The 1,153,433-nt window shown below is 38.7% G+C and overlaps 3 pseudogenes across 1 annotated transcript; all 3 read right to left on the minus strand.

Annotated features, from left to right (window-relative positions):
* Positions 1 to 400,845: 400,845 nt before the first annotated feature.
* On the minus strand, positions 400,846 to 401,676 carry LOC149256449 (UDP-glucuronic acid decarboxylase 2 pseudogene; annotated as a pseudogene).
* A 507,970-nt stretch (positions 401,677 to 909,646) lies between these two features.
* LOC149256450 (uncharacterized) lies at positions 909,647 to 912,443 on the minus strand (annotated as a pseudogene). The gene is made up of 2 exons (XR_016267276.1): positions 911,465 to 912,443; positions 909,647 to 911,358 (listed from the first exon to the last, which is right to left on the minus strand). The product of XR_016267276.1 is annotated as an uncharacterized LOC149256450 (transcript).
* Positions 912,444 to 958,623: 46,180 nt separating this feature from the next.
* LOC149256451 (uncharacterized) lies at positions 958,624 to 961,074 on the minus strand (annotated as a pseudogene).
* Between the last annotated feature and the right edge of the window lie 192,359 nt (positions 961,075 to 1,153,433).

Genomic DNA, 1,153,433 nt, shown 5'->3' on the forward strand with positions numbered 1-1,153,433 from the left:
ATATTTCATTGGTTAAGAAGTATATAAAGGATGTTTATCATGTTATTGATTGGTTTTTATTGCAGGTGCAATAGGAAGGAGAGTTCCAGCTGGAGCCTTAGTGCATACTATAGCAGAAACATCTCAGGCACAAGAATAGGGTCATAGAGCAAGTTAAAGTGTAGTGGAAGCACTTTGGGCATGGGGAACCTACATGGGAGATGGAGGATCAAATCTGGTCCTTATATCCTTCATTGTTTGTCGGTTGAGGCGAAGAAGATTTGGTTTGATGTTGGTATATGTTGGCATATGTTTTGCTGATGTTTTCGTATATGTATGTATATGTATATGGATGTAAATACCGCCACAAGATAAGTTATAAATCTCAAATAAGCGATATTGGTGTCATGTTATTATGGTTGTTACAATGTCATGATGTCATGATGTTTTTCTTTGAGTAGGCCTTTCATTGCAAATACCGCAATGAGCTAAGTTATAAAGCTTCATAGGCAATATGTTTGCTTTTTAGTGGTTTTGATGAGATCATGGTGTGGTTTAACACCAAGGATGGTGTTCCCCAAGGGGGAGGGTCTTGTAACAACCGTGGTAAAAATTTCATGTAATAAAAGTTAATAAAGGAAAAGTAAGACCATGATTAAGAGACACTTACTATAACCTGAATGTTGGGCAAACATATCCTAGTGGGCATCACTGGATGTGTGTTTTGGCTAAGGAAAATTGGCAAAGGCTAAGGCAAAGGTATTAAAAGGCATTTTTGGCACATTTATTTATGAAAATAAAGGAAATTAGGAGAAAAGGAAGGTGAAAGGTAACAAGTTGCATGTGAGGAGGAAAATAGTGGAAAATGAAGAAAATAGAGGCCTCATTCATAAAAATGCTTTTGAGGATTAGTTGGTAACCTTTTTCTTGTTTAGCTTTAGAGATATCTCATTATTCTCTCTCTCTCTCTCTCACCCTTGGTCACTTAGATTTTTTCTTATAGCACTTTAGTTTGAAGCAAGGAAAGGAAAATGAAGCAAGGATGAAGGAAGGGAAGCCGGATCAAGCAATTTCAGTAGGAATACTTGTAGGTAACCTTCTGCATGTGTGATTTCCTAGCTGGTTTGTACATGCATGACTTTGCATGTTGGTGTATGGTTCTCTTGTTTTCAGTTGCATGGTTTTTTCTGGTTATGACAGTGGATTTCAACCTAGCCTTGCCTTTTTCTATATGCCATCGTGTTGGGATGCTTATTTCAGATTTTGAGCTTTGGTTTGTCGGATGGATTTCAAAATCTTGGGTGGAGGTGGTCTGAAGTTCCATTTCCAAAGGCCTAGGAATCCCTTGAGTGATTTTGGTAGGGTACATAGTAAAGCCTAAGAGAGAAGTATCGGTTTAGGGCCTGGTGATCCGGGTTTGGCTTGTGGTAAAGCCTAAGAGACTGGTATTGGTTTAGGGCCCAGTGATCTAGATTGGATTGCGGTAAGTCCTAAGAGACAAGGATATGGAAAGTTCCTAGAGGATAGTGATGGATTCTAGATGGCATTGTACATTCGGTTTGGTTGTGATTAGAGAACCAGTTTTTGTGTGATCACAGTTTAATGAGGGTGGAGGTGGTTTAACCTTTGGATTCCCTTGGTTGTTCTTGGATTGGTTCTTCTATGAAGTCCCACATTCATGCTTGGAATATGGCATGAGGGTGATTGAATGAAAGAGAGATTTGGTTCAGCCATGTCAATGGTTTGGTGGTACATGGAAGTCCTGAACCTAGTCAGATTTTCCTATGATTAATAAAAGATAAGTCAAATTACTTTTTCACTTGTGTATATGTGTATTAAATGGTTGTCTTATCTCTACTATTTACATGGTTTTATGCTGGTTATAAGTATGGTTAAATGACTGGTTCATGTCATGGTTATTTTATGTATTTACTTGTAATTATTAAATGAATGGATGCAAGATCTCATTGACGATATAATAGTTCATTGGAGAAAGAGGTGATCCTTATGGTTATGTTTCATAATTTATTTCAATCATTTATGCTCTGCCTTGTATCCTAGACCTGTAGGTTGTATTGATGCCAAGTGTTTGACAGAATGTCAGTCCCGGTTGGGGATACCCAGGCCTAATCCTAAGGTTGAGTTTGATTCATTAGCATTTTTATCATGTTTTTAATGACTCCTGAAGGTTCCAACAAGTTCTAGGTAGAGGCCAAGAAGTTTGGGCTAGAACAATGGCTCAATTTCCTGGAATTCTGGCCCACAAAGCATTACCTTAGGGACCAATGCTATTGGCTGAAGGTTGGGAAGCATTATAACTCACCTGGGTTGCTGCTAGGGTGCATTACTCTACCCCAAGTTTGTAAAAAAATAGTGGAACTCAGGGACAGGTTGTCTAAGTGGCTGACTTGTCTACTGAGGGGTATGTTGATGGTGTTGGATGACTATGTGTGATGTTCTGTCGATTCCAATTCCTTAAGGACACATAGGAGGTTGAATCCCATAATAGTAGCCTCTCGTCTCATGTTTACCCCCGTTGGCATGGTTACTTTGGGTAGACCTAGGAGGGGGTGTTACAGATTAGAATCAAAACACAGAAAAAATACTCGATCACTTGTGCTCTCCCTATGATGTGATCTAATGATTCATTCTCAAAAAAGAATTACATGTCCTTAAATACATTTCATTGCTACAAAAACCATGGTCCACATACCATGGAATCAACAAAACAATGAACTAAAACCTCGATACCTGTTACAAAATGAGGGGCTTCGACCCACCCCAAAGCCCCTAGATGCTCTGTGGAAAATAGAACTTCTCGGACTCTGTGCACTCCTCTCCTTAAAATGTGGAGTCTTTGACCGAAATTGGACCAAGTTGGGTTGCACCCAACAAGATGTTGATTTCTAATCCTATTTTATTACTTGCATTAGATGCATTGATTTCAGTGTAGATGTTGTTTTCTAATATTATTTTATTTCTTGTATTAGATGCATTGATTTCAGTGGACTCACAAAACATTATTGACAATGTACATTGTTTTTTTTGTTATAGTAATTCAACATATTAATATTGGAGAGAAAGAGAGACAAGGTATGATGTTTACTACAACAACTCGAGCTAAATATTTAAATGGTTTACAATTTCAACTGTCCTTTTCATATAATCGATAGGAAAAGATGAAAAAAGTAACAACAGTCACAATAAGAATATTAGAACAAAATATTTTGAGATTGATCAAAATGAAGACTATTTGTAATTGACTACATTCTTATTAGTCACAATTTCTATCATTGAACACTATTGCATTGTCACTTCTCATTCAAAGTTGTTATTTCATCATTAAAGTTATTAATAATATTTATCATCTCAACAAACTGATGTAACTAAGAATGTTTAAAATTAAAATGACTAGATAAATCTCAGATATATTTAGCATATTTAAAAATATTATATTAATGTTAGACGTATTTACATATTATTGATAAAATTAATCATATATTCGATAGATTTTCCTTGGCCTCACACGACTGAAACCAAATTAAATCCATCTTAACTTCGGATCTATCAAGCACCAAGAGGGATCAAATCTCTTGAGGTGAAAACCTTTCCTCAAGTTTTGCAGTCAAAAAAGAGGTTTGCACCTCAAGAGATTTGATCCCTCACAATGCTTGATAGATCTCGAGTCAAGATGGATCTAGGCTGGTTAAATATCCAATTCTTCTAATGAAATAGATACAATTTTAAAAAGGTATACTATGGTGATTTCCAAATCCAATACATTTAAAAGGGTTCATATCATAATAGAAATTAATTTAAAAAAATATTTCCAAATTTACATTGAGTATGAATGTATTAGAATAAAGCCAACATTCTTGTTTACATGCATTTCTACCTGTAATATACCAACACATCAAATTCTGCTCATCCTTTCCAATTCAAGCTTTTCCCTCTTAAATTTGCTTTAGAGTTCCTTAAGACTTAAATTTTTTCATGGATGGAGCAAAGTTTGTTTAAAGGAAAGGCCATTATTTTAAACTAAGTATAATGGATGTTGTGTTCTTCATGCACCACACTATCTTGAAATCTAGTTTAAACCATTACTCATACCATTCCATTGCACAATGAGATACGATGCAAAGCGTTGAGTGCTTAGAGAAGAGACCTTACCTCACATGACCTTATTTCCACACTACATCCCTATGTACCTTATTCATGCATGTCACCAAAATCCACATGATTCAAAACATCCCTTCATTACTATTCCTCCATCACACATGTGCAATGTTTAATGTGTATTTCATCTCCCCACCCGTGATGTCCATTATACATTTTTATCACACTCCACATCACGTTGAGTACAACCACAACCATTTTTTTATCCCTTGATCATAGTTCTTATACCCATATGATTTGACTTAATATTTAAAATCTTAGGTTATGATTAAGTTTTATGCAATCGTTTTGGTCAAATATCATGCAGTGGTCATGAATGTTGATCATAATTCTACTGGCATCCTTAATTATTTTTCAATATGGTTAATGCTTTAATTATGTGTCAAAGACTTCAACAATATATTTGAAAAGGGAAATAGAGTTTGTGTACTTCAAGCATACTTAAGAGATGCCACTAAGGTGAAGAATTTGTTGGTGCTACCATGAATATATTGGTTTATAGTGATAAATTGTTCCATTGGCCAACTATAGGCAACCACAAGCAATTGGAAAAAGTAGAAGAGGAATTTGAAACTGATATTATTTAGAATTTGAGATTGGAAAATGTTAGGTATATGTCTAAACTCTATAATTTGGATGAGGTAATTGAATGGTGTATAGATAAGTTCAAGTCCAAATATAGAATAATAAATTTGAGTAAAGAATGAAATATTCAAATATCCCTGACGCTAGTTATTGTTAGGAAAAGTTTGAAACTCCTTAGGTTCATAATTTGTTTTTAAATATGTGATTGTATTTTTCCAATTTTTCATGGTGGTGGGTTTGCTATATTTAATAAGTGGAGGTTTTAATTAAAATTAGAGGGTGTGAAGTTGTATCAAGTAGATATTACCACAACCATATTAAAAGTAGTTGATATGTCAATTGATGCTAATTTTCTCTTTATAAAAATCAATGGCATGGATTGGTATATATGAGCCACTTTTAATGTGGTTGTGCTAGTTCATAACTTATGTGTGTGGGGAGGATTAGTAGACCATGATTGGCCATGGTTGAATATGATAAAATATGATAAGGTTTTGGACTCATCCAACCAATATTAAGCAATAGGTTGGTTATTTACTTGCTTGATTCAACATGGATTTATTGAAACATATGGTTATCTGTGTAGATTCAAACCTCTTCCATAGATGTAATTAATAAATTTAAGAGAGTTGGAAATTAACAAAGTTGAGAATGGAGTTGATTAACATATTGAATACATGAATCCAAATTCCATACAGAAGTATAGGGCACAAACACGTACTTTGGGAGTTTCAGTGATTGACCTAAACCTATATATAGATGGTCCTCATATTAGTCCATCACATCATTTAATGGAGTTTTTTCCATTTTTATTTTTATTGTTATGCCTATTGACACCACCCTTGCTCTTGGATTCTCTAATTTCATTTATGAAATTTAATGCATGTCCCAACATGGTATCAAAGTTAATTTCATTCATGATTACTTTTCTATATAATGCAGAGAGTTCCTATGGAGCTTATGTTGCGAAGAGATTCTATGAGTTTTTTAAGGAATATGTTGAACCATTAAAGTTTTCCATCATGTACCCAAGTTTTAGCGTGATCTAGGTAATACGTCAGAATTGGTGTTGTTATTAATTGATTTTTTGAGTGATGTTCACTTTGCATGGAGACATGACCATCAAGAGCATCATTGTTAGCAAAAACATGTGAAACATTTGTGGGGCATAAGTAGTGTTATTTTTTCTAGGGTTTACACAAAGTTTTGATTATTTTTCTTGATGTTACTATCCCTATCTATGTTTCTCATCATCAATTGGAAATTGAGTCCTTTGTGGTGAATGCATAAAATGGAACACTATGAAAAGCATCACTAGCATCAGCTAAAGAAAAATACTGATAAGAAATTACATTGGATACGTTGATCCATCCTAGTGTAGAGGTTGTATCAATAATTATATCATCAAGTATATATTGGGATTCCCTTTGGATGTTCAATCAATTTGAATGATCAAGAGAATTGTGAGGTAAAACATATGTTTCAAGTATTGATTCACTAGTGGTAGCCTATATGCATCTACAATTGGATGTTGAATATGCAGATAATTATCAAGATTTGGATTAGGGACTAGATGTGTAATTTGTGGGTATTTTTCCATTCCATGGAGATAATTCTATTGAGGAGGGTGAGAGATATCAACCATAGTTAAACTCATAAGTAGATATAGAAATGAAAAAAATTGTAAACTCATGGGCTATGGCTCACACTTCTCACCATTAAATAGAATATCTTACAATAACCAACTTTCTAGAAAAATATAGGACTAACAATTCTCTATAAATATTTTTCTAAGACTATCTTAGACTAACAAGTAACAATATGAATAGCTTAGTTAATAGGAGAGATTATCTTTTAACACTTCTACTTAATTTCAAATATCACTTTCATCAACACTAAAATTACCTAAGTGTTTTATATTAAACTCAAAAGCTATCCTTCCCAGTGGTTTAGTGAAGATATCTACTTTTGATTTTTAGATCCACACAATTGAATGGAAATTTCACCATTGTTAACAAATTCATGAATGATTCAAGCGATAGTTAGTGTAAATGTGCTTTATTTTCCTATTAAACACATGGTTTTTTGACAATGCAATCACTGAATTATTGTTACAAAAAATAGAAGTTGACTCCTTATCCATATGTGTAAGATCCTTTAAAAGTCTTGTTATGTGTTTCTTTGCATGATGTTATAGTAGTTGTTACATGTCTTACTTATGCAGGAGATATTGACACCATGGGTTGTTTCTTAGAAGCCCATGAGATCGAATTTGTGCCAAAATTAAGCATATCCTTAGGTGCTTTTCCTATCATTAATACTACTAGAAAAATTACTATCTATGTATAATACAAATGTGTTGTCTTTAGAAATTGTGTACCATAGTACATAATTATTTATACCTACAATATACCTCAAAATTATTTTTTTGAATTTCCAATGTGTGTCCTTGGGAGACTTCGTAAGTATAGAAGTTAAACTAACTACATACATGACATTAGGCCTACTTGCAGTAAGGTACATGAGGTTTCTTACAAGAATATTATACAATGTTGAAATAATTGCTAGTCCATAATTGTGCTTGCTCAATTTTCTTACTGTTACAATAAGTGTCTATGATGTTTTTCATTTGTCAATATTGAACATCTTTAATATATTGTATCATACTTTTGTTGACATATGAAAATCCTTTGAGTTTATTTCTTGACTTAAATTCACAAAAATTACCTCATGAGACCAATGTATGTCATCACAATTTCTTTTTTCAATTGTATCTTTGAATTCGTTGAACATCAAATTCCTACTATATATCATGACATCAACATAAATATAAACTATAATGATTTTACTTTGATGTAATTTTACATAGAGAGAGTGGGGTCATTATTTCTCTTTCTAAACCAATTTTTTAGAAAATATGAGTTAATATGAATAAACCAAGCCCTTAGAGCTTGCTTGAAACCAAACAAGGATCTATTCAACTTCTACATTTTGTACTCTTGGATTTTTACTTGAAATCTTCATGGCTTATCTACATACAACTCTTATACATTTCCATTCAATAACGCTCAATTTACATCCATACTGTAAATTGGCCATTTGTTCTAGGATGAAATATTTAACATAGGTCTAATAGAATCCAACCTTGTTACTAGAGAAAAGGTCCCATGTTATGCAACTAGATCACAAAACAGAAGATAAGATAGATCAACGACTTGAAAATTAAGCTCTTCGTGGGGGAAGCCTCCTTTACATCACATAAATGAAAACTTCTTGGATGATGAAAATGACAATGCATACTTGGTATATATAGGAGTCTAAGGGGTCACAATATAATCATAGCATACATAACAATAATAATGTAAGTGAACAATGATAACAATAGTGGGCTTATATGGGGCACAACAATAATAATATAGGGGCTACATGGGCACAACAATAACAATAAGGGGGCTACACTAACAATAAAAATAACGGGAATACACTAGTATTATAATGACCTAACATGCCCCTCTCCTTCAAAAAAGTGTTCTCCTCAACGCTTGAGTAATTCTGGATGCTTTTGTCTAAAATTTGCATCCTCCCATGTGAAATCTTTAGTGGGTAAGTTCTTCCACTTAATGAGATACTATAAATTGATCGATTATGTAGCTGTTAGTTTCTTGTTTTTGTTACTGATTTAGGCTCTAATATGATTTTTCCTTCCTCATCAAGTCCTTGAAATATTGTTTGAACTAAGAGCTTGTCATCGACAACCTTCCTTAAGCATGAAAAATGGAAAACTAGGTGTACTCAGGAAGATGCAAGCAACTCCAACTTGTATTCCATAGTACCAATCTCTTGCAACACCTTGTAAGCACCATAGTACTTGGGTGATAATTTATTATCCTTATTAGCTTGCTTGAGGGACAATTTTTTGTATGGTTGTAGTTGTAAAATTACCCAGTCACCACCATCAAAACTTCTTTCACTATGATGTTGATATGCTTGTTGTTTCATTCGATTCTGTGCCAGAGAGAGGTTATACCTTAAGAGATGGAGAAATTTTTGTTGATGTTCAATGTGATATGCCACTACTTGAACCTTAGAATTTTGTCTTAAATATGATGTGATAGACAGTGAATAATATCCATAAAGTGCCATAAATTGGGTCATTTTTGCTGCAATATGGAAGGTAGTGTTATACCACATGTTATCACTTAGAGAAAACCATGGCTATGGGAAAAACTCTAAGGTAGCCTCTAACCAATCTCTTGAATTTAAAGATATCCCTTTCAATCTGAAGGGGGATCCCTTCTATAACTCAATCAAAATGATTGGTTATGCATTCAACACATTGACTACATCTAATTGGATTTGAGCAATGTTGGTATGGAAAAGGACACAAAAAACCATTGGGCATGGAGTCTGTTTGACAACAAGTTACTACTTACGGGCTATATGAACAAAATACAAAGGCAAGGTAGTAAAAAAATTCTTAGACAAATTATCATTTAGTTGTGATGGAAGAAAGTAGAGATAAATACCAAAAAAAGCAGAGCAATTAATGAATTATGTTTAAGATATCTAAGTGGAAAACATATAGTAGTTTGGCATTAGTAAAACTAAGTTGACAAACATAGTTCAACTTTAATAACTTAATTTCCAAAATGTAGAAGACATATGGGAAAATATTATGAAACAAAAGAGATAACAAATACTATAAGATTTACTCGAAAACCATCACAAATGAATCTCTGAATTTCAGAGAAAATAAAATCGGTCACAATAGCTTATATTAATGTAAAACTGTATAAAAAATATATCAAAGTTCTGGAAAAAATTTTGAATCCATCTTGATTACACACAATCCCTGTCTTTATAAGAAAAGACAAACTAACTAAAAATAGGTTTCTAGCAAAGCTTTAATTACAAGTTGCTAAAATAAAAGAGATAAAGCGTATCTCTCAAATACATGCACATAAACATCTTTTGAATCATGTCTAGATCTAAAGATCATGTTGTTTCTGGAGTCATGGTTGGAGATAATGATCACCAAGTTAAATTTGATGAGTTTACATCCAAGTCACAACTGCCCATGAATTGTTTCCTCATGAATTCTTGAAAAATAAGGTCCAATGGTCCCTTCGAAACTCCACAACTGAGATAGATGTCAGAAAATAGAGAGTGGGATTTTAAATGGTTCCTTTTTTGACAAAAACCTCTTTCGATTTTGAAAAATTCGTTCTCATTTGTTTGGAAAGCATGCTCAAATGTACTTCCTTTTATAGGGAAAAACCAAGTTTTAACTGGCCATTTTTACAAAAATGCACTGACACTCTTGTTGTCGACGCTTTAACCCTGTTTATTACTAATTCGCACTGACACTCCCGTTGTCATTGATTTAAAAATTATAGACTGAAATTGTGATAACACCACCATTTAGCTAGAGGTAGCCACTTCACCCATTGCGTTTGTTTGTCGGATACAAAGCAACAAAGATATCCTTCCAAACATTTGTTCGCTATCTCAGTTTTCCCATCATATTGAGGTGTATAAGAAGATCTATGAGCTAATTGAGTACTAAGACAAGAAAATAATTTCTTCCAAAACTTTCCAATGAAAATGGGAACTCTATCACTTACAATAATATTTGGGTTTCCATGCAGCTTTTGAACTGTTTGCATCAATGCAGTAGCAACTATAATGGCTTTAAAAGGGTGAGATAATGCACAAAAGTGTACATACTTAGTAATTCTATCAACTACTACCATGATGACACTCTTTCCTTCATAATTGGGTAAAAATGTGATAAAATCCATAGAGACCTCCTCCAAACATTGATATGGAATGCCTAAAGGTTGTAGCAAACTTGGGGTCTTAATTGTCTCAACTTTATTTTGTTGGAAAACCAAGCATTCTCCCACAAACTTCTGAATATCAGATTTAAGGCCATCCCAAAAAAATTCCTTCTTGACCCTATGGTAAATTTTCAAAAATCTGGAGTGCCCTCCTAAAGGAGAGGTGTGCAATTCCAAAAGAATATTTTGTTTGAGTTGGGAATTCTTAGATAGATATAAGCAGTCTTTGTACCATAATGAGTTATTTTTTGAAATAAATGTATCACATGTATTGGATCTTGTTGCAACTTTTGATTGAGTTTCCACACCTCTTCATGATTCTTCCATTTCTCCCTTGCTTTAGTTATCTAGTCATGTTGGATAATAGAAATGGCATAGAGCTATGCTTCCACATGCTCACCCCTTCTTAAGAGTGCATTAGAAACAACATTTTTCTTCCCTTTCTTGTAGATGATTTCAAATTCATAACCCAACATCTTAGTGACCTATTTTTTTTCTGCTCTTCTAAATATAGTCTTTGTTCCAAAAATTATTTAAGACTATCATGATCTGTTTTTACCTTGAAATGTCTTCCCATTAGGTAAGGGAATCATTTCTTTAGGGCATGTAGTATTGCCAACATTTCCTTCTCATAAATAGGTTGTGTAAATAATTTCCTTGATTGTATGACTTTCAAAAGTAATGGGTCTTCCTTGTTTCATTAAAAAAATACAAATCCCATTTCTTGAGGCATCATATTCCACCATAAAGGTTTTTGTGAATTCTCGAGTAAGTAAAACCCAAGCTTGTCACATTACCTCTTTAAGAGGTTCAAAGGACATAGTTTCTCTTGGAGTCCAAAAAAATGCATCTTTCTTTAGAAATTTTGTTATAGGTGTTGTTATTTTCCCATAATTCATAACAAACTTGCGATAATACTATGTCAACCCTAGAAATCCTCAAAGATTCTTTAGGGTTGTGGGGATTTCCCATTCCTTGATGGCTTTAATTTTGTTAGGATATACCTTAACACCCTCATGAGATACAATATCACCCAAATAGTCCACCTCCTATACCCCAAACAAACATTTGGATGTTTTTGTATACAATTGTTTCTCCTCCAATAGTTTGAGCACCTTGTCAATAGGTTGAACATGATCCTTCCAAGACTTTCCGTAGATTAGTATATCTTCAAAAAGTACGAACACCAATTTTCTATGGAAATATTTTAAAATGGAATTCCTCAAACCATGAAATGTTGAAGGTGTATTAGCAAGGCCAAAAGGCATGACAGAAAATTCATAATTACCTTCATGAGTTTTGAATGTTATTTTTAGAATGTCTTTAGTCTTAATTCTAGTTTGATGATATCCTGAATGAAGAACTAACTTAGTGAAGTAAATTTGTCCATGTAATTCATCCAACAATTCAACAATGATATGAATTGGAAATTTATCTTTAATAATGAGATTGTTTAGATCCCTATAATCTGGACACATAAACCATGATCCATTATTTTTGTGTACTAATACTACTGGAGCAAAGAAAAAACTTTGGCTAGGTTGGATTATACCTGAGTTTAGCATTTATGCAACCATATGTTCAAGTTCACTCTTTTGGGCATATAGATATCTATACAGTATGATGTTTGGAGGAACACATCCTGGAAGAAAATTAATAGCATAATCATGATTAAAAATAGGTGGGAGGCCTTTGGGAGTCTCAAATACCTTGGACTAATTATCCAAGATTCATTGGAGATATGGAGAAACAAATGGTTTCAATGTTTTAACATCTAGTGAGCATAATTGTGCAATTATGTCTCATTATTCTTTCTTTAAAATATTTTTCAAGCCATTAGAGCGTATTATCTTCCTCGATTTTCCATTAACGCCCCTTAATTCATTTTCCTTTCCTTCCCAGGAAACATTCAAGAAAAGTTCTTGAAAATTAAAAGCTATCATCCCCAAAGATTGTAACCATTAGACTACTAATACAACATCAACAACAACCATTGGAATGGAAAGAATTGGACTATTCAATACATATTCCTCCATGGTTATATTGATATTATAGCACTTCCCTAAGAAATTTATAGTTCCTCCATTTGTAATCATCACCTAACACTATGGTGATGGACATAGAAAAAATCAACTTTGTGGCTATGTTACAATGAATAAAATTATGGGTGCTACGAGAAATGATCAACACTATTAGCTTTTTTTTCTTGATATATCCTTCTATATTGAGAGTTTGAGGAATGTTAATTCATGTGAATGCATTACAAGATATGGTCAAATTTAGTTCTTCTTTCTTGGGGTTGGTTCCTGGTCTATGTCCTATTCTTTTAATGTTTCTTGTTCCTTTTTTTCCTCCTCTTCATAATCTGTGTAAAATAATTTCTTCTCAAAACACTTATGACCCATAGTGTATGTTATTTCACAACTATAATAAAGCCTTATTTCTATTTTTTTCTCCAGTTGTTATGGTGTCAACCTTCTAGGTTGTGGGAGGTTAGGAGCACCAACACTTTCATCTTTGTAGTTTTGAGTGGTGGAATTGCTTGTTGCCACAATTTTTATTTCAACTTTTCTTGCCACCTTTAATGTTTTCTACAATGAATTAGGTTCCCAAAGGGGAAACTCATGTTGGATGTTATCCTTTAAATTCCTTATGAATACATCAATCCTATGCTCCTATGGAATATCGTTTACCTTGATATTCAATCTTTGGAAGTCCTTAATGTTCTCTACCATTGAACCCTTTTGTTTGAGATTTATCAATTGGATAAAGAAGGTATTTCTCTTTGTATCCTCATAATGTGCTACCACTTATTCCATAAAAATTATCCAACTAACAATTGATTTTCGAGAACAAAGCCATTGATACTACACAAATTGATTTTTTTCTAGCTATAAAGATGCAATTCATAACTTTTTTGTGTGCAACACATAATGTAGATCATATAATTGCTCCATCTATAGTATCCATGTTACATAATCCTTGCTATCAAACTTTCTCATGTTGATATTTGGAATATGGTTAATCTTCATCCCTGGGTTATAGTATCTAAAATAATGATCCACATTCCTTTTGTTCTCATCAAGATTGTCATGGACTACCTTCTCACCATTAGGAAACTTTTCTTGCAAAAAATTTGTCAAACCTTCCATGTCTAGATTTAAACTTTCCATGTCCCTTTTTATTTTTTCTTCTAAACCATCTACCTTAACATTCCTTGCTCCCAATACATTTTTGGTTGCTCTTTGTGAGAGTGAAATTTGTTTCACTTGGTCCTATAACTTTGGTATATCATGTTGCACCTCTTCTTCTTCTTCATTCGTCATAGTAGAGATTTGTGGTTGATTACTGGGTGTATCCAATTTTTTTTTTCTTTCTTTCCTGAGGAATATTGGAAATATATATATATAGATATGCATATGCTTCACTATTCCATTTGAGTCACTTCAGAATACTTTTTCAAACAAAAATTATGCAAATTTTAAAAAATACACACTTTTTTCTAGTTTTTTTGCGGCTTTATCTTGAGACTATTGTATCTCTGTAATTTCAACTCTCCAAGGTTTGAAATATTTTCCTTTGGTAGCCCTCTGAGTCTTATTTCTAATGCCATAAGTTAGTCTGAGATTGGAACCTTCAAGATAAAGTTAGGCCCAATATCCCACGATGACTAGATTATGGACTGGTTTATTAGAGCACACTTTTACGGAATTCCGTGTGTCATTGTTTCAACATTCGACCCTAAAAATAATAAATGAAAAATTACAGTCCGTGCACTTTCAATATTTTCTTATGAAATTCAAATGTGATTCTTGTAGAGAAAGTTATGATGATTTTCCCTAGGTCATGTATTTGAGACTAAATTTTGGAGCATGAAAAAACCCTAACGTCTTCGGGCATATATTAGAAATTATAGTGAACCAAGATCTAAAAATTTTATATGAAGTTCACCAATATTGATTATCCACATGGTCAAAATTTGAGTTTCTAAAGCCTCGTAGAAGAAACGTTATAGCAAAAATTCCAAGAAGACCTGTTTGAAGCAACAAAACCCTAGAATCCAAGCTCTGATATCAAATATTATTCAACCAGATAAAAATATAGAAGAAAATTTATGTCAGTGACTTTAAAATCAGCCTCTTATATGGGGAAAACTCCTTTACATGACATAAATGAAAAATTCTTCGATGATATAGATGACAAGACCTCCTCAATATATATAGAAGTCTAATGGGTCATAATATAAATAGAGCCTATATAACAATAATAATGTAAGGGCACAACAATAACAATAAGGGGGCTACACTAACAATAACAATAAGGGGGATGCACTAGTATTATAGGGACCTAACATATCACCATAGTCAATACCTAGTCGTTGAGAAAATCGTTTGATAACTAGTCTTGCCTTGCATTTCTCTACCTTTCCTTTCTCATCCAATTTTTTCTTGTACACCCAATTAACACCAATTATGGTTTTATTATTTGGGATATCAACAAGATCCTATGTCCCACTCCTTTGAATAACTTCAATCTTTTCATTCATTTCCTATACCAAATGATATTCTTTCACTACCTCTTTTAAAATAGTAGATTGATAGGATAATAAGGAAGGATGAGCTTGATGAGCCATATCATCACATTGCTTATATACTTCCCTTAAGATCCAATTTTTATGATTTCTCTCTAAAGTCACTAACTCACTACTAGAAGAAATATTATTTCTATAGTTTCTTGCTGAATATGCTACCTCTCAGTTGGAAGTAGAACTATCTTCTTATCTTTTCACTTGTGGCCTTAGAACCTTTGGTGGAGGGACTTGTTGTCTTGAACATTCCACATATTCATTTATTGCAAGACATGTATTTTTACTATCCATCACTTCATTCTCTTGATTCCTATAATAATTTTTTATTCAATAACTTTACATCTTTATTCACCAAAATTTTCCTAGAGACTAGATTATATTGTTTGTAGGCTTTGGATAGTTCACTACAACCATTGAAAATACAATTTTAATTATTGTTGTCATGTTTCCTCCTTAGTCATTTTGAGACATTTCCATAGGTAATACACTAATAATCGTAATATGAGAAATACTTAATTTTGAGGCAGTCCATGCTTGTTGAGGTATGCTACCTTTCACACTATGTTTTAGAGATTTATTCAATATGTAAAGTGAACAAGCAATAACCTCAACCCAAAATGTATTGGGAAAATCTAGAAATTTAAGCATACTCCTTTCCATGTTGATAATTCATATATTCTTTTGTTTAGCCACTCAATACTAATGTGGAGTATATTTGGTGGTGAAATTCCTTATAATTCCATATTTTTTACAAAGCATTGTGAACTGCTTTTCATTATACTCTCCTCCTCCATCTAATCTGAGGACATGACATCTCCACTTTGTTTCTCTTCTATAATCTTAAATTTTTTGAACATTATGAATCCCTCTAATTTTTTTAAGGAAATACACCCAAACACTCTTATTAAAATTATTAGTAAACATTAGAAAGTAAAAACTACCACCAATGGGTAGATATTTCATGGGTACATATAGATTTGTGTGGAAAAGTTTTTGATGCTCTATGGCTCTATAGGAGGCTTCTAGAAAACTATTTCTTTGATTCTTTATACAAATGAAACTTTCACAAGTGCTAGTTTTCTCATACAATATGCAAACTCGCTCAACCATTGACTATTTCAAGAAGATACTAAGAATCATATTTCATTTGGACCTTTGAAACAAGCCTTTTAGTAGGTTACTTATATAACATTGAGCATTTGGAGTCTGTTGTAGCAGCTACAACCACCCTCCAAAATTTTAGCTTAGCTTCATTTTTGGAGCCTCCCTACCAACCATCCCTAAAATCATATCTTGAACTATGAAGTACATGGGCTTCAATTGAGTTTCCATGTCTTGCTAGCTTATGCATGTCAACTTGTTTGCCTCTCACCACAGACTATATTTGCAGACTTAGGAAATTTTCTAGCTGAGATGCTCCCCTTGAAAATTGTGAAATTCTAGAGGGGAACTATACTTCTCTCCAGAAATTGTGTAATCATTTTGGGCTGCCTACTGGGCTCCAGAAATGCAAAGTTCATCCAGGAAACCTTCCCTTGTAAAATTATGTAGTGCAACCCGACACTGGGCTTCAACTTAGGAATTGCGCAGTTTTGGATGACAGCTAGGGTTTGAGTCCAAAAATTGTACATTGCATGAGGGACAACCAGTCTCTCTCAGCCCATAAAATACGTAGATTTCATCCCGAGGCTTGTAGACTGCTGCATTTTCTCCCAGGTTGACCGATTCCCTCTAGAAATGAGCAATCTTGATTTGCATGCATGGCTTGTTTTTCCTGAAAAGGAAAAAATAAAAAGCATCCCTAGATTTTAGGGATATATTTTTAGCAGTTGGAGGTTTCATGTAAAGATCGTTTTAGAAACCTCATGCCAAGTGTCATTGTTTCCTATATTTGTGGCATGCGCTTCATAACCTTAATCTTATCAAAACTCATTTTTTGGACACTACAAAGCTCATTCCTCACATAAATCTTGAAACTTTCACATCCCACATCACAACTAGGATTCTTCGACACATTCAACTCATCCTTTTTAGGGTAGGTCTGCTTTACATGTATTTTACTATGTTTTGTTGATTTTTACAGTTCTCTTTCTGTAAGTGTTATCTGCTTGGTTCCCATGAATGCTTGCTATCGTTTTGATGCATGTTATCTTGTCGAAGAATTATTTCCATTTTTCATTGCATCTCACTGTTGTCGCATGCATGACATTGTTTCTACACTCACGGTCGTCATTGTGGTGACTCGCTTCACACACATGCTTGTTTTCCTGTTTTATGAATCATGAACTCACTATTTTCATGCATGATCATTCACTCTCGTTTCGACTTAGCTTTGCCATGCATTTAGACTTATCATGTTTTTAGTCTCCTATCGGCGAGTCTGGGCTGCCTTGGCCTAGACCCTGCCTGGCCTGGTGAGAAAATGCACATTTCTGGAAGTGAAGGTTCTGCCTTCCCTCCAGAAATTGTGCAAATCTAGCCCAGAAATTGCGCAATGTAGTTTCCTAGTTTTCATGTCACTACTGACTGAAATTGCGCATTGCATAGTTTTAGTCCTTAGTAGGCCAGGCTAGACTATGCAGTGCGCATTTCCAACAGACAGTCATCCTCCTGATAGCCCAGACTATGCCTTGCACAATTTTGGTAGTTAGGTTCCCAGCCTCCCGGTGTAAATTGCGCAGTCTTCACAATCAGTCACACAGGTATGTTGCAAGTCATTCCTCAAGTTTGTTTTGGTTTTCCACTGACATATTTCTTTCCATGAGTGTCTCTATGTCTCCATGTATCACAGGTGTTCGCCTGCCTCTTAGCAGTACATGTACAATGGACTCTAGGAGAATAGTCAAAGGACACTGTTGAGAGCGCAATTGGGGATGAAATTAAGAAAGTGTTTATGAGCTTGCCTATTTATGAAGACACCAAGTTGTTCATAGACAAGGATACCAAGATGAAATGGAAGCGGAACCATAGTGAGCAACATCATCAGCAACAACAGAGGGTAGCAGACCTATGCGTGACAAAGGAAAGAGGAAGGTTATTGACCGCACAGAGGTGGAGCAAAGCTGCAAGCTCAAAGTAGATCCAATTGTGATGAAAGCAGCTTTGGAGATTGAGGTTAAGAGGTGAAAATGCGACAAGAGGATCATGCAAAGGAAAAGAGAGAAACATAGGATGGAGGAAACAGAGAAGGAGTTTCAAGTGTTGAAGCAACAACGCAGGGAAGAACAGAAGTTGCACAGAGGAGATAAGGAAGCACAGTAGGAATATGTACAACATACACAACATGGATAGATTGATGAAACTATGCCCATACAAGTTATCAACTCATCCCAGCAGCTTGAACATAACATACAGGGTGAGCAGTTTTATCGATCGCATGCCCGGGTGTTCAGGGGAATGGATGTCATTGTGCGCATGCATGTGATCCTATTCATTGGCACACTCACTGAGGTGAAGACAAATAACCAAGTCTGAGTGGAGTTGGACATGTACTTCAACGATTTGATGCACATAGCCACCAGCACAGATTTGGAGATCAGTGCAAACATTATGCATCAATATGTTGTTGGTTCAGCTGCACTCAAGACTGTGATGCGCATGTTATAAGACAAGTTGGATAGAGGATCCAAATCAGTGTACCTGGATGCAATGGAGGCAAGAGTTTGCTTCCAGAAGGATGTCACCATAGAGTACACGAACACCATCATGGACTACCAAGCTTGGCATCAGTTTTCCACCATCGATCATCGCAAGGATGTCGAAGAGTTGGTCTCCCCACAACTGTCCAAGTCTAAGTGATGTCTTGCATGGCTTACTCAACCCTATTTTGTCTCTCTTGGGTACATTCTCAAATTTTAATGTAACATGTTGTAAAAGTGAAAGACCAAGTGTCGATAGTCGAATGTAACAGTCATGTAGTAGTTGAAGAGTCATGAGGGTAGGTGAAGAGTCACAAAGAGAAATGTCAAGGGTCACCCCACCCTTTGTTATTTATAGAACCTCATAACTCATTGGAGGGGATTTTGGGAGCCAAGTTTCCTATAGGTGTAACTTAGAGAAATCTTTGAGTGTAGTGTAACGTGCCTTGACTTCTCCACAGTGTAGAGCTACTACATCTCTTTGGAGGAGCAGGTGGCAATGACTGTAACGTTCCGTTGTCGGAACTAGTTGTTGGTCATGGTTGTATTGAATGATTGGATCTTTCACTCTTAATATAGCAGAGCCAACACATTTCATGCATATTTTTTTTATTGTATTTCAGCTTTCTTGGTTACTCTAATGATATACGTAGTTTTTTTCTTATTCATGTATCTATGGACTCTTTCTATATATGTATGTATGAATATTATTTAGATGTGATGTTGGTTTACCCATAACTTTGGATCGTTGGCTAACCTACCTTCCAGTCTGTGATGTATCTTTGCTCGTGTGTTTCGTTTCAGGCTGCGTGTTTCCACAGGTTTCCAAGTGGTGCACTCATTCCCCTTTCTGTGTGTTAGAACCATTCATGCACCTTTGTTGGCTTGTTGCGCTAGTCACACCCTTGCTACAAACAAGGACATCCTACTTACCTCTACGTACAACCACGGTCAAGGTAATATTGTATGACCTACTGCTTGGACTCCTACACCAAACGGTCTGAAGCCTAGTTGGGACTTCTTACTGGGGAGATCCCCTAACATGTTGGTGGGTCCAGCACTATCAACAAAGTCATTGGATCTAACATAATAGCCATGTTGAATTAATTATCCAATATTTAATAGATTATTTCTAATTTTTGGTTACTAAAAGCCTTCAAGGATATATTTCTTGTCATTATTATTAGTCAAGATATACAAAACACCTTTCCCTATGGCCTTGACATGATAATAATACCCTAAAGAAACTTATTACTTAATAGTGTTATCAATGCTACAACAAATCTTTTAGTTACATTAAATGTGATTGTTGCAACGAATATCTAGCAACAAAAGATCGATTTCATGATATTATTCAATGATTAACTTGAGATGAACATTGACTGACAGGAGTCTTCTTCAGTATTCGAGACATTATCTACACCCTTGTTTAGATATAACTATTTTTTTCTAAAGTCACTTCCATATTGTCTGTACTTTTAGTACTAGTGATATTTTACCTTGGACTTCTCTATCCATCTTCTTCCTTTACCCCTTTGATTTGGATAGTGAATAGGATGTTTTGATTGCCTTCATTGTTTTAGTGTAGTTCTCCCTTCTACTTGATGATTACCTTTTCGTCTTTGACCTCTACATCTGCTACCTTTCTCTCTACCTCTACCAATGGATGCTTGTCTTGAAGGCATGTTATAAGGACTCTTGTTCCATGTTGATTCTTTATTCATGGGATAAAATAGAACCTATCGGTTCTTCTTATTATTTTGAACATATATTTGGACCCTTCTATGGCACTGACAACCACATCTAAATTTTGAGGTAGGATTCTGAGAATTATTTCTACAATTTCCTATTCTTCAATCATCTCTCCATGAGTCTCGAGTTGACTCAAAAATGTCATCACTTTGGTCATGAAATATTCAATGGTGTCCTCCTCCTTCATCTTCAATATTTGAAACTGCCTCCGAAGGGTTTAAAGCTTCAAAATATTCACTTTGTCATTACACTCAGATATGATAACTCTAAAATATTACAAGCTTTCTTTGCGCTAGATGCTACCATTGTTTTGGGGAAAATTGATTCATCTACTAAAATCTACATCAAAAACATGGACTTATTCTCTTTTTTTCTGATTTGTATAGGTTCATTTTTATGGGAATTAGTCATGAAATATAGAGTTTCTTGATCAAGATCTGAGAACTTATTCTCCACTAGTTACCAGCATTTTTGTACTTACAGGAAGGTATTTTTATGAATGTTTCTCCTTAAAAATGATAAGAAACCAATAATTACAATCATATTCAAGGGGGGCTTCATTTTACATGAATACAATGCATAAGACAAGATTTCATGATCGTAAGACTAGGTCTCCTTAGTGTGTGTGTGTGTGTGTTTATAATGAAATGGAAGCATGAGAGTTTTTAGCCCACATAATAATATAATAATATAAATTTAATCATCCAATATCAAGGGATTAATAAGGGTTTTTAAGGTTAGCATGGAGCTTATATATGGCTTAATATGCCCTTTCACTTCAAACAATTGTTTTCCTTAATATTTGACTAACTTCTAATGCTTCCACACAAACAACTTATCCTCCCATGTCATATATTCCATTAGTAGGGTATTTGGTTTAATCAAGTACTCCACAATTGTTGGGTTACTTTGTTGCTTAATCCTTGTTTCAAGGATTTTGTTTCTTCTAGTGTGATTTTCCCTTATTCATTTATCTCTAGTACACTTTTCAGCTACAACTGAATAACATGATGATGATGTTGAGTAGGTGGAGGACCCTTAGGAATTAATGCAAATACCATGTAATGTTTCTTGACTTCTTTATGGACATACCCTAACATAGATGATATTGACATTTGAACATTTAATGAACATAATTGTGAAATTCCACCCCAATTCCCCTTTTTTCTTTAGTTTTGTCATTCCATTACAACTTATCACTTTAGAGAATTCACCTTTGATGCCTCTAAGATTGATTTCCCTTCCTTCTAAAGTAAATCTTATGAAGGTACCTTAGAAATTAAAGGTCATCGTTCCAAATAATTGTAATGATTGAACACCTAATAAAACATTAGCACCACCCATTTTTATTACAATCATGGGACTATCTTTAGAATAAATACATATCATATTGAGATTAATAATATGTCATTTCCATCGAGAATTTATGGTACCTACATCTACAATCATTGATCTAAACTCTAGTCCTAGATATACAAAACAATTTAGAGGTTTTGATAATTTTACTTGATGAAGTTATGGGTACTACTAGAATAAATCAACATTGCTCCATTGTATTTTTGATATATCCTTGTATCTTGAGGGTTTGTGGAGTATTGATGTTTTCCAAGGCATGACAAGATATTGTTGGAGTAGTTTTTTTTATCTCTATATCTTGTGACAAGTCCAATTCTTAATCTCCTTCCTCTTCAAAATCTATGTGCAATAATTTATTCTCACTAGATTATATTCCACTTGCTATACTTGTTGTCACAATTGAAACATAGTCCCTTTTCTCCCATCCATTCATTGAGGAGGCAAGATTGTCAGTTTAAGAGGGGGAGCATGATCTTATATATAGTTATTAGTGATCAATTTTTTAGTGGCCATATTTTTACTTTCATCTTTATTCCAAATTGAGAGAATGTTTGAGGGATTTAGGTTCAAAGAGACACACTTTATGTTGGATTATTTCCTTTAAATTTCCCATAAATAGGTCTAACAAATTATCCTCGGAAATGTTCTCTACCCGAAGACTAAACATTTTAAATTCTTAAATGTTCTCTATATTTGGACCCTTTTGTCAAAGGTTTACCAATTGACTAAAGAGTGTATTTCTCTTTAAAAATGGACCAAGATATAAAAACATTTTTTTTCCTTTTACAAATCCATTGAGACCATACATATTTGTCTTGATCTAAATGTATGGATGCAATGTTTACCTTTTGTAAGGATGCCACTTGCTAGATCAAAGTATTGCTCCATATGAAATATCCATGTAATGGGATTGTTACCATGAAGACTCCTCATATCAATCTTCAAAATCTAGTATGGACCCCCTAATGCTGTGGATCTTGGATTGAAAAGTCTTTATTATGGTTTTGTGATTCAGTATTTAGGTTATCCAATTGTCATAGCATACTCTTTGTATGTGACTAAGTCCCATAATTATGATTTTATTTGTGTTCATTATTTCCTTGGATCTCCACATTCCAAAAAAAATCCATTTCATCCATATTTTCTTGAAAACCCGATAATCCACCTTTTCCAACATATAACCATCCTATTCATTAAATTGCTTTTGTAATTGGGAGAACATAAATTCTAAGCCTTCACATTCTTGATAAGTTAGAGATGAGCCTTTAGCACATTTAAATACTGTAGTTTGTTTTCAATCTTTCCTTGAAGCCAAGAGAGAAAATAATAATAGTACTCCTATTTATCACAATTTCTAGTAAAAAAAAATGGATATTTTAATCAAACAGTAGGTCACTTGTAAGTTACATAAATTCAAAATGTTAATTTGGAGAATATCCAAATGGTTAAATATTTTCTTAATATATATCTAATATTTGAGCCATTCTAAATTTTAAAATATGGATTGAAATACTCTAATATATATTCTCTATTTTTCCATGGGTGCGATTGGAATTTGATGTGTCGAGTGAAAGTTATGGTAACTTTCCCAAAACTTGATGATTTTTGGGCTCTTCCCTTGAGAAAAATTGCAAGCATGTCAGTGTCTAATTATTCAAATATAATTTTTAAATTTGTACCTAAGGTACCAATATAGGTCTCCTAATATTCATGAATATTCCACAGTCTAAAATTCCTAGAAAAGGAGTCATAGAAAAAATACCAAGCCTATATTTTTGAAAATAATTTCGAGAGCCTTAAAAAATCATAACTTCCACATGGTACAACCTTGAAAATATATTAAACCAAACCTTTAAATTTGAACCAAAATTTTCACTGCATTTGTCCTCATATGATCAAAGTTTCATCATCTAAAACCTCTTAGAAGAAAATTATAGTGAAATTTCATAGCTAACTTGCATGAAATTTATTTCACGAGCATTCATGAACCCAAATATCCTTAGAGAATATGTATGACATTTTAGAAAGAAAAAAAATGAACATTGAACCATTAGTTTTCCAAGACATTTCCTGAATATGATCCAATTTTGACTATCTAATGCCTCTTCTAAAAAAATGTTGTAGAGAAAATGATGAACTGACCTATTTGAAACTTATTTTAGTAGCATTCAAGAACTCTAATTTAGATAATATATTTAAAAATATAGTGAAACAAGATTTAAAATTTAAACTAGATGTCATCAAGATACCTTATCAATATTGTCCAAGTTTCACTATTTGAAATCTTTCAAAAAAATGTTATAGAGAAAATTCCAATATGAATTATTTGAAGTAAGAAAGTCCTACGATGATGAGATTTGATATCAAATGTTATGAATCTTGTGCCTTCAAAATGATTAAAAAAACCAATAATTATAACCTTGTTTAAGGGGGAAACCTCCTTTTACAATGAATACAATGTATAATAAACTATATAAATATCCCAAGACTAGACATCCTAAGATCTATATAGGAGACAAAGGGAACAATTATAATAAAAATGGCACCAGGAAAGGTTCTAATCGACATAATGATATAATAATAAAAATGTAAACACTCAATTTCTACAACTTAATAATCAGTCTTAAGATTAACATGGAGCTTATATATGGCTTAATAGGTATTCATTCTCATAGAAAAAAAATCATATTTCTCTCTAGAAAGAACTGGTATTTTTTTCCCTATATTACTTATTGTCAGGCTAAGAGGTAACTCCTCAAAATGAATTGTGTTTTTGCATTAAGGCTCATAATATATATATACATAGAGGGAGAGACTCTTCGGATTCATCTCCAATTGTCTCTTCATATTCTGTCTCTACTCATTTTCTATTTACACTATTTTATACATATTCACCCAATCCCAAGAATTAGGTGTCAACATTCCTGTTGGGATAGGGTCCCTAGGGTCAGTTTTTGAGTTAGTTAACCAAAGTTTTGTATAATTTTTTGTAAAATATGTAAAGTATCCGCGAAATGTAGATGTAGAGGGTGCAGGTATATAAGAGTCAAAGGGGTCTTAGCCCGTTGTTTGGATAACTGAATAGGTCGGTTTTGAGACTCACCCATGGTCCGCGGACCATGGTATTATATTGAGAATGCCATATATATGAGTCATATCAAGTCTAGAAGACATAACTAAGTAAACTAAGTCAAGATAGAGACTGTTTTGGGTGAGTGCTAAGGCAGGAAGGCTTTGCTTCTTGTACTTAGGCGAGAACGGGAAGGCTCTTGTAGTTGAGTGAGTAGGAGGCCTTAGTAAGTCCGCAGTTGAGTGCGTGGACCTTTGCAGTTGAGTGTGCAGGGTAGAAGAGTCTGTAATATGAACATTGAAGATCAAAAAAGATTGATTTTGTAGAATTACTGTGAAATTTGAGCATTTCTGTTGATTCTATTTATGTTTTATTCTGTCACTCAATGATATGTTTTCATGAAATAATGTACGACTATAGCATGAAACTGCTAAATCTATCTCATTTATGCATGCTTTAAGTAATTATCTATGTTCCCACAGTTAAGGGTTGATTTTGCTATGTTTTCTAATGAATTGGATAGATCTGTGCGAAATTAGATCTAGGATTATTAATTGACACGCAAAAGTAGGTAATTTTCTTGTTTAAGGTCCGCAAAGATTGATCGTAGACCTTAGCGATGGTTTAGAATCCGTTTTCATAGAGTTACAGTAGTGAGCCATATGAGACTACCAATCTACACGAACGCATATTTGAGCTATAGGATCTTAAGAATCACTTATCACATGTCCCTGGATTCAAAAACCTGGTTCTAGCATCGCCAATACTACTTTGGGTGAGACTACAACCTGCGCTATCCAGGTTGTTTTTGAAAGGGCCAATAGTTAGGGTTTTGTTGGTTGGCGCAAACAACTCTGAACCTAGGTTAGGCCCCCTTAATCCAACAAATGGTTTTGTTTCCGGGAATGGGATCTATCTGAGAGGTGTGACAAATGGTTTCCTACGAAGAAAGAGATTGATAAGTGGATTGGTTGAAAATCACATACATTTGTGGCTTAGGAGAATTGGAGCCGTAAATTATCCAAGGAGAAATGGTTGCAGAGATTTTTGTACATAGACAAGACTGATGCGTTCTTATGTTTCTTCCCTGAATAACTATACGAGTAGTTATCTAAATTAATTGTTAGTCAAGGGACGTGGAGGCTCGAAGGCCCTATTGTGTGGACTCCTAAACTGGTTTGACGTAGGGAAGCATCAAAAATAAATATCGCACAGGATGTGGATCACTCGGTTGATCACATGTTGGGCAATTTTGTGACTTATTTCACGATCGATGGAAATATCAACTATAGCGAAGTGGAGTGAAGGATCTTTAAAGGACTGCGAGGTGAGTATTTGAAATCATTGAAGACTTGGATTAAAATGTTTTTATGTGGAAAGAGGGTTATGCATTTACCTTGATGTTTAGGGCTATGCGAAGTGGGAGATTCTTTAGAAGGAACGGACGATCCAACCAAGAATATAGTCTGCTCACTAAACCCCCTTCAAGCAATGACAAAGGGGTAGTGTTGACTATGCTGCGAATTATATTTTAGTTAATTACACAGGGTATTCAAAGGATATCTCGTCCATCCACTCGACTTCCAGCTCCACCTTCGCCACATACACCTACACCTTCACAACCTCCACCTCCACCTCCGCCTCATACACCTACGCCTTCACCACCTCCACCTCCATCCCCACCATTCAACATGGAAAACGTGATGAAGTTGTTGATTTTTAAAGGAAAAGTGACCGAAGATCTAGAACAGTTTTGGTTTATCGCAGATGTTTTTTGGACAACACAACAGATCATGAATGATAATCTTAAGAAAGCACAGTTGGTTACAACTTTACATGATCGTGCATTAACATGGTATATCCAGTATTGCACTGATAACCTCAAAGCATCGTTGGCAGATACCCAACTAGCTTTGAACAAGGAGTTCAGTAGGCCTAAGTCAGAGGCGCAGTCAGTAATCGTATTTAAGGAAATCTGATAGAAGGTTGATGAGACACCTTGGGACTTTGTTTAGAGGTTGAAATTCCTTATCAGGAAGGATAATATGCAAATCTCAGATTCCCAGCATCATAACTAGTTTATAGCATCGCTCTTGCCACATTTACGAATACCTCTGTCACAGTAGAAAATAGCAACGCAGGCAGAAGCCTTTGAGATCGCGATGAGGCTGGATGCATCGCCTATACAGGATACAAACCTTGGAGTGCAAGAGATTCATTCATAGCTGGAAAGCTTGGACTTCAATTTGCAGAGCTTGAAGAAAGGAAGGGAAGGTCATCCGGAGGTGTGCACTGAGATCCGGTGTTTGAAATGTAAGAGCCATGGACATGATAAGGAACATTGCCCGATCTTTAATAATTATATTATAGGGGGGAGGGCCTATGCCCCTGAAACCATAAAATAATGTTGGGAAAAGCGCAGGAGTTGTGCTGTGGTGCGCTATTTGTCAGGTTATAGGATAACATGCTACTGATAATTTCCATCTATTGGAGAAGTCTGTATAGACCCCATAGCATTTATTTTGAAATTTCTGTAATTCTATAGGACACTATGAATGCCATTGTAGGAGTTATGAGATGATGACGGATAGAACCCCTACCTATAGAATATAGGTAGAGAACCAGCCTTAGGATCAAGGTGCATGAGAAACACGTGGAGGATTCCAAGGCTGAGAATGAGGAAGGGGCACTGGACTAGGTTGAGGGTGTGGGCAGGTAATTTACTATAACTATGGCGAAGCAGGCACTTCACATGAAATTGTACAAATCCCACGCATCCCTCATGTTAGTATTTTTGACAGTTTGACCATGTCATAGAAGAATGTTCTGTCCTTATGGAAAAGATGCAAGAGAAGAATTCATAGCTCGAGCAGTCCACGAAGAACATTCAGATGATGAGGGCAGACCCTCATGTAGAAGATCAAAGTATAAATATTGTGTTATGAAGTGGTATGACAATTGGTGTAAATAAAGGTAAGCAGCCTGAGGAAGACAGATGGGTGCGCAAGGCTACTGAGAAGGAAGTCACTTTTGATCTCAGTTGAGCTAAGGATACCTTTATGGAAGCAGAGAAGAACTTCCCTGAGGCCTCCACCTCAGGAATTCATGAGAAAACACCAGAAACTAGTGCGACACAAGAGGTATATCCTTCGATACTAGCTACTTTCATGCAGACTTGTATGAAGCTTTTGTGTGATCAAAAAGTAGTTGGGATTGCAAGACATAATATAAAAATGTTCCAATAAGGAAAAGACTCCAGAGCAGCGCACAGTAAGAAAGATTGGTAAACATAAGGCACGAACAAGGTGCGAAATGAGGCTAACTGCACAGATAGGTCAATATGAAATGGACTAGGTAATCTTGGATCTGGGGTCTGATGTGAATGTCTTTCCTAGGAAAACATGGGAAAATATGGGGAGACATGCGCTGTAGTGGTCTCCTATTCAGGTGCGCATCGAAAATAAACAGAAGATTATTCCAATCGGGTGCTTATATGTTGTAACAGGCAACATTGAGGGTGCGAGTGCGTTGGCTGACTTTGAGGTCATCAAGATAGTGGATGATAGTAACCCATACCCTGTGCTACTAATAATTGACTGGGCTATTGATATGAATGGCGTAATCAACTTGAAGAAGCGAAAAATGTCATTTGAGAAGAAGTCGCTCAGGGTTGTAATTCCATTAGACCCTGTAGAAGGAGCATGTTATATTGAACCTGTGTGTGACTATGTAGAAAACGACGATGATCTAGATCAGATATACAACATAACAATGCGAGGTGAGGATTGGATAAATCCTATAGCTGATGGATGAATTGCGTGGGACAGGGATAGGTCATGCGCCTAAGACTCAGCTGAAGAGCTTGAACACTAGAAGAATCAGCTACATGAAGTATCTACACTCCACTAGAATATGATGACCAATTCACTAAGGTGTGTCTCGATTGAGGTACAAAATCTTCCACATTATGATGCTTTGAATGATGTGGAACTATTTCTAGATGAATTTGAAAGGGAAGTACCAGAAGAACATCGATTCCAAGCACTAGAATTTGCACTACATGATATGCCTCCCCATTGGTGGGGTACGTACAAGGAGAGATTTACGTGATGGAGAGAAAATAGAAGAATGATGAAGTTAAGGTTTGGCTATGCTAATACTAGAATGATAGAAAAATATAGTGGGAAGGATGATCCACGTAATCAATTGGCACGATGGATGAAGGCTCGGGGAACCGAACCACAATCAGAATGGGTGCATATTTTCTGTCATACCCTAGATACGATCCCAATGAACTAGTGTTTGGAGATAGATCTTCGCCTTGAGGCTGTTGAATGGGACATTTGAAGGGAGCATTTTATATTAACCTTCAACTTCAAGGATGGGTTTGAGAGCATTGATGAGGCACTGCAAGAAGCAACTATATTCAGAACGTCAAAGGAATCAGTAGAGTGGACTCAACCATATTAGAGAACACACTTGCACCATGCACTAGAATGCTATAATGTGACTGCTGAAGCAGAAGAGGATGATCCACAGGATATTACCTTTCCATAAACCAAATGAAAACGTGAGGTCGAAGGAACAAAGGTGGTGAACCTAGATATATTAGAGCCCTTAAAAGCTCGACAGATAAACATTGGATCCAAAGAAGAACCTAAGTTCGCAAATATAGGAGACTATTGGGATGAAGATACAGTTGATAAGGTAGCTAAGCTGCTGCGCAAGTACCAAGACTTATTCCCAACTAAGTTTTTAGATTTGAAAGGGATTGTTGGAGATTTAGCTGTTAGGAGGATCATATTGAAACCAGATGTGAAGCCTATTAAGTAGCGCCTTATCAACTGAATCCAAAGTATAAGGACAAAGTGCCCCAAGAACTAGATAAAATGCTGGAAGTTGGTATTATTGAACCTATGGAAGAATAAAATTCGGTAAGCCCAGTGATGGTCCAAGAAAAGAAATAGAAGGGTGAAATCAGTATATGTGTAGATCTGTTGAAGTTGAATGATGCTTGTGTGCATGATCCATTTCTGACACCATTTATTCACAAAGCATTAGAGAACGTTGGAGGACAGGAGGCGTACTCATTTACTAAGGTTTTTTTGCGATATCATCAAATAAAGATCATGCCAGAAGATCAAAGCAAAACAATCTTCGCAACTGAGTGGGGTTGCTTCGAATATACAGTTATGCCATTTGGATTAAAGAATGTGTCTGTGATATTTTCCCAACTAGTGATCATGACGTTCAAAGAATTCATCCATAAGTTCCTAGAGGTATATTTTGATGATTGGATTGTGTTTGGGTTGGTGAAGCACCATGTTGCGAGTTTGCGCCTCATGCTGGATACATGTTGAAGGTATCAGATCACACTAAACTTAAAAAATGTGTATTTAGTGTGCCTTTTGGGATTTTTTCACGGCCATGTTTTCAGTACATAGGGATTGATGGTGGACCCTGTGAAAATGGCCATAATTGTGAATTTGGAAGCTCCTAGGAACGTGAAACAACTGCGTGTAAAATTGGGACACACTAGATACTATAGGAAGTTTATCAAGGAGTATGCCCAGATATCCACGCCAATGGAGAAATTGTTAAATAACGATGTGGTGTTTTGTTGGGATAAAGACTGTCAGCACAGTTTGTGTAGAAATTTTGAATAATAAACACATATTCAATGGAGATTATCCTGATCATGTACTATTGCGGAATACATACACAATACATAAGCTCCTCTACGTTGATCATCAATATAGTAGCATCGATAACAATAAAACATCAAGAGCATTCACACATTAACACAGTATGTAACCCGGGGAAAGCATATCGCTAAAAACCCCACACTATCTGTATATTAATTATTGAGAACATGTAACATTACAAAGTACAATGCTTATCACAAGCAATCCAGTACCAGCTCCACCTGTTACACACAATACAGCTCAAATCTGATCTCCAAATCTATTCCACTGCTTACCTGCCTCTCCAGCTCAATACCTGCTCAAGAACTGATGAGAATGGCTTACCAAACTCATATTTGACCTGCAAATAATCACTCACACTCTATTGGACGTCAGCACAAGCTACAATTCTTGATATTGGCCAATTCATTGGCATACTCAATCCCTCTGATTGTGCAAATCATCATGCACAGTTGTAGTCACAACTGATAGCAATTTGATCCTCTAAGACCTGTCCCTACTGAACTGAACATGCATTGACATGCAACTAAGTTAACTGATGTATTCTATAGTTGCATTATGAGTTAATAACTTGTGAATTAATTAATAACTAATTCACCCAACTCATCTCTAGTCTATTGATCAGTTAGACTAAATACAACTAGTTTAACAAGGCTAAACTGAAGACAACTCCATCAACGCACCTCCAGTCCACTAAACTCAACTCACTTGAGTCCTAACTGAAGTCCTGCATGCAAATATTAGTCATCTCATAGGTAACCACGTATTTCTCTCTGGGATCTGCATGTACCACATCCGTAGCTCATCCTGAAGTGCTCCAAGAGAATAAGATCAAGTTTATAGTCCAAATATTATTATGAGACAATAATATTTGACTTTTCTAGTTTTGATAGCTAGTCTAAAAATAGACTTTGATCACTCACACTGTGATCAATCATACTGTGGTCACCTACACTGTGATCACTCATACTGTGATCACCCACACTGTGATCATCCACACTGTGATCATCCACACTGTGATCAAAAATAGAACTTGCGCCATAATTTGCCTGCGGGCCCACTTAGTGAAGGCGACTCTTTTCACTAAGCTCCATCATCTTGTTACATTCTCAACAAGAATTTCTTGTTGCACACTTTTCAACACTCCCTCTCAACAAGAAAAGCTTCCTCTCAAACCCGATCCTATAACTCTGGAATGTTCTCCATGCAACACATCTGGCCGGTCCACTTGCTCTGTCATCAAAGTCTCTGACTGTTATTTCCTCTGTCGACTGAAGACTCTGCAACTCTATGCTCTTCAGTATCTGACTACTCTAGCCTCTGTCACTTTGATCTCTGACTGCATCCATGCTGCTGCTGGTTCTATCTCCCAGCATTGCATCCGCACTGCACCTCCCAACTGACCTACTTGTTGGGATAGAAACACCCTCTGATGCTGAAGCTCTACCTGCTGCTGACAAGTGCTCCCTCTCTCACATCTGTGCTACTGCAACATCTCCATGCATCTTGCACCATTTCACACCTCTCTGTGCCACCTAGCACTGTGCAAAACACTTATTCCTCTCGCATTGCTGCAGCCTACTAGCTATGCGCTGTCCTGGGATTCCCTGCACTGTCGCTCTCTGTGCCGCTCCATCCGCATCTATCTCTACCCAATCAGTCAGTTCCTGCTACTACACATCTGGGGCTCCCGTAGCAAGGTCTCATCCAAAAGGTTGGGTACCTCAAGGATCCTGCCCCTCCTCCTTGGGACAATCAATCCACATCACCCTACCTCCTACCTGGAGGTATGGCTGCATGCGATCCCTCAACCCACCTGGCTCGAAGTTTCCTGCTACTGGAGGTCTCTGGATGAGTAGATGTCTCTACTCGATCTCCTCTCAGCTTCCCTTATTGTGGCTGATCCACAACCTCCTAAAGCTGCTGCACCAATCGTGGCTCCTTCACAATCGTCTGAGACTTCTTCTGGCTCTGCATGTTGAGAGGTAATATACGCTCCCTCTCAACCACCAGGTCTCCATCAGTTGCCTCGCTGCTCAAGGCTTTGCATGCATCTTGAACCTTAAGAGCATACAGGTTCTTGACCCGAGAACCAATCTGCTTCACCTGTTTGGTGATGATGTGTCTAAGGAAAATCTTTCCCTTACTGAAGACTACATCATAGCCTTTGTCTTCTAGCATCGCGATCAACACCAAGTTTCTCTTCAGTCCTGGTACATACTTGACATCGGTCAAGGTAAGGCGAGCTCCATGCTCCCTCTGAAAAATAACCGTGCCTACACCTGAGACACTATACTTCTCATCATTACCCATCGCTATGAGTATCTGGAGATCTTTCTCCTCCAAAGTACTGAACGAACTTTTGTCACCGGTCATCTGGAAAGAAGCTCCACTGTCAAGAAACCAACCACTTCCCATCATGGATGAAACCATGCATGCGAAGAGTGTGAAATCCAACTCAAACTGTGAAGCAAGTGCCTCACCTTCAGATCCTTCCTCGGATCCCTTCTTGGACTTCTTCTTTGGGCAATTAGTAGCATAATGACCCAACTCATGACAACGAAAGCATCTCACCTTCGCCTTGTCAACCTTCTTCCCATCATTGGAAGAATTGCATTCGGAAAGAGAAACCTTCCCCTTTCCCTTCTTCACCTTACTCGCTAAGGCACAGTTCTCCTCATGCTGCATGGATGAAGAACCGTCTCTGGTGCTCCGCCTGACCTCCTCCTGCACAAGATCTGACCATAGTCTTTCCCATCCTGGCAATTTCTCCCGACCATTGACAGAGTCCTGATAGGAATGCCAACTCTTCGGAAGACCAAGGAGAGCCAAGCTCACCAAGTCCTCATCATCGATAGTAAACCCCACACTTCCCAGCTCATCTTGACACTGAGTGAACCTCGTGAGATACTTGGGCATATTGTCACCCTTCTCGCATTTGATGTTTCTTAGTTTATCTTTGAGCGCAAGCTTCCTCTGATCTCTCTTTCTTTGGAATAATTTTGTTAATGATTTCCACATCAAATATGGAGTAGCCTTTCCATGGAGGCTAGACACAATGTGATCCTTCACGCCCTCCAACAGAATCCTTCGACTTTTTGTGGTCTTCTTTTTCCAAGCATCAGCTTGAGTAGCATCAATAGGCTTCGGGACATCCGTATCTATGAACTCCTTCAGCCCGTTATCATCCAATACTGCCTCCATCCTGTCCTTCCATGCAATATAGTTTGAGCTGCCCTTAAGAGCATACTCCAATTGCAATCCGTTGAAAGACATTGCTGCGTTGTCACCAAGAAAACACTGCTGCAAATTCGAATTCCACCAGCAACCAACTCAACTGCCTCGGATCTAAGATTCGTGACAACACAAGATTTCTTATACAGAGATCGACTGTATGGGCATTCACCAAATATTTCACCTTCCAAAAGAAGGATGAATCCAGAGGCTACCTGGCCCGATTACAGACTCTGCCTGAAGAAATAGAATGTAAACACTTCCTGAATAGTAGATCAAATGATCAATCCTCGCTTGATACCCTGTAAAAATCTCTTCTACAAATCAAGAAGCTCTGATACTGTTACAGGGAAAAGTGTCTACTCAGAACTGCTTAACCCACTAAGGTGTGACAGCTGCCTTAGAAACAAACAAAGTAAAGCTACTTTCGTTTTTCCTTTATGAAGTATAGATAGAGAGGAACAAAGAAGACCAACCTCTGTCTTGCGCTAATCTCCTGGTTCAATTCCTCTCTTCTTTGATAGTCTTCTGCTACTTGTTCCCTTACACACCCAGCTTCATTGAGTACCTGTAAGATCATAGTAGCATAGCACTATACAAAGGCATGGATCTATAATCATAAACAATCTAGGATCAGATGCAAATTGACCATACAAATGCAGCAAACATGAATGACACAAAAGTATGGAGGAAAACTTGAATAGCTTTTATTTATAAACAAGAAAAATCCAAGAGGAGTTACAACCAGTTGTTCTGACCCAGCATCAACCTCTCAGCAAGGAAGCCCCTCTTCACCTCATACAAAGCTTAGATCACCCAACAATCTGATGTTTGTCTCAAGAAACCAACAGCAATTCCTTACAATATGCAAAATTCCAGCCTCTGGATCTCTGGGATGGGGATCCATATATAGATATATGTAATGGAGATGAGTCAGCTTATGGTTTGATTAGTGTCTTCTCTCTAATAGTTCTTGCTTCCACTTGGAGATTGATGATCTCTTACTCATCCTTGGTCGAATTCAGAGAGGCAAGTGTCACAGGAGAAGTTTCTGGAAGCTTCCATTGCCTCTCCACCTCGTGGAATGACACTGCCATTTGTCATTTCTCTCCCATCGCACCCCATAGAAGGGCTTCTTGAAATGCAACACACCCATACAGTGTATTTAGGTGAGATGCAACGCACCTGGCCTGTGGAGCAACTGAAATGATCCTGTTTTGACCAATTCTGAGCAGTTTTTCATGGAGAACTTTTGGGAGAAGCTGTAATCTGTTCACCTTGTTCTTTTAGGGTTAGAACAACACTTTTAGGGACTTAGGAGCCCTTGGTTTATGGAAATTTCATGCTTGGGGTTGTAGTGCCCAAAAATGTCTATAACAGTTTCCCCCTAAAGCATGAGGTCGTTAATCTTTTGATGTCGGGTGAAATGCTTTATTATGAGGATCCGAAGTTCTTTCAAGCTAGGAGGAGACCTGTAATAAGATACAATACAATACATTATATTCATAATATTTTCATGATCTAGCTGAGGCGGGCATTCCCATGCTCAGCTTTATAAATTCATTTTCATGTACATAGGACAGACAATCGTCTGAGTGTAGACTGATGATTCTGATAGAGCCATCATCCCTTTGATTGGATGATTATCTCTGCAGCAATGATGTACATTTGATGTCTTTATTTTACTAAAAATATATCGCAGCCCGGACGGATGAAACTAAATCCGGGGTCTTCAATCTCGTTCGATCTTCACTCGAAGTACAAGTCTATCCATGTGAGAAATGTTCTGAAGTCGAACATGGAAAGGCATCGCTTGATTACCAGCCAATGATATAAGCTGTTAACAAGCGCGAGAGGAATCACCGATAATGATAATGACCCTCAAGGTACTGCAGTACAATTCATGTGGTGTGAATGAAGGACTTGGCATTGAACACCACGCAAAATCTTTCGGTTGAAGGTCATTGATGTAAAACTGTCGCCGGAAGTGAGAAACTTGCCATTGAGGCATGCAAGCTTCAAAGTATTGAATGGGGTGTTCCTAGATCAACTTCTTGGATAATGAGCTGATGTCGACAAGAAGTAATCCGTCACAGGAGGTCCTTAATGAATCCCACATCAATGACATGGAATGGAGCAAATGATTTTAATGGAGGTGAAAATGATCTGGTGATATAAGGTTCAAGGTGGCGGTCATGAAAGAATGGAGTATAAATGTATTGTAGTGGGTGAGACACAGGTGAGTTCTCTGAATGACTTCTCTTGAACATATCGACGACACTGATGTGATGGATTGGTAGCATTAACCCTAAATGTGGATGGTATGATGGGACCATGGTGATGTGACCGGTGAATGAAACAACCCAACTCGACTTGGATGCGGAGTGAAAGTGTCACGTTCAAGAGCGACTTGCTACCAACAAAGTTTCTTCAAGTTTTCTTCCCAATTTTCCCCAGTCATTGCTGACCAGTACCTCTTTATTTTTATCAAGCTTAAGGAGGATAACATATGCTTGTTCTATAATTTTCCCTTCGGGCAAACCCGTCACTATGTTTTAACGAGCCTAGCGATAGTGAAACTCGTTCTCGTCTACAGACAAGTTTGTCGCTATTAAAATTTTAACGAGTTTAACGACAAAGATAACTCGGTCCTTTTCAATTTTAGAGAATCTGAAAAGGAACGTAAAGGAAACTCCAAAATTACTTTTTCGTCATCTAATCCCTTAAGTCCGAAAAAGTATAAAACAATATAGAAGGGATGAATTTTCGATACTTTTAACGAGCCGAACAAAACAAGTGCTCGATCTTTTTGTGTAATAATCCCTTAGGTCCAAAAAGATTAAAATTTAGAGGAGGGATAGCACTTCCGGTCCCTTTAACGAGCTGGAGAGGCCAATGGCTCGGCAATCTTTTCATATTTTACAAGTCAGTTGAAAAGAGCTTAAAGGAGACTCGTCTTTTGAGGAACGAGTGATAAAATGGGTAGCAACTGATCCCAGGTAAGGTTTGGAATTTTCCAATCACGGCAGCGTTACAAGGATGCCTAATGAGATCACTCTTCGCAGCTGTTCCTCAAAATGGGTAAACAATCAAATGGAGGTGAATGATCGGCCAATGCAAAAGTGGAGGTGATGGTGCAAACACGACCAAGGCTTTAAAAGGCTGAAGTACTACATTCACGATGGTTATTTACCAGGGAATAGTTCATTTTTTAATGAGCTTAAACGCGGGGGGAAACATTTGCTCATGGCTTATGTTTATTTTTTAACGAGCTTGAACTATGCGCTAAAACTGCTCGATTAATCCAGTCATGTGATAAGAATGTCTCATATATAAAAACGGCAACTTTTAGAGTTTTGCCCCACATCCTTTCTTTATGCAAGTTAGGAAACGACCAATCCTACGAGTTTAAAGGGTTAGAGGACCTACAAATTTAAAAAATGAATTGTCGCTCTTCGCTTGCATGCGAAAAGGTCTACATGCCCCCAGGTATAAAATAAAGATTCAAGGCGACCTTTTGTTCAAACCGACAAAACATTTGTTTTATCAGGAAAGGTATACCTCTTTCAGGTTACCCAAAGATTGTTCTACTCATAGCGCAAACAAAACACTTCTTCGGTGATGTCTATCGTAATAGACAAAGGTGAGTGGAGGAGGCTACTCCACTCACGTAACTTTGACAAGAGAATCGTGTTCCAGAATAATTCCCTCTTCCAATCACGGACGAGAGTACAGACCAGTCATATATCTCTCGCGGAAACCTATCCTATACCCGAAGTTTTCCTACCGAAGCAGACCAGGGTGCATGCCCCCTGGGTTTCAGTCATGTCCCCCGAATCACTTGTGCTCATCAGGCGAGCGGACTGGAGATTGAGACATTTCTTGCGTGAAAAGACCATTCAGGGATGGTATATGACTATTTGCTATGCATGAACCGGGGAATGAAAGCTGGTCTATGAGCTTGACCACTCTTCCTTCGTGCGGAAAACACATTACTCTAAAGAGTGAGGAGACAATTGCTCCCATGCAATAAATATAGTCTCATCCAAGGAGTAGATTATAATCCAGGGGTCCTTGAAGTACCATTACGTTCATTTGAACAATTTTCCCTTTCAATGTTATGGGCACATTGGGAAGGATCCCTAATGGTCGACTAGTTCCTTTGTCAAAGCCTGTTAGATTTCTCATCTCAGGCAAAAGCGATGGTGAACCAAGCGCTTTCCAAGCAGTTGAGGAAAGGATACTCACAGAAGCCCCTTCATCTATGATGGTACCAACCATAACCATTCTATATATTTGAACAATGATTCGGAATGGTATACTAGCTGGTAAACGGGGTCTGCCTAGTTGATTCCAATCAAAGGAGACAACTAGGTTGCTTGGAGGTGGGACTGAATAGACGGCCGGGTATGACTCTGATGAACTTCCTTCCTGCAGTAAAGGAATGGGTAAATTGCCCCCATGTTCGTTGGAGTCTATGCTTATGAAAAGAATTTGGACGGTGTCATCCTTGTTCTCTTCGGTGACTGTATCATCTGAAGATGGAACCTCTGAAGGCAAGACCGGGTCAACTGTCGCCTCGACCTTTTGACTTTCATCTGGTATGGGTTCAGATGGTTTGTCTTCAATGATAGATGCTTCAGCCGACCACCTGAGTGGGCCAGCCAGATTTTCAACTAGTGACGGACTCGGCAAGAGTTTTTTATATCCAGGAGGAAGTCGTAACGGTGAAACCGGACGATCGTCTAAAACTCTTTTAGCCTCATCTAAGAAGGGACAACAGTGGACGGCATGATCACCTTCGCACAGTTTACAAGGAAATCTATATTTCCCTTTTTGTCCTGGGGCTTCACTTTCACTAGTCGACGGTGTGTTTTCAACATGATCATCAGAGGTTGACGACACCGGGTTGTGCAAACAAGGAGACCAGTCCCTTAAGATCTGAGGGATGCAAGGACAATCTCTATGATAGTGGTCTCCTTTGCAAATGACACATGGCGATTTAGGCCTGGTCGGTGCAGTGTGTGGATTTTTGCTAGACGACGCTCGTTTGCCCCCATTCGCTTTTGGCTCCTTCTTCTTCTTCTCTTTCTTCTTCTTTTCCTTCTTCTTCTCAGGTACTTGACTTTTGGCTTTACCAGCCCCATCAAGCGAAAAGGAGGAGAGGAATAATTAGAGGAAGTAGAAGGTTGGTGGGTAACTCTGGACTCGTCTAGTTGCTGATTCGATTGTTCAGGAATTGTGGTGTTCTGAACGATAGAGGTTGAGAAGAGCCATACAGGCAAGCCGATTGTCAGTCCTGGAAGCGACAATGTGACCATATGGGGTGCACCAACATCTCCCCAAGAGGAGAAGGGACTAGGATTTCCTCCAAGGGGAATTCCTTGGTTAGTGGATTCCATTTTTTCAACTCAAGATCAACGTAGGAAAGGGTAATGAATATTCCGTTTAAAATAAATTTTAGACGCTTTGACACAACTTGTTTTTTCAATTTTTAAGAGTCAAGAAAAAACAAAAGATGACTCTAGTCTCCTTCAATTTTTAATGAGCCTGAAGTGACAAGTGCTCAGATGGACCTTTTCTGTTAAAGAGTCTGAAAAGGAACGAAAGGAACTGCTCTGGAAATCTAGGTAGAGGGACTACCAAACCAATCGCAAAACAGCATAATACTTTTTACGGTACAGCAGTCAATCTTCCCGACTGTTGTGTTCAGTGCATTGCGATCGATAGGGTGGCAGACACGGCTTCCTATAGATAAAGGATTAAGCCTATTGGGGTCTCCCAAAATATACTCAACGGTATGTGGGAGCACAAGTTCGTACTGGCACTTATCGTCTCAAAGTGGAGGAATCACCCAACCATCAGTGAGAACAACAGTTACCAGGCTTTACGACGTCGGAATACGTCTCTAGCCTAGACTTCTAAATTTTGTGCGTTAGGTTCCAAAGCGTTGTTAGATTCATTGAATTTATTTTACGGTTGATCTTGTTTATGAAGTTTGCCTTTCAGGTTCACCGCGAGATGTAGATGTAATTCCTAAAATGCAATCTAAGATGATAAAAAAACTTTTTATCTTCTTTGTGCAATGAAAATCCTAGCTACTAAGGAAAGAAAGACAGAATCCTTTCACAAAGAGCAAAGAGCACACTCTAAATGCACTTTCCTAAATCAAACCAATTAGACTGTCTAAATGAAAATGCACATGCATGTATTTTTTTTCATCTTCCTTAGTATATGAATGATAAAAAGAAAGTTGATGCACAAATCTGAATTTCTTTTCAAGCGACAAATATCAACAAGTTTCTTTTCGAAATCAAAAATGGAGACGATCACAACACCTTACGATTTTGAAATGAATACTTGTTTTTGACACTAGAAAAATTACAAATTCAGACCAAAAACAATAGTAACAGGATAATCGACCATCAACAGCAATCAAACTCTTTCCTATGATCGAAATCGACACTTGCGACAGTTTCAAATCAAAGGACGATAGTACGATTATGCTACTTTTGCAAAGGAGAACTAAAAATGACCCAACAAACACACAAAAACATTTGCAGTTCTTTTGTACAAAGGAGGCGGAATAACAGCAAGGAAAAGGGGTTTTAAATAGACATATACTGATCACAGGCAGCAAAATTCAGGAATAGAACTGGAAAGAATGAATCACAGAAACCAAAACTGCACAAAGCCTAGTCTGATCAGTGCACCTGTAACACAAGGAATTTGAAATGCAGTGCACCTTCTCCACTCGGGAAGTGCGCTGAAGTTCAGATTCTCAGAACAGTACCTGTGCTGGGCCAGAAGCGAGACTTTGCTTGGGTTCCGAGTCACAGTTTGCAGTTCAGTTCATGGGTTTTGGCCGAGCAAAAGGTAATCAGTAATGCAACAATCACGGGTAGATCTAAGGAGGATCTAAGAGCTATCACAAGGGCAATCAGAGAGTTTGTGAATCAGTTGTTTAAATCATAAACAGATCCCGGATATGGACTGAAGTGGCATTTATCTACTTTGCATTTGCATAGCAAATGCAGTTCGAATGATACCTAGCACAACTTCAGACTCCATCTGTAAGTTTATGAAATAGACAACAAGGAAGATAAACAAACAAACTAATTCTTCCCCAGCGGAGTTGCCATTTTGTTATAGGGAAAAGTGTCTACTCAGAACTGCTTAACCCACTAAGGTGTGACATCTACCTTAGAAACAAACAATGGAAAACTACTTTCATTTTTCCTTTATGAAGTATAGATAGAGAGGAACAAAGAAGACCAACCTCTGTCTTGCGCTAATCTCCTGGTTCGATTCCTCTCTTCTTTGATAGTCTTCCGCTACTTGTTCCCTTGCACACCCAGCTTCACAGAGTACCTGTAAGGCCACAGTAGCATAACACTATACAAATACATGGATCTATAATCATAAACAATCTAGGATCATATGCAAATTGACCATACAAATGCAGCAAACATGAATGACACAAAAGTATGGAGGAAAACTTGAATAGCTTTTATTGATAAACAAGAAAAAGCCAAGAGGAGTTACAACCAGTTGTTCTGACCCAGCATCAACCTCTCAGCAAGGAAGCCCCTCTTCACCTCATACAAAGCTTAGATCACCCAACAATCTAATGTTTGTCTCAAGAAACCAACAACAATTCCTTACAATATGCAAAATTCCAGCCTCTGGATCTCTGGGATGAGGGATCCATATATAGATATCTGTAATGGAGATGAGTCAGCTTATGATTTGATTAGTGTCTTCTCTCTGATAGTTCTTGCTTCCACTTGGAGATTGATGATCTCTTACTCATCCTTGGTCGAATTCAGAGAGGCAAGTGTCATAGGAGAAGTTTCCGGAAGCTTCCATTGCCTCTCCACCTCGCGGAATGACACTGCCATTTGTCATTTCTCGCCCATCGCACCCCATAAAAGGGATTTTTGAAATGCAATGCACCCATACAGTGTATTTAGGTGAGATGCAACGCACCTGGCCTGTGGAGAAGCTGAAATGATCCTGTTTTGACCAATTCTGAGCAGTTTTTCATGGAGAACTTCTGGGAGAAGCTGTAATTTGTTCACCTTGTTCTTTTAGGGGTTAGAACAACACTTTTAGGGACTTAGGAGCCCTTGGTTTATGGACATTTCATGCTTGGGGTTGTAGTGCCCAAAAATGTCTATAACAGATACCATGTAGAAACTTTTTCTACAAATCATCTAGCTCCGATACCATGTAGAAATTTTGAATAATAAACACATATTCAATGGAGATTATCCTGATCATGTACTATTGCGGAATACATACACAATACATAAGCTCCTCTTCGTTGATCATCAAAATAGCAGCATCAATAAAAATAAAACATCAAGAGCATTCACACATTAACACAGTATGTAACCCGGGGAAAGCATCTCGCTAAAAACCCCACACTATCTGTATATTAATGATTGAGAACATGTAACATTACAAAGTACAATTCTTATCACAAGAAATCCAGTACCATCTCCACCTGTTACACACAATACAACTCAGATCTGATCTCCAAATCTATTCCACTGCTTACCTGCCTCTCCAGCTCAATACCTGCTCAAGAACTGATGAGAATGGCTTACCAAACTCGTATTTGACCTGCAAATAATCACTCACACTCTGTTGGACGTGAGCACAAGCTAAAATTCTTGATATTGGCCAATTCATTGGCATACTCAATCCCTCTGATTGTGAAAATCATCATGCACAGCTATAGTCACAACTGATAGCAATCTGATCCTCTAACACCTGTCCCTGCAAAACTGAACATGCACTGACATGCAACTGAGTTAACTGATGTATTCTATAGTTGCATTATGAGTTAATAACTTGTGAATTAATTAATAACTAATTCACCCAACTCATCTCTAGTCTATTGATCAGTTAGACTAAATACAACTAGTTTAACAAGGCTAAACTGAACACAACTCCATCAACCGCACCTCCAGTCCACTGAACTCAACTCGCTTGAGTTCTAACTGAAGTCCTGCATGCAAATATTAGTCATCCCATAGGTAACCATGTATTTCCCTCTGGGATCTGCATGTACCACATCTGTAGCTCATCCTGAAGTGCTCCAAGAGAATAAGATCAAGTTTATAGTCCAAATATTGTTATGAGACAATAATATTTGACTTTTCTATTTTTGACAGCCAGTCTAAAAATAGACTTTCATCACTCACACTGTGATCACTCATACTGTGGTCACCCACACTGTGATCACTCATACTGTGATCACCCACACTGTGACCATCCACACTATGATCATCCACACTGTGATCAAAAATAGAACTTGCGCCATAATTTGCCAGCGGGCCCACTTAGTGAAGGCGACTCTTTTCACTAAGCTCCATCATCTTGTTGCATTCTCAACAAGCATTTCTTGTTGCACACTTTTCAACAGTTTGGATGTATTGAAGGAGAAAATGGTCACAACACCTATTCTGGTGTTTTTGGACCGGAAAAAGGAATTTCATGTGCATGTCGATGCCTCTTGTATTGTACTAGGAGCCATATTAACACAAGGAGGGGAGGGAGAGATGGATCATACAAAAGCTTTAGCGAGCAGAAAGTTATCCAAAGCCTAGAAGAATTACCCCACTACAGAGCACAAATGGTTGGCGATGGTCTACGCACTACAAAATTTTAGACATTATTTGTTAGGTGAACATTTTAAAATGTATACAGATCACTCTACGCTAAAATACCTGGTCAATATATGAAGATGGTTACTATTGTTGGGGGGGAATATGACGATGGTTACTATTGTTCTAGGAGTATGAATTTGAAGTAATTTTGAAACCTAGAAGGTTGAATGCAAGCCAAGACCATCTATCCAGGATTGAAATAGGCAAGGAGCCAAGTAGTCTTGAGGAAGGATTGCCAGATGCGTAGCGCTTTACTGTGCACGTCGCAAACGATCATCTTGCATGGACAGAAGAAGGAGTTAGTAGTTTGCACTACCGAGTTTTTGGTAATTATGGGTCATTTGTATAAGATGGGGTCATATGAGATATTGCAAAGTTATCTTTTGGATTTTGAACATGCTAGTATCATAACTAAAGCTCATGGAGGTCACTATGCAAGGAAAGTGACTGCAAAAAATATTTTGCGCGCTGGGTTGTGGTGGCCAACATTACACAAGGATTCTAAGGCTTACTACAAGGTGTGTGATGCTTGTGAAAGGATGGGGAATCCTTTGCAAAGGGACAAATTGCCTTTAAATACCCAAGTTTTGTTGCAGGTATTTTAAAAATGGGCCATTGACTTTATAGGTCCAATATAACCACCAGAAAAGAAGATGGGCACACGATATTTCATTATTGAAACTCAGTATTTGACTAAGTGGGTGGAAAGCCAGTGAAAGATTGTACAATGACCACTGTTGTGAAGTTTTTGTTCGAATATGTCTTAACAAGGTTTGGATGCCCTAAGATTTTGATGAGCGATAGGGGTACACATTTCTTGAATGAAACGATTAGCGCGATCTTGGAAGAATTTCAAGTGTATCACCAGAAGTGCACGCCTTATCACCCACAGGCGAATGGAACGGTGTAAGCTTTTAATAAAATTTTGGAGCACACATTGACAAAGGTATACAACGCGTAGAGGAATGACTCGGACATGCGCATACTAGCTGTGTTATTGACTTATAGGTTGACCTATAAGAATTTGACAAGACAAACGCCATTCAAGTTGGTCTATGGAATTGAAGCAGTAATGCCGATGGAGTATATTGTGCCAAGTTTATGTATTGCAGCCTTGATTGAGATGCAAGACTGTGAGACCTTGGAGGATCGGTTCGCACATATCCTAGAGTTAGAAGAAGACAACTTCCTTGTAGGATTTCACCAGCAAGTGCAAAAGGAATGCGAGAAAGCATGGCATGATCAATATATTAAGCTGCGTACATTCAAGGTAGATAATTTTTTGTTGTTATATGTTAGCAAGTTCACGAAGTTTCCAGGAAAGTTTCAAATGCATTGGTTGGGGCCATATACTCTTAAGGAGATCATGGATGGTGGTGCAGTTCAACTTGTGAAGCGGAATAGGGAACCATTCCGTGGAAAGGTGAATGAAAGTAGGTTGAAGTTGTACATAGGGGATCCTTCCCCTACACGATGACTATATGGATGCAGGACAGTCTTAGTAATCGAAGGAGTTGCAAGGGATTTCAAAACTATAAACTACATTGCCCAACTAGGTGAAGAATGGGTAGAAAGGCTGTGCGACGGATGACAGGGGTGCGACATGTGAAGCTGCGCTAGATGAGTTGTGCCATGGAAGATGGTGCAGTGTAGGTGGGTCCAAAAGTAGTTGTTGAGGTTACTATTCATGTTTTAATGGCCAAAAATCAGTTAAGAGGAGCGGGTAGGTGTTATTTATGGAGAAAATATTTGGAGATTTGCCACCAAGGATGCATTTATTATCAGCATTTTGGGGGAACGGTAAGATTTGAATTCAAAACATCCTATAAATTATGCGTGTTGGTCCAACAAAGAACACTTTGCATTATGAGAGCTGGTTGGGCGCTTTTTTGTCTAAATCTTATGAATCGTAAGTTTTGGGAAGTGTTTGTGATGCGTCCCTCTTTTGCAAACTACATTGTAGCAACCCGAGTGCTATTCATTGAATGAATGACTACTAAAAACCCCGTCAAAGTTGTAAGTTCAGAAGTTATTGTGTTTGATGCTTTGGGCCCTGAGAGTTCATGTATGGAAGCTTCAACCCCTATGCTTACTGCACTGAGGTCTCTGAGGCCAAAGAAATCTACTATAAAAGAGAATCAATCAACCACAAAGGAGACGCAGAAGAAGTCAATGCTAGTGAGAATGTCATTGAGGAAGAATCCGGAGGTGCACCAAAAGGAGAAAAAAGATAAACAACCAAAGAAAGTTGTTGATTTAGAGGAGGAGGAATACCAAGGTGTGGAGGAATCAGATGCCGAAGAGGTCGAGCCTATCTCATGGCTCCATGAGTATATCCCTCTGTGGAAGGGAAGAACTAAAGTTACGAAGGACCTAGATTCCAGGAAATTCACAATTTTGACACCCTTGTTGCCTGAACAAGTGGAATTTGAGGGTACTACATTAGCGTGCATTCTAGTGTTGAAAATGGAGGATTGGGACCTTGCGGAACATGAGAGGTTCCCACATTTGGTGACCAACAAGTATATGACCAAAATATACTATGAGGAGACTAGGGTTATGCAATTAGAGGCCATGAAGTGGGTCAGAGGTGTTGAGCAATCTAGGTTGTTGCATGCTCTATGTGTCGTATTATCATCGATCAACTATCAACACAGTGTGTGTGCACTAGCTCCTTGTGCTTGTGCATGATGGCTATCTATGGCTTGGGGAGCCCATCCCAATTACAAACATTTTAATCCATCGAATAACGAGGTTTCCTTACAAAGGAGCAGACCCTGCCAAGGCATTTGGAGGGAAAAGTGGTGAAAACGAATTAGCAAATAATATGAAGACCAAGTATGGGCTTGTTAAGAAGTCATGTGGATACTCTATCCGTTCTATTCAGGACTAGGAGGTGCAGTTCATTGCCCGAATTCTTGTGGGAAAAATCATGAGGAAGTGATGAGGTTCCAATGCCAGTAGTGTCACTAGCATCCTAGTGCGTGAAGGGAGAGAAATACAACTAGGAAAAATATCTATGCAAGGAGTTCCTTGTGAACTGTCATGAAGCTCAGGAGGAGAGAAATCTATTCCATTATACATGGCCTTTATTATATATTATTTTAGTCTCTTGGAGATTGTTAGAGGATAGTTAGTTCCCCATGCACAACGAAGATTTACCCGAGGTAGCGTGGTTCCCCTCATTGTGGTCTACAAAAAATATAGCAAGAATCAAGGAGTTGAAAATTTTTTGGATCCTGATGGAGATGGACCTTCGAATGGCTATCAATCAGAGGCCAAGGTTTTCCCCAGCCTTGTTCGATCAATTGACATCCTATGTGGAGTTCAACGCCGATTTCCACAATGTGTCAATCCGAGCGTGAAAGGACACAAAGCACATATAGCACAAGTTTCCCTATTTGGCATCTAAGATAGACGTGCAAGAGATTGTGGTGTATTGGTTAGCAGAGTGGCATGAACCCACGAGGGTTGATGTGTGAACACGAAAAGGTGCAGAGAGATCTGTTGCACAGAAGTGTAAGGAAGCTGCTCAGAAGCCCGCACGAGCTCTCGCTGAGTAGAAGAAGAAGGAAGTTGTTTCTAAGGTAGCTACAGAGAAAGAGCGTGATGCATGTGGGTTTTAACCTCATACATAAATTACTTGCATACGAATTCTAAGAACAAAAAATAAACAATGTGAGAGCATAACACATAAAACACATATACACAGAGAGTTTCCCCTAGATCCCAAAACCGGGACTACCGGCTTGATTTTTCATTATGTTCATTTTAATGTTACAATACATATATATACATGTCAAAGCATCCAATACCATGGACTGAAAACCATCGCACCCAAAACCATGTGTGAAAACCATGCACAAAACCATCGGTACGTTTGCCTATCTAATATAGGGTCCAAAATATTTTTCCCTATGGCACTGCTCCAGACCTCGTACAGGGGGGCTAACTACTCCCCTAAAATCCCCCATACAAGGGTGGCTTCCCCCCCCCACCACTCCCCCCCCACCCCCCGCTACACAATTGGTGCAACGAAGGGGGGGCTCCGCGCCCCCTCTAACCCTCTGGTTAACTAGGGGAGCTAGTCATGGAAAGAACATAACACAACCCAACATTCTCCCACTTGTTTTTTTCTTTCTAGAGGGGGCCACATGAGAGATTAGTCATTTATCCATCCCTGCAACACCCATTGTTTCTCTACACCAAGAGAAATTTTTAGAGCTCACAGATTTTGTCAATGCATCTGCAGTATTCTTTAAAGTGTCCACCTTTACTAGCAACACCTTTTTGTCTTCTATCATATCGCTTGTAAAGTGATAATAAACATCAATGTTATTACACAAAAATATCGTCACCATGACTATTTGCAATCAGTATGGGTCTATCATCACTTATACTGTCCTCCTAAGCAAGTCTCAGACCTCAGCTCTTCATGTCAAGCTTTGAAAATGAGAGAAAGACATTAAAAATCAACAAAGCTCTCGTTCCGCACTTTCTCTCACTATTGCCTGTAGTCCCGGACCCCCTGTTCACAATGCCTGCACACCTACCTGCTCTGTCCCTAAAGGAGTGGGTGCAGACCCCTGTGAAAGTCAAAAAGGTGCAAGTTTATTCTAAAAAACTCACTTTGGGTTAATTCTAGATGATTCTAGAAGGAATTTTGACGTGGATTGTTCACTCTTAGGTGGTTCATGCATCCCAAAAGAGAAGGAGCTAATCCCTTGATAAGAGGAGCTATCCCTTTGAAGGAGGGCTTTATCCCTTTGAAGGAGGACCTAGTAACTTCCCTCCATTGCACTATAAATTAAGGCATTGGGCTGGTTGCTAGGGAGGTTAGAAGCTAAACATTTTTTAGGGTAAATTCTGGTGGAATTGAGACTTTCTAGTTAAGCTTGAGAGGAGAGATCACATACCTTTTAGCTTCATTGGGAAGAGAGTGAAACTTGTCAAAGTGGAGGAGACTTCTTGTTGGACCCTGGGAGGAGCTTGTACAACATCAAGGCGCGGGTTGTAAAGTTCTTCTTTGATTTGAATAATACAATCAGATTCATTTTTCTCAACAAATTGTCTTATGTCATTTGTTTCATGAATTCCTTAATCATCATGATAAGTATGCTTTATGATATTGGCTTTTCAGGTGCTATTTAATTTGTGTGCTTGTTTGTGTTTGCAGATTCGCTACAAGGGAGCTCATTTGGATCAAAGGAGCGAGGCTTCCACAAACTTGCATTGGACCCAAGGTAGGCCTAAAACACTTGTTTGCCTTCGTTTATAAATTGCATACTTAGAGAAAGATAGTTTTTGATTGGCTTGCTTGTCACTAGATATCGTTAGATACTAGGGAGGTCAATCTTGTCCGCAAGATCGACTCATTCCATGTGACAAAATGGCGACTCCACTTGGGACTTGATTTCTTGATTTGCTTTACTTTGACCTGAGAAATTGTGTTTTTGTTTCTTTTTTTGGCTTGTTGTGTGTGGAATTGGGTAGATTTAGTAGATCTTGGATTATTTTTTGTTTTTCATAACTTTGGGAGAGGACCGCACCCTCGGCTTACAACACAGTGCGGACCTATCTGCACTTTTGCTTTTCACACAGAGCGGTACCGCACCTGTGTGAACTGCGGGCCTACGGACCCTGTCCAAATTTTGGAAAACTTGAGATTTTCTCTTTTAGTAAGCTTAGTTTTTGTTTAGATGTTATTATCCCCTACCCAGACCTGCATGTGACTTATCAGGAGCTTTTCTTAGGTTAATTCCACTGGCGTTAGGGTTTTAGAAGAAATTCCTAGAAGTTTTGGTTGCCGGGCTTGGTTTTCATTTTGGTCTTGTAGTAGCTCAGAGCTTAGAAGCTGTAGAAGCCTCAGATAACCTTGGTTTTTACTGGCCTTGTTATGAGTCTGACCATTTGCAAAATTGGCCTTTGGTGAGGAATCCATCTTGTGTTTTCTCTTTACGAAACTTCGAAAAGACTTGTATTAAAGTTTGGATTTCATTTTTAGAAAAGAAAACAAAAATTGGTTGTTTTTTGACTGATTTGTGATTCTGGACAAATTAATCCTTAGTTTTCTTATAGCTAAGTAAAACATCCTTGAAAAGACATCTTGTAAGATTTTACTTCAAATAGTTTTTTTTTATAGTTTATAGATCTCAAGATTAGTTATTTCCATAGTTTTGAGTTGTTACACTAAAAAATGTCATCATGGCTATTTACAGTTAGTATGGCTCTATCAACAGTCATGCTATCCTCTTAGGCAAGTCTTATGCCTCTGCTCTCCATGTCAAACTCCAAAAAGAGAGAAAGTCTTTATAAATGTATTTATCTCTGGGTACGCAGGTTCTCTCAACCTTACCTGCGGGTACGCACCCAATGTTCACAAAAGCTGCGTACTTGTACGCTCTGTATGTAAAGGGGCAGGTGCGTCCCCCTGTAAAGGTCAAAATGCGCAAGTTTCATCTTTAAAAAGTTACTTGTAGTCATTTCTAGAGAATTCTAGAAGGTTGTTCGACGTGTATTGAGCACCTCCAGATGGTTCATGTACCCCTACCAAAGAGGAACTTATCCCATCAATGAGGGAGCTATCCCATCCAAAGAGGGGATTATCCCATTGATGGTAGACCTGATTAACTTCCTCTTGAGCACTATAAATACAGGCATTGGGCCAGAAGGAGGGGAGGTTGGAAGCTAAACATTTCTAAGGGTAGATGCTGCTGGAATTAGGACTCCCATTTAGAAGCTTGTGAGGAGAGATTGCCATCTTTGCTTGTTCTATTTGGAAGTGGGTGAGCTTTGTCAAAGTAAAGGAGAACTCTTGATGGACCCTGGGAGGGACTTGCACAACACCAAGGCTCAGGTTGTAATTGTTCCCTTTGTTTCCTATTAATGCAAATGAGTCCATTCTTCTCAATAACTTGTTATTTATGAGTTGTTTCATGTACTCCTTGGTCTATGTGTTAAATATGTTTTATTCTATGAGATTATCAAGTGCTATTTAATCGTTTGATTGTTAGTGGATGCAGGTTTCAAAGTGAAGGAGGAGCTCATCCGGATCAGTGAGGCTGGACTGCTACAACAGCGTTGGATTACAGGTAGGATCTAAACACTTGATTTCTTATATAGTAAATGCATGTTTAGAGAAGGATTTCTCTTGTTTGTCTTGTTTGTCACTAGAGAGTCTTAGGCTCCTAGGGAGGTCGGTTGTGTCCGCACTATCGACTCTTTCCGCCTGACAAATTGGCGACCATACTGGGGACTCCATGAATCTGTTTGAGTTCTTTTTTATTTGATATTTTGGTCTGAGAAAAATCGCTTATTTTCTGGTTTTTGGCTTTCTGACTGTGTATTTGGGTGGGTTAGCTTAGAGTTAAATTAGATTTTTATTTTTCTTAGCTTTGCCAGCAGTACGCAGCCTCTAAGTTAGGCACAGTGCGTACTTGTACGCACTGCGTCTTTGTGCACACAGCGTACCCGCACCTGTGTAAACTGATCACCTGCGTACCCCTGTCAAATTTGAGAAAATTTCATTTTTCCTCTTTTTGCTCTTTAGATTTTGTTTTTAATTTGTTTTACTGCCCAGATCCATTGGTTTACTGTCAGAGATCTTCACCTAAACTTGTTTCATTAGCATCCCTGCTTTAAGCTTTCATCAATTGGGTGTTTTGAGTTTCTTTTTGAGAAATTACTAATTTGATTTCCTTTGGTCATTACTTGGAGGTTTCTCTCAGTCCTTTCACTATTTTGCATCTTTTTGCTTTCGTTTTTGCAAAAAAATTTCCCCCTCATTCGTTCGGGGGGGCTAAATTGTGTATGAGTGTTAATCGCCTTTGAGTGTTTTTATTTTATGATCTTTGGAACTCTCACCCAATTTTCTCGGCTTGCACTTGATTGGTTCTTATATCACATTAGAATCGTCTTGTGTTTGAGAATTCTCTTGCATAGATCACATTTGCATAATTAGAATTCTCATTTTCAGAATATGAATGAAAAATGTGCATAGATTACATTTGCATACTTTTCTAGTGAATTGTGCATAGATTACAATTGCATAGTTTACATTCTGAAAAATCAATTATAGATTTAGATCAGTTTTCTTTGGTTTGAATTTACACAAAAATAAAAATAAAAAAAAATGGTTTGGAATTTATTTGCATTAGTTTTTCTTGATAAAATTAGTGCATTAGAGAATTTGTTATATTTTCTCTTAGTGATCAATTTTTTGCATTGTCGGAAGTGAAGGGAAACTCTCTCCTTACTTTAATTAGGATTCATCGAATTGAAAGGATTGCATTCAGTTGAGTCGGGTCATAACACCATTGGTTTCGTATCCATTTACCCATTTGAGTAATAACAGCCTTAATAACACATCGCTTAATTAAAATTCATCTAGTAATTTTTACATTTCTAGGGCTCTGAAACACCAACATAGCTTAGGCTAGTGTCTTGGAGTAGGAGAGTAATTAACTCTCCAAGACAACAAAACCAAACAAGTAGCTCATCTTGTGGTAGGATAAATCCAACTGTTACATTTATACTCTGGGAAAGCTCCTCTTAAAGGAGAAGCACGAGACCGTGTCCTAACCAGTGAGGGGATCAATCCTCCTTCATTGGGAAAGACGCTAGATACGCACGTACTACAAACGGTAAACCTCGGATTATTGTCGAGGAGCCTGGGGTCACTTGTCGGTAAACCTTGGATTATTATCAAGGAGCCGGCAAGGGGATTGAGCTTGTTACTCTGCCCTTGCGTGCTATCGGGTCGTAGACTGTTCCCCCAGGTATATTTGTTGCTGTTGGTAACCTTAGTGACCATTATATTTAGGATTCTACCCGAGGTGACGGTGGAGGGAAGATCCCACTGTACCTGGAGCAGACGTCGGCTAGACTCACTTGGATTTTCTGGGGGGTTCACTTCACTCGAGACGGTTAAAGTGGAGGAACTTGGTCCAGTCTATTCATTAAGCAGGTTGTCGGGGTAACTGTTCCACCCACCACTTCTGTACTGAATTCTGTGATGTTGGGCTTCATCACCAACTAGTGTTTTCGGTCCGGAAGGCTACTGTTTGTGTGTGGTTTGACTCCTAGATTTGATAGCGCGTGTTAATTTGTTTGTTTTTACTTTTAGAGACCATAGGTGTGAATTGTGAATTTTAATTGTTAGGTGTGAATTGTGAATTGTTAATTTTAGTTTTAAATTGTTAATAAAATTCACTGAAGTTGAATATAATGGCAAATGTTCCGGAATTTATCAACCTAGGAACCCCTCCTAATGAGAATCCTAGTACTTTTCCTTACTTTGGAAATGTTGGTCCTCCTTATATGGCTACTTTGTCATTACCTGGATTTACAATAGGTTTACCGATATGGTTATTTTCAACTTCGTTGGCCCAAAATACTCCAATTGTTCCATCTCAACCGGATGCTTCACCTCAACAGAATTCACCATCTCAACATCACCAACCTTCTGTTGACCCTTTACCTTCTTCGCCTAATTTTTCTTCCTCCATTTCTTCCTCTTCGCCTGGTAAAAGCCTTGATGCTAGCAACCAGGAGGCTAAGAAGAAGAAGAAAGGGAAGAAGAAGCAAAAGAAGAAGAAGCAAGATAAGAAAGAAGTCAACCAACCAACCATGACTGTAAGTGTTAGTGGTGTTGAGGAAAATTCCGACATGCATCGTAAACCAAAATACCCTTGCAGGCTCTGTAAGGGTGACCACTTCCTTGTCAATTGTCCTGGTATTCCAAAGGTCTTGGAAGTATGGTCAGAAAAATCTCATCAACTTTCTATTGATCCATCAACCAGTGATAGTCAGGTTCCTGGGAAAAAGGGTAAAGTTAGGTTTCCTTGTAAGTTATGCAAAGGGAGTCATCAAACTCACATTTGCCCTCACATGGATGAAGCCTCAACATTGTTGGAAAACCTTACTGTTCCACAGCAAGAACTTCCAACTGGTTACCGTAAACTTTCTCCCAACCTACCGTCAACTGACGGAGTAATTGATCTAAATTCAAATACAGTCGATCACACTCTTCCATTGGAGAGTGAAACTCATGTCACTCAGGTTGATGATCTGTTAGTTGATCAAGTGGTCGATTCAATTTCACATTCGGTCGATCACACTCCCCCTTTCGAGAGTAAATTTCATATTGCTGATGTTCTTCTTGTTACATCAGATTCTTCTATGCCGGGGGGCATTTCACCTGTTTCTACAGAACCCCCTCCAAGTACTGAGGTCTTTTCCTTTGATTGGAATAGATTGACAGAACCTCATCTTCCTTCCTCCATCCCTTTCCAAATCATTGTCAAGGCTGGTGGTAGGGACATACATCGTACACAGGTAGATGAAGGTGCTTATGTTAGTATTTTATCCTCAACTGTTTGGAAAGCTTTGGGTTCCCCTCAGCTTGCGCCTATTACGCAGAATCTGAAAGCTTTTAACAGAACCATTAGTGAACCTTTAGGGATCCTTCCTAAGTTTTTTATTACCTTGGAAGGTAAAACTGTCTGTATTGATCTTATGGTAGTTCAAGGTCCCTTGGATTTCAATTTACTCCTTGGGCGAGACTATGTTTATGCAATGAAAGCTGTCGTATCGACACTCTTTCGCGTGATGTCTTTCCCTCACAATGGCAGTATTGTGACTGTAGACCAGCTTTCGTTCCCTAGTCCCGTCTCAACTACCAATAGTAAGACACCCCTAAATGTTCCTGATTCTAAAGTGGTATCTACCCCGCCACGGGTTAATTATGTGGCAACTGGTCCCATGTTTTCAGTTACCGATCTAAGTGAGCCTCTCACTGTTTGCTCATCTTCCTTTGATTTAGATCCGGTAGTTGACATGGAAAACTCTATGGGATTACTTGAACACGATGTTCTTATCCCTTTTGAGTCCCTTGACATATGTTCCTTCCAGAGAACTATTCTTCCTTCTGATGAAGACCTCTTGGAAGCCATGATCAAGGTATGTCCATTGACATGTCTTTCTTCCAGTTGGAAGCCATGATCAGTGGTGCGAGGATAGTTTTTTTCCTGTATCAACCTCGTTAAAAAATGAAACAGGCCGCAACGAGGAAAGTTCTTTTTATTGAGTCAACCTCGTTAAAAAATGAATCAGTGAGTACGAGGATAGTTTTTTCCTATATCAACCTCGTTAAAAAATGAAACAGGCTAGCATGAGGACAGTTCCTTTTACTGAGTCAACCTCATTAAAAAATGAATCAAGTAGATTTAGGTTATTTAGGTAGATTGTAGAAAGTAGGGTTTGAGGATAGTTCCTGTTACTGAGTCAACCTCATTAAAAAATGAATCAGGTATGAGGATAGTTCCTGTTACTGAGTCAACCTCGTTAAAAAATGAATCAGGTACGAGGATAGTTCTTTTCTTGTGTCAACCTCCTTAAAAATGAAACAACTCCCTTTTCAAGTTAAATATTGAAATTAAACCTTCATTCCATCCATCTGGTTGAATGCAATGAAGCCTGGGGGGCATGTACCTTGCTTTGCATCGTTATGCTGGGGGCATGCGAACTTTTTGAGCATAGTTCTTTGTCTTGTGTCAAGCTCGTTAAAAAATGAAACAAAGAGTCTTGAGCATAGTTCTTTGTCTTGTGTCAAGCTCGTTAAAAAATGAAACAAGGGTAGGTTAAGTAGGTAGATTGTCGAGAGTAGTCATGAGCATAGTTCCTTGTCTTGTGTCAAGCTCATTAAAAAATGAATCAAGGATTTTAGAGCATAGTTCCTTGTCTTGTGTCAAGCTCGTTAAAAAATGAATCAAGGTTTTTAGAGTAGAGTTTTTGTTAGGTAGATTGTCGAGAGTAGTCATGAGCATAGTTCCTTGTCTTGTGTCAAGCTCATTAAAAAATGAATCAAGGATTTTAGAGCATAGTTCCTTGTCTTGTGTCAAGCTCGTTAAAAAATGAATCAAGGTTTTTAGAGTAGAGTTTTTGTTAGGTAGATTGTAGAGAGTAGTTATGAGCATAGTTCCTTATCTTGTGTCAAGCTCGTTTAAAAAATGAAACAAGGGTTTTGAGGATAGTTCTTTTCCTGTGTGAACCTCACTAAAAAATGAAACAACTCCCACAAGTCTTTCCAAGATCTTGAAAGTAAAGCTTCATTCCATCCATCTCATTGAACGCAATGAAGCTTGGGGGGCATGTACCTCGTTTTGCGTCATTATGCTGGGGGCATGTGAACTTATAACAAGCATAGTTTTTCGTTTCAAGCTTGCATAAACATGAAACCGATTCCGAGCATAGTTCTTTTCCTGTGTCAAGCTCGTTAAAAAATGAAACAAATCCTCCTCTACTTGAGTCGAGAGTTTGACTAGATCTCATGAATGTTAAGTTGTATATTTAGGTTAGTTATTTTAGTTTTTTGCATAATTTTCTTACAGTTTAGGTCGAGTCTTTCAAATGATCTCGCACTTGAACCTTCATTTCATCCACCATAGTTGAATGAAATGAAGCTGGGGGGCATGCGCTCTAGCAGTTACGCTTAGGGGGCATCAAGCACAGTTTTCTCTCTGTTTCAAGCTTGTGAAAAAATGAAACTACTTTGAAGCATAGTTTTTCTCTGTTTCAAGCTTTTGTAAAAATGAAACCTATCTCGAGTCAATTTCGGTTATTTCAAGACTCGTTAAACTCATGAAAATCCCGAGATTATTTTTCCATCTTTCATTCTCGTAAAACAAATGAAAATGCCGAGTTCTTTCCTTCTTTTCCTGCTCGTAAATTAAATTGAAAGTCGGCCATATGAGTACATTTTTATCATTTTTTCGAACTCATTAAAACTTACGAAAAAGTGAAAACCACGAGTACATTTTCATCATTTTTTCGAACTCGTTAAAACTTACAAAAAAGTGAAACCTTGGAGTTCTCTTTTAAGCCCTTTTCAGACTCCTAAAATATGAAAAGATTGCCGAGCGTTTCTTTTACACTCGTTAAAACGGAATTAAAAGACGGTCCCCTTATAGCTCTTTTCTGACTGAAAAAACAGGAAAAGATTGCCGGTTTTCTGTCGTTTCAAACTCGATATGGAAATAAAACGACGTGTCCTTGATCGCTTTTTACTTTTCAGGTCAAAGACGCTAATCATGAAAGTATTCCTTGGTCGCAAGATCAAGCGGTTCCCCCAGGTATTATTTTATACTTTTTCGGGCTTGAGGGACACAAATATATGAAAAAGTTCAACTTGGAGTCTTCTTGAGTTTTTCAGACTCTCTAAAATTGAAAAACGCCGAGTTTCTCCTATACTGGGCTCATTAAAATTTCACAGTAAAGGACCTGTTCAATTACAAACAGGAACGAACCACTCCTTCCTAGGGTTCGAATCAAAACTAGGTTGGACTCATCCGAAGGATGAGCTTATAATCAAGCATATATTATCCTCCTCAAGCTTGTTAAAAATAAAGAGGTACTTGCCAGAAATGGTGGGGGAAAAGAGAGAAGAATGAGCCTATTTGTTATCTTTTGTCTCAGAAGAAACTTTATTACCACTCTTGGACACGACACTTTTCATTCACCTGGGTTGGGAAATCCTTTACCTCACAGTTGATCAAACCACTTTGAAAGTCTTCAGCTGGGTTCCGGGAATTAACTTTGAGTCGTTTACCACCAAGCCATCTGTTGTGTCGTTATGTGTTCAAGAGGTCTGCAAGCAAAACTTTCATCTGCAAAATACTTGTCACCCATTTGACCATCCCTGAGTCAGTCCTTACAGCAACATTTCTTCAACTTGAACAAATGATTTCGTGTTGTGGGCTTGCCTGCAACGGGTCGCTTTCTATCGACATCAACACATTATCTAGAAAGATGACTTAGAAATCGTCAGTACCTTGAAGTCTGCATGCATCAATGGCAGGTTTCTCGCCTTTGACGTCAGTTTACATCATTGACTTTCGATCAAAGGATTCAGTGAAATGTTCGACATCAACTCATTCATTCACATCTCATGGATTGTACTGGGTACTTTGAGAACCATTGACATTACTGGTGGTCTCTCTCACATTTGTTAACAGTTTACATCATCGACTGATAATCAAGTGGTTTCTACCATGCTCGACATCAACTCATTTATTCGCATGGCTAGAATCGTACCAATTCAGGAAGCAGAAATGAAGACACTGGATCTAGTTTCCACCATCCAGGCTGCGAGGAGTTTTGTATTCATTATCTAAGTAGACTAATCATAAACAGATGGTTGCGCCCATACTGTGTCTACAAAAGTCTATGATTATGATGTACTATAAGATCATTCCTGTATCAGAGTAGTTAATCTGTTAGTTAAAGTTTTGATCTGAGTATGGGAATGCCTACCTCAGTGATGATATAATCTTATACATGTATTTTGTGTTGAAAATTGCAGGTTCTGACCAGGCTCTCCACGAGATAATCCTTGAAATGATAAAGCGCTTCACCCTTCCTAGATAATACAAAACCCTAATCTATTACAGGCTTCGCACTTTAGGGGGCAATCTGTTACACTAAAAAATGTCATCATGGCTATTTACAGTTAGTATGGCTCTATCAATAGTCATGCTATCCTCTTAGGCAAGTCTTATGCCTCTGCTCTCCATGTCAAACTCCAAAAAGAGAGAAAGTCTTTATAAATGTATTTATCTCTGGGTACGCAGGTTCTCTCAACCTTACCTGTGGGTACGCACCCAATTTTCACAAAAGCTGCGTACTTGTACGCTCTGTATGTAAAGGGGCAGGTGCGTCCCCCTGTAAAGGTCAAAATGCTCAAGTTTCATCTTTAAAAAGTTACTTGTAGTCATTTCTAGAGCATTCTAGAAGGTTGTTCGACGTGTATTGAGCGCCTCCAAATGGTTCATGTACCCCTACCAAAGAGGAACTTATCCCATCAATGAGGGAGCTATCCCATCCAAAGAGGGGATTATCCCATTGATGGTGGACCTGATTAACTTCCTCTTGAGCACTATAAATACAGGCATTGGGCCAGAAGGAGGGGAGGTTGGAAGCTAAACATTTCTAAGGGTAGATGCTGCTGGAATTAGGACTCCCATTTAGAAGCTTGTGAGGAGAGATTTCCATCTTTGCTTGTTCTATTTGGAAGTGGGTGAGCTTTTTCAAAGTAAAGGAGAACTCTTGATGGACCCTGGGAGGGACTTGCACAACACCAAGGCTCAGGTTGTAATTGTTCCTTTTGTTTCCTATTAATGCAAATGAGTCCATTCTTCTCAATAACTTGTTATTTATGAGTTGTTTCATGTACTCCTTGGTCTATGTGTTAAATATGTTTTATTCTATGAGATTATCAAGTGCTATTTAATCGTTTGATTGTTAGTGGATGCAGGTTTCAAAGTGAAGGAGGAGCTCATCCGGATCAGTGAGGCTGGACTGCTACAACAGCGTTGGATTACAGGTAGGATCTAAACACTTGATTTCTTATATAGTAAATGCATGTTTAGAGAAGGATTGCTCTTGTTTGTCTTGTTTGTCACTAGAGAGTCTTAGGCTCCTAGGGAGGTCGGTTGTGTCTGCACTATCGACTCTTTCCGCCTGACATGAGTGTTTTATAAAAAACAAAAAATCTCTTTTGGAAAAAGTTTGTTTTTGTAGAATTTGAGTGTTTGAAAGAAAAATGAAATTTTTGTGAAAATAACTAGTTGTCTCATTTTGAGTGCATTGGAAAAGACAAAAAGCTCTTCTTTTGATTTGTTTGTTAAGAAAGATTTGTGTTTACAAGCATTTGCATTCTCAAACTCTTTCCTAGCTAGAAATTCATTGAAGGGAAAAGATTGCTTATCATCTTAAGTGCATTTTTTAGTGATCTCGAGTCGAGTCTTCACACCACAAGTTTCATCTCCGCACCTCTTGACTTAAACAAAAACCAATAAAAATAACGCTAAAAGGAAAATCTATCTAGTAATTTTTTTTATTTCTAGGGCTCTATTACACCAACATAGCTTTGGCTAGTGTCTTGGAGTAGGGAGTAATTAACTCTCCAAGACAATAAAACAAACAAGTAGCTATATCTTGTGGTAGGAGAAAAATCCAATTGTTGCATCTATGCTCTGAGAAAGCTCCTCTTAAAGGGGAAGCACAAGATCGTGTCTGAACTAGTGTGGGAATCAACCCTTCCTCATTGGGAATGATGCCATATATTCACGCATAAAAAATGGTAAACCTCGGATTAACCATTGTCGAGGAGCCTGGGGTCACTTGTTGGTAAACCCTGGATTATGTCAAGGAGCCTTCAAGGGGATTGAGCTTGTTACTCTGCCCTTGCGTGCGTATCGGATCGTAGACTGTTCCCCCAGGTATATTTGTTTCCGTTGGTAACCATAGTGACCATATTCTATAGGATTCTTCCTAAGGTGACAGTGGAGGGAAAATCCCACTGTACCTAGAGCAGACGTCGGCTAGACTCACTTGGATTTTCTGGGGGGTTCTCTTCACTTGAGACGGTTTAGTGGAGGAACTTGTTCTAGTCTATTCATTAAGCAGGTTGCCGGGGTAACTGTTCCAATCGCCATTTCTGTATTGAACTTTGCAACGTTGGATTTCATCACCAACTAGTGTTTTCAGTACGGAAAGTTATTGTTTGTGTGTGGTTTGATCTCCTAGATTCTTTAGGCATGTGATTCAAATTTGTTTGGTTCTTTAAAGGCTTTAGATGGTTTTCTGTTGGGTCCCTATAATACTAGTGATTACCCCATTACTATTGTAGTTATACCCTTATTTATATTGTTGTGCCCCTGTTGGATCCCTATAATACTAGTGATTACCCCATTACTATTGTAGTTATACCCTTATTTATATTGTTGTGCCCCTATTACCCCCATATTTTTATTTCTGTGCCCCATAGAATCCCTCTATTGTTATTTTTGTGGCTTTATATTATTATTGTTAGGTCAGCTGGATTATATTGTGTCTCCTTAGACTCCTATATATAGAAAGGAGGTTTTGTCATTTGTATCATTGAAGAATTGTTCATTTATGTAATGTAAAGGAGGTTGCCCCCTCGAAGAGGCTGAATTCTAAGGCGTGGATCTCTCTTTTCTATCTTTTTGTGAGCTGGTTTCATAACATTTGGTATCAGAGCTTTGGATTCTAGGGTTTCGCTTCTCCAAACAGGTCATCGTGGCATTTTCGCTATAACTTTTTTTCTGTGACGTTTCAGAAGTCGCAAAAAAAACCCATTTGAGAAAAATTGGCGATGAACCTTGGGTCCGAATTTTAGAGCTTTTTGCACGATATTGTCGGAGATATAATCTGAGGAAGTTGGCCTTTTTGTATACTCCTGAATTACATTCAAACCAAGTGACCTGGGGAAAATTTTCATAACTCTCTCTCTGAGGATCGGATTGAAATTTCGTAAAAAGGTACAGAAAGAGGACGGACTGTAGTTTCTTGTTTGTGTGTTTCAGATTCAAAGGTTGAAACAGTGATTCGTCGTACGTCGTACAAGTGTTCTCTACTGAACCAGTCTAAAAGCAAGTCACTGTGGGAGATTTCACATAACTCTTCCTTGGAGAATCCAATTTGGCTCAGACTTGTGGCATTGGAAAGAGGACGTAGAAGGCTACTACAGGTAGCAATTTCAGAACTGGATGATCCGAAATTACAGAGATACATCAGATTCAATATCAGGCTTCTATAAAGTGAAAAAAGGTGTGTAGTTTTTTTTTTAAATTTTTGTGTAAGCTTGGTTTAACGGAATTCAAAGGGCATAGTAAAGCATTATTATCGGTAACTGATGCCCCGAGGAAAGAAAATGCAAACACCTAGTAAGGAACCTGAAAGCTCTAGCATGACTCATGAAGAAGAGAAGAAATGCTACATGATATATCAAAATTACAAGAACAAGTGCAACAAATGTCACGCTCACAAAAGCTAACAGAAGCTAAGATAAGTGGCGTGGAATCTAAGATAAAGGGCATGGAAGCTAAGATGGATGATTCGAAGACAGATTTGAAGAGAGACATGGCAGATTTGAAGACATATATGGAAGAATTGAAGAAGTTGCTACAAGAAAGGGTCACTAATGGTGAAAAGGTAGTAAAGGAAACTCATGATGAGAACAAAAGAAATGTTAATCATGATTCCATAGACACTAATGTTGGATCGAAGACTCACCATGTTCCAAAAATCGATATGAGGAAGTTTGATGGCAAGGATCCCGCCACATGGAGCAATTCTTCGATCTCAATAATGTGCAAAACACACAAAAGGTACGTATGGCAACTTTATATTTGGAACCAAATCAGTTTGTATGGTATCAATGGCTTTGTTCTCGTAAACAATTTATCACTTGGGCAATTTTTACGGAAGAATTGATAGCACATTATGAGGATACAAAAAGCAACACTTTTTTTAGCCAATTGATAAGTCTCAAACAAAAGGGTTCAATAATGGAGCACATTGAGGAGTTCCAAAAATTGAACATAAGGGTAAAAGATATTCCAGAGGAGCATAGGATTGATGTGTTCATAGGGTCTTTAAAGGATAATATCCAACATGATGTGCGCCTTTGGGAACCTGATTCATTAGAGAAGGCATTCAGGTTAGCAAGAAAAATGGAAAGCAAAATTATGGCAACTAGGAAGCATACCATTCACAACTATAAAGACGGAAGTGTTGTTGCCCATAGTCTTCCACAACCTACAAGGTTGACACCACAACAATTGGAAGAAAAAAGAGCAAAAGGGCTTTGTTACAATTGTGATAGCAAATACACAAAAGGTCATAAGTGTGCTGAGAAGAAATTATTCTACATAGATTGTGAAGAGGAAGAAGAAAAAGAGCAAGAAAGGTCAAAAGAAGAGGATATATTCCAGGAACAAAGCCTAGATGAAGAACAAATAAATCCGACCATATCTTGTAATGCATTGGCGGGAATTACCACTCCTCAAACCATCAAGATAGAAGGACAAATCAAGAAGAAAAAGGTAATAGTGTTGATTGATTCAGGAAGCACCCACAATTTTATTCATTGTAGGGTAGCAAAAGAATTGAATTGCTTCCTATATCCAGCACCAGAGTGTCAAGTGATGATTGCAAATGGAGGAACAATAAATTGTTCTGGAAAGTGCCATAATATCAAGCTATCCATGGGAGAATATGTATTGACTAGCCCAATGCTTTCCATTCCAATGGGAGGTGCTGATGTTGTACTAGGAGTCCAATGGCTACAATCCTTGGGTACAATAGCTTTTAATTTTCAAGAACTTTTCATGAAATTTTTTGTGGAAGGAAAGGAAGTTGAATTAAGGGGTATTGCAGGGAAACCAGGAAAGATAATCAGCTCTAATGGCATGACAAAGCTTCTAAAAAAGGAGCAAAGAGGTGTAATTGCACAATTATGTTCGCTAGATGTTTCCACATTGGAATCATCTATTTCTCCAGATCTCCAAAAAGTCCTGGACAATCATTCCAAGGTATTTGAGACTCAAAGGTCTCCCACCTATGCGTGATCATGATCATGCTATTCATCTGATTCCAGGAAGTGTTCCTCCAAACATCAGGCCGTACAGATATCCATATGTCCAAAAAAGTGAAATTGAACGTATGGTTGCAGAAATGCTAGAGGCTGGTATAATTCAACCGAGTCAAAGTTCTTTCTCAGCTCCAGTAGTATTGGTGCACAAGAAGGATGGATCATGGCGCATGTGTCCAGATTATAGGGAGCTCAACAAGCTCACTATTAAAGATAAGTTCCCCATTCCTGTCATTGATGAATTACTGGATGAATTGCATGGATCAATTTACTTCACCAAGTTGGATCTTCGTTCGGGATATCATCAAATCAGAATGAAGATTGAAGACATTCCGAAAACGGCATTTAGAACTCATGAGGGTCATTATGAATTTTTGGTCATGCCTTTTGGCCTTACCAATGCACCTTCAACATTTCAAGGTTTGATGAATTCAATTTTCAAACCATTCCTTAGAAAATTTGTGTTAGTATTTTTTGATGATATACTAATCTACAGCAAGTCTTGGAAGGATCATGTTGAACATGTTGACAAGGTGCTACAACTATTGGAGGAGAAACAATTATATGCAAAAAGATCCAAATGTTTCTTTGGAGTCCAGGAGGTGGAATATTTGGGTCATATTGTATCTCATGAAGGAGTTAAGGTAGACCCTAGCAAAATTAAAGCCATTAAGGAATGGAAAATCCCCACATCCATAAAGCATCTGCGAGGATTTCTTGGGTTGACAGGGTATTATCGCAAGTTTGTTAAGAATTATGGGAGAATAGCAGCACCTCTAACAACATTATTGAAGAAAGATTCATTTTCATGGACTCCGGAAGCAACAAAGGCCTTTGAACATCTTAAAGAGGCAATGTGCCAAGCACCGGTCTTAGCTACACCGGACTTCACAAAAACCTTTATTGTGGAATGTGATGCTTCAGGAAATGGAATTGGTGCTGTTCTAATGCAAGATGAAAGACCCATTGCTTTTGAAAGTCGTCCAATCAAGGGAAAGTTTTTAAGCAAAGCTATTTATGAGAAGGAAATGTTGGCAATACTCCATGCACTTAAGAAATGGCGACCCTACCTAATGGGAAGACACTTCAAGGTAAAAACGGATCATGATAGCCTTAAATACTTTTTAGAACAAAGATTATCCTCTGAAGAGCAACAAAAGTGGGTCACAAAGATGTTGGGTTATGACTTTGAAATCATCTACAAAAAAGGGAAGCAAAATGTGGTGGCAGATGCACTCTCAAGAAAGGATGAGGATGTGGAAGCATTGTTGTGTGCCATTTCTATTATCCAACCAGATTGGATAAACGAAGCAAAGGAGGAATGGAAGAATGACGAAGAAGTGTGGGCACTTATTCGAAAGCTACAACAAGATTCCAGTACTTCTGATACATTTAGCTGGCAAAATGATTCGTTATGGTACAAAGATCGCTTATACCTCTGTAAGAATTCCCAGCTAAAACAAAAGATTCTTATGGAATTGCACACTTCTCCCTTAGGAGGGCACTCAGGATTTTTAAAAACTTACCACAGGGTTAAGAAGGAATTTTTTTGGGATGGCCTTAAATCAGATATTCAAAAGTTTGTGGCGGAATGTTTGGTTTGCCAACAAAATAAAGTTGAAACAATTAAGACACCGGGTCTATTACAACCTTTATCCATTCCAAGCCAACGTTGGGAGGAGGTTTCAATGGATTTTATCACAGGTTTACCCAAGTCTGAGGGAAAGAGTGTCATCATGGTGGTAGTTGACAGACTTACCAAGTATGCACACTTTTGTGCATTATCACATCCATTTAAAGCCAGTACAGTTTCTACTGCATTTATGGAAACAGTTCAAAAGCTACATGGAAACCCAAAGATTATTGTAAGTGACAGAGATCCCATTTTCACTGGAAATTTTTGGACAGAATTATTTTCTTGTCTTGGTACTCAGTTAGCTCATAGCTCATCTTATCATCCTCAATCTGATGGGAAAACTGAGATAGTAAACAAATGTTTGGAAGGATATCTTCGTTGCTTTGTATCTGATAAACAGACACAATGGGTCAAATGGTTGCCTCTGGCTGAATGGTGGTATAACACTTCCTTCCATACAGCAACAAAAATGACCCCATTTATGGCACTTTATGGGTATCAACCACCATCCATCACATCATATTTAAGAGAAAATTCTAAGGTTCAGGCAGTGGAACATCACATCGAACATCAACAACAAGTCCTCCAACTCTTAAAGGATAACCTCGTGTTGGCACAAAATAGAATGAAACAACAGGCAGATCAACATCGCAGTGAAAGAAGTTTTGATGTAGGTGATTGGGTATTCCTACGGCTACAACCATATAAGCAAATGTCCCTAAAGCAAGCTAAGAAGGATAATAAATTATCACCAAAGTATTATGGTCCGTACAAGGTGTTGGAAAAGATTGGTACTATGGCATACAAATTGGAGCTTCCTGCAGCTTCTCGATTGCACCCAGTTTTCCATGTTTCATGTTTAAAGAAGGTTATAGGCGACAAGCTCCCAGTTCAAACAATATTGCCAGAACTTGATGAGGAAGGAAAAATTATATTGGAACCGGAAGCAGTCACAGAAACAAGAACTCGACAGCTACGAAATCGATCAATTTCAGAGTATCTTATCAAGTGGAAGAACTTATCCGCTGAAGATTCCACATGGGAGGATGAGAATTTTATGCAGAAGTATCCAGAACTGCTCAAGCGTTGAGGACAACACTTTTTTGAAGGAGAGGGGCATGTTGGGTCCCTATAATACTAGTGATTACCCCATTACTATTGTAGTTATACCCTTATTTATATTGTTGTGCCCCTATTGGATCCCAATAATACTAGTGATTACCCAATTACTATTGTAGTTATACCCTTATTTATATTGTTGTGTCCCTATTACCCCCATATTGTTATTTCTGTGCCCCATAGAATCCCTCTATTGTTATTTTTGTGGCTTTATCTTATTATTGTTAGGTCGGCTGGATTATATTGTGACTCCTTAAACTCCTATATATAGAAAGGAGGTTTTGTCATTTGTATCATCGAAGAATTGTTCATTTATGTAATGTAAAGGAGGTTTCCCCCTCGAAGAGGCTGAATTCTAAGGCGTGGATCTCTCTTTTCTATCTTTTTGTGAGCTGGTTTCATAACATTTTCATTGGGATTTTACTTTGTTTTCATGTGAAGTAGTTAAAATATTTAATCGTGGCTGAATTACTGAGGAAGTCCCATAGCAGCCTGAAGGGTTAAGAGCCCTCGTAACTCCTAGAGACAGTAGAGTTGGGTCACCTGAAGAAGGAGAGTCTTCTTTGGTGGTACATCCTAATTTTCAAGCTCTAGTAGCAGATTATAATCCACAATCTGTGTCTATTTCCGAAATTACTGGTAGCTTTTCATCTACTAGTGATTTAGGTGAGGAACTTGAAATATCTGATCCTGAAACTAAATTTACTGCTACTCCAAAATCAGGATTTACCTCTCCAACTTCTAGTGGTCCTGGTTCACCCAGGGTCGAAAGAACAATTACCCAAAATCTTCCTTTTGGACTTATAGCTATTGAAGAACTTGCTACTCCGGAAGAAGAAGGTATCCCTATCCCTGAAAATCAACCTGTCATAGAACTTAGGGAGCGTGAATCAATCTTTTACAGTCCATCTAGGAGCAGTGCTTGGTATCTTTCATTGACCAATTTTTTGGGAAACCCGGGACTAAGTTTTTCACCACCTCGTATTCCTTATCACCCAACACCTAGAGGTTACTATCCTTCATTAAATATGTCAAGACAGTCGTCCATGTTTTCTCAATCTCTAGAAACCTTTTTGTACGGCGGTCCTTCTGTTCCCTCTGGGTATCAGTCACTCGTTGGTACTTTTTCAGGAGCATCTCCTCAACCTATTGAACAAGGGTTATTAACTAGAAACAATGGAACTAAGCCGTTGAGTGTAGAAGATATTCTCATGATGTTAGGTACTATTCCTAATCCTCAACCTCAAGGTGGCCAGTTACCGCCTGGGGGCAGCCTCAAAGTCCGTAATTATCCCTTGGGGGGCAACCTCAAGGTACCCAATTTGCGCCTGGGGGGCAACCTCAAGGACAGTACATACCTACGGGGCAGTACGTTCCTCAAGGTCAACCCCAGACTCAATATGTACCTTAGGGTCAACCCCAGACTCAATATGTACCTTAGGGTCAACCCCAGTATCAATATGTACCTCAAGGTCAACCCCAGTATCAGTATGTGCCTCAGGGTTATCAACCTCAAGGTCAGTACTCGAACCAAGGTTTCCAACCACCTTCCGGTCAATCAAATGTTCAAGGAACTGGAAATGTACCTCTGAATTATCAACCCTACCCTCAACCCGGTTATGGTCATCAATATTCTCAACTTGTTATGGGTCCATACCCCAGAATGAACTTAGTGTGGGATCCATCTCAAACTCAACAGGTCTTGCAACCGAATGTACAGTTGTCATCTCAAACTGGACAACCCTTAGTTTCTGGTTCACCCTAGCAACCTGTCTAGTCTACTATTCAAACTTCTATACCTTCTGTAGTTTCTCAGCCTAGGCCTAGTACGCCTTGTACTCCGCCTCAAATGGCTGTAGCAACTGCTGCAACATCTGTTCAATCTACCCCACCTACTTCTGGAGTATCAACGGCTCTGGTTTCTACTGTTCCTGTATCAACTCCTCAGACATCTTCAGTTCAAATGCTTGTACGACAACCTGGTTCAAATACGGTTGTCACAAGTCAACCTCAATTTACTTATCAACCGTACCAGGGGCAGTACCAATTCAGTCCTGTTGTGCAGCAGCCAGTCTATCAGTATCAACTGTACCCTAGGTATACATATCAACAACCTCAACAATCCCAGTACGGTCCGGTTAATCCTGGTTTTCCGGGAGGATATAATATCCCAAATGCAATTCCAATTCCTAGTTATCCTGGATATCCTCCTCCTAGGGCTGGTCTCATGACCCAGATTTTTAGGGACCCTAATCGTCAGTTACTGTTCATCGCAACTTTGGAGTTGCCTAACTTGTCGCGCCTTACGAACATCCCATTAACTATCTTCCGTTTTGGCTGCCAAAGCCGAATAAGTTGCCTAGTGATATTCCTAAGTTTGAAGGCAAATCAGGAGAGGACCCGTCGAACCATGTGATGACTTATCACCTCTGGTGTGCGTCTAATTCCATTTCAGATGATTCAATCCATTTAAGGCTTTTCCAGCGCACTCTAATTGGTCTTGCGGCCAAGTGGTACATTGAGTTACTGCAAGCCACTTTTTATAATTTCAGTCAGTTAGCTACTTCATTTTTAACTCATTTTCAGTTGCCTGTCAGATATGACAATGGCATGGAATTACTAACTTCATTAAAGCAGTCAATGTCCACTTACATTTTAGATCACATTCATGAATGGAGACGTCGATGACGTTTAGTGAAAGTTTTTATTCCGGATCAGATCTTAGCCGAATGGTTTGTAAAATCTTTATTGCCAAAGATCACTGAGGATGTAGCTAAGGCTGGAGTCGTTACTGAGGAGCAAGTAAGTTCTCAAGCACAGTACCTTGACTTAGTTTATACGCAGTCAGGTATGTTACACGAGAAAATCCCCAATCTTCCTAAGCAAAATCAAATCGTTGCAGCTCCTTTAGGGTCTCATGCCACTGATGGTATGATTGGTACGGTTAATACCAAAAGTAAGAAGAAGTCTTCCGAGAATTCTTCTCCTATCATAACCTTGCCAAATTCCCCGACAGGAGATTCTTTCGTAGAAATTTCCTCCGATATTCATGTTGTAGAGTCATCTACATCCAAATCAAAATCCGGCGGTAAGAAGAAAGGGAAGAAGAAAAATAAAACAGATAAAAATTCAAAAGAGAAACTAGAAAAAGCGGAATCAAATGATGAGAAACACAAACCTCGTTATCTGTGTCTCATTTGTGACGAGGAGCATTTTACAAGAGACTGCCCTCATCGTACAGAGGTTGTGAAAATTTTCAAAGGTTCCCAAACGCCTACCGTTTTGAAGGATCCTTTTCCAGGTCAAGACAGTAAGATGATAGGTTCTTCCTCAAATGCCAACGAAGAACCCATACTGATGATGTCCCATGTTAGGATTGCGACTCGATCGCATGATTATGGAAGTAAAAGTCCTATTGATGGTAAAGAAGCAGAATCTTCTCATTCTAACCCATCAACCTCAGCTCCCGATTCTGATCCGCTACAAATCGAGAAACCTAATCCAGACTTAGTAATCAAACCACCCACCAAGGGTATACTTCGAAAGTCAGCTTTCAATCCACATGCGAGAGTGGCTCAGAACTATAACATTGCTCAAGATTTGGCTGTTTCACCTTCAGCAATGTCGGCTTTGGAAGTGTTGCAATCATGTCCAGCACAGCGTAAATTACTGTTTTTGGCTATAGGAGCTGTTGACGTTCAGGACTCAAACCTTATAATTTTCGATCTAGAAAATAGTACACAGCGCTTACCTCATCAAATGGCTTTCCAGATCCCAGTGTTAGTAACAGACCTATTTATAGGACTGTGATTGATGAGGGAGCCTCAATGTGTATTATGTCGATACAGTGTTGGAGATCACTTGGTTCTCCTTTGCTAAATCAATCTCCGACGATTCTAAAGGCCTTTGATGGCCGTGGGTTTCATCCTTTTGGCATTCTACAGGATTTACCTATAGGGTTAGAAGGCAAAACTGTTAATCTAGATGTGGAGGTGGTTGATGCCCCTCTAGATTACAACCTTCTCTTGGGTCGTAGTTGGTCTTACGCTATGACAACTGTCATTTCATTGGTCTTTCGGCTTATAAAGTTCCCTCATAATGGAAAGATCATAACTATAGACCAACTGACTTACTTTTCATCCGACCCAGCCTCTTCTGAAATTATTCAGCATGTCGGCAAAACGACTATCCCATATAAGGATGTTGGAGTAGGACTAGTTAAAGATGCTGGTTTACTGGGAACTTTTCCTTTTACTCCTATCAACGCATCGTCTTCTACTGCAACCATTCATATGATTTCGTCAGACACTATTATTTATGATGATCCTTGGATCGTACCTTCTGAATCTGAGATAGACTCATTTGGTTATGTTATGCCTTTGAGTCCATATGAAATTTCGTATCAAACCATGCAGTCGTTTTCCGACCCATCTTCAACCAAAATTGACTTAATGAATTTGGTCCATGAGGAATCACTTTCAACATCAAACTCGGATTCAACAACGTTTTCCGAACTTGTTCACACTAATGAGCAAATTCGTGAAATCCTATGTGTCGATGATTTACCATAGGAAGATCTTCGTCATAGATCTTCGTTTTTACCCGAGAGTGATCGTTTTGAAAATGATTTTTCATCAATTTTTACGACTGAATATGTCAAGGAACCTCAGAATCCAATGAAAAATCCTGATTCAGAGTTAAATTTGGGAAACATTTCTCGAACTATTCCTATTGATATTTCGGTTAAGCCTGGAATTGTTGAAAACATTCATATAGGTGCCTCGTGTACGGAAGATGAAATGCAAATATATAAGGCCCTATTTCAAGAATTCTGTGACGTGTTTGCCTGGTCATATGAGGAAATGCCAGGAATTGACCCCACAATTATTGTTCATGAAATCAAAACTTACCCGGACGCTAAACCCGTCCGGCAACGTTTGCGTCAGATCCACCTGAGAAACGCTGCTGCTATTAAAGAAGAAGTTGAAAAATTACTCAAAGCAGGTTTCATTTATCCGATTCCGTTAACGGATTGGGTATCAAATATTGTTCCTGTTAACAAAAAACAAGGGACAATAAGAATATGTATCGATTATAGGGATATTAATCGAGCCTGTCCAAAAGACAATTACCCAACTTCCTATATCAATCAAATCATTGATGATTGTGCCGGCAGTGAAATATTCTCCTTCATGGATGGTTTTTCCGGATGCAATCAAATCAATATTCTACCTGCCAATCAACCTAAAATGGCTTTCATTTGTCCATAGGGGACATTTGCTTATTTCAAATTACCTTTTGGGCTCAAGAACGCCGGGGCAACTTTTCAAAGGGCCATGTCTTATGTGTTTCATGACATCAAGCACATTGTGCAACCCTATCTCGATGATTTGCCTGCTCATTCATTACATCGAGCTGATCATCTCATCCATTTACGAGCAATATTTATGAGGTGTAGGCATTATTGGATTAAGTTGAATCCACACAAGTGCGTTTTCTGTATAGAAACGGGTCGGTTACTGGGGTTTGTTGTTTCGAAAGTCAGCATTCGCGTCTATCCCTCAAAGGTTGAAGCTATTGTCAAATTGCATCCTCCTTCAAGTCTTCGCCAACTCGAAAGTTTACAAGGGAAAGCAAACTTTTTACGTCGATTCATTCCTAACTACACCGAGATTACAAAGGGTTTTACCTGGTTGTTGAAACAGAATACTCCATTCTTTTGGGATGAGATAGCTGAGGAATATTTTGATGCACTAAAACACGCATTGACCCATGCACCGTTATTGCATCCTACCAACTACAACCAGGATTACTTCTTGTATCTTGCCACCTCCCATTCCACCATTGGAATGGTGTTAGTTTAGGAAGATGAATTCGGTACGAAACATGTGATATATTACCTTAGTCTAACTTTAAATCCAACTGAGCTAAAATGCTCACATGTGGAGAAATTGGCATTGGTAGCTGTCCAAGCTGTCCAACGTTTTCGTCATTACATTTTACTACGTAAAACTATAGTAATTTCTGATTGCAACCCTATGATCTATATTTTGACCAAGCAATTGCTAGGGGGAAAGTACTCCAAATGGATTGTCATCCTACAGGATTTCGACTTGGAATTTGAAAAATATAAGTCGAAGAAATCTTTAGTTTTTGCGGAGTTAATGTGTGACTTCCCATGTGCTGACACGGAAACTGTGGCGGAGGAGCCAATTGTGGATGAATCCTTGTTTTTAATCAGCACTTTAGATCCATGGTATGGGGATATCATCGTTTATCTCCAGACCCAATCCTTTCGGCCAGAAAAATCAAGGTCAGAACGTCAAAAAATACGATTCCAGTCCCAACAATTCAGAATTATTGGAGATACTCTTTATCGTCGTGGGGTGGACTCTATCTTTTGACATTGTTTAACTTATGAGAAAGCTGAAAGGGTTCTAAATGACTGTCACTCTGGAGCGTGTGGCGGTCATATGTTTGGGTATGCCACAGCCCAAAATATATTACGCACTAGCTACTACTGGCCATCTTTGTTTAAAGATTGTATTAACGCGGTTTGAAAATGCCACAACTGCCAAATTTTTGATCGAAAGATGCATGCTCCACCTGCTCCTCTCCACCCTATAATTGTCGTTGGTCCGTTTGCAAAATGGGGTATCGATTTTATTACATGTAACCCTCACTCAGTCGGGGGGCATGTGTATATCATCCTTGCGGTAGATTATTTTACCAAGTGGGCCGAGGCGATGCCTACATTTGAGGCAGATGGAAAAACAACTGCGATTTTCATGTTCAACCATATAATTTCTAGGTTTTGTGTTCCACAAGCGATTATCACTGATCATGGGCGTCATTTTTGAAACGTTATGATGACTGAACTTACAGGCCAGCTTGGCTTGCGTCATTATAGTTTAACTCCATATTATCCACAAGCTAATGGTCTGGTTGAAGCCATCAACAAAGTTCTAGTCATCATGATCCGACGAATCATTGGGATTCATTGGTCGAATTGGCATAACATGCTATTTTCAGAACTTTGGGCATATCGAACCTCAGTAAAAACGTCAACAGGGTTCACTCCTTTCCAACTAGTTTATGGTCTGGAAGCTGTGTTACCCATTGAATGCGAAATCCCGTCATTGCAAATGGCCATCGAGTTACTTCCAGCCACTTTCGAAGAGGAAAAACGTTTGTTATACTTGGCTCAGCTAGATGAGAATCAACGTGATGTTGCATTGGCAATCGAAACTCATGCAAAACGTATTAAAGCTCAGTATGATCGAAATGTGACCCCTCGAAATTTTTAAGAAGGAGACCTAGTCTTATTGTACGATCAAGCAAATGATAAATTAGGCGTTGGAAAATTCATACCTATGTGGCATGGTCCCTATGTTGTCAAGCGAAAGCTAGAAAAAGGGGCCTATGAATTGGTAGACTTTGACGGGGTCTCTTTAGGTAAACTCAGAAATGGTCTTTACCTGAAGAGGTATTATGCTTAAAAATGGGTGTGGAGATTTTTAGTTAGGATAGTTTTCTTTCTAGCTGGTGTGTTTTAGTTTTAAAAGTGTGCTTAGCTTAGACAGTGTTTTCTGTCATTGTTCCTGCTTATCTTAGTTTTTACTCTTGATATTGCAGATGTCGACGCCTCTCCAAACATACATTGGTTTTGTTGATGGTGCTTGTCGTAATACACGGAACATTTCTTCCACAGCTTGGGTTATCTATTCGCCCTCTGACGAGCTGGTATCTATGCATGGGGTAAGCCTTGGTCAAACAACGAAAAACATTGCAGAGTATAGTACAGTGATTGAGTTATTATCTAAATCTAGTTCATTTGGGATTCGGAGTTTGATAGTGAGGTTAGATTCTGAACTCGTTGTATTACAACTTAATAGAGTATATGCCATTAGAAATCTAGTGTTATTGAGATTAATTTTGAGAGTGCGTCTCTTGGAACGTGAATTTGATTATATTGAATATCAGCATATTCCAAGATCTTTAAATACATTAGCAGATGCAATTGCTTCTCGAATGTTAAGTAGACATTTGCAATAATCATACAAATAAATTTAAAAACATTCCATAACATGTTTTACAAGATAAGCTGGTAATAGTGATATAGTATAATATAGGAGTGTGTCAAAATATACATCGTCCTCGATCATAGGTTGAGAAACACCTTATGATCGGCAAAAATGATAGTACAAAAAGCAAAAATGTCATATGTGTCTACAATAGGCGATCATCCTATCACTGGTGATGATCTCGAGAAGAAACCACTGTACAGGCCATCTTACAAAGGAGCCTCCTTAAAGGTCTTGGGACCCCAATCACATAGCACTGTAGTCGATGAGGAATGTCATCTATGCTGGTCTCCGGAATGTCTCCTATCAAACGCTCTAGATGGCTCTCCAATTCGGCCAAGGTCTCTGCTGATTCGTCCTGTGGGGCTGGTGCCGCTGCAGCTGGTTGTTTCCTCTCGTAAGGCCGGAGAGCGGCTGGTCGCTATGGACCCACATCTGCATTTGAAACTTTTACTATCAATTTTGGGACGAGATAAAAACAAAAAAAAATTAAATTAGGAAAATGTTGAAAATGATTTTACCTGAGTCATCCCATTGCTCTCCTAGTGGAAGAGCCATGTCTGGGTCACCGCAAAAATCTACCCCAGCGTAAGGAAAGTCCAGAATAGCAAAAACCTGGTTTTCAAACTAATGGAAATACTTAGGTTTGAATCGAACGACCTCTGTCCCCTCACCAGGATGACGGGCCATAATTGCAACCCATCGTATCAGTTTGGGCTCTCGAGGAAGTCCAGCGCCAATAGTGAGGTACTGTGGGACCAACATTGGGACCCTCTCCAGACTAAAGCTCACGACTAAAGCACCATATCCAAAGGTCTTTAGTTGTCCATTCTTGGCTCTAGTCAGTTGGCCTTTTACATTAGCCAACACAGAATCGCACCAGTTGAAGATGGTGCCACGAAAGCAGTCAACTGCCATTCGCATTTGGGATCCAGTGGCTATATGTAGTGCTGCACTCCTACAAAGCCTGGTAACAGTAAATGCGATTACCATGAGTTCAGGAAGGGATATGGTTTTGATGTCTATCCCTTTGTCTCTAGTCTGGTTGTTACAGAACTCTAGCCGGAGGCTATCGACAGACTGGCCACCTGGCTTAGTCCCGAATAAAGTCAAGTGTTCACCTCTTTTAGGCAAACCAGTCAAAAAGTATATGTCTTCTGCTCCATTTTGAGCTGGTGACCACCAATGAAGAAGAACTAGTCCTGTATGCTCCACCTGTCTACCAGCCACTGCAAGAAGTCCACCTTGGCCCTCATTCCAGGTATGGCCCAAAATTTGTACAAGCCGCATGCCTTCAATGCATTGATCGAAGGTTGATGATTTATCACGACGCAATATACGTTCTCATGCTCTCGTTCTCGCCGATCAAGCATGATGTATACTCTACATCCAACAAAAAGGCGACTTACAATATAAAAAATGGAAACTTTTGGGTGAATTTTGAGAAATTTAGGGTTAAAAACCCTTGCTGTGGGGACCGCACCCTCTCTGTTAGAGACAGTGCGTGGGTCCACACCTTGCCTTCACGGTAGGTGCGGACCCCTGATTTTTTCCCCATTGCGAAAAAGTCAGGGTCCGCAGGCTACCTGTGTTATGCCTGCGGGCCCCCGTGCACGGGTTTCTAGCCTAAAAATCCTCTAAAAAATGAAATTAAAACCTAAAAACAAATTTGAAATGGATGAATTTGAAGAGTAGGATGATGTGGATTACCTGGAGGAGACGGCGCTCGATTCTGACGGACGGATTTTCCGCAATCTTCACGTGAAGTTTTTGACCAAAAGCTCTATTTTCTCACCCAAAACTCAAACGGTAAAAATGAATTGACGAAAGCCTATTTTATAAGTTTTTTGAATAAATGAATTGTTAATTTGTTTATGTTTCACTTTAGAAAGGTAACTTTTGCAGCATTTTTATCCATTTTAAACAGGTATGAGTAATGTTTGAGTTTTTGTTCAGGATAACAGATTTTTCAGGCGAAATCGGTAATTTTCGACGAAAAAACATTACAGTCACCTTTAAGCTCTTTTCTGACTCCTAAAACATGAAAAGATTGCCGAGTTTTTCTTTTTAAACTCGTTAAAACGGAACTAAAAAGACGGTCCACTTACAGCTCTTTTCCTGACCGTAAAAACATGAAAAGTTTGCCAAATTTTTGTCGTTTGAAATTCGATATTGATTATAAAACGACGTGTCATTGATCACTTTTTTACATTTTTGTATCAGAGGCACTAATTACGAAAAGTACTCCTTGGTCGTAATGATCAAGCAGTTCTCTCAGGTATTATTTTATACTTTTTCGGGCTTGGGAGACACAAATTTACGAAAAAGGTCAACCATGGAGTCTTCTTAAGTTTTTTCTGACTCTAAAATTGAAAAACGCCGAGTTTCTCTTATACTGGACTCGTTAAAATTAACAGTAAAGGACCTATTCAATTACAAATAGGAACGGACCACTCCTTCTTAGGGTTCGAATTTAAACTAAGTTGGACTCATCCAAAGGATGAGCTTATAATCAAGCAAATGTTATCCTCCTCAAGCTTGTCAAAAATAAAGAGGTACTTGCCAGAAATGGTGGGGGAAAAGAGAGAAAAATGAGCCTATTTGTCATACTTTGTAACCACTCTTGAACACGACACTTTTATTCACCTGGGTTGGAAAATACTTTGCCTAACAGTTGATCAAACCACATTGAAAGTCTTCAGCCAGTTTTTCGGTATTAACTTTGGGTCAATTGTCACCAAACCATCTGCCGTGTCGTTATGTGTTCAAGAGGTCAGTGCAAATAAGCCATTCATCTGCAAAATATCTGTCATCCATCTTGACCATCCCTGAGTCATTCCTTGCAACTAAATTTCCTCAAACTTGATCTATGATTTTGTGTTGTGGACTTGCCTACGACGGATCGCTTTCTATCGACTTCAGCTCATTATCTAGAAAGATGATCTAGAAATCGTCAGTACCTTGGGATCTGCATGCCTCAATGGCAGGTTTCTTGCCTTCGACGATAGGTTGCATCATTGACCTTCGATCAAAGGATTCCGTGGCATGTTCGACATCAACACATCTATTCACATCTCATGGATTGTACTGAGTACTTTGAGAGCCATTGACATTACTGGTGGTTTCTCTCACACTTGTTAACAGTTTACATCATTGACTGGTAATCAAGTGGTTTCTACCATGTTCGACTTCAACACATTCATTCACATGGATAGAATCGTATTGTTTCAGGAAGTAGAAATGAAGACCCTCGATTTAGTTTCTGCCATCTAGGCTGCGAGGAATTTTGTATTCATTATATTGTGGACTATTCATAAACAGATGGTTGCATCCATACTGTGTCTATACTTGTGATGTATTACAAGATCATTCCTATATCAGAGCAGTAGTTAGTTTTCTAGTCAGTTTTGATCTGAGTATGGGAATGCCTACCTCAGCGATGATATGATCTCATATATATATTTTGCATTGAATGTTTTTACAGGTTCCAACCGGGCTCTCCACAAGATGATCCTCGAAATGATAAAGTACTTCACTCTTCCTATATGATAAATGAAATCCTCATCTACTACAGACTTCGCACTTTAGGGGGCAATCTGTTACACAAAAATATCATCACCATGACTATTTGTAGTCAGTATGGGTCTATCATCACTTATACTGTCCTCCTAAGCAAGTCTCAGACCTCAGCTCTTCATGTCAAGCTTTGAAAATGAGAGAAAGACATTAAAAATCAACAAAGCTCTGATTCCGCACTTTCTCTCACTGTTGCATGCGGTCCCGCACCCCCTGTTCAAAATGCCTGCATACCTGCCCACTCTGTCCCTAAAGGAGTGGGTGCGGACCCCTGTGAAAGTAAAAAAGGTGCAAGTTTATTCTAAAAAACTCACTTTGGGTTAATTCTAGATGATTCTAGAAGGAATTTTGACGTGGATTGTTCGCTCTTGGGTGGTTCATGCATCCCAAAAGAGAAGGAGCTAATCCCTTGATGAGAGGAGCTATCCCTTTGAAGGAGCGCTTTATCCCTTTGAAGGAGGACCTAGTAACTTCCCTCCATTGCACTATAAATTAAGGCATTGGGCTGGTTGCTAGGGAGGTTAGAAGCTGAACATTTTTTAGGGTAAATGCTGGTGGAATTGAGACTTCCTAGTTAAGCTTGAGAGGAGAGATCACATACCTTTTGGCTTCATTGGGAAGAGAGTGAAACTTGTCAAAGTAGAGGAGACTTCTTGTTGGACCCTGGGAGGAGCTTATACAACATCAAGGCACGGGTTTTAAAGTTATTCTTTGATTTGAATTAATACAATCAGATTCAATTTTCTCAACAAATTGTCTTATGTCATTTGTTTCATGAATTCCTTGATCATCATGATAAGTATGCTTTATCATATTGGCTTTTCAGGTGCTATTTAATTTGTGTGCTTGTTTATGTTTGCAGATTCGCTACAAGGGAGCTCATTTGGATCAAAGGAGCGATGCTTCCACAAACTTGCATTGGACCCAAGGTAGGCCTAAAACACTTGTTTTCCTTTGTTTATAAATTGCATACTTAGAGAAAGATAGTTTTTGATTGGCTTACTTGTCACTAGATATCGTTAGATACTAGGGAGGTCAATCTTGTTCGCAAGATCGACTCATTCCGTGTGACAAATGTGCTTTTTCTTTGAATGATAAGAAGGGTTCTTTGCTAAGAAAATTTCACTTTGGTTGACACAGTCTATCCTTATAGCTCCTTGTACTAACCCCATACTTGAACACAATCTCTGCACCCAAACTGATTCCTTTCTTGCATGAGTGGCTGCCATGTTTTCTGCTTCTATAGTTGATAGTGCAACTACAAATTGTTTCTTACTCATCAAACTGATTTCACCTCCAAATAGGTCAAACACATACCCACTTGTAGATCTTCTCTGATCTAGATCTCCAACCCAGTCTACATCAAGAAAGCCATGAATATCCAACACTCTGTCCAATCCTGGTCTTCCTTGATAGCACAAACCATAATCACTAGTATCACGCAAATACCTGAAAACCCACTTCACTGGTGTCCAGTGCTCCTTCCCTGGTTTTGACATAAACCTGCTCAATACTACCACTGCATGTGCAATGTTTGGTCTATTATAGACCATCGCATACATCAGGCTACCAACTGCACTTGCATATGGAACATGTCCTCTTCCTCTTCTTGTGTCTTGGGACACCGTTCAACAGATAAATTCACACCTACAGGAATAGGAACCTTCGCCGATTTACTATCTAGCATATTAAACCTCTGCAGTATTGTATCAACATACTTCCTCTGGTTTAACTAGAGCTTCCTCTTTGTTCGATATCTTTTAATTTCCATGCCCAAAATATAGTTTGCAGCACCAAGATCCTTTATGTCGAATTTGGATGACAATTGGGTCTTCAAATCCTGGATAATTTCTTTGTCATTTCCAACCAGCAACATATCATCCACATACAAGACTAGATAAATAACACGGTTACCAACAAATTTAAAATACACACAGTGATTTGCTTTTCTTTTGGTGACACCAAGTCCCCATATAAATGTATCAAATTTCTGATACCACATCCTTGATAACTATTTTAAACCATACAGAGACTTCTTTAACTTGCATACTAGTTCTTTCTTACCCTTCATAGCAAATCCTTTAGGTTGCTTCATGTAGATCTCTTCTTCTAGATCCCCGTGAAGAAATGTTGTTTTCACATCCATCTGTTCTACCTCAAAATCAAAAGTAGCAACAACAGATAAAAGTAATCTAACAGAAGCTACCTTGGCAATAGGAGAAAAAATATCACCAAAATCAATTCCCGACACCTGGGAATAACCTTTTTCTACCAACCTAGCTTTTTATTTCTGCACCTTTCCTTCTACATTTGTCTTCTTCTTGAACACCCATTTGCTGCCAATGGGATTCCTTCCAGCCGGCAACTCCACCAGATCCCAAGCCTCATTTTTGTGCAAAGATGCCATTTCATCAACCATGGCATCTTTCCAGAGTTTTCCATCCTATGAATCTACTGATTCCTTCATAGTTCTGGGATCATCATTAGTAATAGATAAAGCAAAATTTGAATAGAAAGAAGATGGAATATACCTTTTTGGCTGCCTTCTTTCTCGAACTTGTCTTCTCACAATCTGAGTTTGTGGATGTTCATCTTTTGATTCCTCTTCTGCTATAGAGTCTAATTCTTCCTCGTTTAGCTCAAACTTGATCTTCTCAGGTTCCTTTGGTTTGACTTCATGTTTAATTACATATTTCATCTCTCTGAACACCACATCTTAGTTGTACATAACCTTCCTTGTTACTGGGTTCCAAAGTTTATAACCATTTAAACCATCATTATACCCAATAAAGATGCACTTTTCAGATTTACTATCAAACTTTGTTCTTTCCTCCTTTGGGACATGTACATATGCATCACATCCAAATACACTTAGATGTCAAAGAGAGGGTTTCTTACCAATCCATACCTCTTGTGGAGTCTTATCCTCCAATGCCGATGAAGGTGATCTGTTGACTAAGTAACATTCAGTCTCCACCACCTCTGCCCAGAATTCCTGTCCTAAATCGACACCACTAAGAATGTTTCTTGCCCTTTCCATCAACATCTTGTTCATTCTTTCTTCAAATCCATTTTGCTCGGGTGTGTATGGAGTAGTCTTATGCTGTGCTATACCACACTTCTTACAAAAATCTTCAAATTCCTTCTTGCAAAACTCTCCACCATTATCCGTCCTCCGCACCTTTATCTTCTTCTCTGTCTCATTTTCTACCAGAGCCTTAAATTCTTTAAACCTGTCAAATACTTCATATTTTTTCTGAAGGAAATATATCCATGTATTCCTTGAGAATTCATTTATAAATGATACATAGTACACATGCTTACCTAGTGATGGAACCTTCACAGGTCCAAACACATCACTATGCACAATATCTAATATTTGTTTCGCCCTCTTACCACCAGAGGGGAAACTCACCCGATTCTGCTTCCCATATACACAATTTTCACAGAAATAAAAATCCAGAGAGCTATTACTCATACCTTCTACCATACCTTTACCATGAAGTATTTGAAGGCTCTTCTCTCCAATATATCCAAGCCTTTGATGCCATAGCATGGTCTTTTCTCGAGAGACCACTACATTTTCTGCTCCACTTTCAGGAACCAGATAATTGTTGCACCGATCAACAATAGTGCTACCTTACAGCTTATATAGAGTTCCAATCCAAACTCCACACATCAATACCAGTGCTCCCCGAACCATCTTCTAGGTATCCTTCCCGAACACTGTTTTTACACCTGCATCATCTAGTTTTCTTATAGAAATCAGGTTTCTGGCCAATGCAGGAATATGTAGAGCACCTGAAAATGTTCTAATCCTCCCACCTTAAAAATTTAACTTAAATTTTCCACAACCAATGATTTTAGCCTTCCTGCCATTCCCCAGGAAGACATCATCACCATCATATTTCTCATAATCATAGAACCACTCTCTATGCGGAATGAAGTGAAAGGATGCACCTGAGTCAATCAACTATGCCTCATGATCTTCATGTGTACTTGAAGAAGCCAAGTACACATCCCCACCTTCATTTGAGGTGGTTTTTTCCTCTGCAGAAGGAACATCATCAAATACCCTTCCTTTGTTAGGAGCTTCAGATTTACAATCCCTTTTGTAGTGCCCTTCCTTTCTTCATTTCCAGCACACCTATACAGGTTTTCCTGGAGAGTTAGAGCTCCCACTCGATGACTTATTTTTGTTTCTATTATGGGACCTTCCTCATACAGACAAGGAATCACCATTTTGGCTCTCCATATTTTTTCGTCTCATCTCCTCCATTAGTAAGGATGAGACTATTTTATCAAACTACAAGGTAGTTGCATTGTTGCCTATTGCAATAACCAGACTATCCCATGAATCTAGTAGAGAACACAACAAACTGATGCACTTATCTTCATCTTAAATTTTAATGTCAACAAATAATAATTGACTTACCATAGTATTAATTTCATTTAGATGCTTTGTCACTGAGTCTCCATATTTCATCCTCAGGTTATACAAAAAATTTTGTAGGAAAAATTTATTCACCAGAGACTTAGATTGGTACAAAGTCCCTAACTTTTCCCACAAAGCCTTAGTCGTAATTTCCCCTGATACATTCAGCAATACTGAATCTGAGACACATAATCATTTTGTGCTCTTTACCTTCTGATCCAACTTATTCCATTCTTCATCAGACACTCCCATTGGTTTAGTGCCCAGATCTACTGCGATCCAATGATCTTTATCTACCAACATATCCTCCATCTTGAGTTTCCATAACTCAAAACTATGACCATTAAATTTCTTGATCTCTATCTTTCCACTGCTCGCCATATTCTTTCACCACTAGAAAGGAACCTATAGATCTCCCACCGAACAGGGTCTACCACAGGCCCGAGCGAAACCCCTCAGCAACAAAGGAGTCCCATTGAAGCCAAAACAACTCCGATACCAAATGTAGGTTTTAACTCTATACAAAAATTACCTGCATACGAATTCTAATAATAGAAAATAAACAATGTGAGAGCATAACACATAAAACACATATACACATAGATTTTCCCTTGGATCCTAAAGCTGGGACTATCAGCTTGATTTTTCATTATGTTCCTTTCAATGTTACAATACATATATATACATGCCAAAGCATCCAATACCATGGATTGAAAACCATTGCGCCCAAAACCATGTGTGAAAACCATGCAAAAAACCATAGGTAGGTCTGCCCACCTAATATATGGTCCAAAAATGTTTTCCCTGGGGAGCTGCCCTAGACCCCATAGAGGGGGGCTAACTGTCCCCACAAACACCTTGTACAGGGGTGACTGCCGCCCCCCTGTGACCCCCCCGCTGCACAATCGGCACAATGAAGGTGGGACTCCAACCCCCCTCTAACCCCTTGGTTAACTAGGGGAGCTAGTCATGGAAAGAATATAACACAACCAAATACTGCCAAAGAGCAGGCTGAGAAAGAATGACAGGATATAGAAGAAGGTGAAAAATTAGCTTCGCAGCACACCGACGAGCAAGAGATGTCAGAAAAAGGAGTGGTGAGGAGTAAAGCACTCCTTTAACCTTGAAGATGCATGGACAGGAGCAGACAGGTGGAAAGTGGAAAAGGCATAAGTCTGATAAGGAGACACACATTGACCTGATGGTGCTTACGGAAGGTGATCTCGATGAGATCAGTGATAAGTTTAGAGACACGACCATTGAATTGTTGCAGCAATTTGAGCAACAGTATATGCAGATTCTTGGGAGCATCCAAAAGGATCTGCACGAGTTGCAGATCCAGGCTAACAGGATTTAGACGGGCGTCGGGCAAGCTAGTTGAGTGCGAGCAAGCCTAACACAGGGAAGTGGAATAGTGGGCAAGCTGCAACGAACTCTAGACCTCATTGTCATACCATTTCCAGAAGGGTTCGTTCGCGTAGAGTCAGATGAGGATCACATTTTGATCAGTATAGTGAAGGACATGGGATTGAATTTGGCCACACTGTCGCTCCAGATCCTCCATGCACTACATCAAGGGGTTTAAGATGAGTCGAGGATTAGAGTGCAACATTCTCCCACTGTCTTAATTGAGTTTAAGGTCAACAATGAACAGATGTTCGCGGAGAAAACTCAAGCGCTGAAGGAAAAGGAGAAGTTGCAGACACAACATAAAAGCCTGGAGATAACGATAGAACAAGCCTACAAAACACTACCAGAATTGAACATCTAATAAGATGACGAAGCTTCAAAAAATGTAAGGAAATTGGCTGCTGCAGTATGTGCATCCAAGGAGGAAGTCGGCAGGCTTACTTTTGACTTCCAAATGAATATAGTAGAGCAACAGTTGAAGTTGCAGCCAACGACTCCGCTAGAGGTTTGGGAGCAATGCAGAGCAACAATCAAGGAGCACATGAACACATTAGATACCGGAGTTAGTGATTGCGCATCGATGTTTGACGTAGCAATGGAATTATGCACAAATCTGCAGGAGGACCCGAACCTGCAGAAGTTGAACATTAATGTCCAAGAGACTCAACATAATTAAGATGAGGTCCGAGTAACTACACACACTTTGGCGCCAGTGCAATGCATCACAAAGTTATAGGAAGGAAAGCAGCTGCAAGAAAAGGCATAAGACTTGAAGAGGACAGAGGCCCTTCTAAAGGTCAGATTAAAACCGTGGCTAGAGGAATCTTGTCAGCATACTCTGTCACTCCAAGAAAAGATAAAGGTGCTACAATAGACATAAAGGATAATGTGCCTAGCAGTGGAGGGCCCAACAATAGAAAAATTGGTCGAAGAAGTGCAGTAGGCTATGACGCAGAGCGCTGCTGAAGCTGCCGTGCTATGGGTTGAGCTCGGTGGTGTGCGCAGCAAAATTGAGTCATCGATTGAGTGATTTGAGGGCATTTCACAATCTTTGTGTTGGGGGCCTTTTGGGATAGGGTTAGTTTTGGGGTTATTTAACCCAAGTTTTGTATAAATATTTGTAAAAGATTTAAAGTCTCTGTGAAATGTGGATGCATAGCACACAGGTAGATATGAGTCAAAGGGGTTGTAGCCCCTTATTTGGATAAGTAAATAGGTTAGTTTCAAGACTCACCATGGTCCACGAACCATGGTATTGTCTTGAGAATGCTATATATTTGAGTCATAGCGAGTCTAGAAGAGGTAACGAAGTAAGCTAAGTCAAGATAGAGACTGTTCTAGGCGAGTGCTAAGGCAGGAAGGCTCTGCTTCCTCCACTTAGGCGATAAGGGGAATGCTCCTACAGCTGAGTGTGTAGGGTAGAAGAGTCTATAATATGAACATTGAAGATCAATAAAGATTGATTTTAAAGAATTACAATGCAATCTGAGCATTTCTGCTGATTAGATTTATGTTATATTATGTTTCTCGGTGATATGTTTTTATGAAATAATGTATGACTACTACGTGAAACTATTGAATCTATCTTATTTATGCATTCTTTAAGTAATTACCTGCATTCACGAAGTTAAAGGTTGATTTTGCTATGTTTTCTAATGAATTGGATAGATCTATGTGAAATGAGATCTAGGATTATTCATTGATGCGTGAAAGTAGGTAATTTGCATGTTTAAGGTCCACAAAGACTAATCGTAGACCTTCACGAAGGTCTAGAAGCAGTTTTCATAGAGTTGCAGTAGTGAGCCATAGGAGAGTACCGATCTACGAAAAGGTAGATCTGAGCTATAGGAGCTTAAAAATGACTAATCACATATCCCTAGATGCAAAACCTAGTTCTAGCATCCTCCAATACTGCTTTGAGTGAGACTGCAACTTTTGTCATGCAGGTTGTTCCTGAAAGGTCCAACAATTAAGGTTTTGTTGGTTTGCACGAATAACTCTAAACCTGGGTGAGGCCCGCTTAAGCCAACAATTCCTCCCGTTAATCTGAAGGGATGTTGGTGAGTCCAATCATCATTCTGAATCTTTCGAACTTTTCTCTTCCAATCACTTTCATGAAGATGTCTGCAATATACTCATTTGTGGAAAAATGGCATAGATGGATTGTCTTGGGCTTAACATGATGTCAAATCAGATGGTATTTTGTATTGATGTGCTTCATTCGATCATGGAACTTTGGGTTCTTGTCCAACTTTATTGCAGAAGCTTTTTCAATCATGAGTGGAGTTTAATGCACTTGTTTCACCTACAAATATTGCAAAATTTTCTTGAGCCACACAAATTCGATTGTTTCTTCAGTTGCTGCCACATATTGTTCCTTTGTTGTGGAATCTGCTGGACCTGATTTTGCGTGACCTCGAAGAGACATCTCCTAATCCAAGACTCATAGAATAACATGAAGTAGATACCCCAATTTCTTTATCTCCATCAAAGTCTGATTCAGAGTATCCAATCAAGCTGAAGTCTCCCACCTATGTATACTTAAGTCCAAATTCTTGAGTTCCCTTCAAGTACTTAGAACTCTTTTTACAGTAGACCAATGTCCCTCACAAGGCTTTTGCATTAACCTAGAGAGGATTCCAATAGCAAATGAAATGTCTCGTCTAGTAGTAGTCAGGTAGTTGAGACTTTCTACAAGTTTTCTATACTTTGATGCATCCTCGGATTCTTTTCCTTGAGTTGATGTGAGCTTTAAGTTTTGTTCCATTGGAGTAGTCAAAGGATTGCACTCAACCATGCCAAACGTGTTCAACAGATCTCCAATGTACTTCTTCTAAGTGAGGAATATAAAATTCAGATGTTGAGTTATTTCAATACCAAGGTAGTGAACATACCCCAAGTCTGTCATTTCAAAAATTTTCTTCAATTCTTATTTATGAAGGAAATATACCTCTCATTATTCCCTATCATCAAAATATCATCTACATACACCACAAGATATACAACTATTTTTCCAACTTTCTTGACAAACAAAGTTGTATCATCAAGATAATAATGCTTGAGGCTGATTTTTAGAAGATGCTCCATTAACTTCTTGTACTAGGCTCATGGTGCTTGCTTGAGGCCATACAAGGATATTACCAAGGAAAATTTTAAGGATGATAAATTATCTTAAAATTTAGAAATCTTGGTGGATCTTACTAGCCCCTAATATGCAAAATTTAAAATGTTTGGTGATATTTTTGTGAAAATATACAAATTTCCAATGATTTTGTATATAATATCTATACAAATTTTGCGATTTTTAAAGTAAAATAATTTAATACTATAAAATTTGGGCGAAATGTTTTTAGAATAAATGGAAATTGACAAATATTGGTTTTGAAAAAAAATAATGGAAAATTAGCCCACTTGCCAATATTAGCCCCCTAAAATTTTCCCTGGTTACAAGCTTGCATACTTTATGTTCTTGACCTTGCACAACAAATCCTTCAGGTCGGGACATAAAAAAAAAATATCTTTCAGATCTCCATTCAAGAAATATTTTTTAATATCCATTTGATGGACTTTTCAACCGTTCTAAGATTCCAAGGTAAAGAGTGTTCGGATGGTAGCCCATTTTGTTGTGGGGGAAACGGTCTCCTCATAGCCTACCCCTTCCTTCTATCCAAAACATTTTTCCATAAGCCTGGATTTGTGCTTGTCATGTGAGCCATCATATTTATACTTTTTCTTGTAGACCCACTCGTAGCCTATTTGTTTGGTTCATAATGGAAGACCAACCAGCTTCCAAGTGCCATTCTTTATCAAGGCACCATACTTCTTTTGCATTTCTTCTTTTCATTCATCATGAGAAGAATCTTGTTTGAAGGAAGTTGGTTCAAAATCTGAAGACTTATTCAGTTCACAATCATAAGAAACATCCATATCAATAGGTGAATCAGAATTGTCCAAATCACCTCCATTTTTCTTGTTTGAATTTTGTCTTCTTGTATTTCCAACCTTATAAGGATGAACACTTTCAAGTGTCTTTTTCAGCAATTTTGGAGGACCTTTATGAAATGGCCTAAGCTACTTAGTTGAATGAGTTGGGACTGAATCAAGATTGAGCCTCCCAATTCTGTCAATCACATCACTCAAAGTGTCATCAGTGGTTGGAGCTTCATGTGGAGGAGAAAGTACTTCAGAAGAAGATTCCTTAGATTGATCCAGTATAGGAACCCCCGCTTGCCACCCCCCCCCCCCCCTCAAGATGTGGAATCTCATTATCAAATTCTTGAAAAGAGTTGGCATGTCTAAATCTATCCAAGAAATCAAGTTGTTGATCAACACATTGTTAGCCTTGAAAGATTCAAGAAATATCACAGCCCTAGATACTACAAACTTCTTATTAACTTCATCATAGAGATGATATGCTTTGGAGGTATTTCAATACCCAAATAAGATACAATTACAACTCCTTTCACCAATTTTGTTTCTTTTTTCCTTAGGTATCAAGGCATACCAGGTGGAACCAAAGACTCTGAGATGCTTTATCGAAGGAATGTGATCATACCATATTTGATAAGGAGCTTTGTTTCTAATATCATTAGACGGAAACCTATTTTTTATATACACAACACATAGAACTGAATCAGCACAAAGCATCAATTTTACATTCTTGAAAAACATCATGGAACATACCATATTTAAGATTTTCATGTTCATTCTTTTAGGTACTCTGTTTTGTTGGCGATTATAAGGCATAGTTGTTTGCCGTTTGAGCCCATGTTGGCGAAGATAGTATTCAAATTCATTTGAATTGTATTATTTTCCATTATCAGTGCAAATAGAGCCAATATGAGATTGTGCAACATTTTCAATCCATGTATGAAAGTTCTTGAATGTTTTAAAAGCATATGATTTTTCTTCAATAAATAAACCCAACACCTTTTGGTGTAGTCATCAATAAAGGCCATCATGTAATTGTTTCGATTTGCAAAAGAAACCGACATTGGGCCACATAAGTCCAAATGAATAATTTCAATTTTTCTATGTTCTCTGGAATGTGAATCATGAAATATTGTTTGTCGTGCTTTCCTAAGATACAAGCATCACATTGCTTAAGTTTCCTAGGAATTGTAGGTAAACTAGTAACACCATTTGTTTTCAACAAGCAAAGGCTATCATAGTTCAAGTGTCCAAATCAAGCATGCCATAAAAGATTTGATGGAATTGTACCATCATCATAATGAGAATTGTATGAGAAGCTTTTTGCATGAGCAGAGGTTCCTTTCAGCTTGAGAAGTCTTTCTTCTTCTATCCCTGTCATGAAAATTGAGCAATCTAACGCTTTTCTAACCTCAACCTTGCCATAAAACATATGAATGGAGTGTCCTTGTAGGTGCACGTGGACCAAAGATAGAATGTTTCTCCTTGGCTCCAAAAGATATAGAACAACATTTAAAATAATGTTTGGAAGATGACGTAGTTTGAGCCTCATTATGCCAAGCCCTGATGGATCGAGTTTTGAGTTTACTACAAAGTATACTTCTCCATCAACATTGTCAATAACTAGTCAAAAAAATATTTTCTAAAAGTCATGTCGAAAGTTTCTCCTAAATGAAGCAACCAATCATTTTTCCAAGAAGCAAGAGAAGCATTAAATAAGTCTTCATTTATGTCAATATTACAATGTTCCATAACATAGTGAGCAGATTCAGGTGCTTTACCTTTCCCTTTGTCATTGGTTTTACCTTTGGCTTCATTTATTTCATTCTCAATTCTGTCCCAAGGAAATATACATGTGGATGCATCATGTCCATCTCTATTGCAATGTATGCAATGAAGATCATACTTTTCTCCTTGGGAACTATCAGCCCCCCTGCCTCTAAAATTCCTTCTTCCTCTACCTCTTTGGCCACCTCTTCCTCTAGAAGAATCTTGTGCATGATTCTTCCCTTTATGTGCAAGACACACAACTTCTTCATAAGACTGACGAGTTGTCTTCCTCCCAAAAGCATTCTCTCTCTCAAAAAACTTCTTCTCAAGGGAGTCAAAGTTAATCTCCTTGAGGTTTCCACTTGCTTGCAATGACTCAAGATAATTTTAGTAAGTGGTATATAGTGCCTTGACATAAGCTATGAGAGGAATGCCTATTTGAACACCATTGGTTTTCATATCATGCATAATATATCTTACTTCTGATGCTAAAGCAAGAGTGTCATCATTTTTAATTCAAGATTGGAAACTTTAATCATCAATTGGACAAATTCAAGTTCAGAGAGTGAGTCATGGAGTTCTTTCAACTTCTGTAAGGCTTCAAAATAATTTTAAAATGGTGAACTATGCAACTCACCTCTTCATTTACAGATGCTGCAATCAAGGCTAGGACTTTTTATTGTTCTTTTCCCAAATGGAAACCTCCTTATCTAAGGTGGGATTTATAGGTTCATTATCTCCTTCTCCTACACAAACTCCTTTCCACAACTCACTGAAAATGAGAGTGTCTTTTATCTTCCTTGACCATTTAAGATTGTTTTGTTTTCCTGAGAGAACTACTCCAAAAATAGATATCAATGAATATATTTTAAATGTGTATTGTGTAAAACAATGTACTATGCTGCCAATATACTATGAGAAATTTCACTTCTAGTGATAATATGTGTAAAAAATGCACTTTGATATATTAAAACAGAGGTATATTTGTAGGAGTATATGGGGGAGGGTATATTTGTGGGAGGGAGTATATGGGGGAAGCATTATATATGGATTCCAACAGAGGGGAAAATTTATATGAAATGAAATGGTGGAGTTATGATTGTCGAGCCTGCATTATATATTAACCAATGTAAGTATTAAAAAAGCAGCGATTAAATGGAGATTATATGCTAACAAGATATTGTATTCCAACATTCGTGTTATATATAAAAACATAGCTATTAAAAGAGGTATGAGGCCATGATGTATATATTATGCAAAGTAAGGCAGATAGAGAGGTATGAGGTACTATATTAACCAACATATTTATTAAAAATACAAATATTAAACGAGGTATGAGATCGTGAGGTATATACCGTGCGGAGTAAGGTGGGAAACTAGGTATTAGGTGGTATGGAGAGCAATATGAGGTGGTATGGAGAATAGTATGGAGAGTGGTCTGGTATCACAGTTTAAAATTTACTATTATATGGAGCATTATATAAGAACCTGTAGTGTTACAGTGAGGAGTGTTAATGCAATAAGAACCCACATTGTTACAATGAGGAGCGTTCGGTGTACTAATTGGTTATAAAAAATGGAGGAGCTATATGCACACAGTGGGAGATAGAAGTGTTATATTTAAAAAAACAGTATTGATGCAACAAACAACGTTTAAAGTGGGTATTCTAGTAGGAGATTTATATAAGAGAGGCATAGTGGAAGTAGGGAGGTACTATAAACTGAGCGAGTATGGTGGTATGGACTAGGCTACAAACAAAGAACATACTAATACCAAAATGTTCATTAATATGACAATTTGAATATGAACTCACCACACCACAACAAAGTCATGACTTCAATCTGAATATGCACTCACCGCACCATAGCACAGTCATGACTTTAATGCACCACAACACCTTCAGGAAGCATAAACTTGATCCTCCAGCAACCTCCATCGACACAATTTTGATGTAGATGAGAACTTAACGCAAAGAATGGAGAAATGGCAGAGGTGTCAGTTCTACAAAATAGGTAGAACATAGTGAAGAGGGAGTTACAAGGGTAGAAAGGGAAGCAAAAAATAGAGTTGGCTCTAATACCATGTTAGGCCAGGAGGTAACTCCTCAAAATGAATTGGGTTTTGGCATTAAAGCCTATCATATATATATATATATATATATATATATATATATACATGGAGGGAGAGACTCTTGGGGTTCATCTTCTTGTTTGTCTTAATATTCCAGCTCTCCTTATTTTCTATTTACACTATATTACACATATTCACCCAATCCCAAGGATTAAGTGTAAACACTTATAGATGTGTTTTTAAAATTTTCCATCATGCCAAAATTTTTCTCTCTAGTATTCTAAGAAAAAAAACTCTTCTTTTCTTAGGTTAAAACATAATCATAGTTCCATATATTTATTTATTCAACATAGTAATGAGCTTAAATTTTAACTTTCATGATTAGTTACTTTCACCAAAACTAGTAATACCATTTTTTTCTCTCCTAATATGCTCTTAAAAAAACTTTTAGAAAATATCACAGTAATAACTTGCATGATTAGACACTTTTACCTTTTCCTTTATTTTTTTTAAATAATACTTGATCACAATTTTTTATTTTCTAATATAATAATTAAAACCCACTTTAAAAATATCTCCAAAACCTTAAAAAGTTTCAAATAAACTAATTCACCAATAATCACTTTTTACTCATGTCCAGTTAAATATATTTAGTTAATCATCTCCAATATGAAATTAATGTCATTCATTCTTGAAAAAAAAAATATTACTTCGAATCTCATGCTTACTACAAGAAGTACAACAACTCTCAGTGGTGTAATACCCCTCCGTTTTTGTAATATTGTTTCTCTTTCACTTAATTATATTAGTGTGAATGACGGAAAAACCATGAAGTACATTGAATGAAGTACATTGAAGTGTGTATGTAAATAAATAAAATTATTAATTAACAAATAATTGGGTTGAAAGTACTTGGGAATGAAATATTTGTGTACGAGATTCTTGTCAAAGAAAGAAAAACATAAATCTCATTAGTAAATGAGATTGGCATAACTTTTCCATGATAAAGATTTTATATAAGATTTAATGGATAGGAGAGAAAATCCATTAAATCACTTAGATGGGAAAGATGTTAAGCCTAATTTGAATGAAGCATCGTGAGAGAGAGAAGTGGGTTTTAAAGGAAAATCCTAGGCTAGTGGTGTTGAAAGCCACAAAAATGGGAAGCAGCTGAAGAAAAAATCGATTATGGAAAAAATTATAAAATACCTATTGAAGGGATCAATAGAGTTTGTTGATACCCTAGAAAGAACTTCTCTGCTCGGGGGTGAACTAGAGCATTTATGTAAAGCCCTGTGTTCTTGGGCACGGGCGCGCGCTCCCTCCATCGCAAAAAATCGACTAAGTAAAAGTGCGAGCGTCCAACATTGTATGTGCGCGCAAGTGTGGAGAAGACTTGCGGTTATATATGGTGGGTGGACAGCGTGCGAGCCGACCATGGGCGCACCCACACATCGGGCGAGCCGACGTTGAGGGCGAGCGTTAGGTGGGCGTTTGAGTTAAAGATTTGGAGGTCGGCCCAACGTTGGAGCGGCGACCTATCACGCATATGAATAGAATGGAACGAGTGTTCATTTGGACATCGCTCGACATCGATCTTCATCGCTCTTCGTCGCACAAGGGTAGTGCGCACTTGGAGAGGCGCATGTTTACCGCAGCTTAGTAGGATGAGCCGCCGAGCCGGGCGAGGGTCGTGTAGAGGTTCTGGTGGTGCGCACGGGCGCCCACACCAATTATCGCACTTGGGTTTGGGTTGTGGCTTGGTCAAGGGTCGTGCACGGGTGCGCCCGCCCGCCCAATGCCGAGTTTTGTGCGCTCTTGTATTATTGTATCATTGTATATTCGGTGGAGTTTTGGCAGACCGTCGTGCGCTCTAGCACGAGCGGGCTCCCTCCTGTTTATGGAACGCCGGTTGAGCGCGGCTCCCGGTCATGTAAAATTCTGCATATATAATAAAATATCGTTTATTATTATTATTGTCGAGTTATTATTATTCTTATATTGTTGATGGTTTCTGCATATTAATAATATGAATTCATGTTTATTATGAAGTGTTGAAGGCGTAGCTCGTAAAGTTAACTAACGGTGAACAAGTTATTAACTTAAGCGGTGCCGCACCCGGCCAATTAAATGAAAAAAGAATTGGGGGCGTGACAGGTGGTATCAGAGCAAGGTTTGCTCGTGAAGGTTTGAAGCTGATACACAACTTGACAGTTGGTATCAGAGCTCGGTTTGGAGCTGGTGAGCAGGGTTGCTCGTGACGAAGTGCAGATGTGGGTACACTTGGAAACCTGACAGTTGATATTTGAGCAAGGTTGCTCGTGACAGTGGAAGCAGGTACTTGCAGGTGAAGGAAGCTAGTTTCACATACAAGTGGAACAAGGGCCGGTTCATGGTTGCATGGAACTTGGTGAAGCTGGTAAAGGTTGGAACCGGGTGTTGTAGAGTTGGGCAGACAGTACTACGTGCTGGTCATACGATTTGGGCACTTGTCAGGTGGACAAGTGGCACTGCGTGTGGGCAGGTGTACATGGTTTGGGTGTCTGTGGACCAAACGAAGTACGAACTGGGGAAGACGAAGTACAAGGCATGGCAAGTTTGGGAGAAGGTGAAGGGAAGCTCTTGCTTACCTTATACAGGATGAAGAGGTTGAAGGAAGAGAATCCCTGGATCCGAGATAAGCTTGAAGTCTTGGAAAAGAATATTGAAGGAGAGCTTCTTCAACTTGGTTGGACAATGGAGCAAGGTGAAGTTGCAGATTGTGCTATCAAGGAAGAGGAAGTGATGATGATTGAAGATGTTACAAACATGACCATGATGAAGGATGAACTTGAGATTGATCAAGTTGGACCAAGATCATGCAGTTTGCGGACATGGATGAATGAGGAAGAGCCTCATGATGGTGAAGTAAGTATTGATACTTGTGTTTCATTTGAGCATTTGGTAGGTGGACCGTATGCAGGGAAGGGCAAAGCCAGTTTGCCGATGCTAGGGAGCATCTTACCATGGATGACTAAGATGAGACCTTGTATGGAGAAGCAAGGATTGTCAATTGTTGCAGGACTTGTTGGGGTTGTTTGTGACCTTATGGTAGAAGGCACAAAGGCCCGTGACAAGGGTGGAACATGATGATCGTTGTGGAGGATTGGGTCGTGCTTTAGCCATATGGAGAATTGGCTAAGTGCCCGGCATGACACATGGACAGGTTGAAGGGCACACACTTGAGTTTCTTGGGTGGACTTCTCATGGCCGAGACCAAGAGATAGTCTTGGTGGACACTTTGGTGGAGGAGCTATGATGGAAGGGACTCGTGATGATGTGATGATGATATGGTTGGGTGACCGAGTTCACTAAACCAAAGATAGCAGACTTGGATGAGGATGGGGGATGGTTGTGATGAGTCTACTTGGTTGGACTACATGGACAACTTAGTCATGGACATCAGGTTGAAGACATGGAGCATGGCAGTCTTATGCAGGGACATTATGCGGGAGCACTTGTAGAGGTGTCACTTATGGGCATCCAATGAGGAGTGCCAAGGCAGGAATGTTGTGCAGATGGATTTGCTAGTGTGACATGGAAACTTATTACTTATGAGCCTATGGAGAGGTTGTACACTCTTGTGCAACAAGACTATGGACTTGGATGGAGTTCTGAGCAGACTATGGAGCATTCCTACTACATGGAGAGCTGAGGCATCTTGCAGGGACCTTTGGGCCGAGACTTGTATGCTTGCTAGAGTGTTGGTTGGGGATGACTTATGGAGCTCATGATGACATGAGGTTGTTGTGACTTTTGGGGACTTCATATATGGTGGAGGATTTGATGCATTGAGGAGCTGAGGTCAGAGACTTTGATGCAGGATGGGGTGCATACTTTCAAGTACATGTATGGGAATGGCTTGAAAGAGTGACTTGATGTGGAAGATCGATATGAGGCACTTTGGGGTGATGGAGTTACGATGATGATGATGCCTTGGTGGCAACACTTGGGCATGGCTTGAGCCGAGACTCAACTACCTTTTGACACATGGGAGCTGATTGATCTATGATCATGGGCAGCACATGGATAGATGAGGCAGGTGTATACTTGTTTCTATGGAGACTTGAGGGTTGACACATTGCAGATGTGATGGAGGTAGCTTCATGGACTTGAATGTGGCATACCGAGAGTTGGAGTTTGATGAGATGGTCTCTTCATATGGAGGAGGCACACATATGGATGATGTTGGAGTAGATGTGGCTGACTTCGTGTAGCACATTGACACCAAACATCATGGATGACATGTTGCAGTTGAGATGAGGACTACTTCATGGACCTGAGCATGGTTTACTTATATGGATGGATTCTTGATCGAGTTCAGGATGTGACAGGATGCTTTGAGGAATGACTAATGGTAGCATGAAGATGTGCATTCTCATGGTTTGGGCGCAACGGTTGAATTAACTACCCAACTAGTTCAGACATGGGGGTTAACAATGTGCAGAGATATGTTAGCATTGTGTTGGAGTATCATGGCAGCAGTTCACATAAGGACGACACATGATGAGGTCGACACGATATGTTGCAGTGAGCAGGCAGCTTGAGATGGAGGGACCAGCCTTCCACAATGGAGCAACATGTGGAGATTGTGACATAGTGGTTGATGATCATGGATTGAGATGACTTCCGATTGATGAGATGAGATGTTGGCACATGGTTGAGCTTGAGTTGGAGGGATCAACCTTCCGTGGTGGAGAGCAGCATGAGGAGATTGTGACAGGGTGGTCAATGATCATGGACATCTGATATACGACATACCTTGGTACGGTGATCTTGGTGACAGATGGTTGCCAAGGCGAGACATGGTGGAGACGGTGGCTCTACATATGTTGCAATGATGATTGCAGTATGTGGAGGAGTTGACATCATGGGCATTTATGATCTTGGTGGATGGCTACCGAGATGGTATGTTGTCGAGGACGACAACGATTTCCAGTGGGGGAGAATGTAATGCCCTGCGTTCTTGGGCACGGGCGCGCGCTCCCTCCATCGCAGAAAATCGACTAAGTAAAGTGCGAGCGTCCAATATTGTATGTGCGCGCAAGAATGGAGAAGACTTGCGAATATATATAATGAGTGGACAGCGTGTGAGCCGACCATGAGTGCACCCATACATCGGGCGAGTCGACGTTGAGGGCAAGCGCTAGGTGGGCGTTTGAGTTAAATATTTGGAGGTCGGCCCAACGTTGGAGCAGTGACCTATCACGCATATGAATAGAATGGAACGAGTGTTCATTTGGACATCGCTCGACATCGATCTTCATCGCTCTTCATCGCACAAGGGTAGTGCGCACTTGGAGAGGCGCAGGTTTACCACAGCTCGGTAGGATGAGCCCGCCGAGCCGGGCGAGGATCGTGTAGAGGTTCCGGTGGTGCGCACGGGCGCCCACACCAATTATCGCACTTGGGTTTGGGTTGTGGCTTGGGCAAGGGTCGTGCACGGGTGCGCCCGCCCGCCCAACGCCGAGTTTTGTGCGCTCTTGTATTATTGTATCATTGTATATTCGGTGGAGTTTTGGCAGACCGTTGTGCGCTCTAGCACAAGCGGGCGCCCTCGTGTTTATGGAACGCCGGTTGAGCGCGGCTCCCGGTCATGGAAAATTCCGCATATATAATAAAATATCGTTTATTATTATTATTGTCGAGTTATTATTATTTTTATATTGTTGATGGTTTCCGCACATTAATAATATGAATTCATGTTTATTATGAATTGTTGAAGGTGTAGTTCGTAAAGTTAACTAACGGTGAACAAGTTATTAACTTAGGCGGTGCAGCTGCCGGCCAATTAAATGAAAAAAGAATGGGGGCATGACAATTTCAGTGCTAGGTTGGGTGGAAAAAGGTGTGAAATTCCCAAGTGCCGCTAATGGTGATTCTATTTGGATTATCTGTAAATTTATCTTCACGTTTTTCTCATTAAGAACGTTAATACCTAGATGCTCTATTTAAAAGTTATTAATAGTATAATAGTTAGTTCCAGAGAATTGAATCTATTGTAGAGAAGCAGATATTTGGTGATTTGAAACGTGATCGTGTAATTGAATTGTCAAAAATCTTGCAGATTGACTTTACTACCCTACTGAAAAGCATACACATTGATAACTTAAATTTAGTTTTATGAAATAGATTTTTTTTCCTACGCTGTGCGTAGATATTTTGAGTGATTTCATCTGTAATTAATAAAAAAAATGAAGTGGTGGATGTTATAATCATTTGACCCAGTACACTAACTTAGAAAATGAGAGGAATGAATATAAATCGAGCGCTCTAAGTGTAATATTCACCCTCTATAGGATTAGATTTCTTCTATTTTACCAAAGATTTGCTTAAGAGGTAACTAGTACATGTATAGGAGGTAAGGCATTTGACATGCGTGCAAGGAGGAAATAAATATGTTTGGAAAAAACTAAAGAAACAAAGAGGGACAACCATAAAATAAATACTAGAATCATAGGAAATAAAGTCCCAAAAAGTGTCTTTAGAGTTCTAGAAGTTTTAATATTAGTATTACTTAATAACTAAGGCATTAAGTATTAAAAGACATGTGTTGTAATAGAAATGAAACACAAAAAAAAGAATGATATGAAACTAGTCAGATTGTTAATGTTTTACTGACTATTTAATAGATTTTAGTAATAATCGAAACTATAAATTACTCACAGTCGCATCATTCATCAGAGGTAATATAATACATGGGATGGTTTTGAAAAGAGACCAATAAATAGGCGATATGCAAAAATACTAAGAATAAATGACTAGTTTCTGTGCCTTTATACATACAGGGACTACTGGGAGAAACCAAAGCAAAACATGACCGAGAATATGTTGTAGGAACCACATAGGACATACGTGAAACTGATAGAAAATTAGCCATTCCCTCATTCGCCTAGCGGTAATGATATATGTATGTATATCTACATATATTAAATTTGTAATTCAACAACAATAGTTACCATGATACATGAATTGGAACAATAATTTAACTACTATGACTGACAAGGTTACAGTTACAAAAAAAAAAATTCACCCATATAACACAGAGTCTAGAGATTAGATAAATATTTATATATATCTCCACATGTAAATCTTCGGTTGTAAATTACATCATTGTTAATCTGAGAGAAGAAAAAAGAAAAATAAAATCACTGTAATAGGACAAAATGAAGCACAATCACTAAATAAAACATTCTGCGTTATTAGTATTATAGGAACGAATTGTCCCCATCAAAGTGTTACATAATATTCTCTTCCTTGCATGAGAATCATGATGGACAACACGTCTGCATAGGGCCTGTACCCTTATTATTAAGGGATGCCATCAGTATGAGCCTGAGAAAAACATCATAAGAATATCTTATAACTAACATTGGACTAGAAGTCATAGGCTAAGGCGACAAAGTAATTAAGAGAACTCTTATAACTCATCAAATTCTTAACATTTATAATACTCACAAGGGTGGGTGTCTCTGAGTTATGTACCTTAACACCATCACTTAGGAACCGCACTAGCATGCTGTAACAAATTCGAACCCCAGAGAAGGAAGGTTATCCAACCTGGGAGCCATATGGATTGCGTATCAACATTGATGGTGTTATTCTGACCAAGAACGAGAGATATATTGCTGTAATGGGTAATATGCACCTGCACGAGAAGGGAGTTAGGCCATTAGCATTTTGTAGCTATAGCTTAAATCCTAAAAAATACAATTTAGTGCACGAAATAGGGAAAAACAAAAGAGAAGGAAGGTGAACCAACCTGGTAGCCATAGGGCTTATGCATCAACGGTGATGGTGTTATTCTGACCAAGCACGAGAGGGATATTTTTGTAAGAGGAAATACTCACCTAGACAACAGGGAAGTCAAGCCATTAGCATTTTTTAGCTAGATCTTAAATCCTAAAAAATACAATTTAGTGCACAAAATAGGGGAAAAAAACAAAGGTGTCACCAAACCCTTACCTGCCCATGGAAGGTGTGCTATAGTTAGAAAGGGCATGCTTCCATCCGTCGGCCTCACCCATACAACACCCTTGCAATGCCACAACAAAATTATGTGCACTAGGGTTCACTAAAAACACAAAGGGTGGCTGCCATAAGAGTTTTCTAATTCAAGACCGCTACCCAATTACCTAGTGAGAGGTTGTGCCTATCAAAGCCAAAGGAAAATGAAAGCCCCTAAAATACTAAACGTACCTTTCATTTCCCTCTATAAATTGTGGCCATTCAATTGAGGGGTCTTTGTCTTTGGCGTTCCTTGTATGGAAGAGAGGATGACAAGAGCATAGTCAGTACCGAAGGAATTTTGAGCATAGTGCCATAAGAGAAAACAAAAATAAACCACAAGTCAACACCACATAAACCTAGATTTGGGAACATGAAATGTAGCATGACATATACAGTAGATAGGTGAAATTTACCTACAAAAGAATGAATAGAAGGAATATTGAACCCAATAGGGTACATAGAGTTCCGATAAGAAAAAAAAAGAACCAGAGAATTATATGATAGTGAATGCTAGAAAAATAAACTTGGTTGTCCAAAAGAATGCCACACTTCTAGAAGAGCGATAACAAGCACACATGAACCCTCAAATTCGTAGAAGTGTACGCCGGTAGAATTTTTGGGTGTCATAAATAAAAGAGGATTCATGCAGAAAACAAAAACCCTTTAGTGGGAATTGGAGAACCAATGTGTATGAAAAACTAGAACGAAAATAAATTTTAACAACTCTTCTGAGGGCGAGAAACAACTTACCATCAATAGAGGAGATGAGGCATTGTCGCGACTGAGCCCATAGCCCGGCTGCCATCCTCTATGACCAAATATTAGCACTCTACAAGGTAAACCATATGCAAAAATGCTGAATGGAACAGAGACCTGGCAAGAGAATAGGTTTAGGGTTCATAGGATAGATATTCACCGTTGGATTAACAAGATTTTGATTCTACTGTCCATGCAAGATATGAACGACCGACATGTGAACTTCACATGGGAGGGACATATGTGGCCAAAGAGGATTTGACACAATTTTCCAAAATATTTTCTCTACTAGCTAAAGAGTATGCACGCCACTGACTAGAGTAAATCATATCCCATTGGGTAAGGGAAAAACTTAACCTTTGTATGATAAGTGACCCTTGTGGGGAATGAAATCACCGAACAGATGATGAACCTAGGTTAAGCATTATATGACATGAAACTTAGAAGGGTTGTAACTGGTTGCGGGCTCATATTTCTGCTGTCCCAACATGGGGGATAACCACTCTGTCCAGACCTTAAGACAACTTATTTTCCGTTTAAAGTGGTGGCTTCTACTCGGGGTAATGGGACTAGTTTCCCAGTGTGGGTTTTAAGATGAGAGTGGGTGATTCACAAGTGATTGCAATAGAATAATGATAATATAAATGACCTATTCTTTTATGCAAATCTCTAATTAACTTATTCTAATATAAACCCATGTCTTTCTATGTGATATGCGATCTACAAAGATATATGCTTGACATGTGATAATAAAGATAAATCATGCATAATACAAAAATGATAACATATAAAGATAATTTCTTTGACTAAATAGTTAGTCAAAGAAATTGTCTAAACTATATCTCATATATGATGATTTATATATGAAAGTAGACAATTTCAGCTAGGCATCATACAATAGTGCAATTAACGCTTAATAGAAAGAATATATCCCATACACAATTCATGAAAATAAAGTGTTGTCACTAATTAAATAGAAATAGAATCAATCATACAAGATAAAAGTACCATATGTGTGAAGTTATGCTCATTTGACTAATGACATGGATCAACTCCTTTCTTCATATCAAATTATCTCCCAAGTATACAATAGTGCATCAACAAAGGAAAGTAGTATGATATTTAAAAGAAACGATCATGTTCCATAATTTTACCAAAGCATTCACAAAATAACAATAGTGCATTCTTTGAAAATGTTTTTGATAAAATTATCGACCCTTCTCTAAATGCATGAGAAGGGTATAAATACTATTCTAACTAATGTGCAAAAATAGATTATACAAAAATTTGAGGAGGTTTCAAACAACCTTCCTCCTAACTAGTTAAGTAACTCTAAAAATAAACAGTGGCTTAATGAGTAGAGGCTATGATTATGATTTGTTGTTTGCTAGCTTGTCCTTCAAATCGCATATGTCAGGCATCAGTTACACTTGAGGAGGTGCCCCAAAATGTGTTCTGACCTGTACTGCGAAGATCACATCATTGAGAGGTGTCAGCATCCGTTGAGTTGAATGAAGTGAGAAGTTAAGGGTCATGATTTGGTTGTGCGGCTTGACAAGGTATTGCCAATACGAATCCTAGTCGGTCTTTGCCAATTTTGCGATTGCTTCCTTTTGAGTTTCTGCTTTTTCTTGCTAGCTTTTATGAAAATCATCTAAATTGGGCATTTCTTTTGGATTACCTTCTTTTACTAGGTTGGTGGTGAACAGAGTGTGGTTTACCACATTAATTATGTTCTTCACAACCCCAGTTGATCTTGCCACTGCTAGCTCAACTTGCTTGATCATTGTGTCCCAATACGTGCAAAGGATTTCCTTGTGTGTCTCCTCAATCTCTGGCAGATTGGCTTTCCTCCCATCTTCTATTTCTTTCCATTTGATGAACTCTGAGATTCTGGTGTTTAGATCAGTAAACTCAGTTCTCTGGTCAATCACTTTATCTGTTAGCTGGTAGCTAGGGATTAGATAAGGAGTGATCTGCGACATCTTTTGGAATAATTGTTCTTGTTGTTTCATCAGGAGGGAATTCGATTCCAGCGCCTCTTTAATGAACTCCTCGATAGTAGGAGTATCCTTATATCTCTCCATGGCTTGCTGCAATTCTTGGAGTTGTGTATTTTTGGCCGATATAGTAGCTTCATGGCTTATCTTCAAGAACTCCATGTTCTATTGCAATTGGGTGAGCTGGTCAGTGGCTTGCCTGTTCACATTTTCCCTCTCTGTTTCAAGCTACTACTCGAGCTTTGAAATCTTCTCCTCCCTTTATTTCAACAAAATAGAGACTTCAGTGGCTTTGTCCATGGTGGCCGTTGCATATGCTCCCGTAAACTATGACAATCTAGTCAAGTTCTCAGCTAGGTTGGAAGGAATGTCCCTCCAAACTATGTCCATTGGCTCATTTCCAAGTGGGAGCTCGGGTGTTTCTACCCTTCTCCTTTTCCTCTGTCTTCTTACTATAGCCTTGTGCAGCACACTGTAAAACACATATAGAGGAGGGATTTCAGTGACTTTCAAGACAATCTTTGTTGTGGGCAGGGTAGGGATAATCTCAGTCTACTGAGACGTTGTTGCTTGCTCATTTATTGTCTTGGATTCTATATTTTCCTGAATATGCAGAGGCATTTGACACTCCATTATTTCCAAGCTATCTATGGTTTTGGTTGTGTCTTGCAATTTCTTATTAAATTGATCCCACTCCTCTTCCAAACTGTCGCTTTTGACCTCTGAATTGATATCTTTAGGTGGGGTGCTCATAACCTATTTCTCGGCTGACTTCTTGCTGGATTCTATTGTGTTATCGGTGTCTTGGACCTTCCCTGTATCCAGTGTTTTTTTAGTATTCACTTGATATTCAATACAAGAACTAGGTCCTTCACTATTTATAGTCACACTGGGTATAGGTGTGTCCTTGATTTTCAATAAGTGTATTGGGATTACTTTGAGCCTTTTGTTTCTGAATTCCTGAAAGTTTCCAAAATCTCCAAGACTTAGATTTTCCCTTGCCCATTCGAATGATTGTTTGAAGGATTCAGCCGACTCTAACAAGTCTTTAAAATCGTTAGCCTCATGGTTATATGGTTTGATCTTTAGTGCAGTAGTGATGTTATATGCTATCTTCCCTAGATCAAATTGCCTTTTTGGCAAAGTATGAAGCTTGAGGCCTTCCATGCTCATTGATTCCTTTATCGCATGATTAAAATTTTCCAAAGAAAAAGAACCGCACTTGATAGGAAAAGATAGCCATAATAACTTCCTGCTTTCTTTGAGAAATTTGGTCAGGCCTTTTCCCACGGTCTGGTGGGTGATTTCCCTTGCCAACAATTTATCAGAAATATACATATGTGGGTCTACTGTGCTACCAAAAACCCTAATATAGGTGAACCATTCTTCAACAAAATATTTGCCAACAGGCAGAATTTCTGTAGCAGCTTCTTGGGAAAATATGGGGGCTTTCCTATTGAAAATTAATTGATGTAGTGACAAAATAATAGCATGACATATTTTATAGAAATTGGGTATGTAATGGGATTCCCACATTTTCCTATGACTGAGATGGATAGGGTAGGGGTCATGTGAGGTCCATTGCCAACCCATGATTGGAAATTTAGTGCAAAAACAGATGCCCTCCATAATGTAGGCACTGAAATAGAATGGAGGAAGGTTCTCTGGAGAGGAGGATCTCTTTTGTCAATATTCGGTGATGATGGTGGCTAGGTTATCAGTTAGGATGGTGGCCCAATTCATAATGTGGGAACTAAAATAGGAATCAATCAGAGTAATCCATTCTATGGAAAAAATAGCATTATTAGGTAACCCATATAGTCTACATAACATAGCAGCTGCATCGTTGTAGGTGTTTGCTAGAGAGGCTATAGCATACATACCTGATTTCTCGAATTTGAATTTGTTCTCCAACACTCTCTAGCCCTGAATCACCTTGAGGGGCTCTTGGTTCTTCTTTGCGAAGTTGGCCACATGTGTCTTATCATATATATCTTGAGGATTAGGTATATGGTACATTTGCTTAAGGTCCTTTACTCTGAATGACCCCATGAGTTCCATTCGCGAATTCTTGAATTGCCAATCTTCAATTGTGAGGTTTTCCACCACCCACCTGATCATATCTATGTATGGCAGTATTTTAGCTCTCATTCCTATCCTATGAAGGAAAGAACAGGTGGCATCCTTGAGTTGGAGTCCTAAACGTTTTATTGAATCAGTTGTCGCTTTTGTGACAATAACCTTTGGATGGTCATCCTCGAGCCGATTGTATATGACCTCCCAAGATGTTTCTCCCCCATCAGCACTACAGACCATATCAAAGAATATAGCAACCATTTCTGTAAAGTTGGACTCTGCAATGCTATGTTTCTTCTGTTTCTGCATCACATTCCTCAATGACATGTCTTTTGTAGCTTGCCTGAAATGGACGAGATATATCAGCGCAGACGGTATCGGGAAATTAAGACTGAAATCTTTTTTGAAATGGCTTTGGATCATGGGAAAGGTTTAGATGAGATATCCAACGTTCACTGCCCATAACTTTGAAAATGATTACCTCTCCTTGGGTTGCTAAACATTTATTACCCTATCAAACAGTTCATTATTACATTAAAACGCAAATATTTCAAATGCTTACTGCTCTATTCACACATCACAATCTTTAAAATGATGTAATGTAATGTTTCCTGCTTATAACGTGAAGTGTGATTGCGATCATCATAATATCGCATTTCTCAAATCATTAATGAAGTTCATAATGGCAAGGCTTAATTACTTGTGATTTCTGCGAAATGTGATTGCATGTTCGCAAGTTGTTTAATCGGGATATCGTAGCGGGAGGTTTGATCACACATCACAATTTTTTAAAGGTGTTTCATGTTCATTACATGGAAAAAACACGATTTGCGATTTGCGATGGGGATCCTATCTTTGGGTTGTTTTAAGAGTTTTTTAAGGCAATTTCTTAGAGTTAGGTTTTATTATTCTAAGACCAAAAATTTAAAAAGGGTCCCCATTTATATGTCTAACCTTAGCTATTGCTATATATAAATGGGGGGGTTGTTTCATAGTACAACATAACCTCATGACCACAATTCAATGCAAAGTAATTAACCCCAAGGTTAAAAGAGGACCTCCAAATACACCTATAGTCAGATAGAAAAAGGTAATGAGGGAGCACAAGAATAATATCTAAACTTTAATTTTTTGGGTAAGTAAAAACTATGGAGCGTATACATATATTCTAAAAATATTTTAAAGTCATAGGAGTAGAATAGATAGACAGAATTAAAATGAGTACCCTGTCCATAGTATCTTGATAAACAGAGAGAGGAAATATACATATGAGTAGGTATGTTATAGTATCTACATGTGTATAAGTAACAATAAGAAATTTTATTTTTTGTATTACACTATAGTGGACAGGGTGGGGTTGTTATAGACAGTATTAAATCCTAGGTTCACCACTGGGGCCTTAAGGAATCTTTACAAAAAGTAATAAACAAACTTGTGTAGACTTGAAAAAGTGTAGTAAGGAAGGAAGAGCTAATAATGGGTTTTGTTTGAATTGCAAGGTAAGAAAGTGCCCCGATTGTAGCAAAGATGGTCAAGGAGGCTCCAACTATCATAAGAGGTGAAGAATTGAATATTGAATTAGGAAATAGAGCCACTCTAGCAACTACTAAATTCATCGATATCATTAGATGCCTTCAACAAGAATTGGAATACCCATGGAGCAGAAATGAATGCCTATTAAAGGCTAGATCAGGGGGTTGACTGAAAAGTCTAGCCATAGAACGGTGGTCCTAAAATACTAAAAGGAAAGAAAAGGGGCACAAAATCAGAGCAATATGAAAGTGGGGGGGAGTCTGATAGAACATATCCAAGAACACAAAAGACAAAGAAACAAATAGAGTTACAAGGGGAATTTAGGAAAATCAAGACCCCTACTTTAAATGGGGAAAAAGAGGATGCGGAAGCATGGCTAATTAATTTGACTAAATATTTCTAAGCCTATGAAGATGAGAGCAACCTAAAGGCCAGATTTCATATTTATCAAATGCTGGGTAAAGATTCCCTCTGGTGGGAAGAAGCTAAAAGTGTGCGCTTGTTGGAGGAAAAGATGGTATCTTGGGAGGCATTATCTTAGGAGGAATTTCGGAAGCATTTTAAAATCTACTATTTAAATGAAAGTTATTATGATGACTATGAAAAGGAGTTCCATGAGTTAAGGTTGGGACAATTAACTATGGATGAATTTGTGGCAAAGTTTACCAATCTACTATGGTATGTTCCCTACATCAATGAAGAAAAATCCAAGATACAATGGTTTGTGAACTACTAGCCTACTGTCTACAAGGAATGGATTGAGTTCGACAATCCCAAGGTGATGGATGAAGTAATTAGGAAGGTGAGGCTGTGTTACCAGTAGTTTAAAAATAAAGGTGAAGGCCCTAAGTTTTGGTAGAATAAGTATAGAGCCAAACCTGTAATTAGAGAAAAATGACAAAAACATGGCTATCTTAAAATGTTTGGAAATGACCATCAATGAAAAGAGTTCAGCAAGGGGAACATAAATCATCTGACGCACTCTAGAGTTTGGTCAAAGCCTATGGATCTAAATAGTAAAAATATTAGTGGGGGTAAAGAAAAAGAACTACTAAAGTGTTAGGGGTGTCATGAGCCCCATCTACTGAGGGATTGTTCGCATAATCCTAGATTTGTCCAAAACATCCAAGTTGTCCACGAAGCCACCATAGTGAATGATATTACTAGGAATATTCCTTGAATAAGTGAAACCTTGGAGGATACACAAGCAGAACATCAATCAACGATGATTGATATTGAAGGTACTATTTCCAACTAACTTGTTTCTATTTTAATTCATCTGGGGGCTATTTTAAGTTATATTGGACCATAGGTGGTAGAAGAATTTAAACTCAAAGATGAAAAATATAAAATTCCATGGTTGGTATAGTTGGAAACTAGAACCAAGAGAAGAGTAACCAACCAAGTAAAACAATGTCATCTTGATTTAAATGGCTATTCCACAATGCTAAACCTAAATGTATTCCTTTCAGATCATATGATGTAGAAATAGGCATGGACTTGTTGGAAAACAATGGGACCATTATAAACCGTTTAGAAAAAAGAGTGAGTTGTGTCAATCAAAAAGGAAAAACTCAAATAATCCAGGGCATACAAAAACCTATATCAGTCAGATAAATCTCAACCTTACAGATGAAAAATAATGTATGGAAGTGGTGACAATTATTTATCGTTCATGTGGAGGTAAGTGAACAACAAGGAGAAGAATCAAAATTAGAAACTCTGTCAGTTATTAAGGAGTTTTGTGATGTCTTTCTGGAGGAAATTCTAGGGTTACCCCTTGTAGAGACATAGAATTTTCTATTGACTTGGTACCTAGTGCAACTCGAGTGTCCAGAGCCCCTTACCAAATGAATCCACTTGAATTATTGGAGCTGAAGATGTAGCTACAAGAACTATTGGGAAAATGCTATATTAGACCTAGTGTGTCACTGTGGGGGTATGTCATGTTATTTTTCAAGAAGAAATATGACACATTTAGAATGTGCATCGATTATCGAAAACTAATCAAGTTAACCATTAAAGATAAGTATCCATTTCCTCGTATTGATGGTCTGTTTGATCAGGTAACGGGGGAAACCTTTTTATCAAAAATTGACTTAAGGATGGGATATCATGAAATGAGAATAAAAAATGAGACTATTTAGAAGACAACCTTCAGGACCAGATATGGTCACTAAGAGTTTGTAGTGTTACCATTTGGCCTCACTAATGCCCCAACAACCTTTAAGTGCCCGATGAACAACACATTTAGTAAATATTCTGACAAATTTGTGCTGGTGTTTATAGATGATATACTGATATATTCCAAATATGAAGAAGAACATAAGGAACACTTAAAATTGGTGTTTCAAACTCTAAGGGAACATCAATTGTATTCCAAATTTAGTAAATATGAGTTCTACAAAAACAAAATACAATATTTGGGACACATCATTTCTAAGGAAGGACTAGTAGTGGACCTTGAGAAGGTTAGGACCATGGTAAATTGACCCATACCAAAGGATGTATCTGTTTTCCTTTCATTTATGGGAATCATGGGATACTACCGAAGATTCATAGAGGGATTCTTGAAGCTAGCATGTCCTATTACATCCTTACAAAAAAAGGTAGTAAAATTTGAATGGACTACTAAATGTCAGGAGAGTTTTTGTAAGGTGAAACACCTACTCACAGTAGCTCCAACTTTAAAACTTGTAGATCCAAATAAATAATTTATAGTTTGCACCGATTTCTATATGGAGGGGGTAGGGGGAGTTTCAATGCAAGACAATTCATTGATAGCTTACAAGTCCATAACGTTAAAAACAAATGAAAAGAATTATGTTGTATACAATTTAGAGGTATTTGTTGTCATACATGCCTTAAAAGTGGTGGAGGAATTATTTGTTAGGAAATAAATTCACATTGCTAACTGACCATATTAGCCTAAAATATCTTTTCATCCAACCTGGTCTCAATTCCAGGCAAGCTAGGGGGATGTCATTTCTTAGTGAGTTTGAATTTGACATTAGAAACATAAAAGGGAAAGAAAAAAAGATAGCAGACACTTTGAGCATAAATGCTTACTATCTAATGGAAGTGTTTTTTAACATTGTTAATGCATATTTGCTAGAGAAAATTAAAAATTCAATAACTAGTGACCCTAAATACTAGGAAATGCAACAAAAATTACAGCATATTAACATTCATGGTTATGCAGAAAATTATACAAAATTTTTTATTTACAGAAAAATATTTATGTTCCTAATGTAAATTCCCCAAAGAAAATGGTACTAGATGAATATCATAAGAAACCTTGCGTAGAACATCCTGGGTACCAAAATATGATTACAACATTAAGAAATAATTTCTTTTGGCCAGTTATGAAAAAAGAGGTGTTTGAATATTTATCAAAGTGTCTAGAGTGCCAACAGGTCAAAGTGGAACATCAACACCCTATTGGGTTGTTGAATCCACTACCTATCCTTGAATGGAAATGGGAAATAATTTCTTTATGTTTTAGCACAAGGCTACCACAGACAAAGAGGTTGCATGACTCCATCATGGTAGTGGTAGACACCTTAATTAAGGTAGCCCATTTCATTCCGGTATAATCCACTTATGTTACATCACAGATTGCTAATATCTGTGTGAAGGATATATTTCGATTACATGGATTACCGAAGATGATAATGTCAGGTAAGGATGCCAAATTTATCTCAAAATTCTAGAAGGCCCTATTTGGGGGCATGGGAACTAAATTAAACTTCAACATGACATATCATCCCCAAATGCATGGACAAAGCGAGACAACCAACCATATTTTGGAGAACATGCTAAGAATGTATGTTATGGACAGAACCACCAAATGGGAGGATTTTATGCATTTGGCAGAGTTTCCTTACAATAATAGTTATGAAACATCCATAAATATTATCCCTTTCAAATCCTTGTACGGTAGAAAATACCATACACCTCTCATCTGGAGTCAGTTGGAGGATAAACTAACATTAGGGCTTGATGCCTTGCAAGAAATGGAGAACATAGTACAAAGGATTTAGCAGAACATTAAAATTGCATAGGACAAACAGAAAAGTTACACGAACAAAAAAATAACACACAAGGAGTTCAAGATTTGGGATCATGCCTATTTGAGGGTGAAACAAAGGAAAAGTAACTTAAGAGTGAGAAACTACCCTAAATTGGCACCGCGATTTTGTTGGTTGTTCAAAATTCTGGACAGGATTGGACCCATAGCTTATCAATTAGCATTACCCAGTCACATTAAGGTTCATAATGTTTTTCATGTATCTTTACTTAGGAAATATGTACATGATGGTTCTCACATAATTCATTGGAAAATGATACGGGTGGAACCCGAAGGAGACTTTCTAGCAGAACCACTCGGTATTCTAAATCGTAAAGAGATCTGACTTTGGAATCGAGTTGTCATTTGGGTTAAAGTGCAATGAAATCATTTTACTCTTTAAGAGGCCACATGGGAGTGAAAAGATGATAAGTAGAAAAATTACCTAACACTGTTCAAGAAGGAAGTAATTAGGAGAAAAAACACCAAGGACAGTGTGAATTAAAAAGGGAGGAAGAATGTAATACCCCTCTATGGTTGTATTGTTGTTTCTCTTTGACTGAATTATATTAGTGTGAATGGCGGAAAATCCATGAAGTACTTTGAAATGTTTATGTAAATAAATAAAATTATTAATTAGTAAATAATTGGGGTGAAAGTACTTGGGAATGAAACACTTGTGTACGAGATTCTTTCCAAAGAAAGAAAAGTAAAAATCTCATTAGTAAATGAGATTGGGATAACTTTTCCATGATAAAGATTTTAGATAAGATTAAATGGATAGGAGAGAATCTAGTAAATTTCTTAGCTGGGAAAAGATTCTAAGCCTAGATAAGAATAAAGCACCATGGGGGAGAAAAGTAGGCTTTAAAGGAAAAACCTAGGCTAATGTTGTTGAAAGCCACAATGGTGGGACGTCATTAAAGGAAAAATCGATTATGGAAAAAATATAAAATATCTATTGAAGCGATCAATAGAAGTTGTTGATACCTTAGAAAGAACTTCTCACCCGAGGGTGAACTGGAGGATTTCAGTTCTAGGTTGGTTGGAAAAAGGTGTGAAATTTCCAAGTGCACCTAATGGTGATTCTATTTGCATTATCTGTAAATTTATCTTCTCGTTTTTCTCATTAGGAATAGTAATAGGTAGATAATGTATTTCAGAGTTATTAGTAGTATAATACTTAGTTCAAGAGAATTGAAGCTATTGTAGAGATGCAGATATTTGGTGATCTGAAATGTGATATTGTAATTGATTTGTGAAAAAGCCTCGAGATTGACTTTACCTCCCCGCTAAAAATCATGCACTTTGGTAACATAAAGTTAGTTATATGAAATAGAATTATGTTCCTACACTGTGCATAGATACTTTTAGTGATTTCATCTGTAATTAATAAAACAATACTGGGGTGGATGTTATAATTGTTTGACCCTGTATGCTAACTCATAAAAAAAGAGGAATGAATATAAACCGAGTGTGCTAAGTGTAATATTCAGCCTCTCTATGATTAGATTTCTTATAATATATAAAATATGTGTTTAAGAGGTAACTAATACATGTATAGGAGGTAAGCCATTTGACAAGCGTAGAGGGAGGAAATAAATATGTTTGGAAACAACTAAAGAAATGGAGAGGAATAACTATAAAATAAATACCAGAATCAGAGGAAAAAAGGTCCTAAAAAGTGTCTTTAGATTTTTGGAAGTTTTAATCTTAGTATTACTTAACCGCTAAGACATTGAGTATTAACAAACATGTGTTGTAATAGAAACAAAACACAAAAACAAAAAATTATATGCAACTAATAAGATTGTTAACGATTTACTGATTATTTCACAGATTTTAGTAGTAGTCGAAACTCCAAATTACTCACAATTGCATTGTTCATATGAGGTAAGATATTACATTGGATGGTTTTGAAAAGAGACCAGTAAATAGGCAATATAAAAAAATAGTAAGCAAAAATGACTAGTTTTGTGCCTTTATACATACAGAGACAACTGGCAGAAACCAAAGAGAAACAAGACCGAGAATATGTTGTAGGAACCACATAAGACATACGTGACACCGATAGCAAATTATCCATTCCCTCATTCACCTAGTAATAATGATATATGTATATATATCTACATATATTAAATTTGTAATTCAACAACAATAGTTACCATGATACATGAGCTGGAGCAATAATTCGAGTACTATGAATGACAAGGATACAATTACAGAAGTAGAAATTTTCACCCATATAACACAAAGTTTGGAAATTAGATATAGATATATATGCACATGTAAATATTCAACTATAAGTTACATCATTATTAATCTGGAAGAAGGAAAAATAAAAAAAAAATATTCATAACAAGCCCTAATGAAGCACAGTCACTAAATAAAACATTATGCATTATTAGTATTATAGGAAAAAATTGTCCCCATCACAAGGTTACATAAGAATATCCTCCTTGCATGAGAATCATGCTTGACAACATGGCTACACAGGGTCTATGCCCTTATTACTGAGGGGCGCCATTAGTATGAGATTGAGAAAAACAACTTAAGAATATCTTAAAACTAACGTTGGACTAGCAGTCATAGTCTAAGGGAGAAAATTAATTAAGAGAACTATTATAACTAATTAAATTATTAAGATTTATATATTTTTACTTTTAGATCCAACAAATTATGTGATATGCTAAAACACAAGACAAGAATCTACTCTACTCTTTAGTGGAAACCAAAATTGATCGATGAAAACAATAAGCATAAAGGAAGAATATTAATCACACATAACACAATATTTCTCTAAGTAAAGAAACTTCTAAAAACCCCAACTATATATATTACATTAACCAGAAGATCTGAGAAGAAAATACAATTCTTGTTCAACCCAAACAATCTCTGCACAAGTACAATCTATCTCTCTGCCTCACAAGCCACCTCAAGCCAACACTTAGCCAATTTTGATGCCTACAAAGCCCCTACTTCCTTGCACAATTCCTAAGAGAATTAGCCCATATTTAATTCGGAAATCCTCACTCCATAATTGCACAATCCATAAATAGGCCTTCAACTAATTGCATGCACCTTATGTACAACTCAAAAAATTATACAACTGATAATACAATGTCCCTGAACTCTAATCTCAACTGGGTCTTCTTAACTAACATGCATGAGTTGTTTATATGTGAATCTTTAGTTAACTGGTGTAGAACTAAGGATGCACTAGCACTTGTCCCCACTACTACACCTCATACTATTTCCTCCAACAATTGGAACTAGTTTAACTGACAATAAATCCGTTAGGATGAGTTAATTAATTACAACTCAAAAGAACTCAACTTGGGCCCCTAAAATTTAGGGATCACTCTACATGACTCTAGATAGAATTCCAACTCAAATTTCGTAATCCAACTAAGTGAAGTTAACTTAGTTAGCTATTACAAGTTTCTATGAGAATACAATTTCGATTTAATTCACTATTTAATTCAAGGACAAATTAAATTGGGATTTCTTATTGCTATTTTGAACACTCCCTCTCAACAAGAAATGGATTATCTACTACCCCGATCCTTCCTCTGTGAAACTTGAATTTTCATCTTGACAATGCCTTTTCCAAAATATCTACATCATACTTCTCTGTGGGAATGTACTCCAACAACATAATTCTCCTTGGCACACAATCTTGAACATGATGATACCAGACATCAATATGCTTGGACCGATCATGAAAAACTAGATTTTTAGAGACTTTGATACAACTCAGATTGTCATAGTAAATCACAGTTGGATCCATCTGTTGACCAAACAAACCAACAAGAATCTTCCTCATCCAGATAGCCTCACAAGTTGCTTGACTAGCTTCCATGTACTCTACTTCTACTAAACTGAATGCAGCTAATCTTTGTTTCCTTATCTAAAACGAAACAAAGTTTTTGACACAATACTGAAGATCCCACCTAAGGTGCTCTTGCTATCGGATGGACTCCCTGCCCAATTTTCATCGGTGAAGCCTTGAAGCTTCACTCCCTCTGTCCGTATGTGCCAAAGACCATATTTAGTAGTGCCTCTGATGATCTGAAATTGATCTAGGATAAACAATAAGGTATTATGGACTCATGTGCATGGATGTGCCTATGTTATTTTATGCAACGGATCGATAAGATTGTGAAATACATAGGCCATGAATCAGTTAAAGAAAACATAACAGGAAACACATATAAACACAACAAGTTTAATAAGGATTTCACCAATACTCCTTGGCTATGTCTCTTGGTCCGGCCTTCAATGGTGGCCTCTCTATTATGTTTTCAAGCAGAGTTTTTACAATAGTGATCTCAATTTGAGTCTCACTCAGTAGATACAAATCAATAAGACTGTACTTGGATTCCCCAAGTCTCTGGAGTACACAGACTCCCCTCACTGAATTCTTTACCTCTATTGGTCATAGTAGTATGAGCTCAATCTGAGACTCATATATGACAGGCGTTACAAAGGAGCGTGCTTGAACCTCTCAAGCCTTCTCTAGAGTACACTGACTCTCTGACTCTCTCTATCTCTGTCTTGACTCTGGCTTGATGCCGCCTTTGCTTCTGTAGGTCAACTCAGCTTCTCGTCTTTGCTTCTAACTTGCTTGCTACCTTCTCTGTCAGCTTATGGCTTTTAAGCCAATTTGCTTCCTGACTGTTTGGTTCCGCTTCCCGAATTTCCGGTTTCTCTACCTCTATCCATTTTAATCACTCTGTCCTACGTAATCAATCACTGTATAACGCCTTACAGGGAGGTGGCCACCTATTTCATAATGGATGAGTGTCACTTCTCTTGGACATATTTGAAACAATCGTTTCTTCCGTTAACTCCAAGAATACACACAAAACACGACCTTCCACCAACGCATTGTCCATATCAGACTTCAAATCTTATACAACTCTGCCTGTTGACCCCGTCAAATCCGGTCATCTATCAGAACGCGTCTCTGCCATTTATTTGGAGCCTCCAAATCCTACAGTCATCGTCCATATCGGGCGGATAAGTAACATGATGTTTACCCATCCGATGTGAGCAGTTTTCTCTCTCTTCCGCTAGATGCATGACAACCATTATATGGCATCAGGCGGGACTCGGTTGAAATCACTTACCGCTTGAAGCCCTTCTGATATCTTGTCAGCTTTTGTGGGACCCTACTTCTAATGGAATCAGAACAATATCCATTGTGTTTTAAGATTTTTCGGGTCCGGGTGCTTGCGGCCTTTCCTTCTTTGAGGGGTTTGCCCTGCGATATGCAATTAATGACGCCCGTTTCTTGAAATGACCTCTAGTTTTGCTAATTTGTGACAATGTGCATTACCATGGGCTGACAATCTGCACGCTTGACCGACGGTCCTCGTTTCTCCGCGCTGATCACAAATTGCAACTGTTACGAGGATATCTCTGATAAGCTTGATCTTTATAATACTTTTAATCCTTGGCATGATGTTTAAATAGTTCATGAAAACTTAGAGAGTGTTCTAGTATCCAATTTGGATCATGGCCTTCCCACTTGTTATAGACATTTTTGGGCCCTACAACCCCAAGCATGAAATGTCCATAAACCAAGGGCTCCTAAGCCCCTAAAAGTGTTGTTCTAACCCCTAAAGGAACAAGGTCAACAGATTACAGCTTCTCCTAGAAGTTCTCCATGAGAAACTGCTCAGAATTGGTCAAAACAGGATCATTGCAGCTGCTCCACTGGCTAGGTGCGTTGCATCTCACCCAAATACACTGTGAGGGTGCGTTGCATTTCAAAAGTCCCTTCTGTGGGGTGCGATGGGTGAGAAATAACAAATGGCAGTGTCATTCCGCGAGGTGGAGAGGCAATGGAAGCTTCGAGAATCTTCTCCTGTGACACTTGCCTCACTGAATTCGACCAAGGATGAGTAAGAGGCCCTCAGTATCCAAGTGGAAGTAAGAACTATCAGAGAGAAGACACTAATCAAATCACAAGCTGACTCATCCCCCTTACAGATATCTATATATGGATCCCTCATCCCAGAGATCCAGAGGCTAGAATTTTGCATATTGTAAGGAATTGTTGTTGGTTTCTCGAGACAAACATCAGATTGTTGGGTGATCTAAGCTTTGTTTGAGGTGAAGAGGGGCTTCTTTGCTAGGAGGTTGATGCTGGGTCAGAACAACTAGTTGTAACTCCTCCTGGCTCTTTTCTTGTTTATCAATAAAAACTATTTGAGTTTTCCTCCATGCTTTTGTATCATTGATGCTTGTTACATTTGTATGGTCAATTTACATCTGAACCTAGATTATTTATGATTATAGATCCATGTATTTGTATAGTGCTATGCTTCTGTGATCTTACAGGTACTTTGCGAAGCTGGGCATGCAAGGGAGCAGGTAGCTGAGGACTATCAAAGAAGAGAGGGATCGAATTGAAGGATTAGCACAAGACAGAGGTTGGTCTTTCTGTTCCTCTCTATCTATAATTCATAAAGGAAAAACAAAAGTAGTTTTTCTCTGTTTGTTTCTAAGGCAGTTGTCACACCTTAGTGGGATAGAGCAGTTCTAAATAGACACTTTTCCATGTAACAAAATGGCGACTCCGCTGGGGGCTAATTAGTTTGTTTGTTTATCATTCTTTGTTGTTTGTTTCATAAACTTACAAGTAGCATTCGAACTGCATTTGCCATAACAAATGCAAAGTAGACAACTGCTACTTCAATCCATCTACTGGATCTGTTTATGATTTAAACAACTGATTCACAAACTATCTGATTGCCCTTGTGATAGCTCTTAGATCCTCCTTAGATCTACCCCTGATTGTTGCATTACTGATTGCTTTTTACTCGGCCAAAACCCAAGAACTGAACTGCAAACTGTGACCCAGAACCCGAACAGAGTCTCGTTTCTGGCCCAATGCAGGTACTGTTCAGAGATTCTGAATTTCAGCGCACTTCCCGAGTGGAAAACCGCTACATTTCAGATTCTCTGTGTTACAGGTGCGCTGATCAGACTAGCTCTGTGCAGTTGTGGCTTCTGTGATCCATTCTTTCCAGTTCTATTCCTGAATTTTGTTGCCTGTGATCAGTATATGTCTGTTTGAAACCCCTTTTCCTTACTGTTATTCCGCCTCCTTTGTACAAAATAACTGTAGATGTTTTTGTGTGTTTGTTGAGTCGTTTATAGTTATCCTTTGCAAAAGTAGCATAATTGTACTATCGTCCTTTGATTTGAATCTGTCGCAAGTGTCGATTTCGATCGTAGGAAGGAGTTTGATTGCTGTTGATGGTGGATTATCCTGTTACTATTGCTTTTGGTCTGGATTTGTAATTTTCTAGTGTCGAGAACAAGTATTCATTTCAAAATCGTAAGGTGTTGTAATTGTCTCCATTTTTTGATTTCGAAGGAAGCTTGTTGATATTTGTCGCTTGAAAAGAAATTCAAATTTGTGCATCAACTTTCTTTTTAGCATTCATATATTAAGAAAGTCAAAAAACAAATACATGCATGTGCATTTGCATATAGACAGTCTAATTGGCTTGATTTAGGAAAGTGCATTTAGAGTGTGCTCTTTGCTCTTTGTGAAAAGATTCTGTCTTTCTTTTCCCTAGTAGCTAGGATTTTCATTGCATAAAGGAGATAAAAAGTTTATTTATCATCTTAGATTGCATTTTAGGAATTACATCTACATCTCGTGGTGAACCCGAAAGGCAAACTTCATAAACAAGATCAACTTAAAATAAATTCAATGAATCTAACAACGCTTTGGAACTTAACGCACAACATTTAGAAGTCTAGGCTAGAGACGTATTCCGGCATCGTAAATCCTGGTAACTGTTGTTCTCACTGATGGTTGGGTGATTCCTCCACTTTGAGAAGATAAGTGCCAGTACGGACTTGTGCTCCAACGTACCGTTGAGTATATTTTGGGAGAACCCAATAGGCTTAATCCTTTATCCATAGGAAGCCGTGTCTGTCGCCCTATCGATAGCAATGCACTGAACACAGCATTCGGGAAGATTGACTGCCGTACCGTAAAAAGTATTCTGCATTTTTGCGATTGGTTTGGTACTCCCTCTACCTAGATTTCCAGAGCAGTCCCTTTTGTTCCTTTTCAGACTCCTTAACAGAAAAGGTCCATCTGAGCACTTGTCACTTCAAGCTCATTAAAAATCGAAGGAGACTAGAGTCATCTTTTGTTTTTTCTCGACTCTTAAAAACTGAAAAAACAAGTTGTGTCAAAGCATCTAAAATTTATTTTAAATGGAATATTCATTACCCCTTTCCTATGTTGATCTTGGGTTGAGAAAATGGAATCCACTAACCAAGGAGTTCCCCTTGGAGGAAATCCTAGTCCCTTCTCCTCTTGGGGAGATGTTGGTGCACCCCATATGGCCACATTGTCGCTTCCAGGACTGACAATTGGTTTTCCTGTATGGCTCTTCTCAACCTCTGTCGTTCAGAACACCACAATTCCTGAATAATCGAATCAGCAATTAGACGAGTCCAGAGTTACCCACCAACCTTCTACTTCCTCTAATTCTTCCTCTCCTCCTTCCTCTTCGCTTGATGGGGCTAGTAAAGCCAAAAATCAAGTACCTAAGGAGAAGAAGGAAAAGAAGAAGAAAGAGAAGAAGTAGAAGGAGCCAAAAGCAAATGGGGGCAAACGAGTGTCGTCTAGCGAAAATCCACACACTGCACAGACCAGGCCTAAATCGCCATGTGTCATTTGCAGAGGAGACCACTATCACAGAGATTTTCCTTTCATCCCTCGGATCTTAAGGGACTGGTCACCTTGTTTGCACAACCCGGTGTCGTCAACCTCTGATGATCATGTTGAAAACACACCGTTAAATAGTGAAAGTGAAGCCCCAGGACAAAAAGGAAAATATAGATTTCCTTGTAAACTGTGCGAAGGCGATCATGCTGTCCACCATTTTCCCTTCTTAGACGAAGCTAAAAGAGTTTTGGATGATCGTCCGGTTTCACCGTTACGACTTCCTCCTGGATATAAAAAACTCTTGCCGAGTCCGTCACTATTTGAAAACCCGGCTGGCCCTCTCAGGTGGTCGGCTGAAGCATCTATCATTGAAGATAAACCATCTGAATAAATACCAGACGAGAGTCAAAAGGTCGAGGCGGTAGTTGACCCCGTCTTGCCTTCAGAGGTTCCATCTTCAGATGATACAATCACTGAAGAGAATAAGGATGACGTCGTCCAAATTATTTTCATAAGCACAGACTCCAACGAACATGGGGGCAATTTACCCGTTCCTTTACCACAGGAAGGAAGTTCGTCAGAGTCGTACCCGGCCGTCTATTTTTGGTCCCACCTCCAAGAAACCTAGTTGTCTCCTTCGACAGGAATCAACTAGGCAAACCCCGCTTACCGGCTAGTGTACCATTCCGAATCATTGTTCAAATATATAGAATGGTTATGGCTGGTACCGTCATAGATGAAGGGGCTTCTGTGAGTATCCTTTCCTCAACTGCTTGGAAAGTGCTTGGTTCGCCATCGCTTTTGCCTGAGATGAGAAATCTAACAGGCTTTGATAAAGGAACCAGTCGACCATTAGGGATCCTTCCCAATGTGCCCATAACATTGAGAGGGAAAACCGTTCACATGAACGTGATGGTAGTTCAAGGACCCCTGGATTACAATCTACTCCTTGGACGAGACTACGTTTATTGCATGAGAGCCATTGTCTCATCACTCTTTAGAGTGATGTGTTTTCCGCACGAAGGAAGAGTGGTCAAGCTCGTAGACCAGCTTTCATTTCCCGGGTCACGCATAGAAAATAGTCATATACCATCCCTAAATGGTCTTTTCATGCAAGAAATATCTCAATCTCCAGTCCGTCCACCCGATGAGCGCGAGTGATTCGAGGGGACATGACTGAAACCCAGGGGGCATGCACCCTGGTCTACTTCGGCAGGAAAACTTCGGGTATAGGGTAGGTTTCCGCGAGAGAATATGACTAGTCTGTACCCTCATCCGTGATTGGAAGAGGGGGTTATTCTAGAACAAGATCCTCTTGTCAAAGTTATGTGAGTGAAGTAGCCTCCTTCACTCACCTTTGTCTATTTCGGTAGACATCGCCGAGGAAGTGTTTAGTTTGCGCTGTAAATAGAACAATCTTTGGTAACCTGTAAGAGGTAGGCCTCTCTCGGTAGAACAAATGTTTTAACGAACTAAAGAAGGGGTAACCTTGAAACTCTATTTTATACCTAGGGGCATGCAAGCCTTTTGGCGTGCAAGCGAAGAGCGACTATTTATTTTTTAAATTTTTAGGACCTCTAACCCTTTAAACTCGTAGGATTGGTCGTCTCTTAGCTTGCATAAAGAAAGGATGTGGGGCAAAACTCTAAAAGTTGCCGTTTTATATGAGACATTCTTATCACACGACTGGATTAATCGAGCAGTTTTAGCACATAGTTCAAGCTCGTTAAAAAATAAACATAAGACATGAAAAAATGTTTCCACCCGCGTTTAAGCTCGTTAAAAAATGAACTATTCCCCGGTAAATAACCATCGTGAATGTAGTACTTCAGCCATTAAAGCCTTGGTCGTGTTTGCACCATCACCTCCACTTTTTCATTGGCCGATCATTCACCTCCATTTGATTGTTTACCCATTTTGAGGAACAGCTGCGAAGAGTGATTTCACTAGCCATCCTTGTGACACTGCCATGATTGGAAAATTCCAAACCTTACCTGGAATCAGCTGCTACCCATCTTATCACTCGTTCCTCAAAAGACGAGTCTCCTTTAAGCTCTTTTCAACTGACTCGTAAAATATGAAAAGATTGCCGAGCCATTGGCCTCTCCAGCTCGTTAAAGGGACAGGAAGTGCTATCCCTCCTCTAGATTTTAATCTTTTTGGACCTGAGGGATTATTACACAAAAAGATCGAGGGCTTGTTTTGTTCGGCTCGTTAAAAGTATCGAAAATTCATCCCTTCTGTATTGTTTTATACTTTTTCGGACTTAAGAGATTAGATGACGAAAAAGGAATTTTGGAGTTACCTTTACGTTCCTTTTCAGACTCTCTAAAATTGAAAAGGACCGAGTTATCTTTGTCGTTAAACTCGTTAAAAAGATTAATAGTGACAAACTTGTCTATAGACGAGAACAAGTTTCACTATCGCTAGGCTCGTTAAAACATAGCAATGGGTTTGCCCGAAGGGAAAATTATAGAACAAGAATATGTTATCCTCCTTAAGCTTGACAAAAATAAAGAGGTACTGGTCAGCAATGACTGGGGAAAATTGGGAAGAAAACTCAAAGAAACTTTGTTGGTAGCAAGTCGCTCTTGAACATGACACTTCCGCTCCGTGTCCGAGTCGGGTTGGGTTGTTTCATTCACCGGTCACATCACCATGGTCACGCCATACCATCCAAATTTGGGGTTAATGCTACCAATCCATCACATCAGTATCGCTGATATGTTCAAGAGAAGTCATTCAGAGAATTCACCTGTGTCTCAACCACTACTATACATTATACTCCATTCTTTCATGACCGCCACCCTGAACCTTATATCACCAGATCATTTTCACCTCCATTAAAATGATTTGCTCCGTTCCGTGTCATTGATGTGGGATTCATTAAGGCCCTCCTGTGATAGATCACTTCTTGTCAACATCAGCTCATTATCCAAAAGTTGATCTAGGAACACCCCATTCAGTACTTTGAAGCTTGCATGCCTCAATGGCAAGTTTCTCACTTCCGACGACAGGTTTACATCAATGGCCTTTGACCGAAAGATTTTGCGTGGTGTTCGACACCAAGTCCTTTATTCACACCACATGAATTGTACTGCAGTACCTTGAGGGTCATTATCATTATCGATGATTCCTCTCGCGCTTGTTAACAGTTTACATCATTGACTGGTAATCAAGCGATGTCTTTCCATGTTCGACTTCAGAATATTTCTCACATGGATCGACTTGTACTTTGAGTGAAGATCGGACGAGATTGAAGACCCCAGATCTAGTTTCATCCATCCAAGCTGCAATATATATTCAGGGAAATAAAGACATTAAATGTACATCATTGTAGCACAGATAATCATCCTATCAAAAGGATGATGGCTCTACCAGAATCATCAATCTACACTCAAACGATTGTCTGTCCTATGTACATGAAAATGAATTTATAAAACTGAGCATGGGAATGCCCACCTCAGCTAGATCATGAAAACAGTATGAAGATAATGTATTGTATTTTATCTTATTACAGGTCTCCTCCCAGCATTGAAAGAACTTCGGATCCTCATAATAAAGCATTTCACCCGACACCAAAAGATTAACGGCCTCATACTTTAGGGGGCAACTGTTATAGACATTTTTGGGCCCTACAACCCCAAGCATGAAATGTCCATAAACCAAGGGCTCCTAAGCCCCTAAAAGTGTTGTTCTAACCCCTAAAGGAACAAGGTCAATAGATTACATCTTCTCCCAGAAGTTCTCCATGAGAAACTGCTCAGAATTGGTCAAAACAGGATCATTGCAGTTGCTCCACTGGCTAGGTGTGTTGCATCTCACCCAAATACACTGTGAGGGTGTGTTGCATTTCAAAAGTCGCTTCTGTGGGGTGTGATGGGTGAGAAATGACAAATGGCAGTGTCATTCCGCGAGGTGGAGAGGCAATGGAAGCTTCGAGAATCTTCTCCTGTGACACTTGCCTCACTGAATTCGACCAAGGATGAGTAAGATGCCCTCAGTCTCCAAGTGGAAGTAAGAACTATCAGAGAGAAGACACTAATCAAATCACAAGCTGACTCATCCCCCTTACAGATATCTATATATGGATCCCTCATCCCAGAGATCCAGAGGCTGGAATTTTGCATATTGTAAGGAATTGTTGTTGGTTTCTTGAGACAAACATCAGATTGTTGGGTGATCTAAGCTTTGTTTGAGGTGAAGAGGGACTTCTTTGCTGGGAGGTTGATGCTGGGTTGGAACAACTGGTTGTAACTCCTCCTAGCTCTTTTCTTGTTTATCAATAAAAACTATTTGAGTTTTCCTCCATGCTTTTGTATCATTGATGCTTGTTACATTTGTATGGTCAATTTACATTTGATCCTAGATTGTTTATGATTATAGATCCATGTCTTTGTATAGTGCTATGCTTATGTGACCTTACAGGTACTTTGCGAAGCTGGGCATGCAAGGGAGCAGGTAGCTGAGGACTGTCAAAGAAGAGAGGGATCGAATTGAAGGATTAGCGCAAGACAAAGGTTGGTATTTTTGTTCCTCTCTATCTATAATTCATAAAGGAAAAACAAAAGTAGTTTTTCTCTATTTGTTTCTAAGGCAGTTGTCACACCTTAGTGGGATAGAGCAGTTCTAAATAGACACTTTTCCCTGTAACACCACTGGAAAAGCTTTTGGACCACCAAAATTTGGTTTTTAAGCATCAATCAAGTGAGGATATAGATTCCTCGCTTGCCCAATTTCTATCTATCTTACATTACTTGGTTTTGAAACTTTGAGCCCAATCCTAAGCTACTCAACATCCCCTCTGCATGTAGTTCTCACCTTCTTGTCCAGAACTGTGTCTTCCTATAATTCATTGAGATATTCAGGCAACAGACCATCAATAGAAGGCAATTGACTATGCTCTTCAGGATCTTCAATTAATGAAGGTTCAAACAGTCTCAACCTTTCTGCATTAACTACTAAATAGATGTTCATGTAAGCTGGAAAAGCATGCTCACCAATTTTCTCAAGTATCTTGAAAGGTCTATACCTTATCGGCTTCAGCTTCTTAGCTTCACCTTGCATTCTGTCTTTGCTGATATACAACTAGACTTTATCACCAACTTGGAAACTATGCTCAATTTGATGCTCATCATGCCTTGCCTTGTACTTGGCTTGGCTCTTTTCCAGCTGTTCCTGTACTACCTGGTGAATCTCTTAGATTTGTTTAATGAACTCGGTTTCCTTGTCCACATCATTGTGTCCATCAACCGCTATGTCTTTACCAAAGTCAAAATCGAAGGGAGACCTTGGTATGAAACCAAAACAGGTCTCAAAAGGAGATCTATGTGTCGAAGAATGTTTAGCGTGGTTGTAAGCATGTTGCACATAACACAAATGTTCATCCCAAAGCTTGGGATGCTTGCTGCAATAGCCTCTGAGCAACTGGATCACTGTCCTATTGACCACCTATGTTTTGGCTATCTATTTGTCGATGAAAGGTTGTGCTCTTCTTCAGTCTGGTGTCCATCAATTCCCACAGACTTGACCAAAACTTCCCAACAAATTGGGAATCTCTATTAGATACAATAGAAGTGGGTAATCCAAAATGAACCCATACATGCTGAAAGAACAACTTTGTTGTTTGTTCAGTTGTAATCTGTTTGTTACAAGGTATTAAAATACACATTTTGCTAAACCTATCCACAATAACATATAAATAGTCATGACCATTTCTAGATTTAGGCAGTCCCCCAACAAAGTCCATGGAAATACTTTCCCAAGGATGAGAAGGAACTAGTAGTGCAGTGTACAAGCCTAGTCTTCTATTGGCTTGCTTTTAGCACACATGGCACACCCTCTTATATATCTAGAAACTGTCTCATTCATTTTGGGCCAATAACAAAATCTTTGTAGTTGTGCAATTGTTTTATTTACACCAAAGTGACCTAATATTAGAGAAGTGTGTGCTTCTCGAATTATCTTTACTCTTTTGGTTTGAGGAATGCATAACTTTCCTAAATGATACAAGAGTTGGTCCCCAACATGATAATCCAATTCTTCTACTTGTTTGCCTTGACTTAAAGTTGCATATACATCTTTGAAATCTATACTTTGAGCATATTGTTCAATGTAGCTTTCATGCAATACTGAATTACGATTAAGTATAGTAGATGAATTTATGATTCGTCTGGACAACATATCTACAACTTTATTGTGTATGCCCTTTTTATATCTGATGGCAAGATGAAACTATTGTATAAAACCCATCCACCTATAGTGTCTTGATTGCTCCAACTTAGTTTGTGAGTGTAAATATTTAAGTGGTTGATGATCAGTATGTATAACTGTCTCTTTACCCATTAGATAATGTTTCCACTTTTTCACACTCTATACTAATGCATACAATTCTTTATCATATGTGGGATAATTAACTACTGCAGAATTAAATGTCTCAGAATGATAACAAATTGGTTTACCGTGCTGCATCAACACTGCTCCCATGGCATAGTCACTGGCATTTGTTTCAATCTAAAAGGGTCTTTGAAGATCAAGCATTGCTAGTACTGGTGTTGTACTAATATTTTCTTTTAAGGTGTCAAAGGCTTTTTGCTATTTGCCTCCCCACTGAAACTCCTTGATCAATCTTGTTAAAGCATGTAAGGGAGCTGCAATCAAGGAAAAGTTAGCAATAAACTTTCTCCAATACTATGCTTCTCCTAGGAAGCTTCTAACTTCTGTAGCAGATTTGGGTTTAGGCCAGTTGACAATGACTGCAACCTTAGAGGGATCTATCTTCAATTCAGCACCCCCTACAATATGACCCAAATAATTCAAAGATGTTTTGCCAAATTCACATTTTGATAGCTTAACATAATGATTTTCTCTTTTCAAAACATCTAGAGCCTGCTTTACATGCTTCAAATGTTCTTCCCATGTTTTACTAAATAAAAGAATGTCATCTAAATAGACAATGACAAAATCATCAATAAAAGGTCTAAGTACATCATTCATTACTCTCATGAAAGTAGCAGGAGCATTATTTAAGCCAAAAGGCATAACCAACCACTCATACAATCCTTGCTTTGTCTTGAAAGCAGTCTTCCATGGATCTTGCTTTGCAACTCTGACCTAATGGTAGCCACTATGCAAGTCCAACTTGGAAAAGTAAAAAACTTCTTTCAACTGATCTAATAGATCATCTATGTGAGGAAGGGGATAACGATTTTTTATCGTTATCTTATTTAGTGCTCAGTAATCAATGCACATTCTCCATGAGCCATCTTTCTTTCTCACTAAGGCAATTGGAGACCCACATGGTGATGTGCTAGGTCTTATGAACCCTTTCTCGAGTAGCTCCTTACATGCTTATTGATTTCTGCATTCTCTAAAGCAGACAACCTGTACATTCTGATGTTAGGCAGTGGAGTATCTTGCTGCAAATTAATATCATGTACTATTTCCTTTTTGGGTGGCAAACCTTTAGGTTCTTGAAATAACATATCATATTCTGAAACAACTTTTTCTAAATCAACTTGCTGTTTAGCGTTACAACCTTCAAATACATTGGTTTTATCAGGTTTCTTTTCGTATAAAACCATTAGTAAAAATTGTTTGCTTGAATTTACAATTATTTTCATTTACCCCGAGTTTATGAGAGTATGATTATTCTTGAGTTTATGAGCTCTTACAATATATTCAATTCCATCTTTAACGAGTTGATACTTGTTTTCAGCTCTATAGAAAATGGTTTTTCTATCATACAATTAAGGACTTCCTAAAACAATTCCACATATATCCAAGGGAACAATATGTAACTCAACCTCATCTACAAATGCTCACCCAAAAGAAAACCTAATTTTACATTATCTAGTCACTTGTAGCTTTGCTTTATCACATAACCAACCCAATGGATATGGCTTCTTGTGAGGTGTGGTTAGTAATCCCAGTTTCTTTACAATTTCTTCAGAAATTAAGTTTACTTGTGAGCCACTATCAAACAAAGTATTAATATTTTGATGCTTGGAAATAAACCTAATATGAACAAGCTCATGTATTTTCCTCTCATTTTCTTTATTATCAATAGATTATGTAGAATTACTAGTAGATGCTTCAGAATTTTTACCTTTAATACCTATGGCTGCAATTTTTGTTTCATCCCCTGAGTCTGACCCTAAATCCTTCTGAATAGTTGTAGCAGTCTTCTTATTTTTGCCATCGTACTTCTTGGGTTTCAGCTCCAGATGCGGAATCCAGTAGTGCTCATCATCATGCCCATCCTTCTTGCAGTGAGTGCATGAAGGTTTGGAATTTTGTACAGCATTTGTCTTCCTCTCTTTCCATTTCTGCTTTCTCTTTTCCTTGTTTTTGTTTGTAGTGGGTTTTGATGGTCCCCCAACTTCTGGGTTCACATTCTTGCCTCAAGCCTCTAGATGTGTAGCCTGAACAGACACCTCATCTATGCTAGTGGGATTAAACATGAGAATGGTATGTCTCAAATAACTATGTAGACCACCTATATACTTCAACAAAGTTTCAGGTGAGTCTAAAGAAATGCCTAGAATCAAAGCTCCTTTTCTAAATTCTTGGGTGTAGCTTTGTACACTTTTCCCTTTAAATTGGTGAAGAGTTTTCCAACTCATCGTAGCTTGCTACATATAAGCTAGTGGATAGAATTGCTTTTTATTTGCAGAAACAAATTCATTCTAGGTAGAAAGAATTCTACCATGCTTCTTCAAATCAGCTTGTGTCCTGCCTTCCCACCATACCAGGGTGGTGCCTCCAAGGCATAGGCTAGCGAGTTGGATCTTTCTCCTTTCTGAATTGATGTTCTACACTCTAAAATATACATCAATCTGTCTAATCTAGTTATCTAGCTTTTTTGCGTTCAATTCTTTGTCATAAACTGGCAAATCAAACTTCACATCTAATTTAATCCAAGAAGGTTTCTTCTTTTTCTTTTCAGGCCTTCTTTATGTGAAGAGGATGATGATGAAGGTGATCATGGAGGAGATGGTGGAGAGGGCTTCTCTTATTTTCCTTTGCCTTCTGGGTGGGCAACTAGAAGAGGTTCTACTACTCCTTTATCTAGTTTGGAGGTCGATGACTCTTCACCTCTACCTCTCTTAAATTATCTATACATTTCTTCTACCATGGCTCTCATGGTCATAAAACTGTCCATGAACTGGGAGTTTGATTTCAAGGGACTTTCTTCTGATATTTTCCTCTTCGGATAGACTCTTCCAATTTCTGGGTTAGCTTCAACCAACTCTCCTTCTCCAAATTTAAGCTTTCATCTAGTTATCATTCAACAAAATGAATCCAGCACAAGTTTGTCTAACCTTAGCAACCTAGAGCTCTGATACCACTTGATCTGAAATTGATCCAAGATAAACAATAAGGTATTACAGACTCATGTGCATGGATGTGCCTATGCTATTTTATGCAACGGATTGATAAGATTGCGAAATACATAGGCCATGAAGCAGTTAAAGAAAACATAATAGGAAACACATATAAACACAACAATTTTAATAAGGAGTTCACCTAATAGTCCTGGGCTACGTCTCCTAGTCTAGTCTTCAATGGTGGCCTCTCTATTATGTTGTCAAGCAGAGTTTTTACAACAGTGAGATCAATTTGAGTCTCACTCAACAGATACAAATCAATAAGACTTTACTTGGATTCCCCAAGTCTCTGGAGTACATAGACTCTCCTCACTGAATTCTTGACCTCTATTGGTCATAGTAGTATGAGCCCAATCTGAGACTCATACATGACAGGCATTACAGAGGAGTGCGCTTGAACCTATTAAGCCTTCTCTAGAGTACACAGACTCTCTTACTCTCTTTGTCTTTGTCTTGACTCTCGCTCGATGTTGCCTTTGCTTCTGCAGGTCAGCTTGGCTTCTCGTCTCTACTTCTAACTTGCTTGTTGCCTTCTCTATCAGCTTGTGGCTTTTAAGCCAATTTGCTTCCTTACTATTCATTTCTGCTTCCCGACTTTTTGGTTCCTCTGCTTCTGTCCATTTTAATCCCTCTTTCATGCATAATCAGTCACTCTATAACTCCTTACAGGGAGGTGGTCACCTATTTCATAACAGATGAGTGTCAGTTCTCTTGGACATATTTGAAACGATCATTTTTCTCGCTAGCTCCAAGAATACCCGTGAAACATGACCTTTCGCCAACGCATTGTCCATATCGGGCTTCAAATATTATAAAACTCTGCCTGTTGTCCCCGTCAAATCTGGTCATCCATCGGAATGCATCTCCACTGTTGATCTAGAGCCTCCAATTCCTACGATCATCATCCATATCGGGCAGATAAATAACATGATGTTTACCCATCCTATGTGAGTGATTTTCTCTCTCTTCCGCTGGATGCATGGCAACCATTGTATGGCATTAGGTGGGACTCAGTTGAAATCGCTTACCGCTCCAAGCCCTTCCGATATCCTTCTGGTTTTTGTGGGACCTTTCTTCTGACAGAATCAGAACAATATCCATTGCATTTTATGATTTTTCGGGTTTGGGTGCTTGCAGCCTTTCCTTCTTTGAGGGGTTTGCCCTGTGATATGTGGTTTTCCCTATGCTGTTGCTAATTTCATATCATAAATGACCCCTGTTTCTAGAAATGACCTCTGGTTTTGCTAATTTGCGACAACGCACATTACCATCGACCGATGGTCTGCACACTTGATCGATGGTCCTCGTTGCTCTATGCTAATTAAAAATTGCAACTGTTATGAGCATATCTCCGATAAGCTTGATCTTTATAAGAATTTTAATCCTTGGCATGATGTTTAAAGAGTTCATGAAAACTTAGAGAGTGTTCTAGGATCCAATTTGGATCATCTAAGGTATCTCAACACATGTTTGGATGCCTTCCAATATAGCTTGGTCGGCTTAACCATCACTTCGCTAAGATGTTTAACTACATAACACATGTTTGGTAGTGTGGTCACCAACTACATGAGTGAACCAACAAGATGCCTCTAAATATTAGGCTCCATTACATCACCTGAAGTAGCATCCTCCTTCCTCTAGTTACCAGCTAGAGGAGTCTCCATGGGTTTGTTACTCTCCATGTGAAACCACTTGAGTATCTCGTTGGCATACTTTCCCCGAGAGACAAATAATTTCTCATCACCTATCCATACTTCCATCCATAAAAAGTAGTGCATTAGCCCTAATATCCTCTCTTTATTTCAAATTATCTTGCAAGATCCTCTTTGCAAGACTTTATGAGCTTATCGTCACCTATCAGAATAAAATTGTACCAAGCAATAACTATCGATCCTGGTGTACCAAGCACAGGGTGATTGTTTCAGTCCATACAATGCTTTCTTGAGTCGACACACATGCGACTCTCTGTTGAAGGTCTCAAATCCTTCACGATGCTCAATATATACCTCTTCCTCAATCCTGTCATTAAGGAATGTTCTCATTACATTCGTCTGATATATCTTTTATCCCATCTATGCTAATAATGCTATAATGTGTCTGACTGATGAGTACCTTGCAACAGTAGCAAAAGTCTCATCATAATCAATCCCCTCAACTTGATAAAATCCTCTAGCCACAAACCTAGCCTTGTGTTTCTCCACACTACCATATGTTGCTTGCTCTACCTTGTAAATCCATCTAGAACTGACCACTGACTTGTCTGCCGGTCTTGGGACCACATCCAAAAAATTATTCTTGACAATGGATTCATACTCCTCAACCATGACATAAACCCAAATTAGTTGCTACATTGCTTCCTCAAAAGAGGATGGCTTAGTGTCTACACATCCTCTCATCAGATCCATGTAGCGAGTGTACCCCTTCTGTGACCTCCTCTACCTGTGCAGTGATGTGGGAGCTCCCACATTCTCTCTAGCATCATGTAATAACATGTCAGCCTCTCTGGTGCACTTTCTCCCATCTCTGTAAGACTCTCCAAGAGTGGGCGTCTCCACTTCCCATTCCTCTAGATGTGGCTTCTCCACATCATCCTGAGGTTCCTCCTTGGGAGCTAGAAGCTCCTTAATTACATGTAGTTGAATCTCCCTCTCAATAGAACATCTCATGGCCTTCTCTTCATCGAATTTTACATCTCTACGAACCATTTTCATCTTGTTGTTTAGCAGGTACACCTCATAGTTGTGTGTATGGCTCAGTATCTACACATCCGGTCATCAGATCCACGTAGTCAGTGTACCTCTTCAGTGACCTCCTTTGCCTATGCAATGATGTGGGAGCTCCCACATTCTCTCTAGCATCATGCAATAACATGTTAGCCTCTCTGGTGCACTTTCTCCCATCTCTGGAAGACTCTGCAAGAGTGGGTGTCTCCACTTCCCACTCTTCTGCATGTGGCTGCTCCACATGATCCCAAGGTTCCTCCTTAGGAGCTAGAAGCTCCTCAATTGCGTGTAGCTAAAGTTCCCTCTCAATGGAACATCTCATGGCCTTCTCTTCATTGAATTTTACATTCTACAAACCATTTTCATCCTGTTGGTCGACAGGTACACCCGATAGTTCTATGGTGTATCAGTGTAACCCACAAATATCCCCAACTCATCTGTTGGCTCAAGATTTTTCCATGCATCTTTGGTTACATGGTAGTATACTAATGAAACAAAAATCCTGAACTATCCCACATCTGGTTTCTTCCCTGAAAAAGCCTCAACATGTTTACTCATCCCAAGAATTCAATGAGGGCTTTTGTTCTGCAAATAAATAATTGTGTTGCATGCTTCAACCCACAAGTGTAATGGTAGGCCCTCATCATGCAACATTTCTCGTGCCGCTCCCACATTAATCATGTTCTTCCTTTCAACTACCCCATTTTTTTATGGTTTATGAGGTGCTATCAACTCCCATTGAATGACTTCTGATGCATAGAAGATTTTGAACTCATTCGACACATACTCTCCACTTTTATCACTCCCGAGAGATTTAAATTTATTGCCAATATCTTTCTCGACTAGTGCTTCAAATTCACAAAACATTACAAAATTCTAATCTTTCTTATCCATGTAGAAGATCCAACATTTACGAGAAAAATCATCAACAAATATAACAGAATACCTCTGCTTGTTCGTGGATGCTGTCGAGAACAGTGCACACACATTTGAGTGAACTCAATCGAGGATGACCTATGCTCGATTGTCTTTGTCATGAAAGGAAGCTTTGGTGTACTTTCCCAATGAACACCCTTTGCATGTGTCTACCTGCTCTAGTGTACCCTTGGGAAGACTGGTAGAAATTTTTTGCATGATCTTCAAAGCGCCATGATGCAAGTGAACCAATCTCTTATGCCATAGCTCAATGATGTCTTGGTTCTACACCTTCTCTAATTTCATGCTCAAGGAAACACAATATTCTACCTCCAACTTGTAGAGATTCTTCACTCAAACCCCTATCCTCTTCACCCATCCTATGGCTATGTGACGAAGGAATGCCTTTCCCTTACTAAATATCACATCATAGCCTCTATCCTCCAACATGGCAATAGATACCAAGTTTTTCTTCAAACTAGGAACATATATAACATCTCGCAAAGTGAGGGGTGAACCCAACTCCCTCTAAAAGGTAATTGTACCAAGACCGGTAGCGTTATACCTCCCATCATAACCCATCTTGATATGCATTTGGAGATCCTTCTCCTCCAAGTTACTAAAGAGCTCTTTGTTACCACTCATGTGGAAAGAAGCTCCACTATCCTGGTACCATACACTACCCATCATCGATGAAACCATACAAGTGACGAGGGTAAAGGCTAGTTTAAATTGTGAAGCAAGAGCTTCACTTGCCTCTCCTCTTGAGGGCTTCTTACTGGCCTTCTTGAGTAGACACTTTGTGGAAAAGTATCCTAGCTCATGGTAGTGAAAGCACTTGAATTTCGACATGTCCCTCTTCTTGCCTCCCTGACAAGAATCTAATCTGGAATGGGATGACTTCCCCTTCCCTTTCTTTGTCTTACCCGCTAAGGCAAAATTATCCTCATCATCATGATTTGATGAGGATCTACTTTTGGTCTTCTACTGAATCTCTTCTTGTACCAAGTCAGACCACAACCGCTCCCACTCTGGTAGCTTCTCCTTCACATTAAATGAGTCCTTGTAACTATGCCAACTTTTGGGAATTCCTAGAAGTGTTAGACTCACCAAATCGTTTTTAGAAATAGTAATCCTGACACTTCCAAGCTCATCCCAACATAGGGTGAATTTGGTCAAGTACTTCGGAATTGAGTTGCCCTTCTACATCTTTATCTTTCTGAGTTTTTCCTTTAGTGCCAAGTTCATGTGGTCACTACTATTTTGAAATAGGCCCGTCAATGCCTTCCACATTGCATATGGAGTGCTCTTACTGTGGAGATTCGAGACAATGTGATCTCGAACTCCTTCCAGGATAATCCTTCTCACTTTTGTGACACAGTTTCTCCATTCAACCATATCTTTAGCATTAAATGCTGGAGGCTTTGGAATATCATGATCTATGAATTCCTTGATGCCATTGTCTTCCAACACTACCTCCATCTTGTCCTTCAAAGCTATGTAATTCGAGCTACCCTCTAGGGAATACTCAAGTCTGAAATAGTATAATGACATATTGATGACTCTGAAGTATGAACTTGAAAATTTGATTTCACTTGCATAACAAACTTGAATTCTCGTCTTCTATACCACCTTTAGCTCCGATACCATGTATGATTTTTACTTCTAGATTAAACAACTTATGTGATATATTAAAACAAAAGACAAGAATCTACTCTACTCTTCATCTGAAACCAAAATTGATCGATGAAAGCAATAAGAGGAAAAGGAAGAATATCAATTGCACATAACACAATATTTCTTTGGGGAAAGAAACAGCTTAAAAAAACCCGACTATATATATTGCATTAACCAGAAGATCTGAGAAGAAAATACAATGCTTGTTCAAACCAAAAAATATTTGCACAAGTATAATCTATATCTCTACCTCACAAGCTAGCTCAAGCCAACCCTTAGCCAACTTTTCTGCCTGCTAAGCCCCTACCTCCTTGCGCAATTCCTGAGAGAATTATGCCATATTTAATTGGGAAATCCTCACACCGTAACTGTGCAATCCATCCATAGGACTTCACCTAATTGAATGCACCCTCTATACAGCTCGAAAAGTTATACAATTGATAGTACACTGTCCATGAACTCTAATCTCAACTGGTTCTTCCTCTGATTTGACATGCATGAGTTATTATGAGTGAATCTTCAGTTAAATAGTGTGCACTGAGGATGCACTAGTGCCTGTCCCCACTACTATACCTCCTACTATTTCATCCAATAGTTGGAGCTAGTTTAACTGACTATAACTCACTTAGGCTGAGTTAATTAATTACTACTCAAAAGAACTCAACGTGGGCCCCTAGAATTTAGGGATCACTCCACATAGTCTAGATACACTTCCAACTTGAATGTCCGAAGCCAACTAAGTCTAATTAACTTAGTTAACTATTACAAGTTGCTATGAGAATAGAATTTTGATTTAATTCCTAATTTAATTCAAGGACAAATTAAATTAAGATTTCTTGTTGCTATTTTTAACAACATTTTTACTGCTCACAAGAGGAGGGTATCTATGAGTTATGTACCTTAGTGCCATCACTTAGGAACTGCACTGACATGTTGTAACAAATTCAAACCCCAAAGAAGTAAGGTGAACCAACCTGGTATCCATAGGGATTGCGTATAAACATTGATGGTGTTATTCCAACATAGAACGAGAGAGATTGGTTCAAGGGGAAATACGCACCTGCACAACAGGGAGTCAGGTCATTAGCGTTTTGTAGCTAGAGCTTAAATCTTACATAATAAAATTTAGTGCACGAAATAGGAAAAAAATAATACAAGGGTCACCAAATCCTTACCAGCCCATGGAAGGCGTGCTAGAGTTAAAAAGGGCATGCTTCCATACATCAGCCTCCCTAGTATAGTACCCTTGCAATGCCACAATAAAATTGTGAGCGTCAGGGTTCAATGAAAACACAAAGGGTGGCTGCCATAAGAGTTTTCTAATTCAAGACCACTACCCAATTACCCAGTGAGAGGTTGTGCCTACCAAAACCGAAGGAAAATGAAAACCCCTAAAATATTGAACGTACCTTGCCTTTCACTCCATAAATTGTGGCCATTGAATTGATGGGTCTCTGTCTTTGTTGTTCCCTATATGGAAGAGAGGAGAATAAGAGCATAGTCAATACTGAAGGAATTTGAGCACAGCGCCATAAGAGAAAACAAAAATAAACTACAGGTCAACACCCCATCAACCCATAGTTGGGAACACGAACTTTAGCAAGACATATACATTAGATAGGAGAAATTTCCCTGCAAACAAATGACTAGAGGGAATATTGAACCCAACAGGGTACCTACAGTTTCAGTAAGAAAAAAAATAACTAAAGAATTACTTGATAGTGAATGCTAGTGAAATAAACTCGGTTTTCCATAGGAATGTTGCACTTCGAGAAGAGGGAAGACACGCATGCTTGAACCCTCAAATTCGTAGTAGTGTACACTGGTAGAATTGTTGGGTGTCATAAATCAAAGTGGACTCACAAAAAAAAAAAAAAAAAACCCTTCAGTGGGAGTTGAAAATCCAATGCATAAGAAAGACTAGAATGAGATTCAATTTTAGCAACCCTTCTCGTGAGGGTGAGAAGCAGCTTTCCGTCGATCGAGGAGATGAGGCATTGCCATGGCTGAGCCCATAGCCCAATTGCCATCCTCTAGGACCAAATAGAAGCACTCTAGGCAAAACATGTAACCCATATGAAAAAATGTCAAATGGAACAGAGACCTGGCGAGAGAATAGGTTTAGGGTTCGAAGAAGCAATATTCACCGTTGGATTGCCAAGATTCTCATCCTACTGCCCACGCAGGAGATGACTGATAAACTGGTGAACTTCACATGGGAGGGGTGTACGTGGCTAGAGAGGATTTGACACCATTTTCCAAAATATATCCACTATGGGCTAAGGATTATGTGCACCATTGGCTAGAGTAAAGCATAGCCCATTGGGTAAAAGGGAAAATCAACCTTAGTATGGTAAGCGACCCCTATGGAGAATGGAATCACCGAACAAAGGATGAAACTAGGTTAAGAGGTATATAACACACAACTTAGAAGGGTTTTAACCTCGTGACCACCATTCAGTGCATAGTAATTAACCCAAGGTCGAAAGAGGACCTCCAAATACACCTATAGTCACATTGAAAATGGTAATGAATGAGCACGAGAATAATAACCAAACTTTAATTTTTTAGGTAATTAAAAACTATGGAGCATATACATATATGCTACAAATCTTTTAAAGTCGTATGAGTAGAATAGATAGAGATATTTAAAATGAATACAGTGTCCATAGCAGCTTAATAAACAAAGAAAGGAAATCTACATATAAATAGGTATGTTATAGTATCTACTTGTGTATAAGTGACAATACGATTTTTTTTTTTATTACACTTTAGTGGTTTGGGTGGGTTTATTACAGGTAGGGTGGGTGCTCCCCACATATAGCTTCGTTAGGATTTGGAGAGATGGTAATTCTCCATAGCAAACCGAAAAATGAGTGGCTCTGCATACTGCGGTGGCATAAATAGCGAACAATGATTTTTTGGGATGGAAAAACAACTCAAGCCTCTAACCTTGGTCTAATATATTTGACTCCTTTGGCTATTTCCTTTCCTTCTTCATCATCTAATATCCACTTTTCCTTCCTTGTTCATGATCAAATATCCACTTGATGTAGAGTCTTATATCATATTAAACTCATAAATTGAAAGAGGAAAGAAAACAAGTCGAAACACGTGGGGCATGGCTTGTGTTTCTCACTATTAAATACAATATATTACAATAAACAACTTTTTAGACTAACAAATTTTTTTAAATATCTTATATTAACAATTAATTCTCAGATCAAATTAATTGTTATTCGAACTGCTAATGTATTTTTAGCACTTCCATTTTTCATTCCTTGTTGCTCAATCCAGCATTGGTACTTGAACTATTATTTATAGCAGTTCTATTTTTAGCACTTATACTTTTAGCATTTATTGTTTCCATTTTTAGCACTCCCTCTCAACAAGAAATGCTTCAACTTGATCCTGATCCTGAACCTTAGGAATGTCCTGCATGCAACACTTTTTCCAAGTGTGGATGCTCTAGCAACTCTAGAAACAAAAAAAACTCCTAACGACCTCTCTGTTGGGCTAGAAACATACTCTGATGCCGAAGCTCCCTCTGCCACTGACAAGTGCCACCTCTCTGACCTCTGTGCTGCTACAACACTCCATGCATCTCACACCGTTGCACACCTCTCTGTGCCATCCTGCACTAGTGCAACACTCCTATGCCTCTTACATTGCTACAACCTACTAGCTCTACAAAGTCTTGGGATTCCTACACTATAGCTCGCTCAGTCACTCCATCCGCATCTGTCTCTACCCACTCAACCAATCCTGCTACTCCTTTTCAGGGCTCCCGTAGCAAAGTCGAACCCAAAAGGTTGGGTATATCAAGGATCCAACCCCTATTTCAGCCTTCGTGGGACAATCACTCCACATCGCCCCACCTCCCACTTGGAGGTATGTTAGGTCCCTATAATACTAGTGTTAGGTCCCATTCCTGTCACTGATGAATTACTGGATGAATTGCATGGATCAATTTACTTCGCCAAGTTGGATCTTTGTTCAGGATATCATCAAATCAGAATGAAGATTGAAGACATTCCGAAAACATCATTTAGAACTCATGAGGGTCACTATGAGTTTTTGGTCATGCCTTTTGGCCTTACCAATGCACCTTCTACATTTCAAGGTTTGATGAATTCCATTTTCAAACCCTTCCTTAGAAAATTTGTGCTAGTAATTTTTGATTATATACTAATCTACAGTAAGTCTTGGAAGGATCATGTTGAACATGTTGACATGGTGCTACAACTATTGGAGGAGAAACAATTATATGCAAAAAGATCCAAATGTTTCTTTGGAGTACAAGAGGTGAATATCTGGGTCATATTGTATCTCATGAAGGAGTTAAGGTAGACCCTAGCAAAACTAAAGGCATTACGGAGTAGAAAATCCCCACATCCATAAAGCATCTTCAAGGATTTCTCGGGTTGACAAGGTATTATTGCAAGTTTGTTAAGAATTATGGGAAAATAGCAACATCTCTAACAAAATTATTGAATAAAGATGCATTTTCATGGACTCCGGAAGCAACAAAGGCCTTTGAACATCTTAAAGAGGCAATGTGCCAAGCACTGGTCTTAGCTACACCAGACTTCACAAAAACCTTATTGTGGAATGTGATGCTTCAAGAAATGGAATTGGTGTTGTTTTAATGCAAGATGAAAGACCCATTGCTTTTGAAAGTCATCCAATCAAGGGAAAGTTTTTACACAAAGCTATTTATGAGAAGGAAATGTTGGCAATACTACATGCACTTAAGAAATGGTGACCCTACCTAATGGGAAGACACTTCAAGGGAGAAAACAGATCATGATAGCCTTAAATACTTTTTAGAACAAATATTATCCTCTGAAGAGCAACAAAAGTGGGTCACAAAGATGTTGGGTTATGACTTTGAAATCATCTACAAAAAAGGGAACAAAATGTGGTGGCAGATGCACTCTCAAGAAAGGATGAGGATGTGGACGCATTGTTGTGCGCCATTTCTATTATCCAACTAGATTGGATAAACGAAGCAAGGGAGGAATGGAAGAATGATGAAGAAGTGTGGGCACTTATTCAAAAGTTACAACAGGATTCTGGTACATCTGATACATTTAGCTGGAAAAATGATTCGTTATGGTATAAATGTCACTCATACCTCTATAAGAATTCCCAACTCAAACAAAAGATTCTTATGGAATTGCACACTTGTCCCTTACGAGGGCACTCAGGATTTTTAAGAACTTACCACAGGGTTAGGAAGGAATTTTTTTGGGATGGCCTCAAATCGGATATTCAAAAGTTTGTGGCAGAATGTTTGGTTTTCCAACAAAATAAAGTTGAAACAATTAAGACCCTAGGTCTATTACAACCTTTATCCATTCCAAGCCAACATTGGGAGGAGGTTTCAATGGATTTTATCATAGGTTTACCCAAGTCTGAGTGAAAGAGTGTCATCATGGTGGTAGTTGACAGACTTACCAAGTATGCACACTTTTGTGCATTATCGCATGCATTTAAAGCCAGTACAGTTTCTACTGCATTTAAGGAAACAATTCAAAAGCTACATGGAAACCCAAAGATTATTGTAAGTGACAAAGATCCCATTTTCACTGGAAATGTTTGGAAAAAAATATTTTATTGTCTCGGTACTCAGTTAGCTCATAGCTCATCTTATCATCCTCAATTTGATGGGCAAACTGAGATAGTAAACAAATGTTTGGAAGGATATCTTCGTTGCTTTGTATATGATAAACAGAGACAATTGGTCAAATGGTTACCTCTGGTCGAATGGTGGTATAACACTTCCTTCCATACAACAACAAAAATGACCCCATTTATGGCACTTTATGAATATCAGCCACCATCCATCACATCATATTTAAGAAAAAATTCTAAGGTTCAAGCAGTGGAACATCACATCGAGCATCAACAACAAGTCCTCCAACTCCTAAAGGATAGCCTCATGTTGGCATAGAATAGAATGAAACAACAAGCAGATCAACATCGCAGCAAAAAAAAATTTGAAGCAGGTGATTGGATATTCCTACAGCTACAACCATATAAACAAATGTCCCTCAGGCAAGCTAAGAAGGATAATAAATTATCACCAAAGTATTATGGTCCGTACAAGGTGTTGCAAAAGATTGGTACTATGGCATACAAATTGGAGCTTCCTGCAGCTTCTCGAGTGCACCTAGTTTTCCATGTTTCATGTTTAAAGAATGTTATAGGTGACAAGCTCCTAGTTCAAACAATATTGCCAGAATTTGACTAGGAAGGAAAAAATATATTGGAACTGGAAGCAGTCACGGAAACAAGAACTCGACAGCTACAAAATCGATCAATTTCGGAGTATCTCATCAACTGGAAGAACTTATCGGCTGAAGATTCCACATGGGAGGATGAGAATTTTATACAGAATCATCCAGAACTACTCAAGATTTGAAGACAACACTTTTTTGAAGGAGAGGGGCATGTTAGGTCCCTATAATACTAGTGATTACCACATTACTATTGTAGTTATATCCCTTATTAATATTGTTGTGCCCCTATTGTCATCATATTGTTATTACTGTGCCCCATAGAATCCCTCTATTGTTATTTTTGTGCCTTTATATTATTATTGTTAGGTCGGTTGGGTTATATTATGATTCCTCAGACTCCTATATATAGAAAGGAGGTTTTGTCATTTGAATCATCAAAGAATCATTCATTTGTGTAATGTAAAGGAGGTTGCCCCCTCGAAGAGGCTGAATTCTAAGGCGTTGATCTATCTTTTCTATCTTTTTGTGAGTTGGTTTCATAACAAGGTATGGCTGCATGTGATCCCTCTGCCCCCGTTCTCGAAATTTTCCCCTACTGGAGGTCTCTACATGAGTGGATGCCTCCACTCAGTCTCCTCTTGACTTCTCTAGTTGTAGCTACTCCACAACCTCCTGAAGATGCTTCACCAATTGTGGCTCCTCCACAACTGTCTGAGACTTCTTCTAGCGCTGCATGTTGAGAGGTAATGTACTCTCCCTCTCAACCACCAAGTCTCCATCAGTTGCCTTGCTCCTCAAGGCTTTGCATGCATCTTGAACCTCAAGAGCATGTAGGTTCTTGACTCATGAACCAATTTGCTTCACCTGTCTCATGGTGATGTGTCAAAGGAAAACCTTTCCCTTACTGAAGACTACATCATAGAGCTCGTCTTCTAACATGGCGATTGACACCAAGTTTTTCTTTTGTCTTGGTACATACTTGACATCGGTCAAGGTAATGCGAGCTTCATGCTCCCTCTAAAAAACAATTGTGCCTACACCTGAGACACTATACTTTTCATCATTACCCATCGCGATCTGCATCTGGATATCCTTCTCCTCCAAGGTACTGAACAAACTCTTGTCGTTGGTCATGTGGAAAGAAGCTCCACTGTCAAGAAACCAACCACTTCCCACCATGGATGAAACCATGCATGAAAAAGGTGTAAAATCCAACTCGAACTGTGAGGCCAGTGCCTCACCTTCTGATCCTTCCATGGATCCCTTCTTGGATTTCCTCAGTGGACAATTTGTAGCAAAATGGCCCACCTCATGACAACGAAAGCATCGCACTTTCAATTTGTCAAACGTCTTCCCACCATAGGAAGAATTGGACTTGGGATGGGAATCCTTCTCCTTCCCTTTCTTTGCCTTACTCACTAAGGTGCAATTTTCTTCATCTTCCTTGGATGAAGAAGATCCATATCTGGTGTTTCTTCGTATCTCCTCCTCCATCAGATCTGACCAAATTCATTCCCAATATGGCAATTTCTCTCTTCCGTTTACTGAGTCTTGGTAGCTATGCCAGCTCCTAGGAAGACCAAGGAGTGCAAGAATCACCATGTCATCATCAGTGGTCATGATCCCTACACTTCCAAGCTCATCCCTGTAGGTGGTGAGCTTGTTCAGATATGTAGAGATCGTGTCTGCCTTTTCACACTTGATCTTACGAAGCTTGTCTTTCAGCACCAGCTTCCTCTGATCGTTGTTGTTCTGATATAAATCCTTCAATGTTTTCCACATCTAAAATGGTGTCTCCTTCCCATGGAGGCTCGAGACAATGTGGTCATGAACTCCCTCCAAGAGGATTCTCCTTGCTCTAGCCACACATTTCTTCCATTCCGCCAATTGAGTAGCATCAATCGGCTTGGGGACTTCTTGATCAATGAATTACTTCAGACCGTTATCCTCTAATACTGCCTCCATGCTATCCTTCCAAGCTATATAATTTGAGCTTCCATCAAGGCCATACTCGAGTCTTAAACCACTGAACGCCATCGGTGAAATTGAGATGTGATAAGAACTCGATTTCTATATTCAAGAACCACAAACTTTGAACTTCTCCTTCTTGTATATTGTTCTTCGCCTTGATCACCTTTGCTTTGATACCATGTAGAAATTCCCACTGTAGATCAACAGTTTATGCAATATACTAAAACATAATACAAGATCTGCTTCTACAACACTTTGCGGAAGCTTAATCGAATTGAGAAAGATCAAGAGAACACATATAACTAGGAATGAGAAATCAATCACACATAACAGAGAAGAAATAACCCAGGGAAAGCCTCAACCTAACACCCCAATCTCTTTATTATTATACAAGTGGAAAATAGTCAAAGAATTACACAAAGCCTTAGCTCAGAAGCCAACCAGCTCTCAGTATAATCCCTCTGCTTCTCATAGATAGTCAAAGGCCTCTCAAAAACCTTCTCCTTTGTCCTCCAAGCCTCCTATTTCCTTGCGCAGTTTTCCTTGGGGCCCAGTGCTACCACCTATGTGAATTGGCCTCTTCACACACTCACCAACCTTTGATCTAACTGCACAATCCCATAGGAGATAAATCCTTCTGCATAAATGAGTTTCCTTTATAGGAAAATTCCATCCAACTGATAGTACTCTGTCCCTCCTTTGATCTCAACTTGGTCTCTGTCTGAACTGACATGCATGAGTTATTTATGAGAGAATATTCAATTATCTGAAATGCAAAAATTACATGCATGCAAGCATTAACTAACTGAACTCACAATTAATTCAAAAAACTATTTGAATTAATCTAACTGGACTTGACTTAGTTAACTGAGCCAACTAATTACAACTCATCCTTATCTCTTTAACTCATGGATAAATTCCTCAATTAATGGAGAAACTATTGCATGTCCCCACATAGACTTCATGTTTGATTTTCCTTAACTAATTAACTCAAGATGAATTAATTAATTATTTTACAAACAACTGCTAAGATCAAATTCGAATTTTACTTCTCAATTTTAGTCCAGGGACTAACTAAAATTGGAATCTATCCCGAACTGCTAATGCTATTTTTAACACTTCCATTTTCATTCCTTTTTGCTCAATCCATCATTGGTACCCGAACTGCTATTTATAACAGTGCTATTTTTAGCACTTCTCTTTTTAGAATTTCTTGTTTCCATTTTCAACATCCCGCTCGTTCTAGAAAATGTGCAGATTCTATCTTCCTTGCCTTCCTACAACACAAATTTTTCCTCCCAAAATTTGTGCAATTTTGCCTTCTTTCCGAGCTAGACCTCATGGACAGTCACTACTGATTTGGATTTCCCATCTTCATCACCGAGTGACTCTAGTGTAGTTTTCATCAGCAGTGCCCGGAGCCATCATCCCGCCTCACAACCTTGTTGCCTCTCCTGGTCACCCGCATCCAAAATGATCATGTGTCATGGTAGACTAGGAGGTTTCTGGATTTGGTGTTGTATTGTCATGAGTGATTGCAGGTACAGGTACACCAAAAAACATGGTGTGACGACAAATGGGATGAATGAAGGGATGTGCAGAAAGACAAATTCACCAATGGGCGAATGAACAATACATGTGAAGAGATGTTCTCACGAATGGATGATCATGAAAATATGTGTTCGCGAATGGACAGACGAAAAAACATGCAAGATGTGCTCACGGATGGACGAACAGACAAACATGCGGCTTTCACAAACAGATGAGCCTATCAAGCCTTCCAACATACAAGCAAGGAGCAACGTGCCAAAGCAACATCAAGCAAACCAATGACCGTCGTAGACTCCATGTGCTTTACCATGTGGAGGTGAAGTTATGACACACCATGAAGACATCCATCACCCAACAACACTGCAGTTCGACATGTACTCTAGCAGCAACACGAATGTACCATCACTGTCATGTTGAGTCATTTCATGAGTCATGTTGTCCACATCTCCATTGTGGGCCATATTTTCAAATCAATGTAATGTAATGTGGAAGTCCAAGAGACCAACTTGTTATACAAAGAGTCATGTAAAGTCGAAAGGTCATGGAAGTCAAACAGTCATGAGGGTAGTCAAACAACCACAAGGTTTAGTTTCACCCTTGGTTATAAATACCCCATCACTTGTACATACAAAGGACATTTCACCTCAGCTCCTCCCACATAGCCAAGAGTGTCTGTAATCTTTTCTTTGAGGAGTAAGTAGTGGCTCCAACGCCTTGCGAACGGGTTCAGTGATGTATGGTGTAACGATGTTTCTTGGAACTTTAGCTTAATTCAAAAGCCTTTTAATAGGCCAACACGTTTTCACACATGTATTATAACTATTGTAAGACTAATCTTTAACACTTGTTATGCATGTTTCTTTAACCTATGTTCTACATTTGAACTATTTCACTTGTTGCAATACATAATCTCTTAATTGAAATGTGTTGTATATGATGTTAACGTTGTCTCGCCTGTGTAGACTACTCTCCTTAACATCAGACAGACCTTTCACATAAAACTTGTTGTAAACAACCGTTGCACTCTTGTGGACTAATCTGTTGAGTGTTATAGTGTTATCATCCCTTGTGTGTTGTAACTCCACGTCCATGTGGACTACTCTACTAGAAGCTATGTATATCATGTTGTATTGTTGGTTCCTAGCAGCATTGGGACTACTTCCAATTGACCTGGAACTCACTCTCACCCTCTCCCTCGACAGTGAAAGAACCATTAACAGAAGAGACACTTACAATCACCAGGCACACGAACCTCACTTCTCGAAGGATAAAGCAAACCACCCTTTTGTGCTGACAAGCAAAATTTTAGGCAACTCTTTAAGATAATGGCAACCGGACCATCGTATCGGATGGGACTCCCACACCAAACAATGTGAGGTCTAGTTGGGACTTCATACCAAATAGATCCCCTGATATTGGCGGGTCCAGCACCGTCAACATTTCTGGCACTAGAAGGAGGGCAACCAGTTGTATATGGCTGAACATCCTCTCACACTCATTCATCAACCATCTAGTCAAGGTAGTAACTCGCACTCCCTCTCACCTGCACATGACTCTGCAGTTGGTTACTCCTCACCTCCCAGGATTGAACATGATATTTTGTATCATCAAATTCACTCTATCCATCCTATCACTCACCAGTTCGTGAAAATAGTCAGAAAGGTCCCAGGCATACAACATCTTTGATACGCATCAAGAAAGCCAAAAGCCACTCCTATATGAGTTGTTGTATCATCAGTGGAAGAAGACGTCCTTGCCACACTTGAAGGTCTGGAAGAAGCTATTGAATATGGAGAGGAACCTTCGGTCTTCTGGCAAGGCGAACAAGATACTCTTGTGATCTTGAGATCAAACTCCGATATAGGATGCCGAGGGGAAGGCAGTGGAGGAGGCGAAGGTGGAGACAAACCAATGGAATCAGAGCTAGAACTGTCTGATTCTTAAAGAGAGGAGGTTGATGAAGAATGGATGACTTAGGGACCATTGGCTCTCTTGGAGAGAATGAACATCAAGTTCGACCCTAATAACATGGTGGAGGTAGAAGACGATTTGGATAACTCCTACCTGCAGTTGTAGACCCTTGAGGTATGACATGATGACATAGATTGTAGATTTTTTCCATGTACCTTAGATGGTTGCGCAGCTACATGGTATCACAACCTTCCACCAAACTCTACAAATAACTGGGGTGCATTCAAACGCATGTTCCTTGAAAGTTTTGTTGATGACAAGACCCTAGCTATGTTACTAAAAGAATTGGGAAGCCTGAAGATGGAGGGTAAAGAAAAGGTAAAATACTTCAACCAGAGGTTTACACGCATATTGAACAAATTTGTGGCAAACACCAAACCTCATGACTCCATCACTATTGATTGCTGCACATCCGCACTGCCAACCAGCATTGTGCAATTCGTGAAGTGAGCTATGAAACCAACACTTTTGGAAAACTACCAAGAGGTTGTTGCTGTAGAGAAAGACCTGCGCACGATTGGAGTTATCAAGGATGATGAACCAGCAAAAGACTCCAAAGATGCAGGAAGGAAGCCCCAAGGGGTGGTGAGTAGGGGTAGAGACAAGGAAGAAAATGATATTGAAACCATCACTCGCCTCATCAAGAACTTGATGACAGAAGTTTCTGAGCTTAAAAAATGGAAAACAAACACATTTGCAAGAATCCATCCACCCATAAAGAGACAGGGAAGTAGCTCATCAAGAAGTAACTAGTTCTCTAAAAAATTGTGCAGGAGTACTCAATGATAGAGATAATGATGAAGGTATTGCACTTGATGAAGCCTCAAGTTCTAGGCATGTGGTGAACGCATATCAGTGCTCGCAAGCAATGTTGAAGATGAACACCAAGAAGTAGCCCCAAAAGAAAAATGACCATTACAATCTTAGGAGTAAAGGGGCTCCCCCTACACTTGGGGAAATGCAAGAAAATATCAAACTGCTAATGAGGAAGGTTGACCCACTAGCTGCCCCAAAGAAGAAAACACAAAACAAGTCTAGGAAGATAGCGGTGAACAAGAGTACGTCCATGAGAAACAAGTTGCAAAACACTCCGCCAGACAACACGAACATATATTCTACCCAGGACACTTTGGTGAGTCTACCACCTCTGGAATACAACATTGTAGATGACATGAAGAAAACTCAGGCGAACATCAGTTTTTTCGAGTTAGCTAAGATCCAAAGTTAGCAAGACATCCTGTTGAGTGCATTGGGATAGACAACAATGGATAGTGCAACATCTACCAACAAGGGAGAAAGCACACCTCCCGAATCAATTTCCACCATACTCAACACACTTCGGATGGAAGAAGCGAACTCAAGTTGCCCTCCATTCCTAATATCATTTGAAATATTTTAGTACAATGCTCACAACTTCTTGGTTGATTATAGCATGGCAGCCAACATCATTCCACTCTCAATTATGAAAAGGATCAATGCACAATGGAGCGAGACATCTGTGCAGATCATCCAACTTGATCGAACATTAGTACCAACCATTGGTGAACTATGAGATGTGATCATCTGACTATTTGATGACAGTCAATTCCACTAATGCATCAACATAGTTGTTGTCGACATCCCGAAATCATATGGTCTACTACTCAGCAGAGACTAGTCCAACAAGCTGGAAGGATATTTTTCTATAGAGTCATCACACATGTGGCTATTGTACAAGGGAAAATGCAACCAAATCTGAGTAGTGTCTGAAGGTATATGAAGCACAATGTCACTTCCCTTAATGGCGAGGATGAATTGTTGGCCTTTGCGAACTCATGTTTAGAAACTGCCTCCTGGAAACAACGTTGGGGTGTTATCCTATATGGCTAGCTCCAACCCCACCTAACACATAGTTGTGCCTCCTCCCTCGCCCAACTGATGGTAATGAAACATGTACAGTGCATTGTACCAATAGTAGCAGTAACATTAGCAACAGTAGTAGCATCAGTACTAGCATGCCAAACGGTCTGTGTATAGACAAGTTGCTGGCCATGGATTTTAACGAATCAAAGACACATGACAGCTCAAGGACTGAGTGTATCTCAATCACCCAAAATAACGAAAAGTGCATGATTTCAAGTTGCTTGAAGTTCGAGTGCACAAACAATGTTGTTGAGTATGAAGCACTCGTTTTGAGCTTACAAAGGACCATCAGCCTCAACGCAATCGCACTCAAAGTGATACTACACCCCACAAACAGTGTTGATGCTTTCAAGGACGTAACAATTGATGAAGGTAAGCATGAGCAGCCCCTGAAAACTACAGCTAATGGCAAGAAAGGCAACCATGCCCCCAAGGGTGTGATTTCCCTCAAAAAGCTCAATGATTTTCAAAACTTTTGTTGAGGGCCAAGAAACAATAGAAGCCATAGGTCCACCACTATGAATGAACAGAGCAACCTGGGAACCAATCATGATCCGAAGATAGCTAGTCTTGCTACAAATGACACACCACAGTAGCAGCAAGTATTTGACCGCTTGATCAAACAGTACCGGGATGTGTCTAAATGGACAGATGATGACCTGAGTACACACTATAAGTGAGAAATCTAACAGTGGATTCTAGGTAAAGGAGAAGTCAAGTCGTTGCAACAAAGGCCAGGTAAAACACATATGTCATTTGAACTCCTTATACAGAAAAAATTGACTAAGATTTTGGATGATTTGATTACTTGCAAATTTCGTCATCATACTTGGGTTTCTAATTTAAATCCTGCACATAATAAATCCAAGGAAATCTGCGTATGCATTGATTTCAGGAACTTGAACCACTTTCAGAACAAAAATAAATACCCCATGCCATCATCTGAGCCTATGTTTCACACAGTATTTGAAGCAGTGGTGTCATCTTCACTTAAAGGTCTATTGGAATACCACGAGGTTCTGATAGCAGAGCCTAATGGATTTACACTGATCCATGAGAAACTTGGAACACACCCATGTCATCTGCAATCACTTGATTGGAGGGTTGACAACCTTACTGTCAATGACCAAGATCTCAAGCATTAATTCCAGTAGGTCGGGCCACACCCCGTGCCATGTACATAGTCTGCTTGCTGCTTGTTGTTTTCATCTTCTTTGCTTTTCTTACTATCTTTGTTTTCACTTTGTTTGTTATGCTTGCTATTTTTGTTTGCATTCATTTTGTTTGCTTTATATATTACTATTTTTGTTTCCAAAAATAAGTGCTGCCAACTACTACATTATGGCTTTTGAATAGAGTATGTGGCTAAAATTTGAAGAGACTTGTGATACTGCATCACTTGGCTAGTCTTTTGTTCATCTTCTCTATTTTTGGTTATAACCTTTGGCCGATGAAGTCTTGATGGAAAATATGAACTATCTACAAGGGAAATTTTGGTCCAACCATGAACCTATGTCCACACTAGGAATCCCCATGCCTATACTCAACCTTCTGCTCTATGTGTTCAAGCTCATCCAACTAATAGAAATGGAGAAGGGTAAAATCTAAATGATAAAACCTATGTCAAAGGTCTTACACGCTTCTCTGAAGGAACAACCTCTTCTGCTCTCAATAAGTCAGGATCCCTCTTCTACCCCAAAAATAAATAAGTGCCTATGCACATTCCTCTTCAAAAATACAAAAGCGAAAGAAGAGAAAGGATTCCTGCATAGAGAGGTGAAACATGAAACTCAACTTGGGTACTAACTAGGCTCATTGGCAGTGGAGCAATGTGTGTGTTCCTGCATGACTCCAACGAGGTATTGTCCAGGCCTGCTGCAGATGAAAACTTATACTCTGAAAATCTTTAACTCGGGAGCTAAACTACCCTTCCCAAATTTGAAACACTGTGACCAAGCTGAACTTTTGATTGTGTTTGAGTGAGTTGGAAAAATGTGAACCACAAATGTCCATGGGGTAAGGGGGGAAGCCGAAGTAACCTGCACAATGTTTCGATACTCCGTAAATACCAAGGCCCTGTGCTATCATTGAACCAAAACAGAGAAGATGGAGTTCTACTAGTGTGTCACCAAGTGTTGTATCGGCTACAACACCCTCCAAAATTTTGGCCTGCACCCAAATTTAGAGTCTCCCTTGAGAGTTTCACTTGACGGTTTTATACACTTGGGTTCACTCCATGAGCTCGTGTGAGACTTCGCACTTGCCTTGCTTATTCATTCCACCTAAGCTTTCGCATGTTCATGAAAAAGTCTTACTTGCAACCATGTTCTGGTCATGCTCAAGGTTTTCACTTCGTGTCTACATGTTATGGTCGCTATGAAAAGATTTGTCGCACTCACACACAAAGTGACATTCATTATCATGCAAGCATTGTCATGGTCGATCAATGATCAATCACGAGTGTCGCGCTTGTCGCTTGCACCGTCAGTCAATCATGTTGAACATGTGTGTCTGGTTAGTTTGAGTCACCTCGTTGTCAAGTCATAAGGGTGTGTGTTTGTAAGATCATGTTTTCATCTTTCACTCGTTCACACACTTAGTCATTTTGCTGAAGTTCTGACGACCAGATTCCCCTCTAATAGCCGGACCATCACCCCACCATCGAATCGATAGATTTTCACCCAGAATAGCACAAAAGCACCAAGAAAGTCTTCTAAAGTTGTGTTGCTCGCTAGCATTTTAGTCAACGTTCATGTTGGCCACCTGGAGAGGCAGACCCAGCAGCCACCCTGGGACAGACTCCCCCCTAAAAAATTGCGTAGAGGCTACTGACCTTGCCTACTTTGCTAATTAAGGAAATTGCGCAGACAGGTTGGCCAGACATCTAGTTCCCATCATTGTCTTCCTAAGAAAATTGCACAGTTTTCTAAGCTAGGCCTCTTGAAAGTCGACCGGTTGCTCATCCAGGAAATTGCTTAGCTTTCATGAGAAGACCTTCTACTACCCAACAATCTGGCTTAGCTCAAAAATTGCACAGAGATGATCCACAGGTCGGTCTCCCAGCGTTAGTGTAGTTTCTCTTGCCAGTAGCTCCCAGTAGCCGACTGATAGTTCCCTCATGGAATTGTGTAGTTTTTGCTACCAAGCTCTCGGTAGCTGAATGCCAGTTCCCCTTGGGAATTTCCTAGTTTTAGCTGCCAGTGACCCAGCAAATAGCTGCTAGTTCCCTCCACAAATTGTGTAGTTTTGGCTGCCAGGACCCCATCTAGTTCCTCAAAAGGAACTGCACAATTTCTACCTATTTATCCTCCATGCAGTCCGACCTATTCCTCCAGAAAATTGCACAAATTTTTTTGTCAAGCCCTTGTTGTTGTCTAGTCAATTTAACGTCTTAAATTGCTCTACATAAATTATCAATCTAGGTATCATAAACTAATGAAGTGTGGTGCACCATATGTGCTTAGTTAACCTTTTTCTTACTTCGTTGTTTTATAGTTTTTGTTTTGTTTTGGGGTTTTGTTCTTGTTGATCTCCTAAAGTTTCTAATGCAAATGGAAATCCTATTCCTAAGTCTCTAGAAGGCAAGTATGGATATAGATTCTAAGGCAATTATGTCCTCTATAATGATTTCCAGAACTTAACACTTCAGAAGGTCTTAGAATATGCTAGTGATGACAGTAATGCTTGAACAAGAATGGAAAATGTACTACTATTTAAACAAGTAAATAATGAACTATTGATCATGAAACTATTACCTCTGCTATTCTCTAAATATAGAAAATCGATTTAAGCTACTTCACTCAAAGAAATAAAAAATTGCAAGTAAAACTAAAATCAAATTACACATTCATAATTCGATCCCTCGCCAGTAGTCCCGCTATGGCTTTCAGAGGTAACCGTCAATGATATGAGCAATTTAATATCTAATTGTAGAAAAGTAAAACTAAAATCAAATTACACATTCATAATTTGATCCCTTGCCAGTAGTCCTACTATGGCTTTCGGAGGTAACCATCAATGATATGAGCAATTTAATATCTAATTGCAGAAAAGTAAAACTAAAATCAAATTACACATTCATAATTTGATCCCTCGCCAGTAGTCCCGCTATGGCTTTCGAAGGTAACCGTCAATGATATGAGAAATTTAATATCTAATTGCAAAAAAGTAAAACTAAAATCAGATCACATCAATTCATAGTCTGACCCCTCGCCAGTTAGTCTCGCTATGGCTTTCAGAGGTAATCATCAACAACTTGAGCAATCTGATATCTAATTTCAGAAAAGTAAACTTAAAATCAAATCACATCAATTCATAGTCTGACCACTCGCCAGTTAGTCTCGCTATGGCTTTCGGAGGTAATCATCAATAACTTGAGAAATTTGATATCTAAACTAACTAACAAAGCAAATGAATAAGACTGAAATCAAAGCATAGCTAAAATTGAAAAGCTAAAAAAAACAAAGTCATCAGAGAGGTAAATCTCATGTCACTAGTTGATGCAAAAACATATAAAGAAAAACTAATCTACAATCAACCGGTTGAACACACTTACATGAATTAAAATTGCATGATTGGAAAATATAATTTATCAAACTTGAAAGAAATAAAATAACATAATGAAATCAAAGCAAAATTACAAAATGAAATTTACTCTACCTTACATTGTAATATGCTCCATGACATCTACTTCACATCTCCTTCCATGTTGAGAACATCAAAGCTTTATTCAAATTCTTCAAAATTACAAAGTACAACAAAGCTCTCCAAAGTTTTCCAAAGCCATCTCACAAGCTAACAAGCTTAAGAACTAACAAGCTAAGACTCACAAGCTAAAAGACTAACAAATGAAGGAGAGATATCTCCTATTTATACAAAAAGATGAGAAGCCATCTCATTAATGAGAGTCCATGAATCTCTCCCTCTACCTCTAGAGTCCTAATCAAAATAGGAACTGATAAGACACATGCCTTCTTAGAGTTACAATATAATTAGGAGATGTAACACATATCCTCATGATCCCATGGTTCTTTCCACTCAAATTCGAATTTGGCCTTAGAGTGCCACATAAGGGTCTTCTAGAAGCCTCCTTTCAACCTACACATGTCAACAATCTCAACCCATTTGTTAGGTATAAGCATATGCACATTAGATATCATTTTTTGGGATTCAACTGCGTTAAGTAAGTCATTCAAACGTATGACCATTTCCATGAGAGGTAGTCGTAACTGACTAATTTCTCATGATTTTTGAATAGTTCACTTAGCACTCATTGCATCGGGTGATGCTCACAGGGGTGAAGAAGTGGGATTGAAACTAGTGAAATGTGGAGAACGAATCACATAGCATCAATCATCACTTCCGGGGCTTGCACCCGGTAACCAGGACTTCCCAGGAGGTCACCCATCCCAGAACTCCTCTGGCTCAAGCGCGCTTAACTGTGGAGTTTTTCCCCACAATCAAGCCCACTTAGCTTGCTACCCCATTTGCAAAACCTTAGCAAGTTTTGTGCCTCATGAACCATTCAAGTAGAGATCCCTTGACTCTTTTTGAATTTAAGTATGGGGGATTTACGCAGTGCATTATATTAGATATCATTTTTTGGGATTCAACTGCGTTAAGTAAGTCATTCAAACGTATGACCATTTCCATGAGAGGTAGTCGTAACTGACTAATTTCTCATGATTTTTGAATAGTTCACTTAGCACTCATTGCATCGGGTGATGCTCACAGGGGTGAAGAAGTGGGATTGAAACTAGTGAAATGTGGAGAACGAATCACATAGCATCAATCATCACTTCCGAGGCTTGCACCCGGTAACCAGGACTTCCCAGGAGGTCACCCATCCCAGAACTCCTCTGGCTCAAACGCGCTTAACTATGGAGTTTTTCCCCACAATCAAGCCCACTTAGCTTGCTACCCCATTTGCAAAACCTTAGCAAGTATTGTGCCTCATGAACCATTCAAGTAGAGATCCCTTGACTCTTTTTTAGTATCACCCGATGCAATGAGTGCTAAGTGAACTATTCAAAAATCATGAGAAATTAGTCAGTTACGACTACCTCTCATGGAAATGGTCATACGTTTGAATGACTTACTTAACGCAGTTGAATCCCAAAAAATGATATCTAATATAATGCACTGCGTAAATCCCCCATACTTAAATTCAAAAAGAGTCAAGGGATCTCTACTTGAATGGTTCATGAGGCACAATACTTGCTAAGGTTTTGCAAATGGGGTAGCAAGCTAAGTGGGCTTGATTGTGGGGAAAAACTCCACAGTTAAGCGCGCTTGAGCCAGAGGAGTTCTGGGATGGGTGACCTCCTGGGAAGTCCTGGTTACCGGGTGCAAGCCCCGGAAGTGATGATTGATGCTATGTGATTCGTTCTCCACATTTCACTAGTTTCAATCCCACTTCTTCACCCCTGTGAGCATCACCCGATGCAATGAGTGTTAAGTGAACTATTCAAAAATCATGAGAAATTAGTCAGTTACGACTACCTCTCATGGAAATGGTCATACGTTTGAATGACTTACTTAACGCAGTTGAATCCCAAAAAATGATATCTAATATAATGCACTGCGTAAATTCTCCCATACTTAAATTCAAAAAGAGTCAAGGGATCTCTACTTGAATGGTTCATGAGGCACAATACTTGCTAAGGTTTTGCAAATGGGGTAGCAAGCTAAGTGGGCTTGATTGTGGGGAAAAACTCCACAGTTAAGCGCGCTTGAGCCAGAGGAGTTCTGGGATGGGTGACCTCCTGGGAAGTCCTGGTTACCGGGTGCAAGCCCCGGAAGTGATGATTGATGCTATGTGATTCGTTCTCCACATTTCACTAGTTTCAATCCCACTTCTTCACCCCTGTGAGCATCACCCGATGCAATGAGTGCTAAGTGAACTATTCAAAAATCATGAGAAATTAGTCAGTTACGACTACCTCTCATGGAAATGGTCATACGTTTGAATGACTTACTTAACACAGTTGAATCCCAAAAAATGATATCTAATATAATGCACTGCGTAAATCCCCCATACTCATATGCACATTATTTTCTAATTTTTAACCACAAATTCACTTAAAAGGCTTAGAATTAATAAAGGTTGGAAAAACATAAATGTGGCCCAATGATAATGAAAGTGGGATGAATGTGGTGACATAGTAGTGAAATGGAGGTGATATAATGGACATAATAGGGAAAGTGTAATGGAAATGAATGACATTTTCAAGACTCAACAGCTGCCTGCTTGTTTTGGAAAATGTACAAATTATATCCACCTTGCCTTTCTGCAGCATGGATTGTCCCTCCCAAAATTTGCGCAGTTTTTCCTTCCAGCTGAGCCAGACCTTGTGGACAGTCACTGTCGACTTGGATTTCCCATCTTCATCAACCAGTGACTCTTGCACAATTTTCATCAGCAGTGCCCGGAACCATCATCCCAACTCACAACCTTGTTGCCTCTCCAGGTCACATGCAGCCAAAATGATCATGTGTTATGGTAGACTAGGATGTTTTTGGATTTGATGTCGTCTCATCATGAGTGACTGCAGGTACAGGTACACCAACAAACATGGTGCGACGACGAATGGGACGAACAAAGGGAGCACATGCAGAAGGAAAACTTTGCCAATGGATGAACAAATGATACATGTGAAGAGATGTGCTCATGAATGGATGATCATGAAAAGATGTGTTTGCAAATGGACGGATGAGCAAACATGCAAGATGTGCTCATGAACGAACGAACAAACGAACATGCACCTTTCATGAACAGATGAGCCTGTCAAGCCTTCCAACATACAAGCAAGGAGCAACATGCCAAAGAAACTTCAAGCGAACCAATTACCATCGAGGACTCCACGTGCTTTGCCATGTAAAGGTGAAGTTGTGACACACCATGAAGACATCCATCACCTACCAGCACTGCAACTCGACATGCACTACAATAGCAGCATGAATGTACCAGCACTATCATGTTGAGTCATGTCATGAGTCATGTTGTCCGCATCTCCAATGTGGGCGATGTTGTCAAATCAATGTAATGTAACGTGGATGTCTAAGTGACCCACTTGTTGTAAAAATATTCATGTAAAGTCGAAAAGTCATGAAAGTCAAACAGTCATGAGGGTGGTTGAACAGCCACAAGGGTGAGTTTCACCGTTTGCTATAAATACCCCCTCATTTGTACATGCAAAGGACTTTTCACCTCAACTCCTCCCACATAGCCAAGACAGTCTGTAATATTTTCTTTGAGTAAGTAGTGGCTCCAATGCCCTGCGCACGGGGTTACTGATGTATGGTGCAAGGATGTGTCTTGGAACTTTTGCTTAATTCAGAAGCATGCTATCAAGCTAGCACATTTTGGCACATGTATTATAACTCTTGTAAGACTAATCTTTAACACTTGTGATGCATGTTTCTTTAAAATTTGTTCTACATTTGAACCATTTCAATTGTTGTAATACATAATCTATTAATGGAAATATGTTTTATATGTTGTTAATGTTGTATCGCTCGTGTGGACTACTCTCCCAGACATCAGATAGACCTTTCACATAAAACTTGTTTTAAACAACTGTTGCACTCGTGTGGACTAATCCATTGAGTGTTATACATGTTATCTGCCCTTGTGTGTTGTGACTACCACATTCGTGTGGACTACTCCGCCAAAAGCCGTGTATGTCCTGTTGTCTTATGTGTTCCTAGCAGCACTGGGACTACTTCCAATCGACCTAGAACTCACTCTCACCCTCTCCCTCGACAATGAAAGAACCATTCACACAAGGGACACTTACAATCACTAGGCACATGAACCTCACTTCTCACAAGACAAAGCAGACCACACTCTTGTGCTGGCAAGCAAAAGTTGAGGCAAATCTTTAAGATAATGGCAACTAGGCCATTGTACCAAATGGGAATTCCACACCAAACAGTGTGAGGTCTAGTTGGGACTTCATATTGGGGAGATCCGCTGATATTGGCGGGTCCAACACCATTTACGTCAACACGGTCATAGGAAGGATTTTATTATCAAAACAACACAAGGTATCATCTGGTATCAGGTTGATCATTGATTATTGTCAGGTTTATGGGTGAATGTTAGATTATGAAAAGATTTCACACATATCCCCAATCACATTATGATTTCCCATATGGTGTATACAATACTTAAATTAAGGTAAGATTTAATATTTAAAATGCCTTCGTACTTTAGTCTAATCGAATGTAGAAAACATCATTGCACGATATGATTCAAAATAATGCATCCATTTATGCCTACAACAAGGATCATGTATCGAAAAGAATCCTGGTTCCTGGACCATCTCTTTGTTCTGAGCATGCATTCCTATACTGGGCATGCATTCCTAGACTACAGCACGCATTCTTGCACCAACGAGTCATGTGATTCATGCACTTAAATACTCGTTCCTGCATTAATGAATATCGATGTTCCTGCACTGAAACGTGTTGCGACATATCTGAAAAAAAAAAGAAAAAAAAAGCCTCCAATAAAAATATAATATACAGGTTGAATCTGAAAAGTTTGTAGAGTTTCAAAGGAGTTTCCTTCACCAGCTCCTGGTATTATCTTACTCTTTCTAATCTGATCCATGAATTCTTTGATACTTCATCAGATCCTGTAATCACGTTCATGAGGGAAGAAAGAAGTAGGACAGGGGTGAATTTTCAAAATGGGAAGGAAATCATCAGGGATTTCAAGAGTGAGACCAATCCAAGAGGGACATAAGGAGAGGGGATAGGAAACATTTCCTATGAAAAGAGGGAAAAAATGAAATCTAATAGGGAAAATTTCTTTTGAAGAAAGGGATCGTCAATCTCAATAGGACAAAAAAGAAGAATTGTAGAGGGAAATTTACGAAAAAGGAATAAGAAGAAGGGCATATTTTCACCTCAAATTCTGCCAAATAGTGCTGAACCAAAATAACTGCAGCATGAATTGAGTGGTTGTTGAATAAAATTTTCCGTGTTAGTTGTCCCGAACTTGGATAAGGGCTTGGTTCCTAGTCATTCTTCTCCACAAAGAAACTTAAAAACCTACTTCTTCTCGGTGACAATTAACATATATGAAGATCAAGCAACATTCCCATTTTATTAAAAATCGATCCTCTTGCCAGCATGCTGGTTTTCAGGTTGATCCTTATATTTTAATGTGAGTAAACTGGTTTTCACAACCATATGCAAAATATTTGTTTTCTTTTTCTTTTTATCAATTTGTTGGATTTTCTTTTTATTTTATTTTATTTCTGGAAAAGGAAGAATCAAATTTGCAATAGGTTGGCACAACCACCTACCATCTTTAGTTCAGATTATTGTTGTACTTGCTGCATAAAATATTCCTTTGTGAGGGGTTGAAAATACACTTTAAGTCTATGCCCATTCATAAGGAATAGTAGTTCTTGCCCATCAATAGTTTTAATTTATACTGCCCCATTTTCATAAAATTTAATGAGTTCATAAGGTCCCATCTAGCGTGTATGGAATTTTCCTTTAAAATGTTTAAATTTAGAGTCATAAAGGAGTACTCAATCACCTGGTTGGAACTGCTTCTTTTTTATCAAATTGTCATGCCACTTCTTGCATTTTTGTTGCACTAACATGTTCTATTCAACAACATCTCTTCATAATTCATCCAACTTGTTTCACTGAAACAGATGATGTTGTTATGTTTTTAAGAGGTCTAACCCTAATTGGACTATAGTTTGAAAAGTTTTTATCTGGAACTCAATTGACAAAAGGACTTTTTTTCTCGTATACCAGCACATATGGTGTATGCCATGTAATGTTCCTCCAGGTGGTTTAAAAGCTCATAAGTCTTCAGAAAACCTACTAGCCCAATCCTTTCTATGCAAATTTATTATTTTGGTAAGGATGTATTCAATCACCTTGTTGGTAGACTCCATCTGGCCATTTTCTTGCAGGTGATATGGTGTAGATTTCCTGTGCTGAATTTTGTATTAATCCATTACACCCTGAACCATATTAGAAACAAACTACGGTCCATTATCAGTAAAAATATGTCCAGGAACACCAAATCTAGTAACAATTTCATTAAACAAAAATTCAACAACAACCTTTTCTGTAGCGAAAGAAACATCTTTAGCCTCTACCCACTTTGTAACAAAATCTATACAAACCAAGATATGCCTTTTATTCAAAGATGTTGGATTTATAGGTCCTACAAAATCAATAGCCCATTTTTCAAAAGGCTAAATCATAACCTAAGGACGTAAATGCATTTCATTGTCTTAGACATGCTGACCCATTCACTGATAGCTATCACATCGCTTGACATATTGTTTGGCATCCTTGAACAAGTAAAGCCAAAAATAGCTAGCTTGTAAAATCTTATATGCAATTCTCTTTTCAGCGAAATGGCCCCCAGAAGGTTCACCATGGGCAAATTTCAGAATTTCAAACACTTCTTCCTCTATTACACATCTACGAATAATGAGATTTGGTCAGTGTAAAAAAGTTCCCCTTTGATCCATGAACATGAAGCACTTTTCTGTATGATATTCCACTTGTCATGAGCAAATAAGTGAGGTGGTGTTTTTATGGTGACTAAATAATTATCTATGTCAATAAACCATGGGGATTTTGTTGAAACAACAAAAATATGTTCATCATGGAAATTATCATCAACAAGAATTAATTCACCAAGATTATTCAATCTATAAAGATAATTAGCTACAACATTAGATTTTCCTGGTCTATGAATAATGGTAACATTAAATTATTATAACAAAAGTAACCACCTGGTCACTCGACCACTAGTCAATGGTTTATTTATCAAATATTTTATAGCAAAATGATCGGTATGTACAAAAACTTAATATCTTCTAATATAGTGTTTGAATTTATTGATAGCAAAAATCACGGCTAAAAAATCCTTCTAAGTTACTGTGTAGTTTAGTTTGGCAGGTGATAAATTTTTACTAATGAAGTAAATATCATAGGACTGTTGGTTCTCTTCCTGTCCTAAAGTTGCACCAAGGGAAGTATCTGAAGCATCAAAGGAAATATGGAATGGAAGGGACCAGTTAGGTCCTCTCAAAACCAGTGCTTGTACTAAATTTTCCTTTAATGTTTCAAAAGTTTGTTGGCAAGTTGTGGGCCAAGAGAACTCACTATCCATAGCTAATAATTGAAAAACGGGGGTAGCTATCCTAAAAAGTTCTCAATGAAGCTCCAGTAATAGCCTACATGTCCCAGGAATGCTCTCACTTATGTTTGTGTTTTGGGTGAAGGAAGATGCAAAATAACTTCTATTTTAGATGGATCTACTTGGAAACCTTCGTCATAAATCAAATGATCAAGAACCACTCTGTCTTTACACATTAATCTACATTTTTTTATCACTCAAAGCAAGGTGAGCTTCTTGGCAATGAAAAAGCAGTTTTTCTAAATTTTTGAGGGCTTCTTAGAACGAATCGCCAAATACTGCAAAATCGTCCATGCAAATTTCTACACACTCGAGGTCAGCAAAAATTGCCAGAATTTCCCTTTGAAAGGTTGTTGGTGCATCAAATGTCCCCCATGGGTATGTGAAGGTGGTTTTGTCTTGATCTTCGAGTGCGATTTGGATTTGGTTATATCCACTAAATCCATATAATAATGAAAAGTACTTTTTACTGGAAAGGGTATCTAGCACCTAAATGATAAAAGGAAGGGGAAAATAGTCCTTGAGAGTGCCTTTATTCAATTCTCTGTAATCAATACAGATGCATCATCTGCCATATTTTTTCAAGACTATCACCAATGGAGAGACCCATTGGATATTGGATATGGGATAAATGAAATTAGTGTCTAAGAGTTGTTGTAATTCTTTTTTCACAACTTCTCTTAGCGTAGGGTTCATTCACCTTTGGGGTTGTCAAACAGGTTGGGCTCCCTCCTAAATGAAAATATGATGAGTGCATATTTGTAAAGGTATTCCTTTCATGTCCTCATAACTCCATGAAAAGGCATCAACATGGTCTCACAACAAACTAATAAGCTACTCTTATTGGGATGAATCCATGTTTAAGATGATGTGTAAAGATTTTCCTGGACTAATCTCAACAAGAGTGGTCTTGGGATCAAGAGTACAGGAAGAAGCTGCTAGAGTCTATGATGAGGGAGGTTGAGAACTGTAACTTTCTTGAAAATATAGACTAAAGATTTGATGAAGCATGTTAAAATTTGGCATTATATCTAGATTATTCAAGAAATCTCTTATCTCCCCCTCTTGGGTTGACTCGCTATAATGGTGGATCAAAGAAGCAGATCAAGTCTCCTCATCACTACTATCATAGTCTAGCCATAAGGTATCTCAGAGCTCTTGAATAGATCTAGAACGTGGATACAAGGTCACTTGATTCCTAGCATCTCCATGGGAAATATACATATCACCGTAGTGACATCCAATATAAGAATCCGTTGCAGCAAGCTAGGGGCATCCAAAAATCAAGGGATGTCCACCAATAAGATTTTTTGGCTGAAGAAAAATAAAATCTGCAAGGTATTCCCAAGAATCAATTGAAATAACCACATCATCCAACACACCTTCTGGCTTGATTTTAGATATGTCTGCATGTTCTAGCACACTAGTGGTAGGACGAATATGGGTCAACCTAAGTTGATACCTGGATTTCCTCGTCATAACATTAATGGCCACCCCTAGGTATATTAACACATTGGGGACAAGGATATCACCTATTTCGACAAAAACAATTGGGTTTCTAGGATGAGTATAGTTTTCCATTTGTGTACATCCTATCATCAACTCGGTTGCTCTTCCGACAAACTATATGGTATGAGGTTCTACTCTTTTCCTTCCTAGCTCTTAAGATAGAGTTCCTGAATGATTTTTGTACAGACGGGGATCTCTTTAATAGCCTATAGCAAAGGAACCTTTATGCCAATATTCCTAAGCTCAGAATCCAGACTAGACTCAGGAGTGAGGTCATTTTTCTCCATAACTAGCCTCTCTAGATAGGGAGGTTGTTTTGAAGAAGATGGTAACTCTGAATGTGTGGGAATGGGTCGAATAGTGACATCTTCTTTTGAATGATCGGGATTTTCCTCCTCATTTATCTCCTCAATAACCACCATGGACTGCTTTTTGTTTCTCTGGTTTTACTACCCTCCCCGATCTCAATTGAAGCTCATGGATCCCAACTGGAAAGGTCTGATAAATGGGATAATGGAGTGGTCCAATGGAATGACTCAATTTTATTGCCTTATTGTTAGGATTCGGTACTAGTTGAGCAAGTAATTGGGGTGGTCGAAAGGTTGGTGGTAAAGGTAATGATGGCATTGGTTGACTTTGTTTTGGTTAGGAGGGTAAATATGGTTATGACATGGGATAAGATGTATATGCAATAGGATATGATTGCATAGGTGTAGGATAGGAATAGTGAGAGTGATTTGACCCGCTCCATCCTTGTTTCCAAGGTTGAGGAGGTTATCCATATTGAAATTGATTCCCATGCTACTAAGGTTGAGAGTTATTTACATTATGATAGGAATATAGTGATGCATTATAACCAAGAAAATGTGGTGGAGGTCCAGGAACCATACTTGTACCTACCTGAGGCCAATTTTTCCACACTCCCATAACATGAAATGGCTCAGGTTTAGAATGATCTCCTTCAAATGTTTCTTTCAATCTTGGTATATAGGGGCATTCCTCAGTAGCATGTTTTCCTATACAAATTACACATCTATTAGCACTCTTAACATCAGCAAGACACTCTCTTAAAAGATGCGTTTTCCTACAATTTTGACAATAAATAGACAACTACTCTTGTTCTTTTACCAATTTCTGCTGAAATTTCAAAGAGTCTATTTGTTTGTTAACAGTATTGATAATTTCAATTTTCATGTTGTCCATTTTATTTTACAAACCAATGATCATAGCATTTGTAGATCCAAGTTTACTATTTCTACTTTTGCCTCCTCTACTAGAACTAGATTGATTCCATGAGAACTTCCTGCACAAGTCAAACATTTGATAAAAATCCTTTTGAGAAATATCCCCTTGTCCCAAAAAATTCAAATTATGTTTAGAATATTAAGTAAGCCCATGTAAGAACAAGTTTATAATAGTACTTATGTCAAATTTATGTTTTGACCTTTGGAGGATATATAGAAACCTCTCTAAATAGTCTTCCAAGGTCTCATCATCACCTTGCACAATAGTGAAGATCTCATCCTGCATTTCTCTAGTTTTACAATATTCCTGATATTTGGTCAAAAAGACTCTCTTCATTTGGTCCCAAGAATTTATAGTATCTCCTCCTAATCCCATGAACCAGTGTAAGGCCGAATCCTTGAGATTTGTAGGAAATAATTTTATTTTCTGGGCATTTGTAGAGTAATCATAGCTTCTGCTTAATATATCAAATTCAAACTTTAAATAAATCATGCATCACATAAAATATTAGAACAAGAAATGAATAATTGGCATAGCTCCTTGTATTAAACTCAATAATTGTAACTATACATTGTGGATTGCTAGATCTAGCCGAGAACTATGGAAATACAAAAATTATAGTATAAGCGAAAAATTCTCCAAAGTATCTCTATCTAGTTCTACTAGAAACACTATTAAATATACATCATTCAGCTCATGGCTGCAATAGAAATCAAACAAAAGTATAATCTTAGGGTTTTGGTTGTTTGACAAAAAGACTAAATCAGGGGTATTCAGTCGAAACCCTAGCCTCCATATCTAGTATTTTCCCCAAAGCTCCGATCACAATAGAGTTTTGTTGATCTTTCGGTGAGGAATGCGTGCAAATTGCTAAGTTATAGTGGCCTTTGGTGGTGACCGATGTTTATTATGCCAACTGTCGTGGGTACAAGAATGCAGACAGTACAAGAATTCTCCTACACCAACCTCGTCTTACACAACAATTAATACTTTCATGGTATCAAAATAACTTAGGAAATAAAATATGTAAGTTGCAAAGGAAAATATGTTATTTAATCTTTTTAATTAGTAATTAAGTTAATATAACCCTTAATAACGAAAATCATGAAAGAAGTGCAGGAATAAGTGCAAGGGTTAGAAGAAGTGCAGGAATAAATAGGTTCCAAAGGTAAAACATAGGGCTTAGGAAGAGTGTTGTGGGTAAAATGGAGGTTAAAAATAAGGAAATTCGGATGACCAATAACAACACCATAACCTAACAAAATATCCTCATTAAGACATGCCAATTATGATTGTCCCAAATTTGGCCTTTGAATGCATATCACTCCTTTGACTACTACTCCCCCAAAGGTGCACTTCTCTTGTATTGTACTAATGCTTCTTTTTTTTGTTCATCATGCCTCATGACTTCTCCTTGATTTTGCTTGATTACTAAGACCTCTCTCCCTTTGACATCAATTGAAAATACACCAACATGCTCCACTTGCAACCTTATTCCCCCCTATCAACAATCTTCCTTTGTCTTGTTTATCCTATGGACCTAGGAGCTTCATCTCAATATGTTGAAGGTATACCAGGTGCCTTTCTTCCCCCCTGAAGGAATACCTAGTAGAGTAAGGCAAGAGGAAAAACTCCCAATCGTTTTCTCAAGCACTCAAGTTGTTCTCTAAGGAGAGGTTTAGTGAAAATATCAACAACATATTTTTTGGTAGGTACATACTCCAACTTCAAAATCTAATTAGCGACATGCTCTCTTAATAAAAGGTACTTGATTGGAATATGCTTTTTCTGGAGTAGAAAACAAGATTGTTTTACATATTGATGGCACTTGTGTTGTCACAAATAATAAGTATAGGTTGTTGATAAAACACTTGTACATCTTGTCAGGTATGCTTCATCCAAAATAGTTCAGTGCAACAAGAAGTTATTGAAATATAATTTTCTTCATTTGTAGATAAAGAGATAGAAGCCCACGTCTTGCTCAATCATGAAGGTAGTGCACTTTTGATCATCTACATCACCTTCCCAATTTGAATCATTATAAATAGTCAATGAAAATTATTTACCTTTGGGGTACCACAATCCATAATCCATTGTTGCTCTGAGATATCTGAGAATCCTCTAGGCTGCTAGTAGATGGATTTTTCTAGGGGATGCTTGAAATTGTCTAACAATCGCAATAGACTACATGATGTCTGGTCTTGAAAGTGTCAAATATAATAAGCTACCAATAATGGATCTGTATAGAGTCTAATCAAATGTTAGTGATTCATTAGTCTTACTAAGCGTGCAACTTGTAACCATTGGTGTGCTCATTAAAGAGCATTCCTCCATGCCAAACTTATTCAACACTTCCTTGAGATATTTTCTTTGTGAAAATAAAATCCCTTTAGGGGTCTACGTAGTTTGCAATCCTAGGAAATAAGAAAGTTCTCCAAGCATGGACATCTCAAATTTGGCCTTCATATCTGTTGTAAACTGGCATGTTAGTAAGTTTCAATATTTGGAAAAAATAATTTCATCAACATATACAACCACCACTCTAAGTTTTGTATCCTTCACTTTAACATATAAATTATTGTCAGTTGCACCTCTTTTGAATCCACACTTGAGCAGGTAGTTGTATAGCTTGGAATATCATACCCTAGGGGCTTACTTGAGACCATATGTGACCTTATTAAGCTTGCAAACATAATCAAGGTTCTTTATCAGTTAAAAACAATCGAGTTGATCTATGTAAACTTGTTCCTATATTTCTCCATTTGGAAATGTAGATTTGACATCCATTTGATATATTTTGAATTTCTTAAAACAAGAAAAAGCCAAAAAAAATCTAATTTCCTCTAATCTTGTAGTAGGAGCAAAGGTTTCATCAAAATCCAATCCTTCAATCTGAGAATAATCTTTGGATACCAATGTTTCCTTATTTCTTACCACTTCTCCACGATCATTTAACTTATTCTTGAAGACCGATTTCATGCCAATGGCATTCTTAGTTTTTGGTATAAGAACAAGTTCACATGTCTAATTTTTCTCTATTTGGTCCAATTCTTCATGCATATGTTTTGACCAAGCATTATCTTGACTAGATTGTGCAACACCCTTTGGTTCCTCCATGGATAACATAGCTACATGTGCTTGTGTAGGAAAATTTAACAACTTCCTTCTTGTTTGGACACCTAAATCACCAATAATCTGGTCAATTGAATGATATCTTTTGCACATACCTTGAAGGATATTTGGCTTGAGGAATGGAGGTATCTTTATTGCTTTCTTCTAAAATTGGTGCATGGTCCTCCTCATTATTAGTAACTGGTTCACCAATGTTGGTATTTGTTAGTTGTTTTCCTTTCGATTCAAGATATTCATCCACTTTGACATCAATCCAATCAACAATCCTCTTGGTATTCTTATTATAACATCTATATCCTTTGTGTTTTTTAGTATATCCATGAAAAATCCCTTCATCAACCCTTGCTTCAAACTTACCAAGCTTTTTATCATTCCTCTTAATGTAACACTTGTTGTGAAAAAATCTGAAATTCTCAAGAGTTGCAAATCTTCCATATTAAAGGTCATAGGGATTTTTGTCACTATTTTGTTTGAAATTGGATTTGTTGAGAAGCACCATTGCTATCTTAATGAATTCAATCCAAATTATTTGTTTCACTTTCCTTTCATCCATCATAGCTCTAGCCAACTATTGTACGAATCTGTTTTCTCTCTCTACAACACCATTCTGTTGTGGAGTCTCTACTAGTGTGAAATGCCTTATGATCTCATGCTTCTTGCAAAATTTATGAAATTCTTTTTAAGTAAACTCAACCTCATTATCAAATGTTATGCTCTTTTTTTTCAATAAATTTGATTTTCGGCCATGGATTTAAACTCTTTAAACTTTTCAAGGATCATATTTCTCTCTAAGAAAAGCAACCCACATCATCCTATTGAAATCATCAATTATTAGCATCAAATACAATTTACATGTGGGTGATTACATTCTCGATGGTCCACACAAGTCCGTGTGTACTAGTTGCAATTGATTTCATGATGAGTTCTCCTTTGAATTGAACGACAATTGAGTTTGCTTATCCAAATGACTAGATTTTCAAATCGAATTCTCTAGCTTTGAAAGCCTGGGTAAATCATTGAAAACATTCTACTTGCTTAGTTTGAATATATGATCAAAGTGCAGATCTCCAGGTCTCCTATGCCACATCCAACTCTCGTCAATTTTTGATAAACAACACTTCTCTATTTCCTCTTTGAGAACATACACAATGTTTTCTATTCTCACAACTTCAACCATTATTTCACTTATGCCTTTTGTTAGGATATTTCGACACATAGGAAATAATTATTTACAACATGGTCTAGTGTAGGTAGTTGTTCTGTATTTTTGAGGTTGAAGGAGTAAACACATAGGATAGCATCAAAACCACTTTGGAAGTTGGGATCTATCCCTACCAGCTTCAAAGAGGGATCTCTCTGTAAAATTTAGCTATGTTTGGTGTAAATTTTAGGCTAGTTATTACTATACTAATTGTTTTGATTGGATTGTTTGGTTGATTAAATTGTTATAATTTCATAGGGCTATGGCATCTAAAGATTAGCTGGATCTGCATCAAACTTTGAAGGAGTTTCACACAGAAATCTAGGTTGCACTAGTTGGATCTTTCAGAATTTTAAATGGATTATGAAACAAAAGAAATGTAAGATTCACTAGAAACTAAGGTGCAATGAAGGATTCCTTAATTTGACTTCAGCGGAAAACACATAAATTACTAACAACCAGAATAGGGTGTTCTGTATAACATATCGTATTCATCATAGTTTTTGTTATGTAATTAAGCTTTTCAAAAATTACAGAGAAATGAGACAATGATTAAACACACGAATAGAAGAGAAACATCACCAATTTGTACACCACATGAATCATATGAAGAATTTCCTTGTATTATTGATGCTTCCAGCAACTGGAAAATTGCAATTCGCAGAGGAAATTATATTCAATAATCAACATCTATTACTTCAAAATATTACGTATTTATAGAAATTCTAAACTAAAATATCTTGAAAAAATATCAAGATTTTTTTACAAATATCTCAAACTGTATTACACAAATAGACTTGAAATATAGGACATTCAAAACTAACGAATCTAGTTGGCACTATCTTTGTGGATTTCTGGTGACAAAGAAGAGAAATTCAAATTTTATAGAAACTCTTATTTGATTAGGTGGCATCCAAGTCACTAACTGTCTTTTGAACTTTTTCCTCTCGAAATTATGAAACTTAGGGTCCTGTAATACCTTTGTATATCCCAAACCATAATAGTTCTTTGAAAACAAAGAGAGTTTTTTGTAAATGATGATATGGGAAAAACAAACCTCTTTCTATTTTTGAAAATTAATTTCCACCTACTCAAAAACCGCATTTGAAAACACTAACTGAAAAAAAAAAAAAAAAAAAAAAAAAAAAAAAAAAAAAATTCAGGAGAATATACCTAAAAATATTTATCCGAATCTCCCAAACCATAATAGTTGTTACAAAACTGATAGAGGTTGTTGTTCATGTGGATGTTAGCAACAAAAAACTCTTTTCTATTTTTAAAATTCATTCTCAATGGTTTGTAAAGCATGTTTGAAATTACTGTGTTGTATAGGGAAAAAAACATAATTTAACTGACCATGAAACAAACATATGACATGGAGGCGCGAGGTGACATGGAGGTGGGAGATAACGTGGAGGCACATGGTTGGAGGAAATATGATTAGGTGGTGAAATAGGAGTGAAAGATGAGGAGGGACATGGCGGGTGGACTTTGGCGCGAGAGTAATAGGCGGAGGATACGTGGCTGTAGAGTGGTAGAGGGGTCTTGAAATGTTGAGGATTGAACACGCAACAACGAGAAACCATCTTTCCAGACCCCCACTTTGCAATAAATAGAATCATAGCAATGGGTTTTGAAAAGCTTCGAGGGTCATCGGATGTGGGCAGATTTTGAGATCCACAGTGGTAATGTTCCCGCATATTAGCGCTAGTGGTCCCCATCGAACTTTTGGGTAGGGAACTTTATGAATAAAATCAAAACTTAGGATAAGGCCGCCATACACATCATCTAAGACATATTACATTTCTCCTTTTCTCCTAAACTAATACTCCTTAACCTAATTAGGGTGCATTTGAATGTGCAAAACCTTATTTTATTTTCATTTTTCTATCTGCTCTTTGGAAATCATTTGCAGATTGACAATTATTTACAATATGGGATTTTTGAGATAAAATACTCAATCACCTTGAGATCCTATAAATTATAGGACCTTAACAATGTATAATTAAAGGTAAAATGTGTTTCTTTATTATGTAATTTTTGTAACCTACAATCCAATGGCCACGATATGTTCTAGACATGGAGTGATCCAACGATTCATTCTCTCCTCCGTATTACTGACACTTGATCTATGGCTTAACACACGATTGATCCGTGATCTCTATTTAAAGAGAATGGAGGGTCATTTGTTAGGTGACCATTCATGATAGAAGCTTATGTAAATTTTCTTTCTTTTACATTAATGAATTTCCTGAAGTGGCCGCATTGGCTCAGCTGTGGACTGTTTCCCTCTTTGAGGGTTTTAACCACGTCAAGAATATTGGTGTACTGATTTGTGATTTGTTTGTGAGTGGTGTCCTTTGGTTTTCTATCTAAGACACTTACCTTGTAAATTCCTACGTGGTATCAGAACCATTCGATGGACACATCCATTGGTGATCCAAATCCGAAGCTGACACAACTTTATTTGATTGTCGATTCCTAGATATGTTGTTTCTGACCACTTTCGAGTTGAGAGGACTGATCTGTTGTGTTAGGAGCATCTATTCTATTGAGGAAACCCTTTCGTTTCATGCGAAAAGGTTTACGGTAGCCCTAGCTACGTCATTTTTAAGATCTAGAGGCAAAAAGGGGTTTTTCAAATAAGCAAACACTCCAAAGCTTCCGTGAGAAAAAAACCAAAAACCACTTCCTCATTTCCAATAATTACTAACCTTTTCAACTAGCTCACTTGGTCTAAAGTTACTTTATAAGAATAGAGGTGTTGGGTTTAAGTCTTTCTTTTTTGAGTTACCTTTTCAAAAAGCACATGTAACTTATGTTTTAAAGTTACTTTATGTAAAAGTGTTCTCACCAATTATAAAAGGTGAGTCACTTATAATTCGAAAGTCACTTTATCTTTTATTTAAATTGCAATTTAGTGAATAGTTCATAAAGTATCATTGTAAAAGTGACTTTCACTTATTCATAAAAGTCGGTGACATAAAGTTTTTTTTTTTTTTAAGTGAGCTAATTAGATTAAGTTTGGAAGGGGGGGATTTTTTTTTTTAAATACACCATTATCATTAGTTTCCCAAGATTCACATGATTCGTCGGCATCTTCAACAATTTTTCTTCAAAAAGCCATAATTTCTTCATTCGGAAGCTATTTTCAGAGCCATGTTTTTTTAATCAGCCTAATTTTCTGAGATCTTTCCATTAGAACACTTATTCTCAAAATCTATGACTTCTATTTCTTTTAAAATGTAAATTCCATCCCTATTTATTCTTGACAGCACCAACTACTTCCAATGGCTATCCTACATGGTGGATTTAGTTGGAAGTAAAGGTACTTATAGAATAACATCAGGCCAAGAGTCTAAACCTAAAGATGAAGATAAGTAAGACAAATGGGAAAATAAGAAAGATCAAGCATATGGGTTGATAGGGATGTCTATTTCTCTAGACCTTAGATTCCATATCGCGGAAATTTATACCCCAATGAAGCAATGAAATAACTCAATAAAGTTTTTGGAATTAAAAATGAAATTCGAGTCCATAAACTCAAAAATGAGTTGCTTGCATTGGACCCCAACAAATTTTCTGGTACTAAAGAATTTTTGTCCAAATTCAAGACCATTAGAATTCTCTTGGAAAGTGTTAAGGTTAAGAAAGAAGATGGTAGCCTTATCTATTCCATTCTTACTAAGTTAGGATCAGCCTACTTTGTGTTTGTTTCCACTTTCCATTCTACTAGAGAAGCCTTTATTTCTCAAGGAAAAGACTACAAGTCCCCCTTTTTTGATGCATTTTTTGATTCTTTAATAAGAGAACAATAAAAACTCTTACATCTTGGTCTTCTTAATAATAGAAACTCTTTTAAGAAATCCTTAGCAGCCCAACAGCAACCAAGTTCAAAGAATCCTAAGAAGCATCATCCTAAAAAGAATGGTCCTAAACCAAACAAGGGTCCTAAGCCATTTCAGTCTCAAAATGAAAAATCAACTCAATGAAATTATAAGGCAACTAAAAACAAAGGGAAGAATATTGATAGACATTGCAACTTTTGTAATCATTATGGCCACTTGGAATCCAAATTCCTTAAGAACATGGAAGCCTTGGAAGCAACAATGGAGAAGTATAACATCCATTTGGAGCACTCTTCAACTTCAACTTCATCTTCAGGAATGACACTTTCTACATGTGGTTGTCAAGCATCTTGGCCTGGTTATGCACTACATGTATCTTCTTCTTCCCATTCTCATAAGTGGCTCATTGATGCTGCAGCTTCTTATCACATGGCCAAAAACAATGCCATGTTTTCTTCTTTAAATGATTATAACACCAAAAATATTTATGTTGGTGATGATAAATCTCTTAGTTTTGTAGGGACTAGAACTATTCATCTAGAAAATGGTCAATTTAATGATGTATTACCTGTTTCTACCTTATCCTACAACCTTCTATCTGTATATTAGATAACTCATTCAAGTGAAGGTAAAACCATTGAATTTTCACCTCATGATGTTGTAATTAAGGACCTAAGACATCCTACATAGATTTTAGCTACTGGCATTGCTAATGATTCTACAAGGTTGTATAAGTTTAAAAACTTTCGGTCACCAACTCTTCCCTTAGTATTTTTTTCTCATAATGATGAAGTGAGCAAACTTTGGCATGAGCGATTTAGTCACTTAAACTATCACTCCCTTCAAAATTTGTGTAAAGAAAATATGGTGACAGGTCTTCATATGGTATCTTGCAGAGATGGTGTTTTTTCCATATATGTACTTGGAAAAAATCATCGGGATAGTTTTGAAAAACCTACCTCTTGACACGCCTCAACACGTTTACAACTTGTGTATAGTGATTTATGTGGTACACTTCCAATTATTTCATTCTCTGGCTATAAGTATTTCTTAACTTTCATTGATGATTTCTACAGACGCACCTCGGTATACTTCTTAAAACTCAAGAGTGAAGTCTTTAAAATGTTCTTGGCCTTTAACGCCTTTGTTGAGATATGATACAAACATTCTGCCACAAACTTTTGAATATGATATTTAAGGCCATCCCAAAAGAATTCCTTCTTAACCCTATGGTAAGTTTTTAAAAATATTGAGTGCCCTCCAAAGGGAGAGGTGTGTAATTCCATAAGAATATTTTGTTTGAGTTGGGAATTCTTACAGAGGTGTAAGCGATCTTTGTATCATAATGAATCATTTTTCCAGCTAAATGTATCAGATGTACAAGGATCTCATTGTAACCTTTGAATGAGTGCCCACACTTATTTGTCATTCTTCCATTCATCCCTTCCTTCGTTTATCCAATCTGGTTGGATAATAGAAATGATGCAAAGCAATGCTTCCACATTCTCATCCTTTCTTGAGAATGCATCTGCGACAACATTTTGCTTCCCTTTCCTGTAGATGATTTCAAAGTCGTAACCCAACATCTTTGTGACCCATTTTTGCTACTCTTTTGAAGATAATATTTGTTCTAAAAGTATTTAAGACTATCATGATCCGTTTTTACCATGAAGTGTATTCCCATTAGGTAGGGTCACCATTTCTTAAGTGCATGTAGTACTTCCAATATTTCCTTCTCATAAATAGGTTTTTATAAATACTTTCCTTTGATTGGACGACTTTGGAAAGCAATGGGTATTTCTTCTTGCATTAAAACAACACCAATTCTATTTCATGAGGCATCACATTCCACAATAAATGGTTTTGTCAAGTCCGGTGTAGCTAAGACCAGTGCTTCGCACATTGCCTCTTTAAGATGTTCAGAGGCCTTCATTGCTTCTAGAGTCCATGAAAATGTATCTTTCTTTAATAATGTTGTTAAAGGTGCTGCTATTCTCCCATAATCCTTAACAAACTTGCGATAATAACCTGTCAACCCAAGAAATCCTCGCAGATGCTTTATGGATGTTGGTATTTTCCATTTCTTAATGGCTTTAATTTTTCTAGGGTTGACCTTAACACCATCATGAGATACAATATGACTCAGATATTCCACCTCTTGTACTCCAAAGAAACATTTGGAGATTTTTTCATATGATTGTTTTTCCTCCAATAATTTGAGCACCCTGTCAACATGTTGAACATGATCCTTCCAAGACTTGTTGTAGCTTAGTATGTCATCAAAAAATACTAACAAAAAATTTATAAGGAAGGGTTTGAAAATGAAATTCATCAAACCTTGAAATGTAGAAGGTGCCTTGGTAAGGCCAAAAGGCATGACCAAAAATTCATAATGACCCTCATGAGTTCTGAATACTGTTTTCAGAATGTCTTCAGTCTTCATTCTGATTTGATGATATCCTGAATGAAGATCAAACTTGGTAAAGTAAATTGATCAATGCAATTCAGCAAATAATTGAGCTGTGACAAGAATGGGAAATTTATCTTTAATAGTGATCTTATTGAGCTCCCTATAATCTAGACACATGTGCTATGATCCATACTTATTGTGCGCCAATACTACTGGAGTAGAGAAACAAATTTGACTAGGTTGAATTATACTAGCCTCTAGCATTTCTGCAACCATATGATCAATTTGACTCTTTTGGGAATAGGGATATCTATAAGGACTGATGTTTGGAGGAACACTTCCTAAAATCAAATGAATAGCATGATCATGATCACGAATAGGTGGGAGGCCTTTGGGAGTCTCAAATACCTTGGAATGATTGTCCAAGACTTTTTGGAGATCTAGAGAAATAGATGATTTATATGTGGGAACCTCTAGCGAACATAATTATGTAATTACGCCTCGTTTTTATTTATTTAGAAGCTTTGTCATGCTGTTAGAGCTGATTATCTTTCTCGGTTTCCTTGCGATATGCCTTAATTAAATTTCCTTTCCTTCCTAAAAAAAATTCAAGAAAATTTCTTGAAAATTAAAAGCTATCGCACCCAAATATTGTAGCCATTGGACTCCTAGTACAACATCAGCACTACCCATTGGAATGGAAAGCATTGGCCTATTCAATACATATTCTCCCATGCATAGCTTGATATTATCTCACTTTCCAGAGAAATGTATAGTTCCTCCATTTGCAACCATCACTTGATACTAGTGTTGGATATAGGAAGTAATTCAATTCCTTGGCTATCTTACAACGAATAAAATTATGGGTACTACCTAAATCAATCAACACTATTACCTTTTTCTTCTCGATATGTCCTTCTATCTTGAGATTTTGAGGAGTGGTAATTCAAACCAATGCATTACAATATATGGCCGGATTCATTTATTATTTCTCTAGGGTTTGTTCCTGGTGTATATCCTCTTCTTTTGATGTTTCTTGTTCCTTTTCTTCCTCCTCTTCACAATCTATGTAAAATATTTTCTTCTCAGCACACATTGAACTTTAGTGTATTTTCTATCACAACTCTAACAAGCCCTTTTCTCTTTCTTCTCCCAATTGTTGTGGTGTCAACCTTGTACGTTGTTGAAGGCTAGGGGAAACAACACTTCCATATTTATAGTTGTGAGTGTTAGGCTTCCTTGTTGCCATAATTTTTCTTTCAATTTTTCTTGCCAACCTGAATGGCTTCTCTAATGAATCAGGTTTCCAAATCTGAAACTCATGTTGCATGTTATCCTTTAAAGTCCCTATGAACACATCAATCTTATGCTTCTCTAGAATATCTTATACCCTTATATTCAATTTTTGGAAGTCCTCAATGTGCTCCATCATTGAACCCTTTTGTTTGAGATTTATCAATTGGCTAAAAAAGGTGTTGCTCTTTGTATCATCATAGTTTGCTATCATTTCGTCTTTAAAAATTGCCCAAGTGACAATTTGTTTACGAGAGAAAAGCCATCAATACCACACAAACTGATTTGGTTCAAAATATAAAGTTGCAATCCATACCTTTTCTGTGTTTTTCACATTATGGAGATCGAAATATTACTCCATCTGTAGTATCCATGTTGTGTGATCCTTGCCATCAAACTTCCTCATATTGATCTTTGGAACATGGTGGGTTTTCAATCCAAAATTAGAGTCTATGAAATCATGACTAAGATTTCTTTTGTTCTCATCATGAGTTTCCTTTACTACACTTTCACCATTAGTAAGCATTCCTTGAAGCAATTTTGTCAAATCTATCTTCAAATATTCCATGTTACCTTTAGGATTTGCCTCTATACCATGAATAGGGGACCATTGTAACGTGAATCTGCCCATGTATTCCCATGTTTGCTTTGGTAGTACATTCACATCCAAACCCAGATCCAGGATTACCTGATCCATTTCATACTCACCAATCTACACAGTCAACCTCATTTCCCTTCTTGTGCGGAATGCATGTTTTCCAAGCTTCTAGATCACGCGCAGTTCTCTTGACCCCGCACACCTTGTGATAAGTTCGCATAGTCCTTTCACTACCTTGCTATCATACAGTAGTTTCAAGCATGTCTCCAGAAATGTAGTGAGCATTCAAGGATCCATCCCTGGTTCTAATTGATCCTTACTACTTAAAGTGGATGCCTTCATGAAGCTCTTCTTAGCTTCCATGAATGTCTCCTTCACGTATTCTAGATCAAACTCGGGTTCCTTTGTAGGAGCCTTGTGAACCCACACGCTTTCTTCTAGCTGCTTCCCTTTATCATCTCCCATGGTCATACCACTCCTGAGCATCATGTTTACATTTGGGTCTTCTTCAGGGAAGCTCAGACCTCGTCATTTGTGTTACACTAAAAAATGTCACCATGACTATTTACAGTTAGTATGGCTCCATCCACTGTCATACTATCCTCCTTGGCAAGTCTCATGCCTCTGCTCTCCATGTCAAACTTCAAGAAAGAGAGAAAAGTCATTTAAAGTCAATTATCTCTGGTACGCAGTTTCTCTTAGCCTTACCTGCGTGTACGCAACCCAAGTTCACAATACCTGCGTACTTGTACACTCTGTATGTAAAGGGGTGGGTGCGTACTCCTGTAAAGGTCAAAAGGCGCAAGTTTCACTCCAAAAAGTTACTTGTGGTCATTTCTAGAGTTTTCTAGAAGTATGTTTGACGTGTATGAAGCGCCTCCAGATGGTTCATGTATCCCTACCAAAGAGGGGCTTATCCCATTGATGGTGGACCTGAATAACTTCCTCTAGAGCACTATAAATACAGGCATTGGGCCAAAGGGAGGGGAGGTTGAAAGCTGAACATTCCTAAGGGTAGATGCTGCTGGAATTAGGACTTCCTTGTAGAAGCTTGTGAGGAGAGATTACCATCTTTACTTGTTTCCATTGGGAGGTGGGTGAGCTGATCAGAGTAAGGGAGAACTCTTGTGGACCCTGGGAGGAGCTTGCATAACACCAAGGCTCACGTTGTAATAGTTCCTCTTGTTACCTTTTAATACAAATTAGTCCATTCTTCTCAACAATTTGTTATTAATGAGTTGTTTCATATACTCCTTGGTCTATATGTTAAATATGTTTTATTTTATGTGATATTCAGGTGCTATTTAATCGTTTGATTGTTAGTGAATGCAGGTTTCGAAGGGAAGGAGGAGCTCATCCAGATCAATGAAGCTGGACTACTACAACAGCGTTGGATTACAGGTAGGATCTAAACACTTGATTTCTCATATTGTAAAAGCATATTTAGGGAAGGATTGCTCTTATTTGTCTTGTTTGTCATTAGAAAGTCTTAGGCTTCTAGGAAGGTCGGTTGTGTCCGCACTAACGACTCTTTCCGCGTGACAAAATGGCGACTCCGCTGGGGACTCCATGAATGTGTTTGAGTTCTTTTTTATTTGATATTTTGGTCTGAGAAAAATTGCTTGTTTTCTGATTTTTGGTTGTCTAGCTGTGTATTTGGGTGGGTTAGCTTAGAGTCAATTTAGTTTTTTATTTTTCTTAGCTTTGCCAGCAGTACGCAGTCTCTGGGTTTGACACAGTGCGTACTTGTACGCACTGCGTCTTTGTGCACAGGGCGTCCCCGCACCTGTGTCAACAGATCACCTGCGTACCCCTGTCAAACTTGAGAAAATTTCATTTTTCATCTTTTTGCTCTTTAGATTTTGTTTTTACTTTGTTTTTACTGCCCAGATCCATCAGTTTACTGTCAAAGATCTTCACCTGAACTTGTCCCGTTAGTGTCGAGGGTTTTGGTGGAATTCATAGGGATTTTGCCTAAGGGTTTGATTTTTAACTGGTCCTGTAGTGACTTTGGCGTTAGAGGTTGTCAAACTTTGGATCTCCCTGGTTTTGATCAGTCCTCTTAGGAGTTGGGCCTGTCATAGAAGTCACCCTAGTGAGAGACCTACCTTTGTGTCTTCTCTTTGTGAATCTCGAAAAATTTGTTTGTTAAAGCCTTGAATTCCATTCTTGAGAAAAAAGAACAAAAAGATTTCGATTTTGTTTTTTTGGTTAGTTTATGATTCTGCATGAAGTGATCCTTAGTTGCATTTTGACTAAGTAAAACATCCGGGAATCATCCTTGTAGGCTTTTGTCCTCATTATTTTTTGCTTTTAGGTAAATTTCCTTTTAATTTGCTTTTGAGTGAATTTGATTTGATTGTCTTAGATTTGTTAAATTCGATTTGATAAAATAGTTTTACATGCTTTATTAATATAGAAAAAACACAAAAATTCTTTTGGAAAAGTTTTCTTTGGTAGCATTTGTAGACTTTTGGGAGAAAAAGGAAATTTCGTAGAGTAATTAGTGGTCATGAGTTGTGTGTTTTGAAAAGATAAAGAGAATTGTTTCTTTGATTGTCTTTACTAAGAAAGTTGTTTTCTATAAAATTTGCATTTTCCAACTCTCTTAGTTAGGAGATTCATTGAAAATGAAAAGTAGTGTAAATCATCTTAGGTGCATCTTTGTAGTGGTTGCGAGTCGAGTCTACACACCACCAGTTTCATCTCCACTACCTTTTTGTCTTTAAGAAAAACCATAAAATTAACGCTTAAAGTAAAATCAACTTAGTAACTTTTATTTACTAGGGCTCTGAAACACCAATTTAGATCAGGCTAGTGTCTTGGAGTAGGAGAGTAATTAACTCTCCAAGACAACAAAACCAAAAAAGTAGCTTATCCTGTGATAGAATAAATACAATTGTTTCATTTGTACTCTGGGAAAGCTCCTCTTAAAGGAAAAGCACGAGCTCGTGTCCGAACCAGTGAGGGGATCAATCCTCCCTCGTTGGGAACGACGCCAGACACGCACGTATTACAAACGGTAAACCTCGGATTAACCATTGTCGAGGAGCCAGGGGTCACTTGTCGGTATTCCTTGGATTATTGTCAAGGAGCCGGCAAGGGGATTGAGCTTGATACTCTGCCCTTGCGTGCTGTCGGAGTGTAGACTGTTCCCCCAGGTGCATTTGTTGCGGTTGGTAACCTTAGTGACCATTATCTTTAGGATTCTATCGAGGTGACGGTGGAGGGAAGATCCCACTGTACCTGGAGCAGACGTCGGCTAGACTCACTTGGATTTTCCGGGGGGTTCACTTCACTCGAGACGGTTAAAGTGGAGGAACTTGTGCCGGTCTATTCATTAAGCAGGTTGCCAGGGTAACTGTTCCACCCGCCACTTCTGTACTGAATCCGGCGATGTTGGGTTTCATCTCCAACTAGCGTTTTCGGTTTGGAAGGCTACTGTTTGTGCTTGGTTTGGCGCCCTAGATTCTTTAGGCGTATGATTCAAATTTGTTTGGTTCTTTAGAGACTTTAGGTGGTTTGCTTTGAGATTTTACTTTGTTTGCGTGTGCAGTAGTTAAAAGTTTTTAACTGTGGCGGAATTACCGAGACAGTCCCGTAGACTTCGAGGCAAGTCTCCTGAGGTTGTTTCTGTGGCCGAATTGTTGAGGAAATCCCGTAAACTTCGGGGTGAACCTCCTCAAGACGTCCCAAGTCATTACGAAGGTTTAAAGGTCCTTGTAACTCCTCCTAGCGGCAGTAGAGTAGGTTCACCAGAAGAAGGAAAGTCTTCGTTGGTAGTCCATCAAGATTACCAAAGTCTAGAAACAGGTTATAATCCTGAAGCAGTTGAAGTTTCTGAGCTTGCTGGTAGTTTTTCATCTACTAGTGATATAGGCGAAGAACCTGAAATATCTGAACCTGTTACTCCAACTTCTAGTGTACCAGATTCACCTAGGGTAGAAAGAGTCATCACCGAAAATCTTCCTACTGGTTTGATAGCTGTTGAAGAACTTGCTCCAGAGGAAGAATTAGGCGTATCTATTCTTGAAGATCAACCTACTATTGATCTAAGGGAGCGTGAATCTATCTTTTACAGTCCTCCTAGAAGTACTACTTGGTACCTTTCGTTAACCAATTATTTAGACAACTCAGGGGTAGGTTTTTCTCCACCTCGTACTCCTTTTCCACCTGGAGGTATTTATACTCCTGTAAATATGTCTGGTCAGTCGTTCGTGTTCACTCAATCTCCTGAATCTTTCTTACACGGCGGTCCTTCTGTTCCCACCGGGTATCAGTCACTTTCTGGTACCTTTGCGGGGGCATCTCCTCAACCCATTGATCATGGGTTATTAGCTGGAAACAATGGTAATAAACCGTTGGGTGTAGGGGACATTTACATGATGTCAGGTTCAGTTCCCGTTTCTCAACCTCAAGGTGGTCAATTACCGCCCGGGGGGCAGCCTCAATTAACGCCTGGGGGGCAACCTCAAGGTACACAAATTGTGTCTGGGGGGCAACCTCAAGGCCAGTATGTACCCATAGTACAATACATGCCTCAAGGTCAACCCCATCCTCAATATGTACCCCAGGGTCAACCTCAGTATCAATATTTACCTCAAGGGTATCAACCCCAAGGGTATCAACCTCAAGGGTATCAACCTCAAGGTCAAGGTCAACCCCAGTATCAGTATTTCCCCCAAGGTTATCAACCTCAAGGTCAATACTCGAGTCAAGGTTATCAACCACCTCAAGGTCAGTCATTTGTTCAAGGTATGGGAACTATGCCTTTCAGTTATCAATCCTATCCTCAATCCGGTTATGGATCTCAGTATCCTCAACCTGTTACGGGTCAATACCCCGAAATGATAGTGTGGGATCCATCACAGGGTCAACAGGTGTTGCAGCCAAGTATACAGTTGGTACCTCAAACTGGACAACCCGTAGTTTCTGGTTCACCCCAGCAACCGCAACCTGTCCAGTCAAATGTTCAAACTTTTGTAACTTCGGTAGTTACTCAGCCGCCAATTGCACCTAGTACTCCATCTCAAACGACTGCTGCAACTACCACAACATCTACCGCACTTACTTCTGGAGTATCGACAGCTCTGGTTTCTACTGTCTCTGCACCCACTCCTCAGACATCTTTACCGTTGTCCGGATCTACGATTCAAACTACGGTCCAAATGCCTGTAGGGCAGCCTGGTTTAAGTACTGTTGTAACAAGTCAACCTCAATTTACCTACCAACAGTACCAGGTACAGTACCAATTCAGTCCTGCTGTCCAACAACCGGTTTACCAGTATCAACCGTATCCTGGGTACACTTATCAACAACCCCAACAACCCCAGTATGGTCCGGTTAATCCTGGTTTTCCAGGAGGATATAATATCCCGAATGCGATTCCTGTTCCAAGTTATCCTGGATATCCTCCTCCTGGGACTGGTCTTGTGACCCAGAGTTTTAGAGATCCTAACCGGCAGTTACCGTTTATCGTAACTTTGGATTTACCAGACTTGACGCGCCTAACGAATGATCCAATTCAATATCTTCCGTTCTAGCCGCCAATGCCAAATAAGTTGCCCAGTGATATACCCAAGTTTGAAGGTAAGTCTGGAGAGGATCCGTCCAATCACGTGATGACTTACCACCTCTGGTGTGCTTCAAATTCTATCTCGGATGATTCGATCCACTTACGTCTTTTCTAGCGTACGCTCATTGGTCTCGCGACCAAGTGGTACATTGAGTTACCACGGGCCTCTTTTTACAATTTTAGCCAGTTAGCTACCTCGTTCCTAACTCATTTTCAGTTGCCGGTCAGATACGATAACGGCACGGAGCTATTAACTTCATTAAAAAAATCGACCTCCACCTATATTTCCGATCATATTCATGAATGAAGACGTTGAAGACGTTTAGTGAAAGTTTTTATCCCGGACCAAATCTTAGCTGAATGGTTTGTAAAATCATTATTACCGAAGATTACTGAAGATGTAGCTAAGGCCGGAGTAGTTACTGAGGAGCAAGTCATTGCTCAAGCCCAGTACCATGACTTAGTTTACACTCAGTCGGGTACGTTGCACGAGAAGATCCCAGATCTTCCTAAGTCGCATCAAATCGCTGCTGCTCCTTCGGGGTCTCATGCTGTTGATGGCATGATTGGTACGGTGAATACTAAAAGTAAGAAGAAATCCTCAAAGACTTCTTCTCCAATAATAACCTTACCAGACTCCCCGACAGGAGAGTCTTCTCCTGAAATTACCGCCGACATTCACGCTGTAGAATCATCTACGGCCAAATCAAAAAACGATGGTAAAAAGAAAGGTAAGAAGAAGGATAAAGCAGACAAGGCTCCAAAGGAGAAAAAAGAGAAGTCGGAATCTAACGACGAAAAGCACAAACCTCGCTATCCTTGTTTAATTTGTGAAGAAGATCATTTCACCAGAGATTGCCCTCATCGGGCAGAGGTTGTGAAAATCGTTAAAGGTTCCCCAACTCCTGCTGTTTTGAAAGATCCATTTCCGAAGCAGGAGAGTAAAATGATAGGTTCTTCCTCGAGTGCCAGTGAAGAACCCATATTGATGATGTCTCATGTACGGATTGCGACTCGATCGCAAGATTATGGTAGTAAGAATCTTGTTGATGGTAAAGAAGCAGAATCTTCTCATTCTAATCCATCAACCTCAGCTCCCGGTTCCGATCCACTATAGATCGAGAAACCTAACCCGGACTTGGTAATTAAACCGCCCGCCAAGGGTATACTTCGAAAGTCTGCTTTCAATCCACATGCGAGAGCAGCTCAGAATTATAACATTGTTGAGGATTCAGTTGTTTCACCCTCAGCAATGTCGGCTTTGGAAGTGTTGCAATCATGCCCAGCACAACAAAAATTACTCTTGTTGGCTATAGGAGCTGTTGATATTCAGGACCCGAACCTGATGAGGTAAAACGACTATCCCTTACAAGGATGTTGGTGTAGGATTAGTTAAAGATTCCGGTTTACTGGGAACTTTTCCTTTTCCTTCGATCAATGCAGACCCTTCATTCGCATCCATTCATATGATTACTTCAGACTCTATTATTTACGATGATCCTTGGATTGTCCCATCTGAATCTGAGATAGACTCATTCGGTAATGCAATGCCTTTGAGTCCATATGAAATTGCTTATGAGGCCGTGCAGTCTTTTTCCGACTTCAGTTCAACCCAATTCGACCAAATGAATGTGGTCCGTGAGGAATCACTTTTCTCATCAACTTCAGAACGGATAACATTTCCTGAAGTCGTGTCATCTGACGAACAACTTCGTGAAATCCTAAGTGTAGACAATCTACCATGGGAAGATCTTCATCATAGATCTTCGTTTTTACCTGAGGGTGATGACTTTGAAAATGATTTTTCATCAATTTTTACAGCTGAATATGTCATGGACGCTCAGAATCCCTTGAAACATCCTGATTCAGAGTTGAATTTGGAAAACATTTCCCAAACTATTTCCATCGACATTTCAGTCAAAACCGGAGTTATTGAAAACATTCATATAGGTGCCTCGTGTACAGATAACGAAATTCAAACATACAAGGTCCTATTTCAAGAATTCCGCGACGTGTTTGCCTGGTCCTATGAGGAAATGCCAGGAATTGATCCCTCCATTGTTGTTCATGAAATCAAGACCTACCCGGACGCTAAACCCGTTCGGCAATGTCTGCGTCAGATACACCCTAGGAAAGCGGCTGCGATTAAAATAGAAGTCGAGAAGCTGTTGAAAGCAGGTTTCATTTATCCGATCCCATTAACGGATTGGGTATCGAATATTGTTCCGGTTAACAAGAAACAAGGAACAATAAGAATATGTATCAACTATAGGGATATAAATCGTGCTTGTCCAAAAGACAACTATCCTACGCTCTATATCGATCAAATAATCGATGATTGTGCCGGCAGTGAAATATTTTCCTTTATGGACGGTTTTTCCGGTTACAACCAAATCAATATTCTACCTGCCGATCAACCAAAAACGGCTTTCATTTGTCCTTGGGGGACATTTGCTTACTGCAAATTACCTTTTGGACTTAAGAATGCCGGAGCAACTTTCCAACGGGCAATGTCTTACGCGTTTCACAACATCAAGCACATTGTGCAACCGTATCTCAATGATTTGCCTGCTCATTCTTTACATCGAGCTGATCACCTTGTCCACTTACGCGCTATTTTTATGAGGTGTCGGCATTATCGAATTCGGTTGAACCCACACAAATGTGTCTTCTGCATAGAAGTGGGACGATTGCTAGGATTTGTCGTTTCAAAAGCCGGTATCCGCGTCGATCCCTCGAAGGTCGAAGCTATCATCAAATTGCCTCCTCCTTCGAGTTTGCGCCAACTCCAAAGTTTGCAGGGGAAAGCAAACTTTTTACGTCGATTCATTCCTAACTACGCCGAGGTTACAAAGGGTTTCACCCGATTGTTGAAACAAAACGCTCAATTTTCTTGGGATGAGATAGCTCAGAAATCTTTTGATGCACTTAAGCACGCGTTGACCCATGCACCGTTGCTGCATCCTCCCAACTACAACCAGGACTACTTTTTGTATCTCGCTGCCTCCCACTCCACCATTGGAATGGTCAGAGTTCAGGAAGACGAATTCGGAACGGAACATGTGATATATTATCTTAGTAGGACGTTAAATCCCACTGAGCTAAAATATTCGCATGTGGAGAAATTGGCCCTGGCAGCTGTTCGGGCTGTCCAGCGTTTTCGTCATTACATTCTTCTTCGTAAAACTACAGTGATTTCGGATTGCAACCCTATGATCTATATTTTAACAAAACAATTGCTAGGGGGCAAGTACTCCAAATGGATTGTTATCCTGCAAGAGTTCGATTTGGGGTTCGAGAAGTCCAAGTCTAAGAAATCCTTAGTTTTTGCGGAATTGATGTGTGACTTCCCGCGTGCTGACACGGAAACTGTGGCAGAGGAACCCATTGCGGACGAATCTCTGTTTCTTATCAGCACTTTAGATCCGTGGTATGGGGATATAATCGTCTATCTCCAAACCCAATCCTTTCGGCCCGAAGATTCAAAGTCGGAACGCCGAAAAATTCGATTCCAGTCCCAACAATAAAAAATTATTGGAGATACTCTTTACCGTCGTGGGGCGGACTTGGTTTTTCGTCGTTTCTTAACTCATGAAGAGGCAGAAAGGGTTTTGAATGACTGTAATTCTGGAGCATGTGGCGGTCATATGTCTGGGTATGCCACAGCTCAGAAGGTGTTGCGTGCTGGCTATTTCTGGCCGTCCATGTTTAAAGATTGTATCATTGCGGTCCGAAAATGCCACAACTGTCAAGTGTTTGATCGCAATATGCACGCACCACCTGCTCCTCTCCACCCTATAATTGTCGTTGGTCCTTTTGCTAAATGGGGTATCGATTTTATTACTTGTAACCCTCACTCGGACGGGGGGCATGCGTATATCATCCTTGCAGTTGATTATTTTACTAAGTGGGCCGAGGCGATGCCTACATTCGAGGCAAGCGGCAAAACAGCAGCGATTTTCGTATTCAATCATATTATTGCTAGGTTTGGTGTCCCACAAGTGATAATCACTGACCATGGACGCCATTTTCGAAACATTATGATGACAGAACTTACAAGCCAGCTTGGTTTACGCCATGATAGTTCTACTCCTTATTATCCTCAAGCAAACGGTTTGGTTGAATCCATCAACAAAGTTCTAGTTATCATGATCCAAAGAATCATTGGTATTCATCGGTCAACTTGGCATAACATGTTATTTTCAGCGCTTTGGGCGTACCGAACCTCAGTGAAAACATCAACAGGGTTCACTCCTTTCCAACTAGTTTATGGTTTAGAAGCAGTGTTGCCCATTGAATGCGAAATCCCATCACTTCAAATGGCTATCGAATTACTCCCAGCTACTTCCGAAGAGGAGAAGCGTCTGTTATACTTAGCTAAATTAGATGAGACTCGACGTGATGCTGCTTTGGCAATCGAGACTCATGCAAAAATGATGAAAGCTCAGTATGATCGTAACGTGACCCCTCGTAATTTTTCGGAAGGAGACCTAGTGCTATTATATGATCAAGCTAACGATAAATTAGGTGCTGGAAAATTTGTTCCCATGTGGCATGGACCCTACATTGTCAAGCGAAAGCTAGCAAAAGGGGCCTATGAGCTGGTAGATTTTGATGGGGACTCTTTGGGTAAGCCCAGAAATGGACTTTACCTAAAGAGGTATTATGCTTAAATGGTGGGTATGGAGATTTAGTTAGTTCTAGTTAGGTTAATTTTTCTTTCTAGCTGGTATGTTTCCTTAGTTTAGACTGTGTGCTTAGTTTAGAGAGTGTGTTTTTGTCGTTATTCTGGCTTATCTTGGTTTTACTCTTGATATTGCAGATGTCGACGCCTCTCCAAACGTACATTGGATTTGCTGATGGTGCTTGTCGTAGTACACGGAATATCTCTTCCGCAGCTTGGGTTATCTATTCGCCCTCTGACGAGTTAGTTTCTATGCATGGGGTGAGCCTCGGTCAAACAACAAACAACATTGCAGAATACAGTGCAGTGATTGAATTATTATCTGAATCTATTTCATTTGGGATTCGGAGTTTAATAGTGAGGTTAGATTCTGAACTCATTGTATTACATCTTAATAGAGTCTATGCCATTAGAAATCCAGTGTTATTAAGATTGTTTTTGAGGGTGCGACTCTTGGAACGTGAATTTGATTACATTGAATATCAGCATATTCCAAGGTCTTTAAATACATTAGAAGATGCAATGGCGTCTCGAATGTTAAATAGACATTTGTAACAATCATAAATGTAAATTTATAAACATTTCATCACACATGTTTAACAAAATAAGCCGGTAATAATGATATATATAGATAGGAGTGTGTCAAAAATATACATCGTCTTTGATCATAGGTTGAAAAACACCTTATGATAGGCAAAAATGATAAGTACAAAAAACCAAAAATGTCATATGTGTCTACAAAAGTGACTAGCCAATCACTGGTGGTGCTCTCTATACGAGACCACTGCCCGCGCTACCCTACACAGGAACCTCCTGAAAGGTCCTGGGACTGCGACCACGTAGCGCTGAAGTCGGATAGGAATGTCATCTATAGTGGTCTCTGGTATACCCACCGTCAGACGCTCTAGATCCTGTTCCAGCTCGGCTAAGGTCTCTGCGGCCGCATCCTGTGGGGACGGTGCTGGTACAGCTGGTACTCTTCTCTCAAAAGCCCGAAGATTGGCCGGACGCCGTGGACCTATATCTGCATTTTGAAAATTTGTGCTGTCAGTTTTGAGACGATATATAAAAAACAAAAAATAGATAATTTAAAAACTTGTGAAAAATGAAGTACCTCTGTAGTCCCATTGTTCTCCCTGTGGAAGAACCATGTCCGGATCATTGCGAAAATCCATTCCGGCATAAGGAAAATCCTGAACCGCAAAGACCTGACCCTCCAGCCAGTGAAAGTAACCATCAGGAAATCGAACAACTGCTGCTCCCTCATCAGGATGTCGGGCCATTACCGCAACCCATCTCATCAACTTAGGCTCCCGAGGAGCCCCAACTGGAACTGTAAGATGCTGGGGGATCAGCATTGGAACTCTCTCTAGGGAAAAGCTCACAACTAAAGGCCCATATCCAAAAGTCTTCAGTTGTCCGTTCTTTGCCCTGGTTAGTTGGCCCTTCATATTGGCCAACACAGCATCGCACCAGTTGAAAATGGTGCCTTGGAAGCAATCTATAGCCATCCGCATTTGGGAACCAGTGGCTATGTGCAAAGCGGCAGCGCCGCAAAGTCTGGTAACTGTAAAGGCAATTACCATAAGTTCAGGTCGGGATATGTATTTGATTTCTATCCCCTTATCCTGGTTTTGATTGTTGCACCACTCTAGCCGGAGACTAGCAAGGGATTGGCCACCCGGCCTAGTCCCGAATAGAGAGAGTTGCTCGCCCCTGTTAGGCAAGCCAGTGAGAAAGTATATGTCGGAGGACTCTATCTCGAGCTGGTGTTCTCCGATGTAAAAACATTGATCCTGAATGTTCCACATTTCAACCAGCCACACTAAGAATGGCACCTGGGCCCTCATGCCAGGTATGGCCCAGTACTTGTAGAGACCGCATGCCTTTAAAGCATCAATGGAAGGTTGATGACCTATTGCGGCCAAATCGACATCTTCGTGTTCTCTTTCACGCCAATCTAGCATGGTGGGCAATCTACACACCAAAAAAACATTAATTAGAATTCATAAAATAAAATTTTGATGGTTGATTTTTGTGTTTGGGGTTTCAAAATCTACTTTGCACGGAGTACGCACCCCGCGTTCAGAAAACAGAGCGGCGGTACGCAGCTGTCCTGAAGGTGGGCTGCGTACTCCGACCTTTTTCCCATATACGAAAAAGTCGGGGTACGCAGGTCGCCCATGGGGCACCTGCGTCCCCCGAAAGGCGGATTTTAAAACCCTAAACCCTCCAAAAAATCAAACTAAAACTTGAAATGAAATTCTAAACGGATGAAATTGAAGAGGAGGATGTTGTGAAATACCTGAAAGAGACGGCGCTCGATTCTGACGGTCGGATTCTCCGCAAAGTCCACGGGAAGTTTCTTGTCAAAAGCCCTTTTCTCAACCTCAACAGTAAAATGGTAAAATGACATGGTAAAAAGTATTTTTATAGGTTTTTTGGATGAATGAATGCTAGGTTTGTTTATTTTTCACCATGAAAGGACATTTTTCAATGTATTTTTACCCATCTTAAACAGGTATGGGTAATGTGTTGTTTTTGTGCAGGACAAAAAGGCTTTAGAGTAAAATCATCATTTTTCACGAACCAAGACATCAGAGTCATTTTTTAAGCCCTTTTCTGACTCCTAAAACATGAAAAGATTGTCGAGCGTTTCTTTTACAGTCGTTAAAACGGAATTAAAAGACGGTCCTCTTACAGCCCTTTTCTGACCGTAAAAACACGAAAAGATTGCCGGATTTTTGTCGTTTCAAATTCGATACTGGAAATAAAACGACATGCCTCTGATTGCTTTTTACTTTTCAGGTCAAAGGCATTAATCATGAAAGTACTCCTTGGTCGCAAGATCAAGCAGTTCTCTCAAGTATTATTTTATACTTTTTCGGGCTTGGGAGACACAAATTTACGAAAAAGTTCACCTTGGAGTCTTCTTTAGTTTTTTCAGACTCTCTAAAAATGAAAAACGCCGAGTTTCTCCTATACTGGACTCGTTAAAATTTCACAGTAAAGGACCTGTTCAATTACAAACAGGAACGGACCACTCCTTCTTAGGGTCCGAATCTAAACTAAGTTGGACTCATCCGAAGGATGAGCTTATAATCAAGCATATGTTATCCTCCTCAAGCTTGTAAAAAATAAAGAGGTACTTGCCAGAAATGGTGGGGGAAAAGAGAGAAGAATGAACCGATTTGTTATCCTTTGTTACAGAAGAACCTTATCACCGCTCTTGAACACGACACTTTTCATTCACCTGGGTTGGGAAATCCTTTGCCTTAAAGTTGATCAAACCACTTTGAAAGTCTTCAACCGTTTCCGGGTATTAACTTTGGGTCAATCGTCACCAAGCCATCTGTCATGTCGTTATGTGTTCAAGAGGTCTCTGCAAATAAACCATTCATATGCAAAATACTTGACATCCATTTGACCATCCCTGAGTCAGTCCTTACATCAACATTTCTTCAACTTGAACAATGATTTCGTGTTGTGGGCTTGCCTGCAACAGGTCGCTTTCTATCGACATCAGCACATTATCTAGAAAGATGACTTAGAAATCGTCAGTACCTTGAAGTCTGCATGCATCAATGGCAAGTTTCTCGCCTTTGACGACAGTTTACATCATTGAATTTCGATCAAAGGATTCCGTGACGTGTTCGACATCAATCCATTCATTCACATTTCATGGATTGTACTGGGTACTTTGACGACCATTGACATCACTGGTGGTCTCTCTCACACTTGTTAACGGTTTACATCATTGACTGGTAATCAAGTGGTTTCTACCATGCTCGACATCAATTCATTTATTCGCATGGATAGAATCGTACCAATTCAGGAAGTAGAAATGAAGACTCTGGATCTAGTTTCCACCATCCAGGCTGCGAGGAGTTTTTTATTCATTATATAGTAGACTAATCACAAACAGATGGCTGCGTCCATACTGTGTCTACAAAAGTCTATGATTGTGATGTACTGCAAAATCATTCTTGTATCAGAGCAGTAGTTAGATTGTTAGTTAAAGTTTTCAATATGAGTATGGGAATGCCTACCTCAGCGATGATATCATCTTATATATGTATTTTGTGTTGAATATTTGCAGGTTCTGACCGGGTCCTCTGCAAGATACTCCTTGAAATGATAAAGTACTTCACCCTTCCTAGATCATAAAAACCCTAATCTACTACAGGCTTCGCACTTTAGGGGGCAATCTGTTACACTAAAAAATGTCACCATGACTATTTACAGTTAGTATGGCTCCATCCACTGTCATACTATCCTCCTTGGCAAGTCTCATGCCTCTTCTCTCCATGTCAAACTTCAAGAAAGAGAGAAAAGTCATTTAAAGTCAATTATCTCTGGTACGCAATTTCTCTTAGCCTTACCTGCGTGTACGCAACCCAAGTTCACAATACCTGCGTACTTGTACGCTCTATATGTAAAGGGGTGGGTGTGTATTCCTGTAAAGGTCAAAAGGCGCAAGTTTCACTCCAAAAAGTTACTTGTGGTCATTTCTAGAGTCTTCTAGAAGTATGTTTGACGTGTATGAAGCGCCTCCAGATGGTTCATGTATCCCTACCAAAGAGGGGCTTATCCCATTGATGGTGGACCTGAATAACTTCCTCTAGAGCACTATAAATACAGGCATTGGGCCAAAGGGAGGGGAGGTTGAAAGTTGAACATTCCTAAGGGTAGTTGTTGTTGGAATTAGGACTTCCTTGTAGAAGCTTGTGAGGAGAGATTACCATCTTTACTTGTTTCCATTGGGAAGTGGGTGAGCTGATCAGAGTAAGGGAGAACTCTTGTGGACCCTGGGAGGAGCTTGCACAACACCAACGCTCAGGTTGTAATAGTTCCTTTTGTTACCTTTTAATACAAATTATTCCATTCTTCTCAACAATTTGTTATTAATGAGTTGTTTCATATACTCCTTGGTTTATATGTTAAATATGTTTTATTTTATGTGATATTCAGGTGCTATTTAATCGTTTGATTGTTAGTGAATGTAGGTTTCGAAGGGAAGGAGGAGCTCATCCGGATCAACGAAGCTGGACTACTACAATAGCGTTGGATTACAGGTAGGATCTAAACACTTGATTTCTCATATTGTAAAAGCATATTTAGGGAAGGATTGCTCTTATTTGTCTTGTTTGTCATTAGAAAGTCTTAGGCTTCTAGGAAGGTCGGTTGTGTCCGCACTAACGACTCTTTCCACGTGACAATTTGTAAATTCTGGGTTGGAGGGGGTTGGAGTAGCCCCTTTTTGCTCATCCTCACTATCAACGAAGGGAGGTCTTCTACCACATGATCAAATTGAGTATGGTACCAACATGATATTCTTGTCAGGTTTGTACAATTGCGGCATATTGTGCTAGCCCTTCGTAATTCTAACAAATTATTTGTCTGTGACCTCTTCCTGGTCCCATTCTGCCTCGATCCCTACCGCACCCTTGAAACCTAGCTCACGACATCCCTGCATTTGGGTTGAGGGCTTGCGTTTCAATCTACACCCTATAGGCAGGAGTCTGGTCCATCATTAGTTCATAGCTTCGGCAGGTGCATTCGTCATGGCCTACCGACCTGCAGAAATTACAAAACAATTGTTGGGACGTCTGCATATAATTCTGCAATAGATGACAATTATTTGTGGTGTGTTTTCCTCCTATCTTGCAGATCGCGCACCATAATGCAGACGTAGCGCTTGGCTCTGCTGGTGCCTCAGGTCTTACTGTCATCGGCCCACCTCCTGCCAAGTAGTTCGTGGACGCTGGATAATGGTCCTTGTCATGTTGTTATAGACATTTTTGGGCACTGCAACCAAAATCATATATGTCCATAAACCAAGGGCTTCTAAGTCCCTAAAAGTGTTGTTTCATGCCCTAAAGGAACAAGGTCAGCTGATTACATCATCTCCCAGAAATTCTCCACAGGAAACTACTCAGAACTGGTCAAAACTGGACCATACAGACTGCTCAGTGCTGAGGGTGAGATGGATCTCACCTATTACACACGGGGGTGTGATGCATACTGAAAATTCCTTCTATAGGGTGTGATGGACGAGAGTAGACAAATGGCGGAGGCAGTTTGCTAAGTGGATGATCTTGGAATCTTCTAGAAACTTCCCCAGGACACTTGTCTCTCTGAATTCGCCCAGGGATGAGTAAGAGATCATCAATCTCCAAGTGGAATCAAGAACTATCAGAGAGAAGACACTAATCAAAATCCCAGAAGTTGACTCACCTCCCTGCAATCATCTATATATGGATCCCTCATCCTAGAGATCCAGAGGCTGGAATTTTGTATCTTGTAAGAAAGTGATGTCGGTTTCTTGATGGAATATCATAGTGTTGGGTGATCTAAGCTTTTCATGAGGCGAAGAATGGCTTTCATCCTGGGAGGGTGATGCTAGGTCAGAACAATGGGTTGTAATCCTCTCTTCTAATCTTCATATTAATAAAGCTATTCAAATTTTCCTCTACATTCTTGTATGTCTGATAGTATATGCATTTGTGTGGCCAATATATATCTGGTCCTATATTGTTTATGATTGTAGATCTCTGCACTTTGAAGGTATTATGCTGCTTTGACTTTACAGGTACTCTTTGAAGCGGAGTGGTCAAGGGAGAAGCGGCAAAGACCGGTTGGTGAGGAGAAGGAACAAGCAAAGAACCAAGCGAAGGATTGAGGTTGGTATTCTTTGATCTTCTCCTATATACTTCTCATAAAGGGAAACGAAAGAAACTTTAATCTGTTTGTTTCTAAGATAGCTACCCATCTTAGTGGGACTAGCAGCTCTGCATAGACACTAGATTTCCCGATAACAAAATGGCGACTACGCTGGGGAGTGAATAGCTTTTTTGCTTGTTTATACTTGTTTGCTTTATAAACTTACAGACGGAGCCTAAAGTTAAGCCAGCTAGCCTTCGAACTGCATTTTCTATGCAAGTGTAAAGTAGATCAATGTTGCTTCGGTCTATCTTTGGGTTTTTTTATAAACTGAACAATCGATTTGCAAACATCCTAATTGCCCTAGTGGTGGCTCTAGTAACCTCATTAGATCAGCCCCTCTGATTTCTATTTACTGATCATCATTAGCTCGGCCTAAATCCATGAACTAAGCTACAAACTGTGACCAAGAACCAAGTTGAAGTCTCGTACCTGGACCATCGCACTTTCTCCTCTTGAGAATCTGGATGCATCACACCTCCCGTGTGCAGTAGGTGCGCTGCATCGCACTTTCCCTGTGTTGCAGGTGCGCTGATCAGATAAGACCTCTTCTGCTCTCAGATTTTGGTTTCTGTGTTCACTCTCTTCAGCGTTATTTAGGATTTTTGTTGTCTATGATCAGTATACCACTATGGAAACTCCCTTCCTTTGCATGATTCTGCCTCCATAGTACAAAGAATTGTGAATGGTTTTATGTATGTGCACTATTTACAGTTCTCTTCTACAAAAAGTACCGTAATCGGACCATCGTCTTTTGATTTGGAAGTGTCGCAAGTGTCATTTTCAGTCAAAGAAAAAAATTATATTTTTCTTGATGGTCGGTTATACAGTTACTCTTGTATTTGATTTTAATTAGTAGTTTTTCAAGTGTCGAAAACAGTTTTCAATTCAAAGTCACAAAGTGTCGTCATTATCTTCCTTTCGTTTTTGAAGAGAAATTTGTTAGTACTGTCACTTTGAAAAGATAATTTAGATTTGTACTTAGCATTCTTCTTGTCATTCACACATTAAGAAAGCTAAAAACAAATACATGCATGTGCATTTGCATTTAGACTGCTTGTTGGTTTGATTTAGGACAGTGCATCTAGTTTGTGCTCTCTGCTCTATGTTGAAAGAATATCATCCCTCTTTCTTTAGTAGCTAGGATTTTCATTGCAAAAAGAAGATTAAACGATTGTTTATCATCTTAGATTTCATTTTAGGAATTGTATATCTACATCACGCGGTGAACCTGAAAGGAAAATTTCTTAACAAAGATCAATTGTAAAATAAATTCAATGAACATGAAAACACTTTGGAACCTAATGCACAACATTTAGAAGTCTAGGCTAGAGACATATTCCAGCATCGTAAATCCTGGTAACTATCGCTTTCATTGTTGGTTGGGTGATTCCTCCTCTTTGAGACGACAAGTACCAGTACGGACTTGTGCTCCCATGTACCATCGAGTATATATTGGGAGACCACAATAGGCTATATCCTTTATCCTTAGGAAGCCGTGTTTGCCGCCCTATCGATTGAAATGCACTAAACACAGCATTCGGAAAGATTGATTGTCGTACCATAAAAGGTATTCTGCAGTTTTGCAATTGGTTTGGTAATCCCTCTGTCTAGATTTCTAGAGTAGTCTCTTTCGTTCATTTTCAGACTCCTTAAAGGAAAAAGTCCATCTGAGCACTTGTCACTTAAGGCTCATTAAAAATCGAAGGCGACTAGAGTCATATTGTGTTTTTTCTCGACTCTTAAAAATTGAAAAAACAAGTTGTGTCAAAGCGTCTAAAATTTATTTTAATCGGAAAAATATCACTATTCCCGTGTTGGTCATAGGTTGAGGAAAATGGAGTCCACCAACCAAGGATTTCCCCTTGGAGGAAATCCTAGTCCTTTCTCCTCTTGGGGAGATGTTGGTGCACCTCATATGGCCACATTGTCACTTCAAGGATTGACGATTGGCTTGCCAATATGGCTCTTCTTGACCTACGTCGTTCAGAACACCGTGATTCTTGAATAATCAAGTCAGCAACTAGATGATACTAAAGTTACCCCCCAACCTTCTACTTCGTCCGATTATCCCTCTCCTCCTTCCTCTTCACTTGATGAAGCTGGTAAAGCCAAAAATCAAGTAACTAAGAAGGAGAAGAAGGGGAAGGAGATGAGAGAGAAGAAGAAGAAGGAGCCAAAGGCAAAAAGGGGTAACCGAGCATCGTCTAGTGAAAATACACACACTGCACCGTCCGAGCCTAAATCTCCTTGTGTCATTTGCAAAGGAGACCACTATCATCGAGATTGTCCTTACATCCCTCGGATCTTAAGGGACTGGTCTCCTCATTTGCACAATCCGGTGTCATCAACCTCTGAAGATCATGTTGAAAGTACACCATCAACTAGTGAAAGCGAAGCATTTGGACAGAAAAGGAAATGTAAATTTCCTTGTAAACTGTGTGAAGGCAATCACGTCGTCCACCGTTGTCCCTTCCTAGATGAAGCTAAAAGAGTCTTGGATAACCATCCTACTTCACCACTATGGCTTACTCCTGGATACAAGAAACTCTTGGCGAGTCCATCACTAGTTGAAAATCCGACTTACACGCCATTGTGGTTAGTCGAAGCATCTATCATTGAAGATAAATGCGTTGAATCCATACCAGATGAAAGTGAAAAGGTTGAGGCGGTAGTCGACCTGATCTTCTCTTCGGAAGGTCCATCTTCAAATAATACAATCATCGAAGAGAATGAGAACGATACCGTTCAAATTCTTTTCGTAAACACAGACTCCGATGAACATGGGGGCAATCTACCCGTTCCTTTACCGCAGGAAGGAAGTTCGTCAGAGTCATATCCAGCTGTCTATTCGGTCCTACCTCCAAGCAACCTAGTCATTTCCTTCGATTGGAATCTATTAGGTAGACCCCGTTTACCGGCTAGTGTACCATTCTGAATCATTGTACAAGCTTACAAAATGGTCATGGTCGGTACCATCATAGATGAAGGGGCTTTTGTGAGTATCCTTTCCTCAACTGCTTGGAAAGTGCTTGCTTCGCCATCACTTCTGCCTGAGATGAGAAATATGACAGGCTTCGACAAAGGAACCAGTCGACCGTTAGGGATCCTTCCCAATGTACCTATAACGTTGAGAAGGAAAACCATTTATATGAACGTAAAGGTAGTCCAAGGACCTCTAGATTATAATCTACTCCTTGGACGTGACTATATTTATTTCATGGGAGCCATTGTCTCCTCCCTCTTTCGAGTAATGTGTTTTCCGCATGAAGGAAAAGTGGTCCAGCTCATAGACTAGATTTCGTTCCCCGACTCACACATAGCTAATAGTAAAATGCCATCCCTAAATGGTCTTTTTATGCAAGGAATGTCTCATCAATCTCCAGTCCATCCACCAGAAGAACGCGAGTAATTAGGGGGACATGACTGAAACCCAGGGGGCGTGCACCCTGGTCTGCTTCGAAGGGGAAACTTTAGGTATAGGGTAGGTTTATGCGAAGGATATATGACTAGTCTGACGCCCATCCGTATAGGAAGAGGGAGTTAGACTAGAATAAGATACCTCCGTTAAAAGGTAGGCCTTTCCCGATAAAACAAATGTTTTGTTTGCAAATTGAAGGGTAACCTGAAAACTCTACTTCGCTATACCTGGGGGCATGCAAACCTCTTGTGCGCAAGTGAGAAGCGACCAGCATAATGCTAACTCTATGGTTCTACTGACTTCAACTGCCTAAGTCGGGTGAGTGGTCAAATCGACCGTTCGTCTTCGTAGGGGCCAAATGGCACCAGCAAAGTAAAGGAAAATTTTCCTACCTAACCTTGGTAGTGATCTTGGTAGTTAACTAGAGGAGCATAGTTGGTCATTCCTAGTTTGCATACGAGAGGCAACGGAGCAGAGCTTCGAAAGGTGCAAGATCCATAAAAATGGAGTCTATCGATGAGATGTCCTCATTATATGACTGATACGAGCAGTTTTTATGTGAGGTTCAAGCTCGTTAAAAATTAAACCTAAGCAATGAGCAAATGTTTCCCCCAGAGTTTAGGCTCATTAAAAAATGAACCAATTTCCAGTAAATAACCATTGTGAATGCATTATCATCAGCTTTTGAGCCTTGGTCATGTTCTCATCATCACCTCCACTCTGTTTTAGCCGATCATTCACCTCCATTTGATTGTTTACCCCTTTTTGAGGAACAACTACGAAGAGTGATCCTGTTAGCCATCCTTGTGACACTGCCGTGATTGCAAAATTCCAAACCTTACCTGGAATCAGTTGCTACCTGAAATTATCACTCGTTCCTCAAAAAACAAGTCTCCTTTAAGCTCTTTTCGTCTGACTTGTAAAATATGAGAAGATTGTCGAGCAGTTGGCCTCTCCAGCTCGCTAAAGCTACCGGGAGTGCTATCCCTCCTCTAGATTTTAATCTTTTTGGACCTGAGGGATTATTACACAAAAAGATCGAGTGCTTGTTTTGTTCTGCTCGTTAAAATTATCGAAAATTCATCCCTTTCGTATTATTTTATATTTTTTCAGACTTAAGGGATTATATGACGAAAAAGGATTATTGGAGTTTCCTTTACATCCCTTTCAGACTCTCTAAAATTGAAAAGGACCAAGTTATCGTTGTCGTTAAACTCGTTAAAACCAATAGTGACAAACTTGTCCATATAGATGAGAACGAGTTTCATTGTCGCTAGGTTCATTAAAACATAGCGACGGGTTTGCCCGAAGGGCAAATTATAGAACAAGCATATGTTATCCTCCTCAAGCTTAATAAAAATAAAGAGGTACTAGTCCGCAATGACTGGGGAAAATTTGGGAAGAAAACTTGAAGAAACTTTATTGGTAGAAAAGTTGCTCTTGAACATGACACTTTCACTCCATGTCTAAGTCGGGTTGGGTTATTCCGTTCACCAATCATATTACCATTGGTCCATCGTACCATCCATATTTGGGGCTAATGCTACCAATCCATTTCAAGTGTCGCTGATATGTTCAAGAGAAGTCGATCAGAGAATTCACCAACCCATCTTGTGTCTCATCCACTGCAATACCTTTACGCTTCATTCTTTCATGACCGCCACCCTGAACCATGTATCATCAGATCGTTTTCACCTCCAAAAGTCATTTTCTACGTTTTGTGTCATAGATGTGGGATTCACTAAGGCCCTCCTACAATGGGTCACTTCTTGTCAACATCAACTCATTATCCAAGAAGTCGACCTAGGAATAACCTGCTCAGTACTTTGAAGCTTGCATGCATCAATGGCAAGTTTCTCACTTTTGGCGACAGGTTTACATCAACGGCCTTCGATCGAAAGATTTTGTGTGGTGTTCGACGCCAAGTCACATTTTCACACCACACGAATTGTACTATCGTACCTTGAGGGTCATCATCATTATCGGTGATTCCTCTTGCGCCTGTTAACAGCTTACATCATTGGCTGGTAATTAGGCGATGTCTTTCCATGTTCGACTCCAGAACATTTTTCACATGGATCGACTTGTACTTTGGGCAAAGATTGGACGAGTTTGAAGACCCCGGATCTAGTTTCATCCATCCATGCTGTAATATATGCAGGAAAATAAAGAAATCAAATGTACATCATTGCCGCACAGATGATCATCCGAATCAAAGGATGATGGCTCTATCAGAATCATCAGTCTGCCACACAGACAGTTGTCTATCCTATGTACATGAAAATAAATTTATAAATCTGAGCATGGGAATGCCCACCTCAGCTAGATCATGAAAATATTATGAAGATAATGTATTTTATTGTATCTTATTACAGGTCGCCTTCCAGTTTGAAAAACCTCGAATCCTCATGATAAAGAATTTCACCCGACATAAAAAAATTAACGACCTCATGCTTTACGGGGCAATTGTTATAGACATTTTTGGGCACTGCAACCCCAATCATATATGTCCATAAACAAATGGCTTCTAAGTCCCTAAAAGTGTTGTTTCATGCCCTAAATGAACAAGCTCAGCTGATTACATCATCTCCCAGAAGTTCTCCACAGGAAACTACTCAGAACTGGTCAAAACTGGACCATACAGACTGCTCAGCATTGAGGGTGAGATGCATCTCACCTATTACACATGGAGGGTGTGATGCATACTGAAAAGTCCTTCTATAGGGTGTGATGGACAAGAGTAGACAAATGGCGGAGGATGATCTTGGAGTCTTCCAGAAACTTCCCTAGGACACTTATCTCTCTGAATTCGCCCAGGGATGAGAAAGAGATCATCAATCTCCAAGTGGAATCAAGAACTATTAGAGAGAAGACATTAATCAAAATCCCAGAAGCTGACTCACCTCCCTGCAATCATCTATATATGGATCCCTCATCCCAGAGATCCAGAGGCTGGAATTTTGTATCTTGTAAGAAAGTGTTGTCGGTTTCTTGGTGGAATATCATAGTGTTGGGTGATCTAAGCTTTTCATGAGGCGAAGAAGGGCTTTCATCCTGGGAGGATGACGCTAGGTCAGAACAATGGGTTGTAATCCTCTCTTCTAATCTTCATATTAATAAAGCTATTCAAGTTTTCCTCTACATTCTTGTATGTCTAATAGTATATGCATTTGTGTGGTCAATATATATCTGGTCCTATATTGTTTATGATTGTAGATCTCTGCACTTTGAAGGTATTATGCTGCTTTGACTTTACAGGTACTCTTTGAAGCGGAGTGGTCAAGGGAGAAGCGGCAAAGACCGGTCGGTGAGGAGAACGAACAAGCAAAGAACCGAGCGAAGGATTGAGGTTGGTATTCTTTGATCTTCTCTTATCTACTTCTCATAAAGGAAAATGAAAGTAACTTTAATCTGTTTGTTTCTAAGATAGTTACCCGTCTTAGTGGGACTAGCAGCTCTGCATAGACACTAGATTTCCTGATAACACATGCCCTTGGCCTTTGCGTTTTATGCACCACACTTCCTCACACACCTCCGGCCGAGGTGTCTTGCCCTGTTTCAAACTTTGCATTTCTAGACACAGATTTTGTAGCTGTGCATGGATTTGTTGGACTCCCAACCCATGGTCTTGTATAGGGGTCTCATGCAATTTCATTGCCATCTGCAACGCTTCAGCCTGGGTGGAAAGTTTTTCCTATGATAGTGTCGTCCTTAAGTATGGAGTAAGTGAGGCCACAAGCCACGCACGATGCTGTGCATCTGTTAACGTCATATTGGCTTCACAGATTGTACTCTTCAGCCTTTGGTCTATATCTGAGGCCTCTCACCCAGGAGCATCACAATCTCCTTAAACCCAATGATTGATTGTGTTTCTGATTTTGGCCTACTAAATTCCATGTTCAGTGCGGCCTGGATCTCTGTAATTCCTGCGTTCAGGTGGTCATTAGAATGCTTGATATACCACGTTAATACACAATCCTGCAGTGCACTCACCAGTGTATCCTTTTTAATATTATCATCCATGACGCCCTGTGCTTTCCATACTACTCTTACCACAAACCAGAATTGGTCTGGATCTTCATTCCCTACTCCTCTAAACACCAGTAGTTTGATCGCACTCGCCATACTAAACTATGGTGTTGGCGGAGGTGGGGTGGGTGGAGATGGAGGTGAGGAGGGTGAGACGGGTGGCGGTGTGGCTGGAGGTGGTAAACATGGAATACGCTACCCTATCAAACTGATTGCGCTTCTCGGAGAAACTTTCACGAGCTCTTCCTCGCTTTTTCATGAGGGTGAAATTAAGGGACTATTTTCCAACTCTTCACTACTTCCACTTCTGTAGATCTTCCCGATTCACATAGTTCCAAACATTAATTTATTCGCATAACCCACTTTTCACACAATAGCATATTAATCCAAATTTTCAAAGATTTAATATACATACCTTGCGGTCCGTTGAAAAAACATCGCTCCACCTCACTGTAGTTGACGGTCATGTATAACGCAAACTCAGTGATAAATCCTCCTATTATTTGGTGAAGCGAATGGTCCACAGCTCACGCTATCTTATTTCCTGATGCTTCTAGTCTGCGCACTAATTCCAGAGTCCACACTATTGGTTTTTCGAGCCTACACCTTCCTTGGCAGTTTGCTAACTTTGCGATCCACTCATACAGTTCAGAAGGAAAGGATGCAAAGAAAATTTCGTGGATTTTCATATACAAGTAATGCTCCAACCACTGTTCTTTAGACACTCACGGATTTCTGTTCTCCTACGCCGCGAACTCGTGAATCTTCTTCTCCAACCACTTTTCAATTTCTTTCCTCTTTGGATTCTAGTGGCACAACATCAGACATCCTTTATGAAGATCCTGGTTCCGGCAATGTAACCATTTGTTGGCTTGTATGGGACTAACCTAGGTTCAGAGGTGATTCAGCCAAGAAAATCTCGTACTACTGGCCCTTTCGGCAACAGTCCGTGGAGCGCGGACTGAGGTCTCAAACAAAGTAGTATGGGCGAGTGCTAGAGCTAGGTTTCTGCACCCTGGGGATGTCTGATGGGCCTCTGGAGGTCCACGGTCTGACCCGTCACTACGCGCACTTGCTATCCCTTTTCAACCTGCGGTGCTACTTTCACGCAGCCCTAGTCGAGGTGCAACTTGTATAATACCCAAGTTCATTGCTATTTAATCTATTATTATTTGATTACTTAACTTGTTTATGTAGGACTAATTATTATTACAGCATATTCATCGATCATATCAGTGCACACAATAAATAAACCAACACAATCATAAAGAGGTAAATGTACAACAAATATACATAAATAAGAATCAACTTCTCTTTATTAATCTTCAATTCCGATTACAAACTTGACACCTCCCTGCGCACTCAGCTACAAGGGTCTGTGCACTCAGCTGCAGACTCTACTAGGCGTCTGTGCACTTAGCTATAGACTCTATTAGGCCTCTGTGCACTCAGCTGTAGAGCCTCTTCCTACTACTATGACCCAATACACTTAGAATTGCACTCTAAGCTCAAACCATTCCTTTGTTATTTTCTATCTTTACAACTTAAAGCCTCGCTCTATTTATATTACATTACATTACTTTAGGGTGGACAACCCTATGACTTAACCTCTACTTCACGCTCTACGCCCACAATTCATGGAGTCTTACAAAACCTTTGGCCAAAACTTGGGCTCTGAGCCCCAAAACATGCTGTGGGGGGATTCCATGCCCAACACGGACCACTACAGCTGAGTGCGTAGGGTGGAGTTGAGTATGTAACCAAGGAAGAAAATAATAAAGAGAAGTTTTATCTTAATTTTGTGTATCTGTTCTTGGGTTATTACATGTTTGATATAAATTGCAAATATATTGTTTATTTACTCTGTGCACCTATATGAATGATTTACATTGCTAAGTATACTTTAACGCTTACAAGTAGGCTAAGTTAATCAACTAACAGTAGAATACTAGTCAAGGCTTGGGTAATAACAGCGTTCGGCCCCCGAGAAGGGCTGCACGAAGGAAGCATCTCAGGCTACGAGGTACGAGTAAGTGCATGTAGCCACGTGCATGCAGGGTCAAACCGCAGACCACTTGAACTCATTAGACATCTCAGGGTGTGGAAACCTGGTTCTAGCACCCTCCCATACTACTTCAGGTAAGACGTCAGTCCGCGCTCCGCGGATTGTTGCCGAAAGAGCTAGTAGTACCAGGATTTGTTTGGCTAAATCACCTCTGAACCTGGGTCAGTTCCCAACAAACCAACAGTTGTGCTTATTTGACATTTGGGTGAAATAGTGAAGATTTTCATGAGGTTTCTCAGCTGCAGGATTGTGCCCTTCCTACATCTAAAAATCTTGTCTATCTTCTTTGGCTGAGCCATGGCATAAGATTTTCCAATTTGTGATGCCATTGGCTTCTACTGCAAGACTCAAAGAAATATGATAATATAAAAATACTTTATGAAACGATTGAGTCTTCCATGTCTACAGGATTCAATCTTCCATCTACAAGATTCTCTTCAAGGCATTTTGTAAAATAATAATCCTGTAAATGAAACACCCTTATTATTCTTCTTCTTGTTCCATTTTCAGTGTTGAAAAATGAGTTGGCAGATGGAGGGTGACAGTGTAATAGTGATGTGGTAATCGGTGACATGGAAAATGGATGATGTGACATGTTGACTATTTGACTGATGATATGGTGATGAATGTGAAATATTGACCAATGTTGTGCTGCCATGTGGTGGCAAAATTGTTGTTTATTTAATGTTGTTTCAAAATTGTAGAATAATTAACAAAATCCAATCTCCACGAGATTTAAACTCATGACCTACATTATTCAATTTGAATAACTTAACAATAGATCACAAGTCACATTTACAAATTTAATGGAATTTTGGAAATTTTAATTATTCTAAAAATGAAAATTGAAACAACAACTTGACAAGCGGCCAAACTAAATCCAAGAATTTTAGGAAAATATGATTCCAAAATTTTTGTCAAATCATTTTTCATATCTTTTAAATTCATCATTTCCAAGAGTTTTAGGAAAATGAGATTCCAAAATATTTGCCAAATCATTTTTCATATCTTTTGAACTCATCATTTTTGCCTAGAAAGTGGATTTTTTTAACCAATTTTTATTCTATAAAAAGCTTGGGAGATGTTTATATATATATATATATATATATATATATATATATATATATATATATATATATATATATATATATATTTGTTGCAGGTTGTAAGCATGGAGAAAATATCATTTCTAAAAATTTCTGCAGTAAGAATTTTTTTATTTTTTTTTAATAATTAATATTTTTTGTTATTTAATTATTAAAAATTTTATTTTTATCAATTTTTATTTTAAATTTATTGATTGATTTTTTTTCTATGCCGCTTGGCAACATTGCTGGGTGGCTGGCCATGGCTCTATGGTTGGGCCGTTGGATGGTCGCGGCCTTGGCTACTAGTTGCATTTAATTGAAAACCGTTTTTTCACGCAACCTTGCAAATAAGGCTCGAGAGAACCCTAAAAATCTCTCAAACGGTTACGAATTTTGAAGAAATCTCTCATGATAAATATAAGTCACCCCATTCTGAGAAAAACCCATGTTTTATATTTTTGATATTAGTTTTCATTTGGGCACAAAATGGAGATTAAAAATGGCATTTTTAATCTCTGTGAATTTGGCCTCTACTCAAATAACTATTGGATGAAATTTGTTTTTTTTTTTTTTTTAAATAAGGAGAATGCACATCTATCTTTCATTTTTTCAAACTCACACATAACATTTACAACAACTTATTTCCTTTGCTTCCATGAATTTTTTTATTTGTTTACTTTATTCTCATTTTCGTTTTTGTGTTTTTATTTATTTTTATTATTTCTTTGTTTTTTTAATGTTATTTTGGTTTTTTTATTTATTTCAAATTTGTTTAAATAAGAAAATCTCTCTTCTTATTTTTTAAAGAAACAAATAATGAAAGAGAATTCTCTATTTTTTAACAAAAGATATACTAACATGAAAATTCTGTTACAAAAAGCGCAGGAGGAGAGCATACTAAAGTTTTTATTAGTTGATTACTCTCTTAAAATTTTGGATGCAAAAAAAAAAATGAAAAGAATCGATCTCTTACCTGAAACTATCATTCTTCCACCTTCACTTGTGCTCTTTGTTCACAATCATTTGTTTTATTGCAAGTTTTTCCTCCCAAGGGTTAGTAAATCGGTGGTTCTTACTACACCACAAATCACAGACTTATCCTAAAAATCACAAAAACTTGGTTTTTATTTGTTAGTCCTATTTTATTGAAAGAGAAATCAAGCATTCTCTTAATTATAAGAGAATTTCCAATGCATCCATTTGCACAACAATATTATGAGTAGACTCATATCCAAGTTTGAAAAGTAAACCTTATTGAGTTCTTGGACATGATCATGAAGACTAACTAGTTGAAACCAAATTTGAATGTGATCTTTAGGTTTTTTTTTATTTTATTCAATTGTCATAGCACGAAGCTCTTCAGATCTTGTTTTTGCAATTGGATTTTTTTTTTTTTTTAATGAATGGGGGTTCTTGATTTTAATGTTCTATGTTTTGTATATGCAAATGCAAATAAACTTAAATGAAAAATGCCTAAATGCATCTAACCCCAAATGAAAATGACCTTAAAAGAAAATGTTTTCTAAATAATCCTACTAACTTAATTACATCTAAGTTTGCTTCCTCGACAACGGTGCCAAAATGTTCGGTGATTTAATTGTCTGTTAAATCCCTATTATTTAATTGTCAACCCGAGGATTTTGTAAAACTTAGAAGCAAACCAAAATATATGAGACCTCAGATGCAACTATAATCAACTTTAGAAGATACGTTATGGAAACTAAAGGGAATGCAATTATAAACTAATTAGAAGAGCATAATACAAATATAAAATTTAACTAAGTAATTTCTAATTCACTATGTAATAAGCAGGAGAAATGGCTCCTAACTTAGGTGAACTAGATTTGTCCTTCTTCTAGAATACTATTTCATGAATAGAAATAAAAAACCACTACTGAAAAATAGCTTAATATGCATAAGAAAATAATAGAAGAGGCTCCTAACTAAGAAGGTCCTTGTTGTTCTGCATTACAAATTCATTCATCGTTAATGCCATTGTTGGAAAACTGGAAATTCAGAAAATCACTTGAAACTAAGAAAAGAGAATGAATTTCAATTATTACTCATATCAAATGGAAGAGAGCCTAACTTAGACCCTTGTTTGTCCTTTCATATGGTGATAAGATTTAAACTAAAATTCATTCATTAATAATGAAAAATCTTCAAACATCTAACTAATTAAATGAAAATAAAATCTATAATGAAATAAAATGTTTCTTTGATCCTTTTAGAGTGAGCTCAATTTTCTTAAGAACAAAGTGACAAACTATTCCATAAATTCATATACTACATTGAGACAATTTATATCTAAAACCATAGAAAGAAAACTTTATTCTATTCCATCATAAGTTAGGATACATGCTCCAAGAGTCCTCTCTTTGGAATGGAGGAGGTACTCCTATTTATACAAAAACATAAGCAACTAACTCATTAATGGAGATGCACTAATCCCTCCTAGATCCACAAATCCTTCATATGGTTACAACAAATGTGAGACACATATTCCTTTATCCATAATTTTTCTCCATTAGATATGCTTGACCCCTATCCTAAATCTCTTTCAAATCTCTAAGAGAATTCGAATTTGAGTCTTGGAGGCCACAGAAGAGTGTCTTGGAACCTTCCAAATCACCTACGCATGTCACAAAACTCATACCACCTTTAGGTATAAACAAATACATGTTATTTTTCAAACTTTTAATCATATATTCACTTTAAATACATAAAATAAATAACTTTGGAAAAGGAAAATATGAACCCATATGGTAATGGAAATATAATGATAATGTGATTAAATGAGGTGAAAAAATGAGGATGAAGGTGAAAATGGAGTGAAAGTGTATGCTAATTTGGTGGCCCAACAATATGTTGTTGTAATTGTGTAGGTTTCCAGTGTAAGAAAGCAAGGAGGCAAGATATCTAATGATCCTTTCAAGCTAGCAGTACCAAATAACAACTTATCTAAATCGAAGGTATGCTATATTCCTCCACTTTGTGATTTTTGTATATGCATGCATGCATGTTGGATTCTCTTAATTGTAACCATTACATTAACCTTTACGCTCTAGGAAAGTCTTGGGTAGACTTGCTCGGAAAAGGTAGTTTACTATTGTAAATGAAATCTCTTTGTTAATAGGTGTAGTGCCAAACATGCTCCACTGAACAAAAACTTGGTTCAAAGCATTTGAACAATACAATAGAACAATTGATGTTTAAAATAAGGGAATAAAATAATGGGTTCAGAGCCACACAAGAGATTAGTTACTAGCGTGGTGTTATGGAATTGCCTATGAAATGAGACAGTATAGAGCTCAATTGGTTAAAATATGAAAGCCTTGATAGATTGATAGGTAATGCAAAATGATTCCCGTGCTTCAATAATAGTAATTTGCATCAATGATAAAGGGGGTATTGTTAATAAGTGTTTTCATTTATGTCAAGGTTGTTAAGGCTAAGAAGGCAGAAGCAGGAAAGTTGAAGAAGGAATCAAAGGTTGTGTAGAAGGAAATCTTGTCAAGAAGAAAAAAATTGTGTGGTAGGAGATTTTGTGCATAATAAAATCTTGTGCGGAAAGAAAGTTTGATATGAAGAAAATTTTATGTAGAATAAAATATTTCGTAGAAGCAAAGATTGTGGGAAAGAAAAACTTGTGCAGAAGAAAATATTGTGTGGAGAAAAAAATTGTGCTAGGGTAAGCGCAGGTTCCATTTCTTTGCACAAAGTGGGGAAAACAATTGAGTTAGAAGAGACGATGTGGAGTGCAAGGTGGCACCTAGTAATGAATCCATGGTGGTATGACACAACAAAATTGAGGGTCTCATGATTGATGTCAGGACCATGCTTGGTAAAGTTTTTATCTGTTGAAGAACCTCAGTGCTTCTATCATTTATGGAAGAAAATCATGTAACAACCATATCCATAGCACTTATGGGTCCCATATCAGGACTTTGGATTTTGGTCTCAGTACAATCTTTGGCTAGCAAAGTTTTGATTGCTCTGGGTTCCACAACAAAGTAGTGTTGATCAAAATTTATTGGTGTATTGATTTTATGGCTATTAACATTAAAGAAACCATTGAGACATATCACAACTCTAACAACTTACATTTCCACCAAATATTTGGTTACAAGAAATTATTGAGTAGCATTAAAAGAAAAGAAATTTCCCAGGTAGGAAAAGGCACAATGACAAAACCAAATAGAGAAAAGAGTGCAGAAAAATAAAGAATATGCTCTTTTGGAGAGAGTAATTGTCTACTCTATATTTTTATGTGTTAAGTATCACATGAATAGAATGTTGTCTCTATAAGTGGATATTTAGGCTTCATTTGAAATGGAACAACTCTATGTTTCAATTTTAACAACCAAAACTTCATCCTTAAAATTTTGTGTCATATTTGTGAAGAAAATACTCCAAAAATTAAGATTAGTTTGTTATCATAATAATGCATTTTGATTTTAATACAAAATTACCATATTATGATGGTCATGTAGTAACTACACAAATAGAGCATGTGCATATAAACAACTAATTAATATCCAGGTTGCATCATATGCAACACATTCTAAGGTCGCTACTTGAGGTGCCACTAGAAATAGTATGTATCCTCCTAAAAATAAGACTAGTTTGTTATCACAATAATGCATTTTGATTTTGACACAAAATTAACATGTTATGTTAGTCGTGCAGTATCTACACAAATAGAGCATGTGCATATAAATAGCTAACTAATATCTAGGTTACACCATATGAAACACATTGTAATGTCCCTATTTGAGGTCCCACTTGCAATAGTATGATAGAGGGTGTCAAGTAAACTTGTCTATAGTAAGGGTGCATGGAAATTTCCTACATTTTGGTTGCCTTATTAAGAAACTCATAGGTGGTAGTTAAGATGATTTATTAATAAATAGTCTAGGATGACAAAGGATGTGCAATAGACTCTATAGGAAAATGAGTGATAAACTGTTGCATAACAAGCTTTGGTGGAGTGCCACATGATTTGAAAATGTGATGATCATGTGTTATCCATGGTAATGTAATGGTGTTGATGGCTATAATAAAAGTAAAATTCCTAGTGAGGAAGAGATTATCATGTGCTGCATAGATAACTTACAACATGGCATAGCATTGGGTATTTAGTTATTCAAGTATTCTTTACTTCAAGGAGGTAATGGTGCCACATATTTTATGGTTAGATGGAATGGTTGTAGCATCATCTACAATGAAACAAGCCCTTTGAAATTTCACACACTCTAAGGTGTTTATCTTGGGTTTAGTAAAGACATGTCAATAACATATAGTTTAGGTGACATAAGTAGTTAATGGCCATGCGTGACTAGCAAGGTCATATTGGAGGCACATTTCATCTAGTCTTCTTGAGCGTTATGGAACATACATGTAGAACAAAAATTATAGCCTTCTTACAAATGGTATTAGAACCATGATCAAATACATGTAGAAATTGTGGACATGTCACTTCACCACCAATACCAATTTCATTGAAGGAATTGATGGAGCTACATTGATGAGAGATTCAATAATTCAAATAGGCTAGAATTTAAAGACTCTACTTCCAATGCCATTGGAAATGGCATGATAGAGAGCACATCAAGTAACCTTGGCTAAGGGTGTACAGTGAATCTGTACATTTGGTAGCCTTGGTGACCAATTTATGGGTGGAAGAAATGAGGTGGTAAGATGGTGTATTAGCGTGTAGGCTAGGATGGCTAATGATATTTTTTGAAGTTGGGCATACAATCAATGAGGTGCTACATGGAAAGCTTGGGGGAAGATTATACAATTTGGCAATGTAATGGATTTTGTATTATCCATGGTAATGTGCAACAACATCGATGAATTCACTAATGTTAAGTGACAAGGAAACAACATAATCTTCAAGGACTATCACATGTTTGCATAGATGGATGATAGCTTGACTTTACACTGGGAAGGAATTTATTCGAATATCTTAGCTTGAGGAAGGCAACAATGCCACATTCTCTATGGTTTAGTGTCAATGGTGTAACATTTCCAAGTGTAAAATAACTAATTCAATATTCCACAAATTTTAAGGCGCTTAGCTTAGGTTCAATCAAGATATGTTACTTAGGTATAATCCAAGTAATACAATGCCATTCGTAACTAGTAATCTGGTGTCAATGGCATCAACAACCAGGCTTATTGAGTGATATGGGGCACTCTAGTAGAATGAGAAGTCTCGTCTTCACAACTGGTATCAAACTCACTTTCAAATGTTGAGATTGTGAAAGTTTCTTTTTTCCAGTAAGGCCCTTTTCATTAGAGTAGTTGATGTGGCCACATTGACAAGGAAATCAATAATTTGAGCAGGGGACAATATACTAACCATACTTGAGGTAACATTAGGAACAACATGATGGAGGGCGCATTTATAAGCTAGGTAAGGGTGCATTATGAGTCTATATGTTTGATGGCCTTGGAAACTGACTTCTAGCTAGTAGCCACAAGGTGGTTAAAATGGTGTAATCACATGTAGGCTAAGAAGACCAAGGGTGTGTAGCTAAGTGAGGAAAGCGAGTAATGAGGTATTGCATAGAAACCTTGAGAGGAGGGTCCTGCAATTTGATAAAGTAATAGATTGTGTGTTATCCATGGCAATGCAACAATGTTCATGGGTATAGTTAATGCAAATCAATTCTTGGTGATGTAAGGATGTGCTGTTTAGTGACTATAATGTGTTGGCATAGACGGATGGCATCAGAGTCTCACTTTAGGTCATATGCTAGCTTAAGGGAGCCACTAGTGCAACATTGACTATGATCAGCTGACAATGGCATAGTATTGCTTATGCTGAAACAAACACTAATATTTTGCATATTATAAAGATGCCTAGTTTGAGTTTGGTTGAGACATATCCATTAGGCATAGTCCATGTAAGACAAGCCATTAAAACCATACCTAACTCATATGCTGAACTTAACTGATTGTAGATTATGAAATTATTCCAAAATCCGATAAACCTATGTAAGATTTAAAAAAGTTACCGCACTCTAATTAATCTGATTCTAAAATATTCTTGAAATATACAATCAAATTAAAAATAACTTAACTCACATGCTACATGAAAACTATACTTGTTTCCTGAATAATTTGTTTCATGAATAACTTGTTTCACTCAATCTAAAAGAAACATCTAACTCCGTGGCACAATTCCTCCTCTCATTTGCATGGTAAATGGCGATTTCGATATTGATATATACAGTATTTGTCATCAGCACGCAATAAAACGAAAGGAATGGCTGGAGCCTGGAATCAGACGTTTTCCGACCCATCATTCTTTCCACTTGTTCTGTCAGTTCCCATCATTGCGAACTTCCAACTCGAACGATTCCACTGACTATATCGCATGCACGTGAAAGCATCTTATATTAGAAATCGTAGTGGTTACGATTCTCATTATTGCGAACGTCCAACCCGAACGATTCCATTGACTTTGCCGCAAACACGTTAAAGCATGTCGTAATAGAAATTGCTGTGCTTACAGTAATCAGCTGCTTTAGCAACTGAGGGCCGGCCTGACAGCAGACGATGCACGAAAAGCGAGTACTATAACGCTTGATTACAGTCTTTATAAGCATAAATAACAAAAGATAATAGGTTTCATGAGGCACAAATTGGATGATATTTGAGATGGGATTGAGAGCCGCACATGGAGGTCAGTTGAAGCTTTCCATCCACCACAATATACTCCGACAGGTAGGCTGAAGGTCAGTGATGCTGGCAGGGATTTATTTTATGCCAGGGGACCATTCTCTCCGTTGACGGAAAATCCACCTACCATATCAATTATCTAGCATTTATGTTTCGGTCCAGCCAGAGCTGTCAAATCTAAGGTTTTAGTTTAACGATGGGATTTTTTTTGTTTTCTTTAAATGAAATGCGGTTATATAATTTTCTGAAATTAAGAATATTTGGTTATTTAAATTGCATTTTGAAATGTTAAATTGAATTCAACCCCTAAAAAATTTAGAACTAAAATTCCATATCTTTAAAGACCATGGGACATTATAATCTCACAAAAAAATTGTCTCACAAAAAAAATCGTCTCACTATTTATTCAGTGAAAAATGTCTAAAAGGTCATCTTATTACACTGCAAATGTACAAAATAGTCTAATCAGACACTTAGATTTTATAGTCAATTTTGTTTGAAATTCATTGAGAAAAATGAAAAAACCAAAGTTTTATGTTGTTGAATTTACACAATTTGAAGTCTCTTAAGCCATTTCTATATTTCAATAAGAAAAATAAAAGATTAAGTGGTTAAACTACACCCACATGAAAGGCACATTTATGTTTTCACAAGGCTTATCTAGAATTTATCTTTTGCGCCAACCTTAAGGTTAACTATGTAGAATTATAAACATAGAAATTAAAGAAAAATATAGCATTTATGTTTTGGTCCAGCTAGATTGTGAAATTCAAGGTCATATTTTAAACTAGTTTAACATGGTAGTTTTTAATCTTTTAAAATGGAATTTAGTGATATAATTTTCTATTAGATTAGTAATGCTTTGTTGTTCAAATTATATTTTTGAATACAAAAATTCACCCTCTAAAACTTTTTAAGGATTCTAGATATTGGAAGGCCATGGAAATTACAATCTCACAAAAAAATCATGTTTCAAGAGTTTTTAAACTAAAAAGGTCAAAAGGTAATCTCATGTCTGCAAATGGAAGCATTTGTCTAACAAGGCAACTTTTTGAACCTTTTGCAAGAAGATTTTATAGTCACTTTTTCCCGAAGTTTGATGAGAGATACAGACCCTACAAACTTTCAATTCTCTACGGGTTTTTTCAAGTAGCTAAATCCATTTACATATTCAAAAATGCAATTTAAATGATAAAACATTGTGTGATTGTGTCACAAGATTCGAACCAAAAAGCCAAAAGATAACCTCATTAAACTATACCAACATGGAAGGTGCATTTATGATTTCATCAACGCTTATATAACGTTTATGTTTTGGTCTCGCTCAAAATGTTAAATATATTGAATTTTAAGATATCGATAGAAGTGACATCTAGAATTTATGTTTTGGTATAGCCAGATCTATCAAATGTAAGGTCATATTTTAACGTAGTTTAACAAGATGATTTTTTCCATGAGATTAGTAATATTTTGTCATTAAATTATATTTTTGAACGCAAAATTGAATTCAACAACCTATAAAACAGTTCAAAGACTTGGACGCGAGACCTTTGAAGATGATGAAACATTACAATCTCAACAAAAATTGTGTCTCGAGTGAAAAAGGTCAAAAGGCCATTTAATTAGATCACTGCAAATGGAAGCAATAGCATAATGAGAGGACTTTTCAGGCCTTTCTTAGGTAAATTTTATCGTCAAATTTTCCCCAAATTCAATGGGAAATTGGGAAAATCATAGTTTCAAGTTGTTAAGTCTACACAATTTGAATTCCACAAAGGTTTTCATGGCATTGAATCTATTTCTATATTAAAAAATGCAATTTAAATGGAAACAACATTACAATCTCACCAAGAATTTCTCCTGACATTTAAACCCAAAAAAAATGCCCTCATTAAACTACACCCACATGAAAGATGCATTTATGTTTTCATTAAGGCTTACTTAGTGTTTATGTTTGGTCTATTGAATATGTGTGATTATTAGTGTTGAGAAGGTTAAAATAGTAATTGGATATGATATGGGTTTAGACGAAGTAGGTGGTTTAATAAAAAAAAATACTTTAATATGTAGACTCGTGCGAAAACCATCTAAAAGTGATTCATTTTGTCAAAAGTTAGATGCAAGGTGGAAATTGGTATTAGGGTATATGATTTTTTCTCACATTTTGGTTAGAGGGTGGATTTGTTCTAAATTGAAGCAAGAAAAAGACATGTAGAGATTATTTTGAGTCAAAATTGGCTATGGGTGCTTCTTAAGCTAGTCCTAAACTGCTAAAAACATTGTTTTGACCTTAAGAGTGAGCTAATACTTATTCAACAAATATGGCTATTTTTTCATGTTAACTAATCAAACTTTGGAGAGAAATTATTTTAGAAAACATACCAAGAAAAAGGATACACATGCTGTGTTGTTCATCTTGTTAATACATAATGGATTTGTGTAGTTTCCCCTTCATTGATTCTCCTTTATTTCATGCATGTTACTTTCATAGTTTTGTTTCTAGCTATTCACATGTATGTTAATATTCCTTTGATAATATGAAATAGCTTAGGGATTTATTATTTCTAACAATTGGTTTCATGCAAGTGTTTAGAAAGGTTTTTGTCTCCTTGTGTTCAAGAAGAGAGTCGTGGGAGGTAGAGCTTAGATTTCATTGGTTACATTAGACAAGGACACGATAGAAAAAGCATTGGTAAAATGGTATGCTACTAGTCACTTTATTGTTCTTTACATGCTTCTATTAGTTGTTTGCTTCAAGATTTTATATTTCCATATAGTGTTATTCCCCTGTCTACCTCGAATTCCGGGAAAAATCGAGGCAGGGATTTCCTATCCACAGGCGATTTTTTCTCCATAGTAGAATTGGAAACTTTATTTGGGAAAGAAATTGTTTTATTTCTCTAAGTATTTGTTACCTTAATCCTAGTTTATTCCTAAGTTTTTGTACCTATTGTAACTTTCTTATATTATTTGGGTTATTTTTCTTGCATCTGAAGTTTGAACTTTCCCTATATTGTCGCACAATTGTGGGTTGTGTTTTTCATTCTAATGCAACTAGTCGTAAGTTGCTATTTCACATAGTCATGACCACCTCCTAGAGGTTACTATGTGAAACATTTCCCAAGCATGAAAACGCCTCTAGGTTGTTGTTACGATTTGTTACTTCCACATGTTTTTTGTTTGGATTATTTGTATTTTTTTCCCTTCCTAGGTTTGGTATTCTATGATCATACCACTTAAGACTTTCTTCTTTTGTTTTTTATCTTTGTATAAAAACACATGAAGCATTTTTATGCTTTATGATATCTTGATTGCTTTAGTCTACCACTTTAGTTGATATTACTATCAAAAGAATCGTTTGTTGCCCCCTTTCATGGATAAATTCCTTTAACATTCAAGTGGATTTTCTTTTAGATCATTTTTACCCATTAGATCTCTTTTCTTTGAGTTTGAACTTATCTATCTTTGAAAACTGAAAGATGCTGACCTAATTAGCAGGAAAACCCTAAATAACATAAGAAACTAGAATTCTATCTTTTTGGGCTGAATGAGGGTTTTTCCTCAAACCGTGGTCCCTGAAGGGAGGAATGAGGCAAGTTCCACTTGTTATCAGCCTTTTGGTATTTATTTATCTCTTGAAAGCTACTGTTAAAGCTATGCACAAATGGAAGCAAACTAATCGAATTCACCAATACTTGCAATGTGACAATGCCAAAATTAATTCAACAAGTAATCTATGAAATAACCTAAGCATACAAGTACAGTAAGAGGAACCTCTATTTCTAGCATTGGGCTCTAACTCAAGAGCTTCATCCCTCTAAGTCAACTCAATGTTGGATCAAGGGAATGCTCATTTTCATTAACATATAAAAAAAAATACATAACAGTGCTTTGTCACAATCCTTCAACTTGAAAGTGCTTAGTTATATTGCATAAAAAATCTGAATCCTAATTAGGCTCTAGGCCTCCTTATTTATACAACAGAAGTTTCCAACAACTTCTTAAATATAGGGAGGCTTGGCTCCCAATCTCAAGATAAATTGGTTTTTAACTATCTCTGTCTCGGCTACCAATGATCATCATGACTCAGCTGCCTGCAACTCTGAGTTGGTGTGATTTGATTGAGGGATCTTCAAATGAGTGAGGATTTAATGAGGAAGATCCATCTCCTATAATCTCTCCTTCTTGTCTCATTCGAGTTCCTGCACCTTAATTAGCCATAATTTCCATAATTTTCTCCCAAAAACCTGCAATCAATGCACATTAGACCACTAGACATAACATCTTACTTTTACTCATCTCATTAAGCAAAATATAATTAAAACATGTAAGGAATTATGAGAAGAGTTGATTTTAGTAAGCTTGGAGGTGTATTAAGGTCCATATATTTACCCAATAATGAGTCTCATCATGACCCCTGACTAAAAGTGTTGCTCATCCTCTGAGCAACTCAATCTATGTCCATGTCCTTCATTGCTCTAGTGGCTTCTCTGACATCCCATGCTTTTGTTGTAGTCTCCACTTCCTGTGAATAAAATCATTCCTTCCTTTCTATCTCTTCCCACTGCTTTCTTTCTTCTTCTTCTTTATGTCTTTCCAACATTCCTAAAATCAATGGTGAACTGAGCCTCAAGCCAATCCAATTGATTTTGAGTCTTTGTAGTGCTTGCTTATACATTGGGGTTCTATTTAGTGCCTCTCTCATTCTGTCAAGAGAATGATATTCTCTGATTTATAGGCTATAAGGCAAGGTGTTCCATATCCTTTGGCACGCTTGCTAGCTATCATCTCTTAAAAATCTGAAAATGTCTTCAAAGGTTGTGACTGCATGTTTATGTACAGCAAGGTACCTTGGTGCAAGATTGGGATCATTTGCAATGAGGTTGTGGGTGCTTATGACAGCCATTGGGTTAGATTTTTCTACTCTGATCAGAAGGGGTTTTGTCTCTTCTTTTTCCATTACCTTTTTCATCTCTATAGCTCTTGCCTCCTCATGATTCATCCATGATGCTAAGGCCATCAATTGCAAGTACCCTAGCTTGGGATTTGGGTCCCACGCATTTAAATCTTTCAAGATCAAACTGTGTAGGTAAAACATAGATATTTTTGCTCTATCTTCCAAGGTGCTTTGATCACAGAGATCAATGAATTATCTGTAATCTTGGAAGGGAATAGTTCCTCTTTGTGCTAGGGTCTTTATTTGGAATTGTAGCCATTGCTCCTTGAGGAAAAAGGCATAAGTCTTTGCTGGCATCCTGCACTAGATTGCCTCCATGGGCAAGTTATCCATAGTTTCCAATTGGCTTTCCCTTTCTTGTATCTATCTCCTTAGCCATGTGTTCTTAGCCTCTAACTAAGTTTTCATCATTTCTTCTTTGTCCCTTATGCTGCTCAGTTCTCTTCCCATCTCTTACAATTTCTCCTCCATGTGGCCTACATACTCCACCCCTTTTGATTTGGAAATTTGCATCCACCTGTGTTTCCTTTCCCTCTCCTTTTCAAGTTCAAAGAATAAGGGAATGGAAAACTTTTGTGGTATCACCCTACCTCCTTCAATGAACCTGTAGTAGGAGCTGAGGTTTGGATGTGGGCTACATTCTCTCAGTTCTTGGTCTTCTTGCTTTATTTCTTGTTGAGTGATACCCTCTTGATCCCTTTTCGGTGTTTTCTGTAGGGTTGAGAGAGTTTCTTGTAGGATGGCCTCTGCTTCCTCTAGATCTGTATGTGTCTCTTGTAGGAGACTTTTTCCCTTTTATGAGGTTGACCTTGTGACAGGCCTCCTAACATAGGTAACTGGAGACATTGGAGAAGCTTGTTTTGATGATCCTTCTCCTTCATTTTTCTTTAGAGCTGCTACCTTCTCTTATTGCTTTGGTGTTGTTTAGTCAATTTAGTATCCTAAATTGCTTTTCATAAATTATCAACCGAGGCTCATAAGCTGATGAAGTGTAGTGCATTGTATGTGCTAGTTAACCCTTCTTACTTCGTTGTTTTGTATTTTATATTGTTTTTGGGGTTTCTATTCTTTGATCCTTAATGATGTACAATTTGATCTATGAGAAACCGAATCTAAATTTCTTAAAGGTGAACCAAAAGCTCAAAACTAGTCAAAATCTAAGTTAAAAGAAGGAAAAAACAAAGTGTATATTTGATTTTGTCATTGATCCTAAGTCAAGAATTAAAAGGTGAAATTTGTAAGGCCAATCGAAATAATTACAGAGAATGAAACTGACTAAAGCACTTTTAGTTGTCCAAGCCTTCAATTTTGAAAGATAACTTTCTTGAGATGGCATACAAGCAACTTATTGTACTTTATAGTCCAAAGAACTAAATCAAATATGTAGAGAGCAACTAATTGATTTCAATCCTCGTGAAGTGAATGTTTAACCATTTAGTTTAGGATGGATATCAGCTTGAAATGGTGACCAAAAACATTTATTCACACAATGCATTGGCAATCTGAACTAGGAAATAAATAAAAGGAAACAAATAGTAAGTAAACTAATCAACAATGCATCTTTATTACTTTTCAACCTTACCCTGTTTAAAAACAAAGTTGTTTCCTTTATGAAATAGATTGAAGAAACAAGAATACACCATCGAATTCTAACATTATGCTATTGATCCGAACTAAAAGAAAACAAACTACAGAGAATCAACCCAAACTACAAATACTGCTAAAAGTAAATAATGAAACTAAACTGAACAGTAAACAAAATAAAAAGAAAAACCTCCTTTAGTGCAAGGGCCCTCTGCAACTGACTGAGCTGAGCTGCTAATTATCTGAAGATATTCTTTCAAATGATCACTTGGTCAAACACGACTTCACATTATTAACAGGAAAACAAGTTCCAAAATTACAGAGTTGTAAGCCTAAGTGTAATGCATCCAAAAATTTGAACCTTTTCTCAATTCTGTACAACTGATATTTAAAGAAAAATTCCTAACTGTTTTTTTAGAGAATTTAGCTATAGGTGGTCTACACGTTTATAACAGTTCTGCGTAAGTGGTTGATCAGCTACAGGTGACTTTAAGTCAGCAAGATGGTTGCATGAAACCGTTATCACCAGTGGCTGGTTCGAGTTATTGCTCCAACAAAACTATCGAGTTTTATTAATTAACCATGAAGAGTGGAAAAAGAGTCCTATTGCTCTTGGTTTTCTTCGTTTGACTCCTCCTTTGACTGTGGTCTTTAGCTGGCTTCTTTTGTCGATCTGGGCTGGGTGACTAGGATAGGATCATGTCGAGACAATTCTAGAGATGCCCATGTGGTCTGTTTCTTTGTTTAACACCTGTATCCTGTTCAGCCATGGAAGTAGCTATGGAACACATGGTTAGCTGCATAATAGACTGCGTTCTGTAGCTAATTTGCAAAAACTTATTTCAAATAGAAAAAACATAAAATTATAACATGTCAATCATTTAATGTCTTCCTTGAGACAAAATCTCTCATTTATCAGTGATGGGTATCTGTCTTTTATGGAAAACAAGAGAAAGAAGTGAGAAAAGTTGTCAAAGAGAGAGTAATTCTGAGGTCCAACATACCTCCACTGCAAAATCATTGCATGTCCCCATGCAATTTTTCCAAAACTGTGAACTCTTCTTTCCTATTTCATCTCCTCAGATACCTCTACTAGTACATATAACTTTCTTCTCTTGCTCCTCTTTGAAGTGACTGCCATCCTGGGTTTCTTCATGAGAAGTCTATATTTAAGTTTGATGACTATTTTGTTCAAGTTTCTATTCTTCCTCTTCAACTTCCTATTCTTCTTGTACCATAGCCCTAGGTGCAGTATTGTATTATCATGAATGGCTTTATCCAATTTGCTTTGTTCCTTTAGGGTTTCATTTTCTTTCTTGATATGCCTGTTCAATATCTATAACTCATAGATTTCCTATTTGAGAGAGTCAGTCAAAGGTTCTTGTGGATTGACAGGTTGCTCTGGATTAGCTAAGCATCCTAGATCCATTGAGATACTTTTCTTTTCCAGTGATTCTATGTAATCATAAATTTGTTGCTGCACTAGGTCTATGCCTAGGGATCCCCTGCTAGGGTTGCCTTCAAAATACTGTTTAGGAGAATTTTGAGGACTATATGTAAATGGAACATTTTCAGGAGATGGTACTGGGGTTTCTTCTTCTAGATTTATGAATTGTGTTCCCTTTGATGATACCTTCTTTACCATACCTTGGAGTCTAGAGCTCCTTTCTAGTTGTAGGGGGTTTATGTTCTCCTCCTTTGTACCCTTTTTATCCTTTCCTATATTTTCCTTCCTCTTGATTTGTTTCCTAATCTCTATCAATTTTTCAGAGATCAGTTGTTCATCATCTTGTTGCAATGAAGATTCAGGTTTTTTCTCAGTAATTCCACCAGCTTTCTTTTTTATCTTTTCTTTTTGCTTGATCTGCTCCCTGATCTTTATCTCAGAGACTGGCTCTTCATCATTTTTCTATGTGGAGGACTCAGGTTTGCTTTGAATGGTCATACTGGTATTTTTCCTCTTACTCCTTCTGACATTACCCTCTTCGGGTGATTTTGGTGTCTCTTGGAAATAGTTTCTTATCAAGAAGTTTTCCCAAGTATCTCCTATTCTTTTCAGATGATACTCAACCAGTATTTTTACCAACCCATGATGGTACATAGTTGTGTCTATGAATTCTATTTTCTTTTGTACATTTGAAGCCATCCTCCTTAGACTGTTTAGAAGGAAGAAAGGGAGGTTGATGTTTCCATTTTCTAACAAGTTCATCAATAAACGTATATGATAAACATACATGAATCTGAATCTTCCCTCACAAGTAATAAATTTGTGTAATATCGAAAGCATGCTTCTCCATTTATTTTTAAGTGCTGAAATAGGAATTCCTTTTCTAAACACATTGACATCCATACTTGGGTTCCTAAGGATTACCTTCCATGATTCACTGTGAAATTCTTTGTTTTTGAACCATCTCTCACCAAGACTTGGCAATTTTGTAGCCTCTGCTATGTAAGATTCTATTACTGCAAACTTAATGTCTTCAATATCTACTTATGTACCATCGAATGATCTAGCAAAATATTTTGTGATATCCTTGTGATATCCATCAAATTTTTCAATGAAATTGAGCCATCCAATCTTCTGCAGCATCTCCTTGAGTTGTGGGTACCCTTCCATAAACTTTTCCCCTACGGGCTATGCCTTGCCAATGAGTCCCATGGTCTATGTTTCGTAGAATTTTCTAACCTTCAAAATTACTCTCCTGGTCTATGAAATGGACTGACTATGGGTATGGTGAAAAATAACTATGGGTTTGCATGGAATAAGTAGACGGTGAGGGTTTGGAGAGACGTGAATACATTGGTCACATCGTAGTTTTTGCCGTTAACATATTGAGTTATTAGAGACCATTTAAGTAAAGAGTAGTGAAGGTGTGGTATGATGAAATCATTACAGACCTTTTGGTATCGAATGTGGAAGATGTGGCGGAGATGTGGTATCATGAAGTGGCAGTCAAATCAAATGATGACTTGTTAAGGAGACATATGATCATTCATATTATACATGACTTATGTTTATGACTTGTTGTTTGAAATAAATTTGCATTTTACCTTTAGAACTTAACCTTTTGCTTGATAATTCTTTTGGTGTTGATCCGTAGGTACTTTGAGCATGGTTGATCTCCAAAACTTGATTCTTCAATTTCCCTGCATTCATGATTTATTTGTAAGCTGTACAATTGTGCCAGAGCTGATAAGTAAGTTGTAGTTGCAGAATCAGATTAGCTGTGGAATGGAATCAACTGCAGAATGTGAAAAGAATGAAAAATGAAATATGGCTTATGAAATATGGATGTAAAAATAAAATGGGAATGAGTTATGATAGTGAGATGGAATGAGATGTAAGATAAAATGAAAAATAGGGTGAAATGGGGTAAAACTGTAAGAAGATAAAAATGTAAGTGAAATATGACAGTGAGATGAAGTGGGATTGTAGAAAAAAAAATGAAGACGGAATGAGATGATGAATTTACAGACTCTAAACTATAAATGAATGTAGCTTTTTGTCACTACTTATTACAGAAAGGAAATTGAAAATATGGGATGTCAGAAATCTCTGATTTTCACCTTGTATTTTCTGTATAAGGATGCTAATCAATAATTAGTTTTCAATCTCATACAATTTTTTTTTTATTATTATTATATATATCTATATATATATATATATATATATATAGAGAGAGAGAGAGAGAGAGAGAGAGAGAGAGAGAGAGAGAGAGATTTATTTATTTATTTATTTTTAGAAAAGATAAAGACTAAGTTAGTGGAGAAAAAGAATACTTCTTCACTAGCTTCATTTCAGAGTTATCCTGGAAAATCTTAATGAACTCCTCTCTCGAAACTGGTTTTTGATATACTTCAACCGATGACCATTCACAAGAAGAGGTATTTTTCTTCCATCTATTGTCCTTATCTTTACTGCTCCATTATTAAAGACTTATTCAAATCTCATATGGCCCAAGCCAATGAGTTTGAAACTTCCCTTGAAAATCTTTCAACTTTTAATCGAACAACAGTGCCCAATCTCCAGATTGAAACTTCTTCTCCTTAATATATTTATCATGCCATTTAGCCCTCTGTTGTTGGACTATACTGGTTCTTTGGACTGCATCTTGCCTGATTTCATTAAGTTCATTGAGTTGCTCCAATCTGTGTCTCAGTGCCTCTGATAAATCCAATCCCAATTGGACTGCCATCTTGAAGGTTTTGATTTGAAACTCTATAGGGAACTGGGCTTATTTCCCATAAATAAGTTCATAGGGTGTATCTCCCATTGTGTTCCTCCATGTAGTTCTATAGGCCCATAAGGCTTCAGGAAGTCTTTCTGCCCAATCTCTTCTATGTAGATGCACAGTCTTAGTGAGAATTCCTTCAATCACCTTATTTGTAGATTCAACTTGACCATTTGCTTGTGGATGATAGGGAGTAGATTTCCTATGTTTGATCTTGTAATCTTCCACAAGACCCTTCACCATTTTAGATGTAAATTGAGATCCCTGATTTGTCATAATTTCTCTTGGAACACCAAAATGAGTGAATATGTCCTCAAAAAGAAAATTAACTACAGATTTTTCATTAGCAAAAGGTAATGCTTTGGCCTCTACCCATTTAGTGACATAATCAGTGCATACCAATATATACTTCTTTTGCTTAGATGAAGGATTAATTGGCCCAACAAAATCTAAGGCCCATTTTTCAAAAGGTTCAATGAGTACCTGAATTTGTAGTGGCATTTCATTTGAAGGAGCAGGTTTCCCTACCCTCTGGCAGCTGTCACACCTCCTGACATATTCTTTGGCATCTTTGAAGATGGATGGCCAATAATATCCTAAAGAAAGGATTTTATAGGTTATCCTCTTGTCAGCAAAGTGTCCACCACACGGCTCATCATGACATGCCTTAAGAATCTCAGGCATTTCATCTTCCCTAACACATCTTCTGATCATAAGATTTGGGCCTCTTTTATACAATTAATTATTGATCCATAAGTATCTTGAACTTATCTGAATGATTTTTCTTTTTCATCTAGGAAACAAATGTGAAGGTAATTTCCCTATGACTAAGTAATTAGCAATATCTGCAAGCCAAGGAGTTTGAGTACTCATTGCAAAAAGATATTCATCAAGAAACTTATCTTCAACCGGAGTGTCATCATTGATATTTTGAATTCTGGACAAGAAATCTGCAATTGTGTTTTGTTTTCTAGGTCTATTTAGCACAGTAATATTGAATTCTTGCGAGAGTAAAAGCCATCTTGTAACTCTGCCATTAGTAATAGGTTTATTCATTAAATATCTAATTTTAGAGTGATCTATATGAACAAAGGTTTCATAGCCTGTTATATAATGTCGGAACTTGTTGATTGCATGAACAACAGCTAAAAATTCCTTTTCAGTTACAGTATAGTTCAACTCAATGGGAGTTAAATTCTTACTTGTATAGTAGATGGCGTAGGGAATCAAGTCTTTTTGTCCTAATATAGCTCCCAGAGCTGTATCTGAAGCATCTGTTGAAATGCGAAAATGTAGTTTCCAATTTGGACCTCTTAAGATGGGTGCTTTAGAAATTTTTGTTTTTAAAGTCTCAAATGCTAACTGACAGTCAGGATTCCAATTGAATTCACAATCCTTGGTGAGTAATTTGAAGAGTGGGGATGCTATTTTAGTGAAATTTTCTATAAATCGTCTATAGTATCCTGTGAATCCTAGAAAATATCAAACATCCTTTTGGCAATTTGGAATTGATAATTTAGAGATGACTTCAACTTTAGATTTATTAACTTTAATCCCATCTCCTAAAATGTGATGCCCTAAAACAATACCTTCTGTAAACATCATAAAACATTTTTCATGGCTTAGTGAGAGGTTTGATTCCTTACATCTTTTAAGAACTCTTTCCAAATTTTCCAAAGCTTCTTCAAATGTATTCCCATAGACTGTAAAATCATCCATATATACCTCTACACAATCATGTATTAGATCAAAAAAAAATTCCTAGTACTGCTCTTTGGAATGTTGCAGGTGCATTACATAACCCAAAAGGAAGTACTCGGTAGCATAAGTTCCCCATGGACAAGTAAATGTGATTTTATCTTGATCCTCAAGTGCCACCTAAATATGATTATAACCACTAAAACCATCCAAGAATGAGAAATACTTCTTACCTACTAATTTATCTAACACTTGATCTATAAAGGGAAAAGGAAAATGATCTTTAAGGGTAGCTTTATTCAATTCTCGGTAATCGATGCACACCCTCCATTTGCCATTATTTTTAGGCACAATCACTAAAGGGGAAACCCATTGGTTTTCTGAAATTGGGTAAATGAAGTTTAGATTCATTAGTTTTTGCAACTCTTCTTTCACAATTTCCCTAAGATTTGGATTCATCCATCTCTGAGGTTGTCTGATAGGCCTACAATTTTCCTCAATGTACATGTGATGTATACAAGTATTAGGATTAATTACTTTCATGTCAGTATATTCCCATGCATATGCAGCAGAATGTTGTTGTAATGTCTTGATTAGCTTTTCATGTTGTGATTTCTCCAAGTTATTGTTAATGTTCAATGTTCTCCCTGGAAATATTTCAATTGTAGAGCTACCAAATTCTTCCATAGAATAAAGAGACATCTGCCTAGATGACAAATATTCAATATTGGATTTTTATTGAAATTGATCATGTTTATATTCTGGAGATGATTCAAAATTTTCCATTTTATTTAAGATTTGACTATCTTCACTAATATCTAAAATAGTAAGAGAGGTTGAATGTCATTTTCATCATCAATCCATTCTTTGTCATCTATTTCTGTGATTGTTCTTGCTGGAGGATATAAAGTAAATTTCCTTGTTGAATTCCCATCAGAAATATACATATCACCAGATCTACAGCTAATGAAAGCATCAGTTGTGGCCAACCAAGGTATTCCTAATATGAGTGGATGTCCTCCTAGATTATTCTTGGGGGTTAAGATCATAAAATCAATAGGATATTCCCAAGAATCTAAGGATACTGAAATATCTTCTAACACTCCATCTGGTTTGATTACAAATCTGTCTGCTAATTGCAGTAATGTAGGGGTGTAAAGAAGATTAGGAAGCTTGAGTTGTTCCATGGTTTATTTGCTCATGATGTTTATTGTTGCCCCTAAATCAATCAATGTATTTGGAATTTCAACTCCATTGGTATGTGTTTCCACAATTGGTTGAAGGGAAAATACCCCTAGGGTCCTTTGGGCTAAGACTCTACCAGACTCAAAATTGCTTATACAAAGAAACACACACACACAGCCATCTTTTTTACTTTTAAGCAAATTCTAATGTTTAGGGTACATACCTAAGGTCCTACGTTCGAGAAGACCATTAGGGTGCAAACCCTTCTTGGAGTTCCCTTCTTCTTTCTTTGACCTGCAAGACAAACAAATCAAAGAACACAACAGTACATGTATAGAAGTTTATATATAAATCATCTTTATGCTATAAAGTTAGTTATAAAAAAAAATCTTTAAGTAACCACTTTCATAAGAATTCAACACAAGAATCTCATAAGCATAAAGAAAGATTATTCGGGAACAAAGACGTGTTTCTTTATATATAAAGGCAAATAAAGTACATATATCGGAAAGATATCACCTGAACACCTTCAGCAGGCTCCAAGCAAGCTTCCTCCCGGATTCGTTCCAGCCTCCAGCCTCCAACAAGAGCTCCTTCCAAGTCTTACTCAATGATGATGTCAAGGATGAATGATCACCAATACACATGGAAACAAGGGTTTCCTATGCAAAATGGGGGAAGTGCAGAATGCACCAAGGACTTCAGACCTGGTCTAAGGGAAAAATCTCAGCATAATAATCTTGCTCTCCTTTCTCTCTCCCCTTGGCCTTCCCTTTGATGTCTTTTTATACCCTCTCCAAAGTAGTTTTTTAGTTAGGAGTTGGTTGGGAACAGTTGGGCCACGGGCACTAAGAGGTGATCCAGCAGGTAAACCCGCGATCACCGCCCGAAAAAGAGGAAATTATATTTTTTTTAAGTGTTTTAATAGATACACGCGGGTTGGGTATGACAGACCCGCGTGTGCACGCGTTTAACACAGGGCAAAGTCGCGTATAGGGAATAAAACACTATTTTTTAAATTTTTGGACCAGGTCTGGAAGGAGGGGTTGCCCTAGGCCACAAGTGCAGCATCACAAACCATAAGAGTGAGATTTGGAGCTATAACAGATGCCCCCTAATGTATGAGGTCAGAAGGGGAACATGATGGCCGAAATACATTAAGTAAGTACAAGGAAAGGAACTCTGCCGAAAAACCGAGGAGGACTTCACCAGAATTCAGCCTGCCAAGCCACCGAAAGGAGATCAGAAAGAAACACTGTCTGAGGCGGGCATACCCATGCTCAGGAAAAGTAAAGCATGTCCGCATATCAAGTACAAGCGGATCCACTAAGTATACAAGTATAAATGACTGTAAAATACATAATGGATCATCTGATCATAATGAGTAAGTACATGTCTAAATGTCACATATAAAACTGTCAATGATGCTGAAAGATGCAACGGATCACTGAAATCAAAGACTGATCCCATAAGGTACCAACTGAACATGATGGAATAGGATGGTACTATACTGCAAACTCAGGTGCCAGCATATAGAATGTCGCCATGACTGACTGCAACATATAAGGTGGAGTGCTATCAACTAGCAGCAACAGGAGCAACTGTCAAGTGAACCAATGAATGCTGATACAACCTGAGGTCTTCACCGACCGCCGTGGTACATTTCTACACCATGGGAATAAATGATCTGAAGTCGACCATGTGAGAAATCGTTTGATTACCGGTCATTGATGTATACCGTTAACAAACGCGAGACTACTCACCGATAATGATAATGAGCGTCAAGGTACCCAGTACAATCTAACAAGTGTGAATAGATGAGCTGAAGTCGAACACCTGTAAGAATCTATCAATCAGGAGACAATGATGGTTTCCCACTGTCGATAGCGAGGAATCTGCCACTAATGACTGCAAACCCCAAGGTACTGCCAAATGGACTCTAGATCTTTGCCCCAGAGCAATGAGTCGGAGTCGATAGGGAAAGATCCGCTAGAAGGAAGGCATTAAGGCATCCTCCATCAATCTAGCGCGAGTGTAACCCGTAGGCCAATAATGTGGAAGGAATCGGACGAAAAAGATGTAGTAACCCAACCGAAGTACGTTTCCGGCGTACACAAGATGTGGCTAGCGCACGGCAGAAACCCTCTGAACCAACCAATAATGAAAGCTGACACAGAGGCGAGGTATCCACCAATAGGGTCAAATGGAAACCAAGGTACTGCACGAATCCCAATGTGTGATAATGTATGCTGATGTCGAACACAAGGGAAACCACTCAGTCAAAGACCCATGATACTGATCGATGTTGAGCACAAGGTGACCTATCAATAATGAAAATAGGGCCAGGGTGCGGTCTCTAGGTCTGCCCTCAGAGCAATGTGTCGTCGTCGATAAGGACAAGACCCGCCAGCAAGAAGTCAATGGGGACTTTCTCAAACCGGCACGAGTGAAGGACCAATATAACTAATGTGATGATAGACATGACACTGACAACCAGGGATGGCCGACTGAAAAATGAGTCAAGAGACACCGCAGAAAGGCCGACTCAGGCTAACTTCCCTTGAACAAAAGCACGACTCAATGTGACTATGTGGCAGCATATAATGAATCTGTATAAGTTCGTCATGCAGGAGGCACGAACGAACCCTCCATATGATTGGAAGAGATAACCAATCGGGGGAGAACTGACTCGATAACAAGGTTATGGCTTACCTAAGTCAAACTAAATCCCACCCATATGGAGGAGACTTTGTTTTGAGTGCTTTGTTCAAGGGCGACACGACTGACTCTAGCTGCCAACAATAAATGGAAATAATGTCCCTGTTCCCGCTCTTTTTGGAATATTTAATTTTTTTTGTCTTTTTCTGATAAGCCGGAAAAAGAATAAAAGAATGCTATGGTACAGTGGAAAGAACGAGTGTCGGTGAAACAGATGCTCTAGTTCCTGGGAAAGGAACGTTCCTATGCTCGATGCAAAGAGGTGAAAAACTGGTCATTGACACTCAGAGGTATGTTCCTTCCACGGATCTGGGTATGTCAAGCTGCAGAGGTCAAGGGGATGCAAGGTTGATTTTTGCAGACGTCATGGTCAAAAGTGGGCTTAAACACGAGTCCAAGTGAAGCCGGCTATAGGCCAAAAGGTGCAAATGGTCAACATGCAATGCAGAAGTACAACTCAACACACATAGGAGCCTCTAGGGTATAAGGCCAGAACGAAGCGAAGAAGCAAAGAAGAATGAGTCTTCAACGCATAAGTCATGGCGGGACTACAGAGGACTCCCGAGCCTACTCAAAACGAAGCAGCATGGGCAACAAATGTCAGTGAGGTGCTAACTAGGATGCCCATGTAAAAGGATGGCTCTACCATCATGTCATGATTTAAAGAATCGGCGAGTGAAAATGGCTTGCGAACCATAACATGATGGGGTCGACCCTACGGCAGATGTATCGGTCAAATGGAGGCTAGTATGCATAATGCAACGGAAAAATGGTGTCCCTAACCTATATGCCAGTGAGAACACGATACCTGCCATGACGGGTCAGCAGTCATGGAACCGTCTCGAACCGTCGAAAAATGTCCAAAATGTCCTGAAAAACAACTCAATCTCGACATTCCAAGCTCCCAAGTTAAAAGTGACATGAAACCAAACAAAATAAAATTTTGAAAAAATTTTGCATTTTCAAAACTTATAAAAAGAAATTTTGGACTTACCATTTTCACCGTTTGACTTGGAGAGCAAATTGTGGAGCAAAAGGAGCAAACTTTCCCCGTGACTTATTCAACCGTTCAAACTTGCCGAAAACTTCCAGGTAAGCACTAAACTTGTCTTGCAATCAATTGTGATAGTTTTTAGGAAGTTTAATTAATGTTTCACCGTTAGATTTTTGCAAAAAATTGCTCTGCGGCGTACACGCGGGTTGGATGTATATAAATCGCGTATACGACGGCCCTACATGCGACTATGTATAGGGTAAACCGCGTGTGCGCAGTGAAAAATTTTTATACAAAAAACTAATGGATGAAAATGATTTTTTCTTCCAGGATGACTCTCACATGGCGTGAAAGAGAGCACTCAGCTGTAGATAATGAAGTTATGGACAATGATGAGGCATTAGATGCCTTACGGGGATGCGGATTGTTAAAATTCTTCAAGTTGCCGAATATGAAAGCAAATGTGCGTCTGCTCGAGAGACTTATTGATTATTGGGATGTCGAGGAAGAAGCTTTTATGATTGATCAGATGCCACTCAGGATAGAAGTGGAAGATATATATTTCATCACGGGCCTTTCCCGAAGGGGAGAGGTAGTCCACTCTCGGGGCAGGACCCGGAATAGTCTCAGCGTAGACGACTATGTACAACTTTACTGCCCAGGTCATCGGAAGGTCGGGAGTCAGATCTCGATCCCACACGTGGCGAGTTTGTCACTGCGGATAATCATGTTCACCATAGCTCGAGTGAACGGGTCATCTTCGCTACATCAGGCATCACGGGTAAACATGAGCGTAGCAGTGGACTGTCTCACCACGGTGTTTGACTGGTGTACTCCTCTACTTGCCAACATGAAGGAGCAGCTTGCTTCTATCAGGAAGGGACAGACCAAGAACTTTGGGTACGGAACCATTTTATGCACGTTTTTCTTCGAGAAGGTTCCCGCACTCCGCCCCAGGGTAGCAGTTCCCATCAGTAGTCCACGTGATCCACGCATGGGCCGGTGGGCTGACTTGATGAAACGTCTGGGGGGTGGGGAAGTGCCCAGGAATGCATTCGACGACGACTTTTTTTGCTTGGTGGGAGCAACAGATCATCGCCATAGACGACTACCCCTATGCTGGACTGGATTTCCGAGGAGATCCTGACCTAGTGTTACCACCAGACGCAGCATGGGGCGAGATCGGTAAGATTTTTTTTGATTTTTATGATTTTATGATTTTTAGGATTTTTCAAGCATAATGATGAACTTTGAAAAATATATTTTTTTGATGAGATCCAAATGACTGATATGATGATCATGTTCCAGACATTGGGCCTGTGTGACCAGATGGATTCCCACGGCACGGACGGCGTGGCCGAGGAGCCGAAGAGGCGGCTGCGGATGCGGAAAGGACCCTCGCCAACGTCCAGCGACACTTGGCGAGATTGAGCTATCAAGTACCGATGGCCGAGATAGAGGACCTTCCTCCAGATATGCAGCGTCATGTGGTTGGGATGCCACGTGACTGGGTTCGCGTTTTTCGGCGCGTGGCCAATGCTATAGTTAGTTATTTAGCTGCTCATCCAGAGCCGAGGCATTAGATATGCCTGACATGATTATGGGCATTTGAGTCCCAATTTTGTATATTTTTGGACACACATATGTACACTCGAGACGCTTTGCGATATATATATATATACAGTTTGACTTTTTGATGCATGATTTTATGGTGATGAATGATTGATATGCCAGTCTAATGCTTGATTAGCGATAGAATCAGCTAACCAATTTTGAGATCTTGGAATGTGCAAATAATTAATGTAAGTAAATGATCTTTGCAACAAGCTCACCCTTAAATATTGGCGATATAATGATGGATCTCTAACCCGATAAATGTTATTTAACTGAGACACTATCAATTGAGAATCAAGATACACTACCAACGAGTCGATCCCATGAGAGATTGCCTCGGATAATAAATTGATAACAGCTGTATACTCGGCCATATTGTTTGAAGCAGGACCGATACACACGCCTCTCGATGTCATCAACTGACCAGTTGGGTAATAAAGTACCCAAGCTGCGGAAGCAAGATTCCGAGTGTGCCGACTAGCACCATCGGCGAATCCAAAATAAACCAAATCATCCATCAACACCTGCCAAAGCAGACCAAAAGTGCTGATATCAGAAAACGCTCGATAAGATATGTACAAATATACATAAAATACAAAGAAGCCATTGCCTGGTAAAACTAAGCAAAATACTTCTTTAAATAGAGCCCATTTCGGGGCTCCGCCAGCTTGTTTCCTTCGAAATCAATTAACTCATACGATCCTTTTTCTAAGACTCGTTTGATAATGAAAGGACCGTACCACATAGGCTTGAATTTGCCTGCCCCCAAGGCGTCCTTATCTTGGTCATAGACCAAGACAAGGTCACCTTCAGAAAAGACACGAGGTCGGACAGACTTATCATACTGAGTTTTGACCCTTTTCTTATGGGCCTCATTCGTCATGGCGGCATCTCGACGCTGCTCATCGAGATGTTCCAGGTGAACTAGGCGCTCCTCGAGACTCGAAGTCTCAGGAAGAAGCTCGACAGCCAATTTCAGAGATGGAATTTCACATTCGACTGGAAAGATAGATTCCACCCCGTAAACTAACTGAAAAGGAGTAAAACCAGTAGCCGTTTTAACGGAGGTTCGGTATGCCCAAAGAGCCGGATACAACATAATGTGCCAATTGGACCGATTTTTATCGATTGTCCGTTGGAGTATCGTCTTAAGAGTTTTATTGACCGCCTCGACCTGTCCATTGGCCTGAGGATAGTAAGGAGACGAATGCTCTTGACGGAAACCTAATTTAAAAGCCAATTCGGACATTAGCTGATTTTGGAAATGACTGCCATGGTCAGTGACAATCTCTCTTGGGATACCGAATCTTGAGATAACTTGATTAAAAAGAAACAAAGCGGCCGTGTCACTGTCGTTCTTATAAGTAGGCATGGCTTCAGCCCACTTCGTGAAGTAGTCTACAGCCACGATAATGTACTTGTGATTTGCCGCTGAAGGCGGATTACAAGTCGTAAAATCAATACCCCACTTAGTAAAGGGACCGACGGTGACAACGGGAAAAAGGGGAGCTGGATGCGCGCGCATCTTGCGAGTAAAAATTTGACACGGGTGACAGCGTTTTACCGCTTCCACACAGTCCTTAAAGAGTGAAGGCCAAAAGTAGCCGGCACGTAAGATGCGCTGGGCTGTAGCAAGCCCGGATAGATGACCACCACAAGCTCCACTGTGGCAATCATTAAGAACAGACTCTGCTTCCTCTAAGGTTAAACAACGTCGAAGAATTGAATCAACCCCTCGACGGTATAAAGTGTCACCAATGATAACATAGTTCTTAGCCAGGTGACGTAACTTGCGACGTTCATCCTTGGAGGAAGTAGAGGGAAACTTCGAAGTCTGGAGATAAACAATGATATCTCCATACCAAGGGTCTTGTGAAGAGATGAGGAATATATGTTCGTCGGGTAAACTTTCCTCATAAACAACATCCTCTCCACAAGGAAGCTCAGAAATTAGCTCCGCGAAGACCATAGATTTCTTAGACTTGGCGGACAAGAACTCGAGGTCGAATTCTTGTAAAATGACTATCCATCTATTATATTTGCCCCCAATCACTCGCCTACTGAGGACAAATTGGAATGGATTGACCGCCGCTAAGACAAAAGTTTTGCGTAGCAAAATGTAATGACGGAGCCTCTGGACGGCATGGACTGCTACCAAGGCTAACTTCTCAACTGGAGAATAGCGGAGTTCAGGGCCTATCAAGCCTCGGCTCAAATAATAAATCACGTGCTCGACAAGAGCATCGTCTTCCTGAACTAGAACCATACCAATGGTAGATTCTGCTGCAGCGAGATATAAAAGGAAGTCTCTACCGTAATCCGGTGGACTCAAAAGCGGGGCAGAGACTAATGCCTTTTTCAAAGCATCAAACGACCGCTGCGCAAAGTCGTCCCACAGGAATGGAACTCCTTTCCGTAGCAAACGCATGAACCCTTTAGTGATCTCGGCATAGTTTGCTATAAACCTTCTTAAGAAATTGGCCTTCCCTTGAAGACTTTGAAGTTGACGAATTGAAGACGGGGGAGGCAACTGAACTATTGCCTCAACCTTGAAGGGATCAACCCGAATCCCTTCATTGGAAACTATAAACCCTAACAACCGACCTGATGTAACCGCGAAAACGCACTTATTAGGATTCAACCGGATTTTGTAAAAACGACATCGCTCAAAGACTAATCGAAGATGACTAGGATGATCAGTTCTCTTTCGAGAACGAGCAGCGAGATCATCTAAGTATGCCTCGATGATATGTTTGATGTCGTGGAAAGCGTAAGACATGGCCCGCTGAAAGGTGGCTCCAGCATTTTTAAGACCGAAGGGCATCTTTCGATATGCAAAGGTACCCCAGAGACATATGAAGGCAGTCTTATGCTGATCCTCAGGACGAATAGAGATTTGATTATAACCTGAGAAACCATCCATAAAGGAGAAAATCTCATTACCCGCACACTCGTCAATGATTTGATCAATAAATGGCGTGGGGTAATTGTCTTTTGGACAAGCCTTGTTCAAGTCCCTAAAATCGATGCATACGCGGATTGTTCCTTGCTTTTTGTCCACAGGGACTGGATTCGAAACCCAATCCGTAAGAGGAACAGGGTATATAAAACCCGCCCTTAGCAGCTTCTCAACCTCGGCTTTGATAGCCGCTGCTTTCCTAGGGTTAACCGGCCGAAGCCTTTGACGAATCGGTTTTGCGTTTTCGTACGTCTTGATCTCATGTTGGACTATAGAAGGATCAATGCCGGGCATTTCCTCATAAGACCAAGCAAATACATCACGATATTCCTTGAATAGGTCGGTGTAAATTTGAATTTCTTCAGGGGAACACTCACTTCCGATGAAGATATTCTCGATGATGTTAGGATCCTTAGAGATGTTTATAGGTATCGTTTTTGAGATTACTGACATGTTACCTTCGGCACGCACGTGTGTTGGAGCCAAAGGGTTCGACACCGTACAAACATCACTACCAACGAGCTCGGAGAATCTAGATTCTACTTCTTGCAATGGAGGAAGAAAATATGAGCGATGGTGTAAATCTTCCCAAGGTCGATCTATACCCATCATAATTTCGAGGATTGCTTCTTCAGAAGGTAGAACCGAATCTAAGCAGTCCAAGGCAGAGTTAGAATCAAAGCTCCAAGCGGGGGCCACATGACCATCTAACTCCTCTTCGGAAAAGGGAGTAGAATGGTTATCTGCAGAGTCTACAATAGCCTGATATCTAAGCTCAGCTGCAGATATAGGAAATGCCATTCCATTAACTTGCCCTTCAACTAATGTGGTCGTAGGTGAAGGCAAGGTCCAAGGGTCGGAAAAATGATGAGTTCGGAAGAACTCCTCTCGAGAAGATTCCTTGGATGATGAAATAGCATTAATTCTTGCAAAAGGAGAGGGAAGATCAAACGTACCCATCAATGAGGAATACATCCCTACTCCTAAATTCTCAGTCGGCGGGCGAGGGTTATCCACCAAAGGAACAGTAGAGTCGGAGTTTGCTTGAGGATCGATTGGAGCATAGTCCAATTGATCAACCTTAACGATTTTCCCCTCATGAGGAAAGCAAATGACACGAAACAGAGTCGAAACAACGGCTTCCATCTCGTACACCCAGTTCCTTCCTAATAGGAGATTGTAGTCTAGGTTAGCATCTACGACTTCAACTTCGATATTAACGACCTTCCCTCCAACACATATAGGAAAGGCCGGGATAATCCCATGCGGCTTGTGAGAATGGCCATCAAATGCAGTTAAGACGGTTGGTGAAGGAACAGCCGAAGGTGAACCAATAGCCTTCCAACATGACATGGACATGACGCATGTGGAAGCTCCTTCATCTATAACGGTGCGAAAAATATTGATTTTCCGGTATGTTGACTTTACCTGAAAAGCCATATGATGAGGGAGTCTCTTTTTGACACTTGACATGTCAAAAGAGAGCACTAGAGAGTTAGCTGGATCGACTGCTCCAATGGCGGAGAGTAAAGCACTTCTCTGAGACGGACACGACTGGAGAACTTCCAAAGCGGACATAGCACATGGGCTTTGAGCCAAATCCTCCACAATGGAGTAATTTTGAGCAGCTCTAGCATTGGGGTTAATTGTCGCGCGTTTGGCGGAACCTTTCGGTATCCTAGGTACAGTCTCAACAGGAGGTCGCTCAATATGAAGGTCATTACTTCCGGGAACCGTTTTATCCTTAGATGTTTCGGCTTCACCATAATCACGTGACCGAGTAGTCACGTTAACGTTTGAACCCATCATAAAAACATTTGATGCTTTTTCCCCTTCCTGGTTGCCCCCTGAGGAGGTCCCAGGATTCGAATTTGCGCCAGCAAGAAGTTGCTGCCCTTGGGGAAACGGGTTAGTCAACACAGCTTGCGAACTAGAAGTCCCTTGCTGTGCTAACAAGCGCTGAGCGTCTTCGATTCTAGGGCAAAGATGAGTTAGATGGTCTCCACTGCATAACTTGCAAGGAAACTTGACTTTCTTTCTCGACTCACCCTTACCACCACCAGCGTTGTTGCCGGATTTATTTGCATCGGGCTTCCCATCCGAGTTCTTCTTTTTACCACGTCCTTTCTTTTTCCCATTGGAATTTTGATTTCCTTTGGGGTTATCGGATTGGACGGCGTTAATGGAAGAATTTTGGGAAGCAGGAGGATTAGACATTGTGACTTGGTTGTTAGGAGCAGTTTGTAATGACAACTGCTGCAATTGATTCAACAAGTTCACTGTAGTCGAGTCTACAGACCCCACGATACCATCCGCATGCGGACCTGGCTTTGGCTTAGCTAAATCAACCTTAGATCCGGGAGCATCTGGCAAGTACTTTTGGAGGATCCCAGACTGAGAGTAGATCAGTTCTAATTGCTGGGCCCTGAAAATGGCTTGCTCCTCAGAATAGACCCCAGACATGGAGACATCCTTGGAGATCTCAGGTTGCAAAGACTTCAAAAACCACTCTAGACGGTACTCCGGAGGGATTTCAGCTTTAATGAGCCTTTTTCTCCGTCTCCATTCCTGTATGTGATCAGAAATGTGGGTTGCCTTATCCTGACGAAAGGTAGCCAGAAGTTCAGTTCCAGCATCATAGCGGACAGGCAACTGGAAGTGATTCAAGAAGATATTGGCTAAGTCAGCGAACGATGTAAAGCTGCCCCCTGGCAACTCTATGTACCATTTAGCCGCATTACCAGTCAAGGTGCGCTGAAAAAGTCTCAACCTAACCGAATCTTCGATGAGGGAGTTAGATGAGCACCACAAATGGAATGTGGTTACATGATCGCCCGGATCTTCACCACTCTTCCCTTCGAATTTTGGGATGTCCGAAGGGAGTTTGGTTGGGACCGGAGGCCAGGCCGGATTGTATCTGATAGGGTCGTTCGTTAGCTTAGTGAGATCTGGCAAGTTTAACGTTGCCAGAAATGGAAGCCTAGGAGGACCTAGGGGATTCCACCCAGACTGGGCAGAACTCCCCAAGTTCTGAAAAGATTGTCCTGGGATTTGAGAGGCACCAGGCTGCCCCAAGTGACCAGTAGAACCAGCTGAACCAAAGGGCAAGCCTTGTGGTCCAGCAAAATTCGGAGTTTGACCAACTCCTGCCGTATAAGCTCCATAGCTTGCAAAGTTTCCTCCTAAAGAATTGTAAGGAGTCGATAACCCCTGATATGGGTTCCAAGCCGAAGCGAGGGGAGGAATACTTTGAAACATGCTAACCGTGGAATACGGCCTACTTCCTTGTTGGCCAATGAATGGATTCGCAGTTCCTGCGTTACTGGCCCCAGGGTTATTCCAACCTTGGAAAGGATTGCTGCTTTGTCCTATTGAAGAAAAAGGCATGGATCCTACCGTTGGGTTGGAATGTGGAATATGACCACTTCCAAAAGGAAAACCCTGAAATGAAGCCGATCCGCCCATCATGGACGTAGCGGCACTGGTCTGCGAAACCAGAGATTCTGGGTTCGATCCCCAGCGGAGTCGCCAATTCTGGTTGAAGGGAAAATACCCCTAGGGTCCTTTGGGCTAAGACTCTACCAGACTCAAAATTGCTTATACAAAGAAACACACACACACAGCCATCTTTTTTACTTTTAAGCAAATTCTAATGTTTAGGGTACATACCTAAGGTCCTACGTTCGAGAAGACCGTTAGGGTGCAAACCCTTCTTGGAGTTCCCTTCTTCTTTCTTTGACCTGCAAGACAAACAAATCAAAGAACACAACAGTACATGTATAGAAGTTTATATATAAATCATCTTTATGCTATAAAGTTAGTTATAAAAAAAAATCTTTAAGTAACCACTTTCATAAGAATTCAACACAAGAATCTCATAAGCATAAAGAAAGATTATTCGGGAACAAAGACGTGTTTCTTTATATATAAAGGCAAATAAAGTACATATATCGGAAAGATATCACCTGAACACCTTCAGCAGGCTTCAAGCAAGCTTCCTCCCGGATTCGTTCCAGCCTCCAGCCTCCAACAAGAGCTCCTTCCAAGTCTTACTCAATGATGATGTCAAGGATGAATGATCACCAATACACATGGAAACAAGGGTTTCCTATGCAAAATGGGGGAAGTGCAGAATGCACCAAGGACTTCAGACCTGGTCTAAGGGAAAAATCTCAGCATAATAATCTTGCTCTCCTTTCTCTCTCCCCTTGGCCTTCCCTTTGATGTCTTTTTATACCCTCTCCAAAGTAGTTTTTTAGTTAGGAGTTGGTTGGGAACAGTTGGGCCACGGGCACTAAGAGGTGATCCAGCAGGTAAACCCGCGATCACCGCCCGAAAAAGAGGAAATTATATTTTTTTTAAGTGTTTTAATAGATACACGCGGGTTGGGTATGACAGACCCGCGTGTACACGCGTTTAACACAGGGCAAAGTCGCGTATAGGGAATAAAACACTGTTTTTTAAATTTTTGGACCAGGTCTGGAAGGAGGGGTTGCCCTAGGCCACAAGTGCAGCATCACAAACCATAAGAGTGAGATTTGGAGCTATAACAACAATTGGACTTCCTGGATCTACATATTTTTGTATGGCCATTTTTCCCATCATTATATCTACTATTTTTCCTACCAGGTGAATTCTTTTTGTTTCTTTTGCTTTTCTTCCTGGTTTCTTTATGCTCAACTCCTTTATTATTTTAGCTAGGATTGGAATTTCCGTAATGGCTTGTAACAAAGGAATTTTGGTACAGACATTTTTAAATTCATCTAGAAAATCATAATTAGGCAACATGATCTGCTTTTCTACTCCTTTATCAACTTGTAGTCTTTCAGGAAAAGGAGATGCAGAAGTAGATATTGGTTGCTCAATGATAGGAGTTGAGTTCACTGGTTCTTTCTATTTTTCATTTTCAATATTTTGGTTTTGGAGAGATGTTCCCTCAAAACTTTTATTGGGCTGTAGAGAATCTTCCTCAGAATTCCTGAATAACTACAGAAGGTCTTTCCTTTTCTAATATCCTACCAGATCTTAGTTGAACATCATTGAGATCTAGAGGAGTGATCATATAAGTTGGAAATTGTTTTCCTTCCACCATATAAGTATTTTGAGGATTTTTATTATTGGGGTTTGGTAATGGTTGGGCATGTAGTTGATTTGGTCTCTAATAAAATGGCAGTAAGAGTTGAGGACTTTGGTTTTGTTGTGGAATTTGTTGTGGATTTTGTTGTGGATTTTGTTGTGGAATTTGTTTTGGATTTTGTTGTGGAAATGGTAATGAAAGTTGAGGTTTCTAATTTTGAAGTTGTGGCTGTTGATTTTGTTGTGGAATGTGTGGGGGAGGATAATTCTGATATGATGGAGGATATTGATAATATTGAGAAAATCTGCCATAAGGATTTTGTACTCCTTGTACCCAAGGTTGAGATTGACATTAAGGTTGAGGCCAAGTTTGAGATTGAGATTGAGGTTGAGGCCAGGGTTGCTGGCAAGAATTCCAATTTCGTGGGGGCTAAAGATACATTTGATTGTTAAATCCTTGATTTTGTGGCCCCTGCCAAGGTTTTCTAAAGACAAAGCAAGGAGGTTCTACTGAATTTGGAACTGTTTCTTCTTGAAAAGCAACCTTAAGACCTGGAATCAAAGGACAACCCTTGGTTTCATGATTCTCTGAGAAAATCATACAAGTCTCTATAATTTTTGCATCTAAAAGGCATTCTCTTAGAGCATGTTTTTTCTGCATTTTGGACGGAAAATAGCTAAAGCATCAGCCTCGGTTTTCTTCTTTTTTTGAAACTTAAGGGTGTCTATTTGCTCACTAAGACTCCCTAGAATATTTGTTTTGAATTCATCAAGCATATTACCAATTTCTGCCCTACTCACTGATCTAGTTGTAGATTTATTTACTCTAACAAGAGAAGGATCTCTTGGACCTTTCCCAGTTTTGGATTTCCCTCTTGAGAGATGAACACATAATTCTCCTATATCATTTAATGGAAGTTGAGAGATATCTCCCTTCCCCATCATGTTAAGGATATATATCCACTCATCTCTAATGGCTTTTAATAAAAGAGCTTTTAAGGTATCTTCATCTAAATTGTCCATCTTTGCTCTTTTCAAATTGTAGTTGAATCTCTTAATCAAATCCTCTAAATTTTCACCCTCTCTTTGCATAATTTTGAAAACTTCATATTTGTGATTGGTAGGCATGCAATAATCCAAATACCTATCCAAAAACACGTTTTTCATGTCATTCCATATTCTAATGGACTGAGTGACTAGCACCATGAACCACTTCAAAGCAGCTCCTTTCAGTGTTGAAGGGAACAACTTAAGTTTTTGAGAGTCTTCTAGATAATCATAGGTTCTACACAAGACTTCAAACTCAAATAAAAATGTTTCAGGATCCTCACTTTTTAACCCATGGAAGTTTGGGAGGACAGAAGGTGAGATATTTTTCATTGTGGCATTTGTTTCTTCATCCACTATAAGGAATCCAAAAGAATTATCTATTTCCCTATTTCCTCTGCCTCCTCCATTATTTCCTCTACCTCTTCCTCTACCCCCTCCTCCAAATAGTGTGAATTCTCCATCCTCTCCTTCTTCTGCCATTATAGTTTCTTCAGGGTCAGTATAGGGTTCAACCTACAAGGTTACTTTCTCCTCCTATAGTTCTTCTATTAATGGGATATGGGAGAGAGGTTCTACTTCTTCTTCCTCACCAAGTATTACTAATTCTTCAACTAAAATGTGCTCCCCTGTAGAGGTGAAAAAGGCTACTCCTGCTGTTGGAGATCCAAGATTTTTCTCCTCTAGGACTGACTTGGTAGATGAAATAGGAGATTCTTTTGATTGGATTTCTACCCCTGGAATTTTAGGAGTTCTATGGCTCGGAGTATGAGTTTGGGATGGAGGTGTATCTCTTCTTGTTCTTGGTGGAGTAGGTGGTGTTGTAGGAATTGAACTCCTGCCTCTAGCTATAAATCTACCCCTAGAGTCTCTTTCTCTATGTATATCATTTTTATTTTTTTTTAATGTAAGAGATAAGGCTACCTGGTTAGACTTCCCCGGCAATGGCGCCAAAATGTTTAGTCAATTTAGTATCCTAAGTTGATTTGCATAAATTATCAACCGAGGCTCGTAAGCTGATGAAATGTAGTGCACTATATGTGCTAGTTAACCCTTCTTACTTCGTTGTTTTGTATTTTATATTGTTTTAGGGTTTCTATTCTTTGATCCCTAATGATGTACAATTTGAACTATGAGAAACTGAATCTAAATTTCTTAAAGGTGAACCAAGAGCTCAAAACTAGTCAAAATCTAAGTTAAAAGAAGGAAAAAACAGAGCGTCTATTTGATTTTGTCATTGATCCTAAGTCAAGAATTAAAAGGTGAAATTTGTAAGGCCAATAAAAATAATTCCAGAGAATGAAACTGACTAAAGCACTTTTAGTTGTCCAAGCCTTCAATTTTGAAATATAACTTTCTTGAGATGGCATACAAGAAACTTACGGTACTTTATAGTCCAAAGAACTAAATCAAATATGTAGAGAGTAACTAATTGATTTCAATCCTCATGAAGTGAATGTTTAACCATTTAGTTTAGGATGGATATCAGCTTGAAATGGTGACCAAAAAAATTTATTCACACAATGCATTGGCAATCTGAACTAGCAAATAAATAACAGAGGAAACAAACAGTAAGTAAACTAATCAACAGTGCATCCTTATTATTTTTCAACCTTGCCCTGTCTAAAAACAAAGTTGTTTCCTCTATGAAATAGATTGAAGAAACAAGACTGCACCATCGAATTCTAACATTATGTTGTTGATCCGAACTAAAAGAAAACAAACTACAGGGAATCAACCTAAACTACAAATACTGCTAAAAGTAAATAATGAAACTATACTGAACAGTAAACAAAATAAAAATAAAAACCTCCTTCAGTGCAGGGGCCCTCTGCAACTAACTGAGTTGAGTTGCTAATTAGCTGAAGGTATTCTTTCAAATGATCTCTTGGTCAAACACGACTTCATATTATTAACAGGAAAACAAGTTCCAAAATTACAAAGCTGTAAGTCTGAGCTTAATACATCCAAAAATTCAAACCTTTTCTCAGTTCTGTACAACTGATATTTAAAGAAACATTCCTAACTGTTTTTTGAGAGAAATTAGCTAGAGGTGGTCTACACGTTTACAACAGTTCTGCGTAAGTGGTTGATCAGCTACAGGTGTCTTTAAGTCAGTAAGATGGTTGCATGAAACCATTATCACTGATGGCTAGTTCGAGTTATTGCTGCAACAAAACTGTCAGATTTTATTAATTAACCATGAAGAGTGGACAAAGAGTCTTATTGCTCTTGGGTTTCTTCGTTTAACTCCTCCTTTGACTTTGGTCTTGAGCTGGCTTTTTTTGTCAATCTGGGCAGGGTGACTAGGATAGGATCCATGTCGAGACGATTCCAGAGATGCCCATGTGGCTAGTTTCTTCGTTTGACACTTGTATCCTGTTCAACCATGGAAGTAGCTATGGAACACACGGTTAGCTACAGAATAGGCTGTGTTTTTTAGCTAATGTGCAAAAACTTATTTCAAATAGCAAAAACATAAAAGTATAACATGTCAATCATTTAATGTCTTCCTTGAGACAAAATATCTCTCTCTCTCTCTCTCTCTCTCTCTCTCTCTCTCTCTGTGTGTGTGTGTGTGTGTGTGTGTGTGTGTGTGTGAGTGAGTGAGTGAGAGAATGAATTGAAAATATAAAATTATACGAGAAATCTAGCTATTACACATTTTTCCTTTTCTGTAGGAATCCAATGATACAATTTTGGCAAGATCATGAATTTTAGTTTTAAAAATGTATCTTTGAATATATAAATGAATTTAGAGCCACCCAAAAAACCCTTGAAATATTTCAATTTTACAAATGATATTTTCGAAGCTTACGATTCCTAAAATCCCTACAAAGTTTGTTAACAAAAATTTCGCCGATAGTACTAAGGTAATTTGTACCCACAAGCTTACCTGGGGCCTGTCACAGATAGTAGCATTCCCAATTTATTCATCCAACATTATGTGCATGCCAAGAAAAGGAATATGTGAGAAACAGAGGTCTAGTGCACCTTCTATCAAGAGGCAGATGTTTGGTGCGGTGAGATGGAGAGATATTTGGATATTCTTGCCCCCAAGCTCCCTGTGTTAATTCCCTGCATATAAAAAATGATTCATCAAATCCATCTTCCAGCTATACCCATTAGCATTAGCATGAAAAACCAAAATCAAATGCATTAATCAATAGAGAGAAATTATTTTCTCCGAAGAAAATAATTTTTTTATATTATGCCATGGTATTACAATCATTTCTCCTCTACAAGACAAACACTGCTTATGGCTTATTACAAGGAAGCCCACAAGTCTTTATTGCGACAATACTTCGTTAAAATACATTTTCATCCCTTTGTTCCATGGATGGCACTTCCTTTTTAGATAGCTTGGAGGAGTGATCACATTGAACCTAAACACTTTGTTGACCATGTTTTCTATGGTATTCTTATTATTGTTGGCTTAGTGGGTCCTAACCCAGGTTCAGAGTTAGTTGTGCCAAAGAAATCCCTACCCTACTAGCCCTTTCATCATCAATCTGAGGAACACGGACTGAAGACTCACCTGAAGTAGTATGGGGGGATGCTGGGACCAAGTTTCTACACCCAGAGATGAGTGTGATGCCATTTTATGCCCTAAAGCTACATTCACGCAGATCGATAAGCCTTTAAGGCTTATTGATGTAACTTCTTTAATCAGCCTCTAGACCTCCGCGAAGGTCTACGACTGTCTTTCGCGGACCCTGAATAGGCGAATCCACTATTTACGCACATCAAATATTACTTATAGCCCAGTAATGACTTAGATCAACTTAAGTGTTCGATTACTTCAGCATACAACAAGATAATCTTTGCATAAATAGTTAATAGTAATTGTGTTCATATAATTGTATAAGGCGTGTAAAGTCGCACATTAAAACATCATTATTTTATAAACCCATTATAACATAAGGCACATTCATATAAACAAAAGTAAAGAGATAAACACAAGTATTTTTGCAACAATCTTCTTTATTAATACTCAGTTCTGCTTATAGACTCGAGACTTCCCTATGTACTTAGCTACAGAGGTCCACGCACTCAGCTGCGGACTCTACTCTAGGCCTCTACTCACATAGCTGCAGAGCCTTTCCTCCTGCTCTTCTCATCTAACCCTTTAGACTTCTCCCATAGACCAAACTTCATTACTTGCCTTAGAATTCCTAAGACACACCTATTTATACTATCCCATGGTCCGTGGACCATGGGTAGATCCTCAAAAATCCGACTCAACTTACATAAAGAAGGGTAAAATCCTTTATGACTCTTTAATTATCTACATGCTCCGCGACCACAACTTGTGGAGAATTTACATCTTTATACAACAAAACTTGGATTTTTTCCCCAAAATTGACCCTAGTGGACCCCATCCCAATAGGGCCCCAACACAAAGATCGTGACTCACCCTTGAGTCACTCTTCTGGTGCGGAGATCTTATTGTGAAGATCCCCTAGCTCCACTCATGCCACTGCTACCTCAACTGTGCTCTGCATGGCTGCCTGTTTGATCTGTTCCACCAGCTTCTCTGTGGTTGGTCCTGCACTGTCCTGCTGGATTTTCTGTTGTGTACTCTACAAGTTCGCAAATTTCTCCTGAATATTGGCAGAGATGATGTAGGCCTCATCCAACCAAGGCCCCAATCTAGCTTTGAGGACTACCTATTTCCTCTGTGCTGCTTCCACCTGTGTAAGCAGCTGCCCCGCCTTGTGTAGCTTAGCAAGGCATTATGTAGTAGAAACGGTGTGCGTCATTTACCTTACTTCATCATACTGTATCTAGAGCTTGGGCACTTCTGTATTCAAGAGCTGAGCATCCACTATCGCAACTCCATCCTTAATAGTGGCTTCGCGTTGTTCCCATACCTCTGGTGGAGTTGAGGGCTATGACTTCAACTCCAACTCTGTTATATTTAGGTTCAGCTCCACCTTAACGCAGGCCAATTCATTCTTGGTGTTGCATACGCCTGTAGGAAGCTTTCTTATATTTGCCTCCAGTGGTGCTTCCTCCGATATATACAGTTCAGGTACTGTTCTGTAGGCTTCTGCTACCACGGCTCCAAGTTGGGCATTCTGTCCTTGAATTCTCTTCTGTGCCTCCAGCGCCTTGGACTTCTTAGCGAACATATGTTCGTTGTTCACTCAATACTCACTAATGAGGCTGAGCATGCATTTCTCCCGAGTTCTGAACTCTACTAGCACCCCTTCTTGAGTGTGTGCAGGTACTCATTGGGGAGTGCAGCCAAGTTGAGACCGCAAAGAACTCACTATGGCCTTGTCATCAGCCACCTCCGTGTTCAAATATCCATCTAGCAGCGCGACTGCCCGGAGGTCTAGTGATCAAACCATCCCAGCTGCCTAAGTGGTCCCCGGTGCCAAACTTGTTGATGTAACACTACTTTGCCCTACGTCTCCCTGGATTCTAGTCGTCTAAATTTGCAACTTGCACAGATCCTTTTGGATGGTGCTCAGTGCCTGTTGTTGTTTTTTCTCAAACTGTTGTAGTAGTTTTGTCATGGTATCATGCACCTTGTCGCCTATCTCATCGACATCGCGTTAGAGTAATTGGGACCAGCGACGGCTTGGTCGCTTTCAAATTCTTTTGCTGCCCTTCCTTTTCTTGTTCCCTCTACTGTTTGACGCGAAAGGGAGTGCTCTCCTGCTCCTCCTGAGCACTCCCACCCAGTTTTGACTGCTCCTCCTCCTCTGTTTGGGGCGAAGGAGACTTACCACTGTTATTAGAGTCTCGCTCCTCCTATTTGGCCTACTGCTTTGCGGCGCACTCTGCTTCTACCCAGGCCTTCTCCTCGACCTCTTTTTTCCATTTCTCAACCAATTGTTGAACCTTCTGCTTGGTTGCTTCCTTTTTCTTCTTCTCCGCGGACATGCTAGTCCCTATGGCTAGATCAGATGGAGAGTGCCATTCTATCAGTCAATGCTTGATGATGATCTGATATTCACCCTATGAGTAACATCAGTTAAAGATTTATTAAACTAAGGTATTACAGACTCATGTGCTGGTGTGTGTTCTGTGTTATTGAAACAACGAATCAATCAGATTGCCAATACACAGATAATAAAATGGAAAGACAGCAGAGAAATACAGTAATCAACACAAAGACACAAGCAATTTTTAATAAGGAGTTCACCCTATTCTCCAGGGCTACGTCTCTAATCCAGCTTTCAGTGGTGGCCTTGTTTTATTGTGTCTTCAAGCAGAGAAATTACAATACAGGGACTCAATGTGAGTTCTCCTGAAGCAGATTTTGCTTGGCAAGGTGGTTCTTGGATTCCCAAAGCCACTTGGTGTACACAGACTCTTCTTCTTCCTACTAGCTCTGTGACCCTTTGGTCTACAATGGAAAGAGCCAAATGTGATGCTCAATCCGGATAGATTCCTCTATGGGAAGGCTTGAATCTTCAAGCTCTCTCGTGATTGACACTGCCTTTTGTCAGCTCGGCCCTCTGTCTCTTCTACTTGGCTTTACTGTTCTCTATGTTCAGTCCTCCTCTCAGGGTTCACTCTTCACTGTCTCTCTTGGTCACTTGGACTCTATTCTCTCTAACTCTCTGAACTGACTGTCTTCTTCTCTGTTCACGACTTTAGCCATTCGATCCCCATGCCTGTTCTGTTCCTCTTCCGCCTGTCGATTCACATTCTGCGAATGCGCTTGGGGTTCCTGTGTTCGGCGTCATCATGAACACTCAGGGAGTGGCCACTTGTCCTCCTCTAAATGGCACCAGCATGCTTCGTCGATTCGTTTCTTCAGTTACGTTGTGGATGCATTCTTCCTCCACCGTGGCAGTCAGAAGGATTCCAAATCCCTTGAAAATGCGGCTTAATTCCCTATCGATTTCGCTTCCTCCCATTAGGCGTGATCTCAGCCGTCCGATCTGGGCCCTCCAGATCCGACACCATATGCACGTTTCGCGCGGTTGACTTTCTCGACCGATAGTGCGTGATCAACGATGGTTTTCTTTCACCTCCACCTGCCATGCATCAATCGTTGTATGGAATCACTCTGCTTTCGTCCAAAACCTCTTACCGTTCAAGGGCGCTCCAATCAATACTGTCGGTTTTCTAGTGCACGGGTCCCGCCATTGTATGTTAGCGTTTTTCACTTTTTCTGCCCGTATTTTCCTGGCTCCCAATGTGACTGAGTGTTCGGGCTTCCCCTTCATGGCCATGTTCACCTAGCGATGTTTGTGCATCAAAAATCCCTTCCTTTTCCCATTCCGGGGCTCCCAGGGGCTACTTTGGCCTCTTGCACGGTCTCCATGGGCCTCGGTCAGCGCGCTTTGACCGAGGTCCTCCTAGTTCCATGTCGACTGCCATTGCCACTAGTTTAGGGTGTTTTTGATCATGGTTTTGGATTTCCTTAGAGATTTTTTCGACCTGATATAGTCATGGTTCTTTGACAGTCTTTCATGGATCCGATTCAGATCATGGCCTCCCTACTGAAAAAGCTTTTGGACCACCAAAAGTTGGTTTTTAAGCATCAACTAAGTGAGGATACTATTTCTTCACTTGTCCAATCTCAATCCACTTCGCGCTGCTCAGCTTTGAACCTTTGAGCCCAATCTTGAGGTACTCAACATCTCCCCTGCATGTTGTCCTCACCTTCCTGTCCAACACTGTGTCTTCCTACAACTCATTGAGGTATTCAGGTAGCAGGTCATCAATAGAAGGCAATTGAATTTTCTCTTCAAGGTCCTCAATCATTGAAGGTTCAAACAATCTCAAGCAGTCTGCATTTATGACTGAGTAGATGTGCATGTAAGCTAGTAGATCAAGGCGAAAAGAATTTTCACCAATCTTCTCAAGTATCCTAAAAGGTCCATACCTGATAGGCTTTAGCTTTTTACCTTCACCTTGCATCCTGTCCTTGCTAATATACAACCAGATTTGGTCTCCAACTTGAAAACTATGCTCCATCCGATGCTTATCATGCTTAGCCTTATACTTGGCCTAGCTCTTTTCCAGCTGTTCCTATACTGCCTGGTGGATCTCCTAGATCTGTTTAATGAACCTAGTTGCTCTGTCTACATCACTGTGTCCTTCAACCATGGTGTCTTTACCAAAGACAAAATCCAAAGGAGACCTTGGTATGAAACCAAAACAGGTTTCAAAAGGAGATCTTTGTGTAGAAGAGTGTTTGGCTCTATTGTAAGCATGTTGCACATAACACAAGTATTTATCCTAAAGCTTAGGATGTTTACAACAATATCCTCTCAGTAACTGGATTACGGTCCTGTTTACTACTTATGTCTGGCCATTTTTTTGTGGATGAAAAGCTGTGCTTTTCTTTAGTTTGGTGTCCATCAGTTCCCACAGACTAGACCAAAACTTCCCCACAAATCGGGTGTCTCAATCAAATATAATGGAAGTGGGTAATCCAAAATGAACCCATACATGTGGTGGGCTCCAGTATTGTAGCAATAATGCTACAACTCCTGGGGCTTCCTATCTCTAATTTTATCAACCCGGTAGTTCGTACAAACTTGGAAGCGACGGTGTTGTATGCACAAGTACTAGCTCTTGTCGCAGCTATCACTTTGTCATCTGGCACAAGTCCGCTAGGGCTCAAGCCAACTTCTATATGCTCTCAGAAGAAGCTTTCTAAATGATGGACGAAGGCTATCTCAAAGGAAATTAATCTACTTTGCAAAAATGAACTGAAAGCCAACCAAAACATGGAAACCCTAGTAAACCCTAATCTGACTAGCTTAATCTCTATGATGCCATGGTGGGAGTGCAAATGTCTAAGAATGATGCCATTACCTCTAGTGATATGAAATGCATGAACTTAAACTACTTCTATTGAAAAGAATATTGTTTTTGTATTTTTGCTTAAGTGGTTGGAGTGATTATGATTTTGTTTCTTATTAGGGTTTGGTTGTGCAGAGGTGGTGCGAAGGGAAGGAAAGCTTGGGAAAGGTCAGGGGGGCTAGGAGAGGTCCCAGGGGATCCCTAGCATCATTCCACAGAATTCCACAACATTCAGATGCTCGGCAACCAAGTTTGTAGGCTCCTATAGGATGTCTGCAGGGGATCCTACAGGAAACTCAGGAATTCTACAGGAAGTCTGCTAACTTCTACAGGATGCTCTACCGTGGGAGTTTTGGGTGATGGTGAAGTGATGGAGCGGTATGGGTGGATAGGTAAGGTGGAGATGGCGCTGTGATGGCTCAGGGACAGAGAAATAAGATGGAGAAAGAGTGCATGAAGTTGGTTGGTGGATAGAAGGATGGAAGCAACGAAAGGTCAAGAAAATGGAGCTATGTGGACAATGGACGAGTTGGAAGGTAAACGAGCTGAAAAGAGGTCGAATAGGTGGCTTTAGGCGTGGTTGAGAAGAAGAAGAAGGAAGTGGAGTGATACTGAGCAGTGTAAATAAAACAAATTTCTTATGTCTTGCACCAAAAACGGGAATCCATTAACCTGTGCTACCTGTGCTATTAAACCTATAAACAGCAATGTAAACCGTGAAAAGAAGTCGTGCATGGAGTTGAAATGAAGAAGTATGGTTCAAGATCAAAGTGCATGGATGGATCTACGATTAAAATGATTGTGTTGCAGCTTGCATGAAAGTAAAAGACTGCGTTTTTTGGTGGTTGGGATAGACTGCACCCCAATCTCTAAACAGAGATGGCAGTGAAGGCACTATCAACCTTTTTCTTGGAGCTCCAGTGAATTACAAACCTCCTATTCTGATCTAAGCAACTGAAAGGGATTTAACCATAAGCTAATCCTACTCAATCTCATTAACGAAATCAAATCAGCAGACTGTGTTCTTGAAATGCATATCAAACAAAGAAACAAAGTGCTGGAAAGAAAGGCAAATAACACTACAAGAAGAGGAGATCTATTGCTCTCAGGTTGGGCCCTAACCTGAGAGCTATAGCTCCCTTAAAAGCTCAGAATTAGATCCAAATCTGCTTGCCTTTATTCATAATCAAAAGTCTAATGTCATGCCAAAACTGGCTTACAAAACAAACAAACACCGAGCTGTAACTCGTGCTCAGAAATTACAATAGTAATTCAAAAGGTCAAAAAGCTCCTAACAAAGGCTACGGCCTTCATATTTATACATAATGAAGATCAAGCTGGCTTCCTCCATTTGTGGAGCTTGGCTGTCCAACTGAAAGTCAAACTGCTGATCCTGTAGAACGTGTTGGCTGCCTTTAAGCTCGGTGGGGAGAGCTGTTGGAGCTCGGAGTTAAGGTGAAAATCACGAGGGAAGTCATTTAAGGCTGTAGACAACCTCCCTATAAACCTGCAATGCCACCTTTGCTGTCTCCTTGTCTCCTTCTGCGTGGTCTTTTGCTCTCTTTAATGCCAAAAACCTGAAATCATCATGTATTAGCCACATAGATATAATGCCTGCCCTTCTTCCTGCAAACAACACGAATATACTAAGAAATGAATGCATAAGTGATAAAAGATGAATGGTTGAGCAAGGTAAGTAGGCCAATATGAGCCCAAATTGTACCAAAAATTGGGGCTCATCATCACCCCCCAGCTAAAACATTTGCTCATCCTTGAGCAACTTTGCTCCTGCTCCTTGTCCTTGGCCGAGAACTAGGGCCCGGAGCATGCTCTTCCTTTCCTGTTTTTGGTGGCCCTGCCTTTTCTGCCCCCGGTGGTGACGAGGGTGGCGCTTCTTCCCTCTTTTCCGTTTCCTTGAGCCGGGCTTCGGAAGCCGATTGGCCTATCCTTCGTGTCCAGGAAGTTATTTTTGGGCTTCCCTTCTCGGGGGTGGCCGATGTTTTGGAGGGGGATCTCTCACTGGGTGAAGTAGGGACACCCCCTAAGATGGTTTGGCTACTGGGTGGAGGCTGCGGCTTGCCCGTTTTTATTCTCTTACTTCTCCTAGCTTCAAAAGGTAGAGGGCTCTCCCTCTCTCTCTTCTCCTTTGGCTTTGGTGGTGTACTGAGGGCGGCCAGCGCAGCTGCTGCCTCCCTTTCGAGAATGCCAGCCTTCCCTTCCTTGCGTTTTGCTTTCCCAGGGCTCCCTGTAGAGGGCCCCTTCCTTTCTGATTTCGGGCTTCCTGTAGAAGACCCTGCTTTAACCACTTTCGGGCCTCCTGTAGAAGACCCTTCCTTTACCAATTTTGGGCTTCCTGTGGAAGACCCTGCTTTAACCCCTTTCGGGCCTCCTGTAGAAGACCCTTCCTTTACCAATTTTGGGCTTCCTGTAGAAGACCCTGTTTTGACCAATTTCGGGCTTCCTGTAGAAGACCCTTTCTCTGTTTTCGGGCTTCCTGTAGAAGCCTGTTTCTGCTTTCCTGTAGACACAGGTGTCTCCACCTTGGCTTGCTTTGCTGCCTGGGTTTTGCTTTTTGGTTTGGTTGCGGGTGCTGATGAGGTACTTGGGCTGATGTGGACCACCTCAGCTTTGTCCGTTCTGCTCTTCAACCTCTTTTCTCTTGCTGACAAGATGGGTGTGTCACCTTCTTCTTTGTCATCCTTTTTCTCATGCTTCTTCTTTTGTTCTTTCTTCTGCACTGTGGTCGGGGTCTTCTGGCCTGTTTCTCTCTTTCCCTCGGCCACTGATCCTTTTTCCTCACTGCTGGAGGAACCACTTTCTTCAGTCAGCATCCTTATGTCTCCGTCTCTTGTTAAATTCCTGAATGATTCCCATGAGAGGGGAACCTTATATGAATGAAGTGCATCCTCCACAAGAATTTTGATCAACCCATGGTGGGCTACCTGATCTGGTATGCCTTCTTTTAGCTTTGTAGCACACTCAATCAAAGACTGTAGCAGGAAATAAGGAATGCTCAGTTTCTTTTCTACAGGAAGATCAATCTGGTGCCTCAATTCAGTGAGCAACCGAAAGTGATACCCGTACACGATGCTATAACGACCTTCACAGGTTATATACTTCATGATTTGCAGGCTAACTTCGTTCCATGGTGGCAACAAACTTGTTCTTCGCACCCCATTTTTGTCCTTCGAGAATTCCTCCTCAGGTGGAAAGAATTCTTTCTTGGCCTGCTGGCTCAACTTCCGTTCTTCCTTATCCCACGGCAGACCCATTGGAAGTTCAGTGATTCGGCTGATATATTGCGGGGTGAGCTTGAGGCTTAGGCCCCTGAAATTTACTGTGGCCAGTGTCTTGGATTTCGGCCTCAGAGCCTGCAAGAATTCTTCGGCCACTTCATCGTCGTAACCCTGCAGCTTATCACAAAAGGATATCCATTGTGCTCGTGTGAAGAGCTCCACCACCTCCTGATTTTCCCTTAACTTGGTTGAATCAGTGGGTTCTCATCTAATAAACCCACCCGGCATGATAAAACAGTTTCCTTAACCAGAGGTGGTGATTGTGGAAGGAATTTGGTCTACTGAGGTAGAGCGTAGAATTACGCTACTGTCATGCACATAATCCACAAAGTTTATCCCTGAGGAACTTAACACAGTTTAATTACCCTGACATCCTGTAGAATGACAGTATAGGCACAGCAAACAACAATTTCACCATTTTTCTATAACCAGACTGTGGACAACAATTCTGCCACCTTTAATAACCAGTTGCATGAAGAGTTCAAGGTTACCTTTTTAATTTGCCACCTTTTTACGTGAGGCACCCGCTTTCCTATAGAAACTACGTTCCTGTAGGATGACAGCATTCCTGTAGAATGCAGCACGCGATTTTCGGGATGACTGCAGTCGGTCTGCGCCTTGGGTGTGCTTCACAATCGTTCTGATAGCCAAAGGCTCGGCGTATCGAACTGCAGAAAGATCAGGATAGCCGCTCGAGTTCAAAACGGTGGTTGATAAATGCATGAGTGCAATCTAGCCGATTAGATTTTGAATTCGGCGGAATCCGTGGCGCGGGGGTGAGCTGTCCCCGCCGGACCATTGGGTGACGTCATCCCATCATTCAACTGCGCGTTCACTTGCTGCCGCATCAATTCCCGCAGATCTACCGCTGCCTCTTCAGTTAAACTCGTTTTTTCGACGGGATTGCCCTCACGTGCATGCTGCCCATTCTTTTTGTCATGGCCGCCACCCACACATCCAACTAGACCATTAACTGGCCGACGTGGCCGGCCAAATGGCCATACGGCTGCTCAACCCATTCACCTTTACACTTAGCAATCAATCAAAGTAACATTCATGCAATCTGATGGAAGGAAGGGTCGAGACACTTACCTGCGCGGCTGCACACGATGTTTCGGTTCTTTGGACGCTGATGAGTCGATTTACCTGCTGTTGGCGAACTTACACAGGCCCGGAGGTCCATGTTCACAAGCTGCCGACGATGGATGGGATGCTTTAGTTGCATGCGCCCACGTTTCATTGCATATGGCCTGCGCTGTGAATGGTATCCACTCTAGCAGGCTTAACTGTTACAGGACTCCCGCGGGATGTCTTGGAACAGTTCTTCCTCCTTGGGTGCATGCTGCACGACGATGGATGGCCTCACGATCACGCTCCCGGAGCTTCTGGATGACTGTGATGAATATGGTGTGAGATCTCTAGCATTTTTTTTATTTACAATTTGCTTTTTCTTGAGAACTCATCGATCTGCTTTGTTGGTGCAAGTAACTTTGTTGCATGTCGACAAGGATGGTGGAACAAGGTAACAACAATGTGCAAGGGTGACAACAATGGCTTGCATGCGTCCAAACCAATCCTTAGCCGTTAGATCTCTTCATGAAATGAATTCTGGGCCGTTCTGGGCTACAGGAAGTTTCCTGTAGAAATACAGAGCTTCCTGTAGAAAATCTGCATCTTCCTGTAGAAACTCTGCATCTTCCTGTAGAAAATCTGCGTCTTCCTGTAGAAGACTCAAGCTGTAATAAAATTGCACATACCTTGGAAAAAATGAGTATTCTTGGAGGGGGTGCTGGTGAGGTGTCTTGACTGCATGATGAGGACCCTTGGCTTTGAGTTGAGAGGGTTCCTCTCCTCCATAGAACACCTGCATGCAATTTTACATAATGAATCTGCTGACCTTGTTTTTTTCTTGTGTTTTTTTCTTCTTTTTTTTCTTTTTTTTTTTTTTTTTTTTGTTAAAAGATAACAGGGGCGCCTCATTGAGGTTTTCACCCTTGCCATCTGCCTTAAGCGCCTCAAAGAGGTTTTCACTCAAGGATCTTTTTCCAATCTCCCTTTTTTTTGAAAAGACAATAGGGGCGCCTCAATGAGGTTTTCACCCCTACCACCTGCCTTGGGCGCCTCAGAAAGGTTTTCACCCAAGGATCTTTATTATTTCTTTTTTTTTTTTTTTTTTTTTTTTTTTAGATTTTTTTTTAGATTTTTCAGGGTATGCCCAAAGCAGGGGCAGAACCCTTCTCTATGACCAACACTGCCTTCTCCATAGTCTTGATGAACTCTTGTCTTGAGAGGGGCTTCCTGTAGATCTTCAATCGATGCCCATTGACAAGCATGGGGATGGCTTCCTCATCAATGGTCCGAATAAGAACAGATCCATTGTCATGACATTTTTCCACTGAATATGGCCCTAGCCATCTGGTTCTCAGCTTCCCCTTGAAATCTTTGTATCTGGAGTCATACAACAAAGCCCAATCTCCCGGCTGAAATTGCTTGTCATGGAGATGTTGGTCATGCCACACCTTTCTCTGAAGTTGAACCACTTCTGAGTGAAGGAGGGCCTGCATTCAGTGCTCATCCAGTCCATTCAGCTGCAATAACCTCTCTTGTTGTGCATGGCTGAGATCTAGGTCCAGCTGAGCTGCCATTCTCAAAGTGTTGTATTCAAATTCAATGGACAACAAAGCTTTCTTCCCATAGACCAGCTCATAAGGTGTGAAGCCGGTGGTGGTCTTCCAAGTGGTGTTGTAAGCCCATGTGGCTTCAACCAGGCGATCTGCCCAGTCCTTTCTGCTGCTGCTCACCACCTTAGTCAAGATCCCTTCTAATGCTTGATTGGTGACTTCCACCTGCCCATTTGCTTGAGGGTGATAGGGGGTGGAAGTCCTATGCTTGATCTTGTGATGAGCTAGTAGATCTTCAACCAGGTTGGATGTGAACTGGCTCCCTTGATCGGTGACCAGCTCTCTTGGATAGCCAAACTTATAGAAGATGTTTTCTCTTAGGAACTCGGCCACCTTTTCTTCTGTTGCTGCTTTGATTTCTTTAGTCTCTGCCCACTTTGTCAAGTATTCAGTACACACAATGATGTAAGACCTTTGCCTCGAAGGAGGGTTGATTGGGCCCACAAAGTCCATACCCCACTTCTCAAATGGCTCAAGAGTCACTTGAGGTTGGAGAGGCATCTCATCCCTTTGGGTCGGTTTCCCCATTCTTTGGCATTGGTCACACTGGCTGACATATCTTCTGACATCTTGATGAAGTGTGGGCCAATAGTAGCCTGCCTGCAGGATTTTGAAAGCAGTTCTCTTTGCTGCAAAATGTCCTCCACAAGGCCCATCATGACAAGTGAGGAGGATATCAAAGACTTCCTCCTCCCTTACACAACGCCTTAAGATCTGATCGGGGCCAAGCTTGAACAGATTGCCCCCGATCCAAGTAAATGAGGCACTTTTTCTGATGATTCTGCTCTTCTCTCTTGAAGATAGGTGCGGAGGGAACTGTGCTGAAACAAGGTAGTTTGCTATATCAGCAAACCATGGAGAGAGTACTGAAATAGCAAACAGATGTTCATCGGGCATCTGGTCATCCACTGTTCCATCCTCATCTGCAGACAAATCCAATCTAGATAAAAAGTCAGCAACAACATTTTCTCTACCTGGTTTGTCAACAATGGTCAAATCAAACTGCTGCAATAAAAGTAACCATCTAATAATACGAGCATTCACATCTGGTTTATTCATTAAATATCTAATTGCAACATGGTCAGTATGTACAAATGTTTGATAGCCAGTGATATAATGTCGGAACTTGTTCAGTGCATGGACCACAGCCAAGAATTCTTTCTCGGTTACAGTGTAATTCAGCTCAGCTTTGGACAAGTTTTTGCTAACAAAGTAAATGGCATATGGAAGTTGTTGCTCAACTTGTCCTAAAGCTGCACCTATGGCTTTGTTCGAGGCATCAGTGTGGATGTGGAAAGGTAGAGCCCAGTTTGGACCTCTCAAGATTGGGGCTGACACCAACTTGTCCTTTAATTCATTCAAACTCTTCTGACAATCGTCAGTCCATTTAAACTCCACATCTTTTGCCAACAGGCCAAACAATGGCGAGGCTAGCTTGCTGAAGTCTTTAATGAATCTCCGGTAATATCCTGCTAATCCCAAGAAACTCCGAACATCCCTTACCTTTTGAGGAGGTGGAACCTTCTTGATGAGAGCAATTTTGTTAGGATCCACCTGTAACCCTTGGCAAGAAATGGTATGGCCTAGCACGGTCCCTTCAATCATTAGGAATTCACATTTTTCAGGACTAAGGGACAAGTTCATCTCAATGCATTTGGTTAGGACTTTTCCCAGATTGGACAATGCTTCCTGGAAGTTGGCCCCATAAGGAGTAAAGTCATCCATATAGATTTCCACTGCATCATGGACCAGCTCCGAGAAGATGCTCAAGACAGCTCTCTAGAAGGTAGCAGGGGCATTGCATAGCACAAAGGGAAGAACTCGGTAGGCAAAGGTACCCCAAGGACAAGTGAAGGTGGTCTTATCTTGGTCTTCCGGGCTGATTTGGATTTGGTTGTACCCGCTAAACCCATCTAGGAAAGAGAAGAACTTCTTTCCTACCAGTCCATCCAACACTTGATCTATGAAAGGTAGAGGGAAATGGTCTTTCTTGGTAGCTTTGTTCAGTTCTCGGTAGTCCACACAGATTCTCCATTTCCCATTTTTCTTGGGAACCAACACCAGAGGGGACACCCATTCACTATCTGAGATGGGGTAAATGAGTCCAGCATCCAATAGTTTTTGCAATTCCTCCTTGACGATGTCCTTAAGGGCTGGATTCATTCTCCTCTGAGGTTGCCTAACCGGTTTACAATCCTCTTTGATGTATATATGATGGGTACAGACCGAAGGATGGACCCCTTTCATCTCCTTATAGCTCCAAGCAAAAGCATCTAGGTGGCTGGCCAACAGGCTACACAGCTCCTTTTCCTGGGAAGGAGATAGGGAGGAGCTAATCTTCAATGCTCTCTCAGGGTCGAACTCCACATTCTTGACTCTGGGAGTAACCGGGTTGGTTGTACAAAGATCCACTAAGGTGCTAGCTTGGGCATCCTCCACCAATTTCTCTAAGGGTAGTGCACTGGAAGGTGGATTCTGGATCAAGGTCTCGATCAAGTCATCCTCGGTTGGGGGGTCTCTTCTAGTGGTATCTAGGGTGCACAGAGGTGCTGAGTACACCTCGTCTTCCTCTCCTTCTTCCAACCAGAGTGGTAAGTCATGCTCTGAGGAGGGTTGGGCAGGAGGGTATAGGACTAGCTGCTTGGACATGGGACCATTTTTGATGGTCATGTTTCCTGCACGACAACTTATGTAAGCATCTGCAGTAGCTAACCAAGGCCTTCCCAAAATGAGAGGATATCCAGTAAGCTTTGCCTTTGGTTGCAGAACCAGGAAGTCTGCAGGGTATTCCCAAGAATCAATAGAGACCAAGACATCCTCCACAATCCCTTCGGGAGTCACGGTGGAGCGATCTGCTAGTTGCAGTACTGTCGAGGTCTTCCTCAAGGAACCTTGAAGATTGAGTTTGAGCATGGTATCCCTGGTCATCACATTAATGGCAGCCCCCAGATCAATCAAGGTGTGAGGTATGATGGTGCCATTGATGTGGACATCTACTACAGGACTTCCAAGATCTAAGTACTTTGGGCAGATGACTTGTCCTAGCATAAGGTCAGACAGTTGTCCTATGACATTAATGGTTGAAGCATCTTTCTTCTGCCTGCCTGGGTGTTTGAAGCACTTTTCCTTAACCAGTTTGTTGTATATTGGCACATCCTTGATGGCTTGGAGAAGTGGTATTTTCACACACAACTGCTTGAGCTCACCCAGAAGCTCATCCTCCTCTGGGTTGGGTTGTGTGGTGGCTGTTAGTCTCTCAGGAAAGGGTGGAATAGCCTTTGGTTCACTTTCCTGTTTATCTTCTTCATCCTCTGGGGGAGGAGGTTGGCGATCTGGAAGAGTCTTTCCAGATCGAAGATTGATCTCCTGGATCTCCACAGCATAGGTAGGGCATGAGGTTTCCCCAGTGTATACCTGCTGAGCCTGTCTATTGTTGGGGTTCGGGTTCGGTTGAGCAGGCATTTGAGGTTGCCTTGGAGGAGCAGGAGGCAAAGGCTGAGGTTGAACTGGTGGTGGAGGCAAAATGGCAGGAGGAGTGTTGTATTGGGGCCTCCACCCCGACTGAGGTGCATTCCACTAAGGCTGTGGCTGGGCATGTGAATGATATGAATGAGAAGTAGGTTGAGTAGGGTACTGAGGTGGATAAGACCATGGAGGAGGCATGGACCAGGAAGGATGAGCAAGGGGACCCCAGGAAGGCATAGGAGTCGATTGGTTGGGGCTGTAATAAGATTGAGGTGCCCCTTGCATTCCCTGCTGATAAGGTCTAGATCCTTGTGGCCTCCTTTGGTTGATGAAATAGAGAGGTTCGGTGGGGGCTTCTGTCCCCTGGTACATGGCTTTAAACCCAGGTAAGGTTGGACACTGATTTGTGGGATGGTCCTCCTCACAAACGAAACACACTTCGACCGAATGCAATGGGCATTCGTTCTTAGGGTGTCTCCTTGTGCACCTAGGGCAGAAGACAGCCAAGGCTCTCTCAGCTTCTTCTTTCTTCTGCTGGATCCTGAATGTGTCCAGCTGCATGGCAATGGTTTGTCTCACCTCACTCTTGAGATCTTCTAATTGATTTGCAAGCTCATGTTTGGAGAAAGGGACACTAGTTGAGAGGAGGTTTCCTCTACCTCGTTTCCGAGCTGCCCTGGAGTGGTTTCTAAACACAGTCTTGATGTCCTCATAAGGCAGTTGGTAAATGTCCCCCCCATCTAACATGTGAAGGGTATCTAAGAGGTCTTCAGGGACTCCTCGGAGCAGGACCAACTTGAGGGATTCAGGGTCAAGTGTGCACCTGGCCCGCTTATAGCTAAGTTGGAACCTCTCCTCATAATCTTCTAAGGACTCATCATTTCCCATGGTCATCCGAAAGATTTCTCCCTTGGTTTCCTTGGACCTACAGTAATCCCTGTACTTGGTATTGAAAGCTTGCTGAATCTGAGCCCAAGTGGTGATACTATTCCCAGGTAAGCCCATGAACCAGCGTAATGTTGCATCCTTAAGAGTTGAAGGGAAGAGTTTCCGCTTTTTCTCATCTTCAGTATAGTCATAGGTTCTACAGAGGACAACAAACTCAAATAGGAAGGTATCAGGATCTTCAGTAGTCAGTCCATGGAAGTGAGGTAAGGCGGAGGGGCTAATGTTCTTCATTTTCATCTCTCCATTGGTCTCTCGGATGGGGAAGGCACCTTCTATTCTCTCATCTTCTCTTCTATTGTCAGCCATAGCTTCAGATGGAGTGGTCTCTAACTCTTCTTCTTCTATAGGATCTTTGTCTATCTCAGGATGTTCACCTATAGGTTCTTCTGGGTCACTGTCACCAAAGAAGAGAGAAGGGTGACTCAGTGATGTGGTGGGGGTGTTGGGTAGGAATTTGCCTGATTTATCTCGGTTCCTACGAGGCATGAAATGGAGAAAACTTCTTTTTGATTGCTTTTGCTTTTTTCTTGGTACCTGCAAAACTGAAACAGATTGATCTACAACTAACTATCTTACTGGACTAAAGATGCGGAATTGAATTGAAAGCAGGAAAGAACTAGTCTACTTTGCTCAAATGAAATTGCAGGAATGGAAATGCTAATCTACGCTTGCAGAATTGAAATTGCGGAATTGAAAGGCTAATCTATGAAAGCAGGAAATGCTAATCTATGAAAGCAGGAAATGCTAATCTATGAAAGCAGGAAATGCTAATCTAGGAAAGCAGGAAATGCTAATCTATGAAAGCAGGAAATGTCTATACTACTTTTGCAGAATGGAAATGAAGTAAACTACTGAGCAGAAGGTAAGAGTAAGAAAATGGAAGAAAAGCAACAATTACTAATACTCTGACGCTTCCTCGGCAACGGCGCCAAAAAGATGGTGGGCTCCAGTATTGTAGCAATAACGCTACAACTCCTGGGGCTTCCTATCTCTAATTTTATCAACCCGGTAGTTCGTACAAACTTGGAAGCGACGGTGCTGTATGCACAAGTACTAGCTCTTGTCGCAGCTGTCACTTGGTTAGCTGGCACAAGTCCGCTAGGGCTCAAGCCAACTTCTACATGCTCTCAGAAGAAGCTTTCTAAATGATGGACGAAGGCTATCTCAAAGGAAATTAATCTACTTTGCAAAAATGAACTGAAAGCCAACCAAAACATGGAAACCCTAGTAAACCCTAATCTGACTAGCTTAATCTCTATGATGCCATGGTGGGAGTGCAAATGTCTAAGAATGATGCCATTACCTCTAGTGATATGAAATGCATGAACTTAAACTACTTCTATTGAAAAGAACATTGTTTTTGTATTTTTGCTTAAGTGGTTGGAGTGATTATGATTTTGTTTCTTATTATGGTTTGGTTGTGCAGAGGTGGTGCGAAGGGAAGGAAAGCTTGGGAAAGGTCAGGGGGGCTAGGAGAGGTCCCAGGGGATCCCTAGCATCAGTCCACAGAAGTCCACAACATTCAGATGCTCGGCAACCAAGTTTGCAGGCTCCTACAGGATGTCTGCAGGGGATCCTACAGGAAACTCAGGAATTCTACAGGAAGTCTGCTAACTTCTACAGGATGCTCTACCGTGGGAGTTTTGGGTGATGGTGAAGTGATGGAGCGGTATGGGTGGATAGGTAAGGTGGAGATGGAGCTGTGATGGCTCAGGGACAGAGAAATAAGATGGAGAAAGAGTGCATGAAGTTGGTTGGTGGATAGAAGGATGGAAGCAACGAAAGGTCAAGAAAATGGAGCTACGTGGACAATGGAAGAGTTGGAAGGTAAACGAGCTGAACAGAGGTCGAATAGGTGGCTTTAGGCGTGGTTGAGAAGAAGAAGAAGGAAGTGGAGTGATACTGAGCAGTGTAAATAAAACAAATTGCTTATGTCTTGCACCAAAAACGAGAATCCATTAACCTGTGCTACCTGTGCTATTAAACCTATAAACAGCAATGTAAACCGTGAAAAGAAGTCGTGCATGGAGTTGAAATGAAGAAGTATGGTTCAAGATCAAAGTGCATGGATGGATCTACGATTAAAATGACTGTGTTGCAGCTTGCATGAAAGTAAAAGACTGCGTTTTTTGGTGGTTGGGATAGACTGCACCCCAATCTCTAAACAGAGATGGCAGTGAAGGCACTATCAACCTTTTTCTTGGAGCTCCAGTGAATTACAAACCTCCTATTCTGATCTAAGCAACTGAAAGGGATTTAACCATAAGCTAATCCTACTCAATCTCATTAACGAAATCAAATCAGCAGACTGTGTTCTTGAAATGCATATCAAACAAAGAAACAAAGTGCTGGAAAGAAAGGCAAATAACACTACAAGAAGAGGAGATCTATTGCTCTCAGGTTGGGCCCTAACCTGAGAGCTATAGCTCCTTTAAAAGCTCAGAATTAGTTCCAAATCTGCTTGCCTTTATTCATAATCAAAAGTCTAATGTCATTCCAAAACTGGCTTACAAAACAAACAAACACCGAGCTGTAACTCGTGCTCAAAAATTACAATAGTAATTCAAAAGGTCAAAAAGCTCCTAACAAAGGCTACGGCCTTCATATTTATACATAATGAAGATCAAGCTGGCTTCCTCCATTTGTGGAGCTTGGCTGTCCAACTGAAAGTCAAACTGCTGATCCTGTAGAACGTGTTGGCTGCCTTTAAGCTCGGTGGGGAGAGCTGTTGGAGCTCGGAGTTAAGATGAAAATCACGAGGGAAGTCATTTAAGGCTGTAGACAACCTCCCTATAAACCTGCAATGCCACCTTTGCTGTCTCCTTGTCTCCTTGTCTCCTTCTGCGTGGTCTTTTGCTCTCTTTAATGCCAAAAACCTGAAATCATCATGTATTAGCCACATAGATATAATGCCTGCCCTTCTTCCTACAAACAACACGAATATACTAAGAAATGAATGCATAAGTGATAAAAGATGAATGGTTGAGCAAGGTAAGTAGGCCAATATGAGCCCAAATTGTACCAAAAATTGGGGCTCATCAACATGTTCAAAGAACAATTTTGTAATCTGTTCAGCTGTGATCTGTTTACTACAAGGTATCAAAATACACATTTTGTTGAACCTATCCACAACAACATATAGATAATCATGACCTTTCCTAGATTTAGGCAGTCCTCCAACAAAATCCATGGAAACACTTTCCCAAGGGTGAGAAGGAACTGGCAATGGAGTGTACAAGCCTAGTTTTCTATTGCTGGGCTTGCTTTTAGCACACATGGCACACCCTCTTACATACCTAGAAACTGTCTCATTCATTTTTTGCCAATAGCAGAATCTTTACAGTTGTGCAACTATTTTACTTACTCCAAAGTGACCTGATATCAGAGAAGTGTGTGCTTCCCTAATTATCTTTACTCTTTCGGTTTGTGGAATGTAGAGTTTCCCACAATGGTATAAGAGTCAGTCCTTTATATGATAGTCCAATTCTTCTACTCTTTTGCCTTGACTCAAAGTTGCATATACATCTTTAAAGTCCATATCCTGAGCATATTTTTCAATGTAGCTTTCACGTAGCACAGAATTATGCTTAAGTATGGTAGATGCATTTATAATGGGTCTAGATAACATGTCTGCAACCTTGTTATGTATGCCCTTTTTATATCTGATGACTAAATGAAACTGTTGTAGAAAGCCCATCCATCTGTAATGTCTTGATTGTTGCAACTTAGTTTGGGAGTGTAGATATTGAAGTGGCTGATGATCAGTATGTATTACTAATCATTAGCATTCTCTAAAGCAGATAACCTTTTATACCTGTGGCTGCTATAGTTATTTCATCTCCGGAGTCTAACCCCAAATCTCTCCGAATAGCTGCAACTGTCTTCTTCTTCTTGCCCTTGGACTTCTTAGGTCCCAACAATGCTCATCATCATGCCCCTCCTTTTTACAGTGAGTGCATGAAGCTTTGGCTTTCTGTGCAGTGTTAGCCTTCCTTGCCTTCCACTTCTGTTTTCTTTTCTCCTTTCTCTTGCTTACAGTGGGTTGGGATGGTCCCCCAACTTCTAGATTTCCATTCTTTCCTCTAGCTTCTAGATGAGTAGCTTGTACAGATACCTCGTCTATACTAGTGGGATTAAACATGAGGATGGTATGCCTCATGTAGCTGTGTAGACGACCAATGTACTTCAAAAGAGTCTCTGGTGAGTCTAGTGAGATACCCAATATCAATGCTCTCTTTTTGAACTCTTGAGTATACCCTTGCACACTTTTCCCTTTCAACTGCCGAAGAGTTTTCCAGCTCATCATGGCGTGTTGCATGTAGGCCAATGGATAGAATTGCTTTTTGATTGCAGAAACAAAGTCAATCGAGACAGAGATGGTCTTACCATGTCTTTTCATATCAACTTGGGTTTTGCCTTCCCACCAAACCAACACAGTGCCTCCTAGGCATAGGCTTGCCAGCTGAATCTTACTCTTGTCTGAGTTTATGTTCTGTACCCTGCAATACACATCAATCTGTCTAATCCAGTTGTCCAAGTTTTCAGCATTCAGCTCTCCATCATATATACGCAAATCAAATTTAACATCTAACTTAATCAAAGATTCTTTCTTATTATGCACAGGGCTGTTAGGAGGTGTGAGAAAGCTTTCCTCTTTCCCCTTTCCTTTGGAGTTGTCATGGAAGTGACACTCGTCTTCTTCTTATCTTGTTTAGAGCCTGACACATCTTCCACCTTTTTCTTTCTAAAGTCTCTGTACATTTCTTCAACCATAGACTTTATAACTAGGAAACTCTCTATGAATTGAGGGTCTGGCCCTATAGAACCTTCTTCTAACATGGTCTTTCGAGGATAGACTCTCCCAATTTCAGGATTAGTTTCCACCAACTCTCCTTCTCCTAATTTGAGCTTTGATCTTGTGAGCATTCACAGCTAACCAACACAAGCTTGTCTAACCTTACACCCTAGAGCTCTGATACCACTTGATCTGATATTCACCCTATGAGTGACATCAGTTAAAGATTTATTAAACTAAGGTATTACAGACTCATGTGCTGGTGTGAGTTTTGTGTTATTGAAACAATGGGATCGATTAGATTGCCAATACACAGATAATAAAATGGAAAGACAGCAGAGAAATATAGTAAGCAACACAAAGACACAAGCAATTTTTAATAAGGAGTTCACCCTATTCTCGAGGGCTACGTCTCCGATCCAACTTTCAGTGGTGGCCTTGTTTTATTGTGTCTTCAAGTAGAGAAATTACAATACAGGGACTCAATGTGAGTTCTCCTGAAGCAGATTTTGCTTGGCAAGGTGGTTCTTGGATTCCCAAAGCCACTTGGTGTACACAGACTCTTCTTCTTCCTACTAGCTCTGTGACCCTTTGGTCTACAATGGAAAGAGCCAAATGTGATGCTCAATCCGGATAGATTCCTCTATGGGAAGGCTTGAATCTTCAAGCTCTCTGGTGCTCGATGCTACCTTTGGTCAGTTTGGCCCTCTGTCTCTTCTTCTTGGCTTTACTGTTCTCTATGTTCAGTCCTCCTCTCAGGGTTCACTATTCACTGTCTCTCCTAGTCACTTGGACTCTACTCTCTCTAACTCTCTGAACTGACTATCTTATTCTCTGTTCACGGCTTTAGCCATTCGATCCCCATGCCTGTTCGGTTCCTCTTCTGCCTGTCGATTCACCTTCTGCAGCTGTGCTTGGATTTCCCTATGTTCATTGTCATCATGAACGCTGAGGGAGTGGCCACTTGTCCTCCTCTAAATGGCGCCAGCATGCTTCGTCAGTTTGTTTCTTCAGTTATGTCGTGGATGCATTCTTTCTCCACCGTGGCAGTCAGATGGATTCCAAATCCCTTTTAAACATGGCTTAATTCCCTATCGATTCCACTTCCTCCCATCGAGCGCGATCTCAGCCGTCCGATCTGGGCCCGCTAGATCTGACGCCATACACACGTTTCACGCGGTTGACTTGCTCGACTGATAGCGCGTGATCAACGACGGTTTTCTCTCACCTCTACCTACCACGTGTCGATCGTTGTATGGAATCACTTCGCTTTCATCCAAAACCTCTTACTGTTCAAGGGCGCTCTGATCAATACCGTCGGTTTTCCAGTGCGCGGGTCCTGCCATTGTACGTTAGCATTTTTTGCTTTTTCCACCGGCGGTTTCTTGGCTCCTGATGTGACTGAGTGATCGCGCATCAAAAATCCCTTCCTTTTCCCATTCCAGGGCTCCCAGGAGCTACTTTGGCCTCCTGCGCAGTCTCCATGGGCCTCGGTCAATGTGCTTTGACCGAGGTCCTCATTGTTCCACGTTGGCTGCCATTGCCACTGGTTTAGGGCGTTTTTTATTGCAGTTTTGGATTTCCTTAGAGATTTTTTTGACCTAATATAGTCATGGTTCTTTGATAGTCTTTCATGGATCTGATTCGAATCAGATGACCTCCTCAATATTGTCATCTGTAGCGAGGTAGGTTGGGTCGAACCATTTTTGTTGTAGATCCTTTCGCGCCCAGATGTATATGCAGTGGAAGTCGGCTTTGAATTCTGCATACCCTGAAAGTTGTTCAAACATGGTTGGTGACAACTGCAGCTTCTGTTTGATGGCTATGTGAATGCTTGCCTCCATCAACACCCAAAATACTTTGGTCTCTGTGACCCATGCAACATCTTTTGTGTCCCAGAGAGATGCAAACTTTGCAGCCTCTGGCAAATATTTCTCCATGGGAGGAAACTGGTTGTCCTCTGGTAGATCCCAAGTGATAAGCACAATCGAGAGCAACAACCATGAATAGTGGAATGTTTTACTCTCGTCCTGCACCTCTCAGCAGTTTGCGAGGAACTCACTACAAAGGTAGCACGCCCAGTTGAACTGCACACCCTCCGTGCACTATGCAGCCAAGGAGATTACTAGCACCGGAACCTCGTTCGCGTGACATTTTCTCATAACCTTTCCAGCAAGGATCTACGTGGAAACCTTTACCATGGGGTCAGTGATCGAGGTAATAGAGTACCTGTGTAGCTTCTTTACAAGCTTGAACTTGTTCGGAATCAATCCTAAGTGCAGAAACAGCGTGATCCTATGGATCAACATATTAGTGATAGGGATCGACGCGCTTAACCACAAGAATCTGTCACGCACCAAGCACAACAACTGCTTAATGACAATCAAGTTGACATTGGAGCAATGGTAGTGGGGCACCCACAACAGGTTCAGCAACCCCGACTAGTTCACTCTGTGAATCCACTCCACAAGCTCCAATGCAATGACACTAGATTCTTTGTAAAAGATCCTCTTCATATAGTTGTTTGTAGCAAGGTGGGGGAACCGCTTGTGGTCCACCAAATCCCAATCCTCCAGCTTGAAATGTCAGATCTGTGCCAAGAACGGACCTTCAAAAGTGAGGTTCTCTGGTAACATGGGTGTATTGAGGAGGAATTGTCCTACATTTGTGTCCTTAGGGACCTTCACTTTCCCCTTGCGTGGAGGGATGTAATTCAGCAACTTGGATATTAGATCCACCCCCTCTCTGTCTATGTCCTCCGCACCCTCTTCAGCCTCCAATTCCACCACTTTCCCCTTCTCTTTCGCGCTCAGTTTGTCTTTCTTTTGAGCCTGAGTGGCTGCATGCTTCCTCAATGACTCGTGCACTGGCATGGGCTTCTTTTGCTTGTCCTTCTTAGCTTTGGGGACTTCCCTCACCAGCGTCGGCTTCAGCCTAGGCAACCTCGGTGTCGTGGGCACTATAGCTGGAGTCTCCATGCTCATCAAATTTGGAGCAACTCCTTAAGAGGTGACAACCCCTCCAGTACTAACAGTCTCTCCTGGTCCAGACATCTTGCTAAGAATAAACTACTGGGTTTCCTCGAGTAACTTGTCAAATACATAACTAGTGACCAAATCAGTGTAAACATGAGGATTCATAAACAATCGACAACTGAACACCAAAATTCTAAGAATGCAAAGTGTTTTTTGTTGGATGGCCATGCTTAATTTATAGGCGAATTAAAATTCAAATTCGACTTTGTAAGAATATACAGGGTAAGTTCCTCAGACAGAACACCAAAGGACACCGCTCACAACCAGATTGCAGATCAATACACCAGTATTTTTGACATGGTTAAAACCCTCAAAGAGGGAAACAGTCCACGGCTGAGCCAACGCGGCCACTTCAAGCAATTTATTAATAAAAGAATGAAAATTTACATATGTTTCTCTCTTGCACGGATTACCCTACAAATGACCCTCCATGCGCTTTAAATAGAAATCATGGACCAATCGGGTGTCAAGCCACGGATCAAGTGTCGGTAATACCGAGGAGAGAATGAACCGTCGGATCACTACATATCGTGACCGTCGGATTGTAAGTTAAAAAAATATACAACGGTAAAGAAACACACTTTACCTAACTATATACTAGACCAAGTTGTACTTAACTATTTCCTGTGTGTCAGAATATCCTAACATCCCCCCTTAAGAACAACTTGGGATAGGATTGAAGGATTTACAAATATGACACAATAGGAGAAGGAAGGAGGCACTAGAGCCTATCCCCCCTTAGTGACAACTTCCTGAACTCCAACCATAAATCGAAGTTTAGTGAACTTCGCCTCTGTGAGAGCCTTTGTGAAGATGTCTGCAACTTGATCATCTGTTGAACAATATTGCACTTCAAGAACATGGTCATGAATGAGCTTTCTGATGAAGTGCATGTGCAGTTCAATGTGTTTGCTGCGCTGATGTTGGACTGGATCTTTTCATAGCTGAATGGCACTTTGATTATCACACCAAAGTGTAGTCGGATGCTGCTGCTCAAAGCCAAACTCTGACAGGATCTGACGATGCCACAAGGCTTCCTTACTAGCTTCTACGGCACCACGATGCTCTGCTTCTACTGATGAAAGAGAAATGGCACCTTGTTTCTTGCAAGCCCATGTAATATGTCCTGAACCAAGAGTGAACACATAACCGGCAGTAGACTTCCGATCATCAGGGTCACCAGCCCAATCAGAATCAGTGAAACCAACCAATAGAGGAGATGCTTCGGCACTGTAATGAATCCCAAACTGAACTGTACCTCGAACATAACGAAGTATTCTTTTATCTGCTTTCCAATGACTTTCATGGGGGTTTTGCATGAACCGAGCAACAAGACCAACAACAAAGGAAAGGTCAGGACAAGTATGGGTTAGATACAAAAGTTTTCCTACAAGTTGACGGTATAAGGTAGCATCAACTTCAGGAGAAGTACAAATGACTGAAAGTTTGACTCTAGACTGAAAGGGAGAAGGGGCTGGCTTACAGTCTTCCATGTGAAAGTGGCGTAGAATATCACAGGCATACTTGGACTGAGAAAGGGAAATACCTTCCTTGGATTGCAAGATTTGAAGACCGAGAAAATAATGTAAGTGTCCTAAGTCTGTCATTTCAAACTTCCTTTTAAGGCTAGACTTCACATGGTTGATAAGGTTGGGATCACTACCGGTAAGGATAAGATCATCAACATAAAGAACAAGAATGATAAGAGACTTGCCCACTTTCTTGGTGTAGATAGTATTGTCAGAATGACACCTAGAAAAGCCAGATTCTAAAAGAAAGCTATCCATTTTGGCATACCAAGCTCGAGGAGCTTGCTTGAGACCATAAAGGGATTTCTTAAGCCGACATAAAAGGCTGGAGTCTGTTTTTATGAAGCCAATGGGTTGTTCCACGTAGATTTCTTCATGCAAGTCCCCATGCAAGAAGGCAGATTTAACATCCATCTAATGGACTTCCCATTTGAACGAGGTAGCAAGGGAAAGAACAAGGCGGATAGAGTTCATTTTGGCAATAGGGGAGAAGGTTTCAGTGTAGTCAATGCCTTCAACCTGTGAAAAACCTTTAGCAACAAGATGAGCTTTATGTTTATCAACTTTCCCATCTGGTCCATACTTGGTTCTGTAAACCCATTTGCATCTAACAAGTTTTCATCCCTTTGGTAGAGGAACAAGATCCCATGTATCATTTTCCAATAATGAATGATATTCTTCATTCATAGTTGCTTCCCAATCTGGATGGCCTGAAGCTTCTACAAAGGTGTCAGGATCATAATTTACTGGAGCTTGAGCCAGTAAAGAAGAGGCTCTATCAAACTGAGAACGTGTGTGTCGCTGATCTGTAGGATCACCGGCAAGATCACTTGCTGCATCTCAAGTAGCACGAACCCATTTTGGAAGCTGAGGAGCTGAAGGAGGATCCTGAGATGGTGGGGAAGGATTTTCATCCTCACTTTCATCATCTGAAGAAGAAATGTTTTCAAAAGTAGAAGAGATAGGGAGAGGTGGCACATCTGCTGGACTAGGCTCGCAGGCCGATATATTTTCATCAAATTTTACATCTCTTCTAATGATAACATTTTTGGACTTAAATGGAATAAGTCTATAGCCTTTGACATCTTCAGAATATCCAACAAAAGTACATTTTTCACTCTTAGGTTCTAAAGCTTTATGCTTTTCATCTGGAATATGGGCCCACGCTTCACTTCCAAAAACATGAAAGTGACTTACATCTGGTTTGATTGAGCTCCATGCTTCTTCTGGAGTGATATTCTTTAAAGCCTTAGTAGGAGTGCGATTTATTATGTAATTTGCACAGTTAATGGCTTCTGCCCAAAAACTAAGACCAAGTCCTTTAGATTGTAGCATACAATTAGCCATTTCCTTTAAGGTGCGATTTTTCCTTTCAGCTACAGCATTTTGTTGTGGAGTATATGGAACAGTATGTTGCATTTGAATTCCATTGTCAGTGCAAAAGTTGATGAATGTGTTTTTAACATATTCTCCGCCATTATCAGATCTTAGCTTAAGAATTTGATGTCCAGATTGTTTTTCAACAAAGGCCTTGAAGGCCAAAAATGTGTTAAATACTTCACTCTTGAGTTTTAAGAAGTATACCCAAGTGCGTCTGGAGAAATCATCAATGAAAGTTAAGAAATACTTGCAGCCAGAGAATGACACAACTGGAAGTGGACCACATAAATCACTATGCACAAGCTGTAAAGGGGCTGAGGCATGCCAAGAGGCACGTTTTTCAAAACTGTCACGATGATGTTTTCCGAGTACACATCCGGAACAAACACCATCTCTGCAAGATACCATTGGAAGACCTGTCACCATATTTTCTTTACATAGATGCTGAAGGGAGCGATAGTTTAAGTGACCAAATCGCTCATGCCAAAGTTTGCTCACTTCATCGTTATGAGCAACAAATACTGAGGGAACATTTGATGACCCAAAGTTGTGAAACTTATACAACCTTGTAGAATCATCAGCAATGCCAATAGCCAAAATATTTTTAGGATCTCTTAAGTCCTTGATTACAACATCATGAGGTGAAAATTCAACGATTTTACCTTCACCTGAATGAGTTATCTGATATACAGATAGAAGGTTGCAGGATAAGGTTGGAACACATAATACATCATTAAATTGGCCATTGTCTAGATGAACAGTTCCAGTCCCTACAACACTAAGAGATCTATCATCACCAACATATATATTTTTGGTGTTACAATCATTTAAAGAATAAAACATGGCTTTGTTTTTGGCCATGTGATAAGAAGCTCCAGAATCAATGAGCCACTCATGAGAATGAGAAGAAGAAGATACATTTAACGCATAACCAGACCGAGATGATTGACAACCACATGCAGAAAGTGCCATTCCTGAAGATGAAGTTGAAGGTGAAGAATGCTCCAAATGGATGTTATGTTTCTTCATCGTTGCTTCCAAGGCTTCCATCTTCTTAAAGCATTTGGATTCTAAGTGGCCATCTCGATTACAAAAGTTGCAATGTCTATCAGTCTTCTTCCATTTGTTTTTATTTGTCTTATCATTTTGTTGAAATGATTTTTCATTTTGAGGCTAAGATTGCTTAGGACCCTTGTTTGGTTTAGGACCATTCTTTTTAGGATATGACTTCTTAGGATTCTTTGTATTTGGTTGCTGCTGGGCAGCTAACGCTTTCTTGGAAGAGTTTCCAAGATTAAGAAAACCAAGGTGTAAGAGTTTTTCTTGTTCTCTTATTAAAGAATCACAAAAAGAGTCAAAGGAAGGGGACTTGTAGTCTGTTCCTTGAGAAATGAAGGCTTCTCTTGTAGAATGGAAGGTGGAAACAAACACAGAGTAGGCTAGTCCCAACTTAGTAAGGATGGAATAGATAAGGTTACTATCTTCTTTCTTAACTTTAACACCTTCCAAGAGATATCTAAGGGTCTTGAACTTGGACAACAAATCTTCAATGCAAGAAAAATTATTAGGGTCCAATGTAGGCAACTCATTTTCAAGTTGATGGGCTCTAAGTTCATTTTTAATCCCAAAAACTTTATTGATTTGTTTCATTGCTTCATCAGGAGTATCAAGTTCTGCAATATGGAATCTAAGATCTGGAGAAATAGACATCCCTATCAATCCACGTGCTTGATCTTGCCTATTTTCCCATTTAGCAGCTTTGTCTTCATCCTCCGGCTTCTTTTCTTGGCCTGAGGCTATTCTGTAGAGACCTTTACTTCTAAGTAAATCCTCAATGTAGGACAACCATTGGAAGTAGTTGGTGCTGTCAAGGGTAACTTGGTATTGACTTTCCATTTCAACAGAAACTAAAGCTAAAGATGCTGAAAATAAGTGTTCCAATGGATAGATCTCGAAAAATTAGGCTGGTTTAAAAAAAACGGCTTCCGAATGAAGAAGTTATGGCTTTTTGAAAAAAAGTTGATGAAGTTGCCGACGAAGTGCGGGAATGTGCGGAAATAAAAAAGTCCGCCCCCACAAAATGGAGACTTGAACCAATTGAGCTATACAAAAAATGAGAGAGAGAGAGAGAGAGAGAGAGAGAGAGAGAGAGGGGTTAATGCTTTGGGTTGCCTGCTTGCTTTGAGAAGGCTCTTTTTCCCTAATAAACAAAAAACAAAAAAACCCAACACGGACATACAAGAAAAACGAACCTTGCGGCTCGAAGTTAGCTTTAGCCGAAAAACCAAATATTTTAAAAATGAACCTTGCGGCTCAAAGTTAGCTTTAGCCAGAAACTAAATATTTTCCTCAATGTTTCTGATTTTCTGAGGTCACCCTAAGGCGCAGGGAAAAGAGCATACGCATGAGAAAAATCCTTCCTTTCTGTTTCTGATTTGGCCAGATCGCACAGAGTCGCAGGGCAAAGAGCATACCGAGAAATGAAAGGTATAGATCCGGAAATAAAAAAAAGCTAAATAAACTGAAACCGAAATAAACAGAGAGAAAATAACTGTAAACTGCAAATAAACACTGTATACCTCCAGATCTTAAAAATGACGCAGCTAGGGCTACCAGAAACCTTTTCGCGTGAAACGAAAGGAGTTCCTCACTGGAATAGATGCTCCCAACACAACAGAGCAGTCCTCTCGGCCCAAAAGTAGTCAGAAACAGCATATCTAGGAAATGGCAGTCGGATGCAGTTCTACCGGCTTCAGATTTGTATCACCAACTGACGCGGCCCTCAAATAGCTCTGATACCATGTAGGAATATACAGGGTAAGTTCCTCAGGCAGAACACCAAAGGACACCGCTCACAACCAGATCGTAGATCAATACACCAGTATTTTTGACATGGTTAAAACCCTCAAAGAGGGAAACAGTCCACGGCCTGAGCCAACGTGGCCACTTCAGGCAATTTATTAATAAAAGAATGAAAATTTACATATGTTTCTCTCTTGCACGGATTACCCTACAAATGACCCTCCATGCGCTTTAAATAGAAATCATGGACCAATCGGGTGTCAAGCCACAGATCAAGTGTCGGTAATACCGAGGAGAGAATGAACCGTCGGATCACTACATATTGTGACCGTCGGATTGTAAGTTACAAAATGTACAATGGTAAAGAAACACACTTTACCTAACTCTATACCTAACTCTATACTAGACCAAGTTGTACTTAACTATTTCCTATGTGTCAGAATATCCTAACGTCCCCCCTTAAGAACAACTTGGGATAGGATTGAAGGATTTACAAATATGACACAATAGGAGAAGGAAGGAGTCACTAGAGCCTATAGACTTTTCCCCCCAAAATCCATTCATAAATGCTGAATTGGCGACAGATTTCCAAAGATTTCACTCTTAAATTCAACCTTAAATGCCTTAAATTCCACCCCCGCCCCCACGCTCCTCTTAATCGTCTTCCAGCAATCAAATCATGAACAGTGACTGTAATGATTACTTTCAGGTTGTGCTGTGCACTCTCTCCCTCTATAGTGCATCTCTCTTCGCTCTTCTTCTGGTATTGTGACAACATTCGTTTTCACACAGATCCCCTATCGTGTATCTCTATCAACCAGGAAGTTTAGTTTATAGTCCCGCGCCTCCTTGCAGCTGCCTGGAGTGCTAATACTGTGCTACCGTCATGTAGTCATTGGGCTGGATGCTCGATGTATGGCTTCAATCAGCTTCCATTTACCATTCCCAGAAATGGGTCTCCATTCAACTTCGCGAGCTGAACTGCTCCGCCATCTGTAATCTCTTTTATAACATATGGCCCCAGCCAGTGCATCTGAAATATTCCTGGAAACTTATCAAATTTACTGTCATATAATAAAACTAAATAATTTACCTTGAAGGTGTGCAATTTGATGTGTCGATCGTGCCAAGCTTTTTCACGTCCCTTGTGAGCCTGCTGACGGAATCTAGCCAAAAACCTATCTTCCTCGAGCTCTGTTAGCTACATAAGCCTTTCTTCTAAGGCTCCGCAGTTCGTCATTCCAGTGAAAGTCATTATGCATAGACTAGGCACAATGTATTCCATAGGCATTACAACTTCTACACCATAAACCAACCGAAAAGGTGTCTGACCAATAAGCTTTTTACAACTAGTTCTGTAGGCCCATAATACTGCTGGTACGCGCACGTCTCAATCATTTCGCTGCACGTTGCAAACCTTCGTCAATGCATTCTCCAATATCTTATTAAAAGCCTTAACCGTTCCATTGGCCTAAGGATGATATGGCGTACTCTTCTGATGATAAATGTAGAACTCCTTTGTCGGCACGCTGATTGTTCCATTGAGAATATGTGTATCGCGATCGTTCATCAATACCTTCGAGCAACCAAACCTGGTCAACACATATTCAAACAAGAATTTTTCTATTGTTGCCCCTGTACAGTCCTTCACAAGCTGTGCCTCACCCATCTGGTCAAATATTCGATCGTGGTGATGATATACCGCGCACCTATTTTCTTTCCTAGAGGATGAATTGGTCCTACGAAATCAATTGCCCATTTCTCAAGTGGCTGCAATGACACCTCCATATTCAAAGGTAGCTCATCCCTCCGCGATGACCTGCCCGTCCTCTGACATGCATCACATGCCCTGCAATATGCTTTAGAATCCTTATGCAACGTCGGCCACCACAACCCAGCGTGCAAAATCTTCTACGCTGTTGCTTTTCCTACATAATGTCCTCCCACATCTCCTCCATGAGCTTCAGCAAGGACACTGTTTCTTTCAAAGTCGGGCACATAACATCGAAGTATTTCGTCTAATCCCATTTTATATAAATGGCCTATAATTACATAAAAGTATGTCGCGCACACCACCAATTCTTTCTTCTGTTGACTGGTGTATCCCTCTAGAGCCGTCCCTGTGGTCAGAAAGTGGATAATGTCTACAAAGTGATTATCCACTATGCACACTGCGAAGAGATGCGCGTCAGGCAACCCTTCCTCCAAATTGGTAGGCTCCTCTCCTATTTCAATGTGCGACAAATGGTCTGGCCCTGCATTCAACCTTCTTGGCTTCACAATCACCTCGAAATCATACTCCTGAAACAACAACAACCATTTGCATATTCCCCTCCCCCAACACAGGCTTATTGACTAGGTATTTCAATGCAGAATGATCTGTGTACATATTGAAATGTTTGGCTAGCAGGTAATGTCTGAACTTTTGGAGCGCGTACACCATTGCCAAGCCTTCGCGCTCTGTCATCAAATAATTCTTTTCAGCCTTAGACAACTTCATGTCAATATCCCAATTAATTCCAAGGAGCACGGGATATGGATTGTTGTAATCAACAATCTCTATTACTTCAAAGTCAGCCAACACGCTCGCATCTTCTATATCTACAGTTACTCCATGCAATCTCCCCATAGGGATAATCTTTAGTTGATTTACCATTCTTAATTGAATCGGAGACCATTGCAGCACAGGCCTCCCCATTTTTTCCCAAGTTTGTTTAGGAAAAACATTCACCTCTGATCCCAAATCCAAAATAACTTGATCCATCTCTTATTCTCCTATTTGTGAGGTGAGCCTCATCTTGCATCCTGTTATCGTCTTATGTCTACCAATCTTTCTGACTGCGCGGTGCCCATCAGAAGCATTATCCCTACCAGCACATTTGTTTATCAACTCCTGTAATCCTTTCACAACCCTGCTGTCGCACAGCAGTTTCATGCAAGTCTCCAAGAAAGTAGTAAGCATGGAGGGGTCAACTTCTTCAGATAGCCTATCTTGACTTCCTGAGGTAGAGGCTTTAGTGAAGCTTTTCTTTGCTTCCATGAACGTTTCCTTTGCACACTCTAGATCAAACCCAACTTCTTTTTTTGGAGCCTTGTGGACCCATCCACCTTCTTCAGGTTGTTTTCCCTTATCGTCACTAGTCGTCATACCACTTCGCAACACGATATTGACATTGGGATCCTCTTCGCGAGGCTCTGCCCTCATCATCTGTAAGTTCTAGGTAGGCTGTTGAGGTTGCACCTTCTTCTCCTGCATTTTAGCTATCAATATAGGGCATTCTTCTATCGTGTGGTCAAACTGAGTACAATACTGTCCTAATGGGTGTGTCTAGCTTGTAAACTCCCTCGCGTAGTGTCTTGGCACTCCGCAATTATAGAAAATAACTTGCCCTTGACCTCTACCAGGTCCTCCTCCTCCTCGGCCTCGTCCGCGTCCTTGATATCCTCCGCACGCTCTCCCAACGCCTTAATCCAAAGGCCGAGTTTCTGTTTTCATTTGATACACGGGCGTTCTTTCCATCATCAATTCGTAGCTATGGTAGTTACATTCATCGTGGCCCATTGATTTATAGAAATTGCAGAATAGTTGTTGCAGTGTCTACACAAATTTTTGTAGCAAGTGGCAATTGTCTGTTACATGTTTTCCTACTACTTGACAGATAGCGCACCACAACGCGGGCCCTGTACTTGGTCCAGCTTGAGCTTCCTACCTCAGGGGCATTGGCCCTCCTCCTTCCATATAATTTGTGAAAACAGGGCAGTGATCCTTATCATGCCCCTGGCTTTTACACTTAAGGCACCAAACTTCTTCCCGCCAAGCCTCTTTTTCCTTCTTTAAGCTCTGAAACTCCAAGCATAGGTTCTGTAACTCTGCATGAATCTGTTGAACTCCCAACGTCGCGTCCTAGATAGGTGTCTCATGTAATCTCATTGCGATCTCTAATGTTTCCGTCTGAGTCTGTATATTTTGTTGTGACCAAGCAATCCTTAAGTGAGGCAGGAGTGCGGTTATAAACTAATAGCGGTGCTGACTGTCTGTGAGATTCATATTGGCTTCACGGATTCTGTACATCAGTCTTTGATCGAGCTCCCAAGGTGCCTCACCGATCTTCATTGCAATTTCCCTTAACCCCACTATGGATTATGTTTCAGACTTAGGCCTCCCGAATTCCTTATTCAACGCAGTCTAGGTGTCTGCTAATGATGCCAATGGATTATCAGTGTAGTACTTAATGTACCATGTCAATGCGTGATCTTGTAGAGCAATAACCAACTGCGCTTTGTTCATAAGATCATCTGTAATATTTTGTGTTGTCCACACAGCCTTCGCAACAAACCAAAACTAGTCCGGTTCCTCATTCCCCAAGCCCTTTAAAATGGGCAACTTCATCGTATTTGACATGTTGAACGGTGGTGGAGGTGGTGGCGGTGTGGGTGAAGGTGTATGCTGTGGAGGTGAAGGTGGAGGTGGTGTGGGCGGATGAGGTATTCGCGGAAATCCCTATCTTATCAACTGTATAATGTTTCACGGTGAGGCCTGTACTGCTCCCTCATCGTCGCTCGAAGGAGGTTCTATCAATGGGTTGTATTCAGGACCTGTTCTCTTTGGATTTCTAAAGAATTGTCCACTTCGCGTAGATCCAAACATCGAGGTAGTGGCATAACCCGCTTTTCACATAAGAGCATTTTAATCCAAGTATTCAAAGATCTCAAATACTTACCTTGCAGTCCCTTGAAAAAGTGTCATTCCGCTTCACTGTAACTTACTGAGGTATCGACCGCGAATTCTATCACGAATCCTCCTATGACTCGATCAAGCCAGTGATCAACAACGCGCGCGAGCTTATCTTCAGAAGCTTCCAACCTCCATACTAGCTCTGAGGTCCACACTATTTGACCGTCAAGCCTCCACCTTCCTTGGTTGTCTTCCAATTTAGCGATCCACTCGTATAGTTCGATTGGGAAGGTGGAGAAGAAGATCTCGTGTATTTTTGTGTATAAATATAAGTCCAACCACTGTTCTTTCGTCAGGCATGAATATCTGTTTTCTTCGCGAATTCGTCAATCTTTCTATGCAACCACTCCTCAATTTCTTTTTTGGTCAGATTCCAGTGATGCGACATCACACATCTCTTTATGCAGATCCTGGTCCCGGCAACAGAGCCATTTGTTGGCTTAGTGGGTCCTGAACCAAGTTCAAAGTTAGTTGCGCCAAACAAATCCCTACACTACTAGCCCTTTCAGCATCAATCTGTGGAGCACGGACTGAAGTCTCACCCGAAGCAGTATGGGGGGATGCTGGAACCAAGTTTTCACACCTAGAGATAAGTGTGATGTTGTTTTATGCCCTAAAGATGCATTCGCACAGATCGATAAGCCTTTAAGGCTTATCGATGTAACTTCTTCAATCAGCCTCTAGACCTCCGCAAAGGTCTAGGACTGTCTTTTGTGAACCCTGAATTGGCAAATCCACTATTTACGCGCATCAAAGATTACTTATAACCCAGTAATTACTCAGATCAACTTAAGTGTTCGATAACTTCAACATACAACAAGATAATCTTCGTGTAAACAGTTAACAATAATTGCGTTCATATAACAATATAAGTCGTGTAAAGTCGCGCATCAATACATCATTATTTCATAAACCCATTATAACATAAGGCACATTCATATAAACAGAAGTAAAAAGATAAACACAAGTATTTCTGCAACAATCTTCTTTATTAATACTCAGTTCTTCTTACAGACTCAAGACTTCCCTATGCACTCAGCTGTAGGGGTCCACGCACTTAGCGGCAGACTCTACTCTAAGCCTCTGCGCACACAGTTGCAGAGCCTTTCGTCCTACTCTTCTCCACTAACTCTTTAGACTTCTCCCATAGAACAAACTTCATTACTTGCCTTAAACATCCTAAGACGCACCTATGTATACAATTCCATGGTCCGCGGACCATGGGTAGATCCTCAAAAAGCCGACTCAACTTACATAAAGAAGGGTAAAGCCCTTTATGACTCTTTAATTATCTACGCGCTCCGCGACCACAACTTGCGGAGACTTTACATCTTTATACAACAAAACTTGGGTTTTTGCCCCAAAATTGACCCTAGGGGACCCCATCCCAACAATTATTATCCTTGAAAAGTGATCAACTTTGACCATGTTTGCTCTTATCCATTCGCTCTAGTGCTTCATTTCTATTTTACAGTGTAAGTGGAGAGTTGTTGAACCCCTCATCTCTCCTTGTCAAATTATCTCGAGCATTGTTAAGCCTAACAATGCTATTCGATAGTGTTTAAGTGTTGAAAGTGCAAAACATAAGTTTTTCTTAAACTTCCATAAACCAATTTTTACATCTCAACTTTCAAGATGACATTCTTCCCTAATAAACCCAAAGAAATGACATTTAAAATTATAACGAATTTTAAAAAGAAAAACAAATAAAAAACAAAAACACCTTACCCTTACGCTACACTATATACGTAATAAAACTCTAACCTTTACACTACACTATATACTTAATAAAACTCTATTATGATAAAATTATATATAAGAAATTATTAATATATAAAAATATATACACATACAAATAAATATATAAATATATATAAAAAGAGTGAAAACTTTAGAAGAAGGTGAGCGAGTCATAACTTAGAGCGCACTCGTTAATGAAATATATTGTCACGGTCCCATGTTAATGTTGTACCTCGAGTTTCGGAATAAATTCTGCCAACACACCAACCGTCCTTTTGTTTTCCACTTACCCAACAGGTCGTTGGGCAATTCCCAGTTCTGAATGTGCACCGTGGCTCCTACACTACAACTCCTCATGAGTCGTACGTATAATCCGCACGGAGCTGTGTGGTAATTAAAACGTCGGTCTTTATCAAATTTGGAAATTTCCCATAATCAATAGAGCAGATTTATATTTATAAATAATTATATTAATGTATTCGTATACGTCTATAAACGTATATTTAACACTATTATTAATATTATTTCTTCCTATATATCTAAAATAGACCTACGACTCAATGAAATATTATCAACTAATTAGATTGGTCGAGTATTTTAACGTACTAGTGAAGATGTTGAAATCCTACTCGTTAAACATTAACTTCAAAATACGAATCACCCCACTAATAACCAAAACCAAAGTCTAATAACACTTACATAAAAAGTAAAAAGTAAAAGTACAAAATTATATGTAAACACTGATAGACAAAGGAGACAAAATTTATTGCTTAATATACTTTTATATATATATATATATATTTCATGGAAAAATCGTAATTTTATTTATATTGAGTAAAATTATATGTTGTAGATGTTGAAGCAACTACCTTTGTTTTTTTCCACTTTCTGCTAACCTTCATTGTTGGGTGTGGCTGTTACAATAGTCATTTGTGCTTCGTTTGTGGCAGCCAGGATTTCTTTTTCAGAATTTGAGCTTTGTGTAGAGTATGCTCGCTTGCTGCCTCCAATTTCTTGCCCTTAGGTGCGTTTCTCACATTACTGTTGTGGATTGCTTATCTTTGGATTTATTGCATAGTCAATCTGATTTTCATCATTCTGTAGGTTGTGTGGAATGTTGTTTTTGCTGAGTTCTGGATTATTTCCTGGATATTCTACTTCTTGAAATATATTGGTGGTTTCTGTGTTTTTTCCCTCTTCTATGTCATCTGCCCATGAGGCTAAAAACTGCCAGCATTTCGGCTTTGGTGGTTGTCTTATTTTCCTATCTTTTTTGTTTTGTGGGCACGCACTTTGTAGATGACCAGTGTGATGACATACGCGGCATCGGAAGGCAATGTTTTCATAATCAAGTAGTTGAGCCCATTGCTTTTCGTTGTGGAGTAAGAGGATGTGATCTGGTAATCCTTGACTGAGATCAACCTACACACAGATCCTGACAAATGTATAGATATCCTTGGATAGGCGCCCATTGTCTGCTTTAAAGAATTTCCCCAAGGTGTTTCCGATGCCTTCCAATACTTTGAAGTGCCAAAACTATGGAGGTAAGTTATATAATTTTACCCACACTGGCATTCTGGAAACCACCATGGTGTTTGGGTCAAATTCTGGGAACCAAGATGTCATAAAAAGGTCAGCATTACCCTAAAACCATGGTCCCTCGTTCAATGCATATTCTTTGTCTTTTACTGTGTCGAATTTGACAATAAAAAACCCTTTTGAATAGAGATGGAGATCACAATTTTCTGTCCATATGGAGTAAATCCATTGACGAAGGGCTTCCGGTTTGGGCCAAAAACCATTAAACCTGCATATCATTGCTTTAGATAAATAATCAGCATGTATTTCATTTACCTCGGGTACAACGATTGTTAATGTAGGGTTCTGAGTTGTCTGCTCGACGATGTAGGCCCGAGGGGTTGTAGCTTGTTGTTCTGTTTTCGCTTGAGATTCCATCTTCCCTTTTACTGCTTCTTTGAAGGAAACAGGGCCTTTTGAGCTTGTGGCGGAACAACCTCCGCAGAGTCTTGTGCTAAGACAGATGGTTGAATCGTTGCCTATGTCGTATTCTTTTAGCTTGCGCTCCTCCTGCAAAACTTTTCCTGTGTAGATCAGGAGTTGTTTGCAGGGTGGGATTCCAATCCTTTCTTGTATCCTTTGTTTGAGTGTTTTTATCTCCTCCCATCTCCCTATCTTGATGCATAGTGTGTTCCCTTCCATGGATATGTCTACCTTCGAGCATTTCAGGAGCAGATGCTTCAGGCTCCAATGTTGGGGTGTTTGCCTGTTCCTGCACAATCATTGCATCTCTCTATTGCCGGCTCTGATCTATGATCTGGGGCTATGATCCAGGGCGGAGAGGAGACTTTTTGTGAGCAGGCCTCTAGTTCTGGGCTTGGTGTAGACTGTTTTGTCTGTTGAGCTCCAGATCTATTTGGCTCGTGGCAGATCTGAGGTTTTTACTCCCATTATGCTGGCCCATATAGTCTTCTTCTGCACATTGGGCTTGTAGTTCAGGCTAATGGGGTATCTTAACAGCTGCATGCCCCCATATCTGAGCTACGTGCTGTGATCCAAGACAGAAAGGAGGCTTTTTGTGAACATGCCTCCTGATCTGGGTTTGATACGGCCTATTCGATCTGTTGTGTGCCAAATCTGTGGTTAATATGCCCTTCCGTGGTGAGAGAGATCAATCCAGGTCCTTGCAGAAGCCTTTCAGGGTCTGCGCTATCAGATTCTGATTTGTAGAGCGGGTACGTGTAGGACAAATTGTCCCAAGCCTCAGATCCGATATTGTATTGGCCAGCAGATCTAGCATTGTCATTGTCTCCGTTCCTCCTCTCACCGTATTTGTTGCTCAGAGAAACCGGTTCAGCCACAAATCGTTGGCGGTGTCATGCTCTGGCCCACTCTGCGATGGGCTTAACCTCTTCGCCATCATTGTTTCTGTACGTTGCCTCCCATCCTCCATGACCGAGATGCAGTGCATATGAGGGCACTCGAGATTCCATGGCGCAGTCGCTAGGGTTCCTGGGTTCAGCGACAGAGCTAACCATAAGGAATTATATATATATCTATATATATATATATATATATATATATATATATATATATGATTAATGAGCTTAATAATATTTCAACACTCTTTTTGATTATTATCACTAAGTGTTTTATTTATAACACTTAAATTTTCTCTATAAAGGTCAACCACATTTTTTCCATGGTATTATAATGTTAAGTTGTAAAGTTGTTAATTAATTAATTTTTAATTTATAAAATTCCAATGAGATATTATCATTGTTAGCTATTCATTTACAACCAATTTGTTTTCTAATTTATAAAATTCCAAAGAGATATTATTGTTGTTTGTTATTTTTTTGCTATGAAATCGGTAAATATGTCCATTAATTTGTTTTTATATATAAAATTCTAAAATGATATTACCATTGTTTATAACTTCAAATTTCATGAAATGATATCCATTATCAATATGGTTTTTCATATTTGTTTCTTTTCCTATTATGAAAGATATGGTTTTTTGAAATAGCTATTGCTTATATGTTGTCCCAACATATTAGATTTGGTTCTTGAAGATCATCCAATAGTCAGCTTGAGTGGATGACACTGTGAAAATAGGTTGCTTCATGCATGTTTAGGAAATCACCCATAAACCAAGATGGAAGACATTCTAAAATAGGCTTCCCATAATTAAGACTACCTAAAAATTAGTAGTAATATATCCAACTAAGAAATCATCATTACTATTCGAACATTATATATTACAAATTTTTATTTCAACAATATTTCATAATTATTTTGCCATTTTTGTCAATGTAAGTTTTTTGAAAACTTCATAAACATAAAAATTTGAATTACATCTTAAATGACTAATCTAATAACAATGCAATGAGAGCACTGACCAATTTCTTAAATAAAGTTGAATTTACATGGGATCTTATATCTTATTGGTTAGAATTTTCTTATTATTATAATTAGAATTATTGCTAATTTACAATTCATTATCTTAACTATTTTTTTTTCATATTAATAATATATGTTGTATATGAATTTAATTCAATAAATATTTCATTAACCCAAATTAATAATTTCATTTATTTACTTATTTTATAAACTAGATTTTCTATTAAAACATTTGAGGTTTGATTTTATAACATTTATTAATTATAAAATATAAATCAATGTTGCTACCTCTTGCGAGCTCAATTAAATTAAATATTAAATATATGCAATATTTTTAGTTTTTATTCTTTAAATAATAATATTAACTTCAACTTGCACATAATTCTAACCTATTCAATGGGCCTGGAGTATGCCCTAAAACTGCTTCTGCTTGGCTAAGAGCTCGTCTTCCTCGGACGTAAGGAAACAGGTTAACGGCCCAAGACCCAGAGGCATCTGGCAGGAGTGAAACACTGCTCCCTTACGGACCACCAGCGGGTTATTTCAGGTGGCGTGGTTTTCCTTGATAACAGTGATGTGTCAACTGACATTCGCGGATAGCAGCCAGAGATGGCTGTCCTCACTGTTGGTTTGACAAACTGAGTTTGATAGATTTTTCCACCTTTTGAAAAAAAAAAAAAAAAAAAATAAATAAAATTCTAACCTATTCAAACCTAACCTACATTATTGCCCAAAACCTATTAATGCCAATCTAATCTTTCATTTTCAAACTTGTCCTTTCTTATTCAGCTTTGATTTTGAAAACCCATTTTTTACCTGGCAATCTTTACTTCACCCATTACTCAATGATTTTCACCCAAATATCTTAATGAAAGGAACATGATGCGGGCAAAAATGAACTGTGATAAGGTCAGTGTACCATCTTTGGTAGCCCAGGAAATGACGTGTTGTAGTGCAAACGTGTAACCCCGAATTTATAAGCCATGTACAGCGTTGTCGTTGTAAATGCGTACATGATTGGATACTTGAAATTAATGAGTAATGTGTGGTACATGCTCATAAACATCAATGGTTAATAAATATCAATATACTCTACATAATCAAAATTGATGTAAGTTAAAGTTATATATATTTAAAAATTAGCAATATTTTTAATTATAGATATGTATTTTATTTTTCTATGGAGATTTTTAATACGAGTAAAAAACAAGAAGATAACTACATGAATGGAATTTGCAGTCTTCACGTGAGGAGCCTTTCAGGCTGCCACAATGTTGGTTCATTGAATTAACAAATCAAACTATACATATCTTATACAAATGCATTTAGTTAGGGAGATGAAACAACCTCCTAACTAAGCCTCTTTGTACATTTCTCTACTATCTATCCTGCAATTTCACCAAATTGGCTACTCTGACAACCTTTTTCTTCCTTTGACCGAACCGTCAAGTGACAAATCAGTGCAGGAGTGGTGAAATTTCTGCCAAAATTGGTGCATTTTTTCAAACGCAGTTGTCTATAACGCGACTTTTTGAAAGCCTTTCCGGCGGGTTTTTCCGGTCGAAATCCGACAGGAATTTATTGGAATCGCAAGTTTGATAGCTAGTTTCTGCACAATGAAAGCGTCCCAAGGGTTTTTCAGGGTGCTGAATCCAAATATGCAGTTAAAAAACCATTTTAACTGCAACAAATCAAGATTTAACCTCAATTCTTCCGCCGGATTCCGTCACCGGAATCTCCAAAAAGTCGCATTATAGACAACTCCTTTTTCAAACGGTTAGTTGGACACCCACAACCCAATTTTTGCCCTCAGTTCCGGTCATGTGGCAAGCAATATGGCCAAGGGCATGGGCCACAAGCCACATTCACAATGGCTCAATCACACTTAGTCATATAATGGCTATATGTTCATAGGCTGGCTACGCACCAACCCCTCTGCATTAAGCCCTTCGTTGACGATTTCGGGGTGTTAAATGTGACCCGGGACCAGGGATTCCCACCTGGCCCCTCTGCCTTCGTACTATGGTCATGTGGTGTTGCATGTGATCGTGGCTTGGTCCATGTGCCCCGCCCCCTCCACCAACACCAAAATAACATGTCTTTAAATATAAAATCACCATATAGTTATAATAAGCATGTCTGATGGTTCAGTGGTTCGACAATTGGTTAGTTGTGGTGAGGTAGTGGGTTGAATTTTGGTGGAGGCTTGTCGGTCGACCCATTCGAATTTTGCATGAACCTCAAGGACCATGTGGCACCCCCCATTGGGCCACGTGGCGCTTCCTATTTCGTCCACCCAAAATCAAACAACCAATAAAATTCTGCCACTTAGCCTATATGACCTGCCACGTGTTAGCACGAGATTGAACCATACTGCACGTCGTACTGCTGAGTCAGCGTGTTGATGTCAGTGCCACATCACTGTATGACCTGCCTAGTCAGTAGCCTAGTCAACTGTGCAAGTTATCATTTTAGTTGTTTGCAAAAAACTTTAGAATGTGATAACTTTCACATACAGCATCGGATTGAGGCGATTCAAACATCGTTGGAATAAGAACGATGAGATCTATGATTTGGCACTGGTTTCGAGCAATTTTAAACAATTTTATTTTGAGCATATTTTTGATCCCCTGGATCACTTATCCTCTTCACCAAAGCCAATGTTTCCCCCATTGAAAGCATGGCTATATTTCATTACCCAATTTATAAGGAAAGATTTACAACATGGAAACCAAGAGGTTGCCCACAATTGCTTCTAACTCTATCCAAAACCACCACATTTGGCTCAAGTGAGGCTCACACAAGAATGCCCAGTCCTGGCTCAACTATTGGGGGATAAAGGAGGAGATCATCTTGGAGTATAAAGGTAATATTAAAAATACTATTATTTCTAAATTTAAGGATAAATTGTGGGATGATAAGGAGTTAGAGGGGAAAATGAATTTAAGTATTAGAAGGAGGTGATCAACCCTGCTCTCGCTAATGAGAATTCTCTCTCTATCTTGACGAGTGCTAAGAAGAAAATGAACATTGCAAAGATGAAAACCAATTCCCATGAGCTTCATAGTGAAACCATGCATTGGTCTATTCTTAAAACACTTTGGGATGAAAGAATTTGTCAACTTTGTGATACTAAGAGGGTTGAAGATGAAAATCACTTTCTCTTGGAGTTCCTGGCTATTACTTAGATATGTTCTCATTTCTAAAAGCCACACTACCAACCTTCTTGACTTGTTCAACAAACAAAACTATAGTGATCTAAGAATGTTTATTTTCCTTATCTTTGATCATAGAAATAAAATATTAAAAACTATCAATTAATCTCTTAGGTCTGATAGACCCCGTTGGTCTCAGTGGACATTAATCTTCATCATCCTTATCATCATGTTATATTTAATTATAGATTACAAGAGTAACATGTTATAATGAATTATATATTAACTTGACACTACCCCGTCACCCTTGACCATTATATACATGTTTAGAAAGTGAGGATGAAGAATAAGAAAATAATTAATTCTCTTAGAATAATGATGAGTGCAACTCATTTTCCTCACTTTTATGGTTAGATATGTGTAGTTTATGTGTAATATATATGTGTAACTTAAGTGTACTTTCATGCTCCAGCATTGAGCTACAGCTACATGGATATGTATAGCTTGTGTGTATCTTGAGTCTCAAGAATTGTGTTACATGTTTTCACTTCTTATAATTTTGTTTCCACATTAATCGTTGTTTATGCATTGAACTTCATCACTTTCTCATGGATAATATTTGCAAAACCTCTATGGTATATATGGGGTCTTCATCATCATGATATTTAACATCCATGTTTCACTATTTCTTTTTTAGAGATAAAACTTTTAGATTCAATTGCATTATCTATTTTTAAAGTCTTTGTATCATAATGTCATCACTACAAGATATATAAGTTGTAAATATACAAAACATCAAATTATCTTTTAGAAAAAAATGCATTTAATATAAGGAATTGAAAAGGAAACTTAATAAGGAGTTAGCATTTATTTCTCTCAGTTCTATTTCCTTTCATGAGTTATGGCATTGCTCACATTAGTAATGCTTTTGTAGACACATTATTGTTGGTTGCAGTATTGGTTTATATTTGACTCAACATTTATTTTTATTAATTTGGAATTGTTTACTTCGAGGCGTAGTACTGTATGGACCACAGAGACTTTGTACCCTATCTAATTAAATCAAATCAAATAAAAAACAATTCTTAAACCCTACAAACTTAAAACAAGATCTCTACTTGAAGTTTTACTCCTCTAATCAATCTTCATCTACATAAAAAGAGTGCAACTTATTAAAAAAACTAAACTACTATCAATATTCAAATCTGGAAAAAACTTTCAAAATCACAACCTCACCAACCAAGAAAAATAAATTTGCGATCCAATGCATCAGATGCATAAGGGAACAATGGTTCATAGCGATTCTCAGATAAGAATGAGATCCCTACACTTAACTCTCTTATTTACACCTATATATTACATGACAATGATATGTTTGATGAAATTCCTGTCATGGCTATTGGGGATCCAGTTAAGGTCTTAAACAAGTATTTTCTTTAGTACTTTCATTTCCATGTTAATTTACTGATTTGAAGAGATGGATCAGTTCTTGTTAGGTCCCTATACTATTAGTGTAACCCCTTATTATTATTAGTGCAACCTCCTTATTATATTGTTGTGCCCATGTAGTCCCCATATTGTTATTATTGTGCCCCACAGAAGCCCACTATTGTTATTATTGTGCCCTTACATTATTATTGTTATGCTGGCTCTAATTATATTATGACCATTTAGACTCCTATATATAGAAAGGAGGTCTTGTCATTTGTATCATCCAATAATTGTTCATTTGTGTAATGTAAAGGAGGTTGCCCCCTCAAAGAGGCTGAATTCTAGGGTGTTTATCTCTCTTCTCTATCTTATTGTGAGCTGGTTTCCTAACATTTGGTATCAGAGCTTTGGATTCTAGGGTTTCGCTGCTCCAAACACGTCATCGTGGAATTTTCACTATAACTGTTTTTTTGCAACATTTTAGAAGCTAAAAAAAGAAACCCATTTGAGTCAAAATCTGTCTGAACTTCAGGTCCAAATTTCAAAGCTTGTCTCACTATATTTTCGGAGATATGATCTGAGGAAGTTAGGGTTTTTGCAGACGCCCGAATTACATTCTAAATAGGTGACCTGGGGAAAATCGTCTTAACTTTTGTTTTGAGCATTCGCTTGAAATTTCGTAAGAAGTTTCAGAAATAGGATGGCCTGTAGTTTTTTGTATATTAGTTTCAGGTACTAAGGTCGAAATAGTGACACGTGGCACTTCGTACAAGTTCGCTCTACTGAACTATTCTATAATCAGGTCACCGTGGGATATTTGGCATAACTCTTCCTTGGAGAATCCAATCTTGATCAGATTTACGGGGTTAGAAAAAGGACTCAAAGGGCTACTGCATGATGAAATTTCAGATATTCAGGATCCGCAGTTACATAGATACAACATATTCAATATCGAGCTCTTACAAAGTGAAAAAAAGGTGTGTAGTTTTTTTTAATTTTGCATAAGATTGGTTTGAAAATTTAGTTTGAAGGAATTCAAAGGGAATAGTGAAGAATTATTAGCATTAATTGATGCCCCGAAGAAATAAAATGGAAACACCTAGTAAGCAACCTGAAAGCTCTAGCATGACTCATGAAGAAGAGGAAGAAATGCAACATGATATATCAAAATTACAAGACCAAGTATAACAAATTTCACTCTCACAAAAGGTAACTGAAGCCAAGATAAATAGCATTGAAGCTAATATGAATGGTGTGCAAGTTAAGATGGATGGCGTGGAAGCTAAGATGGATGGCATGGAAGCTAAGATGAATGGCATGGACACTAAGATGAATGGCATGGACGCTAAGATGGAAGAATTGAAGATAAATTTGAATAAGTTGCTACAAGAAATGGTTACTAATGGTGAAAGGGTAGTAAAGGAAACTCATGATGAGAACAAAGGAAATGTTAATCATGATTTCATAGACTCTAATGTTGGATTGAAGACCCACCATGTTCCAAAAATTGATGTGAGGAAGTTTGATGGCAAGGATCCCGGAACATGGATACTACAGATGGAACAATTTTTCGATCTCCATAATGTGCAAAACACACAAAAGGTATGTATTGCAACTTTCTATTTGGAACCAAATCAGTTTGTATGGTATCTATGGCGTTGCTCTCGTAAACAAATTGTCACTTGGGCAATTTTTACGGAAGAAATGATAGCACATTATGAGGATACAAAAAACAACACCTTTTTTAGCCAATTGATATATCTCAAACAAAAGGGTTCAATGATGGAGCACATTAAGGACTTCCAAAAATTGAACATAAGGGTAAAAGATATTCTAGAGGAGCATAGGATTGATGTGTTCATAGGGACTTTAAGGATAATATCCAACATGAGGTTCACCTTTGGGAACCTGATTCATTGGAGAAGGCATTCAGATTAGCAAGAAAAATGGAAAGCAAAATTATGGCAACGAGAAAGCCTACCACTCACAACTATAAAGATGGAAGTATTATTTCCCCTAGCCTTCCACAACCTACAAGGTTGACACCAAAACAATTGGAAGAAAAAAGAGCAAAAGGGCTTTGTTACAGTTGTGATAGCAAATACACTAAAGGTCATAAGTGTGCTGAGAAGAAATTATTCTACATAGATTGTGAAAAGGAGGAAAAAAATGAACAAGAAATGTCAAAAGAAGAGGATATACTCCAGGAACAAACCCTAGATAAAGAAGAAATGAATCCAACCATATCTTGTAATGCATTGACTGGAATTACCACTCCTCAAACTATCAAGATAGAAGGACATATCAAGAAGAAAAATGTAATAGTGTTGATTGATTCAGGAAGTGCCCATAATTTTATTCATTGTAAGATAGCCAAGGAATTGAATTTCTTCCTATATCTAGCACCAAAGTGTCAAGTGATGGTTGTAAGTGGGGGAACCATAAATTGCTCTGGAAAGTGCCATAATATCAATCTATCCATGGGAGAATGTGTATTGAATAGCCCAATGCTTTCCATTCCAGGGATGGGTGGTGTTGATGTTGTACTAGGAGTCCAATGGCTACAATCCTTGGGTACAATAGTTTTTAATTTTCAAGAACTTTTCATGAAATTTTGTGCAGAAGGAAGGAAAGTTGAATTAAGGAGTATTGCAGGGAAACCGGGAAAGATAATCAGCTCTAACTGTATGACAAAGCTTCCAAAGAAGGAACAATGAGGCGTAATTGCACAATTATGTTCGTTAGAGGTTCCCACATCGAAATCATCTATTTCTCCATATCTCCAAAAAGTCTTGGACAATCATTCCAAGGTATTTGAGACTCCCAAAGGCCTCTCACTTATTTGTGATCATGATCATGCTACTCATTTGATTCCAAGAAGTGTTCCTCCAAACATCAGGCTGTACAGATATCCCTATGCCCAAAAGAGTGAAATTGAATGTATGGTTGCAGAAATGCTAGAGGCTGGTATAATTCAACCTAGTCAAAGTTATTTCTCTGCTCCAATAGTATTGGTGCACAAGAAGGATGGATCATGGCACATGTGTCCAGATTATAGGGAGCTCAACAAGCTCACTATTAAAGATAAATTTCCCATTCCTGTCATTGATGAATTATTGGGTGAATTGCATGGATCAATTACTTCACCAAGTTGGATCTTCATTCAAGATATCATCAAATCAAAATGAAGACTGAAGACATTCTGAAAACAACATTTAGAACTCATGAGGGTCATTATGAATTTTTGGTCATGCCTTTTGGCCTTACCAATGCACCTTCTACATTTCAAGGTTTGATGAATTCCATTTTCAAACCCTTCCTTAGAAAATTTGTGTTAGTATTTTTTGATGATATACTAATCTACAAAAAGTCTTGGAAGGATCATGTTCAACATGTTGACAGGGTGCTCAAACTATTGGAGGAGAAATGATTATATGCAAAAAGCTCCAAATGTTACTTTGGAGTACAAGAGGTGGAATATCTAAGTCATATTGTATCTCATGAAGGTGTTAAGGTAGACCCTAGAAAAATTAAAGCCATTAAGGAATGGAAAATCCCCACATCCATAAAGCATCTGCAAGGATTTCTCGGGTTGACAGGGTATTATCGCAAGTCTGTTAGGAATTATGAGAGAATAGTAGCACCTATAACAACATTATTGAAGAAAGATGCATTTTCATGGACTCCAGAAGCAACAAAGGCCTTCGAACATCTTAAAGAGGCAATGTGTCGAGCATTGGTCTTAGCTACGCCAGACTTCACAAAAACCTTTATTGTGGAATGTGATGCTTCAGGAAATGGAATTGGTGTTTTAATGCAAAATGAAAGACCCATTGCTTTCGAAAATCATCCAATCAAAGGAAAGTATTTACACAAAGCTATTTATGAGAAGGAAATGTTGGAAATACTACATGCACTTAACAAATGGAGACCGTACCTAATGGGAAGACACTTCAAGGTAAAAAAAGGATCATGATAGTCTTAAATACTTTTTAGAGCAAAGATTATGCTTTGAAGAGCAACAAACATGGGTCACAAAGATGTTGGGTTATGACTTTGAAATCATCTACAAAAAAGGGAAGCAAAATGTTGTGGCAGATGCACTCTCAAGAAAGGTGACGCAGGAAACCCCTTCATGGCGGAATCCGATCACAAAGGTAGTTCCCCCTTCATATATTCAACTATCAGGTCTGGACTTAGTGGTTATACCCACATAAACATATCGGAAGCATTTTCTTTCTTTAAACCTTTAAAAACTTGGGCTAAACAACTTTATTGAATTACAAAGGAAATACGGGGAAAACCCGCTCTGATTCCATAAGCCGGAACTCAAAATATGTAAACCCGCTTCTATAAATCTTTCGGGTCCACCTCTTCCATATGCCTTATCGTCTTTTCTCTGATCTCCGCTTTACACAGAAATACAAAGAAATCCGCCCACAATGCATAGGCCGGATCTCAAATCTTATACACCCTCATTAATAAACTTGATCAGGTCTGCTACGCTGCTCCTTTATACTCCCAACCTCAATTGTCCCGATCTCCGATCTCCGATTATCGGATATCGCTTTATCGGCATTTCGTTACACTGTCCATCGGCCCTTCAACTCTGTGATATGCGATCAATTCTCCACCGTTCGATCAACTCCAATCCAATGGTCCACATTGCATCACACTATCGCAGTCGGTGTTGGCAAGTGGTTAGGGTCCGGTCCATTCCCACATACTTCCACCGATGCGATATATTTTGCTGATGTGGTAAAGTGCTCCGCTTGCCCGATTAGATATGATCCGTTGCTATTAAAAATCCAACGGCCACTTGACGTAGCCCAGGCCTCTCCCAGGCCACAACTACCAGGATCTTCCGATCACTCGTGCGTGTAAAAAAAATGCACCTCAAACATTTCCCCAATTCAACTTCCATACACGGCAATCTCACAACTGCACCATTTTCCATGCGGAAGTTTATCTTTCATGTGGTTCAAAACATTCACCATTTGTTTCAGGCTTTCATTAACGCCATCATATATGGAATAATCTCAAATGCAATATTCATCAGCATGCAAATTCAAAACCTTGGAAGCCTTCCATTTAAAACCCAATTCATAACTCAATAAAAGATGCGCCATACCATCATTTCAATCCACATAAAACCTTCCATATCAATAAACAATCTCATATATATATTTGCTGGATTGCGCCCTTACCTTTAATCTCTGCGACAGTCATAGACCGAATTCTGCAGCGGACAAAGCTCGTATATCTATCTATCAAAACAAAACGTTATTCAATCGACGGCCTTACACAATATATATATGCTCAGTTACACATACCCACAACATCCTCTTTGGTGTGAAGGCTTAAAAGCAGTGTCCATTTGGCGGATTAAAAGCGATATCTTTTCTTTAATGTGGATTACATAAACGCCATATACATCCACGCAATACATAATGGAATCACCATAAACAAAGACTCACATATCCAGGACTTCTAATTGTATATACCTTCATGTTATAATTACCACGCAACATATATATAACCACGGAAAGTTCTTTATCTCCTCTTGCATCGGCGATGGTGATGACTGCTCCTTACCATAGACAACAGCTCCTATGCGATGGACCGACGGCTATGTATGCTTCAGCATTTTATAGTGTTTCGGATCGATATATCTACAAGTCGCCATGTATCTTTGCTCCCTCCATCAGGTTCGATATACATATATATCACAAATAAGCACACGTTTAACTGGTTTGTAGAACCTTCTTCCCCAATGTCGCCTCCTCGGTAATTAACCACACAGCAGGTGTATAATTAATGAATATTCAAAGGTTATACAATACGCAGACCATAGAGATATCCACTCTCGTCTTTACTTGGAGATAAACCATATAAAAATAATATATATGTGAAGGTTTAATACGCTACAGCGACACCTTCCCCATACTGATACGCTTCTGCTACGCCACTCCGATCCGCGTTAGTTGCTCCAGAAATTAACACCACAATTTCATTTAGCACAGAACATTGGCATGTCAATGAGCTTGTAAGGAGACCATTCGGAACTGCAATCATGTTCTACGCAGTTATGATTGTGTAGACAGGCCATCGCTTGACTGCTCACTTTCCTGAAACTACAAACACTATCGATGCACATGACACCATTCACCGCGGCGCTTTAAGTCATTATACATCAAACGACAGGCAACTATTCCACAGCATGTGCACATAAGAAAACAAATAGGAGCCATTAAACATAGATTTCTGCCATCATGGATAGAACCATATCTCAGAATTCATTAAGCAATCATGCTCATACAGAACATGCTCATAATTACATAAAAACAAACATTCATACAGAACTTTACATTCATGGCCAGATATGCAAATCCATGGCCCTTTTACAAACTGCCCGAAGGCTCCCAAGGAGAACTTCTCACACTCACTCCTCACACTTCTCTCTTTTTCCTTGCCTTTGAGGCTCATAAATTTATACAAATTGAATTGAACCAATTTAGGTTCAAATCCCTTTAATCACTCAACAAAGTCCTCAAATATCTCAACACCCCTACAATCTAGATTTTATCCCTAAAATCTTGAAACTAAATCTAATTTAAATAGATTTTAGGTGTGGACTCAACTAAGTCCCGTACATAGCATTTCCACTTCCTAGAATTTCTATCTAACTCTATTTTCTCTCATATTTCTTTTAATTAAAAGAATATTTACAAAATCCTCACTTTCTCCTATTTTATTAAAATAACAAATTAATTAATAAAATATTAAAAATCATCACACCCCCTTTTAACATATTTACAAATGAAAAAAATGGTCTTGATGCTCCTGCATCACCACTGTGCATTACTCTTCACCTCTTTATTCCGTCTCTTTACTTTGGGTTTTCTCGTTGTTTCTTCAATATTGTTGGACTTACGCCTTTTGCAGGTTTCCTCTGTCTGCTCTGTTTTCACACACGACATTCATATATAACAGTAAGCTATAATAGCTTTGAAGCGGCTTAGCTAATGTTATAACGATAAGGACCCAATTATGCTTTAACATTGCAATTCATAACTTAAGGCATAAAAACAGAGAAGAAATGCCTAATCTATTCCGCAAGCAAATATGCAGAGAAAAGCAAAGGATTTCAATAGAAACAACCCATTAACACACACTGATATTTTATTCAATACAATGAGTTACAGAGTCTCGACCCTCTGGCTCGATTACAACAATAAAAGACCCTGTTCCTATCTTGGAATCCTCGCTCTCTCTTACTCGACTCCACCTATCTAACCACTCTATCCTTCCCCTCACTAACCTATCCAACCTCTGAATTATACAAAAAGATCACAATTTATACAAAAGTGGATTCATGAACCAATTCTGGTTCAGAACCAGAAATCTCTCACTCTCTCCTAAAAAGTCTCTTCAACTCCACTCTTTTCTAAACAAACGCTAAATCAAGCTTTTAAATTCCTCATATTCTATTCAACCCAAATAAATCTAACTGTTTGGCCTGATATCCACACAAGGAGGATCAATCAGCCACTATACCCTTTTTAATCATTTTTTACAATAAATAAACACTCTCACATATTTAAATAAATAAAATTGACTAAACTCTTGTCTTCCAACCCCTTGCTAGTCACAACATGTAATCATGCTATCACATTGCTGACTAGGCTTGTATGCTCCTGCATCAAAAGGATGAGGATGTGGAAGCATTGTTGTGCGCCATTTCTATTATCCAACCAGATTGGCTAAACGAAGCAAGGGATGAATGGAAGAAGGAAGAAAAAGGGTGGCCACTCATTCAAAATTTGCAAAAGATCCTAGTTCAAACAATATTGCCAGAACTTGATGAGGAAGGAAAAATCATATTGGAACCTAGAGACGTCACAGAAGCAAGAACCCGACAGCTATGAAATCCATCAATTTCAGAGTATCTCATCTAGTGGAAGAACTTACCCGCTGAAGATTCCACATTGGAGGACAAGAATTTTATACAGAAGCATCAAGAACTACTCAAGCGTTGAGGACAACACTTTTTGAAGGAGAGGGGCATGTTAGGTCCCTATACTACTAGTGTAACCCCTTATTATTATTAGTGCACCCCCTTTATTATATTGTTGTGCCCATGTAGTCCCCATATTTTTATTATTGTGCCCCATAGAAGTGCACTATTGTTATTATTGTGCCCTTACATTATTATTGTTATGTCGACTCTGATTATATTATGACCCCTTAGACTCCTATATAGAAAGGAGGTATTGTCATTTGTATCATCCAAGAATTCTTCATTTGTGTAATGTAAAGGAGGTTTCCCCCTCGAAGAGGCTGAATTCTAAGGCATTTATCTCTCTTTTCTATCTTATTGTGAGCTGGTCTCCTAATAGTTCTGGGTAGTGTCCTGGGCTCTGAGCCTGAAAAAGTGGCTTAAACCCCGAGGTTGCTAGCACATAACTAAAAATTTTGGTCCATAGTCGTTGGAAAGAAAACCTGTGAGAGCGAATTTAGGTATTTGGTCACTCCCTTTCCCATAGCATCAGAGCGAATATGGCCCAAGAGACCTAAAACAACAATGGGACCTAGGGACACACTGTCTGAGTGGCTGACTTATCCTCTAAGGGTTTTGTTGATGATGTTCGATTTATGTATGGTGTGTTTCTGTTAGTTCCACTTCCTTAAGGTGACTTAGGAGGTTGAATCATATCATAGTGGCCTCTCGTTGCATGTTTACCTCGGCTGGTCGATTGCTTGGGTAGATGTGGGAGGAGGGTGTTACATACTAGGCGAAAGACTCAAATATTTTATGTACTTCCTCATGGCTGACATGCTACGAGTGTTTGTCATGGAACCAGTGGGTCCATAAAAGGGGTTAGCCAAATTTTAGCCCAACATAATGAGTGTACCAAAAGAAATTTTTTGAGAGGAGCCACAAGTAATGGTATGAGCTGGTCCACAAAAAAATGAAAAATTAGTTACTGTAAAGTGACACCACAACAACCAATGTTCCACAAGGATGTTTTTGATCTAGGTCTCCTGTAACAATATTGGTAGGCCCTAGAGATATTTTTTCAATTTGAGGGGAGTATTACTGCAGTGATGAAATTCCAAAACTCTTGATACTACGAAATGTGTAGGAACTTTGTTACCTGTGTTGCAAAAGCTATGGTTTAGAGGAAGAGGCTAGGATTTGTAGGGTCCTAAAGATAGAGGAGTGTCAAGTTATATAACTCTTAATATACCTATGGTTTCCATCAATAGTAATCAACCGAATCATTCATGGAACCAACTAATGGCGATAGATTATACCCTCAGTAATACTACGCAATTCCCTAGTATGTGAGAGTTATCTCCCAAGTGTTATTCTCTGTGTACTTATGGAAATAGGATGACTAATATGGTTATGTAAGGTTGATTTCAAGTGTATCAAGGGGGATTTTGATATACCTGAAGGAAAATGGAATATAATTCCATATGTAGGTGTTATTTGATGTAGTACTACTCAAAAGGGTGCCAACAAATGTTACAAAGGTGTTCAACAAGGTGATGTCTCTATTATTTTTTACATGTATTCTTCCCCAATTATAGGCTTGCCCATTGAATGATAGATATTTGTGCTATTTAAATATGTTGAAACACATCTCTAACCTAAATAATGTTTTTTTTTTTTTAAATTGGAACATGTGTTTCCATGACAAAGTGCACTGAGACCACGTGTATTTGTGGTGTTTCTTGTTAGTTGAAATAGAATATTTAGAAAAAAAAGGCCAAAATATAAATGCAGGAAGAATTTAAATAAGATAGATGGAATGCAACTGTGAAAAGCAAATAATAGAACTAAACTTGGAAAATAACACTTTAAGAGATCCTTTATTGATATTCCAAACTAAATGCAATGTTCACTTGCCTTTTCTAGGGGAAAATCTCCAACATGAGGAGCTCCAAATACTGCAATATTCAATTGATAACCCATTACATAGCTTCTACTAATATATATATAGTTTCTAATTGACGAAAGACATAACCACTTAATGGACTTCCATTAATGAGGCCTCAACCACTAACTAATGGACCTTCTTTAACAAGTTCACTTACATTTTTTTATTTCACACTATACTACTGTGTAGATCCTTATTTAATAAAGATGGTTGTCAATACATTAACAATCTATTCCATTAACTATGGAAGTTAAGGTGGCTGTGGAACCCTAACAAAAATGCAATGTTGTCACACTAAAACTTCACAAAGGCTCAACTAGCCTAGGACTCATAAAAACTCAATGACTTGACATGACTCAGTGACTTGGGAAAGACTCAACAAATACAAATGAACCTCAAAATACAATAAATTCAATGCCCAAAAATATGGCGAGTCTCAATGAGTATGGTAATTTTATGGTGAGTGTAGAAAGTGACGAGTTTGTTGGTGAGTTTTTTAGTGAGTGTGGGGGCTAGAGAAGACTCCACAAGACTAACCAGAAGAATATTGGATGAGTCAAACTACACTAGTCCAATGTGTATAGCTGTGACAATTCTTCTCTTGCATTTTCTTGTTTTGTGAGTGTTCTTCCATTGTTGTCTTTTATGCACATATCAGATCTGCATGTTTAGAAACTTCTAGTTGTCCAGAGCTCTAGATTTTTGCATTGGTCAATTCTTTTCAGTACTATTTTGGATTGATGTTTAAAAAGCTTGGCTCTATGAATATACAATACTATGGTAGGCATTTCTCTATTTTGATTTTTAAGTTACAAGAAAATAAAATAGTTGTTCTGAAAGTCGGGCCATGTTAATTGTGGAAGGAAAACCTCGGTTGAAACCAAGGCATACAAATTTCAAATTTCAATCCTTTCATAGAAAAATTTGAAAGTATGTCATTTTGAGTTTGATTCCTAAATTTGTTAACACAATTTTGGTATGAACCAGCCTTGGAGAGTATTGGAAATTTTCTAAGAAAGTACCTAACAATGCAACCTCCCATAGTTATTCACATGTCATGTATTATTATTTTTGGAAATGGATCTTCATATAGGGCTTCCTCTGAAATTCAATGCTTTTACCTAGAAACAGGTTTTAGATTATGAAAAGGTTACCCTTCAGTGTCGGTCTTGCCATGAATATGGCATATAGCCCTACTATTTCCCTCTCCATAACCTAACTGCTAAAGGAAAGAAGGGTTTTAGGTGCAAGGAGAAGGGAAAAGGAGAATGGGTTATGCAAGCAAACCTAAGAAAGTGAAGGATTGAGGAAAACCCCCATTAGATACTAAAGTGAACTTGGAAGACAAATCTGATTGGAATAAAAATAAATGTAAAGAAATAAAGTTGCAAAACAAGAGAGAAGAAACCATCATCAATTGTAAGTTCAAGAAGGAAGAAATTCAGCAAAGGAACCACAAGGTAAGAGGTACAACAAAATAAAGTTTTAGTTAGGAAAAAGACGCAGGAAAAGGAAAAGAATGCTGAAAAGAGATGAAAAAATAGTTGAAATTTTCCACAAACAAAATGTAATGTCAATTTTAAAACTTCCATACAAGTAATAAGGGTTTCCATTGCAAAAGCTACATCTCTAGTAAAATTATTTTGTTTCTATTAAAGAGATAGAGATCATATATCTAAATGATTTTGACAAAATTGGTGAGAACTAGAGTTCAATCTAATATACCTATTTATTCTAAATGAGGGCAAGAAATCTAAGAGAACAAATCATGTTTGATGAATCAATGAATCATTAATTAAAAACAAACAAGTCTATTATACCTCTGACGTGACAATTTTCAAGTCAACTATTGTTTTCATTACTTTTGACTATCGTTTCTTTCATCTGGTTATCTTGCAACAAATTAAGTTTAGCGTACTATGAACATCTAGTCATATGATTCCTTCGAAATCAAAACTTCTAATGGGTACAAGTTTATTCTTTTCAATATACTTTGTCCTTGGGTTGTACCTATTGCAATCTCACATTTCTCTGGCAGGAGTAGCCTTCCCATGTTTTGTTTTTTATAGGTACAAACCTTGGCTCTGTGTAGACTTGGCTGAGACCAGAGAGTACGTGATCAACTCAAACATGGTAAAAACTCAAGAAAACTAGGCTAATTTTTCCTAACAATAATGAAAATTTTGTACTGGCCAAGAAGCAAGTTTGACTTGCCAGAAAGTCACTTTGGCTTGTTTTTTGTATTGGCCCGAGTTTGACTGAGAAACTATAACAAATTTTGTAACAATTATCTTGATAATGTTATCAAGTTATAAATACATATTTTTAATGTAGTGGAAGACTAAAAGAGGAATATGAAGGGAATATATTTGTAGTTGAGTGTTTGTTTCCACAATTCATCTTGGTAATATATCTCGGTAGATTCAAATAGGGGTTATGATATTTTCATGTAAACAAGGATACATGCATACGAGATATTTTTTTCTTATTTCATAGCCTCAGAGTTTTTGAAAAAGTGTCCCATAGAAATTTTGATGTATACTAGTCTATCATTATTCCAAAATTCTTGGGGTAAAGACACTAGTAGAAAATGAGCAATTAGTGACTAGGTGATTAAAAAAGTTAGTCACCATAGCTTTTCCAAGTGAAATACTACAAAAAATGAGCAATCTTAGGTGAACGAACTAAGAACAACTAACATAAATGACTAATTTAGTCACGGGTTAAAATATGTGACTAGCTAATAAGTAATACAACTAAAAATGACTAACATGAATGACTAATTTAGTCTAAGAACAAAAATACAACTACCTAACAAGTACTACAATAATATGGCTCAGTTTTATATGTTATTCATCTTAATTGTGTCAAGCAATCTAAACTTACAAGTGATAGGGGATTGAAAGGTTGTTAAAGATTGGTTGAAAGGTTATCCTTCCTTAAACACTTCTTCATCCTCACATGGTGTATAGGTGAGCCAACTTTGCACTATGTATCTCTAATAATTTGTAATTTTAAAAATATATTTTTTAATAAAAAAAATTATTTTATGTATTTTTTAAAAATCTATTCATTGAATCTAATTGGATCTAGTTCTAATTTGAAATTAATTTAAAGGGAAATTTTATTTTTTAAGACTATAATATCAAATAAAAACTACTTTAATTTCATATTAACCGACCTACATCCATCTTAACCCCGGATCTATCAAGCGTTGAGAGGGGTCCAATCTCTCAAGGTGCAAACTTTTTTTTCTAGTGCAAAACTTGAGGAAATGTTTTCACCTCGAGAGATTGGATCCCTCGCGACACTTGATAGTTATAGGGTTAATATGGATCTAGGTTGGTTATATAATACTATATAATATCTATATTTGTATTTGTGTCTCTTTGTTATTCCCTCTCTCTATCTCACCCACCAAACATACACACACTCTCTCTCCCTCTCTTCCCCTTCTTTGTCTATCTCTCTCTTCCCCTTCTCTCCCTCTCTATCTATATCCTTCTCTCTATTCCCTCCCGCTCTCCTCTCTCCCTCACTCTCTCTCCATGACTCCCTTGTCACCCCCTCTCTCTCTCCACCTTTCTCCCTCTATGTTTTTCTTGTTCCCTCCCTCTCTTACCCCGTCCAATTCCATCTCTCTCTCAGCATATCTATCTTCCTTCCTCTCTATACCTTATCTCCCACCTACCTCTATCTCTCCCCCCAAATCACCCTCCCTCCCTCTCTCTCTGTTCTGTCCAACTCTATCACTATCTCCCCCCTCCCTATCCTTCTCCATCTCTCTCCCTTCCCCTTCTCTCCCTATATCTATCCGCTCCTCTTCTTTCTCTTCCCTCCTCTCCTCTTTCCCTCTCTCTCTCTCCATCTCTCCTTCTCACTCCTCTCTCTCCACCTCTATCTCTTTATGTCTTTGTTCTTTCCTCCCTCTCTCTCCCACTCCAAATCAATCTCTCTCTCTCTCTCTCTCTCTCTCCTCCCTCTCTCCCACCTCACTGTCTCTCCCCTCCATCTCTCTCTCTTTCTCTCTCTCTATCCTCCAACTTTTTCATCATCTCGCTCCCTCTCTCCACCCCCTCCCCAACTCTCTCTTAAATTTGATCACGTTGTATTGTGTTTAAGAAATTATCTAAATTAGAAAAACTTAATTGGTTTTAAAATATTAAACCTATATTTTTTATCAATCATGTCAAAGAAAATAAAACAATGAAAAACTTTAAAAAATCATGCACTATATTTAATCTATTATAATTAGTCAATTTGCTTGCTCTCGTCCCTTGGATCCTTAGCTATGATTATCCATGTTCTTTATATATATATATATATATATATATAAAGAACTGGCATAGATCCATCTTAGCTTAATTTTATTAGAACGTTGTTTTAATTTCTATGGGAATATTTTTAGTAGTCGTGAGGATAGAAGGTTTAGATATATCTCAAATTGTAGCATTTTCCCATTTAGATTTAATTAAAAAAATGTTGTAAAATTAAATTAAAGTAAAATATTTTTACTATGAAATAAGTTATGGTTTTTTGGCATGTGGTATTGATAAGCCACGGTATTGGCCCATGGTAATGTAACAAAGGGGATTTACAAGTTAATATCCATGGTAAAGTGAGGGTGAATATCCATGGTTAACAATCTTGTCATATTGTTATAAAATATTTGATTGTGAAATAATTTATGTTTTTTGGGCATGTGGTATTATTATAAAATATTTTGATTGTGAAATAACTTATGTTTTTTGGGCATGTGGTATTGATAATCCATGGTATTGACCCATGGTATTGCAACAAAGGCTATTTTTACAAGTAAATAATATCTACCATAATGTGGGGATGAATATTCTTGTCATATTGTTGTAAAATATTTTAGTTGTGAAATAAGTTATGGTTTTTGGACTTGTAGTATTGATAAGCCATGGTATATCAAAAACTTTAAAACAAAATCTGCACTATATTTAATCTATTATAATTAGTCAATTTTCTTGCTAAGATGGATCTATGTCGATTATATATATATATAGCTTAATTTTATTAAAACCTTAATTTAATTTCTATGGAAATATTTTTAGTAGTAGTGAGGATAGAGGGTTTAGATATATCTCAAATTGTAACATTTTCGCTTTTAGATGCAATTAAAAAAATGTTGTAAAATTAAATTAAAATAAAATATTTTCACTATGAAATAAGTTATGGTTTTTTGACATATGGCATTGATAAGCCATGGTATTGGCCCATGGTATAGTAACAAAGGGGATTTACAAGTTAATATCCATGGTAAAGTGAGGGTGAATATCCATGGTTAACAATCTTGTCATATTGTTATCAAATATTTGATTGTGAAATGATTTATGTTTTTTGGGCATGCGATATTGATAATCCATGGTATTGACCCATGGTATTGTAACAAAGGCTATTTTTTACAAGTTAATAATATTTTGGACCATGGTATTGTAACAAAGCCTATTCACGAGTTAGTAACAAAATCAAAATATAACAAATTAAATTTTATTATTTTTATTAATTTAACTTTTTATTATTAATTGAGGTCATATTTAAATGTTTACACTCATCCCAATATCATTTTTAACTTCTTCTTCTTTTTAATTTATCGTCTTACGAAAAAATAACAAATTCTTATTAAAAATAAATCATTTAACCCAATTGCAATTTATATATTTTATTTTATATTATAAATATTTCTTTTATTTTTTATATTATAAATATTTCTTTTCTTTTTCATTTCCAATTTAGCGCTGGGTTCAAATAAAATATTCACAGATTACAACATCACATTGTAGCACTATATTTTTCTCTGCCTTGTCTATATCTGCGTGGAAATTTCAGAAGAAGGAAGACCATCAACGTGATCTATGGATTTGGGGATTCGAACCCCAGATGGAGTTTGCATGGGAAACACCTTAGGAGAGCATCAATGATTAGATGGAGTAAGGGAAAGGTCACTGGGCATGGATATTTTGGTAATTTGTACATGGGTATGAATTTGGACTCTGTTCTTTCTTTAGATATTTTGGTAATTTGTACATGGGTATGAATTTGGACTATGTTCTTTCTTTTTACTAAAGAGGATTTTTGTTTGTATGGGTAAATAATTTCGAGGGTTTATATGATCAAAGCATAAATTTTATCTAGAGTTGAGGGTTTAATGATTATGATAAGGGCAAGGTCATTGGGCGTGGATATTTTGGCAATTTGTGCATGGTATGAATTTGGATTCTGTTCTTCCTTTTTACTAAAGAGAATTTTTGTTCTTACGGGTAAATTCAAAGCATAAATTTTATCTAGAGTTTAGGGTTTAATGATTATGATAAGGACAAGGTCATTTCGCGTGGATATTTTGGTAATTTGTACATGGGTATGAATTTGGACTTGTTCTTCCTTTTTACTAAAGAGGATTTTTGTTTTTATGGGTAAATAATTTAGAAGGTTTATATGATCAAAGAATAAATTTTATTTATAGTTGAGGGTTTAATAATTATGATATTTTGGTAATTTGTACATGGGTATGAATTTGGACTCTGTTCTTCCTTTTTACTAAAGAGGATTTTTGTTCTTATGGGTAAATAATTTTGAGGGTTTATATGATCAAATCATAAATTTTATCTAGAGTTGAGAGTTCAATGATTATGATAATGTAGATCTTGATTGCGGCCAACAATTCATCAAAAGGCAATGCACAAGTAAGAATTTTGCATGTCCTTATTGTACAAAGGGTTTAATGATTATGATAGACAATGCACACGTAAGCATTTTTCATGTCCTTATTGTACAAAGGGTTTAATGATTATTATAATGCAGATCTTGATTGCGGCCAACAATTCATCAAAAGACAATGGACAAGTAAGCATTTTGCATGTCCTTAATGTACAGATAAGTTCACTCCTCCCTAACTTTTCTACGGTCAGAATGCATGAAATTTTATTTTTTCTTTCCACCTTTTTTTTAGTGGTTGATTGTTTGTGTAATGGACTCTACCATGCCCAAATTAAAAGGGCTCAAGTGATGCAATAAAGTTTTCTAGTAGGATGCAAATGCTAGACCTTCCTCAAACTTTGTTACATGAAATTAAAATTTCTTGTAACCATGAACATCAAATCTTTTTTGTTTCATCCTTAGATTCTGATCTCAATGCCTACAGTTTTAAACCGTGTTACTCTATTTTAAGTAGAATATACTTAGATCCATTAAACCTTACAAATCTCCAAAGCTTAGGTTAATTTCAGCTGAAAAGAAGGAACCTGAATGACTTCTGCAATTTATATTCAATTCTTACAGACAATGATTAAAAATGGAAGAACTCAATGGTCTGATAACTTTTACCCACCCATCAATTTCAAAGACCTTTGGTATTATTATGAACCTAAACAGGGAGAGTATAAGAAGAAGAGGAGTCTGGATGAGGTGGACCCTGACCTACTTGATACTTTTCAAAAGTTGGGCACGCCCTTGACTAGAAGAAGAGATTAACCAACGTTGTTGTAGATGTTGTTTTTGGCAGTGTTTTCATTTCTACCATGCATAGGTAGACTCTATAGGTAGTTGGGGTTATCTTTTGTTCGTTATAAGAGGTAATTCAGGAGTATTTTTATCTAGTTAGGAAGTAGCTTGGCAGGGTTGTTGCTCCTGCTGATAACTATTATGCTGCATTGTATTTTTATTTTTTTAGTGATAGCTCCTTCTATTAAATCTCCAAGCACACTTTGTCACCCATGGAAATATCCACTTATTTCAGGATGAATGAGATGGAGACCAAGAATGAGAGGAGTTCTATGACATATATAAAGGATGAACTATACCATTTTATGACACCAATCATCTCCATGCCACAGTAGTGGATCTCTATTGCACCGAGGGAGAAATGATAAAGTATTCCACTTTAAAGAATTGGTATGTCAGGGACGAGGAATGCAGATGTGGGATTTATAATTTTATTACGAAAAGAGGTTTTTACGATGGAGACAAATCAAGGATTTCATGGACCTGAGTAGAGACTGGTTCAACAATCACTTGGAAATACTCAAGCATTGTTTTGAAAGGCAATGATGCAATTGGAGAGTTCTATTCTGTTGCCTTGAAAAATAACTATCAATACGGGGGGACAAAGATGATCCATATAGGGAAGAATTGCAGGAGTAGGATTGTTTATAAAATTATATCTATAGGCAAGTCAAGGGACTACTACAGAGGATTAGTGCAGGTTTAACCAAATTATCATAATGCAAGGAAATTTTCACAGTGATTTGATGCTCATCGATGACCAGGAAGCTGCAAATACTTATTGTTACATTGAGGTTTAATTGAGTTGCATTCTAAAGTCTCTAATTTCATTTATTGATAGTCCTTCTTGTGTCCTTGTCTCTCTTAATTTCATTGTGGTAGGATTGGAATGGGTTAAAAAATCAAGCATATCATTGAGTCAAATAGACACCCACATGTCACTACATGTCATTGTGCATGATTTTTCTTTTTTATACAATTAGAAGTGAGCAATATGATGCGTGCACACACAAAAAATCCTAGCATGCATGATAAATCCCCCTCCAATTCCATTTTCTATGGTGACATTTTATTTGCTTTGTTTATACAAGTCATCTAGCCACATAGTGGCCACTATCAAATGTTGAGGTATATGCAATATACATCTTTTATAGTCTACTTTATTTTATATTCAAGTATCCATCGTCTTTCATGTCTTATACTCTGCACTGTATCTTCTTTCATTTTCAGAAGAGGAACTCAATATTAATGGTAAGAAGCAACAATTGAAGAAAGAGGATAACAATAACACTGGAGTGACAAATGAAAAATGAGAGAGAGCAGAGAATCTTTAGTGATACCCTTAGAGCCAATATCTTGCATAAGACACACTCATAGAGATGGATGGTCAAGCCTTCAGAGTTGGTGAATTCACTTGCAATGCTTTGGCAACACAATGATAATGTTTTGAAATGATGAAACAATATTTCATGTGTAAATTATAGTCCAACCCATATTAAGTTGGAAACTCATATTGTAATACTTGATATTTTATATAATAAAATTTATATGGTTGAAATTATTTTTATTTGCACTTGATATTATTTAGTCTTGTAATTAACATATGTAACTTTGCGTTATCATATTAGATAAACATGCACATTGTATGACATTTTCTTAAAATTTAGTCGCAAAATCATACTAATTAATTTATGGTGATTAATAATAAACACATAAAATCAATATAAAACTACTAAATTAGTAGTTTATATTAATTAATGATGAACATGAATAAATGAAATGAATAAAAACTACTAAATCAGTCATTTATATAATGAATATGAAAATACGAAAAAAGGATAAATGACTACTGCAAATGATAAATTTTTTATTATTAAATGATGACTAAATTTTGCATATATACGACTATTAGTAGCTAATTTACAACATCTTATAACACGACTAAAATTTAGTTATATTTCTTTGGTCATTAATTGGTTTTAAATGATGACTAAAATTTGCACATATATGACTATTAGTAGCTAATTTACAGTATCTTATAACACAACCAACGTTTTGGTCATATTTATTTGGTCATTAATTTGTTTTCTCGAGGATTCATATAGTAATATATTTTGTTATATATTTGGTCATTAATTGCGAAAATTAATGACTAAACCAATGAAAAATTTATGACCAAATTTATGACTAAATATACTACTAGATGGTAAAATTGAGGAAACCAATTAATGGTTAAGCTAAAAATGACTAAAAGTTGGTCGCGTTATAAGATACTGTAAATTAGCTACTATTGGTCACCGACTGAAAAATGGTCGTTTATATGCAAATTTTAGTTGTTTTTTAGTAACTAATTAGTCATTTTGTACTAGTGAGAGTACATCCTGATCCAGACTATAGCCACTGCAAAATCCTTCTTATTAGGTACAAATCATTCTATCCATAATATTTGGTAAAACTCTACAGAGTTTAATAAGTATGGTCCATTTTCAAACATTCTTATGCAATCATCTATGTTGGCATATATCATGGTAATGAAACCCTTTGCTCCCAATTTGATTTTGATGTAGCCTTTAGGATTCCACTTTAGCTAGCTGGGTGTTTTTTTCATTAACCAGATGCCCAAAATTTTTTCGATGAAGGAATTATCCCTCATATATTGGATATGTTCGCCAATGTGGCTGGACTAGACCTCAAACTTGGGGTTGATTGCAACATCAAGAGGGTAGCTTCAAGGGGATATTCATTCATTTCACGAGGGTTTCTTGGTATTATTTTACTACTCGGTTTCGATGTCTCTCCCAATGGCTATGAAATTATGGGTGTATTGGGCATGAGAGGTCTTAGGGTGATAATAACAGCCTTCCCCGGTCGTGACTTAGTCATAGGAGGGAGTGCCAATCCCTCTTACACTGGAAATTTAAGATTTTAGGAAAACTCGATGAGTATGATCAATAGTAGTGAGGAAGAGGGGATTCAAATTAGGTACACATGATTAGTGTCTCAGTGGACAGAGTGAGAGCAAAGTTCATCCCCCAACTCATGTATTGGATAATCTCTTAAAACTTTAGTATTTAAAATATTTTAAAATTGATTAGAAAAAGTTTTTTTCATAATATGATTATTTTTCGTAATAAATATGATGTAATTTAATTTTATATTAATTTGATTTTATAATAAAATTTATAATTTATAATTTTTTTTTACTTTTTTTTAAGAAAATGATTCTATGAATTAGCAACCTTTACATAATAAGTGCTCTAACAATATTTTTTATTCTTAATTTTTCATATAGATTGGACTTTGTTTAATGATGAAAAATTCCTCACTTTTTGTAATATTTAAAATGGAAATTTTACAGAGATAATCAGAGACATGTAGAGAAATAACAACACAATAAATTTCAGTAAACACCCATGAACAGAAAAATGCTCCAGAGCACCCAAAATAGCCAATTTTATTAGAAATAAACTGTTGGAGTACAATAAAATTGAAAGGAGTACACTTGGGCTTGCTCAAGGAAAAATACAAGCCCCAGGTGATCAATATCCCAATGCCCAACTGCTACAATAGTTTGTCCCTCCATAAATCTGTGCTGGCCCAATTTTTCTATACTACTGGCTGACTTGAAACCCTAATTTGGCCCCTCAAAACTGCCCAGAAACGTCTGTAAATTTGGGGATGTGATCCTTGTCAAAAAACTAGAAAGGGTTTTCTTTTGTTTTGACCCTCCAAATTCTACCCCGAATAGCTTGGCCCTCCTCAAATACTAGAACGCTTCACTTGTAGCAGAAAATGATGAATTTATGCTCCAAAATGCTAGCCATCTCCCCACAATCTCCCTCCAAATGAAATCCTATCAGCTCAGTGCCTAAATCCTCCAACCGACACTCCACACAACAATCACCCAAGAGAACTGCGCAGACCTATGGAGATGATGCAGTAGCAAGCTTCAACAATTAGTATAGTAGTGAGGGACTCCCTTTTGCCTCCCAAAACTCCTTCCTTTGGCTGGAATATGACCAAGAACACCCTTGCAGCAGCAAAGACCCTAACGTTTGGCACCAATCCTCCCAATGACTGTGTGGCTTCTCCCTCTGGGTCCCAATTAAACTAGAATGGCGTAGTGTTGTGAGATGCCTCTCTCCCAACCTCCAAATAAGATAGAAATCCTTCCTAGGGTGGAACTCAAGGTCAACCAAAGAGAAGGTTGAGACTCACTCCTTGGGAAGCTCTTGTGCGAAGTAGTACCTATAACTCAGCTAAACAACTAGAGTAACAATGGATAATCAAATGTTAAAAAGCCCCTAAAATGAGAGCCTCGCCCCCAATTTATAGCTAGCCATCCCTCATGCTCCTTGTGGACTCCACCATCAAAATTCCTCTCTCACCCAGTTCGAATTCCTCCAAGGGGTGCATATTCCCTTGGAGTGGCCCTCACTCTCCACTTCCCATTGAATTTCTTGGCTTTTCTAATGTTTGGGGGTGGAACCTTTATAAATTTTCCTTTTTCACCCACTTTTCCTATGTTTATATGCCAAATATTTATTAACTGCCAAAAAATTCAAAATTAATAATTCCCTTAGAAAATTTATTAATTGGGGACATTACAGTCCTCCCCACCTCGACTGGTCAATTGCTTGGGTAGATGTGGGAGGAGGGTGTTACGGAGTGGTATCAGAGCATGGTTCACCCCTCGGACTGGATGGGTTTTGTTTTGGTCATGCATGCATTTCAGTTGCATGTGTGTCTCTTACACTTGCATTCCATATGCTTGTTGCATTTGCATGATATTGATCATGGTTGTAGTGATGTTGCCATGTGGAAGTTGATATTGTTATCATGGTATGCATCATTGTGAGTGTATGACTGGTTACATGTTGTTATATGTCGCTTACATGTATCATTTTGTATGCTTGGTTACATTCTTGTATGTTTGGTTACATTCTTGTATGCTTGGTTACATGTATCATTCTTGTAGGTTTGGTTACAAGTATTGTTCATTTATGCTTGATTACATGTGTTTATGCATGTGTGTGGTTGGTTACACATTTCTTATGTATGTTAATGTTTGCATGTGGTCAAGTGTATAGTGATGTAGTGGTTGTTGTCATGCATGAGGTCGTGGTATGAGTTGTTGATAAGGTCATGCATTGATGACTGGACCCTAGCTAGAATGATGGTTGCATGGTTATATGCTTATGTGTTATGTTTCTATATGTTGTCATGATTATGTTATACATGTATCACGTTGATTTTTTGATCTTGTAGATGAGGTATCCTCCCCGATCTATACTAAGGTACATTGGTTTATTATGATTTGGTTTAGCTGACATGATATACCTTGTAGGAAGAAATATCAAATGGAAAGTAAGATGGTATACTATAAATACTCTCCCTATGAATCAAATGAGAAGTATGGTGTTGGGAACTATTACGATTTGGCAGATACATTGAGAAGCTTAAAGGAAGAAATAAGGAGTTTTAAGGCAGATAATGACAGAATCATGCGGGCTTAAGAGAAACAGGCAAAGGTAAATGTAATGATACTTCAGAGTTTGTCAGATTTACAACAACAGGGACCACATTGGATCAGCTATGAGCGGGAGGACAAATCTAGTGGGGCATATGGTAGTAGGTCGCATGGTGGTCACAAGTGAGATAGAGATGACACGGTTAGAGATGTCAGATTGTTGGACACTCTGGATAGGAGAGGGGATAGACACAGGTACTATTCTAGTTTTGATTCAGATAGGCACTATGATCGTCATCATTATCATCCTTACAGGAGGAGTGATAGGGGATACTTGTTAGATGAGTTTAATAAAGCAAAGCCATCTACTTTTGATGGAGAAATGAAGAAACCACATGATGCAGAGGCATGGTTGCTTGGTATGAGGAAGTTCTTTAGGTTACATGATTATTTAGAGAACGTGAAAGCCATAGTAGCTACATTCAGTCTTAAACGTAAATCATACATTTGGTGGGAAGATGTGAAGAATGTCATATGTATTCATGAAAAGGACTTCACTTGGAGTGAGTTTGAGCAGCTATTCAAGAAGAAGTATCTGTCGAAGAGATACTTTGATGACAAGGAAAAAGAATTCTATGAGCTAAAGATGGGATTAATGACAGATGATGAGTACATTGGTAGGTTCCTAGAGTTACTAAGGTATGTGCCTTACCTCACAGAGGAAAAGGCCAATATTCATAGTTTCATTAGTCGTTACTGGTTGCATTCAAAGACATGATTGAGTTTGATGAGCCTAGCTCATTGGCGGAGGCCATTCAAAAGTTAAGGCATTGCTATGAACAATTGAAACACAGATCTGAGACTAAGCCAGACTGGAAAGGTAATGCAAAGAACAAAGGAAAATGGGACAAAAAGCGAGCAAGACCTGAGGGTACAGATAATAAATAGAATGTTGCACCATCTAAGAAGTTCAATGCATCAGATACAGGACATGGACATCGATTTGAGGAGCAGAACAAGGATGTAGGTTGGAAGCCTTTAGAGTGTTGGACTTGTGGCAAGGATCATTGCATGAGAGATTTTTCGCAGAATCAGGGTGGTAGGCCTCAACTATATAGTGCACAAGAGGTGCAGAATGTTGGGGATGTTGGTAAGAGCATTCCTCGTATCTATGCATCATTGGATAACAAATAGGTAGACCTCCAAGAATCTATCATTGAGATGGATGGTAAGCTTTGTGATCAAGTTATTTCCATTTTGATTGACCCTCAGTCTAATTATAGCTGTGTTAGTCCTGAATTGGTGGATAAGGGTGGCTTGAGTAAGGAATTGCATGCAAAATATTGTTTAGTGCAGCTGGCTAAAGGTACAAAGAAGAGAGTTCATCATTGGATAAGAGTGTGTGCAATTGATTTGAATGGTATGCCTAATGCAACACATTTGAATGTATTACCATTGGGATCATATAGTATGTTGTTGGGCATGGATTGGTTGTATCTTCATAGAACCAAGGTGGATTGTTATGAAAAATCTATTGAGTGTCTGGATGACAATGGGGAACCAAGAATCTTACAGGGAAAGAAGAAAGCCACGTCAGTTAGGATGGTAACAACTATGCAAGCAAAGCATAGTCGCAAGAAAGGGTGTGTGTTATTTGCAGTGCATATCTCTAGTGACAAAGGTAAGTAGTTGAGGATGCATGTGTTTTGAGTAGGTACCCAGTTCTATAAAAGTTTTGGGACGTATTTCCTAAGGACATTTTAGAGTTTCCACCTCAGAGGGAGGTAAATGTTTTTGTTGAGTCAGTGTCAGGGGCAACTCCAGCATCAAAAGAACCTTACAGGATGAGCACACCTGAGTTGGTTGAGTTGAAGCTATAGTTGAAGGAAATATTGGACAAGGGATACATTAGGCCAAGTGTATAACCATGGGGTACACCAGTATTTTTTGTGAAGAAGAAATATGGTACTCTCATATTGTGCACTGACTACAGGCAGTTGAACAAAGTGACCATCAAGAACAGGTATATGTTTTCAAACATTAATGACCTGTTCAATCAGTTGAAGGGAGCAGCAATGTTATCGAAGATTGATCTAATATTCAGATATCATCAAGTATGCATCAATGAGGAAGACATTTACATGACATCCTTTCAGACTAGGTATGGAAATTATGAGTTTGTTGTAGTTCCATTCAGTTTGACTAATGCTCCAACTACATTTATGTGCTTGATGAATAGTGTGTTACATTCGTATTTCAATAAGTTTGTTATTGCGTTCATTGATGACATATTGGTATATTCTAAAAATGAGGAAGAGCATGTTGATAATTTAGCAACACTATTGAGATTTTTCACAGAGCATCAGTTGTATGATAAGCTCAGCAAGTGTAGTTTCTCTCAGACTGAGGTATATTACTCGGGGCATGTTGTCTCCAAGGAGGGATTGCAGTAGATCCAGAAAAGATAAGGGCCATCATGGAGTGCGTAGCTCCTAGGAATGTAGATGAGGTGAGATATTTCATGGGGTTGGCAGGCTATTATAGGAGGTTCATTATGAACTTCTCAAAGATTGCTTATCCTATCAAATCTTTGCAGAGGAAAGGTAATAATTTCAAATGGACAGAGGAGCATGAGGCTAGTTTTGAGCAGCTTAAGTAGTTGTTGACACATGCACCAGTGTTGAATATTGCAGATCCGAATAAAGAGTTTGTAGTATGCATAGATTCTTGCAAGAAAGGACTTGGTGGAGTCATTATGCAAGATGGATAGGTGGTATGCTATGAGTCGTGAAAACTGAATAAGCATGAGAAAAATTGCCCCACACATGATCTTGAGTTGGTAGCGATTATACATGCATTGAAGATGTGGAGACACTATCTTCTGGGAAGGAAGTTTACATTGATGAGTGATCATAGTGGTTTGTGGTATCTATTTAACCAACTGAATTTGAATGGTAAGCAAGCTCGATGGTTGGCTACAATCAGTGAGTTCGATTTTGAGATCAGGTACATCAAAGGTAAAGAGAATAGAGTGGTGGATTCTCTTAACACGCGGGTACTGGTAAATCACTTAGTAGCTATGAGCTCATATGGGACAGACTTACAGGATAGGATCTTGCAGGTAGGTCAGCAGGATGTCAGATATATGGAGATTATGCACAGGTTGCAGCAGAGTACTAGTACAGGTACAGGTGATAGTATATGTATAGGTACAGGTGCATGTGCACAGGATGTGGACTATTGCCTTACAACAGATGGATTGGTCTGATTTAGAGATAGGATATATGTGCCAGACAATAGTGAGCTCAAGAAGGTGATCTTGAGGGTGTTTCATGCGAAACCATATTCGGGTCACCCAGGTTATCAAAAGACACTGACCGTAGTGACGGGATTTTATTATTGGTCGAACCTGAAGAAGGATGTAGTAGAGTTTGTGTCTAGGTGTTTTGATTGTCAGCATGTGAAGGTAGAGTGTAAACATCCAGATGGACTGCTACAACCGATTGTGATTCCAGATTGGGAATCAGAAGTCATTTGCATGGACTTCATCGTAGGTTTGCCAAGGACATTGAGGCAACATGATTCCATCATTGTTATTGTGTATAGGTTGACAAAGGTTGTGCACTTCATTCCAGTGAAGTCTACATTATTAGCTAGTGATGTAGTATAAGTGTTTGTTAGAGATGTGGTTAGATTGCATGGTGTTCCGAAGAAGATCGTGTGAGATAGGGATGCGAAGTTCACTTCCAAGTCTTGGAATGAGTTATTTTTAGGTTTGGGCAGAAATTTAGCCTTCAGTACAACTTATCATCCGCAGACAGATGGACAGACAGAGAGGGTCAGCAAGATATTGGAATACATGTTGAGGACGTATGTGATGCATCAACAATGGAGGTGGGAAGAGTATCTTCCACTGGTAGAGTTTGCTAAGAACAATGGGTATCAAGAATCTTTGAGGATGATTCCATTTGAGGCCTTGTATAGGTGGAGTTGGAATACACCCATCAGTTGGAGAGATCCAGTTGACAGGGTGTTGATTGGACCAGACATGTTGGAAGACATGGAACAGGAAATGCTGGTGATAAATAAAAATCTAAAGGCAGCACAAGATAGGCAGAAGAGCTATTCAGACCAGAACATGTTGTTCAAAGAGTTCTAGGTTGGGGAACAAGTGTACTTGCGTATCAAACTAAAGAAGAGATCCTTACGGATTGGACCATGTGCCAAGATGGCACCACGGTTTTGTGGACCCTTCAATATCATCGAGAGGATTGGGCCAGTGGCGTATTGACTTGCATTGACTTCGACAATGAAATTCCCTAATGTTTTCCATGTGTCATTGCTTAAGAAGTATGTCAAAGAGGATGATCATGTGATTGACTGGTCTCTATTGCAGCTGGAACTAGATGGAGAATTCCAACCGGAGCTTCAATGTATATTGCAGAAAAAGGTGCTCATGCTTTGGAACCAAGCAATCAAGCAGGTTAAGGTGCAGTGGAATAACTTTGGGCCCAATGAAGCTACATGGGAGATGGTGTATTAGATGTGGGCTATGTATCCTTCCTTGTTTTCCAGTTGAGGCAAAGCAGTTTTGGTATATTTCTATGGCATATGTTTTGGTACATGTTTTGATGATGTTTGGTATATGTACATATGTATATGGATGTAAATACCGCCATGAGCTATGTTATAAAGCTCTAATAGGCGGTATGGGTGTCATGTCATTATGATATGTTTTCTATTTTTTCATATTGGTTTTCTTCTCAGAAGGTTAATCATTGTAAATACTCCATCGATCTAAGTTATAAATCTCCATCGGCAGTATATTTCTCTTACAACAGTTTTGTGGTTATTGGTGTGGTTGAACACTAAGGATGGTGTTCCCCCAATGGGGAGGGTTCTGTAATAGCCCTAGTGAAAATTACATGTAATAAAAGTTAATAAAGGAAAAATAATAACCATTGTTGATGGGACACTTATTCCAAGCTGAATGTTGGGAAAAGTCCTAGTCATGGGGATCACTTGTGATTGATTAATGGCTAAGGAAATTGGCAAAGGTAATGGCTAAGGCTTTGGAAAGGAAAAATGACATTTTTGGCACCATTATGAAAATAATGGAAATTAGGAGAAAAGGGAGGTGAAAGGTCACAGGTTGCTTGTGAGAAGGAAAATGAAGGAAAATAATGGAAAATGGAGAAAATAGAGGCTTCATTCATAAAAAGGCTTCTGAGGATCAGTTGATAACCTTTCATTAGTTCATCTTTGGAGCTCTCGCATTATTCTCTCTCTCGCTCATACTCTTGGAAACTTATATTTTTCTTAGAGCACTCTTGGAGGGTGTGGCATACTTGAATTTTTGGAGCAAGAAGGAAAATGAAGACCAGGAAAGTGCAAGAGGACATCGGGATCAACAACTACAGTGGGATTTTCTTGCAGGTACCAAGTTTCATGTATGTTTTCCTCACTATTTTTGGCATGCATGGCATATGCATGTGGATGTTTGGTCATAATCTTTCACTGGCATGGAGGATTACCTGGATTGACAGTGTATTTCCTAGACTTTCCATTTCCTAGATATCCATGGAGATTGTGGGTTTATTTTCCTTGTTTTTTTTGTTGGTTCTCATGTTCCCTTAGCTTGGGTTAAGTTATTAGTTCCTGGAAGCCCTGGTTGGAAAAAATCTCTGGAAACCCTATAACAGCTTGGGTTGAGTTACTAGTCCTAGAAGCCTTTGTTGGACAAATGCTCTGGAAGACCTTGGTGGGTTGAGTTACTAGTCCTAGAAGCCCTGGTTGGACAAACGCTCTAGAATCTCAACAACAGTTGTGGGTTGAGTTACTAGTCCTGGAAGCCTTGGTTGGAACACACGCTCTGGAAGCCCTAGAAGGCTTGTATAGAGACCAATCAGATGATGGTTTTGTGATGTCCGACCTTGAGGTGGAATCACTATTTAATGGGTTGAGGTGGATGGCCTCTGGAAGCCCTGGATGGTTTTGGATTGACATGTTCTATGAGATCCCACATACATGATTGGAATATGGTATGGGGGTGAATGGCTGAAGAGAGATTTGGCTCAACCATTTTATGGTCGGGTGGAATGTGGAAGTCCCATCTTAGGTTTGGATTTTGCATCATCAATATGAGGATATTTCTCCTTTAATTTCTATGAGTATTATATTGGTTTATATGTGAACCACATGGCTATGATTTCATTGGTATTTCTATTACTATTATCCTGGTTATATATATATATATATCGATATATATATATATATATATATATATATATATATATATATATCTATATATATATATATATATATATATATATATAGATATATATTATGGCAGTAGCTATGTATGGCTCTCATCATGTCTTTACTTCAAAATGAATGAACAATGTATCTATGGCCTAATGGATGAAATTGCAGTCAATGTGTTGAGGTATCAATGTATCTTAGCGATTCTCAGCCAAGTATGAGACCCCTATGCTCAAATATGTTATTTAAACTTGTAGATTACATAATTGTGATATGTTTGATGAAATTTCTGTCATGGCTAGTAGGGGTTCAGTTAAGGTCTTATTCAAGTAATTTCTTGTGCACTGTCATTTCCATGCTATCTTACTGTTTTGAAAATGTTATTATATTCTGGGTAGTGACCTGGGCTTTGGGCCTTAAAAAGTAGCTCAAATCTCTGGGACGCTGGCATAGCACTTTGCAAAAAAGTCCCTAGACACTGGCTTGTAGGCCTGTGAGAGTGTCCAAAGGTCCTTGGACGTTGGCATGCCCATAGAATGAGAGCATCCAAGGGTCAAGTGCTCTAGAAAGCTCAGTGGGACCCAGGGGTTACTTGGTAGAAAGTTTGGATTCATTCGTAAGGGTCCTAAAGCTGATGTTGAATGTCTGTATGGTGTGTTTCTGTCAGTTCCACTTCCTTAACATGACTTAGGAGGTCGAATCATATCATACAGGCCTCTCAACGCATGCTTACCCGGCTAGATGGTTGCTTGGGTAGATGTGGGAGGAGGGCTTTACAAAGGTGCAACTATTCGATCCAAGCTCTCTATTGCCCAGAAACATAGTTCTTGAGATGCCCCTCCACCCTTTTTTCACTCTCTCCATTTGACCATATATCTATGGGTGGTAGTTAATGCTAAGAGTGAGCTGAGTCCCACTCAATATAAAGAGCTCCTTCCAAAACATACTTAGGAGTTTTTTGTCCTTATCACTAACAATATTCTTAGGAATGTTTTGAAACCTAAAAATCTCTCTGGAAAACAAATCAGCTACCTACGTTGTTGTACAAGTCACTGAAATGGAAATGAAGTGAGAAAACTTAGTCAACCTCTCAACCACCACATAGATGTTATCTTTACATAGTACCTTGGGTACCCTTGCGATGAAATTCATAGAGACATATTACCATTCCTAATTAGGCATGGGTAGGGGCTGAAGTAGACCAACTAGATAACAAAGATCATTTTTTTTTATGTCAAGTAGAACACTCTTTAACATACTTAAGAAATTCATTATGAAGTCCTTTCCATGTGAATATCTCGTAGATCTACCTATAGGTTTTAAAAACAACCATGTGACCAACCATAGGGGCATCATGAATGTACTCAATATCTTTAACTTAAGTTGTGGGAAAGGCACCAAATAAATTCCTCCCTTATATGTGATCAACACATTTATCGCTATTTCAATTGAGCCCCAAATTTTAAGTTTTGCCAACTCTTTGACATGCATCTCCAAATCCTTGTTATCAATCTCTCGATCAACCTCTCTATAAAATATGCATATGAAGTGGTCTTGTCTTGTCCCATGGCGATGATCCCATGATTCCACCACTGGTGACTATGCCATCAAGGTGTATAGTTGCATATTTGATGGCGTCTTCCTCTAGCATTGGGTTGACTTGGAAATAGGTATTAAACTTCTAAACCTAAGCTCATGCTAATGTGATGCAGGAGCATTCAGCCCAAGGGAAATCATTGTAAATAGTAGACCTAGGGGGTCATGCATTTTTGGAATTTGTTTCCTAAGCTCCAAGTCAGTTTAACATTTAGGCTTTTAAGTATGATTTAATTAGATGTTCTCAAAGTAAATAAATGAGAACATAGAAACTAAGGAGAGCTTTTAGGCATAAAAGCAATGAATGTGGACCATTAAGTGATAAGGAGGCTTTTCTATTTTAAAACAGAGAAAAGATGGAATAAAGCCTCAAGAGGCTTTTTGTCACATGTATGCATGCATGTAGAAGCTTTTGGATTGATCGGACCTTCAAGGATCCGATTCAATGTTTATTATATATATGTATGTAAGCCTACGGGCAAGAGGGAGAGAGGCCACTAGTATTGATAATTAGGCCTGTGCGTGTGAGTGTGTACGAGACCAAAATCTCTCGAATGTAAATTTGTGCTTTTATGTTAATAAATGCAGAGTTCCCTGATTATGTCAGAATGTATGGAAGGCATGTTTCGTGGTTGTTTATGATATGAAACAGTAGTGTGGAAATAATTATAATCAATCACGAACCAAGGTGGAGCACAAAGAGAGAGAGGAGCAGAAGCATTATTCCTGAAGAGTTTTCTCCCTGTCCGTCTGAAATAATGGCCTCTATTAATTGAAATCTTGTATCGACTAACTTATTTTACTGTGTTTCGAAGTTTATGAATTTGCCTTAATTTTCCCGCATGATGCTTGAGTGAAGCGTTTATGGCCATTTCCCTTTCATTGCGGCGTTCGCAGGCTTCCTGAGCTATCCTCCAAAGTTTTGTGTTTACTCTGTTTACACAGAGAATTCATAATATTTTCCTTAAGCGGAGCATTGTGGCGGACGTGAAAGCTTGTTAAGATTGGTTCATACCCATATCGGGTCCGAACCAAATATCGCATCGGAGAAGCGAGAGGGCCTTAATATTGCTAAGTGCGAAAGCTCCGACTTCTCGGAGCCGAAACATTATAAATAAGAGCATAAAGGGCGTCGGGTCCGCAAGGGCTTTAGAACTGTGTGCGCTCCGGCAACCGGAGCCGAAATATTACAAAGCGCAGCTCAAAGGGGGCGTTGGGTCCGCAGGACCCATTACATTACAAACCCGCCGATAAGGAATCGTCGATATCCCGGACCCGAAGTCATTATAGGAAGGGGCGTAAGAGGTGTCGGGTCCGCGACTATCGCATATATATAATATATAATATATGCGACTATCGCATCGGAGGAAGGAAGGCAGCTTAAGTGTTGTTACGATGGCCGATGTGCGGACCCGCCGATATTTATAAAGGCGGGCGTATAGAATTTGAAATCCATATATGTGGATTGGAGCGGGACTTATGGTGTTTTCCCGTGTATTAATATATATATGTGGCCGCGGGGTTTAAGACATAATACATATACTATAATGCTTGCGATGGTTGTAATGTGTGGCCGTGGGCTTTAAAGCTCTATTAATAAATAAAGCGGATGGGTGGTGGCTTCCGATGGAAATTAAAGGCGCGACAAAGTTATAAAGTGGGATTCTAATTGTAAGTCCATGGTTTGGAGGTTTATAGCCTAGAACGCTTCCGATAGAGCTTTGTGGGTCTTAACCCACAGGTCCAAAGTCTGAGATTTTTAACATGAAAGGGGATTTTGGCCTATAACAAAGATCTCTTTTCATCATAATGTCATCTTTGAACCAACATAATATGGGAGACTGAAATTTCCCACTTTCTTATTCAAATCATAATTATGTTCTTTAACACCTATGTGGGGTCTATGTTTCATCTTGACATCAATATAATATTTAAGTGATGTAGCAACCTAAAAATCCAGGACACTATGTGTCCAATATTGCATAAACTGATTATGAAAATCGATGACTTGTGGCTCATTTTCAACTAGTGTCAATTCTCTAGGTGGGAAGGTAGGCACAAGAGGCCTCAAAATAATGGTTTTGGTTGGCTAGTTTTGATTGCCTCCATGTATGAAATTCTCTCCCTAACCATTCTTACCTCCATCAGTGTATCCATTATTTTCATCGTTACCAACAATATTAACTCCCAATTGTCCAGCCATTGACCAAATCAAATGGTCCAACTATTGATTTTTTGCTTGGGATCTTTGCTCTGCAACCTTCTTCCCTCTAACAAAGGCATATAACAATTACTTGTATTATGTCCCTCAATTGCCCTACGTTTTTCTGCACCCAAATTTGTAGCACACTTGTTTCTACAAGGATTGTAATGGTACGTATAACATTGCTAGTCAAATCCTGGCACATCACTGTATTATCATATTGAACCCTTCAAGATGGTAGGATACACAGCTTTGATACCATTGTAACATACACCCTTGTGTTTTTTTTCTTTGAATGTGTTTATAAAATAGATATATATGAAGAATATTTGTCTGATAATGATAGTACTTACAATAATGAAATAACTCAGAAAATAACAATATTTAGGAAAACTCACAAACTGATATAACACATGTTTATTTTTAGAGTTGCTATTACAATATATAATCAAAATGAACAATACCCAGAGAATCAAAGTGCCTTAAAAACGTAATTCAATCATACCCATTAAATATGAAAATGCAAGTACGTTTATTTTTAGAGTTGCTATTACAATATATAATCAAAATGAACAATACCCAGAGAATCAAAGTGCCTTAAAAACGTAATTCAATCATACCCATTAAATATGAAAATGCAAGTCTTCTTTTGAATTGAAATATGCAAAATCACTATAACAATGTTATTGTAGTAGATGTACTATAGTAACGACATTGTAGCATGAAAATATAGTGAGTTCTAAAATCCTTTTTTCCGCCACAAATATCTTTAAATCTTCTCTATGCTATAGATATCAAATCATCAATGCAACTCAACTATGATCTCTATGTGAACCCACCAAGATATTGTCCAAATTATATCTCTCAAGAATGTGGAGAATGTAGCCTACAAGGGGATTTTCCATCACAAGCCAAGAAGAATTAATATTCTCTAGAAAATGGCAATATCAAATATTAAAACCAACATATGAAATGAACTCCACAAATTTTCTTCTATAACTCTCTGAAGAAGTTTGACCCTCTTAGTCAAGCCATGTAAGACTAAATAAAATCACTTTTAATCTCCCAATTAAAGGTGTATTTTGTTTAAATAAAACATCTTTCACTTTATAACTCGCCCTTATAGTCCCTTTATTTAAAATATTAAAATAATGATATTTAGTTAAATCTTTGATTTAACTTTATTAATTAATATCTCATCATTAGTTTATTCAAAACCATTGGATTATACAAAATACTGAGATAGTCATCCAAACTGAACCCACTGATAATACTAGAAATAATTACTAACCTAGTTGGTGCTTGAAAGTGACTTACTAAAAGTGGTAAGTATTGGAAAATGAAGCAGAGAACTTTAAAGATATGCAGAAATTATATATAAATATTTTATTAAAGAGATGAAATTACAGATGATAATGTTTACAGTGGGTTGCCTGGCTTATATACCGCCATGGACACCCTTTAGGAAAGGGCATGATCTTATGATCGTGCCCTTTCGCCTAACTAAACCTAAATTAAATAATAAACCTGAAATTAACTAATTTTTTACATACCCTTTCGCCTAACTAAACCTAAATTAAATAATAAACCTGAAATTAACTAATTTTTTACATAACATTGCCTTCCTCTCGAAAGAATGCTTTGTCCTCAAAGCATATGTAACGACGGATGTTGTTGAAGAATGATTCATTCTCCCAGAAAGCGTCTTCTTCGGGTAAGTCCTTCCACTTGATCAGATATTCTAAGATGATCAAGGTCGCACACTTTAAAAGGTCTTGGATTAATCTCTCAAGTTCCATTTTTTGGTGATGTGGATATCGGTATGGCTTGATGTTGACAGGGTCTGACCCTGCCTTGACTTCTATTGTATGCTCAATTTCCCTATTAGGTGGCATCTTCATAGGTAGGTCTTGAAATACTTTTTCATGCTTCCGAATCAAATCTTGTATCTCTGGTAACTCTTCTCTGGCCATATTTGCAGATAACATTTCTAATTGGTGACATTGTACTACATAAGTAGGTGCTCCTTTTCGACTCAGCTTCATCATCTGGGATGATGATGTAACTTGATTTTCTGGTGGTTGGAATCCGTGTAGCTTGTACTTCTGACCTCCCCATTTGAATTTTATAAATTGTACTTGATGGTTGGCGGAATAAGTACCTAAAGTTCGTAGCCATTGGATACCTAAGACTACATCTACTCCTCCTAACGGTACTGTGAAAAACGGAGACTCTAAAGTGAAGTCTTGAATCTGCAATTTAACCTTATGGCATTTTCCCACCTTTTCAATCTTTTTACCGTTAGCTATCATCACTTTCATGTTTGGTAAGGGAAATGAAAAGATATTGAGTCTCTTTGCCATGGTTGCATCTAAAAAATTGTGAGTGCTTCCAGAGTCGACGAGAACCACTACGTTGTTCTTCTTTATGTGTCCTTTTAACTTTAAAGTCTGAGGTTGTGATATACCTGTCATAGCTGATAATGATACTTGTGGAATACTTCCATCATCTAGTTCTGGTGAGAATTCTGGGGCGTCTTCTGTGTCTTCTATGTCATAATCTTCACTGTTTGAATCATTGGTTGCTTCACAACTATATAGGTTCTTTGGTTCTTTTCCTTTAGCACATCTATGTTTGGGGTCCCACTTCTCACCACAACGTTTACATTTACCCTCTTTTATCCTTTGCATTTCCACATTAGATTTTTCATCTTCACGACGATGTGGTGGAACATATCTTGTATTATTTGAGTCCACATACTGGGGTATCCTTCGTCTTGCATAAGCTTTTTCCGCTGTTGACCAAAATATTGGTTCGGATTTCTTTTCAGCTGTTTTTGCTTTTCGTCTTGCTTCTTCTATAGATGTAATATCATGCATCTCAAGTTCTGCTTGTAAATGGGTTTTGAGTCCCGAGATGTATGACTGAATTAGACGAGATTCTGATAACCCAGGTACTCGTGTTACTAAGGTCTCCCATTCTTGAGTGTATTCATCGACACTTCCTTTTTGTCGTAGTTTGATGAGTTTTGAAAAGAACTCTTCTTCCTTTACACCTTGGAATCTTTTGAAGAATGCATCTTTAAATTTCCTCCAGCTAATGACATGTGTTGTCTTTTTCCACCACATATACTAGTTATATGCTTCTCCCTCCATTTTCATGGATGCATGTCTGAGCTTTTCGTCATCGTCAGTGATGTCATATATCTCAAAGTATTCTTCTGCTTTATTTATCCATGCAACATTGTTTTTTTCGTTTCCATCGAATTTAGGCATCTCGACTTTTGCCCATCGCTGGTATGTTGCTACAGGTTGAGCGAAAAGAGGGTGTTGATTGGTAAAGTTATCCCAGAGTTGCTTGTTTGTAAAGGCTGTGTTACTCGCTTCTTGGTGGGGTGTCACTGATTTTTTTGGGGATTCAACTTTGTCATGAGAGTCTGTGGACTTAGTTGAATCTGACGAAAGGTGTTCTTGATTCTCTTCACCTTCTTTTAGCAGTTGTTCGGGCGTACAATTCGACCTTTTACACAGAACTTTTAGCATTGTTAAGACCTCTTTGAAGTTTACTCCTGTTTGGACATGTTGACTTTCCATTTTTATCTCTATTCGATTTGTCGTATCTTCAAGATTTTTGATTTTGTCCGTTTGCTCCCCCAGCTTGCTCTCGACTTCATTTAATCTTTTACTGACCTCGTCGTGGTTGTTATTTATCTTATGCTCTACATCCAACAACCTTTTTTGGAAATCCGCCATTGTCATTGTCGACATTGAGTGGGTTTGCGGAGGCGTGTATTTATTTGCCAGCTAAAATATTTTTCCTCCCCCTATTTTTTTTTATTAGCTAATATAATTTTTATACATATAAATTTTAATTAATTAAAATAAATTTAATTAATTTAATTAATATATATATATATATATATATATATATATATATATAACTTTTAATTAATTAAATTATATATATATATATATATATATATATATATATATATATATATATATATATATATAACTTTTTAATTAATTAAAATAATTTTAATTAATTAAATTAACTTTATATATATATATAAAACTTATAACTAAATTAAAGTTATATCTTATAAAATTTATAATATATATTATATATATATTATATATATTTAGATTATATAATATATATATATAAATTAACCGTTATATATATATTTTGCCAATATAAATATATATTATATATAATATATATATTATATATTTCTACGTTGAACAGTCACGTTGATGACAAAACCTTTGACCTTTCAAAACCTGATACCAATGAAGCAGAGAATTGCCTGAACTTTTCGAACCGCAGAGCCACGCAGTTGGACAGGGAATATAACCCATAAAAAACTTCTGATACGCTATGTTTAATTGTTGACCGATGGTTTCGAGCGGATAATCCGGTGGATGCGTCGAGTGAGGAGCTTCCACAATCGAGCCAACTACTACCGACGACGTTGTCACCTCTCTGGCTGTCAAAACCCTCGCGGGAAATGTCGTTGTTTATGACACTTTCGGTTTGGAGTCCCCGGAAGCGCTACAGATTCGAACCGAGACCAGAGCCCCGTCAGTGGATTTAATTGAGGACGCGGTGGGCGCAGACAGGTGAGACAATGATGACGGCGGCTCGATTTGGATGCTGATGACGAAGTCTGCGGGCCACGGAAAATACAGGGTGTGGAGAGTTACGCTGTTTTACGGGGAGAATGATGCGGTGTTGAACAACTGTGGTAGAGTATCGTGACAAGAGGCAACAGAACGAACACGATTGGGAGCAACGAAGTGGATGCAGCAAGGTGGGAGCAGTGAACAGATGCAGCGAATGGATGCAGTGAAGTGGGAACAATGAACAGATGCAACGAACGGATGTAGTGAAGTGGGAACAGCGAACGAATGCAGCAAACAGTAGAGTGGATGCAACGAACGGAGACCGAGGATCGCTGAGCTTTGATACCAGATGAAGCAGAGAACTTTAAAGATATGCAGAAATTATATATAGATATTTTATTAAAGAGATGAAATTACAGATGATAATGTTTACAGTGGGTTGCCTGGCTTATATACCGCCATGGACACCCTTTAGGAAAGGGCATGATCTTATGATCGTGCCCTTTCGCCTAACTAAACCTAAATTAAATAATAAACCTGAAATTAACTAATTTTTTACATACCCTTTCGCCTAACTAAACCTAAATTAAATAATAAACTTGAAATTAACTAATTTTTTACATAACAGAAAACTATCTTGAAATCATTCTAGAAAAGGCATGCTCCTTGTAATCCCGATTAGTATATAAAATGACCTTCAAACACTGCCAAACTGATAGATTAATTTCCTTCAAGGTTCCCTAACCTTAACCCAATAGCATACCTGAACCTACTGATAGGCTAGGGGTTCACCAACTCCATTGGTTAGGGAGGGGATATTACCGAAAGCATGGGCAAAAACCATATATCCCATAGCTAACAACTTTAACTCTATAATCAAGTAAAATTTACCTAACAATTAAAATTTATAAACAATGATTCTATGAATGAGTCAAATTTACCTAACAAATGGAATTTATAAGGAATGACTAATACTATTAGTGTAAATACATACATGGGTAATGTTACAATAGTAAAACAATATCTAAAATTGGTTAAAGTTCCCTCTCTCTCTAATCACAAGTAACTTGATTCACTTCCTTGAACAACTCTCTCTCTCTCTCTCTCTATATATATATAACTTTTATGAGCAATCTAACTACTACACATTTTGTCTTTTCTATAGGAATCCAATGATACAATTTTTGGCAAGATCATGAATTTTAGTTTTTCTAAATGTATTTTTGAATATATAAATGAATTCAGAGCCACAAAAAACCCTTGAAATATTTGAATTTTACAAATGATACAATTGAACCTTGCCATTCTAACACATCCCTACCAGATTTTGTTAACGGATATTCCCCTTATAGTACTAAAGTACGTTATACCCACAAGCCTGCATAGGGCCTACCACAGACAACAGCATTCCAAATTCATTCACCAAACATTATGCACACGCAAAGAAAAGGAATAAGTGAGAAAGAGAGGCCTAGTGCCCTTCTATCAAAAGGTGGTTGTTCAGTATATTGAGACGAAGAGATTTTTGGAGATCATTGCCCCCGAGCTCCCTGCATTAATTCCCGGCACATAAGCAATGATTCATCAAATCTATCTTCCTGCAATACCCTTTAGCATTAGCATGAAAAGCCAAAATCAAATGCATTAATCAATAAAGAGAAATGATTTTCAATACCCTTTAGCATTAGCATGAAAAGCCAAAATCAAATGCATTAATCAATAAAGAGAAATGATTTTCTCGGGGGAAAATAAATGATTTTCAATACCCTTTAGCATTAGCATGAAAAGCCAAAATCAAATGCATTAATCAATAAAGAGAAATGATTTTCTCGGGGGAAAATAAATTGTTTATATTATACCATGGTGTTACAATCGTTGCTCCTTTGCAATCCTTGGTCCATGTTCTCCCTCTCACCACAATTCATTGTCAAGGCTAACAATGTCTATGGTTTACTACAAGGAAGCCCACAAGTTTGTATTGCAACAACACTTTGTTACAATAAACTTTCCTCCCCTTGTTCCATGGATGGCATTACCTTTATAGATAACTGGGAGTGATCACATTGAACCTAAACACTTTGTTGAGCATGTTTTATATGGTCTTTTTATTCTTATCCTCAACTTTGACCCTATTTGCTTTTATCAATTCACCCTAGTGCTTCATTTCTCTTTTGCACGGTAATTTTCTCTTTTGCACGGTAAGTGAAAAGTTGTTGAGCCCCTCATCTCTCCTTGTCAAATCATTTGGAATGTTGATAGGCCTAACAATACTATTTGAGAATATTTAACTCATAAGAATATAAGTTTTCTTGAAGTTTCCGTAGCCCAACTTTTTACATCTCAACTGTCAAAATAACATTTTTCCCAATAAAACCAAAAAAATGACATTGAAAATTATAAGAAAAGAAAAAAAAAACAAAAAAAAAACATTTAAAATTATAACTTATTTTAGAAAAGATAAAAAACAAAAAACAAAAACACGTAACCCTTACACTATACTTAAAATTATAGTAATAAAACTCTATTATGATGAAAATATATATAAATAAAATTATGAATTTATAAAAATATATACACACTAATAAATAAATAAAAAGTAAAAACGCAAAACGAATGTGAGGAGTCATAACTTAGAACTTTCAACGTACTCGTCTTATTGTCGTATTGCCAGAATGAACACGGTCCCATCTTAATGTTGTACCTCGAGTTTCGGAATAAATTCTGCCAAACACACCAACCATCCTTTTGTTTTCACCTACCAAAAAAGTCGTTGTCGTTCCGGAATTGCCAGTTCTGGAATCTGAATGTGCACCGTGCCTCGTACACTACAACTCCTCCCTGAGTGGAGTCGTCTGTATAATCGGCACGGTACAACTCGTGAGTCGTCTGTTAAGTATTCATTTAAAAATACGAATCACCCAACTAATAACCAAAACCAAAGTCTTTGGGATTTCCTCGTAAGTTTTATGAAATGAGTATTTGGGCGCCGTGATCTATGTTTTCCTCGTCGTTTTGTTAATGAAATGAACTCTGAATATGGTCGCTGTACCACCTTTGCTATTACTATTACTGTTTTGTCGTGCAAACGCGTCCACCTATTGTGAAGTTGGAGTGCGGTCAGTGTAAATGCGTACATGATTGTATTGTTGAAATTATTGAGTAATGCCTAATGCCCAGTGCGGTCAGTGTAAACGCGTACAGGATTGTATTGTTGAAATGATTGAGTAATGGCTGATTCAGAGAGAATCACGTTCATATTGATTCCATTTCAATGACTGCCCGCTTAAGAGTGTAAAACTGCAGTTGATTAGAGAAAAAAATGTAATACTCATTGCACTTCCCTCTCCAATCACGAATCAAGTGATCCACGTCTTTGAACAACTCTTGAATCTTTGCGCTACGCAGTTTTCTACATTTAAAATTGGATACCCCTCAATTACTCGGCTTCAACTAATCATGACCACCTCCTATATATTCCTATGAAGTGGAAACGAAAAATTATATATAAGTGAAAACATAGAACACTTTAGGAATACCGAATTATATATATGAAGTAAAAGTACAAAATTATATGTAAATACTGATATACAGAGGGTCAAAATTTACTGCTTTAATTTATATATATATATATATAATAGTCCATAAAGAATTATATTTTTTTTCATGATTAATTAGCTTAATAATATTTTAACACTTTTTTATTATTATTATAACTAAGTGTTTTATTTATGAGACTTAAATTTTCTGTATAAAAGACACAATTTTTCCCATCGTATTATAAAGTTAGCTTGTAAATTTATTAAGTAATTTGTTTTTTAATTTATAAAACTCTAAAGAGATATTACTGTTATTTACTAATTTTTTTATAAAATACATTATAATGTTAATTGGTAAATATGTCCATTAATTTTTTATATATATATAAAATTTTAAGGAGATATTACCATTATTTATAACTTTTAATTTTATAAAATGATATATAGTATTAATATGTTTTTTTTTCCTATTATGAAATATATGATTTTTGAGATAGCTATTGCTTATATGTTGTCCCAACATATTAGATTTGGTTTTGGAAGATCATCTACATAACCAATCCATTTTTTTTTTTTTTTTTTTCAGAGAAAAAAAACATCATAGCTTTATATTAAGGGTATATAAAGATCTTGAATACATAATTCAGAATGACTGATTTGGCTTGGATGCCCAGGCCTCATCATAATGATGCAAAAACAAATTCCCATACCGGCAAATAATGCCTATCATCATTAGCAGAAAAACATTATGTCGGACCAGTTCAGAAGAGCACATGAGAAAGAACAGAGACAATATATATACATCTCCCGGATCAGTTGATAATGGAGATGTGACAAAACTTTACAGGGCTGTACCAAAAAGGAAATTCCATTCAAAAACAAATAAGAAGAGAGCAGCTACGCCCTGCCTATATGAAGAGGAACCAAAATCAAAAGAGAAAGTGACAATCTGAAGGCAGAGACCTCATGCAGAATCTCAACCCGCGGCATCAAATGGGATCACATGTTGTTGCAGTAAGATATTAATGATAGGAATCATGGCAAGCCAAGATACGCTGAAGAATAGCCTGGAGAGGCTCCTTAGAGTCTTGGAATATGTGCGCATTCCTCCAGTTCCACAGATGCCAACAAGTGATAATGAACAACGATCTCCAAGAGGGGGATTGTCTACTCCACCAGAGAAAACCTTCCTGAACAGAAGAGAAACAGATGTGAGGGAAAACAAAATATGTAGACAAATCATACCAGATTGTGAGGGACGTAGGGCACTGAAAGAACATGTGCAAGTTTGTTTCCGAGGCATTGAGGCACATCGAGCATCTACTTGGACCCTGCCAACATCTCCTTTGTAGAGTCTCCCATGTAAGATTTTTGTTCCGAAATAACAACCAGGAGAAAATGATCATCTTCATCGGGCATGCAGCTTTCCAAAAACAAGGAGGAAAAAGAGGAGGAGGATTTCCAGCAGCAACAGAAATCATGTCAGCGTAAATGTTCTTGACGCTCACAGGTTTATGGATAGACCATACCAAACTATCATTAGTGCCTGTTCGGGAGACCCCCAAGCAGTCAAGTCTCGCTTTTGCCCTCAGCCATAGAGGAAGCGTCTGACGAGGCAAATGAAGCTCCTCCCCATCCTTCCAAATCGGAGAGGCTCCAGACCATCCCTTAATCAACTTGTCCCACGTAAAGACCCCCAGCCTATGAAAATCATATAACAGTGGATGAGGAAAAGTGAACCCCCGGCCAGATAAAATAGAGTCAAAGGCAATAAAAATGTTAGAACCATAATATAAAGTCCAGCAAAATTTTTTCATGAAAAATGGGTGAACTTTTCGCAGGCTTTTCCATATCATCGAGCTGCTTCTGGTGCCAAGGATCCACTTCCTATACCAAAAGTCTACGGACTTTCCCTTCAGATATTTAGTCTTTACAAGTCTACTCCACGGCCCATCCCCATATATTCCTCTGTAGAGAGACTTACAGAGAAGAGCGTTACCAAAGGAACGGATGTTTTTCAAGCCCCATCCACCCATACATTTAGGAATAGAGATGGAGGCCATCTTTACGAGATGAATTTTACACTGATATGCATGACCTCCCCAAAGAAAGTTAGCAATCAACCTGTTCATCTGCTTTATAATACTGCTGGGAAGATAGAAAATGTGAGCCCAGTAGACTGATAGTTGACAGAGGACAGACTGAGCTAATATAAGTCTGCCGGCAAGAGAGAGGAATTTATATTCCCATCAAGCAATCTTCTTGTAGAACCTATCCAGTAGCCATTGCCAATCGCTGATAGTATATCCTTTTGCCTTTAAAGAGAAGCCCAGGTATTTGAATCCGTGATGTAATGAATATGGAGCTATACCCATCAGATCCGAAATCCACTGAACAATATCCAACTTTACATCATTATGGAACAAGAAGGATTTTTCCTTGTTTATGAACAGGCCTGTGGCCTTCTGGAATCTTGAGAGAATGTCATTTATGCAAGCCCAGGAGGCCCTACAGAGCATAGCAAAGATGAGAACATCATCAACAAAAAGATTATGTGAGATGGAGATATTCTTACAGATCTTAATCGGAAGACATCTCTTCTCCGCAACGGCTTTGTTGATCTTAAGACTAAGAGAGTTCAGCACCAGTATGAATAGCAAAGGAGAAAGGGGACATCCCTGTCGAAGTCCCCTCTCAGCTTGAAAAAAGACCGAGGGGATTCCATTCACGATCACCGAGTATTTTACATTCTCCACACAAGACATGACCCAATTAACACCTTGGGATTTAAGTCCAATCTTTGCTAACAGGATTCTCAAAAAGCCCCAATCGACACAATCATAAGCTTTTTGCAAATCAATCTTGAGGATTGCCGCATCCACATTCTTTGATATCATTTTAAAAAGGCTTTCTTGGGTCATGGCAACCGCGTCCAAGATGAATCTGCCCTTTAAAAAAGCGTGTTGGTCTCTGGTAATATAGGGGTTTAGTAGAGGCTTCATTCTCTCTGCAACAATTTTTGATATGATTTTGAACATGATATTACATAAAGAGATTGGCCGAAAATCCTGAAAGGATTCAGTCCTATGCTTCTTTGGAATAAGCGCTATGAATGTTGAGGTAGTTGCTGAGTGAATGTTTCCAGCCATCCAGGAAGCATCTACCATGCACAACAAATCCAATTTGAAGAGATCAAAGAAATGAAGGAAGAATTCTATTGGCCAGCCGTCAGGCCCCGAGCTTTTATCCTTTTTGAAGGATTTCATGGCCTTGAGAAGTTCATCTTCAGAGATGGGCTTTATGAAGTCTTCATTTGCAGCATAATTAAACATTTCAGGCACAAGCTCAACACCCCAAAGGGCGTCTTGGAAGATAACCTCCCTTCTTCTGTATTGGTCTTGGAAATACCGCACTGCCTCCGACGTGATCTGGTCCTGTGATATGAGAATGTTCCCCTGATCATCTCTAATGCTCCAGATAGAATTTTTTTCCCTTCTAGCACTAGCGAATTTGTGGAAGAACTTTGTGTTTCTGTCTCCTGCTTTTAGCCAGATGGCTCTGTCTATCCATACTCAGGTTGAGTGGATGAGATTTTCATGCATGTTTAGGAAATTACGTATAAAACTAGATGGAAGATATTCTAAAATAGTCTTCCCATAATTAAGACTACCTAAAAATTAGTATTAGTATTAGTATATCCAAGTAAGAAATCATTATCACTGTTAGAATATTATATACTATATCTTTTTATTTCAACAATATGTCATAATTATTTTGCCAATTTTAACAATGTAAGTCTTTTGAAGACTTCATAAACAGAAAATTTTGACTTACATAGTAAATGACTCCCCTAATAGCAATGCAATACAAAATGCTAACTAATTTTTTAAATAAAATTGAATTTCTTAAATAAAATTGAATTTACATTAGATCATATATCTTATTGGTTAAAATTTCCTTGTTATTATAATTAGAATTATTACTAATTTACAATTCATCATCTTAAACTTTTTTTTACATGCTAATAATATATATTATATATAAATTTGATTGAATAAATATTTCATTAACTCAAATCAATAAATTTGATTGAATAAATATTTCATTAACTCAAATCAATAATTTCATTATTTTATATACTAAATTTCTATTAAAACATTTCATATATATATATATATATATCTATATAAACTACACCTTTATGATGATGATGATGGTGGTTAACTTTCGCTGAGACCAAACATTGGTCTATCGGACCTAAAGAAACAAATTATTTATTTTGATTTAAGATTTTATTCTTATGCTCAAAAAGCTTGGAGAGAAGCCTCCCGAGCTCACTATAATTTTGACATTGTAAAAGGCTAAAAAGGTCAATATGTCCAGTTTGATTCTATTGAGTTTATTAATTATAAAATATAAAACAATATTGCTACCTCTACAAGCTCAATTAAATTAAATACATACAGTGTTTTTATTTATATTCAACGTGCACATAGTTCTAACCATATTCAAGTATACATTATTGCCCAAAACCTATTACTGCCAATGTAATCTTGTATTTTCAATTGATTTTGAAAACCCATTTTTTACGTGGCAATCTTTACTTAACCCATTTCTCAATGATTTCCACTCAAATGTATTAATTAAAGGAACATGATGCGGGCAAAAAGAACTGTGATAAGGTCAGTGTACCATGATCCATCTTTGCTAGCCCAGGAAATGACGTGTTGTAGCGCAAACGTGTAACCCGGAATTAACGAGTAATGTGTGGTTACACGGAATCACGTTCAATCAATATATTGATTCCATTTCAATCACTGGAAATGTACAAATTTAGTGGGCAATCTTTGCAGTTGATTGCACAAATATTCTAAAACCAACCACACTTATAATTCCACAATCTACCACACTTATAACTCCACGTCTTTGAACTACTTTTAATTTCCTGCCCCACGCAATTTTTCGCAATGAAACTCGAATTTTCCACAATTACTTGGCTTCATCTCCTTCAACTAAATTTGCTATCAATCCAAATTTATATTAATCAGTATATCTCTATTTTAAATATGGATTTAAGATGAGTAAATAGGGATTTAAGATAAATAGACAAAGATTTAATTTTTGTTAGTGTAATTTTTTTTAATAAATTTAATTATTTAAATATTTTGTATAATTTTTTTATTTTATTTAAACCAGTAAAATTTCAACTTTAATAATGAAAGCTAGGCTATAAAATAAGCTTTTCAACTCAATCAGAAATTTCTGAATCATTAAGCCTATACATCCTCAATATAGAAAACTATTTATTAATCAATCAAAATTTCTGAATCATTAAGCCTATACATCCTCAATATAGAAAACTATTTATTAATCAATCAAATCTTATCATATTGAAAACTATTTATTAATCAATCAAATCTTATCAGCAAAATTATACCAAGCTCAATCAAATATCAAATCATATTTATGAATATTTATAAGGAAAAACACAAAATTACATATATAAACCGAAAACACAACAGTTTTTTTCAAGTGTGCGCATTTCAGTGAAGTTTTAATGGACTCGTCTTGTCGCTGAATCAAAGATACTGTTGTTGCAGTCCCATATTAATGTTGAAACTCCAGACTCCGGTCTGAATAAATTCTGCAAACACAGCTACCGTCCTTTGTTTTCCAACTAACCAGTAATTGACAGTTCTGAAATTGAACTGTTGCTCATACTCTGAGCCTTCGCGTCTGTGTAATCTGCATGAAGTTTACGAAATAACGTACAAACGGGTCCATGGCATTGCTGTCTAATAATTGAATCTTTGACATTTATCATATTTGTTTCATTTAAAAATGTAATAAGATTATTAATTATAGATATTTATATCTATTTTTGCATGAAGATTCTCAATATGTAAATAGGCTTAGGTTATCAAAACTACATGTCTAAAAAACTATAACTCACACTTGATTACATGAGATTTTTTTAATTAATTAATTTAATTTAAAGGGCAAAAATGACATAACTACTTACAAGAGATTGATTGGCAAATATCAACAATTGATTTGTGTATGTTACTAAAAATATTATAGAATATTCTAAGGTCAAATCCCTACCATCCCTCTAATAATTATTCTTAATTAAATTAAAATTATGGAAGTTCTATTCTAAAATATACATAAATGAATGGCTAGTAAAGATCAATGTGCATTAATTCTAATACCCATCAAAACACTACCTAATGCATTTCACATTACTAAAATTAAAAAAATCATAAACACTAACTAAATTATAACTTTATTATTATTGATTAAAAAAATTATATCCATAGAGACTCAACATGGATACTTTTAATTTGTAAATAGGCTTTGTTACAATATGATGGTTTATCAATATCTCATGCTCAAAAAATCAAAACTCATCTTATATCATACTTGTACATAAATGGTTGGTAGAGACCAATAGATATCTATTCAAAATAACTTCAAAGCATTACATAATCCATATCACATTGTTAAAATTAAAAAATCATAAAAACTAACAAAAGTATAACTTATTTTACATCATTATTATTATTAATTATGAAAATAATTAATATATAAGTTAAACATACATACATTTTTAAAATATGGAACAAAATTATCATCCATGGAGATTTATCCCCACTTTACCATGGAGATTCTTAATTTGTATATAGACTTTGTTACAATAACATGGACGAATACCAAACACAATAAAATTGTCATTCCATCTACAAAAAGCTCTATAATTATTGATGCAAGCCTACAAATCATCGGGACAGAAAAGTTGCAAATCAGACGAAGAGAAAGGCGAGACACGTCTCGGAGCACCATCCAGGGGTGATCAACGTACAATCAAGCAGCGACCAGCCAGCCAGCCAAGATGGGGCAGCAGCGACTGTGTCAACAAATCTCTTTCTATTGCCGCAGGCCTCCTTCACGGCAAATATTAATTGCTTGTCATTCAATAATAAATGACAAGCCTAAAATTTTATGTCACAAGGTTCCTTCCACCCACATTTCATTTGAATTTTAAAATTTACTGCCCAAAATCCTGTGGCATTTAATAGATGTAGGTGAACCGTATGCTTTAACTACAGGACATGTGTATTCAATAGATGTAGATGGACGGTATGCTTTAACGATAGGACAGGGAGTTGTCTAATGAGGTGGAGAAATTGCCAGGACTGTCAAAAGTGACCGGGGTAAAAAAATTTTGAAAAATCTTGTAGAGGCAGTGTTTGAATCATGTTTTTGATGGTGGAAATGGATTCAACACCATCAAAAAAGTATTGGACACATAAAATTTTGAAGTATAATAACTATAACTTGGATTTACAAAAATCCTTACTAGATTTTCTCTAAATATTACCAAAATTTCCATAACTTTGCGAGCAACTCCTTCACTTCGTTAAACTATGCCATAGAACATGTGTTAAGTCCAAAGGGTGTAGCGCCAACCGGAAACTTATGACAAGTGTTAAGTCGGAATGGTGTAGTGCCTGTAGGAAACTTATGGGTTATATATTCACATACATACATACTCATGTTCATGCATTAAGCTAATCACTAAGCGAATCTGGTACTGTCAGATACTGTCTTCGAGACATTAAATACCCAATAACATAACAAATATTGCTTGCCATGACATATATTGTCACGGTCGGCAAGAGCTAACCAGCCATACATTGGGTATTAAATGCCCCTATGGAGGCTGGCCCATCTATGTATGTCGAGCGGGTCATGGGGGCGCATCCATCTCCATGGATTGTAACTCCGGCGGCCACCTTTGCGTTTCCGGCAACGAACGCGGGACCCACCAACCGCGAGCCCGCCGCCCCGTCTTGCCTTTGACAACAGCGACCTCGCGCCAAAACGCTATTGACTCCCGTTCGAAAATACTCTGCCTCTGCAACCCGCCTGGACGAAACGCAAGAGCTCTGTTCAACCGCCGATTGCTTCCCCTCGCAGGCTGGTTCCCGGGCTCCTGGTACATTCCTGGTAAAGATATGCTTATATGTATATGAAGAATATGCACTTGCATTTAGAAGCACTTGCAAAAATGTTTTTAAGAGGCGGAAACTATTACACCTTTCTTACAAGCACAAGAAATGCTCTAGAGTCTAGTGTCCCATGTTTCCAGCACCAGAACCAAAAACTAAGGCTTTGGAATTTGCAAGAATGACACCAACAATAACAACTACAAATTTAAAGCGTAATGCCCCATAATATTGGCCATCTCGTTACCACAGGTCTAACTCATCTAATGGCCATAGCTAATCATCTAATCAAGAACACTCACTATTGACTTTACACCTGAATCAATGGTGATGTGCAACCATAAAAAGCATGACATAAACCATAACAGGGAAGTACATCATCACCATCCATATTCATCAAAGTGTAACGAAGAAAGATGTAACAAAATACCATGCTTATTAACATATACACAGCAACTACAAGAATCCTGATGGAACAGAGTAGGTTATCAAACATTTAGAACAATGCTCCATTCAATATCCACACAATATGGAAAGAACCCTTCAATAGCATGCCAAAACTAAACAATGTTCCCACTTGTAACAACCCAAAACTAGCAACAACCCTAAACTGTTCAGAGCTCAAGTACTTGTACACCACTACCTGCTCAATGGCAATTTAGGTAACCTTTACAACATTCTGTTACCCTGATGTACATGCATCTTTCACATCCAAACTAGTAAGTAAAGCAGAGTCTTTTACAAAGAAACGTTACAATGAGTTCGAAGCTCTCTTAAAACTTCAAAGTTTAAAATGAATATCACTTTACATTTGACCAAGTGAAATAATATATCTAAAACGGGGATTAATAACTCCCCAACCAAGTCAAATAATATATCTAAATGGAGGATTACTCGCTGTACCATATAATTCATCTTTAGATCCCGTGTAATGCATAAAGAGGTGGAATACTATGTTATGGAGCCCATGTACTATTATCACAAGCATCACTTTCACTTATATGAAGGTGTCAAGGTTATTTCTATATTATATGTTAATTAGAGTCTAGCAGTGAGCAGCTTGATTAATTTATATATCCTGAAGCCTTATGAATAATTGTATAGCTATGCTTTTATAGAGATGTAAAATTGGTTGTGTGAATGGCCTAGAGATGGCCTGTGCTCATGGTTTTTTGGAGCCAAGGCTAGTTTACATATGACATCACTATGTTTTCACAATCATAACAGATTATATCAGTCCATATACTAAATGAACTAAATTATGGTGCACCCAGAAACCAGATTGGTGTGGTATTAGACATTTTATTCATTAGATTTCAAATCCAGAATGTTTCAGTGTAATGCCTTCTAGACCTATTTTCACAATCATAACAGATTAAATCAGTTCATTTACTAAATGAATTAAAATATGGTACAACCAGAGACCAGATTAGTATGATATTACAGCTTTTGTTCATTAGATTTAAATCCAGTGTAATGCCTTTAGGACCCTCTTTGGTATATGGGTTGTTATCTATGTAATGTCCTTAATAATTGCAACTTTTACAATAATATTGTCTTTCCTCCTCCTCACTGATTGAAGAACAAGGATCCATTAAGCTGCCAATATCCTCCATAGACAAGATAACCGCTTAGCCGTATGGCTAGTTACACAGATCAAACTTTACAAAAAAAACTCGTTGAAAAACCATGGTGCTTTACAGGCCTTATCTTCCCAAGAATATACTAAAAGAATACAATTTTGTATAAATATAGTGAAAAATGCTACAAATTACAATGACATTTGAAAAACTCCATCACTAACTCTGCTTTCCAAAGCAATGGGTGTCTCACTTGGATGATACATAATATAGCCGAATTCCCCCTGTGAATGGAGTATTGCTCTTGGTGAGCTGATTTAGGAGATGAGAAAATGTGGCAAAATGACAAATACAAACTATTGGTTTGGGAAAATTCTTCAAAACATTCTCAAGTCCCCATGGATTTGTTCAGAATCAACAAGGAAACCAAGATAACTTATAAGTGAAAGAAGTTTGTGACCAGTATGAAGAGATATATCCAGTTTTACATTGAATTCATGTTAAAAAACAAGATCAAGAACAAGTTACACATGTAATTGATTTTCTCAAGTCTTACTTAAGATTAAGAATTCAATCATATAGACGACAATAAACTGCCAAAGATAAGAATGAAAGATGCCATTGATAAGCCACATAAAACTGGCAACTGTATTAACCAAGACAAAAGGCACAATTAACCATCGGTCCATATTGATAAAGACCAAATTTGGTTTCCAAAGCATTCTTTCGATAAATCAAAAGCCTGCATTTGGATTTGTAGATATCCAGATATAAGATCGCCATTCATGAATAATAATGCACCAAAGGTCTTCAACCTAGGTCACAATGACAGTAATGTTAGTGCTTGTGCCATTCATTCATAAGCTGATTTGAGTTACTACTAATTAATATAAATCTACACATTCCATTATAAAGGTCCTATCCACACAATATTTAGGTAGTGGCTGCTCCACAAATAAGACTGAATGGGAGAACAGCCATTGTCCTTGGGATCCTCAAATGCATCAGAGTATGAAGTCAAAAGGTCCTTAATCTGAAACGGAATGGTGTGTTTCATTTTTCTGTTTTTCAGACTTATAAAGTCCTTATGCAAGAGAAATTTAGTGCAGGCAAGCAAACAATTAAAAGACTGCTTGCTTATTTTGGTTTATTAAACAATTAAAGCGTATATTTTCTATGAGGATCTTTACAATGGCCAATGGCAATATTATACCCTCTGCTTAACATTGGAATTTGGGACATAACCTTTCATGCAGGTATGTCTACCTGAGAGATTACAATCATTATTATATAATTATATTTGGTTTATTACAAGTCGCCCCTCCTTGAAATGCTTCGACCTCAAAAGCATGGGCAAGTATGAATGCCTTGAGATAAAGTCTTCATTTTACTAGGTGGTTTTGTCTTTACATAGATTCTTCCACTTGATAAGCTACTCATCAATACTTCTTGAACGAATAGCTTTGGACTTTGACTTTGAGTATTCTTCAAGCTTTCATATTAGTTCCCCTTCTTCATCGAAAAAGGAAAGTTGGGTCTATATCAGAGTTGTTGGACCCAACTTTGTGTTCAAACATGAACATGGAAAACATCATGTAAGTTCCCTTTGTTTGGGATGTTTAGAGCATACATTACTTGACCAACTCTCCTTCAGACTTGATAAGGGCCATAAAACATGGGCATAAGTTCATAACTTTTGTAGTTTTTGGGTGATTTTTGCTTGTATGGTTGCAATTTAAAAAACACCCACTCCCCTACTTCAAATTCAGAATCAGATCTTTTCAAACCAAATTGTTGCTTTATTCGATTATTGGATTGCTCGAGATGACTTTTTCAGATATGAAGGATTTCTTTAGAAGTCACTAAGTAGTATTTTATAGCAAGAGCCTTGAATTTGGAGAAAACATATTATTTTACTGATAGCAGAGGATACCATATAGGCTTCAAATGGAGTCATTTTGGCTGACATGTGGTACATGGTGTCGTACCACAATTCTGCAAGATGTAGCCTACTGTGCCACTAAGATTGTAAGTCATTCACAAGATTCCCAAGGTAACCCTCAAGGCACTTATTAACCACTTCAATTTGTTCATCAATATGAGGATGGTATGAAGTGCTCATCGTTACTGTGGTTTCTACATGGTTTGAACAATTCCTTCCAAGAATTGCCAATAAATTGGGGTCCCTGTTACTGATGATCATTTTTGGGAAGAGATGTGGAATTTATACAAATATTTTTCACATAGATATAGTGATTTGACTAACCTTAGCTCTCAATGAAATTCCAATGAAGTGGACATATTTAGTTAATTGATCCACGCTTCATTTCTTCACATTTTCTTCAACAAATTCAAGCAAAAGTGTTTTCTACAGCTACAACAAGCATGCTCTGTGCATTTTGGACAGCATGGAGCTACATTTAAATTTTCTTACTCAATTATCCTTTCTTCTTGTGCTATTTTTATATTTATAGATAGACAGACAGATATTGTTTGCCTATTTCAATTTTTTTTGTCTTTTTTCTTTTTTGATGGGGAATTGGTGGGGGATGAGGCAGGGGTCATGTTTCCAGCATGCACCCCTCTCCCCATACCATGCAACTTCGCTTCTAAGAGAGCCTTCAATCAATCTCCAAGGCATTTGTCACACTTCAAAAAATAATTCCAACTCAGAGTGACTTTTTAAGTTAAAATTGAGGCCCTTCAGAGTTGATTAGAAATGGTCTTCTAGGAGGTTCATTTATGGATTTCACAACTAGGGATCTTTATTCTAAAATATGAACATAACAATACTTCTAATAATGTTGATGCATCACTAGGATAACAATATTAACACATCCAAAGGTTTCCACAATTTACATTAAACTGAAACCCAATCAAGAAAGTATCCAACAAAATCAAGAATAAAATTCCCCAAAACCCTACCAAATCACATAGTTTTCTTTTTTTGATGGGGAATTAGTGGGGAACGAAGCAGGGGTCACGTTTCCAGCATGTACCCCTCTCCCCATACCATGCAACTTCACTTCCAAGGACTTTTGAGATGGAGACTCAACTTAATGGCTTTCTAAGAGAGCCCTTAATCAATCTCATTTGTCACGCTTCAAAAAATAATTTCAACTCAGAGTGACTTTTTAAGTTAAAATTGAGGCCCTTCAGGGTTGATTAGAAATGGTCTTCTAAGAGGTTCATTTATGGATTTCACAACTAGGGATCTTTATTCTAAAATATGAACATAACAATACTTCTAATAATGTTGATGCTTCACTAGGATAACAATATTACAACACATCCAAAGCATTTCCACAATTTGCACTGAACTAAAACTCAATTAAGAAAGTATCCAACAAAATCAAGAATAAAATTCCCCAAGACACTACCAAATCTCATATTAATAAATTTGAAATTAGGTATCAGTTAAAAGCCTGATCCAGATTTGTAGATCACCAATACTGATATGGTATTATGATAAGAGTACTATCAAAGAGGAGCCTCATCATGAAAGTATTGATAATTAAGAACATGTGAACTGGGGTTTACATCTTTCTTTCATCCCAAGAAGCTCTTAAATCAATCTAGTAGTTCGAGTTGCTGTCATCATTTTATTCACCTGTACATTTCTTTATGATTTGAACCTTCTCACGTAATACCTTAACAAGTTAATGTAGAGATTTATGCTTTAAAATATGTTGTTTGGTATGTTCTAATCTTTTATAGTTGCTTTAACAAATTAAAGCATGTGTTATAGGAGGATATGTCCCAAGGGTCCTCGTTACATAGGGTTGTCCAAGAATGCCTCCCCTTGGTACACGGGACTGCCCAGAATGTCCCATATATTCCAAAAGTGTCCTCGACAAATGGGGATGACCAAGAGATCTGAATTTCCCACACAACAGCATGGAAGGATTAGGTTTTCAGCATAGAGGAGGGCTTTTTTCAGCTTGGAAGGATTGATTTTCATTTTGAGAGAGGAGTTATCGCAAAGATATCACAGTTTCACAACTACTTTTAAGTTCAACTTGACATTATGTATTAAGTATATGATATGACTCTGATTTTATTCGTGCATGAATCTCACATGTTCTACTCTGAAAACTAATAGAAAAACCAATAATAAATCATGGTATATACCATAGACTTCAACATTTTTTTACATAATAGTACATACTACATGTCGACTCTGTTTCTAATTTTCATTCTCTCTTAAACCTAAGGAATTATGAAATCCTACTCGAAAACCAGAAATTTGTTTTTTGAACCCACAGGATACTGTACAATATATATAACATACCCGTTTCCAAAGGTAAACCTAACAAATATAGAACTTTTATGACCATTAGTACAACTATATGGTATACCTATAAAACAATCAGGGGCAGTCATTCAAAGAAAGAACTACATCCTTAATAAAAAGGACAGAATAACATAATGCCTCATTTACAGATCAAGAAAGTTAAAGGCATGGCTCTTCAGAAAAAAAAAGGATTAACTTGGTCCTACAGTAGAAGAACCCAAGGGTTCAGTTACTTAGGTCCCAGAGCTGCACATACTTTGGCCTATTATCGAGACTCTGCACCCTCAATAAAGATTTAATATCAAACGCTACTGCACTGGCCTTTTCATCTATGGAGTTTAGTGGTACCTATTATTGTTCCCAGTGTCAACATTTCCATAAAGTTTCACCAACTATACCTATCAATACAGATCTGAATAACAAAGCTGACCAGAGCCCATCCTGTTGAAGCATGTAAACAAAAATTTACCATGATGGTCCTTTCATCTACTAAGTCTCCACCTCTACTCATTAGTGTTCCCTAATGCCAACTTCTCAGTTAACACAGCTAATGTTATCATAAATGACAGTGCTCTGGTAATATCAGTATCACCCCTTAATCAATGGATCCAGCACATTGAAATGTCTGGGCTGCTAGTAAATACTAAAACTTTGACAAAAGACAATTAGTTGTAACCAACTCTTCTTTCTTTGTAGCATGTAGGTCAAGGAAACTTTCAAAAAGATAAGGTCTCCCGCCTATAATTCCAATTTCAGACTGGAGACAAAAATGGTGAACATACAACTTATTCTCTGAAACCAGAATTAAATGGTTCTTTCTCATAAAAACAAGAATTTTTGGATCCAAAGAAGGTTGCCCCTCACGAAGAACCTTAGGAACTAAAGACTGGATGGCATTTAATAATAATATTCAAAATTAAGGACCACTACCTTAAGTGGTCATGTTAGTCATGCAGCTTGGCATGCTTTAACAAGAAAATTTAATGTTTGGCCTTTCGAAGGTTAGATTTGTACCCTTTGATCTTTGAGGCCACTTCAGTAAGACTCTAGTGAGAATTTAGTTTCTACTGACTGAGCAAGCTACAAAAATATTGGTGTTTACCTGGCCTCAATCTTAGTGAAAGGTTACTATGTAGTTAGGCCACGTTATTCAAATATGCAGCTATAACAGAAAATGCATATTGTTTATTTAAGCCTGCCCCTGAAGAACTTTTAGGCTTCTTTCCAAAACCAAAATGTAATAATGTTTCATTTGGTATATCATTTTTGTGCACTTGAACTTTAATTTTCGGCAAATTTATAGTATGAATTATATGGAATGACAACAATGGTTGAAGCCGTTCAATTCCTTTTATCACTTGAAGATTAGGTTTAGCCTTTAGGAGACTTCCTATCAGGGTTTGCATGGATCCTCTAAAAAATACAAGGATATTGAAGCAAAAAGGGCAACTGCAAATGGGTAGAAATGGAAATGTAAACAGTAAGTCAGCAAGCATGGATCCTTGGGCCTGTTATCTGTAACTCCCAATGTTTAAACAAGCAATATCATTATGGAGGCCTAAGAAGTGATGAAAAATGGTCAAACTGAAAAAAAAAAAAAAAATAAATAAATAAATAAATAAAATAATAATAATAATAATAATAATATGGGGAAACTCACCTTGTGGTAACTGATAACGAGATGAACTGTGGTTTGAAGAGCATTTGGAAGGCTTGTGAGGCTGTTAAGATTTTTCTTTCCTAGAAGGATTAGTTTCTTAGATATGGCATGTCATTTCATGATCACTAGTTATGGTGGTCCCCTCTTGTGAAGTTTGAGGGGAAGTTGCTGTTCGAACTCCACAATTTTCAATCATTTCCAGACACCAAAGGACTGACTTTGAGCATGTCAATAATTTTCACCAATTTTCACCAATTTTCATTGAAATTCATTTTGTATTGAAGCAACATGCCAAAATAACATCTACAATAATGAGCCAGCCTGATATATAAGAGTTCCAATTCTGCCTTTATGTACAATACACTATACTGTTATCCAAAAAGGATGTATCAAGCTTATAGTAGCAAAAAGGAAAATAACCTTTTCCTGGAGTTTGTTAGAGTTCAGCCAACATTTACACTGAGATTTTATATGCTTTGAGTTCAACAAAAAGATTTCAATAGCTCAATACAATAACCATACAAAATTGAAATTAGATAATGTTGTACATATCCAAAAACATTTTCAACCCATCATGCACACAACATGTTCTTGGATTAGGAGATCCCTTTATAGGGTTATGCCCATATTATATCCATGAATACTCATTAGCTCGAATATTTGTCATCTTGCCATTGATTGCTGGCACTTTGATTGTTCTCTTCACCCGCTATTTCCTGTATAGAGTGCAAGCGGCGATACAATCCGACTGGTTGTACAATAGGGGGCATCACCCTAGGGTGTGGAACCAAAATGTTATGGGTTGAAGTAGGCTGCCCAATGAATGAATTTGGTGCCATTGGTGGAAACAACCAGGGGGTTCGATGATCAAACGGGAGAGGTGGACGTGGTGAATCAAATGGAAAATGAATCAATGAACCCCCCATATTTGGATCCACATTATTCTCATGAAATAAACGAACTTGGCAACTTGAAGTATTATGAGATGTGGATTCTTCAGCTGTAACAAAAAAGAAAAAAACACGTTGTTATGCAATTGCATTGAAGGCAATGAAGATAATGATATTTTGAATTTCACATTAAATGGTACATCAATTAATATTTCCATACCAGTATTTTGCAAAATAGAACCTTGTACCCTTCTAGATGTGTGGTCCAGATTAATTTCTTTTGTAGAAGAAATCTCCAATTGTTCATTCATGTTTCTTTTCCTTCCACGACACCGTCCAACCTTTAGACACTGTGGTCCATATTTTCTTGATTTCAACGCAGGAACACTTTGCCCCCCTTTTTTTGTTGGGCTCAAGAAACTATGTCGCCTCTTGGTAGTGACCTTGGATGGAGTTACAACATCAAATTTCTTATTATTGTACTCTTGGCTTACATTTTTTACCAATTGATTTAGTGCATATGCCTGCTCCAAAGATGTGGGTGTTATTTGTAATAAACCCCTCAATCTCTTATGAATTGATGACATCACAAGTTTAATTTCCTCATCGATTATTAGGGCGCTATCTTGCCTTACAATGGTTGAATCAGTGGAAGGAGAAGCTGGAAGGTTCATTTCAATTTCTGGGCTCATTACAAACGATTCATTTAAATCAAGTAAATATCCAGGTCTTTTTGTAATAGACCTACAGACATTAGGCAATTCATTGCCCCTTGAAACCTTGCTAGTCACTACCATCTCAACTTTTAGAATATGCTTACAAATATTGCCATTTAGGGCCCATTTGCAATTACAAAAGTTTAGGTTCAGCCCTTTATAGATGACATGATACCATGTATCACGAGTTGCCGTAGTTTGGCTACGAACCAAATACTCACTTTCCTTGTTTCCATCAGCCATACAATCTTCATCTGGGATATTCTTTGCTTTGCACTTAAATTTATTTGTTGCTCAATTTTTGAAGCTTGGACAAAACCAGCATTTTTTAGACGTTGCATGTGAATGTAATACAACTCAACCTTTTTTAATAATAGGTGTAACAACCAATCCACCCTTCTATGGGACGCATTATTCTTCTCACAGAGGTACCTTTGCTTTAGATACCGGTGATAAGATTTGATAGCATTATTAGTATCCTGGTTGGAATGTGGGAAGTCCCTATATGCTTTTGCCCACATATCTAGAAAAAAACATATATTAGATGCGAAAAAACAATAGAAAATGGTCAATTACAAAATAAATTGATAAAATGCAACCTTAGGAAACTTACATAGCTTGTTGTTGTTTAACCAGTTGGTTGCAAAATAATCCAAAAACACAGTTTCTTCTTTGAATTCATCAAAGAAACTTTGAATTTCATGTTGCACAGATGCATCATCTTCACACGAATGCATGATTAATCCCAGAGCACGGAAGATATGGACTTTATTTTCCTTTCCCCTGACTTTCGTTCCAACATTTTTCAACCAGGCTCTACGGACATGCCATACACACAATAATAGTGTACAGTTTGTGCAAGTCCTGAAATAATATAACATTATAAGACAATATCCTTGAACATTATTGCTTTTTATCTCTTCTAAAAAGAAAAAACTGTTTCACCTTAATGCCTCGATTTCCGCTGTTGCATCATCTATGATGACAGCTCGGACATGCCAATTTGGGTTTTCCTTTTTCCCATTTGCAAATAATTGCGACATTCATTTACAAATATCAGAAGTACCATTCCGTGATGATATTACCCATGCCACTGGAATCCCATTGTGATGATCATCAAAAGCCATTATGGTATACAATTGATACTGCATTACAATAAGAAAACAAGATTATAAGCATATAAGAGGATGACATTGAAATAAAGTAGAATAAATGAAGTTTTGGTAAATATGTTTACCCCATATTTGTTAGTGCTAAAAGTGGAGTCCATTGATAACATGTTGTTGTGTGAGTATCTCACCATCATTGAATTCATCCACTTAGTTTGTATGCCTAATATGAAAGGAATGTTTTTAACAACATCTTGTTGTTGGTAGAAGAAAAAGCTCTCTGGGCACTCACTAACCCAACAATCCACACTCATTGGATCACTTTCATGCTTCACATACTCTAGCCTCTTGATATTATTGTACATGTTTGACACATCCTTTCTTGTCATGAAAGAATCTCGAGGTGCCCCTGTGAAAAACTCACCAGATCCATACCTTAAATCAAAGATAAATTTTTCCCAGATCATCGTAGCATTAAAACCATCACGAACCAAATCTTCAACAATAGTTCGTATATGCTCTGTTAAATGCGGCGCAAAATTGAATTTCTTGGGCATGTCATTTGCCTCATTTCCATGACAAACCACATTTTTGTCATCAATATGTCTGCATGCTGTATATATTAGAACGACATCATTTGGTCTAAGAGCAAGTCGTCGCATAATAAAGTGACACTGACAACCAACTTTGATGCTGTGACGTGGAAGACGTTTCTTAGTTGTGGATCCAGGTTCAGCCACATTGCTGGATTGTACATGATTTGGACCATAGGCACACCTATATCTGTGATCAAGAATTCACCAAAAATTAAATAAAATATTTATGCATGTTTGACATAGTGAACTTAAAATCAAAATTATATATATATATATATATATAGAGAGAGAGAGAGAGAGAGAAAGAGAGAGACTCACACAACATATTCTAGATATGTTGAAGAATTTGTCCTCTTGATATCCTTCACATCTTTAATTCGTCGAATTTTAGCAACAAATTGAGTAGGTGCACTTTCCCTCATTTGCTCTCCCCTTATAAAATCCTCAAGTCGACAATATGGAATAATCGCGACTTGGTCTCCTGCTACTTCTGTCCATGTCAAATCTTCCGCTGAAAACTCTATCATCCCTTCTGGGTCCTCAACCTCCAACTCATTGATCAATTCCCACTTCCTCATTCTTCAAATCCCTATACAAATGAGGGAACACGAATATTGACTAAACATATGAGCAACAGTTCATACTATGAATATTGAACACCACTTGAAATGCAATTTTTTGTAGTGTGTAGAATTTACACTGAAGACCCCACCAGATATAAACACATTTACAGCATAATTCCCTATCTCCCCTTCAATATTTCCTACCCATGCACAAAACAGTATTATAGACTTTCAAATGCTTCATCTTGGTATAATCAATACATTGCTGAAAGAAACATAATAACATGCAAAATCTGTTGCAAAGAAAAAACTGTTATACAACTTTAATCAGTTTGTTCCACTTTGTTATGCTCAGATGAAGTCCAAAACAATTACATAACAAAGTGTCCATATGATATGCATGTTATTTTTTTAGAAGCTTATGATTGAATATCCTAGGGGAGATTACTCTTTAACTGGCATTGCATTCAAGGGCTGGCAGTTAAGATTACAGCTGGGCTTGGCATTTTTGGGAAAGATGTAGAATCTTTCAAAATTGTAGCCAAAGTGGTTAAGCTGGCTATTTTTGCCTACACAAGGTGGGACAACTTGTATATTTCTTGATATATATTTGTTCAGTAGTGAAATATAAGATACATCATCTAAAAAACAGAAAACGTTTATATTGATGGTCAGAAAATTGTTATCCAAAAAGTTTTGATTGCATGGCTGAAACTCACTTTACTTCTGTATATATGATCAATGGAAGAAAGACAACTTGCATCATGAATAATATTGACTGGAGACAATTTCTTCACTCTGAATAGACCAAGGTCACCTTTCTTCTTTGAAAAATGTGGCTCTGGGCTGAGCAGAGGTGGAATAGCCTGGGACTAAACAATAGGTGGAACTAGAAACTAATCCACGTTTTAATCTTCTGTCTATGCAAAGAAGGCATATATCTGAGCATCAGGACAATGGGAGCGGAGACCTTCTCAATGAAAAGAGTATTTTGTCTATCACTAACCCAGGACATTAATCTCTAACTCTTCTTCCACTAGAATGGGGTGAGGCTTTCCATCCAGCTCTTACACAAGTAGTCTCTTCTGATTAAACTCCAAAGAATAATGGTGTAAACCAAGTCAGCTGAACAAGAGTCTTGATTTCTGATGAATCTACCACAATGACGATCCATTACAAATAATAGAGTTCCTTGCACGAAAATAAAACTTCCATCATATGAATCTCTGTTTGCTGCTATGTGGTTCTTTAAGGTTTCATATTCAAATTCATACTAGTAATTTACAAATGTTCAGAACAGCGTAAATAGTAGAACAAATGAGATGCATTATAGAACAAACTTTAACTCGAATGTGTTTAATTTTATATATGGATGGAGAAATCCTATGGGGCAGGAACTTGTCACTTTGTATGTTGGGATGAATGCATGTTAAATGTAGAAATGCCAGTATTCTTCACATAATGTAAAAGCAAGGAAGGTTTCTTAATGACCAAAGCCTGCATATATCAAAATATTTAAGATTCAAAAGATGCAGTTTGCAAACTCTTAATGATGTAAACTTTCAACAGCCAACCAGCCAGATGCATGACATGAACACAATAATCATGAAGTTACATTTTAGCCCTGAGCTTCACCAGCTCAAAATAAAAGTCAAAATCAACTAATTAAACTAAAGTGACAGATCACAGCTCCTGGAAATGGCATATAGAAACAGGTTTCCATAGAACAAGGATCCGACTTGACTATTAATCTCTCTCTATTGGTGAAACCTTACTGTATTTAAAAGTCGCTGGAATATTAAATTCAAACATTTCAGAAAAGCTTCGAGTTTGGAACACTTTTTCCATCGCACATCTCAAACAAATGTTTAAATTGCATTATAGACTGACATAAACGTATCACCATGATCTGTGCTCATTTGTCAGCATTAGTTCTAGACAAAATTGAGACAACGAATGCAAAATAGTTTTCGCCTCTTAAAAACATTTTTGCAAGTGCTTCTAAATGCAAGTGCATATCCTTCATATACATATAAGCATATCTTTACCAGGAATGTACCAGGAGCCCGGGAACCAGCCTGCGAGGGGAAGCAGTCGGCGGTTGAACAGAGCTCTTGCGTTTCGTCCAGGCGGGTTGCAGAGGTAGAGTATTTTCGAACGAGAGTCAATACCATTTTGGCGCGAGGTCGTTGTTGTCAAAGGCAAGATGGGGCGGGCTCGCGGTTGGTGGGTCCCGCGTTCGTTGCCGGAAACGCAAAGGTGGCCGCCGGAGTTACAATCCATGGAGATGGATGCGCCCCATGACCCGCTCGACATCCATAAATGGGCCAACCTCCATAGGGACATTTAATACCCTATGTATGGCTGGTTAGCTCTTGCCGTCACGGTCCCATGTTAATGTTGTACCTCGAGCTTCAGAATAAATTCTGCCAACATACTAACCGTCCTTTTGTTTTCCACTTACCCAACAAGTCGCTCAGCGATTCCCAGTTCTGAATGTGCACCGTGGCTCCTACACTACAACTCGTGAGTCGTCCGTATAATCGACACGGAGCTGTTTGGTAATTAAAACTTCCATGTTTATCAAAATTGGGAGTTTCCCCATAATCAATACACCAAATTTATAACTATAAATAATTATATCAATGTATTAGTATACTTCTATAAACATATGTCTAACACAATTATTAATATTATTTTTTCCTAGACATCTATATTATGTATATCTCATTTATCTATATATATTAAAAATTTAAAACTTTTATCAACTAATTAGATTGGTCAAGTATTTTAACGTTGTAGTGAAGATTTAGAAATCCGACTGGTTAAACGTTCATTTAAAAATACGAATCACCCCACTAATAACCAAAACCAAAGTCTTTGGAATTTAATGAAATTAACATGATGCCGGCAAAAATGACCCACCTTTGCTATTACTGTTTTGTCGTGCAAACGCGTACTCCTATTGCGAAGTTGGAATGTAGCAGCAATGCCCAGTGCGGTCAGTGAAATGCATACATGATTGTATTGTTGTAATTATTGAGTAATGGCTGATTCAGAGAGAATCACGTCCACATTGATTCCATTTGAATGACTGCCAGCGTAAGGGTGTAAAACTGTAGTTGATTAGAGAAAAAAACTAATAATCATTGCACTTCCCTCTCCAATCACGAGTCAAGTGATCCACGTCTCTCAACAACTCTTGAATCTTTGCCCTACGCAGTTTTCCACGTTTAAACTTGGATTTCCCTCAATTACTCGGCTTCATCTCCTAAACTAATCATGACCTCCTATATATTCATATGAAGTGGAAACGAAAAATTGTATGTAAGTGGAAATATAGAACACTTTATGAATACCAAATTATATATATGAAGTAAAAAACAGAATTATATGTAAATACGGATAGACAGAGGCTACAAAATTTACTGCCTTAATATACTTTTATATAGTTGTCATAAGGAATTATATATATATGATTATGATTATGAGTTTAATAATATTTCAATACTTTTTATTATTATTACTATCAAGTTTTATTTATAACATCTCAGTTTTATTTATAACATCTAAATTTTTTCTATAAAGCTCAATTACATTTTTATTCACGGTATTATAATTTTAGGGTGTAAAGTTGTTAATTATTATTATTATTATTATTTTAAATTTCAATGAGATATTATCATTGTTAGCTATTAATTTACAACTAATTGGCTTTTTAATTTATAAAATTCTAAGGAGATATTATCGTTGTTTGTTATTTTTTCTATGAAATTGGTAAATATGTCCACCAGTTTGTTTTTATATATAAAATTCTAAAATGATATTACCATTGTTTATAACTTTAAATTTCATGAAATGATATCCATTATCAATATGGTTTTTTTCTTTTTTTCTTTTCATATTTGCTTTTTTTCCTATTATGAAAGATATGGTTTTTTGAAATAGCTATTGCTTATATGTTGTCCCAACATATTAGATTTGGTTCTTGAAGATCATCCAATAGTCAGCTTGTGTGGATGAGACTGTGAAAATAAGTTGCTTCATGTAAGTTAAGGAAATCACGCATAAACCAAGATGGAAGACATTCTAAAGTAGTCTTCCCATAATTAAGACTACCTAAAAATTAGTATTAATATATCCAACTAAAAAATCATTATTACTATTTGAATATTATATATTATATCTTTTTATTTTAACAATATTTCATAATTATTTTGCCATTTTTGTCAATGTAAGTTTTTTGAAAACTTCATAAACATAAAAATTTGACTTACATTTTAAATGACTAATCTAATAGCAATGCAATGAGAGCACTAACCAATTTCTTAAATAAAGTTGAATTTACAATGGATCCTATATCTTATTGGTTAGAATTTTCTTATTAGTATAATTAAAATTGTTGTTAATTTACAATTTATTATCTTAAACTTTTTTTTTCATATTAATAATATATATATTGTACATGAATTTAATTCAATAAATATTTCATTAACCCAAATTAATAATTTCATTTATTTACTTATTTTATAAACTAGATTTTCTATTAAAACATTTCACGTCTATATATTGTGTCAAGTTTGATTGTATAACATTTATTAATTATAAAACATAAATCAATATTGCTACCTCTTATCAGCTCAATTAAATTAAATATTAAATATATACAATATTTTTAGTTTTTACTCTTTAAATAATAATATTGACTTCAAGTTGCACATAATTCTAACCTTATTCAAATCTACATTATTGCCCAAAAACTATTACTGCCAATGTAATCTTGCACATAATTCTAACCCTTTTCAAATCTACATTATAGCCCAAAACCTATTACTGCCATTCTAATCTTTCATTTTCAAACTTGTCCTTTCCTATTCAGCTTTGATTTTGAAAACCCATTTTTTACCTGGCAATCTTTACTTCACCCATTACTCAATGATTTTCACCCAAATATCTTAATTAAAGGAACATGATGCGGGCAAAAATGAACTGTGATAAGGTCTTAATTAAAGGAACACGATGCGGGCAAAAATGAACTGTGATAAGGTCAGTGTACCATCTTTGGTAGCCCAGGAAATGACGTGTTGGAGTGCAAACGTGTAACCCCGAATTTATAAGCGATGTACAGCGTTGTCGTTGTAAATGCGTACATGATTGAATAGTTGAAATTAATGAGTAATGTGTGGTAAATGCTCATAAACATCAATAGGTAATAAATATCAATATATTCCTTTCATAGTACATATTACTCTATCAAAATTATATAAGTTGAAGTTATATATATTTAAAAAATGTAGCAATATTTTTAATTATATAAGTTGAAGTTATATATATTTAAAAAATGTAGCAATATTTTTAATTATAGATATGTATTTTATTTTTCCATAGAGATTTTTAATATGAGTAAAAAATAAGAAGATAATTACATGAATGGAATTTGCAGTCTTCACGTGAGAAGTTCCTCGGGCTGCCACAATGTTGGTTCATTGAATTAACAAATCAAACAATACATATTTTATACAAATGTATTTAGTTAGGGAGATGAAACAACCTCCTTACTAAGCCTCTTTCTCCATTTCTCTGCTATTTATTCTGCAATTTCACCAAATTGGCCAATCTGACAACCTTTTTCTTCCTTTGACTGAGCCGTCAAGTGACAAATCAATGAAGGAGTGGTGAAATATCTACCAAAATTGGTGCATTTTGTCAAACAGTTAGTTGGACACCAACAACCCAATTTTTGCCCTCGGTTCGGGTCATGTGGCAAGCAATATGGCCAAGGGCATGGGCCACAGGCCATGTTCCCAACAGCTCAATCACACTTAGTCATATAATGGCTATATGGCCGTAGGCTGGCTACACACCAACCCCTTTGAATTAAGCCCTCTGCATGGTTTCGGCGTGTTAAATGTGACCCAGGGCCAGGGCTTCCCACCTGACCCCTCTTCCTTCGTACTATGGTCATGTGGTGTTGCATGTGACCGTGGCTTGGTCCACGTGCCCCGCCCCCTAACACCAAAATAACATGCCTTTAAATATAAAATCACCATATAGTTATAATAAGCATGTGTGGTGGTTCAGTGGTTCGACAGTTGGTTAGTTGTGGTGAGGTAGTGGGTTGAATTTTGGTGGAGGCTTGTCGGTCGACCCATTCGAATTTTGCATGAATCTGGAGGACCATGTGGCACCCCCATTGGGCCACATGGCGCTTCCTAGTTCGTCCACCCAAAATAAAACAACCAATAAAATTCTGCCACTTGGCCTATATGACTTGTCACGTGTTAGCACAAGATTGAACCATACTGCACGTCGTACTATTGAGTCTGCATGTTGATGTCAGCGCCACATCACTGTATGACCTGCCTAGTCAGTAGCCTAGTCAACTGTGCAAGTTATCATTTTAGTTGTTTGCAAAAAACTTCAAAATGCGATAACTTTCACATACAGCGTCAGATTGAGGCGATTCAAACATCGTTGGAATAAGAACAATGAGATCTATGATTTGGCACTGGTTTCGAGCAATTTTGAGCATATTTTTGATCCCCTGGATCACTTATCCTCTCTATCGAAGCCAACGTTTCCCCCATTGAAAGCATGGCTATATTTCATTACCCAATTTATAAGGAAAGATTTACAACATGGAAGCCAAGAGGTTGCCAACAATTGCTTCTAACTCTATCCAAAACCACCACATTTGGCTCAAGTGAGGCTCACACAAGAATGCCTAGTCCTGGCTCAAATTTTGGGGGATAAAGGAGGAGATCATCTTGGAGTATAAAGGTAATATTAGAAATACTATTATTTCCAAATTTAAGGATAAATTGTGGGATGATAAGGAGTTAGAGGGGAAAATGAATTTAAGATATTAGAAGGAGGTGATCAACCCTACTCTCACTAATGAGAATTCTCTCTCTATCTTGACGAGTGCTGAGAAGAAAATGAACATTACAAAGATGAAAACTAATTCCCATGAGCTTCATAGTGAAACCTTGCATTAGTCTATTCTTAAAACACTTTGGGATGAAAGAATCTGTCAACTATGTGATACTACGAGGGTTGAAGATGAAAATCACTTTCTCTTGGAGTGCCTAACTATTACTCAGATATGTTCTCATTTCTAAAACATTTGCCACACTACCAACCTTCTTGACTTGTTCAACAAACAAAACTATAGTGATCTAAGAATGTTTATTTTCCTTATCTTTAATCATAGAAATAAAATATTAAAAACTCTCAATTAATCTCTTACTTTTGTAAGGTCTGATAGACCCCGTTGGTCTCAGTGGACATTAATCTTCATCATCATTATCATCATGTTATATTGAATTATATATTACAAGAGTAACATGTTATACTGAATTTTATATTAACTTGACACTACCCCATCTCCCATGACCATTATATACATGTTTAGAAAGTCAGGATGAATAATAAGAAAATAATTAATTCTCTTAGAATAATGATAAGTGCAACTTATTTTCCTTACTTTTATTGTTAGATATGTGTAGTTTGTGTGTAATATATATGTGTAACTTAAGTGTACTTTCATGCTCAAGTACTAAGCTACTGGATATGTATAGCTTGTGTGTATCTTGAGTCTCAAGAATTATGTTACATGTTTTCACTTCTTATAATTTTGTTTCCACATTAGTAATTGTTTATGCATTGAACTTCATCACTTTCTCGTGGATAATATTTGCAAAACCTCTATGGCATATATGGGGTCTTCATCATCATGATATTTAACATCCATGTTTCACTATTTCTTTTCTTAGAGATAAAACTTTTAGATTCAATTGCATTATCTATTTTTAAAGTCTTTGTATCATAATGTCATCACTACAAGATAAATAAGTTGTAAATATACAATACATCAAATTATATTTTAGAAAAAATGCATTTAATATAAGGAATTGAAATGGAAACTTAATAAGGAATTTGCATTCATTTCTCTTAGTTCTATTTCCTTTCATGAGTTATGGCATTGCTCACGTTAGTAATTCTTTTGTAAACACATTATTGTGGGTTGCAGTATTGGTTTATATTTGACTCAGCATTTATTTTTATTAATTTGGAATTGTTTTCTTCGAGGCGCATTACTATATGGACCACAAAGACTCTGTACCCTATCTAATGAAATCAAATCAAGTAAAAAACAATTCTTAAACCCTACAAACTTAAAACAATATCTCTACTTGAAGTTTTACTCCTATAGTCAATCTTCATCTACATAAAAAGAGTGCGGCTTATTAAAAAACTAAACTACTATCAATATTCAATTCTGGACAAAAATTTCAAAATCACAACCTCACCAACCAAGAAAAATAAATTTGTGATCCAATGCATCAGATGCATAAGGGAACAAGGGTTCATAATGGTTCTTAGATAAGAATGAGATCCCTACACTTAACTCTCTTATTTACACCTGTAGATTACATGTCAATGATATGTTTGATGAAATTCCTGTCATGGCTATTAGGGATCCAGTTAAGGTCTTGAACAAGTATTTTCTTTAGTACTTTCATTTCCATGTTAATTTACTGATTTGAAGAGATGGATCAGTCCTTGTTAGGTCCCTATACTATTAGTGTAACCCCTTATTGTTATTAGTGAAACCACCTTATTATATTGTTGTGCCCATGTAGCCCTCATATTGTTATTATTGCGCCCCATAGAATCCCACTATTGTTATTATTGTGCCCTTACATTATTATTATTATGTCGGCTCTGATTATATTATGACCCCTTAGACTCCTATATATAGAAAGGAGGTCTTGTCATTTGTATCATCCAAGAATTTTTCATTTGTGTAATGTAAAGGAGGTTTCCCCCTTGAAGAGACTGAATTCTAAGGCATTTACCTCTCTTTTCTATCTTATTGTAAGCTGGTTTCCTAACATTTGGTATTAGAGCTTTGGATTCTAGGGTTTCGTTGCTCCAAACAGGTCATCATGGCATTTTCGCTATAACTGTTTTTTGCAACATTTCAGAAGACAAAAATGAAACCCATTTGAGCCAAAATCATTCTGAACTTTGGGCCCAAATTTCAGAGCTTGTCTCGTTATATTTTCGGAGATATGATCTGAGGAATTTAGGGTTTTTGCAGACTCCCAAATTACATTCCAAACAAGTGACCTGGGGAAAATCATCATAACTTTTGTTCTAAGCATACGATTGAAATTTCGTAAGAAGTTTCAGAAATAGGATGGCCAGTATTTTTCTGTATATCAGTTTCAAGTACTAAGGTCGAAACAGTGACACGTGGCACTTCGTACACGTTTTCTCTACTGAACTATTCTATAATCAGGTCACTGTGGGATATTTTGCATAACTCTTCCTTAGAGAATCCAATCTTGATCATACTTACAGGGTTAGAAAGAGGACTTAAAGGGCTATTTCATGATGCGATTTCAAATATTTGGGATCCGTATTTATAGAGATACAACAGATTTGTTATCGAGCTCTTACAAAGTGAAAAAAAAGGTGTGTAGTTTTTTAAAATTTTGCATAAGATTGGTTTGAAAAATTAGTTTGAAGGAATTCAAAGGGAATAATGAAGAATTATTAGCATTAATTGATGTCCCAAAGAAAGAAAATGGAAACACCTACTAAGCAACCTGAAAGCTCTAGCATGACTCGTGAAGAAGAGGAAGAAATGCAACATGATATATCAAAATTACAAGACCAAGTACAACAAATTTCACTCTCACAAAAGGTAACTGAAGCCAAGATGAATGGCGTGGAAGCTAATATGAATGGCGTGCAAGTTAAGATGGATGGCATGGAAGCTAAGATGGATGGCATGGAAGCTAAGATGAATGGCATGGACGCTAAGATGAATGGCATGGATGCTAAGATGGAAGAATTGAAGATAAATTTGAATAAGTTGCTACAAGAAATGGTTACTAATGGTGAAAGGGTAGTAAAGGAAACTCATGATGAGAACAAAAGAAATGTTAATCATGATTTCATAGACTCTAATGTTGGATTGAAGACCCACCATGTTCCAAAAATCGATATGAGGAAGTTTGATGGAAAGGACCCTGGAACATGGATACTACAGATGGAGCAATTTTTTGATCTCCATAATGTGCAAAACACACAAAAGTTATGTATTGCAACTTTATATTTGGAACCAAATCAGTTTGTATGGTATCTATGGCTTTTCTCTCGTAAACAAATTGTCACTTGGACAATTTTTACGAAAGAAATGATAGCACGTTAGGAGGATACAAAAAGCAACACCTTTTTTAGCCAATTGATAAATCTCAAACAAAAGGGTTCAATGATGGAGCACATTGAGGACTTCCAAAAATTGAACATAAGGGTAAAAGATATTCTAGAGGAGCATAGGATTGATGTGTTCATAGGGAATTTAAAGAATAATATCCAACATGACATTCACCTTTGGCAACCTGATTCATTGGAGAAGGCATTCAGGTTAGCAAGAAAAATGGAAAGCAAAATTATGGCAACCAGGAAGCCTACCACTCACAATTATAAAGATGGAAGTGTTGTTGCCCCTATCCTTCCACAGCCTACAAGGTTAACACCACAACAATTTGAAGAAAAAAGAGCAAAAGAGCTTTGTTACAGTTGTGATACCAAATACACTAAAGGTCATAAGTGTGCTGAGAAGAAATTATTCTACATAGATTGTGAAGAGGAGGAGAAAAAGGAATAAGAAATGTCAAAAGAAGAGGATATACTGCAGGAAAAAACCCCAGATAAAGAAGAAATGAATCCAACCATATCTTGTAATGCATTGGCTAGAATTACCACTCCTCAAACTATCAAGATAGAAGGACATCTCGAGAAGAAAAATGTAATAGTGTTGATTGATTCGGGAAGTACCTGCTAGCCTTGTTGGCATGTGGCCCAAAAATGAATCCACATATGTTCTTTAAGTCTTCAAAAGCAGCAAAATCATGCCAAAGATCAAAACCAGCACAGGAGAAGAACACTTGGAATGGCAGAAAAGCACTATCGGGAGGTAAAAACACATAAAAAATAGTAAAAAACCAAGTATCGGAGGCATAAACAAAGAAATGCACAACAGTCATCAGATCTGGCCGATCAATGGTCCAAATTTGATCGGCGGGTCGCAATCGATGGAGGCAATCGGCGAATATCGGTGCAGACTATATGGAACTGGCGATGGTGATCAGCGATGCAACGTGGACCATCGATCAAGCACGCAGATCGATGGCCCACATCGCATCGTAGGATTGCTATCGGAGATTACAAAGAGTGCTAGCAAATGGCCCGGGGCATGAGTGACATGCGATTGCGATTTATCGCATCGCTATATCGCATCAGAGCAACACCATGGAGCGAGGCCTATACACATGTATATGTGCGACCCAATTAACTGGACCCGATGGTTATATAAATAATATTTCATAAGATTTGAAATTTGCCGAAAGGCATTTTCACATGTATTTTGTGTATTTTCATTATTTAACGAAATACAAAGGGGCAGCACCAATGTGATAAAACCTGGACCCGAAAGCGTTTGGGAAGGGAAATATATAATATTTTAGATTTGCTAAAGCCAATTTTTAATGTATTTCCTGTGTTTAAACGTATTTCAAAAATACAAAGGGAAGACTGGGAACAGGCCATTAGCGACTTGCGATAGCGATAAGGACGGACCTGATAGAGGAATTAACAGAGTTCACGGACTTTTGAAGTTCGAAATAAACAGATCTTAGTAGGATTTCACAGTGTTGTAGTGTTTTCTGTGTAAAATAGAAAACAGTCATGGTTAGCATTTCAAAGGATTTCAAAAGGAACGCAGACCCATTCCATCACATAACAGAGGCTGAGAGATAGAGACCATGAGACAAAAAGTCAGAATGGGAAAGGTGACAAGGCAGCTCATCCAAACGAACAAACCATCATGGAGCATCGCTTGCACGAGCGAGTTCCCAGATAGCGCAACAAACTACCAAAATGAAGTTACTCTATTGTCATAAGAAGAAACCTGTGAGACCATGCTTTCCTAGTTAGAGCATCAAAAATTTGAAAAGGAGGGGATAGATTAAGACCTCTCGAGCCTCAGAGGGCTCGAGAGCATTGTAAAAGGCCTATAAATATTTGAAAGTTTAGAGTAACAAAGGTTCAACTTTTGGAGACTGTGGATACTCTGCTACTCTAGCTTCTCATCTTCATTCTAGCAATATAAGCTTCTTTTGTTGTTACATGTTCAATGCCCATTTTCTCTTCTGTTGCATGCTTGCACTTGAATAGGTTATTCATGTTTTCTTCTGTGTCTAATGCCAGATAACTGTCATCTTATCTCTGTGTTGATAAACTAGATTTCCAAGCTTCATTTACTTCCTGTAGCTAGCCATTCATATGTGTTTATGTATGCATCTTCTGGTACAGTCAATATTCTCCATCTATCCATTGAATCTATAAACTATTGAGCATTAGTGTTCTAAAGCCTTGTAGAGCTGAGGGTGTTCATGCATGTCTTGAGTGAAAACAGAGTTGAAACAGTCATCTGACTTGATCCAAACCATCATCCATTCCAGTAGTTCAGAGAGCAATATTGAAGATTATATGTTACCAGGCATCTCCGAGCTATGACCTAGGAGAGCTTTCTGGAGTGATAACATAATTGGCGCCATTTCCGGGGGGAGGAAACTGAAGCTCAGCTTCCCTGGGAGACAACACAGATCCAGCTTTGATGATAGACAAAGTCTGGGCACTTTTTCGGTTGTAATCATCTATCTGGTGACTCTACTAAAGGACGAACCTCTTGGCGACTCCACTTCATAGTTCTCGCTTAGTTTGTGAGGCATACTCGAAGAAATCCTTAGAAGTCACAAGCTAACCCAATACTTGACCCTAAAAAAATCATCAAAGAAATAAAGGTATTGCAAAAAGGAGCATCAGGTTTAGGTAAATCTAAACAATATTCCAAATCTCTTCAAGAAAATCCTACAATAGAACAAATACATGTTGCAAGTATAGCATTTAATACTAGCAGTGAAGAAAAAATATCAGAGATTCATAAAGCTCCTTATTCTTTAGGTTCTCCTTTTGTTGTATACCCAAAGGACACATCACCTCCTATCCATCATACTCCTTTAGTCTTATCAGTCACTCCTCAGCATGCACTTATGGAAATAGGATGACTAATAGGGTTATGTAAGGTTGATTTCAAGTGTATAAAGAGGGATTTTGATATACCTGAAGGAAAATGGAATATAATTCCATATGTAGGTGTTATTTGATGTAGTACTACTCAAAGGGGTGCCAACAAATGTTACAAAGGTGTTCAACAAGGTGATGTCTCTATTATTTTTTACATGTATTCTTCCCCAATTATAGGCTTGCCCATTGAATGATAGATATTTGCGTTATTTAAATATGTTGAAACACATCTCTAACCTAAATTATGTTTTTTTTTTAATTGGAACATGTGTTTCCATGAGAAAGTGCACTGAGACCCCGTGTATTTGTGGTGTTTCTTGTTAGTTGAAATAGAATATTTAGAGAAAAAAGGGCAAAATATAAATGCAGGAAGAATTTAAATAAGATATATGGAATGCAATTGTGAAAAACAAATAATAGAACTAAACTTGGAAAATAACACTTTAAGCGATCATTTATTGATATTCCAAACTAAATGCAATGTTTACTTGCCTTTTCTAGGGGAAAATCTCCAACATGAGCAGCTCCAAATACTACAATATTCACTTGATAACCCATTACATAGCTTCTACTAATATATATAGTTTCTAATTTATGAAAGACATAACCACTTAATGGACTTCCATTAATGAGGCCTCAACCACTATCTAATGGACCTTATTGAACAAGTTCACTTACATTTTTTTATTGCACACTATACTACTGTGTAGATCCTTATTTAATAAAGACGGTTTTCAATACATTAACAATCTATTCCATTAACTATGGAAGTTAAGGTGGATGTGGAACCCTAACATAAATGCAATGTTGTCACACTCAAACTTGACAAAGGCTCAACTAGCCTCGGACTCAAAAAAACTCAAAGACTTGACATGACTCAGTGACTTGGGAAAGACCCAACAAATACAAATGAACCTCAAAATACAATAAATTCAATGCCCAAAAATATGGTGAGTCTCGATGAGTATGGTAATTTTATGGTGAGTATAGAAAGTGATGAGTTTGTTGGTGAGTTTTTTAGTGAGTGTGGGGGCTAGAGAAGACTCCACAAGACTAAATAGAAGAATATTGGATGAGTCAAACTACATTGGTACAATGTGTATAGTTGCGACAATTCTTCTCTTGCATTTTCTTGTTATGTGAGTGTTCTTCCATTATTGTCTTTTATGCACATATCAGATCTGCAGGTTTAGAAGCTTCTAGTTGTCCAGAGCTCTAGATTTTTGCATTGGTCAATTCATTTCAGTACTATTTTGGATTGGTGTTTAAAAAGCTTGGCTCTATGAATATACAATACTATGGTAGGGGTTTCTCTATTCTGATTTTTGAGTTACAAGAAAATAAACTAGTTGTTCTGAAAGTTGGGCCATGTTAATTGTGGAAGGAAAACCTCGGTTGAAACCATGGCATACAAATTTCAAATTTCAATCCTTTCATAGAAAAATTTGAAACTATGTCATTTTGAGTTTGACTCCTAAATTTGTTAACACAATTTTGGTATGAATCAACCTTGAAGAGTATTGGAAATTTTCTAAGAAAGTACCTGACAATGCAACCTCCCACAGTTATTCACATGTCATGTATTATTATTTTTGGAAATGGGTCTTCATATAGGGCTTCCTCTGAAATTCAATTCTTTTACCTAGAAATAGGTTTTAGACTATGAAAGGTTACCCTTCAGTGTCGGTCTTGCAATGAATATGGCATATAGCCCTACTATTTCCCTCTTCATAACCTAACTGCTAAAGGAAAGAAGGGTTTTGAGATGCAAGGAGAAGGGGAAAAGGAGAATGGGTTATGCAAGCAAACCTAAGAAAGTGAAGGATTGAGGAAAGCCCCCATCAGATACTGAAGTGAACTTGGAAGACAACTTTGATTGGAATAAAAATAAATGTAAAGAAATAAAGTTGTAAAACAAGAGAGAAAAAACCATCATCAGTTGTAAGTTCAAGAAGGAAGAAATTCAGCTAAGGAACTGCAAGGTAAGAGGTACAACAAAATAAAGTTTTAGTTAGGAAAAAGAGTCAGGAAAAGGAAAAGAATGCTGAGAAGAGATGAAAAAATAATTGAAATTTTCCACAGACAAAATGTAAAGTCAATTTTAAAACTTCCATACAAGTAGTAAGGGATTTCATTGCAAAAGCTACATCTCTAGTAAAATTATTTTCTTTCTATTAAAGAGATAGAGGTCATATATCTAAGTGATTTTTCACAAAATTGGCGAGAACTAGAGTTCAATCTAATAGACCTATTTATTCTGAATGAAGGAAAGAAATCTAAGAGAACGAATCATGTTTGATGAATCAATGAATCATTAATTAAAAACAAACAAGTCTATTATACCTCTGACGTGACAGTTTTCAAGTCAACTATTGTTTTCATTACTTTTGACTATCATTTCTTTCATCTGGTTATCTTGCAATAAATTAAGTTTAGTGTACTAAGAACATCTAGTCATATGAGTCATTTGAAATCAAAACTTCTAATGGGTACAAGTTTATTCTTTTCAATATACTTTGTCCTTGGGTTGTACCTATTGCAATCTCACATTTCTCTTGGAGGAGCAACCTTCCCATGTTTTGGTTTTTATAGATACAAAACTTGGCTCTGTGTAGACTTGGCTGAGACCAGAGAGTAAGTGATAAGCTCAAACACAGGAAGAAGTCAGGAAAACTAGGCTAATTTTTCCTGACAATAATGGAAATATTATACTGGCCAAGAAGCAAGTTTGACTTTCCAAAAAGTTAGTTTGGCTTGTTTTCTCTATTGGCCCGAGTTTGACTAGGAAACTATAACAAATTTTGTAACAATTATCTTGATAATGTTATCAAGTTATAAATACATATTTTTAATGTAGTTGAAGACTAAAAGAGGAATATGAAGGGAATATATTTCTAGTTGAGTGTTTGTTTCGACAATTCATCTTGGTAATAAATCTCGGTAGATTCAGATAGGGGTTATGAGATTTTCATATAAACAAGGATACATGCATAGGAGATATTTTTTGCTTATTTCATAGCCCCAGAGATTTTGAAAAAGTGTCCCATAGAAATTTTGATGTATACTAGTCTATCAGTATTCCAAAATTCTTGGGGTAAAGATCAGTACATCCTGATCCAGATTATAGCCACTGCAAAATCCTTCTTATTAGGTACAAATCATTCTATCTATAATATTTGGTAAAAATCTACAGAGCTTAAGAAGTATGGTCCATTTTCAAACATTCTCATGCAATCATCTATGTTGGCATATATCATGGTAATGAAACCCTTTGCTCCCAATTTGATTTTGATGTAGCCTTTAGGCTTCCACTTTAGCTAGCTCCACCTATTGGGTGTTTTTTCATTAACTGGATGCCCAAAATTTTGTCGATGAAGGAATTATCCCTCATATATTGGATATGTTCCCCAATGTGTTTGGACTGGACCTCAAACTTGGGGTTGATTGCAGTGTTAATAGGGTAGCTTCAAGGGGATATTCATTCATTTCACGAGGGTTTCTTGGTATTATTTTACTACTTGGTTTCGATGTCTTTCCCAATGGCTATGAAATTACTGGTGTATTAGGCATGAGAGATCTTAGGGTGATAATAAAAGCCTTCCTCGGTTGTGACTTAGTCATAGGAGGGAGCGCCACTCTCTCCTGCACTGGAAATTTATGATTTTAGGAAAAACTCGATGAGTATGATCAATAGTAGTGAGGAAGAGGGGATTCAAATTAGGTACGCAGGATTAGTGTCTCAGTGGATAGAGTGAGAGTAGAGTTCATCCCCCAGCACATGTATTGGATAATCTCTTAAAACTTTAGTATTTAAAATATCTTAAAATTGATTAGAAAATGTTTTTTCATAATATGATTATTCTTCGTAATAAATATGATGTAATTTAATTTTATAAGAAAATTTATAATTTTTTTAATTTTTAAATTTTAAATTTTTTATTTTTAAGAAAATGATGCTATGAATTAGCAACCTTTACATAATAAGTGCTCTAACAATACTTTTTCATTCTTAAGTTTTCATATAGATTGGACTTTGTTTAATGATGAAAAATTCCTCACTTTTTGTAATATTTAAAATAGAAATTTTGCAGAGCTAATTAGAGACATGTAGAGAAATAACAACACAATAAATTTCAGTAAACACCCATGAACAGAAAAATGCTCCAGAGCACCCAAAATGGCAAATTTTATTAGAAATAAACTATTGGAGTACAATAAAATTGAAAGGAGTGCACCTGGGCTTGCTCAAGGCAAACTACAAGCCCCAGGTGATCAATATCCCAATGGCCAACTACTACAATAGTTTGTCCCTGCATAAATCTGTGCTAGCCCAATTTTGCTATACTACTGGCTGAATTGAAACCCTAATTTGGCCCCTCAAAACTGCCTAGAAACTTCTGTAAATTTGGGATGTGATCCTTGTCAAAAACCTAGAAAGGGTTTTCTCTAGTTTTGACCCTCCAAATTTGACCCCAAATAGCTTGGCCCTGCTCAAATACTAGAATGCTTCACTTGTAGCAGAAAATGATGAATTTCTTCTCCAAAATGCTAGCCATCTCCCCAGAATCTCCCTCCAAATTAAATCCTAGCAGCTGAGTGCCTCAATCCTCCAACCGACACTCCACACAACAATCACACAAGAGAACTGCGCAGACCTGTGAGAGATGACACAGTAGCAAGCTTCAACAATTCTTATAGTAGTGAGGGACTCCATTTTACCTCCCAAAATCTTCTTCGTTTGGCTGTAATATGATCAAGAACACCCCTGCAGCTACAAAAACCCTAACTTCTGGCACCAATCCTCCCAATGATTGTGTGGCTTCTCCCTCTACATCCCAATTAAACTATAATGGTGTAGTGTTGTGAGATGCCTCTCTACCAACCTCCAAATAAGATAGAAATCCTTCCTAGGGTGGAACTCAAGGTCAACCAAAGAAAAGGTTGAGATTCACTCCTTGAGAAGCTCATGTGCGAAGTAGTACCTATAACTCAGCTAAACAACTAGAGTAACAATGGATAATCAAATGTTAAAAAGCCCCTAAAATGAGAGCCTCGCCTACAATTTATAGCTAGCCATCCCTCATGCTCCTTGTGGACTCCACCCATCAAATTTCCTCTCTCACCCAATTCGAATTCCTCCAAGGGGTGCGTATTCCCTTGGAGTGGCCCCCTCTCTCCACTTCCCATCAAATTTCTTGGCTTTTCTAATGTTTGGGGGTGGAACCTTTATAAATTTTCCTTTTTCACCCACTTTTCCTATGTTTATATGCCAAATATTTATTAACTGCCAAAAAATTCAAAATTAATAATTCCCTTAGAAAATTTATTAATTAGGGACATTACAGTCCTCCCCACCTCGCCTGGCTGATTGCTTGGGTAGATGTGGGAGGAGGGTGTTACAGAGTGGTATCAGAGCATGGTTCACCCCTCAGACTGGATGGGTTTTGTGTTTGTCGTCCATGCATTTCAGTTGCATGTGTGTCTCTTACACTTGCATTCCATATGCTTGTTGCATTTGCATGATATTGATCATGGTTGTAGTGATGTCGCCATGTGGAAGTTGATATTGCTATTGTGGTATACATTATTGTGAGTGTATGACTGGTTACATGTTGTTATATGTCACTTACATGTATCATTTTGTATGCTTGGTTACATTCTTGTATGCTTGGTTACATTGTTGTATGCTTGGTTACATGTATCATTCTTGTAGGTTTGGTTACAAGTATTGTTCATTTATGCTTGGTTACATGTGTTTATGGATGTGTGTGGTTGGTTACACATTTCTTATGTATGTTAATGTTTGCATGTGATCAAGTGTATAATGATATAGTGGTTGTTGTCATGCATGAGGTCATGGTATGAGTTGTTGATAAGGTCATGCATTGATGACTAGACCCTAGCTAGGATGATGGTTTCATGGTTATATGCTTATGTGTTAAGTTTCTATATGTTGTCATGATTATGTTATACATTTACCACATTGATTTGTTGATCTTGTGGACAAGGTATCCTCCCCGAGCTATACTAAGGTACATTGGCTTATTATGATTTGGTTTAGCTGACATGATATACCTTGCAGGAAGAAATATCAAATGGAAAGCAAGATGGCAGACTATAAGGAATCTCCCTATGAATCAAATGAGAAGTATTGTGTTGGGAACTCTTATGATTGGGCAGATACAATGAGAAGCTCAAAGGAAGAAATAAGGAGTTGTAAGGCAGATAATGATAGAATCATGCAGGCATAAGAGAAATAGGTAGAGGTAAATGCAGTGATACTTCAGAGTTTGTCAGATTTACAACAACAGGGACCATGTCGGATCAACTATGAGTGGGAGGACAAATCTAGTGGGGCATATGGTAGTAGGTTGCATGGTGGTCATAAGTGAGATAGATATGACACAGTTAGAGATGTCATATTGTTGGACACTCTGGATATGAGAGGGGATAAACACAGGTACTATTCTAGTTCTGATTTGGATAGGAACTATGATCGTCATCATTATCATCCTTATAGGAGGAGTGATAGGGGATACTTGCCGGATGAGTTTAATAAAGGAAAGCCACCTAATTTTGATGGAGAGATGAAGAAACCACATGATGCAGAGGCATGGTTGCTTGGTATGAGGAAGTTCTTTAGGTTACATGATTATTTAGAGAATGTGAAAGCCAGAGTAGCTACATTCAGTATTAAACATAAATCATACATTTGGTGGGAAGATGTGAAGAATGTCATATGTATTCATGAAAAGGACTTCACTTGGAGTGAGTTTGAGCAGCTATTCAAGAAGAAGTATCTGTCGGAGAGATACTTTGGTGACAAGGAAAAAGAATTCTATGAGCTAAAGATGGGATCAATGACAAATGATGAGTACACTAGTAGGTTCTTAGAGTTACTAAGGTATGTGCCTTACCTCACGAAGGAAAAGGCCAATATTCAGAGTTTCATTAGTGGTTACCGGTTGCATTCAAAGACATGATTGAGTTTGATGAGCCTAGCTCATTGGAGGAGGCCATTCAAAAGTTAAGGCATTGCTATGAACAATTGAAACATAGAGCTAAGACCAAGAGAGACTGGAAAGGTAATGCAAAGAACAAAGGAAAATGGGACACAAAGCGAGCAAGACCTGAGGGTACAAATAATAAACAGAATTTTGCACCATCTTAGAAGTTCAATGCATCAGATACAGGACATTGACATCGATTTGAGGAGCAGAACAAGGATGTAGGTTGGAAGCCTTTAGAGTGTTGGACTTGTGGCAAGGATCATTGCATGAGAGATATTCCATAGAATCAGGGTGGTAGTCCTCAGCTATATAGTGCACAAGAGGTGCAGAATGTTGAGCATGTTGGTCAGAGCATTCCTCGCATCTATGCAGCATTGGATAACAAACAGGTAGACCTCCAATAATCTATCATTGAGATGGATGGTAAGCTTTGTGATCAAGTTATTTTCATTTTGATTGAACCTGGGTCTAATTATAGCTGTGTTAGTCCTGACTTGGTGGATAAGGGTGGCTTGAGTAAGGAATTGCATGAAAAATATTGGTTAGTACAGTTGGCTAAAGTTACAAAGAAGATATTTCATCATTGGATAAGAGCATGTGCAATTGATTTGAATGGTATGCCTACTGCAACACATTTTAATGTATTACCGTTGGTATCATATAGTATGTTGTTGGGAATGGATTGGTTGTATCTTCATAGAACCAAGGTGGATTGTTATGACAAATCTATTGAGTGTCTGGATGACAATGGGGAACTAAGAATCTTACAGGGAAAGAATAAAGCCACGTCAGTTAGGATGGTAGCAACTATGCAAGAAAAGCATAGTCACAGGAAAGGGTGTGTGTTATTTACAGTGCATATCTCTAGTGACAAAGGTAAGTAGTTGAGGATGCATATGTTTTGAGCAGGTACCCAGTTCTATAAAAGTTTCAGGATGCATTTCCTGAGAACATTTTAGAATTTCCACCCTAGAGGGAGGTAGACATTTCTATTGAGTCAGTGTCAGGGGCAACTCCAGCATCAAAAGAACCTTATAGGATGAGCACACTTGAGTTGGTTGAGTTGAAGCTACAGTTGAAGGAAACTTTGGACAAGGGATACATTAGGCCAAGTGTATAACCATGGGGTGCACCAGTATTTTTTGTGAAGAAGAAATATGGTACTCTCATATTGTGCACTGACTACAGGCAGTTGAACAATGTGACCATCAAGAACAGGTATATGTTGTCGAGCATTAATGACTTGTTTGATATATTGAAGGGAGCATCAGTGTTCTCAAAGATTGATCTAATATTCGGATATCATCAGGTACACATCAATGAGGAAGACATTTACAACACATCCTTTCAGACCAGGTATGGGAATTATGAGTTTTTTGTAGTTCCACTCAGTTTGACTAATGCTCCAACTACATTTATGTGCTTGATGAATAGTGTGTTATGTTCATATTTTCGATAAGTTTGTTATTGCATTCATTGATGACATATTGATATATTTTAAAAATGAGGAAGATCATGTTAATAATCTAGCAACACTGTTGAGATTGTTCACAAAGCATTAGTTGTATGGTAAGCTCAGCAAGTGTAGTTTCTCTCAGATTGAAGTATATTACTTGGGGCATGTTGTCTCGAAGGAGGGATTGCAGTAGATCCAGAAAAGATAAGGGCCATCATGGAGTGGGTAGCTCCCAGGAATGTAGATGAGGTGGGATCTTTCATGGGGTTGGCAGGCTATTATAGGAGGTTCATTAGGAACTTCTCAAAGATTGCTTATCCTATCACTTCTTTGCACAAGAAAGGTAAGAATTTTGAATGGACAGAGGAGTGTGAGGCTAGTTTTGAGTAGCTTAAGTAGTTGTTGACACATGCACCAGTGTTGAATATTACAGATCCGGACAAAGATTTTGTAGTATGCATAGATTCTTGCAAGAAAGGACTTGGTGGAGTCCTTATGCAAGATGGACAGGTGGTATGCTATGAGTCGCGGAAACTGAATAAGCACGAGCAAAACTGCCCTGCACATGATCTTGAGTTTCCAGCGATTATACATGTATTGAAGATTTGGAGACACTATATTCTGGGAAGGAAATTTACATTGAGGAGTGATCACAGTGGTTTGCAGTATCTATTTGATGAACTTAATCTAAATGGTAAGCAGGCTCGGTGGTTGGCTACAATCAGTGAGTTTGATTTTGAGATCAGGTACATCAAAGGTAAAGAGAATAGAGTGGTGGATGCTCCTAACACACGGGTACTGGTAAATCACTTAGTAGCTATAAAATCATATGGGACAGGCTTACAGGATAGGATCTTGCAGGTAGGTCAACAGGATGTCAGATATATGGAGATTATGCACAGGTTGCAGCAGAGTACTGGTACAAGTACAGGTGATAGTATATGTATAGGTACAGGTGCATGTGCACAGGATGTGGACTATTTCTTTACAACATATGGATTGGTCTGATTTAGAGATAGGATATATGTGTTAGACACTGACCGCAGTGAAGAGATTTTATTATTGGCCGAACTTGAAAAGGGATGTAGTAGAGTTTGTGTCTAGGTATTTTGATTGTGAGTGTGTGAAGGCAGAGTGTAAACATCCAGATGGACTGCTACAACTGATTGCAATTCCTGATTGGAAATCAAAAGTCATTTGCATGGACTTCATCACAGGTTTTCCAAGGATATTGAGACAACATGATTCCATCATGGTTATTGTGTATAGGTTGACAAAGGTTGCACACTTCATTCCAATGAAGTCTACATTATTAGCTAGTGACATAGTATACGTGTTTGTTAGAGATGTGGTTAGATTGCATGGTGTTCCAAAGAAGAACGTGCGAGACAGGGATGCGAAGTTCACTTCCAAGTTTTGGAAGGAGTTATTTGCAGGTTTGGGCACAAAGTTGGCCTTCAGTACAACTTATCATCTGTAGACAGATGGAAAGACAGAGAGGGTCAACAGGATATTGGAAGACATGTTGAGGAAGTATGTGATGCATCAACAACGGAGGTGGGAAGAGTATGTTCCATTGATAGAGTTTGCTAAGAACAATGGGTATCAGGAATCTTTGAGGATGATTCCATTTGAGGCTTTGTATGGGTGGAGTTAGAATACTCCCATCAGTTGGAGAGATCTAGTTGATAGGGTGTTGATTGGACCAGACATGTTGGAAGACATGGAACAGGAAATGCAGGTGATAAATAAAAATATAAAGGCAGCACAAGATAGGCAGAAGAGCTATTCAGACCTGAACATGTTGTTCAAGGAGTTTTAGGTTGGGGAATAGGTGTGCTTGCATATCAAACTGAAGAAGAGATCCATACGGATTGGATCATGTGCCAAGATGGCACCACGGTTTTGTGGACCCTTCAGTATCATTGAGAGGATTGGGCCAATAGCGTATTGACTTGCACTGCCTTCGACAATGAAATTCCTTGATGTTTTCAGTGTGTCATTGCTTAAGAAGTATGTCAAAGAGGATGATCATGTGATTGATTGGTCTCTATTGCAACTGGAATCAGATGGAGAATTCCAACCGGAGCTTCAATGTATATTGCAGAAAAAGGTGCTCATGTTTTGGAACCAAGCAATCGAGCAGGTTAAGGTGCAGTGGAAGAAATTTGGGCCCAATGAAGCTACATGGGATATGGTGTATCAGATGCGGGCTATGTATCCTTCCTTGTTTTCCAGTTGAGGCAAAGCAGTTTTGGTATGGTGTTTTGGTATATTTCTTTGGCGTATGTTTTGGTACATGCTTTGATGATGTTTGGTATATGTACATATGTATATGGATGTAAGTACCGCCATGAGCTATGTTATAAAGCTCTAATAGGAGGTATGGGTGTCATGTCATTATGATGTTATGTTTTCTATTTTTTCATATTGGTTTGCTTCTCAGAAGGTTGATCATTGTAAATACTCCCATCGATCTAAGTTATAAATCTCCATCGACAGTATATTTTGCTTACAACACTTTTGTGGTTATTAGTGTGGTTGAACACTAAGGAAGTGTTCCCCCAATGGGGAGGGTTCTGTAATAGCCCTAGTGAAAATTACATGTAATAAAAGTTAATAAAGGAAAGATAATAAACATTGTTGATGGGACACTTATTCCAAGCTGAATGTTGGGAAAAGTCCTAGTCATGGGGATCACTTGTGATTGATTAATGGCTAAAGCTTGGAAAGGAAAAATGGCATTTTGGCACATTTATTTATGAAAATAATGGAAATTAGGAGAAAAGGGAGGTGAAAGGTCACAGGTTGCTTGTGAGGAGGAAAATGAAGGAAAATAATGGAAAATGGAGAAAATAGAGGCTTCATTCATAAAAAGGCTTATGAGGATCAGTTGATAACCTTTCATCGGTTCATCTTTGGAGCTGTCTCATTATTCTCTCTCTCACTCATACTCTTGGACACTTATATTTTTCTTAGAGCACTCTTGGAGGGTGTGGCATACTTGAATTTTTGGAGCAAGGAAAAGGGAGAGCAGGAAAGTGCAAGAGGACATCGAGATCAACAACTACATTGGGATTTGCTTCTAGGTACCAAGTTTCATGTATGTTTTCCTCAGTATTTTTGGCATGCATGGCATATGCATGTGGATTTTTGGTCATAATCTTTCACTGGCATGGAGGATTACCTGGATTGACAGTGGATTTCCTAGACTTTCCATTTCTTGGATATCCATGGAGATTGTGGGTTTCTTTTCCTTTCTTTTTGTTGGTTCTGATGTTCCCTTAGCTTGGGTTGAGTTATTAGTTCCTGGAAGCCCTAGTTGGAAAAAATCTCTGGAAGCCCTGTAATAGCTTGGGTTGAGTTACTAGTCCTAGAAGCCTTTGTTGGACAAATGCTCTGGAAGACCTTGGTGGGTTGAGTTACTAGTCTTAGAAGCCTTGGTTGGAACAAACACTCTAGAATATCAACAACAGTAGTGGGTTGAGTTACTAGTCCTGGAAGCCTTGGTTGGAACACACGCTCTGGAAGCCTTGGAAGGCTTGTATAAAGACCTTTCAGATGATGGTTTTGTGATGTCCGACCGTGAGGTGGAATCAATATTTAATGGGTTGAGGTGGATGGCCTCTGGAAGCCCTCGATGGTTTTGGATTGATGTGTTCTATGAGATCCCACATTCATGCTTGGAATATGGTAAGGGGGTGAATGGTTGAAGAGAGATTTGGCTCAGCCATTTTATGGTCAGGTGGAATGTGGAAGTCCCATCTTGGGTTTGGATTTTACATCATCAATATGAGGATATTTCTCCTTTTATTTCTATGAGTATTATATTGGTTTATATGTGGATCATATGGCTATGATTTCATTGGTATTTCTATTACTATTATCCTGGTTATATACATATACACATACATACATACATACATACATATATATATCTATATATATATATATATATAGATATATATATATATAGATATAGATATAGATATAGATATAGATATAGATATATATATATAGATATAGATATAGATATAGATATAGATATAGATATAGATATATATATATATATATATATATATATATATATATATATATATATATATCTATATATATATATATATATATATATATATATATATATATATATATATATTATGACAGTAGCTATGTATGGCTCTCATCATGTTTTTACTTCGAAATGAATGAACAATGTATCTATGACCTAATAGATGAAATTGCAGTCAATGCGTTGAGGCATAAATGTATCTTAGCGATTCTCAGCCAAGTATGAGACCCCTATGCTCAAATATGTTATTTATACTTGTAGATTACATAATTGTGATATGTTTGATGAAATTTATGTCATGGATAGTACGGGTTCAGTCAAAATCTTATTCAGGTAATTGCTTGTGCACTGTCATTTCCGTGCTATCTTACTGTTTTGAAAATGTCATTCTATTCTGGGTAGTGACCTGGGCTTTGGGCCTGAAAAAGTAGCTCAAATCCCAGGGACGCTGGCATAGCAATTTGCAAAAAAGTCCCTAGACACTGGCTTGTATAGTGTGTTTCTGTTGGTTCCACTTCCTTAACATGACTTAGGAGGTCGAATCATATCATATAGGCATCTCGTCGCATGTTTACTCCGACTGGCCAGTTGCTTGGGTAGATGTGGGAGGAGGGCATTACAAAGGTGCACCTATTCGATCCAAGCTCTCTATTGCCCAGAAACATAGTTCTTGAGATGCCCCTCCACCCTTTTTTCAATCTCTTGATTTGACCATCTATCTATGGGTGGTAGTTAATGCTAAGAGTAAGCCCAGTCCCACTCAATCTAAAGAGCTCCTTCCAAAACATACTTAGGAATTTTTTGTCTTATCACTAACAATATTCTTAGGCATGTTTTGAAACCTGAAAATCTATCTAGAAAACAAATCAGCTACCTACATTGTTGTACAAGTCACTGAAATGGAAATGAAGTGATAAAACTTAGTCAACCTCTCAACCATCACATAGATGTTATCTTTACATAGTACCTTGGGTACCCCTGTGAAGAAATTCATAGAGATATATTACCATTCCTAATTAGGCATGGGTAGTGCATGAAGTAGACCAACTAGATAAGTATGATAATATATCTATATATATATATATATATATATATATATATATATATATATATATATATATATTATGGTAAGTAGAACATTGTTTAACATACTTAAGAAATTCATTATGAAGTCCTTTCCATGTGAATCTCTCGTAGATCTGCCTATAGGTTTTAAAAGCAACCATGTGACCAACCATCATGAATGTCCTCAATATATTTAACTTAAGTTGTGGGAAAGGCACCAAATAAATTCCTCCCTTATATGTGATCAACACATTTACCGCTATTTCAATTGAGCCCCAAATCTTAAGTTGTGCCAACCCTTTGACATGCATCTCCAAATCCTTCTTATCAAATCTCTCGATCAACCTCTCTATAAAATATGCATATGAAGTGTTCTTGTCTTGTCCCATGGCGATGATCCCATGATTCCACCACTGGTGACTATGCCATCAAGGTGTATAGTTGCATATTTGATGGCGTCTTCCTCTAGCATTGGGTTGACTTGGAAATAGGTATTAACCTTCTAAACCTAAGCTCATCCTAATGTCATCTTTGAACCAACATAATATGGGAGACTGAAATTTCCGACTTTCTTATTCAAATCATAATTATGTGCTCTAACACCTGTGTGGGGTCTATGTTTCATCTCGACATCAATATAATATTTAAGTGATGTAGCAGCCTAAAAATCTAGGACACTATGTGTCCAATATTGCATAAACTGATTATGAAAATCGATGACTTGTGGCTCATTTTCAATTAGTGCCAGTTCTCTAGGTGGGAAGGTAGGCACAAGAGGCCCCAAAATAATGGTTTTGGTTGGCTAATTTTGATTGCCTCCATGTATGAAATTCTCTCCCTAACCATTATTACCTCCATCATTGTATCCATTATTTTCATTGTTACCAACAATATTAACTCCCAATTGTCTAGCCATTGACCATATCAAATGCTCCAACTATTGATTTTTGCTTGGGATCTTTTCTTTGCAACTTGTTTCCCTCTAACAAAGGCATCTTACAATTACTTGTATTATGTCCCTCAATTTCCCAATGTTTTTCTACACCCAAATTTGTAGCACACTTATTTGTACAAGGATTGTAATGTTATGTATAAGATTGCTGGTCAAATCCTGGCATATCACTGTATTATCATATTGAACCCTTCAAGATGGTAGGATACACAACTTTGATACCATTTTAACATGCACCCTTATGTTTTTTTCTTTGAATATGTTTATAAAATAGATATATATGAAGAATATTTGTCTGATAATGATAGTACTCACAATAATGAAATAACTCAGAAAATAACAATATTTAGGAAAACTCACAAATTGATATAACACATTTATTTTTAGAGTTGCAATTACAATATAAAATCAAAATGAACAATACCTAGAGAACCAAAGTGCCTTAAAAACGTAATTCAATCGTACCCATTAAATATGAAAATGCAAGTCTTTTTTTGAATTGAAATATGAAAAATCACTATAACAATGTTATTGTAGCAGATGTACTATAGTAACGACATTGTAGCATGAAAATATAGTGTGTTCTAAAATCCTTTTTCCGCCACAAATATCTTCAAATCTTCTCTATGCTATAGATATCAAATCATCAATGCAACTTAACTATGATCTTTGTGTGAACCCACCAAGATATTCTCCAAATTATATCTGTCAAGAATGTGGAGAATGTAGCCTACAAGGAGATTTGTCCTCACAAGCCAAGAAGAAGTAATATCCTCCAGAAAATGGCAATATCAAATATTAAAACCAACATATGAAATGAACTCCATAAATTTTCTTCTATAACTCTCCCAAGGAGTTGGACCCTCTTAATTAAGCCATGTAAGACTAAATAAAATCACTTTTAATCTCCGAATTAAAGGTGTATTTTGTTTAAATAAAACATCTTTTACTTTATAAATCGCCCGTATAGTCCCTTTATTTAAAATATTAAAATAATGATATTTAGTTAAATCTTTGATTTAACTTTATTAATTAATATCTCATCATTAGTTTATTCAAAACCATTGGATTATACAAAATACCGAGATAGTCATCAAAACTGAACCCACTGATAATACTAGAAATAATCACTGACCTAGTTGGTGCTTGAAAGTGACTTACTAAAAGTGGTAAGCATTGGAAAACTATCCTGAAATCATTCTAGAAAAGGCATGCTCCTCGTAATCCTGATCAGTATATAAAATGACCTTGATAGATTAATTTCCTTCAAGGTTCCCTAACCTTAACCCAATAGCATACAAGAACCTACTGATAGGCTCGGGTTCACCAACTCCATTGGTTAGGAAGGGGATATTACCAAAAGCATGGGAAAAGACCATATATTGTATAACTAACAACTTTAACTCTATAATCAAGTAAAATTTACCTAACAATTAAAATTTATAAACAATGATTTTATGAATGAGTCAAATTTACCTAACAAATGGAATTTATAAGCAATGACTAATTCTATTAGTGTAAATACAGACATGGGTAATATTACAATAGTAAAACAATATCTAAAATTGGTTAAAGTTCCTTCCCTCTCTAATCACAAGTAACTTGATTCACTTCCTTGAACAACTCATAGTCTCTCTCTCTCTCTCTCTCTCTCTCTCTCTCTCTCTCTATATATATATATATATATATATACTAAAAATATAAATTATATGAGCAATCTAACTATTACACATTTTGTCTTTTCTTTAGGAATCCGATGATAAAAGTTTTGGCAAGATCATGAATTTTAGTTTTTCTAGATGTATTTTTGAATATATAAATGAATTGAGAGCCACAAAAAAACCCTTGAAATATTTGAATTTTACAAATGATACAATTGAAGCTTACGATTCCAACACATCCCTACCAGGTTTTGTTAACGGATATTCCCCCTATAGTAATAAGGTACGTTATACCCACAAACCTGCGTAGGGCCTGCCACAGACATTGGCATTCCAAATTCATTCACCAAACATTATGCACACACAAAGAAAAGGAATAAGTGAGAAAGAAAGGCCTAGTGGCATTCTATCAAAAGGAAAATGTTCGGTATATTGAGATGGAGATATTTTTGGAGATCATTGCCCCCAAGCTCCCTGCATTAATTCCCTGCACATAAGCAATGTTCATCAAATCCATCTTCCTGCAATACCCTTTAGCATTAGCATGAAAAGCCAAAATCAAATGCATTAATCAATAAAGAGAAATGATTTTCTCGAGGGAAAATAAATTGTTTATATTATACCATGGTGTTACAATCATTGCTCCTTTGCAATCCTTGGTCCATGTTCTCCCTCTCACCACAATTCATTTTCAAGGCTAACAATGTCTATGGCTTATTACAAGGAAGCCCACAAGTTTGTATTGCGACAACACTTTGTTACGATAAACTTTCCTCCCCTTGTTCCATGGATGACATTACCTTTATAGATAACTTGGAGTTATCACATTGAACCTAAACACTTTGTTGAGCATGTTTTATATGGTCTTTTTATTCTTATCCTCGAAAAAGATCAACTTTGACCCTGTTTGTTTATATCCATTCGCTCTACTGCTTCATTACTGCTTCATTTCTCTTTTGCGAGAGTTGTTGAGCCCCTCATCTCTCCTTGTCAAATCATATGTTATTAGGCCTAACAATACTATTTGATAGTGTCTAACTAATGAAAACATAAATTTTCATAAAATTCAAAACTTCTATATTGTTTATATCCATTCGCTCTACTCCTTCATTTCTCTTTTGCGAGAGTTGTTGAGCCCCTCATCTCTCCTTGTCAAATCATATAGAGTGTTATTAGGCCTAACAATACTATTTGATAGTGTCTAACTAATGAAAACATAAATTTTCATAAAATTCAAAACTTCTATAAACTAATTAGATTGGTCGAGTATTTTAACGTCGTAGCAAAGATTTTGAAATCCTACTTGTTAAGCATTCATTTAAAAATACGAATCACCCCACTAATAACCAAAACCAAAGTCTTTGGGATTTCCTCATAAGTTATATGAAATGAGTATGATGCTATGATTTGGGCGCCGTGATCTATGTTTTCCTTGTCATTTTGTTAATGAAATGAACTATGAATATGGTCGCTGTACCACCTTTGCTATTACCGTTTTGTCGTGCAAACGCGTACACCTATTGCGAAGTTGGAATTTACAAGCAATGGCCAGTGCGGTCAGTGTAAAAAATCTAATACAGATCGCACTTCCCTGTCCAATCACCAGTCCATATGTAAATACTGATACACAGAGGAGACAAAATTAACTGCTTTAATTTATATATATATATATATACATATAAAAGAGTCCATAAAGAATTATATTTCTTTTCATGATTAATTAGCTTAATAATATTTTAACACTTTTCTTTATTATTATCACTAAGTGTTTTGTTTATGAGACTTAAATTTTCTGCATAAAGGTCGAACACATTTTTTCCTCATGGCATTCTAATGTTAGCTTGTAAATTGGTTAATTAATTTGTTTTTTAATTTATAAAACTCTATTATAAAATACATTATAATGTTTTTTTTTTTCTCAGCAACACTAACTACTTTATATTAATATGTACAGGTAAATCATACATTCAAGAGGACTGGCTGCCCAGGGCCAACTATGGCTCCTTGGGCAGCTCTAACAGAGTCAAAATTCTCTTGCACAGGGTTATATTTCCAGTCTTGACCAATACACCTGACATAGTAATGATCCCATATGATGCTAAAAAGGCCCATGCAGGGGCATCCTTCAAAAGACACATGACCCAAAAAGTCTATATAAGCCGCGTACATGACCCAGAACAGAAAGACTTCAGTAGCCGTGAACATGACCCATAATCAGAAAAGAAATAAGCTAAGACATAAGACATGAGACAAGAGGTGTGAGCCAGATACCGACCGAGACCCCATACCAGTCCTGAAAATGCGAGGGAGTGCCGCTGGGGGTTACTCCTCTGGTTTTTCTTCCAGGATTCTGCACCAGCCTTGTCCCTCTGGGATTCCATCCCACATTGCCATGGGATCTTGCGCGGGGGCTGGCAGCTCTGGTTCTTGAGTTCGGGTGGGAGCTTGCTGAGGCCCCTTCGCTGAATTGCCCTCTGCATTCGATGGCTCCCCCATTGGGCGCTTCCCTCTGTCAACCTCTTGACTTTCCTCAGCAGGGAACCGTTGCAATCCTTCCTCATTCTCCTCAGGAATTTTGGTAAATAGTACTGAGATGTGGGCATTAATGCCAGCGTTGTCCCTGGAGCTGCCCAGGGTGAAGATAACTGAGCCGAACGCTGGGAGCCTAGGCGCACCTTCACTGGAGCCGCCGGCCTCCATAAACTGACTGGCTTGAACAGGGGAAGCTCCCACTCTTCGGTGACAATAGCAGCAGCAGCAGTGATGGTGAACATCCGCTGCAGGGGAACGAGAGGAATCACCACGCCCTGAGCCCCTTCCTCTTCTGCAAGGCATCCTCTCTCGCACCATGATGTCCGCGACGTCCTTAACTTGCTCCAGAGCAGATGAGGGCCTGCTGTCTCCGCGTTCCTTCCCAAATAATTGTCGCCCCCAAATTGGCTCGAGACAGAGCTCAATTGAACATAGGCAAGAACCAGGAGAAACCAGCAAGGAGCAAGCCTCGCCCAAGCTCTCAACAACAATATCGCAGCTTTGCTCAGGGATCTGGGCAGTTTCCTCGTCGCACTGAGCTCTGCACGCCAACATCCCCACATTCTTAAACCCATCAACATTCCTTTGAAACTCGCCCGCATTGAATGCGTTCTGCAGGCTCTCCATCGCTCCCAGCGCCTTCATTAAGGCTACTATTATGCATCTTCCAGCTTAGAGGATCGGCAGCGAGAGGCATTAAAGACCTCCAATCTTCACGTGGCAGCCCGTGCTGGGCATGTGGCTCTCCCTGAGCTGGCGAGATGACACCCGCATCCGGGGAAAATACATTATAATGTTAACTGGTAATATGTCCATATATCTATATATCTATATATATATATATATATATATTTAAGACGATATTACCATTATTTATAACTTTAAATTTTATAAATTGATATCTAGTATCAATATGTATATTTTTTTTAGTATTTTTTTTCCTATTACGAAATATATGGTTTTTTGAGATAGCTACTGCTTATATGTTGTCCGAACATATCAGATTTGGTTTTGGAAGATCATCTAATATTGTACATAACCAATCTATTACATACTCAGCTTGAGTGGATGAAATTGTGAAAATAAGTTGCTTCATGCATGTTTAGGAAATCAAGCATAAACCAAGATGGAAGACCTTCTAAAATAGTCTTCCCATAATTAAGACTACCTAAAAATTAGTATTAGTATATCCAACTAAGAAATCATTATTACTATTGGAATATTATATACTATATCTTTTTATTTCAACAATATCTCATAATTATTTTGCCATTTTTGCCAATGTAAGTCTTTTGAAGACTTCGTAAACAAAAAAAATTGACTTACATAGTACATGACTCGGGGTAATAGCAATGCAATATAAAACGCTAACCAATTTCTTAAATAAAATTTACTTTACATTGCATCTTATATTTTATTGGTTATAATTTTCTTGTTATTATAGTTAAAATTGTTACTAATTTACCATTCATTATTTTAAATTTTTTTCACAGGCTAATAATATATATTGTATATAAATTTTATTGAATAAATATTTTATTGACCCAAATAGATAATTAATTTTATTTATTTATTTTATATAAATTTTTATTAAAACACTTCATAAACGTATATATAAATTACACTTCTATATTTTATGTCAAATTTAATTCTATTAAATTGATTAGTTTTAAGATATAAAACAATATTGCAAAATGAAAAAGAAGGGGATTATATCTCTGGCCAAAGTGGCATTTCTTCTACATAGAACTAAAACAATAGAACATAAAAGAAAATGAAAAATTAAAGAGGTAAATAGGAATGCATGCCTATTTTTATAAGTAGCTTCGACATGGATGGGTTCCCTATTGCTACGAGAATGGTAACGATTAGGAGGGGGTCCCATTTTCCATTCAATCCTTGGAAGCCTATAATCCATGGCCATCAAAAGTTGCTACATTTGATTTAAAGACAAAATGACACACTCCTTGCACTCATTTTAACCTGTAAGCACTCTTTCCAAGAGGAACTTGAATTTCTAATAAATGTCTACTCTATAGATATACTTATTATATATGCACCTTATATGAGCAACATCAAGAACCCAATTTGCAACTTGAGCTAACACCTCATTATTTTTCATATTACACCACATGTTGGAGAGCTCTCATTCCACCTATCTGATTTCTTCTTGAAATGGTTGAGGGGTCCACTCCTAATAACGAGTGGCTGAGCTCTCAGCTTGAGTTTGAGCTCTCAAGTGGCCTCGGTACTGATAGTAGGCTTCTCCTCGCCTAAAGCTAGCATTTTGTTATGGCATGACAACCAACCAAAGGGATCATAGGTGTAAGATAGACACTTCTAATATGATGAAAATGGAGGGTTTAAAAAAGAGTCCCTTTTTCTTGACCAAGCTTCCTAGTGGCTGAGATAACTTGCAACATAAAACCTATGTAGGAAAATATTGAAAACAAAGATGAGGATTAGTAAGACAACAACAAAAAAAAGAATCCCAACATACCTAGGCCCAAAAGGACCACCAAGATTTGAGTTGAGGTCACCCTGGGGGTGACATTATGCTGCCAAATTATCCTCATGTGAGGAATGAAGTGTTTTTTCCTAAAAAAAAGATATGAATTCTTAGAAAACTAGAGAATCAAGCAAAAGAGTGCCAACATTGGTCTTGGAGGAGGAAACAACTTGTTGGGTTAGCTTTTCCCTCTTGGAAGTGGGGTTGGTAGTGAAGCTAATCTAGTGAAAACTCCATGAAGACTCACATTGAATAGGGCATTTGCAATGAGCCTCAACAAGTCAAACGAGAAGAGAGGCCTAACAGAAGAAGATTAAACTTGATTTCTAAGGTCACCCATTGTCGATTATCCTCATATGCATTCCTATGATAAAAATCCTTGTGCAACATGTAGAATCTAGATGGGATAACCATTGATGTTTGGTCACTGATTTCCATATGAATGAAAATTTTGTGTTGATCATGAAAATTCACGAGATTTGTATTGCCAACCATGTAAAACCTCTGCAAATATCCTAAAATTCCTTTTCGTACAGATAACCAGACTTAGTAATGAATGTGAATCTAACTTGTGAGGTGATGAGATGTTAATGATCTGGCTTTCTTGTTTAAGAGGAGGTTTAGGGTGGGAATACACTATGGAGGAGAGTGGATGGGAGAGTTTAGAGCATCCAATGTCGGCAAAATATATCTACTTTTTTGTTTCCATTTTGTCAAATGTGGGAAGGAATGACCATAGCGATGGTTTTGGAATTGGTGGATTACTGGATATAGAATATTTTACCATTTCCAACATTGGGATACCTTTAATAAAGGAGCACCATTCAAGATTATAGAGATCATAGTGATAATGAGTTTCGAGTCTCCTCTGACAATGAGTCTTGAATATCCTTGTGTAACTATGATTTTTAGGCCCTTTTTGAGAGCTTCATTTCAGTTGTGTTATTGTTGTTGAGCCCATGTATCTAGCGAAGAGATAAAGGGGTGAACCAAGGTGGTCTCTAAAAATGCCTCCAAATCTTTCTTTCCTTTGGTTGCCTTTCTAAGCCTCCTTGAAATTGAGCTTCAAGAATTATTAGGGGAGAGGAGCCTAGGTTACAAGTGTGTATGTCAATCTATAGGGGATAGTGGGGGACAAGGAAATCCTCGACATAAGATGCCAACTTTGTAAAACGATATGTTCTTATCACATAGAACACAAGTCTTGATCCATCCATTATTGGGATATTCGTCCTAATATGGTTACACATTTGATCTTGAGAAAGAGAGAAATTTCTGTGTTATGCAATTGGCTCACAAAATAGAAGAAAAGATAGATCAACAACTTAAAAATTAGCCTCTTCAAGGGGGAAACATCCTTTACATTAAATAAATGAAAAATTATTGGATGATACATATGATAAGACCTCCTTGATATATATAGGAGTGCAACGAGTACAATATAATCAGATTCTACATAACAATAACAATGTAAGGGCATAACAATAATAATAGTAGGCTTCTATGGGGCACAAAATGACAACATGGGGGATACATGGGCACAACAATAACAATAGGGGGCTACACTAACAATAACAATAACGGAAATACACTAGTAGTATAGGGACCTAACATGCCCCTCTCCTTCAAAAAAGTGTTGTCCTCAATACTTGAGTAGTTCCGGATACTTCTATATAAAATTCTTATCCTCCCATGTGGAATATTTAGTCAGTAAGCTCTTTCATCTAATGAGATACTCTGAAATTAATCGATTTCATAATTGTCAGGTTCTTGTTTCTATGACTTCTTTAGGCTCAAATATGATTTTTCTTTCTTTGTCAAGTTTTTTCAACATTGTTTGAACTGGGATCTTATCACTGATAGTTTATTTAAGCATGAAACATGGAAAACTAGGTATACTCGGGAAGATGCAGGAAACTCCAATTTGTATGCCATAGTACCAATCTTTTGCAACACCTTTTAAGGACCATATTGCTTGGGTGATAATTTATTATCCTTCTTAGCTTGCTTGAGGGACAGTTGTTTATATGGTTGTAGCAATAAAAATACCCAATCACCTACATCAAAATTTATTTCACTATGATGTAGATCTACTTGTTGTTTCATTTAATTCTACGCCAGAGTGATGTTATCCTTTAAGAGTTGGAGAACTTGTTGTCGACGCTTGATGTGGTCTTCCATTACTTGAACCTTAGATTTTTCTCTTAAAGATGATGTGATGGATAGTGGATGGTATCCATAAAGTTCCATAAATGCGGTCATTTTTGCTGTAGTATGAAAGGAAGTGTTATACCACCATTCAGCTAGAGGTAACCACTTAACCCATTGTGTTTGTTTATCAGATACAAAGCAGCGAATATATCATTCCAAACAGTTATTCATTATCTTAGTTTGCCTATCATATTGAGGATGATAAGATGATCTATTAGCTAATTGAGTACCAAGACAAGAAAATAATTTCATCCATCAACTTCCTGGGATCGTAACTTTGGCATATGATCTTCGTTTGACGCACAAGGTACCTCGTTAGAAAGATCTATCTGAGGATTACAACTGCTAATAGAAAATATGTAGTTAATACTCGTATTTTTCACCGATGGTTTTCCCAAAAAACATCGTTTAGGGTCTCAAAATGGCTCCATAAGTTCAGGACCCAAAACAAATAAGGAGATTGAAAAATTGAAAGAAATAATGGTCGGGTCCAAGTGGAATAGGTGGGTGGCCACCAATATCCACCTGGATCACAGTGAGATGGAGAGAATTTTGGAGATCCTTGCCATTGAGATCCCTACGTTAATTCCATGCACATAAACAATGATTCATCAAATCCATCTTCTTGCAATACTCATTAGCATTAGCATGAAAAACCAAAATCAAATGCATTAATCAATAAAGAGAAATGATTTGCTAGGGGGAAAGAATTAATTTTTTATATTATACCATGGTGTTACAATTGTTGCTCCTTTGCAATCCTTAGTCCATGTTTTCCCTCTCCCCACAATTCATTTTCAAGGCAAACAATGTCTACGACTTATTACAAGGAAGCCCACAAGTCTGTATTGCAACAACACTTTGTTACAATAAACTTTCCTCCCCTTGAACCTAAACATTTTGTTGACCATGTTTTATAGGGTCTCTTTATTCTTATCCTCGAAAAGTGATCAACTTTGACCTTGTTTTCTCTTATCCAGTCGCTCTGTTGCTTCATTTCTCTTTTGCAGTGTAAGTGGGGAGTTGTTGAGCCCCTCATCTCTCCTTGTCAAATCATTTGGAGCATTGTTAGGCCTAACAACACTATTTGATAGTGTATGAGTGTTGAAGATGCAAAACATAAGTTTCTAAAGCTTCCATAGGCCATTTTTTACATCTCAACTTTCAAGATGACATTCTTCCCTAATAAGCTCAAAAAGATAACATTTAAAATTATAACCAATTAAAAAAAAACAAAAAACAAAACAAAAACACCTCACCCTTACACTACACTTAAAATTATATACATAATAAAACTCTATTATGATAAAATTATATATAAGAAATTATTAATATATAAAATTATACACACATACCAAATCTATATATATATATATATATATATATATATATATATATATATATATATATATATATATATATATATATATATATATATATATAAAGTGAAAACAAAAGACGAATGTGAGCGAGTCATAACTTAGAACTTTCAACGCACTCGAATGACATATGGCAAGCAATATTTTCTATGATATTGGGTATTTAATGTTTGTAAGGCAGTATCTGACAGTACCAGATTCACTTAGTGATTGGCTTAATGCATGAACATGAGTATGTATGTGAATATATAACCCATAAGTTTCCGGTAGGCACTACACCATTCCAACTTAACACCTGTCATAAGTTTCCAGCAGGCGCTACACCAGTCGGACTTAACACCTGTCCTGTAGTTAAAGCATATGATCCACCTACATTTATTGAATACACCTGTCCTGTAGTTAAGGCATACAGCTCACCTACATCTATTGAATGCCACAGGATTTTGGGCAGTAAATTTTAAAATTCAAATGAAATGTGGGTGGAAGGGACCTGGTGACATAAAATTTTAGCCTTGCCATTCATTATTGAATGAAAGGCCATTAATATTTGCCGTGAAGGGGGCCTACAACAATGGAAAGGGATTTGTTGACAGAGCCACTGCTGCCCCATCTTGGCTGGCTAGTCGCTACTTGGTTGTACGCTGCTCACCCCTGGATGGTGCTCCAAGATGTGTTGACGCAGGAGGTTGACGAACAATGAGGTGGTAGTCTTTTATTAGACTTATGGTTAACTTTATAACCAATCAGCTGTGCACAAACAGGTTCTTTACACGTATTTTCCTTCTAAAATTTCTGCTTTATCAACTAATCACCATCGGTCCCACTTAACTTTTCCTCAGAAGCGAGCACTTTGATCTACACTGTCGATTTCAACTTTCCAGATCCAATGGCTATCGCGTCATATCATGCACCTATTAGCTAGATGATCAACACCATCGATTGGTCCCGCCTGATCCAACGGTCATCGCGCAATCTTGCATGGACTCTAGCATGGTCATTATCAAATTGAGAGCATGCGAGAAAATTTGTTTTGGTGTGCTACGTGTTGAGCTCTAAGGCTATTCACGCGGACTTGGAACAAAACTACTTACCACCTTTTGGGCGCTCGAGATACCACTTCCCACTCATTAAATACAACCCACGTGATTATTACTTAACTTTAAGAGAGATGCTTTAAGTAAGGTTTAGCGCTTTAACCCCAAGATTAACCTTAAACACGAATCGACAGCGATTAACGATAAAACACATAAACAGCTGTGATTTATAAATAAAATGTTTAAACAAAGGAAAATACCCGATTAGGGTCCAGAACACTGATACATAGATGTAAATGAAATTCTGCACCAGGATTAACACACAACACCACAATTCAATCAATTACTCAACAATATGGAAATTACAGAGTCTTGGCCCTCTCGGCTTGATTACAACAGTTTATTTGACCTCTGTTTCAATCTCAAACCCTATCTATCACTCAACCTCTCACTTACTCACCCTGTTCTCAATCTCTTACCCCCCTGTCATTACATTCATTTTCTTTTTATGAATCAAATCCTATCCTAACTGCATTAACAACTCGATCCCTATTTTAATCAATCTAACAATTAAATCTCTATTCTCAAGCTCTGTTACACACCTATGCTAACAACTTATCTCTTAGTCTAAAAATAATACAATACTCTAATTATTACAATAATGAAGTAAAGATCATTTTCGAGAGATCCAACCCTCTCTACTAAAACTGACTTTTGACCACTTAGGTCAATGAAATTCATCTCTTGCTAGCCACAACATGTGAACATACAATCACATTGCTGGCTAAGTCTGAATGCTCCTGCATCAAACTCCCGAGGAAGAAAAGAATCTCCCATCAGAATTTCAGTGTTTACTCCATACTTCTGCAACTCTGCTGCTGTCAACCAACTGGCATCCTCCACTATTTGTCCCTTCCATTTGACTAAATACTAAACCTTCATTTGGTTCTTTTGGATACTCTTTTCTCCAAAACATCTTCCACCTCTTTCTTAACTGTCTTTGGCATTTGTTCTTCCCAGTTTAAAGTTTGAACTTCATCTCCTGCAGGTTCCTTCTGTAGCTTTGATTCTGTCTCCTTGTATGGATACAAATCTGCAACATTGAATAATAGGTGATATTCCAATTCCTTATGGAAATTCAATTTCATAAGCATTAGTTGAAAACTTCCTCACAATTCTACATGGTCCTATCTTTTTCATCTTTAGTTTATTATAAGTTCCAATAGGAAATCTTTATTTTCTTAAGTATACCATCACTAGATCTCCCACTTGGAATTCCTTTTCTCTCCTCTTCATATCATCTCCTTGTTTGTATTTTCCACTACTTTCCTGCAATCTGTCTTTGACATCTTCTTGTAGTCTCTGCATCTGCTCTGCAAACTAATCAGCTTTTGCACTTCTTGTTTCTTATTTACCCAAATGTTTTAGTTCATACACACCTCTTGGATTCATTCCAAAAACAATCTGAAATGGACTCATTCCAGTACTTCGGTTTGGAGTTTCATTATAAGCAAACTCAGCTTGAGCAAGTGCCAAATCCCACTCCTTAGGATTTTGATACACTAAACTTTTCAATATGTTTCCCAAGCTTCTGTTTACCACTTCGGTCTGTCCATCTGTTTGAGGGTGATATGCTAAACTGAAACTAAGGTTGGCACCTAGTTTCTTCCAAAGAGTTCTCCAGAAATGCCCAACAAACTTTGTATCCCTGTCAGACACAATACTTATAGGCAATCCATGTAACCTTACTACTTCTAAAAAAAACAAATTAGCAATATGTGTTGCATCACTTGTGTTTTTACATGCAATGAAATGTGCCATCTTGAAAAATCTATCTACCACAACATAAATGGAATCATTCCCTCTTTGAGTTCTAGGTAACCCCAAAACAAAATCCATACTAACTGCATCCCATGGTCTGTCTGGTATTGGCAATGGCTTGTACAATCCTGTATTTTGGCTTCTCCCCTTAGCATGCTCACATATCCTGCACTTCTCAACAAATATATTAACATCAGTTTGCATCCTTGGTTAATAATAAAAAGCATTTACTTGAGCAAAGGTTTTGTCTTGTCCAAAGTGATCAGATAATCCTCCACTGTGTTTCTCCTTGATTATGTTTTCCCTCATAGAACATTTGGGAATACAAAAATTTTTACCTTTAAACAATAAACCTCTTTGGATAAAATAATCTAACCACTGACTTCTGTTATGAATTGCTGGATTTTGTACAACTGCATAAATATCTTTGAATTCTACATCATCTTTATACATATCAACCATTTCATCAAATCCTACAATACCAACTCTTAATTCTTGTACAATGAAATTTACCTTGCTCAAAGCATCAACAACTTTGTTCAACTTACCACTTGTATGTTTTATCACAAAAGTAAAACTCTGTAAAAACTATACCCACTTGGCATGTTTCTAGTTCAATGTCAGCTAGTTGTTTATGAACTGTAAAGCATGATTGTCACAATACAATATAAACTCTTTTGTTGGGGAATAATGTCTCCATTTTTTTAAGCTTGCACAATAGCATAAAATTCTTTATCATAAGAAGAATACTTCCTTTTAGCTTCATTTAGTTTCTCGCTAAAGTAAGCTATTGGTCTCTGTTCCTGACTCAAAACTGCTCTAATTGCAACTCCACTAGCATCAATTTCAACTTGGAAAACTTTCTCAAAATAAGGTAAAGCTAAAACTCATTTCTCTGTGATTTTCTTCTTCAGCAACTTAAAATTTTTGTATGCTGCTTCTGTCCACTTGAATGGCTAATTAGTCTCTTTAATTGTTTCAAGAATGGGTGCACAATTCTGCCTAAAACCTCTGATAAATTTTCTATAAAAACTTGCAAGACCATGAAAGCTTCTTACCTCAAATATGTTTCTTGGAGTAGGCCAGTTCCAAATTGCTTGGACTTTCTCTGGATCCATTTTCAAGCCTTCTTTAAAAACTATAAATCCCAAATATATTAATTCTTCTTTCATGAAACTACATTTCTTCAGATTTATCAGTGGTTTCTCTTTCTGTAGAGTTCTTAAAACCAACTTAAGATGCTCCAGGTGTTCTTCTTTGCTTCTACTAAAAACTAAAATATCATCAAGGTAAAGAATAACAAACTTACCTGCATATTCCTTCAAGACTTCATTCATTAATCTCATGAATGTGTTAGGTGCATTTGTGAGTCCAAAAGGCATCACTAACCACTCATACAAACCACTATTTGTTTTAAATGCAGTCTTCCATTCATCTCCTTCTCTAATTCTTATTTGATGATATCCACTCTTCAAATCTATCTTAGTAAAATACTTTGACCCACTCAAACAATCCATCAAATCATCCATGCGTGGTAAAGGAAATCTATACTTGATAGTAATCTTGTTTATGTCTCTGGAATCTGTACACATACACCATTCACCTCCTTTCTTTGGACTGAGTACTATTGGTACAACACATGGACTGAGATTCTCTCTGATCAATCCCTTATCCATCAGTTCTTGCACTTGTCTTCCAACTTCTGCATTCTCTTGAGGAGTTAATCTGTATGCTGCTTTGTTTGGCAAACTTGCTCCAATTATTAGATCAATATGATGACTAATACTCCTAATTGGTGGTAATGCATTTGATAGCTCATCCACAATAATATCAGCGCAATCATTCAACAAAGTTTTGATTTCCTCAGGTAAATCATCTAAGTTTGTGGAAGTTAAAATTACCTTAGGTCTCCCTATGATAGAAAAATGCATTTCTTCACCTTTTCCAACTTCTTGCAACAACTCCTTTCCACTCATCAGCATAACACTGTTTCCAGGTGCCTCTTTGCCTGCTTCATCCTTCAATGGCAGCAGTGTGTGTTTATTTCCATCCTTCTCCAAAGTGTAAGTATTCCTTCTCCCATCATGAATAACTTTCCGATCAAATTGCCAAGGTCTTCCCAGCAACACATGGCATATATCCATTGGCATTACATCACATAATATCACATCCTTATAAGTACTAATCTGTATCTCTACCTTGCATTGTTCTGTCACAATAATCTGATGTCCTTTTTGCAGCCATGACACTTTGTAAGGAGTAGGGTGTGATGTTTTCACTAATCCTAGCTTGTCCACCATTTATGTAGAAACAAGGTTATCAGTGCTTCCACTGTCAATTATCACTTTGCAACAATTTCCCTTGGAATTGCACGTAGTTCTGAATAAACTCTTTCTCTGAGCTAGTTCACCTGTCTCTTTCTCTGCCTTAAGTAATACCATTTTCAACAACAAGGATTCCCCTACTTCAGGTGATTCTTTCTTGTCTGCAATTTGAGGTTTTTCTTCCTTTGCCTTGGCAACATTCATATTCCTCTGACTTGTTGCTTTATTATGAGGACAATCCCATGATCCATGTCCCCAATCTCCACATGTATAACACTGAATTTCTCTTCCTCGACCTATTCCTCTGGGTGAAAATCTTCCTCTATTAAACTCTCCTCTCTGTGGTGGTCTACTACTTGAACTTCCAGCTTCACTCTGATGATGCTGAAATCTTGGTCTGGTAGTTGCTCTACCTCTTGCTAAAATTTTTCCTCTCTTCCTTTTATTTTGTTTCCTCAACATATTCTCTTCTGCCTTCAAAGCTACTTTATAGGCATCATCAATTTTCTTCGGACTCAACAAGCTAATTTCATCCTGTATATCATACCTTAAGCTATTGATATACCTGACTACCTTCTCTTCATCATCCTTTGCATGTCCTCCTCTAATGTTCAGCTTGTAAAACTCTTTTATGTACTCTTTGACAGTCATGCCTTTTTGTCTCAAGTTTTGTAATTGCCTAAAATGATTTAACGAATAATCTTTTGGCATAAATTTGGCTTTCAATTTACTTACCATTTTATCCCATTATTTGATCTTGGACTTCCCTTTTCTTGCTCTGGACGTTTGTAGTTCATCCCACCAAATAGCTGCATGACCTTTCAATTTAGTAACTGCAAATTTCACCTTCTTTCTGTCATCAACTGCTTCCTCATAGTCAAAATACTTGTCCAATGAACTGATCCAACCCATAATCTCTTCTACATTGAGATTCTCATGATACAAAGGTATTTCCATCTTTGGTCTTCCACTTACTTTAGCCAACACCTGAACTTGGTAGCTTCACTTTCAACCCCTTCTTCTTCCTCAGAAGATTCTTCTGTTGCATTGGCATCTCCTTCATCAGTTGCTCTCCTCTGAGCAGTCTCCATTGTCTTCATCATTGTACGTAGACTCTGGATCTCATCCAGCATAACTGCATTCACTACAGGTCTCCCTCGACCTATGCCAGCTCCTCTCCTCGGTGGCATGTTTATGGTAGCAAACTTACTCTCTAAGCTCTGTTACCAAAATGACACAGGAGGTTGACGAACAATGAAGCGGTAGTCTTTTATTAGACTTATGGTTAACTTTATAACCAATCAGCTTCGCGCAAACAGGGTCTTTAAATGTATTTTCCTTCTAAGGTTTTCTTTTTATCAACTAATCACCATTGGTCTCACTTAATTTTTCCTCAGAAGCGAGCGCTTCGATTTGCACTATCGATTTCACCTTTCCAGGTCCAACGGTTATCGCGTCGTATCATGCGCCTATTAGCCGGACGATCACCACTGGCGGTTGACCCTTCCCGATCCAACAGTCATCGCACAATCTCTCGCAGACTCTAGCACAGTCGTTATCAAATTGAGAGTACGCGAGAAAAGTTGTTTTGGCATGCTACGTGTCGAGCGCTAAGGCTATTCGCGCGGACTTGGAACAATACTACTTACCACCTTTTGGGTGCTCGAGATACTACTTCCCGATCATCAAATACAACCCATGTGCTTATTACTTAACTTTAAGAGAGACGTTTTAAGTAAGGTTTAGCTCTTTAACCACAAGATTAACCTTAAACACGAATCGACATCGATTAACGATAAAACACATAAACGGTTGTGATTTATAAATAAAACGTTTAAACAGAGGAAAATCCTGATTAGGGTCTAGAACGCTGATATACAGATGTAAATGGAATTCTGCACCAGGATTAACACACAACACCACAATTCAATTAATTACTCAACAATATGGAAATTACAGAGTCTTGGCCCTCTTAGCTTGATTACAGTAGTTTATTTGACCTCTATTTCAATCTCAAACCCTATCTATCACTCAAACTCTCACTTACACCCCCTCTGTCATTACTTTCATTTTCCTTTTATGAATCAAATCCTATCCTAACTGCGTTAACAACTCGACCCATATTTATATCAATCTAACAATTAAATCTCTATTTTTAAGCTCTGTTACACACCTATGCTAACAACTTATCTCTTGATCTAAAAATAATACAATACTCTAATTATTACAATAATGAAGGAAAGATCATTTTCAAGAGATCCAACCATTTCTACTAACACTGACTTTTGACCACTGAGGTCAATGAAATTCATCTCTTGCTAGCCATAACATGTGAGCATACATTCACATTGCTAGCGATGCTCCTACATCATGCATCCCCGCCCTTCTCGTCGTCTGATTTGCTACCTTTCTATCTTGATGATTTGTAGGCCTGCGTGAACATCTTACGGAGCTTTTTGCAGATGGAATCACACTTTTATTGTGTTGGGTATTACGTTTGCAGGCGATGTGTTTCTTTGCACTGCTCTCATGCATTTTATCAGCAATTCCTATCAGAGTTTTCAAGATTTAGGTGTCAAATAATACCCCTTTGCTTTCATGTTGTGCAGCTTCGGCTACTTGGTGATAATGTTGGGAGATTGTGTACTTGTGTGGGTGTTAATCACAGTACCAGCGTGAGCATCAATGGTGTGTTGCTCATATTGGCATGGGCAGGAGAGCGTGTTGCTCATATTGGCGCTGAGCTTCCACTTGGTGTTCGAGGGTACGGCGGTGGGTGTTGCGGAGAGCAAGATGGGAGTGTGGAAAGCAATGATGGTGATGTGTTTGCCCAAGGTGTTTGGTGGCGTAGTCATTGTGATAGCGTTGCTCCGGATGATGCCCAATAGGTCGTTCTTATAGTTTAAATACCTTTGCAGTGAGACACTTCCACTCCAAACTATACAAACGCATTTTGCATTAAAAAGTGATGTCGTCTTCTTTTGAGCAAGAAGGTATGGTTATATTCACGTAAGAATTCATTACAATTACAATAATAATCGTTGAGAAATTAAAATTTATTATATCACTAGTTATATTTAATTTAAATTTTAATGAGGACAATAATGCTACCGAACTCCCAAAAATAACAAAAATAACTTATATATAGTTGACTGTATATGGCAAAAGAATATATTGCCGGGCGGAATAATAATAAATATATTATTGAATATATATATATATATAAAGTTATTAAGTAAGAGTGAAAATAGATTTTTGTGATAAAAAGTTTATCACAAATAACTTATATATGGCTAAGTTTATATGATAAAAGAATGGAGTTGTTTAACCAGGCGGAGTAATTGCTTGGACGGTCAAAAGTGGTTGGAATTTAGGCAAAAAAATTTCAATTTTTTTTGTAGAAATAGTGTTTGAATCGTGTTTTTGATAGTGGAAATGGATTCAGCACCATAAAAAATGACTAAGACACCTAAAATTTTGAAGTTTAACAACTATAAATTGGACAAAAATCCTTGCCGAATTTTCTCAAAAAATGACCACAATTTCCATAACTTTCCAAGCAACTCCTCTACCTCGTTGCAAAAGAATATCTTGCCCAATTTATAAAGGGATAATAATAAATATATTATTGAATAAATTTATATATTTTTATTTAAAAAGTTATATTTTTTATTTGTATTTTTATTTTCTAAAAGTTATTAAATAAGAGTGAAGATAGATTTCTCTTATAAGAAGTTTAATTGTGATAGGGAATTATATCAAGAGTTGGTTTTGGTTTCCTTAATTTAAGAGGGATTGACAATAAATATATTATTAATAGAAGCTTTTACATTTTTTAAAATAAAAAATTGATAATGAATTTATTATTTTTTATCTTTTTCTTTTTAAAGAAAGTGGTTAAATAAGAGTGATAGTTGCGATAAGAGGTTTAATTATATATATATATATATATATATATATATATATATTCAGAGGCATTCTCCAACTTATATTTCAAAAATAAAATAAAATAATTTTATGTTAAAATAAAAATTTATCATTGTTTTTGACCTCCAAGATTATGAGAACCCATAGTATTGCCCATGGTATTGATATGGAATATAGTCTATTTAAAGGGGGAATCAAACTAGCCTATATCCATCTTAACTCAAGATATACCAAGCTCTAAGAAGATCAAATTTCTTGAGATGCAAATATCTTAAGATGCAAAGTGATGGCATTTTTTCTTTAATAGATTGTAAAACTTTTGATAATCTTAGTGTAAAATTTGAAATTAGTTTTGACTAATTAAGAATTTATTTTCTTTCCAAATGGCTTTAGATCCAAAAGCATTAAATTCATTGAAAAAAGTGGAAACAACTCCCTACCACCAAATAATCATGTGAACTAGTTTGGTTTAGTCCACAATTACTATTAATAATCAATATTAATATTTACTTTTACTCTTGTGATTTACAATTAAATTATGATAATTTTCCCAAGTGTAATTAATAATATATTATCATTATATATATAAAACAATCAAGTTGTCTATTTTTTGGAAGCTTTTCGGGTGAGTTTTTTCTGGTTTAATTTTTCTAAAATCCTACATGAATTTCTTAAAATCATAAGTTTGATGGGTAACCCTTCCACAATCGAAGTGCCTGAAGGGTTTTTGAGAGTACTGAATCCATATATACAATAAAAAACCAATTTAAATAACAAAATGAAGATTTTAACTCAATTTTTTTCCATGAATTCCTGAAAGTCCAAATAATCTCACTAAAAACAACTCCAATATGCCAATCAGGGGAACCGGGGAAACCCTTGTCATTGTTGAACCTTGGTTTGGGTTGTCGGATCCAGTCGCTACGTTTCCATTTTCTGGACACTGAGTTGTGTTTCTTCCTGTTGCCTATGTTTTGAAGCCTCTACCACCTTCGCCCTGCTGATGTGGCTCTCGTCGACCTGCCTTCTTGGATCATTGTGAGGCTTTTGATGGTGCTTTGATTCGTCGTGGACATTGTCATCTCCTTTGTGCCCTGGCATTTCTGATGGACTTCCAGTTGTGAATGTTGTATGTTGTTGTTTCCGCCATCTTTTGAGTTGCTCATGATCAGTTGCTGCATTTTTTCTATGGTCGTTTCTTTGTTGTTTAAACGCTCAGCGCTTCGACCAATGAGGTATTGATGTAGTCCCCCACTTTGTATGGTTGATCTCGTTAGAGTTTCAAATGGTCTTCCTGTGGCTGATGTTGTCTGTTTGATACCGTCCCTGCCTTCTGTATTGCATGTGTACAGTTCCTCAGTGTTCTCATCCAGATTTTTTTTTGCTACTATGTACCACGTTGTTGTTGGACGCTGAGATTATGTCATCATCGCCTCTCTTTGTTAAACTCATAGAATGGGTGTTCGAGTTGTCTTATTTTTTGTAAGTGGGTTTTTTTAGGCCTATATGATGTTGTTAGGTTTTGTTTTTGTTGTTTCTGTATTTTTCTCTTTATGTTTGTCCTTTTCTTAGGGATAGATTCAACTTAAATGTCCCACTATTATAGACGATGTATATTTCTCTCTCTGAGCCGTATCTTGGATGGGAGTTGCTTTGCTTTTATTTTTTCTTCTGGCGAGTAAAAAAATGTAAGATTGTTGTTCAGATATTTCAGAAATACACTCTTCTAGTGGATATGTAAAATATAACTCCATCATTTTATTATGAATGGAATTAATTATAGGTATTTTTCTGTAAAATATTGTTGTGATGCATCATAAAAATTAAAATGAGTTATATATATATATATATATATAATTTTGTTACATCATAACAGTTAAAATGAAATGCTTATAGAACTATGTATATGTGGATGGTTAAGATTCAAATTATTAGTCTGAGGTTATTAATATGTAAAAGTGAAAGGTGTTATTATTATTTTTATAGTATTATAATTTTGTAACAACTGCCAAGATGGGGCAGCAGCGACTCTGGCAACAAATCCCTTCCCATTGCCGCAGGACTCCTTCACGGTAAATATTAACGGCCTGTCATTCAATAATGAATGGCAAGCCTAAAATTTTATGTCACCAGGTCCCTTCCACCCACATTTCATTTGAATTTTAAAATTTACCGCCCAAAATCCTGTGGCATTCAATAGATGTAGGTGAACCGTATGCTTTAACTACAGGACAGGTGTATTCAATAGATGTAGGTGGACCGTATGCTTTAACTACAGGACAGGTGTTAAATCAGAATGGTGTAGCGCCAGGCAGAAACTTATGACAGGTGTTAAGTCGGAATGGTGTAGTGCCTGCGGGAAACTTACGGGTTATATATTCACATACATACCCATGTTCATGCATTGAGCCAATCACTAAGCGAATCTGGTACTGTCAGATACTGTCTTACCGACATTAAATACCCAATAACATAGCAAATGTTGCTTGCCAACGGTCCCATGTTAATGTTGTACCTCGAGCTTCAGAATAAAATTCTGCCAACATACTAACCGTCCTTTTATTTTCCACTTACTCAACAAGCCGTTCAGCAATTCCCAGTTCTTTCTGGAGTTGTTTATAATTCGATTTTTTGGAGATTCCGGTGACGGAATCCGGCGGAAGAAATTGAGGCTAAATCTTGATTTGTTGTAGTTAAAATGGTTTTTTAACTGCATATTTGTATTCAGCACCCTGGAAAACCCCTGGGACGCTTTCATTGTGCAGAAACTAGCTATCAAACTTGCGATTCCAATAAATTCCTACGGGATTTCGACCAGAAAAACCTGCCGAAAAAACTTTCAAAAAATCGCGTTATAGACAACTGCGTTCTGAATGTGCACAGTGGTCCTACACTCCAACTCCTCGTGAGTCGTCCGTATAATCGACACGGAGCTTTTTGGTAATTAGAACTTCCGTGTTTATAAAATTCCAAAGAGATATTATCATTGTCGGTTATTAATTTACAAACAATTTGTTTTCTAATTTTAAAATTCCAAAAAGATATTATCATTGTTTGTTAATTTTTTTTTTATGAAATAGTATCTATTTTTCTAATGGCATTATAATGTCAGTTGGTAAATATGTCCACCAATTTGTTTTTATATATAAAATTCTAAAAAGATATTAGCATGGTTTACCATTTTAAAATTTAAGGAAAATATCTAATATTAATATGTTTTTTTAGTATTTGTTTTTTTTTCTTATTATGAAATATATGGTTTTTTGAGATAGCTATTGCTTATATGTTGTCTCAATAGATTAGATTTGGCTCTAGAAAATCATCTAATATTTTACTTAACCAAACTGTTACGTACTTAGCCTGAATGGATGAGATTTTGAAAATATATTGCTTCATGCATGTTCAGAAAATTACACATAAACCAAGATAAGACATTCTAAAATAGTCTTCCCATAATTAATACTACCTAAAAATTAGTATTAGTATATCCAACTAAGAAATCATTATTATTGTTGGAATATTATATGCTATATTTTTTTATTTAAACAATATCTCATAATTACTTTGCCGTTTTTGTTAATGTAACCCTTTTGAAGACTTCATAAACATAAAAAATTGACTTACATCCTAAATAACTAGTGTAATAGCAATGCAATAGAGTGTCAACCAATCATATAAATAAAGTTAAATTTACATTGGATCCTATATCTCATTCGTTAGAATTTTTTTTGTTATTATAGTTGTTATTATTGCAAATTTACAATTTATCATCTTAATTTTTTTTTTTGCATACTGATAGTATATATTGTATATGAATTTGATTAAATGAATATTCCATTAACCCAAATAAAAAATTTATTTATTTTATAAATTAAATTTTATATTAAAACATTTGATAAACACAAATTGTATTTTTGATCTATCACGTTTAATTCTATTAAATTTATTAATGAAAAAATATGAATAATGTTGCGACCTTTACTAGCTCAATTAAATTAAATCTATCCATGAAAAAATATGAATCAATGTTGCTACCTCTACAAGCTCAATTAAATTAAATCTATGTAGTGTTTTAAGTTTTTCTTCTTTTAAATGATAATATTGACTTTCCATCATATCTAATCTTTCAACATGCACATAGTTTTAACCATAATCAAACATACACTATTGCCCAAAACTTAACCTTTCAACTTGCACATAGTTTTTCTTCTTTTAAATGATAATATTGACTTTCCATCATATTTAATCTTTCAACATGTACATAGTTTTAACCATAATCAAACATACATTATTGCCCAAAACCTAACCTTTCAACTTGCACATAATTTTTCTTCTTTTAAATGATAATATTGACTTTCCATCATATCTAATCTTTCAACATGCACATAGTTTTAACCATAATCAAACATACATTATTGCCCAAAACCTAACCTTTCAACTTGCACATAGTTTTTCTTCTTTTAAATGATAATATTGACTTTCCATCATATCTAATCTTTCAACATGCACATAGTTTTAACCATAATCAAACATACATTATTGCCCAAAACCTAACCTTTCCACTTGCACATAATTTTTCTTCTTTTACATGATAATATTGACTTTCCATCATATCTAGTCTTTCAACATGCACATAGTTTTAACCATAGTCAAACATACATTATTGCCCAAAACCTAAGCTTTCAACTTGCACATAGTTTTTCTTCTTTTAAATGATAATATTGACTTTCCATCATATCTAATCTTTCAACATGCACATAGTTTTAAGCATAATCAAACATACATTATTGCCCAAAACCTAACCTTTCAACTTGCACATAGTTTTTCTTCTTTTAAATGATAATATTAACTTTCCATCATATTTAATCTTTCAACATGCACATAGTTTTAACCATAATCAAATATATATTATTACCCAAAACCTATTACTACCCATCTAATCTTGTGTTTTCAAACTTCTCTTTTACTTTGATTTTGAAGACCCATTTTTTACGGAGCAATCTTTACTTTGAAAACCCATTTTTGACCTAGCAGTCTTTACTTCACCCATTTCTCAATGATTTCCACCCAAATATCTTAATTAGAGGAACATGATGGCGGCAAAAATGAACTGTGATAAGGTCAGTGTACAAATTTTGGTAGCCCGGGAAATGACGTGTTGTAGTGCAAACGTGTAATCCCGAATTTATAAGCAATGTACAGCGTTGTTGTTGTAAATGCGTACATGATTGAATAGTTGAAATTAATGAGTAATGTGTGGTTATTGATTCCATTTCAATCACTGAAAATGTACAAATTTAGTGGGCAATCTTTGCAGTTGATTGCACAAATATTCTAAAACCACCAACACTTATAATTCCACAATCTACCACACTTATAAGTCCACGTCTTTGAACTGCTTTTAATTTTCTGCCCCACGCAGTTTTTCGCAATGAAACTCGAATTTTCCACAATTACTTGGCTTCATCTTCTGCGACTAAATTTGTTATCTATCTAAATTTATATCAATAAATTTATATCAATAAGCGTAGATTTATTCTAAATATGGATTTAATATGATTAGAGAGGGATCTAATTCAGATTGCGAAACTGGAATTTTTCATAATTATTTGGTTTTATCTTCTGCGATTAAATTTGTTATTTATTTTAATTTATTTTAAATATAGATTTAATATTAGTAGAGAAAGATCTAATTCAAATTTAAATTTTGTTATAAACAAATATTATTTAAATATTTTGTATATTTATTTATTTTTTAAAATTTTATATAAATTAGCAAAATTTTAACTTTGATGAGGCTGGACTGTAAAATAAACCTGTTAAAATAATTCATTTTAACTTTGTTGGTAAAAATGAATTAGCAGCAGAATCACCCCGGAGGATTGAGGGGCTATCCGGAAATAGGGTTATGGAGAAATGACGGACATACAGACATCCCGCTAGTTATTAGGGTTCCAGAGGCCAGTCATTAGGTGAACTGCTCTTCCTGAACTCCAACTGGGTAAGGATATGACACTCCTACTTAGTGACAACTAAAGAAACTGTTGCATCATCGACTGGATCTATTGCTTAAACAACTAGCTAAGATGCTGCTGTCCTTGCTCTAGAATTTCTCTATCTATGTGTCACTTTTCTCTGTGCAGTAGCTGTATGTGTAGCTGTAGTAGTAGACCCCACCCTCCCTGTGAGTAGGCAGGTGGTGAATAGAAAACTATTTATTAATCAATCAAATCTTATCAGCAAAATTATACCAAGCTCAATCAAATACCAAATCATATTTATAAAGGGAAAACACAAAATTACAAATATAAACTGAATACACACAACAGTTTTTTTTTTTTGTAAGTGTGCGCATTTCAGTGAACTTCTAATGGACTCGTCTTGTCGCTGAATCAAAGATACTGTTTTTGCAGCCCCATATTAATGTTGAACCTCCGGACCCCAGTCTGAATAAATTCTGCAAACACAACTACCGTCCTTTGTTTTCCAACTACCCACGAATTGACAGTTTTGAAATTGAAGTGTTGTTTAAGATAAAAATCAGATTTGAATTAAAAAGGAGTTACAGCTCGCAGGTGAGTACTGCACCTACTTGGAGACTGCACTCAAACAAAGAGAACTCTCTCCGTACACTCTACTTACATCAAATGAATGATTACATTATTAAGTACATCACTAGAAATCAGGTAGTTGCAAACAAACTCCTAAACTCTAGGAACAAATCCTAAACTATGGAGATACGTTACAACTTGTGTAACCATTTCTCCATTAATACAAAATAATATTAATTATTTTCAACTCCCCCCCTTAATGGAGAAAGGATTATCCTGAACTCCTAGCATCCCTCTAAACAATTCAAACTTTACACGCCCAAGAGGATTAGTAACCATATCAGCCATGTTATCACAAGTTTTACAATATTCAAAACATATCCCTTTTCACTGTTGCTTCTCTTGAACAAAATGAACCTGAGTATCGATATGCTTGGTATTTTTGTGAGGCTTGATGGTACTCTGGTTGTTGGTTTTGATAATAGTTCATTCTTTCTGCTCTTCTCCTGCATCGTTGAGAAGTCTTCTCAACCGGATAGCTTCACATGTGGCTGCACACAATGCTTGGTACTCAGCTTCACATGAAGATAGAGCTACAGTGTGCTGCTTTTTGCTGCTCCATGCTATGACCCAAGCATACTTCCCTTGAGTAAGAAAGGTTTGTCCAGAGTCTTTCCATCTCATACACTTGTGACATCTGATTTCTTTGATCAGATTGTTAGCATTCCCTGTTACAATCATATCATCTACATACAAAGAAATCAAAATAATTTGCCTCTGTTTATTAAACTTGGTATACAGATTTGGATCATTCAAGATCCTATAAAAGCCATGCTGTAGAAAAAATGAGTCAATTTTCTCATACCACGACCTGGGTGCCTGTTTTAAACCATAAAGTGCCTTTTTCAATTTACACACAAGATGTTCCTGCCCCTTTTTCACAAAACCTTCAGGCTGTACTAAATAAATTTCTTCCTTCAATTCACCATTCAGAAATGCAGACTTGACATCTAGCTGGTGTAGCTGCCATTTGTGTTTTGTTGCTAAGGAAATTAACATTCTAATGGTGTTTAATTTGGCTACAGGAGCAAAAGTGTCATCGAAATCTATTCCCTCTTTCTGTGAGTAACCCTTTGCTACCAGTCTAGCTTTAAATTTCTCTATACTCCCATCTGCATTTATTTTTGGTTTATACAGCCATTTACATCCTATGGGGGTTTTACATTCTGGAAATTCAATCAAATACCAAGTATGATTTCTGTTTATTGATTCTATTTCCTCATACATTGCAACCCTCCATGCATCAGATTTACTTGCTTCCTCATAATTTGCAGGTTCTACAATGTTTAAAAACTTTGACATTAATGCATAGTCTTTCAATTTAGAAGGTAGTCGAGTATTCCTACTTGATCTCCTTGGTAGGGGACTTACCTCAAATCTATCTATTTCAGCCTTTTCTGGGCTTGCATTATTGATTACATTTCTTGTTACTTCTTCTTCTTGTTTCTGCTTCTGCTCTTCATATTCCTTATTGTTTTCTTCCCTGTAGCAATGGAATGTTCCAATCACTATTAGAGTCATCCTTTCCTTCTTCAACTTGTTCTAGTTCTAACATTGTAAATACCCCAGGATTCCCAAGATTGAAAGGACCAACATGTTCGTCCTCCATAAGTCGCATAAGGCCTTCAACTTGATCAGAAACGAACTGGAAGCTCCGTGTCTGTTTCCCATTTCCAAAGACTGTCAGAAGCTCCTTGTGCAAAGCCTGAGCAACAAAATTATTTACAACCCGACCATCATCACGGCACATTCGCGGATTAAAAATTCGAGCACTCCGAACCTCAACATTTGCTCCCATAGTCAGAGTTTCGGCTGTTCTCTTACCCTCATCATCAACCTCCAACAATAAGGGTTTCACAACATCATGTTCAAACCTCGGATTGCCAAAATGATGCAAAACATTCTCCTTCCTTCCTGTGAAGAAATTGTCGACAACAATAACACTGTCGCCTCTTGTCATGAGCCTGTCAGCTCCACCCGTCACGACAACTCGCAGGGACTTTCTCTTCAAACCTAGGAGCACTTTAGCCCCCGAATTCACCATCGAACCCGAATGATACTGAGCACACCGAGAAACAGGCGTCTCATAAACAACCCGATGAGGTTTGTTGGGCACAAACCTTCCATTTTCATTAACATTAGAAGCCAAAAAACCACGCTGAAGGATAAAGAAAGTCGATGCGATGGCGATTCCTATCAAAATTAACAGCAACCGTTGCTCCCTGAGCAAATAATCTACTGGCCTGATAATAGACCACGTCTTTTCTGGCTTAAGAGAGTACTCATCACTGTTATTCATATTGGACTGATAAATTTCTGATCCTCTGATGAATCAGTCTTCAATGAGCCACCACCGGGCAAGTCCGATCTGCTGCCACCAAACAGATCAGGAACTCCAATGCACCACCACCGGGCAAGTCCGATCTACTGCCACCGAACAGATCAGGAACTCCAATGCGCCACCACCGGGCAAGTCCGATCTGCTACCACCGAACAGATCAGGAACTCCAATACGCCACCACCGGGCAAGTCCGATCTGCTGCCACCGAACAGATCAGGAACTCCAATACGCCACCACCGGGCAAGTCCGATCTGCTACCACCGAACAGATCAGGAACTCCAATACGCCACCACTGGGCAAGTTCGATCTGCTGCCACCGAGTAGATCAGGAACTTCAATGTGCCACCACCGGGCTACTTCGATCTGCTGCCACCGAACAGATCTGGAAATTCAAAGTGCCACCACCGGGCAAGGTTGATCTGCAAAAATTGCAGATTTTCCAAAGAGAAAGAGGTTGGCGCTTCTCGACAGCGAAATACCCGCGCCAGAAACAAAATCGACGCGTCTCCCGAAATTGGCGCGATTAATCCTTGATTTTCCGCACCAATAGGACTTTCTGGCGTGCTGGCGCGCTTATCAGCCTTAGATGTTTCTTAAAAAACCGCGCCAGCTCTTCTTTCCGCTAAAAAATGGCGCGACTGTTCACGTCAAAACCCCACCAACACTTTCTTGCGCTCAGAGATGATCAGTCATCTGAGACCTATGCTCCAGGTGTTACTGCAGTCCACCTGATTCTACAAATGCCGCCACTACAGTTCTGTAATCAATGATGCATCCTAAAAAAATTAAGGCTATCCCTACTCTGTGCTCTGATACCAAGATAAAAATCAGATTTGAATTAAAAAGAAGGAGTTATAGCTCACAGGTGAGTACTGCACCTGGAGACTGCACTCAAACAAAGAGAACTCTCTCCGTACACTCTACTTACATCAAATGAATGATTACATTATTAAGTACATCACTAGAAATCAGGTAGTTGCAAACAAACTCCTAAACTCTAGGAACAAATCCTAAACTAAGGAGATACGTTACAACTTGTGTAACCATTTCTCCATCAATACAAAATAATATTAATTATTTTCAACTGCTCATACTCTGACCCTTTGCGTCTGTGTGATTTGCATGAAGTTTACGAAGTAACGTACAAACAGATCCATGGCATTGCTGTCTAGTAATTGAAACTTTGGCATTTATCACATTTTGACATTTGTTTCGTCAATGAAAACAATAGGGTTTTCATTATCAATCAAAAAAATTATGTAATTTAATTTAATTTTAAATATGATTTATAATAGTAGTAGCACATTTCTAAAAATTTAACAGTTGGCAAATGCTCATAAACAAAAATGTATAATAAATATTAATCTACTCATTTCATAATACATATCATTATATCAAAATGTTATACACATATTTAAAAATGTAACAAGATTATTAATTATAGATATTTATCTCTATTTTTCCATGAAGATTTTTAATATGTAAATACATTTAATTTATCGAAACTACATACCCAAAAAACTATAACTCACACTTGATTATATGACATTTTTTAATTAATTAATTTAATTTAAAGAGCAAAAATGACATAAGTACTTATGAGATAAATATCAATAATTGATTTGTGTATGCTACTAAAAATATTCTATTTTGAGGTCAAATCCCTACCATCCCTCTAATAATTATTCTTAATTAAATTAAAATTATGGAAGTTCTATTCTAAAATATACATGTCTATCCACATAAATAAATGGATATAAATAAGCTTTGTTACAATACCATGGTTTATCAAGATCTCATGCTCAAAAAATCAAAACTCATCTTATATCACACTTGTACATAAATGGTTGGTAGGGGCCAATAGACATCTATTCAAAATAACTCCAAAGTAGTGCATAATCCATATCACATTGCTAAAATAAAAAAATAATAAAAACTAACTAAATTATAACTTATTATTGTTATTAATTATGAAAAGAATTAATATATAAGTTAAACATACATACATTTTAAAAATATGGAACACAATTATCATCCATGGAAATTTATCCCCACTTTACTATGAAGATTTTAAATTTCTATATAGACTTTGTTACAATAACATGGGTAGATACCATGGCTTATCAAGGTCACATGTCAAAAAAACATTAACTCATAGTCTCACTTCATATCATGCTTGTTCATATGTCATTTTTTTTAAATTAACCAATTTAATTGAAAGGGGAAAAAGGGCATAACTACTTTGTAGATAAATTTCAACCTTTCATTTGTATTACTACTAAGAATATTCTAGAATATTGTGTGGAGGTTAAATCCTTACCATTGATAATTAAATTAAAACTCCAAAAACCGTATTCCAAAATAGACACACCTATTGATATGATTATTCTGAATAATATATATATATATATATATATATATATATATATATATATTGAATATAAAAAATTTAGATTCTAAGCACAGGAAGTTTGTGTTGGACTATAACTAGGGAAATTAGACCAAACATAAAACTTGTTCAAAAATATCAAAAACAAAAAAAGGAATTTTTGGCTCCAAAATACAAAAGAGGGGGGTTATATCTCTCATCGTAGTGGCCTTTCTTCTATATAGAAATAAAACAAGAGAACATAAAAGAAAATGAAAAATTAAAGAGGTAGATCCGAATGCATGCCTATTTTTATGAGTACGTAGCTTCGACATGCCTATTCCTACTTGGAGAATAGCAAGGATTAGGAGGGGGTCCAATTTTCCATTCAATCCTTGGAAGCCTATAATCCATGGCCATAAAAAGTTGTTACATTTGATTTAAAGACAAAATGACACTGTCCTTGCACTCATTTTAACCTACAAGCACTCTTTCCAAGAGGAACTTGAATTTCTAATAAATGTTTACTATATAGATATATTGATTGTATTTTCACCTTATATGACCAACATTAGAAACCCAATTTGCAACTTGAGCTAGCACCTCATTATTTTTCATATTACGCCACATGTTGGAGAGCTCTCATTCCACTTGTCTAATTTCTTCTTGAATTGGCCGAGGGGTCCATTGCTAATAATGAGTGGTTGAGCTCTCACCTTGAGTTTGAGCTCTCAAGTGGCCTCTGTCCTAATAGTAGGTTTCTCCTCGCCTAAATATTGCATTTTCTTAGGGCATGACAACCAACCAAAGGGATCAGAGGCGTAAGATAAGCACATGTAATCTAATGAAAGTGGAGGGTCCCAAACAAAGTCCCTTTTTCTTGACCAAGCTTCCTAGCGGTTAAGAAAACTTGTAGCATGAAACCTACATAGGAAAATATCGAAAACCAAAATGAGAATTAGTAAGACATCTGCAAAAAAAAAAGAATCCCAACTTACCTAGGCCCAAAAGGACCACCAAGCTTTGAGTTGAGCTCACCTAGGGGTGACGTTATGCCGCAAAATTGTCCCCGTGTGAGGAATGAAGTGTTTTGTTCCCATAAGAATATATGAATTCCTAAAACTAGAGAACCAATCAAAAGAGTGCCAACTTTGGTCTACGAGGAGGAAACAACTTGGTTGGGTTAGCTTTCCCCTCATAGAAGTGGGGTTGGTAGTGAAGCTAATCTAGTGAAAAAACCATGAAGTCCAACACTGAATAGGGCAATTGCGATGCGCTGCAACATGTCAAATGAGAAGAGAGGCCCAATAGAAGAAGATTAAACGTGAATTTCCAAGGTGACCCATTGTCGATTCTCTTCATATGCATTCCTATGATAAAAATCCTTGTGAAACATGTAGAATGTAGATGGGATAACCATTGATGGTTGGTAATTTATTTCCATATGATTGCAAAAATTTTATTGATCATGAAAACTAATGAGTTGTATTGTTACCCATGTAAAACCTCTGCAAATATCCTAAAATTCCCTTTTGTACAAATAACCAGATTTAGTAATGAATGTGAATCTAACTTGTTAGGTGTTGAGTTAAGGATTTGGTTTTCTTGTTTAAGAGGAGGTTTAGGGAGGGAATACACTATGGAGGAGAGTGGATGGGCCGGCTTAGAGCATCCAATATTGCCAAGCTTTATCCACTATTTTGTTTCCATTTTATCAATTATGGGAAGGAATGACCATAGGGATGGTTTTTGAATTGGAGGATTACTGGATATAAAATATTTTCCAATTTCCAACATTGGGATACCTTTGATAAAGGAGTGCCATTCAAGATTTTAGAGATCATAGTGATAATTAGTTTTGAGTCTCCTCTGATAGTGAGTCTTGAATATCCTTGTGTGACTATGATTTCTAGGCCCTTTTTGAGAGCTTTCATTTCAATTGTGTTATTGTTGTTAAGCCCCATGTATCTAGTGAGGAGATAAAGGGGTGGACCAATGTGGTCTCTAAAAATGCCTCCAAATCTTGCTTTCCTTGGGTTGCATTTCTAAGCCTCATTGAAATTAAGATTCAAGAATTATTAGGGGAGATGAGCCTATGTTACAAGTGTGTATGTCAGTCTATAGGGGATAGTGGGGGACATGGAAATGCTCGACTAAAGATGCCAACTTTGTAAAATGATATGTTCTACTCACATAGAACACAAGTCTTGATCCATCCATTATTGCACTATAATTGATTCTTGGATATTCCTCCTAATATGGTTACATGTTTGATCTTGAGAAAGAGAGCAATTTTTGTGTTATGCAACCAACTCACAAAATAGAAGAAAAGATAGATCAATGACTTAAAATTTAGTCTCTTCGAGGGGGAAACCTCCTTACATTACATAAATGAAAAATTCTTAGATGATCCATATGATAAGACCTCCTTGGTATATATAAGAGTCAAAAGGGTCACAATATAATCAGAGTCTACACAACAATAATAATGTAAGGGCACAACAATAACAATATTGGGCTTCTATGAGGCACAAAAATGACAACATGGGGGATACATGGGCACAAAAATAACAATAGGGGGCTACGTTAACAATAACAATAAGGGAAATACACAAGTATTATAGGGACCTAATATTCCTCTCTCGTTCAAAAAAGTGTTGTCCTCAATGCTTGAGTAGTTTCAGATGCTTCTGTATAAAATTTTGTCCTCCCATGTGGTATATTCAGTGGGTAATTTCTTCCACTTAATGAGATACTTTGAAATTAATTGAGTTCATAGTTGTCAGGTTCTTGTTTCCGTGATTGCTTTAGGCTCAAATATGATTTTTCTTTCTTTGTCAAGTTTTGGAAACACTATTTGAACTAGGAGCTTATCACCGATAACCTTATTTAAGCATGAAACATGGAAAACTAGGTGTACTCGGGAAGATGCAGGTAGCTCCAATTTGTATGCCACAGTACAAATCTTTTGCAACACCTTTTAAGGACAATAGTGCTCGGGTGATAATTTGTTATACTTATTAGCTTTCTTAAGGGACATTTGTTTATATGGTTGTAGTGGTAAGAAACCCGTTCACCTACATCAAAATTTATTTCACTGAGATGTTGATCTACTTGTTGTTTCATTCGATTCTACGCCAGAGTGAGGTTATCCTTTAGGAGTTGGAGAACTTGTTGTTGATGCTTTATGTGATCTTCCATTGCTTGAACCTTAGAATTTTCTCTTAAAGATGATGGGATGGATAGTGGATGATATCCATAAAGTGCCATAAATGGGGTCATTTTTGTTGTAGTATGAAAGGAAGTGTTATACCACCATTTAGCTAGAGGTAACCACTTAATCCATTGTGATTTCTTATTAGATACAAAGAAACAAATATTCCATTCCAAGCATTTATTCATTATCTTAGTTTTCCCATTAGATTGAGGATGATAAGATGATCTATTATCTAATTGAGTACCAAGACAAGAAAATAATTTCGTCCAAAAATTTCCAGTGAAAATGGGATCTTTGTCACTTACAATAATCTTTGGGTTTCCATGTAGCTTTTGAATTGTTTCCATAAACACAGTAGTAACTATCCTAGCTTTAAAAGGATGAGGTAATGCGCAAAAGTGTGCATACTTGTGTTGTGATAAAACACAACCCCCCAATTTTTGACTTGTTCACCTCAAATAATGGGGACCCTTTCTATAAATTTTTTGGCTAAACACCTTTTAGGATTTTTATGTAGTTGATTTTCCTACGCTTTGGTTAATTTTTCATTTTCTTTAGATTCTTGTTTTGATTCCTTTGTTGAAATTGATTTTTGGCAAGCTTCTCATTGATACTTGTTTCGCCTCATTTGGTCAACTGGTTTGTAAATGGCACTCCTTTGAAGTCTAATCATTTATGTCGCCTGGGTTAAAAATGCATAAAATGTACAATATTCCATTTTTGTAATTAAATTAGTTCAATAATGCATTTGTTTTAAATATTAACCCCTAGTTAGTTATTACTAACATTTTTCATTTATTTTTCACTTATACAGCCAAATCATGAAGCATCGAGATTTTAGAAATTTACTCCAATTTCCAAATTAATTATTAATCTCCAAAACCCAGAACATCGAAATGGCTGTAGTTTATTTTTATTTTTATTTTCAAAGTGGCTGTAGTTTAGAAATTAAAATTCATAAAAATTAAACCAAAAGTGAAATTAATGTTAACTTTTAAATTAATTAATATATAATTAATTTAATTAAAATAAAATTTAATACATAAAATATGTATATAATAAAAAAATGGTAATAAAAAAAAATTTTGATCGCATTGGGGCTTTGGATTGGATCGAAGGTTTTAATCGGCACATATCATTTTGAAACCCCAATACCTCCATACCCTCGATGATCTGAAAATTACTCGTGTGTGACCTCAGTTAAAGAATTATAAATAAATGAAGGTATTACAGACTCATGTGCTGCTGTGTGTCTATGTTATTGTAGGCAACGGATCGATCAGATTGCAAAATACACAGACACTGGAAAATGGAAAACAGTAAGCAAATGCAAGAACACAACAATTAATAAGGAGTTCACCCTATTCCCCAGGGCTATATCTCTGGTCCAGCTTTCAGTGCTAGCCTTCTTTTATTGTGTCTTTAAAGCAGAGATTTACAAATAAGGAGCTCAATTTGAGTCTCCTGAAGCGGAGGATGTTTGGTAGGGTGCTTCTTGGATTCCCCAAGCCACTGGAGTGCACAAACTCTTTTTCCTTCCCAAATCTTGACCTCTCTAGTCTTTTGTTAGAAAACTATATATTACGGAGCAATGGAACACATAAAATATTGCAGAAATATAAACACCGAAAACGCATAAAACAAGAGAGACACAGATATACGTGGTTCACCCAGTTTGGGCTACGTCCACAGAGAAACAACCAGTCCTTCCTTTTATATTATCTAGCAAACTGAAGAGATACAACCTACAACAGATCCGCTGTAACACCCTCTTCACTTTCAATCTCCTCTCTCTTTCTCACTCAGAATACAGATTTGCATAGACGCAATACAATTCCCTTATATATAGTGAGGGGTTGCCTTCTAGGGCAAAAAACCCTAAATTAAACATAACTTCTACCGTCAGATCTTCGCCTAATGAACGACCTAGATTGAATAGAAATTACTATGCTTTTACAAGGCAATTTTACATCTATTCTTAGCTTTAGGGGTGCTGCCCCTGAAACCCCTCGCTAGGGGGGGGGGTTCTCCAAAGGTTGCAGCTGCCCCCCCTGGACCCCCCCTACAGCGAATATTTTACGGGTGGCGTTGCCGCCCCATTTCGAACTGGGGTCCAATGTGGCGATACCTTTGAATACAGAAGATAATCAGGCTCCACACTCAAAAATCTCCCACTTGGAGACTGATTATAGCAACTCCATCGCTGCTTCATTTGCTGGACAATGACTCCTCTTTGGACTTGGTTGTTTCTCATCTTCTTCATCTACTGGAAGACCAATTGAAACTGAGCATATTCTCAGTTTCTCCCTAGTTACAACTTTTGTTAGCATATCTGCAGGATTTTGGCTAGTGTGTATCTTTTCCAACTTCAACTCTCCATCTTCCAACATTGATTGTATGAAATGGTACTTGAGCTGTATGTGTTTAGTCCTAGAATGAAATGATGAGTTCTTTTCAAGATGAATGGCACTTTGGCTATCACTGTATAACTTGCCCATATCATGCTCCTTACCCAATTCACCCATAAACCTTTGTAACCAAATCATTTCTTTACTAGCCTCTGTAGCAGAAACATACTCTGGTTTTGTTGTTGAAAATGCAACAACACTTTGGATTTTTGAAACCCAACTGATAGCTATTCCACCTACAGTAAATACATATCCTGTAGTTCTCCTCTTGTTATCTCTGTCACCTGCCATATCTGCACCAATATATCCCTCAAGAGAAATGTTTGAACCACTAAAGCATAATGCTTGATTTGTGGTACCTTTCAAATATCTGAGAATCCATTTCACTGCCATCCAATGTTCCTTTCCTGGATTGTTCATGTACCTGCTTACATCCCACTGCATGTGCAATATCAGGCCTTGTGCAGACCATTGCATACATTAAGCTTCCAACTACTGATTCATATGGGACTTTAAACATATAATCCATGTCTTCTTAGGTCTTTGGGCACATTTCCTTACTAAGTTTAAAATGGCTAGCAAAATGTGTACTGACTGGTTTTTCATTGTGCATATTAAATCTTTTCAGCACCTTTTGTATGTACTCATTCTGAGACAATGTTAATTTGTGATTTTTTCTGTCTCTAGTTATTCTCATACCAAGGATTTGTTTTGCAGCTCCCAAATCCTTCATTGCAAATGAATTTGCCAATTTTCTTTTGAGCACATTTATTTCCTGCATATTAGACCCTGCAACAAGCATGTCATCCACATACAATAACAATATAATATAGCTGCCCTCATTTTGCTTTTTCAGATAAACACAATGATCAGAGTGACATCTAGTATAACCTTGTTCAGACATAAACTTGTCAAATTTTAGATACCACTGCCTTGGAGCCTGTTTAAATCCATACAAGCTCTTCTTCAACCTGCACACTAGTTTCGCCTTCCCTTTTACCTCATATCCTTGTGGCTGCTGCATATATATCTCTTCCTCCAAATACCCATGGAGAAAGGCTGTCTTTACATCTAATTGCTCAATATGCAAATCTTCAGCTGCTACTAAACTTAGAATAGTTCCGATTGAAGTCATTTTAACAATAGGAGAAAATATTTCATCAAAATCAATACCTTTCTTCTGTGCAAAACCCTTCACCACAAGTCTAGCTTTGTACCACTATTTTCCTCCGTCTTCTTCCTTCAGCGTATAAACCCATTTATTCTGTAATGTAGTTTTACCTGCAGGCAACCTGACTAAGTCCCAAGTCTGGTTATGCATTAAGGAGTCCATCTCTTCTTCCATGGCTAGCTCCCACTTCTTCCTGCTTTCAACCTACATTGCTTCTTCATAACATTCGGGTTCACCAGAATTAGTCAACAATAAATAATATAATGAAGGAGAGTATCGTTCAGGGGTTCTACTTATACTGGTAGATCTTCTAACACCACTTTCAGGTGTTTAGGGTGCCTGTTGCTGTTGTGATGGTTGCTGTGGTTGATTATTATTATTTTCAGGCACCTTTACTTTTTCAGTGATCTCATCAAGAACTGTGTATTCCTTGTTTTCTTTTTCTTGTTTCTTTTCCTGCCACTGATTCTTATATAAGACCTTTTCATTGAATATTACATCTCTGCTCCTAATGATTTTGTGATTTTCATAATCATATAAGCAATAACCAAAATCATTAACACCATATCCAATAAAGGTACATTTCTTTGATTTTGCCTCAAACTTTGTTCTATTTTCTTTATTAATATGGACAAAGGCCTCACAACCAAAAGGCTTTAAAAAAGAGTAGTTTACCTTTTTACCTATCCATGCTTCCTCTGGAACACCACCATCCAAGGAACTTGAAGGCCCTCTGTTTATTAGATAAACAACAATATCTACAGCATCTGCCCAAAATTGTAAAGGCAATCCTGCATGCAATCTCATGCACCTTGCACGCTCCATGATTGTTCTATTCATCCTTTCTGACACACCATTTTCTTGTGGTGTTCTTGGAATTGTCTTCTCTCTGCGAATTCCATGCTCTGAACAATACTTATCAAACTCATTGCTGCAATATTCACCTGCATTGTCTGATTTGAGACACTTCAATTTCTTTCTTGTCTTAATCTCAACCAAAGCTTTCCATTTCTTGAAAGTATCGAATACATCAGATTTATTCTTAATACAATAAATCCAAGTTTTTCTAGTTGCACCATCAATAAAATTAACATAATAACGAGAGCCACCGAGAGATGATACCTGAGTAGGTCCCCATACATCTGTATGCACAAGCTCTAATTTTTCGCTCTTCTTTTATTTCCCAACTCTGAGAAATCTGGCTCTCTTCTGTTTTCCATAAATGCAATTCTCACAGAAGTCCAAATCAACATTCTTCAAACCTGGCGACAAATTCCTTGAGTGAAGGATCTTCATCCCCTTCTCACTCATGTGTTCGAGCCTATGATGTCATAATGCTGCATCTACTCCTTTGGAAGTTAAAGCATTAACAGAGTTAGAAATACCATTTCATAAATACAATGTACCAACCTTTTTGCCTTTTGCTATTACCAGGGCTCCTTTGGTGACCTTCCAATCTTTATCTGTGAAAGTTGTCACACAACCTTCACCGCCTAACTACCCTATTGGAATCAGACTTTTCTTCAGATTTGGAACATGCATTACCTCCTTTAGTAGCCATTGGTTTCCATTCTATTGTTTTACAAGAACCTTACCCATTCCAACAATTTTACAAGGTTTATCATCACCCAAACGAACTTGTCCAAAATATCCTTGAACATAGTCATGAAATTATTTCTTATCAGGTGTGGCATGGAATGAGGCCCCTAAATCTACCACCCAGGAATCAGTAATATTTTCAAAAGAAAGAATCAAAGCATCTTGTAACACCTCACCTGTCACATTTGCTTCATGATTGTTTTCTTGTTGTGCATCTCCTTCTTTTCCCTTCCGAGATCTACAGTCTTTCTTTAGGTGTCCTTTCTTTTTGCATTTCCAGCAGACTATCCCCGATCTGGACTTGGATCTGCCTTTCCTTGATTTACTACGATATCCTGAGCTCTTTCCTCTTTCCATTTTTCTTCCCCTAGACTTTGCACTCAAAGCATTACTCGATGTCTCATCAAAGCTTTTCTGTCGCATTTCCTCACTAAGGATAGCACCGACAACATCATCAAACTTTAAAGTACTAGATCCAGAAATAGAGTTCCTAATGGCCATTACTAAACCATTCCAACTTTTTGGCAATGAGCACAAGAATAACAGAGCTCTAACTTCATCATCAAAGTTTACCCTTACAGAACTTAATTGACTTGTAACAGTATTAAAATCATTTAAATGGTCTGCAACAAATCCACCTTCCGACATCTTCATATGAAATAACCGTTTCATAAGAAATACCTTGTTTGAGGCCAAGCGTTTTTCATATAGTTTCGCCAATGCCTTAATCAAACCCTATATTGTTGTTTCCTTCGAAATGTTGAACGCGATCGACACTGCGAGGCACAACCGTACTGTTCCCAGTTCCTTTCTATTGAGAAGGTTCCATTCTTCATTTGTCATACCCGTTGGCATCTTTGTTTTTCCACCCAATGGTGGGTACAGATCTTTCTAATACAGATAATCTTCCATTTGCATCTTCCACAGTGAGAAGTTTTGGCCGTTAAATTTCTCAACCCTAAACTTACCATCTTCTGCCATTGCTCCCACTCGAACCAGGAACCCTTCTCTCCTGTGAGTTTTTCAGCCAAACAGACCTTTGGCTCTGATACTAGTTGTTAGAAAATTATATATTACGGAGCGATGGAACACATAAAATATTGCAGAAATATAAACATAGAAAACACATAAAACAAGAGAGACACAGATATACATGGTTCACCCAGTTTGGGCTACGTCCACGGAGAAACAACCAGTCCTTCCTTTTATATTATCCAGCAAACTGAAGAGATACAACGTATAGCAGATCCACTGTAACACCCTCTTCGCTCTCAATCTGCTCTCTCTTTCTCACTCAGAATACAGATCTACATAGACACAATACAATTCCTTCATATATAGTGAGGGGTTGCCTTCTACGGCAAAAAACCATAAATTAAACATAACTTCTACCGTCAGATCTTTGCCTAATGAATGGCCCAGATTGACTAGAAATTACTATACTTTTACAAGGCAATTTTACATCTATTCTTAGTTTCGGGGGCCCTACCCCCGAAATCCCCCGCTATGGGGGGGCTCCCCAAAGGTCGCAGCCACCCCCCCTTGGACCCCCCTTGCAGTGAATATTTTACGGGCAGCGTTGCCGCCCCATTTCGAACTAGGGTCCAATGCGGTGATACCTTTGAATACAGAAGATAATCAGGCTCCACACCAAACAAATTTAATGGGAGGAGCCTAATGTGGTGCTCAATTCCCGATAGATCCTCTCAGGGATTGCTTTTCTGCTCGATGCTGCATTATGCTGTAGGTTAGCTCAGGCCTCTGTTTTTCTACTTCTTGCTTCACTGTCGTCCTTTCTTTTTCTCCCTTATCCTTTTTCTGCTCTCTGGCTGTTCATGGCTAAAAGCCAATCTGTCTCATGACTACTTGCTTTCTCTTCCGCCCCTTCGGTTCACCTGCTGCTATTTTTTTGGAGTTCCATGCCTCTGCATCTTCACCAACGTCTCACAGAGAGTGGCCACTTGTCCTCTCACGAATTGCTAGCTCGTCGTCAACGGTTCGGTAGTTTCGGTTACACTGTGGAATGACTCATCTGCCGACTTAGCGGTCAAATTGGACGTCAAATTATTATGTGTCGCAGCTTAATCCCCTGTCAAATCTAGTTCTTCCATTGGGCACAATCTCCACTATCAGATCTAGAGCCCCCAGATCCTACGACATTCGCTCATTTTGCGTGGTTGACTTTCTCGACTGTTAGTGCATGATGAGAAATAGTTTTCTGTCTCATTTGCTAGACACGCGTCGAGCACTGAATGGAATCGCTTGTTTTTCTCCAAATCTTCTTACTGCCTAAGGATGCCTCCAATATATACCGCCGATTTTGGAGCATGGGTCATGCCTTTCGCCTTAGCGCTTTCCCCACGGTTTCCCAGCTTCCCATGCGACCGAGCGCTCGGGGCCTTTCCTTTTCAAGGGGTTTTGCCCGCGCATCCGAAATGACCTCTGTTTCTCAATCCGGGCTTCCCAAGTGCAAGCTTTGCCTCCTGTGTGGTCTCCATGGGCCTCGGTCAGTGCGCTTTTACCGAGGTCCTCGTAATTCCTTGTTGGCTGCAAACTGCCACTATCCAGAGGTTTTCTTGATCGCTCTTTATCCATAAATTTGAAGTTTGTCCTATTTTGATACAGTTATGGTACTTTGATTATTTTTCATGGATCCAATTTAGATCATGACCTTCCCAATGAAAAAGCTTTTGGACCACCAAAAGTTGGTTTTCAAGCATCGACTAAGTGAGGGTACAATTGTCTCACTTGTCCAATCTCTATACACTTTGCACTGCTCGGTTTTGAACCTTTGAGCCCAATTCTAAGGTACTCAACATCTCCCCTACGCGTCGTCCTCACCTTCCTGTCCAACAATGTGCCTTCCTGCAATTCATTAAGATATTTAGGTAGTAGGTCATTAATAGAAGGCAATTGACTCTTCTCTTCAGGATCCTCAATTAGTGAAGGTTCAAACAATCTCAAGCAATCTGCATTTACGACTGAGTAGATGTGCATGTAAGTTGGTAGATGAAGGCAAAAAGCATTTTCACCAATCTTCTCGAGTATCCTAAAAGGTCCATACCTAATAGGCTTTAGCTTTTTACCTTCACCTTGCATCCTGTCCTTGCTGATATACAACCAGACTTGGTCACCAACATGGAAACTATGCTCCATCTGATGCTTGTCATGCCTTGCCTTGTATTTGGCTTGGCTCTTTTCCAGTTGTTCCTGTACTGCCTGGTGGATCTCTTGGATGTGTTCAATGAACCTAGTTTCCCTATCCACATCACTGTGTCCCTCAACTGTGGTGTCTTTACCAAAGACAAAATCCAAAGGAGACCATGGGGTGAAACCAAAATAGGTCTCAAAAGGAGATCTCCGTGTAGAAGAGTGTTTTGCTCTGTTGTAAGCATGCTGCACATAACACAAATGTTCATCCCAAAGCTTAGGATGTTTGCTGCAATATCCCCTAAGTAACAGGATCACTGTCTTGTTAACTATTTCTGTTTGGTCATCAGTTTGTGGATGAAAAGTTGTGCTTTTCTTTAGTTTTGTGTCCATCAGTTCCCATAGAATTGACCAAAAATTCTCCACAAATCGGGAGTCTTGATCAGATACAATGGAAGTGGGTAATCCAAAATGAACCCATACATGTTCAAAAAACAGTTTTGTAGTTTGTTCAGCTGTAATCTATTTACTACAAGGTATCAAAATACACATTTTGCTGAACCTATCCACAACAACATATAGATAATCATGACCTTTCCTAGATTTAGGTAGTCCTCCAACAAAATCCATGGAAACACTTTCCCAAGGGTGAGAAGGAACTGGTAATGGAGTGTACAAGCCTAGTTTTGTGTTGTTGGGCTTGCTTTTAGCACACATAGTACACCCTCTTACATATCTAGAAACTGTCTCATTCATTTTTGGCCAATAACAAAATCTTTGCAGCTGTGCAACTGTTTTACTTACCCCAAAGTGACCTGATATTAGAGAAGTGTGTGCTTCTAAAATTATCTTTACTCTCTTAGTTTGTGGAATGCATAACTTCCCACGATGGTATAAGAGTCGGTCCTTTACATGATAGTCTAATTCTTCTACTCTTTGCCTTGACTTAAAGTTGCATATACATCTTTAAAGTCTATGTCTTGAGCATATTGTTCAATGTAACTCTCATGTAACACAAAATTATGCTTAAGTATAGTAGATGCATTTATAATGGGTCTAGATAACATGTCTGCAACTTTATTATGTATGCCCTTTTTATATCTAATGACTAAATGAAACTGTTGTAGAAAACCCATCCATCTATTGTGTCTTGATTGCTGCAACTTAGTTTGGGACTGTAGATATTGAAGTGGTTGATGATCAGTATGTATTACTGTGTATTTTCCCATTAAGTAATGTTTCCACTTTTTCACACTCTGTACTAATGCATACAAATCTTTATCATATGTAGGATAGTTAACTACTACAGAATTAAACGTCTCAGAATGATAACATATGGGTTTACCATGCCGTGTCAACACTGCTCCCATGGCATAGTCACTGGCATCTGTTTGGATCTCAAATGGTCTCTGCAGATCAGGCAGTGCTAATACATGTGCTGTACTAATCTTTTCTTTCAAGGTGTCAAAGGCTTTCTGCTGTTTGCCTCGCCACTGAAACACCTTGTTCAATCCCGTTAAAGCATGTAAGAAAGCTGCAATTAAGGAAAAGTTAGAAATAAACTTCCTCCAATATTGTGTTACTCCTAAGAAGATTCTAACTTCTGTAGCAGATTTGGGTTTAGGCCAGTTGACAATGACTGCCACTTTAGAGGGATCTATCCTCAATTCACCACCCCATACTATATGACCCAAATAATTCAGATATGTTTTTCCAAATTCACACTTTGAGAGTTTAACATAATGTTTTTCTCTTTTCAAAACATCTAATGTCCGCTTAACATGCTTTAAGTGTTCTTCCCATGTTTTGCTAAAAATCAGAATGTCATCAAGATACTTAATAACAAAATCATCAAGAAATGGTCTAAGTACATCATTCATTAATCTCATGAAAGTAGCAGGAGCATTAGTTAAGCCAAAAGGCATAACCAACCACTCATACAATCCCTGCTTTGTTTTGAAAGTAGTCTTCCATGCATCTTGTTCTGTAACTCTGACCTGATGGTATCCACTATGCAAATCTAACTTGGAAAAATAAACAGCTTCTTTCAATTGATCCAAAAGATCATCTATGCGAGGAAGGGGATAACGATTTTTTATTTTTATCTTATTCAGTGCTTGGTAATCAATGTACTTTCTCCACAAGCCATCCTTCTTTCTCACCAAAACAATTGGTGACCCACATGGTGATGTGCTAGGACTGATGATCCCTTTCTCGATGATCCCTTTCTTGAGCAACTCCTGCACCTGCTTCTTGATTTTAGCATTCTCTAAAGCAGACAGCCTGTACATTCCAATATTAGGCAATGGAGCATCTTGCTGCAAAATAATATCATGCACTATTTCCTTTTTGGGTGGCAGACCTTTAGGTTCTTGAAACAAGATATCATACTTTGAAACAACCTTTTCTAAATCAGCTTGATGTTCAACATTACAGGCTTCAAATACATTGGTTTTATTAGGTTTCTTTTCCTTTACAACCATTAGTAAGAATTGATTGCATGAATTTACCATTCTTTTCATCTGCCCTGAGTTTATGAGAGTATATTTATTCTTGAGCTTATGTGATCTGAAAATGGAATGTACTTGTTTAAGGGTGCAAGGTATCCATTTCCATTTATGTAAATGAGTACACAAATACACCAAGTTTAAATCTGCAAATATGTGCACTTCTTATTTCTAATACAGAGATTGACTGTAGGGGAATTTACTGGATATGTAACCTCTAAAGAGAGGATGAGATCCAGAAGCTACCTGGCCCTCTACAGACTCTGCCTAAAGAAATAAAAGGTAAACACCCAGATTCAATTAAAAACAAGACCTTGCTTGAACTTGACATTATGCAGAATCTTAGCTTGAAGAGGTGTATGTCTTTTCTTCTGTTTATGTGTTTTAACTTGATTTGTTTCAGCTGATATTAAACATATATATTAGACATATAAGGCAGCAAATAAACATCACACATAACAGCAAATTTAATAAGGAGTTCACCCCAATCTCGTGGGCTACGTCTCCTGTGAGCTCTAGTCAACTAGACTTGGCTCTTTGGGATTATGGCTTGAATTCTTTTACAAGTTCCACACTCAACTCCAAAAGGTTGCTAACTAAACCTATGGGTTTAGAAAAACCATATACATCCCTGTCATGGCTGTCCACTTTGTGCAGGCAGATCTAGGCTCCCTTGGACTTGATTCCTTCAGTAGGTGCACTAAGCTTCCCTGAGCTTCTTAATGGCACAAACTCCTTCAGAATGCTTCAAATGTCTTTGAAACCTCTGCTACTATCTCCAGCACATATCTGACATAAACAAATGACTATTCATTTGCTCAAAATGAGCACTGCATCCCCAATCTAGGCCTTCTCCCATGGATGGCTCTGGGCTGCTTGAAACTTCTCTTTAGCATCTCGGCCTTTAGAAGTCTCCAAATTCTTCTAAAAACACCTTCATTGGATTCATAAGGTTCCTTACAGCAGAAATAGGCTTTTGTTTCACCTCAAACAGATGAACCTAGCCTAGCACAGCTCAATCACTAAAATGGCCCTGGTGGCCCTGACAGCTTCCCTGAAGCTAAACAGTGAGAAGAATGCCTCAACAGGAAAAACGAGCTGTAGATATGGATTTATAACATTGAAATCCTTCAGGAATGACCTTCGTTTCACATTCACTGGCTGCACACTTCCCAATGCAGCTCCCAAACTGATTTGGCTCTAGTGGCTCCTGGAACTTCCACGAAGCAAAAACACCTGCAAACGACCTCAGATGGCTGTGAAACCTGTGCCAATGGCTTCAGAAGGTTGAAGAGCCCCAAAATAAAAAAAAAAATCCAAAAAGGACTTTCCTAGCCAAAGTTATGGCTCATTGAGGATTTCCTCCAATTTGGCCTAGAATCACTCCAGCTAACTGTAGTGGAAGTTCAGTTAGCTCCGCCAATTATGGCAGGACCGCCCAAATTTGGCGCTCCGCCAAAATTCCCGCCATCATAATTGGCAATTACCATTTGTGATTAATGGGCATGTGACTGCATTTATAAGTGGCAGTTAAGCTGCATAGGATTGCGTGCCACAACTGGTTGTTAACTGACCGTTTCCTCCAGGTTATCGGCGTTGTGTGACCACGTATCACATATAACCGTTATGTGCTGACGGTTAAAATTAGGCCCGCGGTTATGGGGCGAGGGTCACATGGAATGGGGCCTGGCCCCCTTCGGGCCCTACCGACCTCACTAGAAAGTTCTTTAGCCCTTTGATCCGCAATACAAACAATATCCGCTGATTTGAGCTAACGTTAAAGCGTGGGATTAATATGAACGAGGTCGTAGGTTCAAACCTCTCCGCCTCCAAACAAATTTTAATATGCACCCAACATACCTTTGCTGACGTCACCCAGGCCATGTGGCGGCCTCCGAGCCTACCACGTGGCAAATTTTGATTGGTTTCCCAAAGTGGAATATTCCAAAAAATATTCTATGGAATATTTATTTTAATTTTTTTTTGAAAAAATTCAAAATTTCAATGTTATTGGGCAATTCTTCTTTTTGGCATAACTTTCTCATATGGCGACCATTTTCTGAACCGTTTGCGGCGCTGGAATCAAGAAGACGAGCTCTATCCAGTTGTTCAGGTTCAAACCAGTTTTGAGCACTTTCATTTTTGACCATTTTACGACACTTGGTCCTGAGCTCCTGATCACACCTCCCAAATGAGAAGGCTTTTGGTCCCCAAAAGCTTACTGAAATGCTGAACTGAACTGTATAGCACTTGAGGAATATAAATATCCTCTTTCGTTCAGCCAAAAGAGCATATTGATGCCCAAAATGTCCTGCCTTGCCAACTGCTGTCATGGCAACTTTTTGCTGCATAAGCCAAGTACTTGTCGAATCCCGACCAAGTTCTTTCACCAGACAAATTCAAAATTGCAGGAGCCAGCAATGAAGCTTGTTGATATATGAGCTGAAATCTTCCTCTGAACATGTGGGCTTGCCAACTGTCACAATGCCCATCCATGGCACCTCCGCTCCAGAGGAAGAGCTGCCTCCCAAATGAGAAGGCTTTTACCGGCTGTAGCATGCTGAATGTACTGCAAATGCTCATCCCAAACTCTTGGGATACTTGCTGCAAAAATTCTTAAAAGAAGTAGAGAACCATGCTGAAATTTGAGCCCTCTTTGCATGCATGTTTTTCCAGCTCATGAGATTGTGCACTGCTTTGCACCAATTTCCTTCCCTGCACCAAATGACACCAAAGGTACCTTGTACAACAAGACAATCATCAACAACAATTTGTCCTGAAATATGCTGAACAATGGACTCAACCATCCACATAGCAAATGTGTACACAACCGACACAAGTCGACAAAACATGTGCACCACAATCGACACAAGTTGACAACATAAGTGCCACAATCGACACAAGTCGATGAAACATGTGACACAATCGACAATGTAAAAGTGTGCTCACAAGCGACACTAGTCGACCAACAACAAGATACATTTACAAACACCTATGCATGTATCATGTACAATGAACTATATACAGTTCGACAAATACACCTACAACATCTATTTACATGTGTAACTTCAACTCTTCATTTCTAAGACCAACAGGTACATCAACCCAATAAAACACATATGGGTGTCAAGAGCTGAAATGAAAAACATTGCTGCAAAACTAGTGAGTATCATACTCATCTTTTACCTTCATGGCGAAATTTTTGCAACAACATAAAAAAACATGCATACATCCAAAGTTTGTATGTATAAAAGGAGTATGTCTTACTGTGTTAAGAAGTCCATCCACTTCTTACCAAGCCATTTCAATGGCGATTTTTGCTGCTGCAATTCTTCCTCATGTGAAACTTCCCTTTCCACATCAATAATGGAATATGTGGTTCCACCTTTGCCAATCTTCTTGTCATCCTGCTGCATGCGTGTGGGACGACAAGTTGGATGTAAAGTCCAACAATGAGAGACAACATGTCCCTTCTTTTGGCAAAAAGTGCAAATCTTATGCACCTTCTTTGAAGGTAGTCTTTGCTTCATCTGTTCCCTGTATGCTTTCTTCCTCATCCAGCATCTCGAAACATGATGGTTAAATTGACCACAATATGTACAAGGAAACTTTCTTCCATTAAAGCATGTAAAATGATCATGCCTTGCAGAAACACAATCAAATTGATCATGAGAAGATTTATACCTCTTGTGCTGCTTTGCATGTTCATCCTTTTTGCCTCCATGAGGAGATGAACTAGTAGAGGCTTCAGCTTTCAATTGCAGACAAACATCTTTGTTCTTGTCTTGAAAACTGCCTAACATAGCATGCTTGCCATAAGCTGTAGGTCTACCATCTTCTTGCTCTTTCTCCAGCATGTTCTTGGTCAAAGCCTCTTGGGCTTGATGAAGTTGCAGCTTCATATCATGCAATCTTTGAAGAAGATCTTCCTTCTCCTGCTTCATGGCCAACAATTTCTCATGAAGCATTGTGCTTTCTCTTCTATCCTCAAACAGAATCTGCACCATATCCTTCAATACAAGGAATTCACGCTTCATGTCCTCATCAAAGAACATTGTGAAGGAGGAAACTTCACTGGTAGAAGTTGTCATTATGAGGTCAATGAACAAATTAACTTCAACAATTTGTTTAAAGCTTTTCAAAACAAATGACAAAGCTTTTTACCCAAATGTCTTTACAGACATCACATTCAAGCAGCCAATAGCAAATCAACTCAAGAAAAATTCTTGGAGTGATTTTAAGGTCCTTTTGGGGTAAGGAAAATACCTTCTATTCCTTTTTGTCTTCTCCAAGACTTAGCTAATCAGTAGCTATCCCCAAACTTCAGCAAACTCAAACAACATGCAGTTTGAAAAATAGTAAAGCAGTCAATCTTCAACACTGCTTTAAACACCTTTCAAGCTATACAATCAAGCTACTATGATGTCAATCAAGCAAACCAAGTGCTCTGATACCATCCTGATCTGAAAATGGAATGTACTTGTTTAAGGGTGCAAGGTATCCATTTCCATTTATGTAAATGAGTACACAAATACTCCAAGTTTAAATCTGCAAATATGTGCACTTCTTATTTCTAATACAGAGATTGACTGTAGGGGCATTTACTGGATATGTCACCTCTAAAGAGAGGATGAGATCCAAAAGCTACCTGGCCCTCTACAGACTCTACCTAAAGAAATAAAAAGTAAACACTCAGATTCAATTAAAAACAAGACCTTGCTTGAACTTGACATTATGCAGAATCTTAGCTTGAAGAGGTGTATGTCTTTTCTTCTGTTTATGTGTTTTAACTTGATTTGTTTCAGCTGATATTAAACATATATATCAGACATATAAGGCAGCAAATAAACATCACACATAACAGCAAATTTAATAAGGAGTTCACCCCAATCTCGTGGGCTACGTCTCCTGTGAGCTTTATTCAACTAGACTTGGCTCTTTGGGATTATGGATTTAATTCTTTTACCAGTTCCACACTCAACTCCAAAAGGTTTCTAACTGAACCTATGGGTTTAGAAAAACCATATACATCCCTGTCATGGCTGTCCACTTTGTGTAGGCAGATCTAGGCTCCCTTGGACTTGATTCCTTCAGTAGGTGCACTAAGCTTCCCTGAGCTTCTTAATGGCACAAACTCCTTCAGAATGCTTCAAATGTCTCTGAAACCTCTACTACTGTCTCCAGCACATATCTGACATAAACAAATGACTGTTCATTTTCTCAAAATGAGCACTGCATCCCCAATCTAGGCCTTCTCCCATGGATGGCTCTAGGCTGCCTGAAACTTCTCTTTAGCATCTCGGCCTTTAGAAGTCTCCAAATTCTTCTAAAAACACCTTCATTGGATTCAGAAGGTTCCTTACAGTAGAAATAGGTTTTTGTTTCACCTCAAATAGATGAACCTAGCCTAGCACAGCTCAATCACTAAAATGGCCCTGGTGGCCCTGACAGCTTCCCTGAAGCTAAACAGTGAGAAGAATGCCTCAACAGGAAAAACGAGATATAGATATGGATTTATAACATTAAAATACTTCACGAATGACCTTCGTTTCACATTCACTGGCTGCACACTTCCCAATGTAGCTCCCAAACTGATTTGGCTCTAGTGGCTCCTGGAACTTCCACGAAGCAAAAACACCTGTAAACGACCTCAGATGGTTTTCAAACCTGTGCCAATGAATTCAGTAGGTTGAAGAGCCCCAAAGTAAAAAAAAAATTCGTCCAAAAAGGACTTTCCTAGCCAAAGTTATGGCTCATTGAAGATTTCCTCCAATTTGGCCTAGAATCACTCCAGCTAACTGTAGTGGAAGTTCAGTTAGCTCTACCAATTATGGCGGGACCGCCCAAATTTGGCGCTCTGCCAAAATTCCCGCCATCATAATTGGCAGTTACCGTTTGTGATTAATGGGCATGTGACCGCGTTTACAGCTTGGCGGTTAAGCTGCATAGGATTGCGTGCCACGACTGGTTGTTAACTAACCGTTTCCTCCGGGTTATCGGTGTTGTGTGGCCACGTATCACATATAACCGTTATGTGCTGACGGTTAAAATTAGGCCCGCGGTTATGGGGTGACGGTCACATGGAATGGGGCCTGGCCCTTAGGGGATGGCCCCCTTTGGGCCCTACCAACCTCACTACAAAGTTCTTTAGCCCTTTGATCCACAATACAAACAATATCCGCTGATTTGAGCTAACGTTTAAGCGTGGGATTAATATGAACGAGGTCGCAGGTTCAAACCTCTCCGCCTCCAAACAAATTTTAATATGAGCCCAACATACCATTGCCGACGTCACGCAGGCCATGTGGCAGCCTTCAAGCGTGCCATGTGGCAACTTTTGATTGGCTGCCCAAAACAGAATATTCCAAAGAATATTCTATGGAATATTTTATTTTAATTTTTTTTTGAAAAATTCAAAATTTCAATGTTATTGGACAATTCTTCTTTTTGGCATAACTTTCTCATACGGCGACCGTTTTCCGAATCATTCATGGCGCCGGAATCAGGAAGCCGAGATCTATCTGGTCGTTCAGGTTCAAACCAGTTCTGAGCACTTTCATTTTTGACCATTTTATGACACTTGGTCCTGAGCTCCTGATCATTATGAGCTCTTACAAAGTATTCGATTCCATATTTAACAAGTAGGTACTTGATCTCAGCTCTATAAAAAATAGCTTTTCTATCATACAAGTAAGGACTTCCTAAAACAATTCCAAATATATCCAAAGGACTTATGTCTAACTCAACCTCATCTACGAATGCTGACCGAAAAGAAAACTTGAGTTTGCACTGTCTAGTCATTTGTAGTTGTGCTTTATCATTTAACCATCCTAATGGGTATGGTTTCTTGTGAGGTGTAGTTACTAATCCCAATTTCTTTACAATTTCTTTAGAAATTAAATTTACTTGTGAGTCACTATCAAACAAAGTATCAATCTTTTGATGTTTGGAAATAACTCGAATATGGAAAAGCTCATGTCTTTTTCTCTCATTTTCTTCATCCATAATAGATTGTGCAGAATTACTAGTAGATGCTTCAGAATTCTTACCTTTTATACTTGTGGCTGCAATTGTTGTTTCATCTCCTGAGTCTGACCCCAAATCTTTGTGAATAGCTACAACAGTGTTCTTCTTCTTGCCCTCAAACTTCTTAGTCTCAGCTCTGGATGTAGAATCCAACAATGCTCATCATCATGCCTATCCTTTTTATAGTGAGTGCATGAAGCCTTGCTCTTCTGTGTAGTATTAGCCTTCCTTGCTTTCCATTTCTGCTTTCTTTTCTCCTTATTCTTGCTTGCAGTGGGTTGGGATGATCCCCTAAATTCTGGACTTCCACTCTTTCCTCTAGCTTCTAGATGAGTAGCTTGTACAGATACGTCATCTATACTAGTGGGATTAAACATGAGGATAGTGTGCCTCATGTAGTTGTGTAGACCACCAATGTACTTCAACAGAGTCTCAGGTGAGTCTAATGAGATTCCTAGAATCAATGCTCTCTTTCTAAATTCTTGAGCATACCCTTGCACACTTTTCCCTTTCAACTATTGAAGAGTTTGCCAACTCATCATGGCTTGCTACATGTAGGCCAATGGATAGAATTGTTTTTTGATTGCAGAAACATATTCTCTCCAGACAGAGATAGTCTTACCATGTCTCTTCAGATCAGCTTGGGTTCTACCTTCCCACCAAACCAAGGCAGTGCTTCCAAGACGTAGGCTTGCCAACTGAATCTTTCTCTTGTCTGATTCAATACTCTGCACCCTGCAATAAACATTAATATGTCTAATCCAATTGTCCGGTTTTTCTGCATTCAACTCTCCATCAAATATAGGAAAATCAAATTTAACATCTACTTTGATCAAAGATGCTTTATTTTTGTGTTCAGGGCTATTAGGAGGTGTGAGAAAGTGTTCTTCTTTCCCTTTGCCTTTTGAGTGGTCATGGAAATGAGATTCATCTTCTCCTTTGTCTTGTTTGGAGCCTGATGCATCTTCATCCTTGTGTTTTCTAAAGTTCTTATACATTTCCTCTACCATGGACTTTATGGCTAGGAAAATATCTATGAATTGAGGATCTGGTCCCATAGAACCTTCCTCTGACATTGTCTTCTGATAATAGACTCTCCCAATTTCAGGATTAGTTTTGACCAACTCTCCTTCTCCTAATTTGAGCTTTGATCTAGTTAGCATTCAACAGCTAAACCAACACAAGCTTGTCTAACCTTAACAGCCTAGAGCTATGATACCACTTGATCTGAAAATCACTCATGTGTGACCTTAGTTAAAGAATTATAAATAAATGAAGGTATTACAGACTCATGTACTAGTGTGTTTCTATGTTATTTTAGGCAATGGATTGATCAGATTGCAAAATACACAGACACCAGAAAATGGAAAACAGTAAGTAAAAACACAGTAAGCAAATGCAAGAACACAAAAATTAATAAGGAGTTCACCCTATTCTCCAGGGCTACATCTCCGGTCCAGCTTTCAGTGGTGGCCTTCTTTTATTGTGTCTTTAAAGTAGAGATTTACAAATAAGGAGCCCAATTTGAGTCTCTTGAAACAAAGGATGTTTGGTAGGGTGGTTCTTGCATTCCCCAAGCCATTGGAGTGCACAGACTCTTTTTCTTCCCAAATCTTGACCTCTTTGGTATTTAATGGGAGGAGCCCAATGTGGTGCTCAATTCCCAACAGATCCTCTCAGGGATTTCTTGTCTACTCGATGCTGACTTACACTACAGGTTAGCTCGGCCCTCTGTTTTTCTGCTTCTTACTTCACTGTCGTCCTTTCTTTTTCTCCCTTCTCCTTTTTCTACTCTCTTGCTGTTCATGGCTAAAAGCCAATCTGTCTCATGACTGCTCGCTTTCTCTTCCACCCCTTCGGTTCGCCTGGTGCTGTTCATTTGGAGTTCCCTGCCTCTATGTCTTCACCAATGCCTCACAGGGAGTGGCCACTTGTCCTCTCACGAATTGCGCTAGCTCGTCCTCAATGGTTCAGTAGTTTTGGTTACACTGTGGAATGACTCATCTGCTGACTTAGCGGTCAAATTAGACGTCAAATTCTTATGTGTCGCAGCTTAATCCCCTGTCAAATCTAGTTCTTCCATCGGGCGCAATCTCAACCGTCAGATCTGGAACCCCTAGATCCTACGACATTCGCTCATTTCGCGCGGTTGACTTGCTCGACTGTTGGCGCGCGATGAGTGGCGGTTTTCTCTCTCATCCTCCGGACACGCGTCAGACACTGAATGGAATTGCTCATTTTTCTCCAAATCCACTTACCACCCAAGGATGCCTCCAATATATACCGTCGATTTTGGAGCGCGGGTCCCGCCTTTCACCTTAGCCCTTTCCCCACGGTTTTCCGGCTTCCCATGCGACTGAGCAGTCAAGGCCTTTCCTTTTCAAGGGGTTTTGCCCAGCGATGCACGATTAGCGCATCAAAAATGCCCTTTGTTTCTCGATCCAGGCTTCCCAAGTGCTAGTTTTTCCTCCTGCGAGGTTTCCATGGGCCTCGATCAACGCACTTTGACCGAGGTCCTCGTCGTTCCTTGCTGGTTGCAAACTGCCACTGTCCAGAGGTTTTCTTGATCGCTCTTTATCCATAAATTTGAAGTTTGTCTTGTTTTGATACAGTCATGGTACTTTGATTATTTTTAATGGATCTAATTCGGATCACCCAACATACCCCTGACACCGATCGCCGATCGTGAAAAGTCAAAAGGCATTGCATAAGGTTATATATTTTATTTTGAAAGTTTCACTCATATGTTTTATTTTGAAGCTTCACTCATATGTGAGCGAATGAAGGTAGGTAGGTCAATTAATTTTAATATTTATTAATTTAAAAATAATAAAGCTTAAATTAATTAAAATTAATTAACATATAAAATTTAATTAATTAAATTAAATTAAAATTAAATTATTATTTAGTATTAATTAGTTTATAAATAGTTAATTATATTAATTAGTTAGATTAAGATTAATTAATAATAGTTTGTTAAATAATTAGTTTAGAATAAATTAGAATAAATTAGAATAAATTAGAATAAATTATTAAATAATTAGAATTCTAATTTAGGATTAAATTTTAATTAAAAAGTTGATTTTTTAGCCCAGCAACATAAATTCCAAAATTGTGCCAGGTTTGACTCATCAGCTTTGGAGACTCATAGATTGAGTTTTACTTCACCAAATGAGGCCCAAGACGACTCATTGGAAAGATAAAATCAAGGAGAACATTTCTGAGGAGGTTTCACTAACAGATTTGGTCATTTATTGGGTCAAAAATCAGGCAGAATATCAAGCTCCGAATTTTCAAAACAAAATCAATTTTCTGAGTTTTATTTCAGCATTTTCATTTGTCCAAGCCTTTTCTAAATGCAGATCCATTCATCAATGATATCTTTGGCCAATTAAACCATCCCAGGAATCAATAGAGAGCTTATATTTTATTTTCAATTATTTATTTAAATTGAATTTTATTGGATTTGTTTTAATGCCAAAAATTATATTTTATGTTATGGTTGCATTTTAATTCATTTTGATTTCCTTTTGCAGGAAACCAGTAGAAGAGATATGGAGAAAAGGATCTCAATCAATGAGGATGCTCCAACAATTTAATATTGGAATTTTGAAGAAAATAAAATTGGATTGGGCAGATTTTTCTTCAACAAACTCTCATCTCAAAATACTTTTGGAAATATTATAAATGGAAGATTGCAGAATGTAATGAAGGGCTACTCTTCTCTGCAATTTTGGAATTCTAAAAGAACTTTTGTAATAAGAATTTAGAGTTGTAGGAGGGAGGAGAGAAAATATCAGATCTGAGGATTAGTGAGGATTTTTCCTTCATATCTTGAATTATGTATGAGGGGTAGAGTTTGCACTATTGTGGCTCTAGTTTTTAAGACAAAAGTTCAAGCAATGTAAAGGATTGTTGGAGACCAAGGTCAAAGAAATGGATGCAATAAATTGGTATTTCTAATACTACTGTTTCAAATATCAGTTTCATTTTTATGATAACAAGAATGTGTCATTTTATTCAGGTTTGTGCACTTGTGTTGATTTGGGTAATTTGTCTCAATATTGTTATTATGTATCTTTGTTCTTATGGATTAAATTCTAATTTCTAAGTAACTATTTACTCAGAAATCTATCTTATAAAACTGATTTATTAAATAATAATGTGTTGTGAACTATTTCTGCATATTATTGTTTAATGATTGGATTTACTGATTTGATAATCAATATCATTTTTGTGAATTAATTCCTGGAATGTTGTTGGTTTATTATTTCAGTTAAGAGGTCTCCATAGGATGTGCTTTGGTATTTACAAATGTCAGTTAATTAAACTACTTTGATAGCTTGACATTAACTAAAAGCCAGAGATATTTAAATCCTTATCATTTAATTATCTTGCTCTTGGTTGGGTTAGATCTATATCTCCCTAATTGAGATAGGATTAAGATAGTTTCTTTTGCTTGAATTATAGAATATGCTTGCATTTAGATTAAGTTCTACATTATTTTAAGGCCTCTTCTCAAAGAGGAAAAACTTTAGTTGTGGCTTGGGTGAACCCAAATCATCTTAAGGGTCATTCTCTTGCCTGATCAACAAGAAGAAGTGATCTGATATCACTGTCTATTGGTAGTCAAAGATACATCATAAACCAATAGTGATAGGGAGAAGGTAACTGGACCTAGTTAAACCAGTCAGAGCCACTACTCCAAATGGAAAAGGAGCTGCTTTAAGGTCAAGACCGGGTGGTTATTCCCCAATGTTGAGGTAGATATTTTTGACCCTAAACAACTTGGTAAGATTATCAACTACCACCATGATGACATTATTTCCTTCTACTTGGTTAAACATGTGATAAAATCCATTCGGACCTCCTCCCAATGTTGATTTGGAATGACTAAAGGTTGTAATAGTCTCGGGGTCTTAATTGTCTCAAATTTATTTTTTTGGCAAACCAAACATTTTTCCACAACTTCTAAATATCATATTTAAGGCCATCCCAAAAAAAATCCTTCTTAACCTTGTGGTAACTTTTTAAAAATCGGAGTGCCCCTCCTAAAGGGGAGGTGTGCAATTCCAAAAGGATGTTTCTTTTGAATTGAGAATTATTACAAACATATAAGCAATATTTGTACCATAATGAATCCTTTTTCCAGCTAAATGTATCAGATGTACTGGGATCTTACTGCAACTTTTGAATGAATGACCACACATCTTCGTCATTCTTTTATTCATCCCTTGCTTTGGTTATCCAATCAGGTTGGATAATAGAATTGGCACAAAGAAATGCTTCCACATCCTCATCCTTTCTTGAGAGTGCATCTGCAACAACATTTTTCTTCCCTTTTTTGTAGATGATTTCAAAGTCATAACCCAACATTTTTGTGACACATTTTTGTCTCTCTTCTGAAAATAATCTTTGTTCCAAGAATTATTTAAGACTATCATAATCCGTTTTTACCTTGAAGTGTCTTCCTATTAGGTAAGGTTGTCATTGCTTTAGTGCATATAGTATTGCCAACATTTCCTTCCCATAAATAGGTTTGTGTAAATACTTTCCTTTGATTGGACGGCTTTCAAAAGCAATGGGTATTCCTTCTTGCTTTAAATAACACCAACTCCATTTCTTAAAGCATCACACTCCACAATAAAGGCTTTTGTGAAGTCTAGAATAGTTAATACCGATGCTTGGCACATTTCCTCTTTAAGATGTTCAAAGGCCTTAGTTTCTTCTAGAGTCCAAGAAAATGCATCTTTCTTTAGTAATGTTGTTAGAGGTAATGTTATTCTCCCATATTTCTTAACAAACTTGCGATAATACCTTTTCAACCCAAGAAATCCTCGAAGATGCTTTATGCTTGTGGGGATTTTCCATTCCTTAATGGATTTAATTTTTTTAGGGTTTACCTTAACGCCCTCATGAGATACAATATGACCCAAATCTTCCACCTCATATACTCCAAAGAAACATTTGGAGGGCTTTGCATATAATTGTTTGTCCTCCAATAGTTTCAGCACCCTATCAAAATGTTGAACATGATCCTTCTAGGACTTGTTGTATATTAGTATATCATCAAAGGATTTGAAAATGGAATTCATCAAACCTTGAAATGTGGAAGGTGCATTAGTAAGGCCAAAAGGCAAGACCAAAAATTCATAATGACCCTCATGAGATTTGAATGTTGTTTTCAGAATGTATTTAGTATTCATTCTAATTTGAAGATATCCTAAACAAAGATCCAACTTGGTGAATTAAATTTCTCCATGTAATTCATCCAACAATTTATTTATCAATGAAAAGAATGGGAAATTTATCTTTAATAGTGAGCATTATTAAGTTATCATTTAGAGACATTTAGAGTTGACAGTTGTTGATCAGTGAACTCTTCTTGTTTTGTTATTTTTAATGTGAAAATGTCATTAATGTCAGACTCTTTTTTGGCAGGTGCTAACATTCCTATAGTAGCAGTTCCTATACCAATTGTGCTTGCACTAGCTCTGCCTGCACCAACATGCCCGCACTAATTTGGGGCTTTCATACATTGACACATCTCTAGGGAAATATGAAAGAGGTTTTTATTCAAAATGGTGTTTGAACACTTCCACATAAGATAAGATACACCCAGGTCATATGGATTTATGTTTAGGCAATAATTAATACCTCAACCCCAAATTTGCAACAGTTTCAGAATGCCAACTTCCGCCTCAATTTCCGTGCAGGTGAAGGTGAATAGAGAAATTCTGGAACATAGGTTTTGGTCCCAGTATAGAAAATTGACAAATATTCAATCTGATTTCTAAAATTCGTAATGGTCTAAAAGTTACATAATGGTATTTGAGGCAGTTTTCTAAAAATAAACTGTTTTTCCATAATTTTAGCATCTTAGATTTCAAACAGTCATTTTCGGGCACAATTTCCGAGGCAATGGATCTGAACCACAATATTATGAGAGAGGTTATTGTTGCAAATATAACAAGCTATATTTCCTCCAAACAATTTTCCGAAATTCATAACGGTTAAGGTGATACGCAGAGTTATTTGGAGGCATTTTGTTAAAAAACTGATTTTTCCATAATTGTAGAAAACAACCAGATTTGGGAAATTCGTGCCAAATATTCATTCCTTCAATGGGTAAATGGTTGTACTGATATTCTATTGATGAATATCAGTTGGGATTGAATCCCCATGTTGTTTGCTAAGGAATAGAGCCAAAATGATCATGAAAGAACATTATAAAAGGAAGGAGTCATGTAGGTGTGAAGGTTGGTTTTTCGTAGATGGCAGATTGTATTATGCAAATCATATTTGTTTGTAGGAGGAGGGAATTGATCTTGCTATGTAGGAAGGGAGGAGCTGTGCACTAGTGGGATGATCCCTCGAGGGGACCACTAGAACCAGCACATCATTGTTTTATGAATTTGTAACAAGACTTTTGAAATGAATTTCTTTGGAATTAAATTCTGAATTCTGGTTTCTTCTCTGAAATGAGTTTATTTGGCAATCACTTTTGAGTTTTGTTCCTCCTAAATGTTTTAAAGCCTGTGATTTAAATTACTGCAAGGGCAACGAGCTAGGTGGTTGGGCCCACCAGCCAGCCCGTTGCCCTAAACCTCTTAAGTTTCTTTTGCTACATTTTAGTTTTCTTGGTGTGAGTGTGATCTTAGATAATTTAGCAATTTCATTTCATAGCTCTTCTTTCAGTCTTTTCATTTTCAATTTCTTTCCCAAAGATTTATTTTACTGCTCTGGTTATTTAAGTTTAATATTAATACTTTTGGATGTATTTTCATAAAGGTTGAAGTAAAGTAAATGGTGAATGTTTTAACTGCGTCTCTTATTTATTATTACAGATATTTACCCTGATCTCATTACGACATAACAAAGTTTATTTCCAGAATGTAATGGTGAAATAATTATTGAGCAAGAATTCCACGCCTCTAAGTTTACTTTCTCGGATTGACAAATTAAATGTTGGTGTAAATCTTGCATTTATACCGCCTGACAACCATGATCCATCCTTCTTATGCACTAATACCACTGGAGTAGAGAAAAAACTTTGACTTGGTTGAATTATATTAACCTCTAACATTTATGCAACCATACATTCAATTTCACCATTTTGGGCATAGGGATATCTGTAAGGTCTGATGTTTGAAGGAACACTTCTTGGAATCAAATGAATAACATGATCCCAATCATGAATAGGTGGAAGGCCTTTGGGAGTCTCAAATACATTGGAATGCTTTTCCAAGACTTTTTCCAGATGTGGAGAAATAAATGATTTTGATGTTTGAACCTCTAGTGAGCATAATTTTGCAATTACGCCTCATTGTTATTTCTTCAGAAGCTTTATCATTCCGTTAGAGTTGATTATATTTCGTGGTTTCCCTGCGATACCCCTTAATTAAAATTCCTTTCCTTGCCAAAAAAAAAATCATGAAAAGTTATTAAAAATTAAAAGCTATCGTCCCTAAAGATTGTAACCATTGGACTCCTAGTACAACATGAACACCACCCATTGGAATGGAAAGCATTGGACTATCCAATACATATTCCCCCACGGTTATCTTGATATTATGTCACTTTCTAGAGCAATTTATAGTTCCTCCAATTGAAACCATCACTTAACACTCTAGTGCTGGATATAAGAAGCAATTCAATTCCTTGGCTATCTTACAATGAATAAATTATGTGTACTACCTAAATCAATAAGAACTATTACCTTTTTCTTCTTGATATATCCTTCTATATTGAGAGTTTAAGGCACAATAATTCCTGCAAATCCATTACAATATATGGTCAAATTCATTTCTTCTTTCTCTGGGGTTGATTCCTAATGTATATCCTCCTCTCTTGATATTTCTTGTTCCATTTCTTCCTCCTATTCACAATCTATGTAGAATAATTTCTTCTCAGCACACTTATCACCTTTACTCTATTTTCTATCACAAATGTAACGAAACCCTCTTGTTCGTTTTTCCTACAATTGTTGTGGTGTCAACATTGTAGGTTATAGAATACTAGGAGCAGTAACACTTCCATATTTATATTTGTGAGTGGTAGACTTCCTTCTTGCCATAATTTTTCTTTCAAATTTTCTTGCCACCCTAAATGCCTTCTCCAATGAATCAGGGTCCCAAATGTAAACCTCATGTTGGATGTTATCCTTTAAATTCCCTATGAAGACATAAGTCCTATGCTCCTTTGGAAAATAAATTATTCTAATATTCAATTTTTGGAAATCTTGAATGTGCTCCGCCATTGAACCATTTTGTTTGAGATTTATTAATTGGATAAAGAAGGAGTTGCTCTTTATATCTTTATAATGTGATATCATTTCCTCCGTGTTGGCTTAGGGGGTCCTAACTCAGGTTCAGAGTTAGTTGCACCAACCAACAAAAACCTAAAATACTGGCCCTTTTGGTAACAACCTGCGTAGCACAGGCTGCAGTCTCACCTGAAGCAGTATGGGGGGATGCTGGAACCAAGTTTCCACATCTAGATATCATTGTGATGTCTTTTAGCACCCTAGATCTTCCTTCGCGCAAATCTATAAGTCCCTAGGGCTCGGTACTACAACTCCACTTAAAAATCTTCAAACCTTCGCGAAGGTCCACGGTTGGTCTTTGCAGGCCCTTAACAGCCTGTTTATCCACTTATGCACACCAGAAAACAACCCTAGATTAGAGCTCGCGTAGATCTACTTAAGTATTTAATAAACATAACAGAACTTTTCCAAGTCTTTGTGAAATTACATAAACATGCTTGCGTACATATTCTAACAATTATTCAATAGAATCACACATCATTAGATCAATATTTCATAAATACATTATTCATCCACAACATATATTGCAATCATAAATAAACAGAATTAAGCAGATAAACATAGGAATTCTTCGATAATATTCTTTATTGATCTTCAATTAGGATTTACAGAATCAACACTATCCTGCGCACTCAGCTACAGGGGTCCACGCAGTTAGCTATGGACTCTATCTAGGGCTCTGTGCATTCAGCTGCAGAGCCTTTCTCTCCTATATGACCCACTTCTCTACGTTATCTTCTATTGACTCAATACGTCCATCTTCTCTTAGACGTTCCTTAGACTCTCTAAGACACACCTATTAAATCCAACTCAACTTTACATAAACAAGGGGCTAAAACCCCTTTTACTCTTAATCACCTACGTGCTCTGCATCCACAAATTGTAGATACTTTACATGTTTTACAAAAATTACATCAAAACTTGGGTTTTCAACCCCAAAACAAACCGAGAGGACCCCATCCCAACAGGCCCCCAACACAAAGATCGTGACCTGCCCTCGAGTCACTTGGTTGGCGCGATGATCTTGCTGCAAAGATCCCCCAACTCCACCTGAACTACAACAACTTCAACAATGCTCTGAGTGGCTGCTTGCTTGATCTCTTCTACTAGCTTTTGTGTAGAAAGTCCTTCCGTGGTCAGCTTCATCATTTGCTGTAAACCCTTGAGCTTATCCTGAATTTTTTTCGAGATTTGATAAGTGTAATGCTGTTTTATCAACCTTAATTGACTTAGACTACAACATTAATTATCAACCTAGGGTAGGTCTTGTTGTTTCAATGGAGTTCACACTATCTGTGCCAATACACTTCAGCCAAGCATAAGAAATTGTAGAAAAAATGTAAAAGGTTTTGCTGATCTAATTTACTGAATCAATCATGTATGCAAATATAAAAACCATCCACATAATCAAATCACAACTCGCAGCTATTGAAATAAAGGCACGCCACACCTAGAGCTAACATCTATTCCAGCTGGTTACTATTCCTCTGTTGTTTAACTCTATGTAACAACATAAGATAAATAAAAGAGCAACGAATGTAGTCCATGATATGTATAGTAACAGTGAGAAACTATAAATCAATAAACTGAACTAAAATGTATACTACCTAATCACTGCAATCCCTGCCAAAGAGGAGGGCCCTTCCTCCTCAACAGGGCACATGAAGACACAAAAAGTGATTAATGGATTAGTTGAGAAGCAATAAAACATCACTGTGCCAATTGATATTAAAATAAGTTCAGGAGTTACAGAAACAAGTAACAATACTCTTTTATATGCGCATACTTGATACATAAAAAGCTGAGTCTTTTATAACTATTACATCCTGAAAATTAGAAAATAGATCAGTCATGAGAATCTTCGATTCTCATGCTGATCCAAAAATAAAGAAGTTGCAACCTACTGCTAAATAAATATACATTAGTTACAACTACTTGAATCTTGTTGCCTAAAAAATAAACAATCTACTGCCGACAGTTGTTATGTGGAATAGTACCCACATTTCCAGCTTTGGTGCAACAGTATTGAGCAAATGATGGTTCGGGCTGACGCGACATAACTGAAGACAACACTGTTGGTGTAACGATGGATCCACACGAGGTGTAACAACACCCGATGTGTAACAACAACTTGTAACAACACCGATGTGTAGCAACAACCTGTAACAACAGCCACCTGTAACAACACCTAGTATGTAGCATCGATATGTAACAACATTCAGGGTGTAACAGTGAACTGTTCTAACCTTTCCTATAGCTAAGTCCTGCTGCTTGTTTTCTTATACAAGCCAACACTTGAAAAAGATAAACTTCCTGACATGTTCCTTCAAAGCTTGTCCAGTTAGCCTCAAAAAGAAATAAAGCCTCGCATTTATTCGGTAAAATATAGTTAAGTAACATGACAGTAAAATGGATGAAAAAGTTAAGAAAATGGGGAATTTGGTGATATAAGCGCACAGGTTTGAAGGGCATAAATGTCAAAACAAGATAAAAAAGGTGTAGATAATGAGTGAAAAACCACACCCAACATCTCCCCCCGACTGAAGCCACTGCATGTCCCCATGCAGAATCTCAGACTCTTCTACTATGCCTCCGATGGAAATCTGTAAAATTGTATGCAACAACAGTGTCATCACTTGGAGCTCTGAATCCTTGATCAGCCATTAACTCACGTGGCCAGGATTCTTCTTCGTAATCACATAACTAATAATCGATCTGATATTCCTCCAATGGCAACCAGATCAGAGGGAATTTGAATCTGAGACCAATCTAGAATGCCCCAAGTGTCAGGACAATCTGGTCATATTCTAGCACTCGTGAAATAGCAGCCACAAAGTTCTTATACTCAAATGGGCCCCCTTCCTACAATTCTGCACTGCAAGCCTAAGTGCACTTGAGACATCTGACCAATGCTTAGCTTCTCATGGCCGCAAATAATTTAAAACCAACCCTCATGATCTTTCTTCTGTAGATGGCCCACTGGTCTCTCCTTTCCAGAGTGCTCAGGAATTGCCTAAAATCTTGATGGAGTTCACAGGCCATTCCTAGTTCAGCTCAGACCCATAGTGTTGTCCTCTCCTCATTGGTCTCTATTGTCTTCTTAGCCAGTTTCCACTCAATATGGTTCCTCATAAATTAGAGGAATGCATGTAACTGCAAATCTGCCATGAAAGAGAGGATAGTCGCCACCATCTTCATGCTCACATATTTGCACATCATGTTGTGTAGGAACAGCTCACACAACAAATTCTGTTCATCAAAATCATAGGATTAAAAATTTTCTAAAAAGGTGCGGGTGAAAGAACCCAAATAGAACCTTTTCTCATAAATTGCTCTCAATTGAAATAAATAGTAATGTTCCCACAGGAACACAGGGTATGACGGCGATGACCGCCTACATGCTAGTAGGTTTAGAACAAGGTCGCGAAGTTTGGTCTTATCAAACGTTAGGTCAGAGACCTCTCGATGCAGCTGATACAACTATTCATCCTTTTCCTTTATCATTTTTCAATGCCTCTGTGCCTCATCTTTTCTTTCCCATTCTTTCTTCAACCATTTCTCTTGCAAGGAATCCATCATATTTTTATTCATATTGAGTGGAATCACTCCCTCCTATAGAGAGAGTGCCAGTTGCTTCCACTTTTGCAGCTCTGCCAACAACAACAATTTTTCAGAATGCCATCCTTCAATAGGACCCGACATTCTCCCACATGCATCATCAACTAACAGTGTAGCATCCTCCTGAGGATGAAATTGTCCCACCTCGGCTGCTGGTTCTTGTGTAACAACAGCTTCGTAAATGGGTTTGACCACCATTTCTTTATTTTCCTGGTCAGCCTCCACTCTTACTGCTGGTTCTTTGTTGCAGCAATAACATCCATAGGTGTTTTCTCATTGTTTACCTTTGTACCAGCTATGGTCTCCACTGTTGGTTCTTGTGTAACAACAACAGTGACCATTGGCACATGGATGTTATCTTTTTCTTGCTCCACTTGGCTGATTTCCTCCTCCATTGCTATTCCAGGTGATACAATAGTTTCAACAAAGGGTTCTTATGTATCCATTGCTTGATCACTCTCTATGGATTGCGTTGTCTTGGTTGCTAGTTCTTGTGTATCAGCAATGTCCTCGATAGGTTCGGGTGTAACATCTTCCCAGTTTTCGGTTTGAGTCTCCCTCGAGGTAGCATCTGCTGCACAAACTTTGAATCCGACTTCCACCAACTTCCCAACACAGGCTATACACAGAGTTCCTGAGATTTCTCCCCTTCTAGCCCTATCCACAACCTCCGCCAAAATATCCAGCCTTGGAGCTCTTGGCTTTGAATTCCCTACTGCTAACTGTTCCCTTAATTTCTCAAGCTCTTTTTCTAAAATTTCAATTTTTGACAACAAGGAATGGGTTTCGCTCTTACCAGGTGAAGGAGGTTTTTCTGGTTGAGCTTGCTCCTCATCCTTCTGTTCGATTGCCTCCTTGTTCTTCTTCGACGTAGATGTGGAATCTGGGTGTCCGCTGACCCTTATCCTCTGCTTCGGCGTTTTGTTGCCAATTGGTTTGTCAACCAACTTCTTGCTTATCCTCACTGTCGAGGGCTGTAGTTGCTCATTTTTTACCTCTAGAGTTTCCCCAGTCGTCTTTGTTTGCCTTCTACGAGTAGTCCTGGGCCTTTTTTGCATGAACTCTTCCCAATTTTTTCCCTATTGGCTTAAGGCATCCAACACGATGAGTTTAATAAGGTCGTGGTTTGTGACACATGTTTCTGGATGTGCAGCCATTTTTACAGCTGCAACCATGTGTCTAATATTGCTTAGCAAGAAATACGACAGGTTAATCTGCTGTTGATGGCGGAGATGGTTCAGTAATGGGAAATGGTAATTAAATATGATTGTTGCTTTTCCCTCACAAGTAATGTACTTAATGAGGAAGAGAGGAATGTTCGCCCATGGCTGGGGAAGTGACAACCTATCAATTCCCCTACCCTTCTTAACCAACGACTCGCTTTCCTGAAGAAAATCCCCTTTTAGCGAGGGGTCATTAACCTTCTTGGTGAACTATCTCTTCCCTTCCTGTAATCCTGTTACTCTGGCAATTACTTCTTCCGTGACCTCCAATTTTAGTCCTCTGACTTCCATCTGGTTCCTTTCCAGGTTCTTCGCGAATTCCATGGCCACGCCATTGTCTGACCCTTCCAATTTTTGGAAGAATTCGAACCAGCCTACGTCTTTGAAGACCTGACATATCTCAGGACAACCTTCCAAGGCCTCTGTAGTTCCTGGTTCATGCCGTATCACTGCTCCACCCATTTCTTCTGTAATTCAAATGATGTTTCACCTTCTTATCTTTCCTCCGACACACACTCTAGCTATTTCAACCTGCATTGCTACCTTCCTTCTCTCTAAGCACTCTGAATAGGGATTTAGTGCCTTCAACAGGGGTAAATGATAGGGTGGTAGGGTGGAGCAGGTGCAGATTTGGATTAAGATTTGGCATGCATGGTTCGTACGGCTTAATGAATTTTTCTTTAATGGTGAGTCGTGGGGAGGTCTCATCAATAGTTCCCTTACCCTTTTTGGTATGATTTGGTATGAAGTAACAATAACTCTCGGGTTGTGTGCCTTAATTGCTAGATTTTCCAATAATTACAAATCATGTGATAGTCATGTTGTGACAAGATTCGTTCCCCCCCAGCTTAATTATGACAACTGTCCTCAGCCGTCAATTAGTCATGTTAACTTACCATAATTACAAAATAAATGGAATGCGATATTACCTTTTTGATGACGTACCTAGGTGACGTGGGGCATGGTGATGGGCGACGCAATGTTGAATCATACTCGGGCAGCTAGACACATGAACTTAGATCTACTGATGAGGCTCACAATGATGTTTTTGCTATTTATTACAATAAAATATTTTGTTTTATTCCTAAAAAGTCGTCGGCTGTTACAGGTGTAACAACCAAGATGACTGATATATATTAATGTAATTTTTACAAAAAGATAAAAAAAAACAAAAGATCATGTAACAACACTTATCGCATGATACACTTTGAAATACAAATGTTGTTGCAGAGGGTGTAACATCTGCCACCAAGTCATTTTCAACTGCTACAAACAGTGTTTGTCTATGCTTGCAAAAGGTTTTCACAGCTAGATTATTATTATTATTATTATTTTTATTATATATATATATATATATATCCCTGTTTTTTTTTTTTGAGAACGGTGTAACATCCACCACCAGATGTTTTTTAGCTGTTACAATTATTGGAAAAGTTAAATTTTTTGTAGCACAAAGGGGGTTTCCCCTGTTCCCATAACCTGTAGATTAGAATTTGTGACAATGTTGACAAATGAACCCTTCAAGGTAGGTTTGTGATACAACCAGAGACGGTGTCCATTTAGAAGTAATGATGTCCTTGCGCTGTCAATGGTTACCAAGTTTACAGTCCCATTTTCAAAGAATGCATCTACCTCATAAGGGCCTAGCCATTTGGTACGGAGCTTACCCTTGAAGCCCTTAAACCTTGAGTCATATAAGAAAGCCAAATCTCATTTCTGAAATTGTTTCTTCTTTATAAATCTATCATGCCACTTAGCTCTCTATTGCTGAATAATATCTATTTGCTAGATAGTAGCCAACCGTTTCTCCTCCAATTCATTGAGCTGGTTCAATCTCTGCCTTTGTGCTGTAGTCAAATCCAAATTGACCTGCAATGTTGTCATTAGTGTCTTGATTTAAAATTCAATGGAGAATAAAGGGTTCTTGCCATACACAAGTTCATATGGTGAGAATCCAGTGGTGTTCCTCCATGTAGTCCTATATGCCCATAACATTTTCGGAAGTTTGTCAACCCAATTTATTCGATGACTGGCCACAGTCTTAGTGAGGATACTCTCAATGACTTTATCAGTACTTTCCACCTGGCCAATCGCTTGTGGATGGTAAGGTGTTGTGATTTTGTGATGGATTTTATATTTCTCGACCAATTCCCGGATCTTATGAGATGTGAACTACGACCCTCTGTCTATGACTATTTCCCTAGGTATGCCAAACCAGACGAATATGTCTTCGAACAAAAAATATGAGACAACCTGCTTCATGGCTCTAGTTAGTGCCTTTGCCTCGACCCATTTCATGACATAGTTGGTACAGACCAAGATGTAGGATCTTTGTTTGGATGAAGGATTGTTTGGTCCCACAAAATCCAGAGCCTGCTTCTCAAAAGGTTCTATGACGATCTGGGGTTGTAACAACATCTCATCTGATTGTAGTGGTTGGCCCATCCTTTGGCAACTATCACATCCCTTGACAAACTTCTTGGCATCCTGAAATATTATTGGCCAGTAGTACCTTGTTGAAAGGAATTTGTATCCCATCCGATTATCTGTGAAGTGTCCCCTGCAAGGTTCCTCATGACAGGCTTTGAGGATATCAATGACCTCATCCTCTCTAACATATCATCTGATCTAGAAATCAGGTCCAGTGTGGTAGAGGTTCCCATCTATCCAGGTATATGTAGCACTTTGTTGTATGATTTTCTTTTTCTCCCTGAAGGACAAATACTGGGGAAACTTCCCTGCAACAAGATAATTCACTATGTCTACTTACCAAGGTGAGTAAGTAGAAATAAAAAAAATATATTCATCAGGGAAATATCTTTAGGAGGAGTGCAACTATTATCAATAGTTAGCCTAGAAAGAAAGTCAGCTACTACATTGTCTTTTCCAGGCTTATCTACAATAGTGATATCAAATTCTTGTAACAACAACCAACATGTAATCCTACCATTTGTAATTGGCTTATTCATTAAGAAACAAATGGCAGAATGGTCAGTGTGTACAAATACTTGATATCCAGTGATGTAATGTTGGAATTTATTGATGGCGTGCACGACTGCTAAGAACTCCTTCTCGGTCACTGTGTAGTTGAGCTCAGCTGGAGTTAGATTTTTACTTATGTAGTAAATGGCGTAAGGTTTCTTATCCTCTAGCTGGCCCAAAACAACACCTATAGCAATATCCGATGCATCTGTAGCTATGTGAAACAACAGTTCCTAATTAGGTCCTCGCAACATCGGGGCTGCTGATACACAACCTTTCAGCTTTAAGAAGGCCTGCTCACACTTCCTTGTCCACAATAAATCCACATCCTTCTTGAGCAAGGAAAATAATGGCGATGCAACTCTTGAAATTTTTTCTATAAATCTTTTGTAATACCCTTCACGCGTCAAGAAGCTACGTACCTCTTTCTAAGTTTTGGGGGTTGGAATTTTTAGGATTATCTCTATTTTTGCAGGGTATACCTCGATTCCGTTAGCAGAAATGTAATGTCCAAGCACGAACCCTTCAATCATCATCAGGTGACATTTCTCCGTGCTCAAGGCAACATTAGTCTGTACACATCGTTCCAACACTTTTTCCAGGTTGACTAATTCTACTTCAAAAGCATCTCCATAAGGTATGAAATCATCCAAGAGGATTTCCAGACAGTCATTCAATAAGTTGGAGAAAATTCCCATAATTTCCCTTTGAAAGGTTGCTGGTGCAGTACAGATCCCAAAAGGTAGCACTTTGTATGCATAGGTTCCCAAAGGACAAGTAAAGGTTGTTTTATCTTGGTCTTCTGGGGTAATCTGTATCTGATTGTAGCCACTGAAACCATCCAAAAATGAAAAGTATTTCTTTCCGGAGAGAGTATCAAGGACCTGATCTATAAATGGAAATGGAAAATGGTCCTTCTGAGTGGCCTTGTTGAGTTCTCTATAGTTGATACACACTCTCCATTTGCCATTATTTTTAGGAACGATGACAAGCGGTGACACCCACTGACTGCCAACTATTGGATAAATAAAATTAGCACTCAAGAGCTTTTATAGTTCCTCTTTCACCACTTCCTTTAGTGCTGGGTTCATGCGACACTATGGCTGTTTGACTGGTTTGCAACCATCCTTCAAATAAATACAGTGAGTGCATAGGTTAGGGTGGATCCCTTTCATATCTGTATAATCCCATGCAAATGCCTTTTTATACTTCTGCAACAACTGTAACAGCCGTTGATTCTATTCAACAATCAAATTTGGGTTAACATTCAAAAACTTTCCAGCCTTAGTCTCAATTGGGTTGCTAGTGATATTTAGAGTTGCCCTCATTTGTTCAAAATCTATATCTTCCACCTCTTCGTCCTCATTTGCATTTTCAATAGAAGAAATAGTCAGGGAATTACTAATAAAACCATTAATAACATCATCTTCTATTTTGTCTTTAAAATACTGGGCTTTCCCCAGAGTGAGGAGTGGTAGGGAGAGATTTGACTCAGGCTCAAACTCATCCCACCAAGGGTTGTACACATCCATATTTGGTTTTAGGGGGTAGTGATTAAGGTTTTGGGCTGCCTAGCCATTCGAGATAACCATGGATCCCACCCTGCAGCCTATAAATGCATCTGCAGTGGCCAGCCAAGGTCTCCTTAGGATCAAAGGATGCCCCCCACAAATTGGATTTAGGCTGTAAAATAAGGAAATCAGCCGAGTATCTCCAGGAAGCTAACGTAATCACTATATCTTCTAACATCCCCTTGGTTTAGCATGGGACCTATCTGCCAATTCCAGCACAGTAAGGGTGTGTCTAAGTCCTTGTAGCCTAAGTGCGATGAAGAGATCTTTTGTCATTACATTGATGGTAGCCCTAAGATCGATTAATGTATTGGCTATGGGTTGATCATTAATGTATATGGTGACTGTAGGCTTGCCTGGATCATTGTTCTTAGTAAGGGGAGGCTGAGCAAACATTAATTCGGATAACTCTCCCATCACATGTATGGTGGAAGGGTCTTTAGGCTTTCTTCCAGGTTTTTTGATGCACAAATCTCTCACTGTCTTGGCATAGATAGGTACATCCTTAAGGGCTTGCAACAAAGGGATTCGTACATACAGATTTTGTAACTCCCTGAGGAAATCAGATTCAGGCTGGGAAATTATCCTTGGTTTAGCCGGTCTCTAAGGATACGGGGGTTCCTGCGTAATAGCAGTTGAATTTGTTGTTACAGGTGTATCAGCCTTCCCTGAAGTAGTTGTTACAAATGTAACAACTTCAGCTGTTGTAGGCATAGTAACTGCCTCATAGTCTTTGACTTCTCCCTTGGATGGTTCACAGTCTTCCTCCATAATGATAGGGGGTGACTAGGGTTAATTACCATGCCTGATCGTAATTTTATTTAGTTAAATTCCACGACGGTAATAAGGTAAGTCTGGAAGGTCGTAGGAGCCTCTATGCCCTGAGCTTCTTTATTATTTGGGTTTGGGTTAGGTTCACAGGTAGTTGAGGCAGGTGACCGAGGAGTAGAAGCTTGGAAAGGTGGTAATTGCAGCTGCTGCTACATGGGTGGTGCAGGCAAAGCTAAATTTTGGGCATTTCCTCTCCAATTCTGGTTCCATAGGTATGGTTGGGGTTGAGGATATTGGATAGGAGGAGATGGAGACCATTGGTTCCATGGCAAAGAGAACTTAGATGAAGAAGGGAAAAAGTATTGCCATGGATATGTGTTGGCTTGTATATCGACCTGACTGAGGTTTAGAGGTGATTTAGCTAAGCAAATCCCAGTACTACTAGCCCTTTCGGCAACAGTTTGCAGAGCGTGGATTGAGGCCTCACCCGAAGTAGTATGGGAGGGTGCTAGAACCAGGTTTCTGCACCCTTGGGGTGTTTGATGGGCTTCTGGAGGTCCACGGTTTGACCTGTCGCTACGCGCACTTACGATCCCTTCGCAACCTGCGGTGCGGCTTCTGCACAGCCCTACTCGGAGCGCGACTCGTATAATACCCAAGATCCTTGCTAATTAACCGATTACTTAACTTGTGTGTGTAAGATTTATGATTATTACAACATATTCAGCAATCATATTAGTGCATGCAATACATAAACGATTACAAACATAAAGAAGATAGTACACAACAAATACACAGGAATAGGAATCAACTTCTCTTTTATTAATCTTCAATCTTTCTTACAAACTCGACACCGCCCTGCGCACTTAGCTGTGGGGGTCTACGCACTCAGCTGCAGACTTTATTAGGCCTCTGTGCACTCGGCTGCAGAGCCTCTTCCTACTACTACAACCCAGGACACTTAGAATTCTACTCTAAGCTTGAACCATTCCTGCGCTACTCTTTCTATCTTCCACTATCTTTACAACTTAGAGCCTCTCTCTATTTATACAATCCCATGGTCTGCAGACCATGGATAGGTGGACATGACTTTAAATTACATTACATTAATTTAGAGAGGACAACCCTATGACTTAACCTCTACTTCGTGCTTCGCACCCACAATTCGCAGAGTCTTACAAAACCTTTTGCCAAAACTTGGGCTTTTAGTCCCAAAAACCTGCTGTGGGGGGATTCCATGCCCAATAGGCCCCCAACACAATCATCGTGACTTATCCCGAGTCACTTTGTTGGTGCGGCGATCTTGGCATGGAGCCCCTCCTACCGATCCTGTGTTGTGCGGAGGTCCATAGCGCATTGTTCTGTAGTCTGTTGGATCTGCTCCACTCTTTCGGTCGAAGTCTCGCTGTCAGGGGAAAATCCCTATCTTAAGGCATGCATCACCTTCATCTGTGTGAGCTTTCCTTTGATGTCTATAGTGATGAGGAAGGCCTCATCAATCCAAGGCTGGACGCGCGCTTTAAGGACTGCCTCTTTCCGCTACACGACATCCACCTGTTCCTTCAATGCCTTTGCCTGCTATAACTTCGGAAGCTGTTGGGTCAGGACAACTGTCCGTGCCATTCCACGCACACTATCATACTACACTTGAGGCTCCCACGCCTCCATTTCCAGGTGCTATATGTTAGGGTCCTCCTGTAATGAAGTGAGGACCGCGAAGGATTCTTCCAACATAGCTGTACAATTCTATACTGCCTGGCTTATTTCCTCCAACCCTTTTTTAACAGCGTCAGTGCGTTGTTCCCTAACTTTCGGGGACATAGAGGACTGCACCTTTAATCGCAGCTCGACAATCTGAAGGTTGAGGTCCAGCTATACCCTTATTTCTTCCTCCTTTTCCTCGCGGAATCCACTAGCTAATTTGTGGATTCACACTCCAACTAGTAGGCCTGTCGCGATTTCTAGCTTTGGAACGCAGCGACATGCTACCTCTACCATTTGCTCCAGCTGTTGATTCTACACAAGAAGTTCATCACGCTGTAGACTAAGCTTCTCAATGTTGATTCTCTGTTCGTTGAGCATCTGTACTGTGCATCCATCCCTAGCGCAGAGTTCTACTGTCACTCTATCCTATAGCTGATATAATGTATTTTGTGGAAGGGCAACCAAGTTTAGGCCAAGTCCCTTGATCTTGCCCACCACGGCTTTGTCCTCCTCGCTTTTTGTTGTTTGCGCTCCTTCCAGCAACACTATGGTGTTGGCCATTTTTGTGCGTAGTAGCTGCTCCGCTGCTGATGTACCTATGGTGCCGTAGGCGACTACTGTTCCTTCTTGTGGGGCCCACACCTGAAGTTCCTGCAGCTATGCCCTTAGGCCCCCCAACAAATTCTATTACTCCGTCATAGCTTCCTGGAGCGCTTCCCGAGTGACTTCGTGATCTGTGTCACCGATGTCATAGAGGTCACCCTCCATCAATGTAATTGGCTTGATGTCCAATTTGGAAGCCTTGGCCTTCTTTCGTGGACCTGATTGCTCTGTGACGTGTGGCCATTTCAGTTGGGTGGACGTCGTGTCTGGTCCCTATCTCATGGACACGTTTTGGCCCCCTTCCTCCTGGGTCGTGGTGGCCCCTGTTTCTTGTGTTGTTGCTGCTTTTTCAGCGGCTTTGGTCTACTCTGTGACTACCTTTGCTGCCTTGCGGGCGGCCCTTACCTCTGCGGTCGCTTGCTCGTTGTGCCTTTTTTGGACCAAGTTCGTGACATGCAACTTGGTTACGTCCTTTTGCTTCTATGCTATTGTTTTGTCCCTTTCTTCTAGATTCGGGGCGCGCCACTAGGGAAGCCATGATTCGAGCACAGAGAATATTGCGTCATCAATTGCGATGAAAGGAAGCCTGGTCCAGTTCTGCACTAGATCCTTACGTGCCTTGATATAGACATTGTTCATTTCCGCCTTGAAGTCTGCAAAGCTCCACAACCTATTATACACTGTGGAGGATAGGCGCAGCCTCCTATTAATCCACATCTGGACACTCGCCTCCATGAGCACCCATAAGATTTTAGTCTCGCGGATCTGCGTGGCCTCTTTCATATCATAGAGCGACGCATATTTTGCCACCTTTGGCAAGTCTTGCTTAAGATGAGGGAACTAACTGTCCTCAAGTAGTTCCCATATCATCAATAAAATGGACAAGAGAAACCACATGTAGTGGAAGGTCTTGCTCTGCTCTTGAGCTTCCTTGCAGTTGGTTAGCAATTCTTCACAGAGGAATTTGACCCAGTTGAATTGGACCCCCTTTGCGCATTGTTCTGCCAACGGAATGATCGACGGTGGTACCTCCTCTCCACGACATTTCTCATCACCTTCCCGACCAGCAGTTGGGTGGCGACATGCACCCCTTTGTCTTCAATGCTACTGATTGCATAGCCTCTCTTCTTGTTTTCCAATTTATACTTATTTTTCATGGTCTCTGCAAGCGCCAAATATTTGTTTTTTCCAGCTATCGCCACGGGGTCCTTTCCCTTATAGGGAAGCCAGGAAATCCTATGGATAAGCTCCGCTGTGATGGGAATAGGTTCCTCCTGCCATAAGTACCCATCGTGCACCAGGCAAAGCAGCTGCTTGATGACAAAGATCGTGATCAGTGCGTGGTGAAAGTGAGGAATCCATAGTAGGTGGAGTAGCCCGACTTTCTCCACACTATGCAGCCATTTCTGTGGTTCTAGCATTGTAAGTGACCCCTCCTTGCTATGTTTCATAAGATTCTTAGTGGCCAAATGTGGGAAGTTTTCGCTGTCCGCGAGGTCCAGTCTTCAAATTTCATCATGGACACACGACCCAAGACCAAGCCCTCAAACAAAATTCCATCTAGGAGGAGCGGGGTTTGGAGCGCGCTCTTAGCGACATCCAAATCCTTGGGCACTTTAGATTTCCCTTTCCGCAGAGGAATGTACTTGGGCAGTTTTGTTGCAATGCGCACTGGTTGAATGTCTTCTTCCATTTCTTCATCCGCCTCTATCTCATCTATGAGAGCCTAGAGGTCCTCCTCCTCATCATCTATCTCATGGTTGATAGCCTTGCCCTTTTCTTCCATGGAAAGTTTGCCAAACCGCAGATTTCGTGGGGACATGCGGACTGGTCCCACTGTCTGTTTATCCTTCTTGGGCCTCGACGTCCAAGGTGATTTCAGAATTTCTAGCGCATCCCCCACCTGCATCGTAGGGCTCTGCACGGTTTCCTTGGTGGTACTCTCTGCAAAACTGACACGTCTCTTGGTAGTTGTCATCTTGTTTGAACTGTTTGTGGTTGTTCGCAAACTTTGGGGCTCAAATACTGCCTGGCACTCAACACTCTGTGCTCTTCATAATAGCTCAAATCTCAAACGAACAAGTGTTGTCTCGTGGCTAGCCTTGGGAGTTTTATAACATCTTTTGAATTTGAATTTGACTACTCCCCCCACTTGTGAGTCATTAATTCATTCTTGGTGGTAGATCATCCCAAATCTAGCCCTTGATTCATGTCTTAATTGCCCGCCACCTACTCCCTTTTGCCTTAAATTAGATATCTCGTCATGAACAATGACGCCAATGGTTACTTCCTAGTTTACCCGTGTAGCAGTGTAGGTCCCCGTGCGTGGGTGCGAACCTTTTACCATGTTGATTCTGCTTGCACCTCGTTCACCGCGCAGTTCCCAAATAGACTCTTTTAGAGTCCCGTGCTCTCTTTCAACTATTTGGAGTGCTGAGACTGTGCTCCCTACGGCTAGTCAGGTGGTCGCACCACCTGTGCAAGACTCCACTTCACCTTCCAGTATAGTCTGTGGACACTCCTCAATTGCCCTCGCGACAGTCAGCGTAATGCGTTCTACCTCATGTGGTGCACTCCCCTTGTTACTGCATTTGGTAAGGTGTGGTCTCAACTATGGTAGTCGAGTCATAAATTCTCGGCGACAATTGTCTAGCAAAATGGTATGATCATTCGTATCTTACCTTGTCATCCTTGGTTTATCAATAAGACATGCTTGTGTGACCTCATTTTCTAGTATTTTGATCTCAGCGTCCATCAACATGCTTTTCTTCCTCAATCGTACCCGATCTTCTTCGAGTTCTTGAAGCCTAAGGTTCCCTCGTTGAATGGCTTCCCAAATCCTTATATGGTTGTCCTTGCATAGCCGTGTGATTCCTTCGTCCTGGTCTTCGCGCATTGTCCCAACTGTGGGAGCTATTACATGTAGATTCCTTTCTTCTAAACTTATGGTTGTGACTCGGTTCCGCATCTTTGGAATCATCTTCATGCTCAGGTTTCTGCACATGGTCCTATAGGACCATCGAACTGCTGGCATGTGTAGGTCCCAATCAGTTTGTCTCCCTCGGTGAACCTTGTTCAGGACTCCGCACACCCTATTGAATGCTTCCACATGGAAAATTTGTAGTGCAGGTCGCCTTTCCTGTTGCTGCGATTTGCTCCGACTTTCTATTGTGGGGTTGGGGTGCGCTGGCGCGGGCTGTATAGCATATGTCTGTACCCATCGGGAAAGGTGGGCATGTAATTTTTTCCACCCCAGTTGATTAGCTTTCGTTCGAAGCTGGGGTTTTCCAAAATGTTGTCACATCATCCTTCTCTATGTGTACCAGTCTTCATAAGTTCCTTGATGCGTACCCCACCATTGTGCAGGTGTTGCGTGCAGTGCCTACTTCAGCGCATCGAACCATTGCTGTTTTGGTACTGCACTTTCGAATTTGTTCAGAAATTGATTTGCCGCTGACAATCCATCATATGTCGGCAGCTCCCTGGCCTCTATTGTTATGCAACACAATGACCTGATCATCATGTTGTAGTTCAGTGTTGTTACTTTGTGCAGTCGATTCTACCATCGCTCTACTTCTTCGTCTGAATCTGAAGTGTAGGAGCTTTCGTGCTCCCACGAGATTCTACCATCTGCAGTCGGATTCACCCAATCCTGGTCTCATGTAGTTATCTTGTAAATACAATCAAGATCATCATCACTATCATCGTCGTGCACTGGTTCAGTGTAGCGCGCTCCTTCGGTTGGATCTAGCGGTACTACTACGCGTAAGGACTTATTATCAAATATCATTTTGCACTTCTTCAGATCTATGACCCCATTCATATCAGTAGCCTAGTCTATCCAAAATAGCGCGGGATAGGGATTGCTATCATCAACAATCTCTATCACTTCAAAATCTGCCTACGCGCTCACACCTTCAATATCTACTGTCACCCCTTGTAATCTTCCCATAGCAAAATCTTCTGTTGGTTCGCCATTCGTAACTGAATAGGGGACCATTGTAACGTAGGTCTGCCATGCATTCCCATGTTTTATTTGGTAGTACATTCACGTTCGAACTTGGATCCAGGATTACTTGATCCATTTCATACTCACTTATTTGCGCAGTCAACCTCATCTCCCTTCCCGTGCGCAATGAATGCTTCCCAAGTTTTCAGACCACGCGCGGCTCTTCTTACCCTGCACACCTAGTGATAAGTTCTTGTAGCCCTTTGACTGCCTTGTTGTCGCACAACAATTTCATGCATGTCTCTAGAAAGGTAGTGAGCATTGAAGGATCCATCCCTGGTTCTAGTTGATCCTTACTACCTGAAGTGGAGGCCTCTATGAAGCTCTTCTTAGCTTCCATGAATGTCTCCTTTGCATGTTCTAAATCAAACTCAGGTTCCTTTGTAGGAGATTTTCAAACCCACACACTTTCTTCTGGTTGCTTCCCTTTATCATCTCATGTGGCCATACCGCTCCTAAGCATCATGTTTACATTTGGGTCTTCTTCGTGCGGTTCAGACCTTATCATTTGTAAATTCTAGGTTGGAGGGGGCTGGAGTACCCCCTTTTCTCGCATCTTCGCTATCAATGAAGGGGAATATTCTGCCTATTGATCAAACTAATTACAATACCAACATGATATCCTAGTGAGGTTCATACAATTGTGGGCATAAAGCCCTGGCCCTCCGCAATTGTAACAAATTATTTGTCCGTGACCCCTTCCTGGTCCCATTCTACCTTGACCTTGACCACGTCCCTAAAACCCACCACCCGCCATCCCTACATTTGGGTCGAGGGCTCGCATTTCGGTCTGCACCTTGTAGGTAGGACTTCAATCCATCATTAGTTCATAGCTTCGGCAGGTGCATTCGTCATGACCTATTGACCTATAGAAATTACAAAACAATTGCTGTGACGTCTACGTATACTTCTATAACAAATGACAGTTATCCGTGGTATGTTTTCCTCCTATCTGGCGAATCACGCACCATAATGTAGATGCCGCGCTCAGCCCCGCTTGCATGTCTGATATTAATAGCACTAGCCCTCCCCCTGCCAAGTAGTTTGCGAACATTGGACAGTGGTCCTTCTCATGCCCTTGGCCTTTGCATTTTATGCACTATACATCCTCACGCACCTCCAGCCGAGTTGTCCTGTTCTGTTTCAAACTTTGCATCTCTAGACATAGATTCTATAGTTGCGCGTGGATTTGTTGGACTCCCAACCCAGGGCCTTGCATAGGGGTCCCATTCAATCTCATTGCCATCTCCAACACTTCGGCTTGGGTGGATAGTTTTTGCTGTGATAGCACCGTCCTTAAGAGTGGCGTAAGTGAGGCCAAAAACCATGCACGATGATGTGCATCTATGAACTTCATATTGGCTTTGTGGATCGTACTAATCAACCTTAGGTCTAGATCCCCAGGGGTCTCACCCAGGAGCATCGTGATCTCCTTGAGCCCGATGATTGATTGTGTCTCCGATTTTCGCCTGCTAAATTCCCTGTTCAGCGTAGCCTGGATCTCTACAATTCTTGCGTTCGAGTGGTCATTAGAATGCTTGATATACCACGTTAATGCGTGATCCTGCAGTGCGCTCACCAGCGTATATTTTTTAATATTATCATCCACAATGCCCTATGCTTCCCATACTGCTCTTACCATGAACCAGAATTGGTTCGGATCTTCATTTCCTACTCCTCTGAACACCGGAAGTTTGATTGTACTTGCCATACTGAACTGTAGTGGTGGCAGAGGTGGACTGGGTGTAGATGGAGGTGAGGAGGGTGAAATTGGTGGTGGTATGGGTGGGGGTGGTAAATGTGGAATTCTTTATCTTATCAAACTAACCGCGCTTCTCGAAGAGACTTTCGCGAGATCCTCCTCGCTTTCCCGCGAGGGTGAAATTAAGGGACTGTTTTCCAATTCGTCACTACTTCTGCTTCGATAGATCTTTCCGCTTCACGTAGTCCCAAACATTAATTTATTCGCATAACCCACTTTTCACACAATAACATCTTAATCCAAGTGTTTAAATATTTAGTATACTTACCTTGCGGTCCCTTGAGAAAACATCACTCTGCCTCACTGTAGCTGATGGTCGTGTCAACCATGAACTCAGTGATAAATCCTCCTATTATTCGGTCGAGCTAGCGGTCCATAGCTTGTGTTACCTTCTCTTTTGAGGCTTCTAGTCTGCACACTAGTTCCGGAGTCCATACTATTGGTTTGTCGAGCCTACACCTTCCCTGGCTATCTGCTAACTTTGTGATCCACTCATACAACTTAGACAGAAAATATGCAAAGAAAATTTCATGGATTTCAGTGTAGAAGTAGCAATCCAACTAGTGTTCCTTAGATACTCATGGATTTCTATTTTCCTATGTTGCGAACATGTAAATTTTCTTGTCCAAACACTCTTCAATTTCTTTCTTTGTAGGATTCTAGTGGCACGACATCAAACATCCTTTATGCAGATCCTGGTCCTATAAACAGAACCATTTGTTGGCTTGTATGGGCCTGACCCAAGTTCAGAGGTGATTTAGCCAAGTAAATCCCAGTACTACTGGCCCTTTCGGCAACATTCCACGGAGCACAGACTGAGGTCTCACCCGAAGTAGTATGGGAGGGTGCTAGAATGAGGTTTCTACACCCTTGGGGTGTCTGATGGATTTCTGGAGGTCCGCGGTTCGACCTGTCGCTACGTGCACTTACGATCCCTTTGCAACCTACGGTGCAGCTTTTGCGCAACCCTACTCGGAGCGCGACCCGTATAATACCCAAGATCCTTGCTAATTAACTGATTACTTAACTTGTGTATGTAAGATTTATGGTTATTACAACATATTCAACAATCATATCAGTGCGCACAATACATAAATGAATACAAACATAAAGAAGATAGTACACAATAAATACATAGGAATAGGAGTCAACTTCTCTTTTATTAATCTTCAATCTTACATACAAACTCGACACTGCCCTGTGCACTCAGCTATAGGGGTTCGCGCACTTAGCTGCGGACTCTACTAGGCTTCTGCGCACTCAACTACAGAGCCTCTTCCTGCTACTACAACCCAAGACACATAGAATTCTATTCTAAGCTTGAACCACTCCTACGTTACTCTTTCTATCTTCCACTATCTTTACAACTTAGAGCCTTGATATATTTATACAATCCCATGGTCCGCGGACCATGGGTAGGCTGACATGACTTTACATTACATTACATTACTTTAGGGTGGACAACCCTATGACTTAACCTCTACTTCGCGCTCCGCGCCCGCAATTCGTGGAGTCTTACAAAACCTTTGACCAAAACTTGGGCTTTGAGCCCCAAAAACCTGCTGTGGGGGGATTCCATGCCCAACAATATGGTTGATTATTATATGCATTGTTCCATGAATTGAAAGAGGAAAATTCTTGAGACACACCTAGAGGTTGCGGTTGCCATGGCCTTTGTGGTGCAATGAAGTAAGAGGACTGCACCTCTTTTCTTGATTCTCTAAGTGCTGCCTTTAGTCTAGGAAGCTCCAGACACTTCTCTGTCAAATGTTCCAACTCGCAGATGTTGCAGAGATTGATCCTGTTTAGTTCACATTCCCTGTAAGGATGTTTCTTCTGACAAGTTGGATAGAACACAAATAGGGGTGTATCGGCTTCTAGTTGTGCCTTTTTTATCTGTGCTATTGTTATTTGGGCTGAGAGAGTACTAAGGATATCAGTCTTGAAATTTTCGAACAAATTTTCGATCTCTGCTCTAGTTACTCCTCCTCTTGCATATTTTTGTATGCGAACAAAGGCATCCCGAATCGTACTTCTTCCTCTAGATGATCCTCGAGAGCATCATAGGCAGAGCTTGATAATTTCTGCAAATGGCTCTTGTGATATATCCCCCTTGCCTAATAGGTTTAGGGTGTTAAGGCAGTCATCCCTCATTCCTCTGATGAATATAGTCTTCAAGATTTCCGGGTCTAAATCACTGTGTTTAGACCTCTACAAATTGTAGTGGAACCATTCCACATAATCTTCTAGGCTTTCTTCCTCCTTCTGTGTCATTCTAAATATCTCTTCCCTCAAGTCCCTGGTCCTATAATAGTCTTGGTACTTTGACAAGAATGTATCCTTCATATCATTCCATGTTGAAATGGAAGTGGGGCCTAATCCCATGAACCATCTCAAGGCTGCTCCTTTTAAGGTAGCAGGGAATAGTTTTAACTTTTGAGCATCTGTTATATAATCATAACTTCTACACAAGACATCAAACTCAAATAGAAATGTATCCGGGTCTTCCACAGTCATCCCCTGAAAGTATGGCAAGGATGATAGAGGAATATTTTTCATAGGAGCTTCATCCCTGAGATTCCCAATTGGGAATTCAAAAGTGGTAGTGGTGGTGTCTATTTTAGCATTGTTATCATTTTTCCCCCCCATGATTAATTCTTCTAATCCTTCCTGTAGCGGATGCTTTTCTAGCTATGTTTGTGATGGCCCTGTAGACGCAATTAGTGCCTCAGATACTCCTGGAGTTGGCTGCTTCACCGCACTACCTGTATCTAGATATTGATAAGTATCTAAGTTCTTCTCCTTCTCAGGTGTCCGATGTCCTCCCTCAGTTTCCCCTTGGCTCTCGGTCCTCAAATTCTGGCTACTCACATCCCCTTCCTTCTCATGAATCAAATCCTTGGTCTTGAAGGTATGAGTGCTAGCCTTAGATTGATATGGTCTTGAGATGGAGGGGTTGGAAGTTTCTGCTTTCCCTATGGGAGTAACAACCTTCTGCGACCCTGTCTTCCTTGCATTCCTTTGAGAGCTGGACTGTTATTTTTCTACCTTGGAGATTAATTCCTGGATAAATGTCTTCCGTCCCAAATTTTCACCCTTCGTTTCCTTTTTATGACCTGTCATTCCTATGACTTATTAGAGTGGGGGTGATTTCAGTATCTCTGTAAGTCCTAAAAAGTACACACATGGACCCTATGTGTATTAAATCAAATTCTAAGTATCTCAGCCTTCGACAATGGTGAGCCCGCCCAAGTATGTTAGAGCGATGCGCAGGTTCTTACCTCTCGTCTTACCGCCCAACAACTGAAGAGATGAAGACACACTAATCAAAGCATCAAAATTTACTAATTGTCCTCGTGATCACAATGGTCTGCCCACCCAGGTATGTTAGAGTGATGCACAGGTTCTTACCTCTCGTCTTACCACCCAACAACTGTGGACTAGGAGCACTTCTATTTTAAACAAACAACTTGGTTGATTGTATCGTTAACTTGCCATCCCCGACAACGACGCGAAAATGTAGTGCCATTTTATCAACCTTAATTGACTTAGACTGCAACATTAATTATCAACCCAGGGTAGGCCTTTGCTATTTCAATGGAGTTCACACTATCTGTGCTAATACACTTCAGCCAAGCATTAGAAATTGCAGAAAAACTGTAAAAGGTGTCGCTGATCTAATTTACTGAATCAATCATGTATGCATATAAAAACCATCCACAGAATCAAATCACAGCTCACAACTATTGAAATAAAGGCGTTCCACACCTAGAGCTAACATCTATTCGAGCTAGTTACTATTCCTCTGTTGTTTAATTCTGTGTAACATCATAAGATAAATAAAATCAGCAGTGAATGCAATCCAAGATATGTGAAATAATAGTGAGAAACTATAATTCAATAAACTGAACTGAAATGTACACTACCTAATCACTGCAATCCCTGCCAAAGAGGAGGGCCCTTCCTCCTCAGTAGGGCGCAGGAAGACACAAAAAGTGATTAACGAATCAGTTGAGAAGCAATATCAACATCACCGTTCTAATCGATATTAAAATAAGTTTAGGAGTTATAGAAGCAGAGTAACAATACTCTTCTATATGTGCATCCTTGATACATAAAAAGCTGAGTCTTTTATAACTATTACATCCTGAAAATTAGAGAACAGATCAACCATGAGAATCTCAGATTCTCATGCTGATCTAGAAATAAAGAAGTTGTAACCTGCTGCTAAATAAATATACATTAGTTACAACTGCTTGTGTTTTGTTGCCTAAAAAATATAAACAATCTACTGCCGACAGCTGTTATGTGGAATAATACCCACATTTCCAGCTTCAGTGCAACAATATTGAGCAAATGATGGTTCGGGCTAACGCAGTATAACTGAAGACAACACTGTTGGTGTAACGACGGATCCATGCGAGGTGTAACAACACCTGATGTGTAACAACAACCTGTAACAACACCGATGTGTAGCAGCAACCTGTAACAGTAGCCACCTGTAACAGCACCTAGTATGTAGTAGCGATATGTAACAACATTCAGGGTGTAACAGTGAACTGTTCTACCCTTTCCTGCAGCTAAGTCCTCTTGCATGTTTGCTTCCGCGAGCTAGCACCTAAAAAAGATAAACTTCCTGACATGTTCCTTCAATGCTCATCCAGATAGCCTAAAAAAGAAATAAAGCCTCACATTTATTCGATAAAATACAATAAAGTAACATGACAGTAAAATGGATGAAAAAGGTAAGAAAACAGGGAATTTGGTCATATAAGGGCATAGCTCTAAAGGAAATAAAGGCAAAAACAAGGGAAAGAATGTGCGGAAAGTGAGTGGAAAACCACACCCAATAATAAGCTTCTTCCAACCAAGGCTCCATCTTGGCCTTAAGCAAGGCCTCCTTTTTCTGTATTGTTTCGACCTGCCGAGGAGTTGCTTTCCCTCCTACAACTTGGCTAGGTGTTGCATTGGTGCAATGGAGCACGCCATTGCCCTAACTTCATCATACTGCTTCTGATGCTCCCTAATCTCAGCATTCAGTATTTTCAAGTTTGGATCCTCCTGCAGATTAGTGACCAACTCCATGGCCTTCTCAAATATGTTGTGCAATCTGCAACTGTGGCATCCAGAGTAATTAGGCCTTGTTTTATGGAGGCTCTTTGTTGCTCCTAAACCTCCAGTGGAGTTGATGGCTGCATCTTCAATTGTAGCTCAGTTATCTTCATGCTGAGTTCAAATTGAACTTGATTAGCCTCAACTTTTGCCTCATGCACACGAACAACTAATTTTCTAATATTTTCTTCTAGATGTACGTCCTCAAGAATGTGGAGTTCAGGCACATTTCTGTATGCCTCCGCGATGATGACTCCAAGAGTGAACTGTGCACTTGGATCACCACCTTTTCTTCCAAAAGCTGTGTCTTCTCGGTGAACAGTTGTTGATTATTAACCTTTATCTCACTAACAACGCTAAGTTCTCATTGTTCTCAAAGGTGAAGCTCCTCTACAACTCCTTGTAATAGTGCATGCAATGAATCCAGTTTCGTCGTGGAAAGATTCAGGCCCATCTTTGGAAGTCTCTCAAGAAGGGCATGTTGCTCCTCTATTTCAGCGGGGATTGAACTTGCAGGCAGGGGGAAGACTTGCACATCCATAGAAGGCCATGAAATTATCTCCGCGCATGTATTTTGTCCTTGTGTTGAACTGCTTGTTGTGCTACTTACTTTCCTGACATTTGCTTGGATCTTGGTTTCTTGGAGTTGCAACTCATGAGGATCCTTCTACACTCCCCCAATGTTTGTATGTACTGTTGTTCCAACTGCTACAGTACCTCTATGGAAACATCCCTGACTTTATCACTGATCTCATCTAGATCGATTTCTGTGAGTACCAAGGGCTCAATCTGCGTTTTCTGAGCCTTCTGCTTCTTCCTCAACCCAGTTTGTTGATCCAGTTCTCGCCTTTTTACAATGAAAGGGGTGCGCTACCCTTCCTCGCCTCCACTACCTTGCGCTGTTTCTATTTCTATCGCTGTTGAAGGTGACTTGTCACCTTTTCGGGTCTCGTGTTGCTCCTACTCTTCTTTCTCCTTGGCAGTGCATTCCTCCTCAACCCGAGCCTTTTCTACAACATATTTCTTCTTCTATGAAGCCAAGTTCTGCGCAGCTTGCTTGGCTACCTCCTTCCTTTTCTTTGTGGTTGCACTCTCTGCACCTATTCTGGGCCCAACAACTAAATCTGAAGGGGTGTGCCACTCGGTTGGCCAGTGCGCCACTACCTCCTGCACATCAGACTCCATTACCAAATAGGGCAAGTCATACCACTTCTATACAGGATCTTTCCATGCCTGGATATAGAGCCGGTGGAAGTCAGCCTTGAACATGGCATAAGTTGACAACTGCATGTACAAGGTTAAGGACAATCTTGGGCATTGTTTAACTGCCATACGGAGAATTTCTTCCATCAGGACCCAAAAAATCTTGTCTCTATGATGCGTGCGGGGTCATTTGTAGCCCATAGGGAGGCGAACTGCGTGGCCTCTCGCAATCCTTTTTCAAATGGAGGAAATTGGCTATCCTCTGGTAGCTCCCATGCAACTAACATAATGGAGAAAAAAAACAAAGTGTAATAAAATGGCTTGGTATCATCCTAGGCCTCACGAAAATTCACGAGGAACTCTTGGCATAGGTATCTCGACCAATTGAATAATACACCTTTCGCACACTGAGGCGTTAGAGACATTACGAGCACCAGAACTTCATCCGTGTGACATTTCCTCATCACCTTGCCAGCCAATATTTGCGTGGCCAATTGAACTGCAAGGTCATTTATTGACAGGATGGAATACCCTCACTCCTTCTTCACAAGTTTATAATCTTTTTTCATGTGCTGAGCCAACTCCTTCTCGCCTTTCTTTCCACCAAACTCCTTGGTCAAATTTAGGCCTTCATGCGGCAAGTGTGCAACCCTTTGCACCAGCATATATGTGATGGGTATAGGCCCTCCTAGCCATAAACACCCATCATGCACCAGAGTGAGTAGCTGGCATATGCAAGTTGTGTTAATTGGGGTGTGATGGTAATGCGACACCCAAAGCAAGTTGAGCAGCCCAGATTTCTCAACACCACTTCCCATTCCTTTGTTTCTAGCGATGTCACACTCGTTCCTTCATAATATACTTGTTTCATGAAGTTATCTATTGCTAAGTGTGGGAACTTAGCGTGATCTGCTAAGTCCCAGTCCTCCATCTTCAGAAACGGGACTTGCGCTAATCGCAAACCCTCAAAAAGCACCTGATCAAGTAGCAGTGGTGTGGAAATGACAAATTTCTTAGAGTCCAGGTGTTTTATAATCTTCTCCTTTCCCTTCCTCGAAGGGATATACTAAGGGAGCTTTGTGATGGGCTCTGCTCCTTCAGCATCAACATCTTCGGTTCCCTGGCTTTCTTCGGCCTCCAGGTCTACAACCTTTTCTTTGCCTTTTGTCGTTGTTTATCTTTCTTTTGGGCTGGTGTCTTAGTATGCTTCCTGGGGGAAGCGCAGATCGGTACCAGTTTCTTCTGCTTTTCGTTTACCATGGATTTTTTCGTTCTTGGTGACCTCGGCAGTGTGGGCATTGCAGGCATAGCTTTAGCACTAGATATTTCAGGGCCTGGGGCGTCAGATACTGCTGCTTCCACACTCAAAGCCTCAATGGGGTTGGTGGCAATTATCTTTTCCATAAATAACTCATGAACTTCTCAGTGATTGCACGACATTTGTATAAGATGGGTGCATACGAGATATTGTGAAGAAATGTGCCAGATTTTGAGAGAGAGAGCATCCTCGCTGAAGCTCATGGAGGGGCTACGGGAAGACATTATGTAGAAAAGGCGACTGGGTCTATGGTGGCCCACGTTGCATAAATATTCCAAAATGTATTGTAGGACATGTGATGCATGTCAAAGAATTGGTAGACCATCGCGGAGGGACAAGTTGCCACTGAATCCTCAAGTATCTTTGCAGCCATTTGAAAAATGGGTGATTGATTTCATTGGGCCAATTGAACCTCGAAGAAAGAAGACAGGTGCACGCTAAATCATCACCACAATGGAGTATTTAATTAGATGGGCAGAGGCACAGCTGGTTAAGGATTGTACAGGGGCTACAACAATGAAGTTTTGTTTGAATATGTCTTAATGTTACGGGGATAAGTGCCCTAGGGCTTTGGGTCAAAACCCCAATAGAGAAAGAGTAATCTACAGTAAGAAACACACATACAACTCAGGCAACATGCTTAAATAAAAATAACTATGTAAGGATGAACATACTCGGATGTCCTTCGTTTGGGTAGTCCAAGTAGGGTTCAAACCCTCTGCAACTCTTGATGATCTTCGAATCTGCAAATCAACCAATCTAAACATACATAACAGCATATAGATAAAGTATTTTAATGAAATCGACTTTATATTATATAAGAAAATGGTTAGTTATAAATCAAAATAATCATTCATACATGAATTACGACAACATCTGATGCATAAACAAGGTCAATCTCAGGAATAAGACAACGTTTCTTTTTATTGTAGAAAACTATAATAAACACGGAAAGAGTTCACCTGAGTCTCCTTCTTCTGGCTCCAAGCGGAACCGTCCTCTAGGTCCATCCAGTTCCAGTCTTCAACAATCTCCTTCCATAACCAATACCATGATATCTCAAGCAAGTGGGAGAATATGAACACTCAAGGAAACAAGGGTTTCTTGAACTTGGGGAAGTGCTTGAAGCACAGGGATACTTCAGACTTGATCAAGGGATAATATTAGTATAGTAATTCTATCTCTTCTCTCCTCCTTGATGCCTTCCCATTGAAGTCTATTTATACTTCTCCCAATTGGTTTTTTAGTTGGGAAACAATTGGGCCTCGGGCACTAGGAGGTAATCAACAGGTAAAACCCATGAACGCCACCCATAGTTAAGGAAATTTAATTTTTTTAAGTGTTTTAACATATATACATGGGTTGTGTATTGACTAACACGCATGTACACGCTTTTATCATAGGGAAAAGTAGTGTACAGGAAGTAAAACATAGTTTTTTAAAATATTTGGACCAAGTCTGGAAGGAGGGGTTGCCCTAGGCAATAAACCAAGCATCACAGATACCAAGGGTGATATTGGAGCTATAACAGATGCCCCCTAATATATGAGGTCAGAAGGGGTACATGATGGCTGAAATGTATTAATTACATGGAAAGGAAACCTGTCAAAAACTGAGAAGGACTTCACCAGATTTCAGCCTGCCAAGCAATTAAAAAGAAATTAGAAAAGAAACAACTGTCTGAGGCAGACATACCCATGCTCAGAAAAAGTAAATCATGTCCGCATATCAAGTAAAAGTGGATCCACTAGGTATACGAGTATAAAGAACTGAAAGTACATAATGGATCATCTGATCATGATTGAACAAGTACATGTCTGAATATCAAATATAAGAGGATGATCAATGAAGCTGGAAGGTGAAGCTGATTACTGATGTTAAAAATTGATCCCAATAATACCAAATGAACATGATGGAATAAGATGATACTACATCACTACTCAGATGCCAGCATATAAGATGCCACTGTGAAGGACTGCAACATATAATGTGGAATGGTCTCAACTAGCAGTAAAAGCAGCAACTGACAAGTGAACCAAATAATGTTGATGCAACCCGAGGTCTTCACTGACCACCATGGTACATTTCTACATGATGGGAATAAATGATTTGAAGTCGACCATGTGAGAAACCGTTTGATTACTAGTCATTGATGTATACCGTTAACAAATGCGAGACTACTCACTGATAATGATAATAAGAGTCAAGGTACCTAGTACAATCTAACAAGTGCGAATAAATGAGTTGAATTTAAACACCTGGAAGAATCTATCAATCAGGGGACAGTGATGGTTTCCCATTGTTGATAGCAAAGGATCTGCCACTGATGACTGCAAACCCCAAGGTACTGCCAAATGGACTCTAGATCTTTGCCCCAGAGCAATGCATCACAGTCGATAGGAAAAGATCCACTAGAAGGAAGGCATTAATGCATCCTTCATCAATCTAGCGTGACTGTAACCCGTAGGCCAATAATGTGGAAGGAATCGGCTGAAAAAGATGTAGTAACCCAACCGAAGCATGTTTCCAGTGTACACAAGATGTAGCTAGCACACGATTGAAACCCTCTGAACCAACCAATAATGAAAGCTGACATAGAGGTGAGGAATCCACCAATAGGGTCAAATGGAAGCCAAGGCACTGCATGAATCCCAATGTGTGATAATGAAAGCTGATGTTGAACACAAGGGAAACCACTCAGTCAAAGACCCATGATACTGATCAATGCTGAGTACAAGGTGACCTATCAATAATGAAAATAGGGCCAAGCTGCGGCTCTAGGCTTGCCCTCAGAGCAATATGTCATCATTAATAAGGACAAGACCCGCCAGCAAGAAGTCAATGGAGACCTTCTCAAACTGGCACGAGCAAAGGAGCAATATAACTGATGTGATGACAAACAAGACACTGACAAAAAGGGATGGCCGACTGAAAAATAGGTCAAGGGACACCGCAGAGAGGCCGACTTAGGCTTACTTCCCTTGAACAAAATCATGACTCAATGATGACTATGTGGCAGCATATGATAACTCTGTATAAGTTCGTCATGCCGGCGACACGAACAAACTCTCCATATGATTGGAAGAGATAACCAATCAAAGGAGAACTGACTCAATAACAATGTTAAGGCATACCTAAGTCAAGCTAAATCCCATCGAAAATGGAGGAGAGACTTTCTTTTGAGTGCTTTGTTCAAGGGTGAGACAACTGACTCTAGCTGCCAACAATATATAGAAATGTTGTCCCGTTCCCGCTCTTCTTTGAATATATAATTTTTTGTCTTTTTATTTAATCTGGAAGAAGAATAAAAGAATGCTATAGTACAGTGGAAAGAATGAGTGTCAATGAAACAGATTATCTAGTTCCTGGGATGGGAACAATCCTATGCTCAATGTAGGGAGGCAAAAGTGGTCAAGGACACTCAAAGGGATGTTCCTTCCACGGGTCAAGGGGTGTGTCAAGTTGCAGAAGCTAAGGGATTACAAGTTTGAGTTTGCAGAAGTCATGGTCAAAGAAGCGGCTTAAACACGAGTCCAAGTGAAGCCGGCTCAAGGCCAAAAGGTGCAAATGGTCAAAATGCAATGCAGTAGTACAACTCAACACAAAATAGCCTCTAGGGTATAAGGCTAGAATGAAGCGAAGAAGCAAAGAGGAATGAGTCTTCAACGCACAAGTCATGGCGGGACTAAAGAGGACTCCTGAGCCTACTCAATATAACAACATGGGCAACAAATGTCAGTGAGGTGCTAACTACGATGCCCATGTAAAGAATGGCTCTACCATCATGTCATGATTTAAAAATCGGTGAGTGCACATGGTTTACTAACCATAACACGAAGGGATCGACCCTATGGCAAGTGTATCGACAAATGGAGGCTAGTATGCAAGATGCAACGGAAAAAATGGTTTCCTTAACCTATATGCCAGTGAGAAAACGATACCTACCATGACGGGTGAGTGGTCATGGAACCGATATGAAATTTCGAAGAAGCATTCAAAATGCATTGAAAAAACAACCTATTCCTGACAATCCAATCTCACAAATTAAAAGATTCATGAGATGAAAAAAATCAAGTTTTGAAAAAAAATTGAATATTTCAAAGCTTATAAAATGACCCTTTGACTCACCATTTGTGTCATTTGTATTGAGAGCAAAAGCTGTGGAGAAAAAAGAGAAAACTTGCCCCCTAAAGAATTGGACTGTTCAAATTGGATCAAAACCATCAAGTAACCCTCATTTCAAGCTTGCATTACTTTGTCATTGTTTTTAGATTTTTATTTTGAGGTTTGACCGTAGGAATTTATGTTAAAAATTCCAACGCGGCGTATACACGGGTTGGATGTTATCAACCTGCATATACGACGACCCTACATGCGACTGTGTGTAAAGGGAACCCGCGTATACGCAGTTTGAAATTTAAATACAACAATCTAATGGTTGAAACTTGATTTTTTTCAGGATGACAATCACATGGAGAAAGAGGGAACATACCACAATTGATAATGAAGTTATGAATGATCAATAGGCATTAGATGTATTGAGGGGATGTGGCTTGTTGAAAATTTTCAAAATACCCAACATGAAAGCCAACACTTGTTTGCTTGAAATGTTAATCCATTATTGGAGTTGTTGACACCTAATCCTCAACGGATGGGTGAGCTGGACAGTCATCAAGAAGATGAACTGATCCGTCATATTTATGTATATAAATGATAGTTAGATAATGAATAATTATCTCAGTTTTCTTCCGCTCATTCATTCTGGAGTTACCCTGGCCTGACATGGTATCAGTGCACAGGTCCCAGAAATAGTTGTAACTCCTGCTGTCCTGAGAGCTGCTCAGTCCTGAGCGCTACTCTGACATTGATTCCCTGGCTCTGCCTCTGCCTGGCTCTGACTGCACTATAAGCGTTTTCATTCAAGGCGGTATTGCGCTCTCTGACTGCCAGAGACTGCGCCCTCTGTCCTGAGACTGAGCGCCTCTGTCCTGAAGACTGCGCACTATCCATAATTATGCGCTGCTGAATGTGCGTTGTTCTCAGATCATGAGCCATTGTGGTATCAATCAAGGTAATTGTTTCATTTTCCTTGTCTGTCTTGATACGAATCTCATATTGGCCTGGCGTCCATAAGCACTGAGCTATTCAAACGTTACACATACCATCGCCTCTGCTGAATCCGCTCTGCGCCTCGGCACCAGTCTTTGTCCATATGCACCATCCTTCTGCTCAACAGGTTCACCAGCAAAAGCACAAGCTTCTGTATAACTTCCAAGTCTTTGCCTCTGTAATTTTTAAGTTTCTTTACTAGAATTCTCCGGCTTTCATCAAGCTCGGCAAGAGTTGCATCGCTTCTTTCCTTTGCAACTTTAAGAGCACGTTTATCCTTCCCTACCTTTAGCAGCTCAGTGATCCGCTTCTCGTAAGGGGCAAAACCTGCTACTTCCCTTATCAACTTCCTCACGAAGTCCGTCCGTTTGCTCCGCTTCCCTTTGTTGGCGGAAGGGCGAGGAGCGAGCTCGCGCTTAGTGACTACATGCCCTCTGTTAAGGCCTACAAAAATCCCTGATTTCGGCTGCGCTGTAGCCGCTTTTTATCTCTCGCCCAAACTGCCGACAAACCGCAGTCCAGTCCCAGAGTTGCTCATCCGGAGGCCTATCTCGTCTCCCTCTTCGAGGACTCAAATCTCTGTGCCATTCACACCAAGCGCGTCACCATTATGCCCAAAGATATTCAGCTCGCCCGCCGAATCAGAGGCGAGAAGGCTTGATTTATTGAATCTGAATTCATTCATTTTTTTGTGCGGGTGTTTTACATTGTTTTACATTGTCGGAGCCCTCAAAACTTCCGTCCAGACAAAGGAGCAGTCGCAGCGGATTTTGGATAGAAGTTTTTTTTGAAGCAGCTAAAGGGAACCAGAAATAAGTTTTGAGATATTTGCACAAAGAGGAACGATGTTCGATCTACGGTTTGCAGTTTGAGTGAGGGCGTGGCCGAGAAAAGCATTCACCGAAATCGGAACCAAAGGTGTGTGGAAAGATTCAGTCCTATAACTAAGAGCTGCAGTCGATAAGTGCGACATCGATTTTGTTGTGTCATTGGTTGTCTGAAGCATTGACATCAAGCTCCTACATATTTTGTTAATCTGTCCTGCAGTACATTTAAAGGGTTAAAGTAATATGTAATATTTTATGGGCATTTATTACATTTAAAAAGATTGAAGTGATATGTAATACTTAATATTTGAAATACTGGATGCTTTTGGAGGGATTTGAAGAAATAAATTTCGAGAAAATATGTTGCGGCTTGAAGTATTGAGGTACTTATTGGAAGAGATTTGAAATTTTTAAGAATGCCCTTTTGAGTACAGTTTCACTGTATATCAGCAGAATATTTTTTTTTTTCTATCAGCAGAAGTAATTTTTTTTACAGAATGCATTCAATCATCTCTATAGTCGGAATAGTTCTCACTGGCAAAGAGAACTATTCTGAATGGTCTCGGATGGTAAAACACACCCTCATCTACAATGAGTTGTGGAAAGGAGTGTGTGTCGGAGAAGAAGACAAAGACCCTGTGCAGCCTACATCAGATAAAGAAATTGTCATTTGGGAAAACAAGAACAGCAAAGCCTATGCATTGATCGCAGCATCTGTAAATGAAGAAGTAAGTCGTCATATTTCATCCTATTCCACTGCCTTTGAAGCTTTACAAAAGCTGAAAGAACTCTATGATACACATTCTGCACTTGAAGTTGTTCAGCTCATGATTAAACTCTTCACTCTTGAACTGAAAAATAATGATCCCCTTGCTCTTGCATCTGAAATAAAGTCTATAATGCATGATATTAAATCCACTAAAGTTGAGCTGGATATCTCTCTTATTGCCTTTCTCAAAGCACTCTATCCTACCTACTCCAATTATCTAGAGTCTTTACAAGCAAATGGAAATCTTAAAGACATAACCTTTGAGTCTCTTGTGAAAAAGTTTGCTGAAAGAGAGAAAGCCTTTGGAAAGAAAACAGTCCCTGAATCTTCTGAAGAGACTGTTTTCCTTGCTCATAAAGAAAAGCATCCCGCTCAAGATTCTACAAGAGGAAGAGGTGGACGAAGAGGAAGAGGAAGATACTTCAGAGGCAGGGGGGCAGACATTCTCAAGCAGAAAAGGCAAATCTGCATTGCATTCGTTGCAAACGAAATGGATCACATGATGCTTCTACATGCAAGCTACCATGGGACAAAATTGAGCAGAGAAGAAATCAGCAGAAAGGTAAAACTGATGACACAGACAAAGGTAAAGCACCTGAATCCGCTCACTATATTGAGGCACAATGTAACATTGGAGTAAATGAAGATTTGTTTAATGCTTCACTTACTTCTTCGAAAAATGACTGGTTGCTTGATTCAGGAGCAACCTGTCATATGACTTATAGGAAAGATTTTTTTGAAGATTTCACTGACAATGTTGATGGAGCAGTATACTTTGCAGATCAGTCAAAAATCAAGCCATCAGGGCTTGGCACAATCAGGCTTAAACTGCCTGGTCTTCCAGACTTTCTTCTGGATCATGTTCTATATCTCCCACAGCTCAAGAGAAACTTGCTGTCCCTGGTCCACATCCGCCAGCAAGGTCACTCCATTCATATGTTTGATGGAAAGCTTGAGGTAAGAAAGGCATCTGACCACTCACTTGTCATGAGGGGTATAGAAGAAGAAAGACTTCTTAAACTGCAAGGAACCTCTGCTCATACACAAAATTTCTCATATATTTCTCATCATGAAGAAGGTACACTTCCGTCAAGTTTATTATGGCATGCTAGATTTGGACATTTAAACTATGATAGTCTCCACCTGCTGAAGAAAAATGGTGTTGCTGGTTTGCCTACAATTCCTAGAAAACATAAGCAATGTGATGCTTGCATTTTAGGAAAGCATAGCAAACAGTCTTTTCATGATTCACATTCAAGAGCACATAGGAAGCTTGAACTCATTCATTCAGATTTATGTGGTCCAATGCATGTTTCTTCTGCAAATGGAAATAAATATATCATGACATTTATTGATGATTACACCAGAATGTGTTGGGTTTATTTATTGAAGAACAAATCTGATGCTTTTCAAACATTCAAGAATTTTCATAAGTGGATTGAAAATGATGCACAATCTCATATTGGGTCTATTCGCACTGATAATGGAAAAGAATATACATCAAATGAATTTGAACACTATCTTCGCCAACATGGGATTAAACATCAAACAACTGTACCTTATAATCCCCAACAGAATGGTGTAGCTGAAAGAATGAACAGAACAATTTTGAATATGGTACGATCCATGATTTTCTTCAAAAATGTAAAGACAATGTTTTGGGCTGATGCTGTTCTATGTGCTGCATATATAAAGAATAGATGTCCATCTAGTGCTATAAGAAACAAGACTCCTTATGAATTGTGGTATGGACATGTTCCTTCGGTAAAACATCTCAGGATCTTTGGTTCCACCTGTTATGCTTTAATACCAAAGGTACATAGAAACAAACTTGGTGCTAGAAGTCGTAAGTGTATCTTCCTGGGGTATTCAAACACATCTAAAGCATACCGCCTCTATGATGAAGTAAATAAAAAGTTTGTTTTATCTAGAGATGTCATTTTTCTTGAATCATCCAAATCTGACAGTGTTGTTGAGCGGCAACTTGATTGCTTGGATAAATTCACAAAACCGAAATCATTTCAAGAGTTTGATAATCAAATTCCACATCTTGAAGGGGGGATTCCTATACTAGATCAACATGTGGAATCTTCTTCTGAAGAACAATCTCCCCTGCATGACACTCCAACAACGAATGATGCTTTAAGTGATGTAATTGATAGAATTGGGAGACTCAATCTTGATTCAGACCCAACTCAATCAATAGAGCAGCCTGGTACATCTCAAAAAGGTCCCCCAAAGTGGCTGACAAAGACACTTGAAAGTGTTCATCCTAATGAAATTGGAAAAACAAGAACCAGAAATACAAACCGACAAGATGGAGGTGATGTAGATAACTCTAATTCACCTGTTGATATGGATGTTACTTATGATTGTGAATTGAACTTGTCTACAGATTTTGAACCAACTTCCTTCAAAGAAGCTGCTTCTCATGATGAATGGAAAGAAGCGATGCAGAAGGAGTATGATGCCCTCATAAAGAATGGCACTTGGAAGCTGGTTGATCCTCCATTTGGAACCAAACCAATTGGTTGCAAGTGGGTCTACAAGAACAAGTACAAAGTTGATGGCTCACTTGACAAGCACAAAGCTAGGCTTGTGGAAAAAGGTTTTGCACAGAAAGAAGGGGTCGATTATGAGGAAACTTTTTCCCCCACAGCAAAATGGGCCACCATCCGGACACTCTTTGCACTAGCTGCTCAGAACGGTTGGAAAGTCCATCAAATGGATGTAAAAACTGCATTCTTGAATGGAGATCTAAAAGAGAATGTTTTTATGTCCCAACCTGAAGGATTTGCTGTGAAAGGACATGAACACAAAGTATGCAAACTTGTGAAGTCCTTGTATGGCCTCAAACAAGCACCACGAGCCTGGTATGAAAAACTAACTGAGCATCTTCTGAAACTCAACTTCAATTATTTTGATCTTGATGATGCAACTTTATTTGTCAAGAAAGTTGGCAAAACAGTTGTATATCTTGTGGTATATGTAGATGATCTTTTAATGACTGGGAACAATGAAAGTTATATTGCATCCATAAAGAAAGAATTAGGAAATTTTTTTGAAATGACTGATTTGGGCTATGTTCATTACTATCTTGGCATTAAAGTAACCCAACATCCAAAGTCCATATTTCTTTCTCAAAAGAAATACATTGGAGATTTGTTAAACAAATTTGGCATGACAGAGTGCAATCCTCTTTCTACTCCAATGGAACAAAACTTGAAGCTCACATCTATTGAAGGAAAGGAATTTGAGGATGCAACAAAGTATAGACAGCTTGTAGGAAGTCTCATCTACCTCACTACTACTAGACCAGACATTTCATTTGCTGTTGGAATCCTCTCCAGGTTTATGCAAAAGCCTTGTGAGGGACATTGGTCTGCTGCAAAAAGAGTTCTAAGGTACTTGAAGGGAACTCAAGACCTTGGAATCAAGTATACACAGGTGGACGACTTCAACCTGATTGGATAGTCTGATTCAGACTTTGATGGAGACAAAGAAACTGGGGTATCTACTTCAGGATATGCTATGAGTCTTGGATTAGGAGCTGTCTCCTGGAGATCACGCAAACAATCAGTACCAGCAGATTCCACAACAGAAGCAGAATATGTGGCAGCAGCTGAAGCAACGAAAGAAATTGTGTGGCTCAGGAAAATTCTTGAAGATTTGCAGGTAAAACAAATACAATCAACTCCACTCATGATTGATAACACCTCTGCAATAAAGTTGGCCAAGAACCCAAAGTTCCATGATCGTACTAAGCAAATCAATATTAAATATCATCTGATCCGACATCATGTTGAGGCCAAAACAATCCATCTCCGTCATTGTTCCACAAACGAGCAAATTACAGACATCTTCACCAAAGCGCTTGGAAGAGAAAAGCTTGAAAGATTCAGAACGATGCTTGGACTCACCAACATCCCTTCAGATTAAGGGGGGGAATGTTGACACCTAATCCTCAATGGATGGGTGAACTGGACAGTCATCAAGAAGATGAACTGATCCGTCATATTTATGTATATAAATGATAGTTAGCTAATGAATAATTATCTCAGTTTTCTTCCGCTCATTCATTCTGGAGTTACCCTGGCCTAACAGGAGTGTTGAAGACGATGCATTTATGATTGATCAGATGCCTTTGAGGATAGAGGTGTAGGATATTTACTTTATCACTGGTCTCTCTCGGAGAGGAGAAGTAGTACATTCGATGGGTCGGACATGAGGTAGTCTTTCAGTGGAAGATTACATACATATATACTGTCTTGGGCATCTAGAAAAAATTAGAAGTCAGATTCCAATAAAACATGTGGAGAGCTTGTCCCTGAGGATCTTACTGTTCACCATAGATAGTATAAATGGATCACCCTCATTGCACCAAGCATCACGAGTATCCATGAGCTTGGCCGTGGACTGTCTCACTATTGTTTTTGACTGGTGTACACCTATTCTTACCAATATGAAGAGCCAATAGTCCTCCATTCAGAAAGGGCACACCAAAAATTTTGGATATGGGACTATTTTATGCTCCTTCTTTTTCGAGAAGGTGCCTGGGCTATGTCCCAAGGTATCAGTTTCTATCAGCAGCCCTCGAGATCCTCGGATGGGTAGGTGGTCTGATCTGATGAAACTCCTTGGAGGTGGGGAATGCCAAGGACGACATTTGATGATGAGTTCTTCTCCTGGTGGGAACCAAAAATCATCATTGTGGACGACTATCCCTATGCTGGCATGGATTTCTGGGGAGATCTAGACTTGATGCTGCCACCAAACGCAGCATGGGGAGAGATAGGTAACCATTTTTTAAATTTTTATCAATTTTTAAGATTTTTTTATGTTTTTTAAATATGAACTTAGAAATATTTTTGATGGGATTAAAATACTGACATAATGATCATGTTCCAGATGTGGGTCCGGTAAGACCAGACAGATTTCTGCAGCACAAGCATCGGGGAAGAGGTGCCGAAGAGGCGGCTGTTGAGATAGAGAGGGTCTTATATGCAGTCCAAAGAAACCTGGTGAGATTGACTCACCAGGTACTGATGGTGGCCATAGAAGACCTACCTGAGGAGATGCAGTGTCGCGTGGTAGGAGTACCATGAGACTAGGTTCGCATTCTTAGGTGTGTGGCCAACACAATGGTCACTTTCTTAGCCGCTCATCCTGAGTCGGGTCGATAGATAGACTAGACATGATTATGGGCATTTAGTCCTGAATTTATATATTATTTTTGAAACACTTTATGTACACAGGCAGTTTTATGATATATATATATACACAGTTCCAAATTTTTTATGTTTGTTTTTATCTTGATGAACGATTGATATGCCAATCTAATGCTTGATTAGCAATAGAATCTGCTAATGAATTTTCATATCGTGGAATGTGCAAATAAGTAATATAAACAAATGATTGTTGCAACACCCTCACTCTCAAAAATTGGAGATATAAATAAGGATCCCGAACTCGATAAATGTTATCTAATTGTGACATTACCAGCTGTGAGTCAATATACACTACCAACGAATCAATTCCATAAGAAATAGCTTTGGATAGTAAATTAATGACGACAGTATATTCAGCAATATTATTTGACATAGAACCAATACATATTACCTTTGACACCATCAGCTGACCAGATGGATAATAAATCACCCAAGCTATGGAAGCGAGATTCCGAGTGTGCTGACTAGCACCATCAGCGAATCCGAAATAGAACAAGTCATCCATCAACACCTACCAAAGCAGATCAAAAAAGTGTTGATATCACAAAAATTCCTGATAAAATATGTACAAAAATACAAAATATACAAAGAAGCCATTACTCGGCTGAAACCTAAGCAAAATGCCTCTTAAGGTAGAGCCCATCAGGGGGCTTTGCCAACTTGTTCCTAAAGATGTTTATAGGTACAGTTCTTGAGCCAATCAATATATGACCTTGGGCAGATAAATGTGTTGGAGCTAAAGGGTTTGACACTATACAAAAATCACTAGTAAGCAGATTGGAGGACCTAGATTCGACTTCATGCAAAGAAGGACGAAAATATGAATGATGATGCAAATCTTCCAATGGTCGATCTACAATTGTCATTGTTTGAAAATTGCTTCGTCAGATGGAAAAACTGTATCTAAGCAATCCAAAGATAAAGTGGAGTTGAGGGTCCAAGCAGGAGCCACATCACCATCTAACTCATCCTCCAAAGAGGGAGCGAGATGGTTGTCTGTAGAGTTATCAATAAATTCATATCTAAGTTCTGCTACAGAAATAGGAGATGTTATTCCACCCACCTGTTCTTGATCGATGTGGTCGCAGATGAAGGTAAAGTCCTAGGATCCGAAAAATAATGAGTTCGAACAAACTCTTTCCGTAAAGGCACCTTGGAGGATGAAATTGTATTGATTCTCGCTGTAGGAGGGGGAAGATCAAATACACCCATCAAGGAAGAGTACATCCCTACTCCTAAATTCTCTATAGGTTGATGAGGATTATCCATCAATGGAACAGTAGAATCCGAAGTTGCATGCGAATCACCCGAAGAATAATCTAATTGATAAATTTTAACAATTCTCCCCTTGTGAGGAAAACAAAAGACGCGAAACAGAGTTGAAACTATGGTGTCCATTTCATAAATATAATTTCTTCCCAAGAGGAGGTTGTAATCCAGGTTGGCATCAACGATTTCTACCTCAACATTAACGACCTTTCCTCTAACACATATAGGAAAAGCCAAGATAATTCTGTGTGGCCTATGAGAATGACCATCAAATGCTGTTAAGAGAGTCAGTGAAGGAACAACTAAAGGTGATCCAATTGCCTTCCAACATGACATAGACATTACGCATGTCGAAGCTCCCTCATCTATAACTGTCTGAAAAATATTGGTTTTCCGGTAAGTAGACTTTATCTGATGAGGAAGTCTCTTTTTGACATTGAGCATATCAAAAATGAGCACTAAAGAATTGTTTGGATCAACTACCCTGATCGCTGAAAGCAAAGCACTTCGTTGAGTGGGACATGACTAGATTACCTCTAAAGAAGACATAGCGCAAGGACTTTGAGCCATATCTTCTACAATGGAGTAGTTCTGGGCTGCCCTAGCATTAGGGTTAATAGTCGCGAGCTTTGCGAAACCTTTCAGTATTCGAGGTATAGACTCGACAGAGGGTCACTCAATATGAAGTGGATCCGTAGTGTCATGCGGAAAGAGTCAATTTTGCGGACAAAACCGACCTCCCTAGAAGCTAAGGCTTTCTAGTGATAAACAAGACAATTAAACACTACCTTTCTCTAAATATGCATTTAGAATACAAGTAATCAGGTGTTTATAACATACCTTTAGTCCAACGCTTTGTAGTAGTCCAGCCTCGCCGATCCGGATGAGCTCCTCCTTCTCTTCGAAACCTGCATTCACTAACAAGCCAAAAGATTACATAGCACCTGAATAACTTATAAAATAAAACATTTCATCATACAGACCAAGGAGTATATGAAACAAATCATGTATAACAATCTGTTGAGAAAAGTGAGCTTAATTGTATTAAGTGGAAAAAAAAAAAACCATTACAACCTGAGCCTTGGTGTTGTGCAGGTCCCTCCCAGGGTCCAGCAAGAGTTCTCCTTTACTTTGATCAGCTCACCCACTTCCAAATAAGGCTAGGAAAGGATGGGAATCTCTCCTCTCAAGCTCTATAAGGGAGTCCTAATTCCAGCAGCATCTACCCTTAGGAATGTTCAGCTTTCAACCTCTCCTCCCTCTGGCCCAATGCCTGTATTTATAGTGCTTTAGAGGAAGTTAATCAGGTCCACCATCAATGGGATAAGCCCCTCTTTGAATGGGATAGCTCCCCTCTTGATGGGATAAGTTCCTCTTTCATAGGGATACATGAACCATCTGGAAGCGCTCAATACACATCAAACAAACTTCTAGAATGCTCTAGAAATGACCACAAGTAACTTTTTTGAAGTGAAACTTGTGCCTTTTGACCTTTACAGGAGTACGCACCCACCCCTTTACAGACAGAGCATACAAGTACGCAGGTATTGTGAACTTGGGGTGCGTACACGCAGGTAAGGCTAAGAGAAACTGTGTAACCAGAGTTATTTGACGTTTTAAGGACTTTCTCTCTTTCTTGGAGTTTGACATGAGGAGCAGAGGTATGAGACTTGCCAAGGAGGATAGTATGACAGTTGATGGAGCCATACTAACTGCAAATAGTCATGGTGACAAATTTTAGTGTAACAGATTGCCCCCTAAAGTGCGAAGCCTGTAGTAGATTAGGGTTTCATATCATTTAGGAAGGGTGAAGTACTTTATCATTTCAAGGATTATCTTGAGGAGAGCCCAGTCAGAACCTGCAAATATTCAACACAAAATACATATATAAGATCATATCATCGCTGAGGTAGGCATTCCCATACTCAGATTGAAAACTTTAACTAACAAACTAACTACTGCTCTGATACAGGAATGATTTCGCAATACATCATAATCATAGACTCTTGTAGACACAGTATGGATGCAGCCATCTGTTTATGATTATTCTATTGTACAATGAATACAAAACTCCTCGTAGCCTGGATGGTGGAAACTAGATCCAGGGTCTTCATTTCTACTTCCCGAAAAGTTACGATTCTATCCATGCGAATAAATGAGTTGATGTCGAACATGGTAGAAACCACTTGATTACCAGTCGATGATGTAAACTGTTAACAAGTGTGAGAGAGACCACCAGTGATGTCAATGGTTCTCAAAGTACCCAGTACAATCCATGAGATGTGAATGAATTAGTTGATGTCGAACATTTCACGGAGTCCTTCGATCGAAATTCAATGATGTAAATCGTCATCAAAGGCGAGAAACCTGCCATTGATGCATGCAGATTTCAAGGTACTGACGATTTCTAGGTCATATTTCTAGATAATGTGCTAATGTTGATAGAAAGCGACCCATTGCAGGCAAGCCCACAACACGAAATCATAGATCAAGTTGAAGAAATGTAGCTGTAAGGACTGACTCAGGGATGGTCGAGATGGATGACGGGTATTTTGCAGATGAATGGTTTATTTGCAGTGACCTCTTGAACACATAATGACACGACAGATGGCTTGGTGACAATTGACCCAATAGTTAATACCCGGAACTGGTTTGAAGATTTTCAATGTGGTTTGATCAACTGTTAGGCAAAGGATTTCCCAACCCAGGTGAATGAAAAGTGTCGTGTTCAAGAGTGGTGATAAGGCTTCTTCTGAGACAAAGGATAACAAATAGGCTCATTTTCCTCTCTTTTCCCCCACCATTTCTGGCAAGTACCTCTTTATTTTTTACAAGCTTGAGGAGGATAACATATGCTTGATTATAAGCTCATCCTTCGGATGAGTCCAACTTAGTTTTGATTCGAACCCTAAGAAGGAGTGGTCCATTCCTGTTTGTAATCGAACAGGTCCTTTACTGTGAAATTTTAACGAGTCCAGTATAGGAGAAACTCGGCGTTTTTCAATTTTAAAGAGTCTGAAAAAACTTAAGAAGACTCCAGGGTTGAACTTTTTCGTAAATTTGTGTCTCCCAAGCCCGAAAAAGTATAAAATAATACTTGAGAGAACCGCTTGATCTTGCGACCAAGGAGTACTTTCATGATTAGTGTCTTTGACCTGAAAAGTAAAAAGCGATCAAGGACACGTCGTTTTATTTCCAGTATCGAATTTGAAATGACAAAAATCCGGCAATCGTTTCCTGTTTTTATGGTCAGAAAAGAGCTATAAGGGGACTGTCTTTTAATTCCGTTTTAACGAGTGTAAAATAAACGCTCGGCAATCTTTTCATGTTTTAGGAGTCAGAAAAGGGCTTAAAATATGACTCTGATGTTTTTGTTTGTGAAAAATGACAATTTTCCCTGAAAACCCTTTATCCTGCACAAAAACCAACACATTACTCATACCTGTTTAAGATAGATAAAAATACTTTGAAAAATACCTTTTCATGGTGGAAAATAAACAAATTTAACATTTATTTACTCAAAAAACCTATAAAAAGGGCTTTTACCATTTCATTTTTACCATTTTACTGTTGAGGAGAGAAAAAGGGCTTTTGGCAAGAAACTTCCCGTGGACATTGCGGAGAATCCGACCGTCGAAACCGAACGCCGTCTCATCAGGTATTCTACAACATCCTCCTCTTCATTTCCATCCATTTAGAATTTGTTTTTAAGCTTTAGTTTCATTTTTTGGAGGCCTTGGGGTTTCAAGGTCCGCTTTTCGGGGTACGCAGGTGCTCCATTGGTGACCTGCGTACCCCGACATTTTCTCAGTTGGGAAAATACTGGGCGTACGCAGCTTGCCTTAAGAGAACCTGCGTACACACACTCTGTCTCTAAAGGCGGGCTGCATACACTGCGGAGAGGATTTTCAAACCCCCATTTCTCCAAAATGAACCAAAAAATTTTAAATTTATGGACTCTAACAGATGTTTTATGGTGTGTAGATTTCCCACCATGCTTGATTGGCGCGAGAGAGAACATGAAGATGTTGATTTGGCCGCCATTAATCACCAACCTTCCATTGATGCTTTGAAGGCATGCGGTCTTTACAAATACTGGGCCATACCTGGCATGAGGGCCCAGGTGCGCTTTCTAGAGTGGCTGGTTGAAAGGTGGAACGTTCAGGACCAGTGATTTTACATTGGAGGGCACCAGCTCGAGATAGAGCCCTCAGATATTTACTTTCTCACTGGTTTGCCCAAGAGGGGCGAACAATTGACTCTATCCGGGACTAGGCCGGGTGGCCAGTCCATTGCTAGTCTCCGACTAGAGTGGTGCAATAATCAGAACCAGGAGAAGGTAATAGAGATCAAAAAGATATCCCGACCTGAACTTATGGTAATTGCCTTTATAGTTACCAGACTTTGTGGGGCTGCCGCTTTGCACATTGCCACTGGATCCCAGATGCGGATGGCGATTGATTGCTATCAGGGCACCATTTTCAACTGGTGCGATGCTGTGTTGGCCAACTTAAAGGGCCAACTGACTAGGACCAAAAACGGACAGCTGAAGACTTTTGGTTATGGGCCTTTAGTTGTGAGTTTTTCCCTAGAGAGGGTTCCGATGCTGATCCCACAGTAGCTCACTGTTGAGGTTGGGCCTCCCCGAGAGCCTAAGTTGACGCGATGGGTTGCGGTTATGGCCCGTCATCCTGACGAGGGCACGGAGGTTGTCCGATTTAGACCGGAGTATTTTCACTGGTTGGAGAACCAGATCTTCTCGATACAGGATTTTCCTTATGCCGAAGTTGATTTTCATGGAGATCCGGACATGATTCTTCCACCGAGAGAACAGTGGGATGACACAGGTACTTCTTTTTTCACAAGTTTTTAAATTATCTACTTTTTTTGTTTTTATATCGTCTCAAAACTGACAGTAATAATTTTCAAAATGCAGATGTAGGCCCACGGCGTCCAGCCAATCTCCGGCCTTTCGAGAGGAGAGTACCAGTTGCACCGGCACCGGCCCCACAGGACTTGGCCGCAGAGACCTTAGCTGAGTTGGAACAAGACCTAGAGCGTCTTACGGCAGACATACCAGAGACTACTATAGATGATATTCCTATCAGACTTCAGCGCTATGTCGTCGCAGTCCCAGGACCTTTTAGGAGGTTCTTGTGTAGGGTGGCGCGTGCAGTGGTGTCGTATAGAGAGCATCACCAGTGATTGGATGGTCGCTTTTGTAGACACATGTGACATTTTGGTTTTTTGTACTTATCATTTTTGCCGATCATAAGGTGTTTTTCAACCGATGATCGAAGACGATATATTTTTTGACACACTCCTATCTATATATATCATTATTACCGGCTTATCTTGTTAAACATGCGTGATGAAATATTTTTAAATTTACATCTATGATTATCGCAAATGTCTGTCTAACATTCGAGAAGCAACTGCATCTGCTAATGTATTTAAAGACCTTGGAATATGCTGATATTCAATGTAATCAAATTCACGTTCCAAGAGACGCACTCTCAAAAATAACCTTAATAACACTGGATTTCTAATGACATACACTCTATTAAGCTGTAATACAACGAGTTCATAATATAACCTCACTATCAAACTCCGAATCCCAAATGAAATAGATTCAGACAATAACTCAATCACTGCACTGTATTCTGCAATGTTGTTTGTTGTTTGACCGAGGCTCACCCCATGCATAGAAACTAACTTGTCAGAGGGCGAATAGATAACCCAAGCTGCGGAAGAGATATTCCATGTACTACGACAAGCACCATCAGCGAATCCAATGTACGTTTGGAGAGGCATCGACATCTGCAATATCAAGAGTAAAACCAAGATAAGCCAGAATAACGACGAAAAACACACTTTCTAAGCTAAGCACACTGTCTATACTAACAAACACACCAGCTAGAAAGAAAAACCTAACCTAACTAAAATCTCCATACCCATCATTTAAGCATAATACCTCTTTAGGTAAAGTCCATTTCTGGGTTTACCCAAAGAGTCCCCATCAAAATCTACCAGCTCATAGGCCCCTTTTGCTAGCTTTCGCTTGACAATGTAGGGCCTAGGTCACATAGGAACAAATTTTCTAGCACCTAATTTATCGTTAGCTTGATCATATAATAGCACTAGGTCTCCTTCCGAAAAATTTCGAGGGGTCACATTTCGATCATACTAAGCTTTCATACGTTTTGCGTGAGTCTCGATTGCCAATGCAGCGTCACGTCGAGTCTCATCTAATTGAGCTAAGTATAATAAATGCTTCTCCTCTTCGGAAGTAGCTGGAAGTAATTCAACAGCCATTTGAAGTGACGGGATTTCGCATTCAATGGGCAGCACAGCTTCCAAACCATAAACTAGTTGGAAAGGAGTGAACCCTGTTGATGTTTTCACTGAGGTTCGATACGCCCAAAGCGCGGAAAATAACATGTTGTGCCAATTCGACCGATGAATACCAATGATTCGTCGGATCATGATAACTAAAAATTTGTTGATGGACTCAACCAGACCATTCGCTTGTGGATAATAAGGAGTTGAGCTATCGTGACGCAAACCAAGCTGGCCTGTAAGTTCTGTCATCATAACGTTTCGAAAATGGCGCCCATGGTCAGTGATTATCGCTTGTGGGACACCAAACCTAGCAATAATGTGATTGAATACGAAAATTGCAGCTTTCTTGCCGTCTGCCTCGAATGTAGGCATCGCCTCGGCCCACTTAGTAAAATAATCAACCGCAAGGATGATATACGCATGCCCCCCGGCCGAGTGACGATTACTTGTAATAAAATCGATACCCCATTTGGCAAAAGGACCAACGACAATTATAGGGTGGAGAGGAGCAGGTGGTGCGCGCATCTTGCGATCAAACACTTGACAGTTGTGGCATTTTCGGACCGCAATAATACAGTCTTTAAATAAGGACGGCCAGAAGTAGCCAGCGCGCAATATCTTTTGGGCTGTGGCATACCCAGACATATGACCGCCACACGCTCCAGAGTGACAGTCATTCAAAACCCTTTCAGCTTCCTTGTGAGTTAATCAACGGCGAAAAACCAAGTCCGCCCCACGGCGATAAAGAGTATCTCCAATAATTTTGTACTGTTGGGACTGGAATCGAATTTTCCGACGTTCCGACTTTGAAACTTCGGGCCGAAAGGATTGGGTCTGGAGATAGACAATTATATCCCCATACCACGGATCTAAAGTGCTGATGAGAAACAAAGATTCGTCCGCAATGGGTTCCTCTGCCATAGTTTCTGTGTCAGCACGCGGGAAGTCACACTTCAACTCTGCAAAAACTAAAGATTTCTTAGACTTAGATTTTTCAAATTCCAAGTCGAACTCCTGCAGGATAACGATCCATTTAGAGTACTTGCCCCCTGGCAATTGTTTAGTTAAAATGTAGATCATAGGGTTGCAATCCGAAATGACTGTAGTTTTACGGAGTAGAATGTAGTGACGAAAACGTTGGACAGCTTGAACGGCTGCCAATGCCAATTTCTCCACATGTGAATACTTGAGCTCAGTTGGATTTAAGGTCTGACTAAGGTAATATATCACATGTTCCATTCCGAATTCGTCTTCCTAAACTAAGACCATGCCAATGGTGGAATGAGCGGCGGCGAGGTACAAAAAGTAATCCTGGTTGTAGTTGGGAGGATGTAGCAACGGTGCATGGGTTAACGCGTGCTTGAGTGCATCAAAAGATTTCTGAGCTATCTCATCCCAAGAGAATTGAGCGCTCTGTTTCAATAACCGGGTAAAACCCTTGGTAATCTCAGCGTAGTTAGGAATGAATCGGCGTAAAAAGTTTGCTTTCCCCTGCAAACTTTGGAGTTGGCGAAGACTCGAAGGAGGAGGCAATTTGATGATAGCTTCTACCTTCCAGGGATCGACGCGAATGTCGGCTTTTGAAACTACAAATCCCAGCAATCATCCCACTTCTATACAGAAGACACATTTGTGTGGGTTCAACTGAATCCGATAATTCCTACACCTCATGAAGATTGCTCGTAAATGGACAAGGTGATCAGCTCGATGTAATGAATGAGCGGGAAAATCATCGAGATACGGTTGCACAATGTGTTTGATGTCATGAAACGTGTAAGACATCGCCCTTTGAAAAGTGGCTCCGCATTCTTAAGCCCAAAAGGTAATTTGCAATAAGCAAATGTCCCCCATGGACAAATGAAAACCGTTTTTGGTTGATCGGCAGGTAGAATATTGATTTGGTTGTAACCGGAAAAACCGTCCATAAAGGAAAATATTTCACTGCCGGCACAATCATCAATTATTTGATCGATATAGGGTGTTGGGTAGTTGTCCTTGGGACAAGCACGATTGATATCCCTATAATCGATGCATATTCTTATTGTTCCCTGTTTTTTGTTAACCGGAACAATATTCGATACCCAATCCGTTAACGGGATTGGATAAATGAAACCTGCTTTCAACAGCTTCTCAACTTTTGCTTTAATTGCAGCCGCTTTTCGTGGGTGAATCTGACGCAAATGTTGCCGGACGGGTTTAGCATCCGGGTAAGTCTTGATCTCATGGACAACAATTGCGGGATCAATTCCTGGCATTTCCTCATAGGACCAGGCAAACACGTCGCGGAATTCTTGAAATAGGGCCTTGTATGTCTGAATTTCGTCATCTAAACACGAGGCACCTATATGAATGTGCTCAACAATTCCGGGCTTGACTGAAATGTCGATGGGAATAGTGCGAGAAATGTTTCCCAAATTCAGCTCTGAATCAGGATGTTTCATTGGACTCTGAGCTTCTTTGACATATTCAGCTGTAAAGATTGATGAGAAATCATTTACAAAACGATCATCCTCAGGTAAAAATGAAGATCTATGATGGAGATCTTCCCATGGTAAATCGTCTACGCACAGGATTTCACAAAGTTGTTCGTCAGATGACACAACTTCGGGAAACGTTATTAACTCTGAGGTTGAGGTGAAAAGTGATTCCTCACGGACCACATTCATTTGGTCGATTTTGGTTGAACTCGGGTCGGTAAAAGACTACACAGCTTCATAGGAAATTTCATATGGACTCAAAGGCATTGCATCACCAAATGAGTCTGGCTCAGATTAAGAAGGAACGATACAAGGATCGTCATAAACAAAGGTGTCTGAAGTAATCATATGAATTGATGCAAATGAAGACACGACGTTGATTGGAGGAAAAGGAAAAGTTCCCAGTAAACCGGCATCTTTAACTAATCCTACGCCAACATCCTTATAAGGGATAGTCGTTTTACCGACATGCTGGATACTCTCTGAAGAGGCTGGGTCGAATGAAAAGTAAGCCAGCTGGTCTATGGTTACGATCTTGGCATTATGTGGAAACTTTATTACTCTGAAGACCGACGAAACGACCGCTATCATAGCGTAAGACCAACTTTGACCCAAGAGAAGGTTGTCGTCTAGAGGGGCATCAACCACCTCCACATCTAGACTAACGGTTTTTCCCTCAACCCCTATAGGCAAATCCTCTAGAATTCCAAACGGATGAAACCCACAGCCATCAAAGGCCTTAAGAATTGTCGGGGATTGATTTAGTGAAGGAGAACCAAGTGATCTCCAGCACTGTATCGACATAATACACGTGGAAGCTCCCTCATCAATTACAGTCCGATGAATAGGCCTGTTTTTGACTATCATTGGAATCTGGAAAGCCATTTGATGAGGTAAACACGGTGTACTATTTTCTAGATCAAAGATTATTAGGTTCGGGTCCTGAATATCAACAGCTCCTATAGCCGACAAAAGTAATTTTCACTGTGCTGGGCATGATTGCAGCACTTCTAAAGCCGACATTGCTGAGGGTGAAACATCTAAATCCTCAACAATGTTGTAATTCTGGGCCGCTCTCGCATGTGGATTGAAAGCAGACCTTCGAAGTACACCCTTGGTGGGTGGTTTGATTACTAAGTCAGGGTTAGGTTTCTCGATCTGTAGTGGATCGGAACCGGGAGCTGAGGTTGATGGATTTGAATGAGAAGATTCTGCTTCTTTCGATCCATCAACAGGACTTTTACTACCATAATCTTGTGATCGAGTCGCAATCCTTACATGAGACATCATCAATATGGGTTCTTCACTGGCACTCGAGGAAGAACCTATCATCTTACTCTCCTGCTTTGGAAATGGATCTTTCAAAACAGCAGGAGTTGGGGAACCCTTGACGATTTTCACAACCTCGGCCCGATGAGGGCAATCTCTTGTAAAATGATCCTCTTCACAAATAAGACAAGGATATCGAGGTTTTCGCTTTTCGTCATTGGTTTCTGACTTTTCTGTTTTCTCCTTTGGAGTCTTGTCTGCTTTATTCTTCTTCTTGCCTTTCTTCTTCCCACCATTTTTTGATTTAGCCGTAGATGACTCTACAGCGTGAATATCAGCGGAAACTTTAGCAGAAGATTCTCCTGTCGGGGAGTCTGGTAAGGTTATAATGGGCAAAGAATTCTTTGAAGACTTCTTCTTGCTTTTAGTATTCACCGTACCAATCATGCCATCAGCAGCATGAGATCCCGAAGGAGCAGCAGCGATTTGATTTGACTTTGGAGGATCTGGGATCTTTTCGTGTAACGTACCTGACTGAGTGTAAACTAAGTCAAGGTATTGCGCTTGAGCAATCACTTGCTCCTCAGTAACTACACTGGCCTTAGCTACGTCTTCAGTAATCTTCGGTAATAATGATTTAACAAACCATTCAGCTAAGATTTGGTCCGGGATAAAAACTTTCACTAATCGCCTTCGACGTCTCCATTCATGTATATGATCGGAAATATAGGTGGACATCGATTGTTTTAATGAAGTTAGTAACTCCGTGCCATTATCATATCTGACCGGCAACTGAAAATGAGTTAAGAACGAGGTAGCTAACTGACTAAAATTATAAAAACAGGCCCGTGGTAACTCAATGTACCACTTGGCCGCGAGACCAATGAGCGTACGCTGGAAAAGACGTAAGCGGATCGAATCATCCGAGATGGAATTTGAAGCACACCAGAGGTGTTAAGTCATCACATGATTTGACGGATCCTCTCCAGACTTACCCTCGAACTTGGGAATGTCACTGGGCAACTTATTCGGCATTGGCGGCCAAAACGGAAGATAATTGATTGGATCACTCGTTAGGCGCGTCAAGTTTGGTAAATCCAAAGTTGCGATAAATGGTAATTGCCGATGAGGATCCCTAAAACTCTGGGTCACAAGACCAATCCCAGGAGGAGGATATCCATGATAACTTGGAATAGGAATCACATTCGGGATATTGTATCCTCTTGGAAAACCAAGATTAACCGGACCGTACTGGGGTTGTTGAGGTTGTTGATAAGTGTACCCAGGATATGGTTGATACTGGTAAACTGGTTGCTAGACAGCAGGCCCGTAGTGGTACTGTCCCTGGTACGGTTGATAAGCGAATTGTGGTTGACTAGTGACAACCGTACTTAAACCAGGCTGTCCTACAGGCATCTGAACCGTAGTTTGAATCGTGGATCCAGACAATGGTAAAGATGTCTGAGGAGTAGTTGCAGAGACAGTAGAAACTGGAGCTGTCGATACTCCAGAAGTAAGTGTGGTAGACTGAGCAGATGTTGCGGTAGTTGCAGGAGTCGTTTGAGATGGAGTACTAGGCGCAATGGGCGACTGAGTAACTACCGAAGGTACAGAAGTTTGAACATTAGACTGGACTGATGTGGGGTCTCCATTTTGTGATGCGGAAAGATTCAATTTTGTGGACAAAACCGACCTCCCTAGAAGCTAAGGCTTTCTAGTGACAAACAAGACAATTAAACACTACCTTTCTCTAAATATGCATTTAGAATACAAGTAATCAGGTGTTTATAACATACCTTTAGTCCAACGCTTTGTAGTAGTCCAGCCTCGCCGATCCGGATGAGCTCCTCCTTCTCTTCGAAACCTGCATTCACTAACAAGCCAAAAGATTACATAGCACCTGAATAACTTATAAAATAAAACATATTCATCATACAGACCAAGGAGTATATGAAACAAATCATGTATAACAATCTGTTGAGAAAAGTGAGCTTAATTGTATTAAGTGGAAACAAAAGAAACCATTACAACCTGAGCCTTGGTGTTGTGCAGGTCCCTCCCAGGGTCCAGCAAGAGTTCTCCTTTACTTTGATCAGCTCACCCACTTCCAAATAAGGCTAGGAAAGGATGGGAATCTCTCCTCTCAAGCTCTATAAGGGAGTCCTAATTCCAGCAACATCTACCCTTAGGAATGTTCAGCTTTCAACCTCTCCTCCCTCTGGCCCAATGCCTATATTTATAGTGCTTTAGAGGAAGTTAATCAGGTCCACCATCAATGGGATAAGCCCCTCTTTGAATGGGATAGCTCCCCTCTTGATGGGATAAGTTCCTCTTTCATAGGGATACATGAACCATCTGGAGGCGCTCAATACACGTCAAACAAACTTCTAGAATGCTCTAGAAATGACCACAAGTAACTTTTTTGAAGTGAAACTTGCGCCTTTTGACCTTTATAGGAGTACGCACCCACCCCTTTACAGACAGAGCGTACAAGTACGCAGGTATTGTGAACTTGGGGTGCGTACACGCAGGTAAGGCTAAGAGAAACTGCGTAACCAGAGTTATTTGACTTTTTAACGACTTTCTCTCTTTCTTGGAGTTTGACATGAGGAGCAGAGGTATGAGACTTGCCAAGGAGGATAGTATGACAGTTGATGGAGCCATACTAACTGCAAATAGTCATGGTGACAAATTTTAGTGTAACACGTAGTTCCGAGAACAGATTTATCCTTAAATGTTTCTGCTTCACCATAATCACGTGACCTGTAGCCACATTGACATTAGAACTCATCATGAAAACATTTGAGGAATTGTCCCCTTCCTGGTTTCCCCCTTTATAGGTACCAGGGTTTGAGTTCGTGCCAGCAAGTAACTGCTCCCCTTGGGGGAAATGGTTAGTTAAGACAAATTGGGAGCTAGAAGACCCTTGCTGCACTAACAAGCACTGAGCATCTTGAATTTTCGGGTAGAGATGAGTCAAATGATCTCCACTGCATAACTTGCATGGAAATTTAACTTTCTTCTTAGACTCATTTCTACCCTCATCGGCACCATTGCCGAGCTTGTTCGCATTACCCTTCCCATCTTGATTCTTATTTTTACCTTGTCCCTTGTTCTTCCCATCAGATTGTTGATTTCCTTTGGGGTTAGAGGCCTGAACGATGTTTATGGAAGAAGGTTGGGAAGGTGAAGGAGTAGACAGTGCAGCCTGATTAGAAGAAGCAGTTTGTAGAGACAACTGCTGCAATTGGTTCAAAAGGTTCACCGCATTTGCATCGACCGATCCAACTATACCATCAGCATGAGGGCTTGGTTTTGGTTTGGCTACATCAACCATGGATCTAGGAGAATCAGGCAAGGCTTTCTAAAGAGTCCCAGACTGAGGATATACTAGTTCTAACTGCTGGGCATGAAAGATAGCCTGCTCTTCCGAATGAATGCTGGACATAGAAACATCCTTGGAGATCTTGGGCTGTAATGAATTTAAAAACCATTCGAGATGGAATGCAAGCGGAATTTTGGCTTTGATAAGCCTTTTTCTTCGTCTCCATTCCTGGATATGATACAAAATGTGAGTAGCCATGTCCTGATGAAAATTGGCCAGAAGCTCAGTTCCAGCTTCGTAACGAACATGCAACTGAAAATGGTTTAAGAAAATGTTAGCCAAATCAGCGACAAAAGTAAAGGTGCCCCCTAGCAACTCTATATATCACTTAGTCACATTCCCTGTGAAGGTGCGCTGAAATAATCTGAACCTAATCGAATCATCAATCAGGGAGTTAGATGAACACCATAAACGGAACGTGGTTAAATGGTCGCCTGGGTCTTCACAACTCTTCCCTTCGAATTTTGGAATATCTGATGGAAGTTTGGTTGGGACCAGAGGCCAAGCCGGATTGTATCTAATTGGATCGTTCGTCAACTTAGTCAAGTCTGACAGGTTAAGCGTGGCCAGAAAAGGAAGTCCTAGAAGGCCTTGGGGATTCCACCTAGATGGGGTGGGGTTCCCAAAAGTCTAAAAAGAATGACCTAGATTATGAGAGGCACCAGGTTGCCTGAAGTAACTGGTAGAACCTACTGAATTGAAAGGTGACCCTTGTGGTCTAGCAAAATTCAGAGTTTGACCAACTCTAGCCAGAAATCCTCCGTAACCAGTAAAGTTTCCCCCTAACGAAGTATTGTAAGGAGATGACAGCCCCTGGTAAGGGTTCCAAGCATTAGCTAAGGGTGGAAAACTTTGAAATGAATTGACCGAGGAATACAACACATTCCCTTGTTGGCCAAAAAACGGATTCCCAGTTCCTATCCCACTAACCGCAGGGTTTGTCCAACTCTGAAAAGGATTACTACCTTGACTTGTGAAAGGAAAAGGCATAGACCCTACTATCGGATTGGAATGTGGTATATGACCACTTCCAAATGGGAAACCCTGAAAAGAAGCTGACCTACAAATCATGGATGTGGAAGCGGTTGATGGTACATTCAATGGAATTGAAGGAATACCTTGAGAGGGCATTCCAAAAGGGAAGAATCCAAAACTAGATGCATTGGCTTGAGAACTTCCACTCGTCGATGGAATGGAAGTAGACCCAAATAAGGATGTGATGGGAGTGTTAGAAGGGATGGAAATAGTTCCTCCCCCTTACACAAATATGGGAGTTTGCATGCTTGCAACACTCGTGGTGGATGCCATGCTTCCAATAGTGGTCATCGAAGGGATATATGTGTGTGGACCTGGGCTCAAAGGATTGTGAGTCGGAGTTCTAATATATAACAATATGTCTAGATGATCAGGAGGGAGAGGAGAATTCGAAGCCACAATCGACTCTGAAAGCTCTTCTATTTCAATACTATCTTCCAACTGGAAGAGTACTTGAGAAAGAACTGGTGTGTTCCTCTCTAACTCTTTAGTAGTACCAGGTCTATCTTGTAAACTAATGCTTGCAAGTGGAGGATCAATCTCTGATGCGCCTGCTGCCACTAGTTGAAGACCACTGGTAGAATTGCTCCTACGCCTTTTAGGAGAATTCTCTGGACTCGCAGGTGAAAGCCCACAAAGTCTACGGGACTGTCGAGGTGGTTGGTCAGCCACTTTGAATTATTTTTATAATATCTACTTGAAGACTCAAGAAAATCGAAAGCTAGGCTGACTAGGAGCACAGAAGACACACTAAAAATGTCCCTAAAGAGATCAACAATCAAACAACTTCCAAGTATTTCCGCTTTGGGTGATTAGGACTGGACACCAAAATACAAGAAAGTTAATAATAAGGGCCTTCCGCAAATAGACTGGGGTAATTACACCCCAGGTCTACTAGTGAAGGTATTAGAGGTAGCTACGATGACCTCTAGACAACAGCCTTTGCCGGTGCAAGCCCCCAAGCTTCGCAAGGGTGCCCTCCAGAAGTACTGCTAAATGTGATGCAACGTCAACCTTAGGTGTCAAGGGATTCCCCTCTGCAGCCACCTGTGTAGATCCCTAGGATAGGCAACTAAAGACACCAACTCGTATAAGAAGCCGGGCGAAACAGTTGTGAGGTAAGATCTGACAAGTAAGAGAGGGGGTATCTCTCGTCCTTATCTTCACGAACCCTCATGCTTAACTCCCAGTCATAGAGCTTTCTTGGTCTCCCTAACGCTACTGGATTTCACTCTTTAATCAGACTTCTATGTTTTACAATTTCGAGTGGCCTTGGAGAGTTTACTCTCCACTCGCCTAATCCAAGGCCTTAAATAAACCTAAAACTTATTCGTGTATTTTGATTGACAATACAAAAAGTTCTAGTTTATTTTATTAAGTGCTTGGTTTTAAGTGGTTGTTATTTTAAGTCAAAGGGATAATATGGAAATGAAGTCGATGGTGTTTGTATGACACAAAAGAAATTAATGAAAAACTAACTTATATGAAATGCACTTGTTTGTTCTTCGATGAAAAGCAATTTCTACTTGGGTTCTAAGAAACTTCTATAAAGAGAAAACTTTTTTTTCTTTTCTTATAGCAGACTTCACACTCACAAAAACTAAAAAGACTATTGATGCTTTAATAATGCAAAACTACCCTAATGCAAGGTGTACATGATAATTCAAAATTCTAGATTACTCTAAAAAGAGATCAAAGCAATTGTTTAAAACTTTTTAATAAGCCAACATAAGTGATTGAAGAGAATGCAAATTACAAATTTTCCTCCAAATAAGCAAGGCAAATCTCAAAAAGTCACAATTCACTTTCACAAAAGCAAAGAAACCAAAATCAAATTCGGCAAAAGAAAGCAAAAACAATGTGTTTTAAGAACTTTTCTTTTTCAAGAAGCAATGAAAACAACTTTTCAAAAGCACTCAAAATGCCACCAAAGACTCAAATACCAAAAACAAAGCACAAGGAAACTTTGTAAGTTACCAATTCAACATGAATGAAAACTTGAACAAAAAGGTGTTTCAACTTGCACTAAACGATCCAAAAGCAACAAAAGAGTTTTTAGAAACTAACCAAGAAGGTAGGAAAGACACACTTTCAAATTCATCAAAAAGAAACTTTTGAAAAGCAAGAAAAGGTGTATGGCCACAAAAATGACGGGAAGCAAAGAAAATAGACCAATAATGAAGTTTGACAGAAATATTGCAAACAATCTTCTGTTCTGGAAGGCGAGAACAATCAAGAACCTCTATAAGAAGTCTTGTGTGTTCAAACACAAATCACAAAACTCACACTAAAGAAAACCTAGGCCAAGACTTTTCAAAGAAGAAGAGAATTCAAAATAGTAAGCTCACTAAGTAATGAAATTCTAAAGACAGAAAATGACCACTCAAAAACCACACAGACCAAGAAATAAATTTTTTTGGGCAGAAAGATTTGAAAAAAGCATGCAAAAAATGGTATACGTGACTGTGTTCCAGCATAGGTATACACGCACTTTTGACAAAAGAAACTCGCGTATACACGGTTTCACTTCACAGAAACAAGCGTGTGTACGCTTCTATAAACAGACAAAGGTGCATATATTAAGTTTTGCATGAAAAATAAAAAACAAGGCCTGATGAAAAAGATTAGACTTGAAGTCTGAGTTCCTACAGGAGTAGGCAATACAGTCACAACAAGCAAACTAAGAACAGAGCCTTGATTGACACTGAACAACCCAAACTAGGAATAACAAGAGTGTTATCCCCAGTGGAGTCGCCAATTTTGTTATAGGAATAAGTACCCTAGGGCTTTGGGTCAGAACCCCAACAGAGCAAGAGTAATCTACAGCAAGAAGCACAAATACGACTTGGGTAACTTGCTTAAATAAACAAACTATGTAAGGATGAACATACCTGGATTTCCGTCATTTGGGTAGTCCAAGCAGGGTTCAAACCCTCTGCAACTCCTGATGATCTTCGAATCTACAAATCAACCAATCCGAACATACATAATAGCACATAGATAAATCATTTTAATGAAATCGACTTTATATCATATAAGAAAATGGTTAGTCATACATCAAAAAATTATTCATACATGAATTATGACAACATCTGATGCATAAACTAGGTCAATCTCAGGAACAAGACAATGTTTCTTTTTATTGTAGAAAACTATAATAAACACGAAAAGAGTTCACCTGAGTCTCGTTCTTCTGACTCCAAATGGAATCGTCCTCTAGGTCCATCTAGTCCCAGTCTTCAACAACCTCCTTCCATAACCAATACCATGATATCTCAAGAAAGTTGGAGAATATCAACACTCAAGGAAACAAGGGTTTCCTGAACTTGGGGAAGTGCTTGAAGCACAGGGATACTTCAAACTTGATCAGGGGATAATCTCAGTATGGTAATTCTATCTCTTCTCTCATCCTTAAGGCCTTCCCATTGAAGTCTATTTATACTTCTCCCAATTGGTTTTTTAGTTGGGAAACAGTTGGGCCATGGGCACTAGGATGTAATCAATAGGTAAAACTTGTGAACTCTACCCATAGTTAAGGAAATTTAATTTTTTTAAGTGTTTTAACATATATACGTGGGTTGGGTATTGACTAACCCCCATGTACACACTTTTATCACAAGGAAAGGTAGCGTACAGGAAGTAAAACATTGTTTTTTAAAATATTTGGACCAAGTCTGGAAGGAGGGGTTGCCCTAGGCCATAAACCAAGCATCACAAATACCAAGGGTGAAATTTGGAGCTATAACACTTAACTAGGTTTGGCTGGCTGAAAGTTTTGATAAGTGACAGAGGTACACACTTTCTAAATGAGACAATAAATGCGTTGACTTAGGAGTTCCAGGTCTATCATCAGAAAAGTACACCGTATCACCCACAGGCCAATGGAACTGTGGAAGCCTTCAACAAGATTTTGGAGAATGCACTGACGATGATCTACAACGAAGACGCAAAATGACTGGGATGTGCGTGTACCTGCAATGATATGGGCATATAGGACTACTTGCAAGAAGATGAAAGGACAAACGCCGTTCAGATTAGTCTATGGTGTAGAAGCTATGATGCCAATGGAGTATATTGTGCCTAGTCTACCGATAGCAACTCTCACAGGTATGGCAGATCACGAAACCTTGGAGGAACGACTTGTGCATCTGATGGATCTTGAAGGGGACCAATTCTTGGTTGGATTCCATCAACAAGTACATAAGTAACAACAAAAAATCATGGCATGATTGACATCAAGCTTCGCATGTTCAAGGTAAACGACCTGGTCTTGTTATATGATAGTAAGTTTACTAAATTTTTGGGTAAATTTCAGATGCACTGGCTGGGGCCATATATGGTTCCCAGCAACAAAACCATTTGCTGGCTTAGGGGGTCCTGCCCAGGTTTAGATTTAGTTGTGCCAACCAAAAAAACCCTACACTACTAGCCCTTTCGGCAACAACTTGCGTAGTGCAGGCTGCAGTCTCACCCTAAGCAGTATGGGGAGATTCTGGAACCAATTTTTCGCATCCAGAGATCAGTGTGATGTCTTTTAGAACTCTAGATCTACCTTTTTGCATATCTATAAGTCCCTAGGGCTTGGTACTGCAACTCCACTTAATAGTCTTCAAACCTTTGCAAAGGTCCACGGTTGGTATTTGCGGACCCTTAATATCCATTTTATCGACTTACGTGCACCCGAAAACAACCCTAGATTAGAGCTTGCGCAGATTTGCTTAAGTATTTAATAAACATAGAAAAACTTTTCCGAGTCTTCACAGAATTACGTAAACATGCTTGCATACATCTTCTAACCATTACTCAGTAAAATCACGCATCATTAGATCAATATTTCATAAATACATTATTCATCCACAACACATATTGCAATCATAAACAAAGAGAAGTAAATAGATAAACACAAGAATTCTTCAATAATCTTCTTTATTAATCTTCAGTTAGGATCTACAAACTCAACACTACCCTGCACACTCGGCTGCAGGGGTCTGCGCACTCAACTACAGACTCTATCTAGGCCTCTGTGCACTCAGTTGCAGAGCCTTTCTCTTCTATCTGACCCACTTCTTTGCGGTATCTTGTATTGACTCAATACATCGATCTTCTCATAGCCATGCCTTAGACTCTCTAAGACACACCTATTTATACAATCCCATGGTCCGCAGATCTCAAAGACGACTCAACTTTACATAAGCAAGGGGCTAAAACCCCTTTTACTCCTAATCACCTACACGCTTTGCATCCTCAAATCATGGAGACTTTACATATTTTACAAAAATTACATCAAGAGTTAGGTTTTTAACCCCAAAACTGACCCAAGGGACCCCATCCCATATATAACATACAAACTGATTTGGTTCCAAATATAAATATGCAATGCATACCTTTATGAGGGTTTCACATCATGTAGATGAAAATATTGCTCCATCTGTAGTATCCATGTTATCGGATCCTTGCCATCAAACTTCCTCATATCTATCTTTACAATGTGGTAGGTCTTCAACCGAAAGTTAGAGTATCTTAAATCATGGTTCATATTCCTTTTGTTCTCATCATGAGTTTCATGGAATACCTTGTCGCCATTAGGATGCATTTCTTGTAGCAACTTTGTCAAACGTACATATAAAAATTGATATAAGTTAAACATATATACATTTAAAAATGCAACAAGATTCTTAATTATAGATATTATCCCTATTTTTTCATAGAGATACTTAATATGTAAACATCCTTTGTTACAAACCACGGATCAATACCATGGCTTATCAAAACTACATGCCCAACAGACCAAAATTCACGCTTGATTATATGACATTTTTTTAATTAATCAATTTAAATTAAAGGGCAAAAATGACATAACTACTTAAGATAAATATCAACCCTTGATTTGTATATGCTACTAAAAATATTCTAGAATATTCCAAAGTCAAATTCCTACCATATCTCTAATAATTATTCATGATTAAATTAAAATTATGGAAGCCCTATTCTAAAATATACATGTCTATCTAATGCATTTCACATTGCTAAAATTAGAAAAAAAATCATAAACACTAACTAGATTATAACTTTATTATTATTATTATTATTATTATTATATAGTGAGAGAGAGAGAGAGAGAGAGAGAGATTTACCCCCATCTTAACATCGATATTTTTCATTTGTAAATAGGCTTTGTTTTTTTTGACAATAATGGGTAGTTTTTATTTATGATTCGGCAAAAGAGCTGCCGAGGGATTTAACAGGGCTTATATGTAATTCATTGTTACAGATGTGCGATTGATTGCATGAAAGTGCCCTTATCAGCAGATTTATGTTGTTCCTTTTCTACTGTTCTTTTTCTGCTGTTCCTTTTATGCTGTATTTTTTGCTGTTCCTTTTTTGTTGTTCCTTTTTTGTTGTTCCTTTTCTGCTGTTCCTTTTCTATTGTATTTTCTGTTGTTCATTTTCTACTGTTCCTTTTTCCCAATGGAACAACTCTTGCATTTCTTTGCTATTCCTTTTCCAATGGATCGGCTCTTGGAATTTTTTGCTGTTCCTTTTCCAAAAAGAACAACCCTTGCATTAATGTTGCTTCCCTTTGTTAACTGTTCACAGGCGTAGCGCATCAACCTTGGTGAAGATCTGCTGCTTTTGCTTTCCGAGATGAAGATCTGCTTCCTAGTTTGCAGAGAGGAGACCCAACGCAGTGGAGAGCCAGATCATCCCAAGAATCACTGCGATTTCTTTTTGATCTGGTGGAGTGTTATAAAGAGTTCAAGAAACCCAAGAGCAGAAACTGGTCTTGAGGAGGCCCTCGTGAACTCCCCAGCACCTACCCAGACGCAGCAGTGATTTCCAGCGACGAACAGAGATCGAAATGCCGAGGTTGCATTCTAAACTTCCCTTGTGAGTGAGTCCGCAGATCCTAACAGCGGCCAGCACAGAATGGTTCGGTCCTGAGGTCTGGAGACTCTGAATCAGCGAAATGCTCAAAGGAACAGAGACCCAGACATCTCCAAAATTAAGGAATGCTGTGATCTGATTCCACATCAAAAATTAACAGAGGTCTCCTACTCATGAGAGAGCCTAGGTTGGCTGCCAAGTTCGCCTGTGAGTTTAACTTCCTCAGAACATGATAGAAGGCGATTTTGTGGAACTTGGGCAACAGAAGTTTGCTTTTTTTGAGGATGGGGGCTAACTGCACCTAAGAAGGGATATTTTGAGAGTTCATAGCCTGTATAATTACTCTAGAGTCTCCAAAGACTGAGATGGAGAGGAGGATCCTCTTGAGAGCCAGATTTAGACCCTGCCACAGAGCAAGATCCTCCACTCTGTTGTTTGTTTCATGCCCTAGACCCCAAGCAAAGCGCAACTCAATTGAGCCACCTAGGCTTAAGATAACTCCACTGCCACCTGCCTTTCCTGGCTTGCCTTTAGAGGCCCCATCAAAGAAAAGGTGGTGATAATCTAGGGCAGATGTCCATTTGATGAATTCCTGTTCTTCCAGACGAATTTCCCAATGAGAGGGGGCTTTAGCAGGAGGAATGGGTCTGTTCTGGTGATTTGGGACAAGCTCTTTTAACCATTGATCTTCCTCGCTGTCCAGAATCGTGCCATTTCTTATGGTGGGATTGGTTTCTAAGGCCTCCCCCAATAGAGCTTTGATCTTAGTGATAATTCTGATCGGGTTACAACTCTCCTCCCTAAAAATTCTGTTGTTCCTCTCCAGCCATAGTTTCCAGCATGTGAATTTGGGGATCCACATCCAGGCAGTCTTGAGAAGGCTTTTTTTGGAGAGACAGAACGGGGATAATTTGGCCCAGTTTCTTAGCAGGTCCTGAGTATTTCCTGGAAGCTCTATTTTGTCTGATCCTAACATCAGGACACCCCTCCAAACTTCTTGAGCAAAGGGGCACAATAAGAATAGGTGGTTAGCTGTTTCTTCATCCGAAGCACAAAGAGGGCACCTGGAGGGACCTTCCATTCCATGCTTCCTCAAGTTATCTCTAGTGAGGATACTTTTATGCGCCAGAGTCCAACAAAAGAAGTCAATTTTGGGGAGGGCAGGGAAAGAAAAAATAAATTTCCATTGATTTGGCTATGTGGGGACGTTAGGGACAACCATCATACTTTTGTAACCTTCTATTGTTGAGTAAGAGCCTAAGAGAGAACCCCACCCTCTTTTGTCCTTAGAGGAGGCCTTTAAGGGAGATTTTCCTTGGAGCAAGTCCAACAATAAATTGGCTTCACCATCCAGCCAATGGGGGACCTCCCCCAAATTCCAACCATCCCATAGAATATCAACATCATTTGTCCAATTGGAGATGTCCCAAAGGGTTTCTAGATTGTTGGCCTGAAGCCAAACTCTGATATTTTCTAGTTCTGCCATCTGATTCAAGGGTTGATCTCCAAGAATCGAATCATCCCAAATTTTTATTTTTTTTCCCACTACCTGGGATCCAATAAAGCTTATGACTGAAATGCTTCAAAGCTATGAGATGGAGTTTGAAAATTGGAGATCCTTTGGAAATTCTTGGAGGCTAGTCCAAGCACCTCAAATGCTGCCCAAGAAAATATCTTTTCCACAAAACACACTTGCTCCAACTGGGATTCCCAAAAACAATGTTCCAAAGGAGCTTGGAGCCCAGAGTAAGATTTTGGGTGCCAGATCCCGCATTTGGAGACCTCCTTCCAAGAATGGCTTCTTAATAGTGTCCTAATTTACTGAATGGAGCCTTCTTTCATTATTTTTCCCTCCCTCCCATAGAAATATTCTTAGGAGACCATCCACTTTGCTAGTAAAGGTTTTAGGGGCTAAAAGGATGGAGTTCTGATAAACCGGGAGACTTATGAGAACAGATTTCATAAGGATTACCTTCCTAGCATTATTCAACCATGAGGCTCCCCAAGCTTGTATTCTAAGTTTTAGCTTGTCTAGTAGAGGCGTCCAGTGAGCAACCTTAGAATTAGATTTGAAGATTGGGATCCCAAGATACTTAAATGACTCCTAGGTCAGGGTTCTTTCCATTTCTAAAAGACTGGCTATGTCTTTCAAATCCTTGATCGAGTAATTCCAGCCATAGATCGTGCTTTTTAGATAGTTAATTTTGTTTCCTGAAACCTCCTTATAAATGTCCAGCTCCTTCTTGAAGGTTCTATAAGAATTTATGCTAGCTCCTCCAAGCAATAAAGTATCATCAACAAACTGGGCATGATTTATGTCTTTAACATTGTGAGCCATTCTCAGGCCTGGCAGAGTTTGGATCTTTTGACAGTAGTCTAGCTGGAAGCTGAGCACCGAAGCTTGAATGGCGTAGAGAAGTGGGGACAAAAGGCAACCTTGTCTTAGCCCCCTCGAGGCCTGGAAGAATTCTGTTGAACGACCGTTAACTAGGGGAGATATCCAAGGGGAGGCAAGGTGGGCTTTCACCCAAGCTATGAGAACTTTTGAGAAGCCAAATTTCTCCATCACAGAAAACAGAAAATCGTGTCTCACCCTGTAAAAGGCATTTGACAAATCTAGCTTAAGTACCATGCCTTTCTCTTTTCAATGACAACTTGAATGAATTGCTTCTTGCACCAACACAATATTTTCAAGAATCTTTCTCCCTTTTATGAAACCTCCTTGGTTTTCAGGGATGATGACTGGCAGAATTTTCTTAATACGGCTGGCTATTATTTTTGTGATTAGCTTATGACTTTTGTTACACAAAGAGATGGGCCTAAATCTACTGAAATCGGTGGCACCTTTGTCTTTCAGAATCAAGGCGAGGAAGGCAGAGTTGGTACTGCCTCCAATCTTGGTACAGGTCTGAGATTTACGGATCATTCTCAGAAGGTCTTTTTTGATTGTAGGCCAGCAAGTCAGGTAGAACCTTGTTGTGAACCCATCAGGGCCTGGGGCTTTGTCCGGGTCCATGCAATCCAAAGCTTTTTTAATCTCATTCATACTGATCGGAGCAGTCAGCATAATATTATCAGAATCTTGAACACAGTGAGGAATAAGATCAATCAGATAGGCTTGAGACTCAATAGGAGGGTCTTCTGGGGCAGAGTAAAGATCTTTGAAGGAGGAGTGGGCTGCTCGCTTTATGCCTTCAAAATCTTTAACCACAGTGTTTTGATAGTGAATTTCATTTACCGACGTTTTGAAGTGCTTGCATGCTTTAGCTTACTTATGGAAGTAGCTTGTATTTTTTTCTCTCGCCTTTAGCCAAAGATTTATGGACTTTTATCTCCAGAACTCTTCTTCATCCCTAATTTCTCTATGGAGATATTTTTGTAGTTCTACTTGTTTTTGAAGAAGGGATTGAGTTACATCGGAATTCTCCATTGTTAATTGATGGCCTTCTAAATTGTCATGCAGCTCCTTTCTTTTGGCGGTGGGCATTTTCAGCCTTTTAGCCCACTCCTTGAGCTCCCTTTTAAGTCTTCTCATTTTTTCTTCCCAGACAAAGAAAGGGGATCCTTGGACTTGCCGGTTCCAGGCCTCAGAGACCACGTCCTGGAATCCTTCTTGATGAATCCATAGAGAGCTGAATCTAAAGGGAATGGGGCCAAGATTTCCATCCAAGGAGAGCTCAAGCAGAATGGGTTTATGGTCAGAGGTGTAGTTCGGTAGAATTTTAGAGGTGGCCATTAGACCACAGGTCAAGAAGGAGGATTGGACTAGAAATCTGTCCAGATGAGCAGCAATGTGGCCGGGGCCTATCCTTTTGTTTGACCAGGTGAATTTCCCAGTTGTGGGCTTGATATCCTCCAATTCCCAATCTAAAATGATGTCTTCAACCCATTCTCTAGCTGGGTCCCTGACCAGCGAGCCCCCCTTTTTCTCTTCTGTGGCTAACGTAACATTCAGATCACCTGCAATAATAATATTTTCTGGATTGTGCAAGAAAAGATAGGACTGAAGCGAGTCCCAACAATTTTTTTTCTCAGATGGTAAGACTGGAGCATAAAGATTGAACATACTTACTTGGTGGCCAGATTCTTTATGGAGGAGCTTAGTGAGTAGCCAATGGGGGTAACATTATTCGAGAATCATATCATATTTGGAGCTATCCCAAAAGGAGGCAATCCCTCCAGAGGCGCCTCTAGCACTGACTGCTCTCCCTTGGTCTTTATGCCAGAATTCTTTGCTTGCTTGGAGGAGTAGAAGGTCCTCCATTTTTGTCTCCTGGATGAGAAGGATTTTAGGCGAGTACATCTTTACAATGTCTTTCTGAGCTTCTTCTTTCAACTTGCTACCTAACCCTCTACAGTTCTAAGAGACATATTTCATTATTTACTGGCTTGGAAGGTTGTGGCTCCTCTTGGAGCCTGACCATGCTTGTGCTTAGATATGGTATTCATCATTCCTTTGAGATTTTTCTGAGAGCCTTGGAGGACATCTAGGTAAGTTTTTTCCTCTCTCTATTTCTTCTTCGACTTTTGATCCCTGGCCGACTTGAGAGGAGTGGTTTGCGAGCTGTCTGAATCTAAGACTCCACCTTCTTAATCTCCCTTAGAGTCGGAGGCTAGATTGATGTGCTCCTCATTTTCTTCTTTTTCCCCTTGTTCAACCTCTGCTGGAGGAAGATTTGACTTTGCCTCGACTTCTTTCACTTTCTTCGATGGGTCTTCTGGTTCCTCTTGGGTCCCAATGGCATCTGTCTTTTCCCCAGAGGAAGAACCCTCTTTTGGAACTTCTTTGGCTTTTGGTTTGGGTTGGGGCTTCACCAATGGCCCTGAATGTTTCTTCTCAGTTGGTTTTGGGACTACCTTTCCCTTTTTGATTTCTTTCCATCCTTCTTCATCCACTTTGTCCCCGGCTGGGGCTTTTGGGTAGTTTCATTGGAAGTGTCCATGTTCGTGACAGGTTCTGCATTTGAAAGGCAATTGCTCATAATCCAATTTTTGATAGTGATGCCATTCTACAACAGTAAGTTTTATTGCTTCGGGTAGTCCAGCTTCCAGATCGACTTCCACACAAATTCTTGTGTAGGTATATTGGCCCTTGTTATCTGCTTTGTCAATGAAGCGGCTGAGACCATTTCCAATCTTCTGTAGGGTGTGATAGCTCCAACAGTGGATTAGAAGATTGGGGAGCCAGACCCAGACTAGGACTTCTTTAGGGGTGTCGATTGAGGGTTCGAAGTTGGCAGTCCAATTATTAAGATACAGACCTTGATTTCCCATAAAATATGGACAGTTTCTGAAAACCAAATCTCGATCTTCTTAGGAGGTGAACTCGAAAATGAAATACCCTCTTCCGACAGCATAGCAGATCACATTGTTTTCCAGTTGGGCCCTCCAGTTGCATTGGATCCAGTTGTCTGTTGTTTTTGTAGAGGGCCAATATCCCATAAATTGTCCTACCAACCCTCTGTCAACTAGTGCTAGGGCGATTTTCATCGGTTGTTCTTCTGGCAGGGAAATCTCAGGAATTTCCTCCAGTTTTTTGATGAATTTCGAGACTTCTGGAGTCAAATGTTTCTTCCATTTCTGCGAGAGTAGTCTTTTGAATGCTTCCTTTGAAGAGATTGGCAGGGTGGGAGAGGGCTCCCCACCCCCAGGTGCACTCATGGTGGCAGCTACTCTCTTCTGCTAAAAGCTATGCCGAAGGAGGAAGGCAGAGCCCGATTTCAAGGATGCCAAGAAGGAATGAGGGCCCAGTAGCAGGGGCTGCCATGCAGGAGGCCTGCGGAGGGTCGTAGGGGCCAAGGAAGCAGTGGCGCGGGAGCTCAGAACGCACACGCAACAACAGTTGAGGAGAAGTTGTAAATAGGCTTTGTTACAATACCATGGTTTATCAATATCTCATGCTTAAAAAATCAAAACTCATCTTATATCACACTTGTGCATAGGTCTGTAGAGGCCAATAGACATCAATTCAAAATAAATTCAAAGTACTACTATATCACATTGCTAAAACTAAAAAAATCATAAAAACTAACTAAATTATAACCTATTTTAAATTATTTTTATTATTAATTATGCAAAAAAATTAGTATATAAATTAAACATAGATACATTTTAAAAATATGGAACAAAATTATCATCCATGGAGATTTATCCCCACGTTACCACGGAGATTCTTAATTTGTAAATAGACTTTGGTACAATAACATGGGACGATACCATGGCTTTTCAAGGCCTCATGTCAAGAAAACATTACCTCAATTCATATCATACTTGTTCATATGGCATTTTTTTAAATTAACCATTTTAATTGAAAGGGTAAAAAAAGCACAACTACTTTGTAGATAAATTTCAATCTTTAATTTGTATGAGTGCTAAGAATATTCTAGAATATTTTGTGGAGGTTAAATCCTTACGATTGATAATAAAATAAAATTACTGAACCATTATTCCAAAATAGACATGCCGACTGGTGTAACTGTTCTCAATAATAAATATTATGTAGAAATAGGAAGTTTGTGTTGGACTGTAGCTAAATAAACTAGACCAAACATAAAACTTATTTCAAACTGTCAAAAATAAAAAAATTTGGCTCCAAAATACAAATGCACGAGATTATATCTCTCGCCATATTGGCCTTTCTTTTACATAGAACTAAAATAAGAGAACATAAAAGAAAATGAAAACTTAAAGAGACAGATAGGAATGCGTGCTTATTTTTATGAATACGTAGCTTCTACATGAAAGGGCTCCCTATGTCTACTTGGAGAATAGTAAGGATCAGGAGGGGGTCCCATTTTCCATTCAATCCTTGGACGCCTATGATCCATGGTCATCAAAAGTTGTTACATTCGATTTAGAGACAAAATGACATTGTCCTTGCACTCATTTTAACCTAGACAACACTCTTTCCAAGAGGAACTTAAATTTCCAATAGATGTCTACTCTATACATATACTGATTATATCTACCCCTTATATGACCAACATCAAAAACCCAATTTGCAACTTGAGTTAACACATCATTGTTTATCATATTACGCCACATGTTGGAGTGCTCTCATTCCACCTGTTTGATTTCTTCTTGAATTCGCTGAGGGGTCCACTCCTAATAACAAGTGGCTAAGCTCAACTTGATTTTGAGCTCTCGAGTGGCCTCGGTCTTGATAGTAGGCTGCTCCTCGCGTAAACTAGCACTTTGTCAGGGCATCACAACTAACCAATGGGATTAGAGGTGTAAGATAGGTACATTTAATCTGAAGAAAGTGGAGGGTCCCATATAGAGTCTCTTTTTCTTGACCAAGCTTCCTAGTGGTTGAGAAAACCTGCAGCATAAAACATATGTAGGAAAATATTGAAAACCAAGATGATAATTAGTAAGGCAGTTGTAAAAAAAAAGAATCCAACATACCTAGTGTTGTGGGGAAAAATGCCTATGCAGGACGATCCTATCCACCTAAGGTGTGACAGTGCCTTAGCAACAAACAGAAACAGCTATTCTAGTATTCTGCCTTTATGAATTAAGAATGAAGAGAGACGGATGGACTAACCGGTGTCTTCCGTTTGTCCCTCGATCCAGTTTCTCTTCTCTTTGAGAGTTCCCAGCTACTTGCCTTCTCGCTCGCCCAGCTTCAACAGGTTTCTGCAAGATCACAAGAAGAGAACACTACACAAAGACATAGATTCATATTCATAACTAGTTCAGGATTAGAAATAAACTAAACATACTAATGCAATCATACATCAAAGATACATCAGTATATAGGAGAAACCAAGATAGCTTTATTGATGAATAACAAGGTTCAGGAGGAGATACAACCAAGAGAGTTCCAATCCAGCATCTCCTTCCCAGCAAATGAAATTCCTATCTTCACCTCCCTTCAAAGCATTAAGCACCCAATGATTCCAATCTCAAACCAACAACAATTCTTTGCAATAACAAAATTCCAGCCTCCTGGATCTCATGGAGGAGAGATCCATATATAGATGTTTGGAGAGAGGATGAGTCAGCTTGGGATCTGACTAGTGTCCTCTCCCTCTATCAGTTCTTGCTTCCACTTGGAGACTAACAGCCTCTTACTCATCACTAGTCGAATTCATTGAGGCAAGTGTCATTGGAGAAGATTCTGGAAGCTTCCAGGGTCTTTCCACCTCGTTGAATGAACTTGCCATTTGTCATTTCCCGCTCAGCGCACCCTGGTAGTGCTTCTACCTGCGTTGCAGTGCACCTAGCCAATGTAATCTCTGCATTTCAGCGCAGACAGCTAGTGGAGCCTCTGAATTGATCCTGGATTGACTTGTTTTTGAGCAGTTTCTGGTGGAGAACTTCTGTGAATTGCTGTGGTTTGTTAGCCTTGTTCCTCTAGGGGTAGGAACAACATGTTTAGGGACTTTGGATCTCTTAGATTATGGACATTTCATGCTTATAGCTGTAAGGCACAAAAATGTCTATAACAGTTGCCCCCTAAAGTATGAGGCCGTTTATCGGGTGAAATGCTTTATTAGGAGGATCCGAAGTTCTTTCAATGCTGGGAGGAGACCTGTAATACAAGACAATACAATACATTATTTTTCATACTACTTTCATGATCTAGCTGAGGCGGGCATTCCCATGCTCAGCTTTATAAATTCATTTTTCTGTACATAGAACAGACAATCGTCTGATGGTAGACTGATGATTTTGACGAAATCATCATCCTTTTGGTAGGATGATTATCTGCTGCAATGCTGTACATGTCAATGTCTTTATTTTTCCTGAATATATATCGCAGCTCGGATGGATGAAACTAGATCCGGGGTCTTCAATCTCGTCCGATCTTCACTCTAAGTACAAGTCGATCCATGTGAGAAATGTTCTGAAGTCGAACATGGAAAGACATCGCTTGATTACCGGCCAATGAGGTAAACCGTTAACAAGCGCGAGAGGAATCACCGATAATGATAATGACCCTCAAGGTACTGCAGTACAATTCACGTGGTGTGAATAAAGGACTTGGCGTCGAACACCACGCAAAATCTTTCGGTCGAAGGTCATTGATGTATACCTGTCGCCGGAAGTGAGAAACTTGCCATTGAGGCATGCAAGCTTCAAAGTACTGAAGGGGTTGTTCCTAGATCAACTTCTTGGATAATGAGCTGATGTCGACAAGAAGCGATCCGTCAAAGGAGGGCCTTAATGTATCCCACATCAGTGACACGGAACGGAGCAAATGATTTTGATGGAGGTGAAAACGATCTGATGACATATGATTCAGGGTGGTGGTCATGAAAGGATGAAGGATAATGTATGGCAGTGAATGGGACACGGTTGACTTCTCTGAACGAATTCTCTTGAACATATGGCGACACTTATGCGATGGATCGGTAGCATTACCCCAAATATGGATGGTATGGCGAGACCATGGTGATGTGACTGGTGAATGAAACAACCCAACACGACTGTGGTACGGAGGAAAAGTGTCATGTTCAAGAGCGACTTGCTACCATCAAAGTTTTCTTGAGTTTCTCCCAATTTTTCCCCAGTCATTGCTGACCAGTACCTCTTTATTTTTGTCAAGCTTGAGGAGGATAACATATGCTTGTTCTATAACTTGCCCTTCGGGCAAGCCCATCGCTATGTTTTAACGAGCCTAGCGATAGTGAAACTCGTTCTCGTCTAAAGACAAGTTTGTCGCTATTTAATGCATTTAACGAGTCTAACGACAAAGATAACTCGGTCCTTTTCATTTTTAGAGAGTCCGAAAAGGTACGTAAAGTCAACTCCGAAAGTCCTTTTTTGTCATCTAATCCCTTAAGTCCGAAAAATTATAAAACAATACAGAAGGGATGAGTTTTCGATAGTTTTAACGAGCCGAACAAAACAAGCGCTCGATCTTTTTGTGCAATAATCCCTCAGGTCCAAAAAGATTAAAATCTAGAGGAGGGATAGCATTTCCGGTCGCTTTAACAAGCTGGAAGGCCAAAACTCGGAAATCTTTTCATATTTTACGAGTCAGATGAAAAGAGCTTAAAGAAGACTCGTCTTTTGAGGAACGAGTGATAAAACGGGTTAGCAGCTGATTCCAGGTACGGGTTGGAATTTTCCAATCACGGCAGTGTCACAAGGATGGCTAGTGAAATCACTCTTCGCAGCTGTTCCTCAAAATGGGTAAACAATCATATGGAGGTGAACGATCGGCCAATGGAAAAGTGGAGGTGACGGTGCAAACACGACCAAGGCTTTAATGGCTGATAATGTTACATTCACAGTGGTTATTTACCGGAAGATAGTTCATTTTTTAACGAGCTTAAACGCGGAAAAACACTGCTCAGTCTTATGTTTATTTTTTAACGAGCATGAACTATGTGCTAAAACTGCTCGGATCTTGCGTTTATTTTTTAACGAGCATGAACTGTGTGCTAAAACTGCTCGATTAATCCAGTCATATGATAAGAATGTCTCATGTAAGATGCCATTTTTATGGAGCTTGCGCCTTACCAAAGCTATGCCCCGCATCCTTTCGTTATGCAAGTTCGGAAACGGCTAATCCTAGGAGTTTAAAGGGTTAGACCTACAGGTTTAAAGGGAGGACCTAAAAATTAAAAAAATAAATAGTCGCCCCTTGCTTGCACTCCAAAAGGTTTGCATGCCCCCAGGCATAAAGTACGATTTCAAGGTTACCCCTCAATTTGCAGATAAAACATTCGTTTTACCAGGAAAGGCCTACCTCTTTCAGGTTACCCAAAGATTGTTCTATTAATCTTTCAAACAAAACACTTCTTCGGCAATGTCTACCGAAATAGAAAAAGGTGAGAGACTCCGTCTGTCAACTCACATAACTTTGACAAAAGAATCTTATTCTAGAATAATCCTCTTCCAGCATGGGCGGGGTACAGACTAGTCATATTCTCCCGCGGAAACCTACCCTATACCCAAAGTTTTCCTGCCGAAGCAGACCAGGACGCATGCCCCCTGGGTTCCAGTCATATCCTTCCGAATTACTCGCGCTCATCAGGAGGACGGACCGTGGGTTGAGACATTTCTTGCGTGAAGAGACCATTTAGGGATGGTATATGACTATTTGTGATGCGTGATCTGGGAAATGAAAGCTGGTCCACGAGCTTGACCACTCTTCCTTCGTGCGGAAAACACATTACTCTAAAGAGTGAGGAGACGATGGCTCCCATGCAATATATATAGTCTCGTCCAAGGAGTAGGTTATAATCCAAGGGTCCTTGAACGACCATCACGTTCATTTGAACGGTCTTCCCTTTCAATGTGATAGGCACATTGGGGAGGATCCCTAAAGGTCGACTGGTTCCTTTATCAAAGCCCGTCAGATTTCTCATTTCAGGCAAAAGCGCTGGTGAACCAAGCGCTTTCCAAGCAATAGAGGAAAGGATACTCACAGATGCCCCCTCATCAATGATGGTGCCAGCCATTACCATTCTGTATATTTGAACGATAATTCTGAATGGTATGCTTGCTGGCAACCGGGGTCTGCCTAGTTGGTTCCAATCGAAGGATACAACTAGGTTGCTTGGTGGTGGGACCGAATATACGGCCGGGTATGACTCTGACGAAGTTCCTTCCTGTGATAAAGGAATGGGCAAATTGCCCCCTTGTTCGTTGGAGTCTGTGTTGATGAAGAGAATTTGGACGGTGTTGTCTTTATTCTCTTCTGTGATGGTATCATTCGAAGATAGAACCTCTGAAGGCAAGACCGGGTCAACTGCCGCCTCGACCTTTTGACTTTCGTCAGGTATGGATTCAGACGGTTCATCCTCAATGATAGGTGCTTCGGCTGACCACCTGAGAGGGCCAGCCGGGTTCTCAACTGGTGAAGGACTTGGCAGGAGTTTTTGATATCCAGGAGGAAGTCGTGCTGGTAAAACCGGGCGATCTTCCAAAACTCTTTTAGCCTCGTCTAAGAAGGGACAATGGTGGATGGCATGGTCGCCTTCACACAGTTTGCAGGGAAATCTAGCTTTCCCTCTCTGTCCTGTGGCTTCACTTTCACTAGTTGACGGTGTGCTGTCAACATGGCTATCAGAGGTTGACGCCACCGAATTGTGCAAACGGGGAGACCAGTCCCTTAGTATCCGAGGGATGCAGGGAAAATCTCTGTGGAAGTGGTCTCCCTTGCATATGACACATGGCGATTTAGGCCTAGTCAGTGCTGTGTGTGGATTTTTGTCAGACGACACTTGTTTGCCCCCAGTCGCTTTTGGCTCTTTCTTCTTCTTTTCCTTCTTCTCCTTAGGAACTTGGTTTTTTGTTTTACCAGTTCCGTCAAGCAAAGAGGAAGGAGGAGAGGAAGAATTAGATGAAGTAGAAGGCTGGTGGGTAACTCTGGTCTGGTCTAACTGTTGATTCGACTGTTCAGGAATAGTGGTGTTCTGAACGACCTTGGTTGAGAAGAGCCAGACTGGCAAGCCAATTGTCAGTCCTGGAAGCGACAATGTGGCCATATGGGGCACACCAACATCTCCCCAAGAGGAGAAGGGACTAGGATTTCCACCAAGGGGAATTCCTTGGTTGGTGTGCTCCATTTTCTCAACCTAAAGATCAACGCAGGAAAAAGGGTGATTGTTCCATTTAAAATAAATTTTAACGACGCTTTAGACACAACTTGCTTTTTCAATTTTAAAGAGTCGAGAAAAAGCTAAAGATGACTCTAGTCTCCTTCGATGTTTTAACGAGCCCGAAGTGACAAATGTTGGGATGAAATTTTTCCGTTATAGAGTCTGAAAAAGGCCAAAAAGGAACTGCTCTGGAGTTCTAGGTAGAGGGTGTGCCAAAATTTTCGCAAAACCGCAGAATACTTTTTAAGGTACGGGCGGTCAATCTTCCTGAATGCCGTGTTCAGTGCTATGCGATCAGTAGGGCGGCCGACACGGCTTCCTAAGGATAAAGGTTTTATGCCTATAGGGGTCTCACAATATATACTCGATGGTACGTGGTAGCACAATCCGTACTGGCGCTATCATCCCTCAGGAGGAATCACCCACCATCAGCGAGATCGACAGTCACCAGGCTTTACGACGCCAGAACACGTCTCTAGCCTAGACCTCTATGTTGTGCGTTAAGTTACAAAGCGTTGTTAAGTTCATTCAATTTATTTTAGGTTGATCTTTCTTAGAAGTTTGCCTTTTTGGATCACCACGAGATGTATAGACAACTTCCTAAATGCAATCTAAAAGATGATAAGCAAATTTTATCTCTTTTTCAACAATGAAAATCCTAGCTACAAAGGGAAAAGAAAGACACCATCTTTTCTCAAAGAGCAATCAGCACACTCTAAATGCACTTTTCCTAAATCAAGCATGCAAACTATCAAGATGCAAATGCACAATGCAGGTGTTTGTTTTCCGCTCTCTTAATATTGATGCCTAAAAAGAAAGCTTTTTGTACAACTTTGAATTTGCTTTTAAATGACAAATACAAACAAGTTTACTTTTTCGAAATCAGAAAGGGTAGAAGAGAATACAACACTTTACAACTTTCGAAACGAACAGTTGTTTCGACACTTAAAAGAGACAAACTCAAAAAAAAAGCAAAAGTAAAAGTATAATCAACTGTCAACAGCCAATGAACTCTCTCCTAAGATCACAATCAACAGATCTGAATCAAGGGCTACAGGATGACTATTTCACTCTTGCAAAGGAAAACTGTAAATGACGCCACAAACACATAAAAACACTCACAGTCTTTTTGTACAAAAGGAGGCGGAATTTAAGCAGAGAAAAGGAGTTATCAGACAGGTACCTATGCTGTTTACAGGCTGTAGAAATCAGAGATCAAAACAAGGTAAAACAGAGCAGAGAACCCCAACTGCACAAGGCCTAAACTGGATCAGCGCACTCCTAACACAGAGGTTTTGACATTCAGTGCAGGTAGCCTTCACGGGACCTACGTTGAAATGCAGAACCTCTTCACAGAGTCTGCGCTGAAGCAGAAACGAGAGTTGTTTCTGGGTTCTGGGTTACAGTTTGCTGATTAATCTACGGTTTCAGGCCAAATAAAAGCAACAAGCAAGGTACAATCAAAGGGATGATTTGAAGGAGGGCTAAGATCTATCACAAAGGATCATCAAATCATTTGTGAGTCCATTGTTCAGATCATAGACAAATCCAGTGATTGGATCAAAGCAGCAGCTGTCTACTTTGCATCTGAAAGTAGCAGATGCAGTTCGATTGCTGCTCTTGAGTCTATGAAACAAACAATGATAGAGACACAAATAAAATGACTAAAGAGATCTCCCCAGTGGAGTCACCAATTTGTTGTGGGGAAAAATGCCTATGCAGGACGATCCTATCTACCTAAGGTGTGACAGTGCCTTAGCAACAAACAGAAACAGCTATTCTAGTATTCTGCCTTTATGAATTAAGAATGAAGAGAGATGGATGGACTAACCGGTGTCTTCCGTTTGTCCCTAAAATCCGGTTTCTCTTCTCTTTGAGAGTTCCCAGCTACTTGCCTTCTCGCTCGCCCAACTTCAACAGGTTTCTGCAAGATCACAAGAAGAGAACACTACACAAAGACATAGATTCATATTCATAACTAGTTCAGGATTAGAAATAAACTAAACATACTAATGCAATCATACATCAAAGATACATCAGTATATAGGAGAAACCAAGATAGCTTTATTGATGAATAACAAGGTTCAGGAGGAGATACAACCAAGAGAGTTCCAATCCAGCATCTCCTTCCCAGCAAATGAAATTCCTATCTTCACCTCCCTTCAAAGCATTAAGCACCCAATGATTCCAATCTCAAACCAACAACAATTCTTTGCAATAACAAAATTCCAGCCTCCTGGATCTCATGGAGGAGAGATCCATATATAGATGTTTGGAGAGAGGATGAGTCAGCTTGGGATCTGACTAGTGTCCTCTCCCTCTGTCAGTTCTTTCTTCCGCTTGGAGACTAAGAGCCTCTTACTCATCACTAGTCGAATTCATTGAGGCAAGTGTCATTGGAGAAGATTCTGGAAGCTTCCAGGGTCTTTCCACCTCGTTGAATGAACTTGCCATTTGTCATTTCCCGCTCAGCACACCCTGGTAGTGCTTCTACCTGCATTGCAGTGCACCTAGCCAGTGTAATCTCTGCATTTCAGTGCAGACAGCTAGTGGAGCCTCTGAATTGATCCTGGATTGACTTGTTTTTGAGCAGTTTCTGGTGGAGAACTTCTGTGAATTGCTGTGGTTTGTTAGCCTTGTTCCTCTAGGGGTAGGAACAACATGTTTAGGGACTTTGGATCCCTTGGATTATGGACATTTCATGCTTATAGCTGTAAGGCACAAAAATGTCTATAACACCTAGGCCCAAAAGGACCACTAGGCTTTGAGTTGAACTCACTTAGGGGTGATGTTATGCTTCCAACTTGTTCTTGCATGAGGAATGAAGTGTTTTGTTCCTAGAAAAAGATATGAATTCCTATAAAACTAGATTACCAATCAAAAGAGTGCCAACCTTGGTTCGGGAAGAGGAAAAAACTTGGATGGGCTAGATTTTTCCTGCTAGAAGTTAGGTTGGTAGTGAAGCTAATCTAGTGAAAAATTCATGAAACCCGACACTAAATAGGGCATTTTCAATGAGATGTAACAAGTTAAAATAGAAGAGAGGCCTAATAGAAGAATATTGAATTTGAATTTTGAAGGTCACCTATTGTTGATGCTCTTCATACGCATTCCTATGATAAAAATCCTTATGGATCATGTAGAATCTAGATGGGATAGCCATTGATGGTTGGTCATTGACTTGCTAGGTGCTGAGTTGTAGTGGCCATCAACATTTCACACATCCAAATTGTTCTCTTGAGGGAGTTTGTGTTTCCACATCTCGCTGACTCATGGTATAGTAGAGTGGTGGAAACATGCTCCCCCCCCCTCCCCCCCCCCCCCCCCCACACCCTCGTGCACACACACACCATTTTCCACCATGGTCACCACATCAAGGAAATGTGTATCTTATTCCATTAGGAACTAGATTTCTCATTTAAGAGGACATTTAGGGAGGGAATACCCTATGGAGGAGAGTGGATGGGTAGATGTAGAGCATCTAATATTGGCAAACTTCATGTACTATTTTATTTCTATTTTGACAAATGTGGGAAGGAATGACCATAGGGATGGTTTGGGAATTAGTGGATTATTGGATATAAAATATTTTCCAATAGGCAACATTGGGATACCTTTGATAAAGGAGTGCCATTCAATATTTTAAATATCATAGTGATAAGGAGTTTCGAGTCTCCTTTGACAATGAGTCTTGAATATCCGTGTGACTATGATTTTTAGGCCATTTTTGAGAACTTTCATTTCATTTGTGTTATTTTTGTTAAGCCCCATGTATCTAGCAAAGAGATAAAGGGGTGAACTAAGGTGGTCTCTAAAAATGCCTCCAAATATTGCTTGCCTTGGGTTGTCCTTCTAAGCCTCATTGAAATTAAGCTTCAAGAATTATTAAGGGAAAGGAGCCTAGGTTACGAGTGTGTATGTCGATTTATAGGGGATAGTGGGGGACAAGGAAGTTCCTGACTGAAGATGCCATCTTTGTAGAATGATATGTTCTACTCACATGGAACAGTTGTAGCTGCTACAACCACCCTCCAATTCTTTTCCTTAGCTTCGTTTTGGAGCCTCCCTACCAACCTTTCACAGTAGCATATCTTGCTTCGTCAAGTACACAAGCTTCAGTGATTTTCTTGCAGAAAGAGAGCTTGTCCATCAAATCTTGGTGCATTCCCCTCACAGGTTGCTCCTCCAGACTTGGTCCAACTGCAGGCTAAGCATCTCCCTCAAGAAATTGCACAATTCTGGTGGGCAAATAGCCCTCCCTCTATAAATTGCACAATTTTGTCTAGCAGCCTACTGGGCTCCAGAATTGCGCAAATCTGCTAGTCAAGATTCACCTAGAAAATTATGCAATTCCTCCCAGCAGGGCTACTCAGCCCAAGAGTTCACAATCCTAGGTGGAAGTCAGCTGCTCTGCCTAGAAATTGCGCAAATCTCCTAGGCAGCCAGCCCAGATCCCTCCCAGAAATGCGCATTTTTCCCCAGCAATTGAGCAAGCTCTCGGATGTGCAGTTGGTTTGACCAGTTCCACCTAGGACCAAGGAAATTTGCATGCATGGATCGCTTTTTCCAAGAACAGGAAAAGAAACATGCAAAAAGCATCACTAGATTTTAGGGCGCTATTTTTAGCAACTGGAAGTTACATGCAAAGATCGTTTTAGAATCTTTCCTCTAAGTGTCGCTTTTTCCTAGATTTATGGCATGCATGTCATGAAATTCAAACTTCTTTATTCGACGCTTCAGAGCTCATTTCTTCACATAGATATTTGAGCTCTGACATCCCACAGCACATCTAGGACTCTTCAACACATCCAGCTCAGCTATTCACAGGTAAGTGGTCTCAACTTGTCTTTTGCAACATTTCTGTCGGTTTTTGTGTTTTCGCTTGTGTGAGTGTTGTTTTCTTGATTTCTTTGAACACTTGTCATCGTTTACATGCATACTAGATTGTAATAACACTGTTTCAGTTTTCGTTATCATCTCACTGTTGTCGCATGCATGAAACTGTTTTGCATGAACGGTTGCTGATTCGCCGACCCACTTCGCCCATATGCATGTTGTTCCACTTCCTAAATATTTCATTCACTGTTTTCATGCACGACCATTTGATTATGCTTACACTCAGTATCTCCATATGTTCACCATCACATTTGTGTTCAGTTTCCTGTCGGCGGGTCTGGGCAGCCTTGGCGCGGACTCTACCTCACCAAGACAACATTGCGCAATATTGATAAGGAAGGCTTTGTCTTCCTCTCAAGAAATGTGCATTTCTTCCCAGGACTTATCCTCCAGTCTTGTATTACATAATTCTAAGGGACAATGATTACTGGCCCAGAAAATTACGCAATGCAATCACTGGGCTTACAACCATTGCTAACTGAAATTGTGCATTACGTAATTCCAATAGCCAGTTAGCCAGCCTAGATTGCACATTGCGCAATTCAAGCAGTCATTCAACCTCCCCAGATAGCCCAGACTGCCTTTTGTGCAGTTCTAGTAGCCAGTCAGCCAACCTCCCAAAAGAAATTGTGCAATCCTTGCTTATCATTCCCTAGGTATGTTACATGTATTTCCTCAAGTTTGCTTTGGTTTCGCTAACAGATTTATTGCCATGCATGTCGCTTTGTCTCCAGATCTAGAAGGTGTTCATCTACCTCTTTGTATCTCAGGACCAATGCCCGCCAAGAGAGCATGATCAAAGGACACTGACGGAAGTGCAACTGGAGCAGAAGTTGAGCGAGTGTCCACAAGTCTACCGATCTATGAAGATACCAAGCTAGTTCTAGACAAGGACATCAAACTGAAATGGCAAGAGGTCAATGATGCATTTGCAGGCACATTTGTGGAATACCTCGAAGACCGCCAGGTGTATGTGAATATCCACAAGTCCGACTTGTATTGGATTGCATGCAAGTATCACATGCTCCCATGCACGGACATGATACATTGGATCGTCTCACACACTGATCCTGAGACGATGACAATGAGCAGTGTTAGCGGGATAGAGTTAGCTACCTTTAGGGCACATGATTATGATGAGATGTATCAGATTGCGGAGCCTGTGACCATCATGGATACACCCTTTAGCTTACCCAACAACAATTCCAACTCCAAAGACATGATGAAGAAATGGGTGAAGGAGCCAGTGTTGAAGCCTCAAAATTTTGTTGCTCCAACATGGGGAATAACCACTCGGTCCGGACCTTAGAGACAACTCCTTTTCTGTTTGAAGTGGTGGCTCTGACTAGGGGTGATGGGACCAATTTCCAAGAGTGGGTTTGCAAATGAGAGTGGGTGGTTTTCAAGCGATTGCAATAAGAATAATGAGAACTAAATGACCTATTCTAGCATGCAAATCTCTAGCTAACTTAATCTAATATAACCTAGGTATTCTGTGCGATATGCAATCTACAAAGATATATGTTTGACATGTGATAATAAAGATCATTCACTTATTAAACAAAGATGATAACATATAAAGATAATTTATTTGAATACATAGTTATTCAAAGAAATGTTTAAACTATATCACATATATTAATGAACATATATGAAAATAAACACTTTTAGCTAGGCATCATACAATAGTGCAATTAGCACATAACAGAAAGAACATACTCCATATATAATTCATGAAAACAAAATTTTATCACTAATTAAAAAAAACAAAACTAGTCATACAAGATAAAAGTACCATATGTGTGAGGTTCTGCTCATTTGACTAATGACATAGATCAACTCCTTTCTTCAAATCAAATTATTCTCCAAGCATATAGTATTGCATCAACAAAGGAAAGTAGTTTTATAATCAAAAGTAATGACCATGTTCCATAATTTCATCAAGGCATTCACAAACTTACAGAAGTGCGTTCTTTGCAAATGTTTTCGATAAAATTCTGGACCCTTCTCTAATTACATGAGAAGTGTATAAATAATATCTATCTAAAGTTCAAAAATAGATTATACAAAATATCTTGAGTATGTTTCAAACAATCTTCCTCTTAACTAGCAACTAACTTTAAAAATAAAAGTAATTTCATGACTAGAGGTTATAAAGATGTCTTGTTGTCTGCCACCTTTTCCTTTAGATCACATATATTGGCCATTGGTTTCAATTGAGGAGGTGCCTCGAATTGCGTCCTAACCTATCCTGTTGATCCAGGTGGATATTGGTGGCCACCCACCAATTCCACTTGGACAACCACCATTGTTTCTTTTAGTTTTTCAGTTTCCTTAATTGTAGCACAGTTTACTATTTTTAGTAGTTTTTCGGATCCTAAACTTCTGGAGCCGTTTTGAGGCCCCAAATTTTTTTTTTTTGGTATTCTACCGCCAGTAATTTTCTATTTAAAATCATATTTTTTGTCATAGTCCTAGGAGAGATATTTCCAATGGGTTATCGTGTGCGTCAAATGGAGATAATATGAACAAGTCGCGACCCCAGGAAGTTGGTTTTCCAACTCACCCCAATGGGGCCCATAAAACTTGGTGTTACATCTCCTCAGGTTAGGGTTTTGGTTGTTTAGGGTTTGCTCTTATTGTTCAATAATAAAAAGGCCCTTGAGCCTCATTGTAATGTAGTTCAGAGGCATGTAGCTGTCACATCTCTTCTCAGAGATAGGTTACCATCGCCCGAGCTAGTGTTATTTCCATTCTGTTTGTAAGCATATTTAAATATTCGATATTAATGAAATGAAGTGTTATTTCTACTACATCTTTGTACTTATGGTTATATCTATAATTTGTTGTGTTCTTGTTTAAATCTGGATCAAGTGTATTAGAGCGGTCTACTTTGTCTCTTTTTTTCTTTGCATGTCCCCAATGAGATCGGGATATAAGGAGTTAGGGCTTGAACTGGTCGAACCTTTGCAAGACCAGCCCCACAAATCCCAACGGTCTCCCATGGCAGATGAAAGTAAAGATGAGGGGGAAGAAGATCCTATCAAAATATTGCTCGAGGAAGCACTCGAGCGACAAAGGAACGTGATGATGGACAACTTTGCCTAGATCCTTCAACGACTACCCAGGGGTGACACATTTACTTCCGGCAGCTACTTCGGAAGTGCCGCTAAGGTACAAGTTAACTTTGACATTCCCATATTTGAGGGTCAGATAGATGTAGACACTGTAGATAAATGGTTAAATTAGCTAGAAGGATATTTTTTCCGTTCATGATTTCTCCAGCTAGGAAAATATCACCTTTTCACTTCTTAAAGCAGCCCCCCACATCAAGGACTGGTGGGAAACCTATTGTGAGTAGAAGGATGAAAATACGAACTCATTGTTTTCAGTCGCACCCACTTGGAACTCATTTTGGGATGCCATCAAGGAGTAGTACTACCCTATTAGGAGCTATGAGGATAAATACATAAAGTGGACAACGTTGCTATAGGGAAGAGACCAAGATGTGCCGGAGTGTACCAATATTTTTCATACCCTTCGCATGATGTTGGGTATCAAGGATTCAAAAAATAATTTGGTTCTCAAGTACCTTGGCTGCCTGCACAGGTACATCCATGATGAGATGGAATTCCTGGACATCTCCTCGCTCAGCACGACATACCCCTATACGGTCAAGATCGAGCAAAAGTTTAAATAGAAGAAGTGAGACTTTGGATATGCTAATTTGATGTAAGGGAAAGGTTCCCCCAAACCGCAGAACAAAGGACAAAGCCAAGGCGGGGTAGCCTAGGAAAACTTGCGAAATTCGTAAGAAAAGAACAACGCCGCGAAGCCAAACAAGGACATGGGAAAGTGGTGTGAGTTCCATAAGAGATCTACTCAGAACACAAGTGTGTGTTAGGCCAAGAAGTCACTGGTGATCAAGCTAAAGGCTTCAGAATCAGATGCATGTTACAACTTTCAGTCAGAAACCAACAAGGGGAATGAAAAAGGGAAGAAAATTATTGATGCGGATCCCAACGCCACTGTTGCCACCATGAATATCAAGAAGGAGGAACTCGAAGATCCAGAGGAGGAGTGCCTCTTCCACTCCTAGATGTGGGTAAAGGGTTCCTTGCTATAGTTCATTGTCGATAGAGGGAGCCTAAAGAACCTAATTTTGGTAGAGGTTGTGAAGGGGCTGGGCTTACTGACCACAACACATCCACAACTGTACACCGTCGAGTGCCTTCACCAAGGATGGGATCTTCACGTGAGCCAGCAGTTTTTCCTTCCATACAACATCAAGGCCTTCATGGATGAGGTATTATGTGACGTTTCTCCCCTTGATGTTTGTGATGTATTATTAGGCCAACCATACTTATGGAAGAGACATGTTGTGTATGAGTCAAGGCCTTGTGCTGTTATTGTTACTTTGGGAAATAAGTTGTACAAGATACTGAAGGTATCACTGCCTACTATCATCTCTTTGGTTACTGCAAAAAAATGTAGTAAGCTCATTTCCAAAACCGGGAAATTTGTTTTCCTGATGATACACCCTCAGGGAAATAAGAAGATGATGGCCACGACCTCCAGACAGGGTCCCTCCACATGGCAACAACAGATGGACAAGGTCATGTATGAGTGCGAGGACATCTTAACCTCCCCCAGAGGGGAGCCTCTGCATTGTCAGGTCAAACACTCCATCGATTTGACCCCAGGTGTGTCGCTTCCTAATGGACCAATCTATCGATGCTCCATTCTTGAGAACAACGAAATTAAGAGGAAGATTTGGGAGCTGCTGTAGAAAGGTCACATCCATCCAAGTTCATCACCTTATGGGATCTTGATCATGTTGGTACAAAAGAAGGATGGGACTTGGAGACTCTGTATTTTCTACCGGGCGCTAAACAAAATCACTATCCGGAATAGGTACCTGATCCCGCGGATTGATGATCTTCTGGACCAATTGAAGGGGGGAAAATATTTTAGCCAGATCGACTTGAAGTCTGGCTAGCTCCAGCTACCAATTGAACCCTCCGATGTGTGGAAGACTGCGTTCAAAGCTAAGGAGGGCCTTTTCGAATGGTTGGTTATACCTTTTGGGTTGATGAATGCTTCTGCAACCTTCATGAGGCTGATGGATGACATCTTGCGGCCATTCACCAACTCATTTATAGTTGTATACTTGGATGACATCCTGATCTTCAGCCAGAGTTGGGAAGAGAACCTCCACCACATTTGACAAGTTCTCCAAAAACTGTGACAACACAAGCTGTGTGCTAATTTGGAGAAATACACTTTTGGCATGACCCAGGTTCAGATACTGGGATACATCATTGATGAACGAGGGGTGCATGTGGATCTAGCCAAGATCCAAGTCATTCGGGATTGGTCAGCCCGAACCACTCTGACAGAGCTCTGTAGCTTTCTAGGTCTTGCCAATTTCTACTGCAGGTTCGTGTTGGGATTCTCTCATATCACTTGGGCCTTGAGTCAAGTCACCAAAGGAGGAGTGAAAGAAAAATTCTTTTGGTCTGAATCTCATAGAGTTGAAACATCGCCTCTGCTCTACACTAGTGCTTACTTTACCAGACTTGCAACAACCATTTGAGATCGAGACAGATGCTTCTGAGTATGCTATTGGGGTAGTCCTTACTCAACAGGAGCATCTAGTTGCATATCATAGTGAGAAACTTTCAGACATAGTCTGGAAGTATCCCACTTATGACAAAGAGACGTATTCCATTGTACGTGCTTGCTGACAATGGAAGCATTACATTTTGGGGAAGGAAATAGTCATCCACACTGACCACCGACCCCTGCAGTTCATATAGATGCAAGGGAAGTCGCAGAATGATCACCATCAAAAGTGGTCAACATAACTGCAATAGTTCCATTTGAATATCAAGTATAATAAGGGTAGCACCAATAATGTTGCAGACTTCCTTAGCTGACCATCGATCATGGTGTTAACCACCGTGCTCAACTCTTGTGGGAACGAGACTTCTGATTGGCCACTTCTATACAAAAGTGACCCAGAGTTCAGCCACACATACCACATCCTCTTGGAGGGTCAGAAAGTTACAGATTTTCACCTCCAGGATGCCTTGCTATGCCAGCTGGGACACCTTTGTGTTCCTTCAAGCGAGCGAGCCAAGATGATTTGGGAAGCACACTACAGTCGGGTCGTTGGGCATTTCAGGGTCGAGGAAACTTTGGCAGTACAACAGAAGTATTTCTACTAGCCAAATCTTCGAGATGATGTCAGGAAGTACGTTAGATCTTGCACTTCCTGTGCCATTTCCAAGCTGACCATCAAGAAGCAAGGCCCGTATACTCCGCGGCCTACCCCTAATCGACCTTGGGAATCCATCTCCATGGATTACATATCAAGCCTTCCTTCTACTAAGCATGGCAATGACTGTGTTTTTGTGGTCGTTGACAGATTCTCGAAGATGGCCATTTTGACGACCTACAAGAAGAATATCACAGCAGAAGCCATTGCTAAAATCTTCTTTGAACGAGTGTGGGTACACTCTGGGATCCCACAGTCTATCATCTCAAATTGGGAAAACAGGTTCCTCAGTACATTTTGGTCCAGTCTTTGGTCGATGTTGGGCACCAAGCTCACTAAGTCCAAAAATTTCCATCCCCAAACTGATGGCAAAATAGAGGTCATCAACAGGATGATTGTACACATTCTACACATGTAAAACTCAAATCATCCACGCACATGGGATGAGAGCCTTCGCTATGTCCACCACAGCTGTAACTGAGCTCTCCATGCTCGACTGGCCACAATCCTTTTCAGGTGGGCTTGGGATTCTAGCCACTATGTCCCATTGATGTGGCCAAACCATTTGCATATACTTAGGAAGATTCGTCTCATGTCTAGTCGGAGGCCAATAAGGCAAACAACTTCATTGAGCACATCCAATATATCTTCCAACAGGTCCATGACATTATGGAGAAATCAAATGCCAAGTACAAGAAGCAACATGATCAACATCGGGTGCCACACAAGTTTCAGGTGGGCGACAAAGTCTAGTTGCATTTGCAGAAGGAACGCCTTACCGGAGCCTATCCTAAACCCAGACCACTCCGATATGGTCCTTACACCATTACCAAGGCTATGGGTGACAATGAATTTGAGCTCAGCATTCCCCCATTCCTTGGCCTGCACCCAATTTTCAATGTGTACCACCTTCGACCATACTTCCCAACATTGCTGGACACATCAGACATTGTAGAACAGCTCACACCTACAGTGTTAAATCTAGATTACATGGAGCAAGCCACAACTGATCGGATCATGGACACGCAAATCAAGAACAATTGCCAGTAGAAGATCCAACTGTATCGAGTTGTCAAAGTAGTCTAACTCCTTCACCAGCGCAAGTGGCTCATGTTCAGCAGAAGTTTCCTCATCTCATGGAGGAACTCAACGCAATGGGGACCATTGCTTCCTAAGGGGGTAGGAATTATCTAGGTGGATATTGGTGTCCACTTGCCAATTTTTTATGAAACCAGCTCAAGAAAAGATAGAAAAGATAGATCAACGCCTTAGAATTCAGCCTCTTCGAGGGGGAAACCTCCTTTACATTACATAAATGAACAATTCTTTGACGATTCAAATGACAAAACCTCCTTTCTATATATAGGAGTCTAAGGAGTCACAATATAATCCAACCAACCTAACAATAATAATATAAAGCCACAAAAATAACAATAGAGGGATTCTATGGGGCACAGTAATAACAATATGGGGGCAATAGGGGCACAACAATATTAATAAGGGGTATAACTACAATAGTAATGGGGTAATCACTAGTATTATAGGGACCCAACATGCCCCTCTCCTTCAAAAAAGTGTTTTCCTCAACGCTTGAGTAGTTTTGGATACTTCTGCATAAAATTCTCATCCTCCCATGTGGAATCTTCAGCGGATAAGTTCTTCCACTTGATAAGATACTCTGAAATTGATCGATTTCGTAGCTGTCGAGTTCTTGTTTCTGTGACTGCTTCCGGTTCCAATATAATTTTTCCTTCCTCGTCAAGTTCTGGAAATATTGTTTGAACTGGGAGCTTGTCGCCTATAACCTTCTTTAAACATGAAACATGGAAAACTGGGTGCAATCGAGAAGCTGCAGGAAGCTCCAATTTGTATGCCATAGTACCAATCTTTTGCAACACCTTGTACGGACCATAATACTTTGGTGATAATTTATTATCCTTCTTAGCTTGCTTGAGGGACATTTTCTTATATGGTTGTAGCCGTAGGAATACCCAATCACCTACATCAAAACTTCTTTCACTGCGATGTTGATCTGCCTGTTGTTTCATTCTATTTTGTGCCAACACGAGGTTATCCTTTAAGAGTTGGAGGACTTGTTGTTGATGTTCGATGTGATGTTCCACTGCCTGAACCTTAGAATTTTCTCTTAAATATGATGTGATGGATGGTGGTTGATACCCATAAAGTGCCATAAATGGGGTCATTTTTGTTGCTGTATGGAAGGAAGTGTTATACCACCATTCAGCCAGAGGCAACCATTTGACCCATTGTGTCTGTTTATCAGATACAAAGCAACGAAGATATCCTTCCAAACATTTGTTTACTATCTCAGTTTTCCCATCAGATTGAGGATGATAAGATGAGCTATGAGCTAACTGAGTACCAAGACAAGAAAATAATTCTGTCCAAAAATTTTAGTGAAAATGGGATCTCTGTCACTTACAATAATCTTTGGGTTTCCATGTAGCTTTTGAATTGTTTCCATAAATGCAGTAGAAACTGTACTGGCTTTAAATGGATGTGATAATGCACAAAAGTGTGCATACTTGGTAAGTCTGTCAACTACCACCATGATGACACTCTTTCCCTCAGACTTGGGTAAAACTGTGATAAAATCCATTGAAACCTCCTCCCAACGTTGGCTTGGAATGGATAAAGGTTGTAATAGACCCGGTGTCTTAATTGTTTCAACTTTATTTTGTTGGCAAACCAAACATTCTGCCACAAACTTTTGAATATCTGATTTAAGGCCATCCCAAAAAAATTCCTTCTTAACCCTGTGGTAAGTTTTTAAAAATCCTGAGTGCCCTCCTAAGGGAGAAGTGTGCAATTCCATAAGAATCTTTTGTTTTAGCTGGGAATTTTTACAGAGGTATAAGCGATCTTTGTACCATAACGAATCATTTTCCCAGCTAAATGTATCAGATGTACTGGAATCTTGTTGTAACTTTCGAATAAGTGCCCACACTTCTTCGTCATTCTTCCATTCCTCCCTTGCTTCGTTTATCCAATCTGGTTGGATAATAGAAATGGCGCACAACAATGCTTCCACATCCTCATCCTTTCTTGAGAGTGCATCTGCCACCACATTTTGCTTCCCTTTTTTGTAGATGATTTCAAAGTCATAACCCAACATCTTTGTGACCCACTTTTGTTGCTCTTCAGAGGATAATCTTTGTTCTAAAAAGTATTTAAGGCTATCATGATCCATTTTTACCTTGAAGTGTCTTCCCATTAGGTAGGGTCGCCATTTCTTAAGTGCATGGAGTATTGCCAACATTTCCTTCTCATAAATAGCTTTGCTTAAAAACTTTCCCTTGATTGGACGACTTTCAAAAGCAATGGGTCTTTCATCTTGCATTAGAACAACACCAATTCCATTTCCTGAAGCATCACATTCCACAATAAAGGTTTTTGTGAAGTCTGGTGTAGCTAAGACCGGTGCTTGGCACATTGCCTCTTTAAGATGTTCAAAGGCCTTTGTTGCTTCCGGAGTCCATGAAAATGCATCTTTCTTCAATAATGTTGTTAGAGGTGCTGCTATTCTCCCATAATTCTTAACAAACTTGCGATAATACCCTGTCAACCCGAGAAATCCTCGCAGATGCTTTATGGATGTGGGGATTTTCCATTCCTTAATGGCTTTAATTTTGCTAGGGTCTACCTTAACTCCTTCATGAGATACAATATGACCCAAATATTCCACCTCCTGGACTCCAAAGAAACATTTGGATCTTTTTGCATATAATTGTTTCTCCTCCAATAGTTGTAGCACCCTGTCAACATGTTCAACATGATCCTTCCAAGACTTGCTGTAGATTAGTATATCATCAAAAAATACTAACACAAATTTTCTAAGGAATGGTTTGAAAATTGAATTCATCAAACCTTGAAATGTTGAAGGTGCATTGGTAAGGCCAAAAGGCATGACCAAAAATTCATAATGACCCTCATGAGTTCTAAATGTTGTTTTCGGAATGTCTTCAATCTTCATTCTGATTTGATGATATCCTGAACGAAGATCCAACTTGGTGAAGTAAATTGATCCATGCAATTCATCCAGTAATTCATCAATGACAGGAATGGGGAACTTATCTTTAATAGTGAGCTTGTTGAGCTCCCTATAATCCGGACACATGCGCCATGATCCATCCTTCTTGTGCACCAATACTACTGGAGCAGAGAAAGAACTTTGACTCGGTTGAATTATACCAGCCTCTAGCATTTCTGCAACCATACGTTCAATTTCACTCTTTTGGACATAGGGATATCTGTACGGCCTGATGTTTGGAGGAACACTTCCTGGAATCAGATGAATAGCATGATCATGATCACGCATAGGTGGGAGACCTTTGGGAGTCTCAAATACCTTGGAATGATTGTCCAGGACTTTTTGGAGATCTGGAGAAATAGATGATTCCGATGTGGAAACATCTAGCGAACATAATTGTGCAATTACACCTCTTTGCTCCTTTTTTAGAAGCTTTGTCATACCATTAGAGCTGATTATCTTTCCTGGTTTCCCTGCAATACCCCTTAATTCAACTTCCTTTCCTTCCGTAGAAAATTTGATGAAAAGTTCTTGAAAATTAAAAGCTATTGTACCCAAGGATTGTAGCCATTGGACTCCTAGTACAACATCAGCACCTCCCATTGGAATGGAAAGCATTGGGCTAGTCAATACATATTCTCCCATGGATAGCTTGATATTATGGCACTTTCCAGAGAAATTTATTGTTCCTCCATTTGCAATCATCACTTGACACTCTGGTGCTGGATATAGGAAGCAATTCAATTCTTTTGCTACCTTACAATGAATAAAATTGTGGGTGCTTCCTGAATCAATCAACACTATTACCTTTTTCTTCTTGATTTGTCCTTCTATCTTGATGGTTTGAGGAGTGGTAATTCCTGCCAATGCATTACAAGATATGGTCGGATTTATTTGTTCTTCATCTAGGCTTTTTCCTGGAGTATATCCTCTTCTTTTGACCTTTCTTGCTCCTTTTCTTCTTCCTCTTCACAATCTATGTAGAATAATTTCTTCTCAGCACACTTATGACCTTTAGTGTATTTGCTATCACAACTGTAACAAAGCCCTTTTGCTCTTTTTTCTTCCAATTGTTGTGGTGTCAACCTTATAGGTTGTGGAAGACTAGTGGCAACAACACTTCCGTCTTTATAGTTGTGAGTGGTATGCTTCCTGGTTGCCATAATTTTGCTTTCCATTTTTCTTGCTAACCTGAATGCCTTCTCTAATGAATCAGGTTCCCAAAGGCGAACATCATGTTGGATATTATCCTTTAAAGACCCTATGAACACATCAATCCTATGCTCCTCTGGAATATCTTTTACCCTTATGTTCAATTTTTGGAACTCCTCAATGTGCTCCATTATTAAACCCTTTTGTTTGAGACTTTTCAGTTGGCTAAAAAAAGTGTTGCTTTTTGTATCCTCATAATGTGCTATCAATTCTTCCATAAAAATTTCCCAAGTGATAAAATTTTTACGAGAGAAAATCCATTGATACCATACAAACTGATTTGGTTCCAAATATAAAGTTTCCATACGTACCTTTTGTGTGTTTTGCACATTATTGAGATCGAAGAATTGCTCCATCTGTAATATCCATGTGGCGGGATCCTTGCCATCAAACTTCCTCATATCGATTTTTGGAACGTGGTGAGTCTTCGATCCAACATTAGAGTCTATGGAATCATGATTAACATTTCTTTTGTTCTCATCATGAGTTTCCTTTAGTACCCTTTCACCCTTAGTGACCATTTCTTGTAGCAACTTATTCATATTTATCTTCAATTCTTCCATCTTATCATCCATGCCATCAATTTTAGCGTCCATGCCATTCACCTTAGCTTCCATGCCATCCATCTTAGCTTCTACGCCTTTCTTTAAACCATCCATCTTAGCTTCTACATCTTTCCTTAAACCATCCATCTTAGATTCTGTTGCTTTTTGTGCACGTGACACTTGTTGCACTTGTTCTTGTAATTTTGATATATCATATAGCATTTCTTCTTCTTCTTCATGAGTCATGCTAAAGCTTTCAGGTTCCTTACTAGGTGTTTGCATTTTCTTTCCTCATGGCATCAATTACCGATAATAATGCTCTATTATGCCCTTTGAATTCCTTCAAAATAAATTTTCAAACCAAGCTTAAGCAAAAATTTCAGAAAATCTACACACCTTTTTTCACTTTGTAGGAGCTCGATATTGCCTTTGATGTATCTCTATACTTTTCGATCATCTAGTTCTAAATTTGTGACTTGCAGTAGCCCTCTATGTCCTCTTTCCAATGCCACAAGTCTGACCCAAATTGGATTCTCCAAGGAAGAGTTATGCGAAATCTCCCACAGTGACTTGATTATAGAATAGTTCAGTAGAGCGAATTTGTATGACGTGCCACGAGTCACTGTTTCGACCTTTGGATCTGAAAAATTCATACAAGAAACTATAGTCCGTACTCTTTTTGTATCTTCTTACGAAATTTCAATCCAATCCCCAGAGAGAAAATTATGACGATTTTCCCCAGGTCACCTGTTTGGAATGTAATTCAGAAGTCTGCAAAAAGACCAACTTCCTCAGATCATATCTCCGCAGATATAGCGCGAAAAGCTCTGAAATTCGGACCCAAGGTTCAGTGTGATTTCGTCTCAAATGGGTTGTTTTGGCAACTTCTAAAACGTCACAGACAAAAAGTTATAGCAGGTTCACTAGAATGCAAAGCTCTGATACCAAATGTTATGAAACTAGCTCAAGAAAAGATAGAAAAGATAGATCAACGCCTTAGAATTCATCCTCTTCGATGGGGAAACCTCCTTTACATTACATAAATGAAAAATTCTTTGATGATTCAAATGAAAGAACCTCCTTTCTATATATAGGATTCTAAGGAGTCACAATATAATCCAGCCGACCTAACAATAATAATATAAAGCCACAAAAATAACAATAGAGGGATTCTATGGGGCACAGTAATAACAATATGGGGGCAATAGGGGCACAACAATATTAATAATGGGTATAACTACAATATTAATGGGGTAATCACTAGTATTATAGGGACCCAACACAATTCCACTTGGACCCCCACCATTGTTTCTTTTAGTTTTTCGGTTTCCTTAATTGTAGCACAGTTTACTATTTTAAGTAGTTTTTCGGGTCCTTAACTTCAGGAGCCGTTTTGAGGCCCTAAATGACGTTTTTTTGGCAATCTACCGCTTTTTGTCTAAAATCGCATTTTTCATCATAGTCCTTGGAGATATCTTTCCAACAACTTATCATGTGCATCAAATGGATATAATATGACCCAAGTCGCAACCCCGAGAAGTTGGCTGTCCAACTCACCCCAACGGGGCCCATAATCTCTTGGTGTTACATCTCCTCAGGTTAGGGTTTCTGTTGTTTAGGATTTTCTTTTATCATTCAATAATAAAAAGGCCCTTGAGCCTCAATGTAACGCAGTTCAAAGGCATGTAGCTACCTGTTTGTAAGCATATTTTAGTATTTGATATTAATATAATGAAATGTTATTTCTACTACATCTTTGTAGTTATGGTTATATCTGTAATTGTTTACGTTCCTGTTTAAATCTGGATCACCTACGAAAATGGCATCTGTTAGAGGTGGAAACCTCCTTTGTGTTGAATTGAGTGAACAATTTAACGTAATAATTTGGCTATGAGGTTTGACATGGAATTTCCAATATGCCTCCCAGTCAATCTTTGATAATTTTGTGATCACCTCCCTTTGGTTTTTCACCTTTGCCTTCCAGCTTTTATCCAAGTAATTAAAATCTGGCAGTGACTTTGGATTACCTTCTTTTATCAAGTTGATAGTGTGCAAAGTGTGGTTGATTGCTTTTATTATATTTTTAGCCACTCTTGCTGCTCTCGTCACTGCCACCTCTCCCTGTTTCATCCATGCATCCCAATCTGTGAACAATATATCCTTATGTGTCTCTTCAATCTCAGAAAGATTAGCACTCCTTCCTTCTTCAGTTTCTTGTAATTCAATATATTCATAGATCTTAGTATTTAAATCATTAATTTTAGTTCCCCAATCAATCACCTTATGTGTTAATTGATCACTGGTAATCATATAAGGAGTGACATGTGACATTCTTTGGCAGAATAGATCTTGTTGTTTTAATAGGATGGAATTAAGCTCTAATGCCTCTTTGAAAAATTCATCGATAGTAGGGACATATTAATACTTTGTTATGAGCTCTTTTAATTCTTGGATTTGCGTGTTCTTCATAGAGATGTCTGCTTCATGGCTTATCCTTAATACTTCCATACTCTGCTACAAATGGACTATTTGTTTAGTGGCATGCTTGTTCACATTTTATTTCTCTATCTCCAGCTGTTGCTCGAGCTGCGCTATCCTCTCTTCCCTTTCCCTTAATGAAATAGATACCTCTGTGGCTTTATCCATGGTTGCAGTAGCATATGCCCCTATAAATTGTGATAGCCTGGTTAAATTTTCAGTTGGGTTCGAAGGAATATCCCTCCAGACTATGTCCATCGGTTCATTCCCAGGTGGGATTTCGGGTGTTTCTACTCTCCTTCTTTTCCTTTGTCTTCTTACTACAACCTTATGTAGTGGGCTATAGAATACATCTAAGGGAGGTATCTCTGTAACCTTTAGAATAATTTCAGATGTTTGAAACATAGGGATGATTTATGTATTCTAAGAACTTGTCGCTTGCTCATCTATTGGGTCCAGCTTTGAAGTTTTCTGAGTTTTCTTTGGAGTATGATATTCTGTAGTTTTCGGGATGTCTGTTATCTTGGGAGTATCTTGGAGATTTTTATTAAATTGGTCCCAGTCTTGCTCCAAATCGCTGGTTTTGCCTTCGGGACCAGTATCTTTTGTTAGGTCACTTTTGACCTATTTTTCGGCTGACCTTATACAAGATTCCGTTGTAGTCTTTATCTTTGGTGTCTTTCCTGTATCCTGGACTGTGCTCACCTATGATTCTATTCAAGAATTTGTTACTTCGATGCTGATAGTTACATTGGGCATAGGCTTGTCGTCAGCTCTTAACAAATGCAATGGGATTGTTTCGAGCCTTTGATTTCTAAATTCCTAAAACTTTTCAAAATCATCATGATTCAAATTTTCCTTTGCCCAATCGAAGGCTTGTTCGAATGATTTAGCTAATTGTAAAAGATATTCGAATTCTTGAGCTTCATGGACATAGGGTTTGAGCTTTAGTGTTGTAGTAACATTTTGTGCTACTTTTTCCGGGTCGAATGCTTAGTAATTCCTTGTTTGCATGGTTGAAATTCGCCAACGAAAAAGAACCACACCGGATAGGAAAGGGTGGCATATTGATTTTTTGTTATCTTTAAAGGTATTAGTCAATCCCTTCCCAACAGTTTGGTGAGCTATCTCTCTGGATAAGAGCTTGTCGAAGACATACAAAGGGAGTACATGTGGGTCTACTGTACTGCCATAAACTCTGATATATGTAAACCATTGTTCAACAAAATACTTTCCTACTACGAGAAGGTCTGTAGGGGATTCTTTAGAAAATATGGGGGCTTTCTTATCAAAAATCAATTGGTGTAATGGTAAAATAACACCATGGCATATTTTGTAAAAATGTGGAATAAAATGGGATTCCCACATCTATTTGTGACTAAGATGAATGGGGTAGGGGTCTTGCAAAGTCCATTTCCAACCCATGATTGGAAACTTAGTACAGAAACAGATGGCATCCATGATATAGGCACTGAAATAAAATGGAGGAAGGTTCTCTGTGGAGGTGGATCTCTTTTGGCTGTATTCGAAAATAGCAGTAACTACGTTATCAGATAGGATAGTGGACCAATTCATTATATGGGAATTGGCACAAGCATCAATTAAATGGACCCATTCTACAAACAATTTGGTATTATTAGGCAATCCATATAATATACATAACATAGAAGCTGCATAGTTATAGGGATTGGATAAAGAAGCAATGGGGTACATACCCGTCTTACCATATTTGAACTTGTTCTCTAGGACTCTCCAGCCTTGAATCATTTTGAAGGGTTCTTCATTCTGCTTTGTGAACTTGGCCAGGAATGATTTGTCATATATGTCCTGAGGGTTAGGAAGATGATACATTTTTTTTCAAATCTTGAACTTTGAATGATCCCATTAGCTCTCTCTTTGAGTTCCTGAATTATCTATCTTCTATACTGATATTTTCCACCACCCATCTAATCATATCATTGTATGGGAGTTTTTTAGCTCTTGCTCCTATTCTGTGAAGAAAGGAGCAAGCACATCTTTGAGTTGAACTGCAAAGGGTTTTATTGAGTCCGTTGTTGCCTTGGTGACAGTAATTTTAGGCCGCTCATCTTCATGCCTGTTGTATATGACTTCCCATGCCATTGGTCCTCCATCAGAACTGCAAATTGTATCAGCAAATACAGGCGACATTTATGAAACCTCAGACTATGAAATGCTCTGTTGCTTCTGCTTTTGCATTACCTTCCACAATGATATCTATTTTGAAGCTTGCCTAAAACAAAAGAGATATATCAGTACACACAATAAAGGGAAATTAAGGATGAGAGCTCTTTGAAATGACTTTGAATCGTGGGAAGATTTTGAATACAATTTATGCGTTAACTAGCCAGAACTTGAAAACATCAATTTCTCTCCTTGAGCTGCTAAACATTAATTACTCTGTCAAACCAATTAATATTTCATTAAAACTTAGTAACTTCCCACGCTTCATGCCTTATTTTCCACATCACAGTTTTTGAATGTTGCCATATAGTGTTTCTTGGAGATAATGCGAAATGTGATTGCGAAAATCACAATATCGCATTTCGCAAATTTTTAAGGGGTGGCATAATGGAATGTTGTATTAATTTGTGACTTGCGAAGTGCGATCGCATGTTATAAAGTGTTGTGATTGGAAAATCACAATAGGGGCTTTATCACATATCGCATTTTGGGATTTTTTAAAAGATGTTTATAATTGTCACATGGAAAACTATGAAATGCGATTTGCGATAAAATTTCTAGGTATGGGTTGTATTCTAAGGTATTTAAGGAAATTTGTGGAGTTAGGATTTATTTTTAAAGCATACAAATTTAAAAGGGTCCCCATTTATATATCAAACATTAACTATTACACCATATAAATGGCGGGGGGTGGGTCGTTACATAGTACACCAGTTGGATAAATTAAGGATGACACCCAACTAGGTCTACAAGATGAAGATACTGCGGAAGGCGTATCAATACTTGGTCATCTTTACATTCTGACTGTATAGCCAATAAAGCAGAAAACCTTCCCACAGAGTTGGGTGATCATTATGGACTAATCGGCCAGAGAGGGTAAGGCATGTAACTAGTCAGACATGTTGGCTCATCAGACGAAGGAACAAGTAACAAGGGCTCGACAGCCGCCCAAAGGTATGCAAGCAAAGATCTACATGTCTGCCTACCTCTTGGATGCAATCTATGCCCGATAGGAGTTCTTGGGCTTGAAGTGGGCATGATTACCGGTGTTGAATACTATGAACACTTATTGTAAGATGTTATTTGAATGCAGCCTAAGAGGAATCATCACACAATTATCCGATCATTTTGTTACCTCGATTTACTAGATGATATTCGAACATGATCCACCCTCCATGTTGAGGGAAGCAATGGAGGCACTGATAGACATTGCTGATTGGTATGCCTCACCGTTCGGTACCTTCATACGGATGTACAGCACGGAGAAGCCTCCGCATGTTCTACCAAAGTTTGCCTTGGACATACTCGTCATGCAGGAAGTAGAATATCACATCTCGACAAGATTTATAGCTAGGTTGCACTTGCGGAAGAAGGCACTTTTGCCCACTCTTTCACTGCAAATTGGGTTATACAAGATCCATAGTTTCAAGCATGTGGATGTCGAAATAGAGAAGATGAAGAACTATCCATTCGACCTTTGAAGTTACAATCTATATGACCCGCATTATCTTGTGAAAGATCATTGTGCGAGAGTATAGTTCAACTGGATCCACAGAGCATGTCATTGGGTAGAGGAGGGCCCATGGAGATATTGTTACAACTCTTCCAGACTCAATGAACCAGTCAGCTTCACTATGGAATGGTTAGAAAAGCAACGTTGTGCAACGTCCTAGAGAGCACTAGAAGCAGCAGTAGCAGTAGAGGTGAACATACAAGTGCACGACGAGGGCAAGAGGAAGATTTTTTATCGCATGGAGGAAGAGAAAAGCTACAAGTTTTGAGCAGATCCACTTGTGGAGAAAGCAGTTATGGATATAAAGGCGAAGAGGCAACAACACGATAGGCGAAACATGTAAAGGCAGAGAGAGAAACGGAGAAGGAGTTGCATGAGTTGAAGGAGCAACTTTGGAAGGAACAAGAGTTGCACAGGTAAGAGAAGGAAGTGAAATAATAACAGGTACAACATGGTTCACATCTTTTGCAGACAGATTGAACAGCGCCCACATAGGTAGTGGACTCATCAGAACAACTGGCATCAGGCAAACAGGGTGAGCCATTGTAGGAGCAGGACTTCGCTTAGGAAATAGAGCAAGTGCTTGAACATATGGATACAGATATGGAGTGACAGGAATTAGAGTAAGACACCGAACTCATGCCTTGCCACCAAGAGGTCAACCCACCAGCTTCACCACATCCAGAAGATGAGAAAGTCCCAAGCGACCAAGGAGACACTAAGATCCTCGGAGATTAGTTGAAAGAAGAGATGCACAACATCTCATTCGACGAGTCTCAACATAAATTTGTGCAATCTCACAGACAGTCAAAACCAGAAGATGATACATCTCCTATGCAGTATGAGGAACGAGTGATCATGTCTGTCGTGTGCAAACATTCAACAACATTGGCCGATGCTACCATAGCATATGTTGAAGCCACTAGCTCAAGTGTTCACTTTCTGATAGCTTAGAATGAGTGAAAGGTGAAGGAGCTACAGACGACCATGCATGGAGGAGAATTGGTTACAACATCTTCCTGAGCAGAATTGAAGAAGGTAATACTAGATGAAGTGTTGTCCCTTGACATAGTCATAAGGGCGTTGTATTCCAAGTTTGGTACCATCCATAAGGCAATCGTCCATCTCAATGGATGGCAGCAGTGATGTGTTAGAAGAGAACATATCTTGTCGAATGTATACGCTACAGTGGATTACATGAAAACATGGATGATGAGATACAAGGGAGCCCCTCTTCACTTGCCTAAGATGATGAAGCCCAGAGCAGTCGAGCTGAATCCATGCATTCAGAGTTAGATTTGGAACAATGAAGAGCTCCTGCAACTCAACACTAGTCTACAGGCTTCCCATGCACATGTATTCAAGAGTATGGATGTTGTGGTGCGCGCATATTCGAACCCATCTATTGGGAATCTCACCAAGGCAAAGACAAAGGAAAAAGTCTGACTAGATATTGACTCATACTTTGACGAGTTGATGCACATAGCCACTAGCCCAGACTTGCCCATAAATGCAGACATCATGCACAAGTATGTTGCTAGTCCAGTTATGGTAACGACAATGATGTGCATGCTTTCAGATGAGTTGGACAGAGGAGCCCGAGTAGTGTACCCGGATGCTATGGAGGCAAGAGTTAGGTTCTAGAAAGATGTGGATTCCACAGAAACCATCGCGGACTACCGATCTTGGCATCAGTACACTACTGTCGATCATTGCGAGGATGTCAAAGAGTTGGACTTCCCATGGTTGTCTGAGTCATAGTGATGTCTTGCATGGCTTGCTCAAGCCATTTTGTTTCACATGGGTACATGTGTATTGTAATGTAACGTCTTATCAAGTGCAAGTTCAATTGTCAATTGTTGGATGTAACAGTCATAGAGTAGATGAAGATTTCATGAGGGTAGATGAATTGTCACAAAGGGGAATGTCAAGGGCCACCCCACCCTTTGCTATAAATAGTCCCTCATAACTCATTGTAGAGGCTTTTGGTCAGCTAAGCTTTGACATGACTTTCATAGAGAAAGCTTGGACAATATTGTAACATGCCTTGGCTTCTCCACTGCACAAAGATAGTATATCTCTTTGGAGGAGCACGTGGTTGTGGTCTAATGTTCCACTATTGGAACTATCAGGTGTAAATGGATGCATTGTATCACTAGAACTTACACTTCTTAATATAACAGAGCCAGCATGTTTTCATGCATATGTTGTTATTCTAGTTGGACTATTCTGGATGCTGTAGTAATGTATGTTGTTTAACATACGCATTTGTGTATGAACTATTTTGTATGAAATTGTATGAATGTTGTTGCAAATGTGTTGTTGGTTTGAACATCACTTTGGATTGCTCTCTATCTTGCTTTCTAGTCAGTGATGCATCTTTGCTTATGTGTTCCCTTCCAATCCAAGTACTATTACAGGTTTCCAAGGGGCACACTCACCTCACTCCCCATGTGTTAGAACCTGTCATGCACCTTTCTTGACTCACCGTAGTTGTCACACCCTTGCTACCAATAGGGACATCTTACTTGCCTCTGTGCGAAATCGCGGTCAAGGCATTACCATACAACCCACTGTTGGGACTCCTACACCAAATGGTCTGAGGCGTAATTGGGACTTCTTACTAAGGAGATCCCCTGACATGTTGGTTGGTCCAACACCATCAACATTTATGGCAGTATAAGGAGGGTCAGGTTACAAGTTGTGTCCTCTCATCTTGTTTTGAACCTTTCATATCTATCATGGAGTCTTGCACTCTTCTCCCTCTGCGATGTTTTACACATGCTGAATCTGTTACCATAATGAGGGAGTTTTCCAATCTCTTGTCCACATACACGTATGGTGGTGAAGGAAAAGTGGCCTGGCCTAAGTTCTTACGTGAATTTCTATCCATTCTTAATGAGGAAGATGGATGTTCTGACGAGCAGGCCAGTTTGTTGCTTGCATACACACTTTGCGAATCTCCACATCGGTGGTTGTGTAGCCTACCGGTTGACAATGTGCACTTCTGTGATCTCATTGAAGACACTTTCTATCATTTTTATCCAAAACATCTTAACCAAAAAATGTTACAACAACAGAAGACTCCACATGAATCGCCTATGGATTTTTGGCAGTGCTTCCGTGATTTGTAGTTTCAAGCTCCGAAGAGCCGGATGAATTTTTTCTATCTTTGGGATTGATTTGACTATTTCCTTAAGAAATATTCTCATCCCAAGAAGAAGTTTGAACTCAAGCCTCGCTCAACATTCTTCAGTGATGGAGCTGCGCAATCACAGATGGACATAGTCACTGTCACAAGTGACTTTCCGTTGTCCCCTCATCAAACAGCTCCACCACTACAAAGTGATGGGGGAGATCATGCTCACACATCTCTTCAGTTGTCACATCCTCCCAACATAACTTCGCTTAATTTTCATGCAAATTTGGTTGTGAGCCCATGAAGTTGTCATATGCATTTTGTACCACAACCTCCATCTTCGCATTCGGTTGTTCCTCTAGATGATATTCTCTTGTGTTCTTCAATTTCAGACTCTACACTTGTTGTGAATGAGGAACAAGCCACAGATGGACTTGGTGTTGCACAACCAACATGCGCTATCATTCATGAAGAGTATGACTGGGAGCTTGAGCATCAACACTCGGTGAAGGATGACTCCCTTCTGTCTGAGCCTCCTCCTTTCTTCCTTGACATCTTTAGTGAACCTGCCATCAATGATTTTGCATGTGTATTTTTATTTACGGATGCACCGATTATTGATCACTCGCAGGACTCACCAGATGTCATTCCATCATCCAACAACGGAGAGGATAAGATATTCATTGAAAATCCACTTGATATTTCATCTTCCTTTTCTAGAAACACAGAGGATGAATTTATTTGCTTTTCATCTACCCTTCTATTTGATTCATCATATCATCAGGATGCCGATGAAATCATTGATTTTTCTGATCATGGCTGTCATGATCCATTTAATCCCATATTCGATCACGATCATGATTCTATTGCAGTTGATTTTTTGAAGCCACCAGTTTATGATGATCTATGTGACAATGAAGTCAAAACCCCCCAGACTATCAAGGCACTTCGGCTTGAGTTGATGGTTATGTATTTCCCTCACTATCCCGAGGTTTGTTTCACTTCCGATCAGGAAAATATTCAATCACCCGAGGCTCCTCATCACTCATCTATATGCATTGAAGATCAATCTCACACACAGATCATGCTTCCTCCACTCGAACTACACGATCCAATCACTCATGCATTGGAGGAATCTTACATTGTAAGCACATGTGCGCGATGCAAGTTGTCTTTGTTTCTTTTATTTTCTTGCATGTCACAATCAAGAGTATGCGTATGCTTCAAAGCTACACGTAGTGTCACAAAACACCATGACAAGTTCACAGACCATATGTCATGTACTTGCACTCACTTATGCCATGTGGACACTTTCAAACATGAAGTGTGTTTGTCTTCATTTTTATAGCTTTCTTGTTTGCTGGTTTGAACAACTAGGTTTCTAGCAAACCAAGCCTTCACCAACATGGGTCAACCAATGCGTTCATGGCTTGCATGCTTGTTTGCATACTTTCTTTGCTTGTTTGTTTTCCTACTTGTTTTCTTACTCACTTTTCATTTTCTTTTGCTTCTACTTTGCTTTGTTATTTGTTTTCTTATTTTTCTCATAGGTTAGTTTTGCATGAAACCATGTCTGACTCTTGAAACAAGCTGGGTAAAATACAAGAGGCCTTGTGCAGCTATCACTACTTGGTTATCTGTCATCCTGCCTCTATATGAAGAACTTGTTACTTTTAGTCCATGATACATCGATGGAAAATACGTACTGTTCAAAGTGAACCTTGGTGAAAACACAACGCTTGCATGCTAACTAGTGTCACCTACTCTAGTAGGTTGTTTTTGGGTTAACCCTTGTCAGATCAGTCAAGTAGAGTAAGGTGAGGGGGAAAACCTTAACAAGCATGTTAGAGGTATATAATAAAATACTTCTCTAAAGGAACAACCTCTTCTGATCTCAATAAGTCAGGATCCCTCTTCCACCTCTGAAATGAATAAGTGCTATGCATAGTTATAAAAAAAAAGAAAAGTGAAAATGAGAAAATGAAAAATGAATAAGGCAAAAGAAGACAAAGGCTTCCTACGTAGAGAAGTGATACATGTAACTCCGTCGGGGTACTAATCAGGCTCACTAGTAGTGGAGCGATGCTTATGCTCCTGCGTGACTCCGTCGAGGTACTATCCAGGCCTCCTCGTAATGGAGCAACACCAGAGATGAAACTAAGACTCTGAAAACTATAATGCTTGTGCACCAATATACCCCTCAACCCCAATCAAAACGGTTATGTTTCCTTAGCTTGGAATGTGTGGCAATCGACTAAGATCTTGGAAAATTCTACATCTTACAAACAGGGAAGTGTGGAGACTGAGATGAAATCAGAACTGAAAGATACTTCCAGAGGTGTTACACTTGGTTTTCACGAACAAGGTCCATTCAGAGAGCTTGAGTTCTACGATTGTGTCGCCAAGTGTTGTAGCAACTACAACCACCCTCCAAAAATTTTCATTAGCTTTGTGTTGGATCCTCCCTACCAACCTTTCGTAGCAGCATGTCTTGCTTCATCAAGTACACACGCTTTAGTGATTTTCTTGTAGAAAGATAGTCTGTCCATCAAAGCTTATTGCATTCCCCTCACAGGTTGTTCCTCTGGACTTGGTCCAGTTGTAGGCTGAGAAACTCCCTCAAGAAATTGCGCAATTATGGAGGGCAACAATCCTTCCCTCTAGAAATTGCGCAATTCTGTCAGGTAGCCTGCTGGGCTCCAGAATTGAGCAAATCTACTAGTCAATCTTCACCCAAAAAATTTCAGAATTCCTCCCAGCAGGGCTGCTCAGCACAGGAATTGCACAATCATGGGTAGCAATCAGTAGCTCTACCCAGAAATTGTGCAAATCTCATGCGAAACCATCCTAGCTCCCTCCCATTAATGCACATTTTTTCCCAGCAGTTGAGCAGGCTCTTGCATGTGCAGTTCGTCTGACTGGTTCCACCCAGGACCAAGGAAGCTTGACTTGCATGCACGGGCTACTTTTTATCGGAATAAAAAAAGAAACATTCAAAAAGAATCCCTAGATTTTAGGGATCTATTTTTAGCAGTTGGAGGTTACATGCAAAGATCGTTTTAGAATCTTTCCTCCAAGTGTCGCTTTTTCCTAGATTTGTGGCATGTGTGTCATGAGCTTCAAAATTATTTATTCGATGCTTCAAAGCTAATTTCTTCACATTGATCTTGGAGCTCTGACATCCCACAGCACATCCAGGACTCTTCGACGCATCCAACTCAGCTATTCACGGGTAAGCGGTCTCAACTTGTCTTTTACGACATTTCAGTTGCTTTTTATGTTTTCTCTTGTGTGAGTGTTGTTTGCTTGATTTCTTTGAACACTTGTTGGCGTTTACATGCATACTAGCTTGTACTAGCACCATTTCAATTTTCGTTAACATCTCACTACTGTCACATGCATGAAATTGTTTTGCACGAATGGTTGTCGATTCAGCAACCCACTCCGCCATGCATGTTGCTTCGTTTTCTGGATATTTCATTCATTGTTTGCATGCACAATAATTTTCTTCTACTTAAACTCAGTATCACCATGCATTCACCATCACAATTGCTTTCAGATGGCCATCGGTAGTTCTGGGCAGCCTTGGACCAAACTCTTCTCACCAAGATAACATTGCACAATATTGAGAAGGAAGGCTTTGTCTTCCTCTCATGACATGCACATTTATTCCTAGGAGCTGTCCTCTATTATTGCATTGTGGAATTATGAGGGACAACGACTGTTGGCCCAAAAATTGCACAATGCAGTCACTAGGCCTGCAACCATTGCCAGCTAAAATTGTGCATTGCACAATTCCAGCAACCAGTCAACCAACATGGATTGCGCATTGTGCAATTCTAGTAGTCAGTTAGCCTCCCCAAATAGCCCATACTTCCTTTTGTGTAGTTCTAGTAGCCAGTCGGACAACCTCCCAGAATAAATTCCATAATTCTTGCCTATAAATCCCCAGGTATGTTGCATGTCCTTCCTAAAGTTTGCTTTGGTTTTCACTGACAGATTTATTGCCATGCATGTCACTTTATCTCTAGATCTAGCAAGTGTTCATCCACCTCTTTATAGCTCAAGGCCAATGGAATCCAAGAGAGTAGCATCAAAGGTCACTGACTGAAGTGCGACTGGAGTAGCAGTTGATGGAGTGTCTGCAAGTCTACCGATCTATGAAGATACCAAGCTGGTTCTAGACAAGGACATCAAGATGCAATGGCAAGAGGTCAACAATGCATTTTCAGGCATATTTGGGAAAGACCTCAAAGACCACCAGGTGTATGTGGACATCCACAAGTTTGGCTTGTACTAGATTGCATGTAGGTATCCCGTGTTCCCATGCGCGGACATGATACATTCGATCGTCTCACACATTGATCCTGAGACGATGACATTGAGAAGTGTTAGTGGGATGGATATTTATACCTTTAGGGCACAGGATTATGATGAGATGTATCAGATGGCAGAGCCCGTGACCATCATGGAGACACCCTTCAGCTTACCCAGCAACAATGCCAACTCCACAGACATTTTGAATAATTGGGTGAAGGAGACGGCTAAATTGAGGATGACACCCAACCAAGTCTACAAGACGAAGATACTGTAGAAGGTGTATCAATACTTGGTCATCTTTGCATGCCGATTGTATGGCCAAGAAAGCACATAAACCTTCCCATAGATTTGGGTGATTGCATTGGACCAAATGGCCAGAGAGGGCAAAGCATGTAATTGGTCTCTCATGTTAGCTCATCAGATGAAGGAACATGTAACAAGGGCTTGATAGATTCCCAAAGGTATGCAAGTAGAGATCTACATGTCCACCTACCTCTTGGATGCAATTTGTGCCCGACAAGAGTTCTTGGGCTTGAAGTGGGAATGGGCATCGGCGGAGACTGTTGTGAGCACTTATTGTAAGATGTTATCTGAAAGGAGCTTTAGAGGAGTCATCACATGACTATCTAATCATTTTGTCACCTGAGTTTACAAGATGATATTCGAACAAGATACACCCTGCATGTCGAAGGTAGTAGTGGAGGCACTGATAGACATTGTTGATTAGTATGCCTCACCATATGGCACCTTCATACGGATGTACAACGCAAAGAAGCCTACGCATGTTCTTCTGATGTTTTTCTTGGACATACTCATCATGTAGGAAGTACCATATCATATCTCGGTAGGATTCATAGCTAGACTACACCAGACAAAGAAGGCACCTTGGCCTACTCTTCCACTGTGAATTGGGTTATACAAAATTGAAGTTTCAAGTATGGGGATGTCAAAGAAGAGCAGATGAAGAAGTATCCATTCAACCTCTGAAGTTACAATTTGTATGACCCATATTGTCTTTTGAAAGATCACTTTGTGAGAGTACAGTTCAACTGGATCCATAGGGCATGTCATTAGGTGGAGGAGGACCCATGGAGATATTGTTACAACTCCTTCAGACTCAATGAACCAGCAAACTTCATTATCGAATGGTTGGCGAAGCAACGTGAAGCAGAGGTGAACATACAAGTGCGCGACAAGGGAAAGAGGAAGATTGTCGATCGCATGGAGGAAGAGAAAAGCTGCAAGTTCCGAACAGATCCACTTGTGGAGAAAGAAAATATGGCTATAGAGGCAAAGAGGAAACAATGAAATAGGAAAAACGGGCAAAGGAAGAGAGAGAAATAGATAATGGAGGAAATGAAGAAGGAGTTGCATGAGTTGAAGGAGCAACTCTGGAAGGAACAGGAGCTGCGCAGGCAGGAGAAGGAAGTGCAAAAATAGCAAGTAGTGTAGGGGACATATCTTGTGCAGATGGATGAAACAACACCCATACAGGTAGTGGACTCATCAGAACTGATGGGATCAGGCAAATAGGGTGAGCCATTGCAGGAGCAGGAATTCACTCAGGAAATAGTTGAATCACTTGAATAGATGGATACGGATATGGAGCGGCAGGAATTAGAGCAAGACACTAGCCTCATGCCTCACCACCAAGAGGTGGACCCACCAGCTTCGCCACATCCAAGAGATGAGTAAGTCCCAAGCGACCAAGGAGACACTGAGATCCTTAGAGATCAGTCAGAAGGAGAGATGCATAACATCTCATTCGACGAGTCTCAACATAAAGTTGTGCAATCTCGCAAAGTGTCAGCTCTATAAGATCATATGTTTCCTACGTAGTATGAGGAATGAGTGATCGTGTTTGACATGTGCAAACATCCAGCAACATTGGTCGACGCTACTATAGCATATTCCGAAGCCACTAGCTCGAGTGTTCGCTTTCTAATAACCGAGAACGAGCAAATGACAAAAGAGCTATAGATGACGAAGTAGGGAGGAGAATTGGTTACAACATCTGCCTGAGTAGAATTGAAGAAGGCAATACTAGATGAAGTGTTGTCCCTTGACAAAGTCATGCGGGAATTGTATTCCAAGTTTGGTACCATGCATAAGGCAGTCATCCATCTCAACGAGTGGTAGTAGCGATGTGCTAGAATAGCACGTATCTTGTCAAATGTGCATGCTGTTGTGGATTACATGCAAACATGGTCGATGAGATACAAGGGAGCCCCATTTCACTTGCTTAAAATGATGAAGCCCAGAGCGTTCGAGCTAAAGGCATGCATTTGGAGTCAGATCCGGAACAATGAAGACCTCCCGCAGCTCATCACTAGTCTACAGGCTTCCAGTGCATGTGTATTCAAGAGTATGGATGTTTTGGTGCATGCACATGTGATCCCAGCTATTTGGACTCTCACCAAGGTGAAGACAAAGGCACAAGTCTGACTAGAGCTTGACTTGTACCTTGACGAGTTGATACGCATTGCCACTAGCCAAGACTTTTCCATCAGTGTAGACATCATGCACAAGTATGTTTCTGGTCCGTTCGTGTTGAAGAAAATGATGTGCATGCTTTCAAACGAGTTGGACAGAGGATCCCGAGCAGTGTAATTGGATGCTATGGAGGCAAGAGTTAGGTTCCAGAAAGATGTCACCTTGGAGTACACAGACACGATCGCGGACTACTGATCTTGGCATCATTATGCTATTATCAATCATCATGAGGATGTCAAAGAGTTGGACTTCCCATGGTTGTCCGAGTCATAGTGATGTCTTGCATGGCTTGCTCAAGCCATTTTGTCTCATATGGGTACATGTGCATTGTAATGTAACATCTTGCCAAGTGCAAGTTAAAGTGTTAATAGTTGGATGTTATAGTCATAGAGTAGATGAAGAGTCATGAGGGTAGATGAACTATCACAAAGGGGAATGTCAAGGGCCATCCCACCCTTTGCTATAAATAGTCCCTCATAACTCATTGTAGAGGCTTTTGGTCAACCAAGCTTTGATAGGACTTGTTATCCCTGAGGTGCAGCGCTGCTATTTTGAAGGCTAAAGGAAGGAAATGGTCTATTTTTATGTCGTGGAGAGGTTCCCACACAGTCCATCACCCCACTTTTCTCACTCATGTCCTAACCCAACCCTCACATCATAACAAAACCCACTTTTGCCTTAGCCCTATGTGAATTAACCCATTTTTTCCCCGAAAACATTACCTTTCCGTCCATATGCACCCTTTACACATTTATCAAGGACATCATGTACCTTTGTGTCCCCCTGTCGTCAATCTTCTCACTGATATGACGGTCCGCACTTCACTCGACCAACCTGATATGCTCGATCAATCATCGCCATTAGATCATTCCCACCAGATCTAATGGCTATCACGCATATCGCTCGAGCAACAAGCAAGAGGATACTTGCCTGATAAAAGAAGTTTCCTCTCTCTCCTCCGTTGCTACATGGTGCCCGATGAATAGAATCAGGTGGGCTCCGTCCTTCACCGCTTACCGCTTGATGACTGCCTGATAGAAACTATTTCTGCTTGAACAAAACCGCTCCTAGGCATTATACTTCGAGTGCCTCCTCCGCGTGATAGCCATTTGATATACCCATCCAAGATCCGACAACTCAAACTTATTCCACTCACGCCATGATTTCAGGCCTCTGGCAATTGATCTCCTACATCCATCTATCCAATGGCCTTCGATCCATCCCATCCAACAACCCATATGCCCCCGTACCCCACTTCCCATCAGTCACCCGTGGAGGAAATTTATTGGCTATGTCAGTGTTTTTGACAGTCGGACAGTTAAACTGAAATAATGGAATACATGGCTGAAAGGGGAAAAACAACACGATGCAGCCGAACTAACATAAACGATCATGGAACATCGCTGGCACGAGCAAGCCACCTGACAGCACGACAAAATTACCAGAATTTGGTGACTGTGTTTGTTAGGAAAGAGACCTCTAAGCTCATGTTTGCCTAGTTATGGCATCAAGTAGTTAGAAGACAGAGGGGATATATTAAGACATCTCAAATCTCAGAGAGTTCGAGAGTATTGTAAAAAGCCTATAAATGGCTAAAAGTTTGAAAAAACAAGGGTTCAACTTTTGGAGACTGTGGATACTCTGTTCCTTCCAGCGTCTCATCTTCATTCCAGTAATATAAGCTTCTTTTGCTGTTACATGTTCAATTGCCATCTTCTCCTCTATTCTAAGCTTGCACTTGCATAGGTTATTAATGTTTTCCTCTATGTCTAATTCCATATAACTGTGATCTTATTTCCGTGCTGATAAATTAGATTTGCAAGCTTCATTTAATTTCTGTAGCTAGCCATTGATATGTGTTTATGTATGCATCTTCTAGAACAGTCAGGATTCTCCAGCTATTCACTGAATCTATAAAATATTGAGAATTAGTGGTCTAAAGCCTTGTCAAGATGAGGGACGACACAGATCCAACTTTGATGATAGACAAAGTCTGGACACTATTTGGGTTGTAATAATCTATCTGGCGATTCTATTGGAGGACGAACCTCTTGGTGACTCCACTCCATAGTTTTGGCTCAGTTTGGGAGGCATACTCGGAGAAATCCTCAGAAGCCATGAGCTGACCTAGTACCTGACCTTGAAAAAATCATCAAAGAAAGAAAGGCATTGCAGAAAGGAGCATCAAGTTCAGGTAGTTTCAAACAATATTCTATATCTCTTCAAGAAAATCCTGTAATAGAACAAATACATGTTGAGAGTATAGTTTCTAATACTAGTAGTAAAGAAAAAATCTCAGAGATTCATAGAGCTCCTTATTCTTTAGGTTCTCCTTTTGTTGAAAGTCCAAAGGAAACCCATCCTCTTATCCATCATACTCATTTAGTCTTATGAGTCACTCCTCAACCCTCTGTCATTCAAACTTCCAGTACCCTTATAGCCACCACAGCTATGGCAACACCTACCAAAATGGAAAGAATCGTAGTTGCTAGGTATGGACCTCTAGTACTGCCCATTCCTTTGAATGCCATGCCTACTAGAGAATATCAAAAGTATGTAGAAGGTGTTACTGTTGAGGAACATCTTGAATCATTCTATAGCTATGCTGATAACCTGGACATTAGTGAAGATGATGTATGGATGAGAGTCTTTGTCCAAAGTCTAAATAGAGAGGCTAGAAAATGGTTCAGAGAACAGAACCCAAGGTCTATAGCAGATATTGAGGCTTTAGACGATGCATTCCTAAAGCATTGGGGGGATAAGAAAGATATACTCTACTACCACACTGAGTTTGGGAACTTAATAAAAGGTTTAACCACATGTATAGCAAGATACCAGCTGAAGTAAAACCCACCACTACCTCTGCTAAACTCACCTATGCCAGTGCCTTTGATTTTGACTTCTGTCTACTGTTGAGGGAGAGATGATGTGCTACCTTGGCTGATATGCAGGATGCAGCCTTGGAAGTAGAATCAAACATCATGGCTATAGAGAAGCTCAAGGGGAATGTTGATAGAAGGAGACAGAGGGATGAATCTTCATCATCTTCAGATCCTATAATAGATAATATGACCAAGATGATAGAGTCATTAGCCTCTGAAATCTCCAAATTAAAGGTTGAGTAGCACCTTGGGAAAGGAAGAGTTCCCAATACGTTTGCTCCTAGAAATTCAAATCCATATAGAAGAGCTAATGAGCAGTTGCAGATTCTGCAAAGAAGAAAAGATGTTAATGAAGACCAAAGGGTGAAGACCCATTTCCAGAATGTAATCATGAAAGAAGAGTAGTTTGAAGAAGATGAGGAGATCCATTGTCTGGAAGACAAAGGTAGTGCCTCCTTTTTGACCTTAGTTGCCTATGAAAAGTCATTATTCAATTACCAAATTAGCCAAGAGTGGGATGGTGGAGCTGTTCTACAAACTGATGATCAACACAGATATGATCTGATGTCAAAGATGAATAATGCCAAGGAGACTCTTGTTTAGAGAGTTATTGCCCCTACAATATAGCAAACTAATAAGCAGAAGCGATTGGCAGTTGATCCTATCATCCTCAAAGCTCCAACTCACGAGGTAAGAGGCCCTAACAATTTTCCTTCTCCTTTCAGTTTTGAATCAGAAATCGAGAAGCTAAAAATACCTATACCTTTGGTTGAACAAGTGAAGAATGAGTCCTTCAAGAGATCTATCCTCAAGGCCCTTGAGCCTAAAGCCATCCAAACCTCCAATGATTATGTAAATCTAAAAGATGACAAACCAGCTGTTGTTCTCAGCCCAATGATTGAAAATTATGATGACGACTCCCCCTCATTCTATGTCTCTGACTATTCATGACAAAATCCTTTACAACTGCCTTCTGGACACAGGATCCAGCCATAATCTAATGCCCAAGGCTTTCATGGATGAATTGAGTCTTGGCATTACCAAGCCTTATCATGACCTGTTTTCTTTTGAATCTAGAAAAGTGAAATGTTTGGGATTAATCAAAGACCTAGCCATGACCTTGTCTTAGCTGCCCATGAAGAGCATGATCATGGATATTGTGGTAGTAGATGTACCAGCCAAGTTTGGCATGTCTCTTTCCAGAGATTGGATCAAGAGATTAGGTGGAACATTGCAAAATGATCTGTCCTATGCTACTGTCCCAGTTTTTGGAGGCGGAAGTAGGAGATTATAAAGAGAAGCTCAGTTAGCTTATATCATCAATGATGAAAGGAATCCCACTAATCATCCCATATATGTTGTCGACACCAATTTTGGAGCCTGTATTATTTAGATTGAAGAATCCCAGTTGGCCTCCATGCAGCTTAGAAAACCGGTTTTCCAGATCACAAGGGAAGGAGGCCCATAGATTTGGGACATGTTCTTTGATGGAGCTTGCTCTAAGGAAACTACAGGGGCAGGTGCAGTCCTTGTGTCCCCCACACAAGAATGCATTCATTTATCTTTCAAGTTAAGATTTTAGGTCACAAATAACATAGTAGAATACGAAGCCTTGATATTGGGCTTAAACTCTGCTAAAGGAATGGGCATCAAAGGTCAGAAGGTGTTTGGAGATGCAGACCTTATCATTCAGTAGGTGAACAAAACTTTCCAAGCAAAGAATCCAAGGCTAAAATCATACAGAGATGAAATATGGAAGCTCCATGGTTCTTTTAATAGTTTCAACATTTCTTACATCCCTAGAATGAAGAACTAGCTTGCTGATTCCCTCACTGTGTCTGCTAGCACATTTATTCCTCCTTTGCCTCCTAAATTGACTTATGAAGTTCAGGTGAAATATAGACCATCTCTGCCTGACAATGTCAAATATTGGAAAGTTTTTGAAGATGATGATGAAATTAATAAGTTTTTACAAGTCATTGATGAATTCTCTGAAATGCACATTGACAAAGAAAATGAAACCATTGAAGAATGTAACCGGTCCAAGCTAAAGGAAGAAATTGGTTACGATAGCATTGTTTAGCTGCCTAGTAACCATATACCCAAAGGATTGGTGCCCCTAGAGAAGCTGTTTGACCATAATGATGTACCTTATAAGCCTACCAAAAAGGAAAATGCGTCTGCAGTTCATAGACACAATGTAGGGAGTCCAACCCATCCAAAGTACATAAATCTGTCCACTCACTTGTCTTCTTCCCAAAGTTCTGAGTATTGCACCTTGATGAAACAATTTGTTGACATTTTTTCTTGGGAGTATAGTGATCTTAAGACCTATGACACAAAAATCATTCAGCATAAGATTCCACTAGAAAATAATACCTTCCCTTTTAAGCAGAAATTAATACCTATCAACCCTCTCTTATTGCCTTTGATTGAAAGGGAAATCAAAAGCTATTGGATGCCAAGAACATAGTTCCCTTGAGGTATTCAAAGTGGATAGCTAACCTTGTGGTAGTAAGGAAGAAGAATGGAGAAATCAGGCTTTGTGTTGACTTCAGGAATCTAAACAAATGCTCTAGAAAAGAAAACTACCCGCTGCCTAAGATGGAACACTTGCTGCAAAAAGTTTCAGGGGCTAGAGTCATGTCTTTCTTAGATGGATTTTCAAGTTACAATCAGATTGTTGTACATTTAGAAGATCAGGAAAAGACCACCTTCACTACTCCCTGGGGCACTTTCATGCACTCCAAGATGCCTTTTGGACTGATGAATCCTGGGGCTACTTTTCAGAGGGCCATGGACATAGCCTTTGTAGGAGAGAAGGACAAGTTTGTCCTTATTTAACTTGATGACATAACCGTCTTTTCTAGCAGTCACGAGGACCATTTGCAGCATTTGAAGAAGGTGTTTCTAAAGTGCAGATGGTTTGGAATTTTTGTGAACCCAAAGAAGTCACAGTTTGCTCTAGAAGAAGGCAAACTTTTGGGACATATTGTTTTTGCTGAAGGTGTAAAAATTGATCCAACAAGAGTTCAAGAAATTCAGATGGTGTCCATCCCAAGGTCAAAAAGAGACATTCAATCTTTCCTAGGTAAGATTAACTTTGTGAGGAGGTTCAACCCAAACTTTGCAGAGCTAGTGAAGCACATCACTTCCATGCTGAAGAAAGGATCAGAAATAAAATGGACAGATGCTGCAAGAAGCTCTTTTGAAGCCATCAAACAAGCCATCATGGAAGATCCCACTATAATTAGCCCACATTACGCCAAGGAGTTTTATATCTTCTCTTTTGCCTCTTATGATGCACTTGCAATAGTTTTGTTGCAGAAAAATGATGAAGCTGTAGAGCACCTTGTGGTCTTTTTCAGCAAAACTCCGAGGGATGCTGAACTAAGGAATGACCTTATTGAAAAACAAGATTATGTTCTCATAAAATCTTTAAAGGCATTCAGAATTTATATTCTGCATTCCAAAGTGGTTGCGTATGTACCTTCAGCCTCAGTAAAAGATGTCCTAACTCAGCCAAATATTGATGGAAAGAGAGCTAAATGGATTGAAAAATTCATAGACTTCAACATAGAGGTGAAGCCCACCAAGCTTATCAAAGGCCAGGGCTTGGCTAAGCTTATGGCTGAGGAAAATTGTAGTTTGTTAGACATCAATTGCATGGATTCAAGTTCAGGTGGTGAGCAGACAGAGGAAGCAGCAGAAGAGCAAGAGCAGAATTAGTCTTTGGCTGAAAATCTAGCCATTTGTGGATGGTATTCCAGTGTAGTTCATTTTTTGCAGAAGCTAGAAATCCCTCCATGGCTTAGCTCAAGTCAAGTCAGGGCCATTAAGCTCATATCAGCCAAATTTTGCATCAATAAAAACCTGCTTTATTGGAGAGACTCATCAGGGATCCTCTTGAGATGTCTAGACAAAGGACAATCTGTGGTAGTCATGCACTAGTTCCATTCTAGCATTTGTGGAGGGCATCATTATTGGAAAACCACAGCCCACAAGATCCTGAGAGTTGGGTATTATTGGCCTACTCTATTCTCTGATGTGTTTTCTTTTGTGAGGTCTTGTGACAAATGTCAGAGGTTTTAGGAAGACAATAGCTAAAATCTCTGCCCTTGAAGCTAGTACACACCAATGGTCCCTTCCAGCAGTGGGGCTTGGACTTCATAAGGGAGATTAATCCACATTCCAGTGGCCAGCACAAATGGATCTTGGTAGCCACTGATTATTTCACCAAATGGATTGAGGCTATACCCACTAAAAATTCTAATCATCAGGTTGTCATAAAGTTCTTAAGTGAGAATATTTTCACTAGATTTGGTTGCCCAACCAAACTAGTCATTAATAATGCAACAACTTTCAGGGCAAAAGAATTGGTGGACATGTGTGAATCCATGGGCATTCAATTAGTGAATTCTACCTCATATTATCCTTAAGGCAATGGCCTGGTAGAATCATCTAACAAGAGTCTTGTAAGGATAATTAAAAATTGTTGGAGGACAAGAAAAAGAGTTGGGATTCCAAGTTGAAGTTTGCACTATGGGCTAATAGGGTTACCAATAAGAAGTCCATAGGAAATTCTCCATTTAAGCTAGTTTATGGCACTGATGTTGTTTTTCCTATGCAGTTAATTCTTCCTGTGGCCAAATTATTGCAAGAATAACAAGATGAAGAGAATGACATGGCAAGGAGAATGAGTAACTTGGTTGAACTACAACATATCAGAGAATAACTAGTTGAGAAGTCAAGAACTCATTAGAGGAAGATGAAAGAAACCTTTGATAGAAAAGCAAAGATGGGCACTTTTAAGGTTGGTGACTAGGTTCTCAAATGGGATGCACTGAAGGAAAAGAAGGGAAACCATGGTAAATTTGATGCCTTATAGACAAGACCATTTGTCACTGCTCAAGTTCAGATGAACAATACTTTCATTTTGTACAATTTAGAGGGGGAACGTGTTTTTGATGGCCCAGTCAATGGGAATCTTTTGAAACTTTACTTGATATGGGGCTTTAAGGCCTTAATGTTGTAATAGGTTGTCAGTTTTTGTTTTTATGCAAATAAACCCCATGCCCAATGGAACACTAGGAGATAAGTTTGTTTTGGTTGTTACTGAAAAGGCAGTAGTCTGCAGTTCTTGAAACCTCACAGGGAGGCTTTCATCCCCAGAAGGAGCCAGTGTTAGCCCTGAGGTGCAGCGCTACTATTTTGAAGGCTAAAGGAAGGAAATGGTCTGTTTTGCTGTTGTGGAGAGGTTCCCACACAGTCCATCACCCCACTTTTCTCACTCATCCACTCCCATTCTCATTCACTCATGTCCTAAGCCAACCCTCACATCATTAAAAAACCACTTTTGCCTTGGCCCTACGTGAATTAACCCATTTTTACCTAGAAAACCTTACCTTTCTTTCCATATGCGGCCTTTGCACATTTCTCGAGGACATCCCGTACCTTCGTGTCCCCCCACCGTCGATCTTCCCATCGATCTGACGGTTTGCACTTCACCCAACCGACCTAATATGCTCAATCAATCATCGCCGTTAGATCATTCCCACTCGATCTAACAACTATCACGCATATCGCTCGGGCAACAAGTGAGAGGGATACCCACCCGATAAAAATGGTTTCCTCTCTCTCCTCCGCTGCTACGTGGCACCCGATGAATGGAATCGGGCGAGCTTCGACCTTTACCGCTTATCGCCGGATGACCGCCCGATAGAAACCATTTCCGCTCGAATAAAATTGCTCTCAGGCATTATACTTCGAGCGCCTCCTTCGCTCGATAGTCGTTTGATCTGCCCATCCAAGATCCGATGGCTTGGACTTATTTCACTTCTGCCACGACTTCAAGCCTTCGGTGATTGATCTTCTCTATCCATATCTCTTGATCCAACGACCTTCATTCATGATCACCTCAGTTCGTCCTCTGCCACCCGACCAACATCCTGACCATAAATCCATCCCATCCAATGATCCATATGCCCCAGTACCCCACTTCCCATCAGTCACCCGAGGAGGAAATTTTTTGGCTCTGTCAGTGTTTTTGACAGTCGGACAGTTGAACTGAAATAACAGAATACATGGCTGAAAGGGGAAAAAACAACAACACGATGCAATTGAACTAACAAAAATGATCGCGGAACATCGCTGGCACGATCGAGCCACCCGACAACATGACGAAATTACTAGAATTTGGTGACTGTGTTTGTTAGGAAAAGAGACCTCTAAGCTCATGTTGCCTAGTTATGGCATCATGTAGTTAGAAGACATAAGGGATAGATTAAGACATCTCAAGCCTCAGACAGTTCGAGAGTATTGTAAAAAGCCTATAAATGGCTGGAAGTTTGAAAAAACAAGGGTTCAACTTTTGGATACTGTGGATACTCTGTTGCTTCCAGCGTCTCACCTTCATTCCAGTAATACAAGCTTCTTTTGTTGTTACATGTTCAATTGTCATCTTCTCCTCTGTTCTAAGCTTGCACTTGAATAGGTTATTCATGTTTTCTTCTGTGTCTAATGCCAAATAACTGTCATCTTATCTTTGCATTGATAAATTAGATTTGCAAGCTTCATTTACTTTCTATAGCTATCCATTCATATGTGTTTATGTATGCATCTGTTGGTACAGTCAGGATTCTCCACCTATTCACTCAATCTATAAACTATTGAGCATTAGTGGTCTAAATCCTTGTCAAGTTGAGGGTATTCATGCATGTCTTGAGTGAAAACAGAGTTGAAATAGTCATCTTACTTGATCCAAACCCCAATTCATTCCAATAGTTCATAGAACAATATTGAAGATTTACATGTTACCAGGCATCTCCGAGCTACAACCTAGGAGAGTTTCTTGCAGTGATAAGAGGAATTTCTTAGAGAAAGCTTGGATAGTATTGTAATGCACCTTGGCTTCTCCACTACGCAGAGATAGTATATCTCTTTGGAGGAGTAGGTGGTTGTGGTTGTAACATTCCACTATTGGAACTAGCAGGTATACATGGATGTATTGTATGACTGGAACTTACACTTCTTAATATAACAGAGCCATCATGTTTTCATGCATATGTTGTTATTGTAGTTGGACTATTCTGGTTGTTGTAGCAATGTATGTTATTTAACTTACGCATTTGTGTATGAACTATTTTGTATGCAATTGTATGAATCTTGTTGCAGATGTGATGTTGGTTTGAACATCACTTTAGATTTCTCGTTATCTTGATTTCCTATCGATGATGCATCTTTTCTTGTGTGTTCCCTTCCAAGCCAAGTACTATTACTAGTTTCCAAGGGGCGCACTTACCTCACTTCCCATGTTTTGTAACCTCTCATCCACCTTCCTTGACTCGCCACAGCTGTCACACCCTTGCTACCAATAGGGACATCTTACTTTCCTCTGCGCAAAATCATGGTCAAGGCATTATTGTACGACCCACTGCTGGGACTCCTACACCAAACGGTTTAAGGTCTAATTGGGACTTATTACCGGGGAGATCCCTTGACATGTTGGTGGGTCCAACACCATCAAAAGGAACATAAGTCTTGATCGATCAATTATTGCACTATAATTTATTCTTGGATATTCCTCCTAATATGGTTACACAATGATCTTGAGAAACATAACAATTTTTTAATATTTGTTGATTTTTTCTCTTTCTAAATTCCCCATAGAAGTAATCATGTGATTAGTTACTAAATGTTGTTGAGTATGGGGTTGTTGTATACCTTAGCTATCCAATTCTAAATCATTTAAGGAATTATTAAGGAGATTTGGTCAGAGTGTTTCATCTTTCTTTCATCATCCTACAATAGATGAGTTGCATAGAGATAACCATTGAAAATATTCTCTATAAATTCTGTAGTAAGTTAGCAAAGAGATCATCTTGAGGGACCTATAATGTTACATTTGTTAATATTTTCCCATGTAAACATTTTCCCTTTAACAAAGAGACATAGGCCAAATTTTCCACTTCCATATACTACTCCATATGTTAGCTTTTCGCTGACATTAATGTTAGGCTCTAAATTATGAACTCCCCATTTCATTCATAAACCCATCTAAGTTTATTCTTTTGATTAGAGATCAAGATGCACATTGAAGAATGTGGTTGATAAAGCCTCTAATGGTTTAGGATGCCACTCCTTTGGCGCAAAACATTATCTCCACAAGGAGATGGGGTGTTATGGTTTCCAATATTCCTTCACTTTGTGTCTACCCTAAGATTGCAAGGTGAAAATCAACATATTTATATATACCTCGTCTTGATGTTTAGGAATTTTTTGCCAAGATTCATCCTAGAATAAGAACAATTCACCATCTTATATCTCCTAAAAGAAATGCTACTAGCATATATGCATTCCTTCCTTTTCCATGTTCCATATGAAATATCCTGTCTGTTGGAAGGGGGTATGGATGAGTTGTTAAGGTCAGATTTAATTGGAGTATTTATGCTTCTCATTGAACTTCCATAAGGATTTTCCACCTTGCAGCTAGAGCCACTAGATGTTAGCTCCTAATTCTATTTCCATGATGGAATGACCTCTTAGACATAGACCACCTCAAAGCTTGGGTTTCAATAGCTTCTCACGTGTGACAAGAGCCCATTTTTTGTCTATTTTGGCCACTCCCCAGAGGAAGGGGTGTTACCAATTGTAGACTGTGCTAAGGATTGAGTAGGATTCCATGGGAACTAAAATAAAAATTAAATCACAAGCACTTGTAGAACGAATTGAAGTAGAACTAGCTGATCGACTAAGTTCAGTTAGCAAAAGGTCAAACTCACCATTTTCCCATTGAATTTTCTTATGAAGTATTTCTGGAGACTTTTCTTGAGTGAGTTATCCATGAGGGGGCACCAAGATATTTTGGAGGGAGCTTATTGATTTAAAATCCTAAGTTTCTAGCTATATGTGTCTACACTTCCATGAAAGTATTGAAAAAATAAAATTTGAGATTTGGATTTATTTAGATCCATGCCTGAGGTGAGAGAGAACTTGTCCATCACTTGAAAAATTCCTCATGCATCTAGAATCATCGATGTACCCATACACATAGTGTTGTTCATAAAATGGTGATGCCAAATGTGGAGATCCTCATTGAAGATAAGAAGACCCTGGATCTTCCAATTGGAGATGGTTGCTTTGAGAACTCTTCCTAGTACTTCTTTGGCAAGGTTGAAGAACAATGGGAATAGGGGGTCACCCTGCCATATTCCCCTAGAGGCAGTGAAAGGACTCATGGGTGATCCTTTCAGGAGGATTGGGAAAAAGGCTAAGAAGATGAGGGATCTAACCCAACTAATCCAATTATTTCCGCAATAAAAGGCAAGAAGGATTTGGGTCAAATAGAATAGTTAGGTTTGTCAAAGTAATTTGATAGGTCTAATTTGAGCATCATACTAGATTTTTTGGAGTTCTTGAGGGCGTTGATAGTTTCATTGGATATCATGCTTCCTTCCATGATTTGTCTCCCTTTGACATAGCTAGATTGTTCATGAGAGATAGAAAGAGGAAGGAGGGGCTTAAGTTAATTGGTGATTATTTTGTTGATGATGTTATAAACAAATTTGAGGGATATATGCCTAAATATACTAGGGTTTTTGATGCTATATTTTCTAGGGATATGTGTGAACAAGGAAAAATTGAGGGATTTGGGGATGAAGTGGGATGCTAGAGGCTTAGATTGATGGATTTCCAATAAGCTTGTAAGAATTCCATTATGAATCCATTGGGGCTAGGGGCCTTATTTTTGGGTAGGAACTTGACCACTTCTTTGACCTCTTCCATAGTTATCTAATGAAGGAGGTCATCATTCTACCAAGTTTTGATTAGAGGTGGTATATTCTAAATGATATTTTGAATGGAAACATCCCTTTGTGTCTAAGGATCGGATAGAAGATTTTATTAGAACTAGAGGAGATCATGTGCCATGTCTTCATGGTCGTGAAGTTTGAGGATGTATGAAATTTTGAGTGAAGATATTTGATTGTGGTTCTTATGCTGCAATGTTCAGTTGTGAAAGAAGGCAATGTTTTTTCCCCATTCATTAGCCATTGAATGCATAACTTTTTCTATCAGAGTATCTCTTCCTACTAGAATCACTATTTGAGTTGTGTGAGAACTCATGCTTCTACAATAACTAGCTTATCTGATCTACCTAAGAGAATTCTTTACTACTGGAAAGCTTCCATTTGGGATTCAAGGTCCTACTTATCAAGAAGATTGTTGCCAATTTTTTTTATTTTTTTTTATTACAAGATTTGAGTTGGATTTTTATGTATTCGAGGTAATGTTACAATCTATACATAGCCTTTCATTCGATGTTGTCTACTTCACACCACTATTATTGATTCAGGTGGATATTGGTGGCCACCCACTAAGTCCTCTTAGAGCCCCACCATTGTTTCTTTCAACTTTTCAGTTTTCTTAATGGTAGCACAATTTACTATTTTTAGTAGTTTTTCGGGTTGTGAACTTCTAGAGCCGTTTTGAGGCCCTAAACGATGTTTTTTTGGAAATCTGGGAGCAACATGGGTCCATGGACCGATGTTTCTCTTCCCAAAGATTTAGTCCTTATCTTTCCAATGACCTATTGTGCACATAAAATGGAGATTGTATGCCAAAGTTACGACCTCGGGAAGTTGATGTACCAATTTACCCGAAAGGGGGCCCACAGTTTGGCATTTCATCTCCTACGGTTAGGTTTTTGGATGTTTAGAGCTTTCCATTGTTTGTAAAAAATAAATATACCTTCGAGCCTCATTGTAACAAAATTCAGAGGCATGTGGCCGCCACATCTCTTCTCAGAGATAAGCTACCATCGCCCCAGCTATTTTATTTCCATTTCTGTTTGTAAGCATATTTCAGTATTTTACAATAATGAAAGGAATTATTATTTCTACTACATCTCTATATGTATGGTTATATCTATAATTTATTGTGTTCTTGTTTAAATCCGGATCAGTGGCATCAGAGTAGTATTCCCTTTCTCTGTCTTTCTTTGCATGTCCCCAACAAGGTCGGGATATAAGGAGTTAGGGCTTGAACTAGTCGAACCTTTGCAAGACCAGCCTCGCAAATCCCGATGGCCCCCAATGGTGGATGAAAAGAAATATGATGGGGCAGGAGATCCTATCAAATCTTGCTCAAAGAAGCCCTCTAGCAACAAAGGAATGCGATGATGGAAAAATTTGCCCAGATCCTTCAATGACTACCCAGAGGTGACACATCGACTTCTAACAGCTACTCTAGAAACACCACACCATTTAAGGTTCAAGCTAATTTGGAAATCCCCATATTTGAGGGTCAGATAGACATAGAAGTCGTAGATAAATGGTTAAATCTATTAGAAGGGTATTTTTCTTTTCATGATTTTTTGAGTCGGGCAAAGATTATTTTCGCTCTTCTCAAAGCAACCCCCCACATCAAGGACTGGTGGAAAACCTACTGCAAGAAAATGGATGAAAGTACGGGCTTACTATTTTCAGCCGCACCCACATGGAATTCCTTTCGGGATACCATCAAGGAGAGGTACTACCCTATCAAAAGCTATGAGGACAAATACATAAAGTGGACTACGTTGTGACAGGGAAGGGACCAAGATGTGCCGGAGTTCACAAATATTTTTCATACCCTTCGCACATAGTTGGGTATTAATGACTTTGAGCTACATTTAGTACTCAAATGTCACGACTGCCTACACACATAAATCCAGGAAGCGATGGAGTTCTGTTGTGGCCAGCAACAACCCCCCTTCTTATTTGGTGTTATTACTAATACTAAATAAGTGGGGACCCTTAGTCAAAAATTTAAAAAATTAATTAGTGCTTGTATTTCCTTTTTAATAAAACTTACCATCATAAACTTAAGAAAATACCCTTGAAAAATCTAAAAAAGCTTAAGTTTTATGATAAAGTAGAATTATTCCTTAGGAAATATCGCATCGCAAAAGGATAATAGGATACCTCCTTGCAAGCCAAATTGTAAGAGTGCGATATCACGATACGGAACTACAAACATATATTGCATCGCATGCATCAAAGACTGCTTACGTTGAAAATCTTTAAACTGCCGATATGCAATGGCGCATATCGCAAATCGCATTTCGCAGAAAATAGATTAACGAAAATTGTCATATGTCACGTTTCTGCGATATTGCGATATTGCGATTTTGTGATGTAGCGATAATGCGATATAGTGAGCTAGCAACCTTGCAATGTTGCAATTCTGCGATGTTGCGATCTACGGTATTGCGAAGCAAATCGAAAAATCGTTTCATCGCAGATCTTTCGGGCTTGTTGTTCAAAACGAAGTATTTTCCATAAACCAACACCTGGTTATGCGCTTTAATGCTAATTAATGAGTTAGTTGCCAATTATTAATGGAATATGGTTTCGTGCTTATCAAAAAGTCATTTCACGTAAGGTGGTATATTTTATAAGTCTGTAGCATTTAAGAGTTTCCCGTCACATTTTCCATATCATTATTCTCACTTCACTTGTAAATTGTAGGAACAAAGAACAGAGAATGATTCAAAGCAGTACGCAGGATACCATGGGGAAGAAAGCAAAGCCCCAAGCTCTGAAGAGAAGGAAATTGCGCCCTTGTATACAGACACTGCCTGTAACAGGGACGCTGGTATTACTACTTGGGAAGGCATGTATAATCTACTTGAGGAAGAGAATCCGAGAGTAATGGAGGTTGAGGCTACTGCAATTTCACATAGTTCTTCTGAGGCGTCCATTACAAAGCTGGCTTGTTCATTCTTACACCGAATAGCGGCAAGGCCCAAAATTATTCCATACACAAACATGGTTAAATGGATACTGGACAACACGGATATCAGAGATAGACAGTTTAAGACTCAGGGTCAAGAGCTTACGAATTCGTTATTTTCACAAAATTTGAGCTTTATATCTACTAAAAGAAAACGCGCAAAGGGTGAAAAATGCACCAAGGAAGCCCGAATCAAGAAATGGAAGCAGTTTCCAATGCGCGCCTAGCGCTAATAGCGCATTGCTGAGCAAAACTTCTTGAAAAGGAAAGCTTCTGAGTGCTCAGTCACCTGTAATCCCAGAAATTTGTCAAAAAGAATGCTAGACGTAAAGAAGTAAAACTTAAATCCTAAAACCAGTGGTATTTGTCAGGAACATCTTCAAAATAGTATGTATATATGCACAATAACTACAAACAGACTGGAGACAGAAGGCTCAAGAAAAGGAAGAATCAATCCAAAGGTTAACCAAGTTGAATTGGGATTGTTACTGGATGTACTTGGTAAAGCCACACAGCGAATGGATGACTCTCAAGTGTATCATCAGTTCTGCCGAGAAGATGGCGCTAGCTCTTGCCGATTCTGTTTTCGCGGCACAACTAAAATCAGAAGTTGACCAACCAACTCTTCTCAAACAGATGCTGAATGCATGCGACTTCAGGGAGCAGATACAGAAATAGTTAGTAATTTTAGTTTTAGATTCAGTTTTAGTTTTAATTTTGTTTTATTTTTTCCCAAAATGAGGACGGCCATTTAAACCGCATCCTACATTTTTGTAATAAGTTATTTTTAGATTTAGTTAGTAGTATTTAAACCCTTCTCCTGCATTTAGAGAAGGGTCTTGAAATTTGTCAAAAACTTATCCCCAGAACATGCACTTTTGTACCCTCTGAGGAGGTTTTGATGAATGAATGGAACATGATTTATTGACATCTGTATTTAATATCTGCTACTAATGTTGCACTTCTGTACTCTTAGTGGATGTTGAATTACGAAGAGATAAATCATTATCGCTTGAAGCTCATGAGTAGGACTAGTTATAAATGGTACTTCTATCTCTTAACTATTTCTACCTTTGCGTTAAAAGTGATATTCAAGTTCAGTTTTTTATATATTGATGCGTGAATGCTTGAGTTATCATTTGGAACTTTTGTACGGTGATAGCTATTTATTTATGCTTAATGTATGAATAGCTTATTATGTGATATGCCTTTCACAACTATTTCGTCTAAATTTTTATACGAAGTGGTTTATCTGTATTGAATTATTTTCTCATAACAGTTGAATGATCTTTATTACCAATTGTTATCTGAAATCATTTCAGATTGCATAACAGAAGGATTACACCCCGGGTTAGTGTAGACTTAGATATTTCTGCTTATTAAAATACCATTTACATGTTATTAGATTAGAGTTAGAATTAGAACATCTCACTTAGGAACTTTTAGAAGGGAAATATCAATTCTTCACACACACACACACATAAATTGGGAAACTAGTCCCATATCCCCAGTCGGACCCACTATACCAAACGGAAAAGGAGTTGCTAACCAAGGTCCGGACTGGGTGGGTATCGCCCTTGTTGTAGACCCGATTTTCGGCGCTTCAACATATTTGGCGCTAGAAGGAGGGCTTTGAACTATGAATGGCAAGTGAATCCAAATCTAAATACCATTCTGAGAGTAAATCGCCCTCACCATCTCCCCCGGCTTCTCCATTGCATTTAGAATCTTTAAATCCAGAGCCAAAAGTCGCAGGAGAAACAACTGTTGCTACAAACCTTGACATTTCAGAACAATCTACTATTGAACCTCCTGAAGTTGAATCTTTGATTCACAAACTTCAGCGATTTTCTATATCTCCTCAAAAATCTGATAAATCCCAAGGTAGTGTGACTTCGCAATATAACCCTTCTCATCCTCTTACCAGATTAAAGAGCGAAAAATTTGGCATTCAGCCAACCGAGTTACCTATACCTACAAGGAAGAGAGCAAGGAAGTCTCCTAAAGGGTCTGATAGCGAGACTCTTTCATCATCATCATCCATCTCAACCTCTTCACCACGAAGTCAACCATCCACTCCTCCACTTCAGATCATTGTCCATCAATCCACCGGTACTCCCACATCTCCTTCTCAATCATCTGGAGTCATAATATCCTCATCTTCTCAACCGCAGGGATCATCTTCTGCACTTTCCTCTGTTAGTAATTCAGCAATGGCCCAATCTTGATGGAATAACCCAGGGGCAGTCTTAATGCCTGCACCCTTGAGTCAGTTACCAGCCCATCCTGAAAAATGGCTGCCTAAGTTTAATCCTGAGGCAGGCATGCTAGCGGAAGAACATATAAATAACTTTATGCTATCCATAAATCTCAATGGAGTTACCAACGAAGATGCTGTTATTCGACTTTTTCCTTATACTCTGCAAGGAATAGCCGGATCATGGTATTTCTCATTACAGTATGGATCTATTACTAGTTGGGAGATTTTCCAAGAACAATTCCTGACTAAGTTTAGTGATGATAGGTCTACGGCAACATTGATCAACGACCTATCTAACCTTAAGGCCGAGTCAAAGAAACCTATCAAAGATTTCAATTTATGATTCAATAAAATCTTAAAAAAAATTCCTACTGCTTCCTAGCCTAGCGAAGAAGTGCGAAGTGAATGGTACATCACTGTTTTCCCATCAAACATAACAATCTTTGTTGATAGGGCTAACAAAACAACTTTAGCTGAAAATATGAAAGAAGCGATAGTAGTAGAGAAACGTATTATGGCCTTAGAAAAAAAAACACGATAGAAGAATGAAAATCCAAGAAGGTTACTTTCAAGGAAGATCCCAAGAAAAAATAATTGAAAGATCCATTCGATTTAGAAGGATTTCAAAAAGTTTTGAAGACCATGTCTAACGAGATGGTCGACATTAAGAAACAAGTGGCAGCAACTTCTTCTAAAAATCCATACAAACCTTTTAAAAGGAACCCTTGGACCGATTCCAAACCCCCTAACGCTATTACTAGTGCTGAATCCGAAAAAGAAGAAGAGGAAATTGCTACTGAAGAACATACCGATGAAGAAGAAGTTGTAGAGTTACAAGGTATGTGGGATTTCATCCTCCCAGATGAAGAGGATCAAGAGGCATCCCTGGTTAGTACTCACAATAGAAATAAACTTGATCCTCCTCAACCTACACCTAAGCCAAAGAGCGCAAGCTCGATGACGAAGGATAAAGTCGTAGTCAAGGAAACAACACCTAAAGCGACTCAAACCAGCCCAGTCCAAACAGACTCATCAACTCCATCTAAAACGTTGATCATTTTGGATGAAATGGAGTATAATATCATCGAAGACATGAAAAAGACTAGGGCCAATATCACTTTTTATGAATTGAGCAAGTTAAAACACCAGCAAAAGATACTTTTGAAAGAATTACATGTTGTACTAGTTGCACCTTTACTTGCCGCTGTAATCTCTCAAGCTTCGCATGACATGGGAAAACCTCCAACTAATGCGATCAATAAAGTTGATCCAAAGGATATCACCTTAATTGGAGGAAGATCGAGATATCATACTCCCCCATTTCTTCTTACTTATGAAATTTTCAATAAAAATTTGCATAATTGCTTAGTGGATTCTGGAGCTTCATCGAATATCTTACCAAAATCAATATGTGCAAAATTGAACGTTCAACCACAAAAATCCACTGTGCGCATAGTTCAATTAGATCGATTGCAAGTCGATGTGATCGGTGAATGAAATCAGGTTACCATAAGGCTGTCATCCAACCCAAAGGTATGTCAAGTTATCAACATTTTAGTTGCCGATATTCTGGAATTTTATGGCTTAATTCTCAGCAGGGATTGGTCAGAAAAACTTCATGGATATTTTGCAACTTACTGGTCGCACATGTGGCTCTTACAATGGTAAACCAAATCAAATAAAAGTTGAGTGGGAAAGACATCAGAAATACATAGTAACAGAACTAGAGGGAGAAAATGAACTAGTAGCATATAGCAATAACATCATTGGCAACTACTCAGTAGATTCTTTCCTAGGAAATTTTAATGTTCATACCTCACCTTACTTAGAACATTCTGTTTTATCTCAATTAGGAAATTTCTCTGAAACAAATAGTTCTAAATGTATTAATTTTATAGATAGTCCTTTAAATAAATCTTTATTTTGGAAATTATTGATGGTTCTAAGTCTAACGAAGGAGCAGAAGTAGGATGCATGTTAATAAGTCTAGAGGGAGATAAAATTATGCTAACTTGCAGACTCGAATTTGATTGCACCAACAATACTGCAGAATACGAGGCTTTAATCCAAGGGTTATACAAAGCAATCGGATTAGATGTCAAATACCTTCAAGTTTTCGGAGACTCTAAAATTGTAATCAGACAGGTACGTAATACTATACATTGTTTATCAGGTCATTTAAAACATTACCAATCTTTAGTTCAAGATCTAACTGAACACTTTATAGCATTTAATATTTCATCAATTCCCAGACTCCAAAATGCTAGTGTAGACATGTTAGCCAACGTAGCTTCCAAGCTCATTCCCTCAGAAGATTTTAGCCCTTATCGATTTTCAATTGAATTAATTTTTAGACCATCTATTCCTGATAACATTACCAATTGGAGGATTTTCAACGACGATCCTGATATCGTGAGTTTCCTCACATCTGAAGGATCCTATACCAATCAAATAATTGACGAAGACCAACACGACCAACAATTGCAACAGGATAGCACTAACAATGCCATACCTAAGTCAGTAGTCAAGTTAGAAGATCTTTATGATTTGAAAGATTGGTTTAAAAGATCTACCAATTCAAAACTCCAAAGTTCAACTTTGAACTATGAATTAGTAAATCTAGGAATTGATAGCAAACCATAGAATATCAATCTAGGCCTTGGTCTAGCTCCTGAAGAAAAATTAGCATATATTCGTCTCTTGAGACAATACAAAAGTGTCTTTGCTTGGAATTACGATGAACTCAAAATGTACGACACATCCATCATCCAACATACTATTCCAATGATAGACGATGAAAACCTGTCCAACAAAATTTGAGAAAGATGCATCCCAATCTAGAAAACTAGATCAAATCTGAACTCAATAAGTTATTGAAAGCCAAAATATTTTTTCCCGTTCGACATTCCAAATGGGTTTCCAATATGGTCCCTATTAGAAAGAAAAATGGAGATATTAGAATCTGCATTGACTTTCGAAATCTTAACAAAGCCTGCCAAAAGGATAATTTTCCTTTGCCTCCCATGGAACAAATATTGCAGGCAGTCGTGAGCTCAGAATTGATGTCCTTCTTGGATGGATTCTCAGGATACAATCAAGTGTTGGTACATCCCGATGATCAATTAAAAACCACATTCAAAACTAAATGGGGCACATACACATATCAAAAGATGCCATTTGGTCTGATTAACGTTGGTGCCACATTTTAGAGAGCCATGGACATCGCATTCAAGGGGTTAGTTAATAAATCAGTGGTAATCTATTTGGATGATATAACTGTATATTCCAAGAAACAAGACAATCATCTTAAAGATTTAAAACAAATCTTCCAACGTTGTCAAAGGTATGGAATTTCACTTAACCCGAAAAAATTATTTTTTGCATTAAGTGAAGGAAAACTTCTCGAATTCATAGTGTCAAAAACTGGAATTCACATTGATCCTGACAGAATCAAGGAGATTTCCGCAGTTCCTCTACCTCACAACAAGAAATCCATGCAATCTTTTCTTGGCCACATTAACTTTGTAAAAATATTTGTTCCAGATTTTTCAAGAATTGTGTCTTCTTTACAAGCAATGATTAAAAAGAACTCAAACTTTAAATGGGGCCAAGATGAACATGAGGCATTCAATTTGATCAAACAAGCAATTGTTAATGCTCCATCTTTAGCAACTCCAAATTTTTCCGATCCTTTTATTTTATATACATTTTCCTCTGATAGATCATATGCTACGATACTCACTCAAGCAAATCAAAAAAAGGCAGAAGCCCCAATTTCTTTTTTCAGTTCCAATTTACAAGGGGCTGAGTTGAATTATTCAGATGTGGAAAAACAAGATTATGCTATTTTCAAAGCAATTAAGTATTTCAAACCTTTTTTACTCAAAACACATACAAAAATCATAGTACCGTTTCCAGCGGTAAGAAATCTTCTAGTACAGAAGGATGTGGGTGAGAAAAGAGCCAATTGGGTTACTTCCTTACAGGAATATGACATAGAAACCAAACCAGCAAGTATTGTAAAAGGTCAAGGTTTTTGCAAAATGTTGGCCGAAGCATCGCTTATATCCGAAATTCCATCTGCAGAGATACAAATGTACGAGGTAAGCCTAAACAATGCTAAGTCATTATACGATGATATCATTTATTATCTAAAGAATGGATACGCTCCTTTAAACCTCTATCATACCAAGAAAAGAGCTCTAAGGTTGAAATCCAAACAATATCAACTCGTAAATGATGTTCTTTTTAGAATAAATTATGATTCTGTTCTCCTTAGATGTCTTGAGAAACCTGAAGCTGAAAAAGTCTTGCAGGAACTCCACGATGGGCCAGCAGGCAGACACTATGTTGGAGACACTACTGCTCATAAAATCTTACATGCAGGCTATTACTGGCCTACATTATTCAAAGACTCACATAACTACGTGAGGAAATGTCAAGTCTGTCAAACTACTGCTGGGAGACAAAAGAAACCATCCTTGCCACTACAACCAGTTAACATTGAGCAACCTTTCGATCAATGGGGATTGGACGTAATAGGTGAGATCGTTCCTCACTCTTCTAAACAACATAGATATATTCTTACAGCAACAGATTACTTTACTAAATGGGTAGAAGCAGTTCCACTCAAGACAGCTAATGCTGAAAATATCATCGAATTCATAGATCAGTTCATCATCACGAGGTTTGGGTTGCCTTCTGCTTTAATGTTTGATAATCAATCATATTTTTCTAGTAATACAATGACTGAATTTGCACTCAAAAGGGGTTTCAAGCTTAAATACTCTGCCAATTATTACCCACAGGGGAATGGATTAGCTGAATCTACAAATAAGAACTTAATCAGAATTATTAAGCGAACCATTGACCAAAATCATAAAAATTGGCACAAGTCTTTAATATATGCTTTATGGGCAGACCGGATAACGTAGAAAGCCTCCATCGGCACTTCCCCCTTCAATTTAGTTTATGGAAAAGAAGTGGTTCTTCCAATTCATTTGGCAATTCCCTCTTTAGCCTTAGTTCAATATATCGATGAAGCACTAACTTCCTCCTTACAACTAAGGCAACTAGAAATAATTAAGTTAGAAGAACAACGAGAACAGGCTAAAATAACTCATGCTCATCACCAAGCATTAGTGAAGGCTTCTTTTGATTCAAACATGATATCCAAAAAAGATTTTCAGATGGGAGATCTAGTTTTAAAATGGGACAAGGCTCATGAGGAAAAAGGGAAACATACAAAATTTTAAAGAATGTGGCTCGGCCCTTTTCAAATCGTAGAAGTCATAGGCCCGTCTACTTTTATGCTACAGGATTTAATAGGAAAAAGAGATTCTTTACCTGTTAATGGACAGATCCTCAAAAAATATTTTCCATAGGAGAATTGTTCTTCTATTTTATAGAGTAGTTGTTTTAGTTTCTTAATAAAACCGGTTGTAAATGGTTACATTTGAGATTTATGAAAAAGACACAAATTCTCTTTTAGATTTTGTTTTTTCACTTGTATAAATAGAATTATTGTAGAAAATTGATCGCTATTATTGAAAGATACAACTAAAAGCTCTAGGCCTAGAATTGATACTAGTTTCGACTTTGTAAATTTTGATAAAAAATGACTTTTAGTGGGAAATTGTTTTGTATCAGTCCAATGAAAGGTATCAATAACAAAAATGAAGATTCTCTGTAGAAAAGATCTTTCCAAAAACTCTACTATTATCATCCAAAACTATCTTAAGGGAACAATGACTTCCTCCCCACCTAGGAAACTACAATGTTTAGAGAATGATCCAAAGATACACTTTAAGTTAAAGAGTAAGAGGTCTCATCACGAGCCGACTTATCATGATCATAGATATTATAGGTTGTTGACTTTGCCAATACTGCATACCACAACAGGGCAATGAATCAAGATTTTTGCAATCAAAAGACAAGGGGTCTCATCACGAGCCAGCTTGTTTAGCAAAGCTATAAATCAGTGAATGACTGTGTCATAAATTGGCTATCAAACCAAGACATTGTTCTTTAAGGTTAAAGAAAAAATGAAAGAAATAAGTGTGTATATGGATTTCTCTTTGAAAATTGTAAATTTCTCTAAGTAGGATACAGGATCATTGTTGGGTAACAGGTAACCCTGTCGAGGCTATAAATGCCTGCTAGCAGCAGAGGCTCTACCTACAACAAATGAGCATATTCAAAACTGATTTATACAGAATGCTTTGTTTTTATATTTATAAACCAAGTAATGGCTGATGTAGATACAAGGACTAGCTTAAGGAGTAAATAATCAAAGTCGAAAAATAGAAGAAACAAAATATCATTGATAGGTAAAAGCATGATGTAATTTGTCTTTCTATAATAAAGTTTAATTTTCTTCCAAGTGAATCGCCAATTGTTGTGGCCAGCAACAACCCCCCTTCTTATTTGGTGTTATTACTAATACTAAATAAGTGGGGACCCTTAGTCAAAAATTTAAAAAATCAATTAGTGCTTGTATTTCCTTTTTAATAAAACTTACCATCATAAACTTAAGAAAATACCCTTGAAAAATCTAAAAAATCTTAAGTTTTATGATAAAGTAGAATTATTCCTTAGGAAATATCGCATCACAAAAGGATAATAGGATACCTCCTTGCAAGCCAAATTCTAAGATTTCGATATCACGATACCGGACTTCAAACATATATCGCATTGCATGCATCAAAGACCGCTTATGTTGAAAAATTTTAAACTACCGATATGCGATGGCGCATATCGCAAATCGCATTTCGCAGAAAACAGATTAACGAAAATTGTCATATGTCACGTTTTTGCGATATTGTGATATTGCGATTTTGTGATGTAGAGATAATGCGATATAGCGAGCTAGCAACTTTGCAATATTACAATTCTACGATGTTGCGATCTGCGGTATTGCGAAGCAAATCGCAAAATCGCTTCATCGCAGATCTTTCGGGCTCGTTGTTCAAAAAGAAGTATTTTCCATAAACCAACACCCGATTATGCGCTTTAATGCTAATTAATGAGTTAGTTGCCAGTTATTAATGGAATATAGTTTCGTGCTTATCAAAAATTCATTTCACGTAAGGTGGTATATTTTATACGTTTGCAGCATTTAAGACTTTCCTGTCACCTTTTCCATATCATTATTCTCACTTCACTTGTAAATTGCAAGAACGAAGAACAGAGAACGATTCAAAGCAGTACGCAGGACACCATGGGGAAGAAGGGCAAAGACCCAAGCTCTGAAGAGAAGGAAATGGCGCCCTTGTATACAAACACCGCCTGTAACAGGGATGCTGGTATTGATACTTGGGAAGGCATGTATAATCTACTTGAGGAAGAGAATCCGAGAGTAATGGAGGTTAAGGCTACTGCAGGTTCACATAGTTCTTCTGAGGCATCCATTACAGAGCTAGCTTGTTCATTCTTACATCGAATAGCGGCAAGGCCCAAAATTCTTCCATACATAGACATGGTTAAATGGATACTGGATAGCACGGATATCACAAATAGACAGTTTAAGACTCAGGGTCCAGAGCTTACTAATTCGTTATTTTCAAAAAAATTGAGCTTTATATCCGCTAAAAGAAAATGCACAAAGGGTGAAAAATGCACCAAGGAAGCCCAGATCAAGAAATGGAGGTAGTTTCCGATGCGCGCCTGGCGCTAATCACGCATCGCTGAGAAAAACTTCTTGAAAAGGAAAGCTTCTGAGTGCTCAGTCACTTGTAAGCCCAGAAATTTGTAAAAAAGAACGCTAGAGGTAATGATGTAAAACTTAAATCCTAAAACCAGTGGTATTTGTCAAAAATATATTCAAAATAGTATGTATATATGCACAACAACTACAAACAGACTGGAGACAGAAGGCTCAAGAAAAGGCAGAATCAATCCAAAGGTTAACCAAGTTGAATTGGGATTGTTACTGGATGTACTTGGTAAAGCCACACAGCCAGTAGATGACTCTCAAGTGTATCATCAATTCTGCCGAGAAGATGGCGCCAGCTCTTACTGATTTTGTTTTCGCAGCACAACTAAAATCGGAAGTTGGCCAACCAACTCTTCTCAAACAGATGCTGAACGTGTGCGATGTCAGGGAGCAGATACGAAAATAGTTAGTAATTTTAGTTTTAGATTCAGTTTTAGTTTTAATTTTGTTCTATTTTTTCCCAAAATGAGGATGGTCATTTAAACATGCACTTTTGTACCCTCTGAGGAGGTTTTGATGAATGAATGGAACAGGATTTATTGACATCTGTGTTTAATATATGCTACTGTTGTTGCACTTTTGTACTCTTAGTGGATGTTGAATTACGAAGAGATAAATCATTATCGCTTGAAGCTCATGAGTAGGACTAGTTATAAATGGTACTTCTATCTCTTAACTATTTCTACCTTTGTGTTAAAAGTGATATTCAAGTTTAGTTGTTTATATATTTGATGCATGAATGCTTGAGTTATCATTTGGCAGTTTTGTATAGTGATAGCTATTTATTTATGCTTAATGTATGAATAGCTTATTATGTGATATGCCTTTCACAACTGTTTCGTCTAACTTTTTATATGAAGTGGTTTATCTGTATTGAATTCTTTTCTCTAACAGTTAAATGATCTTTATTACCAATTGTTATCTGAAATCATTTTAGATCGCATAACAGAATGATTACACCCCGGGTTGGTGTAGACTTAGATATTTTTGCTTATTAGAATACCATTTACATGTTATTAGATTAGAGTTAGAATTAGAGCATCTCACTTAGGAACTTTTAGAAGGGAAATATCAATTCTTCACACACGCACACATAAATTGGGAAACTGGTCCCATATCCCCAGTCGGACCCACTATAACAAATGGAAAAGGAGCTGCTAACCAAGGTCTGGACCGGGTGGGTATCCCCATTGTTGTAGACCCGATTTTTTGGGCTTCAACAAGTTCCTGAAAATCTCCTCGCTTGGCACGACGTACTGATATGCTATCAAAATCGAGCAGAAATTCAAAAAAAAGAAGCGAGACTTTCGATCTGCAAATCCAAAGCAAGAGAAAGACTTCCCCAAATCACAGAACCAAGGACAAAGCCAAGACGGGGCAACCCAAGGCAACCTGTCGAAGTGACAAGAAAATAACAACACCACGAAGTCGAAGAAGGACAAAGGAAAGTGGTGTGAGTTCCATAAAAGCCCCCCTCACAACATAGTGCGAGTGTTGGACCAATCAGTCACTAGTGGCCGAGTTGAAGGCTTCAGAATCAAATGCATGTTTTGACCCTGAGTCAGAACTTGACAAGGGGAATGGCAAAGGGAAGTAGATCATTGACGTGGAGCCCAACACCATTGTTGCTACCATCAAGATCTAGAAGAATGAGCCCGAAGATCCAGAGGAGGGGGAGTGTCTTTTCCATTCACAGATGTGGGTGAAGAGTTTGCTGCTGTAATTCATTATTGATAGTGCAAGCCAAAAGAACCTTATTTCAACAGAGGTCATGAAGTGGTTGGGCCTATCGTTTACACCACACTCGCAGCTATATAGTATCGGGTGGCTTCACCAAGGACGAGATCTCCGAGTCTGCCGGCAGTTTCGCCTTCCCTACAGCATCAAGCCCTCTACATATGAGGTATTGTGTAATGTTACACCTCTTACTGTTTGTGATGTACTATTAGGCCAACCATACTTATGGAGGCGACATGCTGTGTATGAGTCAAGTCCTCGTGCTGTTATTATCACTTTGGGTAATTCATTATATAGGATACTCAAGGTAACCCCACCTACCACCACCTCTTTGATCACTACTGAGAAAGGCAGCAAGCTCATCTCACAAACTAGGAAATTCATTTTTTATCTGGTTCACTCCCAAAGTAAGGGGAAGATCGTCGCCACATCCATGACCCCCGCAAAGGGTTCCTCCACGCAGCAGCAGTAGCAGAGGGATACGGTCATGAAAGGACTTAGGAACAACTTCTCCTCACCCATAGGGGTACCACACAAGTTTCAGGTGGGCAACAAAGTCTAGTTGCATCGTCAGAAAGAATGCCTTACCAGAACCCATCAGAAGCTCAGACCACTCCGACATGGTTCTTAAACCATTACCAAGGCTGTGGGAAACAATGCTTTGTAGCACAAAATTTCCTCATTCCTTCTCTTGCACCAAGTGTTCAATGTGTACTGCCCTCGACCACGCTTCCCACCATTACTGGACACATTTGAGATTACAGAACAACTCACCAGGGACCAAGTTTAGCAAATGGAGGAACTCAATGCAATGGGGAACATTACTTCCTAAGGGGGAGGAATGACCCAGGTGGATATTGGTGGCCACCCACCACGTCCACTTGGACCCCCACCATTGTTTCTTTTAGCTTTTTCGTTTCCTTAATTGTAGCACATTTTACTAGTTTTAGCAGTTTTTCAGGTCCTGAACTTCCAGAGCCGTTTTGAGGCCCTAAATGACATTTTCTGGGAACTACTAGAGCAACATGGGTCCACAGACCTATGTTTCTCTTCCCAAAGTTATATTCCTCATATAGATATTTCTAACAAGCTATTGTGCATGTCAAACGGAGATCGTATGCTAAAGTTACGACCCCAGGAAATTGATGTACTAATTTACCTGAAACAGGGCCTACAGTTTGGTGTTTCGTCTCCTAGGGTTAGGTTTTTGGATGTTTAGAGCTTTCCATTACTTCTCAAAACTAAATAGGCCTTTGAGCCTCATTTTAACACAGTTCAGAGGTGTGTATCCACCACATCTCTTCTAAGAGATAAGCTACCCTCGCCCTAGCTAGTTTATTTCCATTTATGTTTGTAAGCATATTTCAGTATTTTACAGTAATGAAAGGAAGTATTATTTCTGCTACATCTCTATGTGTATGGTTATATTTGTAATTTGTTGTGTTCTTATTTAAATCCAGATCAATTATTTTAGGTTTTCCTAAAGATATTTGATTAGATTAAAGTTAGCTCCCAAGATATAAGGTGCTAGAGGAATTAGCAGGAAGGCTTGGTTAATTGACTATGGAAAATGGCCTTTGTGTTTAAGAAGCAAGGCACCATAAACATATGAAAGAAAGCAAGTTTCCAAGAATCCCAGCAATTGGAATTGAATGGTTAATATTTGGAAGGAAGAAAAGAGGTTAGTGTTATCACCCCAAGAAACTCTCCTAGGTTGTATCTCAGAGATGCTCGGGAACATTACAAACTCAACAAAAATGTTGGAAAATGGTGGATGAATGGAAGGAATGATGCATATTCAAGCCAGATAACCACTTCTACTATGCTTAACCCTAGACATGGGTGAACACCCCCAGACTACAAGGCTTTAGACCACCAATTACTCACAGTTTGAGGATTAAGTAGAAATGGAGAATACTAATCACACCAGCAGATGCACAGGACCCTGTGATGGCCAGCTGTAATGAGTTAAAAGGTTTGTAAATCTATTTCCTAATGCAGAGACAGGATGACAGCTCTTTGGCATTAAAACAACAGAAGCCTGCATACACATTCAATAATACTAACTAGATTCTAACAAAAAGGAGGGATGACAGCCCCTCTAATGCTAAACATCAAGAGCACATGAGAAATGCATAATAGGCACAACCTAGAACAAAGAAGTGGAAAGTGAGCAATTAATAGCAAAAGAAGCTTGCATTAACTGAAAATGAAGACCAGAAGTTGCAGGTATCACAGTAGTTACAGTCTCCAGAAGTTGAACCTTACATCAAAAATAACATTCATCAACCTCATTACATCTTCCTTCTGGGTATATATGGAGGTTGATTACAAAAATCTTTGCTAACCTATGCGTGGAGGGGTCATAATGGACCACCAACCACATTTACAATCAGATATGGGTCTCTGCTGCAAACTATGTGTTTTAATGAACAAAATTGGCCTTTCTGGTACTCTGTTGTACTTCACGAACCGGTGGAATGTCGTATGGAAGGGGTTCCATAACTAATTAATGTTTTGATCTGCTCGAGGCAGTCCTTTCCTTCCTCGGCCGTGCTGTCTCTTGAATGAGGTAGTTGAAGATTTAACTATGAAGAGTGCAGGTGGGTGATTGCCTTCTTCCCTCGGATGCACAGGACAGACTAAAAACATGATAACTGCATGGGAAATGAATGGATGGCAGGGAATGAATATTAGCCATTAGATGCAACTGACGGATGGCTGAGATCTGATGGCGGGAGGCGATGGGAAGACGCAAAGCGAAGCAACTACGAGTCGTCGGATCGTGTAATCGAACGGTGGAGAACAGTTTATGGAGGGTATCGGGAAGGAACGCGAATGGAGGATTGTGGGCCGTCGGATCGTGGGATGGACGATCAGACAGTCGACGGGCAGCTAATGTGCGTGGGTGATAACGCGCGGCGGTCGTACAAGATGGCGGAAAGTGGTTTCCCCGCACTACTTACGGGAGGTGGGCGATATCTATATGCGGGGGAACGATCTAGTCTAACGCCGACGCGTGGCATGTAGGTCTGGCGGGAAACTGCTTTCCCCGCTGACTAACAGGCGTGCAGGTTACGGGAGTGGGGGCTGCGTATGTCATTGGATTGCGGCAACGGATGATCTGACGGCGGAAAAAAGGTAAAGGGTTAACGGGAGTGATGTGACCGGGAAAGCCACGGGTTATAGTGCATGGTCACGTCATCAGGGTTATAACGTTTAAACCAGCACCTGGGGCTAACAGAACACATATTTTACACTAAATGCAAGTATAAAATAGGGGTAGTAGGGTTTTGTGGAGTTATAGGGAAAATGAAGGAGGAAACGGGAAAAACTGCTGCAAACCTTATGCAACCAAAACCAGCACTGCCCAACCTATATTTATCCATCAAATGCCAAAGAACATAATAGAGCTCACACTGGCTCCTTCTGGGGATGAGATCCTCCCTGTGAGGTCTCAAGAACCTGCAGACCATTGCCTTTCCAGTTGGAAACAAATTAGCCAAAATTCCTAGTGTTCCATTGGGCATGGAGTCTACTTTTCCTATACAAAACTGATAAAAACAAAACATTTGCAACTTTTAAGGCCAAAGACCTTAAACAACATAATTTTTCAGAAAATGGCCATTAACTAGGCCATCAAAAACTACTTCTCCTCCCATACTTTTCAGTATGAAGGTGTTGTTCCCTTGAATCTATGAAATGATGAAAGGCCCTGTCCAGAAAGCATCGAACTTCCCATGATTGCCTTTCTTTTATTTCAATGCATCTCACTTCAAAACCGAGTCACCAACCTGAAAATTATCTATTTTTGCCTTCTTGTCAAAGGCTTCGTTGATCTTTCTCTGATGTGTTGTAGCCTTTTCAACTAGTTGTTCCCTAATCTAATGTAACTCTACCAAATTAATGATTCTTTTTGCCATTTCTTCTTCCCCATTCTGCTCTTCTTGAAGGAATTTTGCCACAGGGAGAGTTAATTGAATTGGGAATACAACATCAGTGCCATATACCAGCTTGAAAGGAGAATTCCCTGTAGATTTCTTAATGGTCACTTTATCAGCCCACAGTGCATACTTGAGCTTTGAATCCAAATTTTTCTTATTGTCCTCTAACAGCTTCTTAATTATCCTTATCAGGCTTTTATTAGAGGATTATGCTACACCATTTCCTTGTGGATAATATGAGGTGGAATGAACAAGTTTAATAACCATAGGATCACAGATTTCCACCAATTCTTTTGCCCTAAAGGCTGCTACATTGTCTGTGACTAATTTGTGTGGACAACCAAATCTGGTAAGGATATTCTCTGTCAAAAACTTCATGACCACATTATGATCAACCTTCCTGGTAGGAATTGCTTCAATCCACTTAGTGAAAAAATCAGTGGCTACTAATATCCACCTGTGTTGGCCACTGGAATGAGGATTGATTTCTCCAATGAAATCCAAGCCCCACTACTGAAAAAGTCATTTTGTAAGTATTGGTTTTAAGGGTAGGGACTTAAACTACTGTTTTCATTCAAATCTTTGGCACCTATCACAAGATTTAACAAAAGAAAATACATCAGAAAATAAAGTGGGCCAATAGTATCCAGCTCTGAGAATTTTTTGGGCTGTAGTTTTCCAATAATGGTGCCCTCCACACATGCTGGAATGAAATTTTTGAATGACTTATATTGACTTTTCTTTGTCCAGACACCTTAAAAGCACTCCAGATGGATCCCTCCAGTAGAGCAGATTTTGATTGATGCAATATTTAGCTGCCCTAAGCTTTATAGTCCTGGATTGACTTTGAGTAAATCCTGAAGGGATTTCTAGCTTCAGTAAGAAATTAATTATTGCAGAATACCACTGACAAGAAGCTATATTTTTTGCCACTTACTGCTCCCTGTTTGCTTCAGCTGCTTCCCCTTCTTTATCTGTCTAACCAACTTCTGAAATTGTGCACAAGGAATCAATATCCAAAGATCTGCAATTTTCTTCAGCCAACAACCTGGCAAGACCCTGACCTCTGACATGTTTGGTAGGCTTCAGCTCTATATTAAATTCAATCAATTTTGCAATCTATTTATCCCTTCTTCCATCAGCATCAGGTTGTGTTAAGACATCCTTTATTACAGCAGAGGGCACATATGCAATTATCTTGGAATGTAGAATGTAAACTCTAAATGCTTTCAAGGATTTGATAAGAGCATATGCTTGTTTTTCAATAATATCATACCTCAGTTCAGCATCCCTCAAGTTCTTGCTGAAAAATGCTATTGGATGTTCTGAACCTTCTTCATTTGCCTGCAATAAGACTGCTGCAATGGTATCTTCAGAGGCAAATGAAAATATGTAGAACTCCTTGTTGTAATCTAGACTTATTAAAGTGGGAGCCTCCATAATAGCTTTCTTGATGGAATCAAATGATTTTCTTACTGAATCAATCCATCTGACCTCTACTCCTTTCTTCAACATGGAGGTAATATGCTTCACCAATTCTGCAAAATTTGGAATAAACCTCCTTACAAAATTAATTTTGCCCAAAAAGGATTGGATATCTTTCTTCGATATTGGGACAGACAAATTCTGTATTGCTTTTACTCTTTCTTGGTCAATTCAGACACCTGCAGTAGAAACAACATGTCCCAACAACTTGCCTTCTTCTAAAGAAAATTGTGATTTTTGGGGATTGATTGAAATTCCAAACCTTCTGCACTTCAGAAACACTTTTTTTAAATGCTGCAAATGATTTTGATGGCTGCTGGAGTATACAGTTATATCATCAAGGTAGATGAGAACAAATTTATCCTTCTCTCCGAAAAATGCTATATCCATAGCTTTCTGAAAGGTTTCCCCAGCATTCATCAATCCAAAAGGCATCTTGGCATACATAAAAGTGCCCCAAGGAGTGGTAAATGCAGTCTTCTCTTGGTCATTTGGGTGAAAAACAATCTGATTGAAGCCTGAAAATCCATCCAAGAAAGACATTACTTTGGCTCCTGAGACTTTTTGAAGCAAATGCTCCATCTTGGGTAGAGGATAGTTGTCTTTCTTGGAGCATTTGTTTAAATTTCTGAAATCAACACACAATCTGATTTCTCCACTCTTCTTCCTCATCACTACTAGATTGGCTACCCATTTGGAATATCTAAGAGGAACTATAATCCTGGCAGCCAACAATTTTTTAATTTCTTTTTCAATTAAAGGAAGAAGCATAGGATTTATTGGTATCAGCTTCTGTTTGAAAGGAATAGTGTCTTTCTCTAGAGGGATTTTATGCTGAATGATCTTTTTGTCGTAAGTTTTCAGGTCACTATACTCCCAGGCAAACACATCAGCAAATTGTTTCATTAAATTGCAGTATTCAGCACTTTGGTCAGTAGATATATGAGAAGACAGGTGTATGTATCTATGCTGACCTGGACTCCCTATGTCATGCTTACAGACTGCAGATTGATCTTCTTTTTGGGCAGCTTTGTAAGGGACATCATTCTGGTCAAACAATCTTTTTAGAGGAATTAGACCCTTTGGAATATGATTGCTGGGAAGCTGAACAATGCTATCTTTACCAATTTTATTTCTAAGCTGGGACTGGGGGTTTTCTTCCAAAGCATCATTCTCTTGGTCAATTTGCATTTCAGAAAACTCATCAATGACTTGAAGGAACCTATTTATCTCATCATCATCATCAAAAAATGTCCAATGATGGACATTATCAGGCAAGGATGGTCTATACTTCATTTGGACTTCATAAACTAGTCTGGGAGGCATAGGAGGGCTAAATAGACTAGAAAACATAGCAAGGGAATAAACAAGCTAATTTTGGGCTCTAGGAATGTATGAAATACAAAAATAATCAAAAGAATCTTTGATTCTCCATACCTCATATCTGTATGCTTTTAGTCTTGGGTGCTTTGCTTGAAATGTTTTATTAACTTGTTGAATGATCAAGTCAGCATCTCCAAACACCTTTAGATTCTTGATTCCTCTATCTTTTTTTGCATTAAGGCCCAATAGCAAAGCCTCATACTCTACTATGTCGTTAGTGAATTAAAAATCCAGCTTAAAAGATAGCTGAATGCTTTTTTGTTGTGGAGATATTAGCACCACCCCTGCTCCTGCAGTCTCCCTAGAACATGCTCCATCAAAGAACATCTCCCAAACCTGACTTCCTTGCTCTTCCTCGGCCTGAACTAGTTTCCTGATCTGCAATGAGGCCTTATGAGATTCTTCTATTTGGAGAATACATGCTCCAAAATCAGTGTCCACTGCATATATGGGATGATTAGTAGGATTCTTCTCATCACTGATGATATATGCCAGCTGTGCTTCTCTATACAATCTCCTGGTTTCTCCTCCAAACACTGGGACAAAAGCATAAGATAGATCATTCTGTAATGTCCCACCTAGTCTCTTAATCCATCCTATGGACAGTAGCATGCCAAACTTGGGAGGGACATCTGCTACCACAATATCCATCATCATACTCTTCATGGGCAGCTGATTTAAGGTAATGGCCAGGTATTTGATTAATCCTAGGCACTTCACTTTCCTTGAATCAAAGGACAATAAATCATGATAGGTTCTGGTGATATGAAGGCCTAACTCTTCCATGACAGCTGTAGGCATCAGATTGTCACTGGCACCTGTATCTAACAGGCAGTTGTGGAGGATTTTGTCATGAATGGTCAAGGAGACATAAAAAAATGGAGAATTATTATAAGTAGGTTCAATCATAGGGCTGAGCACAATGGCAGGCTTGTCATCTTGCAAATTGACAGAGTCAGTGGAGGTTTGTGTGGTTTCCAGCTCAAGAGCCTCAAGGATAGGCTTCCTAAATACTTCACTCTTTACCAATTCTACCAAAGGCACAGATATTTTCAATTTCTGAACTTCTGACTCAAAGCTAAAAGAAGAAGATGAATTATTAGAACCTTTTACCTCTTGAACTGGAGCTTTGAGAATGACTGGATCAGCTGCTGGTCTTCTCTGTCTGATATTCTGTGACTCTGTTTGGACAACATCTCTTTAGGCAGGATTCTCCTTGACATTTTTTGCATTCGACCTCAGGTTATATCTCTGCTGCTGTTGAGATTGTAGAATAGCTTCTCTATCCCATTCTTGACTATCTTGTTCCTGCAACAATGATTCTTCATAAGCAGCCAAAGTCAAAAATGCAGTGCTGCCCTTATCTTCCATGCAGTGAATTTCATCCTCATCTTTAAATTGTTCCTCCTCCATGACTACATTCTGGAAAGGAGCTTTAGCTTTATGTTCTTCTTTTGATTCTTCACCCCTCTGAATTATTTGTAACTGTTCATTTGCTCTTCTAAATGGATTTGGATTTCTTGGAGCAAATGTGCTTTGTTGCCTTGTTTTTCCTGAATTTTGCTCAACCTTTAGCTTAGAAATTCAGCAGCCAATGACTCTATCATCTTAGTCATTTTGTCCAATTTAGGCTCTGAAGATGATGTACAGGAGGTAGAAGCCTGACCTTTCTGCCTCCTTCTGTCAACTTGATTTTTGAGCTTTTCTGCAGCCATAATATTGGACTCCGCTTCTAATGTTGCATCCTTCATATCAGCTAGAGTGGCACATCTTCTTTCTCTCAATAACAAGAAGAAATCAGAGTCAAAAGCATTGGCATAAGTGAGTTTGGCAGAGGTGGGGGTAGGCTTTACCTTAGCTGGTAACTTACTATACATACCGTTAAATCTTTCATTAAAATCAGACAATGATTCCGAATTTTCCCCCTTCAGGTTACCAAACTCGGTATTATAATACAAAAAGTATTTTTTATCTCCCCAGTGCTTCAAAAATGCATCATCTAAGGCTTCAATATCAGCAATAGATCTCTGAGGTAATTCTTTGAACCACTTCCTGGCCTCTCCATCAAGGCTCTGGACAAAAACTCTCATCCACACATCATTTTGACTTATATCTAAATTATCAGCATATCTGTAAAAAGCTTCAAGGTGTTCTTCTGTTGTTACTCTCTCTGTGCTACTGAATTTAGGCATATACTTTTATACTCTCCCACAGGCATAGGAGTAAAAGGAACAGGAAAGACCAAAGGTACATATCTAGCAGCAACAATTCTTTCTATCTTCGTAGGTGCTTGTTGTCCTACCATGGTTGGAATATGTGGAAGGATATTGGTATATTGAATAGTAGGAAGTAATGTGATGGATGGCAGAGACAAAGGGATGTTTTGGACTGTATGGGAAGCTTTGTTTTAATTGAGATTCAAACGGGAACTAACTGAACAAGGTGTTGAATTAGTCTCTAGAGGAATTTCCTTATTAATAATGCTGGGTTTTAGATCTTCAAACTGTATATCTTCAGCTATGATTTTACCTTTCAGAGATGAATGAGATTTTTTAGGCTTACCTGATCCTGATGCCCCTTTCTGTGATTCTTTCTTCAATTTGATAGTCCTCTCAGGTGAATTACATATGATCGCTAAGCCCCCTGATTGATATTATGAATCAAGTTTACTAGTTGATTGATGGAATCACTGGTCATTTTTATTTCTTGAATCAACAAGAGAGTTAGATTGTCATTTCTCCATATTTATATAAGAAGCCTTTGTTTACCTTTACATTTGAGGCCTTTGGTATTCCAGGATATTATTTTCGTTAAGGAGGGTTGGAGTTGGAGGGATAAAGCTCTAAGGTAAGTTTTATTCTACCTTGTTTGACTAGGATTTCTCCTAGTTGTTCCAAGTATTGTCGATTGATATTGCTCCATTTTTCTTGTCTTCTTGGTGTTGCTTTATTGTTACTTTAAGGGATGAAACATGCACTCTGAGCATAGTGGAATTGGATTGTCCATGTGAGTATTTTTAGTTTGTTGTTTAGACTTGAGAAATGATTTGTTGAAGATCATGAGTTGATGCTTCAGTATGGATCTTGGGTTTTTTCCTTTCTAGGAATTTGAAACTGTAAGGGGGTCACGGGGGGGGTGGTTGCCCCCCCTCTTTGGGGGTATGCAAGCGGGCAGTAGCCCCCCTATACGGGGAAACTATATTAGGTGGGTGGACCTACTGATGTTTTTGTGCATGGATTTCACACATTGTTTTGGGCATGATGGTTTTATGTTCATGGTATTTTGTGGATCCAATCAAGGGAACTATGGTTATGTTCTAATCCAAGGTTAATGGATTGGGGTTTATGGACAGTTTAGCATGTAGATATATGTATTGTAACATTAAAAGGAATATAATGAAAAATCAATCTGGTAGTCCGAGTTTTGGGATATAGGGGAAAATATCTGTGTATATTTGTTTTATGTTTTATGCTCTCATCATTGTTTATTTTCTGTTTTCATAATCCTTATGTAGGTAATTTATGTACAGGGTTAAAACCTACAGTTCTAATAATAATCTTTATTCTTAAGTTTTCATATAGATTGGACTTTGTTTAATGATGAAAATTTCCTCACTTTCCACTCTTAAATTCAACGTTTTTTTTGAATAGTTGAGAAATAATTTTAAATAATTATTGATGGAAGATTGACAATTTAAAAGGGACTTAATTCCTTGTCATATCAAGTAGACGGTTATAGCAATCTTACTAATAGTTTTTTTGACCTTTTTAACTACAATTTTTGGCTTCTTTTGGGGTACAATTTTGGGAGATTATGATTTCTTATCACTGAAGATGTGTTTTTGAATTCATAAATAGTTTCATTACCCTAAAATCTCCACCAAACTCTAATATTGTTATAATTACACAACTCAAACTACATTTCTTAAATTTTTTTACCAAACTTGGAGTAAAATTGACTAAAAAAATAACTTGAAAAAAATCAAAATGTCTATCAATTAAATTACTTATGGTTATATTATAAGTTGTAAGAGTAAAAATTAGAATGAAATTTATAATTCTTTAATATAAGAAATTCAATAATAAGATTTTTTTAAAGATATTAAAAATATATATTTAATATTTAATTAGATTAGGGGAAGCTTTGTATAATGTCATATGTTTATGGGCCTCTAGTTTTTTTAAATTTGATTTTTCTTAGATACAAGCTTGTCTTTATGAGAGGTAAAGAAATAGGTTCAGGGCCCAAGACACGGAGGCATTTGATAGATTATCCTACTGTTGATTTAACAACTGAGTTATGATATTTTTTCTCACTGTTTTAATCTGGTCAATTTTCTTCGATAAATAATATAAAGTATTTGGTATTTGTTCAAACTGTATTCATCATGTCAACTCGATTATAGATTAAGTATGCAAGGAGCCAGGTTGATCCCTTGTGACTTGGTCCAACAAGAGTTTCTAAACACCAATATATATTGTTTTCAAGTGTCAACACACTATCCATCTAGAGGGTTGAATTTGTTCCACATTCATGGGCCACATCCAATCGATCCTATTTCAATTCTATATGAATTATGTACTCCAAGAAATACATAGCGCAGATCAACACTGAGTTGATATAAACTATTGAACCTATTTTTTTCAATTGAGGAAATCACTCTTAGAGCAACTCTCAGTTATACATAGTCTTGCTCAGGATTCTCGTGGAACCAAACTTCCCCACCTAACCATTCGACAACATCCTTGTGACTTACCTTATAAATAATATTGAACTTACAACATGAATTTACAAAGATTTTCATATGTATCTTAAAATGTTGTGCAATGAATTTACTACATGAAATTATAAAGGATTCAATATGTAGATATGATAAATAAATATAGACCTTCAAATGTTGTCCATAAGTATAGATCAATCAAGGGATTGGTTTTGATTGGATTGGAATTGTAATATTTTGAGTTGATGTATAAAAAATACATGAAAAGCTAGAGAGTTCCATTTAACCATTAATCCACTCTGTGCAACAATTACACATAAAATTAGATAAATAAAATATATTGTTATATAATTTTCAATTGACCAAATACTTCAATTAGCTGTTAATCCATTTTAGATATTAATTTCCAAGAACATAAATAAAAGTAACTTACGTGAGGTACATTTTAATTATATAATCCATGTAGTAAAAGAATAGTTGAAACAAATACACACAGACATTAAAGAATAAAATGGTTGATCAAAAAGTTTCAAAAATAATACTTAAAGTAAAATGTTTTTTTTTATTATAATTTCTAGTATTTATAATAATTTATAAGTATTTCAAAGAAAAATGAGCGAGGGATTTAGTATAGGTGCCCGACTCTGCAACTAGGGTTTCTGCGAGACTCTGCAATGGCGCAAACTATTTATTCTCTGCCTCCACCTGCCGTCTGCCCACCTCATAGTGATAGTAGTCCCTTGGATTAATTAGCGCGGCAATGGATTTCCCCCGGGGGGGGCTTCAAAGCCCTCCCCTCCTTCTAATCGAGAGCCTCCTGCGCAACAATGGACTACGCCCTCTGGGCCAGAACAAGAAGATGCGGACAAAAGAGAGTCCCCGCTGCAAGAAACGACAAATGCTTCCATTAATCAGTCAGACAAGAGCTGTGAAGTACCAGAAGGAAAAATAGGGCAACAGGAAATGCCCAAGGTTACTTCAAAGACATGCAAACCCATAGCAGCTGAAAGGCCCAAGATAGTACTTCCCAGCCATAGAATCAATGGGCAAATATAATATATGAAGGACCATGCGCTCATTGGAAAATTTATTGGATTCTGGTCGACTGAAAAAGCTTTGCAAGGATGGATCTCTACCAAATGGAAATCCAAGGGTCATGTCACCCTGCTGGTAGGCCCAAAGGGATTCTTCACTGCCATCTTCATTTGCATTGAAGATTGGAATAGAATCATGGACGAAGGGCCCTATTTCTTCAACTCCGCTGGTTTGTATTTAAGGGAATGGGTAGATAGATTTAACCCGGACAAGGAGGACTTCAGCTGGGCACCAGTATGGATCAGGATGTACTCACTCCCGTCGGAATACTGGGATGAATATTCGCTCAAAGAAATTGGCAAAGGCCTGGGGGAGTTTATAAAAATTGCGGAAGAAACGAAGCTGCGCAGATACACTTCCTACGCCCGTATCTGTGTCTTCATGCGCCTGGACAAAGCCCTTCCAGACTCGGTAAGCCTCTTCCATGATGACTATGAATGGATTCAACCCTTGGATTATGAACATGTACCCTTCCGCTGTCGTAAGTGTCATGCTCATGGGCATCTTTTTCGGGATTTCCCTCTAAACGCCAAACCCCAAACCTCTGATCCCTTAGAAAAGCCAGCCCATGATGGCTTCACCAAAGTCGCAAATCACAAAAGATCGCACAAAAAACCCTCCTCAGGGAAAAAACCCCAGCAGGACACGGCCTCCATTCCTTCCACAAGCAACAGCTTTGAGGTTCTTGCTAAAACCTCTGAAGATCAACCTCTGAACTCGCAGCCCATCCCTCCGCCTATCATCTCGTCCTCTCTCCCCCCTCCATCTGGTTCCTTTCCCAACCCCCTGCCCCCTAATGACATCAATGGGATTCCTGAGGAGGCTCGAAAGGTCCCAGAATGGAAATCTAATGATATGGATGTTGACGGTTTCCCCAGCCAATCCTTGCTCTTAGCAATCACTTCAGATGAAAAGAGCCAGACGCAACAAATGGACGAAGAACTGGAGAGTATTGATTTGGGAGGACTTGACATTCTCGAGCTCGAACAAGCATGCAAAAAGAAGGACTATGACAAGATTCCAGAGCATCATCTCAGCACACTGGAAGTCATCATCTCCAGGTCTTACCAGCAACAACAACTGGGTATTCAGTCGGGTAGTCAATGGGATGGCGTCTTCCTTCCTAAAGAATCCAAAAAGCATGGGAGAAGACAAATTCTGGGCGGCATTATCCTCACGCATGAAATCATACATTCCGTCAAGCACTCCAAACAGGCAGGTATGATTCTCAAGCTTGACCTCTCAAAAGCTTTTGATAAGCTAAGTTGGACCTATATACAAAAAATGTTAACTGCTTTTGGTTTTTCTCCAATGTGGGTTTGATGGATTCTGAGCCTAATCTCCACAACTTTCTTCTCTATCCTCATAAATGGTATACCATCACATCCTTTCAGTCCCTCAAGAGGAATTAGGCAAGGAGATCCCCTCTCCCCATTCCTTTTCATACTAATGGCGGAAGGTTTGGGTCGCCACATCAAACATGCCCTCCTCTCCCAGCAGCTCAAAGGTTTATCCATTCACAACTCTCCAACAATCACTCATCAACAGTTTGTTGATGACAACATGCTATTTGGGTACCCTTCGATTCAGGAAGCCTCCCTGTTTAAATCCCTTTTGAATGACTTCTCTGATGCTTCAGGAACCAACATCAACACGGCTAAATCGCAGATCTTCTTTTTTCACACACCCCCTATTACTCAACACGCCATTGCCTGTATCTTGGGCTTCTCCATAGCCTCCTTACCTTCCAAATACCTCGGAGCCCCCCTTATTGATTCTTCCATCAAGCACGCCTCCTAGCGTTTGCTCCTTGAGAAACTTGAATCTCATCTCAATTTATGGACTCACAGAACACTGAACATAGCTAGCCGATTAGTGCTAATCAAAGTTGTGCTACAGGCAATGCCACTCTACCTATTCTCAATCCTTGCAGCGCCTAAATGGGTCATTAAAAAAAAAATCTCTACAACGCAATTTTCTTTGGGGTGCAATAGGCACAAATCACAAATGGGCCTTGGTAAAATGGACAACAGCTTGTAAGCCTAAAGAAAAAGGGGGTATAGGGCTGCAGGATCCTAGCCACAGTAATGCAATCATGGGCGCAAAAATCTGGTGGCAATGGCTCTCTGCTCCCAATAAGCCATGGGCAGCCAAATACGCCAATCACAGACCAACAGAGGAGCAATTAGATTCACTCCCACTGAAAAAGGATCACTAATATGGAACACTTCAAAACAACACTTCTTGCTGATCTAGCAACACAGTTTTTGGGAAGTAAGAAATGGCAAAACTGCTTGGTTTTGGATGGATGCATGGAACCAACTACCAAAGCTCAACGACATCCTTAGACAGCCTCCCTGCCATTCTTGGGAGGAGCAACAAAAGGAAGCGGTCCAACAACAATGGACTTCGGAGACAAAACAAGGGTATAGACATTGGAAGAAAATCTACAGGTTGATCAGGAATGCGGATAACCAGACCAAGAAGGACCTAGAGAGGGAGCTCCAAAATCGATGAATTAGATATTCCCAAGGCAGGGATATTCTACGATGGGGTTACACTCCTAGAGATTCTTTCACCACTAAAGAGGAATATAAAATCATTTGCACTGATCCTACACCCTTGGATCCCATCTGGGGCAGAATCTGGTCACCAGGCACTTGGCCCAAAGTCTCCCTTTTCCTCTGGCTGGTGGGGCACCGGAAAATCCTCACTTGGGATAATCTTAGATGAAGAAACTTTCATGGGCCCTCAATCTGTCCCAATTGCAACTTTCAGGAGGAAACGCTCCAGCATCTCCTGGACTCATGCACCCTTGCCAACCAACTATGGGAGAAGGCTAGCTTTCGCTGTCAAAAAAGATGCAGAGTGTCTGAAGACATCACCAACTCCATTTACCATTGGCATCAAAATCCTTACAAAAGTGAAATTCTCAACCAATTATGGAGAATGATTCCTAGACTTCTCCTTTGGTCAATCTGGAAAGAAAGGAACAAGCGCATATTCAAAGATCAAAGCACTCCGTTAGAGATCATTTGGGGCAACTTCTGTCTCAATCTTAAAGAGACCTTGGCACTTCAAACTTGGTATCTGGACAACTTTCCCACTCTTGCAAATGAGAAAGCCATTTGGGAAAACTGGAACATACAACTCCCACAAGGTACTCATAGTCACATATCCTCAGAAGGCATCAACATCAAAAAGTACTCTTGGACCCCCCCTCCAAAGCACACTTTCAAGCTCAACTTTGATGGAGCTTCAAAGGGCAACCCTAGCAAAGCAGGATTTGGTGGCATATTTAGAAATCATGAAGGTTCGCCTCTCCTTATATACTTTGGAAACATAGGTTAGGACACTAACAACTCGGCTAAATTGGAGGGTCTCTAGCAAGGATTACTCCTGTCTTAGCAACATAGCTTCCATCCTCTGGAGATCGAAGGTGATTCCCTGATCCTCATCAACATGGCCAAACAACTTCTCAATGGGGCTCATGCGCGAAACGTTTCCAATAGTTGGAGACTCGAAGCCAGATTGGATGCCATAGAACAATCGCTTCACAACAATCGGGCCATCATTTTCAACCATGTTAAGCGGGAAGGCAACAAGGTCGCTGATCTACTTGCCAATTTGGGGGTGGAAACTGAGTACACTCTACTCACAGGGGCTCTAGACATAATTCAGAAACATGATCAAGAACAGGAGTGCAAAATTCTGGTCCAAAGGGATGCAGCTCTCCCGGATGCGGGTGTATAATCTAGTCATAAATGTGAAGGGACAAGGGTGTGGTGAGGTGGATCGACACCTACCCACCCAGTACAGAAGGATTAATACACACATGGAAGTGGGCTCTCGGCATTTGCGAAGAGCAGGGCTCATCTGCTTTCACTCCAGCGGCTTTGGTTCACATAGCATGTATACATCTCTAGTTCTTCTCTTTGCACACTCGGGCCTGCCTCAGAACACAGCGTTCTTCAATGCCAGAGTTATGAAGGGCACTTCTCAGTGCATGCCAGAGGATGATAAAGCAAGGTTAAGTCTTGGGTTTGCGATGGATTTGTCTTTGTCGATTCACTAGCATAATTCTCTTGCCTCTGGCCTCATTTCTGATTTCTGTCTGCTTGATGAGGGCGCTGTCATTCCTGAGACCTCTCGTGACTTGCTAGGGAAGAATAACTTGGTGCTTGGCTCTGTTCTTTTGTTGGAGCGGCCTCAGTCTATCCGTTGGCTCCTCTCCTGGGCCTCGAGCCTTTGTTTCGAATTCATTCTGATTTCTTGTCAAAGCTGTTGCTCAGCCTTGGTTCTCTCCTAATTTTTCCATCTCCCTGTCAACACAGTTGCTTAGCCTAGCTGGTATCTCACTGATGCTAACTCCTGGATGCCTCACTTGCACCATAGAATGCGGTGCCGAATGGGCCAGCCCCGGCGCGCGCCTTCAAGTCTGTCCTCTGATTCACCTTCCCTTTCTAGTGAGTTGTTTGGTGGCCACTACCCCAGCACCAGCAGTGGGAGAGGGTGGATTCATTCCTCTAGCCATCACCCAGGGCATCCTCCCACGTCTGGTTCCGCAATCTTCACCTTTAACAGCTCTTTGAATCGCCCAAGGATCACAACTCATATCTCGGTGGTTTTCCATGAGGCAGCTTAGACGGAGGATTCTAGCTCTCTTCTGGAGGGATTTGGGGCTATCTTTGTTCCTTCCTCAACCCTCCAGCCGGGGATTGGTAATGCGCCTTTGCAGGCTTCAGATGTTTAGGTTCGCAGCGCTCAGGATGTGGTGATGGCGCTGGTTGACCCTGGTCCTTCCGATCAGAATGCTGCTCAAGCAAGGGATATGCCTGATTTCATATGGTGCTGCATTGTGGAAGAGCCTCCAAATGACTAGTATGCTCACTTCTACTTTTTCTATGTGTCATGCGGCCCTTACAACTGGGTAAGCTTTTTGTGTAAACAGTTATGTGAAATTCTGGTGTATTTTTGAATTTTTGTTTACACTGCAACATCAAGAGGATCTTAACATTTTCCCTTGCGTGGGTCCTGAATATAGGCTCAAGAATGAGTTCACTGCCCATGGTCAGTCTTGTTATCTACTTATCTTGACAGTTCTGCCTCTCTTTGGAGCAGAGTTTTGACTTCGGTCACGTTGTAATTTTAGCCCCTTACTTTGTTAATAGATTAATCTTACTTAGAAAAAAAAATTATAAGTATTTTATTATAATAAAAAAATTCCCAGCCTACGGGGTATAGCTCAATTGATTATTGCCTTGTTTCGAAGTCATGTGTAAAGCCAGAGATTCAATGTTCAATTCCCGATCTGTTCGACCAAAAAAAAAAAAAAAGATATTCATCATTTTCTACAATAAGTTATGAGGATTTTAATAAATAGACTAAAATACTTCATGATTAGATGGGTATGACTAATAACACTGACAAGACTAAATTCATGGTAATTAAATCCAAAAAGATCAACCATGACAATTTCCTCTATGATAACAATTACTTGGAGAAGGTTTCTTCATACAAATATTTAGGTATTGACATTCATATTTAGCTCAAATGGAATTATAGAATTGAAAAAAGGATTATTGGAGGTTGGAAAGCTTATTATGAGCTTGAAAACAATTCCAAGACAACTAATCTTTGGGTTTGGAGTAAAAAAAGGTTGCTCTTTGAGACTCTTGTCACCCCTATTATTTTATAAGGATGTTAGGTTTAAAGTTGCAACATATCTAAAGAATTGTGGAGGAAGATTGAGTTGACCCAAAAGAAATTTATAACCTACAACCCCAAGATTAAAGGTAATACTCTCTATCCTATTGATCTAAAATTAAAAACTTAAAGGTTTCTTGAAAAAGTTTGCAAGCTAGTTTATGTCTTGTGGGCAATGGATCGAAATTGCAAAAGGACGTAAACTTGAAATTTTTATTTAAAATTTTGTAGATATAACTAGAGAAAAATAAACAATATGTAGCATCATACAAACAATGATTTAATGACGGAGTTCACCCCTCCTTGGCTACATATCTGGGTCCAACTTCCAATCTTGGCCCTTTATATTATATGTTCAAAATGTAGACTACATCCACATACAATACTCAAATCACAAAAAAAATGTCGACATTGTGTCTAGAACACACCAAAACCCTTGTGTAGGCTCTTCTTGTGCTAAAACAAGCTAAAAAATGACCAAGTTAGGTATATCTCTCCATTTATCTACTATTTGTCCTGCAAATTCACCAAACTAGTTAAACTGGCAATGATTTTCCTCCTTTGACAAGTCCACCAGGTGACAAATCAACACGAGAGCGGTGAAATTTCCACCGAAATTGATGTATTTTTTCGAACCGTTAGTTGAAACATCTGCCCTCGGTTTTGGTCGTGTGTCAAGAAATATGGTCGCTAGCTCCATTTCACCTAGCCATATAATGACCATATGGCCACAGGATGGGCCACGCGCCATCCCCTCTACACTCAGCCCTCCACCGATGGTTTTGGGGTGTTAAACGTGATCCAGGGCTAGGGCTTCCTAACTTTGGCCATTCGCCTTCGTATTGTGATCATGTGCTGTTGAGTGTAACAAGAGCTAGGGCCATGTGCCTCGCCCCCTCCACCAACGCCAAGAATACGTGTGTTTAAATTTAAATTCGCCATATAGTTATAATGAGAATGTCTAGTGGTTTAGTGGTTCAGAAATTGGTTAGTTAAAGCAATGTCATGGGTTTAATTCTAGTGTAGTAATGTTAGTGAACCCTTCCAAATTTTTCATAAATCTTGAGGGCCCATGGTGCCCTCCCATTGGGCCATCTCACGCCTCCTAGTTGGTCCACCCAAAACCAAACAACCAATCAAATTTTTCAACCTAGCTTGTATGACTTGCCATGTGTTAGCACAGGATTTCCCCTTACTATGCATCATACTACCCAATCACCTTTTTGAATTCAGTGCCACGTCACTGTATGGATTGCCCAATCAGCATCCTAGTCAACCCTGCAAGTTGACTTTTTAGTTGTTTGCCAAAAACTTCAGAATGTGATAACTTTCACATACGATGTCAGATTGAGGCGATTCAAGAATTTTCAAATTAGAACAACAAGAGATATGATTTGGTAGTGGTTTTAAGCGATTTTGAATATTTTTTTTTTTGAGCATATTTTTTATCCCCTGGATCATTCCTACCCACTGGAATATTTTGGACCACCAAAAGTCTATTTTTACTCAGCAAGTAAGTGAGGTTACAACTCCCTCACTTTCCCGACCTCAATCCACCTTTATTTACCTGGATCAGTACCTTTGAGCCCCACTCGAAGTTACTCCATAGTGTCTCTACATAAAGTCTTGATTTTCCTATCAAGAATTGTGAATTCCTGCAACTCACCTAAATATTCAGGAGAAAAATATTCAATAGACGGAATCTAGACATTCTCTTCCTGATCATCAATCATTGATGGCTCATACGATCTCAAGTTTTACACATTGACAATAGAATAAATTTTCATATAAGGTTGAAAATCTAATCGAAAAGCATTGTTACCAATCTTCTCTAAAATTTTGAAAGGACCATATCTGATTAGCTTGAGCCTTTTACCTTCACCTTGAAGTATTTCCTTGCTGAAATACAACCAAAACTGAGCTCCCACTTGGAAATCATGATCGACTCAATGCTTGTCATGCCTTGCTTTATAATTTTCTTTCCTTTTCTCAAGTTGTTCTTGTACTCTTTGGTGCACTAGCTAAAACTTTTCAATCAAATTATTGGCTTTGTCCACATCACTATGTCCATCTATCGCAATATCTTTACCAAAGATGAAATACAAAGGAGACTTTAACAAATAACCCAAACAAGATTCAAAAGGAGATGAGTAGATGGATGCTTGACACAATTGTAGGCATGTTGGATGTAATGCAAATGCTCATCCCAAAGTTTAGGATGCTTAAGATGACATCTATGAAGGAGATGCACTACTGTTTTGTTTACCAATTTTGTCTGGCCATTGGTTTGTGGATGAAATGTTTTGCTCTTCTTCAACTTTGTGTCCATGATTTCCAATAAACTTGACCAAAACATCCCAACAAATTGTGAATCTTGATAAAAAATAATATAAGTGGGAAACCCAAAGTGAACCCATACATTTTGGAAGAACATATTTTTAGTATGTTCAACCATAATATATTTCTTACATGGCATCAATAAACACATTTTTCTAAAAAAATCCACAACATCATATAGATAATCATGACCTTTCTTTGGCATTGGTAGTCTTCCTACAAAATCCATAGAAATATTTTCCCAAGGACGAAAGGGAATAAGAAGTGGAGTGTACAAACCCAATTTCCTATTGCTAGGATTGCTAGTAGAACATATGGAACATCCCCTTACATATCTCGAAACACTTTCATTCATATGAGGCCAATAAAAATACCTCTAAATTTGTGCAACTCTTTTTCCTACACCAAAATGACTAGAAATAAGAGAAGTGTGGGATTTCGTTATGACATTGACTCTTTCACCCTGTGGAACAAGTAGATTTCCAAGATGATACAACAACATGTTATGAACATGATAATCCAACTCTTCAACATGATTGCATTGAATAAAATTTGCATAAACATCTTTAAAAAAATCATCTTGAGCATATTGTTCAATACAACTTCCCTGCATGATTGAGTTATGCTTAAGAATGAAAAATGCATTAAAAATGGGCCTTGATAACATATTAGCAAGTTTGTTGTATATACCTTTGTTGCACCTAATAACCAAATGAAATTGTTGTAGAAATACCATCCACCTGAAATTTCTAGCTTGTTGTAGCTTGGTTTGCGATTGTAAATATTGCAAAGGTTGATGGTCAATATGAATAATCATTTCTTTATCCATCAAATAGTGTTTCCATTTATTCACACTTTGTACCAAATCATAAAACTCTTTATCATAAGTTGGATAATTAATTACTGCATTAGTAAACATCTCAAAATGATAAAAAATAGGCTTACCATGTTGCAACAACACTACTCCCATGGCATAATTGCTTGCATCAGTTTGCTTAAGATCTAGAAGTGCTGGAACTAGTGTTGTATTGATTGGATCACTGATCTGGCTCAAAATGTTTTACTTCTGCACATAGGGTCTTAAGGAGTATTGATTTGTAGAATTTACTTTAATTAAATTGAGTTATTGTCTGTTAAACTAGTTCTAACTATTGGAGGAACTAGTGGAGGGTCAAGTTGTGGAAGTGGAACTTCAACCACACTCAATGATCATCCAACTAACTAATTAATCGACCTAAATTAGCTTATGCATGAAAAAAATTCGAGTTACCCAATTGAGATGGAGATTTCAAGGAATATTCCGAAGTGTACAGATGATGCATGCAGTCAAAGGAAGGACATAGAAGAATTACGCAATCCAGAAGAGAGAATTTTCTAATTAATAGGGGCCTAATTCCTCGAGGAACAAGCAAGGAAATCAAATCTTGAAGGCATTGAAAATTGGTTGAGTGTTGGCCAGAGTTAGTCATTCATTCATAGGGATAAATTATACACATGTATGGTGTGCTCAGGCTTTAGCAAGCGTTGTATTTCTTCTCTATTCTTTGTTTAATGCAGTATAGATAGTAAGGGGTTTTGAGCAGTTTCTCTCACCTAGATAAATATTTGTGCATATGATATGTTTCCTTTTGCATGTCTATGATTGTTGTTTTAGATGGTGAATTAACTTCCATATATCAGAAGAGTAGCTTCAGGTTTTATGATTTACAAAATTTCATGGGCAGTGTTGAATCTACACATTAATTTCTACACAGTATCAGAGTAGGATTCACATTAGAACTAGTCCTTGAATTCCTCATGTACAATGATCATTGAATAACTAATGAGTTGTTAAGAGGAAGAGTTATGGAGCCCTAGTTTAGGGTAGATCCAAAAGACCCTATGTACAGACTCCTTAATGGATCTAGAAGGATGCTAGTGGGCAGATGAGTGAGCCAATGTTTAGTGACACAAAAAAGAGTTGTGATCATTGACATTGGTAGATTAAGGAGAAGAGATATTTCCCATAGGGAGATTGAGACTAAGGAGTCTAGTTTCAGAGGGAGAATCCCTATGGAAGATAGTACTTTAGGATTTAGGGAGATCATGCTCATTATTGCAGTAGTTATAGCAGCAATGTGGAAGTAACAACATATCAGTAGTAGCAGTAGTATGAGTAGATCAGAGTTCGCTTCACATGCAACTATACCTCGAGGAGTGAGGTGGGGAAATGTAGATCTTTAGTCCCAAAGTTGCAGAAATTTGGGTAGGGTCCATTGAAGCAATCTCCTCTTGGATCATTACCTTGTTATGGGGGCCCACAGTATTCAGTAGCAGGAGGATCAATGTCTGTTAGATACTGAGGGGTGAAAAGGAGTGTTAACAACAGAGCACGAGGCTCAATAACAGAGTCAATAGCAGCACAATTTTCCTAGTAGACAATTGTAGACACAATTGATTCAGTTTGTTTTGGATGCTTCTTAGTTGTAGATGTTACATTAGTAGTAGAAACAGTGAGAGTTGTTGCATGTAGTACATTCCACAGGTGTAGGATAGGGGTGGTTTCTAATCCCTTTCTTGCTGAGAGGGAGTGTCGAAAACGCAACAAGAAAGTATCAATTTTTAATTCTTCCTTAATTAAAATTGAGAAAATTCGAATTTCAAAATTAGCAGACAACTTGGAGGACTTAATTGAGGTGACATAACACTTATCACTCAATTAAGAACACTCAGTTTGAGTTAATGAGTTGAATTTCAGTTTACTTGAGTTGATTCCTAAAAAATAGGAGCTTAGTGCAGTTAATTCAAGTTAGGGACATGAAGTTCAATTGTGTGTAGTGGGTTCCTAAATTTTAGGGGCATAGGTTGAGTTAATTTTAGTTGTAACAATTTAATTAAGCTAAATTGAGTTATGGCTAGTCAAACTATTTCTAATTGTTGGAGGAACTAGTGGAAGGTCAAGTTGTGGAAGTGGAACTTCAACCACACTTAGTGATCATCTAGATAACTATTCAATCAGCCTAAATTATCTCAAGAATGAAAAGAATTTGAGTGACCCAGCTGAGATGGATATTTCAAGCCAGTGTATTGTCAGTTGTAGGCTATTCCAAAGTGTACAGATGGTGCATGCAATCAAACGAAAGACCTAGAATAATTGCGCAATCCAGATGAGGGAATTTACTAATTAATCGGGGCCTAATTCTTCAAGGAAAAGGAAGGGAAATAGGAGCTTGGAGGGCTTGAATATTGGCTAAGTGTTGGCCAGAGCTAGTTAGTTAGGTAGAGGGATAGACTATACACTTGCAGGGTGTGCTCAAGATTGAGTAAGCATTGTATTTCTTCTCTATTCCATGATTAATGCACTATAGATAGTAAGGGATTTTGAGCAATTTCTTTACCCTAGATAAATATTTGTGCATGTGTGATGTTTCCTTATGCTTGTCTATGATTCTTGTTATGTATGCTGAATTAACTTTCACAGATTAATAGAGTAGATTCAAGTTTTGTGATTTAGTAAATTTCATGAGTAGTATTGAATCTACACATTAATTTCTATATTTTCTTCTTTATTTTTGCATTCTCCAAAACTGACATTTTGTACATGCCAATATTTGGAAGAGGTTCATCTCACTGCAAATGAATCTCATGTTGGATTCCTCTTTTAGGATGCAACCCTTCAGGTTCCTGAAACATCTTGTCATCAGTGTTAATAACTTTAACCAAATCATTCTTGAGTTTAGAACAATGTCCTTTGAAAGATTCAGATTCAACAATATCTTTACATTTGATCATCAACAACATAAAATTCTTACTATCATTTACAAGCCTTTTCATCTGACCAACTCTTACAATATATAAGCTCATCTTCTTGCGATTTTCTCTAATAATATACTCAACTCAATCTTTAAAAACATGATATTTGTTCTCATGACGATAGAATATGGATTTTTCATCATAGAAGTATGGACTCCCTAAAACAATTCCACATATGTCAAGTGGTACAACATCAAGCTCTACCTTATCTATGAAATTTGCAGTGATGGAAAATTTGAGTTTACATTTTTCTTGTCACTTGCAATTTGGCATCTTCACATACCCAACTGAAAGGGTAAGTCTTATTATGAGGTGTAGTTTCTAGATTTAGTTTCTTTACAACTGCTTCAGAAATGAGGTTAACTTGGGATCCACTATCAAACAAGGTATCAAATTTCGTATGTTTGGTAATGACCCTAATATGGAAAAGATCAATTCTTATTTATCATTTTGAAACTCAATAGGTTACTAGAAGAACTAGTACTTGCATTGGAACCTTTACCTTTCATTCTCGTGGTTGTGATTTTGGTTTCATCACTTGAATCAGATCCTAGATCTTGTTGAGTTGTAGCAGCAATATTTTGTTTCCCCTTGTTATTGAACTTCTTCGGTCTCATTTTAGATGTAGTTTCCAAAAATGGTATTCATCAGGGCCCTATTTTGAACAATGTTTACCGGTAATTTTCTCTCCCTCTTTATTAACTATAACATTCTTTTTTCCTTTGCATTTAAACTTACCAGTTCCTTTGTCTCCAGATTTGGATGACTTCTTACTAGTCTCTTGAGGAACATTCTTTCCTCTAGGTTCTAAATGAGTTGCCTAAACACATACTTCATCTAGATTGGTGGTATTAAACATAAGTATAATATGCCTCAAATAACTATGTAATCAACTTATGTATAAGGAGAGTGTCTTGTGAAGACAAATCAACACCCAAGATTAAAGCTCTTCTTCTAAATTCTTGTGTGTAACTTTGAAAACTTTAACCTTTAGCTTGTCTAAAACTTTTTCAATCCATAATTTCATTTTGTGCATAAGCTAATGGATAAAATTTCCTTCTTAATGCAACGAAAAAATCATTCCAAGAAGAGATGATTTTACTACTTTTCTTCAAATCTTCTTGAGTTATGGGACCCCACTAGATGAGGGTTTCACTTCCCAAACAAAGAGAAGAAAACTAGATCTTTGTAACATCATCGTTAATCCTTTGAATCATGTAATAGACTTCAATTTTATGAACCAAATTATCCAACTTTTCATCATTTACTTCCCCATTTTACATACGAAATTCAAACTTGACATCAAGCTTAAGAAAAGGAGACTTAACATGTCCTTTTGGATATCTAGGAGGAGTATGTCTAAGTGTTGAAAGAGGTGAAGAAGGAGATGAGGATGAAGGTGAAGATGGAGGTGAAGGAGGAGGTGGTGGAGGGAATAAAGGTTTTCTCCCATCAACACCATTACCTTTTTGTTGATTAGAACTTTCTCCTTGCAACCTTGTTGTCCTTTCATTGTACAACACTTTCACCATCTCTGATATATCATAAAAATCCTTTTTGAAAGCTCACTCATCCTTAGACATCAGCTCCTGTCTTTCTTTATTTGCCATGACTGGTGGATTTCTTGGACTTTGTGACCTCCTTGAACCAGTTTGAGCGTTTAGTACTTTAAGCACTCCTTCTCCTCTTCTCAACTTATACCTTATTAACATTAAAAAACACTTGAAAAAATGGTCAAACCTTCAAAATAACCATTCTCTAATACCAAACTGATATGGAATTAAAAACTTGAAGGTTTCTTGAAAAAAATTGTAAGCTAGTATATGTCTTATGGGAAATGGATTGAAATTGAAAAAGCACATAAATTGGATTTTTTGTTAAAATTTTGCAAATATAACCAGAGAAAAATAGAGAATATGCAACATCACATAATCAACAATTTGATGACGGAGTTCACCCCTCCTTGGCCACATCTTCGAGTCCAGCTTCCAATGTTGGCCCTCTATATTATATGGTAAAAATGTAAGTTAAATCAACATGCAATGTTCAAATCATAAAAATAATGTTTCCATTATGTCCAAAACACCCAAAAACCCTATATAGGCTCTTCTTGGGCTCAAAAAGGTTGAAAAATGACTAAGTTAGGCCTCTTTCACCATTTCCTTACTATATGTCCAGCAAATTCACCAAACTTTCTAAAGTGGCAACATTTTTCCTCTGAAGAAACCGTCAAGTGACAAATCGGTGCGGGAGCAGTGAAATTTCTGCCGAAATTTGTGCATTTTGTTGGACGGTTAGTTGGACACCCGCAACCCAAATCTTTCCCTCGGTTTCAGTCATGTGGCAAGATATATGGCCAGGGGAGCGGGTTAGAGGCCACGTGTTTGTTGTCTATGTAGCACCTGGTCATACAACTATTACATGGTCGCGGGCTGGGCCACGCACCAACCCCTCTGCATTGAGCCATCCGCTAATGGTTCTAGGGTGTTAAATGTGACCTAGGGCTAGGGCTTACTGCTCGACCCCTCCACCTTCATATTATGGTCATGTGGTGTTTCATGTTACTGAGGTTTGTGCCACGTTCCTTGCCCCTTCCAGCAACACAAAAATAACATGTCTTTAAATATAAATTTTCCATATAGTTATAACGAGCACATTTGGTGGTTCAATGGTTCAACAGTTGGTTAGTTATGGTGAGGTCATGGGTTCAGTTACGGTGGAGGCCTGTCAGTGGACCCATTCAAATTTTTTACGAATATTGAGGGTCACATGGTATCTTCCCATTGGGTCATGTGGTGCCTCCTAGTTCGTTCACCCAAAATCAAACAACCAATCAAATTCTGCCACCTCGCCTATATGACCTGCCATGTGTTACCATAAGATTGACCTGTATTGCACATTGTACTTCATAGTTAGCCTGCTAATGTTAGCACCACATCACCATATGGCGTGCCTAGTCAGCAACCCAATCAACCCTTCAAGTTGACTTTTTAGTTTTTTGGCAAAAAATCATAACATGATAAATTTCACATACATTGTCGGATTGAGGTGATTCAAGCATCGTTGGAAGAAGAACAATGATATATATTATTTGGTACTAGTTTCGAGTGATTTTGGGAACTTTGATTTTTGAGCATATATTTTATCCCCTAGATAACCTATCCTCTTCACTGAAGCTAGTGTTTCCCCAATTGAAAGCATGTCTATATTTCGTTATCCAATTTATAAGGAAATATTTACAACATGGAAGCTAAGAGGTTCCCCACAATTTCTTCTAACTCTAACCAAAACCCCCACATCTGGCTCAAGTGAGGCAGACACAAGGATGCCCAGTCCTGGCTCGACTATTGGGGGATAAAGGAGGATATCATCTTGGAGAATAAAGATAATATTAAAAATAATATTAATTCCAAATTTAAGTATAAATTGTGGGATGATAAGTGTTGGCTTGTTGGGGCCTGACCCACGTTCAGAAGTGGTTTAGCCAAACAAATCCCAAAACTACCGGTCCTTTCAGAAATAGTTCGTGGTGTGTGGACTAAGGTCTCACCCGAGATAGTATGGGAGGGTGCTGGAACTAGGTTTCCGCACCCTAGGTATCTTTTGATGAAGTCTGTGAAGTTCGTGAACCGAACCTGCATGCTTGCGGGGCTCTGCAAAGCCGTTTGTCCTTCGCAACTTGTGCAACTGCTTCCGCGTAACTTTGTAAAGAGCGTGAAGAGGTGCTCTCTAGATCCTTATTCCTTAATGTGCTTTTATTATAGATCTTAACTTAATTATGTGGGCCCAACATTCTCATTAATTATTCAACATTCATAACAAGCGCATGCAATCATAAACTGTAAAGAGATGCATAAATATAATAGAAGCATAGACACAGAATGTTCCAAAATCAACTTATCTCTCATTAATTCTTTGTCCTAGTACAATCCCAACTCCGCCCTATGCACTCAGCTATAGGGGTCCGCGCACACAACTGCGGACTCTACCACGGCTCTGCGCACTCAACTATAGGGGTCCGCGCACACAACTGCGGACTCTACCAGGGCTTTGCGCACTCAGCTACAGAGCCTCTTCCTACTACTACAACCTAAGACTCAGATTTATAGACTCAGAGCTAATTCATCCTCCAAAATCCCATATCACTTCTTGAAGCTAAGACTAAGACTGCCTTTTACACTTAGAGACTCGCTCTATTTATACAATCCCATGGTCTGCGGACCATGGGTAGGCTGACCCATTCTATATTAAATTACATTATTTTAGGGTGGAAAACCCTAGACACTTATGCTCTGTGCCCACATTTTGCGGGGCCTTTACATTACATTGACCAAAGCCTCGAGCTTCAATCCCCAAAAACATGCTATGGGGGAATCTGCTGCCCAACAGACCCCCAATACAATCATCGTGACTCGTCCCGAGTCACTCTGCTAGTGTGGTGATCCTTGCATGAAGTCCATCCAAATGTGCATATCTGGCATGAAGGTCTGCAACTCACCATGCTATCGTTGTCTGGATCTACTCCATTTTTTCTTTGGAATCATCTGCATCTGACTTAATTCTTTACCTTGATATCAACTTCGAGTATTTGTGTTTATAGTTCTACACCTCTATTCGGCGTGTCAGGTCGCAAAGACCGTGCTTTAATCGGTTAGTCAGACAACTGGCCCACCCATGTAGGGCTTCAGGTAACTACCATTTACTCTTCCTGGGAAGGGCTCTCCATTAAGTTTGACTAGCTGGACCATGCCTCCGTCTGTGACCTCCTTTACCACATATGGTCCCAACCAATGCATTCTGAATTTTATAGGAAATTTTTCGAACTTATTGTCATACAAAAACACTAAATCGTTTACCTTGAATGTGCGCAACTTGATATGGTAATCGCACCAAGCTTTCTTGCATTATTTTTGTACCTGCTAATGGAATCTTGCCAGAAACCGTTCTTCCGCGAGTTCTTCCAATTCTGCAAGCCTCTCTTCCAAGGCTTCACGGTCTAACATGTCTGTCATTGCTGCTATCCACAAACTGGGTACAATGTATTCCTTTGGCATGACTACTTCCGTGCAATAGAGTAAACTGAAAGGTGTCTGACCCGTCAATTTCTTGCACGTAGTTCTGTATGCCCATAATACAACACGTATGCGCAAGTCCCAGTCGTTTCATTGTACATTACACACTTTGGTCAGCGCAGTCCCCAGAATCATGTTGAATGATTCTACTATCCCATTAGTTTGTGGATGGTACGACGTACTTTGCTGATGATACACCTGGAACTCCTTCGTGAGTGCGTTGATAGTTTCATTTAGGAAGTGTGTTCCGCGGTCACTCATTAAAATTTTCAGGCATCCAAACCTTTTCAACACGTTGTCGAACAAACATTTCACAGCTATGGGGGCCGTGTAGTCCCTAACTAGTTGTGCTTCTGCCCATTGAGTCAAGTACTCTGTCGCGGTTATGATGTAGCATGCACCCGTCTTCCCCTGATGTTTGATTGGCCCCACAAAGTCTATTGCCCATTTTTCGAATGGCTGCAGCGTCATTTGTGGATTGAGTGGCATCTCATCCCTTCTTGATGGTTTCCCAGTCCTTTGATATATGTCGCAAGCCCAATAGTATGCTTTCGAATCTTGATGTAGGGTTGGCCATCATAGCCCAACGTAAAGAATCTTTTGTGCCATCACCCATCCTGCATAGTGTCCTCCTGCAGCCCCCCCATGTGCTTCCGCGAGGATCTATCCTCGTTCAAATTCAAGTACATATCTTCGCAATATCTCATCATTTCCCATTTTGTAGAGGTTCCCCGCAATGACAGAAAATTCCATTGTGCCTACCACCAATTCCTTCTTCTACTAGATTGAATATTCCTACAGCGTAGTCTCTGTGGTTAAGAAATGGATTATATCTTTGAAGTAGCCATCCACGACATGCACTGCAAAGAGTTGTGCATCAGGTAGTCCTTCCTCCAAATTTGTTGGCTCTTTTCTGGTCTCAATTCGTGATAGGTGATCTGGTCCTGCATAGGCGTCCCGACTTTACAATGACCTCGAAGTCATATTCTTGAAACAATAATAGCCATTTGCATATGCGCCATCCTAACACAAGCTTGTTCACGAGGTATTTCAACGTGGAATTATCGATATACATCTTGAAGTTCCCACCAAGTAAATAGTGGCGGTATTTCTGGAGTGCATATGCCATTGCCAATCCTTCGCGCTTAGTAGTAGAATAGTTCTTTTTGGATTTGGACAGTCGCCGACTCGCGAATGTGATCGGGTGATCCACGTCTTCCTCACCTTCTTGCATAAGTACAGTGCCCAGTGCAATACACGATGCATCAACATGTACATGAAATTCGATGTCCCGTTTTCGGAAGACCAAGATGGGATTAGATGCCATTTTTTCCTTAAGAACATCCAAACATTTCTTACAATCATCATTCCAACAATATGTAGCATCCTTTTTCAATAATTGTTCCATTGGCGTTGTTATTTATGCATATATCTTAATAAACTTTCTATAGTAACCCGTGTGCCCCAAAGTGGCACGTAGTTGTTTGACACTTCGTGGTGCTTCCAGATTGAGAATAACGGCAATCTTCGTAGGGTCCACCATCAGGCCTTGTTTGCAGACCACATGGCTGAGTAGATTTCCAAAGGGGATGAGGAAGGTGCACTTTTTAGGATTCAACGCAATCTGGTGTTGTCGGCAAGTATCTAGCATCAAACATAAGCTTGCTATATGGCGTTTAACTAACCCAAATACAACCCAAACGTCCAGATAGAACTCCAAGAACTTGTGGATGTATTCCTTGAACGCGGCCACCACTACGCATGAAAATATCGCTGGTGCATTCTTGAGTCCAAAGGGCATAACGGTGTATTGAAAACAACCCCATTCGGTTGCGAAGGTTGTCTTGCTCCTATCTTCTGGTGTGATCTTGATCTGATGGTACCCTGAGAAGCCATCCATGAATGAGTAAGCTTCCTGTTCACCAACATTCTCCAATACTTCATCTGTAAACAGTGTCGAGAATGGATCGTGAACATAGGCATCATTAAGCTTCCTTAGGTCCACGTAGATTCTAATTTTGCCCTTCTGTTTTTCTCCTGTACTACCATAGGACTCACCCAGTCAGATTCTTCCACTGGTTCAATAATTCCGGCTGCAAGCATTTTTTCTAATTCTTCGTAGACCTTTTCTTTATACTTCAGATTCAAACGGTAAGGTCACTACTTAACTAGCTTTGCGTCTGGTTTTAGATTGATCTTCATCATTCCTAAGTCGCCAATGATCCCCTTTAAGTCTACGATTTTGATCAACAACAAATCTTGATATTTGCGGAGTAACTCGGCGACCTTATCTACCATAGCATCGTCCCAATAGTCTCCAAGTTTCCTGTACTTTGGCTTTGCGTCTGTACCAATGTTTACCTGCTTTGTTTTTAGTGGCACAGTGATGTCGGGGTCCTCAATTGATGGTCCTTGAACTTTGCGACACCCTTCAGTTTCTGGAATATTAATATTTTGGGGGTCGTCATCCTCCTCCTCTACTTGTACATTATAACATTCTAGGGCATTGCTTAACTGGGTTGCCCATGCTGGTTGAATTACTTCCCGTGGTCCCTGTGGTATTTTGAAGATGACAACTTTTACATTTTGTAGCGTGTTGTCAACAGTATCTGACCATCAGTCTTCAAACGTGAATGTTAACAAAAACCCCTCACGCAAGACATCCCATTCGCTCGTACCATGTTGGAGTTCCATCTCGGTATACCAATCCATGGGTATGACATCTAGGGTATGGTAGAATAAGTGTACCCATTCAGGCTGAGGTTCGTCTCCATAGGCCTTGGTCCATTTTGTGAGGTGTGTGCTCGGGTCATCACGTCCATCATATTTATCTGCTACCCATGTTTGCAGTTTTCCAAAACATAGCCACATCATCCTCCTACAACCGTGCTAGTTTTCAAAATTTCCTTGATGTGTTCCCCACCAACGTGCAGGTGTCGCCCATAGCACCCACTTCAACGCATCGAACCGCTGTTGTTCCAGTACTGTGCTCTCAAACTTACTCAAGAATTCATCCACTGCTGTCAATCCATCATATGTTGGTATATCTCGGGCCTGGGTTGTTGCGCAACATAATGATCTAGTCATCATGTTGCAATTCAGTGTTGTCACTTCGTTCAACTAATTGTGCCAGCGTTCGTCTTCTTCATCTGAATCCGAGGTGCAGGAACCTACGCGCTCCCACGAGATCCTTCCATCTACAGTCGGATTCACCCAATCCTGATCTCGCATAGTTATCTTGTAGATACAATCCAGGTCATTGTCGCTTTCATCATCGCGCACTGGTTCGGTGTAGCGCACTCCTTTAGCTGGGTCTAGCGAAATGACTACGCAAAGGGAATTTTTCTTGAATATCATCTTCCGCTATTTCAGGTTGATGACTCCATTCATATCAGCGGCCTAGTGTATTCCTAGAAACGCGGGATAAGGATTGTTGTCATCAATAATCTCTATTACTTCAAAGTCCGTCTGTGTACTCATTCCTTCAATATCAACTGTTACCCCTTGAAATATCCCCATGGGAAAAATCTTTTGTTGGTTCACCATTCGTAATTGAATAGGGGACCACTGTAGCACGGGCCTGCCCATGCGTTCCCATGTCTGCTTTGGTAACACATTCGCATCTGAACCCAGGTCTAGGATTACCTGGTCCATTTCATACTCGCCAATCTGCACTGTCAATCTCATTTCCCTTCCGGTGCGTAATGCATGCTTTCGTAGTTTCCGGACTACGCGTGGTTCCCCTGACCCTGCACACCTAGTTATCAACTCTTGTAGTGCATTGACTGCCTGATTGTCGCGTAGTAGTTTCATGCATGTCTCCAGAAACGTAGTAAGCATAGAAGGATCCATTCTTGTCTCTGGATGATCCTTACTACCTAAAGTGGAGGCCTCCACAAAGCTCTTCTTAGCTTCCATGAACGTCTCCTTTGCATGTTCTAAGTCAAACTCAAGTTCCTTTATAGGTGCCTTATGAACCCATGTATCTTCCTCAGGCTGCTTCCCCTTATCCTCCCCTGTGGTCGTGCCACTTCTAAGCATCATGTTCTCGTTGGGGTCTTCTTCGCGCAATTCAGACCTCATCATTTAGATATTCTAAGTTGGAGTAGGTTGTAGTACCCATTTCTTGTGCATCTGTGCAATCAACGTAAGACAATCTACTGTTTCGTGATCAAACTGAGCACAGTACGAACAATATATTCTCATAGGGTTGGTACAATCGCAGGCGTAGTCCCCTAGTCCTCTGCAATTGTAACAAATTAACTATCTGTGACCCCTTCCTGGTACCATTCCTCCTCATCCTCGACCCCGGCCCTGAAATCCAGCGCGCGCCATTCCTGCAGCTGGGTCGAGGCATCACATTTTTGTCTGCATTCTATATGCTGGGGTACACTCCATAATTAGCTCGTAGCTGCGACAAGTATGGTTGTCATGGCACATCGATCTACAAAAATTAAAAAACAGTTGTTGGGGAGTTTGTGTATAGTTCTGCAACAAGTGACAGTTATCTGTTGTGTGCTTTCCTCCTATCTGACAGATTGTGCACCATAGCGTGGATGCCACACTTGGCCCTACCTATTTTTTTAGGGAAAACTAGTGTTGATTCGAACTACTAGTCCCACTAAGATGGGTAGCTATCTTAGAAACAATGAATGAAAGCTTTTCAAGAGTTCCTTTAAGTGTGATAGATGGAAGAGAAGAATAGAGGACCAACCTGGATCCTTTGCTTTGATCCTAGCTTGATTTCTCCTTTCCTTGATAGAACTTGCTACTCCTCTCCTACTTGTCCCGCTTCAAAGAGTACCTGTAGAGTCAATGTAACAGCAAACTATCAAAGCATCTGTATCTAAAACATCATAACCAATATGGAATCAGAAACACATTGACCATACAATTGCATTCATAAACAATAAGATTCACAAATACAAGATCATATGGAGGAAAACTAAAAGAACTTTATTAATAGAAATGTAAGAGAGGATTACAAACTAGCTGTCTAATCTAGAATCATCCTCCCAATTTTATAAGCCCTCTTCACCCCATGAACAAGCAAATCACCCAACAATGCAATGTCTCTTCTCAACAAACCAACAACGCTTCCTTACAAAATACAAAATTTCAGCCTCTAGATCTCTCAGATGAGGGATCCATTTATAGATGTCTTGCAAGGGCGTGGGTCAGCTCTGGGTTTTTTATTAGTGTCATTCCACTGATATTTTTTGGTTCCACTTGGAGATTTCATGATCTCTTACTCATCCCTAGGCGAATTCAGAGATGCAAGTGTCACAGGAGAAGTTTCTAGAAGATTCCATGATCATCCACCTTGCAAACTGTTTATGCCATTTGTCTATTCTTGCTCATTGCACCCCACAGAAGGCAATTTTAGTATGCATCGCACCTGGCGAGTTAGGAAGTCAGTATGCATCACACCTTGTCCATGGAGAAGCCTGTATGGTCTAGTTTTGGCCAGTTCAGAGTAGTTTTTCAGGTGGAACTTCTGGGAAATGATGTAATCCGCTGACCATGATCTTTTAGGGTATAAAGCAACAATTTTAGGGACTTGAGGAGTCCTTAGTTTATGGACATATGAGTTTGTGGTTGTAGTGCCCAAATATATCTATAATAGATGCCCCCTAAATCATGAAGATGCCCCCTAAAGCATGAGGTCGTAAATCTTCTAATGTCAGGCGAAATGCTTTATTCATGAGGATTCGAGGTATTCAAACTAGAAGGTGACCTGTATAAGATACAATACAATACATCATCATCATATTATTTTCATGATCTAGCTGAGGCAGGCCTTCCCATGCTCAGCTTTATAAATTCATTTTGATGTACATAGGATAGATAATCGCTTGATGTTGCAGACTTGTGATTCTTCGCATGAAGAGTCATCTTCCCTAGCTAGATGACTATCTATGCAGCTTTTGTGTCCAATTGACGTCTTTGTTTTCCTGAAGCCCGGATGGATGAAACTAGATCCGGGGTCTTCAAAACTCGTACAATCTTCGCTTGATGTACAAGTCGATCCATGTGAAAAGATGTTCTGAAGTCAAACATGGAAAGACATCGCCTGATTACTAGCCAATGATGTAAGTTGTTAACAGATGCGAGAGGAATCACTGATAATGATGATGACCCTCAAGGTAATACAATACAATTCACTTGGTGTGAATATATGAGCCGATTTCGAACACCACACAAAGTCTTTCGGGCGAAGGTAATTGATGTAAACCTATCACCGGAAGTGAGAAACTTGCCATTGAGGCATGCAAGCTTCAAAGTACCGAAAGGGTTGTTTCTAAGTCAACTTCTTGGATAATGAGCTGATGTCGAAAAGAAGTGACCTCTCGTAGGAGGTCCTTGATGTATCCCACATCTACGACGCAAAACGGAGCAAATAATTTTTTTTGGACGTGAAAACGATCTGGTGATATGATGTTCAGGAATGGAGGTCATGAAAAATGAAGCGTTGATGTAAATTTGTATTGTAGTGGATGAGGTGATTTCTGGATGGTGAATCCTCTGAATGAATTCTCTTGAACATATTGCTGACACTGATATGGACTGGTAGCATTAACCCATGGATGGCACAACGAAACAATGGTGACGGTGAATGGAAACCCAACCCAACTCAATCACGGTGATGGAGTGAAAGTGTCATGTTCAAGAGCGACTAGCTACCAATAGAGTTCTTCAAGTTTTCTTCCCATTTTTCCCCAGTCATTGTTGACCAGTACCTCTTTATTTTTGACAATCTTGAGGAGGATAACATATTCTTGGTCTATAATTTTCCCTTCGGGAAAACCTGTCGCTTTGTGTTTAGTGAGCCTAGTGTCAGTGAGACTCGTTCTTGTCTGGGTGGACAAGTTTCTTGCTATTTTTTTAGCGAGTTTAACAATAAAGATAACTCGGTCCTTTTCTTGTTTAGAAAGTCTGAAAGTGGAAGAAAAGGAGACTCCTATAGTCCTTTTTCACGGCATAATCCCTTAAGTCCGAAAATGTATAAAATAATACGAAAGGGATGACTTTTCGATAGTTTTAACGAGCCAACAAAGAAAAGTGCTCGATCTTTTTGTTAATAATACCTCAAGTCCCAAAATATTAAAATATATGAGAGGGATGGAATTCCCCTTACTTTAATGAGCTGGAAAGGCCAATAGCTCGACAATCTTTTTATATTTAACGAGTCTAAAAAGAGTTTAAAAGAGACTTGTTTTTGGAGGAACGAGTGATATTTCTGGGTAGTAGTTGGTTCCAGGTAAGTTTGGAACTTCTCAAAACATGGCAGTGTGAAGAGGGTGGCAATCAGAATCACTCATTGCAGATGTTCCTCAAAAGGGTAAACAATCAAGTGGAAGCATATGGTCGGCTGAATGAAATGGAGGTGACGGAAGAAACACAACCAAAGTTCAAAAGAGTAGATAGGAAAGTGATCACAAAATGTTATTTACCAGAGGCTAGTTTGTTTTTTAATGAGCTTGAACCTTGTGCAACATGTGCTTAGTGCAGTTTGATTTTTTAACAAGCTTGAACCTTGCAAGAACATTGCTCTTTTTTCCTTTTTATGTAAGCTAGGAATGACAAAACTATAAAGTCAAAAATATAAAGACGCTAAATTGGTTGTTTTTTCTTGCATAAAAAGGTTTGCATGCCCCCAGCATAAAAAAAGTCCTCAGTAACCATATGGAAACTTACTGCAGTTAAGTAGGATGATTTTCTGTTAATACTTAGACAAACACTTCCTGTACTTTCTCCGCCAAATAGACAAAGGTGAAAGGTCACCCAAACTGATCACATAAACAGGGAAACTTATGTCTACAGCTAGGTTTGTCTACAAAATAGACAAGGGTGCATGCCCCCTAAGCTTCGTTACATTCACTAGACTACTCATGGTAATTAGGTAGATGGAATGAAGGTTCCTTTACGAGATCAAGTGAAAGACTCGACTTGGAACTTTGCTCAGCGTTGTTTCATTTTTTAACGAGCTTGACACAAGACAAGGGATTCTGCTCAAATCCTTGGTTTCATTTTTTAAGGAGGTTGACACTAGTCAACGAACTATCCTCTGACGACCTTTGATCACAACTCTTAAGGGGTCATGAAGGAAAGATCTAGTTCCAATGCCCCCAGCACATAATGTAGAACATCACTGAATTGATCATCAGATGATGTAGGTATGGTAGGGCTTGGGGGCAATACCTCGCGATGATCCACACTATCAAAATGGTCAGAGTTCTTCCACTGTGGCCACTTCCGCCAAATTACTTGGAGGAGGGAGGGTAAAAGTACCCATTAAGGAAGGGTCTTTTAGGAGACCTACTCCGATATTTTGAAGTGATTGAGAACTTCCATGGATCAATGGAATGCTTCCAATAACTTGCGAACTCTTGGGGAAAAAGGTTATTTGGACTATGATTGTAATTCTGCCTTGGAAGGGAAATGCAATCTTTCTAAAATATGTTGACACAACAACAACCATAGCATAAATCTAGGGCCTTCCTAGCAAGATATTGTAGTCAAGGTTTCCATCAATGACCTCGACTTCAATTTCTACTGTCTTGTCCCCCAGTTCAACTTGAAAGTTACTTAATATCCCATATGGCATGTATGTTTTTCCATCGAATGATTTTAATGTCATTGATGATCATGACAAGGGTGGCGAGCCTAAAGTTTTCCAGCAACTCATCAACATAATACAGGTAGATGCTCCTTCATCAATGATTGTTTGATGAACAGTTTTGTTGAGGGCTTTTACATGGATTAGGAAAGCGAGTTGTGTTGGTAACTGAGGTTCATATCCTTTATGATTAAAGGACACTATATTGGAATCCGCCGGACCAATCCCACCTATCGTTGATAACAAATCCTGTTTCTGGGATGGGCAATTTTGTAGTACTTCAAGTGTCGACATGGCGGATAGAGATTGGGCCAGATCCTCCACTATATTATATTTCTGTGATGCTCAAGCACGAGGATTAAATGTTAATTTATGTACTACTCCCTTAGGCAGTTTTGTTGTTAATTCAGGAATGATTGGTGGAACAACTTCTGAAGAAGTTGTTGCCGAACTGCTTGGTTGATCAGTAGCCTTGCTGTTTGACGATTGTGGATTCCCATAATCCTTATTCCTTGTAGATATCAAAGCATCAATTTTCTTTTTTGAGATGGATAGAATAAGCACTTGGGATGAGGAAGCATGATCACTAGCAACCAGGTTAGTTTCTGGATTTGGAAATGGATCAGTCAATACCGTTGAGGTATTTGAAGTCTTTTTGAAGAACTTCTTGACTTCAGCTTGATGTGGACAATCTTTTGTGTAATGGTCCTCATCACATATGAAGAATGGCTGACCAGGTTTCTTCCTTCCAGGAAGGTTTCTAGAAGGTTTCTTAGGAGTCTAATCCTCCTATTTCTTCTTTTTGTTTGTCCCTTTCTTCTTGCCTCTTGGTTGCTTAGCATTTTTGCCTTTGTCGATTGACACGACATTGACCTTCGAGGCGAGAGGTTCTTCATCTACTTTCTGACTAGAAACCATACGGGCTTTCTTAGATGTAGCCTTTGTGGTTTTCGTGCTTGTCGTACCTATCACGCCATTGCCAGCATGAGAGTATTTATTTGATTTAGGAGGAGGAGGAATGGAAAATTCTGGTCTAGGAGCGTCAGGAATTTTGTCGTAGAGTGTGCCAGATTGAGTATAGATCAAGTCTAAACATTGCGCATGAGAAATGACCTGCTCTTCTGTAACAACTCCTCCCTTAGCCACATCCTCTGTAATAGAGGGTAACAATGACTTTATAAACCATTCAGCTAAAAGCTGATCAGGAACGTACGTCTTCACCATTCTTCAACGACGCCGCCACTCATGAATATGATCAGATATATGAGTGGCTGTCGTCTATTTAAAGTTGGTAAGGAGTTCTATCCCTGTTTTGTACCTTATGGGTAACTGAAAATGGGTTAAAAAGGTAGTGGCAAGGGTGCTGAAGTTATCAAATGAAGCTCTAGGAAATTCTATATACCATTTTACTGCCAGACCAGTTAACGTTCGCTAAAAAAGGTGAAGCCTAATTGAATCATCATTCAGGGTGTTGGATGAACACCACAAATGGAATGTCATCACATGATTTGATGGATCTTCACTTGGATTTTCATTGAATTTAGGAATATCAGAGGGAAGTTTACGAGGAATTGCAAGCCCCCAAGGGGCGTAAGCAATTGGATCATTCGTCAGCCGGTTTAGATCTAGTAATTCTAGAGTTGCTACAAAAGGCACTATTGATTTATGTTAGGTGAAGCATACCTAGGATAAGATGGAATCACCTGAGCAGTAGGTATTTGCATACCAGCATAATGTATTTGATGCTGGTAACTTTTATAAGGTTGATGGGTATAACCATTATAGTATGGTTGTTGATAACCACTTTGAAAATGCGGTTTCCCGTTGCTTACAAAGCCCTGTTGCTCAGGTCTTTGGTATGATTGTTGGACTTGCGGTTGTTGATATTGCACCAACCATGGTTGTTGTACCATTTGCTATTGTCCAACACTAGATGATTGACGAAGATGCGAAGTGATAGTACCTGTTTGAGCCTGAGTCGCTCTATATAAGGAGGCACTAACCTGAGGTTGTGATTGAATCGATGAGACAAGAGGCTGTTGTATTGCAACCTGAGAGACTTGAGGTTGACATAAAATAGGTAGCGCTTGTACTTGCGATACAGACACAATAGCAAGTGTAGTGGGAATATTCAACACAGGATGGACTGGTTGCATTGAATATAAAACCCTTGGTTGTTGAGGTAGTATTGGTACCCAACCACTGGATGTAATTCTAGTTTGACCTGAATTTTGTTGTAAACTCTCATATGGTTGTTCTCCAGGAGGGAACAATGAAAAGGCATACTGCCCCCCATATGGTGGCAATCCAGTACTTAAAGGGTAGATTGGCCTTTGAAGACACATTGGATCAACTTGTTGAGTTTCAACATAAGAAATACCAGATGAGATTCCGGATGAAGAAATAGGAACAGACCATGTCGTCGAAATAGTCCCTGAGTTTCAACATAAGAAATACCAGATGAGATTCTGGATGAAGAAATAGGAACAGACCATGTCGTCGAAATAGTCCCTGAGTCAACTCCGACTTGTTGTTGATAATTAGTCGGGACAGATGGTATACTAGCAAACATTGTAGGAATGGCAGCAGGAAGCTCTGCCACAACTGTGTCAGTTGACACAATCCTAGATGTTGATGGTTGTTCATACATGTTTAGTCTATCCAAATGATTTCCTAGCGATTCGACAGGAACTTGCGATGAAAAAGAACTAACTTCTATAGTAGAAGGATGTAAGTGGATACCAGTTCCAAAATGCACTGGAGTACTGGGTGGAAGATCCTCCACTATCTCTTCTATAGCAATCAATCTAGGTGGAAGGGGTAGACCGTTAGGTCCGTAAAATATTTCTGGAGCCAAAGAAAGTGTAGTTTCTGCAGTAACAGATACTGGTGGGGTGACACCTTCTGAATTTTCGAATTCAACTTCCAGATGTTCAGGTAAGTGAACTTTAGTTTCTTGATCAGTCCTAGGTGGTGTTGCTTCAGGAATAGAGGTGTCTATCGTTACACTAGGATCAGTTCTAATGTCCTCTTGTAATTGTGGAACTTCTTCTGTAAAGGCGGATGTATCAGAGATAACTGGAGTAATTGTAGTCTCTGACGATGCTGGAATGCAAGTTCCAAATAAATCAGGTGTATTGGACTCAGTTAAATGAGAATGCTTTGCCCAGGATGGTTTTGTTTCCAGGGTCAAAGACAGTTGACTCGCTAGTCTCCGCGAACGACAGGGTTTTGATCGACTTTCTTCCATGATTGCGGATTACTTGATCAAATAAAAAATTAAAGGGGAAAAATGGTATTCCGATTTAAATGAATTTTAAGACACTTTGATGAAACTTGCTTTTTCAATTTTTAAGAGTCGAGAGAAAGCTAAAGGTGACTCTAGTCACCTTCGGTTTTTAATGATCCTGAAGTGACAAGTGCTCAGATGGACCTTTTCTTTTAAGGAGTCGTAAAGGAACGAAAGTGACTGCTCTGGAAGTCTAGCTAGAGGGTTTACCAAATCGATTGTAAAACTACAAAAGACACCCTGGTGATAAATGATAGAGAAATTACCAAGGACTTATGTACGGTAGTCAATATTCCCAAATGCTATGTTAAGTGCACTACGATCGATAGGGTGGTAGACACGGTTTCCTAAGGATAAAGGATAATAGCCTATTGTGGTCTCCCAATATATACACGACGGTACGGGGAGCACAAGTTTGTACTGGCACTTGTTGTATAAAAGAGGAGGAATCACCCAACCTACGATGAAAATGATAGTTACCAGGTTTTACGACGCCGGAACACGTCTCTAGCCTAGACTTCTAGATGTGTTGCATTAGATTTCAAAGTGTTTTTATGTTCATTGAGGTTTATTTTATGGTTGATCTTGCTTAGAAGTTTTCTTTCAAGGTTCACTATGTGATGTAGATGTGAAATTCCTAAATATGCAATCTAAAATGATAAACAGTCATTTATGTTCTTTTAGCAATGAAAATCCTAGCTACAAAGGAAAGAAGATAACAATTTTTCTTTCAACAGAGAGCATAGAGCACATAGTATTTCGCAAGCAGTCAAATGCAAATGCACATGCATGTATTTGTTTCTCGCTTTCTTAATGTGTGAATGACAAAAAGAATGCTAAGTACAGATCTGAACTATTTTCTTTAAAAGCGACAATACTAACAATATTCTCCTTTCAAAACAAAAGGAAGACTAAGACGACACTTTTCGATTTTGAATTTAAAACTATTTTTGACACTTGAAATACTAATAATTTCAAAATCAAGTACAATGACAAAAGTACAATCCACTATCTAGAAGAGGAAGACTTTACGACACTCTTCTTTTGATTCAGAATGACAATTACGAAACTTGGATAAAAAATGACAGTTCGATTAGGCTACTTTCGACAAAGGAGGATTGCAAATGATCGAAAAATGCACAGAAACATTTACAATTCCTAACTAATGGAGGCTAAAATAATGTGAAGGAAGATGGTTACAGCAAGAAGGTACTAATCATGAACAACAAAACTATTGAGTAAAGCTGAAAACATAGAGAAAAAACCAAATTTCAGAGAAGAAAACATAGTTTACTCAATCATCGCACCTGTAACACAAAAAAACAAGGATGCATCTCACCTGCAACACACGGGAGGTGAGATGCATCCAGGTTGCACAGGTACAGATAGTGCGATGGGCTACGGAGCGAAACTGAGCTTGGTTTTTGCTCAAAACTTGCAGCTAAGTTCAGTGATATAGGCTGAGTAATGATGGACAGTAAACACAAATCATAAGGGTAGGATCTGATGAGGTTCTGAGCTACCACAAGGGCACTTAGGATGCTTTGTAAGCCAGATGTTCAGTTCCTAAACCAACCCGAAGATTGACTGAAGCAGCGTTTATCTACTTTGAAATTGCATAGCAAAGGCATTTCAAAGGCTTGCTGGCTAACTTTAGGTTCAGTTTGTAGTTTATAAAGCAAACAATAAACAAACAAAACAAACTATTCATTCCCCAACGGAGTTGCCATTTTGTTTCAGGGAAAACTAGTGTTGATTTGAACTGCTAGTCCCACTAAGACAAGTAGCTATCTTAGAAACAAACAATGAAAGATTTTCAAGAGTTCTTTTAAGTGTGATAGATGGAAGAGAAGAATAGAGGACCAACCTGGATCCTTCGCTTTGATCCTAGCTTTATTTCTCCTTTCCTTGATAGAATTTGCTACTCCTCTCCTACTTTTCTCGCTTCAAAGAGTACCTGTAGAGTCAAAGTAATAGCAAACTATCAAAGCATCTCTATCTAAAACATCATAACCAATATGGAATCAAAAACACATTGACCATACAATTGCATTCATAAACAATAAGATTCACAAATACAAGATCATATGGAGGAAAACTCAAAGAACTTTATTAATAGAAATGTAAGAGAGGATTACAACCCAGATGTCTAATCCAGCATCATCCTCCCAGTTGTAGAAGCCCTCTTCACCTCATGAACAAGCAAATCACCCAACAATGCAATGTCTCTTCTGAACAAACCAACAACACTTCCTTACAAAATACAAAATTCCAGCCTCTAGATCTCTCAGATGATGGATCCATTTATATATGTCTTACAGGGGTGTGAGTCAGCTCTGGGTTTTAGATTAGTGTCATTCCACTGATAGTTCTTGGTTCCACTTGGAGATTTCATGATCTCTTACTCATCGCTGGGCGAATCCAGAGAGGCAAGTGTCACAGGAGAAGTTTCTGGAAGATTCCATGATCATCCACCTTGCAAACTGTCTCTGCCATTTGTCTATTCTCACTCATAGCACCCCACAGAAGGCCATTACAGTATGTATTGCATCTCACCAGTTATGCAGTCAGTATGCATCACACCTTAACCATGGAGCAGCCTGTATGGTCTAGTTTTGGTCAGTTCTGAGTAGTTTTTTAGGTGGAACTTCTGGGAATGATGTAATCAGTTGACCATGATCTTTTAGGGTATGAAGCAACACTTTTAGGGACTTAAGGAGTCCTTAGTTTATGGATATATGAGTTTGGGGTTGCAGTGCCCAAATATGTCTATAACACCAATGCATCTGGTCTTAACATCATTGATCCCCCTCCTGCCAAGTAGTTCACGAATACTGGATAGTGGTCTTTGCATTGGCCTTGGCCTTTACATTTTATGCACCACACTTCTTCGCGCGCCTCTGGCCGTGGCACCCTATCCTACTTCAAACTCTGCATCTCCAAGCATAGATTCTGTAGTTGCATGTGGATTTGTTGGACTCCCAACCCCGGATCCTGTATTAGTGTTTCATGCAACCTCATCGCCATTTCCAACGCTTCGGCTTGGGTTGAAAGCTTTTGTTGTGACAGTGCTATCCTCAGGTGTGGTGTCAAAGACGCCACAAACCATGTGCGGTGCTACCCATCTATTAACATCATATTAGCTTCATGGATTGTACTCTTCAGCCTTTGATCCAAATTCAAAGGGGTCTTGCCTGGAAGCATCGCGATTTCTTTAAATCTGATGATTGACTGTGTCTCTGATTTTGGCCGACTAAATTCTCTGTTCAGCGCATTCTGGATCTTTGCTATTCCTTAATTTGGGCGATCATTAGAGTGCTTGATATACCATGTCAACACGCGATCCTGCAGCTCGCTCACTAATGTGGCCTTCTTAATGTTGTCGTCCATAACCCCTTGTGCTTCCCACACTGCTCTTACCACGAACTAGAACTGGTTTGGATCCTCATTCCCTACTCCTCTGAATACGGGTAGCTTGATTGCGCTCGCCATGCTGAACTGCGGGTTTGGTGGAGGTGGGGTGGGTGAAGATGGAGGTGAAGTAGGTGAAGCGGGTGATGGCATAAGTGGAGGTGATAACTGCGGAATGCGCTGCCTTATCAAATTGACCACACTTCTCAGAGAAACCTGAGCGAGCTCTTCCTCGCTCTCTCGCGAAGGTGAAAATAAGGGATTGTTTCCTAATTCCTTAGTGCCTTTGTAGGTCTTTCCGCTCCGCATCGTTCCAAACATTAATGTATTCACATAACCTACTTTTCACACAACAACATCTTAATCCAAGTATTTAGTGATTTAATGTACTTACCTCACCATCCCTTCAGAAAACATCGTTCTGCTTCGCTATAGCTCTTGGTCGTGTCTACCACAAACTCAGTGATAAATCCTCCTATTATCCAGTTGAGCCAATGGTCCACAGCTCACGTGATCTTATCTTCTGATGCCTCTAGTCTACGCACTAACTCTGGAGTCCACACTATCGGTTGGTCGAGCTTACACCTTCCCTGGCTGTCGACTAACCTCACAATCCACTCGTATAGTTCAAAAGGAAAGGATGTGAAGAAGATCTCATGGATTTCCGTATAAACGTAGTGATACAGCCACCTTTTCTCGGATACCTGCAGAGTTCTGCTTTCCTGTGTCATGAACTCATGAAGCTTCTTGTCCAACCACTCTTCAATTTCCTTCTTTGTTGAGTTCCAGTGGCAAGACATCAGAAATCCCTTAGGCAGATCACGGTCCCGGCAACGGAACCATTTGTTGGTTTGTTGGGGCCTGACCCAGGTTCATAAGTGATTTAGCCAAATAAATCCCGATACTACCGACCCTTTTGGCAACAGTCCGCAGTGTAGAGACTGAGGTCTCACCTAAGGTAGTATGGGAGGGTGTTGGAACCAGGTTTCTACACCCTAGGGATGTCTTGATGAAGTCTGGGAAGTTTGTGAACTGAACTTGTAGAGATTTTGAATAATTTAACACATATTAAACAGAGATTATCCTGATCATGTACTATTGCGGAATACATACACAATACATAAGATCCTCTACGTTGATCATCAATATAGCAGCATCAATAACAATAAAACATCAAGAGCATTCACACATTAACACATTATGTAACTCGGGGAAAGCATCTCGCTAAAAACCCCAACTATCTGTATATTAATGATTGATACCATGTAACATTACAAAGTACAATGCTTATCACAAGCAATCCAGTACCAGCTCCACCTGTTACACACAATACAAATAAGATCTGATCTCCAAATCTGTTCCACTGCTTGCCTGCCTCCACTGCTCAATTCCTGCTCAAGAATGAATGAGAATGGTTTACCAAACTCGTATTTCACCTTCAAAGAATCACTCACACTGTGTTAAACGTGAGCATAGGCTATAATACTGGGCAAATACATGAGCAAACTCATTGGCATACTCAATCCCTTGATTGTGCAAATCCTCATGCACAACTATAGTCACAACTGATAGCAATCTGATTCTCTAACACCTATCCCTGTTAAACTGAACATGAACTGACATGAAACTGAGTTAACTGATGTATTCTATAGTTGTATTATGAGTTAATAATTAGTTTAACAACTCATCATTAGTCTATTTTCAGTTAGACTAACTACAACTAGTTTAACCAAGTCAAACTGAACACAACTCCATCAACTCCACAATCAACTCCACCAAACTCAACTGATTGAGTTCTAACTGAAGTCATGCATGCAACAACTCAACTGACTCATAAGAAAAGCGTACTTCCTTCTGACAGCTACATGGGCCACATCTGTAGCTCAAACTGAAGTGCTCCAAGAGAATAAGATCAAGTTTATAGTCCAAATATTATTATGAGACAATAATATTTGACTTTTCTATTTTGGACAGCCAGTCTAAAAATAGACTTTGATCACTCCTGCTGTGATCACTCCTGCTGTGGTCACTCCTACTGTGATCACTCCTGCTGTGGTCACTCCTGCTGTGATCATCCCTGCTGTGGTCACTCCTGCTGTGATCATCCCTGCTGGGATCCAAAAATAGAACTTGCGCCATAATTTGCCTACGGGCCCACTTAGTGAAGGTGACTCTTTTCACTAAGCTCCATCATCTTGTTGCAATCTCAACACTCCCTCTCGACAAGATATGGATTATCAGCAACCCCTATCCTGCCTCGGTGGTATTCGAATTTGCTCCTGGTGAGAGCCTTCGTCAGAATATCAGCATCCTGATCCTCCGTTGGAATGTATGAAAGCAACATGATCCTCCGCTGCACACAATCTCTGATATGATGGTACCTGATGTTAATATGCTTAGATCTATCATGAAATACAGGATTAGCCGAGAGTTTAATGCAACTCTGGTTATCACAATAAATCACAGTAGGATCCAAATGAGAACCAAACAAACCAACCAAGATCTTCCTCATCCATATAACCTCGCATGCAGCCAAACTTGCTGCCATATACTCGGCCTCCGCTGAACTGAGTGCCATGGATCTCTGCTTCCTACTGTACCAAGAAACTGTTGTCGATCCAATACTGAAGACCCCTCCTGATGTGCTCTTTCTGTCCGTTGGGCTCCCTGCCCAATCTACATCTGTGAAGCCACATAGCCTCACCTCATCCTCCTGTCTGTACCACAAACCATATCCCGATGTGCCTCTGAAATAACGCAATACATGCTTGCCCGCCTTCCAGAAGAGCTTGGTAGGCTTAACCATAGCTTGTGAAAGCTGGTTAACTGCATAGCATATATCAAGTCGTGTATTGACCAAATACATCAGCGACCCCACCAACTATCGATAAACAGTGGCATCCACTTCTTCTCCCGAAGTGGCATCCTCCTTCCTCCAACTTCCAGGAAGAGGAGTATCAACAGGCTTGCAGCCATGCATGTTGAACTTCTCCAGTATCTCCCAAGCATACTTGCCCTGAGAAGCAAACAGTCCACCACTGCGCTGCCATATTTCCAATCCTAGGAAATAGTGAAGGAGGCCCAAGTCCTTCATCTCAAACTCTGTAGCAAGATACTTCTTGCATGACAGTATCAACAGCTCATCACCCGTTAGAATCAAATCATCAACATATAGTACAATGATAAGCAACTTACCCTCCACCACAATCTAGTATAGGTTAGGATCCGCCTCACTCTTGGAGAATCCAAGTCCTATGAAATAGTTGTCTATCCGTGTGTACCAAGCACGTGGTGCTTGCTTCAACCCATATAGCGCTCTCTTGAGCCTGCACACATGCGACTCGCCGTTGAAGACCTCAAAGACTTCGGGTTGCTTAATGTACACCTACTCCTCAATGACTTCATTGAGGAACACAGTCTTCACATCCATCTGATGAATGTGCCATCCCATTTGCGCTGGGAGAGCAAGAATCATCCGTATGGAAGAATACCTTGCGACAGGTGCAAAGGTATCCTCATAATCAATCCCCTCTATCTGTGAAAAGCCTCGGGCAACAAATATTGCCTTGTACTTCTCTACACTCCCGTCAGCTGCCTGCTTAACTTTGTAGATCCATCTCAAACCCACCACTGATTTCCCTTCTGGTCTAGGAACAATCTCCCATGCACTGTTTTTGACAATAGAATCATACTCTTCGACCATGGCATCTACCCATGCGGGATCCTCCACAGCTTCCTCGAAAGAGGATGGCTCAGTCACAACACACTTGCTCATAAGAGCCATGTATCCAGTGTACCGATTAGGTGACTGTCTCTGCCTGCGTTGGGCTATAGGTGGTCCTACAACTTTCTCTGCATCTTGAGCCAGTCGCTCAGCTTCTGTTAGCGCTTTCGCCCTCTGATGGTTGGCGTTGCATGAGTGGTCTCTTCCACTCCATGAACCTTATCCTGTGGCTGATCCACATCCTGAAGCTCATCCTTAGGAATTAATATCTCCTCATCTGCATGCAAGTGTAGCTCCCTCTCAAGCAAACACTTCATGGCTTTCTCCTCCTGAAAGTTTATATCCCGTCGCACAACAGTTTTACCACTGTCTGGCAAATACACACGATAGTTGTGGGGCGTATCAGTGTACCCCACAAATATCCCAACCTCTGCGGTCGGCTCCAACTTGTTCCTGGCATCCTTCGTCACATGCATGTAAACGTTAGCACCAAAAATCCTCGAATGAGAAAGATCAGGCTTCTTACCAGAATAAGCCTCCTCGGGTGTACTCATGCCAAGTATCCTATGAGGACAACGGTTCTGCACATAAACTGATGTATTGCATGCTTCCGCCCACAAGTGAAGGGGTAGGCCCTGATCATGCAACATTTCTCGTGCAACACCCATAATCGTTCTATTCTTCCGCTCAGCTACCTCGTTCTGATGTGGGTTATGGGGAGCTATGAGCTCTCTACGAATCCCTTCTGCCTTGCAGAAATCCTTGAACTCATCCGAGATGTATTCACCACCATTATCACTCCTAAGAGCCTTCACCTTCTTCCCCGACTCCTTCTTAACTATTGCCTTGAATTCATAGAACTTTGAATATGTCTCGCTCTTCTTCTGCATGAAGAAGATCCAGCACTTACAAGAGAAATCATCAACAAAAATCACATAATAACTGTGTTTTGATGTCGAAGAAACTAAGAAAGGTCCACACACATCTGTGTGAATTCTCTCAAGGATCATCGTGGCGTGACTATCCTTCTCATGAAAGGTGGCTTTCACAAACTTCCCCAAAGTACACCCCTTGCACTGATCTGACTGCGCAAGTGTGCCTTTAGGAAGCCCTGTAGTGATCTGCTACAGTATCTTCAAGGATCCATGGTGAAGGTGACCCAATCTCCTGTGCCACAACTCACCATCATCCCGGCTCACCAATCCTTCTGCCTTGCCTGCCATTGCTGCGCATCCATCTACATGCAACTGATAAAGGTTCCTCACTCGAACCCCTATCTTCGGGGTCTCACCAGTTGTCTTGCTACGCAGGAAGGCCTTTCCCTCGCTGAAAACAACATCATACCCCTTGTCTTGTAACATTGCCACTAAGATAATATTCTTCTTCAATCTTGGAACATGCATGACTTCCTTCAATATGAAGGGTTTACCAGACTCCCTCTCAAAGGAAATGGTACCGATACCGGTCGCACTGTATCTACCATCATCGCCCATTTCGATGTGCACTCCAAGATCTTTGTCCTCCAGATCAGAGAAAAAATCTCTATCTCCCATCATGTGAAAAGACGCACCACTATCCAAGAACCACACCGATCCCATCACACTTGAAGCCAAGCATGCGATCAATGAAAATCAAGCTCAAACTATGAGGCTAGAGCCTCTCCTGCTGAAGATCCAGCAGCCTGCTTGTTCTTCTTCTTCTGCGGACAATTAGTGGCATAGTGTCCGTGCTGGTGACAGTGAAAACACTTCACCTTGGACATATCCTGCTTCTTGCCTTTCACACCAGACTAAGAAGCTTTCTTGCTCTTCCATTTCTTTGCTTTGGCAGCCAAAGCACAATTTTCTTCATCAGCTCCCTTTGACGAAGATCCATCCCTGGTACTCCACCTGATCTCCTCCTGCACAAGATCTGACCATATTCTTTTCCATCCTGGCAATTTCTCCCGACCATTGACAGAGTCCTGATAGGAATGCCAACTCTTAGGAAGACCAAGGAGAGCCAAGCTCACCAAGTCCTCATCATCGACAGTAACCCCCACACTTCCCAGCTCATATCGACATTGAGTGAACTTCGTGAGATACTTGGGCATACTATCACCCTTCTCGCATTTGATTTTTTTGAGTTTACCTTTGAGCGCCAACTTCCTCTGATCGCTCTTGCTTTGGAATAATTCTGTTAATGATTTCCACATCAAATATGGAGTAGCCTTTCCATGGAGGCTGGACACAATGTGATCCTTCACGCCCTCCAACAGAATCCTTCGACATTTTGCGGTCTTCTTTTGCCAAGCATCAGCTTGAGTAGCATCAGTAGGCTTTGGGACATCCGTATCTATGAACTCCTTCAGCCTGTTATCATCCAATACTACCTCCATCCTGTCCTTCCATGCAATATAGTTTGAACTGCCCTCAAGAGCATACTCCAATCGCAATCTGTTGAAAGACATTGCTGCGTTGCCACCAAGAAAACACTGCTGCAAATTCAAATTTCCACCATCTCCAACTCAACCGCCTTAGATCTAAGATTCGTGAGAACACAATATTTCTCGTACAGAGATTGACTGTATGGGCATTCACCAGATATCTCACCTTCCAAAGGAAGGATGAATCCAGAGGCTACCTGGCCCGATTACAAACTCTGCCTGAAGAAATAGAATGTAAACACTTCCTGAATAGTACATCTAATGATCAACAGCTCTGATACCATGTAGAAATTTTGAATAATTTAACACATACTCAATAGATATTATCCTAATCATGTACTATTGCGGAATACATACACAATACATAAGCTCCTCTACGTTGATCATCAATATAGTAGCATCTATAACAATAAAACATCAAGAGCATTCACACATTAACACAGTATGTAACCCGGGGAAAGCATCTCGCTAAAAACCCCAACTATCTGTATATTAATGATTGAGACCATGTAACATTACAAAGTACAATGCTTATCACAAGCAATCCAGTACCAGCTCCACCTGTTACACACAATACAGCTAAGATCTAATCTCCAAATCTATTCCACTGCTTGCCTGCCTCCACTGCTCAATTCCTGCTCAAGAATGAATGAGAATGGTTTACCAAACTCGTATTTCACCTCCAAAGAATCACTCACACTGTGTTAGACGTGAGCAGAGGCTATAATACTAGGCAAATACATGAGCAAACTCATTGGCATACTCAATCCCTTGATTGTGCAAATCCTCATGCACAACTATAGTCACAACTGATAGCAATCTGATTCTCTAACACCTGTCCCTGTTGAACTGAACATGCACTGACATACAACTGAGTTAACTGATGTATTCTATAGTTTTATTATGATTTCATAATTAGTTTAACAACTCATCATTAGTCTATTTGCAGTTAGACTAACTACAACTAGTTTAACCAAGTCAAACTGAACACAACTCCATCAACTCCACAATCAACTCCACCAAACTCAACTGATTGAGTTCTAACTGAAGTCATGCATGCAACAACTCAACTGACTCATAAGAAAAGCGTACTTCCTTCTGACAGCTGCATGGGCCACATCTGTAGCTCAAACTGAAGTGCTCCAAGAGAATAAGATCATGTTTATAGTCCAAATATTATTATGAGACAATAATATTTGACTTTTTTATTTTGGACAGCCAGTCTAAAAATAGACTTTTATCACTCCTGCTGTGATCACTCCTGCTGTGGTCACTCCTACTGTGATCACTCTTGCTGTGGTCACTCCTGCTGTGATCATCCCTACTGTGGTCACTCCTGCTGTGATCATCCCTACTGGGATCCAAAAATAGAACTTGTGTCATAATTGCCTGCGGGCCCACTTAGTGAAGGCGACTCTTTTCACTAAACTCCATCATCTTGTTGCAATATCTACAGAACCTGCATGCTTGTGCGGCTCCACGTAGCCATCTGTACTTTGCAATTTGTGCAACTACTTTTGCGTAGCTTTGTAAAGAGCACGAAGAGGTGTCGTCTAGATCCTTATTCCTTACTATGCTTTTATTATAGATCTTAACTTAATTATGTGGGCCCAACATTCTCATTAATTATTCAACATTCATAACAAGTGCACGCAATTATAAACTGCAAAGAGATGCATAAAGATAACAGAAGCATAGACACAGAATGTTCCAAAATCAACTTATCTCTTATTAATTCTCTGTCCCAGTGTAATCCCAAATCTACCCTTTGCACTCAGCTACAGGGGTCCACGCACAAAGCTGCGGACTTTACCAGGCCTCTGTGCACTCAGCTGCAGAGCCTCTTCCTACTACTACAACCCAAGACTTGGACTTACAGACTCAGAGCTAATCCAAAAACCCATATCACTTCTTGAAGCTAAGACTAAGACTGCCTTTTACCCTTAGAGCCTCACTCTATTTATACAATCCCATGGTCCGCAGACCATGGGAAGGCCGAGCCATTCTATATTAAATTAAATTATTTTAGGTAGACAACCCTAAACTCTCACGCTTCGCGCTCACATTTTTCGAGGTATTTACATTACATTGACCAAATCCTCAGGCTTCAAGCCCCAAAAACATGCTATGGGGGGATTCGCTGCCCAACAATAAGGAGTTAGAGGGGAAAATGAAGCTAAGATATTAGAAGGATGTGATCAACCCCACTCTCGCTAACAGGAATTATCTCTATCTTGACTAGTGCTAAGAAGAAAATGAACATTGCAAATATAAGAACTAATTCTCGTGAGCATCAGAGTGAACCAGGCATTAGTCTATTCTCAAAAAACCTTGGGATGAAAGAATATTTCAATTGTGTGATACTAAAAGGTTTGAAGATGAAAATCACTTTCTCTTCGAGTGCCCGACTCTTACTCAAATCTATTATCATTTCTAAAACATTTGCCACACTACCAACCTTCTTGACTTGTTCAACTAGCAAAACTATAGTGATCTAAGAATTCTTATTCTCCTTCTCTTTGATCATATAAATAAAATATTAAAAAATCTCTATTAATATCTTACTTTCTTAAGGTTTGATAGGTCTCATTGGTCTCAGTGGACATTAATGATCATCATCATTATCATCATGACATATTGAATTTAATATTACAAGAGTAACATGCTATACTGAATTTTATATTAACTTGACACTACACTATCTCCCTTGACCACTATATGCATGCTTAGAAAGTTGGAAAGAATAATAAGAAAATAATTAATTCTCTTAGAATAATGATGAGTGCAACTCCATTTCCTTACTTTTATTGTTAGATATGTGTAACTTATGTGTACTAGATATGTGTAAAATAAGTGTGATTTCATGTTCAAGAATTTACCTACATGGATATGTATAGCTTGTGTGTATTTTGAGTCTCAAGCATTATGTTACATGTTATCACTTCTTATAATTTTGTTTTCACATTAATCATTGTTTATGCATTGAAATTCATCACTTTCTCATGGATAATATTTGCAAAGCCTCTATGGTATATAGGGAGTCTTCATCATCACAATATTTAACGTCCATGTTTCACTATTACTTTTCTTAGAGATAAAGCTTTTAGATTCAATTGCATTATCTCTTTTTTAAGTCTTTGTATCATAATGTCATCATTGCAAGATGTATAAGTTGTAAATGCAAAAAACATCAAATCATATTTTAGAAAAAAATATATTTAATATAAGGAATTCAAATGGAAACCTAATAAGGTGTTTTCATTCATTTCTCTCATTTCTATTTCCTTTCATGAGTTATGGAATTTCTCGTGTTAGTAATTCTTTTGTAGACACATTACTTTATATGATGTGTTGTTATATTTCTAGGATATTGGCAACCCAATCATATACCTATGTACATTTAAATCCATTAAAGAAATTATTTTATTTGGGGGCTATCCTTGCACTTATGCTTCCATTCTCTCAATTTCACAAACTTTGAATATAAACCCAATTCACTCTTTGTGTGACCAAAATCTTCGAACACATGCATCTCCATATTGACCTCATTTTCTAGTTCCAACTACCATGACTGTGCCCCCTATGGCTTCTCTCCATATAATTGCTTGCCACAACCAATATCCTAATTAGTTTACATAAGCACCAATCCTAGTGTCAATAGTCCATTCAACAACCATATTAGGTTACAAACATTCAAAAATACTCCTCTATTCCTCTCATTTTTAGACCTCTCTCCTTGGATAGTTCAAGTCTACCCTAAAATATATGCACATCACTCATACACAAATCACCTAGAGACAACAAAATTGGGAAGCAAGAAATATTTTTTTACAAACTAAAGCCTTCCTATGCCGTTTGGGCATCAAGCATATTGTGTTGATGACATATTTATCCATGACCATAATCTCACCATGGATCACCTTGTGTTCATTAGTCACCTTAACAAGGTCCAACATGCACATCTTGAATGTGAATACCATGGCCCCTTTCTTGTCTCTCCCCATGAATGTGTGGGTCACATGTGACGACCATGTTGTCCTCCTATTGTAGCGGCTACAACCACCCTCCAAAATTTTTCCTTCGCTTCGTTTTGCAGCCTCCCTCGAAATCATAGAAGCTATCATGCACTGATCAGGTACTTATGTTTACTTGATTTCATCTGTCGCTTAACAACTTTTGTTCACTCACTTGTCTCTTCAATTAACCACACACTGACCCAGCACATGGTTCACATCAGGTCAATGGGTTGTCAGGAAAAACTGTGTAATCCTGGAGACCACTCTGTCTCCCCCTCAGGAATTATGCAGAGTAACCTAGCAGTTGCACTTCTCTCCAGAAATGCGCAAAGCAGCCCAGCATCATTGCTCTAGAAAACTGCATAGAGTTGACCATCCAGCCATAGCCACTCATCCTAGAAACAACACAAAAATTTCCCTTAGCGGTTGTCTGTCGTATGTGCTGATAGGTTGTCTGATTCACTCTATAACTATGCAATCCTTCCTTGCATTTTGGGAAAATTTTCCTTAAAACTCAAAAATCAAAAAGAAAAAATAATCCCTACATTTTATGGATCTATTTTTAGCAGCGGGAGGTACATGCAAAACTGTTTTTAGGAACTCCCTACTAAGTGTTGCTTTTTCCTAGATTTGTTGCATGAGCATCATAAACCCTAATTTCACCAAATCTAATTAAACAACGCCTCAAAGCTCATTATTCATATTCAATCTTGGAGCTCTGGCATTCTCGAGGCATCTAGGAACCTTCAACACAGTCGACGCAACTTTTTTAGGTAAGTTTTGCTTTTCATGACTTTTGTCGCTTTTTCTGTCACTTTATAGTTTTTGGCTTGTATGAATGTTGTTTCCTTTGTTTTATTGAATCAATGCTAGTGTTTCAATGTGTTTTATCTTGTAGAAGTGTTCTTTCGATTTTTGCACTGCCTTTCCTTAGTGTCACATGCATAACAATGTTTCTACACCAATAGTCCCGTTGCGGTGACTCTCTTCATGAACTTATTGGTTTTGTCATTTGACAAATTTCTGTACTTGCTTGAATTGCATGCATGTTCGTTCACTTAGGTTTGCACCATATTTTCACTCACACTCAGTCCTTTGCATTTTCAGGTTGCCATTGGGCATATCCAGGTTGTCCTGGTCCAAATCTTATCTCTCCCAACATGCTCTGTGCATTCCTGGCAGTCCAGGATCTTCCTTGACTCTAGAAATTTTGTAGAGGCTGCCCACACTAGCTCGCAGCTATGCTCTATGCAATATTGAGAGGAAGTGTCCCAGTCCTACCCATTGGAACTGCACGTGCAGTTCTGGCTAGCAACCTGACCTAACTGATCTGCACATTGTGCAGTTTCAATCAACAGTCAGCCTCACTAGACTATGCATTACGCAGTTCCAGCCAGCAGTGAGCCTCACTGGTAGTTGAAACTACGCAATGTGCAGTTCCAGTCAGCAGTGAACCTTACTGGTAGTTGAGTCCTCATCTCATCAAATAACTCTAGCCCCATAGTGCGAGGTGGGAGAAGGTGCAAAAACATCTGTTGAACTGTCACATCCTCCCACCCCACCTACTCTTGGTTTCTATGCATATTTGGCTAACAAGACTATTGGTTTTCACATGGACTTGTTTCCTTAACCTCCATCCCTGCATTCTATTGATCCTCTAGATTGTACTGTGATTTGTTCTCCCATTCCAGACACCACACTTGTTGTTCACGAGGATCAAGTTGTTGACAAAGTCAGTGTTGAGAAGCCAACTTGTGCTATTAGTTATGATGAGTATGTGTGGGAATATGAAGAAGAGCCTACAGTGAAGGATGACCTCCTTCTATCTACACCTCATCCACTTTTTGCTAACATATTTGGAGATTCTGCCATTGTTCATCTTCCTTGTGAGAATTCATTCTTGGATGCATCTACTTCCAATCATTCATTGATTTCATCGGATGTCAGTCTGTCATTAAATAATGGAGAGGACACATCTTTGTTTGCAAATCCACTCAATATTTCATCTGTCATTTTTGAAAACGTAAAGGGTGAACATTCATGCTTCTCATAATCCCCTCTGTATGATTCATCATATCATGAGGATGCTGATGATTTTTTTGATTTTTTTGACCGTGGTTGTCATGATATCTTTTCTCCTTCATTTGATCACGGTGTTGATTTGTTAATTGTTGATCTTTCTAAACCACCCATCTTCGATGATCGGCTTGTTGATGAAGTGGAAGCCCCACAATTCATCGAGGAACTTCAGCCCGAGTTGATGGTTATGTTAGGCCCTCATTGTCTTGAGGTCAATTTCACTTCAGATCAAAAATATGTTGAAACACCAAGGACTCCTCATTACTCTCCTATTCACATTGAAGATCAATCTAGTTCACAGAATTCACATCCTCCACCTGAATCACATGATCCTATCTCTCATGCATTAGAGGAATCATACACAATGAGCACTCTTGCTAAACGTAAGTTGTCTCTCTTTCTCATGTTTGCTCATTTGTCATGGTCAAAAGAGTGTACAAGCTTATTGTTTGTGCATAGTGTGCTACATAACTGTGATGGGTCCGCAGAATGTTTATTTTGCACTTTTATTCTTTTATTTTCTATGGATTTTTTTAAACTCATAGTGTGTTGGTATTCACTATTATATTTTTCTTGTTTGTTGGTTTACATGCTTACCTTTCTCGTGAACCATGCCTTCACCAACATGGGTCAACCAATGCACCGATGGCTGCATTGGAAATATCACTTTACGTGAAGAGGCCCATGCATTGTTTAGTTTAGCATTAGGAGTAGTGTTTTTTTCTTGTTTTGCTTTGTTTGTGTGCTTGCTTTATTTACTTTGTTTGCATTTCTTGTTTGTTTTCTTTGTTTGCTTGGTTTTCTTTCATTTACTTATGTCCTTTTCTTTCTTGTTTGTTTTCTTATTTTGCACCCATAGGTTTATTTCGCATGAAACTGTGTGTGGCTCTCGAAGACAAGCAAGGTAAAGTACAAGAGGACTTGTACAACTATCAACACTTGGTTATCTGTTGTCCTCTCTCTTTATTAAGATCTTGTTGTCTTCAGTCAATGATACCATGATTCTATTCAAATTGGGTCTTGTTGAAAACACAATACGTGCACCTTAACTAGTACCACCTACTCTAATTGGTTCCTTTGGGTTAACCCTTATCACCTCAGTCAAGTAGAGTAAGGTGAGGGGGGAAACCTTAACAAGTAGTGTCAGAGGTATATATAAAATACTTCTCTCAAGGGATAACCTCTTATGCTCTCAATAAGTTAGGATCCCTCTTCTGCCTCTAAAATAAATAAATGCATATGCACAGTTCTTTGAAAAATGAAAAATAAATAAGGCGAAAGAAGATGATGGCTTCTTGCGTAGAGAGGTGATGCAAGTAACTCCACCGGGGTACTGACCAGTCTCACTTGCAACGAAGTGATGCTTCTGTTCCTGCGTGACTCCAATGGGGTACTGTCTAGGCCTACTAGTAGTGGAGCAACACCAGAGATGAAACTAAGACTCTGACATCTATATTACTTGTGCACCAATATAACCCTCATCCCTAATCGAAGATCAAAGAGTCGAACAATAATTCTACAGGAGTTAGACTTTATTTTCACGAACAAAGTCCATATAGGGAGTTGGAGTTTTACCAGTGTGTCACCAATGTTGTAGTGGCTACAACCACCCTCCAAAATTTTTCCTTTGCTTCGTTTTGGAGCTTCCCTCCTTAAAATCATAGCAGCTATACTACATTGATCAGGTACTTTTATTTACTTGATTTCATCTCTTGCTTAACAACTTGTGTTCACTCACTTGTCTTATCGGTCAACCAGAAGCTGACCCAACACTTGGTTCACATATGGTCAATGGGTTGTCGGGACAAATTGTGCAATCCTAGAGGGAAGTTTGTCTGGCCTTCAGGAATTGCACAGAGAAACCCAACAGCTACAATGCTCTCCATAAATGCTCAGAGCATCCTAGCATCATTGCTCTAGAAAATTGTGTAGATCTGACTAGCCAACCAGAGTTATTCAGCCCAGAAACATCACAAAAGTTTTTCTTCAGTGGATGTCTATCACATGTGCCGGTAGGTTGCTCGATTCACTCCAGAACTATGCAATCCTTCCTTGCATGATGGGAAATTTTTCCTAAAGATGTAAAAATAAAAAAGTGAAAAGGAATCCCTACATTTTAGGGATCTATTTTTAGCAGTGAGAGTTACATGCAAAGCCATTTTTAGGAACTCCCCGCTAAGTGTCACTTTTTCCTAGATTTGTAGCATGAGCGTCATAAACCCTAATTTCACCAAATATACTTAAAAGATGCCTAAGATCTCATTCTTCACATTCAATCTTGGATCTTTATCATTCCTGAGGCATCTAGGAACCTTTAGCACAATCAACGCATCTTTTCCAGGTAAGTTTTGCTTTTCATGCCTTTTGCCGCTTTTTCTGTCGTTGTTCAATTTTTGGCTTGTATGAGTGTTGTTTCCTTTGTTTTATTTAACGAATGATGTCTTTTTAATGTTTTTTATCTTATAGAAGTGTTGTTTCAAGTTTTTCATTGCCTTTCTTTAGTGTCGCATGCATAACATTGTTTCTGCACTAATAGTCATCATTGCAACGAGTCTCTTCATGAGCTTCTTGGTTTTGTCATTTGACTAATTTCTGCACTTGATTGAATTGCATGCATGTCCATTCACTCAAGTTTGCAGCACCTTTGCACACACTGTCAATCCTTCATGTTTTCATATTTCCTTTGGGTACATCCGAGTTATCCTGGTCCAGATCTTATCTCTCCCAGCATGCTCTGCGCATTCCTAGCAGTCCAGGCTCTGCCTTGCCTCTAGGAATTAAGTAGAGGCTGCCCACACTCGCTTACAGTTGTGCTCTACATAATCTTAGAAGGTAGTGACCCAATCCTACTCATTGAAATTGTGCAGTGCGCAGTTCCAGCGAGCAACCCGAATTGACTGATCTACATATTGTGCAATTTCAATCAGTAGTTAGCCTCACTGGACTGAGCATTGCACAGTTCTAGTCGGCAGTCAACCTCACTCGCAGTTGATACTACACAATGTGCAGTTCCAACTGACAGTCTCTTGGCCTCCCAGAGTCAATGCTATGCAATCTTTCCCAGTAGTCACCAGTTTGTTGCCTAATTGATTCTCAAGTTGCTTGATGGTTTTTAGATGACATTGTCCTTCTGTGAGTTTCTTTTTTTTCTCCAAGTACTTTTTTAGAAGCTTCTTAGTAGTACAGGTATCAAGGCCTCTAAGAGAGTTGGATCAAAAGACACAATTGAAACCAATACTGGGGATGTGGTTGAGCAGAGGACTATGAACTTGCCCGTGTACACAGAGACACACTTGTTCATTGAGAAAGTGTTATGAAACCAGCTCACAAAAAGGTAGAAAAGAGAGATCAACGCCTTGAAATAAGCCTTTTTGAGGGGGAAACATCCTTTACATTACACAAATAAATAATTCTTGGATGATACAAATGAAAAGACCTCCTTTCTATATATAAGAGTCTAAGGGGTCTTAAAACAATCAAAGCCGACATAACAATAATAATGTAAAGGCACAATAATAACAATAGTGGGATTCTATGGGGCACAATAATAAGAATATGGGGACTACATGGGCACAACAATATAATAAGGGGGTTGCACTAATAACAATAAGGGATTAAACTAGTAGTATAGGGAATTAACATGCCCCTGTCCTTCAAAAGTGTTGTCCTCAAGGCTTGAGTAGTTCTGGATGCTTTTGTATAAAATTATCGTCCTCCCATGTGGAATCTTCAGCGGGTAAGTTCTTCCACTTGATGAGATACTCTGAAATTGATTGATTTCGTAGCTGTCGGGTTCTTGTTTCTGTGACTGCTTCAAGTTCCAATATGATTTTTCCTTCCTCATCAAGTTCTGGCAATATTGTTTGAACTAGGATCTTCTCATTAGGTAAGGTCGCCATTTCTCAAGTGCATGTAGTCTTGCCAACATTTCCTTCTCATAAATAGCTTTGTGTAAATACTTTCCTTTGATTGGATGACTTTCGAAAGCAATGGGTTTTTCTTCTTGCGTTAAAACATCACCAATTCCATTTCTCGAGGCATCACATTCCAGAACAAAGGCTTTTGTGAAGTCTGGTGTAGCTAATACCGATGCTTGGCACATTGCCTCTTTAAGATGTTCAAAGGCCTTCGCTGCTTCTTGAGTCCATGAAAATGCATCTTTCTTCAATAATTTTGTTTTCAGAATGTCTTCAGTCTTCATTCCGATTTGATGATATCTTGAACGAAGATCCAACTTGGTGAAGTAAATTAATCCATGCAATTCATCCAATAATTCATCAATGACAGGAATGGGAAACTTACCTTTAATAGTGATCTTGTTGAGCTCCCTAAAATCTGGACACATGCACCATGACCCATCCTTCTTATGCACCAATGCTACCATATGTTTAATTTCACTCTTTTGGGCATAGGGATATCTGTCAGGCCTGATGTTTGGAGGAACACTACCTGGAATCAAATGAATACCATGATCATGATCATGAATGGGTGGGAGGCATTTGGGAGTCTCAAATACCTTGGAATGATTATCCAAAAAAATTTGGAGATCTATAGAAATAGATGATTTTGATGTGGGAACCTCTAGTGAACATAATTGTGCAATTACGCCCCGTTGTTCTCTCTTTATAAGCTTTGTCATGCTGTTAGAGTTGATTATCTTTCCCGATTTCCCTTCGATACTCCTTAATTCAACTTCCTTTCCTTCCCAAAAAAAATTCAAGAGAGGTTTTTGAAAATTAAAAGCTCTCGTACCCAAATATTACACCCATTGGACTCCTAGCACAACATCTGCACCACCCATTGGAATGGAAAGCATTTGACTATTCAAGACATATTCTCCCATGGATAGCTTGATATTATGGCACTTTCCAAAGAAATTTCTGATTCCTCCATTTGCAACCATTACTTGACACTCTGGTCCTGGATATAGGAAGTAATTCAATTCCTTGGCTATCTTACAATGAATAAAATTACGGGTACTACCCGAATCAATCAACACTATTACCTTTTTCTTCTTGATATGCCCTTTTATCTTGAAAGTTTGAGGAGTTGTAATTCTTTCCAATGCATTACAAGATATAATTGGATTCATTTCTTCTTTCTCTGGGGTTGGTTCTTGGTGTATATCCTCCTCTTTTGACGTTTCTTGATCCTTTTCTTCTTGATTTTTCACTGCTTGAACCTTCTTCTTCTTGATATGTCCTTCTATCTTGAGAGTTTGAGGAGTGGTAATTCCTGCCAATGCAATACAAGATATGGTCAGATTCATTTATTCTTTCTCTATGGTTGGTTCCCGGTGGATATCCTCTTCTTTTGATGTTTCTCGATCCTTTTCTTCCTCCTCTTCACAATCTATGTGAAATAATTTTTTCTTAGCACACTTATGACCTTTAATGTAGTTTCTATCACAATTATAACAAAGCCCTTTTGCTCTTTTTTCTTCCAATTGTTGTGGTGTCAGCCTTGTAGGTTGTGGAAGACTAGGAGAAACAACATTTCCATCTTTATAGTTGTGAGTGGTAGACTTCCTTTTTGCCATAATTTTTCTTTCCACTTTTCTTGCCAACCTGTATGTTTTCTCCAATGAATCAGGTTCACCAAGGCAAACCTCATGTTGGATGTTATATTTTAAAGTCCCTATAAAGATATCAATCCTCTGCTTCTCTGAAATATCATTTACCCTTATATTAAATTTTTTGAATTCCTCAATGTGCTCTGCCATTGAACCCTTTTGTTTGAGATTTATCAATTGGCTAAAGAAGGTGTTGTTCTTTGTCTCCTCATAATGTGTTATCATTTCCTCTATGAAAATTGACCAAGTGACAAGTGCTTTATGAGAAAAAAGCTCTTTATACCATACAAACTGATTCAGTTCTAAATATAAAGATGCAATATGTACCTTTTGTAACAGTTGCACATAATGTAGATCAAAATATTACTCCATCGGTAGTATCTGATTTACTGGATCTTTGCCATCAAACTTCCTCATATCACTTTTTCTTGATTTTATGTGCTCGATCTTGAAACGAATGTAACTCTGTAATTTTAGATCTTTAAGTTCAACAATATTTGCCAGTGATAGCCCTCTAAGTCCTATTTCTAACCGCACAAGTCTGATCACAATTGGATTCCCGAAGAAAGAGTTATTCCCAATCTCCCGTGATGACCTAATTATATACTGGTTTAGTATGGCGAACTTGTAGGACGTACCACGTGTCCCTGTTTTGATATTAGGTTCTGAAACGGATACAAAATAAACTAAATTTCATCTTCTTTCTATCACTTTTTACGCAATTTGAATCAGATGCTCCGAGAGAGATTTATGACAATTTTTCCAAGGCCACATTTTTGCAATGTAATTCGGGGGCATGCATAAACCCTAAATGTCATGGAACGTATATCCGAAAATATAGTGAAACAAAATCTGAAATTTGGGCCTAAGCTTCACCAAGATTGCAGCTCAAATGCGTTTTAATCATTAAATCTACAACTTCATAAAAAACAAATTATAGCAAAAATGTCACGATAACCTATTTGAGATGAAATTATGGATCTTGCAAAAACCCTAACTTCCTCAGATTATATCTCCACAAATATAGCACAACAAGATCTGAAATTTGACCATCAGGTTGAAAACGATTTCGTCTCAAATGGTTTTTTGTTTTATCTTCTACAACATCACCTAAAAAATGTTATAGCGAAAATTCCACAAAAACATGTTTGGAGTAGAGAAACCCTAGAATCCAAAGCTCTGATATCAAATGTTATGAAACCATCTAACAAAAATATAGAAAAGAGAGATCAATGCCTTCAAATAAGCCTCTTCAAGGGGGAACCTCCTTTACATTACTCAAATGAATAATTGTTGGGTGATACAAATGACAAGACCTCCTTTCTATATATAGGAGTCTAAGGGGTCATAATATATTCAGAGCCGACATAACAGTAATAATGTAAGGGCATAATAATAACAATAGTAGGCTTCTATGGGGCACAATAATAAGAATATGGGGACTACATGGGCACAACAATATAATAAGGGTGTTGCATTGATAACAATAAGGGGTTAAACTAGTAGTATAGGGACTTAACAGAAAGACATCAAGATCACATGGCAAGACATCAACACTATTTTTGCAGGCAACTTTGAAGAGAATCTGGAGGACTGACAAGTCTATGTAAACATCCATAAGTCGGGATTGTATAAGGTTGCATGCAAGTATCCCATATTCTCGTATGCAAAAGTGATCCACTAGATTGTCTCACACACTTATCGTGAGATGATGATACTGAGAAGTGTTAGTGGATTAGATCTTGCTTCTTTCAGGATGAAAGATTATCAGAAGATGTACCATTTGGTATTGTCGATGAGTAGGATGGATGCACCATTCTACACTCCCAACAACAACACGAATACAAGAGACATCTTGAAGCGTTGGGTAAGGGAGCCATCAAAGTTCAAGACAACACCCAACCAGATATACAAGATGAAGACACTCAGGAAGGCTTACCAATTCTTGGTCATCTTCGCATGTCACTTGTATGGCTAAGGGAGTACATAGACCTTCCCGCAGAGTTGGGTTTCTATGTTGGATTAGCTAGCAAGCAAAGGACCTTTCAACTAGTCTGACATGTTGGCTCTCCAGTTGAAAGTGCATGTATCCAAAGCTTGCATTCCATCCAAGGATCAAAAAGCAAGATTCTTCATGTCTTCCTACCCGCTCGATGAGATCTATCCCTGTCAACAGTTTCCTGGCATGGGTTGGGCATAGAAACCTTCAAAGAATGCCACGAACTTATATTCCAAGTTGGTGTTAGACTACAACTACCAAGGAATCATGGCTAGACTATCTGACCATTTCATTGCCCCTTTGTACACGATGATCTTTGAATAAGATCTACCCTACATGTCCTAGGGAGCAATGGAGGCATTGCTGAATATTACATATTGGTACACCTCACTTGATGGCACCTTCATTAGGATGTATAGTGCGGAGAAGGCCCTTCATGTGTTGTCAAGGTTTTCCATGGACAAGATGGTCATGCAGGAGGTTGCATACCACATCTCAATAGGGTTATCAACTAGATTACACAAGAAGAAAAAGGACCATGGCATATGCCACCTATGTGAATTTGGTTGTACGTGATCTAGAGTTTGAAAGATGAATATGTTGAGGTTGAGGACTTCAATAAGTTTAAGTTCGACACAAAAATTTTCAATCAGTACGATCCACATGGATTTTGCAGGGACCAATGTACGAGAGTGTACTATTCTTGGATCCACCGAGCATGTCATTAGACAGAGGAAGAGCCATGGAGATATTGTTATAACTCCTCTAGGCTCAATGAATCGGTCAGCATGGTAGTAGAGTGGCTAGCAGCACTCATGGGAGTAACACCACAGGGAGAAGCAACAATAACAACAAGAAGCAACAAACCTGTGCAAGACAAAGGCAAGAGGAAGATAGCTGAAAGCAAAAAGACAAAATAAAGATACAAGTTTAAGGAGGACCCACTTGTGGCAAAAGTAGCTTTGGAGATAGATGCAAAGAGGAAACAACGCAATAGGAGAATAGAAAAAAGAAAGAGGGAGAAACAAAGACTAGAAGAAGCAGAAAGGAAGTTGCAGGAAGTACAATAGATGCTCAAAGAAGAACAAGAGCTACGCAGAAGAGAGAAGGAAGTGCATCATGAACAAGAATAGGAGTAAGTGCAAGGCACATAGATGGTGCAAACCACACCAATATAGGCTGAAGACTCTGAACCAACAACAAATGACGAACATGGTGAGCAGTCGTAGGAATAGGAACTTGCTCCACAGGATGAATCAACAGTGGGACATATGGACATGGAAATGGAGTAACCAGAATAGGATCAGGACACCAATCTCATGCCAAAAGAAACCGAGGTCATCCCACACGCTTCACCAGCTCTGACAGCAGAGCAAGTCCCAAGTGAACAAGGGGATACCACTCTCCTTGAGGATAAACCGGGAACATATGTGTACAACATATCCTTTGATGAGTCACAACATAGAGTTATACAAACACATAGAGTGCGCACCCTAGATGAGCATGCATCACCTGGGCACTTTGAAGAATGGGTGATTTTGTTAGATGTACGAAGACATCCAGTTACCTTTCTCAATGCTACAAAGGCTTATGCAGAAGCCAAGAGCTCAAGTGTTAAGTTCTTGATAGAAAAAAATGAGCACATTGCTAAGGAGTTGCAAGAAGCCATGCAAAGAGAGGAACAATCAATAGGATCCACCAGAGAAGAGATGAAGAAATCCATACTTGTTGAAGTATTGGCTCTTGAGGTAGTCACACAGAGACTATATGACAGGTTTGTCACATTGCACAAGGCAGTTATCCATCTACATGGTCATCAATAGCATTGCATTAAGGTGGCGCAAACATTCATAGATATACATTCCGTATTTTATCATGTATAGGCATGGACAATGAAGTACAAGGAAGCCCTGCTTCACTTGCACAAGATGATGAAGCCGTAGGTAGAGTTGGACAAAGCACACATCCGAAGTCTAATCCGAAACTATGAGTAACTCCCACCACTCATCTCCAGTATTGAGGCTTCATATGCATTGTTGTTAAGAAGTTTAGATGTTGTGTTGTGAAAGTATGGCACCCCATCAATTGGTACGCTCATTGAGGCCAAATAGAAGAAGCAAGTCAGACTGGAGCTCGAGGCATAGTTTGCTCAGTTGATGCTCATGACCACCAGCGGTGATTTACAAGTCAGCGCAGATAACATGCAGATGTAAATTGTCGGTCTGGACTTTCTCAGGACTAAGTTGCGCATGTTACAAGACGAGTTGGACAGAGGCTCCAAATCAATATACATGGAAGCAATGGAGGCAAGAGTTCATTTCTAGAAAGACATCATCAAGCAGTATGTGGACACCATTGCACACTACTAAGCATGGCATCAATTGTCACTGAGGATCACTGAGAGGAGGTTGATGAGCTGGTCTTTCCACAACCATCTGAGTCCTAGTGTTGTCTTGTCTGGATGACTCAAGACATTTTCATCTCACATGGGTATATGTGGAAAATGTATCATTTTTGTAAAAATGATGTAAAGTTAAATTCCAAGTGTCATTAGTGGAATGAAAACAGTCATATGTATTGTAAAGAGTTATGTAATGAAGTTGAAGAGCCATGAGGGTAGTCCAGGAGTCACAAAGGGGAATGTCAAGGGTCACCCTACCCTTTGTTATAAATAGAACCTCATAACTCATAGAAAGGGTTTTTGGGAGCCAAGATTTTGCTAGGCATTTCTTAGAGAGGGCTTGGAGAGTATTGTGACAAGCCTTGGCTTCTCCACAGTGAAGAGCGAGTATGTCTCTTTGGAGGAGCAGGCGATGTTGACTATAATGTTCCACTATTGGGGCTAGTCGCTGTCATGGTTGAATGTATGGATGGAGCTTTCACTTTTATATAATATAACAGAGTTAGCATGTTTCATGCATATGTTGTTATTGTAGTTCAAATATTTTGGTTACTTTAGCAATGTATGTAGTTTTAACTTGTGCATTGATGTATGGACTATTTCGTATGTGATTGTATGAATCTGATTGAAGCATGTTGTTCGTTTAACTCATCACTTTGGATTTTCGATTATTATTCTTTCTAATTCATGATGTCTTTCAACTCGTGTGTTCCTTTCAGGTTACGTACTATTACATGCTTCTAAGGGACACACTTCTTCCCCCCTCTGTGTGTTAGAACCTCCCTATGCATCTCTCGTGACTTGCTGCAAGGTCACACACTTGCTTCTAACAAAGATATCTTGCTTACCTCTACATTTTATCGTAGCCAAGGCATTGCTTTACTACCCACTGTTGGGACTCCTAATCCAAGCAATTTGAGGTCTAGTTGGGACTTCTTACCGGGGAGATCCTCTAACATGTTGGCAAGTCCAACACCATAAACACCTCCCTTAAGAAAATTAGAGAAAAATCACCTTAGTTTCACGGAGATTTCACTTATATTCACATGAATTATATTGCAAAGATAGATCATCCTTCACAACCCAATATTTTATATGTCTAAATTGTTGGGATTGTTGATTCAACTTAGAAGATACTACAACACTTCCATCCAAGGAGGATTTACATTACCACATTAAGTCTTCAATTGCACCAGTAATTTCCATGTCTTATTGAGTACAATTTGAGCCATCAACTCCACCATCACATTCCTAGACTTGTCATATACACTTCAATGGAGTAGTTGCAAAAATCCTCCACTCATTCCCAACTTACATCTCATCTCAAGGAAAGTTATCCATTCGTTTTTCTCATCCCCTTCCCTAGACCTAATAACCATTCATTCCATTTGTGTTCTCATTTTTTAGTTTTCCACATAGTTGCGAAGTCCTCAAAGGTTTCAAAACTTCCTATGAGAGAATTTCTCTCTTGTGCCCCTCATAATCTTTGGGAATGAAAAGTGAGAGAATCATATTTAAAAAACAATAATAAACACATAGTAGTTGCACCATGATTATCTTGGAAATGTTCACCTCAGAAAATCATATCCTAATAAATATATTACTCTTGGCTAATAAACACCTTATAATGAGAACTTGGAAAATATAGGGAGTGGAGATAGTCGCATACAAATCACACACCCTGTATTTTTTTTTATCAAAATGGCTACTTATATAGAGGAATATGTAACAACCCTAGTTAAAAATTCGTATAAAAAATATAAGACTAAGGTCATGGGACACGTATTCCAAGCTAAATGTGGGAAAACATTCTATTGGGTGTTCATTTCAATTATTATGGCTAAAGGAAATTGGAAAAGACAATGGAAAAGGCTGTGGAAAGGCCTGAGCCATTAATTGGAATTTTTTTTATGAAAATAAAGGAAATTAGGAGAAAAGGAAGGTGAAAGGTCACAGGTTGCATGTGAGGAGGAAATTGAGGGGGAAAATGGAAAATTGAAGAAATTAGAGGTCTTCTTAATAAAAATGCTTATGAGGATCAGTTCACAAGCTTTTGACAGTTATATGGTGGAGTTCCCTCTCTGTTCTCTCTCTCTCACACTCTTGGACACTTAGAGTTTTCTTGGAGCACTTCAGTATTGGATCATGAAAATAAAAGGAAGAATAAACAAGGCAAATGGAAGCAAAGATCAAGCAAGGAAGAGTAGGATCATGCAACTACAACAGGATTGCGTGCATGTATCGATTTGCATGTGTGTTTTCCTTGCTAGATTTGGCATGCATGGTACATGCACATGTGTATTTGTTTCTCTTATTGTCATTGTCAGGGGTTTTTCCATGTGTGACAGTGATCTTCAGCCTTGCCTTTCCATTTCCAGATAGCCATGGTGTGATGGTGGTTTCTCCTATTTGGTTGAGTTGGATTGCCAAATGGTATCAAAGCTAAGTGATGTGGTCTCTCAAAAAGAACACAAGGCTTAGGAATCCCTGGATCAGAGAAGGTGGGATTGCGGTAAAGCAAAATTTTGTGTAACTCGGTGGGACTAGGAATCATCGACCATTGAATGGTTGGATATACAGTAAATCCTAGAGGTGTGTGCCTTGGATCAGCCCTACGAATCCTTGACCATTGAATGAAAGGATATGGTAAAGCCTGGAGCGTGGAGTCTTAATTAAGCCTAGGAATCCTCGACCGGTGAACAGCAGGATATATGGTAAATCATGGGGACTAGAGTCTTGATTAGGCCTAGGAATCCTTGACTAGTGAATGGTAGGATATATGGTAAAGCCTAGAGACTAGGAGGCATCCAAATTCTTCACGGTGTAGGTGGAGAGATCTGGAGGAATCCATGCTTATTTAGGGCCTATTGGTCTGGTGGTGATTGCGGTAAATCCTCGTTGTATTGATGAGGGTTTAGGCCTAGTGATCTTGTGGGGATTGCAATAAAGGCCGAGGAAACCCTGGTTGGTTTTGTTGTGAGTCCCACATTCATGATTAGAATATGGCTCGAGGGTGATTGGATGAAAGAAATCTTTGGCTCAACCCATTCTATGGTTGGGTGGTATGTGGAAGTCCCATACCTGGTTACATTTTTCATATGTTAACAAGAGATCCTTCCTCTTGTGTTCTATGTGTAAATGTACTTGTTATTATGTGGCTTTAATAGATGTTATATCATTGATATATCTCTGATTATTTGTTGGTTATAAGCATGTTTTATGACAATGATGATGTATGTCTCTCATCATGTTTTGATTAGTAAATGAATGAATGATGAATGTATGACCTAATAGATGATAATGCAACTATTGTGAGAAGGCATCAATCCTTCTTGACGAATTTCAGATAAGTATCAGACCCATATGTTTAGATGTGTATTTATGACCTGTATATTTCATGTTCATGATATGTTTGACGAAATTTATATCATGTTTATGCCTTGTTAGATCAAGTTCATGTCTAATATTTGTATGGAAGGCTTTTTTATTGTGTCATTCATGGTTTTGGAATGTGTCATTAAGTTCTGGGAAAAGGTTTGGATCCTAGCCTAAAAAAGAGGCTTAAATCTCGCGATCGCAGGCACAAAAATGAGTGAAAAAGACTACAGTAACTCCCTTGTAGGCATCATCTGCATGATTGGAGGGTTTCAGTAAAAATCAATAGTGTTATAACAACGTCTCAGAGATTGGGGCACAAAAAAAGAGGTTTAATTCAGGGTCTGGGCACTTGGAAGGGTGGTTTAGCCCTTGGGGGTCCTATAGCACCTAATAGGGAAGTAGTTAAGGGTATTTCTTTTCGATTCCACTTCCTTAAGGTGATCTAGGATGTTGAATCATATCATAGTAACTCTTCGTCACATGTTTACCCTGGTAGGCTAGTAACTTGGGTAAATGTAGGAGGAGGGTGTTACAGAGTGGTATTAGAGCATGGTTCAACACTTGAACTCGATGGGAAGAATGTGTTTGTCATGCACACATGTCAGTTGCATATGTATTCTTTATGTTTGTGGACTATGCTTGTTGTGTATGCATGGTGGTGGTCATTGTTTTCGTTGTGTCACCATGTGGAAGTTGATGAGGTTGTTGTTGTGATGCTTTTGTCATGTATGAATGTTAGTGTCTATATGTTGGTATGCATGCATTGTTATGGTTATAGGTGTCATGCATGAGGACATTGTAGGCATTTTAGATCATCATTATGTTGTTGGTATGTTATGATGTTGATGTGTTGGTTGAGATAGAGTAGGAGATGTAGATCATCAAGATGAAGTTGCGGCACTAGACTTCAGTGTGAGAACAAATCATCATATATGTTTATATGTTTGGCATACAGGTATGTGGCTAATGGTTGTTATAAGCATTAGAGTTACTTATATGCTTGTCATTCTATTTTTATTTTGTTTACATGTATGATAAACGCTAGTTGATCAGTGTATTCATATGCACATGTGTCAGATACTCATGAAGGATTGTAACTTGTTGTTATATGCATTGTGGTCATATGCATGATGGTTGTAGTCATTGTACTTAGGATCTTGATTTTATATCTATCATACTAAATTTGATTTGCATATGCAGATGGTTAGGTTATGACATTCAAGTAGGAGTTGACCCATTGTGATATTGTGTTGTACGAATCTAGACTGACAGTGCATATGTGATTGTTATCCATGAATGATGATTGTTTACTGAGATTATGATGTGAACATATTAGCTATTTATTGTTATGGATACCATGACCTTGTTTGTGTTTAATTGGATATGTTGTGAAGTTATAACATGCTAATCTAGATTGATTGTACATACATGATAGCCTCCCTTGAGATATATTAAGGTATGAGCTTTCTTATGTCCTCTACTTGGTGTTTGAATGTTTGATTATGTCTTCTATTTGGTATTTGAGTGTTTGGTGTTTAATATGTTGTCTATCTATTGTTTTAATGTTTTATTAATTGCATGATATGGGTATGTGTCTATAATATTAGATGAAGAAATAATCTTGTTTTAAGATGGTTGTAGTAACACATGTGTTGAGACAACTAATATGTACTAAGAGTAAGTAGGTGATAGTTGTAGAACTATCCATTATGACCGATGAATGTGAGTTGATTGTTGATTATGACATGGTTGTTAGACTTGGTAAAGTTTGATTTCAAATTAATAAATATGTTGTCTTGATCTTTGGAACATGTGGCTGACATGTGTGTTTAGCTACATGGCAACATGATTGGCACAACAAGGTAAGATAACTGGTATATTTTCATATTTGTTTATACACTAACAATTATGTGTTTAAGGAAGTATGATATAGGGAATTGTATGGCAAAGACACTGCCATGAAATCTTGAAGAAGGCTTGGGTTGATCTTTCCTTTAGAAGTATTGGGAAGCCATGGGGATTGAGTCATGGTGTTTGTTGCTAGTCTTGTTCTTTTAGTATTTTGTGATTTGTTGCACTTGATTTGTGGTCTTTATTGCGTCTAATGCATGATCATGTCACTTGTTTTATGGTGTCTTATTGCTATTGGTTTTCATGGTTTTATTTTTTTTTCTTTTGTTCTTGCTTCTTATGCTTTGAGAGTCTTGGGAATTGGTTAGGGAAGAGGATGTTAATGGAGCTTGGGAAAAGCTGGATGAAACCCAACATGTAAATGGATGGTGCTAGATAGTTATGAGAAAGGAAACAGAAAAGGTAAAGAAAATGGATTGAGGTGTTAGATGCCTTGGCTAGGTTGGGAATTGTTGTTTTCAATGGTGTGCATGTTGTGCACGGTGAATGGGAGTTATCTTAACCTAGACATTACGATATCTAGTAATTGTGTTATGACTATGAATATGTTGATGTTTATATATGCATATATGTATGTATGTATGTATTTAATTAACCAACGAGGTCGTTAGGATTGTTTGGTGCTAGTGTTCTATATATGCAATTGTCTAAGAGGGTCGAAAGGGATCACATTAATTGTTTTAGGCTAATGTTTATATATATATATATATATATATATATATATATATATATATATATATATATATATATATATATATATATATATACATACATATAGATATATCTATATATATATATATGTGTGTGTGTGTGTGTGTGTGTGTGTGTGTCATTATCTGATAGGGTTGTCAGGGATCATTCTTGTGGAGGAATTATTGCTTATGAAGGTGAATGGCATGAAGAGGTTCCTATTTTATAAGGAATCAAGTGGGAAGAGTAACCCTTACAAATCTATATGGTCAATATCATGTGGATATGAATTGATATTATATTCTTGTACTAAGCCTATGTTTATGTTATGGATAAGTAATGTTGAGGGATACATCAGCGGAATGGAAGATATATGATCTATGGCATGTTAGGACAAGCATGAATGGTGGAAAGAGAGTTGAAGCAAGGTTTCCTAGCAGATATAGTGTGGTCTTTGGATGTGTGGTACTATTGGTGTGTATATGTTGTATATGTTGTACATGTTTCATTTTTGATGTTGTGCGTTCGGTGTTGTGTACATGTTGGGTATGCGGTGTTATGTACCTATAGTGTTGTATGCATGTTATATGTGTGGTGCTATGTACATATGGTGATGTGCACATGTTGCATATGCCGTGTTGTATACATATGGCATGGTGTACATGTTGTACATATGGTACTATGTACATGTGGTGTTGTGTGTATGATTATACATGTGGTGTTGTGTGCATGTGGAGCCACATACATGTTGTACATGGGGTGTTGTGTGCAGGTGGTGTTGTGTACATGGCATGCATGTTGTGATTTGTACATGTGGTGTTGTGTACATGTGGTGCATGTGGTGCTATGTATATGTGGTGCTCTGTACACGCTGTGCAAGTGGTGCTTTGTACATGTGGTGTTGTGCACACGTTGTGTAGGTGGTGTTGTGTACAAGTGGTACTATGTACATGTTAAACATGTGGTATTGTTGTACATGTGGTATTATGTTCATTTCGTACATGCTATGATTATGCACATGTGGTATTGTGTGCATGTTATACATGTTATTTTATGTATGCATGGTACTGTGTATGTGCATTGCGTAGTCATGGTATCATGATATATGTAGTCATGGTGTTGTACTTTGTGTACGTATATGTATTATGTTTGTCGTACACCTAATGGAGGTGTATATTTTGTCTTGTACACCGAGTGTAGGTGTATGTATTGTGTTGTGTCATACACTAGGTGTAAGTGTTTTTGTTGTTTTGTACATCGAGTGTAGGTGTATGAGTTGTATGTATGGTGTAGGTGCATGTATTGTATGGTGTAGGTGCATGTATTGTATGGCGTTGTATGTCATGTGTGGTTGTATGTGTGTGATGCACACTATGTGTATGTGTACATGGTTGAAAAGAAGGCATTGAGTGTTTATTGGGTCTGGAAACCAATCCGATGTGTGTATGAAATTGATAAAGGATAAAGGTACAAGCTAAGGATCGATTAAAGGATAAGTATAAATATTTTACTTCAGTTTTAATTATGCATGTGATCTATGATTCTAATTTATGATGGTTACATGTGATCTATGATTTTGATTATGATTGTTGAGTGTTGAGATAATCGGATATGATATGTTTATACATGACAATTTGATCAAACAACTAGTTTGACTTGTTGTGATAGGAAGTGAAGAGAATTGCAAGTGTACCTTACTCATGGGCCATTGATGAGGTATGATGTGAATTTTATTTCAATTTATTTTGAATCTAATGGAATTTATGTGCTTGGTAAAAGAGAGCATGAAAATGCCCAGTTGAGTGGTTGAAATTGACTGCAATGTTAGCAACATCAGTAGAAGGAATTGGAACAAGACAAAGTCTGCTAGTAAAGCACTTCAGGAGTAGGGCCATTATGGGACATTGGTACCCAATAGTGTCCACTGATTTTCATGAGAATGCTATGACTAGTATGATAGTTTTGAGGCAGGTGTATGCCTTGGTTATTTGACCTGATGCAAGGAAGCCTTGCCAATGGATGGATCTCCCGTGATATGGGATGTCGGGGAACTTAGAAGGTTAGTGATTGGATGGAAGAGGATGACCAGATTGCCTAAGGGACTGTGTAGCAGAGAAAGGAAGGTCGAGGAATACATTTATTTTTTGTCATTACCATTTCCAGATGGAATCAGATGTAGATTGGGAGTGTGCCCTTGAACAATGAGTTGGTAATTATTCACTGAGAAGGCAAGTGGCACGAGATTATAGCACTAGACATTGGATGCAGGTTTGACTTTAGTAGTGGATTCTCGACTTCTTGTAAAGGACGTGAATCCTGGTACTAATTTGAGGGTGAAGGTGTGAGCCTTTGGATTCTGTTGTTGCTGATGCAGACATTGTATCCTTTTTATTTGTTGGTTGAGAAAATGTGCATATGTGTATATGTGTATATTATTGTAAATATTGTATCGAGCTGCATTTATAAAGATCCATAGACAGTATGGTTATTTGTTGGTTGAAGCAAAAGTGCATAAGTATATGTGGTTGTTATTGTAAATACCATAATGAGATGTGCTATAAAGGTCCAATAAATGATATTATCATCATGTTTTCAATAGGTTGTTCATTGTAAATATTGCAACGAGCTAGGTTATAAAGCTCCATGAGAAGTATGTTTTGGTTTTCAGTAGTTTTGTTGGCTATAGGTTTCATTGAACACTGAGGATGGTGTTCCACAAAAGGGGAGGGTTATATAACAACACCAGTTAAAAATTCATGTAAAAAAATATAAGACCAAGGTCATGGGACACGTAATCCAACTTGAATATTGGGGAAAACATCATAGTGGGTGTTCATTTCGATTATTATGGCTAAAGGAAATTGGCAAAGGCAATGGAAAAGGCTTTAGAAAGACATGAGGCATTAATTGAAAAGGTCATAGGTTGCATGTGAGGAGGAAATTGAAGGAAAATAATGGAAACTTGAAGAAATTAGAGGCCTCATTAATAAAAAGGCTTCATAGGATCAGTTCACAAGATTTTCATAGTTCTATGGTGGATCTCTCTCTCTATTCTGTCTCTCACACGCTCTTGGAAACTTAGAGTTTTCTTGGAGCACTTTAGCACTGGATCAAAAAAAGAAAAGGAATGACAAAGGCAAAGGGAAGTAAAGATCAAACAAGGAAGAGCAGGATCAAACAACTACACCGAGATTACTTGTAGGTGTCGATTTGCATGTGTGATTTCCTTGCTATATTTGGCATGCATGGCACATGCATGTGTGTATTTGGTTCTCTTGTTGTCGTTCGAATGGGTTTTTCCAAGTGTGGCACTGATCTTCAACCTTGCCTTGCCATTTTTGGATAGCCATGGTGTGATGGTGGTTTCTCTTATTTGCTTGAGTTGGATTGTCGGATGGTATCACAGATTAGTTAGGTGGATTTTGGAAAAGAGCACAAGGCTTAGCAATCCCTAGACCAGAGAAGGTGGGATTGTGCTAAAGTCATATTTTGTGTACCTCGGTGGGCCTAGGAATGCTAGACCGATGAATGGTGGGATATATGGTAATCCTAGAGGTGTGTGCCCTCGATTAGGCCTAGGAATATTTGACCAACGAATGGCAGGATATACAGTAAATCCTAGAGGATGAAGTCTCGATCAGGCCTAGGAATCCTCGACCAGTGAATGATGAGATATACGGTAAATCCTAGAGACTGGAGTCTTGATTATGCCCAGGAATACTTGACCGGTAAAAGGCGGGATATATAGTAAATCCTAGAGACTAGGAGGCATCGAAATTCCTCAATCCATAGGTGGAGAGATCCAGAGGCATCCATGCTTATTTAGGGCCTAGTGATCCGATGGTGATTGTGGTCAATCATGATTGTATTGATGAGGATTCGGGCCTAGTGATCTGGTGGGGATTGTAGTAAAGCTTGAGTAACCCCTCGTTGGTTTTGTTGTGAGCCCCACATTCATGCTTGAAATATGGCGTGGGGGTGATTGGCTAAAAGAAAGTGTTTGTTCAACCCAATCTATGGTTGGGTGGTACGTGGATGTCCTAGACTTGGTTGCATTTTTCATATGTTAATAAGAGCTCCTTTTCTCTTAAATGTTCTATGTGTAAATGTACCTTTTATTATGTGGATTTAATAGTTTTTATATCGTTGATAAATCTATGGTTATTTGCTAGTTATAAGCATGTTTTATGAAAGTGATGATGTATGACTCTCATCATGTTTTGATTAGTAAATGAATTAAGGATGAATGTATGGCCTAATAGATGATAATGCAGTTATTGCGAGAAGGCATCAATCCTTCTTAGCGAATTTTAGATAAGCATCACACCCTTATGTTCAGATGTGTATTTATGACATGTAGATTTCATGTTCATGGTATCTTTGACAAAATTTCTGCCATGGCTAGGCTTTCTTAGGTCAACTTCTTATCTAAGAACGGTATGGAAGCCTTTTTCGTTACGTCATTCATGGTTCTAGAAAGTGTCATTAAGTTTTGGGTAGAGGTCTGGATCTTAACCTTAAAAAGTAACTTAAATCTTGCGGTCGCAAGCACAAAACTAGGTGAAAAATATTGTAGTCGCTCCCTTGTAGGCATCATGCGTGTGATTAGAGGGTTTCAGTCAAAATCAAGGAGTGTTATGTCAGCATCTGGGAGATCAGGGCATTGAAAAAAGAGGTTTAATTCAGGGTCTAGGCACCTAGAAGGGTGGTTTAGCCCTTGGGGTTCCTATAGCACCTAATAGGGAAGTCATTAAAGGTTTTTGTTTGTTGATTCCACTTTCTTAAGGTGATCTAGGAGGTTGAATCATATCATAGTAACTATTTGTCGCATGTTTACCCTGGTAGGTCGATAAGTTGGGTAAACGTGGAAGGATGACGTTATGGAATAAATGATTCTTCTAGATCCTAGAATAATGGATCTAGATTTGTAAAAATAGTTAATACAACTAATAGATATGAAAATGAATACTTCTAGAATAACTCCTCGGGACTGAGAATAACAACCTGTAAATCATATTGAAGCATTAATTCTAGGTCCCTTCCCTTAATGCTTACATGTAAAAATATTGAAAAAAAACATTACAACAACAATATTGATCTTTGTTTGGTTGGTCTTCATCAACACTTACACCCACTTGGGAATATCATAGACAACATTGTTTCTTCAACCATTAACTTCAAGCTACCACTTGATCTCCATTTAAATATATTTTCTTTTGACCATTATTGATGTACTTGTAGGATTGACAATTTTGACATACTCAGCTTGCTAGGGCTTCCACAAGAAGAGTTGTCAAGTAACGGAATCATTCTATGGATATACCTCCATCTGTCAAACACTTACCTTTCGGCTATCCTTAATTTCTAGAAAGGAAATATGGATACTGAATTTATTCAGAAGTCAATCATACAACTTGACCTCTTAAACACACAAACATATGAACTTATTTTCCTTAAACTAAGGCTTCTAGCTTATATGAAAAACCACCATCCCTTCTTCAGAGACACACAAAAATAACTAGTAATTGGAGCTTCTGACTTATAACATATTGTAATCATAATTAAATCAACATTGTCTTCATGGGGCTTCCAAAACTACTAACTTAATTATGTTACTCTCTTCATTAATTGGTCTTTCATATAATTTTACAAATTATAAAAATCACAATAACTTTGCACATCACTTAACAAATATAACAACCACTCAGAGCAACACCATTTTTATTTTTTAAATAATATAACTATGCCACCATCTTCAAAGCAGATCTTGAAATCTAAATAAGAGTTCTCAACAAAAATTTCAAAAATGTTGAAGCTTTCGAATTGGAAATACTTGCTCGGCAAGACTGGTTTTTCTTCTCTCCTCAACTTTGTAATCACATGGGCAGTATCTATGTTGATATAAGGTTTTTGGAGTTATGTTCAACATCACCAACTACTTGATCCACAAACCCACTACGACCATAAGCTTATGCTACCAAGGCTTCCATGACCACCAACCCGCTATTGTTTAGATTTCCACCTTCATACACTAGAAGTGTAGAGGCCATAATATGATGATCCACATAGAACCACTCTTCCACGAGCATTACAAGAGTGTACATGAAATCAAACAATCTCGATCTCTTTATTCCCACTATAGGGGTCTCATGATCGGCTGGAACATAATGTCAAATCCGTTGATATGCCCAAGGAGCCACTGGTTCACGATGCTACTCTTTTAGGGATCACGATGGGCTGGAACATAATGTCAAATCCATCGATATGTCCAAGGAGCCACTAGTTCACAATGCTGCTCTTTTAGGGAATTCCTTAATCTATCCTGAATGGAGATCTATCACTGTTTTAACATAAATACCTTCTCACCATTCATTAGTGCAGTTATGGCATGAGGATCAAATATAATTCCTTGGTCTGTTACATTGTTTTCCCTCAAAAAGTCAGTAAGTATGCACCCAAACTCATCACCCCTACAAATGTCAATTGACCACCAAGAATGGAAATCCTGACAGCCACATTAGCAGGTGCACCCACCCGCAACCTTTTGATTTGGCCAAAGAAACATCCAAGACTATGGGGATAAACTCGTCGATAATTTTTAAGGAAGGTTGGAGTTTTGACATCGATGCCAACTTCAAAACTTCTCACGAATCTCTGCACAAACTTGGGTGTCATGAATTGAAGAGAAGTGTCTTCGTCATGACTTCTTGCCTTGGCAAGCAAATCACTATGAAGACTTGGACTCAAGCAATAATTATCCCTTCAATTGCAAAAATGGGGGCTCTAATCAAACAAGGGTTTGAACACAACACACACAAAAAAAATCACTCACACAATGAACAATCTCCTACCGTAATCTATCTAGAGAGGATCAATAACACTCAAGACTCCCTCATCATCACGGCCTTCACCTAAGGGAATTAGGCCCAAAAATGATCTCATACCAATTTAGAAAATATAGAGAATGGACATAGTTTCACACAAATCATGCCCTTATTTTATTGGTCAAAATGCTTACATATATATAGGAATAAATGATTATTTTAAATCCTAGAATAGTGGGTCTAGATTTCTCAAAATAACTAATGCAACTCATACATAGAAAAATAACTACTTCTAGAATAACTCCCGAGGACTCACAATAACAACCCCTAAATCATAGGGAACCCTTACTTCCAAGTCATCCACCTAAATTTATTAATTAAAGGAACATGAAGCGGGCAAAAAATGATCACTGATAAGGTCGGAAGCGCCTAACCAGCCATATATAGCGTATTCAATGCACCCGGAGATGCACGAGAGATAATCCGTTAACACACGAATTTGGAAACTCGTCACTAAATAAAAAAGGGCAATTCGCGTGTTAGCGGGCTATGTCCCGTGCATCTCCGGGTGCATTGAATACGCTATATATGGCTGGTTAGGCGCTGCCGATAAGGTCAGTGTCCCATCTTTGCTACCACAGGAAATGACGTTGTGTAGTGCAAACGTGTAACCAGGAATTTATAAGCATTGTACAGCGTTGTCACTGCAAATGCGTACATAATTGTATAGTTCAAAATAATGAGTAATGTATGGTTAGACAGAATCACGGACCACGCTCATATTGAGTTGATTCCATTTCGATCACTGAAAGCGTACACGTTTAGTGGGCAATCTTTGCAGTTGATTGCACAAAGATTCTAAAACCAACAACACTTCCCTCTGCAATGATGAATAAAGTGATCCATGTCTTTGAACTACATGTAATTCATTGCCCACGCAGTTTTCCTCGATGCAAACAAAAAATTACACATAAAAACTGAAACCAAAAAACACTTTTTGTAAGTGCGCGCACAGTAAATTTTTGATGCTCTCATCTTGCCGCTGAATCAAAGATACTGTTGGTGCAGTCCCATGTTAATGTTCAATCTACAGACTGAATAAATTCTGCAAACACAACTACCATCCTTTGTATTCCAACTACTCGGGAATTGACTGTTCTGAGTTTGAACCGTTGCTCATACACCGAGTCTGTAAAATGTGCATGAAGTTTAGGAAGTAACATACAGATGGATCCATGGCATTGCTGTCTAGTAATTGAAACTTTGGTATTTGTCACATTTTGAGATTTGTTTTATCGATTAAAAAGAAAACAATAGAATTTTTTATCAGCAATACAAATTATGTAACTTGAATTTATATTATTTTTATTTATAATATGATTATTTGTAATTAAAAAGATTATGCGCAAATTTTAATTGATTTTATAATAAGAATTTATCATTATTTTTTAATTTTAACAATTAAAATGTATTAAGATTTCTTAGAAAATGGTTCCCTGAATTGGTGGCTTTTACAAATAACTGTTTTAACAATACAGTTTATTGTAATAAGCATGTCGTTAGGATTATTGTTTAGTTTTTATAGAGATTGAACTTTGTTTAAGGCTGGGAAACACATCACTTTTTCACCCTTCAATCAGATCATTTTGATAGTTAAAACATAATTTTTAAATAATTGTTGGGTTATTTTTTATGGGTTGAATATTGACATTTTAAATGGCACAGAATTTTTTGTCGATATGTAGTTATAACTAATATATAGTTATAGTAGTCTAATTAATAGATGTGTTTTTATTGGTTGGTAAAATTCTGATTTTTTATTTTTAAATTTATAAATAAATTCAATAATTTGAAATTTTTCTAAAACACTCATATTCTTCAAATTGTACAAAAATTTATTACTTCCCAATTTTTACAAAACTTTAATTAACATAAACCCAAAACATTAAAAATTTCAATTAATTTATAATTTAGGTGGTAATCTCTTGAAAGTTATACTTGCAATGAAATTCTATAGTTGTCAAATATTGTAAATTTAATAATAAGAGATTTTAAACCTGATAAAAAATATATATTTAATATTTAATTAGATCATAAACTTTGCATAATGTCATGTGTCTATCTGGCCAATTTTCTTCGGTAAAAAATGTAAAGTATTTGATGTTTGTTTAGACCGATATCATCGTGTCAATTCTGTTATATAGTATATATACAAGGAACCAAGTAGATCCCTTGTGACTTGGTCCAACCAGAGTTTCAACATATTGTTGCATAGTGTCCATGCATTGTCCATTGGAGGGTTGAATCTGTTCAACATAGATAGGATGCATTCAATGGATTATATATTTGTTACAACGATTTGGGAGTTTTCATTTTGCATGGATTCTATAATTCAAGCAATCCATGGCATAAACCAACAGGGCGTTGATATAAACAACAATGAAGTTAGGGGTATGAAATTATATGGGGTTTTGTTACGTGTGAGTTTGAATATATTTATTTTAAATATGGATTTAATATAAGCTCAGAAGAATCAAATTTATTCATGTACAAATTTGTTTAGAATGTAAAATACAATAGGTTATTTTTCATTGTTTAAATTATATTTTTTAATGTTATATAGAGTATATATAAGACTACATAAAATTTAATTTTTTTTATGGTATATACATAATTTTGAAATATTTTTGAAAAATATAATATTTAAACATTTTACTCACACATTTGCTTTAATTCTAATTACTTTATAGCATATTCATTTTTTTAATTATAGCCCACTTTATTTTTGTATTTAGAGCATAATTTTTATTTTTATTTTAAATTCAATGGACTAACGAAAGAACTTACACATCCCCAACACTGGGCTATAGAATGAGACTAGAGCATATTTTTTATTTTTATTTTAAATTCAACGAACTTATGGAAGAACTTACACATCCCCAATATTGGGCTGTAGAATGAGACTCTGCGCTCAATGAGTATACTTACACATCCTCAATAATGGGTTGTAGAATGACCCTCTCGGCTCAATGAGTCTCTCTGCTCAATAATATTTTTTTGTTATGTAATGGAGATTTCTTTTCAAATGTAACTAAGGTTTATTTAAAAAGGTAAGGGTTCTCCTAGAATGTAATGAAGATCTATCCTTGAATGTGAAGAAGGAATTTTTTTTTTAGAGTTATTCTATAAATAAAGTTGAATTCAACCATTGTGGGTGAAGTGATTGGGAGTTGGATGACACTTTTGTAATTTTTTCTAGTGATAAAGGAGTTGTTGGTCTTTCCCCATGGTTTTGGGTTTTCCACATAAAATTTGTGTCATCTGTGTTGCTTTCCTCTTGATTGTATGTATTATTTTATTTATGATAAATATTTTATTGATGAGATATGTTTAATTTTTTTCCCCTGGGAAGAATCGTAATTTTCTATTATAAATGGGAAATTACATGCTGTAAATGCTAATGGAACATGTTGTATGTGTGGCCATAGCCATCAAAATATATAGTTCTGTACATAATTACCCACTAAGGGTATGCCTTCAGGTTCAGTAAATATTTATACAATGATGCATCTGGTCGTAGGGACTTTGATAATACTGAAAACGCTCTGCCTCTCTCTGTTCTTGTATCAACCATTGACCTCTGGGTTAATTCGTTGCCTCATTGGAAAGTTGATCTGCAATCTGGTTCCGCTCCATGTAAATATGGAGACAATAAATCTTATCAAATTGAGATTTTAATTACAATGCATCATCCAAAATGTTTATGAGGGAATGAACATGACATGCAAATGTGCAGTTGAACCAACTAATGATGATTTTAGAGTCCCCAAAGATCTGAATATGTCTACAGTCTTGTGCCAATGCAAAGTATAATAAGTGTTGGAGTGAAATGAGCTTAGTGAAGTTGTTTGTGCCGGCACCCAACCCCAAGCGAATTCATAAGGAATGGTTGCGTGATAAATTGAGAATAATACCCCCCCATCCCCCACCACATCCCTGGTCTTGGGCATATCTATCGAAGTATGCCCAGGGGTGGTCATGGTTGATAGCTTCAGGAGTTATAGTGCGAGCAGGAGGGGGTTGATCATCATCTGGTAACTCATTGAAATTATTGATGATCTGAGTGATAACCAATGGCCACCGAACTTGCAAATTGTTGAAGATGATGTTGTTCCGACTTAACCAAGTGTGCCAGCATATAATTAAGGGTAGATTACGATTCTTCATGTTGGGGGAAGCAACCCACCAACTGTTCCATGCCTCCTTGATGTTGTGCCCATCCCAATGTTGTGTGATAGCCAGGGAGGAGAGGACTTGCTCCCAAATGTGTCGAAAATTTTCACAAAATAAGAAGAGATCATCATTCGTTTTCTTGTCCTGTTGACAAATGACACACCAGGTCAGACCAAAGTGTGATCTCTTCATCAAGTTGATGTCTGTAGGAGTTTTATTCATGATGATATTCCACATAAAGAGTCGGGTACGTGGGGGTGCCTTAAGTTTCCAAAGTGCTCTCCACCACCCCTCCAGTACAGGGGACTTATGCGCAACATGAATAATGGGATATCTTACCTTGGGAGAGTATACTCTGTGTGTTGTAGGAGCCCATATGAGGTCATCATCATCATCAGTTATGTGGATGTGTGATTCAAATAAAGAATTAATGTAGTCCTCCCAATACTGTATCCATTGTTCTAGAATGCCAAGTGTGGTTGTTGATTTCGAAGCTTGCAAGAAGATAGTGTGCAATCATGGATATGCCCCTGTCATTTAGGAATTCAATAAGGTCTAGTGGAAGTCGATATAAGTTGCCACAACCTGTCCATGGATCAGATCCAATGCAGACTATTGTTCCAGTGTTAATTCACCAGGTGAGGCCATTCCTGATGGTGGGGAGGGTTTGTAGTACAACCCTCCAGATGACAGAGATACCATGTTTGTTCCAAGCTGGAAGGTGAATCCAATCCATTAGGTTTAGGGGCCAAATGTATTTATTGATAACCACATCAGTCCACAAACTTCTGGATTTTAGGAGAAGCCATCCTAATTTGGCAGCCAAAGCATGTGCAAATGCTGGAAGATATTTGAGGCCCCATCCTCCCCATTTCTTGGGTAAAGCAATATGACTCCATATCACCCAAGTGAATGGATTCCCCTCCTTGTGTCCATTCCATAAAAATTTGCAACATATTTTTTGTATTCTCAATAGTATACCTTGAGGAATCCAAGCAAGGGACATTTAGTAAACCAGAGTGGCTTCCAATACTGATTTGATAAGAACCAACCTCCCAGCTCTGGATAATAATTGGTGGTTCCAATTAAGCAACCTTTTTTCCACCTTAGTCATCAACGAGGTCTAGTCAGCTATTTTTTATCCATGGGATTTTATTTGAAACCCTAAATATTTAAGTCCATCATCCAATTGGAGACTTTGAAAGGGGAACTTCTAATAAGCATGTCTAGTTTCCTGTGGAGAGCAAGCCGAGAAAGTGATGGTAGACTTTGGCCTGTTGATTTCCATCCCGTTGGTTGCACTGAATAGTTGCATGATGTCATAGAAAGTAGTGAAGTCTCAGATGCCTCTGCTGAGGAAGATAAGCACATCATCAACGAATAGAAGATGGGATATAGTACACTATTCAGTGATCTTAAGCCCTTGTAGTCGCTCTCCTCTTCTTTCATGTAAGATCAACCTGCTTAGGCCTTCCATGAAGCAGGAAAACTAATGGGGAGAGTGGGCAGCCTTGTCTGAGGCCTCTCTTAGCATGGAAGAATTTGGAGGCAGGTCCATTTCTAAGTACACTAAAAAAGATAGAGGAGATGCAACACATGATCCATCGGATGAATGATATGGGGAATTTGAGATGTGTGAGAAGCATTCTAAGATAGAGCCAACTGACTCGATCAAATGCCTTTGATAGATCGATTTTGAGAATAGTTCCTTTAAGATGCTTCAATTTGATAGAGTGGAGTGCTTCCTATGTCGTGCCAATGGCCTCATGGATCTGTCAATTGTGGAGAAATGCAAACTGTTCAGATGTGATGTTGGCTGAGAGAATAGGCTTAATACAGTTGGAAATGATTTTCGCTATAATTTTATATAAGCAATTGTAAAGAGATATGGGCTGAAAATCATTGAAGGATTGGGGAGAATCCACCTTTGGGATGAGGGCAATGAAGGTGGAATTGATGGCCTCATACATTCGCCTCGTGATTCTGCATTCCTCTACAACCTTGAGTAGGTCAATGCCTAAAGTCTCAAAAAAGGCAAGATAGAATTCTACAGTCCATCCATCGAGGCTTGGACTTTTATACTTCTTGAACCATTTTAGGGTACTCTCCAATTCCCCCATAAATATAGGTTTAGTGAGGTCTTCAGATATGTCAAGGTCTACATACTGAGGGAAGAGACCAGCAATGCGAATGATTTCTGCAAGCGAAGTCCCAGGTGGAGCCTTGAAGATCTGCTAAAAATGTGAATTTCCCAAATGAGCCAGCTGATGGAACATCTGAGCATACTGTCCATGATCAGTAGGCATTTTCCAAATAGTGTTACAAGCCCACTTTCCTTTGGCATAATTGTGGAATAATTTAGTATTGTCATCCCCTGCCTTCAACCAGATGGATCTGCTTCTAAGTCTCCATGTCTCCTCTCGTTCCTATAGAATCTTGGACCTCTGGGCCTCCAGCTCGGTGAGGGTAGCTTTAGCTTCTACTGAGGTGAATCCCTGACCATGATCATCCATAAGGTCAGCAAGTTGGTTCTCAATTGAACAGAGTGTTAGTTCGTCTCTGGATTGTTTAGATTTAGCCCATTGAATGGAGAGACTTTTAAGTTCAATGAGGTTTAAAAAAAAACCTTATGCCAAATTCCACCCCTAGGAAGGAGGGTGATCTTTCCAAAAATCAGTGACCATTTTGTGATATTCAGGGTCCTGCATCCAGGTCGAGTTGAACTTGAAAGGTGCTCTAGGTTTTTGGAATGGACCAGCTAATTCCAGATAGATGGGGGAGTGATCAGAGATACCACGGATCCTACCCATTGGAAAAAATTAGAGAGGGTACCAAGCAATTCCTCCTTAATGAGAAAGCGATCCAATCTCCTACCCAGAGCAACATCACCAATTCTCCTATTATGCCATGTCAGTTGCTTTTTGTTCATGGGGATGTCTATCATATGATGTTGTTCAAGGAGGTGATCCATATAATCTGATAGGGGATCCAACTGGGCATGATGACCCCAATATTCCTCATGACCAATAGTGAAATTGAGGTCTCCATCCATAATTAGATTATTAGATTTCAACAGGGATAGTTGCATGAGGTGGTTCTAGAACTCTACCCTGTTGTGATATGGAGCATAGACATTGATGATACGGAAGTTCCTGCCCATCTCCGAGGAAAATATATCCATTCCCAGGAATCCAGGTCCCCCCCAAACAAAAATAGGATTGATGGATCAAGTATTAATGCCCAGTGCAATACCCCCAGATCGTCCATTGACATCTAAGGCATGAAAGCACCAGCCAGGCTTCATTGTGTGTAGGATTTGGGCAACCTTCTCTACCTTCCTGAGGGTTTCTTGTAAAAAAATAATGTCAGACGGCTCTGAATCCAGGAGCCTCTTGAGGGCTAGTTTTTTAGTAGGGCTAGCCAACCCTCTGCAGTTGAAGGACATCCACTTCATGGATGATCTCGGGTAAGGGTGTTATTTTCTCTAAGAACCCTATCAATAGTGGCTTGTTTGCCCAGGGCCACATCTACCTCGACAAGAAGAATAACTCTCAAAATCCTGGAAGGGCGCCCTTGAGGGGGTTTGGTCTCTTTTGGTAGGGGAGAGAGACCTATGCTAGATGGTTCAGGAGGGATGGATACCTGGGAGCAGAGGTTATATGGATGAGAAAGTCGAGATGTGGTGGAGGGCTCAGGGGAAGTGATGGAGGTTGTTCCAGTAACAGAGGGAGGGGTAGTGGAGAAAATAGAAGAAGGAAGATCGAGTAGGCATGTTAGAGGGGAAGTGGACATGCAAGCAATGGATACATATGCAACATGTATTTTCTATGCAGTGCATGAAAAAGAAACAGAGGAACAAAGAGGAGGAAGAGTACCCGTGGAGAGAACAGTCGTTGCAACAGTCTGAGATCTCGTCATGCATGGAGATGTAGGCCACGGAGAGGCAATACCAGTTGGCAGAGAAGTGTCCCCATCCATAGCCATCGGATTGGTAGCACAAGGAGGTTGTTCTTCCACCAAGGGAACTTTTGAATGTGGATGCTCTGTGCCTTTAGCCAATGATGAAGTTGCCGACGAAACTAGGGGGCATTCCTTATACAAGTGCCCAACCTTGTGACACCTTCTGCACCTAAAGGGGACACTTTCATAGTCTAGGGTTTGTTTGCAGGTGAAATGCTTCCAGTGCAGAGTGATCTTTTCCTCCAAACATTCTCTGGTGTCCAGGTGAACCAGTATGTGGGCCATAGATTTGTTGCATGATGATGTGTATGATTTATCATGGTCCAAATAGGTGCCCAGTTTGTTGCCAATGAGAATAAAGATGTCCTCCGGCCAAAAATGTAGAGGCAACCCAGGTAGGCGGACCCAAATCGGTCCAGCACCCAACTGCTCTCGTTCTGGATCGAAGAGGGGGCTCCATCGCTTGAGAAGCATAAGGGCCATTTCAATATGCCAATAGCAGGAGAGTATCCAATTTGTGTATTCTTCCCGGTGGAAACTGAGGGAAAACCAACCTCGCGTTAGAATGGTGATCGAAGGTAGTTCCTTGAGTAAATTGCCCCAGATCTCTAAGGCCCAGAGGCGAAGCTGCTCTTCCAAATATGTTCTGCCCCACACACGCCCCACCAAGACTCGATTCACTGTGCCCACCACTTCACCCATAGTGACACCTTCCCCAAAACTGAGAGAGATGTCTTTGCTCATAACCTTGACACACTTTCTCTTCTTAGCCTTACTAGTTCGGGGTGTTGCCAGATGGTCTCGAAAGGGGTCCCAATTGCCTTGTGAGTCTGCCTGTGGAGAAAGGGAAAAGTTTCAAGGGTTGACTACCAAAATGTTAAAGCTACCAGAGGAAATAGGAAACCTCCCTTGTAAATAGGTAGGGTTAGGGTTACTGTCCGGAATAGAGTGATGGATAGAGGAATTCCCAGATTGTGAAAACCCTAAAGAAAAGGGTTGGCCGGACGATGAGGGGTGCATGGATGCCGCAAGCGATACTAAATTGAAAGTAGGGGAGGGTACAATGTAGGAAGCCAAGAGGTTAAGCATAGTAGGAGAAAGTGGAGGGCAGTCAAGCCCCAGTGATGCAACAGAGGGTTAGAAGCTGACCGGATGGGCACGGAAGACTCGGGAGGCACATTGATAGATGGCGCACATGGTGGTCCAGAACCCAACATTGCATGAGGGAGCATCCAAATCAGTTCGTAGGGATTCGGGTCAACGGAATAATCGACAACATCTGCTCCATTCTGACAGCTGCAGACATAATCGGGGACGCGGGTAACAGTCAGAGTTGGGGAAGGGCTACACCTCGCAAGATGTCACGGTGATCTCCACACTGCAGAAGGATGACGATAGCAGTGATGGTGACAAAAATGTAGAGGACTGACTGTTAACCTAGACCCTGAGGTGCTTCAGAGCAGAGCATCATCTTTTTTCTCCTCCCTGTCGATCCTCCCCTTTGAGATGTGTTTAAATTATTATCGATCTCAGATATATTGTTGTTAATTTATTAATTTATATTTAAAATGACAACAACTAGTATAAGAACAACTTTTTTGTTGGAGATTATATGTATGGAGTCAAGGATAAGAATTGAAAAGCTTACTTGGATAAATTTTACCATATGAAGATGTAAGCTCGAAGATGTATTCACACTAAAATATCTACATTTTTTTGTTAAGGGAAAGGCCTTCATTAGTGAATAATTAAGATTGGGAGAAGTTAGATGAAAAAAAAAATTCTACTATCCACCAATATTTGGCGGACATAGAATACATTCATTTTCATGTTTCATAGGAAAAGACCATTGAAAGTTTCCTTATTAATGCCCTGAGTATTGAGCAACAACATTGTAACTTCAAAGCTCTCATCCTTTAATTAGCAACTTGGGGTAACTTCAAAGGTCTCATCTTTAATTATCAGCGTGGGGTTCATACAAAGCTAAGAGGGTTCTACACTATATTTTTTCTCTTTTAATTCTCATAGAAAGAGGTGTAGGCCAACAAAAACTAGGATAAGTTGTCAGATTATGTATGCTATAGTAAAGTAAATGAAATGACACACCCCTATGCTACTTGCAATAAATGAAAAACACACTTGCTTGGAAATAAAAGATTGGTAAACATACTTTGCTTATTTGCGGATTGCTATAGGATTCCTTGTTTTACTACATGAAGAGTCCAACAAGACAGTAAAATAGTTAGAATGCAAACCTATGGTGAAGAAGGGAGGTAGGAATCACAGAGAATGATGTTATTCAACTAGTAAAAGCACGAGACAACCTAATCTATGTTTATCATCATAGAATCAAAGTCTATCTATCCCTTTTAACCATAATATCAGTAGCAGTAAAATAACAAATTGCAAAATTTGTAACAAAGGAAATGAAATGGAAAAAGACTTAAAAACTTATTGATAAGTAATATGAATGATCAAAAGGACTGACATAAATGATCTGCAAAGACAAACAGGTGAAAAAACTACCTACTTAACCATGCATAAAATCATTAAACTACATTTTCTAAAAATACAAATTTAAAAGTTAAACAAGAAAAATGAAAAGCATTAAAATAATATGAATAGAACTCCTAAAGTGGGCAGAGCCCAAGAATGTTCAGAATCCTTAAAGAAAAATTAAGCTAAAAACTAAAATGAGAAACTGCTAAGTGAAAATCTATCATCCATTACAATGTTGAAAGACTTTGATAATAAATATTCTTTTCTACTATTATTCTAATGCATTCTTCTGCATCTATAACATAAATTTAAATCTAATACGTTATTATTTATATCATCATTGATATGTGTTAAAAATTATTAGCTTTTATCAACTAAGTATGATTGTTTAAGTATTTCAAAAGTTACTGAAGTCCTACTTGCTAAACGTTCATTAGAAATGACTAGTGGCCAACTAATAACCAAAGCCAAACCGGACTTTGTGATTTCCTCCTAGGCCTTAAGAAAGGACTGTGATGCTATGATTTGGACAAAAAAGAATCCTGAAGAATTAGATCAGCTGCTACTAGGCAAAATTAAAGAGGGAACCATGATCACTGTTTTAATCAAATAGTTAGCCGTGATCTATGGTTTGGTTTCCCCGTAATTTTGATAATGAAATGAGCGTGATGCAGGTAAAAATGAACTCTGAATAAGGTTGCTGTACCATCTTTGCTATTACTGTTTTGTCCTACAAACGCTTACTCCTATTTTGAAGTTGGAATTTATCAGCAATGCCCAGGTGTAAATGTCGGTAAGCTTCCATGGTGGCATTGCTTTAGGAAATAGATATAAATATATATAATTTTAAAGAATACTTTCCATAAGGAATTATAGAGAACTAGGTTTATTAATAATAAACAATTTACTCACTTGAAGTAAAAATAAAACATTATATGTGAAAAATGATAGACAGACACCACAAAATTGACTGCTACTTCACATAAACAAACTCGAGAATGAATTACAGCGATAAACTTCCATGGTTGCGTTCCTTTAAGGAAATAGATATAAATATATATAATTTTGAAGAAAACTTTCTTGAAGGAATTATATAGAATTAGCAATTTACTCATTTTAAGCTGTCAAATTGGGTCTCATACACGGATTTGGTGTCCGGCTTCGCTGTGACCTTAAAAAAAATAAAGCCTAACTATATCATCAAAACTATTCTAAAATTTTTACATAAATTATATCAATTTTAAAACTATTTAAAAAAAATTTACATAATTATTTTAGTGAGTCATTTTTTTAGAAGAGCTAAAAGTTCCTCTCGAGTTGAGAGTTGCCACTATAAGGCTATATGAGAATGTAATTGCCAAGCTAAAGAGAAATGAGGGGTGGTCGAAAGATATTAAGTGTAACATCGGAGTTAAACAAGGTTTCCCCCTCTCCCCTACACTATTTGGCATTTACATCGATAAGCTCAAAGGCTATTTAGCATTTACATCGATAAGCTCAAAGGCTATTTAGAGGAAGCAAGATGTGATGGCACGATCTTAGCTGGGATAGTCGTCATCCTTCTTCTCTATGCTCACGATATTGTTCTTTTGCCCATCTGATCTTGATAAGCAACTCAGGCTTCTTAAGGATTTCTGCTCTACCATGGGTATGACTGTTAACACTGACAAAACAAAAGTTATGATTATCAAATCCAAGAAGGACACTTACGCTAATTTTATGTATGACAATAATAACTTGGAGGAAGTGTATTCTTACAAGTACCTAGGAATTGATATTCATCACAAGCTCAATTGGAACCATAGCATTGAGAAAAGGATTAATGGGGGGTGGAAAGTTTATTTTGGTCTTGAAAATAATTGTAAAACATCAAACCTTGTAATGTGGGATAAAAAGAAGTTCCTGTTTGAAACTTTAGTCACTCCTATTATCTTATATGGTTGTGAGGTTTGGGGTTGTAGCATCTTGAGAGAATCATGGAGAAAGATTGAGCAAATCCAGAAGCGTTTTATAACTTATAACCTGAAAATTAAAAGTAATACACCCTATCCTATTCTCCTTATAGAAGCAAGTATTTCCCCTATTGAGAGCCTAGCTATGATTAGGTTTCTGCTGTACAACCACAAACTCAATAACATAGACGATCATAGACTTCCTAAGGTAGCTTTAAATTCCAGCCAAAACCACCTAAGGCTCAATCGGGGGTGGCATAAAGACACAAGGGCCTGGTTAAACTATTGGGAGATCAACGAGAATGATGCATTGCAAAACATAAATAACATTAAAGATATTGTTACTTCTAAGTTCAAAGAAAAAATGTGGTGTGAGAAAGTTTTAGCAGCTAAAAGAAAATTAAGTTATTATAAGAAGGTCATCAACCCCACCCTAGAAGATCAAAAGTATCTCTCTATTTTAACTAGCTCAAAGAAGAAAATTAATATAGCAAAGATTAGAATGAATTCTCATGAGCTCCATAGTGAAACAGGTCGTTGGGTAGTTCCTAAAATCTACCATATATGTGAGAATAGGAACATCGAGGATGAAAACCACTTCCTCTTAGAGTGCCCCGCGTACAACCACATTAGATCTCAATTTCACAATCTTTGTTACAATATTGACCTTCCTAGCCTTTTACAATGTCAAAATTATAGTGAGCTCGGGAGGCTTCTCTCCAAGCTTTTTGAGCATAGGAATAAAATCTTAAATCAAAATAAATAATTTGTTTCTTTAGGTCCGATAGACCAATGTTTAGTCTCAACGGACGTTAACCATCATCATCATCATCATGTTATAAAAAATAAATTTTCTTTATTAAAATGAAATATATCTTTTGGAAAATGTGTTGTAAATATGTTTTATCAAATAATATTTATAATTTTTTTATAAAATAATATTTAATATCAATATTTTAGTAAATAAATTTTCAAAACTAATAACATGATAATGTAGATTTCTTGAATACTATAATCTCTTTAAAATATGTCAAAATTATATTATTATTATTGAAATATAATATATCATATTTTTTGTTTTTAATATCACATATTTTATTTTGCCAATTTATCAATATAATTCTTTTAAAGACTCAAAAACATGGAAATTTAATTGACAACATATATGACTAGTCTAGCCACAATGATCTATAAGGCATTTCTAACCAATTTCTTATCTTAAAATTTTCTTTTTATTATAGTTAGAATTGTTGTTAGTTTACAATTCATCATCCTCTAACCAATTTCTTATCCTATTCTTTAGGATTTTCTTCTTATTACAGTTAGAATGGTTCTTAATTTACAATTCATCATTTTAAATTTCTTTTGCATCTCCATAATATATTTCGTTTCTAATCTAATTAGACAAATTGAATACCAAGAAAATATGTCACTAATAATACATCAATTTTTTTTTTAATAAGCAATTTTATTAATACATTTCATAAACCTAGGTTTTACATTATTCACCTTTGTATACTAATAATCAAATATGGACCATTCCTGCTTTAGCATTTTTTGTTATTCTGGGAGATTTTAATTAAATTTATGGAGTGGTTTCTTGTTAGTCTAGGTATACTTCTTCTAAAATATCATTTAAGAATAATTTCTCAGGTATCTAGAGTTATTATGATTAAAAAAAAAACCTCTATTTATATCTATTTTTGCAACTTGTGCACAGTTCTCATCACATTCAACTCTAAATTATTGGGCAAAACTTCTTACTACCAGTCTAATCTTGAAATTTTAAGCCTCTCTATTCTTATTAAGTTTTGATTTTGTAAACCCATTTTTTAACCCAACAAATTTTATTTTATCTATTGCTCAATGATTTCCATCTAATTTTTTTAATTAAAACAACTTGATGGTGCCCCTAAAAATGAAAGCAATGTTAATAAACTAATGAGAAAAAGAAAGATCATACATACTCACTACTAAATAACTCGCCTACCAAAATCCACCCAAAATTTAACAATAGACATATAAAACCCTACTCATTTAATGCCATTCACTAATTACTTATTTCAACTAAAAATGAATTGTGATAAGGTCGGTGTCAGAGGAAATGACGTTTTGTAGTGTAAACGTGTAACCCCGAATTTATAAGCAATGTACAGCATTGTCACTGTAAATGAGTACACGGTTGTATAGTTGATATTAATGAGTAATGTTTGGTTACGCAGAATCACGTTCATATTGATTCCATTTCAATCACTGAGAGCGTACAAGTTTAGTGGGCAATCATTGCAGTTGATTGCACAGAGATTCTAAAACCAACCACACATCCCTCTGCAAATCACCAATAAAGTGATCCGCGTGTCTGAACTACATATAATTCCTTGCCCCACGCCATTTTCCGCAATAAAAATAGAATTTCCCACAATTACTTGGCTTCACCTCCTGCAACTAAATTTGCTATGTCAAAATTTATATCAACCAAAAATTTCTAAATCATATTCCTTTTTTGGTTTTTTCTTCCTTTGCAGGGAGCATGAATATGCTAAATAGAGGGAACTGAAAACACATAACACTTTTTGTAAATGTTCGCACAGTAAATTTTTAATGCACTCGTCTTGTCGCTGAATCAAAGATACTGTTGTTGCAGTCCCATGTTAATGTTGAAACTCCAGACTGAAAAAATTCTGCAAACACAACCACCGTCCTTTGTTTCCCAACAACCCTGGAGTTGACAGTTTTGAAATTGAACCATTGCTTGTGGCTGAAAATAACCATCTGCAAACACAACCACCATCCTTTGTTTCCCAATAACCCAGTTTTGCAAACACAACCACCATCCTTTGTTTCCCAATAACCCAGTTTTGAAATTGGTGAACCATTGTTTAGGGCTGAAAATAACTAGCTTGCCAATAAGCTATAAATGATAAGGTACAGTATATACTTATCTTAAATTTTAGCAAACCAATTATCGAAAGATTAACATATACAACCCCTTGCATTTATACCATAGGCTAGCTGGTTATTTGTTGCCTTGCTAACCCCTTGCATTTATAGCATAGGCTAGCTGGTTATTTGTTGCCTGGCTAACCCCTTGCATTTATAGAATAGGCTAGCTGGTTATTTGTTGCCTTGCTATGCATCTTCGCGTTTGTATCATGTGCATGAAGTTGAGGAGGTAACGTACAAATGGATTCATGGCACTGCTGTGTGGTAATTAAAACTTCAGTATCTATTACATTTTGACATTTTTATTTCATCAGTTAAAAAGAAAACAATAGGTTTTTGTATTAGCAAATAAAAATGATGTAATTTAATTTAATTTTATTATGATTTATATTTTGTAAAAAATTAATTTATTTTATAATAAAAGATTATAGTTTTTTATAACATTATTATTTTTAACGATGTAATTTTTTTAATTTATAATAAAAAGTTATACATTTTTAAAAATTTTAATCATTAAAATATTATACAATTTATTAGAAAATGATTCCATAAATTATAATTTATTAAAAAATGATTCCATAAATTAGTGATACTAACGTAATAAGTGTTTTAATAATACATTTTATTTTATTGCAAGTTTTCATGGATTGAAATTTGTTTAACCATTAAAAACTCTTCACTTTCCACTCTTAAGCCAATACCTCTCCTCTTAATAATACATTTTATTTTATTTTATTGTTAAGTTTTTATAAATTGAAGTTTGTTTAACCATTAAAACTCTTCACTTTCCACTCATAAAGCCAATACCTCTCCATATTTAATTTTGTGTTTTTTTAATAATTATTAAGAAAAAAAATATTAGTTGAAGATTGACACTTTAAAGGTAATGTAATTCATTGTCTTATCAATTTAATGTTATAATAGTCTAACTAATATTGTTTTTTGGTTTTTTTTTTTTTTTTTTTGGTTTTTCTGATTATATAATTTTGGTTCATAGTTTATTATTATTTGTGTGGCAAAGAAGTGGATATTGCAATAGGTTTTTGGTCAAATTCATATTAATTTGGATTTGACAAAAAAAATTGGCAAAAAAATCTAGAGTATAACATTACACATTGAAATATATTATTTTTTAAAAATAATTTAATTTAATTATGTTCAATTTGATTGGCTATCAAATTGAACATCTCATTGCCCTTTGCCTCTATTAATATGGCAATTACCTCTATTAATTAATGAATATAATAATTTTATGTTCCTCCTTATAAAATTGATTAATGATTAATATAATCTAATAAAAAATATATTATTTAAAATTACATATATAATTTAAAAAGATTTATTAATGGTATGTTAGGGATATATTTTTATTTTTACATTATATTTTTAAAGGGTAGAGGTCACTTAGGTTTTTTTGTGAACTTACCCATGTTAGATTTACACTATTAATGAATGAACGATATTCAAAATAATAAGATGTTTGTTATACGAATAAATATAAAATTTCTCATATTCACAAACCAAGGTATAATAGAAATTTCTGATAGAACCTATGTACCCAGGTCTAATAATAAAATTTTCATAAGACCATATCCAAAAACTATAAAAAGCCAAATGTAAACTATTAATAATTATTTCTATGTTGCAATACAAATAATGTTAATTTACAAAATCTAATAATGCATTTAATTGCAATTAAAATAGAGTTGTCTTTAGTGTGACTTTTTGGAAGCTTTTCCGATGGATTTTTCCAGTTTAATTTCTTTAAAATCCCGTAGGAATTCATTGAAATCACAAGTTTGATGGATAATCCATCCAGTTTAATTTCTTTAAAATCCCGTAGGAATTCATTGAAATCACAAGTTTGATGGATAATCTCTGCACAATAGAAGTGCCCTAGGGATTTTCAAGGGTATTGAATCCATATATACACTCAAAAAACTAGTTTAAATAACACAAATCAAGATTTTACTACAAATATTTTAGCCACAGAAAACTCGAAAAAGTTGCACTAAAAACATCTCCATTTAAAATTAATCTAATTATAACATTTTAAAATTTTAAATCTTTGTATTTTTATTGCTTTCTACTTAATTTAGCTATATTTAAACTAAATGACAGGGAGTAGCCACTATGTAGCCCTTGTTTAAAATATATTTTTGAATTTATAAATTAATTCAACATTCCCTACGATAAAGCACATCAGTGGGTTGAAATATCGACCCAACCTAAAAGTATGATTAATCCAAAAGACATTTATCTTCATTATGGATCACAAAAGTCTCAATCTAACATAATTCAACACTCCCAAAAAAATTTGAAACAAAATTCTAAACCCCACAACTAATTTTTTATTTTATTTATTTTTTTAATTTAATTTAAAGAAAAAACACCAAATGTATATCAATGATACTAAGCTCTTCATTATTTCATTATATTGAAAGATGTAAATTATTGAAAATCAAACCTACAATTAAATCTTTTATTTCGTAAATATTAGAATTGAATAATAAAAATTTTAAAAAATATTAAAAAATAAATATTTAATTTTGAATTTTGATGTAACTATCACTCATTTTGATACAACCTATTCGTCTCAATATAATTCATAGTTTATCAATGATTTGATCCAATAAAGTTTATCATATTGATCCAATATTGATAATTCTATCGATGGATAATTTATTCATAACCTAGATTACTTTATTATGGAAGGGTGGATAGAAACTCTACATATTCCTATAGGAACTGACGAATGAATTATTTGGTCATTCACGTAGGTTTTTGAAAACATTTCTCATAGATCCAAAAGGTTGGGATAATCTTATGTATCTCTGTTGTCACAATATTAAGTATTTGGTATTTGTTCAGACGGTGTCGATCATGTCAAATAGATTATAGAGTAAATATGCAAGGAACCAGATAGATCCGCTTGGCCCAACAAGAGTTTCAGAGCACCACTACATATTGTTGCAGAGTGTATGTGGAGGGTTGAATCTGTTCAACATAGATAGGCCGCATCCATTGATCCTATATTCGTTAGAGCGGTCATGGGAGCTTCCATTCTGTATGAATTCTGTAATCCAAGCAATCCATGGAACAAATGGACATGGAGTTGATATAAACAACATTGAAGTTACGGCATGAAATTATAACGGTTTCAGCATGTGGAGTTGATAAATGAATATAGATCTTCAAATGCTGTGCGATGAATTTAGGGCACGAAGTTACATAGGATTCGATATGTAGGGATAATAAATGATTATAGACCCTCAAACGTTGTCCACAAGTAGTAGAAATCACGGGATTGGAGTTGTAATATTTTGGGTTGATTTATGGAAAAACAGAGCGTTTCGGTGAACCATTAACTCAGTCTATGCAATAAGTACACATAAAATTAATATAAAATTACTTTAGAAGTTAATTTAGATTTTTGGAATATTTTGGAATGGGATAAATTAAATATTTAATATTTTTAGATTTTGGAATATCAAACATAAAAATATCTTTAAATTAGTTTTGGAATATTAAATATAAAAATATTTTAAGAAAAATATATTGTTATATAATTTTCAATTGACCAAAATACTTCAATTAACTATTAATATATTTCAAATATTAATTTAAAAATAACATAGATAAAAATCAAATAAAAATAACTTACCTAACATACATGACATACCATCCATTTCAAATATTAATTTAAAAATAACATAGATAAAAATCAAATAAAAATAACTTACCTAAGATACATGACATACCATCCTTGTACTAATAGAATAGTTGACAAATAGATACATATGAATCAAAATCCTGTAGACAATGGCTTAATCAATAGTGACTTTTTCTTAGCCAAAGTTTAAAAAATGATAGGTGAAAAACATGAAGTAAAATCATTTTATTTTAGAGTTTCTCGCAGTTATAATAGTTTATAGCTGGTTATTTTAATTTTATTTAAGAAATTTTACTTATTTAATAACCTTTCAAATTACATATTCATTATTTTCTACACGAGTAATTTGTTATATTTAATTTTATATTAACTTTGCCACTATTTCATTTTCATTGAGAATTACATGTATGCTTAGAAAGTGTAAATGAACAAGTGATACATATATGTTTAGAAAGTGCAAAAAAATAAGCGCTACATATATATGTTTAGAAAGTGTAAATGAACAAGTGTTACATAGTAGCTAGTCCCTATTGGTTAGTTTAAATATAGGCAATACATTTAATATAATGGAAAATATTATACCCTAAGTTTCATTTGATAATGTATTGTTGATGATGTTGGAAATCCATCAATTAAGGGGGTCTCCCTCGTATGAAGTCTCAACTAGACCTCACTTCGTTTGGAGTAGAAACCCCATCCGAAGTATCAGCCGAGACACCATAACTTAAAGGTTTTCCTTGGCTTCAATGGTTAACATAAGACATTATACAGATAACCTTTGAAACAAGCAAGTAAGTTGACACTATAAATCACACATTTGCATTGCATAAAAGGAGAAGTCCACAAGACAGAAAGAAAGAGTGAGCCGCTGGAAGGAAATTAATACTACTATCCTAAGAGAGACACACAAGAGCAAGGAAGGATTCATTAATTAACATGAAAATTAGTTCACAATATAATAATGATTCGTGAAAGAAAATACAACACGCCATCAACAAGATGGATACTAAAGCCAACGAAATAGTTCATTTTCTTTAATACTTATGAACACAACATGTACCGCAAACATTTAAAGAATAGTCTTACAACATTCACGACATGTATGAAAGTGTGTCGGCTCAATGAGCTTCTGATAATTAGGTGAAATTTCCAAGTACACAATTACAATGGTGAGGCACTGACTCCAATAGTGGAACATTAAGTCACTACTTACTCATCCAAGGAATGATCTTCTCTCCTATGCCAAGCTAGAGGAGCCAAGGCTAGCTCTCAAAAGTCTAAGCCTCCAAAAGCCCTTTGCTTGAGTTATGAGGGTTTATTTATAACAAGACATGTAACCTTTCATCTCCCCTTATGACTCTTGAACTTTGTTCATGAATCTTGAGCTTCCAAATGACCTTTGAACTTCTACATGACTTTTTGACCTTTCCTAGTGACACTTTGTCTACATGTGACTTTTGGACTTCCACATATTTACATTTTCCCATTTCTTTGAAAATACATAATTACATTCCACATCATGATATAGACAATATAGGACTATGCGATGACACTTTAAGAGGCTATGAGTTGGCCACTGTGACATAAGATTTCTTTGTGATGTATCCATGTCAACTGCCTCTCCTTATTGCTATGTCTTCCATTATTGATAATAGATCTGATCTATACTTCATCTTCACCCTCCAAAGGTCCTTGTATGAATGTTGAAACCTTTTGAGTCATCATGATATGTCATAATTCTATCATGGTCAAGGATTTCTTCATGTCTTCATGATGGTTCTTCTTTATGCTTCTTCTCTGCAAGTGGCTCTTTGTTTCTTCTCCTTGACATCTTCTTTGAGCACCATCTTGCCATGTTGAGGTGGTACACTTGCCAATAAATTTCACTCATGACAAGGAAATAGCAGTTAGGAAATCATCTATTCTAACCCTACTTTGCTCATGGAACAAGCTGATCGTGATAGGTATGTGTAAGAGCTGAGATAGAGAGGCTCGTTGGGAATTACACTCTTGAGCTTAACTGTGGCTAAGGGGTGACCCCTCTACCTATTAAACTACGAAATGCACAATAGGAAGAGGTTCTTCAGGGTCCAGTGCAGTGGGAAAGTGCAAGAGACAAGGTTGACGAGCTTGTTGACTGAAATTGTATAATGCACAGGGCTCAAGGGAGAGAAAGGAAATGACTACACAATTGAGCTTCAAAGTGACTGAGAGAAGGTCTCATATGTACTAGAACTGTGCAATGCATATAGAGAGGCAAGGCAAAACAAGGCATGGTGTAGTGAGGGGTTCCAATCAGTAGGGAAGGTAAGACTAGAAACTGCAACTGCGCAATGTGCAGTGCTTGAGAGGCAAAATCCTATGTGTTACATGTCATTTTGTCACCATTAAGAAAATGATACCAAATCTAGATCCCTTGCTATTTGAAGAACCATTCTTAGTAATCCCTACAAAGCCAGAAGAAAATCCATTTTGAAGATCCCAAGAATCCTGGATTACATTTCTTAAAAGCCCTAATTTTAAGAAATGTCACACATTTCCTAGACACAAACTACGACATCGCAGGTTTAGTCATTGACACCTATGTAGTGTGTCACAATGTTCCCCATTGCAAAGTGTGACACCCTTTCAACATGGGTAAAAATAAAAAAGCGAAGTCTAGAACCTTGTTGACGAATCTTCTCTCAACTAATTAGACCTCGAGCTCCTACCTCTTTGGACCTCATCCCAAGAATGATGGATCTCATCCCCCTTATCATGGAATCAATCCCCTCTAATTGTTGTTCTCATCCCTTAGAAGATGGATCTCCAACCTCCTCTCCTCTCCTATAAATACAATGCAGAATAAAGGAGTAGGGGTTGACTTTTGAAGTACCCTTATGTTGTCAAATTAAAGAGTGAAGGCTTATCATTGCAAGAGGAAGGATTGGAGATTTCTTGGAAGAGATCTTATGACGTCAAGGCCAAAAGGTTTGTAATCTTGTCTTCCCATTGTTAATACAAAGTGCATTGTTTTTCTCATACAACGTGTTCAATGTTTACATGCATATATCAAAACTCCTTAATATTTTGTCTATAAATAGCTTGAATTCATTTATATATTCTATGATTTGATCTTTTGTTGTCTATGTAATTGAAAATTCCATTTTCAGGGATTGAAAGTGGAGCAAGATCTCAAACAAATGAAGTATTGAATACTTATTTCATTCATCGGGTAAGTTTACCAATGAATGATTCAACTATTTTCTAGAGAATAATTATTGTATTGTATCTTTATTGTTACTAGGCTTGGCTAATCCTACGAATATATTTTTATGTTAGCAGAGTGAGATGTAGGCATTATAGTGCTTGGCATTGATGTCAACATGGTCATGGTTCTAGCTAGCTAGTTGAGTTGACATTGGGATGATTGTGTTGGCATTGATGTCAATAGTATGATGTCACTCATGTTGGTTTGTGTTGGCATTGATGTTGATCCTATGATGATCATCATATCTACATGTGATGGTTGATGGCATGGTATAATATGATGGCATTAGTGGATGATGATCAGATCTACATGTGATGGTTGATGGCACACTAGTTGAGTTGTAAACTAGGTCTTCATTAGGTCTTCATGTCTATGCGTATGACGATGAATTATTGTAGTGATGTGATGGCTTGATAATGGTGCTACAGAGTTGTTTGCAGGTTTTTTCAGATGCATTGCAGTTGTGGTGATGATTGGTGGAGAGTGGAGGACTTATTGGCACTCATTCCAACCTTGTTTATTGGCCTTCAAGGTCATTTTGGAAGTGACACTTGGGATACTTAATTCATCCACTTTTAGATGTGTTAGAGGCCATGGAAAAGGTTTGGAGGATTACAAAGGAGTTGTAGAAGATGTTCCAACAGGTGGCATAGGTCATGGACTGAAGGATTGACGTTTTCACCTATGCTCTACCCTAGTAGCTCTCTTACAGGCTTATGAGAATGACTAAAATGTTTCAGTCGCATGGAGAGAGGTCAGTGAGAGTGACTACACCTTATGGTTAAGTTCAGATAGTGTCAAGCGTGCGATCAACGATTTTCATAGGATTTTCTCCACATTTCTTGCAGAAAAAGTTAGAAATGGTTTGAAAAGGTCCTCCAATGATGTGAATGCATTTAGTGCACAAGTAGTGAGCTTAGTGGATTTATTTGGTCCAATTTGTGCACCTTTGATCCTATCCCCAAGTTCAATTTCACCCTACAGGTTTTATATTCTTGTCTCGTGAGCTTTGTGGCTAATGATGATGGATGTATGTGAGTGAGAAGGTATCAGAGAAGGATATTATGCTTCATACCTTGAGTGTAGCATATATGCTTCATTGTATGAGCGTTATTTGATGCATAATGAGCAGATATGAAGCATGTTTCTTAACAAATCAGAATTGAAGTTGCTGGAGTAAAATTTTTTGGAGAGTTTTGGATGTTGATGGACTATATGTTGGTGATCCTCTCACACTTGTTTTACAAGAATTGCTAATGCTTTTAGTACATATCCAAAGTATCTCATGATGTTAGTTGTATTATGCAGCATCATATTATTGTGAGGGTTTGATTGGATTCAATTTTATTGTGGCCACAATTTTACTTGTTTATATTCTATTTGATGATGAGATCTTGTTGCTGAGAGCATCTATACAGAGTTGATTTCTTATTTAGCATAGTGTCTTAGATCCAATATGAAAATATATGAAAGGAGGTCCGCAAAGTGGCAGAGGAGAAATGACTTCATGAGAGAAGAGAAGTGATAGCGTTGTTTCAGAATAAGGAACAATTTCTCATCCAAAGGTAGTTGGATAATCCAATTGGATTTGAGTGAGGATCGATCGATTATGGTGACTTTTAGTGGATGGTAGTTCGTAGATTTGTAGAGAACAAAGTCGTCTAATTTGATCAATGGTATCAAGTATCCTAACCGATGGGTGTTGGCATTTTGTATATGAGGTCGAGTATACATGCTGATGGGAGTCAGCAAGCTATGTAAAAGACCAATTTCTTGACTAATAGGAATTCAAAGTAGAGCAACAACAACAAGGGTGGTTTTTCTCCTCGAAGGGTTTCCACCAGCAATCTTGTGTCTCATTTGTGATTGATGTGATGTGAATGTTTATTATTTTGTATTTGTTTATGGGCTCAACTATGTTTATGTGATGCACATGCTATGATGTTATTAACTGTTTGTTAACATATATGTGATTCAATAATTAAAGTTTAAAGTAGTTTAAAGTTACAAAGTATGGCACAAAAATGTAAAACCTCAATTATTATTTTGTGGATTTAACATTTGGAGAGTAGTGTGTGAAGGTTGTGGCAATGATCCAACTGCGGATGAGGTTTTGCAGTAGGATGCACAAGAGAGATGCATTATCTACAAGAATCTTCATGATGGTGATATGAAGAGACTATTGGGTTTGAAACATGCCAAAGAAATGTGGGACAAGCTAGAGTAAATGTTTGGTGATGGTGCCAGAAAAAATAAAGAGAATGAGAAGAAGAGCAACAAGAAGAAGGGCCTTGAAAAACAAGAATCTGAGCCACGAGACTATCATTCTTCCAGTGAACATGATTTAGTAGATGATGAGAAGAGATTAGAAAATAATGAATCCAAAGGTATAAATGTTAATGATTTTCTAAGTTATAGTTTTGTGGATTCAGATTTTGATCATATTATGTTGGCTAGTGAAGATGAGGATAATGTTAAGGTTCTTAGAGATGAGATTTCAAGACTAAAAGTTGAATGCAATTACCAAGAAAAACTATTGCAGATCTGTGATGATAAAGAGGCCAAGCTCATGCAAGAGATTGAGAGCTTAAAAGTTAAATTAGCAGAAGCAAAAAATGTTGAGGAAGGTATGCAGAAGAAATACCAAGTGAAAGTAGAAGAGATTGAGAAATTAGAAGCGGAAGTTGTTTCCTTGAGAAAGAGACGGAAGATGGAGAAGAGTACTATAGCCTTGGATAATTTTCTTAAGATCCAATGATCACCATTGGATAAATTTGGTTTTGGATTTCAAATGGGTGAGTCTAGTTCGGATGGTGACTCCATCCATCATCATTGGTCCCTCAGGGGGAGCTATGCATTTACATGTGATATTTAGCATTTTCTTCATTGCTTTCCACTCAGTCATTTGTGCCAGATTTATATGTGTTTTCATGAGTGAAAAGGAACACTTTTTTAGCCATGTATATGCTTATGAGGATGACATGTTGTAGTAATGTGATGGCTTGATGATGGTGCTACAAAGGTGTTTGCAGGACTATTCAGATGTGTTACAACTATAGTGATGATTGGTGGAGAGTGGAGGACTTGTTGGCACTCTTTCCAACCTTTTTTGTTGGCCATCAAGGTCATTTTGGTAGTGACACTTGGGAGACCTTTTTGATCAACTTATATATGTTTCATAGGCCACGGAAGAGGTTTGGAGGCTTTCACAGGAGCTGGAGAAGATGTTCCAACAGGTGGTAGAGGTTATGGACTGAAGGATTGATGTTTTCACCTATGATTTACTCCAGTTGTTCCCCTACAGGCTTATGAGAGTGACTGAAAATTCCTAGTCACATGGAGAGAGACATGTGAGAGTGATTTCACCTTCTGGTCGAGTTCAGATAGTTTCAAGCATGCGAACGAGGTTGTTCATGCGATTTTCTCTACATTTCTCACGTTGTTCGGAAGTTAATTGTCAAAGAAATTCCTAGAGGCTTCCATAATTGTTTGAAAAAGTCAAAAATAGTTTAAAAAGGTCCTCCAATGATGTGAATACATTTAGTGCACAAGTAGTGAGCTTAGTGGATTGATTTGGTCCAATTTGTGCACCTTTGATCCAAGCCCCAAGCTCAATTTATCCCTATAGTTTTTATATCATTGTCTTGTGAGCTCTGTGCCTATTAATGATGGATGTATGTGAGTGAGAAGGAATCAGAGAAGGAGATTACACTTCATACCTTTATTATAGCATATATTATTTAGTGTATGATTATTTGCTGCATAATAAGTAGATTTGAAGCATGTTGCAGAATAGATCGGAATTGAAGTTGCTAGAGTAAAATTGTTTGGAGAGTTTTGTGTGTTGCTAAAGTATATGTTGGTGATCCTCTTGCACTTATTTTTCAGAAGCTTCTGATGATTTTATAACATAGCCATAATGTCTCATGATGTTAGTTGTATTATGTAGCATCATATTGTTGGGAGGGTTTTATTGTATTCAGTTTTATTATTTCCACAATTTTACTTATTTATATTATATTTGATGATGAGAGCTTGTTGCTGAGAGCATGTATGCAAAGTTGATTTCTTTTTTAGCATAGTGTCTTGGATCCAGTGTGAAAATATATGAAAGGAGGTCCTCATAGTGGTAGAGGAGAAAAGACTTCATGAGAGAGGAGAAGTGATAGTGAAGATTCAACAAAAGGAACAATTTCTCATCCAATGGTAGTTGGATAGTCGAATAAGAGTTGGGTGAGAATCGATTGGTCATGGTGGCTTTTGACGTATGGTAGTCTATAGATCTGTAGAGAACAAAGTCTTTTGAGCTGATTAGTAGTATCGAGTCTCCTAGCCAATGGGGGTTGGCATTTTGTATATGGGGTCAAGTCTCCATGCTGATGGGAGTCAACGAGCTAGGTAAAATACCAATTTCTTGATTAATATAAATTCAGGGTAGAGCAGCAGCACCAAGGGTAGTTTTTCTCCTCGACAAGTTTCTACAAGAAATATTTTATCTCATGTGTGATTGATGTGATGTGCATGTTTATTATTTTGTAGCTTCCTATGGTTTCAGTTATGTTTATGTGATGCACATGATATGATGTTTATTAGTTGTTGGTTAACATATGTGTGATTCAATAATTGAAGTTGAAATTGGTAAAAATAATATATATATCACACTACTAATTCACCCCCATGCTTAGTAGTGCTCAAAGGTTTCCAACACGAGATTCGTTCAGATAATAATTTGGAAACCATACGAAGGGAAAATTTAGTTCTTTAGTGGCTTCCATTGCTCACTATGGCCTTCCAACATTTCTAAGGTTTTTTTATGATCCTTAAAATTCAATTGTTAGAGGCCTTTCAATAGTTGTTGGTTTTTTCTTTTCATATCTACTTGTCGCATTATGCTTTCAACAATCGAGCGACACCTTATGCACTTTACATTTATAAATAGTGCGACAATGTACTAGTGTCAAATGTATAGGTGTGAAATCCTTAGAAAAACTTAAATAATTAGGGTTTTAAATTCTCCATTAGCATTTTTTGTTGTCTGTGATTTTTTGGGTCTGTGTTTATCTAAGTGTTACTTGTCATTTTGTCACTGCTAGGAAAATAACCGTCAATAAAAATCTCTCACTATCCTATAACGTTTTCCAAAGTGTTCCCCTATAATGTTGGAAGAAAAAAAATCCAAAAGACAACAAGAATCCTTGATTATGTTGCCTAAAAAAAAAGTAATCACTTGCACAGTTTTCCTAGTTATTACCAGTGCAAGCGCAATTATGATCATTGTGGCCTTTACATTCCTCTGCTCTATTCTCCACTAAAAAGTGCGCAAATATCTTAACTTAGGTAAAAATGAAAAGAAATTTATAGAAGCTTTGTTGGGGGAATATTTCTCAACTAAATGGCCTCAAGCCCCTACCTACTTGGGCCTCATCCCTTGGTTCATGAATCAAACTCCATCTCTTTGTGGAACCCTAATCCCTCTCTTTATGGATCTCATCGCTTGAGAAGAGGCCCTCCAATCTCCTCCTCTTGGCCTATAATTTCATCACAGACCAAAGGGTAGAAGAGGACTTTTCAATGTAAACAAGTTATGTTGTCGAATTGAGGCTGGAAGCTTGTCACTTAAGGGAGGATTGGAGACTATTAGGAGTAGGTTTTCAACATCAAGGATGAGGTTGAATCTCTCCTTCTTATTCAATATTAATACAAGAAGATGTTTCTTTCCTATTTGCAATTGTTATGATGCTCATTTCAAAGTTCCTTGACCTTTCTCATAGTTTGTAATTAAGTATTGGGTTCGTGCTATGATATATGCTATGCTGCAATTTCCATATAGGTTGTTTTTCAATATTTATCTATGTTATGTTTTTATTACTTGTCTACTTCTATTTATGTGGATCTTCTCTTGAAGCAACAAGGGAGGGATTTGAAAGCGTCAAGGGACATCTACAAGAATTTCATAGAAAGGTAAGAAGTTCTTGCGCATTTTTTACATCATACTTTAGTTATAGACTAAGGAAAGTTTACAGTTACTTGTTCGTTTGTTTCTAGATTTGTCTTTGAATTTAGGGAGATTGTTCTTGTCCACAAGAATAATTTGTCTTCCCTAGCATTGAGAAAAGTCAACATTAGTTTTGAAATTAGTGTGTTTGTTTGTCTTCTTGAGAAATCAATTAACTTTACATTTTATGTTTTTTGGTGTCTAGTTGATTTGATGATCTGTTAAGAAGATTCTTTGTCTTTTGAAATTTCTTTCAATTTTTTTAGTTGAATTGATTAGAAAATTTATTCTTTCATATTGTAAAGAATTATTTCATTATTTGAAAAGCTAGTGTTCTCATTGAAGGATAGCTTTGATTTGTTTTGTATGCTTGTTTTGAACATAAAACAAAAATTTTCTTGGATTGATTTGCATTTGAAAATTAGTGCATCAAAGAATTTGTGATATTTTTCTCTTGTTAATCAATTCTTGCATTATAGTGTTTTTAATTTTTTGTAAGAGTTCTTTTGGAATCATTTGGGTTTGAATTAAAAGAGATTTGTAGAAGATTGAATTTTGCATTCTTGGAAATTGAGTGAAATATTCTCCCTTTCGTAAATAGGATTCATCAAAGTGAAAAGGATATATTTCATGTTAGCTGCATTGAAATTGAGTTATTACACTAATTGATTATCATACATACTTGACTACTTTCATAAGAAGAAAAATAATAAAATCAATTAAAATTTACCAAGGCATTAATTAATCACATCATATTTAGTGGATCTAGGTTAGAAGATGTGTTTCAACATCTATAAACATAAGAGATATCATTAATTGTCTTTGTTACATTCTGCAGGTGCTCGATATTGTACGTATGATGAGTATATCAGAATGCTTCCCATCATACAAGATGCATTAGATACCAATAATACATACTGAGCTTCCACGTACTCTCGGGTATACCGAAATACCCCCTCTAGGTTGCAAATCATCCATAAGTAACAGAATAAACCACCTTGTTCTTTGTGATACATTGAACACAACATTTAGAGATATCTCTTGCACATAATTAACAATATATTGTAGTTCACAATAGCCTGGTAACCTTCATACCTAGTATTCCTTTTTTTCTTTTGTTTATTTTAATTGGTAAAATTATAAAATTGATCATCATATACCAGTAATATTTCTTCATTAAAACTTCACTATGGTGTATCAAACTTAATGTTCTTGTAGGATGCGGGGTTTACCCCCTAAGATTACACCTGAATCATCCAGTGTTACAAGACCTAATGTTGGGTGCGGGATCCCCCAAGGGAAGTTTTGGGGCTTAAAGCCCAGTTTTTGGTTAAAAGTTGTAAATCCAATGTAAAGACTCCGCATTTTGTGGGCCCAGAGCGTGAAGTTGTAAATGAGTCATAAGTTTGTCCGCTCTCAATTTTGTAATGTAATGTTGACTTTAGAGATCTACCCATGGTCCGCGGACCATGGGATTGTATAAATAGAGCGATGTTATAAGTAGTTAAGAGAGATGAGAATCTAATTTAAGGAATGATGATGGAATAGAAGGATAGTAGAAGATATAAGTGTAGAGTCGAGTCGTTGGGTCATAGAGTAGGAGAAGGCTCTACAACTGAGTGCAAAAATGCCTAGTAGTCCGCAGCTGAGTGTGCGGACCCCTGCAGCTAAGTGCATAAGGCGAGTCAAGTCTGTAACTGTTGAAGCATTAATAAAGAGAAGTTTTACATCAATTCTGTGTATTTATTTCCTATTTTCTATATCGAATATATTGGGTATAAATTGCATTTCTATTGTCTATATGGTGCATGAACATATCTAATTGTGTTGATTAAGTAAATATGAGATAAGGTATCTGTTTATGCAAAGTTAACTAACAATTGTAAGAAGATAAGTAAGATACGCGGTGTAACTTGGGGAAATAGCGCAGATTGCTGCCCTAGCAGTACGAAAGCATCTCAGCCCCTGGTTAGGGCTGCGTGAAAGGCGATCCTAACAAATCACGAAGGTCTTACAGGTCAGGACAGTGTGCGAAGTGACCTGCGCGAAGGTAGGCACAGTTGGATTAAATCAACCCCTCAGACATCTCCAGGGTGCGGAAACTTGGTTCCAGCATCCCCCCATACTGCTTCGGGTGAGACTTCAGTCTGCGCACTATGGGCTAATGCCGAAAGGGCCAGTAGTGTATGGATTTGTTTTGCTAATTAACTCCGAACCTGGGTCAGGCCCCATTAAGCCAACAAATGGTTTTGTTGTCGGGAGCAGAATCTGCATAGAGATGTCTGATGTCATATCATTGGAATCCAACTAAGAAGGAATTTGAAGGTTGGTTGGACAAGGGGATTCACGAGTTCACGATGCAAGAGAACAGGAACCCACGACTGACAAAAGAAGAGTGGCTAGACTGCCTACCTATACATAGAGATCCACGAAATCTTCTTCGCGTCTTTTCCTATTGAGCTATACGAGTGGATCGTGAAGCTAACAAATAGCCAAGGAAGGTGGAAACTTGACAATCCTATTGTGTGGACCCCAGAGTTAGTGTGAAGGTTGGAAGCATCGGAGGATAATATCACGCACATCGTTGATCACTGGCTCGATCAAATTATAGGAAGATTCATTATTGAGTTCGCAGTTGACACCTCAGTTAGCTACAATGAGGCAGAGCGACACTTTCTTAAGGGACCACGAGGTAAGTATGTAAAGTATCTGAATACTTGGATTAAAACGTTATTGTGTGAAAAGAGGGTTATTTAATTACCTTGATGTTCGGGGCTACACAAAGTGGAAAAACCTACAGGAACAAAGGAAATAAGGGACCAGAAACTAGCCCCTTGATTTCACCTCCATGAGGGGACGAGGAAGAACTCGCGAAGGTCTTGCCACGAAGTGTGATCCATCTAATAAGGAAAAGAATTCTGTGAATACCACCCCCATCCACACCGCCACCAGCTTCACTACCTTGACCTCCATCTTCACCTGTACCGCCTTCGCCACCACCGCAAGTCAATATGGCAAGCATGATAAAGTTGCCTTTGTTCAAGGGATTGGGAAATGAGGATCTGGACCAATTTTGGTTTGTGGTAAGAGCCATATGGGACGTGCAAGGAGTTACACATGACAATATAAAGAAAGTGATACTGGTTAGTGCCCTATAGGATCGTGCGTTGACCTAGTATATTAAGCACTCCAATGATAATCCAAATGCGAAAATCGCAGATATCCAAGCAGCGCTAAACAAAGAATTTAGCAGGTCGAAGTCTGAAGCACAGTCGATCATTGGATTCAAATAAATCATGATGCTACTAGGTGAGACTCCTTGAGAGTTGGATCAGAGGTTGAAGTGTATGATTCACGAAGCTAATATGAATCTGACAGATGGACAACATTGCGAATGGTTTGTAGCATCACTAATGCCACATTTAAGGAGTGTGCTATTGCAACAGAAGTTAACGACTCAGGTAGAGGCCTTAGAGATCGCGATGAGGCTTCATGAGACCCCAATGCAAGATCCTAACTTGGGACTTCAGCAGATCCACGCGCAGTTGAAAAATTTATGCCTTGAGATGCAGAGTCTGAAACATGACAGGACAGCTCGACCAAAAGTACGCAAAGAGGTGTGGTGCGTAAAATGCAAGGGTCAGGGTCATGATAAGGACCACTACCCAGTGTTCAAAAATTACCTCGCAGGAGGAGGACTGATGCCATTAAGGTCAGAAGCACAAGAAAGACCTAGCGCGGCACCTGATTTGTGGTACGCAATTTGTCAAATAGGTGGAAAACACGCTACAAACAACTGCCATTTGTTACAAAAGTATACACAAAATTTGCATCAATTGTTCTATAACTTTTGTAGGTCGGTGGGACACGATGAGTGCACTTGTAGAAGCTATGAGCTAATGATGGATAGAACTCCCACCTACAGAGTTCAAGCCAAAACATGGCCCCTAGACCACAACGCAGGAGTGGCGCGAACCAAAATTTAGGGGCGCGGACGAGGCCAAGGCGGAAGAGGACCTAGAAGTGGTCGCAGTTAGTTGATATGCTACAATTAAGGAGGTCCAGGACATTATGCCCATGATTGTACGAATCTAACGTGGCCATCGTGTTTATATTGCACCTTGTTTGATCATGAGACAAAAGATTGTCCTACAATGATAGCTAGGATACGCGACAAGGGAGCGCTACCGCCTCCCTTAACTCAGAACCTGCAGATGATGAGGTCTGAGCTACATAGCCAGAAGATAGTACTTGGGTTCATGAAGCTCCAGTGAAAGAAGCGAAGTTTGATTTGGAGCATGCTAGGGAAACCTTCATGGAAGCTAAGAAGAGATTCGTTGATGCCTCCACTTCAGGAAGCAAAGATAGATTGGAGCTGGAGATGGACCCATCTATGCTTATGTCATTCCTAGAGACATGCATGAAGTTACTGCATGACAGTAAGGTTGTAAAAGGATTACAGGAACTCATTAACATACGCGCTGGGACCGTGCCAGGAGAACCGCGTGTAGTCCAGAAGATTGGAAAGCATAAGACAAGAATGGGAAGAGAAATGAGGTTGACCTTACAAATTGGAGAATATGAAATGGACTGATCCAAAATGGATCCTAAAACCTCTATGTCTAAATCTTTTACACTATTGGAAAACACTATCCCAGAAGAAAAACCATGAAGAATGGTGGAAAACAGAGTAAAGCGAAGGTTTAAGTATCATTGAATCAGAGCCATTAGATCAGACTGATCAACGGTGCAGATCAAATCGGTGATATCACATCAGCAGAGGTCAGCGAGGCATATTGGCGCTAACCCTGAGTGAGTTACGATTGCAATCCAGCGATATAATGTGGACCGTTGGATCGCCGCACAAATCGACGATGGAGACCACGTATATTGCATCACAGATTTAAAAGGGAAGGACTTACTGCAAGCCAGAGACACAAGCGATATGCGATTGTGACTTATCACATCGCAATATAACAAAGGGGTGATGCCAAGAGGACCACGAGCCTTGTGACATGCGATAAAGGCTGGACCCAATAGGGATTATGGACGCGATTTAAATATATTTGAAGTCCAGTTTTTGCGGATTTCTTTGTATTTCCCTGTGTATTGATGTTTGGCCACATACAATGCGATATTGCGATAGAATGGTGAACCCGAAAGGTTTATAAATATAGCTTCATATAATTTGAGTTCTGTGGTAAACGGTATTTCGGGCGGACTTCAGGCAGTAAGTGGTATTGGAGAGGCTCCACCCGATCCCATACACTGGCCAACACGTGGCACGCCACAGGAGAGACCTGCTTTTTTGGGTGGGTAATCTCCGTGCACATAGGCCACCCAAAATGGCTGTCAGCCATTGGATTGGGAGATCGTGGATCAATGGTGGATTTGCGATAACGATCAAGCGCGGACCCGAAAGGATTATGGGGCAGACTTTATATCATTTGAAGTCTGGCTTTGGCGTTTCGGTCGGGATTTCCTATGTTTTTAGTGTTTTCCTGGTATTTCTCTGTGTAAACAGAGAAGTGTAATTTCAGGGGATTTTCACCCATGCCCAAGATATTTCTGTTTGTGAACGACTTCCCATGTACCTTAAGCATTTTGCAATGAGTGTTTAATGCTCGATAGGGAGATAAAGGGACAAAGGCCTGGAGGCAGAAAGCCCAAAAAGGAAGGTGAACGGACAGGGCCGAGAGGCTTAAAAACCACTCAATGGCAGATACAAAAGAAAAGTAGTTGCTCAGAGATAGAGAGTCAGAGAAAACGCAACTACGAACAATTGATCAAAGGCACTAATAGGGAGATTCTGTGTACTCTTTAAACACGAGGTTTTCGAGTGAAATCCCTATGTAATATCACTGTTGTTCTGTTATGGTTCTGCTTGAGCTCACACTTGTAATATTCTTCTCTTAAAGACATAATATATAGGTCGACACTGAAAGTTGGACCAGGAGACATAGCCAGGAAGTCTGTTGAACTCCTTGATTATTTGTTGAGTTAATGTGTGTGTTCATTGTCTATATTATTCACAATCTTTTCGATCCATTGCACTAAGTAATATAGGCATTCCTACACATGAATCTGTAATACCTTAATATTGATTTAAGATCTCATTTTCAAATCAAGTGGTATCAGAGCATTTGGTTTTGTTAAGGATAGACAAGCTTGTGCTGGATTTTGAATGCTAACTAGATTAAAGCTCAGACTAGGAGAAGGAGAACTTGTTGAGGCTAATCCAAAGATTGGAAGAGTATTTTCTCATAGAAGAATGGAAGAAGAAGCTCCACTGGGATCAGAATCTCAGTTCATGGACAGTTTTATGGCCATGCGAGCCATGGTCAAAGAAATGTATTTGGAGTTTAAGAAGGGTTGAGGTGAAAGCACTTCAACACCCAAACTAGACAAAGTAGCAAAGGAAATTTTTCTAGTTTCCCCTCCAGAAGGCAAAGGACAAGGAGAAATTCCTTCTCCACCATCTCCTCCATCATCACCATCATCATCCTCATCATCTTCTTCGCATAAAACTAGCACTGATAAGAAAAAGAAGACAACTTCTTTGATTAAATTAGATGTGAAGTTTGATTTGCCAACTTATGATGGAGAACTCAATGCAGAAAAGCTAGATATTTGGATAAGACAAATTGATGTATATTGCAGGGTATAGAACGTTGATTCAAAAAGGAAGAAGATTCAGCTGGCTAGCCTTTGACTTGGAGGAACTACACTAGTATGGTGGGAAGGCAAGACACAGGATGATATACAAAAACATGGTAAAATCATTTCTACCTGGAATGAATTTGTTTCTGCTATCAAAAAGCAATTCTATCCTTTAGCTTACATGCAGCAGACAATGATGAGTTGGCAAACTCTTTGCCAGTTGAAGGGTCAGAGTGTACAAAGTTATACTCAGGAATTCAAAAAGAGAGCTTTAACTCTAGGTATATCATTAGATTCACCTGAGACTTTATTGAAGCATATAGGTAGTCTTCATAGCTATTTAAAGCATACTATTCTCATGTTTAATCCCACTAGCTTAGATGATATATCAGTTCAAGCCACACATCTAGAAGCTAGAGGTAAGAATGTAAAGCCAGAGGTTGGGGGATCATCTAAATATTCTGTAAACAAGAGTAAGGAAAAGAAGAAACTGAAATGGAAGGAGAGGAAAGAAAACACTGTAAAGAAGGATAAACCTTCATGCACTCATTGCAAGAAAGAAGGACAAAACGAGGCACACTGCTGGTTTTTGCATCCAGAACTGAAACCTAAGAAGTTTGGTGGAAAGAAGAAAAAGAATGTTGCATCTATTCAGAAGGACTTGGGATCAGATTCAGGCGATGAAACAACAGTTACAACCACAGGTATTAAAGGTAAAGATTCTGAAGCATCCACAAGTAATTCTACACAATATGTTGATAATGAAAGTAATGAGGGGGAAAGAAATGAGCTTTTTCGTATTAGAGTAATTTCCAAGCACAATAAGATTGATACTTTGTTTGATAGTGGATCACAAGTAAATTTGATTTCTGAAACAATTGTAAAGAAGTTCAGATTACAAACAAAACCTTATGAGAAGCCATATCCATTAGGTTGGGTGTGTGATAAAACAAAGCTACAAGTAACGAGACAATGTAAACTTAGGTTTGCCATTGGATCAACATTTGTAGTTGAGGTTGAGTTAGATATAGTTCCATTGGATATATGTGGTATTGTTTTGGGAAGTCCATACTTGTATGATAGGAAAGCTATTTTCTATAGAACTGAAAATAAGTATCAACTCACTAAAGATGGAATAGAATATATTGTAAGAGCTCATAAACTCAAAGATAACTATTCTCTCATAAATTCAGGACAGATGAAAATAATTGTGAATTCAAGTAAGCAGTTTTTAGTAATGGTTGTAAAGGCAAAGGATCTTGAAAAATCTAATGCATTTGAAGGCTGTGATTCTAAATAGAAAGCTGATTTAGTTAAAGTTGTTTCAAAGTATGATGTTCTATTTCAAGAACCAAAAGTCCTGCCACCCAAGCGAGAAATAGTACATGATATTTATTTGCAGCAAGATGATGCATTACCTAACATTGGAATGTACAGGTTGTTAGCTAGATAAAGAATCAAGTACAATAGTTGCTCGATAAAGGGTTTATATGACCAAGCACATCACCATGTGGATCTCCAATCGTGATGGTAAGTAAGAAAGATGGTTCGTGGAGAATGTGCATTGATTATAGAGCAATAAATAAAATAACGATCAAGAATCATTATCCTCTTCCTCGTATTGATGATCTATTAGATCAATTAAAAGAAGCAGTTTACTTTTCTAAGTTAGACTTGTGAAGTGGTTATCATCAAGTCAAGGTTGCAAAATAGGATGCATGGAAGACTGCTTTCAAGACAAATCAAGGACTGTATGAATGGTTGGTTATGCCTTTTGGCTTAACTAATGCTCCTGCTACATTTATGAGAGTTATGAATGATGTACTCAGACCTTTTATTGATGATTTTGTAATTGTTTATTTATATGACATTCTTGTTTTTAGTAAGACATGGGAAGACCATGTAAAGCATGTGAAGTAGACTTTAGATGTTTTAAAAAGAGAAAATCTCTATGTAAAACTATCAAAATGTGAATCTGGCAAAACATCTTTAAATTATTTGGGTCATATTGTAGAGGGTGGTGAATTGAAGATAGATCCCTCTAAGGTTCAAGTCATTATGAACTAGCCTAAACCCAAATCTGCTACAAAGGTTAGGAGTTTCCTAGTGGCAGCACAATACTGGAGAAAGTTTATTGCTAACTTCTCATTGATTGCAGCTCCATTACATGCTCTAATAGGATTGAAACAGGTGTTTCAGTGGGGAGGAAAACAACAGAAAGCCTTCAACACCTTAAAAGATAAAATCAGTACAACACCAGTACTAGCATTGCCAGATCTTCAACATCCATTTGAGATTGAGACAGATGCCAGTGATTATGCCATGGGAGCAGTGTTAATGCAACAAAGAAAACCCATATGCTATCATTCTGAGACATTTACTTCTGTAGTAGTTAATTATCCCACATATGATAAAGAATTGTATGCATTAGTACAAAGTGTGAAAAAGTGGAAACATTACCTAATGGGTAAAGAAACAATCACACATACAGATCATCAACCACTTCAATATTTGCACTCACAAACTAAATTGCAGCAATCAAGACATTATAGGTGGATGGGTTTTCTACAACAATTTCATCTTGTCATCAAATATAAGAAGGGCATACACAATAAGGTTGCAGACATGTCATCAAGACCAATCATAAATGCATCTACTATACTTAATCATAACTCAGTAATGCATGAAAGTTACATTGAACAATATGCTCAAGATATAGATTTTAAAGATGTATATGGAACTTTAAGTCATGGCAAGAAAGTAGAAGAATTGGATTATTATGTAAAGGACCAACTCTTTTATCATTTGGGAAAGTTATGCATTCGAAAAACTGAAAGAGCTAACATAATCTGAGAAGCACATACTTCTCTCATATCAGGTCATTTTGGTGTAAGTAAAATAGTTGCGCAATTGCAAAGGTTTTGTTATTGGCCAAGAATGCATGTGACAGTTTCTAGATATATCAAAGGATGTACAATGTGTGCTACAAGTAAGCCCAGTAATAGGAAATTAGGCTTGTACACTCCACTTCCAATTCCTTCTCGTCCTTGGGAAAGTGTTTCCATGGATTTTGTTGGAGGATTGCCAAAGTCTAGGAAAGGTCATGATTATTTGTATGTTGTTGTGGATAGGTTTAGTAAAATGTGTATTTTGATACCATGTAACAAGCACGTTACAGTTGAACAAAAAGCAAAGTTGTTCTTTCAGAATGTATGGGTTCATTTTGGGTTACCCACTTCTATTGTATCTGATCGAGATTCTCGATTTGTTGGGAAGTTTTGGTCAAATCTATGGGAGTTGGTGGGCACCGGGTTGAAGAAGAGCACAACATTTCATCCACAAACAAATGGTCAGATAGAAGTGTTCAACGTGATAGTGATCTAGTTGCTTAGAGGCTATTACAGCAAGCATCCCAAGCTTTGGGATGAGCATTTGTGTTATGTACAACATGCTTACAACCATGCCAAGCACTCTTGTACTCAGAGATCTCCTTTTGAGACTTTTTTTGGTTTTATACCAAAGTCTCCCTTGGATTTTGTCTTTGGTAAATACATAGCAGTTGATGGACACAGTGATGTGGACAAAGCAACCAAGTTCATTGAACAAATCCAGGAAATTCACCAGGCAGTATAGGAACAACTGGAAAGAAGTCAAGCCAAGTACAAGGCAAGATATGACAAGCATCGAGTTGAGCATAGTTTTCAAGTTGGTGATCAAGTCTGGTTGTACATCAGCAAAGACAGAATGTAAGGTGAAGGTAAGAAGCTAAAACCAATAAGGTATGGACCTTTCAAGATACTTGATAAAATTAGGGAAAATGCTTTTCACCTTGATTTTCCAACTTATATGTAGATCTATTCAATCGTTAATGCAGAAAACTTGAGATTGTATGAACCTTCATTGATTGAAGATCCTGAAGAGAAAAGTCAGTTGCCTTCTATTGAGGATCTGTTGCCTGAGTATCTCAATGAGTTATAGAAGGACATAGTTCTGGACAGGAAGGTAAGAACTATGCGTCAAGGGGATGTTGGGTACCTGAGAGTAGGGCTCAAAGGTTCAAATCCAAGCAAAGCACGATGGATAGAAGTTAAACAAATGAGGGATCTATATACTCACTTGATCGATGCCTAAAAACCAACTTTCGGTGGTCCAAAAGCTTTTTAGTGGGAAGGCATGATCCAAAACGAATCCTAAAACCTCTAAGCTTAAGTCTTTAATACTATTAGAAAACACTATCGTAGAAGAAAAACCATGAAGAATAGCAGAAAACAAAGTAAAGCGAAGGTTGAAGTATCATTGAATTAGAGTCGTTGGATCGGACCGATCAACAGTCTAGATCAAATCAGCGATATCGCATCGGCGGAGGTCAGCGGGGCATATCAGTGCTAACCTTGAGTGAGTTGCGACTGCGATCCAACGATATAATGTGGACCGTCAGATCGACGCGCAGATCAAAGGCGAAAACCACGTATATCGCATTGCTGATTTAAAAGGGAAGGACTTACTGTAGGCCAGAGACACAAGCGATATGCGATTGCGACTTATTGCATCGCAATATCGCATCACAATATAACAAAGCGGTGATGCCAAGAGGACCACAAGCCTTGAGACATGCGATAAAGGCTGAACCAGATAGGGATTATGGATGCGATTTAAAAATATATGAAGTCCGATTTTTGCATATTTCTTTGTATTTCCTCGTGTATTGATGTTTGGCCACATACAATGCGATATTGTGATAGAATGGCGGACCCAAAAGGTTTATAAATATGGCTTCATATAATTTGAGTTACATGGTAAACGGTATTTCAGGCTAACTTCGAGTGGTAAGTGGTATTGGAGAGGCTCTACCCGATCCCATACACCGGTTGACATGTGGCACGCCGCAGGAGAGAGAAAACTGCTTTTTCGGGTGGGTAATCTCTGTGTGCATAGGCCACCCGAAATGGCTGTCAGTTGTTGGATTGGGAGATCATGGGTCAATGGTGTATTTGTGATAGTGATCAAGTGCAGACCCAAAAGGATTATGGGGCAAACTTTATATCATTTGAACTTCGGTTTTGGCGTTTTGATTAGGATTTCCTGTGTTTTTAGTGTTTTCGCGGTATTTCTCCGTGTAAACAGAGAAGTGTAATTTCAGGGGATTTTCACTCGCGCCCAAGACCTTTCCGTTTGTGAACAGCTGCCTATGTGCCTTAAGAATTTTGTAATCAGTGTTTAACGCTCAGCAGGGAGATGAAGGGACAAAGGCTGGGAGGTAGAGAGCCCGAAAAGGAAGGTGAACAGACAGGGCCAAGAGGCTTAAAAACCACTCAATGGTAGAGACAAAAGAAAAGCAGTTGCTTAGAGACAGAGAGTCAGAGAAAACGTAGCTACAAACAATTGATCAGAGGCACTAAGAGGGAGAGTCTGTGTAATCTTTAAACTCAAGGTTTTCGAGTGAATTCCCTGTGTAATATAACTGCTATTTTGTTATGGCTCTGCTTTATCTCACACTTGTAATATTCTTCTATTAAAGACATAATATAGAGGTCGACACTAAAAGCTGGACCAGGAGACGTAGCCAGGAAGTCTGGTGAACTCCTTGATTATTTGCTATGTTGATGTGTGTGTCTATTATGTTTTCTAACTTTGTAGGTTTTAACCCTATATATAAATTACCTGAATATGAATTCTAAACACAGAAATATAAACAATGCGAGAGCATAACACATAAAACACATATACACAGAGATTTTTCCACTGGATCCCAAAACGGGACTACCAGCTTGATTTTTCATTATGTTCCTTTCAATGTTACAACACATATTTATACATGCTGAAGCATCCAATACCATGGACCGAAAACCATCGCATCCAAAAAACGTGTGAAAATCATGCACAAAACCATAAGTGGGTCCGCCCAACCTAACATAGGGTCCAGAACTAAGATTTTCTAGGGTGCTGCCTCGTACCCCATAAAGTGGTGTTATGGGTGCCCTTCAAACCCCCTGTTAACTACGTGGAAAGAATATAACACAACCCAACATTCTCCCACTTGTTGTTTTCTTTCCATAGGGGCCACAAGAGAGCTTAGTCATTTTCCCAGCCCTGAAATGCCCATTGTCTCTCTACACCAAGAGAAATTTTCAGAGCTCACAGATTTTGTCAATGCATCTGTAGTATTCTTCAAAGTGTCCACCTTTACCAGCAACACCATTTTGTCTTCTATCATATCCCTTACAAAGTGATACTGAACATCAATGTGCTTTGTCTTTGAATGATATGCAGGGTTCTTTGCCAAGAAAATTGCACTTTGGCTGTCACAGTCTATCCTTATAGCTTCCTGTACTAACCCCATATTTGAACACAATCTCTACAACCAAATTGCTTGCTTGCATGAGTGGTTGCCATGCATTCTGCCTCTGTAGTTAACAGTGCCACTACAGATTGTTTCTTACTCATCCAACTGACTGCACCTCCAAATAGGTTAAACACATATCCACTTGTAGATCTTCTCTAATCCAGATCTCCAACCCAATCTGCATCAAAAAAGCCATGAACATCCAACACTCTATCCAATCTTGGTCTTCCTTGGTAGCACAAACCATAATCACTAGTGCCACGCAAAAACCTGAAAACCCGCTTCACTGCAGTCCAATGCTCCTTTCCTAGTTTTGACATAAACTTGCTCAATACTCCCACTGCATGCGCAATGTCTGGTCTAATACAGACCATTGCATACATTAGGCTACCAACTACACTTGCATATGGAACACGGGACATGTCCTCTTCCTCTTCTTGTGTCTTAGGACACTGTTCAGCAGATAGCCTCACACCTAAAGGAATAGGAACCTTCACCGCTTTACTATCCTGCATATTAAACCTCTGTAGTATTGTCTCGACATACTTCCTCTATTTTAACCAGAGCTTCCTCTTTGCCCAATCTCATTTAATTTCCATGCCCAAAATATAGTTTGCAGCACCAATATCTTTCATGTCCAATTTCGAGGACAATTGGGTCTTCAAATCCTGGATAACCTCTTTGTCATTTCCAACTAGCAACATATCATCCACATACAAGACCAGATAAACAACACGGTCACCAATTAATTTAAAATACACACAATGATCTCCTTTTCTTCTAGTGAAGCCAAGTCCCTGTATAAATGTATCAAGTTTCTGATACCACATCCTTGGTGATTGTTTTAACCCATACAGAGACTTCTTTAACTTGCATACCAGTTCTTTCTTACCCTTCACCGCAAAGCCTTCAGGTTGCTTCATGTAGATCTCCTCTTCAAGATCCCCATGAAGAAATGATGTCTTCACATCCATCTATTCTACCTCAAAATCAAAAGCAGCAGCAACAGATAAAAGTAATCTAATAGAAGTTACCTTGGCAATAGGAGAAAAAAATATCACCAAAATCAATTCTCGGCACCTGGGAATAACCTTTTTCTACCAACCAAGCTTTGTATTTCTCCACTTTTCCTTATGCATTTGTCTTCTATTTGAACACCCATTTTCTGCCAATGGGTTTCCTTCCAGCCAACAACTCCACCAGATCCCAAGCCTCATTTTCGTGCAAAGATGCCATTTCATCAACCATGGCCTCTTTCCAGAGTTTTCCATCCTCTGAATCTACTTCTTCCTTCACAGTTCTGGGATCATTGTCAGTAATAGATAAAGAAAAATTTGAATAGAAAGCAGATGGACTATACCTTTCAGGCTGACTTCATTCTCGAACTAATCTTCTCACAGCCGAAGTTTGTGGCTCTTCATCTTCTGATTCCTCCTCTGTTGTAGAGTTTGATTCTTCCTCCTTTAGCTCAAACTCTATCTTCTCAGGTTCCTTTCATTGGACTTCATGTTTAACAACATCCTTCACCTCTCTAAACACCGCATCTCGGCTGTACACAACCTTCCGTGTGACTAGGTTCCAAAGCTTATAACCCTTTAAGCCATCCTTATACCCAATAAAGATGCACTTTTCAGATTTACTATCCAACTTGGTTCGTTTCTCCTTTGGAACATGTACATATGCATCACATCCAAATACTCTCAGATGTGAAAGAGAGGGTTTCTTATTAGTCCATACGTCTTGTGGAGTCTTATCCTCCAACGATGATGAAGGTGACTTGTTGACCAGGTAACATGCAGTATCCACCACCTCTGCCCAGAATTCCTATCCTAACTCGGCACCACTAAGCATTCTTCTTGCCCTTTTCATCAACGTTTTGTTCATTCTTTTGGCAACTCCATTTTGCTGAGGTGTATATGGAGTAGTTTTATGCCGTGATATACCATGCTTCTTACAAAATTCTTCAAATTCCTTGCTGCAAAACTCTCCTCCATTATTTTTTCTCAACACCTTTATCTTCTTCTCTGTCTGGTTTTCCACCAGAAACTTAAATTCTTTAAACCTGTCAAAGACTTCAGATTTCTTCTTAAGGAAATATATCCATGTATTCCTTGAGAAGTCATCTATAAATGATACATTGTACACAGACTTACCCAGTGATGGAACCTTCACAGGTCCAAACACATCACTGTGCACAAGTTCTAATATTTGTTTTTCCCTCTTACCACCAGAAGGGAAACTCACCCGATTCGGCTTCCCATATACACAATTTTCACAGAAATCAAAATCCAGAGAGTTATTACTCATACCTTCTACCATACCTTTACCATTAAGTGCTTGAAGGCCCTTCTCTCCTATATGTCCAAGCCTTTGATGCCACAGCATGATCTTCTCTCCAAAGACCACTAGTTTTTCTGCTCCACTTTCAGGAACCATAGAACTATTGCAGCCACCAATAACAGTGCTATCTTGTAGCTTGTACAGAGTTCCAATCCGAACTCCCCGCATCAATACCAGTGCTCCCCTAACCATCTTCCAGGTATCCTTCTCGAACACTATTTTTACACCTGCATCGTCCAACTTGCTTACAAAAATTAGATTTCTGGAAAATGCAGGAATATGTAAAACACCCGGAAGTGTTCTAACCCTTCCACCTTGCAACTTCAACTTTACTTTTCCGCGACCAATGATTCTAGCCTTCCTGTCATCCCCCAAGAAGACATCACCACCATCATATTTCTCATAATCACAAAACCACTCTCTATGGGGAGTGAAGTGAAAGGATGCACCTGAGTCAATCAACCATGCCTCATGATCTACATGTGTACTTGAAGAAGCCAAGTACACATCCCCACCTTCATCTGAGGTGGTTTTCGCCTCTGCAGAAGGAGCCTCATCAGATCCCTTTCCTTTGTCAGGAACTTTAGATTTACAGTCCCTTTTAAAGTGGCCTTCCTTTCCACATTTCCAGCACACCACCTTTACAGGTTTTCCTGGAGATTTAGATCTCCCTCTAGATTTAGATTTCCCACTCAATGACTTATTTTTGTTTCTATTCTCGGACCATCTCGTACAGACAAGGCATCACCATTCTGGCTCTCCATATTTTTCCATCTCATCTCCTCTGTCAGCAAAGATGAGACTATTTCATCAAACTGCAAGGTAGTTGCATTGCTACCTATTGCAATAACCAGACTATCCCATGAATCTGGTAGAGAACACAACAAACTGATGCACTTATCTTCATATGAAATTTTAATATCAACAAATGCTAACTGACTTACCACAGTATTAAATGCATTCAGATGCTTTGTCACTGAGTCTTCATCCTTCATCCTCAGTTTATATAGCTTTTTCCATAGGAACAGTTTATTCACCAGAGACTTAGATTGGTAAAAAGTTCCTAACTTGTCCCACAAAGCCTTCGTCGTAGCTTCCCCTAATACATTCAGAAATACTGAATCTGAGACACACAATCGTATTGTGCTCTTTGCCTTCTAAGCCAACTTCTTCCATTCTTCATCGGACACTCCCATTGGTTTAGTACCCGGATCTACCATGATCCACTGATCTTTATCCACCAATAGATCCTCCATCTTGAGTTTCTACAACTCAAAACTCTGACCATTAAATTTCTCGATCTCTATCTTTCCACTGCTTGCCATCTTCTTTCACCACTAGAATCGATCTCGCAGATCTCCCACTGAATAGGGTCTACCACAGGCCCGAGTGAAACCCCTCAGCAACAATGGTGTCCCCTTGAAGCCAAAACTGCTTCGATACCAAATGTAGGTTTTAACCCTGTACAGAAATTACCTACATATGAATTCTAAAACACAGAAAACAATGCGAGAGCATAACACATAAAACACATATACATAGAGATTTTCCCACTGGATCCCAAAACTGGGACTACCAACTTGATTTTTCATTATGTTCCTTTCAATGTTACAATACATATTTATACATGCCGAAGCATCCAATACCATGGACCAAAAACCATCGCGTCCAAAAAACATGCAAAAATCATGCACAAAACCATAGGTGGGTCCGCCCAACCTAACATAGGGTCCAAAACTAAAATTTTCCACGGCGCTGCCCTGGACCCCATAAAGTGGGGTTACGGGTGCCCTTCAAACCCCCTATTAACTATGTGGAAAGAATATAACACAACCCAACAAACTCCTCATTGTCTATATTATTCGCAATATTTTCAATCTGTTGCACTAAGTAATATAGGCATTCCTACACATGAGTCTATAATACCTTAATATTGATTTAAGATCTCATTTTCAGATCATGGACCAAGTAATTATGGATTTAGGGTCTGATTCGAATGTTTTGCCAAGGAAGACATGGGAGTGAATGGGGAGACCTACGCTACAATGGTCCCCTATTCAGCTGCGTATGGCGAACTAGTAGAAAATAATACCCATGGGTCGATTGCAAGGAATCACTGTGGATATTAAGGAGCGAGCGTGCTAGCAGACTTTGAAGTAATAGTGATTGTTGATGATGACAATCCATACCCGGTGCTCTTAGGAATTGATTGGGCCACTGACATGAACGGGGTGATTAATCTGAAGAAGCGCAAGATTATTTTTGAAAAGAAGTCACTATGTGTAGTTATACATTTGGACCCTGCTGAAGGATCACGCTATACAGAGCCAGTGCGCGACTGTAAAAGTGATGATGATTTGGACTGCATCTATAAGATAACAATGCAAGACCAATACTAGGTGAACCCCACCATGGATGGGAGAATTTCATGGGAGCACGAGAGCTCTTGTACCTTGGATTCTGATGAAGAGATCGAGTGATGGCAGAATCCATTACAGGAGGTGACTACACTGAATTGCAATATGATGTCAAGGTCGTTGCACTGCATATCGATAGAAGTAAGAGACTTTCCTACTTATGATGGGTTAAGTGAGTCAGATACCTTCTTGGATAGATTTGAAAGAGAAGTGCAGAAAAAGCAACGCTTCCAGGCCTTGGAATGGGTACTACGCACTACGCCCGCGAGGTGGTGGGGTATGCACAAAGGGAGTTTTGATGACTGGCGTGAATGTAGAAGGATGATGTGCACATGGTTTGGGAAGCCTAGAGTAGGATTGATAGATAAATACAATGGGTAGGATAATCCCTGCTCACATCTAACTAGGTGGATGCCGACATATGGAAAACAACCTATGCGGATGCGCATAAACTCTGCGCTGAGAGGTATGGTCAATAAGCGTGTGTTGGGGGGACAAATGTGAAGTTGGCTCTTAAGGTTGGATAGCCAATATGTGGGAAGAATAATCGAATAGAAGGTTATCCACACGGAAGCATTTGACAAGGTGTGCAATGTGCTGAGCAAGGTATGCAATTTGCAGCGAAGTGATTGGGACCTATGCATACCTGGATAGATGCCTTTTCAACTGGTCGATGGAGTAGAAGTCATAATGCCTATGGAGTCTATCATGTCTAGTCCGTGCATAGTGGCACTCACAAGGGTAACGGACTGGGGAGCCCTAGAAGAGAGGCTCACACCATTGGAAGAGCTTGAAGAAGAATGATTGGGACTCAATGAAGAGATCCAACAGGGTGATATTAGGCTCCAAGAACTCATGAATGAAAGAGTTCAGATGAGGGAGAAAAGTGCCATGGCAGAAGTAGAAGTCGAGAATCTTGAGGAAGGAATAAAGAATGACTTTCTTAATAGAAAGACCGCGGTGATAGCGCAAGATGAGCTCGAGTACATTGACAGAATTGGTGACTACTGCCGAGAATTTATCAGTTTAATGCATTGGATGGGATCATATGTTATTAAGGAAATCACGGATGGTGGCGTGGTGCAGTTGGAGAAGTCAAATGGAAAACACTTCCCAAGAAAAGTAAATGGTAGTCAGTTGAAGCCGTACACAGGTTGCCTGACCATCTAACTAGTTGTGGGAAGCATAGTCTTAGCGCTCAAGGCAGCTGAAAGGAGGTGCGGGACTATAAACTACTCTGCCCAAGAGCTGTGCGATGTCAGGACTGAGCACAGTAGCAAAGTGTCACAGGGTCCGTAACAGCATAAGGGTAGCTGCGTTGTCGCGTGGGTTGGCTGGAAAATGACCGTTATAGTCACTATTCATGATGTGATGCTTGGTTTGAGACCAAATGGAGCGGCAGGCAGGCATTTAAGGTAAACTTTATGGGCTAGATTTGGGAAAATCTACCGCCAAGGGAGCATTAATGGATCGAAAGTGGGGAGAACGGTTGAATTCAAATTTAAAAGGCACTATAAAATGCAAAGGACTACCCAGAAAACAACACTTGGAAATTTGAGAATTGAGCTATTACGTGCCCAGAGATTCATGAACCCTAATTTGTTCGATCTTTTGAAGTCGAAGGCATTGTTTGAGCACTTACCTAAGCCATTGAGATATTTGTGGAACAACAATATAATAGTGTCCAAACAAGCCATGGATATCAGAGAGATCACCACTGAATAGGCCACACAGGCCATGATAGTAAGAGAAGCCCCAGAAAGCATCGGGATAGTCACAGAAATCTCTAAATCATCATGCACACCGAGACCCAAGAAAGATAAGCAGCCTATGGTACCAGTGCATGTGTCCCCCAAGAATCTGTTAAGGACGAGGCTCACCATGGAAGAAAAGGGGAAGGCGATCAATTTGGAAGTCAATGAGGAGGAAGAATACTTCAAATAAAACCTGGTAGAGGAGGAAGACGAAGAAATGGAGGAAGAAACCCAGGGTGCAGACCCTCTAACCAGGTTGCCTGCATATGTTCCTCCACGGAAGGGGAAATCAAGGGTGCCCAAGGACCTAGATGAGAGCAAGAGCTCTCTGCAAACTCCGCTGCTACCCAATGATATCGTTTTTGATGGAGAGCACTTGGGACGGGTGTCAGTTCTAAAATTTGAAGATTGGGATCTCGTGGACCACGAGAAATTCCCACATTTGGCAACTATGTAGCTAGTGCAGCCAAAGAAAAATACAACAGTGGGAGTCATAGAATTGGAGCCGCATAAGTGGTTGCAAGGAGTAGAGAAATCAGGGCTGTTAAACCTGCTCTGGGTGCCGCATTACCATCGTTCCCCAGTGACTATCTGATACGGATTTAAACAAGAACACAACAAATCACAAAGATAACCATAAACACAGAGATGCAGTGGAAATAATACTTCATTTCATTAATGTAAAATACTGAAATATGCTTACAAACAACAATGGAAATAAACCAGCTAGGGTGATGGTAGCTTATCTCTAAGAAAAGATGTGGCAGCTACATGCCTTTGAACTATGTTATAATGAGGCTCAAAAGCCTATTTATTGTTGAGAAACAATGGAAAACCCTAAACATCCAAAAACTTAACCCTAGAAGATGAAGCGCCAAACTATGGGCCCCGTTTGGGTAAATTGGTACATCAACTTCCTAAGGTCATAACTTTGGCATATGATCTCCATTTGATGTGCACAATATCTCGTTAGAAAGATCTATCCAAGAAATACAACTTTGGGAAGAGCAACATGTGCTCCTAGTTTTCCCAAAAAATGTCATTTAGGGCCTCAAAACGGCTCCAGAAGTTCAGGACTCGAAAAATTGCGAAAAACAGTAAACTGTGCTACAATTAAGGAAACTGAAAAGCTGAAAGAAACAATGGTGGGGGTCCAGGTGGACTTGGCATGTGGCCACCAATATCCACCTGGATCATTCCTCCCCCCTTGGGAAGCAATGGTCCCGATTGCGTTGAGTTCCTCCATGAGATGAGGAAACTTCTGCTGAACTTGGTCCCTGGTGAGCCACTTGCCTTGGTGAAGGAGCTGGCCTACTTTGACAACTCGATATAGTTGGATATTCTATTGGCAAGTGTGCTTGATCTATGTGTCCATGATCCAATCAGTTGTAGCTTGTTCCATGCAATCTGGATTCAACTCTATGGGTGTGAGATGTTGTACAATGTTGGATGTGTCTAGTAATGGTGGAAAGTATGGCTGAAGGCGGTCCACATTGAACACTAGGTGCAGGCCAAGGAATGGGGGAATGTTGAGCTCAAATGCATTCTCTCCCACAGCCTTGGAAATTGTGTAAGGACCATATCAGAGTGGTCTGAGTTTCCGATAGGCTCCAGTAAGGCGTTCCTTTTGCAAATGCAACCAGACTTTGTCACCCACCTGAAACTTGTGTGGCACCCGATGTTGATAATGTCGCTGCTTGTACATGGCATTTGATTTATCCAGAATGTCATGGACCTACTGGCGAATATGTTGGATGTGCTCAATGAAGCTATTTGCCTTATCTGTTTCGGATTGGACATGAGCCGAATCTGTGTGAGTAGCTACAAATGGCATGGCCACATCAATGGGACATAGTGGCTGGAATCCCAGGCCCACCTGAAAAGGGTTGTGGCCAGTCAAGTTGGGAAGAGTCTGGTTGTAGCTGTGCTGAACACAGGGGAGGCTCTCGTCCCATGTGCGTGGATGCTTTGAGTTGTACATGCATAGAATGTGTACGATCATCCTGTTGACAACCTCTGTCTGGCCATCAGTTTGAGGATGGAAGGCTGTGGACTTAGTGAGATTGGTGTCCAGCATCGACCAGAGACTGGACCAAAATGTACTGAGGAACCTGTTGTCCCGATCTGAGATGATAGACTGTGGAATCCCGAAGTGTACCCACACTCGTTCAAAGAAGAGTTTAGCAGTGGCTTTTGCTGTGACATTCTTCTTGCAGGCCGCCATAATGGCCATCTTCGAGAACTTGTCGAAAACCACAAAAACACAGTCGTTTCCATGCTTAGTGGAAGGAATGCCTGACATGTAATCCATGGAGATGGATTCCGAAGGTCGACTAGGGGTAGGCAGCGGGGTATAGAGCCCTTGCTTCTTGATGGTCGGTTTGGTAATGGTGCAAGAAGTGCATGATCTAATGTACTTCCCGACATCCTATCAAAGATTTAGCCATTAGAAATACTTCTGCAGTACTACCACCATTTTCTCGACCCTGAAATTCCCAGCAACCCGACTGTAGTGTGCTTCCCAAATCATCTTGGCACGCTCGCTTGAAGGAACACAAAGGTGACCTAAGTGGCATAACATGGCATCCTGAAGGTGAAAATCTAGAACATGGTGACCCTCCAAGAGTGTTTGGTATGTGTAGCTAAATTCTGAGTCACTTTTGCAGAGAGGTGGCCAATCAAAAGTTTCATGCCCACAAGAGTTGAGCACAGTGGTTAAAACAACGATCAGTGGTCAACTGAGGCAATCTGCAACATTATTGGTGCTACCCTTCTTATACTTGATATTCAAATGGAACTATTGCAGGTATGTGGACCACTTCTGATGGCGATCATTCTGCAATTTCCCTTGGGTTTGTATGAACTGCAGGAGTCGGTGGTTTGTGTGGATGACCGTTTCCTTCCCCAAAATGTAATGCTTCCATTGTCGGTAGGCCTGCACAATAGAATAAATCTCTTTGTCATAAGTGGGATACTTCTGGAGTGTGTCTAAAAGTGTCTCAATGTGATATGCCACTGGATGCCCATGTTGAGTAAGGACTACCCCAATGGCAGGGTCAAAGGCATCTGTCTCGACCTCAAATGGTTGTTGCAAGTCTGGTAATGCGATCACTAGTGCCATGCAGAGGTGATCTTTCAACTCTGTGAATGTCTTCTGTTGAGATTCAAACCAAAATAATTTTGCTTTTGCTCATCCCTTTGTGGCTTGACTCAAGGGCCAAGTGACATGAGAAAATCCCAACATGAAACTACGGTAGAAGTTGGCAAGACCTAGAAAGCTGCGGAGCTCTGTCAGAGTGGTTGGAGATGGCCAATCTCGAATGACTTGGATTTCGGTTGGATCCACATGCACCCCTTGTTCATCAAATAATGTATCCCAGATACTGAACCTAGGTCATGCCAAAAGAGAATTTCTCCAAATTGGCACATAACTTGTGTTGTCGTAGTGTTTGGAGAACCTGTCGGATGTGGTGGAGGTGCTCTTCCCAACTTTGGCTAAAGATCAAGATGTCATCCAAGTATACCACTACAAATGAGTTTGTGAATGGCTACAAGATGTCATCCATTAGCCTCATGAAGGTTGTAGGATCATTCATCAATCCGAAAGGCATAACCAACCATTCGAAAAGACCCTCCTTGGATTCGAAGGTAGTCTTCCACACAATGGAGGGTTCGATTGGTACCTGGTGATATCTTGACTTCAAATCGATTTTATTGAAATATTTTCCCCCCTTCAGTTGGTCCAGGAGGTCATCAATCTGTGGGATTGAGTACCTATTATGGACAGTGATCTTGTTCAGCACCCGATAGTCAATACAGAGTCTCCAAGTCCCATCCTTCTTTTGTACCAACACAATCAGGCTCCCATAGGGCAATGAACTCTGATGGATGTGACCTTTCTGCAGCAACTTCTGAATTTGCCTCTTGATTTCTGTAGGTTTTAACCCCATACATAAATTACCTTCATACAAATTCTAAAACACAGAAAATAAATAATGCGAGAGCAAAACACATAAAACACATATACACAGATATTTTCCCCTGAATCCCAAAACCGGGACTACCAGCTTGATTTTTCATTATGTTCCTTTCAATGTTATAATACATATTTATACATGCCGAAGCATCCAATACCATGGACCGAAAACCATTGTGTCCAAAAAATATGTGCGAAAATCATGCACAAAACCATAGGTGGGTCCGCCCAACCTAACATAGGGTCCAAAACCAAAATTTTCCAGGGTGCTACCCCGGACCCCATAAAGTGGGGTTACGGGTGCCCCTCAAACCCCCTATTAACTACATGGAAAGAATATAACACAACCCAACATTCTCCCACTTGTTTTTTTCTTTCCATAGGGGGCCACAAGAGAGCTTAGTCATTTTTCCAGCCCTGAAATGCCCATTGTCTCTCTACACCAAGAGAACTTCTCAGAGCTCACAGATTTTGTCAATGCATCTGTAGTATTCTTCAAAGTGTCCACCTTTACCAGCAACACCTTTTTGTCTTCTATCATATCCCTCACAAAGTGATACTGAACATCAATGTGCTTTGTCTTTGAATGATATGCAGGGTTCTTTGCCAAGAAAATTGCACTTTAGCTGTCACAGTCTATCCTTATAGCTTCATGTACTAACCCCATACTTGAACACAACCTTTGCAACCAAACTGCTTCCTTGCTTGCATGAGTGGCCGCCATGTATTCTGCCTCTGTAGTTGACAATGCCACTACAGATTGTTTCTTACTCATCCAACTCACTGCACCTCCAAATAGGATAAACACATACCCACTTGTAGATATTCTCTGATCCAGATCTCCAGCCCAGTCTGCATCAACAAAGCCATGAATATCCAACACTCTGTCCAATCCTAGTCTTCCTTCGTAGCACAAACCATAATCACTAGTGCCGCGCAAATACCTAAAAACCCACTTCACTGCTGTCCAATGCTCCTTCCCTAGTTTTGACATAAACCTGCTCAATACTCCCACTGCATGTGCAATGCCTGGCCTAGTACAGACCATTGCGTACATCAGGCTATTGAATGCACTTGCATATGGAACACGGGACATGTCCTCTTCCTCTTCTTGTGTCTTAGGACATTGTTTAGTAGATAACCTCACACCTACAGGAATAGGAACCTTCATTGATTTACTATCCTTCATATTAAACCTCTGCAATATTGTCTCAACATACTTCCTCTGGTTTAACCAAAGCTTCCTCTTTGCCCGATCTCTTTTAATTTCCATGCCCAAAATATAGTTTGTAGCTCCAAGATCTTTCATGTCGAATTTGGAGGACAATTGGGTCTTCAAATCCTGGATAACTTCTTTGTCATTTCCAACCAACAACATATCATCCACATACAAGATCAGAGAAATAACGTTGTCACCAATTAATTTAAAATACACAAAGTGATCTACTTTGCTTCTAGTGAAGCCAAGTCCCTATATAAATGTATCAAATTTCTGATACCACATCCTTGGTGACTGCTTTAACCCGTATAGAGACTTCTTTAACTTACATACCAGTTCTTTCCTACCCTTCACCGTAAAGCCTTCAGGTTGCTTCAGGTAGATCTCCTCTTCCAGATCCCCGTGAAGAAATGTTGTCTTCACATCCATCTGTTCTACCTCAAAATCAAAAGTAGCAACAACAGATAAAAGTAATCTAATAGAAGTTACCTTGGCAACAGGAGAAAAAATATCACCAAAATCAATTCTCGACACCTGGGAATAACCTTCTGCTACCAACTGAACTTTGTATTTCTCCACTTTTCCTTCTGCATTTGTCTTCATTTTGAAGACCCATTTGCTACCAATGGGTTTCCTTCCAGCTGGCAACTCCACCAGATCCCAAGCCTCATTTTTGTGCAAATATGCCATTTCATCAACCATGGCCTCTTTCCAGAGTTTTCCATCCTCTGAATCCACTGTTTCCTTCACAGTTCTGGGATAATCACCAGTAACAGACAAAGCAAAATTTGAACAGAATGCAGATGGACTATACCTTTTTGGTTGCCTTCTTTCTCGAACTGATCTTCTCACAACTGGAGTTTGTGGCTCTTCATCTTCTGATTCCTCCTCTGTTGTAGAGTCTCATTCTTCCTCCTTTAGCTCAAACTCTATCTTCTCAGGTTCCTTTGGTTGGACTTCATGTTTAATAACAACTTTCACCTCTCTGAAAACCACATCTCAGTTGTACATAACCTTCCTTGTTATTGGGTTCCAAATCTTATAACCCTTTAAACCATCCTTATACCCAATAAAGATGCACTTTTTATATTTACTATCCAACTTTGTTCTTTTCTCCTTTGGAACATGTACATATGCATCACATCCAAATACCCTCAGATGTGAAAGAGAGGGTTTCTTACCAGTCCATACCTCTTGTGGAGTCTTATCCTCCAACACTGATGAAGGTGACCTATTGACTAGGTAACATGTAGTATCCACCACCTCTGCCCAGAATTCCTGTCCTAACCCGGCACCACTGAGCATGCTTCTTGCCCTTTCCATCAACGTCTTGTTCATTCTTTCTACAACTCCATTTTGTTGTGGTGTACATGGAGTAGTCCTCTGCCGTGCTATACCACACTTCTTGCAGAATTCTTCAAATTCTTTACTGTAAAACTCTCCACCATTATCTGTCCTTAGCACCTTTATATTCTTTTCTGTCTGGTTTTCCACTTGAGCCTTAAATTCTTTAAACCTATCAAAGACTTCAGATTTCTTCTTAAGGAAATATATCCATGTATTCCTTGAGAAGTCATCTATAAATGATACATAGTACATAGACTTACCCAGTGATGGAACCTTCACAGGTCTAAACACATCATTGTGCACAAGCTCTAATATATGTTTTGCCCTCCTACCACCAAAGGGGAAACTCACCTGATTCTGCTTCCCGTATACACAATTTTCACTGAAATAAAAATCCAGAGAGCTATTACTTATACCTTCTACCATACCTTTACTATGAAGTATTCAAAGGCCCTTCTCTCCAATATGTCCAACCCTTTGATGCCATAGCATGGTCTTTTCTCCAGAGACCACTAGATTTTCTGCTCCACTTTCAGGAACCATGGAACTATTGCACCCATCAACAATAGTGCTACCTTGCAGCTTGTATAGAGTTCCAATCTGAATTCCCCACATCAATACTAGTGCTCCCCGAACCATCTTGCAGGTATCCTTCTTGAACACTGTTTTTACACCTACATCATCTAGTTTACTAACAAAAATCAGATTTCTGGCTAATGCAGGAATATGTAAAACACCCAGAAGTGTTCTAACCCTTCCACCTTGCAGCTTCAACTTTACATTTCCATGAATAGTGATTCTAGCCTTCCTGTCATCCCCCAAGAAGACATCACCACCATCATATTTCTCATACTCACAGAAGCACTCTCTATGGGGAGTGAAGTGAAAGGATGCACCTGAGTCAATCAACCATGCCTCATGATCTGCATATGTACCTAAAGAAGCCAAGTACACATCCCCACCTTCATCTGAGGTGGTTTTCACCTCTGCAGAAGGAGCCTCATCAAATCCCTTTCCTTTGTTAGGAGCTTTAGATTTACAATCCCTTTTGAAGTGGCCTTCCTTTCTGTATTTCCAGCACACCACCTTTACAGGTTTTCCTAGATATTTAGATCTCCCTATAGATTTAGATCTCCCACTCGATGACTTATTTTTGTTTCTATTATGGGTCTGTCCTCGTACAGACAAGGCATCACCATTTTGGCTCTCCATATTTTTCTGTCTCATCTCCTCCATCAGCAAGGCTGAGACTATTTCATCAAACTGCAAGGCAGTTGCATTGCTACCTATTGCAATAACTAGACTATCCCACGAATCTGCTAGAGAACACAACAAACTGATGCACTTATCTTCATCTAAAATTTTAATATCAACAGATGCTAACTGACTTACCACAGTATTAAATGTGTTTAGATGCTCTGTCACTGAGTCTCCATCTTTCATCCTTAGGTTATACAGTTTTTTCCACAGGAACATTTTATTCACCAGAGACATAGATTGGTACAAAGTCCCTAAATTTCCCACAAAGCCTTTGTTATAGCTTCCCCTGATACATTCAGCAATACTGAATATGAGACACACAATCGTATTGTTCTCTTTGCCTTCTGATCCAACTTCTTCCATTCTTCAACAGACACTCCCGTTGGTTTAGTACCTGGATCTACCGCGATCCACTTATCTTTATCCACCAACAGATCCTCCATCTTGAGTTTCCACAACTCAAAACTCTGACCATTAAATTTTTTGATCTCTATCTTTCCACTGCTCACCATCTTCTTTCACCACCGGAATCGTTCTCACAGATCTCCCACTAAACAGAGTCTACCATAGGCCCGCGAAACCCCTTAGCAACAAAGGCGTCCCCTTAAAGCCAAATTTGCTCTGATACCAAATGTAGGTTTTAACCCATACAGAAATTACATGCATACAAATTCTAAAACACAGAAAATAAATAATGCGAGAGCAAAACACATATACACAGAGATTTCCCCTGGATCCCAAAACCGGGACTACCAGCTTGATTTTTCATTATGTTCCTTTCAATGTTATAATACATATTTATACATGCCGAAGCATCCAATACGATGGACCGAAAACCATCGTGTCCAAAAAACATGTGCGAAAATCATGCACAAAACCATAGGTGGGTCCACCCAACCTAACATAGGGTCCAAAACCAAAATTTTCCGAGGCAATGCCCCAAACCCCATAAAGTGGGTTACGGGTGCCCCTCAAACCCCCTGTTAACTACGTGGAAAGAATATAACACAACCCAACAATTTCATCGTTCTCCACAACATAGCACCGATAGATTGATCCATTAGGCATCGACGCACTTGGGGTCAGATCGATGGAGTGCTTGACCTGACAGTGCAGAGGAACCCCTGCAAGGGACGTGAAGATGTCGTCATACTCCTCCACGACCTTGTCCATCTGTAGTTTTCATGTGGAGGGGCCCTATATGGAGGTCGTTGCCACCATCTTCTTCTTTCCTTTATGGCATATCATCAGGAAAACAAACTTCCCGGTTTTGGAAATGAGTTTACTCATTGTTTTGCAATAACCAAAGAGATGGAAGTAGGCAGTGCTACCTCCGTATCCTGTACAAATTATTTCCCAAAGTAATAATAACAACACGGGGCCTTGATTCATACACATCATGTCACTTCCACAAGTATGGTTTTCCTAATAATACATCACAAACTTCAAGGGGAGCAATGTCACACAATACCTCATCTGCGAAGGGGTTGATGTTGTATGGAAGGAAACACTGCTAGCTCACATGAAGATCCTGTCCTTGGTGAAACCACCCAATGGTGTACGTTGTGGATGTGATGTCATCGGTAAGCCCAACCGCTTCACGACCTCTACCGAAATGAGGTTCTTTTGGCTCCTGCTGTCGATAATGAACTATAGCGAGGAGCCCTTTACCCACATCTGGGAGTGGAAGAGATGATCCTCCTCCTTTGGATCTTCGGGTTCCTCCTTCTGTATCTTCGTGGTGGCAACGATGGCATTGGGCTCCGCATCGATAATCTGCTTCCCTTTGTCATTCCCCTTGTCAGGTTCTGACTCAAAGTCAAAACATGCATCTGATTCTGAAACCTTTAGCTCAGCCACCAGTGACTGCTTGGCCCAACACTCACTTGTGTTGTGAGTGGAGCTTTTATGGAACTCACACCACTTTCTCGTGTCCTTTTTCGGCTTCACGGTGTTGTTCTTTGCTTGCAACTTTGGCGGGTTGTCTTGGGCTACCCCACCTTGGCTTTGTCCTTTGTTTTGTGGTTTGGGGGCACCTTTCCCTTGCTTCGGATTCGCAGATCAAAAGTCTCGCTTCTTTTGTTTAAACTTTTGCTCGACCTTGATAGCATGTTGGTATACCGTGCCGAGCGAGGGGATGTCCAGGAATTCTATCTCTTCCTGGATGTACTTGTGCAGGTAGTCGTGGTATTTGAGTACCAAATGCTGCTCCAAATCCTTGATACCCAACTTTGTGTGAAGGAGATGGAAAACATTGGTAAACTCTAGCACGTCTTGGTCCCTCCCCTACCGCAGCATGGTCCACTTTATGTATTGATCCTCATAGCTTCCAATAGGGTAGTACTGCTCCTTGATGGCATCCCAGAATGAATCCCAAGTTGGTGCGACTGAAAATAGTGAGCATGTACTTTCATCATTCTGCTCGCAATAGGTTTCCAACCAGTCCTTGTCATGGGGGGATGCTTTGAGAAGAGCAAAAATAATCTTTTCCCAATTGGAAAAATCATGAATAGAAAAATATCCATCTAGCAAATTTAACCATTTATTGACGACATCTGCGTCTATCTGACCCTCGAATATGGGGATTTCAAAATTAACTTGTACCTTAAATGGTTTGGCGTTTCTAGAGTAGCTGTTGGAAGCCGATGCGTCGCCCCTGGGTAGCCGCTGAAGGATCTGGGCAAAGCTCTCCATCATCGCATTCCTTTATCGCTAAAGGGCTTCTTCGAGCAAGATTTTGGTAGGATATCCTACCCCCTCGTCTTTTTTTCATCTGCCATGGGAGGCCATCGGGATTTGCTAGGTTTGTCTTGCAAAGGTTCGAACAGTTCAAGCCCTAACTCCTTATATCCCGACCTCATTGGGGACATGCAAAGAAAAACAGAGAAAAAGCAGACCGCTCTGATACCACTAATCCGGATTTAAACAGGAACGCAACGAATTACAAAGATAACCATAAACACAGAGATGCAGTGGAAATAATACTTCATTTCATTAATGTAAAATACTGAAATATGCTTACAAACAACAATGGGAATAAACCAGCTAGGGCGATGGTAGCTTATCTCGAAGAAGAGATGTGGCGGCTACATGCCTCTGAACTGTATTACAATGAGGCTCGAAGGCCTATCTATTGTTGAGAAACAATGGAAAACCCTAAATATCCAAAAAACTAACCCTAGAAGATGAAACGCCAAACTGTGGGCCTCGTTTGGGTAAATTGGTACATCAACTTCCCAGGGTCGTAACTTTGGCATATGATCTCCGTTTGACGCACATAATATCTTGTTAGAAAGATATATCCGAGAAATAAAACTTTGAGAAGAGAAACATGGTTCCATGGACCCATGTTGCTCCCAGTTTTCCCAAAAAACGTCGTTTAGGGCCTCAAAACGGCTCCGGAAGTTCAGAACCTAAAAAACTGCTAAAAATAGTAAATTGTGCTACAATTAAGGAAACTGAAAAGCTGAAAGAAACAATGTTGGGGGTCCAAGTGGACTTGATAGGTGGCCACCAATATCCACCTGAATCACTATCTTTGTCATCAAGCAGTTGCTCTACCTGGTGCATTATGGGTGTTCGTGGCTGGAGGAGCCAATCCCCATCACATATCATTTAATTCACAAAATTACTTGGCTCCCTTGCAAAGGGGAGGATCTAGTGAACATATCCGAGGGTAAAAGTGATGATTTGGCCATCGCGGAGGCCATGAATAAGAAGTTCAAGCTGGAGAAGAAAAAGAGAGGGTACACGATCTCCGGTATCAATAACGCTGCGATCAAAGTCGTGACGCAGATATTGGCCGGGAATGTTATGCGTAAGTGCCGCATGGATGAGGTGCCTGCACTGTTGGTTGCACTTGTCGTGCAGTGCATAAAGGGGGTCCAATTTAACTGGGCAGATTACTTATGCAGGGAGTTCCTGGAAAACTACCACTAGGCATAGGAACAGGGAAAGACTTTCCACTATGCATGGCTTCTGCCATTCATAGTGCTGATGTATTGGGAATTTCCTGAGGACAACCAGTTCCCCATAATTGTGCAGGATCTTCTAAAGGCAGTGAAGTACACTTCGCTATGGGAAACTAAAGACACACAGAGGATCAGAGACAACAAGATATTCTGGGTGTTCATGGAGATGAACATCAGAATGGGGATTAGCTGCAAGCCGCGATTATCACGCACCATCTATAACAGCCTACAGAGCTTCACAGAGTTCAAGGTGGACTTTCATCATGTGTATATCAGACCGAGGAAGGACCCCTTGAAGGCATGGAAGGAGCTACCTTACCTGGCCACGAACAGTGTCATATTCGCCATGCTTGAATCATGGCTACCAGAGTGGCACGCTCCCGCTAGCTCCGCGGTGGAATCAGAGAAGTTTGCTACACAGAAGAAGAAGGAGGAGGCAAAACTGCAGATGGCACAGTTGGCAAAGAAGAGAAGGAATGAAGAAGCAACATCAAAGGTGCAGGAGGTGCAAGATGCTGCAAAGGCAACAAAAGATGTTAGGGTCCCACCCTAACCCCCTTATTTATGTAATAGGATCGAGTCATAGTTATAGTTAAGTAAAGAGTCAATAAAGCCCATATTAATAATTGTAAGTGATTAACCCTCATTTAATGAAGGGACCATAGTTAGTTGTAAATGGGCCATGGTATTAGATAGATGGTATTAATAAGAACTGTTGGGTGAAAATATTATCGTTTAATTCTGTTGTAGTACTTGCCCAACTATTTAATTTGTCAATCCGAGGTTCATAGGCTTACGAGGCACATGCACTATATATGCAGGACCGAAGTGGAACTAATTTAATTTAAATTACTGAAATCAAATTAATCTAGGAAGGCATTGAAATACTAACTAGGAAAGCAGGAAATTGCATAAGGGGAAAGCAATACAACATGCGAAGAATTGAATGACAAACAACATATGTGAGCTCACAACAATAAAACTATCTCAAATTATATTACAAGAATAAAATTACAAATCATGAAAGCATAACAATAAAAGATGAAAAACTAAGAATTCCCTTCTCATAATTACAAAACTATTTCTTAAAGCTAATCTCCATTCTTTCCATTATTCATTATTATCCAAATGAAGAGAGAGCACTCTCTTATATACATGAGGAAGATAACCATCTCATAATTACATATCCAATATTCTCTCAAGCAATCTCAACTAATTTCCCATTATTACAAGATATGATCCCTTTGAATCCTCCACAAATCTCTCAAGCATTTTCAACTACTTTCCCATTATTACAAAATATGATCCCTTTGAATCCTCCACAAATCTCTCACATATCTTGGATAAGATATGCTAACCAAATCCTCCATGATTTTCTCCTTAGGAATAGGCTTGCATAATTATCTCCTTAATATGGTGGAGGAGATATGGATAAGATATGCCAACCAAATCCTCCATGATTTTCTCCTTAGGAATAGGCTTGCATAATTATCTCCTTAATATGGTGGAGGAGATATTTGAGAAGTCTCTTGGAATTAATTCTTCACATATTTCCTAGACATCACAAAACTCACATATTCTTGAGATATATATAAAAATATGTATATTTTCTAATATTTAATCATAAATTCACTTGTAATACAAAAATGAATAAAATGGAAAATAAGAAGGTGAAACCCAAATGTATTTATGAAAATGCTATGATAAAAGGTTAATGGGATGATGAAATGTAAGGAATAGTGAAGAAAAAGGTGGATGAAAATATGACATTTCTGAGTCCCAACAAGAACCATGGTATTGCCCCATGGTATTGCATGTATGAATCCTATATAAAGGATAGAGACTCCCCTCGAGGAGCATCATGTCTTATTTTGTAATCGAGCTTAGCTCTATTGGAGGTTGCCCCCTCGAAGAGGCAAGTGAACATTTCTTTCTGAATAATAAAATACTTTCTCTTATTGCTCATTATTCTATGTTCTGGGTATATTTCTTCACATATTTGGTATTCTGGCATCGTCTTGCAGGTTAAGAGCATAACAAGTGGTATCAAAGCGCTTTGCAGGGCCGGTGGGATCTCCAATTCTTAGTAAAAAAAGAAATGGCTAGAGACATGTTCTGGCATCTTTAAACCGCGGGATCTATCGTTGAGCGCATGAACCTACGGATTTGGGGAGGCATGCACACAGGAAATACAAGAGGTGGTCACACTTTTTGGACTCCCTTGTAGCCCCTGTGGGTACCCCTTCAAGTAGTAGCGCATTAGACAGAACCACGCATGGACTGTCTTCCAAGTACCCTCTGGGTATATCGGAAGCCCCATAGCTCCCTTGAAACCTTGCCATAGATAAACTGTTGGCCATCTTGTTGCTACAGTACACCGAGAATAGCACTTGGAGAGATTACTCGCACGTACGATAGGGTAGTTGGGTCGTACGACTAAGGGTACAGCTAATCCTCCTTGGTTAGAGCCCTGAAAAATTGGGCGGAGTACTACTGTCAGACCCTTATGTATATTGCGATCTGTAGCACCTGACACTCCTAGATACCATAGTCCCCTGATCTATCTCTGGATTATGCATAATCTTTGCCAGATCAGATCTCACAAGCCGGGTTTTGTCACTACAGCAACAATTAGTTCCATCGTTCAGATCTATCAGATCAACCATTCAGATCTCTCAGATCCATCAGATCTGTAGCAACAATTAGTTCTGTCGTTCAGATCTCTCAGATCCATCAGATCCATTATCCAGATCTAAGTAGTTGTGTGGGTTCCTATACCTGGGCGTGATTTTCATAGGACTTTTGGTAGCATTGACATTTCTGGGATTCGGCTACTGCAGTATTCCTAAACAAGGAGTAAAACTCCGTTCGGAGTAAAAAAAAAAAAAAAAATAAAAAAATAAGACGACGAGCTAAGCAAGGTGGTACCATTCAATTGTTAGTGCCAAAAAATTCGGGCGGTCCCAAATTTCAAGTACATCGCCTCGGTGCATGGTACAAACTAGAGCTCAAGCAATGGCGAATGAGAGGATGGACAACCTTGAATCAGCCTTGAAAGAGGTAGTGTCACAATTGAAGGATTTAAATGCAACACTCTCTAAGGGCAAGGTGGAGGCACGCAAGGAGGCATATATTGGCATTGAAAATAGTGAGGGTGAGTCTAGCCAGTCTCTTCACCTCTTTGGCACCCACCAACAATCCCATCCACAACCACCCAAGCTGGACATGTATAAATTTGATGGCTCTCACCTGAATGCATGGATAGCACAAATGGAGCAATATTTCAATCTGAATTACATCTTGGATAATGCAACTCAGCTTAGTGTGGGTATCATGTACTTGGACAATGAAAGATGGCAATGGTGGCAATGGCATCAACATTGCTATGGAAGGCCCTTGACTTGGGGGACATTCAAAAAAGCTCTTATGGATCGCTTTGACCATGAATCTGACTTTTTGGGTCATCTCACTAAGCTCCGACAGACAAGAATAGTGAATGAATATACTGTAGCCTTTGAAGACTTAGCTTTCTGCACTGGAGGTCTACACGATGAGTTCTATGTGCAATGTTTTGTCAGTGGTCTCAAAGAATCCATGCAAGCCCACGTCCGACTACACCACCCTAGCTCATGGCTACAACCTTGCAGGATAGCTCATGAAGTCGAATGTGCATTAGCGGCCCAGTCCAATCGCCTAAATTTCATCGCCAAGGGTCGCCCCCCATAGGCTCAAAGCACTACCAAAACACTCAAGGTTCAAAAGGTGTCACCAGCAGAAATGGCAGAAAGAAGAAAGCAAGGATTATGTTACTACTGTGATGAGAAATACTCCCCAAGGCATAAATGCAAGGAGCCCAAATTCTTTCAAATTAATGCTACTGATCACAGTTCATTGGACGAAGCCCCACCACTTGAGCAACCAGAGGAGGAAGAAGAGGACAACCAATAGGACAATGTACCTAATGAACCAGTTATCTCACTGCATGCTTTAGCAGGGATTTCTTCGCCTCAAACTCTCAAAATCCGAGGTCTTATTAAGCAACGCCCAGTAATAATCTTGATTGATAGTGGAAGTACACATAATTTTATCCATCAAAGAGTCACAGAAGCAATGAATTGTTTTGTCCGAGCAGTTTCTAACTTCCAAGTCCAAATTGCTGATGGGGGAACAATGAAATGTGAAGGCTGCTGTGAAAATGTCAAACTCCAAATGGGGGATTATCAGTTAAAGACCCACATGTTTTCCATACACATGGGAGGGTGCAACATTGTCCTTGGTGCTGAATGGCTTCGCACACTTGGCCCAATCACAATGGATTTCCAGGAGTTATATATGAGCTTTAAGCAAAACAACCACACACATACCCTCCGCAGACTCCAGGCGGGAGCTCCCTCTATCATCAGCTCACATCGGATGGAAGAATTGTTAAAAATGGGCCACCATGGAGTTATAGCTCAATTTAATGCCATCCAGGCCTTCAAACCCAATTCTCTTCATATTCATCATGAGATGCAACAGATCTTAAACAACCATCTGCCTGTCTTTGACAAGCCTCATGAGCTTCGACCCTCAAGAGGGGAATATGATCATAACATTACTTTGGTCCCAGGGGCCCAACCACCAAATGTGCACCCATATAGATATTTTTTCACCCAAAAGAATGAAATAGAAAAAATAATCAAGGAACTCTTGGAAGCAGGCGTCATTCATCCCAGCATTAGTCCTTATTCATCGTCGGTGGTCATAGTGCTCAAGAACGATGGGGAATGGTGTATGTGTCCAGACTTCAGGGCCCTTAATAAGTTGATATAAAAAGATAAATTACCCATCCTGGTTGTTGATGATTTGTTGGATGAACTAAATGGGGCTCAATTCTTTACTAAGCTCGACCTTCGCTCAGGCTACCACCAAATTCGCATGAAAGAAGTCGACATTCCAAAGACTATTTTCCGAACTCATGAAGGCCATTATGAGTTCTTGGTCATGCCATTCGGTCTTTGTAATGCCCCATCCACTTTTTAGAGCCTTATGAACCGCCTACTCAAACCATATCTCAGAAAATTTGTCCTTGTTTTCTTTGATGACATCCTCATCTACAGTCACACCTGGGCCGCACATCTTCAGCATGTAGATCTGCTCTTGCAACTGCTCCACAAGCATAAATTATTTTTCAAGATTTCCAAGTGTTCTTTTGGCATGGAAGAATTTGAGGAGGAAAGTACCCTGCTCGCAATTTCGCTTCCCATTCTAGAATGGATTGAAGATGCTAGCAAGGAATGGTTTTCACATCCCTGGCTCTCCCAACTCATTAATCAATTACAGGTGGATCCAAATTCCACAGTCGACTACTCGTGGTAGGATGAGATTTTTCACTACAAGGATAGAGTAGTAATATCACAACATCCACCCTCAAAAGCCGCATTTTGGTGGATTTGCACTCATCTCCCACTACAGGACATTCAGGCTTTCGGAAGACGTATGCTCGCACTTGAAGATCATTTTTTTGGACGGGCATGAAAAAGGACATTATTACTTTTGTAGCTGAATGCGACGTCTGTCAGCACCACAAAGGAGAAACAATCAAATCCCTAGGCACATTACAGCCATTGCCCATCCCGGCCTCAATCTGGATGGAGGTTTATATGGATTTCATTACAGGTCTTCCAAAGTTAGGAAACAAGTCAGTCATCATGGTGGTTTTGGACAGACTTTCTAAGTATGCTCATTTTTTCCCCAAAACCCACCCTTTTACACTAACTTTGGTCACTTAATCTTTCATGGATCAGATCTTCAAATTGCATGGCATGCCCACTTCCATTGTGTCTGATCGTGACCTGGTCTTCACCAGTAACTATTGGCAGGAACTCTTCAGGCTACAAGGTACCCAACTACAACTTAGTACTTCCTATCATCCACAAACTGATGGTCAAACTGAAGCAGTCAACAAATGTCTGGAAACCTACCTTAGGTGTTTCACTTACGAAAAGCAACATCTTTGGGTACAGTGGTTACCTCTAGCTGGATGGTGGTATAACACCAACTATCATGTCACCACCAAAATGATTCCATATGAAGCAGTTTATGGTCAACTCCCCCCTTCCCCTACTTCTTATATCAAGGGATGCTCGAAGGTACAAGCCATGGATCAACTTAGACAAAACCGCACAACCATGCTGGCCCACCTTAGAGAGAATCTTCATCAAGCTCAGAACCGCATGAAGCGACAAGTAGATCAACATAGCTCAGCACACCAATTTCAAGAAAGGGATCAGGTATTTTTGAGGCTGCAACCATATAAGCAAACATCACTCAAAGCCAAGGGTTGTCAGAAACTATCTTCAAAATTATACGGACCGTATAAAGTACTTTAGTGCATTAGAGAAGTTGCCTACAAGCTAGCTTTGACACCCACGGAAAAAATACATCCAGTCTTCCATGTCCCATGCCTCAAGAAGGTGACTGGGAACAATTGTAAAATTCAAACCAGTCTACCTGAACTGGATGAAGAAGGGTCAATCTAGCTCCAACCTAAACAGGTTCATGACACACGAGAACGGCACCTGCGTGGCCGCATGATCAAGGAAGTCCTCATCAAGTGGAAAGACACCTCTCCAAAAGATGCAACCTGGGAACCATCCACTATTCTTCAGCAGTTTCCACAGCTTCAGCCTTGAGGACAAGACTATTCTTATGGGGGAGGGCATGTTAGGGTCCCACCCTAACCCCCTTATTTATGTAATAGGATCGAGTCATAGTTATAGTTAAGTAAACAGTCAATAAATCCCATATTAATAATTGTAAGTGGTTAACCCTCATTGGATGAAGGGACCATAGTTAGTTGCAAATGGGCCATGGTATTAGATAGATGGTATTAATAAGAACCATGGTATTGCCCCATGGTATTGCATGTATGAATCCTATATAAAGGATAGAGACTCCCTTCGAGGAGCATCATTTCTTATTTTGTAATCGAGCTTAGCTCTATTGGAGGTTGCCCCCTTGAAGACACAAGTGAACATTTCTTTCTGAATAATAAAATACTTGATGTTATTGCTCATTGTTCTATGTTCTGGGCATATTTCTTCACATATTTGGTATTTTGGTATCATCTTGCGGGTTAAGAGCATAACAAAAGAACAACAAAATGCAGCAGAGAAGGAGCGTGAGGCCTAGAAGTTGCCTTCGCCTAAACAGGAGACAGAAATAGAGGAAGGTGGCACAGACCCGCAGGTAGCATCCACAAAACTAAAGTGATAGTGCCTAAGAGAACAAGTGGGGCTATAGAAGAAGTTGAAAGCTTCCAAGATTTCTTTCAACCTAATCACCCTCACTGATGGAGATATTCATGACATAGGGAGATGGTGTCGGACATCATTGCGGAACCAGCAAAGGCACGCATCTGGAGACTAATAGCAGGGGTGCACGAGGTGCAAGGAGAAATGGCTAAGGTTCAATTAGAGTTGAACCTTCAGATACTGAGCTACAATTGAAGGAACAACCTTCAACTTTGCTTGAGGTGAAGGAACAACGTGCAAACGCCATTACAGGAGGAATAACGAAGCTCAGTAGTGCAGTGAAGGACTGCACCAAACTGTTTGAAGAGTCATTCAAGGTCCTCACCACTCTACGGGTGGACCCTTACACACAGCACTTACAATCATAGGCGTGTGAGATATAAGAATAGTACGATGAAATAAAAGGGACCTCGTAGACGGTGGCCCTTACACAGAGGCTCGCATGGATACAGTAGGAAAAAGTACTCAAGGAGAAGGTAGACGATGTGTAACATAAGGAAGCTATCTTGAAGGCACGCGTACAACCATGGATCGATGAGGCATTCGTCATTATAGCCTCGATTGAAGCCAATCTTGCACAGATGCAGGGAATGCAGGAATAGGTGCAGGGCAGTAGTTTAGCTACAGCAGCCTCTGAACAACGCATCCAAGAAGTGCAGCGGGTAGCTGCTCAGTGCATTGTCGATCTTGCAGTAGTCCAGGCAGAGTTGGGAGGTCTTCATGCAAAGATCTCCACACCGACAGAGTGACTCGAGGGTGAGTCATGATATTTGTGTTGGGAGCCTATTGGGCGCAGGATCCCCCAAGGGAAGTTTTGGGGCTTAAAGCCCAGTTTTTGGTTAAAAGTTGTAAATCCAAAGTAAAGACTCTGCATTTTGTAGGCACGGAGCACGAAGCTGTAAATAAGTCATAGGGTTATCTGCCCTCAATTTTTTAATGTAATGTCGGCTTTAGATATCTACCCATGGTCCATGGACCATGGGATTATATAAATATAGCGAGGCTATAAGTAGTTGAGAGAGAATAGAATCTAATTTAAGGAATGATGTTGGAATAGAAGGATAGCAGAAGATCTAAGTGTAGAGTCAAGTCATTCAGTCGTAGAGTAGGAGAAGGCTCTACAGCTGAGTGCGCAGAGGCCTAGTAGTCCGCACCTGAGTGCGCGGACCCCTGCAACTGAGTGCACAGAGCGAGTCGAGTCTGTAACTCTTGAAGCATTAATAAAGAGAATTTTTACATCAATTCTGTGTATTTATTTCCTATTTTTTGTATCGAATATATTGGGTATAAATTTCATTTATGTTTTCTATATGGTGCACGAACATATATAATTGTGTTGATTAAGTAAATGTGAGATAAGGTATCTGTTTACGCTAAGTTAACTAACAATTGTAAGAAGATAAGTAAGAGACGCGGTGTAACTTCAGGAAATGGCACAAATCGCTACCCTAGCAGTGCAGGAAAGAATCTCAGCCCCTGGTTATGGTTGCATGAAAGGCAATCCTAATAGATCGCGAAGGTCTTGCAGGTCATGACAGTGTGCAAAGCAACCTGCACGAAGGTAGACACAATTGGATTAAATCGACCCCTCAGACATCTCGAGGGTGCGAAAACTTGGTTCAATCATCCCCCCATACTACTTCGGGTGAGACTTCAGTCTGTGCACCACAAGCTAATGCCAAAAGGGCCAGTAGTGTATGGATTTGTTTGGCTAATTAACTCTAAACCTGGGTCAGGCCCCATCAAGCCAACACCTACAGATACAGAACCCAAAGTTACAACACCTAAGATATCTTCACATGGTGTTACAGGACCTAAATTAACCATATCTGACATAACTCAAGCGCAAATAGTAGAATCAAAAGTAGTTCAATTTGACCTTGAAATAACTGAAATTCTTGAACCAAAAGTAATTCAAGGTGAACCTGAACTACCTGAACCATAGATAAGTGAACCTAAAACTGAAATAACCGGGTCTAAAATTTCAAAACCTGAATATGTACCTAAAGAGTTGTTCATTGAACTGGTAACTCCATAAAATAAAATCATGTTTCATCTTCACCTGGTCCAATTTCTACTCTTCTACCGATCACATCACAAGAATTTGTAGCTTTAGCTTCGAAAAAAAATATTGGCCCCTAGTTTTTTAAGTATTTGAGAAATTACTCAGGCACTTGTTACAAGTGATCATAATATTCTTTTAAAATACCTTGTAGTAGTTGAAATCCCACCTCCTTTTTGACTTGGTATACAACTCCTCTATCTTATTTACCTAGGGGAACTCTAGGTTTACACAATTTTTTACCTTTCTCAGTAAGGCGAAACATGACAGAATCCTCAACTGTATGTCAAACTTCATCCATTCTTGAAAGTGGACCCAAAAAAGTAAATACGACTTTCATGTTTATTGGACTCGAAAAATCATTTATATATGGTGGGCCCTCTATACCTGTTGGGTATCAATCACTCAATGAGACGTTTTTAGGATTTGCATTAGATCTTCCTTCTTCTTAGATTTCCAATTGTTCTTTTAGAATCCCATCAAGTTTACCATCAATTATTTTAGGATCTACTATCGAAACCATGGAATTTTCACAATATTCCATGTCTGAAGTTCCATCAACATTTGACCAACAAGTTAATATGTTATCTAGTAGTGGATGTATCCCTCAACAAACCCCATTTGTATCTTACTTTCCAATTTTGGGAAACTATCCTATAGACCATATTTTCCTCCAGGAGGGAAACCTCTTTGAGGACCCTATTCTTCATATCTAGGACCATTTGTTAGTGGAACTTATCCAACCCCTAGTCAAATACCTCAGGTAGGCCCAATTCAGCCTGTTGTAACTCAACCCTTGATTGGTGCTCCATTCCCAATAATGGGAGGTACTACTTGGAACCCTGATTTTGGTACTTCACCACAGTTTCCTTCTATCCAAACTACTCAGGTTACTCCTCAAGTGTCTACTTATCAACATGTTTAAACCATTGGTCAAAATACACCTCAAGACAATGTTCAACAACTTGTTCTGAGCACTCTGCAAACCCCTATTCCCTAACCCATTCCAACTACACCTCAAACACCTGTACAAACTGCACAATTTTTTTATTATTTAACCTCAGGTATTGGTCCATGTTATGAAACCAGCTCACAAAAAGATAGAAAAGATAGATAAACGCCTTCAAAATAAGCCTCTTTGAGGGGGAAACCTCCTTTACATTACACAAATGAACAATTCTTGGATGATTCAAATGACAATACCTCCTCTCTTATATAGGAACCTAAGGGGTCATAATATAATCAGAGCCGACATAATAATAATAATGTAAAGGCACAATAATAACAATGTTGGGACTACATGGGCACAAAAATATAATAAGGGGGTTGTACTAATAACAATAAGGGGTTACACTAGTAGTATAGGGACCTAACAGTCCAACAACCTGTGCAAACATTACCTTGAGCAACTGTGTAACAACCTAGTCCAATTATGCCTCAAATCCCTATCGGTCAAACTATCCAGGCTATTCCAAAATTCCCTATGGTCAAATTATCCCAGGTGTACCCCAAATACCATATTAAGGTCAATATTATCGAATTCAAGCTATTCTATGACAACTTGTCTAAGGCCAACCTATTCCAAGCTAGCCTATTGAAGTTCAATATGAAATAACTTTTGAGGGTCAAGCATCTGTCAATCAACATTTCCAAGGCCAACATTTCTAGGACCAACCCTTTCAAGGTCAACTTTTCAAGGTCAACCCTTCTAGGGATAGGATTTTTAAGGATATCCATTTACACTTCAACCTGGTATGGTTTACCCTACCTACTCTAGTACAATACAATTTGGATTTTTTCCTCAAGGATATTAATATTCTCAACAGGATTTTAACTAATAGTTTCCTTTCATTGCATTTCTTGATTTACCAGATTTATCCCAATTCACTAATGACCCAATTAATCATTACCATTTTTGGTCGGAGATTCCAGCTAAGTTACCAAGTGATATCACTAAGTTCAATGGAAATTTTGGTGAAGACCCAGCGAATCACATTATGACTTGTCATTTGTGGTGTTCCTCAAACTCCTTGAATGATAATTCTATTTGTTTACATATTTTCCAAAGAACTCTAGCAGGTTTTGTATAAAAATGGTACATTGAGTTACCACGTGCATATTTTTATAACCTAAATGCCTTAGAAACAACATTTTTAACACATTTTAAGTTTGTTTGACATTTCCAGATTCACTGTGTAATGTGGTCGATTCATCCAATGTTTTGTATGGTGACTCCATCCATCATCAGGGACCAAAGAGAGAATTGTGTAATGTGATCGATCCATCCAACATTTTGGATGCTAACTCCATCCATCATGAGGGACCAAAGAGGATGGATGGAGTCACCATCTGAAACGTTGGACAGATTGACCACATTACACAGTCGATATGGAAACATCAAGCAATATGATTAACTATGGAAGTCTCCAATCACTCACATTTTTAGTTACTGATTCAGTATGAGACTAGTATTGATCTTTTAACCTCTTTAAAGCAGTCATAATCTACTCACATCTCTTATCATATACATGAGTGGAGACATCTTCATCGATAACAGATCAAATATTAGTTGAGTGGTTTATCAAATCTTTACTTCCCACTATTACAAAATATATTTCTAAAGGAGAAATTTTTACTAAAGCACAACTTATTTCTCATGCCCAATACTTAGATTTGGTTTATTCATAGTCTTGCATGCTGTATGATAAATTTCCAAATGCTACTCACCCATTGAACATAGTTCCATTAGCATCCACAGGATCACACACTACTAATAGTGTGGTTGGTTTTGTGAGTCAATAGTCAATGAGTAAACCATCTAGTGACTCTAAAATGAAGTCTACTCCTATTGTTTCTAGTCAAAATTCACCCTCTCATGCTAGTACTCTTGTTTCTTCTGAGATTAATGCAATCCAATACACAAATATTAGTAAGTATTAGCAATTAGGAAGTAAGAAAAAGATAAAAGGTAAAGGAAAACAAGATGCACAACAACAAGATTAAAAAAAAAAAAAACCTCAACCTCCTCAAGAAAAGTATAAATCATTGTATCCTTGTCTTATTTATGATGAGGAACATTATACCAAGAAATTTCCACAACATGAAGAAGTAAACCATTTTCTAAAAGGTATAGACAATGCACTGACTGTTTCGATAGATCCTTTTCCCTCTCAAGAAACTATAATGGTAGCCCAACATCCATCTGCTTCTTCCCTTAAATCTGTTGATATCATGATGATGTATGCTCAGTCTGCTCAAAATATGGTAGCAACAAGGTATAAATACTATTGTTCTTAAAATCCTTTGACTGGAAGTACTACTAATAAACCTTTCACATTGTTCATGCCTCCTTTTGGTCCTTTACATATCGAATGATCAATACCTAAAACATGAATTCTCCCTCCTCCTAAAGGCATTATTCAAAATTCACCTTTTAATCTGCATACTGATGTGTCTCAAAATTTTAATATTGTTGCAGATTTGGCTCAAGCTCCTTCAACAATGTTAGCTCTTGAGGTACTCCAAACGTGCCTATCGCAGTGAAAATTATTGTTAGCAACTATTGGTGGAATTTATCCACAGGATTATAACCTCATAGTCTTTGACCTTGAGAATCATGTACCTAGAATCCCACATCAACTGGCATTACAGATTCCAGTTTTTGTTAAACCCAAATGGGTGGTTCGTATAGTAATTGATGTGGGATCTTCTACTTGTATCATGTTTATTTATTGTTGGAAAGATTTGGGCTCTCCAACACACAATCAATTGCCTACCACTCTTTAGGAATTTGATGAAAGAGGATTAATGACCTACCCATGGAATTAGAGGGTAAAATGGTTGCTATCGAGGTAGAGGTTGTTTATGCTTAGCTCAAATACAACCATTTACTAGGTCAAAGTTAGACGTATACCATGTCTACAGTAGTCTCTTCACTATTTCAAATGATACTATTTCCCCACCAAGGGAGAATAGTTAAAGTAGACTAGTTGTATTTTTACACCTCTGATCCAAATTCCATTGGAAGTATACCCTTTGTGGAGAAAATGCCTAGTTATTACAAAAATGTTGGTGTGGTCTACTTAAAGACTCATCATTAATGGGAAACTTTGCACTCCCTCCACCTGATTTTCCTACCACGGTCACACAAGTAAATATGATATCATACAATATTGATCCTTATGATCCATGGATAGTACCTACTGATTTTTATTATTAGATCTACAAAGATCAAATTTCGCTTAATCCAATTGAATTTTCTTATGAAGCAATCCATTTAGCTTTAACAAAAATTTCCACACCAGACAACTGAGTGAACCCAGTAGTCAACGAATAGTCTCAATCTTCATGGTTAATTTCTATGTGGAATTGTAATCCTTTTGATGGTGTTTTCCCTATGGATGAAAGCATCATGGAAATTATGTCTTCACAGGAAAAACCATGGGATGATAATCATCATAGTTCCTCTTTTCTACTGAAATTAGAAGATATTGACAATAATTTTGATTCATTTTTTTTACCCGAAATAGTTACACAACACCGAAGTCCTCTTTTGATTTAAGAGGAAAGTTCTGAAAATAATTTAGGAGCTATATCTGCTACCATCCCAATCGACATCTCGTTAAAACTAGGAATTATTGAAAACGTTCACATAGGAGCCTCTTGTTTTAAGAACAAATTAAAACTTGCAAGGCCCTATTTCAATAAATATTAGACATATTCACTTGGACATACGACAAAATGCCTAGAAATGACTCAAGTATTTTTGTCCATGAAATCAAAACTTATCTAGATGCCAAGCCTGTCAGGCAAAGATTACATCTGGTGCATTCGTGAAAAGTTGCTACTATCAAGGATGAAATTGAGAAAATTATAAAATTTGGTTGTATAGAGCCAGGTCCTTTACCAACTGGGTTTCAAATATCATCTTGGTTATGAAGAAGCAAGTTACCATAAGAGTGTGCATTGATTAGTGAGATATCAATAAAGGTTGTCCAAAAGACAACTATCCAACTCCTTTCATTAACCAAATAGTCAATGATTGCGGTAGAAATGAAATGTTTTAATTTATGGACAGATTTTACGGATATAATCAAATAAACATACTCCCTTCTAACCAACATAAATCACTTTTATTTTCCCTTGGGGAACTTTTTCTTATCGAAAGCTTCCTTTTGGTCTTAAAAACACTGGTGCAACTTTCCAAAGAGCTATGTCTTATGCCTTTCATGACATCAATCATATTGTTCAACCTTATCTTGATGACTTACCCACTCAATTTAAGAAACATCAAGATCACCCAATGCATCTATGAACAATATTTTTACGATGCAAGCATTACAATATTCGTTGGAGCTCACAAAAAGTTTCTTTGTGTGTAGAATCTTTTTGACTCCTAGGTTTCATTATATCCAAGGAAGGGATCTACGCTTCTCCTTTGAAGGTTCAGGCCATACTCAATTTACCTACTCTTTCTAACCTTTATCAAATCCAATGTTTGCGAGCGAAGGAAATATTTTACGTCTCTTTATACCCAATTAAGTTGAGTTTACTAAAGTTTTCACCTAATTATTAAGGAAAAGGGTTCCCTTTCTTTGGGATGACATAGCCCAAAAGGATTTTGATGATTTGAATGATGTGTTAACTCACACACCTTTGTTACACCCCCCTGATTACCATCGGGATTATTTTTTATACTTAGCTTCCTCATAAAATACTATTGCTATGGTACTTGTCCATGAAGATGATGCAAACAATGAACTTGCGATTTACTACTTGAGTAGAAATATTACTAGCATAGAAATAAAGTACTCACACATGGAGAAATTAAGTTTTTCAATTGTATAAGCTCTCCAACAGTTCTGACACTACATATTACTTCACAAAACTACAATGGATTATAATTGTAATCCCATGATTTATATCCTTACTCGTCAATTACTGGGGTGAAAGTACTCGAAGTGGATTGTAATTCTACAAGAGTTTGATTTAGAATTCATTAAATATAAGTCTAGTAAATTCTTAGTCTTTCCTAAATTAATTTGTGACCTTCCATATACTGAAATAGAAACAACAAGTGAAGATTCCATTCCTGATGAGACATTGTTTATGATTAGTTCAGATCACCCTTGGTGTGGAGATATCATCATTTATATCCAAAACCAAAATTTTTGGCATGAGCTATCTCATTTTAAATTTTGTTGAATATGATACCAAGAAAAACATCAGTGATACTATTTATCGTCGTGGTATCAATCTTATTTTTTGATGATGTTTAACTCATCCAAAAGCCAAAAAAAACCCTAAATGGTTTCTATTCTAGAGCATGTGGAGGGCATATGTCTAGTTATGTTATGACAGAAAAGATCCTATGTACTAGTTATATCTGGCCTACCATGTTTAAATATTTCATTTTAGTAGTCCAGAGATGCCATGCCTGCTAGATATAGAAGCAGAAAATGCATGCTCCACCCACTCATTTACATCCAGTAGTTTCTATTGGTCCTTTTTCCAAATGGGGAATAAAATTTATGACATGTAACCCTCACTCGGCTAGGGGGCATGGTTATATTATCATTGCAGTCAATTATTTCACAAAATGGGCCGAGGTGATGCCTACATTTGACAACAATGCTAAAATTGTTGCATTATTCATAATTAATCATATTATTGCATGATTCAGTGTACCGCAATCCATCCTCACGAACCATGGCACACATTTTCAAAGCTATATGATGTCTGAGTTAACTACTAAGTTGGGGCTACACCATGATAGCTCTACTCCTTATTATCCGTGGGCTAATGGCCAAGTTGAAGCTACCAACAAGGTTTTGAAAATGATGCTTCAATGGATCGTAGGGATTCATCGATTGAATTGGCACATCATACTTAAGTAAAAAAGACAAGTGGATTTATACCTTTCCAATTAGTGTATGTTCTAGAAGTTGTTTTCTGTTTGAATGCAAAATATCCTCTTTGAAACTAGCTGTCAAACTTCTCCCTGCTACTTCTCCCAAGGAAGAAGGTTTGTTGCATTTAACATGTTGTGATGCCACTTTGGTTAACAAGATACATAAGAAACAAATTACAACACAATTTGATAAAATTGTCAACCCTGTCATATTTTCTAAAGGTGACTTGGTCTTGATGGACGACCAAGAGCATGATAAGCTAGGAGTTGGAAAGCTTGAGACGATGTGGTTTGGCCCTTGTACATTCAAATGTGTTATTGTGAAAGGGGCTTATGAACTAGTCGATTATGAAAAAGTACCTTTGGGTCAACCCTGGAATCGGTTGTATCTCAAAAGGTACTATGCATAAGTACTTTGTATATTGTTGTAGCATATACTTTGGTGTGTTGCAATTTATTTTTCTTACGAGCTTATTTTGTCTCCCCTGCTTATATTTCACACTTTGTTTGTAGATGTTGACATTCCCTCAACTTTACATTGGCTATGTTGATGATGCTAGCCATAGTACCCATAATATTTATTTCGATGCATGGAAAATTTTTACACCTACAAATGAGTTAGTGAGTCTACATGGCATTTTCCTTAGTCGAACAACAAAAAAAATTGCAAAATATATTGTCGTTATTGAAATTTTATCTGATGCCATTTCACTTGGTATTCATTGTCTAGTTGTTAGATTGGATTCTCAACTCATGATATTACATTTGAATAATGTTTATTTAGTCAGAATTCTGTCAATTTCAAGGATGTTTTTACGGGTCCGTCTACTGGAAAGGGAATTAGATTACATTGAACATGAGCATATTCCAAGACATTTAAATACATTAGCCAACACAGTGGAAAACTATGTATTAAATCAACATTTACAACATTTGTAAAAAGAAACAATAGTCATTCATACATTGTATAAAATAGCCAGAGTAAATATAAAAAGTATCCCTAAATTAATATGTCTGTAAAAAGTTTTTTTTTTTAAACAAAAATGGTGTCAAGACATACGAGGCCCATAGCCTTTTATTATCCACATACATGTCAATCAAACCAAAAATACAAAATATAGCTCAAAATCCTAGAAACTAAGTATGATGCTCATGATAACAGATGATGGCACGAGCCATTCGTCGTAACAAATGAAAAATCCGTCCAGGTACTCCTGCCATATGCCTCTGATAATGAGGAGGAAGTTCATCAATCCTGATGTTTGGAATGTCTAGAGTTAACCTAGCATGATTCTCCTCGATCTCAGTCAAGGTCTCCATTGTCATAGGATCCTGCTCGACAATGCACACAGGTTGTTCACCACACCTATCTATTGGTGACATTGTTGTTGGTCTTACTAGTCCAATGTATGCAGGGTATTTAGATAGTTAGTCTTGGCACAAAGTTAAAAACACAAATAAAAAACTTGGAAAATACTGAAAAAGACAAAACAGCATGTTGATGGTGCTGGACCCACCAACATGTCAAGGGATCTCCCTGGTAAGAAGTCCCAACTAGACCTCAGACCATTTGGTGTAGGAGTCCCAGCAATGGGTCGTATGGTATCAGCTTGACCGCATTTTTGCATAGAGGCAAGTAAGATGTCCCTATTGGTAGCAAGGGTGTGACATATGCAGCAAGTCAAGGAAGGTGCATGAGCAGTTCTAACACATGGGGGTTGAGGTGAGTGCACCCCTTGGAACCCTGTGAAAGCATGGAGTTAAGAAGGGAAAACACGAGAAAAGGTGCATCACAAGCAGGAACGAAAGTGAGCTAGCAATCCAAATTGATGGTTAAAACAACATCACATTTCAGTAAGATTCTTACATAATTATATAGGAAATCCATACATGCATGCGTAAGCAAACAAATACATATATTATTAGAGTAGACAAGTTAGCTAAAATATAATAACAACATATGCATGAAACATGTTGGCTCTGTTATATTAAGAAGTGAAAGTTCCAGTCATACAATAAAACCATGACCAACCACTAGTTCTGACAGCAGAATATTACAGTCATTGTCGCATGCTCCTCCAAAGATATATACTAGCTCTGCACAGTGGAGAAGCCAAGGCTCGTTACAATACTATCCAAGCTTTCTCTAAGATACTCCTATTAGAAGGTTGGTTGACCAAAAGCCTCTACAATGAGTTATGAGGGACTATTTATAGCAAAGGGTGGGGTGACCATTGACATTCCCCTTTGTGACCGTTCATCTATCCTCATGACTCTTCAACTACTCTATGACTGTTACATTCAACTATTGACACTTGAACTTCCACTTTTCAAGACGTTACATACAATCTGCAAATGTACCCATGTGAGACAAAATGGCTTGAGCAAGCCATGCAAGACATCACTAACACTCAGACCATTGTGGTGAGATGAACTCTTTGACATCCTTGTGATGGTCAATGGTGGAAAACTGATGCCAAGCTTGGTCATCTGTGATGGTGTCCGTGAGCTCAATGGCGAGATCTTGCTGAAAGATAACTATTGCCTCCATTGCATCTGGGTACACTGATATGGCTCGTCCATCCAACTCATCTGATAGCATGTGCATGGTTGTCCTGGGTGTGACCAAATGGCAGCATGTTGTTGCATAGTGTATGCACTGATCTCTAAGCATTTGTTGGTGGTCGTAAGCATCAACTTGTCGGAATACATATTCGGCTCCAGTCGAACTTGCTTCTTTTCTTTACCTCGGTGAGTGTGTCAAATGGGTGGGATGGCATGTGTGTGCACAATGACATGCATGCTACTGAATTCCCTTGCATGTGATCAACAACACTGGTCACCTTTTCTGCTTCGTGCTAGCTACTAGTATGGATCTATAACTTGTACAGGCACAATTTCATCCATCCGTGCATGTTGCGCCCTCTTCTGTACCTGTTCCTGCTACAACCCATTCTCTCATCTGTGTTGCTCCTGTTCTTCCTTGAGTTGTTTCTTTAGCACATGCAACTCCTTCTTTGTTTCTCTCTTGCCTTCGCGCAATCTTTGAGTCGTGTCGTCCCCTCATAGCCTCAATCCCCAAATATATTTTTGTCATGAGTGGATCTACTTTGAACTTGCATCTTTACTCCACCTCTATGTTGTCAACAACCTTCCTCTTGCATTCATTGTGTGTAGGTTTGTTTCCTTTTGCTACTGCTAATGGTGCTGCTTGTTGTGATGTCATTTCCATTCATCTTGATATCCTTGTCCATGAACAATTTGATGTCTTCGTGTATAGGCAAGTTCATAGGCACTTGCTCGACTGCATCCCCAAGTGTGGAAGCCATTGTACCTATGCTGCTGGGAGATGAATGACACCTGTGATACCTAGAGGCATAGAAACACTCATGGAAAGAAATATATCAGTTGAAAACTAAAACAAACTAGAGGACTGACATGCAACATACCTGTGTGACTGTTCGTAAAGATTGCGTAATTTTCACTAGGAGGCTCGGAGACTGACTACCAAGACTACAAATGACATAATTCAGGCTACCAAGAGGCTAAATGACTGCTAGAACTATGAAATAGACAGTCCAACCTGGCCTGCTGAGGACTGAAACTGCCAATGTGGAATTTCAGTTAGTAGTGACATGCAACAAGCAAACTGCATTACGTAGTTTTTGGGGCCAGTAGGACACTGCCTCCAAGAATTGCACAATGCAAGCCTACATGTCAATACTGGGCCAAACTTGTGCAATTTCTAGAGGGAAGGCAAAGCCTTCACTTCCAGAAATGCATAGTGCTAGCCAGGCAAGGCACAGTCCGAGCCAAGGTAGCCTATACCGGCCAATGGGTAACTAAGGACATGAGAAGTCTGAATGCATGATGAGATGAGTGCAAACAAGAGTGAATGATTATGCATGTAAACAGTAAGTGCATGATTCAGAATACGGGACTCCATGCATGCGAGTGAAGTGGGTCGCCATAACAGTGACCGCCAGTGCAAAAATAGTGTCATGCATGCTACAAAAGTGAGATGCAAATGATAACTGAAACAACACTTGTACAAGCTAACATGCATGCAAATGACAGCAAGCATTCATAGAAATAAAGCAGAAAACATTCACACAAGCCGAAAGAAAAAAAGCAACAGAAACGCAGCGCAATACTTGTGAAGAAAGCTTACCCCAAAACAGATGAGATGGATGTGACAACAACTCCTAGATGCAAGGTGGGATGTTCGAGATGCAAGATTGATGTGAGGAATGAGCTCTACAGTGTCTGGTTCATAAGTTTTGATAAAATTGAGGTTGTGACGCATATGCCACAAATCTAGGAAAAGTGACAATTGGCGAGAGGTTTCTAAAATAATCCTTGTATGTAACCTCCAGCTGCTAAAAATAGATCCCTAAATCTAGGGATGCCTTTTCATGTTGCCTTGGGAAAAGCAATCCATGCATGAAAATCAATTTTTCTTGGTCCGAGAGGGAACTAGTCAACCTAAAGGCACATGCATCGGTCTGCAAGCCTAGGAGAGGGATCTAGGTAGTGTTTGGGTGTAGCATAGATGGTTGTCCCAAGGGGATTGTGCAATTTATGGGAGGAATAGGTGATTGTCTCCCAAGATTGCACAATTTCTAGGCTGCACAACTGTCTTGGGTTAGGTTGCACAATTTTCTCAAGGAAGCCTGTCTGACTGCATTATGCAATTTCTGAGCCTAACAGGATTCATGGCTAATTGATGCAATTTCTGTTAGCTAGTGGGATGGTTGTCCCAAAGGGATTGTCCAATTTCTGGGCAAAGCAGGTGACTGTTGCCTAGAATTGCACAATTTCTGGGTTGAGTAGCTATCCTAGGATGAATTGTGCATTTTTTGAGAGGAACACTGTTAGGAAGAATTGCATAATTCTGGAGCCTAGCTGGGTTTTCACAATTTATGGAGGTAAGTTTGGTTCGCCTCCAAAATTACGCAATTCCCAAAGAGAGTTTCTCAACCAGCAACTGACACTAGGTTTGGGAAGTAGCCCGTGAAGGAGGTGGAACAAACTTGCATGCACAATCTTAGAGACTTTATGAAACAGCTAAACCTTATGTGCTTGATAGTGCAAGACATGCTGCTGAGGATGGTCGATAAGGAGGCTACAAAATGAAGCTAAGCCAAAATTTGGAGGGTGGTTGTAGTCGCTACAACATAAACAAAGTGAGAAGTTTTAAGACCATATTACTTTGGAGTGCAAAGGCATATTAAGATCATCTAGACATCTAGAGGTTAGGCTAAGAAAGTGGACGGAAGTGAAGAATAGATTGAAACTTGAATTCCTAGATCTATGATTCAACGTAACCAATATAACCATCCAGACTCATAGCAGTGTAGTCCAATATGAAGGATAGAAGGCACTAGATGTCAGATCTCCGAAGTTCAAGACCAAGTGCAAGGTTATGTTGTCACTGTGACAAACACCTTCCAAAATTCTACCTACATATGAATATTAGAGCCTCCTTATGGTCATGCCATCTTTCATTTCAATCCATTAACACCATGTTCGATCCTTTTAACCAAGTGTCCAAGTCTTCACTTAAGAATTCTAAGTATCAAACTACTTTCTTTAACATGCTCAACTCATGTTGTCTTCACAAGAACACTTCTTTTAAGCAAGCCCAACAGTCAATGTGTATCCTTGCAACTCAAGCATTGTGCAATCCTTGATGAAAATGACTGTGTAGTTCCCAATCATAGTGACTGCACAGTGCCTAGCTTACACAATCTGTGTGTACATTGCTAGCACAGTCCTTGATGCTCGTTCTTTTAAGTTCCTAGGGATAGAGACCGCACAATCCTGATGGACAGTGACATTGTAAGGGCATCCTTTAAAGATGGTGATTACACACCTTTTGTTGATAGTGAGAATGTATTTCTTCAAGTTAGTCAATTCACTCTTGGCTTCTAGTTTTTAGAAATGCACTACGGACACCCACTAATATGTTTTCTCTCCTTGTATTATTAGTCCAATCTGGATCTCATCCTTATATTCATTTTTTCCTTTTAAGCTCTGTGCACAATTGGGGTATAAGGAGCATTCTCTCACTCATGGTTGTAAATGCTCTATCTTCCAGGTGAGTTTCTCAATTTTTGCTTTTTCTCTTGCAAGTGTTGCTTCTGATTTATTTTCCTCTTACAAGTGTCATTTTTACTTACTTTATCTTTCCCAAGAGTTACTTTTCCTTCTTTCATTCTTGCATGTGTTGCTTGTGTTTTCCTATGTTTGCATGTGTCATTTTCACCCTCGCATGTACCATTTTAATTTGTTCTCACATATCTTAAGATGACTATGGCACACCTTCTAGGGGCAGCTCCAATGCATTCTGTTATGCTAGTTGATTTTATTTATCATTATAATATTTGCTAGACACTTTCCCATAACATAGTGCACCTTTAGATTTCATTTGACACTTGTGTCACCACATATATTTTAAGTGTCACAAACTTATGTTTTAATTGTCGCACTTCGAAAGAAGTGTTTATTTTTTGTTGTTTCAAATGTGGTGGTATTGGTACTGTACATTTTTGTGTCTTGTATTTGATGATATACATGTGTGTGATCTATATTTGGGACTTCTTTGGATGTCTTTCTCTCTCTCTCTTATTCCATTGATCCCACATTTAGCCATTTTGGAGTTCTTCTTGGTTCTTCAATCAGGCACAACTTATAAAAACATGAACTCTCCACTAGGTGCTGTGCCTTGCGCATTCAAAATCCTCACTTCTAAAACTCTTACCTCTTGGACTTGTGCACTAAGCCTTTCTTGAGGACATCTCCCATTATTTCACTTTGAGTACCTTCAGAACATAGTCACTGAGCCCTTGTTGCTTGTACTACCTCACTACACAAATCCTTGATCGGTTCAGCCTTCTATTGTGCATTGAGCACTTCTAGTTGATAATGATGACTTCTTTATCTCCTTGCACTGACAAACTTCACAGTACAAGGGTTCCCTCCCCTTCATTGTGTAATGAGCATATTCAAGGTATAGTGACCTAACCTTCTGCTACTTACACCCGCCCTATGCGCAATCCATTCACCAAATGTGACTCCTATTGCACATTTCATAGTTCTAGTGGATAGTAGGTCCTTCTCTAGGTCACTATAGTGCTCAACCACACAATCCCATAGTCTCCCCCTCAAACATTATGTATAGCACAGTTATGGTGCCTAGTCTTCTCACTCTTGCTGAATAAAATTTCCTACTGCACAATACCTTTCCTTTCCCTTTCTCCTATTGTGAATTTAACAATTCTAATGGAGTAGGTTCATCCCTCACTCCCTGCAGTACTCAACTATGAAATCCTTGCTTCCTCTTCCTTGAGCACTGTGCATCCTCAATGAACAGACTCATCACCCTTGTCTCCTAGACTTTCCTACTGTGCATAACCTTGAAGACCCTTCCCTTATTGTGTCTTGTAAATACTAAGAGGGGGGATGAATCAATATTCCTTAGCAAGTAGCAATTTTAAATCTTTTTAGAGCATTAGTTAATCTTCAATTATTATTACTGTTTATGCAGTAATAACATAAATAAAAGAACACAGTAGACACAATAATTTTATGTGGACAACCCCCTTCGCATCAAAAAACACTAAAAACTTTTATAATAAATTCTTTAATCTTCAGCACCAACTGAAATGAAAGCAACAACTTCCTAGAATTCTAGAAAAGCATTATTCCCCAACTCCCATTGGAAGGATGCCCCAATGCCCTGGGTTCTTTACTAGTCAATTGAATGGATGCCCCAACATCCTAGACCAACCTACCACCTTGAAGTGTTCACAGGCTCCAACCTATAGGTAACTTCATGCACCCACCAAGAACCTCCCTTCCACCCTATAATGAGTGAAATGAGACAAGAGTGTGGATTCCTGTACCAGGGAAAATCATCCACGATACAATATGATTTACAATGATTTTGACCGAACACCCAATCACACTATGACCTGCAACCCAACCATGAAATCATCCCAACAGAGACTCCTATACCTCCCAATAATGTATTTTCGACTCTAGGTAGATTGACTCTTTTACAATAATGAATCTTCCAATGATGACACTTTTACAAATGACTCTTTTACAACTTTACAATGATGACTCTTAGACTTGACACTTCTTCACAATATACGGATGACTGTCATATCTTCAAAGGATGTCTCACTGTAATGCTTCCTTTGATTTGATACTTCTGCTCTTGAATTCTTGCTTGAAGTTGTACTTGAATCTTCTTCTAGTAGCAAGCAAAATTTTCCCAACGAAAGTAATCCAAAAACAAAACAAAATACCCTTCAACTTCCCTCTGCCTACAAAACACATGTAATTGCATATTAAGGAATAAATAGAAATTTAAATTACAATGCGTACCTGAAGTGTGCTTGTCACTTTTATTTTTGACTTGTTGTAGCAGTAGACAAAGACTCCCACTCTTGATATAGGCCTGGACTCTATGCAAGACTATATCTAAAACTGACTTAAAGATATATACAATAAAAACTAATGATAGGCCCTAGACTTGTGATGGACCAAGTTCTAAGTACAACAATAGAGACCATTCTATCAACTATTACAAGACAAGTAACATGAACATCATATAGATTTAGCAGAATTGGTGTAGCATCAAGAATATGTAGCATCAAATGTGTAGTATCAAGAATAGGACAACTGAAATGTGGTATCAAAACTAACTATGACATATAAAGACATAGAGATATAACCGAGACCCTGTATGTACTTACGTTGTCCTGCAAAAACATATGTCAGATATGATACTTATATTTCAAATGTAAACACTAATCATACACACCTTGCTGTAGGAGACTTACCCTTGACTATTGATGTGTGGGCCTTACTACAGTGATCCTTGAATGCATGCTTTTTCTTTCCTTCTAGGAGCTTGATATTGAATCTATTGTATCTATGTAATTTTTGATCTCCGGGGTATGAAATTTCGTCATCTGGTATCCCTCTGATTCCTCTTTCCAACCCCACAGATCTGATCAAGATTGGATTCTTCAATAAAGTGTTATGCCCAATCTCCCATGATGACCTAATTATAGACTGGTTCAGTAGAGTGAACTTCTATGAAGTGTCAAGTGTCACTGTTGCAACCTTCGGCCCTAAAAACTCTTTCTGTGAATATTTACTAAATTTGAATCCAATTCTCAGAGAGAAAGTTATGATGATTTTCCCAATGTCACTTGTTTGACATGGAATTGGGGAGCCTACAAAAATCCTAACTTCCTCAAATCATATCTCCGAAAATATAGTTAACCAAGATCTTAAATGTGGTCACAAGGTTTGTCAAGATTTCATCTAAAATGTGTTTTAATTTCATCTTTTGAAGCTTCGCAGAGAAATTGTTATAGCGAAAATGCCACGATGACCTGTTTGAAGCCACAAAATCCCTACAAGAGGAGGATATGAGGGTCATTATTTATATGAATATCTTGAGTTGAGAGGGTCCTCAACAAGTGAGTGTTGGATGGATTTTAGGAGAATTTTTACTATTATTATTAATTATTAACTATTCAATGACCACAACCAATTATGAGTGCCATGCCACAACCCTATAGGTTTTTAGCCCACTAACTGGGGTTACTAACTTCAAACATGAATATCTCTCAAATTGTGAAGAATTACTTGGCATGTCATATATCAACAGAAACATATCAACGAGTACAATCCATCTAGAATATCCTTGACTTATAATAGAGTAATTTGTCAAGTCAAAATTCCCATGCAAGATCGAGGTAGCCCCTAGTGCTACTTGTGTTGACATCAATGACAACCACTGATCAAGAATTGTGCATTGCATAGCTCCAGTGGATAACAAGGTCATCCTTGCGTCCTTATAGTGCTTAACTATGCAATTCCTAAATCCATTCTCTCAATCCCTTGCACATTGTCCCATCAAAGTCCTTATGTTACATGAGAAAACACTAATAGAATAGGTGATTATGGGACTAATGTTTTATTTTCCTAAGTGAATTTAATTTGCAAGTGATATCATTTACAATGAGAAAATTATGTCAATTGGGTCAAAAAGGATAGTTTACAATGAGGACACTTTTCAAGATGAGACACAAAGATGTTATCATAAAGGACTAAAGTTCCAACACTTATCTAGACTCATTTTGACTTAGATGCTTCCAACACTTATCTAGACCCTTTGGAAGGTGAAGATGAAGTATAAGAAAAGATCTGTCATGAAGAAATTTGAGTCATAAAAGCAAAGAGAATAGCCTCACATTGATACATCACAATGAAGTCTCATGTCATAGTCACCAATTTATGGTCATTCAAAGTGTCAACACAATAGTGTTATTTGGGCTCATGTATTTTGCTACATTATTGGTGGAATGTAATTATTTTACTTTCAAAAATGAGAAAATTTAAAATATTTGGAAGCCCAAGGGTCACACATGGAATGTGAAAGGTCACTATAAATTCCTAGAGTCATGAAGAAGCTCAAAGGTCACATAGAAGTTCAAAAATTTACATGGAAGCCCAAGAATCATGAGGGAGGTCAAGAGTGTTAGGGTCCCACCCTAACCCCCTTATTTATGTAATAGGATCGAGTCATAGTTATAGTTAGTAATGAGTCAATAAAGCCCATATTAATAATCGTAAGTGGTTAATCCGCATTTAATGACGGGACCACAGTTAGTTGCAAATGGACCATGGTATTAGATAGATGGTATTAATAACAACCATGGTATTTCCCCATGGTATTGCATGTATGAATCCTATATAAAGGATAGAGACTCCCTGCGAGGAGCATTGTGTCTTATTTTGTAATCGAGCTCTGCTCTATTGGAGGTTTCCCCCTCGAAGAGGCAAGTGAACATTTCTTTCTGAATAATAAAATACTTGCTATTATTTGTCACTGTTCTATGTTCTAGGTATATTTCTTCGCATATTTGGTATTCTGGTATCGTCTTGCAGGTTAAGAGCATAACAAGTGGTATCAGAGCACTTTCCAGGGGCGGTGGGATCTCCATTTTTTAGCAATTTTTTTTTTTGGCTAGAGATGTGTTCCGGCGTCTTTAAACCATGAGATCTATAGTTGAGCGCATAAACCTGTGGATTTGGGGAGGCATGCACGCAGGAAATACAAGAGGTGGTCACACTTATTGGACTCCCTTGTAACCCCTATGGGTACCCCTTCGAGTAGTAGTGCATTAGACAGAACCGCACATGGACTGGCTTCCAAGTACCTTCAGGGTATATCAGAAGCCCCCTAGCTCCCTTGAAACCTTACCATAGATAAACCGGTGGCCATCTTGCTGCTACAGTACACCGAGAATAGCACTCAGAGAGATTACTCGCCCATACGATAGGGTAGTTGGGTTGTATGGCTAAGGGTACGGTTGATCCTCCTTGGTTAGTGCCCTGAAAAATTGGGCCGAGTACTACTGTCAGACCCTTATGTATATTGTGATTTGTAGCACCTGACACTCCTGGAGACCATAGTTCCCTTCTCTATCTTGGGCTCATGGATAATCTATACCATATCAGATCTCGCAAGTCGGGTTTTGCAGCAGCAGTAGCAATCAGTTCTGCCATTCAGATTTATCAGAACAACCATTCAGATCTATTAGATCCATCAGATCCACAACAGTAATCAGTTCTGCTATTTAGATCTATCATATTAGCCATTCAGATTTCTCAAATCGCTTAGATCTGCCATCCAAATCTGAGTAGTTGTGTGGGTTCCTATACCTGGACATGATTTTCGCAGGACTTTTGGCAGCATTGACATTTCCGGGATTCGGCAACTGCAGTATTCCTAAGCAAGGAGTAAAACTCCATTAGGAGTAAAAAGAAAATGAGTCTGAGACCCCCCTGAGGCACTTATTGGTGACTTATCCCATAAGAATTAGGATGACGAGCTGAGAAAGGTGGTACCATTCAATTGTTAGTGCCAAAAAATTTAGGTGGTCCCAAATTTCAAGTAAATCGGCTTGGTGCATGGTACAAACTAGAAATCAAGCTATGGTGAATGAGAGGATGGACAACCTTGATGCATCCTTGAAAGAAATCCAAGCATAGCCAAAGGGAATAACTACAACACTCTCTATGGGAAAGGCGGAAGCCCACAAGGAGGCATATATTGGCACTGAACACAGTGAGGGTGAGTCTAGCCAATCTCTTCACCTCTTTGGCCCTCACCAACAATCCCGTCCGCGACCACCCAAGCTGGACATGTATAAATGTGATGGCTCTCACCCAGCAGCATGGATAGCACAAATGGAGCAATATTTAAATCTGAATTACATCCTGGATAATGCCACTCAGCTTAGTGTGGGTATCATGTACTTGGACAATGAAAGATGGCAATGGTGGCAATGGCATCAACGTTGCTATGGAAGGCCCTTGACTTGGGAGACATTCAAAAAAACTCTTATGGATCGCTTTGACCTTGACTTTGCTTTTTGGGTTGTCTCACTAAGCTCCGAAAAACAGGAACAGTGGATGAATATATTACAACATTTGAAGCCTTAGCTTTCGACATTGGAGGTCTACAAGAAGAGTTCTACATGGAACGTTTTATCAGTGTTCTTAAATAAGCCATACAAGCCCACGTCCAATTACACCACCCTCCCTCATGGCTGGAGACTTGCAGGATAGCTCGTGAAGTAGAACGTGCATTAGCAGCCCAGTTCAATCGCCCAAATTTCACCACCAAGAGTCGCCCCCCACAGACTCATAGCACTACCCAAACACTCAAGGTTCAAAAGGTGTCACCTGCAGAAATGGCGAAAAGAAGAAAGCAAGGATTATGTTACTATTGTGATGAAAAATACTCCCCAGGGCATAAATGCAAGGAGCCCAAATTCTTTCAAATTGATGCTACTGATCACAGTTCATTGGAGGAAGCCCCACCACTTGAGGAACCAAATGAGGAAGAAGAGGACAACCAAAAGGACAATGTACCTGAAGAACCAGTTATTTCGTTGCATGCCTTGGCAGGGATTTATTCGCCTCAAACTCTCAAAATTAGAGGTTTTATTAAGCATCACCTAGTAGTAGTCTTGATTGATAGTGGAAGTACACATAATTTTATCTATCAAAGAGGTGCTGAAGCAGTGCATTGTTTTTTACAAGCAGTTTCTAAATTCCAGGTCCAAATTATTGATGGGGGAACAATGAAATGTGAAGGCCGTTGTGAAAATGTCAAACTTCAAATGGGGGATTATCAGTTAAAGACCCACATGTTTGCCATACACATGGGCAGGGGTGACATTGTCCTAGGTGCTGAATGGCTTCACACACTTGGCCCAATCACAATGGATTTCTAGGAATTATATATGAGCTTTAAGTAGAACAACCACACACATACCCTCCACGGACTCCACGTAGGAGCTCCCTCTATCATCAGCTCACATAGGATGGAAAAATTGTTAAAAAACGGCCATCATGGAGTTATAGCTCAATTTAATTCCATCCAGGCCTTCGAACCCAATTCTCTTCAGATTCATCCTGAGATGCAATAGATCTTAAATAACCATCTGCCAGTCTTTGACAAGCCTCATGAGCTTCCACCCTTGAGAGGGGAGCATGATCATAGCATCACTTTGGTCCCAGGGGCCCAACAACCAAATGTGTGCCCATATAGATATCCGTTTTCCCAAAAGAATGAAATAGAAAAAATAATCAAGGAACTTTTGGAAGCACGCGTCATTCATCCCAACATTAGTCCTTATTCATCACCGGTGGTCATGGTGCTCAAGAAAGATGTGGAATGGCGTATGTGTCCAAACTTTAGGGCCCTTAATAAGTAGACAGTCAAAGATAAATTTCCCATCCCGGTTGTTGATGATTTTATGGATGAACTAAATGGGGCTCAATTCTTCACTAAGCTTGATCTTCGCTCAGGCTACCACCAAATTCGCATGAAAGAAGTCGACATTCCAAAAACTTCTTTCTGAACTCATGAAGGCCATTATGAGTTCCTCGTCATGCCATTCGGACTTTGTAATGCCCCATCCACTTTTTAGAGCCTTATGAACCACCTGCTCAAACCATATCTCAGAAAATTTGTCCTTGTTTTCTTTGATGACATCATCATCTACAGTCACACTTGGGCCGCACATCTTCAGCATGTAGATCTGCTCTTGCAACTGGTCCACGAGTATAAATTATTTGTTAAGATGTCCAAATTTTCTTTTGGCATGGAAGAAGTTGAGTATTTGGGCCACATTGTGGGGCATGAAGGTGTCAGGGTGGACCCCAAAAAGATCCAGGCAATGCAGGATTGGCCTCAACCTAAGACCTTGAAGATCCTGAGAGGATTTTTGGGTCTCATAGGCTACTATCGCAAATTTTTCTACAATTATGGTCACATTGTGAGGCCTCTCACTCAACTCCTCAAGAAAAATTCATTCCTTTGGAATGATGAAGCAAAACAAGCCTTTACAGCTCTCAAAAATGCCATGTTCTCCACTTCAGTCTTAGCACTACCCGACTTCACCAAATATTTTGTCATTGAATGTGATGCTTCGGGTACGGGTATTGGGGCAGTTTTAATGCAGGAAGGTCGACCCTTGGCCTTCACAAGCCAACAACTAAGTGGGAAGAATCTGGGACAATGTACCTATGAGAAGGAGATGATGGCCATCTTACATGCAGTAGATACCTGGCGACCATACCTATTGGGGCGACGCTTCGAAATATGCACAGACCATCAAAGCCTTAAATATTTTTTGGAGAAACTCCTATCCTCACCACAACAAAATAAATGGTTCGCCAAAATGCTGGGATATGATTATGAGATTATTTACAACAAAGGGCACGAAAATATTGTAGCAGATGCATTATATTGCCAATTTAAGGAGGAAGGTACCCTGCTCGCAATTTCCCTTCCCATTCCAGAATGGATTGAAGAGGCTCGCAAGGAATGGTTTTCACATCCCTGGCTCTCCCAACTCATTACTCAATTGCAGGTAGATCCAAATTCCACAGAGGGCTACTCGTGGCAGGATGAGATTCTTCACTACAAGGACAGAGTCGTAATATCACCAACATCCACCCTCAAAAGCCATATTTTGGCGGAGTTTCACTCATCCCCCACTGCAGGACATTCAAGCTTTCAGAAGATGTATGCTTGCACTCGAAGATCATTTTTTTGGACAGCCATGAAAAAGGACATTCTTACTTTTGTAGCTGAATGCGACGTTTGTCAGTGCCACAAAGGAGAAACAGTCAAAGCACCAGGCACATTACTACCGTTGCCCATCCCGGCATCAATATGGATGGAGGTTTCTATGGATTTCATTACAGGTCTTCCAAAGTCAGGAAAAAAGTCATTCATCATGGTGGTTGTGGACAGACTTTCTAAGTATGCTCATTTTTGCGCCCTAACCCACCCTTTTACACCGACTTTGGTCGCTCAATCTTTCCTGGATCAAATCTTCAAATTGCATGGCATGCCCACTTCAATGTGTCTGGTCGTGACCCAGTCTTCACTAGTAACGTTTGGCAGGAACTCTTCCAACTACAAGGTACCCAACTACAAGTCAGTACTTCCTATCATCCACAAACTGATGGTCAAACTGAAGCAGTCAACAAATGTCTGGAAACCTACCTTAGGTGTTTCACTTCAAAAAAGCAACATCTCTAGTTACAATGGTTACCTCTAGCTGAATGGTGGTATAACACCAACTATCATGCCACCACCAAAATGACTCCATATGAAGCAGTTTATTGTCAACTCCCTTCTTCCCCTACCTCTTATATCAAGGGGTGCTCGAAGGTACAAGCAGTGGATCAACTCCTACAAAACTGCACAACCATGCTGGCCCATCTTAGAGAGAATCTTCATCAAGCTCAAAACCACATGAAGCAACAGGTAGATCAACATCGCTCAGGACACCAATTTCAAGAAGGGGATCAGGTATTTTTGAGGCTGCAACCATATAAGTAAACATCACTCAAAGACAAGGGTTGTCAGAAACTCTCTCCAAAATTCTACAGACCGTATCAAGTACTTCAATGCATTGGAGAAGTGACCTACAAGCTAGCTTTGCCACCCACTGAAAAAATCCATCCAGTTTTACATGTCTCATGCCTCAAGAAAGTGATTGGGAACAATTGCAGAATTCAAACTAGTCTACCTGAACTGGATGAAGAAGGGTCAACCTGGCTCCAACCTGACAGATCCTAGACACACAAGAACGGCACCTGCATGGCCGCATGATCAAGGAAGTCCTCGTCAAGTGGAAAGACACCTCTCCGAAAGATGTAGCCTAGGAACAAGCCACTATTCTTCAGTAGTTTAGCTTTAGCCTTGAGGACAAGGCTATTCTTATGGGAGAGGGCATGTTAGGGTCCCACCCTAACCCCCTTATTTGTGTAATAGGATTGAGTCATAGTTATAGTTAGTAAAGAGTCAATAAAGCCCATATTAATAATTGTAAGTGGTTAACCTGCATTTAATGACAGGACCACAGTTAGTTGCAAATGGGCCATGGTATTAGATAGATGGTATTAATAACAACCATGGTATTGCATGTATGAATCCTATATAACGGATAGAGACTCCCTATGAGGAGCGTCGTGTCTTATTTTGTAATCGAGCTCTGTTCTATTGGAGGTTGCCCCACCCTGAAGAGGCAAGTGAACATTGCTTTCTAAATAATAAAATACTTGCTGTTATTTCTCACTGTTTTATGTTCTGGGTATATTTCTTCGCATATTTGGTATTCTGGTATTGTCTTGCAGGTTAAGAGCATAACAAAGAGTCACACGAGAGGTGGAGAGTCACCTCAGTTTTTATAAATAAACCATCATGCCTTAAGAAATTGGCCTTTTCACCTTGGATTCTCTAGCTTGGCATAAGAGAGAAGATCATTCTTTGGAGGAGAAAGTAGTGGATTAATGTTCCACTATTGGGGCTAGTGTCACATCATTGTAATTATGTATCTTGGTACTTTCACTTAATAATTTGAAGCTCTTGGAGCCAGCACACTTTCATGCATATGTCATGAATGATTGTAAGATTATTCTTTCATTGTTTATGGTGTATGTTTATGCTTCTACATACTAATTAAAATGAACTATTTTGTTGGATTTGGTATGCATCTTGTTGAATATGCATTGTTACTTGCTTTTATGATCGTTGTTATCGTGTGAACTACTCTGAAGGTTAATCACCGATTCTTCCTATGCTTTGGTATGTCTCTTTCAGGATAGTACTATTACTTTTATTCTTAAGGCTCACTATTTCTTTCCCTTCCGTGAAAGTACCTTATATACATTATAATTGTGTGCCTCACACTGTCAACTTACTTTCTTGTTTCATAGGTTGTGTTTAGAACCTTTTATGTTTATAATTGTAGCCAAGGAAATTCTCTAAGAATAATGGTGGTCAAGCCTATTATCTAGATGGGGATCCTATAATTGGGACTTCATACCCAGGAGACCCCCTATGTTGGCAGACTTCTAGCACCATCAGTAGGTCATTATCCAACCATATAGCCAAGAGAAAGTGTAGTGTTTGAAGTGAAGGAGTAGGGACTAGACACCCTAATCCATAGATGTAGGTCCCAACATAAAGTGAATTTGGCTAGCAGTGAAGCTATGGTATGGTTGCAAAGGATAGTGACTAGATCCATGAATTATGGATTGATTTAGATGCATGGACTTGGTTGATGGGTAAGGAAGCTAAAAACTATTGGTCACAATGGCCAATGACAAGGAGCATGGTGAGAAGTGTGCATGTGTCTAGCAGACCACAAGTTTAGAATGTCTTGTGCATTAGAATAAACTTGGCTAATGGGTGACAAGTGGTGATCGAAAAACAAGCCTTAAGATTTCCAGCAAGCACTGGGTGGAAGATAGGCTTGGGAGGAAATTAGTTCCCAATATTTGAGGTTTGGTGGAAGACAGTGGATCAATAAGTGTCAAGTTCCAAGCCTCAGTCCCTTGGGGCTTAAGTGCAAGCATCAAAGGGCCCATCAGCCACTGGGAGCCTTGACTGTAGTGGATAGTTTTTTGCGTGTTCAATTTGTTGATCCACCAATGCTGACAAGGTTAAGGCATTGTTTTTGGTCTATGTCCTTGTGTGTTAAGGAAACTTTTGAATAGAGATTGAGGCTAAACTCTGCTGTTATAAAGTTCCTATATCCTATTTAAATTGTTTGGAGGGAATGAGGCCTAAAAATGAAAGATTAAAAGGCCACATGCATATAACATATATAAATAAGGAGAAGAGATTTTTGAGAATGTAGAGATAGGTTGAATTCAACATAGGTGTGGCTCTAGGGAAAATCACACAGAAGTGTGTACTGGGTTGACTATTGAGAAAAAAACTGTGAGAGGAGAAGAGATATTGTGAACATTTTTATCTTATGCAAATAATGTTGTGATGATGGTATCTTCTAGATGGTCAAAGAAAACAGAAGTTTTAGCCCCACTATTATTGAGATTAACAATCATATAGTTGAAGGGTGTTGAGACTCAACCAGAGAATTTTTGCAAAGGAGATAAAATGTAGAGGAGACTATGGAGGCAGAGGTAATATATGCAAAGAAGAAAAGCAATGCACTATTAAAGTCTTGAGTGAGGCTTAAGTGTGCAAATAAAATGATACATGTATCTTTTGTGACTCTGAATTGTAGATCTGTACCTAAGGGGAAGAGATGTTAAGAAGATCCAAGTGATGTGATCAAATATAAGCATGAGGTGGAGAGATACTGAGAATATCTAAATATTTTAATCGGATCTGGGCTAGAGGTGAAGTTCAAATCTAAAGAATGATTAAAGAGTTAGGTTCCAGAACAAATATGATGAGGAGTGGAATAGATCAAATAAAATGAGTAGAATTGAGAGTTAATAGTTGTGTCATTGGTGTTTTGTTTAATGAGCGAATCGATCTAAGTTTGAAAATTGACTAAAGAAGGACCCAAGAGGGCAAGAAAGTTGGTGCTTGTAGATCAGGGGATTGTGGCCTCCTTTAGGTTGGTTCCTATAAATATCATGGGGTTGGTGCCTACAAATTGTGGGAGTTGGTGCTTCTAGAAAATGGTTCCTCGCAAATAAAATGGGTTTGGACCCTCTAATAGCTTGGTGCTTACATAAATTCATGTAATATGAATTTGGTTCTTGTATTTACATCATAATAAAAAATAATTTGTGGTTTCTCCCATATTGGTTTCCACATAAACTTCTCATGTTCAAACTTTGTGTGATTAATTTGTTGTTATCTTGGTGAATGTGTTTAATTGGACAAATAGATTTTAAGAGTTTTAAAATACTAACTCCCCCCCCCTCCCCCCCCCCCCCCCCCCCCCCCCCTCCTCACTAGTTTCCTGGTTTCCAACACTAACTAATACCCATGTAGTATCATAAACAAATACATGTAAGGATGATAACTAGAAGGATCCACGTATTAGAAAGTTCATTCTCTACAATGCACCTTGGACGTAGAAAGTATTATATAAAAATGTAGAAGCAATGCAATAATATGTCTTGTAAATTTATTGGTAATTATAACTCTACACAATTAAGTTTCCACCTTGAAGAGGAAACTATTTTTTTTCGAGTAATATAGGTATAAAATTTTGGTGCTATTGTGTTCTTCTCAATAAAAGGAAGAAGATTATTTTTTTTTTCTCCCATATTGGTTTAAGCATAAAAACATGCGTCTCCATGTCTTGTTGTTATCGCTTCTTGATGTATTATTGATGTGATGATAGATTTATGATGCATTTTTCTATTTATTAATATGTTGTAAATGGTTATGATTCATTGTTATAAGGCTTGTTCATTAACAATAGTTGTGAAATGTTAATATTTATAGCACACTGATTCACTCACGCCCTCTAAGTGTGATGTTTGGTCCAGCAAGTGGTATCAAATTATGTTTCATTCAAGAACAGTTAACTAGTAGAAGATTCTTATCAAGAAAATATGGCCACAATTAGAGAAGTGGGAAAGACCTGGTTGTTTAGCAAATCCAGCTGTAGAAATTATGATGTAGAATTACAAATGCTAATGAAATTTTAATCTAAATCAAGAGACATAATCTTAGTCTACTTCTCTACGGAATTCAATTCACAATTTAGAACAACAATAAAAAAAATGAAATAAGAAACAACACATATGCACCATATTTTTCTAGGGGAAAACAACTACTAAAAACCCCTTATGCCTACTTACATTAAATCAAATGAATAGAGATGTATTACAATTTCTAGCTCTGTCTGAGATCAACCTGCAAGTGAATAACCTATCTCTCTGCTAAATGAGGAGCTCTGACCTATACTTGGTCAATTTATGCCTCAACTTGAGCCCCTATTTCCTTGCGCAAATCCTGAGGAATTAGGCCCTTATTATTTAGGAATTTACCTCCAATTGATTGTGCAATTCCCAAGGTTGACCATATGAATGCATGCAACACTTGTACACTCAAGACTAGTCTACAACTGATGTTACACTACCTTGGAATCTCCACCATAGTTGGGGAACTCAAATTATCTACATGCACTAGCTATTTTGGGTTGATTGGTCAATGAAATAGATGATCACTAAGTTAGATTGTTGTCCCACTACACAACTAACCTTCCACTATTCCTCTAACTTTTATAACTAGTTTAACTGAAAACAACTTGAAATAACTAACCTTGATTGCTACAAATTAGCAATCACACATGCTTAACTGAACTCCAAGCTCTCTAACTCGAATTTACTTAGCTAACTGAGTGACAAGATCCATGTCAGATGATTTAACTGCATCCAAGTTGTCTACTGATGTGGAAATTTGAATTTTCTAAATTTGACCAAGGCAAAGTTAAATTGAGACTTGCTACATTTTTCAACACTCCTTCTCAGCAAGAAAGGGATTATAAACCACCCTTATCCTGCACCTGTGGAACTCAAATTTCTCTCTTGACAAATTCTTTGTCAAGATGTTAGCATATTTTTCCTCTACCGAAATGTATTGTACCAATATTATCCTCCTCTAAGCACAGTCCCGTAAATGGTGCTACAAGATATCTGTATGCTTTGATCGATCATGAAATACCATATTCTCAAAGAGATTAATGCAACTTTGATTATCATAATAGATCATAGTTGGATCCACCATCTGACCAAGAAATCCAACAAGTATCTTTCTCATCTAGATCACCTCACATGTTGCTTGACTTGCAACCATATATTATGCTTCTACTGAGCTAAGTGCCATTGATATTTGCTTCCTATTATACCAAGAAAGCGTTGCAGACCTAACAATGAAAACTCCACCAAATGTGCTCTTTGGTCAGATGGAATCCCTACCCAATTTGCATCTGTGAAGCCACAAAACTTCACTCCCTCTATTTGTCTTTACCATAATCCAAACTAGGTAGTTTGTTTATGGAACTGTAAAACATTATTTTCTACCTTCCAATACAATTTGGTTGGCCTAACCATAGCATGGCTCATCTGGTTGACCGCATAGAACATATCTGGTCATGTGTTCATAAAATACATTATTGAACCCACTAGCTGCCAATAAATGGTAAATCCACTTCCTCACCTCAAATGGCATCCTCCTTCTTCAAGTTGGTCTCTAGAGGTGTCTCCATGGGTTTGTAAATATCCATGCATAATCTCTAAAGTATCTCACTTGGATACTTTCCTTGAGACAAAAATAATTCTCCATCGCCTTGCCATACTTCCAACCCAAGGAAGTAGTGAATGAGACCCATGTCATTCATTTCAAATTCCCTTTCACAATTTTCCTTGCAAGATATGAGAAGTTGCTCATCACCAGTTAAAATTATATCATCGACATATAAGACAATGATAAGAAATTTACCTTCTACCAAAATACGATAAAGGTTCACATCTGCTTCACTTTTGGTGAAGCCCAAACCAGTGAGATAATTGTCGATCCTAGTGTACCAAGCACAAGGTGCTTGTTTGAGACCTTATAATGCTCGCTTGAGTTTGCACACATGACACTCTCGATAAAATGTCTCGAATCCTTATGGTTGATCAATGTACACCTACTCATTAATAACCCCATTGAGAAATGTTGTTTTTACATCCATCTGTTGGATCTTCCACCCCATCTGCGCAACCAATGAAATATTTTTTCTAATAGATGAATAACTTGCTATAGGAGCAAAGGTTTCCTCATAGTCAATTCCCCCAATTTGAGAGAATCCTTTGGTCACAAATTTGGCCTTATACTTCTCTATTCTTCTGTATGCTACATGTTTAACCTTGAAGATCCATCTCAAACCCACAACTTATTTATCTATCGATCTTGGAACCACTTCCAAAACATTTTTCTTTACAATGGATTCATATTATTTCACCATTGCATCAACCCAAACAGGTTTCTCTACTTCTTCCTTGAAAGAGGATGGCTCAAACTCTACAAGCTCAATCATTAGAGCCATGTAGCTAGTGTACCTCTTAGGTGATCTCCTTTGCTTGCGCAAATTTTAAGGAGTTCAAAAATTCTCCCTCACATCCTACACAATTCTATCAACTTCTCTAGTTATTTTTATGCCTTCTTTGGATGGTTCTTCTTAAGTGGATGTCTCCACTCTCTAATCCTCTATTTATGGCTTCTTCACAACTTCCTGACGCTCCTCCTTTCATGCTAAAATCTCCTCTTCTGGTGGGATCTGAGGCTCCCTCTCAAGAAAGCACCACATACTTTTTTCTCATCAAACTTTACATCCCTTGGCACAAATATCATTCTAAGGGAAGGTAAGTACACATGGTAATTGTGTGTAGTTTCAATGTAACCCACAAAAACTCCCAAATTGTTGTCATCTCAAGATTCTTCCTAAATATTTGGAGACAAGGAAGTAAATAGAGGCTCCAAAAATCCTAAAGTGATAAAAATATAAATTTCTCCCTCAAAAATCCTTCTCAAGTGTAATCATACTAACAATCTGATGAGGACTTCGGTTCTGCAATTAGATTGTTGTGTTACATGCCTTTTCCCACAAATGCAGTGGTGGGCATTAGTTGTGTAGCATAGATCTAGCAACTCTAACAATGCTCTGGTTCTTTCTCTCAACTACCCCATTATGCTATGGGTTGTGGGGTGTTGTCATGTCTCTTCAAATGCCTTCTTTCACACATAAATTCTTAAAGTCATTCGAAACATACTCACCTCCATTGTCACTCCTAGGAGACTTCACCTTCTTGTTGGTCTCTTTCTCAACTAGTCCCTTGAATTCTACAAACATGGAGAATATCTCATCCTTCTTCCGAATGAAGAAGATCCAACACTTCCTTGATAAATAATTAATAAAAATAAAAAATTATTTATGTCTTGAAGTGGAGGCTATCGAGAAAGGTCCACAAACATCAAAGTGGACTCCTTCCAAGACTACATGTGCTTTTCGTCTCAATCATGCAACGTGGATTTTACATACTTCCCCAAGGTATAAACTTTGCAGAAATCCTACTACTCAAGTGCTCCTTTAGGGAGGCCAGTGGTTATTTGTTGCATAATCTTTAAGGAACCATGATGCAAATGGCCCAATATTTTGTGCCAAATCTCACCGACATCCCGACTTTGCACTTTGTCCTCCTTACTACTTAATGCAACTTAGTCTTCGACATCAAGTTTATAGAGGTTATTCACATGAACCTCAATCTTCTTCACATGTCCAGTGGCTATATGTCTTAGGAATGCTTTCCCTTTGTTGAAGATCACATCATAACCATGGTCTTCTAAAACTGCTACAAAGAGGAGATTTTTCTTTCGGTCTGTAATAAACATGACATCTTTGAGGCAAAGAGGTATCTCGATTACCTCTAAAATGTTACGGTACTAATCCTAGTAGCACTATACCTTCCATCCCCCCCAACTCAATATGCATCTGGATATACTTATCCTCCAGGTCACTAAAATACTCTCTGCACCCAGCCATGTGGAATGAGGCACTGAAGTCCAAGTACCACACGCTCCCCATCATCGTGCTAGTGATGCATGCAATAAGGGTGAAGTCAAGATCATACTGTGATGTTAAACCTTCACTTTCTACTCCTCCTGAGTTCTTCTTCCTAGAATTTTGTGTGGACACTTTGTAGCATAGTGCCTAAATTCATGACAATTGAAGAATTTTATTTTGGAAAAGTCTTTCTTCTTTCCCCCTTGGCTGGATTCCAGTTTGGTTTGAGATTTCTTACCTTTTCCCTTCTTTCCCTTTCCAACCAATGCAAATTTTTCTTCATCCTTACCCTTGGATGAGGTTCCATCTCTAGTATTTTTCTTGATCTCTTCTTGTACCAAATCATATGATAAGCATTCCAAATTCGGTAATTTCTCCCTCTTGTTCACTATGTCCTGGTAGCTATGCCAACTTTTTAGAAGGCCTAAAAGAGCTAGGCTTACCAAGTCATCTTCTACAAAATTAAATCTAACCCCACAAAGCTCATCATGAACTTGGGTAATTCTTCTAAGTTACTATGAAACCATGTCATTCTTCTGCATCTTGATATTTCAAAGTTTTTCTTTGAGGGTAATTTCCTATGGTCACTTTCATATTTCAGTGCCCATACAAACTACTAAATAAGACATGGACATGGTTAGCAGTTTGTACTTTATGATCATATGCCAAGGAAATGCCCATGCAGTCATTAAGGGAACTCGAAGGTGTCACTGAAGATTATGCCCAGGTGATCGAAAAAGATAATAGGATGCAAAGAGGAAGAAAGGCTTATCTTCAGAGGGAAAAATAGGTTTCGTTAATGGTATAAACGTTAGGGATGTTGTTCCAAAATATGATTCTCCTGCAGCTTTAGGACTTGAAAATCAAAATAAGCCTGTTTATTTGCAGGAAGGGGTGTGTTATAGACAATTTTGTGCCTTGCAGCATCAGGCATGAATTGTCAACAATCCAAGGGATCCAAAGTCCCTAAACATGATGTTCCTACCCCTAGAGGAACAAGGTCAGCAAACCAACAGCTCTCATATCAGTTCTCCACCTGAAAACACTCAAAAACAAGCAATCCTGAAATCAAAGCAGGTGCTCCACTAGGCTTCTGCACTGAAACTCAACTCCTCCATGGTGTACCTGCGTTGCAAAGCAAGTAGAACAAAGGCCACCTGCGCTGAGCGAGATGGGACAAGTGGCACACTGAGTCATTGCTCTGGAATCTTCCAAAAATGACACTTGGATCAGGGATTTCGCCTTGTGATGAGTCAGAGGCTCTGTTTCTCCAAGTGGAAGCAAGGTTCTCCAAGTGGACTCAAGAACTGAAGATCAACTGAAGAGAGAGAGGACACAAGGCAGCTACACACCAGTTGCAAGCTGACTCATCCTTTCTCAATTCATCTATATATTGAGCTCTCTCCTATGAGCTCAGGAGGCTGGAATTTTGTGCAAAGTAATGATATGCTGTTGGTTTCACTATAGAACTATTGGGTGATTGCTTGAAGGAGGTGAAGAGGAGAAATTCTTTCTGCTGGGAGGTGTTGCTGGATTGGGGCCTTCAATGGTTGTAACACTCTCAGAACTTTACTTCTTCCATTAATAAAAGCTATTGAGGTTCTTCTATATGCACTTGTTTCAATGATGTATTGCGATAATTGTATATTTGATTTATGCTAATCCTTGAATCAGTTATGATTGCATGCTTCTTGTAGTTTCCTTCTTTGTTATTTTGCAGGATCTCATTGTAGCTGGGCCAGAAAAAGAGCAAGGAGCTGGGAGCAAGCAGCAAAGAGAAGAGTTTGGATTTGACATTAAGCGCAAGGCAATGGTTAGTGCATTTCTTCATTCTCTCTTGCTTTCATAAAGAAGTAAACCTTAAGTAGTTTTCTTTACAGTTGTTACTGAGGTACTATCACCCTTATAGTGGGATAGGGTCATCCGAGTCGGATACTTTTCCCTACAACAAACTGGCGACTCCACTGGGGATCGTATCTGTTTGATTGTTTGTAGTATTTTGCTATTCATTTCCTGAACAAAAGAGTACCAAATCGAAAAGTTTTTGACTATATCAAAAGCGAAGTAGAGGGCAGCTACTCTAGCTCATTTCTGAGCATGTTCATGATTTGAAGAGCTGATCTACAAGGATCCTTGTAAGCTCTTAGTGATAGCTTTTCATCTTCCTTGTCATCCCTTAGTGTGTGCTTGACTGATAGCTTCTGATTTGAGCAAAAACTGTGAATTTTTGAGAAAATTGTGACCCGGAAACTGAGAAAACGCAACTTTCGTTTTCCAAAGCAGGTAGTACACAGGCTACCTGCTTTGCAACGCAGGTCCCGAAGGGGCTACCTGCGCTGAGAGCCAGACTGGCTGTGCAGCACCTGCGTTGGCCCAATTTTGCCTTGTGCATTTGGGGTTTCCTCCCTTTTTCTTGCCTGTTTTCACTATAGATTTTGCAGCCAGTTACCAGTCTTGTACCTGTTCTGAAACCAACCTTACTTGCCATCATTCCGCCTCTGTTATATAACAAAATTGTAATTGTTCTTTTGTATTTCTTACATCATTTACAATTTCCCATAACGAAAGTGAACTAGTCTTGCTTTGGCCTCTTAGATCTGAACCTGTGTTAGGCATTTTGCTGGTCTAAAGAGTTAGCTTGTTTGCTGTCCATAGCTGATTAGTCTTTTTACTTTCGTCATTATGGTTTGATTTCATGTATTTCCAGTGATTAAACAAGTAAATCTTAAGGTGTCTTTTGATTTTGGACAAGCTTGTTTGTTTTCGCTTTAAATCGAAATCAAAGTTAAATAACAACTTTCTTTTTGTAATACATCAACATTAAGAAAGGGAAAAGAAAATACATGCATTGTGCATTTTGCATTTGACTGTTTGCATGTTGATTTAGGAAATTTTGCATTAGTGTGTGCTCTATGATCTGTGTGAAAAGATTTGCCTTTCTTCTCCTCAGTAGTTAAGATTTTCAAAGTTGAAAGATTGAAAAGTTTGCTTCTCATCTTAGACTGCATTCAGGAATTTGTTACATACATCTCGTGGTGATCCTTAAAGGCAAACTGCTAAACAAGATCAACATTAAAATAAATTCAATTTACATAACAACGCTTTGTAACATAACGCAAACACATAGAGGTCTAGGTAGAGACGTGTTCCGGCGTCGTTAAACATAGTGACTATCGATCTCTACGAAGGTGGGTGATTCCTCCTGAGAGTCGGTGGCACTAATACGGACTTGTGCTCCCACGAACCGTCGCGTATATATTGGGAGACCCCTATAGGAACAAAGCCTTTATCCATAGGAAGCCGTGTCGGCCGCCCTACTGATCGCGATGCAGTGAACACAGCATTCACGAAGATCGACCACCCGTACCGTAAAACGTATTCTGTGGTTTCGCGAAAAGTTTGGCACACCCTCTGCCTAGAACTCCAGAGTGGTTTCTTTTGGCCTTTTTCAAACTCTATAACTGAAAAAGTCCATCCGAGCATTTGTCACTTCGGGCTCGTTAAAACATCGAAGGAGACTAGAGTCATCTTTAGCTTTTTCTCGACTCTTAAAACATGAAAAAGAAAAGTTGTGTCTAAAGCGTCGTTAATAAAATTTATTTTAATCGGAACATAATCACCTGTTATTCCCACGTTGATCTTTCAGTTGAAAAGTATGGAGCCCACCAACCAAGGAAGTCACCTTGGTGGAAGTCCCAATCCCTTCTCCTCTTGGGGAGATGTTGGTGCGCCTCATATGGCCACATTGTCACTTCCAGGATTGACAATTGGCCTACCTGTATGGCTCTTTTCAACTAATGTAGTTCAGATCACCACTAATCCTGAGCAGTCGAATCAACAGTCAGACCAGTCTAGAGCTACCCACCAGCCTTCCACTTCTTACAATTCTTCCTCTGATCCTTCATCTTCGCAAGGTAGAGCCGGCAAAAGTCAGCCTCCCATGGAGAAGAAGGAGAAGAAGAAGAAAGAAAAGAAGCAGAAGGAGCCTAAGGCGAAGGCGACTGGGGGCAAGCAAAAGACATCTGACAAAAATCCACACACTGCACCGACCGGGCCTAAATCGCCATGTGACATTTGCAAAGGGACCCACTTCCACCGTGACTGTCCTTGTACTCCCCGGATACTAAGGGACTGGTCCCCCACGTTGCACAATCCGGTAGCATCAACCTCTGATAGACATGTTGATTGCATTCCGTCAACTAGCGAGAGTGAAGGACAAAGAGGGAGACCAAGATCACCCTGCAGACTGTGTGAAGGCGATCACGCCATCCACCGTTGTCCATTCTTAGATGAGGCGAAGAGAGTTTTGGAAGATCGTCCGGTTTCATCGTTACGACTTTTTCCTGGATGCCAAAAACTCGTGCCAAGTCCCTCGATAGTTGAAAATCCAGCTGGCCCGATCAAGTGGTCAGCTGAAGTGTCGGTCATTGAGAATGAACCTACTGAATCTAGACCAGACGAAAGTCTAAAGGTCGAAACGGCAGTTGACCCGGTTCTTCCTTCAGAGGTTTCATCCTCAAATGACACCGTCGTTGAAGATTCATCTTCAAATGACACCCTCACTGAAGAGAACAAGGATGACACCATCCAGATTCTTTTCATCAACACAGACTCTGATGAGTATCAGGGCAACGCGCCCATTCCTTTATCGCAGGAAGGAACGTCGTCAGGGTCGTATCCGGCCGTGTATTCGGTCCCACCACCAAGCAACCTGGTTGTGTCCTTTGATTGGAATCAACTAGGTAGACCCCGGTTACCAGCCAGTATCCCATTCAGAATCATCGTCCAAATCTACAGAATGGTGATGGCTGGAACTATCATTGATGAAGGGGCATCTGTGAGTATCCTTTCCTCTATTGCTTGGAAAGCACTGGGTTCCCTGGCGCTTTTACCTGAGATGAGAAATCTATCAGGTTTTGATAAAGGAACCAGTCGCCCGTTAGGGATTCTCCCCAATGTTCCCATTACATTGAGGGGGAAGACAGTTCATATGAACGTCATGGTCGTCCAGGGACCCTTGGTTTATAACTTACTCCTTGGATGAGACTATATATATTGCATGGAGGCGATAGTGTCCTCACTCTTCAGAGTTATGTGTTTTCCGCACGAAGGAAGAATGGTCAAGCTCGTAGACCAACTTTCATTTCCAGGATCACGCATCGCAAATAGTCAAATACCATCCCTTAACGGTTTATTCACTCAAGGAATGCCTCCACCCCCGGTTCTACTTCCCGATGAATGCGAGTGATTCAGAAGAAAGAACTGGGACCCAGGGGGCATGCACCCTGGCCTGCCTTGGGCAGAGGAAACCTTGGGTATAAAGTTAATTTCCGCAGAAGAATGGGACTAGTCCGTACCCCGTCCGAAAGAAGGAAGAGAGGGTTGTTCTAGGATAAAGTTCTTTTGTCAAAGTTATGTGAGTGAGATAATCAGCTTCTCGCTCCCTTTGTCTAAAAAGTAGGCTCTCCTGAGGGAGGAGATCCATTTGTGGCGGCAAGTAGCCACCATCTTTGAAGGCAAGCCTCACCCATTAAAACATATGTTTTGAAGGATAAGTAGGGGCAGCCTCCAAAGAAAGAGATGAAATTGCTGCAACAAGTAGTCACCATCCTTAGCAACCTAATGATAGACATCGCCGAAAAGAGAGTTTAGTTTGCGGCAGCGAACAGAACCATTTTTCGGATAATAAGTAAGAGGCAAGCCTCCCTCCGTAACGCCAATGTTTTATCTGTTGTGATCTTGCAAAAATCTAAAAGGGAACTGATGGGAAGACAAGTACCGTCGGCACCGAAAAATAACGAGAAGACAAGTATCGTTAAAAATATAGCAAGACGACAAGTAGAAAAACAGAGGTGGGACAGAGGAGGGGTAGCCTTGAAATTATACTTTATACCTGGGGGCATGCAAACCTTTTGGAGTGCAAGCACGGGACGACTATTTATTTTTTTAAATTTTTAGGTCCTCCCTTTAAACCTGTAGGTCTAACCCGTTAAACTCGTAGGATTAGCCGTTTCCAGCTTGCATGAAGAAAGGATGTGGGGCAAAAGTTAAAACTTGCCAATTTGGAGTAACTAGTGAGGTATAGCTCCTTAAATATGACTACCTCACCTGAGGCATTCCTTGTACTAAGACTGGTATAATCGAGCAGTTTTAGCACACAGTTCATGCTCGTTAAAAAATAAACGCAAGATCCGAGCAGTTTTAGCACATAGTTCATGCTCGTTAAAAAATAAACATAAGTTGTGAGCAATCTTCCCCTAGAGTTCAAGCTCACCCAGAAAAAATGAACCGATAAATAACCTTGGTAAATGTAACCTTTGACAGCCATATTAAAGCCCTTGGTCGTGTTCTTGCAGTCTCACCTCCATCCGTTCATTTGGCCAATCATTCATCTCCATATGTTTGTTTACCCATTTTGAGGAACAGCTGCGAAGAGTGATTTCACTTAGCCATCCTTGTGACACTGCCGTGATTGGAAAATTCCAACCTGTACCTGGAATCTGCTGCTATCCCTGTTTATCACTCGTTCCTCAAAAGACGAGTCTTCTTTGAGCTCTTTTCTCCTGACTCGTAAAATATGAAAAGTTTGCCGAGTTTTGGCCTTCCAGCTCGTTAAACGACCGGAAGAGCTATCCCTCCTCTAGATTTTAATCTTTTTGGACCTGAGGGATTATTGCACAAAAAGATCGAGCGCTTGTTTTGTTCGGCTCGTTAAAGCAATCGAAAATTCATCCCTTCTGTATTGTTTTATACTTTTTCGGACTTAAGGGATTAGATGACGAAAAAGGAATTCTGGAGTTGACTTTATGTACCTTTTCAGACTCTCTAAAAATGAAAAGGACCGAGTTATCCTTGTCGTTAGACTCGTTAAATTCATTAAATAGCGACAAACTTGTCTTTAGACGAGAACGAGTTTCCCTATCGCTAGGCTCATTAAAACATAGCGATGGGCTTGCCCGAAGGGGAGGTTATAGAACAAGCATATGTTATCCTCCTCAAGCTTGATAAAAATAAAGAGGTACTGGTCAGCAATGACTGGGGAAAAATTGGGAGAACCTCACAGCTTTAATGGTAGCAAGTCGCTCTTGAACATGACACTTTGTCCTCCGTATCACATCGGGTTGGGTTGTTTCATTCACCGGTCTCATCACCATGGTCCTCGCCACACCATCCACATTTGGGGTAATGCTACCAATCCATCACATCAGTGTCGTTATATGTTCAAGAGATGTTGTTCTGCAAAGAGTCAACCGTGTCCCATCCACTGCCATACATTGTCCTTCATCCATTTCATGACCGCCACCCTGAATCATACATCACAATTTGTTTTTCACCTCATCACAATCACTAGCTCCGTTCCGTGTCACTGATGTGGGATTCATTAAGGCCCTCCTTTGACGGATCGCTCCTTGTCGACATCAGCTCATTATCCAGGGAGTTGATCTAGGAACAACCCCTTCAGTACTTTGAAGCTTGCATGCCTCAATGGCAAGTTTCTCGCTTCCGGCGACAGGTATACATCAATGACCTTCGACCAGAAGATTTTGCATGGTGGTCGACGCCAAGTCCTTTATTCCCACCATGTGAATTGTACTGACGTACCTTGAGGGTCATCATCCTTATCGGTGATTCCTCTCGCGCTTGTTAACGGTTTACATCATTGACCGGTAATCAAGCGATGTCTTTCCATGTTCGACTTCAAGAAATTCTCACATGGATCGACTTGTACATCGAGTGAAGATCGGAAGAGATTGAAGACCCCGGATCTAGTTTCATCCATCCGGGCTGCGATATATATTCAGGATATAAAGACATTTGATATGTACATCATTGCAGCAGATGATCATCCTTCTCAAAGGATGATAATTTCAGCAGAGAATTATCAGTCTATCATCAGACGATCGTCTGTGCTATGTACCAAAATGAATTTATAAAGCTGAGCATGGGAATGCCCGCCTCAGCTAGATCATGAAAAAGTATGAAAAATAATGTATTGTATTGTATCTTATTACAGGACACTTCTCAGCAGATTGAATGAACTTCGGATCCTCCTAATAAAGCATTTCACCCGATAAACGACCTCATACTTTCGGGGGCATCTGTTATAGACAATTTTGTGCCTTGCAGCATCAGGCATGAATTGTCAACAATCCAAGGGATCCAAAGTCCCTAAACATGATGTTCCTACCCCTAGAGGAACAAGGTCAGCAAACCAACAGCTCTCAGATCAGTTCTCCACCTGAAAACACTCAAAAACAAGCAATCCTGAAATCAAAGCAGGTGCTCCACTAGGCTTCTGCGCTGAAACTCAACTCCTCCATGGTGTACCTGCGTTGCAAAGCAGGTAGAACAAAGGCCACCTGCGCTGAGCGAGATGGGACAAGTGGCACACTGAGTCATTGCTCTGGAATCTTCCAAAAATGACACTTGGATCAGGGATTTCGCCTTGTGATGAGTCAGAGGCTCTGTTTCTCCAAGTGAAAGCAAGGTTCTCCAAGTGGACTCAAGAACTGAAGATCAACTGAAGAGAGAGAGGACACAAGGCAGCTACACACCAGTTGCAAGCTGACTCATCCTTTCTCAATTCATCTATATATTGAGCTCTCTCCTATGAGCTCAGGAGGCTGGAATTTTGTGCAAAGTAATGATATGCTGTTGGTTTCACTATAGAACTATTGGGTGATTGCTTGAAGGAGGTGAACAGGAGAAATTCTTTCTGCTGGGAGGTGTTGCTGGATTGGGGCCTTCAATGGTTGTAACACTCTCAGAACTTTACTTCTTCCATTAATAAAAGCTATTGAGGTTCTTCTATATGCACTTGTTTCAATGATGTATTGTGATAATTGTATATTTGATTTATGCTAATCCTTGAATCAGTTATGATTGCATGCTTCTTGTAGTTTCCTTCTTTGTTATTTTGCAAGATCTCATTGTAGCTGGGCCAGCAAAAGAGCAAGGAGCTGGGAGCAAGCAGCAAAGAGAAGAGTTTGGATTCGACATTAAGCGCAAGGCAACGGTTAGTGCATTTCTTCATTCTCTCTTGCTTTCATAAAGAAGTAAACCTTAAGTAGTTTTCTTTACAGTTGTTGCTGAGGTACTATCACCCTTAGAGTGGGATAGGGTCATCCGAGTCGGATACTTTTCCCTACAACAGGGTGGTGCCCAAGAGTGTCAAGGCTACAACAAAAAATAGGTGATGAAGATGATGAAGAATATATTATTTTCAAGTCAGATTGAAAGGATATATTTACTGTGCATGCCACTCATATTTTAGTCAGTTGGAATGTGGTGAAATGTCTTTTAATGTCACAATGTTGTTGTATCTAACGAATCCTATGTTTCTCGGGGTCATCTTACAGAAAAGGCAGATGTGTTCAGCTTTGGGGTACTTTCTCTGGAACTTGTGAGTGGGAGGCATAACACAAACACAAGGTTTCTAGGAAATATGGTTTATCTTCTTGAATGGACCTCACATCTTTATGTGCAAGAGTGGTTGTTGTAGCTGATAACAAAGTTTCAAAGTGATCTCATAAATTTAGATGTTGTTTCTTCTTAGGGTCAAGCAACGATTGGGTTTTCTTCTGCAACTTTCAACACCATAACTTCTATGGTTAGCATGCAAATTTATTTGTGTAAGCCTGGTGCTAGATTGGCTAGGCCACCTCGTCAAAAACATTGATTTTTTTTTTATTGGTGGCCATGGAAAAACTAATCCTCCCAGTATTATTGGAAAACAAAATTAGAAAAAGTGCAAAGTTAAGAAGATGGACATAAAATCACTTTAATTTGAGGACTTTGTTATTAAACTATGGAAATATACCAAATGTGAAAGAAGATGATCCATTTTCCAAGTGGCAGAGAGTTAACTGTTGAATCTATCATCTCCAGATTTAGAAAGATCAAATCCCAATCTTTTAGGATCATAACCAGCATTGGATCCTTCGAATAGCAGATGGCAGAGTATCTTTAAAGTTGATACTTTTGGCCAAATAATCGAGCATGCCCAGATTTGATGACTCAAATATTTACGACAACTTGTCAATCATTGGATCGATCCTATTTTGATGGATATTACCAATCCAAGGAGTCTCCAAATATCCCGCAAATCAATGCTTAAAATTCATAGTTTCCAAGATAGCCAATTCGACATCTATTAGTTAAAGTTTTGTTGGCAGTTTCCAGAAGAAGGCTCGAGGTGGCATTTTCAATTTCCATAGATGGAAGCTTGCAAAGTCCTCCTCCAAGAAATTCGAGATATTTGCAACTAGTTGTAATAATTCATTTCTATTTTTATGATTTTTATTAGATTTCATTTCCAGCAAATTAGAAAGTTGTTTTAATTTTCCTGAATTTTTGTAACAGCTAGATAGATTCTGTTTAGGAACTCCTTAAATATATCCTAATTAGTTATGACATGATTTTTGTAAATATTTTCATAAATACCCCTCATTTCGAATAAGAAAAGGTTGGATGTTTGATAATCATAGCTTGGAGCTAGTGTACACTTTTTTGTAGTAATACAACAGACAATTACAGTTATTACCTTGGGATTCTTGTGATATGCTTTGTGACAGTGTTTTTTCTCTGTTTAATCATCAAATTGGATATATATTTCTCCTTACTACCATATATATGATTTCTTGTGATTATCTCATAGGTGTTTAAGAAGAATTCATAAGTTATATGCTTTGTTTTGATGAGATTTTCATGTTGATGTTCTATTTCTTCTTATGAGTCAATTCATGGTTACATGCTCATTATGATCCTCTATATTTTCATCCCTATACCACAATGAAAACCTACTTTTTTCACCAATCATACCTACATTTCCTCATTATATCTATGTAGTTGATCATTTGAAACCCTAGCCTAATTGCTCGATCTATGAGCTTCATCCAGCAAACCCTAAAATCAAACCTTAGTGAGCTTAATATCTAGCCTAACATCTGATTTCCTCTCCAATCACTTCGTTGGCTATGAGATTAGTGAGAGAACCCTCTCTGATTTGGTAGGGCTAGCTACTAGATCCAAAGTTGGTTTGAGGTTACCTCCATTGGTCTCCTTTCTCAGCCTTGGGATAGTGCTAACAGTCCTCACATCCATTTGATGGATATTCCAACCCATTGTAGCAACCAATGAAACCAAAGATCTAATGGGAGTGTAGATTTCTGTGGGTGCAAAGTTTTCTTCATAATCAATTCCTTCCTTTTGAGAGGAACCCCTTGTAATGAATCTAGCTTTGTACTTGTCTATACTTCCATCAACAACATGTTTTATCTTATAGATGCATTTGGAGGTGACAACCAGTTTTCCACTAGGTCTAGGAATGATTTCCCAAACCCCATTCTTCATGATGGATTGATAATCTTACTGCATTACTTTCTTCCAAACCTCTTGATGAGAAACTTCCTTGAATATAGATGGTTCAACTTCAATTAACTTCATCATATATGCAGCTTAACCATAGTATATCTTTGGTCTTTTACTTTTCCTGGTGGTTCCTTTCACAACATCGTGTCCTTCAACATATTCTAATGTAGATTTTAACCAAGTTGGCCTTTTCCTTATGGTTGGGATGACCACAGATTGAATAGGCTCACTTGGTCCTTCTTCTTCTTCTTGATTTGTAGTAGGGTTTTCATGATGATATTCTTCTTCTTCAAATATTGGAACTTCTTTGTCATTGGAGTCAATAGGAATATCCTTTGATTTCTTGTAGGCTTCATTTTAATTAAATATGACATCCCTGCTTACTTCAATATGTCTTCCTTCCTTAATGTAGATTCTATATGCTTTTGAGGAGAGACTATATCCAATGAATATTTCCTTGATACATGTAGAATCCAATTGTTTTCTCTTGTCTTTTGGAACATGGATGTATGCTAGACTTCCAAATATTCCAAGGTGATCCACACTTTGCTTCTTTCCTATAAATACTTCTTTGGGTGTTATATTATTAAGAATCCTAAGAGGACTTCTATTTTGAATGTACACGATTATCATTGCATCTTCTCCCTGTAAGAATTTTGGTAGGTCGTGATCAAGGAGCATTGTTCAAGTGCCTTCTTCAATTGACCTATTCTTTCCTTCAACCACTCCATTTTGTTCGAGATAACAGCGAATAATGAGCTCCCTCTTAATTCCTTCTTCCTTATAATATGCAATCAATTCCTTAGAAGTGTATTCCCCACCATTGTCATACCTTAGGGTTTTTTCTTTCTTTCATTTAGGGTTTCCACTTTGGACCTAAGCTCTTTGAACTTTTCAAATACTTCATCTTTTGTTTTGAGGAGGTAGATAAATGTCTTTATAGAATGGTCATTAATGAATGTTACATAGTAGAGATGGCCTTCAATAATATTTTAGATATGCGCCCACATGCATCAGAATGGATAAGGTCTAATATCTCTTTAGACCTAGTTTCACTATTTCGAAATGGCTTTCTTGTATGTTTTCCCAAAGAGCATCCCTTGCACACACCTTCATGATCTAACTTCATATTGTGGATGCCATGAACTAATTGACTCAGAGTAGGGATGACCATACCTCCTATGCCATAGCTCAATGGGATTGATCTCCATATGAACCAAAACTTGAGGAGGTGGTGTAATAACTTTATAAAGGCTTCCTTCATGAACTCCAATAACCCTAGCTTTATCAATGCTAGAGTCTTTTCCCCAAACCAATATTTTTCCATCAATAAAAGCAACTCTATCCCCTTTATCTTCTAAACAAGAAATAGAAAGAAAATTCTTTTTCAAACTTGGAACATATAGTATGTTGTTGAGGTGTATCTTTGATCCACTTCTAGCTTCAACGATGTTGATCCCAGACCTCTAACAACATAGCTTTTGTTGTCACCCTATTCCACTACATGAGAATATGACTCCTTTGATAGTGTATGAATTTGTTTACTTTCTCTTGCCATGTGCCTTAATGCTCCACTATTAATTATCCATGCATTGTCATCACTAAGAGAACCTATAAGAGCATCCAAGAATCCTTAACTTTTGGCCTTGTTGAATATGTAGTAGATGACCTTCTTGATCCAACTTCTAGCATTGTTGATACCCATTCTCATATAGTTTATCAAATAGGAAGAATCCATGTTCATTTCTTTTGAGCCAACAAAGTGATATTCAATATTTCTTGACCTTAGCTCTAATACCAGGTAGACAAATCAATGCAAGTAGATTAGGGTTTGATTCCTCTTACTTGATAATTATGTTTCCTTCTTTCACATCTTTATTATCTTATTTTTCATCAAGCAATTACCATATTATGTGTGTATGAAGATCACAAAAACACAAGACACAAGATGTAGGCACTATGCTAGGGGAAACACCACCACCCCCTCCCCCCCCCCCCCCCCCCCCACCCCTATATTTCAAACCTACTTTAGGTTGAGGCTTAGCCTCCCCAATCTGAGAGGGCTCTCTCAAAGGATTAATGATTTTTTTATTATGATTAAGATGGCTAACTCTTATAAAACAAAGATAAAAATGTAAGTGGTGGAAACACAATTAAAAAGTATCCATTGGGCTTATGGAGTCAAAATCGTTTCAGTATAACAATGATATCAACCTTACATAGAAGTCAGGACATTTAGATTTCAACCATTCAGAACACACCAGAAACATATAGGACAACACAGTTTATAAATATGTGAAGGAAATTAGAGCACAATCAGTGATTTCTAAGTAATCACACATCTATACCACTGCAAATACTGAGGAGAGGATAATACACAACATTCTGAACAGTAAACTCCTTCTGATTCCTGAGAAGTAAAGCCTAGTATTGTATTACTAAAACTGAGTCATATACATAGCACAATAGTTCCAATTTCTCTGAAATTTTCCAACCTCTTGTACATTACCTTCTCTCCTATATATAGAATTCGTTACAAGGCTGAGATTCCTCCTCCAGCATGAGGGGAACTCGAATTCTACTTGCCATGACACCTATTCCAACTTTAACTACTTATTAAATGCAACAAACTGCTAACTAGATATTTTAGAAACCTAAGACAATTAGGAGTCTAACTCCACATCATGCTGGTAATAGCATTAATTACAATCAAATCTCGTTCTCTGACAAGTGGTCTCCTTCAATTTAGCTGTGGTGGATGTTCAAAGCTCCTTACTGGTCCTTAATGTCTTATCCCTTTACGGCTGCTGAGAAGTAGGAAACTGCCCCTGTTTTTATGCTTTTGGTTTCCTCAAAGATATTCGGAACCAATTAACCATGTTGATCTTCTTTAATTAGCCAACAATCTATTGGAGTGCCACATTCTTCATGTGTTGTAAGCCTTTCCCATATTTTCTGAGATTTCCTTTCAAAAATGTCCCCTTGGTCCCTCAAAATTGGTCGACTGAGCTTTAATTATGCAGCTACAGTAGTTTCATAGCGCACTACGAAACTGCTGTGTGTTAGGCATCATCTTCAGCAGTTTCGTAGCGCGCTACGAAACTGTTGTGTAATCACCAAAACACAGTTTCAAGCCAAAATTTGACTGTTTTGGGTTTCTTTGTATTGACATGTCCTTTTCAGCTGCCCTGAAGCTATCCAAAATTGAACATGGTAAATCATCAAAATTTGGAACTTAACCTTACCTGCTGTGAGATTTTCCTTAGCTAAGGAAGTCTTTCCTGTTGGCCTAGCTGCAGCTTCAACTCTTCAATTTGTCTCTTCATAACCCTGATCCCAGCTCTAAGTTTCGTGTTAACCCTTCTGATGAACATTGCTTCCTTTATTGCAGGGACTGTCCAGGTATAATATTGTGCATTACAGTCGACCACCTCAGGTATTTGAAATGTTTTGTCTTCCCACAGAGCTTGCATTTTGTCAAAATGAGCTTCCCTGATTGCATGCTTCCTAGAGGCTTTCTTCAATCTAGCAATTTCAAGATTTGTTAACCTCAACTTATTTTTCAATTCTTCAATAGTATATTCCTCTTGTGGGATGATTGCCTTTCCTCTATCTTCTTTATGCAGCTGTGATGATGGTTGTAACAAAGTCACAGGTCTGTCATGAGTTTTTATGATCTCCTCTGTTTCACTTGCTTCTGGCAGCATCCCCTGTATCTGTTTGAAATTCCTCCTCATGGGTCTTCTCAGCTTAAAGACAAATTGAGCAACCTGATCATCAAACTTGAGCTTTTTCGAGGCTTTGGTTCTTTTAGTCTTGTCTTTACCTGATTCTATCAAATCTGCTTGAACCAAGGGAGATTCTTCAATATCAATGGCTTGCAGTAAATCATTCAAGTTTCCCTTTGAAACAGGGTTTTCCTCAGCAACCACCTTCTTGCCTTTTTCCTTAGCTAATTGACTCCTAGTCCTTCTTCTCTGAACTACTTCACCTGCAGATGATTCATGTCTACCTTCTTTGATCTGAGTTTTCTTTTTCAGGGACTGCTGGGGTGTGTCTTGGATAACCATTGATCTGGCGGGCTCCCTTACTTGTTTCCTAGCTTTCAATTTTGTGAATCTCTTGGATCTTGTTTCTGTATGATGACCAGTTGTTGGTGGAGAATTTTTTACAGCTTGGGGGCTAAGACCAGTTTCATTTTTAAAGCCAGACATAAACATGAACGTGGGCCAGTCCCTACCTACTCTCTGGAGTTCATGCAGAACGATCAACTTAACTAAGCCGTGGTGAAACAATGAGGTCTCACAGGCTTCTTTCCTTAGCTGCACCTTGTCACACATTTTGCTTAGGCTACGAAATAAGTAGAAAGGTAAATCAAGAGATATCTTTCCTGTGAAATGCAACAGAAGCTTGAAATGATATGAATACACCTTATTATATCTCCCTTCACAGGTAAGGTACCTCTGTATGCAGGTAAGCAAATTGGCATATGAGTCCTTGACATAATTTCTAGGCACAGACTTGTTTAAATCTGAGTCAATGAACTCCGGCTTCAGAAATTCTTTGCAGGGGGTCATATCAAATTTGAAATTTTTAAACCAACTTTCTTGTCCCCTTGGAATCTCAGTAACTGTGGATATTACCTCTGGTGAGATTTGCAATTCAAGCATCCCAACCTTTGAATTCAGTCCTGTGAAATTCAAGGCAAATTCCTTGGTGATTTGTGCATGACCTCCCTGGAGTTTCTCGCAAAAATTCCAACATCCAACCTGCTTGAATGCATGCTCAACTTCTCTGTTCTTCAAGATAATGTCTAAACCTTCAGGTTCGTTCCTCAAACATCTACCTGACCTGTGCTCTTTTCTTTCTGTAGATCCTTCCATGAGACCTCAGCGTAATGAAGGTTTGAAATACTGGCACTGCTCAATCTTCGATCCCTGCCTCGCTTGATGGCTGCCTCGCTTGATAACTGCCTCGCTTGATGTATAATGAATTCAAATTGAACGCTTGCAGATTTGTTCCTCATGCAATGAATACAATCATAATTATGACTGTGAATGTCTGGCTCTTCTTGAAACTTGCAATCCGAGCGTACCAAGGTACCTAACGACTCTAATGATGAAGATAAGCAGTTGGACATGATAGGCGAAGTGTATAAGCTGACAGTGGATGATGCAACCATAACTGAACTTGACAGATATGACAGCTAAGAAAGATTTGCTACGGATTGCACGAATCTCCGATTTCGTAGCGCAGCCAGTGTAAAATCTGGGTTATGCGCTATGAAATCACCTAAACTGCGCTGCGCTACGAAAACACCTAAAGCATTTCATAACACATAAGAACCTTTACAATAAGCTTGATACAGAGAATCCATGTAAGTTATGGGACCAATGGTGAATGAGAACAGACTATTGACCTTTATTTAACCATCCTACCAAGACTCTCAAGACACTAAGACTTTGACACTAAAGTAAACATGGAAAAACTGAACTTGGACTAACACCTAACCTTCACAAACAAACTGATGTGGACAATTTTGTAATCGCTTCTTAAGTGATAACACTTCCATGCAATTGAAAATACTAAAAATATTATTATTTTTATCTATTCAACTTGAAACCAATATCTATCCATTAAACCCACTCATTTTTTTTAGTATATTAAATTTTATTCTTCTAGTATCACATTAAATAAACAATTAACTTGTAAATATACTTCTTTACCAAAAAAAGGATTGATATTTGTTAGTGAGTGAGAATAGTTGGTGTAACTTGTGAATATTGTTCTAGTAGAAGTAAAAGATTGTTAAAAAGGGAATTCTAATGTGTTGTATATTCTTACTCATTTGTCATTTCATGATGATCTCCACCACTTCCACTATTAGGTAATTTTAGACACATTTCCTTTGTAGTGGATACCTAACTTCCAAGTATGGCTTGTAATAATCTAGTTTACAAGGATGGTTTTTTCTTTGTTTAGGGTGTGGATTTAATATTTTCATATGGTAGCCCACCCATCCCCTAGTCTTATTCACATCTTAACTACTTGTTCTAGCAGCTACAACCACCCTCCAAAATTTTGGCTTGCACCAATTTCAGAGCCTCCCTTGAAGAGTTTCACTTGATGACAGCACACTAGGGTTCACTCTGCAAGCTCATGTGAGTATTTACATTCGCCTCGCTTTTTTATTACAGTCAAGTCTCTGCATGTTGATGTCTAAGTCATGCTTGCGACCATGTTATGGTTATGCTCAAAGCCTTTGCTTCGTATGTGTTTGTTGTGTTCGCCATGAAAGCATCTATCGCACTCACACACAAAGTCACATTCACTGTCGCGCAAGTATCGTATCGATCATGAACGGTTAATCACGAGTGTCATGCTCGTAACTTGCACCGTTGGTCAATCATGTCAAACATGTGTGTTTGAAAGTTTGGTCGTTTCGTCGTCAAGTCATGTGAGTGTGTGTTCATATGATCACCTATGCATATTTCAATTGTTCACACACTTAGTCATTTTTGCTAAAGTACTGATGACCAGAATCCTCACTGACAGCCGGACCATCACACTTCTTTCGACTTGATCGATTGTAAACCAAAACATTGTAGAAGAACCAAGCTAGTTCTTTCAAGTTGCGTTATTCACAAGTAACTCAAACAACACTCATGATGGCTATCCGGACAGTCGACCAACTATTCATCTCAATAATTGAGCAATGCTCATGAGCGGGCCTCCCACTACCCATCAGTCAACTTAGCTCAGAAATTGCACAGAGATGATGAGTGGGCCAGCCTTTCGACCTTAGTGTAGTTTTCCTGGCCAGCAGCTCCCAACAGAAAACTGCCTGTTCCCTCCAGGAACTGCACAGTTTCTGCTGCCAGTTACCCAGCAGCCAACTAGCAGTTGCATCTGGGAATTGTGCAGTTCTGGCTACCAGTGACCTCAACAACCAACTGGTACTTCCCTCTAGTAATTGCAAAGTTATGGCTGCTAGTGACCCCAGCAGTGTAGGTTTTAACGCTGTACAGAAATTACCTGCATACGAATTCTAAAACACAGAAAATAGACAATGCGAGAGCATAACACATAAAACACATATACACAAAGATTTTCCCCTAGATCCCAAAACTGGACTACCAGCTTGATTTTTCATTATGTTCCTTTCAATGTTACAATACATATTTATACATGCCGAAGCATCCAATACCATGGACCAAAAACCATTGCGTCCAAAACCATGTGCGAAAGTCATGTACAAAACAATAGGTAGGTCTGCCCAACAAAGGGGGGCTCCCCTGCGCCCCCACCCCTCTAACCCCACGGTTAACTACGTGGGTTAGTCGTGGAAAGAATATAACACAACCCAACATTCTCCCACTTTTTTTTTCTTTCCACGGGGGGGCACAAGAGAGCTTAGTCATTTATCCAGCCCTGCAATGCCCATTGTTTCTCTACACCAAGAGAACTTCTCAGAGCTCACAGATTTTTTCAATGCATCTAAAGTATTCTTCAAAGTGTCCACCTTTACGAGCAACAACTTTTTGTCTTCTATCATATCCCTCACAAAGTGATACTGAACGTCAATGTGCTTTGTCTTTGAATGATATATTGGGTTCTTTGCCAAGAAAATTTCCCTTTGGCTATCAATGTCTATCCTTATAGCTCCATGTACTAACCCCATACTTGAACACAATCTCTGCAACCAAATTGCTTCCTTGCTTGCATGAGTGGCTGCCATGTATTCTGCCTCTGTAGTTGATATTTCCACTACAGATTGCTTTTTACTCATCCAACTGACTGCACCTCCAAATAGGATAAACACATACCCACTTGTAGATCTTTTGTGATCTAGATCTTCAGCCCAATCTGCATCAACAAAGCCATGAATATCCAACACTCTTTCCAATCCTAGTATTCCTTGGTAGCACAAACCATAATCACTAGTGCCACACAAATACCTAAAAACCCGCTTCACTACTATCCAGTGCTCCTTCTCTTGTTTTGACATAAACCTGCTCAATACTCCCACTTCATGTGCAATGTCTGGTCTAGTACAGACCATTGCATACCTCAAGCTACTGACTGCACTTGCATATGGAACATGGGACATGTCCTCTTCCTCTTCTTATGTCTTGGGACACTGTTCAGCAGATAACCTCACACCTAAAGGAATAATAACCTTCACCGGTTTACTATCCTGCATATTAAACCTCTGCAGTATTGTCTCGACATACTTCCTATGGTTTAACCAAAGCTTCCTCTTTTCCCAATCTCTTTTAGTTTCCATGCCCAAAATATAGTTTGCAGCACCAAGATCTTTCATGTCGAATTTGGAGGACAATTGGGTCTTCAAATCCTGGATAATTTCTTTGTCATTTCCAACCAGCAACATATCATCCACATATAAGACCAGATAAATAACATGGTCACCAATTAATTTAAAATACACATGGTGATTTGCTTTGCTTTTAGTGAAGCCAAGTCCTCGTATAAATGTATCAAATTTCTGATATCACATCATTGGTGATTGTTTTAACCCATACAGAGACTTCTTTAACTTGCATACCATTTCTTTCTTACCCTTCACTGCAAAACCTTCAGGTTGCTTCATGTAGATCTCCTCTTCCAGATCCCCGTGAAGAAATGTTGTCTTCACATCCATCTGTTCTACCTCAAAATCAAAAGCAGCAGAAATAGATAAAAGTAATCTAATAAAAACTACCTTGGCAATAGGAGAAAAAATATCACCAAAATCAATTCCCAAAACCTGGGAATAACCTTTTGCTACCAACCGAGTTTTGTATTTCTCCACCTTTCCTTCTTCTTGAACACCCATTTTCTGCCAATGGGTTTCCTTCCAGTCGTCAACTCCACTAGATCCCAAGCCTCATTTTTTTGCAAAGATGCCATTTCATCAACCATGGTCTCTTTCCAGAGTTTTCCATCCTCTGAATCTACTTCTTCCTTCACATTTCTAGGATCATCATCAGTAATAGATAAAACAAAATTTGAACAGAAAGCAAATGGACTATACCTTTATGGCTGCCTTCTTTCTCGAACTGATCTTCTCACACCCGGAGTTTCTGGCTCTTCATTTTGTAATTCCTCCTCTGCTGTAGAGTCTGATTCTTCCTTCTTAAGCTCAAACTCTATCTTCTCAGGTTCCTTTGGTTAGACTTCATGTTTAATAACATCTTTCACCTCTCTGAACACCACATCTCAGTTGTACACAACCTTCCTTGTTACTGGGTTCCAAAGCTTATAACCCTTTAAACCATCCTTATACCCAATAAAGATGCACTTTTCATATTTACTATCCAACTTGGTTCTTTTCTCCTTTGGAACATGTACATATGCATCGCATCCAAATACCTTCAGATGTGAAAGAGAGGATTTCTTACCAGTCCATACCTCTTGTGGAGTCTTATTTTCCAATGTTGATGAAGGTGATATGTTGACCAGGTGACATGTTGTCTCCACCGCCTCTACCCAAAATTCCTTTCCTAGCCTGGCACCATTAAGCATGCTTCTTGCCCTTTCCATCAACGTCTTGTTCATTCTTTCTACAACTCCATTCTGCTCTGCTGTGTATGGAATAGTCTTCTGCCATGCTATACCACACTTCTTACAGAATTCTTCAAATTCCTTGTTGCGAAACTCTCCACCGTTATCTATCCTCAACACCTTTATCTTCTTCTCTGTCTGGTTTTCCACTAGAGCCTTAAATTCTTTAAACCTGTCGAAGACATCAGATTTCTTCTTAAGAAAATATATCCATGTATTCCTTGAGAGGTCATCTATAAATGATACATCGTACACAGACTTACCCAGTGATGGAATTTTCACAGGTCCAAACAAATCACTGTGCACAAATTCTAATATATGTTTCACCCGATTTTGCTTCCCATATACACAATTTTCACAAAAATCAAAATCCAGAGAGCTATTACTCATACCTTCTACCATACCTTTACCATGAAGTATTCAAAGGCCCTTCTCTCCAATATGTCCAAGCCTTTGATGCCATAGCATGGTCTTCTCTCCAGAGACAACTAAATTTTCTGCTCCACATTCAGGAACCACAAAACTGTTGCACCCATCAACAACAGTGCTACCTTGCAGCTTGTACAGAGTTCCAATTCGAACTCCCCGCATCAATACCAGTGCCCCTCAAACCATCAGTTTGATCAATTTAATGTCCTAAATTGCTCTACATAAATTATCAATACGGGTATCGTAAATTGATGAAGTGCAGTGCACTATATGTTCTATATAACCCTTCTTACTTCGTTGTTTTTATGTTTTATGTTGTTTTGGGGGTTTTTGGTCTTTTAGTCCCTAATGATCTACAATGTAACTGTCAAAATCCTAAATCTAACTTCTGTAAAGACTGTTAAGAATCTAAAAAATGAGAAATAAAAGTGCTTTAAGTAAGATTTGGAAGTAAAGTTTAATCAAGAAATAAAAATAGAGTTTTTATTTCTACTCTTATCATTAATTCCAAATCATGAACTAAAAACTAAAAAGTGAAATTACAACTACTGTCTAATCGATTACAGAAACAAAACTAAATGAAATACTAAAACTGAAAGTGAAATTGCAACTAATGTCTAATCTATTACAGAAATAAAACTAAATGAAATACTTAGTTACTCTGCCTCTCAATTTTGGGAGAAAAATCTCCTTGTGATGACATTTTGAGGAATTTTGTACTTCATTATTCTAAGAGAAGATAAATGCAAGAATGTAGCAAAGACTCATTACATGAATGAAGTATTCAACCACTTAGTTTAAGATGAGTTATCAACTAGAAGGGCTCTTCAGAAACATTCATTAACACCATGAGTCAATAAACTAGTAATAAAATGGCAAGAACAGTAATGGCACTGATCAGTCTATTTGAAAATTTAAAGACTAGTGAAACAGTAAATGAAACAAACTACATTATACTACTGAATTTCAACTTCTAACTGCTGATAAGAACTAGAAAGAAATTAAACGAAAAGAAGCTATTCTGCACTGAAAGAAGCTATTATGCATTAGTAAGGAAATGATAAAGATTGAATTATAAACAAGGTTAGTATGAAAATGGTTATGAACACTATGGAAGAAATGATGAATTTACAGTTTAAATAGAAAAGTCAAAACAAAATAAAATAAAACCTCAGTCAGCATAGGGGCTCTCTGCAACTGATTGGGCTATGCATGCTCAATCAATCTCCAAGAAACTCTTTCATATATCCACAAAACATGCGGTCTTCATATTAAAAACAGGGAACTGAGTTTCAAAATTACAGAATAATAAGTCTAAGCTTAATACATGAGGAAATTTGAACTCCTTCCGAGTTCTTTACACAAGTATTTATAAGAAAATTATGCAACTCTTTGTGGAGAAAAATAAGCTACAGCCAAAAACACGTAGAAGACAGGCACATGGATTTTCTTCCTCGGCTGTTGGAGACATAAATCCAAGATGGTGGTTGTTGGATTCAGTTTCACAGATGGCTGTTGGTGTCCGTGGGTTCAGGAAGTTATTTCGGATAACACTTCACATTGCTGTGAAACGCGTTGGTTATCCACAAAACAGAGCCCTATTGCCTTCGGTCTCTGCGTTTGACTTCTCCATTAACCGTAGTCTTGTACCATCTTCCTTGTCGAGCTAGGCTAGGTGAATAGGACACTGTCCATGTCATGATGATTTCCAAGCTGCCCATGTAGTTATTTTCTCCTTCTGACACCTGAAACCTGTTAAAGCATGGAGGTAGCTACGGAACAGTTGATTAGCTGTAGAATAGGCTACATTCCGTAGCTAATATGCAAAAACTTATTCAAACAAAAAAACATAAAAGCATAACATGTAAATCACTAAATGTCCTCCTTAAGGCAATATATACTGGTCATTGATGATAAGAATGCATTTTCTTCATGGAAAAACAAAGAAAAGGGATAAGAAGAGTTTCCAGGGGAAGAATAGTTTTGAGGCTCAGCATACCCCCACTGCAAAACCATTACATGTCCCCATGCAATCAAAATTGTGAACTTCTTCATCATATTGCATTTGTTATGACACTTCTGCCAACACATCCAAGTTCCTCTTCTTACTTTTCTTTGCACTGACTGCCACCCTTGGCTTCCTCATAAGAAGTCTGTATTTGAGGTTAATAAGTGTTATGTTCAGCTTCTTATTTTTCATTTTCAGCTTCCTATTTTTCTTGTACCATAATCCAAAGTGTAGCACTGTGTTGTCATGAATAGCTATATCCAACTTGTTCTGTTCCCTCAAGGTTTAATTTTCTTTTTGGATGTGCCTGTTTAGAATTTCTAGCTCTTGTTTGAGAGAGCTAATTAGAGTTTCTTGTGGGGTGACATGCTGCTCTGGATTAGCTAAAGTTCCTGGATCTATCGAGGTATTCTTTTTCTCTAATGACTATGTAGTCATATATTTGTTGTTGTACTAGATATATACCAAGAGAAGCTCTACTTGGGCTGCCTTCAAAATTCTGTTGAGGGGAGTCTTATGGACTATGTTCAGATGGAATACTGTTAAGAGACTGAACTGGGGTTTCTTCCTTTAAGTTTATAAACTAGGCCTCTTTTGATTTCACCCTCTTCACCTTACCTCAAAGTCTAGAGCTCCTCCTCAAGTTTTGGAAGCTTATGGTTTCTTCTTTTGTGTCTTTTTCCTCTTTCATTTCTCCTTATTTTTCTTGATTTTCTCCTTGATCTTGGTTAGTCTTTCAGAGAGAAGCTATTCATCTTCTTGTGGTGATGAAGGTTCAGGAATGTCCTTATTGATTTCTTCAATCCTTTCTTTCATTTTTCTCTTCTATTTAGTCTACTTCCTAACCTCTGGTTTAAGAGCTATCTCTGCATCATCTTTTTGTGAGGAGTTTTTAATGTTGATATTTCTCCTTCTATTTCTTTTGACATGACTTCTCTTTGATAAATCTGGAGCATCCTGGAGGAAATTCCTTACCAACAAGTCTTCCAATGTATCCCCTATAATTCTCAAATGGTATTCAACTAGAATATCCACTAATCCATGATGATAAAGAGTTGTTTCTATTGATTTAATTTTCTTTTGGACATTTGTTGCCATTCTTCTCAGACTATTCAGAAGGAAAAAGGGAAGATTGATGGTTTCATTCTCTAGAAAATTCATTAACAAACATATATGGTAAACATACATAGACCCAAACCTTCCTTCACATGTAATGAATTTTTGCAATATTAACAACATGTTACTCCATTTCTTCTTGAGTGCCAAAATTGGAATACCCTTTCTAAATACTGTAACATCCATCCCTGTGTTTTTAAGGATCGCCTTCCAAGATTCATCATGAAATTCTTTGCTTTTAAACCATCTTTCTCCTAGTCTCGGGAGTTTTGTTGCTTCTACTATGAAGGATTCGATGACTACAAATTTGATATCCCCTATCTCCACTTTTGTGCCATCAAACGATCTTGCAAAAGATTTAGTAATTTCCTTGTGGTAGCCATTGAATTTTTCAATAAAACATAGCCACCCAGCCTTTTGTAACATCCCCTAAAGTTGCGGATACCCCTCCATGTATTTCACCCCTACACTCAGCTCTGACAATAAGCCCCTTATCCTCTGTTCTCGGTTACCCTTCAAAACTACTCCCATTGTCTAAGAAATGGAATGACTGCATATATGGAAATGGAGTAACTGAGTATATGGAAATAGAAATGGATATGGAAACAAGATGACTGCATATATGAAATAGTTGCGTGAATATGAGAGAAAAACTTAAGAGTTGGCATGTAATAAATAAACAGTTAGGGTTTAAAGAGTCATAGATAGGTAGGTCACGTTGTTATCCTGACCATTAACAGGTGTAGCTATGGAGGACTGTTTAAGTACAAGTTATGGAGTTTGAAGCAGAGATCAGTTATGAAGGAATCATTGAACCGTTTGTCATTGAAGGTGGAAGATATGACGGAGACATAGTGGCGGTCAAATCACATGATGGTTACTTAAGGAGACATTGATCATACATATTATACAAGCTTATGTTTTCCAGTTGCTTTTTGAAATAAATTTTTGCATTTACCTTTGGAACCTTTACCTTCCGCTTGCTAATATTTTGATGTTTGATCCTTAGTTACTTTAGGCATGAATGGTCTTCAAAGTTAATTTTTTTTCAATTCCCTGCATACATGATTTTATTATGAACTAGACACTTGTGCTTGGACTGATAAACAAATTGTTGTTGCGGAACAGAATCAATTACAGAACGGAATCAGTTGCAAAACATGAAATAGCTGCAGAATGTGAAACAGAGATTAAAATATGGCTTATAAATGAATGAAATGGAAATGGATATGTAAGTGAAAATAAGACAAGATGATAAATGAAAATGGAGATGAAAGAAATACTGGAAAAGGAAAAATTTATTGGTGAAGTATTACAATGGAATGAAGTGAAACTGTAAAAGTAAAATGGAGTGAAGTGAGATGAGATAATGAATTTTGCAGAATGCAGAGTGACTGTGGCTTTTTGTCACCACTTACTACAGAAAGGATATGGAAAATATAGGGTGTCAGAAACCTCTGATTTTCACCCTGTATTTTCTGTATAAGCATGCCAATCAATGATTGGTTTTCAACTTTATACAATTTATTATATATATATATATATATATATATATATATATATATATATATATATATAGGAAAAATAAAGACTAAGTTGGTGGAGAAGAAGGATTATTCTTCACTAACTTCATTTCAGAATTGTTCTAGAAGATCTTGATGAACTCCTCCTTTGAAATTGGTTTTCGATATATTTTTAGTCTATGACCATTCACAAGAAGAGAAGTTTTACTTTCATCTATTATTCTGATCCTCACTGCTCCATTACTAAAGACTTTTTCAATCTCATATGACCCAAGCCAATGAGTTTGAAACTTCCCTTGAAAATCTTTAAACTTTGAATCAAACAATAGTGCCCAATATCCTTCTTGAAACCTCTTGTCCTTGATGTATTTATCATGCCATTTAGCCCTCTGTTGTTGGACTATACCAATCCTTTGAACTTCCTCTTGCCTAATTTCATCAAGTCCATTTAATTGCTCCAGTCTATGCATTTTGGCCTTTGATAAATCCAAACCCAATTAGACTGCCATATTGAAAGTTCTGATTTGGAACTCTATAGGGAATAGGACTTGTTTCCCATAAACAAGTTCATAAGGTGTATGTCTTGTTGTGTTCCTCCATGTAGTTCTATAGGCCCATAAGGCTTCAGGAAGCCTTTTTGCCCGATCTCTTTTTATGTAGATGCACAGTCTTGGTGAGGATTCCTTCAATCACTTTATTTGCAGACTCCACTTGACCATTTTCTTCTGGATGATAGGGAGTAGATTTCATATGCTTGATCTTTTATTCCTCCACAAGCCTTTCCACCATAATGGATGTGAATTCAGATTCCTGATCTGTCACAATTTCTCTTGGGACACCAAAACAAGTGAAGATATCCCCAAAAAGAAAATTAACTGCATATTTCTCATTAGCAAAAGGTAATACTTTGGCTTCTACCCATTTGGTGACATAATCAGTGCATACCAATATATACTTTTTCTGCTTAGATGGAGCATTAATTGGCCCAATAAAGTCTAAAGCCAATTTTTCAAAGGGTTCAATAAGTACCTGAGCTTTTAATGGCATTTCATTTGAGGGAGCAGGTTTCCCTACCCTTTGGTAGCTATCACACCTCCTGACATATTCTTTAGCATTTTTGAAGATGGATGGCCAATAATATCCTAAAGAAAAGATTTTATAGACTGTCCTCTTGTCAGCAAAGTTTCCACCACACGGCTCATCATGACATGCTTTGATAATCTCAGGCATTTCATCTTCCCTAGCACACCTTCTGATCATAAGATCTGGCCCTATTTTATACAATTCATTAGTGATCCATGAATATATTGCACTTGCTTGAATAATCTTTCTTTTCTCTCTAGGAAACAAATGTGAAGGTAACTTCCCTGTAACCAAGTAATTAGCAACATTTGCAAACCAAGGAGTTTGAGTAGTTACTACAAAAATATATTCATCGGGAAACTTATCTTCAATCGGAGAATCTTCTTTGATATTCTGAATCCTGGACAAGAAATCAGCAACTGTGTTTTGTTTTCCAGATCTATCTAGTACAATAATGTTGAATTCTTGAAAAAGTAAAAGCCATCTTGTAACTCTACCATTAGTAATAGGTTTATTCATCAAATATCTAATTGCAGAGTGATCTATATGAACAAAGGTTTCATAGCCTGTTATATAGTGTCTGAACTTATTAATTGCATGAACAACAGCTAAAACTTCCTTTTCAGTCACGGTATAATTCAACTTAGTGGGAGTCAAATTCTTACTTGTATAGTAAATGGCATAAGGAATCAAATCTTTTTGTCCCAATATAGCTCCCACAGTGATATCTAAAGCAGCTATGGAAATATGGAAAGGAAGTTTCCAATTTGGACCTCTTAGAATAGGTGCTTCAGAAATTTTTGCTTTCAAGGTTTCAAATGTTAGTTGGCAATCAGGATTCCAATTAAATTCACAATCTTTTGTAAGAAATTTGAAGAGTGGAGATGCTATCTTAGTGAATTTTTCTATAAACCTCCTATATTATCCTGTAAATCCTAGAAAACTTCTAACATCTTTTTGGCAATTTGGAATTGATAACTTAGAGATGACTTCAACTTTAGATTTGTCAACTTTAATCCCATCTCCCAAAATGTGATGTCCTAAAAAAATATCTTCTGTAAACATCATAAAAAAATTTTCATGGCTTAGTGAAAGGTTTGTTTCTTTACATCTTTTAAGAACTTTTTCCAAATTTTCCAAAGCTTCTTCAAATGTGTTTCCATAGACTGTAAAATCATCCATATATACCTCTACACAATGATGTATTAGATCAGAAAAAAATCCATAGTACTGCTCCTTGGAATGTTGCAGGTGCATTACACAACCCAAAAGGAAGTACTCAGTAGGCAAAAGTTCCCCATGGACAAGTAAATGTGGTTTTATCCTAATCCTCAGGTGCTACCTGAATTTGATTATAACCACTAAAACCATCCAAAAATGAGAAATACTTTTTACCTGCTAATGTATCTAACACTTGATCTATAAAGGGCAAAGGAAAATGATCTTTAAGTGTTTCTTTATTCAATTCTTGGTAATAAATGCACACCCTCTATTTACCATTATTTTTAGGTATAACTACCAAAGGAGAGACCCATTGGCTATCTAAAATTGGGATAATGAAGTTTACATTCAGTGATTTTTGGAGTTCTTTTACAATCTCCCTAAGATTTGGATTCATCCTTCTCTAAGATTATCTGATCGGTCTACTATTTTCCTCAATATAGATATGATGGATACAAGTCTTAGGATCAATGCCTTTCATGTCGGTGTATTCCCATGCAAATGCAACAGAATGTTTTTGTAATGTTTTGGTTAGCTGTTCTTGTTGTAGTTTCTCCAAACTTTTGTTTATGTTCAATGTCCTACCTGGAAAAATTTCTATTGTAGAGCTACCAAACTCTTCCATAGAATAGAGAGACATCTACCTAGATGACAAGTATTCAACATTAGATTTTTCTTGAAATTGTGCATGATCATATTCTGAAGATGTTTCAAAATTTTCCAATGTATTCAAAATTTGACTATCTTCACTAATTTCTAACATAGTGAAGAGAGGCTGAATATAATCTTCATCATCAATCCATTCCATGCCATCTATTTTTGTGATTTCTTTTGCTAGAGGATACAGAGTAATTTTCTTTGTTGAATTACCATCAGAAATGTACATGTCACTAGTTCTACAACTAATAAAAGCCTCAATTCTGGCCAGCCAAGGTCTTCCTAATATGAGTGGGTGTCCTCCTAGATTATTCTTGGGAATTAAGATCATGAAATCAACAAGATATTCCCAAGAATCTAAGGATACTCATATATCTTCTAGCACACCATCTGGTATGATTACTGATCTATCTGCAAGTTGCAGTAAGGTAGGTGTGTAAAGAAGATTGGGAAGTTTAAGTTGTTCCATAGTTTACCTACTCATGATGTTTATTGCTACTCCTAAGTCAATCAATGTATTTGGAATTTCAATTCCATTTATATGCGTTTTGACAATTGGACTCCCTGGATCCACATATTTCTGTATGGAAATTTTTCCCATCATTATGTCTACTATCTTTCCTACCAAGTGAATTCTTTTTGTTTCTTTTGCTTTTCTTCCTGGTCTTTTGATGCTCAACTCCTTTATTGTTTTGGCTAGAATTGGAATTTCTCTAATGGCTTGTAGCAAAGAAATTTTGATACAGACATTCTTCAATTCATCTAGAAAATCATAGTTGGGCAACAAGATCTGTTTTTCTACCCCTCTATCAATTTGTAATCTCTCAAGAAAAGGAGGCATAGAAGTGACTAGTTCCTCAACGATAGGAGTTGTTTTCAGTGGTTCTTTTTGTTTTTCTTTTTCGATGTTTTGGTTTTGGAGAGATGTTTCCTCAAAAATTTTATTGACCTTTATAGAATCTTCCTCAGAATTATCCTGTTCCTGAATGACTACAGAAGGTCTTTCCTTTTCTAATACCCTAATAGATCTTAGTTGAACATCATTAAGATCTAGAGGAGTAATCATGTAAGCTGGAAATCGTTGTCCTTCTACCATGTAAGCATTCTGAGGGTTTTTATTGTTGGGGTTTGGTAATGGTTGGGCAGGTAGCTAATTTGATTTCTGCAAAAATGGAAGTAAGAGTTGACGATTTTGAATTTGTTGTGGAGGTTGTTGTGGAAATGGCAATGAAAGTTGAGGATTCTGATTTTGAAGTTGTGGCTGCTGATTTTGTTGCTGATTATGTAGGCGAGGATAATTCTGATAGGATGGAGGATAATGATAACACTGAGAAAATCTCTCATAAGGATATTGTACCCCTTGTGCCCATTGTTGTGATTGAGGTTGAGGTTGAGGCTAAGGTTGTTGCCAAAAATTCCAGTTTGGTGGGGGTTGAAGATACATTTGATTGTTAAATCCCTGATTTTGTGGTCCCAACCAAGGTATTCTTGTAACAAAACAAAGAGATTTTGCAGAATTTGGGACTGTTTCCTCTTGAAAGACAGCCTTAAGACCTAGGATTGAAGGGCAACCCTTGGTTTCATGGCTTTCCAAACAAATCATACAAGTTTCTACAATTTTTGCGTATAAAGAGCATTCCCTCAGAGCATGATTCTTTCTGCATTTTGGACAAAAAATGGCTAGAGAATCAGCCTCTGTTTTCTGCTTGTTTTGAATTTTAAGGGTGTCTAGTTGCTCACTAAGGCTCCCTAGAATGTTAGTTTTAAACTCATCAAGCATATTGCCAATTTCTTCCCTGCTTACAAAACCAATTGCATATTTGTTTGCTCTAACAAGAGAAGGATCTCTTGGCCCTTTCCCTGTTTTATATTTCCCTCTTGAGAGATGAACACACAGTTCTCCTATATCACTCAATGGAAGTTGAGAGATATCTCCCTTCCCCATCATGTTAAGGATATCTATCCACTCATCTCTAATGGCCTTTAACAAAAGAGCTTTCAAAGTTTCTTCATCTAAATTGTTCATCTTTGCTCTTTTCAAATTATAATTGAATCACTCAATCAAATCTTCTAGGTTTTCATCCTCTCATTGCATCATTTTGAACACCTCATCTTTATGATTGGTAGGCATGCAATAATCCAAGTACCTATCCAAAAATGCCTTTTTCATGTCATTCCATGTTCTAATGGATTGAGTGACTAACCCCATGAACCATTTCAAAGCAGCTCCTTTTAGTGTTGAAGGAAACAATTTAAGTTTTTGAGAATCTTCTAGATAGTCATAAGTTTTGCACAAGACTTCAAACTCAAACAAAAATGTTTCAGGGTCCTCACTTCTCAACCCATAAAAGTTTGGAAGGACAGATGGTGAGATATTTTTCATTGTGTCATGTGTTTCCTCATCCACTATAGGGAATCCAAAAGAGTTATCTACTTCCCTATTTCCTTTGCCTCCTCCATTATTACCTCTACCTCCTCCATTATTTCCTCTACCTCTTCCTCTACCCCCTCCTCCAAACAGTGAGAATTCTCCATCTTGTTCTTCCTCTGCCATTATAGTTTCTTCAAAGTCAGTATAGGGTTCAACCTGCAAGGTTATTCCCTCCTCCTCTGGTTCTTCTATTAATGGACTATGGGAGAGAGGTTCTACTTCTTCTTCCTCACCAGGTATTCCTACTTCTTCAACTACAATGGGCTCTCCTATGGAGGTGAAAAAGGCTATCCCTGCTGTTGGAGATTCGAAATTTTTCTCTCCTAGGACTGTCTTGGTAGATGAAGTAGGAGATTCTTCTAATTGGGTTTTTTCCCCTAGAATTTCAGGAGTCCTATGGTTGGGAGTATGAGTTTGGGATGGAGATGTGTCTTTTCTTTCTCTTGGTGGAGTAGGCGGTGTTGTAGGAATCGAAATTCCACCCCTAGCTATAAATCTACCACTAGAGTCTCTTTCTCTATGCATGTCATTTTTAAAAAAAAAAAAATTGAATGTAAGAGATAAGGCTACCTAGTTACACTTCCCCGTCAATGGCGCCAAAATTTTTGGTCATTTTAGTGTCCTAAATTTCTCTACATAAATTATCAATTCGGGTATCGTAAACTAATGAAGTGTAGTGCACTGTATGTGCTAGATAACCCTTCTTACTTCGTTGTTCTTATTTTTTATGTTGTTTTGGGGGTTTTTGGTCTTTTAATCCCTAATGATCTACAATGCAACTGTCAAAATCCTAAATCTAACTTCTGTAAAGACTGTTAAGAATCTAAAAAAGGAGAAATAAAAGTGCTTTAAGTAAGATTTGGAAGTAAAGTTTAATCAAGAAATGAAAATAGAGTTTCTATTTCTGCTCTTATCATTAATTCCAAATCATGAACTCAAAACCAAAAAGTGAAATTGCAAATACTATCTAATCGATTACAGAAACGAAACTAAATGAAATACTAAAACTGAAAGTGAAATTGCAACTAATGTCTAATCTATTACAGAAATAAAACTAAATGAAATACTTAGTTACTCTGCCTCACAATTTTGGCAGAAAAATCTACTTGTGATGACATTTTGAGGAATTTTGTACTTCATTATTCTAAGAGAAAATAAATGCAGGAATGCAGCAAAGACTCATTGCATGAATGAAGTATTCAACCACTTAGTTTAAGATGAGTTATCAACTAGAAGGGTTCTTCAGAAACATTCATTAACACCATGAGTCAATAAACTAGTAATAAAATGGCAAGAACAGTAATGGCATTGATCAGTCTATTTGAAAATTTAAAGACTAGTGAAACAGTAAATGAAACAAACTACATTACACTACTGAATTTCAACTTCTAACTACTGATAAAAACTAGAAAGAAATTAAACAAAAAGAAGTTATTCTGCACTAAAAGAAGCTATTTTGCATTAGTAAGGAAATGATAAATATTGCATTATAAACAAGGTTAGTATGAAAATGGTTATGAACACTATGGAAGAAATGATGAATTTATAGTTTAATTAAAAAAGTCAAAACGAAATAAAATAAAACCTCAGTCAGTGCAGGGGCCTTCTGCAACTGATCAGGTTATGCGTGCTCAATCAATATCCAAGAAACTATTTCATATATCCACAAAACATGTGGTCTTCATATTAAAAACAGGAAAATGAGTTTCAAAATTACAAAATAATAAGTCTAAGCTTAATACATGAGGAAATTCAAACTCCTTCCGAGTTCTTTACACAGGTATTTATAACAAAATTATGCAACTGTTTGTGGAGAAAAATAAGCTACAGCCAAAAACATATAGAAGACAGGTACATGGGATTTTCTTCCTCAGCTGCTGGAGACATAAATCCAAGATGGTGGCTATTTGATTCGGTTGCACAGATGGCTATTGGACTCTGTGGGTTCATGAAGTTGTTTCGGATAATGCTTACCATTACTGTGAAATGTGTTGGTTATCCACGAAATAGAGCCCTGTTGCCTTCGATCTCTACGTTTGACTTCTTCATTGACCGTAGTCTTGTACCATCTTCCTTGTCAACCTGGGCTAGGTGAATAGGACACAATCTATGTCATGATGATTTCCAAGCTGCCTGTTGAGGTTTGAAACTACATCTCTCCTACACATTTTCCTAGACTTTTTCCCTCACCATTACCCCATAAGCTATCAAAGAACATTGCATATTGATTCTAAAATAGAATTTAAGGGGTTTTCTAACTATTTTTTTCTGTTTTTTGGTTGACTTAGATTTTGCTCATTAGCTGCGGAATGCAGCCACTTTTCGCAACTGATTCAACTTTCCGCAGTTGTTTTTGTTAAACTCTAGGTTGCAGGTGTCATCAGGAAAAACAAGGCATATGGGCAAGATAGAAATGACCTGGACATGGATCAGGTCCTATTGGTTTAGCCGGATTCATGAAGGAAAGACATGGTCAATGGTGGTCAAATGGTGGTCCAACGTAGGAGTCCTATGGCAACAGAACTCTGTTTTCAAACACGTGAAGGATTCGTGGTCGTTCCTAGATCCCTGGGGTCATGTTGACACCTATAGACTGCCCCACGATGTGAATCCAATAGCCACTCTTGATAGATTGAATAATCTCGGCACCCAGTATGCTAAGCTTACGGACGCTATCCTTTTACATGTCTTCAGTTAAAGATATTTCATAGGAAAACAATTATGAGTTTTTTGTTATAAATAATGCGTTTCCAAATGCATAGAGTTAGTCTTTGTTAATGTAATTTTGATGTTAAAGTTTACCGTGCCGTGACACTACTTCCACTGTGGTAACGAGAGGATTCTTCCTCTATTTTGAAATATAAAGAAGACTCTATTTTATATGACTGCGTGAGCATAATTCTGGACTAATAGTTTGTTGGCCAAGGCCGTGCAGAGGGCCCCTGCATGCTGAGGTTTCATTTTCCTTATTGCTGTAAAGTTTTTATGCATTATTTCTTTATTTCCATTGCACATATTTCATAGTTATCCACCTATGTATATTTCATTTGCTATGGTATTAACATTTCATTCCTATACATGATTTTTCAAGTTCTGTATATTGTTGTTAACACTGATCAGTGTGTGTGTGTGTTTCAGGATAGGGTAGGCCCGGGAATTTTCATACAATTTTTGCAATAACTAGTGACATGAGATTAGCCTCTCTGCTAACTTTGCTTTTCTTAGTTTTTTTAATTCCAGCTGTGCCTTGATCTCAGTCTTATTTACTTGCTTTGTTAGTTAGTTTAGATATCAAACTACTCATATCATTAACGTTATCTCCTAAAGCCATAGCTTAGACTACATGGAAAGCTATCGGACTATGAATGATGTGATTTGATTTTAGCTTTATTTTTCTGCAATTAGATATCAATTTCCTCATATCATTGACGTTATCTCTTAAAGCCATAGCTTAGACTACATGGCGAGCTATCAGACTATGAATGATGAGACTTGATTTTAGCTTTATTTTTTCTGCAATTAGATATCAATTTCCTCATATCATTGACTAGTATTTTGTAGATTCAGTCAAGGGAACTATGGTTATGTTCTAATCCAGGGTTAATGAATTGGGGTTTATGGATGCTTCGGCATGTATATATATGTATTGTAACATTAAAAGGAACATAATGAAAAATCAATCTGGTAGTCCCGGTTTTGGGGTCCAGGGGAAAATCTCTATTTATATTTGTTTTATGTGTTATTCTCTCATCATTGTTTATTTTGTATTTTTAGAATTCGTATGCAGGTAATTTATGTACCGAGTTAAAACATAAATTTGGTATCGGAGTTTTTTTGGCTTCAAGGGGACGCCTTTGCTACTGACGGGTTTTGTTTGAGCCTGTGGTAGACCCTGCTCAGTCGGAGATCTATGGGATCGATTCTTGTGGTGAAAGAAGATGGTGAGCAATGGAAAGATAGAGGTTGAGAAATTTAATGGTCAAAGTTGGAAACTCAAGATGGAGGATCTATTGGTGGATAAATATTAGTGGATCGTAGTAGATCCAAGTACTAAACCAACGACAATGTCTGATGAAGACTATAAGAAGTTGGATCGGAAGGAAAAAACCACAATACAATTTTGTGTCTCAGATTTAGTATTGTTGAATGTATTAGGGGAAGCTACGATGAAGGCTTTGTGGGACAAGTTAGGGACTTTGTACCAATCTAAGTCTCTGGTGAACAAACTATTCCTACAAAAAAAGATATAGAACCTGAGGATGAAAGATGGAGACTCGGTGACAGAGCATTTGAACATATTTAATACTGTGGTAAGCTAGTTATTATCTGTTGATATTAAAATTTTATATGAAGATAAGTGCATTAGTTTGTTGTGTTCTCTACCAAATTTGTGGAATAGTCTCATTGTTGTAATAGGTAGCAATGTAACTGCCTTGCAGTTTGATGAAATAGTCTCATCCTTGTTGACAAAGTAGATGAGACAGAAAAATATGGAGAGCTAGAATGGTGATGCCTTGTCTGTCCAAGGACAGTCCCTGAACAGAAACAAAAATAAGTCTTGGAGTGGGAGATCTAAATCTAGAGGGAGGTTTAAATCTCCAGGAAAACATGTAAAGGTGTGTTGGAAATGCAGCAAGGAAGGGCACTACAATAGGGACTATAAATCTAAAGCTCTTGAGAAAGGAAAGGGATCTGATGATGCTCCTTCTGCAGAGGCAAAAACCACCTAAGATGAAGTTGGGGATGTGTACTTGGCTTCTTCTTCAAATACACATGTAGATCATGAGGCATGGTTGATTGACTCAAGTGCATCCTTTCACTTCACTCATGATAGAGAGTGGTTCTACGAGTATGATAAATATGATGGTGCTGATGTCTTCTTAGGGGATGACAGGAAGGCTAGAATCATTGGTCGCAGAAAAGTCAAGTTGAAGTTGCAAGGTGGAAGGATTAGAACACTTACAGGGGTTCTGCATATTCCTGCATTAGCTATAAATCTTATTTTTGTAAGCAAGTTGAATGATGTAGGTGTAAAAGCAGTGTTCGAGAAAGATACCTACAAGATGGTTCAAGGAGAACTGGTATTGATGCGGGGAGTTTGGATTGGAGCTCTGTACAAGCTACAAGGTAGCATTTTTATTGGTGGGTGCAATAGTTATGTGGTTCTTGAAAGTGGAGCGGAAAATCTAGTGGTCTCTGGAGAAAATACCATGCTATGGTATCAAAGGCTTGGACATATCAGAGATAAGAGCCTTTGAATACTTCATGGTAAAGGTATGGTAGAAGGTATGTCTAATAGCTCTCTGGATTTTGATTTCTGTGAAAATTGTGTATATAGGAAGCATAATCGGGTGAGTTTCCCCTCTGGTGGTAAGAGGGTGAAACAAATATTATAACTTGTGCACAGTGATGCGTTTGGACCTATGTCAGTTCCATCATTGGGTAAGTCTGTGTACTATGTATCATTTATAGATGTCTTCTCAAGGAATACATGGATATATTTCCTCAAGAGGAAATCTGAAATCTTTGTCAGGTTTAAAGAATTTAAGGCTCTGGTGGAAAACCAGACAAAGAAGAAGATAAAAGTGCTGAGGACAGATAAGAGTGGAGAGGTCTGCAAGAAGAAATTTCAAGAGTTCTATAACAAGTGTGGTATAGCACGGTAAAATACTACTCCATACACACCTTAGCAAAATGGAGTTGCAGAAATAATGAACAAGACGTTGATGGAAAGGGCAAGAAGCATGCTTAGTGGTGCCAGGTTAGGACAGGAATTCTGGGTAGAGTTGGTGGAGACTGCATGTTACCTAGTCAATAGATCACCTTCATCAGCATTGGAGGATAAGAATCCACAAGAAGTATGGACTGGTAAGAAACCTACTCTTTCACATCTGAGGGTATTTGGATGTGATGCATATGTACATTTTCTGAAGAAGAAAAGAACAAAGTTGGATAGTAAATCTGAAAAGTGCATCTTTATTGGGTATAAGGATGGTTTAAAAGGTTATAAGCTTTGGAACCCAGTAACAAGGAAGGTTGTGTACAATCGAGATGCGGTGTTTAGAGAGGTGAAAGATGTTATTAAACATGAAGTCCTACCAAAGGAACTTGAGAAGATAGAGTTTGAGCTAAAGGAGGAAGAATCATACTCTCCAACAGAAGAGGAATTAGAAGAGGAAGAGCCACAAACTCCGGTTGTGAGAAGATTAGTTCGAGAAAGAAGGTAGCCAGAAAGGTATAGTCCATCTTCTTCCTGTTCAAATTTTGCTTTAGCTATTACTGATGATGATCCCATAACTATGAAGGAAGTAGTAGACTCAAAGGATGGAAAACTCTGGAAAGAGGCCATGGTTGATGAAATGGCGTCTTTGCACAAAAATGAGGCTTGGGATTTGGCGGAGTATCTGGCTAGAAGGAAACCCATTGGCAACAAATGGGTGTTCAAGAAGAAGACGAATGCAGAAGGAAAGGTGGAGAAATAAAAAGCTCGTTTGGTAGAAAAAGGTTATTCCCAAGTGTCGAGAATTGATTTTGGTGATATTTTTCCCCTGTTGCCAAGGTAGCTTCTATTAGTTTACTTTTATCTATTGTTGCTACTTTTGATTTTGAGGTAGAATAGATGGATGTGAAGACAACATTTCTTCATGGGGATCTCGAAGAAGAAATCTACATGAAGCAACCTGAAGGCTTTGCAGTGAAGGGTAAGAAAGAACTGGTATGCAAGTTAAAAAAGTCTCTATATGGGTTAAAATAGTCACCAAGGATGTGGTATCATAAATTTGATACATTTATAGAGGGACTTGGCTTCACCAGAAGAAAATCAGATCACTGTGTGCATTTTAAATTAATTGGCGATCGTGTTATTTATTTGGTCTTGTATGTGGATGATATGTTGCTGGTCAGAAATGACAAAGAAATTATCTAGGATTTGAATACCCAATTGTCCTCCAAATTTGACATGAAAGATCTTGGTGTTGAAAATTATATTTTGAGCATGGAAATTAAATTAGATTAGGCAAAGAGGAATCTCTAGTTAAACTAGAGGAAGTATGTCGAGACAATATTGCAGAGATTTATTATGCAGGATAGTAAAACGGTGAAGGTTCCTATTCCTGTAGGTGTAAAGTTATCTGCTAAATAGTGTCCCAAGACACAAGAAGAGGAAGAGGACATGTCCTGTGTTCCATATGCAAGTGCAATCGGTAACCTCGTATATGCGATGGTTTGTACTAGACCAGAAATTTTACATACAGTGGGACTATTGAGCAGGGTTATATCAAAACCAAGGAAGGAGCATTAAACAACAGTGAAGCGAGTTTTCAAGTATTTGCATGGCACTAGTGATTATGGTTTGTGCTACCAAGGAAGACCAAGATTGGACAGAGTTTTGGACATCTGCAGCTTTGTTGATGCAGACTGGGTTGAAGATCTGGATCGGAGAAGATCTACAAGTGGGTATGTGTTTAACCTATTTGGAGGTGCATTCAGTTGGATGAGTAAGAGACAATCTGTGGTGGCACTTTCAACTACAGAGGCAGAATACATGGCACCCACTCATGCAATCAAGGAAGAAGTTTGGTTGTAGAGATTGTGTTCAAGTATGGGGTTAGTAAAGTGATCTATAACGATAGACTGTGACAGCCAAAGTGCAATTTTCTTATCAAATAACCCTGCTTCAAAGACAAAGCACATTGATGTTCAGTATCACTTTGTGAGCAATATGGTAGAAGACAAAAAGGTGTTGCTGGTAAATTTGGACACTTCGAAGAATACTGCAGATGCATTGACAAAATCTGTGAGCTTTGAGAAGTTCTCTTGGTTTAGAGAAACAATGGGCATTGTAGGGCTAGATCAATGACTAAGCTCTCATGTGGCCCCCTATGGAAAGAAAACAACAAGTGGGAGAATGTTGGGTTGTGTTATATTCTTTCCACAACTAGCCCCAGTAGTTAAACAGAGGGGTTAGAGGTGGGCCAAATCCCCCCCCCCCTTCGTTGCATCAGGCACAACAAGGAGGTCACACGGGGGCTGCATCCCCCCCTCGTGGGGTTTGAGGGGGGCGGTAGCCCCCTTTACAAGGTCCAGAGTAGTGCCCCGGGGAAAAACAATTTGGACCCTATATTAGGTGGGCGGACCTACCTATGGTTTTCTCCATGGACTTCGCACATGGTTTTGGGCGTGATGGTTTTCAAACCATGGTATTTTGTAGATCTAGTCAAGGGAACTACGATTATGTTCTAATCCAGGGTTAATGGATTGGGGTTTATGGATGCTTCAACATGTATATATATGTAATTTAAATTTTAAAGGAACATAATGAAAAATCAATCTGGTAGTCCTGGTTTTAGGATCCAGGGGAAAATCTCTGTGTATATTTTTTTTATGTGTTATGCTCCCACCATTTTTTATTTTTTGTTTTTAGAATTCATATGTAGGTAATTTCTGTACGGCGTTAAAACCTACAATCATTACTTTAATATGCATCTCACCCTCATGGAATTCATATTCATTTCAAGAGTTATGTTGTGCCAACCAATTTATATCACATATTTCCTCGCATTATATACTCTCCTATTACCCAGCCTTTTATTTATTAGTCATTCCCTTGTAATTATGTTAGGTTAAGGAATTTTAATTGAGCAGGTAAGGAGTGTTACAAACCCCTCCCCCTTGGGGGAACACCGTCCTCAATGTTTAGTAACCATATACAACATAGCTGAGATGGAGCTTTATATAGACAGTTCATATCATATTTTACATCACATGTTATATGCCTCATGGTTTACTCAAGCCCGCTTTCTTTTATAATAATGTCTCTAACCAAACTATCCAGAATATTGAATCAATGCTACCATATAATATGACTCCCTGGGATCATGGTATTCTATAATTAGACTTTTTTCTCAATCCAAACTACTGTCATTTGGAGGATTGGAACTTGTTAATAAAGTGGATTGAAGGAAAATTTAACAACTAGTGATACACATGGATTTCAATTTTTGGTAGAATGAATCTAATTAAATCATCCTTGGAAAAACATCCCCCGTATTGGTTTTCTCTTGCAAATATTACAAAGTCTACCATTCACAATATTCAACAACGTATGAGTAATTTCTTATGGAAATTATTGCCCAACAAAAGCAATATGGTGGCTGGGGATTCAAGAAACTCCACTGGTTCAATCGTGCATTGGCCATGAAAATTGCATAGCGAGCAATCACAAGGGAAAGTATTTGGAGCAACATAATTTTCGAAAACTACTGCACAACCAACCTGTTCGAGATTGTCTCTGGTCCTTTAGACCACTGAAAAACACTACAAGATTGAAAATTTGGAGGGGAATGATGGAAACAATACCTTGGATAAATAAATGGATGATGTGGAAAGTAGATAATGGGAAGCATGTCATACTTGGATCATTTCATATTACAGGGGATCTTCTTTCTTGCATTTATCTTATGATATCATCAATCATCTCAAATCTTGGAGATTTTTTAGATTATGCCATGCTCTTATGTCTTCCTCATAGAAACCTCTTGCTAGCAGGTGGAAAATTGCTCTAGATTTGGGTCTTGAGGGTCCTCTTGTTGAGGAATGAGATTTATTCACAAAAAAACTTCTTCTCAGTGGTCTTACTCTAAATGAGGAGGATGAATCTATTTTTTGTGCTTCGAATTCCTCATCTGGACAAATTAATGCTCGTCGTGCCTACAATGCCATATCTAGTCACTCTCTCTGTAAATGGTAAACTGGTAGCACCCGAAAATATGGGATTGGCATATAGCACCAAAATTGAAGTGTTTTATTTGGTTGGCATTAGAAAATTGAATTCAAAATTGGGACCTTCACTACAAAAAGGATTTCCAAGGCCAAATGTTTGTGTCCTTTGCTCAGAGGACTCTGAAATAGTTAATCATTTATATTTTATGTGTGAATTTTCTAGGACTCTCTGGTTAGAAGCCCTCGAATTATTAAACATCCTAGATAATGGCCAATTGGCATTTCTTGATCAATGCCTTATTTGGCAGGAGAGAAACATGGGCATTTATAAATATTTACCAATGTTCATTGCATGGGATATCTATAAAGTCAAATAAATTCATCTTTGGGGGAAGACCTATATAAAGCAATGGCATCCTGACCCAGATCATGGGTTTCTTCTCATATTATGTCGATCCTTGGAAGGATACATGAAGTTGATCCTTTCACTTCCCTCCCAGTCCACTATCTACAAATGTTGGCTTCTTTGATGGAGTATACAAATTAGGGGTTTGTGGAGGGGGTGCCATTTTTTCCTTCATGTAAATGTGTCCTACCATATTTGTTTGAATTCTGGTGTTGGGTCAAACATCAAAGTATAAGTGTTTGTTGCATGGGTCCTTTTATATTTTATAACTTCATTGAATATTACCTCTCTTCTTGTCTACGGGGACTCCAAGTGTGTGTTGGAGTGGTTGTTAGGGAAGGGTCATCTGAGGGTTCTTTCTCTAAAGTACTAGATGGACCATATCTTCTTCCTAATAGGTATATTTCAAAATATTTTCTTCCAGCATATTTTGAGAGAGTGGAACCAACAGGCGGACTTTCTGTCCAAAAAATCCTTACAGATAGAGGAAGTACTCATCCTTTTTGAAGAGTGAAAAGGCCTACAACTACTAAGAAGGAGAACATTCCATACCACTAATGATCTTCAACTAGTCCAAGTGGCACACGTTTCTTGATAAGTCATGAAATTTTTTTTCCTGTTAGTATACAAACAACATATATTTTGGTTTACATCATTTTAATTATATATATTCATGGTTTTACGATATTATAATACCAGGGTCTCGACTTTTTTGCATTTTTTTCTATATTCCATTTTTTTCGCTGATGATATTATGTATGTAATGGTCTTGGTTACAAATTTTTGTCTGGATGCCTCTAATGACATTGATACTATCTAACACTAAGGTTATTTGAGTCATATATCTATGTATATGTACTCCTTTTTTAATGAAATGATATTCTCTCTTTTCTAGAAAAAAAATGGCAGTGATTTTATAGTATAATTGTTGAGCCCCTATGTTATTATATAGATAAATAATTTGATGATGTGTAATTATTAAATTGATTTTAGGTGTGTATTGATTAATGGTGATGAATATGCATGTTTTTTATTAATTATATATGAGTTGTAGAAAGAATATTGGCGATAACAATCATATTTACTAAGCCTCTTATCATCTCAGGTCTTGCAAAGTGCTTTGGGTGATACTTTCCTCTTCTAAGGGATTGAAAATGTTAGTGCATAGACTACAATAGATCTTATTTGTTGAAAACTGATGCAAACATTGGCTTGAAATTGAAATGAAAACTATTTTTGTTATTGGGACTCTTTTTGCCAAAGTGTATGACAATTTGATATCTTGATTAATAAGTTGAATGAGAGTTATGTTTAGGATTGGTGCTTCAGATACATGTCTCTTTTGAAATAAGAATCATAATAATCAATAGTCTTACTTATTGCATGATAACCATGACTCCTATGAGGTATTCCATGTAGTGTTCTCATGGATTTATTTGAACAATTGAGTTGATTAGGAGAGAAATCACAACTTACAAGGAATCGAAGAAGAGATATCTAATGGAATGCCCATAATTTGGTTTTGTTGTAGTAGTTCAATCACCAAGTCTCAAGAGCAATATATTTTTAGGTTAATTACCATATAGAGTTAGAATATTGAGTTTGTAGTAGAGTTGAACTAGTTATTTAAAATCAAGAGAAGAGGAGTAGTTCAAGAAAGGAGCTCATGAAAGCTTGGTTAAGGAGATTGTGACATGGATAAAGAATTTTGAGGTGGAAGAGGATTACATGTCTTTTAGTTCTCCAACCATGGAAGTGTAGGCTCCAATTATTGTGGGTGACCTTGAATGGAGTAATTGGTATTGAATAACTAAGGGAATACGATTCCATGGAAGAAGTACATGCTCTAAAGAGGGGAAAATAGGATTTGAAACAAAATGCAGTAATTAAGAAATGGTGGATGAATCGAATGAAGGAGATTATTCATGATACTAATTTAATTAAGAGAATTATGAATGAGGATGGAAACATAGAGGCATGAGTAAAAGAGTTTAGAAGTTCTCAAAGGTGTTGAGAGAATACCAAACATTTATTCAGAGAAGGAGATTTAATAATTGGAAAGATCCCAAAGAGAAGAATAGCCAGGGAGAATATGTCCATAAAGTTGGAAGAGAAACGAAAAGTGATGGAATAAGGAGGTGAGCATGTTCTTTTATATGGATCATTATTTTCCAAAAGGAAGCCTCAATTTGTAATTCATTTATTAGCCTATGGAGAGAGATCGTTCATCACAAATGAAGAAGAGGAAGAAACACTTGGTAATGTGTTCTAATTATTTGAGCTAGAGGAAGCTCAATTATAGACATGCTACACTCTAATAAAATTGGATCCAATCCAAACCAATTCCCTTATGAATCGTAAAAGCCTAGAGGTAGTCCCAACTTTTACTTCTACTTTTGACTTGAAAGGATGGGATTTTCTTAGTAGTTTGGGGTATAGTAGTAGTGAAAAAAAAATGAAGGTGGAAATACAAGTAAAAGAAGTGCCATATGTTATGTTTGAATTTTAGTTCAAGTGGGGGAGTAGGCCTAATTATTCAAACAGGTCCATAAGGTTTTATCTTAGTGAACAATCCAACCAATGATATGGTTATAGTAGTTCCAAGATCTTTATGAAGGGTGATGGTTATGAAAAACCATATTGGTTCTTATGTGGATTCATCTGGAGGGTAAAATGGATTATAGTGCTAGAACCTAAGTCAATAAAGTTCCTAACCACAATGTGGTGGAAGCTTCTATAATGGTGCATTAAGTTCATATAGATTGATCCCTAAGGTGCATCTAGGGCCTTAGATGAATTAAAGGTGTGATTTATAGCTAATTTCTAGGCTTTGTAAACATTGAACACAAAATTTTGACTAAGATAAAGGAGAACAAGAATATTGTTGGAGAAAGCTCTTGGGAGTATGATGAAAAATTACAAAAATTGATCAACAAACCTTCCTATACTATCCATGAAATTCAACACAAAGAATGATTCATTGAAATAATGTTGTGCTTTGATAGTGTATCATTAATGCAATATTTTGTTATCTTTTAGGTATTTTCTCTAAGCTGACTATTCTCTTCCTTCTTTTCTCAACCCCCCACCCTTTCCATCTTGGATTAATATATTTTATTCCTTTCCTCTTCTCCTTGACTTTTTCGTCCTGATGATGAATCTAGTTAATAGATTTAAAAAATCAACCTAAAAATGTCTACTATGGAATCTACTTCAAAAAATTCAATTTTTGAATTGATAGTTAATAATTAATATACAAATTGTTAATTTCATGGTGATTAGTGATTGATTGTGAGTAATTTGGTTTTAGATATGCCATGAATGTTGAACAAAGTCCACATATATAGACAATGCATGGTGAAAACATGGGATTAGAATGTTTGGGGTTGCAACATTCCAAGAAAAACAAATCACATCAAGACTAAATCCCCGAAGCATCGTGGCATGTAGCCATCCAAAAAAAGATTTTTTGATACCAATGATGCATTTTGGCAATGCAAAAAATAAGATTTTGGTAGAACATGAAGAAAAGGTGCAACATTAGGGATCATAGCCTTTCATTCACAATGTGATCATAAATCAAATATTAGATAGAGGATGCATCCAACCTAAGAACAAAAGGATCAATTAGATAATGTTTGTTTAGGAGGTTTATGAATAGGTTCATCATATTCAATCTTCATTGATAGTGGCTTGTTTAAAAATTGTAGTTGTTAAATTATTTTAATTGTTTTTCACAAATATAAAAAGCATTGAAGATCATTTCATAGAGAAACAAACCCATTTTTTAGTGTTTAATTACCCTCATTGTATTGATTAATGCTTATGATTCAAGTTTTTGGTGAAAATATATTTTTTATTAATAGATCAAATACATTTTTTATAATATTGTGTGCATAATGGCATGTATAAAGAAGAAAAAGAAGTGCAAGTGTAGAACCCAACATATATTAGAGGCCATCTCTAACGAGGTTCATTGAATAACTATTATAGTGTATTGAGATATTAAGTTCACATGGGAACTTTCCACTTGTGGTTCATTTATGCAACTCCACTAGATGTATAAAGTGGTCACTCCTCTTATTAAGCCCAAAAGTGTATTGGAGAAAACCATGCTTGAAGGAGAAAGGAATCATGGTGATATCGTTTGACGATTACACATTCACTAAACATCAACCAAAGTATACATTTTCCCTTTCCCATATAAGATGCAACAATTGATAGATCATACAAATATATACTACATAAATCTACTCCAAATTACATAAATTTTATGTCTTTTTTATGCCTCTAGCATACAATGGAGGCACACAATGAAACCAATGACCCCTAAAACACTAGTGAAGTGATGGAATACACCAAATCATTTGAGGAATTTAGCTAAGGGTGGTACTCCGCTTAGAGTTTCAAGTTGTTAGTTAGTAAGATTCAATGGTCCTAATGAGCATATCATATAGAGAAGAAGACATAAGTCATTTCTACAAGAATTAGATCCTTGTGCTCTAGTGCTTTATGAAAACAAAACCATCCTCAATGAGGTGGAGACCATCTCCAACAACTTGGTCCATGCAATAGATAAGTTCAAGAATCCTTTCCTTGGTTAATGTTTCAAATTATTTATGGCCTCCTAACCATTATATTGTTATGTTCTTTTAACCCATTCCCTAACATGTCCTCTAGGTTGGATCTAGAATGTATCTTGCAAGCAATGTATTTTGACAAAAATATTTAGAATATGAAGCATATTCACTACTATTCTAGGATTTCTAATGCCTTTAGTGCCCCACTTTATAACCTATGTTTGTGAAGGAGTGCCAAATAGCCACATACATTCATAGGGAAGAGTTGGTTTAACACCATCATACCACCCCATGTGGTTCCAATGCATGAGCATAATGAAGAGGTAATGGAGGTCGCAGGTGGAGGAAGACGGACATACGAGCCATTATTCCTACCTTTGTTCATGAGAAGACATCATACTCCCAATTGATACAACCACACTTTTACTCCTATTTTCGTATTTTGAGAGAAAAACATAATATTTTTTTTTATAATTGTTATCACATTGATTTTTTTTTTTTAATTTATAAGACCATAATTTTACATATTATTCAATAACCCAAAATTAAGTAGAATTTGTAAGATTAATTTATTAAAAAAGTCATAAATCATACAAAACTAATGTACTTTTTTCTTTAATTTTAATATGTTTATATTGCTATTAATATTATAATAATATTATTCATAGATTTGACTTATCCTAAAATTACAAAGTTACATTTTTATTTATTTTGATTTCATATGTATAATATATATTTATAGATATCAACTTATAATTAGTTTGAAATTGTAATATTAAACAAATTGAGATGAATATATAATTTAAAAATAAATATATGAAAATATACAAATATAATATTTATTGAAAAGCGTGTAAAGATATGGAGATTGTATATGATATGCATTGTTTCTTTCAAAAAATATGAAATGAAAATAATATTATTTTATTCAAAAAGTGTGAAATGACATTTATTATGAGTACTTCACTTTCTGACTTTAAAATTACTTAGAGCCCTACCATTTTTAACCATGAGTTTTTATCCATAATTAAGAATGTGACAAGTACCTTTAACTCAAGCAATGACACCTCAGCCATGGGGGATGATGTCATCCCTTGAAATGTGATTAGTTCTCATAAATTGAATTTTGATTGTACATTTTCTTTAGGAGGCCCAATTTAGGCCTCAAAATGGCCCTAATAATGGTTTAGTGATGAATAATTCTAAAGACATGAAAATCCTTGATGATGTTTTCTTGATGTTCAAAATCAGTGGTATGTGCTTTGGAAACTTATGAGTAGGTTGTGTAAGAGTATTGAATTAATCACGTTGTTGTGTAAAAGTACATGGAAGACCTACATTATATAGCCATGGAGGAGGCCCAGTGTCAGATAAAGATAACTACGACAAATGGGTACATGAAAGTCCCTATGTGAGCTTACAACTCACCATACTTAGCTCATAGTGAAATGAAGTGTTAGAAAATCCAACTTCAACACCCCTCTTTAAGTGAAACATAGGGAATCACTAAAGAAAAATGAAACAAAGAATGGGTCCCAGCAACGAAGCTTGATTAGGTACCCATGTGCAGACTCTTATAAGCAGAGAAAGAGAGAAAACCTTGTAGGAAAACCCCCCACCAAAAGAGAGAAAGGTGCTAGTGCTCAAATTATCATGGAGCTGGAATTGTAGATCCCATAACAATCCATTGAATGGCAAGAACATAGGCTTGCTCCAATCAAGAAGTTCAAAATGTTGAGGTATCAGAATTTTGAAGATGAGAGCCATGAAACCTCAATGAGATCGGTCAATCTCTGAAGTAGGATTGTTGTAGAGGCACAAGGGTGGAAAACACTATCAACTTCTCCAAAAAAAATTCTTCAAACAAACTAGGTGCTGGTAAAGAACTAGGACAAAGGATTCAAACTAAAGAAACTCCATTAACCAACAAACAAACAATGAGGCATGTAAATATGACGACTCAGCTCACACACTGTACAACAACGTTGTTGAATTTGTTTGAACACCATCGCCATCACACTGATCAAAGTAACAATATATGTCACCATCTAATTCCTCCCCCCCCCCAAAAAAAAAAAAATTAACAACTGTGTAAGAAGAGAGAATCAATAGTCTTCATTGTCAACAAATTTCCTTGCTTGAAACTCAACTGAGGGAACAATGACTATAAACAACGAAGAAATGATGCAACATGATGACATGAATTATGCAATCATTATTTCTATTGATGCCATGACCTTCCATCAATCCATCAATAAACGATATTTATGGTTGGCACTTATATGCGATTCATTCTCTTACGTCTCTTCTGTAACGATATGAATAATGGACTACTAGTTAACCAATAATGTTGATACTTGGGTTATTCCTTCTGATGAGGATGTGGAGATGCCTCAGTATTTTTTTTCATACTCAAAATTTGGGTGCCATAACATTTTCATTTGGAATGACATTTATAGCCATGTCATCAATCTATTTATCACAATTTACAGGAGCACTTTCTTCAAGCACCTCACGGTTGGATGTAGGTGAAGAGACAGCAACATGATCATATCCAAGACCTGCTCTTGATGTTTATACTACAGGGTTAATAGGAGAAATAATTCCCTGTCCATTCTTCCAAAGTCCTACTTTGATATATCCTATTTTTCTCAGTAATCGGGATCCAATACTAGTACTATGGTTTTCAAAATTGGGTGTGACAAAGGCATGTGATGAGTCATGATCATTAGCATCAAGCTTCTGGCATTCAACATCATCAAGTCTGGAAGAAGGATAGGTTGGAACATTTAAATCAACCGTCTCCATCTCAAATTTATGAAGATGACTGACTTCCAATTTAAGTTCCTTCTTAGACTCTTGCAACTTTTGAATAACCTCATCCTTCTCAATCAGTTGTTGTGACAAAATTTGATGTTGTTCCAACATTGTTTCTTTTAAACAGTGAACTTCCATAACATGTTGATTATTTTTCTCTTCTAAGTGCTTCTTCAAATTTGAGTTGGAAAAAGAGTCAACTTCCTCACACAACTCATTAAGGAGGTCAATCTTCTCTTGAAATTCATCTGCAAGCATTTGGAAATATTTTCCCATGGTTGAATCTATATTGTCAACGTTTTGGATTTTTTGAGCTATGGAAGTTTGCAACATATGCTTAAGAGTTGCATTATTTGCTTGCAAAATGTCTTCCACTCATTGCAATTGAAGGACCTATTTACAAAGTGCATCTGTTGCGTTCTTTTCACGAATCTCCTGAATCTTTTACCCATCTTGAAAAGACCAAGTTGGAAAAAAAAAATCCACTACTCGCAAAAGCAAAAATTGCTACAAAAGAGGATTGACGATGACAACAATAAGATCTTTACACTTCCAAACACCACACAAATTAGATAAATCCATCTAACTTTGGATGACTAATAGGAATCCTTTCATAACCACCAACCATCAAAATACCAAATCAAACAAAATATGGTCTTTCTCTAATAGGCATCATTTTCATAAAATAGATCCTAAAAACTTTAAAAATTAGTATCCTTGTTTTAAAAAATATGTGTTCCGAAAAGAGAAACATTAAGGAAATCATTAATAATATCCCCCCTTATAACTTGCTAAAAAAGGTGTTGAGCATAATCACACATCCCTAGCACTAGCAATTTTTTTAATTTTTTGAGAGATTGAATGTACAATGATATACAAGAATGAACTTCTTGAGCAGTTATGATATTTCAACATTTATGTAGGAAACCAATTCTAAGAAGCATATCATGTGTCCATTTTTCATCATAGTGGTGTTTCTCTTGGGCTTGGTAGCTGGATACTTTGCTTGGAAAACATTATGGGTTAGGAAGATCCACCTCAAAGAAATTCAAACAAAAAAGATGTATCCTCCCACAAATTTGGTCTCCTCAAAAGGGTTTCAAGAAGAGTGATGAGGAGTTGCAATGAGCCACACGAAGTGACCCAAGCTCTGAAGATAATAACTACCTCATCAAAACGTAGGAGTCTAGACCCTCATGCTCGATTACCAGATCAGATAAAGGTTGTTAGCTACCTATACCAATAGGTTTCATATTTCATGATTGGCTATAGAAGTTCCAAATATGCTCTGCTTTGATCATGCAAAGATCACATATTTCCAAAGGAGTACAAGGTGTGTAAATAGCTTAATGCGTCCCAATTTTGATGGATGGTCCAACAGTCTAATCTGGATCATTCCATGGTTTAAATTTGCAGTTGTAGATTAGAGAAAGAAGTCTGTCCAAACTGTTTAATCTTGGCAGACAAGTAGTTCAGGTAGAGAAGAAAAGGCTCCCAACAGCTTAATCTGGGACCTTGGAAGAAATAAGGGTAGAAGTAGATAGAAAAACAAAAGAAAAAGCCAAAGAAAAGAAAAGGCAGGTAAGGGTCTGCAAGTCCAAGTGCACCCTCCAAGAAGAAATAAAAAATGCTAGGCAAGTAGCTGGGTAAGTAGTTGGGGTTGCAGAAAGGTTATCTTTACCATTGCATGTGTGTTAACTTTGTTTACCAAAGCAAAGTCAATGAATTGAGAAGGTGTTCTTCTTCATCAAGTTGCAGCAAGCAAAGGAGCATGTCTAACCTCCCTTTTTCCCCTTTTCATGTCATTTACTAACATTCCCTCATCAGTTGAGATTCATGGAAGAATTATGGTTTCATGGTGGTTCGTAATCTTTTAAGAAGCCACATTTCTTGTCTAAAGTTCTTTTCATTTTGATCTACTCCCTAAACTAAGTGAGTTTCAAACAAACTTAGTGGTTTCCCCTTCATTTACCCTTTCATACATCTTAACCCCTAACTCTACTATCTAAATCCCCTATGTCCCCCTTTCCCTACTATAATAACACTACGGTGTATAAATCCCAGCACTATGTACATATCCTCCTCTTGGCACTATAGCCAAATAAATGGTCAAGGGAGACTTTAGTCCATCTGGGATTGTGGTCAACCCTATCTTGGAGCTGCTCTAACCTCTGGTTATGAGCAGCAACCTCTTCCCTCAGCCCTCACCGTCCCTCTGCTCAAAAACACAAAAAACCCCTTTTCCCTTGCTAAAATCACTCCTATAAACCCCTTTTCTCTTATAAAACCCTTGAAAAACCCAAAAAATCCCCAAAACACATGAAAACCCACTATCCCAAGGTTCCCCGCCCGAAATATTAAATTGAATATTATAATAGGCCAGCGGCCCCCCCCCCCCAAACCTGCACGATCCGTCGGAGGGCCCGCCAGCCGTCGATCTTCCGCCACCCATGATCCAACGGTGGGCGGTCATTTCTGTTCCCCGACCTGCCGACCTTTAGCGTCCGGGGAAAATGGTTTTCCGCCCTGTACAGGGACGCATGTCAAACGCTGGGGTTGTTCGGAGCCCCCCTCCCTAATACCACTCATCAGCAAAGGCGGTGCGGGGAACCCACTTACCACCATTCCGATACCGCCGTCCCTTATGTCATCGTTGCGTCATCCTGACGTAGCACCTTTCGCCCACCCCCGCGCCATGTGATCCTCCACGTACTCCTGCCACCTTATTCACCCGCCACCGTGTCCTGCCACCCTGGCTCACACCTCAGCAGCCACGTCACCTCCGTACCCGGGCCCCGCCATGACGTCATGCTGACGTCATCGGCGGAAAAGCGCCAAATGCATACTTTTTCCAAATTTAACGTTATAAACAACCAAATGAGCCGTTTTGGGTCATTTTCACGCGCAAAAGAAGTAGCTGTTGTCAACCAGCTGCCGCAAAATTTGTCCCCAGCCATCAAATTCAACGTTTCGACCGCTACAAGTCCAGAATTCGACGGCATTAAACCTCCACAGCCCGGCCCGCAAGCTTCCAAGCTAGTTTTTCCAGGTATTTCACCAGTTTTCCCCACTTTTGCCCATACATTCCAATTCTCTGTAAATTCACCATTAAAAACTGGTAAAAATCCTAAATTCAACTCTGCTTGTTACCTAAAGTAATCCCAAGCAACCTGCACCACCCCTGAACTATAATTCGACATTAGAGCGGTCATTCCACGGGCTGAAACCATAAAATTGTCCTCGAGGTGCTCGGCATTGTTCCCTTTTGCCGAGTACAGGCCAGCTGCATTTTTACCAAAAGAAGCCTCATTACCTCTGCAACTTACCCTTGGCAGTTCACGTCCCTGAGAGGTTGCAGCAAACTGCAGAAACCAGCTTGCATTTTCACTGAGAAAAACACTTCAGACTTGGTCTGTATTGGTCCTATTACTCAAGCTTTTAAAAAGACTTTGTAAACAATTGCCATCACCTTATTTCAAATCAAGTTTTACAATGGCTGCTTCTACATCCTCATCCCTCAGTGTAGCTCCATTGAATCCAACAAATAGAGAGCTGGAGGCCTTGCCATTTGTTGACAAGGACTGTCTTATTGAAGACTTTGAGGGCAACAGGGACTTCTTGCAGACCTTCAGTCAGTTGAGAGAGTACTATAAGGATGGTCATGGTACACATGGGATATGGGAGTCAAACCTACCATACTATTGTCTCCCAGCTGTAAATGTCTTCCCTAAAATCATTCACCTATGTGCTGAAAACTATAATGTGCAGCACAGAACTGTTAGCACTCCATCTGGAAGGATCCTTTTCTACATTAATGCTGAGTCTATCAACAAAATGTTACATTTTGATCAGACAGAATTGCTAATCCCGTTTTCCATGAGCTATTTGCTAGAGACTGGTGAAAAGATGACCAGTGAGGAGATTCAAAAGGTCACCAAAGATTTCATGAGACCTGAGTGCCAGCCTACAGAGCCACCTCCCTACCTGGGTATCCATTTCAATGATATAGGCAGGCTTTTACTGGACATGATTGTCTATGTGCTGGGATACAAAAACAGTGAGCATGTGGACAAAACAATGCTGGTATTGCTATCTGCATATAGCCCACGCCAACCCCCTGCCAGGAAATATAACTTTGCTAAATTCATTGCCAATAAGATTCATGATCAGCTGAGCAAGGTGGACAGGCAGGGGGTCTTCAGGTACTCAGCCTATATTTACCACCTATTCATGTACTACCACTCTGAAGCCTTCCCATGCTACATTAGAAGGCTGGATCACAAAGGGGAAAGAAGATCTGTTATCTTCTGGACCTCTGTCTTTCATAAGGTCACAAATTCACCCTATACCTACTGTGAATTTTTTGACCAATTTGTATACCCAGTCTCTTGCCTGTTGATGAGGTCCCCTCCTCCCAGAATATCAAATGAGATAAAGAAAGCCCTGCAGCTTTCTAGAAAATATAAAATAGGTGACTGGTACCTATATGAGAACCATACTGTCATTAGGATCTATGGCTGTGAGCTCTGTCCATACAGGCTCCCAAAATATGTACCTATGAGGTTATTTGCCTTGGAATATTACAGGCAGTTGATTCAGTCAGACCTCACCCATTTCCACAGCGCCAAAAAGAAGGCCCACCTCAAGTTCAAACACGAGTTGGGCCCCTTCATCATGAACAAAAAAGAAGGGTGGGAAGAGGCAGACCTAATCCTCAAGGATAAATACAAGTTATCCTATAGTTTTCGGTGGGTCCATTATGACCCTCAAGGTTTCATCACTGCTAGAAGAAACAAGTATAGGCTTATAGGCATTAAACATTGCCAGTACTCTCACATTGAAAAATATGCCAACCTGCAAGAATGGCAGATGGGCACTCTAGTTGAAAATCTAACTGAGGAAGAGAGAATGCTAAAGAGTAGGAGGGAGCTTGAAAATACTATTGACCTAGACTATGTGCAGCAGGTACCTTTCAGACCGCCTTATTCAATAGGAGAAGGGACCTCGGCTACAAAGACTGCACCACAGGCACCTTCTACATCAGCACCAGTGTTAGATAAAGGCAAGGGTATAATGGGTACAGAAGAGGAGGTAACAAAAGAAAAGCCTGCCCCTGAAGCAGAGCAGCAAACAGGGCAGCAACAAGAACAGCAGCAAGGGCAAAATGTCCCTCCACAGACTCAGCTACCAGCAGCTCCAACACTGCAAATTCCACCTCCACAAAAAGAGCCAGTAACTGCCCCAATCTTACAGACCCCAGCACATGAGGAAAGGGGAACTAAAAGAGATAGAGAAGAGTCCACTCCTCTCAGTGGATCCTCCCACCAGCCAGAAGCCAAAAGGCAAAGAGCAGACTCCCCAGAGGTAGAAGACATTACTGATGATGTCTTGGAGAGTGAAAGAAAAGACAAGGAGGGCAGTCAACACACAGGTACAAGCTCCTTTCAGCAGGAGCAAACTTTACAACTCGGCTTAGAGGTGTCCTCCTCTTCCCAGCTGACCAAGAAACCCAAAAGCACCAAGGCTTCTTTCAAACAGATAAAAGCTCAGAATGAGCTGCTAAGGGCCGAGGTCTACAAGCAATTCGTAGATGCAACACCAGCCCAGCAAGAGAGACTATTGTCGGTATATGACATTCAGCAGGAGAAATTGCTCCTGAGCCACTTCAAGCCAATGGGGCCGGAGCCTAAGACACCTGCAGATTTCATAAAGACAAGGGTGGAGGTCCTAGCCAGGGATATACATCCCATGGACCAGATTGAACTCCACAAGCAAACTGGAGAGATGGTCTATGCAACCCTAGTAGAGAAGGCCACCTTGGCCCATGAGCTGAAGGAGTCCCTAAAAAACACCAACACCCAGTTGGATTTTGAGAGATTGTCATCCCAAGCCAAAGACAACAGAATAAAGTCCCTGGAGGAGATCATCATCGATCTAGGACATGATCCTAGTGATCCAACGGGTGTAAAGGCCCTCATGAAGAAAAAAGATGATGACTTGAACGCATTAAAGAAGAGGTTGAAGCTGCAGCCCACAGAGCACCCTCAAACAGCAGAACTTCAAAAGCAAAAACGGGCTGAGGACCAGCTAGACCTCCTAATGCAGCAAGACCAAAGGATTAGGGAACTGGAGAAAGAGCTGGAAGGAATATTACAGGAAAAACAAGCAGATTCCACTTCCCAAGCTCCTCCAACTACATCAACAACAGCAGCAACTTCAGGGGCAGCAGTGCCCCCTACAGCAGAAGCAGCAGGAACAGCAGCAGCCCCAGATGCCAGTCCAAGTATAGAAGAATTGACCAAGGCCGTCAAAGCAATGGAGCTCCAAGCAGACGAAATAAAGAAGGCCAAGGAAAAATTGGCAGAACTGGACTCCAAGTATACCAACTCCAAAATGACTGTAGCAGAACAGGGCAGAGAAATAAAGGCCCAAAGGGACAAGATAAAGGCCTTAGAAAAGGAGCTGAATCTAGAGACAGCTATGGCTGACATAAAGAGAATCCTATGGGCTAAAATTGGCCAATCCATCAAACAGCAGTGGAGGTCAATAAAAATAATGCATGAGCAGATGGATTTGATGGGCCAAGCACAAGCGGAAATTCAGAAGGCCAAGACAGTACTAGGAAACAAAACAGAACAGGCAAACAGGATGATAGACTTCCTGAATAGACAGGAAAGGGAAGAATTGGCAGCCATAGGCATTCCCAACAGAACAGAAGCTGTCCTCTCTGCCAAGAAGGCACTAACTCTAAGAAACTATATACAAACAGTAGAGAGGAAATTTTTTGAAATGCAAGCAGATGTGGAGGAATACAAGGCCAAAATGGGAGTGCTGCAAGCAAAAGGCCTGCCCAGCTTGCTAAGTGGTGCAGGAAAGCTGATCTCCCTAGATCAAATGGCCAACAGAATGGCAACCACTATTGAAAATCAGATTATTGCATCTGGCAGTACATCTGAACCAGCAGGGCCTCCTACAGGACAGAGTTTATATGAAAAACTTGAAGGCATGTTCTTCATTGAGAATGAGGTGAATCACCTGTTTGAGACCCCTCCCAATCTTTACAAACATACAGAGGCAGAGGAAACATTGATAAAAATACGCAGGCATCAAATGCCTAAGGAGGATTGGTGGCAGTTTATGCTTCAGATTTTGCCACGGTAATTCCAGCTGTTTGGTCACTGCCAGCTCAAAGTCACTTTAAAGACAGACAGCATGATAAAGTTAGCATTGAAAGCAGCTGAGTGATGACTCAGCATATAGACTCCAACGGCCAGCCAAAAGATAAAGAGTTGCGCAAATTTGGACAGCGTACCCTCAGCCGACTCCAACTGCCACCGGATCAACAAGCTCTGACCAATTTTGACAGCTAAAAGACAGGAAGTTATTACATCATTAACTTTCTCAACTACTACACTCCAGCAGTTGGCAGGATATTAATGCAGCATGTACTCTTCATTTTAGATATTTTCTTGTGTAAACTTTCTATATATACTCCCCTTGGTAACACATAAGGGTTGAGAATTTTCACTCTAAGGCATGTATATTGTATATTTTCAGAAGAGTTTAATACAAAGAGCAAGCTCAGCTCAGTGATTTTCTGGAAGTATGGTGTTTTGCTGATGATCTAAGTGCTGTTGCAGAATTCTTGTGCCGTCTGGTGGAATGATATGTTTTCTTAAATCTCTTTTTTGTTTTCCTATATTGTCACATGCTCATGTTTTCATCAAATCTAGCAATAAAGAAAAAGAATAGTGCAGGATATGTTTCCTTCACACCCTGTGCTCAATCTTGTTTTGCTGTAAATGTTTTCTTCAGAATTAAATGGACATGAATTCTTAAATGCTCATGTTTTGTTTAAATCTTTATTGTAAATGCTATTTAGAAATCCTTCACTGCTTCTAGGTAACATTATCTCTTTATCACTATTTCAGTATTTCAGTTTAATGAAAGATCCTTAAGTGCCTTTCATATTCTGAGCATATCACACTAAACCACAAATTCATAGCATCGTTTCTCAGACGGTTACCCAGCTCTGCAATTTCATTACTTTGTTAAATCAGCACACCAAACTAACGGACCACTGACTCCATAGCCCAATGGACTAGAACTCTTTGGAAAATACATAAGCACCTTGACTGAAATTATCATCCAAGCAAAAAACTTAAAACAGACCTGAACTTATAGCTAGCCTAAAATCATTACAAACAGAGATAAATTATAAAGAGAGAGCCCTCTCTGACTACAGTTTGGCTAGAAACTGTCGTCCAAAGATTGGTTAGTGGTTACCCCGGCCGTATTCCCTTGGGAGTCATAGGGAACAACCTGGGTGTTAACATAATTGGCGACTCCGCTGGGGACTTCTTAGGATTTTCCAATTTCTATACATCCCTCAAAGCCTGAAATCAAGCCTGAAACAAGTCAGGAGGCCTTCAAAACTGTTTCTGTGTAACATTGACAGTTTTAGGGAAGAGCTCTTTCAGAGAATCTTCATCTCAGCTTTGAAGTATATATAGCCATTCCAAAATCTTTATCCAGTCCTTACAAATATAAAAACTTCCTACAAAATCCAAAAAAAAAAAAAAAACAATTAGAAGCTGGCTCCCAAGAAAAATCCACGGCATACTAGGGCAAATCCTGACCCTAATCCACCCATCATTGTTGATAATCCAAATACCATCCCTAGAAACATCAGGAGGCAGCAAAGGCAGGAGCAGCCTGCTGATTTAACCTCGGACTTAGATCATCCCAGCCTCATCCCTACTCCATGCAAGGTCCTTTTCCGGTCTACCCCTAGTTCCCCTAGTTCACCATCCACATCTCAAAGTCCTCCTCTCACATCTTCATCCACTGCACATATCCCCTTGACCAACACTCTAGGTTCACCCCTACTTGTTACCCCTGTGGTACCCACTGTTCCTATTATCCCAGCTGCCCCTGTTAATCCTCTAAATCCTGTAAATATGGCTAACAGATATGCACCCTTGCAGATACCAGCTAATGCTGCAGCTCTACCCCAAGATTACCAAACCAAAATCTCATATTTTGACTCCAATGGCCCTCTGACAGCTGTCCAGCATGCTAAGAGGATGCAAGACCATTTTGAGACCTATGAAATAGATGATGACAGTGTCAGAATGAGGATGTTTGTTCAAAGCCTAACTGGGGATGTAAGAACTTGGTTTAGATCCCTGAATGCAAACTCCATTACAACTCCTGATGAACTGTATCAAGCCTTTACCAGTAGATGGGAAAAGAAGAAAGATCCTCTGCACATACTTGGGGAATATGACACTATCAAAAGAGGTCCCCAAGAGACTGTTTTGGAGTATTGTGCAAGATTTAACAATGTATATAACGCGATTCCACAAAATTTAAGACCTCCTCCTGATCTAGCTTTGTACAAATTCCCTGATGGTTTTGACCCTGACATGGCCTATCAGTTGAAGGAAAGAGATCCTCAATCCCTTGCAGAGGCCCAAAGGGTTGCAGTTACAGTGGAAGCCAACCTAATTGCCAAAAGAAACAGGGCAAGGTTGGAAAAGAGGACTGTTTTCAAAGAAGAACCCTCTGCCTTTGATCAAAAGCTAGATGCGATACTCAATGGAATGAAAAGATTGGGTGATAGAGTGGAATCGGTTGAGAGAAAATCATCATGGGAAGCACCACAAAACAACCCTCCTAGGAATCCAAATTTTAGGAGAACTCAAAACCCAGGCATTGGCAAAACCAGTGCTGATCAAGACATAAGACCCCCTTTCCAAGAAAATTATGCAGAAACTTCCACATCAACAGAGCCCAATGAAGATCCTGAGATTAATTTAATGGGTCTAGATGGTGAAAGTCAGGTTTTCTTAACACAAGAAGATCATGAGGATGATGAAACCAAATTGTTCCAAACTAAATCAGGTGAATCCTTTGACTTTAAGCAAGGCTATGACACTGCTGTTTATGAGGTCCATAAACAATACAAGCTAAGGAGCAGAACTGTGAATGTAAACCAGCCTGAAAAGATAAAGGACAATCAGCAGCCTGAAAGAGTCACAGTCACAGAGCCTAATGACAAAACAAATTCACCTGCAGAAGAAGTGATTATTGAAGAGATCACTGAACCACTGTCCTTAAGACAGCAGCCTCTGGCCACTTCATCTTCTCATCCTAATTTAAATGTTACTCCCCAAGAGATGAGTAAAAGAGGCAAGTCCCAAAGTCAAGATAAAAATCAAGAAGAAGATTTAATGAACAAGGAAAGGACTGTTATCTATAACCCCAAAACCCAATCTGAAAAACCTTTTGACCTAGAAACTGAAATCGGCAAACTAAAAATAGCAATCCCTCTCTCAGAACTAGCCAAGCATGACATCTATAAACTACAAATTAAGAAGTCCCTTCAACTCACTAGCAACAAAGATGATGTCAATGTGCTGGATGACACCCCAGAACTCCTGTTTGGCCCAGAAGTGGATGGAAAAACAGTAGTCACAGGGATACTACCTTTTTATGTCAGTTTACATATTCATGATAAAATATTACATAACGCAATGTTTGACTCAGGTGCCTCTCACAATCTCATGCCAAAAGCGGTCATGGAGAGATTGAATCTAGACATAACAAGACCATACAAGGACCTGTTTTCCTTTGACTCCAGCCAAGTCAAGTGTTTAGGTCTCATAAAGGACTTATGTGTGTCTCTGGTTCAATACCCAAACAAGACAATCCTAATGGATGTGGTAGTTGCTAATATCCCACCTAAGTATGGGATGCTGTTATCAAGATCATGGGGAGCTAAACTCCAAGGTTCCCTACAATTAGACATGTCATATGCCACCATCTTTGTTTTTGGGAAACCAAAAAGACTGTATAGAGAAACACTTATGAAATATATGGTCAGCAGTGAAGAAAAGCCTCAAAACTTCCCCATATATGCTATCCATTCAGACATAGACTCATACATTCTCTTCAATGACAGCACAACTCCCTCAAAAGGTGAGGTTGAAACCAAGATACTCATACAGGAGGAAGACTCAAAGGAAAGAATAACTACCCATGAAACAACAGTCAATCAAACACTAGATACTGTTGTTGTTCTAAATATCAAGCATACCCAATCAAATGATGAAACTGTCCTAGAAGACAAGCTGGATGAAAAACCACAACTGCTACTCACATTGCCAGCCCATGAACCGATCATCAAATCTCCCCCACAACAAGATATTCTATGGTTCCTTGAATTTGATGGCTCAGTCAACAAATTAGGGGCAGGAGCTGGAGTTTGGGTACACAATAAAGAGAATAGTCATGCAGAAGGAAGAGCCTATAGATTGAACTTCAGATGTACTAATAACATGGTAAAATATGAAGCTCTTTTACTAGGCCTCAAGTTAGTAAAGTTCTTACAAGCTGCCAGGGTTTCAATCATGGGTGATTCAGATTTGGTTATTCAACAAGTGAAGGGAAACTTTGTCACCAATGACAAAAGACTAAGGACTTATAGGTCTGCTGTTGCTGAGGTACTAAACTTTTTCTCTGAATTCCAAATCACTAAAATTCCTAGAACCCACAATCTACATGCTCATAGTTTAGCCACCTTTGCAAGTACCAGCAAACTGCCTTTTGAGCCCCATCATTGTTTTACAGCTGAGGTAAAACACAGACCCTCCATTCCAAACAATGTTAATGATTGGCAAGTATTTGAGGATGACAAGCAAATAAACCATTTTTTAACTCTGCAACAAGAATTTGCAGGATTAAATATTGACACTAATACAGCAAGTCAATCACAAATACTTAATACAGCAAGTCAATCACAAATACAGTTTCAACAGATTACTCACCCAATATCACCTAGAACAGCAAAGCAAATGCTAAACCCAACTATTTTCAACAAGGAGAACATTCAGCAAATTCAATCAATCAATTGTGAGGAAGTGGCCAATGCTGAAACTGAAATCATAGAGCTGAAAGACAATTTTCTACCAACAGGCCTAACTCCACTAGAAGAAATCTTTGACTCAAATGACATCCCCAGAAAACCAAAAATGCAGCCCTTAAATGCAGCCATTGAAGAATGCAATATAGGTACAATTGACAAACCCAAAATAATTAAATTGTCTACATCTTTACCTCCTGATCAAAAGCCAAAATACATTGACCTCTTTAAAGAGTTCCAGGATGTTTTTGCATGGAGCTATGAGGACCTAAAGTCCTATGACACCTCTGTAATCCAGCACAATATCCCTCTCAAGCCTGATCAAAAGCCCTTTAAACAAAAATTGAGGAGAATCAATCCTATGCTTCTCCCAGCAATGGAACAAGAAGTATAGAAAATTTTTAAGGTAGGCATCATAGCGCCAATCAGATTCTCTGAGTGGATCTCCAACTTAGTCTCTACAAGAAAGAAGACTGGGGAAATCAGGTTGTGTGTGGACCTAAGAAATCTGAATCAAGTATCCCTCAAAGACAACTATCCCTTACCCAAGATGGATCACATTCTCCAAAGAGTGGTAGGGGCCTCAAGGATCTCATTACTGGATGGATTTTCAGGCTTCAATCAAATCTTGGTGCACCCTAATGACCAAGACAAAACTGCATTTACAACCCCATGGGGAACTTTCAAATATGTAAAGATGCCTTTTGGATTGAAAAATGCAGGGGCAACTTTTCAAAGAGCCATGGATATTGCCTTTGCCAAGGAGATTCATGACTTTTTAGTCATTTACCTAGATGACCTTACACCTTTCTCAAAATCAGACCAAGAACATATAAAACATCTGAGACAGATCTTCCTAAAATGCAGAAAATATGGAATTTCCTTGAATCCCAAGAAATCCCTGTTTGGTTTAGAGGAAGGTAAGCTATTGGGCCACATCATTTCTAAAGATGGCATTATAATCGACCCAGATAGGATACAGGCTATCCTACAAATGCCCCACCCAAGAAATGTCAAAGAGTTGCAAGGATTCTTGGGAAAAATCAATTTCTTGAGAAGGTTTATCCCAAACTTAGCAGAACTAATCAGATTATTAAATAACATGCTAAAGAAAGATTCAAAAGTCAAATGGATTGTTGAAGCCAATCAAGCCTTTGAAGGTATAAAATTGGCCCTTACCCAAACCCCAGTGTTGACCAATCCTCAGTTTGACAGAGAATTTATCATTTTCTCTTTTGCCTCCCAGCATACTATTGCTGTTGTTTTATTGCAAAAAGATGACCAAGGAAATGAGAAACCAATTGCTTTCTTTAGCAAAGCTCTCAGAGATGCACCTTTAAAGTATCAAATCATGGAAAAACAAGCTTATGCTTTGGTCAAAGCCATTAAAGACTTTAGGATTTATATCCTTTATTCCCATGTTATAGCATATGTGCCAAGTCCTATTGTCAAAGACATTCTCACCCAAGAAAATTTAGAGGGCAGAAGAGGAAAATGGATTGCCAACATCTTGGAATTTGATATTGAGATAAAACCTACAAAACTAATAAAAGGGCAAGGCTTGGCCAAATTAATGACAGAAACAAATTTCCAAGCCTTAGACATTAACCAGCTGGACAGTGAACCGGAGCTGGCGACTCCAAAGATCAATGTAGCCTTTGAACAATCCCCCTGGTATTATGATATCTGTTATGTGTTACAAAACCTGTGTGCTCCCCCAGGACTGTCCAGAACTAAGTGTAGATTCTTAAAAATGAAAACCTCAAGATTTTGTGTGATGGATGGCAATCTGCTTTGGAAAAACCATGAAGGTATATTGCTGCACTGTTTAATTGAAAATGAAACTGACAATATCATAAAAGAATTTCATGCAGGTGACTGTGGTGGGCACTTGTACTGGAAGTCCACTGTGGACAAGATACTAAGGGCTGGATATTACTGGCCCACCATGTTCTCTGATGTCAAGAAATTCATCACCTCATGTCATAAATGTCAAGTGTTTGAGGGGAAGAGACAGTTGCTGCCACTTCCTTTAAGGCCTATTGCAACAGAGAGACCTTTTCAACAATGGGGCTTGGATTTCATTGGGGAAATTCACCCCTCATATTCAGGACAGAACAGATGGATTTTAACAGCAACAGACTACTTCACTAAGTGGATTGAAGCTGCCCCATGCAGACAAGCAAATGATTCAATAATTATTCAGTTCTTGGAGAGCAATATATTGGCTAGATTTGGCTGTCCTGACAAGATAATAACAGACAATGCTGCTGCTTTCAGATCCAAGAAAATGGTGAACTTCTGCCATAAATTTCACATCACTTTGGGCCATTCTACTGCATACTATCCCCAAGGAAATGGCCTTGCTGAGTCATCAAATAAAAGTCTGGTAAATATCATAAAGAAAATACTTGAAGAGAACAAAAAGAATTGGCATAAGAAGCTTGTGAATGCCCTATGGGCAGATAGACTAACAACCAAAAGATCAATTGGGACCAGCCCATATGAGTTGGTTTATGGATTAGAGGCCAAATTCCCCTCATCACTAGGAGTGCCTGTTATGAAGCTTCTTCAAGAAAGCCAAGCTGAACCAAATGATATGCAAAGAAGAATCAATCAAATCATATGTCTGCAGCAAACCAGAGATCAAGTTTTCAGCAGAGTTCAAGTGTTACAAGAAAAGCTAAAGAAGGCTTTTGACCGCAAAACTAAGGCAGAAGATTTCAGTGTGGGAGACAAAGTCCTCAAGTGGGATGCAAGAAGAGAAGACAAAGGAAAACATGGAAAATTTGATTCCTTATGGAGAGGACCATTTGCTGTCCAAGCAGTGCAAGGTAACAACACTTACTTCCTAAAAAGTCTTAATGAAACTGACTTGGATGAAGGTCCTGTGAATGGCAGGATGCTGAAGCATTATTTTGACTATTACCCATGAGTACAGCCTGAGGTTCCCTTGTATATATGCAGATGTATATATTATTTTCTGTTTAGATTGTAAAAATACAGTTTTCCAAGTTTATTGACTGTCAGCAAAAGGCACATAGATTCAGAGATCTACTAAGAAGGAAAAGCACAAGTTTGGCATTTCAAAGCAGCACACTTCAAGTTTTGGGTAAAACATGTCAAGGGCCAAGGCAATCTGACCTGCTGTTCTTGGTCTTTCAAATGAAAAACCATCCCCATGTGGAGCCACTGTTAGCTACCTATACCAATAGGTTTCATATTTCATGATTGGCTATAGAAGTTCCAAATATGCTCTGCTTTGATCATGCAAAGATCACATATTTCCAAAGGAGTACAAGGTGTGTAAATAGCTTAATGCATCCCAATTTTGATGGATGGTCCAACAGTCTAATCTGGATCATTCCATGGTTTAAATTTGCAGTTGTAGATTAGAGAAAGAAGTCTGTCCAAACTATTTAATCTTGGCAGACAAGTAGTTCAGGTAGAGAAGAAAAGGCTCCCAACAGCTTAATCTGGGACCTTGGAAGAAATAAGGGTAGAAGTAGATAGAAAAACAAAAGAAAAAGCCAAAGAAAAGAAAAGGCAGGTAAGGGTCTGCAAGTCCAAGTGCACCCTCCAAGAAGAAATAAAAAATGCTAGGCAAGTAGCTGGGTAAGTAGTTGGGGTTGCAGAAAGGTTATCTTTACCATTGCATGTGTGTTAACTTTGTTTACCAAAGCAAAGTCAATGAATTGAGAAGGTGTTCTTCTTCATCAAGTTGCAGCAAGCAAAGGAGCATGTCTAACCTCCCTTTTTCCCCTTTTCATGTCATTTACTAACATTCCCTCATCAGTTGAGATTCATGGAAGAATTATGGTTTCATGGTGGTTCGTAATCTTTTAAGAAGCCACATTTCTTGTCTAAAGTTCTTTTCATTTTGATCTACTCCCTAAACTAAGTGAGTTTCAAACAAACTTAGTGGTTTCCCCTTCATTTACCCTTTCATACATCTTAACCCCTAACTCTACTATCTAAATCCCCTATGTCCCCCTTTCCCTACTATAATAACACTACGGTGTATAAATCCCAGCACTATGTACATATCCTCCTCTTGGCACTATAGCCAAATAAATGGTCAAGGGAGACTTTAGTCCATCTGGGACTGTGGTCAACCCTATCTTGGAGCTACTCTAACCTCCGGTTATGAGCAGCAACCTCTTCCCTCAGCCCTCACCGTCCCTCTGCTCAAAAACACAAAAAACCCCTTTTCCCTTGCTAAAATCACTCCTATAAACCCCTTTTCTCTTATAAAACCCTTGAAAAATCCGAAAAATCCCCAAAACACATGAAAACCCACTATCCCAAGGTTCCCCGCCCGAAATATTAAATTGAATATTATAATAGGCCAGCGGGCCCCCCCCCCCCAAACCTGCACGATCCGTCGGAGGGCCCGCCAGCCGTCGATCTTCCGCCACCCATGATCCAACGGTGGGCGGTCATTTCTGTTCCCCGACCTGCCGACCTTTAGCGTCCGGGAAAATGGTTTTCCGCCTCGTACAGGGACGCGTGTCAAACGTTGGGGTTGTTCGGAGCCCCCCTCCCCAATACCACTCATCAGCAAAGGCGGTGTGGGGAACCCACTTACCACCATTCCGATACCGCCGTCCCTTATGTCATCGTTGCGTCATCCTGACGTAGCACCTTTCGCCCACCCCCGTGCCATGTGATCCTCCACGTACTCCTGCCACCTTATTCACCCGCCACCGTGTCCTGCCACCCTGGCTCACACCTCAGCAGCCACGTCACCTCCGTACCCGGGCCCCGCCATGACGTCATGCTGACGTCATCGGCGGAAAAGCGCCAAATGCATACTTTTTCCAAATTTAATGTTATAAACAACCAAATGAGCCATTTTGGGTCATTTTCACGCGCAAAAGAAGTAGCCGTTGTCAACCAGCTGCCGCGAAATTTGTCCCCAGCCATCAAATTCAACGTTTCGACCGCTACAAGTCCAGAATTCGACGGCATTAAACCTCCACAGCCCGGCCCGCAAGCTTCCAAGCTAGTTTTTCCAGGTATTTCACCAGTTTTCCCCACTTTTGCCCATACATTCCAATTCTCTGTAAATTCACCATTAAAAAACTGGTAAAAATCCTAAATTCAACTCTGCTTGTTACCTAAAGTAAGCCCAAGCAACCTGCACCACCCCTGAACTATAATTCGACATTAGAGCGGTCATTCCACGGGCTGAAACCATAAAATTGTCCTCGAGGTGCTCGGCATTGTTCCCTTTTGCCAAGTACAGGCCAGCTGCATTTTTACCAAAAGAAGCCTCATTACCTCTACAACTTACCCTTGGCAGTTCACGTCCCTCAGAGGTTGCAGCAAACTGCAGAAACAAGCTTGCATTTTCACTGAGAAAAACACTTCAGACTTGGTCTGTATTGGTCCTATTACTCAAGCTTTTAAAAAGACTTTGTAAACAATTGCCATCACCTTATTTCAAATCAAGTTTTACAATGGCTGCTTCTGCATCCTCATCCCTCAGTGTAGCTCCATTGAATCCAACAAATAGAGAGCTGGAGGCCTTGCCATTTGTTGACAAGGACTGTCTTATTGAAGACTTTGAGGGCAACAGGGACTTCTTGCAGACCTTCAGTCAGTTGAGAGAGGACTATAAGGATGGTCATGGTACACATGGGATATGGGAGTCAAACCTACCATACGATTGTCTCCCAGCTGTAAACGTCTTCCCTGAAATCATTCACCTATGTGCTGAAAACTATAATGTGCAGCACAGAACTGTTAGCACTCCATCTGGAAGGATCCTTTTCTACATTAATGCTGAGTCTATCAACAAAATGTTACATTTTGATCAGACAGAATTGCTAATCCCGTTTTCCATGAGCTATTTGCTAGAGACTGGTGAAAAGATGACCAGTGAGGAGATTCAAAAGGTCACCAGATATTTCATGAGACCTGAGTGCCAGCATACAGAGCCACCTCCCTACCTGGGTATCCATTTCAATGATATAGGCAGGCTTTTACTGGACATGATTGCCTATGTGCTGGGATACAAAAACAGTGAGCATGTGGACAAAACAATGCTGGTATTGCTATCTGCATATAGCCCACGCCAACCCCCTGCCAGGAAATATAACTTTGCTAAATTCATTGCCAATAAGATTCATGATTAGCTGAGCAAGGTGGACAGGCAGGGGGTCTTCAGGTACTCAGCCTATATTTACCACCTATTCATGTTCTACCACTCTGAAGCCTTCCCATGCTACATCAGAAGGCTGGATCACAAAGGGGAAAGAAGATCTGTTATCTTCTGGACCTCTGTCTTTCATAAGGTCACAAATTCACCCTATACCTACTTTGAATTTGTTGACCAATTTGTATACCCAGTCTCTTGCCTGTTGATGAGGTCCCCTCCTCCCAGAATATCAAATGAGATAAAGAAAGCCCTGCAGCTTTCTAGAAAATATAAAATAGGTGACTGGTACCTATATGAGAACCATACTGTCATTAGGATCTATGGCTGTGAGCTCTGTCCATACAGGCTCCCAAAATATGTACCTATGAGGTTATTTGCCTTGGAATATTACAGGCAGTTGATTCAGTCAGACCTCACCCATTTCCACAGCGCCAAAAAGAAGGCCCACCTCAAGTTCAAACACGAGTTGGGCCCCTTCATCATGAACAAAAAAGAAGGGTGGGAAGAGGCAGACCTAATCCTCAAGGATAAATACAAGTTATCCTATAGTTTTCGGTGGGTCCATTATGACCCTCAAGGTTTCATCACTGCTAGAAGAAACAAGTATAGGCTTATAGGCATTAAACATTGCCAGTACTCTAACATTGAAAAATATGCCAACCTGCAAGAATGACAGATGGGCACTCTAGTTGAAAATCTAACTGAGGAAGAGAGAATGCTAAAGAGTAGGAGGGAGCTTGAAAAGACTATTGACCTAGACTATGTGCAGCAGGTACCTTTCAGACCGCCTTATTCAATAGGAGAAGGGACCTCGGCTACAAAGACTGCACCACAGGCACCTTCTGCATCAGCACCAGTGTTAGATAAAGGCAAGGGTATAATGGGTACAGAAGAGGAGGTAACAAAAGAAAAGCCTGCCCTTGAAGCAGAGTAGCAAACAGGGCAGCAACAAGAACAGTAGCAAGGGCAAAATGTCCCTCCACAGACTCAGCTACCAGCAGCTCCAACACTGCAAATTCCACCTCCACAAAAAGAGCCAGTAACTGCCCCAATCTTACAGACCCCAGCACATGAGGAAAGGGGAACTAAAAGAGATAGAGAAGAGTCCACTCCTCTCAGTGGATCCTCCCACCAGCCAGAAGCCAAAAGGCAAAGAGCAGACTCCCCAGAGGTAGAAGACATTACTGATGATGTCTTGGAGAGTGAAAGAAAAGACAAGGAGGGCAGTCAACACACAGGTACAAGCTCCTTTCAGCAGGAGCAAACTTTACAACTCGGCTTAGAGGTGTCCTCCTCTTCCCAGCTCACCAAGAAGCCCAAAAGCACCAAGGCTTCCTTCAAACAGATAAAAGCTCAGAATGAGCTGCTAAGGGTCGAGGTCTACAAGCAATTCGTAGATGCAACACCAGCGCAGCAAGAGAGACTATTGTCGGTATATGACATTCAGCAGGAGAAATTGCTCCTGAGCCACTTCAAGCCAATGGGGTCGGAGCCTAAGACACCTGCAGATTTCATAAAGACAAGGGTGGAGGTCCTAGCCAGGGATATACATCCCATGGACCAGATTGAACTCCACAAGCAAACTGGAGAGATGGTCTATGCAACCCTAGTAGAGAAGGCCACCTTGGCCCATGAGCTGAAGGAGTCCCTAAAAAACACCAACACCCAGTTGGATTTTGAGAGATTGTCATCCCAAGCCAAAGACAACAGAATAAAATCCCTGGAGGAGATCATCATCGATCTAGGACATGATCCTAGTGATCCAACGGGTGTAAAGGCCCTCATGAAGAAAAAAGATGATGACTTGAACGCATTAAAGAAGAGGTTGAAGCTGCAGCCCACAGAGCACCCTCAAACAGCAGAACTTCAAAAGCAAAAATGGGCTGAGGACCAGCTAGACCTCCTAATGCAGCAAGACCAAAGGATTAGGGAACTGGAGAAAGAGCTGGAAGGAATATTGCAGGAAAAACAAGCAGATTCCACTTCCCAAGCTCCTCCAACTACATCAACAACAGCAGTAACTTCAGGGGCAGCAGTGCCCCCTACAGCAGAAGCAGCAGGAACAGCAGCAGCCCCAGATGCCAGTCCAAGTATAGAAGAATTGACCAAGGCCGTCAAAGCAATGGAGCTCCAAGCAGACGAAATAAAGAAGGCCAAGGAAAAATTGGCAGAACTGGACTCCAAGTATACCAACTCCAAAATGACTGTAGCAGAACAGGGCAGAGAAATAAAGGCCCAAAGAGACAAGATAAAGGCCTTAGAAAAGGAGCTGAATCTAGAGACAGCTATGGCTGACATAAAGAGAATCCTATGGGCTAAAATTGGCCAATCCATCAAACAGCAGTGGAGGTCAATAAAAATAATGCATGAGCAGATGGATTTGATGGGCCAAGCACAAGCGGAAATTCAGAAGGCCAAGACAGTACTAGGAAACAAAACAGAACAGGCAAACAGGATGATAGACTTCCTGAATAGACAGGAAAGGGAAGAATTGGCAGCCATAGGCATTCCCAACAGAACAGAAGCTGTCCTCTCTGCCAAGAAGGCACTAACTCTAAGAAACTATATACAAACAGTAGAGAGGAAATTTTTTGAAATGCAAGCAGATGTGGAGGAATACAAGGCCAAAATGGGAGTGCTGCAAGCAAAAGGCCTGCCCAGCTTGCTAAGTGGTGCAGGAAACCTGATCTCCCTAGATCAAATGGCCAAAAGAATGGCAACCACTATTGAAAATCAGATTATTGCATCTGGCAGTACATCTGAACCAGCAGGGCCTCCTACAGGACAGAGTTTATATGAAAAACTTGAAGGCATGTTCTTCATTGAGAATGAGGTGAATCACCTGTTTGAGACCCCTCCCAATCTTTACAAACATACAGAGGCAGAGGAAACATTGATAAAAATACACAGGCATCAAATGCCTAAGGAGGATTGGTGGCAGTTTATGCTTCAGATTTTGCCACGGTAATTCCAGCTGTTTGGTCACTGCCAGCTCAAAGTCACTTTAAAGACAGACAGCATGATAAAGTCAGCATTGAAAGCAGCTGAGTGATGACTCAGCATATAGACTCCAACGGCCAGCCAAAAGATAAAGAGTTGCGCAAATTTGGACAGCGTACCCTCAGCCGACTCCAACTGCCACCAGATCAACAAGCTCTGACCAATTTTGACAGCTAAAAGACAGGAAGTTATTACAGCATTAACTTTCTCAACTACTACACTCCAGCAGTTGGCAGGATATTAATGCAGCATGTACTCTTCATTTTAGATATTTTCTTGTGTAAACTTTCTATATATACTCCCCTTGGTAACGCATAAGGGTTGAGAATTTTCACTCTAAGGCATGTATACTGTATATTTTCAGAAGAGTTTAATACAAAGAGCAAGCTCAGCTCAGTGATTTTCTGGAAGTATGGTGTTTTGCTGATGATCTAAGTGTTGTTGCAGAATTCTTGTGCCGTCTGGTGGAATGATATGTTTTCTTAAATCTCTGTTTTGTTTTCCTATATTGTCACATGCTCATGTTTTCATCAAATCTAACAATAAAGAAAAATAATAGTGTAGGATATGTTTCCTTCACACCCTGTGCTCAATCTTGTTTTGCTGTAAATGTTTTCTTCAGAATTAAATGGACATGAATTCTTAAATGCTCATGTTTTGTTTAAATCTTTATTGTAAATGCTATTTAGAAATCCTTCACTGCTTCTAGGTAACATTATCTCTTTATCACTATTTCAGTATTTCAGTTTAATGAAAGATCCTTAAGTGCCTTTCATATTCTGAGCATATCACACTAAACCACAAATTCATAGCATCGTTTCTCAGACGGTTACCTAGCTCTGCAATTTCATTACTTTGTTAAATCAGCACACCAAACTAACGGACCACTGACTCCATAGCCCAATGGACTAGAACTCTTTGGAAAATACATAAGCACCTTGACTGAAATTATCATCCAAGCAAAAAACTTAAAACAGACCTGAACTTATAGCTAGCCTAAAATCATTACAAACAGAGATAAATTATAAAGAGAGAGCCCTCTCTGACTACAGTTTGGCTAGAAACTGTCGTCCAAAGATTGGTTAGTGGTTACCCAGGCCGTATTCCCTTGGGAGTCATAGGGAACAACCTGGGTGTTAACAAAGGCAAAGTCTCTTCTCCTCCATGAAGTCACATCCTCATAGATATGGTCAATATGGAAATGAAGTTGGGTTCTCATTGCTCAATGCATAAAGTCCTTGGATATTTGATCTGGCATCCATCCTGCACTCAAATCGATGGTTTTACCATCTAACAATTCATACGTCTTCATATCAAAGACACTGATTGTACCAACACTATGGCATCAAACACTGCAACCTCCACACTCTTCATTGGTTTGTTCAATGCATTGCACCATGATAACCAAGCACAACAACCCCGAGATTTTTTTTGTAGATCCAGCTCATTCACGGAGTAGATCACAACATGGTACCATAAGTGAGATCACAAGGTTATGTCAAAGTACATGGAAGATCTCCATTATATAACAATGGAGGACACCTAGTGTTAGTTAAGGATAACTATGGAAACTAAGAAAATGCAAGTCCCTACATGAGCTTACAACTCACCATACTTAGCTCATAGGCAAATGAAGTGTTGGACAATACAAGTCTAACACCCCGCCTTTAAGTGAAACATAAGGAGTAACTAAAGAAAAATGAAAATAAAGAATGGGTCTTGGAAATGAGGCCTGATTTGGTACCCATGTACAAATTCTCATAAGCAGAGAAAGAGAGAAAAACTCATAGGAAAAAACTCACCCCTCTCCCCCCTGATCTGAATTTGAAACTACTTGAAATTTGTTTGCGAGGTATTCAATTCAGAATTAAACATGTTTAAAAGATTTCCATTTCTTGCATAAAGAAAACACATGAAATTTTCAATTGTTCATGACCCATTTAAGCATAGTAGAGTTATTTCCTTTTACTGTTTAACACATTAAAACGAATTTGATCTGCAAAATAATTCAACCACAAATGCAAAAGAAGTTGATAAAGCAGTTCACCCCCTCCAAGGCTACGTCTGCTGGGTCCAAAGCTCCCAACCGGGCTTGTCCTTGTTTTTATTAAATGATCAAATTGAAAATACAGCTGAATAAGAAGCATCTACAGGAGAAATATATGGTAAAAATGGATTCAGAACACTTGAATCCTTCAGGATTGACTATTGGATCACCTCCAATGGATACCTGCAACCCTATACAGTCTTCACAAAACTGGGCCCTAGTGGCTCCTAGAACTTTCTCGGCTCCAAAATATCTACAAATGACCTCAGATGGCTGTAAGACCTACACCAATGGCTTCAGAAGGTCGAAAATACTCAAAATCAAAAAAAAAATCGTCCAAAACCGACTTTCTTAGCCAAAGTTATGGCCATTTAAAGTTTCTCCAGTTTGCCCCTAGAAAAACTCCAGCTAACTTTAGTTAACTCCAGTTAGCTCTGCCAATTATGGCGGGTCCGCAAAATTTGGCGCTCCTGCCAAAATTCCGCCAAATTAACTGCAGTTAAATTTAATGTTTGGTGGTTTCCTCGGATTTCGTGCCCGGCGGAATATTCCTTTTTTATTTTTTTTTTGAAAAATTAAAATTTCTAATGTTATGGACAAATTCTTCTTTTTGCCATAACTTCCTCATATGGCGACCGTTTTTTGAACCGTTTGCGGCGTCGGAATCGGGAAGATGAGAACTTTCCAGTCATTTAACTTTGAATTAGTTCTAAGCACTTTAAATTTTGAGCATTTTATGACACTTAGGACATGAGCACCTGATCACGCCTCCCCATTGGGAAGCTTTTGGACCCCAAAAGCCTTCAACTACCTGTTAAAGAGGTGATTTTGGCAAGTAACCAAAACAAGCTTCAAACGGTGAGGTGTTTGTGGAAGAGTGCTTGGCACGATTGTAAGCATGATGTATGTAGTGCAAATGTTCATCCCAAAGCTTGGGATGCTTGCTGCAATAACCTCTCAAGAGGTGCACAATGGTTCTGTTCACAACTTCGGTTTGTCCATCTGTTTGCGGATGGAAAGCAGTACTTTTCTTCAACTTTGTGTCCATCATCTCCCATAGGTTGGACCAAAAATTCCCCACAAATCTGGAATCCCTGTCACTAATAATGGAAGTAGGCAAACCAAAGTGAATCCATACATGACGAAAAAATATTTCAGCAGTTTGTTCAGCAGTTATAGTTTTCTTACAAGGCATAAGTATACACATTTTGTTGAAACGATCAACCACTACATATAAATAATCATGCTGCTTTCGAGATTTTGGCAAACCTCCTACAAAATCCATAGAGATGCTCTCCCATGGTCTAGAAGGTACCGGCAAAGGAGTATACAAACCAAGCTTCCTGTTGCTAGGCTTGCTTGTAGCACATAATGAACAACCTCTTATGAACCTTGAAACAGAATCTACCATGCGAGGCTAATAGCAATACCTCTGTAGATGTGCAACTGTTTTGCTCACACCGAAATGGCCAGCAATAAGCGAACAATGAGCTTCTCTTATGACATTTATCCTCTCCCCCTGTGGTATACACTGGTGGGCTCCAGTATTGTAGCAATAATGCTACAACTCCTGGAGCTTCCTATCTCTAATTTTATCAACCCGGTAGTTCGTAACAAACTTGGAAGCGACGGTGCTGTATGCACAAGTACTAGCTCTTGTCGCAGCTGTCACTTGGTCAGTTGGCACAAGTCCGCTAGGGCTCAAGCCAACTTCTATATGCTCTCAGAAGAAGCTTTCTAAATGATGGACGAAGACTACCTCAAAGGAGATTAACCTACTTTGCAATAATGAACTGAAAGCCAACAAAACAAGGAAACCCTAGTAAACCCTAATCTAACTAATCTAATCTCTATGATGCAATGGTGGGTGTGCAAACTTCTAGAAATGGTGCCATTACTTCTAGTGATATGAGATGCATGAAACTAAGCTACTTTTACTGAAAAGAACATTGTTTTTGTATTTTTGCTTAAGTGGTTTGGAGTTATTATGATTTTGTTTCTTATTAGGGTTTGACTGTGCAGGGGTAGTTCGAAGGAAAGAAAGCTTGGGAAAGGTCAGGAGGGCTAGGAAAGGTTCCAGAGGATCCAAAACATCATTCCATAGAAGTCCACAACGTTCAGGTGCTCGGCAACCGAGGTTACAGGTTTCTACAGGATGTCTGCAGGGGATCCTACAGGAAGCTTGGGATTTCTACAGGAAGGCTGCTAACTTCTACAGGATGTTCTGTGGTTGGAGTGTTGGGTGATGGAAGAGTGGAGGAGTTGTATGGGTGGATAGGTAGGATGGAGAGGGAGCCTATGATGGTTCAGGGACAGAGATATGAGATGAGGAAAGAGTGGGTGCAGCTGGTTGGAGAACGGAAGGGTGGAGGCAATGAAAAGTCCAAAAAGATGGAGCTACGTGAACAGTGGAAGTGTTGGAAGGAAAACGATCTGAACAGAGGTTGGGTAGGTGGCTTTAGACGCGGTTGAGAAGAAGAAGAAGATAACAGAGTGATGCACGCAATGTAAAGGAAACAAATCTGCACAAAACCAAGAATTCATCAACTTATCCTAACTGTGTTATTAAATTAACGAACAACAATGTAAACTTCAGAGAAAAACCGTGCATGGAGTTGGAATGACGAAGTACTGCTCAAGATCAAAATGCATGGATGGACTACAATTGAAATGACTGTGTTGCAGCTTGAATGAAAGTGTATGACTGCGTTTTTGGTGGCTAGTACGGTCTACACCCCCAATCTCTAAACAGAGATGGTAGTGAGTGCACTATCAGCCTTTTCTTGAAGCTCGAATGAATGATGATCCTCTTACTCTAATCTGAGCAACTAAAAGCACTTGAACCATAAACTAATCCTACTCAATCACATAAAAGAAATCAAATCAGCAGTCTGTAAATTCTAAATGCATGTCAAAACAGAGGAATAAAGTGCTGAAAAGAAAGACAAGTAACAATACAAAGAAGAGGAGGTCTATTGCTCTCAGGTTGGGCCCTAACCTGAGAGCTATAGCTCCCTTAAAAACTCAGAATTGAATCAAAAGCTGCCTGTCTTTATTGAATAATCATGAGTCTAATGACATGCCAAAACTGGCTTACAAAGAGCAAAAACCGAGCTGTAGCTCGTGCTTAGAAATTGCAACAGTAGTTCAAAAGTTCAAAAAGCTCCTATCAAAGGCTACGGCCTTAATATTTATACAAGATGAGGATCAAGCTAGCTTCCTCAATTAATGGAGCTCGGCTGTCCAACTAAAAGTTAAACTGCTGTAAACTGTTGTTCCTGTAGAACCTATTGGCTGCCTTTAAGCTCGGTGGGGAGAGCTGTTGGAGCTCGGAGTTAGGGTGGAGATCACGAGGGAGGTTATTTAAGGCTGTAGACAACCTCCCTATAAACCTGCAATGCCACCTTTGCTGTCTCCTTGTCTCCTTCTGCGTGGTCTTTGCTCCCTTTAATGCCAAAAAACCTGAAATCATCATGTATTAGCCACATAGATATAATGCCTGCCCTTCTTCCTACAAATAACACGAATATACCAAGAAATGAATGCATAAGTGATAAAAGATGAAGGGTTGAGCAAGGTAAGTAGGCCAAATGAGCCCAATTTGTTACCAAAAATTGGGGCTCATCATCACCCCCCAACTAAAATATTTGCTCATCCTTGAGCAACTTAGTCCAAATCTTCATCCTTCATTGCTTTTACTGCTTCCCTTACATCCCAAGCCTCTGTGGTAGTGTCCTCCTTGCTGATATGAAACCCAGCTTTCCTGTTCACCTCTTCCCATTGTTCACTGTCATCCTCCTCTGTGTTGCCTTCAGTCAATCCTAGCAGTAGTGGTGGGCTGAGTTTAAGGCCAATCCAGCTGGCCTGGAGGCTTTGCATGGATTTCTTGTAAAGGTCTACCCTTACCAAAGCTTCCCTCATCCGAGTTGGGGTATGGTACTCTCGGATTTTCAAACTGTGTGCCAAGGTATTCCATCTGCGTGTGCATGCTTGGGCAGCATTTTCTCCTAACAGTCTTTCCATGTCTTCAAAATGAGCTATGGCTTGGGCCTGTTGGTCCATAAATCTCAAGGAAGCTGTGGGATCAGTAGACAACTGTTGGTGTGCTGATATGAGTGCAACCGGATCCTCTGGTTCTGCTCGAATGAACAGTGGCTCGTTCAATTCTCGGTTCATGACTGATTTTGCTTCAGCTGCTCTTTGATCCTCATGGTTCAACCATGAAGTGAACGCCATCAATTGCATATCACCCAAGGCAGTATTGGGATCCCAGGAGACTTCATTAGGCAAAGCCAAATTGTGGAGGTAGAACTCTGCTAATTTGGCTTTGTCTTCTGACGAACTAGTACTGCACAATTCAGAAAATTGTTGTGGGTTTTGGATCTGAGAAATACCTCTTTGTGCCAAGGTATTTATTTGGAACTACAGCCATTGATCTTTCAAGTACAAACCATAGGATTTTGCAGGTTGTCTGCACTGTATTGCCTCCATGGCCCAACTGGCCATGCAGGCCAATTGTGCTTCCTTTTGCTGCAGCGGTTCTTTTAGAGCGTGCACTTCAATTTGTGCTTGCTGTTCTGCTTCCTGTAGAAGTGTCATTGGCTCCTCAAGAACGGTGGTCAGCTCCTTTTTGCCTTGTTGTTCTTCTGTGGTGTCTTTGGAGGATGTACCTGCCCCTGCCCTTAGCTCCTGTAGCTGCAATCTTAGCTTCTGGTTTTCTTCCTGTAGGTACACTCTTTCGCAATTAGCCACATTTTTAGCCATGGCGAATTCACTCCTGACCTCCTTGAGTTGCTCTTGTAAGGGACCTATGTTCGCCACACCCTTTGACTTGGCGTTTTGCATCCATGTGTGGGTACGGACTCTTTCTTCCTCTAATGCAAAAAACAGGGGTACAGTAAATTTCTGCGGTATGATTTTGCCCGCCTCTAAAAAGGTGTAGTATGAACTCAGACTAGGCTGAGGGCTGGGCTCTGGTATATGTTCTTTTTCTGCCTCTTTAGGTGGCTCTATCTCACCCTCCCTTGGTGGTGATGAGGGTCCTTCTCCTTCCCTCTTCTCTGTTTCCTATAGCCGGGCCAAAGTGTCCTGTAGAACATTTTCAGCCTCCTGTAGCCGAGCTTTTTCAGTCAACAAGTCTAACCTTTCTTGCCACGTATTTTTCTTTGGACTCCCCTTCTCATAGGTGACTGTTATCCTTGAGGGGGACTTTTCCTTGGGAGAAGCAGGGGTATCTTCAATGACAATCGGGCTGCTAGACGAAGGTTGTGGCTTGCCCGTCTTTATCCTAACACTTCTTCGAGCTTTAAAGTATAGAGGGGTCTCCCTCTTTCTCTTTTCTTTTGGCTTAGGTGGCGTGCTGAGGCCAGCTAGTACAACTGCTGCCTCCCTTGCTAGAATGTCCGCCTTCTTCTCCTTGGGTTTCACCTTTTCAGGGCTTCCTGTAGAAGACCCTGTTTTAGCCAATTTCGGGCTTCCTGTAGAAGCCCCTATTTTGGTAATTTTCGGGCTTCCTGTAGAAGCCCCTCTTTCAATGATTTTCGGGCTTCCTGTAGAAGACCCTTTTACTGTTTTCGGGCTTCCTGTAGAAGCCTGTCTCTGCTTTCATGTAGACACAGGTGTCGCCACCTTGGCTTGCTTTGCTGCATGGGTTTTTCTTTTTGGTTTGGTTGCGGGTGCTGATGAGGTACTTGTGCTGATGTGGACCTTCTCAGCTTTGTCCGTTCTGCTCTGCAACCTTTTCTCTCTTGCTGACAAAATGGGTGTGTCACTTTTTTCCTCGGCATCCTTTTTCTCATGCTTCCTCCTTTGTTCTTTCTTCTGCACTGTGGTCGGGGTCTTCTGGCCTGTTTCTTTCTTTTCCGCGGCCACTGCTTCTTTTTCCTCACTGCTGGAGGAACCCATTTCTTCAGTCAACATCCTTATGTCTCCATCTCTTGTCAAATTTCTGAATGATTCCCATGAGAGGGGAACCTTATATGAATGAAGCGCATCCTCCACAAGAAGTTTGATCAACCCATGGTGGGCTACCTGATCTGGTATGCCTTCTTTTAACTTTGTGGCACACTCAATTAGAGACTGTAGCAGGAAATAAGGAATGCTCAGTTTATTTTCTACAGGAAGATCAATCTGGTGTCTCAATTCAGTGAGCAACCTGAAGTGATACGCGTACACAATGCTAAAACGGCCTTCACAGGTTATATACTTCATGATTTGCAGGCTAACTTCATTCCATGGTGGCAGCAAGCTGGTTCTTCGCACCCCATTTTTGTCCTCCGTGAATTCCTCCTCAGGTGGAAAGAATTCTTTCTTTGCCTGGTGGCTCAACTTCCTTTCTTCCTTATCCCATGGCAAACCCATTGGAAGTTCAGTAATTCGAATGATATACTGCGGGGTGAGCTTGAGGCTTAGGTCCCTGAAGTTCACGGTGGCCAGTGTTTTGGATTTCGGCCTCAAGGCTTGTAAAAATTCTTCTGCCACTTCGTCGTCATGACCCTACAACTTGTCACAAAAGGATATCCATTGTGCCCGTGTGAAGAGCTCTACCACCTTCGGGTTTTCTCTTAATTTTGATGAATCAGTGGGTTCCTGTCTAATAAACCCACCCGGCATGATAAAAACTGCTGCTAGAGGTGGCGAATGCGGAAGAAGTTTAGCTTACGGAGACAGAGCATGGAATTATGCTTCTGTTGTGCAAATAATTCACAACTTATCCCTGAGGACCTTAACACAGTTTAATTCACTTACATCCTGTAGAACGACAGTCTATGCACAGCAGACAACAATTTCGACCATTTCCTACAACCAGACTGTAGACGACGATCCTGCCACCTCTAAAAACCAATTGCATGGAGAGTTCAGGGTTACCTTTTTATCTGCCACCTTTTTACGTGAGGAACCCGCCTTCCTATAGAAACAGCTTTCCTGTAGGTGCAGCTTTCCTGGGGAAGACTGCAGTTGGTCTGCGCTCTCGGTGGTGCTTCACAGCCGTTTTGATAGCCAAAGGCTTGGAGTTTCAAACTACAGATAGATCTGAATGTGCACTCGAGGTTCGAACGGCGAATGATAAATGCATGCTGCCAATCTAGCCGATTAGATTTGAATCGGCAGAATCCATGGCGCGGGGGTGAGCTGTCCCCGCCGGACCGTTGGATGACGTCGTCCCATCATTTGACTGCGCGTTTACTTACTACCGCATCATCCCTCCAGCAGATCCGCCGTCGTTTCTTCTGCTAAATCCGTTTTTTCCGACGGGGATTGTTCTCACGTGTGTGATGATCATTGCTTTTGTCACGACCGCCACCCAAACATCTGACTGGACCATTAACCGGTCGACGTGGCCAGTCAACTGGCCATATAGCTACTCAACCCATTCACTTTACACTTTGCAAACAATTCAAAGTAAAATTCATGCGATCTGACGGAAGAAAGGGTCGAGACACTTACCTGCACGGCTGCAACACGATTTCTCGGGTTTTGGACGATGATGAATGGATCTACCTGCTGCTGGTGAATTTGCACAGGCCCGGAGGTTCACATTTACAGGCTGCCAACGATGGAGTTGATGCTTGGCTGCATGCGTCCGCGTTCATTGCATATGGCCAACGTTGTGAATAGTATACACTCTAGCGGGCTTAACTGTTACAGGACTCCCGCGGGATGTCTTGTAACAGTTCTTCCTCCTTGGGTGCATGCTGCACGACGAAGGATCTGGCCTCCCGATCATGCTCCCAGGGCTTCTGGATGACTGAGATGGATATGGTATGAGATCTTTAGCATTTTTTTCATTTAAAACTTGCTTTTTCTGAGAACTCATCGATCTGCTTTGCTGGTGCAGGTAACTTCGTTGCATGTCGACAAGGATGGCATGACGAGGTGACAATAATGTGCAAGGGAGATAACAATAGCTTGCATGCGTCCAAACCGATCCTTAGTCGTTATATCTTCTCATAACATGGATTCTAGACCGTCCTGGGCTTCTACAGGAAGTTTCCTGTAGAAATACAAAGCTTCCTATAGAAAGGTTGCGTTTCCTTTAGAGAGTCTGCACCTTCCTGTAGAAAATCTGCATCTCCCTGTAGAAAATCTGCGTCTTCCTGTAGAAGACTCAAGCTGTAATAAAATTGCACATACCTTGGAGAAAATGAGTATTCTTGGAGGAGGTGCTGGTGAGGTCTCCTGACAGCATGATAAGGATCCTGAGCTCTGAGTTGAGAGGCTTACTCTCCTCCATAGAACACCTGCAACCTGCATGCAATTTTACATTATGAATCTGCTAACCTTGTTTTTTCTTTTGTTTTTTCCTTTTTTTTTCTCCTTTTTTTTCTTTTTTTTTTTTTTTTTTGAAAGATAACAGGGGCGCCTCATTAAGGTTTTCACCCTTGCCACCTGCCTTAAGCGCCTCAAAGAGGTTTTCACTCAAGGATTTTTTCCAATCTCTTTTTTCTCAACCCATTGACCGCCTCATGGAGGTTTTCAATCAATGAGCCAATCTAAGGCGCCTCCGAGGAGGTTTTCACCTTAGATTTCTATTTTCCTCTTTTTTCATTTTTTTTTTCTTTTTCTTTTTTCTCTTTTTTCTTTTTTTTTCTTTTTTCTACCCTACCCTACTTGAAAAACAAAATCGTTCTCAAGTATAAGAATGCTTCCAATGGAGCCATGTGCACATCGAGATTAGAGACAAAATGATGTGGAGGCTCGAAATGCATGCTTGGATAGGTATCCAGATCTCAGGGACCAAATGATCTGACCTTGAAGGGATCAGACATAGCTGAGGAAGAGAGTACTGCTGCAACTTAGTGACTTTCTGAAACCATTTCTCAATATAGCTTTGATATCCTTGGTCGTCTTGCTGATTTGGATCATTCTTCATGTCACCTTCTATCATGACCTTCTGATCTTCCTCTTTTTGTTGATCTTTCTCTTGAGTACATGGAGGATTTGATGATAACCATGAGGGAACTCTCTCGATCTCTGATTTAGATCTCTTCTCTTCATCAAGTGCAGCCCATGGTTCTTTGATCTCCTCTTTGGAATCTTCTTTTTCCTTTGGTCCTTCAATGTTGTCAATATAATCTCTGTTTTGCAACACTCTTCCTAAGCTTTGGTGAACATCATTGAGCTCAAAAGGAGTCATTTGCACATGTTGTGCCTCAGCTTTGCAATTGGGTTGAGCTACTCCATTGTATGGCTTTGGAAATGGTATGGGTAGTTGAGTGGAGGTGTGAAATTGAGATGGAGACGGATGGGGTTGTGGTTGGGTAGGCATTTGGGGTTGCCTTGGTGGAGGAGGAGGCGATTGTTGTGGATGAGCAGGTGGTGGAGGAAACGAAGTGGGAGGAGTGTTGTACTGGGGCCTCCACCCCTGATGAGGTGCATTCCACTGAGGCTGTGGCTAAGCATAAGAGTGAAACGAATGAGCAGCTGGTTGGGCATAATATGGATCTGTGAAGGAACAAGGAGGAGGTGTGAACCAGGAAGGATGAGCAGGGGGACCCCAAGAGGGTATGGAAGTGGTTTGATATGGTTCATAATAGGTCTGGGATGTACCTTGCATTCCCTGCTGGTAGGGTATGGGTCCATGTGGCCTCCTCTGGTTCATATAGGAGAGTGATTCAGTGGCTCCTTTTGCTCTCTGATATGCAGCTTTGATTCTGGGTAAGGAAGGGCACTGATCTGTAGGATGGTATTCTTCACAGATGAAACACACTTCTAGGGAGTGCATTGGACATTCATTCCTAGGATGCTTTCTAGTGCACCTAGGACAAAAGATGACCAAAGCCCTCTTGGCTTCTTCTTCCTTCTTTTGGATCCGCAAGGTATCTAGTTGCATGGCAAGAAACTGCCTCATATCACTCTTGAAATCTTCGATCTGATTTGCAAATTCATTTTTGGATAAGGTACTGCTCCCAACATTTCTGCTTGTAGCCATTTGCTCCAGAGGAATGTTTTCTTCTTCTTCTCCCCTAGAGGTTCTTCAGATATGTCTTGATGTCCACCCACGGGTTCTTTAATCACAGCCATTGAAGAAGAGAGAACGTTGGCTGTGTGAAGCAGTGGGGGCGTTGTGCAATCATTTTTCTAACTTATCTCTACTCCTATAATGCATGAAATGAAATATTTTTGGTTGATTTTTGCTTTTTTCTACTTCTACTTGCAAAACTGAAATAGATTGAACTGCAACTAACTATCTTGCTAAAATGAAAATGCGGAATTGAAATGAAAGCAGGAAAGGACTAATCTATTTTGCTCAAATGAAATTGCAGGAATGAAATGCTAGGCTACGCTTGCGAAATTGAAATGCTAATCTACGCTTGCAGAAATGAAATTGCGGAATTGAAATGCTAATCTATGAAAGCAGGAAATGTCTATGCTACTTTTGCAGAATGGAAATGAAATAAACTACTTGGCAGAAGGCGAGAGTAAGAAAATAGAAGAAAAGCAACAATTACTAATACTCTGACGCTTCCCCGGCAACGGCGCCAAAAAGACGGTGGGCTCCAGTATTGTAGCAATAATGCTACAACTCCTGGAGCTTCCTATCTCTAATTTTATCAACCCGGTAGTTCGTAACAAACTTGGAAGCGACGATGCTGTATGCACAAGTACTAGCTCTTGTCACAGCTGTCACTTGGTTAGCTGGCACAAGTACGCTAGGGCTCAAGCCAACTTCTATATGCTCTCAGAAGAAGCTTTCTAAATGATGGACGAAGACTACCTCAAAGGAGATTAACCTACTTTGCAATAATGAACTGAAAGCCAACAAAACAAGGAAACCCTAGTAAACCCTAATCTGACTAGTCTAATCTCTACGATGCAATGGTGGGTGTGCAAACTTCTAGAAATGGTGCCATTACTTCTAGTGATATGAGATGCATGAAACTAAGCTACTTTTACTGAAAAGAACATTGTTTTTGTATTTTTGCTTAAGTGGTTTGGAGTTATTATGATTTTGTTTCTTATTAGGGTTTGACTGTGCAGGGGTAGTTCGAAGGAAAGAAAGCTTGGGAAAGGTCAGGAGGGCTAGGAAAGGTTCCAGAGGATCCAAAACATCATTCCATAGAAGTCCACAACGTTCAGGTGCTCGGCAACCGAGGTTACAGGTTTCTACAGGATGTCTGCAGGGGATCCTACAGGAAGCTTGGGATTTCTACAGGAAGGCTGCTAACGTTTACAGGATGTTCTGTGGTTGGAGTGTTGGGTGATGGAAGAGTGGAGGAGTTGTATGGGTGGATAGGTAGGATGGAGAGGGAGCCTATGATGGTTCAGGGACAGAGATATGAGATGAGGAAAGAGTGGGTGCAGCTGGTTGGAGAACGGAAGGGTGGAGGCAATGAAAAGTCCAAAAAGATGGAGCTACGTGAACAGTGGAAGTGTTGGAAGGCAAACGATCTGAACAGAGGTTGGGTAGGTGGCTTTAGACGTGGTTGAGAAGAAGAAGAAGATAAAAGAGTGATGCACGCAGTGTAAAGGAAACAAATCTGCACAAAACCAAGAATTCATCAACTTATCCTAACTGTGTTATTAAATTAACGAACAACAATGTAAACTTCAGAGAAAAACCGTGCATGGAGTTGGAATGACGAAGTACTGCTCAAGATCAGAATGCATGGATGGACTACAATTGAAATGAATGTGTTGCAGCTTGAATGAAAGTGTATGACTGCGTTTTTGGTGGCTAGTACGGTCTACACCCCCAATCTCTAAACAAAGATGGTAGTGAGTGCACTATCAGCCTTTTCTTGAAGCTCGAATGAATGATGATCCTCTTACTCTAATCTGAGCAACTAAAAGCACTTGAACCATAAACTAATCCTACTCAATCACATAAAAGAAATCAAATCATCAGACTGTAAATTCTAAATGCATGTCAAAATAGAGGAATAAAGTGTTGAAAAGAAAGACAAGTAACAATACAAAGAAGAGGAGGTCTATTGCTCTCAGGTTGGGCCCTAACCTGAGAGCTATAGCTCCCTTAAAAAATCAGAATTGAATCAAAAGTTGCCTGTCTTTATTGAATAATCATGAGTCTAATGACATGCCAAAACTGGCTTACAAAGAGCAAAAACCGAGCTGTAGCTCGTGCTTAGAAATTGCAACAGTAGTTCAAAATTTCAAAAAGCTCCTATCAAAGGCTACGGCCTTAATATTTATACAAGATGAGGATCAAGCTGGCTTCCTCAATTAATGGAGCTCGGCTGTCCAACTAAAAGTTAAACTGCTGTTCCTGTAGAACCTGTTGGCTGCCTTTAAGCTCGGTGGGGAGAGCTGTTGGAGCTCGGAGTTAGGGTGGAGATCACGAGGGAGGTTATTTAAGGCTGTAGAGAACCTCCCTATAAACCTGCAATGCCACCTTTGCTGTCTCCTTATGTGTGGTCTTTGCTCCCTTTAATGCCAAAAAACCTAAAATCATCATGTATTAGCCACATAGATATAATGCCTGCCCTTCTTCCTACAAATAACACGAATATACCAAGAAATGAATGCATAAGTGATAAAAGATGAAGGGTTGAGCAAGGTAAGTAGGCCAAATGAGCCCAATTTGTTACCAAAAATTGGGGCTCATCATACACAACTTGCCCAAATGAAACAGCAAATTGTTATGCATGTGATAGTCATTTTCCTCTACATGATTTCCTTTACTCAAGTTAGCATACACATCTTTAAAGTCTTCATCAGATGCATATTGTTCTATGTAACTATCATGTACAATGGAATCATTCTTAAGTAAAGTAACAGCACCAATAATAGGCCTTGAAAGCATATCAGCAACCTTATTCAAAGTACCTTTCTTATACCTTATTACCAAATGGAACTGTTGCAAGAAGCCCATCCATCTGAAGTGTCGTGACTGTTGTAACTTGCTTTGTGATTGCAAGTACTGTAAGGGCTGATGGTCAGTATGTATAACAGTTTCTTTGCCCATCAAGTAGTGTTTCCACTTTTTGACGCTTTGTACCAACGCATACAACTCCTTATCATATGTAGGATAATTTACAACAGCACCATTAAAAGTTCCAGAATGAAAAGCAATAGGCTTACCATGTTGTAGAAGAACTGCACCCATAGCATAATCACTAGCATCAGTTTGTATCTCAAATGGCTGTCTCAAATCCGGTAATGCAAGGACTGGAGCTGAACTAATCTTCTCTTTCAAAGATTCGAAAGCTTTTTGCTGCTTGCCTCCCCATTGGAAAGCATGCTTCATACTTGTCACTGCATGCATAGGAGCTACTATAGAAGAGAAGTTAGAGATAAACTTCCTCGAATATTGAGCTGCACCCAAAAAAATTCTTACCTCTGTTATGGATTTGGGAGTAGGCCACTTCACAATAGCCTCAATCTTAGCAGGATCAATTCTCAAAGCACCTCCTCCTACTGTGTGTCCCAAATAAACCAAATAAGTCTTTCCAAATTCACACTTTGACATTTTAAGAAATAACTGATTCTTCTTCAAAACATCAAGTACTTTTCTAACATGCATGACATGATCTTCTCTAGACTTGCTGAAAATTAAGATGTCATCTAAGTAGACAATAACGAAATCATCAAGAAAAGGACGCAAGACATCATCCATTACCCACATGAAAGTTGCAGGTGCATTGCACAAACCAAACGGCATCACAAGCCACTCAAAGAGTCTTTGTTTGGTTTTAAAGGCTGTCTTCCAAATGTCACTTTCTTCAATTCTTACTTGATGATATCCACTGCGCAAGTCTAGCTTAGTGAAATATCGAGCATCTTTCAGCTGGTCTAGCAAATCATCTATCCTTGGGAGTGGGTAACGATTCTTTATCGTTATCTTGTTCAAGGCCCTGAAATCAACACACATACGCCAAGTGCCATCTTTCTTTGGAATCAATACAATCGGTGACCCACATGGCGAAGTACTTGGCCTTATGAAACCCTTGTCCAACAAGTCCTTGATTTGCTTCTTTATTTCAACATTCTCCATAATAGACATGCGGTACATGCCTATGTTTGGAAGAGGACAATCTGGATGCAAATGGATTTCATGCTAAATCTCCCTCTTAGGAGGCAAACCTGTTGGCTCCTGAAACATCTCATGATATGCATCAACTACATCATACAGATCTGATTTAAGTTTTGGATCACAATTGTCAAATGACTCATGATTCACATCAACCTTGGGCTTAATCATAAGAAGAACAAAATTCTTACTTGAATTGGCCAGCCTTTTTACCTGTCCTGCATTCACCATCGCTATATTTGTCTTCTTGCGATGAGCTCTAACAATGAACTCCTTGCCATCTTTAAACAGATGATATTTGTTTTCATGGCGATGAAAGATAGCTTTCCTATCAAACAAGTAAGGACTTCCCAAAACAATTCCTGCTATATCAAAAGGTACCACATCAAGTTCAACTGTGTCAATAAAATGTGCAGTAATTGCAAAGCGCAATGTGCACTTTCTTGAAACTTGTAAATTTGCATCCTTGCAAATCCATCCTAGTGGATATGGCTTCGGATGTGGAACGGTCTCAAGTTTAAGCTGCTTGACCAAGTCCTCTAATATAAGGTTTGCTTGTGACCAACTATCAAAAAGTGTGTCAATTTTAGTATGTTTTGAAATCACCCTCACATGAAACAGTTCAATTCTTTCTTCCTCATTAGGAGCTTGTACATGGCAATTTGAGGTACTAGTGCTGGCTTGAGTTTCAATTTCTTTTTCCTTCAAGTTTTTCAAACCCATGGCTGTAATTTTGGTTTCATCACCTGAATCTTCCCCTAAATCTTGTGGTGTAGATGTAGTAGCAGCAGTTTTATGTTTCCCTTTGGATTTGTTAAATTGAGGTCTTTTTTCAGGATATAATTTCCAACAGTTTTTCTCCTCATGACCTAGTTTAGAACAGTGTTTACAGATCACTTTCTCACTCTCCTGTTTGACAGATGCATTCTTTTTGCCCTTTCCCTTGGAGGTTTTCTCTTTGTTTTTCCCCTTGGGGGGCTTGTTTCTACCCTCTTCAAATGTGTTTTTTCCCCTTGCCTCTAAATGGGTAGCTTGGACACAAACCTCGTCCAGGCTAGTAGGGTTAAACATCAAGATGGTGTGTCTAAGCTAGCTATGCAAGCCACCAATGTATTTCAGCAAGGTTTCCTGAGTCTGCAAATCTACCCCTAACAAGAGAGCTCTTCTCCTGAATTCTTGGGTGTAGTCTTGGACACTCTGACCCTTAAGTTGTCTGAAATTTTGCCAATTCATAATGGCCTTCTACATGTGAGCAAAAGGATAAAACTGTTTTTTAATGGCTAACAGAAATTCAGGCCATGTTAAGGTAACCTTACCAAATTTCTTGATCTCCTCTTTAGTCTTGGCCTCCCACCAGACCAATGCTGCTCCATTCATTCTCAAAGAAGCCAACTGAATCTTTGTGGCATCATCATGCATATTTTGGATCCTCAAGTAAACTTCCAACTACTTAATCCAGTTGTCAAGCTTTTCTGCATTCACTTCACCATTAAACATAGGTAATTCGAATTTTACATCAAGCTTCAAAAAAGGACTTTTTCCAGAGGATCTATGCTTATGAACAGAAGAAGACGAAGATGAAGAGGAAGAAGGTGAAGATGGGGGTGGTGGATCACCATTTCCTCCATGTCCTTTCTTGGAATGATCATCATCCTTCTTACCTCCTGAAGATCCCTCTCCTTCATGTGGATGTTTGGACCCTTCTCCAGCCAATTTCTCATTTCTTTCTTGGTACAATATCCTCACCATTTCAGTGAGGTCCAAGAAAGCCTTTCTGAAGACTCTTTCTTCTTCTCTTGGATCTGTCTCTGTAGTAATTTCTCCTTCATGTGCAGACATCCTTGAAGCTTCTGCTGAGACTCTTGAGGGTGAAATTGAAGGTGGAGGTGATGGCTCTCTGGCCTTCCTTGACTGAGGATTCTCTCGTTCTCTAGTCAACTGTCCTTCCTCTCTTTTAAGTTTCAACCTGGTAAGCATCAATACTTTGCAAGACAGTTAGAAGATATTTGCACAAAAACCCTGAGCTCTGATACCAACTTGATCTGAATTTGAAACTACTTGAAATTTGTTTGCAAGGTATTCAATTCAGAATTAAACATGTTTAAAAGATTTCCATTTCTTGCAGAAAGAAAACACATGAAATTTTCAGTTGTTCATGACCCATTTAAGCATAGCAGAGTTATTTCCTTTTACTGTTTAACACATTAAAACAAATTTGATCTGCAAAATAATTCAACCACAAATTCAAAAGAAGTTGATAAAGCAGTTCACCCCCTCCAAGGCTACGTCTGCTGGGTCCAAAGCTCCCAACCGGGCTTGTCCTTGTTTTTATTAAATGCTCAAATTGAAAATACAGCTGAATAGAAGCATCTAGAGGAGAAATATATGGTAAAAATGGATTCATAACACTTGAATCCTTCAGGATTGACTATTGGATCACCTCCAATGGATACCTGCAACCCTATACAGTCTTCACAAAACTGGGCCCTAGTGGCTCCTAGAACTTTCTCGGCTCCAAAACCTCTACAAATGACCTCAGATGGCTGTACGACCTACACCAATGGCTTCAGAAGGTCGAAAATACCCAAAATCAAAAAAAAATTCATCCAAAACCGACTTTCCTAGCCAAAGTTATGGCCATTTAAAGTTTCTTCAGTTTGCCCCTAGAAAAACTCCAGCTAACTTTAGTTAACTCCAGTTAGCTCCGCCAATTATGGCGAGTCCGCCAAATTTGGCGCTCCTGCCAAAATTCCGCCAACTTAACTGCAGTTACATTTAATGTTTGGTGGTTGCCTCGGATTTCGTGCCCGGCGGAATATTCCATTTTTAATTTTTTTTTGAAAAATTAAAATTTCTAATGTTATGGACAAATTCTTCTTTTTGCCATAACTTCCTCATACGGCGACCGTTTTTCGAACCGTTTGCGGCGCCGGAATCGGAAAAATGAGCACTTTCCAGTAATTCAACTTTGAACCAGTTCTAAGCACTTTAAATTTTAAGCATTTTACGACACTTAGGACATGAGCACCTGATCACCCCCACTCCCCCAAAAGAGAGAAATATGCTAGTGCTCAAATTATCATGGAGCTGAAATTGTAGATCCCCATAACGATCCATTGAATGGAAAGAACATAGGCCTTCTCCAATTAAGAAGTAAAAAATGTTGAAGTACCAAAATTCTGAAGATGTGAGTTGTGAAACCTCAATGAGGTCAGTTAATCTCTGAAATAGGATAGTCGCAGAGGCACAAGGATGGAAAAAATTGTCAACTTCTCCCAATAAATGCTTCAAAGAAACTAGGTGCTCGTAAAGACCAGGACAAAGGCTTCAAACAGAAGCAACACCATCAACCAACAAATAAACAATGAGGCTTGTAAGTATGGAAAATATTGTACAACAACACTCCTAAAGATGTCTGAAAACCATCATCATCACACAAAAAATGACAACTATATATGTCACCATCTAATTAGCCCCCTCTAAAACACAACTGCGGAAGGAGCGAAAATCATTATTCTCCATTATCAACAAATTCCCCCATGAAACATAGCTGGGGAACAATGGAAATCAACAATGAACAATTGATGCAACACTACAATATGAAGTCTTAAAGAATTGATGCCATGACCATCCATAACCCATCCACAAATGATCTTGATGGTAGGCAATGGTTCACAATTCATTCTCTCACGTCTCTTCTGAATCTATCTAAATGTTGGACTAGTAATTGACCAAGAATGTTGGGGCTTCGATAATTTCCTTTGATGATGATGTGGAGATGCCTCAGTATTTTTTTTTGTAGACTCAAAGTTGGGTGCCACAACATTTTCATTTGGAATGAAATTTGGAGCCATGCTAGCCATCTGTTTGTCACAATTAACAGGAGAATTTTCTTCAAGCACCTCACAGTTGGATGTAGGTGATGAGGTAGTAGCATGATCATATCCAAGGCTTGCTCTTAATGTCTGCACTACAGGGTTAATAAGAGCATAAATTCCCTGTACATTCTTTCCAATTCCTCCTCTGGTATATCCCATTTTACTCAGCAATCAAAATCCAATACCAGTAGAGTCGTTTTCAACACTAGGTGTGACAAAGGCATATGATGAGTCATGATCATCAATATCAGGCTTCTAGAATTCAACATCATTAAGTGTGGAACAAGGAGAGCTTGGCACCTTAACATCAATTGTCTCCATCTCAAATTTTTAAGGACGACTAACTTCCAATTCAAGTTCTTTCTTAGATTCTTGCAACTTTTGAATGACCTTATCCTTCTCAATTAGTTATTGAAACAAGGCAACATAATCTTGTTTCAAAAGATGATATTTCTCCAACATTGTTTCTTTGAAACAATTATCCATATCATGTTGTTTATTTTTCTCTTCGAGCTGCTTCTTCAAATTTGAGTCAGAAAAAGACTCAACTTCTTCTTGCAAGTCATCAAGAAGGTCAATTTTCTCTTGAAATTCATCTACAAGCATCTTGAGATATTTTCCCATGGTTGATTCCAAATGGTCAACTTTCTGTACTTTCTCAGCTACTGAAGTTTGCAACCTATTCTTAAGAGTTGCATTATATTCTTGCAAAACATCTACCACTGATTGTAACTGAAGAACTTCTTTACGAAGTTCATATGTTTCCTTCTTCTCTTGAAGCTCTTGCAATATTTTACCCATCTTGATGTAGGTTTTAACCCGATACAGAAATTACCTGCATACAAATTCTAAAAAATATAAAATAAACAATGGCGAGAGCATAACATATAAAACAAATATACATAGAGATTTTCCCCTTGATCCAAAAACCGGGACTACCAAATTGATTTTTCATTATGTTCCTTTCAATGTTACAATACATATATATACATGCTGAAGCATCCATAAACCCCAATCCATTAACCTTGGATTAGAACATAGCCGTAATTCCCTTGACTAGATCTACAAAATACCATGGACTGAAAACCATCGCACCCAAAACCATGTGCCAAATCTATGCACAAAACCTTAGGTAGGTCCACTCACCTTATATAGGGTCCAAAAAAAATTTCCCGAAGCACTGCCCCAAACCCCGTGCAAGGGGGTAGCCGCCCCCCCGGCACAACGCGTAAGAGGGACTCCCCCCTTCTCACCCCCGTGTGTGGGCTAGTTGTGGAAAGAACATAACACAATCCAACACTTGAAAATACCAAATTGGCAAAGAAAAAAATGCTACAAAACAAGGCTAATAATGACAACAACAACAAATTTACACTTCAAAACTTAATACAAATCAGATCGATCTAGCTCTATAACCAACCATCAACCAAATGGACATATCACCCTTCTTCAATTAACCAATGTTTTTAATACTTTTAAAAAAAATTCATGCCTAAACTTTTTCAAAATAATCACATGTAAGACAAAAAAGACTCCCATAAAATGTTTTGCCCAAAATATCTTTTAATAACATAAGGCTCCCAAAATATATGAAAAAATCATGGGCCAACTAAAAAAGGCAGAACCTCAATTGACCAACGAGCTCTACCAATATCACTCACGCCTTTCACTCTCAAAAGAATCATGGCAGAAAATTATATGTGGAACGCCATGATTCAAGCATCATTCCAGTGGTGAGGGAAAATTCTAAGCATCATTCCAAGGGTGAGGGAAAATTCTAATGATCCAAGGATGAACGATACCAGAAACCCTTAATTCTCATGGAAAACTAACAATTAATTTCAATGCTTTTTCCGGATGGATGGGCAAGAAGATGATGTGAACCGCTCTTCCAGGACAAAATGTTGAAGGAGAATCAACAGTATGAGATAACTAACAAAAAATGAAGACGCGTGATCGCCATCCGAATCTTCGTCTGTAATTCGATCACGGATTTCCGTTGGGTGCTTTCCATTGTTGTGGGGCATTATTACAGGATGTTCAGCAGATCCGTCCTTCGTCCGCTGTTGTCATGGCTGAACCTGCTAAACCCCCAGGAGGTTCTCGCAGATATGGCGCTCGTTGCCTTCAGACTCAGGCACTACATGAGCCTCAAGGCACGGGCCAAGTCTTCTTACCGCAAGAAGTTCTCGAAGAATCTGATGCGAAGCGTTCTCACCTACGACAAGTGGGCGCACGCGGGCAAGATGTTGGAGAGGGAGAACTCGTGGATGAATGAACCATAGATTTATGATGAGGATATGGTGAGGAATAAGCTACGGGAGCTCATGCAGAGGTGCTAGGAGGGGAGCGTTAGGGACATCATATTCTGCCTACGACCGAACCTGGTTCGAAACCTTGGGAACATGTGCAATCCACATCTTCACAAGGGCAGATTGTAGGTGCCTAGATTGATAAAAGAGTATGTAGATGAAGCCTTAAGCCAGTTGAGAATGGTGTGTGATTTGGATCTCGAGAAGCTCTCGTTCGAAGAAAAGCTATGATCCCATTCAGATGATTAAAAAATTAGAAAACTCCAAAAACGAACTTAGCACGGTAGGAATTCCCTGCTCTCATACTATGTTGAGGTTTTCCATTACATCCAAATCTGCAGGAATAGTAAACTTTTAAACCATTATCATTACTTTTTTAAGTAGTTCCAGGGTGGACCCAGAGTGGTGGTTAGTTCACGTGATCAATTCTCAACGAGGTGAGTGTGAAAATCCAACCCCCCTCAAACCCAAATCGGGGAATTGAACTTATTCCAAGGCTCTCATACCATGTAAGAGTATTCAATTACTCACATTGTTGTGTAAAAGTGCATAGAAGACCTCCATTATATAGCAATGGAAGAGTATTAAATCACTCACATTGTTATGTAAAAGTGCATAGAAGACCTCCATTATATAGAAATGGAAGAGGCACACTGTCAGAAAATGATAGCTACGACAATTAGGTACATGCAAGTCCCTATGTGAGCTTACAACTCACCATACTTAGCTCATTGGGAAACGAAATGTTGGAAAAACCAACTCTGATAGGTTGTAGTTGATGTTGAGTGTATGGAAAGAACGAGTTTTGAGAAGGGTTTTATGTCATCAGAACAATGAGCAAGTTAGAATAAAGTTTGGGTAAGGTATGACATGTTGTTGAAAGTAGTATGGCTACAATAGTTTATTCAGTTTAAATACTTATATTGAGTGAAGAGTGTGTGGATCTAGTTTGAAATATTTTGAAAAATGGTGGTGTCTCAATCAAGTCAAAGCTTACTCATCTCTGAGGTTGATGCCTCAATTAGGTTGTATCCTACATTGATTTGTTTCTTACACATTTTTGAGGTTGGTGACTAAATCAAGTTGTATCTTACTGAAAGTAGAAACTTGCATATCTTGGGAGTGAGTGCCTCTAATAAGTTAGTGCCAACAAATATATGTAATGAATTGAAAAATAAAAAGAAGAAGAATATTTGGTTTTCTTGTATGGGTTTCCACATAAAAAGTTTTGTTACCATGTGTTGATGTGATGGCTTCTTGATGTATTTTTTATGTGATGATAGCTTCATGATGCATTTTTATATTTATTGATATGTTGCAAATGGTTATGATTCATTTCTATATAATTATTCATTAATAAAAGTTGTGAAATGGTAAAATTGTTGCCACACTAAGTCACCCACCCTACGTCAGTGTGAGCTTTGGTCCAACATAGATGCATGGAATACAAGAGGTTTCACCTACTTGGAAACCTTTTTAACCCTTGTTAAAATCCATTTAAGTAGTATTGCATCCTATAGCACCCATATAGGGAGTTTCACTTCCACATACCCTTGGGTATATTGGCAGTCCTCTAGGTTTCCTAAAACCAACTGAAATAATTAAATTGACCATTTTGTTATTATGGTGGAATAGAGAATGACACTCAATAATATTGCTCTCTTGTATGTAGCCAATGGATTAATATATCTAAGGGTTAAGTCAAGCCTCTTTAGTTATAGCCTTAAGAAATTTGATTGACTACTACTATTGGACCCCACCCTTATATTAAAGAGTTATAACACCTAAAATCTCTTTTCCTTAGAGTCCTCAAATCCCTGCTTCATACTTCTAGTCCTACAAACTAATACAAACAAGGCTATCTTGTAAATTATTACATTTATTCATTCGAAGCCCTTCTTCCTACTACTAGTGAAATTGAATTCCTACATAGCCTATAGTATTGAAAATTTGAGCATTTTGTCAACTCACAATATAGATTATATGAGTATGTGCCCTCACCTGACCCTTATTTGTACTTATCTCAATAGTTTCCTTATTTCACATTGATTATCGTGGTGAACCACTCTTTAGTAAGCCATTTTCTGTGGAACTATTTTCCCACTACATAGCAACTATCCCAATAGGCCTACTCTAGAAAGAAACACTAATCACATTGGTACCACTATTTAATAACCATTTTTTTATGTACTTCCATAGTTATGGATACCAAACACCATGATCTCAAAAACCAAATCTCAACCTTGGAAGTCCTATATGAGGATACTCAACACTAACTAGCCTATACCCATTCCTCTGTTGAGAAAAGTTTTGCTTTTGTTAATGCCAAGCTCAAAAACTAGAATTGGTTTTAGAAAAAGTTGCCTAACTCGAATGGGACATATATTTCCCTACATTGCATCATTTATGACTTAATGCAACTTCGTGTGGGTGTCTTATATTTATAACTTGAATTCTAGCATTGATGGTAATGGAAAACAAACTCCTACAGAGGTTATATTGCTTGGACATAATTTGTAGTAGATATTTATAAATGTTTTGACCCAAGATCATATTATTTGGGATTACTCATGTAGCTTGGATAATTTCATATAATTGAAGATTTCATCTTTTCATTCTAGAAACATTCTTTCTACACTTAAAGTTTGACATCCATTTGGATGCTTTCAAAGTGGAAAAAGTGGAGGAATGAACTTACAGGACCATATTTACTAGTAGAACCCAGTTTGGAAAATTAGGGTAAGAAACCTTTTGGGAGCATTTTGAGGCATCAAACGACATTTTTTGGGAGTAAACATTTTCCACTTTAGCATCAAACCCTTTTTTCCTATTCTACACATAGATACCTTTCCAACAATGCAAACATCACCTCAATTAGAATCTTTATGCAAAAGTTATGCCACTCGAAAGTTGACCTTGCTGTTTTGACCACAATAATTCAAGATGATACCACCTCGACCCCCATTAATCATGGGAAATAGGCTACCACATGCTGATGATGAAGAATACTCTAGAAGAGTCCATATTGTAACTCTGGTTAAGAGTTGATGGAATCAAACCTAACCACTAGTAGGCTATTGGGTTAATTTATAACTGAGCCACTAGGAGGAAAATGGATTCCATTCATTTCAAGTGCATTTGTTCCATATGCTAATAGAGTAGCTCAGAGGGATAGTGAGAGAGAACATAAAGAGTATTTGTGCATTTAAGTATCCCATGGGCCATAGGCTTTAATTCTTTGTATCTGTAGCCATTTTCTATTCAGAGAAAGGGAGTAGAGAAAGCTCACCTTCGAGTCGGTATTCTCCCAAAAGGGTTTTCTAATTTATATCTTCTGCCAAATGTGGTTTGTGATTTTTTACTTTGTTGTTCTCTATTTTTTTCATAACTTTAATTTCCATGCATATGCAATAAACAATAATATATAGATCCATAAATCTAAAGAGAAATAAACCCTCATAATAAACATTTCAGATTATTAAGTATAATTTACTAGATTTGTTGTGAGGAACTATCAAGTGGAATATCCATTGAAGTTTATGGATCAGAAGGAATGTCAAATAACTTATTTAGGGAATGATTTATCAATAGCATAAAGGAAGAAACACATGCTCAAGTCTTAATGGCTCACCCTACAACTTGGTTGTATGCCTCTCAATGAGTGAGGGAAGCCTAAAATGTGGTGAATTCCCAAATCATAAAACCATCTTGATTTCCCATCCCTATCCCACCAATCCTCTCCTTCCTCTACTCCTCTCAAGACACAAATTCTAACCTATGTCGAAATTATGGAGCACCACTTAAAGGTATTTGTTCTTATTGTGATGAGAAACTTTTTCTTGGGAATAAATTTAAAGAGAAAAACTCTTTATGGCCATTTTCAAGGATATTTCAAAGGAGGGCGTTGATGTTATAACTCAATAACCTCTTCCCTTGTTAGTCGAAGACATTTATCCCCTTGATCATTGAGATGAGGAAGTTGTAGGATTTCCCGACATGCCTTAAATACTATTTCAACTCCCCAAGCACCTAAAATTGATTGGCTACATCAAACATCAAAAAATCATTATCTTAATTGACAATTGTAGCATCCATAAATTTATTCAATGATGAGTAGGCCAAGAAACACATTACTATATACATGTGAAAAACTTCCAAATCATGAAGTGTGGGGGTTGTGAAAATGTCCATCTTCATTATGGTGATTACTCCTTGAAAGTCCACATGTTTTCTAAAGATATTGGTAGTTGTTGGTGGGCTCCAGTATTGCAGCAATAATGCTGCAACTCCTGGGACTCCCTTCTTTACTTTTATCAACCCGGTAGTTCGTAACAAACTTGGAAGCGACGGTGCTATATGCACAAGTACTAGCTCTTGCCGCAGCTGTCACTTGAGCAGCTGGCAGCACAAGTCCGCTAGGAGCTTAAGCCAACTTCTATGAGCTCTGAGAAGAAGCTTTTTAACTGATGGACGAAAGCTAACTCAAAGAAGGCTGATCTACTCGCAGAAAGAAACTGGGAAGCTGAAAGGAAACGTAAACCCTGGCAAAGCCTAATTTTACCAGCTAGCCCTACTGATGCAAGAAAGAGGATGAAAGCTACTGAAAGAGATGCCATTGACTTCTACGAAGGTAGAATGCATGTGTCTAAGCTACTTCTACAGTAACATTTGAAAAAAAAAAACATCTTTTTGTATTTTTGAATAAGTTGTCAGAATTATCATGCATGTGATTTAACTGTTTTTGACTGTGCAGAGGTGGATTGGCAAAAGGAAACGCTTGGAGGAGGTCGGGAAGGTTCAAAGAGGGCCTAAGGGGTCACTAACACCCTTCCAGAGAGTTTCACAGAGTTTGGCTATAAAGAAACCTCATTCGTGAGCATCTACAGGAATTCTGCAGGGGTTCTACAGGATGTTCTAGAATTTCTATAGGATGTCTGTAATTTTCTACAGGATGCTTAGAAATGGGATTTTGGAGGATGGATGGAGAGAGAAAGGTGAAGGAGTGAGTATGGGGGTAGGACAGGGGTGTGAGGAGGTCTAGGACTTGGTGGATGGAGCTGAGGAGAGATGAAGATGGCTGGATTTGTTCAAAGAGGAGTGAAGCAATGTTGCACAAAAATTAGGGTTATGTGAGCAAATGTGGCAAACGTGAGGCAAGAATCTGCGTTATGGGATGGATCAGATGAGATTGATGGAGTATGGGTAGATAAAGAAGTGGTATGGGTGCTCTTCAAGTTGTTTTTCCAACTGAACCAACGAAGACTTGTAAAATCAGAGACCTAGTTACGTTGACCTAATCTGATCTAGCTAACAGTAAAGAGAATGAACAAAAGTTTATTTGCATTGAAACCATGTATACAAACTATGCAGCGAAGCAATCAAGACTCTGAACATGTAACCAACTTCTGCAAATAAAGATCGAACACTAATGATTGCATGGCGAAGCAAAGACTTTGTTTTTGTTGGCAGCAAGGTCACCTTGATCCCAACTCCTGATCCCACTGAGGGAGAGATGAAAGCAGAGGTGCTTGATGGCCTTTTTCTGAAGCTTGTCCCTGTTAATAACCTATCAACTCAATCTAAACATCAAAAGTATTTCTAATCATCAACAGTGACCTAGATAATCAGCAAGATTTTAATCTACTTAACAGAAATTATTTTGCAAAGACATAAAAAGAAAATAACAGTACATAAGGAAGCCCTGGCACTTAGGTTGGGCCCAACCCCAAGAGCTACAGGCTCCTATAAAGAACTCAGAGCTGATGCCAAATAGAGTTGCCTTTCATTACCCAAAAATAATCATGTCACAAGAAATTTATACAACAGTTGCTACAAAAACGCGCTAAGATAATGATAGCACTATAGTGAAAAACCCAACAGTTCCAAAAGTAAACTACGAAGGTTGAGGCCTTCCTATTTATACACGAGGGTCCTAGCAGCCCTCCTTAATTCAAGGGACTCGGCTGTTCAAACTGCCAGTAAACAGTCACTCTTCCCAAAGTTGGTCGACTGCCTTTAGGATTCGTTTTGGTGCCCTGTTGAGCTCCGAGTTGAGGGTGGAGATTTCGAGGAAGGGACATTTAATGCAAGATACAACCTCCCTACGAATCCTCACCCTTGCTTCCTCAAGCTTGGCTGTCACCTAGCTCATAATTGCTTGGCTTTGCTCCAAAATTTGTCCAAAAAACCTGAAATAACCACGTATTAGCCTCCTTGGTAAAGTGACCACCCTTATTCGTTCAAATAACATAAACATACTCAAAAAACATGCATAATCTATGAAAAATGGTGGATTGATCAAGGACAATTAGGCAAAATGAGCCCAATAAGTTACCCAATTCGGGGCTCATCATCACCCCCCTGCTAAATGGGTTGCTCATCCTCTGAGCAACTAGTCCAGCTCATCATCCTTTATAGCTTTGACCACCTCCCTCACATCCCAGGCCTCCGCAGTGATATCTTCTTCCCGGTCGTGGAATCTTGCTTTCCTTTCCACTTCCTCCCACTATCTGTCTTCCTCCTCTTCCTTAACTCCTTCTAGCAATCCCAAAAGCAAAGGAGGACTGAATTTCAAGCCAATCCAATTGGCCTGCAGATTTTTCATCAACTGTTTGTAGAGAGGTACCCTTGCCAAGGCCTCCCTCATCCTGGTGGGAGAGTGGTATTCTCTTATTTTCAAGCTGTGAGGCAGGGTGTTCCACCGCCTTGTGCAGGCATGCAGGCAGTTTTCCCCCAACAGTCTCTCCATGTCCTCAAAGTGGGCAATAGCTTGAGCCTGTTGCTCAATGTGTTCTGGTAAATCCTAAGGGCTGTTGGCCAAGTGCTAGTGGGCACTTATCACTGCTGAGGGGTCATTCGGCTCTGCTCTGATCATTAGTGGCTCACTGAGTTCTATGCTCATAATACTGTTGACCTCTGCTGCCCTCTTTTCCTCATGATTCATCCAAGAGGCCATGGCCATAAGTTGGACATCTCCTATCATAGTGTTGGGATCCCATGCATTCATGTTTGGAAGGGCTAAGTTGTGCAAGTAAAACTCTAATAATTTGGCCCTGTCCTCTGATGAACTACTGCCACATAGAGCTGCAAATTGATGATAATTTTGAAATGGAGTGATGCCCCTTTGGGCCAAGGTGTTGATCTGAAACTGCAACCACTGATCCTTAAGGTATAGGGCATACGATTTGGCAGGCTGCCTACACTGTAGAGCTTCCATCGCCCAGCTGGCCATGCAGGCCAGTTGGGCCTCCTTTTCTTGTACCTGCTGTTTCAGAGACTGTATCTCTTGGCCTGCTTGCAATTCCTTCTCCTGTAGCTGTCTATTCAGTGTCTCAATTTCAGCCTGCAACCCATCTCTCTTCTGCTGTTCATCAGGGGTTTCTTTGTCTGTTGTGGGCTCCTCCTGTTGTTGTTGTTCCCCCAAGATGTGAGGCCTGTCTTCCTTCTTCTGTCCCTGTAGCTGTAGCTGCTATTTAAGCAGCTCATTTTCTTCTTGTAGCTTGACCCGCTGGCTGCTCTCCACATGCCATACCATAGCCAATTCCCTTCTCACCTCTTTGAGTTGTTCCTCCAGGGGACCTATATCTGCCACACCCTTAGACTTAGTGATCTTCATCCAAGTGTGGGTCCTCACTCTCTCTTCTTCTAGTGCAAGGAAAAGTGGCACTGTGAATTTTTGGGGAATGATCTTTCTAGCCTCTAAGAAGTGATAGTAGGAGCCCAAGCTGGGCTGGAGGCTAGGTTCCACAATTTTCTCCACCTTTTCTTCCTCCTGTGGTGATTTAGCTACCTCTCCTTCCATTTCTTCGGTCTCCTTTAGCCTAGCCAATGTTTCCTGTAGAATAGTCTTAGCATCCTGTAGAGAGGCCTTTGTGTCCAACATTTTCATTCTTTCTCTCCAGGTGGATGTCTTCGGGCTTCCTCGTTCATAGGTGATGGATGCCTTGGAGGGAGACCTCTCCTTTTGTGTAGCTGGGGTGTCCAAAATCGTGATTGGCTCTTTTGACAGTGGCCGGGGTCTGCCAGTCTTTATCCTCATGCTCCTTCTTGCCTTAAAATACATGGAAGGCTCCCTCTTCCACTTCCCTTTTTGCTTTGGAGATGTGCTTAGGGTAGCTAGCACAGCTGCTGCCTCCTTGGCTAAAATCTCAGGCAATTTTTCCTTTTGTTGCCCTGTCTCCATGCTTCCTGTAGAAAGTCCTGTGGTGACTGTTTTCTGGCTTCTTGTAGAAACTGTTTTCTGGCTTCCTGTAGACACTGTTTTCTGGCTTCCTGTAGAAGCTGTTTTCACTGTTTTGGTTTGCTTAGCTGGGGGTGCCTTCCCTTTTAATTTTGTTGTGGTTGTCTTGGTTGTGTCCTCACTTGCTTGGACTTTTTCAGTCCTCTTTGCCCTGCTCTGCAATCGTTTCTCCCTTGGTGTTTGTGCCTGTGTTCCACCCATAGTTTTGGGCTCAGCAGCTTGGCCTTTCCCTCGTTTCTCTTCTTGTTCTTTCTGTGGTGGTCTGTCCCGGGTTTCCTTACCCTTGGCTTTCTCTTCTGCCTCAATGTGCTCCCTTTCCTCACTGCTGGATGAAGTGAGTTCCTCGGCCAGAATTCGAATATCATCATCCTTGGACATGTTGCGGAAAATCTCCCAGGAGAGAGGGACAGTGTAGGTATGGAGGGCATCTTCCACTAGAAGCTTGATAAGCCCATGATGGGCTAGCTAATCTGGTGTCCCTTCCTTCAATTTTGTGCCACACTCAATTAATGATTGTAGGAGGAAATAGGGGATGCTTAACTTCTGTTCTGGGGGTAAATCCATCCTATGTCTGAGTTCACTTAGCAACCGGAAGTGATAACCGTAGACAATACTAAACCGCCCCTCACAGGTAATGTATTTCATGATCTGAAGGCTGACCTCGCTCCAAAAAGGATGTAGGTTGGCTCTCCGGACCCCATTCTTATCTTCTGAAAACTGTTCCTCTGGTAGGAAGAATTCTTTCTTGGCTTTTTGGCCCAATGCCCTCTCCTCTTTGCTCCAGGGTATCCCTAATGGCAGATCAGTAACCCGACTAATGAGTTGTGGGGTAAGCTTTAGGGTCAACCCTCTGAAATTCACAGTGGCCAGTGTCTTTGATTTAGGCTATAGGGACATTAAGAATTCTTTTGTTACCTCATCGTCATGACCTTGAATTCTGTCACAAAAGGTCATCCAATTGGCACGGGTGAATAGGTTCACCACCTCGGGAGTTTCACACAATTTTCTGGAATCCAAGGGTTCCTTCCTGATAAACCCTCCTGGCATGGTGAGAGTGCCCTGTTTCAATGCTCCGAGCAGAAAGGGACTGTTGTTTTATGGTTTCTTCTTTCGATCCTCAGGACAGGATTTCTCAGGTGTTTGTATTTCAACTTTGCACCAATTCCCTGGTTCTAATGCTTTTGCTGCCCAAAACTCGACTGTCACCAGGGAATTAGGCTCCCACAGACAGAGTGCAGAGCTTAATTTTCATCACTAGCATGCATAAAACCACATAAAATTCACATTCTTCATGCACAGGTTAACCCTCACAGTGGTTTATTGTTTCTAGCAGAGGAATTTCTTAACAGGAACTGTGGAGGAGAATTTGACGCAGAACCAACTGAAACATTCCGTGTAACACACAGGAAAACTACTATTCTTGACCCACAAGCAGACTTGCCTCTAATTCTCCTACTCTAGACAGTTCAATTCACCACCTTTCAATATATACCATGCAGGGAAGAGTGGTTTTCGAGCCTACCTCTTTCGCGACTCCAAATTTGTCGAAGAAAAATCCATTTTCTCTGCTCCAGAAGGCTATGTTGTATTTCCTGTAGAGCCTCTTCCTGTAGAATGCTTTTCCGGCTTTTGGAGGATGTCACGGCGCTTCTGAACAAGCCTGGGATGCAGGAGGATTTTGAAACAGGCCGAGAAGCTCGGGCTAACAGACTGCAAAGGAGGAGGACGTGTACTTCGCTGAGAATGGTTGCAAGTGTAAATGACAGCGGTTAACGTGAGTTCTTCGGCCGAGCATTTTTGAATTACGGTGCAATTCATGGCGAGGGGGTGAGGTGGCCAGGCTGATCCGTTAGCCAACGTCATGGCCATCATTCCTCTGCGTGTCTCTGACCGCCGTTACCTTTCCTCTGCCATTAACCGCCGCCACCACTGCCAATCCCGCTGATTCTCCCCGACTGGACACTTCCCACGTGTCGGCTGCACGTCTCTTTGGCGTAACCGAGCTCATTCGGATCCCACGAGGCCATTCGACTAACTGTGAGTGGTCAGTTGACTGGCCACCAAATTTGTTCAATCCGAACCATTCACAGACATGCAGTTTTCAGAATATAGTCTATGCAATTTGATGAATAAGGTTAGACACTTACCTGTGTGGCCGTGGACGTGTTCTGCAGGCTTCGGGACTTGGAACGACGGCTTTGCTCACTGCTGCTTCGTGCACAGGTGTTGGAACTCCTTCTTTCATTGGTTGATGTTGTATGCACAGCTTTGGAACCCAATCCTCTGGTTGTAAACGCTGCATGCACAGGCTTTCAGCTGTCGAGGAGGTGTTCACGTCCAAGCGGAGTTTTTTTTATGTCCCCTGTGTCGATTTTAGCTGCTACTGACTCCAGAGTATGTGCTCCAGACGAATCAGCTGCTACAGGATTCCTGTAGGATATCCTGTAGCTGCTTCTCCTCCTGGGATGAATGCTTAAACGAGCAAGGTTTTATTGGCTAATGAAGAGTCCTAATGGAGCTTTGAAAAGTAGAGTCTACGAGCCTTTGTGTGCTTGATTTGTCACTTGGGAAAAAAAATTCCAATCTGAGAAAAACAGTGTTTCTTGCATGACTGCAGGAACACATAACCAGATTGTTGCAATGGCGGTGGGAAGAGATGAAACAGGTGATGGATGGAAGAGAGGGGTGGCTGCAGGCCTAATCAACAAAATTCAAGCTTCAAATCCCTTTCCAAAATTGAATTTGGCCTGCCCGAAGGCTCTACAGGATGTTTCCTATAGAAATGTAGAACTTCCTGTAGAAAGCCCCAAAACTTCCTGTAGAAAGCTCAGAACTTCCTGTAGGAGGTTGAATCTTGACCCGAATGTGTTCAAATCCTGGGAAAAGTGAGTGGCTATGGAGGGAGTGTCTGTAAGGATGTCCTGTAGCCTGGTACGGACCCCTGTCCTCGTTTTGTGTGACCTTCTTTATCTGCAATGTATTCCCTGCAACCTGCAATAATTTTCCAGAGATTAGACCTGTTTCTTTTTCTTTTTCTCTTTTTTCTTTTTTCTCTTTTTTCTTCTTTCTCTTTTTTTTTTTGAGATAGCAGGGGCGCCTCCATGAGGTTTTCACCCCCACTATCTGCCCTGGGTGCCTCAGAGAGGTTTTCACCCAAGGATCTTTTTTTTATTTTCATTTCTTTATTTTCTGAGAGACAGCTGGGGCGCCTCCATGAGGTTTTCACCCTCACTGTCTGCCCTGGGCGCCTCAGAGAGGTTTTCACCCAGGGATCTTTTCTATTCTGTTTTTTTTTTTTTTTTTGATGATCAAGGTGTGGGCGGAATAGAGGCAGAACCCTACTCCACTACCAGCACTGATTTTTCCAAAGTTTCAATGAACTCCTGCCTCGAAAGGGGTTTCCTATAGATTTTCAATCGATGCCCATTGACAAGCATGGGGATGGTTTCTTGATCAATGGTCCTGATAAGGACTGAACCATTGTCATTGCATTTCTCCACTATATATGGTCCTAACCATCTTGTCCTCAGCTTCCTTTTAAATCCTTGTATCTTGAGTAATACAGCAGCGCCCAATCTCCCAGCTAGAATTGCTTTTCATTAAGGTGTCAGTCATGGCATATCTTCCTCTAGAGTTGAACTACTTCTGAGTGGAGGAGGGCCTGCATTCGTTGTTCATCTAATCCATTCAGCTGCAGTAATCTTTCACGTTGAGCATGGCTGAGATCTAAGTCCAGCTGAGCCACCATCCTCAATGTATTGTACTCGAACTCTATGGACAGCAAAGCTTTCTTCTCGTAGACCAGCTCATAAGGTGTGAAACCTGTTGTAGTCTTCCAAGTGGTGTTGTAGGCCCAGGTGGCCTCAACCAGGCGATCTGCCCAATCCAGTCTGCTGCTGCTCACCACCTTAGTCAAAATCCCTTCCAATGCTCTATTAGTGACTTCCACCTACCCATTTTCTTGTGGATGATATGGGGTGGAAGTCTTGTGCTTGATCTTGTGATGAGCGAGCAAGTCTTCAATCAGGTTGGAGGTGAACTGGCTTCCTTGATCGGTGACTAACTCTCTTGGGTAGCCAAACTTGTAGAAGATGTTTTCCCTTAAAAACTCAGCCACCTTTTCTTCTATTGCTGCTTTGATTGCCTTTGTTTCTACCCACTTTGTCAGATAGTCGGTGCACACAATGATGTAAGACCTTTGCTTTGAAGGAGGGTTGATAGGACCCACAAAATCCATGCCCCACTTCTCAAATGGCTCGAAGGTCACTTGAGGTTGGAGAGGCATTTCATCCCTTGGAGTCGGTTTCCCCATCCTCTGACATCGGTCACACTGGCTGATGTATCTTTTGACATCTTGGTGAAGAGTAGGCCAATAGTAGCCTACTTGTAGAATTTTGAAGGCAGTCCTTTTTTCTGCAAAGTGGCCTCCACAAGGTCGGTCATGACAGGTTAGGAGGATGTCAAAGACTTCCTCCTCCCTAACACAACGCCTCAAGATCTGATCTGGGCCAAGTTTAAACAGGTTGCCCCCGATGTGGAGGGAACTGTGCTAAGACCAAGTAATTTTCTATATCAGCAAACCATGGAGAGAGTACTGAGATAGCAAACAGGTGTTCATCTGGCATCTAGTCATCTATTGTCCCTTCTTCACCTGCAGGCAAATCCAATCTAGACAAGAAGTCAACAACAACATTTTCCTTACCTGGCTTGTCGACAATAGTAAAATCAAATTACTGCAATAAAAGTAACCATCTAATGATATGAGCATTTACATCAGGCTTATTCATTAAGTATCTAATCGCAGCATGATCAGTGTGTACGAATGTTTGATAACTAGTGATGTAGTGTCTGAACTTGTTTAGGGAATGGACTACAACTAGGAACTCTTTCTCGGTTATAGTATAGTTCATTTCTGCCTTGGACAGGTTTTTGCTGACGAAGTATATGGCATATGGTAGTTTCTCCTCAACTTGTCCTAAGGCTGCCCCTATGGCTTTGTTCGATGCATCAGTGTGGATGTGGAAAGGTAGGGCCCAGTTTGGACTTCTTAAGATCGGGGCGGACACCAGTTTATCTTTCAACTCATCCAGAGCCCCTTGACAGTCGTCAGTCCATTTAAACTCAACATCTTTCCCTAAGAGGCCAAACAATGGCGAGGCTAGCTTACTGAAATCTTTAATGAATCTTCTATAATATCCTACTAAGCCTAGGAAACTCTGAACACCTCTCACCTTTTGAGGAGGTGGGACCTTCTAGATGATAGCAATCTTGTTAGGATCCACCTGTAATCCTTGCCAAGAAATGGTATGACCTAGCACAGTCCCTTCAGTCATCAGGAATTCACATTTTTCGGGACTGAGGGATAGGTTCATCTCAATGCACTTGGGTAGAAATTTTCCCAGATTAGTCAATGCTTCTTGGAAGTTGGACCCATAAGGAGTAAATTCATCCATATAGATTTCTACCAAATCATGGACCAACTCAGAAAATATGCTCAATACTGCTCTCTGGAAAGTGGCAGGAGCGTTGCATAGCCCAAAGGGAAGGACTCGATAGGCAAAGGTACCCCATGGACAAGTGAAGGTGGTTTTATCTTGGTCCTCCGGGTTTAGTTGGATCTGGTTATACCCGCTGAACCCATCTAGGAAATAGAAGAACTTCTTCCCTGCCAATCCATCCAACACTTGATCTATGAAAGGCAAAGGGAAATGGTCTTTCTTGGTGGCTTTGTTAAGTTCTTGGTAATCTACACAGATTCTCCACTTCTCGTTCTTCTTGGGCACAAGCACTAGAGGTGAGACCCACTCACTATCGAAGATGGGGTAGATGAATCCTGCATCCAACATTTTTTGCAATTCTTCTTTGACAATGTCTTTAAGGGCTGGATTCATTCTCCTTTGAGGCTGCCTAAACGGTTTACAATCTTCTTTAATGTAAATGTGATGGGTACAGACCGAAGGGTGGACTCCTTTCATCTCCTTATAGCTCCAAGAGAAAGCATCCAGATGATTGTTCAGTAAGCTACACAGCTCCTTCTCCTGGGAGGGAGATAGGGAGGAGCTGATCTTTAAAGTTCTTTCGGGGCCAAACTCCACATTCTTAACTCTGGGAGAGGTCGGATCAGTCACACAGAGGTCCACTAAAGTGCTGGCTTGGGTACCCTCCACCAACTCTTCTAAGGACTGTGCACTGGGAGGTGGATTTCGAATCAAATTCTCAATCAAATCATCCTCAGTTTGAGGACCTCCCCTGGTGGTTTCTACTATGCACAATGGTGCAGAGTAGACCTCATCCTCATCTCCCTCTTCCAACCAGAGTGGTAAGTCATGTTCTAGCAGAGGTTGGGCAGGAGGGTATAGGACTCGCTACTTGGACATAGGCCTATTCTTGATGGTCATGCTTCTAGCTCGACCACTGATGTAAGCATCCACAGTGGCTAACCAAGGCCTTCCCAAAATGAGCGGGAATCCAGTGAACTTTTCCTTTGGCTGAAGGACCAAGAAGTCCGCAAGGTACTCCCAAGAGTCAACAGAGACCAAGACATCTTCCACAATCCCTTCGGGAGTCACAGTGGAGCGATCTGCTAACTGCAGGACTGTCGAGGTCTTCCTTAAGGAACTCTGAAGGTTGAGTTTAAGCATGGTGTCCCTGGTCATCACATTAATGGCAGCCCCTAGATCAATCAAGATATGGGGGATTATGGTGCCATTGATGTGGACATCAACTACAAGACTCCTAGGGTCCAAATACTTTGGACAGATGACTTGCCCCAACATTAGATCGGACAGTTGTCCTATGACATTGATAGTCAGGGCATCTCTCTTTCACCTGCCTGGGTGCCTGAAACACTTCTCCTTAATCAATTTGTTGTATATTGGTACATCTTTTATGGCCTGGAGAAGTGGTATTTTCACACACAACTATTTAAGCTCTCCCAGAAGTTCAGTCTCTTCTCTGTTCGGTTGTGTGGTTATTGTTAGTCTCTCAGGAAAGGGTGGAATGGCTTTGGGTTCACTTTCCTGTTTCTCTTCCTCGTCCTCTGGGGGAGGAGGTTGGCGATCTGGAAGGGTCTTCCCAGATCACAAGTTGATCTCCTGGATCTCCACAGCATAGGTAGGGCATGTTGTCTCCCAAGTGTATACCTGCTGGTCCTGTCGATTGTTGGGGTTCGGGTTCGGTTGAGCAGGCATCTGGGGTTGTCTTGGAGGAACAGGAGGTAATGGTTGCGGCTGAGCTGGTGGTGGAGGTAGAATGTCGGGAGGAGAGTTTTATTGGGGCCTCCACCCCGGTTGAGGTGCATTCCACTGAGGTTGTGGCTGGACATGTGAGTGAAACGAATGAGCAGTGGGTTGAGTATGGTATTGAGATGGATAAGACCACGGAGGAGGTGTGGACTAGGAAGGATGAGCAGGGGGCCCCCAAGAAGGTATGTGAGTAGATTGGTTGGGACTATAATAAGCTTGGGATGTCCCTTGCATCCCTTGCTGGTAAGGTCTGGGCCCATGCAGCCTACTTTGGTTGAGGAAGTAGAGAGGTTCAGTGGTTGCCTCAGTCCCTTGGTACATGGCTTTAAATCCGGGCAAGGTTGGGCATTGGTTTGTAGGGTGGTTTTCCTCACAAATGAAACATACCTCTACTGAGTGCAATGGACACTCGTTCTTAGGGTGCTTCCTCATACATCTAGGAAAAAAATGGCCAAATCCCTCCCAGCTTCCTCTTTCTTTTGTTGGATTCGGAAAGTATCAAGTTGCATGGCAATGGTCTGTCTCATCTCACTTTTGAGGTCTTCCATCTGATTAGCAAACTCATGCTTGGAGAAGGTGGTACTAGTTGAAAGTGGATTCCCCCTACCTCTTTTCCGGGCTGCCCTAGAGTGGTTTCTAAACACATTCTTTATGTCCTCATAAGGTAGTTGGTAGATGTCTCCTCCAGCTAACATGTGAAGGGTATCTAGAAGGTCTTCAGGGACTCCTCGGAGCAGAACCAGCTTTAGAGATTCAGGGTCAAGTGTGCACCTAGCCCGTTTATAGCTGAGTTGGAACCTTTCCTCGCAGTCTTCTAAATGGTTATCCGAAAGATTTCTCCCTTCGTTTCCTTTGACCTACAGTAGTCCCAGTATTTGTTGTTAAAGGCTTGCTGCATCTGAGCCCAAGTGGTGATATTATTTCCAGGTAACCCCATGAACCAGCGTAATGCTGCATCCTTGAGGGTAGAGGGAAAGAGTTTCAACTTTTGCTCATCTTCTGCATAGTCATAAGTTCGACAAAGGACAGCAAACTCAAACAGGAAGGTATCAGGGTCTTCAGTGGTCAATCCATGGAAATGAGGTAAGGCTGAGGGACTTATGTTCTTCATCTTCATGTCCCTGTTGGTCTCTCGGATAGGGAAGGTACCTTCAATTCTCTCATCATCTTCTCTATCATTTCTCTTTTCAGCCATGGTCTCAAAAGGAATGTTTTCTTGTTCTTCTTCTATTATAGGATCTTCGTATATCTCAGGAGGTTCACCTATAGGTTCTTCTGGGTCACTGCCACCAAAGAAGAGAGAAGGGTGACTCAGTGAAGTGGTGGGGGTGTTGGGTAGGAATTTTCCGGTATTATCTCTGTTCCTACGAGGCATGAAAATATTTTTGGTTGCTTTTGCTTTTCTCTACTTGTACCTGCAAAACTGAAACAGATGGAATTGCAACTAACTAAAATCTATTTTGCGGAAATGAAAATGCGGAATTGAAATGAAAGCAGGAAAGGACTAAGCTATTTTGCTAAAATCAAATTGCAGGAATGAAATGCTAGACTATGCTTGCAGAATTGAAATTCTATTCTACGCTTGCAGAATTGAAATTGCGGAATTGAAAGGCTAATCTATGAAAGCAGGAAATGTCTAATTTACTTTTGCAGAAATGAAATTGCAGAATGGAACTGAAATAAACTACTTAGCAGAAGGTTGGAGTAGAAAAGAAATGGAAGAAAAGCAGCAATCACAAATACTCTGACACTTCCCCGACAACGGTGCCAAAAAGAATGGTGGGCTCCAGTATTGCAGCAATAATGCTACAACTCCTGGGACTCCCTTCTTTACTTTTATCAACCCGGTAGTTCGTAACAAACTTGGAAGCAATGGTGTTGTATGCACAAGTACTAGCTCTTGCCGCAGCTATCACTTGGTCAGCTGGCACAAGTCCGCTAGGAACTTAAGCCAACTTCTATGAGCTCTGAGAAGAAGCTTTTTAACTGATGGACGAAAGCTAACTCAAAGAAGGTTGATCTACTCGCAAAAAGAAACTGGGAAGCTGAAAGGAAACGTAAACCCTAGCAAACCCTAATTTTACCAGCTAGCCCTATTGATGCAAGAAAGAGGATGCAAGCTACTAAAAGAGATGTCATTAACTTCTAGAAAGGTAGAATGCATGTGTTTAAACTACTTCTACAGTAACATCTGAAAAAAAACATCTTTTTGTATTTTTGAATAAGTTGCCAAAATTATCATGCATGTGATTTAACTATTTTTGACTGTGCAGAAGTGGATTGGCGAGAGGAAATGCTTGGAGGAGGTTAGGAAGGCTCAGAGAGGGCCTAATGGGTCCCTAACACCCTTCTAGAGAGTTTCAAAGAGTTTGGCTATCAAGAAACCTCATTCGTGAGCTTCTACAGGAAGTCTGCAGGGGTTCTACAGGATGTTCTGGAATTTCTACAGGATGTCTGTAATTTTCTACAGGATGCTCAGAAATGGGATTTTGGAGGATGGATGGAGAGAGAAAGGTGAAGGAGTGAGTATGGGGGTAGGACAGGGGTGTGAGGAGGTCCAGGACTTGGTGGATGGAGCTGAGGAGAGATGAAGATGGTTGGATTTGTTCAAAGAGGAGTGAAGCAATGTTGCACAAAAATTAGGGTTATGTGAGCAAATGTGGCAAACGTGAGGCAAGAATCCACGTTAGGGGATGGAGCAGATGGGATTGATGGAGTATGGGCAGATAGAGAAGTGGTATGGGTGCTCTGCAAGTTTTTTTTCCAACTGAACCAACGAAGACTTGTAAAATCAAAGACCTAGTTACGTTGACCTAATCTGATCTAGCTAACAGTAAAGAGAATGAACAGAAGTTTATTTGCACTGAAACCATGTATACCAACTATGCAGCGAAGCAATCAAGACTCTGAACATGTAACCAACTTCTGCAAATAAAAATCGAACACTAATGATTGCATGGTGAAGCAAAGACTGTGTTTTTGTTGGCAGCAAGGTCACCTTGATCCCAGCTCCTGATCCCACTGAGGGAGAGGTGAAATCAGAGGTGCTTGATGGCCTTTTTCTGAAGCTTGTCCCTGTTAATAACCTATCAACTCAATCTGAACATCAAAAGTATTTCTAATCATCAACAGTGACCTAGATAATCAGCAAGATTTTAATCTACTTAACAGAAATTATTTTTCAAAGACATAAAAAGCAAATAACAGTACATAAGGAAGCCCTGGCACTTGGGTTGGGCCCAACCCCAAGAGCTACAGGCTCCTATAAAGAACTCAGAGCTGATGCCAAATAGAGCTACCTTTCATTACCCAAAAATAATCATGTCACAAGAAAGTTATACAACAGTAGCTACAAAAACGAGCTGAGATAATGATAGCACTATAGTGCAAAACCCAACAGTTCCAAAAGTAAACTACGAAGGCTGAGGCCTTCCTATTTATACACTACGAGGGGCCTAGCAACCCTCCTTAATTCAAGGGACTCGGCTGTTCAAACTGCCAGTAAACAATCACTCTTCCCAAAGCTGCTCGGCTGCCTTTAGGATTCGTTTTGGTGGCCTGTTGAGCTCCGAGTTGGGGGTGGAGACTAGGAAGGGCCATTTAATGCACGAGACAACCTCCCTACGAATCCTCACCCTTGCTTCCTCAAGCTTGGTTGTCACCTGGCTCATAATTGCTTGGCTTTGTTCCAAAATTTGTCCAAAAAACCTGAAACAACCACGTATTAGCCTCCTTGGTAAAGTGACCACCCTTATTCATTCAAATAACATAAACATACTCAAAAAACATGCGTAATCTATGAAAAATGGTGGATTGATCAAGGACAATTAGGAAAAATGAGCCCAATAAGTTACCCAATTTGAGGATCATCAGTTGTGACATTATTTTGGGTGTTGAATAATTATAGATATTAGATCCATCACCATGGATTTCTGGGAGTTATACATTATTTTAAAATAGGGAGGGAATCACGATACTTTCCAAGGTATTAAAATAGGTTGAATATATAAATATCATCAATTCACAACACATGGAAAAAATTCTTTAAAAAGGGAATTTAGGAACTATTTTCCAATTTTGTGCCATTCAATCATTTAAGACACCTTCCCAACCCATCTGTATTGACATGTAGCTAGTACTAGCCAAACATCAATTAGTCTTTAAAACCCCTCGAACCCCCCACATCTAGTGGTGCAAATGATCATTTTGTTCCACTTATATTAGTTAACCTCCCACCCAATGCATGCCCTTATTTCCACCTATTTATCCAAAAAGGAAAGTTCAAAATATTGTTTAGGAATTGCTAATTGGTGGTGCCATCCACCCTAACACTATTCCGCATTCATTCCCACTTGTTATGGCACCCAAAAGGAAGACACTTGGCACATGCATATTGATTCTTTTACTCTCAAGAAAGTAAAGGTAAAAAATGATATTTTGTATGAGTTCAAAAATGCTCGATTCTTTACCATGTGTCATCCTCATTTTGACTATTTCCAAATTCCTATGAAGGAGGTCAATATTCCAAAAATCAATATTTGCACACAGAAAGACCATTACCAACTCTTGGTGATTCCCCTTGGCCTTTGTGATTCACCTTCCACCATCTATCGTATCATGAACCACAACTTTCAAAATTTTCTATCATTTTGTCCTCATTGTTTTTTATGACATCCTAATCTACAATAAAAATTTCCATGCCCCTATCACCCATATGGATCAGGGTTTATAACTACTTTTTGATCATCAACTCTTTCTCAATAGATCCAAATATTCCTTTTATTTTTCCATAGTGGAATATTTTGGTCATATTGTTAGTAATTATGGTTTATGAGTGGACCAAAAGAAAATTTAAGCAGTGGAGGATTGGACATGTTTTGAGACTCTTAAATCTCCACAATGATTCCTTGGTCTCACAGGGTATTATAGAAATTTCACTGGCAACTATGAAAAAAAAATTGCTCCCATCACTATCTTAATTAAGAAAAATCTTCATGGTTCAAACAAACTTTCATATTAGTCCTTTAGGATTTTATGAATTCTATGTGTATAACCATATTACTTGTTTTTCCAAACATCACTAATTATTTGGTTCTAGAATTTGATGCCCTAGTTAAATACAATGGACCAATTCCCATGGAAGGATGACCATTAGCCTTTATTGAAAAACAAATTTGAGATGGACACCTGGTAAAATCCACTTATGATAGACAAATGATGGTTATTTTTCATGTTTTGGATATATGGCATCCCTATTTTCTTGGGAAATGTTTCCAAATTAAAACTAATAATCTTAGCCTAAAATACTTTCTGGATCAAATATTTTTTCCCTCGTAAAACATAAATGAGTTACCAAAATGTTGGGATATGATTATAAAATAATATATTGGAAGGAAAAGGTGATATGTTAGATTATTCTATCTCTGTAACGTTTGAATAGAAATTGTCCTTTTCATGCTCCTTCATCACAAGAGAACGGTTGAATGGGGTTTGCAAATAATGGTTCTTAGATACCAACCTTGCCTAGCTAATTCAACAACTTTGAATGGAAATCCATGCATCTCTAGTCTATGATTGGCACAACAAAGAGCTTCACTATAAAGGGTGTCTATATTTTAGAAAATATTCCACGATTAAATGAACATTGTCATCTAAAATCCATGCATATCCAATAGTACGTCAATTCAACATTCATTAAACATATGAACCTATCAAACAGGTATTTTTTTTTACAGAATGAAGAATGACACAATCACATTTATGGTCAAATGCGACCTTTACCAATGGTTCAAGGGAGAAATAGTGAAACATTTGGATGAACTACAACCATTTCCTATTAAGTCGGTTGTATGAACTAACATTTCTACGAAATTCATTGCGGGTTTACCCGAATCTAGAATAGATCAATCATTATAATGTTTGTTGATTGCATTTCCAAATATTCCCATTTTTGTGCCAAACAACACCCCTTTAGAGTTGCCATTGTCATTTATTTCATCTTGGAAACTATCTTTAAACTCTACGGTATGTGAAAAGTTATTTTAGTGGCTCATGTTCCCACTTTCACTAGCAATTTCTGATATGAAATGTTTAGGATCCAAGGCACTCAATTGCATCTTAACACTACTTACCACTCTAGACTAATGTTTATATTGAAGTTTGTCATGAAGTGTTTGTAAGCATATTTGTGGTTTTTTACTTTAAAATGACAATCCTATGGGTCTAGTGTTTATGCTTATTATAATGATGGCATAATGCAACTTATCATGGTGTCATTTGGATGACCCTCTTCTAGGTTGTCTATGGACAAAACCCCCCACTGCAACCTACTTATTAGGATTCTCTAAGGTATGAACTCTTAAAAATAATTTGGCCATGGCTAAAAATTGGATGAAGCAAAAGGCCAATCAACATTAGTTAGAATTCCATTTTGATTAAGGGGATCAATTTTTCCTTTGTATACAACCTTATAAGTAGGCATCCTTCAATGATTACCACCACCATAAGCTTGTTCCAATGCTTTATGAATAGTATATGGTCTTCAAATCTATTGGGCTAGTAGCTTATAAGCTATAACTTTTGAGCCACTCTAAAATCCATTGAATATTTTATGTCTTCTACATAAGAAATGTGATTAGATCTAATTGTCATATTCAAATTAGCATTCCTAAATTGGATGAAGAAGGTTCCATTTGGTTGTATCTTGAGGGCAACCTTGACAAAAGAGAGTATTATTATACCTTAAAGACAGTCACCATACATCTCGATTGAAAGAGAGACCACACCTCGGATTTGGTGGAAGGCCTGGACTAGCAAAACAACAAGACTCAAACAGCTACTTGTGAAGGCTCTCACCTGTGGAAGGCTGGACTTAACTCTGACCTGTGACAGTATCTCATATAGCAGACTTGGTGCAGACTTCTTACTGCAAATTTTGATATACATATTGAAGGGAATTTGGAGGTGTCTTGGGACATCCTTGAGCATACCTTGGAGAGTCATCTAGAAGCCTATTGGAGACATTATTGAATACCATGATGCACTGTTGATGTCATCATGAGGTGACCTTGGATAATTTTGTTTGGGTACCATGAAGAGTTGTGGAGACACCTTCATGAGAAGACAAAGTTGTCATTGATGAGATAAGTGGCTTGGAGATTGTTTACGGGTAATGTTGAAGGTGAAGATATTTCCAAGGCTGGTTGCAGAATATAGTGGGAGCCTTGAAGGACCATTAAACTTATCTTGACAAATTGAAGCAGTGGGTTGGAGCCCTAGAGGATAAGAGTCCTCAAGAAGACCAGGTTGGAGTCTGTACCAGAGATAGGGTTGGAGCCTAGAGGTTGGTGCCTTAAATTGACAATGTTGGAGCCTCGAGAATACAGGGTTGGAGCCCTAGAGGTCGGAGCCTCATGAATTCCAAGTCGGTGCTTGGAAAAGTACAGATTGGAGCTTGGTGGATTGGAGATTGGTGTCTTCATCTAGGATTCGAGCCCTACAATATATTGTACTTATTATAAAGAAGAGGATTAATTTCCTCGTTATTCCTGATTAATAAAAGTATTTATTCTTATTATTCATTTTGTGTTCTAATAATAAGTGATCTAACTAGTAAAAGTACACTCAAATCCTAACAACTTGAAGGTAGATCCTTAGAACACAAATGGAAAATCCAAGGAATAAAGCCTCCAATCCTTCTAAAGATGTCTCTTCTTCAACCATGAAAGTAGAAGATAATCAAATTGGGAAAGCTCCATTGCTCAATGGAAACTTTAATATATGGAAAGAAAGAATGAAGAATTTCTTAATGGCTCAAGATTTTGAAGTCTAGGAATCAGTGATTACTAAAAGCATGATGGAAGAAGAATCCAAGTAATATAATGCAAGAGAAATAAAAAAAATCCTGAGTGGGCTACCAGGTCCTATAAAGGCCAAAGAGGAAAAAGGTTCATCGACAAAAGGTATGTAGGACAAACTTCAAGATCTTCACTCAAAAGAAGAATTTACCATGACCTCTAATCAAGAAGATGATGGAAAGCAAGAAGGAAATCCAAAACCCATTAAGGTAGTTGAAAAGAAGAATGAAGACACCAAGGCTAAGAAAGACTGTTATGAAACCAGCTCAAGAAAAGATAGAAAAGATAGATTAACGCCTTAGAATTCAGCCTCTTCGAGGGGGCAACCTCCTTTACATTACATAAATGAACAATTCTTGGATGATCCAAATGACAAAACCTCCTTTCTATATATAGGAGTCTAAGGAGTCACAATATAATCCAGCCGACCTAACAATAATAATATAAAGCCACAAAAATAACAATAGAGGGATTCTATGGGGCACAGAAATAACAATATGGGGGTAATGGGGGCACAACAATATAAATAAGGGGTATAACTACAATAGTAATGGGGTAATCACTAGTATTATAGGGACCCAACATGCCCCTCTCCTTCAAAAAAGTGTTGTCCTCAACGCTTGAGTAGTTCTGGATACTTCTGCATAAAATTCTCATCCTCCCATGTGGAATCTTCAGCGGATAAGTTCTTCCACTTGATAAGATACTCTGAAATTGATAGCTATCGAGTTCTTGTTTCTGTGACTGCTTCCGGTTCCAATATAATTTTTCCTTCCTCGTCAAGTTCTGGCAATATTGTTTGAATTGGGAGCTTGTCACCTATAACCTTCTTTAAACATGAAACATGGAAAACTGGGTGCAATCGAGAAGCTGCAGGAAGCTCCAATTTGTATGCCATAGTACCAATCTTTTGCAACACCTTGTACGGACCATAATACTTTGGTGATAATTTATTATCCTTCTTAGCTTGCTTTAGGGACATTTGCTTATATGGTTGTAGCCGTAGGAATACCCAATCACCTACATCAAAACTTCTTTCACTGCGATGTTGATCTGCCTGTTGTTTCATTCTATTTTGTGCCAACACGAGGTTATCCTTTAAGAGTTGGAGGACTTGTTGTTGATGTTCGATGTGATGTTCCACTGCCTGAACCTTAGAATTTTCTCTTAAATATGATGTGATGGATGGTGGTTGATACCCATAAAGTGCCATAAATGGGGTCATTTTTGTTGCTGTATGGAAGGAAGTGTTATACCACCATTCAGCCAGAGGCAACCATTTGACCCATTGTGTCTGTTTATCAGATACAAAGCAACGAAGATATCCTTCCAAACATTTGTTTACTATCTCAGTTTTCCCATCAGATTGAGGATGATAAGATGAGCTATGAGCTAACTGAGTACCAAGACAAGAAAATAATTCTGTCCAAAAATTTCCAGTGAAAATGGGATCTCTGTCACTTACAATAATCTTTGGGTTTCCATGTAGCTTTTGAACTGTTTCCATAAATGCAGTAGAAACTGTACTGGCTTTAAATGGATGTGATAATGCACAAAAGTGTGCATACTTGGTAAGTCTGTCAACTACCACCATGATGACACTCTTTCCCTCAGACTTGGGTAAACCTGTGATAAAATCCATTGAAACCTCCTCCCAACGTTGGCTTGGAATGGATAAAGGTTGTAATAGACCTGGTGTCTTAATTGTTTCAACTTTATTTTGCTGGCAAACCAAACATTCTGCCACAAACTTTTGAATATCTGATTTAAGGCCATCCCAAAAAAATTCCTTCTTAACCCTGTGGTAAGTTTTTAAAAATCCTGAGTGCCCTCCTAAGGGAGAAGTGTGCAATTCCATAAGAATCTTTTGTTTTAGCTGGGAATTCTTACAGAGGTATAAGCGATCTTTGTACCATAACGAATCATTTTGCCAGCTAAATGTATCAGAAGTACTGGAATCTTGTTGTAGCTTTCGAATAAGTGCCCACACTTCTTCGTCATTCTTCCATTCCTCCCTTGCTTCGTTTATCCAATCTGGTTGGATAATAGAAATGGCACACAACAATGCTTCCACATCCTCATCCTTTCTTGAGAGTGCATCTGCCACCACATTTTGCTTCCCTTTTTTGTAGATGATTTCAAAGTCATAACCCAACATCTTTGTGACCCACTTTTGTTGCTCTTCAGAGGATAATCTTTGTTCTAAAAAGTATTTAAGGCTATCATGATCCGTTTTTACCTTGAAGTGTCTTCCCATTAGGTAGGGTCGCCATTTCTTAAGTGCATGGAGTATTGCCAACATTTCCTTCTCATAAATAGCTTTGCTTAAAAACTTTCCCTTGATTGGACGACTTTCAAAAGCAATGGGTCTTTCATCTTGCATTAGAACAGCACCAATTCCATTTCCTGAAGCATCACATTCCACAATAAAGGTTTTTGTGAAGTCCGGTGTAGCTAAGACCGGTGCTTGGCACATTGCCTCTTTAAGATGTTCAAAGGCCTTTGTTGCTTCCGGAGTCCATGAAAATGAATCTTTCTTCAATAATGTTGTTAGAGGTGCTGCTATTCTCCCATAATTCTTAACAAACTTGCGATAATACCCTGTCAACCCAAGAAATCCTCGCAGATGCTTTATGGATGTGGGGATTTTCCATTCCTTAATGGCTTTAATTTTGCTAGGGTCTACCTTAACTCCTTCATGAGATACAATATGACCCAAATATTCCACCTCCTGGACTCCAAAGAAACATTTGGATCTTTTTGCATATAATTGTTTCTCCTCCAATAGTTGTAGCACCCTGTCAACATGTTCAACATGATCCTTCCAAGACTTGCTGTAGATTAGTATATCATCAAAAAATACTAACACAAATTTTCTAAGGAATGGTTTGAAAATTGAATTCATCAAACCTTGAAATGTTGAAGGTGCATTGGTAAGGCCAAAAGGCATGACCAAAAATTCATAATGACCCTCATGAGTTCTAAATGCCGTTTTCGGAATGTCTTCAATCTTCATTCTGATTTGATGATATCCTGAACGAAGATCCAACTTGGTGAAGTAAATTGATCCATGCAATTCATCCAGTAATTCATCAATAACAGGAATGGGGAACTTATCTTTAATAGTGAGCTTGTTGAGCTCCCTATAATCCGGACACATGCGCCATGATCCATCCTTCTTGTGCACCAATACTACTGGAGCTGAGAAAGAACTTTGACTCGGTTGAATTATACCAGCCTCTAGCATTTCTGCAACCATACGTTCAATTTCACTTTTTTGGACATAGGGATATCTGTACGGCCTGATGTTTGGAGGAACACTTCCTGGAATCAGATGAATAGCATGATCATGATCACGCATAGGTGGGAGACCTTTTGGAGTCTCAAATACCTTGGAATGATTGTCCAGGACTTTTTGGAGATCTGGAGAAATAGATGATTCCAATGTGGAAACATCTAGCGAACATAATTGTGCAATTACACCTCTTTGCTCCTTTTTTAGAAGCTTTGTCATGCCATTAGAGCTGATTATCTTTCCTGGTTTCCCTGCAATACCCCTTAATTCAACTTCCTTTCCTTCCGTAGAAAATTTGATGAAAAGTTCTTGAAAATTAAAAGCTATTGTACCCAAGGATTGTAGCCATTGGACTCCTAGTACAACATCAGCACCTCCCATTGGAATGGAAAGCATTGGGCTAGTCAATACATATTCTCCCATGGATAGCTTGATATTATGGCACTTTCCAGAGCAATTTATTGTTCCTCCATTTGCAATCATCACTTGACACTCTGGTGCTGGATATAGGAAGCAATTCAATTCTTTTGCTACCCTACAATGAATAAAATTGTGGGTGCTTCCTGAATCAATCAACACTATTACCTTTTTCTTCTTGATTTGTCCTTCTATCTTGATGGTTTGAGGAGTGGTAATTCCCGCCAATGCATTACAAGATATGGTCGGATTTATTTGTTCTTCATCTAGGCTTTGTTCCTGGAGTATATCTTCTTCTTTTGACCTTTCTTGCTCCTTTTCTTCTTCCTCTTCACAATCTATGTAGAATAATTTCTTCTCAGCACACTTATGACCTTTAGTGTATTTGCTATCACAACTGTAACAAAGCCCTTTGCTCTTTTTTCTTCCAATTGTTGTGGTGTCAACCTTATAGGTTGTGGAAGACTAGGGGCAACAACACTTCCGTCTTTATAGTTGTGAGTGGTATGCTTCCTGGTTGCCATAATTTTGCTTTCCATTTTTCTTGCTAACCTGAATGCCTTCTCTAATGAATCAGGTTCCCAAAGGCGAACATCATGTTGGATATTATCCTTTAAAGACCCTATGAACACATCAATCCTATGCTCCTCTGGAATATCTTTTACCCTTATGTTCAATTTTTGGAACTCCTCAATGTGCTCCATTACTGAACCCTTTTGTTTGAGACTTATCAATTGGCTAAAAAAAGTGTTGCTTTTTGTATCTTCATAATGTGCTATCAATTCTTCCGTAAAAATTGCCCAAGTGATAAATTGTTTACGAGAGCAAAGCCATTGATACCATACAAACTGATTTGGTTCCAAATATACAGTTGCCATACGTACCTTTTGTGCGTTTTGCACATTATTGAGATCGAAGAATTGCTCCATCTGTAATATCCATGTGGCGGGATCCTTGCCATCAAACTTCCTCATATCGATTTTTGGAATATGGTGATTCTTCGATCCAACATTAGCGTCTATGGAATCATGATTAACATTTCTTTTGTTCTCATCATGAGTTTCCTTTACTACCTTTTCACCATTAGTGACCCTTTCTTGTAGCAACTTCTTCAATTCTTCCATGTCTGTCTTCAAATCTATCTTCAAATCATCCATCTTAGCTTCCATGCCCTTTATCTTAGATTCCACACCATTTATCTTAGATTCCATGCCACTTATCTTAGCTTCTGTTAGCTTTTGTGAGCGTGACATTTGTTGCACTTGTTCTTGTAATTTTGATATATCATGTAGCATTTCTTCCTCTTCTTCATGAGTCATGCTAGAGCTTTCAGGTTCCTTACTAGGTGTTTGCATTTTCTTTCCTTGGGGCATCAGTTACCGATAATAATTTTTTACTATGCCCTTTGAAATCCGTTAAACCAAGCTTACACAAAAATTTTAAAAAAAACTACACACCTTTTTTCACTTTATAGAAGCCTGATATTGAATCTGATGTATCTCTGTAATTTCGGATCATCTAGTTCTAAAATTGCTACCTGTAGTAGCCTTCTGCGTCCTCTTTCCAATGCCACAAGTCTGAGCCAAATTGGATTCTCCAAGGAAGAGTTATGTGAAATCTCCCACAGTGACTTGCTTTTAGACTGGTTCAGTAGAGCGAACTTGTACGACGTGCCACGAGTCACTGTTTCAACCTTTGAATCTAAAACACACACACAAGAAACTACAGTCCGTCCTCTTTCTGTACCTTCTTACGAAATTTCAATCCAATCCCCAGAGAGAAAGTTATGACGATTTTCCCCAGGTCACCTTTTTTGAATGTAATTCAGGAGTCTGCAAAAAGACCAACTTCCTCAGATCATATCTCCGCAAATATTGCGCGAAAAGCTCTGAAATTTAGACCCAAGGTTCAGCGCGATTTCTTCTCAAATGGGTTTTTTTTTGCGACTTCTGAAATGTCACAGAAAAAAAAGTTATAGCAAAAATGCCACGATGACCTGTTTGGAGCAGCGAAACCCTAGAATCCAAAGCTCTGATACCAAATGTTATGAAACCAGCTCAAGAAAAGATAGAAAAGATAGATCAACGCCTTAGAATTCAGCCTCTTCGAGGGGGAAACCTCCTTTACATTACATAAATGAACAATTCTTGGATGATCCAAATGACAAAACCTCCTTTCTATATATAGGAGTCTAAGGAGTCACAATATAATCCAGCCGACCTAACAATAATAATATAAAGCCACAAAAATAACAATAGAGGGATTCTATGGGGCACATAAATAACAATATGGGGGTAATAGGGGCACAACAATATAAATAAGGGGTATAACTACAATAGTAATGGGGTAATCACTAGTATTATAGGGACCCAACAAATACCTAGAAGATGAAGAAAATGAAGAAGACCTCCAAGACGATCTCATGGAAAAACTTGTAGCTACCCTACAAGAGATAAGAAATTTAAAAAAAGAAAATGAGGAGCTCAAGAAGCATTCACAAGATGGTGACCATAACCTTGACAAGACAAGAAAGGAAGTTGACATATTCAAGCTTCAGGTACAAGAAATAGATAAGGAGCTCACCAAGCTTAAGGAGGAATTTCATCAAAACAAGAAAATGCATCATGAAGAAGTCATATCCATGGAAAATCAATTGGATAAAGCAAAAAAAAACGAAGACACTTTGGCAAGCCATCTTGAACAAAGACATAAGGACTTGAACAAACTTGAAGTGAAAATTGGTCAATACAAGGAAGAGGTCTCCTCCCTTAAATCTCAACTAGAAGAAGCAAAGAAACAAGCACAAGGAGTTGAAAAGGTGATGGAAGCTTTGACACTCCTAGAAGGACAAGGTGATGAAGCAAAAAGGAAAGAATTTCCATGACATGCCAACTTGAAGAAAGAGAAGAAGAGATATTCAAATTAAAATCAGATAGCACCTCTCTCAAGGCCAAAACATGTGAAGCTTCAAGGATAAAGGAAGAAATGGAGATCATTCTAGCGAAGAAGGATGAACAATGAAAGATTATGAAAGAATAAATTGATCTCCTAAAGAAAGAAGTTGATCATCTAAGAAAAAGTCTAAAGAACTCTCAAACCCTAGATGACATCCTAAGTCATCAAAGATCTCCTCATGATAAATCAAGTCTTTGTTACGCAGGTGAACCCCCAAACAAAAATGATGCAAGCCCTAATGCTTCAAACATCAAGGATGTGGAGAAACTTAGAAGAAATATTGATGCCCCCAGTTCTAGCAAAGGCAAGGAGAAGAGTCAAGATTACATTGGAAGAAACACTACTCCAAATAGATATGAAGATGGTGTCAAGAATGCAAGAGGCAATAAATTTGATCAGAGGATCCCAAGACATAATGACTTTGGAAGTACATCAAGGAAATCTCCATCCTCCAGGTACCAAAGTATATTTTTTGGTTATTGCTATTCTTGTACAAATTTTGGGCACATGGCAAAGGATTGTAGGGCATACCACAAGGACAAATATTATGGTCCCCATCAGCTCCCTAGAAGAAACTTTGCAAGAAGAAGTCATGATTCCTCATTCATGAACAAGATGGAGTGCTTCAAATGTCATAACATTGGACATATGGCTCGTAATTGTAACTTGACTTGGGTCCCTAAACAAGCTAAAACCATGACTACCAAGCCAGAAAAGAAAGTTACACAAGTATGGAGAAGGAAGCAAATTGGATCCGAAAGTCTCTTGAACACTCAAGCCAACAACACATGTTGTTGATTTGATGAAGACATCTTTGGCAGATATGATATTCCAAGTTTTGATGATGAGACTCTACCAAAAATGAGACCACACATACAGTTAGGGGTAACTTGTGATTCTTAACTATTATTGCAGAAGCTATCTGTGAAGAGCCCTATGAAACCCTTGAAGAGTCACACATGGACAATCATCTCTTAATAGATCATCTCTCAGGAGTAATTCCATCGAAGAATATCATGATACTGTGAAGATGTCTTTGACTTGATCACAAGGCAACAATCTTTCTTGTCTTGAGCAAAAAAGAAGAGCTAGAGGAGTTTATCTAGGCAGGGGGAGTTGGTTCATCACATGAAGAAATGAAAACACATCTATCATGTACCACATTGCCAGAAGAAGGAGCACCATGACAGGGGGAGCAACATATCTATCATGGATAACTATCATTAATGAAGAAAATACAATGGAGCAGCATGTCAAGAAGTAGCTTGATAGGGGGAGTACTTGGGCACCCCATTTTCCATTGATGTCAAAGGGGGAGAAATTGTTGAAAGGGCAATAATATTACCATCAATGAAAAAGGGGGAGACTGTTGGTCAAAGTTGTCATTGATGTCAATATGGCATTGTTGGAGATGGCAAACATTCTTGTGATGCATGAATAACCCTTTTCCCTAACCTCATGCAAACCCTAGGAGAAAACCCTAAGCATGAAGATGATGCACATTCCTTATCTACATGATAAAACCCTAAAGCCCTAGCTTCATGATTCCTTAGATTCCCATGAAACCCTAGCTCTAGAAATAAAGCCCTAGTCATAAATTCTTGATGCAAGCCCTATAACTAATGCTTGTTATATGATGTTCTAGCCTAAGTGAAAATGACATAGCATTAACCATATACATTGATGAAACACTAGCATTTGACCTTATGAAATAATGATGCATGAATGATTGTTGGATGGAAAATAAGATGAAGCCCTAGCCTTCTTAATTGATGCTCATGATGCCCTAGTCTTAAATGCCTAAGTCTATGAAGAAGGAGAACTAGACATAAAATACCAAAGGCTGCCATGGATAAATTAATGATGACAGTTCACACAAATATAAATTTATTGATGGAAAAATGACCTCATTTAAAGGTGGAATTGGCACCAGCTTGTAGAGGACTTTTTCCTCTTTCCAACGAGCTATTACTTGTCCTCTAACTCCTCATAGACCGAGAGAAAATTATTTTTCAAGTTTAAAATAATATATTTTAAATGTTGGCCGACATAAGCCAACTTATGCAAGTCAGCTTCTCATCCAAGTGACATGTCTCTTCATTTTAGGTCAAATTGTGTATAAATACAAGTTGAAATTCATCATTTCAGCCATCAAATTCGGTGAAAAACATAGAGAAGCAACACAGAAAAGGAAGGTGGTCGAGGAAGATTTTTAGAGCACTGTTTGGATTAATTTTTTTTTCGGTGATTGGGCATACTTTTGTGATTATCCTTCCTCAAGCTTGGACAATAAGAAATTATGTGCTAAGATTTCCTTAGCCTAGGACAAGAGGATAATCAACTATGGGATTGTTTTCTTATAAAAAAAATAAGTAAATAAAAGTAAATAAATAAAAATAAATAAATAAATTAAATTAAAATTAAAATATATATATATATATACCTAGACTATTGACTGTGGAAAGACCTCAGGCTCATGAAATACACTTGTGACCTCGGATTGCAGACCCACCTGTGGGAGAAACTTGGACAAAAAACCTGTAAAAAGTGTGGAATGTACGTGACTCAGATTTCCAAGTTTGTGGAGCTCATACTATAGCACAAACCTATGGAGAGTCATTTGTGGATGCTCAGTTGTAGAAAATGAACCTATGATAACTTCGATCTAAAGACATTTACCTGTGGAAGCTCATTTAGAGCTCGAACCTGCATTCTTAGCATTGAAGGGTTGTTTTGAGGATTAGATCTTCGGACTTGTGACTGTAAATCTCAGAGGAACATTCAAGACAACTGCCTAACAATCATCTAGTGGCTCGAACAAACTTGTGGAGGAGGCCTAGTTTGAGGTTCAGACCTGTGATAGGCACAACTATGGAAAATTTGGAACAGTGATCAGTCACCTGTGTAAACCTTGAGTTATAGTTCTATGGGAGATCAGACTTCAGATTAGAAGGGCAGTGACATTTGTGAACAAACTTTTGAAAGCTCAACATTACACCTTAAATACAACTCACCTCGAATTGCTGGAGAACTCGGATTGCTAGGTGTGGAGAAAATATACCTTGGATCAGTCTTATACCTTAAAGACAATCACCATACATCTCAGTTGAAAGAGAGACTACACCTCAGATTTGGTGGAAGGCATGGACCAGGAAAACAACAAGACCAAGACAACTACTTGTGAAGGCTCTCACCCGTGGAAAGCTGGACTTAACTCCGACCTGTGACAATATTTCATATAGCAAACTTGGTGCAAACTTTTTGGTGGAAATTTTGATATACATCTTAAAGGGAATTTGCAGGTGTGTTGGGATATCCTTGAGCATACCTTGGAGAGTCATCTAGAAGCCTATTGGAGACATTATTGAAGACTATGATGCACTGTTAATGTCATCATGAGGTGACCTTGGAGAAGTTTGTTTGGGTACCATGAAGAGTTGTGGAGACACCTTCACGAGAAGACAAAGTTGTCATTGATGAGCTAAGTGGCTTGGAGATTGTTTGAGGACATTTTCGAAGGTAAGATATTTCCAAGGTTGGTTGCAGAAGATAGTGGGAGCCTTGAAGAACCATTAAAATTATCTTGAAAAATTGAAGTAGTGGGTTGGAGCCCTAAAGGATAGGAGTCCTCAAGAAGACCAAGTTGGAGCGTGTACCAAAGATAGGGTTAGAGCCCTAGAGGTTGTTGCCTCAAATTGACAAGGTTGGAGCCCTAAAGGTTGGTGCCTCAAATTGACAAGGTTGGAGCCTTGGGAATATAGGGTTTGAACCCTAGAGGTTTGTGCCTCAAAGTGACAAGGTTGGAGCCCTAAAGGTTGAAGCCTCCTGAAGTCCAAGTTGGTGCTTATAAAAGTACATGTTGGAGCCTAGTGGATTGGAGATTTGTGTCTTCATCTAAGGTCGAATCCTGACGTAGGAAACAATTGTTTCATGGAAATCTCAACAATCGGCCCCCGCATTTGTTATTTCCTTTACTTACTTCCCCTCTATTACGAATCTCTGATTTCCACCCTTTGAAATAGCCAACACTGATATTTCCCCTTTGTAATTAGAACTACTCTCGATTCTCCGTAGATCGTAACACATTAGATCCAACAGTCCAGATTATATCGCAATCGCAAATCGCTATGGGTAAGCATTCAAGTCTCGGCCCTTACATACAGAGTGTTGCGATGCGATATAGTCAATGGTCCCACTTCCATCGCATATCATGCTGTTTCACGGTCGGGGTTCGGTAACATACACATGATTTCTTGCAATGTGATATTTCGTGATCACACTTTGAAATTTCTTAAGGCCTGCGGTCTGACCACGTACCAATGTTTATTTGCGATGCGATATCACACATCGCTATTCTTCAAGGCCTGAGGTCCACTCCTTGTAAAAAAATATCTGCGATACGATATGGGTGATCCAACGGTTGGCGGGGTTTCGAACCATTGGTTCGAACTTGGATCAACGGCGGAGATTTTAAGCGAGCTTCAACACGATTAATAATACTAAAGGTTGCGATTCCATTGAACTCTGATTTTTATATCATAAATCATAAAAACAGAGAAATATTTGAATTTGTCTCAAATACAAAGAAACAAAGGCAAAACGAGAGTTTCCACAGATTTGATATATAATCACATGCAACATCAATTAATCATTACAATAACGGTTACAGAGTCTTGGCCCTTTGGCTCAATTACATTTCTTTAAAAGACCCCTGTTTCAATATGAAATCCTCTCTCTATTACGTGACTCTTGCTTCGCTCAGTCCTCTCTCATCCCTGCCAATCCTTCTACATTACATTTTTCTTCTTTTTATCAATCCAATCCTGCCTAACAACTCAATCTCTATTTTTAAACATTCTAACAGTCAATCTCTATTTTCAAGCTCTATCACACACCTATGCTAACAACTTATCTTTGAATCTAAAATAAGACAATTTCTAACTATTACAATAATGAAATGCAGATCATTTCTTGAGAGATCCAACCCTCTCGGTAAAAACTGACTTTTGACCACTCAAGTCAGTGAAATTCAACTTGTTTAGCCACAACATGTGAACAGACTTTCACATTGTTGGCTAAGTCTAGATGCTCTTGCATCAGACTCCCGGGGAAGAAAAAAATCATCCTTCAGACTTTCAGGGCTTACTCCATACTTCTGCAACTCTGTTGTTGTTAACCAGCTAGCATCCTCCACTGGTTGTCCTTTCCATTTGACTAGATATTGAAAATAAATTTGTCCTCTAGTTCTTTTGGATACTCTTTTCTCTAAAATAGCTTCCACTTCTTTCTTAACGGTCTTTGGCATTTGTTCTTCCCAGTTCAAGGTTTGAACTTCATCTTCTATAGTTTCCTCCTATAGCTTTGTCTCTATCCCTTTGCATGGATACAAATCTGCAATATTGAAAATAGGTGATATTCCAATCCCTTCTGGTAATTCAATTTCATATGCATTAGCTGAAAACTTTCTTACAATTCTACATGGTCCTATATTTTTCATCTTTAGTTTATTGTAAGTCTTAGCAGGAAATCTTTATTTTATCAAATATAACATCACTAAATCTCCCACTTGGAATTCTTTCTCTATTCTTTTCATATCCACTATCTATTTGTATTTACCATTGCTTTCCTGCAATCTACCTTTGACATCTTCTTGTAGTCTTTGCATCTGTTCTGCAAACTCTTCAGCTTTTGCACTTCTTGTCTCCTGTTTACCCAAATTTCTGAGCTCATACACACCTCTTGGATTCATTCCGAAATCAATCTGAAATGGACTCATTCCAATACTTCGGTTTGGAGTGTCATTATAAGCAAATTCGGCCCGAGCTAGTACTAAATCCCACTGCTTAGGATTTTGATACACTAAACTTCTCAATATGTTTCCCAAGCTCCTGTTTGCTACTTCAGTCTATCCATCTGTTTGAGGATGGTAAGCTAAACTGAAACTGAGGTTAGCTCTTATTTTCTTCCAAAGAGTTCTCTAGAAATTCCCTACAAACTTTGTATCTCTATCAAACACAATACTTATAGGAAATCCATGTAACCTTACAACTTCTGAAAAAAATAGATTAGATATATGTGTTGCATCACTAGTCTTCTTACAAGCAATGAAATGTGCCATCTTGGAAAATATATCTACCACAACATAAATGGAATCATTCCCTCTTTGAGTTTTTGGTAATCCCAAAACAAAATCCATGCTAACTGCATCCCACAACCGGTCTGGTATTGTAAATGGTTGATACAATCATGTGTTATGGCTTCTCCCTTTAGCATGCTAACATATCCTTCATTTCTCAACAAATCTCTTAACATCAATTTGCATTTTTGGCCAATAATAAAAAGCATTCACCTGAGCAAAAGTTTTATCTTGTCCAAAGTGATCAGATAATCCTCCACTATATTTCTCCTTTATTATGTTTTCCCTAATAGAAAATTTGGTAATACACAACTTGTTGCCTTTAAACAATAAGCCTCCTTGGATGAGATAATCTAACCACTGACTTCTGTTATGAACTATTGGATTTTGAACTATTGTATAGATATCTTTGTACATTTCAATCATTTCTTCAAATCCTACAAAACCAACTTTGAATTCTTGCACAATAAAACATACCTTGCTCAACGCATCAACGACTTTATTCAACTTACCACTTGTGTGATTTATCACAAAAGTAAAGCTCTGCAAAAATTCTACCCACTTGGCATGCTTCTGGTTCAATTTCGGCTAGTTATTTATGAACTATAATGCATGATTGTTCAAATACAATATGAATTCCTTTGGAAGCAAATAATGTCTCCATTTTTTCAAGGCTTTTACAATAGCGTAAAACTCTTTATCGTAAGAAGAATACTTCTTCTTTGCTTCTTTCAATTTCTCACTGAAGTATGTAATCGGTCTTTGTACTTGACTCAGAACTGCACCAACTGCAACTTTGCTAGCATCTATTTCAACTTGAAATACTTTTTCAAAATCAGGCAAAGCTAAAATCGATTCCTCTGTGATTTTCCTATTCAGCGATTTAAAATTCTTGTTTGTTGCTTCTGTCCACTTGAACGACTGATTAGTCTCCTTAATTGTTTCAAGAATTGGTGCACAAATCTGACTAAAACCTCTGATAAACTTCTGTAAAAACTTGCAAGACCATGGAAGCTTCTTACCTCAAATATATTTCTGGGAATAGGCCAGTTCCAAATTGCTTGGACTTTCTCTAGATCCATTTTCAATCCTTCTTTAGAAACTACAAATCCCAAGTAAATTAATTCTTCTTTCATGAAACTACATTTCTTTAGATTTATTAGTAGTTTCTCTTTCTGCAGAGTTCTTAAAACCAATTTAAGATGCTCTAGATGTTCTTCCTTACTTTTACTAAAAACTAGAATATCATCAAGATAAACAATAACAAACTTGCCTGCATATTCCTTCAAGACTTTGTTCATCAATCTCATGAATATGCTAGGTGCATTAGTGAGTCCAAAAGGCATCACTAACCACTCATACAACCCACTGTTTGTTTTAAATGTAGTCTTCCATTCATCTCCTTCTCGAATTATTATTTGATGATATCCACTCTTCAGATCTATTTTAGTAAAATACTTTGATCCACTCAAACAATCCATTAAATCATCCATGCGTGGCAAAGGAAATCTATACCTGATTGTGATCTTGTTTATGGCTTTGGAATCTGTGCACATACGCCATTCACCTCCTTTCTTTGGACTGAGTACTATTGGTACAACACATGGACTAAGACTCTCTCTGATTAGTCCCTTATCCATCAGTTCTTGCACTTGTCTTCCAACTTCTACATTCTCTTGAGGAGTTAATATGTACGCTGCTTTATTTGGAAAACTCGCTCCTGGTATTAGATCAATATGATGACTAATACTCTTGATCAATGGCAATGCATTTGGCAACTCATCCACAATAATATCAGTGAAATCATTTAACAGAGTTTTGATTTCTTCAGGTAAATCATCTAAGTTTGTGGAAGTTAAAATTACCTTCGGTCTCCCTATGACAGCAAAATGCATTTCTTCACCTTTTCCAATCTCTTGCAACAGCTCCTTTCCGCTCATCAACATAACACTATTTCCAGGTGCTCCTTTGTCAGCGTCATCCTTCAATGGCAGCAATGTATGTTTATTTCCATCCTTCTCCAGAGTATAAGTGTTTTTTCTCCCATCATGAATAACTTTCTAATCAAACTACCACGATCTTCCCAGCAATACATGGCATACATCCATTTGCATTACATCACATAATATTACATCCTTATACGTACCAATCTGTATTTCAACCTTGCATTGTTCTGTCACAATAATTTGATGTCCCTTCTGCAACCATGACACTTTGTAAGGGGTAGGGTGTATTGTCTTCGCTAGTCCGAGCTTATCCACCATCTCTGTAGAAACAAGGTTATCAGTGCTTCCACTATCAATTATTACTTTACAACACTTACCTTTGGATTTACAAGTAGTTCTGAATAAACTCTTCCTCTGCGCTGGTTCTTCAATCTCTTTCTCTGCCTTAAGCAATGTCCTTCTTGACAACAGGGATTCTCCTACTTTAGGGGGGTTTTCCTTTTCCATAAGTCGAGGTGTTTCTGGCTTTGCCTCAGCCACATTGACATTCCTCTGACTTGCTGGTTTATTATGAGAATAATCCCATGATACATGTGGTGGGCTCCAGTATTGTAGCAATAATGCTACAACTCCTGGGGCTTCCTATCTCTAATTTTATCAACCCGGTAGTTCGTACAAACTTGGAAGCGACGGTGCTGTATGCACAAGTACTAGCTCTTGTCGCAGCTGTCACTTGGTCAGCTGGCACAAGTCCGCTAGGGCTCAAGCTAGCTTCTATATGCTCTCAGAAGAAGCTTTCTAAATGATGGACGAAGGCTATTTCAAAGGAAATTAATCTACTTTGCGAAAATGAACTGAAAGCCAACCAAAACATGGAAACCCTAGTAAACCCTAGTTCTACCAGCTAGTCCTACTGATGCAAAGGAGAGCATGCAAACTACTGAAAGAGATGCCATTACTTCTAAGAAGGGAAAATGCATGTGTCTAAGTTATTACTATCTGAAGAAAACATATTTTTGTATTTTTGCTTAAGTTGTTGAAATTATCATGCATGTGCTTCTAACTAGTTTTCCACTGTGCAGGGATGGATCAAGGGATGAAATGCTTTGGGAAAGGTTGGGATGGTACAGAGAGGGTCTAAGGGATCCCTAACATTCTTTCTGAGAGTTTCACAAAGTCTGGATGACATGCAACCGTGTTTATGAACTTCTACAGGAAGTCTGCAGGGGTTTCTACAAGATGTTCTGCAATTCTTCTATAGGATGTTTCGAAATGGGATGTTTGAGGATGGATGGTTGATGGAAGATGCATGGATGGTTATGGAGGTAGGATGGGGGTCTGAAGTGACTCAGGAACTGATGGATGGAGTGGTGAGATGATGTGGAAGGCTGACTTGCATCAACGAAGGTGTAGGCAATGGAAAAGCAAGAAGGTAGGGTTACGTGGCAAAAGAGCAGATGGGAGATGAGGAAACAGACTTGGTGATGGAGGAGCTGATCTGGACGAGGCTCAGATGAACGAGGAGGTGATGAAGGTGATAGGGATGCCCTGCACAATGCTCATTCAAACGAATCAATGAATCCTTGCAAACAAACCAAGTCCTAGCTAACTTAATCCAACTGTCAATGAAATGAATAAACAGCAGCTTTATTTGGAAAGAGAACCATGTACTTCACGTGAGTAAGAACATTCAAAAAGATCTAAATGCATGACAAACTCCTACCAATCGATTCTAACCATAAAAAGCTACTTTAACCATCAAAAACAACCAAAATAACAAAGCAAGATCTAAAGAGCAGATTTCATTTTAAGAACGCAGCAAACACATAAAGATAAACAAGGGAGGTACTGAGTGCTTGAGATGGGCCCAACCCCAAGAGCTACAGCCTCCCAAGAGAGATTTAGAGCTGGTGCAAAGCTGGATTCATATTTATTAAACAAGAATGAAGAGTTACATAAAAACTATCCACAAGAAGAACTTGAACATGAGCTGAAAGCAAGGCTAATCCATGGCCTACAAATCGAATTACAAAATGACTGCAACAAAGCTATGAAATGACTAACTACTAGCTACTATCGACTGGCTAACTAGCTAACCAAATTGACTAACTGAAATGAGGCCTTAAGCCCTCTTATTTATACAAATTGAGGACCCAACAGTCCTCCTAAAATTTAGGGACTTGGCTGCCCAAGACTTGTAGTTAACAGCAGTCCTACTTGACTTGCTTGGCTGCCCTTGTGCTCATTGATTTGGTGGCCTTTGAACTCCGAGCTGATGGTGGAGAATTCGAGGTAAGGGCCCATAAATGAGGGGGACACCTTCCTACAAATCCTCTAGCTTGTTCTCCCACGAATTTGGCTGCCAAGTGCTCATTAAGACCTTCAATTTTGTCTCCAAGTTGACCAAAAAGGCTACACAAAGCACCCATTAGACTTGTTGGCATAATGACTAACCAAATTCACTCTATTAACATAAAAATAATCAAAAACATGCAATAAACCAATGAGAATGGTGGATTAAGTCAAATTAGGAGGTTGAATGAGCCCAAATAATTGTCCATTTTTGGGGCTCATCAACATGTCCCAATTCTCCACATGTGTAGCACCAAATATCTCTTCCTCGGCCCTTTCTGTTGAAAAGTGTGCAACAAGAAATGCTTGTTGAGAATGCAACAAGATGATGGAGCTTAGTGGAAAGGCGTCACCTTCACCAAGTGGGCCCATAGGCAAATTATGGCGCAAAGTCTATTTTTGGATTACAGTAGGAGTGATCACAGTAGGAGTGATCACAGCAGGAGTGATCACAACAGGTGTGATCAGAGTCTATTTTTAGACTGCTAGTCAAAAATAGAAAAGTCAAATATTATTGTCTCATAATAATATTTAGACTATAAACTTTATATTATCCTCTTGGAGCACTTTAGTTTGAGCTACAGATGTGGCACATGTAGCTGTCAGAAGGAAATACGTTTTCTTATGTGTTAGTTGAGCTATTGCATGCAGGACATCAGTTAGAACTCATGTGGTTGAGTTCTGTGGAGTTGGATGAGCAGTTAATGGAGTTGTGTTCAGTTTGACTTAGTTGAACTAGTTGTATTTAGTCTAACTGATCAATAGACTAAGTGATGAGTTGCGTGAATTAGCTATTAATTAATTCACTAATTATTAACTCATAATGCAATTGAAGAATACATCAGTTAACTCAATGCATGTACAGTTCAGTGGAGACAAGTGTTAGAGGTTGAGATTGCTATCAATTGTGCATGAGATTGTGCACATGCATGGGATTGAGTTATGCCAATGATCTCTGTGTAGTGTGGGCCAATACCAAGTGAAATATAGCTTGTGCTCACGTGATTTACAGTGTGGGTGATTTTCACAAGGTAAATAGGAGTTTGGATCAGCCATTCTCATTCATTCTCAGCAGGATTGTGCAGTGGAGGCAGGCAAGCAGCGGAGGAGATTTGGAGATTAGATCTGAGCTGTATTGTGTGTAACAGGTGGAGATAGTGTTGGATACTTGTGACGAGTATTGTACTATGTATTGTTACATGTTCTCAATCAATATAATATACAGATAGTTGGGGTTTTTAGCGAGATGCTTTCCCCGAGAAAATACTGTGTTGATATGTGTGATTGATGCTTCTATGTGCACATGTTATTGTTTCTGCTTCTGCAAATTGATGATCAACGTAGAGGAGGTTATGTATTATGCATGTATTCAGCAATAGTGTATAATCGAGATAATCTATGTTGAATATGTGTTTATTATTCAAAATTTCTACATGGTATCGGAGTTGTTGATCATCAAATCTACTATTCAGAAAGTGTTTACATTTTATTTCTTCAGGCAGAGTCTGTAATCGGGCCAGGTAGCCTCTGGATTCATCCTTCTTTTGGAAGGTGAGATATCCGGTGAATTCCCATACAGTCGATCTCTGTACAAGAAATACTTTGTTCTCACAAATTTTAGATCAAAAGCGGTTGATTTTTTTGAGCTGGTGGAATTCAAATTTGCAGCAGTGTTTTCTTGGTGTCAACGTTGCAATGTCTTTCAAGGGATTGCGATTGGAGTATGCCCTTGAGGACAACTCGAACTATATTGCATGGAAGGACAAGATGGAGGTGGTGTTAGATGATAATGGGTTGAATGAGTTCATAGATGCGGATGTCCCAAAACCTACTGATGCTGCTCAAGTCGGGGATTGGCAAAAGAAAACAGCAAAGTGTCGAAGGATTCTGTTGAAGGGCATGAGGGATCACATTGTGTCTAGCCTCCATGGAAAGGCTTCTCCATATTTGATGTGGAAAACGTTGACAGAATTATTCCAAAGCAAGAGTGACCAGAGGAAGTTGGCGCTCAAGGATAAACTCAAAAACATTAGGTGTGAGAATGGAGACAGTATGCCCCAGTATCTCACGAAGTTCACCCAATGCCGGGATGAGATGGGAAGTGTGGGGGTAACTATTGAGGATGAGGATATGGTGAGTCTAGCACTCCTTGGCCTTCCTAAGAGTTGGCATAGCTACCAGGACTCGGTGAATGGAAGGGAGAAATTGACAAGATGGGAGAGACTTTGGTCGGATCTTGTGCAAGAGAAGATTAGACGGCGCACCAGAGACAGTTCTTCATCTATGCATGATGAGGAGAACTGTGCCTTAGCGAGTAAGGCGAAGAAGCGGAAGGGGAAGGTTTCTCTTTCCGAATCCAGTTCTTCCAATGATGGAAAGAAGGTTGACAAGTCAAAGGTGAGATGGTTTCGTTGTCATGAGTTGGGCCATTATGCTACTAACTGCCCAAAGAAGAAATCCAAGAAGGGATCTGGGGAAGGATCTGAAGGTGAGGCACTTGCTTCACAATTTGAGTTGGACTTCACACTCTTCGCATGCATGGTTTCATCCATGGTGGGAAGTGGTTGGTTTCTTGACAGTGGAGCTTCTTTCCACATGACCGGTGACAAAAGTTTGTTCAGTACTTTGGAGGAGAAAGATCTCCAGATACTCATAGGGATGGGTAATGATGAGAAGTATAGTGTCTTAAGTGTAGGCATGGTTATTTTTCAAAGGGAGCATGGAGCTTTCCTCACCTTGACCAATGTCAAGTATGTACCAGGACTGAAGAGAAACTTGGTGTTGATCGCGATGCTGGAAGACAGAGGCTATGATGTAGTCTTCAGTAAGGGAAATGTTTTCCTTAGACATATCATCACTAGACAAGTGAAGTAGATTGGTTCACAGGTCAAGAACCTGTATGCTCTTGAGGTTAAAGATGCATGCAAAGCCTTGAGCAACAAGGAAACTGATGGAGACTTGGTGGTTGAGAGGGAGCGTATATTACCTCTCAACATGCAGAGCCAGAAGAAGTCTCAGACAATTGTGGAGGAGCCACGATTGGTGCAGCAAATTCAGGAGGTTGTGGAGCAGCCACAACTAGAGAAGCTAAGAGGAGATCGAGTAGAGACATCTACTCATGCAGAGACCTCCAGTAGGGGGAAACTTCGAGCTAGGTGGGCTGAGGGATCGCATGCAGCCATACCACCAGGTAGGAGGTGGGGTGATGTGGATTGATCGTCCCAAGGAGGAGGGGCAGGATCCTTGAGGTACCCAACCTCTTGGATGAGACCTTGCTATGGGAGCCCTGATGTGGAGTAGCAGGAGCTGATTGATTGGGTAGAGACAGATGCGGATGGAGCGGCAGAGAGAGTGACAGTGCAGATAATCCCAGGACAGCGCATAGCATGCAGGCTGCAGCAATGCGAGAGGCACAAGTGTTTTGCACAGTACTAGGTGGCACAGAGAGGTGCGCAATGGTGCGAGATGCATGGAGATGTTTCAGTAGCGCAGATGTCAAAGAGGGAGCACTTGTCAGCAGCAGGTAGAGCTTCAGCATCAAAGTATGTTCCTAGTCCAACAGAGTGGTCAGTTGGGAGTGTTTTTGTTCCAAGTGTTGTTGGAGAAAAGTGGACCGGGCAGATGTGTTGCATGCAGAACATTCCAGAGTTACAGGATCCGGTTTGAGATGAAGCCTTTCTTGTTGAGAGGGAGTGTTGAAAAGTGTGCAACAAGAAATGCTTGTTGAGAATGCAACAAGATAATGGAGCTTAGTGGAAAGGAGTCGCCTTCACTAAGTGGGCCCATAGGCAAATTATGGCACAAAGTCCATTTTTGGATTACGGCAGGAGTGATCACAGCAGTGGTGATCACAGCAGGGGTGATCACAGCAGGAATGATCACAACAGGAGTGATCAGAGTCTATTTTTAGACTGCTAGTCAAAAATAGAAAAGTCAAATATTATTGTCTCATAATAATATTTAGACTATAAACTTTATCTTATCCTCTTGGAGCATTTCAATTTGAGCTACATATGTGGCACATGCAGCTGTCAGAAGGAAATACATTTTCTTATGTGTTAGTTGAGCTATTTCATGCAGGACATCAGTTAGAACTCATGTGGTTGAGTTCTGTGGAGTTGGATGAGCAGTTAATGGAGTTGTGTTCAGTTTGACTTAGTTGAACTAGTTGTATTGAGTCTAACTGATCAATAGACTAAGTGATGAGTTGTGTGAATTAGTTATTAATAAATTCACTAATTATTAACTCATAATGCAACTGAAGAATACATCAATTAACTCAGTGCATGTACAGTTCAGTGGAGACAGGTGTTAGAGGTTGAGATTGTTATCAGTTGTGCATGAGATTGTGCACATGCATGGGATTGAGTTATGCCAATGATCTCTGCATAGTGTGGGCCAATACTAAGTGAAATATAGCTTGTGCTCACGTGATTTACAGTGTGGGTGATTTTCACAAGGTAAATAGGAGTTTGGATCAGCCATTCTCATTCATTCTCAGCAGGATTGTGCAGTGGAGGCAGGCAAGCAATGGAGGAGATTTGGAGATCAGATCTGAGCTGTATTGTGTGTAACAGGTGGAGATAGTGTTGGATACTTGTGAGGAGTATTGTACTATGTATTGTTACATGTTCTCAATCAATATAATATACAGATAGTTGGGGTTTCTAGCGAGATGCTTTCCCCGGGAAAATACTGTGTTGATATGTGCGATTGATGCTTCTATGTGCGCATGTTATTGTTTCTGCTTCTGCAAATTGATGATCAACGTAGAGGAGGTTATGTATTATGCATGTATTCCGCAATAGTGTATAATCGGGATAATCTCTGTTGAATATGTGTTTATTATTCAAAATTTCTACACCTTCCTCTGGGCGCAAATATTCCTCTATTAAAATCCCCTCTCTGTGGTGGTCTGCTACTTGAACTGCCTGCTTCATGCTGATGTTGCTGTCCCCTTGGTTTGGTAGTTCCTCTACCTCTTACTGAGCTTCTTCCTCTATTCCTCTGATTCTATTTTCTCAACATCTTCTCCTCTGCCTTAAAACTTGCTTGATAGGCATCCTCAATAGTCTTCAGACTTAACAAGCTAATTTCGTCTTGTATGACATATCTTAAGCCATTGATATATCTGACTACTTTCTCCATGTCATCCTCTGCATGTCCTGCTCTAATACTCAATCTATAAAACTCTTCTGTGTATTCTTTTACAGACATTCCTTTTTTCCTTAAATTATGCAACTGTTTAAAAAGATTTAACTGATAATCTTTAGGCATAAATTTGGCTTTCATCTTACTCACCATTTTGTCCCGTTGCTTGATCTTGGACTTTCCTTTCCTTGTTCTGGATATCTGTAACTCATCCCACCAAATAGTTGCATGACCTTTTAATCTGGTAACTGAAAATTTCACATTCTTCTTGTCGTCAGCTTCCTCTTCATAGTCAAAATATTTGTCTAATGACCTAATCCAATCCATTAGCTCTTCTGCATTGAGACTCCCTTCATACGTAGGAATTTCCACCTTTGGTTTTCCTCCTACTTTCGCCAACATCTTAATAACTCTAGTAGTTTCATTTTCCTCCTCTTCTTCTTCCTCAGAAGATTCTTCTTTAGCATTGTCATCCCCTTCATCAGGTGTTCTTCTCTGAGCAGTCTCAATTGTTTCCATCCTCACACGCAGACTTCAGATCTCCTCCAACAGAACTGCATTTTCTTTCGGTCTTCCTCGACCAATGCCAGCTCCTCTCCTTGGCAGCATGTTTACTGTAATCAACCTTAATCTCTGCTCTGATACCACAAATGACGCAGGAAACAATTGTTTCAAGGAAATCTCAACAATCGGCCCCGCGTTTGCTATTTCCTTTACTCACTTCCCCTCTACTGCGAATCTCTAATTTCCACCCTTTTAAGTAGCCAACACTGATATTTCCCCTTTGTAATTAGAACTGCTCGCGATTCTCTGTAGATCGTAACACATTAGATCCAACGGTCCAGATTATATCGCAATCGCAAATCACTATGGGTAAGCATTCAGGTCTCGGCCCTTACATACAGAGTGTTATGATGCGATATAGTCAATGGTCCCACTTCCATTGCATATCGCATTGTTCCGCGGCCGGGGTCCGGTAACATACACAAGATTTCTTGCGATGCGATATTTCGCAATCGCACTTCACAATTTCTTAAGGCCTGCAGTCTGACCACGTACCAATGTTTATTTGCGATGCGATATCGCACATCACTATTCTTCAAGGCTTGAGGTCCGCCCCTTGTAAACAAATCTCTGCAATGCGATATGGGTGATCCAACAGTTGGCGAGGGTTTCGCACCGTTGGTTCGAACTTGGATCAACGACGGAGATTTTAAGTGAGCTTCAACACGATTAATAATACTAAAGGCTGCGATTCCATTGAACTCTGAGTTTTATATCATAAATCATAAAAACATAGAAATATTCGACTCTGTCCTGAATACAAAGAAACAAAGGCAAAACGAGAGTTTCCACAGATTTGATATATAATCACACGTGGCATCAATTAATCATTACAATAACGGTTACAGAGTCTCGTCCCTTTGGCTCAATTACATTTCTTTAAAAGACCCCTGTTTCAATATGAAATCCTCGCTCTATTACGTGACTCTTGCTTCGCTCAATCCTCTCTCATCCCTGCCAATCCTTCTACATTACATTTTTCTTCTTTTTATCAATCTGATCCTGCCTAACAACTCAATCTTTATTTTTAAACATCCTAACAGTCAATCTCTATTTTCAAGCTCTATCACACACCTATGCTAACAAATTATCTTTGAATCTAAAATAAGACAATTTCTAACTATTACAATAATGAAATGTAGACCATTTCTTGAGAGATCCAACCTTCTCGGTAAAAACTGGCTTTTTACCACTCAGGTCAGTGAAATTCAACTTGTTTAGCCACAACATGTGAACAGAATTTCAGGTTGTTGGCTAATTCCAGATGTTCCTGCATCAGAGCCTTACACAATATTGTACTTATTGTAAAGAAGAAAATTGGAGTTCTCATTATTCTGATTAATAAAAATATTTATTCTTATTGTTCATTTTGTGTTCTAATAATAAATAATCTAAATGGTAAAAATAACAATTGAAAAAAAAATAATGATTCACCCCATAAATATTTCCAACATATATTACTATATATTAAAATGTATACCTTGTATAAACACACATTGGAATGAAAATATAGTATTAACTATAATACACTGCACAAACCTCCAAATCTTAACCATGGATGCTTTTTACTCTGATGATACAATGCAGCCGGGTGTGGTGGCTTTTTAAAGTTTGATTATTTACGGTAATCAATATGTTCAAGGATCGGGACAAGGGAGCACTGAAACCATTTCAATCTCCTTTTTGACCTTTTTTTTTTCTAAATTCGGAAAGAATCAGTGAAGAATTATTGTAATTTAAAAATTGCAATATTAGGTGTGCAAAACTGTAATCTTTAAACATAATGAAATATAAATAAACGTAAATTTCACATAAGTGACCAATATGGGGTTTAAAATTTCAAGTTCATTATATTAAATGTTTTGAAATTCTTTGTATTTATATTTATAAAATATCATTTCTTTAATGGAGTGTAATTAGTTTCATTAATAACATGTAATTAAAATTTGTCAATCTTTTTAGGTTATTCTAATTAAATTTATCTACCAATTTAAAGTTCATCGTAATAAATGTTTTGAAATTTTTTGTAATTAAATTTCTTAAGTATTATTTTTATTAATAATATGTAATTAAAATTTGACAGTTTTTTAAGTTATTTTAATTAAATTTATTTATAAATTTCATTTACATAGCAAAAACTAGTTTATAATTTAAATTCACAATGTTCAATCTCTAAAAGGAATTGTCATTAAATTTTTATTTATAAAATATTATTTCTTTCAATAAAATACAATTGTCCATGGCACTCCTTGATGTGAAGTCACTGGTTCAATTCTCGGCCCAAATATGGATGATATATTAGACATATTGAAAATATAGCCCCCCAAACTTACAAAAAAAATTATAAAATATTAGAATTAATGGAGAAAATTACAGTTAGTTGTTTTAAGGATAGGATTGAGACTCTAAGATTAGGTCTCAGATCTTACTATCTAGGGAGTGGTTGAAACCACCCTGTTAGTGTGAAAGCCTATATGTACTAGGTTCTCTTGATTAAAGAAAATTGTGTGAAGTGTGAAGTGCTTGGGCACTCTCCAGGTATCTCCCCTGGAGAGCCACTTAATTAATAGAGTGCAAAACAATGTTAGATTTATAAAGAGGACCACATTTGCTTTTGTCTCCCTGTTCCTTCATGAGAGCTTTCATTTCTCCATCTCTCCCTACTCCATCCTTCTCTGCTGACATAATTATGCCTTCAGCCTCTTCACTCAGTTCCTTCTAGGCAGTGGAAGACACAGCTCAGTGTCCCCCTCAGCTTCCTGTGCTTGTCTAAACACGTGTGCTCACCGCCACGGCCAATTCGGCCTCCAGCCAACTAAATCAACCTCCAGTTCAGCCATTGCCAAGCAACACACCACGGCTTTTACTGATCTATGCCAATTAGCTGCCACAACATCAATGCCACCAGCTCCAGTTTACAGGGGTTCTAGGCACAAATGGTTTCCACGGGCTCCACACGACCTTGCCATGCTGACGCCACACTTCAACAGTTGCCCAATTAAAAAAAAGATTCACAAAAGCGTCCAAGATAGCTCCACGGTCATAGCTCTCACAACGTCAATTCCTCGATAGCATCCACAACTGCTTCATCAATAGCAAATGCTCACACAGATCACTTCACAGGCAGTTACTCAATAGCAGATGGTGTCCTCCTGCAACAAGGCTGCCTAATTGTAGATGGGATCGCACCACGGCCTCCTTACACAGAGGCAGCCAGCATATGGGCTCGAGTCAGACCACGACCTCTAGATCACTTAAAACAAATACACAGACAAATACATGGACAGAAAACCAGCAAAAGTGAGACAAGGCTCACACACAACTTCATTAAATCATTTGCTCAGTTACATCATACTTATATAGGAAATATCTGCAACCAATTCCTAACCACACAAACTAATTCTGATCAACTGCTCATAACTAATTCTGTTCAACTGCTTCATAACTAAATTCTATTTCTACATTATTCTCACATCCTCCCTTAATGGAGAAATGGATTCTCTACAATACCTAACTGACTTCTAAAAACTTCAAATTTGATTTTACCAAGGGGCTTAGTAAATATATCAGCCACATTATCCTTGGTGTTACAAAATATCAACCCAATTTCTTTGGACTCAATTTTCTCACGTACAAAGTGGTACTGTAACTCAACGTGTTTTGTTCTAGCATGGTAAACTGGATTATGTGCTAATTTGATAGCACTCTGATTATCACAATTGATACATGTTGCACCACTTTGCGCTTCTTCAAGATCAGCAAGAACTCTCCGCAACCAAATAGCTTCACAGGTGGCATTGGTTAAAGCTTTGTACTCTGATTCTATTGATGATAAAGAAACAGTTGGTTGTTTCTTACTGCTCCAAGATACGACCCCTGATCCAATATGGAATGCATAGCCAGAGGTAGATCGTCTGTCATCTGGATTTCCTGCCCAATCTGAATCAGAAAAACCTGTCAGTACAACATCAGATACATCAGTATACATAATACCAAGATTCACTGTTCCCTTTAAGTATCGAAGAACTTTCTTTGCAGCATTCCAGTGATTTCCTGAAGGCTTAGCCATGAACTGACTAAGAATACTGACTGAATATGCAATGTCTGGTCTGGTAGTGGTGAGATAGTTCAAACTTCCCACTAACTGACGATATAATGTTCCATCTGCCTCTTTCGAACCATCTTCTTTGTACAACTTTGCATTCTGTTCTAAGGGAGTTGACATAGCTTTACAATCTGTCATATTGAACTTTTTAAGAATCTCCTTTGTATATTTGCTTTGAGTAATCAATGTTTTACCAGTTTCTCTCCATACCTCAATGCCTAAACAGTAATGCATTTCACCCAAATCTTTCATTTCAAAAACCTGTGACAACTGAACTTTAATTTCTTCAATTAACTTGTGAGCACTGCCTGTTATAATGAGATCATCCACATATAAAGATATTAAAGCAACATGTCCTTTTTCATCTTTCTTAACATACAAGTTAGGATCATTTTTGCTTTCACAAACCCATTCTGAAGAAAGAAGGTATCAATCTTTACATACCATGATCTTGGTGCCTGTTTCAAACCATACAAGGCCTTTCTTAACCTGCAAACCAGATGCTCCTATCCCTGTTTGACAAACCCTTCAGGTTGAACCAAATAAACTTCTTCCTGTAAATCACCATTTAGAAAAGCAGATTTGACATCCATTTGATATATATTCCAATTATGTTTTGTGGCTAAGGCAATCAGTAATCTAATTGTATTCAACTTAGCTACTGGTGCAAAAGCGTCTTCATAATCAATGCCCTCCTGTTGAGCATATCCTTTTGCTACTAATCTTGCCTTAAATTTATCAATTGTACCATCTGCTTTAAATTTTGTTTTATACAACCATTTGCTTCCAATTGGAACTTTATTTTCAGGAAGTTCCACTAATTCCCATGTTTGATTTTTCATAATAGAAGCATACTCATCATTCATAGCATTAATCCATGGTTCATGTTGTTTAGCCTGCTCATAATCAATTGGTTCTTCAACATTCATTATATTAGACATTAAGGCATAGTCTCTATACCTTGCAGGAGGCCGAGTCTGTCGGGACGACCTTCTTGGTGTGGGTGTTTCATCCATGATTCGTCGGCTTTGAGGTGTATCACCCCCTTGTGATGACTCACTGCTGCTAGATGTGCTCGTACTGCTGCTATCATCCTGATCCTGTACCTGTACCTGGACCTGTTCCTGTTCCTGCTTAATCATAGTATCAAGCTTGATATGTGCATCATCATTAGAAATATGCCATGTATCATTCTTTGTATTACTTTTATCAGTCTGCTCATGAAACAATACATCACGACTTGCAAATAGTTTATGGGAACTTGGATCAAACAATTTATAGGCTTTCTGATCTGTACAATATCCAATGAAAATACACTTGATGGACTTGGCATCAAGTTTTCTTCTGTTAGCTTCAGGAATATGAGCAAAAGCAGTACATCCAAAGACTTTGAAATGACTCACATCAGGTTTATAACCATAAAGAACCTCAAAAGGAGTTTGAAAAACTAATTGCTTAGTGGGACATCGATTCTTCAGATAAACAGCAGTGTTAATGGCTTCTGCCCAGAAACCATTAGAGATGTTCTTACCTTGCAGCATACTACGAGCAGATTCCACCAAGGTTCTATTCCATCGCTCAGCAACACCATTTTGCTGAGGGGTATGTGGCACTGTGAACTGTTGTTGAATTCCATTAGATTTACAATAGGTGTTAAATGCCTTTGATTTATATTCACCCCCTTGATCAGATCTGAGTATTTTAATACACTTTCCTGTTTGTTTTTCAACCATATTTCGAAATTCTTTAAAATACTCAAATATGTCACTTTTCCTTCTAACAAAATAGACCCAGGTATATCTAGATCTATCATCAATAAAAATAACAAAATATGAAGCACCACCAAGAGACCTAGTTTGCATAGGTCCGCATACATCAGTGTGAATTAATTCAAGAATATCATACTTCCGTTTCTCAGTATGAACAGGAAACTCTTCTCTATGCTGCTTACCAAGTGCACAAGCTTCACATGGTAAATGTTCACACTTCATAACAGGAAGACCTTCAACCATTGATTTCCTTTGTAACAACGATAAATCATTGTAATTTAGGTGCCCATACTTGTGATGCCATAATTCTGCTGTCGATGTCTCTTGAGATGTCAATGCAACATGGCGCTTGACTGTCACATCCAATCTGTACAATCCTCCAACCCTGGTACCTGTTGAAACAACCTTGTAGTGGTCCTGAACATCTTTCACTATACACCCCAATTTACCAAATTCTACTTTTAAATGATTATCAGTGATAGCGGAAACAGATAGCAAATTCTTTTTAAGAGCAGGTACATACATCACATTATGAATCTGTCTCATTTGTCCATTAGGTAAGTACACATTTACTATGTCATAGCCTTGAACTTTAAGTGACCTATCATCTCCTAAGTAAATGTGTGTACCATCAGATTTCTCAAAATATTTATCAAACCATTCTTTATTACAAGTCATGTGTGCCGATGCACCAGAATCTATAAACCAAGTATTCTCATCATCAGTTTCAGCAGACAATGCAGCATCAGAAAGAAATAACTTAAGATTTTTAAAACCATCATTCACTGAGGTGTCTCTGTTTATGTAGTTTCCATTATGCCTGTTATGTCTTTGATTTGATTCATTATTCTTTCTCCTATAGCAATCTTTTGCCAGATGTCCAGGTTTTCCACAATAATGACATACAATGTTCCTTTTAACATAAGAATCAGGAGGGGCCTTACCTTTCTGCTTTGCTTGAAAATGGCCTCTGTTTCTGTCCCATGATCTCCCTCGGAATGGTTTTTGGCCTCTGGCAGTCAAAGCCAAATCAGAACCATTTGACTCCAGTTCAAAAGTTTTCATGCGCTCTTCTTCTTGAAGAAGAATTCCAGCCAATTCTTCAAATGTAGGAGGTGTCGGTCTAGCTGAGAGAGCTGAAATAAAGACTTTATAGTCGGGGACTAACCCCTTTAAAGTAACAGTTACCAAGTCTGTACTAGAAACCTTTTCACCAATATCACCAAGCTTATCACTAAAGTCTTTAATTCGGGAAACAAAGTTACTAATGCTTTCATTGGCATCCATTTTGATAGATAGCAGCTTTGTTTTTAAAAATAAAATACGATTTGCATTAGAAGTCTCATACAAACTTTTAAGAGTGTCCCATGTCGCCTTCGAAGTTTCACAGTCCCGAATGTGAGGAATAATATTGTCCTTCACTGACATACGGAGCAGCACCCTTGCTCTCACTTCACGCTTCTCCCAATCTTGAGTGTTAGTAGGAGGTTGAGGCTTGGTCTCGTCACCTTTTACAATCGACCAGAGATTGTATGCCTCCAGTACTGTGATGATCTTAAATTTCCAATTTACATAGTTTTCTCCATCAAGTTTTGAAGACTCATTTAAATAGGAATCTGCAAGGGGATTAGCCATTTCTCCACCAATGACCAAATTCAATCCAACAGGAAAATAAAACTCTACAACCTCTGCTATCAAGTAATTACAAGATTCGGCAAACCCTTCTTTTTCCTTCAATAATTTTATAACACCACAAAATTTCAAACTGATTGTTTAAACCTCACACAAAAAACACACAACTGCCTGAGAAATGCGACTGCAGGCCTCACTGACGTCAAGGGTCAAGAAACGGAGATAGGAATACAAATTATAACCAGCCAAAGAAAACCGGGCCGACTGAAACAAAATATGACCACGGCACAACAGTTTCTGTAAAGAATTAACCACGGCACAACAGTCTCTGCAAAGAATTACCTCCACGCAGCGCTCACACTCTCTGCACAACGGACTCTCCACACACCGCTCACACTCTCTGCACAACGGACTCTCCACACACCTCAGCGCTCACACTCCTCCAACTCATATCCAGCCTCACGCAGACAGTCAATAGCTCCTCAAAAATGCGGCACCTTTGGACGGTTAAACGACGGCTCTGCTCCTCTGCACGGCTTTCTCAGCGGTGGACATCGCTCTTCGTTGGTGGCTTCCCGAACTTGTTCTTAATTTTGTCAGCGGTGGCTCGGCGTGCTTCAAAAACTCAAGCAAGCGTGACTTTGGAGGCTCTGTGACGTCGGTTCTCGTCCGGGCCGCTTTGCTCTCAAATGACTGCAACTTAAAAACTTAAAACAGAAAACTCACACTCACTCAAAACGCACCCACTGCTTATCCTGGCCTCGATTAATTCCAGAGGGAATAATCAGCAAGCTCTGATACCAACTTAAAACAAATACACAGACAAATACATGGACAGAAAACCAGCAAAAGTGAGACAAGGCTCACACACAACTTCATTAAATCATTTGCTCAGTTACATCATACTTATATAGGAAATATCTGCAACCAATTCCTAACCACACAAACTAATTCTGATCAACTGCTCATAACTAATTCTGTTCAACTGCTTCATAACTAAATTCTATTTCTACATTATTCTCACAAGATCACTTCTCGTCATGCAGCCATAGCCTCCACGTCCAGATGGAACCCCTCTCTTTACCATGCACTTTTGTAAACAGAGAATTCTCTTACACTTAGTGCTACCAATGCAATGAATCGTGGTCAACGTCTATTAACCTAAGAGCTGAGCAGTGGATCTGGGTTGGCTGTAGCGAATCTGTGACGTTGCACTCTAGAGATTCATTGCATTGGTAGCACTAAGTGTAAGAGAATTCTATGTTTACAAAAGTGCATGGTAAAGAAAGGGGTTCCATCTAGACATGGAGGCTATCGCTACCTGACGAGAAGTGATCTAGAGGTCGTGGTCTGACTCGAGCCCATGTGCTAGCTGCCTTTGCGTAAGGAGGTCGTGGTGCGATCCCATCTACGATCAGGCGGCCCTGCTGCAAGAGGATGCCATCTGCTGTTGAGGAACTGCCTGTGAAGTGATCTGTGTGATCATTTGTTGTCGAGGAAGCAGTTGTGGAAGCTGTTGAGGAATTGATGTTGTGGGAGTTCTGAGCGTGGCGCTGGCTTGGACGCTTCTGTGAATCTTTTTTTAACTGGCCAAATATTGAAGTGTGGCAAGGCCCCGTGGAGCCTGTGGAAACCGTTTGTGCCCAGAACCCCCATAAACTGGAACTGGTGGCATTGATGCTGTGGGAGTTGATTGGCGCGGATCAATAAAAGTCATGGTGTGTTGCTTGGAAATGGCTAAACTGGAGGCCGATTTAGTTTGTTGGAGGCCGAATTGGCCGTGGTGGTGAGTGCATGTGTTTAGACAAGTACAGGAAGCTGAGGGGGACGCCGAGCTGTGTCTTCCACTGCTTGACGGAACTGAGTGAAGAGGCTGAAAGCATAACTATGTCAGTAGAGAGTGATGGAGAAATGAAAGGTCTCCTGAAGGAGTAAGAAGACAAAAGCAAATGTGGTCCTCTTTATAAATCTAACATTATTTTTTGCACAGATATTGGGAGACAAGAAGAAGCAATTGAAGAATCCCAAGAACCTATAACATCAAATGCAAAGAATGTTAGTATATACTTGAAGAGGAGGATAAGAGTTTATGTGTTCCTCTCGAGAGAGAGAAAACATAAAAAGGAGGCGAAGCTCCATCATTTTCTTATGGCAAAGAGAGTGAAGATGAAGCTTCATCCACAAATGAACAAGTATGGGCTCTGCTACAAGAAGACTAAAATGAAAACTCTGTTACCAAGTTTTTCATGTTTTAATTGTAAGCCTAGCTGAGACTAAACCAGCATGCATATGTTATTTTTTCAGTACCCTTTCTCCATTAAGGGAGAGTGTTAGAATTAATGGAGAAAGTTACAGTTAGTTGTTTTAAAGATAGGATTGAGACTCTAAGATTAGGTCTCAGATCTTACTATCTAGGGAGTGGTTGAAACCACCCTGTTAATGTGAAAGCCTATATGTATTAGGTTCTCTTGATTGAAAAGAATTGTGTGAAGTGTGAAGTGCTTGGGCACTCTCCAAATATCTCACCTGGAGAGCCTCTTAATTAATAGAATGCTATGTTTTTATCATAAAATACAATTTATTTTTCTTTTATTATATAGAAATATATTAATAATAAAAAACTAAAATCTACATTTGGATAATCTCCATATACATATCCCATAAACAAAGTTAAAATTTGTTGGTCAATAATTTTTTTGTTTATAAAATGTTATTTCTTTCAAAGCTATAAAATACATGTTATTATATAGAAATTACATGTTATTATATATAAATGTATTAATAATAAAAAATAAAATCTATATTCCGATAATCTCTATATCTCCTAGGCTTTCCAAATTCAATCAAGTAGAATATGTTGCATTTTACATTAGAGTAGTTTAAGGAGGTCAAAATTTTACTAGAAAAATAGTAGAAATTTGAGTAAGATTTTGACTAAAATCTGCTAAATTTTTAAGAAATCATTGTAAATCTGGCAAACACTGTTATGATTAATTTCGTCCCAAAGAAAAATTAACTCGCTAAAAATGGCTTTGCGTTTTGAGTATATGGCTTTGCCTTTTGAGTATAGTTTCAAATATTGTTTAAACTAATTGCAAAGTGTAGTAAAATAGTTATTTCCAACCCCTAGGGAAATAGCTATTTGGAAAAATTTACTGAATTCAAAAATGGAATCGCCCAAAAAAAACCAATATTAATGCCAGTTACACTGGTGGATGCTTAACGGTGATCAGATAGAGCTGTCACTTCATGATTCCGACCATAATGTCCAGTCTTCATATTATAATTAATTAGTTATCATATGAACACCGCAAACCTATTGACTCTCGAATGCAGTGGTCGTGCGTGCCTCTTTGGAATCTGGGTTTTGAATATCGACATCATGATTGAATCATCATAATATATCTATTCACTGAAATGACCAATGCGAACGCCAATCGAAAACTTAACATATCTGATTCTCTCTCCTAGACTGCCCTTTCGAGAGTTGAAAGGGTGGGACTGGGGCTTGGCCTGGCCCCTTTCGAAGAAACTGGATTCTGGATTCCCAAGGAGCCTAGAATACTTGATTGCAACGAATCAATATAGCAGTGCTCCAGCGAGGCCATTTATCGGTCATTTTTTATTTTATTTCTTAAGTTGAGTCTGTTTCAGTGTTTTATTTATTTTTAATTTAAATTACTTTACATTAATCTTACAATATCTCTACCAGCGCCTGCTAACACAATAATTTAAAAAAAAATCATATCATTAAATGTATAAAAGAAAATAAAACAAAACCAAAAGGGACTGAATTTTCTGGTTATAGGTATGGGCTTGTGTAACACCAACATGAATAGTGTTGAACAAAGTTAAAACATTTAAAACATATGGGTGTGGCCTCCCTTTTCGCTGCTCACTTGAGATGGAGGATGGAAGTTAATGTTTAAGTTTCTTCGGTGACAAATTATGAGTTACACATTGTAGTTTGGAATTTTCTCTACTCAATTGAATTAAATTCATCTTCAAGGAAGCAATGTATATAGGGAAAACAATGATTAAGAACTAGTGTAATATTAATTTTACTATTTCAAGAAATATAGCAGTTGAAATTAATGGAGAAAGTTTATTTCATGGTCACGTGTTTTAGATTAGAGTTAGTCCATATTTTTCTAGGAAATAGTTTTTATCTCCCTAAAATGAATGTAAACTTATATATTTATGGTTTGATGATTAATGAAACAGAGCGAATCTCTTTGGGCAGTTTCCAGGTGTAACTTGCTCACCTATGCGCTGCTAGATTCGATTTGTAAGTTTCATTTTAATTTGTCTTTCCATTTTTTAACATGGTATCAGAGTTGTATGTGCAACCACTTGTGAAGCAATTTGGTTGAGAAGACTTCTTCATGATGTAGGAGAAGAACAAAAGGATGCTACAGTGATTAAATGTGACAACCAAAGTTCAATCAAGCTGACAAATAAGCTGGTATCAAAGCCTTGGTGGCTGAGTTGGGTCTATGTTGAGCCTTGATGGCTAAGAGCCCTTGTGGCTGAGATTGTAGAGTGTGTAAGCCTTGGCAGTTGGTATAATTTTTTTTGTGACAGAGCGATGATATTTTGAGTAAGCTTGATCAACACAATCTTGACAAGGAGACACTGTGTTGATCAGCGTTGGTCATGCACAGGGAAAGAGTGCTAATCAGCGATGGTGGTCAGTGCCCACACTGATCCTGGAAAATTATGAGAATTTTGGTCAGCGCGACTTGCAGCAAGGTGGATGAGCATTGTTGTTTTATGCATGTTACAGGCGACCTGAGACTAGATGTACCTGTGTTGGTGGTCCTCTCCAACATTTTATTGGAGGATATAGAGTTAGATCCATAGATCGGTTGTTAGAGGATCTGGAATTAGATCTATAGATTGATTGTTGAAGGATCTGAAGGTGGATCTGTAAATCAACTAGTTTTGCCACAATGAATAATCACATTGCAAAGACATACCTTAATGAGAGCAATAAGCTCGATGAGTCAAATTATGCCAAGTGGAAGTTCAAGTTGCAAACATTGCTCGAGGGTTCTAGTGCATGGACAATTGCAAACGAGGATGAGCAAAGCTGACTGCAGCTAGTGGTGCCACAACCGCATCAATTCAATACTGAGAAAAGATGGAAAATAAAGTGAAGGTGTTGTTGAAGATGTCAGTAAAAGACAACACAATCTCTCATATCCAAGAATGCAAAACTGTTAATGACATTTGGGTGACACTCAAAGATTTGTATGAAACAAAAAATACAAATCATCTGTTGTTTATGAAGAGTAAGATTCTCTCCATTAGAATGTAGGAGAATGAATCCGTTGTTGCATTCATCTCATGGATTAAAGAATTGAGAGACAAGTTGGGCGACATAGGGGAGAAAGTGTCCAACACCGATCCTGTCGTGATTACCTTAAATGACATGATAAGGATTATCAAATGTTCATTACAAGGCTTGCGACGAGGGAGAAAGATCCCACCTTTGAAGAGTTGACATGGATTTTGATGCAGGAAGAAGAGAGGCATATGAATCTGAAGCCTCGAAATGTGGATTTGGCATTGGTGGCAAAGAAAAAGTTCTTCAAAGGGAAACCAGGAGGAGGACAAAAAAGCGGTGGTCCATCCCAAAAAAAGCCATTTCAAGATATCTCATCTACTAGAAATGATTCAGGAATTAAGTGTTTTTATTGTGGTAGAACTGGTCATATTGCTAGAGTTTGTTATAAAAAGAACACTGATGAAACCAAACATAGACACAAGAGGCATAGAGGGCATTTTTCTAGCAAAAATCAGAATCATGATCTTAAATTATTTGTGTCTGATGTTGTTATTTCTACTGAGACCTATGAGGCTAGAACACTTGGTCTATAAATTAAAGAAGGCATTGTATGGATTGAAACAGACTCTCAGATCTTGATATGAGAAAATATACTCTTTCTTCTTACAACATGGTTATAAGAGAAGTAAAAATAATTCAAATATGTATACCACATTTGATTCAAGGGGGCAAATTGTGTTGATTTCCTTATATGTTGATGATTTAATTGTTACTGGAAATTCTGATGAATTGGTTGAATAAATTAAAGTGCAGATGTCATAGGTATTTGAAATGAAAGAGCTTGGAGAATCGCATTATTGTTTGGTCTTGAAGTCTGGAGAGATACTGGCCAGAATTTTGTTACTCAAGGAAAGTATGTCACGGAATTGTTGAAGAAATTCAAAATGGATCAGTGTAAAGTTGCTTCAGTACCTATACAACATAAATTTAAATTTCAAAGTGATGATGGTTCTAAAGAGGTGGATGCTACACTATACAAACAACTGGTTGGAAGTTTGATTTATTTGACTACAACCAGACCTGACTTAACATATTCAATGAGTGTGTCGAGTCAGTTCATGACAAAACCTCTTGAAAATCATTAGGTGGTAGCAAAAGGTGTCCTAACGTATCTTCAAGGAACCATAAATTTTGGCATTAAATATATTGATTCTTTTGACGTTAAGCTAACAGACTATTCAGATTCGGATTGGGTTGGAAATTTGGACGATAGAAGATCTATAATGGGGTATGCTTTCGATTTTGGGTCCAGGGTCATTTCTTGGAGCATTAAGAAGCATAATATTGTATCTTTATCATCAGCAGAACAGAGTATCAACCTGTATGTGCAACCACTTGTGAAGCAATTTGGTTGAGAAGATTTCTCCATGATGCAGGAGAAGAACAAAAGGATATTATGGTGATTAAATGCGACAACCAAAGTTCAATCAAGCTCGAAAATAATCATATTTTTCATAAAAACACAAAACATATAGATACCCAATTTCATTTTGTTAGGGAAAACGTTTAGTCCAAAGAGATTTTTCTTGCAAATGCAGCTAATATCTTCACCAAGCCTTTTGGGAAGATTAAATTTGAATTGTTTAGGGAGATGTTAGATGTGCAAGTGAATCCTTTCTCCATTAAGGAAGAGAGTTGAAATTAACAAAGAAAGTTTGTTACACGGTTATGTGTGTCTCAGAATAGAGTTACTTCCTATTTTTTAGAAGATAGTTCTAATCTCCCTAAATTGAATGTACACTTATATATTTCTGATTTGATGATTAATGAAACAAAGCAGCACTGCTTGGGTAGTCTCCAAGTGTAACTTACTCACTTGTAAGGTGCTAGTTTCAATTTGTAAATTTCATTCTAATTTGTCTTTTCATTTTTTAACAATAATTTACTTATATAAACGTTTTCTTTTTATTTTCTTTTCATATCACACATGAGAAACATGAGAAAATACTGTGGCTTTTGAAGCATAAATAAATAGGAAACTGTTGAAGCGGTTTAGATCCAATAAGGTAGTTCAAATTTGTAAATTTCATTTGTTTTAAATTGTTAAAATGATGAATCAAATGGCATGATACAGTGTTTATGGGTTTCAGTAATTTGCCTTTTGTTTTTTCGACTGTAAATAAAAGTATATTGAAAATTTTTAAGTTTTCAAATTTGTTTTATATATTTTTTCTATCGAGTTTTATCTAGATCGTTTTTGGAGATTTTGAAAATACAAATTTTAATGGTTGACATTACAAAAGTTTTGAAAATGTTCTATTTATTTTTATATACAAAAATATAGCATGTAATATGACTTAAGCAATGTCAAATTATAACTTTTTTTAGAACAGAAAAAGCATAATTGTATTTATATAAGAAATATAAAAGGGTCAGAATGTACAATCATCCGAACATAGAAATATGTCTCAAAGATCTGAAACTGCAAGATCTGAAATTGCACATAAGCAGAGCCATATTTTGAAAGAAACAAGATCAGGCCTATATAAACCATTGAGATAGAGCATAAAAGAAAACATTTGCGCCATGATGTGACCATATCCATAGGAAACATTATACAAAAACAAGATCTTATCAAAAATAGCCCACAGCTTGCAGTCGATGTGAACACATATGCAACCCAGGTGTGCCGAGAGATAAGAAAAAGCCTGCTCAACCGACACATATGCAAAAACAAGATCTTAACAAAAATAGACCGCTGCCTGCTTTCGATGAGAACACATATGCAACCCTGTTGCGCCGAGAGTTTGAAATGAAGCCTGCTCAACCGAAACATAGAAAACAGCATGATATATAGCACAATCAGAAAGGACAAGGAAGACTATGAAACAGAAGAGAAGATGCAAGACAAACCAACTAACTGCCATAGAGAAAACTATAAGTCAGGGTGAAGAATTCCTGTATGGGAAAGGATTTTCCCCTGACCGATTTGCTTATTAGGATAATCGATGCCAAAGGGTAAAAAGAAAAATTTAGACCCATCCTTAAATCAATAACCAACATTTTAATGTTGTTTGAGTAATTGAAATTGGTCAAATTCATTTTTTAATGATTAAAATGGTGAAATTGAAATGTTCAGATTGCATGATACAAATGTTCATGGCTTAGAATGAGACTGTCCGACGAAATTCGAATACTCGGATTGCGTGGTATGAGTCTATGTAGGTTTTAAAGGCTTTTGAATCCATATGCGTAGGTGTGTTTTCAGTGTATTTCACTATATGTTAAGATGCACCACAAAATTCCAAATTCCCACCAAATAGCTATGTGGTTAACTCTGTATTCAACTTCATTCCTCCCAGTTACAGTTATACATAAGTATTTTAGAATGTGTTTGGTTCACTGGTTTCATATTTGAGACAAATCTAAAGATGTAAGCAGTCCACTAAACCCAAGCTCATGAGGACAAACCATTGCAATTCAGTAAGCCAATAATGGATTATATTCTATATTGATATTCCAACGTAGATGACTTGGAAATCTAATCGATGATGTACTAAAGCTTTAGACTATCATAAGTTGGCTACATTTGGAGGTCAATGGGAACGAGGTCAATGGCAGTTCACAGTTCAAACATTGAAACATATGGTTTGGAATTTGATTAAAATAAACCAAGCAAGTGTTGACAGGCTTCATCCTTATCAATTTAAATAGCAAGAAGTTAATATATATCATGAACTTTTTCATGGGTTTTTTTTTCAAATTTAGTATGGGTGATATATATCATGAATTTTTTCATGGTTTTTTTTATCCAATTTAGTATGGGTGAGGTTTACGTCATAGTTATTTCTAAAAATAACATTCTAAAAATAACATCTTAATAAAATCTCAGGGAATTGAAATAGTGACTTAACATCTAAAAGTGTCTTAACATCGCTGATCACTATCTATCCAAAACTCATGAACAAATTTGTCAACAGTTGCACATGGAAGACATGAATTGCCAAACAACATAGGAGGAGCTCACAGGTGCGGATCACCAAGAACTCCTACAAGCAAATGTACCCGCCTAGGCTTCACATTAAACTCCAATAATAAATAGATACATTTTGTTAGGGATAGTAAAACAAATCCCTAAATAATAAGAACTGAATGTGTAAAAAAAACACTTAATCATAACTAAGTAACAATATTCACCTAATCTCCATTAATTCTAACACTCCCCCTTAATGGAGAAAGGGGTTATTAAACACACCTAATGTATCATAAACAAATTAAACTTCAGTCTTCCCAGAGGCTTAGTGAATATATCAGCCATGTTATCACAAGAATTACAATACTCTACACAAATCTCTTTGGATTGCACCTTCTCCTTGACAAAATGAAATTGAGTGTCTATGTGCTTGGTGTTTTTATGAAACACGGGACTGTAAGCCAGTTTGATGGAACTCTGATTATCGCAATTGGTAATTGTAGCTTTTGTCTGTTCTTCTCCTACATCTTGGAGAATTCTACGCAACCAAACTGCCTCACATGCTGCTGCACACATAGCTTGATATTCTGCTTCTACTGAGGATAAGGCAACAGTATGTTGCTTCTTGCTACACCAAGAGATGACCACGAAACCAATGGTGAAGGCGTAACCTATAATTGATCTTCTATCATCTAAATTTCTTGCCCAATCAGAGTCTGTATAACCTATCAAACTAACATCAAATGAGTCAGAATACAAAATACCAAAGTTTGATGTTCCTTGCAGATACCTTAATACTCCTTTCGCTGCAAGCCAATGGTTGTCATGAGGTTGAGTCATGAACTGACTCAAAACACTCACTGCATAAGCTAAATCTGGTCTTGTTGTAGTCAAATAAATAAGACTACCAACCAATTGTCTGTACAGTGTTGCATCTGCATATCTCGAACCATCATTCACCTGAAGTTTGCTATTCTATTGTAAAGGCACAAATGCAGCCTTACACTCATCCATTTTGAACCTAGACAACAGACTCTTTGCATACTTACCCTGGGACAAGAAAGTTTGGCTTGAATCTCTCCAAACTTCTAGACCCAAACAGTAATGCATTTCTCCAAGGTCCTTCATCTCAAATTTCTGTGATAATTGCTACTTGATTTCTTCAATGAGATTTTCTGCACTCCCTGTCATGATCAGATCATCTACATATAAAGAAATCAACACTATCTATCCCTCATCATTAAACACAATATACAAATTGGGATCATTTTTGCTCCGTTTATAACCATGCATGAGGAAAAAAGAGTCAATTTTTTTTGTACCAGGATCTAGGAGCTTGCTTTAAACCATATAAAGCTTTCTTTAATCTACATACTAAGTGCTCTTCTCCCTTCTTAACAAACCCCTCAGGCTGCACTAAGTATACTTCTTCTTTTAAGTCACCATTTAAGAAAGCAGATTTAACATCTAATTGATGTATTTTCCAATGATGCTTAGTGGCTAAAGCAATAATCATTCTGATAGTATTTAATTTTGCAACAGGGGCAAATGTTTCCTCAAAATCAATACCTTCTTTCTGGGAATACCCCTTTGCCACCAACCTTGCTTTATGCTTATCAATAGACCCATTTGCTTTAAATTTCAACTTAAATAACCATCTGCAACCTATGGGTTGTTTATCATTAGGAAGCTTTACTAGATCCCAAGTATTGTTCTTAATGATTGATTCATATTCCTCCTTCATTGCTTCCTTCCATTCAGAACTTTTACTAGCTTCATAAAAATTAGAAGGTTCTGCAATGTTTAACATACCAGTCATGAGCGCACAATCCCTATATCGAGCTAGTAACTGTTTTGGCCTGCTCGATCTCCTGAGCAGCGGGGGTTCAATTATTCTGTGGCTTTCTTCTCTTTATGGACTGAACTTGATTTCTTCCACATTATCCTGCTGTTGCTGCTATTCCTGCTTCTGTTCCTGTTGCTGACTGATTCCTGTTTCACTATCCTCTTCTGGAAGTAAGGGTACATGCCATTCTTCATTGTTTTGAACAAGATTTCCATCATCAACCTATTCATGGAATATTACATCTCTACTGACAAACACCTTGTGAGTAGAAGGGTCAAACAATTTATAAGCCTTATACTCACTGCAGTATCCAATGAAGGTACATTTAATGGCCTTTGAATCTAACTTCTTCCTGTTCTCTTTGGGAACATGCGCAAAAGCTTTACAACCAAATACTCTAAGATGACTTACTGCAGGCTTGAAGCCAAACAATGCTTCAAAAGGAGTTTTATACTCAAGACTTTTAATAGGACTCCTATTCTTTAAATACATTGTAGTATTAACAGCTTCTGCCCAAAAACCATTGGTTAGATTCTTATCTTTCAACATACTGCAAGCACACTCCACCAATGTTCTATTTTTCCTCTCAGCTACTCCATTCTGCTGAGGAGTGTAAGGTGTTGTAAATTTCTGTTGTATCCCATGCTCGTTGCAGTATTTGATGAAAACCCCTTTCTTGAATTCTCTGCCTTGATCTGATCAAAGAATCTTGATGAACTTTCTTGTCTGCTTCTCAATCATGTTTCTGAATTTCTTGAAATATTCAAAAGCATGACTCTTCTGTTTAAGAAAATATACCCATGTGAATCTTGTACAGTCATCAACAAAGATTAAAAAATAGTAGGCCCCACCTAACGATCTTGTCTGCATCGGGCCACATAAGTCAGTGTGTACAAGTTCGAGTATATCCCTTTGTTTCCTATATTTAATAGTAGGAAATTCATCTCTATGTTGTTTACCGAATGCACATGCTTCACAATCAATATGCAACTTTTTCAAAACAGGAAGACCATCTACCATACCTTTGTTCTGCAACAGAAGGAGGTCACTGAAATTGATATGCCCAAGTCGTTGATGCCACAAATTTTCAGCAGACTTATCCGATGACATCAAGGCTTGCTGTGGCATACTCTTCACATCCAGTTTGTAGAGTCCTCCTATGCGAATACCTGTAGCAATAGGCTTCATCTGATCCAACAAATCTTTAATAATACAATAAGATTTAAATAATTCTACCTTGAGATCCTGATCTGTAATCTTTGATACAGAAATCAGGTTCTTCTTAATACCAAGAACATACCACACATCAGATATATTCTTGATCTTTCCATCAGGCATAGTAAAAAGGACATCTCCATGTCCCTTGATCTCATACCCTCAATTATCTCCAAGGTATACTTTTACTCCAGTGTTGGATTCTCTAAAATTTCTGAACCATTGCTTTTTACCTGTCATATGTGAGGAGGCTCCAGAATCTACGAACCAAATCTCTCATTCATCCTCCTCAGTAACTAAAGCAGTCTCAGCCTCAGCCATAAACAATTTGACATCCTGATTCTGATCTGCATCTGCATCAGCCAAATAACCTGCATGTCTTCTTTGCTTGTACCTCTCCTCATTTTCCTTTTTCTTATGGCAAAATTTAGAAATATGACCTATCTTACCACAATAAAAGCATTTAGGAGCAGAGTCATGTTTATGCAAGGTCATACCTTATGGTGTCATTTTTCTTGATATGCTGCCTCTCCTATGATCTGCGACTGCTTTCCCTTTTGGCTTGAACTTTGTCATCAATGCAAGGTCCGAATTTTGAGGTTTGAGAGACAACCTCCTTTCCTCTTCCTGTAGTAAAATCCCAGTGAGCTCTTCAAAACTTAGAGGCTTTTCTCTTGCATTCAATCTAGTTATAAACATTTGATAATCATCTGTCATGCCGTTCATGGTAATTGTCACCAGATCATCATTTGCCACAGTTTGACTGATATCAGATAGTTTATCTTTAACTTCCTTTATCTGGGATATGAATGAAGAAACAGACTCATTCTCCTCCATCTTGATTGAGAGAATCTTCTTCCTGAGGTACAAGGTTCGACTGGTGTTCTTGATCTCATACATATCTTTGAGAACTGTCCAGATGTCATTCGTTGTCTTGCAATCTCGAATGTGAGGGATGATGCAATCTTTGACTGATAACTTGAGTAGCACCTTTGCCTTCATCTCCCTTTTCTCCTAGTCTTGAATTGTTGTATTCGATCCACCAGTTGCAGTAGTCAGCTTGACTTCATCACCGGTGGCAATGCTATAAGCATTCTGTCCCTCAAGCAGAGTTTGGAGCTTAAATTTCCAATTTGTGTAATTGGAACCATCAAGCTTATTACTCTCATTGAGATAAGCTTCAGCAATTTGATTATTCATCTTAGATGAATAAAATCTTCAACAACCCTCAAATGTTAAAAGAAAAATACCCTGATCACTGAGAATTTTCTTCGCAAAAAAAAATTGCCCTCAATAATACTAATTTCTCAAATTTCAATTCCAGATCTCCTTTTAGATCACACCACAGAGAAAAAAAAATTGTCTGAGGGAAGATTATTTCTTCACCACCGTGGGGAGGAGGAAGAACAACAAACCTCTCACTCAACGCTGTCGCAGTCACCGAGCTTCTCTCGATCAATACACTTCCTCTGCGCAAACAACATAGCACCTGTAGTCTTCACACGCAACCACTGCTTTTCATGGCAACAAGCAATGTCATCCACCACGCTCACCAGATCCTTCACACAGCAAGGCTGAGAGATTCAGTCTCCACGCACTTCTCTTCAATGATCAACCACAAGCCGTCTCAGTTGGCTTCTTCACGTGGCAAAACTAGGGCGATCTCCGCCTTCTGCAGGTAACCTCCTAAAAAAAAATGTAGCAGTCCACCGTTTTCAAAACACATAGCCTTAAAAAACGCAGCAAGTCAATCGTCGCAGCGATTAAACCGTGCATCTGCGACTAGTCGCAGAGATACATCGGATTCCTGCGACGATCGTTGCAGAGATATACCACAATCCTGCGACGAAGTGAAAAATAAAATTCTTGTAAAGGGATGAACATTGTTGTCGCAATTACCCTTCAGCTTCTCCGCGACTTGTCGCACTTACTCTTCAGCTTCCCAGTGACAATGTACTGTCCCTCAACTCAGCTTACAGGCCTTTCTTTCCTGTAGCTCTGATACCATGTCAACAGTTGCACATGGAAGACATGAATTGGCAAACAACACAGGAGGAGCTCACAAGTGCGGATCACCAGGAGCTCCTACAAGCAAATGCACTTGTTTAGGCTTCACATTAAACTCCAATAATAAATAGATACATTTTGTTAGAGATAGTAAAACAAATCCCTAAATAATAGGAACTGAATATCTAAGAAAAAACTTAATCATAACTAAGTAACAATGTTCACCTAATCTCCATTAATTCTAACAAAATTTTCCAAAAAATTATTAAAAAAAAACATTTATTTCATTATAATAATAAACCTATAATTATTACACATCTCCCTTACTTACACTATTTAACACTTTACTTTTTAAATGCTGTAATAAACTCGTTCAAACTCATGAACAAATTTTCAAGAGATTTATTAAAAAAAAAAACCATTTATTTCATTATAATAATAAGCATATAATTATTACACATCTCCATTACTTACAATATTAAACACTTTACTTTCTAAATGCTGTAATAAACTCGTTCAAAAGGAAAGAGATCATTGATTTCAGAGGATTAAATGTAGGAATAACCTCGTTGAAAAGGAAAAAGAAAAGAGGTCACTAATTTCAAAGGATTAAATATTATATAAGTTAAAACCAGGACTCCATTCTGGTTCTATGAGTGGGGAAACCTGGAAACCTCGGGCAACCTTCACACTACTTGTTGAAATTTGCCAGTGTTTCTTTAGTTTCAGATATAGATTATTTGATTAGATTTTACAACTCCTTAACATAGTGACTTTGATTAAATTTTATATCTGTTAACATTATGCTCGAAAATAAGCTACAGGGTTAGCACAGAATCATCCTAACCGCTATATGCTAGAATAATCTATGTCAATCTTAATGTAGTGGCTATTCTCAATGTTCAGGGTTGGGTATGTATTTAGGGAGGAATACTAAGTGTGTTGATAGATCTTTCTCCTCTGAATTAGCTGTTCAAACAATTCTTATGGATAAACATTGCAATTTCATAATATTGCTCTTAGATTACAGAGGTAATTCAATAATATGATTACTTCAGGACTTTGCAAATTTAAGAAACTACCATTCAATTCGATATGTTGAGGCCTATTCAATGAACTTGCCGGGCTGGGGCTGCTCTGCCAACTTAGTTAATTGTTTTGCACTTGGTTGTGTGAGTGTATGGCTGATTATGTTATCACATATGAATCAGAGTAACTTGCATAGGTGGACAGATAATGCTCCACAGCTTCCCATGAACGAAAGGCAGGGTAGGTTCTTGGTAAAATATACCCATTTCTCCGTTCCTGATTTCAGCATTCCATTTACACTGTATTAGATTGGGTTCCAGTATTATGAATGTTTGGAACTAGCCAATGAACCTAGGACCTGCCTTAACCCACTGAGTTACGTTCCCTTTGAATGGTGGGTTGTTCATGTTAATGACTTGATGCAGAGTGGAATGCCGAATATAACAATGCATTTAAAATGGCACATTGGATTGTCTTTGCACTACATTTTTCGAAGCACAATGTCACACTAACAGAAACTGAATTTCACTATGAATATCTTACACTAACAGTAGCCAAAACACAAGTTCCATCAGCTAAGATCGCTAAATGACAGCCATTGAACAACAAAAAGATATTGTTTATTCCCATCTTTAATCAGTGGGGCAGAGGAGATGATCCATGGCTGTCACTGAGAACCTCTATTCACCACGCATAAACAGTTTATGCATATTGTATTATGCATAGAGTTTACAATTTTTCATGTAACTTGAAACAACATATGTGAACAACACTGTATCAGAGATTACAGAGTGTAGATTGTCAAACAATCAACCCCTTTGCAATGGCTCTATTGGTCTCTATATGAGTGGTCTCATACACAGGAAGCTCTCTTTGGTACATGTTCATGTCAATTGCTGCTAAATTCTCCAACTCAAACAGATCAGAACTTGAACAACTGGCATCATCATCGTCTTCCTCTTCCTCCTCCTCTTGTTTGTCAAGATCCCTAATTACCATACAATCCATAATGCTGTTTGCTTTCTGATACTTGCCAGTTATGCTCTTATCTGCTGCTGCTGTTGATAGGCTGTCCTCCTCAGGAATATGAAGTTTCAATTCTTTACTACTCAGTGGAGGCTTGTAGGCATTTGTAGATGGATGTGCACATGGATAATAAGGGGGATTGAGACTAAGGGCTGGATTTTCCATTCTGTGGAGACACTTCTCCCCACAAGGGCGAGATTCGTCATTAAGAAGTACAATTGTTGGGTAGAAAGTTACAGACCTGTTCTTCGACCCTCTGGATGATTTACTCAGACATGACCTGGATTGGACTGAAGAAGAAGATGAATAAGTGGAGCTGGGTTTTCTTTCAGAAGAATAATATGAATTGGAGTCACTTACAGAAGAAGATGACGAAAGCTTTGGCTTCTTGGTGCCCCCAACCATGAACAGAGAATTCAGAAAACGTGCGACCTTCCTGCCTGGAGAGTTTGGGTGCTTGGGCTTCTTGGAATCTTTACGCCTTTTGGACTTTAACTTCATCTTAGTATGATCTGCAGGGTTGAAAGGTATCTCAGTAGTTCGAAAATATCCATCTCCAATTGATGATTTTCCATGTAAATCTCGATCGCCAACAACCCATTTCCATGCTCTGCCTTCACGACCCACATGATGAGAATTCCCTTTTGTTTTAGCAGTACAAATGGAGGAACTATATCTGTATAGAGACTGCATCTGAAGATAAATATGAGTTGCTGAAGGTGGAATCACTAGTATAATTAGAAAAACACGATGCTGCAGATGACATTGTAGACTGAAAGGATAGATGAAATTCTTTGTGCTTGTCATATGTGGCTTCGGCTTCGTAATTTTCAGCATTGAAAACACCGATCTTGAGAGATCTTCCACACATGCATTTCTCATTCGTATTCATCCTTGCAGGATCCTCATCCCACTGCCTTTCAATTCTGGCAACGCGTTTATAACTGGAATTCCTCATGAGTGTGCTATTCTCTTGTCGACTGTTACTATTCTTGTATGCCGTCATTCCTCCCTCGTCTTCGGTAGACTTAAAGATTTCATCGAGCATAGCGGACGAGAATGACGGATCTCTGGAACGATGATAATGATGGCCTTGATAGCGATGGCGGTGCTGCCCACTGTGGGGATTATAATCCATTCTGTGGCAATTACAGTTCCCCTTGATTTTCAAACTCTATCTCAGACAAAACTACAAATATTTGAAAAGCAATATTAGGTCAGTGCTCAGCTCTAATGAACTCGCATTAGTATAAATAGACATGATAAGAATCATTGTCACATAGGTATCTCACTACCTGGAACACTCAATATACAAAAAAATATATCTTGATTGTCTCCTTACCACCACTGAAAAGCTGCAAGAAACAACCAACAGACAAACGAAAAGATGAATTCAGATTTTCTCGGAGACTTGCACTGCTCATGCAAAACGCAGAGTCGAAGTCCATCGTGTCTCCGCCATTTTCAGCACTTTGTGGAACATCTGGACTGACAGAAGAGAGGGGACAATCAATGCTTTCACTGCATTTTCTTTGACGAGTCCCCATAAAGCACCAACCACACATGCAACATTTATATATGAAATCAATCGATCACACATGGCACAACTCTCCACCATTACTGACCGCACATAGATAATTGCCAAAAAAAACTGGTCCAGCCCTGCATTCTGGATGTTCTCTTTCTTGGTTTTATGCTACCTACTGCTGCTGGACAACACATCGCTGGGTACCACGAGGATGAAAGCGCGTTTGCCGGGGCTGTACAACGTTCGGATTGTGATTCGTTGTGAAAGCAGAAAAGCTTGAGGGAGACATGGTAACGAAACCCTCGTTTTAAACCGGGCAGAATTTCAACCAAGTTATAGCCTCTGTTCCAAAAGTAATGCAATCTGCACCTTCCAAATTTTGAAATGCTACTCTGAAAAAATTGCTCTAAATCTCTAGTTTCACGGGCATAGAGTGCAATATTGTTCCAAAATTTTGACCCACATTAACAAAAACCTAAAACTTCTGAATATCAAAAGAGGAAATAGAAATGAATCTTCACCTGATCAGAAAAACCAAAAACTTCACCTGATCCGAAAAACAAGATTCACCAGAAGTAGAGCAACTGAAGTACCCCTTAGCTCCCACCTTGTCGACACCCTAGACCCTAAAATATCACATCGACTCTCTTGATTTACCTCTGCATCATAACACTTGAACCACCTATACCGTCCTTTGCATAACATCTCAAGCAGAACTTAATAGTTGATTTAACAGTGGACCCAACAAATCAAACCAGAAAAGACAGGGGGATGAGATTAAGATGGGTGAATTGCTCTTAAGCTAATAGATGTTATCATTGACATTGATCTATGATTCCTACTTCCTAATAGATGTTATCATTGATATTGATCTATGATTCCTACTTATAATGAAGTACTGTTTTATTAAATATTAATCTTAACTTATCAATAATAAACTAAGTTACCATAACAAAGAGATATAATAACTCTACTTCATTATCAACTATAAACCAGAGAAAGCTACAGCTACCTAATTGTATCATGGCCTATAGTTATTACTTCCTATTCCCATTTTAATCCATCATGCTTGTTCATTGAGAAGGCATGTGAGATGTGACGATTCTACACGGTTTTGGGCCTAAAAATACAATTATGCATTCCAATCAAATCAAACTATCCTAATAATTGAACCTTTTGCCCAATGGCAAGAGCAGAGAGGTCCATATCTCATGACCAAAGTACCATGTACGCCATAAGAGAAATTAGGACTTAATGGCCTCGAGAGACTATTGTAACATCATTGCCTTCCTGATATGTATCATGAACAAAGTTCATTAAATGCTCCTTCCCTGGACCGCATAAGCGTCTGAGGGACACAACGTAATGTACATGGTTGCATAATAGATATATGTCGGGCCCTTACGTTTGGTGCTGATGTGATTTCTCCTCCTGCTTTTCGTGGCCACATGAAATATCAACTTTATCCTATGCTGTTTCTATCTAAAATTATGCTGTTTCTATCAGAATTATACTATCTAAAATTATGCTGTTTTCTATCTGAATTATAATAATGAAGGTAAGCTATATTTAAAATTATGTTGTTTTCTATCTGAATTATAACAATGGAAGTAAGCTCAAGTTTTATTATTAATTTGGAAATTAGAATTTTGGTGTTTAGAATCGATTTGTAAATAATCCTATCTATATCAAACTTAAAAATATCAAATAAAACTAAAATTCGATGTGTAAATAAACCTACCTATATTAAACTTAAAAATATCAAATAAAGCTAAAATTCGAAAATATAATTTTTTTTTATCAAATTTTATTGTTTTTACCGCAGATAAAAGAGATTACAAACTTTTAAAGCCCTTAATATATACAATCATTTTAACATTACCCAAAGAAAAAGCCAAAAGTCCCCTCATCAGACTACTGCTACATTTACAGTAGAATATAAGCGATCTCGTGATCATTCCAACCAAGCCTGTGTTGAACATGCAATCTATAAATGCTGTGATGACGGAGCCTCTGATTATCTCAGCAACACCTAACAACAAAATGACCCAGCAATACAGACTGTAAGGTTAAAAAAATATTGACAATGAAATATCTCAAGATTCTGGTCACTATTTCTAAATAGTTACCCATTTCAAATCAAATCGAAAATCAAATAAAACAGTTTTCCATCAGTGAAATCCTTCAACTCAGTCACTCCATAAGCTAAATAATATGGATGTTTGAACATTTGAATAATATATATAAAACATGGTACTAGCGTTATTATTTTAACTAAAAAAAAGTAGGTTTGAGTCAAAAGGTCCCTGCAGAATGAAAAACCTAGAAAGTGCTGCCTAAGCCATCCTTTAGACACCTGCAACAACATCCTGACCCACCGAACCCCACTTCCTTTGACCGTTGATCTTTATTAATTTGGTTCGCTTCCATTCTTTCTTGGTAAAAGCAAATGAAAGTGTTTCTTAGCTTCTGTAAAAGCAATGAAAGTGTTTCCCCACTTCCTTCGTGAGGGCCTTATTAAACAATTTTTTAATTGAAATTAAGACATCGGGTTGAGGTTGCAATCAAAAGCACAGAATGAAAATGAAAAAGGAAATTATAGATAATGTTTATCCCTTACTTTGGAAGTGATAGGTTTATGGCTCTTCCATTTTATCAATATGAATTTCCAAACAAATTATAAATTGCTATAATTGATCTACGTGCATAATTTCAAGACTAATATGTTTATGGTTTAAATTCTTTAAGATTTTATTTAACTTACCAATGGAATAGTTTTGCTATGCAAGCTTTGAATGGGAAAGTAAACTGTGTTTTATGACCGTGCATCAATTTGAGATGTATTCAAAATCTAGTTTAAACTTTTATGTGATTAACTCATCTCTAATTCAATTTTACTATCAATTAAATGAAAAATACATATGAAAAGATATTTAGCTTCACACTCAATGAATGGAAAAGTGGTTATATCTTAATTAACAAAGTTTCATGAAAAATACATATGAAAAGATATTTAGCTTCACACTCAATGAAAGGCAAAGTGGTTATATCTTAATTAACAAAGTTTCACATGATATGAGAGATGGTTGTTTTACTAGATTTCATTATGATCTTGAAATTAATGCCAACCATTTTTCAACTTTCTATAGGGGATGCATGGATGTCCATTAGTGCATATATGTTTATATGGCTTGTATGAAGCTTTAGTGAGGATAAATGACATAATATGTGGCTAAATCCAACCTCTTACTCGATAAAAAAAAATTGTGTAGCCTATAGGTCCTAGACAATTCACTAAATTAGCTATGGGACAACTTCTAAAGGTTTGTTGGGCTATATATTTACCCTAAGTAAGCCAAATGAAGCTAACTAAAGCTTTAAAGCTTGACAAGCAACTTATGGAAGCCATGGAAAATCATAGTGGCATTTTCTTTCACTTCTAATGGTCAAATTTAGTAGAGAGACTACTTTAATCATAGATCCCCAATCTCATAAACTAACCAAGAATGAAGGATAGAAAGTTGTTGGAATTTGGGTGAGCTAGCATGGACCGTTATATAATTTTTCAAAATCTTGGTACCATTTGGGTAGAAAAATCAAAGGAATTGGCTTGTGGGGTTTATGTTAGCGGGTATAGATATGGAGATTTGGACTTTAAACCTTCTAGAGCCAATTTGAGGCATAAAAAATTGCCACTTTTGGGGAGTCAAAACTTTGTGACCATAGCTCAAACCCTTAGATATTGTTGTTTGAAATAAAAATATCTTTCCAACAGTGTGAAAATCACCTCAATAGAAATTCATGTGCACAATTTATGCTTCCCACAAGTTGATCACCATGGTACCGAGTGGATGCCAGATAAACCTCTATTACTCACCATGTGGGGCTAGTCACGTGTTTTTTCAAGAATATTCTAGAGGTTCCAAAACCTCACACTAATTGAGGGTTGATGCATTGAAATGCCATAAATCAAAACAACTACACTGCTATGTTAAATTTTGCGTCTCTATAAAGAGAGGGGGTTCTATTATTTTAGTACCATCCTTGTTCCATAATTGAGTAGAGAATAATATAAGAGGTAGAAGATTCTAGTGTTCATTTGTGTGTCTGGTTTGTTCATTTTCTTGATTTTCATTTTGGTTTCAAATAATTTCCATTAGTTTGAGCAATAAACTGAAATAAAAATTACGGGATCGAAGGAAATAAATTTCATGATATTAGAAGATCTGCTAGGAGTTACTATTCTAGTGGAATGTTGAAGAATGTAACTAGTGTCAGTCTTCATAATTGTAGTGATTCATCATGTAATGTATTTGTCAAGAGAAAGAAAATTTATTTTATGAGCATGGGTTTCATGTTCTATATATTTTGTTTCTAGGTCAAGCCGCCATTGAAGGCTTCTAGGTTTGCGTCAAGAGTCAAATTCAAAATGTAGTAGACCCTTCCTAGAATCCTTATGCTAAGAAAAAAAGTTATTTTTTATGTGTCGTGTACACCTCCACCAAGTCATCTTCCACACCCTTCAAGTTGGCCTCATATTAGAGGATCGAGCCACTACATATGGGAGATATTCAACCTATTGTGAATATCATCCACTGAAGATATTCGATTTGCAACTTAAAATAAGGAAGAAATGTGAAATACTAGAAGGAAAGCCTATCTTATGCTAAGAAGAGAAGTAAGCCAAGAAAAAGTTTGAAATTAGTGATCTTCTACCACAAGTGCAAATTTTCTGAAGTATTACAAGGCCAAAAAGGTGCAAAAGACCAAAAATTGTAGAAGAAGGAAGGGAGGGGCCGAAACCCTAGTTTTCATACTTGACAATTTGACTTGTTCATGGGAGGTTGACTTGATGGAGTGAAGGAGGTCACTTGTCTTTATCTTAGGTCCTGGTTATCCCAAATTTGATTTGAATCTACTAGTGGAAGAATTTGACCAGGTTTTCCCTTGCATAGGGATTTTTCCTTGGCTGAGTGCCTATATCTTGTGTTCATCTCATGATCTCCATGTTTTTTGCATTTATTTGAGGATAAAGAACATTAATATAATCAACATAAGAAAGATATAACATCACATGTAAATAGCAAGTAGGAGAAATCAAAAATAAAATTTCCCTAATGTTGCCCTACTGGATTTCTCAACATGGGATCAACGCTAAGGTCAAAAGCATTGGAAACTGTAAAATCACTATTGTTTAGAAACTAAAGGACTAATTATGCACCTAAAGTAGTCGAGCTCAAGAAGTCTAGGTCGAAGGGTAATAAAAGACATTTTTTGGGTTTGTGTTATCTCTATTTCGGGATAGAATAGGAACAAAAGCTAACCACAAGCTTAAAGGATAGAAATTGCTCAAAGTAAGACCAAGCTTCATTGAAGGAAAATCCAAATTTGGAAAGAACATATCTCTAGTCTTATACATATAACTAAGGCCACATGCCTAGGCTAACAAAACAAAGGTGTTAAAAAGAGTTAATAGGCATCATTTTGAAGAGCTAAGAAGCTAGGAAACTAGCCTAGATAAAACCAATAATATTATGAGAGAAATACAATTCATATATATGAAATTTAGGATCTGAATATGAATTGTAATGTTTTGTGCATAATTTGTAATGTCCTCCTCCCACACTTATGCAGACTAATTGGTCCATTGGGATAAATATGTGACGAAGAGTTATTGTGATACGATTGAACTCCCAGGGTATAGTTAAGGAAGTGGAATCGACAAAACAAAACCAAACTGGCCTCCCTCGGGAGTTATATGACCCCCAGGGGCTAACCAACCACTCTAGGTTCCCAACCCCTGAGTTGACGTGCTTTTCACTGAGCTAGACCTCCATTTTTCTCCCATGACAAAGTCTTTGTGTGACTGAAACACTCCAGTCGCTCCCACAGGCCTGCTTCTCAGTGACTGCAGTTCTTTACAACCAATTATGTGCCAATGAACTTGAAATCTGAGCCACATTTTTAGGGCTAGGACTCAGGCCTCTACCCCTAACCTAATGAAGCTCTCAAGAATGATAAATGAGATGAAAAAAAGGCCCCTAATGAAAAAATTGAATAAGGACCTGACCTAACTCATCCTAACCATGACAGACATTTCAACAAACACGTCATGAACATGTAATCCATAGGTCATAATTACACATCTGAACATAGGGGTTGTAGGTTTTAACCCCATATAGAAATTACCTGCATACGAATTCTAAAACACAAAAAATAAACAATGCGAGAGCATAACACATAAAACACACATACACAAAGATTTTCCCCTAGATCCCAAAACCGAGACTACCAAATTGATTTTTCATTATGTTCCTTTCAATGTTACAATACATATAGATAGATACCGAAACATCCAATACCATGGACTGAAAACCATCCCACCCAAAACCATGTGCGAAAACCATGCACAAAACCATAGGTAGGTTCACCCACCTAATATAGGGTCCAAAAAAAATTCCTCGGGCCGCTTTCCTGAACCCCGTAGAGGGTGGCTACCCGCCCCCCTCAAACCCCTTGGAAAAGTGGGGCTTTCGCCCCCCCTATGACCCCACCGCTGCAAAATCGACACAACGAAGGGGGGGCTTTGCACCCCCTCTAACCCCCTAGTTAACTAGGCGAACTAGTTGTGGAAAGAATATAACATAACCCAACAAGGGTCTCATACGTATCTGAGATTCATCGAGAAGGTCTGTTGGCCTCTCACATTAGCTGCATTATCATCTATTAGGTCATTCATTCATTAAAAGTTCGTCTACTAACCAAAACATGATGAGAGCCATAACTCAAAACAATCATAAAACCATACTTGTAACCAACATATAATCAAATAACCAATAATAATCTAACAACCATCATAGCCACATAATAACAAGAAATTTACACATAAAACAAAAGAGGAAAATAGATCTTATTAACATATGCAAATCCAACCAAGTTAGGGACTTCGATGTACCACCCGACCATAGATTGGGTTGAACCAAATCCCTCTTTCAGCCAATCACCCTCGCGCCATATTCCAAGCATGAATGTAGGATCTTATGGAATAAACCAAGAAAACAAAACCAGGGCTGCTAGAGGTCAAACCACCTCAACCCTCAACGAGTAATTCAACCTCACGGTTGGACATCACTAACCATCACCAGATCAGTCTTTATCCAAGCTGTACAGGGCTCCAGAGTGTTTGTTCCAACTCGACTTCTAAGACTAGTAACTCAAGCCATAGATGTTTTCGGGCTCCTGAGCGTTTGTCCAACCAAGGCTTCCAAGACTAGTAACTCAACCCATGAGGGCTCCAAAGCATTTTGCCAACCAAGGCTTCCAGGACTAGTAACTCAACTCAAGATGTTACAGGGTGTCTAGAGCGTTTTTCCAACCAAGGCTCCAGGAACTAATAACTCAAACCACGACCATAAGGAACATGAGCACCAACTAGAAAATAAAATATAAAACCCACAACTCCATGGCTCTGTAGGAAATGGAAAGGTTAGGAAAAACCATTGTCAATCCAGGGAATTGTCCATGCCAATGATAGATCATAACCAAATAACCACATGCATATGACATGCATGTCAAAACTATCAAGGAAATCATACATGCAACTTAGTATCTGCAAGAAAAACCCATTGTAGTTGTTGATCCCAATGTCCTCTTGTTCTTTCTTGCTTTTCCTTTGCCTTCTTGCTCCAAATCCTAAGCATGCCACAATGCTCTAAAAGTTCTCCAAGAAAAATATAAGTATGCAAGAGTATGAGAGAGACAAAATAGAATAGAGAGCTCCAAGCTAAAATTGAAAAAAAATTGAACCGAAAGAAGATGTGAACTGATCCTCAAAATAATTTTTATCATTGAGGCCTCTATTTTCTTAAATTTCCATTATTTTTCATTCATTTTCCTCCTCACATGCAACCTGTGACCTTTCACCTTCCTTTTCTCCTATTTTCCATTATTTTCATAAATAAAATGCCTCATACCTTTCCAAATCCCTTGCCATTTCCTTTGCCAATTTCCATAGCCATTAATTAATCACAAGTGATCCCCATCACTATGTTTTTTACCAACATTCAACTTGGAATACGTGTCCCATGACCTTGGTTATTATTTTGCCTTTATTAACTTTATTACATGAAATTTTAACTCGAGGTTGTTACAAACCCCTCCTCCTTAGGGGAACACCATCCTCGGTGTTCAATGACACCTACAAGAAGCAAGACTGCTGAAAATCAAAACATATTTCCCATGGATTTTTATAACTTAGCTCGTTGCAGTATTTACAATGAAAAACCTATTGAAAAGAAAACTAACATGAAAAACATGGCAACATGACAACCATACTGCTTATTGGAGCTTTATAACATAGCTCATTGCGGTATTTACAATGATAACCATATAAATATGTACATATACTAGACCTCATTTGCCTCCACCGACAAAAAATGAAGGATACATAGCTCACATCTAATCAACCATCTCCCATGTAGCTTCATCGGGTCCAAAGTGATTCCACTTCATTTTAACCTGCTCAATTTCTCGGTTCTGGAGCATGAGCATCTTTCTCTGAAAAGTGCATTGGGGTTCCAGCTAGAATTCTCCTTCTGGCTCCACCTGCAATACAGACCAATTAGTGTCATGATCAACATAATTTACATATATTTTAAGCAATGAAACATGGAAAACATAATGGACATTCACTGTCAGGGGTAATGCAAGTCTGTAGGCCATTGGTCCAATCCTTTGAAGGATCTCGAAAGGCACGCAATATCGAGGTGTCAGCTTCGTACATGACCCAATCCTTAAGAATCTCTTCTTGGTCTTGATGCGCAAATACACAGGTTCCCTAGCCTAAAACTCCTTAAACACCATGTGATGTTATGCATAACGTTTTTGCTTATCATGTGTTGCCTTTAGATTCTTCTTGATAACCTGCATTTCCTATTCCATCTCTCCCAACATGTCCAGTCCTATCAACACCTTGTTCACTGGGTCACTCCAATTGATGGGAGTATTACAAATATTTCCATAGAGTTCCTCAAACGGACTCATCCTTAGTGATTCCTAATACCCATTGTTGTAAGAAAACTTAGCCATTGTAAGATACTCTTCCCACTTTCATTGTTGATGCATAACATACATTCTCAATATGTACTCCAAAATCTTGTTGAATCTCTCTGTCTGTCCATCTGTCTGCAGATGATAAGTTGTACTAAAGGCCAAATATATGCCTAAGCCTGCAATTAATTCCTTCCAAAATATAGAAATGAACCTAGCATCCCTGTGTGATACAATCTTCTTTGGTACACCATGCAACCTCACTATCTCCCTAATGAAGATTCCATGCTACATCACTAGCTGAATAAGTAGACTTCTAATGTGCTACCTTTGTCAACCTATCCACCACAACCATGATGGAATCATGTTGTCTAGATGTCTTGGGAAAAACCATAATTAAATCCATAGAAAGGACCTCCCATTTCCACTCTAGAATCAAAATCGGTTGTAGTAGACCACCTGGATGCTTACACTCTTCTTTTACCTGTTGAAAATCCAATCATATAGCCACAAACGTTGCCGTTTCCCTCTTCAAATCCATCCAATAATAGAACTTATTCACTAGTGTTAATTCCTTCTAATATCCCAGGTGACCTGAATACGTCTTAACATGAAATTCCCTCAAGATAAGCTTCTTGAGCTCACTATTGTCTGACATATAGATCCTGTCCCTAAATCTGACCAAACCATTTGCTATGAGGCGATAGTTGTTATGAAACTAGCTCACAAAAAGATAGAAAAGATAGATCGACGACTTAGAAATGAGCCTCTTCGAGGGGGCAACATCCTTTACATTACACAAATGAACAATTCTTGGATGATACAAATGACAAAACCTCCTTTTTATATATAGGAGTCTAAGGGGTCATAATATAACCAAAGCCAACATAAAAATAATAATATAAAGGCACAAAAATAACAATAGTGGGCTTCTATGGGGCACAATAATAACAATATGGGGACAATAGGGGCACACAAATAACAATAAGGGCTACAATGACAATAGTAATGGGGGAATCACTAGTATTATAGGGACCTAACATGCCCCTGTCCTTCAAAAAAGTGTTGTCCTCAATCCTTGAGTAGTTCTAGATGCTTTTGTATAAAATTTTCATCCTCCCATGTGGAATGCTCAGTGAGTAAGTTCTTCCACTTGATGAGATACTCTGAAATTGATCGATTTCATAACTGCCGAGTTCTTATTTCTGTGACTACTTCAGGTTCCAATATGATTTTTCCTTCCTCATCAAGTTCTGACAATATTGTTTGAATTGGGAACTTGTCACCTACAACCTTCTTTAAGCATGAAACATGGAAAACTGGGTGCACTCAGGAAGCTGCAGGAAGCTCCAATTTGTATGCCATAGTACCTATCTTTTGCAACACCTTGTAAGGACCATAATACTTTGGTGATAATTTATTATCCTTCTTATTTTCTTGAGGGAAATTTGTGTATATGGTTGTAGCTGTAGGAATACCCAATCACCTACAACAAAACTTGTTTCGCTGCGATGTTGATCTGCGAATTGTTTCATTCTATTATGCGCCAAATTGAGGTTATCCTTTAAGAGTTGGAGAACTTGTTGTTGGTGCTCGATGTGATCTTCCTCTGCTTGAACCTTAGAATTTTCTCTTAAATATGATGCGATGGATGGTGGATGATATCCATAAAGTGCCATAAATGGGGTCATTTCGACTGCAGTATGGAAGGAAGCGTTATAACACCATTCAGCCAGAGGCAACCATTTGACCCATTGTGTATGTTTATGAGATACAAACCAACGAATATATCCTTCCAAACATTTTTTTACTATCTCAGTTTTCCCATCAGGTTGAGGATGATAAGATGAGCTATGAGCTAATTGAGTACCAAGACCAGAAAATAATTATGTCTAAAACCTTCCAGTGAAAATGGGATATTTTTCGCTTACAATAATCTTTGGGTTTCCATGTATCTTTTGAATTGTTTCCATAAATTCGATAGAAATTGTACTCGCTTTAAATGGATGAGATAATGCACAAAAGTGTGCATACTTGGTAATTCTATCAACTATCACCATGATAATACTCTTTCCTTCATACTTGGGTAAACCTGTGATAAAATCCATTGAAACCTCCTCCAAACACTGGCTTGGAATGGATAAAGGTTGTAATATACTTGGAGCCTTAATTGTTTCAAATTTATTTTGTTGGTAAACCAAAAATTCCACCGCAAGCTTTTGAATATCCGATTTAAGGCCATCCCAAAAAAATTCCTTCTTAATCCTGTGGTAAGTTCTTAGAAATCCTAAGTGCCCTCCTAAGGGAGAGGTGTGCAATTCCATAATAATATTTTGTTTGAGTTGGGAATTATTACATAGGTATAACCGATCTTTGTACCATAACCAATCATATTTCTAGCTAAATGTATCAGATGTACTAGAATCGTTTTGTAACTTTTGAATGAGTTCCCACACTTCTTCATCATTCTTCCATTCATCCCTTGCTTTGTTTATCCAATCTGGTTGGATAATAGAAATGGTGCAAATAAATGCTTCCACATCCTCATCCTTTCTTGAGAGTGCATCTGCCACAACATTTTGCTTCCCTTTTTTGTAGATGATTTCAAAGTCATAACCCAGCATCTTTGTGACCCATTTTTGCTGCTCTTCTGAAGATAATATTTTTTCTAAAAAGTATTTAAGACTATCAAGATCTGTTTTTACCTTGAAGTGTCTTCCCATTAGGTAGGGTCGTCATTTATTAAGTGCATGTAGTATTGCCACAATTTCCTTCTCATAAATAGCTTTGTCTAAATACTTTCCTTTGATTAGATGACTTTCGAAATAAATGGGTCTTTCTTCTTGCATTAAAACAACACAAATTCCATTTCTTGAGGCATCACATTCCAAAATTGATGCAGGAGCATCTGGACTTAGCTAGCAATGTGATTGTATGTTCACATGTTGTGGCTAACAAGAGATGAATTTCATTGACCTGAGTGGTCAAAATCAATTTTAGTAGAGAGGGTTGGATCTCTCGAAAATGATCTTTACTCCAATTATTGTAATAATTAGAATATTGCATTATTTTTAGACTAAGGGATAAGTTGTTAGTATAGGTATTTATCAGAGCTTGAGAATATATATTTATTTGTTAGATTGATAAAAGTAGGGATCGAGTTGTCAATGTAGTTAGAATAGGATTTGATTCATAAAGGAAAGGAAAAATTGTAACGAGAGATGGGAATGGAATAAGGGAGTGAGTAAGTGAGAGTTTGAGTGAGAGATAGGGTTTGAGATTGAAACAGAGGTCAGACAAACTGTTGTAATCGTGCCGAGAGGGCCAAGACTCTGTAACTTCCATTTTATTGAATAAATGATCAAGTGTGGTGTTGCATGTTAATCCTGGTGCAAAAATTCATTGTATATATGTATAAGCGTTATGGACCCTAATCGGGTATTTTTCCCTATTTAAACACTTTATTTATAAATCACAGTCGATTAGCGTTAACAATTAATATTGTGATGAAGTGTTAAACCTTTCCTAAGCGCCTTTATTAAAGTTATGTATTAAGCACGTGGGAAGTATTCCCAAGTGGTAAAAGGTATCTCACACACTTAAGAAGAGGTAAATGGTATTGTTCCAAGTCCGCGCAATTAACCTTAGTGGTTGACATGTAGTAGAGAAAAACCACTTTCTCGCGCGCTCTCAATTTGATATCAACCGTGCAAGATTCTGCACGAGATTGAGCGACAATCGTTCGATTGGACAAGTTACATCGACGGCGGAGATCGTTCGAGCTAGTTGGTGAGCAGACGACACAATATCTGTTGGATCTGGAGAAGTGAGATCAAAGGTGTTGATTGAAGCACTCGGTCTGAGGAAAAGTCAAAGTGGGACTAGCGGTGATTGGTTGGATAAAGAGGGACCCTTAGAAGGAAATAAACGTACAGAATCTGTTTACATGCAACTGATTGGTTATAAAGTTAACTAGTAGTATAATTTCAGACTACCACCCCAAAATCATCAACCTCCTGTGTCATTTTTGGTATTAGAGCACAGAGACTAGTTTTGCTACAAGTAAACATGCCACCTAGGAGAGAAGGAGGCATAGGTCGGGGGAGACCTGTAGTGAATGTAGTTTTGCTGAATGAGATCCGGAATCTACGTAAAAGGATGGAGACAATGGAGGCTGCTTAGAGGAGAGCACCTGATGAAGGAGATGCCAGTGCTGTAGAAGAATCTTCTGAGGAAGAAGAAGAGGATGAAAGTGAAGTTGCCAAAGTTCTCAAGGTATTGGCAAAAGCAAGTGGAAGCCCAAAGGTGGAAATACCTTTGTATGACGAAAATCTCAATGTAGAAGAATTGATGGACTGGATCAGTTCATTCGATAAGTATTTCGACTATGAGGAGGTCGATGACAAAAAGAAGGTGAAATTTGCAGTTACCAGATTGAAGGGTCATGCAGCTATCTGGTGGGATGAATTACAAACATCCAGAGCAAGAAAAGGAAAGTCCAAGATCAAACAATGGGATAAAATGGTAAGTAAATTGAAAGCTAAATTTATGCCAAAAGATTATCAGTTAAATCTTTTCAGACAATTGCAAAATTTGAGGCAAAAAGGTATGACTGTCAAAGAATACACAGAAGAGTTTTATAAGCTAAGCATTAGAGCAAGACATGCAGAGGATGATGTAGAAAATTTAGCTAGATACATAAATGGTTTGAGATATGACATACAAGATGAAATCAACTTGCTGAGTCTGAAGACAATTGAAGATAGCTATCAAGAAACTTTGAAGGCAAAAGAGAAGATGTTGAGGAAGCAAAATCAAAGGAACAGAGGGAAAAGTTCAGCAAGAGGTAGAGGAACTACCAAACCAAGATTTCAACACCCTAAGTGTGAAGCAGGAAGTTCAAGTAGTAGACCACCACAGAGAAGAGACTTTAGTAGAGGAAGATTTGCACCCAGAGGAAGAGGTCGAGGAAGAGAAATTTGGTGTTACACATGTGGAGAATGGGGACATGGATCATGGGTCTGTCCTCATAATAAAGCAACAAATCAGAGGAATGTGAATGTGGCTAAGGAAAAGGAAGAAAAACCTCCAATTTCATACAAGGAAGAATCACCTGAAGAAGGAGAATCCTTGTTGTTGAAAAGGATATTGCTTAAGGCAGAGAAAGAGACAGGAGAACCAGCTCAGATAAAGAGTTTATTCACAACTACATGCAAGTCCAAAGGAAAATGTTGTAAAGTGATAGTTGACAGTGGAAGCACTGATAACCTTGTTTCTATAGAAATGGTGGGCAAGTTAGGACTAGTGAAAAAAGTACACCCTGCTCCTTACAAAGTATCATGGTTGCAAAAAGGACATCAACTTATTGTGACAGAACAATGCAAGGTAGAGATATAGATTGGTACTTATAAGGATGTGATATTGTGTGATGTAATGCTAATGGATGTATGCCATGTGTTGTTGGGAAGACCTTGGCAGTTTGATCGGAAAGCTATTCATGATGGGAGAAGAAATACTTATACTCTGGAGAAGGATGGAAATAAACACATGCTGCTGCCATTGAAGGATGAAGAAAGAAAAGAAGTGCCTGGAAATAGTGTTATGCTGATGAGTGGGAAAGAATTGCTGCAAGAAATCAAGAAGGAGGAACAAATACATTTTGCTGTCATAAGGAGACCTAAGGTAATTTTAACTTCCACAAACTTAGATGATTTATCTAAAGAAATAAAAACTATGTTGAATGATTTTGTTGATATTATTGTGGATGAGTTTCCAAATGCATTACCACCAATAAGGAGTATTAGTCATCATATTGATCTAATACCTGGAGCAAGTTTGCCAAACAAAGCAGCATACAGATTGTTGTGATTTGCAACAAGAAATGCTAAAAATAGAAAATGCTAAAAATAGCACTACTATAAATAGCCGGGATATAAATAGCAGTTCAGCCATTGGAGATCTTAGCAACAATGGGTGAAAAGTGAAAGTCTTAAAAATAGCTTTTCTAAAAATAGCATTTCGGGATCCCTTCTTATTTTAGTCAGTCCCTGGACTAAACATAGGAAGTAAAATTCGAATTTGATGTTAACAGTTGTTTGTAAATTGATTAATTAATTCATATTGAGTTAATTAGTTAAGGAATTATGAACATGAAGTCTATGTGAGGACATGCAACAATTTCTCCTTTGATTGAGGGATTTATCCATCAGTTAAAGAGATGAGGATGAGTTGTAATATTAAGTTGTAATCAGTTGACTTAGTTTAAATTAGTCAAGTCCAGTTAGATTAATTTAACAGTTTGTTAAATTAATGAGAGTTCAGTTAGTTAATGCTTGCATGCATGTAACTACTATAATTCAGATAACTGAGTATTCACTCATGGATAACTCATGCATGTCAGTTTAGTCAGAGACCAATTTGAGATCAGATGGAGGGACAATGTACTATTAGTTGCTAGGATATTCCTTGGTGAATATTCCTTGCATGCAGAAGGAATATTATTCCTTGAGGGTTGTGTAGTTGGACCTGAGGTTACAGTGAGTGTGATGAGGCCAATTCACACATGTGATATCATTGGAACCCAATCAAAACTACGCAAGGAAATAGGAGGCTTGGAGGGCTTGAGGAAGATATATTCTATGTCTATTCAGTCTGTGAGCTGTATTGTTTGATTGCAGAGAGAGTAGGATAGCTTGAGAACTGATTCTTTTTGTAACTTGAACAAGATTTCCACTTGTATGACAATACAGAGTTGGGGTTTTAGGCTAGTGCTTTCCTCAATGATATATCTTCTGTGTTATGGTTGATTACTTCTCATTCTCAGTTATATCTGTTCATGCTTGATGTTGCTCATGTCGATTAAGCTTCTGCTAAATTGTTTGTAGAAGTAGATCAAGTGTTTTGCTTTAGTAAATTGCATTACCAGGGGATCTACAGTGGCAATTTCTACATGGTATCGAAGCAAAGGTGATCAAGGAAGAACAATATACAAGCAGGAGAAGTTTGAAGTTTGGTTTCTGAATATTGAATTGAGTTCTTACCACATCTATTTCACCGATGGCGTTCAATGGTTTAAGACTCGAATATGCCCTTGATGGTAGTTCGAATTATATAGCCTGGAAGGATCGCATGGAGGCAATATTAGAAGATAACAGCCTAAAGGACTTCATTGATCAAGAAGTCCAGAAGCCGACTGATGCTACTCAACTGGCGGAATGGAAAAAGTGTGTGGCTAGAGCAAGGAGAATCCTCTTAGAGGGAGTTCGAGATCACATTGTCTCGAGCCTAAATGGGAAGGAGACTCCATTTTCGATGTGAAAAACATTGAAAGATCTTTATCAAAATAGCAACGATTAGAGGAATCTGGCGCTAAAAGATAAACTTCGAAAGATCAAGTGTGAAAAGGGCAACACAATCTCTACGTTCCTGAACAAGCTCACCATCTGCAGGGATGAGCTTGCAAGCGTAGGGGTGTTATAGACATATTTGGGCATTGCAACCCTGATCACATATGTCAATAAACCAAGGTCTCTCAAACCCCTAAAAGTGTTGTTTCATACCCTAAAGGATCAAGGTCAACTGATTACATCATTTCCTAGAAGTTCTCCCTGAAAAGACTGCTCAGAACTGCTCAGAACTGGACCATATAGACTGCTCCATGGTAAGGGTGCGATGCATCTCACCTGCTACACACAAAGGGTGCGATGCATACTAAAAATCCCTTTTGTAGGGTGCGATGAGAGAGAGCAAACAAATGGCAGAGGCAATTTGCTAGGTGGAAACTCAAAGAATCTTCTAGAAACTACTCATATGACCCTTGCCTCTCTGAATTCACCCAAGGATCAATAAGAGATCATGAAATCTCCAAGTGGAACCAAGAACTATCAATGAAATGACACTAATCAAAATCCTAGAAGCTGACTCACTCCCTGCAAACATCTATATATGGATCCCTCATCCTAGAGATCCAGAGGCTAGAATTTTGTAATTTGTAAGGAAGTGCTGTTGGTTTCTCTTTGAGACATTATATTGTTGGGTGATCTTGCTTTTTATGAGGTGAAGAGGGCTTTCATGCTGGGAGGATGATGCTGGATCAGACAGCTGGGTTGTAATCCTCTCTTCTACTATTTCTTTCAATAAAGCTATTTGAGTTTTCCTCCATATACTTGTATATTTCTGAATCTTGTATTTGTGTATGCATTTGTATGGTTAATGTACATCTGATTCTGCATTGTTTATGGTTATAGATTTCTATGCTTTGATGGTATTTTTCTTCTTTGATTCTATAGGTGTTCTTTGAAGTGGGACAAGTGAGAAAGGAGTGGCGAAGCTTTATCAAAGGAGAGACGAAACAAGTAAGGAGCCAAGCGAAACACTGAGGTTGGTACTCTCTACTTCTCTCTCATCTATCTCTCATAAAGGAAAACACAAGTTACTTTAAATTGTTTTTTTCTAAGATAGCTACCCGTCTTAGTGGGACTAGCAGCTCTGAATAGACACTAGTTTTCCCAATAACAAAATGGCGACCATACAGGGGAATGAATAGTTTGTTTGTTTTGTTACTGTTGTTGGCTTTATAAACTACAGACGGAGCCTGAAGTTAAGCCAACTATCCTTCGAACTGCTTTTGCTATGCAACTGCAAAGTAGATCAACGCTAATTCAGTCAATCTTCGGGTTGGTTTATGAACTGAACATCTGACTTGCAAACATCCTAAGTGCCCTGGTGGTAGCTCAAATAACCTCATTAGATAAGTCCCTATACTTTGTGCTTACTTCCTATCAAAAGCTCAGCCTCAACCCCTGAACTTAGCTGCAAACTGTGAGTAAAAACCAAGCTCAGTTTCGTCCTTGGACCATCGCACTGTCTCTCATTGGAAACCTAGATGCATCGCACCTCCTGTGTGTTGCAGGTGAGATGCATCCTTGTTTCCCTGTGTTATAGGTGCAATGATTGAGTGAGACTATTTCTGCCTCCAGATTTTGGTTTTTTCTTCATTGTCTTTAGCTTTATTCAGTAGTTTTGCTGTCTATGATCAGTATATCACTGTTGAAACCTTCTTCCTTTGCATTATTCAGCCTCCATTGATAAAGAATTGTGAATGTTTTTTTTATGTATTTTTCATCATTTACAGTTCTCCTTTGCAAAAAGTAGCTTAATCGAACTATCGTCTTTTGATTTCGAAGTGTCGCAACTGTCGTTTTTAGTCAAGAAAAAGAGTGTCGTAAAGTCTTCCTCTTTTAGATAGTCGATTACACTTTTTCCATTGTACTTGATTTTGAAATTATTAGTATTTTAAGTGTCGAAAGTAGTTTTAAATTCGAAATCACAAAGTGTCGTCTTAGTCTTCCTTTCGTTTCGAAAAGAGAAAATTGTTAGTACTGTTGCTTTGAAAGAAAATAGTTCAGATCTGTACTTAGTTTTCTTTTTGTCATTCTCACATTAAGGGAACTGAAAAACAAATACATGCATGTGCATTTGCATTTAGACTGCATGCAGAAATTGATTTAGGAAAAGTGCATTTAGTGTGTGCTCTCTGCTCTATGTTGAAAGAATTTTATTTCTCTTTCCTTAGTAGCTAGGATTTTCATTGCTAAAAGAAAGTAAATGACTGTTTATCATCTTAGATTGCATGTTTAGGAATTGTATATCTACATCACGTGGTGAACCTTAAAGGAAAACTTCTTAAGAAAGATCAACTGTAAAATAAACCTCAATGAACATAAAAACGCTTTGGAACCTAACGCACAACATCTAGAAGTCTAGGTTAGAGACGTATTCCAGCATCGTAAAGCCTAGTAACTATTGTTTTCATCGTAGGTTGGGTGATTCCTCCTCTTTGATACGACAAGTGCCAGTACGGAATTGTGCTCCCATGTACCGTCGAGTATATATTGGGAAACCACAATAGGCTGATATCCTTTATCCTTAGGAAGCCATGTCTGTCGCCCTATCAATCTCAATGCACTGAACACAACATTCGGGAAGATTGACTACAGTATGTAAAAAGTATTCTGCAGTTTTGCAATTGGTTTGGTAATCCCTCTGTCTAGATTTCTAGAGTAGTCACTTTCGTTGCTTTTTAGACTTCTTAAAAGAAAAGGTCCATCTGAGCACTTGTCACTTCAAGCTCATTAAAAATTGAAGGTGATTAGAGTCATCTTTAGCTTTTTCTCGACTCTTAAAAATTGAAAAAGCAAGTTGTGTCAAAGCGTCATAAAATTTATTTTAATCAGAATAACATCACTATTCCCTCGTTGGTCTTAGGTTGAGAAAATGGAGTCCACCAATCAAGGATTTCCCCTTGGGGGGAATCCTAGTCCTTTCTCTTCTTGGGGAGATGTTGGTGCTCCACACATGGCTACATTGTCCCTTCCAAGACTCACAATTGGCCTGCCAGTATGGCTTTTCTCGACCTCTGTCGTTCAAAACACCGTAATTCCTCAACAATCAAATCAACAACTAGATGATACTGAAGTCATTCCCCCACCTTCTACTTTGTTTGTTTCTCCCTCTCCTTCTTCCTCTTTGCTTGGTGAAGCTAGTAACGCTAAAAACCAAGTAACTGAGAAGAAGAAGAAAGGAAAGGAGAAGAAGAAGAAGAAGCCAATAGCAAAAGGGGGCAAACATGCATCGTCTGGCGAAAATCCACACACTGCACCATCCAAACCTAAATCTCCATGTGTCATCTGCAAAGGAGACCACTATCATTGAGATTTTCCTTGCATCCTGCAGATCTTAAAAGACTGGTCTCCCTGCTTGCACAATCCGGTGTCTTCAACCTTTGTTGATCATGTTGAGAGCACACCATCAACTAGTGAAAACAAAGTCAATGGACATAAAGGAAGATCCAAATTTCCTTGTAGATTGTGTGAAGGTGATCATGCCCTCCACCATTTTCCTTTCCTAGACGAAGCTAAAAGAGTCTTGGATAACCCTCCTGCTTCACCGCAGCGACTTCCTCCTGGATACAAGAAACTCTTGCCGAGTCCATCACTAGTTGAAAATCTGACTGACACACATTTGTTGTCAGTCGAAGCACCTATAATTGAAGATAAACCCTCTGAGTCCGCACCGGACCAAAGTCAACAGGTCAAGACGACAGTTGACCTAGTCTTGTCTTCAGAAGGTCCACCTTCAGATGATACAATCACCAAAGAGAATGAGAATGACATCGTTCAAATTCTTTTTGTTAACACAGAATCCAATGAACATAGGGGTAATCTACCCGTTCCTTTACCGTAGGAAGAGGTTCATTAGAGATTCATTTGGCTATTTATTTGGTCCCTCCTCCAAGCAATCTAGTCATTTCCTTCGATTGGAATCTACTAGGGAGACCCCACCTACTATCTAGTGTACCATTCCGAATCATAGTACAAGCTTACAGAATGATCATGGCTGGTACTGTCATAGATGAAGGGGATTCTGTGAGTATCCTTTCCTCAATTTCTTGGAAAGCGCATGGTTCACCATCACTTCTGTCTGAGATTCGAAATCTGTCAGGCTTCAATAAAGGAACCAGCCGACCATTAGGGATCATTCCAACTTTTCCTATAACTTTGAGAAGGAAAACTGTTCATCTAAATGTGATGGTAGTCCAAGGGCCACTAGATTACAATCTACTCCTTGGGTGTGACTACATTTACAGCATGGGTGCTATTGTTTCCTCACTCTTTCGGGTGATGTGTTTCCCGTATGAAGGCAGAATGGTCCAGCTCGTAGACTATCTTTCATTCTCCGGTTCAAACACGAATACTAGTCAAATGCCATCCCTAAATGGTATTTTTGCACAAGGAATGTCTCATCAACCTCTAGTCCATCCACCTGATGAGCGCGAGTGATTCGGTGAATATGACTAAACCCAGGGGCATGCGCCCTGGTTTTCTTCGGCAGGAAAACCCCAGATATAAGATGTGTTTCCTCGTAGGATATATGACTAGTCTGACACACCCGTCCGTTTAGGAAAATGGGATCAGTCTGGAAATATCATTTCCTCATCGAAGGTTATGTGATTGGCAGCTCCCACCATTCACCTTTGTCTATTTCGATGGACAGAGCCAAGGAAGTGTTTTGCCTGCTACGCGGATGAAACAATCTTGTTAATGCAAGAACTTCCGCATGGTAACCTGGAAACTTTACTCTTCTTTATACCTGGGGGCATGCAAACCTTTTTTATGCAAGTGAAAAGCGACTAGCGTAACTCTAACCCCGTAGTTCTACTAACTTCAACTGCTTAAGTTAGGTGATTGGTTTGATCTACCATTCACCTTTGCTAGGACCAATGGAAATGGCAAAGCAAAGGAAATGTTTCCCACCGAGAAACTATCCTACCTAACCTCAGTAGCTCTTTAGCCCCTAGGATAGTAGTTGGTCGTTCCTAGCTTGCATACAAAAGGCTTCGGAGCAAAGTTGCGCATGGGGCAAGCTCCCTAAAAAATGAACCTACTAATGAGAGACATCCTTATTATATGACTGGCATGAGTAAGTTTACGCGAAGTTCAAGCTCGTTAAAGAATAAACCTAGCAATGAGCATATGTTCCCCCAGAGTTCAAGCTCATTAAAAAATGAACCCACCTTCGGTAAATAACCTTTGTGATTGCATAGCTATCAGCTTTTGAACCTTGGTCGTGTTCTTGCCATCACCTCCACTCTTTTTTAGTCGATCATATGCCTCCACTTGATTGTTTACCCTTTTGAGGAACAGCTGTGACAAGTGATTCTATTAGCCACCTTCTTTACACTACCATGATATAAAAGTTCCAAACCTTACCTGGAACCAGTTGCTATCTGGAAACATCACTCGTTCCTCAAAAAACGAGCCTCCTTTAAGCTCTTTTTAGACTCATAAAATATGAAAAGATTGCCAAGCTATTGGCCTCTCCAGCTCGTTAAAGTGATTGGAAGTGCCATCCTTCCTCTATATTTTAATCATTTTGGGCCTGAGGGATCATTACACAAAAAGATCGAGCACTTGTCTTCTTCGACTCGTTAAAACTATCGAAAAGTCATCCCTTTCGTATTATTTTATACTTTTTCAGACTTAAGGGATTATACTACGAAAAAGGACTACTGGAGTTTCCTTTCCGTCTCTTTTCAGACTCTGTAAAACTGAAAAGGACCAAGTTATCTTTTTCGTTAAACTCGTTAAAACAATAGCGAAAAACTTGTCCATGCAGACAAGAGCGAGTTTCACTGTCGCTAGGCTCGTTAAAACATAGCGACAGGTTTGCCCAAAGGGCAAATTATAAAACAAGCATATGTTTTCCTCCTCAAGCTTGACAAAAATAAAGAGGTACTGGTCAGCAATGACTGGGGAAAAAGGGAAGAAAACTTGAAGAACTTCATTGGTAGTAGGTCACTCTTGAACATGACACTTTCACTCCATCACCATGATTGAGTCGGGTTGGGTTATTCTGTTCACCGATCATATTACCATTGGTCCTCCGTACCATCCATTTTGGGGTTAACACTACTAATCCATTCCAGTGTCGCCGATATGTTCAAGAGAAGTCACTCAGAGAATTCACCAACCTAGCTAACACCTCATCCGCTGCAATACCTTCACTCTCCATTTTTCATAACTGCCACCCTGAACCTTGTATCATCAGATCATTTTCACTTCCACAAAATCATTTGCTTCGTTCCGTGTCATAGATGTGGGATTCATTAAGGCCCTCCTATGACAGGTCACTTCTTGTCGACATCAACTCATTATCCAAGAAGTTGACTTAGGAACAACCCTTTCAGTACTTTGAAGCTTGCATGCCTCAATGGCAAGTTTCTCACTTCCGAAGATAGGTTTACATCAATGGTCTTCGACCAAAATATTTTGCGTGGTGTTCAAAAACGACTCATGTATTCACACCACGTGAATTGTACTGCAGTACCTTGAGGGTCATTATCATTATCGGTGATTCCTCTCGCGCCTGTTAACAACTTACATCATTGGCTGGTAATCAGGTGATGTCTTTCCATGTTCGACATCAGAACATCTTTTCACATGGATCGACTTGTACTTCGGGCGAAGATTGAACGAGTTTGAAGACCCCAGATCTAGTTTCATCCATCCGAGCTGCGATATATTCAGGAAAATAAAGACATCAAATGTACACCATAGCTGCACAGATAATCATCCAAGCTAAGGGATGATGGCTCTACCAGAATCATCAGTTTGCCACACAAACGGTTGTCTGTCCTATGTACATGAAAATGAATTTATAAAGCTGAGCATGGGAATGCCCACCTCATCTAGATCATGAAAATATTATGAATATATTGTATTGTATTGTATCTTATTACAGGTCACCTTCTAGTTCGAAAAACCTCGAATCCTCATGATAAAGCATTTCACCCGACATCAGAAGATTTACGACCTCATGCTTTAGGGGGCAACTGTTATAGACATATTTGGGCACTACAACCCCAATCACATATGTCAATAAACCAAGGGCTCTCAAACCCCTAAAAGTGTTATTTCATACCCTAAAGGATCAAGGTCAACTGATTACATAATTTCCTAGAAGTTCTCCCTGAAAAATTGCTCCAAACTGGTCAAAACTGGACCATACAGACTGCTCCATGCTGAGGGTGCGATGCATCTCACCTACTACACACAAAGGGTGCGATGCATACTGAAAAGCCCTTCTGTAGGGTGCGATGAGCAAGAGAAGACAAATGGCAGAGGCAGTTTGCTAGGTAGAAACTCAAAGAATCTTCTAGAAACTAGTCATATGACAATTGCCTCTCTGAATTCACCCAGGGATGAGTAAGAGATCATGAAATCTCCAAGTGGAACCAAGAACTATCAGTGAAATGACACTAATCAAAATCCTAGAAGCTGACTCACTCCCCTACAAACATCTATATATGGATCCCTCATCCTAGAGATCTAGAGGCTGGAATTTTGTAATTTGTAAGGAAGTGCTGTTGGTTTCTCTTTGAGACATTGTATTGTTGGGTGATCTTACTTTTTATGTGGTGAAGAGGGCTTTCATGCTGGGAGGATGATGCTGGATCAAATAGCTGGGTTGTAATCCTCTCTTCTACTACTTCTATCAATAAAGCTATTTGAGTTTTCCTCCATATACTTGTATATTTATGAATCTTGTACTTGTGTATCCATTTGTATGGTTAATGTACATATGATTCTACATTGTTTATGGTTATAGATCTCTATACTTTGATGGTATTTTGTTGCTTTGATTCTACAGGTGTTCTTTGAAGTGGGACAAGTGAGAAAGGAGTGGCGAAGCTCTATCAAAGGAGAGAGGAAACACGTAAGGAGCCAAGCGAAAGACTGATGTTGGTACTCTCTACTTCTCTCTCATCTATCTCTCGTAAAGGAAAACACAAGTTACTTTAAATTGTTTGTTTCTAAGATAGCTACCAGTCCTAGTGGGACTAGCAGCTCTAAATAGACACTAGTTTTCCTGATAACAAGGGGTTGTGACAGCTGATGACGACATGGTGAGTCTTGCACTCCTCAGTCTTCCTAAGAGCTGGAATAGCTACCAGGACTTGGTTAATGGAAGAGAGAAAGTGCCAGATTGGGAACGACTTTGGTCGGATCTGATGCAGGAGGAGATAAGGCGAAGCACCAAGGATGGATCTGCATCAAAACAAGATGATGAAGAAAATCTAGCTTTAGCGAGTAAAGCTAAGAAAGGGAAAGGGAAGGCGTCCCAATCCAAATCTTCTCATGGTGGGAAGAAGGTTGACAAGTTGAAGGTGTGATGCTTTCACTGTCATGAGGTGAGCCATTATGCTATGAATTGTCCACATAAGAAATCCAAGAAGGGTTCCTCAAAGGGATCTGATGGTGATGCACTAGCTTCACAATTTCAGCTGGATTTCTTGCTTATCACATGCATCGTTTCATTCATGGTGGGATGTGTTTGGTACCTGGACAGTGGAGCTTCTTTCCACATGTCAGGTGACAAGAATCTTTTCAGTACATTGGAGAAGAAGAATCTCTAGATGCGGATCGAGATGGGCGATGATGGAAAACACTGTGTCTCTAGTGAAGGTACAATTGTGTTTCAGAGGGAGCATGGTGCTCCTCTCACCCTATTTGCTGTTAAGTATGTACCAGGTTTGAAAAAGAATCTTGTGTCTTTTGCTATGCTAGAAGATAAAGGCTATGATGTAGTCTTTAGTAAAGGAAAAGTTTTCCTGAGGCATATCGGCACCAGACAGACCAAGCGAATAGGGATTCAAGTAAAGAATCTCTACAAGCTGGAGGTAGATGACTGTGTTGCACTGAGTTCCAAAGCAGAGGTGGTGGAAAGCCAAGATGTTGGTGAGCCGTGGCATAGAAGACTGGGTCACTTTCATCATGGTGCCTTGAAGATCATGCAGCAAATTTCTACTGGCTTACCCAAGGGAAAACTGGAGCAAACAGATACATGCAAAGGATGCACCCTGGGTAAGTATGCAAAATCTTCCTTTCAGGATCGGGATAGTAGAGCTGGAGCAATCCTGGAGCGAGTTCACTCAGATGTATGTGGACCATTCTCTACAGCCTCCACCGCTAAGCAAAGGTACTATGTTATTTTTATTGATGATTTTTCTCGTAGATGTTGGATCTACTTTATGCAAAAGAAGGATCAAACCTTATTGAAGTTTTGTGAGTTTAAAGCCTTGGCAGAGAAAGAATATGGAAAGAAAGTAAAAGCCTTGTGTAGCAACAATGGTGGAGAGTATGTTTCCCAACAGTTTAAAGACTTTTGTTCTGTAGAAGGAATTAAACGGGAACTGACGACATCTCATAACCCACAACAGAATGGGGTGGCCAAAAGGAAGAACAGATCTATTGTGGGAGCATCTCGAGCGATGTTGCATGACCAAGGCCTACCACTTCATCTGTGGGCTAAGGCATGCAATACAACAGTGTACCTTCAGAACAGAAGTCCTCATCGTATTTTGAGGATGAAGACACCTATGGAGGATTTTTCGAGGAAGCGACCAGATGTGAGTCACTTCCGCATCTTTGGATCACTAGTTTTCTGTCATGTCACCAAAGATGCTCGAAAGAAGCTAGACCCAACAGCTGAGTTGAGGATACTTGTGGGGTTTACAGGTACACCCCACAACTATCATGTGTTTCTGCCTGCCAGTCAGAGGATCGTAGTGCGCAAGGATCTGAAGTTCAATGAGCAAAGAGCCATGCGAGTGTCACTTGAGAGGGAGCTCAAGTTGCATGGTGATGAGGAATTTTTAGTTCCAAAGGAGGAGGAGCCTCTTGATGATGTGGATCAGCCATATGCAGAGGATCCAATAGTGGAGACCACCACTCCTGGAGAGTCTTCCAGAGACGGGCAGAAACGCTCACAGGAAGCTGACAGATTGATGCTAGATGTGAGAGAGAATGTGGGGCAGCCATCCTCTTAGCGCAGACAGAGGAGATCTCCCAAGAGATACACTGGCTACATGGCCCTGGTTGGGGAGTGTGTAGAGACCAAACCTTCTTCTTTTTAAGAGGCAGTGCAACAACCATTCTGGGTTGATGCAATGGTAGAAGAGTATGATTCTATCATATGGAATAGTGTGTGGGATGTTGTCCCTAGACCTGGGGAAAAGTCAGTGGTTAGTTCTCGATGGCTTTACAAGGTAAAGCAGGTAGCTGATGGTAGTGTTGAGAAACACAAGGCAAGGTTTGTTGCCTGAGGTTTCTCACAGGTTGAGGGGATCGAATACGATGAGACCTTTGCTCCCGTAGCAAGGTACTCATCTATTAGATCGATGCTAGCTCTATCGGCTCAGATGGGTTGGAAGATCCATCAGATGGATGTGAAGATGACGTTGCTCAATGGGAAGATTGAGGAAGAGGTATACATTGAGTAGCCTGAAGGATTTGAGACCTTCGATCGTGAGTCACATGTTTGCCAACTCAAGCAAGCACTGTATGGGTTGGAGCAAGCACCCCGTGCTTGGTATACCAGGATCCACAGCTATTTCACCAGATTGGGCTTCACTAAGAGTGAAGCAAATGTGAACCTTTACCACATCATGGTAGAAGGTAAGCCATTGATTATTGTACTTTATGTCGATGATCTGATTTTGACAGGTGATGACCAGCTGATACAGTCTTGCAAGGAGGACCTTGCAAGAGAGTTTGAGATGAAGGACATGGGCCTCATGCACTAATTTCTAGGCATGGAAGTGTGGCAGAAAGATGGGGAAGTATTTGTGTCTCAAGGCAAGTATGCCAATGAGATACTCAGGCGCTTTCACATAGAGAAGTGCAAGCCCATGCAGACTCCTCTAGCTGGGAACTGGAGGAAGGAGGATGCTACTTCAGGTGAGGTAGTAGCTACTACTGTTTATCAGCAGCTGGTGGGTTCACTTATGTATTTGGTGAACACATGACCCGACTTATGTTTTGCGGTGAACCAGCTGAGTCAAGCTATGGTTTAACCTACCAAGCTGTTTTGGAAGGCAACGAAGCATGTGATGAGATATCTCAAAGGCACTACATAGTACGGATTATGGTATAGACGGATAGAGGGAGTGAAGCTGCAAGGCTTCACAGATGTGGATTGGGCAAGTAGTCCATCAAACCGGAAGAGCACTTCTAGAGGAATCTTCAACGTTGGTTCAGCTGCAGTTTCTTGGTATAGCAGGAAACAGAGATCAGTTGCACTTAGCTCAGCAGAGGCTGAAAACATGGCTGCCAGTCAGGCAGCATGCGAGGCCATTTGGATGCAGAATATTCTAGTGGGATTGTTTGGTCAGATGATGGATCCTACAATGATATACTGTGATAATCTGAGTTGCATAAAACTCTCTGAGAATCCAGTGTTTCATGAAAGGTCCAAGCATATAGATATTTGTTACCATCATCTACGGGACTGTGTGGTCAAGAGGATCATGATGTTGCAGTATGTTTCGACCGAGGAGTAGGATGCAGATATTTTGACTAAGGCATTGTCAAAATGCAAGTTCGAGTTCCACAGAGATAGGATCGGGGTTACTAATAATCCATTTCTTATTGAGAGGGAGTGTTGAGATTTGCAACAAGAAGTGCTAAAAATAGAAAATATAAAAATAGCGCTACTATAAATAGTCGGGCTATAAATAGTAGTTCAACCATTGGAGATCTTAGCAACAATGGGTGAAAAGTGAAAGTGCTAAAAATAGCTTTTCTAAAATAGCATTTCGGGATCCATTCTTATTTTAGTCAGTCCCTGGACTAAACATGGGAAGTAAAATTTGAATTTGATGTTAACAGCTGTTTGTAAATTGATTAATTAATTCATCTTGAGTTAATTAGTTAAGGAATTATGAACATGAAGTCTATGTGAGGACATGTAACAGTTTCTCCTTTGATTGAGGGATTTATCCATCAGTTAAAGAGATAAGGATCAGTTGTAATATTGAGTTCTAATCAGTTGACTTAATTTAACTTAGTCAAGTCCAGTTAGATTAATTTAACAGTTTGTTAAATTAATGAGAGTGCAGTTAGTTAATGCTTGCATGCATGTAACTACTGTAATTTAGATAACTGAGTATTCACTCATGGATAACTCATGCATGTCAGTTCAGTCAGAGACCCAGTTGAGATCAGATGGAGGGACAGTGTACTATTAGTTGCTAGGATATTCCTTGGTGAATATTCCTTGCATGCAGAAGGAATATTATTCCTTGAGGATTGCGCAGTTGGACCTAAGGTTACAGTGAGTGTGATGAGGCCAATTCACACATGTGATATCATTGGACCCCAATCAAAACTGTGCAAGGAAATAGGAGGCTTGGAGGGCTTGAGGAAGATATATTCTATGTCTATTCAGTCTGTGAGCTGTGTTGTTTGATTGCAGAGAGAGCGGGATAGCTTGAGAGCTGATTCTTTTTGTAACTTGAACAAGATTTCCACTTGTATGATAATATAGAGTTGGGGTTTTAGGCTGGTGCTTTCCCCATTGATATATCTTCTGTGTTATGGTTGATTACTTCTCATTCTCAGTTATATCTGTTCATGCTTGATGTTGCTCATGTTCAATTAAGCTTCCACTAAATTGTTTGTAGAAGTAGATCAAGTGTTTTGCTTTAGTACATTGCATTACCAGGTGATCTACAGTGGGAATTTCTACACAGATTAACTCCTCAAGAGAATGCAGAAGTTGGAAGACAAGTGCAGGAACTGATGGATAAGGGATTAATCAGAGAGAGTCTTAGTCCATGTGTTGTACCAACAGTACTCAGTCCAAAGAAAGGTGGTGAATGGTGTATGTGTACAGATTCCAGAGCCATAAACAAGATTACCATCAAGTATAGATTTCCTTTACCACGCATGGATGATTTGATGGATTGTTTAAGTGGGTCAAAGTATTTTTCTAAAATAGATCTGAAGAGTGGATACCATCAGATAAGGATTAGAGAAGGAGATGAATGGTAGACTGCATTTAAAACAAATAGTGGGTTGTATGAATGGTTAGTGATGCCTTTTGGACTCACTAATGCACCTAGAACATTCATGATATTAATGAATGAAGTCTTGAAGGAACATGTAGAATAGTTTGTTATTGTTTATCTTGATGATATTCTAGTTTTCAGTAGAAGCAAAGAATAACATTTGGAGCATCTTAAGTTGGTTTTAAGAACTCTGCAGAAAGAGAAATTGCTAATAAATATGAAGAAATGTAATTTCATGAAAGAAGAATTAATCTATTTGGGATCTGTAGTTTCTAAAGAAGGTTTGAAAATGGATCTGGAGAATGTCCAAGCAATTTGGAACTGGCCTTCTCCAAGAAACATATTTGAGGTAAGAAGCTTTCAAGTCTTGCAAGTTTTTGTAAAAAATTTATTAGAGGTTTTAGTCAAATTTGTGCACCAATTCTTGAAACAATCAAAGAGACTAATCAACCATTCAAGTGGATAGAAGCAGCAGACCAAAATTTCAAGTTGCTGAAGAAGAAAATTATAGAGAAACCAGTTTTAGCTTTACCTGATTTTGGGAAAGTTTTTCAAGTTGAAATTGATGCTAGTGGAGTTGCAATTGGAGCAGTTACGAGTCAAGAAAATAGACCAATAGCCTACTTTAATGAGAAACTAAATGAAGCTAAGAAGAAGTATTCTTCTTACGATAAAGAATTTTATGCTATTGTGCAAGCTTTAAAAAAATGGAGACATTATTTGCTACCAAAGGAGTTTGTATTATATTCTGACAATCATGCATTACAGTTCATAAAAAACCAGCCAAAATTGAACCAGAAACATGCCAAGTGGGTAGAGTTTTTACAAAGTTTTACTTTTGTGATAAAACACACAAGTGGTAAGTTGAAAAAAGTTGTTGATGCTTTGAGCAGGGTAAATTTCATTGTGCAAGAATTAAGAGTTGGTGTTGTAGGATTTGAAGAAATGGTTGATATGTATAAAGATGATGCATAATTCAAATATATTTATGCAGTTGTATGAAATCCAATAGTTCATAATAGAAGCTAGTGGTTAGATTATTTTATCCAGGAAGGTTTACTGTTTAAAGGTAAAAAATTGTGCATTCCCAAATGTTCTATGAAGGAAAACATAATCAAGGAGAAACACAGTGGAGGATTATCTGGTCACTTTGGAAAAGACAAAACCTTTGCTCAGGTAAATGTTTTTTACTATTGGCCAAAGATGCAAATTGATGTTAAGAAATTTGTTGAGAAGTGTAGAATCTGTCAGCATGCTAAAGGGAGAAGCAAAAATACAGAATTGTACCAACCATTTCCAATACCAGATCGACCATGGGATGTAGTTAGTATGGACTTTGTTTTGGGATTACCTAGAACTCAAAGAGGGAATGATTCCATTTATGTTGTGGTAGATAGATTTTCCAAAATGGAACATTTCATTGCATGTAAAAATGTTGAAAATGGCAACAAGAAATGCTAAAAATAGCACTGCTATAAATAGCAGTTTGGGTACCAGTGCTGGATTGAGCAACAGGGAATGAAAAATGGAAGTGCTAAAAATAACATTCTATTTTTAGTAGTTCGGGATGGATTCCTATTTTTAGTCAGTCCCTGGACTAAAATAGGAAGTAAAATTCGAATTTGAACTTAGCAGCTGTTTGAAAATAAATTAATTAATTCTCCATGAGTTAATTAGTTGTGAAAAATCAAACATGAAGTCTATGTGAGGACATGCAACAATTTATCTATTAATTGAGGAATTTATCCATCAGTTAAAGAGATAAGGATGAGTTCTAATTTGAGTAGTAATTAGTTGGCTCAGTTAACTGAGTCAAGTCCAGTTAGTTAATGCTTGCATGCATGTAACTGCTGCACTTCAGATAACTGAGTATTCTCTCATAAATAACTCATGCATGTCAGTTCAAACAGAGACCCAGTTGAGATCAGAGAAGGGACAATGTACTATCAGTTGGATGAATATTTTTCCTATAAAGGAAGCTCATCCATGATGAGGATTTATCTCCTTCAGGACTGTGTAGTTGGATCAGAGGTTAGTGAGTGTGTGAAGAGGCCAATTCACACAAGTGGCTGCACTGGACCCCAATCAAAATTGCACAAAGAATTAGGAGGCTTGGAGGGCAGACCAGAGGTTAGATAGAGGCCTTTGACTATCTCTGAGCAGCAGAGGTATTGCAAAGAGAGCAGGATAGCTTTTGAGCTAATTCTTTTTGTAACACTGGTTATATTTCCACTTGTATGATAATACAGAGTTGGGGTTTTAGGCTGAGGCCTTCCCCGGGTAAATTCTTCTATGTTATGTGTGATTGATTTCTCCATATCAGTTATATGTGTTCTTATTGATGTTGCTCATGTTCAATTAAGCTTCTGCTAAATAGGTTGTAGAAGTAGATCAAGTATTTTGCTTTAGTATATTGCATTATCAGGTGATCTACAGGTGGGAATTTCTACAAAAAATACTAGTGATGCAACACATATTGCTAATCTGTTTTTTTTCAAAAGTTGTAAGGTTACATGGATTTCCTGTAAGTATTGTGTCTAATAGGGATACAAAGTTTGTTGGGCATTTATGGAGAACTCTTTGGAAGAAACTAGGTGCCAACCTTAGTTTCAATTCAGCATATCACCCTCAAACAGATGGACAGACCGAAGTGGTAAATAAAAGCTTGGGAAACATATTGAGAAGTTTAGTGTATAAAAATCCTATTCAGTGGGATTTATAACTTGCTCAAGCTAAGTTTGCTTATAATGACACTCTAAACCGAAGTACTGGGATGAGTCCATTTCAGATTGTTTTTGGAATGAATCCAAGAGGTGTGTATGAACTCAGAAATTTGGGTAAACAGGAGACAAGAAGTGCAAAAGATGAAGAGTTTGCAGAGCAGATGTAGAGATTACAGGAAGATGTCGAAGGCATATTGCAGGAAAGCAGTGGAAAATACAAACAGAGAGCGGATATGAAGGGAAGAGAAAAAGAATTCCAAGTGGGGGATCTAGTGATGGTATACTTAAGAAAAGAAAGATTTCATGTTAGGACTTATAATAAACTAAAGATGGAAAAGATAGGGTCATGCAGAATTGTGAGGAAGTTTTCAACTAATTCTTATGAAATTGAATTGCCAGAAGGAATTGGAATATCACCTATCTTCAATGTTGCAGATTTGTATCCATACAAAGAGACAGACAAAGCTACAAAAGGAGCCTATAGAAGATGAAGAACAGACTGTACATTAGGAAGAACAAATGCCAAAGACAGTCAAGAAAGTGGTGGAAGATGTCTTTGAGAAAAGAGTATCCAAAAGAACCAAAGGATAGGTTTATTTTCAGTATCTAGTCAAATGGAAGGGACAACCAGTGGAGGATGCCATCTGGTTGTGTTAGCCTCCTGCTGCAGCAGGTTAATCATCTTTCATGATCGACATTTTTACATGCCAAATATGTCGTACTATGCATGCTGCAATGCTCCATATTTGCTACAGTTGGCCAAAGAAGTGTCCATAAGAGTGTGCTAGTCTAAGTGCCACTGCTGTGTTCCAATTTTGATAAGCAATCCATTTTTCGGTTTGAGGCAGTTTTTCAGTTGGAGGTACTCAGGCTGGACTAACCTCTCCCCTCTTCTCATCACCCCAAAGTCACTTACTAACATCCCCCAAGAGGTCAAGATCTGCTTGAGCCTCTCAGTTTCATCATTTCCATGACATGTGCCTTGGTGAACATCTGCTTCACTCAAGGATTGCTCACTCAGTGTTTGTGAGTCTTCTTTTCCCCAAAATGGTCTAAGGTCTCATACCTTAGCGCCCTCTTTTCATCTCCATATTAACTATTAACTTTATTATATAACTCCCTGACAATTTTCCCCCTTCCCCTATTTTAAATCATGTATATAAAACTCCCTTATGTAAATATACCCTCCCTGGCAATATAGCCATATTTTTACTAAGTCAGGGAAATCACAGTCCATCTGGGACTATTTTTAGCCCATCCGTGTCCAGGGATTACTCTGACATCTGGTCAGAATAATAACCTCTTCCCTAAACCAAAAACCCCAAAGAACCTTCAAAAACCCATTTTTTGCACCTTTGTCCCCTCATTCTGTGCATAATATATTAACCCCGCATGTCAAAAACCCATATTTCACTCATATCCCTAAGTCTGTCTGTAAATACATTAATGCGCCCTTTATTAAACCACATAACCCACTAAACCTAAGTCTAAAACCCGTCCGCCGCACGTATCAAATTTGGAATATTCCTGCGAATATTCCCACCCGCTAACCCGCCGATACCTCGCGATCGCCGCCAACCGTTGGATTGCCCGCCCCACAGATCAACGACTGGCGGGCATCCCCATCCCCGACACGCCCGGGCTTTAACGTCCGGGAGTTCGGCGATTTTGCCGCCGTACTCCCGCCACGCGTCAGGCTCTGGGGTGTGGCGGAGCCCCCTCCCCCGAAACCACCTTTGCCCATAAGCGGTGCGCTAGAAACCGCTTACCACCTTGTGACGTCATACCCCACGTCACCCCCTGCACAGTCCCTGCTTACGTCACCCCTTGTCCAGTCACTCGATGAGTCACCTGCCTGCGTGGCCTCCTGCCACGTCACTGCCACGTGTCCCCGCCACCGTACTTGCCACATCATCGTCCGTACATGATGATGTCATGCTGATGTCATCCCACCACGTCACCCTGCTGACGTCATGCTGACGTCACCCGCCGTAAAATGCTGACATCATGCTGACGTCATCAGCACTTTTTTGGACGCAGAGGCGCAAAAGTCGCACTTCGAAGCCCCGGAATCCAATCCTGAGGCAGTTTTAGGCCGAAATGGAGGCAGGATTTTTTAGGCCGAAATGGAGAATCTTCAGGGAATCTTTAAGGAATCTTCTCACCATGCGGCCCCAGGAAGCCCGAAAAGGCGCAAAAATGATCCGTTTTCTTCACAGAGCATAACAAAAGGAGCAGAAGAAAATTCCAGATGATACAGAGGCCGAACAACGGCCATTTCCTGGTGATTAGACTCGCAACACATCAGATCAGCAGTCCAGATTTTGTCAGAGAGTATCAGTGGAAGAAAAGACGCCAGAGAGTATCAGTCAAGATTTTTTAGGGGCTCGAGGCACCTGAACATTGATGAAGCCCCCAAAAAGTCAAATCAATAAGCATCAGCCCATCCTTGCCTTCAAATCACCATTAAGCCATTCAAAGCACCAGGACAGCAAGGAAGCAGAAACCCATACTCATTTATTGCAGAAAACACTGCAGCAAGCCACCAAGGACAGCATCATTTATTCAGTTTTGATACATCGGCCCCGAGCACGGCCCGAGATATTTATTTATTTATTTCAGGATAGGATTAGGTCAAGTAGTCATTTTTTATGACCTAATTAGGTCAATATGTAATAAAGGAACTCTGCAGAGAGTTTTTTCCCTATATATACCACCCTCTGTATAGTCTTAAGGGTTGGTTAATTGAGAATTTTCACTAGAGACTCGCTGTGTATACCTGAAATTTTCTGTAATCAAAGATTGCTTAAAGCTTGGAGAACGAACTATCTGTTGTTGATGAATGTTTTGAAGAGTTGAAGATGGAATTCCTACGCTGCGGCCTGAAGCAATAAGTGCCTCTTATCTCTGTTTATGTGTTTGCCATTATCTAAATAGCAGAAAAAAGAAATAGCCTAGAATTAGTTTAAATACTCTCTATGCTCAATCTCTGCTATTTTTCGATGTTTTCCTCTAAAAGAATTTGTTATGAACATTGAATTCCTTCCGGTTCATGTTTACCCCAATTCACCTGTGTTGGCCAATTATCTAGGGATTCTTAACTGCCCCTAGGTAGCGCCCTGTTATTTTCTCTGCTAATCTATTGGAGAGATTATTAACTGCCTCTCTTTCTTTAGCATTCAGTTCATCCCTTAAACCTGAAGATTGCTTCAACCTCAGCTATCTTGCTCCATGTTCCCTCACTGTTTTTAAGGAAACGCACCAGCAGTTCCCCTCCTCGACTCCATGCCCAATGGCTTGAAAGATTCAGACTATACTCTGCCTCTCTACCTGAAAGTGTCAGTTTTCCCACCAAAGCTCAATCAAAACCCCTGTGCATCATATCTAGCCTAAAATCATCCCTTTTCAACAAAGCTAAATCATAAAGAGAGAGCCCTCTCTGATTGCAGGTAGACTAGGGCCTGCAGTCCAAAGTTGGTTTGTGGTTACCTCGGCCGTATCCCTTTAGGAGTCAAAAGGGACAACCTGAGTGATAACATAATGGCGACTCCGCTGGGGAGTGAATCATGTGTTTATTAGTGTAAATCCTCAATTTTGACCAGTTCGCCTCGTTTTCTGGAGAAAGTGTTCCTTTTCTTCAGGGCTTTTCATGTTCAGCTCTGATCTGTGACGGTGGACAGAGATCAGGCACTTCAAGGTTGATTCATCCACCTGGCGACTCCACATCATCCTCATAATAAAGACTCTGCTGGAGAAATGAACCCGAAGGAATTATATAAGCAGATCAGGCTCTTGACTTGGACTATCATCCAAGAGATCATGTTCTTTCTCTTGCACCAGATTTTGCTGTGCATATTGTACTTTAAAAACGATTTTATGTCAGATTTTTGTGTTTTTCCTTTGGAAAAGGTTGTTGAAAAGCCTCCTTGCACATCAGAGTAGCAGCTTTCAAATGCTGTTGAAGATCATCATACAACCAAGGAGGAACCAAAAATAGAGTCCAGTCTTCTAGTTCCTATACATACTCCCGTGCCTTGTAAAGTTCCTGAAAGATATAAGCTGCTCATTTTGCCTCCTGTGCTTGCTCCTCTGCCGGCAAATCATCCTGAATATCTCCCTAGATTTGATGGAGAGAATGGTATTACTGCCCAGAAACATATCCAGGCTTTTGAAGATTATCTTAATACATTTGAAGTGGAAGATGAAGATGTCAGTCTTAGACTATTTTCCCTTTCTTTGCAAAGCGAAGCTAGGACTTGGTTTAAAGCGTTGCCTGAGGCGAGCATCTCTAAGTTTCAGCAGTGTGCCAAGCTTTTCCTTGATAGATGGATGATCAGAGGTAATCTCTTCGTGCTCATCGAAGAATACAATCATTTAGAAAGGCATCCAGATGAATCTGTTCAGCAGTTTTCAGACAGATTCAATCAAGTTTATCAGTCCATGCCTTTAAATATAAGACCTCCCCTTGATCTAGCTCTATTGCAATATCCTAGAGCATTTGACACAGAGATGGAATTCTGTTTGAGAGAAAGATGCCCGTCCACTTTGAAACAGATGCAGGACATAGCTGTGGACGTGGAGGCAAATCTAAGAAGGAGGGAAGAACAGCGCAAAGCAGAGCAAGAAGAAAGATTTCATAGTGTGTTACAAAAGACAGAGGAAATGATGCAGCTGATCACAATGAAAGTGGAATGTTCAGAGCACCAGAACAGATCTGTTTCGCAACAGGAAAGTAGTGACATTCACGAACAAACCTGCCACAAAACAGATGACATATTCATCTAGTCATACATGATGGAGCAATCTCCTGATATACTGTGTGAATATAATAGCTTCTCTTCTTTCAACTGTCTGCCCAAATATGATCTGTATGATGATGATTATGAGCCTAACGACCAAATCAGACTTGCAGAGGAATCAGGTCCTATTTTGGCAGAAAGCAGTGTTCAGGTTCAGCAACTTGAACCCAATGATCAGCATGCCCATCTCAGCTATGAAGAAAAGGAAGAAAACGCAGAGTGTGTTGATTTCAGTAAAGGAACTTTACCCTTTTGTTTTGAATCTTTTCAACTTATCAAGGATAACTATCATGCTGTATATGATCAAGTGTCACCGCGTGTTGCTATTGACCGTCTGGAGGTTAATCAAGATATTGTTCCAAAGGTATTGCCTCTAGTTTTGCAGCCCCAAAGAGCCATTGAATATCAGATTGAGGAGGACCCAGAAGCAGCAGCATATGACCAAATGATCCAAGTGGATCCCCTGCCTCTTTGTTTTCAGCCATCTAAGTTGTCCAAAGAAGAAGAAGACCAGCAGCCTGCACAGATCAGTCAAGTCCTATTCGAGCCAGATTGTAATAAATTACAAGCACCTCTGCAAGTACTGAATGACCTATCCGCTGGCAGGCAGAATGATGAAAGAGATCAGTGCTCTTCTCCATTAACAGGCTGCAAGGCTCAGCATCGAGTTGTCGATGATCTCCCGACTCCAAGGCATGGTAGCGATCCTCAACCTTTGTACAGTTCTTTAATTCAGCCTAGAAATTATATATATATGTTGCAGGACAGTTTTGTACAGTATTTAAACACCGCAAAGGAGGTCAGTAGCTTCCTGATCTTCTCAAAGATTGACAAAGCCATAACAAATTGCAAAATCTCAGTTGGTCTCACTAGCAAGCACAAGCAGCAAAGCTCACTCATGTTATTATTGATTAAGTGGTTGCATTGGCTATTTCACTTCACCTAACAGCAAAGTAAGTACTGGTTAGGGTAGGTAGGTAGGTAGGATCAATAAGGCAGCCAGCCAAGGGAAATTTGCAGAACACAACAACAATTGAATACAAGGCAGTTGACCTGCTGTTCTTGGCTTTTCACAAGGAAAAGCCATCCCCAAGTGGAGCCACTGTTAGCCTCCTGCTGCAGCAGGTTAATAATCTTTCATGATCGACATTTTTACATGCCAAATATGTCGTACTATGCATGCTGCAATGCTCCATATTTGCTACAGTTGGCCAAAGAAGTGTCCATAAGAGTGTGCTAGTCTAAGTGCCACTGCTGTGTTCCAATTTTGATAAGCAATCCATTTTTCGGTTTGAGGCAGTTTTCCAGTTGGAGGTACTCAGGCTGGACTAACCTCTCCCCTCTTCTCATCACCCCAAAGTCACTTACTAACATCCTCCAAGAGGTCAAGATCTGCTTGAGCCTCTCAGTTTCATCATTTCCATGACATGTGCCTTGGTGAACATCTGCTTCACTCAAGGGTTGCTCACTCAGTGTTCGTGAGTCTTCTTTTCCCCAAAATGGCCTAAGGTCTCATACCTTAGCGCCCTCTTTTCATCTCCATATTAACTATTAACTTTATTATATAACTCCCTAACAATTTTCCCCCTTCCCCTATTTTAAATCATGTATATAAAACTCCCCTATGTAAATATCCCCTCCCTGACAATATAGCCATATTTTTACTAAGTCAGGGAAATCACAGTCCATCTGGGACTGTTTTTAGCCCATCCGTGTCCAGGGATTACTCTGACATCTTGTCAGAATAATAACCTCTTCCCTAAACCAAAAACCCCTAAGAACCTTCAAAAACCCATTTTTTGCACCTTTGTCCCCTCATTCTGTGCATAATATATTAACCCCGCATGTCAAAAACCCATATTTCACTCATATCCCTAAGTCCGACTGTAAATACATTAATGCGCCCTTTATTAAACCCCATAACCCACTAAACCTAAGTCTAAAACCAGTCCGCCACGCGTATCAAATTTGGAATATTCCTGCGAATATTCCCACCCGCTAACTCGCCGATACCTCGCAATCGCCGCCAACCGTTGGATCGCCCGCCCCACAGATCAACAACTGGCGGGCATCCCCATCCCCGACATGCCCGGGCGTTAACGTCCGGGAGTTCGGCGGTTTTGCCGTCGTACTCCCGCCACGCGTCAGGCTCTGGGGTGTGGCGGAGCCCCCTCCCCCGAAACCACCTTTGCCCATAAGCGGTGCGCCAGAAACCGCTTACCACCTTGTGACGTCATACCCCACATCACCCCCTGCACAGTCCCTGCTTACGTCACCCCTTGTCCAATCACTCGATGAGTCACCTGCCTGCGTGGCCTCCTGCCACGTCACTGCCACGTGTCCCCACCACCGTATCTACCACGTCATCGTCCGTACGTGATGACGTCATCCCGCCACGTCACCCTGCTGACGTCATGCTGACGTCACCTGCCATACAATGCTGACGTCATGCTGATGTCATCAGCACTTTTTTGGATGCAGAGGCGTAAAAGTCGCACTTCGGAGCCCCGGAATCCAATTCTGAGGCAGTTTTTAGGCCGAAATGGAGAATCTTTAGGGAATCTTCTCACCATGCGGCCCCAGGAAGCCTGAAAAGGCGCAAAAATGATCCGTTTTCTTCACAGAGCATACCAAAAGGAGCAGAAGACAATTCCAGATGATACAGAGGCTGAACAGCAGCCATTTACTGGTGATTAGACCCGCAGCACATCAGATCAGCAGTCCAGATTTTGTCAGAGAGTATCAGTGGAAGAAAAGACGCCAGAGAGTATCAGTCAAGATTTTTTAGGGGCTCGAGGCACCTGAACATTGATTAAGCCCCCAGAAAGTCAAATCAATAAGCATCAGCCCATCCTTGCCTTCAAATCACCATTAAGGCATTCAAAGCACCAGGATAGCAAGGAAGCAGAAACCCATACTCATTTATTGCAGAAAACACTGCAGCAAGCCACCAAGGACAACATCATTTATTCAGTTTTGATACATCGGCCCCAGCACGGCCCGAGATATTTATTTATTTATTTCAGGATAGGATTAGGTCAAGTAGTCATTTTTTATGACCTAATTAGGTCAAGATGTAATAAAGGAACTCTACAGAGAGTTTTTTCCCTATATATACCACCCTCTGTATAGTCTTAAGGGTTGGTTAATTGAGAATTTTCACTAGAGACTCGCTGTGTATACCTGAAATTTTCTGTAATCAAAGATTGCTTAAAGCTTGGAGAGCGAACTGTCTGTTGTTGATGAATGTTTTGAAGAGTTGAAGATGGAATTCCTGCGCTGCGGCTTGAAGCAATAAGTGCCTCTTATCTCTGTTTATGTGTTTGCCATTATCTAAATAGCAAAAAAAAGGAATAGCCTAGAATTAGTTTAAATACTCTCTATGCTCAATCTCTGCTGTTTTTCGATGTTTTCCTCTAAAATAATTGGTTATGAACATTGAATTCCTTCCGGCTCATGTTTACCCCAATTCACCTGTGTTGGCCAATTATCTAGGGATTCTTAACTGCCCCTAGGTAGCGCCCTGTTATTTTCTCTGCTAATCTGTTGGAGAGATTCTTAACTGCCTCTCTTTATTTAGCATTCAGTTCATCCCTTAAACCTGAAGATTGCTTCAACCTCAGCTTTCTTGCTCCATGTTCCCTCACTGTTTTTAAGGAAACGCACCAGCAGTTCCCCTCCTCGACTCCACGCCCAATGGCTTGAAAGATTCAGACTGTACTCTGCCTCTCTACCTGAAAGTGTCAGTTTTCCCACCAAAGCTCAATCAAAACCCCTGTGCATCATATCTAGCCTAAAATCATCCCTTCTCAACAAAGCTAAATCATAAAGAGAGAGCCCTCTCTGACTACAGGTAGGCTAGGGCCTGCAGTCCAAAGTTGGTTTGTGGTTACCTCGGCCGTATCCCTTTAGGAGTCAAAAGGGACAACCTGAGTGATAACAGGTTGACAGCAGCAGAGTTGCAGAAGTATGGAGTAAACCCGGAAAGTCTGATGGGGGATTTTTTTCTTCCTCAGGAGTCTGATGCAGGAGCATTCAGACTTAGCCAACAATGTGATTGTATGTTCACATGTTGTGGCTAACAAGAGATGAATTTCATTGACCTTAATGGTCAAAATCAGTTTTAGTAGTGAGGGTTGGATCTCTCAAAATTTATCTTTACTCCAATTATTGTAATAATTGGAATATTGTATTATTTTTAGACTAAGAGATAAGTTGTTAGTATAGGTGTAGAATAGAGATTTAATTGTTAGATTGGTAAAAATAGGGATCGAGTTGTCAATGTAGTTAGAATAGGATTTGATTCATAAAGGAAAGGAAAAAATGTAACGAGAGATGGGAAAGGAATAGGGCAGTGAGTAAGTGAGAGTTTGAGTGACAGATAGGGTTTGGGATTGAAACAGAGGTCAGACAAACTGTTGTAATCGAGCCGAGAGGGCCAAGACTTTGTAATTTCCATTTTATTGAATAAATGATTAAGTGTGGTGTTGCATGTTAATCCTGGTGCAGAAATTCATTGTATCTGTGTATCAGCATTTTGGAACCTAATCGGGTATTTTTCCCTATTTAAACACTTTATTTATAAATCACAGTCGATTAGTGTTAAGAGTTAATATTGTGCTTAAGTGTTAAACCTTTCCTAAGCACCTTTATTAAGGTTATGTATTAAGCACGTGGGCAGTATTCCTAAGTGGTAAACGGTATCTCGCACGCTTAAGAAGAGGTAAATGGTATTGTTCCAATTCTGTGTGATTAACCTTAGTGGTCGACATGTAGCAGAGAAAAACCACTTTTCTCGTGCGCTCTTGATTTGATATCGACCGTGCAATATTCTGCGTGAGATTGCACGATAGTCGTTTGATTGGACGGGTTACATCAACGGTGGAGATTGTCTGGGTTAGTTGGTGAGTGAACGATGTGATATCTGTTGGATCTGGAGAAGTGATATCAACGGTGTTGATTGAAGCGCTCGGTCTGAGGAAAAGTCAAAGTGGGACCGGTGGTGATTGGTCAGATAAAGCGGGACCCTTAGAAGGAAATACACGTATAGAATCTGTTTGTGCATAGTTGATTGGTTATAAAGTTAACCAGTAGTCTAATTTCAGACTACCACCCCAAAATCATCAATCTCCTACGTCAACAATAAAGGTTGTTGTGAAGTTTGGTGTAGCTAAGACTGGTGCTTGGCATATTGCCTCTTTAAGATGTTCAAAGGCCTTTGTTTCTTCTGGAGTCCATGAAAATGCATCTTTCTTCGGTAATGTTGTTAGAGGTGATACTAGTCTCCCATAATTCTTAACAAACTTACGATAATACCCTGTCAACCCGAGAAATCCTCGCAGATGCTTTATGGATGTGGAGATTTTCCATTCCTTAATGGTTTTAATTTTTCTAGGGTCTACCTTAACACCTTCATGAGATACAATATGACCCAGATATTCCACCTCTTGTACTCCAAAGAAACATTTGGAGCTTTTTTCATATAATTGTTTCTCCTCCAATAGTTTGAGCACCCTTTCAACATGTTGAATGTCATCCTTCCAATACTTGTTGTAGATTAGTATATCATCAAAAAATACTAACAAAAATTTTCTAAGGGTTTGAAAATGGAATTCACCAAACCTTGAAATGTAGAAGGTGCATTGGTAAGGCCAAAAGGCATGACCAAAAATTCATAATGACCCTCATGATTTCTAAATGATGTTTTTGGGATGTCTTCAGTCTTTATTTTAATTTGACGATATCCTGAATGAAGATCCAACTTATTGAAGTAAATTGATCCATGCGATTCATCCAATAATTCATCAATGATAGGAATGGGAAATTTATCTTTAATAGTGAGCTTGTTTAGCTCCCTATAATCTGGAAAATTTCACCATGATCCATCCTTCTTGTGAACCAATACTACTAGAGAAGAGAAAGAACTTTGACTAGGTTGAATTATTCAAGCCTCTAGCATTTCTACAACCATACGTTCAATTTCATTCTTTTGGGCATAGGGATATCTGTAAGGCCTGATGTTTGGAGGAACACTTCCTGGAATCAAATGAATAGCATGATCATGATCATGAATAGGTGGGAGGCATTTCAGAGTCTCAAATACCTTGGAATGATTTTCCAAGAATTTTTGGAGATCTGGAGAAATAGATGATTTCGATGTGGGAACCTTTAGTGAACATAATTGTGCAATTATGCCTCTTTGTTCTTTCTTTAGAAGCTTTGTCATTCTGTTAGAGATGATTATCTTTCCCGGTTTCCCTACGATACCCATTAATTCAACTTCCTTTCCTTCTGAATAAAATTTCATGAAAACTTCTTGAAAATTAAAAGCTATTGTACCCAAGGATTGTAGCCATTAGACTCTTAGTACAACATTAACATAACCCATTGAAATGGAAAGCATTGGGATATTCAATACATATTCTCCCATGGATAGCCTGATATTATGGCACATTCCAGAGCAATTTATGGTTCCTCTACTTGCAACCATCACTTGACACTCTGGTGCTGGATATAGGAAGAAATTCAATTCCTTGGCTATCTTACAATGAATAAAATTATGGGTACTTCCCGAATCAATCAACACTATTAACATTTTCTTCTTGATATGCCCTTCTATCTTGATAGTTTGAGGAGTGGTAATTCTAGCCAATGCATTACAAGATATGGTCAGATTCAATTCTTCTTTCTCTAGGGTTTGTTGTTGGTGTATATCCTCTTATTTTGACGTTTCTTGTTTATTTTCTTCCTCCTCTTCACAATCTATGTAAAATAATTTCTTCTCAGCACACTTATGACCTTTAGTGTATTTTCTATCACAACTGTAACAAAGACCTTTTTCTCTTTTTTCTTCCAATTGTTCTGGTGTCAACCTTGTAGCTTGTGGAAGGCTAGGGGCAACAACACTTCCATCTTTATAATTGTGAGTGGTACGCTTCCTTGTTGCCATAATTTTGCTTTCCATTTTTCTTGCCAACCTGAATGCCTTATCCAATGAATTAGGTTCCCAAAGGCAAACCTCATGTTGGATGTTATCCTTTAAATTCCCTATGAACACATCAATCCTATGCTCCTTTGGAATATCTTTTACCCTTATATTTAATATTTGGAAGTCCTCAATGTGCTCCATCATTGAACCCTTTTGTTTGAGATTTATCAATTGGCTAAAAAAAGTGTTTCTTTTTGTATCCTCTTTATGTGCTATCATTTCATATGTAAAAATTGCCCAAGTGAAAATTTGTTTACGAGAGCAAAGCCATCGATACCATACAAACTGATTTGGTTCCAAATATAAAGTTGCAATGCGTACCTTTTGTGTGTTTTTCACATTATGGAGATCAAAATATTGCTCAATCTGTAGTATCCATGTTACAGAACCTTTCCATCAAAATTCCTCATATAAATATTTGGAACATGGTGGGTCTTTGTTCCAACGTGGAGTCTATGAAATCATGATTAACATTTCTTTTGTTCTCATCATGAGTTTCCTCTACTACCTTTTCGCCATTAAGAAGCCTTTCTTGTAGCAACTTTGTGAAACCTTCCTTCAAAAATTTCACGTCTTTCTTCAAATATTCAATGTTTTCATTCTTTGAATCATGATTAACATTTCTTTTGTTCTTAGTATGAGCTTCCTCTACTACCTTTTCGTCATTAGGAAGCCTTTTCTTGTAGCAAGTTTTTCAAACCTTCCTTCCAACCTTCCATGTCTTTCTTCCAATATTCAGTGTTGTATTTCATACCATCTCTCTTAGCTTCCATGCATTTCTTAAAACCATCCATCTTAGCTTCTGTTACTTTTTGTGAGAGTGAAATTTGTTGCACTTGGTCTCGTAATTTTGATATATCATGTTGCATTTCTTCCTCTTCTTCATGAGTCATGCTAGATATTTTAGGTTTCTTACTAGGTCTTTCCATTTTATTTCTTCGGGGCATCAATTAATGATAATTATGCTTCACTATGCCCTTTGAATTCCTTCAAACTAATTTTTCAAATCAAAATTATGCAAAATTTAAAAACAAACTACACACTTTTTTTCACTTTGTAGGAGCTCGATATTGTATATGATGTATCTCTGAAATTTTAGAACTCCAAGGTCTTAAATTGAGCACTGTGGTGGCCCTCTGAGTCCTCTTTCCAACACCACAAGTCTGATCGAAATTGGATTCTCCAAGAAAGGCCCAATATCCCAAAATGACCTGATTATACACCTTTTCAGTGGAGAGAAGTTGTATGAAGTGCCACGTGTCATTGTTTCAATCTTCGGACCTGAAAATAATGTACAAAAAAATACAGTCCGTCCTATTTCTGTAACTTCTTATGAAATTTCAATCTGATACTCAGAGAGAAAATTATGAATATTTTCCCAAGGTCGCCTGTTTGGGATGTAATTCGGGAGCCTAGAAAAACCTTGACATCTTTAGATCATATCTCTGAAACTATGGCGAGCAAAGCTCTGAATTTTCGATCCAATGATCATAGGGATTGTGGCTCAAATGGGTTTTTGTTTTAGCTTCTGAAACATTACAGAAACAAAGTTATAGAGAAAATTCCACGATTACCGGTTTTGGAGCAGCGAAATCCTAGAATCGAAAGCTCTAATACGAAATGTTATGAAACCAACTCATAAAATGATAGAAAAGATAGATCAACGACTTAGAAATCAGCGTCTTTGAGGGGGAAGCCTCCTTTACATTACAAAGATGAACAATTCTTGGATGATACATGTTAGCGCTTGAATTTGGCCTCAGGCTGAAAAGGACAAAATCCAAGGCAACATGAAACCACTTAGCCTCGTAGCTAGCCCTACGAGGACAGGAGAGGGCTCTCTCCAGTCTATCTCAGCAAAAAGTTTTCTAAAAGGGGCTGAGATGACTTTAAAAGAAACTGATTTTAGGCTAGTAAATTGATAAAAAGGGGTTTTTAATAAAATGATGGGGTTTTTTTGGGCTGCATGGGGCAAAGGAACAGTTTGAACAGAGAAATGTAATAAAAAACATAGATTATCCCCTGAGGCAAGGTAGGCAAGAAAGTTTAACATCAAATTGAGATTAAATGGAATGGCAAGACTGCTGAGGAGCTGACAAGGGCATAGAAGATGAATCCTTGTCAAACAGAAGAAAACATTAAATATGAACAAACTTAAAGGCAGAGCATATAAATTATGAATTCTACCTTAACACTTCATTTGTTCAAATGGAAACGATCATGAAATGACATGAACACATAACAGGCTACATATGAAACAAAAGAGGACACAAATGTTAAATTTCATACCACAGGAATCTCAGGGGTCAGAGCTGCATTTTTTAATTAAAATCTCTGTCAAAATCTGTACAATGAAAGCTCTTCTCTCTCTCCTCCACCAGCGCTCAGAACTCTCTTTCCACTAACTTCTACAAATGATTTTTTTAATACATTAAATAAAACTATGCTAAGGGAAAAACAAATCGGCCCCAAGACAAGGGATTTGTTTTATCATTATTAATAAATAAAACTAAAAAAGAAACAATCAACGCTTCTGAAGATAGAATAGCGCTCCTTCTACTCGAATTTGCTGAATCTGATGAAGAGGTGGCATTACAGGTGTCAATCCCATTTACTGAAGATAAACATAAGCAATCGAATCTTGTATGCCACTTTGCACATTCTGGAAATTATAACTGCGCCCCAAATCTTTGGAAATGCGTTGGCCATTCAAATAAGGAAATCTAAAGTCATAAATAGGAAATTTAATCCTATTCTTCTGCTTATGGTTGATATTCTGTGTTTGTTTCGAGTCTTTACTTTTCACCTTTCATTTCCAAGTTAGATTTTCCATTTGAATAACACCGATTTTTAATAAAACTAGATCCTTTGCTTCTTTTTCACAATGCTCACGTGTAACTTCTTCAAAAACAACTGAATCCTCTAACACGACGTTCTCAAGATCAGATTGAAACAATTTCAAATCGGATCTTCTAATTTGCTGAACGTGTCCCATGATCCATTTGCACAGTGGTTTCGAATCTCTTCTCGTGTTAGTGACCCATTTTTGTAAACCAGCATCACCATATAGCAATTTAGATCAACAGGATTGGGTAAAACATGTCCTTCTAGGCCAGGGTGTGGTTCAGTTGTAATTCCAAAAACCACATCACTTGTACCCAAACTGATTGCAAGGTCTCCAGGAGGATTCAAAGCCAAACCTGCCAAGCTATTTGGATTGTCTCCAGACCACTGGATAACCAAACATTTTGTTTTTTCTTTTCTCAATCATGAACCTGTCTACAAAATATGAGCTCAAACTACCAGCAAGAGCATACGATGGAGCCAATGATCCAAGTTTCTCTTCCAAGTTTGGAGCAGTGGCCTGTATGGCTTCCTTCGACCAAGTTCTTTCCCTTAGATCCATCAAATTCATCCCTGCTTCATCGGTTTCATCAATATTGGCATAGCCACCAAAAAAGGGATGCCAGGCGTTAAACACCACGTCAATGCCAGGCGCTGACACATACATAATTTGCTGAACAATGCTTGCCGAACAATGCCAGGCACTGACACATACATAAGTAATGTTTCTTGGCTTTGAACTTTCAACGAAGGTCCACATAGCAGTAAAGGTGTTAAGCGGATAGGATTCCCGATTTTTTTATTTTAACTGGCTCTGTTAGTTTCAGATTTGTCTTTTATTCTTGCGATCTCAAAGCCTTAGAGTGAACTGGGAAATCATGATCTCCCCAAGAATCAATAATAATCCCCGATCCTATAATCATGATACGTTGGGGCAAACTGATGTACTGTGTCATGGTAAAAATCATTGAACTTCAAAGCATGGCCAAGGCTCCTAGTTAAACCACTAGATGCTCCTATGTTTGCTTCAGCATACACTTTATATGGGAATGCATACAAATGTCCCACCGCAACAATAGCCATCTCGAGACAAATTTCTGAATATCAACAGCATCTTCTGCACTTTTAATCGTGCTAGACTTTGCTGCAAGAAAAACTAGCACTCCCTGCCAACAGATTTGATGATTACAAACTTTGGAAATGGATTGAATGGCCGAAGCCGATCTCTGTAGGCCACATAAAATAAAAGCAATGCATACGATGCCAAAGAGTATGATATAGTGTAAATGATAGTCACATATAGGTAGGCTTGCTTGGCACTGAAATTTCCATCCTCGTACTTTCCTTTTGCATACAAAATAAATGTAATTGCAACAAGTACGGGCTGCAATGCACCCTGCTTACAACGTCAAATGAAACGCCCATCAAGAGAAATAGGAGGAATACAACATGTCATCAGATTCTATGATGACTTCAATAATTGGCCACTTAAACTTGTGACTACAGCACCAGGACCATCCACCCATATTAGACATAAAGAAAGAAAATTATCGCCCATCACTAGAGACATGAATGACATTGTCACATATACCGGCACCATGAAGATAATGCGAACCATATATCGCTGATATGTTGGCTCTGTGTAGTTCCAGAGATGTCTGTTGACAATATGTACACAATGCTTACCAGCAGCAACGCAATGACACAAGAAATCAATCAATCTCAAAACAACCCTCAGGTATTATGCCAAATTAACCGCATCTAGATTATTCAGAAATTCAAAGCAGATATCCATTATCGCTAGAAGGCTCCTTCTGAAAAAAGTTGGGCTTTCATACACATCCTTTCTAGGTTCCTCAAATCTACATGGCTCTATTTCCATTAATCCTGAGTACATTGCATCATGCTGAAAAGGACTACTGTTGTACATATCAAAAATATGTGGTCTAAGTGCATCTAATAATCCAGCAACAAGATATAAAGCATGCCTAAAGGAACAACCATGTCCCTTTCCCATTCCTAGCATCTTTTCCTTTAGTAACTCTGCCAGAGTCTACATATGGGGTAGTAACAATGCAGGATGTTTGTTGTTTTTTTTTCTAAATGATGACAGAAACCATAAGCTGTATTGGATTCCCTTTCAATTCCTGTACATACAAGTCTCAGAGCATTTGCAATATTTTGAAGAATGGAAACGCCTGTCCAGATCTGCAAAATAAAGAATTGCTGCTATGTAAAATGTTGAACCCATCCAGTGTATTGTTTTCCAAGAACACATCGGCTTGTGGAATGCCATGAAAAGACAATGGGAATGCAAAGTAGATGGTCCAAAGTAGTTCTTTTCTGTGACAAAAGACTCTCAATGGTATCATGCAAACTGTTTCTAGAAGCTGATATCGATGCCACAAGCAAGCTTATTGTCCAAGAAATAAGGTCGTCTTCAACAATTTTGTAACTGGAAGCATTCTGTTGATATGAATATTTGCACATGAACAGACAACTAGCTGATAGTGCAGTTATCAGTGATGCTTCTTTGTTCTTGCCTGTTACCTCGAATTCTGCCATTAATGCTGCCAACCATCTACTCTCCCTAGTGGCATCAACGAGAAAGACAAAAAACAAGCACCAAAATATTTTGTGGTCCAGTCCATTTTCTACAGCTAATAAAGTAGTTCCCACAACAGGACCCAACACATTTTGTTGCATTTCTCTTTTCCAAGACAACAGACTAGCAAGACGGAGTCTAACAATACAAATGACAAAACTTCCTTCCTATATATAGGAGTCTAAGGGGTCATAATATAACCAAAGCCGACATGACAATAATAATATAAGGGCACAAAAATAATAATAGTGGGCTTCTATGGGGCACAATAATAACAATATGGGGACAATAGGGGACAAAAATAATACTAAGGGCTACAATGAAAATAGTAATGGGGGACTCACTAGTATTATAAGAACCTAACAATAGTCCACATCTTGATCACTTGTCTTTTGTTGTAACTAGTGCCTAAGCTCCTTATACCTGTCATCTTGTTGCCCTTTTTGCAAGATTTTATCATGTAGATCTATCCTGTATGAACTCATAGCTACTACATGATTTACCTGTACTCTTCTTCTAATAGCATATGCAACCCTCATCTATTCCCCTTTAATTTACCTGATCTCAAAGTCAAACTCATTGATTAGGGCCAACCATATAGCTTTCAGGACATTCAGATTTGGTTGGTCAAACAAGTATCTCAATCCACTATGATAAATCATCAATACAAACCTCCTGCCAAGAAGATAGTGCCTCCACATCTTCAATGCGTGTCTGATCTCTGCCAACTCAAGATCATGTGTCACATAATTCTACTCATGCTCATTTAGTTTCCTTGATTCATAGCACACTACCTTTCTTTCTTGCACCAGGACTCCACCAAGTCCTTTATTACAAGCATTTGAACACACCATGAACTCTTTTTCTAGATCTATGATCTTTAGAGTTGGAGCATTTGTAAGAAACTGCTTCAACTGCTCGAAACTTATTGCAGATTCCTCTGTCCATTCAAAGTTCGTACCTTTCCTTTGAAATGATGTAATAGGATAGGAAATGTGTGAGAAGTTCCTAATGAACCTCCTATAATAACCTGCTAACCCCATGAATGATCTAACCTCATCCACATTCCTAGGAGCTACCCATTTGATGATAGAGTTTATCTTTTTTGGATCCACTGTTATGCCTTCCTTGGAGACAACATGTCCCAAGTAATGCACCTATATCTGAAAGAAACTACATTTACTAAGGTTGGCATACAATTGGTGCTCAACAATATCAATACTGTTGCTATGTGTTTGACATGCTCTTCCTCATTCTTAGAATATATTAATATATCATCAATGAAAATAATAACAAACTTGTCAAGATAAGGACACAACATAATATTCATCAAGCACGTAAACGTACTTGGAGCATTAGTCAAACCGAAAGGAACTACATCAAACTCATAATTCCCATACCTAGTATGGAAATTAGTCTTGTAAATATCCTCTTCTTTGATGCTTACTTGATGGTATCCTGATCTCAGATCAATCTTCGAGAACATCGTTGTTCCCTTCAACAGGTCAAACAAGTCATCAATCCTTGGCAATGAATACTTTTTCTTGATGGTCACCTTGTTCAACTACATGTAATCAATGCATAACCTGAGAGTATCATATTTATTATTTACAAATGACACTAGTGCACCCCAAGGCGACACACTTGGCCTAATGTATCGCTTTTCAAGTATTTACTTCAACTGCAACTTCAATTCCACTAACTCTAGTGGGCTCATCCTGTAAAGTGCCTTTGATGTTGATGTTGCCCCTGGTACCGACTCAATAGAAAAGTCCACTTCCTTGTGAGGTGGAAAATCTTAAATATCTATTGGAAATACATCTTAGAACTATTGTAGAACTGGGTACTTATTCAAGACTTATGCATCCTCAACATCCTTACTTTTATCACTAGAAATATGTACTGCAAATAACACACACCCTTTTCTATGAATCTACTTTTCGTACATAACTATAACCATTCTGACTGATGTTTCCTTTTTCTTACCCTGCAAGATTCTCTGTTCTCCATTTTCATCCAAGCATTCAATTTCCTTCTCATAACAATCCACCTTGGTCCTATGAAGATACAACCAGTCCATAATCAACAACATATCATATGATCCCAATGGAAGAACTTTCAAATGTGATGATGTAGGCATACCATTCAAATCAAATGCACAAGATCTTACCTAGTGATGAACCCTTTTCTTAGTACCTATAGCTAGCTGCACTAACCAATAATTTTCATGCACTTCTTCATTCAAACCACGCTTATCCACTAGATCAGTATTAACATAGCTATAATTAGATCCAAGGTTAATCAAAATAGAAACATCTTGATCAAAAATATTACCGTCCATCTCGATAATAGATTCTTGGTGATTCGCCTCCCTATTATCCAATGTTGCATATATCTGAGGAATACTCTGTCAAACATCCCACTTTTTGTGCCTCTTGAGCATTGTAGATCTGTAGTCTACCACCCTGATGTTGTAAATAATATCTCCTGCAATGATCTTTGCCATCAGTCCAACACTATAAAGGGTTCCTTCCATCACCCTTGTTCTTCTCAAACTGAAATCCCTGTCCTCTTACAGATGCATTAAACATCTTAGGCAGTTTTGCATTCTCTTTGTTACCTATGTCTTGAGTTCATGTTCGCTTATTATCCCATTTTCATTTATTCCTGTCATTACCTTTCCAATCCTACTTAGTCTCAGACCTACGCTTTGATTTCTTATAACAATGCTTTAGCTTTCTGATTGCTTCCTGCAATTATCTAGTCTTATGAAACTCAATCCTATCTTTGAATGCTACCTGAAACCCACTGATGAATCATTGAATATTTTCTTTCTCCTCCTTAAGATAAGGCACATACCTTAGTAAATCCAAGAATATGCTGGTGTACTCCTCATCGTGGATCCCATCTTCAACTCATAGAATTATTTTTCCCTATCATCATAGTATCTCTCTGATAGATGATTCTTCCTGAAAAGTCTCTCGAACTCACTCCAAGTCAACTCCTCTTCCTGAATTACCCTAACATTCTTTACATCTTCCCACCAAATGTCTTCTTTACCTTTAAGACTAAACATATATATTTTTTCCTTCATGTTCTCTAAGTAATCATGCAATCTCAAGAACTCATTCATCCCAAAAAACCACACTTTTGCATCTTGTGGCTTCTTCATTTCTCCATCAAATGTAGGTGGCTTTTCTTTCTTGAACTCATCCGAAAAATATCCCCAATCACTCCTCTTATAAGGATGATAGCGATGATGACCATGGTACTTGTCCGAACCAAAAATAGAGTAAAGCCCATGTCCACTACCTCTGCTATCAGGTGTATCCAAGAATCTGGCATCTTTGTCTGTGTCATCTATATCTAACCTATGCCCACCATGAGATCTGCTACCATATGCCCCATTATTCCTATCCTCCTATCCATGATTGATCCAAATAGGTCCTTATCTCTACAAGTCTGACAATCTCTGAAGGATGACTGCATCAACCTATGCGTGTTTCTTTTGTGCCCTGGTAAGTCTCTCTTGTGGTTGAATGATTCTGTCATTATCTACTTTGCAGCTCCTTATTTCTACATTCAAAGTTCTCAAAGTGCCTTCTATGTAAGTAGAGTACTCATCACCATGCTTCTAATATGATCTGTAGGGAGAGTTTCATGAACAATAATCCACCATTTTTCTAGTCATCTTTGATCTTTTTCTTCCTGCAAGAATATCATGTCAGCTAACCAAAACATAAACATAACCAACATACCTCAGTATAGTTCACGGGAGGATATCTCATCTGCAAGATCAACCAGATTAGCACAATACATGTATAAATATAATCATAGCAATATATAGATACCATCTCAATCATCATCGCAATTACCATGCATGATACCACAAAATATAACACCAACTGGAAACAATGCATGCATAACACATGTAAAAATTGACATGCATAACAAATGCATATATGACCGACATGCATTCATGACAAACACATTCTAACAACAACATCATCAAATCTACATGAAAACACAACTATAACAATGACTACCACCTTGCATACACATCAAGCACATATACAACCTACATGCATGCATGACAACCACATTTTTCCCATCTAGTCCAAGTGTTGAACCATTCTATGATACCACTCTATAACACCCTCCTCCCACACTTACCCGGGATAACCACTCCACCAGGGTAAATATGTGACAAAGATTTAAGATGATATAATTTAACTCCCCAGGTATAGTTAAGGAAGTGGAATCGAAAAAAAAAAACCAACCTTCCTCAAGAGATACAGGACCCCTAGGGGCTAACCAACCATTCTAGGTACCTAACCCATGAGATGAATTTCTTTTCACTGAACTAGACCTCTAGTCACTCCCATGATAAGGCATCCATGTGACTAAAATCCTCTTATCACTCCCACAAGCCTGCTTCCCAGCAATTGTAGTTCTTTCTAGCCAGTTTTGTGCTAGCGACCCTAAAATATGAGCAAATTTTTCATGGCTATGATCCAGGCCTCTGCTTAAAACTTGATGAAGCTCCGAGGAATGATAAATAACAAGAAAACAAATTACCTACTGTAAAACTTGAATAAGGACCTGGCCTAACTCATCCTAACCATGATAGGAATTTCATCAAACACATCATGAACATGCAATCTACAAGTAATAATTATACATCTGAACATAGGGGTCTCATACTTATCTGAGAATCCTCATGAAGGTCTGATTCCCTCTCACATTAGTTGCATTATCATCTATTAGGTTATTCATTCATTAACATTTCATCTACTAACCAAAACATGATGAGAGCCATAACTCAATACTGTCATAAAACCATACTCGTAACCAGAATATAATCAGATAAGCAAAGATAATAAAACAACCATCATAGCCACATAATAAAAAATACATTTACACATAGAACACAAGAGGAAAATTGTAACATCGTCCTCCCACATTTACCAAATATAATCAGTCCACTGGGGTAAATATGTGATGAAGCATTACTATGATATGATTCAAATCCCTATTTATAGTTAAGGAAGTGGAACTGACAAGACAAGACCAATTTTACCCTCCACAAGAGCTTCAAAACCTTTAGGATCCAACCAACCCCTCCAGGTGTCTAAACCCTAAGCCAACTTGATGTTTTGGTAAACTAGATCCCCAATTGCTCCCATGATAAGCCTTCCATGTGATTGAGACCCTCCAGTCACTCCCACAACAAGGCATCCATGCAACTGTGGAATTTTTCATGCAGTTCTGTGCTAGCGACCCCAAATTTTGAGCCACATTTTTAGGGTTAGGACTCAGGCCTATGCCCAGAACTTCATGAAACTTCAAGAAATGATAAATAACAAGATGAGAAGGCCTCTAATGCAAAACTTGAAAAAGGACCTAACCTCACAAGGCCTAGCCATGAAAAACATTTTGTTAAACACATCACGAACATGTAATCTACTGGTCATATAAACACATCTAAGCATAGGGTCTTCATACTTATTTGAGAATAGTTAAGAAGGTTTGATTCACTCTCACAATAGAAGTATTATAATCTATTATATCATGCATCCATTAACATTTCATTTACGAAACAAAACAAGATGAGAGCCATAACTCAAGTCTATCATAAACCATGCTTATAACCAGCATATAACCAAAATAATAACAATTATAGAACAACCATTATAACCACATAATAAAAAACACATTTGCACATAATAAACAAGAGGAAAAGAGCTATTATTAACACATGTAAAATTTAACCAGGTCAGGGACTTCCACGTACCACCCGACCATAGATTGGGTTGAAGAAAATATTTCTTTCAGCTAATCACCCTCGTGCCATATTCCAAGCATGAATTTGGGACTTACAACAAAATAACTAGGGCTTCCTAAGGATTTATCACAATCCACCAAGGGATTCTTAGGCCCAAGCCCTCATCTATAAAACCAGGCTTTAACGCAATCCCACCAAGGGATTCGTAATCCCAAACAAGAAACATACACTACTAGGATTTACTGTAATCTTAGCACATACTGTTCCAGGGATCAATAGGCCTATACGAGCATGGATGCTTCTAGATCTCTCCACCTAAACTGTGAGGAATTTGTTTGTTCCACCCTCTAGGATTTACCGTATATCCCTCCATTCACCGATCGAGGATTTCTAGGCCCAACGAGGGTATACACAATCAGGCTTTACCACAATCCCACCTTCACCGGTCCATGGATTCCTAGGCCTTTTGTTTCTCCCCGAGACCACCCCACTCAGTTTCGAAACCATCCAAAAAGTCAACTCAATCAAGTATGAGAAACCCCATCACATCATGAGTATCCAAAAATGGAAAGGAAAGGATGAAGGCCACTGCCACACTTGAAAAAACCCATACCAATGACAACAAGAGAACCAAAAACACACATGCACATACCATGCATGCCAAAACTAGCAAGGAAATCACACATGCAACTTGATACCTGCAAGTAATCCCACTATAGTAGCTTGATCCAAATCTACCTTGCTTGATCTTTTCTTTCCTTTGTCTTTTTTTTCCTTCCTTTTCTTTCCTTTTTCCAATGCTAGAGTGCTCCAAGAATACTCTAAGTGTGCAAGAGTATGTGAGAGTAGAGAGAATAGAGAGAGAGCTCCAAAACTAAATTGACAAAATATTGTTAACTTATCCTCAAAAGCCTTTTTATTAGTGAGGCCTCTATTTTACGTGTGACCGTTCGCCTTCCTTTTCTCCTATTTTCCATTATTTCCATAAATAAAATGATATTTAATGCAACTTTTCATTTCCAGAGCCTTTTCCATTTCCTTTTCCAGTTTCCTTTAGCCATAATAAAACAAATGAACACCCAAACTAAGATGTTTTTCCCAACATTCAACTTGGAATACATGTCCCATGACCTTGGTTATTATTTTTCCTTTATTTACTTTATTACATGAACTTTTGACCCAGGGTTGTTACAAAAATAACTCTTATTAACATATGAAAATCCAACCAAGTCAGAGACTTCCACGTACCACTCGACCATAGATTGGGCTAAACCAAAACTCTCTTTCAACCAATCACCCCCACACCATATTCAAAGCATGAATGTGGGATCTCATGGAATAAACCAAGAAAACCAAACCACGACTTCCAGAGGCCAAACCACCTCAACTGTCAATGAGTGATTCCATCTCATGGTCGGACATCACTAATCATCACTAGATCGGTCTCTATCCAAGTTTTCTAGGGCTCCAAACCATTTGTTCCAACCTAGCTTCCAGGACTAGTAACTCAACCCATAGTTGTCGTCGGGTTCTAGAGCGTTTGTCCAACCAAGGCTTCGAGGACTAGTAACTCAACCCACTAAGGGCTCCAGAGTGTTTTCCCAACCAAGGCTTCCAGGAATAGTAAGTCAACCCAAGCTGTTACAGGGCTTCCAGATCGTTTTTCCAACCAACGCTCTAGGAACTAGTAACTCAACCCACAACCATAAGGAACATGAGCAACAACCAGAAAACAAAAGATAAAACCCACGATTCCATGACCATCCATATTATGGAAAGGCTAGTAAAAACCACTTTCGATCTAGGCAATCCTCCATGCCAATGATAGATCATAACCAAATAACCACATGCATATTCCATGCATGTTAAAAATATCAAGGAAATCATACATGCAACTCGGTACTTGCAAGAAAAATCCGTTGTAGCTAGTGATCCCACTCTCCTCTTGCACTTTCCTACTTTTCGTTTTCCTTCTTGCTTCAAATCCAAAATATGCCACAATGCTCCAAAAGTGTTCTGAGAAAACTGTAAGTGTCCAAGAGTACGAGACAGATAGAATAGAATAGAGAGCTCGAAGCTAAAACTGACAAAAGTTTGAACTAACAAAATCTATGAACTGATCCTCAGAAGCCTTTTTATCATTGAGGCCTCTATTTTCTTCAATTTCCATTACTTTTACTTCATTTTCCTCCTCACATGCAACATGTGACCTTTCACCTACATTTTCTCCTATTTTCCATCATTTTCAATAATAAAATTCTAATAAATGCCTCATGCCTTTCCAAAGCCTTTTCCATTTCCTTTGCCAATTTCCATTGCGATTAATTAATCACAAGTGATCCCCATCGCTATGTATTTTCCCAACATTCATCTTGGAATGCATGTCCCATGACCTTGGTTATTATTTTTCCTTTATTAACTTTATTACATGGGTTTTTATCCTAGTGCAGTTACATAATTTTAAAAGGTGATGAAACCACAGGATTGGAATAGCCATCAAACAATTCACTTGATTAAAAAGTCTAAGGACCAAACTTTATAGAATCAATCTCAAGCTCATTGGAAGAACTAATTAGAAGTTACAATCATATCTAAAAGGAAACTTATGTACATTTATATAACTCCATAAACCAATGAAAAAACTATCAGAGATCTAAGGAGACTTGTGCATACTATATAGCAAGGTTGAGACCTATAAGTGCGAAAGCAACCAATCTCTACTATACAATGAATTTTAGGCCTATCATAAGAAATCTACTATATCAATGCATAACATATCATTTAAGAAAGGAAGACATGGATAAGAAATATTAGCATCCTTGTCTCAAGAAAGGAATATTTGAGGATCTCATCAAAATATTAACTTGTGGAAGTAGATTTGAGGATCTCATCAAAATTAGGTAAGCATCTTTCTTTTGTTTCTTTATGTCTAATTCATATAATACTGTGTCTACAGTTTGCAAGAAGAGAAATAAGTTCAATGAAGCATCAAACATTCAAGCATAAAAGGTTGAGGTATGTATATAATAATCATTTGTTAAAAAGTCTAGCATGAAATGATTTAGGGTTTTGCTATTCATATGATTCTAGAGTTGGCTAGTTTTTATTATAATGAAGATTGTTAATATTTAGGAATTACAAACCCTAGAAAACACATATTAAAAATCATCACCTTATTTTCATGTTTCCTCTATGAAACCCTAATTTGTGATACTTAATATTTGTAGGTATATGACAATCCTTTGCAAAATAGAAACTAAATTATTTCTCTTTATATATAGTTAGGGTTTGCACTCAAAATCCTTAGGAATTCATTATCTAAAATGAAATAAAAACTCTAGAAAATCATCTCGCTCTTGTACTTTAGTTGTGCTTGTCAATACATATTGGAGGTATATATTGAAGGAAGCAAAGAGAAGGTAGACACAATGATCTTAGGAACAAGAAGTTGGATCCTTGGGTACAAATTGACTCATATGGAAATAGACCATGAAAATGATAAGAGGGATTCCTTCAATAAGGAAACCCTACAAGGTTTGTAAAAGGATCAACTCAAGGTATGTTCAAATATCACATGATTTATAGCTAACCCTCCTCACATAAAAGGATATGATTATTTTTGGAAATTACTTTATATTACTAACTCTACCATGTCTAGGATTTTGAATCATCAAGATTATTGTTTAGGGTGATTAATATTTATATTAAATCAACCTTTGGAATACTCTCTATCTTTTCTTTACATTGACCTTTAGGGTTCTCTACAAAACGTAACTTTTTTATGCTCAAGGTATATTAATGATGAAACCCTAGTCTACTTAGGGGTTGTCGATAAAGTTTAAACACATGAGGAAATCATTCTCTCTTAAATTTTATGGTTTTGGTAATATTATTGATGACTGGGATATATGATGAAAGCCTATATTTTTAGGGCTTGGTGAAATAGGGTTTATGACAAAACCCTTGTAATATTTAATGTAAAATCTTAGGAATGAAAGCCTAGGTGTATGTGCTTCCATATGATTGAAACCCTAGCATGGTCAAAATTCGTCTATATCTAATTTTTGAAGTTTTATGTTTGTATCTAGGGTTTACGATAAAAACCTTAGTAAGATATTGATATAAGTTTCTAGGAAACCCTAGATATGAAATGCTAGAATGCTAACTTAATTGTTGGTATCGATGATTTAGTTTTAATGATGATATCTAGGGTTTGTGATAAAACCCTAGTAAAGGTTCCGTAAAAATGTAAGGTATGTAACCCTTATTGATTGTGAACCTAACTGAGTTTAGGTTTTAGATGTCTAAAGCTTGATTGTTTTGATGCTCCCATTGTAATAACATACTAGCCCTATTTTGATAAAGTTTACTTCATGCTTCTATATATTTGTACTAGGTTGTACTTGTTCTTCAAGATGTTGAAGATGTTCACCTACCTCATAGTTGAATATAATAATAATGATGAGCATGATGAAAAGAGGGAGTTGCAAGAATGATGATGACATTAAAAATGAATAGATGGCCTTGTTTCCATAGAAAGAATGATGTTACTGTAGAAATTAAGCTTTGAAATGTTAAAGTTCTCAGACGATATGATAATGTGAAAGAAATATACTATGTGGTTGAGTCGTCGATGAATTTTTCCCCTATAAGAGTATAAGCTTGGATAAAGAAAGAGTATATCTCCCCGGTTGAGAGGGAGGGAATATTGTGAAAACTATAAAGTCTTGAAGAAAGAATGTGATTAGAGAATAGTTAAAGCGCTACAAATGGTTAATTGTGAGTTATATTCCTGAAGTTGTAAATGAGAATCATATGTTTTGGAAATTGTTGAGGTTGAGTTTGGTGCTACTAGAAAATTGAAGAATAAATATTCCAAATAGATTTGTTTGGATAATATAACGATGAATTAAGCAACATCAAAATAATTGAGGACCCCAGAGGTTTGTGCTAACTTATATATATATATTAAAGTTTGTTACTAATTGGGGTTGTGATTATACATGGAAATCTCTCCATAAGAAGGTTGAACATTTTTTAAAGCATGCTTGGAATAATGGATATATATGATTTAGTTTATAGGGAGAGATGAAGCATCTTGGGTTGCGTGTCTATATGATGCTTGGGAGGACATTTGGTTAGATTGTGATGATGTCTAGATCCTGAAGTAGGGAGGGTATCATTGCTCTTGTGGAGCTCCAACCTTGGATATGATATCTAGATCCATGTGGGTTGGTGTTAGAGCTGAAGCCCGATGGTACCTATAGTGGCAGAAGCTTGGAACACACCTTAGTCCCAACTAATTAGATACCTTGGTCACTGATATCTAATCTTTAACATTGTGTATGCTATGACTCTTCGTAGAAAATATCATTTTGAGTTCATCCTTGTACCTATATAGATGTATAATTATGAATACCTCCCTAGTTAAGAGGGATTGTTGAACAATGTAACTAGTGTTGGTATTCATAATTGTATTGAGTCATGATGTAGTGTATTTCTTAAGACAGAGAAAAATTCTTTTATGAGCATGGGTTTCATGCTCTATGTATTGTAGTTCAAGCCTCCATTGAAGGCTTCTAGGTTTGTTTCAAGAGTCAAATTAAAAATGTATTAAACCCTTCTTGGGCTCCTTATGTTAAGAAAGTAAAGTTATTTTTTATATGTCTTATACTAATCCACCAAATCGGCATCCACACCCTTCAAGTCGGCCTCAAACAAGTTGTCAAGTTGGCCTCATATTAGAGCATCAAACCAGTATGTGTGTATATATATATATATATATATATATATATATATATATATATATATATATATATATATATATATATATATATCTATATCTATATATATATATATATATATATATATATATATATATATATCTATTATATATATATATATATATATATATATATATATATATATATATATATATATATATATATATATATATATATATATATATATATATATATATATATATATATATATAATGGAGCTATTCAACCTATTATGAAGATTATCCATTGAATATATTCGATCTACAACTTAAAATAAGGAAGAAGTGTGAAATACTAGAGAGAAAGCCTATCTTATGCCAAGAAATGAAGTAAGCCAATTGAAAGTCTGAAATTAGGGATCCTCTGCCACAAGTGTGAATTTTTTGAAGTGTTATAAGGCCGAAAAGGTACAGGAGATCGAACATTGTAGAAGAAGGAAGAGAGGGGCCAAAACCCTATTTTGCATACCTAACAATTTTACTTGTTCATGGGAGGCTGACTTGGTGGAGTGAAGGAGGTGATTTGTATTGACCTTAGGTCTTGGTTGTCTCAAATTTGATTTGAATCTACTCGTGGAAGAGTTTGATGGGGTTTTCCACTTCGTATGGGTTTTGCCCTAGCTGAGTGCCTATATATTGTGTTCATCTTGTGATCTTAATTTTTTTAGAATTTATTTGATGATAAATAATACTAATATAATCAACAAAATAAAGATATAACATCATAGGTAAATTTCAAGTAAGAGAAATAAAAAATGAAATTTCCCTAATGCTACCCTATTGGATTTCTCAACGTATCTATGGAAATTTACACATCATTGGGATATCCATTTATTTATATCATACTATGAAAACAAACAAAAACTCTAATACTCTATAAATAACTCAAATCTCAGGTCAATAACTAACACAAAAACCATTACATCGTTAGAGAAACCATTTAAAAACTTACAAAAAAGATTCATTAAACTACAAATGCATGAACACAACAAAATAAATAACACATAGAGACATTATTTTCCATATAAATCTAAATGGGAAACCCATATTCAATTGTGTTTAGATAATCTCTTTATTATTCAAAAATATGTAGGTCATGGGATCTTTTCTTCATCTTCATGTTCCACAAAAACCTAGAAAACATTTCCTTCATTATTAGCTAAAGAATCCCCATTCCTTTGTGGGTAAAATGGAATATAGGAAGATGACTTAGCTAATTAATAACTACAAGGTAGAGCATCCCAAACCCTTCGACATATCCAAGCTCATTTATCCCCGCTTGTCTTTTCTCTAATAACATTTTGAGAAGAAGTCTCATGTTATTAATTTTTAAATATCGATATTTAGAAGAAAAATATTTTTCTTGCAACTTTACATTCATATGCTTATTGAATGGTTGGATATTAATGTAGGGGTGTTCAATGATCATGATGACATAGGTCCCTTTACACCAACAACCTATTATCCTTCTCTGTTTATAACATCAATCCTTGTAGGTCTCGATCATCATAATCATATCCAATAGCCAATTTATTTGTGTGGATCTATTTCTGAGCGAATACCTCCTCTTTTGGAGGCTTTTTGCCCCCAAAATTGGTTAGGATCCTACCTTAAGATCCCTACTTTATGTTACTTAGGAGCTATTTAATTGTTGTATACAACCATCCCCTTTGACTTAGGGTTGTTACATAGTAGTAGATAGTTATTTATTGTCGAAGGGTCCACTTTATAAAGCCCACTAGGTAGTTGGTATACATTAGTATCAAGACTACAAGTAGTAGGGTGTTTTCTATCAAAAATATATTTAAACATATAAGATATTGTGGAATTCTTACCTTATGTTACTGTATTTGTTTCTCTACATGGTTAAATGTTGGCCAACCTTAACATCCAAGTGAACATTATTTCTTTCTTTGGATTATCTTAATATAATGTTATCCATACATCTTTCATATTAGTTTCTCTTGCGATTGATAATAGAAATTATATTTTTTATATACGTGGTTGTATTTCAACTCTAATGGTAAAGCAGTTATACAAATGGTATTTTAGCTCTTTCCTAAGTTAACGTGCTTATGAACTTTAGTAGAACATTTTAGGCAAGAGATGTGTTATGATGTCTTTAAATAACACAATGAGTTTTTATTCAGTGGGTGAAAATGCATTTGGATAAGAATACACACAATAAATATAAGTGGAATCACCTTGTTAGAAACCACTGTAACCCTTATTGGTACCCATTCAAGTAGTATTGCATAAGATAGAACTTGTATATGTAATATCACTTCCATGTAACTTTGGGTATCAAAAATACCTTAGATACATGTAAAACCAACTCTAAATATATAGATTGATTTTATTGCTGATATAGTACACTAAGAATGAAATTATAGGAGACCACTCTCTAGTTCATGGGTAGTTAGGTCATATGTGTTGATCACATACTTGTACATAGAGGGGTGGGTGGTGAATCAATATAACACAATTTTTACTTATTTAAAAATTCATGAACGATAAGGAAACAATCACTCATGAGATATAGCAACTATAGAACATGGAATGCAAGATTTATGTGGAAACCCTTTTAGGAGAATATAAAAAAACTGATTTTTCTAATTCTTCGTAAGCACTAACCTACTATTACAATTATTTGTAGGCATGAACACACTGGGGACACCAATACCCATTGATATAAACCTTAGTAGACCCCAACATACTCTTTTATATTTTCATAGACACCAACCTACTGGAGACACCAATCCCCACTGCTAAGTACCAACTTAGAAAGAGACACCAATAGCTTTTTTTTTGCGACACCAACCTATAGATAACTTCTTCAAAAATGATATGCTCACTATAACACTAGATTTTCTTCGTTCTTCTTAAAAGTTTCTCACCTATTATGTTGTTTTTCCATGAAACTGGAGTCTAGGATAGAATCTTAAATCACTGACGCTACCAAAGCCAAGTATCACAACAAGATACTTTGAAAAAATAGAATAATATGCAATAGTAAATCTACTAATGAAAAATATATACATTTTTTTAGAATTTTTATAGAACAACCCAACTTCATTATATTAATCAAACTGATGATACAACAGTCTAGGTCTCCTCTACTAGGGATAATGTCCCTCATACATCCACTGATACAAGACCACTAGTCTACCCTGATCAACATACTCTAATCATTTGTCTATCACATGCTCTCTTAGCTCCTCTCAGCCATACTATGAACACACTTGCCCCATATAAGGAAGCATTCAATGTGATGACTTGTCTAGGGCATGTAACAACTAAATTAGGGTTTGATGAGCCCTAATTGTACTAATCTGAATGTTAGGAGTGATGTGTCCAAATAGACCTATAACATTTTCCCCCTAAAGCATGAAGTCAAAAATTATAATGTTGAGTGATATGCTTTACAATGTGACGGAGAGGATCTAAAGCGGACGATGACCTGTGTCGATTACAATACATAATATCATGATATTTTGAATTTTTCATGAATTGCTGAGGGAAGGCATACCCATACTTAGCATATAAAATTTTCATTGCATGTACATAGATAGTCATCTACAGATATAGACCCATGATAGGATGACCATCCATGTAAAGCCATCATACAGATGATTTAGTACTCTCCTAAAATCGTAGCCTAGATGGATGAAACTATATCTGGGGTCTTCTATCTCATCCAATCATTCGCTCAAGTATGAATCTAACCATCTTAATATATGATTTGAAGTCGAACATGGGAAGACATCGTCTGATTACCATCCAATAATGTAAGAAGTTAACAAACGCGAGAGAGATCACTGATAATGATAATGATTCTCAAGGTACTGCAGTACATTAAGCATGGTGTGAATAGATGTTTTGATGGAAAACACCATACAAAGTCTTTTGGTCAAAGGCTAGTGATGTCAACCTATCGCCGAAAGCAAGAAACTTGCCATTGATGTATGCAAGCCTCAAGGTATTGGAGGGGTGTTTCTAAGTCAACTTCTTGGATAATGTACTGATGTCAACAGGAAGTGACTCGTTGCAGGAGGGCCTTGATGTACCCCCCATCAATGACATGAAACAAGTGTAATGATTTTGGAGACGGAATTTGACTGACGTCACAAGGTTTAGGAATGGCAGTCATGAAAATGAAGGTTTATGAGTATTGCAAAGGATAAAGTTTACTAAGTGACTTCTCTTGAACATGCCGGTGACACTGAATGCATTGGCAGCGTTGACCCAAAACCAAAGTGATGGATGGTGTGATAGACCATAGGTATGATAACCATCAAGTAGATAACCCAAGCCAAAATAGTCACGAAGATGAAGTGAAAGGGTCATGTTCAAGAGCGACTTCCTACCATAAAGTGATTTATCCCTTTTCCCATTTTCCCCAGTCATTGCTGACCAGTACCTCTTTATTTTTTAACAAGATTGAGGAGGATAACATATGCTTTTATTATAATTCCACCCTTTGGGTGAATCCATCGCTATGTGATGTTTTAACGAGCCTAGCGAAGGTGAAACTCGGTCTTGTGATGATGGACAACTTTGTCACTATTTGATGTTTTAACGAGTTTAACGACAATGAGAACTCGGTCCTTTTCATGTTTAGAGAGTTTGAAAAGGCACATAAAGAAAGCTCCACAAGTTCTTTTTCGTAAATTTGTCTCTCAAGTCCGAAAAAGCATAAAATAATACAAGAGAGAACCTATTGACCATGTTCAATCAACGTATTCCTTTTTCATAAATAATCTATCTCAGTCCGGAAAAGGGTTAAACTTATATTGAGTAGATGTCATTTCCAATCCATTAACGAGTTGAAAAGGACAAGTGCTCGACATGTAGGTTTTAACCCCATACAGAAATTACCTGCATACGAATTCTAAAACACAGAAAATAAACAATGTGAGAGCATAACACATAAAACACATATACACAGAGCTTTTCCCCTGGATCCCAAAACCGGGACTACCATTGCTTCCAAAACCATCGCTTCCAAAACCATGTGCGAAAATCATGCACAAAACCATAGATAGGTCTGCCCAACATAATATAGGGTCCAAAAAACAAAATTTTAAAGAGGGGGGTTACCTGCACCCCTCAAACCCCTGTGACCCCATGCCCCCGCTATGCAATCGGCGCAACGAAGGGGGGGCTACGCCCCCCTTCTAACCCCCCGGTTAACTACGTGGGCTAGTCGTGGAAAGAATATAACACAACCCAACATTCTCCCACTTGTTGTTTTCTTTACACAGGGGGCCACAAGAGAGCTTAGTCATTTATCCAGCCCTTGTATCGGGAATATTTAGTGTTCTTGGAAAAACGTCTAACCCTCTAGATCTAGTAGCTGATCTAGAAACAACAATCAAAGAAATCTTAATTTTTCCTATAAACAACAGATAAAATAATGGACAGAAAACCTACTTGTAACTTCCACTTGTTCCTTATCTCCCTTGACTGATTTTGATGCTCCTTCCTGTACTTAAATCGCTTGAGAAGTACATGCACAACTTACAGAAACAAAAACCCGTCAAAGAATAATGATCTATTGTTTATAAATAGCATGGAATCAAAAACATGATATACACATGAATGCATTTAACATAAACACAAGCATAAGGGAAAAATCTTGAAAACTTTATTGATAAGAGGAAAGATTACAACCAATGCGAGTTCAATCCAGTGTCATCCTTCCAATTCAATCCTTCTTCACCTCATGAAAAGCAAGACATTCCAACAATATCACAATACTTGCACTCAATTCTAATCTCATACTGCCAGCATCTCTTTACAACTCAATATTTTCTAGCCCAGATCTCTTAGATGAGTGATCTATTTATAAGTGAGTGAAGGAGGTTATGCTATCAATGGAGGTAATGAATGCCTTTCTAAATTTAGAAATCAGTTCCATGGAAGGAGGGATAGGGAATTGATGTTTCCTAATTCCCTTTCTCATCCAAAGGCGAGCTCAAAGGAGTATGTGGCATTTCAGAAACTTCTAGAGGCTTCCAATGGATAAGGAATCTTCAAAACCTCATGGAACTTTGCTCAACTTCGCCTAGCATAGGTCAAAGAGGGACTAAGTGCATTGCATAGCACCCTGTTAATGCATGGTTTTCATTGCAACGCACCCTAAGGAAGGCCTACCTGCACTGATCTTCTTAGAGGTGGTTTTTGGATGTCTTCAGTGATGGAACTTCTTTGGGAGTAAGGCATTCTGATGACTATCTTCTTTAGGGCATGTAACAACTGTACTAGGGGTTGATGGGCCCTAATAGCATCAATCCGTAAGTTGGGGTTGATGTGCCCAAATGGATCTATAACAGTTGCCCCCTAAAGCATGAAGTCGTAAATATATATGTCGGGTGAAATTCTTTATCATGAGGAGAGGAGTTTTCGAACGGAAGGTGACCTGCATTCAATTACAATACATATATCATGATAATTTGATTTTCTTCATGATCTAGCTGAGGGAGGCATACCCATGCTCAGCTTATAAACTTTCATTACATGTACATAACTCAGATGGTCATCTACAGATATAGATTCATGTTTCTACAGATATAGACTCATGGTTAGGATGACTGTCTATGTAGGGCCATTGTACATTTGATTTGGTACTCCTGAATATATCGTAGCCCAGATGGATGAAAACAGATCCAGGGTCTTAAATCTCGTTGAATCTTCACTCAATGTACAAGTCTAACCATGTGAATAGATGTTCTGAGGTCGAACATGGAGAGACATCGTTTGATTACCAGCCCATGATGTAAGCTATTAATAGATGCGAGAGGAATCACCGAAAATGATGATGACCCTTAAGGTACTACAGTACATTTCGCATGGTGTGAATAAATGATTTGATGTCGAACACCATACAAAGTCTTTCAATCAAAGGCCATTGTTGTCAACCTATTGCTAGAAGCGAGAAACCTGCCATTGATGTATGCAAGCTTCAAGGCACTTAAGGGGTGTTTTTAAGTCAACTTCTTGGATGATGAGTTGATGTCGACAAGAAGTGACTTCGTTGCAGGAGGGCTTTGATGAATCCCACATCTACAACATGAAACGAGGTAAATGATGTTTTGGAGATGAGAATTGACTGGCGACACAAAGTTCAAGAATGGCGATCATGAAAATGAAGGTTTATAGTATTGCAACGAATGAAGTTTTCACTGGATGACTTATCTTGAACATATCGGCAACACTGAGATGAATTGGTAGCATTGACCCAAAACAAAAGTGATGGATGGAATGATAGACCAGTGGTATGATAACCATCAAGATAAATGACCCAACCCAAATAGTTACGGAGATGAAGTGGAAGTGTCATGTTCAAGAGTGACTCGCTACCATACAATTTTCTCGATTTTTCCCATTTTCCCTAGTCATTGTTGACCAGTACCTCTTTATTTTTTTCAAGCTTGAGGAAGATAACATATGCTTGTTCTATAATTCTCCCTTCGGGAAAATCCATCGCTATTTGATGTTTTAACGAGTCTAGCGAAGGTGAAACTTGGCCTTATCTAGATGGACAAGTTTGTCACTAGTTGATATTTTAATGAGTTTAATGACAAAGACAACTCGGTCCTTTTCATGTTTAGAGAGTTTGAAATGGGACGAAAAGGAAACTCCACAATTTATTTTTCGTAAAATAATCTCTCGAGTCCAAAAAAGAGTAAAATAATACAAGAGAGATGTTGTTTCCAATTCTTTAACGAGCCAGAATGGACAAGCACTCGACAATCTTTTCATATTCAGAGAGTCTAAAAAGAGTTTAAAGATGACTTTATTGGGGTTTCTTTTCGTTTTTAACAAAGCTTGAAAAGAAAAAAAAGTCTACTTTGTGGTCAAAGATTTCCAATTTACCCTTTAGTACACTTGATTCTGCTTTCAGTTGTTAGACCTGCTCAAAAACTTCATCAAAAAGGATTTAAAAATATATGTTAAAAACCCATATTTACTTTGATTAATATGCAAAATAAACATAACAAAAAGTTTTGTAATTCATTTTTACCGTTTTTTTACCCCAAACTTCACCAGTTGATTGCAGAGGATTCTATGGATCGTTTCTCACTCCGTTCGGACCAGGTAGGAGGTATCCCAGTGCTCTTCCATTTTATTCCATTCATTTTCAATTTTGAGCAAAACGTTTTGGTTTTTGAGGCCCATAGGGTTTCATTTTTGTGCCCGCTAGATCAGTGCACCCTTCCTATATCGAAAGGTGCACTGCATTGCATGTACCTAAAAGGCAATATGCATTGCAGTTCACTGTCTCTAATGAGGGGGTGCGATGGGCGCAAAAACCAAAAATTGACAGTTGTTTTCTCCCAAATCTTCCACTGTTTTTTGCAAAAATTGGATCCTAATTTGTCTAATGGTTGTGTTTCAGACATTCATTGGATCAAAATGGTCATTATATGGAGAGAACAAGAGCATGAAGAACAAGACATGATTGCCTTAAATGATCAGGGAACAGTTGATGCCTTAAGGAATTGTGGGTTGCTGAAGTATTTTTGCTTATCTAGCATGCGGCAACAAATTGAACTGCTACAGTATCTTGTTCATTCTTGGGATCCTACTGACTAGGTTTTTCACATTAGGGGAAAAGTGATCCCCTTTACCATCGAGGATATTTACTTTTTGACAGGTTTATCGAGGCGGGGTGCCCCCATTTCATTATCAGGATTCACCAGAGGAGGTGAATCAGTGAGAGATTATATTCATTAGTTCTGTCAAGAAGGATCTCAACCTAGCAGAGATGGAAAGATTAATATCCAAGATGTTAGTGATCTTCCATTGAGAACAATCCTTTTCACCCTTGCCAAACTGGCTGGCAGTGCAACTCTACATTTGGCAAACAAATCTTATATGCAGTATGCTTTAGAGTGCTTGGAACCAAAGGTATTCAACTGGTGTGAGGCAATTCTTCCATCTATGAGAGAACAACTGACCAAGGTGAAGACTGGAAAGACAAAAAATTTTGGTTATGGATCTATCCTAATTTCCTTTGCCTTGGAGAGAATCCCTCTCATGCAACCACAACACATTTCACTGGGAGCTCCTGGACCTAGAGACCCATGGATGCAGAGGTGGGTGGATCTTATGGCTAGACATGTCGGCCAGTCACTGATCTCATTTTCCTCTGCTTTCTTCGAATGGTTCGACTGTCAGGAGATGGCCTTCTTAGAATATCCATATTCAAGGATGGACTTTCGTGGTGATCTATATTTGGTGTTTCCAGCTAGGGCGCAGTGGAGTGCCATTGGTAAATTGTTTGACCGCAATGTTTTTCTTTTTGAAGTTTTTACTTTTTTGTGTTTTTCGATTGTTACCAAGACTAAATAAACTTGTATATGTATGCAGATGTTGGATCCGTTCGACCTGTAGTACACCAACGGGTGGCAAGTGCACCAATTTAGAGAGCTGTTGGGAGGACAGTTCTTAGAGACTTGGATTTGGCGGAGACCTTGGCTGAGCTGCAAGATCACATAGAGGGTTTGACCCTTGGTATTCCAGATGTCCGGATTGAGGAGCTTCCTATGCGATTGTAGCGCCATACTATTGGCGTGCCGAGTCGTTGGATGAGACTCCTGCATATGATAGCACAGGCTGTGACCTGTTATCATCAACAGCACTAGTCTATTGGGATATTTTTTGCATATATTTTTGAGTTTTTGGGTCAGATGACTGATTTTTTTCTTGGACACAAACTATTTTTAAAAACGTATTTACAGCTATGTATTAAACTTTTAGAGTTTTATTATGGTTAAGTGATGCAATCCTATTCAAATGATGTTGAAAAAATGTTTACTTTACAAATGTCACAAATGTCTATTTAACACATAATTTGCTAGAGAGTCAATTAATGTGTTTAAACTTCTGGAAATATGTTGATATTGAATAAATTTGAAATACCTTTCAAAAATATGAACTCTAAGGAACATGCGATGAATTGCTGGGTTTCAGACGGTATAGACGCTAGTAAGTTGTAGTACGACCAGTTGTGAGTCTAGCCTAACAATGATTCAGCGTATGCCATGTGAAATGGCATCAGAGAGGAGTTAAATCAACGCACTATACTCAGTGATATTGTTTGTCAATTGACCAATACATATCCCTCTGAAACTGACTAACTCACCACTAGCAGCGAAAATGGCCCATGCTGCAGAAGATAGATTTTGTGTACTACGACTAGCTCCGTCGACATACCCAACAAATGGTCCTGAAAAGTTCGACATCTGCAACAAATGTGAAGTGGATTACCTAACCAACTAAGAACTCTAAAAGAAAATTAACACACAAAAATGAAATCAAAGCATATGTAGAGTGAGTTTTACTATACTTAACTAAGCATAGTAACGTTTAAGATACAACCCATTTCAGGGCTGCGACAATGGAATCCCATCATAATCCACTAACTCATAGGCTCCTTTTGTCAACACACATTTAACAATATAAGGGCCCATCCATAATGGTTCAAATTTTCCTACTCCTAGTTTGTCAGAATCCTGATCGTAAAGCAAGACCAGGTCACCTTCTGAGAAGACACGAGGCTTAACATTCTTGTCGTATTGTGCCTTGATGCGTTTCTTATGTGCCTCGTTAGCCAATGCAGCATCATGACGGGTTTCATCCAGATGGATTAATTCCAAGAAACATGCTTCTTCTTTAGAAGTATCAGGTAACAGGTCAATTGCAAGTTTGAGAGATGAGATTTCACATTGGATTGGTAAGACTGCTTCCAAACCATACACCAAATGAAAAGGCATAAATCTGGTCACATTTCTTACCGAGGTTCAATATGCCCACAAAGCTGAGTACAGGATTAAATGCCAATTCCGTTTATGGACTCCAATCATTCTTTGCAACATGCGCTTAAGGACTTTGTTGATAGCCTCAACTTGTCCGTTAGTTTGCAGGTAGTATGGAGTAAAACTATCATGTGATAATCCTAATTTGGTAGTTAATTCAATCATCATGTGATTTCGAAAATGCGATCCATGATCTGTAACTATAGCTTGTGGTACACCAAACCTGGAAACCACATGGTTAAAAAAAAAAGAGCAGTCATTTCGCCACTGCTGTTCAATGTAGGCATCGCCTCGGCCCATTTGGTAAAATAGTCAACAATGACTATAATATACCCATGCCCCCCAACCGAGGTGGGGTTACATGTCATAAAATCAATGCCCCATTTTGCGAATGGGCCAACAGCAACGACTGGATGCAGCGGTGCAGGTGGTAATCTAGTTTTACGATAAAAAATATGGCAAGCATGGTAGCTTCTGATAGCAAGAATGAAATCTTTGAATATGGATGGCCAGAAGTAACCTGCTCGTCGAATTTTTTGTGCAGTTACGTAACCAGATAAATGCCCCACACAAGCACCTAAATGACATTCATTCAAATCCTTTTCAGCCTCCTCATGAGTAAGGCACCTACGCAAGATTGTATCGACACCACGATGATAAAGTGTATCACCAATGATTAGATAATCTTTGGCTTGGTATTGAGTACGTCGTTGTTTAGAGTGAGAGGTATTAGGCCAAAAAGCTTGAGTCTGGAGATAGACCAGTATATCTCCATACCATGGATCACTTGACAAAATAAGAAACAGAGACTCATCCAAGATTGATGCTTCTGATGTGAAATCATTGGAGGACGAGGGAAGGTCACAAAGTAACTCGGCAAAGACAAGAGATTTATTTGATTTATATTTGACGAACTCCAAATCAAACTCCTATAAGATAACTATCCATTTATAATATTTGCCCCCCAGCAATTGATGTGACAAGATGTATGTCATAGGGTTGCAATCTGATACAATGGTAGTTTTGCGAAGGAGGATGTAATGACGAAATATCTGTATGTCTTGAACGGCTGCCAGGGCTAACTTTTCAACATATGAATATTTTCTTTCTGTATCATTGAGATTACGACTCAAATAATAAATAGCAAGCTCAGTTCCACTTTCTTCTTGAACTAAAACCATAGCAATGGTTGTGTCTGTAGCAGCAAGATACAAGTAAAAGTCTTTTTGATAGTTTGGGGCATACATTATTGATGCTCTAATCAGCGAATCTTTGAGAGCATCAAAAGAAGCTTGCGCAACTTGGTCCCAATGGAAGGGTACCCCTTTCTTCAATAGACGTGTATAACCTTTAGCTAATTCAGCATAGTTTGGAATGAACCTCCTTAGAAAGTTTGCCTTCCCTTGAAGTCTCTATATCTGTAACAAATTTGAAGGTGGAGGCATGTCAAGGATTGCCTGAACCTTTATGGGATCGAGTCAAATTCCATCTTTCGAAACTATGAATCTAAGCAATCGACCAAAGCCAACAAAAAACACACATTTGTGTGGATTGAGTCTTATTTTATAGTGTCGACATCGTAAAAATATTGCCCTCAAATGTTGCGAGTGATCAGTCCATTTTCGCGAATGAGTAGGAAGATCATCAAGATAGGGTTGAACGATGTGTTTGATGTCATGGAAGGCATAATTCATCACCCTCTGAAATGTAGCCCCTACATTCTTCAAACCAAAAGGTAGCTTTCGATAAGTGAATGTGCCCCACGGACATATAAAGGAAGTTTTTGATTGGTCCTATGGGCGGATATTGATTTGATTGTAGCCAGAAAATCCATCCATGAATGAAAATATTTCACATCCGGCACATTCATCAATAATCTGGTCGATAAAAGGTGTAGGATAGTTGTCCTTTGGACATGCTTGGTTTACATCCCTATAATCGACGCACACTCGAATTGTCCCTTGTTTTTTCATCACTGGAACAATATTAGATACCCAATTAGTAAGAGGTACAGGGAAAATGAAGCCAGCACGCAAAAGTTTTTCAACCTCTGCTTTAATGGCAGCGACTTTCTTAGGATGAACAGGTCGAAGCCATTGTCATACTGGTTTGACATCAGGGTACATTTTAATCTCATGTTCAACAATGCTTGAGTCAATGCCTAGCATCTCCTCATAAGACCATGCAAAGACATCTCAAAATTCGTGAAAAAGAGCACAAAAATCATCTAGTTCCAATGGAGAACAATATTTGCTGACATGAATGTTTTCTACAATGTTAGGCTTGGTCGAAATGTTTATAGAAATTGTTTCTTCTATGTTAGACAAATTACGCTCAAACTCTACAGTATTTATAGAATTTGACAAGAAATCAACCATCAATGGGTGATTGAGTTAATTTGAATAATCTTCATTGTCATCTCGAAGGTGGGAATGATGATGATAATCTTCCCATGGTGTCTCTCCTATCATCATTGATTGGACGATTCCTTCATCTGTAGAATGTATATGTGAAAAAGGATTTGAAGAGGTACCATATTCTAATGACCTATCAACCCATGCTATTGTTGAGTGCGGATTAGGATTTGCCGCACAAGCTCGAAAGATTGATTGCTATAATGATTCAATGGGGCTTGGCGGCATTGCCTCGCCATAACCATCAGTTTCAAAGTAGTTGGAAATCTTCTTAAAATTAGATGATGCAGAAGAAATCATGTTGCAAGTCTCCACTCTTGCCACTTCTGCGAAACCAGATGGTGACGAGAGGGTAAAAGTGCCCATCAGGGAAGGATCTTTAAGGAGACCTACTCCAATATTTTGAAGTGATGGTGAATTTCCGTGTATCAATAGAATGTTCCCGTAGCCTATGAACTATTGGAAAAGAAGGCTAGTTGATCAATTACTGTGATTCCACCCTAGAAGGGAAATGCAATCGTTCGAAAGTATGTGGAAACAACAGTAGCCATAGCATATACCCAAGGCCTTCCTAGTAAAATGTTGTAATCAAGGAGTCAGGCAACTGCCTCGATCTCAAAATTTACTATTTTGCCTCCTAGTTCAATTTGCAGGTTATTCAAAATTCCATATGGAGTGTATGTTCTTCCATCGAATGCTTTTAATGTAGTTGGTGATTGTGACAAGGGCAGTGAACCAAGAGTTTTCCAGCAACTCATGGGCATAATGCAAGTAGATGCCCCCCCATCAATAATAGTTCGGTGAACATTTTTATTGAGAGCTTTTACTTGTATTAGTAAAGCTAATTGTGCCGGTAACTTTGATGTATATCCCGCATGGTTAAAAACCACAAGATTTGAATCCGTAGGATCTATTCCAACTATTGTTGATAATAAAGCTTGTTTCTAGGAGGGACAATTTTGCAACACCTCAAGTGTCGACATAGCGGAAGGTGATTGAGCCAGATCTTCCACTATGTTATAGTTTTGAGCTGCTCAAGCATGAGGATTGAATGTTGATTTGTGTAAAACTCCCTTTGGTGGCTTTATCATCAATTCAGGTACAATTTGTGGAACAACTTCTGGTGAAGTCGAGGTCGAAGTACTAGGTTGATCAATAGCCTGGTTATTTGACGACGACAAATTTCCATAATCTTTATTCCTTGTTAACACCAAAACATCATTTTGCGGATTTGCGATGGATAACATGAGTACTTGGGATGTGGAAGCATTATCAGTTGCAACCAAATGTGTCTCCAGGGTTGGAAACGGATCTGTCAACACTGTTGAGGTATTTGAAGTCTTTAGAAGCTTAGAGGCCTCAGAGAGATGTGGACAGTCTCTTGTATAATGCTCATCATTACATATTGGACATGGATAACGAGGTTTCCTAGCCATGGTAGGGGAATCCGATGATTTCTCAGGAGTGGAATTTTCCTGTTTCTTTTTATTATTCTTCCCCTTTTTCTTACCTCCTGGTTGCTTTGGATTCTTGCCTTTGTCTGATGACAAGGCATTAATCTCAGAGGCATGAGTGTTTTCTGATTTATTTGTAGTTTGATTGGAAATAGCTAGAGTTTGATGAAATGGTCATCTTTCCACCTATGTTCTTGAAGAACCGATCACACCATCACCGACATGAGAGTCCCTACTTGATTTTGGAGGTGGTGGAAGAGTGAATGCTGGTCTAGGTGCATCAGGAGTTTTATCATAGTGTGTGTCGGATTGTGTGTAAATCAAATCCAAATGTTGGGCACGAGTGATGACTTGATCTTCTGTGACAACTCCTCCTTTTTCCACATCCTCGGTGATTGATGGCAGCAAGGATTTTATGAACCACTCAGCTAAAAGTTGATCGGGAACATATGTCTCAACCATTTGACGACGACGTCGCCACTCATGAATATGATCTAATATATGGGTGGAGGTAGTCTATTTAAAGTTGGTCAAGAGTTCTGTTCCAGTCTCGTACTTGATAGGTAACTAGAAGTGGGTCAAAAAGGTAGTGGCTAAAATGGTGAAGTTATCGAAAGAAGCTCTTAGTAATTCAATGTACCATTTAGCAGCTGGACCAGTAAGCATTCTTTGGAAAAGATGAAGTCTGATCAAATCATCATTCAAAGTATTGGATGAACACCATAGATGAAAGGTCATAACATGATTCAATGGGTCTTCTCCAGGATTTCCATTAAACTTCGGAATATCAAATGGTAAATTATGAGGAATTACTGGCCACGAAGGTGCATATGCAATTGGATCATTAGTGAGCCAGTTTAAATATGGTAATTCTACAGTTGCTACAAATGGAAATTGTCGATTCAAGTCAATGCAGCATACCCAAGATATGATGGAATTGCCTGTGCAATAGGTCTTTGCATACCAGCATAGGGCATCTGCATTTGGTAATCTTGGAAAGGTTGTTGGAAAAAATCGGTACAAGGTGTTTGTTGATAGCCAGATTGGAATTGTGGTTGTCCATAACCTGCAAAGCTTTGTTGCCTAGGTCCTTGGTAAGCTTGATATTGACCAAAACCAGTTTGAGCTTGTGAACCGAGTCCAAACTGGGGTTGGGACTGTTGGAATTGGGGTTGTTGGAATTTCGGTAGCCATGGTTGTTGAACCAACTGTTGCTGCCCAGTAATGAAAGATTGACCAAGTTGTGGATCAACTATACCAGTGTAAGCCTGGGTCATTCCAGATAAAGGTATACTAACCTGAGGTTGTTGCTGGGCTCCAAAAACAAGTGGTTGTTGTATAACAACTTGAGAAACTTGAACCTCTTGACTTGAAACTTGTGGTTGCAAGGAAGAAGGATCAATTTGTACCGGTTGAGATACAATAGTTTGAGCTTGTGACTGTGGCACAGTAGTAACAACAGGTGTAGTAGGGATATTTGACATGGTTTGCATTGGTTGTGTTGGATACACAAGCCTTGGTTGGTCCGGCATTACTGGTTTCCATTGACAAACTCTAATTCCAGGTTGACTTGAATATTGTGGGAAATTACCATATGGTTGTCCTCCAAAATAGGGAGGATACAGTGAATAAGCATATTTCTCTCCATATGGTGGCAATCCAGTATTTAATGGATACACCAGTATTTGATGACTAGATTGCTCAAATTGATACTGATGTGCAGGATCAAATTGTTGAGTTCCCATTTGAGAAAAACCAAGTAGAATTTCGGATGAGCACATGGGTGTTGACCATGGTGCAGAAGAAACCCCTGAGTGGGTTCCAAATAATGATTGTTAACCAACCGTGACGGATGATTCACCATATAAGTGCGACTCAAGTGTTGTAGAAAACATCGAAGGAGTTACAACAAAAGATTTTGTTGTAGCTGCATTGAATGATACAGTCTTGGATGTTGACGATTGTTCATCCATAGTTAGCTGGCCCAAAAGCTGTCCTAAAGATTCGACAAGAACTTGCGAGGAAGCAGGATTTGATGAAGCAAAGTAATTAGGAGTAGCAGGATAAAGATTAATCCCAGTTCCATAGTGAAATGGGACCGTTCCAGGTGTGGAATCCTCTACTATCTCTTCTATGGCAATCAAACCTGGTGGAAGAGGTTGACCGTCAGGTCCGTAAAAGATTTCTAGTGTTGGTGAAAGTGTAGTTTCAATAGTGACTGATATCAGAGGGGTAGCAACTTCTGAATGTTGAAATTCGAAGTTCAAATGTTCAGGTAAATGAACATAGTTTCAAAGGGAGGTTCCTGAACAACTTCTCGTTTAGATGTAACTTCTATTGGAACTGGGATAGATTCTGGACCAACCCCTGATGGAGCTGTTTCAAGTTCAGAAGTATTTTCTAGTTGAACAATTTCAAGTTTAGTATCAACTTGTTGTTGGACAACCTCAGTTGCTATTACACTAAGATCAGTGCTAATGTCCTCAGATAACTGTGAAACTTCCTCTTTAGGAATGAATGTACTAGAAATAATTGGAGTAACTGGAGTCTCTGTAGCTGTTGAAACAAATGTTTCAAATAACCTAGATGAAGAACTAGGAGTTCTTGATGTACTAGACTCAGTTAAATGAGACTGCTTTGTCCGAATTGGTGTCGCTTCAAGAGGCAAAGGCGGTTGACTCGTTGTTCTCCGCGAACAACAGGGTTTGGGTTGACTTTCCTCCACGATTGCGGATTACTTTATCAACTTAAACTCAACTAAGGAATAAGGATGTTATTTGTGGTCAATTAATTTTAACGACACTGGAACACAACTTCACTTTTTCAGTTTTAAAGAGTCGAGAAAAAGCAAAAGATGACTCTAGTCGCCTTCAATTTTTAATGAGCCTGAAAGGACAAGTGCTCAGATGATCCTTTTACTTTTAAAGAGTCAAAAAGGAATGAAAGTGACTACTCTGGAGACTCTAGACAAGAGGGTTTACCAGAAAAATCGCAAAACTGCAATATACACCTTGGTGATAAATGAAAGAGAAATTACCAAGGACTTTACGTATGGCAGTCAATCTTCCCGAATGTTGTGTTTGGTGCATTGCGATCAGTAAGGTGGTAGACTTGGCTTCCTAAGGATAAAGGATTTCAACCTATTGGGGTCTCCCACTATATACGCGACGGTATAGGGAGCACAAGTTCGTACTAGAACTTATCGGATCAAAGAGGAGGAATCACCCAACCTTCAGTGAAAACGACAGCCACTAGGTTTAAAGACACCGGAACATGTCTCTAGCCTAGACCTCTAGATGTTTTTCGTTAAGTTCCAAAGCGTTGTTAGATTAATTGATGTTTATTTTAAGTTGATCTTGCTTAGAAATTTTCCTTTGAAGGTTCACCGCAAAATGTGTTCTGAAATTCCTAAGAATGCAACTAGAATGATAAGCACTCTTTTCGTTTAATTTCAACAATGAAAATCCAAACTATGAGGGATAGAGCATAGAAGTACTCTTAATGCAATTCCCTAAATGTTCTTTTTAGCACACAAACTGAAGTTCTAAAATGCAAATTGCATGTATTTCTTTTCAGTTTCTCTTAATGTGAATGATGTAATAAGAAAAACTAATGCACAAACGATTCAGAACTTTTTCATAAAAAATGGTGATTTATGACAATTTCTTCTAAGAGAGAAAGGAAGATTGAATGACACTTTCAATTTTGAAGAAATGAATATTTTCGACACTTTAAATGAAAATACAAATCAAATGCACAAATAGATCAATCGACTATCTATGAAGGAGGATTTTACGACACTTCACTTTCTGAAGAAAATGACGATTTTACGACACTTTTCTACCAACAGAACAATCGATCAAAACTACTTTTCGACAATGGATTGCAAATGACAAAACAAATACATAAAAAACATTCACCAATCCTAATCTAAACAGGGCCAAATTAAGGAGATGAAAGGCTGGTTTTCAGAGATGAGACATCATTTACTTTCAACAAGCAATTCAAAAAATGATGAAAATTGACAAAAACTTCAGCTCCTAGATGGGAAACTGATCCTCAAGAGATCAGTACAGGCTGTAGTGATAGACAGTGCACTGAATCACTCTGTAGTCATGCGGGAAGTGCACTGCAACGCAGGTCTCAGTTAGAGACAGTGTGCTGATGACAGTGAGCAATTCTGAAGGTGTTTTTGGCTTAAATTTGATTCAATTTTCAGTGAATTTAGACTTGAATTCAATAAATGATAGAAAGTACAGTATATTGGAATGTTCTAAGAGGCTACTTAGCTACTAAAAAGGGAAAATGATCCCCAGTGGAGTCGCCAATTTGTTTTGGGAATATTTAGTGTTCTTGGAAAAACGCCTAACCCTCTAGATCTAGTAGCTGATCTAGAAACAACAGTCAAAGCAATCTTAATTTTTCCTATAAACAACAGATAAAATAAGGGACAGAAAACCTACTTGTAACTTCCGCTTGTTCCTTATCTCCCTTGACCAATTTCATTGCTCCTTCCCATACTTAAATTGCTTGAGAAGTACCTGCACAACTTACAGAAACAAAAACCCATCAAAGCATAATGATCTATTGTTTATAAATAGCATGGAATCGAAAACATGATATACACATGAATGCATTTAACATAAACACAAGCATAAGGGAAAAATCTTGAAAACTTTATTGATAAGAGGAAAGATTACAACCAATGCAAGTTCGATCCAGTGTCATCCTTCCAATTCAATCCTTCTTCACCTCATGAAAAGCAAGACATTCCAACAATATCACAATACTTGCACTCAATCCTAATCTCATACCACCAGCATCTCTTTACAACTCAATATTTTCCAGCCCAGATCTCTTAGATGAGTGATCTATTTATAGGTGAGTGAAGGAGGTTATGATATCAATGGAGGTAATGAATGCCTTTCTAAATTTAGAAATCAGTTCCATGGAAGGAGGGATAGGGAATTGATATTTCCTAATTCCCTTTCTCATCCAAAGGCGAGCTCAAAGGAGTATGTGGCATTTGAGAAACTTCTAGAGGCTTCCAATGGATAAGGAATCTTCAAACCCTTGCTCAACTTCGCCCAGCGCAGGTCAAAGAGGGACTAAGTGCGCTGCATAGCACCCTGTTAATGCATGGTTTGCATTGCAACGCACCCTAAGGAAGGCCTACCTACGCTGATCTTCTTAGAGGTGGTTTTTGGATGTCTTCAATGATGGAACTTCTTTGGGAGTAAGGCATTCTGATGACTATCTTCTTTAGAGCATGTAACAATTGTACTATGGGTTGATGGGCCCTAATAGCATTGATCCGTAAGTTGGGGTTGATGTGCCCAAATGGATCTGTAACATCCCTGCCACGCCCATTGTTTCTTTACACCAAGAGAACTTCTCAGAGCTCACATATTTTGTCAATGCATCTACAGTATTCTTCAAATTGTCCACCTTTATCAGCAACACCTTTTTGTCTTCTATCATATCCCTCACAAAGTGATACTGAACATCAATGTGCTTTGTCTTTGAATGTTTTGTAGGGTTCTTTGCCAAGAAAATTGCACTTTGGCTGTCACAGTTTATCCTTATAGCTCCCTGTACTAACCCCATACTTGAACACAATCTCTGCAACCAAACTACTTCCTTGTTTGCATCAGTGGTTGCCATGTATTTTGCCTCTGTAGTTGATAGTGCCACTACAGATTTTTTCTTACTCATCCAACTGACTGTACCTCCAAATAGGTTAGACAAATACCCACTTGTAGATCTTCCTTGATCCAGATCTCCAGTCCACTTTGCATCAACAAAGCCATGAATATCCAACACTCTATCCAATCGTGGTCTTCCTTGGTAGCACAAACCATAATCACTAGCGCCACGCAAATACTTGAAAACCTGCTTCACTATTGTCCAGTGCTCCTTCCTTGGTTTTGACATAAACCTGCTCAATACTCCCACTTCATGTGCAATGTCTGGTCTAGTACAGACCATTGCATACATCAGGCTACCAATTGCACTAATGCATATGGAACACAGGACATGTCCTCTTCCTCTTCTTCTATCTTGGGACATTGTTTAGTAGATAACCTCACACCTACAAGAATAAGAACCTTCACCAATTTACTATCCTGCATATTAAACCTCTGCAATATTATCTTGACATACTTCCTCTAGTTTAACCAGAGCTTCCTCTTTGCATGATCTCTTTTAATTTCCATGCCCAAAATATAGTTTGCAGCACCAAGATATTTCATGTCGAATTTGGAGGACAATTGGGTCTTCAAATCCTAGATAATTTTTGTCATTTCCAACCAACAACATATCATCACATACAAGACCAGATAAATAACATGGTCACCAATTAATTTAAAATACACACAGTGATCTGCTTTTCTTCTGGTGAAACCAAGTCCCTGTATAAATGTATCAAATTTCTGATACCACATCCTTGGTGATTGTTTTAACCCATACAAAGACTTCGTTAACTTGCATACCATTTCTTTCTTACCCTTCACCGCAAAACCTTCAGGTTGCTTCACGTAGATCTCCTCTTCCAGATCCCTGTGAAGAAATGTTCTCTTCACATCCATCTATTCTACTTCAAATCAAAAGTAACAACAACAGATAAAAGTAATCTAATAGAAGCTACCTTGGAAACAGGAGAAAAAATATCACCAAAATCAATTCCTAGCACCTGGGAATAACCTTTTTCTACCAACCGAGCTTTGTATTTCTCCACCTTTCCTTCTGCATTTGTCTTCTTCTTGAACACCCATTTGCTGCCAATGGGTTTCCTTCCAGCCAGTAACTCCACCAGATCCCAAGCCTCATTTTTGTGCAAAGATGCCATTTCATCAACCATGGCGCCTTTCCAGAGTTTTCCATCCTCTGAATCTACAGCTTCCTTCACAGTTCTGGGATCATCATCAGTAACAGATAAAGCAAAATTTGAACAGAAAGCAGATGGACTATACCTTTCCAGCTGCCTTCTTTCTCGAACTAATCTTCTCACACCCGGAGTTTGTGGCTCTTCATCTTCTGATTCCTTCTCTGTTGTAGAGTCTGATTCTTCCTCCTCAAGCTCAAACTCTATCTTCTTAGGTTCCTGTGGTTGGACTTCATGTTTAATAACATCTTTTACCTCTCTGAACACCACATCTCGGCTGTACACAACCTTCCTTGTTACTGGGTTCCAAAGCTTATAACCCTTTAAACCATCCTTATACCCAATAAAGACGCACTTTTCAAATTTACTATCCAACTTGGTTCGTTTATCCTTTGGAACATGTACATATGCATCACATCTAAATATCTTCAAATGCGAAAGAGAGGGTTTCTTACTAGTCCATACATATTGTGGAGTCTTATCCTCCAATGCTGATGAAGGTGATCTGTTAACCAGGTAACATGCTGTCTCCACCGCATCTGCCCAAAATTCTTGTCCTAACCTGGAACCACTGAGCATGCTTCTTACCTTTTCCATCAACGTCTTGTTCATTCTTTCTGACTCCATTTTGCTCAGATGTGTATGGAGTAATCTTCTACCGTGCTATACCACACTTCTTACAGAATTCTTCAAATTCCTTACTGCAAAACTCTCCATTGTTATCTGTCCTCGACACCTTTATCTTCTTCTCTGTCTGGTTTTCCACTAGAGCCTTAAATTCTTTAAACCTGTGAAAGACTTCATATTTCTTCTTAAAGAAATATATCCATGTATTCCTTAAGAAGTCATCTATAAATTATACATAGTACACAGACTTACCCAGTGATGGAACCTTCACAGGTCCAAACACATCACTGTGCACAAGTTCTAATATTTGTTTGGCCCTTTTACCACCACAGGGGAAACCCACCCGATTCTGCTTCCCATATACACAATTTTTAGAGAAATTAGAATCCAGAGAGCTATTACTCATACCTTCTACCATACCTTTACCATGAAGTATTCGAAGGCCCTTCTCTCCAATATGTCCAAGCCTTTGATGACACAGCATGGTCTTCTCTCCAGAGACTACTAGATTTTTTGCTCCAATTTCAGGAACCACAGAACTTTTGAACCCATCAATAACAGTGCTACCTTGCAGCTTGTACAGAGTTCCAATTAGAACTCCCCACATCAATACCAGTGCTCCCCGAACCATTTTGCAGGTATCCTTTTCGAACACTGTTTTTACACCTGCATCATCTAGCTTGCTTATGGAAATCAGATTTCTGGCCAATGCAAGAATAAGCAGAACACCCAGAAGTGTTTTAACCCTTCTGCCTTGCAACTTCAACTTTACTTTTCCGCGACCAATGATTCTAGCCTTCCTGTTGTCCCTCAAGAAGACATCACCACCATCATATTTCTCATACTCGCAGAACCACTCTCTATGGGGAGTGAAGTGAAATGATGCACCTGATTCAATCAACCATGCGTCATGATCTACATGTGTACTTGAAGAAGCCAAGTACACATCCCCACCTTCATCTAAGGTGGTTTTCGCCTCTGTAGAAGGAGCATAATCAGATCCCTTTCCTTTATCAGGAGCTTTAGATTTACAATCCCTTTTGTAGTGCCCTTCCTTTACGCATTTCTAGCACACCACCTTTACAAGTCTTCCTGGATATTTAGATATCCTTCTAGATTTAGATCTCCCGCTCGATGACTTATTTTTGTTTATGTTCTGGGACCTTCCTCGTATAGATAAGGCATCACCATTCTAGCTCTCCATATTTTTCCGTCTCATCTCCTCCGTCAGCAAGGATGAGACTATTTCATCAAACTGCAAGGCAGTTGTATTGCTACCTATTGCAATAACCAGACTATCCCATGAATCTGGTAGAGAACACAACAAACTGATGCACTTATCTTCATCTAAAATTTTAATATCAACAGATAATAACTGACTTACCACAATATTAAATGCATTCATATGCTCTGTCATCGAGTCTCCATCTTTCATCCTTGAGTTATACAACTTTTTCCATAGGAACAGTTTATTCACCAAAGACTTAGATTGGTACAAAGTCCCTAACTTGTCCCACAAAGCCTTAGCCATAGCTTCCCCTGATACATTCAACAATACTGAATCTGAGACACACAATCGTATTGTTCTCTTTGCCTTCCAATCCAAATTCTTCCATTCTTCATCAGAAACTGCCGTTGGTTTAGTACCCAGATCTACCGCGATCCACTGATCTTTATCCACCAACAAATCCTCCATTCTTGAGTTTCCACAACTCAAAAATCTGACCATTAAATTTCTTGATCTCTATCTTTCCACTACTCACCATCTTCTTTCACCACCAAAATCAACCTCGCAGATCTCCCACTGAACAGGGTCTACCATAGGCCCGAGCGAAACTCTTCAACAACAAAGGCGTCCCCTTAAAGCCAAAACAACTCTGATACCAAATGTAGGTTTTAACCCCGTAAAGAAATTACCTGCATACGAATTCTAAAACATGGAAAATAAACAATTCAAGAGCATAACACATAAAACACAGAGATTTTCCCCTGGATCCCAAAACCGGAACTACCAGCTTGATTTTTCATTATTTTCCTTTCAATGTTACAATACATATTTATACATGCCGAAGCATCAAATACCATGGACCAAAAACCATCGCGTCCCAAACCATGGACCAAAAACCATCGCGTCCAAAACCATGTGAGAAAATCATGCACAAAACCATAGGTAAGTCCGCCCAACCTAATATAGGGTCCAAAAAAACAAAATTTTATAGAGGGGGGTTACCTGCACCCCTCAAACCTCCTGTCAGCCACCCCCCACGCAATCGGCACAACGAAGAGGAGGCTCCGCCCCCCTTCTAACACCGTGGTTAATTATGTGGGCTAGTCGTGGAAAGAATATAACACAACCCAACACGACAATCTTTTCATATTTCGAGAGTCTGAAAAGAGCTTAAAGAGGACTCTGGGGGGGTTCCTTTTTCGATGTTTAACAGAGCTCGAAAAAGAGATAAAAGTATGCTTTGTGGTCAAAAGTACAATTCACGATCGTGCACGTCAAATTCACTGTATCAGCTGTAAATCTGTTCAAAGAAACACCAAACGGATTAAACATACTTATTTCATTGGTAAAAATAGGTAAAAACTATAGTTTATTCATTAAATGAACATGAAATAAACATAAAACAAGAATTTACCAAGTCATTTTCACCATTTGATATTTACCATTCAATTTTGTGCTCTGAACCAGTTTTTACCTCAAACTTCAGCAGCTGATTGCGAGAGATTTTGTGGATCATTTGTCACACCATCAGGACCAAGTAGGAGATCTACCTTTTCTCTTCCATTTAAGTTCATTCTTTTGTAGTTTCAGGCAAGTTTTTTAGGGTTTTGGGGTCCCTAGGGAAAATATACCTCACCCTGGGATCAACGCAACCTATCACATTGAAAATTGCACTACAGTGCACCCAAACATAAGGGTACCTGCTCTACAATGCACTGTCTCAAGGCCTGGGTTGCGGTAGGCGCAGTTGAAATTTTTTTTTCTCTTGCTTTACCCAAAAACTCTTCAATTTTTTACATGAAATGGATCCTAACTAAGCTTATGGTTTGATTTCAAGCTTTGATCGGATCAGAATGACTATTACTTGGCATGAAAGAGAGCATGAAGAACAGGATATGGTTGCCCTAAATGATCCGGGTATTGTTGAGGCCCTCAGAGACTGTGGGTTACTCAAATACTTCAGGTTGTCTAGGATGAGGCAACAACTAGAACTATTGCAATTCTTAGGTCATTCATGAGACCCAACGGATTAGGCTTTTCACATAGGGGGAAAAGTGCTCCCTATATTGATCGATGATGTTTACTTCCTTACAGGATTGTCGAGACGTGGTGCCCCCATATCTCTTTCAGGTTCTGCCCGTGGCTGTGAATCAGTGAGGGACTACATTCGACAATTTTGTCAGCCAGGTACACAACCTAGCAAAGATGGGAAGATTAACATCAAGTATGTTCGTGATTTTCCTTTGTGAACAATCCTTTTCATTATTGCAAAGTTGGTAGATAGTGCGACACTTTATCTAGTGAACATATCATATATGCAGTTTGTGCTTGAGTGCCTTGAGCCAACTACATTCAACTAGCATGAGGAAGTTCTCTCCTCGATGAAAGAGCAGCTGACTAAAGTAAAGAGTGGTAAGACAAAGAATTTTAGCTATGGTTCGATCTTAATTTCCTTTACCTTAGAGAGAATTCCATTGATGCAACCTCATCATGTGTCACTGAGTTTGACTAGTCCTAGAGATCCACCGATGCAGAGATGGTTTGAGTTGATGGCTCGACATGCTGGGAGGAGCATCCATATGTTGGAATGGAATTTCGTGGAGATCCAGTTTTGAGGCTTCCAGTGGGTGTTCAATGGGCTGCTATAGGTAAATTTTTTTGACCAAGTGTTTTTAATTTTTTAAGTTTCTTCATGTTTTTGCATTTTTGATGTTTCTAATACTAAACTAAAAATGTTCTCATGCATACAGATATTGGCATTGTTCAACCAATGGGGCATCAACAGGAGGCGGGTGAACCAGCGTGGATAAATGTCGGAAGAGCAGTTCTCTAGGATTTTGATTTGACCAAGGCACTGGTAGAGTTACAGGATAATATAGAGGGGTTAACCCTCGATATTCCAGATATCCAGATCGAGGAGTTACCGATGAGGCTGCAATGCCATACTATTGGTGTACCTAGCCATTGGATGAGGCTATTGTGCATGATAGCTCAGGCTATGACCTATTATCATGAGCATCATTAGGTCTACTTAGGATGTTTTTCTATATGCATTTTGAGTTTTGAGGTCAGATGACCAACATGTCTTGGACACAAATTTTGTAAAAACTTTTAAACATCTATCTATTTTACTTTCAGTGTTTTTATATGGTTATGTGCAATCCTATTCAACTATTGATGTGAACTGAAAAAAATTATTTTTTTCATGTGTCGTAAATGTCTGCTTAACACATATTTCGCTAATGAATTAGTTAATGTGTTAAAGTTCTTGGAAATGTGTTGATATTGCATGTAATCAAAATGTCTTTCCAAGAGATAAACTCTAAGGAGCATACGATAAATTGTTGGATTTAGGACGGTATAAACATTTGTAAGTTGCAGTACAACAAGTTGTGAGTCAAACCTAATGATTATTCGGCGAATGCCAAGTGAAATGGAATCAGAGAGGAGTTCAATCAATGTGCTATACTCAGCAATATTGTTTGTAGAAGGACCGATACAAATCCCTTGAAAACTCACTGGCCCGCCACTTGGAGCAAATATGGCCCATGTTGCAAAAGATAGGTTCTATGTACTACGACTAGCACCATCAGCATAACCAACAAATGGTTCCAAAGATTCTGACATCTACAACAAATGCAAAGCAAATTACTTAACCACATAAAAACTCTAAAATTCACACTATGACACACACACACACGCAATCAAAGCATATATATAGTGCTTATTACTACGCAAAAGCAGGCATAGTAACGTTTCAAATACAATCCGTTTCGGGGCTGCGACAATGGAATTCCATCAAACTCATAAGCACCTTTGGCCAAAACACGCTTGAAAATATAGGGGCCCATCCATAATGGTTAAAATTTACATGCTCCTAGTTTATCAGCTTCTTGATCATAAAGCAAGACCAGGTCTCCTTCTAAGAAAATGTGAGGCTTGACATTTCGGTCATATTGTGCCTTAATTCATTTCTTATGTGCTTCGTTAGTCAATGCAGCTTCACGACGTGTTTCATCTAGATGGATGAGTTCTAAGAAACGTGATTCTTCATCAGAAGTGTCAGGCAACAAGTCAATTGCGAGTTTTAATGACAAAATTTCACATTGTACAGGCAAGATTGCTTCCAGACCATACACCAATTGAAAAGGTGTGAATCCAGTTGCATTTCTCACCGAAGTTTGGTAAGCCCACAAAGCCGAGTATAGGATTAAATGCCAGTTTTGTTTATGAACTCCTATCATTCGTTGAAGCATTCGCTTAAATATTTTGTTGAGAGATTCAACTTGTCCATTAGCTTGCGGATAATAAGGAGTAGAACTATCATGTGAAAGTCCTAACTTAGCAATCAATTCAGTCATCATATTGTTGCGAAAATGTGAACCATGATCTGTAACTATGGCTTGTGGTACACCAAACCATGCAACCACAAGGTTGAAGAAAAAAAGAGCAGTCGTCTCACCATTATTTTTTGATGTAGGCATCGCCTTAGCCCATTTAGTAAAATAGTCCACGGTGACAATAGTATACCCATGCCCCCTGGCTGAGGTAGGGTTACATTTCATAAAATAAATGCCCCATTTTGCAAATGGTCCAACGACGATGATAAGATGCAGTGGTGCAAGTCGTAATCAATTCTTTCGATCAAAAATATGGTATGCATGACAAATTCTGACAACATTAATGCAATTGTTGAATATATTGATCAGAAGTAACCAACATGGAGAATCTTCTGTGTGATAGCATAACCAGATAAATGTCCACCACAAGCACCAGAATGACAGTCATTCAAAACTTTCTCGGCTTCCTCATGAGTGAGGCACGTCCATAAAATCGTATCAATACCACGACGGTAAAGTGTGTTGCCAATGATCAAATAATCTTTGGCTTGGTAATGAATATGTCGTTGTTGTGAGCAAGAGCTATCAAGCCGGAAAGTTTGGGTTTGGAGATAGATCAGTATATCTCCATACCACGGGTCAGATGACGAAATCAGAAATAGAGACTCATCTGGAATTAATGGTTCTGTTGTTGAATCGATATCAGTAGAGGGAAGGTCGCAAAGAAGCTCGACAAAGACTAGAGATTTCTTTGACTTGGATTTAATGAATTCCAAATCAAATTCATGCAAAATTACGATCCATTTCGAATATTTCCCCCCCAGCAATTGATGTGACAAAATGTATGTCATAGGGTTGCAATCCAAAATGACAGTGGTCTTTCGGAGCAGGATATAGTGGCAAAATATCTGTACAGCTTGAACAGTAGCCAAAGCTAGATTTTCGACATAAGAGTACTTAACTTCCATATCATTGAGATTGCAGCTCAAATAATAGATCGAACATTCAGTCCCATCTTCTTCTTTGACTAAAACCATAGTAATGGTTGTATCTACAACGGCGAGATACAGGAAATAATCGTTTTGATAATTAGGGGCATACATTAATGATGCTTGAATTATGGTATCTTTGAGATCATCAAAGGAAGCTTACGCAACCTGGTCCCAATGGAAGCGAATCCCCTTTTTCAAAAGACGAGTAAATCCTTTGGCCATTTAAGTGTAGTTGGGAATGAACCTCCTTAGAAAGTTAGCCTTCCCTTGGAGTCTCTATAACTACAGTAAATTGGAAGGTGGAGGCAATCAAGAATTGCCTTAACCTTCAAAGGGTTGAGTCAAATTCCTTCTTTAGACATTACGAGACTAAGCAAACGACTAGAACCAACACAAAACACACATTTATGTGGATTGAGTCGAATTTTGTAGTGTCGACACCATAAAAAGATAGCTCTCAGATATTGTGGGTGATCAACCCGTTTCCATGAATGAGCAGGTAAATCATATAAATAGGGTTGAAAAATGTGTTTGATGTCATGGAAGGCATAATTCATTTCCCTCTGAAAATTTGCCCCAGTGTTCTTCAAACCAAAAGGGAGTTTCCTATATGCGAATGTGCCCCAGGGACAAATAAAAGAAATTCTATATTGGTCTTCTGGGCGGATATTGATCTGATTATAGCTGGAAAAGCCATCCCATAAATTAGAATATTTCACATCCGGCACAATCATCAATTATCTGGTCGATAAAGGGAGTGGGATAGTTGTCTTTTGGACAAGTGTTATTAACATCCCTGTAATCAACACACACTCGTATTGTTGCTTGTTTCTTCATGACAGGAACAAGATTGGAAGCCCAATCAGTAAGAGGAATGGGGTAAATGAAACCAGCGTGCAAAAGTTTTTCAATTTCTGCTGTTATGGCAGTAGCCTTCTTCGGATGAATAGGACAGAGGCACTGTTTTATCGGTTTGACATCAGGATACATTTTGATCTCATTTTCAACTATACTAGAATCAATACCAGGCATTTCCTCGTATGACTAGGAAAATATATTGTGGAATTCACGGAAAAGATAACGGTAAGTTTCAAGTTCCGATGGAGAACAATATTTGCCAACATGGATGTTTTCTACAATTCCAGGTTTGGTCAAAATATTGATAGAAATGGTTTCTTCGATATTCAATAAGTTTTGTTCGGAATCGACTGTGTCTATAAATATAGAATTTCAAAGGAATTCAACAATTGAAGGGTGATTTAGTTCATTTGAAACATCTTCTATGAAATCTTGAAGATGAGATCAATGATGATAATCTTCCCATGGTTCTTCTTCTATCATTATTGACTGGATGATTCCTTCATCAGTAGAAATTGTACGTGAAAAAGGATCAGAGGAAGTACCATATTCTAACGAATGATCAACCCATACAATTAGTGATGATGGATTTGGTTTTTCCACACAAGCCAAAAAGATTGATTGTTATGCAAGCTCAATGGGGCTTAGCGGAATGGTTTCATTATGCATATCATCTTCAAAATTATTGGAAATCTTCCATGAATCAGATGAAATGGAAGATATCATGTTACAATTCTCAACTTTGCAACTTTCGCCATTTGTGATGGTGACGGTAGCGAAAAAGTACCCATTGGGGAAGAATCTTTGAAGAGACCTACTCCAACGTTCTAAAGAGATATCGAGGATCCATGAACTAACAGAATGCTTCCAGTAGCCTGTGAACTAGAGGCAAAGAAGCCGAGTTGATCAATTACTGTGATTCCACCATTATGAGGAAAAGTGATCATACGAAAGTATGTCAAAACCATAGCAGCCATAGCATAAACCCAAGGTCTTCCAAGAAAAATGTTTTAGTCAAGGGGTCCGTCAACGACTTCAACTTCAATAGTTATAGTTTCCCCCCTAGTTCTATCTGCAGGTTACTTAAAATTCCACAAGGTGTATAAGTGCGACCATCAAAAGATTTTAACGTTGTAGATGATCGTGACAAAGGTGGGGAGCCAAGTATTTTCCCGCAATTCATTGACATGATACAAGTAGATGAACCCTCGTCAACAATGGTTTGGTGAATTAGTTTATTCAAAGCCCTTACTTGGATCAAGAATGCTAATTGAGTTGGTAATTGTGGCGTATAACCTGCATGGCTAAAAACCACAAGATTGGAATCCGTTGGATCAATTCCACCAATTGTTGACAATAAAGCCTGCTTTTGGGAGAGACAGTTTTGAAGCACCTCAAGCATCGACAAAGCAGAAGGTGACTGAGCCAAATCTTCTACTATGTTATAGTTTTACGCTGCTTGAGCTCGAGGGTTGAATGTAGATTTATGTACAACTCCTTTAGGCGATTTTATTGTTAACATTGGTCCAATAGATGGTGGAATAGGATTAGATGAAGTCGAAGTCGAAGTATTTGGTTGATCTGAAGCTCGGTTATTTGACGACGATGATGGATTACCATAATCTTTACTTCGTGTAGTCACCAAAACATCAATTTTAGGCTTATAAGCAGATAACATAAGCACTTTTGAAGTGGAAGCATGATCTGTAGCAACCAAATGAGTCACTAGATTCGGAAAAGGGTCTGTCAACACAGCGGATGCACTAGAAGTCTTAAGAATTTTTGAGACTTCAGAGTAGTGAGGAGAGTCTCATGTAAAATTCTCCTAATTACAAATTAAACATGGATACGAGGTTTCCTACCAGAGAAGAGGAATCAAATGATTTCTCTTGAGGGGAAGGATTTTTGTTTCTTTTTAGCTTTCCCCTTCTTCTTGCTTCCAGGTTGCTTTTCATTCTTACCTTTGTCAAATGACACAACATTTATTTCAGAAGTAGGAGTATTATCAAATGCACTGGAAGTTTGATTGGAAATAGAAAGTGTTTGACCAGATGGTCTACCTATTGTTTGTGTACTTGAAGAACCAATCACACTGTCACCAGCATGAGAGTCCTTACTAGATGGAGGTGGAGGAACAGTAAAAGTTGGTCTGGGTGCATTTGGAATTTTGTCATAGAGTGTGCCAGACTAGGTGTAAATCAAGTCTAAGTATTGGGCACGAGCAATTACTTTCTCTTCAGTAACAAATCCTCCTTTAGCCACATCCTTGGTGATAGATGGCAACAAGGATTTGATAAACCACTCAGCTAAAAGCTTATCAGGAACATAAGTTTTGACCATTCGACGACGACGATGCCACTCATGAATATGATCAGAAATGTGAGTAGCAGTAGTCTATTTAAATTTGGTCAACAATTTCGTTCCAGTTTCATATCTGATGGGTAACTGGAAGTGGGTTAGAAATGCAGTGGCTAAGGATGTGAATTTGTCAAATGAGGCTTGTGGTAATTCAATATACCACTTTGCAGTCAGACTAGTAAGTGTTCGCTGGAAAAGACGAAGTCTAACTAAATCATCATTCAGTGAGTTGGATGAACACCATAAATGAAAAGTCATAACATGGTTGGATGGGTCTTCTCTAGGGTTTCCATTGAACTTTGGAATATCAAAAGGCAATTTATGAGGAATCACCAGCCACCAAGGTGCATAAAGAATTGGGTCATTGGTAAGCTGATTTAAATCCGGTAATTCAAGTGTCGTGACAAAAGGCAACTGTTGGTTCAGGTCAGGTTGAGCGTATCCAAGGTAAGATGGAATTTCCTAGGAAATAGGCCTTTGCATACCAACATAAGGAATTTGTTGTTGGTAACCTTTATAGGGGTAAGCTTGTTGATCAAATCTGGTATAAGGAGGTTGTTGGGCACCAGGATAAATTTGCTATTGTCCAAACCCAACATAGGCTTGTTGACCAAGACCTGGGTAAACTTGTTATTGACAAAACCCAACATAGGCTTGTTGACCAAGTCCAGGATAAGTTTGGTATTGTTGGAATTTCTGTTGTTGGTATTGTGGTTGTCATGGTTATTGATTTAACGGTTATTTCCCACCAATATAAGTTTGACCAGGTTGTGAATAAGTTAAACCAATATAAGTCTGAGTCATTCCAGTAAATGGTAAACTGGCCTAAGGTTTTTGGATTCCAGGCACAAACAGTTGTTGTAAAACTTCCTGAGAAGACTGAATCTGTAAACACTTGGGGGTCAGAGGGAAGGACCATCTTGCAAAGGTTGAGATACAATTAATTGAGCTTGTGACTATGGTAAAGTCGTAATGACAGGCATAGTAGGTATGGATGAAATAGATTGCATTGGTTGTGATAGATACACAAGCCTTGGTTGAACGGGAATTGTAGGCTGCCACTAACAAACAGTCATTCCGGGCTGACCTAAAGACGACGGTATACTTCCATATGGTTGTGCCCAGAAAATGGAAGATAAGAAGATTGGGCATATTGTTCTCCATATGGAGGTAATCTAGTGTAAAGTGGATACGTTGGATGGTAACTAGATGGACCAGCTTGATATTGACTTGATGGATCAAACTGATCAGTATCCGTAAGTGAAGAACTAGGTAAACTTCCTGTGGAGGACATGGGTGAATACCATGGACTAGAAGCAACACTTGAGTGAGTTCCATATAAATATTGGTAACTCGATGGGATGAACGAAACACCATACATATGTGACTTGGGTGTTGTGGTAAACATCGAAGAAGTAGCGACAGTAGATTCTACCACAGCTATAACAGATGGTACAATCTGGGATGTTGATTCAGCCATAATAAAATGACCCAATAAATATCCTAATGAATCAACGGGAGTCTGAATGTAACCAGGATCAAAAGGAGCAATAAAATGAGGAGTATGAGGATAAAGATAAAGCCCAGGTCCAAAACAAGTTGGAGTTCTGGGTGTTTCTTCTTCAGGTTCCTCTTCAATTGAAATCAAAATAGGTGGAAGGATTTCACCATCAGGTCTGTAATATATTTCCGGTATTTGACTCTGTAGTAAAGGGGAAGTATCAATAGTTACAGATGACTGAGGATAAACTGGTCGATCGTCTTCTGGTACGGGAACAACTATTGATTGTTCAACTTCAAGATCCAAGTGTTTTGGTAAAAGAACAATGGGTTCAGGTTGAGCTTCTTGAACAACTTCTGGTTGAATAGTGATATGTTCAGGATCAACTTCTGGTTGAACAGATTCAAGTTCATAAGTAATTTCTTTTGGGTTGAGAATCAACTTCTTGTTGGACAACTTGGGTTACTGTTTCACTAAGTTCACTTTTAGTGTCCTTAGGTAATTGTAAAGGTTCCACTTTAGTAATAGACTACCAGTAATTGTAGGAGTAACTGGGGTCACAGTACTTTCCAGTATAGGTGACTCTGGTAATTCAGATGAAGAACCAGAAGTTTGTGATGTACTAGATTCAATTAAAAGAGACCACTTTTTCTAGCTAGGTGTAGCTTCAAGGGGTAAAGGCGGTTTACTCGCTATCCTCTGCTAACAACGGGGTAAGGGTCGATGTTCCTCCACTATTTTTGATTGATTTTATTACAAAAATAAATAAAGAAAAAGAGGGTAATCTAGGCAAAAGGATTACCAAGCAACTGTGCACTGCAATATACTGCCTCAGTAAACCAAGTACTTAACATACGTGCAGGCAATCTCACCGAATGTTGTGTTCGGTGTATCACAGTGTACAAGGCAACTGACTCAGTTACCTAAGGATGTATATCAACCTAATGTAGTCCTCCCATATATACCTAAAAGGACGTGGAGGCCCAATCTGTGTTAGCATTGTCTAATGCGAAACTGCATAGTGAGAGCATTCCTTTATACTTTCCGTACTATAACACCGCCCTATATACCCAAAGGTATGTGGACGAGCTACGATATAACTACATACATGGAATGAGGTATCACACTCAAAATGTATCACAGACAATTAACGACAACTGCTATTTTTTATGATGTCGGAACATGTCTCTAGCCTAGAACCTCTAAATGTTATTTGTTAAGTGACAATGATCCATTAGGTTAATTGAGATAACTTTTAAGTTGATCTTGTTTAAGAGTTTGTCTTTCAGGTTCACCGCGTGATGTCTTTGAAATTCCTAGAATGCAACTGTGATGAGAAAAATCCCTTTCATTTTATTTGAACAATGAAAACCTTAACTATAAGGGAAAGAGCAATCAAAATCTTTAATCAAAGAGCATAGAGCGCATCTAATGCAATTTCCCTATACTATTCCTACAAGCACACACAAACCTCTAGATGCATAATGCAAGTTTTTCTTTTCATTTCATTTAATGTTTAGATGAACAAAAGGAAACTAAATGCACATACAATCAATCAATCCTTTTTGCAAGAAATGAAGACTTTACGACAATTCCTTTTTGAAAGAAATGAAGACTTTATGACACTTACTTTTCAGAAAAGATTAATCGACTATAAGCTAACTTTGACAATGAATTGATAATGATAAAGAAATAATTTAAGAAACACTAAAAAATCAAGGCCAAAGTAGGGGTAGGAAGAGAAATACAACTTGATTTCAAAACCACAAGAACCATTGATCTTTCAGCAAAAAACATGAGAAGCAACTTTGGAAAAATCAAACCAAAGATGGGTTTTTTAGCCCAAGAGGGATTGGCGCAGGCCAAAGTGGGAGACAATGTGTTGTAGTGCACTGTCTCTAAGCTAGAGCTGCTCTGCAGCGCACTGTGTCAAGACTAACACTGCGTTGGTGCCAGAGAGTCAAATCAAGAGACATTCAAGCACAATTTTTGACTAAAAACACTTCAAAAAGACTGAAATAAGATCAAGTCAAGAAAAGTCTACTAGAGTGTAATATGATGAGGGTAAGCCACCAAGAATGACAGTCATTCCTTAGTGGAGTCGCCAATTTTTAATATGGAATTTGCATCTCCGGGTAAACACATCTTCCCTAGGTGGGTGGCTACACCTAGAACAACAAAAAGAAAGTAGTTTACCTTTTCCTATAGTAGATATATGAGATGAAGGAACTTACTTGTAGTCTTTCGCTTCCTTAATCCCCTTCGAATCGCTCTTGTCACTCCCACTTGACCTAAACCTATTCAATTGGTACATGTATCAACAGAAATAGAAACAACAAACGGTCAAAGCATACATGATCTATCTACTATAAACCAATGGAATCGAAGACATTGAAACACATAATAATCATAGATATGAACAATAATATGAGAAAAGGAATAAACTCTTTATTAATGTAGAAGGAAGAGTATCACCCAATACAGTTCGATCCTATGCCACTCCTCCAGCTTCAGTCTAACCCTCGCCACATCAAAAACACACTAATACAACAGCATAACATTGCTTGACATGAACTCAATTCCCAAATCAACAGAATTTCCTTACTAACTTCAGATTCTAGCGCCTTGATCACTATGATGAGTGGTCAATTTATAGGAAATGGAGGTGGTTTTGTCATAAATGAGGGTATTAAATGGCTTTCCAAACTTGGATTTAGTTTCCATGGAGCAAGGGATGAGAGGATAGGAGGTTAATGGATCCTTAGCCTATCCAAATTCGAGCTCATAGGAGGAGATAAGAGATGGGATCCTTCTAGAATGATCTAGAATCAAGGAATATTCCTAGAACCCTATGCAAATGTTGCTCAATCTCGCCCAGTGCAAGTCAAAGAGGGCCTAAGTGCACTGTAGTGTAGGCCTAAATGGGCCTGCCTACTCTACAATGCAATTACCCCTGACCAATGCTGTGCTGGTGTCCCAAGGAGGCATTTCAGCAAGACTTCAGGCCAGCAAACTTTCATAGAAGGAAGAATTCAATGTGATGACTTGTCTAGGGCATGTAACAACTGAATTAGGGTTTGATGAGCCCTAATTGTACTTATCTGAATGTCAGGAGTGATGTGCCCAAATAGATGTGTAACAATAGGGGTGCAAAATCCCTATTCTCTAAAAGAAATAAACCATTCATGGGAATCTCAAGAATGACTTTCTCAATAAAACCTCATTTCTGACAATTTTGAAGTGAATTTCCAAAAATAGAAAGTCATGTCTAGCATCTTAAGTATAAGTTTCTAAAAATAGTAAATCACCTTGCATAAATTGGTAATCCAGTTTAGTTGAAGGAAAATCACTTGCCTTATAATTAATCAATCCAAATAGTTAAATATTGACTTAATCATCAATATATAATAATAATAATAATAATTATTATTATTATTATTATTATTATTATTATTATGATTATTATTATTATTATCCTTTATGATACCATGACATTATTATTAAAATGAATTACAAGTCACCTTCATCACCTTAATCACTTCACACCTCTCTCCTTGATCGCTCTCATGGTTGTACGTAACTCTCTCTCTTAATTATACATTACACTCTCTTACACACTCATCAAAGGCATGGAATATTCCTCTTACAGTCATTAAAGGAATCTCATAAAATATTCCTCTTACACTCTCTTTAATGCATATGTTACACACATCTCTACTTAATGGCATGAGTTACACTCCTCTAAATGGAATATGTTACTATTCCTCAAGGCATGCATATTACTCCTCCTTTATGACAAGATTTTTTTTCTCCTCCTGTATATGTATCTCATGTATTCTCACTTTGGGGATGGGAGGTGCATTGTGATACCAAGAGTTAGAGACTTGAAGAAGATTATGAGAGGGAGAGACTTGGATAGTAGCTAATATTGTCAAAATGAATCTAAAATTCCTAAAATAAATTAAAAAGGAGATCTACCTAGTGGAGCTGAACATGAGCGTTATTGAGAGGAAGTGAAATTATCTTCCTTAGCTTGAATTGTATATCTCTCTATTGTTTCATTTTGGTACTGCTTGTGATCTTTTACAACTTGGCGGTCCCAGGGGGGATAAGTTCTTCCTCGAGATGGTTGGGAGGAAAATTGGATGGTTCACAATGAGATGGTAAGGGAATTAGAGATACAACATACTCTTATATATGGCATTGGAGTTGAAGCAAACTCTCATCTTTTGGAAGTTATATATATATATATATATATATATATATATATATATATATATATATATATATATATATAGATATATATATCTATAGTGAGATGGTAAGGGAATTAGAGATACAACATACTCTTATATAAGGCATTGGAGTTGAAGCAAACTTCCAAAAGATGAGAGTTTGCTTCAACTCCAATGCCTTATATAAGAGTATGTTGTATCTCTAATTCCCTTACCATCTCACAATATATATGTGTGTGTGTGTGTGTGTTCTTGAAATTTTAGCTTATTATTAGTTTTAAAGTGTTGTAGAAATTTTAAATTTATTGGAAATCGCTACTTTAAATTATTACAAATTTTTGAATATTTATGGAATATTTAGAAATTTATTTATGAGCTAACCAACAATTAGTTAACAGTCTCATGGCAACTATTTACGAGAATTTACATGTAGGGAATTAAAACGAGAATGTGTTTCCAAGGTTTTCAAATTATGCTTATAATGAAATTTTTTCCATAGTAGGTCATATCTATTATCTAAAGCCAATATTCTATGTTTAATAACATTTCATTATGCCTTTTAGCAATTTATTACATGGTTCTTACTTACTATGAATTGGGTTGCTGGTTGGAACTTAGATCTGTATAAAAGGTTGCACACTAAATGTTTGAAGAAATCCTCAATGGTTGTAGTTTATTGTAGGTATGTTTCTAGTATAGTTCTATTGTAAACTAATTGAGAGAAAGTATTAATGAATGTACCATTCAAGGTTGCCCTATGTTTGTAAAATTGTAATAGTGGTTGCAATAAGCTTGTAAAATTATGTCAAGGAAAGTAGATTTGCGGGCTGTACAATGAATAATTAAATATAGGTATCATGAACACAATGAACAACTCATATCACAATTTTGGGTTTCCTTTCTTCATGTAGAGTTGTAGATGAATTTTGCATTCCAAGAGATTGAAAAAAATATGAAAATGATATTCCAGGGTCAGGGTCCTTATTATTTTAAATATGTGCATCCATGAGTTGTTGCGTAGTGATTGAAGACAATATCAGGGAGTATCTATACCTTAAGAACTTGTAACCCTCGATTGATTCCAAAAAATCGCTTTTCCAATTATGATTTTCTGGGTGATTTTGTAGATCACTGATGCCAATTATGTTTTCTTGTTGTCGTGTTTTTGGTGAAAGATTCAGATGATTCAAGCCCTATTTTAATATGTCAACATTTGGAGTTTTAATTTATAAATTTTATGAGTTAAATAGGTTGAGGAAGAATCTTATATTCATGTCAAAATTGCCTTAAGATATTATTCCTTCCAAGTGTTGACAAAATGCCTCAATGGTTGTAGATTGCATGCTTGCATTTGTCAAAAGTAAATGTATTAATGACTGTATCTTTTATGTACTAGAAAATTTTGAATTGATTATTAAATGGATGTACCTTCCTAAGTCTACAAGTTTTTGTATAAATGAATAGAGAATATTTCAATAGGAGAATTATTACTTTTATCATCTAAATCTATCATGAAAAAAGGGGTTGTTGTTGGAAAAAATTTTACAATGACCAATTATGTAAGATTTAATTACTTGTACAAATGAGCATAATAAGTTTTGTCCAAGCTACTTGTAGTCATGGATGCAGTATTATGATTTAATGACTATATCAAGCAACTATATGTGCCCATTTTGGAAGGTCTATTGCTTTACCTTGCACTTTTTGAAGAGTAATATGCTTCTAAATTTGAAAAATGGTTGCTATTGCCATAAATTTCATTATATGAGTCTTATGATTGAAGCAATGTCATTTTGCATATAATTGTTCTTTCATAAGCTAGTAAGAATATTGTTCAATTTTATTTCTTCCACATCATGAGTTCGATTGCAAGACAAAATTCCATTATATGGTTGCTTCTCATACAATTGTGTGCCCTGAGAATTTTAATGTGTCTCTATGGGTTTTAGTTTCTCTAAAATTTGCTTGCATGTAGACAAGTAAATACTTCCATGATGTGTTGATGCTAAATCTATTGTGTGTCAATTAATACTCACACCTGTATATGTGTTTTTATTAAGACAATGGATATGTGATAAAAGCATAATATTGTAGGTTCTTGTGGCATACTTTTGTGGTTATGATGTCAAGATTCAATAAGTGGAACTTATTTAGCATAATCTAGGAAATCAAATAGGTTGATCTAGATTAATGCTCACACATGACATCATGTTGGAATTTATTTCCATTCTTGCTTAGAGCTCATGTGAAAGTATGAAAAGGGTGCATGCTATCTTATTTTAAACTTGAGGAGAAATTTGTTTTGGAATTGGTTTTAAGGGAAATTTATCCGTGACTTCTTAAGTTATATTCTTATATCAAAATAGGTGAAGGAACATGATTGCATATGATAACAAAGTTAGTAATATTAGAAAAAAAAGTGTATTGGTGTTCAATGTGACCTTTACTTCTCTATATTATTGATGGTCGGTAAGGTGGGACCTTACATATGGTATTAGAGCCATCTACAACACTAGGTCCTAATGTGCCAACATGTTTTCTTGTAGTTTGATGATGTATGAATGTTGATTTTGCATGCATGTTGAATTATTATGTATGTTGACTTCGAAGCATATTGGTTGCATAGGGGATATTATTAATATTATTATTATGCCATTTATAGAACCATGAAAGAAAAATAATTCTTTCTTATATTAATTTATATTTTTTTTAAGACAAATTATTAGAAATATGTTAAAGGACTTAAAGAAATGCTAGGAAAGGATGTGCTTCAAAAGTTGGGGTTAAACCCAAGAATGTGAATGGCTTTATTGTCAATCGGTGAGTGAGATATGTGGAGTGCATACATGGTTTCAGATATGTTTAATGCATCATTAACAATGTGGTATGGGCTTCGTAGCCATCTTTACTAGCCGAAACTGTATCTACCAAGATAAATATTGGCTTATTGTGAACTATAGTATAATGACCTTGATGTGTATGCTTTGGGAATGTGTAACAAGTGTAAGGATGAGATTTAATTAACGTGATGAATGAGTTCATCATGTTAATTTTGACTCTTTTATTATCTACACCAATGGAAACTTAATAAAAGTTACCTTGAAGGATGTTACTTTTAACTATGAATGTAGATTCGCAAGTCATGAATGTGCATTAAATTGATGTATTAAAATATGATTTGGAAATACATTCTTAATGAGTAAGAATGGAACTCCTATGATTTCTTTGAAATTATTTTGTGTAATTGTTAATTTGTGTATTTTGGGTTGACATTTTGCATCAACAGGACAAGTTGAAGAAACAGATCCAACTTTGCAGGTTAAATAGTCATAGTAGAACCTCCAAAGGCTATAATTCTTGACCAAGTAATGGCTATAATGACTAACGGCTAAATTTGACAGGGAAATGGTTAGTTGGACTGGATCTGGGGCATAACCATATTTAATTAAAATAAGTTAATTTAATTGAATATTTAATCAGTGAAGGATCCTATCAACCCTAATGATATGAAAGGGGTATATATTATCCCTTGTTCCTGTGCGACCCCCTATATTGGTGAGACTGGTCGCTCCATTAATCAAAGGATTAGTGAGCACACAGCTGACCTTAAACATAGGAGAACCAAGTCTTCCGCTTTAGCAGAACATGCGGAGAAAACCAAACATCATGTTTGTATTGAGGAGGCTAGTGTTATTGCTAGAGTTTCGCAGTTCCATCACCGGAAATTTAGGGAAGCCCTTGAGATTGAAAAAAGGCCAAGCAATCTCAATAGAGAGGATCGCTAGAAGATCAGTAGTTGCTGGGTCCCAGCACTCTCTTCCTAGTCATTTTCTTCCCTTCCTCCCCTCCCTCGTTTATAGCTTGTTCTTGTATCCTTTGGCCTTTGTTCTTTGAATGAGATATTTTAATAGCATTTAGTTTAGGCTATTAGTTTTATAATAATAATTTTAACTTAATTAATAAAAGAAAAATAATTACTTTAATATTGAAATTGATCTATGATTTAACAATTAAATAAACAATTAATTAAATCTAAATATTTAAATTATTATAGTTTTATTCTTTCTAACACTTAAATTATTCTAAAATTTATATTTTTATATAATAGTCAATACCTTTTATAACTAACTATTAATTTAATAATCATTTAAATTAATTTATATATCTATATCTATATATATATATATATATATATATATATATATATATATATATATATATATATTTATTTATATTTATATTTATAATAAAATTTTATAAAATAGTTAAAACCTCTGTGTTAATTTCCCTTTGACTTCTAATTTAATAATTATATAACTAACTATCATTTTAATATTCAATTAAATTAACTTATTTTAATTAAATATGGTTATGCCCCAGATCCAATCCAACTAACCGTTTCCCTGTCAAATTTAGCCGTTAGTCATTATAGCCGTTACCTGGTCAAGAATTATAGCCGTTGGAGGTTATGCTCTGACTATTTAACATGCAAAGCTGGATCTGTTTCTTCAACTCGTCTTGACGATGAGCCACACTGGTTGGTTCAAAACGTGTCAACAAATGAAATATCATGTGATTTACACCAAAAAATCTCTCATAAACTTATGGATCACAGAAGCCTCAATTCAACATTTTGCATCAAATAAGTTGAAATTACTCAAACACTAGGTTGTGGTATGACCTCCCTAATAAACAAGAGGCTTAAATAACCTGTGCATGAATGGTTGTGGAATCCATTTTAAGGAAAAATTGAAGGTTATGTTTTCCTTAAGTTATGTATGGGTGTAGAATCCAAAATAGTATACATCTATGAGTTAATCTAAGGGTGTGGAATCCATACTAACATATATCTATGAGCTAGCTAATTCTTCTGGTTAGAATGAAAAAATTATTTTGTAACATGAATTTTCCTAATATTTAAATCCATTATTTTCTTTTAATTACAAATGAAGAAACTAATATTGGTATAGTGTACACCATTAGGTGGTTAATAATGTTTCGAATAATTGATTTTGATATATGTAGTCAAGTGTGAACTATGTATATAACCTCTAGTATTGTAATTCTTTTTTATGTGCTGGAAGGTTTGAAGGAAGGTGGGACAAAGCTGCTACAAGAAAGGCCTCCTAATGACGAAAAGGTAGTAGAGGAAACTCATGATGAGAAAAAAAAATGTTAATCCTGGTTTCATAGAATCTAACATTGGCTTGAAGACCCACCATATTCCAAAGATCAATACGAGGAAGTTTGATGGCAAGGATCCCATAACATGGATACTACAGATGGAGAAATAATTTGATCTACATGATGTACAACTGTTACAAAAGGTATGTATTACATCTTTATATTTAGAACTGAATCAATTTTTATGGTATAAAGGCATTTTTTCTCGTCAACCACTTGTCACCTGGTCAATTTTCACAGAAGAAATGATAGCACATTATGAGGATAGAAAGAGAAACACCTTCTTTAGTCAATTGATAAATCTCAAACAAAAGGGTTCAATGGCAGAGCACATTAAGGACTTCCAAAAATTGAATATAATGTTAAATGATATTCCAGAGAAGCAAAGGATTGATGTCCTCATAGGGACTTTAAAGGAATAAACTCAACATGAGGTTCGCCTTTGGTTACTTGATTCATTAGAGAAGGCATACAGGTTGGCAAGAAAAATTGATAGCAACATTATGGCAACAAGGAAGCCTACCACTCATAACTATAAAGATGGAAGTGTTGTTTCTCCTAGCCTTTCACCACCTACAAGGTTGAGACCACAACAATTGGAAGAAAAAAAACAGCAAAAGGGCTTTGTTACAATTGTGATAGAAAATACACTAAAGGTAATAAGTGTGTTGAGAAGAAATTAATTTAGATAGATGGGGAAGAGGAGCAAGAAAAGGAACAATAAACGTCAAAATAAGATGACATACACTAGGAACCAATCCCGGAGAAAGAAGAAATGAATCTGACCATATCTTGTAATGCATTGATAGGAATTACCACTCCTCAAACTCGCAATATAGAAGGGCATATCAAGAAGAAAAAGGTAATAACATTGATTGGTTCAGATAGTACCCATAATTTTATTCATTGTAAGATAGCCAAGGAATTGAATTGCTTCCTATATCTAGCACCAACATGTCCAGTAATGGTTGCAAATGGAGGAAACATAAATTGCTCTAGAAATTTCCATAATATCAAGCTATCCATGAGATAATATGTCTTGAATAGTCCAATGCTTTCCATCCCAATGGGTGGTGCAGATTTTGTACTAGGAGTTCAATGGCTACAATCTTTGGGTACGATAGCTTTTAATTTTCAAGAAGTTTTCTTGAAATTTTTTGGAAAGGAAAGGAGGTTGAATTAAGGGGTATCGTAGGGAAATCGGGAAAGATAATTAGCTCTAACAACATGAAAAATCTTCTAAATAAAGAACAAATGGGTGAAATTGCACAATTATGTTCACTAGAGGTACCCACATCGAAATCATATATTTCTCTAGATCTCCAAAAAGTTTTGAACAATCATTCCAAGTTATTTGAGACTCCAAAAGGCCTCCCACCTATTCGTGATCATGCTCATGCTATTCATTCTATTCCAGAAAGTGTTCCCCCAAACATTAGGCCTTACAGATATCCATATGCCCAAAAGAGTGAAATTAAACGTATGGTTGCAGAAATGTTAGAGGTTGGTATAATTCAACCTAATCTAAGTTCTTTCTCTACTCTAGTGGTATTGGTACATAAGAAGGATGGATCATGGCATATTTTTCCAGATTATAGGGAGCTCAACAAGCTTACTATTAAAGATAAATTCCTCGTTCCTGTCATTGATGAATTATTGGATGAATTACATGGAGCAATTTACTTCACCAAGTTGGATCTTCGTTCAGGATATCATCAATTCAGGATGAAGATTAAAGACATTCCAAAAACAACAATTAGAACCCATGAGGGTCATTATGAATTTTTGGTCATGCCTTTTGGCCTTATCAATGCACCTTATACATTTCAAGACTTGATGAATTCCATTTTCAAACCCTTACTTATAAAATTTGTGTTTGTATTTTTTGATGATATACTAATCTACATCAAGTCTTGGAAGGATCACGTTCAACATGTTGACAGGGTGCTCAAACAATTGGAGGAGAAACAATTATATGCAAAAAGCTCCAATTGTTTCTTTGGAGTACAAGAGGTGGAATATTTGGGTACTCAGTTAGCTCATAGCTCATTTTATCATCTTGAATCTGATGGGAAAACTGCTATAGTGGAAAAATGTTTGGAAGGATATCTTCGTTGCTTTGTATCTGATAAACAGACACAATGGGTCAAGTGGTTTCCTCTGGCCGAATGGTGGTATAACACTTCCTTCCATACTACAGCAAAAATGACCCCATTTATGACACTTTATGGATATCATCCACCATCCATCACATTATATTTAAAAGAAAATTCTAAGGTTCAAGCAGTGCAGGATCACGTTGAGCATCAACAACAAGTTCTCAAACTCTTAAAAGATAACCTCACTTTAGCGCAGAATAGAATGAAACAACAGGCAGATCAACATCGCAACGAAAGAAGTTTTGATGTAGGTGGCTTGGTATTTCTACGACTACAACCATATAAACAAATGTCCCTCAAGCAAGCTAAGAAGGATAATATGACCAAAGTTTTATGGTTCGTACAAGGTGTTACAAAAGATTGGCAATATGGCATACAAATCAGAGCTTCTTGCATATTCCTGAGTGCACCCAGTTTTCCATGTTTCATGCTGAAAGAAGGTTATAGGTGGGAAGATCCTAGTTCAAACAATATGGACAGAACTTGACGAGTAAGGAAAAATCATATTAGAACCTGAAGCAGTCACAAAAAAAGAGATTGACAGCTACGAAATCAATCAATTTCATAGTATCTCATCAAGTGGAAGAATTTACCCACGGAAGAAGCCACATGTGAGGATGAGAATTTTATACAAAAGCATCCAGAACTACTCATGCATTTAGGACAATACTTTTTTAAGGAGAGGGGCGTGTTAGGTACCTATATTACTAGTGTAACCCCTTATTGTTATTAATGCAACCCCCTTATTGTATTATTGTGCCCATATAGCCCCCATGTTGTTATTATTTATGCGCCATAGAAGCCCACTATTGTTATTGTTGTGCCCCTACAATATTCTTGTTATGTAGGCTCTGATTGTATTCGGACCCCTTAGACTCCTCCTATATATAGAAAGGAGGTCTTGTCATTTGTATCTGTTACCACCCCAAGAAACTCTCCTAGGTTGTAGCTCGGAGATGCTTGGGAACATTACAAACTCAATTTAATGTTGGAAATGGATGAATGGAAGGAATGATGCTTGTTCAAGCTAGATAACCACTTCTACTATGCTTAACTCCAGACATGTGTGAACACCCCCAGACTACAAGGTTTTAGACCACCAATTACTCATAATTTAAGGATTGGGTGGATATGGAGAATACTGACTACACCAGCAGATGCACAAGGCCATGTAATGGCCAGCTGCAACCAGTAAAGAGGTCTACAAATCTAATTCCCTAGTGTACAGACAGGATGACAACTCTCTGTCACTAAGTGAAAGAAACCTGAATAACACATTCACTGATACATGCAAGATTTTAACACGGAGGTAGGATGACAGCTCCTCTAATGCTAAACATCAAGAGTTTAGGAAAACTACATATCAGGCATAGCCTAGAATAGAATAGAAATGGAAAGTGAGCAATTAACAGCAAAAGAAGCTTGTATTGGCTGAAAATGAAGATGAAACGCTGCAAGTATCAAGGTAGTTACAGTCTCTAGAATTTGAACCTTACACCAGAACAACAACCATCAACCCTGATTACATCTTATTTCTGGGTATATATAGAGTTTCATTATAAAGGCACTCAACCATTCTAAGTATGGAGGGGTCATAATTAACCACCAACCGCTTTAACTTCCTGATGGAGTCTGAGTGCGATTGCCTGCTATAGTGGATAAATTTGATCTCCTCGGGTGCTCTGCTATCCTTTTCCTTCTTGGCCATACTGTCTGTTAAATGTGGTTGTTGAGGAGGAAATGCACCTGGTACTGGTAGACTGGTCACCTTCATCCTTCAGGAGCACAAAACAGTTAAGAGACGCAGACTGCACAACAGGTGGACGAGTAGGAGGAAAGAGAAGGGTTAGTCATTGGATCAGGAGGATAGACAGTGGAGATGACTTGGCGAAGGATATCGGAAGAAGCGGGAGCAGAATGAGTGTGGACCATTGGATCTTGGCGGAGCCGATCGGACGGTGGAGGGATGATCGGGCGAGTCGCTTTATCGGGCGTGACGAGAGTCGTCGAATCAGGTTTTTGGATCTTGGGCCTTTACGTATGGCAACATGCGATTGCGATCAGATCGCATCTGTAGAAGCAGCAGGGCACGACTTTGATACACACATGGATGTGATTGCGATCGGATCGCATCGGCAGAAGCCGAGAAGTGCGACCTTTGATACACACATGGATGCAATTTGCGATAGGACTGATGAAAGGAAAATGAGCAGTGCGAGGGAAGGAGAAAGTGACCGTTATGAGTCTCTTTTGGGTGTGACCATGGACCAAGCTCACTTCTGGCCTTTAGAAATCAAAGCTATGTAGCAGGGCTAACATTGGCTCCTTCTGGGGATGAGATCCTCCCTGTGAGGTCTCAAGAACTGTAGACCGTTGCCTTCCCTGTGAAAACCAAATTAGCAAAATTTCCTAGTGTTCCATTGGGCATGGAGTCTAACCAAGCTTATACTAAAAACTGATAAAATGACATATTTACAACCTTAAGGCCAAAAGACCTTAAGCAACATAAATTTTCAAAAACCGCCCATTAACTGGGCCATCAAAAATTGTTCCCCCTCCCATACTTTGCAGTATGAAGGTATTGTTCCATTGGATCTGAGAGATGATAAAAGGCCCCGTCCACAAGGCATCAAACCTCCCATGGTTGCCTTTCTTCTCTTTCAATGCATCCCACTTAAGAAATAAGTCCCCAACCTAAAAATTATCTGTCTTTGTCCTTCTGTCAAAAGCTTCCTTGATTTTATTTTGATATGCTGCAGACTTCTCCACCAGCTGTTCTCTGATCTAATGTACCTCTGCTAAGTCAGTGATCCTTTTTGCCATGTCTCCTTCCTCATCCTGCTCTTCTTGCAAGAATCTTGCCACAGGTAGGGTTAACTGAATTGGGAATACAGCTTCAGTGCCATATAGCAACTTGAATGGAGAATTCCTAGTGGATTTCTTGGTGGTTACTCTATCAGCCCACAGTGCATACTTGAGTTTAGAATCCCAATTCTTTTTGTTGTCTTCCAGCAGCTTTTTGATTATCCTTATCAGGCTTTTGTTGGAAGATTCTGCTAGACCATTGCCTTGAGGGTAATATGAGGTGGAATGAACCAACTTAATGCCCATTGAGTTACACATGTCCACCAATTCTTTTTCCCTGAAGGCTGCTACATTTTATGTGATCAATTTACGTGGACAACCAAATCTGGTAAAGATATTATCTGTCAAGAACCTCATGACCACATTATGATCAGCCTTTCTGGTAGGGATGGCCTCAATCCATTTAGTGAATTAATCTGTGGCTACTAAGATCCATCTGTGTCGGCCACTGGAATGTGGATTGATTTCTCCACTGAAATCTAAGCCCCACTACTGAAAAGGGCCACTAGCATGTATGGGTTTTAAGGGCAGGGACTTCAATTGTTGCTTTCCTTCAAATCTTTGGCACCTGTCACATGCTTTAACAGATAAAAAGACATCAGAAAATAAGGTAGGCCAATAGTATCTAGCTCTGAGGATTTTATGGGCTGTGGTTTTCCAATAATGATGTCCTCCACATATGCTGGAATGGAACTGCTGCATCACTTCTATGGATTGTTCTTTGTCCAGACACCTCAAAATAACTCCAGAAGGGCCCCTCTAGTAGAGCAGTTTTTCATGGATGCAATATCTAGATGTCCTGAGCTTAATAGTTCTGGCTTGGCTTGAACTAAGGCCTAGAGGAACTTCTAGCTTCAACAAGAATTGAGTTATTGCAGAGTACTAGTTGCAAGAAGCTAGATTTTCTGCTAATGACTGTCCTTTCCCTGGTTCAGTTGCTTCTTCTTCGGTCTGACCATTTTCTGAAATTGTGCTCATGAGATTTATGTCCAGCATTCTGCAATTTTCTTCTGCCATTAGTCTAGCAAGGTCCTGACCTCTGACAAGCTTAGTGGGCTTCAATTCTATGTTAAATTCAATAAGCTTTGCAATCCATTTAGCCCTTCTTCCATCAGCATCAAGCTGCATTAAAACATCTTTTATTGAAGCAGAGGGTACATATGCAATTATCTTGGAATGCAAAATGTAAATTCGGAAAGCTTTCAAAGACTTGATAAGAGCATACACCTGTTTTTCAATGATATCATACTTCAGCTCAGCATCCCTTAATGTTTTGCTGAAAAAAGCCACTGGATGCTCTGAGCCTTCTTCATTTATTTGCAATAAAACTGTTGCAAGGGTGTCATCAGAGGCAAATGAAAATATATGGAATTCCTTGCTATAATCTGGACTTCCTAAAGTGGGAGCTTCCATAATAGCTTTCTTAATGGATTCAAAGGATCTTCTTGTTGCATTAGTCCACTTGACTTCTGACCCCTTTTTCAACATGGAGGTAATGTGTTTTACAAGTTCTGTAAAATTAGGAATAAACCTCCTCACAAAATTTGTTTTGCCCAGAAAGGACTGGATATCCTTCTTTGATCTTGGGACAGACAAGGCCTGTATTGCTCTTACTCTTTCTGGGTCGATTTGAACACCTGCGGCAAAAACAACATGTCCTAACAACTTGCCCTCTTCTAAAGCAAACTGTGACTTTTTAGGATTGATTGAAATCCCAAACCTTCTGCACTTCAGAAACACTTTCTTCAAATGTTGCAAATGGTCTTGATGGTTGTTGGAGTATACTGTTATATCATCAAGGTAGACAAGGAAAAATTTATCCTTCTCTCCCACAAATTCTATATCCATAGCTCTCTGAAAGGTGGCTCCATCATTCACCAACCCAAAAGGCATCATGGAATACATAAAAGTGCCCCAAGGAGTGGTGAATGAAGTCTTCTCTTGGTCATCTGGATGTACAACAACCTGATTATACCTTGAATATGATGGACTATATGGGAAGCTTTGTTTGGACCGAGATCCAAAGGGGAACTGACAGAACAAGGAGCTTTATGAATCTCTAAAGGTATTTCTTTACTAACAATGCTAGGCTCTAAATCTTCAAACTGTATATCCTCAGCTATAACCTTCTCTTTCAGAGATGCATAAGATTTCTTAGGCTTACCTGATCCTGATGCTCCCTTCTGTGATGTTTTCCTTTGCTTAGCAATCTTCTCAGGGTCATGCACTGGGTTAGCTGGTGATTTCTGAGGATTTCTCTGGGTATGCCTCACAAACTGAGCCTGAACTGAAATGTGGAGTCACCAAAGGTTGGTCCTCTAGTAGAGTCGTGAGATAGATGATTACAACCAGAAATGTGTCTAGACTTTGTCTAACATCAAAGTTGGAACTGTGTCGTTCTCCCAGGGAAGCTGAGCTTCAATCTCCTCTCCCCGGAAACGGCGCCAATTAATGTTATCACCCCAAGAAACTCTCCTAGGTTGTAGCTCGGAGATGCTCGGGAACATTACAAACTCAACTTAATGTTGGAAATGGATGAATGGAAGGAATGACACTTGTTCAAGCTAGATAACCACTTCTACTATGCTTAACTCCAGACATGCGTGAACATCCCCAGACTACAAGGCTTTAGACCACCAATTACTCATAATTTAAGGATTGGGTGGATATGGAGAATACTAACCACACTAGCAGATGCACAAGGCCATGTGATGGCCGGCTGCAACCAGTAAAGAGGTCTGCAAATCTAATTCCCTAGTGTACAGACAGGATGACAACTCTCTGTCACTAAGTGAAAGAAACCTGAATAACACATTCACTGATACATGCAAGATTTTAACACGGAGGTAGGATGACAGCTCCTCTAATGCTAAACATCAAGAGTTCAGGAAAACTGCATATCAGGCACAGCCTAGAACATAATAGAAATGGAAAGTGAGAAATTAACAGCAAAAGAAGCTTGTATTAGCTGAAAATGAAGACGAGACGCTGCAAGTATCAAGGTAGTTACAGTCTCTAGAAGTTGAACCTTACACAAAAACAACAACCATCAACCCTGATTACATCTTGTTTCTGGGTATATATAGAGTTTCATTACAAAGGCACTCGGCCATTCTAAGTATGGAGGGGTCATAATTAACCACCAACCGCTTTAACTACCTAATGGAGTCTGAGTGCGATTGCTTGCTGTAGTGGATAAATTTGATCTTCTCGGGTGCTCTGCTATCCTTTTCCTTCTTGGCCATACTGTCTTTTAAATGTGGTTGTTGAGGAGGAAATGCACTTGGTACTGGTAGACCGGTCACCTTTGTCCTTCGGGAACACAGAACAATTAAGAGACGCGGACTGCACAACAGGTCGATGAGTAGGAGGAAAGAGAAGGGTCAGTCGTTGGATCAGGAGGATTGACGATGGAGATGGCTTGGTGAAGGATATCGGAAGAAGTGGGAGCGGAATGAGTGTGGGCCATTGGATCTTGGCGGAGCCAATCGGACAGCGGAGGGATGATAGGGCGAGTCGCTTTATCGGGCACGACAGGAGTTGTCGAATCGGGTTTTTGGATCTTGGGCCTTTACGTATGGCGACGTGCGATTGCGATCAGATCGCATCGCAATATCGCATCGGCAGAAGCAGAGGGGCGCGGATTTGATACACACATGGATGCGATTGCGATCGAATCGCATCGCAATAGCACATTGGTGGAAGCCGAGAAGCGCGGCCTTTGATACACACATGGATGTGATTTGCGATAACACCAATGAAAGGAAAATGAGCGGTGCGAGGGAAGGAGAAAGTGACCGTTATGAGTCTCTTTTAGGTGTGACCATGGACCAAGCTTCTGGCCTTTATAAATCAAAGATATGTAGCAGGGCTAACAGTATCATTAAAGAATTATTCATTTGTGTAATGTAAAGGAGGTTTCCCCCTTGAAGAGGCTAATTTTTAAGTCGTTGATCTATCTTTTCTATCTTTTTGTGAGCTGCTTTCATAACAATTTGAAAATTATTCATGGTCAACCATGATCTAACATCGCATTGTGACAAGGATTGTCTCAAACCGAAAATCAACCATGGTCAACCATGTTTGTTTTAGTGTTTATAATATTTATTTTAGGGTTTATATACCTTGGATTTATAATATTAGTCCCTTAAGTTTAATATGATTCAACCATGGTCAACCATGGTCCAATGTCGCATTGTGAGAAAGATTGTCTCAATGTGAAAATCAATCATTGTCTCAACCATGGTCCAACATCACATTATGACAAAGATGGTCTCAATATGATAATCATAGTCAACCATGGTCAACCATGATTTATAAAGTCAAATATGGTTTTCCATGGTCAATCATGGTCAACCATGGTCGAACATCGGATTGTGACAAAGACTATCTTGATATGAAAATCAACCATGGTTAAGCATGGTCAACCATGGTCCAATGTTGCATTGTGACAAGGATTTATGGTCAAGCATGTTTATTTTAGTGTTTACAATATTTATCTTACAGTTTATATACCTTGGGTTTATAATGTTAGTCCCTTGGGTTTAATATTATTCCCTTGGGGTCATTATCCCCTGGTGTTTTAGTATTAATCTCTTGGATTTATTGTTGCCTTGGTTTTATAATATCAATCCCTTGGGTTTATTAATCTAAGGGTTCATATTCCTAGGGTTTAATATTATTCCCTTAGCTTTATAGTCCCCTGGGTTTACCATGGTCAAATGTCGCATTGCCACAAAGATTGTCTCAATATGGAAATCAACCATGGTCAACCATGGTCCAACATCATGTTCTGACAAATATTGTCTCGATATGAAAATCAATCATGGTCAACCAAGTTTAACCATGGTCCAACGTTGCATTGTGACAAGGATTTTCTCTATATGGAAATCAACCATGGTCAACCATGGTCAACCATGTTTATTTTAGGGTTTATAATATTTATGTTAGGGTTTATATACGTTGCGTTTATAATTTTTATCCCTTGGGTTTATTATTCCCTTTGGTTTATAATATCAGTGCCTTGGGTTTATTGATCTAAGGGTTCACATTCCTAGGGTTTAATATTATTCCCTTAGGTTTATAGTCCTTGGGTTTTTAGTATTAATCCCAAGGGTTTGTTATTATTTTGGGTTTATAATATCAATCATGTTTAACCATGGTCAACCATTGTCTACCATGTTTTATAAATTCAATGATGGTCAACCATGGTCCAATGTCACATTGTGACAAATAGTGTCTCAATATGAGAATCAACCATGGTCAACCATGGTCCAATGTCGCATTTTGACAAATATTCTCTCGATTTGAAAATCATTCATGGTCAACCATGATCTAACATCACATTGTGACAAGGATTGTCTCAAAACGAAAATCAACCATGGTCAACCATGTTTATTTTAGTGTTTATAATATTTATCTTAGGGTTTATATACCTTGGATTTATAGTATTAGTCCCTTAGGTTTAATATTATTCAACCGTGATTAGCCATGTTTCATAAAATCAATTGTGATCAACCATGGTCCAATGTCGCATCGTGAGAAAGATTGTCTCAATGTGAAAATCAATCATTGTCTCAACCATGGTCCAACGTCACATTATGACAAAGATTGTCTCAATATGATAATCATAGTCAACCATGATCAATCATGGTCAACCATAGCCAACCATGGTCAACCATGTTTTATAAAGTCAAACATGGTCAATCATGGTCAAACATGGTCAAACATGGTCAACCATGGTCAAATGTCGCATTGTGACAAAGATTGTCTTGATATGAAAATCAACCATGGTCAAGCATGGTCAACTATGGTCCAATGTTGCATTGTGACAAGGATTTTCTCTATATGAAAATCAACCATGGTAAAGCATGTTTATTTTAGTGTTTACAATATTTATCTTACGGTTTATATACCTTGGGTTTATAATGTTAGTCTCATGGGTTTAATATTACTCCTTCGGGGTCATAATCCCTTGGTGTTTTAGTATTAATCCCTTGGGTTTGTTATTCCCTTGGGTTTATTATTCCCATGGTTTTATAATATCAATCCATAGGGTTTATTAATCTAAGGGTTCATATTCTTGGTGTTTTATTATTATTCCCTTAGGTGTATAATGTCTTGGATTTTTAGTATTAATCCCTAAGTTTTATTATTTCCTTGGGTTTACAATATAGATCATAACCAACCATGGTCAATCATGGTCAATCATGGTCAATCATGGTCAACCATAGCCAACCATGGTCAACCATGTTTTATAAAGTAAAACATGGTCAACCATGGTCGAACGTCGCATTGTGACAAAGATTTTCTTGATATGAAAATCAACAATGGTTAAGCATGGTCAACCATGGTCCAATGTCGCATTGTGACAAGGATTTTCTCTATATGAAAATCAACCATGGTCAAGCATGTTTATTTTAGTGTTTACAATATTTATCTTACAGTTTATATACCTTGGGTTTATAATGTTAGTCCCTTGGGTTTAATATTATTCCCTTGGGGTCATAATCCCTTGGTGTTTTAGTATTAATCCCTTGGGTTTATTATTCCCTTGGGTTTATTGTTCCCTTGGTTTTATAATATCAATCCCTTGGGTTTATTAATCTAAGGGTTCATATTCCTAGGGTTTAATATTATTCCCTTAGGTTTATAATGTCTTGGATTTTTAATATTAATCCCTAAGGTTTATTATTTCCTTGGGTTTATAATATCAATCATAGTCAACCATGGTCAATCATGGTCAACCATGGTCAAACGTCACATTGTGACAAAGATTGTCTCAATATGAGAATCAATCATTGTCTTGACCATGGTCCAACATCGCATTATGACAAAGATTGTCTCAATATCATAATCATGGTCAACCATGGTCAATCATTGTCAAACTTGGTCAACCATGTTTTATAAAATCAAACATGTTCATCCATGGTTAATCGTGGTCAACCATTATCGAACGTGGCATTATGACAAAGATTGTCTTGATATGAAAATCAACCATGGTTAAGCATGTCAACAATGCTCCAATGTCACATTATGACAAGGATTGTCTCAATATGAAAATCAACCATGGTCAACCATGTTTTTTTTAGTATTTATAATATTTATCTTAGGTTTTATATACATTGGGTTTATAATATTAGTCTTTTTTGTTTAATATCATTCTCTTGGGTTCATAATCCCTTGGGGTTTTAGTATTAATCCCTTGTGTTTATAATATCAATCCCTTGGGTTTATAATATCAACTATGGTCAATCATGGTGAATCATAGCCAACCATGGTCAACCATGCTCAAATGTCGATTTGTGACAAAGATTGTCTCAATATGAAAATCAACCACGGTCAACCACGATAAGAATTAATTATTATTATTAGTATGTAAAAATGAATTAATTATTATTATTATTATTGTTATTTAGTAATATTTAATTAAAAAAATTATTATTGTTTAATAACAATTAATTATTAACGGTTGATTATTAATTATTATTAGTAAATTAATATTAACAATATTATTAGTAACTATTATTTTTAATATTATTAACATAAATAAATATAAATTATAAAATATAAATATAAATATTTATATTTTTCTAAAAACAATATTAAAAATTAATTATTTTTTTAATAAAATAAGTAATTATTTATTTATATTTTAAAAAAGATGAAATAATAAATTATTATTATTATTATTATTTATTAGATTAGAATGAACTCTCATGAGCTCCATAGTGAAACGGGTCGTTGGGCAGTTCCTAAAACACCATGGATGGAAAGGATTTGCCATCTCCGTGAGAATAGGAACATCGAGGATGAAAACCACTTCCTCTTAGAGTGCTCCGCAAACAACCACATTAGATCTCAGTTTCATAATCTTTGTCGCAATACTAACCTTCCTAGCCTTTTACGATGCCAAAATTATAGTGAGTTCGGGAGGCTTCTCTCCAAGCTTTTTGAGCATAGGAATAAAATCTTAAATCAAACTAAATAATTTGTTTCTTTAGGTCCGATAGACCAAAGTTTGGTCTCAGTGGACATTAACCATCATCATCATCATTTATATTTAATTGAATATTATTATTATCAATGGTTTGGGTCATAAATACAAATGAAGCCTGGTGCTTATATCAACTACATTTATTAAAATAATTATTGTTATTAAGATTATTATTATTAATTAATATTATTATGAGTTAATAGTATTATTAAATATTTAAATTGTGTTAAATAATTTTAAATTAAACAATATCATAAAATATTATAGAGGAATTTAATATTATTTTAATATAAAATATAATCTTAATATAATAATCATAAATATATAAATATATAATAATATGGTTGTTATTATTTATATAGTTATTAATAATGAGAAATAGTTGGTTTTCAACAAAATAAACATAATCATTATTAATGTGGTCGATATATGTCTATCGATGTATATTAACCATATTGGTAAATGTGATTGTAGATATACTTCATATACACCTATCAACATATATCAACCATATTGGTAAATATAGTTGTACTATTTCTTTGTAATTTTTTTTTTAATTATTTTTTATATAAAATATTATATATCAAGAAAAAAAAAAGGTGAAAAAACCAATATATATATATATATATATATATATATATATATATATATATATTCTTTTTATAAGAATAATTAACTTTTATTTTGAACGTTAACTTCTACAATCGAATTCTCCCTATGTTATTTAAATATGTTCGGCTCACGTCCATGTAACGACCACGTAGGGGCCGGGGGCAATATAATAAAGAAATAAGTCTTTTGTAAATTACCATCAATACCATTCGACTTTCATGGGGTGGTGGCTTCCGCGGCGATGCTCAGTCCACCTTATGTTGACCATAGCCATACTTAAATTCACACCTTACGCATTGACTAAGCTTCTAGGCCATTGGCTATTTTTGCCACGTATATGTAATAACTATGGGGAGCGATATTGGAGATATAACGCATATTGGACATATAACACATCATTGAGATTTTTTAAAATTTTAAGAGGAATTATTGCCCTAAGTAGACCTAGGAGGACATGTTGTAATGTAATATAAAGTAAATATTTGAACTCCATCAAAATAAAATAAAATAAAAATAACCATGTATTAAAATGAAAATTTTACATTATTAATTTTTATTGAGTAGTTAAGGTAAATTTGAGTTCCACGTTTATGAAAACTCATGGTATCAACCCATGGTATCATGGGAAGTATAGCTTATTTAAAGGGGGGGAATTAAGCCAACCTAGATCCATCTTAACTCTAAAGCTACCAAGAGTTGAGAGGGATCAAATCTTTGGAGATGGAAATATCTAAAGATGCAAAGAGCTTGGATCCCTCTCAACACTTGATAGATTTAGAGTTAAGATGAATCTAGGTTGGTACTCCAAGAGCTCCTGTCTTAAGTCAATCTTTTGTAAAAGATCAAAATATTTATGCATTAAGCATAGTGTATTATGTAACCCATGACAACAGCCAGTGTACACTCTCCATTGATAACCCCTCTCACTTTTGGTTGCAATTGTCTTATCATTCTAGTGAGTTTTCTCAACTGTCGCTTTTGTGCACCTTTGTTTTCACAAGTGTCGTGTTCACATTCACAAGTTGTTGTTTCTACTTGCTTTCACTTTAACAAGCATTGTTTTCATGTTCTCTCCACTTTAGCATGTGTCACATTCAATTTCTTTAGTGTTTGCAAGTGTAGTTTTCACGTTTTCTTACTGTCACAAGTCTCGCTACTAAATATTTTCACTCTTGTATATGTCACACCTTTCCACATTACTAGAGGTAGTTCTAGCACACTCTTCTACATTAGATGGTCTTACCTATCATAATAATATGCACTAGACACATTCCTACAACTCAGTGCACTTTCTAGTCGCATTCGACCTTTTGTCGCAACTTGTGTTCTAAGTGTTGCAATGTGTCGTCTTAACTATTGCACTTAGAAATGAGTGTCACTTTGTTGTCGTTTCAAGGTGTGATTGTTTTGCATGAGTCATGTGCATTCCCTTGGATTATATTGATGGAATTCACATGTGTGATCTATGTTTGAGCCTTGTCTGGATGCTTTTTCCACTCTTACTCCACTGGTCCCACACTTAACCATTTTGGAGCTCTTCTTTGTCCTCCTACCCAGTGCAAGTTGTGAATACATGAATCCTTTAATTGGTGCTGACAATTTCCTATTCATGAGCCTTATTGATGAAATCTTTAATTTTTAGACTTGTGTATTAAGCCTTTCTTAAGGCCATCCCCTATGGCTGGACATTGAAAACCCTCAAATCATAGTCACCTAACCCTTCTTTCATGTACTAACTCATTGCACTGAGTTCTAAATAATTATTCCTTGTATATTGCATGGAGCATTTCTAATGGCCCTCTACAACATCAAACTGCGTCATACAAGGTCTCTTCCCTCTCACAATGCATTAAACCTCTCCCTGGGAAAAGTGACTTGAATTGTCTTGCTTGCCTTAACCAACTGCGCAATTCCTTCTTCTAGTGAGCCTTCTGAAGTGCATAGCACATTCTTAGTGGACATCCACCCACTTTTGGAGCTGAATATGCTAGAATAGGGCACAAAGCTCATTCTTAGTGGAAAATTAGCCAATGTTGAAGAAATTTGTGCTATCCTTAAACCTCCTCCTCTTCCTAATTCATGTCACAGTCTTAGTGGATAGTGGAGCCTCTTGTATGTCACTGTTGAGCTAAACTACGCTAGCATAGAGGCCTACCCTAAAGCCTAGTGCATGACATGTAACAATGCTTAGGCTTGCTTCCATTGTTGACTGTGGCCCATCTTTGTGCCCAAGACTTGTCCTTCCTTGCCTCCTCAATGCATGGCACAATTTTAGTGAAGAGTGGGGTCATCCCATGCTCACTTTCAATCTCACCTGCAGTGTTGATGCCTTCTCCTCCATTAAGCCTAGCATAGAGTGCAATTCTAGGCAACAAGCCCATCACCTTTATCCCTTCTACTTTCCCATTGCACTGGACCCTGAAGAGCCCCTCCTCATGGCACATAGCATAATTTTAGTGAGAAGTGATGCTCTCCTCAGCCATTTTTGAACTCAACTATGCTATCCTCATCAAGCCTTTCCTTCTCAATCCTTTCACGAGCCTTTCAGAAGAAGCTTCTTCCATGAGCAAGATAGAGATAGAATATATTATTTCAATATTGATTTTTCCTTGTCATGAGTGAACTTCATTGGCAAATTTACCTCCTCAACAAGGCAAGCTGATGCTCAAGGAAGATATCAAGGAGAAGAGACAAAGAAGCACTTGAAGAGAAGAAGCACAAAGAATAACTATCATGGAGACATGAAGCAGAACTTGGACCATGACAAAATGAAGACATTACATGATAACTTACAAGGTCCCGGGATCTCAAGGTGATCGAAAGGACGCCGGAGCTAGAGTTTACAGAAAATGGTTGCTGAAGCTGCAGGTTTCCCTTCTACCACTGGAGTCGACAGGACAAAGGTCATTGTGCAACTGCTATAGAACAATTGAATCGACAAAGAAGGTTATCTACGACGGGGGACTTGGTACCCTCTTCTAGAAAATGAAAGATCTATTGTAGATCTGGAACATGGTGCGGCGGATCGAGATTTTGGAGCATACAGGAGAACTTTTTCCGTTCTATAGATCACATTCCCCTCCCAATCTGCCGCAAACCAGACAGATCTGGCTCCCTGGGGCTGCAACAATGACAGATTCAAGGGAACACACCTGGAAACAATGAGGAGGGCTTTTTATCTCATTGTATTGGCGTCTCCAAAAGCATACAATTATACGTTGGCTCAGATCCAAGGACAAGAAGCTCACAATGACCTTAATCCAAAGGTAAGGGAGCGTAATCTTAACCTCATTGCATATCAGACCTCGGATCTATACTATCATGATGCAGATCTTGATTTCCATCTGTTCGAGCAACTGTCAATGAGTCCAGATTGGGCAACGATTTTCTTGATCCATGGCACTATGCACAGATCGAGCCTTGGGCTCTTCGATCTAGACCCTCGCAATGTAGATCAACCCCATTTTTGGTCAGATCTAGAAGTCCATCCACTGTTTAGAGGTGAGAAAAAGATTCAGAGCAGAATCTCAGGGTTAGATCTACTGAATACAAGATCTAGATCCCCGGTAAGAGGTTTCCAAGTATTTGTAAAAATCCCAGAAGGAAAATCGAAACTAATTTGGGTAAAAGAAACAGATAGTGTTAAGAAAATGCATAAAATTATAATGCAACAACTAGGATACCCCATCATATCACAAAATTTGATACATGGGGGCAGAGTGCTACAAGATACAAAATACCTCTAGGAATACCAAATTTCACCCCTGTCAACAATCATCCTCAATCTGAGAATAAGAGGGGGCGCATCCGTCAATAGCAGGAATCCTTACAGGGCTGAAGGAAGTGGTACTGGTTCAATTGGGAAAAAACCAGGTAGCATTTCCTTCAAAAACATCCTACAAGGGAAAAAAATAGAAGGAGCAGCACCAAATCAATCAGGTATGGATGCCAGGCCATACATTGTGGAACAGCTAAATCATACCCCATAATACAACATAGATACACCAAAAATATATGAGCATTTCACTACATATGAAAGACAAGCAATAATATGCAGATTTAACTGCTTTTGGCCCAAACTGGTTGATCTATTCGATTGGATCTTCACGAACTGGACCACGCAATGTGAAATACATCTCTGTTCCAAAGGTTTTTTCATAGTGAAATTTTTATCAGCAATAGACAGAGACATAATACTACAAGAAGGACCTTGGTTCTGGGGATCCACATGACTCTTCATCACACCATGGTTCCCAGATTTGATGCAAACACAATGGTCGTTTCCAAGATGCCAGTTTGGGTGCGGCTACACAATCTCCCAATACATTTCTGGAATCATCAAGTACTAGCTGGAATTGGAAATACTATTGGGAGCTACATCAAAATGGACACCCAGCGATTGGAGGAAAGAATTTATACTTTTGCATGAATATGTGTGGAAGTAGACCTCAACAAAGGCCTGCCAAATCAGATTCAGCTGAAGCATAGACAGAGGAGCTGGACACAAGTTTTAGATTATGAAAACACTGCTTTCAGATGCCGAATATGCCGACAAATAGGACACCTTCAAAGCACGTGTCCAGCGGTAAAAAAAGACAATCGCAGAAAGAAGAAAGCGGAAAAACAAGTAAAGGGATGGCAATTTCCTCCACCTGCCTCAGATGACGAGGAGGAAGAAGAGATGGATTTTTCTAACCCCAACTAGACCAATCAGATGAAAAAGAACCAACAGTAGAAGACACAAATCCACAGGAACATATATACATAGCACTGACAAGTTTATCAGATACTATGGATATGGGCAGAAATAATGTCAACACATATCAAACACATCAGACTCTGATAAAGACAATCAACAACCTGTGGTTGAAACAGCACTATAACATATAACTCCAACAGAGTCACAGGGGGGTTGGAGAAAAGTTGAGAAGAAAAAAGGGCGAAAAGTCTGACTTTTCCCCACCTGTACATTAACATTTTTGCTTTACATGTTTATTTCTTGAAATCCGTACACCCTGCATGGTGATGAAGGATCTTTGCATCTTTTTTGAGCACCATTTTTGAATCTGTTTACAGCATATGCCGAAAGGCATCTACAACATGTAATTTTTCAATCATAATGAAAGATTACGATTTTTCCAGTGGAAAAACTTACAAGGTCCCAATGTTGATCCAAGATCCTTTGGAGGATGAAGATGAATAAGAAAAAGATCTTTCATGAATATGAAGTGTTGTTCATATCTACCATCAAGAATACAAACATCATAGCAAAGAGAAGAACTTGACATTACCACATCATCATGAAATTCCATGTCATCAATGCCAAGTCATGGCTTGTACTAGTGTTACCACAATGTCATGTGCATCCATGTGCCTTTCCACATCATTTGTGGATGTAATGATGTAATAACCAAAAGGAAAATGACAAAATGTAATGTATGGAAGTCCAAGAGTCACATGTGAAATATGAAAAGTCACATGTGGATCAAAGAGTCATATATGGACAAAAGAGTCATTAGGAAAAGTCCAAAAGTCTAATAGAAGTCAAAATCTCACATTGAAAGTCCAAGAGTCATGAGGGTAATTCAAGGGTCATGCGGATATGAAAGGTCATTCATCTAGATATAAAAACAACCTCATAACTCAAGAAAAAGGCTTTTGGAGGCTTAGGCTTTGGAGAGCTAACCTTGGCTTCTCTAACTTGGCATAGGAGAGAAAACTATTCTTTGGAGAAGCAATAAGTGACTTAATGTTCCACTATTGGAACTAGTGGCTCACCATTGTAACTATGTACTTGGATATTTCACTTAATAATTGAAGCTCATTGAGCCAACACATTTTCATGCATGTATCATGAATATTGTAAGACTATTCTTTGGATGTTTGTGGTATATGTTATTTTCATATATACTAAAGAAATTTAACTGCTTCATTAGCTTTGGTGCTTTTGCTATTGAAGATGTGTTTATTTTCTTTAATGATCACTGTGTTTATGTGAACTACTTCGCTTGATAGTTGACACATCTTTCCTTTCTCTCATTTGCCTCTCTTAGGATAATACCATTACTTTCCTCCTAGAAACTCACTCTTGTCTTCCCTCTTGTGAAGGCCTCCTTTTACACATTGCAATTGGTGTTTCACAATTTCAACTTACTTGTTTGTTGAAATGATATGTATATAATCTCCTATGTTATCCATTGAAACCAAAGAAAAACTTAAGTTATGGTGGTCGAGTTGATACTTCGGACAAGGCTCCTAATCCAAACGGTGTGAGGTCTAATTAGGAATTCATATTAGGGAGAGCCCTTGTATGTTGGTGATATCCAACACTGTCAACAAGAAGTATTTTTTTACCCCAAAAAAATGTCATTTGATGCCTCAAAACACTCTTGGAAGGTTTCAAACCCTGTTTTGCCAAACTAGGTCCCACCAGTAAAAATGGTCCTGTCAATTTGTTCCTCCACTTTTTTCACTCTAAATGCATCAATATGGATGAAAAACAATATAATGATCCAATATATATCATACACTTGTGTAAATAATGGAGAACTTCATGGCCTCCATTTGTACAGTGGTGTTCAACAAGATAGGTCAACTTCTAGGAGGAATAACATTCACATACAATATCAAATTGAGGTATATTTTGCACCATTGGAAAATTTACACTTTTTAGATCAATGTGAGGGATGTGAACACAAGCTTTGAACCCTAGAAACCCAAAAAAAAAGTCTTTTACTACCTAAAAATGCTCCTAGAAGGTTTTGAACCCTAATTTTCCAAACTGTGACTTGCCACTAAAATGGGTCTACAAGTTTATTCCTTCAAATTTATCCACCAAGAATGTATTGATATAGATGAAAAATAGTATGATGATCCAATCTATATCATACCTCGTCATTTAAGGATATTTTTGTGCTCTAAAATATTTAGTGAATGAGGTGAGGAAAGTTGTCCTTTATATTCTTCTTCAACTAACCTTCTTCTTTTTCTATAGGTTATCCTTTCTTCCTCATCTACCAAAGGCCATGCTATCCATGACTTCTATTTCTAAACTTCTACAATATTGTGCATTTTACCAACTCTCCATAAGTGTATGATGTTAAGTCCTTTGTGGTAGGTATAACCTACTCAACCTCTTGATCCAACATGGAAGACTCATAGAGTTTCAAATTATCCACATTCATGACTGAGTAAATGCACATATATGGGGGTACATTGGTTTTGTAAGAATTATCTTCCACCTTCTCCAATACCTTGAAAGGACCATATTGTAGAGCCTTGGTTTTTGAGCCAAGACCCTGTAGTATTTCCTTATTCAACTATAACCAAAATTTGTCTCCCACTTTTGAATGATTTCTCTATTCTATGCTAGTATATCAATCATTGTACCTTTCATGTGACTCTTCAATGTCTCTTGTACTTGAAAATTTATCTTCTTAATCTTTTCCACAAAATCCTATAATTTTAATGCTTCTCCTATTATGTTTTCCCTCACTCATCTGTGTTGTCCATATACTACTTCCAAGGGTGAAGGAAGCAAATACCTAAAACATGCTTCAAAAGGTGACTTGCTAATAAAAATTAGGATTGCTCTATTATAAGAGTGTTGAATATAAATGAAACTTTCATCCCAAGTCTTTGAATACTTCTAATTATAACCCCACAAATGCTACACCAAAGTCCTACTAAATGCTTATTTTTTCCTGTCTATTGTTGGATGGGATGTTGTAGACCTCTTTAACTTAGTGTCCATTATGTCAAAACTATAGTCCAAAAGGAATTGAGAAAGTTTTTATCCCTATTTGAGATCACTAAGAATATAGGATGGGAAAGTAGACCATCTTCCATATAGATAACTAGTTGCTACAATATTTGCAAGCTTAGAGTAAGTTATAACAAATATTTATGAGGCAATTACTAATTATATGAAGATTTATTTATTTATTTATTATAGTCATTCACATACATAATCTGAGGGCTAATGTAACTGTGATGAAATTATTAAATATTTAATAGGTGTTTCTATCTTGATACTCAAGATTCTATATTGGTGTGGTGAAATATTGTTTCCTTTATTTGTAATTTTATAAAAAATTATTCGAACTCATTTAATGGATAGTGAAGTCCACCATTTTGGTGCATTTGGTTGAAACCATTGTGGTGAGTTGTATATGGATGTTTTTCCTAAAGAGGTACATGAAAACTCTTAATGGATATGTACGTAAACACATCCTGAAGAGTGCATGGCTTAAGGTTACATTAAAAAATGTCTATGAAAGAAAAGATATATAAATATTGCCACACAAAAAATCACTAAAATAAACTTATAATATCAAAATTATATTTTCATTAAATATTTATTTTTGTTAAATAATCGATTATATTTTGCAAATATTACTTATAAATTATATAAATAAATTTATTTTTCAGATAATTAAAAATAAATAAATAAATATATAATAAAATAAGAAAATATAAAACTAAAAAATAAAATACTATAATATTTGTACTATCACTATTTTTAGTATTTTACATTTTTAAAGATAGTGTACCCTCTTAAGGGAAAGAATTATCTTTTAAACAAACCAAAAAAAAACATTTTATCTTCAAAACTAGATGCTCACTTTCGTAATAAATAGACTTTGTATGAAAAGATGAGAAAAATAAAATCTTTACCACCTTATACTAGCGTTGAGTTGCTATTTTAAATGCTTTACATTTTTAAAGATATTGTATATTTATTAATGGAAAGAATTATTCTTTAAAAAAACTCAAGAATTTTGGATTGCTTTCCAATATTAATATATATAAAAAATAAGCATTTCATCATCAAAACTAGATGCTCATTCTCTTAACTTCATCAATGAAGTTCAGAATTATTTTAAGGAAAACCTAATTTTTTATTATATATATAATAAGTTGTATAATTTTATATAAAACAATATTTAAACAACATAATCCCTTATGGGGTGATAATCAACAACAATGATGGTAGGTGGTTTTGTCATTCTCGCCCACACATCATAGGTAATAAATATGTGTGTCTTATATGCCTTATGTTCTAAGTATGTGTCGGAGTCTCTAGAGAAGGCGAGAGATATATATGGTTGATCAGGTTCTTTAGACTACTACTAGATAAATGAGGTTATGTGAGTAAATGTGGTGGAAGAAATTGGTTGTCTACATTCACAGGGTGTCATTCTAGTTGTGCCAACCTTTGCCCTTCAAGTTGTGACGAGTTGGGAAGGAGATCAAGTTGGCTCAAGCAACATTACCAACTCCAGTGAGGAAAGTTAAAGTAAGCGTATTTGGGATCTAGGTTCGAGGTGGCCTCCATAGTCAAATTGTTGTGTCTTCATGGCCTACTCAAAGCACCAAAGCCAAGGTCATGAAGAAAGCATAGATTTGTTGGGGAACACACCGAGCTCCTGTCTTTTGGTATTTTCCTTAGACCTAGTGTCAAGGTTGGTTCATATTTTTCTTTTTGTTGGCATGCATACATTTCGGTCGGCCATGTAGGTCTACTTTAGGCCTTCATAGTAAAGTTTGTGGATACAAATTAGGGATTCTTGGCAGCAAGAGGAAAGAAACGCCTCTACTCTCTAGTGTTTTGGATTTTGGAAATGTAAACTAGGGATGTGGGTGTGCCTCTTGTGGTGATGTTTAAGTTAGCATCTTGCTTAATTTTTCAAAGGGAGTTTTCAGACAGGAATAGGCCTTATTTGAATTGTAACTTTTTCTATCTATTGGCTAAAATTTCGATTGAAGATTGGTTGTTTATGGTAAATATTGTATGCTACTATCGACCCCTCAGTGAATTCTAGAGCATTTTGGAGCTTGGGGGAGCGGGTGGAGAAAAGGTCTTGATTCCTATGAAAGTTTCTTCATTTATGGCTCTTTAGTCCCCGGAGGAGAGATTCTCGGCCGTAAAGGGTGGCATTCAAAGTTGTGAATACCACATTTAGAGAGTGTGCGGGTCACCTTAGGGTAGCATTTGGTGGTTGGTTGTGAGAAGGAAATTAAGAAGCACTAAGTTTTATTGTTATTTACATCACCCTAGTCGCACTTAGGTGGGCGTTGAGGCAACTCAAGGGCTTCAAGGTGGTTGGCATTCTCTGTAAAGCACCCTTAATAGTCGATGCAAATTTGATTATTTAGGCCCCATGCAACACCAACATGGCCAAGTTTGTCAGGGTTTAGGGCCATGGGGCCACAAGGCATAACACCTTTTGGAAAATCGTGACTTGGGGGAAGAATTAAATCCATAAATAATTCAATCTCCTGGACTAATTGAGCTACCCATGCCCTTTGATTTTATGAGTGAATGTCTTCAACAGATCGCAATGCTTCTAGAACAACTTGGTCGCGACAGGCATGAGGATAGGAATGTGGTCATTAGTTTCATGAATGACCTTCAATGAAACCGATGGTGCATGATGGATCAGTTGGCTTCTCTTTGTCATGGCCAAAAGAGGATTCTTGAGAGGATGGAGTGACTGGAGGGAAGATTACAGCACATGGAAGGTCATGCCCACTATGCTTTCATTCCACCTCTGTCACCACGTAACAGACTAAACTACTCAACTCTGGTGCATTCTCTAGATCAGGGATGAATGTTGCTTCTAGGTTCTTGGGGTTTTTTGGTCTCACTGGGCTATCTGTATGTGGTTCTCTAGTTTGCTTCTTTTGTTTACCATATAATTTTGTTATTATTTTCTGGCCAACAAGTCTAATAAGAATAAGACAATTTTTTTGAACATTAAACTCCTCACAATATATCTTTAATCTTAACTTTTAAAAAATTGATAAAAGAAGAAAGAAAAACATTTAAACTACATGGGCATAAAATGTGATCCTACTCTATAAATGTTTGAAAAAATAATTATGTATTCCTTTTCTTTATGGACGTAATTTAGTTAGATGTTCAGTTCTTTACTTATACATGGAAACCAGTCATTCATTATATATGTAATTATGCATTTTCGATGGCGAAATTACATATATAATGAATGTCCCCAAAATCACAAAGAACTTATACCAACGCATTACTCTTTATAGTCGTGCGAAATAATATAAGAGTTGAAGAATGAAGTGAGGGAGGGAGGCTTGAATTAATTCTAGTTGTGACGCGATGGCCCCAACTAGATTATTGTGGAGGAACACGAGGGTTATCAATTATAGTGCACCAACGCCTATTTCATAGTGCATGCGACATGAGCGAAGGCAAGGAACACAGGCCTGGCAGTCTCTTATGAATGCAACACGCACCCAAACACACATGTCATCCATCGTATATCTGCCTTGCTTGAGCTAGAAGGCCCCCCATATATTAGGCAGGCAGGCAGGATGTTTAGGGATAAGGTTCAACCGACATAAGGCAGGAGGTTTAGGGTCAATTTCGGACCCCTTGCTGGTATATAATAGGGTATGGGCCTTACTATTGAATTAATAAGCGATTATATGATATCTCTATCTTTATACATATTCATTAGATAGATATTCTCTCCAATTCTTCACAACTTGGACTTATCTGAGAACAAGAGAGTCAGTCAAGCCCCTATTATATGCTCATCTCATCGCCCCTATTATATATATATACTCCCGATAACTGTTGCATAGGTCGGTCGATCTCCTTGATTACCAGGCAGGACCCCTTCCACCAGAGGAAGGAAGGAGGTAAGACCCGTATCATACCATTTAGAGGAGGGGAATTGAATTACCTTAATGCAAGACGAACTTCACTTATATTTGGGGAGGGGCCACCCTTGTTGTAAGCCCTTGGGAGGACCCACTGTTAGATACACCTACCTATTGGTTGGTTGGGGTACTTTTCCTTCTGCTCTTCCATTTACTCATTCGACAATGAGATCGCATTCTGCACCAAAACAATGAGTTCGCCGGGGGGTCTCCTAAGCTCCTAATATGGGGGGTTAGGGGCAGAAGGGGTACGAATGAGCGAGTAGCCGAACACAAGAAAGAATATAAAAAAGAGGTAGGAAAGAAAAAATAACTATGTTCGATAAGCCTTTACTTCAATCTTCTTGGCCTTGGGATTACAATGAGGAAGGAGCGACCAGCCGAAAAGAAAATGATTGAAGTGTCTCTTCTACGGAAGACAACCCTTTCTTTTCTACAAAATATACCAACTATGTATACAAGGCCTCACCTGCAACTGCCTGTAGCCAACTAGAATGTCAAACGGTGGATCCAACGGGAGTTGTGGTAGGTGTAGTTCTAGTGCTTGGCTTCGTGGACACAAGCAGCTTAGGTGGAATGGAAGGCACCGCAACACTAAGTGGCTACACAATATTAGGTTTATTCTATGAACTATCACGTTGCAAGAAGCTCTAAAAAGCTCCCAAGCACTACTTCAAATCTTAGCCGAAGAAAGCAGCATCATTTGGGATCCGGCTGCCCAATACTGGAGGTAGAGAACTCCAAGTAGCTTCACACGCCTCTAAAGTATTACTATTAGAACCTTGCATTGTGGCCTCAGGGACCGAATCAGTACCAGACTCTACCCCCTTCTATTTGCATTGTACCCCTGGGACTATTTGTTTCTATTTTTATTTGCCCACACCAACACCTCTAGTCAAGTCAAGACTATAGCGATGGTTGACCTAGACCTGTGAACATCCAGCTTGGAGAAAACTTCCTTTTCCAACACCTGCTTACCAATAGAAGAAATTTTATATAAGCTACTTTCCAGTGGCATTGACATAGAAAATACACATACGGAAATGTGCAGGTCATTCTTAAAGTGCCCTTTGTATGGAAGGAGGATCACCTACATGGCTCACTACCTCTGTTGCTTCATTGGTTCTGGTAGCATGCCACTGTGGTACCCATTGGAACGCATTCTTTAACACTTTTCGGCATTCTTCTTCGAAATCAGTTGGTTCATTGTCGCTCACTGCACTCCGTTCATTCACTTAACCGAACTAGAGAGGAGAGGGCACTCGACGGGTTAGTTCGTTATTACTTACTTACGTAATAAGACTCGTATGTAATAACCGATTCTGTCTATTATATTTCACAACGAACTGGGAATTTATACACTCGACTAATACGATAGAGAGGGAGAGGTGCAGCTGATCAATATGTACTCGACCAGTAGGACTCAACCGAAAGAGAGATATCAGGAGGTGGAGCGCATAAATGAATGACCTATAAATAGATAGATAGTTGGGTCATCCTACCCATGGATAGTGTAGTCATCTGCCCATGCATTGATAGTTTGCATTGACAGTGGAGACGTACTGTTATAGATATTTTAGTCGGGGGCATACCATGGATAGTGGAGATGTACATTCATAGAGAGAGATAGTAGTAGGGGGCCTACCTTTGATAGTTTAGTCACCCTGTTATACTGATTGTAGTAGGGGGCGTCCTGCCCATGCTTACCCACCTTATTCCTCCCCATGCATGGAGTCGTCCTGCCCATGGATAGTCAAATTAATAACCATTCTTTCTAGTTACCCATAAGAGCTAGACCTATAAGCCCAGACAAATAAGTTGATAGCTTATGGATATTTTATGTACCACCACTCAAACTATACGGAACCTTTGGTACCTCACCTACAGACAGGGGTAGGGAAAGAGAGTATCTATACCGATAAGTGGGTGGGGGAACAGGGATAGCTAGAACGATAAGTGGGGAGGGATAGCTAGAACGATAAGCCCGCCCAGAGAAACAAGGAGATAGATAGGGAGGGAGAGTGAATCCAGGGACTGAAGGTACCTACCTAACTGAGAATAGATGTGGGGGAAGAATAAGAGATATGCCAATAAGTGGAAGTGGGGATGGATACCTATACCGATAAGTGGGGAGGGATCATAACCCATTCTTGCAGGATAAAGAAAAAGACCCTTTTTGACAGACATGGAAAGTCATGTAATGGTAAGGTGTAACGTATTGAAAGCTAGTAAGTAAGTATTGAGGGAAGAAGAAAATAGGACGTAACGTATTGAAAGTCAGGGAATAAATAGGACTCAAGAACCTACTGAAGCCCATTTGATTTGATGTTGAAAGTCAAAGCGTAATTACATATATAATGAGATCTCTATTTTGTTTTAGACTATATTCTAAAAAAACGTATCGACTCGTATCATGTGGCTAGAGATAGCATAAAGAGGGTGGGTCGTGTGGGTCACGGGTTAAGGCTAAGTCGTTAGGGGTCATTAGCACCTTATCTCCCGCCTTATCTCTTATCTCCCACCTTATCTCCCTGGCATTACCTAAGGTTAAGGGTCTTTCTTTGAATAAACACTCGACTGCAAAGGGGGCAAGGAGCTAGAAGCTTAGGAACGAAGAAGTATAGGGTCAAACACGAATGATTCTTCCATCTGAGCGAGGTTGGGAACCTCACTGGTGGTGATCGTTGCTTGGTCTTTGATTGACCCTACATGCAATGGAAGAAGGAGATCTCAAGCCCGCCCGTGAATCTGCATCTATAGCGCACTGGGACGTCCAGAAGAGAGGAGCCTGTGGCCAAGCTAGGTTTTATGACCTAGGCATGCATTCATTAAGGGCACTAAGGCAATTACAAAGTGGTTAACCTCGTAGATGTATATATAGAACGTGAAAAAAGGAATCAAGAAATGGGGAGCTTGGTCGTGGTAATGAAAATCTTTGTGAAACGGGTCCTCCAGTTTTGTGGTTGGCCAATCATAGGGGAGTGAGAAAGAACTATATGGAACATTGAGAAACTATATACCCATCAAGTGTGATCATTGACCCCCCATATTAGGAGTTTAGGAGACCCCCCCCCCCCCCCTGGGCGAACTCATTGTTTCGATGAAGAATGTGATCTCATTGTCGAATGAGTAAATGGAAGAGCAGAAGGAAAAGTACCCAAACCAACCAATAGGTAGGTGTATCTGGCAGTGGGTCCTCCCAAGGGCTTACAGCAAGGGCGGCCCCTCCCCAGATATAAGTGAAGTTCAGCTTGCATTAAGGTAAGTCAATTCCCCTCCTCTGAATGGTCTGACACGGGTCTTACCTCCTTCCTTCCTCTAGTGGAAGGGGTCTCGCCCGGTAAGCAAGGAGATCGACCGACCTGTGTAGCAGTTATCAGGAGCATATATATATATATAATAGGGGTGATGAGATGAGCATATAATAGGGGCTTGACTAACTCTCTTGTTATCGAATAAGTCCAAGTTGTGAAGAATTGGAGAGAATATCTATCTAATGAATATGTATAAAGATAGAGATATCATAGAATCGCTTATTAATTCAGTAGTAAGGCCCCTACCCTATTATATACCAGCAAGGGGTCTAAAATCAACCCTAAACCTCCTGCCTTATGTTGGTTGAACCTTATCCCTAAACATCCTGCCTGCGTGCCTAATATATGGGGGGCCTTGTAGCTTAGGCAAGGCAGATATATGATGGATGACACGCGTGTTTGAGTGCGTGCTGCACTCACAAGAGACTGCCAGGCCTGTGTTCCTTGCCTTCGCTCAGGTCACATGCACTATGAAATAGGCGTTGGTGCACTATAATTAATAACCCTCGTGTTCCTCCACAATAATCTAGTTGGGGCCATCGCTTCGCAACTAGAATTAATACAAGCCTCCCTCCCTCACTTCGTTCTTCAACTCTTTTGTTCTTTTGCACAACTATAAAGAGTAACACATTGGTATGAGTTCTTTGTGATTTTGGGGACATTCATTATATATGTAATTTCGCCATCAAAAATGCATAATTACATATATAATGAATGACTGGTTTCCACGATGCATTCAAGTATAAATAGATTTCCAAGTTAAAGAGCAATGAGGGGTGGTCGAAATATATTAAGTGTAATATCGGAGTTAAACAAGGTTGCCCCCTCTCCCCTACCCTATTTGGCATTTACATCGACAAGCTAGAAGGTTGTTTAGAGGAAGCAGGATGTGCTAGCACGATCTTAACTGGGATAGTCATCATCCTTCTTCTCTATGCTGACAATATTGTTCTTCTCACAAGGTGCCCATCTAATCTTGATAAGCAACTTATACTTCTTAAGGATTTCTGCTCTACCATGGGTATGATTGTTAACACTAACAAAACAAAAGTTATGATTATCAAATCCAAAAAGGACACTTACGCTAATTTTATGTATGACAATAGTAACTTGGAGGAAGTGTCTTCCTACAAGTACCTAGGAATTGATATTCATCACAAGCTCAATTGGAACTATAGCATTGAAAAATTGATTAATGGGGGATGGAAAGCTTATTTTGGGCTTGAAAATAATTGTAAAACGACAAACCTCGTAATGTGGGATAGAAAGAAGTTCCTCTTTGAAACTTTAGTCACTCCGATTATCTTATATGGATGTGAGGTTTGGGGTTGTAGCATCTCTAGAGAATCCTGGAGAAAGATTGAGCAAATCCAAAAGCGTTTTATAACGTATAACCTCAAAATTAAAAGCAACACACCCTATCCTATTCTCCTTATAGACGTGGGTCTTTCCCCTATCAAGAGCCTAGCTATAACTAGGCTTTTGTTGTACAAGCACAAACTCAATAACATAGGAGACCATAGACTTCCTAAGCTAGCTTTAAATTCCAACGAAAACCGCCTAAGGCTCAAACGAGGTTGGTATAAAGACACCAGGGCCTGGTTAAACCATTGGGAGATCGACGAGAATGTTGCATTGCAAAACATTAATAACATTGAAAATATTGTTACTTCTAAGTTCAAAGAAAAAATGTGGTGTGAGAAAGATTTAGCAACTAAAAGAAAATTAAGATATTATAAGGAGGTTATCAACCCCATCCGAGAAGATCAAAAGTATCTCTCTGTTTTAACTAGCTTAAAGAAGAAAATTAATACAGCCAAGATTAGAATGAACTCTCATGAACTCCATAGTGAAACGGGTCGTTGGGCAATGCCTAAAACACCATGGATGGAAAGGTTCTGCCATCTCTGTGAGAATACGAATATCGAGGATGAAAATCACTTCCTCTTAGAGTGCCCCGCGTCCAACCACATTAGATCTCAATTTCAAAATCTTTATTGCAATAATCACCTCCCTAGCCTTTTACGTTGTCAAAATTACAGTGAGCTCGTGAGGCTTCTCTCCAAGCTTTTTGAGCATAGGAATAAAATCTTAAATCAAACTAAATAATTCGTTTCTTTAAGTCAATAGACCAAAATTTGATCTCAATGGACATTAGCCACCACCACTACCATCATCATCATCAAAAATCATCAAAATCTAAAATATCTCATCGATTAAAAATATGTATACTTCTGCACGCCATTGGCTTTATTCCCGTCGTATATATTCGTAGCATTTTTCTTTGCGTGAGCGTTTGGAAAAAGATATATTCAAACTATGGTTGATACTCTTATAAATTTTACACGTAATCCTTGCATTTTCTTTATAGTTTTTTCATGCAACGCCATAATTCTGCTCACGCGTTAGTTAATCTTATAATTTTTTAAATGATATCATTTAACAAGTCAAAGTTTTAATTAATTTAAATTTCCGAAAGTTCAAATTTTGGCATTTCCTTTGTCATAGGATCAATGATCGGTTAAAAACAAATCAATATTCATAAAAGAAACATAAAATTAGAAGCATTTTTAAATTTTAACACAATTCAAAATCAAATTCCTTTACTACAAAATTGGTTATTCCTTTCTTTATAAATCTTCACCGAAATTCCTTTACTACAAAATTGATTATTCCTTTCCTTATAAATCTTCAGCCTCGCTCCATTTTCTCTCTGGATGTGACATGTCAGTCATGACACGAAGGAAAGGGCCATCTATATATATATATACACACTAAAGTTTTGGGAAGTGGAGATTTGTTTTGTTATACTAGCAGCGGTTTTGTAAATTTAAACTTCCCAGTCTCATCTTGTATATTAAAATGGTTTTATTCCAAGACTGGCTGGGAAGGCGATACCTGATGCAGTTGTTCATTATATCTTTGGCTGCCTGCTTGGCATTGCTCTGTAATTTTGCTGTAGCTTTTGATATGAGTGAAGGGCTGACTAGTTCCACCAGTTTTCCCGATGTGGCAATCACTTGCCTCGCAAATCTGGCTGTTTTCCTAGCATGCTTGGTCAGAGGAAGGCTTCCTGCCGAGATGGGTGTGAGGGATCTTCTAGCCAGCATTACAGCTCCCAAACTGCACGACATTCAAGGGTTTGGACTCACCACATGTCGCTACATATGGGACGCAAAGACTGGAAAATTTGGACTCAATCTACCAGCTGCTGACGTAGTAATGCTGACAAAAGCCAAGCTCAAGCGTTCAATGAGGCAATTCATGAAGTACACCTCCCATGTCTATGGTGTGTCCTCCATCCAACTGGAATTGCTTCCTTTAAGCTCTGTTAAAATTCCTGCAGAGATGTCTAATTGTTGTGAGAACGAATGCAAATGCAAATGCATTGTATTCAAGACACAGGAAGAGATCACAGTGATGCTTGCTGAACGGATGCCTGGGACACTTAAAAAACTGTACGATTCCCAGTGCCTAATTCCGTGTCTGAGCTGCCTGACAAATGGATGCCATGGGTGCAAGCAGGGCCTATTGCATGTGGAGGAGAAGGAGGAGGAGGAGACTGACGCATCTACAACGAAGAAGAAGACAAAGACATTGAAAGAGGGTGACCCCAAGAAATGGCCTGTTGCTGCAATCTGTGAAATACTAGATGCATTTTCCATACCTGAAGAACAGTGTAGTTGCATCTGCATTCCAACCCGTCCAGCAGAAAATGATGAGTGGACAAAGATGCTCATCAGTTCTTTGAAGACTAAGGATAGGGAATCCAGAGGAGTCATAAACCTGGCTTCAGATGCGCTGAAAAACTACATCGATCAGAGCGGTGAATGCGATGAGGAACAAGAATACGGCACTGTTTCGTTGATAGTGCCAAGATTTGCAGAAATATTAGTCAACATTATATTAACCGGGTGGTTGAGAATAGATGGTTTCTCTAGCGCTCTGGCAGCTAGAGCGGCCATCAAAGAATATATTGTGGACAGTAGGGGAAGTGGGATTGCTGGTAATGCATTTTTAACCAAATCTCGAGTATACTCTAACGTCGAACACACAACTGTTTGCCAGGTGCTGACATTTAGAGGTAGTCTCCTAAGCTTTGGAACCTTATCTTTCATAATTAGTTTTGTGAACTTGATTTGCTCTGTTTCTTGGGCTGTGCTTCTTCGATTGGAAGGAGGGCAGGGTAAATGGTATGAGCCGCACACTGGTGCCCCCTCTAAACCTGTTGTTGATGCCATAATGGTAGCAATAGGTATCGACTTGGGTCTGCATATCTCGCGATCTGTATTTAATATGGCGTTTTCGCCTAAAATTCTTCGTAGTGGAGCCGTTCCGAAACGTTTGAGGGACGTCCGTCGCGATAGAGGAGTTCAACAGGGGCGCGATGCAGCAGGAGTTGGTGGGAATGTCGGTGGGGATGGACGTGGCAATCCCACATTCATTCGTTCGATAACAAAGAACGGAATGGCTGGTATGATGACAGTTGCTACTGTTGGACGCGTTTTAACGGAATGGCTGGTATGATGACAGTTGCTACTGTTGGACGCGTTTTAATTTTAGTGGTGGAGATAGGGTGCATTGTAATAGGTGCAAGAGGAGGTCTACAGCTTTTTGGGAGATGGCTTTATGGTCTTCTCCAGGCTCTGGTTTGGTTGAAGTGGGGTATTGGTAGTGTTCTGATAACCCATTATTCTCTGGAATATGATAGAGTGCTGGCTCGGATAGGTATCAGACAGGGTGCTCCTACATTCTTGCTGAATGCTATCTTCGTTGGAGTTCCGGGTGGTACTTTATTATATGCTTCTACTTTCCTGCTCAACGCTATTTTCGTTGGGGTTCGAGGAAACTGGAGGTACCTGCAATCTTCAGACTTTACTTTTGATTGAGGTGGGTCATTACATTTATAGGCATAAAATGGCCTTTGAATGGGGTGTATTGGTGTTGTGCTCTTTGTTATTGTTATTGGGAATGTAGAAAGATAATCTAATGTTCTCTGTGTGTTTTGTGGCATATCTTGAAATGTAACGATGTATCTGTTATTGGGAATGTAGAAAGATAATCCAACGCTCTCCGTGTGTTTTGTGGCATATCTTGAAATGTAACGATGTATCTGTTTACTAACACTTGTAGATTTTGATGGATTTTGATGTAACCGCAATCATGACTCCAACAATATTATTGTCTATTGTAATAGAAATGTATAAGCTTAAAATGGCCAACAATATTATTGTCTATTGTAATAGAAATGTATAAGCTTAAAATGGCCTTTTCAATGGTAAGCTTAAAATGGCCTTTTCAATGGGTTATATTTGTTACGGAATCCTTGGAATATTGATGGTTTTATTTCTAACTTTGTTAGAAATTACATTGAATACCAGCCTTTCTCCACGATGTTATGTATACAAACCTCTTTAACGAATTATTTTTCTTTATATAATCTGTTAGACAGATTATTGTCAACCCAATATGGTATAAAATTAGGCACCAATTGGGTTTCAGTAAATCTTCATATTTAAATTACAAGTTTTGTGCATTTTTATTTTACAAATATTTCTCATATATTTAAATTACAAGTTTTGTGCATTTTTATTTTACAAATATTTCTCATTTCTTTTCATAAGGTTATAGTGTTTTTAATTTGGTAAAAAAAAAATATCCTCAGTCAGTGAGCTTGGCCTATACCACCATGTTGGTGAGGAAGTCCGTTGCTTCCCGCGCATCTTGCTGGAGTTATTGGACCTCCAAGGTGGAGGAAACTACCCGATTTTCTTCAAACTTGGATCAGATTTCTTCAACAGATTGAGTTAGCATTGGAAGATCATCGGCAAGTGATTTCCTCCAGGATCTCAACAGGGTTCTGAGTGCAGCTAGAACTCCTTCGCCATTACTTGTTTCTTCCCACTCCTCCCTCAACTGCCTGGCATTTGCATTCACAATTAACAAACATGAACTGCCTATCATTTGTATTCATAATTAACAAACAAGAAACAAGAACAACCTAGCATTTCCATTCACAAACAAGAAACAAGAAATAACTCAATAATCAAAATCACATGTTACCGAGCTGGAAATGGAGATCCCTCGTTTTAGGTTTGGGCGTAGGTAATTCGTCCACCTTAATCTGCAACTCTCACAACATCTGAGCAGGCTTGTAAGAAAAAGGACTCGACATTTCTCATTAGCAGGCTGACTCATTAAACAAGCCATATATTTTCTTGAAAAAAATTATATATTACCAGCGAGCTTCTCTTTTTATTCGCATGGACGGTTCAACGCCAACCTTTAGCTGTCATGTGTGCCCGAAGCCTCACCCATCTGCCATTGAGAGGTGTATGAAGTGGCCCAAAATAGTAGTCCTCCCATATTTAACTCTTTAACTCTTTCCACAGAGACATGGCAAAACCTTTTTTTTTCAATGTGACGATGGTCAAGATGAACAATGCTAACAGTGGTCAAGATGAAGTACATTCATTGCTCATCCCAATTCCCAACGATATAATGGTGGAATAGTTGTTCCCTTTCTCTTTAGATCTTTCAACATTTTTCAACACCTCCTTTTCACATCTCACATTTCAATGAAACACGCTCCTTTTGTATTTAATATTTTGACCACGGAAAACACAACTTTGAAGTATTAATTTGAATATCAATATACGAAAAAAATTTAATATATAAACGTATTATTATAATAAAAATTAGTATAAAAGTTTAAAAATATTTATTAAATATTATATTAAAATTGATGGTGTTGTTGGTGAATATTCAAATGGCTACTTCCAATATAAAACAAATTTTTGGAACGATAAAATATTTTGATATGGAAAATGTTTTATAAATTATCTATATTTCACAATTATTAATATGTAGAATTATTTATAATATAAAGAAAGAAAATGTATTAAATTTTTATTGTAATCTTAATAGTAAAATGGTATTAAATGTCACATATATCAATCATAAAAATAAGATAATCTATAAGATATGACACCAAAATCATTAATGATGTTAGAGTTAAAGATATCAAGGATGATATCACATCAATCTATAGATTTGCACTTGTTACATGTCATTTTGTCACCATGACACCATTAAAATGGATCTCTTGCCATCCATAAACATGTTCCATTACACTCCTTTAGAAGTCAAACAATCAAAAACCCTTGAAGAAAGATGTGAATTTTGGGTAAAATGGCTTTATGAATTGTTAAGTGTGACCTACATGCTTTTCCTAGTAAGTTTTCGTGCGTTTGCAGTTTCTATCCCTAATAACTGTACAAAACTATGCTTTGTCTTCCACTATAGACCACACAAGTAAATCAAACAAAATTAAAAATAAAAAATGAATTCCAAAAGCATTGTTGGTTGAATATATCCCAACTGAAAGCTTCTAGGTCATATCCATTCAAGCCATACCCCTCAGATCATGGAGCTAATTCCCTTTTATCAAGGAACCTTAATCCCCTAATTATAGGATCTCATCCTTCTCTTTTGGATTTGAAAATTCTTCCTCTTGGACTATAAATTGACTAGAGGATAGAGGGATTAGGAGGTTCAGAAAAGATAGACTTATGGTGTTGCATTTAGATTGGAGGCTTATTAACTAAGGAGAGTTTTAGAGGCTTTTGGGCAGAACCTCATGACATCAAGGCAAAGGTTGTAAGGTTGTTATTTATCCTTGAATTAATGCAAATGAATTAGTTTTCCTGTTGTATCAAGTCTTATTTAAATGATGAATGTTTTACGATTCTTTTGATATTCAGTAAGATAAACTCAATTTCTAATCTCGATCATTAGGTTAAGCTTGTTTGAATTTTTATGATTTCATACGCCTTTGATCTCTTTTATGTCTGTGACTATAGGTCTTTTTGAGCATTTGGAAGCTTCATCGAGACAAATCCGAGATCTTCATCAAGAATTTTTCAAATAGGTAAGAGGCTTATTCTCCTACCCTTGTATTTACAATTTGCATGAAATAAGCTTAGGGAAAGAGTCATTCAATTGTCTGTTTGTTTCTAGTTTCCCTTAGGATCTAGGGAGATCACTCTTGTCAACAAGAGGGATTTATCCGTCGTAACAAATTGGCGAATATTCAGGGGAACATTACTATTCTCTTCTCTTTTCTTGGTTTTTCTTTCTGATCTTCTGTGTCTAGTTAGACACGAGTGTTAGAAAATTTATGATCTTTCAGATCCTTTAGTTTGATTGCTTTATTTTTTATTTTTTATTGGACTGCCCATATCTGTGTGATTTTTGTTCATATACAGAGCGCAGATCTGCGCAAGTTTTGCATTAAGCAAGTTGCACATGCACATTGGTTTATACTGTTGGCCTGCGCAGTTCCTAGAAATTTTTGAAAATTTAGGTTTTCTCTTGCCTATAATCTGAATTTTGGTTTCTGAATGTGTCATCATATTTGTTTCATATTTGTTAAGCCTTTTTGGGAGTTAATCCTTTTTGCAAAATTGATTAGGATTTTGTTTGGCTTGTTTGTTGATTGATAAAAAAGAGATAGGTTTCCTTGAAGATCATTGTATTCCTGTCTTTTTTTGCCAAATATACCAAATCCATTCTCAATCTTGCTTATTAGTGGTGAAATTATTTGTTTAATCGCAAATTAAGGTTTCTCAGAAATTGTTATGCTTTGTGAAGAATTTCTTTCATTACTACATGATAAAAGGAAATCGTTTCTTTTCAATTTTGAAATCTTTCATAAATACATTTTGACATCATTAGCTTAAAGCATTCATTAGGGGAATTTCATTTTTCCCAACTCTTGCTTGATTTCTGTGTATTTCAAATTCTGAGGAATAAATGATAAAAGAGATTTTGGGTTTGTTTGATCTCTTAGGAAAATTTGAAATCTTAGTTTATTTCTGCATCTGGATTGCATCAAAGTGAAATTGGTTGTCTTATCAAAATAATTTTGGTGAAATTGTAAGTTTTGCATTTTGTTCAAAGAAAATAAAAAAACTTGTTTTCCCTTAATTAGGATTTCATTGAACGATAAATTACAAATTGCATGTTCAATTGCATTAGAATTTCGAGTCGAGTCATAATATCATAAGTTTCACTCTCATTACCTATTGAGTAAATAACAGCTTAATAACACAACGTTAAATAAAATCAATTAGAATTTTACATTTTTAGGGCTCTTACCACCTACAGTAGCTTAAGTGTAGGGATTTGGAATAGGGAAGGAAGTAAACTTTCCAAAGCTACAAACAAACAATAGAATCTTGAGTTAGGGAGAGAAATCCAATTATTTCAGTTTTTCTCTAGGAAGCTCTTCTTATACATGAGTTAAGCACGAGATCATGTCGGATCTGGTGAAGTGATTGTACCCACTTCATTGGCTATGATAGAGTGATTTTCACATATTACAATGGTGTTGAAAGGTACTTGGGGTCACTTGAAAGTAAACCTCCAATTAAACATGTTGAGGAGCTTTCAAGGGCACTGAGCTTTGTAACTCTGCCCTTGCGTGCATGTCTGATTTATGACTGTCCACCAAGGTAAAATTGTTGTAGTTGGTAAATTTAGTGATAATAATCCTTGGTCTCTACCTAAGGTGACAGCAGAGGGAAGGTCCTATTGTACTTGGAACAAACGTTAGCTAGACTCACTTGGACTTTTTGGACGGTAATTTTTTCTCGAGATGGAATAAGCGAAGTTACTTGCCCTAGATCGTTTCATTTAGCAGGTTGTTAGTGTAACTGGTTTCAAACATTGGTATCTATAAAACTTTTCACCTTGATCTCTGTGACGTTGGATTTCATGACCAACTAGTAATTATTGATTTTCTTGACAAGTCAATTTATATGGTTTGAATTCCTAGATTTATTAGCATGTGTTACCTTGTTTATTTTTTACGTTTTAGAGGCTTTAGGTGTGATTTTGATATTGTGTGAATAATTAATTTTGAAAAGAAAAAGATTTCATCGTGACTGAATTACCGAGAAAATCACATAGAATGCTAGGCCAACCCCCTGAATATACGCCAAGTCAACTAGAAAAGATTAAAACTGAGAAATCAAAGTCAAAAGGATCCGATATTGTTGTCATTCTATATTTTTGAGGTGGAGAGAGTAAACACATTGGACAACATCAAAACCACTTTGGAAGCTAGGATCTAGCCTTGCCAGCTTTACAGAGGGATCTCTCTATTTGATTTAGCTTTGTTTTATAGATAAATTTTAGGCTAGCTATGATTGTACTTGTTTGTTTTGTTTGAAAGGTTTGGTTGATTTGAGTGTTATAATTCCATTGGGGTATGGAGTCTATAAACTAAACTGGAGTTTTGCATCAATTTTTAGAGGAGTTCTCACAGGGAAAGCTAGGTTGCATTATCTGGATCATTTCAGAAATTAAGTGATTTTTGGAATAGTAGAAGTGTAAGGTTCAGTAGAGACCAAAGAGAAATTAAGAATTCTTTGACCTGACTTAAATGGAAAACATTAAAATTAACAACAACCAAAATAGGACATTCTAGATAACGAATCCTATTTAACACAGTTTTTGTTGATTAATTCATAATTTCAAAATAACAGAGAAAGGAAAAACAGTGTTTAAACAAATAAAGAAAAGAAACACATCACCATTTAACACACCACATGAATCCTATGAAAGTTCCCTGTATTATTGATGCTCCAGTACTTCAAAATTACAATATGCAGTAGAAATTACATTCGGAAATCAACACTAATACTTCAAACAATGAAGTATTTATAATAAAAATTACAATAATGATTTACAAAATCGTTGTCAAACCGACAGTGTATTATTAGCCTAGTTACAAACTAATATCATCTAATCCTCGCAAAAGAATAGGCCACGTAGGCTATTGAGGAAAACGGTGGCCCTGTTTGGGTGGTTTCTATTGCTGAGTCATTCAAAACAGAAAGCAATGCTAAACTGAAACTTGCGTCAGTTACTGTGCTAGAAAAACTTTTCATTGCTGCGGAGTTATTCCTTAGTCTAGTATATTAAGTAACTCTTCCCATCTATTTTCATCTGGCACTGTTAAATTTGTCACCTTGCAGTAGATTTCATCTACCTCTATATACTTAGCAAAAGTTGGTTTCACGTTAAAAATGTGTTTTACCTCATTATGCACATGGAAGTCATTTGACATGGTATCCAGAAATGCCTTTGCTGTCATGCACTGAACTTGATGCTGCTTTTGGCTACCTCTTTCATCTTCTAGATATAGTCCTCCTAAGTGTTCAACTTGTCATTGATGACATAAATACTAGAAAATCCCTTCTACATTAAGGCTTCAATCCTGTTTGTAAATCTGTTCACTTGTAGCTCCAAGGTTTCATAGATTTCCTCCAACTGGTCAATAATATTTCTCTTACTCAAGACTTTCTTGACCTCCAAAATGGTGGCAATTATGTCACTGACTCCCACTTCCTCCAGCTCATATCTGTACTTTGAAGTTAAGAACCTGATAATATTGGTAGCTTCAGTTGGCATTTCTCCCAATTTTTCCCTTACTTGCATAATGGTCTCAGTGACCTTCTCTATTAACTCTTTCTGCTCAAATATAATTTGAATGGAAGGCCAAATCTCATTCATTGAGTCAAGTTTGTTCATCCAAATTGTTTCCTTGGCTTAGGCCAAGGTCCGGTCAATAGATGTATCTCTCTCTACCTGGCGCAACTTTTCCAAAAGTCTCTAAGATTTGTCCAATTCAACAATCTAAGCAACATCAGCTTTGGCCTTATGGACTTCCAAAGCTTTAAGTTGCTCTTGCAAGGTCTCAATTTCCTTTGACTACAATGACATGTTTTGCAGTGTCTATGCCACCTGTTCAGCTCTGGGTGTCTGAGCTAAAGTGGTAGGGGCAGTAGTTGTTCCTGTTGATGGAAATTGAGAAAGAGGTACAACATCCAAGGGAATAATGGCCATTTTCAAGTTGTCTTCCTTCTCCATTATCAACTTTTCCAACTCTGCTTCCATCTGCCTGATCTGTAAGTTTTGATCAATAATTAGTTTGATCGTGTCTTCTTTCTGAGCTTCACCTTCTGCAATGTCCTTGGTCATTGGATCTATGTAGCTAGTAGCTTGAGTTGTTTCCTCAATGTTGCAATGTCCAAATTTTTCTTCTTAATAATTTCTTCACCATCAATAACATCCTTAGGGTCATATCCTATCTTAATCACCAAGTCTTCCAAATACTTGATCCTGTTGTCTTTGGCCAAGGAGGAGACCTTCTCCATCTTCAACTGTGACTGCACATTTGCAAAAGAAACTTGCAATTTGGATAAAGACATGGCAATGTTAGTGAGAGTGGAGGATATTATCTCACCAGTTTGTTTGTGCATCTCCATTTGATCAATGGGATGTATGTCCTTTGTACTGAACTCAAAGGTGGTGCTCTTGTAGTCAGTTGTTGTTTTGGGTTGTGAAGTTTGGGCCTCAAGAAAGGCCATTTGCATTCTACCATGTTCAATATCAAACACTAACATAAGTCTACTTTGTGAATTCAAAGTCTGCTTCCAGAATTGGTTGTAGGTGTTGTTCTTCAAGATTTCATTCTTGAGCTTTATTTCTTTGTACCTATCAAACATTGTCTTCTCTTTTTCTGTCTGGACAGTGTGTGATTCTAACTCAGCCTCCTTATGACCCTATGAAGAGGAAGGTTCAAAAGGAGATGTAGTAAATTTAGTGGTTGCTAGTGGTGAATCTGTAATGATGATAGATGCATGTTCTTCAAATTCTTTGTCTACTTCTGGTCTATGATTCACCTTGGGCCTCTTTCTATAACAGACTCTAAATTCTTTTGCTTCACTCTCGGTTGTAGATGATTACCCTTCCTCCCTCTACCTTTTGCTGGATTTTTCCTGAGGAACAAGAATATGCAAAATGGAAGCGGACACAATTTGCTCTTCAGCTTCCTGCAAGGTATTTTCTGCCCATTCCAACTGATTGGCATATTGTTCTATGTCTGGCCTAGAAGTATGGGTGTAGGGAGTGTTCTTATTGTCCACTCTGAGTTTTGAATGATGCCACAGGGGTCATAAGACCATTTGAAGCTCAAGTTGAACTTCATTTCCTTTAATATCTTATTTTCCTCCTCACCTGTTGTCCTTGTGTTGCACACAAATGGGCCCACCCGTGTTTTAATCCTGAATTGTGCCTTCTTCTTTGCTACTACAAAGTGGATCTCATCTAAGTCCAACATTTGCCTGATATATTCTAGAACAAAGATCCTCATTGAGAGGTACTTGGGGAGCTTGTAGGGGGCCAATTCACATCCATAGATTCTAATCTCTGTGTAGTTTTGGTAGAGGTACCAATCTCCGATTTTTTCTTGGTCTTATAGATGTAGTATTCATTTGATCTCCTCATTGATCCTGGTTGCACTGTGTTGTAAAGAATGCTCATAGTTAGATGAACAAAGTCTTCTATAAATTACTTGTAGGTGAATTCCTATTGTTCTTTCATGACCAATGAGGTCGAAAAGATCACTGGTTTTTGTTCCCCTGCATCATCCAATTTTGTGCAATGCAAAATTGAAATTTTCTGCTTGATAGTAGATGAACATGTAAATTAAAACAAAGGTGTAATTGAACACCTACTCTTGTGAGAAACTTGATGAACCGCTCATGGATATTTTCAGCCAAGAATTGACTAAAATTGAAAATTGTAGAGGGATTGTTATCTGTGGAAAATGTGGAGAGGAATCCTAAAATGGGCTCATCTACCCACTGATCAGAATGATAGCCTAGAATGTGAGAAAGGATGGAAATAATCCATTTGTCCTGATCATGGAAAATCGAAGAAGGATAAGGAGGATTATTCTTCGGAAATTGGGCATTCTCTTGCAAGAAAATCTCAAAAATTATAGCTCTGGTGGCAAAATCTAGGTTTTGATAAAGGTGGGTGAGGGCTTCTAAGGAGAAAGGGGTAGCATTTTTCCACAGAAGGGGCCAACATCATTTGGTCGATATATTTGGCTGTAATGGGGAACAGAATGTCACCTGTAGGGGCAGTTATGGCTCTTTGGGCAGGGGCATAAAAAGCTTGGCACCTTTTGGTGAATTCTAGGGCTTGAAATGTCATAGGAAAGATGTAGTGGGGCAGGTTTGACTCCTAGAGTCCTATCTCGCTAGTTTTATCAATGTGTTTATCCTCTATCCAGCAATATAACTCAAGCAAATCATAGTCACAGAGTGTTTCAGTTATTTGGTAATCCTTGTCTGCTAATGGTATATGATGCAGGTCTATAGAAGGTGGAATTAATAGGTTAATGGCTTGGTCGTGGGTCTTAGTTTTAGGAGGCATGGTTGTATTATTCTTTTGAACAAAATAAATACACAAAGGAGGCTTACTGGGCTCAGAAAAGACAACAATCTGTCAAGTGAAAAAGAACAGGGAGGTCAGCTAATTTCGGGATGCTGGTGGTGATGAAGCTTTGGCGGAGGTCGCTGCAGGAAATAATGGATAGAAGAAAGCAATGAGAATTAGATATTGAGCATGATGATCTTGGGATTTATATAAATGCAAAGGCAAAGTCCTGTTGGAAATGGCGCAGGGTCGTTACTGAACGGTTACCCGGGAGAATTAAATGAGAAACGGGTATTAAGCGGGAAGGTATTTAATTGGAACAACGGTCCAGATAGGTGGCAGGGGGAGAGTGGTGGAGGAGGAGTGGTGGGGGTACGGTAGGAACGGATACAGGATAGGCGGTTTCTGGAGGGGGTGATGGGAAGTAAGAGGTATCGGCAGGGGGGGTGCGAAATCATTGTGACACGCCATGTAGGGAGTAGGGCCCGGTGGAAGAAATTGCCTTCCAGAACCCCCCTTGGTGGTAAAAGGAGAATGCGAAGGGGGGACAAAAAAGGACACTAGTCGTGGATGAAGCAGGGGACCAAATCCCAAGGTGTCAAATGAGACTGAGGGTTAATCACAAATGAAAAAAACACTTGTCTGCTTGCGCTTGTATGATTTTCTTTTCAAACTTAGGATAAAAGGGAAATATAAGGTAATGAAAAAATTTATCCCCCGTGCATATAATTATCCTTTAAACTTAGGATAAGGGATTAATAATAAACATTTTGAAATACATAATGCATAGCTTGCACTTCTGCCCTTTTTCCCTATCCTCAAACTTAGGATAAAATTTATGCATGCTGATATTTAAGCAAACCACCTAATCTACCTACCCTTAGCTAGACTAGCATTTTTATTTTAATCTCCAGGGTGCATTTAGACTAGCAAACCCATTTTTATTTTCTTTTATGCAGAAAGAAAAAACTATCTAACCTATCCCTTATTTCTCCTATTGACCCAGATTGAATAGTTGGATCAATGTCATTTTCTACCTAACTAATGATTTACCTAGATTAAACTGTTAGATAAACCTTTATTCTCTATCTAATTTATAGAAATTTAAAGAAGTCTAATCATGATTAAGCAATATGACTAAACTAAAGCAAGTGATTGTGGCATTTTGAACAAGTTGCACACAACTTTATTTTACAGAAATGAAGCAAAAACTATGTATGAGTAGTGGCATTTAGACTTGCAACACTTTCAGTATTATTATCTTTTGATTTTCTTTCTTTTTGGTGGGGTTTAATCTTTTCTCTTTTCTTTTCAATATTTTGTTTTTATCTTTATTCTTCTTCTTTATACCCTCTTTTCATTTTATTTTTTAATTCTATTTTTCTTTTTTTTATTTGGAAATCATTGGAAAATGACAAGTATTTACAAAATAAGGTTCCTGAGATACATCACTCAATTACCTTGAGATCCTATAAATTATAGGACCCTAACAGGGACTATAGATGAACCTAAAACTTTTGATGTAATAGGAACTGAAGTAAATCAACCATAAGCATGTACTATTCTAGAACTTGAAGTAACAAAACCTGAATTTGATCAACCTAAAACATTAGAATTACATTCACAAGTAACTGATCCAAATATTACTGAACTTATTCAAACAAAATCAGATATTGGAGAGAGTTTGAATTCACAATTAACCGAACTAGATATCGAAGAACTTGAGTCTAATGTTTCTGAACCTGAGTCACCTTCAGCTGCTTTAGCCCCTACTCCTCCAAGTTCACCATGAGTAAAACTTGTTATTACCGATAGTCTACCTCCTATTCTTATTAGTATCGAAGAACTTGCCTCTGATGAAGAGGAAGAATCACCACATACCCCAGTTTCTACCGGTGATCAAGTAGATACTGCAGAACTTGTTTTTTCTACTTTTCGACCTGGCCCTTGGTACCTTACACCCTTGAAATTTTTAGGTCAAGGCCTTCCACGATACACTAGTCCTTATTCTATTGTACTAGGCTTTGATATGTCTAGAATAACTTTTGGGGAAATGTCATCAAATACTTCCATGTTTTTTACTTCTCCATAATCACTTTTATATGGTGGCCCATCATTCCCTTTTGGATATCACTCTCTTATAGGAACTTATTCAAGAGCCTCTCCTTCAAATCAACCTTCAACTATGTGAACTGATTTAACCGATTCTACTGTCTAAGGCTTGACATCTGATCAATATATAAATATTATTTTCGGTAATGTAGGTAATTCTCAAGTTAACCCAATAGACAATTATTACCCACCTGGAGGGAAACCATCATATCCTCCTCTTGGGGGATAACCTTTAGTCAAATCTCACCCTATGGTTGGAGACCAACCTCCTCCCAAAAATTATCTAGTTTATGGTCAGATACCTCAAGTCGGTTTAGGTCAACCTGTCGTATATCATCCCATTGTTGGTACTATGTATCCCGGGATGAACACAATTTGGAATCCTTCATATAATCAATAACCAATACCAGTTTCTCCTCAAGTGCCAATTTATCAACCTGTTATACAACCTATTGGACAACCTATTCAAGGTAGTCTTATTCAAGTCCAACAACCTGTCTAGGGTAATCCATCAACATCTATTCAACAACCACTCCAGAAACCTGTCCCAAGTTCTCCACAAAATACGGTTCAGTCTATTGTGCCAACGTCTATTCAAAATCTAGTTTCAATTTCACCATCAACTCCCATCCCGAGAGTATCACAAGTAACTGTTCCAATTACTTCTCAAGTAACAATGCAACCAACTACTCAGACTATTCTCAAGTACATGTTTAACAAACTATTCCTACAATTTAGTCTATGCCCCAACTACCTTTGGTACAACCTAGTATACCATATGTGCAAACACAGTTCCAAGGACAGGCTTTTCAAGGTAAACCCCAGAGTCAATTTTTTCAAGGCCAACCTTTTCATAATAAATTCTTCCAAGGTCAACCTTTGTGAATTTAACCCTTTTAGGGATAGTTTATCTAAGGTAAAATGGGTCAGGGTCTTCCTTTCCAGAATCAACCGTACCTTGGTCATACTTTTCAAGTGCTTGTTCAACCACAATTCGATATATCTCATCCTGGATATTCGAGAGGTATGCAAATTCCTACAGCTCAAGAATATCTTGGGTATCCTCCTTCAGGAATGAGTTTCGTCTCTCAGGGTTATCAATACCCACAACAGGACCCTAACCATCAGTTACCATTTATTGCAACTTTGGATTTAACATATCTATCTCAGTTAACAAATGATCCCATTTTCAATCTATCGTTTTGGCCGACAATCCCTACTAAGTTTCCCAGTGACATTCCGAAATTTGAAGGTAAACCAGGAGATGATCCATCTAATCACATCATGACTTATCATCTTTGGTGTGCCTCGAACTCATTAGTCGATGATTCCATTAGGTTGTGTCTTTTCCAATGAACCTTAACCGGTATAGTAGCCAAGTGGTATGTTGAATTACCACGAGTTGATTTCAATACTTTCAACGCCATATCCACTGCTTTCTTGACACATTTTCAACTACCCAACCGATACGATAATTGTATTGAACTTTTAACTTCTCTTAAATAGTCAACCTCCACTTGTATTTTAGATCATTTTCATGAATGGAGATGAAGATGTTGATTAGTTAAAGTTTATATCCCAGACCAGATTTTGGCGGAATGGTTTATAAAATCACTTCTACCAGTAATTAATGAATATGTTGCCAAGGGTGGTGTTGGAACTGAAGAACGAGTTATCTCTCATGCCCAGAACTTGGATCTTGTTTATACTCAATCTGGCACTTTGTATGAAACAATTCCAAAGCTACCTCGTCCAAGTCAAACCAACCCAGCCATTACAGGATCAGACGTAGCTGATGGTGTGATTGGTTATTTGAGCCAACAATCTAAGCCTAAAAAGAAAAATTCTAAGAAGACTTGGATTTGGGCTTTACCAGACTCATCCAAAAAAGATCCTTCTCGTGAAATTACTTCTAAAATAAATGTCGTAGATTCATCTGGTGGAAAAAAAAAAACCAATCTAAAAGTAAAAAGAAAGGAAAGGGAAAACGAAAGAAAAAAATTCCCCTAAGGAGAAATCAAACAAGAAAGAACCATCTAATGAAAAGAAAAAACCTCGTTATCCTTGTTTAATATGTGATGAAGATCATTACACAAAGGAGTGCCCTCATCGCACTGAAGTTTCTAAATTCATTAAGGGTTCACTTACTCCCGTTGTTTTGAAGGATCCATTTCCTTCTCAAGACAATAATATGGTTTCCCATAACCCATCTTCCTCTTCCACATTGTTGGAAATCATGATGATGTCTTCACCAGTTATGTTAGCTACAAGATCTAAAGACGATGGATAAAAAGTCATAGTTTGAATGGAGATGATCCTAGTTTAGTTGGTCAAGCTTCTACAACTTCTCCTCCTATTTATGAACCTTTACACATAGAAAAACCCAATCCTGATATGGTAATTCGACTGCATCCTAAAGGTGGTCTTCGAAATTCAGCTTTTAATCCTCATGCTAGAGCTACTCAAACTTACAACAATGTTGAATATTTGGCTATGTCACCTTCAACAATGTTGGCTCACGAAGTGCTTCAGACTTTTCCAACACAAAGGAAATTACTATTATCAAGTATAGGAGTAGTATATCCCCAGGACTCTAACATAATTGTTTTTTATCTTGGAAATCATGTACCATGACTCCCACATCAACTAACAGTCCAATTACCTATTTTTGTCAAATCTAGATGAGTTTTTCGAACAATAATTGACGAAGGAGTGTCTAAACGCATTATTTCTATTTCTTGTTGGAAATATTTAGGTTCTCCAACAATTAATCAGCCTCCCATGACTTCGAAATCCTTTGATGGAAGAGGTTTCAACCTTATGGAGTTTTGAATGATCTGCCTATAGAATTAGAGGATAAAACAGTTGCGATTGAAGTTGAGATCGTCAATTCTCATCTTGATTATAACCTTTTACTTGGCCAAAGTTGGACTTATTCCATGTCTGCAGTGGTCTCTTCATTTTTTTGAATGATTATGTTTCTTCATAAAGGAAAAAAATGTGAAAGTAGACAAGTTATCCTATTACAGTTCAGACCCTAATGCTGCTGGTAATGTTCCTTTTGTTGGAAAATTAACTAATATGTATGAAGATGTTTGTCTTGGTCTTCTTAAAGACTCATCTCTTATGGGGACTTTCACATTCCCTCCACCAAATTTTCCTCATAATGTTGCCCAGGTCAATATGATTACATCAAGCACTTCCAAGTCTTCTGATCCTTGGAAAGTGCCTTTAGAGTCAGAATTAACCTTATATGGAAGTGAGATGCCTCTTATTCCTTTTTAATTGGCTTATGAGGTAGTTCAATCCCTTTCCAACACATCACCATCCGAAAATGATCGAGTGAATATGATCATCGATGATTATTCTCATTTGTCACATTTAGAACCAATATCGATACCTGATCCTTTTGATGGAGAATTTATAATTGATGAAGGCATTATGGAGGTAATGACTTTAGATGAAATGCATTATGACGATTACCATCATCACTCATATTTCTTACCCTGCCTTAACAAAGTTGAGAATAAATTTTCGTGTATGTTTTCACTTGAGTTTGGGAATAATCCCGAATGCCTGATGTCTATTCTTCATTCCGAATCTGAAAAGAATTTAGAAAACATATCAACAATTGTGTCAATAAACATATCAGTGAAACCATGAATTATTGAAAATATTCATATAGGAGCTTCTTGTTCTTTTGAATAAATTCAAACATATAAATCCCTATTCTAGGAATTATGTGACATTTTTTCCTGGTCCTACGAAGAAATGCCAACAGTCGATCCTAGTATTGTAGTACATGAAATTAAGACTTATCCAAACGCCAAAATTGTTAGACAAAGATTGCTCCAGGGCATCCGTGAAAAGTTGCTGATATAAAAGCTGAAGTTGAAAAACTATTAAAAGAAAAATTTATTTACCCCATTCCTTTGACTGATTGGGTAATAAATATTGTACCAGTTAAAAAAAAAAACAAACAAACAAACAAACAAATAAAACAAAACAAAAAAACAAACATATGATTATTCATTGATTATAAGGGAATTAACAAATCTTGTCCAAAAGACAATTACCCAACCCCGTGCATTGACCAAATTGTTGACGATTGTGCCAGAAATGAGATATTCTCTTTCATGGTTGGATTTTCAGGTTACAATCAAATAAACATACTCCCCGTCGATCAACATAAGACTGCATTCATCTGCCCATGGGGAACTTTTTCATATCATAAACTCGCATTTGGTTTGAAGAATATTGGCACAAATTTTCAAAGAGCGATGTCTTATGCATTTCATGATGTCAAACATATTATCCAACCTACCTAGATGACGTACCAGATCACTTGTGAAGACGGCAGGATAATCCATCTCATTTGAAAGCAATTTCCATCAAATGTAGGCACTACAATATTTGTTTGAATACGCATAAATGTGTTTTTTGCATACAATTCAATTGACTTCTAGGATTTTTTTTTTGAAAGAAGGAATTTGTGTCGATCCTCTTAAGGTAGAGGAAATTCTAAACTTGCCTGCTCCTTCTAGTCTTCATCAACTTCAGAGTTTGTAGGGGAAAGGATTTTTTTACGTAGAATCATCCATAATTATACTAAACTGACCCGAGGTTTTATCCAACTTTTGAAAAATGGAATTCCTTTTATTTGGGATGAGTTTGCTGAAAAGCATTTTGATGCATTAAAATACACATTGACCCATGCACCATTATTGCATCCACCTTATTATCACCGGATTACTTTCTATACTTAGTTGCGTCATATGCCACCATTGGCATGGTATTAGTACATGAATATGAGTCTAACGGTGAACATGTGATCTATTACCTAAGTCAAAATATCACTAAAACTGAGATCAAGTATGTGAATGTGGAGAAATTAGCATTATCAGTTTTTCAAGTTGTTCAGTGTTTTCGCCACTATTTGCTTTTGCAAAAAACAACCGTCATTTCATATTGCAACCCTATGATGTATATTCTTACCAAACAATTGCTAGGGGGCAAGTACTCCAAATGGATGGTCATTTTACAGGATTTGATTTGGAATTTGAAATATCTAAATCAAATATATCTTTAGTTTTCGTTGAATTATTATGTGACTTTCCCTATACTGACATAGAAACATTGGTAGAAGATTCTCTGGAAGATGAATCTCTCTTTCCGATCGATACGTTTGATCCTTGGTATGGAGATATCATCACATATCTTCAAACCCAAACTTTTAGGCCCGAGTTATCTTAAACTGATCACTATCTCATCCACTACCAATCCCAACAATATAACATTGTTGGTGACACTCTTTATCGTCGTGGTATTGACTCTATCTTTCAACAATGGTTAACTCTTCAAGAGGTTGAAAAATCACTAAATGATTTCCATTCTGGAGCATGTGGTGGTCATATGTTTGGGTATGCCACTGCCCAAAAGATATTACGTTCTGGCTATTTTTGGCCTTCCATGTTTAAATATTGCATTATTGCAGTAAAAAAATGTCATAATTGCCAGGTTTATGATCGCAAGATGCGAGCACCTCTGGCTCCTGTTCACCCTATTATAGTTGTCGGTCCTTTTTCAAAATGGGGCATTGATTTCATCACCTATAACCCTCACTCAGCCAGGGGGCATGGGTATAGTATCCTTGCAATTGATTACTTTACGAAATGGGCCGAGGGGATGCCTACATATAAGGACGATGGTGAAACTGCAACAATTTTCATTTTCAATCATGTGATTGCTCGGTTTGGTGTCCCTCAGTCCATTATTAGGAACCATGGTAGTCATTTTTGCAACTGTATGATGATTGAACTATCGGTATAGCTTTGCCTACGCCATGATAGCTCTATCCCTTACTATCCACAAGGAAATGGTGAAATAGAAGTTGTTAACAAAGTTTTAACAAACATGATTAAGCAAATAGTTGGAATTCATAAAGGAAACTAGCATACTATGCTTTTTTCAGCCTTGTGGGCATATCCTACTACTACGAAAACATCTGTGCGTTTCACTCCCTTCCAACTTGTTTATGGTTTGGAGTTAATTTTACCGATTGAATGTGAAATTCCATCTTTGAAACTAGCCATCAAGTTATTACCAACTACCTCTGCAGAGGAAGAGTGTTTTTTGCATTTATCACATTTGGATGAAACTCGCTGTGAGGCCACATTGGCTAGCGAGGCTCATCAAAGGCAAGTTAAAGTTGAATATGATCAAAAAGTAAATCTTCGTTCTTATGCAGAAGGTGACCTAGTCTTGGTCTATGATCAAGCACATCACAAGTTAGGTGTAGGTAAATTCGAGCGTATGTGGCATGTCCCTTACATTCTAAAACATGTATTAGCTAAAGGAGCCTATGAGATGGTCAATTATGATGGTGTCTCCTTGGGAAAGCCTAGAAACGACCTTTACCTAAAGAGATATTATGTATAAAATATCTCATGGAGATTTGTACATTACTTGTATCGTAATTTAATAAGTGTGTGCGCTAGTTTTAGCATTTTTTGCAATCCATTATTACTTCTTCTTCTTATCTTGTTTTACACTTAATTTGCAGATGTCGATGCTCCCTCAAAATTACATTTGCTTTGCTGATGGTGCTAGTTGTAGTACTCAGAATTTTTCTTCTGCAGCTTGGGTTATATATTCACCCAGTGATGAGTTAGCTTCTATTCATGGGATATTCCTTGGTCAAACAATGAACAACATAGCATAATATAGTGCAGTCATTGAACTATTATCTGACGCCATCTCATTTGGCATTCAACGTTTGATTATTAGGTTAGATTCACAACTCATAGTATTACATTTAAATAGTGTCTACACAGTAAGAATTTCATCAATATTAAGAATGTTTGAAAGCGCCCATCTGTTGGAAAGGAAGTTTGATTACATTGAATATCAACACATTCTAAGAAATTTAAACACATTAACCAATGCATTAGCCAACCATGTGTTAAATAGACATTTGCAACATTTGTAAGAAAAAATGATATCATCCATATATTTAGCAAGATACACTGAATTCAAAAGTAGTATTTTTTTATTAGATAAAGTTTGTAGAGAGTGTTATACAAAAATATGTCATCCAAGGACATAAGGCCCTGTGGCCTTTATTATCCGAATATGTCGATACAAAAATAAAAATGTATCCCTAGAAGACTAAGCAACTAAGCATGATGATGATCATGATAGAAGACTATAATGCGAATAACCCGACATAATAGTCGCCTGAGCGGTCCTACAACCCCAACCACGTGCCTCTAGTGTCAAAGAGGCAAATCATCAGTCTCAGTCTCTGGGATATCTATAGTCAACCTCTATATCTTGTGCTCCATCTCAGCTAGTACCTATTCTACCTCTAGGTTTGGTGCTGCAACTGCTATAGGCTGGTCACCCTGCCTACCAAAACGTCGTAGCCTCGTTGGCTGAAATAGGCCCACATCTGTATATTCATTTCAAATAATTAGCCTTGAAAGACAAAAAACAAATAAAATTAAAAATTTAGAGAAAAATATAAAAATGAAAGACTTTTACCTAGGTCACCCTAATGTGTCCCCACTGGAAGAGGGATATCTGAGTCACCTCTGTAATCCATCCCTACATATGGGAAGTCTTAGATTGAGATGATTTACTGACCCAGCCAAAACAAAAACTCAAGAGCATATCTCACCACTAGAACATCACCTCTATGACAAGCCATCAAGGAAACCCACCTCAGCATCCGTGGATCTCGAGGACCTCTTGCATCCACCAAATTATGTTGTGGCCTAAGGAGTGGAATCTTCTCTAGAGAAAAAGAAATTAGAATGGCACCATAATTGAAGTTCTTCAGTCTACCATTCTTCACTCTGGTTAGTTGTCCTTTCATGTTGACAACCATTACCTCACACCAGTTAAAGAATGTGGATTCCCAACATTCCATGATAGTCTACATCTAGTCCTTTGTGTCCAAGTGAAGGAATGCACTTCCACACAGTTTGCTAACCGTGAAAGCTATGGTCCTCAAGTCACGTTTCTAATAGGATAAATATCTATCCTGTCATCCTTGATCAAAGCACTCCCACAGTATCGTCGAGAATATCCAGAAGTAGTATCTCCACCTGACCTTTGCCAAAGTAAATAAATATCAATACCTCTACAAGATAACCCAGCCAAAGAGTATATATCATTGGCATCAATGGTGTCACGATGATCCTCAATCACAAAGCACTGATCTTGGAAATCTTAGGTTCTCACCAACCACGTCATGAGCTCTATGTGAGCTTTCATCCCTGGAATAATCCAATATTTGTAGAGGCTACAATTTCTCAAAGCCTGCAAAGGGGCTAGATCATCCAAAGTCACTGAATCTTGGGCTTCATATTCTCTCACACTCCATTCCATTTGTGAATGATCAATTATCATGAAAACAACAGTTAGAAGGAGTTAGAGCAATCCTTGAAACAAGTTGTGAATTTTTTGGGGCAGAATTTTCGTGTTTTCAAAACCCTCGGTGCTTGTGTGATTGTTCCTTGGTAAACAGGGCACAACCGCAAGGATTATTGGGAGAGTTTCTGTGTAGGTCGCATTCCTTAATATGCAAAAAATACATCCCATCAATAGAGTTCCAACTCATAATATCTCGCCAATCCATCCCATGAGAAGGATCTAATGCATGAATGCTTGCACATGGAATAAGTCTACTATGTTGATGTTGCGTGATGCTCAACTCGTGTTGCTCCACTTGGTCAGCGAACATGATTCATTTGGAGAAATATGCCTTGCTCTCCCCAATGTATAAAGGCGGGTTGGTAGTGATGCAAGCTTTATCTATGTACTCCTGTAGAAGGTTGCTCTAGAAATCCCAACTATACTCTTATTGTTTCCTTGTGAAGGATTTGAGATGTTCCTCTACACTATAAAATTTAGCCGCTGACTCAACACATACCCCTATGAGCTCCTCAATTTATTTTTTCTCCCATCTCAGGTTGTCTAGACTCTCTCCTTCAATAGCATAAGATTTGTCTTGAAATGTGTGGCCTTTCCCCAAAAGTCCTCTACTGGCGATTCATGTGTCTTGCTTAATGTTTCTATGTTTACACCAAATGCCCAACTGTCATAACTTCAGCTTGAGCCTTTGACTGAATCTCTGGGAATGGTTCATCCTGCACATTAAGTCTGTCATGCTTCCCCTCATGATAATGCTCATCATGGTAGTTCATTATTGTTGGCTCCATACTCAAGTCTTCATGTCCTCCTCCACTTGTAAAGACAATATGTTGTTCATCCTCTTCGGTTGTCGAACATAGATGCATTGCTGAACTACTATCTATACTTGACTCATATTATTTATGGAAATCCCTTGGATACCTATGGACTCAGTTGTATAGGATTCTACCTCATCAACACCATTAGGTATAATTTCCTCATGCGCTTCTGAATTCTTGTCATTCTGCAAGTCTCCCTGAATAATATCATGTTACTTCTCACCATTTTGAAAATCAATAGACCCAACTATAGAAGATTCCCCATGATCTGAAGGAATCTCCTCTTGTTCTATCCATATTGCCTCCTTCCTATCACCTAGACATGAATGGTTAAGTTCCCAAGGTCCCTTGTAGTTAAATCATAGTCCTCTCCTTCTTAGTTCATTCTTGCTACAGGTTTTACTACCTTTTCTCTTGCTTCCCATCAATCGTTTTAAGCTCCTTCTTAGTCAACACCCTTATGAGAAATTTTATGTTTTGCATGATCAACTTCTCGATTATATCATAGGCATTTGGTGATATAATTAGTTTCGTTCTCCAAATGGTCAACATTTGGATCTTAGTATCTATCAAGTGTCGACATCTCCTTCTAAAAACAAAGACATAATATTTTGCACGGTTTTTGTGACACGGTTTGGATGAGATGATGTAATGATGGTGTAAAAGTTCTCGAACATCTGAAATATTGAGTCCTCACATTCCAAATTCACCATGAATGTGCTAAATTTGAACTCTACCATGAGTTTGAAGATTTTGCATCGCTTCTAAGAGGTAGGAAGCATGATGTTTCTCAACCCCTGAAGGGCTTCTACTATCAACTGGAATATCTCTCTCATGATATCATTATTGTAAGGAAGTAGAGGCGATGTTAAAGTCATGATCCTGTTAAGACAAGAGGCAATTGTTGATCCAGGTGGATATTGGTGGCCACCTGCCAAATCCACTTGGACCCCCACCATTATTTCTTTCATCTTTTTAGTTTCCTTAATTGTAGCATAGTTTACTATTTTTAGCAGTTTTTTGGGTCCTAAACTTCTGGAGCCATTTTGAGGCCCTAAACAATGTTTTTTGGGAAAACTGGGAGCAACATGGGTTTGATGTTGCTCTTCCCAAAGTTGTAGTTCTCAAATAGATCGTTCTAACGAGATATTGTGCGCATCAAATGGAGATTGTATGCCAAAGTTACGACCTCGGGAAGTTGATGTACCAATTTACCCAAACGGGGCCCACAGTTTGGCGTTTCATCTTATAGGGTTAGGTTTTTGAATGTTTAGGGTTTTCCAATGTTTCTCAACAATAAATAGGCCTTCGAGCCTCATTGTAACACAATTCAGAGGCATGTAACTGTTGAGATTGCAACAAGATGATGGAGCTTAGTGAAAAGAGTCGCCTTCACTAAGTGGGCCCGCAGGCAAATTATGGCGCAAGTTCTATTTTTGATCACAGTGTGGATGACCACAGTGTGAGTGATCACAGTGTGAGCGATCACAATGTGGGTGACCAAAGTGTGGGTGACCACAGTGTGGGTGATCAAAGTCTATTTTTAGACTGGCTGTCAAAAATAGAAAAGTCAAATATTATTGTCTCATAATAATATTTGGACTATAAACTTGATCTTATTCTCTTGGAGCACTTCAGTTTGAGCTAAAGATGTGGCCCATGCAGCTGTCAGAAGGAAGTATGCTTTTCTTATGAGTCAGTTGAGTTGTTGCATGCATGACTTCAGTTAGAACTCAATCAGTTGAGTTTGGTGGAGTTGATTGTGGAGTTGATGGAGTTGTGTTCAGTTTGACTTGGTTAAACTAGTTGTAGTTAGTCTAACTGCAAATAGACTAATGATGAGTTGTTAAACTAATTATTAACTCATAATACAACTATAGAATACATCAGTTAACTCAGTTGCATGTCAGTGCATGTTCAGTTCAGCAGGGACAGGTGTTAGAGAATCAGATTTCTATCAGTTGTGACTATAGTTGTGCATCAGATCTTGCACAATCAAGGGATTGAGTATGCCAATGAGTTTGCTCATTTATTTGCCTAGTTTGTAGCTTTTGCTCACGTCTTACACATTGTGAGTGATTCTTTGGAGGTGAAATACGAGTTTGGTAGACCATTCTCATTCATTCTTGAGCAGGTATTGAGCAGTGGAGGCAGGCAAGCAGTGGAATAGATTTGGAGATCAGATCTTAGCTGTATTGTGTGTAACAGGTGGAGCTGGTACTGGATTGCTTGTGATAAGAATTGTACTTTGTAATGTTACATGGTCTCAATCATTAATATACAGATAGTGTGGGGTTTTTACCGAGATTCTTTCCCCGGGTTACATACTGTGTTAATGTGTGAATGCTCTTCATGTTTTATTGTTATTGATGCTGCTATATTGATGATCAGTGTAGAGGAGCTTATGTATTGTGTATGTATTCCGCAATAGTACATGATCAGGATAATCTCTGTTGAATATGTGTTAAATTATTCAAAATTTCTACATGGTATCAGAGCTGTTGATCATCAGATATACTATTCAGGAAGTGTTTACATTCTATTTCTTCAAGCAGAGTTTGTAATCAGGCCAGGTAGCCTCTGGATTCATCCTTCCTTTGGAAGGTGAGATATCCGGTGAATGCCCATACAGTCAATCTCTGTACGAGAAATATTGTGTTCTCACGAATCTTAGATCCGAGGCGGTTGAGTTGGTTGCTGGTGGAATTCGAATTTGCAGCAGTGTTTTCTTGGTGACAACGCAGCAATGTCTTTCAATGGATTGCGATTGGAGTATGCTCTTGAGGGCAGCTCAAACTATATTGCATGGAAGGACAATATGGAGGCAGTATTGGATGATAACGGGCTGAAGGAGTTCATAGATACGGATATCCAAAAGCCTACTGATGCTGCTGAGGTGGAAGTTTGGCAAAAGAAGACCGCAAAATGTCGAAGGATTCTGTTGGAGGGCGTGAAGGATCACATTGTGTCCAGCCTCCATGGAAAGGCTACTCCATATTTGATGTGGAAATCATTAACAGAATTATTCCAAAGCAAGAGCGATCAGAGGAAGCTGGCGCTCAAAGATAAACTCAGAAACATCAAATGCAAGAAGGGTGACAGTATTCCCAAGTATCTCACGAAGTTCACTCAGTGTCGAGATGAGCTGGGAAGTGTGGGGGTTACTGTCGATGATGAGGACTTGGTGAGCTTGGCTCTCCTTGGTCTTCTGAAGAGTTGGCATTCCTATCAAGACTCTGTCAATGGTCGGGAGAAATTGCCAGGATGGGAAAGACTATGGTCAGATCTTGTGCAGGAGGAGATCAGGCAGAGTACCAGGGATGGATCTTCGTCAAAGGGAGCTGATGAAGAGAATTATGCTTTGGCTGCCAAAGCAAAGAAAGGGAAGAGCAAGAAAGCTTCTCAGTCTGGTGCGAAAGGCAAGAAGCAGGATATGTCTAAGGTGAAGTGTTTTCACTGTCACCAGCACGGACACTATGCCACTAATTGTCCGCAGAAGAAGAAGAACAAGTAGGCTGCTGGATCTTCAGCAGGAGAGGCTCTAGACTCACAGTTTGAGCTTGATTTTTCATTGATCACATGCTTGGTTTCAAGTGTGATGGGATCAGTGTGGTTCTTGGATAGTGGTGCGTCTTTTCACATGACGGGAGATAGAGATTTGTTCTCTGATCTGGAGGACAAAGATCTTGGAGTGCACATCGAGATGGGACATGATGGTAGATACAGTGCGACCGGTATCGGTACCATTTCCTTTGAGAGGGAGTCTGGTAAACCCTTCATATTGAAGGAAGTCATGCATGTTCCAGGATTGACGAAGAATCTCATCTCAGTGGCGATGTTAGAAGACAAGGGGTATGATGTTGTTTTCAGCGAGGGAAAGGCTTTCCTGCGCAGCAAGACAACTGGTGAGTCCTGGAAGATAGGGGTTCGAGTGAGGAACCTTTATCAGTTGCATGTAGATGGATGCACAGCAATGGCGGGCAAGGCAAAAGGATTGGTGAGCCGGGATGATGGCAAGTTGTGGCACAGGAGATTGGGTCACCTTCACCATGGAGCCTTGAAGATACTGCAGCAGATCACTACAGGGCTTCCTAAAGGCACACTTGCGCAGTCAGATCAGTGCAAGGGGTGTACTTTGGGGAAGTTTGTGAAAGCCACCTTTCACGATAAGGATAGTCGCGCCACGACGATCCTTGAGAGAATTCACACAGACGTGTGTGGACCTTTCTCAGTTGCTTCGACAGCAAAACACAGGTATTATGTGTTTTTTGTTGATGATTTCTCTCGTAAGTGTTGGATCTTCTTCATGCAGAAGAAGAGCGAGACATATTCAAAGTTCTGTGAATTCAAAGCACTGGTCGAGAAGGAGTCAGGGAGGAGGTGAAGGCTCTTAGGAGCGATAATGGTGGTGAATACATCTCAGACGAGTTCAAGGATTTCTGCAAGGCAGAAGGGATTCATAGAGAGCTCATAGCTCCCCATAACCCACAGCAGAACGGGGTAGCTGAGCGGAAGAACAGAACGATTGTGGGTGCTGCACGGTCAATGTTGCATGATCAGGGCCTACCCCTTCACTTGTGGGCGGAAGCATGCAATACAGCAGTTTATGTACAGAACCGTTGTCCTCATAGGATACTTGGCATGAGTACACCTGAGGAGACTTATTCTGGTAAGAAGCCTGATCTTTCTCATTTGAGGATTTTTGGTGCTAACGTTTACATGCATGTGACGAAGGATGCCAGGAAGAAGTTGGAGCCGACAGTAGAGGTTGGGATATTTGTGGGGTACACTGATACGCCCCACAACTATCGTGTGTATTTGCCAGACAGTGGTAAAACTGTTGTGCGACGGGATATAAAATTTCAGGAGGAGAAAGCCATGAAGTGTTCGCTTGAGAGGGAGCTACACTTTCATGCAGATGAGGAGCTATTAGTTCCTAAGGATGAGCTTCAGGACGTGGATCAGCCACAGGATGAGGTTCATGGAGTGGAAGAGACCACTCATGCAGCGCCAACCATCAGAGGGCGAAAGCGCTTGACAGAAGCTGAGCGACTGGCTCAAGATGCAGAGAAAGTTGTAGGACCACCTACAACCCAACGCAGGTAGAGACAGTCACCTGATCGGTACACTGGATACATGGCTCTGATGAGCAAGTGTGTTGTGACTGAGCCATCCTCTTTCGAGGAAGTTGTGGAGGATCCCGCATGGGTAGACGCCATGGTGGAAGAGTATGATTCTATTGTCAGAAACAGTGCATGGGAGATTGTTCCTAGACCGGAAGGGAAATCAGTGGTGGGTTCGAGATGGATCTACAAGGTCAAGCAGGTAGCTGATGGGAGTGTGGAGAAGTACAAGGCAAGATTTGTTGCCCGAGGCTTTTCATAGATAGAGGGGATCGATTATGAGGAGACCTTTGCACCTGTCGCAAGGTATTCTTCCATACGGACGATTCTTGCTCTCTCAGCGCAGATGGGATGGCACATTCATCAGATGGATGTGAAGACTGCGTTCCTCAATGGAGTCATTGAGGAGGAGGTGTACATTGAGCAGCCCGAAGGCTTTGAGGTCTTCAGCAGCGAGTCGCATGTGTGCAGGCTCAAGAGAGCGCTGTATGGGTTGAAGCAAGCACCACGTGCTTGGTACACACGGATAGACAGCTATTTCATAGGACTTGGATTCTCCAAGAGCGAGGTGGATCCTAACATATACCAGATTGTGGTGGAGGGTAAGTTGCTTATCATTGTACTGTATGTTGATGATTTGATTCTAACGGGTGATGAGCTGTTGATACTGTCATGCAAGAAGGATCTTGCTACAGATTTTGAGATGAAGGACTTGGGCCTCCTTCACTATTTCCTAGGATTGGAAATATGGCAACGCAGTGGTGGACTGTTTGTTTCTCAGGGCAAGTATTCTCGGGAGATACTGGAGAAGTTCAACATGCATGGCTGCAAGCCTGTTGATACTCCTCTTCCTGGAGGTTGGAGGAAGGAGGATGCCACTTCGGGAGAAGAAGTGGATGCCACTGTTTATCGATAGTTGGTGGGGTCGCTGATGTATTTGGTCAATACACGACCTAATATATGCTATGCAGTTAACCAGCTTTCACAAGCTATGGTTAAGCCTACCAAGCTCTTCTGGAAGGCGGGCAAGCATGTATTGCGCTACTTGAGAGGCACATCGGGATATGGTTTGTGGTACAGACAGGAGGATGAGGTGAAGCTATGTGGCTTCACGGATGCAGATTGGGCAGGGAGACCAATGGACAGAAAGAGCACATCAGGAGGGGTCTTCAGTATTGGATCGACAGCAGTTTCTTGGTACAGCAGGAAGCAGAGATCCATGGCACTCAGTTCAGTGGAGGTCGAGTATATGGTAGCAAGTTTCGCTGCATGCGAGGCTATATGGATGAGGAAGATCCTGGTTGGTTTGTTTGGTTCTCATTTGGATCCTACTGTGATTTACTGTGATAACTAGAGTTGCATTAAACTCTCGGCTAATCCTGTATTTCATGATAGATCTAAGCATATTGACATCAGGTACCATCATATCAGAGATTGTGTGCAGTGGAGGATCATGTTGCTTTCATACATTCCAACGGAGGATCAGGATGCTGATATTCTGACGAAGGCTCTCACCAGGAGCAAATTCGAGTACCACCGAGGCAGGATAGGGGTTGCTGATTATCCATATCTTGTCGAGAGGGAGTGTTGAGATTGCAACAAGATGATGGAGCTTAGTGAAAAGAGTCGCCTTCACTAAGTGGGCCCGCAGGCAAATTATGGCGCAAGTTCTATTTTTGATCATAGTGTGGATGACCACAGTGTGAGTGACCAAAGTGTGGGTGACCACAGTGTGGGTGATCAAAGTCTATTTTTAGACTGGCTGTCAAAAATAGAAAAGTCAAATATTATTGTCTCATAATAATATCTGGACTATAAACTTGATCTTATTCTCTTGGAGCACTTCAGTTTGAGCTACAGATGTGGCCCATGCAGCTGTCAGAAGGAAGTACGCTTTTCTTATGAGTCAGTTGAGTTGTTGCATGCATGACTTCAGTTAGAACTCAATCAGTTGAGTTTGGTGGAGTTGATTGTGGAGTTGATGGAGTTGTGTTCAGTTTGGCTTGGTTAAACTAGTTGTAGTTAGTCTAACTGCAAATAGACTAATGATGAGTTGTTAAACTAATTATTAACTCATAATACAACTATAGAATACATCAATTAACTCAGTTGCATGTCAGTGCATGTTCATTTCAGCAGGGACAGGTGTTAGAGAATCAGATTGCTATCAGTTGTGACTATAGTTGTGCATCAGATCTTGCACAATCAAGGGATTTAGTATGCCAATGAGTTTGCTCATGTATTTTCCTAGTTTGTAGCTTCTGCTCACGTCTTACACATTGTGAGTGATTCTTTGGAGGTGAAATATGAGTTTGGTAGACCATTCTCATTCATTCTTGAGCAGGTATTGAGCAGTGGAGGCAGGCAAGCAGTGGAATAGATTTGGAGATCAGATCTTAGTTGTATTGTGTGTAACAGGTGGAGTTGGTACTGGATTGCTTGTGATAAGCATTGTACTTTGTAATGTTACATGGTCTCAATCATTAATATACAGATAGTGTGGGGTTTTTAGCGAGATGCTTTCCCCGGGTTACATACTGTGTTAATGTGTGAATGCTCTTGATGTTTTATTGTTATTGATGCTGCTATATTGATGATCAACGTAGAGGAGCTTATGTATTGTGTATGTATTCCGCAATAGTACATGATCAGGATAATCTCTGTTGAATATGTGTTAAATTATTCAAAATTTCTACAGTAACCGCCACATCTCTTCTCAGAGATAAGCTACCATCACCTTAGCTGGTTTATTTCCATTTCTATTTGTAAGCATATTCCAGTATTTTACATTAATGAAATGAAGTATTATTTCCATTGCATCTTTGTGTTTATGGTTATCTCTGTAATTTATTGCATTCATGTTTAAATCCGGATCAATTGTGACCTTGAGTTCTTCACAAGGATGCTTCCAGAGTTTGGGTTATCTTAACACAAGCATGGATGGCTTGAGAGCCCAAATGAGTTTCTTCCATTCTAGCTACCCCACCCTGGATAGACACATGTCTAATTCCTCTAACTTATGAAGGTCTATGACTAAATTTGTTTGTTGCAATTCAGATCCAAGTGCGAAGAGAAACTAGCTTTTTACATCTTCCTTCCGAATATCGTTTGACTGGTGAAGAATAACATGGACCTTTCGAGAGAAAAGCTTGTTGTTATTCTCTTGCTTCTGATCTGTAAGTTGTTTCCATTTTTTATCCACTGAAGTATTGTAGCCCATAGAATCCACTGATGTGTTACTATGTTAATTCCTAAGGCATTTCCAGAAGTAAAATGATGACATTATGGCTTGGCATCAATGGATCTCAACACTTTGCCTTCATGACAATTAAACCTTGATTGTAGGACAATTAGCTATGACAGTACTTTAGCAGTCATTATGACAAAAGAAGTGCATTAACTCAACCACACCCTCTAAAGATTTGACTTAAATAAACTAGCCCTTACAAATTACATTCAACATTTAGATGGAGGTTTAAACACCTCATACAGACTTATTGCCATAATAAAATATCACAAGTTTATAAGGTTACACCATACAGTTATCATGCTTAAACAACAACACACACATGTTATCAGTGTTGCGTATTTCTCTTAACAACTTTTATCAAACACTTTGATGGCAGCTAAGGACAAGAATGAATAAAAAAAATGTAAAATACCAATGAGAAACCTGGGAATTTTTAGTTGACCACTTCGACCTGCAGATGTAGTAATGATCCCTGGTTATAGCTTCATTGATGAACTTTTCCCCTAAAACTCAGATTATTGTAGATGACAAGCTCTCGACTCTCTAAATTTCTCCTGGTGATTCAATGATTAATAATGTTCAGTAATAATCCTCAACTCCTCTAATTGTTGGACACCTTCAGGGATTTTAGCAACATAATTTTTTCCCTCAGAGAAGAGAAACTTGGTATACGAAATAAGGTGTAATTCAGTCTCCAAGTAAGGGTTTCAGCCTGGTGCATGTTCCAATGAGATAATATTCCATAAAATATTCAACTTCTATTGAAGTTTTATTAGTGCACTCTCTAGGTAGATGACACCACGTCTCATATGAAATTTATACTCTGTTACTGCCATCAATTAAGCATCACACACCCAGCAAGCTAGAAAATCATGGGTCTCTAAATTGATATGCCCATACTCTTTCACTCTCCTATTGAGTCAACTTGGCTCACATAAGACAGGGATCTCTTCCCCACAATACCCATGGCTAACACTGGAGGATACACAACCCTTTACTGATCTCCCTAAATGATATATTAGAACCAACACTTAATTTTTATTAAACCAATCTGGAAATTTTTTATGACAAACTTGGTTTCTCCAATGAGCTGCTACAGGAATAGGGAAAACTTCGACCACTCCAAAATAAGCAGCTACAAGAAAATGTATGGCCTAAAAAAAAAATGTTGCTACAGGTATTTCCTATCTCCAATGCTCCTCCATCTGCAAATTTTTCATATTGTCCCCTGATCATCGCACTAAACAAGAATCTATCACAATGATTACACGTTGGCTGCTAATTCTAGCCTCTCCATGCTTGATGCACAACAACCTTTCTATACACCATTTCTAGAAAATCAAGCCACTTCTTAGCTCAGGAATTTTGAACTATGTGCAGCACTAAAGATTGTGAGAATCACAATGCTGGAGACAAGACTTATGTTGACTAATTCATTCATCCCATCGAATTATGCTATTGGTGTGATACTCTACAAATTGTGTACAACGTCAATGTATAACATGTGCACTCAATCATATTGTGGACCATTAAATCGATTTATATTTATATCTCTAAGTTGGTACAACAATCCCACTTCCTTAGAAAACTTGGTTTTGGTTAGTTTAATGTTGTAATTCTATGTTTTTAATGCCAAGTTTCTCTCGAGCCATTCCTGGGTCAAACACTCAACAAACGAAAAATCGTGGTTGTGTCAGATAGCCTGCGGTGGCACAGATTAACGGTTGTCTCTCCATCCTTATGCAATTTCGGTGTCTGTCAGGTCGTTATGTTTCCCCATGTGGTGGTACCCACCACCAATTTGTCCATTGCAGGGAGGTGCTCACCACCATGATTAATTTTCTCAATTTAGCAAGTTATTCCCATGAAATTGATCAACCCACTAATGAAGATATTTTTGGCCCAGTTCAGCCTTCAAAACAGATATATTAGGCCTACCAAGGAAAGAGATTCGGCCTTTCTCAGACTTTTGACGTAAAACTCAACCTTCGGAACTGATGATTCAATCTCGATCTCTGAAAGATTTCAACAAATAAGCTCATTTTCCTCCAAATAATTTTGAAATTCTATGGTAACAATCACTCTTGGAACAAGAGTGATAATGCCCAAAATGTCATTGTTCTTGCCCTAAATAGAGAAATACTTTCCTCCGTATCATCTACTGCTTCCTGATAAAAAGAAGGTTCCCCATCTTCAGTAGTCAAAGCAAAAGATGAAGCAGAATCTTCATACATTTTGGGAGTTTTTCTTTCCCTTGTAGACCTTCTTAGAGTGATTGGTTGTTGAACTGGTTCAAAAACTTCAATAGCTTCCTTTGTATCTTCATCATCTTTTCCTCCAAAAGCCTCTCCTTCCTTTCAACTTTCAGAGAAAGGTCTAGACTCCAACTGAATTTGTTGATTTGGCGATACATGTTCCTATTCAATTCTTTCAACATTTGATTTTAAAAGAGAATATTCATCAAATGTTACATCTCTACTAATGACTATCTTTTGTGACGTAGGATCCCACAACCTGTATCCTTTCACCGCATAGTCATACCCAACAAAGACATAACATTTCGATTTTGGATCTAATTTTGAACGCTGATTTTTATGAATAAGAGCATAAGCATCACAACCAAATATCCTTAAATGTGAATAATCACAAGACTGACCTGACCAAACTTCTTTAGGAATTTTACAATTAATTGTTACTGAAGGTGATCTGTTAACTACGTAACAAGCAGTGGATACTTCTTCTGCCCACAACTCCTTTTGTAGGTTAGCATTGTTGATCATGCTTCTCGCTCTTTCCATAAGAGTCTGATTCATATGTTCAGCAACACCATTTTGCTGAGGAGTATAAACAACAGTTTTGTGTCTAACAATTCCTTCATCCTTACAGTATTATTCAAATTCTATTGAAGTAAATTCACCACCATTGTCAGTTATTAAACATTTAATTGATTTGTCTGTTCTTTTTTCTACCATTGCTTTAAATTGTTTAAAGACATTGAATACATCAGCTTTCTTTTTTAGCATAAAGACCCAAACTTTACGGGAGAAATCATCAATAAACATTAAAAAATATAGAGCACCTCCATATGATACAACAGGAGATGGTCCCCACATATCAGAATGAATATAGTTTAAAATTTCTTTACTATTGCGACTTCCAATTTTAAATCTCTGCTTATACTGTTTTCCATAAACATAATGTTTACAGAAATCCAACTTCAAGGATTTCAAATCAGGAAGTGATTTACATTTCATTAGTACCTAAAGACCTTTCTTGCTTATGTGACCCAATCGTTGATGCCATAGGCGAGTACCTTATTCTTCTTTCTCTGACGCAATCACTCCCTCACTGACCTGAGTACTTCCTTTGAGTCTGTAAATATTTCCGACCTTTTCTGCTTTCATAACGACTAGGGTGCCTTTAGAGACTTTCAGCACTCCATTCTGACCTGTAAACTTATAACCATCTAAATCCAACACTCCCAAAGAAATCAAATTTTTCTTCAATTCAGGTACATGTCTAACACTAGTTAATGTTCTAACTATGTTATCATACATTTTTATCCTGATATTTCCCATCCCAACAGTCTGAAATAATACATTATTACCCATAAACACAGAACTACCATTTACATCTTCATATGAAGTAAACCAATTTCTGTGTGGACACATGTGATGAGAAGCACCAGAGTCTAATAGCCAACTTTCAAAATCCTGAGAGACATTACATACAGGTAAAGTTTCATCTATCATACATAATTCTTCAGTAGATAAAACTTCGTCTATCATACCTGAATCAACCTGATTTGCTTCCTTCTTCGGGTTATCAGACTCTTTTCGTTTCCAACAGTCTTTCTTAAGGTGTCCAATTTTATTGCAGTGCCAACATTTTGCCTTACACTTCTTTCCCTTTGATTTTGATCTAGAAGACCCCCTTGTTTTTCTCCTCTCTCCTTTGACCATCCTCTGGCTATCATGGCTTCTGGTGCAATTGTCTCAGTACTGGATTTCCTTCATACTTCTTCAGATAAGAGAGCTCCCACAACTGATTCAAATTTCAAAGAATCAACAATGCTCAAACTGATTGAAGTTACGAAGTGCTCCCATGACTCGGGCAGAGAACACAGCAAGGTTATAGCTTTGTCTTCTTCCTGAATTTTAACTTCAATATCTGATAATTGGCATATAAGTGTATTAAAAACATTTAAATGTTCTGCAAATTTTGTACCCTTCTTCATCCGAAGACTATACAGTTGTCTTTTCAAATAAATCATATTGGTTAACGAATTTGTCATATATAGTTTTTCCAGTTTTTCCCATAAACCTACAGTTGTACTCTCTTCAATATTGTTGAAGAGAACTTCATCTTCCAAGCATAACTTGATGGTACTGGGAGCTCGGGCATCCAAGTCCTCCCAATCTGAATCTGTCATGCTAGCAGGTTTCTTATTTTCCCCGTCTAGAGCTTTGTGCAACCCTTGTTGCACCATCAAATCTCTAACTTTCAGTTTCCATAGAGCAAGGTTGTTTTTTTCGGTGAATTTCTCCACCTCGAACTTTGCATTCGTCATCTTAGCCATTTTTTCCTCCTAGGGTTTTGGTCCTTCAGCTAGGTTTCCTTCTTAAAAATCCTTTCTACAAATTCTGAGTTTTTTTTTTTTAATAATTTAAGCCTGTTTATTCAAAAACAAATTTCTGAATCTCCCCTTTAAAAAAAACTCTGATCCAGATTTCAATTTTCTAAATTTTGTTTATCTTTCTCAAAGATTTATTCAAAACAAATTTATGAATCTCCCCTTTAAGGAAAAATCTGATCTTGATTTCAATTTTCTGGATTTCGTTATCTTTCTCAGAGATAAAAAAAAAAAAAAAAAAAAACAATTTTTCTAGAGAAAAAAAATTCCACTGCTTTTTGCCCAAATTAAAAAATTTCGGGAAAAAGATTTCTTAAAAAAAATTCTGTAAAAAAATTACCAGACTCCACAGAAACAATGCTGCAATTTCGACTGGTTCTCCACAACAATTTGCAAAAAAAATTCTGCCCAGACTTCCTTTCTTGACAACAACAACCTCCTCTTCCCGTTTTCTTCAACTAGCGGGAAAAACAAAATGTGGCTAGGCCTTTCTCAGGCAGTCTGCCAGCGATTCGTTCAACCACGAACTTTTGGCAGCTGATTTGGCTGCTCAGCATTGCAGGCAATGGCCATGACCTAAATGCATGCACAACTTCTTCCCTCGACTGGCGGCTCCGGACAAGCACTACAAATCGGCTCTGGACAGGCTCTGCAAATCACGCACAGCAGCTTCCTTTTCTCCAGTAGCAACGTCAGACCTCTCTCTCCAGCAACGGGCTTCAACACACATTGCGTTTATCCTCTCTTCGACAGGGTATAAGTTTGACAGCTTTGGCTCTCAAGCTCTCCTTAACTTCCTTAACTTCTACTGCATTTAATCTGGCTCTGATACCAATTGTTGGCCAAACAGTTAATTAACCAAGAACCAAGAACCATATAAATAAAACTGAATGAAACTAAATGTAAGACACGGGTAAAAACACAAGATTTTTATGTGGTAAAACCTTGACAAGGTGTCAAGGAAACATCCACGGGGCAAGGGATTGGATTTTCTATTAACCAATAATGATTCTCCGCATTACAACAGTTCGAGCATTCATCATTTTGTAGGGGCTCTTCCATTACATAATAATTGTTTCGTTATAAAACCAACTTGGCAGTAAATACTATTTTACACATATTTACAATTGGTTGTCAAATTCCAACAGTTTTGGCCGATGGTTGCACCAATATCATGAGTTTAGAACTGATTTACTATGCTAGATAGGTTTTTATTGGTGAAGAAAATTAGAGTTTTGAGTTCAAGACCGATTCTCTATGCCAGATAGGTTTTTATTGGTGAAGAAAATTAGAGTTTTTGGTTCAATCTAGGCAGTTTTGTTCAGAAATTTCAGATTGGTGATCAGGAACTCTTTATATTTGAAAAATATAGTTTTTTTTGGAAACTATGTTGCTGATGTAATTGGATTAGCTATTCAAATGGTTTTTTTTTTAATTATGACATGATAAGGGATCCTGTGTTAGCACCTAGAATAGTAGGTCACTGGGTTTTTAGGAAAAGTCCCCAAAAGCCTAACTAGGAGGCATGATGAGAGATTTGAACCAAAACTATCCAAGGGGTATCAAGTGCTTTGAGCCAACTTCCCCTTCGAAGGAAGGAGCAAAGGTTTGGCTGGCCAGTGAAGGTATTATTTGCAACATGTTGGGATATCATGGCATCAACGTGGCAGTACTCACTCTGTCTACCTATTCCGATTTTTTGTAAAATGCCACGCTGGACTAGAAACTTATGAATATCATACATTTGAGGACACTGATGAGTGGGATGGTCACCCTGACAGATCTTACAAGGGAATGGTGTTATAAATTGAAGACTCACAAAGTGAGCTTGATTATTCCATTACTAGATGTTACAATTATAAACTCGTTGAGGCGCAGATTCAATAGTGAATCTGCTAACTATCATTTATTTTTCACCAACACTCACTGACTCCTGCCGACTACAGAATTTCTACCGACCATCTAGAATGTACTTTATACAGTCGTGATTAATATTCTAACACCTCCCCTTAATCATGACGACCTAAACTTTAAAGTTCCTATTGATCTCAATCTCATTTAGGGCTTACAACAGTACAAAAAAAAAAAAAAAACTTGATAACAAGGCTTTCATTTTTTTTGTTGGTTTCACGCAGCTTCATTTAGGACTCCCAAAAGCAATCCATTTCCACACTTACATTCACAGCCTTGTTGGATGCAATTATACCAGTCAACGCTCCAATAGTCGATTTCTCTCTATACGATTTATGCCACACAGGCATCATGGTCGATACAACCTTCTTCAGTGGACACTTAGTTGGAGACACTCTTATCTGCCAACACTCCACTAGAAACTCTCTACGATCTACACCACACAGACGTCACGGTTAGCACAACCCTCTTTAACGAACACTCGGTTGTAGACACCCTTATTTGCCAACACTCCACTAGAAACTCTCTGTGCCACACATGCGTCATGGTCGGCACAACCCTCTTCAGTGAACACTTAGTTGAAGACACTCCTATCTTCCAACACTCCACTGGGAACTCTCTGCGCCACACGGGCGTCACGGTCGGCACAACCCTCTTCAAAGGACACTCAATTGCAGACACTCCTACCTACCAACACTCCATTGGAAACTATCTGCGCCACACAAGCGTCACGGTTCACACAACCCTCACCTTCCAAGATTCACAACAATATTAGACATGAGGCCTACGCCACCTCCTCAACAGTTTTGTCAGGCAATGACACCACAGTGGGCTCTAAGGAGGAGCCTTCAATAACACTTACAAATACACACGTTATCTCATGGCTTTCAAACCTAAGCTCGAGCTTCATCTTTATTCCACGGTGATCATTATTTGATCCCAACAACCACACCATGCTTCCACTATGCAACAACTCTTCACGGCTCCACAGGTTCTTACATTTTGTTGTCAACTTCTTTGCACAGGTCAAAGGCAACTTCCCAACCATGTTGACTGTTACATAGACCAACAACAAAATGGGTCATTAAATGTCGCTCACTCCAATATTGCTCCAACATCACTATTCCAACTCATGTGGCTCCTCAATGCCCAATAACGCTTTTCTTTAATTCTTATGTTGCACAATATGTGCAATGCAATACACAAAACTGCAACCACATTTGTCGATATCCCATGCAATGGAAGATTCACCCTTGTCACTGTGACTATGCATCAAGTAGCGGTCAAGACTGTTGGCCTTTAAACATATAGGATATGCTAACATGTTTCCATTGTATAGGTTGGAAACTCACACAAGGTGTACACCACGAGAGCACGGTCAATGCATCCATAGATCTCTTATTCGAGTCAACATCCAGACTGTAGACTCCTCCAATAGCTCTTAAATCGGCGTTGGCCTCTTCTTACTCGCACAAGCTGGATCTCCTTAACTCGTCTACCCACCTCAACGAGCTCCAGTCAGCTCCACACAAATTGCATGCAGCAAAGGAAATCTCCACCGCCACTCACGCCAACTCACGTCAGCATCCTCTACACCAAGTCCACCGTCGGTCCCACAGTCAGCTCTATGGATGAGAGTGACTCAACACAAGTTTCACTATGCCTCTTGTAAACCAGTCCTCTGGTAACACACAACAATGTTTAACACCACTACACCACTGTGTCATCTCCTCATAGTGGTTAGATTCACCGCTCACCACACTTGTTTACTCACTACCCGCGATTGGTAGGGTCTTCCGAAATTCACCATGGCCTCCACTCGACCTTCAATGCTTCACTACATAAGAAAAGTTGGCACCAAATATTTGTGTCTTCCTCATACTAAACAGAACACAATTATGGCAGAAATACACATGCCCTTCTCCAAGACTGTACTCGCACTCTCCACCACAGCAGTTGTGACAGAACAAAACTACACACTCAGCGTCTTACTCAAGCTTCACACAGCCTCACTTTCCAACACAGTCGCACACCAAGGTCGATCTACCACTTTCCAAGACAGTCACACACCACAATTTTATAGTCAATGTGTCTCCAAAATTTAATAATGAAGCAACAACAAGGACCCTAAAGTTTGATGACGTAAGAAACAGTTTAATGAATGAGGAGTTGCGGCGCAAGTCAATTGTGGAAAACCAGGGAGGAGAAGATCTAGCTCTAGATGATCGTGGTAGGAGAATTGATCGAGGCCGACAAGGGCATTCAAGATTGAGAAGTCGATCAAAATCAAGAAGGGGTGGGCTCATTTGCTTTCATTGTGGAAAACTCAGGCACATGAAGAAAGAATGTCGAGGCTAGAAGAAAGGCCAAAAGGATTAGAAACTGACCAGTAAAAATCACAAGTCATCCAGCACAAATGAAGGTGAGAATACTGTTGTAGTCATAGATGGTGATGTGTTATTTACTGTTTCAGTAGAAGATGCATGTTTATACACATCTAGTAGTAGCTTTGATTGGATCCTTGACTTTGGGGCATCTCACCATGTAACCCCATGAAAAGATAATTGTTGCATATAATCCTGGTGATTATGGTAAAGTTCATTTGGGGAATAATAATTTTTACAGTATTGTTGGAGTGGGAGATGTCCAAATCAAGATGAAGGATGACCAAGATATATTGTTGAAACAGGTCAAGCATGTACCTGAAATGCGCATGAGTTTGATATTTATGGGATGACTGGATGATGAAGGTTATTCCACAAGCTTTGGAAAAGGAGGCTAGAAAATTAGCAAAGGAGCATTGGTCATGGCCAAAGGACCCAAGAAAGAAACATTAAACACATTGAAGGAAATGATAGGAAAATTAGATTTGGCTGTTGCCACAAAAGTAGGAAATTTAGCAGATCTATGGCATATAAGCGCTTGGGTCACATGAGCGAAAAAGCCTTAAAAATCCTTGTTGGTAAATATTTATTTCCAGGTTTGAAATCCTACAACATTGATCTTTGTGAAGCATTTGTACATATTCGCAAAGAAAATAGAAATAATCTATATGATAAATCTATGAAATGCATTTTTCTGTGATATGCGGATGAAGAATTTGGTTATCGTCTATGGGATCCAGTAAAACACAAAATTATTAGAAGCATGGATGTTATATTTAAAGAGTCAAAAATGTTTGATAGGGTTGTAGGTGAGTTGAAGATCAAGAAAGTTATTGACAAGTTTGAAGAGCGGCAGGAAAACATCCCACCAATGCAAGAAAATGGACAACAAATTTAGGAGTAGGAAGGACAGCAAGTGGAAAATGATGAACACGAAGAAGAAGAAATCTTGCAGGAACCTTTACAGGAGATTCAACTTGATAATGCACCACTACAGTTGGTTCACAGCTGTTCTAGGCCTCATAAGTCTTCACAAAGGTATCCTCCTTCAAAATATATTTTATTGACTGATGAAGGTGAGCCTAATTGTTTTCAAGAGGCTTGTAAAGTTGAACACAGTAAAGAATGGAAGAAAGCAATGGAGGAAGAAATGATCTCCTTGCTGGAAAATAAAACTTGGGAGTTGGTAAAGCTCCCAAGAGGTAGAAAGGCTCTACAAAACAAGTGGGGTTTACAGGATTAAGCATGAAGGCGACGAAAATAACGAGAGGTATAAAGCAAGGCTAGTGGTGAAAGGATTTGCCCAAAAGAAAGGTATTGACTTCACTAAAATTTCTCACCTGTTGTTAAAATGTCATCCATCAGAGTCATTCTTGGTCTTGTTGTTGCTTTACACTTAGAATGTGTACAGGTAGATGTAAAGACTTATTTTCTCCATGGTGAATTGGAGGAAGAAATTTATATGGAGCAGCCAGAAGGCTTCATAGAAAAAGGCAAAGAAGACCTTGTTTGTAGGTTGAAGAAGAGTCTCTATGGGTTGAAACAGACACATTGACAATGGTACAATAAATTTGATTCATTCATGTTGGAACATGGTTTTCACAGGTTGGAAGCTGACCATTATGTCTATATCAAGAGGTATGATCAAGGAAAGTATATCATATTATTTTTATATGTGGATGACATGTTGATTGTTGGGCATGATAAGAATATGATCAATAGGTTGAAGAAAGATTTGGGTAGCAAATTTGCAATGAAGGATTTGGGTCTAGCACAATAGATATTGGGCATGAGGATCATGCGTGACAGGGAAAAAAAAAGGTTGTGGTTGTCACAAGAAAAATATATCAAGAAGGTGCTTGGCAGGTTTAATATGAAGGATGCCAAACCAGTTGGTACACCGCTTGCAGCCCACTTCAAGCTGAGTATTGAATTATGTCATAGTGATAACAAGGAGAAGGAAGAGATGAGAAAGATTCCTTATGCTTCAGTAGTTGGCAGCGTGATGTACACAACCAGACATTGCATATTCAGTGGGAGTAGTGAGAAGGTTCCTTGCCAATCTAGGAAAACAACATTGACAAGCAGTTAAATGGATTTTGAGGTATCTTAAGGTTATTAGTCATTATTGTTTATGTTTTGGTCAAAATGACACTGTGCTTAAAGGATTTACAAATGCAAATATGGCTAGAGATATGGACACTAGAAAGTCCACTACAGGTTATTTGTAGACATTTGCAGGAGCAACAATATCTTGGGTGTCAAGGCTGCAAATAATAGCATCTCTCTCTAAAATAAAGGCAGAGTACATAGCTGCAACAGAAACTTGTGAAGAGATGTTGTGGATGCATCAATTCCTAGGAGAGATAGGAATAAAGCAAGACAAGTATGTGCTATATTGTGATAGTCAGAGTGTCATTCACTTGGCGAAAAACCCAGCATTTCACTCAAAACCCAAGCACATTGACTTAAGGTACCATTGGATCCGACATATGTTGGAGGAAGAACAATTATCCTTGGAAAAAGATCCATACAGATAGAAACCGTGCTGATATGCTCACTAAGATTCTACCAAAAAACAAACACGAGTTATGTAGAGGTTTGGTAGGACTTGGTGTTATTTGATTCATGATTCTTCATTTGGCTTCAAGTGGGAGAATGTTAAACGTGAAGCCTCATTGAAGACGTCGATGCCGATTGTCGACAAGACCATCCGATGCCGACTGCTGCTCTCCCATCGACGACAACTTACCACACATAAATTTCATATGCAAAATTCTAGATGTTTCTTCTTGTTCTATAAATTTGTATTTTTTGAGCCTTAGAAAGTAAGCCAAGGCTCAGGCTTGTTATGCAATGTTAAGTGCGATTTATATTCTCCAGTTATTTGTTTTTTTATCTATGTTCTACGGTTTGTTATTGAGTAATGCTATGTTGTTGCTCTCTGAATCTAAATGTTGTGTGCATTGAAACTAACAAATCACAGTGGTTTCTTTCCTCCTTTTATACAAACAAGCAATGTTATATAGTTGTTTTAGTTATATTCTATTTTTTTTCATTTACATATATATAAATTGTTAGTGAGATGGAGAAAGTATGCAATGTAATGCAATTTTGAATGGAGTACCAATTCATTTAATGAAAAGCAATGAAATTGAAAACAAAATGTGTTTCGAGGATTTATTTACTTATTTAAATACAAATATTCAGTGTTGATATATCAAGTTTGCTTTCATTTAGATATATCAATTAATTTTTTATTTTGTCATGTATTTTTTAGATCCCTGTGTACAAGGGGATCAGATGTATTGATGGCTTCTATGATAGTTTCTTTGCATGTTAGTTTTGGGTTTTTTTTTTTTTTTTTCATGATATTCAGGCAAGTTCTATAAGTGGAAATCTAAGGTATTGATGGTAACTGGTTTCATGATATTCCGGCAAATTGTGTATGTGGAAATCTAAGGTACTGCAGGTTAGTCTGGTTTTTTTTGTTAGTATAAACTGGTTTTTTCTTATCTATGGATAAATGGTCATTGCGAGGCTTTGCACAGATTTAGCTCCAACTTAAACAACTCTTTTTATTTTTTGAATATACTTAATTCAAACATTGTCCGCCAAATACTCTACATGCTTGTACTTTATGTGAATTCTCACTAATCTAATAAAACCTTACTTAAAAAAAAATGTAAATGTATTGGGTTGATAGTGATTTGGGTTACATCATTATTAAACACTCTAAACCTCTGATTTGATTCAGCCGCTTGATTCATCCAGATGTATGTATATAACCTACTCAAAGGCCATTTTAAGCTTATAATTTGATGTCCCTCACTCGAAAGAAAATTGTGAAGATAGCAGGTATCTCCAGTTTCTTCCTATGTAAAGAAAATTTTCAAGATGGCAGATACCTCCAGTTTATGTAAGTTCGAATGAATGTCAAAATAAAAGCAAAAGCAATGAAATTGAAAAACAAAATATGCTTTGAGGATCATTCCTTATCAGTGATTCAGTAACAAATAATACAGCTTATTAAAAGGCCATTTTAAGGTTATAAATGTAATGACCCTCAATCAAAAGTAAATTCTGAAGATGGCAGGTACCTCCAGTTTCCTCGAACACAACCGAAAATAGCGTTGAGCAGGAAAGTAGAGGCATATAATAAACTACCACCTGGAACTCCAACAAAAATAGCATTTAGCAAGAATGTAGAAGCATAGAGCCATCTCCCAAAAAAGCTGTAGACCTCCTCTAGCTCCTAACACAATGCACCCTCTCTCCACAACTAAAATTACGATGCGCCCTCCCGTAGCAACTGTCATCATACAACCCATCCCGTTCTTTGATATCGAACGAATGAATGTGGGATTACCACGTTCATGCCCACGGAAATTCTCACCAACTCCTCCATCGCGTTGAACTCCTCCATCGCGCCGGACGTCCCTCAAACGTTTAGGAACGACTCCATTACGAGGAATTTTAGGCGAAACCGCCATATTAAATACAGATCGCGAGAAATGCAGACCCAAGTCGATACCTATTGTTACCATTATGGCATGAACAACAGGTTTAGAGGGTGCACCAGTGAGCGGCTCATACCATTTGCCCTACCCTCCTTCCAATCCAAGAAGCAGAGCCCAAGTAAGAGAGCAAATCAAGTTCACAAAACTAATTATGAAAGATAAGGTTACAAAGCTTAGAAGACTACCTCTAAATGTCAGCTCCTGGCAAACAGTGGTGTGTTCCACGTTAGAATATACCCTACATTTGGTTAGAAACGCGTTACCAGCAATCTCACTGCCTCTGCTGTCCACAACATATTCTTTGGTGGCCGCTCTAGCCACCAGAGCGCTAGAGAAACCATCCACTCTCAACCACCCAGTTAATATAAAGTTTACTAATATTTCTGCAAATCTTGGCACTATCAATGAAACAGTGCCATATTCTTGCTCATCGTCGCATTCTCCACTCCGATCGATGTAGTTTTTCTCGTGGTGTTTGAGAATTAATGCATCGTGCAAATTCGTGTTAACAATAAAAAGGCTTACGCACTTTTGCATGTACCCGGATTGATATAACTGCACAGCGTTACGAGACTACCGCGGCACTTCGCTTTCGTGAGGGACGTTACCATGCATTCGAATTAATCAAAAGAACCCGTTAGTGTGAACAATATGTTAACGCTTCAAAGGAGTACCTTAAAGTCTCAAAGGATCAAAGAAGTTATAAGGAGTAGCGTAAAGTCTCAAAGTTTATATACCTTAACTTTACTAAGTGGGAAGTCTCTTATTAAAAAGAGAGCACGTTTTCCTTATATAAAGGTTTTGGAAACTTTAATAAATTTTATTTTTTTTTTGAAAAAGATTATTTTCAAGTTTTTTTATCTATAAAATAAAAATTTAGGGTTTTATTGAAGGGGAATTTTTGAAAAAACTTATTATAAGGGAATTTTGTTTGTGAAGAGAAATTTATAGAGAAAAATGGCTTTTTAAAATTTCCATCCGCAGTTCCCACCGTTTACAGAGAAAGATTATGACGTGTGGGCCATTAAGATGGCGACCACGTTGCAGGCACATGATGTTTGGGATTATGTCAAGTTTGGGTTTTCAGAACCTAAGAACAAAGAAGAACAATAAATTCTCAGTTATACAAATAGGGAACAATGGAAGAAATACAAGAAGAAGAATGCACGTGTGTTGCAACATATTCAGCACGGAGTGGATCGAGCAGTGTTCCAGAAGATTATGATCACGTCTTCAGCAAAAGAAGCATGGGATACTTTGGCGACAAACTATACAGGTATGGCCAAAGTCAATATTGTTAAGTTGCAGAATACTAGGAGAGATTTTGAAAGTCTGCAGATGAAGGAGACAAAGGACATCAATTCTTTCATGAATCAGGTCATAATTGTCATAAATCAATTAAAGATTTATGGTGAAGATAAAAAAGATCAAAGAGTGGTTGAGAAGGTCCTCCAATATTTGTCTACTAAATTTGACGTTGTGGTAGCAGCCATAGAAGAAGCTAAGGATTTGGCATTATTGACAATTGATGAGATGGTGGGATTACTTCTATCGCATGAGGTAATGATAGACAAAAATAAGGACTCCACTTTAGAGACCGATTTCAAAATTCATGTTTCTATTTCAAGAAACAAAGGTCGAAATAGAAGTAGATCAAGAGGCAGAGGACGAAGTGGAAGATATGGTGGTCAGAAAGATGGTCGAGAAGAGAATGAACATGCAAGTGGAAGCAACTACAGAAGCTTCAACAATAATCAAAAAGTTGACAAATCAAAGGTGAGATGTTATTATTACAATAAATTGGGTCACTATGCTCGTGATTGCAGGAAAAAGATAGCTAATCAAGGGAACCAAAGAGCTAATGTCACTACAGAGAGTTCTAACTCCATGTTCTTAGCTTGCCATACCATGCATGAACCTTCTGCTAGTGTGTGTTTGTTAGACAGTGATTGTAGTAACCACATGACAAGCAACAAGGATTTGGTTGCAAATTTCGATCAATCTGTGAAAATAGAGGTAAAGTTGGGGACTGACAAGACGGTGGAAGTAGATGGCAAAGGAGTGGTCAACATTCTAACTAAGCAGGGGGAGTCGAAGAAAATCTCAGAGGTATATTATGTTCCTAGTCTCAAACATAATTTGTTAAGTGTTGGTCAATTGACAAAGAAAGGATACTGAGTTATCTTCCAAGGTCAAGAATGTGTTATATATGACAAGCCCCCAAGCAAGCAGCTGATAGCAAAGGTGCAGATGACGAGGAACAGACTCTTTCCTCTAATTTTGAATTACAGTGGTTAGGTGAGTTCTTTTACAGTTGCATGTTCTAATGATTATTGGTTATGACACTTTTGATTTGGACACTTGCAATTTTTTGGTTTAAGATTGTTGCAGCAAAAACAGATGGTCAGAGGATTATCTCCCATCAAAGAACCTGTTAGTACTTGTGAGTGTTGCATCTTGGGAAAGCAACACCGTGAAATTTTTCCAAAGGGAGTTGCATACAGAGTAAAACAGCCTCTTGAGCTAGTGCATACAGACTTATATGGACCTATGAGGACACAATCGATTGGTGGAAGTTTCTATTTCCTCACTTTCATTGATGACTACAGCAGAAAAACTTGGCTTTACTTCTTGAAGCAGAAGTCCGAAACTTTTACAAAGTTCAAAGAATTCAATGCCTTAGTAGAGAACCAAAGTGATCGATAGATAAAGGTATTGAGGTCAGATCGTGGTGGAGAATATGACTCAAAGGCATTCCATGATTACTACAAACAACATGGGATCAGAAGACAGTTTACAACCAAGTACACACCGCAGCAGAATGGTGTAGTAGAGAGAAAGAACAGGACAATTATGAACATGGTAAGAAGCATGTTGAAAGGAAGAAACTTGTCTAATGAGTATTCGGCAGAAGCAGTTGCATGTGCTATTTATGTGATCAACAGATCTCCTAGAAAGAGTTTGATGAACAGAGTACCAGAACAAGCATGGCCAGGTATGTATTGCAACATATCTCATCTTAGAGTATTTGTATGTGTAGCTTATGCACATGTGCCAAAGGAGCGAAGAGGCAAATTGGATGATAAAAGTGAAAAATGCATATTCACTGGTTATAGTGAGCAATCAAAAGCATACAAATTGTATAACCATGTCACAAAGAAGACGATAATTAGAAGATATGTTGTGTTCAAAGAACAAGAGTCGTGGAATGGAACTATAGACAAAACAGTTGATGCACAAGTGTCAGTGATGGAAGAAGATGATGTAGCAAAAAAGGAGCAGAAAGAATCACAGGTGAAGACACCAAATAGAGACACACCAACAAGGACTCCAAGATTTTCAGAGCAACATGGATCTTCAAGAAGATCAACAGATCAATATTCTCCTAGCAATCAATCAGGTGATGAATCAAGCAATGGTAAGATAAAGATGAGAAGTTTGAAGAAGCAATCAGAGATGAAAATTGGGTGCAAGCCATGGATGAATAAATTGAAGCTATTGAAAAAAATGATACATGGGATTTGGTTGATTTACCAAAGGAAAAAATCTCATTGGTGTGAAGTGGGTGTACAAGACAAAGTTGAATGAGAAAGGTGAAATTGACAGATTTAAAGCTAGACTTGTAGCAAAAGGATTCTCACAGCAACCAGGAATAGACTTTGGAGAAACATTTGCTCCAGTAGCCAGATTGGATATTGTAAGAGCGGTTCTAGCCACAGCAGCTTAGAACAAGTGGAAAGTATATCAAATGGATGTGAAATCAGCCTTCTTGAATGGAATTCTAGAAGAAGAAATTTATGTGCAGCAACCCCCAGGATATGAAGTTGAAAGCAATGAAGAAAAAGTTTACAGGATGAATAAAGCGCTCTATGGACTGAAGCAAGTGCCTAGAGCTTGGTATAGCAGAATTGACAGCGACATGATGAAGAATGGATTTTGCAGAAGCAACATTAAGCCTACCTTATACACAAAGGTAAATGAACATGGACATATTTTGATTGTTTGCTTATATGTTGATGACATTATTTTTACAGGTGATTTTGACATAGATGAATTTAACGCAGCCATGATGAAAGAATTTGAGATGACAGATCTTGATCTCATGAAATATTTTCTTGGCATAGAAGTTGAGCAATTTGAAAAAGGAATTTTTATTTTTCAAACTAAATATTCCAAAGATTTATTGAAAAGCTTCAGGATGGAAAATTGCAAACTTGCCCCTACACCAGTTGCAACAGGTACAAAGTTAAGCAAGGATGATGAAGGATCAGATGTCAATCCAACTTTATTCAAAAGATTGGTTGGTAGCCTCATGTATCTCACAACTGCAAGAACATATATCATGCAAGGAGTGAGTTTGATTTCCAAATTTATGGAGACTCCAAAAGGCACACATTGCAGTGTAGGAAAAGGAATTATGAGATACATAGCAAGAACTAGAGATTGTTGCATTATGTATGCAAGCACAGAAAAGAAGGATTTGATTGGATACACAGATAGCAATTTAGCAGGCAGTTTGGAAGATAGGAAGAGCACTTTTGGTTTTGTGTTCCACCTTGGTTCAGGTGTGATTTCATGGGCATCTATGAAGCAGCCCATTGTGACACTTTCATCAGCAGAAGAAGAATATGTAGCAGCAACATCAGCAGCATGTCAAGCAATGTGGTTAAGAAGAGTACTTGATGGACTCAAGCAGAAACAACAAGGATCAACTGGTGAGCTCTAGTATTGCAACAATAATGCTGCAACTCCTAGGGCTCCCTTCTTTACTTTTATCAAGCCGGTAGTCATAACAAACTTGGAAGCGACGGTGCCATATGCACAAGTACTAGCTCTTTCTGCGGCTGTCACTTGATCAGCTGGCACAAGTCCACTAGGAGCTTAAGCCAACTTCTATGAGCTCTTAGAAGAATCTTTTAACTGTGATGGATGAAAGCTAACTCAACAGAGGCTAATCTACTTGCAGAAAGAAGTGGAAAGCTAAAAGGAAATGCAAACCCTAGCAAACCCTAGTTTTACCGACTAACCCTACTGGTGCAAGAAAAGAGATGAAAGCGGTGGAAATAGATGCCATTGACTCTTGGAAAGGTAAAATGCATGTGACTAAACTACTTCTGAATTAAAATCTGGAAAAAAGCATCTTTTTGTATTTTTGAGTAAGTTGTCAGAATTATTATGCATGTGCTTTAACTGTTTTTTACTATGCAGAGGTTGATTGGCAAAAGGAAATGGGGTAGGCGCTTGCAGGAGGTTGGTGTTATAGCTCCAAATCTCACTCTTATGGTTTGTGATGCTGCACTCATGGCCTAGGGCAACCCCTCCTTCCAGACCTAGTCCAAAATTTAAAAAACAGTGTTTTATTCCCTATACGCAACATTTTCTTGAGCTAAACGCGTGTATACACGGGTCTGTGTATACCCAACCCGCGTATATGTCTTAAAACACTTAAAAAAATTAAATCTCCTTAATTTCGGGCAGAGATCGCAGGTTTTACCTGCTGATCACCTGTTAGTGCCCGTGGCCCAACTATTCCCAACGAATTCCCAACTAAAAAACTACTTTGGGAGAAGTATAAAAAGGCTTCAATGGGAAGGCCTAAGGGAGGAGAGAAGAGAGAGAAAGGTTATTATGCTGAGATTTCCCTGACTAGGTCTGAAGATCCTTGTGCCTCCTGCACTTCCCCCATTTTTACAGGAAACCCTTGTTTCCTTGTGTGATGATGTCCATCTACTACTTGTGATATCATGGAGTAAGTCATGGAAGGAGTTTGTTAAAGGCTTGAGACTGGACGAATCCGGAGGATGGTTCCGCTTGGAGCCTGCGAAAGGACGACTCAGGTGAAATTATTCCTTTCTATACTTTATTTGTCTATAATAAAATAAACACATGTCTTTGTTCCTGATATAAATCTTCTTCATGTTTATGATATCCATGTTATGATTCATGTATGAATGGTTGTTTAATTGCATAACTAACTACCTTTCTTTATAATATGAAGATGGTTTATTTATAATGTTTAGTCCATATACTGTTGTACTTTCTTGAATTGGTTGTTTTGCAGGTCAAAGGAGCAAAAGGAACTCCAAGAAGGGTTTGGACCCTGGAAGGACCTTCTCAAACGTAGGACCTCAGGTATGCCCCTTATCGTAGAGTTTGCTTATATTAGCATTATGGCTGTATGGTATGTGTGTTTCTCTGTATAAACAACTTTCAGTCTGCTAGGGTATCAACCCAAGACCCTAGGGGAACATTTCCCTTAACAGAATTGGCGACTCCGCTAGGGACAACATCATTGTTGTTCCTAGTTCGAGTGTGTTCATGTCAATTAGGGTTCATGTTAACGGGAAAAGTGTCTACTCAGAACGACCCTATCCCACTAAGGTGTGATAGTGACCTTAGAAACAAACAAGGAAAACTACTTTCGTATTATTCTTTATGAACTATAAACGAAGAGGAATAGGATGAAGCAACCTGTGTCTTGCGCTAGTCCTTTTGATCCAATCTCTCTCCTCTTTGACAGCTTCCAGCTACTTGCTCCCTTACTTGCCCAGCTTCACCAAGTTCCTGTAAGATCACAGAATAAGAAAACTACACAAAGACATGGATTTATATTCATAAATAGCTTAGGATCAGATTTAAGCTAAACATGCAAATATAACAAACATCAATGATACACAAGCATGTAGGAGAAACTCAAATAGTTTTATTGATATAACAAGAAGGTCCAGGAGGAGTTACAACCGATGATTCCTGATCCAGCATCAACCTCCCAGCAAAGGAATCCCCTCTTCACCTCCAACAAAGCATAAATCATCCAATACTCTGATATTTATCTCAAAACCAAACAGCAATTCTCTGCAATGTACAAAATTCCAGCCTCTGGATCTCTGGGATGAGGGATCCATATATAGATGTATGCAAAGAGGATGAGTCAGCTTATGATCTGACTAGTGGCTTCTCTCTGTCAGTTCTTGCTTCCACTTGGAGACTGAGAGCCTCTTACTCATCCTTGGTCGAACTCAGTGAGGCAAGTGTCATTGGGGAAGATTCTAGAAGCTTCCATTGTCTGTCCACCTCGTGGAATGACATTGCCATTTTTCATTTCCCACTCAACGCACCCTGGTAGTGCATTTAGGTGCGTTGCAATGCACCTAGCTAGTGTACTTGGGTGCTATGCAACGCAGCTAGCTAGTGGAGCAGCTGAAATGATCCTGATTTGACTGATTCTGAGCAGTTTCTGGTGGAGAACTTCTGGGAGAAGTTGTAATTTGTTGACCTTGTTCCTTTAGGGGCCGGAACAACACTTTTAGGGACTTAGGATCCCTTGGTTTATAGACATTTCATGCTTAGAGCTGTAAGGCACAAAAATGTCTATAACAGTTGCCCCCTAAAGTATGAGGCCGTTTATCGGGTGAAATGCTTTATTAGGAGGATCCGAAGTTCTTTCAATGATGGAAGGAGACCTGTAATAAGATACAATACAATACATTATCTTCATACTGTTTTCATGATCTAGCTGAGGCGGGCATTCCCATGCTCAGCTTTATAAATTCATTTTCATGTACATAGGACAGACAATCGTCTGATGGTAGACTGATGATTCTGATAGAGCCATCATCCTTTTGGTAGGATGATTATCTGTGCTTCAATGCTGTACATTTCAATGTCTTTATTCTCCTGAATATATATCACAGCCCGGATGGATGAAACTAGATCCGGGGTCTTCAATCTCGTCCGATCTTCACTCGAAGTACAAGTCGATCCATGTGAGAAATGTTTTGAAGTCGAACATGGAAAGACATCGCTTGATTACCAGTCAATGATGTAAACTGTTAACAAGCGCGAGAGGAATCACCGATAATGATGATGACCCTCAAGGTATTGCAGTACAATTCACGTGGTGTGAATAAAGGACTTGGCGTCGAACACCACGCAAAATCTTTCGGTCGAAGGTCATTGATGTATACCTGTCGCCGGAAGTGAGAAACTTGCCATTGAGGCATGCAAGCTTCAAAGTACTGAAGGGGGTGTTCCTAGATCAACTTCTTGGATAATGAGCTGATGTCGACAAGAAGTGACCCGTTAAGGAGGGCCTTAATGAATCCCACATCAATGACATGGAACGGAGCAAATGATTTTGATGGAGGTGAAAACAATCTGATGATATATGTTTCAGGATGGCGGTCATGAAAGAATGAAGTATAATGTATGGTAGTGGATGGGACACGGGTAACTTCTCTGGATGACTTCTCTTGAACATGTCGGCGACACTTATGTGATGGATTAGTAGCATTTACCCCAGATGTGGATGGTATGGCGTGACCATGGTGATGTGACCGGTGAATGAAACAACCCAACCTGACTTAGGCACGGAATGGAAGTGTCATGTTCAAGAGCGACTTGCTACCAATAAAGATTCTTTGAGTTTTCTTCCCAATTTTTCCCCAGTCATTGCTGACCAGTACCTCTTTATTTTTGTCAAGCTTGAGGAGGATAACATATGCTTGTTCTATAATTTTCCCTTCTGGCAAACCCATCGCTATGTTTTAACGAGCCTAGCGATAGTGAAACTCGTTCTCGTCTAAAGACAAGTTTGTCGCTATTAATATTTTTAACGAGTTTAACGACAAAGATAGCTCGGTCCTTTTCATTTTTAGAGAGTCTAAAAAGGTACGTAAAGATAACTCCAAAATTCCTTTTTCGTCATCTAATCCCTTAAGTCCGAAAAAGTATAAAACAATACAGAAGGGATGAATTTTCGATAGTTTTAACGAGCCGAACAAAACAAGCGCTCGATCTTTTTGTGCAATAATCCCTCAGGTCCAAAAAGATTAAAATCTAGAGGAGGGATAGCACTTCTGGTCGCTTTAACGAGCTGGAAGGCCAAAACTCGGCAATCTTTTCATATTTTACGAGTCAGTTGAAAAGAGCTTAAAGAAGACTCGTCTTTTGAGGAACGAGTGATAAAATGGGTAGCAACTGACTCCAAGTAAGGTTTGGAATTTTCCAATCACGGCAGTGTCACAAGGATGGCTAGTGAAATCACTCTTCGCAGCTGTTCCTCAAAATGGGTAAACAATCAAATGGAGGTGAATGATCGGCCAATGGAAAAGTGGAGGTGACGGTGCAAACACGACCAAGGCTTTAATGGCTGAAATGCTTCATTCACGGTGGTTATTTACTGGGGAATAGTTCATTTTTTAACGAGCTTAAACGCGGGTGGAAACATTTGCTCATGTCTTATGTTTATTTTTTAACGAGCTTGAACTATGTGCTAAAATTGCTCGATTAATCCAGTCATATGATAAGAATGTCTCATATAAAACGACAACTTTTAGATTTTTGCCCCACATCCTTTCTTTATGCAAGTTAGATGACGACTAATCCTACGAGTTTAAAGGGTTAGAGTTCCTAAAAATTTAAAAAATAAATAGCCGCCCCTCGCTTGCATTCCAAAAGGTTTGCATGCCCCCAGGTATAAAGTATGGTTTCAAGGTTACCCATTCTTTAGTCCAATAAAACATTTGTTTTACCGGGAGAGGCCTACCTCTTACAGGTCACCCAAAGATTGTTCGATTCACGGTGCAAACAAAACACTTCTTCGGCGATGTCTACCGAGATAAACAAAGGTGAGTGACTCAGTTCTGCCAACTCACATAACTTTGACAAGAGAATCTTATTCTAGAATAACCCCCTCTTCCACCGACGGACGGGGTACAGACTAGTCATATTATCCCGCGGAAACCTACCCTATACCTGAAGTTTTCCTACCGAAGCAGACCAGGATGCATGCCCCCTGGGTTTCAGTCATATCCCCCCGAATTACTCGTGCTCATCGGGAGGACGGACTGGGGATTGAAACATTTCTTGCGTGAAGAGACCATTTAAGGATGGTATATGACTATTTGCTATGCGTGATCCGGGAAATGGAAGCTGGTCCACGAGCTTGACCACTCTTCCTTCGTGCGGAAAACACATTACTCTAAAGAGTGAGGAGACGATGGCTCCCATGCAATAAATATAGTCCCGTCCAAGGAGTAGGTTATAATCCAAGGGTCCTTGAACAACCATTATGTTCATTTGAACTGTCTTCCTTCTCAATGTTATGGGCACATCGGGAAGGATCCCTAAAGGTCGACTGGTTCCTTTATCAAAGCCTATCAGATTTCGCATCTCAGGCAAAAGCGATGGCGAACCAAGCGCTTTCCAAGCAATAGAGGAAAGGATACTCACAGAAGCCCCCTCATCTATGATGGTACCAGCCATAACCATTCTATATATTTGAACGATAATTCGGAATGGTATGCTTGCTGGTAAACGGGGTCTGCCTAGTTGATTCCAGTCGAAGGAGACAACTAGGTTGCTTGGAGGTGGGACCGAGTAGACGGCCGGGTATGGCTCTGACGAACTTCCCTCCTGCGGTAAGGGAATGGGTAGATTGCCCCCATGTTCGTCAGAGTCTGTGTTGATGAAGAGAATTTGGACGGTGTCATCCTTGTTCCCTTCAGTGACTGTATCATCCGAAGATAAAACCTCTGAAGGCAAGACCGGATCAACTGCCGCCTCGACCTTTTGACTTTCGTCTGGTATGGATTCAGATGGTTCATCTTCGATGATAGGCGCTTCAGCCGACCACTTGAGCGGGCCAGCTTGATTCTCAACTAACGACGGACTCAGCAAGAGTTTTTTATATCCAGGAGGAAGTCTTAACGGTGAAACCGGACGATCATCCAAAACTCTTTTCGCTTCGTCTAAGAAGGGACAACGGTGGACAGCATGATTTCCTTCGCATAGTTTACAAGGAAATCTAGCTTTCCCTTTTTGTCCTGGGGCTTCACTTTCGCTAGTTGACTGTGTGTTTTCAACATGATCATCAGAGGTTGATGACACCGGATTGTGCAAACGAGGAGACCAGTCCCTTAGTATCCGAGGGATGCAAGGACAATCTCTGTGAAAGTGGTCTCCTTTGCAAATGACACATGGCGATTTAGGCCTGGTCGGTGCAGTGTGTGGATTTTCGTTACACGACACCCGTTTTCCCCCATTCGCCTTTGGCTCCTTCTTCTTCTTCTCTTTCTTCTTCTTCTCCTTCTTCTCCTTAGGAACTTGACTTTTGGCTTTACCAGTCCCATCAAGCGAAGAGGAAGGAGGAGAGGAAGAGTTAGAGGAAGTAGACGGTTGGTGGGCAACTCTGGACTCGTCTAATTGCTGATTCGATTGTTCAGGAATAGTGGTGTTCTGAACGACATTGGTTGAGAAGAGCCAGACTGGCAAGCCAATTTTCAGTCCTGGAAGCGACAATGTGGCCATATGGGGTGCACCAACATCTCCCCAAGAGGAGAAGGGACTAGGATTTCCACCAAGGGGAATTCTTTGGTTGGTAGACTCCATTTTCTCAACCTAAGATCAACGTAGGAAAAGGGTATGAATATTCCGTTTAAAATAAATTTTTAGACGCTTTGACACAACTTGTTTTTTCAATTTTTAGGAGTCGAGAAAAAACAAAAGATGACTCTAGTCTCCTTCGATTTTTAATGAGCCTGAAGTGACAAGTGCTCAGATGGATCTTTTCCGTTAAGGAGTCTGAAAAGGAACGAAAGGGACTGCTCAGGAGATCTAGGTAGAGGGAGTACCTAACCAATCACAAAACTACAGAATACTTTTTACGGTACGGCAGTCAATCTTCCCGAATGCTGTGTTCGGTGCATTGCGATCAGTAGGGCGGCCGACACGGCTTCCTATGGATAAAAGGTTTTAAGCCTATAGGGGTCTCCCAATATATACTCGACGGTACGTGGGAGCACAAGTTCGTACTGGCACTTATCGTCTCAAAGTGGAGGAATCACCCAACCATCAGTGAGGACAACAGTTACCAGGATTTACGACGCCGGAATACGTCTCTAGCCTAGACCTCTAAATGTTTTGCATTAAGTTCCAAAGCGTTGTTAGATTCATTCAATTTATTTTAAGTTGATCTTTCTTAGAAGTTTGTCTTTTGGGATCACCACGAGATGTAGATGTAATTCCTAAAATGAAATCTAAAGATGATAAGCAAACTTTAATCTCTTTTCAACAATGAAAATCCTAGCTACAAGGGGAAAAGAAAGACACAATCTTTTCTCAAAGAGCAAAGAGCACACTGTAAATGCACTTTTCCTAAATCAAGCCAAACAGACTATCAATATGCAAATGCACATGTGCATGTATTTGTTTTCACTTTCTTAATATTGATGCCTAAAAAGAAAGTTGATGTACAAATCTGAATTTGCTTTCAAGTGACAAACACAAACAAGCTTCTTTTCGAAATCAAAAGGTAGAGATGATTACGACACTTTATGATTTTGAAATAAACACTCGTTTCGACACTAGAAAGTCATAAATTCAAACCAAAGGAAAAAGTAAAAGTATAATCGACTGTCAATAGCAAATAAACTTTCTCCTAAGATCAAAATCGACACTTACGACAGATCTAAATCAAAGGACGACAGTATGACTATTCTACTTTTTCAATGGAAAACTGTAAATGATGTAACAAACACACAAAGAACATCTACAGTCTTTTTGTACAAAGGAGGCGGAATTAAGGCAAAGAAAAGGGGTTTTTAAACAGACACACACTGATCACAGGCTGCAAAAATCAGAGACAAAACTGAAAAAATGAAGCAAAGAACCTCAGCTGCACAGGGCTAGGCTGATCAGCGCACCTGTTACACAGAGAAACTGAATTGCAGCGCAGGTAGCCCTCTCGGGAACTGCGTTGAAATGCATAATCTCTTCACAGAGCCTGCGCTGGGGCAGAAACGAGAATTCTATCCGGGTTCTGGGTCACGGTTTGCAGTTTAATCTATGGTTTTTGGCCGAGTAAAAGCAATCAGTAATGCACAATCAGAGGGTGGATTTAAAGGAGGTCTAAGAGCTATCACAAAGGGCAATCAGATCATTTGTGAATCAGTTGTTCAAATCATAAACAAATCTAGTGAATGGATTGAAGTAGCAGATGTCTACTTTGCATTTGATAATGGCAAATGCAGTTCGATTGCTACTTCTATGTTTATGAAACAAACAACAAGAGAAACACAAACAAACTAATTAGACACGATCCCCAGTGGTGTTGCCATTTTGTTAACGGGAAAAGTGTCTACTCAGAACGACCCTATCCCACTAAGGTGTGACAGTGACCTTAGAAACAAACAAGGAAAACTACTTTCGTATTCTTCTTTATGAACTATAAACGAAGAGGAATAGGATGAACCAACCTGTGTCTTGCACTAGTCCTTTTGATCCAATCTCTCTCCTCTTTGATAGCTTCCAGCTACCTGCTCCCTTACTTGCCCAGATTCACCAAGTTCCTGTAAGATCACAGAAGAAGAAAACTACACAAAGACATGGATTTATATTCATAAATAGCTTAGGATCAGATTTAAGCTAAACATGCAAATATAACAAACATCAATGATACACAAGCATGTAGGAGAAACTCAAATAGTTTTATTGATATAACAAGAAGGTCCGGGAGGAGTTACAACCGATGATTCCTGATCCAGCATCAACCTCCCAGCAAAGGAATCCCCTCTTCACCTCCAACAAAGCATAAATCACCCAATACTCTGATATCTATCTCAAAACCAACAGCAATTCTCTGCAATGTACAAAATTCCAGCCTCTGGATCTCTGGGATGAGGGATCCATATATAGATGTATGCAAAGAGGATGAGTCAGCTTATGATCTGACTAGTGGCTTCTCTTTGTCAGTTCTTGCTTCCACTTGGAGACTGAGAGCCTCTTACTCATCCTTGGTCGAACTCAGTGAGGCAAGTGTCATTGGGGAAGATTCTGGAAGCTTCCATTGTCTGTCCACCTCGCGGAATGACACTGCCATTTGTCATTTCCCGCTCAACGCACCCTGGTAGTGCATTTAGGTGCGTTGCAACGCACCTAGCTAGTGTACTTGGGTGCTATGCAATGTAGCTAGCTAGTGGAGCAGCTGAAATGATCCTGATTTGACTGATTCTGAGCAGTTTCTGGTGGAGAACTTCTGGGAGAAGCTGTAATTTGTTGACCTTGTTCCTTTAGGGGCCGGAACAACACTTTTAGGGACTTAGGATCCCTTGGTTTATGGAAATTTCATGCTTAGAGCTGTAAGGCACAAAAATGTCTATAACAGCTCAGCTGTCTGTTTGCTTGCTGTTGTTGTGTAGTCTGTTCCTGTGGGAACTTGAGTTGTAAGTTTGGTCAGTTTCTTCATACTGTTTTTTATTTTTTTCTTGAAATCTTTTATATACGTTGTTTTTCTTGTTTACAGAGGCGTATATACGCATGTTTCCTTAAGTGAACCCGTGTATACGCAGGTTTCCTTAGGCACAGTCGCGTATACATGCAATCTATACATAAGTATAGTCGCATATATCTTGCAATTTTCAAGATTTTTTAAACCTTTTGTTTCTGAAGGTCTGTCTGTTGGTTTGATTCAGTCCTGAACAGTTACTTTCCAGTGTCAGTTGTTAGTTTTACAGCAAGTATCAGATTTCAAATTCTCTCTGATTGTGAGAAGTTTTGGTCTTGTTTTTGTTTTTGCAAGCGTCATTGTTTTTTGCTTAAGCACGCAAGATTTCTTGCTAGGAATCGTGGCTGCTCTGATTCATCAGGGCAGGAAGATTGATCTCAATCTTTGTGTTAAATCTTGTTTTTGGTGACTTTTTGTTTGCTTGACAAAACTGTTTTTTGTGACCATCCACTTTTTTGTTTCATAAAAGTTGTTGATTGACACTTTCTTGAAAATTGTCGTTTTGATCTTTTGGTCTTTGTTGCCAAAGCTTTCATTGCTGCTTTTGATTATTAAGAGCATCTTTAAACACATTTACTTTTGTTGAGTTTTCATCCATTGTGTGTTGTCAATTTGCAAAAGTGTGTGTTGCCTATTCTTCAATCATAAAGTTTCAGTCTTGTTGAGAGCATTTTTGAAAAGACATTTTTGTTTTTGCTTTTGAAGAAAACTTTTTGAAAAACTTGGTTTTGCTTTCTTGAACTTTGTTTTGATTTGGTTTCCTTTTAGTGAATGAAAGTGCATTTTTGTTTGTCTTGAAACTTGTTTTTAGTGTTTAGACGAAATGAATGCTAGCATCTCATATTCCATCTAAACATTTTAAGTGGAAAAATAAAAATTGACAAACAAGTAACTTTCATTTCTTGATTTAGAGTAGTCTTAAGTCTTGCATCAGCATGTACTTATTGCATTAGGATAGATTTGCACATATTTTTAGGCATCCATAGCTTTGTTAAATTTTGTGAGTGTGAAGCGTGAGTAAAAGAAAAGAAAAGAAAATTTGATGTTTTTCTTGAAGTTCCTCTGAACCCTATAGAAATTTATTTTCATCAAAAAATGAAAACAAGTGAATTTGCATGTAGTTTGGTTTTTATTAATTTATTTTGTGTCAAAACAACATTAGTTTCACTTCCGCTTATCCCGTGACTTAAAGAACAACCTATTTTAAAATCAAGCGCTAATTAAAATTCACTAAAACTTTTTTATTATCAAGTTAGATACACCAACAAGTTTTAGGATTTTAGGGCCTTGGATTAGGCGAGTGGAGAGATAACTCTCCAAGGCCATTTAAACTGTCAAACATAGGAGTCTGAATAGTGAGTGAAAATCCAATAGCGTTAGGAAGACCAGGAAAGCTCTGAATCTGGGAGTTAAGCACGAGGGTTTTTGAAGACAGGGAAGAGAGATACCCCCTCTCCTACTTGTCCGATCTTACCTCATGACTGTTCCGCCTAGCTTCTGCAACGAGTTGGTATCCATAGTTGCTACTCCTAGGGATCTACACAAGTGGCTGCGAAGGGGAATCCCGTGGCACCTGAGGTCGACGTTGTATCACTCTCAGCGGTACTACTGGAGGGCACCCTTGCGAAGCTTGGGGGCTTGCACCGGCGCAGGCTGTTGTTAGGAGGTCAGCGTAACTTCCTCTGTTACCTTCGCTGATAGGACTGGGCCGTCATTATCCCAGACTATCTTCGGAAGGCCCCTTAATTCACTTTCTTGTATTTTGGTGTCCAGTCCTAATCACCCAGAGCAGAAATACTTGGAAGTTGTTTGACTGGCTGATATCTTTAGGGACTTTATAGTGTGTGCTTTGTGCTCTTAGTTGGCCTAGCTTTCAATTTTTTGAGTCTTTAGTTAGATCTTAACAAAAAATTCAAAGTGGCTGACCGATCACCTAGACGGTCTCGAAGACTTCGTGGTCTTTCACCACCAAGTTTAGAGCCTTCTCCTAGAAGGCGCAGAGGTAATACTGCTGGTGGGTTTCGTCCCACAACAGCTGACGCATCGGGGATTGATCCTCCTCTCGGGGGCATTAGTGTTCAAGTAAGGCCTGGCACTTCCGCAGAACAAGAGAGGAACACTCCAGTTCTTTCTCGAGTTCTCTTTCAAACAGAGAATAACATAGAGGTAGAAGAACTCTCAGAGTCGTTAGCGGCTCCGAATTCTCCCCTACCATCTAGCCATCCAGAAGTATTACAATACGTTGGGACTCCGACGCATAGACCGTCAAGTCCAGGTCACATTACGCGCTTACCGTCGATGACCACTACTGGAAGCATGGCTTCTACTACAAGTGCTACAACTATGTAGACTCCAACATCAATACAAGGGGGAGGAACGATTTCCATCCCCTCTGCATCTTTATTTGGGTCTTTTGCTAGCACATCTTTAGTTGGGTCTACCTCCATTCCTTCCATGAGTGGAAATTCCCAAACCAATGCTTTTAGTTCTGGGTTCTTCCCATTTGGCACCCATTCACAGGGTATTCCCTCAGTTCCGTTTAGTGTCGCCACATCCATGATGGGTGGATTGGCTTCATTCCAGGGTTTTCCTTTTGGAAGTGGTCATATACCACATTCCAACCCAACAATTGGATCTATGCCTTTCTCTTCTTTAGGACAAAGCAGCAATCCTTTCCAAGGTTGGACTAACCCTGCGGTTAGTGGCATGGGAACTGGGAATCCATTTTTCGGCCAACAAGGGAATAGGCCGTACTCCACAGTTAGTTCATTTCAAAGTATTCCTCCCTTAGCTTCTGCTTGGAATCCATATCAGGGGTTATCAACTCCTTATAATCCTTTAGGAGGAAGTTTTGCTGGTTATGGAGGCTTTGTGGCCGGAGTTGGTCAAACTCCGAATTTTACTGGATCACAAGGCTTGCCTTTTGGTTCAGCTGGTTATTTTGGGTAGCCTGGTGCCTTCCAAAATCTAGGCCCATCTTTTCAGAACTTTGAGAGCTCCGCCCAGTCTGGGTGGAATCCCTAAGGTCCTCCTAGGCTTCCATTTCTGGCAACTTTGAACTTGCCAGATCTCACTAAGTTAACAAATGATCCAATCAAATACAATCTGGCCTGGCCTCCGATCCCAACCAAACTCCCTTCGGACATTCCAAAATTCGAAGGGAAGAGCGGTGAAGACCCAAGCGACCATGTAACCACATTCCATTTGTGGTGCTCATCAAACTCCCTTATTGATGACTCGATTAGGTTGAGACTTTTTCAACGCACCTTGACTGGTAATGTGGCCAAATGGTATATAGAGTTGCTAAGGGGCAGCTTTACATCTTTCGCTAACTTAGCTAATATTTTCTTAAATCATTTCCAGTTGCCTATCCGTTATGATGCCGGAACTGAACTTCTGGCCACTTTTCGTCAGGATAAGGCAACTCACATTTCTGACCATATTCAGGAATGGAGACGTAGAAAGAGGCTCATTAAAGCCAAAATCCCTCCGGAGTACCTTCTCGAATGGTTTTTGAAATCTTTATAACCTGAGATCTCTAAGGATGTCTCCATGTCCGGAGTCTATTCTGAGGAGCAAGCTATTTTTAGGGCCCAGCAATTAGAATTGATCTACTCTCAGTATGGGATCCTACAAAAATACTTGCCAGATGCTCCTGGGTCTAAGGTTGATATAGCCAAGTCGAAGCCAGGTCCCCATGTGGATGGTATCGTTGGGTCAGTAGACACAAATGCGGTGAACTTGTTGAGCCAATTGCAGCAGTTATCTTTGCAAACTGCTCCTAACAACCAAGTCACATCGTCTAATCCTCCGGCTTCCCAACCCTCTTCGATTAATGCCGTCCAATCTAATAACCCTAAAGGAAATCAAAATTCCAATGGGAAAAAGAAAGGACGAGGTAAGAAAAAGAACCAGGATGGGAAGGCTGACGCAAATAAATCCGGCAATAATGCTGGTGGTGGTAGAAATGAGTCTAGAAAGAAAGTCAAGTTTCCATGCAAGTTGTGCGGTGGAGACCATTTAACTCACCTCTGCCCCAAGATTGAAGACGCTCAGCGCTTGTTAGGGAAGCAAGGGACTTCTAGTTCTCAGGCTGTGTTAACCAACCCTTTTCCCCAAGGGCAGCAACTTCTTGCTGGCGTGAGTTCAAACCCTGGAACCTTCGCAGGGGGCAGCCAGGAAGGGGAAAAATCATCAAAGGTTTTCATGATGAGTTTTAATGTCCATGTGGCTACTTGGTCACAGGACTATGGTGAAGCCGAAACTTCCAAGGATAAAACTGCTCCCGGAAATACCAACATTCATATTGAGCGACCCCCTGTTGAGACTATACCACGAATACCGAAAGGTTCCGCTAAACGCGCGACTATTAATCCTAATGCTAGGTCTGCCCAGAACTACTCCATTGTTGAGGATCTGGCTCAAAGTCTGTGCGCCATGTCTGCTTTAGAGGTTCTCTAGTCATGTCCGGCTCAACAAAGTGCTTTACTTTCCGTGATTGGGGCAGTTGATCCAACTAACTCTTTAGTGCTCACTTTCGACATGTTAAATGTCAAAAAGTGACTCCCTCATCATATGGCTTTCCAAATAAAGTCTACATACCGGAAAATTAACATTTTTCGTACCGTTATTGATGAAGGAGCTTCCATGTGCGTCATGTCGATGTCATGCTAGAAGGCTATTGGATCGCCTTTGACTTTTCCTTCACCTACCGTCCTGACTGCATTTGATGGTCATTCTCATACGCCGCATGGGATTATCCCGGCCTTTCCCATATGTGTTGGGGGGAAGGTCGTTAACATTGAAGTAGAAATCATTGATGCTAACCTAGACTACAATCTCCTCTTAGGAAGGAACTGGGTATACGAAATGGACGCCATTGTTTCAACTCTGTTTCATGTCATTTGCTTTCCTCATGAAGGGAAAATCGTTAAGGTTGATCAATTGGATTATTGTCCAGTTGACCCTCAAGCAACTTCTGACTCTACTGTTCCTTTAGTGGATAACCCTCACCCGCCTACTGAGAATCTAGGAGTTGGGATGTATTCCTCATTGATGGGTACCTTTTATTTTCCCTCTCCTATCACTAGAATCAATGTCGTTTCATCATCTAAGGAGTCTCCTCGAGAAGATTTCTTCCAAACTCGTTATTTTTCAGACCCTTGGACCTTTCCTTCACCTACCACCACATTAGATGAAGGACAAGTAAATGGAATGGCATTCCCTATGTCTGCAGTTGAGCTTAGATATATGTCTATCGTTAACTCTGCAGACGACCACTCTACTCCTTTTTCCGAAGAGGAGTTAGATGGTGATGTGGCCCCGGCCTGGAGCCTTGATTCTACCTCTGCCTTGGACTGCTTAGATTCGGTTTTACCTTCTGAAGAAGCAATCCTTGAAGCGATGATGGGTATAGATCGACCTTGGGAAGACTTACACCATTGTTCATACTTTCTTCCTCCATTGCAGGAAGTAGAATCTAGGTTCTCCGAGCTCTTTACTAGTGATGTTTGTATGGTATCAAATCCTTTGGCTCCAGCACACTTTCGTGCCGAAGGTAATAAGTCGGTGATTTCGAAAACGATATCTATAAACATCTCTAGGGACCCTAACGTGATCGAGAATCTCTTCATTGGAATCGAATGTTCCCCTGAAGAAATTCAAATTTACACCAACCTTTTCAAAGAATTTCGATATGTATTTACTTGGTATTATGAAGAAATGCCTGGCATTGATCCTTCTATAGTTCAACATGAGATCAAGATGTATGAAAATGCCAAACCGGTCCGTCAAAGGCTTCGATCGGTTAACCCTAGGAAGGCAGCAACCATTAAAGCCCAAGTTGAGAAGCTGCTCAAGGCGGGTTTTATATACCTTGTTCCCCTTACTGATTGGGTTTCTAATCCAGTCCCTGTGGATAAAAATCAAGGAACAATCCGAGTATGCATTGATTTTAGGGACCTGAACAAGGCTTGTCCGAAAGATAATTACCCCACGCCATTCATTGATTAGATTATCGACGAGTGTGCAGGTAATGAGATTTTTTCCTTCATGGATGGTTTTTCCGGTTATAATCAAATTTCTATCCATCCTAAAGATCAACATAAGACGGCCTTTATATGTCCCTGGGGTACCTTTGCATACAGAAAGATGCCTTTTGGTCTTAAAAACACTGGAGCCACTTTCCAGCGGGCCATGTCATATGCTTTCCATGACATTAAACATATCAACGAAGCATACTTGGATGATCTCGCTGCTCGTTCTCGAAAGAGAACTGATCACCCTAGTCATCTTTGAATGGTTTTTTAGCAATGTCATTTTTATAAAATCTGATTGAATCCCAACAAGTGCGTTTTCGCAGTTACGTCCGGTCGGTTGTTAGGGTTCATTGTGTCAAATGAAGGGATTCGGGTCGATCCCTTCAAGGTTGAGGCAATAGTTCAGTTTCCTCCCCCATCCTCAATTCGACAACTTCAAATCCTTCAAGGGAAGGCTAATTTCTTAAGACGGTTTATAGCGAACTATGCCGAGATCACTAAAGGGTTCATGTGTTTACTACGAAAAGGAGTTCCATTTGTATGGGACGACTTTGCGCAGCGGTCATTCGATGCTTTGAAAAAGGCATTAGTCTTTGCCCCGCTTTTGAGTCCACCGAATTATGATAGGGACTTCCTTTTATATCTCGTTGCAGCAGAATCAACCATTGGTATGGTTCTCGTTCAAGAGGACGATGCTTTCACAAAGCATGTTATTTATTATTTAAGCCAAGGCTTGATAGGTCCTGAACTTCGCTATTCTCCGATTGAGAAGTTGGCCTTGGCAGCTGTCCATGCTGTCCAGCGGCTCCGTCATTATATCTTGCTACGCAAAACTTTTGTCTTAGCGACGGTCAATCCATTTCAATTTTTCCTCAGTAGGCGAGTGATTGGGGGCAAATATAATCGATCGATAGTCATTTTGCAAGAATTTGATCTCGAGTTCTTGTCCGCCAAGTCTAAGAAATCCATGGTTTTCGCTGAGCTAATTTCAGAGCTGCCTTGTGGAGAGGATACTATTTATGAGGAAAGTTTTCCCGACAAACATTTATTCCTCATCTCTTCACTCGACCGTTGGTATGGAGATATCATTTTCTATCTCCTGCCTTCAAAGTTTCCCTCTACTTTCTCCAAGGATGAACGTCGGAAATTACGTCACCTAGCCAAAAATTATGTTATCATTGGTGATACATTATACCGTCGAGGGGTTGATTCAATCCTTTGGCGTTGTTTAACCTTAGAGGAAGCAGAGTCAGTGCTAAATCACTGCCACAGTGGAGCTTGTGGGGTCATCTATCAACGCTTACTACAACCCAGCGCATCTTGCGTGCTGGCTATTTTTGGCCTTCGCTCTTTAAAGACTGTGTTGAAGCGATCAAACACTGTCACCCTTGTCAAATCTATACTCGGAAGATACGCACTCATCCAGCTCCTCTTTTTCCCGTTGTCACTGTCGGTCCCTTTACTAAGTGGGGTATCAATTTTACAACTTGTAATCTGCCTTCAGCGGCGAATCACAGGTACATTATCGTGGTTGTAGACTACTTTACGAAGTGGGCCGAGGCCATGCCCACTTATAAAAACGATAGTGACACGACAACATTGTTCCTTTTTAATCAGATTATCTCAAGATTCGGTATCCTGAGAGAGATTGTCACTGATCATGGCAGTCATTTCCAGAATCAACTGATGTCTAAATTGGCTCTCAAATTGGGTTTCCGGCAGGAGCATTCATCTCCTTATTATCCTCAGGCCAATGGACAAGTCGAGGCAGTTAACAAAACTTTTAAGACGATCCTGCAATGGACAATCGACAAAAAATCGGTCCAATTGGCATCTTATGTTGTATCCGACTCTTTGAGCATACCGGACCTCCGTGAAGACTGCTACTGGTTTTACACCTTTTCAGTTAGTTTATGGGATGGAATCTATCTTCCCTATTGAATGTAAAATTCCATATCTTAAGTTAGCTATTGAGCTCCTTCCAGAGACTTCAAGTCTCGAAGAGCGCCTTCTTCATTTGGAACATCTCGATGAGTAGCGTCAAGATGCCGCCACGATGAATGAGGCTCATAAGAAAAGGGTTAAAACACAGTATGATAAAGCTGTCCGTCCTCGAGTCTTTTCTAAAGGTGACTTTGTCTTGGTCTATGACCAAGATAAAGACACCTTGGGGGCAGGCAAGTTTAAGCCTATGTGGTACGGTCCCTTCATTATTAAACGAGTTTTAGAAAAAGGGTCGTATGAGTTAATCGATTTTGAGGGAAACAAGTTGGCGAAGCCCCGAAACGGGCTCTACCTAAAGAAGTACTTTGCTTAAGTAGGAATTAGGCAATGGATTCTTTGTAAATTATGTATATTTGTACATATCTCATCGAGAGTTTTTGATATCAACACTTTTTGGTCTGCTGTGGCAGGTGTTGATGGATGACTTGGTCTATTTTGGGTTCGCCGATGGTGCTAGTCGGCACACTCGGAATCTTGCTTCCGCAGCTTGGGTACTCTACTATCCAACTGGTCAATTGATGGTATCAAGGGGCGTATGCATTGGTCCCGCTTCAAAAAATATGGCTAAGTATACTGCCGTCATTAATTTACTATCCGAGGCAATTTCTTATGGAATCGACTCGTTGGTAGTTTATCTTGATTCACAATTGATAATGTCACAATTGAACAACATTTATCGGGTAAGGGATCCATGTTTATATCGCCAGTATTTAAGGGTGAGGTTGTTGCAAAGATCATTTACTTATATTAATTATTTGCACATTCCAAGATCTCATAATTGGTTCGCTGATTCTATCGCTAATCAAGCATTAGACTGGCACATCAATCATTCATCACAATAAAATCAAGCATCAAAAAGTCGAACTGTATATATATATATATATATATATCATAAAGCATCTCGAGTGTACATAAGTCTGTCCAAAAATATACAAAATTGGGACTCAAATGCCCATAATCATGTCCGATATATCTAGTGCCCCAACTCAGGATGAGCGGCTAAGTAGGTAGCTATCGCATTAGCCACATGCCGAAAAGTGCGAACCTAGTCACGTGGCATGCCAACCACATGACGTTGCATATCCTCAGGAAGGTCCTCTACGGCAGCCATCGGTACTCGGTGACTTAGTCTCACCAAGTGTCGTTGAACGGTATGTAGAAGTCGTTCTGTATCAGCAGCCACCTCTTCGGCTCCTCGGCCGCGCCGTCCATGCCGCAGGAACCCATCTGGTCATACTGGCCCAATATAGAACATGATCATCATATTAGTCATTTGAGTCCCATCAAAAATATTTTTCAAAATTCATTATTATATTTGAAAAATCCAAAAAAAAAAAAATCAAAAAATACTTACCAATGTCGCCCCATGCTGCGGTCGGTGGTAATGCTAGATCAGGATCTCCTCGGAAATCCAACCCAGCATAAGGGTAGTCATCTATGGCGATGATCTGCTGATCCCACCAGGTAAAGAAGTCATCGTCAAATGCAGTCTGTGGGACGTCCCCACCCCCTAGATGTTTCATCAGGTCGGCCCACCTGCCCATGCGTGGATCTCGTGGGGTGTTGATGGAAACTGCTACCCTAGGGTGAAGTGCGGGGACCCTCTCAAAAAAGAAAGAACACAGAATAGTCCCATATCCAAAGTTTTTGGTCTGCCCCCTCTTGATAGAAGTGAGCTGGCTCTTCATGCTGGCCAGAAGAGGAGTACACCAGTCAAATACAGTGGTGAGACAGTCAACTGCCACGCTCATGGTTAGCCGTGATGCCTGGTGCAGAGAAGCTGATCCGTTCACTCGAGCTATGGTGAACAGGATTATCCTCAGCGGTAAACTCGCCACATGTGTGATGGAAATTTGACTTCCAACCTTTTTTGGATGTCTCGGGCAATATATCTATATGTAGTCCTCGATCGAGAGACTGCTCCGTGTCCTGCCCCGGGAATGTACTACCTCTCCCCTTCGGGAAAGGCCTGTGATGAAATAGATATCTTCCACTTCTATCCTAAGTGGCATCTGGTCAATCATAAAGGCATCCTCCTCGATATTCCAGTAATCAATGAGCATCTCAAGCAGACATGTGTTTGCTTTCATATTCGGCAGTTTGAAGAATTTAAGCAAACCACATCCCCTTAGGGCATCCAAAGCATCAGGATCGTTCATGACCTCATCGTCCACTGTGGTATGCTCTCTTTCTCGCCAAGTGACCGACATCTTGGAAGAAAAATGATTTTCAACCGTTAGTTTTTTTGTTTAAAATGTTCGCGGCGTATATGCGGGTCCATTTGCACACAGTCGCGTATAGGGCCCGCGTGTACGCGGGTTTCATATTACCAACCCGCGTATACGCCGTGGTGAAATTTTTGGCAAAAAATTCAACGGTAAAACATTAATTAAAAATCCTAAAACTAGTCACAATGGATTGCAAGACAAGTATAAGAGTTACCTGGAGGTTTTTGAAGAATCTAAACGGTTGAATTTGGCGTATGGGAAATTTGCTCCTTTTGCTCCAATTCTTTGCTCTCAAACTCAAATGGTGAAAATGGTGAGTCCAAAAACTCTTTTATAGGTTTTGAAAATGCAAAATTTTTTCAAAATTTTATTTTGTTTGGCCTCATGTGACTTTTAACTTGGGAGCTTGGAATGTCGAGAATGGTTTGATTTTCAGGACATTTTGGACGTTTTTTTGATGGTTTTGAGATGGTTCCATGACTGCTGACCTATCATGGCAGGTATCGTTTTCTCACTGGCATATAGGTTAGGGAAGCCATTTTTCCGTTGCATTATGCATACTAGCCTCCATTTGTCGATACATCTGCCATAGGGTCGATCCCATCGTGTTATGGTTTGTAAGCCATCTTCACTCGCCGATTCTTTAAATCATGACACGATGGTAGAAGCCATCCTTTACATGGGCATCGTAGTTAGCACCTCACTGACATTTGTTTCCCATGCTGCTCCGATTTGAGTAGGCTTAGGAGTCCTCTGTAGTCCCGCCATGACTTATGCGATGAAGCCTCATTCCTCTTTGCTTCCTCGTTTCGTTCTGGCCTTATACCCTAGAGGCTCCTTTGTGTTGAGTTGTACTACTGCATTGCATGTTGACTACTTGCACCTTTTGGCCTAGAGCCGGCTTCACTTGGACTCGTGTTTAAGCCAACTTTTGACCATGACGACTGCAAAATCAACCTCGCATATCTTTGACCTCTGCAACTTGACACACCTTGACCCGTGGAAGGAACACACCTTTGAGTGTCATTGACCAATTTTCACCTCCCTGCATTGAGCATAGGAACGTTCCATTCCCAAGAACTAGATCATCTGTTCACCGACACTCGTTCTTTCCACTGTACCATAGCATTCTTTTATTCTTTTTCCAGCTTAAAATAAAAAGACAAAAAAAATTATATATTCCAAAAAGAGCGGGAACGGGATAGTATTTCCACTTATTGTTGGCAGCTAGAGTCAGTCGTGTCGCCCTTGAACAAAGCACTCAAAGCAAATTCTCCTCCATTTGGGCGGGATTTAGTTTGACTTAGGTACGCCTTAACCTTGTTATTGAGTCAGTTCTCCCCCGATTGGTTATCTCTTCCAATCATATGGAGGGTTTGTTCGTGCCTCCTACATGACGAACTTATACAGAGTCATCATATGATGCCACATAGTCACATTGAGTCATGCTTTTGTTCAAGAGAAGTTAGCCTGAGTCGGCCTCTCTGCGGTGTATCTTGACTCATTTTTCAGTCGGCCATCCCTGGTTGTCAGTATCATGTTTATCATCACCTCAGTTATATTGGTCCTTTACTCGTGCCGGTTTGAGAAGGTCTCCATTGACTTCTTGCTGGTGGGTCTTGTCCTTATCGACGACGACATATTGCTCTGAGGATAGGCCTAGAGCTGCACCCTGGCCCTATTTTCATTATTGATAGGTCACCTTGTGCTCAGCATCGATCAGTATCATGGGTCTTTGACTGAGTGGTTTCCCTTGTGTTCGACATCAGCTTACATTATCACACATTTGGATTCGTGCAGTACCTTGGTTTCCATTTGATCATATTGGTGGATACCTCACCTCTGTGTCAACTTCCATTATTGGTTGGTTCAGAGGGTTTCTGTCGTGCGCTAGCCACATCTTGTGTACGTCGAAAACGTACTTCGGTTGGGTTACTACATCTCTTTCGTCCGATTCCTTCCACATTATTGGCCTACGGGTTACACTCGTGCTAGATTGATGAAGGATGCCTTAATGCCTTCCTTCTAGCGGATCTTTCCCTATCGACTCCGACTCATTGCTCTGGGGCAAAGATCTAGAGTCCATTTGGCAGTACCTTGGGGTTTGCAGTCATTAGTGGCAGATCCTTTGCTATCGATTGTGGGAAACTATCATTGTCTCCTGATCGATAGATTCTTACAGGTGTTCGACTCCAGCTCATCTATTCACGCTTGTTAGATTGTACTAGGTAACTTGACGCTCATTATCATTATCAGTGAGTAGTCTCACGTTTGTTAACGATATACATCAATGACCGGTAATCAAACGATTTCTCACATGGTCGACTTCAGATCATTTATTCCCATGGTGTAGAAATGTACCACGGCGGTCGGCGAAGACCTCAGGTTGTGTCAGCATTCATTGGTTCACTTGACAGTTGCTCCTGTTGCTGCTAGCTGATACCATTCCATCTTATATGTTGCAGTCAGCCATGGTGACATTCAATATTCTGGCCCCTGAGTTTGTAGTGTAGTACCATCCTATTCCATCATGTTCAGTTGGTACCTTTTGTGATCAGTTTTCGATATCAGTGGTCTGGTTCATCCTTCAGCATCATTGACATTCTTATATGTGATATTCAAACATGTACTTGTTCGATCATGATCAAATGATCCATTATGTTTTTCCAGTTCTTTATACTTGTATACTTAGTGGATCCGCTTGTACTTGATATGCGGACATGCTTTACTTTTTCTGAGCATGGGTATGCCCGCCTCAGACAGTGTTTCTTTCTGATCTCCTTTTGTGGCTTAGCAGGCTGAACTCTGGTGAAGTCCTTCTCGGTTTTTGACAGATTTCCTTTCCATGTACTTGCTTAATACATTTCGGCCATCATGTACCCCTTCTAACCTCATATATTAGGGGGCATCTGTTATAGCTCCAAATCCCACTCTTATGGTTTGTGATGCTGCACTCATGGCCTAGGGCAACCCCTCTTTCCAAACCTAGTCCAAAATTTAAAAAACAGTGTTTTATTCCCTATACGCGACATTTCCCTGAGCTAAACGCGTGTATACGTGGGTCTGTGTATACCCAACCCACGTATATGTCTTAAAACACTTAAAAAAAAATTAAATCTCCTTAATTTCGGGTGGAGATCGCGGGTTTTACCTGCTGATCACCTGTTAGTGCCTGTGGCCCAACTATTCCCAACGAATTCCCAACTAAAAAACTACTTTGGGAGAAGTATAAAAAGGCTTCAATGGGAAGGCCTAAGGGAGGAGAGAAGAGAGAGAAAGGTTATTATGCTAAGATTTCCCTGACCAGGTCTGAAGATCCTTGTGCCTCCTGCACTTCCCCCATTCTTATAGGAAACCCTTGTTTCCTTGTGTGATGATGTCCATCTACTACTTGTGATATCATGGAGTAAGTCATGGAAGGAGTTTGTTAAAGGCTTGAGACTAGACGAATCCGGAGGACGGTTCCACTTGGAGCCTGCGAAAGGACGACTCAGGTGAAATTATTCCTTTCTGTACTTTATTTGTCTATAATAAAAGAAACACATGTCTTTGTTCCTGATATAAATCTTCTTCATGTTTATGATATCCATGTTATGATTCATGTATGAATGGTTGTTTAATTGCATAACTAACTACTGTTCTTTATAATATGAATATGGTTTCTTTATAATGTTTAGTCCATATACTGCTGTACTTTCTTGAATTGGTTGTTTTGCAGGTCAAAGGAGCAAAAGGAACTCCAAGAAGGGTTTGGACCCTGGAAGGACCTTCTCAAACGTAGGACCTCAGGTACACCCCTTATCGTAGAGTTTGCTTATATTAGCATTATGGTTGTATGGTATGTGTGTTTCTCTGTATAGACAACTTTCAGTCTACTAGGGTATCAGCCCAAGACCCTAGGGGAACATTTCCCTTAACAGTTTGGAAGGTGAGAAGAGGGCCTAAGGGGTCCCTAGCACCCTTCTAGAGAGTTTCACAGTGATCAGATCTCAAGAAACTGCTTTTGTGAGCTTCTACAGGAAGTCTGCAGGGGTTCTACAGGATGTACTGTAGCTTCTACAGGATGTTCCGAAAGGGAATTTTGAAGGGCTGATGGAGGAAAAAAGGTGAAGAAGTGGGTATGGAGGTGAGATAAGGGTGTGAGGAGGTCTAGGACTTGGTGAATGAGGATGAGGAGTGGTTAAGGCGATCGGATTTGGTTCAAGGATGGAGGGAGCAAGGTTGCACAAAGATATGGGAATTAGGTCAAATTGGAAAAGGGGTGGCAAATGAAAGGGAGGAATCTGAGTTAGGGGGTTGGAGCAGGTTGTCTGATGGGGGGAAGGTAGGCAGGAAGGCATCATAGGTGTTCTACACATTATTTTCCAAAACTAATCAACAAAGATTAAGAAAACCAAAGATCTAGCTATTTTGACCTAATTTGACCTAGAAACCATAAGCATGATGAACAGAAGTTTATTGGCAGCAAATCATGTAAAACAAATATGGAAACCAAGAAAGAATGGATCTAAGCATGTAATCACAACTGGTACTAACTTTTGCAACTAAGAATCTAACACTAGAAATTGCATGAAGAAGCAAGAATAGTGTTTTTATGGTAGCAAGGACACCTTGGTCTCAACTCATGGTCCCAAGGAGGGAGAGGTGAGATCAAGGGTTGCTTGATGGCCTTTTCTAAAGATCTTTTCCCTTACCAAACTATCAAATCAATCTGAAGCATGAAAAGCTATTTTAATCATCAAAAACAACCTAAGCAACAAAGCAAGATTTTAATCTAAATAACAGAAATTATTCTATGAATGCAGCGAAAACACATGAAAGTACACAAAGGAGGTACTGGGCACTTGGGTTGGGCCCAACCCCAAGAGCTACAGCCTCCTAAGAGAGATTAGAGCTGGTGCAAAGCTGGATTCATCTTTATTGATAAAAAATAATAGTCCCAAAAACTGGCTATAAGAAAAAGCTCGAAACTGTGCTGATACAGAGCTGCACTAAAGTGCTAACCTACTGACTAAAATCTAACTACAATCTGACTAAAGACTGACTAAAATCGAACTACAAACTAGCTAACTCCAAATGAGGCCCTCAACCTTCTTATTTATACAAATTGAGGACCCCAACAGTCCTCTTAAATTTGCAGTTAACAACAATCCTACTTGACTTGCTTGGCTGCCCCTTGTGCTTCGAGTTTTTGATGGAGAATTCGAGGTAAGGGCTCATAAATGAAGGGGACACCTTCCTACAAATCCTCCCCCTTGTTCTTCCACGAATTTGGCTACCAAGTGCTCTTTTAAACCTTTGATTTTGTCTCAAAATTGACCAAAAATACTGCATAAAGCACACATTAGACTTGTTGGCATAATGACTAACCCAATTCATTCTATTAGCATAAATATAATAAAAAACATGCAATAAACTAATGAGAATGGTGGATTAAGTCAAATTAGGAGGCTGAATGAGCCCATATAATTACTCATTTCTGGGGCTCATCATCAACAACAATATATTGTGACAACACCTCAGCGATTGCACTATCCAAGAATAGTGTGTTTCATCAGAAGAGGAAGCATATTGATACTAGATATCACTTTATTAGAGAACTCATGAGAAATGGAGAAGTTCACTTGAAGCCTTGTAAATCTAGTGATCAATTGGCTGATATATTTACTAAGTCATTAGCACAAGATGTGTTTGAGTTTCATAGAAGAAACTTGGGTGTTGTAAGCCTAGCTGAGACATAGACCAGCAGGCATGTTTGAGTTGTCATGAGTCATGTTTTAGTTTAGCAATTGTAATTAAGGGGGAGTGTTAAAATAAGATAATTACTCCTGCATGAGGAGTTGGCTAAACATAGAGAGTCAGTTAACTGAGTGATTGAGTGGTTGAGTGTTTGAGTGTTGAGTCAAGTCAAGTTAAGTGATAGACGACTTTGAGTGTGTGATTGCATGTGGTTGCATGTCAAGATATTTTAGGCAATTAGCTAGTTGGAAAAGGTTAAATACCCTTCACCGGGTTCATTGTAATCATCATGTTTTGTGTGATCAATAGAAGAGCAGCAGCTCGTGTTTTGTGTGAATTCATGTTTTGTCTTCTCTGTCTTTCCTACAGGATCACTCCCCTCCTCCTCCACATGCAACATGTCGTGCTTGCACCCATGGCTGTAATTTCTTAGGCAAGTCAGACACGAGAGTAGGCACTGAAAATCAGGAATCATTTTAAGTGTGCCAGACATCCATTTAACAAGCATCATTGTAATCTTTTCTTGTGTCTTGAATGCAATGCAATCACATTTGTGCTTGGGACGACCAGGATTAGAGATCTCTGCAGTGATCTTTCTAGAACTCAAAGGAAGTAATTGCAGTTGAATGGAGGGCACACTGTAGACATGGGAGGTGTACTTCATGAATTTCTTCATCGAAAGCTTGGGCTTGGCCGTTGTCAGCATTACTATGTCAGCGACTCGTAGATTGAATACAAAATTTTTATCAGTTACATCCCATATGTATCGACATGTGGTCACTGCAAACCCTTGAATGTCGTGCAGTTTGGGAGCTGTAATGCTGGCTAGAAGATCCCTCACACCCATCTCAGCATGAAGCCTTCCTCTGACCAAACATGCCAAGAAAACAACGAAATTTCCTAGGCAAGTGATTGCCACATCAAGAAAACTAATGGAACCAGTTAGGCCTTCACTTATATCAAATTAAACCACAACAAAGTTACAGAGCAATGACAAGCAGGTAACCAAATGTATAATGAACAGCTGCAGCAAGTATCACCTTCCCAAGCATTCATGGAATAAAACCATTTTAATATACAAGATGGAAGGGCAAGTTTAAATTTTCCAAACCGTTGCTCCAAAACAAATGCCCATGCCCACTTTATCTGTATTGTGCCTTCTAAACTTTCATACCCAAGTTACATATATACAGAATGGAGAGTGTGACCCTAAAGGTTTCCACAAAAAGGAAGAGGGAATAACCAAAGGTTTCCACATAAATGAAGAGGGAATAACCAATTCTGTGGTAAAGGAATTTGATTTTGATTTAAAAAATAAGTTGAATAAAGGAATAGGGAATAACCAATTTTGTGGTAAAGGAATTTGATTTTGATTTAAAAAATAAGTGGAATATGATTAACATCTTAAAAAGTAGTTTGAATTTTATATTATTCAAATTTTATGCATTTTTATCTTTAGTGTTGCTTCCTATGATTGTGGGAAATATCCGAAAATTTTAACTTCAAAATTTCAAGTTAATTAAAACTTTGACCTGTTAAATGATACCATCTTTAAAAACATAGATTAAACTCAAATCATTCATTTAACCGGGATCAGAATTATGGCGTTACATGTAAAGTTTATAAAGAATATTCAAAGACAGAGCTGTAAAGTATATAATAATATTAAAAACAAACTAGAGGACATGAATATCTACGACCGAAATAAAGCCGATGGAGTGTAGAAGTATACATATTTAAAAATGAGTGCCCTATTTTAAGTTTTCGAAAGTAAAGTGCCGAATATCATCTAACTAAATTATGTACAATAAAGAGCTAATATATATAAAAATATAATCTCTTTATATATATATATATATATATATATATATATATATATATATATATATCAAGATTTCACTTTGTGTTTTTAAGTACAGAATCACACATTTTATATATAATTATACACTTTATTATAAGTAAAATTAAAACTTGGGTTTTTCATTAAAATGATTCTAAACTTCATATCGACAACCTTAAGTGAGTGAGCATCTAGTTCAGATCATGACATATTTTTTAAAATATATTGGTAATGGAAAGTTTTATTTACTCAATTACCTATGTGTTTGTACATTCTTAATTTCATCACCACTAAAATTTCCAATATTTGAATTATATATTTTCTCGTCTTATTAATATGTTAATTAAAAATAAATTCATTTACATATTTTATAAGACAAGTTTTTACGCAAATATTAATTATTTAGTAAAAATAAATATTAAATAATAAATATAATATTAATATTATAAATCAAATAAGTAGATATATTTTAAAATATATACATTTCATTTTGTTTTAGTTTTTTTATTAATTATATTATTTGTATGAAGGAAAAATGATGTTATTTTTCAATTAAAGAGATAGAAATGGAAATGAAATTGATTATTTTGAAGTTAGGTATGAGTATTATATTAATAATATTTAAATTACAAAAGTGTTAAAGATTAAGTGAAATATTTAAAAAAAAAAAAACACTAAATGGAGAAATCTTAGGATAGCTTTTTCTATACCATTTAAAATCAAAGGAACAATTGCAAGAAGTGATGTTATTATCTTTGTCACTCCTCAAGATAGCAATTATGTTAATACTAAATGTGCTAACCAGTTAGTAGTTCCTGAGTCAAATATAATTGAAATGATAGACACGGATGAAAAACATTATGACATAAAAAATTTAAAATTGAGTATTGGAGGCTATACTTTTATTTCAGAATTCATCATTAAATATTTATTTTGTAATGATAGTGACATAGTTTAGGAACGCCCTAAATGGAAGCACCAGGATCTTTCATTGTAAACACGAAGAGGTTCTTAACGTTTTTCTATAATAAGAAGAAAATAATAACATTACAAGATACTAAGCTGGAGCCAAATTCAATAACACTAGAGGAATTTAAAGATATATTAAAAGTAATCCTTCAAAAAAATCAAAATTCAATGCAAAATATGTAAAAAGAAATTGATAAAAGTATTACGGACAAAAATAAAATAAAAAAGTTCTCGTCTCAAGGACCGAAGTGAAAAATTACTTACATAAATTAAGAAGCTTTAAGAAGTTGTAACGAACAAAGTTTGGTTGCTCTTTGATATCAATGTAATGAACAAAGTTCATTTATGCTTTGATACCAATGTAAGAAACAGAGTTCGTACTTGCAAGTTAAATACTCCAAAACACTTAGAATATGAAGATCTCCATTGAGGATACAAGTATATATATAAAATGCATGAACAAGAATATGATGAATGTAACAACCCCAGGTTAAAAGTTCATGTAATAAAAGTTAATAAAGGCAAAATAAGACTACAGTTAAGGGACACTTATTCCAAGTTGAATGTTGGGCAAAGATATCCTAGTGGGCATCACTTGATGTGTTTATGGCTAAAGGGAAATTGGCAAAGGCAATGGCTAAGCCATTAAAAAGGAAAAAATGTATTTTGGCATTTTATTTATGAAAATAAAGGAAAATGGGAGAAAAGGGAGGTGAAAGGTCACAAGTTGCATGTGAGGAGGATATTGAAGGAAAACAATGGAAAGTTGAATAAATTAGAGGCATGAATAATAAAAATACCTTAGAGCATCAATTTGGAGTCTTTTGTAGTTCATTTTCAGAATTAGTTTCAGAGAGGAGAAGAAGATCAAGTAAGAAAAGCAAGGAAAGTAAGCAAATAAAGGACAAGGAAAGGAAAGGAAAATAAAGATCAAGCAACGAAAGGTTGTCTCAAGCAGCTTTAGCAGGAATACTTATAGGTAACAAGTTGCATGTATACTTTCCTAGATGGTTTTGACATGCATGGTATATGCATGTTGGTATTTTTTTTCTCTTGTTATCAGTGGCATGGTTTTTCCAGGTTTTGAAAGTGGTTTTCATCCTTCCCTTGCCATTTTTGGATAGCCATGGTGTGATGGGATTGTTCTCGGTTTTGAGCTTTGGAATTTCCAGATGGTTTCAAAATCTGGGGTGGAGGTGGTCTCAGGAAAATTCCCAAAGGCCTAGGAATCCCTTCATTGATAATGGCAGGATACATGGTAAATCCTAAGGATGGAGACAAGAAAAATCCTCAAGGATGGTGAAGGAATCCGGAGGTATTCCAAACTCGGTTTGATTTTGTGATCTCGAGACCTGTTTAGGTGAGATCACGGTATGGTGAGGGTGGAGGTGGTTTAACCTATGGATTCCCTTGGATGTTTCTAGATTGGCTTATCCATGAGATGCCACATTCATGCTTGGAATATGGCACGGGGGTGACTGGCTGAAAGAAAGATTTGGTTAATCCATGTCTATGGTCGGGTGGTATGTGGAAGTCCCGAACCTGGTTGGCTCTTCCCTATGTTTAATGAAAGCTAAGTTCTCATGCTTTTGATTGGTAAATGTACTTGTTATTATGTGGCTTTAATGGTTATTCTCTTATTGTTATTGATATGGTTATATGTTGGTTATAAGCATGGTTATGTGACAGTTCTCAGTCATGGCTCTTTTCATGTTTTTACTTGTAACTAAAGAATAATGGATGCAAGACCTAATTGATGTTAAGACAACTAATGTGAGAAGGTGGTGACCCTTCTTGTTAAGTCTCAGATGAGTTTTCAGTCCCTTATATTCAGACTTGCATTCATGACTTGTAGGTTGCATATCTACCAAGTGTTTGACAGAATGTCAGTCCCAGTTGGGGATGGTCAGGTCTAGTCCTAGTGTCAATTTTTGGTTTACAAGCATTGTCCTTATGTATTTTATGAATTTTGGAAGTCACATGGATTTTTGGGCAGAGGCTTAGCCCCAACCTTGGAAAATAGCCTTAAATTCCGCAGTCGTTGGCACAACACTGGTAGGAAAAGTCCACAGTCACACTCATACAAGCTCATGGGAGTGACTGGGACCCATAGTCGCATGGATGCCTTGGCAAGGGAGCGACTGGGGGTGAAACTCAGGGAAAATTTGAGTTGTCTTAGGGGATGGACTCCTGGAGGGTCTGTGGTACATGAGGGAATTCAGTAAGGTCTATTATGTCAACTCCATTGTAGAAATTCCCACTGTAGATCAACAAATTATGCAATACCCTAAAACACAATACAATATCTACTTCTACAACACTTTACGGAAGCTTAATCAATTTGAGCACGATCAATGAGAAGCAATCACACATAACACAAAAGAAGTAACCGAGGAAAGCCTTAGCCTAAAACCCAAACTCTGTGTTATCATTCAAGTGGAAATATAGTCCGGAGTACAAAAAGAATCAGCTCACAAGCTATCTTGTTCTCTTTGCAATTCCTCTGCTGCTCATAGACAGTCAAAGGCCTCTCTCAAACCTTCTCCTTTGCCCTCTAAGCCTCCTATTTCTTTGCGCAATTTTCCTTGGGGTCCAATGTAGCCACTTGTGTGAATTGGCATTTTCACACACTCACTAACCTCTGATCTAACTTCGCAATCCTGAAGGAGATAAATCCTTCTCCATGGATGAGTTTCCTTTATAGGAAAAATCCATCCAACTGATAGTACATTGTCCCTCCTTTGATCTCAACTGGGTCTTTCTTTGAACTGAAATGCATGAGTTATTCATGAGAGAATATTTAGTTATCTGAAGTGTAGCAGTTATATGCAAGCATAAATTAACTAACTGAACTTACTTTAATTTAGACAAACTTTTTAAATCAATCTAACTGGACTTGACTTAGTTAACTAAGCCAAATAATTACAACTCAAATTAGAACTCATCCTTATCTCTTTAACTGATGGATAAATTCCTCAATTAATGGAGAAATTGTTGCATGTCCTCACATAGACTTCATGTTTGATTTTTCACAACTAATTAACTCATGGTGAATTAATTAATTTATTTTCAAACAGCTGTTAAGTTCAAATTCGAATTTTACTTCACTATTTTAGTTTAGGGACTAACTAAAATAGGAATCCATTCCGAACTACTAAAAATAGCAATGTTATTTTTAGCACTTCCATTTTTCATTTCCTCTTGTTCAATCCAACACTGGTACCCAAACTGCTATTTATAGCAGTGCTATTTTTAGCATTTCTTGTTGCTATTTTCAACACTCCCTCTCAACAAGAAAGGCATTCAACTCGAACCCGATCTTGTACCTCTGGAAGGTTCTGCATGCAACACTTCTACCAAGTATGGTTGCTCCAACAACTCTAGAAACAAAAAAAAAAACTCCCTACTAACCTCTCTGTTGGGCTAGAAAGCTCTACCTGTTGCTGACAAGTGCTCCCTCTCTGACCTCTTAGCTGCTACAACACTCCATGCATCTCACACTGTTGCACACCTCTCTGTGCCATCTTGTACTAGTGCAACACTCCTGTGCCTCTCACATTGTTGCAGCCTACTAGCTCTACACAATGCTAGGACTCCTGCACTGTAGCTCTCTTTGCCGCTCCATCCACATCTATCTCTACCCACTCAGCCAGTCCTGCTACTCCTCGTCGGGGCTCCCGTAGCAAATTAGAAAAATCAAATCAAAGAGGTTGGGTACCTCAAGGATCATGCCCCTATTCCAGCCTTCTTGGATGATTACTCCACATCGCCCCACCTCCGACCTGGAGGTATGGATGCATGTGATCCCTCTGCCCACCTGGCTCGAAATTTCCCCCTACTGGAGGTCTCTACATGAGTAGATGTCTCTACTCGATCTCCTCTCAACTTCTCTAGTTGTGGCTGCTCCACAACCTCCTGAAGCTGCTTCACCAATCGTGGCTCCTCCACAATCGTCTGAGACTTCTTCTGGTGCTGCATGTTGAGAGGTAATGTACTCTCCCTCTCAACCACCAAGTCTCCATCAGTTGCCTTGCTCCTCAAGGCTTTGCATGCATCTTGAACCTCAAGAGCATACAGGTTCTTGGCTCGTGAACTGATTTACTTCACCTGTATAGTGATGATGTCTCTAAGGAAAACCTTTCCCTTACTGAAGACTACATCATAGCCTCTGTCTTTCAGCATCGCGATCGACACCAAATTTCTCTTCAGTCCTGGTACATACTTGACATCGGTCAAGGTAATGCGAGCTCGATGCTCACTCTGAAAAACAACCATGCCTACACCGGAGACACTATACTTTTCATCATTACCCATCGCTATGAGTATCTGGAGATCTTTCTCCTCCAAAGTACTAAACAAACTCTTGCCGCCGGTCATGTGGAAAGAAGCTCCACTGTCAAGAAACCAACCACTTACCACCATGGATGAAACCATGCATGCAAATAGTGTGAAATCCAACTCGAACTGTGAGGCCAGTGCCTCACCTTCTGATCCTTCCACAGATCCCTTCTTGGATTTCCTCAGTGGATAATTTTTAGCAAAGTGGCCCACCTCATGACAACGAAAGCATCACACTTTCGATTTGTCAAACTTCTTCCCACCTTGGGAAGAACTGGATTGGGAAAGAGAATCATTCTCCTTCCCCTTCTTCGTCTTACTCGCTAAGGCGCAGTTTTCTTCATCCTCCATGGATGAAGAACAATCTCTGGTGCTTCTTCTTATCTCCTCCTGCATCAGATCCGACCAAAGTCGTTCCCAATCTGGCAGTTTCTCTCTTCCATTAACTGAGTCTTGGTAGCTATATCAGCTCTTAAGAAGACCGAGGAGTGCAAGACTCACCATGTCATCATCAGTGGTAGTGATCCCTACACTTCCAAGTTCATCCCTGCAGGTGGTGAGCTTGTTCAGATATGTAGAGATCGTGTCGCCCTTTTCACACTTGATCTTATCAAGCTTGTCTTTTAGTGCCAACTTCCTTTGATCGTTGTTGTTCTTATATAGATATTTCAATGTTTTCCACATCGAAAATGGTGTCTCCTTCCCATGGAGGCTTGATACAATGTGGTCTCGAACTCCCTCCAGGAGGATTCTCCTTGCTCTAGCCACACATTTCTTCCATTCCACCAGTTGAGTAGCATCAGTCAGCTTGGGGACTTCTTTATCAATGAAGTCCTTTAGACTGTTATCCTCTAATACTACCTCCATTCGATCCTTCCAGGTTATATAATTCGAGCTGCCATCAAGGGCATACTCGAGTCTTAAACCACTAAATTCCATCGGTGAAATTGAGATGTGATAAGAACTCGATTTATATATTCAGGAACCACAAACTTCGAACTTCTCCTTCTTGTATACTATTCTTCACCTTGATCACCTTTGCTCTGATACCATGTAGAAATTCCCACTGTAGATCAACAGATTATGCAATATACTGAAACACAATACAAGATCTACTTCTACAACACTTTGCGGAAGCTTAATCAATTTGAGCACGATCAGTGAGAACACATATAACTGAGAATGAGAAGCAATCACACATAACACAGAAGAAATAACCCGGGGAAAGCCTCAACCTAAAACCCCAACTCTGTATTATCATACAAGTGGAAATATAGTCTAGATTACAAAAAGAATCAACTCACAAGCTATCCTATTCTCTTTGCAATCCCTCTGCTGCGCCCAGTCAAAGGTCTCTCTCAAACCTTCTCCTCTACCCTCCAAGCCTTCTATTTCTTTGTGCAATTTTCCTTGGGGTCTAGTGCAGCCACTTGTGTGAATTAGCCTCTTCACACACCCACTAACCTCTGATCTAACTGCGCAATCCTGAAGGAGATAAATCCTTCTCCATGGATGAGTTTACTTTATAGGAAAAATCCATCCAACTGATAATACACCGTCCCTCCTCTGATATCAACTGGGTCTTTATCTGAACTGACATGCATGAGTTATTCATGAGAGAATATTCAGTTATCTGAAGTGCAGCAGTTATATGAAAGCATACATTAACTAACTGAACTTACATTAATTTAAACAAACTGTTTAAATCAATCTAACTGGACTTGACTCAGTTAATTGAGCCAACTAATTACAATTCAAATTAGAACTCATCCTTATCTCTTTAACTGATGGATAAATTCCTCAATTAATAGAGAAACTGTTGCATGTCCTCACATAGACTTCATGTTTGATTTTCACAACTAATTAACTCATGGTGAATTAATTAATTTATTTTCAAATAGGTGTTAAGGTAAAATTCGAATTTTACTTCACTATTTTAGTTTAGGGACTGACTAAAATAGGAATCCATCCCTAACTACTAAAAATAGCAATGCTATTTTTAGCACTTCCATTTTTCATTCCTTGTTGCTCAATCCAACACTGGTACCCAAACTGCTATTTATAGCAGTGCCATTTTTAGCACTTCTATTTTTAGCATTTCTTGTTGCTATTTTCAACATCCATTTCCTTAAGGTCACCTAGGAGGTTGGGTCTTGTCATAATAGCCCCTCATCTCATGTTTACCCCAGGTAAGCCCGTGAAAGTGGGTAGATATGAGGGGAGGTGTCGTTATAGGGTGATATTAGAGCGAGTTTCGCTCTCTTTGGGAAAAGCCTGATGTTGTCAAGATTATGGTTGTCATACATGGGGTCCTAGTATACATTTGGTATGGTCATGCATGATGTTATTATTCTTTTATATGGATATGTTTATGATTATTCATGTGCATGCTAATGTGGACTAATCTTGCAGATGAGATAATCCTCCCCTGAACATCACTTAGGTATGGATTTTATTTTGGTATCTATTTGGTTTCTCTGACAAGGTACCCTTGCAGGAAAAAGAGAATCAAGGATGACGAGCAAAATGGTAGACTATAGCTCTCATGACTCCCCTTACAGATCAGTTGGGCAGCAAGGAGATGAGCATTCTCCTGGTATGGTAGATACATTGAGGCGCTTGAGGGAAGTGATCAAACGTTGTAAGGAAGACAATGGTAGGTTGGTTGAGGCTCAGGAAAGACTTGCAAGGGCTCAAGAAAAGTAGATAGAGGTTAATGTTGTGATTCTTTAGAGCTTGTCAGAATTGCAGAAATAAGGACATTTGAGGATAAATCAAGAGCATGAAGAGAAAACTAATGGAGCCTATGGTCGTAGATCTCGGTCTGGATACAGGTTGGATAGAGGTGACATAGTTAGAGGTGGCAGATCACTGGATACACCTCACATGAGGACTGGTATGTATGGGCATCATTCTAGTTTCTCTTCCAGGAGACATCATCGTAGTCATCACCATCATCATCCTTATAAGAGGGGTGAGTATTTCCCTAAGGAATTCAAGAAGGTGAAGCCTCCTACAATTTATGGAGAGGTGAATAAGCTAGAAGATGCAGAAGCATGGTTGCTTGGAATTAAGAAATTATTTAGATTGCATAGTTATACAAAGAACATGAAAGCTAAGATAACCACTTTCAGTCTTAAAGGGAAGAAAGATATTCGGTGGGAGGATGTGAAGAATGTCAAAGGTATTCAAGAAGAATACTTGACATGGGATGAGTTCGAGAAAATCTTTAAGAATAATTTTTTATCAGAGAGGTACTATGATGATAGAGTTAAGGAGTTTTATGAGCTACAAATGGGTTCTATGACAGATGATGAGTAAACTAGCAAATTTTTGGATTTATTGAGGTATGTGCCATATCTCAAGGAGGAGAAGGCTAAGATTCAGAGATTCATCAGTGGATTTCCAACAACATATAGAAACCAAATTGATTTTGATGAGCCTAGATCATTAGAGGAAGCCATCTATAAATTGAAGCATTGTTATGAGTAGTGAAAGAGAAAAGCTAAGCCTAAATGTGACTTGAAAGGAAATGAGAAATTCAAAGGAAAATGGCTACCGAAGTGGAGAAGACCTCAAGATGTAGGTGAGAAAGAAAATGTTGCTCCTTACAAGAAGTTCAATACAGTTGAGAAGGGACATGGATCGCAACCTGGAGAGCATAAGACTAGAGGTGATGGTAGAGCATTGTTACAGTGTTGGATATGTGGCAAAGATCATCGCAAGAAGGATTATCCATTGTACCAAGGAGGTATGCCTCAGATCTATAGTTCTCAGGAGGCGCATACAATTGGGGATGTTGGTCATAGCATTCATCAGATTTATGTAGTTGTGGACAATAAGAAGGCGGACCACCAAGCATCTATCATTGAGATGGACGGTAAGCTTTGTGATCAAGCTGTTTCTATTTTGATTGATCCTGGATCTAATTATAGTTATGTTAACACTAACCTGGTGGGTAAGTGTGACTAGAGAAAAGAAGTGGATGCAGAGTCTTGGTTGGTGTAGTTGGATATAGCTACGAAGAAGAGAGTTCATCATTGGGTAAGATCTTGTGCATTTGAGTTAAATGGTATGCCTACAACAACACATTTGAATGTACTGCCATTGTGATTGTATAGTATTCTTTTGTGTATGGATTGGTTGTACCATTACAGGACCAAAGTTGATCAGGAGCTCAAAATTAGGCTCAGAAATAAAAATAAAAATTGTCAAAATGGTGTGGAATTTGAACAACCGCGTAGTACTTGTCATCCTGAATCTGGCGCAACTCGTTGCATGCAAAACAAGCACCGTATGCTCCCATAAATGCGATTTGTTTGTTTTCCAAAGCATGCAAATTTTATGCAGACGCTGACAGGGATGCCACTGGGCATCCATATATCCGAGTCAGCAAAAAGAATATTCTATGTAATATCCTTAGAATATTCCTTGCAGGTGGAGAATCAGAAGGTGACAAGTACCAAGTTTTGATTGGTCCATGTGTTTGGGTACGGGCCAATCAGGAGGTGACACATGGTTAAGTCGAAGGCCACCACATTTCTTCCTAATGGCCAAGTAAAATTGGTTTGGTGGATAGGGCAGAGGTCGGTTTCGAACACGCAGCCTCCCTTAACACATCGTATCGTCTTACCACTCCGCCTACGTGTTGGTTCTTAAAATGTAATGCATGTCGGTTAATGTTAATTGTGTTATAACTACCAGGTTGGGGGGAGACCGCCAGTGTAACCACCGGCGGCCCTCCCATGTGAACATATCAACTGCCATCATAGTAGCTATTGAAACCGCCATGGCAACCTTGACCTCCTAACTGTCGAATCCAAAGGTGTCATGTGAATTTGCTTTGCCTTAACCGCCAACAATTATGTGACCGCCCGGAAGACGTTTGTCTAATCGCCAGACCCTAACTGCATCATGTTACCGGTAGGGTTGGAATTTGTTATGACTACGCAGGGTTATAGGAATTTTTAATGGTCCTACAATTCTTCCCGTCGCGCAGTGAAATTTTCACCCAGTTAGCGCTTTTTGGGGCGAAATTGTAGGATCATGTCGGATTTAGTGCAATTTGTGGAGCGAATAGTGGATAAACTATGAGAGCTCATAACTTTCTCAGTTTTCGACCAAATTGGATGCAAAAAGAGGCTAGGTAGTCATTTTTTGACATTTTGGACTCATTGGAGCAGGTTTCAGAAGCATTTGAGCATTGTAAACACACATTTTTACGTTTTGAGCATAATAGAGAGGCCCAAGCTATTGGAAGTTGGACCAAGGAGACGTAGCCCAAGAGGGGTGAACTCCTTTATCATGTTCCTGTTGTGATGTGTTTTTAATGATGTTCTGTACATGTTTATGCTTCTGTTTAGTCTCTTATCTATGTTAAATTTCTCATAAACTTAACATAAAAACTCATTTTTCACTTGCAAAAATTCATGAATCCTTAATCACAATGAAAGCATTTTGTTTCTAATGTGAGGAGGATCTTAGCACAACAATCTAATATTCTAAATCAGATCATTTTGGTATCAGAGCACTAGATTTACTTTGCGGAAGAAGGATTTAATTATTTGCAAGTTTATGTGATGATTACAAGGTTAAAACTCGAAAGAGGAGAAGGGAAGCTGGTTGGAAGCCCTGAAGTTGGGTCAAGGGGAAGGAGAGCAAGGTTGCCAAAATCTCCAACACCAGTTCAACCTCAAGTTTCAGTTGAGACTCCAGAGACCATGTCTCATGAAGGAGAACCTATAAACATAACAGAAGTTGAGAAGACCTTCAAAAAGGCTTTCTTTGATATGACAAATATGGTGAAGGTCCTCTATGAAGAGAGGAATACTAGGTTGCAAGGGGAAAGTTCCAAACCTCCCAAAGGAGAAGGTTCTTCAAGAGGAGGTAATGGTAAAGGAGGTAATGGAAATGGAGACAAACCTCCACCCTCTCCACCATATTCTTCATCTTTTTCTTCACAAGCATCTTCACCCTCTTCCACTAACACAACCTTACTCATACTCATCATCATACTTACAAAGGAATTGGTAAATCACCTTTTTTAAAACTTGATATTAAATTTGAGTTGCCCATGTATAATGGTGAAGTGAATGTAGAGAAGCTTGATAATTGGATTCGTTAGTTGGAGGTCTATTGCAGGATTCAAAACCTACAAGAGGATGACATAAATATTCAATTAGCTTCCTTGAGAATGGAGGGTGCAACACTAGTATGGTGGGAATCAAAGGCCCAAGAGGAGATTAAAAAACACGGTAAGATCTCAATTTCTTGGATTGATTTCATTGCTGCAATAAAAGGACAATTCTACCCTCTAGCTTATATGTAGAAAGCCATCATGAATTGGAAGAACTTTAGACAACTTAGAGGTCAAAATGTGCAAGATTACACCCAAGAATTCAGAAAAAAAAAAGGTCTTAATGTTAGCTGTAGATTTGCAATCACATGACACATTGTTGAATTACATAGGGGGCTTACACATTTACCTTAGGCATACTATCTTAATGTTTAATCCCAAATAATATAGATGATGTGTGTGCGCAAGCCACTCATCTTGAGGCAAGAGGGAAAAACACTCCAGAAGAAGGTAGTAAAAATCCATTTAAGAGTAAAGGAAAGGAAAAGGGTTTCAAAGGGAAGGAAAAGAAAAATGCATATCAAAAAAGGAGGAGAGAAAGTAACATGCAAACATTGTTCCAGAGAGGGTCACGATGAAGCTCATTGTTAGAAGATTCATCCCGAAATGAGACCAAAAAGAAACAACAAGGGAAAACAAAAGACAACTGCAACCACTCAACAAGATTTGGGATCCGATTCGGGTGATGAAACTAAAATCACAACCATGGTGTTAAAAGAAAAATAATCCATTTCTAGCACTATTTCTTCAAACTCATAAAATTAAACTCCAAATGAAAAGAGGAGAATAGAACTTTTTCACATAAGGGTGATCTCAAAACATAACAATATTGATACACTTTTAGATAGTGGTTCTCAAGCCAATCTTATCTTTGAAAGCATTGTCAAAAGTTTAAACTTGGAAACCATTCCACATCATAAACCAAATCCACTTGGATGGGTGTGTGACAATGCACAATTGCACATTACTAGGAAGTGTACACTGAGATCTGCCATTACTGCAAATTTCATATATGAAGTGGAGCTTGATGTTGTGCCATTAGATATATGTGGCATAGTTTTGGGTAGCCCGTACCTTTATGATAGAAAAGCTATCTTCCATAGACATGAAAACAAATATCATTTATTCAAAGATGGAGTAGAATATATTGTGAGAGCTCATAGCAAGAAAATAAATATTTCACTTATTAATGCAGTGCAAATGAAAAGACTAGTGAATTCAAGAAAGAATTTTGTGCTTCTAATGATCAAACCCAAGAATAATGTTGATAATGAATCTTTTAAAGGTTGTGATTCAAATTTGAAATCTGAATTGGTTGATGTAGTTAACCAATATGATGAGATGTTTCAGGAACCAAAGGGATTACCTCCCAAGAGAGGAATCCAACATGAGATACAGTTGCAACAAGATTGTCCTCTTCCTAACATTGGCATGTGCAGGATGTCAGTGATGGAAAGTGTAGAAATTCACAAGAAAATTCAAGTGTTGTTGAATAAAAGCATCATCAGACCATCTTCCTCGCCATGTGGTTCACCTATTTTCTTGGTGCCAAAGAAGGATGGAACATGGTGCATGTGTGTGGAATTTCGTGCATTGAAAAAAATTACAGTAAAGAATCGTTACCCACTGCCTAAAATAGATGATTTACTTTATTAATTGAAATGTGAAAAGTATTTTACTAAATTGGACTTAAGAAGTGGCTACCATCAAATTAGAATAGTTGAAGGAGACATTTGGAAGACAACAATCAGAACAAAACAAGGTTTGTTTGAATGGCTAGTTATGCCTTTTGGTTTATGTAATGCTCCTGCTACATTCATGTGTGTGATGAATGATGTATTGAGGCCATTTCTTGATGAGTTTGTTATAGTCTACTTATATGACATCTTAATTTTCATTAAATATCGTGATGAACATGTCATGCATGTAAGAAAAGTACTTGATGTCTTGAAAAAAGAACAGTTGTATCTTAAGATTAGATCTAAGACTTTTGTGATCCATAATGTAGATATCAATCTTTTGGACTAATCACATCGTTAGGATTTGGTCGACGTTTTGAACCAACTAATGTGGTTCATCCTCAGGACAAGGTGAGAAATCAATCGATCAAAGTGAATAAATAGCAGGGATGCATCATTGCCAGGAGTTAGTTGTTGTCAATTAGTTGAAAAGTAGCCATTAATTAGTTGATTAGTTAAATTGTTTAATAATTTATTTAGAAACTAGCTATTATATGGTAGTTAAATATTTATTATTTATTATATAATAATCTAAACTTATTTTTATTTTATATTATCTAGAAAAATTAATTTTTATTGCTTGTTAGGGTTTGACTAATCTAATGGTACTAGCCGTTATGTATCATCAATTGATTATTAAAGATAAAAAAAAAAAAAATTAAAAAAATCAGAATAATAATAATAATAATAATTGTTTTAGTTTTGATATCATAATTTAATTATCTAATAATACTAATATTATTAATAAATAATAAATTCATGAGATGTGATTTGTTAGGGACGGATAAATTAGGTTAAAGGCACAATATAGATTAAAAATATTTTAATATTATTATAAATTAATATTAAAAATATTAGAGGAAGACCCATCAACCAAAGATGAATTTAAAGGAAAGTGAGGTAAGAATCGGGATTAAAAAAGCTAACCATTTGGAGGTTAATCCATAAAAATGGGGGAAAGAAGGAATCCATCTTTTACTTAATTTCCAACCATCATCCCTATTAAGGTTTTTCGCATGTCTCTCAATTTTAGCCACTTCTCTGAGTTTCCTGTGGTGGAAATGATCAATCCTAGCAATGACTTGGGAGTCAAAGTTTGAGTTTGGAAAAACTTCTTTAGTTTACTTGGGTCATATTGTTGGAGGAGTTGAGTTGAAAATAGATCCCTCCAAGGTTGATGTCATTGTGCGTTGGCCAAGGCCCAAGACAGTTATTGAGGTAAGAAGTTTTTTGGGAGCAACCCAATATTGGAGGAACTTCATTGCTAATTTTTCTCTCATAGCAGCTCCTTTGCATGCATTGACAAGTGTGAAAAAGGTTTTTCAGTGGGGAGGCAAACAACAAAAGGCATTTGATTCATTGAAGGAAAAGATCAGTACATCTCCAGTACTTTCACTTCCAGACTTGAGACAATGATTTGAGATTCAGAGTGATGCTAGTGACTACACCATGGGTGTAGTCCTCATGTAACATGGTAAGCCTCTCTGTTTTCATCCAAAAACTTTTAATGGTGCAGTGATTAACTATCCTACATATCACAAGGAATTCTATGCATTGGTGCAAAGTGTGAAAAAATGGGAACATTACTTGATGGGTAAGGAAACAATCATTCACACTGATCATCAACCATTGCAATACTTGCAATCTCAATCAAAGTTGCAGCAATCAAGGCACTTCCAATGGATGGGTTTTCTTCAACAATTCCACTTAGTAATCACGTATAAGACAGGTATCTATAATAAAGTTGTTGATATGATTTCTAGGCCTATTGTTAGTTCAACTATTTTACTCAAGCATAATTTTTTTTTTACATGAAAGTTATATTGAGAAATATGCATTAGATAATGACTTTCAAGATGTTTATGCAAGTTTGAGTCAAGGTAACAAAGTAGAGGAATTGGATTATCATTTGCATAATAACTTGTTGTACCATCTTGGGAAGCTTTGTATTCCACGGGGAGAAAGAGTTAACATCATAAGAGAGGCACATACTTCTCTTATTGTTGGTCATTCAATGTAAGTAAGATGGTGGCACATCTACATAGGTATTGTTATTGGCCTCGTATTCTTGAAGGTGTGTCTCATTTTATTAAAGGATGTTCATTATGTGAAATCAGTAAGCCTAGCAATAGGAAGTTAGGATTGTATACACCACGTATGGTTCCTTCATGATCGTGGGAGAGTGTTTCTATGGATTTTTTAGGAGTTCTTCCATTGTCAAAAAGAGGTCATGATTATTTGTATGTATTTATGGATAGGTTCAACAAAACGTGTATCTTGATTCCATGCAAAAAGAAAGTTATAGTAGAACAAATTGCTCAGTTATTCTTTCATAATGTTTTGGTGCATTTTGGATTGCCCACATCCGTTGTTAGTGATCGAGATTCTCGCTTTGTTGGGAGTTTTTGGTCAAGCTTGTGGGGATTCGTGGACACCAAATTGAAAAAGAGAACATTTTTTCATCCACAAGCAAATGGTCAAACAAAGGTGGTGAACAGAACAGTGATACATCTTCTTCGTAGGTATTGCAGCAAGCATCCTAAGTTGTGGGATGAACATTCACACTATATTCAACATGCTTACAACTGGGCCAAGAACTCTTCAACTCAAGCATCGCCATTTGAGGCATGTTCGGGATACTTGCCTAAATTTCCTTTGGATTTTATTTTTGGCAAAGATGTTTCTATTGATAGCCATAACGATATAGACAAAGCAAGAAATTTCATTGAACAAATCCAATCAGTACACCAAAAGGTTCAAGAATAGATTGAAAAAAGCCAAGGCAAGTATAAAGCAAGGCACAACAAGCATCATCAAAATCAAAAGTTCCAAGTCGATGATGAAGTTTGGCTTCACATTAGCAAAGAGAGGCTCCAAGGAGAAGGTAAAAAACTAAAACCAATTAGATATGGTCCATTCATAATTTGGAAAAATTGGTAACACTGCCTTTAGGTTGGATTTGCCTTCATATATGCAAATTTACGTTGTTGTTAATGTTGAGAATTTAAGGTTGTATGATCCTCCTTTGATTGAAGATCAAGGAGAGAATATTCAAATTCCATCTATTGAAGACTTTTCTCCAGAATTCCTTGATGAGCTTCAACAAGACACTATACTTGACAGAAGAATAAGGACATCAAAGAGGGGAAGTGTCGATTATCTTCAAGTGGGGCTCAAGGGTACAAATCCTTCAAAAGCCAAATGGATAGAGGTTGGAAAGGTGAGGGTAATGTACCCTCACCTACTGGACAACTGAAAGTGATCTTGTGGGGTCCAAAAGGCTTCCAGTGGGGAGGAGTGATCAGGAGCTCAAAATTATGCTCAAAAATCAAAATTGTCAGAATGGTGTGGAGCCCAAAATAACGCGTATTTTCAGTCATCTTGAATCTAGTGCAACTCGTTTCGCGTGAAATGGACAGCGTATGCTCCCAGAAACGCAATCTGTTTGTTTTCCCAAATAGGAAAATTTGGTGCAGGAGCTAATAGGGATGCTCACTGGGAATCCGTACATCCTAGTCAGAAAAAATAATATTCTGTGGAATATCCTCAAAATATTCCTTGTAGGTGGTGAATCAGAAGGTGACAAGTGGCACGTTTTGATTGGTCCATGTGTTTGGGTATGGGCCAATTAAGAGGTGACACGTGGCTAAGCCAGAGGTCACCACGTGTTCTCCTAATGGCCAAGTAAAATTGGTATGGTGGATAGGGTGAAGGTTGGGATCGAACCCGCGACCTCCCTTAACACAGTGCATCATCTTACCACTCCACCTACTTGTTGGTTCTTAACACGTAATGGATGTCGGTTAAGGTTAATGTGTTATAACTGTCAGGTTGGGAGGAGACTGCCAACCTAACCGTCGATGACCCTCCCATGTGAACATACCAATCACCACTATAACAGCTATTGAAACTACCACATTAACTGTCACCTCCTAAACGCCAGATCCAGAGGCATCATGTGAACGTGCTTTGCCTTAACTGTCAACAGTTATGTGACCGCCCAGAAGACCATCTACCTAACCACCAAACCCTAACCACGTCATGTGACCAGTAGGGTTGGAAATTGTTGTGACTATGTGGGGGTTATAGGAATTTTTAACAGTCCTACAATTTCACCCACCGCGTGGTGAAATTTTCACCTAGTTAGTGCTTTTTGGGGCGAAATTGTAGGATCATGTTGGATTTGGTGCAATTTGTGGAGAAACTAGGAGAGCTCATAACTTTCTTAGTTTTCGACCAAATTGGATGCAAAAAGAGGCTCAGTAGGCATTTTTGGACATTCTGGACTCATTGGAGCAGGTTTCATAAGCATTTGAGCATTGTAAACACATGTTTTTACATTTTTGATCATAATAGAGATGCACAAGCCATTGGAAGCTGGACCAAGGAGACGTAGCCCAGGAGGGGTGAACTCCTTTATCATGTTCATGTTGTGATGTGTTTTTAATGATTTTCTGTACATGTTTATGTTGTTGTTTATTCTCTTATTTATGTTAAATTTCTCATAAAATCAACATAAAAACTCATTTTTCACTTGCAAAAATTCATGAATCCTTAAGCACAATGAAAGCATTTTGTTTCTAATCTAAGGAGGATCTTAGCACAACAATCTAATATTCTAAATCAAATCAAAAGTGGATTGTTATGACAAGGCAATTGAATGCCTAGATGATAATGGAGAGAAGAGAATCTTGCAGGGGAAGCATAAGCCTACATCAATGAGGATGGCCACAACTATGTAGGCTAAGCGCAGTTGTAGGAAAGGGTGTGTGATGTTTGCAGTTCATATTTCCAGTGATAAGGGTAAGGATGTTGAGGATGAAAAAATATTCAAGAGGTACCCTGTATTGTAGTAGTTTCAGGATGTGTTTCCAGTAGAGATTCCAGAGTTGCCTCCACGTAGGGAAGTAGACTTTTATATTGAGTTGGTACCAGGGACAGCACCAGCATTAAAGGCACCTTATAGGATGAGCACTCCAAAGTTAGTAGAGTTGAAGTTGTAGTTGAAGGAAATGTTTGATAAGGGATACATTAGACCAAGTGTATTGCCTTGGGGCGCACTAGTGTTGTTTGTGAAGAAGAAGGATGGTACTCTCAGGTTGTTCATTGATTATAGGCGGCTGAATAAGGTGACAATCAATAAAAGGTACCCATTGCCGAGGATTGATGATTTGCTCGATCAATTGAAGGGAGAAACAATGTTCTCAAAGATCGACTTGAGATCATGATACCATTAGGTATGGATCAAAGAAGAAGACATCTACAAGACTACCTTCAGGACCAGGTATGGGCATTATGAGTTTGTTGCGGTTCCTTTTGGTTTGACTAATGCCCCAACTACTTTTATGTGTTTGATGAATAGTGTGTTGCATCCTTATCTGGAAAAGTTTGTTATTGTATTAATTAATGACATCTTGATATACTATAAGAAGGAAGAAGAGCATGTCGAGCATTTAGCAGCAGTGTTGAGATTGCTAAGAGAGCATCAATTGTATTCCAAGCTCAGTAAGTGCAGTTTTTTTTAGGCATAAGTACACTACTTGGGACATGTTTGTTATAGCATCGTTCAACACTCCTATAGTTATGATGCTCTGATATGGCCTTGGGAAGCCCTTTCCCATTCATACTTGATCATTTATTAAAAAATAATATTTTCAATTATACGGGACTATGCCCTTAGAAAAACGTGTACACACACGGGTACCATAATATAGAACCCACGTACATAATTTAAAATATGAAAAAAGTAAAAATATTTCCTATTTCTCAGGCAGGGTTTACGAGTTTCACCACAGGGGCTTCACTAGAGGAGCAATACCATACCACACGCATCCATATTGGGGGATATACATTAAGGAAAAAATGGCAGTAGGTTTTAAACGCATATAGAAATTACCTACATACGAATTCTAAAAAACAAAAAATAAATAAAGGCGAGAGCATAAAACATAAAACAGATATACATAGATATTTTTCCCTGGATCCCAAAACCAGGGCTACCAGATTGATTTTTCATTATGTTCCTTTCAATGTTACAAATATATATATATATATATATATATATATATATATATATATATATATAGATATAGATATAGATATATACGTGTCGAAACATCCATTAACCCTGGATTAGAACATAACCATAGTTCCCTTGACCAGATCTACAAAATACCATGGACAGTAAACTATCATGCCCAAAACCATGTGCGAAATCCATGCAAAAAACCATAGGTAGGTTTGCCCACCTAATATAGGGTCCAAAAAAAATTCCTGGGGCACTGCCCCACACCCTGTGCAGGGAGACTACCGCCCCCATGTGACCCCCCGTGAGTGGGGTAGTCATGAAAAGAATATAACACAACCCAAGATTGATCATATAATATGGGCTAAATGATTTTTATATTGACAAGTATAAATAATGGAGTTTAAAGTTCATGAAAAATATAAAGAGGTATAAAAAATGTTAATGAAAAAATAGATACCTATAATATCTAGTGAAAGTACGGGTTTTTTAAATTGGGAAGGTGTATTGGGTTCGTATCAGTAGGGGGTTAAATCGTGTGATTTTTAGTGGTATTTTCCAATATGTAGTCAAATTAAGGGTATTGTTTAATATGCCTCGAACGCACATGATATGTCAGAGGTTCATTGAGTGAAGACTCCCTGGGTTTCACCAAAAGCCCACTTACAGGAACCTATGGCCTAACTGAATCAATTGATTTCTGGTGGTATTTATACGCCTCATGGGAAGGCATAAATCATAGAAGGAGATAGGATATCGACATTATAGCCCTTTTGATCAAGTCTAGTTTTCTCTGTGCCTCTTGCAGTCCCATTCTTAGGAAACCCTTGTTTCCTTGCAGATATGTTCATCTTCCATTATATGACATCCTTTTGCATGTGGTTGAGAGGTGATCTTTGAGGCTTGTTCTGGGTGGATCCAGAAGAAGGTTTCATTGGTGCCATGGTCGAATCAGGTTGTATTCTTTCACCCCTATTTGTTGATATCAATAAAGAAGCTTTGTCTTGTTCCTGAAATGTTATGATCTCATTTCTTTTATGATTCATTTCTAATATATCATGATTTATATGTTTATGTTTGATGATCTAACATGCGTATTATGCATGCACTTTGAATTACTTGTTATGTATATTCTTATCTGAATTGTGTTGTAGGTCTAATCACTTTGGAGGAAGCAAAGGGTTTGGACCCTATGGGATCAACATCAAATATAGGACCTATGGGTACTTATCTCAAATCCAACTTTAGTAGTTTTCATCATTTTCTTGCTTGAATATATGCTTCCTGTTGATAGTCTGCCTTCGATATGTTGAGGTTGTCAACCCTTATCTTAGGGAAGTTTTTCCTACCAACAATGTTGTTTCCATGAATGGCATAGTAATAGATCTGGAGAAGATAAGGGCCATCATGGAGTGGGAATCTCCCAAGAATGTGGAGGAGGTCAGGTCATTTATGGGATTAACAGGTTACTATAGGAGGTTCATTGGGAACTTCTCATGCATTGCATATCCTATTACATATTTGCAGAGGAAAGGTAAGAAGTTTGAATTGACATAAGAATGTGCAGATAGTTTTGAGCAGCTGAAATAGTTGTTGACCGATGCTCCAGTTCTTAAGATTGCAGATCCGTATAAAGAGTTTGTGGTGTGTACATATGCTTGTAAAATAGGACTTGGTAGAGTCCTTATGTAGGAGAGACAGGTGGTATGCTATGAGTACACGAAACTAAATGATCACAAGGAGAACTACGTGACTCATGATCTTGAGTTGGAAATTTTTATTCACACCTTGAAGATGTGGAGGCATTATTTTCTTGGTAGGAGATTTGTAATGATGAGTGATCATAGTGGGTTGAGATATTTGTTTGACCAATCGAATCTGAATGCCAGGCAAGCTAGATGGTTGGTCACCCTTAGTGAGTTTGACTTAGAGATCAGATATATTAAAGGAAAGGATAACTGGGTCGCGGATGCTCTTAGCAGGAGGGTACAGGCGAATCATATAACAACTATGAGATTTTATGGGACAGACTTACAGGATCAAATCTTACAGTCAGGACAACAGGATGACAAGTATATGGAGCTCAAGCACAGGTTACAAAAAAGTACAGGTATAGGTACAAGTGCAGGTGCAAGTGTAGGTACATGTGATCAGGATGCAAACTATCGTCTCACAGCAGATGGTTTGGTTAGATTTAGGGACAAAATCTGTGTATCGAATGCCAGTGAGCTCAGAATCTTATCTTGAGAGAGTTTCATGTCAATCCATACTCGGATCACCCAAGATATCATAAGACATTGACGACGATGAAGAAGTTCTACTATTGGTTGAATATGAAGAAGGAAGTGGCAGAGTTTGTGGCAAGATGTTTAGATTGTTAACAGGTGAAGGTAGAATGTAAGCTTCCATGTGATCTGCTATAACCTATTCCAATTTTGGAATGGAGATGGGTGGTCATTTCCTTGGATTTCATTATAGGTCTTTCAAGGACAGTGAGGTAGCATGATTCTATCATGGTTTTGGTCGACAGGTTAAGCAAGGTGGCTCACTTCATTCCAGTGAAGACTACATATTCAGCTAGTGAGGTGGCAGAAGTTTTCATCAGGAAGATCATGAGATTGCATGGTGTTTCGAAGAAGGTTGTGTCGGACAGGGATTCCAAGTTCACTTCCAATTTTTGGAAGGATTTGTTTACAGGTTTGTGGAAAAATTGGCCTTTAGTACAGCCTATCAGTCGCAGACATATGGACAAACAGAAAGGGTCAACAAGATCCTAGAGGATATGTTGAGGATTTACGTGATGCACCAGCAGAGGAGATGGGAGGAGTACTTTCCATTGGTTGAGTTTGCATACAACAATGGTTATCAAGAGTCACTAAGGATGAGTCCTTTCGAGGAATTGTATGGGCAGAGTTGTAACAATCCCATTAGCTGGAGTGATCCAGTGAATATGGTACTTATTGGACTAGATATGTTGGCAGATATGGAATAGGAAATGTAGGTTATAAAGAAGAATCCAAAGGCAACACAAGATAGGCAAAAGAGTTATGCATACCAGCATAGGGAATTTAAAGAGTTTTAGGTTGGGTAGCATGCGTATTTGTGCATCAAGCCCAAGAGGAGCTCCTTGAGGATTGGATCATGAGCCAAATTGGCACCACGGTATTGCGAGCCTTTTGAGATCCTTGATAGGATTGGACCAGTGACCTATTGACTTGCACTACCTCCAACAGTGAAATTCCATGATGTTTTCCATGTTTCATTACTTTAAAGGTATATAAAATATGTTGATCATGTTATTGATTGCTCTGTATTGCAAGTGGAGCAAGAAGGAGAATTCTAGCTGAAACCTCAGTGCATATTGAAGCGGAAGCGACTCATGCTCTGAAACATAGCAATCAAGTAAGTTATAGTGCAATGGAAGCACTTTGGACCCGAAGAGGTTACCTTGTAGATGGAAGATCAGATGTGGGCTATGTATCCTTCATTGTTTTCCGGTTGAGGCAAAGCAGTTTTGATACTTGTGTAAAAATTTCTAAACTGAAATTCTACTACTGCAACAATTGATTTATTTCACCTACTTATTATTCACAATAAGTTATTTATGAAATTCCTTCAACAAATATTAAAATAAATTCTACTGCATTTATCACACAATTACCCAAAGAAAAATACATGCACAAGAACCAATCACATCAACACAGTTACTTTTGGACAATTGCCCCCGAAAAAACCCAATGTGGGAAAATCGGTGCAGCAGATAAGGGCTTTATTAATCTTCAACAGTGATTGCTTTTACAAGGAATTATTTTACATAGAAACTGAAAGAAAACACCTGATACTTTCCCTCTTAGACCATCTGACACTTTGGAGACCCTCCTCCCACTTATCCGTCACCCCGGCTTCACTTTGATTGACCCATTGTGGTTCTGAGTGGCTCTGTGTACCTCTGCATAATCCTGTGTAAGCTCTACTTCTCTCCTCTAGACTACGATTCTCTCTTTGCGTTGTCTTCCACTATCGTTGCGTGACCTCCTCCTCAGTCATTGCCTACTGTTAATGCCCTTCTCTTCCTCCACCTTGCAACTCTCCCTCTGAAATCGATCTCCTCTTCCTTGAGAATCGATTTTCCTTGAGCTACTGAGTATCTACAAGTGTGTTTCCAAATGACCCTCAAGTCTTCTCTTATACTTTTCGTGTTTATGAAACAACGACCAAGGTTAAGTCCTAATCAATGGCTAAGATTAAAACAGACTTTATCCTCGTCTCTTAGAAGCTTCTCATCCTTATCTTTATTAATACCCATTAATATTTTTTTCCTAAGTTTAGACTTAGGAATCCATTAAAAATATTAATTATTTTAATAAATCCTCATCCAGATGGAATTTCTCAAAACTAATTCTGGGTCTTGGAGATCGCATGTGCCTTAGCCTCTCCTCCAAATTTCAAGGCTAGGGCACGTTCAATGCTACCAAAAATCAATACCCCCTCTTAGAGAGGAATGTGCTTTAGCAATGTTTCACTATAGAAACACCACAGTGATCTTCTTCATCAATACTTGTGTTGATGCTTGGCTTGCTGCCTCACATCCCCTGCACTATTGCTTCCTATATTGCTACCCATGACACTGCCACTGCCACTGTTGTTCCTGTACTAAGCTCCCTCTCAACATGTTACATCATGTTGTCCATAGCACTGCCACTACAAACTGCTACACTGCAACTTCTGACACTTATCCATTTCTGCTACTAAAATGGATTCTTTACCATCTACATCTTCTCCCTAAAATGAACAAACTTTGTTCTTCCTAGAGCCTTGGTGAGGATGTCTGCCACCTGTTCTCTTGCAAGAGTGTACCTCAACTGTACTGCCCCTCATTAGACACAATCTATGACAAAGTGACCCCTGATATCAATGTGCTTCGACCGATCATGAAATACTAGATTCTTAGAGAGCTTGATGCAATTCTGATTATCACACATTATCCTAGTCGCTTCCATCCTTCTCCTAAATAGATTCACAAGAAATTTCCTAATCCATATGGCTTCACACAAAGCTATGCTAGCTACCATAAATTTTTCTTCAGCTAAGCTCAGAGCCATGGATTTATGTTTCCTACTGCACTAGGAGGTCATTCCTGATCCAATGTTGAAACAATACCCAGTTGTACTTTTCCGATCTACTGAACTTCTAGCCCAATCTATGTCAATGAACCCATTCAGCTTGATGTCATTGCCTCTGGTGTACAATAGTCCATGCTCAATTGTTCCTTGTATATATCTGAAAACTTGTTTGGTTGCTACCCAGTGCACCCTCTTGACTAAGGGTGTTGACAGCGTAACAAATGTTTGGCCTGGTATTCACTAGATACATCAGGGACCCTATAAGAATCTTGTACAAGGTGGGATCAACGTCTTTATCTTCTGATGCATCAATATTCTTCCAGTTGGTGATCATTGGAGTAACCATAGGTCTACAGTCCTGCATCCTGAATTTCTTCAAGATTTGTGTAGCATATCTCCCTTGTCCCATGAAGATCTCACCCTTCTGTTGCCAAAATTCTAACTCCAGAAAATAATGCATCTGTCCCAAATCCTTCATGTCAAATTCTGTGGCTAGGTTCTTCTTGCAGGCTTTGATGAACCTAGATGATCTTGTGAGGAAGAGATCATCCACATATAACACTAATATTAGAGGCTCATTATCTACAACTAGATAGTAGATATTAGAGTCACGAACCCCATATTCTACAAGTAGCCATCAATTCGATCGTACCATGCCCTAGGTGCATGTTTAAGCCCATACAAGGCTTTCTTTAATATTCATACATGATATTTCTTCTCATGTGTCTCAAAACCTTCTAGTTGTTCAATGTATACTTCCTCTTCTATTACCTCGTTCAAGAATGTCGTCTTGACATCCATCTGATGAATCTCTCACCCCATCTGCGCTGCAAGAGATATCACAGTTCTAATAGAAGTATACCTGGCTACTGGGGCGAAGGTTTCTTCGTAGTCTATCCCTTCCTTCTGAGCATACCCCTCAGCCACAAACCCGGCTTTGTATTTCCCCACACTGTCGTCTGCAACATATTTGACCTTGTAGATCCATCTCAAACCTACCATTGATTTGTCCTAAGGCCTAGGTACCACTTCTCATACATCACTGACCATTATAGAGTTGTATTCCTCCACCATAGCATCCACCCATACTTTATGTTGAACGACCTCTTGAAAACTAGAAGGCTCCCCAACCTTTACTAAGGCATGGTATTTGTCTGGTTGTCTTCGCTCCCTTTTACTATTCCTAGGTGCGCCAATGAAGTCTTATGCATCCTGTAGAATCTGTCAAAGTTTCTGGCTCGTTCTTCCACTGGTAGTAGGCACATCTATCATCTCTTCCTCTTCCTGAAATTCCTCCTATTCTGAAGCTTTGTCTTCAGGCAAATTTCTGATACTAGTTTCCACTGGTTGAAGTGGTCTGACCAACGGCTCATCTTTCGACTGCTCCTCAGAAGGAATTTCTTAGGATTTCCTGAAAGCTCTATCCTCCATGAACTTTACATCCCAACGAACTACGACCTTCCTACTCCCTGGAAGATAGACTCTATATGCCTTAACATTCTCGCTATATCCCACAAGATATTCTTTCTCAGCGATTTGATCTAATTTCTTTCTCTTATCTTCAAGTATACGACAATACGTTAAACTCCCAAATATCCTAAAATGACTGACTTTAGGGGTCTTTCCAATGAATACCTTCTTTGGAGTGATTTTTCCCAATGACCTATGAGGAGTCCTATTCCAGACATAAACTGTCGTGTTGCATGCTTCTTCCCACAGGAATTTAGGCATATCCTCATCATACAACATTGCCCTAGTTGCTTCCACAATAGTCCTATTTTTCCTTTCTGCTACTCCATTATGCTCCGAATTATAGGGAGTTGTCCACTCTTTTCTGATGCCTTAGTGAATAAATCGGTGAAGTCCTTGTCAGCATACTCTTTACCATTGTCTGAGCACAACATTTTTATCTTCTTTCATGTCAAATTCTCCAGTAGAGCCTTGAACTCTTTGAATCGACTGAAAACCTCATCCTTGGTTTTCAAAAAGTAGATCCAAGTCTTCCTAGAATGGTCATCAATGAAGGTGAAGAATTATTCGGCACCACTAAGATCTTTTGTGGACATTCGTCCACACATGTCTGAGTGTATCAATCCTATCACACTCTTCGCCCTATTGTTACTTCTAGAAAACTTTGCTTTGGCATAATTGCCCAGAGCGCACCGTATGCATACATCATCCCATTCAGTACTTAGTTCTAGAACTCCTGATACTGTTTTCCTGATAATTCTTAGAGCCCCATGGTGCAAGTGTCCCATCCTCCTATGCCATAGCTCATTCAAATCTTTGTCTTCGTTACTGCCTACCAGTTCCATTGGTGATTCTAGTTGTAACATGTACAACTTGTTACTTCTTATTCCAATCTGAGCCTTATTTTTCCAACTCAGGTGTTTGACATATACTTTCTCCTTAATGAAGAAAATGTCATAGCCCTTGTTTTGAAGTAGATATACGGAAAGTAAGTCCATCCCCAATCCCTGCACATGCATCACATTTGTTGCCCGAAGTCCCTCTCCTGCTCCGGTTTGAAAAATTATAGTACCTCTTCCTACTAGAGTACACTTTTCCTTATTCCCCATGGTGATCTGAAAATTCATTCTTTCTTCTTAATAATCTGAAAAACATTCTCAGATTCCTGTCATATACCAAGAATCTTCACTGTCTATATACCAAACCTCTGAGGAGGCAGATCTTGCAAGGCAAGCGACTTCTTCTTCCAATCTGGAAGCTAACATAGAATAATCCTAATTTATGTCCCTTGTGCATTCTTCTGGAAATCTGTGTGAGTCCCCTTGAGTGGATGCCTATGCATCATGCTCTTGACCCATAATCGATTTCTTTTCTTGTTGCGGGATCTCTGCTCTGATACCATGTGAAAATTTCTAAACTGAAATTCTACTACTACAACAACTGATTTATTTCCCCTACTTATTATTCACAATAAGTTATTTACGAAATTCCTTCAGTGAATATTAAAATAATTTCTACTGCAGTTATCACACAATTACCCATAGAAAAATACATGCACAAGAACTAATCACATCAACACAGTTATTTTTGGACAATTGTCCCCAGAAAAACCCAATGTGGAAATACTAGTGCAACGAATGAGGGCTTTATTAATCTTCAGCAAAAATTTCTTTTACAAGGAATGATTTTACAGAGAAACTGAAAGAAAACACCTAATACTTGCCCTCTGAGACGATCTGACACTTTGGAGACCCTGCTCCCACTTCTACGCCACCACTACATCACTATGATTGATCCAGTGTGGCTCTGAGTGGTTGTGTCCCTTTGCGTCACCCTGCGTAAGCTCTGCGTCTCTCCTCTGGACTGCATTTCTCTCTCTGCATTGTCTTCCATTGTCCCTACGTCACCTCCTCCTCAATCCCTGCCTATTGTTGATGCCCTCCTCCTCCTCCAACCTGCAACTCTCCCTTTGAAATCAATCTCCTCTTCCTTGAGAATCGATTTTACTTGAGCTACTGAGTATCTACCGATGTGTTTCCAAATGACCCTCAAGTCTTCTCTTATACTTTTCCTGTTGACAAATCAATGATTGAGATTAAGTCCCTAATTAATGGCTAAGATTAAAACAGACTTGATCCTCGTATCTTAGAACCTTCTTATCCTTATCTTTATTAATACCCATTAATATTTTTATTTTCCTAAGTTTAGACTTAGGAACCCATTAAAATATTAATTATTTTAATAACTCCTCATCCAGATGAAATTTCTCAAAACGATTTATGGAACTTGGAGATCTCACGTGCCTTAGTCTCTCCTCCAAATTTCAAGGCTATGGCACATCCGATGCTACCAAAAATAAACAACTTGTACATGTTTATGTATGGTTGCTATTGTAATTACCACCATGAGCTAAGTTATAAAGCTCCAATAAGCAGTATGGTTGTTATATTGTCATGTTGTCATGAAGGTTTTTTATTTTGAGTAGGTTATTCAGTGTAAATACTGCAACGAGCTAAGTTATAAAACTCCATGGGTAGTATGTTTTCTTTTCATCGGTTGCACTGGGTCTAGGTGTGGTTTAACATTCAGGACTGTGTTCCCCTAAGGGGGAGGGGTGTGTAACAAGCTGGGTTAAAATTTCATGTAATAAGAGTTAATAAAGGAAAAATAAGACCACGGTTAAGGGACACTTACTCCAAGCTTTATGTTGCGCAAAGATATCCTAGTGGGCATCACTTGATGCGTTTATGACTAAAGGGAAATTAGCAAAGACAATGGCTAAGGCATTAAAAAGGAAAAAATGTATTTTTGGGATTTTATTTATGAAAATAAAGCAAAATAGGAGAAAAGGGAGGTGAAAGGTCATAGGTTGCATGTGAGGAGGAAATTGAAGGAAAATAATGGAAAATTGAATAAATTATATTCATGAATAATAAAAAGACCTCAAAGCATCAATTTGGAGCCTTTTGTCAGTTCATTTTCAAAATTAGTCTCAGACAGGAGAAGAGCACCAAGAGGAGAAGAAGATCAAGCAAGAAAAGGAAGGAAAGAAAGCAAAGAAAGGACAAGCAAAGGTTGGCTCAAGCAAATTCAATGGGAATACTTGCAGGTAACAAATTTCATGTATAATTTCCTAACTGGTTTTGACATGCATGGTATGTGCATGTTGGTATTTTGTTCTCTTGTTGTCGGTGGCATGGTTTTGCCAGGTTTTGACAGTGGTTTTCAGCCTTGCCTTTCCATTTCTAGATAGCCATGGTGTGATGGGATTGTTCTCGATTTTGAGCTTTGGAATTGCTAGATGGTTTTGGAATCTAGGGCGGAGGTGATCTCAGGAAAATTCCCAAAGGCCTACGAATCCCCTGACTGGTAATTGCGGGTTACATGGTAAATCTTGAGGGTGAAGACGAGAAAATTACTCAAGGATGGTGAAGGAATTTAGAGGCATTTCAAGCTCAGTTTGGTTTTGTGATCTTGGGACCGGTTTAGGTGAGATCACCGTATGGTGAGGGTGGAGGTTGCTTAATCTCTGGATTCCCTTGGTTGTTTCTGGATTGGTTTATCCATGAGATCCCACATTCATGCTTGGAATATGGCATGGGGATGACTGGCTGAAAGAAAGATTTGGTTCAGCCATGTCTATGGTCAGGTGGTAAGTGGAAGTCCTAAACCTAGTTGGAACTTGCCTATGTTTAATGAAAGTTAAGTTCTCATGCTTTTGATTGGTAAATGTACTTGTTATTATGTGGCTTTAATGGTTTTTCTCTTATTTTTATTGATATGGTTATATGTTGTTT

Source organism: Pinus tabuliformis, chromosome 7 (assembly GCF_031772625.1).
Source record: "Pinus tabuliformis cultivar Carrire ecotype Pingquan chromosome 7, CPIR1, whole genome shotgun sequence".
Lineage (NCBI taxonomy): Eukaryota > Viridiplantae > Streptophyta > Pinopsida > Pinales > Pinaceae > Pinus > Pinus tabuliformis.